This window comes from Engystomops pustulosus, chromosome 10, assembly GCF_040894005.1.
Source record: "Engystomops pustulosus chromosome 10, aEngPut4.maternal, whole genome shotgun sequence".
In the NCBI taxonomy this organism is placed as follows: Eukaryota; Metazoa; Chordata; class Amphibia; order Anura; family Leptodactylidae; genus Engystomops; species Engystomops pustulosus.
In genome coordinates this window covers 28,600,950-29,627,231 of record NC_092420.1, presented here as the reverse complement: position 1 = coordinate 29,627,231, position 1,026,282 = coordinate 28,600,950, and the positions used below count along the sequence as shown (strand labels likewise).

Below are 1,026,282 nucleotides of genomic sequence, written 5' to 3'. Positions count from 1 at the left end.
GCAGGAGGACAACCGAAGCAGTCCGGAGAGTGGGATCACCTTGGATCTTTATAAGAGTTGTCTGTACTCAGTCGATTGCTGAAAGAGGATCCATGGTTGCCAGGTTTTGCTAAATTTCGCATGGGTGCCGTGCAGGGAAGACGTAAGGTCTTCCATACCTATGATGTCATTTACTTTGTTAACCCACATAGTCAGTGTTGGAGGATTGGTTTGCTTCCATAGTGCTGGAATGCAGGAACGGGCAGCCATTATTAGGAAGCGTAATATTGATTTCTTGTATGTTTGCGCTGAAACATCACAATGATGGAGAAGTAGGAGGGGAGGGTCCAGTCCCACAGAGTCTCCACAGATCAAGGAAATGTAGTGTTGCAAGCCTTGCCAAAATGGGGCAAGGACCCGACAAGACCAGAACACATGGAGGAAAGATCCTTCCTCTTCTCCACATCTCCAGCATGTGGGGGGCACCAGCGGGAAGATCGTGTGCAGACGAGTAGGTACCCTATACCACCTAGCCATGAGTTTATACCCCGCTTCCTGGTATCTCGAACTGATTGAGGCGCAATGGCAAAGTTCGAAGATGCGCTCCTTCTGCTCAGGTGTAAGTCTGTTTCCCATTGCCTTAAAAACTGAGGGCCAGGGTCATCCGGCACGGCTAGAAGACATGAATAGGAGGAGGAGAGCGTATGTCTTACAGTCCCAATACTAGAACAAAGGCTTTCAAATGGGGTTTGGTTTTTAGAAAATTGAGAGCAAGGAGGAAGAGAAATTGAATAGTGTCGTAATTGCTGAGCCCTCCATGCCCCCAGTGGGCATGGGTCTGTGATTTCCATGAGCTGCTGAGTCGTTAACCAGGCTGAGTCTCTGCTGACGTGCTTAGCCCTAAACTTACCCGCCCGTCTCCATTGGTTAAATACGGGGTCGTCACAACCCGGACTAAAATCAGGGTGGCCCAACACTGGTGTCAGTGGGGAGTGTTTGGGCAGTAGTCTTTCCCGGACGATCTCTAACTGGCAATGAGAGAGAGTAGGGCCAATCGTTGGGTGTGATTTTAGAGCTGCGTTCCTTTCTGAAGACAGCCAAGGTATCACCTGTAGTGGGATTGTCGTGTAGGACTGCTCCAGCCGCACCCAAGGTTTCAGGTCTGCACCAATACCAATCAAGGACTCTGGCCATATGAGCGGCCGAATGATAACCCTTGAAGTCCGGCAACCCAATCCCCCCTGCTATCTTTGGGCGATATAAAGTGGTACGCTGAATCCTAGCGGGCTTACCCGCCCAAATGAATTTATGTTGAATGGCATTCAGGGAACGAAAGTAGGCCTTTGGCAATTTGATGGGTAGTGCTTGAAATAGATAAAGAAGACGCGGGAGTATGTTCATTTTAAGTATGGCACATCTGCCAAACCATGAAAAAATGCCTTTGGTCCACCTGGAGCAGTCCTCTTGTATTTTCTTAAGAATGGGTAGAAAGTTAAGCGTGTAGAGCTTAGATAAATCGGCTGACAATTGAGTCCCCAAGTAAGTAATGCTTTGCGGAGCCCACCTAAAATTAAAGGACCCTCGCAGTGTCTCAACCAGGGCCTCTGGGAGGGAGACATTGAGGGCCTCAGATTTGGACCAGTTAATGCGGAAATTAGACAATTGGGCAAATACTTGTATTTCCTTCATTAGGTTAGGGAGGGAAACCTGTGGGTTAGTTATGAAGAAAAGCAGATCGTCGGCGTAAGCCGCTATTTTATATTTAATCCCTCGGGTCTCTAATCCGGAAATATCTTGATTAGCTCTTATGAGTCGGAGGAAAGGTTCCAACGAGAGGAGAAAGAGTAATGGGGACAACGGGCATCCCTGTCTGGTACCATTTCGTATCTCAAAGCTGTCAGAGAGAGTGCCATTCACGCGTATGGAGGTTGAGGGGCTGGAGTAGAGCGACATGATCCAGCAGTACATTTTGGTTCGGATACCGAACGCCCGAAGGACCTCGGACATGTAGGACCAGTTTACTCTATCAAAGGCCTTTTCTGCATCCGTAGATAGGAGCATAAGTGGGATTTGTTCCATTTGGGCCTTGTATATCAAATTAATGGTTTTTGTGGTATTATCTCTCGCTTCCCTTCCCAAGAGGAAGCCAGCTTGATCCGAGTGAATGGAGCTCAGAAGTAGGGGAGCAAGTCTCATTGCTATTACTTTCGCAAACAGTTTGAGATCCTGGTTCAACAGCGAGATTGGTCGGTAATTTGAACATTGGGTAGCGTCTTTTCCTGGTTTAGGTATGACAGCTATGGTTGCTCTTAGCGCGTCTCTAGGAAGGGATGCTCCCGAAGCTAACTCATTGAAAACCTTTGTCCAGTGTGGTTCGAGGAGGCCTGAAAACTTCTTATAATACGGTAAGGAGAAGCCGTCAGGCCCCGGGGCTTTGCCCGATTGAGTCTCTTTAAGGGCCAGTTGGAACTCTAAATCCGTAATGGGGGCTTCTAGGGCTTCTGCCTCCTCCTCAGAAAGAGATGGTAGAGAAGAGTCAGATAGGTAAGTCTGAATCCTATCCCGTAGTGCATTTCGAGCTGAAGCTGTGTGAGGTTGGTCAAGATTGTATAGGGATTGATAATAGTCACGGAAGGTTGCCGCAATATCCGAATTTAAATGTTTAGGGAATCCCGATGGTGTCATGATTTTTGGAATGTACGCACACGATCGTTGAATACTAGGGATCTGCCGCATTTGTCGCTATACTCATAGAAGTGCCGGCGACACTTCGCCAGGACTCCCTTTGCTTTACCGACTAACAGTGTTTTAAGAGAGTCACGTGCCTCAAACAGGGAAGTTCGAAGATCGTCGGTGGGCGTACGCTTGTGGGACGTCTCTAGTGCCCTAACAGGGTAGTTATCTCTTTAGCCCTTTCCCGTTTTCGCCAGACACCATGTGTAATGAGTAAGCTGCGGATGTTATGTTTATGGCCTTCCCAGGCAATACACGGGTCAATCCCCTCTTCTGTGGTCCTGGTAAAATGCGTCTGTAGGGAGTCTCGGATTTCGTCTGCGATGGCACTGTCATCTAAGAGGGATGTATTCAATTTCCACTGCCATTGGTTGTCAGATATGTCCGGAAGGTTAAGTACCCTAGAGACCAATGCATGATCCGAAAAGGTGATATTGTCAATTTCTGCTTTCTGGATGAGGCCCAAATCGCTATGGCGAATTAGGAAGTAATCCAGTCAGGAATACACGTTATGCACTGGAGAGTAGAACGTGTAGTCTTTGTCTCTCGGGTGCATTAGTCTCCAGGTGTCAATCAATTGATGGTCATGTAATAAACCTCTCAGTCTGCGTAGACTATGCTGCGACAAGGAGGAGGAGCCCGAGGAAGTATCAATGCTGGGATCTAGAGCAACATTGAAATCTCCACCCACTACCAGGTGCCCCTCAGCAAAATCCTCTATGAGGTCCAAAAAGGAAGTCATTGCTTGGGCTTGTCCTGTGTTTGGAAGATACAGGGAGACAAATGTGTACATACTGTCCACAATTTTGCCCTTAACCATAATAATCGTCCCTTCCGAGTCGCAGCATGAGTCCACAAATGACCACTGCACTGAAGCCGCTATGAAAATTGAGGTGCCTCTCGCTCTTGGGTCAGAAGTATAACTATGATAGGCATTTGGGTATCTCCTGTCTGTGAAATTGTACGGTCTAGCCTCACTAAGATGGGTTTCTTGTATAAAGGCAACCTGGATTTTCCTTCCTTTCAACATATTGAACAAGATAGACCTCTTTTCGGGACTGTGCAGTCCCTTAACGTTAAGGGAGCCAAGTATTAGTTTGTCTCGTCTGTCCTCCGGCCTGGACGCCGCCATAGTGGGAAGTAGGGGAGATATTAGGATAGCAGGGGTAAAATGAAGGAAAAGAAGAGAGGAATAAAGACAATAGGAATATGGGGAGGTAAGTTGGGTAAAGTAGGAGCGACCTGCGATCCCAAGGTTCAAAAGGGGGTAAAGGGATGGATTAGGATACAGGAAAGAAGCAAAAAAGGGTCAAACCCTAGGTCCCTGGAAAATAAAGCCAGGAAAACAACTCCCTCTACCAGGAGGAGAAAGAGTGGGGAACGTAGAAGGCAACAGCGCATGGCTCCGTTACCAACAGGCATAAATGAACAATTGCAATCTTAGAGCGATCGACTTCTCTCACCCGCCTTTAGGTGCAATATTAGATCCAAAGGCCGGTGGGAGAGGCTCAGTGCTTAATTTCTGAATAATAACTATAACACCTACTATCTTTCGTGCAACAGAGAGGTTTAGATTTTGTACACACTGGGAGGTATTTTGCCCAAATCTCGGGCCATAATGATTACTTCTACCTATAAGGTACCCCAAGTGGATCCATACGGATAGCGTCGCAACGGTGGGAAGGCATAGACAATACACTTTTACCGATGGTATTGTATGCTGAATTTTAACAGGTAACTTCCCAGGGTGGACAAAATTCACAAAACAATATATGCAAGTTGACTTCATTTAGTCTGTAATCAATAATTGACTTCTGGGGCAAGTTATAGCTAATCATATGACTATATAAGTAATTAAGAATATATGCCACTATATGGCGGCATGATCCAGCAAGGGCTAGATCTTGTATTGGCATAAAAACAAAAACAAAATAAATAAAATGGTACATTCAAGTGACCCAGTGATAGTGTCTATTAGATCTTAAGGAAAACTGAAGTGTGAATATAATTTAGGCAAAACTTAGAGTACGTCTCCATCTACAAAAGCATAGTAGAAAAATGAAACAAACATAAGTTACATTTGAACATACATGTGGACATAAATCCAGTGCGTGGCACCGAGTGCCAGTACCTGAGAACTATGTATGAAGGAAGTTCGGAACTTCAGGCTTCCAGTGGTAGGCCCGCGGATAAGTCCGGACCCATTGAGGCAGCTCCAGCAGGATAGGAAGATAAAAGAGGCGGTATTATAGCTCCAGAAGGTTGTGAAGATAGAAGTGGCGGTATGGTGTCCTCTATTGAGGGACGTCTCCCCCGTCTTGACACACTCCTTCGTCGAGATTGCAGTGAAGGCACTCTGGGTATATCCGTTCCAAGCCAATTAGGGATGGAAATTGGAGGTGTATTCAGGAAACAAAAAAGATCGGGGAGGTCTTCAGGGCTCCTTAGGAAAAACGGGGTCCCATTATGTCGCACAATGAGGTGAAAATGGTGGCCCCATCTGTAAGAGGCGCCAGCTTCTTTTATACTGTGTAAGAGAGGTTGCAGTAAGCGTCTCATGCTCAGGGTACAAGCCGATACATCAGGGTAGATACGTATATCCGAACCATCCACTCGCACATTTTCTCGTCCCCAGGCTGCGCACATTATTTTCTCTTTATCCGTGAAGTAGTGTAGACGGCATAATACATCCCTAGGGATCCCATGATCTGCAGCAGACATTCTGGAGACTCTGTGGATCCTGTCAAACAGAAGAACCGAGTCCACAGGGCGGCCCATGATGTCATTAAAGATTTGCGTTACTCTCAGATAAATTATCTGCTGCTTGAAGCTCGGGCAGGCCCTTTATACGTATGTTATTTCGTCTCCCGCGATTTTCTTGATCATCTAACAAGAGGGTCAAGTGCTGGATATGTGCTCTAGACTGATTCATCTCTGTCTCAAGGGCAGTGACACGTGCATTCAGCGCAGAGGCCGTATTTTCAACATTCGTGGTACGCACAGAGACCACCTCAAGCCCCTCTTTGACCTCCTCTAATGCCTGATTGTGTGAAAGCTCAAGCCTTTGAACCACAGAGTCCAGGTCTTGCCTGGTGGGGAGGGCTTGTATCAGCTCCTTCAGTAGTTGAAATTCTGCCTGCACGGGGTTAATCCCTGGATTTTCAAAGTCCATGGACACATGGGACACATTTCCCCCCAGTGTGGAGGCCTGTGATGAAGAGGCCAAACCCAGAGGGACATTGGTGTGCACTGGGTTCAAGGCCATGGGTTCCCCTGAGGAGGGTATTGGCAGGGGCTGCTGGCTATTTTGTACCTGTAGCTGGGAGAGGGCATCCCAGCCTTGTTCTCCAGGCTGCACGGTCAGCGGGTCCTGCGGCGCCGGCTGCGCCACATCAGAGCGGGGGCTGTGAAGTTCCTTCCCCTGCCGCGTTCCTTCCCCTCCTGGCAGACATAGTTTGCCGCGGGTGAGTCCCTCGATCATTGGTAATGGCGCCTGAAGGACGGGAGCTCGTGCAGGGCACGTCTTCACGCCGCCATTACCAAGCCACGCCCCCAAGTGTGTCTGTATTGATAATCCTTGGTCCCATTGCAGCAAAGAAATTTTGAAAATCCAATTGTCACTGGGAGAAATTTTTTTATTGTCTGGAGTTAAAATTATAAAATATAAAGTTCTGACTTGCATACAAATTCAACTTAAGGACAAACCAATGGAACCTATCTGGTAAGTAACCTGGGGACTGTGCGTACACAGGATATTGGGGGAAATTTTAGCATTCTTTACACCATTTTTCACTTTGTTTTTTTTTTACTTAACTAGAAAGCTACACACACAACTGTTACATATTATTACTTTATTTAATTTTATGGCAACAACATAATCCACATCACTGTACAGAGCGTTCAACACTCACATTGCTACAAAGGCCAACTAAAAAGTTCTTTTGATGTTATGTTGTCCTTCTATAGTTGTACATTTGTCTGTTTGTATGTCAGCATACATCTAGTCCATACATATTCTGACAAGTACTACATAATTTGAGATCATTTTTTAAATTGTGTGTGGGTGTGTTTGCTGAAATTTTTTTTAATATACTTAAATTCTGTTTAGTGTGTAAAAAAAATTATCGGGCATATTCCAGCCTGTACAGCGTGTGTCTATGAAAGCTGAATGGCCTCACATCTAGTCTCCCTGTGTGTGTTTAAATATCTCCAGCAGTGAGGATTTACCCCTTTTACTTTCAGCATGATGTTTGAATATAGCGCTCATAGCATACTACAGCCAGGGAGAAAGCAGGAAGGGTTAACAGTGTGTAAACATGAGGAGAGAGACCTGTCTTCAATCCCGTAGACAGATTAGCTTCAGCAAAGTAGATGTAACATTTTTTTTAAAAAATAAGGCCGAATTCACACAAACGTATGGGGGACTTATATGAGCCACAAGCTTGTAGCTGTACATACGTCCTCCATAGACGGCAATAGGCACACATGTGGCACCACACCCCATCTTTCCCCCTGTGCACGGCTGTACGCCATGCATCTCTATGGAGAGAGGAGTGATCATTCCTCCTCCTAAGCAGCGCACTGGATCCATCACATCCTTAGAAACCTCAAGAAGTAAGAAAAGACCAAAATATAAAAACTTTTCAATATTGATATAATTTAATATAACATGGTTAAGACATTTCTTCACTGTTTTAATAAAAAGCTCCATCCTTTTAAGCCTGATCTTTTAAACCTACAACTATAAATTCTATCTCCCTAAAAAAATAACTATGAAATCCCCATCCATAGGAAAGGCATTAAAATCTCGTCATTTTTTTTTTTTTACTGCAATTATTCTGCACCAGCATAAAGGTACCATGTCAGTTAATAAGGACAGACCAAAAAATTTTTTATCAAAATGGGTGACAGTCATAACTTGTAGTAAAGTGAAGGTTTTTCAAATCATTATTGAAAAAAAGGTTTCAAATCATATCCCAGCGCCTTATTGTACATTTTTGGTGCATTCCAGCAAGAAATAAATGTTTACATGTTCCTATGATCCCAGAACATTCTGTTTTTTTCTTAGAGTGTTTTATTTTCTAGGCAGAGACTACAATTCCTATGCAGCCTTGCACAGTAGGCTGTGTGTATTAGGCTCATGTTTCCTCCTTGCTCTCCTCTTTAACACTACAGGCCAATATAATAAAGAAATACTGGCACTGCCAGTAAGTCTGAGTATAATGCATGATTTTTATCTCTACTTCACACCAATCTCATGTGTGGTTTTCTAAGCACAGTATCAGTACAGCACTCCAATCCTGTCCCAATAAGAGCCTTTTATTATTCCCCGGTTGTCAGCAGATGGAGCATACACCGCTACAGCAAAACATCAGATCTGATAAAGCCTTAGAAGATCATGTCAGCTTCTACATTTCTCCCATCCCTGCAGCATAGTGTAGCTCATAATGTAAGCAGACCCAGGGCAAAGCTAACATGACTCTTGTTCTAGGCCATTCCCCGATCAGCCAGAGGTGTCTGCAGTCATATGAGTGATTCGTTTGCACTCCTCCACCCCTAACATCTTGTCTACATCACACTCCATGTACTATTGCCAGGACACTGACAATGGACATGATAACACAGAAAGTGACATTACCGGGACCATTAGTCACATGACCAATCAGAGAAGTAGTAATCTATATAGAAATGATAGAGAAGACATTTCACAACATAAAGTGTCATTCTAGTCTTGTAAGTAACTCAATTTCGATTTATTGACCAGAAACCCCTTTGAATAATATAATCCCTGGAGAAATATTAAAATCTTAGCCCCTGCAAAATTTATGTCATCAATAGTTCACACTTACACAGAAAACCCCCCATTGGAGGATACCAAATGTTTGCGGAGCTCACCCTCCCATGTCAACTGGGCAACAAATGATGCACACAGCCCGTAGTCTGCTACATGGATCACATGGCCCCGTGTATCAGCCGACAAGAAATGGGACCTGCAGGAATAGGACCTGCCCCATTTGCGTAATGACGGGCAGTCATTTTCAATTGTCATGGGACCATTGTTTGCATCCAGTGAAACTGGGGTGGGGGCCCATTGCTCACAAGTGAGTTTGGTGCATCCAACTCACATCATATTGATATAGGGCCAGACGTTCCAGCAAGCACACAGACGCAACAACCGTACCTCAGATGATGCGAGTTGGATGCATCAAACTCACTCTTAGGCAATAGGTCTAAGGATGCCTCTAGTTTCCTAAACCTCAATGCAAATGTACCCATCATCTGTATATCAGACACAATGACCTGTAACACTAGAAAACATCCAATGACTTACAGGTAACTTCTCCTGTAATTGTAGACACTTTCTTTTCTCATCAGCCCTGACTGCCAGGAACATTTCCTCAGCAGTTACCACATAGAGATCTTCAATCCTCCAGATCACCACCCCCCAGTTTACCATCATCCTTTGCCCACTCATTTGGATCACAAGTGGAAGCCGAGTCCACAAGGAATATTGATGTTTTCCCAGGACATTCCATTGGAAATTCAATACTGACACTAGGAAGCACAATCTCTTACACAGAAAACAAGTCCTCATATGGAGCAAAAAAACGCATCACAGGAACGAAAAAGGGCACCAGTACAAAGGGGTTAATAGGAATCCTGTGTCTGAAAAATAGGTCATATATATCAGCAGATGCCAACAGAGTTGATTAGAAGGGCTCTAGAAATTTGGCTCATGTCCCAGATATTTTGGCCTTGTTACTCTCCTGGGCACAGAAACGTTTAGTTCTGAACTTTATACAGAGAAGACAAAGGCCCACAGTTATCAGAACTAGTGCAGTCTGTACTTTGTGCAGGGGGCGCCAGATTCATCAAAACCGGCGCACCCTACATTGCTCCGACAAAGTGCACCAACTTTTTTATTTGGTGCACCTTTAACATAGAGTGTGCAACACCATTCTGTCAAGTGGCAGCAATAAATGTGGCGCATGGTCCAACTTTGCACCGAAACGCCCCTTTATGTGTACAAATTTCTACTTTTCTACTTATTTATGTCACTTACAATAAAAGTGAGAGTGCTATAGCTTGAAGCCATCCAAAAATACATTCAATTCTATAGTGAGATGGCTCTATACATTACTGTACCACATGTCAATGTATTTTCGGCCTTACAAGCCGAGATTTTCCCTGCCTATGACTTCTAGCTCACCATAGTAACACTACTCACACACTTGAGGGGGATTTATTACCTATGAAGTAGGTAAGACTCTGGTTTTTCGGACTAGCGAGCGCCTTCTTCACTGTAATGGATTAATGTGGCGCACAGATGGAATTTATCTGGCAGGACAGCACTATAAATGCACCAAAAAAAAAGGGACATTTTTATTTTTGGCGCAATTAAATTATAAATGAGGAGGAAGGTCCGGACTTGTCTGTGTTCACGTAAAAATCGAGTTGGTAAGCCATATTAAAAATTCCCCAGATTATAAACAGGCCGCCACAGTGTTTTTTTTGGCTGCCATTTAGTGGAGGCTGCTGTGGACAAGGTCACTTGTGATAAAAAAGAAGCGACATGCGCCACTTTATATGGGAAGATGTGGCGCAGAGTATAGGAGATGTTAGTCAAAATCCATGACAGAAAGTGGATTATGGCTCAGGTACTGTTGTGTGGATGTACGCATGCAAAAGCTTATTAAAAAAAAAACCTCAGGATTATTTTTTTTTGCTCATCCAAGGGACTAGGGAAGGGGAGGTCATAAAGATGTGGAGAAAACAAGAATTTTTATCGCATTAGATATATAATGATGTCAACACTGTATCCCAAGTGCCCTGTCTTTTCTCCATATCAGTAAGGATTTATGTGCTGGAGTCCCACAATACAGTCTTGTGCCCCTCCTTTCTAAGGATGTTCTATGAACTTAGTACCATGCTTATTGTACATGATATAACTTGTAATCACACATCTACAAAGACCTACGTGCACACGTCTGGAGAGATGTCTGATGTTATGTGCTATTATAACGTCAGCTGAAAGCAAAGCCACAACACTTCATACAGGGAATTCTTTAAGCTAAAACATTTTTAAAAACCTGGAGCGATTCATTGCGGAAGCAAGTGCGCATTGATGGATCCTCTAGAAGCCGTGGTGGTGAAGTTTTAGCATCACTGCTACATGTGAACACTGCTTTAGAGCCAGGGTCTAGGTGGGACAAGACACTCTCCAGTAGCAGGACTTCCATGTAGTCAGCCATGAACTCCTCCGGACATCATTGACTGTTCTTCCAAAACTCCTTGAAAGGAAAAGTACAATATCGATAAAATGAAATCCAGTAATACCAGCGTCACTCATGATGGCTACTCCGCACGTCATGGACTACCCCACCCTTGTATCATGTTCAATGCAGTACTATGAGCAAAGAGACCGTACAGTTAGGCCCTCCCTTACCTTTCTTACTATACGTTTCCAAGACAATATGGTTCCAAGATATTTTATCACAAAGTGACCTCCTGTACCTCCGCCAATGGCCAACAGTGACCTTTTTCGTGTATTGCCACAATCCTTTAGCATATTATGTTATCATATAAAAGAATCATTAAAGGGATTGGTCACTTTACCTCACGTTTCTTCTAATGTGGGTGTAAGGGTGGAGGGGAAGGATACAAGTTAATTTACAAATATAAATATATTACTGGTTCTGCTCTGTTTTTTTGTTATGCAAAGTGAAACCTCTTGACTTTTACCTCATCAGACAGACTTTCCTGACCATACAATGGCCACAGATGGAGGGTCATGTGATCTCTATCTGTTAATGAACAATCCCTTATTTTTATATTCATGAATACTATTATCCCGGTGGGATAACTGTTCAATTTACATATCAACAAAGCAGAGCAGAACACTTAATAGATGTATATTGGTAAATTACCCAATATCCTGCCGCCCCCCCCCCCCCCAAACACATTACAAAACACTTACAGAAAACCTGAGGTAAGTGGCCAACCCCTTTAATTTTTAGCAAAGTCACGGGGGCCCATCTATAAAATGATGAGATGCAAAATGATCATTTGATGACACTAAATGATCGTGCATCATTCTTCATATCTAATGAATCACCTGGTAAATCTTAGACGCCACTATCGGATTTGAACCATCTCATCTAGGAAAGGAGTCTTCATGCAGCCAGTGCAAAGCTGATCCATCCATAATGGGGCCTCATGTTGTAGCGGGGTACGTCGTGGATAAAACGTGAAGTTGATATCGTAATTTAATAGACTACTGATGGAAGACATGTAGATGTCTGAGAATCTTATCAGTCTTCTGGAGAAGAATGTTGGGTTGTGATAGGTTCTAAAAATGCTGCCGAATTGGGGATTAAATAGGTTCTTCGTAACAGACCTGAAATGACAGATGTTGAAAGAGGTTTTGTTGAGCTTATTTTTTTTTTTTACTCTGCATTATATTATTACTTTATATTTTACCGATTTCAAAATGAAACCAAAAAGCTGTGTAAAAGCAATGGTGATAGTTCAGACCACTCTTGGCAGGTTACACTACATAGATCTAATCTTATCAGACTCCAAGTCTACTATATGTCACTGTTCACACAGTAGAAATTAAGCAGAATAAGAGCCTACTTACATGTGACCACAGTCTTTCCTGTATAATTATGAATGTATATATGAGAAAAGAAGTGGCATGTGACACATATTGGCCCAAATTTATATAAAACTGTGCAAACTGCACTAAGTGCAATTGTGGCGCACGGTCCGAATAAGCACTAACACAACCCTTTAAGTGCACATTTTTTATGTCTTGTCGACACATTGCAGCCACTTTATAAACACATGTGCAAGCAGTTTGCACTTTCTCTCTAGTGCAAAGTAAGACTGAAAACTGGCGCTAACACTTTAATAAATGTGGGTCATTATGTCTGCACAAACTGTGATGAGAAACACTGAAAACAACGTGGACATCCAGCATTTCACAATATCGGAACTAACCTTAATTCTTGACGCTCCTTCATCCATTCCGTAAGAACTTGCTTGGACTCAGCATCTTGGTAACTCTAGAATGATACAATACATGAACCATCGAGGATTATTTGCTTTACTCTGTGTGTGGGAACTATTAGGAACACAGAACCATTAAATAAACTTCACGGTATGTTTAACCCCTTGCACTGATAAAAAACTGAAATGTAAAATGTTCATAACTTTTTAAAATGTCCCATGTACAGAGCTTTATGAGGGCTTTTTTCCCTGCATAACAAATCATACTTTCTATTGGCACTATTTAAAGGGCACCTGTCATCAGGAGCCCTTTTTCTGACTACCCCATGCCCCCATAGAGAATAGTGCACACATTGCCAAAGAGGTTTTTTTATAGTAATAAGTTGGATCAAAGTTTACCTTTCTGGCGGCCAAACAAATGCCGATATGTGCCTCCATGTGAGCATGTGTACCTGCTGAGCATGTGTACCTGCTTAGATAGTCAGCTAGCATAAACAAAGAAGGACTCTAGAGTTGAGTGAGGTAGCGGTCTGCTTGTGAACGTTAGGGAAGAAACTCACTAGAAGTCAGTTAGCGGACTATGATGAAAATGACAGGCAACACAAACTTAGTGAACAAACACAACGCTCTGTTTTACCACTAAACAGTAATAGTGTTGGCGCCGTAATTGGTGAGCGTGCTTGCCATCATAGCACGCTGTACCCGATGGTGCAGACACTTTACTACTGTCAATTTAGGACCTTTGATAAACCGCTGGCACTTATATCTTACTAAGTGGTGACACTTAAGGCGCTTGTCTCTCGGCTTGAATTCACACTTGGACCGAGAGGGGCAAGCCCGTTTTTAGGAATTATTGGGTAGTTACACATCCAGTAAAATATACTCATTGAAACCTTGTGTACACAATTAAAGGGATTGACCAGGACATTAAACAGTCTAATGCTACCTTCCCGGCAACTGACACTTGGTATTCAGAAATCCTGGAGTGAATAATGCCCAGCCTGTATCTGAGCTTAATCATTGTCCAATAAGCTCTTGTACCCTATATTTTTAATATATACCTAATAAAATTGGATTTTAAAAGTCCTATTATACAGGCAGAGTTTGAAAGTTTACCTTTCTGTATGCAGAGCTGTGTCCCTTGTTCTATGGGAGTGAGCATTGAGGAGTGGTGCCCCCCAACCTTGGGAAACAGCTCCATCATGCATCTATTTAAAACTCCCATGCCCCCCATATCTCCTCCCCCATTGCTTCCCCCTCAGGACATCATACAAGTCTACCCAACTCCTCACTCGCCACTCCCACGGGACTAGGGACACCGCTCTACATATACAGAAAGGTAAACTTATCTTTTTTTTCTGGAAAAGCCAGTTTTCTATGGCAATGTGTACACTATTCTCCATGGAGACACGGGTGAGCCAGAAAAAGGCTCCTGCTGACAGATTCCCTTTAATATTATATGCATTGTACTAGGAAGCTGGGAAAAAATCTAAATGCTGTGAAACTGACACTAAATCACAACTGGACCATTTTCTTGTGAGCGCTGTTTTTGTGGCTTTTCACTGTGCGCTGTAAATGACACCTTCCTTTTATTTTTTGGGTTGGTACAATCACGGAGATACTAAATTGATATAGGATTTATTAGGTTTTAATACATGTTAACAAATGGCATCTTTTCTACAAAAAAAAAAAAAAGTTTTGTTTCTTTTTGTTTTGTACAGACCTGTGTAAGGTATCATTTTTTGTGCAGAGATATGACTTTTTCATTGCCATTACTCTGAGGACTGTACAACCTTTTGATCACTTTTTTCACTCATATTTTCATGTGTTGCAGAATGGCAAAAAAGTATGGATTCTGACATTTGGATGGTATTTTCCATTATGGCCCCCAGGAATAATTCTTTTTTTTTTGTCTGATCTCTACTGAATTGCAGTATATTGGTGATTTTGCAGGCAGGCAATCTGTATTGGTCTGCCAGTGGCCACCAACATAATGCAGCAAACACCCACTCTCTACGAGGAGGGGTGAGCCTTAAATAAGCATGTAACAGAGCAAGCTCATACTTCCAAAAATACAACACAAGACACGCGGCAGAAACCCAGGCTGACCTTGTGACTGTAAGAATTTATATGTGAGCGCTTTTCCTTTTTCATGTTGGTAAAAGCTCTGGCTATATGAATGGCAACAGAGATTCCCATTTAAAAAAAAATGTACGAGTGATTTACGCTGCAGGTTTAGCATGTGTAGCATGTCAATTATTACTGCTCTGTGGAATGTGACATTTGCAAAGCAAAGGTTGAACTCTGCCCCCTGACATCGGGGAAAAAATAGGAGCTGAAAGCCAAGGCACAATCCAGTCGTTTTCAGCTTTATTAATAGCGATTACAGACTGTTCCTGGGATTCTAGGATTCTGATAACTGAACTATAAATATCCATTGATTCAATGTGTTTCTTTATCTTTCCCTACAAAGATCATCATGTTATTAACATGTTCCCTGCCCACGATCCCTAGTAATGGCCTTTAAGACTCAAACAACTAAAGGCAATGACATGAGGACAGCACTGTCCACAGTTGGGAGTCTATTCTTTTTGGAAAAGACATATTTGTTTGCCTTTCATTCCATTTCTTGTCACTAGGCTTCCTGAAAGACAGGCATTGATGACGAGGGAGCTGCATTACAAAAGAAAGAACTAGAGCCACAGTTTTGACTTACCCTGGTAAAACTTTTGCCATATTCCTTTTATCAGATGTCATGAAATCATCTTTCTGAATCATCATCTCAGTGACTGAGCACGTCATAGATTCTAGCCATTTCCAGTACCATTATCAGGCCTTATTCACATGACAGAGATTTGTGTCCGTATTTATAAGCCAAATCCCAATCAAAAACACAGAACAGATGCAAATGTTTCCATTGTACCTTATCTCTGTGTGGTACACAATGGCTGATGCAAAACGCCGACATGTGAATAAGGCTCTAGACCTAGTGATAACATTAAGCGATGATTATTATCGGTTTCCTCTGACCTGCATCCGCTCCAGAAGCCCAGTCAGCGCTTGCTGCCAGGTCAGTGAATGCATGTACTGTTCAGTGTTTATAACCCGAATTTCATTCTCTAATTCAGGAACAATGGCTCCAGTCCTCCAGCCGTGTCGTAACATGAGATCCTGTACACACAGAGAGGGGTCGGAGACAAGAAAGTAGTCCAAAGTAAGCAGAGAAAAAACACTTTTACAAAGTTTGTGCAAGTTTTGGAAAAAAGTTATAATTGAAATAAACTACCAAATTACACAAATAACCTTGACACATCAGAATAACAAATCTTTCTATAGAACTATGAGGGTGATGTGAATGTAACTTCAGGGGCTGCACATAATTCTAATACCATAATACTTACTGCCAGATCACTATAAAGGTGGTCTCCAAAGTACAGCACCCGGGATCCTCTCCAGCCTGTTAATCGCAGGAAATCAAACAGGTTTCCCTGAGGATACAAGATACAATGATTACAGGTTAAAGGGGTTTTCCCATGAAGACAAGTTAGGCCCCATCCACAACCGACCCCTTCTCAGACTAATGGAGCAGACGGCCGCGCATGACCGTTCAGCTCCTCTAAGCTCTATGGAGCTGACGGAAATTGCTGATCTCTGACAGCTCCATAGAGATTAATGGAGCAGAACGGTCATGCGCAGCCGTCTGAGGAGCGGCGAGGTCGGACCTGACCACTCGTTTTCGCAATCTGTGGGAGTCTCAGCACTGAGACCCCCACTGATCAGCAAGTTAGGCCCCATCCCGTGGATAGGGCCCAACTTGTCTTCGTGGGAAAACCTTTTTAACACACAGGCCAAGTCTTCACATGTCTATGGACACTGTACACAGCATTCAGGAAAGACTTTTATATAGTATCACTTCCTATAAGCCAGTTATATTTAGGCTTATTATTAGGGAGGACTATTACTGTTTGGAATGCACCATCTGATGCTCAGTTACCCCACCTACCGTATGACTCTTGATTGACAGTTGTATTGAGCCCGCCCATGGTGCGCCAAAATGCTAATTTGCATATTCTTAATAAGTAAGATTTCTCTACTTCAGGCCATGGCTTTCCTAAGGAAGTGTATGCTTATCCTGCAAAACACTTCACCAACAAGACCATCATTTTAATTTTTAGTGACTGCGAATTGCAGATGCGGACCCTGTATGTAGGATCCATTGAATAATCTCTGTATAGGGCGATGCTACTACATACTATGCTGTCTATGATCCCTGATACCAATAACGATAACACTATTAGTATCGTCTAAGACATTTATCATAATCCTTCATATATTTATGGCCAAACTGAATAGTCTCTTACCTGCTTGTATATTTTTCCTTTCTCTAGACTGGTGATCTTGTCCCACTGCAGTGAACCGCTTTCATCCAGTCTCCTAAATGGCCTAAATTGTAAAAGGAAGAAAAATAATAACACACAAAAATAGTTACAAAAAACTATTATGAAATAATAGAAATATTCCAGGATTATTAGAATATCATGCAGGGGCAATATCAAAAATAAATGTGACACACTTATCAGGCATCACATAGTAGAGACCGGCCACCAGAGATGTCTATGGAGAAAATTATTAGATGCTTTGCATGAAATTGTAACGAATTTGGAATAATTGAAGTTTATAATACATTTGTATATTCCTGGGTCCGGTCTATATTTCTTTAGGAACTTTTCAGGACCAAATTCTCCCAATCACTGAAATAAGATGGATTCCAGCATCTTGATAACAGCAGTATTCTTCTCCCCATCTTGTGCCGTTGTACTATGACCCACCTAATAGTAAGTGCTCCTCAGTCTCCTAGCACTGAGCGGTGTGTAGCACTTACTTGCGTCGGTCGGTGAAGAAAGCCGGCTTGTCAGCCCGTACAATAATAACATCAAAGAGATCTCTCCAGTTCTTCCCCACCATGTGCTTCATCCCCTTATCTCTGAAAAGACACCAAGGACAACAGAGAGAAATGTTACAGAAGAGAATATTACCAGGAATACTAAGGATTGTACAAGGTTATCACTGAAACACAAAATCATTGTTTATCCAGCAATGTTCTTTGGCAGGAAAACTTTCTTTTCAGATAAAATATAAAAGAGGCAGAGTCTCCTGCTTCACACACACACCAGCATTCTCTCTAGGTCAGTGATGGCTAACCTATGGCACTGGTGCCAGAGGTGGCACTCGGAGCCCTTTCTGTGGGCACTCAGGCCATCACCAGAGATGACTCCAGGTATCTTCCTGCAGTCCCAGACAGCCCAGGACTTGCTGTGCACAGAGCTATTTTAAAGTGACAGCTCTACCAGGGACTATTTTCTGCTTTATTGGTGTCCTCAGGTGCTGGTATCAATGAAAGCTGTGACAGAGCAGGGAGTATAAATCACTAATTACATTTCTGTATTGGCACTTAGAGAAAAATAAGCGGGTCTTTGTTGAAGTTTGGGCACTCGGTCTCTAAAAGGTTTGCCATCACTGCTCTAGGTTATCCCGCTGGCAGTTGTAGTTGAGCCAACTTGATTTCATCAAACAGGAGAAACTGGGAATCCTAGATTCATGTAGCCCAAAACTGCACCATCCTTTACTAATGATCAGTAATTACTGGGGTTCTTCAGAGGGGATTAGGCCTCAAGGAGACAACCGTGTGCTTCACCCGGGCAAAGCATACGGCTGGGTGGAGAGGGGGGCTTGTCAGCCCTTCCCTCTTCATAGGAAGCGACCTCCATGCAAATCAATTCAAAGAAAGGACCTGTGTAACAGTATGGTGAGAGAAGACGTGCTCACTGCACCTTATCGGGGCCATGATATGGCACAATACAGTCGTGTTGGTGCATGGCAGTATTCATCAAAAGAGGCCTAATCCTAATCACTTCTCTCTTAAGCAACTATTATTTCTCATCCATGAACAAGAGTCAATGATTAGAGGCTCTGGAATTTATCAAAGGAACCAATTACCGTTTCCCTTAATGGAAACACATTGGTCCAAAATTGCCTCCAACCAACAACAGTGCCTTCCTATTGGAGAAACATACTGTAATGGCCACAATCTGATGACCTTATACAGAAAGTGTAACCAAAGGATGACCTAATTTCCAAATTTGCTTAAGGACAGCCACAATTGCTGGATCCCTTTCTTTGGAATCACTTCCCAACATTGTCAAAGAGCTTGTAACCAATGGACATGAAATCACTGGCCTCTGGGAAGTGTTACAACTAGATCAAACAGCTGACCTGCAGGGGTGTTGATTGTCAGACTCTGTCCGCTAATTTGATAAAAAGGTGATCAATTTGTGCAAAACTGGAATCTCCCTCAAAGGGAACCTGTCACCAGATTTCCAATAATGAACCTTATGACAGGTTCCCATATTACTATGTTAACTATTCCCCCCACACAGGTTTTAGCTAAAAAATTCAAATTTCCCATCCCCGGAAAATGAACTGCCAAGAGGAGCATGTTATTTATGCGAGTCACTGTGTAACTCAGCTCTTGTCTCTGGTATCTCCCTCATTTCCCCCTCCCTTCGGCTGACGTCAACTTCTGTTCTGACAAAGGGAAGGGGATGAGGGGTGATGCCAGAGACATGGACTGAGTCACACACACTGATTCACATGAACAACACACACCTTTTGTGACTCGCTGCTCCTTCTGGAAATGTGCCAGTTGAACAAAGTTCATTCTCTTGGGGCTTTCCCCAGTGTGTTTTTTGTTTTTTTTTTAATTAAAAACAGTGTGGCTATTAGTTAGCAAAGTGCTTAGGAAACCTGTCATTAGGTTTATTAGGTTTATTAGTGAAAGTCTGGTGACAGGTTTCCTGTAACTTTTGAAGTACTACAGCAATTTTTACTTTCAGAAACTGCTGTCAGATAATATTTTACTTTCAGATAATCTGTCAGATAAACTAACCCACACTTACTAAATATATGTTTGAAAACTGCTTTTATACATATGTTAATTCACCAAATTTATGTTCTTCTAGCTCTGCCTCACCACCAGCTTCCAGATTGACAAGGGGTGTGATTTTTCTTCAGCCAAGTGAACTCAATTTTGCTATATCCTTTACCGCTCCCTCAGGAATAAGGGAGATGCTGGCTGTGAGTGACTGACTTGCTGACAAGAAATCAGAAATTGCCTTCAACGTGTCTCACAGCAAGCATCTCTCTCATTCCTGAGGGAGGGATAAAGAACTGCACATGAATATGCCAGGCTCAAAAGAAAGATGATGATCAGACCTGCATGGTGTCATAGGCATGGAAGGAGAGTTAACTTTATAAATGGACTGTGGACCTTTACAGGCATTGGGAGGAACAATATAGGGATAGTTGTACTTCTGTAATCTAGCAATTTTCAAAGATACATTTAATTAGTGTGGGTTGGTTTAACTGACAGATTCCCTTTAAATGTGACAAGTTTCACAGACAGACAAGAAAATGATTTGGAAATTCTTACACAAAACTGAAGGGGCTATTTGTGATGAGGAAAAGTTTCTTATTGTGTTTTACAAGTCTATTCAAGACAGCAAAGACTTCCTCCCTATGAAGGATGTAATGCTCTGCAAGGAGAGGAGATTGGTCAATGGTTAGTATGAAAACAATACATACATTTTTCATTGCATTTATACCAAAGAGTGTACTTAAAGGGGTTTGTCCGCAGGTAAAAAAAAACATGGCTCCAAAAACACCACCTCTCCTGGCGACATTCTAGATGTCTGCCCCTCACTGACCCTTCCATTTAAATAGTGGATATTTATCCACTGAAACAAGGAGTGGAAGTTTCACTCAGAGTGGGACAGGTGGCTAGACCTGCCATATACTGCTGTTCCTCAAACTCCTGCTCATCTACATGACTCTGACTGTGGTCATTATTTGTAGCTGTGGACCCCAGGGTAACAGCATGCGGAAGATGCATGGTTTTATTCTACCATGTTCTTCCCTGTGTTGCATGAATATTCACACTACTGTACAATTCCATCATCCTCCTTTGTGTAGATTACAGTGTTGTGGATATGAAATCATACCTACATGGATTGTGACTTTTCACCTGTATATTCCTCATTTGTAGCACAACCTGTCTCTCAGTGATCCCTTCAATAAAGTTAATTTTTGATTGGGAAAAAAACAGTGCCTCTTCTGACCATGGATAAAGCTGAGCTGCAATACCAGCGCTAACCATGGTCAAGTGTGGGGCTGTTTTTGGAAGAAGGCAGCCATGTTTTTCCACCTCAGGATAGCCCCTTTATAACATATGTAAACCAACATATACATCTTCATCATATCATTTATAGTCACTGGACTGGAAATCTCTAGTTGGCAAATACTAACGTAGACCCAGTAATACTTGGTGTGACAACCCCATTAGTGTCAACAGCAAAAGTGTCCCCATTATGCACAGAGGATTCAGTAAATGTTACGGAGTTGTCGCCGCCATTGGATATCTTTCTCCTTTTTTATGTTGTAGAACAATTATCCAGGCCATTGTATTAGTTCATCATCTGTAGGCTACATGGCCTGAAGAGGACATCACTCTAATGCCAAAACATGGTGTTATCTTGTTCCTTCAATAAAATCCAATGTGATTTCATTTAGATGTCTCCGGGCCTTTTGAAACCCAATTTCAGACATCAGAAAGGTGTGGCGGTGGGGAAGGAACCGGTGTACATCACCACCAGGAACAAATGTAAGCCCAAGTCTCATAATAGTATTTGCTGAGTGTTTGCTTTGCCCCAAAAAACGGATAGGAGCAGTATATATTCACTACACCATCTCTTTTTTTAATATTCTCTGAGCAACTAAATCGAAGATCCATCTATCAGACTTTTAAGATGATAAAGTGCCCCCACAAGTAATCATCTATAGAACACAGAGAGCTCTGAACTTGCAGACTCACAATCTTGAAGCAAAAGGAACAAGCTAACATCCTACAGTACAATCTAAACTGCTCTAAGATTTTTTTCACCTAATAAATCATTCTTACCCATATCCTTTTCAATCCAATCATACATCATCCCTTTAACATGGACATCTCGGATTGAATCCTACGAAGAAAAAAAAATAAATTAAAAAAAAAAAAATCGGGTTATTCTGAATAACCATCATCTTTATTTCAGAACTAGTGTAGCTTAAACTAAAAATGAGATAAAGTATATTTTGATAATTAGCAATTCCATTCCCAAATTTTAACTGTAACAAACATCTCCATATATCTGATCAATATCTGATCGGCAGACACACGGTCCCTGCCCCAGCTGTTTCAGCTTGTAATAAGCAGAGAGCTCACAGCCGGATGTGGATGTCTCTGCACTTTTTGTAATAGCGATTCTGGGACTCTGACTGCTGGAAGCTCCAGTGATAAGTGGATTATCCCCTTTACAGGAAAACTACCATGAGGATACTACTATCAGAAGTAGATGTGGTAGATACCTCCTGCCCATCTCTGCCCTAATCTGTCATTTAATAATCCGGAAACCTAACCTGTTAAAACCTTTAAGTAATATGTAAATTAACTGCATTACATTAATTTACATATTACTTAAAGGTTTTAACAGGTTAGGTTTCAGGATTATTAAATGACAGATTAGGGCAGAGATGGGCAGGAGGAATCTACCATCACATATACTTCTGATAGTAGTATCCTCATGGTAGGTTTCCTTTAAATAAAAGTAGACATCATACAAAGTAACCACAATGTAAAACACTATATCCAAACTTGCCTACTCTCCCAGATTGTATGGGATCCTCATAAAGCAAGGATTTTTGAACAGGGAGATAAGTATCCCACAAATACCAGGGGGAAGGCGAAAGTGCATTCTGAATGATAGGGGCAATTGCTCCAAACTATTTTTAAAGGAAACCTACCACTTCTGAAGGTAGGTATGAGATGTAAACACCGGGCACCAGCTCAGGGTGAGCTGGTGCCGGAGCTTACCTTAGCTAGTGTTTTAAACCGCTATATTGCGGTTTAAACACATTTTGATTTACAGCCCCGAGGTAGCTTTGGCTCCGGCATTTCCTATGGAGGTGCAAGCACGGCCGTGCGCAGCGCCGAAGCTACCTCGGGGCTGTAAATCAAAATGCGTTTAAACCGCGATATAGCGGTTTAAAACACTAGCTAAGGTAAGCTCCGGCACCAGCTCACCCTGAGCTGGTGCCCGGTGTTTACATCTCATACCTACCTTCAGAAGTGGTAGGTTTCCTTTAACTATTTCTATCAGCTAGGTACAGACAAACCAAGTCCACTGGAGTATATACATTAAGTAGCCTTACAACAATGGGTGAACAATGATGCAGGATAATAATGTTGGCACTTACTGTTGTATCTTTATAAAGATGAACCGGATCAAAATCAATACCATTGCTGATGAAGAAATCCGTAACACAAGAAATCAGAGTCATCTCAGGCAGAGAGAAAATATCCATGAACTGTTTCATAGTAGGTCCCTATAAAATATATAAACCATTGTATCAAGATTCTACCCAATTATGGAATACAACAGAATATATATCTAATTACTACTCTTCTTACAGCTAAAGGGAACCTGGGGGCAGTTGAATTTCAAAATGTGACGTCCGCATTCTAATTACCATATTTTATTTCCTCCACGGCCCGCTCATCTATATTCAACACAACCCCTCCCGCCATCCTTCCTCTGCCCATCCCTCCCCCTCATGACATTGGCTCATCGCACATGAAAACCTTGCACAGTGAGCCTTATATCTCTGTCATTGCCAACAAGCCTCGCTGCTCACTGCGCATGCGGCCCTATGCTGTATGACAGGGTTCCCCAAACTACGGCCCGCGGGCCACAAGCGGCCCGCGGACCGTTTCGATCCAGCCCTAGACGTTTGCCGCGGCAGCGCCGGCCTGCGACAGTCGGGCAGGAGCCTCTGTCCGTCTGGACAGGAAGCTCCTGCCCGTCACTGTATAGTGCTCGATGCGGCCGGAAACGGCCGCTCGAGCACTATTACTGGAGCGATGTGGCCGGAAAACCACCCCGGCGGGGGCCAATAGTTAGTTATGAGGGGCAGTATAGGAAATAATTGATGGTGAGGGGCAGTATAGGAAATAATTAATGGTGGGGGGCAGCATAGGGAATAATTATGAGGGGCAGTATAGGAAATAATTATGAGGGGCAGTATAGGAAATAATTATGAGGGGCAGTATAGGAAATAATTATGAGGGGCAGTATAGGAAATAATTAATGGTGAGGGGCAGCATAGGGAATAATTAATGGTGAGGGGCAGCATAGGAAATAATTAATGGTGGAGGGGCAGTATAGGAAATAATTAATGGTGGGGGGCAGTATAGGAAATAATTAATGGTGAGGGGCAGTATAGGAAATAATTAATGGTGAGGGGCAGCATAGGAAATAATTAATGGTGGGGGGCAGTATAGGAAATAATTAATGGTGGGGGGCAGTATAGGAAATAATTAATGGTGAGGGGCAGCATAGGGAATAATTAATTATGAGGGGCAGTATAGGAAATAATTATGAGGGGCAGTATAGGAAATTGAGGGGCAGTATAGGAAATAATTAATGGTGAGGGGCAGTATAGGAAATAATTAATGGTGGAGGGGCAGTATAGGAAATAATTAATGGTGGAGGGGAAGTATAGGAAATAATTAATTATGAGGGGCAGCATAGGAAATAATTAATTATGAGGGGCAGCATTGGAAATAATTAATGGTGGTGGTGTAAGAAATAATTAATTATGAGGGGCTGTCTAGTAATTAATGGGGGGAAGGCATATTCAATAATTAATGGAGAGAGGTCCCAGTATATTAATTTATTAATTGGGACAATATATATAAAATAGTTCAGTAGGAGTGCAGTATATTAAATAAATAATTGAGGGGGGCCCAGTGTATTACGGATGCGGTCACATGTACCGCTATTTCTTTTTAAACTTAAGTCCGGCCCTCCAACGGTCTGAGGGGGACAGTGAACGGCCCCCTACATAAAAAGTTTGGGGACCCCTGCTGTATGACTTGCTACGTAGTTTGTGTCCCTCCGCTCTACTGTTACAAAGCGTAGGAACGGGACGCATGTGCAATGAGCAGCAATACGCTAGCAAGTCGACTTGCTGCTCACTGCTCATGACTGAGATAGACGTTTTCTTGTGGGGTGACCCTCCCCTGGTCTGTCAATTAGATGGACTGTGAGAGAAAGAGGCACATTGGGAGATGCCATCTGGAGCAGTTAATTTCTAGAAATAAACTACTAACCCTTTTACCCCTTCCAAAAACTTTTGCACTGTGCTATATATGCTTTCCTGATATCTACCCATACATTCATGATCCTTTCTGTCAGTCTACTAGAAAAAAATAGCACACCAACTTGGCCTGTATATATATTTGGAAAATTAACCACGGTTGATGGTTCAAAACAAAAAATAATCTAAATTATATTGTGAAAGGAGAAGATTTATTTATATTAATTTATATTGTGAAAAATATATTTACACAAAAAGCAACAATTCTATATTCATTAAACCGGAGTTACCTTCCCATAGAAGTCGCTCATCTCAATCAGTGGAATATGTGGCGTACCGCCATATAAATCTATGACTTCGGCATCAGGGACAGGCTTCAGACCTCTATGAAAAAGGATTGTGAAGTAACAAAAAAAATTTAATTTAGGTCTTTCTTCAGAAAGGAAAGAAGGGCAAAACAGTAATTACCATGGAAATGGTGGCAGAACAATGCTGGCACTGACTGAAAGAGTTTCAACATTCCAGGACACACAAAAAAAACAAATAAAAAACAGACTTTGATTCATAGGAGAACAAAGTCGTACTAAAAAAGTAACAAATCTGTTGTCCACAGTCTGGAAAAAGAACAATTATTCTGAAAGTTGTTTAGGTGAAATACAAGTTGTGTTCAATAGATGGTTACATTTTAGAACTAGAACTGGAGATAACCAGAAGAAAAGTCCAAAATGAGGGTTTATCTTAATATATAGGGCCCAGGGGGCTTTAAAGGGAACCTGTCAAAGTGATTTGGGACACTAAACTACCCATAGGTCCTTATGGGCCAGTGTTTTAAATCCCCTTTAGCAAATCAGGGAAAAGAGTTGGAACACCTTTTCATATTTACTAAGAGTAAATCCAGCATTCAAAAGACAGTCTCATTAAATTTTGTCAACTGCCCCTTAAATTTAGAACAAACCCTTTTATAAAATAGATGTCACTGCTTCAGACCCATAGATAAAAGTGCTGTTACCTGTAAGCAGTTCCCAGTTGGATATAATGAAAAGCATCAATCTTCATCAGTAGGTTCTGTAGAAATATACAGAATAACAATCAGTTATTATTCTTCTAACTCTATCATTATAAATATAGTGTATGCAGCAGTCTGTTCCCCTCACCAATCAATTTATAGCAACAGCCACAGAATCAGAACTACTTAATGTACAGAGACGGAAGAAGCCGCTGCCATTCACTGTGCAGCCGCCGCTCCTGACTGGATGGCATAACATTGGGGCAAACCATGGGATGACAGAATCAGAATCCCATCTAAACATGGCAAAACAGACGATCCCCTACTTAAGAACACTTGACTTACAGACGACCACAAGTTACAAATGGACCTCTGGATTTTGGTAATTTAATGTACTTAAGCATTAGGCTACAATGATCAGTTATAAAAGTTATTAAAGGTGTCTGTAATGAAACTTTATTGTTAATCCTGGTTCTTATGACAATCAGACATTGTTAAAATCCAATTGTGACAGAGACCAACAAAAATTTGTCTGTGGTTACAATTATAAAATATACACTTCCGACTTACATACAAATTCAACTTAAGAACAAACCTACAGAACCTTGTACGTAACCCAGGGACTGCCTGTACTGCAGAGCCAATGGACCAGAGTTGGCTAGCGATACTCGGCATAGTAGCTGTATAATATAACTATACAAATTTTAATTCAAAAGAAAGATATGTGCAAAGCTTCATAACTTCATATTTATAATGTGTACGGATCTAGAATAGATCTTACCTTCTGTATATCATAGTGAAGACCTCGGATTGCAAAGTCCGGGATGTAGTCATATTTCTTAATTCCTTCTGGATACTGCAGATAATGAAGTAAACATAAGGAAATCATTGTATTGCCTTCAATTATTATTTTAATGGCAAAACTAAATAGTAAGGCTTCATGGCTGAAAGTGGCTTCCAGTGTCAGAAAGTAATTAGGACCTAAAGTTCTACAATTTTTAAATACATTGTCTTTATCAAACCCATGACTTTTCTAGATCTCTGCTTGCTGTTATCTATTGCTTCCTTCCAGTGATTTGAAATCTATCCCTGGTCATGTGATATCGCACAGGTGCACGGCTCTGAATAATACTTGTGAAACTAACGAGCCGTGCACCTGTGTGACATCACAGGACCATGGAAAGGATGGAAGCAACAATGGTGCACTCAACACTACGGTCAGGTAGGTGAGAGGTGTGGAAATTTTTATGGTCTCACAATCACAACGTGTGTCGGTGTTAGCGAACCCCTTTATGAATTGCAAGTGACTACAGTAAATACAACTATCTTACTATCTTAATTACTGGTATTGAGCCTCAGGGAACGAATTGTGAGACAAAAATTACTATACCTCTCACTTACCTGACTGTATCACTGTGAGCGCCATAACCATTTCCCTCCTAGCCAGTGTGGTAACTACTATCCAGATCTACCAAGCAGAGGCAGAACTCGATTTTAACCCAAATGCCTAACCTAGTGTTGTGCCTTAAGATAGCACAATCCCGTCTGGTGAGCCCTCAATTTTAAGGGACATCTACCACCAGGATGAAGGATTGTAAACCAAGCACACTGCAGGTGTGTGCCCCCTCTGACAGGATCTGATCTTCTTTAAACTTGCTAAACCCTCGTTTTTAAGGCTCCCTCAGGCTCATTTGCAAAATTTGAAAAGCGTTTTAAAATTCGAAACCAGGGCATAAGAAGCTAAAATAAGAACGGATCCTGCTAAAGGGGGACTTACCAGTATGTCACTGTGCTTGGTTTACAATACTTGATCCTGGTGGTAGATTTCCTTTAAGTTCCCTCTTATCTCCAACATTTTCTAAACAATACTACTCTACAGGTGCTCTATCAATCAGCTTGTTCAGATAGAAACACTGTGAAGTAACATTATTATTTGGTGACAAATTACATGAACTTCTTCCTATTGCAGAGCATAACCAGGATTTAAAGGACATCTACCATCAGGTTTACCGATGTAGATGTACAAACTTACATACTCATCCTTTACTCTAGGTGATGGAAATGTCTATTATTTTCAGGAACTTCCAGGTAAGCGGAGAAACCATCTTTATAAAAATATTCATATGAGCCGCATGTGCTCCGCCTACGTCACCAAAGCACCTCTCGGCTCTACCATCTGATTATGTATGCACCTCCCGCCGGTCTATACTCCGCTGCCTGATCCTACCCATCAATCGTGATATCAAATTGTCCTCGCCAATCAGTCTTCATCGTTTTCTCCTCTTATCCGGACATTCCTGAAGACAATAAGGATATTTCTATCCCCTAGAGTAGAGGATAAGCAGCTAAATGTGGACATCAACGATCAGTAAACCCGATGGTAGATGTCCTTTAAAAATGTGGCTATGGCCAGCTACACGTGACCACGGCCAACCCATGAATCACAGACGTGCGCTGCCTGGATTTCACACACCAACACAGTGCAGAGGATGGGACTTTGGATCATATAATTATAGAACCCAATGAGTCTCTGGTTATCGGTGGAACAGCAGCACCAACCTGCCATCACAATTACATATCCTCTGCAGTTTGGTCGGTCCGTTAAATCCGGCTAGTGTACAGTAGTGAATCACACGCTGACCATTTGGCCAACATTGAAAGCTGCAGCAGAGGCGGTGTACCCTACCGATACCAGCAGATTGCTGAAAGTTGTATAAGCCTCCCCCACAGTGATCGCTGATCCTTCTATAAAAGAAGGGGGTCTTGGGGAGATAATACTGTTAAAACTTTGCTCCACTAGGAGAGAACTTCAGTGGCTACAAGTCATGGTTTCATAACTTTGGCGCTGCTTACAATATTTTGGATTACAACTGTTTAACTCAGGTGAGTGAGGGTTAATGAAAAGGAGCCAGGAAAAAGAGCTTCTATACACAGTAAACCTGCCAACTCACTAGACACACATGCCTCAACTGGGGGAAAGCTTGGCCGGCGTGAACATTGTGCCTGCAGCTGAAATTTTAACATATATCCTATGCAACATACATGCAAACATGTTCTCTGCATAGATAACATTGTCTTTGTTTTCAAATTGTAGAAATCTCATCCAGTATAAAGATTTAGCGAGGTAGCTTAGATTAGAAAAACATACTGGGGAATTTATCCTGCACCGGCTTATGATAAGAGGCGTCTACTTCTTGATGGATCCGTCAGTCGTGATGATGTAACTGGCAAAACTACGCTAGCTCCGGCCTGGCGTAATTTACATAAAAACTTGCGAACAAAGGTCTGCAGGTTTTTAAAAAGTACAAAGGCACAAGGCAGGAACAACCCTGTGGCAGCCCACTCTTCCCGCCCATGTGGCGTGGAGATGGTGTAGCCGCAAAAATAATTGCAATTTTTTTGCAGTGCACAAGAAACGGAAATTATTTTAGGGCTTCTAAGCCAGAAACTGGCACGGAAGAACTGATAAATGTCCCTCATAGTTACTTTTTTTCAATACAGCACCACACATCATTGTTCCTCTGGTTCTGATGTATGTAGCAGAGCCAGCAGGTGATGACATCATGTGATGATGTCATCTCTGCCTGCAAGCTTCACTACTACATACATCAGGAGAGAGGACGAGGAGCTGCTGCAGGGGAACAGTGAGTATATGTGTTTATTATTTTATTGTGGGAGCACCATAGGAGGGGGAACAGCTGGGTAAGGCAGACAATAATAGGGGCAACTGCTGGGAGGGCACAATAAGAGTGGGAGTTGCTGGGTGGGGGACTATAAGAGGAGGAGCTGCTTGGGGGGGCACTATAGCAAGGGGAACAGCTGGATTGGGCGGACAATAAGAGGGGAAACTGATGGGAGGGCACAATAAGAATAGGAGTTGCTCGGTAGGGGACTATAAGAGGGGGAGCTACTATAAGAGGGGGAACGGCTGGGGACACACTATAAGAGTGGGGGCTACTGGGGGCACTATAAGACAGAGGCACTATACGAGGGGGAAGCTGCTGGACTGGGGAGGCACTATAAGAGGGGGAGCTGATGGGGAGGCACTATAAGAGGGGGAACTGCTAAAGGGACACTATAACAGGGAGCTATGTTGCAGTTAGATCATAGACACAATATTTGTCTATCATACACAGTGTTGCACCGCACCGTGACTGACCCAGGTGGCTGTGCTGCAAAATGTATGACATGCTGCTTGAATTTGAATGGAGAAGGGAGGGGTGAGGAGCGCTCATTCCCACTCCCTTCTCCTCCCGGCCTTAAATACTGTAAGACCTGAAGCTGTAGACACACATGAGGCCCCATTTACTAAAGCCCCTGCGCCAGTTTTCTGTCGGACTTTGCACAGATATTTAATTAGTGTTCGCATCACATTTGTGTCGCACACAACTCACCCGACACAACACAAAATTCTGCACTGAAAGGGGCGTTCCGGTGCTCGGTCGGAGCACGCGGAGTCAGACAGAAGTGTGTGGCACGCTCTACGTTATAGGAGTACAAAAATAAAAGGTGGTGAACTCTGTGGGAGCAGTGTAGGGGGCACCAGATTCATGAAGAACATGAGCCACAAATCATGAATCTGGCGCCCCCTGCACACTACAGAGGCAAACTGCTCCTAGTACAGACTGCACTGTTTTTGATAAATGTGGGCCATGGAGTTTTAGTTGCTTTTTTGGTTCAGACTTTGCAGCAGTTCTTTGAGACACCAGAAATTTCCTCCCAAACCAGTAACATAGAGCGGTGCGGAGGACTTGGTCCTGCATGTCTAAAGTTTATCCTGGAGCTTCTAGATAATTTGGTACAACAGACAGACAGACAATACCTTGTATTGTTGTATAAGGATGTCTCTGGCGGTAGTAAATATCTTTTTATGTAACATATCAGAATACTGCGCCAAAGTATAATCATAATCAAATCCATAGATCTCAATGTCTCCCAGAGAGATCTCATTGTTGGCGCAGATGGTGGATGCATTCAGCAGATTACATACTCCGGGGGGTAGAAGATCTGCAAAATAACAAATACAGACCATTAGATTTTTCTATATACAATACAGTGATCATTTTCCATAACTGGGCACAAGTAGAAAGCCAATCTTCCCACATACAATCAGACAATGCATGTAGTGACGGGAAGATCCTGTAGGAGGAGCGGACACAGTACAGTAAGATCCTCAGTTACAGGGGTTTTACTGGAAAGGTCAGGGCTTTATATGTAGGGAACTAACAAAAAATAACTTTCAGCACATTTCACCTTATCTACTGCAAAGAGTCAAAGATGATTGTTACTCAGTTTACTCAATAAACGTTTTTTCACAATTTGCATCAGTCTTTTGTCTGTTTTTACTGAACCTCCCCATAAAATCAACTTTATGTTATCTGACCTGGCATCAGAGACGGCTTGTCCTGCTCGGCTGGTCCATCCTATCTACTCCCCCCACCCCCCATGCTATATGCCCCCCCTCACCGTTGTCATGTGACCAGGGAGATGTCATCTAAGGTCCTTTACCCACTAACAATTGGTTTACCCAGTAACATTAACATCCATCTTATGTATGTATCTGATCACATGAAATCACAGCAGCCTCCATGGACCTCTACATGTCCCCATCCTCCATGGAGGCTGCTGTGATTTCATGTGATCAGCTACATACATGAGATAGATGTGAAAGGGAACCTGTCACCACATTTTCACAAATACAGCTAGTGGCAGGTTCCCATAGAGTCCTAGTAACTAACTGACACCTTTCTTTAAAGGACACCTGTCATCAGGTCTGTGTCACTAGTCCTGTCACTACTACCTGTTGGAGCAGATCACAAGGATCCCATCACAGCCTTTATCTAGTTATTTCATACATTATTCATTGTAAAATCATCTTGTCTTTATCATGTAAATGAGGCTGGTCACATGGTCAGAGGCAGTGATGTTACCCCTGTTACCCCTCCCCTCTCCTCCCCCTGCTCATGTCTGTGTGTAATGTATAGTAAAGCATGGCTAGTGTGTGTATGTCATCTGCTGACATGCTGCATCATCCTAATATACAGGAGAGAGACACAGACATCAGCTACACATGACTCTGACATGTTCTGCTGTAACCTGGCTGCCTGGAGCTGCTGTATCTCTCCTAAACACACACACACACAGGCTGCAGGGGGCGTGGCCACCAGCACCAGGAAGCACACCATTATACAGCCTCACATCATTATACAGGCTGTCAGTCAGGCCTGGGGGTGTGGCTGTGCCTCCCACTCATGAATAAGGTGGACAGCTTGAATATGCTAATGCTTCATTGGACATTTCACAGGTCATTTGCATACAGCTTTAGGACCTCATTGCTTAGATTTAGAGGCATGTAGAGGGACAATGAAGGGATAGAGGCAATGCTCTCTAATGGCAGTTTATAAAAATATATTTAGTTTAGAGGGTTATTTTGCATGACGGGTTCTCTTTAAGCTTAACATTTGTTTCCTTCACATCTCCATACAATCAGAGTTATACACTTGCCTGGTATCCAGGGGTATCAAGATCATATCACCCTGGTCACATGACATTACTGCTGCATGCTGAGAAAGCATGGGGGGGATGCTGCTGGATTCAGCTGAGGAGGCCACGACTCACTTTAGATGACTCTGGATACCAGGTAAAATTTTAGGGTTGAGGGGATCTGAGGGAGGCAATTTTTAGCTAAAAGATGGGTGTAAGTTACTTAGTAGGGCTCTATGGGAACCTGTCACTACCTGTATTTGTGAAAAATGTGGTGACAGGTTCCCTTTAATGTTAGTGGGTAAAGCAAATGTTGCTGGGTAGAGGACCTTAGATGACATCACCCTGGTCACATGACACACTCATTGATGTAACAGCAATCTCTCTCAACATTGTAGCAAAGCACTGTGTGAAACATTTGACACAGCTTTTTCTACCCCTAGTCATAAGTAAACAGAGCTTCATGTCTGTAGTTGAATATTGGCAGACGGTCCCTAAGTACTAGTTCCATGCAGGAGCTTGTCCCAGTAGTGAGACCTGTCAATCAGGAACAAGGAGTCAGGTCAGTGCAAATAAAAAGTATTATGCAGGACCTCATTAATATCATTGGTGTCACATCTGGTGACTTGCATCTAAGGGTAGGCTCTAAGGGTGGGCTAATTTGAATGACAAGTCCCCTTTGATCAATAGTAATCGTGAAAAACTGTTAATGGATCTTTCACTGTCCGTGACAGTAACATCCTTTGACACTGATCTATTAAAAAGTTTTGCATTTAGTGCAGCCATGTGCCCACCGTTCTAAAAAAAACATATGGCAAACATCCATCATAAATCACAATGTGTGGGATACAGTTATTGTAAAGTCACTGTACAGACAGGACACAAATGGTGCCTCCTAAAGGCCAATTCAGGTTACATTGTAACTACTAATGACCTATCCATAGGTGAACTCATCGGTGGGGGCGACACCTGACACCCCAGACACTCCGCTATGGTCCAAGGCAGGGAAGACCGTGTTCTTTTGGCTCTGATCCCAGGGTATAACAGCTGCCGGATGTCACACCCAATGATCTATGGATAGTTCCAATATGTTTGTTCCCGGCTTAAAGGAGTTGTTCAGGGTTTTCTTGTTAAAGGGAACCTATCATCAAATCTTACAACATTAAACTTCCCCTTTAGGTATGGTGCGAAATGTCCTTTCTAGAATTGTCTCCATCATGTGCAATTCACCTCCAAAAAGACATCCGTGTCAACCTCCATGCAAATGAGCTGAGATGAGTCAAGTTTAGAGGCTGCAGGGGAAGCATCACTTCAGATGTCCCTTTCTGTAGTACCTATAAACATGCCGCTGGTGTCATATTAAAGAGAAAAATCTTAGCTTTCAGGCTTGTGATATACAGAACCAGAAATACATAGTTGGAAATATGAACTCCAAATAAAAATCCAGTTCCTGTATCCTTCAACTATCTGTATACCAGGTTCTGTAGATCACAGAACCACAAGCCTGATGCGATCTGAAAGATGAGATTCTTACCTTTAAAAAATACATGTTTCCAGATACTATAGGAGCATTCCACCTGCAGGATCTAAATGTGACTCCTCTCAGGCAAATATGACTCCTCTCTGCACGATTTCACATGAAAAACAGAATTGTAGTAAGGACATTTCATACCTTACCTGAGGGGTCTAGTAATGGGGGTAAAAATCTTGTGACAGAGTTCCCTTTCAGTTTTCTTAAAGCGGGAAATGTGAAAAATTTAAAAAAAAAAATTTAGATTCGATTTCCCCACAACTCCGCTCCCAAATATCCTGATTGAAAGATCTACAGTGTATTCTTTCCTAATGGGCTAAAGACATGTAACACTATAATTATATAGATAGCTGTGAATAGTGTAAGGTTCACACTTGGTAGATTTACTGCATGAATCCATTATCTGAAACCTGCAAAAAAAAAAGAAATGTATGCACCAAATCTGACAGGTGTGAACTGCGTCTTATGATCAGCACCTAGCAGGACACATAGGAATGATACAGCATGCTACACACTTGTACAGACCCAGTGCCCCTCCCCCACCGACTGACACCTGTTCCTGCACATCTCCCGGTGTCACCCTCCAATGCTGCCCCCACTACTACCCCCAGCATTGCCCCCCATGATCTCCCGCATTTACCATGCACCAGCTTCTTCATCTCATGGTAGCGGCTCCACAGCTGGGCTTTGCTGTCCACTTTATCCGGAGCAGCCCCACACTGAGAGCCAGGGTGCCGCTGGTGAGGTGGGGTGCTGAGGTGGGCACATGGCACCCGACTGCACCCCGCAAGCAGCGACCTTCCCCGAGCGCGGAGCGAGGACATTGTGCTGGAGTCTTACGTGTAAAGCCGGGGAAGCCGGGGCGCCCCTAGTGGTGTGCAGGGGAACTGCATGCCGCCTCACCACAGAGAATCATGGACGTGTAGTAATTACAGATAATGAGCTGTATAATAATTCAGTGTATACTCCCTGCTGTGCATGAAACACGGCCTAAAGCTACTAAGGCGATTGTACCAGATTACTTGGTTATAATATAGACTCTCCTGAGGCAGAGCTGTAACTATAAGTGGCAAAATCTGCACCAGACCCCAGTGTAATAATACTGAAAACTCCAGACACTCATCACAAAGGAAATCTGAAGTAGAAATGGCTCCATTGCGGATTTATGACCATGACGTCAAATGTTTGTGGATTCCCGCGCATAAATCAACTTTTGCTTTGCAAAGATTGAGCCTTGTCCCCCTGCCATGGCAAAATCATAGCATAAAGCGCATCAAAACCAGACAATTTGTGACAGACCTAACAAGGCGTTAAAAAGGGCACTAGGAGCTGCTTACTAAAGTACCAAAGCGGTCCGACGTATTCGTGAGGGGGCGGTCCGAGGAGCTGCCTCTTACCCGGACCACCCCGCTCACTCCATAGGCCAGCGGTGTCTGCCGCGCATCACGCGGCAGTCACCACCCCTAATCCCGCCCCCTCATGAATACGCCGGACCGCTTTGAGAGCAGTCCAGCGTTTCTAGTGTACAGCACAGCGGTGTTTGTTACCGTTACCGTACTTTTGTAAGCAGCTCCTAGTGCCGTTTTTGAGGGTGACAGGTCCTCTTTAACAAAAAAAATGTATGGTATTTACATGAAAAACAATACAAATATGGTCGTGTCACCTTATGAGGCACTGAAAACAACCTGAGGTGCACGGAGAAAGGGAGGAAACCGCATCGGCCAATAGTGTGAATATGATCCAAGGGAAGAAATTGACTCCTCCAGCACACAAAAAAATATGGTAAAAAGTCTTGGTTTCTTTATATAATCCAATAATAGCGTATGGAAAGTAGGTTTACCTCCTTTTTACACTATTATTGAATTTTATCTTGATAAAGGAAACAAGATTTACTAAGAGTACATTTTTTCCCTGACAAAGCGTTCCCTGGTGAAAGTGAAAGGCGAAGTCATGTCCTTCAACTCATTTTTTTCATTCAAACTTTTTTTTTACTGACAGGGAAAATAATTTTTTGGTATATACATCTCCTTCATACATTGAGCCAGCACCTGCCTGGTCATGTTTTTACTCACCACACTCTATGAGGGAAAATATATTGATAAGTCACTGCCGAGGCGCAGAGAAGTCCTGTGGTGTGGGGCTTTATATGTGTAAGGACTTGGTGCTAAAACCTCCCTCTGTAAATTGCTGACTGTGACAGAAAGCTGAAGCTGAGCATTACCTATCTGTCACGGGTTCCTCAGCCAAAATAGAGTTATTTCCTAGAAGTATTTTACCCATGTGAACAGACCCATGTAAATGCTCTGGTGTATTCTGAGCTGATATCTGTGTTACTCCATGTTCATGCTCAATGGGGAACATGTACCTTTCTATTGGCTTTGTGCTCTGGCTTTTTTTTTTTTTTTCTGCTGGTCATACATGTCTTTCCTTTTTAATACTTCTCTGTAAGGTCTAATTCAGACGGACGTGTGCACATGTCAGTGCGCCGGAGAGAAGGAGGCATGAGCGCTTCTCCCCCCTCCCCTCTCCATAGAGAAGAGCAGGTCCGGCAGCGTAACATGGCATGGTATAATAACAATCTTTATTTATATAGCGCCAGCAAATTCCGCAGCGCTTTACTAATCATAGGGGACGTATACAAATATAATATTACATTACAGTGTACAAACATCGTTAAAAAACCACGCGTGTCTGCGTGAAAAAAATGGGTCAGAGTGCAAGGCAAGTTCTGCTCGTCAAAAGCACGCGCAGAATATGTGAGTGAAAAACGCAAGTGTAGAAGGGGCCTAACAGGCGGACTGCGCATGTAGGAAGTTTGAAACCGAAGAGCTTGATGGTTTTTGCAACTTTTTCAAAGTTTTCCCAATTTTTTGGACTGACTTTCATTTCTTAACCCGTTAAAGGGGACCTACCACCACATATCTACCTATAAAGGTAGATCGGGTGGTAGGTACATCTATAGGACGTAAGGATAGCCCTTTTAAGGGCTAATCCTCACGTCCCCACAATCTTTTGCTAACTTTTATTTGGCAAATATGTACATTTTTTAAAGTGGCTACTTTGGTGTGGAGCAGCCGGAACTTAGGCTACACAGCGCGGCTACTCCATGCCCCAGTAGCCTCCTTGTACCTCCTACCAAAAATCTTCTACCAAAAAGCTCCTCGTAGCTGCGCGCCCTCGTCCGAGTATCCCGCCGTCTGTGCATGCGCAGTGGCTCCAGCTTCGGAGCAGCGACCGCGCAGCCGCAGGCCTGATGTTCTGCGCATACAGTAGCCTTTTATTTGCCAAATAAAAGTTAGCAAAAGATTGTGGTGGTAGGTTCCCTTTAACGACCTGGCCCTTTTATGTTTTTTCATTTCCATTTTTCACTCCCCAACTTTTTTTTTACACGTAAAGAGCTGTGTGACGGCTTGTTTTCTGGGTAACAAATTGCACTTTATAGTGATGGTATTGAATATTCCATGCCTCGATGTGGGAAGCAGGAAAAAATTCCAAATGGTGAAAAATTTGCGCCATATTCTTGTGGGCTTGGATTTTACAGCTTTTACTGTGCGCCACAAATGACATGTCTACTTTATTCTTTGGGTCAGTACGATCACAGTGACAACAAATTTGTATAGGTTTTATAATGTTTTCATACATTTACAAAAAATAAAACCTCCTGTACAAATTTTTTTTTATTTTGCCATTTTCTGGCACTAATAACTTTTTCATACTTTTGTGTACAGAGCTGTGGGTGGTGTAATTTTTTTTGTGACTTTTGATGACGTTTTTAATTCTATCATTTTTTATATTTTTCAAAATGGCAAAAAAGTGCGACTTTGTTCGACTTTTCGTAATTTTCCATTACGGGGTTAAACATAGCGAAAAACTGTTATTATATATTGATAGATCGGGCATTTTCACTGTTTATTTATATCAGTTCTAGGGAAAGGGGGGTGATTTGAGTTTTCACTTATTAAACTGTGATGTGAAAACCTTTTCTGGTGACTCTTGAAGCTCAAGAGAAGCCGAGAGTGTGCAAAGCAGTAATCAAAGCAAAAGGAAGAACCTAGAATAAGTCATATTTTCAGTAGTTTCACACTTTTTTGTTAAGTATATAATTCCACATGTGTTAATTCATAGTTTTGATGCCTTCAGTGTGAATCTACAATTTTTATAGTCATGAGAATTCAGAAAACTCTGAATGAGAAGGTGCGGCCAAACTTTTGGTCTATACTGTGAAACGTAACCAAGTCTGCTGCCATTTAAAACTTGGTCACTCCTAGAAAACTAGTCCTTTCATTATCTTTTTAGTCATTGTTATATCCTGTTGTCATTATTTGTCATTTTGTTTCCTTACTTTATTAATTTGTGTCTTGTAGTGTTTGACAAAGGCCCATGTTGGGGTGAAACGTCATTGACTGATTATTAGATCGCACTCTGATATGAATACATTTACACTTGGCATCATACCAAAGGAGAGCTTGGATTACCGTATACACCCGAGTATAAGACCCCTATTTTTACCACCAAAAACTGGGAAAAACTATTGACTAGAGTATAAGCTGAGGGTGGGAAATGCATTGGTTACAGACCCTCCCCCCCCCCCATATATAGCTAGCAAGCCCCCAGTAGTATAGCCTGCCAGCCCTCATGTAGTATACAACCAGCCAGCCCCAATGTAGTATACAGCCAGCCCCCATGTAGTATACAGCCAGCCAGCCCCTGTCAGCGCGCCCCGTCTTCTTTCTTCTCCGCGGCTCCTCTTCTTTCTTCTCTCATGGACGCGGCCATGTTTTCTTCTAGCAGGCGCATCTAAGACCCGGCCACTGCTGACGTCATAGTATGCTCGGCCAGGAAGAAAACATGGCCGTGTCATAACTGTTCTACTTGTCAATGGCAAACAATCAGAGCTCAACTTTCATTTTCCCCACAGCTGAGCTCGGATTAGTTTCCATGGGTAACTAGAATAGCTTTAACCTCAGCCACTTCTGATAAGTCTATGAATACCGTGATGATGATCAGATCACACACATTTCTTCAACTTTATTATGGCTGCAGAAATAAGTCTGGAGAAATGCACTTGTATTACGCTTGTGTGGATCTGGTCTAAGATAATAGGATAAATTAGTGGAAAATCCTAAAGCATGATTATAAAAAATAAATATTTATTTCATTTATGATTTGTACATTGTAAAGTATCAGGATTGGTCTTTTGCGTTCAGTAAGGCTTTTTCCTCATACATTCTCTCTGACTGGCGTCTTCTGTACACGTCATCTGAAACGAGATCATAAATATGTAAATTAATATGACAGAGGTATAACAGAATACTAAAGGCATAGCTAAACTGCATTGGAAAACATGAACTGCAATGGTACCCTAGTGGTGTTCAGAGCCCTCTATGTCTTGTAGGGTTGTCCAGAGGTTAAAAAACATGGCTGCTTTTTTTCCAAAGTCCCTCTCCTGACTGTGGATAATGCATGGTATTACAACTAAGCTCCATTAATTACTATATAAGTGATCTGCAATACCAGCACAAACCTTGGTCAGGAAGAAAGTAGCTTTTCAATCTATGGACAACCCAATCATCTTAATCATCTGACCAGCGGGCTTGAGGTGGGCCCCAATTATTTAGAGGGTCTGTCACTTGCACCAGAATGAATTGCACCAGGGTACATGGTCATTCTGCCACTTCCCCTTTTCAGCGAAAGGGCCTAACTTGCTGATCAGTGGGGGTCTTAGTGATGGGACCCTCACAGATCATGAGAACGGGGGGCCAATGTACCGCTCGTCGCTCCCCGAGAGAAGAGCAGCTGGTAGTCTCTGTCAGCTCCATAGAGATGAATGGGTCAGCCATGTGCAACCAGCTTCTCCGCTCATCTTGGGGAGCGACAAAGGGTCTGACGGGGGGGGGGGGGGGGGGGGGGGGAGGGGTACATAGGACCCCTCTTTCTTCTGATCTGTGGGGGTCTCATCACTGTGGGGGTCATCACTTGTTTTGTGGGAACACCCCTTTAATTGCTTCTGTTTTAACTTGTTTCCTGTATAAAAGAGGTTTACCCAAACACTCACACTCCAACCTAAAAATTACAGACTTCTCCACTCCACTTGCAAAATCTGCCTGGGATCAAATACTTATTTCGGGCCACAGTAGATACTTGGGACAACCACTTTAACAAAGTATGCTGGAATAAGCCCATCCACCGGCTATGAGCTTTACACTACTAGTTCACTAGGAGGTGTACAGTTCTTGAATAAGGTAAAATCTGTGTTAGGAGCTTATATATATTTTCTGGTTTCTGGTACAAATTTTGATAAACTGGTAATGCTACAGATGGCGCCGCTCTCTCCTCCCCTTATGCACAAACTTTACAGAAACGTACTGTGCACAGTGTAAATGCAGCAATAGTGTGCTGAAAAGTGCAACTTTTTTTTATATATATTTGGGTTAAAATCTGTAATACATACTCTCCACAATGTTTCTAGAAAAAAGGACGACCACGTTACTTACAAAATGTTTCTTTACCAATGCGCACATTGATCATAAACCACTCCATGGCTCCTCCAAGGACAAAGAAGAAAGGTAAGAAGCGGTACATGCCAAATCTCCGCTTCCCTGGGACCATATCCATCAGGGATCTAATTGTGCTCTTAGCCGTCATCTCCGGGGATCTATAAGGAAAGAAACTGATTCCCTCACACTTGTATAACACACTGACATCTTCACATAGAGAAGAAAAGCGCAATACTTGTACTGTAGGGGTGCTTATAAATGTCCTGGACCCCTGTAACGTTTGGACGGTCACATCCCCCAGGATTGCATAGAATGAAACCCATGTATGAAGACTGACTAATTATACATCAGTCTGGGGCTGGAGCAGAATTTAGCTTCATCCTGCACCCATTATCTGACGCTTGTTCCCAACCAGCTTTCCCTCCTGACTTCCTCATACACAATTGGATTGGCCAAAATTGCAAAAGAAATCTGTCTAGATGGCCCTCGCAGTGGTCTATTCCCTCCAGAACTAAATAACTGGGCAGTGAAATTCCATCTTACCCCAATCCTTATAACCCCATCTGATTAGGGGGGTAATAAAACCTCAGAAACATTATATGGTCAGCTGAATAAGCGCGATTTATACCTAATGTGTATAAGCTACAAGGCACTGAGCCAATGGCCATCTCTTCATTGCTCCTCTCCTCCCAGCAGGCTCAATAATCACTAACACATGATGATAATGGAGGATTTATCACTGTGCATTATTACACTATTATTACATGGGCTCAATGAGGGACCTGGCAGGGTCAGGGGGATATATATATATACATATATATCTCCCTCTTCTATCCTGCACCGGCTCTTGGCTACCACTAGGGGCGCTGTACTAGGTTATGTCCTATGTAGTGCAGCACCGTCCTGCACCGTGAGAGTGCACAGTGTGTACATGGCTACACTACACGCCCTCTCCTGTGGGTGGCGCTGTGTCTTACCTTACTATCCGCTCCAGCCCCGTCCTCTATCTCCTCGTGTTAGACGACCATTCAGATCTCACACAAGGTCGGAGCAAACATCACCTTTCCCGGGGTACATACGGAATGAAGAACAAACATGAAGTAACCCGAAGAAGGAAGGCGGGACTGGACAGAAGTAACTATCCCTGGGAGAGACTAGCTCTGGAGCATGCGCAGTGTGACTATGGCTGGCTACGGGAGAAGTGATTGGTCCTGCTGCTCGGAGCCTCTCATGGTGCAGCTCTGTAGTGTGTGCCAGTCATAGATAACGCAGTAATGCAATGCCAACCAGGTGCCAACAAATGCCCACACGTGTCCAACATTCACCATTATGTGTGCCATTCACATAAACTTATACACTTTCGCCACTTCGTGTGTGCCACGGAAATGTCACCCCTAAGCCACGCCTTTTGTCCCGCCCCTTACCCACTTACTGTACAATTCCCCATCAGTGCCACCCCCATATCCCCCTAACATTTTGGCTTCCACATTTTCAGGCCCCCTTTATATTATAGCTCCTCCTGAACCTCCCCATCATAGTGTTCCCCAACCAGAAGCTCCTCTTACTGTGCTCCCCCAACAGCTTCCCATCATAATGTGTCCGCCCCAGCATAGTTCCCCCTCCCCCAACAGCTCCCCATCAAAGTCTGCCTGCCAGCAGCTCCCCATCAGAGTGTCCCTCCCCAGAATCTCCCCATCATAATCTGCCCCTTCAGTGCCCCCAGGAGCTCCCCATCATAATCTGCCCCTTCAGTGCCCCCAGGAGCTCCCCATCATAGTGTGCCCACCTCTAGCAGCTCCCCATCACAGTGTGCCCCCCAGTAGTTCCCCATCATAGTGTGCCCCCCTACAGCTACCCATCATAGTGTGTCCCCCCAACAGCTCCCCATCATAGTGTTCCCCACAGCAGCTCCCCATCATAGTGTCCCCCTCCAGCAGTTCCCCATCACAGTGTGCCCCCCAGTAGTTCCCCATCATAGCGTGCGCCCCAACAGCAACCCATCATAGTGTGTCCCCCTAGCAGCTCCGCATCATTGTGTGACCCTCCAGCAGTTCCCTATCACAGTGTGCCCCCCAGTAGTTCCCCATCATAGCGTGCACCCCAACAGCAACCCATCATAGTGTGTACCCCCAGCAGCTCCCCATCATTGTGTGACCCTCCAGCAGCTCCCCATCATATACTGTCCACCCCCTGCAGTTCCCAATCACAGTGTGCCCCCCTCCAGCTGTTCCCCATTATAGTGTGCCCCCAGAAGCTCCCCATCATAGTGTGCCCCCCTAAAAGCTCCCCATCAAAGTCCCCCAGCAGCTCCCCATCATAGTGTGCCCACCTAGCAGCTCCCCATCTTAGTCCCCCCAGCAGCTCCCCATCATAGACTGCCCACCCCCAGCAGTTCCCCATCACAGTGTGCCCCCAGCAGCTCCCCATCATAGTGTGTCCCCAGAATCTTCCCATCATAGTGTGTGTGTCCCAGCATCTCCCCATCACAGTGGGACCCCTTTAGCAGCTCCCCAAAATAGACTGCCCACTCCAACAGTTCCACATCATATTGTGCCCGAAACACCTCCCCTTCATAGTGTGCCCCCCAGCAGCTCCCTATCACAGTGTGCCCCTCCAGCAGCTTCCCTTCAAAGACTGCCCACCCCCAGCAGTTCCCACCTCTGTGGGCCCCCCTCCAGCGGCTCCCCATCATAGTGTGCCCCCCAACAGCTCCCCATCGTTTTGTGTGTCCCCCAGCAGTTCCCCATCATAGTGTGCCCCTCCAGCATCTACCCATCACAATGGGGCTCATTTACTAAAGGTCTGAATCGCGCATTTTCATCGGGTTTCCGATTTGCGCCGAAATCCCCCGGGATTTTGGTGCACGCGGTCAGATTGTGGTGCTTCGGCGCCGGCTTTCATGCGGCAGAAATCGGGGGGTGTGGCCGTCAGAAAACCCAACGGGTTTTTAAAAATTTTTTAAAAATTGTGTCGCAAGAATAGCACTCACATACACCGGGACGAAGAAGGTGAACTCCGGCGGACTTCAGCGCAGCAGCGACACCTGGTGGATATCGGGCGCACGGACCTTAGTGAATCCAAAGCTCTTAATCAATGTCGGACAACGCGCCACAGGATCGCAAATGGACTGGGTAAGTAAATGTGCCCCAATGTGTCCCTTCAGCAGCTCTCCATCATAGTGTGCCACTCCAGCAGCTCCCTATCATAGTGGGTCCCCCCGCAGTTCTCCATCATAGTGTGCCCCCCCCCCCAGCAGCTCCCCAACATAGACTGCTCACTCCCGGCAGTTCAATATCACAGTATACCCCCTCAAGCTGTTCCCCATCATAGTGTGCCCCCCAGCAGCTCCCCATCATAGTTTGCCCCTTAGGAGCTCCCCATCATCCCATCATAGTCCCACCAGCAGCTCCCCATCATAGTATGCCCACCCTCATCGGTTTCCCATCACAGTGACCCCCCCAGCAGCTCCTAATCATAGTGTTCCTCCCTCCAGCATCTACCCATCATAGTGCGCCACCCCAGCATTTCCCCCATCATAGTGTGTGTCCCAGCAACTCCCCATCATAGTGTGTGTCTCAGCAGCTCCCCATCATAATTTGCCCCCCAGCAGTTCCCCATCATAGAGACCCTCCCCAGCTGCTCTCCATTGCATTGTGCCCCCCTCTAGCAATTTCTTATCATAGTAAGTTCCCCAGAAGCTCCCTATCATAGTGTGCCCCCCTCCAAAAGCTCCCCATCATAGTGTTCCCCCCTCCCCAACAGCTCCTCTTCTTACTGTACCCATCTAGTAGCAGCAGGTATGTGCCTCGTGGAGGAGGAGGAGCGGGGCTACATGTGAAGCAGAACAGGAGGAGCACAGGGAAGCTCCCCATCATAGTATGACCCCCCAGAAATTCCCCATAATAGTATGCCACCCTCCAGTAGTTCCACATCATAGTCCCCCAGAGCAGTTCACCATTATAGTGTGCCCCCCTCCAGCAGTTCCCCATCATAGTGTGCCCTTCTTCAGTAGTTCCCCATCATATTCCCCCACTAGAAATACCTGAGCGATGGACGCGTACTTGACTTGGTGCTTCGCCCATTACAGAGGACAGGATCTCTGTTCTTGCAATCAATGGTGATCCCAGTAGTCAGACCCCTCACCCCCACACCCCAACAATCAGATCCACAGGATAGGGGAAAACAATCAAACTTGGTAGAACTCCTTTAGAGGTAGAAAACTTAATAAAGATATTTTGCTCATTGTGTGTACGGGATTATCATCAATCCTATACACTACAAAGCTCCCATAATACACTGCAGATTTGCTTAGCGGAAATTCCGGTAAGTGTCAGCTATTTTCTAGTTTTCTAGAAGTGCTGGGAGATATCACCAGAGGCTTATGGAGATTCACACTTTCAAGTATGGGTGAGTATTGTAGTGCAGAGTGTCGCACTACAATGATATTAGAGGTTTGTTAGTAGCAGCAGGACTGTGAAAAACACATTTGTAGTCCAGGAATGTAGCTGGACTTGGAGCACTAGTGGAGTGTATTATTTCTGCATTCAAACTGCTTCCCAGCCCATCCACTGTGCTGTAATATCTAACCAGAATCCCACTTCTGCTCTTAGTCAGGTCAGAAGGGAGGAGCAGTGATGCGCTCAAGGACTAGATCTCACACTACAGTGCACTCTAGTGCTGCAAGTCCAGCTACATTCCTGGAATATATAATATAGCAATCCTACTGCTACTAACTACAAACACAAAGATATGGTTACATAGCTCTCCGGGGATAATAATCAGGCTCAGTTCCATCATTTGGCCCAATCTTTAGTTATTTGAAAGCCAATAGCAGGAGCCGTCACATACAGTGAAAATCAATTGCAACTCTTTCCAGTGACAATATGAAGGTATAAGGAAAAGACTTGCTCATGTTCTGTGTGCTCCTGGTTTTTGATCAAAATAACTGATGCAAATAACTGATGACCTAATAGAGAAGTAACACCGGGTGTAGCTTCATATCATCAGAACTGCTGAAAGACCCTTTAAACTATTTTCTTTCATACTAAAACAAAAATGAAGAGGACACACGGAGATTTCTAATGTCATTTTTATTGTTCCCTATGTCTAATGTCTTTGATCCAGAAGAAGGCAAAAAACCTGGACATCATTTTCAGTCTCAGGAAAAAATTCCTTCTTGACCCCAGGAAAAGGCGATCGGTTCTGAAACCCTGGATCACGACTATAATATAGTAATTTTTATTACTACAGGCAGTCCCCGGGTTACGTACAAGATGGCGTCTGTAGGTTTGTTCTTAAGTTGAATTTGTATGTAAGTCGGAACTGTATATTTTATCAGTGTAATCCCAGCCAGAACCTTTTTGGTCTCTGTGACAATTGGATTTTAAAAATGTTGGGTTGTCATAAGAATCAGGAATAACAATAAAGCTTCATTACAGACACCTGTGATAACTGTTACAGCTGATTATTGTAGCCTGGGACTAAAGTACAGTAAATTACCAACATCCAGAGGTCCGTTTGTAACTAGGGGTCATATGTTAGTCGAGTGTTCTTAAGTAGGGGACCGCCTGTATTAAAATTACTAAAACTGCACTATTGTTACTGCTCTATATTGTTCTAGATCTATGGTTTAAGTTTGAATTAAATCCCTAAACTTAAATTTTTTGATTCAAAAGAAGGCAAAAAAAAGGGAACACGGGGAAAAATTCCTTCCTGACCCCTGGAAATGGTGGTCGGTTCTGAAACCCTGGATCAAATGTATTATTATTACTTATGTGATTATATTATACTAGTCTGTCCCTATTGTATATACAGGCGGTCCCCTACTTAAGAACACCTGACTTACATACGACCCCTAGTTACAAACGGACCTCTGGATTTTGGTAATTTACTGTACTTTAGTCCTAGGCTACAATAAACAGCTGTAACAGTTATCAATTATGCCTGTAATTAAGATTTATTGTTTATCCTGGTTCTTATGATAATCCAACATTTCTAAAATCCAATTGTCACAGAGACCAAAAAAATTTTGACTTGGGTTACAATAATAAAGTATACGGTTCCGTCTTACATACAAACTCAACTTAAGAACAAACCTACAGAACCCATCTTGTATATAACCCAGGGACTGCCTGTATTGGGGGGAATTTATCTCGGCTTTTACACCTGAATACCAGTGTACAAGCCGTGACTTAGCAGAACCGGGAATTGTAGATAATGCCCCCTCTACGCCATTTGGACGAGGAGGGGGCGGTGCTGGACAGTGCAGGGGGCCAGCAGCAGATTCAGGCACAGGTAATATGTTTTATTACTATCCTACTTTTACTTCCTATGATTATATTTGTATTGTTATTATGAAATAATTAAAATTATCACTAAATTATTACTATATTTTTTCATTTTTTTCCTACTACAATATTGCTATTTTATTATTACTATGTTTTTATTACTATACTATTACTATTTGTCTACTGCTATAACATTACTATTATTATGACTATATTTTTTCAGTGTTCTTTTCCTTTTTTGTTACTATATTATCACTATCATAATGACTACATTATTACCATGATTCAGTAATAATATATTATTATTGTATTCTATTAAAAATATTGCTATATTATTACTAAGGTTTTTTTATGTCTATATTTTTTTTACTACTATAATAATTACTATTTCCCCCCCTTTTTACTATATTACTATTATTATTATTATGACTATTTTATTATTAAAATGACTATATTACCATTGTTATAACATTACTAGTATATATTTTAACTATATTATTACTATTCTTCTGACTACAATATTTAATCTTTATTATTACTACTACATTATAATAATAATAATTAATTATTATTGTTATAACTCTATTATTATAGATATTACTAATTATCTTACAGCAGCCATCTTGCACTGATGAAATGGTGGCTGCCTGGGAGCAGGATCTTCAGCCAGGATCTTCTCTGGTGGTTCAGTAATAATCGGCCGGTGTTGTGTTGCCTCATCCTGCTTCTTCTTGGGGGCTCTGTTTCCTCTTCAGAGTCTTCCTCCCTTTTCCTCTTCTTCACCTTTATTTCCATGAAGGATGGGCGCCCTTCTTCCTCATCCGGGGCAGCACAGAGCTCCCTGACCATGGCCGCTCTTAATAACAGAGTCCTGTCCATGGCTCTTGCTCTAGGAGGTTCCTCTTCTTTTTGTCCTTCCTCTTCTTCTTTTCCAAGGAATTGCTGTTGGGCTGCAGTATTGGTCGGCATCAGTCGTTGAGCAGAGGAGATGGAAGGAGTCCAGCGCAGACGGCCGGGCTTCTCAGAAGCTCTTCTGGTGGGATGCTGGCGTAGACTGAAGAGGAAGCAAAACAAAATATCGGATGTTAGACTGATAACATCTCCATAGAAGAGGTCCTCAATATTAGATTCATGGGGGTCTTGCACCCAGCACCCCCACAGAACAGCGCCGTTCTCTATGTAGTGCTGAGACCAGCTGAACTGCAGTGACTCAGTCCAGCCACTACACAGAGAATAGCGCTGTCTGCTTCCTGTTTATCAGCTGATCTGAGGGGGGGGGCTTGGTGTTCATTGCCTGATATTGATGATCCTAGCAAAGTCTACTGCCAGTCCTCTTACAGGATCCATAGTCGGGATAATATCCAGCGTCAATTCTTCTCTCTTTGTCTCCAAAAACAAAATAAAAGTTCAGTAAATGTGAGATGTTTGCCTTTGTCTTGTATTGTGAACACTGAAGCTGGTGATGGGGAAGAGGACTAGACTCGTCTATCAGCGGCCTCCATTGAATGACACAACACATGACACAGGAAACTGACATAATGGTGGTGACATGAACAGCACTGGTCAATGGGGGGGCGCTGATGGACCGGTCTGGTCTACTGCCCACCTAATTTTGGGGATTGTACTGTATACAGGGGTCCCCAGCTGCACTAAAACTGCAATAACTATACATGATTGAGTATTTGGGGGTGTAAGGATAAAGTGGCACCCCCAAACCCCCCACCTCTAATACATTACTCATCCAGCACCGACCTGAAACTGAAGGTAACTGATTTTTTTTCCTGGTTCGAAACCAATCACTGCAATCCTATTGGATGTTTGTTCATACTGTTGCTATGGTGACAGATGCAGCAGAATATTTAAAGGGACATGACACTTTTTTTTCAGTAGAGTAGATTTTAATGGATCTTTCCTTTTCCATTATTTAAAACATCAAGGGATACAGAAAGAATCTGCTGGGTGATTATTAGGTTTCTCTATTTATTAACATACTCAGTGCTGCACCAGCCATGTGGGAAGTGGAGCATTTTGCATCAGGTGGGAGGCACTGCGGGGCCACTTCTTTTCACTGATTCTTTGTTTTTGGTAAGGGCCATACTGCTATGCAGCAGAAAGGCTAGGGGCCCCCTGACAGATAGTAACATTGCCTGGCAGGCCCCATTGACTATGGTGTGTGCCCATCATAGGGCCCTATACTGTAACCAGACAAAATACATCAAACTTTTCATCCGACAGACGCCTCCAGGACATGGGCTACAAGTGTCGCCTTCCATGTGTCATCCACTCCTGACCAATAGACAACACCAGGAGCGTCTTATCTGGGCCAAAGGGAAAAGAACTGGATTAGTTCTCACTGGTCCAGGGTGTTATTTTCTTTTTTTAAAAGTATTTATTTTTGCAATTTTTGAAATTTTATACAATTATAATAAACAAAACCAAAAAACAAGATTGTCTGTCACATATTTCCTTCCCCCCATTACAGGATTATTATACAACAGCCATGGTAACAGTCAGGTTCTTGCTGCGTTTCAAAACTAACTGAGGGATATTACACAGTAAATGACAGCAGATACTGTAGCCAGACATCTTGATACAACACAAATAACTATTGACACATAGACAATCAGTCACACACACACACACACACCAGCACGCTCAGTCTCCTTCATCATGGAGAGGAGTATATATCACACGTGATTATAAGGCTGTATGGGGAGTCGCGCACCATCTGGACCAGATGCGATCAAACTTCTGGGGACACTTCCTGTTGGCATACAGGGACCGGTAGTGGGGAATGACGCTGTTAATAAGTAGTATCCATCTTTTTAATGGAGGGGGCTCCTGGTCCTTCCAGGTCATCACCACCACTTTTCGGGCGTAGTATAAGACAAACCTAAAGAAAATTTTGTCATAGTGGCCATTGACAACTTCATTTATGATGCCGAGGAGACACACAGAGGGAGACAGTAAGCGTGGGAATTCAAAGTGTAAATTTAGGAACTCCAGCACTCCGGACCAGAAGACATGAACCCTAGGGCAGGACCAGACACAATGCAGGAAGGATCCGACTTCAGCCCGACAGCGAAAGCAAAGGTCATTGGGCATTGCTCCCATGCGGAATAATCTAGCAGGAGTGAAGTATACTCGATGGAGGAATTTAGATTGGATCAGGAAGTCCCTCGCACTCACTACAGATGTGAAGTAGGACAGTTCGACCTCCCTCCAGTCATCATCCGACAGGTCAGGGATATCCTCACTCCAGCGTTCACAGGCTCTATCAAACGGTCTGGACTTTTGCTCTTGTAGGAGAGCATAGCACTGAGTGAGCGGCTTAGGGAGGTCCGGGGTACTCATCAGAGTCTCTAGTTTGGAGAATTTCACTGTCAGGCTGAAGGAGCCGAATTGGGCTTTGAATGCGTGTCGCAGTTGCGTGTAATGGAAACTGGCCGTATCGGGTACAGTATGTCTCTCCCTTATCTCGTTAAAGCTGAGTAATTCTGCTTCCGGGGATAAGAGCTGGCCTACAAATTTCACCCCCGCCGCCCCCCACATTGTCCAGCCTGGGAGGGAGAGAAAGTGAGAGAGCCACGGATTGAGCCACAATGGAGTCCTAGGCGAGAGAGGGGGAGAGCTACTCGGCTCTACCAGGGATTGTGCCTTACGCCAGCACACCGCTACCGTACGTAGGGGAAGTGGGGTATCAGATGGGGACTTATACCTGTACAGCAGGTTTGTAAGGGCCTCGTAGGAACCTACCAGGGCACCAGCCAGTGCAGTAGCTGCATTACCCATGTCTATATCTATCCACCACTGGGCATATACTAGCTGGGAAGCCAGGTAATAAAGATACAGATCCGGGGCAGCCAGTCCACCCCTAGACTTGGGAGCCTGAAGCAGCGCTAAACTGAATCGTGGGGCACTACTCTGCCAGTAGAAGGACCTGAGAATGCCGTCTATGCGTTTAAATAGGCTCTTAGGAAGCAGTATAGGACAGGCATGGAAAAGGTATAGAAATTTTGGGAGAAAAATCATTTTAAATATGTTAATACGCCCGTACAAAGACAGGGGGAGAGTGGACCAGGCTTTTAGGCGCGATTCCGTTGCAGCTATCAAGGGTGTAATGTTTAACTCCGTATATGCCTGGACCCTGCGTGACACCTGGACTCCCAGATATTTAAAGGTGGACACCACCTGGACTGGGACGGGGAGGGAGTGTACCCCTATATCTGATAAGGGAAAGAGGGCCGATTTGTCCCAGTTAACCCGGAGACCTGAGAACCCCCCGTAGCATTCTATCAGGGACAGAAGGGATTCCAGAGAGGGGCCCACATCCCCAAGGTATACAAGTGTATCATCAGCATAGAGAGATACCTTTTCAATGATAGGACCTCTAGTAATACCCTTAATGCTATCAGAGTGACGGATCGCCACAGCAAGGGGCTCAATGGCAAGTGTAAAGAGGAGGGGAGATAGCGGGCAGCCCTGCCTAGTGCCCCTGGCCATAGAGAGAGTAGGTGAGATATTAAGATTAGTCCGTACCCTAGCCTTGGGATCGTTATACAATAGTTTAACTAATGCTGTAAATCGAGGGCCAAAACCCATTCTAGGCAAAAGGGTCCACAGATATGTCCATTCCACAGAGTCAAACGCCTTACAATTGTCTAAGGACAATATAAACCCAGGGTCTGGAGACCGCTCTGCCTCTGCTATATTCAGGTGTAGTCTTTGTATATTTATGTCAGTTCCCCTCCCTGGCATAAAGCCTGTCTGGTCCGGGTGAACCAAGGATAATATTACTTTATTAAGCCTTGTTGCCAGAATTTTTGCTAGGATTTTAACATCTGAGTTTAGGAGGGAAATTGGGCGGTACGAGTCGGGAAGCAGGGGATCCTTGCCAGGCTTAGGAAGAACTACAATAAGGGCCTCTCGCATGGAGTCAGGGAGGGAACCACTGTCGAGCGCATCGGAGTACAGGCTAAGTAGATGGGGGACCAGAGTCTCACAGTTATCCCTATACCACTCACCTCCCAGCCCATCAAGTCTAGGTGTCTTACCGGGGGGCAACGATTGGATGGCCAGTTCCACCTCCTCCGCCGAGAGCGGGGCATCAAGCTCCGATGACTGTGCCTGTGTGAGCCTCCAAAGTGGAAGACTGTCAAGGAATCTGGAAATCTCGACGGAAGAGGCGGACAATCTGGAGCTGTAAAGAGAGGCATAGAATTCATGAAATACCATGTTTATGGCCCGGGGTTCTGTGATCAGGGTTCCACTACTGTTAAGGATAGAGGGAACGGAAGCACAAGGACGTTCAGCCCGCGATAAATACGCAAGTAGCTTCCCATTTTTATCTCCGAATTCAAAGATGGACGCTTCCCTGGCTAGCAGGCGCTTACTGGTGCGCTCCTTCACTACAGCTAGATGGTTCCTCTGCGCCTGAGCCCAAGTCTTTTTATTCCCCGGAGTAGGTTTCTCTAGATACTCCTTTTCTGCATTCACCAGTGCAGCGGTTAGCCTTTCCTCCTGCGCATTTAAAGACTTCCTATGGCCAGCTACCCCCGACATGAATGCTCCCCGCACCGAGGACTTGTACGAGTCCCAGACTAGAAGAGGATCAGGATGGGTTGAGTGTACGTCCCAGAACTCGCTGTGCGCTGCCCTAACAGTACTCAGGACCGCTGGGGATTGGAGCCAGGCCGGGTGCAGGCGCCATAAGCGGGAGTCGCTGGGGGGGCCTATAAGGAGACTGATGAGCAGGGCGGAGTGGTCTGATGCACTGCGCGGGCAATAGGATACCTGATCAACGTGCTGCATCATATCAGGGGAGACAAAGGCCAGATCAATCCGAGAGAAGCTCTTGTGCACAGAGGAATAGAATGAGTATTCTCTCTCCTGAGGGTGTTTACTACGCCAAACATCGGCGAGATCTAGAGAAGTGAGCCACTCGTTCAGACGGACCGAGCCTGTGTCTAGGCCGCTTGTGCGATCTAAGGAGGGATTAGGGACTGCATTGAAATCACCAATGCAGAGTAACCGGCTTGGAGGCATAGCAGCCGGTTTACTGGAGATTAAGTGCAATACAGCTGGATCAAAGGGAGGGGGGACATAGATAGACGCTATAGTAAAGGTAAAGCCCCACAAGGCGCAATGTACGATCACATAACGGCCAAAGTGATCCGGCGCTACCTGTATGACCTCTATGGGAAGCGCTTTGGATATGAGTATGGATACTCCCCTGGCGTAGACAGAGTAGGAGGAATGATAACCTCTAGCCACCCAGGCCCGCTTCAGAGAGAGGACCTTCTGACCCGTAAGGTGTGTCTCTTGGATACATACAATATGGGGGGCCTGACGCTTAATGACGTCTAACATCAGGGCTCTCTTGAATTTAGAATTAAGTCCCCTCACATTCCAGCTCATTACCTTAATTGAAGACATCTTAGCGGAAGGGAAAGGGGTGTGGGGAAGGAGACGTGAGCAACCAAGCATTCATCCTTTCATACCACAGAGACATAGACAGACAGACAACAGTGAGCATAACAAATATAACAGAACTGAACTAACAATCCCAAGAATACAAACCCCCTGTCTAACACCCTAACAGCAGTAGTGTAGACCTATACCCACTAACAGTCAAATAGTAGAACAGTGGTCCCTAACTCAAGACAAACCTACACCATTTGTCCCGGGACCTTCAACCCTTAATGTATATATGATCAGGAGGTTATTAGGCAGCCATATTTAGAGAGAACCAAAGAGGAGATAGGGGATGGGGGGGGGGGGAGGAGGTAATGGTAACAGGGAGGGGGGGAGGGGAGGGGGAAGGGGGAGGGGAGAGGAGGGGGAGGGGAATAGGGAGAGAATGAAGTGCCATATGTGGCGCACTGGTCGAGATGACCAAACAGAGAACACAAATCAATCACAGGGTACATTTGTGAGGCACGTATTGTGTAAACAAATATTAGAAAACTGTAACAGTGATTTGGGACCCCTAGATAACTATTCAGGACTAAGTCCAGCACTGTCATTGCATATCAGATAAAAGGATATGTGAGTCCAGTCACTCAGGAGGTGCGGGCCTTCCAGCGGGAGCCCGAGGGGCTGCATCAGCCCAGTGAAGTGCTTCGGTTGGGCAGGTGAAGAATCGAGTCTTCTGGCCGTCCACAATTCGGAGCTTGGAAGGATACATCATGGAGTATTTATACCCCTTGTCACGGAGACGGGCACGGACCTCGGTGAATTGTGCGCGTTGTTTCCTGACGGATGCAGAGAAATCAGGGTAGAAGGACACTCTGCTGTTGGCATAGAGAATTTCTCCCTTGGCACGGACCGCCCTGAGGATAGAGTCCCTGTCCCTAAAGTGCAGCAGCCGGGCCAGGAAGGGTCTTGGATTGCCCCCTGGAGGGCCAGGGCGGGATGGCACACGATGGGCCCTTTCCACTGTGAAGAACGGGGAGAAGGTATCTGCAGGCAGCATATTTTTGAGCCAATTTTCAAAAAAGGATACAGGGTCAGACCCTTCCACTTTTTCGGGGAGGCCGACCACTCTGACGTTGTTCCGCCGCAGGCGGTTTTCGAAGTCATCAGCTCTCATCCACCTTGGTGACCAGTTTGGATTGGCATCCGTTTATGGCCGCCAGCACCTCTGCAAATTTGCGATCCAACTCCGTGGCCGAGTCAGACGGATCAGCACCCTCTTCATAGCTTACAAGCTGTGGCGGGCTCTGGGAGCCTTCAAAGAGGGAGGGAGAGGAGTTTGGGGACCCCTGAGGAGAGCAGGGCTGTGTGCGGGAGAATCTCCCTAACTTTTTAGCAGCATTCGACTGTATCTGTGCAAGAACGGCTTGGGATGTGGAGCATTCCTGCGCATCCAGGGGTTCCAGGGACTGGAATGGAGGATCTTCATGGACGGATTCATCATCCGATGGAGGCGCAGACACCCCGGACGCTGCTTTGAGCATTTTAGCCGTCCTCCTCCGGTTACCCATGGCGTCTGGGCAGGGGGGCCAGTGATAAACAATCGAGGAGCCCAGCGTCCAGTAATTAGCAGAGATACAGTCCAAACCCACGTGGAGTATTGCAGCGGCACTGCAAGGGTTAATATAAAACAGAACCCAGGAGCAGGGGATCACTGGGAGTATGGAGGACTCAGTGCTGGGCTGTATAGCTTGGGGTCCCCAGGGCAGAGGTGGGCAGCAGCAGGGGAATTACTTTCCTACCTGGTCCTGGCTCAGTCCAGCAGTGTCAGGGTTAACCCTGCGCGCCTAGGCCTCAGGCAGCGCAGGGGAGTCCCACAATATGGCGCCTCCAGCAGGATGCAGTGCTGGCTGGAGATGTCACGGTGCCTCCGGTGGTGGAAGCGGTGTTTCGGGCTGCAGGGGAGGAGGATGATTTCCCCGGTGATCAGAGCCGCGCTGTGTACCTGCCGCGGTACCGGGCGGCTAGGACCGGGCCGCCGCGCTGGTCACGTGGCCGGCTGCAGGGGGATGCCGGGGAGCGGTGCGGAGTCCACAGCCGCTTCAAAATCGGTGCCGGTGGACAGCGGCAGGTGTGCGGGGCACAGCGGAGCAGGAGGGAGCGGGCACAGGTGAGGGATGGCTGCCTATACGAGGGGATGGAGTGTCGGGTCCCGGGAGCTCCGCGGCGCATGTCCACTCAGTCCGGCATCAGGCCACGCCCCCCGCAGGGTGTTATTTTCATTTGCATTTCATTTGGAAATCAAGGTCCCAGAGTCTGGAGGAAGAGGAGAGGCACAATCCAGGCTGCTTGAGGTCTAGTGTCATCTGGGGGTCCATGCCATGTGCTGGGGTAGGTCTACAGTGTTTTATCAAGACCAAAGTCTACCAGGAATTTTTAGAGCACTTCCGGCTTTCCTCTGCCGATAATCTTTTTGGAGATGGAATTTTCATTTTGACAAACTGGCAGAAGTACCAACACCGTGCGTCACACATGCAGAGTTCAACAGAAATGTGTCGCATTTAATGTTTTTTTTTTTCAACTTACAATTTTTATTAAAGTTTTTCAATTTAACAAATGCAATAGTGATACAGAAGTGACAGTCAGTTCAATCTGGCCTCGCAGGGCCTAGACATATATACATACAGATGATATGCTATATATCTACAAATCCACATGCCTTACATTAAATAGTTTCTTCTTGCCCAATCGACCTTCCAGTGGTACCAATGGAGGCCATTTTATTGCCAATCGTGTTTCGTAGTTAGATAACAAGATAACATGGGAGGTACTTTGGGATAAAGCAAAATATATCACTACTAATAACTACAGGGTAGATAGGGTAGGGATAAACCTGGTGGGGAGGAGGAGAGGGGAACCCATGAGCCTTGGAAAACTTCAGCTTTAAAATGCCGAAGAAACCACTGTAAAGAGTCCGCATTTAAAGGAAACCTACCACTTGTAGTGGCAGGTTTTCGATGGCAATACCGAGCACCAGCTCAGGGTGAGCTGGTGCCGGAGCTTATTTTAGTTAGTGTTTTAAACTTTATAGCCGGCGCAGGCAGGTACGCGCTCGGCGCTTACCGTGCGCGCGGCTACATAGGAAGTGAATGAGAGCCGCGCGCATGGTAATCGCCGAGCGCGTACCTCCATGCGCCGGCTACAAAGTTTAAAAAGCCGGCTAACTAAAATAAGCTCCGGCACCAGCTCACCCTGAGCTGGTGCCCGGTATTGCCATCGGAAACCTGCCACTTCAAGTGGTAGGTTTCCTTTAATGTTAAAGATGCACCAATAAAAAGTCAGTGAAGTGCATGGAGCACCTGATTCATGAAGAACAGTATATAGATAGCCCCTGCATATAACCACTCAGTATATAGATAGCCCCTGCACATGCCCCCACAGTATATAAACAGCCCCAGCATGTGCCCACTCAGTATATAGATAGCCCCAGAATATGACCACTCAGTATATAGATAGCCCCTACACATGTCCCCTCAGTATATAAACAGCCCCAGCATGTGCCCACTCAGTATATAGATAGCCCCAGCATATAACCACTCAGTATATTGATACTCCCTGCACATGCCCACTCAGTATATAGATAGCCCCAGCATATAACCACTCAGTATATAGATAGTCTATGCACATGCCCACTCAGTATATAAACAGCCCCAGCATGTGCCCACTCAGTATATAGATAGCCCTAGCATGTAACCACTCAGTATATAGATAGCCCCAGCACATGCCCACTCAGTATATAGATAGCCCCAGCACATGTGCCCTCAGTATAAAGATAGCCCCAGCATATATCCCCTCTGTATATAAATAGCCCCTGCGCTTGTCCCCTCAGTATATAGATAGCCCCTGCACATGCCCACTCAGTATATACATAGCCAAGCACATGTCCCATCAGTATATAGATTGTCCCAGCATATATTCTCTCTATATATATATAGTTCCTGCACATGCCCACTCAGTAAATAGCTCCAGTACATGTTCCCTTAGTATATAGATTGCCCCAGCATGTACCCACTCAGTATATAGAAAGCTCCTGCACGTTCTCACTCAGTATATAGATAGCCCCAGCATGTGCCCACTTAGTATATAGAAAGCTCCTGCACGTTCTCACTCAGTATATAGATAGCCACAGCATATAACCACTCAGTATATAGATAGCCCCTGCACATGCCCACTCAGTATATAGATAGCCCCAGCACCTGCCCCCACAGTAAATAGATAGCCCCAGCATATAACCACTCAGTATATAGATAGCCCCAGCACATGTGCCCTCAGTATAAAGATAGCCCCAGCATGTGCCCACTTAGTATATAGAAAGCTCCTGCACGTTCTCACTCAGTATATAGATAGCCCCAGCATATAACCACTCAGTATATAGATAGCCCCTGCACATGCCCACTCAGTATATAGATAGCCCCAGCACATGCCCCATCAGTAAATAGATAGCCCCAGCATATAACCACTCAGTATATAGATAGCCCCAGCACATGCCCACTCAGTATATAGATAGCCCCAGCACATGTGCCCTCAGTTTAAAGATAGCCCCAGCATATATCCCCTCTGTATATAGATAACCCCTGCACTTGTCCCCTCAGGATATAGATAACCCCTGCACATGCCCACTCAGTATATACATAGCCAAGCATATGTCCCATCAGTATATAGATAGTACCAGCATATATCCCCTGTGTATATAGATAGCCCCTGCACATGCCCACTCAGTATATAGATAGCCCGAGCACATTTAGACTGTTTTTAGACTCATGGTGGAACTTCATATAGGGCCTGCCTAAATGTAGATCCGTCTTGGGGGGGGGGGGGCTGTGGGTACTGTCAGCCACTTGGGCACCCCTTTTGATTGGAAAATGGGGGCCCTTGAACACAGTCTCACTAGACGCCGCCTGACGGTGGCCCTGCCTGTTACTACCTTATATTATGTAAATTATGTAATAATATCGCTGCTTGATGATTATATTACAGTTTTGCTTATATTTTTATAATCACTGTGGATGTCTATATAATATCTATCTATCTGTTATGTACATGTGAGTATCATGGTAACCGTGATGTAACAAAAGCCATCATGTTCCAGAATATTAGTGATGTCACACAAACTATGATTTCACAATATGAAGGACCTCCAAAGGTTCTGATTCCGTCCAGACCCGCTGAGGGTTATAGAGTTAGTGGTGCGAGACATTTGCTATCCAGTTGTGTAGAAATGTCCAAGCAAAAGCGAAAACATTGCATTGTTATTTCTTCTGATTCAGAAGACAGCGGCAGCGAGGACCAGGTAAGTTCCATTTTTTGTCAAAAATTTTTGTCATTTTAATATCATACGTATAATATAAAAACTGACTGCATCCACATTCCTGATATTATATCTGACTTTCCATGTTCTAGTTACATGTATATAGCAGTGTCACCCCTATCCCTAATACTAGGGTCCCCATAGGAGAACTTAGGAGTCACCGCAGGAGCTGATTCTGGAGCTTTCTGCCCCCTCCATATACTGTAGTAGGGCTCAGACTTGTCCCCCAGCCATGTATCAGGGCACATATCCTCATGATAAATCACTGCACAATCCATCGTTTATTAGTAGTAATAATGTCAGTGTGATGTCCCCTTATACTAAACAACATGTATCTAGAATTTATCCAGGTAAAATTATGTCAATTTGTTAATATTTTCCTTCCTAGATTCTGGTCAGTAAGAAGAGCCGCACATTTATTGAGTCCAACACATTGGACGATGATGAGACTCTACATCAGGTAAGTGGCCGCTTCTCTACAGTCTTCTCTATGGCCCTGAGCGGCTCTACAGGATTTATTACACTTTTATACTCTTTCTTTTCCTTCTATATAATAATCTGTCTCTTATATTTCTTTATTCTAGTCTCATCCATTTACTCCAAGTTCTCCATGGAGCCTTGAAGAGGAGGATGGTGGCTCTGGTCCCTACCAGCCACCCATAGCAGGTACACAGGACACTTCTATAATGATCAGGAATCCCCAGTAGAATATAATAAATGACACTTTTATTACTGATATGATGTTATTATTTGTTATATTTTCCAGATCTGAATTCTCCATCCTCGAGCATTGAGCTGGTGGAGGAAAGGTACAGTATTTATATATTCCCCATGTTATCAGGTTCATATTATTTGGTCGCTAGGTGGCAGTATAATTAGTTACACATTATATTGTCAGCTTAGCGATCAGATGTGTAGAGTCTGCATGTTGTGTATGTTCTTAGAATATATTGATAATTGATCTGTGATCCTCTATTATGTTTTCTTACAGTTTTGGGAGACCGGAGCGTCCCATCAATTACGGTCTCCTGACAGATCTTGCTTCTCCTCATTCAAAATATGTGAACAACTTCCATGAGAACAAAGAGGAGCTGACAAAACTTCTTTACGAGTTTTTTAACCATACCGTCTTTGACGATGAGGTATAGAATGAGTAGATTGAGTGTATACATCATAGAATTATAGACATACAGCTTATATTTCTTATATCTATATTATTATTCTTCCTTCTTTGTAGCTTCCTGCAGACATGGAAGTGAGATGGAACAAAAGGATGACGTCAACAGCCGGTGTCACCAGATTGCTAGGGGACAGCGGCAATCCTTGTGCCATCATAGAGATATCAGAGAAGATCTGTGATTCTGCAGGTATGTGTCTCCTCATATACTACAGCTGCTCGGAGATCTTCCATGGCTCTTTATATACTGATTGGAAGTTTCTCTCCCATTCTCTTCAGCACGACTTCGGGACACATTGATCCATGAAATGTGTCATGCTGCCTGCTGGGTCATTGATGGAGATGGAAACGCTGGACACGGCTGGCGTTGGCTGTTCTTCTGCCAGACGGCTGCACAGGCTCACCCTGACCTCCCACCAATCTCCAGATACCACGAGTATGAGATCCACTACCCGTTCATGTATGAGTGCACAGGGTGCCAGTCCAGGTAAGATGCCACCTGTTATAATGTCCAGGGTCGTGTCCTGGAGTGTGAGGTTCTTGTATCTCAGGACAATGTGTTAGTAACAATGGGGGTCATTTACTAAAGGCCCGATTCGCGTTTTCCCGACGTGTTACCCGAATATTTCCGATTTGCGCCGATTGTACCTGAATTGCCCCGGGATTGTGGCGCACGCGATCGGATTGTGGCGCATCGGCGCCGGCATGCGCGCGACGGAAATCGGGGGGCGTGGCCGAACGAAAACCCGACGTATTCGGAAAAACCGCCGCATTTAAAAACCGAAAAAGTGTCGCTTGGGGAGCGCTTACCTTCACCTGGTCCGAGGTGGTGCATTCCGGCGCGATGAGATGACTTTCAGCGCAGCAGAAGAACTACATTCATAAATCCCGGCCGGACCCGAATGCAGAGCAGAGAGCGCGCCGCTGGATCGCGTCTGGACCGGGTAAGTAAATGTGCCCCAATGTGTTAGTTACCACCACTGCTTGCTTCACTGATATCTGCAGACTGTTTTCCACAGTAATGAATAAAGGAGGCTCTATAATTGTTTATGTATTTTACCATTAATATAATCTTTCTATGTCTCTAGGGTTGGACGCTGGAAAGCCTCTCTAGACACACAGAGGTTTGTGTGCAGCCGTTGCAAAGGAGACATCATCCTCCTAGACTCCACCTGAAGACATCAGTCAGTACATCTCCGACTCCATCATCAGTCAGAGTAAAGATCCACCCAAGATCCCAGCAGAGAGAAGTCACCCAGAAGACCCGTGATATGTAACATCTACCATCTTACCATCTGGGCAGCACGGAGGCTCGGTGACTAGCACTGTGGCCTTGCAGCACTGGGTCTTCAATTCACCATCGTCTGCATGGAGTTTGTATGTTCTCCCCGTGTCTGCGTGGGTTTCCTCCGGGTACTCCGGTTTCCTCCCACATAACAAAAATATACTGATAGGTTAATTGGCTTTAGTAAAATTTTTAAATTCGGCCAAAAATATTTGCACAGTGTCATTTATCATTTTACAAAATAACTCAAAGCCGGTAGAATTGGGAGGTAAAATGGATCAGTCCAAGTGATTCTATAACAGGTGATGTGTATTATAACCAAAGTAACAACAGCAAAACTGGGGTGGGCAGGGAGTATACTTGGGGCTGTGGCAACTCTCACATTGGGATATTAATATGATAGTGAAGATGGTACGACAAATGGTGCACTGCACACTTTCTTGGCTGTTTGCCCATTTCTATATGACACACTCCCAAACTACTGCATATCATTCGCAAAAAATATATATAAGAGTAATGAGCAGCGGGGGGGGCGTGGCCTGATGCCGGACTGAGGAGACGTGCGCCGCGGAGCTCCCGGGACCCGATACCCCATCTCCCTCCCAAGGCAGCCATCCCACACCTGTGCCCGCTCTCTCCTGATCCGGGGTGCCCCACACACCTGCCGCTGTCCTACGGTGCCGATTTGGAGGCGGCTGCAGACTCCGCGCCGCTCCTCCACACTTCCCCGCAGCCGACCACGTGACCCGCGCGGCGGCCCGCTCCTAGCCGCCCGGCCCCGCTGTGCAGATCGCCGGGGGGATCCTCTCTCCTGCCAGGACCGAGGTAGCCAAGACCAAGGGGGACGCCGCTCACGCCACCAGAGGCACCGTGACAGCGCTCCAGCCAGCCCTTCATCCTGCTGGAGGCGCCATCTTATGCGACTCCCCTGCGCTGCCTGAGGCCTAGGCGCGCAGGGTTAACCCTGACACTGCCGGACTGCGCCAGGACCAGGTAGGGAAGTAATTCCCCTGCTGCTGCCCACCTCTGCCCTGGGGACCCCTGGTTGTGCAGCCCAGCACTGAGTCCTCCATACTCCCAGTGATCCCCTACTCCTGGGTTCTGTTTTATATTAACCCTTGCAGTGCCGCTGCAATACTCCACGTGGGTTTGTACTGTAGCTCTGCTAACTACTGGACGCTAGGCTCCTTGATTGTTTATCTCTGGCCCCCCCTGCCCAGACGCCATGGGTAACCGGAGGAGGACGGCTAAATTGCACAAAGCAGCGTCCGGGGTGTCTGCGCCTCCATCGGATGATGAATCCGTCCATGAAGATCCTCCATTCCAGTCCCTGGAACCCCTGGACGCGCAGGAATGCTCCACATCCCAAGCCGTTCTTGCGCAGATACAGTCGAATGCTGCTAAAAAGTTGGGGAGATTCTCCCGCACACAGCCCTGCTCTCCTCAGGGGTCCCCAAACTCCTCTCCCTCCCTCTTTGAAGGCTCCCAGAGCCCGCCACAGCTTGTAAGCTATGAAGAGGGCGATGATCCGTCTGACGCGGCCACGGAGTTGGATCGGAAATTTGCAGAGGTGCTGGCGGCCATAAACGGATGCCAATCCAAACTGGTCACCAAGGTGGATGAGCTGCGACAGGACTTTGTTCTTTTAAGACACGATGTCCACAAAGCTAAAGAGCGAATTACAGAAACTGAACGCAGAATATCCGAGGTGGAGGACGTCCAGAGGCCTATGCCGACACAGATCAGAGAGCTTCAGTGCCAAATGTCTGCATCCATCGACAGAGCTGACGACCTCGAAAATCGCCTGCGACGAAACAACGTCAGAGTGGTTGGCCTCCCCGAAAAAGGTCAAAAAAATTCACCGAGGTCCGTGCCCGTCTCCGTGACAAGGGGTATAAATACTCCATGATGTATCCTTCCAAGCTCCGAATTGTGGACGGCCAGAAGACTCGATTCTTCACCTGCCCAACCGAAGCACTTCACTGGGCTGATGCAGCCCCTCGGGCTCCCGCTGGAAGGCCCGCACCTCCTGAGTGACTGGACTCACATATCCTTTTATCTGATGTGCTATGACAATGCTGGACTTAGTCCTGAATAGTTATCTAGGGGTCCCAAATCACTGTTACAGTTTTCTAATATTTGTTTGCACATTACGTGCCTCACAAATGTACCCTGTGATTGATTTGCGTTCTCTTTTTGGTCATCTCGACCAGTGCGCCACATATGGCACTTCATTCTCTCCTCCCTCCCCCCCCCCCTTCTCCCTATAACCTACTCAGGGGAATAAAAAGACTTGGGCTCAGGCGCAGAGGAACCATCTAGCTGTAGTGAAGGAGTGCACCAGTAAGCGCCTGCTAGCCAGGGAAGCGTCCATCTTTGAATTCGGAGATAAAAACGGGAAGCTGCTTGCGTATCTATCGCGGGCTGAACGCCCCTGTGCTTCCGTTCCCTCTATCCTTGACAGTAGCGGAGCCTTGATTACAGAACCCCGGGCCATTAACATGGTATTTCATGAATACTATTCATCTCTTTACAGCTCCAGATTGTCCGCCTCTTCTGCCGAGATCTCTGGATTCCTTGACAGTCTTCCACTTTGGAGGCTCACACAGGCACAGTCATCGGAGCTTGATGCTCCGCTCTCGGCGGAGGAGGTGGAACTGGCCATCCAATTGTTGCCCCCCGGTAAGACACCTGGACTTGATGGGCTGGGAGGTGAGTGGTATAGGGATAACTGTGAGACTCTGGTCCCCCTTCTCCTTAGCCTGTACTCCGATGCGCTTGACAGCGGTTTCCTCTCCGACTCCATGCGAGAGGCCCTTATTGTAGTTCTTCCTAAGCCTGGTAAGGACCCTCTGCTTCCTGACTCGTACCGCCCAATTTCCCTCCTAAACTCTGATGTTAAAATACTAGCCAAAATTCTGGCAACAAGGCTTAATAAAGTAATATTATCCTTGGTTCACCCGGACCAGACAGGCTTTATGCCTGGGAGGGGAACTGACATAAATATACAAAGACTACACCTGAACATAGCAGAGGCAGAGAAGTCTTCAGACCCTGGGTTTATATTGTCCTTAGACAATTGTAAGGCGTTTGACTCTGTGGAATGGACATATCTGTGGACCCTTTTGCCTAGAATGGGTCTTGGCCCTCGGTTTACAGCATTGGTTAAGCTACTGTATAATGATCCCAAGGCTAGGGTACGGACCAATCTTAATATCTCACCTACTCTCCCTATGGCCAGGGGCACTAGGCAGGGTTGCCCACTATCTCCCCTCCTCTTTGCACTCGCCATTGAACCCCTTGCTGTGGCGATCCGCCACTCTGAGGGCATTAGGGGCATTGTCAGAGGTACTATTATTGAAAAGGTATCTCTCTATGCTGATGATACACTTGTATACCTTGGGGATGTGGGCCCCTCTCTGGAATCCCTTCTGTCCCTGATAGAACGCTATGGGGGGTTTTCAGGTCTCCGGGTTAACTGGGACAAATCGGCCCTATTTCCCTTATCTGATGTAGGGGTGCACTCCCTCCCCGTCCCAGTCCAGGTGGTGTCCACCTTTAAATATCTGGGAGTCCGGGTGTCACGCAAGGTCCAGGCATATACGGAGTTAAACATCACACCCCTGATAGCTGCAACAGAATCGCGCCTAAAAGCCTGGTCCACTCTCCCCCTGTCTTTGTACGGGCGTATTAACATATTCAAAATGATCTTCCTCCCCAAATTTCTATACCTCTTCCATGCTTGTCCTATACTGCTTCCTAAGAGCCTGTTTAAACGCTTAGACGGCATTCTCAGGTCCTTCTACTGGCAGAGTGGTGCCCCGCGATTCAGTTTAGCGCTGCTTCAGGCTCCCAAGGCTAGGGGTGGACTGGCTGCCCCGGATCTGTATCTTTATTACCTGGCTTCCCAGCTAGTATATGCCCAGTGGTGGATAGATATAGACATGGGTAATGCAGCTACTGCACTGGCTGGTGCCCTGGTAGGCTCCTACGAGGCCCTTACAAACCTGCTGTACAGGTATAAGTCCCCATCTGATACCCCACTTCCCCTACGTACGGTAGCGGTGTGCTGGCGTAGGGCGCAATCCCTGGTAGAGCCGAGCAGCTCTCCCGCTCTCTCGCCTAGGACTCCATTGTGGCTCAATCCGTGGCTTTCTCACTTCCTCTCCCTCCCGGGCTGGACAATGTGGGGGGCGGCGGGGGTGAAATTTGTAGGCCAGCTATTATCTCCGGAAGCAGAATTACTCAGCTTTAACGAGATAAGGGAGAGACATACTGTACCCGATACGGCTAGCTTCCACTACACGCAACTGCGACACGCATTCAAAGCCCAATTCGGCTCCTTCAGCCTGGCAGTGAAATTCTCCAAACTAGAGACTCTGATGAGTACCCCGGACCTCCCTAAGCCACTCACTCAGTGCTATGCTCTCCTACAAGAGCAAAAGTCCAGACCGTTTGATAGAGCCTGTGAACGCTGGAGGCAGGATATCCCGGACCTGTCAGATGATGACTGGAGGGAGGTTGAACTGTCCTACTTCACATCTGTAGTGAGTGCGAGGGACTTCCTGATCCAATCTAAATTCCTCCATCGAGTATATTTCACCCCTGCTTGACTATTCCGCATGGGAGCAATGCCCAATGACCTTTGCTTTCGCTGTCAGGCTGATGTCGGATCCTTCCTGCACTGTGTCTGGTCCTGCCCTAGGGTCCATGTCTTCTGGTCCGAAGTGCTGGAATTCCTAAATTTACACTTTGATTTCCCACGCTTACTGTCTCCCTCTGTGTGTCTCCTCGGCATCATAAATGAAGTTGTCAATGGCCACTATGACAAAATTTTCTTTAGGTTTGTCTTATATTACGCCCGAAAAGTGGTGGTGATGACCTGGAAGGACCAGGAGCCCCCTCCATTAAAAAGATGGATACTACTTATTAACAGTGTCATTCCCCACTACCGGTCCCTGTATGCCAACAGGAAGTGTCCCCAGAAATTTGATCGCATCTGGTCCAGATGGTGCGCGACTCCCCATACAGCCTTATAATCACATGTGATATATACTCCTCTCCATGATGAAGGAGACTGAGCGTGCTGGTATGTGTGTGTGTGTGTGTGTGACTGATTGTCTACGTGTCAATAGTTATTTGTGTTGTATCAAGATGTCTGGCTGCAGTATCCTGCTGTCATTTACTGTAATATCCCTCGGTTAGTTTTGAAACGCAGTAAGAACCTGACTGTTACCATGGCTGTTGTATAATAATCCTGTAATGGGGGGAAGGAAATATGTGACAGACAATCTTGTTCTTCGGTTTTGTTTATTACTATTGTATAAAATTTTCAAAAAACTGCAAAAATAAATACTTTTAAAAAAAAAGAGTAATGAGCAGCCTCTTAGGGTTCATAGCCACATTAGTAATTTTTATGGACTGGGTGTCCTTTCCATCAAAAAGTAGAATAAGTCCTTCTGAGTGAGCTTTTGGCGAAAAAAATTTGTTTTGTGCCGGGGGCAATATGGCTTATGGGCGGAGAGACAGTGTGGCTTATAAGGGGAGGGGGCAGGGTGGCTTATGGGTGAAGGGGGCAGTGTGCCTTATATGGGGGACAGTGTGACTACAGAGGAAGATGACAATATGGCTTCTGGGGGGGCATTGTGGCTACGGGTGGGGAGAGACAATGTAGCTACTTTGTGGCGGGGGGGGGGGGGGGGGGACAGTGTGGCTACTGGGGGGAGCCATTGTGGTGCTGAAACGAGAGTTTTCTTTAAAGGGACCCACTAAAGCTCTGTCGCCAAGGGGCCTACTTAGACCTGGAGCCGGCCCTGATGTAACGTATAAAGTTTTTAATTTCATCCTCCAATTACGTTTCTTTCCCCACTTTTATTAATCTCCCCTTCACTTATATATAATACTTTCTGTACTCCTAACCCCCTCCTCTTCCTCTTCCCATTTTGGCTTCTGTTCATCATACACCCTCATTTTTGGTGCCTCCCTTATATTATGGCCTCTGTCCTCCATTCCATGCATTTTGTTGCGGCTGCACTATGACCGACTCGACCCAAAATTCTGCACATAGAGGGGTGTTCCAGAGCGCGGTCGAACACACTTATCCTGCAGTGTCCAACAGGAGTGTGTCGCACACCCCATGTTATAGGTCCACCGAAAAAAGTTGGTGAACTCTGTTGGAGCAGTGCAGGGGCACCAGATTCATAAAGAATGGGCACAACAATTCCCAAATCTGGCGCCTCCTGCACACTACACATGCATTGTTTTGGATAAATGTGGGCCAATGACTTCTGGGTTTTCCTTGGCTGTAAGCTATTATCATCAAAATTAAAAGGAAATCTACCATTTGTTTTTATGCATTATGAACCAAACATACCTTGAGAATGCTGTAGCTACACTGATACAGAAACATATCCCGTGATGTGAGTGGTTTTGCTGTAAAAACAATTATAAAATTTATGATAATGAGGCTGTCGCTTCTGTGCCTGGTTCCAGTGGCGCCCCCAAACCCACCACCTCTAATACATTACTCATCCAGCACCGACCTGAAACTGAAGATAACTGATTTTTTTTCCTGGTTCGAAACCAATCACTGCAATCCTATTGGCTGTTTGTTCATACTGTTGCTATGGTGACAGATGCAGCAGAATATTTAAAGAATATTTAAAGGGACATTTTTTTTCAGTAAAGTAGATTTTAATGGATCTTTCCTTTTATATTATTTAAAACATCAAGGGATACAGAAAGAATCTGCTGGGTGATTATTAGGTTTCTCTATTTATTAACATACTCAGTGCTGCACCAGCCATGTGGGAAGTGGAGCATTTTGCATCAGGTGGGAGGCACTGCGGGGCCACTTCTTTTCACTGATTCTTTGTTTTTGGTAAGGGCCATACTGCTATGCAGCAGAAAGGCTAGGGGCCCCCTGACAGATAGTAACATTGCCTGGCAGGCCCCATTGACTATGGTGTGTGCCCATCATAGGGCCCTATACTGTAACCAGACAAAATACATCAAACTTTTCATCCGACAGACGCCTCCAGGACATGGGCTACAAGTGTCGCCTTCCATGTGTCATCCACTCCTGACCAATAGACAACACCAGGAGCGTCTTATCTGGGCCGAAGGGAAAAGAACTGGATTGGTTCTCACTGGTCCAGGGTGTTATTTTCATTTGCATTTCATTTGGAAATCAAGGTCCCAGAGTCTGGAGGAAGAGGAGAGGCACAATCCAGGCTGCTTGAGGTCTAGTGTCATCTGGGGGTCCATGCCATGTGCTGGGGTAGGTCTACAGTGTTTTATCAAGACCAAAGTCTACCAGGAATTTTTAGAGCACTTCCGGCTTTCCTCTGCCGATAATCTTTTTGGAGATGGAATTTTCATTTTGACAAACTGGCAGAAGTACCAACACCGTGCGTCACACATGCAGAGTTCAGCAGAAATGTGTCGCATTTAATGGTTTTTGTTTTCAACTTACAATTTTTATTAAAGTTTTTAAATTTAACATATGCAATAGTGATACAGAAGTGACAGTCAGTTCAATCTGGCCTCGCAGGGCCTAGACATCTATCCATACAGATGATATGCTATATATCTACAAATCCACATGCCTTACATTAAATAGTTTCTTCTTGCCCAATCGACCTTCCAGTGGTACCAATGGAGGCCATTTTATTGCCAATCGTGTTTCGTAGTTAGATAACAAGATAACATGGGAGGTACTTTGGGATAAAGCAAAATATATCACTACTAATAACTACAGGGTAGATAGGGTAGGGATAAACCTGGTGGGGAGGAGGAGAGGGGAACCCATGAGCCTTGGAAAACTTCAGCTTTAAAATGCCGAAGAAACCACTGTAAAGAGTCCGCATTTAATGTTAAAGATGCACCAATAAAAAGTCAGAGCAGTGCATGGAGCGCCTGATTCATGAAGAACAGTATGTAGATAGCCCCTGCATATAACCACTCAGTATATAAACACCCCAGCATGTGCCCACTCAGTATATAGATAGCCCCTGCACATGCTCACTCAGTATATAAACAGCCCCAGTATGTGCCCACTCAGTATATAGATAACCCCTGCACATGCCCACTCAGTATATAGATAGCCCCTGCATATAACCACTCAGTATATAGATAACCCCTGCACATGCCCACTCAGTATACAGATAGCCCCTGCATATAACCACTCAGTATATAGATAACCCCTGCACATGCCCACTCAGTATATAGATAGCCCCTGCACATGCCCCCCACAGTATATAAACAGCCCCAGCATGTGCCCACTCAGTATATAGATAGCCCCAGCATATGACCACTCAGTATATAGATAGCCCCTGCACATGTGCCCTCATTATAAAGATAGCCCCAGCATATATCCCCTCTGTATATAGATAGACCCTGCGCTTGTTCCCTCAGTATATAGATAGCCCCTGCACATGCCCACTCAGTATATACATAGCCAAGCACATGTCCCATCAGTATATAGATTGCCCCAGCATATATTCTCTCTCTCTATATATATATAGCTCCTGCACATGCCCACTCAGTAAATAGCTCCAGTACGTGTCCCCTCAGTATACAGATTGCCCCAGCATGTACCCACTCAGTATATAGAAAGCTCCTGCACGTTCTCACTCAGTATATAGATAGCCCCAGCATATAACCACTCAGTATATAGATAGCCCCTGCACATGCCCACTCAGTATATAGATAGCCCCAGCACATGCCCCATCAGTAAATAGATAGCCCCAGCACATGTGCCCTCAGTGTAAAGATAGCCCCAGAATATATCCCCTCTGTATATAGATAACCCCTGCACTTGTCCCCTCAGGATATAGATAGCCCCTGCACATGCCCACTCAGTATATACATAGCCAAGCACATGTCCCATCAGTATATAGATAGTACCAGCATATATCCCCTCTGTATATAGATAGCCCCTGCACATGCCCACTCAGTATATAGATAGCCCCAGCACATGTCCCTTCAGTATATAGATAGCCCCATCATGTGCCCACTCTGTATATAGATAGCCCCAGCATGTGCCCACTTAGTATATAGAAAGCTCCTGCACGTTCCCACTCAGTATATAGTGCCCTCAGTCCATAGACAGTCCCCCAGTCCATTTAATGAAATGTCCACCCCAGATGCCCTCTTACATAAATCGTCCTCCATAATTTATGTTATATCCATAAAATCTATACTCACCTCCGTCTTCCCCTCTTCCGGCTCGGGTACATACACTATGACGCAGTTGTGTTGCGGCCGTGTGACGTCATAGTGTAATGGTCTGCATGGTGCATACACTATGACATTACGTGGCCATGACACCATCGCGTCATAGTGATGGTGTCACTAGAGGAGGAGACGGAGCCACAGGCCGAGGAGAAGATGCTGAAATGTGAGTGTAGATTTTTATTTTGTTTTTAGACTCATGGTGGAACTTCATATAGGGACTGCCTAAATGTAGATCCGTCTTGGGGGGGGGGGGGGGTCTGTGGGTACTGTGAGCCACTCGGGCACCCCTTTTGATTGGAAAATGGGGGCCCTTGAATACAGTCTCACTAGACCCCGCCTGACGGTGGCCCTGCCTGTTACTACCTTATATTATGTAAATTATGTAATAATATCGCTGCTTGATGATTATATTACAGTTTTGCTTATATTTTTATAATCACTGTGGATGTCTATATAATATCTATCTATCTGTGATGTAAGTGTGAGTATCATGGTAACCTTGATGTAACAAAAGCCATCATGTTCCAGAATATTAGTGATGTCACACAAACTATGATTTCACAATATGAAGGAGCTCTAAAGGTTCTGATTCCGTCCAGACCCGCTGAGGGTTATAGAGTTAGTGGTGCGAGACATTTGCTATCCAGTTGTGTAGAAATGTCCAAGCAAAAGCGAAAACATTGCATTGTTATTTCTTCTGATTCAGAAGACAGCGGCAGCGAGGACCAGGTAAGTTCCATTTTTTGTCAAAATTTTTTGTCATTTTAATATCATACGTATAATATAAAAACTGACTGCATCCACATTCCTGATATTATATCTGACTTTCCATGTTCTAGTTACATGTATACAGCAGTGTCACCCCTATCCCTAATACTAGGGCCCCCATAGGAGAACTTAGGAGTCACCGCAGGAGCTGATTCTGGAGCTTTCTGCCCCCTCCCTGTACTGTAGTAGGGCTCAGACTTGTCCCCCAGCCATGTATCAGGGCACATATCCTCATGATAAATCACTGCACAATCCATCGTATATTAGTAGTAATAGTAATGTCCCCTTATACTAAACAACATGTATCTAGAATTTATCCAGGTAAAATTATGTCAATTTGTTAATATTTTCCTTCCTAGATTCTGGTCAGTAAGAAGCGCCGCACATTTATTGAGTCCAACACATTGGACGATGATGAGACTCTACATCAGGTAAGTGTCCGCTTCTCTACAGTCTTCTCTATGGCCCTGAGCGGCTCTACAGGATTTATTACACTTTTATACGGTTTCTTTTCCTTCTATATAATGATCTGTCTCTTATATTTCTTTATCCAGTCTCATCCATTTACTCCAAGTTCTCCATGGAGCCTTGAAGAGGAGGATGGTGGCTCTGGTCCCTACCAGCCACCCATAGCAGGTACACAGGACACTTCTATAATGATCAGGAATCCCCAGTAGAATATAATAAATTACACTTTTATTACTGATATGATGTTATTATTTGTTATATTTTCCAGATCTGAATTCTCCATCCTCGAGCATTGAGCTGGTGGAGGAAAGGTACAGTATTTATATATTCCCCATGTTATCAGGTTCATATTATTTGGTCGCTAGGTGGCAGTATAATTAGTTACACATTATATTGTCAGCTTAGCGATCAGATGTGTAGAGTCTGCATGTTGTGTATGTTCTTAGAATATATTGATAATTGATCTGTGATCCTCTATTATGTTTTCTTACAGTTTTGGGAGACCGGAGCGTCCCATCAATTACAGTCTCCTGACAGATCTTGCTTCTCCTCATTCAAAATATGTGAACAACTTCCATGAGAACAAAGAGGAGCTGACAAGACTTCTTTATGAGTTTTTTAACCATACCGTCTTTGACGATGAGGTATACAATGAGTAGATTGAGTGTATACATCATAGAATTATAGACATACAGCTTATATTTCTTATATCTATATTGTTACTCTTCCTTCTTTGTAGCTTCCTGCAGACATGGAAGTGAGATGGAACAAAAGGATGACGTCAACAGCCGGTGTCACCAGATTGCTAGGGGACAGCGGCAATCCTTGTGCCATCATAGAGATATCAGAGAAGATCTGTGATTCTGCAGGTATGTGTCTCCTCATATACTACAGCTGCTCGGACATCTTCCATGTCTCTTTATATACTGATTGGAAGTTTCTCTCCCATTCTCTTCAGCACGACTTCGGGACACATTGATCCATGAAATGTGTCATGCTGCCTGCTGGGTCATTGATGGAGATGGAAACGCTGGACACGGCTGGCGTTGGCTGTTCTTCTGCCAGACGGCTGCACAGGCTCACCCTGACCTCCCACCTATCTCCAGATACCACGACTATGAGATCCACTACCCGCTCATGTATGAGTGCACAGGGTGCCAGTCCAGGTAAGATGCCACCTGTTATAATGTCCAGGGTTGTGTCCTGGAGTGTGAGGTTCTTGTATTTCAGGAGTTTCTCTTTATTATTTTATCATGTACAATGTGTTAGTTACCACCACTGCTTGCTTCACTGATATCTACAGACTGTTTTCCACAGTAATGAATAAAGGAGGCTCTATAATTGTTTATATATTTTACCATTAATATAATCTTTCTATCTCTCTAGGGTTGGACGCTGGAAAGCCTCTCTAGACACACAGAGGTTTGTGTGCAGCCGTTGTAAAGGAGACATCATCCTCCTAGACTCCACCTGAAGACATCAGTCAGTACATCTCCGACTCCATCATCAGTCACAATAAAGATCCACCCAAGATCCCAGCAGAGAGAAGTCACCCAGAAGACCTGTGATATGTAACATCTATCATCTTACCATCTGGGCAGCACGGAGGCTCGGTGACTAGCACTGTAGCCTTGCAGCACTGGGTCTTCAATTCACCATCGTCTGCATGGAGTTTGTATGTTCTCCCCGTGTCTACGTGGGTTTCCTCCGGGTACTCCGGTTTCCTCCCACATAACAAAAATATACTGATAGGTTAATTGGCTTTAGTAAAATTTTTAAATTCAGCCAAAAATATTTGCACAGTGTCATTTATCATTTTACAAAATAACTCAAAGCCGGTAGAATTGGGAGGTAAAATGGATCAGTCCAAGTGATTCTATAACAGGTGATGTGTATTATAACCAAAAGCACAACAGAAAAACTGGGGTGGGCAGGGAGTATACTTGGGGCTGTGGCAACTCTCACATTGGGATATTAATATGATAGTGAAGATGGTACGACAAATGGTGCACTGCACACTTTCTTGGCCGTTTGCCCTTTTCTATATGACACACTCCCAAACTACTGCATATCATTCACAAAAAATATATATAAGAGTAATGAGCAGCCTCTTAGGGTTCATAACCACATTAGTAATTTTTATGGACTGGGTGTCCTTTCCATCAAAAAGTAGAATAAGTCCTTCTGAGTGAGCTTTTGGCGAAAAAATTAGTTTTGTGCCGGGGGCAATATGGCTTATGGGTGGAGAGACAGTGTGGCTTATAAGGGGAGGGGGCAGTGTGGCTTATGGGGGAAGGGGGCAATGTGCCTTATATGGGGGACAGTGTGACTACAGAGGAAGATGACAATATGGCTTCTGGGCTATGGGTGGGGAGAGACAATGTAGCTACTTTGTGGCGGGGGGAGAAACAGTGTGGCTACTGGGGGGAGCCATTGTGGTTCTGAAAGGAGAGTTTTCTTTAAAGGGACCCACTAAAGCTCTGTCGCCAAGGGGCCTACTTAGACCTGGAGCGGCCCTGATGTAATGTATAAAGTTTTTAATTTCATCCTCCCATTACGTTGCTTTCCCCACTTTTATTAATCTCCCCTTCACTTATATATAATACTTTCTGTACTCCTAACCCCCTCCTCTTCCTCTTCCCATTTTGGCTTCTGTTCATCATACACCCTCATTTTTGGTGCCTCCCTTATATTATGGCCTCTGTCCTCCATTCCATGCATTTTGTCGCGGCTGCACTATGACCGACTCGACCCAAAATTCTGCACATAGAGGGGCTTTCCAGAGCACGGTCGAACACACTTATCCTGCAGTGTCCAACAGGAGTGTGTCGCACACCCCATGTTATAGGTCCACCGAAAAAAGTTGGTGAACTCTGTTGGAGCAGTGCAGGGGCACCAGATTCATAAAGAATGGGCACAACAATTCCCAAATCTGGCGCCTCCTGCACACTACACATAGTGCATTGTTTTGGATAAATGTGGGCCAATGACTTCTGGGTTTTCCTTGGCTGTAAGCTATAATCATCAAAATTAAAGGAAATCTACCATTTGTTTTTATGCATTATGAACCAAACATACCTTGAGAATGCTGTAGCTACACTGATACAGAAACATATCTCGTGATGTGAGTGGTTTTGCTTTAAAAACAAATTATAAAATTTATGATAATGAGGCTGTCGCTTCTGTGCCTGGTTCCAGCGCTTCTCCTCTTACCCTAATTATACACTGCTCCATAGAACACTGTAATCACCGTGTTGTCCCTGAGAGGCAGAAGTAATCAATCGCTGCACCATTCCCCAGCTGCTGTGTAGGAGTCATCACACTCAGGTTGATTAGTCCTGTCTGAACAGTTCAAGAAGCGCAGTGTAATGTGTTTATGTACAGCAGCATACATGCAAACCAGTTTTCCCAAGGTCCGGAATTTTATAATTGTTTTTTGATCAAAACCACTCGGTTCAGTGATTAAACAAGATATGTTTCTGCATCAATGTCGCTACAGCATTCTCAAGGTATGCTTGGTTCACAATGCATGAAAACAGATGGTAGGTTTCCTTTATCAGAAATAAACACTTGTAAAAGTTCACTCTGTAATAATACAGTTAATAATAACAACTGTAATAATAATACAGTTTTCAGATCTTTTAATTTATTGAGAAGCACTTGCATTTATGATGCATGGAAGTTTAGGACATGGGAGGCAGGTATTTTTCTGGATTTTCTCACGACTTTGAGGTTAATACAGATGGGTGCGGAGAAGGTCTGGTTCTGCAGCTTATCCACTGTTGATTTGCTGTAATTAATACCGATGTGATCCTGGCTATACGGGGGCTTTCCCACTTGTGCCGGCCCGGTCGTAGGGTACATCCACATGTTAGCACGCTGGAGAGGAGGAGGTTCCCCTCTCCATAGAGGAGCGCAGAGCCAGCGCCGTAACACGGCTAAATATAGGACGTCTTATAGTTTGGAGTGCACTGTAAAAATGAGGCAAAGTGCGCTCACCATACAGTGACCGGGTGCCATGGGTACAGATAAATGGCCGCAAAAGGTGCGGCCGCACATCAGTCCTCAATACATTAGTGTGAATGACCCTAACAGTTACAAATCATGGCTCCACACTCTCCCGGCCCCAAAGGTCCTCTCCCTTGGGAGTAATTTTTGACTTGCCACCTGCTTCTCTAGAGAATCTCTCGCATCCAACCCTTCCTTGACCCGCATCTACAAAATAGCTCCTAGGCCTTCATTATGCCCCAATTGGATTACTTTAATTCTTCTCAGTGGTCTCCAGCGCCCCTTCAATCTATCTTTAACTCTGTCGCCCAACTAATCCATCTGTCTCCTCACTACTTCTCTGCCGTCCATAACCTGTCCCCTCCAAATATCTCTGAATATCTCCTCAGCTTATATCGTCCTACATGTAATCTCTGTTCCTCACAGAACCTTCTGCTTCACAAATACCATAGGCCGCAATGTAGTGACAAAGACATTTAATTTAAAACAACGGCAGTGTGAGGTACAGTCAAAATCACATTACAATATTAAAAAAAAAAACACAAAACAAAAAGGATGTACCCACCACACCAGTCAGCAATGAACATGTTCAACACAAACCTCCCCCCCAAAAAAACACAACTGAAAATATGTAAAAATGTTGTATTTGACAACTGAATACATAAACAAAAAGAGCAACGCAACCAAAATAAGCTTGTTAAAAATGTCCTCATATCAAAATGGTCTCACAATGTACAGAAATGCAATAAAAAATATTGGCCTCCAGTCACTAAAAACATCTATTGTTCCACAAAAATTATCTCGGTATGAAAGGAAGGGGAGCGGGGAGTGTAGTGAAGGGTTAGACATTTTCAATGTTGTACGCCTGGCGGATATTTAATGTGTCTCTGAGCATGAGATCTCGTAGGCGCCACAGTGCGTTAGCCATGGTCGTGTGGGCGCCTTTGCTCTTCAACCAGTGGGAAGGAAGCCGGCCCTCTTGTTCTTTGGATAAGTGGATATCTCGTCTCCGAGCTGAAATGGAAAACAAAATCGTTAAGAACCACAAGTCTGATGAAGAAACTGGACTTCAGACTCTAAAAATCAACTAAAACCCATAATCTATAGAGAATAATAATAATTCTTTATTTATATATATAGCGCACACAGATTACGCAGCGCTGCACAGAGCTTGCCAAATTGGTCCCTGTACCCATGGGGCTCACAATCTAATCACCCTATCAGTATGTTTCGAAGTGTGGAAGGAAACCCACGCAAACACGCAGAGAGAACATACAAACTCTTTGCAGATGTTGAACTAGATGGGACTTGAATCCAGGACCCCAGCGCTGCAAGGCTGTAGTGCTAACCACTGAGTTACCATACTTCCCTTAAGGCAAATATGGTGCAAGCAATCATAAAAAATATACATATTAGTAAAAATGTTACTTCTGCCTCTCTCCGCTGAGGCTTCCCTGTTCCGTAGAGATTAATGGAGCAGAAAGGTCATGCGGGTGTTATGCTGGGGTGTCCCCTATTCGCTACAGCTGACCCAGTGGATTCTGATGCCGGCCCAGCTCTGATCTCGACTCACAGGTTAAAGAAGACCTGTGCAGGTGATTTGGGACACTAAACCACCCACAGTTCCTTATGGACCCTTTACTTTCTGGTGCTCCCCATGCCTATGTATTCAGACAATATTATATATATATATATATATTTTTGAATACTAAAACATTAGTCCATAGGGAACTGTGGGTGGTTTAGTGTCCCAAATATAATTTTCTTTGGCCAACGCTGTACTTCTACACATTTCTCATCACACCGTGGTCATGGGTGAAAATGCCAAGCCACTGTATGGGGTCCTAGTGACCCAACGTTAAAAATGAGTGTAAATGTTCTTATATTCTGCAAATCCTTCTGATTCATCCAGGATTCTGCAGCAGCTCTGCCCCAGGTAGATACGCTTATACTAATGTTATGCTTAATCTAGTAACAACTTTGTAAAATAGCCTTATAAAATGTCTCATTGTTTTCACTTCCATGGCCACGGACTCCCTTCCAAGTATATACTCTACTTCTGGTTAATGGTGTTCTCCCCATGTAGACTCTCGGGATAGGGGTCAGTACAGGGGACTGCCCCTTCCCACAGCCAGGCTGAAGAGTGTGGCGGCCACAATGATGAGCATTGAAGTATTGTTTATTAGTCAAGGGGGAGGTAACCATTTTAGTTTCATACAGCATGCAAACATACCCTCAGCAAAAATTACAATTTACCGCCCTCTTGGCTATCCTTGTAGAGTAATTCAAAAGCAAACAGCCAATGGCCCCTGACAAGGGCCTGTAAATGACATCTTACCTTTAGCATTTTGCACTACAAGCACTTTTCATCATGGGTCTGGAAAGGTTTAAACATACAAAGAAATATTCGACCATTCGGCTTTGCTCTCACCTGACAACGTGTGGTCCCATTTGCTGATGCAGTTGGATTCTGCTGTTAACCCTTCAATATATTTCAAGTAGGCTTCCGAATGAAGTAACCTTTGAGTCCTTGGAGGGGGTGCAACAAATATTGGGGTTGAAGGCTGCTGCATGACAGGCTGATTCCCTTGAGCCTGACCTGGATAAGGGGGTGGGGCCTGCTGCCCTGCAGGGACTAAAAGACCCATCTAAAATAAAAATTAATGGTTAATTTTTTTTTAATACATCCAATATCAAATATGGGATAAAACATATACTGTATATTTAAGACTAGAAGATGCACTTGTGTCTTATAGTCTGAAGTTCCGGAGGGTCTGGCACTGGTGTGTGTATGGAGGTAGTAGAGCTGTGTACATAAGGATAGATGTCAGAGAGTTGTATGTATATGTGAATACATGAAGCAGCACTGTGGGTTTGTACATATATGCAGCATTGCTATTTATGAGTGTGTGACCACAAGAGAATTTTAATTGATTTGATTTCAAATATATTTTTCCTTTTTTCCCCCCAGCGTTGTATCAGGTGCTCAGATAGGAAAGTCTGTGCTGTGCCTGGCCCCTGTACACATGCAGGGCTCTGATGGACCGCAGCGTGGGAGACCAGGAACGCCGGTGGAGGGAAGTAAAAGCTTATTGTTGTTTTTATTAGCTCTACCCTGCCTGCCAGAAAAGTTTTTGAAATAGACAACCTGTTTAAACTGACTAAATCTGGGGTGCATTTTTTTATGAGGAACATCCTATGATCCTAAAAATATGTATTATATTACACACAGATAGGGAGATACCGAGGTGCGCATTGGATTTTTACGGCTTATTACATGCTACGAGTAAAAAACTGGAGAACAGAGCCATATAAGATAGGAGCAGAATTACAATAGTTATAACAATAGCACATGACAATAGAATTACCTGCTGATTGTACGGATTATTTCCGGCGGCAGGAGATCCTACCATAGAGGTTACACCCTGTGCCATAACTCCTAGAAGAAATTGAAAGAGTGTTAACAATAACCTTAAACATGTATAATCGTGCTCTGCATAGCTCTACATTAAAGGGGACATTGAATGTCAAATAGAAGAAGCCTCCATCTCAACCATAAAATTTGATCAAGATGCTTTATTGTGTAGCAGATGCTTGACACACACACACACACACACTATCTGCCATCCTTACAGACGGCTGTTCACATGTGGCATATTTCCTGCAGACAGATAGAGCATCCCATTCATCTGAACAGAGTTATTCCTGAAACATGGAGATTATTGCAGATTTGGTTCAGATGAGCGGGGCACTAACCAATATCCCTGTATACAGAATATGGTACATGTGGATGTGATCCTTATAGAGAGTCATCCTGACTGCTGCCAACCTGTAGGTAATATTCTGCATCTGAAGATCACACCGGGTATCAAAGAGAAGACGACTAAACCCTTTACATGTAAAACCTTTCTCCATAACCTCTTTCCACCACAGTCCCTTTCCATTTCTGCAATTATATAATTTTTTTTAAGTATATTCTAAATGTATTAAATGAAACCTACCACTACGGATCTATCTATTAAGGTAGATCCGGTGGTAGGTGCATCTAACGTATGTAAGGAGAGCCATTTTGGGGCTAATCCTTTACTCCCCTCTATCTTTGCTAAACTTTAATCAGGGTGCGCGCAGCCCCTCGTAGCTGTGTGCTGAAGCGATCTGGTAGTATATGCAAAGATTGTTGCCTATTCCATACTTACGTTACATACTAAGGTTTCCCTTTAACCTTTAATGGTCATTAAGGAACAAATAGCAGGGCAAGGTTAAAGGTGTTTTCCAGGTAAACATTAATGCACAGCATTAAAAATCACAGTGTAAAATGACACTCCTAATTACAAGCAACTTCCTGATATATATTCAGTTTCTCGGCTTAAAAGGGTTCTTCAAAATTGGATTGTATGAGAAATTTAGATGAATTTAGCAATAATAAATAATAATCTTTATTTATGTAGCGCAAGCAAATTCCATACAATGTAATAAAGCTGGCATAACTAAATTGTTCTATCATGTTCATGTATAATATTTGGTGCTCTTTCCTAGCTTAGGCACTTTTTTTTTACTTTCCAAAGCCTTAAAAAGGAAACCTATCATCAAAATCAATGAAAAACCAGGGGGGGGGGGGGAAAGACATGATCTGCTCATTGTAACATCCAGTGAAGAAGAGTCCCTCATTAGTATAATTTTAACAGTTGATTTTAGAAGGAAGGAGGCCATGGATACCAAATATAAGAAGATTACCACAGTCACGGTGCCTGGATCTATGAATAAGTGGATTTTGATGGTAAATTTTATTTAAACTTAAAAATGGGTCTTCCAGTCTTTGGCATGGATAGCTTAGAAAGACCAAGTGACGTCTTGTGCTCTGCTGAAGCCACTAATGGACCAAAGAGAGACCAGTGACTTCTGGTGGTTCAGTATTGAAAACGGTAAGATCTCCACAGCCACAGAGCCAGAGAAGAGTCAATAAACTGCCACTGCCCCCAGGGTTTTTTTTCTGCAAACCTAAAACAAAAACCTTTATGCTTCAATTTACAAAATTGTAAGAGAGCCTAATGGGACCATTTAGCTTACTATGTAATATAGACACAGCACTTTATTGGGGGTTTTGATAAGAAACAAAAACATTTTTATTTTAGCAGATCAGACAAATTCTTACTTCCTGTTGTGTGGATAATATATAATATAAATATGCAGGGTGGTAGAAAAAAGGAGCGGGATAATGAAATATCTTGAGAAATACACAGCACAATGGAAAATTAAAAATATACATGGCAAATAATTTTCAAAAATGTATCCAAGGATATCAAAATCGCCCTTTATCACCAATTTTTTTTGTAGAAACTGCATTCAGCATAAACATAACCCAGGAACAGCAACATGGGTGTAGTAGTTTTCTCTTACACTTCAGGGGCTGGTGTACTGCGAGTCCCCACCTCTTACACTTCAGGGGCTGGTGTACTGCGAGTCCCCACCTCTTACACTTCAGGGGCTGGTGTACTGCGAGTCCCCACCTCTTACACTTCAGGGGCTGGTGTACTGCGAGTCCCCACCTCTTACACTTCAGGGGCTGGTGTACTGCGAGTCCCCACCTCTTACACTTCAGGGGCTGGTGTACTGCGAGTCCCCACCTCTTACACTTCAGGGGCTGGTGTACTGGTGTAATATCCCCCTTTTTCACGGTTTTTGCACACATTGATTTTTTTTTGTGATTACAGCGCCATCTGTCACCAAAATTAAAAAAGACCTAGGTCAAAATCAATGCAATTTTTCCTGGGGTATCAGGAATGTAAAATCTTAAATGGTAACCCCCTTTCCCCCCCCCCCCCCACGTTTTCCCCTCTGTAGAGGGCTGAGTTTGGTATCATCATTGGATAAACTTTTGAAAAATATTTGTTGTCACATAAATTTTTAGTTTTTCGCTCCAATCTGTATTTTGCAAGATATACCAATCCCCACCTTTGTTACACCCTGTATATTATATATATATATTATACAGAACATAGGGTAGATTGATTTTTTTTTTTAAATTTTCTACAATATTTAATTTTTTTTTTTTAATAGAAGTGGAATGATGAAAGGCTCCCAATTGTTATTGTAATAGTATCTCCTGCATCAGAAAGTAGTTAAAAGTCCCCATAAATTCATAATCAAAGCAAACTTGAAGACACTGCTGTGTAGTAGTCCAGGCATCTGTGTAATCATACCTTTGTGCTTGTTGTAAGAAGCAGCAGCAATGTACCTGGACTTGGAGTAGGGGAAGAGTAGTGTCCTCACACTGTTGTGCACTTAGCTCTTCCCTTTGAGCGACTACTTCTACAATTCAGCCAGAGGCCTGCTTTAGAAGAGGGGAGGAGCACAGATCTAACAGCACAGCAGTGTCAGGACACTCACCTAGGGCTCCAAGAACAGCAGCAATCTCGGAATATACCATATTTTTCGGACTATAAGGTGCACCGGAGTATAAGGCGTACCATCAATAAATGCCTGCTAAAACATCTAGGTTCATATATAAGGCGCACCTGACTAGAAGGATCAATGACCAGCAGGTGGCAGACTTGTGCACAGTACAAGGCAGCTTTTGTCTGTAAGTACGGTTCATGTATAAGGCGCACTGGACTATAAGGCGCAGCTTTGATTTCTGAGAAAAACAAAGGATTTTTTGTGCACCTTATAGTCCGAAAAATACGGTAAATGTATCCTTCACAGTGTTACTCACAAAGTGTTATGATCTCCAGTGGATCAGTGGTTAAGTTTTCATGTGAAAAGGACAAATCATTTCTCACCTCAATATTTCTGCATCAAGGAAAACAAGTTGCTAGTGGCCAAATATTCCACCGCAGTCAAATTGTAAGTACAGACCTTACAGATTCATAACATAGAAATCTTTTTTTCGGTTATTATGTTAGTATAGAGTTAATTTACAAAATGAGTGGAAGATCTGTTATGAATAAAACACTATGACCTTTGGACAAAGCCTACAAAACTAGGGATGGCTTAGTATAGTGGTAGATCTATTTGGCTCCTTTATTATAAATAATGTGCACAGCAATACGATGTGTGTGGCCATACAGTGTTTAGGCAGATAGTGGCTATAGCCCAACACTAGAGCCACTAATACTGAACATTTTCCAGCCACAGGCACTCAGCTCATGCAGGGAGGGAGTGGAAGCCACGGACGTGGACAAGATCCCATAGAAAGTAACGGGGACGCGTGCTTGCTCCTGATAAAATGGCTAGCACAAAACCCGAAAACACGTTTGTGAGCAAAAAGCCTTCTCATTTCCATTGAGTGAAGCGTTAAAATATTTATTTTACACGGACATCAAAATAGAAACTGCCTCCCCCTTATAATAAATTTAATGGTACAAAAAAATGTAAAATAAAAGCTTATTGATAGAGGACATGACACACTATAGCTAGCAGTGGTTCTGTATACACACAAGCATCCAGAGGTAGTGAGAGGTGGGATGGAGATGAATGAATGAAGTGATGACTTTCTTACCCTGTAGCGGGATGCCCGGGATGCCTGGTATACCTGCTGGAAGGAGATGGGGAGGAGGTACCACCCCATGAAGATGAGGCTGCATGCTGCCCATGCTAACAATGCCATCAATTGGGCCCTGCATGGGTGGCAGGCCAGGCGGATAGCCCCCTATCATGCCTTGAAGAACAAACGTGCATCAATAACATGCAGTATAATGGATTAATACAAACATGCACTACCATGAAAAAAATGACGTTAGTTTTGTGATATTAATGTTGAACACATACAATGAGTTAGCATTGTAAAATAAATCATAACATGTCACATTAATAGCTACATCATGAAAGGATGGAAATTATTGGATCAGAACACTACCTCCACAGCGGCTTGAGTGGGATGAAATAGGATTAAAGTCTGGCAAAAATACCCAATATCTTTAGCGACCCAGACCATACATGAAGTGTCTTCATAAATGTTAAAACTTTACATTGAAAAGATTTACCGGTAGTTTCAGGACAGCTACCATCAGGATGAAAGACTGTATGCAAATGAGCCCAAGGGGCTCCAGACTCCAGTGACACCTATGGAACCCAGAGCCCCTCAGGCTCATTTGCATACAGCCCTTATCCTGGTGCTAGATGCCCTTTAAGTTAAAACTGCAAATTACAACATTTTATAGCGACAAAAACATAATTTTTGTTATAGATTTCCTCAAGTTATGGCAACTATCTGTAGCAATCTAGTGATTTTCATTGTAAAAAATAAGTTTCCATTCCTCAACTTTCTGAAGCTCCAATCAACCAGACACAAATGTCCATTTGACTATATGGGGTCCAATAATTTGTCAGTATTAAAGTGGCCTAAACATCCTTCCGCTGTTTATGATAAGACAAGTTTTCACCACGCAGGTGGTCGGATACAAGTACAAGACAAGTATGGACAAGAAATCAGGTGAATTGTCTGTTGCCTACCATTAATTCTAGGAAGAATTTGTCAGAAGAATGAATGTCCTCTTTACTCTGTTTAATGGACCGGCACCAGTCAGCTCCAATGAATTGACAAGGAGCCAAGCCTGCAGTTACAAACACAGCCACTACACAGAGCATGGAGCCCCCTATTTCCAACCTTCCAACCGATTATGTGGGTCGGGTGTTGGACACTCACTGATCAATAAAAAATGTACAGACTTCCCCTTATTATGTTGATGTAACTCCTCTTTGGAGATGCACCAAATATTGAGTTCATTAAGGCCTCTTCATTGCTTGCCAGGTACATCCTATGTGTAGTACTGGAGCATACCGCAGCTACTGAAGGAAATGGGACACATCCTTGTGCAATACCAGGCACATCCACTATTAAATGTGTGACACTGTACCTTGTCACAGGGATCAAGTGTCACTCTTCACATGGGGATACTTAGACTCGACCCCTCAATCTCTTTTAAAGCTAATCATAAAGATTGTCACAGAGTAAAAGTGATTATTAAAGGATCTTTAGACAATGGACTAAGTGGCTGAATATTTGTTCCCTTTTTTCAGTGAATAATGGGATAACAGTTACCAATGCCTATAGATGGGATGACAATGTGACCAGAGAGCAAATACTTTTTTGCTTGAGTGTTACAGACTCCCTTGGAAGCAGCAACCCCAATATTTCCGTGACATTTGTTTAAGGTCCGGTTTCTAATAGAACAACCAGTGTGTACAGTGCACCATGGATCTGCAATGTCTGCACGCTGATGGATAGTCTACCTGAGGCTGGTGTCAGCTGCTGGTTAAGCATTCCCATAGGTGTTGGTGGGGGTACAACTCCCATTAGAGCGCCCACAGGAGTACCCGCTCTGGGAGAGGAGTTCTGCTGCTGCTGTTGCTGCTGTGCTGCCCGCTCTCGCTCTTGTTGTTCTGCTACTTTGGCAGCACGTTCTGTAAAAAACAAAACAAACAAAAAAAAACATATATATTCAATGAAATCTAAAGTCTGGAGCCAAGATTTAGCCGCCATGCCTGTGTAAACAATGGAGAGGATGAGGATGACAGTCCTATCACTGTGCCGGGCCGTGGGGGTCAGGGGTTTCTTAAGAACAGGCCTTCTTTATGTTATAAGGAAAGAAAGTAGTTGTTACTTACAGGCTTCGGTGATATAGACATAGTGGGATACTTATCATGGGGGGGATCTTTTACTGTCAGTCTTCATGGCAGCAATTTATGCCAAAATAATAAAATGCTGAACTCTCTCTGATAGATTTAGTACATGCTGTAACGGGTTTTTGAGGGGTTAACCTTGATGGGCTAGAGGGTTGCCCTATATCCCTCACATTGATTCTACCTGGCTCCACACCTCCTCTATCAAAAAGGGCCTCCTGCGGCACTACCTAGTTGCGGCACATACAGCGATTCCAAGGTAATGGAATACCCAGCAGCCTCTACAGTAGTCTGTGGCTTCAAGAACTTAGTTTCATCTGTAGAACGTAGGAGATAGTGGCCGATGACTCCGCAGATCAGGGTAAGAGGATCATGGGACACATAATCAAAGTTTCCAGGAATTCCAAGACCTCTTCTTTTCATAAATAGTGAGCGCCCCTTTCCTGCTGGCCCAACAGACCACAGTCTTGTGTATTTTTCATTTCCTTATGTGTCCAACCTCCCTTCCTGCCTTCTTCCCCAGTCTTTTTAGATCTTTATTGTTTTTGCCAATTCATTGACATAATGTGACGGTCACCCACCTATAAAGGCTTCTTGGCGTATCTCTTTATGTACCATATAGTAAAGATATACGTCTACCTCCAATACGGACCAAAAATGTACCGGGTGACAGCACCCTTACTATAAGGGTGTGTCCAAACGTTGCAGCTAAAACTGCATAGTTATCAGGGTGCTGCCACACAGTGCATTCTTTGTGCATATTTAAACACACTAAAAATGCATGCGTTTTTGCACCTTTACCATGCATTTGGCTGGCTTGAATCCTGTATTAACATTTTCACAGCTGCTTTAACTTCCACAAATGAACACCATGGGACAGTTTTTGGTGCGTTTTTAAATGCGCTGAAAATGGATGAGTTTTTGCATGTGTACAATGCATTTGGCTGCTTTGAACAGGTTTTCCCTTCATTTCTGTAAGTGTAAGCAGTTGTATTAACGTTTTTAAAGCTGCTTACAGAAATTAAGAAAAATATATTAAAACCAGCTAAATGCAGGGTCAACCTGTAGAAAAACGCAAGCATTTTAAGTGCATTTAAAAACACACCAAGAACGGACCAATAACGCACCGTGTGACCGGACCCATATGCTTTCCACAATAGCAATTATGCAGCCATTCTACACACAACTGAAACCAGCTGAAATTATTTGGTTTCTGTTGCCTTTTTACCCTGTGTTTTTGACGAGACAGGAAGTCGGAGACCAACCTTTGGGTTGAGATGGATTTGCTGCAGATTGTAAAATTTGCAGGTTACAGGGAAGGTACTTTCTGCATTGTGGATATTGTAACTTTCGCATCACATAGCTTTCAAAATGACATAAAATCTGCTGCAGACTACAAAAACTTCTTTTACAGGTCTTGAGCAGGGACCCAATAGAGAAATACAACGTTCGATGTGAACCTACAACCTGAGGCATCTTTAAGGACTAAATAGGCCTTAAATATCAGAATTCTCCATTCTACAGACGGATACTGTAAGGAGAGGTTGGGTGGGGGTCAGATCCATAATTTACCTTCATAATCTGCTTTCTTCGTTGCCTCAAGGTTCCGCCATTCGGTTCCTACCAATCTGCTAAGTTCACCAAAAGAGTAGTCTGGATGTTGTGCTTTTATGACTGCCCTCATTTCACTACTGAAGAGGATGTAACCGCTCATGTTAATCTTCCTCTTGCCTCCTTCCTTCTTGGTGCTGTTCTTGCCAGACTTAGGTGTTGACTGGAATGGAGAAAACGTTAAATATTTCTTTCACGTGTCCTAAAATACTAACCCTTAAGGCCAAATGTAGAAATTTAGATCAAATTTAAAATTACTGAAACCCAGTGGAAAAGCCTTTTTTTCGGTGGCTGTGGCTGACACCAGGCAGTCTTATGCTAATCTGTGGTTAGAGAGTGGACAGTTTTGGTATGGTTCTATGTTAGATGAGATCTAGGAAATGAAGACACTTAAGGAAAAATAAACGACAAGCTAAGAAGACATTCAGCAGATATGCAAGCACAGCCACGACAAAGCAGCAATACCACGCAATCTGCCCTCCCACCCCAGAAAGAAGAGAGGACTATCCATCTAAGTACACGGTGGGCTCCACCTTGGCTCTCATAATTTACCTTTCCGTTGTCTAACACCTGTTTGGGTAATTTGGTGTCCACTGTCTCCCCTGGTTCGCCATCTTTCGTTTGCCTGTCACTGGGTGTCTCAGTGGGTTCTGCCTCTGTAAGGTTTCCCCCTTGCGTCAATGAGGAAGGGGAGGGCAGCATGACCCCTGGCGTCTGATCGTCGGTGCATCGGGGGGAGCTCGGTGGTGCGGCGGCCTGATTTAGTGTTTTAAAAACACCAATTGCAAAAGGATTAACAAAAAAAAAAATAAAAAAATTCGGCATTTGTACAGAAAGAAAACTCTTGGTTCAGACAGGGAATAGAATCAGCTTGTAGATGAGACAACATATAAATGTGTATGTATGTAAATATACGTGGTATTGCTGCTTTTCTTTATTCCGTCCAAGCGGCAAAAGCCTCGGCAACAAACACGGCACCCCGACTTGTAATGCTTTAGGGTGAACAGTAAGCACCCTGCTAATGACAGCACATCACACAGAAAATGGAAAAGCCTCTATAGTTCACCAGTATTGAGCAGTGAGAATATTGAGATACTAGAAGAATTAGTGTAGTATTCTCTTAAGATATTTAGGAAGCTACCCTCCTTCCCACAATTTTAGGGTTAAGCAGATGAGAGAATCATGCTACATGGTCTACAGCTAAAATCAGCAAAGGAAAAAAAAAACACCCTTTATTCTCAATTTGTTCCTTTAATACATGGTGACATTACAAAGAGTTCTATATTCTCAAAAATGTAGCTCATCACATGGTTTGGTTTTTCCCTCCTCCTGATGTTTACAATTGTACAATTGACAGAATTTGGGCAAGGGACCGGTTTGCAAAAAATAACCTAATAAACCACTTCTAGTATATTGTCAAGCAACTTAAAATCAACCACTTAAAAAAACAAAAACCATCTGAGGATGCTTATCTGCGCTCCTCTTCATCTCAATCCAATGATATCCTCCGCTAGTCTTGACACACCGGTGTTCGACATTAGCAGCCTGAGCGCCGGATATCTTGTCCCAGTGTTCCATGCTACTAATTATAGGTTACTTTTCTAGGTGACCCCGGTGTGTCAAACTTAGCAGAGGACGGCGCCGGGATGAAGAGGAGCGGAGGTGAGCATCCTTACATTTTTTAAAGAAATCTGCCATCAAAAACGAGCATTGATAAACCAGGGACACTTACTCAAAAATCCAGGCACAGTGGTAATCTTCTTATATTGTTATCCAAGGTCTCCTTCCTTCCAAAATCAACTTACAAAATTATTCTAATGAACCAGAAGGGCTCTCGGGAGGGGCGTTTTCACAGGCTGTAAGTGTGCAGTAGCACCCAAGATTTAATAAAGCAGAGGGAGGCAGTGTAGCAGCCTATGAAGCTGTGGCACAAAGGGTCTCCAGTAATGCCTGCAGAGACCTTCTGGCTCATGCGCATAAAATTTTAAAAGTTGATTGAAGGAAACATAAGAAGATTACCAGAGTTGAAGTGCCTGGATATATGAGTTAGTTCCCCTGATTCGTCAGGCTTCGTTTTCATGAACTGGTTTTCTTCATGGCTCAGTGGAGTTAGTTTCAGAAGGAGAGAGGTTAAAATTAAATATGGAGCTCTCTGCCATTGTCACTTTATACATTTCAATTCAATGCAGATTTTTTAGATGGACGCCACCACACTGGGCCATAAGAGAAACATGACCAGGAAGATAGAGATACTGAAGAAACAGATAATGGCTTCTAAGGTCAATTTCTGCTAACAGGTTCCCTTTAAAGATCCATTCCCTAAAACATCCCACAAACGGTATGAGAACACCCACTACCCATGCTAAAAACCTGTCAGTTTTAGATGGAGTTTACTGGTACATTCTAAATATAGCAAGATTGTTTCTAGAAATTTGGGTGGGTACCTGTCGTAGATCCAACCATTCCCTTATCTTGACAGAAAATCTAATGTCACAAAGGATTAGACGACAGATCTCTGGACACGGCAATTAAGCAAGAACATAGCGGCCAGACACAGGGCGATTCCCAACTTCCAACCTGGCATTTGCATTCCCATCAGTGTTAGTAGTCAGATTTTATAAGAAATCTTTCAGCAGAAATCCCTAATGAGCTACATTTTATAAAAATACAGAAGCCATAAAAAATAAAAAGTGTAGAATGTATCACAAAAACGACTTCCACTAACTTTGTCCATTTTCGGTGCAAGCACGACAGACAAACATGATAAAAATGTTACCTGCACAATGAGTAAACAGGGGGAACAAAACATAGAACCATATCACTTCCAATATCTAATGTTAGGTCCACTTTAAGACCCTGGGGGATAAACATATGTTAAACCTGGTCTGAAGTTCTGGCTGTATGGCATGTGTGCTGCTTAATAACTTAAAACCCTTAAAGGCTATGTTCACACCTGCATCAGAAACTTCAAGTCCTGCAAAATGAGACACCTAAATGTCAACCCCTTTAAGGTCAATAGGATCTTTTGGATTGTGTTGGTGCGCAGCATTTTAAACATACAGCACTCTTTCATAGGTGTTGTTCTGCGCCTACGTTAAAGCAGAACAAGGATTACAGATGTGAACCTAACCTAAAACGGCTTATGTACACAGCAGGATTTGTGTGCCCCCCTATAGTTTCTCTCCTTTACCTGCTGCGGATTGTATTGCATGAGATCTAATTCACCAGACAAGGGCGTCTGGAGCTGAGGGAGAGATGGGGCTTCCAACATCTCTCCATCATCATCTCCCATATCTTCCAAGTCATCGTCGGCACCCTCCAACTCTGCAAATTTTGCCTCCAAATCTTGAATCTTCTTTTCCAAGAGAGGAGATGGTTCTTTTTGAGGAACAATGGGTTTCCTAAGGGGAAAAAAAAGAGCATTGTTATCTCCATTTTTAATGTTTAGATGAACCAAGTTCCTGTACATCACAACTGAATGATAGAAAGTCTAATACTATGATCCTTGCATGTTCCATTAAAGAACATAAACTTTAGTGGATCCCCATTTTGATCAGCTCCTACTTATTAGAAAGATCCCTTTCATGGTATAATTAGTGAGATCATGGAAGGAATGGTGCTTATCCAACACTTCTGACCACCTTAGGGATAGTGTCGTTATCTCAGCCAAAAATGAATGAGATGGGAATAAGTAAAGTCTCATCCTACATTCACTAAATCTATTCAATCACATAACTATAATATACAGGAAAAATTCAGAATTCTAAAATCTATCTGTAGTCTCACCTAAAATAATAGATTTCATCATCCACAACCTTGGCAGACAGTGAAAATCTTTTCAACCCTTTAAACCTCTTCATTTGCTTGTCGCTCTCGTTATAGCGGCTCTCGCACAGCAGGACGTCGTTTTCAGGGATTTCCGTTGGACGACAAGACAGAAAATCTTTAAAGGATAAAACAGCGCATTTTCCTAGAAGAGGAGAACAACAGATTTCATGTAAATTAAAGACCTTGACATAGTTCAGTATACAAACATTCCAACAAGGATATACACAAGCAAACTACAATGAGGGGGGCACCCACCTAAAATGCAGGTCATGGGACAGGCCTCTTCCAAGTTACTCAAGAACACTTCCTTCTTGTAGAACATTTTGGTCGGCTCGTGAATGGTCTCTTCAGGATGGATAAATATTGGGCCAAAGAAATAGGCGGCTCCGTCTCGCAGCCACATTTTTTCAATTCTAAAAAGAAGGAAAAAGACATCAAAGTTTATAACAAAATCTTTTAGTAAGAGTTTGGATTTGGAGGTACAAAATCATGGCCAGGGACAGATTAATAAGTTTTCTGATCTTGCTTATAAAACGGTTCAATCTTAGGATTAATCGCAGAGGACACGACTCTGAGCATCATGGTGATCTATGATGGACGGAGTCCCTTATTCCTTGTGGAATCCCTGCCTTCAACTGTAATCATTGTATTATAGATCCGTATGATGCAAAGAGTCCCGTCCTCTGCACTGGGGTTGGTCTGAGGCACTCTGGCCGACATCACTGGAGGGCCTCTCGGCTCCGCCGTCTCATAACCTATGCATGTCACCCCTCTCAATATTCAGTCTTCCTGCCCGCTCATCCACAGACTTCACTTAGCAGTCCGCAAGTCTTGCACATTCACGATCATACTTACCTTGCGCAGCCGTACCGCTACCCAGCTGGAAAGTATGATCACGCATGTGCGAGACTTGCAGAGTGTAAAGTATGATCATGCATGTGTGCGACTTGCATACAGCAAAGTATGATCGCGAGACTTGCAGACAGCCGGGTGACATCGGCCAGAGCCCCTCAGGCCCATTTGCATATTTTCTGCCGTTTGAAGTCTAGTCAAAACAGTGCCATCCCCTAGAGACCAGAACAAGCATGTAAGTTAAAGCAGTCTACCATCAGTAGAAAAGCAAATTGGAAGGTGATGTAAATAGAGGCCATGGTAAAGCTGCATGGTCTACTATCTATATAAAGTTTTCATATAGTAATATGAAAAATGAAGCGTTGGGATTTTTTTTTTTTAATAGAAAAAATGTAATTCATAACTTAGATATCTGGCGCGGAATTTTATTTTCCCTACTGTGAGGTTGCACTTGAAGTCCTCCCAAGAATAGGGCACCATTTTACAAAAGGTCTGCTGCTCTACTCACTTCTATGGGACAGACAGCAAGCCCTGGTGGTCCTACAGAAGTGAAAGGCAGGCAGAACTATAGGGATAGCCCTTCCATCCACACAAAACCTTACCTGCCCACTCTTGGCCTTACTAATCCATGTGACTTGATAAACACACAATCCCCAACCTTCAGCCACATATCATTGTACCGAAGCTGCTCGTAGTAGTAGCAGCCAGGTTCTCCATTAGGCATATCAACAGATACGTCTTCCTTTTCCTAGTGGGAAAAAATAGATTATGCATGACTTATAATCATTTGCTTTATCGAGTATGGAGAATGACTATACAGCTGGTCCCCTACTTAAGACCCGACTTACAGATGACCCCTAGCTACAAGCGGACCTCTGGTAATTGGTAATTTTCTGTACAGGCAGTCCCCGGGTTACATACAAGATAGGGTCTGGAGGTTTGTTCTTAAGTTGAATTTGTATGTAAATCGAAACTGTATATTTTATAATGGAAGTTCTAGACAATTTTTTTTCTTTTGCCCCAGTGACATTTGGAGTTTCAAAATTTTTGGTGTAATTGGACCAAGAATTATCAATAAAGCTTCATTACAGGCATCTTACAGCTGATCATTGCAGTCTGGGACTATAGTAAAGCATCCAGAGAGCTTCACCAGAGGTCACAGTGGGCAGAGGGGTCCGTCTGTAACTATGGGTTGTCTGCAAGTCGGGTGTCCTTAAGTAGGGGACCGCCTGTACTTTAGCCCTAGGCTACAACAAACAGCTATAACAGTAATCACAGGTGTCTGTAATGAAGATTTAGTGTTAATTCTGGTTCTTATGACAATCCATAATTTTTAAAATCCAATTGTCACAGAGAACAAAAATAATTTGGCTGGGGTTACAGTTATAAAGTATATGGATCCGACTTACATACAAATTCAACTTAAGAACCACGGAACATATCTTGTACGTAACCCGGGGACTGCATGTATATTTTATTTATTTTACAACTCTGTTCTATAGAAAATAAAGACATAGGGATCTGTGATGTTAAGAAGTGTAAAATATTATTCCTATTATTAATAATGTTACTCCAGCGAAGAAAGGATACAAATCGGGTTGGAGTGATATAGATTTGCTTGCACTGAATGGTATAAAAGGTCTTGAGGGAAACCGTTTTATTTTTAGACTGTTAATCTCTGTATTACCAAAGGAATATCTAAAGATCCTTTAGATGGTGCAATAATTACTTTCTAGGGAGGGTCATTCTTAATAAGGAGCGGTGTAAATCTGCATCACATAACAAGTATTTGTCAGGTGATCACATATTTCATTTGGGGTAAAAGTTGCTAAATTGTCAACATTATGGGATGAACAATCCAAGTCGGACAATGTAGAAGGGCCTTAAGAGCATCACAATGTAGCGGCAGCATGATACAGACCTTTTCCAGACAGACCGTGATATCCTCATCCTTTGTATCCTCCATGTTTTCTGAGGCTGCGTCTTCATCTACCTTATCTTTATGTGCAAACACCGAGGCCACTCTCACCACCGGCAGAGGTATGTCCCGGGGCCTGAACCGCACTGAACTGACCGGCATTGTCCATAACTTAATCTTCTTAAAGGATTTGGTTTTAGCAGAATATCGGGATTCACATACATACACATCCTCATCTCTAAAGTTTTCCGGGCAGATTTTGAAGTATTCCTAAGAAGTTACATAATAAACCAGTATTAAAGACAATGTCATGCTGGCACATGTAGAGTTGACCTTGGACACACACGTGGCGCTAGTTAATTACAGAAAGGAAAAAGAAGTAGTAATTCTTACCTTCACAAACATCACAACACATTTTCCCAGGATTTTATTTACAGGCACCTTATTATAATAGTCACTCTTGAACACTTCCTTCTGTAGGAATTTTCGAGTAGCGAGATGAAAGGTTTCATTGGGACGATAGAACCAGCAGCCGTACAACCACTTCTCACCTGACAAAAAAAAAAAAAAAAGTAGAAATACAATTTTTCCTTCAAGTTCCCAAGTATGGAGATGTCCTTTTCCCACCATTTTACTTATAGGAGACTGATAATTAAGATCTGATCGGAACAACATCAGAGTTTAAAAAGGAATTGTCATAACGTAGGTGCACAGCTCCATCCATCTTCTGGTCTAGATGTCAATCATCACTTAAGGTCCCCAAAGCCTTCAGAGGGTAAGGTGGACATTCTCTATTGGGAGCTTCATGATCTGCACTCAATCTCCTAATCTTATGTAAAACTGCTTAATGATAAGGAATATACCTAAAATGTTCTCACTGGTCTGATTACCCTTAAAAGGTGTTGCACCAAGGTGAAAGTTATTCCCCATCCACGTGATGGGGATAACAACCTGATGGGATATGGTCCAACTGCTGGGACATCCACCGATTGCGAGAATGAGACTCCTGTCATCCGGAGAATGAGGATCTTGTGAAGCAGCAGGACGAGCATGTGTCGTGGAACTTCATTCAATACAATGGGAATGTTGAATATAGCTGAGCTCAGCGCTCAGGTACCTCTGGCACTCTCATTGACAATGGATAAGAGTGCTGGATATTTCCAACCACTCCCACAGCATTGGAGGGAGCACAGACACATGCGTGTCCTGTCACTCTGACAATCAGTGAGAAACTGGACCTTTTTCTCCACATTTCAGGGGGTCTTGTACTCTTAATCAGAGGGGGTTCCTGCAGTCGGTTACCTGTCTTATTATTTTGTATTGTAAAGAAATGAGTTTTGTAATAAGAATATATTATAAAGGAGATATGGAGCTAGATATGGTCCTTTTTTTCTTACCAAATCAAAATTATCATCAAGGAAAGACTAGAGACTTATGTACATACCCGCGTTGTCCTCCCAGAGGCGCTCTATGCACACAATGTGTGGCTGGAGGTTAGCCTCTGCAGGCTCCACGTAGACATAATCCCCAACATGGTACATGCTGTTTTTGAAGCTGCAGTCCTGACTATAGGTTCGGTATTGTCCAGACTGTCCAGAAACTCCTCCAGGGTCTTCACTTTTTTCAGCTTCTTAACAAGACGGGTAAAAAAAAAAATACAAAAACAAAAAAACACAACAATAAAAATGACACAATGTAAAGGGCTCTGTTATTCAATTATTGTTCCTTTCTCGGGTTTCCCCTCTCACTGGATAGGTCTTTAACACAAGTATGCCAGATAAACCATCACTTCTGGAGCATCATACTCAATAAAAATTATATTGTAGTAACACTAGACAATTTGGGGGCATCTTTCAGGGATTTCAGAGCTCCTATTAAACCCGGTAAGGGTAACAAAAGCAAATACCTTTTTTCTCCTCTTCTCTTTTAACCTTGTCCTCTTCCAGTTCTTTGGGTAACTTTTCCTTCTTCTCCTTTTCCACATCATTGTGGAGGTGCTTGGTGGTGTAGCTCAGGGCTGGAGAGAGAAGGATCTCACCATTCTTACAAAGTTCATCTCTTATCTTAATAAAGAACTGCTGAAGCTCCACGGAGTCCTCGTAGATTTCAGAATCCGTCCTGTGTAGGAAAACAAGTAGTTATGAATGTAGATGGGTTGGAAGTTAAAAATTTCTGATGATGCAGATGTAGCAGTGGTTTCTTCTTTTAACATGTGTGATAAGCAGAATAGAGAGATATTCCGGGTGGGTCAGGGTCAGGGACCCCTGAACACCCATGTCACTGCTTGGAGGATATTCACACTCCACTCTAACCAGTGACATTACAGTGTGCAGTAATGAGCGCTAGGCCCCCTTAGATGGACATCACTGGTAGTCCCAAAAGTGTCTGCCATTGTGTCACACGACCCACGACTAAAAGGGAAAAGTTTACCAGGGTAAGTACAATATTGATGACCCCTTGTATTGTACCTACACTGGTAAACGTTCCTTTTAGAGGACATCTTAAAAAGGTATGCTTCCCTGTTCAAGCCTGCAGAACAGGAAGGGGGGTATTTCATGTCCCAGAGGGTCTAAAGCAGGTAGGAGATGTACAATTATTAGGTATAGTACAATGGGGAAGGTGAGATGAGCTCATAAGTAAACACTCAGGCTATACTTACCGATTCATTCTTCGGGCTCTTTCCAGAACCTCAAACATGTGCTCCTGGAAAAGGTCAAGTCTTCGATAGCGATTGTTTTCCACATTCTTTCGGATAATCTCAAAGGTCAGAGGAGGCTTCTTGGGAAATTTAGGGTCAACAGCAGGTATTTCAGCCAGAGAATCACTGTAACATCTGCCTTCATCATCCTGGTGGCTCATCATGGACACAAACAGGTTGTGTATTAGCTCCTGGATGAGCAGAGTTACATTAGGAACGTGGGAGTCCTCATCTCCTTCAATATCTCTGCGGGTCTCCAGTAGGACCTTGTGAAGGACCAAAGCATCCTTGTAAATTAAGGACTCGGGTTCGTTGTATGTGCATGCGTTATTAAACATGATAACAAAGTCCTCGCACATTGCATCAATGTCCTGGTACTTGTTGGCCATTATGTGACTCCTGATCTTTTCCATATCAATGGGCTTTTTGATGGTCACATAGTAGTCTGGGAGCTCGGACCGCGATGGTAGACGCAGAAAGATGGCGCTGAGGCGCCTGCCGCGCTTATCTGTGTAGTTCTTTACCGCTTCATACACCTCATTCAGCTTATGCTGCATGGGGGTCAAATATTTGGTTTTCTTTGGGGAAATTCCACTTTTTCGACCTAAAATTTAAAGAAACATTTTCAGATTCCAGGCAAAGTTCTTTGGTACACTGGTACACACTCTCTATATATTAAAAACACATGAAAAAAAACTTTGGCTGAAGACAAATCCACACACCTTTTAAGGGAGTTTCCCAAAAATCACACTTATCCCCTAAACCAGTGGTTCTCAACCTTTCTAATGCTGTGACCCCGCAATACAGTTCCTCATGTTGCGGTGACCCCAAACCATGTACAAGAATATTGTATTTGTGCCAAAAAATGCAATAAAATCGTGGCTCCAATGGCTTTAGGCGACCCCCTTGTTTTGGTCTTTCGACCCCCGCCGGGGTCGCTACCCACAGGTTGAGAACCACTGCCCTAAACGCAAGATTGGGAGGGGGGGGGGGGGTACAACAGTAATAACAAGAATTGGGGGCTCATAAGTGATCCATGTAAGCAGAGGTAACAGAACAGGAGTCAGACATTTGCATTTCATGGGGAAATTGTGATCCCCATTCTAGTGTTTACTTGGGGTCCAACTTCTAGGAACAGTCAAATACCCCCTATTGTGTGGCTCTGTCTACATAAACTGCATACTGAACGCCTAAACTAAGAATGAGCAGATATATAAAATAAATGACAAGTTTACTAAAAATCTATACCAAAATTGATCTGCTTACATACTATTACAGAAAGGTTCCCAATAGTATTAGTCGATAGAGGAAACTCTAATGACGTTTACACGCAGTATGAATCATGGCTTAAAAAGATTATTCATCGTACAGGAGATAACCTGCTGAACCATGCAGGTCTCCTTTTGGATGCCCTTCCCGCCTCGTGAATGAGTTGGCAGGTTGGGAACATGCATTGTCAAACCACTCATTCTGTATGGAGAAGCCAGAGATACACAGTACACACCCTGTTCATGCCGTTCCGCTGAGAATTTGTGGAGTGGCAGCATGCCTCCCAATGTTGTCATGGGTCTTCGTAAATAGACGCTACCCAATCATGAAGTTATCCCCCATCCAAAGGGTAGTTTTAATACTTGGGTAAAGAGCACAAATCACTTACTCAGCTTGAGTTTTGGAGATGCCATATCATCATCATCTGCTAAAGGACCCAGTTCCTTCTTTTTCTCTTTGAGGATCTTCTCCAGGACGTGCGCATCATTGTAAACCTAACAATGAATTAAGAGACGTTAGTGCACCGAGATATAAACTATATGAGCACAATACGTGACCTTCATCTTATTACTCTAGTATTATAGAGAGACTGCTGTGTGTATGAATATATTTAACCTTTGCTCGTGTCTTCTTGGCACCTTGAAGAACTTGGCAATGGCAATGCTGCAATGGCACAGCTGTCACACGCTGCTCAATACATTTATGATCAGACAACATGTAGATGAAATACATCTACTTATATTGTGCCCATAACCTTGCATTTAGATATCATCCTCAAAGAAATACCGTACTCCATTCATTTCTATGGGACGGTCGGGACCAGGCGAATACCGAACTCTGCTATAGACGGACGTCCCATATTGCCAAAGGAGGAGGCAGCAGCACAGGGGACCCGGGTTCTTCTTCACTGTCTATTCAATAGAATGTCCTAATGCACCCTGATCCGAAGACTACAGTACCCATCTGGTCCTTGAACCTCCAATGCCATCTTAAAGAGGTTGGCCACTTACAGAAAACTTTTAGTGTTTTATATATACCAAGTCACCTACATTATACTTGCCCTGTTAAATTTTTCCATCTGCCATGGGTCATGTGAGCTCCAGACAGCAGGACTTGGGACTTCCCATGACTCCCTGTGTCCTGCTGGCTTCCGTTGGATGGAAAGGAACTACAGTAACGATAGCACAGCGCCCTCTATCTGCCAGAAGCTAGCGGGACGTCACAGGAATTCCATAGTCCTGCTGCCCAAGGGTTTCTCCTCCGGGTGTCAGATAGGAAACTTTAACAAGGAAAGTATATTATGGGTGACAATATTACGTTCTTATAACTACCCTGTTAAAAGATTTTGGTGGTCAGAAGAGATTACTGCAGATCCACTTCCATTCTATTGCCGCAGTGACTCTGTACAGCCACTACACAGAGAACGGCGCTGTCCGCTTGCAGTCTCATAAGTTGTGGAATATTACTGATAATTACCTATAGGATTCATTTTTGTATCAATTTCACCTGCAACATAAAAGCCTAAACGGGTGGATTACAGGCTCGGATATGAGCGCGTCTACTCTTACCTGGGAGCCTTCCTCATTATAATGCCAGGCATTGCGGAACATCAGCTTCATGTCGTCCATCATGGCGTCCTCTGTGGCATATTTATCAGTGCGAATATTGTGTTCAATGGTTTTTAAGTCCATGGGCTCCAGAATAATATTATAGTAATCAGGGTAATCTTTTTTAGACGGTTTAAACATAAAAAGTTCACAAAGGCGACGATTCGTAACAGGCTCCCGGGCCTCCAGGACAACATTGAACAAAATCTTCATCCGTTGCTTCCGCATATTTTTCTTGCTGAATAAAAATGAACAAGATTGTTACCACAAAGCTGAAACATTCAGAGAAATTAGCAAAGAACGTCCACAAGAGGTCAATTAAAGGGAACCAGTCATCGGTTTTTGTCATAATAAACTTCAGACACTGCTAGGTATAGGCCCTGGAGATCTGTGTAACACTATCTTTGTGTCTGTAGCAAATAGCAGCAGCACTGTTAAAAAAAAATGAACTTTTAATCCAGGTTTGCAGCTCTGCAAGAACTCTGGGTGGGTCTTTCAGCCTAATGGTTTTCGGCTCTTTGCACTGAACTGTTCCACAGCCCCTCCCTTCTGCTCTGAGTGACTGCTGTAAGCATCCAATCAAATCCTGACACACTACTCCCAGCAGAGGGGAGGGGCTGTAGAGCAGCACAATGCAGAGAGCAGAAAGCTCTTCAGGCTGAAAGACCCACCCAGAGCCCATGCAAGAGCTACAGAGCCAAATATAACTTAACCCTGCTTCTACTGACAACACACACACAAAAGCAGGGTTACACACCTCCTCCGGGCTGCTACCTAGCACTGTCTACAGCTTTGTATGTTCAAAACTGCTGATAAAGCCTCTTTAAGACAGGGCTTCAGTTGAGAAATTTTTGCATGGGTTTTAATTTCCTCTAATTAAAGGGGTTGTCTGGTCTACATAACAATTTTAATAATTAGATATCCTTAGGATGGGTTATCAGTAAGTGATGGTGGGGGTCAGGCACCCACACCCTACAGAAATCAGCTCTTCTGGTTCTCATTTTGCGCCAGAATCTATCAATTGGGACAGATTTGATACTGATTACCTATCCTGAGTGTCAGATGATCCAGAAAATCCATTTATGGTATAACAGTAGGATGAGTCATTGCTCTATGATCAACGACAGTGTAACCTTATTTGCTCTGTGGCCTCCACATCCTTGAAGGCATCAAAACAGACCCCATAGGGCAGTGATGGCAAACCTTTTAGAGACCGAGTGCCCAAACTACGACCAAAATCCACTTATTTTCCTGTGAAGTGCCAACATGACATTTTAAGCAGTAACTTATTGCTACCTGTTCTTCCACATCTTTCAATTGTATCGCCCCCCGGAAGCAACCAATTCAGTTGAAAGAAGGAGGGCAAATTCAGTCTCTCGTTGTAGCTTCTCTCCAGAGTCTCTCTATAGATGAAAAATGGTTGGTCCAGGAGGATGACCTCCAAAGATATTGAAGTTCTGTCAACACCTTCTCACTTTTCCCGCAGTTCCTAACAGCCAATGAAGTGTTGCTTTAAAATAGCGCGGAGAGCAGCATCTCTTAAGTTGCTTGGGACTTGGTGGATTTGGTCCTATTTGGTGAACTCTGTCCTTAGGTGATGGTCTGAGTGCCCACAGAAATGTCTCCGAGTGCCACCTCTGGCACCCATGCCATAGGTTCGCCACCACTGCCATAGGGGTTGTCCTCCATACGAGGCCATGAGTACCAACCTAAAAACCCAAGTAACAAGTCCCTATTAAGTCATTTATTGGGAACACGTTACTTGTACTCCCAAGAATTGGCCGATTTATATATCATGCTGCCGTAGATGATAAATATTGCATCATGCATAATCCCACACACAGGCCACTATACATGATATCACCCTGAGAAATTAGAAAGCGTGCTCAGCCGATGGAATATAATGTCACTGAAAAGATGACTGCAGTCTCATTCATGCAATGTAGTGAGTGTCACAATAATTACAAGTCATATTGCTCGTCCCGGGTACAGATCTTTACTTGCAAACATTGATCAGAGCCCAAGACATACGTGCAGAATGATGCAGGATACCCATAGCATGAAATACCCTGCATGACAACACTACAACAGACCATGAGGGTAAAGTACATGCCCCCATCTTACCAGGACTTTCCGCTGCAGCAATATTGAAAAGTAAAAGTCACGCCAAGTCTCATACAGCAAAGGAGAAAAAAAAAAAAAAATTTCACATTTAACCCCCAATTCTAGATAAATGTGTTAAAAATACAGCATAAAAGCTTATAGGAGTTTACCACCTCCCTAAGTGCTGGAAGAATGGTAGAGAAATGCACTATAATTTCCAACATGCCTTTATTAATTCTGTGCATTATGCCATTTGTAAGAAACCCCCAGGTTAATCTGTATGCTAATGAGGCAGTTTGTGGTAGACGTGTCCTAATCACCCGGATCGCTGCTATTCCTGCCTAAATCACTGCTCGCCCCATGCTTCTCACAAGACAAACCTCCTGCTTATATGATGTAAGGGGAGTGGTCCAGATTGGAATATCAGTGCTCCAGAAGCTGAGGACACACCCTCAGTGCACCAACTGCCTCATTAGCATACAGATTAAATGAGGAATTTCTCATGAATGGCAGCATGCACAAATTTATAAGGGTAATTTTGAAATAGTGCACTTCTTTACAACAAGCTGCAAGCAGATTATAATAGTGGGGGAGACAGTAGACTCCCTCCAAATCCTAAGGGCCAGTTCACAAATCTGTAAGGTCTTCAGTTATTCTGTTCAGTTTACCAGGAGCGGTAAAACACACAGAACAGGTGCAAGTCCTTCCAGTAACTATACAGAGGTAAGGTAGAATGAAAAGACTTGCCCCTGTTCTGTCTTTTACCTTTTCTGGTTTTGGCTCATAATAACAGATGTAATTAACTGAAGACCTAAGGCAGACCCAAGGATCTGAACTGGGCCTTAAAGGGAAATTAGAAATGCTTAAATGGGAAACAACCCACACTAACTGATCATAACTTTGCTAGTGCTATGATATAGCAGTAAAACTATCCCTATATTGTTCCTGACCATGCCTGTAATATTCCACAGTCTGTTCTTAAAGTTGACTCTATGCATACTCATTTTCTTCCAGCTGCACCTCTAGTTTCCTGATCGACAAGGGGCCAGCTTTCTGTTCAGCTAAGCCAATTCACTCATTAGCCCTACCTCAGACTGCTGTGTGACTCACCAAAGAGAATTCCTGAGGGAGGGGGGAAGCTGGAAGAACATGAATATGCTGGACCATAATTTGACTGACGAGAGCAATTGAGGCCTTGATCTGGCCGCACATCAATCAGGGATGATAACGGCTCCCCCTCCCTTCTCCTCCTGGGTATCGGCCCCAGTGAGCACATGGTTGTCTGCATGTAGCCCCACATGGGGTCATTTGCATAGAAGGAACAATATAGGGAGAGTTGTACCACTGTATAATGGCAGTTTTAAAAAAAATTAAAGTGAAGTTTTACTTAGTGTGGGTTAGTTATAACCGACAGGTTCCCTTTAAATTAATTCTCTATTGAGGCATAAGGACGCTCAAACCCAATCCAATACATTGGATACGACTGCCATGGGATAGCTGCGGTATATGACTTGATCTACCAATAATTGGGCCTGGACAACATTACCAAATTGTATGAAAGATCAGTGGAGCTTCTACATTTCTACTGATCGCTGCACAATTCACATCACATGCAGTGGGTTGAAAAAGTATTCATATACCCGTCAACCTATTCCTCATCTTCTAGCAACTGGAAGTGCTGGATTTTGGTGCTGGTACCATGCATATATAAATTCTTTAAATGGGAATTTGTGCACTTCCAGCAAGCATAAATAATTTTGGTCTTTAAATGGCCAAATGAAGCCACACAGAGACATCATGGTATTGATAGCACATCGAAGAGAAAGAGTATAATTTAGAGTCATTTTAACCAGAAGAGAGACTGCTATCTATTATCCAAACTAGTTTGAATTAGCACAAGAAGGGGCTTGCTGCACGCAAGGTGCACTGGGTATCACATGCAAGCCCTGCTCCAAAGCGAACACCTACATCACATCTGTCCTCATTGAAGTTTTGGGCATGCGTTGGTTTTCTGACTGGCACATGCTCAGTATGCTTCCTCTTGTGGGCACAAACGCAGCCACCTTCACTACAGAAATATTGAAGACACTGGCACTAGTCATTAGGACAGAAGGGCATGTGTTAGGAAGGGCTTGCAAGCCCGAAGGGTCTGGAGCACTTGTCAGGAATTGGACTGACTTTGTGGCACTTCTGATCTAAATGGCAGAATGGAGAAAAATGGTTCGAGTGGCGACAAAGTTATCCACACATGTTGCCAGAAGCCATACCCAGTTCAGCTAGTAATTTCATAGGGGTATGTCATCCAACAGGTTCTCAGTGAAATCTGCGACTATGGTCCCTCTGATCAGCTGTCAGAGCTAGAACTTAGTGCTCACTACTCCAACTCTCCAACAATAATGACCAATAACAAATGCCTGTGCCAAAAATGTGTGCCTATGGTAACAGAGTGAATAATCTGTAATTCAAGCAAATTTTCATGCAAATGAACTGAATTTGTTGTCACAAGGACTGCATAATGTTCTCTTCTCTGTAGAGGCAGATGTTAGTCATGTGATCCGATTTATATAGGTGGTCTCTTGTATACCAGTTCTAAGTGCCCTGGCCAAGAATAAAAATCCATCGTTTCTACCCAGGTGTCAGATGACAGGTCGCTTTCCACTAGGAAACATTCAGGAGTATCAATAACATCATTAGTATTATCAGCAACGCTCCAGAATAGTAAAGTCACCCCATGCGCATAATAATAGTTCACACCAAGTATGATACAAGGGAATCGTGGAACATAATCAGCTTATAATGTGCTCTATAGAAGAATAATGGATCCATCATCCAGGACAATTGACTAAAGACATCGGCCTACATGCCGCTGCCTGATGACAATGGATGCGGAGAAGCTGGAGATTCCGGCGGTGTGAAACGTACCTCTTCCTCTTTGCGCTGCCGGTGTCAGATGTGGCGGAGGAAATCATGCTGTCTCCGTCCTCGATATCCAGGTCTCTGCGAGCCAGCTCTTTCTTTTTTGCCTGAAATAAAAAAGAACAAATCTCCAGAGTCAGTCTCGCTCTGCCAAACGTTCCCAGAATACATGAATATTAAACAGCTGCATAGATCAGTTTCACTCGGAAAAAAACCCTACAACTGGTGTCAGTGTATAAATATTAAAAGCGTCACGGATCCGTGGTACGGCGGCTTAGAAACATTTACATTTCACCAGGTGCAACACTGGCGTACATTTATCGCGGGATATTGTATCGTGTGACTGCGCCTCTCCTCCAGCTGCAGGCAAAGCGATAAAAATACCTCTCGCATGATAGAACCGCGCTGCTACAAGCATAGGTGGCTCCAAAATATTGCCATTTCTACTAAACAATGTCATTCTATATAGATCAATATGGCACGGAACAAAAAGACAACGCGGAGAGGAACCCTTTTTTATAGTTGCTGCATTGCCAATCCAGAGCCGGTCACCCATGACTAGAACTGTGCTGGATTCTGAAACCAGCGTGTGCCCAAACAGCGGAAGCCTGGTCACTGAACTGCACAACAGCGTCAGATTCCTGAGATCCAGTCACATTCAGGCAAAGTAACCCGAGCCCCTAGATATGAACACTGATCGGAGGAATTGTTCTGATTGCCATATTTAGAGACAGGAAAGAATTTTTCCTCCTCTAAGAGGTTTTAGCCCTCTAGGATTAGAACTGAAATCAATGGACAAACTGGGTCTATGGTTATTGGCAGACTGCCCCCCTATACCTTCCTACAATGGAGACCAGGATCAGAAGAGGCAGATTTCAACCTTTTGGGCTTTGTTCACATTATTATTGGAACCTCAAACATATAATTTTGGCACCATCACCAGATTTGTACCCCACTAAACTACTAGCCCCCTCAGGTAGGGGATGAAAAGTCCTTTCTAGAATTCAGTCTTATGTAAAATCTCAAATATTTATAAAAAGATTCCAAAGTGATGTGAAAATGAGGCTTCACATCAGTATCTCTAGCACCTAGAAACATGCTTCTGGTGTCACATTAAAGAGAAGATCTCATCTTTTTAAAGTTGTGCTGTTATAATACATAGGTTATAATATCCCGTCATGCAGCTGGCCCCCTAATATTGCCTATTTACTGAAACCCCACTTCCCTTTATAGTGTCCGCTTTTCTGAATCCCCAATTTATGCAGACTCCCTAATAATGCTCCTTTTCTACTTCCTCCTTAAAGGGGTTTTCCAACTAATACAAGTTAGGCCCTCTCCACAGGATAGGGCCCAACCTGCTGACAGGTGGGGGTCTCAGTGATGAGACCCACACAGATCATGAAAACAAGTGGCCCGATGGCTCAAACCGGAAAACAAAGGATTCTTATGTGTTTTTGTTTCCAGGTACTGAAAATACCAAAGACGAGTTGGTATAAGTTGGAGTTGATCCTTCCCCTGCAGCCTCTAAACCTGACTCGTCTCAAGGAAATTATTCTCAACTCAGACTCCTCTCCTATCTAGACAGGATATTTCATATTCTACCAATGGGGCCAGTAATTTATTGTGGTAAAATCTATTGAAGAGTCGTCACGTGCCCCACTACTACCACTTCTCACTCTGTCCGAATTCATTACAATTAGCATATAAAGAATCAGGTAACATGATGAAAGTCATCCTTGTGCAGTGTAAGGGAGACATAATAGTAGACAGTCTCCATACACTAGCTCAGGGCCAAAAAGTTTTAAATAGAACTCCTCGAATATACATGGCAGCTTTTGAAAAATAACCCAAAATAACCCCAAATGACCAAAAGGTATACATTAAAAGTAGTTGACTAGGAATTCTAACCGATGGCCTAGCTACACACTGCTGCACATCGTAAGCCCATCATAAACAGACCACATGGACGTGCACTTGTCTCCAGCCTCTATGTAGTGGCCAGAGGCTGTAACTACAGTTGTGACTCCCATAGAAGTGAATTGCCAAATGCTTCCGCCTCTCTTCATTTAAGACAGGTCCTGTTGATAGATAGGTCCTCAATTGTAATTCCTGTGCAATCCCTTTAAGGATACAGCTGGGATTGTATAGAGATGCTACTATATGCAGGTTTCACATATTTTAATAGAATGGATGATCCGTACACATTAAAGGAAATGTATATAGTCAAGCCATATAAAAGATATTGGTAAGTTAGAACGATGATGTACTTCATATTCAGTATAAGACACGGATGCGATGCTTCCTCTCCAGATCCAGGAGTCCGCTGATCTATTTTCTCAAGTTGTTTCAAGTGGTTTGCAGCAAACCAGGAGAAAAATGAGCTCCATTAAACAATGCAGCTGCACACAGAGCACTGGTGTATAGGAGAAGGGGAAGAGAGGGCAATGCTGCAATACTACAGCTTCACAGATGTGTGTTGTATTCATAACATGCACAACTTTCCTGTTTATGTACACACCAGGCTCTAGAACAGGGGTTCTCAACCTGTGGGTCTCGACCCCTGCAGGGGTCGAATGACCAAAACACAGGGGTCACCTAAAGCCATCGGAGCCTCGATTTTATCGCGTTTTGGGAGCAAATACAACATTCTTGTACATGGTTTGGTGTCACCGCAACATGGGGAACTGTATTGCGGGGTCACAGCATTAGAAAGGTTGAGAAGCACTGCTCTAGAACTACTTAATTAATACCATAACATTCCATCATGATAAACCAGGGACACTTGCACAGAGATCTTATTAAAACAGAAATAGGGTAACTAGGTTTGTGTTCAGATGTATTAAACTTACTGCATGAAAAGTAGAACACTTAAAATCCAAATATTTTATTTAAACATATTCAGTGTATGCCAGGGGATCGGGAGCCTAAACGTTTGTTGGTCCCAATCATGCATACCCCCCCCCCCCCCGGCAGACTACTGAATGAAGATGTGTCACAGCAGTGCAGCCTTATTACTAAATTACCGATCGCTGCAATGTGCCTCATCGCACATCTAAAAAATGAGCGCTATTCATGCACTCACATTAGTCGAGTTCACATTGGCATTCACACACTCATGCACATCCTATATCTCTCTCCTCTGCCTGACGCGTTTCTACACCCCCCCCCCCCTCAAGGGAAGTGTGTCATCACAGGCATAGAACTCAGACCTATAGGATAGGACAAATGTGTGCTCTAAAATCACATATACATTTGCCGGCGTTGTGCGACACTATTCCGGCCGCACATTGAATAGAGGATGATGAGATGCTATCAATCTATGGAGAGGATGTGGATGGTATGTTATCAGCGTGAACTGCAAACTGTGAGACTCAACCACAGATTACATACAGTGATATCCACTAACTACAACCAGTCTGCAAATACATGAAACACATTCATCTGATTGTAGACCATGATTATTCATTGCATAAACCCGTAACCCTATAGAAGGTCATTCGGCATAATAATAATAATAATAATAATAATAATAATAATATATGAAACAGATATTAAAAGGTCTGTAACCATGGACAAGGTTTAGTTCGCAAATGTTTTTTTATTTTTAATGTCTTTTTTAAAATTGTTACAAGTCTTCTTAAAGGAGACTGGAGCCACAGTAAAAGCCATTCCAGGAATTGAAGTCACATGATCGATCAACCAACCAGTCTTTTAAAGCCATCCACACATCCAAGTGACTAGTTAACTGTAGAATAACTCTTATTAATAACCCCGCCAGCAATACGATAAAGTAAACTGGGGCACGGTGGAGGGGACTGGTGCAAAGAGGCAAATCAATGGCCAAACTCAAACAACTGACAAAAAGAATCCAACTAGAAAGCCGATATTTTTGCCACATTCTGCCGTCGGCCATTTCAGAATTTAGGCAGTTAGAGCTGCCCATGGTCTCTTTTCGCTTTGCAAACCATAGAAGTTCTAGGATTCATAAAAGCTACCTTGAAGTTCTATGTAGAGTTACCTGGCCAAAAATAATGTTTAGCACAGCTGGTGAGAGCCTTTGACAACGATTCAAAAAATACCTGCATCATGCTGCTGGCTTCATCCTAGCCTGAGATCCATCAGCCCTTCTTATAAAATAGTCTTCAACTTCTCCTTAAGTGGGCGGGCACTTTCCACGTGTTACATCAGCTAAGGGCACCGAGGCCAGAGCAGCTTCTCCCACATCCCATAATGCTGAGCTCTCCTCTCTAGTACTAGCAGTTCTAGGACACAGAGTACTACATACTCACATATATACACCTCTGCACCATTACGCAGATAGACCTATAGTGTAATACAGCCTTACGACCACTGCACACACTGCTAGCTTTGAAGGATGTTTCAGCCAGGATGTTTAGTAGATGTCATCATTCTTCCCTCATCCCAAGACAATGGGGGAGGGAGGAGTACAGAGAACGGAGGAAACAGCACACAGAATTATATTTATGCTTCCTACTGTTTATCTGACTGCTGTGGAGGGCGTTACCAGAGCCCCTCCAAAGCACTTGTAACTGCCTCCGTGCTCCTTCTTTACGATACATATATCATAAACACCATAACTATTACAGCTACCTAGACATCAACGTCTGACTTTCAATAAGCCTAGTGGCATGACGCAAGATAACATTTGCAAGCCACCCTCACATGTGCACAGAAGACAAGCATGCTCCACTGAATACTTCTTAAAAAGTACAGCAACCACTTTAGTGGACAGCATTTAGATTTGGCAATAAAGGGGTTGTCTGACTTTATAAAAATGTATTAACCGGGCTGGGGAAGGCGCTTTTAATAAAAAAAAAGATAAAGCTGTACTCGCTACCAGGTCACCTGGAAGTTGTCAGAGTTGAGCTTCTGTGCCCCTGTAAACAAACAGCAGCACGGCTCTGACAGACCGCAGCGTGGGACACCGGGAGCGCCTAAGCAGGCAAGAACAGCTTCATTTTTCATTTTCTTTTTAAACACCCTCCTCAGCCCATTTAATATATTTTTAAAGGGAACGCGTCACAACATTTTTCAAAAATACAGGTAGTGACAGGTTCCCATACAGCCCTAGTAACTAACTAACACCTTACTTTTAGCTAAAAATTGTTCCCCTGAGATCCCCAGTTTTACCTGTAATCTAAACATGGCTACAGCAAGTCAAGGTGGGTGTGGCCTCCTCGGGCTGAATCCAGCAGCTCCTCTCCATCCTATCCCTGTATGTAGCTGTAATGTCATGTGACCAGGGTGACATTATCGCAGGTCCTACAGCTATTGTAGCATTAGAAAACTGTGCACCAAGCATATATGTCACTAAATCACAGCATATTGTATCACATAAACGCACAGCAGCCTGCATGGAAAGGAATAGAAAGTCCATGGAGATTGTTTTGTGGTCAGATATGTGCATGTGGTACAGTTTGCTAATTTTAAGTCGCTTAAAGAGAACCTACCACCACAAATCTACCTATAAAGGTAAATCGGGTGGTAGGTTGATCAATGGGATGTGAGGATAGCCCTTTTAAGGGCTAATCCTCACGTCCCCGCACTTTTTTAGTAACTTTTATTAGACTTTTATGCTAATTTTATTATGCGACTACTGGGGCGTGGAGTAGCCGCATCTGAGGTTACATGGCACGGCTACTCCACGCCCTGGTAGCCTCTTTTCTCTTCCTACTCACCATCTTCGGCGCGCAGCTGCTCGTAGCTGCAAGCCCTTGTCCGACGATCCTGCAGTCTGCGCATGCGAAGAACAGCAGGCCCGCGTCTGCGCGGTCACTGCTCCGAAGCCGGGGCTGCACAGGCGCGGGCCTGCTGTTCTGCGAGGCCCGAAGATGGTGAGTAGGAGGAGAAAAGAGGCTACCGGGGCGTGGAGCAGCCGCGCCATGCAACCTCAGATGCGGCTACTCCACGCCCCAGTAGCTGCATAATAAAATTTGCATAAAAGTCTAATAAAAGTTACTAAAACAGTGCGGGGACGTGAGGATTAGCCCTTAAAAGGGCTATCCTCACGTCCCATTGATCCACCTACCACCCGATCTACCTTTATAGGTAGATTTGTGGTGGTAGGTTCTCTTTAAGTACCTTTGGTGGTCACATGACATTAGGCCACGCCCCGTTGACTTGCTCCAAAGATGCATAGATACCAGACAAGATTATAACTCTGATTTTATGGGAGTCTGAGGGAAACTATTTTTGGCTAAAAGCAGAGTATCAGATAGTTACTAGAGCTCTATAGGAACCTGCCACTAGATGCATTTGTGAAAAAGTAGGTGACGGGTTCCCTTTAAAACTGTCAGAAAACCCCTTTAATTCCCTTTAAAATAGGAATTAAAAATGAATACCATACATATGTTACATCCCTTGTACCTCTTTCACATGTGACCCCATGTGCGGGGATATTGTAGCAGGGATGATTGTACAGCTCACTATTTGCGTACTTTAATAAAATTATTTGGAAACCAAAATAGGAATTAAAAAAATAAGGATCAAATTATACAAACTGCTCAATAGGGACAACTTGACAGAACATAAAAGAGCATCTAATCATCATATTTTTTCATAGCCCTTGTCATCAAAGTTGAACACTTACAACAATAAGCTTAGCAGTAACCAGGAATAAATCCATATATTACAATTACAATCCGTAAGCTAAACAACATTAACCAGCATCCTTCATCCTAACCCATAGGAAAGGGCATTAGTCGTTTTTTTAAGGGGGTTGCAGCAGATCACCTGCATGTTGCTACAGTGAGGAGAAGCGATGACCGTAGTGTAACAGCTATACAGTAAAGCTGCAAACACAGCGCTCAATTATATGGCCATAAATACCCTTCAATAATTATATAGTAACAATGGGAGGGCATTACCTGCATGAGCTGCTGCAGTTTAAAGACCCGCTTATAAATAGCTGAATTCGGAACATTGTAGCGCTTTGCGTTCTCAAACATCACATTTAAATCTGCCTCCAGCTGGTCCAGGCTGTCATAGTCTTGGTTTTTCAGCTTAGTTCTGCACAAAAAAAAAAAAAACTAATGAATAAAACAAAGAGCAACTGAAGTCCGAAGGCATTTGATGTTTGTGATATCGGCACAGAAAATTACCAAAATGCCTACCAAGTTTACCGCACTCTGTCCTGTTATAGGAGCTATGATTGAGGTCAGAATAAGAGATGCTCGGTCGAGTATTGGCATACCGTATTTTCCGGACTATAAGGCGCACATAAAAGCCTAGGATTTCCTTAGAAATCCAAAGTGCGCCTTATAGTCCGGTGCGCCCTATGTATGGAGGAGGGCAGTGGACCCTACTTACATAGGTCCCCGCTACTGGAGACAACAGATCTCCAGCGGGAACTGCAGACCACGCGGCACGAACAACTTCTGCCACGTCGGTCTGCAGTTCCCGCTGGAGATCTGCTGTCCGCTGCCCTCCTCCACTTGAACGGACCCCCTTCCCCGGAGACCGCTCACCTCCGCTCCGTTTTCTGCCACGCCCCCGGCCACCCTGCGCCTTATAGTCCGGTGCGCCTTATATATGGAATTTTTCCATATATAAGGCGTTTTCTACTAATGCGCCTTATAGTCCGGTGCGCCTAATGGCCCGGAAAATACGGTGCTCGGAGTATCTCGCCGGCTTGAGATCGAGCATTAAATAAAAGACAGTGAAGAACAGTGTTTACAGTGAAGAATAACACATGTTTACAGATGTTTTCCTTGTAAGAACACATTGAAAGAACACTATTCTTCACTATGCAGGTGTTCGCACGTGTCTTCCGCTAAGTTAGGAGATGTGCGCGAACATCTGGAATGTGAAGAATAGAATAAAAACTGTGAATACAGGAGCATTTAAGTGCAGAACACATTGAAAGAACACTATTCTTCACATTCCAGATGTTCGTGCACATCTCCTAACTTAGCGGGAGACACGCGTGAACACCTGGAAAGTGAAGAATAGTGTTATTTCAATGTGTTCTTACAAGGAAAACATCTGTAAACATCTGTAATGTGTTATTCTGCACTGTTCTTTTAATGTTTCTTTCAGTGAAAAAATGCTCGGGTCTCCCATTGACTTTAATGGGGCTCGTTATTCGATACGAGCACTCGAGCATCTGGAAAAGTTTGTATCGAATAACGAGCACCCGAGCATTTTAGTGCTCGCTCATCTCTAGTTAGAATCCCTTCAGGTTCATGAGCATGATTTTAAAAGTTGAGTAGTCCTATGACCTATTATAGAACTGCCATTCTCAATAAATCATAGAATCAAGAAACAAATACAGGCAGTCCCAGGGTTACGTACAAGGTAGGTTCCTTGTATTTGTACTAAAGTTGAATTTGTATGTAAGTTGGAACTCTATATTTTAAAATTGTAGCTCCAGACAAAATTTCTTTTTTTTGTCCCATTGACAATTGGATTTTCAATATTTTTTGCTGTAATGGGACCAAGAATTATCAATAAAGCTTCATTACAGACTCCTTACAGCTGATCATTGCAGCCTGGGACTAAGAGGTCACAGGAGGCAGAGAGGTCTGTCTGTAACTAGGGGTTGTCTGCAAGTCTGATGTCCTTAAGTAGGGGGCTGCCTGTACTAGGGTTATAGCCATATGGATATGCCACAGTGCCATAGCATTTACCTAATCTGCTGTAGAGATATTGGATTCTTGATTTGCTGGTAATAATCTGGATATTTCTTCTTTGACGGGAGGTGGAAAAAGGGTTCAGCAATCAGTTGCCCCTGATTATTCCGACAAGATCGAACAGTCTCATAAAGCTGATATAATGGGCTAGATATATCCATGAACGAGGTTATGCTTTCTCCTTCAGATTCTCCTTCCTCATACCGGATAGATGTTGCTGCTATACAAAGAAAAGATAGCAAAGTTATTGATTTTACTAGCTACAAAGTAGAAGAACAAGAAAATGGCAGGCACATAAGTAAGCAGGTCAAGAGGAGAACAAAGCTGGTCACGATACCAAAATAACAGCCAGGATATACACTGAATTTCATATCACTTAAGTCATACGTCATAAATATATACAAATGTATCAATAACAAATCAGATCATCGGGGGATCAGCAATAATTCTGCCGACTGGTAAAAGGCACAGCACTCAAACCCCACTGCTCAAAGTGGTGTATTATTTTTACTTCAAAGCGCTATTCTACGTCAGGCGGGAGCCTTTTAGTATAACTGGCGCCGCGTATAGGCCCAGGGAAAACATGATGGGGCAGATTTACTTACCCGGTCCGTTCGCGATCCAGCGGCGCGTTCTTTGCGCTGGATTCGGGTCCGGCCGGGATTCATCAAGGTAGTTCCTCCGCCGTCCACCAGGTGGCGCTGCTGCGCTAAAAAGCATCTAACCGCGCTGGAGTTCACCGGGCCAGACCAAGTGAAGGTAAGCGCGCCCCAAGCGACACATTTCTTTTTTTAAATGTGGTGGTTTTTCCGAATCCGTCGGGTTTTCGCTCGGCCACAACCCCCCGATTTCCGTCGCGTGCATGCCAGCACTGATGCGCCACAATCCGATAGCGTGCGCCAAAATGCAGGGGCAATTCAGGGAAAATAGGCGCAAATCGGAAATATTCGGGTAACACGTCGGGAAAACGCGAATCGGGCCCTTAGTAAATGACCCCCGTTGAATCAGCCCTTTATAAATTTCCCCAGTTCTGTAGTTGCAAATCTTACCATGTAGAGAAGCATCCTCCTCACTCTCCGAGCCATACTGGAGCGCCATTGTGATGGCGGACAATCGATCCCCTTGTGCTGGTCGCTTGTTCCTAAATAAAAGCAGATATACTAAAATATATAAAATATACAAGTGTAATAATGCCATCTTATAGGGGCCCACATACATTACCACTAGTATATATACACCATAGCAGCTTGGTTTTCTCTGAGCACAGCGCAGGAACCAGCTACGTTCATTAGTTATTGCATAATTTAGATAAGAATATCTTGGTTCAGTTTTCCAAGTTAAAATGACCATTTAGATGCTATGGTTACATTTTGCCCAAGGCTTTTACAATCAAAAGCCAAAAAGTGATTTGAGGAAGAAAAGAAAAAAGGGAAAAACAAACCTCTTACAACATTGCTGTAAAGTTACAATAATAAAACGCAAAATAAAAAAAGGTAAAAATGGATCCCAAACATAGAAGCTGTACAAATCTTTAATTGTGGGATCCGCCCCTGGTTTTCGCTTCTAAAATACTGATCAAAATACTGTGCTAACCACTAACAAAAAAAAAAAAAAAAAAATCACATACTAAAACAAGCTTACACAACGACATCAACAGAAAAATATATAATGCAGCAATAGTAAAAAAACAAAAAAAAAAACCTAATAAAACTAATTCCTGGTCTAATACCTGCTGCGGAGACTTGATTTGGAGTATTCTGTGCACTCAAGTTCAGCCTTTTTCAGTGCAAACAGTTTCTTTATGGTGTTGGCATCCTAGAGAGGAAAAAAAAATCATAACCCCCATTAAATAAACCTATTTATACAAACATATTAAAAAGAAAAGAAGCACAACTAATGTAGGGATATTTTCAGTTTTTTTTTTAAAACAGATTTAGGGCACCCTGTATGGAGAGAATGCAATTGCAGTAACTTTAAGGGCAGTTTGTGTTTGCCACCGAATGCAGTATGAAGCATAGGTGTAAGTAGGGTGCATTATAAGGTCAGCAGAACTGGTTAGCAGAAATTGACATAATAAACCACTAATAGCAAGTTCATACAGGGTAACACCTTCCAATTAATCAACTTTAAAGTGAGATGTAAATTGGTTGCATAAAATTTGAGGAGGACAATTTGGCCCTAAAGTCAGGTTCTCCTTGTCCAATAACACACTCTTCACTGCAATTGACGATTCTGCATCCTGGGACATCACGAAGGCCGGTTCCACACTTGCGAGTGTGATGCGATGAACTTGCATCACACTTGCAATGCATGTTGCCGGGAACGCACAGCCCGAAAAAAAGTTGCACCAAAAAAAAGTTGGTTCATTATGCCGGAGAAGTGCAGGGGGCACCAGATTGATGAAGAAGGTGCAACACATTTCCTGAATCTGTCACACAATGTACAGGTTAACTGCACCCACTGCTATTTTTAAATCTGGGCCAGTGTCTCACCACACCATGTATAAGCCAGGTGCCACTCCACAAAATATAGGATATGTGCCTCTTGGCTTACACTATGGGAGGGGAGAGGAGCACTCACCCCTCCTGCACCCAGGTACGGCCTGGGTGAGCATAAAGTGGTGTGTAAAAGGCCTTAGGCATACAGTTTATAAAGCTAAAACGGGAGTAAAAAAACTAGATTGAAAACAAGGAAAGAGAAGCATCTGTTGATCACAATTCTTTTCTGGCTTTGGTTCCATACATTTTTATGAAAAAACCTTCAGAAAACCACAGAGAAGTCATTCACTGACCTTGAACACCTGGGATCCTGGCTCATTATAGGTCTTGGCATTCTTTGCAAGCAGATCAATATCCTTGGCCATTGCATTTAAAGTTTTATAATAACCCGACTGTGAACGAGAGATGGGAACATGTAAATAACCCTTGTGATGTATGAACAGTTTATCGAAAGTTCCAGATCAATTTAGTTGCAATACGAATATTTTACACACCTGAATCCTTTGGGAAATAGTTTTCAGATCAATTGGATCTTTAATTATTGCATAGTAGTCTGGGTAATGCTAAAAGATACAGAGCACAAAAAAAATAAACAAAACCATAAAATTCCACCATGCCAGGAAAAGATGACAAGTATTGATTGATATAAAAGAGGAAGGGGAGGGGGTGACAGAATGTGTGTCACACACTCTGCTAGCTTTGCGCTCCTTAATGCAATGCTAGTGCATGGGGGACAGGGCTCAGCCCGATTGCATACGTGTGTCCAGTGAAACACATTCGATCGTTAACCAGCCGAGCTCCACCTGCTGTGCACTAACATCGCGTTAGGAAACGCAACCCTAGCGGAATGTGTGACTGCACCCTTAGGGCGATGCCACACATGGCGTTTTGAAACTGTTTTTGGTCCGTTTTTAAGCAATCCGTTAAAAAACACATGCATTAAAAAAAACGCATCCGTTTTTTGAAAACGCATCAGTTTTTGACAGGTCTTCCAAATTTGCGCAATTAAAAACGGACAAAAACGGAAGAGTTTCCAAAAAACACATGCGTTTTTTAAAAAACTGATGCGTTTTTTAATGGACTGCTTAAAAACGGACCAAAAATCGGTTTCAAAACGCCATGTGTGGCATCACCCTTAGGGTGATGGCACACGTGCCCGTTTTGAATGCGTTTTTGGCCTGTTATTAAGCAGTCCGTCAAAAAACGAATGCGTTTTTGATCAGTTTCAATTGAGATAATTGGTCAAACATGGATGTGTTTTCAAGAAAGGCATGCGTTTAACGAACTGCTTAAAAAAACGGGCCAGAAACGTGTTCAAAACGTCATGTGTGCCATCACCCTTAGAGCGTCACTGGTGTGTATAGGATTATTCTCTTCTCATTACTTACCACTTTAGAAGGAACTTTCTGAAAGAGTTCACTTATCAATCTACCAGTAGGATCGGCAGCAGTGGTTAGAGCTTCCAGGAGCTGCTCCAAGATTGGCTTTATATACTGTGATGTCTAAAACACAAAATGCACATCAAAAAAAAATTTAAAAAAAGGGAACTTAGAAAGTGAATATCCACCAGCACATGAACGTGTGGCCTCTCAGAGCAGCAAATAGGTGGCCTGTGGACCCTTGTTTGTGGCCCGCCTGTCAACGTGTCTCATCTGCTTTAGTGGCTTGGGCAGTCGGCTCATGCATAGGCCCAAGGAAGGAGTGAGGTCATGCTTTAGCCACTGAAACAACAGCTAGCACGTGGCCCCATTATACATTCATGTGCATGAGGCCTATATAGAAGATGAAAATATTTACGCTAACCAGAAGGCAGCACCAGACCGATGTGAAAGGGAGGGGGCAATAGGCTTTATTTCATTACAGGCGGTCCCCTACTTAAGAACACCTGACTTACATACGACCCCTAGTTACAAACGGACCTCTGGATTTTGGTAATTTACTGTACTTTAGTCCTATGCTTCAATAAATAGCTGTAACAGTTATCAATGGTGCCTGTAATTAAGATTTATAGTTCATCCTGGTTCTGATGACAATCCAACATTTTTAAAATCCAATTGCCACATAGACCAAAAAATTTTTGACTGGGGTTACAATAATAAAGTATACGGTTTCGACTTACATACAAACTCAACTTAAGAACAAACCTACAGACCCTATCTTGTATGTAACCCGGGGACTGCCTGTATTTGAAACACTCCTAAAGGGTTACTTCACATGGCAAGGTCACAAATTCTGTGGATTTTTCCGGTGACCAAGAACATTTTTTCTTCTCACAAGTAACTACGAAGAGTAAATAGGAAGAAGTGAAGTAAGGCTTATCAACTAACCTCAGCTTCCGGGGTTGCAGCGTCCTGTGTATCCTCATCATCCTCCTCTTCCTCTTCACATTCCCCCTTCTGGACAAACTCATTCCGTGTGCGGAGGTAAAGTTCCCACAGTTTACACGCAGCTTTATATTCTGGAGTGTCAGACTGGTAGGACAGGGTTAAAAAAATATATTTTTGTTTACTTCTTAGTTACACATTGTGCAAGATTTCCTTTTACTTCGAAGCTTGTACATGAAATCATAGATCCAGGCACCGGGGCGACTGGGGCATGGAGTAGCTGTGCCGTGTAGCTTCAGCTCTGGCTACTGTAGCCTCTTTCACAAATTTGTACATTAGGGTAATAAAAGATTTACAAACTTACCGGGCACTGAAAGCTTAGCCCTAAAAAGGGCTCAGAAGGCATTTATTAGAGGAACCTGCCACCGGATCTACCTTAATAGGTAGATCCTAGATGGTAGGTTTCCTTGAAGAACAAACCTTAAGAGCCTATTCTATATGTAGCCTGGAGACTGTATATATCTTCAGAGCAAACCCACCGTCTTACAGTCAGCCATAGATAAAACTCACCTTATAGTACGTTTTTGCATTCTGGAAGAGTAACTGGAAATCTGCAGTCAGCACGCTGACTTCTTCATACTCATCCATCTTTAACTTCTGCTGGATTTTCATTAAGTCAATAGGCTGGGAAATTATGTTATAATAATCAGGTTGATTCCTGTGGACAAGATCATATTTGATTTTTATTTAAAAAGTCCTAAAAGTAATAAGAAGCATACCACACTATAACTTGAGGCGCTAAATACATGCACTGCGAAAAGACAAGAAAACTCAGCTGTCGTACTTCATAACAAATTTTTTTTTGTTTAGCAAAAAATAAAACATCATATTATTTCTCACCAATTGGCACTTACAAAGCACTTACAAGCATCCCATTTAATAATAATTCTTCTTTATAGCGCCTACAGATTACGCAGCGCTACACAGAGCTTTCCAAATCGGTCCCTTACCCCACGGGGCTCACAAACTAATCAACCTACCAGTATGTTTTGGAGTGTGGGAGAAAACCAGAGGATCCGGAGGAAACCCACGCAAACACGGAGAGAACATACAAACTCTAAGCAAACTAGAAGCAAGGACCCCAGCGCTGCAAGACTGTAGTGCTATCTATTTCACATGGCAGGTTAGCTTCTTTTGTATAGTTACACAAAAGTTAGTAGATTTGTGAACAGCCAGCTACATAGAAAGTAAAGAGAAAGCTGGAAGTAGGACGGGGCAATAGCGTGAAGTCATGAGCAGCAAGTGACCTCCTGGAGCCCTTAGTTTAAAAATCAATTGAAGTGGACAACCCCTTTAAAACTGGTTGTACAAATATTACATCACTGAAACAATGGTCAATTTTGCTGCCTCTTTGTACAACTCTATGGGATGTAAAGAGAAGTCAAGTAAAACACTTTTGCAGCTCTTGCTGGCAGTCACAGATGAGGGCATTTGCATGCTCAACCACAGCTACGTTTCAGCAATAGGACAGGGGAGGAAAAGAAGGGGGCGGGGTTTAAACGGTACCAACCCGCAGGTGTTCATCACCTAATCTGTGACTCTTCAAATCTGCAATTAAACAGCAACATCCAGAAGTGTAAGTTTCTTACCTGCGTTTCGGTGCTCTGATAAAAAGCTCACACAGAATGCGGCCCTGCTCATCTTTATAGTCCCTGACCGTGTTGTAGAGTTCATGGCACACAGCAATCTGAAGAGACAACCAGAAGAAGGGCATAAGGAACAGTATAACTATTCTCATTTCATCCCAAAAACTCTGAACATACTCACCGGATCTACATTTGACACATTGGCAGGTCTCCTCCGTTTCCTGCCAGAGTTTGGGGTACTTGTTGTATGCGGCGACTCATCAAAGTCTCCACCACTGACACTGCTGGACGGGGACGTGGTTCTGCGCCGCTTGGAGCTCACTGGTTCAATATTGTCCTGAAATAGCAGCACAAAGTGGGATGGAAGATTAAAGGAGTGCGCAAAATTACATATACATATATACAAAGGTAGAAAGGAATAGGTCCTGCTCTATTGCAGCCTTAAGAGTTTGCTGATGCCTAAGCCCATAGAAAGAAATGGGTCCGTATTCGATGTGCTGAAATAAAGAACAGGGCACATTTGTTTCTGCAGACATGCATCTGTAATGTCTCTCATTTTTTGGGGTGAGGTTCATTTTGCTCCTCAGAACAGCAGCTCCAGAAGTACAACACAGGGAACTATGGGGCTGCACACTAGTTTTACTAGCTGTAGTACAAGGCCTCTCCTCCAGCTTTTTTACATTATGTCCTTATAGTTCCCTTTTGGAGATAACATAGGAGCTCTTCCACCTCTCTTGGCATTGTCCATTGACTAAACATATGAGCTGAAGGGGGATGCAGCTACACCGGGGCTGTGGAGTCAGTGCCCATTTTGGTGGAGTGGAAGTTGGACCAACTCCACACACATACAATAAATTCCAAACATTATGAAAATTCCTTAAAATGTGTGTTCTGGCTCCATAGAGCCTACCGTACCCCAGTTATGCTGAGGAAAATGGGGATCCGTAGTGAGGCAAGATGTCCGCGATGTTTGATGGATGAAGCTGATATTGTGCATATGTTCTGGTCATGCCCGGCGCTAAGAGATTTATGGGACAGGACAAGTAGATTGCTGGAAAGGGTGTTTGACGTGACAGTGGGATCTGACCCAAAGGTGTGTGTATTGGGCTATGTGGGGAAATTAGAGGTTACAAGGGCAGAACAGCTGGCAATAGCCAAAATTCTAGGGGTCTACCTAAAACGTAATACATTGAAGAAATTTGAAAAGCAATGGTGTAAATGGCTGGATTGCCCAGGACTAGGGACGGAGGAGTTGCTCAGAAGATGGACATCAGTGAACCTAGTGAGGGGAGGTAGGGGCTGAGATGGAGCAGGGGCAGTGTTGGGGTACAGCAAACGAAGGTTGTAACTGTGGGCTACATGGGATCGGACTGCTGGATGGGGGGGAAGTTTGAGGCGAGGGGGTGGAAGTTGTTTGTATAATATTATGGTCATAAACGGTACTTTCTGTGTCCAATAAGTACACTGATGTATGTTATCAAACGAATACTAATGTATTTTCATAAATAAAGACCATCTGATCTATAAAAAAAAAAATGTTTGTTCTGCTCCAAATCTAAGGATTCAGGCCATATGTGACAACATTTACTGGTCCAAGGACCACATTGTTACACTGCTCAACTTTAAGGGACTGCATCCCCCTAACCAGCACCCTAGATGCACCATAAATAACAGTACAGCACAAAATGCCACCCCAGAAATTATAAATACCACCCCAGTAACCAAATTCTATATTGAGACCAGAAATCGATAAAAGCGGAGAGAGCCCCTAGATGAATGAAAAAGGCCAAAACGTTGAGGTAACTTGATATGCAATAAATGGGACGCTTTTTTCACCCACTTTTGGATTTATTGGGGTGCTGCTTTTTCATGGATCTCCTGAGATATTGATGGCTATATGGCAGATAGCAAACTAGAGTTTTTTGGATTTTTGTTTCTACAGTAGAGTCTAAGGACCCAAGACTGGCACAATAGCTCTGGCACAATTAGGGGGAGATTAATCGCTGTTTCTGTGCCAGTTTTCTGGCGCAGTGCAAGGATTGACAAAATAGCAAATACACCACCTTCACGCAATGTGGGCATGTAGGGTGCATAGATGGGCATGGGCACAGGGTGTTCCCGCCCCATGCCTATTTATTTAGCAAAACCAGCAGCATGTGTGACTGTGTCTTGATCTCCTCATACATTCTTTTTCTCCTCCACACCTCCCTGACTCCTTAATGCACACAACAAGAATTGGGGAGACTGACCCAGGCACAGGCTGCTGCATCTGCCCCTCCCTGGGGACTCACCGTGCACTGCTTGTCATGCGAATTAAACCTATATAAGCTATCGATATGATTCACAATGCTGACAAAGGCATTTTTAAAATCAGCATAGCACAGGCTATTGGAACCAGCTAAACATCACATTCCTGGTGACATACGTAAAATGTGTAAATAAATGAGGGAAGTTGATTACCATTAGGGTACTAAAGGACATCTACCACCAGATTATCAGTAGTAGACTGTCCCCGTTACCGCAAGGGGATGATGCAATTCTCTCCTTAATTATGCACCCCCCCCCCCCCAAGGCATTGCTATTCACCCACTCCGTCCGTCCACTTGCTCTAGAACTTATCCCGTGTGCAGACGCACTGGTAAGCCATGGGCCCTGTAAGGAAGAAGTTCTTGCGCATGCACGAGATTTCCAGACAGCCTCACCAGCTGTCTGCATTCGAGCAAGCGGACAGAAGGGGTTAATATTATTGAATCGGGGGGCTTGCATAATTAAGGCATGTTGGAGCCATGAGGCGCTCAGGTGACGTGATTTGCATATTTTTAAAACCTTATTTTCTTGAGACTATGGGCACCATGGATTACGCTAAAGACGGTTGCATCATCCCCTAGAGCAGTGGTGGCGAACCTATAACACTGGTGCCAGTAATGGCACTCAGGGCCCTCTCTATGGGCACCCTTGCCATTACCCCAACGCAGACTTCGCCGGACAGAACTCAAGGCCTCTTGCAGTCCCAGGCAGCCCAGGACCCTAGAAGGAAGCTACAATGAGAATCCAAACTTTTTCTCCTTTCTACTGTATTGGTGTCCTAAGTAATAAGTTACTGTCACATCATCACTTTGGGAAATATACGTGGGTTTTATATGTAATTTGATCACTCAGCGTTTAAAAGGTTTGCCATCACTGCCCTAGCGGTAACGAGCATCCATTATAGGACAGTCTACCACCACTAATCTGGTGGTACATGTACTTTAAACTACTGGATTATCCCAATGTAAGCTGAAAATCCAGATACAGGCAGTCCCCGGGTTTTATACAAGATAGGGTCTTAAGTTGAATTTGTATGTAAATCGGAACTGTATACTTTATCATTGTAACCCCCAGCCAAATTTTTGTGGTCTCTGTGACAATTGGATTTAAAAATTGTTGGATTGTCATGAGAACCAGGATTAACAATAAAGCTTCATTACAGACACCTGTGATAACTGTTATAGCTGATCATTGTAGCCTGGGACTAAAGTACAGGAAATTACCAATATCCAGAGGTCCGTTTGTAACTAGGGGTCGTATGTAAGTCGAGTGTTCTTAAGTAGGGGACCGCCTGTACTGCATTTTACATTTAACACCTTATTACTAGTGGCTTCTCCAACCCATGTCTGAAGAAGGCTCAGCAATGAACCAAACATGTTTGCGGGCATGAGACCTTGTAGTAATTATACATTATATAAGATGTTCATATTACGGGTCACATACGCGTCTCATTTTCCGGTTGTGTGTGGAGTCCGCTCATGTGACAATGACAGTAAAAAAAAAAAAAAAAAAAAAAAAGACTATAAGAGCTTAAAACTCGGGCAGGTCCTATAATTTGCTGATCAGGCAGTCGGCTTATACACGGGACCACGAAAAATATGACCCTTCTCTATAAGACCTAAAAGTGCACTACCTCATCTCTACACTAATGCTGTACATAAAAGCAACTACAAATAAATGCATTGGCGCCCAAAGGGTTCTGTTTTTAAGGCGATTTTCAGGTTTTCCAGAGCAAAAGTAAATAAAAGTGGCTGCTGCCTCCCACGGAAACTGAGCAGCGATTCTCAAATTTGAAACGAGACAATGCAAGTCGTCTTGTTTCAGCACCAAAGACAGTCCTGAAAGCACAGGGACAGCTGCAAACTGAGTGCCATCAGGACGTGGAGCCATACTAGACCTTAGTAAGTAACGGAGGCAACATCCTGCAGCGTTACACAGTGTTATGTCAGCACGTGGTCATGTGCGCAACCACTGGAATGTGACTCAAAACGTAGCGCGAGAATAGGAGGCTGCGCAAACAATGGAAACATTGTCCCATTTTGATGGCTTCACCTGTGTGAAATCAATTACCAAAAAAAAAAAAAATCCTCATCCTACTTTGCAGATCGACAAAAAGAATGGAAGGTCGGCGAACAATGTCACTAGTGTCCCCGCTCTCTTGACGTTGTGTTCACATATTGGACTGTGTTTTTGCCGCAGTCCAAAGGCTCCAAATGTGATCATTACGCTTCTATTGCGTTTGCTAATACGGAAGTAACCGCAGCATGTGATCACGGTTGTAGCCTTTGAAATGCGGCAAAAACTCAACGTCTTGGAGGTTCACGTGATTGTGTTACTTATAAACTGATCAGCAAATACGAAAGGACACCTGTACGTCATTCGGATTTTTCATGTTCCCATAGACTTCTACGAGAAGGCACAAGTCACAAACACCAGCAGGAATAAGACCTGCTCCGAATTCTCTACAGCCTCCACACGGATCCGTAAAAAAAACACATTCATGCGTGTGGGTCCAATGACCACATCAGCGACACAGCCACAAAATAAACGTATGGCGTACAGATAAGATCTTTACTCGCCTGTGTAGCTCAAACTTATGACAATTCTGAATATTTATAAACATATCCACAGCAGGACGCGCTCCCTGTCTCTTCTTACACATACAGGATGGGTCACCCTGCTGATACGATAATTATCTAGCTATAGGATAGCTCCAGGACCACAACTCCCAGCATGCCATGAGCATCATTATGTGGCTGGACATGCTGGGAGTTGTAGTCCTTCTGCCCATGCTGTTAGCTCATGGTAGCCTCTTGTATGGTGTTATAGTACCTGGTTATACCCGTGTTATAGTACCCTGATGCCAGGGTGATGGGTGCCCAGGTGAGAGCCGCCGCAGAGCTATGAATGAAACAATAAAGTAACAGCGAGCGGCAGGGCGCACACAAAGGAAGCCGGTGCCCGCACTGTACACGGCGCATCCCCCTCACCCCCCGCACTCACCGAGCGCCGCCGCCATCCGGACAGGCGCTGCCGCTGCCACGCAGGAGCCGCCATGGCTGCAGGAAGCACCGGCCGGGAACCAACACAGAACCGAGCTCAGAGCTGAGAGCAACGAGCAGGCCGCGGGACACACACACCGGTCCACCAGCAGAGGGCAGCAGAGGCAACACCCCCGGGGGAGGAGCTACACAGCCGGCCAGCGCAACTACCAACAGGTGGGCGGGGCTACATCCGCTTAAACGCAGCCACAAAAGGGGCGGGGCACTTTGAAATCTAGTAGCAGACGTAAAGCGCCATTATTTTTATCAGAAGTTTACTGTATTTCACGACGCAAAGTTTCCTGCTTTACAGCTTCCCATAGGTTTACGACGCCAAACATTTAGCTCCACCCCCTAACTGAGTTCCACATCCGGGGGCTCATGCTGCTCTGCAGCCGGATGTGACGTCGCTTGTCAGGAGGGCGATCGGTCTTTTCACACGTGCTGGCGACGAGAGAACATCGCAGCCATGAGGCGACCCAGTAAGTGATCGCCCGGGGACCGCATTGAGGCAGGAGCTGCGTTGTAGTCGGGTCGCCATTAAATTATTTTAGCTATTTTTTTTTTAATACGTATAATGCTACAGCACGTAATGCTGCATCCTGCACTCACAATTTTGAGGATGTGTTAATTCAATAAGATTTTAAATAGTTGTGAATGCTGAAAATATATTAATCTTGTGTTTGTTGTATTTTTTTTCTATGAAGTCTTTTGTATTAGATCACTGGAGAAATAGTGGGGGAGATTTTAAATTGTTATGCTGCAGATTTACTGCATAGCCAATCCACATGTTAATCACACTGTGTGTGAATTGGGCCTGAGGCTATATTCACAATTGTGATGTGTGTGGGTGTGGCTCAGCTTAAAGGGCACCTACCACCACAAATCTACCTATAAAGGTAGATCGGGTGGTAGGTGGATGTATGGGACGTGAGGATAGCCCTTTTTAGAGCTAATCCTCACGTCCCCGCTAGCGTCACATAAACTTTATTGCCCTAATATGTTAATTTAATTAAGCGGCTACCGGGGCGTGGAGTAGCCGGACACGAGGCTACACGGCGCGGCTACTCTACGCCCCAGTAGCTGCTTTCCCCCGCCTACCCTGTGATCTTCGGCGCGCAGCTCCTGGCAGCTGCGCGCCCTCGTCCGAGAAGCCGGAGTTCTGCGCATGCGCAGTAACTCCGGCCAAGATGCGCGATCTCGGGAACGAGGCCGGAGTTACTGCGCATGCGCAGAACTCCGGCTTCTCGGACGAGGGCGCGCAGCTGCCAGGAGCTGCGCGCCGAAGATCACAGGGTAGGCGGGGGAAAGCAGCTACTGGGGCGTGGAGTAGCCGCGCCGTGTAGCCTCGTGTCCGGCTACTCCACGCTCCGGTAGCCGCTTAATTAAATTAACATATTAGGGCAATAAAGTTTATGTGACGCTAGCGGGGACGTGAGGATTAGCTCTAAAAAGGGCTATCCTCATGTCCCATACATCCACCTACCACCCGATCTACCTTTATAGGTAGATTCGTGGTGGTAGGTTCCCTTTAATTACATGTTTCCATTGAAATGTTTGTGATCACTAACGAGCAGCGGGTGTTTTTCATTGTTTATATGAAAACCATCATTTGCATGTTACAATGAAGCGCATGGGCAATTGGACCGACCCCAAACATTTGCAATACAAATGCAATGTGTGAATGTAACCTGAGATTCAAAACACCAGCGGATTATAATATATATATTCTATATCCCTGCACAAAGAAACAAAATTGCTTTACCACTGAACATTTCAACTGGGAAGAAACCCACCTAAACAGTTACTGTATTTAAAGGGGGTTTGTCTGGACTCTTTATTTAATACTTGTATTGGGGCTTTGATCCAGTGCTTTTCCTCCTGTCACTGCCACTCGGTCAGATTTATCAGAAGGGTCTGAGAACAGAACGGTTCTAATTGCCCATGGAAACCAATCAGAGCTCAGCTTTCATTTTATACGAGAATGTGGGAAAAGAAAGCTCAGCTCTATTTGGTTGCCATTTGTTACTAGAACAGTTTGAATAAATCTTCCCCGATTGTATATACACAAAGGCGCAGAAGTGAGGTCATGACCACAGAGTGCACCTGCTCTGGGTCCTGGCTGCAGCCTGTGTAAGCTTTTTACAAGCAGATGCTGTAGGGGGTGGCACACTGGTTGTGATGTATCAGCTGCACCTCGATATATATATACATGGACTAGTGGTGACTCAAGGTACAGTGCTGGACCAGACCAAGCTAAATATAGCTGCATTCTTGTTTGCTTCAAAAAGAAAATAGTTTGAAGCTTGGACAGCTTTTTCTTTATAACTATAAACTGACGGGCTCAGTTTATAGGCACATCTGGCAGCATGGGAGTTATACAGATCCCATATAAATGCTGCTTTAAAGCAAGCAGTGTAGACCGCAGGATTTGCACCAAGTGTATTGTCTTGAACTGGGGACTTTGTAAGCAGACACTTCATGATCCTACTGTGCTATGAGATGCTGTGAGCTGAAACTGTTCTAAGATTTTCAGGGTACAGGTTTATCTACACTTATTTAGCTTTTGAACATTCTCCTAGTATCTGACACAGAAGAGATATGAGAGATGAGATCCATGAGATGGATATAAAACACAATGGCACTCTCAGCTCTTCTAACTCGCCTACACTGTCAGCTCTGCTATATGCCCCCTCCCTGGATATAAAGAGCTGATCTAATCTGTAGCTTGCAGAGCAAGCACTGCTGCTTGCCACCAGGAAATGCCTGAGCTGGTCTTGTTGTAATGCAGAGGCGAGAGGCAGAACGTAGAGCACTGCAGTGTGCAGACAAGAGGAGCCGTTAATGAGAAGAATCCAACCATAGTCAGATTTATGGTAGTATCCAGGTGCAACCAAATTGTCTGGACTGAGACAGGTTGGCATTAGATCTGTGAGATGCTGTATTTTAGTGTTATTTTGTTATCGGTATATTTAAGAAACGTGTCTGTGTGTTATTGCCACTTTAATAAGACTCTAGGACCTGTCATATCTGCGGATCAGTAATAGTGTAGAAAATCACTTTGTAAGGATCCTTCACAGCTCAACCAATTGCCATACACAGCTGAATCCCATTGATTCTCGTGGGAGCTTTTGGCTGCCTGGGCCGCAGCCAAAAAACTTTAAAGCAACTTGAAAAAGAATTGATCGCAGCTCTGTAATTAAAAATAGTATCTTCCACTATTATGACATGTTAAAATACAGCAAAAGATCAATACTTCTTCATATACTGCAATCAGACTCTCTAGGGTTAAAGTAGCCTAAAAGAAATAGAAAACAAAACCCTTCAAAAATAAAAAAACTCAAAGTTCAAATCGCCCCTCCCTCTCTAGACCTGGAAAAAAATAAACAAATAAAATCATATATATGTAAAGTATTTGTTTGCTATATTGCAACACACAAAACATTTCAAACGGTCATACAGTACCCAAAATGGTAGCAATGAAATGGTTATTCATATTGCAAAGTATGAGAAAGTTAATGGCATCAGAAGATGGCAAAATTTGTTATATTGATACGTTTGTATAGTAGGTAGATGGAGAGTATTAACTTTCTTGTTTCCTTTTCAGAGTTAAAGGCGGCGAGTAAACGTATGTCATGCTCCAAACGCTTTAAAATACAAAGAAAGGTAAGTGCGTGAGAAAAACGTATACATTCCATGGTTTTCATTAAATGACACGTTCCTAAGCATCTAATTTTACACCCAATAAGGCTATATTCACACTGCCGTTGCCCGCCCGTACCGTACCGTAGCTGGCAACGGTAGTGCATGGGGAGAGGAGGAGGAGGAGGAGGTGAGCGCAGCTCACCCCCGCCCCTCTCCATAGGAAGTAATGGCGCACGGCGCCGTACTACGTGTAAAGATAGGACAGGTCCTATCTTTTTCCTGGGTACAGTGCCGCACGTGTGCTGCACCGTACCGCTCCCGTAGGGCGCCCATTGCAGTCTATGGAGGACGTATATCGGCCGTATATACGTCCTCCATACGTTAGTGTGAATGTAGCCTAAGTCTGTATTTGACATATTGGAAAATCTGTCTTTTTGTGCCGTTTTTAATCAGTTCGATCAAAATGGCCCAAAACCGGGTTCAAAACACCCCTTGTGCCGCTGGCCGTATTGTAAAAAACCAACCTGAAGCTGCACGGTGTACCTTTTAACATATCATTGGGTGTGTAAAATATGATTCCACAGAATTCTGCCCAGACTTGGCCCCAGTTCACATGTCCAATGAGTCTTTAGCTATTGTGGGGCAAAATCTGTACTGGTTCAATACACAGAACAAATCTTGCCAATATTCCTTACCTCTGTAGTGGAAAGACTTTCATCGGTTCTTTGGCCATTCCTGGTTTTGGATCAGAATTGATGCAAATATAACTGAAGACATAAGAGTCTATAAACCCAATTCCAGTGTCTGTACCATGGATCCGTGACTTAACTTTCAAAAACCGTTTGTAATGTGTTGATCATCTGGTATCTGTGTTGAAACCGGTGCTGATTACTGGTATAAAAGTGGCAGATGTGTAGTTCTAACCACTTTGTCCTATTGAATCTGTCTGGCTTTCTTTCATCAAACGTAAAAGCTTAATTGGAAGTCTGAAGTCCACTTTTAGTACTCCACCAATCGAGACTACTTACAGGTCAAAAGTTTTTTTGAAAAGTTCTTGGGCTTAAGCCATTTTAATTTCGACTGGTGGCAGTGTCTCCTAAATTTGGTTAGAGGTCGTATCATATTACAAAGTTGTCCACGGTATAGAAGATAACAAGCTGATCAGTAAGGGTCCAACTGTTGTGAACCCCCACTGATATAAAACTGGCCCCCAGCTATTCAGAGAATGTGTCCTGCCTCTTTGTGGGATTGTTAGATGATAATTGATGTGTACAGGTGCTCTGCTATCTCGCAAATTCCCATAATATTGAATGGAGCAGCAGGGCGCATGCTTGTCTTGCCCCTTTCCCAAATAGTGAGATTTCTGGGGGTCCTGATCTTGTGCTTTCTTGTGACATCCTAGCAGTTGGATGGTCACCAATCGGCTAGTTATTACCCTTTGGGCGTGGTCACGGGGTGCATTTTGGTTGTGTTTTTCATTGCATGAGTTGTTTGCCTAATTTCATTACTGTCAACATTTGTTTACAAATTGCAATTTAAATGCGATGTTAATGTGTTAATGCATTTACATTAACACATTGTTTACATTGTGTTTTGTAAACACACATTAATAGTAATCTGGCTAATCACCTCTCCTCAGCTGTTGTCATGCGTTTCAAAACGCGCCGTATGACTGCAGGTAGTTTGTATTTGATTGTACATCGACATATTAGATCATCATCTGTTTCTGTTGAATGACTTCAGATCAGGATTTCATGTCTACTGCCTGGCAGATGTAAACTGTACTAGAAAATTGAGATTGTCCAATAATCTGTTATTGAATGATGGTTGGTCCATTGCGGAGAGGTTTTTACAGATGAAGCCGATCTGTTAACTGAGATTCTTTTTACAAGGTCCGAGAACACAAGCGGAAAGTCAAAAAAGAAGCAAAGAAGAAAGGAATTGTCAGAAAGCCAAAGAAAGACATCAGAGTTCCTAATGCTGCCCCCTTCAAGGAGGATATCTTGCGGGAGGCAGAGCAAAGAAAACAAATGGTTAGTTGATTCCTTATCCCTATCATAGTTATTCTCATGATCCGCCATAATCTCTTGAGACAATTTTTGTTAATGGTCGTTTAATAAGCAGCATTTCCATTTGTCTTAGAGAGAAGAGTTGAAGAGACAACAGAAACTCGAGAGACAAAAGGAAGTGGCACAGAAAAGGAAACTGAAAGACCAGAAAGAATCAAAGAAACCAGAGGAAGTAAAGGTACCTGGATGTATTCTCTGTAGCACAGTAGGCGGCTTACTTTATAAGCCTATTCACTGCATATGGGCTAATTGTCTAATCGAGAGGCTGGGGGGTCCAACCTTAAGTACCCCCTTGTCCCCTTTGGCGCTGACTACTGCCATCGGCTGTTCCTGAAGTGTCATAAAGCCTGTTGAACCACAAGACTCCACATGCTCTGATAGGGGGCTTCCAATATCACTCACAGGACAAGCTTGTATTAAGTCAGTATCTTGGCAGTAAGATGGTATCAAACCTTTTGGTGATCAGACATCTCTTCTCTTTGGATAGGGGATAATTGTTTGAAAACCCTTTTAACGTGGTTGGGCTCAAAAATGGTTTTCCAGTACTAAAAACTTACAGGGTACTTGTCCTAGTAAACTTCTACTAGTCAAGATCCAGGGCCATGTAAACCCACTGGAAGACTCTTCCAGGACTTCACAGTCCTGTGTTTTGCAGACTTTGTCCATTTTAGTGCCCATTTCTGTGTGCGCACCCTCTGTGAATGCCGACCCCATGTCACTACTTTGAATGGAGGTGGTTTGTTGTTGGGGGAGGTGGATGATACTATGGAAGGATTATCAATGAATGAACAAATGTTTGTTGTACAGAGATGAGCTTAGCCCCATCCTAGTCCATTCCTAGTGGACCAGTAGTTACGTCATTAGTTCTGGACGTAGCAGTTTTGTACCAGAACCTTGAGTCTTTATACTACATCTGGGTGAGATGGGAAGATCCAGGACTGCAAGGTAATAGCGGTGTAATGGGGGGCTGCTCAACTGGCCGTAGCAAATATTGGAGATTTAATGAGGACTCCAAAAGCCCATCTGAATGTAAGGGGTCTACACACTAAGCATTCTTTAATAGCAAGTCTTAAAATAGGAGCAGTCGCATAATATTACCCTACTGCAAGCTTGTATAACTTTTTTTTTTTTTTCTTCCTCCAAGGAGAAACCAAAAGAAACAAAACAGAAACTAATGAGGGACTCGCCCAAATTTTTGTGCCAGGAAGTGAATAAGGTACATCCATAATAACAAACAATTGTGTGCAAAAAAAATATTGGAATGACTGAGCTAAACTCTGAGAATATACGTTTTAAAGGGGGGTTCTTGGTTTGGATGGCCTCTTGTGATTTTCTGTTCTAGAGCCATGTTAATGTTAAGCTATTGGGGGACCTCACTTCTGTTCCTTGAAGGACATCTACAACCAGGATGAGTCTGTATGCAAATGAGCCTGAGGGAGCTCCAGGCTCCATTAACACCTATAGAGCCTGGAGCTCCTCAGGCTCGTTTGCATACTATCCTTTGCTGCTTTGTGTCGTCCTTTTAAAGAGCATCAACCACTAGAATAGTGTTCAGTTATTCTGTGCTGCTCCACAGCTCCTACCCTTTAAGATTAAAAACTGTACCAGGATTTTGGTTGGATACTTACAACCTTCAATTGGATGGATGGGCTCAGTCTGAAAGACCAAGGCACATGCAGAACTGCAAACCTGGATTAAGAATTCACTTTTCACAGTTCCGTTGCTACTTACTAGACACACAAAGTATGGTTACACATACCACATACTGAGGCCCATACCAACCAATGTCTGCAGGTTGTCCGACAGGCTGAGCATGCTCAGTAAGTAAGAGTGCAGGACTTCTGTGAGTTGTTGATCTGTGCAGACTCTTCTGCAGGTTTGATGATTCAGGTTCAAAATCTGTTTAATTCCCCCGTCCTAAAAATGACACTAGAACTCAAAATTGGAGATGGTGCGTAGAATATATAAAAGTTATCAACTTAATAGAAAACTCTTAAGAAATAAGGACACTTCATAGATGCACATTATGTCACCATTGCCAGAACTCGCTTGAATTTAACCGTGTTGGATAAATTCGGAGGTAATTCTAACTGTTACTACTTATTGCCTGTAGGTGATTGAGGCAGCAGATGTCGTATTGGAAGTGCTGGACGCTAGGGATCCTATGGGCAGCCGATGTTTGCAGGCTGAGCAAGCCGTGCTTCAGTCACCCAACAAAAAACTCCTTCTGGTCCTCAACAAAATTGGTAAATGTTATATCAGAGTATGAAGTGTTTTAGGTGGATGATCATTGAGAAATTAGACTTTCGAAGTCTGAATGTCGTAATGAAGGACCAACTCAAAAGCCAAAAACTCAATGATACTTTGAGAATAACTACGACCAGTCATGAGATGGTGTTTTTTTTTTTGTTTTTTTTTTTGTTTTTAAACCGTTTAACTGTTGTGGATTTTGTTTTGTTTTTTTCCCCCAGATCTTGTGCCCAAAGAGAATTTGGAAAAATGGATCAGGTTTCTCAGCCTTGAACTTCCGACTATTGCGTTCAAGTGTTCTACACTAGTGGCAGAAAAGAGTCTGGTAATTTTCAGTTTATGTAAACTCTTAAGATTTAGGGCCAAAACCTGCAAGTGTGGTCCATGAATCGCGTATCAACAGTGGCCAGAACTCATGAAGCATCTATAGCGTTCGGGACTTGACTTGTGCATCAGTTATATCATCTAGAGTCCCTTCTTCCTATCTTCTGTACGACTTGTTGGTTCCCATATCCTTATGTCTGACCTCCCATTCAGTCTTGTGTAAAACACTAGTCTTAAATGGCTTCTTTGGTTTTATAGAAGGATATGTAGACCAGAGTTGGTGCAAGTTTCAACTGCTTCACACCAGGAAACTGGCATCAAATTAAACTTGACGCTAGCTCTGATCATCTGATTTTAAATGGATGTGCCCAAAGATGAAGGGTCCCATTTTAAGAGATGGTGTCTATATGACAAACCCTTTCTGTACACATTTAAAGGGGTTGTGGGAGACTTTATAAAAAACCAAAGGTGGCCGTGAAGGGACTGTTTGCATAAACATGTACTTACCTCCCATCGCCCTCCGTGCATCCCGTGCTGCTATAGCTCTGGTTCGTGCCCCATGTAAACAAACATGGACATGTAAACTTCCGTACGTCCCCGACACCCACCTGCTCCACATATACAATGCTGTGAGTAGGTATGGATGGACGTGGCCGGCCAGAATCTGAATGCAACACTGCTTCCGTACCCATGTTTGTTTACATGTGGCACAGACCAGAGCGATAGCAGTGCGGGATGCCCTGAGGTAAGGACATCTTTATTTTTTTTTTAAGCAGCCCCCTCCCGGCAACTTAGGTGGTTTTTTTGAAAGTGTCAGACCAACCCTTTAAGACCTCATTCAGGGGTGCAAGAACACTTCTGTGTGAACATTGTTAGCCAGCACTCACACTGATTCCTGTTCCTTCTTCCATACAAAAGCCAGGTCCAGGCAAAAAGTTGAATCCTGATTGTGTCGATATATCCAAAGGGATTGTGCCCTTCGGAGTAGCATCTCTATTGAGGATTCTTCACAGCTTGTGCCCTACGCCAGATGAACCTATTAAAGTTGGCTTAATAGGTAAGCATTCATATCTAGACCTTAAAAAAAAAAATTGTATATAATTTTGTGTTCCCAGTATTTTAACGGAGATATGAGGAAAATCCTTTGTCTGATGTTTCTGATGACTTCATATCCAACTCTGATCTCCTACAAATTTTTCCAATTGCACCTTCTTAGTAGGCAAAGCGAAGTGAGGCCTTTTGTCTCATCAGCCAGATCTTCCTTGACCATACAATGGTCATGTGATGGAGTCATGTTATCCCTGTCTGTCCATGAACAATTGCTCTGCCAGAATCTTATATTCTTCACAACGATCATAACTTCTTGCAGGGCGATTGTTCATGACCCTCCACCTGTGTCCATTTTATGAACAGGAATGACTGGCTGTTGAGGTAAGAGAATCCGCTCAAGCCTTTTGAAGACCCTGTGGCTGCAAAAGGTGTTGGTTAATAGCTACTCCCTGCGAAGCCAGAGTTCCTCTGCGTTCTTTGTAGTGTTTAAATAACACTAGCTAGCTCCATTAGGCTAATTGGGATGAGGCTGGAGTATAAGGCCCCCCCTCCCCCGGTCATATTTGTCACTAGCTCTGATATGTTTGGATGGATTTAGACCACTTTGCTTCTCCTTTTAATTTACATTATTTCAATCCTTAGGATTTTCAAATGTGGGGAAGAGCAGTCTAGTTAACACCTTGAAGCAATATAAAGTCTGCACTGTGGGTGCTTTAAGAGGAACAACAAGGTAAGAACCTTATGCCATGTCACTTCTTTCTCCAACCCACAACTGGGTAATGGGGGTTATTGGCATATATGATGAGTACTTGGTGCTGACCTACCCATGGAGCGTCAATCCAACTCTGAATCTTGTGCAAAATTATATTTCTCATTATTTTTTGTTTTTAACTCTGTTTTTAAAGTGTCTGGTAATGTGTTGCAGGAAAATGCAAGATGTGAAAATTGATGAATCAATCCGAATAATGGACAGTCCCAGCATAATCGTGTCTCCTGATAACCCACCTGTGACCCTCTTCATGAGAACTGCTTTACTAAAGGATGGTGAAGATAGTGAGAGCAATGTCAATAACGTTTTAGAAAATTGTGATAAAAAGCAGGTATACGGTCATCCTGCAAACATTGTGCTTTTCACATATTGAATAATAGTTATTGTGATCATTACTGTACATGCAGTGTATATATAGGTGCACTGTTTGGCTGTGACGACCAAAGCGATTGAGACAAATATACCCGGTAAAATAATTGACCGGTTTTATCTTTTGTAGGTTATGTTGCGTTACAATCTTCCAACCTTCAAGACTACTCTGGAATTTTTAAATTGGCTTGCGTATAAAAGAGGGATGTTAAAGAAGAAAGGGCTGCCTAACCTAGAGGGAGCTGCTAAAATTTTCTTGAATGATTGGATGGGGTAAGGCGAAGGCTATTCGCTTACTTTGTGGATCGTCATGCTGCAAATCTTTTTCCATGCGTTTTTGTTGCGGATTTGTGCTATTTGTAGATTTACAGAGCATCCTGGTTAATATCCAAAAAAAGACGCGGGTTCTTGTCCTCGCTTTAAGATCAAACTATGTTTTCTTCCACTAACCTGTTACTTTTATTCTCAAGGAAGGCATCCAGGCATCTCTTGAACAGGTCCAAGTATCCTCCATAACCACCTCCATAGTCTCACTGCTCTTGCCTGTCTATGGCGTTTGTAGAAGCACCTCTCCTCTATGCATAGAGGATGCCCCCTGGTCGTTGGACAGGGTATAAAACAAAACATTTAAGTTAAAAAAAAAAATTAGCATTGCGGAATTACCATATATACTCGAGTATAAGCCTAGCTTCTCAGCTCAAAAAATGTGCTGAAACCCCAAACTCTGCTTATACTCGAGTAACAAAAAATATATCAAAACTCACCTTTCTGGCTTCCCCTGCTGCTGGCTATATACTGAGGCAGGCTGGCTACTTACTGGGAGGTATGGGCTGGCAGGCTATATACTGGGGGGCAGGTGCTGGCTATATACTATGGGGCAGGATCCGGCTGGCTATATATATGGGGAGGCTGTGACCAATGCATTTCCCACCCTCTGCTTATACTCGAGTCAATAGGTTTTCCCAGGTTTTTGTGGTAAAATTAGGGGTCTCTGCTTATACTTGGGTCGGCTTATACCTGAGTATATACGGTAATTTTGATGCAACTTTGATGAAAATTTTCGTATGCCCATAGACTTGAACGCATCAAAAACGCATACAAATAAATGGGAGGGCGCAGCAGAAAAGTGACTTGATTATAATCTTTCAGCTATCGAATTCCACAGCGCTTTACAAATCATTCATTTTAATGCCGCAGTTTTGCACTGCGGATCTACCTAAAAACAATCCACAACTTGTAAAGAAGGAAAAAACTATTACCCATCCAAAAAAAACCCTACTTTGTTATTGACTAATACAATTGTCATGTTTTCTCAGAGCCAGACTTTGCTATTATACTGTGCCGCCCGCATCTTTCAAGTCTCACGTCGATGGCAAGTATACTGCTGCAATGAAGAAACTTGTGAACTTTAGAATTCTCGAAGAGGAAAATAATAGGACTGTTGCAGGTAAATGCTAATATGTGTTAAAAGTTGCATGGAGGTGTCTTAGATCTTTGCTGTAACTTGAAAAGGTGAGACTGCACTTTGCCCTGAACCTATTTTTCTTGGTTTGTGTTAATAGGCATGAAAAACCCAACTCCTGCCAGTTGTATCCCTTTTCACCTTTCCTGCATAACCAATGGTATAATGGATGAAAATGAAATCCAAGAACCCATTGACAAGGATAGTGATGAGGAGGAAGACAAGGAAAAGGATAAAGATGCCAGCGGAGATGAGGCAAGAAAAAAACTTTCTATTAAGATTTGTTTAGGAACCTACCTTTTAAAGTCAGAATTTTTATACATGTAGATCTTTAATTATTGAAGGGGGAAATATAACATGCAGCATTCATTACAGCTGAGAATCGGAGGATTCTGCATTTTGGACCTCCCATCTAGATTAAAGCCTTTTGCAAACAATCAAGTAATTGTGGACAATAGTTACTGAGTTGAGCTGTCTGGGAGCTAAAGGGGCTGGAAAAGGCTAGTAACAATACTCCTGCTCCATTTTTCTTGTCTTTGACACTTTATGTCAGTGTTTGAACAGCTCAGAATATTTGTTTGAATTTTCCCTATACAAACCCTCCACTTCTGGTAATTACTGATATTGCACAAACTGGTAATTAGGGTTGAGTGGACCCAATGTTGGGTTCCATGCCCACGTTACAGGTTCGCTTTTGAGGTCGCTCCTGACCAATAACGGCTGTGATCAGTGACGTCACAGGGAGCAACAAGGAAACGCTGCTGCCTAGTTTGGTGACCCTAACTTAAGGTTTGGGCAAACTCCAGACTAAATGTGTCCTTCATAAAGTTGAAGCAGATGCAACCATTTACATCTTCTTGAAAAATTTTGTTTTTTGAAAATGGTTTTCAACATAATAGTTTACTTTAATTTTTTTTTTTTTTTTTTGACTAATTCTCCTCCTTTCAACACATGTTTTACAGAATGAGAACAAAATGGAAGAAGGAGAACCAGGTATGTATTAACCCTATCTTTTTTGTATTGTTGTACAACAATTATAAAAAAAAAAAAATTATACAAAGTTTTTAGCTTGGAGAACCTGAAACATGGTAACATGCATTCTCTATGCTATTATTATATTTATATTTTATTATTTATTTTAGAAACTGGGAAAAAGAAAACTGTCGCATCCGTGAGCTTCGATAAACCAGCCACAGCAGGGAATGATGATTATGACTTTAATACAGATTTTTTCTGAAACCATGAATGGATTGCGGTCGGTGGTGATGAAATGGGAACACGGATCGTACAGATTTTATTTTTAATCCATTGAAAGACTTTGTATATAGAACGGCATTCCACCATGTGGATTCTGTGAATCTCGCTTCATTGTATTGTTTTGTGTGCAATGTGGAGGATGTCACTCCATTTAATAAATATCCTTTATCCAACCTAAGCTTATTCTGTACATGGAAATAATTGCATAGGGCAGACGTGTAACTTAACCCATTGCATGTGCGCAGACATCTTTCCCTACAACTGATCTAAAAAAATAAAAATGATGATGCATGTTTGGTATCGCCAGGTGTCAAGTATCAATATAAAAATGGTTATTCCCAGCGGTTAACCCCATAACACAAAATGGTGCCTAAATGTCTGAAATGCAACTCATAAAAATTACAACAGTGACCAGAAGGTCGTACAGTCCCACAAATGGGATTAATGTAAGGCCCCTTGTACATGAAAGTGAGAGGGACCAATATTTACAGCTGGATAATTGTCCTCATAGATGCCTATGGCGCCCGGCTACGGTACAGTAATGCGTGTCGCCGAACTGTCCACGAGAAAGTGATAGAGCAACTCTCTAGCTTTTCCCGTATATTTGGCCAGGCTCCCTATGCAAAGGGGAGGGATGAGCTGCGTTTACCCCATCCTTTCTCCTGCACGGGGCTTTATGCTCGTCCGTGTACAGCCTGGGTGAGCATACGTTTGTGTGAAGGAGGCCTAAATGGTGTCAGGTCCTGCAAAGAATACACCTTACAAAGCTCCATACACTAAAGTATAAAAAGCTTTTTTTTTTTTATGCAAAAGTTTTAATTTTTTAAACCTTCATGAATGTGGTATCCCTGTAATTACACACACCCAAAAAATAAAGGGCAGGTGTCATTTGTAGCGCTCAGTGAAGGCCATAAAAACAGCCCACAAGAAAGACCTCTTCCAGTACAGGCTAAGTTAAATTTGTATGTAATTTGGTACTGTATACTTTATCATTGTAGCTCCAGGCAAAAAAATTTGGGTCTGTAAGACTGTATGATTTTAAAAATGTTGGATTCTCATAAGAACCGGAATTAACAATAAATCTTAATTGCAAACTCCTTTTGATAACTGGATTTTGGCAATTTACTGTACTTTACCCTAGGCTACAATGATCAGCTATAACAGAGGTCTATAACAGTATTGTAGCTTCAGAGAAACTAATGTAAAGGGTAGGGGGTTGTCTTTTTACCGACAAGATTGCCAGTCGGGCTCTGAAATTTCTAGTGGCAGCCCCCTCTATTTACAGCAACACCCAGACATGGCCCATGGACAAATGTCACTTGTTTAAAGACGACCACCAAGTTACTGAGTTAACCTTTAAATTAATTGCCCATTCTCAAGTCCAGTTCAACATAATGGACTATCCTTGCTAAAATGCAGGGGGAGGGGGGATGTGCTAGACCTCAATTACATATCAGTTTAGGATGAAATCCGGCAGAACCATCCAGAACCACTTTAACGGCAAGAGACCCTCCGTAGACATAGGGGCACATGTATATTAATTCTGGCTTTGTGTGCCTCCCCTGCTTTTTGTTCTGCTGGTCAGAGGAATTTTTAAGTCAAAACTCGCTAAAGTCGTGAAAATTGCAACAGGTTCTAAAATATCTTCTACACCTGGCAAGAGCAGGACTTGTTTTGTGCCCAAATTTGTGACTAAGAAAAAAAAAACAATTACAGATTTCGTATGTGGAATTGGATGATAACTTGGGGAACACTGCAGAAAACTTGTTCCCCCATAGAATACCTGCAGGTCCTATCCAAACCACATTTCCCTTTTCTGACAGTAAGGTAAAACAAATGGTGTAATGTCCATTAAAATATATATATATATTTTTTTGTCTTCAAAAACCCAAACCCAAAAAAATCCTAAACCCAAGTTTAATAGTAACATTTAACACAACGTGTATATACTGATTGCTGCATGCTGTTTGGTCACTAAATTTCATTTCTACATTGCTTTTAAAATAAAAATTTCTATAAAAGTGTAAAATGCAAACATTTTTGATGAGCGTTTGCTAAATTTTGTATGTAATACTCCCCCTTTCCAGATCGGTGCTGATAGACTCCCCTACATACTTTCTGCCATATGTTGGGGGGTAATGAAAATCTACTGGAGTGTTAGATGTATGCAATAAAACATGTTTTCTTCTATTTATTGTGAAGAGTTCTTCTCTTATAGTCAATAGCACCTCAGTACAGCAAATGCACGGAACGGCAAACACGAGTTTTACTACTTTATATAGAATTCTGTGTGCAATAAATCATAGGGCGCAGGTTAAAATAAAAAGTGGTTCAAAGTACAATACAGTGATGAATAACATCTGACAAGTTCACGTAGTTGGCTAGCAGCAAAATGGCAGCATACTGCAAAAACAAAAATCTTTCAATGGGCTCAAAGCGGTTCTGAGGACAGATGGCATAGTAATAGCACATAAACAATACAGAAGGCATATGCTAAAAACTAATCTGTTTCAAACTAACCAATACTAGTACTCCCACCAAACCTGAGAACAAAGGGACCATGTTACTCTTTTGGCTTCTTGCTGATTGAATGATCACTCTTTCCCCTGATGGATCTACCCAGTGTGGTGTCTCGGTCAAGTCAAATAATCACATAATAAAAGGGGTTGCACCAAATTTGATTGTTATCCCCTGGGCATAACAATATGACTGGTGGTGACCTGACTGCTGATCGCTATCCTCAGCGATTGATGGAGTGGTAGGTTGAGCATGTCTCCTGCTGCTCCATTCAATATTATGGGAGAGTGAATGGGAATACTGTACTCTACAATTTACAATTTTTTGTTAGTATTGAATGGAGGGGCAGGACGCATCATCAACCTGCTGCTTCATCAATTGCGAATGAGTGGGGGGTCTCAAAAGCTGGACCTCCATGGATCAGATCTTCTTTCCTGTGTATAAGGGATGATTATTAAACTTGATACAACAGTGATCTATAGGAGGATTTGCAAACATACCTTTGAAATTTCTAAAAAAATTGCATATGGCAGGGAATACACAAGTCTCAAAGGCCACTTGACCTTCATTGCACTTTAAATCCAACAAAGCCTTGCACATGATCACTATATATTTGTAGTAAACATTCAATGGGAAAATGTTATAGACATCTACCTCCTACAAGTGGTGGGTCCCATAAGCCCAATAGATTATGCCATGTAAATGCCATCGGGATCTTACAACCAAAGAGAACTGAACAATGCAACAATAAGAGTCTTATCAACAAAGAGCGATTTATGATCCATAAATTGATCACTTGACCAATAAATTCACAGACTTTTACTGGTCATGACACTTATGAAGTGAACAGCCAAGTATATTCCTTATACACAGATATGCATAAAACCTCATCATGAAAGCAAAAACTTACTGCAACCAAAGGTGCTGTGCCCATGTAGATGCCAGGAGGAAGAACCATGCTTGCACAATGAATCCATCTTTATGGCAAGGAGAGAATATGGATTTGTTACAATGCAGTAATGGAGGATATATTTAGGATCAAACAATTTATATGTTTCTGTGAATAAAAATGGCTCCTTAATATAAATGGAATGGACCCAGTTCTTTGCGGTTCATGAAGAATCTGTGTTTCCTTGCATCATCTTATTTTTCGTATCCTATGTAAGATGTGGATGGTCCATGAACAATGGACCATGTCTTGGCCAGATTTCACAGAGTTACAACAGTGCAGAGGAAGGGAAAGCTTGTGTCATATATAATACAAGGAGTCCCCTTCTTCTACGGAACTGTGGCGCCAAACTAATCATGATTATATATCACTATGATGATCAGTACATGAAATCCAGCCAACACATGGTCCATGATGACTGACCACGGTCATGTACTTTATCCCTTAAAGGGGTTTTTCCCATAAAACAAGTTAGGCCCTATCCACATGGGATGTATCTCCGTCGTACCCCAAGATGGGCCGATCAGCCGGTCGTACATGGCTGGGTTGCTCCATTGCCGACAATTCTTCCACTGATCGGACCTAACTTGTTTAGAGGAAAACCCCTTTAAGGATTGTAAACTCAGACTAGGCAACCTAAAAATGCACCAGATTTGTTTTAACAGACGCTGGAGAGTAAGGGCGGATTCACACTGGCGTCTCCTCTGTGATTCCGTTTTTTGTGTAACTTCCGTTTGTTTTCGCTTGTTTTTGTTTGTCGTTTTTTCCCGTCTGCTTCCTTCGTAATTTATCAATCCCACTTTTTCCTTGTGTTAAATGTTTTTTTTTTTTCTCAGATCCCTTTATGAGACATTTGCTACAAATGTCACAAGTCATTTCTTTCCATTTTCTAAGTTTTCCTTAAGTATGGTTTCGTCTGGAGTTTTTTTTTTTGCGCCAAAAAATGTTGCACATTTTAGACAATTTGAAATAAATGTCATTTGCGAAATTTAGCACATCTGGAATAGAATATAAATGTGTCTTACTGATGAAAACAAATGTCAGGCGGATTTTTCCAAATGTTCCCAAAAAGGCGCAAAAATTGTGATGCACCAAAAATATCTCAAAAAAGAAAGAAACAACAGGAATAAAAATGAGGATAAATGACCCCCATGGCCTTCTATGATCTGCATCCTAGTAAAAATTTGACAGGTTTTCTTTCACTGACATCGGATCAGTGGGAAAAAAACGAAATAAAAAAATTGAAAACAATGGCTCAGTGAGGCATCTGCGAAAATTACTGAACCATGAACATGAAAAACAACGCCAGTGTGAAAGAGCCCTAAGGCCCGTTCCACACTTGCGAGTGTGATGCGATGAACTCGCATCACACTTGCAACGCATGCTGCCGGGAACGCACGGCCCGAACGCTGCCCACCGGGAGTGAACTCAGCATGTCAGTTCACTCCCGTTGTGCAGCGTTCGGGCCGTGCGTTCCCGGCAGCATGCGTTGTGAGTGTGATGCGAGTTCATCGCATCACACTCGCAAGTGTGGAACGGGCCTAAATCTGATGTATGTCTAGTTTGGATCTAGTCTGAGTTAATACCACCTTTGACTTTGTGGCAGAATTATACTACTTCACTGTAGAACCCTTAAAGGGGTTAAACATGACAGTATATTTACTGAATGGTGTACATCCACTTCCTAAATCCTAAAACCCATTAGAATTGCCTACAATAAACAACCCCATTGCTACGCTCCCTGCTATACCCTCCCATAAATATTGCGAGCCCTTGGGTCCTCCTTCCTCTAGTTTAGTGTCTTTTGTACTTCTTTGTGCTTGTAATGTAACCTATATGAACCCCTTTTCTCAAATATAGTGGTGTTCTAAAAATAAATAATACCAGTAATCATAATGAATATCCCTTATTGCACCGTTTCATAGATTGAAGCCATTACAGGGACTTGGTAGTGTTATAGTTTAAGCGCCTTTTATCGATGTGACGACTCTGAGTCACATAATCCTGTGAGTGGCTCCTACACCATGACCTAGGAGATCTGGATCTATCCTGCAGAGATCCAGCCCCCTAAGTCACAGGATGGTAATCTGAACTACAATGCCTGTATGCACATCCATAATCTAGCATTTTAGGGCACTGTGCTGAGAGAGCCTACAGCTCTTCACTGCCACAGCAAAAAAGGAAACCTGTCATCAAGATGGTCATTGTTCAAAGATGATGACATGTTCCAATAGCTTATTGTTGTATGTTCATTTTAAAATGCCTTTGTCAAACTGCAGAATAATTTTAAAGCATCGTGTAAAAAAAAAAAAAAGGTAATTTTGAAATGAACATACAATAAGCTATTGGAACATGCCTTGATGACAGGTTCCCTCTAATAGTGTGATGCAATGATGAACTAAAGACCACAGAACCCAGGAATTCATCATTACAAGATACTGAAACTATGACACTTCTATGTCCCAAAGATGGCCTCAGTTATCCATGCAAAGTGTCATTACACAGCCAAGTTTATAACTTCCCTCCATAATCCCTTTAAGATCCCTTTTTTTAATGGACGAAGTGTGTTTTTTGTTTGTTTTTTTTTTCATTTTGATTTGTAGATCTCCCCTAACAAGTTTTATCTGTATGAAACAAAATGTAGTCACCACCCCACTTCCATAAACACAATCCTTGTGGGAGGTGAAGAGAATAACCAATTTTTGAAAAAAAAAATAAAAAAATGTAGAGAACTGTTCCAGCCAGATACCTCATACACTATATACTGACAAGCAGATAGTGATGGACTAATAATGTAAGGGCAACCACTGACTGGTAAATGGGATGAAACACTTTAGGATAATACATAATAAATCCAAAAAAAAGTCCCAAAACACTGAGGAGGACCAGGCTCCATTGTAGTCTTTCTTGTAACAGCAATTTAAAAATAAAATAGCTTTCAGCTGCAGATTCCTGAGAAAATACTGCTCGCCCATGCACCGTGACCGTGCAAGAGATTTCCAGGTCAGTCCGACTCCCTTATTTTTCTCTCTCAGCTTCTGTATGTCTTCTAATGATGGAAAACTTTCCAGTGGGGTCAGGAATATACCATTTCTCCCAAATTTCAGAATAGGAGGCTGCTCGTCCCCAAGGTTTAAAATGTCCATTCCAGTGAAGAAGCCTGGCAGCATTCACAAACTGAAAGGAATAGCGCTTCCCAGTACTGGAACCTAAAATAAAGGTAATCAATGTCATTGAAGTGTAATCCTCAATTTAAATATCTTTCTCAGTGTGTTGCACACTTGGCCCTTAGGAGCTGGCGATGGCTCAGGACCGGTCCATAAAAGTCCCACAGTTAAAACAAAAAATTTCTCTTTATTTACTTTGAACAGTTAATTTTTTTTTTAATCAGCATGGAGATTGTTATAGAGCAGGAGGAGCTGAACAGATTGGACACCATGTACAATGTGCAGACAGGTTAAAAAGCCGATACTGCCTAAAATTTACTGAGGCTTACAGTACCGTATGCCGGAAGTAAAGAAAGGAACATATGAATACCTTTAGGAATTCTGTAAATGATGACCCTCTTCCATAGGTATGATCTACACATTTTAAAAGGGGTTGTTCACTTTCAGCATATAATTGATATTGTTTGTATAACTTTTCATTACACAATTTTCCAGTAGACTTTCTGTATCAATTCCTCACATTTTTCTAAAACTCTGCTTGCTGTCATTCAACGGGACGCTTCATTTTTTACTTTCTATGGATGGAAACCAGTCTCTGGTCATGTGATGTCACACAGGTGCACTGCTAGTTATTAGAGATGAGCGGAACTTCTCATTCAGGAAGTGCTGGTGTCCCTCTTTTCCAATCACAGCTGTGGCTAGTAGCTATGGGCGTTAATATGCTTGATTGGTTGTCTGACAGCCGATGTGGCAATATGTCTGGGTCATGTCAGGCACACCCAAATGGGAAATTCAGGTCTGGTCATCTCTACCCCTTTATATCACAGAGAGTAATTCAGTGTTGTGTGATAAAACAAGCCGTGCACCATGTGACATCACATGACCATGGACCAGCTTTATTCCAAGGGAAGTAAACAATGAAGCTTCGTAAAGAATGACAGCAAGCAGAGATCTAGAAAACCATGAGGAATTGATACAGAAAGTATATTGTAAAATTGTATAAACGTTACATAAACACTTTCAATTATTTACTGAAAGTGGACAACCCCTTTAAGCCCCTCACATTATACACATTAGGCTCCGTTAAGATTGGCTATCTAAGGTTCGCTCTTGGCCGGTAAATATGTAAGGATTCGGAGACTTACCCAAGTGCCTGACGTGCCACATTGGGTCAATACTTGAGTGCATCTTGTAGAACACAATGAGTAGTGGGGGTGCTGTGATGCTGCCGGCGAGGGTCTTGCTGTACAGTTCTTCCCTGTAACAAAACAAAGTCACAAAATCAATAAACTGCAGAAATCTCTCATTTTGCTACAGAAATATGTTGCCATATACGATACTAACTCCACATCCAATTCCATCCATTTCTCAAGCTGCCTGGTAATATTCTGCCGCCTCCATTCTGTTAGATTGGCAACAAAGACGCCCGGGTTAAAAGAGCAGGTGCTAGCCTTCATGCCCAGCTTCCTGATGGTCTCCTTCTTGTAGTCAAAATATCCAATGTAATTGTACTGTAAAAGAAAAGGTGTGTGTCGAAAAGTATTTTTTTTTTATAAAAAGAAAAAACTCTCAATCTTAAAGAGGACCTGTCAGGTCGATTTGGGACCATAAACCAACTACAAGTCCTTATGGACCTGTGGTTTAGGATCACATATCGCGAAACCTGTTTAGTCTTGCCTAAAATAAACACTAATCGCTATGCTCTCCGATATCCTGCCCTTCTTGGTAGGTTCCTCCTTCCACTTGTGCCAGTGCAGTCTAGTTCTGTGTCTTTTATACTACTTTATGCGTGTGTTAAAGGGAACTGGTCAAAAAATTGAAATTGACCTAATGAAATTGAAATTGACCTAATAAACCACTACCAGGATGTTGTCAAGAAGTTGAACAGCTTCTAAATCCTGTTTCTATCATGGCCCAGTGCGGTGGCATCATCCAGAAAATCAACTTTGAAGTGAGATGTAAGCTAGATGTATAAAGTCAGGGAGGCAGAGAGTTAAATCAAGCTCTCCCTGTCTCTGAACACCTCCTCTCCTGAGATTGACATCACCGGACTTTAGTAGATTTGATCAATGATCCAACTGATCAATGAACACAGGACTGTCAATTACAGTGAAGGGTGTTATAAGGCAGGGAGAGCTTGACTCTGCTATTATGTACACCTCCTTGACTTCATAAAACCAATTTACATCTCACTTGATGTAAGTGGCTTGACATCATACTGCTAGTGGTTTATTGGGCCAGGTTCCCTTTAATGTAGCCGATATGAACCCTTTTACTCAAATATAGTGTTCTATATGTTCTGTATGTTTCTTTTGCACCATTTCATAGAAAATTCAAGCCATTCGAGGGACTTGGCAATGTTGCATTTTATTGATGTGAAGACACAAAGTCCCCTCCCATGAGTGGGCGCTTCTTTCCATCACGTGACTGAGGGGGTATGGATTTATTGTGTAGAACATAGGGGATCCAGCCCCCTCCGTCACTGCATGGTGTCCCGGAGCCACAATCCCACATAATTTGGCAGTTTAGGACACTGTGCTGTAACTGAGAGGATATAGCTCTTCAGTACTGCAGTAAGAAATGGAACCTGTCATCACGAAGGTCATTTTTCATTGAGGACAGGTTCCAATAGCTTATTGCATGTTCACAAAGTATTTCTTAAAACAAAACTTTTAATCTTAAAGTGGCCAGAAAGACATAAAGGGGATGGTTGTGAGACTCTGGAAACCAGGTTTTTCAGACTTCCTTTAATTTAGAATAATGACAGGTTTAAAGTCCTGCACGTTACAGAATCTGTAACATAGACTGGACTTTGGGGTTGGGGGGGTCACCTTTTTAAAAAGTGCAATAACATCAAGCCTTACATACACTCTACAGATGTGTCTTAGTGCACAAAAACCAACATATATGATAAAATGGAGCATGTAATGCTAGACATAAGTCATGGCCAACTCTGCACAACACCTGAAACATACATGTACCAAATACAAGGGAGGGATGGGATAGCCGGACACCCCTGACAGCAGGTTATCTTCCCAAGAACAAAACACTATTTCCTCAGGGTTTAATAAAGCTTTTAGTATTGTATTGTATTGTATTGTATTGTATTGTATTGTTGTGTACAACAAACAAAACCCAACAACTTAATCTCTACATTTGCCATCATGGAGAAATTGAGGAGCCTCAAATTACATGGATGGGTGGTACTGGTTGGTTTGGCACATCAGGCACATCTTGTGTGTGGCTTATCACTATATTGCAATCTCTGGGGTCTCTTGATTCCTGTGATATGGAATTACATATAGTTTGCATCTCCTATCAAATATGTATATACATGGAATTCAGCGTAATTAATTATTGCCTTGTGACAGGGCGCTGATCACATCATGGTTACAAAGTCTTGTTATACCTGACTCCCGGCTCCTCTGACCAGGTACTTCGAGGTGACGGAATCACAATCCTCAGAGAATGCTGCTGCATGTCCGACCTTTATTGGGGTTTTGTAGAGTTCTACAATGTCACCTAAATTAAACAAAGTTTTTAAATTACAAATAGGAAAAGAAATGTTTGATTTTTTTGTTAGATACATTTCCATGAGGAATAAAAGAGCAACATCACACAGAGTGATAAGAAAAGATGCTCTATATTTGCTGTCAGACAGATTTGCTCTAATAAAATGAACGCCACATATCATAGGATCATAGTTTCTAGGGTCGAAAAAAGACACACATCCATCAAGTTCAACCAAGGAAGGGAAGGGATTGGATAAGGAAGGGATTTAGGGTAAACAATTCTATATAAAATATCCATCAATGTTATTTAGGTGTGAAAAGAGTTTGAAGCTCTCTGCTGTCCCTGCTGTGCCCAGCGCCTTAGGCAGGCTATTCCACAGATTGATAGTTCTCATAGTAAAAAAGCCCTGTCGCCTCTGGTGTAAACCACACAGAGTGTAATCTAGCCTGTCTAAACTTGTTACCTTTTGGAATAAATTCAGCAGTATAATGACCCAGGATAGATTTGAATGTAAAAAAAAAAAAAAGTTGATTGTACCTTGTACAATGACATCATCATCCAGATAAATTACTTTCTCTACTCCAGGGATCAAATCAGGGAGGTAGAATCTTGCAAATGTTAACTGAGGAGATATAAATAAAAGAGATAATATGATGTAAAACATGTCTGTCTAGATACAGACTATTCAGCATATTCCACATCTACTTACAGGTTTTACACGCTCATCTGCTCGGATTTTCCCCTCAAGGACCTGAGGATCAAAGTCCAGAATTTTGTACTTGACATTTTTAAGCTTAGATTCACTAATCCAGGTCCTATAGAAGAGTAATAAAAGTCATCAGTAAACTGTATCTGCTTTTTCACTTTTCCGGTTGCTTTTAGACCATAATTTGCAGAAAAATCTTTAATTAAAAAAAATGTAAATAATAAAACTTCCGGTGTGATGTCAGCAGGATTCCCTGCTATTTAAAGTGGTATCCCCAATAAGACAAGATACTTAAATATACTCATTCTCAAATTTACTGTTATTAACAAAAATACATCATATTACAGATCTAATTCCAATCTGTCTCTATCAGTCCTGGTGTATACAATTTTAGTTGCCCGGGCTCTGATAGTAAATCTTGTGATTATGGTCGGATTCTTCTCATGAATAGCTTCTTCTGTCTGCACGATGCAGTGTGATCTCTGTCCCTCCTCCTCCATTACAAGACGAGCTCACACACAGACATCTCCTACCGGAAAGCAGTAGCGTTCACAGGCTTACTCTACAAGCTACAGGCAAGATAAGATCTTTATAGCAGTGGAAGGAGCCATATAGCAGAGCTGACTGTGTGTGTTATAGCTGAATTAACAGGGTTTCATTGTGTGTTATATCCATCTCATGGATATAACCCTATGAATAAAGCAGGCGAGCAGCACTCTGTGAAGATGATTGGAATATGCAGCGTTTCAGCCAGCTAAAGGTAGCCATTCTCAAGCTTGAGAATGGCTACATTGAGCTAGCTGAAACGTTGCATATTCCACTTGTGAAATAAACTACTAATCTTCATGGAGTGCTGCTCGCCTGCTTTCTTCATTTGGAGTCCCTGGGACTGAGTCTGCACCCACTTTGGATGTTAATCCGTTACTTCACTGTGCCACCCTTCACTACTGCTGTTAATAAACCTGTACCCTGATAATCTAAGCACATTGTCAGCACACAGTATCTCATAGCACAGAGGGATCATGAAGTGTCTGCTTAGAGAGTTCCCATCCACACTCTGGAATTTTAAACTGAACCTCAATGAGCTAAAACAGCAATAAAACTGACTAAAGTTGTAAAATAAGGGGGTTAAATATGATCTTTATTGTGTAAAAATAATTTGTGAACTTTCTTTCATGGGCACACACATTTAACTCTTTACATAACCAGTACCACAACTAAAAACATGAGTCATGAGATACTCTGTGTGTCATGAGCAGGGTGTGTTGGTCTAAACCTAAGGGTATTTACAGTGTACACTACACACTCACCGATACCACATGTACTGTATGTGTTATGAGTCTACTTATTGGTTTTAACAATAATTGTGCATCGTTCTTATACAATGTAAAACGTAACTTTTATTGATGAATAATATTCCCTGTTTGTAGCAAATTCAGTGATACTATTTCCTCCAAGACCTTATTGACACATGTACTGTGAACTGAGTATTGATAGTTCTGTTCTGCCTTCTTAATATGTAAAGTGAAGCCTCCTGTCTTTTACCTCATCAGTCAGACATTCTGTCCATAAAATGGCCGCAGATGGAGGGTCATGTGATCTCTATCTGTCCATGAACAATCGCCCTGACAGGACCTTTATTTTATACTCATGAAAACCATTATAAGGTGGTGGCAGGGTGATTGTACATGGATAGATCACATGACCCTCCATCTTCAGCCATTTTATGGACAGGAATCTATTAATACATGTATATTGATATGTTACTTAATAATCCCCCCCCCCCACTTACACACACACGAGGTAAATATGACGTGAAGTGGCCAACCCCTTTAATTTATTTGTGCAGTGTATCACTTCCAATCAATGCTTGTTAATAGTAAATGGTAGAAGTTATACCTGAGATGTTCCTTGGTATCATTCATGGTCACAATGTAGAAGGTGACAATGGACTGTGTATTACTGGAGATACTGTTGATTGCAGCAATGGCTCCTCCAAGTCGATTCTCTACAGCTGTGATAACCACAGGGACCTCCACAAGCTTCTTCTCTGGAGCTTCTGGAAGGAAATCTATCCGCTGAAACCCTACGAGACTGACATCTGGATAACAGAAGAAAAAAAAAGATGATAAACAGCAAACATAGAGGGGGACATTCATCATACGGCTGTGTAACGAGCGCTGGTGTATGATGAAAGCCCGGCCTGTCAGCTCCGGATACATCACAGGAGGCTCAGGCCCTGCCTGGCGTAGAACTGCACTACAACCGGCCGAGTGGTTGCAGGCTATAGCGGGTGCGCAGGCGCGGCGCAGGAATGTCCGCACCCAGACAACCTGCCGGCTGTTGCAATTATTTCAGGCCTTGTACGCCAACAAAACTGTCATACAGTGATAAATCTCTCCCAGTGACTGGAAAGACTAGAGAAGAAAGTTTCATGTGTAATGACGTTTCTGAAGATGCCGCTCACCTGAACTTTGCCTCTTCAATATATCACTGAGGCCCAGCAGATTGTGATGGAGGATGAGGAGGAAGACCACTGCTGCCAACACAATAATCGCTATATTCACTGGGAGACATGAGCGTAAAGATGTAAGTATCTGTACAATAGTATATTAAAAGTTTTTTTTTTTTTTTTTAACTCTCGGTAACTAATAAAGAACTTATATACTTACCTTGGTCCTTAAAGGGGTTGTCCACTTTTACCAATTAATTGATATGTTTACTTCCAGTGGATAGAAATCTGTCCATAGTGATGTGAAGGACACGCAAGTGCACGACCCGTTATTATCACAGAGAGTAATAGGAGTTGTGTGATAATAACGACTCGTGCAACTGCCTGTCCATCACATCACCATGGACAGATTTCTACCCACTGGAAGTAAACAGAGAAGCTTTCTATAGCAGGACAGCAAGCAGAGGTCTAGAAAACCACAAGGGATTGATACAGAAAGTATATTGGAAAATTGGATAACTTTTCCTTACACAAATCATATCAAATATTTGCTGAAAGTGGACAACCCCTTTAACTCCAGTTGAAAGGGGTATTATTCCCACTTTGGAGAATAATGAATTTTATTGTTTGTATGATGAAAAATAATACAATTTTCAATATACTTTCTATATCAATTCCTCACCTTTTTCTAGATCTCTGCTTGCTGTCCTTCTATAGAAAGCTTCTAAGTTTACTTCCAGTGGATATAGATCTGTCCATGGTCATACAGTTCACACTTGTTATGCCATAAAGAGTAATCAGAGCCGTGTGCTATACCGAGCCGTGCACCTGTGTGACCATGGTCAGATTTCTGTCCACTGGAAATAAACAATGAAGGTTTCTATAGAAGGACAGCAAGCAGAGATCTAGAAAACCGTAAAGAATTGATACAGAAAGTATATTGGAAATTTATGTAACTTTTCGTTATTTAAACAATACCAATTATGTGTTGAAATGACAATATCCCTTTAACGTGACACCTCCTGTTTCTGTAGAGATAAGAGGATCAGCAGTGACATCACATCGGTCGGCACTGTGCTGCTCTACATCCTGTGACCTGTATTACACAGCAGTGATGTCAATACTGAACCCCTGTTTATTAACAAAGACTGATAATGACAAGAAACCCCCATGTTGGGCCATAAGTAAGTACTTTAAATATTATTTTTGCACCACTTGGGGCAACAGTAAAATAAAAAACTCTTTGATCCCAGACAGCCCCTTTAAATGTTAAAGGGCACCTACCACCACGAATCTACCTATAAAGGTAGATCGGGTGGTAGGTGGATGTATGGGACGTGAGGATAGCCCTTTTTAGAGCTAATCCTCACGTCCCCGCTAGCGTAGTATAAACTTTATTGCCCTAATATGTTAATTTAATTAAGCGGCTACCGGGGCGTGGAGTAGCCGGACACGAGGCTACACGGCGCGGCTACTCCACGCCCCAGTAGCTGCTTTCCCCCGCCTACCCTGTGATCTTCGGCGCGCAGCTCCTGGCAGCTGCGCGCCCTCGTCCGAGAAGCCGGAGTTCTGCGCATGCGCAGTAACTCCGGCCTCGTTCCCGAGATTGCGCATCTTGGCCGGAGTTACTGCGCATGCGCAGAACTCCGGCTTCTCGGACGAGGGCGAGATTCGTGGTGGTAGGTGCCCTTTAAACAAATGCCTTTACGTTATAAGCACATCAAATAAAGACTGCATACTAGGCGATTGCAGCTCTGGCATTGACCTCTAGTATCATGAGGTTATACATCATAAAATACAGTGTAGCATGACAAGAAGATATTATAAACAATTTTAAATATTACATTACCTTTGCGGCATGTCATTTTTGATTATATTTCTTTGTTCCTTATCAATCTACAACAAAAGTACAAAACAGAAGCATCCATTTGTCAATTGTATATTTTATAATTGTAACCCCAGCCAAAATTATTTTGGTCTCTGCGACAAATTTAAAACTTTTGGGTTGCCATAAGAACCAGGATTAACAATAAAGCTTCATTGCAGACGCCTTAGAGAACTGTTACAGCTGATCATTGTAGCCTGGGACTAAAGCACAGTAAATTACCAACATCCAGAGGGCCTTTTGTAACTAGGGGTCGTCTGTAAGTCGTGTGTTCTTAAGTCGGGGACCAGCTGTACCGCAAATATTCAATGTACATACATGTAATCTGTGTCATCTAAATGTCATTACCCTCAACCACATGTAAAAACCACATAACACAACATATCACAATGTCCTAACACAGTTCCAGCTCTGCTACATTTGTGATTTTACACTGATCAGAACCGATCATCACAACCAGCACCAATCTGGCTTGCAACTATAGGGGATGCTGGGAGTTGTAGTTTCCTAGATTTTGGAGTAGTGCTGCTTACTGACCCATTGACTGATGTGAAATGCAAACTTCCTTATGCAAATTGGTTAATTTATTGGCAGTATTATATATGATATAAATATGAATGCAAATAGTATATAAATCATACACCCTGTGAAGCATTAGTGGATTACTAGATAGCAAGGAGCAGACACTACCAAGAATGAGAGAGACCTGAAACATGTATCATACATACATAATCATGCCAGTACATACATGACACACATATACATGCATTGTGCATACATAGTACATACATCATGTAGAGCGGCTGCAGTGCTCAGGCCCCGCCTCCCAACACTCGACTACACGCAGCCGAATTGCCAACTCAACAGCAGCAATCACCCAGCCGCAGGCCACGCCCATCCCCAGTCACGTGACTAGAAGGGCCTTACCATATGACTATAGAACCGCTCTGAGGCACCCGCCACCATTTTTGTCGCGGGCAATTTATTTTTAAAAGATTTAAAAATAATACCAACAACCAACTCATAAAAGAAACAAATAATATTTCAATAATATCCCAAACCATACTTCGTTTAGGAGAAGCTGGGTAGTGAATTATATTAATTTTGATACTATTTGCCCTCAAGTAACATGGCGTCCGTGAAGGTCCCCCTGGTCCTTCTGTTATGTTTCCCCAAAAATTGAATCTTTGTAGAATATTATATTTTTGATTAGTGGACTATTCTGTGAAACCCGTTGGTAAAAATGTTCGGCACTGTATGGTTCAGGTCGGAAGCGCCTCCTGTCAGGCAGTGTAACGGACACCTCAGGGGTCCTGTCTTGGGGTGACGCTGCTCGGTGGTCCTGTGTGTATCCGGTTCGGGTCCCAGTTGGTGGAGGAGACGCGCAGAGCTGTCATCATGTTGGATATATTCGCTTCTATCCCGACCCAGATGGTGAGCGCTGCCTGACTGATAAGAGAGGAGCCGCCATGTCCTGTCCACTCGTTATACTACAGGGAGACCTAATAGCAGCTGTACTCAGGGGTTACCATCAGGGGCCATTCATTATAATGTATATAGCTCCTACATATACTGCAGTAATGTATAGTGTACATTATATATACACACATCACCACCATATACTACTATATACGATCCTTTATATATCCATCACCACTGTATACTGCACTGCTATATATAATCTCATATATACATCACCACTGTATACTGCACTGCTATATATAATCTCTTATATACATCACCACTGTATACTGCACTGCTATATATAATCTCTTATATATACATCACCACTGTATACTGCACTGCTATATATCATCCCTTATATATACATCACCACTGTATACTGCTATATATCATCCTTTATATATACATCACCACTGTATACTGCACTGCTATATATCATCCCTTATATATACATCACAACTGTATACTGCACTGCTGTATAATATATTTGGGTGCTGTAGTACTTGGCTGCAATCACAAGGTGTGGATAGAAGATGTTACTTCTATTCTCTGTACGTGTGGTCACACTTTGTTATAGGGGATTTCTGCAGGTAAGATGGCGACTACTCCTCGGAAAACAAATGCAATCTCCATGGGCCTCGTCTCCAGTGTCTATGACTAAATGGATTTTATCACTAACTCTACAAACTACTGTGGTGCTCCATTTCCAGAACAAGTACAATGCGGACAAATACTCGCCAACATTGTAGTTGCTTTCACAGAAGTTCATCTTTATTCTTTGCATATAGGAAACATACGAGGGGGAGGGAGAAGTGCCAGTGCAGTTATGAACACTGGACGTTTGTTTCCTCTATGCGATAGGAAAGCAGAAATGCCACAAACTCCTCTTCTGTGACTGTGGTAATCTTATATGTTATCCATGGTCTGCTTCCTTCTAAAATCAACGTTTAAACTTCTGCTAATGAACCAGAAGTGCTCTGGGGGGCAGTACCAGAGCCCCTTCACACTGCAGCTTCATATGCTGTTACACTGTGCAGGAGCAACACCCCCACCACTTTGTGAGATTACATCAGACAGAGGTAAGGGGAAGATGCTGACGGAACAAGGGGTAGTGGGGGCAGTGTAACAGCCTGTGAAGCCACATTAGAGAGGGGCTCTGCTAGCACCTCAGAGCCCTTCTTGCTCATTAGCATAATTTTAAAAGTAGATTTTAGAAGCAAGGAGGCCATAGATAATACATACAAGAAGATTAGCACAGTCACGGTGCCTGGATTTATAAGTAAGTGTCCCTGGTTTATTCCTGCTTGAATTTGATGGTAGATTTCCTTTAAATAATACCGAAGCTGTACCGATTTTGTTCTCCCATTATACAGGGAATGGCAGTGTCCGCTTCCTCTTTCATTCCCTATTATTTATAAGGCCGGTGGCACACGTGACGTTTTGAACCCGTTTTTGGGCCGTTTTTAAGCAGTCCGTTTAAAAAACGCAAGTGTTTTTGACCAGTTTTACCAATTATCTTAGTTAAAAAATGCATGCGTTTATGACCCGTTTTAATGGACTGCTTAAAAACAGCCAAAAATGAGTTCAAAACGCCACGTGTGCCGTTGGCCTCAGCTTCTGAGAATGTCTTATGTGTGGAGATGTTGACCGTCATCAATGGTAGAAATCCACTGCACAATCCTGTAGCACGTGTGTAAACTTTGCTGGAGACATTGTTACAAAATCTGCAGCCAAATGTTTTCTTCAGTTCTCTGGAGATGGACTAATATTTTGTCCATTGTGTGCGGTTCGTGGCCTGTGTTTCACATTTTATTTCCCTCGTTTGTATTTTCACAGGACTATAAAGGTCAAAAACTTGCGGAACAGATATTTCAAGGAATAATCCTTTTTTCCGCAGTAAGTATTATTTTGCCATTACACAGGAATGTAATAATCTGGGGGCAGGGGAATCTCGTCTTATGGTCGCTGTGAATGGAGAAGTGACTACCTGGGCACATTTCTGTTCTCCCATAGAAATGAATAGATACACCTCTTCATCTACAGAGCTTTCAGGTTTGGGTATGTCTGAGATGGCAAAAGCTCCTTTAAAGGGGTTGTCCGCTGGTTGAATTACATGGCTGCTTTCTTCCAAAAAACAGCTCCACACCAGCTGGGTAGGGCATGGTACAGCAACTAAGCTCCATTCATTTCTATACAGCTCAGCTGCAATACCTGCACAAACCACTGACAGGTGTGGTGCTGTTTTTAGAAGAAAGCAGCTGTGTTTTCAACCTCTGAAGAACCCATTTAAGTGTTTAAAATTTTAAAACATATACAGAAGTGAAGCAAAATCCCTTTTAATGGGAGATTGCCAACTCCAAATAGCGTCACACGATAAGATACACAAATATATCTTCCCATGAGGTCAGCAATACTGAAAAAAATGGTTTAAAAATGCATAATAATTAAAGTGATGGCTTAGGCCACGGTTGTACCCATCTCCAGGTGTCTGCTGAATGTAGAACTGCTGAACTGGACTCAGCATGGCGGTTCAGTTCAGCAGATTAATATTTAAGCCTGTAGATGCCACAGACAGAGTAAACTTGCTTGTGTGCCTTCGACCGTAGAGCTGAAATTCCCAAATTCAGTTTCTGCTGAATGGTGATATGATTTGCAGAAATAATGGTTAAAACAAACATAAAGCCCCAGCCCCCCCCCCAAAAAAAAAGTGTCAAAAAAGCACATAAATAAATGGCCTACAGTTGTTTAAAGGATGTTTTCTTTTGCAGGTGATCGGCTTCACCTACGGATATGTAATTGAGCAGTTTGGCTGGACAGTGTACATAGTAATCGCAGGCTTTGCCGTGTCCTGCTTGGTAAGTTACTTTCATTTAGTAATGAAGGTGTATGAATGGGGATTGTGTGTTGTTTTGTTTTTTTAAAAAAATGTGCATAGAATCGAGTCATTCTGATGATAGTATACTGGGTGTGGTCTCCAAGCACCTTGTTATTCACAGTGTTTAGAGGCGTCCAATATACCCATTACATCTTAAGGGGAGCCTAACAGCAACTTTGGCCATGCAGACGGGTAACAATTCTGGAGATCCGTGTAACCATACCATTGTGTGTGTTGTTAGTAGCAGCAGCAGGACTGTGAAAAATGCATTTATATACCACAGCCCCTCCCTTCAGCTCTTTCACACAGTCAGTATTTCATCAGTATTTTGCATCAGTGTTTGAAGCCACACCAAGGTGGAACGTATAAAAGGAAAAGGTATGATGGAAAGCTCTCAGTGGTTTGAGCCCACTGCTAGTTTGGCTTGCAAATACTGATGCTAAATATTGGCTAAAGTGGTCTAAGAGCAGTAGAGAGTTTCTGGTTTGATAGTACAGAAATGGGGAGGGGCTGGAGAACAGTTTGAGATTCAGAGATCTCCGCGTAGTGCAACTACAATCCTAAAATATAAATCCATTTTTCACATCTACGCAGCTACTAATAACACACACAAACGTAAGGTTACACAGCTCTCCTGGGCCAATACCTAAGTGAGGGTACACACAATGCATTGCATTTTTGATGCAGCAAAAGACCAGTTGGCATTTTATAAACCTAATCAGATGAAAGTAATTGTCTTCTGCACCCTTTAAAAACACATAAAAGTTATTTGATTATAAAGTTAAGGGAAACTGCTTCCCAGCACAACGCAAATGTAAAAACGCATCACATAACGCAAAGCGTTTCAAAAACGCAACGCACAGGAAAAAGCGCAACATAGAGAGAGGAGGGCTGCAGACAAATGCATTTAAATGGAACGGGAACAGGAGCGTTTTTACAGATGCATCAAAAACACAACAAATCGTGTGAACGTGCCCGGACGCTGTCTGCAGCTTTATTTGGTCAAAACTGCTTGTAGACTCCCTTTCATTTTTGATTTGCTCGGGTTTTCTGTAGTTCCAGAGATGGATCCCAAGTGATATTATCTTGTAGCTTCTGCTACTCATGGAGAGGATATTATTCAGTCTTTTTATAGAAATAATTTGTTTATTCAGCGAGGATGACATCCCCAAATACATCAACATGTCACTTGTATCTATCTCGCATAGAAAGTCTGACCTCTTTCATATATTCCAGTTAACTCTTCCCCCATGGCCAATGTATCGCCGCAATCCATTGAAATGGCTCCCTGCCCAGGACTCCGCTGTAGAAGACAAGAAACAGCAGGAAAAGAAATCCAAGAAGCACAAATAACTCCCCGCACCTAAGGCCGTCACCACTTCGGAGGACCACCTAAAGAAAGTGGACATGAACTGATATGTTTTCTGCTAAGCAGAACATTGTGCTGATCGGGTTAATGTTCCAGGTATTGTCTAAATGTCCAATAAAGATGCTGAGCTGTTCTTTGTTTTACACGTTCCTTCTGCTCTGTTACATTTCATTTGTTCTATTTAGTGATTATTTTCCATATTAATTTGTATCCGCTGCAGTTATTTGGACGTGCCATCGGTTATCGGACTGAGTTAGTGGTCATCATTTTTGGCTGCTTATGAATTTTTTGTTATACATAAGTCCAATGTGTATGTATAAAACTAAACTTTACAAAACCATTCATTTGCTAAATGAATAGCGCAGGTGATTATGATGAACCTTATAATATAGTTTATTAAAGAAAAATACCGTATATACTCAAGTATAAGGCAAGGCCCCTAATTTTACCACAAAAACCTGGTAAAACCTTTATTTTTTTTACTCGAGTATAAGCCGAGTTTGGGTTTTCAGCACATTTTATTTGTGCTGAAAAACTAGGCTTATACTCGAGTATATATGGTACTTCTTTGTCCTGTCTTTCCCCCTCCTCTCTTTCTCTGCAGTCATCACTCCATACACAGAGAGGAGGCTGAAGCTTATAAAGGACATAACTTTTTACAGAACTGAATAATATTTCATTTTATAATTCGGCTGCGTGACGCAAGATACTATCCCGGTCTGTAAGGAGTTATATCATTACAAATTTTTAGCAACTTCTCCTTATTTTTCTGCCTGCGCTATTCATTTCTGAAATCAGAAAGGTTTAGATACATTTTATCCTTTATTTTAATTTTTTTTTTGCAATTTTTTTTTTAATTTATTTTCATCTTAGATGCTATTTTCATTCCTTTGCTGTTCTTTTTCATTATTGAAAGACCTGAATACAATTCTGGAAAAAAAAAATATTTGTTCAAGAAATTCTTTGCTTCCCCATTTTTATAAACACAATTGGCTGAATGTATTAAAATAAAGTCTGTGAAGAAAGTGATGTATGTGAATTATGGACAATTCATAGGACATATTGGTGGAGTTTCATTATCCAGAGTCTAAGGCTACTTGCTCATATGTCGACTTTCGAAACACGGATGTTTTGTTAGGTTTTTTTTTTGTTTTTTGTTTTTTTTTATATAGGAAGCACCCCAGATTTAGGTTTCCAAAAAAAGGAAAAATATATTTTACACCAATTAAAATATCCCTGCTTCATCTATACATTTACGCACACATGCATGTCCCCATTCTCCCAGTATCAGGTCCTATGGTGATGTAAGAAGCATGTGATCAGTCACATGACTCTGATATCATCACAGGTCCTGTAGAACCCCCAGGAGAGCAGAGAGCAGTGCGGAGGCTCTCCTCTCTGGAGCTGTATATAAGGGCATCACCCGATCTCCATTACAGCGGTTAGGAGGGTCTGGCAGTGCTGGATCCTCCTGAACCTCAGTCTATAAGACACAGGGGTTTTTTTGTTGCTAAAAAGTTCATCTTATAGTCCCAAAAATACGTTGTTGTTTTTTTTTTTTTGTTTTTTTTAATAAGATCTATATAAGTCGGGCATCAGTTTCTCATTCTCATAAACTTTAGTCTAGGAGTGATCTGTGAAAAACATTTCTGACTAGGACTAAATCTACAGATAAGTCCTTATTTAAAACCGATCCAATATAAAACGATTGCAGTTAGTGCTGCCGTGCATCATCCATTCATAAACTCAGTTTTCTCTGTCATGTGCCATGATACTACAATATGCCAGGAGGCATTTTACTTGCTAAATAACATTTTGAGTAGGAGATTAGGGACCCATTCCCTCTCATTTATCAAAACAGAAGAAACTCAGCATTCATTTTATAAACCGCCTTAGAAATGTTGAGCTGTAGCTGACAAGTTTACGGTTACAATGTTAAAGGGGTTGTTATCCAAAGGATCGGGGATAACAAGGTGATTGTTATGGGTCCAACTGATGGGACCCCCAATCGATCACAAGAACTGCAATCCCATTCTTGCTAATTAATGGAGCATCAGCCTGAGCATGTGCCCTGCCGCTCCATTTACTGACAATGCGAGTTCGGATATAGCCAAGCACAGCGCTCAGTTACCTCTGGTATTCCCATAGAATAGCAATCAGTACCAATCGCTTCTAAACTTGGGACAACTGAAACCCATTACATTTTTAAGTGTTAAGTTTAATGAGGCTTGAATATAGTCATCTCTACACAGTTCCCTTGATCTGACCAGGTTTTAGCCTGGACCCTAATCATTTCTTCTTCTTTATGTAAAACAACATCAATCCTTCCCCAGAAAAATAAACACCATTAACAAGTCTCTTGTACCGTAAAATGGCCCTACTGAAAATTAGTACCAGTCATAAATACAACTTGTCTTGCAAAAAACAAGCTCTGAGACGCACTGAACATCAGGTGAAAGAAACTCTAAAAGGGGTTACATATTCTGACCTTGCGTGGCTTCTAAGATTAGCTCTGCTGTAGTGGCAACTTTTTTAAAATTCTATTTTATTTAAAAAATAAAATTCTCACAGTAGTAAGCTGATTCTCCTGCCCTGTTACCATAGTAATGATGAGTGTAGCTGCCATCATAACATGTTAGCTTATATTTTAATGACCCATGTGAATATTAATTCTGCTTATTCCTGGAATACATCCCATCAAGCCATATGTATTGTTGAGCTGATATAAATTGGGGACAGTGCCTGTTCTTTCATTTTTTGGTATATGATAATAATTGATGCAAGGAGCTACCACATGACCTCAGGACAAATGCGCCAAAATTTAATCATGATAACTGTTCAGTCCTGTTGTTCCACGTGGAAGCATGGACTCCTTGCATCATGTTCATTAAATGTGATATGTGATCATATCTGTCCAAGAACAAACGCCCTACCAAGACGTAAGATCAAGGTCCTTGGACAGATAGAGATCACATGACCCTCCATCTGCAGCCATTGTATGGACAGGAATGTCTGGCTGATGAGGTAAAAGACAAGAGGCCTCACTTTACATATCATTAAGGCAGTGCAGAATTTATAGATAGATGGATATTAGTAAATTATTTAATATACTCCCCCCCCCCCCAAAAAAAAAACATCCAGCCAATCTCTTTAATATCATCTCTGTAAGATCCGCACCTGATTTTGGCACAATGTCCTGTTCACATTAGTGCTAGTTTTTTCACTCTATTTTATTGTACTACTTATAAAGAACCAGCTCCTGCAATAAAAAAGAAACAACTACAAAAACAATGAAAGCTTTATTTTAGTTCATTTCCAGAAATGTCCAAACTATTCAAATATAGTGTGTTAGTATAAAAAAGTTCAGTGTAGTTTACAAAACGTCACGGTCTAGGCCAGTGATGGCAAACCTTTTGGAGACAGAGTGCCCAAGCTACAATTAGAACCCACTTGTATGTCGCAAAGTGCCAACATGACAATTTAAGCAGTAACTTATTGATCCCTGCTGTATCACAGGTTTTAATCACATTGGTGTCCTGCGATCACCAATACAATAGAAAGATGATGGAGAAATTTGGATTGTAGCTTCCCTCCAGGGTCGCCTGAAGAGGAAGAGTCATGGGACCCAGAGCAAGAGCTCAAATGACAATCCATCTCTATCCACACCTTCTGGCTACTCCTGTAGGATGTCACTTTAAAATAGGGTGGAGCTTGGTACGTCCTGGGCTTTATTGGACCACAGGAGAAAGCCTTGATTCGTATCTGGCAAACTCTGTGCTATGGTGAAGGCCTGGGTGCCCTCAGGAAGGGCTATGAGTGCCACCTCTGGCACCCGTGCCATAGGTTCGCCACCACTGGTCTAAGCAATGCTTCATTTATTAGGAATCTGTCTGCAGATTTTACCATACAAAGCTGCAGGCAGTGTTCTACAGATCTGGAGTTGTAATCATACCATATTGTATGTTGTTATGAGCAGCAGGACTGTGAAAAGTGAATATATAATTCAGGTCTGAAGCCCCTGTAAGGGTTCTGGTTGTGTCTTTGGAAGAACTGTGGAACATTTCATTGCAAAGAGCAGAAAGCTCTCATGACTTGGGGTGCAATTACACATAGCGCCAGCACCATGGGCCTGCCTTTGGCCCACTAATGGAAACGCTAAGAAGATTGGGTCGAAGCACAGCCCCCTGTGCTTAGAAACTAAAGAGCCGCCCAGAGGAGTTGCAGGATCTGCGACCCTGGATTAAAAGTTCACTTCCTACAGTCCTGTAAAGGTGTGATTACACATTCCTGCAGGACCTATACCTAGCACTGGCCTGTCCACAAGAAAGGTGGTCTGGTTGTCACTGATGAATGGAGATGTGGGTCGAGCATGTGTCTTGCTGCTTCATTCACCGGTTATGGGAGCAGCAGAGATGGCCGGGCACAGACTTCATGTATCTCATGACTGCGATGGAGATTACCAACACTCCCACTGCATGAAGTGGAGCAGCAGGACACATGCTCTACCTGCCATTCCTGTGAATAGGGGAGAACAATAAAACTGGGAATCCTAAGCCCACCATTTCCAAGGGCTTGTACCACATCATCCTCTAGCTACAGAACATGGGGGATAATTAGTCAGAACCCCCACAGATCCATATATTTCCACTATGCACATTGGCTTTTCTGTATTTCGATATTCTCTGCCGTCCCAGAGTTAGTGAATAAAGAATTAGGGCACATGATTAAAATGTGCAAATAATTGATACGGTTTGTGTAAGGAAAACTTATACAATATTCCAGTATAATTTCTGTATCAATTCCTTATAGATCTCTGCTTGCTTTCCTGCTATAGAAATCTGTCCATGGTCATGTGATGTCACACAGGTGCAGGAGTCATTAGTATCACAGAGAGTAATCGGAGCCATAGGATATAATGGCTTGTGCACCTGTGTGACATCACATGACCAGGGACAGATGTCCATCCTCTGGAAGTAAACACACAAGCTTTCTATACAAGCTTTCATATATAGCTTTCTATAAGGACAGCAAGCAGAGATCTAAAACACCACAAGGAATTGAAAGTATATTGGAAAATTGTATGACTTTTCATCACACAAACAATATTGATTATTTTCTGAAAGCCGGGAGCCCCTTTAACCTGTTGCTCCATACATTAGGGGTATCTGTCCCCCATTCTCATAATCAGCGTGGGTCCCAGCTATCGCGATGTTATTCCCTCTCTTCTAGTGATATCATCCAGCATGTAGCTCAAAGAACTACAAGCCTGATGCAATTTGAAAGATAAGATTTGTATCTTTAATATTATAAGATGGGTGTATCTGAAATGACTTCTCCTTCAGCCTCTTAACTAATCTTGGGCAAATCTAACTTTTCTCTGCACATTTTCACATGACTCTAGTTGTTTGTTTTAGGTAAACGGAGGAGATTTCACATATAAGAGGGAACTTCTTTCAAACCCTACCAAAGGGGCATGGTAATAGGGTAAAATCAGGTGACAGTGTCCAGTTGTGTATTAGATGTTATGAAATAAATGGATGTTAATATCATCAGATTTGAATTGAATGACGTATAATAATAATTCATCCTCCAACACTATAGATGACATGTTTGCATAGAGAAGAGTAAACAATGCTAGGAAAATGCCATCTTGTGCTCCGAAACAGGCATAATACATAACTACTAACCCTTATAGTGACCCAATCCCCCCTTGGCTGGTGGTTCTTATGTGCAATTTGGTACCTCGGTATCTGGCTATATTATACAACCCCATGTTGGAAGGATGGCAGGCTCACATCGGAACGTGAGCCCATAACAGATTATTGGATATCCGGGAAAACTATATATATAAGTAACAATTTACTATCATATAGCACAGTAATGGTGAACCTTTTAGACACAGGGTGCCCAAACTATAACCACTTATTTACTTATTGCTCCCTGTTTTTTCACAGCTTTCAATCGTATTAGCATCCTGAGGACACTAATACAGTAGAAAGGAGGAGAAATTTGATTTTTATTGTAGTTTCCCTCCAGGGTACCCTGAAAAGGAAGAATTGAAGGGTCCAGAGCAGGAGCTCCAATGATGATCCAGCCCTGTCCATACCTTCCCACTCCTCCTGTAGCCCCAGGCACTTTAAAATAGCACTGAGCGGGCACATCCTTGGACTGCAGAAGGAGGTCTTCTATCCTGTCTGGTGACATCTGTGGGGGGGTCATAGGTTGGATGGCAACAGAAAGGGCACCGAGTACCACCTCTGGCATCTGTGCCATAAGTTCCCCATCACCAATATAGCATATGACATATGTGAAAAAACAGGTAGTAAATACAGTGGATTCCTTCATTTTAATATCCTAAAACATAGAAAATTATTTTAATCAAAATAAAAGAATTGTCTGATAGGTTTCCTCAAATGAACATCACAGCTTTGACTTTACATCATCACAAACAAACCTGTATAAATGTGACAATATTAAAATATATTGCCATTGATATTCCCTCTACACAAGGAGGAAATGACCTTTACCTTTGTAAGTGTATAAAAAAAACTGAGTAAAAATGGCGGTCTTAAGAAATGACCTATTACAATTCAATTAAAATTTTGATTTCTCTTCAAAAAACTTCAGCTGGTAAAGTTTCAGGTTGTAGTCGCTGTACTTGTCTCCTAGAAGTTTTTCTAAGTGCAACTGTAAGAAAAATATAAAACTTGATAAGTGCATGAAAAGCAATAGACACCGAGATATCAAACATTTAGTTTCTTCATAGCAATATTCCTAACTCTGACGTTTATTGTAAATCCACACAATGCGGGAGATTTATCAGCAAGTTTCTGAGGTTAAACTGTTCTAATTGCCCATGGAAACCAATCAGAGCTCAGCTTTTATTTTATAAACACCTGTGGGGAAATGAAAGCTGAGCTCCGATTGGTTGCCATGGGCAACTAGAATAGTTTTGCTCTAAAAGACTTATGATAGGGGGGCGTGGCCTGACCAGGGATGTGAGTGGAAGCACGGCACGGAGCTCCTGCCACCCATACTGCAGAATCCTGTGTCCAGCTGGACAAATTATAGAGACACCTAACGGGGACGCTGCTCGGTAGGCACAGTACACGGTGGGAGGTGCGGAGGCTGTCAGCCGGTGAGCCAGCTGAGCGACAGAGACCGGAGCTGAAGCGAGGCGGCCGTGGAGCGGGACGGATACCAGCAACCCACCTGAGCTCCGGAGACGTGAGTCCCTGTTGGAACGAAGGGCTCCGAAGTACCGCAGGTGAAATACACCGGAGGGCTGCGGCGGTCGCAGTGGGAAATAAGTTGTAGGTGTAGTGCCTCGTGGCCGCCATCTTGCAAAACCGGGGAGTAGCTGCGCAGCAACCAGGAAGCGCCGCAGTCACCCGCAGCAGCATACATAGAACCGCGGAGGGGGTAAAGATCAGCTTCGGAGGCCCAAGGAAAGTAGAAGGGCACTGGTGCCGTAGAGCTACAGAGATCCTGGGGTGAGAGACTATTCCTTCCTTCCCTGCCTCGTGGGGTCCGCCATTTTGTCACAGAGGCTGTCACGGAGGCCCAGTGATATAACACAGGCAAAAGGTGGCAGAATAAAGGAGAATTGAGCAGATATGCCCCTTGCATTCTTCTGAAAAACGAACTGTGAGTACTTTTACTGGAGGTGCTATAATAACAACGTAAAGTCCTGCAATAGCCACCTTAATAAAGGCCTGGAAAGTAATACAGAAGCTCAGGACTTGAATAGTTAATCCACTGCTAAGTACAGGTCTATCTGCAGTGAAGTGAATCACTGATTGCCAAGATCTATGTATGAGTGATCCAGTTCATTTGGTCTAGTGGGATCTGATTCCTAAGATATCTACAACATATTCCTGCATTTTTAAATTGGACTGTGCCTTGCCAGGTGCGCCTAAGTACACATTATCCACGGGAAGTGGCCTAAAGACCGTGTCCGTAGTTACCAGTATGACACGTTCGGGAGCACGCAAAAAGGACGGTAAAAATAGCACCCTGAGCACTCCAGCTAAACAAGGAGGAGAGGGGTTTGTGACCAGATTCCAGGAGGTGGCAGCAAGATTGGAAAAATTTGCCTGGGAAGGGGCGAGCAAATCCGGAAGTAAATCTTCCAAGAAGACAATGGCTGCGAGTTCCCCGGAGGAATCAGAGGATGAGGGGATGGAAGAAATGGAGGTGTCGCAGCCACAACGACAAAAGAAAGGTCCAAAGACTCCCCTACAACCCACAACGGTTGCGGAAATGGCAGCATCTTTGCAGGTACCAGAAGAACCAACACTTAAGGACGTATTCAAGGCAGTAGCACACTGTGGTACGGCAATGTTAACAATGAACTCACATATTGGGGGCTTAACAGAAGATATCAATTTAATCAGGCATGACATGAAAAAAACCAACGATCGTGTGCATGCAGTGGAGGATAGAATGAGTGAAGTGGAAGATCAGATGGTTCCTATGCAAAAGGAGCTGAAGAGATTGAATCACAATGTATCCTTACTAATCTCCAAGTCTGATGATTTAGAAAATAGGCTGCGTAGAAACAATCTGAGGATTGTGGGAATCCCGGAGAAAGCAGAAGGTCAAGATCCGGTGGGGTTCATGGATAGTTGGTTGAGAGATAAAATGGGCCAAGAGACTCTTACTCCGTTATTTGCTATAGAAAGGGCTCATAGAGTCCCATCCAGACCGCCACCACCAGGGGCCAGGCCGAGACCAATGCTTCTCAAACTACTGCACTATCGAGATCGGGACCAGATTTTGAAAAAGGCAAGAGATCACCCGGACTTAACTGTGGAGGGCAAAGTTGTGGCCATATATCCGGATTTTTCCATGGAGGTACAGAAAAGACGCAGTAAATTCATGGATGTGAAGAGGCGATTAAGGGGACTACAAATTCCTTATTCTATGCTATACCCGGCCAAGTTAAGAGTGGTAGCCTTTGACACCACCCACTTCTTTGAATCATCGGAGGCTGCAGCGCACTGGCTAGACGAAAATGAAGGGAGACTACGAGTCGGTGACAGAGAAGGGCAGTGAGATACGTTTATGTTGCATATGTTTCTAGACAGTTGATATAATTCCGTTATGGTGTTAAAATGTATGTTTTATAATTATATGCTGGAAGGTATATCTTAACTTTTGCCTTGCAACGCTGGGTAATTGTCGGCGGGTGGAGGCAGGAGCTCTGATATCGTTGAGATTATTCTATTCTGTAATACAAGGCAGAGATAGAGTTGTAGCTGGAAAAGTCGAGCATACTCACATAAAGGTACAGGAGGGACAACTTGGCTCCTATCTCCTGACCTTGGGAGAATGTCTTTTGTAAGTTTTGTTATAAGAGTTGTATGTTGGGGAAATGGGAAGGGAGGGGTGAGCCAGCTCCTAGTTAGGGATATATTGATTAAGTCCGTGTGTGGCAAAATGAGCATTGTATGTGATAATGACTAATAAGTATAACGTAATATTCTGGAATACCAGAGGATTAGGGGATGTCAGTAAAAGATTGGCAGTCTTTACTTCTGTACAACAACATAGACAGTCTATCATATGCTTAAATGAAACACACTTAACAAAAGAATCCACGCAGGTCCTACAAAAAGGGTGGGTTGCACATAGCTTCCACTCTACATTCTCTACGCATGCCAGAGGAGTCAGTGTATTGGTGCCTCGGACCATCCCATTCGAGTGTAACTCCTCTCTAATTGATGCAGATGGTAGATTTGTATGCTTACACTGCACCATATATAGAACTCCTCAAGTTCTGGTGGCGGTTTATGTTCCGCCTCCGTTTACATGTGAAGTGCTGAAACGTATAATGGCGTATATCAATTCCCTCCCTCAGCTGCCAGTGTTAATTGGAGGCGACTTCAACATGGTTTTGTTACCTAGTATAGACAGGTACAACTCGAGACAACAGACTAGAACAGATGAGCCCACAGTGCTGGCTAAGCTACTAGAAGAAGTGGGTTGGTACGATTGGTGGAGGAGCTGGAACCCAGACGTTAGACAGTTCTCTTGCTACTCCAGCTCATATGCAACGTTCTCAAGAATAGATATGGCGATAATATCTCCCCAAATGCATAATTATGTGCGGGAAGTCAGATACTTGCCCCGCAGTATCTCTGATCATTCCCCTGTACTGGTTGAAATAGTAATCCCAACCTTACTAATTAGACCCGTGGGCTCCTGGAGACTAAATCCTTTTTGGCTGCAGTTAGTAGACAAAGGAAATGAGTTCCGGAATGAGATAGAGGAATTTCTTAGCACAAATGAGTTAGGAGTCACAGAAGGTGCCCTGTGGGATTCGGTCAAAATGTATATGAGAGGGATATACAAGGCGCGCATTAATTCACACAAATCAAAATCTAGGGAACTTACCACCCATTTGCAACAGAGGGTGATAACAACAGAGCAGGAATACATTAATTCCCCATCGCCGGAGAGGGAGGCTAGCTGGAAAGAGGCTCAGCAGTTACTAAAAGAACACACCCTTAAGGTAGCTGAGGATAAAAGATTCTTTCTACAGCAAAAATATTTTGTGCAGGGGGAGGCTGTAGGTCATCTTCTTGCCAATATAGTTAAGTCGCAAGAAGGGACAAATCATATCAAAGAGATATATGCCTCGACAGGTGCATTAGTTAATTCGGATAGTGACATTCTTAAAGTCTTCTCTGATTTTTATAGCGCCTTTTATTCCACCAAGCTGGCCAAGGACAAGGGAGAAATTACCAACTATGTCACCAAAATAGAGTTGCCTACCCTTAGTCAGGAACAGAAAAATCAGTTGGAAACCCCATTATCTGTGGAGGAATTAGAAAATGCCCTGGGCTCATTCCCTAATGAGAAGGCGCCGGGCATGGACGGCTTACCAGCGGAATTTTTTAAGAAACATAGCGAAGTTTTGCTCCCTCGCCTGTTACAGGTTATTCAGGGTTCAGAGATTTCAGGAGTGCTCCCGGCATCTATGCGGGAGGCAATGATAGTATTACTCCCAAAAGCAGGCAAGGATACTAAGCAACCGGACTCGTATAGACCGATTTCATTGCTCCCAGTGGACGTCAAAATTATAGCCAAGGCCCTGGCTAATCGGCTGACAGGGGTAATCACTTCTTTGATCCACTTAGACCAATCAGGTTTCATGCCGGACAGGTCCACGGCCTTAAATATAAGACGGCTATATCTGAATATCCAATCTGAAAAGACAGGAGAAAGGGAGCGATCTGTCCTCTCACTCGACGCTGCCAAAGCATTTGACAGCGTCGAGTGGGAATATTTATGGACAGTCCTGGATAAAATGGGATTCGGGCCCAAATTTATTGGATGGGTAAAACTACTCTATTCCAGTCCTAAGGCACGCATTAAAGTTAATGGGGGGGTATCCAATGAGTTCGCACTCGAAAGGGGTACAAGACAAGGGTGTCCGCTGTCCCCTTACTTATTTGCCATTGCAATAGAACCACTGGCAGTCGCTATAAGAAATTCTGCAGAGATTTTGGGATTCCCAGGGAAGGGGGAGGAAGAACGGGTGTCTCTATATGCAGACGACATGTTGATATACATGGGAGATACGAACAAGTCCCTCCCGACAGTAATGTCAATCATACAAGAGTTTGGCACATATTCTGGATTTTCCATAAATTGGGATAAGTCTGTTTTAATGCCGCTATCGCCCAATCCAGTTATTGATATCCCGGCAGGGGTGCCGCTACAGGTGGTAAATAAGTTTAGATACCTTGGGGTGGAAGTGACACCAAATCCCAGGGATTTCATTAAGGACAACGTAGAACCGTTGCTGGCAAAATTTGCAAGTAAGATCAAATTATGGTGCAAACTCCCACTATCTCCGATCGGGAGAGGCAATCTTATCAAGATGGTGCTGATGCCTCAGTTGCTATATATAATTCACAATTCGCCAGTTTGGCTGTCGCAGAAGTATTTTCGGAGGATCAATGGCTTGTTTAGGAGGTTGATATGGAAAGGGCAACAAGCCAGGATAAGTTTAATTACACTGCAAAGGGGAAAGACGGATGGTGGCTTGGCAATCCCAAATCCGTGGCTCTACTTTCTAGCGGCACAGATACAGCATTTCAAAGGATGGGGGGGAAGATATTGTCGAGGGAAAGAGCACCTCCTCAGGCAGGCTAATAAGTCTATGGACGAAGCACACAACACCGGTGCACGCTTTAGAAGCAGCATTTGGTGGGGGGGATATGGGGAAAAAGCCGACCTTATCCCTTATGTATAAGGTGTGGCAGAAAGCTAAGGTAATTATGGGCATTCCCAAATATACCTCAGATACGCCACTATGGCGTAATCTGGCTTTACCAGAAATATTCAGGCTGGAGGGATTTACTCCGTGGGAAGCAAAAGGGGTGAAGACACTGAAACATCTATGCGTGGATGATAGCTGTAAAACTTTCGCCCAATTGCAAGAGGACTTTCAACTGCCACATGCCTGGTTTTACCAATATTTACAACTCCGCCATGCGTTTAACACACAGAATAGAGATGAGCCAATAGAGGTGGGTACTAGCGGGGCATTGCAGAGGATTTTAAAAGCAAATTCTACCAAAGGGTTAATTTCCTATATATATACAGTATTGCTTAGTGACTCCAATAAGGACATCCCGCTAAAATGCTTCACTAAGTGGAACAGGGATGTGGGCCCTATCTCAGAAGAACAATGGACAGAGGCCCTGGAATTGCTAGAATATAGTACATATTTGAAAAGGAATTGTATTCCTAAATTTGAAAAGATATGGGGTAGATGGTTCGATACTCCCGGTCTGCCCTCTACTGCTCTGGTTAGAATTAGAGCGAGTCTAGAATATCAGTTATCGTTAGCAAGATAAAGAATTACAAGGCACACACGTCTCAGTTGATTTGGGATCAGATGGCCCGAATAGGGAGCTGGCTCACGGGGAGGGGTTTGGGGGGGGATGGGCCTGTTGGGATTATGTTTGTGTTACGGGTAGATCAAAAACACAGAAACGGTACAGAAATGTGGTAACAATGTATAATTGATACTTTGCATGTGATAATATGTACTACTGTTGGCTGCCTGCGGCAGTTTTTTTTTTCCTGTGTTGATGTATATTTTGTTCATGGATGTATGGAAAAAGGGGTAAAAACCTCTAATAAAAACTACCTGATTTAAAAAAAAAAAAAAAAAAAAAAAAGACTTATGATAAATTTTCCCCAATAAGCGGCACCCTCCTCTCACAACCCAATTTTGCAGGAGCCCATGTCCAAAGTGGCTCTCTGTATTCATTTCTATGGGTATTTCTTAAATATGCAAACACAATAAATCTCCTTTTGAAGGCTCTAAGGCCCACTATCTCACTAAGAGGGTGGATTCACACTGGCATGTGTTGTGCGTTGTTCCGCATCTGTTTTTGCAAACCCCTTTTAGATACACTTACTTCTCTTAGATCTTCGTCCTTCTCCTCCATGACGTTGTAGGCTTCCTCCAGGACTTTCACTCCCAGCCCCTTCACAACATCAGTCCTCAAAGCTTCAATCATTCTGCGGAATCTTTCTGGAACGGTTACATTATCTGAGCAAAAGAGCAGAATAATAGGAAATATTACAAAGGATTCATTTTGCCCCCAAAACCTGTTATATACTCTATGCTGGACACCACATTAAGGCTTTTACACACGAACAGATGGGACCTTGGCGTAACATACATTTGGCTGGATAGGTGGAGGGGTGAGCGCTCCTCGCCTTTCCCCTCTCGACAGCCCAGTACCGCGATACACGTGTGCGCACACCATACCATGCCACGCACAATGCACTCCTATGCCGCAATATACAGACATGTACAAGGGGCCTTAGTATGATTTAGAAACTTTATGTGTGCTACTTTTTCAAGTAGTTGGGGTCTAGTGGGAAAGGGAAAGAAAAGCAAAGGCAAACCTCTGAAGGATGTAACGCTCCCTCAGCATTTAGGAAGGAGCAATTGGGAACAATAACTTCTACCCAATCATGAGAAAAGAACAACCAGCAATCCGTTGTCACTAATGGGTAAAGCAGAAGGAAGAGCATGCGCCCTGTCGCTTCATACAATGTATATAGGAGCAGTCGGAGATATTGGAGCACTGTGATCGGCTATTTCCATCATTCCGATAGTACTGAATGGAGTAGCGTGTGCATCGTCGTCCTGTCATTTCACCCTTTGGTGAGAATTGGATTCCCGTCCTTTGGATCGCTCGGGTCCCCAGTAATTAGATCCTTGCAAACATCTTTCTATCCCCTATTATATATATGGAGGGAAAACTCACTCAGGACAACCACTTAAAACAGGTTTTACTATGAATAAGTGAAGACCTTCTGTTACAGGATGAAAGATTAGGAAAATGTCTATGTATATCTTACTCATCTCTCCTTGGTGTAACTGCGGTTTGTTGTTATGGATGTATATGATTACAGAGAGCCCTGATGGGAGGATAGGAACATTTAGTGGAGTGGGGCAGGTATATGTCTTGGCCACGACCTTACAGCCAACTATGGCTGTGCCTTTCTTCTGTAACCCCCCCCAAAATAAAGCGTAAGACAATGTCCGACTGCTCAAAGTGCTATGGTTTGTAAGTTGAAAGTCATGCAAGTTAGTTACCACGAAGAAGAAACAATGTGCCCACCAAAAGCCAAGTCTTGGAAGCAGAGATCTTCTTGCTCCTCGGGTGTTCTTCCGTGTAACATTAAAGTATCTCGGTATTTCCTGTGGAGTCTGAATTCTTTACACGCGGCTGGTGGCATCTGACTGTCGTCTTTCTCCATGTGTAACGTCTGTGTCATCAGATTTACAAGATCATTCATTTCCCCAGAGTCTGAGTTTTTGCTGGGGGAAAAAATGTTTTACTTAAAACACACCTCACCTTTCACCAAACTTAGCATAACTCACTAGTAGGTCTATTAGTAGTGTATGTACATGATGAGTAACAGTGGTCATTATGTGACACGTTATAACCTTTTTATTGCATCTCCCATCCCTACTGTCTCCGTCTGAAGATTTCCGGTGCTCTGTGTGCTGGCGGTAAGAGACGTTGCTGCTCCCCCTCCCCTCTGCATAGATCTCCTATGTAACTTCACATCTCATTGTCATCCCCCAGTTCCATCTCACAAAATAGACATAGTGGAAAACCAACTGGGCCGGGGCACACATGGGATAGAAACAAAACAGGGAAATAAAGAAGAATAGCACACTGATATGTATTGACTTTATTACTGTCATCTGAGTATTTAGTCAGCCACCAATTGTGCAACTTATCCCACTTAAGAAGAAGATAGAGGACTGAAATCATAGGTACAACCTCAACTATGAGTGAGAAAATGTGAAAAGAAATCCAGAAAATCACATTGTCAGATTTTTAAAAAATTATTAGCAAATTATGGTGGAAAATAAGTATTTGTCACCTACAAACAAGCAAGATTCCTGGCTCTCACCGACCTGTAACGTCTTCTTTAAGAGGCTCCTCTGTCCTTCACTTATTATCTGTAGTAATGGCTCCTGTGTCCTCCTCTCATACCTGTAGTAATACCTGTAGTAATGGCTCTGTCCTCCACTACTGTAGTAATGGCTCCTCCCACTTGTTACCTGTAGTAATGGCTCCTCCCACTTGTTACCTGTAGTAATGGCTCCTGTGTCCTCCTCCCACTTGTTACCTGTAGTAATGGCTCCTGTGTCCTCCTCTCATTACCTGTAGTAATGGCTCCTGTGTCCTCCACTCATTACCTGTAGTAATGGCTCCTGTGTCCTCCACTCATTACCTGTAGTAATGGCTCCTGTGTCCTCCTCTCATTACCCGTAGTAATGGCTCCTGTGTCCTCCTCTCATTACCCGTAGTAATGGCTCCTGTGTCCTCCTCTCATACCTGTAGTAATGGCTCCTGTGTCCTCCTCTCATACCTGTAGTAATGGCTCCTGTGTCCTCCTCTCATACCTGTAGTAATACCTGTAGTAATGGCTCCTCTGTCTCCCACTTGTTACCTGTAGTAATGGCTCCTGTGTCCTCCTCTCATTACCTGTAGTAATGGCTCTGTCCTCCACTCATTACCTGTAGTAATGGCTCTGTCCTCCACTCATTACCTGTAGTAATGGCTCCTGTGTCCTCCACTCATTACCTGTAGTAATACCTGTAGTAATGGCTCCTCTGTCTCCCACTTGTTACCTGTAGTAATGGCTCCTGTGTCCTCCTCTCATACCTGTAGTAATGGCTCTGTCCTCCACACATTACCTGTAGTAATGGCTCTGTCCTCCACTCATTACCTGTAGTAATGGCTCCTGTGTCCTCCACTCATTACCTGTAGTAATACCTGTAGTAATGGCTCCTCTGTCTCCCACTTGTTACCTGTAGTAATGGCTCCTGTGTCCTCCTCTCATACCTGTAGTAATGGCTCCTGTGTCCTCCTCTCATACCTGTAGTAATGGCTCCTGTGTCCCTCTCTCATACCTGTAGTAATGGCTCCTGTATCCTCCTCTCATACCTGTAGTAATGGCTCCTGTGTCCTCCTCTCATACCTGTAGTAATGGCTCTGTCCTCCACTCATTACCTGTAGTAATGGCTCTGTCCTCCACTCATTACCTGTAGTAATGGCTCTGTCCTCCACTCATTACCTGTAGTAATGGCTCCTGTGTCCTCCTCTCATACCTGTAGTAATACCTGTAGTAATGGCTCCTCTGTCTCCCACTTGTTACCTGTAGTAATGGCTCCTGTGTCCTCCTCTCATACCTGTAGTAATGGCTCCTGTGTCCTCCTCTCATACCTGTAGTAATGGCTCCTGTGTCCTCCTCTCATACCTGTAGTAATACCTGTAGTAATGGCTCCTCTGTCTCCCACTTGTTACCTGTAGTAATGGCTCCTGTGTCCTCCTCTCATTACCTGTAGTAATGGCTCTGTCCTCCACTCATTACCTGTAGTAATGGCTCTGTCCTCCACTCATTACCTGTAGTAATGGCTCCTGTGTCCTCCTCTCATTACCCGTAGTAATGGCTCCTGTGTCCTCCTCTCATTACCCGTAGTAATGGCTCCTGTGTCCTCCTCTCATTACCCGTAGTAATGGCTCCTGTGTCCTCCTCTCATTACCCGTAGTAATGGCTCCTGTGTCCTCCTCTCATACCTGTAGTAATGGCTCCTGTGTCCTCCTCTCATACCTGTAGTAATGGCTCCTGTGTCCTCCTCTCATACCTGTAGTAATACCTGTAGTAATGGCTCCTCTGTCTCCCACTTGTTACCTGTAGTAATGGCTCCTGTGTCCTCCTCTCATTACCTGTAGTAATGGCTCCTCTGTCCTCCTCTCATTACCTGTAGTAATGGCTCTGTCCTCCACTCATTACCTGTAGTAATGGCTCTGTCCTCCACTCATTACCTGTAGTAATGGCTCTGTCCTCCACTCATTACCTGTAGTAATGGCTCCTGTGTCCTCCTCTCATACCTGTAGTAATGGCTCCTGTGTCCTCCTCTCATACCTGTAGTAATACCTGTAGTAATGGCTCCTCTGTCTCCCACTTGTTACCTGTAGTAATGGCTCCTGTGTCCTCCTCTCATTACCCGTAGTAATGGCTCCTGTGTCCTCCTCTCATACCTGTAGTAATGGCTCCTGTGTCCCTCTCTCATACCTGTAGTAATGGCTCCTGTATCCTCCTCTCATACCTGTAGTAATGGCTCCTGTGTTCTCCTCTAATACCTGTAGTAATGGCTCTGTCCTCCACTCATTACCTGTAGTAATGGCTCTGTCCTCCACTCATTACCTGTAGTAATGGCTCTGTCCTCCACTCATTACCTGTAGTAATGGCTCCTGTGTCCTCCTCTCATACCTGTAGTAATACATGTAGTAATGGCTCCTCTGTCTCCCACTTGTTACCTGTAGTAATGGCTCCTGTGTCCTCCTCTCATTACCTGTAGTAATGGCTCCTGTGTCCTTCTCTCATACCTGTAGTAATGGCTCCTGTGTCCTCCTCACATACCTGTAGTAATGGCTCCTGTGTCCTCCTCACATACCTGTAGTAATACCTGTAGTAATGGCTCCTCTGTCTCCCACTTGTTACCTGTAGTAATGGCTCCTCTGTCTCCCACTTGTTACCTGTAGTAATGGCTCCTGTGTCCTCCTCTCATTACCTGTAGTAATGGCTCCTGTGTCCTCCTCTCATTACCTGTAGTAATGGCTCCTGTGTCCTCCTCTCATACCTGTAGTAATGGCTCCTGTGTCCTCCACTCATTACCTGTAGTAATGGCTCCTGTGTCCTCCTCTCATACCTGTAGTAATACCTGTAGTAATGGCTCCTCTGTCTCCCACTTGTTACCTGTAGTAATGGCTCCTGTGTCCTCCTCTCATTACCTGTAGTAATGGCTCCTCTGTCTCCCACTTGTTACCTGTAGTAATGGCTCCTCTGTCTCCCACTTGTTACCTGTAGTAATGGCTCTGTCCTCCTCTCATTACCTGTAGTAATGGCTCCTGTGTCCTCCTCTCATTACCTGTAGTAATGGCTCTGTCCTCCTCTCATTACCTGTAGTAATGGCTCTGTCCTCCTCTCATTACCTGTAGTAATGGCTCCTCTGTCTCCCACTTGTTACCTGTAGTAATGGCTCCTCTGTCTCCCACTTGTTACCTGTAGTAATGGCTCCTCTGTCCCCCACTTGTTACCTGTAGTAATGGCTCCTCTGTCTCCCACTTGTTACCTGTAGTAATGGCTCCTCTGTCTCCCACTTGTTACCTGTAGTAATGGCTCCTGTGTCCTCCTCTCATTACCTGTAGTAATGGCTATGTCCTCCTCTCATTACCTGTAGTAATGGCTCCTCTGTCTCCCATTTGTTACCTGTAGTAATGGCTCCTGTGTCCTCCTCTCATTACCTGTAGTAATGGCTCTGTCCTCCTCTCATTACCTGTAGTAATGGCTCCTCTGTCTCCCACTTGTTACCTGTAGTAATGGCTCCTCTGTCTCCCACTTGTTACCTGTAGTAATGGCTCCTCTGTCTCCCACTTGTTACCTGTAGTAATGGCTCCTGTGTCCTCCTCTCATTACCTGTAGTAATGGCTCCTGTGTCCTCCTCTCATTACCTGTAGTAATGGCTCTGTCCTCCTCTCATTACATGTAGTAATGGCTCCTCTGTCTCCCACTTGTTACCTGTAGTAATGGCTCCTCTGTCCCCCACTTGTTACCTGTAGTAATGGCTCCTCTGTCTCCCACTTGTTACCTGTAGTAATGGCTCCTCTGTCTCCCACTTGTTACCTGTAGTAATGGCTCCTCTGTCTCCCACTTGTTACCTGTAGTAATGGCTCCTGTGTCCTCCTCTCATTACCTGTAGTAATGGCTCCTGTGTCCTCCTCTCATTACCTGTAGTAATGGCTCCTGTGTCCTCCTCTCATTACCTGTAGTAATGGCTCTGTCCTCCTCTCATTACCTGTAGTAATGGCTCTGTCCTCCTCTCATTACCTGTAGTAATGGCTCTGTCCTCCTCTCATTACCTGTAGTAATGGCTATGTCCTCCTCTCATTACCTGTAGTAATGGCTCCTCTGTCTCCCACTTGTTACCTGTAGTAATGGCTCCTGTGTCCTCCTCTCATTACCTGTAGTAATGGCTCTGTCCTCCTCTCATTACCTGTAGTAATGGCTCCTCTGTCTCCCACTTGTTACCTGTAGTAATGGCTCCTCTGTCTCCCACTTGTTACCTGTAGTAATGGCTCCTCTGTCTCCCACTTGTTACCTGTAGTAATGGCTCCTCTGTCTCCCACTTATTACCTGTAGTAATGGCTCCTCTGTCTCCCACTTGTTACCTGTAGTAATGGCTCCTGTGTCCTCCTCTCATTACCTGTAGTAATGGCTCCTGTGTCCTCCTCTCATTACCTGTAGTAATGGCTCCTCTGTCTCCCACTTGTTACCTGTAGTAATGGCTCCTCTGTCTCCCACTTGTTACCTGTAGTAATGGCTCCTCTGTCCCCCACTTGTTACCTGTAGTAATGGCTCCTCTGTCTCCCACTTGTTACCTGTAGTAATGGCTCCTCTGTCTCCCACTTGTTACCTGTAGTAATGGCTCCTCTGTCTCCCACTTGTTACCTGTAGTAATGGCTCCTCTGTCTCCCACTTGTTACCTGTAGTAATGGCTCCTGTGTCCTCCTCTCATTACCTGTAGTAATGGCTCCTCTGTCTCCCACTTGTTACCTGTAGTAATGGATCCTCTGTCTCCCACTTGTTACCTGTAGTAATGGCTCCTGTGTCCTCCTCTCATTACCTGTAGTAATGGCTCTGTCCTCCTCTCATTACCTGTAGTAATTAATGGCTCCTCTGTCTCCCACTTGTTACCTGTAGTAATGGGTCCTCTGTATTCCAAACGTGTGGAAGTTTGTTCAATAAAAGTCTAATTTTGCAACACAAACATTGTGACTGGAGTCTACAACTTGGATATATCATTCAGATTAGTGTGCAGCAGAAATCCTTTCTCTAATTACAGAAAACATTTGACCTCCTTCATTGCTAACAAAGGATATATATATATATATATATATATATATATATTTATATATAACAAAGTATTGAGATAAACTTTTGTTATTGACCAAATTGACCACCCTAACTTATAAATAAATTCTTTAAAAATCAGGATGATCAGATGTGATTTTCTGGATTTGTCAATTAAAGGTCTCTCTTATTTTTTTAAGTGGATGAACTTACACAATTGGTGGCTGAAATTCTATTTTAAGTAGGAATCGTGTAAAATGTTTCAGTTTTACAGAGGGCATCAATGTTGTAACTTGACAAATGTGATAAAATGTCACATATCTGTAAATATGTGTATAGATGATTTTTTTATTTTCTAAATACTGGAAAAAGGAGCAGGTTATGACCATTTTCACAGTTAATAAATGTGTCCAACAGCAAAAGGGACAAGAGAAAAATGCATCAGATTGAAGCAGCAAATACTTTTAGCAACTACCTTTCTGTACAATTTCCTTTAGACCCGTCCAATGAGTTGGTGGAGGAGCTTAGATCATTGTCTGCAAACAACCCAGGTACAGAATGTGACCTCTTCTTTAAGTTGATTAGGGTACAAAATAGAGACACAAGAGATAAGAAGATGTCGGTTTATCATTTGTGTATACACAGGTTATAAAGCAAAACAGAAAATAGAATTAAAAATATCCCTGTTTTGATGTGAAAACATTACCAGGGATATTTTGATATTCTGTATGCTGTCACTATCATTAAAAAGACAAGGTTAGGCTTTAAAGTGTAACTCCGATTTCATATCATATAATTTTTACAAAATTACCATATGCAATTCCCCTTTTAAAAATAATCAGAATGAAGCCTAAAGAATTTAATAAGTAGTAGCAACCAGCAGTGAAGTAGTTACATGAAGTGCATAGTCTGCGCTGTGTGAGCACTAAGGGTTAACAGCTTCCTGCTGTGTCAGGTGGGGGAGGGTTACTTTAGAGAAGTCTGAATGTGTCACTGAAAACTTATCCTCAACACAGGTCAACCGTCGGATCTGTAGGCTTTTCAACTGGGAACAAGCACCAATCGGCTATTTTAGGAAACCTCCAGTGGCAGAAATTATACACAGGATGGGGCTAAAGGCTGATGGCTCCATCCACTATATAGCGCTCAAGCAAGGGTAATCCTGCTAAGCCACCATTTTCCTAAATAGGAACTGAGCAGCAGTACATTGGCAATGGCCACTATACAGTCAATAGACCCATCTGCTTCCAGCTCTCTTGTTCGCCTGTTATTACTTTTATCCTTGCCCCAGAAGCTGCAACTCACCTCATGTAAACTTGGCAGTGACTGATAGGTAGTATTTATAGCTTGCCCTCTGTCAACAGCTGGGCCAGAACTTCTTCGGACTGATGGTGCTAGAGAGATACAAACTGTCTACTATAAGTGTAGTTTTTATAAAAATACACAGACTCTAAAGTCTCCCTTGCTAACAAGTTTACTATTGGTTGGAAAGGAAACATAATATTCAAACTTTAAAATGTGCACCAATTCAGACTGAATAAAACTTAGAGATGCATACAAAAGGTAACCAACCTGTGCTCTAAGAAGTGAGTTTTAACACTTTCTTCTCTATTCCTGGCTATAGTATTCAATTAGTACCGTCTACCTACAGAACAGCTTATCAGTCTCTGTTCAGCACGTAAGAGATGTGCAGAGCAGAAATTGGTAAACTGTTCTGTTAGAAGATAATGCTTATAGAATACTGTGGCCACACAGAGTCCAGTAGGATTAAACCTCACTAGTCATAGCTGTACAAACATAAGGAAAGTTGCAGGCTGCCCTGAATGCAGCACTAAGCCATGAATATAGACACTATACAGGCTTAAATACAGGATTTCATTCCCAAGAGAGAGTTACTGCGTTACCAAGATGAAACTTTGCATTTTTCACACTAAACACAATTTTCTTTTAATAATGTGTACTAGAAAAATGTTCACAACATTACTTCTAACACAATATTATAAAATTATCTCAAACCACAATTACGCTTGAATGCCCCTTTTAAATAAGCGACTGGTGGGGGCCACAGCATCTGGTCTGACACTTTGCAAAGCAGTTCTAAAATTGGTTACAATGAACTATTACTGGGGTTACTTTTCAATACAAATCACTATTTGACCCAATAACAAGTATTAAATACTAGTCATGTGAATTTACTCATCTCACCAGGTATGCAGATTTCTTCTTGGGACTGTTTTAGCCGCCGTCTTTCTCTTGCTGATAAAGGCCGATGATCCTTCATATAGGTATATAGAGACACAGTTTACTACAATGCACACACCTCACACTGGATAATTACCACAATCCATGAAGTACCTGGGATAGCGGATTGCTGGGATTTGAATGGCTGCCGGATTCTGCTGAGCCACTGAGCGATTTTGGAGCTGGATGCTGTTGTGTGGCAGGACGAGAAGGCAAAGGCCTTGGACAAATCACAGGATGCTGGAAACACAATAATAGACTATCATTTATTTCTTATTACATATACTGTACATATATATTACTGCATTAATACAATTTTTTCCCACTAGCTATCATAATCTGTATCCATCTTTAACTTCAAGCCATATTTTTATACAAGTCCTATTTGCACATGCTCAGGCAGTGTCACATTTGAAACAAACATTGAACAGTGGCACAAAGAAACACAATTCTGTTGTCTTATTAAAGAGAACAATTCCTCCTTTAATATAATATAATTTGTGTTTTTAGGGATAAAAAACAGAGATATACATTGTTAAAGGCACAGTGAAAAATGAGATTTTTTTTAAAATACAGATCTAAGTTTGACTTTAACGGTGGATATCTCTGGTTCTGTTTCACCTAGAAATAGAATCATGAAATTATATTAGATATGACCATTTGGAGTGAACCACACTCCAGGCTATGAAGTCAGAACGCAGAAAGGTACTCTGCAAAAGTACTGCTTATTTTAAAAAAAGTAGAACACAACTGCAAAAATTGACCTGGACACTCAGGCACCAATGGTCCTTGGTCACAAAGGGGGGTTAAGCAACCAAAATATAAGGAGCAATGACATATGAAAAAACCACGGTCCCTATTAGGCACAGATCTATTGTAACTAAAAGTTTCAGTGATAAGTTGTAACATGATATGAGGGGTTTACAGACTACGATGTGACTATGTATTATTATTATTATTAAGATGATTAAGATCATTAACTTAAAAAAAACTATTCCCATAGTCTCTTCACAGTCTTCACCTGTTCAGACTGTGAGGACCTGTCTTCTTGCATTCTGTGTCTCCGATGTCTGGATAAAGATGGCTCAGATACAGAATTATGGGGCTGTATTTCAGGTTTTGCCACAAGTCCATCCTGAAAGAAGACAATTAATTTATAAGTAATGTTACTGTACATTTGTTACTATTTAATATATATATATTTTAAAGGGCTCACTAACATACAAAAAAGTATACTAGTGAGAGCAGAGCCCCCTTATTTTGCTAACCAATGGTGATCTTGCCCTGTGAAGACTACTATTTATACAATCTGCAGCCACCTTCCAATATAGCACAGTTAATAGTTAACATAGAAAAGTGCTAGTTATACATACAGGTTCTGCAACAGCTACAAACGGCTCTAGTAGTTTTTCTGTAGAATCCAAAGATTCCTACAATGAGAGAAAACAAGAAATCGGCATGTCTATAATAGTATTGGTTAACATTTTACCACAGGTCATTAATATGAGCTCTGAGCTTTGATTGGTTACTAAAGGCAATGAGCATAAGACAGCTTATGTGTGAGGTAATATGGATAGGGATAAAGACCGAGTGAGAGACAGGCAGGCAGGGAGAGTAAGAGAGATTCAGGAAGGGTGAGTGAGTGAGAGACAGACAGGGAGAGATAGATGCATAGATATATATAAAATATTTTGTTGTTAACCTATTCTATTCTATTATAGCTAAGAGCAGTTATTTTCTATCCTGGGAAATGTCGGGATTTACAGCTAGTACTAATAAAAAAAGAGAAGTTATTAAGTCATTAGGATGACATATGATGAGTGATCAGGTTAATTTTTACTGGCATACACAGTGGGGCAATGTTTGTGTACCCCGGACATTAGACTATAGTAGATAAATGTATATAACAAAGAAAATTCCTTAAAGAGGAGTATTCCAACTCCATTCTAACACAAACTAAGCTAAAATGCTACTTATATATTAGGAGGTGTAGAAGCATGAATGTAATGACGTGAGCTGTATATACACTACCTGCTTCACCAGATGGTCTCCTTTGTTGATGGACTGTAAGAGTTTCATGGTGTCTTCTTCATCCTCTATACAAGGAGAGGCCGGAGGCAAAATGTTATTTTCCATGTTGTAGTTTACTGCTGAATGTGCTTTGCCTCTCGTGTCCTGCTCTTTTGGACAGTTTGGTGTCATTTTTCCTGGTGCGTCCCTGCGATCGCTCTGAGGCTCCGGTATCGGGTGTTCCTCGCGCTGCTCTCTATTGTCATCGGTCAGGACACTGATATCCACTTTACTGAGCGTGGAAATAGAAGCTGCTGCATTGTTCACGTGCGGGAGGTCAGAGGCATCTGGAGGAATATTAGCTGCTTTCGTCTTTACTGGGCTTTTTCCTTTACTCTGTGTAGCAAAATGATAGTTTTTGCATTACATATAATCGTCTTATACACCAGAAAATACGGTATATAGTTACACTGGTCTAATTTGTTAAAACCTGAATAGACAAAGTATTTACATAGATTTACTGTTGAAATCATTGGTTTCCATACACCTTTCTCATTTTAGTTCAATTACGATTACCAAAATAGCTTATATTTGCCAAATACCAGAATAATGGGAAAGTGCCCCAGGTATCTGGAGTCTACCCAGCTGTACAGGACTATAACTCATGGGTAATGCCAACCTTCTACAAAGTTTAGTATCCATTTCCATTGTCTGGGATTTCAAGAGAATCTGTCAGCAAATTATTATTTACTAAAAAAATATATCTTCATTGTGCAAAAGTAGTAATAAAAAAAATTTAAATATACAGTAAAACTTAAAAATGTGCACCTGAGTAATTCAGCCACTGTGATTTCTTTTTTTAAGGGAGTCTACCAGATTTTACCATACAAAGCTGGAGGCAGTCTTAGGTACTGTCCCTGGAGATCTATGTAACTTTGTGTGTGTGTGTTGTTAGCATCGATAGGATTGTGAAAAAAGCATTTATATTCCAGGTTTGTGGCAGTATTTTGTGCACTATGGGGCACTGTTGTGTGAGACTTCACAGTCCTTTACCTCTGCTTTGTGTAAGATCTGTAGCAGGCTGCTAGTTAGATATAACAGCAGAGATGGAGCTGGGGAGCCCTTTAAATGTAAAGATCAAAGAGCAATGTGCGGAGACTCTGCCAGTGCTCAGAGTCCAGCTACAATCTGGAATATAAATGCTTTTTTTCCCACAGTCCTGCTGTTACGAACAACCCATACAACATTATTACACATATACACATATCTACAGGTCTAATACCTAATACTGTCACTGATCACTTGTTCAAGCTAACCTGTAAAAGTAAATAAAAAAAGTAAAAAACATTAATTAAACACACTTTTGAATAAAAAGAATTAATTAAATAAAGTTAAAGTCCCCTAAACACAAACATTCCCTATACACATCTAATAAAGTGAAAAAACCTGAAAATCACCAAAATACCCCACATATTCGGTATCGCCGCGTCCGTAACAATCTCTGCAGTAAGTCAGAAACATTATTGGACCCATACGGTGAACGCCGTAAAAACAAAACGCAAAAAACTCGCCAAAAATCTAAATTTTCATAAAATCCCTTCACAAAAATGTTCCAAAAAGTGATAAAAAAAAAAGTTATGTGCACCAAAATGGTACCACTGAAAAGTACAACTCAACACGTAAAACAAATAAGCCCTAAACTAGCTCTTTCAACCAAAAAATATTAAAGTTATATATCCGAAAAGATGGCGATGCAAAAACAAATGAGATTTTCTTTATATTCGTTTTTTTCCTGTAAAATTGTAAAATATATAAAAAAACTATATAAATGAGGTATCACCGTAATCGTAGTGATCTATAGAATAAAAATATTATAGTATTTTTAGTGTACGGTGTACGGCCCCAAAATATACAAAAAAAAGAACCTAAAATTGACAATTTTCTTTTCCTCCATACATTAAAGAGTTAATAAAATCTCAGCAAAAAGCTACAGACCCACTAAAATGAAGTATTTGTAAAGTGCATCTCATGTCGCAAAAAATAAGCCCTTATATGTCCAAATAGCCCAAAAAAATAAAGATTGTATAGCCATTATAAAGTGACAACGCATAATCTGCTCTGAATGGCGCAGCTCCCCCCTCGATGCCCTGGCGTGTGCCCATACAGCAGGTTACCACCACATATGGGGTATTGTTATACACGGGAGAGATTGGGTATCAAATTTTGTGGAGCGTTTTGGTATTTAATCCACTGAGAATTTGTACATTTTATGAAAAACACATTAATTTAGTAAAAAAAAAAATTAATTTCAAAATTGCATCCGATTTTGTTTTAACCCCTGTAAACCAATTAAAGGGTTAACAAACTTCATAAAAGTTGTTTTACATACGTTGAGAGGTGTCGTTTCTATAATGGGTCCCTCAATAGCAGGATTTTGCTTTTTTTATGAAAATGTGAAAAAATCGCACCTAACGTTCAAAGCCCCCTAACATCTTACAAAAATTATAGTATGTATAAAAAACCACAGAGGTATAAAGTAGACATTTGGTGAATGTTAGTTATTACGTTTTCTGGTGTTATGACTCATGTTTGGAAAAAGTAGAACATTTTGAATTTCGAAAATTGAGAATTTTTCCAAATTTTCCCCAAATATGTGATTTTCTCATAAATAAATGCAAAACATACCACCAAAATTTTGTAACTAACATGAAGTACAATGTGTCATGAGAAAACAATTTCAAAATCACTTGGATATGTTAAAGCGTTCCGAAGTTATAATCACTTATAGTGAGCCGTGTCAGGAAGGTGAAAAGTGGCTTCGGCGTTAAGGGGTTAAATAGGTTTTGAAGTCAATATCTTCAATATAAAGAGTGACAGTTTAAAAAGGTTTTTTTCCCCCTTAATTTCAATGTGACTGTATATTTACCACTTTATGCTTTTTTCTGTCTCCTGGGGTACTTTCCACTTGGACTTCCTTCTCCTGCAAGTCATTACCTTTTGAGACACTGCTGTGATTGGAATCTACCACTTTCTTCCGCCGTTTGACTTGTTTCCTTCAAAAATGTGAAGAAAAAAAATTGAATTCTGATTTAATTTACATCAACATTCATCATATTCTTCTAACAGTCGAGAGATAGACTGAAAACTAAGGCTCAGTTCAGACTGCATCTTTTACATCTTTTAAAACAATGTAGCGGGAACCATTTAGATAACAAAGCAGTTTCCCTTTCTACCTATTGGGCTAATGTTCAGCAACAATCCCATGTATGACTGTATAGGATAGCATAGCGCACTGCGTTTTCATTTAACCCTCTACAAACAGGATAAGCCTGGAGGTGCTGTGCCATCTCAGAAAAAGTTCATGTTTAATATTATAACGTTATATGTATTTGTGAACATTGGTATAGAACCCCTTGATCACGATTACTTACAGCTTTGTGCTCTGTAAGAACATGGCGATATGCTGTTTGATGAATGGCTTTCGTAGTATCTGCTTTGCTGTCGGCCTCTTCTCGGGCTGTCGGCTAAGCATTGTTCCAATCAAATCCTTTAGATCATTGCTATAATCTTTAGGCATTGGAGGAAGCTGCAAGGTAAGACAAAAATAACATTAGGGTGCATAATGTTGTGGCGCTAACGCTTGAGTTTTTCAACGCATCGCAACAGCTGAGAAGAGAAGATTTACTTAATAACATCGCTATTAACAATGCGTTTACAAAATGCACTAACAGTGCTAACAGGCATGTGGTTAACGAATGTGTTATGTAAACGCAATGGGGGACATTTACATAAAGTGTCGGTGTCTGCACTGGCTTTGTTACCGACTTGCTCTCGGAAAGGAGATACACATTTAATATTGTGGAGCTGTGCACATACATTTCTGGCGTTGAGACCATTTTCTGTTCCTGGGACCAAAATCCGTCCCGAGCACCAGAAATGTGTCCAACAGTCGGATAACAGGTGGAGCGCTTCCCTGGAGTGGAGCAATGGCCACTGCATTAGTGGATCCCACAGCTCGTCCAGTTGGACAGGCAGCAGACATCCTGTGCAATATCACAGTTTTGTGGTCAAATGTTCATTTTTCCCTTGTGGGAGCAGCAATGTTATTAGCTGAAGAAAGCTTGCCCTTATGCTATAAGGGCTCTATGGGAACCTGCCCGCAACTAAATTTTTTCAAACAGCGGTGACAGGTTCCCTTTAAGTACATTTTTAAACATCAGTCAATATGGAACTACAAGTGGATCATCCCTGCACCTTTACACATAATTTAGTATCAGCTCTGTGCAAACAATAGATTATCCAGTATTGTAAATGTGAGTACTGCAGTGGAAGATACCTTCCCTTCGATGATCCGATATACTAAGGAGTTCATGTCCTTGGCGTTGAAGGCATGCTTTAGTGTCGCCATCTCATACACGCAGCATCCCAGGGCCCAAACATCGGACTGCAAGATCAAAGAGTTAAGGAGCTTTGGTTACTATTGTCTCAGGACTGTATCAACATGTACCCTGATCCTAAAATACTATGACCGTGGTGAGAGGTTAATAAAAATACTTAATACAGGTAAAATATTGTTTTATCACAAAAAAAGAAACATAGCCCAAATACACAAATTACCTTATAGTTGTATGGTTTATTGGAGAATAGCTCTGGACTCATGTAGTAAGGGGTCCCAATAAGAGTGCTGGCCATATCATACTGGCTTTCCAGGACTCGAGCAATCCCCAGGTCTCCTACTTTGATGATGTTAGATTTAGTCAGGAAGATATTCTGTGTTTTCAGGTCACGATGCATAATGTGCAAGTCATGTAAATACTGTGAAAAGAGGATATAATAATATCAATAGCATCAAATGATAAGACCACTGGGTTCAAGTCCCATCAAGGTCACCATCTGCAAAGAATCTGTTCTCTCCATGAGCAGTCAGACTCCCACCAATCAGATTGTTATCCTCTATCCTGTGGATAGGGGTTCATAATAAAAATTGGAATATTAAGAGACCTACAATAAAAAACTAATCAGGGCAATGCTAAAACAGACATATATAAGCCAATTTTGTATCCTTACATGTGCAACTGTTAGAGATACATCATGGTTTAAGATTTATAAGAAATTCTGCATCGCCCCTAACTAGTGAAGATGGGTTCTTTTAAGTCGTCCCGGCATGAGAACAGGGTAAGCCTGTCAGGGCCCAGTATGCAAATCAGTCATCAAGTCAAGATTTGGGGATTAACTCTGTCACTAAAGGGCCTAGATTCACATATACAATAGCAGTTATCATAATATATAGAAATTACCCCAAACCCCTCTTACTATACCTGTAAAGCCATGGCGATCTGTACAAACCACTCCACCACTTGGCTTTCTGGAAGAAGTTTACTCTTTTGCTCCTTAAGTTTGTGATACAAATCTCCCCCTTCGCAGAAGCCCATGACGATATAGAGGAGGCCATCTTCACCCTCCCAAGATTCCTTATATGCCACGATATTCGGATGTTTCAGCTGAGAGAGTAGCTGGGCTTCTTGTTCTGCTGCTTTCCTTTCTCTGCGAGGAGCGTTGCGGAGACTCAGCTTCTTTATCACATACTAAAGAAGAAGCAGAAAAATCCTTGTTTTAGATAAGGAAAAGACACAGAATAATTGTCCGGCACAGGGAGACTCCACTTTAAAGACCAGCGTATATCTCCACAATTTGGCCCCTTAAACCCGTACCCACTTGGTACCATTTTGTGAACATACAGAACCGCCTGGCCCTTTCCATTCACATCTATGGAGGTTCTGCGCAAGAGTGCTAGTAGTTTTTGGAATCCAGTTAGAAGGAATTGAGATCGAAAAATGCAGCAGCACCTCCCCATTTACAATGGCCACAGACTATTCTGGAGGCAGATAAGGTCTTTTAGGAAGGACTTACATCTATATTCTGCAAATATGCTTTATATGTCGAAGCTGAGAATACAATTTGAAAAAAAAGGTTAAGCAGCAATATAAAAAAACATAAATTATCATAAATTAAGATTTTGGACAGTATTTTTTGTCAAAATAAAATATAACCAGATCAAACCTTCCTAGACTGCTTTTCAACTGACCTATATACAGGTATACAGACGGTCCTCTACTTAAGGACACCCAATTTACAGTCGAACCCTAGTTAAAGATGGACCTCTCTGCCCCCTGTGACCTCTGGTGAAGCTCTCTGGATACATTACTATAGTACCAGACTGCAATGATCAGCTGTACGGTGTCTGTAATGAAGCTTTATTGATAATCATTGGTCCCATTACAGCAAAAAAATGTGAAACTCCAATTGTCACTGGTGCAAAAAAATTTTTTGTCTGGAACTACAATTATAAAATATACAGTTTCAACTTACATACAAATTCAACTTAAGAACAAACCTACGAGCCCCTATCTTGTATGTAACCCGGAGACAGCCTGTATATCTACTGTTTTAGAAATTACAAGTGACAACCATTGTGTCAGTGATATAAGTTACCAGCAACTGTCAAAGAGGCAGATGTAGTTGATCCGTCCGACTCCTTCACACAATAAGATACTCAATTATTTAGACACAATGGCAACTTCTTTGTTTGGGGACACTAAGGAGTGTTTATGTGCAATGCAATGGTAAATTGTATTAGAATTACAGATTCCCAGGGGATATCATGTTTACAAATATCCACAAAAACTGAATGCGGCAAAAAAGTATCTAAACATAATGCACATAATAATACAAACATCTTTTTCATATAACACTAAAACTATAACTTTTTTATATTCTCTTACAGCAGGGATGAACTCATCCCTCTTATATTTCAAATCAAGCCTTGCAGCATTACTGTGTCCATATGGGACGTACATACTGCAGATTATCTGATGTGGATTCTAACATGTTCATCCAGACGCTGCACAAAAAAAATCAATACTTTTATAAATGATTTGCTGAAGCTTTTGCCTCTGTAGATTTCTAAGCCAACAGATAAAACCCACAGTGTACTAATCCCTAAACCTTGATAGTCCTTTTTAGAAATGGAGGGAAGATAAAGAAAAGGGGGAATTTTAAGTAGGGCTAAGGAAAAGAATTCACTATAAGGCCGGCAGCACACGTGGCGGTTTGAACACATTTTAGGGCCGTTTTTAAGCAGTCCATTAAAATGTGTCCGTTTTTGGCCGGTTTTACCAATTATCTTAATTAAAACGGGTAAAAAATGCATGCGGTTTTTAACAGACTGCTTAAAAGCTGCCCAAAAACGGGTTCAAAACACCATGTGGCAGCACAAAATTTTCAAAATCTAATTGTCACAGGGACAAAAATATTTTGGAGTTACAATTATAAAATATACAGTTCTGACTTACATACAAATTCAGCTTAAGAACCTATCTTATGGGCCTACACAAATTGGGGTATTTTAAATAGAAGGGGCTATAAAAAAAAAAAATCAACATTAGTGTGGGCTACAGAAAGTGGGGATTAAAATGAAGAGTTATTATTTGGGTGGCCATGTTATAGGGCAGTATTGGCAAACCTTTTAGAGACCGGGTGCCCAAACTACAACCAAGACCCACTTATTTACCATCAAGTGCCAGCATGACAATTTAAACAGTAATCCCTGTTCTTCCACAACATTCAATCGTATCGGCTTCCGGAGGACTCCAATACAGTTGAAAGCAGGAGGGCAAATTCAGACATCCTTGTAGCTTCGCTCAGTACAGAAAGAATCATGGAGCCACCAAGGAGACCCAAAAGATAATCCGGCCCTGTTTACAAGTTGTCTGGGACTGCAGGAAGATTTGAGTCCTGTCTGGTGAACTCTGACCTGGAGTGACAGCCTGGGTGCCCATATTAAGGGCTCTGAGTGCCACCTCTGGCACCTGTGCCATAGGTTCCCCATCACTGCTATAGGGAGTCTGATTAGGGATTATATTGCCGCACAGGGTTAATACGATGCACTTATTACATGGCAAAGGGTCAGCATGTCAATATCTGCTATGGGTGAGACTCTGCAGCACAGTAATGCATGACAGATCTGCTTAGTGTGAACACATCCCTATATTATAACGCAACAGATGACTCCAATCTGATGCTGTGGAGTAACTCCAGCTCCCAGCATGTCCAGCAGGTGTCTGTATGCAGTGTATACCATGGGACAATATACCGGGTGTGTGACCCTTGCACCCTGTTTTCCACTGCAGCACTATCTGTTACCTGCTTGCCCTCCGCCCGGTGTGTGGCCAGGCTGACTTCTCCGTAGCTGCCCTTGCCCACGAGTCGCACGATCCCGTAATTGTCAAGTCCCGTCTGCAGCCCGTCCCCCTCCATCCCGGGTACGACTTATGGCATCCCCGTACAACCGCACAGCCACAACCACACAACAACTTCCGGCAGCGTCACGGTAACCAAGCAACCGGAGAGCGGAAACCGGAACACAGCAGCTAGAGCGGCAAGAACGTCATAGGTAAAGAACAAGAGAACGCAGCGACACCTGCAGGACAATAGTAGCAGTGCTGGATCAAAGAGCACTGCTCTATACATTGTACAATTCTCAGAGATGCCGTAATACCAGTCTAATAAGTTCTATAGTAGAGATATTAATTTAGAGCAATTATCATGTAAATAATATGTGTAACATTACTACAGGAGAGTTCAGACGAATCGCTATAGAAGGCACTCAAACAAGTTTTGCCACGAGCAATTCCCTGGACCAAATTAGGAAGTGACTTAAAAATAGTGGCAGTAAAAATATAGAACAATTGTTTAACAGTAAAATTACCTGCCACAATTTTTACCTTCTCCCCCTTCCGATAATGGCCCCTTGCCCTCCATTTCCTTCATATTTTGGCCTCCTGTGCTACATTCCCTTCATATTGTGGCCTCCTGTCCTTCATCCTCCCCCATATTGTGGCCTCCTGTCCAGTGGCGTAACTTGAAGCTGATGGGCCCCAGTGCAAAGTCTGTGCCAGGCCCCAACTATAATGTATGGTTTGTAGTACTAGTCTTCTCATATGGCAAAGTGAGACCTTATGGGCCCCCTAAGCTTCTTGGGCCCGGGTGCGACCGCACCCTCTGCACCCCCTCAAGTTACGCCCCTGCTCCTTTCCTCCATCCTCCCTCATATTGTGGCCCCTGTCCTTCATCCTACCTCATATTGTGGCCTCCTGTCCTCCACCCCCCTCATGATGTGGCCTCCCTAGTCCATCATATTGTGGCCTCCCTATTCCCGCAATATCGTGGCCTCCCTCCTCCATCCTCTTTATATTGTGGCCCCCTCTTTCTCCCTCAATTTTATTTATCTCCCCCTCACTAAAATACAATACGTTCTGTATTACTACCTCCTCTTCATATTGTGGCCCCTCTCTTCCCTTCTGATTGTGGCCCCCTGCCCTCCATTCCCTTCATATTGTGGCCTCCCACCCTCCATTCCCTTCATATTGTGGCCTTCTGTCCTCCATTCCCTATATATTTTGGCTTCCTGCTGTCCTCCATCCTCCCACATATTGTGGCCTCCTGTCCTCCACCCTCCCTCATATTATGACCTCTTGTCCTCCACCCCCTCATGCTGTGGCCTCCTGTCCTCCACCCCCCTCATAATGTGGCCTCCCTCCTCCATCATATTGTGGCTTCCTTCCTCCATCATATTGTGGCCTCCAGCTCCCTCATATTGTGGCCCTCTGTCCTCCTCACACCCCAAATAATGTGGCTTCCCTCTCCCATCATATTGTGGCCTCCCTCCTCAATCTTCTCTCATATGGTGGCCTCCCTGCTCTTCATATTGTGAGCTCCTGTCTTCCTTCATATTGTGGCCTACATCCTCTGCATATTGTGGTCCCTGTCCTCCATCCTGCCTTACAGATTTACTTACCCGGTCCATTCGCGATCCAGGGGCGCGTTCTCTGCGCTGGATTCGGGTCCGGCCGGGATTTATTAAGGCAGTTCCTCCGACGTCCACCAGGTGGCTGCTGCGCTGAAAAGCATCGGAACGCACTGGAGTTCACCGAGCCGGGCTGAGTGAAGGTAAGTGCAAGCTCCGCAACAGATTTTTTAAATGCGGTGGTTTTTCCGAATCCGTCGGGTTTTCGTTCGGCCATGCCCCCCGATTTCCGTCGCGTGCATGCCAGCGCCGATGCGCCACAATCCGATCGCGTGCGCCAAAATCCAGGGGCAATTCATGGGAAATCGGCGCAAATCGGAAATATTCGGGTAACACGTCGGGAAACCGCGAATCGGGCCCTTAGTAAATGACCCCCATTATCTCTGATATATACTCGCCTATAAGCCAGGGAACCTAATTTTACCACAAAAGACTGGGAAAACGTATTGACTCAAGTATAAGCCTAGGGTGGGAAATGCAGCTGCTACTCTCTAATAAAATGTCCAGAGAGCCCCAGTAATATAATTTACATCAGAGTGCCCCCATTAATATAATGCCCAGAAAAAGTTTTGCTGAAAAACCCGGCTCCTATTCAAGTATATTTGGCACATGTTTTTTTCTTTATAAAATTTTACTGCATGCTCTATCTTTTTGCAGAGTAAGGCGCGGATCGGTGCCACAAGTACCGTCGCCGGGTCACCATTGCCGTCTATGGGGACGTATATGCGGCAGGAACCCCATACAGCTTCAGTTGGCCCAGCCTCTTTTACCACCTCCCAAGTCACAAGGCCACCTGCCTCTCTGCAAAGGGAGAATGCCTAACAACCAGCAGCTCCACAGTCACCATCACCAAGCTCATCCGATCAGCGGAACTTCACTTTCTTTTGATCAAAGTTCTGCATTCCCAGAATGCCAATATAAAATCTTTTATTTCCGCATTCTTGGAAAATCAATTTCACATCTTTCATTTCCACATTTCCGAAGCATCATTTTCAAATCTCACATTTCTACATTCCTGGAAAGTCAATTTCGAGTTTTTCAATTCTGCATTCCCAGAACGTCAGATGTAAATAGGAGGGTCTGAACGCCGAGAGCACCTTTATCCGCAGTGATAAGAAGGGTGTGTGGTTTTACCATTGCTTCTTTAATCCTCTATGCCAGTGATGGCGAACCTATGGCACTGGTGCCAGAGGTGGCACTCAGAGCCCTTTCTGTGGGCACTTAGACTACCAACCTAGGACAGAGTTCACCAAACAGGACCAAATCCATTAAATCTTCCTGTAGTCCTAGGCAACTTATGAGATGCTGCGCTCGGCACTATTTTACAACAACACTTCATTGACTGTTTGGAACTGCTTGAAAAGTGAGAAGGTGTTAAAAGAAGTGCATTACCTTTGTGGTCCTCCTGCTGGATCCACCATTCTTCCTAAACAGAGACCCTGGAGAGAAGCTACAATGAGAGTCTGAATTTGCCCACCTTCTTTCAACTGTATTGGTGGCTTCAGGGGGCCGATACAATTAAAAGATGTGGAAGAACAGGTAACAATAAGTTACTGCTTAATATGGCACATTGGCACATCAGGGTAAATAAGTGGGTTTTGGTTGTAGTTTGGGCACTCGGTCTCTAAAAGGTTCGCCGTCACTGCTCTATGCAAATAACTGGCATTAGACACCCAGAGCACCTTTAATTTTTTTTATCATTTTTTTCAATTATTTCTTTGTTTATTTTTTTAATTTTATGTTAATATTACAAGTACTTTACATAACCCATTGTGAGCAGGACAACTGCCATGTTATTCCCACACATTTTTTGCCCTCTAGCCCTTATTAGCCCCATTTTACAGCTTTTTAGGTGTTAAAATTTGTGTCCCCTTTGACATTTCGAACCCCCGCATCTCTATCAGTGTGAAATAAAGTTCAAACTAAGACATGCTGTACATGTCATGTGATTGGTCACACGGTCTGTTAAAAACAGTTGTTGGCACTGATCCCTTAAAAATGATTACATTTAGTGCAGCAATGTTCTAATGCAGGTGGTGCACGGCCCATTTTCTAGGTCCTTACGAAACCCTAGTCCAGCCCTGGAGGCATATGTTAGTTAGGTGAATAGTAACATCATGAATGAGGGATTGGATGGACGTTAAAAGCGTTGTCTGAGATATAAAGAACAAAAATCTCATAAAATCACAATCTTTTATGCAAATGTTTATAATGAGTGTGTTACAACTATAAAAATAGGTAGTTGCAGACTGTAGTGCACATACCATTTTGGGATCAATGATCTCAGTGACAGTTTATGAACTTTTTAGTAAAAGGTCAAACAGCAAAGGTTAAACAGTATATAACTGTTTGCGCAAGTTAAAAACAAATCTGGAAAAAGGACCAATTCCCAGGAAAACTTTAAAGGAATTGTCTAAGAAAAATGCCTAAGATACTCATTAATTCCCTCACCACTGCTACTCCATTGGTCCTGGCCAGACCCATAGGGCTGACCTTACATACATACTTACATGATCGCTGAAGCCAGTCACAGTTATATATATTACAATATAATAATATATAAACAGACTTTCTGCAAAGGAATGCATTCATTTATCAATGCTATTAGTGTGGGTGAAAGTGGGGGACTGCTGATATTAGCTATAAAAGTGTCAAGATCAGGGGTAGTGGACCCACTGGACACTGGATGTAAGCTGACACCTGGGAGCGGAGTCTAAGTGGCACCAGTTTTCACCAGAGCCTGCCGCAAAGTGGGTTTGACTTGCTGGGGCGTGGTACCACCAGATCGCTCCACAGGCGCCACTTTGCTCGCGGTGGTGGCCAAGGTGAGGTATACAGTGATGAGGTAGAATCGTGGTCGGGAACAGGTCGCACAGGATCAAAGTCAATGGCAGAGCGGAAGGTCAGGGCTGGCAGCGGATGAGCGTAGTCAGGAACAGAATCAAGGTCACAATGGGAAATAAGGAGACAAACGCACTTAGTAAGGAACATAGCTTTCGACTGAAGACACTAAAAGGGGCTGGCAATTTGTCAGGGTAGGCGGCCGGCCTGTGCGTTTCCAGACGCCTCCATGATTCCTGAGCGTTTCCAGATGCCTCTGAGTTTCCTGAGCGTTTCCAGATGCCTCCGTGTTCCCGTGTTCCAGTGGTGTTCCCGTGTTCCTGTGACAGTCCTGTAATCCTGTGGCGGTCCTGTAATCCTGTGGCGGGCCGGTTATCCTGTGGCGGTCCGGTTATCATGTGGTCTCCCGAGGTCCTGCCATCCCGAGGTCCTGCCTTCCCTTTGTCCCTACCTTGGCTGCCACTGCAGGCCTAGTCGCACCCGTGGAGCGACCTGGTGGCTCCCCGCCGCAGCAAGTCCATCCCGCTTTGCGGCGGGCTCTGGTGAAGACCAGGAGTCCACTTAGACTCCGCTCCCGGCTTGTGGCTAGCATCTTTATCCCCCGCGGTGGTCCAGGGAGTCCACAGACTTTAGTCCCAAGGGACTATTCCCATAGACTGTGACAATAATGAAGACCTGTGCTCCTCAAAAGGAGTGGTCTGCTCTTTCTCCAGACCTAAATCCCATTGAAAACCTTTGACATCAGCTGAGTCACCATATAGATACTTTTAACTCTGTACCCCAGAACCTCAATGACCTGAGGGCTACCCTTCAAGAAGAGTGGGATGCCACCTCAGCAAACAATGGGGCAACTTGTGAACAGCATGAGAAGCCATTGTCAAGCTGTAATTGATGTCTCTTACTATTTCAGAGTGTTGAAATATCAGCTGTAACATTACATAGTATATACTCTCTCTATATTTTTGGAATCAATGACCTCAGTTCATGGACTGTTCAGCAGAAATGCAAAGAACAAAGGATAAGTACAATTGCACATTTTGAAAAAAAAATGGTCTGAATGGAGATTTTTATATACTGTTGTATTTAGAAAGAGTAACAAAGTTACTATATATAGATGTTATGGTTCAAGAAAAATGCAGATCCTTCAAGTTCAATCTATAATCCTACAGTATTGATTCAGAGGAAGACAAAAATCTATCATGAACAGATGTCAAGCAGATACTTAAGTAAAAACACCCTTCCTCAGTCCAAAAATGTTCAGTCCCAAAAAATTAAGTTCCCTTAAAGGACATCTACCACCATTTTCTCAGTGGTAGACTGTCCCATATGCCACCCTTGTTACATTATGCTCACGATGGAGCCTCTTTGCACTTCCTCCGGGGCCTCCCGTGGTATGGAGAAAATAAACTTTTATATCTATATTCAAATGAGCGGGAGACGTTTGGGCCCTCATTCAAATGCACCGCTCCCAGCTACCTGCACGGTCAGGCAGCCGGTGACGTCATCCAGCACTCTTCTGTCGCAATATCTTCTGTCTTGCGCAGCTCACAGGTATCCTGTGGGGCTGCGCTCTCACGGACGAGATCCTGAGCGCCTCCTGCTCATTTCAATAGATATCAAAGTTTATATTCTCCATACCACGGGGGCCCCAGAGGAAGCGCAAAGAGGCTCCATGGTAAGGTAACGAGGGTGGAATATGGGACAGTCTACCACCGAGAAAATGGTGGTAGATGTCCTTTAATTGTGGCATTTACACTTTCAGGAAATATAGACCTTTCCATCTGTCACCCTCTTTCCATAAGATATGGTAAAGGATGTGCTGATTGTCAGTCTGTTTATGTTGTTTTTTTGATATGTATGAACACTGTTGTATTCTTTTCTCTTAAAGTCTTGATTGAATTTGCACCACACCCGTCAGTTTCATGCAGCTATGTTCTGGTTCATCAATAGTTATCCTGCTGTTACTGACAGATTTTCCCTCCATTAACATGACTCCCTTGCAGTTCTGTATTGTCTGGATTTCAGAGTTCTGATTCATCACTCCCTGGGGCCGGGACATAAGAGGTCTTAATTCTTAGCTCCTGTCATCCTGTTATTCCGTACTTTGTATCCTAATTTTTTGACACTTTGCTAGTATCCAAACTATCCTTTTGTCTCGTGATTTTGTACTGCATTTGTCCTCTTGGTTTGGATGCAGCTCTGGCGACTATTCTTATTTGCTCCCCACCTACAAGGGCAAAAAATCACATAGACAACATAAACGGTTTCGCAATGAATGAGCTGATTTACTGTCGTAGTGATACCCCCCATCTGAAGAGTTTTTGTTCTCAAATGAAATCTACAAAAATTACAATGGTGGCATGCAAAATTACCCTTAAGGATCTCACAATCTAACCATGTGGCTTTAGTATCACTGAATTGGCTCTTTACAAGAAGATCTCTTATGGTGGGATTTTGTCTGAAAGCCACCATTGGTCTGTTAGCTGTAACCTTTTTTTAGTTCAGGGTCCCTTTCCAGTCTACACCAATTCTTTTGGATTGCTGTACGAATGTTACTTTTGTTTGGGCCAAAATCAAAGGTAAAAGTAAATCTGTCTCCATCCTTTTCCTTATTTCTGTTCCTATGCAAAAGTTGTTTTTTTTCTAATTGTAATGCTTTCTTGTATGCCCCTAATATGATGTAAACTGGGTATCCTCTGGCCCTGGGTCTATCTCTTAGTTCTATTGCTTGTCTGTGGAAATATTCTTCTGTATCATTTATTCACCTAAGGCTATATTCACACAAGTGTGTACCTGCCGTACAGTAGATGCTATCTCTCTAGTTATCCATCTCCTATTGTCTATTTCCTATCTATATATCTGTCCATCTAACCATTTATCTATCTAGCTATTTGTCTATTCATCTGTCTATCACATTAAATTCTCCTCCAGTCCCATATTACAGATTGTCTTACCATACTACTGTGTGTAACTACAAAGTGTGTAAGAGGACAAGTGGTGAAATTATTGATGACAGGTATGTGTAACCGAGGTACCTGGCCTTGGTGATGTAAAAACCCAGTAGCTGTGCCAGTAACTGAGGAGTTTTTTGTGCAGTAGTACGCGTCTGGGTTTTTATGGAGCGACCAAAGAGTGTTGCTGGGGAGGTCGCATGGAGGAGTTAATTAAGCACCTGGCGCAGAGCAACTTGCAGCAGCAGCAAGCCCAGTAAGAGACAAACCAGCTCTTGATAAAAGAGATGTCTCTCCTGACTATAAGAACCAAATAGCCTGCACCCTCTGCCAGCCCAAGAGCCAGTGCCAGAGTAAGAAAGGCTGTGAGGAGTGCTTTCCAAAACATGATTGGGAAAAATGACAAAAAGGTTGGGTTGCCCAAGGAGACCCCCCAGAACGCAGATGACCTTGTTGGCCTTGTAGAGCAGTATGTGGCTGTGGAGAACTCCCTAGGCAAGGAAGCCTGAGGACAACCTACTGGGGAGCCCAAAGTGAATCTGGAGCCCTAAGGAGGTTGCCCAAGTCCTCCGTTGAGGGTCGTCTAAAGACCCAGGAAGGATCAACGCCGGTGACAAAGAAACAAATCGGTTCTATCATCTGCTGGAGGGGCTATGGTCCTGGCCATATAGATGCCCATTGCCCTGCTACATCTGAGCCTATGGACTGCTCTGCAGGGCTACGTTTCTCTTTATTTGCCTACCCTGCCGGCAGTGCTGTTCCTCCTCCTGATGAGGGACCTGAGGCAAGAGTGTGACTGTGAATGGGATTGAAGTTACAGGGCTCTTGGATTCAGGGAGCTTAGTAACCCATGTGACTGACAGCCTGCCCCATGAACTGGTACCTGGCAAACAAGTGGGGGTTATGTGTATTCACGGAGATACCAAAGTGTACCCCATGGCCCAGGTTACCTTCTTATACTGCATGTGGTATAGTATCTCATGGTGTAGGAATTGTGAAAGACTTGCTGCATGAAATAATTATTGGTCAGAAATTCCCTTTGTTTTGTTATTTATTGGCCAAAACTATCATGCCCGATAGACCAGATTGCTGTAACGGTTATGGCGGGGTTATGAATTCATCTGTCATGTCAAGTCAATTTACTTTATCTGTGCTGGTTAGTGATGAGGAGGGGGAGGAATTGTGCTCTGAAATTATTGTCCCTGATCTTGAGGTTACTAGGGATAATTTTGGGACAGCCCAACTCCAGGACTTGACATTAAAAGGTGCTCTTGACCAGGTGATTATATTAAATGGTGTTCCCCAAGAGCCGAAGGCTGATGCTCGTTTTCCTCACTTTGTTATGAACAATGATTTGCTGAATCGAGTAACCAAGGTGAGGGACCTCGGTGGAGCAGATTCTGGTCTTAGATATGGCCCATTCACGTGTGCTAGGTGGTCACCTGGACGCTGACAAGACTCAGGAGAGAGTGCTTCAAAGGTTTTACTGGCCGGGTTGTTTTAGGAAAATCCGCAACTTTTGTCAGTCTTGCCCAGTCTGCCAGTTGACCTCCCCTGTCACTCACTTCCGTAGTCCATTAGTTCAATTACCTATTATAGAGATCCCGTTTCAGCGGATAGCTATGGATTTGGTGGGACCACTGGTTAGAAAAGCCAGAGGTCATCAATACATATTAGTGGTAGTCGATTATGCCACCCGATACCCTGAGGCGGTACCTCCAAGAAATACCTCTGCTATGTTGATTGCCCGTGAATTGTTTCATATATTCTCACAAACAGGTCTCCCCAAAGAAATTCTAACAGACCAGGGGACCAGGTTGTGAGGGAAGTGGGCAAACTCCTAAAAATTACCCAGTTGTGCACCTCAGTATATCATCCCCAGACAGACGGCTTAGTGGAAAGGTTTAATAAGACATTGAAGCCAATGCTAAAACGGGTAGTAGAGAAGGATGGACGAGACTGGGACTGTCTGCTACCATACTTGTTGTTTTCTTTCAAAGAAGTTCCACAAGCCTCCACAGGGTTTTCACCTTTTGAATTATTGTGGGAGAACGAAGTTACCACCTATAAAAGTGTGATAGAGCATTTGGCTCAGATGCAGGAGAGAATCTCTAATGTAATGCCCATTGTGAAAGAACACTTGCTTAAAGGGGTATTCCAGGAATATGAACCTCTGATAAAAAAAAACAATGATGCTATAAATATGTTACTACAATAATACACAGTGTCAACAATCACAGAATAAAGGTTACTTAGTTTGTTTTTATGTTCTGAAAACCTTTATAGGGTTTGTTAAGTAGGTGGAGTCATATCCAAGATGGCCGACACACAGTACTACAAGTCCCATGAGCCTTTAGTATAAGACATGTCTTCCTGACCTTTTACTTATCTTCACAGAGATGTCAGTTATAGCCCCTCCCTCTTCTGCTCCCAGTGGTTTCCAAGGTGATCATCTCACAGAAGGGCCTGCTCTACTCCAGTAATAATAGCTAATAAATCACATTTTTACATCTACCATTGTTTTGTTTGTCTGTGATTATCATTACTTCTTCCTGCCAAAGCATGGATGGTGTCAAACAGCAGTGTCCATGTTGCAGTGTCCAAGAAGTCTTACATCCTAGGGTGCGATCACACGTCACTTTTAATGCATGCGTTTAAAAAGGCATTGGAATAGCTGACGTGTGATTTGCCTAATTAAACAGCTGTTAACACTTGCGTTTACAAAACGCAAATGTTAATGCTTGTGTTAATGCATTGTGTTAACATTATGTTAACACATGTGTTAACAACGCATTAACGGTTGCATTTTGTAAACACATGTGTTAACTGCTGTTTAATTAGGCAAATCACTCTTCAGCTATTGCAATGCGTTTTTAAACGCATGCGTTAAACATGACTTGTGACCACACCCCTAAAGTTAGTTTTACACATCAGTATCCTGCTTAGTACTTTGCATCAATATTAGAAGACCAAAACCAAGAGTCTCTGTTTAGCAATTGCTCTTGCTACTCAGTAGGGGCGCGTTCACACGTTGCGTTTTGACCTACATTTTCATTGCGTTTGAAATGCATTACAACAGATGAGGAGAGGTGATTTGCCTAATTACATCACTGTTAACATTTACATTTACAAAAACATTAACATGTTCATTTTGTTAACACATGTGTTAACATTGCGTTAACAGAAACAAACCGTAATATAATTAGGCAAATAAACTCTCAACAGCTGCTCTAATGCATTTCAAACACAATGAAAACGCAACCAAAACGCAACATCTGAACGCTCCCTAAGGATGCTGCCACACGTCACGTCTGTGGACCGCCTTAAAGGAAGTGTTTTCTGTCCATTTAAAATTGCATGCGCTTGGCTACTTTGAACCAGTTTATCTTCATTTCTAGAAGTGTAGTAAAATTCAGCAGCACCTCAGCTTATCAAGATCAATAGGGAGTTTTCTCCTACTGTTATGTGCATCCAGTTATTTTCACTACTATGCTATGGATAGGTGATGTGGATGCATGTGTAGAGTGTATTTGAGTATATGGAATAAGTATGTGTTGAGTTGTGTTCACATATATGCTAAAACTACATAGAATCATCATGGTTGGGAAGCATTTTGGTGTATATCTCTCAGATATACAGTGTACACCCCCAGATGGGTTCATATATCCTTTGCAAGTTTGGGACATAATATTTTAAAATTAAATTTTTTAAAAATAGTGAATAGTCCTATATAAATAAAATTAAATTATACAATTAAATTTTATATAACTGAGTTTTTTGTATTTGGCTGTAGTAATAATTTAAGCTATGTTCACATGACACAGTGAGGCAAACTGCACTACATTTGATAAATTTGGGCCATTGGTGCAGAGTGCACCACATTATTAATTACTGATGCGCGAATCATGCCTCGACTGAGTATACCATTTTTTTTTATTTCAATCAAGTTGATATATTTTTTTTTCAATTGATTATGTGTAATTATATGGTAGTAGCCAACTAGTGGAGACAGCTGAGCGGTGCTGGTCCCGGATCCGCAAGGAGCATATAGTATATGGACAGTGTATATAGTATATATAGATAAATGTAATATATGGATAGGATGTAGAGATATATACAGTATATAAATAGGATTAGAGATATATACAGTATATGGATAGGGAATATATCTCTATTCCCTATCTATATACTGTATATATATCTACATGTCCTATCCATATACTACATATATACAGCATGTGGATAGTGTATATACAATATATGGGTAGGGTGTAGATATTATTATTGTATATTAGTATTGTATATTGTATATTAGTATTGTATATGGATTTAGGATATGAATATATAGTTATATCCTATGTACATCTACATCTACTATATATTCATATCCCATATCCACATAATACATATTCTACATACATTCTATATTCATATATACTCTAAATCTAGTGATAGGAGATAAATGATCAATTATCTTCATTACTATAGATGTACACATTTTATGTATTTCTTTTTTAGATTATGGAGCATGTATGTTATTACGCATGATATGCCTTGTATCCACTTCTCTGAGGTACAAGTGAAGTTTATTTATTGAAAAAAATAAAGATACAAGAGATGTATTTCACCTGATTACATGCTACAATGTTGCAAACTTTGTTTTGTGTAGCAATCAGCACGGAGCAGAGGAGCTGGAAGCTGTGCTCTCTGCTGTGTGAGGCAATGGCAGGTCATGTGACCGGCCCAGCTTCAGAGCGAGAGAGAGTGTGTGGAAGAGGCAGAGCTGACCCCACGCTGCTGACACAAACGTCTGACGTCAGCAGCAGCCGCCATCTTCCGTCCTGTGTCCTCTCCCAGTGGAGGGAAGGCACAGGACGGATTAAAGGGCCAGTAGGTTTTTTTAAACTGTGAAATATTAGGTCAAAATCCTTTTTCTGCTAAACCAAGCAGAATTGAAAATAACAATCAATTACACATTACATTAGATTTTAATGACCTTTCTAAATACAGATTATCCTTATTCCTGGAATACCCCTTTAAGGCATAAGAGTTACAAGCTAGGGTGTATAATCGATCCGCTAGAATTACATTTTCAGCCAGGGGATCGGGTCCTCATACTTGTTCCCACAGTGGAGAGCAAGTTCCTGGGCAAGTGGCAGCGGCCATATGAAGTGGTGGAAAAAGTGAGCGAGGTGTCCATCAGCCAGGTAAGGCCGCGGTCACACGTACCGCTAGACGTCCGTTCATAGCGCGACGCTAGCGCACAGGGGGAGGTCCTCAGCCCGAACGCACATGCGTTAACAGGGAAACGCATGCGATCGGCTTATCAATCGCATGCGTTTCCCTGTTAACGCATGTGCGTTCGGGCCGAGGACCTCCCCCTGTGCGCTAGCGTCGCGTTATGAACGGACGTCTAGCGGTACGTGTGACCGCGGCCTCAAAGAAAGCCATTCCAAATATACCACACAAATCTGATAAAACCATGGAAAAATAGAGACCCTCCTCAAACGTCTGGCATGGGGGCTGAAACAGGCCCTATGTAAGAAGCCAGTGCTGGTGGCCCCAGATTTTGCCAGAGAGTTCATTGCCCAAACAGATGCGTCAGAGGTGGGTTTGGGTGATGTGTTGTCACAAGAAATCAATGGTGAGGAACATCCTGTCATGTTCCTCAGTTTGAAACTGTCCTAATCTGAGAGGAATTATTCTATTGTGGAAAAAGAGTGTCTTGCCATTAAGTGGGCATGGGAGTCTCTAAGGTACTACCTCCTCAGTAGGAAATTCAGACTCATACCTGACCATGCCTCATTAAAATGGATGAGGGAGAGGAAAGGTAACAATGCCAAGGTAACACGTTGTTTTCTAGCACTGCAAGACTTTATGTAGTCTTTTCATGTAGAGCACAGGCCGGGTAAACTACATGGGAATGCAGATGCACTGTCTAGAATTCATTGTTTAGTGGCAGAAGGTTCCCAGCCCCTCGATTTGTGGCAGAAGGGGGGTACGTAAGAGGACAACTGGTGAAATTGTTGATGACAGGTATGTGTCACCGAGGTACCTGGTCTTGGGGATGTAAAAACCCAGTAGCTGTTGCCAGTAATGTTAAGTTACTGAGAAGTCTTCCTGCGCTAGTTCAGGTCTGAGTTTTTATTGAGCGACCAAAGAGCCTGGGTGGGGTGGTCGCTCCCATACTCCAGCCCAGGTTTTGCCACTTATCAAAAGGCAGCAGGGGGTGCTCAGGTGCATTTTTCATGTATTTTAATTAATTAAATGTGGCTAATAATTAATACTGGGGGGGGGGGGGCGCTATATATCATATGGGGCCATAATTATTTTATACTGGGGGGGATGACAGAATGCTATCTATATTATTTGGGGCTATAATTATTTTATACTGGGGGGAGATGCTATATATATTTAGATTATTTGGGGCTATACCGTAATTATTTTATACTGGGGGGATGCTATATATATTATTTGGGGCTATGATTGTTTTATACTGGGGGGATGCTATAGATATTATTTGGGGCTATAATTATTTTATCTTAGGGGGGTTCTGTATATTTTATATGGGGCCATAATTATTTTATACTGGGGGGATGCTATAGATATTATTTGGGGCTATAATTATTTTAATTTAGGGGGGGGGGTGCTGTATATATTATATGGGGCCATAATTATTTTATACTAGGGGTGGGGTTCTGTATATTTTATTTGGGGATTTGGGGCTATAATGATTTTATACCGGGGGGGGGGGGGACGCTATATATATTATTTGGGGCTATAATTTTTTTATACTGGGGGGATGCTATAGATATTATTTGGGGCTATAATTATTTTATACTGGGGGGGATGCTATAGATATTATTTGAGGCTATAATTATTTTATACTGGGGGGGGGATGCTATATATATTATATTGGGCCAGAATCATTTTATACTGGTGGGTGCTGTATATATTATATATCACTATATCACTAAGCTGGGGGGATGTATATGGGATACAGTATATTACTAATCTGGGGGGCTGTATATGGGATACAGTATATTACTGAGCTGGGAGGGGACTGTATATGTGGGGCAAGATTTTATCCCTATATAATGAAGGGATGTTTTGTATGTGGGGAGAGTGTGGTCAGTTGTGTTGTGAGGGGTATATATTATTTAGGAGCACAGTGTTGTTTTCCAGGAGACTTTATACTGTAAGTGACTGTGGTATTTTTAGGGACGCCGGGTAGAGATGTCCTGCACGGAGCTGAAGATATCTGGCCGTGAATTCAGCCGTGATACGTCATGGATTTGAGAAGTCCTCCTGATGGAAGAGATTGTCATCTATAAGGTATTAGATGCCTCTAATGCCTCTCAGATGCTGTAGTCAGTCACACAGTGTCAGGGAGCTGTCTGTAGGGTTGTTAATTGTTAGTAAAGTTTAAGGATTTACTTAACAAGGAGCGGGGGGGCGCAGCATTTTAATATTCGCCTCAGGCAGCAAATATGCTAGAATCGGCCCTGCATGTCAGAATACAAAAAATGGGGCTGAGCCTTAAAGATGTCTGGGTAGGAAGATCAAAGAGGATACTGGGGGGTGGAGTAGCCGTGCCGTGTAACCTCAGCTCCGGCTACTCCACGCCCTCATTAAAGATTAGAAAAGATAAGAGTGGAATAAAGGGCTATCCTTACATTTGTTAGATGCACCTACCACCGGATGTACCTTTATAGGTAGATCCATAGTGGTAGGTTTCCTTTAAAGTTCTTACCAGGAAATAATGAAGGTGAGAATTTACCTGAATCTAGCAGATTCATAGAATTAAGATCAACATTTGTAAAGATATTAAAACAGGGATCCGAAGTTTTATAGAAGTTCTTAAGGGCTTTTTGTCTCAAGGCAACGGCTTTTTCCATTGATAGCCGCCAGCAATATCTTCCATTCCGGGAAACCTTCTGAATAGAGGTGAGTCCCTGTTCCACAAAAGGTTTGAGAAAAATCTTGGGTTAAAAAACTCTAATACGTTTTTTTTTAGGGCTGTGAGTATCAAAGAAGAGCAGAGAGGGGGGAAATGTTGGTAAAGGAATATGTAACATTTGTGTCAGTATTCTCCTGGTGTTCATGCTATTAGACGGAGGTGACACTGAATTTCTAGATAATTGTTACTCAGCAGTCTGAACTGTGTTCTAGTGATGCGCTGCTGATTCAGCCTACCACACTGTGCTCTCTGAAGCCTGGTTCTGGTCTTGCAGGTGTTAACTCACTCTGAATGTTAGAGCTTGTCCCCACTCACCAGGAGCAGGGTTCCTGACTAACAAATAAATATCTTGAAAAGCCTAGGTCTCTTGCAGGTTAAAGTCAAATTTACCAGGCCTATATTCTGTGCAACTATTTAGCTTTATCTCTATTTTTTGTTATTCGATCCTTAGCTATTGTTTTGTGACTATCCTATTGTGTATGTGATTTTGTACCTTATTGCTATCTCTGTCTGTACTTTGACATAAGGAGGAACTGTCTTTGTGGTTGCCCTGTATAGCCTAGGATATGCAAAGATAAGCAGGTAGGGCTGTTGGGGGCTGGAGTGTTAGGGTTCACTGTCATATCTGTCATCCCAAGTCCTGTGTCCTCATTACAGAATATTTGATTAAATGGTATGGGTTAGGAGAAGGTGGTTATTATTCAAGTCATCTTTCTATTCTTCTAGCTAAAGGCAGAAGAATAGATCCACCATTTTTTTAGTTGTTGCAGAAAGAAGATTGTGTGGGAGTGGCACAGATAGGGAATTCCCATTCCTTCCAATTTGTTGTAAGAATATAAAATATACGCTGCAACTCTGCATTTTTGTTTCCCCATATAAAAGATAGCATCTGGAGTTTATTTATACATTTTTTGGGGATAGGCACTGTTAATGTTCTGCAGAAATATAATAGTTGTCAGGCTCCAGTGGTAGTGGACCCAATAGACCCCCACGGACGATGACATAAGCCAACACTTGGGACCGAAGTGTGAGTGGTACCCGGTTTTCACCAGAGCCCACCGCAAAGTGGGTTGGACGTGCTGCCGCGTGGTACCACCAGGTCGTTCCACAGGTGCAACTTTGTCCGCGGTTCCAGCCAAGGCGAGGTAGAGAATTGACAGGCAAATTCATGGTTGGGGACAGGTGGAAGGTCAAGACAGGCAGCACAGGATCAACATCAGGAACAAAGCAGGAGGTCAGGGGAGACGGAACAGGATCAGAGTCAAACACAGAACCGGGGTCAAAACAGGATATCCAAACACTAGCACAAGGCAGGGACAGAAGCTTTCTTAACGGTATGAGCACGAAGATCCAGTGGGGAATGCTGGGAGAGGGTGGCTGTTATTGTAATCCAGGAAATGGCCAGCACCAATCAGTGGTGCGCAGGCCCTTTAAACTACGAGCGCCGGTGCGCGCACACCCTAGGAAATGGGGAAGCGTGTTCTGGGAAGCCAAGACAGGAGCATGAGCATTGAGTGAACCCGGGGGTGCCACAGATTGGATCACAAGGTGCGCCTGTGACCCCGGACGTGGGTAACAGGAGCACCCGTGACAGTAGTTTAGGCAGGATCATAATTTTATTTCATGCAAATAAAGACAAAAGATAGCGGCACTCACCCAGGAATCTACTTTATTCTGCTATATGCATGTGACAGGGAGGTGCAGCACAAGAAGGAATTCGGCGACGGGCCGTTTCGCGCACTCCTGCGCTTCGTCTAGCTGTAGACGAAACGCAGGAGTGCGCGAAACGGCCTGTCGCCGAATTCCTTCTTGTGCTGCACCTCCCTGTCACATGCATATAGCAGAATAAAGAAGATTCCTGGGTGAGTGCCGCTATCTTTTGTCTTTATTTGCATGAAGTATCTACCTTGTGTTACGGCAGAGCACCACCCGTACAGTCTTTTCTACCCGGCTCCAAGTTACCTCCTCACTAATCACTTGCGTTTGGGTCTGGCAGTGCCGACATCCTAGTCGGGTGACTGGGTATCCCCCGACACTCCACCTCTACAATTGACATCATAATTTTATTAACTACTGTTTTCCCCATCCATGATAACATATGCAGATGGGGGAATATTAAATCCTAGATTAGGGATGTTAACTTTGTAGTAAGATACATTACTAAAAGCAGAGATAATGTTATTTACTTCTCTGAGTGAGCTAAGGGGATTAGTCAGGGCTAGGATAATATCATCAGCGAAAAGTCCCAGTTTATGCTGATGCAGACCAGCTGACACTCCTGTAATGTGGGGAATGCATCTGACTGCTTCTGCAAAAGGTTTCATAACTAAGGTGAATATCAAGGGGAGCAGGGGCCATCCTTGGCAAGTGCCGTTAGTTATAGAAAAAGGGTCTCTAAGGGTGGCGTTTATCAATGCTTTTTGCAGAGAGGGATGAGCATAATTTGTTCAAAGCTTCTAAGGTCCTGCAAGTAAAACCAAATTTTATAATGTCGCAGATCCTGACAAATGTTTTCTCTACATCCAGGGTTAGAAGCAGAGAAGGCACCCGAGAGGAGGTAAAAGTTGTCTGCCCTGTGTAAATCCTACTTGGTCATTGTGTACTTAATTAGGTGATCTCTGGGCAATTCATTTTGCTTACATTTCGGTATCGAGATGGGATGAAAGTTTGGAGGGAAGGAGGGGGGTTTGCCTGGTTTGGGAATGATCATGATTGATTGATAAGCATTGCAGATGGCAGACACCCAGGGGTGTCACGCGTTGCAGTTAAAACTGCATAGCAATCAGCTTTGAGGTGGTTTTAGGTGCAGTTTTGTCAATTTAACAGGTGAGAGACATGAACTGAACAGGTGAATGACATTTGTGGAGCAGGTTTCCCCTTCAAAATGAAATTCACTCTTTAAGTTAATGGGGGACATTTACTTACAGTGTCGGTGTCTGCATTGGCTTTGTTACCGACCTGCTCTCGGTAAGAAGACACACATTTAATATTGTGGAGCTGTGCAGAGACATTTCTGGCGCCGAGACTATTTTCTGTCCCTGGGACAAAATCTGTCCCGAGCACCAGAAATGTGTCCAACAGTCCCTGCTAGACCAGTTTTCTTTTGGTCTACTTTCCGTCAGTTTACACCGCCCAAAAAGGGCTGCGACACATAGTAATTGTGTCTGAGTTTCCACTCCGCCAAAGCCACGCCCCTTTTCGGAGAAGAGTCGGAGCAGACGGAAAAAGGCATTTTTTCTGTCCCCGACAGCTAATAAATAGGTCGGAGAGCAGAACATGTGGTGAGAGCGCCACAAAACTGGCGGAAACGCCATAGTAAATGTCCCCCAATGTCTTTCACTCGTTAAATTGACAAAACTGCACCTAAAACGACCTCAAAGTTGATTGTGATGCAGTTTTAACTGCAAGGTGTGACCGCACCCCCACTGTTGCCGGCAAGATTGCGGACCATGAAGGGCCATAAAGGGGTGTATAAAAAATGTGATAGTAATTATTAGAGAATTCATCAGTTCCAGGTGCTTTTTGTTTCTTAAATTGTTGAATAGCTCTACGTAATTCCTCTTCAGTAAAAGGGGAAATAAGGGTTGTCAATTTAGACCCTGATTAAGCTGGATGGATGTTTTACAAGAAATCATTAGGTTTGAGGGTGATCTTTTTTTAGGTTATAGAGTTTGGAATAAAACTTGCAAAATCGGTGTGTCATCTTTCAGATGGTTAGGCATTTGTCATGTTACTCCAGTAATATGGTATGGAATAGTCGCTCATGCAAGGCTGGAGTCAGAGAGTTCTGGAGGAGACATTTAGTTGCAGCAATGCATGAGAGGATATCTATCAGAGAGTTTTATCAAACGACCCCTAATGATCGTTTTTGAGCGCTCCATAGCTTCAGTGGGGGAGATTTATCAGGGGTTGTATGCCAGTTTCCTGCCTTGTGAACCAGTCTTTGTGACTATTTTCCCCTAAGACAACTCTACACAAAGAGGGTGTGGAGGATTGTCAAGAGGGATGTGTCCGGCGGCAGAGTGGGCTAGAGAAGGGTGTTCCTGTCCCTGCGCACTCACTATAGCCAATGAACTTACTTACATGAGTGAAAGCTCACATGGTGCAGTACAATTCTACACCAGGTAGGGCCTGGCATAGAATTGTACACCGTCGTAGTATTGGGGGGCTGGAGCCAAATCTACCTGGTGGCACAAGAGGGACAGGGACTTCATCACATGCCAGTGCACAAGGCAAGGCACCCAGAATCCAAGTATTCCCTCCCTGATTAAGAGAACAGTAATGTTTGAGTTAAGAAGGTGGAGGAGATGAGTCAAGTTGTGACTGGAAGAAGCTGACATGGTGCCAAGCTAGAAAAAGAAACTGAAAATGTCCTCTGTGTGTAACCAGATTTGCAGTAAGTGCTGGTATTACCCATAAGCTCACAATTCTGCAGCATGTACAACACCTACAGGTAGCCCCTAGGGAGGGGAAAAATGCTCTGGGGGGTGTCAACTACAGCAACAGAGCTCCTAATAAGCATAGGGGGTCATTTTAGACTTGTTTGGTCAATCTTAGATGTTGAGATACCAGTCAGCTGAGTCTGTGGGTTTTGACAGTTTTTATGAAAAAGTTACAGAAAAGTTGCGACCCTACACAAAACCGGGATTGGAGTGTATTTAAGACACATTAAAAACAATTTGTGCAAAAATTGCTACTTTTTCATATATCTGAAAAATTCTTGTGCGGCTATCTTTGGTATGCCAGTAACACAAATTTAAGCACAAATATGTACAAGGGGAAAAACAGTTGCAAATATAAGAGAAAAATAAATGATCCCCATAGTTGTAACCACGTTGCTGGGTTCATAATCGGGGATGGCTCCAATGTTGTATCTATGTAGTAATCTGATTGGTTTGGTATTGTTCCCATGTAATATGTACATGTAATGTAATATATATTTTTATGCACAAATATCAGATCATTACTATAACTATAGACTGTTGGGAAGGCCACCATCTCTTTAGAGCTAAGGGCCTGTCTTAACCTTATGGGATGTGGTGTAGTAGTATAAAATAGGAACATAACTTACATGTAGGGGAGGCCCACAAAATCTGCAGGGCCCCAAAATTCCTAATGGCGACCCTGTAAGTAAGCGATGTTTACCTGTGGACATAAAAAATGTCTCATCCTGGACAACCCCTTTATTGCTTTAGTAATTGAAATGCTTTAAATATAGTTAAAAATAAAAAGTAAATATTTTTTTTTTTGTTAAGAACAAGTTTACCCGTCAACTGGCTAAAGGTAGAAGTGCTACAATGGGGCACATTTACTTACCCGGTCCAGTCGTGATCCAGCGGCGCGTTATCTGATTCGGGTCTGCCGGGATTCACTAAGGTCGTGCGCCCGATAACCAGCAGGTGTCGCTGCTGTACCGGGGTCCGGAGTTCACCTTCTTCTTCCCGGTGCATTTGAGTGATCTTGCGACACAAATCGTTTTTTAAATTCCACGTTTTTTCTGAATCCATCCGGTTGTCTGACAGCCACACCCTCCCCATTACTGTCGTGTGAAAGCCGGCGCTGATGCGCCACAATCCGGTCACGTGCACCAAAAACCTGGGGCAATTCGGCGCAAAACGGAATAATTGGGAAACCCAACAAAAGTGCGGCGTTCGGACCCTTAGTAAATGAGCCCCACAGTGTACTACGATATAATGAATCCTTTACTTACATCTGCCTTTGGCACTCCAAAGTTATAGTTTATATTAATACATTGAATCATGTGAATATTACAGGATTCTAAAACGCTGCATGATTGGGAATACCGTTAAACCAAAAATAAGCTCCCATCTCATTTAAACAGAGCAGAAAGTCACACATGCATAATGAATTCAGCTGCAATGCACTTGTGCAACTTGAAAACAGCAAAAATAAATTAATCCAATACAGAATCAACAATGCTTTACCAAATGTATCAAAATACCAAAATAACAAGTGCAAAAGAACATGTCAGGATTCAGGGGTAGTGGACCCACTATACCACCACGGACAATGACGTAAGCCGACACCTGGGAGCAGAGTCTAAGTGGTACCCGATGCAGCGTGGTACCACCAGGTCGCTCCACAGGCGTGACTTTGTCCACGGGGGCGGCCAAGGCGAAGTACCAAGTCTTAGAGCAGAATCATAGTCGGGGGCAGGCAGGAGGTCAGGACAGGCAGCACGGGATTGGGATAGGTGCAAGGCAAAAGGTCAAAGCAGGCAGCAGAGTAGCTAAATCAGGAACAGAACCGGGGTCACAATGGGAATTCTCAATATCAGCACATAGCATAAGGAACAAGCTTTCTCTAGGGCACCAGGTGCAAAAGATGCGGCAGGGGACACAGGAAGGGGCTGGCAATTTATCAGGCAGGTGGTTGGCAAGCACCAATTATACGGGGGAACCACACACTGGAGCGTGGGGGTTGCTGGAGCCAGGGGGTTCGGGGGCACAGGGAGCCACACGGGAGCGCCTGCAACCCGGGATATGGGTCGCAGGAGCACCCGTGACAGAACAGACCCCCTAAAAGGGGAAAAAAAGATTTAAGAACACTTAAAATGACATACTGTACAAAGAGGAGACTGGTGTAACAGTTATCCACCAACACATGTCCTGGGCCAAAAGTTTTTATAGTCTTATTTTTGGCCGAGGTCATGTCACAGTGGAAGACTATTACACGAGTAAAATATCATTTTAAGTGCTTCTTTCCCCTTTTGGAAGTTCTGTCCTTCTACAATTGTTGCTTTGGTATTTTAGTATATTTAATAAAGTATTGTTGTTCTTTCATGATTCTGTATTTGTTTCATTTATTTTGGTTGTGCACTCTGTTCTTATGTTGTGTCTTTTCTATGTATGTAAGTAGTTGCGATTCACAACTTTGAGCAGCACTCCCTTACTTTTCATCATTGTAATGTGGTGCCCGCACATTTATTATTTTCTTCTGCAATTGTGCAACTTGACTATTTTCAGTATTTTTCTGCTGGACATAGATTATTTTGTTGTCTTTACCAGAACATCTGCAGAGGGTTTACAGGAATTCAGGATGCTCATACCCAAAATTTATCTTTTGGTTACTTATTAACTTGGTTTCTTGTTCAGTTTGTTATAGCTTGGTTCCTATCCAACAAACTTTATTTGCAAAGATGGGTCGTCTTCTGCTGAGTCTTACTTTGCTGTTTTATGCGTTATTCCCTACTAACAGCGACTTTGTGATTGAAGGGATAAGAAACATACAGGTTTGTGTATATGTATATAGATATATTTAGTGTGTTATATGTTAAATTTGGAATTTAATGCTGCAAAAATTTTCAGAGCACCAGGTTGAAATCTGTGCACTTAAATAATTATGAGGATAGAAAAACAATCCAAGTAATAACAATAATAATGATAATAATCAATCGTTATATAGAACTCTGTCGTTATATCGTTATATAGCTTTAAAGAGCTCGGGGGGACATAAACCAAATACAACATTGCAGAGTAATAAATTGGTCATAAATTAAACAACAAAAAATGACTTTCCAGGGCCTGCCATTAAAATTTAGTCACTGTCTGGGTTGTATTTGGAAATTATGCAGTGTATAGTTTATCTAGCTCATACTGTTTTTATTTTGGATTTGCTTCTATTTCATAAAATGGGTAAAGTAGGAAATAATATTATGATTTAAAACAATTTGGTTGTTAATCAAAATTGTCATTATATGGACTGTAAAAGTAAATACGTAAATATGGTCAAATAGGCTAAAAACACAAAAACAGAGATTTAAGGTGCACACATGAAGTGGATGAGGTGGTGAGAAGTTGGATTGTATCTGGTGACATTGAAGCATAACAGGACATTGTGGGGATTAACTAGTTATATGCTATTGTATAAATTCACAGTATCAGCACACTTTTTTTTTGAGGACCGAAACAGTAAGCTCAACAGATCTAGCATCAATATGAATGTGTTCAGCTAAAAATATGGTGCAAATTTAGAGTGGACACATCTCAGCCCTGTAAGTTGATCAACCAGAAGGCAAACCTTGGATGTCGAACCTAAAATGTTGGTAAACATAGCCAAGGGAAGTGTATAACAGAGGGGAAAGTTGGATGGCACTACTTCGTGTAACTAGGTTTCCAGTCTCTAGTTGTCAGACTTGTATATGGAGTAAGTCAGACTTGGGAAAACAGCAGGGTGGTGCTCTTATTCAAGGAAAAGCAATAATCTTGTTATAATGGAAAAACAGTAGTAGTGAGGGCCATTATACTGTTTTTCCATAGCCAAGGGAACCAAAGTTCATTAGGATATGTTAAGAAAATCTACCACAGAATTCCTGCTTATGAACTAGTAATAGACGTAATAGATCCGAGACGTGTTTATAAGGTGCTCTGCTCCTGGAAAAGACTTAGAAAATTAACTTTATTTTTATGCTAATAAAGCTCAAGTGCTAAGGGGAGCTATTACATGCCCCTGAAGCATTTGTACCTGGCCACCCAGCTAATTTAGCCGGAAATCTTACCAGGGCACAAAGTATACACTCTTCGCTGCCGCTATATTTACGACACAGACCGGGATGGGTAGCCCACAGGGAGGGGGAGAAGTTCTCCAGGGGTGTGTCATCCACCGCAGCAGAGTTCCTTATAAACATAGGGGGTCATTTTGGACTTGTTTGATTTTAATATATCAGGCAGCTGAGTCTGTGGGCCTTATGACACTTTTTTTAAAATTAAAAAGTTGCAGAAAAGTTGCAACCCTTCACCTGATTAGGAGTGGAGTTTATTTAATACTTGTTAACCATGGTTTTCCCCCAAGTTGATACTTTTTCATACGTCCACATCAGGATTTTAAAGATATATAAGGCACAATAGTAAAAGATTCTTCCGTGGCTATTGACAGGCCAGTCACGTGACAGGCCAGGGGAAAATATGCAAATGTGCCTGAAAAAGTTGCAAATATAAGATAAAAATAAATGACCCCCATAGTGTTGGAATCACGCTGCTGGTTTTATAATTAGGAAATATGCAGTAGATTTCCTTTCATACATTATAATTGTACATTTTTGCCATAATGGAAAGATTTAGAAAATTGCAACAAGGTGTCTGATAGTCTAGAGCAAAGATTTGTGCATCGCCTAAGTGAAAGTATTTGGCATAGGTCCTAATTTTTTTGTGTCTTTTTGCAGAAAAGAAACACTGAAAAGGTAAGATGTTTTAACGTGTCTATTTGAACCTAGGAGATGGATGCTTGTCAAGTATCTTTGAAAAGTTCATTTTATATTATATATTAATCTTAGGTGTATCATTTGGGTTATTTCTCCAACAAATTTAATCTTAGCATGAATTACATCATCACTGCAAAGTCACTCTATGTGGTTATATATCACTGACTTTTTTTTAACTAAGATTGCATAAATCAATATTACAAGTAACTAAAAGAAACTTTATAATATATCTTATCAGTGAAAGGGCATTCCCCCCCCCCCTGGTTATTTAGGCTCCTCCCCTGCTGTTCCTGATAAAATGAGTTAAACTCTCTTCTTATTTCCATCTTGCTAGTGATAGGGATGGAAACGTACTAAGGTGTTAAATTACACTCTAGGGAGGAGGGAGTGAGAGGAGTGAGTCATAGCTGTTAGATCAACCCCCATTAAGGTAGAGTAAGAATCAAACCAGATATACATACTGCAGAGAGGAGAGTCTCAAACAAATTTAAAGGACATATACCATGAGATTACTGATGGAAGACTGTCCTCATAAGCATACTCATTACTTTACATAATTTTATAACGTTCTTTTCTGGTGAATTCTAAAGTCCTGGAATAAAGAGCAAACTGTGGCAGCAACCCCTAGAGCAGTGATGGCGAACCTATGGCACGGGTGCCAGAGGTGGCACTCAGAGCTCTTTCTATGGGCACTCAGGCCATCACCCCAGGACAGAGTTCACCAAACACTTCCAATCTTCTTGCAGTCCCAGGCAAATTAAGGGATGCTGCTCTCTCAGTGCTATTTGACACTTAGTTGGCTGTTTGGAACTGCGGGAAAACTGCGTCAAAAGTTTTGACAGAACTGCATTATCTTTGGAGGTCATCATGTTGGACCCGACCATTGTTCCTTTACAGAGAGACCCTGGAGAGAAGCTACAACGATAATCTGAATCTGAATTTGCCCTCCTTCTTTCAACTGGTGGCCTCAGACCGCCAATACAATTGAAAGATGTGAAAGAACAGGTAGCAATAAGTTACTGCTTAAAATTTCAGGGGTAACAAGCATGCTTGTGAGGACAGTCTACCAGCAGTAATCTTATGGTAGATATCCTTTAAAAGACACATAATGACCAAAAAGAGTGTTACCTTTTACATACACTCAGGGGCAGCTCCAGGTTTCAGTAGGCCCTTGGGCGGCAGAGCCTCAGTAGTTCCCTTTACAGTAAACTCTTGCGGTGGCATTGAAAATTCAGAAACTGAAAGAGTCTCATGTTTATTCCCTAGTATATTATACCAAACAGCCCCTCATGGTTATTTTATATAAAGCCCCCTATGGATTTATTAGATACAGCCACTCTCACCCACATGGATTCCTTAAGTATAGCCGTATGTGGGCCCCCCAGGAACCCTGGCACTTGCTCGGGTACATCCAGTGCTGGCGCCGGCACTGGATACATAGGACTACTCATTTCAGCAACGTTTGTTAAAAGGTGAGGTACAGAAAAGGCGTATCTGACAAAGTAGATAGAAGTCAAAAACACAATTATTTCTCTATACTGTGATCATTTCTTTATATTCATCTATTTTGTTCTCTTCAGCCAGTAAATGATTTAGAAGTGTACAGCATTCTTATCAAAAGTCAGGTGACATCTCGCTTTGCCCATAATGTCATCACAAGTAGAGCTGTCAATCGCGCGAACACATCAAAAGAAGCCTTCTTTAATGTGGATCTGCCAAAAACAGCTTTTATTACAAATTTCACCATGTAAGTACAGTTTTACTGGGATTTTTTTTGCCCAAATAGGGTAAGTCAGATAAATGTTAATATCTGATTATTTGGAAAATGATACATTGACTACAATGTTTGAAACTAGATAATGTTATTAAATGCCACAATATGTTTCTGATATTTGCTACTTAAATATCAATGATAAGTATAATTGTTGTTACTTCCCTCCTTATGGTCTAGCAATAATTTCGATTTACAAGATCAATCTTTTAAACTGGAGCCCTTTAAGTGTTACTATGAATTGGTGTAAAAGCTGTGGATATCAGCTTCCAAATAGTTTTTAACCTACACCTGATATTTTAATTGTTTAATTTAATCCATAAATTACAGGACAATAGATGGAGTAATGTATCCAGGAGAAATAAAGGAAAAAGAAGTTGCTAAGAAACAGTATGATAAAGCAGTATCAAGAGGCCAAACAGCCGGACTGGTCAGGTACATGTTATTTCTTTCTTATTTCTCTCTGTCACTCAAAAACTCAAAGTAAATATGATGCAGAATTCAGAAAATCTTTATTTAGATTTATATGGAAATGAGAATTTCTGTGCACCATGGACGTGGCCATGAGATCCAGGGAATGGCCACTGATGCTTCTTGGCAAGCTTTGTTTACTTGGTTATGTGACAAATTTTATGTCCACAATTATGAGTCCCTTTAAGGGGTTGGGGCAAACTAGTGACCTAATTTCCCAGTATTCCTTTATTTTGTGGGATCCCCATAAATGGATGACATACGAATGACACATGGACCATTTTTCCGGACCATTGTCTCAGCAATGGATTGCACGTAGAAGAAATGCAAATGGAGAAAAGCTCAGGGAGCCTCAACCAGGACACAAAAAAGATAGAGAGTAAAGATTCATTGCAGAGTTTGAATTTCACACCAGTATCCAAAGCAAACAAATTTTATGAGATGGATTTCAACTCAGCGTTGTTATGGGATTTTAATACACTGCTACTTTTTTCCATTTTGAAGTTTCCTGCACTGAAATTATATGCAGAATATCTGCACATAGCACACATAGTGGGGGAGATTTATCACAAAGTGGCGTAGAAGAACTGAAATAATAATAATTTCTCCTGTAAAACAAGAAATTGTGGGTGTTTTTGGCAACTATGCCTCCTACACACCATGTGGGCCGACAGCAGAGTGGGTCTGAGCGGTGTGTTAACCACCTGCGCACAAGCCTCAACCTGCAAATTTCAGTATTCAGTATCCACAATTCCTACACTAAGCTCAGCCTTACCCAGCAGTATATCCACCACAGTGGATACATCAATAGACTGAAGCATCAAGATGTATCCACTGTGACTGGTGGGCAGGACCTTTATCATACGTCTTACACACAGAGCACAGGCTATGATAAATGTTCCCCAGTGTGTGCAGGCAGCTTAATTATCCTAAGGCTACTTGCACAAGAACGAGTGATGTGTTGTTTGTGCTCCGTGTGTCATCGGCCGTAGAAAACAGTAGGATCTGCATGGTGGCTCAGTGGTTAACACTACAACCCTGCAGCACTGGGGTCCTGGGATTAAGTCCCATCCAGATCAACATCTGCAAAGAGTTTGTATGTTTTCTCCGTGTTTGCTGGTAAAACATACTGGTAGGTTGATTAGATTGTGAGCGCCATTGCGGACAGGGACTGATTTGGCAAGCTCTGTGTAGCGCTACATAATCTATATAAATAAAGGAATTATCATAATTATAATTTGCAGCAACTCACAGGGCCAGCCACAGCAGTGTTCATGAGCCTTTAGAGACACACAGGTCCATGTGCTATCCATTGAAACAACAGTTAGCACACGGTCCACATAACATTTGTGTGTTCATGAGGTCTAACGTAAATTTCAATGCTGTTCTACACAGGGCCTCTGGAAGGAAGACGGAGAAGTTTACTGTATCAGTGAATGTGGCTCCAGAAAGTAAAGTAACCTTTGAGTTGGTCTACGAAGAAATGCTGAAACGTCACCTTGGAAAATATGAGATGTTCATCAAAGTCCAACCAAAAACTCTCATCAAAAAATATGAGGTAAGGCCCGCATTAGTTTAATTAATTACAGTATCAGCAATGCTGTTTAGCAGGGAGAAGTAGGGAATCCTTGTATCATAGTTTGATATGATGCAAGGAATCCTGTCACCAGCATTGTGGACAAGGCACAGAAAAATGTTTGTACATAACGGATATAAGGAAGTGCACCATTTTTTTGGGGTGCACTTTGTTCATGCAGACAAAATTGTGGCCCACGTCAGTAATAAATGTGGCGCAAACAGATTTTTTTCTGTCTTGTCGGGCATTGTGCAGCCGTGACACAAAACTTGCGCAGACACTTTATAAATACACGTGCAAGCAGTTTGCACATTCTTGTGCAAAGTCAGAGACAAAACTGGTGCAAACGCTTTAATAAATGTGGGCCAAAGGATATATTATAATCTTATTTATTTGGCTGACACTTTATTATGTTGTGGATGTTTTGCTTGAAAAATTTACATGGAGTTTGGATGTCATATAATGGGCTATTACATTAAAATACCCCCTTCAATGGGTCACAGAGCTGCTAGCAAGTAGCAGCTATTAACCTTGGGGACAGTCATACATGTGAATGCACCTGGTAATACTACATCTCTCTTTTCTTTTCAAATCTCTAATTATTGGGTTTTTAAATTTGTTAAGCTATAAGAAGTACATATAGTACATACAGATGGCTACATAAAGAGCCAAAAACAATATAGAATTCACTCAGATGTATGTTGATACAAGAATTTTGTCATGTACAATAACAATGAGGTAAAGAAAGAAAGGAAAACTGTAGCTAACTAATGCATTGAAGGAAGTTGCCATTTGCTGCTAGAGAAATGTATTATTGTGGAGTCTATTCACCCTTCTGGGCAGGGGTGGATTAAGACCTCCACATGGGCCCTGGGCTGTAAGAATATTCACTTCCGACATATGGTACTAGAATGAAGCTTCTTGGGGAATAGATGTTGCGTCCTTTCTGCCTGCTTTCAATCTGTGGTTTCAGGACCTTTGGAGGACCTTCAAACATCCTAAAATGGCTGTTGTGTACATGTGTATTGAGAGCAGGAACAGATGTACAAGGATTTTATGGGTGGAGGTCCTTCTCATTATAGAATTTGGTGGGTGGTTTGGGTGGCCATGGGCCCCCTAGAAGGCTTGGGGCCTGAGCTACCGCCCAAACTGCCTATATTAAAAACCATTACTGCTTCTGGGCAGCAATACCATCCATAATACTAAATTTAGTATTTACTACTCTAGAAGGAAAATGTGCAGCTTACGGCAACTTCCCACACTGCAATAGTTACCTAGGGTTTTCCTTTTTTGTATTACCATTTTAATTATTTATCTTTCAGATTGAAGTAGACATACATGAACCTCAAGGCATCAGCTTTCTAGATGCTCAAGCATCTTTTCTATCAAATGATCTACTACCTACAATAGGAACATCATTTTCTGGAGACAAGGTATGGTAATATGTTATATCTTGTAAATCACATGCGTCTATAGGTGTACATTTTCTCACATGGCCACTGAATCTCATAATAATCAGACATTTCCTATATGTTCAAACTTTTCTCATCACACAAAGGAATACAATGAAGTCTACAGTACATATAGGTAGTACAAATTGGCACCAGTGTCCAGTGGTGCAAGAAGACTCCAATGGTCCCCAATGCAAAATCTATTGCAGTCTGTACCAAACCCCCACTGATTTTCCCATCCTACACTATTGAATCATTCATAATTAAGACTATATAAAATAATATACATGTTAGCAGTAGATCTACTGCACACTTAAATACATACTTGCAATGAATATATCACAATTATATCAGCAATGAATATACCATGCACATACATATATACCAGCAATAAAAGTACTGCACAATAGGGCTTCCATCCGACAGACATCTCTTACTGTTTCACATTTTAATGACACAGCTCATTTTCACCTTTAGCACACAATGGGATTTTTTAAAATCTGCCATGTGTTATTATGTGTGTTAGAACTTCAATATGCTATAAATGACCCACTGAATCCCTGGAGCTCTCGGCAGCATTTCCCGCCTGCCAGGTGTTCCAATGATTTATATAGAGACTGCAGTGGAGATGGTGCGTGTGGCCACAGAGAGAGCTCTGCGCGGCCTCTCCGGCACGTGTGCCATAGCTTTGCCACCACTGTTACAGAGAGTTTGCCAATTAAGGCCGCCTTACAGTCGTGTGGACACTAATAGCCAATTATGCTCCACTAAGGGAATTCTGGGAAATATGCAAATATGTTTTTCAGGGTTGAAAAAGGAAAACACTGCCTCTTTTCGCTGTATTGAACGGCAGCCCCCTTAACAACAAAGATGACTTACAAGAAGCCTTATGACATGATGAGGGATTAAGCAAAACCAGTTTATCTATTATAGAAGGAACAGACTTCCAACTGTAGACAGAACAGTTTCAGCTTGGTTGGGTCTCTCCCAAGGTAGCAAGAAACGCTTTATGGGCCCATAAGAGGGCACAGAAGGGAAGGAGGAGCGTTGGGTTTTTAGAGGGCAAATTTTGATTACTTAGTTTTCAGGTGCCATGACACATTTAAAAAGTTCCTGAGATTGAAACGCTACACAAATTACCCTATTATAGAAACTACAGCACCCAATGAATTTACCAAGGGGTATATTGACCATTTCAACACCACCCATTTTTCACAGACAGTATTAGCATTGGCTTATATGAGTGAAAATTATATTTTTCAAAAACATAGCTTTTGCCCCGAAAATGTTTATTTTTTTAGAAGGGGTTGAAATGCACTTAGTTTATAACTTAGTTTTTGATTTATCACCACATCATGGTGTAAATGTGACTTTCTCTTATTGTGTTGTCTGCTTGGACACGCAAGAAACATAAATTTTGGTGTGTTTTTTATTTTATTTTAAACAATTGGCATCACTTTTCACCATTTCACTGCAGAATTTGATACCCAGGTGTCTTCCGCTCCATGCAACACATCTCCACATCTTGAATCTGAAAATGCATCATCAACTAACATTATAGTGTCCTCTGGATGACAACTGTGTCCCACACTACACTCCTAAATAATATATACCCCTCACGACCTGCCGCTTTGTGCACCCCACATATACCAAAAAATACAATGTGACCCCTTCATATATTATAGTATTTTGATGGCCCCTATATTAGACTTGGAATTTTTTTTAAATGTATCTGTTTCTGATGCATTTACATAAAGCTGCCAACCATTAAATTGTTACTTTTAAGAACCACTGTTCTCTTACAGCCACATTTAGGACATAGATAATTCTGATTTCATGTTTGTGTCATCTTCAGGGTCATGTGTCTTTTAAACCCACAATCGATCAACAACGTTCATGTCCTGACTGTGAAACCACATTACTAGATGGAGATTTCACTGTGACCTATGATGTTAATAGAGAAACCCCTGGAAACATACAGGTGAGAAGTAAAGCTTAGAGTTGGTCTAGGTGAAATGCAGGGTTGTTGCTAGGATTTGTACAAGGGTAATCCAAGCCCACTGATACATTTTTGAATGATTTTTAACTCTGGTTCATCATTTATAATTCTATCGGACAAACATAAAGGTCATTAAAGTGTAATTTTTTTGTATCAAAAAACAACATGTTTATGTTTGCTTTTTCAGGTTGTCAATGGATATTTTGTTCACTTTTTTGCACCCCCTAAATTGTCTGGTGTGCCAAAAAATGTAGTTTATGTCATAGACAGAAGTGGCTCAATGTGGGGTAGAAAAATGGTGCAGGTGAGATATTCTGCATGTTATTTTGTACTCTTTCAATTGCTTTACCTTTCTCATTTCTTGCTTTACATTGTCTCAATCTGTAAAACTAATTATAGGTGTTAGTAAGATAAGTCTTATATATAGCACCATCAAATTACAAAGCACTTTACAAATGATGCAATACATATAGAATATTAGATATGTACTGTATATTACAATTACAATTACAAGTAATTAATGCTGTACATGCTAGTCACGAGTATGTGTACAAGATTGAAAGTGCATAGACATCAGTAACTTATACAGGGTGTAATAAGAAGGTTGAGACGGTTCGGATCAAAAAACATATTTTGTATGTTTTTCAACACAATGGGGCTCATTTACATAGTTTTCGCTGCTTACTTTCATTGGACTATTCGCCTTTTTCGAGGATTACATGGCTTACACAGGTATATAACAGATGTCTGTGGCAGGATTTTGGCGCACGCAATCCTTTAGTGGCGCAGCTGCGCTGGCTTCCATGCGACACAAATTGGGGAGCGTGTCGTCGGACGATCCGACTGATTCGGACAGAGCACGGGATTTAACTTTCAAATTGGGTCCCAAACACTTAGATGGTGAACTCTGTCGGACCTGAGCGGGGAAGCAACACATGCAAAATCTTAGTAAATGTTTTACCAATCTTAAGTAAATGTGTCACATTGTGTATTTTATGAGATATTCCACACTCCAAACTATTTTTGTTACACCCTCTATAAGTAAAGCATGTCCTGAAGGATAGCATAGAGGGAGGGGTAAACATAGAATGTTAGTTTAAAGGGACTTAATTTGAGATGTGGCCATACGATATTAGACAGCCCATCATAATGTATTTTTGGGGCACGTCTGAAACTGTGAAAGTTGAGTATTAAAGGGGTTGGCTGAGTCTATTAACCCCTTCACGCTCCGTTCCATATATGTAAGAAGCAAAGGTGCAGGGGCTGTACCTCACAGGCTGAATCCTCTTCATAGAGAGGTTTGCTGCATATTGCAGCATACACCCACTACTAATACCCACTGTCGGTGCTAGCACGATCACGGGTATTAAGAAGGCAGTGCGTGGGCGCCGCCATCTTTGTTGCAATTGTCACTCCCCACGAATGTCATCTGGGAGTGGCGATTGGTTACCATGACAGCCTTGGATCTTCAGCAGGGTTCTGCAGTTTTGTGACAAAGATCCAGTGGCTTATTGTAATGAATTCTGTGTAAAAATGCCATATACTACAGTACAGTAGTATCACAGTATATGGTATGAACCATTGGACCATCTAGGGTTAATAGTAAACAAAAAGTTTTAAAAAGTTTCAAAAATACTGTAATAAAAAACTGTTAGAAACCTAAACGTTCTAGTCAACCCCTTTCCCTAGAACTGACATAAAATGTAATAAACAGTCAAAATCGCATCTCAAAATGCCCAAACTATCAAAATATAAAAACATTTATTGCTGGTGGTGAACCCTGTATCGGAAATTGGTGCCAAAATGTCCGAAACGCTACTTTTACATCACATAAAAAATGTAATAAAAAGTGATCAAAATATCGCAGTTCTCAAAATGTTAGCAATGAAAAAGTCATCTCATCTCTCAAATAATGACATCTCATGAAGCTCTGTACACCATAGTATAAAAAATTTATTAGTGTCAGAAAATGGCAAATTTTTTTTTTTACACATTCGTTTCATTTTTGACAATGTATTAAACTACAATAAAACCTAGATAAATTTGGAATCACTCTGATTGAAAGAATAAAGCAGATGTTTACCACATTTGGAATTTTTTTCCAGCTTTCCAGTACACGCCATGAAATAATAAATAATGTCACAGAGAAGTAAAATTTGTTATGCACAAAATAAGCCCTCACAGAAAAAATGAAAACGTTATGGATTTTTGAAGGTTGAGAGCAAGAAATGAGCATAAAAACCTGGAGCCCTTAAGGGGTTAAAAAATCTAGTTTTAATGTGTATCAGGTTGGCATTAGTTTCAATGTGTATCAGACGCTAGAATAGAGGACAGGTTGGCAGAAGATGTAGGAGAGAGCTGCCCCAGAAGATAAACAGGGTCACGGGCCCCGATGGAGGGCAGCGCTGGAGAACGGGAGCACCTGAAAAGGTAAGTACAAGGTTTTTTTTTTACAGGCCACCACTAGATTTTTTAATAAACTCGGACAACCCGTTTAATCTAATTGCCTGGTGCATTCCAGAAAATTGGAGCAGGTGAGGCGAAGTCCTGGGTGGTTTGAGGTATCCAAGTTACTGTAGTCTGAGGTCTAGGAATATTCAATGCCTTTAGTTTTGCAAAGAGCATCTTTACTCTAATAAACATTATTATTCCTCATGTTTTACAAAAAGTTCAGTAAACAAATATTATGATCTGAAATTCATGTATTGTATGGTGACTTAACAAGTGTATCTGTACATAGACAAAAGATGCCCTTCTCCGAATTCTGAATGACACTTCGGAACATGATCACTTTAATTTCGTACTGTTTGATGATCAAATTAATCCGTGGAAAGAATCTTTAGTCAAAGCAACTCCAGAAAATCTGGAAGAAGCTAAAAGATTTGTTGAAACGATTTCTCCTAGAGGCAGTAAGTAAATCTCTGTGTACGGAAGTCTTAACAAATATTATAGAAGTACATACAGTGTCAAAACTGGGGCGCCTAGGATATGCCAGTAAATATCCATTCTTGGGGCTCACTACTGTACCCCATTTGCAATTATTACATTACATTATATTGATACTGATTTGGAATTACTAGTGAGGTTTAGCGGTGGGAACATCATGGTGTTTAAGGTGTGGCAAAATGGGCCAAAATCACACTTGAAGAATGCATGTGACTAGTTTCTCCATACGGGAGGCATCTCTCTTGAGATCACCAACAAAGAGTTTTGTACAAAGTACTAAATAAATATCAGAAAGGGTGTTCAATACATGTTCCTTTAGTCATTTCTCATTCTATAACACATAACCTAATTTATGGACAAATTTGGTTTAATTTCTTTGGCAGTTAAGATTGGACTGGTTGTTATTTCATGTCAATTTCATGTACGGAAAGTACTCAGACCCCTTTAATTTTTTTCACTCTTTGTTTCATTGCAGCCAATTAGTAAGACCCAAAACATTTTTTTTTGCTCATCCTTTCAGAAAATAACAGAAATGTAGATATTTTTGCTACTTTATTAAACAAGAAAAACTGAAATATTATTACATTGTCATAATTATTCAAACCCTTTGCTGTGACACTCATATTTAACTCACATGCTATCCATTTCCTTCTGATCCTCTTTGAAATGGTCCTAGTCCTTCATTGGAGTCCAGCTTTTGTTTAATTAAACTAATTGAACTTGATTAGGAAAGGCACACACCTGTCTATATAAGTGCTCACAGTGCATGTCAGAGCACATGAGAATCATGAGGCACCGATCTGGCCAAGGTTACAAAAGAATTTCTGCAGCACTCAAGGTTCCTAAGAGCACAGTGGCCTTCATAATCCTCAAATGGAAGAAGTTTGGGACGTCCACAACTCTTCCTTGACCTGGCTGTCCAGCCAAACTAAGCAATTTTGGGAGAAGAGCCTTGGAGAGAGAGGTAAAGAAGAACCGGAAGAGCACTATGGTTGAGCTCAAAAGATGTAGTAGGGAGATGGGAGAAAGTTTCACGAAGTCACCTATCACTGCAGCCTCCAGCAGTCGGAAGCTATATGGCAAAGTGTGCCGACAGAAGTCTCTTGTCAGTGCAAGACACATGAAAGCCGCATACAGTGTGCAAAAAAACACACAAAGGACTTCCAGACTGTAAGAAATAAGATTCTCTGGTCTGATGAGAAAAAGATTAAACTTTTTTGTGCTAAAGATTACCTGATGGTGGATGACTATTGCTAACCTCCCTATCCCATCACCATGTGCAGCAAGCATAAATTCTTATAACTCTGCATGGCCACATTTCTGTCAAAAATAAGTTTGTAAGATATGTACCACAGGCTCCGCGGTAATATAATTTATGCATGCCCCGGGATTGTGCCAGCTGTGTTCTGAGAGTTGGTGATGTCACCGGGTTTCAGAACACAGTTGGCACTGCCTGGGGCGTGCATAAATTATATTACCGTGGAGACTAATGGTACTCCGAAGAGCACCACAGGCTAAACTGCATATCTTATAAACTTATTTTTTACAGAAATGTGGCAATGTAGAGTAATAAGAAATTCAGCTTGCTGCACAATGGGACGGGACGGCAGATAAGTAATAGTCATCTACCATCAGGTAATCTGTCCTTTAATTGTAAGTGGTATGTGTGGAAAAAAATCAGGCACTGCTCATCACCTGCCAAATCCAATCCCAACAGTGACACATGGTGGTGGCAGCATCATGCTATGGAGTTGTCTTATAGCTGCAGGGACATGACTACTGGTTGTATTTGAAGAAAAGATTAATACAGCCAAGTACAGAGGTAAAGTGCTACGGAATTTGATGGCGCTATATAAATAAAGATTATTATTATATATATCCTGGATAAAAACCACTTCCAGAATGCTCTGGACCACAGACTGGGCCTATGGATCACCTTCTAACAAGACAATGACCCCAAGCACACAGCTAAAATAACAAAGCAGCAGCTTGAGAACATCTCTGTGACCATTCCTGACTGGCCCAGCCAGAGCACGGACCTATGCCCAATTGAGCATCTCTGGAGAGACTTGAAAATGGCTTTCACCATCATTCACCATCCAACCTGAGAACATGGCTGCACTAGCTCAAAAGGTGCTTCTACTTAATACCGAGCAAAGGGTCTGAATACTTATGACCATGTGATAGTTCAGTTTTTCTTGTTAATATAAAATAAATTAGCAAAAATATCTACATTTCTGGAGTTTTTTTCTGTCAACATTGGGTGCAGAGTGCACATTAATCGGAGTGTAGATTAACAAAAAAAAGAACTTTTTTGATCTTACCAATTGGCTGCAATGAGCTAAGAGTGAAAAATTTAAAGGGGTCGGAATACTTTCTGTACCCACTCTATATTAACTTTGGTGACTGGTTCAATAATTATTTCACCTGATGTATATATAGAGTTAGGATCTTCAGAATTTTTTACACTAGCTAGCCCAAGAAGCCTTCTTCCAGCTCTATATAGATTGGTTCACAAAAATTGAAAGTTACTTGAATTTGCATTAAATTTAGTAAAATAGTAGATCTGCCGTCAATGATTCCATACATTGATCATCCAAGACTATAAAATATCTGTTAATGTATTGTTTATTTTTATAGTGACAAACATCAATGATCCTCTTCTGAAGGCTGTTGAGTTATTGAATCAAGCACATGAGAATAAAACTCTTCCGGAGAGAAGTGTTTCCTTAATTGTCCTCCTCACAGATGGGGAAGCCAATACAGGTAGGAAAACCTCCCCCCTCAGCACCACTCCCATCCCATGTCAATGGTTAAGTGGTATACAGATATCCTTGACATGCCCCTTCAAAAAGTGACATTACACCTGGTTTTGGCTCACAAAAAGACTAATAAAATAATGGCGACGTAAACTTGCCCTTACTTACATTGTAGAAAATCGCATTGCTTTTAGAAATACCAGTGAAATGTGTAATGCTTGATTTACTTTTAGGAGAATCAAATCCATCAAGAATCCAGCAGAATGCCAAAAATGCTATTGACGGAAAATTCACTTTGTTCTGTCTTGGTTTTGGCTATGATGTAGATTATCCTTTTCTTGAAAAGTTAGCGCTAGAAAATTCAGGAATTGCCCGTCGGATATATGAGGACTCAGATGCAGATTTGCAGATGAAGGTAATGTTTTGTACTAATGTATACAGGCAGTCCCTGGGTTATGTACAAGATAGGTTCTGTAGGCTTGTTCTTAAGTTGAATTTGTAAGTCTATATATTTTATAATTGTAACCCAAGACACATATTTTTGGGTCTCTGTGACAATTGGATTTAAAAAAAAATGTTGGATTGTCATAAAAATCAGGATTAACAATAAAGCTTAATTACAGACAACTTTGATAACTTTTACAGATGATCATTGTAGCCTAGGGCTAAGGTACAGTAAATTACCAACATCCAGAGGTCCGTTTGTGACTAGGGGTCGTCTGTAAGTCGGGTGTTCTTAAGTAGCGGGTGACCGCCTGTAGCGGGTGATCGGGTGACCGCCTGTACAGTAATAGATGTGTGTGGTGTTTCAATGACTGCTCGTCTAACTTTTTTATACATTTTGTAAAGAATACTCAAAATATACACAATGCATTGCTTTTTTATGTTTTTTGTCCAATGCACATGCTAATTTTTTTAACCTTTAGGGATTTTATAATGAAATTGCAAACCCCACATTGATTAACATAAAGATGGAGTATCCTGAGAATGCTATCGCTGACCTCACCCAAAATGACTTCAAGCATTACTTTGATGGCAGTGAAATTGTTGTTGCTGGACGTGTAACAGATAATGACCTGAACTCCTTTATTGTGGACGTAAAGGCAGATGGGGTAAGTACAGATTGTGCATTAAAATTGTGGCCATTTTAGTTAATCAGGGTTTTCCAATTTAAAAAGAGTAAATGAGAGACGATGGACCCCATGAGGTTCTCCTAAATTACTGTCAAAGCCCTTCAAGATAGTTTAACTCTCCCCCACTGTATTTTATATCTGTGATTTAATATGTTTTTGTAACAGGCTGATAAACCCTTGACGTACACTGAAAATGTTCAGCTTGAAAGTGAGGATGATGTCAGCAAACAACAGAAATATATTTTTGGGCACTTTACAGAGAGACTCTGGGCGTATCTCACCATCCAGCAGCTCTTGGACAAACGGTACGTGCTGGGCTTTTTAAAACATTGTAAGGGTGTTGTCATACGTTGCAGTTAAAACTGCATCACAATTAGTTTTGAGATGGTTTTAGGTGAATTTTGAAGGAGAAAGCTGTTCAACAAATCTGATGTCTTTCACTTGTTAAAATAAGTAATACCACCTAAAACCACCCCAAAACTAATTGCGATGCAGTTTTAACTGCAACGTGTGACCGTACCCTAAATGTTATAAAAGGTGGGCCCCCCAAAATTAGAATCAGAGTTACTGCTTAGATACAGTACCAGAACCAACATTGTTGCTTAGATACAATACCAAAACCAAAGTTACTGCTTAGATACATTACCAAATCCAAATTATTGCTTACATACAGTTCCAGGGCCATTCTTTGTTTTGTTTTAATTCTGCATTTTTATCTTACTGGAAAGGTAGAAATCCAGTAGGTTCTCTTGTTTTCATTTTAAGATTGCTGCCAGTGATGATGTATACAGTGTCCTCCCTACAGGCAGCATGTAATAGAGCAGTATAGGATCAGATTATACATTTACTAAGCTCCGTGTGCCATCTATAGACCTTTTAAGGGTTAATCCTCACGTCCCCACAATCTTTTGATAACTTTTATTTGGCTAGTATGTAAATTTTCTAGAGAGGCTACTGGGGCGTGGAGTAGCCGGAGCTGAGGCTACACAGCGTGGCTACTCCCTTGAAAGGGCTATCCTAATGTCCTATAGATGTACCTACCACCCAATCTACCTTTATAGGTAGAAATGTGGTGGTAGGTTCCCTTTAACCCCATAGCGCAATAAGACGTACCCTTACATCTTGCTGTGCCTGGGGGAGTATGAAGACGGCTCACGGGCTGAGCCCTCTTCATACTCACCGGGCGTTTGCTTCATAGTGAAGCAAACGCCCGTCGCTAACACCCGCGATCAGTGCTAGCACCGAACGCGGGTGTTAACCCTTTGATCGCAGTCTGCAAAGCTGCTGGTGGCATTACAGAGCCGGCGGTGCGTGGGCGCCGCTATCTTGGCTCCGATCGTCGCTTCCCGTGACGTCATGGGGGAGCGGCGATCTGTTGCCATGACAGCCCCGGGTCACACAAAGATCTGAGGCTATCATGATCTAGGCTATTACAATGTTCGATTTGCACATTGTATAAGATGGTGTGAAAAATCCCCATATACTGCCATACTGTAGAAGACGGCAAAATTAATAATTTTTTTTTTTGTACAGGAGGTTTTAATTTTTTTTAAATGCATGAAAACATTATAAAACCTATATAAATTTGGTATCTCCGTGATCGTATTGACCCAATGAATGATGTAGACCTGTCATTTGGGGCGTACAGTGAAAGCCGTAAAAACCAAGCCCACAAGAAATGTCGCAAATGTGTTTTTTCATCATTTTCACTGCATAGAAAATAAGCCCATACACAGATCTTTATATGGAAAAATAAAAAAGTTATAGATTTTTGAAGGTGGGGAGTGAAAAATAAAAACGCAAAAACTAAAAAGGGCCTGGTCCTTAAGGGGTTAAAGGAAACCTACCATTTGATTTGATGCAGTATGTACCAAACATACCTTGAGAATGCTGTAGCTACACTGATGCAGGATCATATCTTGGTTAATCCCTGAGCTGAGTGGTTTTGCTGAAAAAACAATTATAACATTCAGAACCTTGGGAAAGCTGGGTCAGGCTGGCTGCCTACATAAACACATTAGAAACTGAGCTTGTAATTACAAATGGAGGTTTATCAAGCATGATTTATCAACCTGAGCTGGATCACTCATACACAGCAGTTGGGGGATGGTGCAGCAATTGATTATTCTGCATTCAGGCACAACCCAGGGATTACATCATCCTCTCCTGCAGTGAGTAACTCACGTGCTAGGAGAAGCGCTGAAAGAGCCATAGAAGCGACAGAGCTTCATTATCATAATGTTATATCTGTTTTATCAGCAAAACCACTCAGTTCAGGGATTAACAGAGATATGATCCTGAATCAGTGTAGCTACAGCATTCTCAAGGTATGTTTGCTTCATAAAGCATCAAATCAAATGGTAGGTTTCCTTTAAGAAGTGCTTGAACCACATTTGTGTAGAACGCAACTATTTTGTGTCACGGCTGCACTATTCTACATGTGACACAAATTTCTGCACTGAAGGGAGCGTTCCGGTGAACAGTCGGACCGTGCGCCTTATTTAACATGCAAAGTCATACAGAATTGTGTTGCATGCCCCATGTTAAAGGTGCACAAAAAAAAGTGGTGCACTCTGTCGGAGCTGTGCAGAGGGCGCCAGATTCATGAACAACGGGTGCCATAAATCCTGAATACGGTGTCCCCTGCACACTACACAGGCAAACTACTGCATATAGTGCAGTTCTAAGTAAATGTGCCCTCATATCCTTATTGCAGGAAGCATATAATACAGCAGGAGAAGCTGAGCAGATCGATATAGGTTGGTGAAACAGATCCAGTTTTATATGTCATTTATTCTTTTAAATTCCTTCCAATCCTGTGGTTCTGTGTCCAGTGGGCTGTCCAATTCCAAGACTGTCAACTATCTCTTCCTGCACACTTATACAGGGAAGGCTGGCAATTACTATGTAAGACTTTCAACTGGGGTAAGAAACCAAAAACACAGATTTAAATGTACAAGGCATAATTGATCCAGGATCTTCTCTCATAAAACTCATAAATCTTCTCCGTCTCTCCAACTCGGCAAATACAACATAATAATGGTCCCTTTGTATTTTATTGTATTTTTTTTTGTAATAAGTAAAATATATGGTGAATAAAAATGATTATAAGTGGTAATATTTTTATGAATATTTTAAAGGCTTTATGCAGACCCATCAGAGAAGTCAAATTTAACAGCACAGGCGCTGGAGCTCTCCCTGAAGTTTAAGTTTGTCACTCCTTTAACCTCAATGGTTGTTACTAAGCCGGAGGAAAAAGACAAGGAAGAAGAAACATTAATTGCTGATAAACTTGTGGAAGGTAGGAAAATTTTATTTTATTAAAATACTGAATGTAACATTTTTAAAGGTAATTGTTTTTCATGGAAGTTGCTCAAAAATCTGCACTAAAAACACCTTTTTCTATTGTTGCAATTAAAGCACTTGGGGTGAAATAGAAACTTACTTTTATTCGTAGCACCGTGTTTGCACATGGTACATATGTAGTTTGATACTTCAATGAACTTGGAAGGCAAACTGAATTCACTATATGAGTAAATAGGAAAAAAAAGTTTAGGAAGGTGTTGGTTGGGAGCCTGGTAGGGGGAGAAAGAAACATTACACTTTATTATTCAATTATACTATAGAAATATGCATAGTTTTTTATGTTTTTGAATGTTTAACATCAGTAATCTTCTCAGATATAATACTTTATTATTAACCATAATGTGCAGAAATTACTTTCCTGTACATGGACAGGGTGAGTTCAGAATAAAAGTTGTCCATTTACAAACCTGCAAAACTGGGATATCTAGGAGGTACAATATATTCATTGCAGGTTTCATAACCTTTTTTAAAGGGAACCTGTCACCAGGAGACCCATTTTTAGCACTCCCCCAGTCCCCACAGAGCATAGTACATACACTGCCAAAGTGTTTTTGTATAAAAAAAATTGGTTTTACAGAAAAAAAAATATGTTATATTCAGGGGTGAACCTAGCCTTTATGCTGCCTGAGGGGAGCTATAGAAAGACGCCCCCCCCCCCCTCAATATATGTAATATATCAAGAAGTGTCAGGACCAGACCAAATCGTATTGGTTTGATGTGAAAATAAAGCAATGGCAAATACATAGAGTATCCCACCGTGTACTATAGAATAAACACAGCGAGCTACCACAAAGCACAAAATACATACAACAATCTGCCATATAATATAAAATCAATACATCGTGCCGCCATATACCATATAATACATACAGCGTGCCGCCATATTCCATATAATACATACAGCGTGCCGCCACATACCATATAATACATACAGTGTGCCGCCATATACCATATAATACATACAGTGTGCCGCCATATACCATATAATACATACAGCGTGCCGCCATATTCCATATAATACATACAGCGTGCCGCCACATACCATATAATACATACAGTGTGCCGCCATATACCATATAATACATAGAGTGTGCCGCCATATACCATATAATACATACAGCGTGCCGCCACATACCATATAATACATACAGTGTGCCGCCATATACCATATAATACATACAGTGTGCCGCCATATACCATATAATACATACAGCGTGCCGCCATATACCATATAATACATACAGCGTGCCGACATATACCATATAATACATACAGCGTGCCGCCACATACCATATAATACATACAGCGTGCCGCCACATACCATATAATACATACAGTGTGTCGCCATATATATTTAAATACATCCGGCACCCTCCATGTAATATATATATATATCCCACTTGCGATTATTTACCCTAATCCACTACATTCACACCAGTGGGGGGTGAAAGGGGGAGGGGTGCGGCCGGGGATGGGCCGGCGGTGTATGATGTCTATATGCTATAAGTATAGTGCATGTATATACGCAGTATGGGGCACATTTATCATTGACCCGTACAAGCTGTGATTTATACGCCAGAATATGATAAATGTGCCACTATGGGGGATATTTATCATACGTCGGCACTCTTGCTCCTAACCCTGCCGCTGCATTTTCGCAGCGCGCTAAATCAAGTGGCTCCGGCCTCTTGATGCATCAGGCAGGGTGTTGCGCAGCGTTTATTCTACGCCAGGCCTTGCCTGGCATAGAAATAAACGCAGACTTCGACTTTTCACATATAATAATGATAAAATGTGCCCCATACTGTGTACATACATATAGCATATAGACATCATGCACACATACAGTACATAAACTATATACACACACCATATATTATATCTAGATACACACATACAGGTTATATAGTATATACACACTTATATACACTCATACAGTATGCATATACATACACACACACATCATACAGCATATACATTCATACAGACATGCAAATAAACATACATATATACACATACATACATACATACATACAGTATAGGTATATACTTACATGGATGGAACCATCTGCAGACGAGAGAAGTGGGCCACGGATGGGTGAGACATCCAAGGAGAGGCAGGCCGCGGACGGGTGAGGCGGGCTGCGAACGGGAGAGGTGGGCCGGGCCGTGGACGGGAGAGGCAAGCAGAGAGGACGGCCGGGAGAGGCGGGCTGTGGGTCTGTGAAAAGGGGACGGGAGGCGGCCACGGACAGGAGGGGTGGGCTGGGTGTCCGCGGAAGGCAGGACTGAGAGGCGGGTTGGGCGGCCGGGAACGGAGTCATCCGGGGCACTCACAAATGACTCGCCGAGCGAGTCAGTGAGTAACCTGTATGATGCCGCCCCCTTGCCCACCAGGAGGCGCCGCCTGAGACGAGTTTCTCAACTTGCTTCATGGTAGGTGCGCCCCTGGTTATATTGTACCTCACTGTGTGACTAGACACTAGGCAACTGGGAGTGGCTGGAAAGGAGCAGTTCCCCCTCTCCCCCCACCCTTGGGAAACTGCTCCTCCATGTGACCTTTTCAAATAAATGAATAACTCCCCTCACTCGGGATTGGCTGTACAGGAGCAGAGGGCGTTGCTAAGAAAGTGATTGGTGTTTTCATTTATTTGAAAAGGACACATGGAGGAGTGGTTTCCCAAGGGGGGGGGGACTGCTCCTTTCCAGCCACTCCCAGGGGACAAGTGCCTAGTCACACAGCAAGGTACAATATAACATATCTTTTTTTCTGTAAAACCAATTTTTTATACAAAAACACTTTGACAGTGTATGTACTGGGGGAGTGCTAAAAATGGTGACAGTTTCCCTTGATTTTGCTATTTATAGGACAAGACCGACTCTCTAATTATCCACCTGCTCCAGGTTTACAATGTAAGTGTTAAATTAATTTATTTTACTATAAATTTATTGTCTAATATTAGGATCCCCATTCTAGATTGGTGGGTTTCCACTGGTCTGATGTATAATTACCCCTTCAAGGGACACACTTACAGGGGGTGTATAATGAAAAGTTTTTTACTTCTACAATAAACTTTTTTACAAGGTATGGCAAATGGGCCATTTATCCGGCCCCCGGGTCCCCCAGTGGTGAGTGAGAGGAGCACAGCATGCATCAGCATCCTGTGCTCCTGGTAGAGCCAAATTATCAATAGTGCTGCTGCAGCACCTAGGCCACACCTGTGTCTATACGATGCACAGACAAAGAGATTTTAAGGCCGGCGCCGCCACTGATGTACTGTATAATACATACCTCTGCTGCGTGGCCTCAGCAGCACGGTGACATCACTGCAAATTTACCACGCTTCTGCGAGCCATCTGGAAGCCACGTGAGAGGAAGCCATCGCCCATTGTTCTCATTGAAATACTGGTAAGTTTGTTGATTTTAATTTACTTCTTCATTTTAAATACAGTATAAATAAGATATGTGCAGTGTGCATAGGGATTTGGTCATCATTTTTTTTTATAGTCCAGCCCTACGACGATGACGTAGACCGACACCTGGGAGCGGAGTCTAAGTGGTACCTGATTGAACACCCCTGTTGTATAGGGAGCTTCTTCGTTTACTTCCAGTGGATAGAAATTTGTCCCTGGTCATTATATTCCTGGACACATGGGAGCAGATTTACTTACCCAGTCCATTCGCGATCCAGCGGCGCGTTCTCTGCGTTGGATTCGGGTCCGGCCGGGATTATATAAAGGCAGTTCCTCCGACGTCCACCAGGTGGCGCTGCTGCGCTGAAGTTCCCTGGAACGCACTGGTATACACCGAGCCGGGCTGAGTGAAGGTAAGTGCAAGCTCCGCAACAGATTTTTTTTTTAAAATGCGGCGGTTTTTCCGAATCCGTCGGGTTTCCATTCAGCCACGCCCACGATTTCCGTTGCGTGCATGCTGGTGCCTATGCGCCACAATCCGATCGCGTGCGCCAAAATCCCGGGGCAATTCAGGGGAAATCGGCGCAAATCGGAAATATTCCGCGTTCGAAAACGCGAATCGGGCCCTTAGTAAATGACCCCCAAGGTGTGACACAGGAGCACGGCTCATTATATCATAGAGAGTAATCAGAGCTATGTGATATAACGAGCTGTGCACCTGTGTGACCATGGTCAGATTTCTATCAGCAGAAATCTAGAAAACTATGAATAATACATTGTGGGAGATTTGGCCCAGTAGAGACCGTGGTAGCGGGGTGCTGTGATGCAGTTCACGACAGTGGCACCAAAGTACAGTCCAAAACAGGTCTAGCCTGTGTTTATTTCAGCAGGAACAAAATAAAACAGCCTTCACATTCAGGCATCAAAAACAAAATAATATCCTACCCGTCAGGGTGCTAACTAAACAATGGTTCTCTGACTCACCACTAACAAAAATACTTTGCTGCTCCAGGCACAGAGGTCAAGGCTGCGTGCTCTCCAGCCTCCACTCAGAGAGACAACACTCTCAGCTCTGCTCAGGGGCTTTATGCAGTCTGATTGGGCTGTTCCCACCACCTGTGTCCAAGGTGCTGGACAACACAACCTCAGCACTAAGGCCTTGCATAATAGCAAAACCTAGGGGGAACATACCGCCCATCCACAGTTAACCCCTTCAGTGTCTCACAACATACAGAAATTTGTATAACTTGAGTGCTCTCAGAATTGCTGCAGAGCTTAAAGGGGTGAGAGATCAGCCTTTCAGTGCTTAGGCCATATATCACACACTGCATCAAATTGGTCTGCATGGCCGTCATCCCAGAAGAAAGCTTCTTCTAAAGATGAAGCTCAAGAAAGCCATCAAACCGTTTGCTGAAAACAAGCAGACCAAGGACATGGGATACCAGAGCCATGTCCTGTGCTCTGATTAGACCAAGATACATGTATTTGATTCAGATGGTGTCAGGCATCTGTTGCTGTGACAACCAGGTGAGGAGTACAAAGACAAGCGTTTCTTACCTACAGTCAAACATGGTTGTGGGAGTGTTATGGGCTGCTTAAGAGCTGCCGTCTTTGGGGAGCGAAAGTTTATTGAGGGAACCATAAATGCCATCATGCACTGTGACACTCAAAAACAGGGAAAATATGCAAATAAGTTTCCCAGTATGGGATAAGGAAATCCACGCCTCTTTTAGCTACCTTGTAAGGCACCTCCCTTGACATCAAGCATGACCTTAAAGGAAACCTACCACTTCGGACAGGGCTTCTAAGCAGCAAATACCGTGCACCAGCTCAGGGTGAGCTGGTGCCGGCGCTTATCTTTGTTATGTTTATAAACAGTTGTAAAGCGTTTAAACGCTTTAGTAATCTTTATATACGAAGTAGCTTCACTAATCTTTATATACGAAGTAGCTTCACCGCACAGTGGTGCACGTGACCGTGCATGCGCCTGAATAGGAAGAGGTTGTGCGCATGGTGCGCCGAGCTACTTTGTATATAAAGATTACTAAAGCGTTTAAACGCTTTACAACTGTTTATAAACATAACGAAGATAAGCGCCAGCACCAGCTCACCCTGAGCTGGTGCACGGTATTTGCTGCTTAGAAGCCCTATCCGAAGTGGTAGGTTTCCTTTAAAGAAGCCTTATGACATCATGTGGGATTAAACCTAACCAATAAATCTATTCCAGAAGAAACAGATTCCGTACTGTACACAGCCTCCACCTGGTTGGGTCTCTTTAATACAATGTAGGAAACTGGTTTGGCTGAGTGAGATGCTTATGACTAGGGTCGGGAAATAAGAGTTCTCCTCTTTAAGACAGTCGCACATAAAGGCAGCTGTGTACAAGGTAACTAAAAGACGCATGGTTTTCCTTGTCCCATCCTGGAAAACTTATTTGTATATTTTCCCAGAATTCCCTAGTGAAGCGTCAATGGCTACATAGCAATTCTTACTTCATTATAACATTAAAACAGAACATAATTAGAGATGAGCGAACATGCTCGTCCGAGCTTGATGCTCGGTCGAGCATTAGGGTACTCGAAACTGCTCGTTGCTCGGACGAATACTTCGCCCGCTCGAGAAAATGGCAGCTCCCGCCGTTTTGCTTTTTGGCGGCCAGAAACAGAGCCAATCACAAGCCAGGAGACTCTGCACTCCACCCAGCATGACGTGGTACCCTTACACGTCGATAGCAGTGGTTGGCTGGCCAGATCAGGTGACCCTGGGATAGACTAGCCGCTGCCCGCGCTGCTCGGATCATTCTGTGTCTGGATGCCGCTAGGGAGAGAGCTGCTGCTGGTCAGGGAAAGCGTTAGGGTGTTCTATTAGCTTACTGTTAGGCAGGAGTGATTCTCAAAGAACCCAACAGCCCTTCTTAGGGCTACAATAACGTTCTACTTTTTTTATTTTAATTTGCATCTAGTACCATTTTGTGAGGAATTAGCAGGGGGACTTGCTACCGTTGTGTTTAGCTCTTAGTGCCACACATATCCATAGCAAAGACCGAAGTGGGAAAATTTAGTAGGGGTTGGATTTCAATTAGGCACTAACTCAGTGTCATCTCATCTGGCATAGTAGTGTGCTTTGATACTTGGCTAGAAAATAGCCATAGGAGAATACAAAGAGCTTACTTACGCCTACAGTAGCGTTCTATATATTTGATTTCTGGTTGATCTGCTGGTGGCTGTACTTTCTGCAGTGCATGTACTAGCCAATTCTGAGCAATTTGTAGTGAGACTTGCGACCGCTGTGTTCTGCGCTTAGTGACGCACATATCCATAGCAAAGACCGAAGTGGGAAAATTTAGTAGGGGTTGGATTTCAATTAGGCACTAACTCAGTGTCATCTCATCTGGCATAGTAGTGTGCTTTGATACTTGGCTAGAAAATAGCCATAGGAGAATACAAAGAGCTTACTTACGCCTACAGTAGCGTTCTATATATTTGATTTCTGGTTGATCTGCTGGTGGCTGTACTTTCTGCAGTGCATGTACTAGCCAATTCTGAGCAATTTGTAGTGAGACTTGCGACCGCTGTGTTCTGCGCTTAGTGACGCACATATCCATAGCAAAGACCGAAGTGGGAAAATTTAGTAGGGGTTGGATTTCAATTAGGCACTAACTCAGTGTCATCTCATCTGGCATAGTAGTGTGCTTTGATACTTGGCTAGAAAATAGCCATAGGAGAATACAAAGAGCTTACTTACACCTACAGTAGCGTTCTATATATTTGATTTCTGGTTGATCTGCTGGTGGCTGTACTTTCTGCAGTGCATGTACTAGCCAATTCTGAGCAATTTGTAGTGAGACTTGCGACCGCTGTGTTCTGCGCTTAGTGACGCACATATCCATAGCAAAGACCGAAGTGGGAAAATTTAGTAGGGGTTGGATTTCAATTAGGCACTAACTCAGTGTCATCTCATCTGGCATAGTAGTGTGCTTTGATACTTGGCTAGAAAATAGCCATAGGAGAATACAAAGAGCTTACTTACGCCTACAGTAGCGTTCTATATATTTGATTTCTGGTTGATCTGCTGGTGGCTGTACTTTCTGCAGTGCATGTACTAGCCAATTCTGAGCAATTTGTAGTGAGACTTGCGACCGCTGTGTTCTGCGCTTAGTGACGCACATATCCATAGCAAAGACCGAAGTGGGAAAATTTAGTAGGGGTTGGATTTCAATTAGGCACTAACTCAGTGTCATCTCATCTGGCATAGTAGTGTGCTTTGATACTTGGCTAGAAAATAGCCATAGCAATAGGATAGCATTGTTTGGTTTTAAAAACTCAAAAAAAAACAAAAAACACAAAAAAAAACAAAAAACACAAAAAAAAACAAAAAAAAGTTAAAAAAAAAATAAAGTTATAACTCTCATTTTAAAAATGTTTAACCCGAGGGCTAGGGGTAGAGGACGAGGGCGGGGACGTGGGCGTCCAACTACTGCAGGGGTCAGAGGCCGTGGTCCTGGGTGGGGTGAGACACCACCTGCTGATGAGGGAGCAGGGGAACGCCGCAGAGCTACACTCCCTAGGTTCATGTCTGAAGTTACTGGGACTCGTGGTAGAGCACTGTTGAGGCCAGAACAGTGCGAACAGGTGATGTCGTGGATTGCTGACAATTAGAGATGAGCGAACACTAAAATGCTCGGGTACTCGTTATTCGAGACGAACTTTTCCCGATGCTCGAGTGCTCGTCTCGAATAACGAACCCCATTGAAGTCAATGGGAGACTCGAGCATTTTTCAAGGGGACCAAGGCTCTGCACAGGGAAGCTTGGCCAAACACCTGGGAACCTCAGAAAAGGATGGAAACACCACGGAAATGGACAGGAAACAGCAGGGGCAGCATGCATGGATGCCTCTGAGGCTGCCTAATCGCACCATTATGCCAAAATTATGGGCAACAGCATGGCCATGACAGAGTGACAGAATGAAGCTAGATAGCATCTAAAACATCCAATAATTGACCCTGACACTATAGGGGACGGCATGCAGAGGCAGCGGCAGCAGGCTAGAGAGTGTCATGGCGACATACCCTAAATGGACTCAGGCTTCAAACCAATGGGTGGCAGAGAGGAACCAAAGGAGGTGAGCAAGAAGCGCTCAAATAATATCGGTACATGATAAAAGTTTGCCAGTATATTTTGTGGATTACACAGCAGGGTGGCGACAAAGTTAACATGGAAGCCATGAAAACAACCCAAAATTCTGCCTGACACAGCTCGTTTGATAAGGGGACCATGTATGGAGGCAGTGAACTAGTAGTAGATTAAAGGTGCTGCAGTTAAAACTATGTTAGTTGGATCTTGGCATGGAGCTGGCGCTCCGCTGCCAGGCGAGCTTTCGCCAATCCAAGCCCCTGTCTATAGGCTACTCCCCAAACAGCACTTCTAAGAACCTTTTGTATAAGATCAAGTGTAGTAGCGTTCTTATAAGTTTAGGATATGGCGGGTGAGGGGAATGTAAACAGATGCGCAAGAAGCGCTGAAATAATATCCCTAAATGGTAAAAGTTTGCAAGTATATTTTGTGGATTACACAGCAGGGTGGCGACAAAGTTAACAACTTTGATGTGGAATGCCCTGTAATAGCTCTTGGGCGGTGTGCCTTTTATCGCCTAGGCTCAGCAGTTTCAGCACCGCCTGCTGTCGCTTAGCGACGGCACTGCTGCTGTGCCTAGAGCTACCGACTGATGGCGCCATGCCCACGGATGGTAATTCGGAGGAGGAGGAGGTGGAGGAGGGGTGGGAGGAGGTATAGTAGGCCTTTGAGACCTGGACCGAGGTAGGCCCCGCAATTCTCTGCGTCGGCAGTATATGACCAGCCCCAGGGTCAGACTCGGTCCCAGCCTGCACCAAGTTAAGTGTAGTAGCGTTCTTATAAGTTTGGGATATGGCGGGTGAGAGGAATGTAAACAGATGCGCAAGAAGCGCATGATGCGCATGGAGCTGGCGTTCCGCTGCCAGGCGAGCTTTCGCCAATCCAAGCCCCTGTCTCTAGGCTACTCCCCAAACAGCACTTCTAAGAACCTTTTGTATAAGATCAAGTGTAGTAGCGTTCTTATAAGTTTAGGATATGCCGGGTGAGGGGAATGTAAACAGATGCGCAAGAAGCGCTGAAATAATATCCCTAAATGGTAAAAGTTTGCCAGTATATTTTGTGGATAACACAGCAGGGTGGCGACAAAGTTAACAACTTTGATGTGGAATCCATGAAAACAACCCAAATTTCTGCCTGACACACCTCGTTTGATAAAGGGACGATGTATGGAGGCAGCTATATGGACGACTTTTGGAGGTAGCAATGGAGACAACGTGTGGAGGCTGCTATGGAGACAATTTAATTTGGATAGTGCCTGTATGTGGCAGTCCCAAACATTTTTCAAACCAGAGGAGCAGGTAGGTGGCCCTCCAGTAAAATGGGATAGATTGAGTGCCTGTATGTGGCAGTCCCAAAAATGTTTCAAACCAGAGGAGCAGGTAGGTGGCCCTCCAGTAAAATGGAATAGATTGAGTGCCTGTATGTGGCAGTCCCAAAAATTCTTCAAACCAGAGGAGCAGGTAGGTGGCCCTGCAGTAAAATGGAATAGATTGAGTGCCTGTATGTGGCAGTCCCAAAAATTGTTCAAACCAGAGGAGCAGGTAGGTGGCCCTGCAGTAAAATGGAATAGATTGAGTGCCTGTATGTGGCAGTCCCAAAAATGTTTCAAACCAGAGGAGCAGGTAGGTGGCCCTCCAGTAAAATGGAATAGATTGAGTGCCTGTATGTGGCAGTGCCAAAAATTGTTCAAACCAGAGGAGCAGGTAGGTGGCCCTGCAGTAAAATGGAATAGATTGAGTGCCTGTATGTGGCAGTCCCAAAAATGTTTCAAACCAGAGGAGCAGGTAGGTGGCCCTCCAGTAAAATGGAATAGATTGAGTGCCTGTATGTGGCAGTCCCAAAAATTGTTCAAACCAGAGGAGCAGGTAGGTGGCCCTGCAGTAAAATGGAATAGATTGAGTGCCTGTATGTGGCAGTCCCAAAAATGTTTCAAACCAGAGGAGCAGGTAGGTGGCCCTCCAGTAAAATGGAATAGATTGAGTGCCTGTATGTGGCAGTCCCAAAAATTGTTCAAACCAGAGGAGCAGGTAGGTGGCCCTGCAGTAAAATGGAATAGATTGAGTGCCTGTATGTGGCAGTCCCAAAAATGTTTCAAACCAGAGGAGCAGGTAGGTGGCCCTCCAGTAAAATGGGATAGATTGAGTGCCTGTATGTGGCAGTCCCAAAAATGTTTCAAACCAGAGGAGCAGGTAGGTGGCCCTCCAGTAAAATGGAATAGATTGAGTGCCTGTATGTGGCAGTCCCAAAAATTCTTCAAACCAGAGGAGCAGGTAGGTGGCCCTCCAGTAAAATGGAATAGATTGAGTGCCTGTATGTGGCAGTCCCAAAAATTGTTCAAACCAGAGGAGCAGGTAGGTGGCCCTGCAGTAAAATGGAATAGATTGAGTGCCTGTATGTGGCAGTCCCAAAAATTGTTCAAACCAGAGGAGCAGGTAGGTGGCCCTGCAGTAAAATGGAATAGATTGAGTGCCTGTATGTGGCAGTCCCAAAAATGTTTCAAACCAGAGGAGCAGGTAGGTGGCCCTCCAGTAAAATGGAATAGATTGAGTGCCTGTATGTGGCAGTCCCAAAAATTGTTCAAACCAGAGGAGCAGGTAGGTGGCCCTGCAGTAAAATGGAATAGATTGAGTGCCTGTATGTGGCAGTCCCAAAAATGTTTCAAACCAGAGGAGCAGGTAGGTGGCCCTCCAGTAAAATGGAATAGATTGAGTGCCTGTATGTGGCAGTCCCAAAAATTTTTTAAAACAGAGGACCGGGTAGGTGGCCCTCCAGAAAAATGGAATAGATTGAGTGCCTGTATGTGGCACTCACAAAAATTGTTTCAAACAGAGGACCGGGTAGGTGGCCCTCCAGAAAAATTAAATGCATGAAGTACTATAGCAAGAGCCAGTGGGCCCTGTCAAAAAATAGCCATTTTCCTCTGCTTTACTGTACAAAGAGGAGGAGAAGGAGGAAAATGAGGAGGAGGAGGAGGAGTGGATCAATTATTCAGGTTGAGCTTCCTTCACCTGGTGGAGATTGGAAATTCTGAGAAATCCAGCCTTTATTCATTTTAATAAGCGTCAGCCTGTCAGCGCTGTCAGTCGACAGGCGTGTACGCTTATCGGTGATGATGCCACCAGCTGCACTGAAAACCCGCTCGGACAAGACGCTAGCGGCAGGGCAGGCAAGAACCTCCAAGGCGTACAGCGCCAGTTCGTGCCACATGTCCAGCTTTGAAACCCAGTAGTTGTAGGGAGCTGTGTGATCATTTAGGACGATGGTATGGTCAGCTACGTACTCCCTCACCATCTTTCTGTAAAGATCAGCCCTACTCTGCCGAGACTGGGGACAGGTGACAGTGTCTTGCTGGGGTGACATAAAGCTGGCAAAAGCCTTGTAAAGCGTACCCTTGCCAGTGCTGGACAAGCTGCCTGCTCGCCTACTCTCCCTCGCTACTTGTCCCGCAGAACTACGCACTCTGCCGCTAGCGCTGTCAGAAGGGAAATACTGTTTCAGCTTGTGCACCAGGGCCTGCTGGTATTCATGCATTCTCACACTCCTTTCCTCTCCAGGGATGAGAGTGGGAAGATTTTGCTTGTACCGTGGGTCCAGGAGAGTGAACACCCAGTAATCGGTGCTGGAATAAATTCTTTGAACGCGAGGGTCACGGGATAGGCAGCCTAGCATGAAATCTGCCATATGCGCCAGAGTACCAACGCGTAAGAATTCACTCCCCTCACTGGCCTGACTGTCCATTTCCTCCTCCTCCAACTCCTCCAACTCCTCTTCTTCTGCCCATACACGCTGAACAGTGAAGGACTCAACAATGGTCCCCTCTTGTGTCTCGCCAACATTCTCCTCCTCTTCCTCCTCATCCTCCTCCACCTCCACCTCCTCCGATATGCGCTGAGAAACAGACCTCAGGGTGCTTTGGCTATCAACAAGGGAATATTCTTCCCCCGTCTCTTGTGACGAGCGCAAAGCTTCCGACTTCATGCTGACCAGAGAGTTTTTCAACAGGCCAAGCAGCGGGATGGTGAGGCTGATGATGGCGGCATCGCCACTGACCATCTGTGTTGACTCCTCAAAGTTACTCAGCACCTGACAGATATCAGACATCCACGTCCACTCCTCATTGTAGACTTGAGGAAGCTGACTGACCTGACTACCAGTTCTGGTGGAAGTTGACATCTGGCAGTCTACAATCGCTCTGCGCTGCTGGTAAACTCTGGATAACATGGTCAGTGTTGAATTCCACCTCGTGGGCACGTCGCACAACAGTCGGTGAGCGGGCAGTTGGAGGCGGCGCTGCGCTGCCCTGAGAGTGGCAGCATCTGGGCTGGACTTCCTGAAATGCGCACAGATGCGGCGCACCTTCGTGAGCAAATCAGACAGATTGGGGTATGTCTTGAGGAAACGCTGCACTATCAGATTTAACACATGGGCCAGGCATGGCACATGTGTCAGTCTGCCGAGTTGCAGAGCCGCCACCAGGTTACGGCCGTTGTCACACACAACCATTCCCGGCTTGAGGTTCAGCGGTGCCAGCCACAGATCAGTCTGCGCCGTGATGCCCTGTAATAGCTCTTGGGCGGTGTGCCTTTTGTCGCCTAGGCTCAGCAGTTTGAGCACCGCCTGCTGTCGCTTAGCGACGGCACTGCTGCTGTGCCTAGAGCTACCGACTGATGGCGCCGTGCCCACGGATGGTAGTTCGGAGGAGGAGGTGGAGGAGGGGTGGGAGGAGGAGGAGGCATAGTAGGCCTGAAACACCTGGACCGAGGTAGGCCCCGCAATCCTCGGCGTCGGCAGTATATGAGCAGCCCCAGGGTCAGACTCGGTCCCAGCCTCCACCAAGTTAACCCAATGTGCCGTCAGCGATATATAGTGGCCCTGCCCGGCAGCACTCGTCCACGTGTCCGTGGTCAGGTGGACCTTGTCAGAAACGGCGTTGGTCAGGGCACGGATGATGTTGTCTGACACGTGCTGGTGCAGGGCTGGGACGGCACATCGGGAAAAGTAGTGGCGGCTGGGGACCGAATACCGAGGGGCGGCCGCCGCCATGAGGTTGCGAAAGGCCTCGGTCTCTACTAGCCTATAGGGCAGCATCTCCAGGCTAAGCAATCTGGAGATGTGCACATTAAGGGCTTGGGCGTGCGGGTGGGTTGCACTATATTTGCGTTTCCGCTCCAGCGTCTGGGGTATGGAGAGCTGAACGCTGGTGGATGCTGTGGAGGATCGTGGAGGCGACGATGGGGTTTTTGTGCCAGGGTCCTGGGCAGGGGGCTGACTAGCAGCTGACACAGGGGAAAGAACAGTGGTGTGCACGGCCGGAGGTGAACGGGCTTGTTGCCACTGAGTGGGGTGCTTAGCATTCATATGCCTGCGCATACTGGTGGTAGTTAAGCTAGTAGTGGTGGAACCCCTGCTGAGCCTGGTTTGGCAAATGTTGCACACCACAGTCCGTCGGTCATCCGGTGTTTCCTTAAAGAACCTCCACACTTCTGAAGATCTAGCCCTCGCCGCAAGAGCCCTCACCACGGGAGCTTCACTAGTTGACAGTGGCGCTGATGCACCAGCTCTGGCCCTGCCTCTCCGTCTGGCCCCACCACTGCCTCTTCCAACCTGTTCAGGTCGAGGACTCTCCTCCGTCTCAGAAGCACTGTGTTCACCCGGCCTCTCAACCCAGCTTGGGTCTGTCACCTCATCATCCTCCGATCCCTCAGTCTGCTCCCCCCTCGGACTTCCTGCCCTGACAACAACTTCCCCACTGTCTGACAACCGTGTCTCCTCATCGTCGGACACCTCTTTACACACTTCCACTACGTCAAGAAGGTCATCATCACCCACAGACTGTGACTGGTGGAAAACCTGGGCATCGGAAAATTGCTCAGCAGCAACCGGACAAGTGGTTTGTGACTGTGGGAAGGGTCCAGAAAACAGTTCCTCAGAGTATGCCGGTTCAAATGCCAAATTTTCCTGGGAGGGGGCAGACTGGGGGGGAGGAGGCTGAGGTGCAGGAGCTGGAGGAGTGGGGATTTCGGTGACATGGGTGGACTGCGTGGAAGACTGACTGGTGGTGGACAAATTGCTCGAAGCATTGTCAGCAATCCACGACATCACCTGTTCGCACTGTTCTGGCCTCAACAGTGCTCTACCACGAGTCCCAGTAACTTCAGACATGAACCTAGGGAGTGTAGCTCTGCGGCGTTCCCCTGCTCCCTCATCAGCAGGTGGTGTCTCACCCCGCCCAGGACCACGGCCTCTGACCCCTGCAGTAGTTGGACGCCCACGTCCCCGCCCTCGTCCTCTACCCCTAGCCCTCGGGTTAAACATTTTTAAAATGAGAGTTATAACTTTTTTTTTTTTTTTACTTCTTTTTTTTTTTTTTTGTGTTTTTTTGTGTTTTTTTTTTTTTTTGTGTTTTTTGTTTTTTTTTGAGTTTTTAAAACCAAACAATCCTATCCTATTGCTATGGCTATTTTCTAGCCAAGTATCAAAGGAAGCACACTACTATGCCAGATGAGATGACACTGAGTTAGTGCCTAATAGAAATCCAACCCCTACTGAATTTTGCCACTTCGGCCTTTGCTATGGATATGTGCGCCACTAAGCGCAGAACACAGCGGTCGCAAGTCTCACTACAAATTGCTCAGAATTGGCAAGTACATGCACTGCAGAAACTACAGCCACCAGCAGATCAACCAGAAATCAAATATATAGAACGCTACTGTAGGCTTCAAGAAGCTGTTTGTATTCTCCTATGGCTATTTTCTAGCCAAGTATCAAAGGAAGCACACTACTATGCCAGATGAGATGACACTGAGTTATTGCCTAATAGAAATCCAACCCCTACTGAATTTTGCCACTTCGGCCTTTGCTATGGATATGTGCGCCACTAAGCGCAGAACACAGCGGTCGCAAGTCTCACTACAAATTGCTCAGAATTGGCAAGTACATGCACTGCAGAAACTACAGCCACCAGCAGATCAACCAGAAATCAAATATATAGAACGCTACTGTAGGCTTCAAGAAGCTGTTTGTATTCTCCTATGGCTATTTTCTAGCCAAGTATCAAAGGAAGCACACTACTATGCCAGATGAGATGACACTGAGTTATTGCCTAATAGAAATCCAACCCCTACTGAATTTTGCCACTTCGGCCTTTGCTATGGATATGTGCGCCACTAAGCGCAGAACACAGCGGTCGCAAGTCTCACTACAAATTGCTCAGAATTGGCAAGTACATGCACTGCAGAAACTACAGCCACCAGCAGATCAACCAGAAATCAAATATATAGAACGCTACTGTAGGCTTCAAGAAGCTGTTTGTATTCTCCTATGGCTATTTTCTAGCCAAGTATCAAAGGAAGCACACTACTATGCCAGATGAGATGACACTGAGTTATTGCCTAATAGAAATCCAACCCCTACTGAATTTTCCCACTTCGGTCTTTGCTATGGATATGTGTGCCACTAAGCGCAGAACACAGCGGTCGCAAGTCTCACTACAAATTGCTCAGAATTGGCAAGTACATGCACTGCAGAAACTACAGCCACCAGCAGATCAACCAGAAATCAAATATATAGAACGCTACTGTAGGCTTCAAGAAGCTGTTTGTATTCTCCTATGGCTATTTTCTAGCCAAGTATCAAAGGAAGCACACTACTATGCCAGATGAGATGACACTGAGTTATTGCCTAATAGAAATCCAACCCCTACTGAATTTTGCCACTTCGGCCTTTGCTATGGATATGTGCGCCACTAAGCGCAGAACACAGCGGTCGCAAGTCTCACTACAAATTGCTCAGAATTGGCAAGTACATGCACTGCAGAAACTACAGCCACCAGCAGATCAACCAGAAATCAAATATATAGAACGCTACTGTAGGCTTCAAGAAGCTGTTTGTATTCTCCTATGGCTATTTTCTAGCCAAGTATCAAAGGAAGCACACTACTATGCCAGATGAGATGACACTGAGTTATTGCCTAATAGAAATCCAACCCCTACTGAATTTTCCCACTTCGGTCTTTGCTATGGATATGTGTGCCACTAAGAGCTAAACACAATGGTAGCAAGTCCCCCTGCTAATTCCTCACAAAATGGTAAAAGATGCAAATTAAAATAAAAAAAGTAGAACGTTATTGTAGCCCTAAGAAGGGCTGTTGGGTTCTTTGAGAATCACTCCTGCCTAACAGTAAGCTAATAGAACACCCTAACGCTTTCCCTGACCAGCAGCAGCTCTCTCCCTAGCGGCATCCAGAGACAGAATGATCCGAGCAGCGCGGCCAGCGGCTAGTCTATCCCAGGGTCACCTGATCTGGCCAGCCAACCACTGCTATCGACGTGTAAGGGTACCACGTCATGCTGGGTGGAGTGCAGAGTCTCCTGGCTTGTGATTGGCTCTGTTTCTGGCCGCCAAAAAGCAAAACGGCGGGAGCTGCCATTTTCTCGAGCGGGCGAAGTATTCGTCCGAGTAACGAGCAGTTTCGAGTACCCTAATGCTCGACCGAGCATCAAGCTCGGACGAGCATGTTCGCTCATCTCTACTGACAATGCTTCGAGCTATTTGTCCACCACCAGTCAGTCTTCCACGCAGTCCACCCATGTCACCGAAATCGCCACTCCTCCAGCTCCTGCACCTCAGCCTCCTCCCCCCCAGTCTGCCCCCTCCCAGGAAAATTTGGCATTTGAACCGGCATACTCTGAGGAACTGTTTTCTGGACCCTTCCCACAGTCACAAACCACTTGTCCGGTTGCTGCTGAGCAATTTTCCGATGCCCAGGTTTTCCACCAGTCACAGTCTGTGGGTGATGATGACCTTCTTGACGTAGTGGAAGTGTGTAAAGAGGTGTCCGACGATGAGGAGACACGGTTGTCAGACAGTGGGGAAGTTGTTGTCAGGGCAGGAAGTCCGAGGGGGGAGCAGACTGAGGGATCGGAGGATGATGAGGTGACAGACCCAAGCTGGGTTGAGAGGCCGGGTGAACACAGTGCTTCTGAGACGGAGGAGAGTCCTCGACCAGAACAGGTTGGAAGAGGCAGTGGTGGGGCCAGACGGAGAGGCAGGGCCAGAGCTGGTGCATCAGCGCCAAATGTGTCAACTAGTGAAGCTCCCGTGGCGAGGGCTCTTGCGGCGAGGGCTAGATCTTCAGAAGTCTGGAGGTTCTTTAAGGAAACACCGGATGACCGACGGACTGTGGTGTGCAACATTTGCCAAACCAGGCTCAGCAGGGGTTCCACCACTACTAGCTTAACTACCACCAGTATGCGCAGGCATATGAATGCTAAACACCCCACTCAGTGGCAACAAGCCCGTTCACCTCCGGCCGTGCACACCACTGCTCCTTCCCCTGTGTCAGCTGCTAGTCAGCCCCCTGCCCAGGACCCTGGCACAAAAACCCCATCGTCGCCTCCACGATCCTCCACAGCATCCACCAGCGTTCAGCTCTCCATACCCCAGACGCTGGAGCGGAAACGCAAATATAGTGCAACCCACCCGCACGCCCAAGCCCTTAATGTGCACATCTCCAGATTGCTTAGCCTGGAGATGCTGCCCTATAGGCTAGTAGAGACCGAGGCCTTTCGCAACCTGATGGCGGCGGCCGCCCCTCGGTATTCGGTCCCCAGCCGCCACTACTTTTCCCGATGTGCCGTCCCAGCCCTGCACCAGCACGTGTCAGACAACATCATCCGTGCCCTGACCAACGCCGTTTCTGACAAGGTCCACCTGACCACGGACACGTGGACGAGTGCTGCCGGGCAGGGCCACTATATATCGCTGACGGCACATTGGGTTAACTTGGTGGAGGCTGGGACCGAGTCTGACCCTGGGGCTGCTCATATACTGCCGACGCCGAGGATTGCGGGGCCTACCTCGGTCCAGGTGTTTCAGGCCTACTATGCCTCCTCCTCCTCCCACCCCTCCTCCACCTCCTCCTCCGAACTACCATCCGTGGGCACGGCGCCATCAGTCGGTAGCTCTAGGCACAGCAGCAGTGCCGTCGCTAAGCGACAGCAGGCGGTGCTCAAACTGCTGAGCCTAGGCGACAAAAGGCACACCGCCCAAGAGCTATTACAGGGCATCACGGCGCAGACTGATCTGTGGCTGGCACCGCTGAACCTCAAGCCGGGAATGGTTGTGTGTGACAACGGCCGTAACCTGGTGGCGGCTCTGCAACTCGGCAGACTGACACATGTGCCATGCCTGGCCCATGTGTTAAATCTGATAGTTCAGCGTTTCCTCAAGACATACCCCAATCTGTCTGATTTGCTCACGAAGGTGCGCCGCATCTGTGCGCATTTCAGGAAGTCCAGCCCAGATGCTGCCACTCTCAGGGCAGCGCAGCGCCAGCTCCAACTGCCCGCTCACCGACTGTTGTGCGACGTGCCCACGAGGTGGAATTCAACACTGACCATGTTATCCAGAGTTTACCAGCAGCGCAGAGCGATTGTAGACTGCCAGATGTCAACTTCCACCAGAACTGGTAGTCAGGTCAGTCAGCTTCCTCAAGTCTACAATGAGGAGTGGACGTGGATGTCTGATATCTGTCAGGTGCTGAGTAACTTTGAGGAGTCAACACAGATGGTCAGTGGCGATGCCGCCATCATCAGCCTCACCATCCCGCTGCTTGGCCTGTTGAAAAACTCTCTGGTCAGCATGAAGTCGGAAGCTTTGCGCTCGTCACAAGAGACAGGGGAAGAATATTCCCTTGTTGATAGCCAAAGCACCCTCAGGTCTGTTTCTCAGCGCATATCGGAGGAGGTGGAGGTGGAGGAGGATGAGGAGGAAGAGGAGGAGAATGTTGGCGAGACACAAGAGGGGACCATTGTTGAGTCCTTCACTGTTCAGCGTGTATGGGCAGAAGAAGAGGAGTTGGAGGAGTTGGAGGAGGAGGAAATGGACAGTCAGGCCAGTGAGGGGAGTGAATTCTTACGCGTTGGTACTCTGGCGCATATGGCAGATTTCATGCTAGGCTGCCTATCCCGTGACCCTCGCGTTCAAAGAATTTATTCCAGCACCGATTACTGGGTGTTCACTCTCCTGGACCCACGGTACAAGCAAAATCTTCCCACTCTCATCCCTGCAGAGGAAAGGAGTGTGAGAATGCATGAATACCAGCAGGCCCTGGTGCACAAGCTGAAACAGTATTTCCCTTCTGACAGCGCTAGCGGCAGAGTGCGTAGTTCTGCGGGACAAGTAGCGAGGGAGAGTAGGCGAGCAGGCAGCTTGTCCAGCACTGGCAAGGGTACGCTTTACAAGGCTTTTGCCAGCTTTATGTCACCCCAGCAAGACACTGTCACCTGTCCCCAGTCTCGGGAGAGTAGGGCTGATCTTTACAGAAAGATGGTGAGGGAGTACGTAGCTGACCATACCATCGTCCTAAATGATCACACAGCTCCCTACAACTACTGGGTTTCAAAGCTGGACATGTGGCACGAACTGGCGCTGTACGCCTTGGAGGTTCTTGCCTGCCCTGCCGCTAGCGTCTTGTCCGAGCGGGTTTTCAGTGCAGCTGGTGGCATCATCACCGATAAGCGTACACGCCTGTCGACTGACAGCGCTGACAGGCTGACGCTTATTAAAATGAATAAAGGCTGGATTTCTCAGAATTTCCAATCTCCACCAGGTGAAGGAAGCTCAACCTGAATAATTGATCCACTCCTCCTCCTCCTCATTTTCCTCCTTCTCCTCCTCTTTGTACAGTAAAGCAGAGGAAAATGGCTATTTTTTGACAGGGCCCACTGGCTCTTGCTATAGTACTTCATGCATTTAATTTTTCTGGAGGGCCACCTACCCGGTCCTCTGTTTGAAACAATTTTTGTGAGTGCCACATACAGGCACTCAATCTATTCCATTTTACTGGAGGGCCACCTACCTGCTCCTCTGGTTTGAAAAATTTTTGGGACTGCCACATACAGGCACTCAATCTATTCCATTTTACTGCAGGGCCACCTACCTGCTCCTCTGGTTTGAAACATTTTTGGGACTGCCACATACAGGCACTCAATCTATTCCATTTTACTGGAGGGCCACCTACCTGCTCCTCTGGTTTGAAAAATTTTTGGGACTGCCACATACAGGCACTCAATCTATTCCATTTTACTGCAGGGCCACCTACCTGCTCCTCTGGTTTGAAACATTTTTGGGACTGCCACATACAGGCACTCAATCTATTCCATTTTACTGGAGGGCCACCTACCTGCTCCTCTGGTTTGAAAAATTTTTGGGACTGCCACATACAGGCACTCAATCTATTCCATTTTTCTGGAGGGCCACATACCCGGTCCTCTGTTTGAAACAATTTTTGTGAGTGCCACATACAGGCACTCAATCTATTCCATTTTACTGGAGGGCCACCTACCTGCTCCTCTGGTTTGAAAATTTTTTGGGACTGCCACATACAGGCACTCAATCTATTCCATTTTACTGCAGGGCCACCTACCTGCTCCTCTGGTTTGAAACATTTTTGGGACTGCCACATACAGGCACTCAATCTATTCCATTTTACTGGAGGGCCACCTACCTGCTCCTCTGGTTTGAAAAATTTTTGGGACTGCCACATACAGGCACTCAATCTATTCCATTTTACTGCAGGGCCACCTACCTGCTCCTCTGGTTTGAAACATTTTTGGGACTGCCACATACAGGCACTCAATCTATTCCATTTTACTGGAGGGCCACCTACCTGCTCCTCTGGTTTGAAAAATTTTTGGGACTGCCACATACAGGCACTCAATCTATTCCATTTTTCTGGAGGGCCACCTACCCGGTCCTCTGTTTTAAAAAATTTTTGGGACTGCCACATACAGGCACTCAATCTATTCCATTTTACTGGAGGGCCACCTACCTGCTCCTCTGGTTTGAAAAATTTTTGGGACTGCCACATACAGGCACTCAATCTATTCCATTTTACTGGAGGGCCACCTACCTGCTCCTCTGGTTTGAAAAATGTTTGGGACTGCCACATACAGGCACTATCCAAATTAAATTGTCTCCATAGCAGCCTCCACACGTTGTCTCCATTGCTACCTCCAAAAGTCGTCCATATAGCTGCCTCCATACATCGTCCCTTTATCAAACGAGGTGTGTCAGGCAGAAATTTGGGTTGTTTTCATGGATTCCACATCAAAGTTGTTAACTTTGTCGCCACCCTGCTGTGTTATCCACAAAATATACTGGCAAACTTTTACCATTTAGGGATATTATTTCAGCGCTTCTTGCGCATCTGTTTACATTCCCCTCACCCGGCATATCCTAAACTTATAAGAACGCTACTACACTTGATCTTATACAAAAGGTTCTTAGAAGTGCTGTTTGGGGAGTAGCCTAGAGACAGGGGCTTGGATTGGCGAAAGCTCGCCTGGCAGCGGAGCGCCAGCTCCATGCGCATCATGCGCTTCTTGCGCATCTGTTTACATTCCCCTCACCCGCCATATCCCAAACTTATAAGAACGCTACTACACTTAACTTGGTGCAGGCTGGGACCGAGTCTGACCCTGGGGCTGGTCATATACTGCCGACGCAGAGAATTGCGGGGCCTACCTCGGTCCAGGTCTCAAAGGCCTACTATACCTCCTCCCACCCCTCCTCCACCTCCTCCTCCTCCGAATTACCATCCGTGGGCATGGCGCCATCAGTCGGTAGCTCTAGGCACAGCAGCAGTGCCGTCGCTAAGCGACAGCAGGCGGTGCTGAAACTGCTGAGCCTAGGCGATAAAAGGCACACCACCCAAGAGCTATTACAGGGCATTCCACATCAAAGTTGTTAACTTTGTCGCCACCCTGCTGTGTAATCCACAAAATATACTTGCAAACTTTTACCATTTAGGGATATTATTTCAGCGCTTCTTGCGCATCTGTTTACATTCCCCTCACCCGCCATATCCTAAACTTATAAGAACGCTACTACACTTGATCTTATACAAAAGGTTCTTAGAAGTGCTGTTTGGGGAGTAGCCTAGAGACAGGGGCTTGGATTGGCGAAAGCTCGCCTGGCTGCAGAGCGCCAGCTCCATCCCAAGATCCAACTAACATAGTTGCAGCACCTTTAATCTACTACTAGTTCACTGCCTCCATAATAATAATAATAATAATCTTTATTTATATAGCGTCATCATATTCTGTAGCGCTTTACAAATCATAGGAAACAAATACAAATGTAATGTAACAGAGCACAACATTTGTATGGAACAACAGGAGTGAGGTCCCTGCTCGCCAGAGCTTACGGTTTATGAAGATGATGGGGTAACACGAGGTAAAAGAATATTTAATGGTCAAGCCATTCTTCTTAGGGAATAGAAAAAAATATAATAAATGGAATTGCTGTCGCTTGAACCACTCAGCCGTCATCTTATATACCAGGTCCAGGGTGAATGGGACTGCAGAGAAGTCTGGTGCCTGTTGGTTGCTGGATAACAGATGGGAGGACGACACAGGACGGGTTAGTAGAAGAGTTAAAACTTCATGCAGTTAATGAGTGTTATAGGCTTGCCTAAAGAAATGGGTTTTAAGAGCACGTTTGAAACTTTGGAGGTTAGGTATTAGTCTGATAGTCCGGGGCAGAGCATTCCATAGAATTGGTGCAGCTCTAGAGAAGTCTTGGAGACGCGAGTGGGAGGTCCGCACTAGGGTAGAGGTTAATCTAAGATCACTGGCGGATCTAAGAGCACGGGTTGGGCGATAGACTGAGATAAGAGAGGAGAGGTAGGGGGGTGCAGCATTATACAGAGCTTTATGGATGAGGGTTATTATTATTTTAAACTGTATTCGAAAGGAGACTGGCAGCCAGTGCAGCGACTGGCATGAACTGTAAGCATACATGGTCCCCTTATCAAACGAGCTGTGTCAGGCAGAATTTTGGGTTGTTTTCATGGCTTCCACAACAAACTTGTTAACTTTGTCGCCACCCTGCTGTGTAATCCACAAAAAATACTGGCAAACTTTTATCATTTACCGATATTATTTCAGCGCTTCTTGCGCAGCTGTTTACATTCCCCTCACCCGCCATATCCTAAACTTATAAGAACGCTACTACACTTGATCTTATACAAAAGGTTCTTAGAAGTGCTGTTTGGGGAGTAGCCTATAGACAGGGGCTTGGATTGGCGAAAGCTCGCCTGGCAGCAGAGCGCCAGCTCCATGCCAAGATCCAACTAACATAGTTTTAACTGCAGCACCTTTAATCTACTACTAGTTCACTGCCTCCATACATGGTCCCCTTATCAAACGAGCTGTGTCAGGCAGAATTTTGGGTTGTTTTCATGGCTTCCATGTTAACTTTGTCGCCACCCTGCTGTGTAATCCACAAAATATACTGGCAAACTTTTATCATGTACCGATATTATTTGAGCGCTTCTTGCTCACCTCCTTTGGTTCCTCTCTGACACCCATTGGTTTGAAGCCTGAGTCCAATTAGGGTATGTCGCCATGCCACTCTCTAGCCTGCTGCCGCTGCCTCTGCATGCCGTCCCCTATAGTGTCAGGGTCAATTATTGGATGTTTTAGATGCTATCTAGCTTCATTCTGTCACTCTGTCATGGCCATGCTGTTGCCCATAATTTTGGCATAATGGTGCGATTAGGCAGCCTCAGAGGCATCCATGCATGCTGCCCCTGCTGTTTCCTGTCCATTTCCGTGGTGTTTCCATCCTTTTCTGAGGTTCCCAGGTGTTTGGCCAAGCTTCCCTGTGCAGAGCCTTGGTCCCCTTGAAAAATGCTCGAGTCTCCCATTGACTTCAATGGGGTTCGTTATTCGAGACGAGCACTCGAGCATCGGGAAAAGTTCGTCTCGAATAACGAGTACCCGAGCATTTTAGTGTTCGCTCATCTCTAAACATAATCCCTTCCCTTTAGAAACTGGAGCACAGGGCAGTATTCTAACATGATAACAATCCGACATGCTAGAGAAAATGAAGGTAACGGTGCCGGATTGGCTAAGCTTGTCTCCAGACCTAGACCCTATTCCGCATCTGTAGGGCATCCACCAACCATTTGATGTCACCATGAATGGAAGATGATTCCAATGACTCTAATGACCTCCACGATGAAGAAACTTCTGGAAAATAATGGTGGCCAAAATATTGACACTTTGGGCACAATTTGACCCTTTTCTGAAGCATAATTACTTTTTTTTCTAACGGTATAGACATTAATGGCTGTTTTTTCAGTTCTTTTTAGGGTACACAAAATTTACACTTTACGTTGTATCTAGAGATGAGCGAACATGCTCGTCCGAGCTTGATGCTCGGTCGAGCATTAGCGTACTCGAAACTGCTCGTTGCTCGGACGAATACTTCGCCCGCTCGAGAAAATGGCAGCTCCCGCCGTTTTGCTTTTTGGCGGCCAGAAACAGAGCCAATCACAAGCCAGGAGACTCTGCACTCCACCCAGCATGACGTGGTACCCTTACACGTCGATAGCAGTGGTTGGCTGGCCAGATCAGGTGACCCTGGGATAGACTAGCCGCTGCCCGCGCTGCTCGGATCATTCTGTGTCTGGATGCCGCTAGGGAGAGAGCTGCTGCTGGTCAGGGAAAGCGTTAGGGTGTTCTATTAGCTTACTGTTAGGCAGGAGTGATTCTCCAAGAACCCAACAGCCCTTCTTAGGGCTACAATAACGTTCTACTTTTTTTTTTTTTATTTGCATCTAGTACCATTTTGTGAGGAATTAGCAGGGGGACTTGCTACCGTTGTGTTTAGCTCTTAGTGGCACACATATCCACCTCAAACACCAAAGTGGGAAAATTTAGTAGGGGTTTGATTTCAATTAGGCACAGTCTGCCATTAACTTTTTTTTTTACGTTTATTTTGTTTAATAACTCAGTGTCATCTCATCTTGCATAGTAGTGTGCTTTGATACTTGGCTAGAAAATAGCCATAGGAGAATCCAAACAGCTTACTTACGCCTACAGTAGCGTTCTATATATTTGATTTCTGGTTGATCTGCTGGTGGCTGTACTTGCTGCAGTGCATGTACTAGCCAATTCTGAGCAATTTGTAGTGAGACTTGCGACCGCTGTGTTTTGCGCTTAGTGACGCACATATCCATAGCAAAGACCGAAGTGGGAAAATTTAGTAGGGGTTGGATTTCAATTAGGCACAGTCTGCCATTTGTCCTTTTTTTTTTTACGTTTATTTTGTTTAATAACTCAGTGTCATCTCATCTGGCATAGTAGTGTGCTTTCATACTTGGCTAGAAAATAGCCATAGCAATAGGATAGCATCGTTTGGTTTTAAAAACTCAAAAACACAAAAAAAAACAAAAAAAACAAAAAACACAAAAAAAAACAAAAAACACAAAAAAAAGTTAAAAAAAAATTAAAGTTATAACTCTCATTTTAAAAATGTTTAACCCGAGGGCTAGGGGTAGAGGACGAGGGCGGGGACGTGGGCGTCCAACTACTGCAGGGGTCAGAGGCCGTGGTCCTGGGCGGGGTGAGACACCACCTGCTTACGAGGGAGCAGGGGAACGCCGCAGAGCTACACTCCCTAGGTTCATGTCTGAAGTTACTGGGACTCGTGGTAGAGCACTGTTGAGGCCAGAACAGTGCGAACAGGTGATGTCGTGGATTGCTGACAATGCTTCGAGCAATTTGTCCACCAGTCAGTCTTCCACGCAGTCCACCCATGTCACCGAAATCGCCACTCCTCCAGCTCCTGCACCTCAGCCTCCTCCCCCCCAGTCTGCCCCCTCCCAGGAAAATTTGGCATTTGAACCGGCATACTCTGAGGAACTGTTTTCTGGACCCTTCCCACAGTCACAAACCACTTGTCCGGTTGCTGCTGAGCAATTTTCCGATGCCCAGGTTTTCCACCAGTCACAGTCTGTGGGTGATGATGACCTTCTTGACGTAGTGGAAGTGTGTAAAGAGGTGTCCGACGATGAGGAGACACGGTTGTCAGACAGTGGGGAAGTTGTTGTCAGGGCAGGAAGTCCGAGGGGGGAGCAGACTGAGGGATCGGAGGATGATGAAGTGACAGACCCAAGCTGGGTTGAGAGGCCGGGTGAACACAGTGCTTCTGAGACGGAGGAGAGTCCTCGACCAGAACAGGTTGGAAGAGGCAGTGGTGGGGCCAGACGGAGAGGCAGGGCCAGAGCTGGTGCATCAGCGCCAAATGTGTCAACTAGTGAAGCTCCCGTGGTGAGGGCTCTTGCGGCGAGGGCTAGATCTTCAGAAGTCTGGAGGTTCTTTAAGGAAACACCGGATGACCGACGGACTGTGGTGTGCAACATTTGCCAAACCAGGCTCAGCAGGGGTTCCACCACTACTAGCTTAACTACCACCAGTATGCGCAGGCATATGAATGCTAAACACCCCACTCAGTGGCAACAAGCCCGTTCACCTCCGGCCGTGCACACCACTGCTCCTTCCCCTGTGTCAGCTGCTAGTCAGCCCCCTGCCCAGGACCCTGCCACAAAAACCCCATCGTCGCCTCCACGATCCTCCACAGCATCCACCAGCGTTCAGCTCTCCATACCCCAGACGCTGGAGCGGAAACGCAAATATAGTGCAACCCACCCGCACGCCCAAGCCCTTAATGTGCACATCTCCAGATTGCTTAGCCTGGAGATGCTGCCCTATAGGCTAGTAGAGACCGAGGCCTTTCGCAACCTCATGGCGGCGGCCGCCCCTCGGTATTCGGTCCCCAGCCGCCACTACTTTTCCCGATGTGCCGTCCCAGCCCTGCACCAGCATGTGTCAGACAACATCACCCGTGCCCTGACCAACGCCGTTTCTGACAAGGTCCACCTGACCACGGACACGTGGACGAGTGCTGCCGGGCAGCGCCACTATATATCGCTGACGGCACATTGGGTTAACTTGGTGGAGGCTGGGACCGAGTCTGACCCTGGGGCTGGTCATATACTGCCGACGCCGAGGATTGCGGGGCCTACCTCGGTCCAGGTGTTTCAGGCCTACTATGCCTCCTCCTCCTCCCACCCCTCCTCCACCTCCTCCTCCGAACTACCATCCGTGGGCACGGCGCCATCAGTCGGTAGCTCTAGGCACAGCAGCAGTGCCGTCGCTAAGCGACAGCAGGCGGTGCTCAAACTGCTGAGCCTAGGCGACAAAAGGCACACCGCCCAAGAGCTATTACAGGGCATCACGGCGCAGACTGATCTGTGGCTGGCACCGCTGAACCTGAAGCCAGGCATGGTTGTGTGTGACAACGGCCGTAACCTGGTGGCGGCTCTGCAACTCGGCAGACTGACACATGTGCCATGCCTGGCCCATGTGTTAAATCTGATAGTTCAGCGTTTCCTCAAGACATACCCCAATCTGTCTGATTTGCTCACGGAGGTGCGCCGCATCTGTGCGCATTTCAGGAAGTCAAGCCCAGATGCTGCCACTCTCAGGGCAGCGCAGCGCCGCCTCCAACTGCCCGCTCACCGACTGTTGTGCGACGTGCCCACGAGGTGGAATTCAACACTGACCATGTTATCCAGAGTTTACCAGCAGCGCAGAGCGATTGTAGACTGCCAGATGTCAACTTCCACCAGAACTGGTAGTCAGGTCAGTCAGCTTCCTCAAGTCTACAATGAGGAGTGGACGTGGATGTCTGATATCTGTCAGGTGCTGAGTAACTTTGAGGAGTCAACACAGATGGTCAGTGGCGATGCCGCCATCATCAGCCTCACCATCCCACTGCTTGGCCTGTTGAAAAACTCTCTGATCAGCATGAAGTCGGAAGCTTTGCGCTCGTCACAAGAGACGGGGGAAGAAGATTCCCTTGTTGATAGCCAAAGCACCCTCAGGTCTGTTTCTCAGCGCATATCGGAGGAGGTGGAGGTGGAGGAGGATGAGGAGGAAGAGGAGGAGAATGTTGGCGAGACACAAGAGGGGACCATTGTTGAGTCCTTCACTGTTCAGCGTGTATGGGCAGAAGAAGAGGAGTTGGAGGAGTTGGAGGAGGAGGAAATGGACAGTCAGGCCAGTGAGGGGAGTGAATTCTTACGCGTTGGTACTCTGGCGCATATGGCAGATTTCATGCTAGGCTGCCTATCCCGTGACCCTCGCGTTCAAAGAATTTATTCCAGCACCGATTACTGGGTGTTCACTCTCCTGGACCCACGGTACAAGCAAAATCTTTCCACTCTCATCCCTGCAGAGGAAAGGAGTGTGAGAATGCATGAATACCAGCAGGCCCTGGTGCACAAGCTGAAACAGTATTTCCCTTCTGACAGCGCTAGCGGCAGAGTGCATAGTTCTGCGGGACAAGTAGCGAGGGAGAGTAGGCGAGCAGGCAGCTTGTCCAGCACTGGCAAGGGTACGCTTTACAAGGCTTTTGCCAGCTTTATGTCACCCCAGCAAGACACTGTCACCTGTCCCCAGTCTCGGCAGAGTAGGGCTGATCTTTACAGAAAGATGGTGAGGGAGTACGTAGCTGACCATACCATCGTCCTAAATGATCACACAGCTCCCTACAACTACTGGGTTTCAAAGCTGGACATGTGGCACGAACTGGCGCTGTACGCCTTGGAGGTTCTTGCCTGCCCTGCCGCTAGCGTCTTGTCCGAGCGGGTTTTCAGTGCAGCTGGTGGCATCATCACAGATAAGCGTACACGCCTGTCGACTGACAGCGCTGACAGGCTGACGCTTATTAAGATGAATAAAGCCTGGATTTCTCAGAATTTCCAATCTCCACCAGGTGAAGGAAGCTCAACCTGAATAATTGATCCACTCCTCCTCCTCCTCATTTTCCTCCTTCTCCTCCTCTTTGTACAGTAAAGCAGAGGAAACTGGCTATTTTTTGACAGGGCCCACTGGCTCTTGCTATAGTACTTTATGCATTTAATTTTTCTGGAGGGCCACCTACCCGGTCCTCTGTTTGAAACAATTTTTGTGAGTGCCACATACAGGCACTCAATCTATTCCATTTTTCTGGAGGGCCACCTACCCGGTCCTCTGTTTTAAAAAATTTTTGGGACTGCCACATACAGGCACTCAATCTATTCCATTTTACTGGAGGGCCACCTACCTGCTCCTCTGGTTTGAACCTTTTTTGGGACTGCCACATACAGGCACTCAATCTATTCCATTTTTCTGGAGGGACACCTACCTGCTCCTCTGGTTTGAAAACTTTTTTGGACTGCCACATACAGGCACTCAATCTATTCCATTTTTCTGGAGGGCCACCTACCTGCTCCTCTGGTTTGAAAAATTTTTGGGACTGCCACATACATGCACTCAATCTATTCCATTTTTCTGAAGGGACACCTACCTGCTCCTCTGGTTTGAAAACTTTTTGGGACTGCCACATACAGGCACTATCCAAATTAAATTGTCTCCATAGCAGCCTCCACACGTTGTCTCCATTGCTACCTCCAAAAGTCGTCCATATAGCTGCCTCCATACATCCTCCCCTTATCAAACGAGGTGTGTCAGGCAGAAATTTGGGTTGTTTTCATGGATTCCACATCAAAGTTGTTAACTTTGTCGCCACCCTGCTGTGTTATCCACAAAATATACTGGCAAACTTTTATGATTAACCGATATTATTTCAGCGCTTCTTGCGCAGCTGTTTACATTCCCCTCACCCGCCATATCCCAAACTTATAAGAACGCTACTACACTTGATCTTATACAAAAGGTTCTTAGAAGTGCTGTTTGGGGAGTAGCCTAGAGACAGGGGCTTGGATTGGCGAAAGCTCGCGTGGCTGAAGAGCGCCAGCTCCATCCCAAGATCCAACTAACATAGTTTTAACTGCAGCACCTTTAATCTACTACTAGTTCACTGCCTCCATAATAATAATAATAATAATCTTTATTTATATAGCGTCATCATATTCTGTAGCGCTTTACAAATCATAGGAAACAAATACAAATGTAATGTAACAGAGCACAACATTTGTATGGAACAACAGGAGTGAGGTCCCTGCTCGCCAGAGCTTACGGTTTATGAAGATGATGGGGTAACACGAGGTAAAAGAATATTTAATGGTCAAGCCATTCTTCTTAGGGAATAGAACAAAATATAATAAATGGAATTGCTGTCGCTTGAACCACTCAGCCGTCATCTTATATACCAGGTCCAGGGTGAATGGGACTGCAGAGAAGTCTGGTGCCTGTTGGTTGCTGGATAACAGATGGGAGGACGACACAGGACGGGTTAGTAGAAGAGTTAAAACTTCATGCAGTTAATGAGTGTTATAGGCTTGCCTAAAGAAATGGGTTTTAAGACCACGTTTGAAACTTTGGAGGTTAGGTATTAGTCTGATAGTCCGGGGCAGAGCATTCCATAGAATTGGTGCAGCTCTAGAGAAGTCTTGGAGACGCGAGTGGGAGGTCCGCACTAGGGTAGAGGTTAATCTAAGATCACTGGCGGATCTAAGAGCACGGGTTGGGCGATAGACTGAGATAAGAGAGGAGAGGTAGGGGGGTGCAGCATTATACAGAGCTTTATGGATGAGGGTTATTATTATTTTAAACTGTATTCGAAAGGAGACTGGCAGCCAGTGCAGCGACTGGCATGAACTGTAAGCATACATGGTCCCCTTATCAAACGAGCTGTGTCAGGCAGAATTTTGGGTTGTTTTCATGGCTTCCACAACAAACTTGTTAACTTTGTCGCCACCCTGCTGTGTAATCCACAAAAAATACTGGCAAACTTTTATCATTTACCGATATTATTTCAGCGCTTCTTGCGCAGCTGTTTACATTCCCCTCACCCGCCATATCCTAAACTTATAAGAACGCTACTACACTTGATCTTATACAAAAGGTTCTTAGAAGTGCTGTTTGGGGAGTAGCCTACAGACAGGGGCTTGGATTGGCGAAAGCTCGCCTGGCAGCGGAGCGCCAGCTCCATGCCAAGATCCAACTAACATAGTTTTAACTGCAGCACCTTTAATCTACTACTAGTTCACTGCCTCCATACATGGTCCCCTTATCAAACGAGCTGTGTCAGGCAGAATTTTGGGTTGTTTTCATGGCTTCCATGTTAACTTTGTCGCCACCCTGCTGTGTAATCCACAAAATATACTGGCAAACTTTTATCATGTACCGATATTATTTGAGCGCTTCTTGCTCACCTCCTTTGGTTCCTCTCTGCCACCCATTGGTTTGAAGCCTGAGTCCATTTAGGGTATGTCGCCATGACACTCTCTAGCCTGCTGCCGCTGCCTCTGCATGCCGTCCCCTATAGTGTCAGGGTCAATTATTGGATGTTTTAGATGCTATCTAGCTTCATTCTGTCACTCTGTCATGGCCATGCTGTTGCCCATAATTTTGGCATAATGTTGCGATTATGCAGCCTCAGAGGCATCCATGCATGCTGCCCCTGCTGTTTCCTGTCCATTTCCGTGGTGCTTCCATCCTTTTCTGAGGTTCCCAGGTGTTTGGCCAAGCTTCCCTGTGCAGAGCCTTGGTCCCCTTGAAAAATGCTCGAGTCTCCCATTGACTTCAATGGGGTTCGTTATTCGAGACGAGCACTCGAGCATCGGGAAAAGTTCGTCTCGAATAACGAGTACCCGAGCATTTTAGTGTTCGCTCATCTCTAGTTGTATCAAAGTGTCATATCTTCAGTGTTTTCCTATCAAACAATAGAATGAAATATTTCCAGACATGTGAGGGATGTACTCACTTTTGTGAGATATTGTACATCTGTGATTGAGGTGTCCAGAATGACTTGTATTATGAAAATAACGCATTATGTATCTTGCACTTTGAATGCTGTAATAATATAAACCAGCAACAAGTGGTAACAATCATAATAAATAGTTAAAAGAATATAGCTTGCGAATGTAAAAAAACTGTTTATAAAAAACGACTGACATTAAAAGATGTCACATCTTATCTACTCACAATAGCTGCACAGAGAATATCTAGAAAACTCTCCCATAGACCACAGCGGATCAATTCCAGACTATTGGTGTCTATAGCTATGTGACTGCTATGAACAATATGTTACAAGGCAAGAAAAAAAAAGAGTATGCGTACGCAGGACTAGACAATGGGACAGAGTTTATTAATTCAATATGAAAACAAATAACCACAGGACATCAAAAAAATTATTTTAAAAACACTTAATAATACACCCAAAAGGGTGTATATGGCTGCCAAGGGCAAGTAAGCCCCGAATTCCCTCACACGCTCTGACAATGCAAAAAAATTACCAAATAAATGAATAAACAATAAGAAGACCAGGTATCAGATGACTAAATCAATGTAGTGGATATTTGTGTATAAAACAAAGTTCTCAGTGCAAAGAAACCTGTTTCTAGAGATGCCTGCTTGCTGGATAATACAATACCCAAAAAGGACGGTGCATGAATTCTAATTGTCCGAATGGAAGTGGACACAAATGAAGCAGCAGGCAAAGTCAGACTGAGAGGGAAATGAGTCAGACGCCACGCGTATTGTCACCTATCTGGTGACTTCCTCAGGGGTAAGTGACTAAGGCATTATGGCGGCCTGTTTAACCCGTTCACGACCCGTGACGTAATAGCATGTCACGGGTCGGCCGCGGGTGCATGGAGAGGGCTCACGCGCTGAGCCCTCTCCATAGCCGGTAAGTCTTTGCTGCATATTGCAGCAAAGGCTTACCGGTAACACCTGCGATCGGTGCCAGCACCGATCGCGGGTGTTTTCCCGCTGATCGCCGCCGGCAAAGCTGCCGACTGCTGCAAAAGGATTGCGGCGCATGGGCGCCATCTTTTCGAGGATCGCCGCTCCCCGTGACGTCATTGGGGAGCAGCGATCCGTCGCCATGGTAACCTCGGGTCTCACGAAGACCCGAGGCTACTTCGGGTTAACCCATGCATTACAATGCAGCACATTGTAATGTATGAGTAGTAAAATCCCCATATACTGCCATACTGTAGTATGGCAGTATATTATAGGATCGTGCACACACCCTAGGGTTAAAGTACCCTAGGGAGTCTGAAAAATACTAAAAATTAAAATAAAAAAAAGTTAAAAAAAAAAAAATTATAATAAAAAACCCTAAAAACTCAAATCACCCCCCTTTCCCTAGAACTGATATAAATATAAATAAACAGTAAAAATCATAAACACATTAGGTATCACCGCATCCGAAAATGCCCGATCTATCAAAATATGATAACGGCTTTTCACTGTGTTTAATCCCGTAACGGAAAATCGCGCCCAAAGTCGAAAATGGCACTTTTTTTGTCATTTAAAAAAATAACAAAATTCTATAAAAAGTGATCATAAGGTCGAACAGTCCTAAAATTGATAACATTGTAAACATCATCAAAATCCGCAAAAAAACGACACACCCACAGCTCCGTACACCAAAGTATAAAAAAGTTATTAGCGCCAGAAGATGGCAAAATCCCCCCCCAAATTTTTGTACAGGACGTTTTAATTTTTTTAAATGTATGAAAAAATTATAAAACCTATATAAATTTGGTATCCCCGTAATCGCACAGACCCAAAGAATAAAGTAGACATGTCATTTGTGGCGCACAGTGAAATCCGTAAGATCCAAGCCCACAAGAAGACGGCACAAATGTGTTTTTTTACCGATTTCACTGCATTTGGAATTTTTTTCCCGCTTCCTAGTACACGGCATGGAATATTCAATACCATCTCTATGAAGTGCAATTTGTTACGCAGAAAATAAGCCATCACACAGCTCTGTACATGGAAAAATAAAAAAGTTATGGATTAGAGATGAGCGAGCACTAAAATGCTCGGGTACTCGTTATTCGAGACGAACTTTTCCCGATGCTCGAGTGCTCGTCTCGAATAACGAACCCCATTGAAGTCAATGGGAGACTCGAGCATTTTTCAAGGGGACCAAGGCTCTGCACAGGGAAGCTTGGCCAAACACCTGGGAACCTCAGAAAAGGATGGAAACACCACGGAAATGGACAGGAAACAGCAGGGGCAGCATGCATGGATGCCTCTGAGGCTGCTTAATCGCACCATTATGCCAAAATTATGGGCAACAGCATGGCCATGACAGAGTGACAGAATGAAGCTAGATAGCATCTAAAACATCCAATAATTGACCCTGACACTATAGGGGACGCCATGCAGAGGCAGCGACAGCAGGCTAGAGAGTGTCATGGCGACATACCCTAAATGGACTCAGGCTTCAAACCAATGGGTGGCAGAGAGGAACCAAAGGAGGTGAGCAAGAAGCGCTCAAATAATATCGGTACATGATAAAAGTTTGCCAGTATATTTTGTGGATTACACAGCAGGGTGGCGACAAAGTTAACAACTTTGATGTGGAATCCATGAAAACAACCCAAATTTGTGCCTGACACACCTCGTTTGATAAGGGGACGATGTATGGAGGCAGCTATATGGACGACTTTTGGAGGTAGCAATGGAGACAACGTGTGGAGGCTGCTATGGAGACAATTTAATTTGGATAGTGCCTGTATGTGGCAGTCCAAAAAAGTTTTCAAACCAGAGGAGCAGGTAGGTGGCCCTCCAGAAAAATGAAATAGATTGAGTGCCTGTATGTGGCAGTCCAAAAAAGTTTTCAAACCAGAGGAGCAGGTAGGTGGCCCTCCAGAAAAATGGAATAGATTGAGTGCCTGTATGTGGCAGTCCAAAAAAGTTTTCAAACCAGAGGAGCAGGTAGGTGGCCCTCCAGAAAAATGAAATAGATTGAGTGCCTGTATGTGGCAGTCCAAAAAAGTTTTCAAACCAGAGGAGCAGGTAGGTGGCCCTCCAGAAAAATGAAATAGATTGAGTGCCTGTATGTGGCAGTCCAAAAAAGTTTTCAAACCAGAGGAGCAGGTAGGTGGCCCTCCAGAAAAATTGAATAGATTGAGTGCCTGTATGTGGCACTCCCAAAAATTGTTTAAAACAGAGGACCGGGTAGGTGGCCCTCCAGAAAAATTAAATGCATAAAGTACTATAGCTAGAGCCAGTGGGCCCTGTCAAAAAATAGCCAGTTTCCTCTGCTTTACTGTACAAAGAGGAGGAGAAGGAGGAAAATGAGGAGGAGGAGGAGTGCATAAATTATTCAGATTGAGCTTCCTTCACCTAGTGGAGATTGGAAATTATGAGAAATCCAGGCTTTATTCATCTTAATAAGCGTCAGCCTGTCAGCGCTGTCAGTCGACAGGTGTGTACGCTTATCGGTGATGATGCCACCAGCTGCACTGAAAACCCGCTCGGACAAGACGCTAGCGGCAGGGCAGGCAAGAACCTCCAAGGCGTACAGTGCCAGTTCGTGCCACATATCCAGCTTTGAAACCCAGTAGTTGTAGGGAGCTGTGTGATCATTTAGGACGATGGTATGGTCAGCTACGTACTCCCTCACCATCTTTCTGTAAAGATCAGCCCTACTCTGCCGAGACTGGGGACAGGTGACAGTGTCTTGCTGGGGTGACATAAAGCTGGCAAAAGCCTTGTAAAGCGTACCCTTGCCAGTGCTGGACAAGCTGCCTGCTCGCCTACTCTCCCTCGCTACTTGTCCCGCAGAACTACGCACTCTGCCGCTAGCGCTGTCAGAAGGGAAATACTGTTTCAGCTTGTGCACCAGGGCCTGCTGGTATTCATGCATTCTCACACTCCTTTCCTCTCCAGGGATGAGAGTGGAAAGATTTTGCTTGTACCGTGGGTCCAGGAGAGTGAATACCCAGTAATCGGTGCTGGAATAAATTCTTTGAACGCGAGGGTCACGGGATAGGCAGCCTAGCATGAAATCTGCCATATGCGCCAGAGTCCCAACGCGCAATAATTCACTCCCCTCACTGGCCTGACTGTCCATTTCCTCCTCCTCCAACTCCTCCAACTCCTCTTCTTCTGCCCATACACGCTGAACAGTGAAGGACTGAACAATGGTCCCCTCTTGTGTCTCGCCAACATTCTCCTCCTCTTCCTCCTCATCCTCCTCCACCTCCTCCGATATGTGCTGAGAAACAGACCTAAGGGTGCTTTGGCTATCAACAAGGGAATCTTCTTCCCCCGTCTCTTGTGACGAGCGCAAAGCTTCCGACTTCATGCTGACCAGAGAGTTTTTCAACAGGCCAAGCAGCGGGATGGTGAGGCTGATGATGGCGGCATCACCACTGACCATCTGTGTTGACTCCTCAAAGTTACTCAGCACCTGACAGATATCAGACATCCACGTCCACTCCTCATTGTAGACTTGAGGAAGCTGACTGACCTGACTACCAGTTCTGGTGGAAGTTGACATCTGGCAGTCTACAATCGCTCTGCGCTGCTGGTAAACTCTGGATAACATGGTTAATGTTGAATTCCACCTCGTGGGCACATCGCACAACAGTCGGTGAGCGGGCAGTTGGAGGCGGCGCTGCGCTGCCCTGAGAGTGGCAGCATCTGTGCTGGACTTCCTGAAATGCGCACAGATGCGGCGCACCTTCGTGAGCAAATCTGACAGATTGGGGTATGTCTTGAGGAAACGCTGAACTATCAGATTTAACACATGGGCCAGGCATGGCACATGTGTCAGTCTGCCGAGTTGCAGAGCCGCCACCAGGTTACGGCCGTTGTCACACACAACCATGCCTGGCTTCAGGTTCAGCGGTGCCAGCCACAGATCAGTCTGCGCCGTGATGCCCTGTAATAGTTCTTGGGCGGTGTGCCTTTTATCGCCTAGGCTCAGCAGTTTGAGCACCGCCTGCTGTCGCTTAGCGAATAACGAACCCCATTGAAGTCAATGGGAGACTTGAGCATTTTTCAAGGGGACCAACGCTCTGCACAGGGAAGCTTGGCCAAACACCTGGGAACCTCAGAAAAGGATGGAAACACCACGGAAATGGACAGGAAACAGCAGGGGCAGCATGCATGGATGCCTCTGAGGCTGCTTAATCGCACCATTATGCCAAAATTATGGGCAACAGCATGGCCATGACAGAGTGACAGAATGAAGCTAGATAGCATCTAAAATATCCAATAATTGACCCTGACACTATAGGGGACGGCATGCAGAGGCAGCGACAGCAGGCTAGAGAGTGTCATGGCGACATACCCTAAATGGACTCAGGCTTCAAACCAATGGGTGGCGGAGAGGAACCAAAGGAGGTGAGCAAGAAGCGCTCAAATAATATCGGTACATGATAAAAGTTTGCCAGTATATTTTGTGGATTACACAGCAGGGTGGCGACAAAGTTAACAACTTTGATGTGGAATCCATGAAAACAACCCAAATTTGTGCCTGACACACCTCGTTTGATAAGGGGACGATGTATGGAGGCAGCTATATGGACGACTTTTGGAGGTAGCAATGGAGACAACGTGTGGAGGCTGCTATGGAGACAATTTAATTTGGATAGTGCCTGTATGTGGCAGTACAAAAAAGTTTTCAAACCAGAGGAGCAGGTAGGTGGCCCTCCAGAAAAATGAAATAGATTGAGTGCCTGTATGTGGCAGTCCAAAAAAGTTTTCAAACCAGAGGAGCAGGTAGGTGGCCCTCCAGAAAAATGGAATAGATTGAGTGCCTGTATGTGGCAGTCCAAAAAAGTTTTCAAACCAGAGGAGCAGGTAGGTGGCCCTCCAGAAAAATGAAATAGATTGAGTGCCTGTATGTGGCAGTCCAAAAAAGTTTTCAAACCAGAGGAGCAGGTAGGTGGCCCTCCAGAAAAATGAAATAGATTGAGTGCCTGTATGTGGCAGTCCAAAAAAGTTTTCAAACCAGAGGAGCAGGTAGGTGGCCCTCCAGAAAAATTGAATAGATTGAGTGCCTGTATGTGGCACTCCCAAAAATTGTTTAAAACAGAGGACCGGGTAGGTGGCCCTCCAGAAAAATTAAATGCATAAAGTACTATAGCTAGAGCCAGTGGGCCCTGTCAAAAAATAGCCAGTTTCCTCTGCTTTAGTGTACAAAGAGGAGGAGAAGGAGGAAAATGAGGAGGAGGAGGAGTGCATAAATTATTCAGATTGAGCTTCCTTCACCTAGTGGAGATTGGAAATTATGAGAAATCCAGGCTTTATTCATCTTAATAAGCGTCAGCCTGTCGGCGCTGTCAGTCGACAGGTGTGTACGCTTATCGGTGATGATGCCACCAGCTGCACTGAAAACCCGCTCGGACAAGACGCTAGCGGCAGGGCAGGCAAGAACCTCCAAGGCGTACAGTGCCAGTTCGTGCCACATATCCAGCTTTGAAACCCAGTAGTTGTAGGGAGCTGTGTGATCATTTAGGACGATGGTATGGTCAGCTACGTACTCCCTCACCATCTTTCTGTAAAGATCAGCCCTACTCTGCCGAGACTGGGGACAGGTGACAGTGTCTTGCTGGGGTGACATAAAGCTGGCAAAAGCCTTGTAAAGCGTACCCTTGCCAGTGCTGGACAAGCTACCTGCTCGCCTACTCTCCCTCGCTACTTGTCCCGCAGAACTACGCACTCTGCCGCTAGCGCTGTCAGAAGGGAAATACTGTTTCAGCTTGTGCACCAGGGCCTGCTGGTATTCATGCATTCTCACACTCCTTTCCTCTCCAGGGATGAGAGTGGAAAGATTTTGCTTGTACCGTGGGTCCTGGAGAGTGAATACCCAGTAATCGGTGCTGGAATAAATTCTTTGAACGCGAGGGTCACGGGATAGGCAGCCTAGCATGAAATCTGCCATATGCGCCAGAGTCCCAACGCGCAATAATTCACTCCCCTCACTGGCCTGACTGTCCATTTCCTCCTCCTCCAACTCCTCCAACTCCTCTTCTTCTGCCCATACACGCTGAACAGTGAAGGACTGAACAATGGTCCCCTCTTGTGTCTCGCCAACATTCTCCTCCTCTTCCTCCTCATCCTCCTCCACCTCCTCCGATATGTGCTGAGAAACAGACCTAAGGGTGCTTTGGCTATCAACAAGGGAATCTTCTTCCCCCGTCTCTTGTGACGAGCGCAAAGCTTCCGACTTCATGCTGACCAGAGAGTTTTTCAACAGGCCAAGCAGCGGGATGGTGAGGCTGATGATGGCGGCATCACCACTGACCATCTGTGTTGACTCCTCAAAGTTACTCAGCACCTGACAGATATCAGACATCCACGTCCACTCCTCATTGTAGACTTGAGGAAGCTGACTGACCTGACTACCAGTTCTGGTGGAAGTTGACATCTGGCAGTCTACAATCGCTCTGCGCTGCTGGTAAACTCTGGATAACATGGTTAATGTTGAATTCCACCTCGTGGGCACATCGCACAACAGTCGGTGAGCGGGCAGTTGGAGGCGGCGCTGCGCTGCCCTGAGAGTGGCAGCATCTGTGCTGGACTTCCTGAAATGCGCACAGATGCGGCGCACCTTCGTGAGCAAATCTGACAGATTGGGGTATGTCTTGAGGAAACGCTGAACTATCAGATTTAACACATGGGCCAGGCATGGCACATGTGTCAGTCTGCCGAGTTGCAGAGCCGCCACCAGGTTACGGCCGTTGTCACACACAACCATGCCTGGCTTCAGGTTCAGCGGTGCCAGCCACAGATCAGTCTGCGCCGTGATGCCCTGTAATAGTTCTTGGGCGGTGTGCCTTTTATCGCCTAGGCTCAGCAGTTTGAGCACCGCCTGCTGTCGCTTAGCGACGGCACTGCTGCTGTGCCTAGAGCTAGCGACTGATGGCGCCATGCCCACGGATGGTAGTTCAGAGGAGGAGGTGGAGGAGGGGTGGGAGGAGGAGGAGGCATAGTAGGCCTTTGAGACCTGGACCGAGGTAGGCCCCGCAATCCTCGGCGTCGGCAGTAAATGACCAGCCCCAGGGTCAGACTCGGTCCCAGCCTCCACCAAGTTAACCCAATGTGCCGTCAGCGATATATAGTGGCCCTGCCCGGCAGCACTCGTCCACGTGTCCGTGGTCAGGTGGACCTTGTCAGAAACGGCGTTGGTCAGGGCACGGATGATGTTGTCTGACACGTGCTGGTGCAGGGCTGGGACGGCACATCGGGAAAAGTAGTGGCGGCTGGGGACCGAATACCGAGGGGCGGCCGCCGCCATGAGGTTGCGAAAGGCCTCGGTCTCTACTAGCCTATAGGGCAGCATCTCCAGGCTAAGCAATCTGGAGATGTGGACATTAAGGGCTTGGGCGTGCGGGTGGGTTGCACTATATTTTCTTTTCCGCTCCAGCGTCTGGGGTATGGAGAGCTGAACGCTGGTGGATGCTGTGGAGGATCGTGGAGGCAACGATGGGGTTTTTGTGCCAGGGTCCTGGGCAGGGGGCTGACTATCAGCTGACACAGGGGAAGGAGCAGTGGTGTGCACGGTCGGAGGTGAACGGGCTTGGTGCCACTGATTCGGGTGTTTAGCATTCATATGCCTGCGCATACTGGTGGTAGTTAAGCTAGTAGTGGTGGAACCCCTGCTGATCCTGGTTTGGCAAAGGTTGCACACCACAGTCCGTCGGTCATCCGGTGTTTCCTTAAAGAACCTCCAGACTTCTGAAAATCTAGCCCTCGCCGCGGGAGCTTCACTACGTGACACATTTGGCGCTGATGCACCTGCTCTGGCCCTGCCTCTCCGTCTGGCCCCACCACTGCCTCTTCCAACCTGTTCTGCTATAGGACTCTCCTCCGTCTCAGAAGCACTGTGTTCACCCGGCCTCTCAACCCAGCTTGGGTCTGTCACCTCATCATCCTCCGATCCCTCAGTCTGCTCCCCCCTCGGACTTCCTGCCCTGACAACAACTTCACCACTGTCTGACAACCTCGTCTCCTCATCGTCGGACACCTCTTTACACACTTCTGCCACTACGTCAAGAAGGTCATCATCACCCACAGACTGCGACTGGTGGAAAACCTGGGCATCGGAAAATTGCTCAGCAGCAACCGGACAAGTGGTTTGTGACTGTGGGAAGGGTCCAGAAAACAGTTCCTCAGAGTATGCCGGTTCAAATGCCAAATTTTCCTGGGAGGGGGCAGACTGGGGGGGAGGAGGCTGAGGTGCAGGAGCTGGAGGAGTGCCGATTTCGGTGACATGGGTGGACTGCGTGGAAGACTGACTGGTGGACAAATTGCTTGAAGCATTGTCGGCAATCCACGACATCACCTGTTCGCACTGTTCTGGCCTCAACAGTGCTCTACCACGAGTCCCAGTAACTTCAGACATGAACCTAGGGAGTGTAGCTCTGCGGCGTTCCCCTGCTCCCTCATCAGCAGGTGGTGTCTCACCCCGGCCAGGACCACGGCCTCTGACCCCTGCAGTAGTTGGACGCCCACGTCCCCGCCCTCGTCCTCTACCCCTAGCCCTCGGGTTAAACATTTTGAAAATGAAAGTTATAACTTTAATTTTTTTTTTGCTTTTTTTTGTGTTTTTTTTTTTTTTTGTGTTTTTTAGTTTTTAAAACCAAACGATGCTATCCTATTGCTATGGCTATTTTCTAGCCAACTATGAAAGCACACTGCTATGCCAGATGAGATGACGCTGAGTTATGAAAAAATAAACGTAAAATAAAAAGGAAATGGCAGACTGTGCCTAATTGAAATCCAACCCCTAATAAATTATCCCACTTCGGTCTTTGCGATGGATATGTGCGTCACTAAGCGCTAAACACAGCGGTCGCAAGTCTCACTCCAAATTCCTCACAATTGGCTAGTATATGCACTGCAGCAAGGACAGCCACCAGCAGATCAACCAGAAATAAAATATATATAACGCTATTGTAGGCGTAAGTAAGCCGTTTGGATTCTCCTTTGGCTATTTTCTAGCCAAGTATGAAAGCACACTGATGAGATGACGCTGAGTTATGAAAAAATAAACGTAAAATAAAAAGGAAATGGCAGACTGTGCCTAATTGAAATCCAACCCCTAATAAATTATCCCACTTCGGTCTTTGCGATGGATATGTGCGTCACTAAGCGCTAAACACAGCGGTCGCAAGTCTCACTCCAAATTCCTCACAATTGGCTAGTATATGCACTGCAGCAAGGACAGCCACCAGCAGATCAACCAGAAATAAAATATATATAACTCTATTGTAGGCGTAAGTAAGCCGTTTGGATTCTCCTTTGGCTATTTTCTAGCCAAGTATGAAAGCACACTGATGAGATGACGCTGAGTTATGAAAAAATAAACGTAAAATAAAAAGGAAATGGCAGACTGTGCCTAATTGAAATCCAACCCCTAATAAATTTTCCCACTTCGGTCTTTGCGATGGATATGTGCGTCACTAAGAGCTAAACACAACGGTAGCAAGTCCCCCTGCAAATTCCTCACAATATGGTACTAGCTGCACTACTAGTGCCAGCAAGCCCAGCCACAAGCAAACAAAAAAAAAAAAAGTATAACGTTATTGTAGCCCTAAGAAGGGCTGTTGGGTTCTTGGAGAATCACTCCTGCCTAACAGTAATCTACCTGCACACTAACGCTAACCCTGACCAGCAGCAGCTCTCTCCCTAGCGGCATCCAGACACAGAATGATCCGAGCAGCGCGGGCAGTGGCTAGTCTATCCCAGGGTCACCTGATCTGGCCAGCCAACCACTGCTATCGACGTGTAAGGGTACCACGTCATGCTGGGTGGAGTGCAGAGTCTCCTGGCTTGTGATTGGCTCTGTTTCTGGCCGCCAAAAAGCAAAACGGCGGGAGCTGCCATTTTCTCGAGCGGGCGAAGTATTCGTCCGAGCAACGAGCAGTTTCGAGTACGCTAATGCTCGAACGAGCATCAAGCTCGGACGAGTATGTTCGCTCATCTCTATTATGGATTTTTGATCATGGGGAGTAAAAAATGAAAATGAAAAAACAAAAAAGGGCCAGGTCCTGAAAGGGTTAAATACCCAGAGTGAGACTCCCGCCCCAAAAAATAAGTAAAATAATTGGTCCAAAACATACCTGCAGCACCAAAACATGGTTCGCAAACCCGGCGTGCAAAACAATGCAACAGGAAGTAGTCCTGTCAAGTGAGAAGTCACACGATCGGGAGAAAAAGAGGATGGTGTTTTCCTCCGAGGCCAGTAAGTCACATGATCGGATGCCGACTGATAGAATCAACACAGGCGCTATATAGTATGCAGTTGCCATGCAACGAGCATACATACAGAAGAATACAAAGACAAATATTCAAAAAGTTAAAAAGACACATGTGGATGGCCTACCGATAACAATGCCCATCACATATAGAGAAACACTGGGTCACATTAATCGTCGCTGCTAACAATACTGCTATAAACAATATCACTAAATTCTGTTAGTAGAGGAGAAACTGAAGCAAAATGACAACCTTGTAATCACGGACATAATATAGAATTAAAAAATTTACATTCAGAAATTTTTTTTAAAATAGTAATATATTCTCTTTCAGCCATTAATATATCTCAATTTTCACTTAACAGCGCAGTCCTATCTGATGCCAGCTCCAAGTAAGTTATTGCTAACAAAATGTAACACAGTTCAGATTTTATGCATATATATATTTTTTTGTATATTACTGTCCTCTAATCTCGATTATCTGTTTTATTGTCATGGAGAGTTTCACTATCCTATATTAATTGTCCTAATTTACTGTAGGCTAAATGCACACTAACATCTTCTTCGGGATGCGTTTTTGAGTCTGTATTTCATCATACACTTTAGGTTGGCCATGTTTTGGGGATCTGCAAGAAAAAAGGTTAGGTCACATGAGGGTTTGCAGCCCATTCACCCATTGAACAGGGACAGGACCTTCTCTGACTTTTTCTAACAGCCTCCACACTGATACCTGAAAAACATATTTATGTGCATTGATCCATTGAAATGTGTCATTGTGCCATCAATTAAAAAAAAAGGTAGTGCATATCGAAAAACAATGGCTCAGTGCAGGAAGGCTTAGCCTACGTGCACACAAACCCGGTCCATTGTTTGCGGCCAAATGTCATCGATCACACAATGATGACAATAGAAAAAGATTTCCAGCCCCAAACACAGGCAGAAATAGGGTTCTATAATTTGTGGCTCAGGCAGTTGGCACGGGCCCTTGGTACACACCCATGTGAATAGTCAATCCAGCAATGGTGTAGAGATCAACGAGTGGCATCCTTTACTCCAGACATATTTTCTTGGAATCAAAGCAACTTGCAGGACAAGGAGAGGTCCATTGAGGTTTTGCTTCCCCGACAGATCTTGAAGAATCCCTAAGGGGTAATGACACGCACATGTCATCCGTTGTCTTCCTGTAATGATGGCATTTGACCCTCCAGGTTTAATAGCACTGTCTTTTATCAGAGAGTAAGATTTCTTGTTACATAGACTTCGCCAATTAAGGCCTCTTTGTAGGAGTGGGGAGACTTATAGCCATTGATGCTCCACTAGGGGATTCTGGGAAATACACAAATACATTTTCCAGGATGGGACAAGGAAAACATTGCCTCTTTTTGCTACTTTGAAAGCTAGCCCCTTTAACATCTAGATGGTAGACTGCACTGTTTCAACATGGTTGCATCTGTTCAATACAGTGTAGGGAACTGGTTTGTCAGAGTGAGAGGCTTTTGACTATGGCCAGGAAGTAAGAGTTCTCCTTGCAGAGACTTTGCCAGTTGAGACTTATTGCTATTGATATTGCTATTGATATTTTGAAACTCAGCCCTCTTAACATCAAGCATGACTTTCAGGAGGCCCAATGAAATGAAGTGGGATTGAAGCCAAAACCACAATATCTATTACAGAAGGAACAGATTCCCAACTGTAAACTGGACTTTTTCACTGTTGTTGCATCTCATCAGCACAGTGTAGTCATTAGGCTTCTTAAAATGCTTAATGTTAAGGGGACAGCCTTTCACGGAAGCAAAAAGAGGCATTAATTTCCTTGTCCCATCCTGGAAAACATATATTTGCATATTTTCCAGAATCTCCTAGTGGAAGAACAATGCCTACAAGGCGGCCTTACTTGGTAGAGTCTCTGTAAGGAAAGCTCTTACTTCTTGGCCCTAATCAATAGCTTATCACTAAGCCAAACCAGTTCCCTACACTGTACTGAAGAGGAGCAACCACATCGAAAAGGTGCTATCTACAGTTGTGAATCTGTTCTTTATGGAACAGATATACTGGTTTGGCTTTAATCCCACTTCATGTCATTAAGCTCATTAAAAGTCATGCTTGGTTAAGGGGGCTGCCTTTCAAGGTAGCAAAGAGAGACATGAAACAATCTAGGCCAGAATCCTGGTGTAGACTGCGCATAAATACATGAGCAAACTGGTTTCACATGTATTTATGAAGAGTTTGCTCCAGTATTGTGTCGTGACTGCACTGTGAACGCCACAACACAATCCTGTGCACAGAGAGGGCCGTTCCGGTGTACATTCACACCGGGCAGTGCGGTTTGCATTACTATTAGTAAATCTAGGCCATTTTTTTCCTTGTCCAATCCTTGAAAACATATTCCACTGTTTCCACTGTTATCAGATGAAGGTTGGTAAAACTAATGAGGAGCATTGCAGATATTTATGGGCATAGAGACCCTTACTTTATCTCAAGTACATTCCAATAGTTTCATGCCTGTAGCTTTATATGCTAAGAAAACCTAAAGATCAGCTAATTCCAGGGACTACTAAAAATATTTTTTCACATATTCCTTCATTTCTTTAAAAACACTTACATGTTCTATTATTTTACAGCACAGAATTATCATTACCAAGTATTTCCAAGTAAGAAATTATTAAAGAAACTTTAACTTTCGTTTATTTTCTAATGTAATTAGAGGTGTGGCTTACCATTTGAAGGCCATATTGTAGTATCAAGGATTTAGTGCAGTGGCCGAATTTATTTTGGTAGCCCAGATGTTTGTTCAACCTGTGCGACTTTTGGGCTCTGAAATTCTCCCGTTCTTGCACCTAATAATTCCCCAAACAGAACATGCTTGACCCAGACTTACTTCCGCAGCTAGTATTTGAAACTAAAAAGTCTCATACCACAAAAAGTTGCAAAAGTGAGACTAAACAGGCAACTCATCACATGTACCACAAAGGGAAAAAACTTAAAGGAAACATACCACCACAGATTTAGATATTAAGGTAGATCCGGTGGAAGGTGCCACTAATGTATGTAAGGATAGCCCTTTTAAGGGCTAATCCTTTAGTCCCATTTAGTTTTTTTTAATCTTTAATTGTGGTAATATGTAAAGTTTCTAAAGAGGCTACTGGGGCGCGGAGTAGCCGGAAATGAGGCTACATGGCACAGTTACTCCATGCCCCTGTAGCCTCTTTGATCCTACATGGAGCTGCGTGCACTTGTCCACGAAGCCGGCGTTCTGCGCATAAGCAGCAGCTTTGGATCCGAGACCACGCAGCCAGCGGCCTGGGTTCTGCACATGAGGCTCAAGGAGGCTACTGAGGCATGGAATAGCAAATTTACATATTACCAAATTAAAGATTAAAAAAGATAAAGGTGACTAAAGGATTAGCCCCTAGAAGGCACCTACCACCAGATCTACCTTAATAGGTAGGTTTCCTTTAAGAGACATTGCAATGATTAAGCAGGGCAACTTCAGGAAACTTGAAAAAGTGGCAGCTAAAAAACATACATGTGACCTATTGAGTTGATTGATTTGACCAACCATTCTTAATATATAGGCCTTGTAACTTAAGGGTGGAGTCACACGTTGCGTTTAACGCATGCGTTTAAAAACAAAAGCTGAAGGGAGATTTGCCTAATTAAACAGCTGTTAACACCTGTGTTTACAAAATGTAACCCATGCGTCTGTTAACACAATATTATCATATGTGTTAACATTTACATTTTGTAAATACAAGTGTTAACAGCTGTTTAATTAGGCAAATCTTTCTTCAGCTTTTGCAATGCGTTTTTAAACACATGCATTAAACGCGACGTGTGAGCGCACCCTAAGAAGCCAAACATTCGTTCTGGGGCAACCACAATGTTATTGGATGGGAATTGCTAAATGTTTTTACATGTGTTGCTTATTTCGTAGAAAACACACTTTAATTTTTCTATTGTTTCTTTTACTAGCGCACGGTTATTATTATAATCAACATATACCAAGTAAGACTTTACAAAATACATTTTAATGGTCAAACAGCTAACTACTATGTATTTTTAGAATGTGAAGTATGGTGAGCTCTGCAGGAAACCTGAAGCTAAATCTTCTATAAATCTACTTGTTAGTCTTGCATTTCTTGCAAATTTTCTTTTGCTATATCTTGAAAGGTAAACTTGAGTAAAATTGAATTCATTCACCATGAATAACTTTTTAGTGCAGACAGTTCAAGCTCCCAGGTCACAAATGATCTGTTTAATGGTGTGTGTGTATATTGTTAGCAGCAGAACTGTTAAATGTAATTTGATATGGAGGGATTGTAGCTGGTCGTGGTACACTTTTCACAGCCCTTCCCTTCTGCTCTGAGTAAAACTGCAGTTATTCCTAAAACCAATTCAATGCAGAGATCTCACCGCACAACTAAACACGTCTTAATGACCCAAGTCCAGCTACAATTTTGAAATATAAATCCCTTTTCCACTGATTTAATAGCTCGTTATCACTGCAACCTAACAATGTCTGAAGCTTTGCATGATCAAAACTTGCAGTGTCCATTTCCTTTTAAATATTATACAGGCAGACCCGGGTTACATACAAGATAGGTTCCTTGGGCTTGTACTAAAGTAGAATTTGTATGTAAGTCTGAAAGGTATATTTTATAATTGAAGCTCCAGACAAATTTTTTTTTCCGATCGCGGGTGTTAACCCCTAACACGCCGCGGTCACGCTGACCGCGGCGTGTTAGGGGCATTTAAAGTGAATCGGACCCCCTTGCGGCGCTTACCGGGGGGGTCCGCTGTTCCAATCGCAGCCCCGGGACTGCCAGTGCCCGGGGCTGCGCGATCCTGCTTCCAGGAGCCTTCTGCCTTCTGGCAGTGTAACACACTAGGGGTCATTTACTAAGGGCCCGATTCGCATTTTCCCAACGTGTTACCCGAATATTTCCGATTTGCGCCGATTTCCCCTGAATTGCCCCGGGATTTTGGCGCACGCGATCGGATTGTGGCGCATCAGCGCCGTCATGCACGCAACGGAAATCGGGGGGCGTGGCCGAACGAAAACCCGACGGATTCGGAAAAACCGCTGCATTTTAAAAAAAATGTGTCGCGGAGCTTGCACTTACCTTCACTCAGCCCGGCTCGGTGTATTCCAGTGCGTTCCAGGGAACTTTTATAGTATTTTTAGTGTACGGTGTACGACCCCCAAAAAATACAAAAAGAAAGGAAACCAAAATTGACAATTTTCTTTTCACCCATACATTCAAGAGTTAATAAAATCTCATCAATAAGCTACAGACCCACTAAAATGAAGTATTTGTAAAGTGCATCTCATGTCGCAAAAAATAAGCCCTTATATGTCCAAATTGCCCAAAAAATAAAGATTGTATAGCCAATAAAAAGTGACAATTCATAATCTGCTTTGAACGGGGTAGCTTCTCTTTGATGCCCTGGCGTGTGCCCATACAGCAGGTTACCACCACATATGGGGTATTGTTATACGTGGGAGGGATTGGGTATCAAATTTTGTGGAGCGTTTTGGTATTTTATCCACTGAAAATTTGTACATTTTTTGAAAAACACATTAATTTAGCCAAAAAAATGTCACTTTCAAAATTGCATTTTGTTTTAACCCCTGTAAAACAATTAAAGGGTTAACAAACTTCATAAAAGTTGTTTTACGTACATTGAGGGGTGTAGTTTCTATAATGGGGTAATTTATGGGGTTTTACTTTTATTTAGGTCTCTCAAAGTGATTTGAAACCTGAGCAGGTCCCTCAATAGCAGGATTTTGCCTTTTTTATGAAAATGTGAAAAATCACACCTAACGTTCAAAGCCCCATAACATCTTACAAAGATAAGAGTATGCATAAAAAACCATGTCCACATAAAGAAGACATTCGGTGAATGTTAGTTATTAAGTATTTTTGCGGTTATGACTATGTATGGAAAAAGTAGAACATTTTGAAGTTCGAAAATCAAGAATTTTTCCAAATTTTCACTAAATATCAGATTTTCTTATAAATAAATGCAACACAAACCACCAAAATTTTTCAACTAACATGAAGTACAATGTGTCACGAGAAAACTATTTTAAAATCACTTGGATATGTTAAAGAGTTCCGAAGTTACAACCATTTATAGTGACACAGGGCAGATTTGAAAAATCTGTCAGGAAGGTGAAAAGTGGCTTCAGCGTTAAGGGGATAACAAATGGACTCATGCATTTTTAAAATGTACTGCAGAATGCATTTTGCTAAGTCCATAGGGACACATCACACATGCATTATGTTGTGGACAGCAGGTTATAGAACAGGAGGAGCTGGGAAGATTGTCCAAAGTGTCCACGTTAGAGTAGGAGGATCTGAGCAGATTGTACATAGTATTCTATCTTGAGGAAGCATGTTATAGAGCAGAAGCAGTAGAGCAGATTATAATTAGTATCCTATGAGATACAGGTGGGGCTATTATTGATCTCTGTATGTATAAAGGAGAAGGTTGTGTATCACTGATAGGACCACCTCCTTTGCATCTCAGCATAAAAGACTGTAAATTTGTAAATGTCAATTTATGCAGAATTTTTTCAGACACAACTACATATGAATTCATTATGGCTCCCGCCAGTTTTCTGGCAGGGAAACCATATGAATCTCCCTCTCCCGCCAGTATGGGCGTGTGGGGGCAGATACTGGGCCGGGACCAGGACAAGCGGTAGGCAGGCTGGGGCGTGAATGCTTGGCCTGTCATATTTATTATAGTCTTCGCCTGAAAAAACTAAAGCAGCAGTTCTGATCTGGTCTAAAGATTGGAAGTGGCAAAGCTTGCGCCCATATTCACTAAGAGGTCTGAGCCATACTTAAAGGAAACCTACCACTTGAAATTGTACTTCTAAGCTTCAAATACCGAGCACCAGCTCACCCTATCTTCATTATTCTCATAAACCGATGTATTGCGGTTTAAACACTTTTGTAATCTTTATATGTGAAGCATGTGCGCGACCATGCGTGCACCTAAATAGAAAGAGAGCTGGTGACGTCACGCGCGCACAGTCAGCTCCTCCGGCTCTGTTACATGCCCCCTGCACATAGGATATTGGGGCAGATTTACTTACCCGGTCCATTCGCGATCCAGCGGCGCGTTCTCTGCGGTGGATTCGGGTCCGGCCGGGATTCATCAAGGTAGTTCCTCCGACGTCCACCAGATGGCTCTGCTGCGCTGAAAAGCATCTGAACGCACTCAAGTTCACCGGGTCAGACCAAGTGAAGGTAAACGCGTCCCAAGCGACACTTTTATTGTTTTAAATGCGGCGGTTTTTCCGAATCCATCGGGTTTTCGCTCGGCCACGCCCCCCGATTTCCGTTGCGTGCATGACGGCGCCGATGCGCCACAATCCGATCGCGTGCGCCAAAATCCCGGGGCAATACAGGGAAAATCGACGCAAATCGGAAATATTCGGGTAACACGTCGGGAAAACGCGAATCGGGCCCTTAGTAAATGACCCCCATAATGTACAATCTGCTTATCTTATCATGCTCTATAACATGCTGCCTGCAGAAAGAACACTATGTACAAACGGCTCACCTCCCCCTGCCTTCCGATAGAACAATATACACAGTCTTTTCAGCTTCTCCTACTCTACAACATGCAGTCTGCAGATAATACACCATGTACAGTCTTCTCCTCCTGCTCTACAACATGCAGTCTGCAGATAATACACCATGTACAGTCTTCTCCTCCTGCTCTACAACATGCAGTCTGCAGATAATACAACATGTACAGTCTTCATCTCCTGCTCTATTACATGCTGCCTGCAGTACAATGTATGCAATGTGATTGGCCACTTCTGCTCTAAAATATGTTCCGTGTAGATAAGACACAATTAAAAAATCTACTCAGCTCTTCCACCTCTCTTTGACCCAAGTCCAGCTACAATCTTGAAATCTTTCACTGATTTCACCATCTTTTCCACTGATTTAATAGCTCAATAACTCTCACTGCAACCTAACAATGTTTGAAGCTTTGCATGATCAAAACTTGTGCTGTCCATTTCCTTTTAAATATTATACAGGCAGTCCCCGGGTTACATACAAGATAGGTTCCTTGGGTTTGTACTTAAGTAGAATTTGTATGTAAGTCGGAACTGTATATTTTATAATTGAAGCTCCAGACAAATCAGACCTTTGTAAAGCATTTTCATTATTTTATAATAATTTTTTTCTTTATTCCAGATTACATGACTCATTATCCTTATCCCTCAAATTTTGGTAAGTATATTTTAAGGTAAATGGATACCTCTTTGGTTTCTAAGGGATCTTATTCTACAGTGCAATAATATTACCATAGTCAATGTGGGGGGTTTGTCACCAAGTTGTCTGTTTTTTTTGTCCTACTGTTGGAGATTTCGTTATCTGAACTGAGACAAAAAAATATCGGCTATGAAAACCAAATATTCATTCCCTCACTTCTGGATATTATTTCTATTCACAGTGGACTCGGACCCTCATTTTGTGATAAATGTTGAAGAAAAGAATGATGCTCTGTGCTTCAATATTCAGGAAGAGCCCGGGGTGATCCTAAATCTTATTGAGGATAAACAACTAGGTATGTAAGAAATTTGACATAGGATAGTAAAAGGCTATGGAAAACATTTGTTTTGGTTAATTGCATGTTTTTTGGGCTGAAAAAAATTGTAGTGGGTCTTTAACATAAATCATTGACTATTTAACTTCCCCAGTTGGTCTCCAGCTGCCATTTCTCGGCTTTTGAACAACCTTCGCTATATTTTTTATAATGTCAATAGGAATGTAAAGTTGTAGGATTATGGACAGAACTTCTGTTTTAATGTAAGAATCAGGACCCCTTAGAGCAGTATACACTGCCCTGATGGTGGTCCCTCACAGTCCCGCGGACGCATTTCCATTTGGGTTTTCCGACTTTTTGGGGATTGCGCCGCTGGGACAAGTGTTTAATAGGCGATTGTTTCGCACTCGATCAGTTTTGCTGCAGTCGCTCCGGCTTACATGCAACACAAATTGGGGGGGCGAGCCATCGGACGATCCGACAGATTTTACTTAAAAATTGTGTCGCAAGCCAAGCACTTACATGCACAGGGAGGAAGATGGTGAACTCCGTTGGACCTGAGTGGGGAAGCGACACATGCAGGAAATCGGGTGCACGATCTTCTTGAACTGCGGCACATTGTCCAACACCAATGCACTTTCGGGATCTCCTCCGGACCGGGTAAGTAAATGTGCCCCATAGAGTATGGTTTTCTTGTTTCTTATACCTAAAAAATGGTGGAACTGACCTCCAGATCATTAATGACATTTAAAAAATACCATAATGAATTAAAAAAAAACGTTTAAAAGAATGGGTTTCAAGTTTTCTCTCGCAGCAGATTTCTATCACAGGTATACCCACTCTATACGTGCCCTCAGCGCCATAGCAGTTACAGAAATGCACCCTCTATACTTCACTATACCTTGCAATCCGTGCCTGATAAAGGTCTAATATTTTAAGACCGAAACTTTGCATTTTTGTGGATTGCTTTCTCACTTGAATAAAATATACTATGTAAATTCATCTATCAAGAATTGTCAAGTCTCTTCAATACATTCTCATGGACTGACCACACTTTGGATGGAACTGGCTTACCCAATATGAAGTACAGGCGGTCCCCTACTTAAGGACACCCGACTCACAGACGACCCCTAGTTACAGACAGACCCCTCTGCCCACTGTGACCTCTGGTTTGGTCTCTGGATGATATTACTATAGTCCCGGACTTCAATGATCAGCTGTAAAGTGTCTATAATGAAGCTTTATTAATAATCCTTGGTCCCATTACAGCAAAAAAATTTGAAACTCCAATTGTCACCGGGGCAAAAACATTTTTTGTCTTGAACTACAATTATAAAATATACAGTTTTGACTTACATACAAATTCAACTTAAGAACAAACCTATGGAACCTATCTTGTACGTAACCCGGGGACTGCCTGTATATCTGACAGTGTAATGATTACACTGTTGGCATATCTGTGGGCAGGAACGTATATCAAGTTCTGTCCCCATCAGTGTGGTGACGCTGTGTCACATCACTTTTCATTTTCCATGATCCCAGACTGAGCAAGGACAATGTGAATCTGCCCATAAAGAGGACCTGTCACCTGTAAAAACGGCCCTAGGAGCTGTTTGTTAAAGTAATCAGCTTCTAGTGCTACAACAGATGTAGCAGTGTTGGAAGAGGAGAGCTTTCTGGAATAGGAACGCCAGACAGTACTCAAAGCGGTCCGGCGTATTCATAAGGGGGCGGTATTAGGGGCGCTGACTGCCGCATCTAGCCCAGCAGTCACCACCGGCCTATGGAGTGGGAAGCGCAGTCCGGTGTTCCTATTGTACAGCACGGAAGTGTCTTCTAGCTTTATTGGTGGTTTCCGATAACGCTAGCATTGTAACACTGCTACATCTGTTGTAGTACTAGGAGCTGCTTACTTTAGTGCCGTTTTTACAGGTGACAGGTCTCTTTATGGATACTTTTTAATTCAAATTGTTTTGGATATAGAATGTATATTCGGCTTTAGGCCTCATGCACATGTACATCAGACATTAGCCTTTGAGCACCACTCACAGTGCTGATGTCAATAGAAAATAAATAGGACCAGCGGTACTTGTACCTGCCGTGTGCAAGAGCCCATAGAAAGTAATGGGGTTGTGAGTTAGCTGCTAAAAAGAATGTTCTGCTCATGGCCAAAATACTTGCACTGCGCCTCACTATTTGTGGCCCTTATTGCATAGAGTCATTTCTTAGCCAGCATTTTCATCTTTAGGTATTGCAGTGAATGGCGAACTTATTGGAAACAAGAAAGTTGAAAATGTTATATCCAATGAAACATATTTTGGAAGATTTGGGATTGTACACAAAGAGATGAAGATAAGAATTGAAGTGACAACAGAAAAAATTACAGTTTTGAATCATAAGAACAAGAAAACCTTCTCATGGCAGAAGAAAGGCTTCATAAACAAGGAAGGGTGAGGAACCTATAAAGCTTTACCATTTGTTTGAACTGTAATGAACATATATATAATGAACATATATAAATATATGAACTATATAGATTGACTGATGGGTGCAAGTCAAGAAAGTTGTGTCCATCAACATAAAACTTCTTAGCGAAGTTAAAAGGTCCACTAAAAGGATTGGCATACTATAGATATATTCATAGTTCATATTATTTTGTGCTTATACTCTTCCAGGTTTAATCTGTTAGTTAACAAAAGAAAAAATGTGACCTTTTCATTTGGAGACGGGGCAACATTTGTTATACTTCTACATGAAGTTTGGAAAGGTCACCCTCTCCACCGGGACTTCTTAGGCTTTTATACACTGGATGATCATACATTTTCTGAAGGAGTCCATGGACTGCTAGGTAAACCTTATTTCTGCATTAGATAGTGTTTTTACCTTCATTATTTGTCATTGTGTTTGTGTGCACTCACTTAAAGGGAACCTGTATGCAGAAATTGCCCAGAATGGATTTAAGATCTTGAAGATCAACTTTGACATGAGATGTAAATGGTTGTATGTAATCACTGAGGCAGAGAGTTTAGCAGTGAAGTCAAATTCTCCTTGACTAATAATATTCACTCTCTGCAGAAGACTGGTAAATGATGTCAAAAAGGGATGTTGTGAGGCTAAGAGAGCTTAACTTCAGCACTAAAATCTCTACCTCCAAGAATTTATGGAACCAATTTACATCTCATTTCAAATGGATACAAGGAAAAAAGTTGGGGGGAGCAGCACAATGAAAAAACGAATTAGGATTCGTGGTGGGTGCAGGCTTCAAAAGGATCCATCTCCAAATCAGTGTTTTATTTCGCCAGTGGGCAGATGCAACGTTTCAGCTGTCTCAATGCAGCAATTTCTGCTGTCAGGTTCCCTTTAAAAAGTTTTCCAGGACTGGGGCAGCTGTAAGAAAAAAAGTTTACATAAGTGTCATGGTGACAGGACTTGTGGCGACCAAGTAGTGGACTCAATAGGCCTGATGATGTAACTACGTCTCCATTTCCCGATGAGGCCACTGAAGGATTGCAGCAGGTCCCTGGCTGTTAATACTTTTGACCTAGCCGAATAGGTAGCAGAAACTATGCTAATACTGAGGGTTCTGCAGGTCATGGTGACATACAAGTTATGTTCCTGGAGCCCGCCAAGGCCACTGATTGAATACAGTTGGTCCTGTGTCCACTAAACCTTCTGCATCAGTTATCAGTGATGTTTAACAAGTGGCAGAAATGCAAATTGACCGCAACAAGATATGCACCATTAACTTTTTTTTAGCTTATGCTTTCCCTGGCCCACATGGGTTTTTCCAGGACAATTTTTCTTTCAATTCTTCTATAATTTTACTTATGACTTACCAAAGTCATATTTGTGTTTACAGGATGGGTAATTTATTCCCATCTTATACCACGTGATCTGTCATAAGCATCTGATACATGTAGGTTCCACCTAGAAGACCAATATCTCCAGAATGATGGTCTATTTACATCTGTCTCAACAAAGGAGAGATGGCTGGAACTATTTTAGCACTCACATGTTAATATTGTGCGTTTTACTTAATGGTTAAATTTTTTTTATTATGTTTTACTTTCCAAGGACAATTTTTCCATGGAATCAATTATGAAATTACTAATGTTCACAAAACTGATGACCCAGAAAAACCGAATGCAACCATGAAAGTGAAGAACAAACTACTGACAGTGACAAGGTAGGGGATATTTATCAACATAAAATCCCACCTGATTAAGAGGTTAATCTCTTGTAGGTCCTTATTACATTATGGATGCCTCAGTACAACATTGGAGAAGACTCAGTTCAGGATCTTGAATTCAACTCGGTGGAGTGTAGTCAGTCTTCTTCATCATCCCCAAAGAATAACTTGAAGTAACCAGATAAATACATTATTGTTGACTTCATTTTTACTTACTTGTTTTAGGGGTGTACAAAGAGACTACCGAAAAGACCTGAAGAACGGCGATAAAATTCCCTGCTGGTTTGTGCATTTCAATGGAGAAGGCCTTATCGACGGGACCCACACTGACTACATTGTATCTGATATCTTCAGTATTTCTTATTAGACATGATTGACAAAGACATAGTTTAATTCACTACAGAGTTTTCTTCTTATTAATTTTTAAACTAGAAAGTTGCTATCTGCACGTAGTCCTCCGGTGTAGTTACAATGCTCATACATTCATCCTTCTTAGGATGACGTTTTGGTCATTCTTTGACCTGTTCTGTTGGGTGGACATGGCCAGATAGTTGTGTGGCATGAGATTAACAGCTAGGAAAAACATGATTTTACAATATTATGTCACAAAGTGATATGATTTATGTCTTTTGTATTAAAAATCTGAGACATTTATCAAATTTAAGTTCAGTCAATGGCCGATGCACCAATGAGATCTAATGGTGACGATATGACTCCATATTCCGAAATTTTTCTTTGTATGAAGTAACAGTAATAAATGTGAAATAAAGTGACATTCAATGATAAGATCTCCATTTCTTTATTTCATGTTGTGAGTAAAGATCTACTGGTAATGCACAGTTGAAGCCAGAAGTTTACATACACTATATAACAAGACACATAAACATATTGTTCTCAATATTTTACCTGAAATCAGAATAAACTTTTTCAGTTTTAAGTCAATTAGGATTACCAAAATTATGAATATTTGTCAAATGCAAGAAGGAGGGAGAACTTTTTAGGCATTTTATTACATTCTGCAAATATAAAAAAGTTTACATACAGTTCATCAATATTTGGTACAATTGCCCTTAAATTGTATGACTTGGGTCAAACATTTTAGATATCCTTCCACAAGAGTTGGTAGGAATTTGAGCCCATTCCTCCTGACAAAACTGAGCCATGTTTGCAGGCTTGCACCTGCCTTTTCAGCTTTGCCCATAAATTTTAATAGTATTGAGATGAGGGCTTTTTGATGGCCCCTCCAAACTATTGGCCCACATTTATCAAAAATAGTGCAAACTGCATTACGTGCAGTTTGCCAGTAAAGTGTGCAGTGTGTGACATATTCATGAAATGTGTTATGTGATCTTCATTAATCTGGTGCCCCCTGCACTGCTCTGAAAGTGGGCACCATTGTTTTTTGGTGCGCTTTGTTCATTCTGCAGAATTGTGGTGCAGACAGAATTGTGGCACACGTCAGTAATAAATGTGGCGCAAACTCCAACGAAGCACCAGCACACTCCTTCAGGTGCAAGTTTTTTTCTGTTGTGTTGGACACAGTGCAGCCGCGACACAATACTGACGCAAAACTTCATAAATACATGTGTAAGCAGTCTGCATGTTCTTTCTAGTGCAAAGTCAGATAGAAAACTGGCGCAAACACTTTAATAAATGTGAGCCATTGGCTTTGTTATCATGAAGCCACTTTGTACCCAGTTTGGCAGTAACTTCGTCATTGTCCATTTGTAAGAGCCATTTGAACCCAGGCTTTAACTTCCTGGATGATGTCCTGAGATGTTGCTTTAGTATTGCCACATAATGTTCTTTCCCCATGATTCTGTCTATTTTGTGAAGTGCTCCAGCCCCTCCACAACTTGATTCCGCTACCCCCATGTTTCACAGTTGGGATGGTGTCCTCAGGTTTACAAGCTTCTATCCTTTTCCTCCAAGTGTAACCATGGTCCTTATGGCCAAACATTTACATTTTAGTTTCAGTAGACCACAGAACGTGTCTCCAAAAATGAAGGTGTTTGTTGTTGTGTGTATTTGAAAACATGAATAAGATTTTTATGTTTCTTTTGAAGTTAGGGCTTCTTCCATGAAGAGTGGCTTTCAAGTTTATTTTGATACAGGACTCATTTCACTGTGGCTAATGACACACTGTTACCAGCCTTGGCCAGGATCTTCACAAGGTCTTTTACTTTTTTTCCAAAATTGATATGCACATTTCAGACCAAAGCACTTTAATCTCTGGGACTCAGAACCTCTCTGCTTCCTAAGATGTATAATGGCTACACATTCCAATATTGTTTGTACTTATGTATAATTGTTTGTGCAGATGAATGAGGCACCTTCAGATTAATGGAAACTGCACCAAGGATGAACCAGAGTTGTGCAAGGCCACAATTCTCTTCCTGATATGCTTGATTTCTTTAGATCTTTGCATGAAGATCTTTACACAAAGAAGCATCGTGTTTCAGGTTTTCCTTCAAACTCATCCACAGGTGGATCAGAATCTACCAAAGACATGTCATCATCATATGGGCTGTCCCAAACAGTTTAGAGGCATAGTAATCATAGTATGTAAACTTTTGCCTTTGTTGAAATTAATTGACTTACAATTTTCTCTTTCTCATTAGTCCGTCATTTGGCAAATATAAATGATTTTGGCAATCTCTTACATAACTTTTGACAGGAAAATGTTATTGTTATACAATTGCCTTCAATCAACTGGGTTCCCTGTAACCTCTCATCCCATGCCAGAAATGAAAGGTTTATGTCCATAATTGGAATTTTTATGTGATTTAGTGAGGTTCCTGGAGGCTTAACTATTTAAAATTCAAAAGGATGATAGGACTAACCTGGTAGGGTGTGCTCCTAACTATGATTTACCTTTGTTTGCAGTTTCCCGACAGAATATATCACCCTTTGCATACTAATGAGCCTTCCTTTGATCCTATGTGCAGGATGTGCTTGTCTTGCAGTTATGAAAAGCTACATTTGCAGTTTAAACACACTACATTATTGCAAAACCAAATAAAATGTTTTTAAAAAAAATAAAAACAGACTACACACTGAGGGAGCTTCATTATGGCTTCTCCGACAGTTTTCTCTCCCAGCTTATTTCGGAGTTTCTCTGACACGCACGCCACTATGGGTGTGTGAGGGTCCGGGTGGTGGGCAGGCCAGGGCATGAATGCCTAACCTGTTAAATTTACTATAGTCTCACTATAGACTATAGCAACAAACAAGAGCATGTGCCCATATTTACCGCAACCTCTTAGTCAATATCCGAGCAGGTCCACTGGGAGGGGAAATTTTAAGACTGCCGTTCTAAACGCCCGAATTCCCCCTACTGAGTCCATGTCTGATTCCCCCCCAATGTGGTCAAGGCATCTGGAAGAAGCTTTATGACAGGTCTTAAAATGCAAATAAGAATTGTAAGAGGAAGGTGAACCACAACAATAAAAGATGATTACGGTACATTTCTGCAATATTGCCACAAAATCCTTGTACGTAAAACCAAACCATAGAATCTAAATAGGGTTTAACTTCTTTTTTTCATAACTAATTTTATCAACTGAGGCTAAAAGTGCTTTTGTAATACCAATGTTATAGTTTGTTTCAAAGGGCAGTTTGTTTTCACCTGAAACCTTGAAAGAATGAGGCAAACACATTGATTTTTAAAACTTTTTAAATATTGATAGAACGGGCAGTGAATGTAACATGGCTCTCGGATGTGGGTGGACAGTGTACACTTTACAGTACACGGTGTTAATGGTTTAATGACTGAATTGATAGTTACACCCTTCGCCCATTTTCAATTGCAAGAAGAAGGGGGATGGGGGAAAGGTATGACGTACTGCAGGATAATTACCATAGGATTTGTTTGATATTTTTTGTTGTTACTAGAGATGAGCGAACATGCTCGTCCGAGCTTGATGCTCGTTCGAGCATTAAGGTACTCGAGACGGCTCGTTGCTCGGACGAGTATTTCCCCTGCTCGAGATCGAGCATTTAATTAAAAAAACACAGTGAAGAACAATGAAGAATAGAATAAAAACAGTGAACACAGTGAACACAGGATCATTTAAGTGAAAAACACAGTGAAGAACACAGTGAAGAATAGATTACAGATGTGCGGCACATCTGCTTACTTGTCGGAAGATACGCGCGGAACGGTGCGAACAAAATAGTATGTGAAGAACAATATATATGTGTGAAGAAGACATTGCAGAACACGGTGAGCAGCACAGAGACACCGGGGAGCAGCACAGAGACATCGGGCAGCGGCACGGAGACATCGGGGAGCGGCACGGAGACATCGGGGCACGGAGACATCGGGGCACGGAGACATATGGGCACGGAGACATATGGGCACGGAGACATATGGGCACGGAGACATCGGGGCACGGAGACATCGGGGCACGGAGACATCGGGGCACGGAGACATCGGGGCACGGAGACATATGGGCACGGAGACATCGGGGCACGGAGACATATGGGCACGGAGACATATGGGCACGGAGACATATGGGCACGGAGACATCGGGGCACGGAGACATATGGGCACGGAGACATCGGGGCACGGAGACATATGGGCACGGAGACATCGGGGCACGGAGACATCGGGGCACGGAGACATAGGGGCACGGAGACATATGGGCACGGAGACATCGGGGCACGGAGACATATGGGCACGGAGACATATGGGCACGGAGACATATGGGCACGGAGACATCGGGGCACGGAGACATCGGGGCACGGAGACATCGGGGCACGGAGACATCGGGGCACGGAGACATATGGGCACGGAGACATCGGGGCACGGAGACATATGGGCACGGAGACATATGGGCACGGAGACATATGGGCACGGAGACATCGGGGCACGGAGACATATGGGCACAGAGACATATGGGCACGGAGACATAGGGGCACGGAGACATCGGGGCACGGAGACATCGGGGAGACTTCAGTGGAAGAAGAGCAGCGGATCCCGGGACAGCGTATCTCCCGACAAGTAAGCAGATGTGCAGAACATCTGCAATCTATTCTTCACTGTGTTTTTCACTTAAATGATCATGTGGTCACTGTTTTTATTCTATTCTTCACTGTTCTTCACATCTGTTAACTTGTCGGGAGATAATATACGCGCGGAACAGTGAAGAATAGATTGCAGATGTTTGCATACATCTGCTAACTTATCAGAAGACATTCTTTTTCAATTAATTAACACATTTTATTCCCGAACCATGGTCCCTTTGAAAAATGCTCGAGTCTCCCATTGACTTCAATGGGGCTCGTTATTCGAGACGAGCACTCGAGCATCTGGAAAAGTTCGTCTCGAATAACGAGCACTCGAGCATTTTAGTGCTCGCTCATCTCTAATTGGTAACAACTAGAGATGAGCGAGCACTAAAATGCTCGAGTGCTCGTTATTCGAGACGAACTTTTCCAGATGCTCGAGTGCTCGTCTCGAATAACGAGCCCCATTGAAGTCAATGGGAGACTCGAGCATTTTTCAAAGGGACCATGGTTCGGGAATAAAATGTGTTAATTAATTGAAAAAGAATGTCTTCTGATAAGTTAGCAGATGTATGCAAACATCTGCAATCTATTCTTCACTGTTCCGCGCGTATATTATCTCCCGACAAGTTAACAGATGTGAAGGACAGTGAAGAATAGAATAAAAACAGTGACCACATGATCATTTAAGTGAAAAACACAGTGAAGAATAGATTGCAGATGTTCTGCACATCTGCTTACTTGTCGGGAGATACGCTGTCCCGGGATCCGCTGCTCTTCTTCCACTGAAGTCTCCCCGATGTTTCCGTGCCCCGATGTCTCCGTGCCCCTATGTCTCCGTGCCCATATGTCTCCGTGCCCATATGTCTCCGTGCCCCGATGTCTCCGTGCCCATATGTCTCCGTGCCCATATGTCTCCGTGCCCCGATGTCTCCGTGCCCATATGTCTCCGTGCCCCGATGTCTCCGTGCCCCGATGTCTCCGTGCCCCGATGTCTCCGTGCCCCGATGTCTCCGTGCCCATATGTCTCCGTGCCCATATGTCTCCGTGCCCATATGTCTCCGTGCCCCGATGTCTCCGTGCCCATATGTCTCCGTGCCCCTATGTCTCCGTGCCCCGATGTCTCCGTGCCCCGATGTCTCCGTGCCCATATGTCTCCGTGCCCCGATGTCTCCGTGCCCATATGTCTCCGTGCCCCGATGTCTCCGTGCCCATATGTCTCCGTGCCCATATGTCTCCGTGCCCATATGTCTCCGTGCCCCGATGTCTCCGTGCCCATATGTCTCCGTGCCCCGATGTCTCCGTGCCCCGATGTCTCCGTGCCCATATGTCTCCGTGCCCATATGTCTCCGTGCCCCGATGTCTCCGTGCCCATATGTCTCCGTGCCCATATGTCTCCGTGCCCATATGTCTCCGTGCCCCGATGTCTCCGTGCCCCGATGTCTCCGTGCCGCTCCCCGATGTCTCCGTGCCGCTGCCCGATGTCTCTGTGCTGCTCCCCGGTGTCTCTGTGCTGCTCACCGTGTTCTGCAATGTCTTCTTCACACATATATATTGTTCTTCACATACTATTTTGTTCGCACCGTTCCGCGCGTATCTTCCGACAAGTAAGCAGATGTGCCGCACATCTGTAATCTATTCTTCACTGTGTTCTTCACTGTGTTTTTCACTTAAATGATCCTGTGTTCACTGTGTTCACTGTTTTTATTCTATTCTTCATTGTTCTTCACTAGAGATGAGCGAACATGCTCGTCCGAGCTTGATGCTCGTTCGAGCATTAAGGTACTCGAGACGGCTCGTTGCTCGGACGAGTATTTCCCCTGCTCGAGATCGAGCATTTAATTAAAAAAACACAGTGAAGAACAATGAAGAATAGAATAAAAACAGTGAACACAGTGAACACAGGATCATTTAAGTGAAAAACACAGTGAAGAACACAGTGAAGAATAGATTACAGATGTTCGGCACATCTGCTTACTTGTCGGAAGATACGCGCGGAACTGTGCGAACAAAATAGTATGTGAAGAACAATATATATGTGTGAAGAAGACATTGCAGAACACGGTGAGCAGGACGGAGACACAAGGGAGCAGCACAGAGACACCGGGGAGCAGCACAGAGACACCGGGGAGCAGCACAGAGACATCGGGCAGCGGCACGGAGACATCGGGCAGCGGCACGGAGACATCGGGGAGCGGCACGGAGACATATGGGCACGGAGACATCGGGGCACGGAGACATATGGGCACGGAGACATCGGGGCACGGAGACATATGGGCACGGAGACATATGGGCACGGAGACATATGGGCACGGAGACATATGGGCACGGAGACATATGGGCACGGAGACATCGGGGCACGGAGACATATGGGCACGGAGACATATGGGCACGGAGACATCGGGGCACGGAGACATATGGGCACGGAGACATCGGGGCACGGAGACATATGGGCACGGAGACATCGGGGCACGGAGACATATGGGCACGGAGACATCGGGGCACGGAGACATATGGGCACGGAGACATATGGGCACGGAGACATATGGGCACGGAGACATATGGGCACGGAGACATAGGGGCACGGAGACATCGGGGAGACTTCAGTGGAAGAAGAGCAGCGGATCCCGGGACAGCGTATCTCCCGACAAGTAAGCAGATGTGCAGAACATCTGCAATCTATTCTTCACTGTGTTTTTCACTTAAATGTGGTCACTGTTTTTATTCTATTCTTCACTGTTCTTCACATCTGCTAACTTGTCGGGAGATAATATACGCGCGGAACAGTGAAGAATAGATTGCAGATGTTTGCATACATCTGATAACTTATCAGAAGACATTCTTTTTCAATTAATTAACACATTTTATTCCCGAACCTTGGTCCCTTTGAAAAATGCTCGAGTCTCCCATTGACTTCAATGGGGCTCGTTATTCGAGACGAGCACTCGAGCATCTGGAAAAGTTCGTCTCGAATAACGAGCACTCGAGCATTTTAGTGCTCGCTCATCTCTATTCTTCACTGTGTTTTTTTAATTAAATGCTCGATCTCGAGCAGGGGAAATACTCGTCCGAGCAACGAGCCGTCTCGAGTACCTTAATGCTCGAACGAGCATCAAGCTCGGACGAGCATGTTCGCTCATCTCTATTACCAATACATGTGTACATGGGGGGGTGTAGAAAAAGTAGTTCTGCAGTATTATTTTTTATTGTATGCTACGTATTTATACTGTTATGTTTAAACCAAATTTATATACCATAGCTTTATTTTACAACTTTTGGAAAACTTTTTCAACACTTTTTTGAAAAAATGAAAACACATTATAAATGAATCATCTGTTTATCTCATGTATGTTATGAGGGGCATAACAATCAATAGAACTGTGTTTTGATGGGGCGAGCTGTAGCTTGTATTGGAATCATTGTGGGATTCATACATAATGATCACTATTTTTCCAAAACCAGACCAAACTCAATCCTGAATGGCAACTGCGTATATATGTATAAATATTTCAACCGCTCGTAATACATATACATACATCACCGCTTTCACTGGATAAGAACCAGAAGAGCCTCTCAAACATTAATATAATCCTCACGGACAAATGCCTGTCTTACCCTCCACCTCTGCTCCCTCAGCAGTATAGTTTACAGTTTTCTGTGTGACAGCAGTGGAACTAAGTTTCTCTTTCTCTGCTCCTTGCACTCTAGCCCCTCCCCCTGCACTTTAGCCCTGCCCCTGCAGTCCAGGACGGAGCTCACACTGACTTTCTGCTGTGATACACAGACACTAACTTCCTCACCGGCAGCAGAATGAGGATAACTACAAGCTACAGGTAGATAAGTTCTTTATCTGGAGAGGCACAGCAGGAAGGCACAGCAGTTCTAGTGTGTTGCAGAATAGCAGAGATATAGGAGAGCTCACTGTGTCATTGTGTGTAATATACATCTCATGGATCTCACCATCTCTGATCTGTCTCATCTCTCTTTCTATGTGTCAGATGTTAATGCTCAGAAGACAGATGAAAGTGTATATAAGCATGTACCCTGATAATCTAACCACGTTGTCAGCTCATATAATTTGATGAATCATAATGTTTCTGCTTATATAGACACCACCCACACCCTGGAATTTTACACTGACCCTCACTGAGTGATAGGAGCTAAAACAGCAATAAAATTGTAAAGTAAAGGGTTAAGAATTATCTTTATTGTGTTAATATCAGTGGGGGATTGAAATTTGAGAATTTTCTTTCATGGGAAAACCCCTTTAAACCAGTGGGAAGTTAAAGAAATGTAATGACCCTGTCCATTCTTACTTGTCCAAGTATCAGTTGGGATGTGCACCTCATGACTAATGGCATTGCACAGTGGACACCTTATTTTCTCCACAACCTGTTTGTGCTGAGCGTGGATGTCCTACCCAGAAAAGTAGTGGTGGAATGATGTATTGTAGGACGGCCTTTGGGTGCTTTTGTTCCCTTTCAAATCTTTTGCTGGCTATCTAGGGCTTTGTAACCACCACCTCTTCCTTCGAACTATTGTTTCCTTTGATCTATGTTGGGTCGAGAACATTGTCATCACCCCTTAGACCTACTTCCACTAAGCCCTCATCGCTGCCCTCATTGTCAGTCTCCACATTGCAGAAAGCAGCAGAAGTTGGCACTTTGGTTTCATCATCATAATCATCATGGTAGATGTCCTGCGATGGCTTTGAACAAGGGTGATGTGAAGGGCTTTGCACAAAAGAGCTGAAGCAGGTTGATGACAATCCCATGGAACCTGAGGCACTCTTTACAATGTAATTGACCAATGCCTTCACACTGTCTTGAAAAGGCCAATTACTTAAAATTTCTACCTGCCCCTCACTGTAATGTTAGCTGCCTCCTCTCCCACGAACAGAGATGGTCAGGTGCACTCATCACTACTCTTAACGTCTAACAGCAAAATGACATTAGCAGCTTTTATTGATTTTTTGAAAATTATTTCTTTGTTTTGCTATTTCTTTTTTTATATTATGTTATTATTTTAAGCATTTTTACCAGCCCTTTTTGTCAGGTTTGCTTGCATTCTCTCATTTTCTATTACACTGTAGTGGTGTATGTTATTTATTGTTATTTTTATTATTATTATAGATGTTTTATTATGTCTTTGTTTATTCTTTTTTATGTTATGTTATTATTTCAAGTACTTTCCCTAGCCCTGTTATTACCACCATTTTTAGCCCTTACTACCCCCATTTTACATCCATTTTTAGGTTCTTAAAATTCATGTCTTGACAAACTATTTAAACTTGACAAACCCGAATTTCACCCAAACTACTCATCACTATTCAAGAGAGCAACACCTTAGCTGAAAGACTTCCCACATTATGGCTCATTGATTTTTTTATCAGAGTGGAAATAAATTTAGAATAAAGAGACACTAACAGAATGATAATGTGTAAAACTTCCTGTTACTTATTAACCCGTCTTCTCTGGCAGTTTGATATAATTTGGATTCTATGAGACAAAATTCAATTGCAAAATGGGTCGCCTTCTGTTGAGTCTAACCGTGCTCTTTTATACCTTATCCCCAATAAACAGCGACTTTGTGATTGAAGGAATAAGAAACATACAGGTTTGTATATATATGTTATTTTTAAGTATGTTGTCCACTATAGTATATTATTTAGGCAACTCATATATCATATGATGCAGTCTTCCTAGCCCTAACCATCCCATTTTTCAAACTTTGGTGTAAGCAGAGAATTGTTCTGTCCTGTTTTATGATTGTTCCTGGATATGCTGAACATGGGGCTTACAATTTTGCCAAATAAGAAAAATTTAAATGTTGGAAGATGGAAGTGTGATAGTATCCTATTATCTACTGCCTGTGATCTAGACACATTGGAGATATTGTTATTTATGCACCTTGTTGTTTTTTATTGTTACTGTTATCCAGTTTTTGTATTTAAGGAAAACCTGTCATGCAAATTAACCCACCCAAAAAAAGGGGGCACATTTACTAAGGTCCTTGCGCCAGTTTTCTGGTGGACTTTGCATATTCTTCCATGTGCAAACTGCTTTCACATGTATTTATGAAGGGTCAGCACACGTCCCTTCTGTGCCACGGCTGCACTATTCTGCACATGACACAAATTTTGACATCTATCATGCAGATTTATCATGCAAAGTCTGACAGAAGTGTGTTGCACGCCCCATGTTAAATGTGCACCAACTTTTTATTGGTGCACATTTAACATGGGGCGTGCAACACACTTCTGTCAGACTTTGCATGATAAATCTGCATGATAGATGTCAAAATTTGTGATGCCTTTTGATGCCTGCAACTCAGTTTGTAAATTTATATGCAGCTTATCTGATGTGAGTCCAGAAAAATAAGTGAGTCCTGCACAGTACAGTATCTTGTCTCCTTGTTCCTGATTGACACAAGTGGTGTGTCGTTCTTGTTTGTGAACAATGGGAGCCGGCTCCCGTCAGTGAGCTGATGGCTCACTTAACCCACCGCCTAACTGGCTCACCACGCCCCCTTTAACCCAATACAATAGAGTTAAAAGTGGAGGGGTGTGGGGTGATTGACTAGCCTGCAGCTCCCTATTATATATTTAATAGGGAGCCGTTCAGGAGCCTAAAGAGCTAGCTCAATAAGTAGAGCTGTCCGTAATTCCCATCACTAATTGACAGGCTATGATATTCTGCTGTATGGAGAGCATCTTTGGGATTTTAATTCATGGGACCCGGATGACATCATCAAAGGTCCTGTTACATCTGCAATGTGTAACCCATGTATGGATCTGATTGCATGAAATCACAGCAGCCTCCATGTAGGAGTAGAAATCCATGTAGGATAAGAAGGAATAGAGGGTGGTTGTGATTTCATGTGGTCAGATATATGCATGGTGTACAGTTTGCTAATGTCAGGAGGCCAAAGGATCTGTGATGATTTCATTCTGGTCACATGACATGCTGAGAAAAGGCATGGAACGCGGGATGGAATAAATAAGAATGGCTGGTAGAGCAGGAGAAGCCTTCTCTGATTTCAAGGCATATAAGATTAAGTTCATTTATGTGGATTTAAGGGAAACAATTTTTAGCTAAAAGAAGGGTGTCAGGTAGTTAATAGGGCTCTATAGGAACCTGTCACTTTCTGTATATCTGAAAATGTGGTGACCGGTTCCCTTTAAGAATTTTTAATATTTTTGGTTTATTAGGGTATTAAAATCAAATCAGATCTGTGTGATGATAGATCTTCTTTAGGATGGTACACACTGTGGACTTGCCGCTTAGTATGGACATTGCTCAGGGATTCTGACCGTGGTAGAAAATCATTTATAAATTTATTCAGAAACTAAAGTTTCTACAATTTGTCTGCTGCACAGAGGTATAGTTCAGCAGTAATAAGCCTTAGGCCCGTTCCCCACTTGCGAGTGTGATGCGATGAACTCGCATCACACTCGCAACGCAAGCTGCCGGGAACGCACGGCCTGAACGCTGCACCGCGGGAGTGAACTCAGCATGTCAGTTCACTCCCGCGGTGCAGCGTTCAGGCCGTGCGTTCCCGGCAGCTTGCGTTGCGAGTGTGATGCGAGTTCATCGCATCACACTCGCAAGTGGGGAACGGGCCTTAGTGATAAACTAGTAAGTTGTCTTTTCGCAACATGTGGCTGATATTGTATGTGATATTGTATTTCCCTGCGGCTAACCTGCAGTAATTCCATAGTACGTGTCTCCAACCACAATGATAAGAGTTTGGATCAGGATAACATGTTTCAATTGCTTTGTTTCTTTTTTGTTTACAGAAAAGGAGCATAGAAAAGGTAAGATATTTTGGCATGTAACACATACAATTGATAATCATCTATTTGAGTAAATACTTCCTTCCCTTAGTGCAGGGGCGTGCATTTCATTTTTCTCATGGAGCCACATGAGAAATTGGAATGGTTTTAGAGGGCCGTAACTCAGTTCTACCCAATACCTGTATAGTGTATTCATTATATAACCTATCCCTACTTTAAAAAAAACTGTAAATCAAACATTACAATGATTCAATGAAAATATGGAGGATCTAATTGCATACCTCCCAACCGTCCCGCTTTCGGCGGGACTGTCACGATTTTTTAGCTGTGTCCCGCCGCCCCGGGAGGTTGAGAGATATTCACGGTTTTCTCTGCATTGTCCCGGGCCAAGAGACTGAGTCCCGTCTCCTGGTCCCGGGACACATCGGCTGCAGAGACACAGCGGCAGCGCGGAGGCTGTGAAGGCAGAGCTCCCAGCACACAGCACTACTCCTCCTCCTCCCCCGGGCCGCCCCCCCTCCCCTGCCGCGGGATGTGTGAGGAGGAAACATCAGGGGGGGGAAGTGTCACCTGGAGATCCTGAGCTCCCAGCACCGCAGAGCACAGCACGGCCCCTCCTCCTCCTCCCTGTGTGAGCTGCCGTGATGTGTGAGGAGGGAGGGGGGGTCACCAGGAGAGCGGCTGCAATGTGCCCCGGCCATGGACCCTGCACACTCCTCTGCTCCTTCTCCTGAAGCTGTGGAGGTGCAGGGGGCAGCACAGAGAGAGCAGCACCTTGTGTGATGGCTTACCCCCCTCAGGAGCTGCAGACGTCCAGCAGAAGCATCTCCCCAGCAGAGATGAGGTAGGACACAGCCTGACCCTCACAGTAACCTGTAGCTGTGTATGCTGGGTGACAGGACACATCTATCAGGACTTGTATGTCAGCATTGTGACGTACAAGCCCTGCAATAATTGCAATGTCACCGCGCTCTAACACCCACGATCGGAGCCGACTCCGATCGTGGGTGTTAACCCCTTACACGTCGCGGTCAAGCATGACCGCGGCATGTGAGGGGGTTCCCGCTATGGATCGGATCCCCCGTGCCGCTTACCGGGGGAACCGATCCTCTTCTGGCCAGCTCCGAGGACTGGCATGTGCCCCGGAGCTGCCCGATGTCCCTGCCAGTCTGCATGCTCAGACAGTTTACACTGCTCTACAATGAAAAAGTATTGTAGAGCAGTGTATCAGAGCATCGCTGGTTCAAGTTCAAGTAGGGAAAAGTAAAAACATGTAAAAACACTGAACACTACACATTAGAATAAATAAAAAATAAATACATAAAAATATAAGTCCCTAAAATGTCACTTTCCTATAAAAACACTTAATAAAGTATAAAACACACAAAAAACCGCCACATATTTGGTATTGCCACGTCCGTAACAATCTGTATAATAAAACAGAATCATTACTGGACCCGCACGGTAAACGCCAGGGAAAAAAAGGAAAAAACTTTCTGAAAAAAGATCATTTTTAATAAATACCTTTAAAAAAAAATTTCCTAAAGAGTGATAAAAAAAAGTTCTGCACTCTAAAATAAGACACTAAAAAGAACAACTCTTCTCGCAAAAAATATAAAACATGTAAAAAAATTGTTTAAAAGGCCATACTGTCCTAAAAATGGTAACATTGAAAAGAATTATTGTGTTTTAGATTTTTTTTTAAAATGTAAATCTTTTGTAGAAAAAAAATTCTTCATTTTGCCATACTTTGAGGCCAATAATTTTTCTATACTTTGGTGTGCGGAGCTGTGGAAAGAGGAGCTGTCACCCTGAAAAACAGCACTAGGAGGGCACGTTCACACGGTGCGTTATGTCCTGCGTTTTCATTGCGTTTGAAACGCATTACATCACCTGAGGAGGCGGTTTGCCTAATTACATTACTGTTAACGTTTCCGTTTACAGAACGCAATGTCAACGCATGCGTTAACAAGCGTAAACAGTAATTTAATTAGGCAAATCGCCTCTCAGCTGTTGTAATGCATTTCAAACGCAATGAAAACGCAACCAAAACGCACCGTGTGAACGCGCCCAGAGATTTTACTAAAGTAAGCTACTCCTAGTGCTAAGACAGACGCAGCGGTGCTACACTGATAGCGTTACCGGAAACCTCTGATAACACTAACAAACACCGCTGCGCTGTACCCTAGAAACGCCAAACCGCTCTCAAAGGGGTCCGACGTATTCATGAGGGGGCGGTCCCTCTTCCCCTGACCGCCCCCGCTCGTTCCATAGGCCGGCGGTGACTGCGTGTCATGCCCACAATCCCACCCCCTCATGAATACGCCACTTTGAGAGCGGTCCGGCGTTTGTAGTGTACAGCGCGGCAGTGTTAATTAGCGTTATCAGAGGTTCCTGTGTAACACCGCTGCGTTTGGTTTAGCACTAGGAGCTGATTACTTTAGTAACATCTAGTGCCGAATTTCTGGGTGACAGGCCCTCTTTAAGGTGTCATTTATGCGGTATGAGATGACACTTAAATTAATACCATTTTGGGGACATCTTATTGAGCGGGTGCATGTCACAATAATTCAGTGCATCCGCCACAGTGTGTGTTATTTGTGTCTTCCAGGACCGTGCTTGCTGTGGACTACTTCGGATTCGAAGGATTACGTCGATGACTGGCATTTCTAACAAATAAAATGGTCAACGAGGGTGTGTCTGCGTTCTTTGTTCAATTAAATTTATATTTGTTAAAAACGGTGTGATTTCTTTTTTTGCGACAAACTCATAGTTTGCCGTAGTAGTGGTGCCGGCTAGGTGACGGTGCTCATTACTAAGGGCTGGCCTTAGTGTTTGCCTTAATTTTTTTGGCAAATTCACACTAACGCCCATACCATTACCCCGGTACCCACCGCCACCAGGGGTGCCGGGAAGAGCCGGGTACAAACCAGTACCTGACCGTCTATAGATGGTCAGGTGCTGGGGCGGCTGCAGGCTGTTATTGTTGCGCTGGGATAGCCCCCTAACAGTGGCCTATCCCAGCTCAGTAATAGCAGGCTGCTGCTGCTTTTTTGTATCTGGCTGATTTGAAAAATAGGGGGCACCCCATGCCTGTTTTTTCCATTTTTTTTTTAAAATGAGGGAAACAGCCTGGGAGCCCCCTTGTAAGGGGGGGCCCCATGCATATTTTTGTCAAAAATTTGAAGAAAAGATGGCATGGGGCTCCCCCTATTTTTCAAATCAGCCAGATACAAAAAAGCAGCAGCAGCCTGCCATTACTGAGCTGGGATAGGCCACTGTTAGGGGGCTATCCCAGCGCAACAATAACAGCCTGCAGCCGCCCCACTACCTGACCATCTATAGACGGTCAGGTACTGGTTTGTACCCGGCTCTTCCCGGCACCCCTGGTGGCGGTGGGTACCGGGGTAATGGTATGGGCGTTAGTGTGAATTTGCCAAAAAAATTAAGGCAAACACTAAGGCCAGCCCTTAGTAATGAGCACCGTCACCTAGCCGGCACCACTACTACGGCAAACTATGAAGAGTGTCGCAAAAAAAGAAATCACACCGTTTTTAACAAATATAAGTTTAATTGAACAAAGAACGCAGACACACCCTCGTTGGCCATTTTATTTGTTAGAAATGTCGGTCATCGACGTAATCCTTCGAATCTGAAGTAGTCCACAGCAGGCACGGTCCTGGAAGACAAAAATAACACAAACACACAAAAAAGGGCACGCAGCCATTGGGGGGGGGGGCATGCTCGTTGTCTAGGGGGGGGCATGCTCTTTGTCTAGGGGGGGGATATGCTTGTTGTCTAGGGGAGGACATGCTCGTTGTCTAGGGGGGGGACACATACTTGTCTAGGGGGGGGCATGCTCGTCTAGTGGGGGGCATGCTTGTTGTATAGGGGGGGGCATGCTTGTTGTATAGGGGGGGGCATGCTCGTTGTCTGGGGGGGGATATGCTCGTTGTCTAGGGGGGACACGCTCGTTGTCTAGGGGGAGTGGAATATGCCCCCCAATTATATACATAAATATACATTGGTGCCAGTGGGGTTAATCCGTATATATATATGTGTATGTATATTGCTGCTATATATACATTGGTGTCAGTGGATGCGTTGGAGGTATGAGCAGTGGCGTGGCCATGGGGGTGTGGTTAGGGGGCGGGGCTAGGGTGTGGCTTCTGTGGGTAAAAAAATCGCCGCGGCGCGCTACGCGCGCCGCAGTTTTATCCCTCTTTCTCCTCAACAAAAGTTGGGAGGTATGTAATTGCATCAATATCTAATGATGGGGATCGGAGCTCCAATTTTACAATGACCTCAGGTGGGCCGGAGGTATATAGTTAGAGAGCCAGATGTGGCCCGTGGGCCATACAATGGGCAGGTTTGCCTTAGTGGAAAGCTGGCAGTGAGCGTTTCCTTATTCTGCAGCAGCACTACATGCCAGTACATCTAAAAGGAGAAGTCTTTTTTTTTTTTCTTGTTGTTGTTTAGGGTTCTACAGTCCTGTGTGGATATTTATATCTCTATGGTTGAAGTCTATGGGGGTCATTTATCTTTATTTTTCTTCAATTTTTTCTGCCTTTTTTGAGACATTTTTTGGCGCATCTGCAAAGAAGCAGATGGAAAAAACGATCCCCAATAAGTTCATAAACAAGAGACAAATGTTTAGTTTAGTTTGTATATTATCAATGACTTATCAACGACTACAGAACGGAACAGAATGGGGGTCATTTACTAGGGGCCCGATTCGCGTTTTCCCGATGTGTTACCCAAATTTTTCCGATTTGTGCCAATTTCCCCTGCACGCGACGGAAATCGGGGGGCGTGGCCGAACGAAAACCCGACGGATTCTGAAAAACTGCTGCATTTTTTAAAAAAAATGTGTCGCGAAAATTGCACTTACCTTCACTCGGCCTGGCTCGGTGTATTCCAGTGCGTTCCGATGCTCTTCAGCGCAGCAGCGCCACCTGGTGGACGTCGGAGAAACTACCTTAGTGAATCCCGGCCGGACCCGAATCCAGCGCAGAGAACGCGCCGCTGGATCGCGGATGGGCCGGGTAAGTAAATCTGCCCCAATGTCTGATGCAATTATCAGATTATAGAATAGAAAAACTCAACAGAACATGGACATTATTATCTAAGAAACTGAATCATACCTCTTATTGTTCAAAATGTATCAACCCCAGCGATTCTCTATAGATTCTTATGCAAGGTCATAGCGCCTTATGCAGGGTCAGGTCGACTTCAACTCTATGGGGTTCATTTACTTACCCGGTCCAGTCGCGATCCCGCGGCGCGTTGTCCGGCGAGGATTCGGGTCTGCCGGGATTCACTAAGGTTGTGCGTCCGATATCCAGCAGGTGTCGCTGTAGCGCCGAGGTTCCGCCGGAATTCACCTTCTTCTTCCTGGTGTTTTGTGTGCATTTTGCGACACAAAACGTTTTTTAAACTCCGCAGTTTTTCCAAATCCGTCGGGTTGTCCGACGGCCACGCCAAAATCCCGGGGCAATTCGCCACAAATCGGAAATCGTCGGGGAACCTGAAGAAAGTGCGTCCAACGGACCCTTAGTAAATGAGCCCCATTGTTCGGTGCCATAGACAACACATCAAATAGCCATGCATCACAGGGACATTCCCCAATTGTTGCAACTTTATGTTTTCATTATGCTGAACCACAAGAGATATTGCAAATCTGCTTCAGGCAATTCATTTCTGAGACAATTCTGGTTTTCTTTGATCTGCTACATGACCTCCTTCCCATCGCAAAAACTTGTGTATTATCAAATATAACAACAAAATCAAAGAATCTCTAAATTATTTCTGGACACAGTGTTCATTTCTGTACCTCCATTTTGTGCCTTTTGTGCCCTACAGCCAGCGAATGATATCGAAGTCTATAGTATAATCTTCAATAGTCAGGTGACTTCTCGCTTTGCTCATAATGTCATCACATCACGAGCAGTCAATCGAGCCAACATCTCCAAAGAAGCCATCTTTAACGTGGATCTGCCCAAAACTGCTTTTATTACAAATTTTAGCATGTAAGTATAATTTTTTTCAAATGTTATCCGCAAATATGTAATATTCACTAAGGATCTATTGAGTGACTATTTGGGTATCGAACAGACGTTATCTGTCATATAATTAGAGATTCCTAGACTACAGCATACGAGGACGGTCAATGGATAATATTAGTAAGGCTGGATTCACATCTTGTTTTTTTGCTTGATTTTTAAGGACACAGACTTATCCCACTCTATCCTCTGTCCATACAGTGGGATACGTTGCTCGATGCCTTCTCTTCCCCAGTGATTGGCTGCTCTCAATGTTCAGGCTGCCTCACGAATGGTGTCTCTGCCTCATATGGACAGTGACATCACCGGGGAACCTGAGCATATGTTCAGCAGAAGCCGGGGGGGAGGGGTGTAGTACTGCTGCATCTGTCCCCCATAGGCTTCAAGGCCTCCACGGTCTATGATACTCAGTAGGAGGGAGTGGGATGAAATCCTGTGTTTTGTACAATATTTGGAGGAATAAACTATGCCTTTATCTATGCCTTTAAGGGTCCGCGGACCGCATTCATCGGGTTTCCAGATTTTTTCCATTTTGCGCCGCATTTAACTGGGGTTTCTGGCAAACGCGATCAGATTTTGGCACAATCGCGCCGACTTTCATGCAACACAAATCGGGGGGAGTGGTGGTCGGACAACCCGAACGGATTCAGAATAAGCGCGGGATTTAACATTCAAAATTGTGTCACAAGCCAAGCACTTACATGCACCGGGAAGAGGATGGTGAACTCCGGCGCACCTCGGGGGGGAAGCGACACATGCAGGAAATTGAACGCACAATCTTAGTGAATCGCGGGAGCTCCGAATCCTCGTCAGACAACGCACCTTGGGGATCGCGACGGGACGGGTAAGTAAATGTGTCCCAGTGTATATGACGGGAGCTCTCCTGACGTGTGCACTGAATATATAAGAAAAATGAGGTGTGACTCTAACCTAGCAAAGAAAAAGTGAATCAACTACAAACATTACTTTTACTTTTGCTGCAGTTCTATCTATCTTAACAGTTTCTCCTATGTATTAAAAGTGTCCTCAGATTATTTACCTTTTAAATGACTTACAATAATGTTATTTGTGTCCCAAAGGAAGAATTGTTGCAAACTGTTCATTTAAGAAATATTGTTTTGTAACTTTTCCTTTTAAGCAGTTTTTCATTCCTAATGTTAATAGACGTCATTCCATTACTGAGACCTTTTAAGAAAATGGGTAAATACCTATTGGAATTGTCTATGACAGGATAATAGACGGAATAACATATCCCGGAGTAATAAAGGAAAAGGAAGCTGCCAAGAAACAATATGAAAAAGCCATATCAAGAGGTCAAACAGCCGGACTGGTCAGGTACAATTACTTCTACCTTGTCTTTAGTCATTCGTAGATGTAAAGTAAGACTATTGAGGGAAATGGATACAAATAAGAACCAGCAGCCACATGGTCTGCTATAAACCAGAGAAACAGCTGAAGAGAAAAATCTTATAGTTCTTAGTTTTGTTCTATAGTACTCAATTTAGAGAAGTTGGTTAAGGGGGTTGTCCTACTATTAGAAAAATGTAGCAGGTAGGCTGGGGAGGGCAAAAAAAAAAAAAACCTTTACTCACCGGAGAACCTTTTCCTCACCTCCGGTGCTCCCGGTGTCCCACATCACGTTCTGTTCTTACGTTTGCTTACAGGGGCACAGCAGCTCCGAGCCGACAACCCCTTTAAAGGCAATGCCTCGCTTTGTTCTTTTTGTAATTTTTCCTAAATATGTCTTAGTGTGTTTTATGAGGGAATACATTGTATTATACTATAAATATTATTTTGGCTGGTCCACACAGGGCTTCTGGCAGGAAGACGGAGAAGTTTACTGTGTCAGTGAATGTGGCTTCGGAAAGTAAAGTTACATTTGAGTTGGTCTATGAAGAAATGCTGAAACGTCATCTTGGGAAATATGAGATGTTCATCAAAGTCCAACCAAAAACTCTCATCAAAAAATATGAGGCAAGGCATCTACACTATTATTTTAAAGAGGATAATAAAATGTAGGCTTATTAGATATTTTACCAGTAAAGCACTAATCCCTATAAATATATAACATGTATTGTTAGTGTCACCTCTCCAGTTCATTGATGAAAAATAATTTAATAATATAAAAAAAAATGTAATAATATATCGATAGGGTCTGACACTGGCACCTAAGTCAATCAGCTTTTTTTAAGGAATGTTGACCCTCCACAGGCTTAATATGTCATGTCTAATGGTCCTATATGACTTCCCTTTCAATTGATTATTGAAATTGGTTGTCCACCTTCCGCAAATAATTTATATTGTTTGTGTAAAGAAAAGTTACACAATTTTCCCATATACTTGCTGGATCAATTCCTTACAATTTCCTGGATCTCTGCTTGCTGTCCTGCTTTAGAAAGCTTCTCTGTTTACTTCCACTGGATAGAAATCTGGCCATGGCCATGCGATGTAACAAAGGTGCGCGGCTCGTTAGTATCACAGAGAGTAATCAGAGAGGTGTTATATAGCGAGCCGTGCACCTGTGTGACCATGGACAGATTTCTATCCACTGGAAGTGAACATTAAAACTTCCTATAGAATGAAAGCAAGCAGAGATCCAAAAAACCATGAGGAATTGATACCGTAAGTACATTGTAAAATTGTATAACTTTTCCGAACACAAACTATTTTGTGTATTTTATTTTCTGAAAATAGACAACCCCTTTAAGCATCTATCCATAGGTGAGGTTATCATATCAATAATTGATGTGACACCCATCATCTCCATCAATCATCTAGAAGCTACTGTGGTAGTTAACAGCAAGTGTTTGCTCTATAATGCAGCAGACACCTAAATGGAGAGGGCTCAGCCCATGAACCCTCTCCATATACCCTCCATGGCCTAAGGATGTAAATAGGCTATACAATTGAAGGGGCTGTTTTTGATAAGACTACTGATTGAGAGATAATTTTCTTGAAAGCCCAAACTCTCAAATACAGTATAGCTAGTAAAGCTTTTGTCTTCTCCAATATTTTATGAGATTTACAGTCAATTTAAATTGTTGATCAAATAGATAAAGAAAATATGGTGACATCATCAAATAAATATATTTCTTTAAATATTAACATTTATTTTATATGTGTTTCAGATTGAAGTGGACATACATGAACCTCAAGGCATCAGCTTTCTAGACGCTAAAGCATCTTTTCTAACAAATGACCTGCTGCCTACTATACAAAAATCATTCTCTGGAGAAAAGGTACGCTTTGTAGCAAAAGAAGCAAGCAAACAACTATAATTATATAATTGGTAAAATTTATAATAACCACTGTTTATTTAAAGGAAATCAACCAGTGAAAAAACTTTCAAAAACCTACAAATAATCACCCCCGCTTCTCTTCACCATGATCCCAGCGCAGTCCGTCACTAGTCTTGACATGCCGGGATCACCTAGAAAGAAAGTTATAATTAGCAGCATGGAGCGCGGGGACAAGATAATGATACTATCCCTAGTGGTCTTATAAAGTGCAAGGGATTCATATCAGCATCCCTTGTAGCCTAGGGACCTAGGGACAGGATGGCTATCGGACATGCAGTAACTCCCAGACATATCATATATAAAAAAATTTTGTTTCTTTGGGCAATCACTCCAGCAGAGGTGGCCGTATCCAAGGACACAGTCTAGTTTCTAAGGGACCATATGACTACATTTATCGGAAATTATCTTCACACATTTTTAATAACATCTAATTCAAGAAATGTATATATATATATATACACTCACCGGCCACTTTATTAGGTACACTTGTCCAACTGCTCGTTAACACTTCACTTCTAATCAGCCAATCACATGGCGGCAACTCAGTGCATTTAGGCATGTAGACATGGTCAAGACAATCTCCTGCAGTTCAAACTGAGCATCAGTATGGGGAAGAAAGGTGATTTGAGTGCCTTTGAACGTGGCATGGTTGTTGGTGCCAGAAGGGCTGGTCTGAGTATTTCAGAAACTGCTGATCTACTGGGATTTTCACGCACAACCATCTCTAGGGTTTACAGAGAATGGTCCGAAAAAGAAAAAACATCCAGTGAGTGGCAGTTCTGTGGGCGGAAATGCCTTGTTGATGCCAGAGGTCAACAGCCTACCTGAGTATTGTTGCTGACCATGTCCATCCCTTTATGACCACAATGTACCCAACATCTGATGGCTACTTTCAGCAGGATAATGCGCCATGTCATAAAGCTGGAATCATCTCAGACTGGTTTCTTGAACATGACAATGAGGTCACTGGACTCAAATGGCCTCCACAGTCACCAGATCTCAATCCAATAGAGCATCTTTGGGATGTGGTGGAACGGGAGATTCGCATCATGGATGTGCAGCCGACAAATCTGCGGCAACTGTGTGATGCCATCATGTCAATATGGACCAAAATCTCTGAGGAATGCTTCCAGCACCTTGTTGAATCTATGCCACGAAGAATTGAGGCAGTTCTGAAGGCAAAAGGGGGTCCAACCCATTACTAGCATGGTGTACCTAATAAAGTGGCCAGTGAGTGTATATATATATATATATATATATATATATATATATATATATATATGGCAGATTAATTAAATTGAATGTAAATGCCCAGATGCGAATACCCCTTTAAGTACAGTGGGCATTTCCTCCTTGTTTTCCTTGTTTTTGTTATTTCAGCATTGACCATTGCGGCAACCATGGTCTGAGGCGGCAACTCCCTTAAATAAAGACCCTATATACACTAGAGTTGTGCCTAGAGATGAGCACAACCACATATTTTGATCATTTGTTTTCACGACTCTCAAAACTTTGCTTTAAAAATACTAAAGTATACTGTCACATATACTGTCACCCTATACAGAAGTGGTGATTTTATAACAATCACACTATAACTGTTTTAGGAAAACGACGCCATGTGTAGTTTCATCCATTTGAAGAATATGGAAACACCAGGTGTAGTAATTCAATATCAAAGGTTTATATTAGTGAAAAACTGGAAAACAATCATTTTTGTGGCATCTTTTCATGGCAGAGAATATGCATATCATCATCACTGCGGAAATTCATAAAAAGGACCATATTATTCTTATTGTCCCCGATACTACAACTACTTCCCCAGAGGTGGACATCCCCTGCATTGTCCAATGCAGTTATGGAGGTGGGAGCACTGGGGCGATTTTTAATTAAAGGCTACCAACATTTGGAAAGAAAAAGATCTGGACACACCTCCACACATTATACACTAGGCTACATAAGCAAAACTCGAGGTTGTTTGTTACATTTTGCTCAAATAGCATATGCCCTGGTGACCTCAATCCAGTGGGTCCCTATGGTAATGGGTGCAGCATCAAATGGTGTCCTCCTTCATCACAACACAGCACCAGCAGGGACCAAGACCCAGCAGCCCCCTGGTACCCATACTGGCAGACTGGCTCTGGGACCCGCACCACAGAAACAGCCATGTTGTATAGACCCACTAAAAAAAGGTCACTGTGAAGTGGTTAGTGGGTTTATTGATCAAAATGTAACTAAAAACCTCAAGTTTATTGTGTTAATATAGCCTAAGGGCAATAAATCATTGCATAATGTGTGGATGTGAGGTCCAGATCATTCCCTCTCCAAATGTTGGTATAGTTTGAGTTCTGTCCCCTCATTTATTTAGTTTTTTTTACCTGGCACCAGCACTCCGTCCTATTTGGTCCCAAATGTTTTTCATTTGCAGGAGACTGCATATTGTGGCCGTCTAATTGCTCTCAGCTAGTTTCTAAGACCACATGAAATGGAGAGCATTCAAGACCTGTCCAGACAGTGCAGTACTGAATGACATCCGCGGTTTCTGTTGTGTGGTGTTGGTGGGGACCCGGACCCAGAGCCATGGGGGCTGCTTAGTCCTGGTCCCTGCTAGCACTGTGTTGTAAAGATGGTGGATGCCATGTAATATTGCACACTATTGTGTAGGGAACCACTATAATGAGGTCACCCTGAAGTGGTTAGTGGGCTTATGCAATTTGATCAAAATGTACATAAGCACCTAAAGTTCATCTTTATTAATGTAGCCTAGCAGTAATAAATCATTGTATCATGTGTAGATGTGCTGTTCAGATCTTTTTCTCTCCAAATGTTTTCCTTTAAAGGGATAATTTTTGGATCACTTGCAAAAGCCATTGCTTCCTCCAATACCATCTGCCTTGTTAATGGATGATTTTTGTACCTTTTGAAAAAATCTTTTTAGCTATTATAAAAATCCATATACAACTTAGTAATGTTGACATTATTAACACTATGTCCATAGGTTTTCCCTCTGCATCTACGTCATTCAGAAACAAGAAGTATATATAGATGCATAAATATCTCCAGTATTCAATGCAAACAGTACCTTAGATCAAGTGAAGATGAAATAAATAAATGAATAAAATCTCTGTGTGTTCCTTCTGTGCGGCGTTCTCGTGGGTCCCGTTGCTCCACTTGTGGTGTACAGCGGGCGGCTGTGCAGACCTCGTGTTCTTCCGACTCGGGAACTGCACCTCCGTTCTTTCGGTTCCGAAACTTTGGTTAAAAACAGGCCTAATAAAAATTCTCATGCACGTTCGGCGTTATCTACCCGACTCGAGTTTCGGCACTTGCGGCTTCTTCCGGGGTTGGAAGCAAGTGGCGAAACTTGAGTCGGAAGGACAGGAGGTCTTCACAGCCGCCTGCTGTACACCGCAAGTGGAGCAATGGGACCCACGAGAACGCCACACAGAAGGAACACACAGAGATTTTATTAGTTTATTTATTTCATCTTCACTTGATCTAAGGTACTGTTTGCATTGAATACTGGAGATATTTATGCATCTATATATACTTCTTGTTTCCGAATGACGTAGATGCAGAGGGAAAACCTATAGACTTGTTTTTGACCATAAGGAATACGGGACCCCCATTCCATTCTTTTTCCTCTTTGCGCCGTCATTAGTTGGCGACTGGTTAATTTCTTTTCCAATAATTGTTAAGCTTTTACCTATTATTAACACTATGTTCATTTTAAAGAGCTAGAAAGTGTCTGGACACTGTATAGGACACCCCAGGACAAGTATTTGACCTGTACAATTTAGACTGAAATTATTTGTACCATATCAAAAGAGGGGCCTGAAACTTATGATTTTAATGTGAATCAAATATCAGAGGTTTTGCTCAACATTACTCTTTAAATGTTAGAAGGCCCTTATGATTTTAATGTGAATCAAATATCAGAGGTTTTGCTCAACATTACTCTTTAAATGTTAGAAATGTTCCTATGTAATAGCTATGCCATACATCCAAATTCAAGAAATAAATAATTCTGATTTAATCTTTGTGTCATCTTCAGGGTCATGTCTCTTTTAAACCCACAATCGATCAACAACGTTCATGTCCTGACTGTGAAACCACGTTACTAGATGGAGATTTCACTGTGACCTATGATGTTAATAGAGAAACACCTGGAAACATACAGGTAAGAAGTAATATTTAAGGCTCACTTTGCTATAAATTCTGGGTGTGATATTCACCTTTTAAAATATTAGCCGAGATCCAGGAGAATTTGCCGTAAGCCAATAACTGAGGTTGAAACCAGTTGTTTTCTACCATTCAGATCCATGTGTTCCTTACTTAGCTCTCCTTAAATGGAAAAGTTATTTACGCTAGAGATATTAATGATACATTATAGGAATATATTTCTAAACAGAATCAGACAATCTGTGGTTACACAGATAACTATTGGTACTAAAAAATAACTTTGCTTTTTTTAGGTTGTCAATGGATATTTTGTGCACTTCTTTGCTCCTCCTAAATTGTCTGGTGTACCAAAAAATGTAGTTTATGTCATTGACAGAAGTGGCTCAATGTGGGGTAGAAAACTGCAGCAGGTAAAATGTTTTATACATCATTTTGCATTATATGGTCAGTGATATCAACAGTAGATTTTGTGGGTTTGTCTGTGTCATACGAGCAGAGAAATGCAAAATTTTAACATGTAACTATTCATGTAGTAACAAATATATTTGTACATAGACGAAACAAGCCCTTCTCCAAATTCTAAATGACACATCAGAGCACGACCACTTTAACTTCATACTTTTTGCCCATGACGGTGTTCCATGGAAAAATTCAATGATGAAAGCGACTCCAGAAAACCTAGAAGAAGCTAAAGACTTTGTCAGGGGGATTAAAATTGAAGGCTGTAAGTAGTTATACTAGTAGTTGTAGTTTCTGCAAAGCCACAAAATTTGTATATACAGTTACAGCCCAGGTGATCATGTGGGCACAGAAAATTTGCCTGTGCAATCACTATGGGATCCTGGCAGTGACCCAGTGTTGATGATTGATATGGAAGCAGGAGATCTAATTACAGCGGTTGTCCACTTACAGAAAGTATATTGGAAAATTGTCTAACGCTTTCTTGCACAAATCGTATCAATTATTTACTGATTCAGTTTCCACACTATTCTACATCTCTGCTTGTTGCCATTCTATGGAAAGATTCCATGTTTATTTCCAGTGGATGGACACACAGGTGCATGAGCCATCCTGCACCTGCATGTCCATCACACGACCATGGACAGATTTCTTTAACTTACATTACACAAACAATATCAATTACTTACTGAAAGTGGACAACCCCCTGAAATTAATGCCTATTAGGCTGTGCCAGTGGCACATTACAAATGATTGCCAGTCAGATTAATCTGACGAACAGTAATAATTTTGTATAACATCTAAATAAAATTTGAAAAAAAGTTAACCGCTATGGTAGCAAAAAATAAATACACTTTTACCTTAAAAAAGGTGTTTTATTTATAAAGAAAAATTAAAAATACACATATTCATTATTGCCATGGTGGTAACAACCACAACCATTAAGATAAAACACCATTTCTTTTAATAATCTTTAGTTTTCCAGTCACCTTGCAAAAGTTCACAGGTCAATAGGTTCCAGGTGCAGTGATTGAAGAACTAGCTTTGAAACATAAATAAAGATCTTCATTTTGGTACCAATGTAACCAGAGAAGTATGTAGAATCAAAATAAAATATTTGTTGAGAAAATCAACAAGTGTTATATACCCCAAATATAGCTCCATTCCCAAGTGCAACTTGCCCCCCTAATTCTTATGTCAGGCTTCAAGGGTAGTGGACCCACTGGACCACTGCGGACAATGACGTAAGCCGACACCTGGGACCGGAGTTTAAGTGGCACCCGGTATTCACCAGCGGGTTGGTGCCGACACTTCATAAATAAGGCGCAAGAGGCAAAGGAAAAAAAATAATTCCTCTAGTTTTCCATATGAAAGTTGACCATACCCATTGGAACAGGGGAGTTGTATATTTCTTTAATTTTTCTGTCCTCAAAATGTCCCCATATTTTTGCATTTTCCAATTTGAACCAAATTTGGTATATTTTGCTAACCAGCTCTACTTTTCACTTCAGACAACTGTCTCCAAAATTATCAAGGAAGTCTATATGTACTCAGCAAGTTTATGATGTTTGAAATCCACTCCAATAAATTAAATAGGAAATGATTGCTAAATGTTGTGACTAGAGATGAGCGAACATACTCGTCCGAGCTTGATGCTCGTTCGAGCATTAGCGTACTCGAAACTGCTCGTTGCTCGGACGAATACTTCGCCCGCTCGAGAAAATGGCAGCTCCCGCCGTTTTGCTTTTTGGCGGCCAGAAACAGAGCCAATCACAAGCCAGGAGACTCTGCACTCCACCCAGCATGACGTGGTACCCTTACACGTCAATAGCAGTGGTTGGCTGGCCAGATCAGGTGACCCTGGGATAGACTAGCCGCTGCCCGCGCTGCTCGGATCATTCTGTGTCTGGATGCCGCTAGGGAGAGAGCTGCTGCTGGTCAGGGTTAGCGTTAGTGTGCAGGTAGATTACTGTTAGGCAGGAGTGATTCTCCAAGAACCCAACAGCCCTTCTTAGGGCTACAATAACGTTATACTTTTTTTTTTTTTGTTTGCTTGTGGCTGGGCTTGCTGGCACTAGTAGTGCAGCTAGTACCATATTGTGAGGAATTTGCAGGGGGACTTGCTACCGTTGTGTTTAGCTCTTAGTGACACACATATCCACCTCAAACACCAAAGTGGGAAAATTTATTAGGGGTTTGATTTCAATTAGGCACAGTCTGCCAGTTTCTTTTTATTTTACGTTTATTTTTTCATAACTCAGCGTCATCTCATCAGTGTGCTTTCATACTTGGCTAGAAAATAGCCAAAGGAGAATCCAAACGGCTTACTTACGCCTACAATAGCGTTATATATATTTTATTTCTGGTTGATCTGCTGGTGGCTGTCCTTGCTGCAGTGCATATACTAGCCAATTGTGAGGAATTTGGAGTGAGACTTGCGACCGCTGTGTTTAGCGCTTAGTGGCGCACATATCCATCGCAAAGACTGAAGTGGGATAATTTATTAGGGGTTGGATTTCAATTAGGCACAGTCTGCCATTTACTTTTTATTTTACGTTTATTTTTTCATAACTCAGCGTCATCTCATCTGGCATAGCAGTGTGCTTTCATAGTTGGCTAGAAAATAGCCATAGCAATAGGATAGCATCGTTTGGTTTTAAAAACTAAAAAACACACAAAAAAAAAAAACACAAAAAAAAAGTAAAAAAAAAATTAAAGTTATAACTTTCATTTTCAAAATGTTTAACCCGAGGGCTAGGGGTAGAGGACGAGGGCGGGGACGTGGGCGTCCAACTACTGCAGGGGTCAGAGGCCGTGGTCCTGGGCGGGGTGAGACACCACCTGCTGATGAGGGAGCAGGGGAACGCCGCAGAGCTACACTCCCTAGGTTCATGTCTGAAGTTACTGGGACTCGTGGTAGAGCACTGTTGAGGCCAGAACAGTGCGAACAGGTGATGTCGTGGATTGCCGACAATGCTTCGAGCAATTTGTCCACCAGTCAGTCTTCCACGCAGTCCACCCATGTCACCGAAATCGGCACTCCTCCAGCTCCTGCACCTCAGCCTCCTCCCCCCCAGTCTGCCCCCTCCCAGGAAAATTTGGCATTTGAACCGGCATACTCTGAGGAACTGTTTTCTGGACCCTTCCCACAGTCACAAACCACTTGTCCGGTTGCTGCTGAGCAATTTTCCGATGCCCAGGTTTTCCACCAGTCGCAGTCTGTGGGTGATGATGACCTTCTTGACGTAGTGGCAGAAGTGTGTAAAGAGGTGTCCGACGATGAGGAGACACGGTTGTCAGACAGTGGTGAAGTTGTTGTCAGGGCAGGAAGTCCGAGGGGGGAGCAGACTGAGGGATCGGAGGATGATGAGGTGACAGACCCAAGCTGGGTTGAGAGGCCGGGTGAACACAGTGCTTCTGAGACGGAGGAGAGTCCTATAGCAGAACAGGTTGGAAGAGGCAGTGGTGGGGCCAGACGGAGAGGCAGGGCCAGAGCAGGTGCATCAGCGCCAAATGTGTCACGTAGTGAAGCTCCCGTGGCGAGGGCTCCCGCGGCGAGGGCTAGATTTTCAGAAGTCTGGAGGTTCTTTAAGGAAACACCGGATGACCGACGGACTGTGGTGTGCAACCTTTGCCAAACCAGGATCAACAGGGGTTCCACCACTACTAGCTTAACTACCACCAGTATGCGCAGGCATATGAATGCTAAACACCCGAATCAGTGGCACCAAGCCCGTTCACCTCCGGCCGTGCACACCACTGCTCCTTCCCCTGTGTCAGCTGATAGTCAGCCCCCTGCCCAGGACCCTGCCACAAAAACCCCATCGTTGCCTCCACGATCCTCCACAGCATCCACCAGCGTTCAGCTCTCCATACCCCAGACGCTGGAGCGGAAAAGAAAATATAGTGCAACCCACCCGCACGCCCAAGCCCTTAATGTCCACATCTCCAGATGGCTTAGCCTGGAGATGCTGCCCTATAGGCTAGTAGAGACCGAGGCCTTTTGCAACCTCATGGCGGCGGCCGCCCCTCGGTATTCGGTCCCCAGCCGCCACTACTTTTCCCGATGTGCCGTCCCAGCCCTGCACCAGCACGTGTCAGACAACATCATCCGTGCCCTGACCAACGCCGTTTCTGACAAGGTCCACCTGACCACGGACACGTGGACGAGTGCTGCCGGGCAGGGCCACTATATATCGCTGACGGCACATTGGGTTAACTTGGTGGAGGCTGGGACCGAGTCTGACCCTGGGGCTGGTCATATACTGCCGACGCCGAGGATTGCGGGGCCTACCTCGGTCCAGGTCTCAAAGGCCTACTATGCCTCCTCCTCCTCCCACCCCTCCTCCACCTCCTCCTCCGATCTACCATCCGTGGGCATGGCGCCATCAGTCGCTAGCTCTAGGCACAGCAGCAGTGCCATTGCTAAGCGACAGCAGGCGGTGCTCAAACTGCTGAGCCTAGGCGATAAAAGGCACACCGCCCAAGAACTATTACAGGGCATCACGGCGCAGACTGATCTGTGGCTGGCACCGCTGAACCTGAAGCCAGGCATGGTTGTGTGTGACAACGTCCGTAACCTGGTGGCGGCTCTGCAACTCGGCAGACTGACACATGTGCCATGCCTGGCCCATGTGTTAAATCTGATAGTTCAGCGTTTCCTCAAGACATACCCCAATCTGTCAGATTTGCTCACGAAGGTGCGCCGCATCTGTGCGCATTTCAGGAAGTCCAGCACAGATGCTGCCACTCTCAGGGCAGCGCAGCGCCGCCTCCAACTGCCCGCTCACCGACTGTTGTGCGACGTGCCCACGAGGTGGAATTCAACATTAACCATGTTATCCAGAGTTTACCAGCAGCGCAGAGCGATTGTAGACTGCCAGATGTCAACTTCCACCAGAACTGGTAGTCAGGTCAGTCAGCTTCCTCAAGTCTACAATGAGGAGTGGACGTGGATGTCTGATATCTGTCAGGTGCTGAGTAACTTTGAGGAGTCAACACAGATGGTCAGTGGTGATGCCGCCATCATCAGCCTCACCATCCCGCTGCTTAGCCTGTTGAAAAACTCTCTGGTCAGCATGAAGTCGGAAGCTTTGCGCTCGTCACAAGAGACGGGGGAAGAAGATTCCCTTGTTGATAGCCAAAGCACCCTTAGGTCTGTTTCTCAGCACATATCGGAGGAGGTGGAGGAGGATGAGGAGGAAGAGGAGGAGAATGTTGGCGAGACAGAAGAGGGGACCATTGTTCAGTCCTTCACTGTTCAGCGTGTATGGGCAGAAGAAGAGGAGTTGGAGGAGGAGGAAATGGACAGTCAGGCCAGTGAGGGGAGTGAATTCTTGCGCGTTGGGACTCTGGCGCATATGGCAGATTTCATGCTAGGCTGCCTATCCCGTGACCCTCGCGTTCAAAGAATTTATTCCAGCACCGATTACTGGGTATTCACTCTCCTGGACCCACGGTACAAGCAAAATCTTTCCACTCTCATCCCTGGAGAGGAAAGGAGTGTGAGAATGCATGAATACCAGCAGGCCCTGGTGCACAAGCTGAAACAGTATTTCCCTTCTGACAGCGCTAGCGGCAGAGTGCGTAGTTCTGCGGGACAAGTAGCGAGGGACAGAAAGATGGTGAGGGAGTACGTAGCTGACCATACCATCGTCCTAAATGATCACACAGCTCCCTACAACTACTGGGTTTCAAAGCTGGACATGTGGCACGAACTGGCGCTGTACGCCTTGGAGGTTCTTGCCTGCCCTGCCGCTAGCGTCTTGTCCGAGCGGGTTTTCAGTGCAGCTGGTGGCATCATCACCGATAAGCGTACACGCCTGTCGACTGACAGCGCTGACAGGCTGACGCTTATTAAGATGAATAAAGCCTGGATTTCTCATAATTTCCAATCTCCACCAGGTGAAGGAAGCTCAACCTGAATAATTTATGCACTCCTCCTCCTCCTCATTTTCCTCCTTCTCCTCCTCTTTGTACACTAAAGCAGAGGAAACTGGCTATTTTTTGACAGGGCCCACTGGCTCTAGCTATAGTACTTTATGCATTTAATTTTTCTGGAGGGCCACCTAACCGGTCCTCTGTTTTAAACAATTTTTGGGAGTGCCACATACAGGCACTCAATCTATTCAATTTTTCTGGAGGGCCACCTACCTGCTCCTCTGGTTTGAAAACTTTTTTGGACTGCCACATACAGGCACTCAATCTATTTCATTTTTCTGGAGGGCCACCTACCTGCTCCTCTGGTTTGAAAACTTTTTTGGACTGCCACATACAGGCACTCAATCTATTCCATTTTTCTGGAGGGCCACCTACCTGCTCCTCTGGTTTGAAAACTTTTTTGGACTGCCACATACAGGCACTCAATCTATTTCATTTTTCTGGAGGGCCACCTACCTGCTCCTCTGGTTTGAAAACTTTTTTGGACTGCCACATACAGGCACTCAATCTATTTCATTTTTCTGGAGGGCCACCAACCTGCTCCTCTGGTTTGAAAACTTTTTTGGACTGCCACATACAGGCACTCAATCTATTCCATTTTTCTGGAGGGCCACCTACCTGCTCCTCTGGTCTGAAAACTTTTTTGGACTGCCACATACAGGCACTATCCAAATTAAATTGTCTCCATAGCAGCCTCCACACGTTGTCTCCATTGCTACCTCCAAAAGTCGTCCATATAGCTGCCTCCATACATCGTCCCCTTATCAAACGAGGTGTGTCAGGCACAAATTTGGGTTGTTTTCATGGATTCCACATCAAAGTTGTTAACTTTGTTGCCACTCTGCTGTGTAATCCACAAAATATACTGGCAAACTTTTATCATGTACCGATATTGTTTGAGCGCTTCTTGCTCACCTCCTTTGGTTCCTCTCTGCCACCCATTGGTTTGAAGCCTGAGTCCATTTAGGGTATGTCACCATGACACTCTCTAGCCTGCTGCCGCTGCCTCTGCATGCCGTCCCCTATAGTGTCAGGGTCAATTATTGGATGTTTTAGATGCTATCTAGCTTCATTCTGTCACTCTGTCATGGCCATGCTGTTGCCCATAATTCTGGCATAATGGTGCGATTAAGCAGCCTCAGAGGCATCCATGCATGCTGCCCCTGCTGTTTCCTGTCCATTTCCGTGGTGTTTCCATCCTTTTCTGAGGTTCCCAGGTGTTTGGCCAAGCTTCCCTGTGCAGAGCCTTGGTCCCCTTTAAAAATGCTCGAGTCTCCCATTGACTTCAATGGGGCTCGTTATTTGAGACGAGCACTCGAGCATCGGGAAAAGTTTGTCTCGAATAACGAGTACCCGAGCATTTTAGTGCTCGCTCATCTCTAGTTGTGACACAACAGTCAAAATGTTGAAAAAAACCTACTCCAGACATTTACATGTAATGTGTCAAATTGAGAAACCAAATGTATCAAGCTGTCTGAGCTACTATTATAAATCAGATGAGCAAAATATATCTAAAAAGCTTCAATGACACTTTTACTATAGTGGAATACTTTGGGCTTCTGTTGGAGAGTCTGTTCTACTACATTTGTTAACTTTTAGTTCATTGGATAGATTGAAAATATGTGTTAAAATATATTGTTTTAACATAGGGACAAACATCAATGATCCTCTTCTGATGGCTGTCGAGTTATTGAATCAAGCACATGAGAATAAAACTCTGCCAGAGAGAAGTGTTTCCTTAATTGTCCTCCTCACAGATGGGGAAGCCAATAAAGGTAAGTAAAGTTATTTCGGGGGCACATTTACTAAGAATGTGGGAAACTGCACTAAAAGTGCTCTGGCACGCCCTATGTTAAAAATGCACGGCAAAAAAGTTGGTGAACTCTGTTGGGCCAGTGCAGGGAAGAGCCAAATTCATGCAATAATTCACACAATAGTGGCGGAGACACTTCTTAAATACCTGTGCAAGCAGGTTACAGTCCGACAGAAAACTGTTGCAAAGCCCTTAGAATGTGCCCCTATATGTTTAAAAAAAGGTTATTCAGTAATTAATAAGATTCTAAGCTGTCTACATGCTGTTTCCAGAAATTCATTCTTGTTTGCTTCTACATCACTCCCATTTACATAAAAAGGACTTTTAATTGTCTCCAAGTAAATTCAACACAGCTGTAAACACTATGCAGGGTGTACACTCACCATACAGACTTTATATCATACATATTATAGATTACATATTATCAATCAATCAATCAATCAATCTTCTATCTATCTTCCATTCTCTATCTATCTCTCATATCTATCTAGATCTCCTATCTATCTTCTATAATCTATCTAGCTGTCTATATATAATCTACTTTATATTTATGCATCTATAGATCTATATAATCTTTCATATTTATCCTCTATCATCAATCTCCCTATCATCTCTTCATCTCCAGTAAAATTCTCCAGCAGTTCCATATTATAGATTGCCTTACCCTACTGCTGTGTGTAAACTACAGAGTAATATTATTATGCAGGGATAAAGGAGCCTCTTACTGGCTGTGACTGGTCATAAAATAGTTTTTATTTTGGGCCCCACTTTTAGTTTTGCCAGGGCCTCTCATACTTGTGCCACAAGGGGTTAAACCAAGGCAGCCTCGGAAGACCCGAGGCTGTCATGGCGACGGATCGCCTCTCCCAGATGACGTCACGATGCCAGCGACGTTCTGCGGGTGTTACCGGTAAGCCTTTGCTGCAATATGCAGAAAAGACTTACCGGCTATGGAGAGGGCTCAGCCCGTGAGTCCTCTCTATGCACCCGCACCAGGCATGTGACATACTGTTACGTCACATGCCATGATTCGTTTTGATTCGGTTCGAATCAAATAGTCTCAGAAAATTCAGCGAATCGGGTCGAACCGGTTAAAATTTTAAAATAATGATCCCAGTATGAAAATGTTTTTCTCAATAATTAGATTTATTTTAAAGGGAACCTACCACCACAAATCTACCTATTCGGAGCAGTGACCGCGCAGGCGCGGGCCTGCTGTTCTGCGCATGCGCAGACTGCAGGATCGTCTGACGGGGCTGCGCAGCTGCGCGCCGAAGATGGTGAGTATGAGGAGAAAAGAGGCTACCGGGGCGTGGAGTAGCCACGCCGTGTAACCTCAGATACGGCTACTCCACGCCCCAGTAGCCACATAACAAAATTTGCATAAAAGTCATTATAGGTAGATTTGTGGTGGTAGGTTCCCTTTAAGGTAAATTAAACAGAAACAAAATATAAAACAATAATATAAAACTAAAAATATATTAAATATATTTTTTTAAATATATATTTATTCCATTGCTCATAGGTGAATCAAACCCTGCAAAAATTCAAGAGAATGTAAAAAAAGCCATTCAAGGGAAGTACACCTTGTACAGTCTTGGTTTTGGCACTAGTGTTGATTATCCTTTTTTGGAGAAGTTAGCATTAGAAAATTCAGGAATTGCCCGTCGTATATATGAAGACTCAGATGCAGAATTGCAACTGCAGGTAATGTTACTCTATGTTTTATGATTTGGCATTTAGGTAACCTAAATACTCTGCTGCCTAAGGCTAGCTATACATGGCTCCCCCTCTGCCCCATACAGTATTAATATATCAGGTACGTTTTTTGGTAGATGGTGTCAGGTCCTGCTCTGTAGCTGATGATGGCACTCCTCATGCAAGCCACCCATCTTGCTGCAGGTGCTGCTGCCTGAGGCGAGAGGCCCAATTTGCTTCATGGATGGTGCACATCTGTATTGGCAACATGTAGAGTATAAGGGATCCTCACATTATTCACTAGTAACCCCCACAAAGAGTGTTGGATTTAACTGCAGGCCAGAGAGTGGAGCAAGATACAACAAACCCAGAGGATGAAGCAAAAATAATGTGATAAGTCATTGGTCGAGCTGTAGAGATGAACATATTGGGAGAAAAGACTTTGGTGTATGCAGGGCGTATGATGAAATCCCTGCCCCTCTGACCCTGGCAGATACATCCAGAGGCTTAGCCCTGCAAACATTATCACGCGAGTCCACTCCTCCACCATCAGCACCACTCCATTTCACATCCCGTTGGCATCGAGATGGCATCGAGCATTGCAATTATTCCAGGCCTTATACTCCAGTTTTCTGGAAACCCTGCTAAATGTCCCCCTTTTAGTTCAGACATGAATCACAGGGTCAAAACACAGGTAGAGTGTATCTAATGTCCAGGGATGGCAAGGCGTAAGGCCAGGGGCATAACTACAGTGGTAGCAGACATGGGGTACGGGGTCACCCAACCTGACACTAAAGAATGCTGCACCATTATATAATGTATGTCTGTATATGGCACTGTATGTGTGTGTATATACCCTCTATATGTGTGTAAGAACTGCATGTTTGTGTATATAAATGTGTGTGTGTATATACGTGAGTGTAATATGCATAATTTAAAGCATGAAGGGTGGCCCCATTCAGAATTCTGCTATGGGGCCCTGCCTACCCTAGTTACACCCCTGAAAGACATGCTATTTAAAAATTTTATGTAAAGTACTCTGAGAAAAGACATTCTTAAATGGGTTGTCCCACGAACCAAGTCAGGCTCTATCTACAGGATAATAATAATTCTTTATTTATATAGCGCACACAGATTACGCACAATCTAAACAACCTAACAGTATGTTTTTGGAGTGTGAGAGGAAACCGGAGTACCCGGAGGAAACCCACGCAAACACGGAGAGAACATACAAACTCTTTTCAGATGTTGACCTGGGTGGGATTCAAACCCAGGACCCCAGCGCTGCAAGGCAGAAGTGCTACTCACTCAGCCACTGTGCCGCCCAATTAGGGCCTAACTTACTGATCAGTGGGGGTATCAGTGATGAGACCCCCTATACATCACGAGAACAAGTGGTACACACTACTTACTACTTAATTATGGCTGGGGGGGGACAGGACATTAATTATGGCTACTGGGGGGGCAGGACGTTAATTATGGCTACTGGGGGGGGCAGGACATTAATTATGGCTACTGGGGGGGCAGGACATTAATTATAGCTACTAGGGGGGAAAAGGACCTTAATTATAGCTACTGGGGGGGGCAGGACATTAATTATGGCTACTGGGGGGGACAGGACATTAATTATGGCTACTGGGGGGGGACAGGACATTAATTATGGCTACTGGGGGGGTCAGGACATTAATTATGGCTACTGGGGGGGGGGCAGGACATTAATTATGGCTACTGGGGGGGGGACAGGACATTAATTATGGCTACTGATGGGGACAGGACATTAATTATGGCTACTGGGGGGGACAGAACATTAATTATGGCTACTGGGGGGGACAGGACATTAATTATGGCTACTGGTGGGGGGGAGACATTAATTACGGCTACTGGGGGGGCAGGACATTAATTATGGCTACTGGGGGGGGACAGGACATTAATTATGGCTACTGGTGGGGGGGAGACATTAATTACGGCTACTGGTGGATGGTGTTCAATGTTTTTTTTCATGCATACTGGGGGGGGCCCTGTTGGGAATTTTGCCCTGGGGCCCAGAGGACCCTAGTTACACCACTGACCGTTCTGCTCTATTCATCTCAATGGAGCTGACGGAAAATTCCATAGCGCCTGTGGATAGGGCCTAACTTGGTTTGTGGGTTAACATATTTGGACTAGACTCAACTCCCTTATCTGAAATTTTTTGCAAAGAGTTGCAGTAAAAGCAGTTACAAGACTAATGAGCCAAATGTGAGTATGAGGTAGCATGTAGATCGCACATGCTTATTGTTTCTTTTTTATCTGTTATGTTTGCACTTTAGGGATTTTATAATGAAATTGCAAATCCGACATTGATTAACATAAAGATGCAATACCCTGAGAATGCTATCGCTGACCTCACCAAGAACAACTTCAAGCATTACTTTGATGGGAGTGAAATTGTTGTTGCTGGACGTGTAACAGATAATGACTTGAACTCCTTTATTGTGGATGTAAAAGCAGAAGGGGTAAGTACAGATTGTCTATTGAAATCGTGGTTGACCAGGGTTGAATAGGTTGTACATTGTATGTTGTAAATGTCATATTTGAAAATTTAAAAAATCTAATCGTAGCTGAACTGAGGTACAATATGACATGTGTGACATCAGGGCTGGCGTCAGCGCAGGGAATACTTGGGCAAGTGCCGGGGCCTTTTTCTGCTGTGGGGTCCCAAATAAGGCTGTACATAAGGAATCCATGGGGGTGAGGGGGACTGTATATAAAATAACCATGAGGGGGCTGTATGATATGATAAACTAGGGAAAATTTTAGGGAACAGGAGACTTTATTTCTGGATTTTTAATACCACCATGTGAGTTCACTGCAAAGGGGCCCAACCCAGGTTCTGTCGCCAAGGGGCCTACTGAAACCTGGAGCCGACCCTGTGTGACATCATGCCTTATTGCACGCATCCTTACCACTAAGCTTGAATGCCAGTATTAAAGGGGTTATCCGGGTGTTAAAAAAAAACCTGAGGGGCGGGCTGGGGTGGGCTAGTTAAACATAATAAACATGTACTTACCTCGTCTGGCGCTGCCGATGTCCCGCGCCGCGGTCCGTCTGATCTGTGCACCGGTTTGTATACAGGAGCGCACAGGGAGCTTCCTGCCGCCTGGAAGCTCCCATCCGACACCATCTCCCAGCGATTACAACGCTGAGAGATAGGGACGGATGGGAGGAGACGGCCACATCGCGGACCGGAAGCTCCCTGTGCGCGGCTTCTCTACCCCTGTAAACAAACAGGGGCACGGATCGAAAGGGCCGCGGCGCGGGACATTGGCGTCGCTGGAGGAGATAAGTACATGTTTATTATGTTTAACTAGCCCGCCCCAGCCCGGCCCGGTAATTTTTAATAGCCGGATAACCCCTTTAAGTATTGTGACCACATTGGCAATAGTCAATATTACACAACGTGTAACTGAATCTCAATATCCACTTTGCTTAATTGATGATTGTAAAGGTTCTCAACACCGGAAATCAGAATTATTGGTTATTACACGATATATTTAACATACCATGTTCCCCTTTATGTGCCTGTGAATGTGTTTTATTTTAATAGGCTGATAAATCTATGAAATACACAGAAAATATTCAACTTCAGGACCAGGATGATGTTACCGAACAGCAGAAATACATTTTTGGTCGCTTTACAGAGAGGCTTTGGGCGTATCTTACCATCCAGCAGCTCTTGGAGAAACGGTATGTGTAGGTTACGTTGTTTATTTTTTACTATGCACTTACATGAATCAATAACATAATTACATTTTTTTTATTAAAGGCATACTTTATTGAAACCATATTGGACTGCATTTATTTTAGAAATAAAAAATATTACTAAGGAACAAATAATGGGAACCTGCACAATCTAGGGTAGCAGGAGGCAAAAATGTTTATACATTAAATCCTTTAAATAAACTCATTTAAATCTTTGTTCATTCTTGGCTTAGGTGTCCAGAGGGTGGTCCTACTAATAAAGGGCTGCATTCAATAATTGTTTTTACTGCAATTTATACATCAATCTGCTTTCTTATTGGGTAGCATGCCATAGCAGCCACTATAGGGCCCACAGTGTCAGAGTAATATTTTATGTACGGTATGTGTGTATATGCTGTATGTATGTATAAAGGGTGTGTATATATTGTGTGTGATTGGAACTCACTTGTGTGAGAATATAAATATGTATATTTTAAATAAGGGGCCCTGCCTCTCCTAGTTACGCCCCTGTGTAAGGCGTGAGTAAACATTTAGTATAACATGGTTTTATTTCATTAAAGGCTTTATGCAGACCCATCAGAAAAAGCTAATTTAACAGCACAGGCGCTGGAGCTCTCCTTGAAGTTTAAGTTTGTCACTCCTTTAACCTCAATGGTTGTTACAAAGCCGGAGGAAAAAGACAAGGAAGAAGAAACATTAATTGCTGATAAACTTGTGGAAGGTAAGAAAATATCATATAATGAACAGTATAAACATAACCTGAATGCAAATTTGTTTCCAAAGAATTCTTTAACATGGTCGAAACACACTGGCCCAGATATATTAGGGTATTTCTGGTTTTAGTCCCTGTGGGGTATGGTAATTTTTTTGCCTGGTGCCCCTTATTTTTTTTTTTTTATTTATTTATTTTTTTTCTTCAATATACAAAAAAAAAACATACATATCTAGAGTTCATATATAATACAACTCCTTAATAACATAGTTTTTCACCCAACCACTCTGGAATCTTGTATGTAATCCGGGGACTGCCTGTATATAGAAACAAATGAAAGATAGTGGTGAATCATGACTGTTAGGTGTCCAAAGAAAGAAAAAAAAAGGTCAGGAACTCTATGGGGCTTTGTTCAAAGTTTTCTAATGTAAAAACTTGTAAAATAAAACAGATAAACTTCAATTTGGTATTATCAGTGGTCTCATTGTTAATATTTTCCTTTTTGTGTTGAGTTCCCCTTGTGTGAACACCAGTTTAGTCCTTTCCTGGCTGTCTGTCTTGATTGATTTCTACCACACCCATCTGTCTCCTATGGATTTGCATTAGCTGACACAGACAAAATCTTCCTACACTCACACTTCTCTGCTGGTCTGCCTTGTCTGGATGTCAGGGAACTGATCCAATCACATCCTGTACCGGGACTCTGACATCTCATACAAGGTTTGTGTAACGAGGACACTGGACTGAGGGAGGAGAGATGGGACAGTGAGCCCAAACTTTCAGCTGCCTGCTTGCCTCAACATATCCAAGGTGATATGGGACATAACAAAGACAATCCCTGCTTTGGTCGCTGTGCAGATATGGTTTGGTCTGGAGTTTTTTTGCGCCAATAAATGTTACAAATTTTAGACAATTTGAAATGATAAATGTCATTTGCGACATTTAGCACATCTGGAATAAAAGATAAATGTGTCTTACTGACGAAAAACAAATATCCGGCGGACGTTTCAAAAAGTCCCCAAAAAGGCGCAAAAATTGCAATTCAACAAAAAATGTCTCTAAAAAGACAGAACAAACAGGAATTTGTGGGCAAAAATAATTGCCCACCAATTATTTTTTGTACTGGAAATTCTTTGACTGTGGGGGTCATTTACTAAGGGCCCGATTCGCGGTTTCCCGACGTGTTACCCGAATATTTCCGATTTGCGACGATTTTCCCTGTATTGCCCCGGGATATTGGCGCACGCGATCGGATTGTGGCACATCGGCGCTGGCATGCGCGCGACGGAAATCGGGGGCGTGGCCGAACGAAAACCTGACGTATTCGGAAAAAAACGTTGCATTTTAAAACGAAAAATGTGTCGCGGAGCTTGCACTTACCTTCACTCAGCCGGGCTCGGTGTATTCCAATGCGTTCGGATGCTCTTCAGCGCAGCAGCGACATCTGGTGGACGGCGGAGGAACTGCCTTAGTGAATCCCGGCCGGACCCGAATCCACCACAGAGAATGCTCCGCTGGATCGCGAATGGGCTGGGTAAGTAAATCTGCCCCAGTGTGCATGTAATATTGCATTATAAGGTCCCAAAGAAATTCGCCAAGAATTACTATAAAATACAGCATATTTATATCCAACGTCATAATCAGAAGATGCAAGTCAATATTGTGCAAACAAAAATATTATTATTATGTTAAGATGGAGGGGGCACCACAATGTAAGAAGGAAAACTGCTGAAACGTCTTTTGTATTTTATATTATTTTGCTTTCTTATATACCTTCTTATATCAGATGTATCAGATCTTAAAAAAAGAATTCTATTATAATTTGTCTTGACTGTCTTATACCACATTTATCAAGCGTTTTAATAAATTGTACGTCTACTTCAACAAAAATGTATGTGCCAAAAATTAGCTTATGTGTCATGAATATGTGTTATGAATATTTCTGGTCTAAACTAATCCAACTAGGAGGTGCAAAGTTAGACTACACAGACTACATTAGACAGATCTGATAAGTCTAGTTCAATATATAACGTATCTCACTTGTGATAAATCTGCCCCAACTTTTCTTTTTTATTTTCCAGGGCAGTCTACATATAATCAGCCAAAACCGCAGAGTAAGAAATTGTTCTTATCTTAAAAATGTTAACGCAATCAGCTTACTGTGAGCAGGACTAAGGATTCTGCCCCTTGCCAGATGGTCCTATATGTTACTCTTAGGCTGGACCCTGCTGCGGGACCCTCTAGATGACATTCTTTTTATTATATATATTATTATATTTTCAATTTATTAATATGATTTGTAATTGATATAACCATTCATAATTATTTATAGTAATAATATAGATTTTCTGATCTTATACATTTTTTAAAGCAGGGGTCCCCAAACTACGGCCCGCGGGCCACATGCGGCCCACGGACCGTTTCTATGCAGCCCCCAGCAGCCCTCCGGCAGTGGGGCAGGGGCTTCCGTCCTTCCGGACAGGAAGCTCCTGCCCGTCACAGTATAATGCCGGAAACGGCCGCTCGAGCACTATTATTGCAGGTGAAGCCATGTGGCCGGAAAACCACCCCGGCGCACATCGCTCTTTGAACCTGCATGCGCGGCCGCGTGATGACTTCATCACGCGGCTGCGCACCTTTTCCTGTCCGGCAACTGCAAGAAGAAAGAAGACGCGGGAGCCAGAGGTAAGTACAGGATTTTTTTAAGCAGCAGTAAAAACATTGTGCCAGCGGGAGGCCCTAATATATGAAATAATTCATTATGGGAGCATCATATAAAATAACTAATGGTGGGGGGACATATCAAATAACTAATGGTGGGGGCAAATAAAAAAAATAATAACTAATGGTGGGGGGACATATAAAATAAATAAAAAAAATAATAACTAATGGTGGGGGGACATATAAAATAACTAATGGTGGGGAGAAATAAAAAAATGAATAACTAATGGTGCGGGGGGGGGACATATAAAATAACTAATGGTGGGGGGGTATATAAAATAACTAATGGTGCGATGGGGGGACATATAAAATAACTAATGGTGGGGGGCATATAAAATAACTAATGGTGGGGGGGGACATATAAAATAACGAATGGTGGAGGGGCAGCATAGGAAATAATTAATGGTGGGCGGAGGGCATAGGTAATAATTAATTATGAGGGACAGTCTAGTAATTAATAGGGGGGCAGCATATTCAATACCGTATTTTTCAGCCTATAAGGCGCACCAAAAATCCTTAAATTTTCTCAGAAATCAAAGGTGCGCCTTATAGGCCAGTGCGCCTTATATATGAACTTATACAGAAATGTGCTAAAGACAAGATGTACTGTACATTTACCAGGCAATCACGAGACAATCATCATCATCAGTAAACAATCCCCATACCTGACAGCCCTGTAACAGGGGAAAGAGAAGGAGCCACAGGGAACCCCACAGGAATAACACCCTGGCTGAGGAGGGAAGGAGAAGGGGAAGAATGAGACCGCTTAACCCCTGCTGCATCACCCTGCATTAACCCCCAGCAGCCCATACCTCTGAGATCGGAGCTCTCTGACACGCTGAAGACAAGTTTCCCGGGAAGTGTAGCTGGCTTGAACTGTGCACAGGTCTGCCACCTGCTGGCCATTTTTAGGTACTGCATTTGATCCTGCGCCTTATACTCCAGTGCGCCTTATATATGAACCTAGATGTCTTAGCAGGCATTTATTAGAGGTGCGCCTTATAATCCGGTGCGCCTTATAGGCCGAAAAATACGGTAATTAATGGAGAGGGGTCCCAGTATATTAATAATAAATTGACCCAATTAATTAATTCATTGGGCCAGTATATAAAATAGTTCACAAGGGGGTGCAGTATATTAAGTAATTAATTGAGGGGGGGCAGTGTATTACAGATGCGGTCACATGTACCGCTATTTATCCGGCCCTCCAACGGTCTGAGAGGGACAATGAACGGCCCCCTATGTAAAAAGTTTTAAAGTATATATTATATAAATTATAGGGTCAAAACTTACCGATATACCTAATAGCTCAGGTGTTGCACAAGTATTACATAATGGGGCAGATTTACTTACCCGGCCCATTCGCGATCCAGCGGCGCCTTCTCTGCGGTGGATTCGGGTCCACTAAGACAGTTCCTCCGCAGATGTCGCTACTGCGCTGAAGACCATCGGAACGCACTGGAATACACCGAGCCCGGCTGAGTGAAGGTAAGTGCAAGCTCCGCAACACATTTTTCGTTTTTAAATGCGGCGGTTTTTCCGAATACGGCGGGTTTTCGTTCGGCCATGCCCCCGATTTCCGTTGCGCGCATACCGGCGCCGATGCGCCACAATCCGATCGCGTGCGCCAAAATCCCGGGGCAATACAGGGAAAATCGGCGCAAATCAGAAATATTCGGGTAACACGTCGGGAAAACACGAATCGGGCCCTTAGTAAATGACCCCCAATGCCCTTATGAAGCAACTGACTAAAAAAAGTGCAAACATAGAAATTGGGGCACATTTACTAAGGGTTCGGGGACCGCATTTTCATCGGGTTTCCCGACTATTTCCGTTTTGCGCTGCATTTAACTGGGTTTTTTGGTGCACGCAATCAGATTGACTTTCATGCTACACAAATCGGGGGGCGGGCTGTCGGACAACACGACTGATTCAGACTAAGCACGGGATTTAACATTCAAAATTGTGTTGCAAGCCATGCACTTACATGCTCCGGTGGACCTGAGCGGGGAAGCAACACATGCAGGAAATTGGACGCACGATCTTAGTACATTGCGGCAACTCTGAATCCTCGTCGGACATTGCACCTTGGTGATCGCGACTGGATAAGTAAATGTGCCCCATTATCTCCACTCAAATACATGTATTGATAAATGAGTGCAATATTTGAAAAGGAAACACTTTCCAAAATATCGATTTTCACAGGTGACACAGGTACTATTGTACATTATAGAAGATCTTCTATCCACCAAGGATTTTACATTCACTTTGAAAATCGATATTTAGGAATTTTTCATTTTGAAATATTCCTAAAATTTATCCATCGATGTATTTGAGCGGAGATGATGTCTATGTTTGTATTTTACATTTTTTCTATTAGGGGACTGTTGCATTTTTCTCTTTGCTCCGTTGCTTTGAGGTATCCTGTGACCTGCTGAGTATTGTAATGCTGTATTGAAGCTTTTTCTTCTGCTTTTTTAGATACAGATACTCTTTTTGTTTGTTGCTGTGACTGTAAAAAAGTGCAATAGATTGGTTTGTAAAATACCTTTGTTAACCTATGCTGAGGCCAATAAGATCACGGTTACCTACAATGTAAATGGGTGAAAATTGATGAAAAACCTTCATTTCCTAAATAATTTATATGTATTGCTTATCTTTTTTTCAGGGCAGTTCATATCACATAGTCCACCAAGACAGGGTAAGATTTTGTTTAAATCTAAGAAACTTTATTGCAATTAGTTTGAAAAAGAAAAGTCAAAGCCACGATGATAATATCAGTGAGAAAGACCCACGGTTCTGCATGGAGTTTCTAGAGCGGGCCCTGCACCCCAGGACTGCTAAAACCAGTGGCGTAACTTGAAGCTGATGGGCCCCAGTGCAAAGTTTGTGCTAGGCCCCCGACTATATACAGGTGGTCCCCTACTTAAGAACACTCGACTTACATACGACGCCTATTTACAAACGGACCTCTGGATATTGGTAATTTATTGGGCATTAGTCCTAGGCTACAATGATCAGCTGTAACAGTTATCACATGTGTCTGTAATGAAGCTTTAGTGTTAATATTGATTCTTAGGGGGGCGTGGCCTGATGCCGACCTAGGAGGACGTGCACCGCGGAGCTCCCGGGACCTGGCACCCTATCACCCTTCCCAGGCAGCCATCCTTACCTGTACCCCCTCCAGTCTGCTCCCCGGTGCCGCGGGTACTTGCCCCCATACTCCGGTGGCGGTATCGCGGCGGTCACCGGCTCCGTGAGGTCCCCTCCAGCACTTCACCTCCTGCGGCCTTCCACGTGTCCCGCGCGGCGGCGGGACCATAGCCGCCCGGCATCGCGGCTGTATACCGGAGAGGTGCTGAATACCGGGGGAGGGAACCCCCCCCCCCCCGTGCTGTGCCGCCGACCCGCTGTGCTGCTGACCTGGGGGATCGTGGCAGCGCTCCAGCCAGCCCTGTATCCGGCCGGAGGCGCCATCTTACTGGACTCCCCTGCGCTGCCTGAGGCCTAGGCGCGCAGGGTTAACCCTGTCACTGCCGGACTGCAGCCAGGAATAAGGTAGGGAAGTAATTCCCCTGCTACTGCCCTCCTCTCACCTGGGGACCCCAAGCTGTGCAGCCCACCATACTCCCAGTGACCCCCTGCTCCTGGGTTTTGTTTTATATTAACCCTTGCAGTGCCGCTGCAATAGTCCACGTGGGTTTGGACTGTATCTCTGCTAATTACTGGACGCTAGGCTCCTCGATTGTTTATCACTGGCCCCCTCTGTCCAGACGCCATGGGTAACCGGAGGAGGACGGCTAAATTGCAAAAAGCGGCGTCCGGGGTGTCTGCGCCTCCATCGGATGATGAATCCATCCATGAAGATCCTCCATTCCAGTCCCTGGAACCCCTGGATGCGCAGGAATGCTCCACATCACAAGCCGTTCTTGCACAGATACAGTCAAACGCTGCAAAAAAATTGGGGAGATTCTCCCGCACACAGCCCTGCTCTCCTCAGGGGTCCCCAAACTCCTCTCCCTCCCTCTTTGAAGGCTCCCAGAGCCCGCCGCAGCTTGTAAGTTATGAGGAGGGCGCTGATCCGCCTGACGTGGCCACTGAACTGGACCGCAAATTTGCAGAGGTGCTGGCGGCCATTAATGGGTGCCAATCCAAACTGGTTACCAAGGTGGATGAGCTGCGACAAGACTTTGTTCTTTTAAGACACGATGTTCACAAAGCCAAAGAGCGAATAACAGAAACTGAACGCAGAATATCTGAAGTGGAGGATGTCCAGAGGCCTATGCCGACACAGATAAGAGAGCTTCAGCGCCAAATGTCTGCTTCCATCGACAGAGCTGATGACCTCGAAAACCGCCTGCGACGGAACAACGTCAGAGTGGTTGGCCTCCCCGAAAAAGTGGAGGGGTCTGACCCGGTATCCTTTTTTGAAAATTGGCTCAAAAATATGCTGCCTGCAGATACCTTCTCCCCGTTCTTCACAGTAGAAAGGGCCCATCGTGTGCCATTCCGCCCTGGCCCCCCAGGGGGCAATCCAAGACCCTTCCTGGCCCGGCTGCTGCACTTTAGGGACAGGGACTCTATCCTCAGGGCTGTCCGTACCAAGGGAGAAATTCTCTATGCCAACAGCAGAGTGTCCTTCTACCCTGATTTCTCTGCATCCGTCAGGAAACAGCGAGCACAATTCACCGAGGTCCGTGCCCGTCTCCGTGACAAGGGGTATAAATACTCCATGATGTACCCTGCCAAGCTCCGAATAGTGGATGGTCAGAAGACTCGATTCTTCACTTGCCCAACCGAAGCACTTCACTGGGCTGATGCAGCTCCACGGGCTCCAGCTGCAAGGCCCGCACCTCCTGAGTGACTGGACTCACATATCCTTTTGTCTGATGTGCAGTGACTGTGCTGGACTTGGTCCTGAGTGGTTATCCAGGGGTCCCAAATCACTGTTACAGTATTCTAATATTTGTTTACACTTTACGTGCCTCACAAATGTACCCTGTGATTGATTTGCGCATTCTTCTTGGTCATCTTGACCAGTGCGCCATTTATGGCACTCCATTCTCTCCCTCCCTCCCTCCCCCCCCCCCCCCTTCCCACCTCCCCCTACCATTACCTCCCCCTACCATTACCTCCTTGCGTCTTCCTTCTTCCCCCCCCCCCCCCTCCCCTATTTCCTCTTGGTTCTTTCTAAATATGGCTGCCTAATAACCTCCTGATCATCTATTCATTAAGGGTTGAAGGTCCCGGGACAAATGGTGTAGGTTTGTCTTGAGTTAGGGACCACTGTTCTACTATTTGACTGTTAGTGGGTATAGGTCTACACTACTGCTGTTAGGGTGTTAGACAGGGGGTTTGTATTCTTGGGATTGTTAGTTCAGTTCTGTTATATTTGTTATGCTCACTGTTGTCTGTCTGTCTATGTCTTTGTGGTATGAAAGGATGAATGCTTGGTTGCTCACGTCTCCTTCCCCACACCCCTTTCCCTTCCGCTAAGATGTCTTCACTTAAGGTAATGAGCTGGAATGTGAGGGGACTTAACTCCAAATTCAAGAGGGCCCTGATGTTAGACGTCATTAAGCGTCAGGCCCCTCACATTGTATGTATCCAAGAGACACACCTTACGGGTCAGAAGGTCCTCTCCCTGAAGCGGGCCTGGGTGGCTAGAGGTTACCATTCCTCCTACTCTGTTTACGCCAGGGGAGTATCCATACTCATATCCAAAGCGCTTCCCATAGAGGTCATACAGGTAGCACCGGATCACTTTGGCCGTTTTGTGATCGTACATTGCGCCTTGTGGGGCTTTACCTTTACTATTGCGTCTATTTATGTCCCACCTCCCTTTGATCCAGCAGTATTGCATCTAATATCCAGTAAGCTGGCTGCTATGCCTCCAAGCCCGTTACTCTGTATTGGTGATTTCAATGCCGTCCCTAATCCCTCCTTGGATCGTACAAGTGGTCTGGACACAGGCTCGGTCCGTCTGAACGAGTGGCTCACCTCTCTAGACCTCGCCGATGTTTGGCGTAGTAAACACCCTCAAGAGAGAGAATATTCATTTTATTCCTCTGTTCATAAGAGCTTCTCTCGGATTGATCTGGCCTTTGTCTCCCCCGATATGATGCAGCACGTTGACCAGATATCCTATTGCCCGCGCAGTGCGTCAGACCACTCCGCCTTGTTCATTAGTCTCCTTATAGGCCCTCCCAGCGACTCCCGCTTATGGCGCCTGCACCCGGCTTGGCTCCTGTCCCCAGCGGTCCAGAGTACTGTTAGGGCAGCGCACAGCGAGTTCTGGGATGTACACTCAACCCATCCTGATCCCCTTCTAGTCTGGGACTCGTACAAGTCCTCGGTGCGGGGGGCATTCATGTCGGGGGTAGCTGGCCATAGGAAGTCCTTGAATGCCCAGGAGGAAAGGCTGACGGCTGTACTGGTGACTGCAGAAAAGGATTATCTAGAGAAACCTACTCCGGGGAATAAAAAGACTTGGGCTCAGGCGCAGAGGAACCATCTAGCTGTAGTGAAGGAGCGCACCAGCAAACGCCTGCTAGCCAGGGAAGCGTCCATCTTTGAATTTGGAGATAAAAACGGGAAGCTGCTTGCGTATTTATCGCGGGCTGAACGCCCCTGTGCTTCCGTTCCCTCTATTGTTGATGGTAACGGAGCATTGATCACAGAACCCCGGGCCATTAACTTGGTATTTCATGAATACTATTCTTCTCTTTACAGCTCCAGATTGTCCGCCTCTTCCGTCGAGATTTCCGGATTCCTTGACAGTCTTCCACTTTGGAGGCTCACACAGGCACAGTCATCGGAGCTTGATGCTCCGCTCTCGGCAGAGGAGGTGGAACTGGCCATCCAATCGTTGCCCCCCGGTAAGACACCTGGACTTGATGGGCTGGGAGGTGAGTGGTATAGGGATAACTGTGAGACTCTGGTCCCCCTTCTCCTCAGCCTATACTCCGATGCGCTTGATAGTGGTTCCCTCCCCGACTCCATGCGAGAGGCCCTTATTGTAGTTCTTCCTAAGCCTGGCAAGGATCCCCTGCTTCCTGACTCATACCGCCCAATTTCCCTCCTAAATTCAGATGTTAAAATACTAGCAAAAATTCTGGCAACAAGGCTTAACAAAGTAATACTATCATTGGTTCACCCGGACCAGACAGGCTTTATGCCTGGGAGGGGAACTGACATAAATATACAAAGACTACACCTGAACATTGCAGAGGCAGAGCGGTCTCCAGACCCTGGGTTTATATTATCCTTAGACAATTGTAAGGCGTTTGATTCTGTGGAGTGGCCCTATTTGTGGACCCTTTTGCCTAGAATGGGTTTTGGCCCTCGATTTACAGCATTGGTTAAGCTACTGTATAACGATCCCAAGGCTAGGGTGCGGACCAACCTTAACATCTCACCTACTCTCCCTATGGCCAGGGGCACTAGACAGGGTTGCCCACTATCTCCCCTCCTCTTCGCACTCGCCATTGAGCCCCTTGCTGTGGCGATCCGCCACTCTGAGGGCATTAAGGGCATAACTAGAGGTACTATTATTGAAAAGGTATCTCTCTATGCCGATGATACACTTGTATACCTTGGGGATGTGGGCCCCTCTCTGGAATCCCTTCTGGCCCTGATAGAACGTTATGGGGGGTTCTCAGGCCTTCGGGTTAACTGGGACAAATCGGCCCTATTTCCCTTATCTGAGGTAGGGGTACACTCCCTCCCCGTCCCAGTCCGGGTGGTGTCCACCTTTAAATATCTGGGAGTCCAGGTGTCACGCAAGGTCCAGGCATTTACGGAGTTAAACATTACACCCCTGATAGTTGCAACGGAATCGCGCCTAAAAGCCTGGTCCACTCTCCCCTTGTCTTTGTACGGGCGTATTAATATATTTAAAATGATTTTTCTCCCAAAATTTCTATACCTTTTCCATGCCTGCCCTATACTACTTCCTAAGAGTCTGTTTAAACGCTTGGACGGCATTCTCAGGTCCTTCTACTGGCAGAGTAGTGCCCCGCGATTCAGTCTAGCGCTGCTTCAGGCTCCCAAGTCTAGGGGTGGACTGGCTGCCCCGGATCTGTATCTTTATTACCTGGCTTCCCAGCTAGTATATGCCCAGTGGTGGATAGATATAGACATGGGTAATGCAGCTACTGCACTGGCTGGTGCCCTGGTAGGTTCCTACGAGGCCCTTACAAACCTGCTGTACAGGTATAAGTCCCCATCTGATACCCCACTTCCCCTACGTACGGTAGCGGTGTGCTGGCGTAGGGCACAATCCCTGGTAGAGCCGAGCAGCTCTCCCCCCCTCTCGCCTAGGACTCCATTGTGGCTCAATCCGTGGCTCTCTCACTTCCTCTCCCTCCCAGGCTGGACAATGTGGGGGGCAGCAGGGGTGAAATTTGTAGGCCAGCTCTTATCCCCGGAAGCAGAGTTACTCAGCTTTAACGAGATAAGGGAGAGACATACTGTACCCAATACGGCCAGCTTCCATTACACGCAACTGCGACACGCATTCAAAGCCCAATTCGGCTCCTTCAGCCTGACAGTGAAATTCTCCAAACTAGAGACTCTGATGAGTACCCCAGACCTCCCTAAGCCACTCACTCAGTGCTATGCTCTCCTACAAGAGCAAAAGTCCAGACCGTTTGATAGAGCCTGTGAACGCTGGAGACAGGATATCCCTGACCTGTCAGATGATGACTGGAGGGAGGTCGAACTGTCCTACTTCACATCTGTAGTGAGTGCGAGGGACTTCCTGATCCAATCTAAATTCCTCCATAGAGTATACTTCACCCCTGCTAGACTATTTCGCATGGGAGCAATGCCTAATGATCTTTGCTTTCGCTGTCAGGCTGAAGTCGGATCCTTCCTGCATTGTGTCTGGTCCTGCCCTAGGGTCCATGTCTTCTGGTCCGAAGTGCTGGAGTTCCTTAATTTACACTTTGATTTCCCACGCTTACTATCTCCCTCTGTGTGTCTCCTCGGCATCATAAATGAAGTTGTCAATGGCCACTATGACAAAATTTTCTTTAGGTTTGTCCTATACTACGCCCGAAAAGTGGTGGTGATGACCTGGAAGGACCAGGAGCCCCCTCCATTAAAAAGATGGATACTACTCATTAATAGTGTCATTCCCCACTACCGGTCCCTGTATACCAACAGGAAGTGTCCCCAGAAGTTTGACCGCATCTGGTCCAGATGGTGCGCGACTCCCCATACAGCCTTATAATCACATGTGATTTATATTCCTCTCCATGATGAAGGAGACTGAGCGTGCTGGTGTGTGTGTGTGTGTGTGACTGATTGTCTACGTGTCAATAGTTATTTGTGTTGTATCAAGATGTCTGGCTGCAGTATCCTGCTGTTATCTACTGTGTAATATCCCTCAGGTAGTTTTGAAACGCAGTAAGAACCTGACTGTTACCATGGCTGTTGTATAATAATCCTGTATTGGGGGGAAGGAAATATGTGACAGACAATCTTGATTTCTGGTTTTGTTTATTATGTTTGTATAAAAATTCAAAAACTGCAAAAATAAATACTTTTAAAAAAAAAAATATTGATTCTTAAAATCCAATTGTCACAGAGAAAAAGTTCTGGCTGGGATTACAATGATAAAGTATACAGTTCCGACTTACATACCAATTCAACTCAAGAACAAACCTACAGACCCCCATCTTGTATGCCCGGGGACTGTCTGTAGTATGGTTTAGAGTACTAATCTTTTCATATGGGAAAGTGAGGCCTTATGGGCCCCCAAAGCCTCTTGGGAACGGTTGTGACTACACCCCCTCAAGTTACGCCCCTGGCTAGAACCGCTCAGGTTGGCAAGTTTGGAAAGAATTTCTTACACTCTCCTAGGAATAAAACGACCATCTGTCACACATATGTTCATCTACGTTCAGCCAATGATGCCACAAAAATATATTTATGATTGATGAATCTGCCCTCTGCTACCTTTAGCAACACATATACAATATGCTCATGTATCACTGGACACAAGGTAGCCAAATGCCATATTTTCTGCCACAAATACAAGGAGGAGTTTTACTATGATGAAAAAATTCATAATATGTTTTTTTTCTCCAGCATCACCAGTTTCATATCAGCCTCCAACTTTTGGTAAGTGTCACTACTTACATGTAACAATAACATAATACCTGTTATGTACATAGTCATAATCTGCTCTTTATCGCCACATTTCTATAGGAATAGTTTTGTGCACAGGACCACTGTGATATAAGTAAATAGGGAATAGGGTATTTTTCCCTGTTTTTGGCCAACTGACATCAACTTGACAGTTTTTTTGCCTATTTATGGATCAACGTGGTAATTTAATAGATTGGACTTAATGGACTGATGTATTTTTATAACCTTATTTACTATTATAATGTGATACAAACAAGCTTAGGCAAAGGTAATTTCTTCCCTTTTTGCCTTTCTGATCCCTGTATACACTATGCTTATAAAATATAAAAGCTATAAATGTCATACAGGTAGTGTCACCATCATTAGCCAAAGTGAAAACTGTCCATGTCATCCTGTGGTTAGGTCTGACTAGGCCAGATCTATCTTATTGAGACATGTTTTCCCTTATTAGTGAGGGTGTAAAGGAAAAAATCTAGGATGTGTTGAGATACCTAAGATACCTAAAATATACTCCTGCAGACAGTGATCTATTACATGCGGTCCCCTACTTAAGGACACCCGACTTACAGACGACTCCTAGTTACAGACGGACCCCTCTGCCCACTGTGACCTCTGGTGAAGCTCTCTGAATGCTTTACTATAGTCCCAGACTGCAATATTCAGCTGTAAGGTGTCTGTAATGAAGCTTTATTGATAATCCTCGGTCCCATTACAGCAAAAAATGTAGTAAATCCAATTGTCACTGGGACAAAAAAAATTTGGTCTGGATCTACAATTATAAAATATACAGTTTTGACTTACATAGAAACCTATCTTGTACGTAACTCGGGGACTGCCTGTATTACACAAAGTGACCTGTGAGCAAATTGTAATGATACTACGACTTTTAGGTCAATTTAATTTGAAGTGTATCATTATTACGGTAGTTCCCCAGGTGGGACTTAAAAACTGTGACCATAAATGTAAACAAATATAGAACATCTTTTATGATGAAATTATAAGGTATCTAGAGATTTGCATAACTTGTATGGCTATGTTTAATGCATTGTGGGACATACTACAAAATGACACCTCTTAAAATATTAACTCATCCTGCAAAACACAAGTGCAAAACAAATAATGGAGCAAAGTCCTTTTTATTTAATAAATGTATTTATTTTACAAAAGTAGTAAAACTATTTATGTGATACTGTTATTTCTGTCATCACTGACATTCAGAACAGAGCTAAAATTACTTACACCAAATGGCAAATGCTGTTTCTCATATTATTATTCCTATTAACAGTGGATTCGGATCCTCATTTTGTGATAAATGTTCCAGAAAAGAATGATGCTTTGTGCTTCAATATTCAGGAGGAGCCTGGGGTGATCCTCAATCTTATTGAGGATAAGCAACTGGGTAGGTACTGAACAATACAATTTATTATTTTTTGGTTTACGGGTCATATCTACCCATCCATATATGTGGTGAATAATTTGGTGATTGAAGTATTTAAATCTGTAAAGAAATCCTTTGTACTTCTTGGTTGAAACTTCCATGCTAGACCCTTTTATATGTAATGGTAATTCATCATTCAACTGTTAATAGGCACAGTCACCTCTAGTGATTGGCTCCTATTAACATGGTGCCTCTTCTATGAAATTAACAATATAAATCCCATTGTATTATCCATTTCATGACTCTGATCTGCCTCATCTCTGTTTCTATTTGTCAGATATTAGTATAATCTTTAGAAGCTATATAAAACTGTAGCTAAACCCTGTACCCTGCTAATCTAAGTACATTGTCAGCACACAGCATCTCATAACACAGAAGAATCATCAAGTGGCTGCTCGGCTGCCCACCCACAAAATGCTGAATCTACACTGACTATCACTGAGAGATATGACCAAAAAAGCAATAAAACTGACTAAGGCTACATTCACACTGCCGTTGCCCGCCCGTACCGTACCGGGCAACGGCAGTGCACGGGGAGAGGAGGAGGAGGTGAGTGCAGCTCACCCCCGCCCCTCTCCATAGGAAGTTATGGCGCGCAGAGCCGTATTACGGGAAAGATAGGACATGTCCTATCTTTTTCCCGGGTACGGAGCGGTACGGTGCCGCACGTGTGCACCCATTGCCGCCGATGGGAGACGTATACCGGCCGTATATACGTCCCCCATACGGCAGTGTGAATGTAGCCTAAGTAAGAGATTAAAAATGATCTTCATTGTATAAACATCACTAGGGGATTCAAATTTGAGAACTTTCTTTCATGGGCAAACCCCTTTAAGAACAAACCTAAAGAATCTATCTTGTACCTAACTAGCAGACTGCCTGTAAGCCTGCTTCTATGAAAACTGCACTATTTCTGTTTCTTCCCAAATACTCAGAGGGCTTGCCTACCAATAAAGCCTAGTTTTAGGACACATCCTCCATTACATGGCTACTTACAGCTGCCTTGTCTGTCGAGGTTCCTGTAAGCACCTACCTTGTACATACATACAATTCTCTGTGTCTGGAGTGATGCTGCTTTGCTCCTCAGTTCTCCAGCTCCCATAGGTAGTGGACACTGGCTCAGTCAGCTTCTTAGAGGCCTGTGTGTTCCCAGTATATTAACGCTGTGTTCCCAGTATATTAATGCTTAGCATTATATAGCCCAGCATGCCCTATTCCCCAGCAGCTAAGCAAAGATTCCTACGTCTACTAGTCCAGCTGTATGGTACTCCTGGTTATGGTACTACTACTTGTATCTGACCCTTGGCTTCTTCCTTGACAACTTTCCGGATCCTTAACCTTCTGTGTATGACTTATATGCTGCTTTCCCTGACTTTGGATTGTTTAGGACCATTCTGTTTCCTTATCCCTGGGTGTTATGCACTGGTGTACGTGCCATCTAGGCCGATAGTCTCCTCACTGGGGCCACAAAAAGAGAGAGTGGCCTTGTAATCTCTTACGTTAAAGACCAGATCCCAGAAGAGCGGAGAAAGGGTAAAAATAGGACATTGGGGCTTATTTACTAAGGGTCCGCGGATAGCACTTTTGTTCGATTTTCCGACATTTTTGGGATTTGCACCGCTGTGACAGGTATTTAATTGGGGATTGTGTCGCACGCATTCGGATTGTGGCGCAGCTGTGCTGGCTTTCATGAGACAGATCTCGGGGGTGGCCCGATATGACTGATTTGGACTGAGCGCAAGATTTAACATTCAAATTGTGTAACAAGATCAAGCACTTACATACACCGGGAAGAAGAATTTGAACTCCGGTGAACCTGAGCGGGGAAGCGACACATCCACGATATCAGGCGCACAATCTTAGTGAATCACGGCAGAGTGCATTCCGGTAGGACAATGCCCCATTGTCTTTAGGTGTGGCCAGAAGTCAAACCAGCAGCAGAGCACTGCTTCCAGGAACTCTATTGCTGTATATGGAAAGCTATGAAGTGGCTCTTGACAGACTACTATACATATCTTTTTACAGGGTATTTCCTTTTTTACATATTTATTGTACATCAAAAAGTAAAGTAAGTAAGTAAGTAAGCAAGTAAAGAGCAAAATCAGACATCACAATATAGGCATTAAACATGTGGTAAAATGTTTTTTTTTTTACTTGTACTATTTGGATTGCACATTAAAAAACATCCTTTTTGTTTTCTTTAGGTATTGCAGTCAATGGAGAACTAATTGGAAACAAGCACATTGACAATGTTATATCAAATGAAACTTATTTTGGTAGAATTGGGATTGTAAATAGAGCGATGAAGATAAGAATTGAGGTGACGACTGAAAAAATAATTGTCCTCAACAACAAAAACAAGAAAAAGTTCTCTTGGCAGAAAACAGGCTCTATAAGCAGTGAAGGGTAAGGAACTTATATCACCATACTGTTCATAGTATCCATCTTGAGTAAACTACTTTTTGGATGGTCTGATAAGTGTGGGTCTGATTCAAGAAAGTTTCAACCAGTAATGGACTGGGTCTCTTAGGTCCACCCAGTAAAATAGCTATAGAGACACACCCTACCAATCTATACCAAATAGACCCAATAGCTTTCAATCTGGACATCTGTTATTGTATAACCCAAAACTTCATAGCAATTTCCTGTGGTTGACTGGAAGGATCAGCCTACTATGAGTATTTGTTCATGATTTTTCTGAACTTTCTCAGGTTTAATCTAGTAGTGAACAAAAGAAGGAATGTCACCTTTTCCTTTGGTGAAGGAGCAACATTTGTTATCCTTCTTCATGAAGTTTGGAAAGGTCACCCTCTCCACCGGGACTTCTTAGGCTTTTATACAATGGATGATCATACATTTTCAGATGGAGTCCATGGACTACTAGGTAACCACTGTTTGTTTACTACATAATATTTTTATTCTCAATGTTTTTAACCCCTTAAAGGATGTCTATCCTTAAATTTCCACTTCCACTATCATCAGTTCACGCTGTTATTCAGCACTGTGAATAAATTAAGTTTAACTATAATTAAACAAAGCTCAAGTGCTCTGGGGAGTGTCTCCAGAGTCCCTCTGGACTTTGGGATCTCTGGCTATTGTGGCTATCTCTGGGACATTGCCAATATTTTTTTTTATTTTTGTTTTGTTTTGACATTTTACCCCTTTCCAAGAGCCAAAGATATTTATTGAAATAGCTACGTGTGGGGTTGTGTTTCTGCATGATACCTTTGTGTGATGTTGTTGGATTTGTATTGCAAGATTGTAGCTTTGGGGAAGTTTCTACATTACACAACTCTATAGACTCCTGCTCTAAGTGACTTCGGCAGTATTTAACAAGAAAACTTATACAGCCATTAGTCAGAGCAGAGAGGAGGGGCGGTGAAGTATATAATATATTCCAAAAAGAATATATCATTTGTGGTGTGAAATGATAAAAATACTGCAAATTAAATTACAATTAGAGTAAACATAAATAGATGTTACTATCTTTTTAACAAAAAACATAAAAAATAGTTTTGTGTTCTATTTTGAAATCAATACTTGTTTCATATTTCCCTAACCGATATATGGGTTTATTTTTTGAAGGACAAGGGTAAATGTTGTTAGGGTTTATTTTTTTGCATGGCAGGTTGTAGTTTTTATTTGTATCACGTTGAGGTATGTTCCCCGCAGACAAGTTGTTGCCTCTTACATTTGTCTTGTAGACAGGAGCCATAGGGGTTTGAGGTATAGCACAGCAGCGATGCTGCTGAGATTAAGAAGCAGGAGAGTAAAGATCAAATCCCATTACCAAGTCTCAACTGCCACCTCAATACCATCCATGTAACTTCTTTGTGTTCTTACACAAAAACACATTTCCCCACATTTACTTACGGGCGTAGGCCAGTTTTCTGGTGGACATTGCACATTCTTTTAGGTGCAAACTGCTTGCAGAAGTGTCTGCGCCACATTTGTGTCACACATGACTGTTTTGTGGGGCGACAAACGCCACAAATTTCTGCACTGAAGGGGGCATTCCAGTGCTCAGTCTGACCGTGGGCTAGATTTCACATGCAAAGTTTGACAGAAATGTGTCACATGGCCCATGTTAAAGGGGCACCAAAAAAAGTGGTGCACTCTGTCGGGGCAGTGCAGAGGGAGCCAGATTCATGCTGAACGGTGCCAGAAATCCTGAATCTGGCGCCCCCTGCACTATACACAGTCAACTGCACTGTTTTTAGTAAATGTGCCCCATTATATGTGGTGGTTTTTGCCATTACAGATTTCAGATACCTAACAGAGACATTTCAACTACATTTGTGGTTACAAAAGTCTATTTTTGCAAGCACATGCAAAATACACATATGACAAATAAATGGTTAATAACTAATATTCACAGTAGTTATATTATTTCAGCACTTGTGTCTAAACATATATTTATGTGACTTTAATTTATTGGTAAATACTTTTTTTTGCAATGTTATACATCCTAAGGACAATTTTTTCATGGAGTCAATTATGAAATTACTGAAGTGCACAAAACTGATGATCCAGACAAACCTGATGCTACAATGAAACTGAAGAACAACCTGTTGACAGTGACAAGGTAGGGGACATTTATCGGCATACAATATCACATGCCCTGAGTAGGTCTTGGATGTCTTAGTTAAACAATGGGGAGGCCTCAGAGTCTAATATCTTGAATGTTTCATTGTGTAGTGCTGTGAAGTGTTGAATTAAAAGCTTTGTCAAACCAAGAAGAATTATCATAAACCTAGCTCACAATGGGATCATAAAAGCCTTACTTACCAAACCCAAACCACTACTGTCCTATGGGCCTGCTGCAGCAATAAGACCCCTGTAGCCGATCACCGCACCCAGTGGTGACTCACTACACAAAATGAATGGCTGAAGTGGCATCTCTATTTGCATTGATACTTATTCCATTAAAAAACTGTATGGGCGGTCACCCCTTTAACTATTTTGACTCAAATCAATATTGATTTTATTTATTTTTTTTATTTCTCTAGGGGTGAACAAAGAGACTATCGAAAAAACCTGAAGAATGGCGATAAAATTCCCTGCTGGTTTGTGCATTTTAATGGAAAAGGCCTGATTGATGGGACCCACACTGACTACATTGTATCTGATATTTTCAGTATTTCCGATTAGAAGTGCTTTGCATAGATATTCTAGGTCATTCTTTACATAATGTTCTTCTTTTACTTATCATTAATCACTGGTATAGAGCTGCTGTTAAGAGTTAATGGTCCTCCAGTGGATTTAATAAATTTGCTGTAGATTCCCTTTAAAATCCAATCCTATTTTAAAAAGCTGAAATGTAAAATGTAACACACATATCCTAACAACTAAATTTCAGATTTAAAATTGCATAATGCATAATCTCCATGAAATACATTTTGAAATAAAGTAATATTTTAACAAACAGATCTCCATCTCTTTAATGCGTTAAAGTGCATTTCTGGGTTCATAATCATTTTTATCAAATTGTCAAATGTGATACCCCTTTTCAAAACAAACAGAACAATGCCCATACAGGCAGTCCCCTAGTTAACTCCTTAATGACGCAGACGGTTTTTAAGTTAATGCTCAGACCTTTTTTTTAAAAAATTTGACCAGTGTCTCTTCCTGTGGTAATAACTTTTCAACACTTTAAGATATCCTTGTGATTTTGAGATTGTTTTCTCGTGAGACATTGTAGTTTATGTTAGTATAAATTTTCAAAGTTTCAAATGTTCTACTCTTCAGACAAAAAGTCTAACGACAATTTTTTTTTTGTAGAAACCTTTTGCCATTGGTCTTCTTTTTATTTCCATAATTTGTTTTACATTTCCATTTTTCTTTACAGATCTGAGAAGGTTTCAAGTTTTAGTAGCAACTTCTCAGATTTTCAAGAGATTTGAAAAATGCTAATTTTTAGTGTCCAATTCAGTTTGGAAGTGCCCTACAAAGGCGTATGTGTTATAAACCCCCACAAGTAACACCATTTTATGAACCCAACATCTCAAAATATTCAATTCAGCATTTGAGAAGTCTGTTAACCCTTTAAGTCTTTCTCTGGAAGCAAACAAAGAAGGATTGGAAATTTTGAAATTTAAATTTTTGAATAAGATTATTCTCATTTAGCCCTAAAATTGACACATTCAGAAGGAATTTGAGGTAAACATGCATCCTAAAATTTCTGCCCTGCCTCTTCCAAGTACGGTAATACCAGACATGTGGATGTCAGCTGCTCTTTAGTCGCACAGCGATGTCCAGAACAGAGTATGTACCATTGGGTTTTTGGAAGGCCAATTTGGCTGCAAATGTTTTGTGGTGCCACAGTGTACTTGAAGAGCCCCTGAAGTAACAGTATAATAGAAAACTCCCAAAGATGTCACCATTTGGGAAACTAGACCCCTCAAATAATTTATCTGGGGTTGAGGTGAGCATTTTAACCCCCAACATGCTGGCCAAAATCTAATGCAAAGTAAATGGTGCAGAGTAAAAATTGTGTTTTTATCTCAAAAATGTCAGTTTAGTGCCTAATATATTGTGCCCAACCCATGGCACTTTAGACAAACACCCCAAAAATCATTCTGCGGGATGTCCCGAGAATGGCAATACCACATGTGTGCCAAAAATTGACAGGCTGGGGACACGACAGGGCTGAGAAGGGAAGGAGCGAAATTTAGCTATTGAAGCACCCTTGTCATTAGACTGGTGTTGGGGTGCCCCTGAGGTACCAGTGCAATAGAACCCCCCCCCAAGTAGTGACCCAATTTTAGGAAATGGCACCCCTCAAAGAATTTATCTAGGGTTGTGCAACATCCCCCACCGGGGGCTAGCCTTTTCTTGGGGCCTGGAGGCAGCCGGGGCCCAGAATACCGGAGTGGCTGGTGGTTGCGGCCTAGGCACGCTAGTGTCACGGTGCTTGGTATGGGGACCGGAGGGCTGTCCTACAGCCTGGCAGGTCTCCAGCAGGCGGTGTTGGCAAGAAATGAAATGGAGGGAGAGGCTGTGGTACTGATTCTCCCTGGGGCAGCCCTTAGAGTCTGTAGTGTGTGTCCCTGGTAGATGGTGATACAGCGTAGCAGGGACCAGACGGAGGCAATGTTGTGCATAAAAGTAACTTACAGTTCTTTATTCAACCAACGGTAACAACACACCATACGATTCTGTACAAATGCAGTACTGGAGTGATTTTGGAGAGGAACCTCAGGAGTTGTCTCACCAGCCTGGATGCAGGGGCAGGCTGGGACATAGTTGTGTCCAATCCTGGAAGCTGCAGCTTTATCCTGTTTGTCCTGTGTCACTCTGTCTGTAATAGTTGAGCTGAGGCCTGTGAGCAGAGCATGTGCTCTGAGCTCCTCCTGGGTTGAGAGCTTGAACTCAAGAGCTACTCTCTCTGAAGTTTCTGGAACTCTGCTCTAACTCCTCCCTTGACTAAGGGTTTAGTTACTCCCTAGTCAGGTGGTCTCCTTCTCCAATCACACTCCAGTTACAATAGTGGAACATCATTGGATGATGACATTAACATTCCTTTAACCCTTGCCTATCCAGGCAGAATCTACCTGAGCATATGTGTAGTGTCCTGCAGGGGAGCTGATCAGACTCACTACCAGGGGGACACATATAAGGGGCTTATTCCTCTGCCTTGCATTGGCAGGGATGTTGCATACCCCCAGGGCAATTGAAAGAGCCGCCCACGGCTCGACTATTGGACCAGATGTGGAGAGAGAGAACCAACGCTGTCCAGCAGCAGATGGCCTCCGGAGGGTTCAAGCGTAGTGGTAAGGATGGAATAGGTTGCACTCTCGAGGAAGTGCTGGCTATGTGCAGTGTAGGGGACAAACCGCCCATGGTCCTGGAGACAGGCACCTGGGTTGGTGTTGGACTAAGTACAAAAATACAAACATATGTGACAGGTGTGGTGTCATGTCCTGTAATCCACTCCTTGCACCAAGGCCTGACTATTTGTTCGAAAACTCTTTTTCCTTGGCAACAAATAGTAATAGTAGTAGTACATGTTATACATACAGTACACTTTACTTGCCGTCTGACGGTCTTACCCTGTGTGTATGATGTCTAGGTGATTCTGGATGAACATCCCCGGTCCCCTAAGGACCTGCAGTTTACAGAGGCCATACAATGACGGAGCTCAGATTCTAGGCGTAAGCTTGCGGTCAGGATTTACATATAAAAGACGGTCCAACACAGTCATACTATCACCTGCAAAGCCTATGAAAATGTTAAATGCAAACTTACTGACAATAAATGACAGTTGTGCAAACATCAAATAACACACATTGGCTTTAGCAGCTCAATGGGTACATTGCTTGAACATTACAAACGTTACATGAGGAAGGCTACTCAGGGTAGCAATAGCAAAGTGCCAAAATGTCCATTTTCCTGTGGAGAAAAAGGGCATACGAAATGCAAACAGAACGTCTCATCCCTGCAAATAAAGAGCATTCAGTGCAACACAAGAGTCAATAGCAACTTTTTCCTGTAGCAACTGGCAAAAGTCTCTCAGAAGGCTTTTAAAGAAAAGTCCATCTTCTGGGCACAGCCCTTGATGTGGGGAAAAGTGCAGATGTAGGGTCTCCTCCAGAGATGGAGGGACAGAGTCCTTCACAGAGGTCTCTGCATCAGCAGAATTGGATGCAAATGTAGCATATAATACTGTTGCGCAGTTCAAGGAGAGTCTCTTGCCTGAGATAAATAAATAGGGGAAAGAGTCCCAGGAAAGTCTCTGGCTCTATAAGGTATATGGGCGCTCAGCCCAACTGGGAGTACCAGACAAAGTCATATATACAATATATTTATAGTACCTGGTAAGGGCTACAGCATATCAGGGGTTATTCAGTATCTGAATTGCAGTTATTAGGAGTGAGTACCTCAGGATCGGCAAAACAGACGGCTTTCAGCTTCCGACCTTTGTGTTGGGACAGCTGATACTCCTGCAGATACGCAGGAGGTTTCCCCTTTGTCTCTTGCTGAGATCTCCTGAGTTCCTGTTGAGAGAATATTACCATTTCTTCGTCGTCGTCTCCGGAATCAGGCACTGCAGTAGGGATCGCAGGCTCCTCAGAGACGAAAGGGGCAACAGGTTCTGGGACAGGGTCATCCTCCACAGGCAGCAGCATTGGAGACTGCGGCAGGGATGATGACCTCTCTGGAGTAATTCTCGCTGGAGTAGAGACAATCACACAAAGTTGAGGCACAGTCACAAGTTCAAGGAAACTGGGGGTAGATGAACACAATGGGGCTCTTGGACTGGAAGTTGGGGTCAGAGTACTTGACACAGGGCTGAAGGATCGCAGGCATCTCTTCAGCCGGTTCCTGTGTACCCGGAGGGATGGACGGTCTCCTCTTGAAATCTCGTAGACTTCAGGGGAGAGACTGTCCCTAACTAGGTATGGCTCACACTCCCATCGCCCATCTAGCTTACTGGTGGGATGGTTGTTTTTCAGCCACACTCGTTCTCCGAGGGCAAAGGCTCAGCATAGGCGTTGCGGTCAAAGTCTCTCTTTTGTTTGTCTCGGGCTTCTTCCACCCAAAGATCCACAATTTCTCTGGCATCCTCCAGACACCTCTGCTCCTGAACCCAATCAGTCTGAGGGAGTAGAGATTGGGAGTCGGGATTTTCCATGTCCAAGGCCATATCTGCAGGGAGATGGCCATGTCTCCCGAATATCAAGTAGTAGGGAGTGTATTATTGTACAGGTATACTAACTCCGGTAGTAACTTCGGCCAGTCAGCCCTTTTTGAAGGGGTCAGGGTTCTCAGCATGTTGATGAGAGTCTAGTTCATTTTCTCATTGCCCTGAGGATGGTAGGCTGTGGTCTTCAGCTTCTTGCAGCCGTAGACGGTACACAGCTCCTGGAACACTTGCGACTCAAATGCAGTTCCCTGGTCCGTAAGGATTTTATCCGGACAGCCATAAGGGAGAATGAAGCGCTTCCACAGGGCCGCTGCGGTGGTCCTGGCAGACAAGTCTCTGACTGGTACCGCGACCACAAACTTGGTGTAGTGGTCGATTATTGTCAGGGCATAAGTGTGACCGGATCTGCTGGGCTCCAACTTCACGTGATCCAGAGCCAGAATCTCCAAAGGCCGTTGGCTCACAATGGGATGTAGAGGGGCCCTTTGAGGGACACTATCTTGGCATCCCTCCGGGGAATCACAATCTGGTACAGTCGGTCATAGGTGATAGGATCCAGAGTTCTCCTTTTCAGCAGGGCCTGATGCATACTCAGAGTCTTCCGCTGGCGCCACAATTGGGACAATTCCCCATCGGCCCTCCTCCGACGAATCCGCTCAGGCACTCGCCCACTAGAGAGAGAGTCCATAAGTTCTCCTATGGCGCGGCTATCAGCCTGCAGACTCATCCAGAGGTCTTTTTCTGCCGGTCGCACAGACTGTTCTGATGGGGTAGCGGGTACTGCTTCTAAGGGTAAGGAGTAGACCCGCTGGGCCTCTTGACGCACAAACCAGGCATAGAACGCTGGCATCTCCACATCTTCCCACTGGGCATCCGAGGAGGGTCCCTCCTACTGGTCAGCGAGTCGGGATAGGGCATCAGCATTGTCGTTGGTCTTACCAGCTCGGTACTTGATAGTGGAGTGGAAATTCACCTGGAAGCCCATCGCTGCTCCAGGGCTCCAAGCCGGGCAGTGTTCAGATGCGCCAAGGGGTTGTTGTCTGTGAAGACAGTGAAGAAGGAAGCAGCTAGGTAGTCTTTGAACTTTTCAGTCACAGCCCAGACTAACGCCAGAAACTCCAACTTGAACGAGTTGTAATTCTGATCGTTCTGCTCCGGTTCTCGAAGGGAACGGCTGGCGTAGGCTATGACCCTCTCAGTTCCATTCTAAAGCTGGGATAGTACAGCTCCTAATCCCTGCTTGCTGGCATCGGTGTAGAGTATGAAAGGCAGATTGTAATCTGGATATCCTAACACCGGTGGCTCAGTTAGTCTTTGCTTCAGCATTTGGAAGGCTGCTTCTCGTTTGGCTGCTCGGGATCGTTGGCCCTCTTTTGGCAATCCCCTTAAGAGTTCTTGCAAAGGGGCTGCTAACTGGGCAAACTTCAGGATAAATCACCTGTAGTAGCTGGCAAATCCCAAGAAGCTCTTGATGTCCCGGATAGTAGATGGAATAGGCCAGTTATGGACAGCTGCTATTTTATCTGGGTCTGGCTCGATTCCATCAGCACTCACTACATGTCCTAGGTACCTTACGCTAGGATGCAATAGGTGGCACTTGGACAGCTTTACCTTCAACCCATTCTGGGTCAGGATTTTGAAGACTTCAGCCAGATGTTGAAGATGCTCTTCGTAGGTCTTGGAGTAGATGATGATATCATCCAAGTACAGGAGGAGAGTCTCAAAGTTCCGATGACCCAAACATCTCTCCATTAACCGCTGAAACGTGCCTGGGGCGTTGCATGTTGTTGAACTCGAACAGGCCCATTGGGATGGTGAAAGCTGTCTTCTCCCTATCTTCAGGCACCATGGCCACTTGCCAGTAGCCACTGATCAGATCCAAGGTCAAGAAGTAAGCAGCTGACCCCAGGGCTGCGAGGGATTCCTCGATTCGAGGCAGCGGATAGGCATCCTTGTGGGTGATATTGTTGATGAAATCGAAGGGTTCCATCCTTCTTTTTCACAAGGACCAACGGGGCAGCCCATGGGCTGTGACTCTCCCGGATAACATTGGCTGTCTTCATCTCTTGCACCAGCTTCTTCACCTCTTGGTAACGGGCTGGAGGTGTGGGCCGGTACCTCTCTTTGATAGGAGGATGAGAGCCAGTAGGGATGGTATGTTGAATCATACCAAATCCAGCGGGTGTTTGCTGAAGGCCTGGTGGTACTTCGTCTGCAGGAGTAATATCGTCGTATCCAATATTGAGCTCAAGTCACCAGGATTGCTCGGCAGGCTTACCCTCAGCACTTTGTTTCACCTCCAGCTGTTGGGAGGCAGGCAGATAGGTTTCCACTAAGTCTTCAGGGTGGACGCTGAAGAGAGTGGCTACGGCTTGCTATCTTCTCAGATCCACTGGGGAGTCTCCCACGTTCAACAGTCTGATGGGTACTTGTCCTCTGGATACTGTGACTAGGCTCCTGGCGGCTAGAATGGGCAGGTCTTCGTCATCTGGTAGGGGTTCTACCATTGCCTGGTAGTCTTGACCTTGGACGCCCATGCAAGCTCGGCACCATACTAACGTCTCAGTCCCAGGTTGAAGGCGGACAGGTTGTGGATCTTTGATCCGGGCTCTGCAGATTTCTCCATTAGGGACAGCAAACTTCTGTTGCGCCGCTAGAATCACTGGGCACTGTTGGTACAGAGTTCTGGAGAGCCGTCAGCACTTAAGGGTAGCAGTTGCGGAGGACATTGGTACCCAGTACCAGGGAGAAGTTACCATCTTCGGGCACTTGTGTCACCACTACGCCCAGTCTAGTTAACTCGGTGTCTCCAATGGTTAGTGTGGGTTCCCAGTAGCTGCGGATCGGTACGGTTTTCCCATTGGTAGCAATAATGTTCAAGTAAGCCTTGGGAGGCTGTGTTAAGGATGCTCCTCTTCGGCATCTCTCGAAGGTAGCACTTCGAAGGGTGGTCACTTGAGAGCTGATATCGATTAAGGCCGGTAGGGTTACTCCGTTGATGGTCACATGAACCATGGGGCGAGTCCCCACGAACCTGGGCATCCAGTTGGCATCTCGGGGACTTAAAGGTTCTTGCCTTGGAGGTCGTCCCGTAACTCCAAGGGTTTGTCGTTTAACCGACGACATCCATTCTCTTCATGCCCGTATTTACGGCAGTAGCTGCACCGCTGGCGGGGTTCCTTCTGACTCCAGGTGTTTAAAGACTTTGCCTCCCTTGGGCACGGTTTGACTGGGGAGTCACGAGGAGTGACTGGCCGTACAGAGTCTCCTGGTGGTTTTCTCCCTGTTGAGGAGACGGTTACTTCCAACTGGGACAATCGGTCGAGTATTTTACTCATGGTGTCCGCCAGGTTAGTGACCTGTTCTGCTAGGACAGCAACTTCCACAGACGCGGGAGGCGGTGATGTTGGCTGCGTTGAATGACAAGCTAGAGCAGTATCCTCCATTTCCACGGATTCAGAATCTTTCTGCGTCCAGTGGGCAGTCGGTCCCCCAATATGTCAATGGCAATTTCCTTGAACTCAAGAAAGGAGGCCTGGGTATGTTGAGAAGAGAGTATCTTTAGTTGACATCTTTGATTTCTATCAACAAGTCCATTAATGAATTGTTCCCTTAAGGTTTGGTCAGAGTTTTCAGCCTCTTTGGGATCAAGGCGAATTATGGCCTTCCATGTCTCCTGTAGGGAGAGGGCAAAGTCTCTGAGGGACTCTTGAGGCTTCTGTCTTTCCCTGAAGAACTTCTGTTTCAACTCTGAGGCAGTACATTTGTCAAAGGTGTTGCGCAGCCTATTGAGAATTTGGACCACATTCTGGCGCTGTTCTCGGGGCCATGACTTGACTTCTCGGAGAGCGGGTCCCTTTAATTGCCCAGTTAAAATGCCCACTTTCTGTTCCTCTGTGAGTGGATACAGGGCGAAGGTAGCTAACAACTTGGCTCTGAATTCAGAGAGAGTGTGTCATTCTCCTTTGTAGTGGGGTAACCAGGGGGCCCCCAGATAGTAGGGCTTAGTCAGAGGCATAATGGTGGGAGTCCCGGGGACACTGGCTGCAGCAGGGCTGAAGGGGCTCTCTGGCGGGTTTAATATGCTCCGATACCCTGAGGAGGGACCAGGGGACGGGAATTGCTCCGGTCACGTGTCCTCGTCTTGGGCTGACATGATTGAGCTAAGCCTAATGAGGTCTAAGGGGTACACAATGTCCGTTGCTATGGGCGATGTCCATTAATGGGGAATTGGGCAACAATCTCTACCCCCCTTTAACTTCCCCAGCGGTACTCACGCAGGATCAGCCGGGGTGACAGGACAGCTCCGGTGCACGAAGGACTCCGTTCCTGATATCGGAAGGCAGCCGGGATTCAGCGGTGATCAGCAGTGCTCTCCTTCAGTCGCAGGACACGTGTGCCGGGACTCCGGATGAGGCGCATGCTGCCCGCAGGCTTCAGGCCGGCCTGCACTGAAATCCAAGATGGCCGATTTACCCTCTTTGTTGCTCGCCGCACACGCTCCGGCTCCTTCTCCAGGGAGTGGAGCTTGGTGCAAGGAGTGGATTACAGGACATGACACCACATCTTTCCCACATACAGTTGCTTTGGGGGCGTGAGTTACCAACTGTTACATTCATTGTATTTTGTATACCTAGTCCAACACCAACCCAAGTGCCTATCTCCAGGACCATGGGCGGTTTATCCCCTACACTGCGCATAGCCAGCACTTCACTGCAAGTGCAAAACCTATTCCATCTACACCCCTACCAGCAGTAATGCACCTGGACCCTCTGAAGACCATCTGCTGCTGGTCAGCGTTAGTTTCCTTCTCCCATTCGGTCCATAGCCGAGCCGTGGGCGGCTCTTTCAATTGCCCTGGGGGTATGCAACATCCCTGCCAAAGGAGTAGTTGCGAATAAGCCCCTTGTACCATACAGTTCATACAGAGGTAATGTGCAGCGGTAGATACTGCCTGGATAGGCAAGGGTTAATCTTATTCAATAGTATCATCCAATAATGTTCCACCTTTGTAACTGGAGTGTGATTGGAGAGTGAGATCACCTGACCAGGGATTAACAAAACTCTTAGTCAGGGGAGGAGTTTGGAGGAGTAGGCCAGAGCCTTGCTACTGAGCAAGAGGTCTTGAGTTGCAGAAACTTCTGAGAGCACGAGCTCTAGGAGGAGCTAGAGCTCACTGAGGAGCATATCGACCACACACTAAGTGATTAGAGTCAGCGTGTGCCTCACACCTCTAGTGAGTTCACACAGAACAACCAAGATTAGAGCTGCAGCTTCCAGGATTGGACACAGCTACATCCCAGCCTGCATCTGCAACCAGGCTGGTGACCAAACTCCTGAGGTTCACTCTCCAAGATCACTCCCAGTAACCTGCCTTTGTACAGAATCGTTTGGCCTATTGCTGCTGTTGGTTCGAATAAAGAACTGTAAATTATTTTATGCACAACATTGCCTCCGTCTGGTCCCTGCTACCGCTGTATCACCATCACGACAAACCACCTGCTGGAGACCTGCCAGGCTGTAGGACAGCCCTCCGCTCGCCATACCAAGGACCGTGACACTAACGTGCCTAGGCCGCAACCACCAGCCAGGCCCCAAGAAAAGGCTAGGCCCCGGTGGAGGATGTTGCAGAACCTTCATAGCGGTGTAACTGTCAGACAAGGAGGAATCAATACATAACGCTTCTCCCTCTTTGTATTAAGGATGTAGCTTGATTGTTTGGCCATGTAGTAACCAAAAATTGGTGATAAACTTACTGCAGAACTTAATGAATATTATTGGTCACAGAGGAATAATATTCCAGCCCAGAAAATGCAAATATTTGATCTAGGGTATTACTTCAAGCTATTCACTGACAGGTATTCACTGACTATATACACATATTAGTGCGCTATTCTCGCAGTAAGTTCTGCAGTAAGTTTATCACCAATTTTTGGTTACTACATGGCCAAATAATCGAGCTGCATCCTTAATACAAAGAGGGAGAACAGTTATATATTGATTCCTCCTTGTCTGACAGTTACACCGCTATATAGACTTATTGCTACAGAATTTACCACAAAACGTCTTTAGCTCTGTGCAGCACATCCCGAAACTGCTCCCCTAAAAATGCCACAGTCACTTACAGTTTAATGTCAAACAAATTAAATCTCCTAATTTATATACAGCGGCCACTAATTGTTATACAGCATCAAGATCCTCTTAGTAAGTATTCATTAATACTTAGCAAAGCAATACCCCCTTACCCCTTATTACATTCCAGTTATCACTATCCACCCCTACCTCCTTATTATATACCAGTAGCCAACCCCCCCTTATTATATTACAAGAGCCATTATTTCATCACCACTACCTTTATTACATATCAACAGCCATTATTTCCCCCCACCCGCCCTTATTACACACACCCATACACAAGACATTTCCCCCCACCCGCCCTTATCACACACATAGGAGACATTACCCCCAACCCGCCATTGTTACACACACAGGTGACATTTCATGTATCATTAGGCAGATTCCTTGCTGCAGTTTTTAGACGTCTTAGAACCTCTGCTGCCTGTCATATACATCAAACTGCTTTATACATCTGGTATAGAAGGTGTTAATGACAGCAGTGACAAAAGATGCATTTGACACTATTTCCTACACCAGGAGGGGACTGGAGTGATTTTTGAGCCAAATTCTTTTACTTTTCAAAACTTTGCATGTTATAAATCTGACTTCTGGATATATTTTACATTAGGAGACACAAAAGTAAAGGTGGCTTGCAAAAGTCGCAGACAATTCTAAATTCTAAATGTCCCTAATGCTCAGGAGAAATTGGGTAACAAGCATTGTGAAGATTTTTGTCATTTAATCCATTGTGAATGATTAATCTTAGCCCAAAGTTAATGTATTGTTCAAAAAAATGTAAATCTCTAAATTTTTAATGCCTGTGAAACATCTAAAAGGTTAACAAACATCTTAAAAGTGAGTTTTCACATGTTGAGTGTAGGTGTGTAGTTCCATAATGGGGTAATGTACATGGTATTACCATCAGGGATGCACCAGCCATGAGGCGAGTTGAGCCTCTTGCCTCAGGCAGCACCACCTGCAGCAAGATGGGGGACAGCATAAGGGGAGCATGCACCACTATAAAACAGGACCTACCAGTTAAAAAAGTCAACACAGGTTTGAGAGGCTGCATGGAAAAGCCACTTGCTATAAAAACTAACATGATATAGTAATACTGGATGGGGGAGGGTACCGTTCTATAGCTCACCTCAGGCAGTAAAGAGTTCAGGTTCAGCCCTGAATACCATTCTTTAAGCCTCTCAAAGTCACATACAAGATGAGCAGTTCCCTATAAATATAGGTTTTGCTGATTTTTTATAAGAAAATTATGAAAAATCGCAAACAAAATTTTAGGCCTCATAACATCCTAGAAGAATAAAAGGATACATAAGAAACTATCCTAACATAAAGCTGACATTCTGGAAATGTTAGATATGAAGTTATTTGGGTGGTACCACTATCTGCTTGAAAAGCAGAAAATGTAGAACTTTGAAAATGGAGAAACTTTTCCGGTTTTTTTCATAACTAAATGCAAAAGAAATCATGCAAATTTTTAATCGAATTTGAAGTATAATGGCCCACATTCTTTAAAGTGTTTGCGCCGCGCGACAAAATTCTGTACCTAAAGCGGTGTTCCGGTGCCGATTCAGACTGTGCGCCACATTAATTATAGTGGTTTGATGCAATTGTACATACTCTGGGGGGGGGGGGGGATTTATTAACTTGTGCCACAATTGTGGTGGTTTTGCTCCAAAAAGTCTAAAATGCCTTGCGCCACATTTATCAAGGCTTTTAGACCATTTCTGGCACTTTCCCGACTTGTTTGATTAAGGGGCGTGACCTTCAAGGAAGATGGGTGTGACCTCATTAGAAAGCGGCGTGGCTTGAAGGAATCAGCCGGAATTCGGGTGCACAGTTTATACAATACTAAAACTACATCTAAAGCAGGAACCGACAGTCTTATGCTGCACCAGAATTCATCATGACATTGATAAATCTTGTGCAGAAAAAGACTAACCTGAGAAACATTGGGGGTCATTTACTAAGGGCACGATCCGCGTTTTCCCGACGTGTTACCCGAATATTTCCGATTTGCAACGATTTTCCCTGAATTGCCCCGGGATTTTGGCGCACGCAACTGGATTGTGGCGCAACGGCGCTGGCATGCATGCGACGGAAATCGGGGTGTGTGGCCGAACGAGAACCCGACGAATTCGGAAAAACCGCCGCATTTTTAAAAAAAATTTGGTCGCACTCGCCATACTTGCATGCACCAGGAAGAGATCAGTGAACCCCGACGCAACTCGGCAGACCTCAGCGCAGCAGCGACACCTGGTGGACATCGGGCGCAGGACCTTCATGAATTGCCGGAAAGACCTGAACGCTCGTCGGAGAAGCCGCCGTTGGAACGCGAATGGACCGGGTAAGTAAATGTGCCCCATTGGGGCACATTTTCTTACCCATCCCGTTGATGCCGCCGATCTGTAATGTCCAACGAGGGTCGGGTCTGCTGCGATTCACCAAGATCGCGTGTCCAATTTCCTGCATGTGTCGCTTCCCCTACTGAGGTCCGCCGGAGTTCACCTTCTTCTTCCCGGTGCATGTGAGTGCTGATCTTGCGACACAATTTCATTTTTAAATTCCGCGGTTTGTCCGAATCAGTCAGGTTGTCCGACGGCCAATCTCCCCGATGTGTGTCACATGAAAGCTATCGCCGATGCACCACAATCCGATCGTGTGCGCCGGGGCAAATCAGGACAAAACAAAAAAATTCGGGAAATGCGTCCGAACAATGTGCCTCATTGTTAAATCCCCCTCTGTGTTAAAGGTGCACCAAAAAAAAGTTGCTGCACATATCCAGAGCAGTGCAGGGGTAATCAGATTAATGAACTGATCAATGAATATGCACCAGTATACACTAATCTGCCGCTCTTTGCACATCAGTGAGGCAAACTGCACATAGTACTGACTGCAGTACTTTTGATAAATCTGGGCCAATATGTCACAAGTAAACAATCTCAAAATTGCCTATATATTTTAAAGCGTTCCAAAGTTATTACCATATAAAGAATTATTATCTTATTATTACGTAAGACTTAAAGAGTAAGGCCACAACTGGCTGCAGAGGCAAGGGGGTTAATGAATCTGATGGTCAGCAGAGCTCCCAAAACAGACAAAGTACTGCTGCAAGGAGTCGGCCTAATAATAAACACCCCCATCTGTTTTAGGTCAACTGTGAAAGCTAACTGTAGCAGAGCGAGCCCCCAAATATCTCCATATTTTACATTTACATGTGAACATTATAATATATGTCATTTTGACTTTCTCCATATCTATTAACACTTGTTAATGTCTACATCTGTAAAGCAAAAAGAAATAAAAAGTTAAAGTTGAGATTATCATGTATAAAATGTTTTTGTTAAAAAACAAACGTAATAGTAATGTTTAGTTCTCATGGATATATAGAGCAGGGTTTATACTGTACATTACATAAGAGTCAGTGACTCTGTGCCAACTTTTCTCAATAGGTACATTCTCTCACACTGTAGAAAATGTACATTTCACCCCGCGGTTTAGGACTGGATGGAGCCAGTCTCAGCCGAACTTTTTATCAGTGCATTCACTTACAGTAGCTCAGTAATGAATGTTATAAGACTCCGTTTCCGACAGCTTTACAGCTATAAACCATGCCAGCTATATTTATTCCAGTAGAATTTATATGCCTCTATTCTAGAAATCTGATATTCATGGATAAATAGCACCTATGGGATACTCCCTGAATGTATACATCGAATAAATCCTGGAGTGTTAAACGGTCAAATCTGAAAAGAGCATATTCACCCTCCTGCTCTGAACCCACCTATGTGCTTAGCCAACCAAACTGTGAAGACTTTATTCAACCCCCTTTTTCGTGCTTGCGCCCATCCTGTTACCCTCACACTTTTAATAGAACCATTCACCCTCCTTTTATATAATCCCTTATAAGCAATTTACTGATCAGCTACAGAAACGATCCAACCAATAGCAACTAATAGGCACTATCAACGTCATCATATTTTTAAGGGGTGCCCTATAAAATAGTGCTCCTTCCAAGTTGACTTGTCTATGCTGTGATATCAAAGGACTCAGCTGCCATCAACAAGGTATGTGTACGTAGGATTTTTTGATAGTTTGCTCAGAATTACAGGATTGGGAAAAAAAAACAATAGTCTTGATGTCAGGGGAGTACTGATACTGGAAATGGTGGTTATTGATTTCCTATGGAGATAGTTACAGCCATTGACCCAATATATATCTTATATATATAGGAAATAGACCCAGTCAATGTTATATAGTCAGTAGTGGATTATAATATATGCAGTTTGGACAGTAGCCCAAGCCTTTTATGGTGCCCATGGCCAACCAAACCCCCCACCAAGTTTTATACTGAGAAGGACCTTCACCCATGAAATCCTTGTACATCTGTTCATGCTCTCAGTACACATGTACTAAAGAGCCATTTTAGGACCTTTGAAAGTCCTCCAAAGGTCCTGAAACCTCAGATTGAAACAGGTAAAAGGGAAGCATTATCCATTCCCCAAGAAGCTTGATTCTAGCATTACATGTAGGAAGTGACTTCCAGACCTGTAGGGGCTATAATATTCGTACAGCCCAGGGCCCATTGCAGTCTTAACCTGCCCCTGTATACAGTCATATTCCTTTGGACTTTATTATCCTCACACGCTTTAATATATATGCCTGCAAATCTTAGTCCACCCTGGTTAAAACTGCAGTTCAATTTGCAATAGATATGAACAGATGGATATATTTTTTGAAAATTATTTAACTCTAAATTTATCACTATATCTACATCTAAATCTGTTCAGTCTTGGTTTGGGGTGGGCGGTCTCACTCAGATACCAACATCTCTGTATACGCACACATAAAAGGAGCCCAGAATAATCACAGATTTTGCTGAAAAAATTATGTATATATAATATGCATATGATAGGATACTGCATGTCATGTAAATAATGCTGCTCCTCAATAACTACAGTTCATGAGTTCAGCATCCAGCCACAGCCCGGACAACAGATTTATTCTCCAGTGTGAACACTAGATGTAGTATACTCAGCCAAACCCGATTCATTAACCAGTTCTGGACCGGAATATTTTCTCAGTTAATGATTTCATGTCCTTAAGTACAATACACATGGTTTGAATAGAAAAGGCTTTTTATTTTAAGTGTTTATTCAAGTTAGATTATTTTTGGAGGGGGTCATAATACAAACAAATGCAACTCAAACAACACAAAACAAAAATAGACATAAAAATGTTCTAAAATTGTAATCATCCTGCTATATTATTGTCATTTTTGTAGTGAATACATACTTTTTGTTATTGTTTTTTGCCCTTTTTATTATGTTTTTTTTTTTTTTTATAGAAAAAGTTTTATTTTATTGTATATTCAAAATCAGATTTATAAGTTATCTTGTAGAACCAATACATTTTCACATAACCAACGTCACAGGCCCATATAAATACAAATACCAGGCAAGTTGAAGTATAGTCTCAAGGCATCCAACCATTTAAAACTCCACGAGTCCTGGATATCATCCAGCAACTTTTACTTTGTAAAAATGTAATCGGTCAAGACTAGTTCCCTCCAATACCTCCTATATAACCAGCACCTGGTAACATAAGAGACTCTATTTCTGCCTGATTCTGATTTCGAATTAACCATATATCCCCCCCCCCCCCCAGTGCCAGTTCTTGTGCCACTGAGGTGGGTGATGCTGTTACGCAATTATAAAGACAGTGGGCCACAATAAAGAGGTTTTATACAGTATTTTAGGGAGCACAAGAATGTGATATAACACAGTTTGCTGCAGTTAAAAGGGTTGTCTACTCTCAGCAAATAATTGATATGTTTTTTGTGTAATGAAAAGTTACACAATTTTTCAATATACTTTTTGTATCAATTCCTCATGGTTTTCTAGATCTCTGCTTGCTGTCCTGCTATACAAAGCTTTTATGTTTACTTCCAGTGGATAAACATAGGAGCTTTCTATAGAGTGACAGCAAGTAGAGACCTAGAAAACAGTGGTGTAACTAGGAGACACAGGGCCCCCTAGCAGGCTACTGCATGGGGCCCCCCTTCCCACTTAAAAATTATACGGTACATATTAGTATACTCACACATGCGAGTTACAATCACATATAAATACACTCATGTGCACACATAGCATATACACACACATACAGTGTCATATGCAACATATTCACATACAGTGTATACAGACACCATATACACATCACAGATACTGCATATATACATCACAGTATATGTTATATACATATTATGCTGGTAAATATAGATATAATTGTGCACATCCTCCATTCTTTATTGTGTCAGATTGGATGACCGGGCCCCCTGACACTGGCTGCTATGGCTGCTACCACTGTAGTTACGCCCCTGCTAGAAAATCATGACAAAGTGTTACAGAAAGTATATTGGAAAATTGTATAACTTTTCCTTTTACAAACAATATCAATTATTGTCTGAAAGTGCCCAAGATTATTTTCTTTAAGCTGTGCCCAGGGGGATACAGATACAAATCATGCAACATCAACCACATTTTTCATATGCTAAAAACACAGAATGCATGATTTTGAAGACAGCCACCAAAGTGCAGCCATTTATTGTGATTACAGTACTTGCATTGCTGTTCCGCCAGCAAGCAGGGACTCCTTGCATCCTGTGTTACTTCCCGTCTTTAGCTTTAACTCCTTACCAGAAGTTGTGGGACATCAAAGGACCCACTTCGGCCAATGAGTAGCCACATCGGATGAGGGGATATCACTACTTCTGTATTACATCCCGAGGTCCCATGTTCAATGGAAACATCCGTCTAGATGCAGGCCCTGAAGACCATTAAAAGCGGTAAACAGAGTCGGGAAAGTACACTTTCTTTTCTTTCCAACCTTCACAAGGTTTTCCAGGATTCCTGTAAAACCCCTTTAAGAAATCTAAACAATAATGTGGGATTCCCCTCCCTCAATAAACCCTCAGTAAATAGAATCACTTATTACCCAAAGGTCTGGCAGAAGAAAGGACCATTTAATTTTGGAGAAGTAAACACAGTTTAGTTCACAGTTCCCTCTTGTGGTCTCCACATATTCCAGTCTAATATTTTCAAACCTCAATATAATATTGCTCTATTGACCAGATCTCCTAAATGTACATTACTGGTTTGAACCAATGTGTTTTTTTTACTGTGACAAAAACCTAATAATATCAGTTCTCTGTTTAAGTAATTTATATAATTTGTTCTTGTATTTTGTTTTACTATCCAGAATATTCTGGAAAAGTCTCCGTTCAATATGGCTTATTTTCTGCTGGTTTACCCCTTGTTGTTTTGTGTTCTGTGGCCTGCAAATAGTGACATTGTCATTGAAGGACAAAGAAACGTTCAGGTCAGTTTCCTCTCATTTGTCTCAAGGTGGGATAAGACTATATATCTTATTATACTGTGTATACTAAAATTATTGGTTACACTGAGAGACATATTGGGGCAAATTTACTTACCCGGTCCTGTCGCGATCCCTGAGGTGCGTTGTCCGACGAAGATGAAGTCCGGTGCGATTCATGTAGCTCGTGCGCCCGATTTCCTGCATGTGTCGCTTCCCCGCTGAAGTCCGCCAGAGTTCACCTTCTTCTTCCCGGTGCATGTAAGTGCGTGTCTTGTGACACAATTTGGATTTTAAATCCAGCACGTAGTATGATTCCGTCAGGTTGTCAGACGGCCATGCCCCCCGATTGCGCCAAAATCCGATCGCCAAAAAAACTTGTTAAATGCGCCGGAAATCGTGCCCAATTGGCACAATGCTCCATTTTTACATCACAGTGCAAAATAATGACAATGATGGTTGTATGTGATTTCACAATTTTCTATTTTCTATGACAATGCTTTGTGAATTATCAATTCCTCATTATGACAATGTCAAATTGTGACATCAAAATGACCCATTATAACAACGCCCCATTGTGACAACATAATTCCCCATTGTTATAAAGTCACATCACCACAATGCCCACTGAAATCACAATGCTCTATTGTGCATGTGGTGGGGAGGGGGTGGGGGGCGCTATGGCTACTGGCTGAGTGCCTGCTCCGTGCCTGCATACTTTTGGGCAGGTTTTGCCCGGCGGCTTACACCTCTAGATGTATGAGGCGGAACATGTGGGGGGTCTCCTTTATCTCCCCCCATACAGTGTATACACATAAAATACACACATATAGCATATATACATCGTATTCTTACCCATACAGCATATAAACATCATGTTTGCACACATACATATAGTACCATATACAGACATACTGCATATACACACATCCATACCAGGCAGTCCCCGGGTTAAGTAAAAGATAGGTTCTTTAGGTTTGTTCTTAAAGGGGTTTTCCCATCGGGCCATTCACATTTATTTTAATTCATTTTCCATATCTAAACATTTCTTCAATTGGATGTTATAAAAAAAAAAAGGTTCCTGTGTGAAGATAATTTCTCATAAATGTAGCCATTTAAATGTAGAAACAAGCTTCCTTGGATATGACCACCCCGCTCTCTGGCAGCAGTGGACAGACATGTGCTATTGAGCCCTGCTTGACCACCTGGAATCAGCATTTATTACCACAGGACGCCTGTGGGACATGCAGTAACTCCCAGACATTTCACATCCAACACTTTTTGTTTCTTTGTGCAATCACCCCAGCAGAGGTGGCCGTATCCAAGGACACAGTCTTGTTTCTAAGGGACCATATGACTACATTTATAAGAAATTATCTTCACATAAGTACATTTGAAGAGTTGAGGAAATGTTTACATATAACAAATGAATTAAAATAAATGTGAAATCCCAGATGGGAATATCCCTTTAAGTTAAATTTGTATGTAAGTCGGAACTGTATAGTTTATACAGTTGTAGCTCCAGACAAATTTTTTTTTGTCCCAGTGACAATTTGATTTTCAAACTTTTGTGCTGTGATGGGAACAAGGATTATGAATAAAACTTCATTACAGACACCTTACAGCTGATGATTGCAGATTGGGACTAAAGGAAAGCATCCAGAGAGCTTCACCAGAGGTCACAGGGGACAGAGAGGTCCATCTGTAACTTGGGGTTGTCTTTAAGTCGGGTGTAGGACCGCCTGTAGGCAGTCTCCTACTTAAGAACACCGGACTTACAGACAACCCCTAGTTACAAATGGCCCTCTATTGGTAATTTACTGTACTTTAGCCTTAGGCTACAATAAACAGCTGTAACAGTTATCACAGGTGTCTGTAATGAAGCTTTATTGAATCCTGGTTCTTTTGACAACCCAACATTTTTAAAATCCAATTGTCACAGAGACCAAAGAAATTTTGGCTGGGGTTACAATTATAAAGTATACAGTTACGACTTACATACAAATTCAACTTAAGAACAAACCTACAGAACCTAACTTGTATGTAACCTGTATGGACTGCCTGTACAGGCACACAATAGATCACCATACACAATGGGGCATATTTACTTACCTGTCCTCGAGGTGCGTTGTCCGACGAGGATTTGGAGCTGCCGCGATTCACTAAGATCGTGTGTCCAATTTCTTGAATGTGTCGCTTCCCCGCTGAGGTCTGCCGGAGTTCACCATCTTCTTCCCTGTGCATGTGAGTGCATGTCTTGCGACACAATTTGAATTTTAAATCCTGCGCTTAGTCCGAATCAGTTGGGTTGTCCGGCGGCCACGCCCCCCGATTTGTGTTGCATGAAAATCGGTACGAATGCGCCAAAATCCGTTCGCGTGCGCCAAAAACCCCAGTTAAGTGCGCCGCAAATCAGAAATCGTCGGGAAACCCGACGAAAATGTGGTCCGCAGACCCTTAGTAAATGTGCCCCAATTTGTTCCACTATACAGGTTTGGCTCTAATCTTCTCTAGTTTTTTATATGAATAAGAAGCTGATTGTATTTTCATTGTCCCCACAGATATGTATGTATATACCGTATGTAAATATTTCTTTTTATTCCTCTTATACCTCAGAATCAGTTTTTTTTTATCATTTCTTGCATGCATAATGCATAATCATTACATGTTTATTGTAACTGTTGAAATCCAAAAATAACAATAATCTGTTCTGATGAAAACATTAAATGCTAATTCTGCTGAAAATGTTGTAACTTTTTTTCCCCATTTCTGTTATTCAGCCTTTGAATGATATAGAAGTAAACAGCATAGATATTATCAGTAAGGTGACATCTCGCTTTGCCCGTAATGTCATAACAAGCAAAGCTGTAAATCATGCCAGCACAGCTAAAGAAGCCATCTTTGATGTTGACCTACCAAAAACGGCATTTATAACTAATTTCACCATGTAAGTACCCTGTCTTTTTAATGACTTTTCACAAAGCTAAATTAGGTTAATTAACAAACTACTAAGCACCCAAGGTTACAGTATATTTACTGTACTAAAATTGACATTTCATACATTTGGCACATTCACACAACATCATATAACATCCATGTTCTGTGCTTTCTATTCCTTGCTGGCCCACAAAAAATTTTTGAAAAAACTGCATTTATTCCAGAACACAGTAGGGTATATTAAAATTGATTGGCTATTCTTAGAATAATTTTTAGAAATTTTTTTCTTCTTCATCATAATACAGGACAATTGATGGAGTCAGTTATCCTGGGGCTATAAAAGAAAAAGAAGTTGCCAGAAAGCAATATGAGACAGCTGTTTCGAGAGGACAGACAGCCGGAATCGTGAGGTAAAAATTTTTAAAGGGGTTGTCTAAGGCTTAATGCACACAACAATAAGCTCTACCCTGCCTGAAGCCTAGTCGAAGCACGTGGCCGGGTAGAGAAAAGAGGTTAGTGAGCTTTCGATATGCAAATCAGGCCAAAAGTAGAACATACTCTAACTTTTGTGGAGCGGATACCTGGCTCAATCACAGTGTGGTGTGACACCATAATGGGTCGTGCAATTTATTCGGCCAGATCACGGCCTCCAATACAGACATGTTGCCTAATTTGGCAAGATTTAATGCAGCCACTTTATGATGTAGCATGGAAAGTTTATATGTTGTTTAGTGATGTGTGGACAGAACTCCACCTGAGGCAAGTGACAAGGATACACAAAGATGAGAAAGGTTTTGCTGACTCAAATTATATTGCACACCACTAATGGAATATACAGGGGGTTATTAATCATTAGATCATTGGGATAGTTCTATATCCGTTTTTGGATCTCCGACGCCCGTCAGATTCATTTAAATAGGAAGATAGCAAACAAGGGACACAACAGCGCTCATAGGGTGATAACGTTGATTCAGGGTATAGGATGTGATTAGACAGTCGCTTACCTGGTTTAGTTGTGCTTAAACATAAGGCACAACTCTCGTATTGGCATATAGGATCTTAATTGGGGTCGAGGTGCAGCCGGCGTAATTGGGGTATCCAGACACGAGGTGCTAGCTCAGCTGGAGTGATAGAATCGGTACAGAGGAGCCAAGAGCAGAGGGCGCACGACAAGACTGGGTAATGGTTCCAAAATGTTTTCCTTTTTATTGAATCATCAAGGGTACACAGAGGATACACAACGCGTTTCCAGTGGAGCGCCCATGTATCCCTCCAGCGACTGATTTTTTATCCACTTGAAAAAGGGGACCACAGTTCCCCGAAACGCGTTGTGTATCCTCTGTGTACCCTTGATGATTCAATAAAAAGGAAAACATTTTAGATTCATTTAAATGGCTTTGGCCCTTTAGTAAATATCCCTATGCTCTAATTACCAGATGACTATGCAACTTTTTATGGGGCAAAAGTTCCAAGTAATGAATTTGGCACTAGCAGTAATTCTGCAACTTTTTTGACACTTTTTCCAAGAAAAAAAAACAGCAAAACCAATGATAAATAACCGCCATTATGTTTTAAATATTCCCTAAATGTTGTTGCTAATAAACTTTTTAGAAATTAGGTTTTGTTGAATCTGCTTACAGAGCTGCATCTGGCAGAAAAACAGAGAAGTTCACCGTATCGGTGAATGTGGCAGCACAAAGCAAAGTTACTTTTGAATTGGTCTATGAAGAGTTACTGAAACGCCACCTTGGGAAATATGAGATGTTCATCAAAGTGAAGCCAAAAACACTGGTCAAGCACTTTCAGGTAGTTTATTTTACCTTTATTATTTAGCTTAACTTCTTCACGCTCTATGAAGAGTGTAAAAGAGGACTCATGGGATGAGCCCTCGTCATACAGATGTGAGGTTTGCTGCATATTGCAGCAAACAACCACCACTTAAGGGTGTTAACTCTATGATCGCCACCGTCGGCATTTCAAGATCGCGGCACGTGGGCGCCGCCATCTTTGTTGAGATCACTGTGACGTCATCAGGCAACAACAATCGGTTGCCATGACAGCCTCAGATCTTCGCCAGACCCGAGGCTGTATGGCTTCTGGAGATTCTTTACAATGGTGCATTGTAATTAATCCTTTGTAAAAATGCCATATACTGCAATACAGAAGTATTGCAGTATATAGAAGGAATGATCAGACTATGGTCTAAAAAATAGTAAAAAAAAATGTAAAAAAAGAACTGATAAACAGTTCTCGGCGTTGAACCACATAACAGAAAATAGTGCCCAAATGTTCAGCACATTTTTTGTGCTGATAAACTCTGCTTATACTCGAGTATATGCGGTAAATGCGTTTTTTTGACGATTTTACCATATTTGGTAAAATTGGTTACGCAGAAAATAAGCCCTCACACAGCTCTGCACATGGAAAAATTAAAAAAGTATACATTTTTGAAGGTCGAGAGTAGAATTCCTGCTCTAGGTGGCTACTCTATTATATCCAAATATTAGGCTGCTTAAGCTTTTACTCAGAGCAGAGGGGAGGGGCTGTGGAGCAGCAGAATGAACAGTACATAAAGCTCTTAAGGAAGAAAGTCTGCAACAAGCCTTTAAATAAACTGCTAAATTCACTTTTCACAGTCCTGCTGCTACTAACTGCAAATACATAGGTATGGTAAGACAGATCTCTGGGGCTGCTAGTTTTGCATGGTTAAAACTGCTGACAGTTTCCCTGTAAATGGATTAAATTTTACAATGCTTGCTTTTTCACTAGAAACAATCCTGCCTTTTTGAATAAGGCTAAATCCATGGACAAAAGTGGCAATTCTTATATAAAATGATCAACAAACCCCATTGACTTTCTTAGTCTGCAGGTTGTTTGGAAACTCTGATTCCATCTTGTAATGTCTCTTCTGTTTCAGATTGAAGTAGATATTTATGAGCCACAAGGGATTAATTTCCTAGACTCTCAAGCATCTTTCATGACCAATGATCTGCTGCCAGCCATCAAAAAAGAATTCTCAGGCAAAAAGGTAAAATTTGTAGATGGCTAAAGTAGTAACTCATCTTATACTTAACTTTTTCAGGTTTGAGTATTCTCTTGTTTTTATGTGTTTTAATAGTTTATTTTTATATATTATTTTAATGTATTTCTAAGTTTGGAGCTGGAGAGTTGTTCAGCATAATCTCACTAAGCAGCTATATCTCTCTCGCTATTTTGTGCAAATCTATGTAACACAGTGGCCGGCTATATAGCTGCTGTACTCTCAAAAGATGAAAGGTCTGACACGCAGGAAGTAACATAAAGGGGTTAGCCCATGAAAGAAAGTTCTCCCATTTTAATCCCCTAGTGATGTTTACACAATAAAGATATTTTTTTACCTCCTACTTTAAAATTTTAGTCAGTTTTATTGCTGTTTTTGGTCCTATCACTCCCTAGACAGATCACTGTAAAATTCCAGAGTGTTGATGGGGACTCTCTAAGCAGACACTTTATTATTCCTCTGTGCTGTGAGATGTTGTGTGCTGACAAAGTGCTTAGATTGTCATAGTTTAGGGTTTATCTACACTTTTATTTAGCTTCTGAACATTCTACTAGTATCTGACACATAGAAAAAGAGAGATGAGACAGATGAGAGATGATGAGATCCATGAGATGGATATAAACTACAATGACACTCTCAGCTCTCAATAAAACACAGAGTCAGCTCCCTCACCTAATTAATAACTTACCCAGTCAGCTCTGCTTATCATGTTGTAGCTTGTAGATTAAGTCACTGCTGCTTGGAGGCAGGAAGTTCCTGTCTCTGCGCTGGTCTTGTAATACAGGGGGGAGTGGGGGGAGTGGTAGGATGCAGAGAGCACTGCTGTGTGCAGACAAGAGAAGCTATTCATTAGAAGAATCTGACCATAGAAGATGTACAATTGGATCCAGTTGCAACCAACATTGTAAACACCAGTACAGATAGAGAGAGGTTGGAATTATACCTGTGAAATGCTGTATTTTTGTCAATAACAGTGAATTAGAGAATGTGTTATTTTGTTATCCTGAGTATATACGAGAATCTTTTCTTCATGGGAAACCCCCTTTAAAAGGGGAATTTTAACATACATTGACCACCAGTTTTCTGGCAGACAAGGCATGTCAAAAAGCCCATTTCAAACATTGTTGTCGATTTTCCACCCCACAAGCCACTTTTGGGCTTGACTGGTCAGAGAGAGGGGTGGGTGAGAGAGTTAATGGTATTAATGAACAGATGGGGTTAGGTGGGTGGTGCACGGTCTAATTTTGTCCAACTAGTTCTAACAGTACAAGACTGTGTGGCGACAACCCTCCCCCTAATGGTAACACCCAGTTGACTAATTACACATACATTTATATACATTAAGGTTCTTTTAGGTGATGAGCATTATTTATTTGTCATTTCCAGGGAAAAGTTATCTTTAAGCCCTTGTTAGATCAGCAGCGTTCATGTGCCAACTGTGATACCACTTTACTTGATGGAGATTTCACTGTGACCTATGATGTTAAAAGAGAATCCCCGGGAAATATACAGGTAAGGTCTAAAAGTACTTCCAAGTCTGGTATGATACTATACCAAATATATAAACAACAAATATACAGCATGTACCCACAAAATTAGAAGTACAGTACACTTGATTAGTGCAGTATAATCCTGAGAAAAATATTTTTTCGCTGTTTGAATACAAATATTTGCAAATGTTTTAAATCATTCATATCTTTTTAGATTGTCGATGGATACTTTGTTCACTTCTTTGCACCGAAACTGGTTGGTGTACCAAAAAACGTTGTGTATGTAATAGATCGAAGCTCTTCAATGTGGGGTCGAAAGATTACTCAGGTAAAGTGTTATATAAGACGCATGACTTTGCCTTATATATTTGGATAAATAAATTTTTTAACAGATTATAATGTTCAACAACTTATAGACAAGAGAAGCCCTTCTACAAATCTTGAACGAAACGCCGGAGCATGATTATTTTAATTTCATATTGTTTGACTCATGGATTGAAGTATGGAAAGATACATTAGTGAAAGCAACTCCAGAGAATTTGGCTAAAGCTCGGCAATATGTGGGGCAAATTGTGTCTCAGGGTGGTAAGTTACCTATTTTTCTTAAATTAGTGCAACATAGGGGTAAAGGATAAAGCTGTATCCTAGTTATAGTGAAAATTTGGCCAAATAATATGGTTCAGGATAATAATTTGCTTTGCCCAATAGAATTAAATGACTTATATATATATATATATATGTAAATTTTTGAAATAAGATGTAACAATTACAGTAACAATACAATAAAATTCAGACCATATTTCAAAGCAATGAATACATGGCACATGTAATAAGTACTCACCTCTCTCCAGTCCTCTCCTGCACCTGGTGCTGCTCCCTGCTGGTTAGTTGTATGGTGGCAGGAAGAGTAGGGGCCATGGGGGGTCTGTGGATGCACATTATTATAGTGTGGTACATCATGGAGCAGAAGATTTTTTGTATGGTTTAGTCTATAATACTACCTATAAACTTGTCTGTGGTCTATATTGCTACCAATTTTCTGGTCAAGATTCTATTTTATTATCTATTATCTGGTCTGGGGTCTGTATTATTAATAAGTATATGGTGTGGTGGCATATGCATAATATGTTTTCTGATCTGGGAAACTAAGTGTTGTGCAAATTACTAATGACCTCAGCAGTATATATTTGGCAGATGTTTGGATATTTCCAGGGAACTGGAAAGTGTAATTACAACTCTTTCATTTTGTTCCAGGTACAAACATATATGACCCTCTCATGAAGGCTGTGGAGATACTAAACAGAGCACATGATTTAAAGGAGGTTCCAGAGAGAAGTGTGTCTTTAATTGTGCTGTTGACTGATGGCCAAGCTAGCACAGGTACTTTAGCTGTATTTTTATTTATAATTAACAATGATAATTCTTTATTTATATAGCGCACACAGATTACGCAGCGTTGCACAAAGCTTGTCAAATCAGTCCCTGTCCCCAATGGGGCTCACAATCTAATCCAAAATTACTAATGTGTTCCTGATTTGCTAATTTCGTAAAAAGATTTTTATCTATGTCTCCAATGGAACTTAAAGAGATTTTATCCCCTATACACAGGATTTGATCTATCGGCGGTCCAACCTAGGGGGTATTTTTCAGTAATCCTGACCTGCCCCATATAGATTAGGACTGTTGGTATCAGCCTTCCAGCATGCTGTCCCTGAAGTCCCATAAAAGTCAATGGAGCATGGGACAAAGCTCCAACATAACTGGGTACAGTAACTGGAGCTCAGATTTCTATAAAGTGAACCCAGAAACCTTTTTTTACTTGTATCTCAAAGAATTACTAAGCAAAATGCACCTGAATTGTGTCTTAATATACACTAACTACATAATCTACACTATTTTGCCTCACTCTACAATGAGTATAGTAAAATGAGAAAAGAATAGGACTTAAAGGGAACCAGTCAGCATATTTTTTCTCATTAAACTACCAGCACCCTCAGGTACAGTATGATCTCACCCTCTTTTACCTCTCTTAAATCTCCTCCAAAGTCATGTAAAAATTAGCAGAGAAGAGTTATATTTACTTGAGATGAATGACGTTTAGAAGCTGCAGGGGGAATGTCACGGGGGGCTGCAGACGCCCTTCTTTGGTTCTATAGTGTCTACAAACATGTTTTTGGTGACATATTAGACTGGACTAGAATCTCATCTTTCAGACTGCATCAGCCATGTGATTCAGTGAGCTACAGAACTGGAAAATACAGACATTTAAAAAGGCAGGAATTTAATTAAATTTTTTTCCAGCAGCTCACATTTCCAACTATGGGGATCATTTACTAAGGGCCCGAATCACTATTTTTCGTCGTGTTTCCCGAATATTTCCGATTTGCGCTGTCTTTCCCTGAATTGCTGGAAATCCCTGGGTTTTTGGCGCACGCGATCGGATTGTGGCGCATGGGCGCCGGCATGCATGCGACGGAAATCTGGAGGTGTGGCTGTCGGAAAACCTGACGGATTCAGAAAAACTGCAAAATTTAAAAAAATAAAAGGGGCGCTTGGCACGCGCTTACCTGCACCAGGAATAGGATAGTGAACTCCGGCGGACCTCGGCGCAGCAGCGACACCTGGTGGACATCAGGCACTACCTTAGTGAATCGCCGGAAGACCCGAATCCTCGACTGAGAACGCGCCGCTGGATCGCGACTGGACCGGGTAAGTAAATGTGCCCCTATGTCTATAACTGCCTGTATCTGCAGTTCTGTAGATCAAAGACAAAACTAAAAAATCTCAGTGTTTTCTAAAAAAAAGTTCTCATTGGTGAGTGTGACACCTCATTAATATACTGTTGGTTTTCAAGCTAAACTCTGTCTCTTTTCTCCAATATGGTGAATCAAACACAGTCGGGATCCTGGAGGGCGTGAAGAGTAGAAGTAAAGGAAGATATACAGTATACTGCCTGGGTTTCGGCTATGGGGTTAACTATGGTTTTCTGGAGCAATTGGCATTGGAAAATGCTGGAGTTGCACGTCGCATATATGAGGACTCAGATGCTACCTTGCAGCTACAGGTTAGAGTTTTCCACCATAACAGTCATGATAGTTAGTATAAGAATAGTCTTTTTAGTGGAAAGCTGTCATTTCAAGTACAGTATATACAGACGGTCCCCTACTTAAGGACACTGATCTTACAGACGACCCCCAGTTAAAGACGGACACCTATGCCCACTGTGACCTCTGGTGTGGCTCTCTGGATGCTTTATTATAGTCCCAGACTGCAATAATCAGCTGTAAGGTGTCTGTAATGAAGCTTTATTGATAATCCTTGATCCAATTACAGCAAAAAAATTTTGAAACTATAATTGTATATACAGTTTTACATAAAAATTCAACTAAAGAACAAACCTATGGACTATCTTATATGTAACCCAGGGACTGCCTGTAATTAACCCCTTCCGACAGGTCCCGGTCCATAGCCGGCAAGTCTTTGCTGCATATTGCAGCAAAGGCTTACCGGTAAGCTGGATCAATCAGACAACCTAGGGTTAAAGTACCCTAAGGAGTCTGAAAAATAGTAAAAGTAAAAATAAAAAAAAGTTTAAAAAAAAATTATAATAAAAAAACCTAAAAATTCAAATCACCACCCTTTCCCTAGAACTGATATAAATATTAATAAACAGTAAAAATCATAAAGACATTAGGTATCGCCGCGTCCGAAAATGCCCAATCTATCAAAATATAATAGCGTTTTTTCACTGCGTTTAACCCCGTAACGGAAAATAGCGCCCAAAGTCGAAAATGGCACTTTTTTGCCATTTTGAAAAATATAAAAAAATTAATAAAAAGTGATCAAGAAAATCGCACAGTGCTAAAAATGATAGCAATGAAAACGCCATCAAAAGTCGCAAAAAAGACACCAACCACAGCTCCGTACACCAAAGTATGAAAAAGTTATTAGCGCCAGAAGATGACAAAATGAAAAAAAAAATTTTTGTACAGGAGGTTTTAATTTTTGTAAATGTATGAAAACATTATAAAACCTATACAAATTTGGTATCCCCGTAATCGTACCGACCCAAAGAATAAAGTAGACATGTCATTTGTGGCTCACAGTGAAAGCTGTAAAATCCAAGCCCCGAAGAAAACGTCGCAAATGTGTTTTTTCACCATTTTCACTGCATTTGGAATTTTTTTCCCGCTTCCCAGTACTCGGCGTGGAATATTAAATACTGTCTCTATGACGTGCAATTTGTTACCCAGAAAATAAGCCATCACAGAGCTCATTAAGTGGAAAAATAAAAAATTTATAGATTTTTGAAGGTGGTGAGCGAATAATGAAAGTGAAAAAGCTAAAAAGGGCCAAGTCGTTAAGGGGTTCATAAAATAATATAGTAAAATTACTGTGATACTAAGATAAGTTTCAGACCACAGAAAGGTCCCTTTTTCTGAAGGGAAATGTTGCATGCAGAGTAAATATTTACTGAATTTTCCTTATGGGATCTGAAGTGCCTATCCGCAGAAATGTTAGTGTCTTGACCCACAGGTTTTGCATCCACTTATGTTTTTTAGTGTATTACACAAGAATTTTCTTTTACTATACAGTTAGATATGTTGATACATAGATATTGACAGACAGACAGACACTCTAGGTTGAACAGTTGGACACTCTTGGTTAGTAAACTACATAAATATGTTTTTTTTTCCTCAGGGATTTTATAAGGAGATAGCAAACCCAATCTTGAAGGATATTGAAATGAAATATCCAGAGAATGTCGCCTCCAATGTCACTCAGACCAACTTCAAGCAACTTTTTGATGGAAGTGAAATTGTGGTCGCTGGGCGCATCGCAGATAACAGCCTAAATTCATTTACTGCAGATGTGACCGCAGAAGGGGTAAGTTAGATTTATGCTCAATAGAAACAGATGATTTAAAACAATTACATGTAGCAGGGGCTGTCTGGTATGCTGCACTGCTACATGTTTGGTTCAATTCTCACACAAAACCAAACCACTCAGGTCAATAGAATACACTCAAGAGTATAGAAAATAAATCATTGCAGTATTAATTTTTCAAAGATGGTCACTAAGAAGTTCTAAAAGAAAGTAATTTATTTATACATGAAAAATCAAAACGAAAACTAATGTTACTGAGGTCAGAAAGAATGGATAGAGGACTAATTTTAGGCCTTATGCACGTGGCCGTATATGCTGTGAACTAGCTCTACAAATTGCGGCTAGCTCACGGTCCCCATAGAGACCAATAGTGCACAAATCCCCCTGCCAAGGCTAGTTGCTAGGGGCGTCAATTTGCCATGTTGGCTTTTCAGCCAATCCGCCAATATGTCTGGGTCACTTGCGTAGAAACCCCAGAACCGAAAGGAAACATCAAGTCCACTCATTTCTACTACTACTAATATTAAAAAATAAAGATAAATCTTTATTTCTATATCTCCATTATTGTCACGGTTACACCTGCAATCCTCGGTACGGATCGTGGGTACACCCATGCCCTCATCTGTGCCCCTGCTGCCGCGCCTGCTCCCCTGGGTCTGTACTCACCTCTCCCGGTTCCTGGCTCCTGGCTCTATTCCTGCCATCCCGAGGTCCTGCCATCCCGAGGTCCTGCCATCCCGAGGTCCTGCCTTCCCGTGCTCCTGCCTTCCTGTGCTCCTGCCTTCCCGTGCTCCTGCCTTCCCGTGCTCCTGCCTTCCCGTGGTCCTGCCTTCCCGTGGTCCTGCCTTCCTGTGGTCCTGCCTTCCCGTGTTCCTGCCTTCCCGTGTTCCTGCCTTCCCGTGTTCCTGCCTTCCCGTGTTCCTGCCTTCCCGTGGTTCTGCCTACCTGGGATCCTGCCTTCCCGTGGTCCCTACCTTGTCTGCCACCAGGCAGGCCTAGTCTCACCTGTGGAGCAACCTGGTACTTTCCCACTGCAGCAAGACCATCCCGCTTTGTGGCGGGCTCTGGCGAAGACCAGGGGTCCACATAGACTCCGCTCCCGGATTGTCGCTAGTACCATCATCCCGCTGGGGGGGCCCAGAGAGTCCACAGACTTTTGCCCCAAGAGACTATCCCACACCCCCGTGCGTGACAATTATATTACACAATACTTTATAAATCATAGGTTACCTATACAGACTAAATAAGACATTACAGATTAGTAATATAGTGAGAAGAAACAATAGGAGGAAGGCCCTGCTTGCAAGAGCTTACAGTCTATGAAGAGGTAGCCGGACACAAGAGATAACATAGAGCAGTGATGGCGAACCTTTTAGAGCCTGAGTGCCCAAACTTCAACCAAAAGCCACTTATTTATTGCAAAGTGCCAGCGCAGCACCTTAAGCAGTAATGTATTTCTCCTTGTTCATTGACAACTTTCAATCCTTCAGCCTCCCAATGATACCAACCCAGTTGAAAGGAGGAGGGCAAATTCATCAATCATTGTAGGAAGGCTCTGCAGGCAGATTCTTTGAGTTCTGTCTGGTGAACTTCCTTCTGGGGTGATGGCCTGGGTGCCCACAGAAAGGGCTCAGAGTGCCGCCTCTGGCACCAGTGCCATAGGTTCGCCACCACTGATATAGAGGATTAGAATAAATCAATTCATAAAATAAATAGAAACAATACCCCGCCAACACAAAGGCAGTGATACAGTGCCACATAAAAGGTTCTGGATGTACCCGCACTTCTGTCAGCATGACTTTTAATGGAATAAAGAAACGGAAGCTACATTCAGACGGCCGTTGCCCGCCGTACCTTAGCACGGCGGGCACAGGGTGGCGCGCGGGGAGAGGAGGAGGAGGTGAGCGCCGCTCACACCCGCCCCTCTCCTCAGGAATATATGGTGCACAGAGCCGTATTCCATCGAAAGATAGGACATGTGTGCTGCACTGTACCGCTCCCGTTGGGCGCCGTGCGCCCAATGCGATGTATGGGTGACTTATATACGTCCCCCCTTACGTTCATGTGAGTGGAGCCTAAATCCTAGAGTGGTCTAGTGTGCCGGCTTTCTTACAGGTTTTCTACCACATAAAATGTTGGTACATAAAATTAGATTGCTCGGACAAAGGCAAAATCTGTGCATTTGTGTTAGAACTTGGCTTGGTGATAAAATAGAGGATTGCCATTAATGACATATTCTCAGATTGGGTTGGAATTACCAGTGTGGTGCCTTTTTTATATTTTTATTAAATATCTCATGAAGGTTTTACAGTTTAATTTGTTTGCAGATGATGCTAAGCTCTGTAAAGTACCATATATACTCGAGTATAAGAATAGTTTTTCAGCACAAAGAAATGTGCTGAAAACCCAAACACTGCTTATACTCGAGTAAAAAAATATATCAAAACTCACCTTTCCGGCTTCCCCCGTTGCTGGCTATATACAGGGGCAGGGGACTGGCCATATACAGGGGCAGGGGTCTGGCTATATACTGGTGGATATAGGCTGGCAGGTCATATACTGGGGGGCATGTGCTGGCTGTATACTATTGGGCAGGGTCCGGCAGGGTATATACTGGGGAGGCTATGACCAATGTATTTCCCACCCTCGGCTTATACTCGAGTCAATAGGTTTTCCCGGGGTTTTGTGATAAAATAAGGGGCCTCGGCTTATACTTGGGTCGGCTTATACTCGAGTATATACAGTAATTAATACAGAGTCAGATATAAGGTATTTGTGAAAATTGGAGGATTGGACAGAGAAATGGCTAAAGTTTAATGAAGATGAATGTAAGGTAATACACTTCAGCCATGAAAAAATATTTGAGAAAATAATGAATTAGAGCAACAATTGGGGTTTTAGAGGTTTCCATGTAAGAAATTGGCAGATTCTTAAAATGTGGCAAGAACGTTCAAGTTATCAAATTCAATTCAGAGTCCAGCACAACACTAAGACGGCGAATCTCCCGCCTTTGTGTTAAAGTAATACTGCAGCCAGAAATGGAGATGAGAGGTCAGGGTTGGGTTAGGTAGTCGCTGGCGGAAAGTAAAAAACTTTAGATTTAGAAAGATGACTCTTCATTTAGAGAGAGGAAGCAAGTTCTGCAGTAAGGCAGCCATGAAGTATACATGCAGAAGTAAAGATGTGCTGATGGTTTTTCCAATGGGGACACTGTATAGTAAGAGGAGAAGAGATAAACATACACTGAAAGTTCCGACAGAGAAATTTTGTTTTTGTTTAAGACTTTATTTTCAATTTTCAAAAATGTAATACAATGTATATCCAAAACAACATCTACCTCAGGGGAGTACAAAGTACAATCGTGAGTATCCGGCAAAAGTATATAAAGCGCATCCTAGGATAATAACAGCAATCAGCATGAATGAATGTCCATTCAAAAGTCATGAATGGATGGCCATTCTCAAGCTGTGGAAAAAGGTACCGGTACCCTCCCCACATCTTGTGCACTGGTTAGATGGAAGTCTGTGCATCTGACACGAAGGTGTCAGATATATTTGATGTAGCCATTTGACCTGTATCACCTGATCCCGAGCACTGATAACCGTTGTTAAGGTGTCAGTCCAATTCAGGAATATCTCTGCCAGATACGAAAGCTTCTCTCATAGAGTTAGGGCTGAGTGTCCATTAATGCCTTCTCAATGTGAACCGTAATATTACGGCACACGAGGGCTGCGGGGGCTTGGAGAGGGCTCTCGGGCTGAGTCCTCTATATAGCCGGTAAGTCTCTCCTGCATATTGCAGCAAACACTTAACTTAAAAAAATGGTGTCGCATTGGCTACTAAGGCTACAAGACTTCCTGAATGTAACCTATTCGCACATTGTAGTGAATGAGGAGGAAATGGTAGTATGGCAGTATATGGTGGGATCAATCAGACAACCTAGGGTTAAAGTACAGGAGGTTTTAATTTTTGTAAATGTATGAAAACATTCTAAAACCTATACAAATTTGGTATCCTCATGACCGTACCGACTCAAATAATACAGTAGAAATGTCATTTGGGGCCCACAGTGAAAGCCGTAACATCCAAGCCCACAAGACATGCGTTTTTTCACCAAATTTTTTCCCACTACCCAGTACACGGCATGGCATATTAAATACCATCACTATGAGGTGCAGTTTGTTACACGGAAAACAAGCCATAACAGAGCTCTTTACATGTAAAAATAAAAAGTTATAGATTTTTAATGACGGGGAGTGAAAAATGGAAATGCAAAAAAAAGGGGAACGGTGGTTAAGGGGTTAATTGTTTATAGAATGTGGATGTAGTTTTCAATAGATCCTTAGTCCTAGCAATGGCTTCTAAAAGGCTGTGCTCAATCGTTATACCACTCCTTAAACTGCATCCCCAGCGCGTGCCGTTACTGCAGATACCCGTAGAAGGCAGTAGAGTTCCAGAGTTAACTCTTGACTTAAGAAAATTGGTCACAACACAATTGGTCAAGGTTTCATAAGGACTATTAATGGATTATTGGAGTCTACCCTTATCCACCACACTGCAAGTCAATTATACTGCTTGGTAATATTTCTGGATGTGGGGTAATGCCAGGCCACCCACATGGGATTATTTTAGTGAGTTGAGAAGTGATTGCTGGGGAAAGGGACTGTATGAGATGTGATGAGATGGGGCCGCTGAGGCAGGTAGTTGGGGCAAACAAGGAAAGGACTGTGACTAGCTCAAGGAAAGCAAATGAGATACAGGGCTGGGGATCTATGGAGCTAGCGGATTGGCATCTTCCACAGTTCCACTTTTAACAAGAAAAACATAACCAGTTCCTCCAAAAGATTTGAATTCTTTTCATCAACCTAAACACTTGTGTTCATTTTGATGATACAATGTGTGACTATTGATTTTACATTGTATAATATATACTATATTATCAGATTTTATTAATTTTATATTGCTTTCTATAATCCTAACAGGCTGATAAATCAGTGAAATATAGTGAAAATATTAAACTCCCGAAGGAAGGTGTAAGCAAAGAACAAGAATACATCTTTGGTAGTTTTACAGAGAGACTTTGGGCTTATCTCACTATACAGCAATTACTGGAAAAACGGTAAGAGCTTCTGTGACAAGCAGTACAAGAATACTTATTCTCAACACATGCCACATAGGCAGATGTAATACATAATTTATTTTCCACAAGAGAGTTACATTATAGAGAGATACATAGTATAGGAAACGCCATCTCAATAATCAAGGTCTTCCATTCACTTTCCATTGTGGGTAGAGGATGATTCAATTATTTATATTGGAAAACATTCCATTTTTGTGCTATTTTTTCCATTTTGAATAATAGTAGTAAGTTATTGTTTTGCAATTTTCAGCCGCAGAGTTTATGATGATCTCTTTAGTTTAACCCACCCTCCAAAAACAGAAAGAAAATCATTAAACCCCATTTGAAAAGTCAGCTACAATCTATTGTTGTCTATAAGAATGGGGCTACTGTAGGTGAATAAAAAAACATTAATTATGAATAAAAAGAACATTAATTATGGCTACTGGTGAGGGGGGGGCATTAATTATGGCTACTGGGGAGGAGGGCATTATTTACAGCTACTGGTGGATGGGGGGGCATTAATTATGGCTACTGGTGAGGGGTGGACATTAATTGACTACTGTGGGGGGCATTGACATTTGGCTACAATGGGGGCACTATGACTATTTGCTGCTTTGGGGGTCCTGTGATGTGTACTTACCTGGTGCTGCTGATGTCCTGCGCCGCGGTCCGTCTGATCCTTGTCCGAGTGGTCGGACCACTCCCATCCGTCGCTATCTCTCAGCATTGTAAGGACTGGGACATGGTGTCGGATGGTAGCTTCTGGCCAGCCGAAAGCTCTCTGTGTGCCCCTGTAAAAGATCTGGGGCACAGATCAGACGGATTGCGGAAGCAGCACTATAAAAAACTGAAATGCGGGAATAGGGTTCGATGTTTGTATGCATAGCAAGGAGGGCCCTGTTGGGAATTTTGTCCTGGGGCCCAGCGGACTCTAGTTACGCCACTGAATCTGGTCTATAAGTAAAAGCAATGTAAGAAGATAACATGAATTCCAAATGTCAGTCTAAGGTCATCCTAATATAGCTCCATAGACCTTACAGGTTATGTGTGAAACTTATAAGCTCTCATTCTGGATAAGGAGACATTACTTTTGGCCATCTTTACTGTGTTCAGGTAATGGTTCAGTATAAATGAGAATGATATATTATTTATAATAATTAACTGTTTAAATGCAATTCGATGACAGGGTTTATGCTACAGCAAACGAAAAGGAAAATCTGAAAGCCCAGGCCCTTGATTTATCCCTCAAATATAAGTTTGTCACTCCACTGACATCAATGGTGGTTACGAAACCTGAAGATAAAGTGGAAAAGGAAAAAACCATAGTGGCTGATAAATTTGTAGATGGTAAGATGTAGTTTCATATTATTACTATGTTTGTTCATTGGTTTACATGTATACATTGTATACATTGTGTATTACCCATAAGCATATGTACTATATTCTATTATTATGTACAGCTCTGCATAAATATTGAGACTCTTAAAGTTCAAATGATATGTAATTCAATGTGCAAAACAGGCACAAATACAACAAAGTGAAGAAATACTGTGTAAATAAGTTTCTCTGTTAATGCTGAAGCAGATGTCCAAGCCTTGAAACCAATTTTTCACTTTGGTTAGGATTTGACACCAGAGGAACCACATGGAACAGCAGCCACAATATTTGCACATTCTTTGTTACCATAATCATTCTTTACTTACTTGTTCAAAATGTGATGTTTATAGCTAGAACTAGAGATGAGCGAGCACTAAAATGCTTGGGTACTCGTTATTCGAGACGAACTTTTCCCGATGCTCGAGTGCTCGTCTCGAATAACGAGCCCCATTGAAGTCAATGGGAGACTCGAGCATTTTTCAAGGGGACCAAGGCTCTGCACAGGGAAGCTTGGCCAAACACCTGGGAACCTCAGAAAAGGATGGAAACACCACGGAAATGGACAGGAAACAGCAGGGGCAGCATGCATGGATGCCTCTGAGGCTGCTTAATCGCACCATTATGCCAAAATTATGGGCAACAGCATGGCCATGACAGAGTGACAGAATGAAGCTAGATAGCATCTAAAACATCCAATAATTGACCCTGACACTATAGGGGACGGCATGCAGAGGCAGCGGCAGCAGGCTAGAGAGTGTCATGGCGACATACCCTAAATGGACTCAGGCTTCAAACCAATGGGTGGCAGAGAGGAACCAAAGGAGGTGAGCAACAAGCGCTCAAATAATATCGGTACATGATAAAAGTTTGCCAGTATATTTTGTGGATTACACAGCAGGGTGGCGACAAAGTTAACATGGAAGCCATGAAAACAACCCAAAATTCTGCCTGACACAGCTCGTTTGATAAGGGGACCATGTATGGAGGCAGTGAACTAGTAGTAGATTAAAGGTGCTGCAGTTAAAACTATGTTAGTTGGATCTTGGCATGGAGCTGGCGCTCCGCTGCCAGGCGAGCTTTCGCCAATCCAAGCCCCTGTCTCTAGGCTACTCCCCAAACAGCACTTCTAAGAACCTTTTGTATAAGATCAAGTGTAGTAGCGTTCTTATAAGTTTAGGATATGGCGGGTGAGGGGAATGTAAACAGATGCGCAAGAAGCGCTGAAATAATATCGGTAAATGATAAAAGTTTGCAAGTATATTTTGTGGATTACACAGCAGGGTGGCGACAAAGTTAACAAGTTTGATGCGGAATGCCCTGTAATAGCTCTTGGGCGGTGTGCCTTTTATCGCCTAGGCTCAGCAGTTTGAGCACCGCCTGCTGTCGCTTAGCGACGGCACTGCTGCTGTGCCTAGAGCTACCGACTGATGGCGCCATGGCCACGGATGGTAATTCGGAGGAGGAGGAGGTGGAGGAGGGGTGGGAGGAGGAGGAGGTATACTAGACCTTTGAGACCTGGACCGAGGTAGGCCCCGCAATTCTCTGCGTCGGCAGTATATGACCAGCCCCAGGGTCAGACTCGGGCAGCTATATGGACGACTTTTGGAGGTAGCAATGGAGACAACGTGTGGAGGCTGCTATGGAGACAATTTAATTTGGATAGTGCCTGTATGTGGCAGTCCAAAAAAGTTTTCAAACCAGAGGAGCAGGTAGGTGGCCCTCCAGTAAAATGGAATAGATTGAGTGCCTGTATGTGGCAGTCCAAAAAAGTTTTCAAACCAGAGGAGCAGGTAGGTGGCCCTCCAGAAAAATTGAATAGATTGAGTGCCTGTATGTGGCACTCCCAAAAATTGTTTAAAACAGAGGACCGGGTAGGTGGCCCTCCAGAAAAATTGAATAGATTGAGTGCCTGTATGTGGCACTCCCAAAAATTGTTTAAAACAGAGGACCGGGTAGGTGGCCCTCCAGAAAAATTAAATGCATAAAGTACTATAGCTAGAGCCAGTGGACCCTGTCAAAAAATAGCCAGTTTCCTCTGCTTTACTGTACAAAGAGGAGGAGAAGGAGGAAAATGAGGAGGAGGAGGAGTGGATCAATTATTCAGGTTGAGCTTCCTTCACCTGGTGGAGATTGGAAATTATGAGAAATCCAGGCTTTATTCATCTTAATAAGCGTCAGCCTGTCAGCGCTGTCAGTCGACAGGCGTGTACGCTTATCGGTGATGATGCCACCAGCTGCACTGAAAACCCGCTCGGACAAGACGCTAGCGGCAGGGCAGGCAAGAACCTCCAAGGCGTACAGCGCCAGTTCGTGCCACATGTCCAGCTTTGAAACCCAGTAGTTGTAGGGAGCTGTGTGATCATTTAGGACGATGGTATGGTCAGCTACGTACTCCCTCACCATCTTTCTGTAAAGATCAGCCCTACTCTGCCGAGACTGGGGACAGGTGACAGTGTCTTGCTGGGGTGACATAAAGCTGGCAAAAGCCTTGTAAAGCGTACCCTTGCCAGTGCTGGACAAGCTGCCTGCTCGCCTACTCTCCCTCGCTACTTGTCCCGCAGAACTACGCACTCTGCCGCTAGCGCTGTCAGAAGGGAAATACTGTTTCAGCTTGTGAACCAGGGCCTGCTGGTATTCATGCATTCTCACACTCCTTTCCTCTCCAGGGATGAGAGTGGAAAGATTTTGCTTGTACCGTGGGTCCAGGAGAGTGAACACCCAGTAATCGGTGCTGGAATAAATTCTTTGAACGCGAGGGTCACGGGATAGGCAGCCTAGCATGAAATCTGCCATATGCGCCAGAGTACCAACGCGTAAGAATTCACTCCCCTCACTGGCCTGACTGTCCATTTCCTCCTCCTCCAACTCCTCCAACTCCTCTTCTTCTGCCCATACACGCTGAACAGTGAAGGACTCAACAATGGTCCCCTCTTGTGTCTCGCCAACATTCTCCTCCTCTTCCTCCTCATCCTCCTCCACCTCCACCTCCTCCGATATGCGCTGAGAAACAGACCTAAGGGTGCTTTGGCTATCAACAAGGGAATCTTCTTCCCCCATCTCTTGTGACGAGCGCAAAGCTTCCGACTTCATGCTGATCAGAGAGTTTTTCAACAGGCCAAGCAGCGGGATGGTGAGGCTGATGATGGCGGCATCGCCACTGACCATCTGTGTTGACTCCTCAAAGTTACTCAGCACCTGACAGATATCAGACATCCACGTCCACTCCTCATTGTAGACTTGAGGAAGCTGACTGACCTGACTACCAGTTCTGGTGGAAGTTGACATCTGGCAGTCTACAATGGCTCGGCGCTGCTGGTAAACTCTGGATAACATGGTCAGTGTTGAATTCCACCTCGTGGGCACGTCGCACAACAGTCGGTGAGCGGGCAGTTGGAGGCGGCGCTGCGCTGCCCTGAGAGTGGCAGCATCTGTGCTGGACTTCCTGAAATGCGCACAGATGCGGCGCACCTTCGTGAGCAAATCAGACAGATTGGGGTATGCCTTGAGGAAACGCTGAACTATCAGATTTAACACATGGGCCAGGCATGGCACATGTGTCAGTCTGCCGAGTTGCAGAGCCGCCACCAGGTTACGGCCGTTGTCACACACAACCATGCCTGGCTTCAGGTTCAGCGGTGCCAGCCACAGATCAGTCTGCGCCGTGATGCCCTGTAATAGCTCTTGGGCGGTGTGCCTTTTATCGCCTAGGCTCAGCAGTTTGAGCACCGCCTGCTGTCGCTTAGCGACGGCACTGCTGCTGTGCCTAGAGCTACCGACTGATGGCGCCATGCCCACGGATGGTAATTCGGAGGAGGAGGAGGTGGAGGAGGGGTGGGAGGAGGAGGAGGCATAGTAGGCCTGAAACACCTGGACCGAGGTAGGCCCCGCAATCCTCGGCGTCGGCAGTATATGACCAGCCGCAGGGTCAGACTCGGTCCCAGCCTCCACCAAGTTAACCCAATGTGCCGTCAGCGATATATAGTGGCCCTGCCCGGCAGCACTCGTCCACGTGTCCGTGGTCAGGTGGACTTTGTCCGAAACGGCGTTGGTCAGGGCACGGATGATGTTGTCTGACATGTGCTGGTGCAGGGCTGGGACGGCACATCGGGAAAAGTAGTGGCGGCTGGGGACCGAATACCGAGGGGCGGCCGCCGCCATGAGGTTGCGAAAGGCCTCGGTCTCTACTAGCCTATAGGGCAGCATCTCCAGGCTAAGCAATCTGGAGATGTGGACATTAAGGGCTTGGGCGCACTATATTTGCGTTTCCGCTCCAGCGTCTGGGGTATGGAGAGCTGAACGCTGGTGGATGCTGTGGAGGATCGTGGAGGCGACGATGGGGTTTTTGTGGCAGGGTCCTGGGCAGGGGGCTGACTATCAGCTGACACAGGGGAAGGAGCAGTGGTGTGCACGGCCGGAGGTGAACGGGCTTGTTGCCACTGAGTGGGGTGTTTAGCATTCATATGCCTGCGCATACTGGTGGTAGTTAAGCTAGTAGTGGTGGAACCCCTGCTGAGCCTGGTTTGGCAAATGTTGCACACCACAGTCCGTCGGTCATCCGGTGTTTCCTTAAAGAACCTCCAGACTTCTGAAAATCTAGCCCTCGCCGCAAGAGCCCTCGCCACGGGAGCTTCACTAGTTGACACATTTGGCGCTGATGCACCAGCTCTGGCCCTGCCTCTCCGTCTGGCCCCACCACTGCCTCTTCCAACCTGTTCTGGTCGAGGACTCTCCTCTGTCTCAGAAGCACTGTGTTCACCCGGCCTATCAACCCAGCTTGGGTCTGTCACCTCATCATCCTCCGATCCCTCAGTCTGCTCCCCCCTCGGACTTCCTGCCCTGACAACAACTTCCCCACTGTCTGACAACCGTGTCTCCTCATCGTCGGACACCTCTTTAGACACTTCTTCCACTACGTCAAGAAGGTCATCATCACCCACAGACTGCGACTGGTGGAAAACCTGGGCATCGGAAAATTGCTCAGCAGCAACCGGACAAGTGGTTTGTGACTGTGGGAAGGGTCCAGAAAACAGTTCCTCAGAGTATGCCGGTTCAAATGCCAAATTTTCCTTGGAGGGGGCAGACTGGGGGGGAGGAGGCTGAGGTGCAGGAGCTGGAGGAGTGCCGATTTCGGTGACATGGGTGGACTGCGTGGAAGACTGACTGGTGGACAAATTGCTCGAAGCATTGTCGGCAATCCACGACATCACCTGTTCGCACTGTTCTGGCCTCAACAGTGCTCTACCACGAGTCCCAGTAACTTCAGACATGAACCTAGGGAGTGTAGCTCTGCGGCGTTCCCCTGCTCCCTCATAAGCAGGTGGTGTCTCACCCCGCCCAGGACCACGGCCTCTGACCCCTGCAGTAGTTGGACGCCCACGTCCCCGCCCTCGTCCTCTACCCCTAGCCCTCGGGTTAAACATTTTTAAAATGAGAGTTATAACTTTAATTTTTTTTTAACTTTTTTTTGTGTTTTTTTGTTTTTTTTGTGATTTTTAGTTTTTAAAACCAAACGATGCTATCCTATTGCTATGGCTATTTTCTAGCCAAGTATGAAAGCACACTACTATGCCAGATGAGATGACGCTGAGTTATTAAACAAAATAAACGTAAAATAAAAAAGGAAATGGCAGACTGTGCCTAATTGAAATCCAACCCCTAATAAATTTTCCCACTTCGGTCTTTGCAATGGATATGTGCGTCACTAAGCGCAAAACACAGCGGTCGCAAGTCTCACTACAAATTGCTCACAATTTGCTAGTAGATGCACTGCAGCAAGTACAGCCACCAGCAGATCAACCAGAAATCAAATATATATAACGCTACTGTAGGCGTAAGTAAGCCGTTTGGATTCTCCTATGGCTATTTTCTAGCCAAGTATGAAAGCACACTACTATGCAAGATGAGATGACACTGAGTTATTAAAAAAATAAACGTAAAATAAAAAGTAAATGGCAGACTGTGCCTAATTGAAATCAAACCCCTAATAAATTTTCCCACTTTGGTGTTTGAGGTGGATATGTGTGTCACTAAGAGCTAAACACAACGGTAGCAAGTCCCCCTGCAAATTCCTCACAATATGGTACTAGCTGCAAATAAAAAAAAAAAAGTATAACGTTATTGTAGCCCTAAAAAGGGCTGTTGGGTTCTTGGAGAATCACTCCTGCCTAACAGTAAGCTAATAGAACACCCTAACGCTTTCCCTGACCAGCAGCAGCTCTCTCCCTAGCGGCATCCAGACACAGAATGATCCAAGCAGCGCGGGCAGCGGCTAGTCTATCCCAGGGTCACCTGATCTGGCCAGCCAACCACTGCTATCGACGTGTAAGGGTACCACGTCATGCTGGGTGGAGTGCAGAGTCTCCTGGCTTGTGATTGGCTCTGTTTCTGGCCGCCAAAAAGCAAAACGGCGGGAGCTGCCATTTTCTCGAGCGGGCGAAGTATTCGTCCGAGCAACGAGCAGTTTCGAGTACGCTAATGCTCGACCGAGCATCAAGCTCGGACGAGCATGTTCGCTCATCTCTAGCTAGAACCCTAGAGTTATGACCTGTAGCTTAGTTTCAGGCTGGTGGTCGAGCATGCTCAGTTCTGGCATTAGGATGGGATAGCCTGGAACTGGAAACTATCATGAGAAGATCAACACTGAAGAAGTGCTATGTTATGTGCACAAGTGGAAGGTTATTTGACCTCCAGCAGACAGAGAAATACAATGGGCAGTCCAAAACAGGTGTCAGAAATGCATGATAGGAATTTACCGTACTACCCACATGTACAGCTGGACATGTCTTCATTTGCAACTCTGAAGAGGGAACATATGGTAGCAGTGTGACAAACGTCAATTTTAAAAGTTTAGAATGAAATATAATGATTTTGTGTGACAGTCTACTTGTCTGAACACTGTAATTTAATGTACCTATTAAATTCATATTTAGGTCAGGCATCCCATTATGGACCAGTTGCACCAGCTGCACCAGTTGTACCAGTTGTACCAGTTGTACCAGTTGCACCAGCTGCCCCAGTTGCACCAGTTGTACCAGTTGCACCAGTTGCACAAGCTCCAGGTATATTTTTTTTATATAATTGATTGGAAATGGCAAAAAATTGTAAAAATAGATAACCACTTTATAGGAGTATTTAAAGGAATGACTTACATGGCAAATCTGAAGCCTATACCATTTGTATAAACCAATCTACCAACCAACAACAGGATAGGTGATATAGTAGTCCTTATGAATGGAGCAGCCAATCAGCCTGCCTACTGTATAAAACTTTTTTGGACTGAAAAGATGATAGCTTTATTTAGTTGCATAAAGATATATGGTACTCATGCTTAACTACTACTGCGTAAACAGGTTCTGTAATTTTGTAATGATGGGGTTCCAGTATTTAGACCCCCGCTGATAAAACTAAACATGCAACCTGTGAATAGGTAATTAGTATATATAGGACTCCCTATGTAAACCTTAAATGGATATTTTAAGCTCATGAAATTAAAATATGTAATCTCTGTGTAATTGGTGGACCTCTGGGACCCTATCCATCCTAAAATGGAAGAGCTGCAGATTCAACCCCTGTTATGGTTCCCAAAATAACGAGCTGTCGTACTGGGAAACATTGAGAATAATAAAATTAAACAACATACGGTAATAATTATAATTCGGGTTGTCTTTGAAAAATTATTTCTATAAACCAAGGCCTTTCATTTGTATGGGTTTTTTTTTTCAATTTAAAAGAGCTATAGATGCCCTAGTTACATTGGGAAACTTGTAAGAAAAACAAAACTATGAAAATGTCCCCCAGGAGTCTTTCATGACAAAATAAAATCTTTTTCTCCATTTTTTTTCATTACATTAACCCTAAAAAAAAATGAAAATGAAAAAAAAAGTCCTTTAACATTTTTTAATTTTTAACTATCCCTATGTGTCACATAAAAAACAATGCAAAAAGTCATGGCCCTTAAACCAATCAGTATAAATATTCACTAAAAATGGTCAGAAAGGGTTTAATAACAGGAGGCAGAAAAACAAAAGCAACTGTAATGTTTTAATGGTTTTCCCAGTACATGATATATCTTTATAGTTTAGTAATAAAACCTAACTTTTATTAATACATACTGATAAAAGGATAGAGACAACTAGGTTATATACGTGTTAAAAACATTAGAGATCAGACCCCGGCTTCAGATAATTGTATGTCAATGCCTATAGGGATCTGAGGGATGTAGATGGGAGGCTGAAGCAGCTATCTAATGAGACGGAGACACTAGCCTGTACCTGTGCTGTTTAGGCACTAAACTCGCTAGGCTAGTCTGATATATTCAAGAGAATATATCAGACTATTCAAGAGAATATATCAGACTAGCCTAGCGAGTTTAGTGCCTAAACAGCACAGGTACAGGCTAGTGTCTCCGTCTCATTAGATAGCTGCTTCAGCCTCCCATCTACATCCCTCAGATCCCTATAGGCATTGACATACAATTATCTGAAGCCGGGGTCTGATCTCTAATGTTTTTAACACGTATATAACCTAGTTGTCTCTATCCTTTTATCAGTATGTATTAATAAAAGTTAGGTTTTATTACCAATCCTACTCTCGACATACCCACAGTGAATAAGCTTAACATAAGAGAGGTGAACAATCTTTATTTCTACACAGTGAATTTATATCTTTATAGTTTAGTCAGTATGGAGCTAGCAATATCAATTATTCAATTATCAAGTTTTAAGGACTGTAACTCAATCTGACTGCCCACTGTCAGTTGATGGCCGGTGGTAGTGGTCCACAGCCTGCAGCAATGTCTTTTGGCATTAAAGCTGGTCATTAAACCCTTTTCAGGCCTGGTAGTAAAGGGTTTTAAAATACTGCTGTTTTGGGAAATTAAAACTAAAACTAAAAGTGTTTTTTCACAGTTGACATCCACTGTAATAAGGTGTAAAAACTAATTATTACAATGCATGGATTTTCACTCCTTGTAATCTATGTTATGTTTTCACTTACAGTTCATTATTATCCTCCTCCAAGAAACTGGGGTAAGAATGATAATTTTTGCAGAAATCCACTACTAATACCTATAACATACAATATAATGTAAGATTTATGATGTGCTTATAAAAGTGTAAAATAAAGCTATTTCACAAATACAATAATATTCAATCATACATAACAGGATTTTCCATGCTTGCTCATTGTGAAATGGAAGTGTATCCACCTTTCTAATATTATTTAACCATTAATTCATGCTAGATTTTAAAGGGTATGTCCAGTTTCAGCAAATGTGAATGTCAAAGGCACCAGTCCATTACAGCTAGCTTAACCATCTGCAGCCCAGAAGTTAGTTAATAGGAGACAGACAAATGTTGTGGAAATCAATTAAGTCAGACGGTTGTAAAATAATACAGTGTTCAGACTAGTACAAGACAGAATGCCAACTTAGTGCAGAGTCACAGTCAGCAGCGCATCTTCAGCCGCACTTTATGGGCAGAGGAGGATGGGCTAAAATATGGTATTGTTTGTATAATGAAAAGTTATGTATTTACCCACTAGACTTTCTGTGTGAGTTCCTCGTAGTTCTATGGATCTCTTTTTGCTGTCATTTATTGATAACTTAAAACATTAATCTATCCATGGTGATGTGATGCTACATGGGCACACAACTTGTTACAGTACACAGCTATGACCACTATGTGACTGTCATGAAGCGTGCACACAGATTTTTAGGTAGAAATGAGAGAATCATGATTCCATTCACTGAAGCTTTGCTGAATTTTTCAAATAATTTGGTTCAAGTCCAAACTGATTTTCTAGTTCTTCTGGAAAACTGTATATAACCCCATCTAGTTCTCTAAAACAATGATTTCTTTTTTTTTTTTTTTTTTTTTTTAATGATGTCCCAATTTTCCTATAAACTGGTATATAACCCCTTGTGGTCCTCTAATACATAGTTTCTTTTATAAAAATGTTGTTTCTTTCATGATCTATAAATTTATTAATTAGGGTCATGATGAATTATGGTAATTAAGGTTATGGTTAAAAGGGGTTTCCCATGAAGGAAAATTAGGCCCTATCCTGTACATAGGGCCTAACTTGCTGATCAATGGGGGTCAAGGTCATGCATGGCCGTCTGCTCCATTAATCTGACGGAGCGAGGAGGTGTTGGACTGAGGTAACTGGGATCCCATCGGACTCCTTGTTTTCATGATCTGTTTCCCTCATCACTGAGACCCCCCCCCCCCTCCTCAGGAAGTTAGGCCCTATCCTGTGGATTGAAGAATGTGTATTGAAGAATTGTATAACTTTTAATCATAAAAACATTAACATTTATCTGGTGAATGAGAATACACCTTTAGGGTCCGTCCACACGTTCAGTTTTTCAGATGCAGTTTTTGATGTCCAAACCAGGAATGGAGTAAAAGTAGGAGGAGGAGCAGTCCCTTTCAATTATTTGTCTCAACGCATTATGATCCACACCTGCTTTTGGCTTTGAAAACTGCATCTGAAAAACTGTTTGTGTGGCTGCACCCTTAACAATTATCCCATATAAGAAAAAAAATCCTTACCGACTCCAAATGACCCCTCGATCAAACTTTCACTTTTAAAAGAGCAATTGTGGACAACACTTATTAGTTGTGGTTAATACAATGAGCTGCAGACAAATAAACTTCTCTCCATTAATTCAGTATATAATTAACCTTTTACATTTTGTGTATTCCAGTCGATTCAGACCCTCATTTTGTGATAAGTGTTCCACGCAAGAATGATGCTTTGTGTTTTAATATACAAGAAAATCCTGGTGTGATCCTAAACCTTATTCAGGATCGGAAACTAGGTAATATACAAAGTAAAGCATAATGTAAATCTATCTGTAAAGCAGTGGAAGGTTGTGTGAAAATAATGTGTTCCTCCCATCATCTGACTCTTATAGCTGAACAATACTTATCCAGAAATATTTGTGGTTGTGATTAATAATATTACATTCTGTGACATGTATTATGCCAAGTTCTTAATTATGGGTAAAGTACTTGGCTTAGGCTTGGTTCACACCACGTTAATTGCCACATGTTGTAAGGACACGTCAGGGGGATTCTGACCTGTCCTCACAACGTATGGCCCTGGGACCCCCTCCCCCCTGAATGCAGAGGGATGAGCGTACATCGGCAGAAGCAGACGATTGGCTGCTGCAGATGAACGGAGTGTTCCCTTAGTGATGTCACTGTCCAAATATGGTATGCGCTTGGTGAAGCTGTGAGGAGGAATGCAATACACTGCATTCGCTCCCCATAGCCGTCCAATGCCTCCGCTAAGGGCATACATTGCTCAGTTGGAGTCTGAAGGACGGAAAGACATAGATTTTTTTTGTCGGACAGGATGTGTAGTGGCCAGACGGAATTGGCAACAATGCCTCATTTTGGCACTATTTGTCAATGTATAGGTTAAGCATATACTTTGGGTACTTCCCCGACGCATAGGCTTAGCATATACAAAAAATGTGAACCCAGCCTTAGTTTGCGCATAATTGTGCATTAGGGCACTTTTCTAGTAGTTGAATAGTTTCCTGTTACGGTCAAGCCAGTGATAAATTCCAGATTACTAGTAAAATATTGAGGTCACACCATATTTGTGATGTGGATATTTGGCATATATGCCCAACATGTGGTTTGTTAATAAGTAGCTATAAGTCATAGTTACATATATTTTTCACGTACCCTCTTTGGGTAGATAAATATGTGGTAAATTGAACTTCAACATTGACTGCTCTTGTAAATCTGAGTTAACCTGGCAATAAGGGAAACACATATCAAAGTAAAATTCTTTGTGTCGAATGTGGATTGCTTTATTTCTATTCTTTACCGGGCATAATGTTATTTCTATCACTGTGATTTGTAGGCATTGCAGTAAATGGAGAACTCATTGGCGATAAGACAAGTGGAGACAACTTGGTGTCGAATGAGACTTACTTTGGAAGATTGGGCATTGTAAATAAAGTAATGAATCTACAAATTGAAGTGACAACTGAGACAATCACTATCACAGATGATGACATCAAGAAAACATTATCCTGGATGAACATAACAACTATCACCAATGATGGGTAAGCAGTTTGTTAATATGTTATTAGTAATTGGACCAAAGCTACTTCAAAATGACCCAATTTCCCTCAATCCATCATGATTATAATGGCATATTAAGAAACCCCTGTCATTTTTGTAGATTCAACCTGGCAATTGATGAAGATAGCCAGCTAAGGTTTTCATTCGGAGAAGGTGCTACATTTGTTGTTATTTTGCATGAAGTTTGGAAAGATCATCCTCTTCACAGGGATTACTTAGGATTTTACACTTTGGACGATCATAAATTTTCCAAAGGTGTTCATGGAATATTAGGTAAGAGACTTATGTTACACTACAAAATATATGGATCACATATTTCATCTTTAGTCTAGCACTCTGAATGCTATTTACCTAATTAATAATTCTCCTAGTGGGTGGAGACTAGGTGCTACACTGTCTCCCATACACTGCACACAGACTGAAGCAGCAGCAACATGGACAACACTATACAGCAGTAGTAAGCAGGATGGAACTCTTCTCCTTGGTTGACTTCTCTAACACCGTCACAGGCTCTGCTGGTGGATATCAGATTAATAACAAAGATTTATCCTGTTAAGAAACTTATGATATAAATTAACGACCTCCATTGTGTTATTGTATCTTCATTGTTTATTTAAGTTCAGTTAATAACACCATAAAATAAAGAAATGAAACATTACTATAGATGCTGTAACTATAACTGTATTTTTTTCTTATAGGACAATTTTTCCATGGTATTGACTATGAAATTTCTAATATTCACAAAACAACCGACCCTGAAAAACCTGATGCAACAATGAAAGTGAAGGATAAATTATTAACAGTCACCAGGTAGGTAATATTCTATTCCAGGGCTAGTACATAAAAACACACCATGTAATAGTGCGGTTTTGTTACTTTTTTTACTGATGTAATGTGAGTGTTTTTTCTTTGTTTCAGGGGCATGCAGAGAGACTACATATATGGCAGTAGAGACTACAGTATGGTTCCCTGCTGGTTTGTTCATTCCAACGGAGATGGGTTGATTGAAGGAAGTCACACGGATTACATTGTGCAAGACATCTTCACCGTGGCTTAAGAGCAAAATGACAATGCAAATTGTTTAATTGGCTTGAATATACAGTGTGCAGAGCTGTCTGCTGCCATCTCAGTACACTGGAAGGTGATCAGTAGGGATGTTGGGTTACTGTTCCCTACTGATCTGATATTGATGTATACAATATTTTTGCTATCCTGTTCTCAGCTGGCTGAGTGATGTTTCTATAGAACTACATAATAACATGAATAAACATGTTTATAAGTCGTGTGTGTTTAAAAATGGTCTTTTAATAACAAGCCCTGGTCAAAGCAGATTCCAAAATTAATTCAATCAAATATAATAATATGGAGTGACCCAAATCTTAGCACCACAGATGAGTTTTCAGAAAATGGGACATGTTAGGAGACATCTCTGCTTTTAACGTAGTGGTCAGAATAGGGAACTGCAGATCAGCTCCCCTTCAGATAGGGTGGGAACACCATTTCTATTTCAAGGGCTGGTGTTGGACTTCCTAAGGGAACTATCCGTCATTAAATATTCTGTATTCTAATGTACCTGCATTTACAGAGTATGTTGTACTGCCTAATATTCAAAGAATGATATCCTCCTGATTTATCATTCCAGGTAAATTTGGCTTAGCTAATCTAGAGTTGATATATTTTTTTTTTATGAATCCTAAGAAAACAGATTAAATTCTCTTAACATCACTATGCCTTAGTCTCAGCATCAAGATTGGTAAAGAATAGGTCAATCTAGCAAAGATGGTAATTTTTAACAAATGGCATCTGACAAATAATAACAGGGTCTGATACTTCATTCTTAAGTTGCAGGAAGACTTCTTATGTCGCTTGATTAGTTTTATAGCCAGACAGGAATCCTACGAATGCACGATATCGGGCGCACAATCTTAGTGAATCGCGGCACAGTGCATTATCGCCGGACAACATAAGTAAAAGTGCCCCAATAAGTTAACAAGGAGAGTTTTATTTCCTCACTAGTAGCCTAGTGGCTAAGGTAATTACCTCTGGGTGTCAAGAGAGGCTTTTCCAATGTGCAAACCTAGAGAGATAGAAAAAGTTTATCAGATGGAAACACAGCTGATAAGCTGATTCTGTAGAAATTAAGAGAAGTACAAAATCCCCCACTGGGGCCTAGCCTTTTCTTGTGGCCTGGAGGCAGCCGGGCCCAGAATACTGGAGTGGCTGGTGGTTGCGGCCTAGGGCACGCTGGTGTCATGGTGCTTGGTATGGGGACCGGAGGGCTGTCCTACAGCCTGGCAGGTCTCGAACCAGGTCTTGGTGTTACAGCCATATCCAGGGAACAAGCGGAGGCAACATTGTGCAAAATAACTCACGTTTCTTTATTAGAACAACTGCAGGCATCAGGCCAAACGATCTTGTTACAGATGCCTGATTGTTGGAGGAATTCTGGATTACTGGAGTGGTCATGGAGAGTGATCCTCAGGAGTAGATTCGCTAGCCTGGTAGTAGGTGCAGGCTGGGATGTAGCTGTGTCCAGATATGGTAGCTGTATCTTTGTCTTGGGTGTTCTATGTGTAGCACTGAAGGTGTGCGTCACACTGTCACTCTGGTCACTGACAATCAGCATGGTGTGCTCTCTAGGAGAGCTGGATTCCAAGAGGTGCTCTTGTGTCAGGAGCTAGATTCAAAGAGCTTGTGCTCTAAGAGGTTTTTGGAACTCAAGAGCCCTTGCACCTTCCTGTCCAGAGGTTTTGTCATTTCGTGGTTAGGTGGGGCTCACTCTCCAATCACACTCCAGTTCACCTGGAAGAATATCATTGGATAAGAAACATCACATACCTTAACACATGCTATACAGGCAGGGTCTAAAACTACTGAGGCCTAACACTAATTGCGCAGGCTCACCTGCTGGGGAGATACAGATGGGGGGCCTCTTTCACAACACTTCACTGTTTAAACGTTGGCAGCGGTGTTGTATAAGGAGGAGAGGGAGATCACAGTTCTGAACATACAGCTTCCTGGTCATGCTCTTAACATGGAGCATGTGCTGTGACCCCCTCCCCCTCTAGAGTGACTGACAGAAGTAAGACAAGGGGGGATGATTAGTGGCTTGGCTGCTGGTGTAAGTCCCAACCTTATTCCTTTGCTCTGCCTGCCGCTGCTCTGATATATTAGATGACCAGGTTGGACGGCCATGGGCGCCCCTAGTTTGAAATGATAATCTACCATTGATGATAGAGAGACCTTTTTGAAAGATCACCATAACATAAGCCAGCCAGGAGTTCTGGACATTATCTTCTCTATTTTATAAAGATAAATTTTTTTCATCTTTATTGCAATTTTCACAATATACAAACGTGCACCATGCAAAGTGCAAAACTACAAAATAAGAACAAACGAGTTGCATTTGAGATGATTCTCTGAATACTGCTTTCAAACAGCTGGTTACGGGAGCTCAGGATCATTAATAGCTAACTAGTAAATAGCAGACATTTCTCCCCTATATGCAGAAGTAGTTAATGTTATACAGTGTTGGTGTTATATATAACAATATATGTTAGTCTTATATATAACAATATATATATAAAAATATTAAAATAACCACACGTTTAAGTGTTTTGTAACCTTTTTTGAATATGAATACTGAGATACTGACAACATGCAAAGAATTGGGGAGATTTTTTTTTATTAGGGCCAATTAACCTATCAGCATATTTTCGGATAGTGGGAGGAAACCGGAGTAACCGGAGGAAACCCACGCAGATACGGGGAGAACATATAAACTCCATGCAGACGATGGTGAATTGAATAGTAAGAAAGTCAGAAGAATTATTGTTGGTCTTGTGTATATAGTTTTATTTTTGTAGTTTGTTTTCCTGCCAGGTGTACACCACCATAAGTTAATTCAGTTTTATTCAAGAGGAGAATGGGAAAAGAAGGGAAAGGTGGCAGTAAAAATTTACGTTTATTCTTTATTTTGTTAAAAAAGATAATACTTCATATTAAGTTAAGTAGAAATTATTAAAATAAAAAAACTGATAGGGAAAGTTTTGGGGGTATTCTTCCCCTACATGCAAATATAGACCCCTATAATTAAATTTGCATGTGATCCCCTAAATTGAGGGATTCATAAGAGTGTTGGGTGAATCCTTATTCCACCATTCTTTATGATAGCAACTTTATATAATATGTAACCTTGATTATCTTTGTGCAATGCTTTTTTGTTTAGAGATCAATTATGTGTACACACATCAATAAAGAAACAATGTTGCATTTCGTTATACTCCGGGTGTGTATGTGAATGAATAGACACACCGAGTATTATGAAATAATAAAATTTGATAAAAATTATTATTATGAAATTTGAGATTCACATTAAACTTTATATAGTCCATATTTATACACTTAATAGTAACTAAGATACATCTGATTCATGCATGATCCATAAAATGGAGAAGGTCTTCTTATAAACAAGACCAGATGAAAGAAGACAAATTCCACCCTTTAGTAGCAAAGTATAATAATTTATTAAGAGACAAAACACCAAAAGTTAAATTACTATCAATAAAATTAAAACACAACAACTTTACATTCACAACTTTAGAGAACTGTATCAGTGATAACGTTTGTTTCAATCATTTTGCTGGTGGTAAAATACAGAAAAATCACTTCAAATGTAAAACTCAGAAGCACAAGCTCCATTTTCTGATTTATAGTTTTAGTTTTATTCTTTTCACAAGTTTACATGGAAGAGTTCGCTTTGCGGTCTCACCTTCTGCCTGTGTGACAGGGTCTTACTTGCTGTTCTTTAGTATCATTGTAGATGTTGAAAAATGAACTGAAATTTATCTTGAATTTGTGATTGGTTTTTCCTCTAGAAATGCACTGGTCCTCCACCAGCCTGTCCTTGCTATGTCACAGGGAGGCAGAAGGCACCACACAGTTTAGGGATCTCACAACTGTCTCGGCCTGTGAATACCTGTCGGTGCCCTCATCACTTGTGCATTAGAGTATACTTTACACGATCTGAGTAAGAAAGTAAGTACAGTGTAATGAAAGACTACCCACTACCTATCATCTTTTTTTTAAATAGATTGTGGTCTTTCTTTTTTTTACAAAGAAGCCTAGAAACACCTAAACAACTATTGATAGAAGAAATTTTGGCACATTTAGGAAAGAAAAAACGATAGCCAAGTAATAAAAAGGGATACTTATACTTATGGGAAACTTATACTATATTTAGTGTCCAAAACCCTAATAAAGAATCCATTTAGCTGCAATATAAGTATGTATGTATTTAAAGGGGTTGTTGTGTTTCATGGTTCCACGGTGGTCTAAAAATAATAAAGAACTAACACTTATCACTCCAACAGTGATCGGCAGTGACAGAGAGCCTTTTAGAGATCTATTATGTATTTATTATTTATATAATCCCTGGAACCCATAGCATAGAATTGATTGAAATCGAACAACCCCTTAAAGTGTTATTTCCAGTTTAACCATTTTGGTCATACATGACTAATAGGAATCCTATCTCTGGGATCTTAAACTTTAGTATTAATAAGTAGTTTTTACATATTTTGCAGTAGGAAGATTCTACTTTAAAGCATTTTCTTTAGTATCACAGTGCACAGAAAATGCCATTGAATGTGCAATTAAAGGGATTTTCACATTGCACATAACTACTCACTATCCACAGTGATCCAGGAGGGACGTGTCTGATTGCTGTGGATGTTGTATAAGAATAAACAAACAGTAATACAAATGGAGGTCTGGGCGCCATCCAGCGATCCATTCACTACTATTAGACTATGCTGTCCCACAGAAGCGAATGGAGTGCAATTGTAGACTCCGTTTCCATGATCCCCAAGAATCTGACCACCAGATGGAGACAAGTGTATATAGTGGGAAACTCCTTTAAAGAGGACTTGTCACCCATAATTTCGTGCTTAATAAAGCGCCGCAGTGTTAGAAGGATAGCATTATTGGAAACATCCGGTAACGCTATCTAACACTGAGGCGGGGTACAATGTAATCATCGGACCACTCGCAAAGCGGTCCAATGTATTCATGATGGGGCGGTCCAAGGCGCTGCCTCTTCCCCGGACCGCCTCGCTCATTCCATAGGCAGGCGGTAACTGCCACGCGCCATGCGGAAGTCACCGCCCCTAACCACGCCCCAACCCCGCCCCCTCATGAATACATCGGACCGCTTTGCAAGTGGTCCGATGATTACATTGTACCCCGCCGCAGTGTTAGATAGTGTTACCAGAGGTTTCCGGTAATGCTATCCTTCTAACACTGCAGCGTTTGTTTAAGCACTAGTAAGCAGCTACTTTAGTAAGCAGCTCCTAGTGCCGAAATTATGGGTGACAGGTCCTCTTTAAAGTTGATCTGTCATAAGACTCTACTGCCCTATACATGATATATAATGATAAAATGGTCCCTTTCCCATTAACCAAAATTACACAGACAAAATATATGGCTAACAGAAGCAAACAATAACCTGTACATTAGATATAGTTTGTGTTTATTTTCCCTCTGCCTTCGTTAAGCAGTGACGCTCATAGCTCGGCGTCCATCAAAGCCGTCCAACAATCACTTTGAGAAGAGATCCGGCGGGCACTGACCTCATGTAATAAAACAGACTAATGTTCAGTGCATTTTTGATCGCTCCTATTAGCCAAATGGCACAATATCAGAAGATACATTTATGGTAAATCACCCCCTTAATACCAGTGAATCTCCTTAACCAAAACAAATACACAGTATTTTAGATTCACATATTACATTTTTTAACAAAATGTTAATTATTGCCACACCAAGTTAGTTAAAAGATCATCAATTATATCCTGGGCTCATTTTTCAGAGAATTGGAAATAAGGCCAAGGTTGTGCAGGTTAAGTATGGAATCTGCAATTATCCGTGCTGTCCTCTTCTGGTATCCTCCTGAGGTGACCATCAGAATTGGGATGGATCGGCTTCTGGCAATACTGAACACAATTTCATCTCTTTTTATAATTCCCTATTAATAAAATCAATACAAGAGGATAAGAATGAAATAATATAATGAAAAACATGGTAAATACATTTACATATACATTTAGGGCTTCAGAAGTTGAAACCACAAGTAATGACATAAATCCTTGAAGATGTAATGTTCAGGACTCCCATTCCTTCATTTTCCAATCTCACACCAGCCCCTTGTTAGAAGTTGTAGATTAAAATCTGCAAATCTGGAGAAAATTGTGCCTTAAAATCTAATTTAAATGTGTGACACACGGCAGCATAAGAAGTTCCACAATTATTAAATTTTTAGTGTGTTTTTTTATTGTAATGCCTCTGCCACCAATGCAACCTAGCTCATGATCACTGAATAACAGCCAGTCTATATAATGGTCCCCAGCTGCTGTTGTTGCTTCTTATGTCCATACTCAAAAATGTATGTTCGCTTATATGTATTATATATTGGTTTTATGGTTCAACATCAAACTTTATTGACTGTTACATAGTGATACAAAACGTAGAGATATATTGTTTGGTTTGCAACAAGTAGAAATACGTATACATTTACATTATTGGTACATATGTACTTTTATAGTGGTATACATCGCATTTGGTGAAAAGGGTAAACTTTTTAAGAACATCAACAACAACAACAATTGTCAAAACGACCATACGGCCTGTCAAAGGTAGTTGAAAAACATGAAAATGGGTGTAAAACATAAGACAAGACAACACATACAAGGATTTAAGGGTTGGAGGAAGGAAAAAGGGGGAAGGGGGGGAGTGAACCGCATTTTCTGCCCTAAACCCATGCTTATGGATCATGTTATATATTGGTTTTATGCCTCCATAGTGATTTGTCTGCTACTTACTTGAGGGGAAATAGAGAGTCCTCCGAGTGGATCTCCATCCAGAATATCTGTTCCTGCGTTGTAGATGATGACATCTGGAGTGATCTCATTCAGTGCCCCTTTCACATGAGTTTCTACTTTTTCCAAATATTCTTTGTCTTCTGTGCCCCAGTCTAGCTCTATTCTCCGCTTTATTGCACCTATATATGGTGTATTTGTAACAATCAAAAAAACACAATTATATCTCAAATTATATCTTTAGCCATTTGTGCCAACTATCAAAGCACAAATAAATAACCCTCATGCACAAAGCTCTGCATAATACTGCACTTCTCTACCTCTCCTCTCTTACCTCAGTCTATAGCCCTACCCATGCTCTTCGATCTGCCTGTGATTAATCTATACCCTTACCTCTCATACATCTCCAGGACTTCTCCAGAGCGGCACCAATTCTCTGGAATTCCCTTTTCCAGACTATAAGACTAACAATCAACCTCCTTTCAAACATGCTCTTATAACCCATCTCTTTAGGCAGCTTATCACACTCGCTAACTGCATGAAATTTCAACTCTCACGTTACTGATCCATCCTATGTCCTCCTACCGCCTGTTATTCAGAAAACATGAGATAGATACCAAGCTCCAGGCTTCTCTGCAGTCCCATTGACTTAGGACTTTGTATATAAGATCGCGACTGATGGCTGGTTCAAGCAGCAACATTTTTATTTATTGCATTATTTAATTCTGTTTCCAGAATGACTGGACCATGATACAAGCTCTTGTACCTCTTGCGTCACCCCTCATCCTCATAGACTGTACGCTCTTGTGAGCAGGGCCCTCACTTGTTCCAAATGACTGTGATCTGTAATGTATTATTATATTTGTATATGTTCCCTATGATTTGTAAAGCGCTATGGAATATGATGATTTTCACATTGACAACATATTCAGACCCTTAGCTTTGCTACCAAAAATTCTACTATGAGGGCAAATGACCGCATGGGGACTATTTGTGGCCAGATGAAGGCCCCTATGGCACCCAATCACGGTGTGATGAGAACACAGATATTGAGGCACTCGGAGTTCAATGGAGAGAGGAGGGGTCAGTAGCATTCCCTTCCCCTCCCTTATCCACCCGGCTGTGTACTACGCCCCGGATCTAGTTTGGACCAGCACTTGGCCATTTGAATGATGCTTTACTCTTAATGAAAATCTGACCCACAGTGCTCCTCAGATTAGCCAAATGTTCACCATATTGCAACCTTAAGGACACATCCAAGACAACACAGGAGTAACTAAAGGATCCCAGAAGTTGCACAATCTCATATTTCTGATGAGTATTTTTAATTGAAGGAGAATAAGAAATTATTATATAATAATGGTTAATAATAATAATAATAATGGCATATGGTTAAATTATATGCAATACTTTAATGGATCAATGCCAATGGGCGTTATTTTAACTGTGTATCCATTCCTATAAATGTAGATGAAAATCCACGAGGTGTAGTCCCGGTACAGTCGGCGCAAGCAGCGCCGACTCTACCGGGACTACACCTCATGGATTTTCGGCACACCGCCGGGCCCGCCATTCTGGATGGACTCCTTGTCCCGCGGGCAGCAGCTCCTCCTTGCTGCAACTTTTATGACATGCGCTTATTTCAAATGCACCAGGTGAGAGTCTCTCCCTAAGAGTCTATCCCCTTATTAAAAAGATTACACTTGAGTCTTCTGCGCTTTTTTTCTTTTTTTTTCTCTTTTGTCTCTTGCCCTGGTTGCTACACGTCCTTGGTCACCACGGCACCTACTCAACGGCAGTTTCGTTGAATCATATAAATGTAGAGCATGTCTTAGGGTACAGGCACAAGTCCACAACGCTGCTCAACCCTCCCCTCTCCAAAGCGGGCTATTACACGCCTCGGACACAGTGCGGGGAGAGACATTGGGGCTCATTTACTAAGGGTCGCGCTGCTCACTTTTGTCAGACTTTGCACCTTTTTCAGGGATTACACGGCTTGCACAGGTATTTAACAAGTGTCTGCGGTGGGATTGTGTCGCACGCAATCAGATTTTGGCCCAGGGGCGCCAGCTTTCATGTGATACAAATTGGGGTGCGTGGCGTCGGACGATCTGACTAATTCGGACTGAGTGCGGGATTTCATTTTCAAATTGTGTTGCAACCCCATGCACTTACATGCAACACTTAAAGGATGGTGAACTCTGTCTGACCTGAGCGGGGTTTGACACATGTAGGATATCGGACGCACGATCTCAGAGAATCGCCCCACGTCGTCCATGCATAATGCACTTCTATGGGGGCCGTGAGCTAGCTGACATCTTTGAGCTAGCTCACCGCCGCCTCTTGTGGATGTGTGAATGTATCCTTAGTTTTTCACTAATCACTCTGAATATAATACATGAGAACCCGTGAAAAAGGATGCTAGACTGATGCAGATTGAGAAAAATGTACATTGAAGTCAGTTTAACAGAGTTGACAATTGTTTTGCTTGTGGCAAACAGAATCAGATACTGCACAGCAGGTCTAGCAAGTTAGGAACCTTTGCTCAGGCATGGAGAACAGGGCATGTTGGGGTATATGAATGGAGGTGCATGCTGGTAGGCTGGGACAGCCTAGCTGAGAAATGCCCTGTTCCTTTAAGAAGGAGAGAGAGGCTGAAGCATGGCCAGACACGGAGGCTGAAGGTAAACCTGTGGCGGGGAATGTGACAAGGGGCAGAACCCGTCGCCAGCGTTACATCTAAATACTTATGTCAATGGAATATTTTATTTTTTCCTTTTCTGTAAAGTGAAAACTTTTTTTAACATTTCATTTTAACTTTGTGCATAATGACAAACGGAAACTAGAATTGAGAGGTTCTGAAGACTTTCCTAATGTAACATATATTATTAAATTAGTTTACATACGTTTTGCAAAAGTATCTCCAGGGTAAATGTGCCGATTGAACATATCCATGATGTATACTCTTTTATCATCCATGAAATCTCTTGCATGCCCATTACCCTAATAAATAGGAATAGACATAAATTATGTAAATTAGACATGCATTAGAGAGAGAATTGTTTTTGCTCAACCATGCCTTTTGCCCCACCCCTAACTCTACCCTTAGTGCCCCCATCATTAATATCAATCTGTGGCCTCTCATATTTGGACCCCACTGATATTGTGTCCCCCACATCTCCCCCTCATATTGTGCTCAAGCCTCATGTTGTGCCCCCTAGTAGCTCACTCTCATATTGTGGCCCCATAGCAGCTCCTCTTCAAACTGTGTCCCCAAAGCAGTTTCCCTTCATACTATGCCCCCAATAACCTCCTTTTCATACTGTGTCCCGTCTAGGTGCTCCCCTCCATACTGTGTCCCTCCAGCTGCTCCCCTTCATACTGTGCCCTTCCCGAGGAGCTCCCTTTCATACTGTGCCCCCCACAATCTCCCCTTCATACTGTGCCATCCCCCAGCAGCTGTCCTTCATATTGTGCCCTCCCCCAGCAGCTGCCCTTCATATTGTGCCCTCCCCCCAGCAGCTGTCCTTCATATTGTGCCCTTCCCCAGCAGCTGTCCTTCATATTGTGCCCTCCCCCCAGCAGCTGTCCTTCATATTGTGCCCTCCCCCCAGCAGCTGTCCTTCATATTGTGCCCTCCCCCCAGCAGTTGCCCTTCATACTGTGCACTCCTCCCCATATGATCTCATTATACCAAAGGAAAAATAGCAAACTGAAGAAAAGGCACAACAAAATCTAATATAACTTTGCAGCCTAAAGTCTGAAACTAGTCTGTGTACAAAATCAGTAAAACTTGACTCTACAACAGTATAGTCCAGTACCTGATGGGCATCCAAATCTATAATTGTTGCCTTGGAAACACCTTCAACGCGCTCAAATAAGAACTACAAACGTAAACATGTAAAGACTATTATTCATGTTTGTATTATTAAATATAGAAATACATAACATTAGTTTTATTAGTTATATACTACTGTGTAATAAATTAAAATGTTTATCACATCTAATAAAATTGATGACAAATTATTATAATATGCCAGAGCTTTATGATCAGTGACGGTTCAAACTCTGGGATCCCTATCAATCAAGGGAATAATGTTTTTTTAGGATGGCACACAAACACATTTCAGTGGATGGACCCATGCACGTTATGTGACTCCTCAAAGGGTTTTGAGAAGCTAATGAGATAATTTACAAGCCTCCCGTTTCTTTTTTAAATTTGCAAAAATGTATGGCATACAGATGACACACGGAGCATTTCTGTGGACACATGGCTCAGAAATTAATTACTTACAGACTGCAAAGTAAACAATTCAGGGGTGCAAACAGCAAATGTAAGAGTGCAGGGAGCCTAAGAGCCAATAATAGTTTTATTAAAAGGAAATCTACCAACAAAATAAAGCTTAATAAACCAGGGACACTTACTTATAGACCCAGACACCGTGACTTTGGTTATCTTCTTAAATTTGTTATCCATGGCCTACTTCCTAGCCTGATGGGCTACCACAAGTGCTGAGGGAGCAGGAAGGGTGAGACAATGTAACAACCTGTAAAGCAAGATCACAGAGGGGCTAGGATAGCCCCTCAAGTTAATTATCATAATTTTATTTATTTTTTTAGAAGGAAGGAGGCCTTGGATAAATAATATATGAAGATTACCATAGTCACGTGCCTGGATCTATGAGTAAATGTCCCTGGCTTATCATGGCTTGATTTTGATGGTAGATTTCCTTAAAGGAAACCTACCACTTGTAGTGGCAGGTTTCCGATGGAAATACTGGGCACCAGCTCAGGGTGAGCTGGTGCCGGAGCTTATTTTCGTTAGTGTTTTAAACCGCGGTACCGCGGTTTAAAACACTTTTTAAACTTTATAGCCGGCGCAGGCAGGTACGCGCTCGGCACTTACCGTGCACGCGGCTACATAGGAAGTGAATGAGAGCCGCGTGCACGGTAAGCGCCGAGCGCGTACCTGCCTGCGTCGGCTATAACGTTTAAAAAGTGTTTTAAACCGCGATACCGGTGAGCTGGTGCCCGGTATTTCCATCGGAAACCTGCCACTACAAGAGGGTTAGTCCTAATATACTAACATATTAAAGGCTATTGAGATTTGGGAACCTTGGCTACCTTGATGTAGTAGTGCTTCATCTAATATGGTTTGTACTTTTCAGCTAAGCTATTACATGTGTTTTTCTAGATAGGCTTTATTACAGCCTGCTACAATAATCCGATATGGTATTTTTTTCTGTAATTTTTCTTAACTTTACCTTGATAGCTAATGTTATATCAGCATAAGCACAAAATCCTCCCCCTTTGTCACTGGAGCAATGATGGAAGCCTCCACCTTAAAAAAAGAAACAGAAAAGGAGCACACAATTAGAACGGAATGATTAGAATGAGCAGCCATTTATTTAGCTCTGGATCTATATTAAACTAACCTGTAATCAGGCCTGTCGCCAGCACTGGGCATACCCGGGGCCCAGAACTGCTAGGGGGCCCACATAAGGAATCCATGGGGGCGAGGGGGGTTGTATCTAATGAATCCATAGGGAGTGAGCGGGGTTTTATATAAAATACCCATGATGGGGCTGTTTGGTATGATAAACTAAAGGAAATTTTAGGGAACAGGAGGTTTTAGTTTCTGAATTTTTAATGCTGCCATGTGAGTTCACTGTCGCCCATGGGCCTACTGAAACATGGAGCCCACCCTGCCTATAATACTATGATTTGTTGTATAAGTGCAATGGATATGCTTTGAAAGAATCCTAATTAAAATCAGTCAATTGGTAGTGGCATTGGGTGGAATAAAATTTTACATCTGGTTTCTCATACAAAGTAAAGCACAGTATAGGACCTGCAACTATCTTGAGAGCAGGGGTCCGCTGACCTCTTACTTGCAGTCAGATCCAAAAGCAAAGTTTGCAGCGCATTGTCGGCCACTCTTCATTCAAGTTTATGGGATAAATAGACTCTTCGTTCAACCCGGTCTCAGGAAGGCCCCATTCCTGAGACATCACTAATCTCTTTTGTATGTTTTAGGAAAACTCTATAAATATCTAAGCAAGTGACTGCAAGCGCCACAATCATATGGATGACTCTTTGATGTTAACAGATTCTAATCCCTTTCTCATTCAGTAGAAAATACAGGCATGTAGAGTCCTGCACTCCGCATCACAGTAGTTTGAAAGTTAAAACAGTTTATAACAATTAAAGGGGTTGCACCAACTTAAAGTTAGCCCCTATTCACAGGATGGAGGGTAACTTTATGATCCAGTCTTACAACTTTTTCTACAAAATCATGGTACTACTGTAAGCTGAAAAACTGCAACAAAACCCCAGCATGAAAAAAGGGCATCGGCAACAAAATGAATGAGCCAGACAACACATTATGTACTGTTTATACTTGCCAACATTGATTGCCCATCCTCTTTCAATAGCCAGTTTTCCAGCCTGAAGGTAAAGAAGATAAATATTTGTGGGTCTATGTGCTCCAACATTCTGGTGGCATTAGAAACTAGATGACTGTCAGCTGATCTTACTGTACTTTTCTGTGATTTCCCTTGTCGGATCTGGTCAGACACACACAGCACCATAGGTATAGGCCCAACCGCTAGGAGATTGACACAAGGTAGAAAAAAAAAGTGTTGGCTCTGACTCAGTGAGATATACTCTCACCACAATCCTTAAGCGGGATCAGTTTGTGCAACAGCAGGAGCAAATGCTGCTCGCACTAGTAGAAGAAGGCCATCCAAGTCTGGTGGTAAATCTTGGGAGGACTGAGGCTTACAGTCCTTAATTATCATCTGAGTGAACGAAACTGAGAATCTTTTGAATCTTAGAAGCTCATTTTCAATAGCCATGTCATCAAGTGAAGCCGAGATAATCTCTGGTGGAATAGCGGACCTTGGGAAAGGAGGTCAGGATTAAGCAGAAGAGCCCAGGTCCATCTGCTAGGAGAAACACCAGATCTATGTACCAGCCCCCACGAGGGCTGGAAACCCCTCTACCTTTAGCCCCTTAAAGGGGTATTCCCACAAAGACCAGATTCTGGAATAAATTCAGGATAACAAAATAACACATTCTCTAATTCACTGTTATTCACTGTCTCTATCAGTCCTAGTACAATTTTGGTTAAATCGTATTACTGTACTATGGTCGGATTCTTCTCATAAATAGCTTCTCTACTCTTGCGTCCAGGCCTATACTTATGGTGCCGTTTTCCCCAATGCTAGAACTAGCAATTTAACATTCTCTTAACTGCATGATGGTTCAGCATAACATCACATGGACAACTAGAAACACTAGCATCATTGCCTGTTGGAAGGAAAGTGTTACTCTCAGGTGTTCACCATGAGGTCAAATAACCCAACAGAAGATATGAACTATAAACTTTTAATGAGAAAGAAATAACTGCACTGGGTAAAACAAGCTTAATTATATAAACTTTGTGGAAAATAAACAAATAGAAAAAGAAAATTACTACAATCTGTCCTTCAAAAGGTGGCTAGTTACCATGATGGTGCCTCCGGTCTGCGTCCTCAGTGGTTTCAATACTCTTCTTTGAACTAGGAAGTTCGGAAGCAGAACCAATGGTGGGATTTCTGTAATAGTGGCAACTACGAATGACCACTGTAATAAATAAATATTGTCATGAGCAGAATTTTACTATATATATATTTAATTAAAGACAATTCCAGAGGCTATTAATCTAAAATATTGATGACATATAAAATTAATTACCTGCAATTCCTACATGAGTAGTAGCCCGTTTATAGCTTAAGGCTCAGTCCCATTTTTGTATTCTGACAAGCGTCGCTCTATATGGTTATAACTTTTGAACACTTTTACTTATCAAAGTGCTTTTGAGATTGTTTTTTGTCAAATGTTGTACTTCATTTTAATGGTAAATTTTGGCTGATCATTTTTGTGTTTATTAAAAAAATAAAAACTGATGCATTTTTTGAAAAATTTGCCATTTTCAAAGTTCTAATTTCAGGCGGACAGTTTTATCACCTAAATTAGTTGCTGAATAACATTTCCCATATATCTGCTTTACGTTTTTATCATTTTTGAAACGTCGGGATAATTTATTTTGATGTCACGCATCTTACAAATTGAACATTGGTTTTCTGTATTTTTATGGTGATTGCAGAATTGACTTTTTTAGGGATCATTATTGATTTTAATAAAATTTGAAATATATAATATTATAAACCCCCTATATATCAAACCATTTTAATATCTGCACCTCTCAAACTATCAGAAACAGCTTTTAGGAAGTTTGTTAACCCATTGAGATCTTCATAGCAATTAAATTAAAAATGCAGATGACATTTACAATGGTCTAATTTTGTCGGTAATACATTAATTTGGCCCTAAAATTTACACATAAAACGAGAAAACCCCATCTTAAAATTTGTTATGCAATTTCTCCTGAGAACGGAGGCACCCCACATGTAGATATTACTTGTATGGACGCACAGCGAGGTGCAGAAGGGAAGGCACAGTTTTGTCTTATACAAAGTGGATTTTAGTTTCCTCATTGGCACCCCTTTGTAGGGTATAAAATTTTAGTTTTTCTGTTAGAGGGGCCATATGTGAGCAATTTTTTGTGGGATGAGACATATTTTCCAGCGATACCATTTTGGATCAATTATGTATTTGATTTTTTTTACTTGATTTTTTTGGTGTTCACCATATCGCTTAATAATAATATAACCTAATAAACTGCATATTTTTATTCTATGGGTCAGTATGATGACCAATAGAATGACTTACATATGTTTTCTTATGTTTTACTAAATTTTATCAAAATAAAGCCTTTTCTTTTTTTGTCTACGGAACTGGTTGATGGCTTGATTTATTGCATGACGTAGTACTTTGCACTAGTATCATTCTGAAGTGATTTTTGATCACTTTCCATTGCATTTTGTGGCATAAAATGGGTAAAAATCATAATGTTTGGTGTTTTTTTTTACAGTTTTTTACAGCGTTCATTGTGTGGGTTCAATAGTGATTTATTGTTATTTTACAGGTCGTTACGATTGCGTTGATACTATATGTGTGGGGATTGTGTAATGATTCTGAACTTTTTCACATTATATATCTTTTTATGTGTTAATGGGGATTTGGGCCATTTTTTATTGAATCTCATTTTTCTAAAAACTTTTTAATTACTTCCATCATGGGACATGAACTAGAATACGTCTGTTTGCTTGTTCACGATAATACCCTGAAATACTGCAAGTATTGCAGGGTATTAGCTCATCGGTATATGCACATACATAGGCTGACACTGTGCCTTTAAGATCCTGTCCCATACAGCCCTGGACAGCCCTGGGGTTCTGATCGGACCTCAGGACTGTCATGGAAACCATCGGTGCCCTACAAAGACGATGCCCGCCAGGGAGGAGGGGCATGGGCGATTGATGGGCAGAGACTACCAGCAGGCAAGTAAAATGCCACCATCACACTGACTGAGGCATTAAACAGGTTAGATTGTAACAGCTGACACCCCAGTGTAAGGGTGCAGTCACATTTAACGCATGCTTTGCAACAGCTGAAGAGAGATTTACCTAATTAAACAGCGGTTAACACTTGCATTTACAAAACGTAAATGTCAACGCTTGTGTTAACGCATGCATTATTATTGCGTTAACAAACGCATGCATTAACAAAGGCTTGTTTGAGCCCTCAAAATGCAAACATGAATGTGCAGATGGTCCAAATATGTGTGTTATTTACATACACTACCTTTAATTTATTTATGTAGCGTCTCGTATGTACAACCAGTAAATCATCTTCTGTTGCTTCCTTAGCAGTTACAATTGTGTCATCTGTTATTAACTTCTCATCTATAAAGGAAAATATTGAATAATAATGACTAGAAAAAAAAATATTAATTATATTAATTTTTAGATGTATTACAACTATTGTGATATACACTCACCGGCCACTTTATTAGGTACACCTGTCCAACTGCTCCTTAACACTTAATTTCTAATCAGCCAATCACATGGCAGCAACTCAGTGCATTTAGGCATGTAGACATGGTCAAGACAATCTCCTGCAGTTCCAACCGAGCATCAGTATGGGGAAGAAAGGTGATTTGAGTGCCTTTGAACGTGGCATGGTTGTTGGTGCCAGAAGGGCTGGTCTGAGTATTTCAGAAACTGCTGATCTACTGGGATTTTCACGCACAACCATCTCTAGGGTTTACAGAGAATGGTCCGAAAAAGAAAAAACATCCAGTGAGCGGCAGTTCTGTGGGCGGAAATGCCTTGTTGATGCTAGAGGAGAATGGGCAGACTGGTTCGAGCTGATAGAAAGGCAACAGTGACTCAAATCGCCACCCATTACAACCAAGGTAGGCAGAAGAGCATCTCTGAACGCACAGTACGTCGAACTTTGAGGCAGATGGGCTACAGCAGCAGAAGACCACACCGGGTGCCACTCCTTTCAGCTAAGAACAGGAAACTGAGGCTACAATTTGCACAAGCTCATCCAAATTGGGCAGTAGAAGATTGGAAAAACGTTGCCTGGTCTGATGAGTCTCGATTTCTGCTGCGACATTCGGATGGTAGGGTCAGAATTTGGCGTCAACAACATGAAAGCATGGATCCATCCTGCCTTGTATCAACGGTTCAGGCTGGTGGTGGTGGTGGTGTCATGGTGTGGGGAATATTTTCTTGGCACTCTTTGGGCCCCTTGGTACGAATTGGGCATCGTTGCAACGCCACAGCTTACCTGAGTATTGTTGCTGACCATGTCCATCCCTTTATGACCACAATGTACCCAACATCTGATGGCTACTTTCAGCAGGATAATGCGCCATGTCATAAAGCTGGAATCATCTCAGACTGGTTTCTTAAACATGACAATGAGGTCACTGTACTCAAATGGCCTCCACAGTCACCAGATCTCAATCCAATAGAGCATCTTTGGGATGTGGTGGAACGGGAGATTCGCATCATGGATGTGCAGCCGACAAATCTGCGGCAACTGTGTGATGCCATCATGTCAATATGGACCAAAATCTCTGAGGAATGCTTTTAGCACCTTGTTGAATCTATGCCACGAAGAATTGAGGCAGTTCTGAAGGCAAAAGGGGGTCCAATCCGTTACTAGCATGGTGTACCTAATAAAGTGGCCGGTGAGTGTATAAGTGTGACTTATTATTGAAGAGGCATGTCCTCTTGTAATGTGTCAGAACACGGCCACAATAGAGGTCTGTGGTTCTATGGACGGGTGGTTGCATGTCTGCCTGTGGAAGGAGGAAGGGTGAGGAGCGCTTCCCACACCTCCTCCTCCCAGCCCAGTGTGACTACATGGTGTTTTTGGTCCGTTTTTAAGCATGCGTTTTTAGTCCGTTTTAAAAACACATCTGTTTTTGACTGTTTACCATGCGTTTGGCTATGCGTTTACCATGCGTTAAGATAATTGAGAAAAAAACGGTCAAAAATGGATGCGTTTTTAAACGGACTGAAAATACATGCTTATAAATGGACTAAAAATGCCATGTGTGGCATCACCCATAGGGTGGTGGCATACGTGGTGTTTTGCACTCGTTTTTAGGCAGTTTTTAAGCAGTCCGTTAAACGCATCCATTTTTTGACCGTTTTTAAAGATAATTGGAAAAAATGGCCAAAAATGGATGCGTTTTCAAAAAACGCATGCGCTTTTAGGGGACTGCTTAGAAACGGCCTAAAAATGGGTTCAAAACGCCACGTGTGACACCACACATTCAGTTTTTCATATGCAGTTTTTGAAGCCTAAATCAGGTATGGATCATAATGGGTGAGGACTTATCATTGAGAGGAGCGTACTTGTGTGTGAATATAGCCTAACTGCAAGGGACAACATTTTCCTACAAATCACTAAACTTAAAAGTTACCCCTGAGGAAGTTTATAATTTTCCCCCATTTGCCAGAGTCAAAGGGATGAAGCTTCTCCAGTCCAATAAAGGTGATGTTATAATCTGTGGAATAAACAATCGGCCAGCGACTTGTAGGGATGTCTTCGTACAGTTGTGTTTCATGAGGCCTAGGAAATATGTGAAATCATTTTAATACCATTAAATATTATGATAATATTTTCAAAATCTTGTTCTAAACTTTGCTGGAACCTGCACATGGAGATCTCCAAGGTCTTTTCTGATAAATGGGGTAGTCGTGGACATAACTATACTGATGTACTTACAGGCAGATCATAGTGCACCTTTTATGACATAGCATTGTTTATCGCGGTCGTTAGCTTACACTGTCAATAGAGAATGGTCTCGTACAGACTGTGCTTGCATTGTATGCATAATGCTGGGGGGCATACATTCTCCATTTACATAATTTAGCACAGCACATCCCCTTCTCATGCTTATATAACGCCTTGGAGGCCCAGATGTTTGTATCTACTGTCCATCAAGTAACCCAATCACTTCCTTCTTATACAAGCCACAATACACTGCCTTCCTGTCTACCGCAACCTTGTAACAGCTTCTGCCTTTGTATACAATGTATCCCAGCAACTCACAAACATGTTGCAAATACTCAGCAACCCACATACAGCCACTTCCTGCTGATTTATAGCCAGCAAGCTCGTCTCCCTCCCATCCAGCCTATATGCAATGATACAGCCTGCGTCCCCTTCCTCCTATAGAGCGACAGGCCGCCTGCTAGCCCTCTATGTAACCCATCTCCCCCTCTCTGATTACTCACATGTTGTTTCCTTCCGTATGGCTGGGTGACTCCTCTAACACATGATGTCACACAGAAGGTGGGGTTATACACTTGTCATGGTGACATCATGAGGTTCTGGTACACATAATAAAGAGAGCTGAGGCTGCAGGAAATGTAGGGATGTGCTCTGTGTGTGGGATCAAGCTAGCCGCTTGTATAGGAGGTGTCAGGTGACACCAAGCAATCAGCACCTTACTTTTCCAGACTCCTGATTGCCAAATCTGTTAGGTAATGTATTACAAATTACATAGTACTGCAGTTTAGACAAAAGAAGTAGAAGAACATGTCTTTCTAATACGCTTAAAAAAGTTGCATCAAAAATATGGATACATAAGACACCCTCGTGGGGGTTACACACATAGTGTATTATCCGTGCAGAAAATTCCAAAGTGAAATACAGCGTAATAATGCAGCGTAAGGGTGAAGACACACATGGCGTTTTTAGGCCGTTTTTGGGCCGTTTTTAGTTAGTGTGTTTTCAGATCGTTAAAAAACGTTTTTTCAAAAACGCATGCGTTTTTAACGATCTGAAAACGCACTAACTAAAAACGGCCCAAAAACGCCATGTGTGTCTTCACCCTAAGGGATTTATGAAAACCCCATACACACATCCTCAGCAGAACCAGCATGTAATAACCTTTCCGTAGCTTTCTGTGGCATAAAACTACATTCATTATCTGAAGTTAACGTTGGAGTAAGGACTAGAGATGAGCGAGCACTAAAATGCTCGGGTACTCGTTATTCGAGACGAACTTTTCCCGATGCTCGAGTGCTCGTCTCGAATAACGAACCCCATTGAAGTCAATGGGAGACTCGAGCATTTTTCAAGGGGACCAAGGCTCTGCACAGGGAAGCTTGGCCAAACACCTGGGAACCTCAGAAAAGGATGGAAACACCACGGAAATGGACAGGAAACAGCAGGGGCAGCATGCATGGATGCCTCTGAGGCTGCATAATCGCACCATTATGCCAAAATTATGGGCAACAGCATGGCCATGACAGAGTGACAGAATGAAGCTAGATAGCATCTAAAACATGCAATAATTGACCCTGACACTATAGGGGACGGCATGCAGAGGCAGCGGCAGCAGGCTAGAGAGTGGCATGGCGACATACCCTAAATGGACTCAGGCTTCAAACCAATGGGTGGCAGAGAGGAACCAAAGGAGGTGAGCAAGAAGCGCTCAAATAATATCGGTACATGATAAAAGTTTGCCAGTATATTTTGTGGATTACACAGCAGGGTGGCGACAAAGTTAACATGGAAGCCATGAAAACAACCCAAAATTCTGCCTGACACAGCTCGTTTGATAAGGGGACCATGTATGGAGGCAGTGAATATTAAAGGTGCTGCAGTTAAAACTATGTTAGTTGGATCTTGGCATGGAGCTGGCGCTCCGCTGCCAGGCGAGCTTTCGCCAATCCAAGCCCCTGTCTCTAGGCTACTCCCCAAACAGCACTTCTAAGAACCTTTTGTATAAGATCAAGTGTAGTAGCGTTCTTATAAGTTTAGGATATGCCGGGTGAGGGGAATGTAAACAGATGCGCAAGAAGCGCTGAAATAATATCGGTAAATGATAAAAGTTTGCAAGTATATTTTGTGGATTACACAGCAGGGTGGCGACAAAGTTAACAAGTTTGATGTGGAATGCCCTGTAATAGCTCTTGGGCGGTGTGCCTTTTATCGCCTAGGCTCAGCAGTTTGAGCACCGCCTGCTGTCGCTTAGCGACGGCACTGCTGCTGTGCCTAGAGCTACCGACTGATGGCGCCATGCCCACGGATGGTAATTCGGAGGAGGAGGTGGAGGAGGGTTGGGAGGAGGTATAGTAGGCCTTTGAGACCTGGACCGGGGTAGGCCCCGCAATTCTCTGCGTCGGCAGTATATGACCAGCCCCAGGGTCAGACTCGGTCCCAGCCTGCACCAAGTTAAGTGTAGTAGCGTTCTTATAAGTTTGGGATATGGCGGGTGAGGGGAATGTAAACAGATGCGCAAGAAGCGCATGATGCGCATGGAGCTGGCGCTCCGCTGCCAGGCGAGCTTTCGCCAATCCAAGCCCCTGTCTCTAGGCTACTCCCCAAACAGCACTTCTAAGAACCTTTTGTATAAGATCAAGTGTAGTAGCGTTCTTATAAGTTTAGGATATGCCGGGTGAGGGGAATGTAAACAGATGCGCAAGAAGCGCTGAAATAATATTGGTAAATGATAAAAGTTTGCCAGTATATTTTGTGGATAACACAGCAGGGTGGCGACAAAGTTAACAACTTTGATGTGGAATCCATGAAAACAACCCAAATTTCTGCCTGACACACCTCGTTTGATAAAGGGACGATGTATGGAGGCAGCTATATGGACGACTTTTGGAGGTAGCAATGGAGACAACGTGTGGAGGCTGCTATGGAGACAATTTAATTTGGATAGTGCCTGTATGTGGCAGTCCCAAAAATTTTTCAAACCAGAGGAGCAGGTAGGTGGCCCTCCAGTAAAATGGAATAGATTGAGTGCCTGTATGTGGCAGTCCAAAAAAATTTTCAAACCAGAGGAGCAGGTAGGTGGCCCTCCAGAAAAATTGAATAGATTGAGTGCCTGTATGTGGCACTCCCAAAAATTGCTTAAAACAGAGGACCGGGTAGGTGGCCCTCCAGAAAAATTGAATAGATTGAGTGCCTGTATGTGGCACTCCCAAAAATTGTTTAAAACCGAGGACCGGGTAGGTGGCCCTCCAGAAAAATTAAATGCATAAAGTACTATAGCTAGAGCCAGTGGGCCCTGTCAAAAAATAGCCAGTTTCCTCTGCTTTACTGTACAAAGAGGAGGAGAAGGAGGAAAATGAGGAGGAGGAGGAGTGGATCAATTATTCAGGTTGAGCTTCCTTCACCTGGTGGAGATTGGAAATTATGAGAAATCCAGGCTTTATTCATCTTAATAAGCGTCAGCCTGTCAGCGCTGTCAGTCGACAGGCGTGTACGCTTATCGGTGATGATGCCACCAGCTGCACTGAAAACCCGCTCGGACAAGACGCTAGCGGCAGGGCAGGCAAGAACCTCCAAGGCGTACAGCGCCAGTTCGTGCCACATGTCCAGCTTTGAAACCCAGTAGTTGTGGGGAGCTGTGTGATCATTTAGGACGATGGTATGGTCAGCTACGTACTCCCTCACCATCTTTCTGTAAAGATCAGCCCTACTCTGCCGAGACTGGGGACAGGTGACAGTGTCTTGCTGGGGTGACATAAAGCTGGCAAAAGCCTTGTAAAGCGTACCCTTGCCAGTGCTGGACAAGCTGCCTGCTCGCCTACTCTCCCTCGCTACTTGTCCCGCAGAACTACGCACTCTGCCGCTAGCGCTGTCAGAAGGGAAATACTGTTTCAGCTTGTGCACCAGGGCCTGCTGGTATTCATGCATTCTCACACTCCTTTCCTCTGCAGGGATGAGAGTGGAAAGATTTTGCTTGTACCGTGGGTCCAGGAGAGTGAACACCCAGTAATCGGTGCTGGAATAAATTCTTTGAACGCGAGGGTCAAGGGATAGGCAGCCTAGCATGAAATCTGCCATATGCGCCAGAGTACCAACGCGTAAGAATTCACTCCCCTCACTGGCCTGACTGTCCATTTCCTCCTCCTCCAACTCCTCTTCTTCTGCCCATACACGCTGAACAGTGAAGGACTCAACAATGGTCCCCTCTTGTGTCTCGCCAACATTCTCCTCCTCTTCCTCCTCATCCTCCTCCACCTCCACCTCCTCCGATATGCGCTGAGAAACAGACCTGAGGGTGCTTTGGCTATCAACAAGGGAATCTTCTTCCCCCGTCTCTTGTGACGAGCGCAAAGCTTCCGACTTCATGCTGATCAGAGAGTTTTTCAACAGGCCAAGCAGCGGGATGGTGAGGCTGATGATGGCGGCATCGCCACTGACCATCTGTGTTGACTCCTCAAAGTTACTCAGCACCTGACAGATATTAGACATCCACGTCCACTCCTCATTGTAGACTTGAGGAAGCTGACTGACCTGACTACCAGTTCTGGTGGAAGTTGACATCTGGCAGTCTACAATGGCTCGGCGCTGCTGGTAAACTCTGGATAACATGGTCAGTGTTGAATTCCACCTCGTGGGCACGTCGCACAACAGTCGGTGAGCGGGCAGTTGGAGGCGGCGCTGCGCTGCCCTGAGAGTGGCAGCATCTGTGCTGGACTTCCTGAAATGCGCACAGATGCGGCGCACCTTCGTGAGCAAATCAGACAGATTGGGGTATGTCTTGAGGAAACGCTGAACTATCAGATTTAACACATGGGCCAGGCATGGCACATGTGTCAGTCTGCCGAGTTGCAGAGCCGCCACCAGGTTACGGCCGTTGTCACACACAACCATGCCTGGCTTCAGGTTCAGCGGTGCCAGCCACAGATCAGTCTGCGCCGTGATGCCCTGTAATAGCTCTTGGGCGGTGTGCCTTTTATCGCCTAAGCTCAGCAGTTTGAGCACCGCCTGCTGTCGCTTAGCGACGGCACTGCTGCTGTGCCTAGAGCTACCGACTGATGGCGCCGTGCCCACGGATGGTAGTTCGGAGGAGGAGGTGGAGGAGGGGTGGGAGGAGGAGGAGGCATAGTAGGCCTGAAACACCTGGACCGAGGTAGGCCCCGCAATCCTCGGCGTCGGCAGTATATGACCAGCCGCAGGGTCAGACTCGCTCCCAGCCTCCACCAAGTTAACCCAATGTGCCGTCAGCGATATATAGTGGCCCTGCCCGGCAGCACTCGTCCACGTGTCCGTGGTCAGGTGGACCTTGTCAGAAACGGCGTTGGTCAGGGCACGGATGATGTTGTCTGACACGTGCTGGTGCAGGGCTGGGACGGCACATCGGGAAAAGTAGTGGCGGCTGGGGACCGAATACCGAGGGGCGGCCGCCGCCATGAGGTTGCGAAAGGCCTCGGTCTCTACTAGCCTATAGGGCAGCATCTCCAGGCTAAGCAATCTGGAGATGTGCACATTAAGGGCTTGGGCGTGCGGGTGGGTTGCACTATATTTGCGTTTCCGCTCCAGCGTCTGGGGTATGGAGAGCTGAACGCTGGTGGATGCTGTGGAGGATCGTGGAGGCGACGATGGGGTTTTTGTGGCAGGGTCCTGGGCAGGGGGCTGACTATCAGCTGACACAGGGGAAGGAGCAGTGGTGTGCACGGCCGGAGGTGAACGGGCTTGTTGCCACTGAGTGGGGTGTTTAGCATTCATATGCCTGCGCATACTGGTGGTAGTTAAGCTAGTAGTGGTGGAACCCCTGCTGAGCCTGGTTTGGCAAATGTTGCACACCACAGTCCGTCGGTCATCCGGTGTTTCCTTAAAGAACCTCCAGACTTCTGAAGATCTAGCCCTCGCCGCAAGAGCCCTCGCCACGGGAGCTTCACTAGTTGACACATTTGGCGCTGATGCACCAGCTCTGACCCTGCCTCTCCGTCTGGCCCCACCACTGCCTCTTCCAACCTGTTCTGGTCGAGGACTCTCCTCCGTCTCAGAAGCACTGTGTTCACCCGGCCTCTCAACCCAGCTTGGGTCTGTCACCTCATCATCCTCCGATCCCTCAGTCTGCTCCCCCCTCGGACTTCCTGCCCTGACAACAACTTCCCCACTGTCTGACAACCGTGTCTCCTCATCGTCGGACACCTCTTTACACACTTCCACTACGTCAAGAAGGTCATCATCACCCACAGACTGTGACTGGTGGAAAACCTGGGCATCGGAAAATTGCTCAGCAGCAACCGGACAAGTGGTTTGTGACTGTGGGAAGGGTCCAGAAAACAGTTCCTCAGAGTATGCCGGTTCAAATGCCAAATTTTCCTGGGAGGGGGCAGACTGGGGGGGAGGAGGCTGAGGTGCAGGAGCTGGAGGAGTGGCGATTTCGGTGACATGGGTGGACTGCGTGAAAGACTGACTGGTGGACAAATTGCTCGAAGCATTGTCAGCAATCCACGACATCACCTGTTCGCACTGTTCTGGCCTCAACAGTGCTCTACCACGAGTCCCAGTAACTTCAGACATGAACCTAGGGAGTGTAGCTCTGCGGCGTTCCCCTGCTCCCTCATAAGCAGGTGGTGTCTCACCCCGGCCAGGACCACGGCCTCTGACCCCTGCAGTAGTTGGACGCCCACGTCCCCGCCCTCGCCCTCGGGTTAAACATTTTTAAAATGAGAGTTATAGCTTTAATTTTTTTTTAACTTTTTTTTGTGTTTTTTTTTTTTTTTTGTGTTTTTGAGTTTTTAAAACCAAACGATGCTATCCTATTGCTATGGCTATTTTCTAGCCAAGTATGAAAGCACACTACTATGCCAGATGAGATGACACTGAGTTATTAAACAAAATAAACGTAAAATAAAAAAGGACAAATGGCAGACTGTGCCTAATTGAAATCCAACCCCTACTAAATTTTCCCACTTCGGTCTTTGCAATGGATATGTGCGTCACTAAGCGCAAAACACAGCGGTCGCAAGTCTCACTACAAATTGCTCACAATTGGCTAGTAGATGCACTGCAGCAAGTACAGCCACCAGCAGATCAACCAGAAATCAAATATATAACGCTACTGTAGGCGTAAGTAAGCCGTTTGGATTCTCCTATGGCTATTTTCTAGCCAAGTATGAAAGCACACTACTATGCCAGATGAGATGACGCTGAGTTATTAAACAAAATAAACGTAAAATAAAAAAGGACAAATGGCAGACTGTGCCTAATTGAAATCCAACCCCTACTAAATTTTCCCACTTCGGTCTTTGCAATGGATATGTGCGTCACTAAGCGCAAAACACAGCGGTCGCAAGTCTCACTACAAATTGCTCACAATTGGCTAGTAGATGCACTGCAGCAAGTACAGCCACCAGCAGATCAACCAGAAATCAAATATATAACGCTACTGTAGGCGTAAGTAAGCCGTTTGGATTCTCCTATGGCTATTTTCTAGCCAAGTATGAAAGCACACTACTATGCCAGATGAGATGACGCTGAGTTATTAAACAAAATAAACGTAAAATAAAAAAGGACAAATGGCAGACTGTGCCTAATTGAAATCCAACCCCTACTAAATTTTCCCACTTCGGTCTTTGCAATGGATATGTGCGTCACTAAGCGCGAAACACAGCGGTCGCAAGTCTCACTACAAATTGCTCACAATTGGCTAGTAGATGCACTGCAGCAAGTACAGCCACCAGCAGATCAACCAGAAATCAAATATATAACGCTACTGTAGGCGTAAGTAAGCCGTTTGGATTCTCCTATGGCTATTTTCTAGCCAAGTATGAAAGCACACTACTATGCCAGATGAGATGACGCTGAGTTATTAAACAAAATAAACGTAAAATAAAAAAGGACAAATGGCAGACTGTGCCTAATTGAAATCCAACCCCTACTAAATTTTCCCACTTCGGTCTTTGCAATGGATATGTGCGTCACTAAGCGCAAATCACAGCGGTCGCAAGTCTCACTACAAATTGCTCACAATTGGCTAGTAGATGCACTGCAGCAAGTACAGCCACCAGCAGATCAACCAGAAATCAAATATATAACGCTACTGTAGGCGTAAGTAAGCCGTTTGGATTCTCCTATGGCTATTTTCTAGCCAAGTATGAAAGCACACTACTATGCCAGATGAGATGACACTGAGTTATTAAACAAAATAAACGTAAAATAAAAAAGGAAAAATGGCAGACTGTGCCTAATTGAAATCCAACCCCTACTAAATTTTCCCACTTTGGTGTTTGAGGTGGATATGTGTGCCACTAAGAGCTAAACACAACGGTAGCAAGTCCCCCTGCTAATTCCTCACAAAATGGTACTAGATGCAAATAAAAAAAAAAAAAAGTAGAACGTTATTGTAGCCCTAAGAAGGGCTGTTGGGTTCTTGGAGAATCACTCCTGCCTAACACTATTCTAATAGAACACCCTAACGCTTTCCCTGACCAGCAGCAGCTCTCTCCCTAGCGGCATCCAGACACAGAATGATCCGAGCAGCGCGGGCAGCGGCTAGTCTATCCCAGGGTCACCTGATCTGGCCAGCCAACCACTGCTAAAGACGTGTAAGGGTACCACGTCATGCTGGGTGGAGTGCAGAGTCTCCTGGCTTGTGATTGGCTCTGTTTCTGGCCGCCAAAAAGCAAAACGGCGGGAGCTGCCATTTTCTCGAGCGGGCGAAGTATTCGTCCGAGCAACGAGCAGTTTCGAGTACGCTAATGCTCGAACGAGCATCAAGCTCGGACGAGCATGTTCGCTCATCTCTAGTAAGGACCTTTTCACACAAGTGTTTTTCACACACGCATACTCCACAAGTTTGTTATGGACGTGATGGACATGGACGGGACACTAGTAGTAAAGGGTTTGGCACTCAATATATCGAAATGATTCAATGATTTTATTCTTGTATTAAAGGACATCAGGTTCCATGATGGTAGATGATTACTACTCAACCTCCCGCCCCCCCTTGTTGTAATCTACTTTCAGTATATCTTAGGGTTCATCCACACGAGGTATGCCCGCCGTGCAGGCATACCGCCATGTGCTGCAGAGGAGGAGGTGGCCCCTCCACCCTCCTTAGAGAACAGCGGGCGCACGGCTGCACACTAAGGAAAAGATAGAGCATTCTCTATCTTTTCCCGGAGTACTGCACAGAACGGTGCCACCGGGTCGCCATTACCGCCTATGGGGACGTATATGTGGCTGCATGTACGCCCCCCCAGACGGCCGTGTAATTTTGGATTGTTGAATACAAGAATAAAATCAATGAAGTATTAAAACTGCCAAATATTTTCCTACTACTGGATGATGGGGTTGCGACCATATTTTGGAACCAATTTTTACAAAGTATATGGAGTGCTGTAAAATTCCTGTGTTGCATTGGACATTAAACCACAGACTTGTAGTGTCCCCCTTCTTTCTGCAGGTGGTGCTGCCTGTGGCAAGAGACTCAACTTGGCTCATGGCTGGTTCACCCGTGGACGTGATTTTTGCAATTGTTTTTGTAGCCATATAAGTGGAATATAGTCACCCAGCTGCACCCTTTCTTCCATCCTCTATTCAAAACGTACCCCAGGCATGTGGTGCAAAAGCAGAGTACAACAATCTATGTATCATATATATATATATATATATATATACACACAGCTGCAACCCTCCACGTACAACACACTGTAGATACTATATATAGTGTCCTATCTTGGGCCTCGCTTCCAAGCTGTATATATCATGCTTTCTGAGGCAAGCGGAATACATGGAAGAGACAAGGGGTCATGTATCTTAGTTATTTTCCTTCTTTAATTTTTGTGCCTTTTTTGGCGCATTTGAATATTTGTACACAAAAAATGTGACTTTTTCACCTGCCCAAAGTTGCCAAAGTTCACTGCAAATAATATATCTTTAAAATCCAGATGTTAACGTATGAAAAAGTCACAAATTCACAGGCGATGTTTTTCACAAATAAACTCCAGTCCTGAGCAGAAGTAGGCAATAGAATGGTATGGGTACCTCAAGATTAAACTCAAATCACAAATAAATCACTCTCTTAGATAAATTAAACAAGCCCAAACCCCAGAAGAAAAAAAAATGAGAAAGCGGCAAAATCCGAAAGCGAAAAAAATGCTTGAAATCACCAGGTCCATCAAAATTATCTTGGTATTTTATATTTTGCAGCCTCTGTACCTATTAGTATACAGCATCATATATATGTATATACATATAGTATATACTTTATATAGCCTCTCTCCATAGATATATAAAGCATCTCCCTGAGGTGTACAGTGCACTCAATATAGTATATACTGTATATTGCCTCTCCAGCTGCATATAGCACCCTCCTCATCTGAGGCGTGCAGGGCACTATATATTGTCTCTCTCCTGAGGTGTGCAGTGCAATATATTAAATACAGACCCTCTCCCCAGCAGTATAGATCATCCCCCCTTAGGCATTCAGAGCATGATATATAATATATACTGTACTGTATAGCGCCTTTCTCCTGAGGCGTGCAGGGCACTATATATAGTATATACTGTATATTGCCTCTCTCTTAAGGTGTGCAGTGCACTATATAAACTATATAAAGCATTTCCTCTGAGGCATGTACTGCACTATATATAGTATATACTGTGTACGGTCTCTCTCCCTGGCAGTATACAGCATCCCCCCTGAGGCGTGCAGTGCACTATAAATAGTATATACTGTGTACAGCCTCTTTTCCTAGCAGTATACAGCATCCCCCTGAGACGTGCTGTGCACTATATATATATAGTATATACTGTGTACAGCCTCTCCCCATAGCAGTATACAGCATCCCCCAAGATGTGTGGTGCACTATAGATAGTATGTAATGTATACAGCCTCTCCCCAACAGTATTATACACCATCCCCCCTGAGACGTGTTGTGCACTATAGATAGTATATATAGTAGATAGTATAGATAGTGTGTATATATATGTAGTATACACAGGCGGTCCCCTACTTAAGGACACCCGATTTACGGACGACCCCTAGTTAAAGACGGACCTCTCTGCCCACTGTGACCTCTGTTGAAGGTCTCTGGATACATTACTATAGTACCAGACTGCAATGATCAGCTGTGAGGTGTCTGTAATGAAGCTTTATTGATAATCCTTGGTCCCACTACAGCAAAAAATGTTGAAACTCCATTTGTATTGCCTGGCCCCGCTCTGTTCCTGTACGCACCTCAATAAAGGATACATTTCGCACTGTATTGGTGAGTGCCGCTACTTTCTACGTCTTACATTTGGACTGTCTTTGTTTCTGCTGAGCACCACCGTTATGCAGACCAGTGCAATATGGCTTAACTACCCTGTCAAGATCCATGCCGAGTTTCACTGAAGGTACACAACACTGTGGTCGGCTGGTGCCAGACCACTGCCTTCTTCATTGATCCAATTGTATACTGTGTACAGCCTCTCTCTAGCAGTATACCGCATCCCCCCTGAGGCGTGTAGTGTAGTGCACTATACATAGTATATAATGTATACAGCCTCTCTCCCCAGCAGTATACAGCATCCCCCCTGAGGCGTGTAGTGCATTATATATAGTATATACTGTATACAGCCTCTCTCTCTAGCAGTATACCGCATCCCCCCTGAGGCGTGTAGTGCACTATACATAGTATATAATGTATACAGCCTCTCTCCCCAGCAGTATACAGCATCCCCCCTGAGATGTGTAGTGCACTATATATAGTATATACTGTGTACAGCCTCTCTCCCCAGCAGTATACAGCATCCCCCCTGAGATGTGTAGTGCACTATACATAGTATATAATGTATACAGCCTCTCTCCCCAGCAGTATACAGCATCCTCCCCTGAGATGTGTAGTGCACTATATATAGTATATACTGTGTACAGCCTCTCTCTAGCAGTATACAGCATCCCCCCTGAGGCGTGTAGTGCACTATACATAGTATATACTGTATACAGCCTCTCTCTCTAGCAGTATACCGCATCCCCCCTAAGGCGTGTAGTGCACTATACATAGTATATACTGTATACAGCCTCTCTCTAGCAGTATACAGCATCCCCCCTGAGGCATGTAGTGCACTATATATAGTATATAATTTATACAGCCTCTCTCCCCAGCAGTATACAGCATCCCCCCCTGAGATGTGTAGTGCACTATATATAGTATATACTGTGTACAGCCTCTCTCTAGCAGTATACAGCATCCCCCCTGAGGCGTGTAGTGTAGTGCACTATACATAGTATATAATGTATACAGCCTCTCTCCCCAGCAGTATACAGCATCCCCCCCTGAGATGTGTAGTGCAGTATATATAGTATATACTGTATACAGCCTCTCTCCCTAGCAGTATACAGCATCCCCCCTGAGACGTGTAGTGCACTATAAATAGTATATATTGTATACAGCCTCTCTCTCTAGCACTATACAGCATCCCCCCTGAGGCGTGTAGTGCACTATACATAGTATATACTGTATACAGCCTCTCTCCCTAGCAGTATACAGCATCCCCCCTGAGACGTGTAGTGCACTATAAATAGTATATATTGTATACAGCCTCTCTCTCTAGCACTATACAGCATCCCCCCTGAGGCGTGTAGTGCACTATACATAGTATATACTGTATACAGCCTCTCTCTAGCAGTATACAGCATCCCCCCTGAGGCATGTAGTGCACTATACATAGTATATACTGTATACAGCCTCTCTCTAGCAGTATACAGCATCCCCCCTGAGGCGTGTAGTGCACTATACATAGTATATAATGTATACAGCCTCTCTCCCCAGCAGTATACAGCATCCCCCCCTGAGATGTGTAGTGCACTATATATAGTATATACTGTGTACAGCCGCTCTCTAGCAGTATACAGCATCCCCCCTGAGGCGTGTAGTGTAGTGCACTATACATAGTATATAATGTATACAGCCTCTCTCCCCAGCAGTATACAGCATCCCCCCCTGAGATGTGTAGTGCACTATAAATAGTATATATTGTATACAGCCTCTCTCTCTAGCACTATACAGCATCCCCCCTGAGGCGTGTAGTGCACTATATATAGTATATAATGTATACAGCCTCTCTCTAGCAGTATACAGCATCCCCCCTGAGGCGTGCAGTGCACTATATATAGTATATACTGTATATAGCATCCCCCCTGAGGCGTGCAGTGCACTATATAACAGCCTCTCTCCCTAGCAGTATACAGCATCTCCCCTGAGGCGTGTAGAGCACTATATATAATATATACTGTATACAGCCTCTCTCTCCAGCAGTATACAGCATCCCCCCTGAGGCGTGTAGTGCACTATATATAGTATATACTGTATACAGCCTCTCTCTAGCATCCCCCGAGGCGTGTGGTGCACTATAGATGGTATATACTGTATACAGCCTCTCTCTAGCAGTATACAGCATCCCCCCTGAGGCGTGTAGGTGAGGGCACCATGTTGTGTTACTGTGCAGCACACCCGGCCTCCTCTCTTTACGGCTCTTTCTCCAGATAGCGGCATGTGCAGGAGGAGGAGGAGGCGATGAAACACATGGCGGGAGCAGATAAGCCGCCGGCCTCCTAGAGACACCGGAGCTGTGGAGCCTGCGGCGGAGTGGTCCAGAGAGGCAGCGGAAGAAGCGCCCGGGACATTGTAGCCTGCGGGAGGCGCTGTACCTCACTATCACGTTCCTAGGGTGCAGGAGAGTCGCCCGGAGGCCAGCATGGGGCACAGGGAGCGCTGGGTGCTCGCAGTGATAGCCCTGACTATCTTACAGACTGCTTTGCCGTCCAAACTGAATGTCCCGAAAGTGCTACTGCCCTTCACCAGAGGCACCCGGATAAACTTCACCCTGGAGGTGACAGAGGGCTGCTACAAGTGGTGAGTGCTGCCCCCACACACTGCAGGCTGTGCCAGGCACTGCATCTGCCATATGCTTTGTAACTGCACTATTTCATCATGCACCAAATACATAAAGTTTGCTGTAATTTAGGTATTTTGAGCTTTATTATGGTGTGACCACTATTACAGGTTTTGTATTTGCAATCTCCTCAAAAGTAAAAAAATCCACAGACTCACAGTCCCCCGCTCTTAGGCACAGATTACATTGAAAAGAGTGCGGGTGAAGTCGCATGTGACTTGTCACCACATATCCAGCAGGTGTGAATGGTGACATGTGTTACTGTACTAGGAGTCGGTCAACATTGGTGCCACTATTTTAGGCTGCAGGGTGACACGTGCCATCAGACACAAACTATAAAAAGTCAAATTGCTGACTTTTTGCATACAACTTGCATTGAAGTTTGTTATCCGGAAGCCTCCTGTGACCTGAATCTAAAAGTGTTGGAATTTTTATGGCTGCCGCGTCATAGTCGCACAAGGTCGAATGTTACAGTCTGATCCCTTAGCCAATCAATAGTGCAACTTTTTGTATAGTCCTAGTTCATGTCTAGTGTCCTACAACTTACTTGCTCTCTATCTTGTACATTTTATGATTCTGCATTGTTTCCCTAGTTACATTGTGTAAAAATTGCAACGTTGTATTCCATGAGCATAAAAACTCTAGGATCATGTGGCGACATAAAAATCACCCTAGCCTGTATGGCAGTGCAGCGATCAAATGGTCTACAGGGAACTTTCGATCACAGGAATGCAAAGTGTTTACACCGTAAATCCCGTTCCGCTGACTTTTCAGGTGAAAATAACTTTAGTGACCCAGTCGCGTGACACATGTCACCACTTCATTATATCCTCATGGTATGTGCAGTCACTGTTCACTCAAAAATTTTCCTTAAATAATAGAAACATTGTAACAAACAGAAGTTTACGTCTAGCAACATATGTGGAACTCGTATTAAGGCCAGAACCACATGACTCTGGTCGGTTTTTAAATCAATCATCGTGCGCTGGCCAGATTTCACGGACCAACCACAGTGCAGAAGTTGGGTCTGATGTATGATCCAAGAGGGAACAAAGGTGCCATAGTGGAATCTTGCTTACAATTTAAGGCTACATTCACACGAACGTATGGGGGACACCTAAGTCTGCATTCACGTGAACGTGTGATTTCTCCAGTCCCGTATTTCCGTGCCGCATGACACCGTATATATACGTGAGTTTTTAATCCGTGTGCAGCACATATTTTTATGTTCCCCAAAGACTTCTAAGGGCATACGGAACTGAAAAACGAAAAAGCTCTATATTTTTATACGGTTCGTATACGGTGTGGTGTTAACAACGGCAATATAAATGGTTGGATGTATTGTCCTTTGAAATGAATGTGGCCATATGTAACCCGTAAAAGAAAAAAAAAAAAACGGTACGGTACAGGTAGCATACAGCCTTTTTCATACGGTCGTGTATATGTGGCCTGACACTGATATTTTGTGAAGAAGAAGGGCTCCCTGCATCTTATATCATCATTGTCCTCTCCTTTGCACTGTGGTTGGTCCAGCCACCATACCGATTCACGGTCGTGTGCCCCAGTCTAACTATAACCATCTACACGCTATAAATCATAGGATACCGGCATTGCCAGATCACATAACTATTACTTTTCTGGTAGATTTTGCAGCTTGTGACTCCCACTGGCATGTTATCCGAGTAATTGGTGCCCTACATAACTCTTGTGCCATGAGGTTCCTTCATACAGTACAAAAATAGATGGCACTAGCCAACGTTTCGACCTTCCAAACAATCTTCTATTCATATGAAAACAGGCTAGAGAGGAGCTTTGGCAACCCAACGTGAAGGGCGTTTTTTCTTCTTCTAAGCCCTGAATGGTGTTTTATTAAGTTAGAAAGACTTTTTTATTAGGAGGGTAGAGGGGACGCTAGAGGAGCTAAGTGCAGAAAGAAGCAATTATTATTTTATTCACTTACCTTATATACTCGAGTATAAGCCTAGTTTTTCAGCACAAAAATTGTGCTAAAAAACCCAAACTCGGCTTATACTCGAGTAAAAAAAAAAATATATCTAAACTCACCTTTACGGCGACCCCTGTTTATCTTCTGTGCGATCTGTCCGGCAGCGGCAGCAGGCTATATACACTGGGGCAGGGTCTGGCAGGCTATATACACTGGGGCAGGGTCTGGCAGGCTATATACACTGGGGCAGGGTCTGGCAGGCTATATACACTGGGGCAGGGTCTGGCAGGCTATATACACTGGGGCAGGGTCTGGCAGGCTATATACACTGGGGCAGGGTCTGGCAGGCTATATACACTGGGGCAGGGTCTGGCAGGCTATATACACTGGGGCAGGGTCTGGCAGGCTATATACACTGGGGCAGGGTCTGGCAGGCTATATACACTGGGGCAGGGTCTGGCAGGCTATATACACTGGGGCAGGGGCTGGCAGGCTATATACACTGGGGCAGGGGCTGGCAGGCTATATACACTGGGGCAGGGGCTGGCAGGCTATATACACTGGGGCAGGGGCTGGCAGGCTATATACACTGGGGCAGGGGCTGGCAGGCTATATACACTGGGGCAGGGGCTGGCAGGCTATATACACTGGGGCAGGGGCTGGCTGGGTATATACACTGGGGCAGGGGCTGGCTGGGTATATACTGGGGAGGCTGTGACCAATGCATTTCCCACCCTCGGCTTATACTCGAGTCAATAGGTTTTCCCAGTATTTTGTGGTAAAATTAGGGGCCTCGGCTTATACTCGGGTCGGCTTATACTCGAGTATATACGGTAGTTTTAGTGTATAAAATTGTGTTAAAAATTTGGTGACCTTTTAAGGATTTGAATTTTGGAATAAAAAGTGCCCTATTGTTATCTTCTCAGAAAGTTTCCATTAGGCTTGTGTTGTGGGGGCTTTTAACTGGACAAAAAAATTTGCAGCCACATCGCAGCCCTCGTAGAGGTCTATGGCACCCAGTCACAGTGTGGAGAGCACAATGGCCATTGTGCAAAATTTTGGACATGTCCTACAGATTGCCTTCATACGGTGGCAGCCCCATGGCTTTCTATGGAGAGGGGATCAGTGATTAGAGCTCACCCCTCCTCTCACCTTTTACACGCAGTGTGTAACCCAAGCAGGTGCAAGTTCTTATGCAAAGTGCCAAAGAAGCCAAAGTCCCTTTTTAAAATGGTGATTTTGCCAACATTTTATTCAGTACGGCCGTCACAGAAGTGAAGAGAATATCTGCATACATTTCTAGTACTGCTATAGCTTTCATATTTTTCCCTAGGTGTTGTTCGTATGCCATTGTCCTTGCACAGATGTCTCTGTAGCTTTGTTACCGGCTGGAATGTAAGGGAGTGGTTTTAAAGAGTTAATAATTAATTTTGAGGATCACAGGCGGGAAGATATCATTTATGGTTTTGCACTCGTTTCCTCATTTAGAACATTCTGCTTAGGAGGAAGTAGGTGGGGAGTGAACTAAAGGGTTTTGCTTAATGTAAACCTGTATTAAGTGTCTTGCTACATTTCTTACTTCTCTCCTGATATCCCAAATTTCATCCACCTAAAGACTGGTTTCTGCAAGTGTTGCATTTTTTTCAGCATGAACCCACTGTAGATGTAGAAGAAGCGTCTAAGAAAAACTGTTCTAGTTGCCCATGGCCAGTGCAGGATCTTCCAAAAAACTGATTTACAAGCCCTGATAAATTCCCCCTGTAGAGACAAAAAATTCAAATGGTATGCAATTCCCTTTACAAAGGTAAACCATAAAGGAATATATAACAGTGAGGACCATTTTAAATGTTTTTCCAGTTGCTTTTATTAAGAGATATTCAGAACAGAAAAGCACATGAAAGCAAAGCTGTAATCAATGCATCATGTGTTTGGACTTTGAGAGTTTCTGAAATGTTGTATAGGTATTTAAAGGGAGGCTGGCACCATATTTTCATTTCTTAAGCTGTTAACAGCAGGTTTTCATAGTTCTATAGTATTTATGGCCAACATAGTTTGTTGTTCCTATCCCAAGAAAATTAACTTTGTACCTGGCTGAAGGAGCAGTGAGTCCCAAGGGACGTGTGTTATTCATGCAAGTCACTCTGTCGACGTCTCTGATATCTCGCACATTCCCGCCTCCCTTCAGCTGATGTCGTCCTCTATGGTAGTTGCCTAGTCAGCACTGGAGTGTATTGGGGCCCTCTGCCAGATGTGCATGTGTGGCACACCTGTCACTGTGTTTATTAGTGAATAACTGGTGACAACAGGTTCCCTTTAAAGGTAATCTATTAGTAAGTCCTGCAAAAGCACCTTATTTTTTGTCTGTCTGCTCATTGGCTCATACACACGGCTATGATTTCCATGGTCTTGTGTATGAGCCAACTGCCCAAGCTGCAAAACTCGGAACAGATCCTATTCCTTCTGTGTTTGCAGCTCTGGGTGTCTTTTCTACTGTCATTTTGTGCATGAGTGGACCTCACACACCAATGATGCCCTGCTCGCAAACAGTGGTCCACGGATCCTCATTTTTGGCCATGCACATGTTCATGTGGAGCTTCCCATTCCTTGTCTATGGGGGACACACTGTAACTTGGGCACAGCTTTCAGTCTGCTGTGCTGTTTTTTATTTTCTATATTTTAAAGGGGTTTTCCCACAAAAGAAAACTCACATTTTAATCCCCTAGTGATGTTCACAAAGATCATTCTAAAACTTTACTTTACAACTTTACTCAGTTTTATTGCTGTTTTAGCTCCCATCACTCCCTCGGCTGCTCAGTGCAAAATACCAGGGTGTGGGCGGGGCCTCTCTAAGCAGACACATTACTGTACTATCCATTTAGTTCATGGGGTGACAATGTGGTTACATTATCAGTGTACAGGTGTATATACACTTTCATCTGGCTTCTGACATTGTACTGACACATAGAAAGAAAGCAAAACAAGAGGGCGGCGCCTCGTGTATTATCGTAGGATAAATGGGAAAAAGTAAATTAAATTGAAATTAAAATATCCGAGGGATATGTATAGAGAGGGAGGGTATGGACAGTAACCCCCCTGAGAATCGCGCTCACCTTAAATAGCTTAAATCGAGCGTAGAGATACTCCAAGAGCTGCCCAACAGCTTGCCTGTATTCGCTTTATGCAAAGGCTGAACCAGTGTCACAAGCATAAAATGGGGTTAGAAAACCAAGAAAAAGGCTGGCACGGCGCTATTATGGAGAGAGTCTTCTGATAAGTTTAAATTGTTTATTCCAAAATAAACAATTTAAACTTGCCAAAAGACTCTCTCCATAATAGCGTCGTGCCAGCCTTTTTCTTGGTTTTCTAACCCCATTTTATACATAGAAAGAAAGAAAGAGAAAGATGAGACAGATCAGAGATGCATGAGATGATTACACAGAGGGTAATAGACCATTACATTGTTACACTGTGAGCCCTGCTACATCTCTCTGAGCTCCCTGCAGGGGTAGCAGTGTAGCTACAGCATTCTCAAGGTATGTTTGCTTCATAATGCATCCAATCAAATGGTAGGTTTCCTTTAACCCCTTCCCGACGCGCGCCGTACTAGTACGGCGCGCGCCGGGTCCCGGTGCATGGAGAGGGCTCGCGGGCCGAGCCCTCTCCATAGCCGGTAAGTCTTTGCTGCATATTGCAGCAAAGGCTTACCGGTAACACCCGCAATCGGTGCTAGCATGGGCGTCGCCATCTTGTCGTGGATCGCTGCTCCCCGATGACGTCACGGGGAGCGGCGATCCGTCGCCATGGTAACCTCGGGTGTTCCAAACACCCGAGGCTACTTCGTTTTAACCCATGCATTACAATGTGCTAATTGCACATTGTAATGCATGGGGAGTAAAATCCACATATACTGCCATACTGTAGTATGGCAGTATATGATAGGATCGATCAGACTACCTAGGGTTAGAGTACCCTAGGGAGTCTGAAAAATAGTAAAAGTAAAAATAAAAAAAAGTTTTAAAAAAAAAAATTATAATAAAAAACCTAAAAATTCAAATCACCCCCCTTTCCCTAGAACTGATATAAAAATAAATAAACAGTAAAAATCATAAACACATTAGGTATCGCCGCGTCCGAAAATGCCCGATCTATCAAAATATGATAATGTTTTTTCACTACGTTTAACCCCGTAACGGAAAATAGCGTCCAAAGTCGAAAATGGCATTTTTTTGCTATTTTGAAAAATATAAAAAAATTAATAAAAAGTGATCAAAAGGTCGCACAGTCCCAAAAATTATAGTAATGAAAACGGCATCAAAATTCGCAAAAAATGACACTATCCACAGCTCCGTACACCAAAGTATGAAAAAGTTATTGGCCCCAGAAGATGGCAAAATAAAAAAAAAATATTTTGTACAGGAGGTTTTAAATTTTTTTAAATGTATGAAAACATTATAAAACCTATACAAATTTGGTATCCACGTGATCGTACCGACCCAAAGAATAAAGTAGACATGTCATTTGGGACGCAGAGTGAAAGCTGTAAAATCCAAGCCCACAAGAAAACGTCACAAATGTGGTTTTTCACCATTTTCACTGCATTTGGAATTTTTTTCCCGCTTCCCAGTACACACCATAGAATATTAAATACCGTCACTATGAAGGGCAATTTGTTACGCAGAAAATAAGCCATAACACAGCTCTTTATGTGGAAAAATAAAAAAGTTATAGATTTTTGAAGTTGGTGAGTGAAAAATGGAAGTGAAAAAACTAAAAAAGGCCAAGTCGTTAAGGGGTTAAAGGACCTCTACCACCAGGTTCAAGGAATGTAAACCAAGCACACGGTTATGCTGGTGTGTGCCCCCTCTGGCAGGATCTGCCCTTTTTTTAGCTTCTTATGCCCTTGTATAATTTTCAAATCCTTTTTAAAAAAACAATTCAGCCTGAGGGGCTTCAGGCTCCATAGATGTTAGTGGAGCCTGGAACAAGCTCTCGGCACCTATCGCCGGCCGGCTGTGCGAGACTTGGTGTTTGCGCATACGCGATAAGTGCATTTTAATTTGCTTTCTTATTACATTTATTCACTTTATACTTTGATATTTATTTTATTGGAAATTTAATTTCTTGTCTCCATAACATTATTTTAGGTCATCGACCAGACCTGAAGTTGCCAGTATTGAACGGGTAAACATAGATGACCAGCAGTGTTCGCAACGGGCTGTGGTGCAAGCACGTGCTACCCACCCTACACGGCTCACCAGTATCATTTTTGCTGAAGACGTGTGTAAGTCATTGCTTATATACTATATGAATGGGAACACATGTCGCTCACACCAGACACATATTTATTTTTATTATCTCCAAATTATAGAGATCCATAGCTGCTTAAATTGAGAAGTTGTGGCAGCAAAGGGTTGTCTTCTAAAAATCTTCTTAAATGGGTTGTCCAGTTTCGCCAACTAAATGAAATTGTTTGTACAATTCTTAAGTTGAATTTGTATGTAAGTCGAAACTGTATTTTATAAATGTAGTTCCGGACAAAAAATTTTCCCTTGCTTCATTTGCTGTAATTGGACCAAGGATTATCAATAAAGCTTCATTAAAGACACCTTACAGCTGCAACCGAGGACTATAATAAAGCATTTAGAGAGCTTGACCAGAGGTCACAGTGGGCAGAGGGGTCAGTCTTTATCTAGTGGTCGGGTGTCCTTAAGTAGGGGACCGCCTGTATAATGAAAAGTTGGAAAATTATATAACTTTTCATTATTCAAGCATTAACATTTGCTGAAATGGGACAACCCCTTTAAGTTCCTTCTGACCATACCATTAATTGGCATGTGATATGAAATGGGTCCTGTGGCCCTCAGAAGTTCTGTCCAGATGCAGGAACATGGAGCGAGAGAAGAAAATTTCCCCAATTTTCTCTATATTGGAGACTCCCAAAGCTGCTAAAATTGAGATGCATGCCACCTTCATTTAGTGGCATTCGAGATGCAAGGATTTATTTAGGTTTTTCTTTTCACATTATAAAGATACTGGACAGGTTCTTCGATGTGATGCAATCGTTGACTTGGTTCATGACATTCAGATCGTATCGACTACAAAAGAATTGTATCTAGAGGACTCGCCGCTGAAGCTAAAAATACAAGCTTTGGACTCTGAAGGTAAAATATTGCTCTTCTCTGTGCCTGTTTTACTTTCAATGTGTTCACAGATTTACTTGTGTCACTTTCTGGTATTTTGCAGGTAATACGTTCAGTACATTGGCTGGCATGGCCTTTGACTGGACAGTGGTGAAGGACACTGATGTGGATGGATACTCAGATTCCCACAATTCATTGCGGTAAGAGAGAAAATGTTTTTCAGCCATGTGATGGGTGTTTGTCTTCCTATTTTCACATCTACTGTTGACAAAATGGAAATGTTTCCAACAAATTCAAAAAATAATCCTATAAATGAGTTACTTTTTAAAATTTCTTTTTTTTTTAAATTTATTTTGTTTTATCTTTAGTATTCTTAAATTTTTGGAGTCTACCTATGTACCTCCAACGTACATATCAGAGATGGAGAAAGTTGCAAAACAGGGTGACACTGTTCTAGTGTCTGGAATTAAAATTGGAAGCTCCAAACTCCGGTCAAGAATAATGGAACCAGTGTATGAGGCAAGTGAATGAGACAGGAGGGGACATGCCTGTGGATGATTTGAGATGGGGGGGGGGGGTTGTTTCAGAGCAATTGAGGTATGACTTATGAGACCCCCCTCCCTGTCCTGATTGGGGTTCCAATAGTCAAACCACAGTGATCTGTAACTTATCCCCTATCTCAGTGATGGTGAACCTATGGCACTGGTGCCAGAGGTGGCACTCAGAGCCCTATCTATGGGCACTCAGGCCATCAGCCTAGGACAGCGTTCACCAAACAGGACCAAATCCATTAAATCTTCCTGCAGTCCTAGGCAACTTATGAAATGCTGCGCTCAGCACTATTTTACAGCGACACTTCATTGACTGTTTGGAACTGCTTGAAAAGTGAGAAGGTGTTAAAAGAAGTGCATTATCTTAGGAGGTCCTCCTGCTGGACCCACCATTCTTCCTAAACAGAGAGACCCTGGAGAGAAGTTACAATGATAGTCTGAATTTGCCCACCTTCTTTCAACTGTATTGGTGGCATCAGGCGGCCGATACAATTAAAGAAGTGGAAGAACAGGTAGCAATAAGTTACTGCTTAAAATGGCACATTGGCACATCAGGGTAAATAAGTGGGTTTTGGTTGTAGTTTGGGCACTCTTTCTCTAAAAAGTTCGCCATCACTGCCCTATCTTGTTGATATGTGATGAGTTACATTGGTTATTACAATACAAAACCATGAGTAGAGACTGAACACATAGATCAGGTACAAATAATTCCATCATAACTTCTCTGTGCAACCATTTAGGTTTAGGGGCACAATAATTAATGCATCTGTTATGCATTGCCTCCTTCATTTTAAAATTGACTTTTACAAATATTCTAATGAGCCAGAAAGGCTGTAGCTTCAAACAGTGATACACTATCAGCCCCCCCTACTTCCTCAGCAGTTCCCCCTCCCTCTGCCTGATGTAATCTGACATCGGCAGAGGAAGTTTCAGCATAACCCGTCAATTCAGGTTTAGGGGCACAATAATGAATGCATCTGTTATACATGGCCTCCTTCATTTTAAAATTGACTTTTAAAAATATTCTAATGAGCCAGAAAGGCTGTAGCTTCAAAGAGTGATACACTATCACCCCCCCCCCCCTGCTTCCTCAGCAGTTCCCCCTCCCTCTGCCTGATGTAATCTGACATCGGCAGCGGAAGTTTCAGCACACAGTGGGATGGGGACGTGCTCCTGCACAGTATAAAACTGAGGTGCTTTGGTAACAGGCCCAGAGCCCTTCTGACTCGATAGCATAATTTAAAAAGTTGATTTTTAGAAATAACATTTGTACTATTCATTTATGCAATGCTGTTATAGAGGACCTGTCGCCCCCTAAAAAAAACTCCTATCGCTACCCCATTATTAGCAGTGTTAAACTGTTAGCTTTATCGGAACATTCCGATAAAGCTAGCGAACGCTGCACTGCCATACCCTCAGAACGCCGGTCCACGCTTAAAGGCCCATGGGAGGGGCGGTTTGGGGAAAAAGCAGCGCCTTGGACTGTGCCCAATTGAATAAGCTTGCAGCGGTCCGCTGTTCTGAGGGTATGACAGTGCAGTGTTCCCTGGCTTTTTCGGAAGGTTCCTATAAAGCTAGCACTTTAATACTGCTAACAATGGGGTAGTGCTACTTACCGTACTTTAGTAAGCAGATCCTATAGTGTTTTTTTTAGGCCAACGGGTCCTCTTTAAGTTACACCCTGAATAAATGTTTGCAGCAAGCTTTTTATTGCCTTTCAATAGTCATTCAATGGCTTGAAGTGTCTTTCTTGCAAGTTATCAGGTTGAAGTTGATTGCTACATATTTAACTATGAGCTTAATCGTATAAAACAAGTTATGCAGTAATTTTACGTATAGTGAAATTTAGTTTTCTTGTTTTGTAAAGAAAAAAAAAGCTTATTTTCTTTGTCATAAAATATTGCAGAATGTAAAACCAGCAGAGGTCCGACTCCTTATTCTAGAAAACATTCTTCTGCATCCAGCATCTGATGTTTATCTACTTGTTGGGTCATCTATAAAATACAAAGTACAGAAGATTAAACAGGGAAAGATCACAGGTAAATTTTATCTTTTTGATTTTGCTTACACCTCACTACAAATCTGTATGAACTAAAACATAGAATTTGCTATACTGATACATTGGGAAGATTCTGTAAGAGATGTTCCTCTTCTGGCGGAGTAACCCCATTAATCTACCTCTCCCCGACGGTTTTGGAGTTTCTCTGACCTGCGCGCCACTAGGGGGTGGTTGGGGAGCGGGGAGGGTTTGCCCTGCCCTTCACATTTACTTTACTCTCTGGACGAAAATCAGCGGAGACTATAGCAACAGACTCCACTAGTTCAAATCTGGACTAAAGTGCCGAACTGGCGCCAGTCTTAATGAATCTCCCCCATTGGAACAAAGTATCTGGACATAGATGCATGCTACTAGCTCATCAAGAATTCCTAAAACTGGATTCAGTATGCCTGTCGGCTACGAAAAACTACTATACCTATACATTTAGGCAATTTTTGTAATTTTTTTTTTTTTCTGCGATTGTGACTATTTAGCTGATTGTCTTCTTGCAGTGGCGAATATATGGTTTTGTTGGGGAAAGCTATATATATATTTTGTATTACTTGGAAGACTTCCAAATCTAATACTGATTGTGTAAAAATAAGAAAAATGGCCATTTCTGAATACTTTTTGGTGACTTCTTTACCTCCTTTTTAATGAGCCTCAATTGTTTTTTTTATCTACAGATTTAGCCATGCCGTCAGATCAATACATTTTGCAGCTTCAGAACCACATTCCTACCCATGGTGGTAACCCTAACGAACCAGTAGCTAAACTGGACCAGGGCACGTCCAAGGTCACGGCATTGCAGAAGGGTCAAGCCGACGTTGTGTTGTTTCACAAAAATATCCTTGAGTGATTTGTCTTTGGGATTCCATAATTTTTGTATGCTCTTTGCTTATCTCGTGAAACTTGAGAGGGACAGACTGGAGCAGCAAGTTACCTCTCATGAGCAGAGTAGAATAAGAGAGCATTGTACTGTTTAACCACAAATAGCCTGTGTGTGTCTGCACTGTGTGACTTTGTCTATCCTGGAGTGGGAGCGTGCAAGCCAGATCTTAAACAAGCAGCTCTGTGTGAGTGTAGCCGGGCCAGCTGTGTGAAAATCCTCTAAGTGTCTGTAAGAGTGGATAATTGCCATGGCACAATGCCACTAACTGCAGAAAGATGCTTGACTTTGGGTTGTGTACATAGCAAATAACAAGAGCTGGACCCTACTCACAAGGCAGGGACTAGACCTTAATACACATGGATACATGCACATTACATGTGACTTAACATAACATATAAATAGTGTGACTATTGGTGTGTGTGCGGTTTATAAAAAAATTAAATTTTTGTTCCTTCAGAGAAAATATTTCTATTTATCATGAAATCATGTATAACTAAAATAATTCCTGCCAAAAACTCATCCCCATTGCTAAGGTTCAATTGCACTTTTCTTGTGGTCAACTTTTTTCCTTAACAATGTTGCACATATTCGTATGCAAGGTGCTTCAAGGCTGCCAAATGCTACTGTCTACGTGGTTGAACCCGGATATTTAGGTGACTATATTTCTCTTCTATTTTATTATACGCTTCATTTACCTTGATTCATATTTCAGTCCTTTTAATGACTACATGTATTTACTTCCTTCGGCTTTATGCAGCTGCAGCACTTATCATCCTTCTTTCTCTGTTCAATGGACTTTTAACCCATCTTGTCTCCAAATACACTACTCAAAAAAAAAAAATAAAGAAAACCCTAAAATACCACAACGAAGTAGCAATTCTTTGTTCACTACATAGTGGAATTTATTGAGAAAAATACATCATGAAAATGATCAATGATGCAGGTAGCAAAACATTCTCTACTGTGTTTCCAATCACTGTTTTGTCATGTTGTTCTCTCTCACATACCAGACACTTTGTTGGGTGTTGGGCTATAAGATCAACACCGACTTGTGGAGGTTGGGCCCTCGTACCACCCTCATGGATACGGTTTCTGACCATTTGGGCAGATGCATGGGTATTCTTTGCTGCCAAAGTTCATTTTGCAGGGCTCTGGCTTCTCTTCTTAACCCTCCTTGCAATGAGGAGGTGGTAGTGGTCCTTCCGCTGGGTGTACTGGCCTGTGAACACCCGTCCCCTGGTGTACATCTAACCTCCTTGCCACAGCTCATGTTGATGCTGCATCCCGGATGAGCTAGACTACCTGTTGGTTGTAGACACCGCCTTTTGCTACCTCTAGGGGTTAGTACAATGACAAAATGCAAAAGTGTCCACAACACCCCAGAATGATGAGACCAGACAGCAGGAGAAGTTCATTAACCCCTTAACGCTCTGCGCCGTAGCTCTACGGCGCAGAGGTATAAGGGATGTATGAAGAGGGCTCACGGGCTGAGTCCTCTTCATACAGAGGTGGGGGTTTTTGCATTTTGCACAAAACCCCCACCGCTAATAACCGCGGTCGGTGCTTGCACCGATCGCGGCTATTAACCCTCTAAACGCCGCCCGCAAAGTCGCGGGCGGCGTTTAAAAGACGGCGGCGCGCGGGCGCCGCCATCTTTTTTCCGATCGCCACGCCCCCGAACGTCATCGGGGGGCGGCGATCGGTTACCATGGTAGCCTCGGGTCTTCTTTTGACACGAGGCTACATGGTTTATGCAGGTTCGTTACAATGAGCCAGTGGCTCATTGTAATGAATGTGCTGCAAAAATGCCATATATTGCAATACAGAAGTATTGCAGTATATGGTAGGAGCGATCTGATCATCTAGGGTTAATGTACACTAGATGGTCTAAAAAATAGTGAAAAAAAAAAAGAAAAAAAAAAGTTTAAAAAATAAAAAAAATTAATAAAATATTAAAAGTTCAAATCACCCCCCTTTCCCTAGAACGGATATAAAACATAATAAACAGTAAAAATAACAGACATATTAGGTATCGCCGCGTCCCAAAATGCCCGATCTATCAAAATATAAAAACGGTTACGGCCGACGGTGACCTCCGAGGCGGGAAATGGCGCCCAAATGTCCGAAATGCGACTTTTACACCTTTTTACATAACATAAAAAATGAAATAAAAAATTATCAAAATGTCGCACAGACCTCAAAATGGTAGCAATGAAAACGTCGCCTCATTTCGCAAAAAATGACCCCTCACACATTTCCGTGCGCCAAAGTATGAAAAAGTTATTAGCGTCAGAAGATGGCAAAAATTTTTTTTTCTTTTTTGTACACATTCGTTTAATTTTTGAAAATGTATTAAAACACAATAAAACCTATATAAATTTGGTATCACCGCGATCGCACCGAACCAAAGAATAAAGTAGGCATGTTATTTGGAGCGAAGAGTGAAAGTCGTAAAAACTGAGCCCACAAGAACGTGACGCACGTGCGGTTTTTTTTCAATTTTTCCACATTTGGAATTTTTTTTCAGCTTCGCAGTACACGGCATGTTAAAATAAATAACATTACGGGAAAGTAAAATTTGTTACGCACAAAATAAGCCCTCACACAGGTCTGTACACGTAAAAATGAAAAAGTTATGGATTTTTGAAGTTGGAGAGCGAGAATTTAGCCGAAAAACCCTCCGTCCTTAAGGGGTTAAAAATTTGTGTTGATTCATAACTGGACAGGAATGATTGACCTTGTGTTGTTTAAAGGAAATCTACCAATACGGAAAACCCTTTAAACCAGGCATACCTTCTTGTCGCTGGTTGTACCCCATTGCAGGATCTTATCTTGAGCCACAAAACTGGGTGCTCCTGGCAATTCACCCAGTGCGCTCCGCTTTTGTCTCTACTGTGCGACACAACCTGGAAGCGGCTTCACTGTCTGTTCAGTGAGCAGGAGGCTTGTATAATTAGCAGCAGAGTGAGCAACGTTTCGCCCTGGGTGACTTGCCAAGAAAGCCTAATAAGCATAATTTAAAGAATTAATTTTCGCTTATGTCTTATCAAGATATGATCCTGCATCAGTGTAAAAGCGGCAATAAGAAGGTATGCTTGGTATATATAGTGGTTTTCAGTGGGGTAACTAGTAGCTGATGGGCACCAGTGCAAAGTCTGTGCCAGGCCCCCGAGTATAATGTATGGTTTATAGTAATAGTCTTCTCATATGGGAAAGTGACACCTTATGGGCCCCAAAAGCCTCTTGGGCCCGGGTGTGATCGCAAGTTACGCCCCTGGTAACGGAGCTTAACTAGTTTGATTTTATGATTTATAAAATTTATGGCCTCTCTAAAGTAGATGGAGTTATCAATAAGATGGCCGCCACTGGAAACTACAAGTTCCATGATCCTTTAGTTCTCAGTAACTCCTCCTCCCTCTTATGCTCTGCTCCCAGTGATGATGTAACAGACTGTCCAACTCTGTTACCATAAAAATGATGTGTAACTGCCATCACCACAACACTGGCCATACTGGATGCACTGCAACCAACCCACTATAGCCAAACATAGTGGAGATCACATGACCTGCCCAGGCAGGTGCAGGACATGTGATGTGGACATGTGACCAGCGGCCATCTTCTGTCCTGTGTCTGCTCTGCCACGGACCGCGTGGAGGAAATTAACGGACTGATTAAAGGGCCAGTAGCATTTTAATTCTTCATTACAGTGTATGTCACCAGCATTTTTCTGCTAAGGGGAGCAAAATTTTAAATAACAACTAATTACACATTAGCTTATATTTTGACTGTCCACTTGTATATGAATTATGCTTATTCCTGGAATACCCCTTTAATGTATTTGAGTATGGCAAATAGCAAGGAGACACACAAACACAAGGAGAACATCCTAGCAACACCATGTAAATTTTGCCTATGCTCTGATTTCATCTCATGACTGTGTTCGTTACCAGGGGCCACCTTGACAATTTGGAATTAGTTTTTTTACATTTCCCATTATTCTTCACAGGGTTTTCTATCCAACCTGGTGATCGATGGGTTCTTGAAACGGGAAGATATTATGAAATAACCATTGATGTGTATGACAAGTCTAGCAACAAAGTCTACTTGTCAGATGTAAGTAATAAATTTTATATAAACACACACAGAAGCATATTATAAACACAGATCTACACTAGTAGTAGTCAAAAAGGGACAAGAAATTTGGGCCGTTTTGGTTACAGCAAAACTGAAAAAAAAAAAGTCATTACGAGTAGAGAACCAAGCCTGTCTCCACTTATGCTTAAGTAGGGGAAAGCTTAGCCTCAATATAAATACTAATCGTAATTGGTTTTGATCAATGGAACTGTGATTGGACGATAAGTAATACGTAAGTGTGTCTACAGGATCAGACTACACAGTGGTCTTCAAATGAAACTTTTTTTTTTTTTTTTTTTTGCATTCTACTAATTTAAAAAAAAAAAACAAATTAATTATTTTCAGAATATACGTATCGAAGCAAAGATACCTAAAGAATATTTTGATGTTCTGGAATCTTCCTTGAATGGGTCGTATCATCGTGTGAAGGCAGTGAAGAGCGGTCAGACAATTATTGATGCGGCTTTGACTTGTATGGTTGATGAGGTATGTAGAGTTTGCATTTATTTTATATTTGATTTTCCTTTAAGGCTCAGTTCACATCTGCATTGGGGCTTTTCATTACACTCTGTTGTAGGAAAAAGTAATGCGCACTAAAATGTAAGGTGAATGGAAGATATGTAGCACCAATGTATTCTGTAGTGCTTTACAAATCATGGAGTACATTTACAAATAAAATAAGGCATCAATAAATAAAAACAGAAATGTGAATGAGGGCCCTGCTCACAAGACCTTGCAATTTTAAGGGACACACACACACAAGAGGTTGAAGAGCTTGTATAATAGTCCCATCTTTCTTTATAAAAAGTAGAATAAAAATAATTATATAAATAATTCTGCTACTTGAATTGGTCATCAGCCGCAATCTTATATACTGTGTCCAAGGGGAATAGGACCGCAGAGAAGCCTGCAGATTGGTATGTAGTGTTTGCAGGATAACTGAAGGGAGGAGTACACTGGGCTGGTTAGAGTTGGTTTCATGCAGTTAGGGAATGTGATAGACCTGCCTGAAGAGAGGGGTTTTAATTGCACATTTGAAGCTTTGATGGTTTGATATTAGTTTTATAGTCCAGGGTAGGGCATTCAAGAGAGTTGGTGCAGCTTGGGAGAAGTTTTGGAGATGTTGGTGGGAGTTTTGAATTAAAGAGAATACTATAAAATCACTGACTGATCAAAGAGCATGGGTTGGGCGATGGGTTGAGGTAGGGAGGCACTATGCAGAGCTTTGTGGATGAGGGTCATTAGTTTAATTAGTTTTTTTCGGAAGGAGTTGGGTAACCAGTGCAGTGAGTGGCACAGACTGAAGGCATTTTGAGAATAAACAATTGAATGAATCTGTTGTTTCAGGATGGCGGTGTTCATGTGTTACCAAATCCAGTTAGGAATCAGCAAGAAGTGGAGATCTACTTGCCAATTACACTGTCACCCAAAATCCTAACTTTTCCTTGGCAACCGAAACCTGGAGCCTACCAGTATACAATTCAGGTAATCAAGCAAATTATGTTTTGACTGCTTTTTTTATTTTTTTATTTTTTTTGTTTGTGTGTGTGAAGCTTTTCGTATATATCTAATGTTTAACAATAAATCTCTTATTTGCATAAAATATATTTGGAAGCTCAGATCTCATCTGCATCATTGATGTCTTTTATTGATAATTTCAAGGTACAAGGTGGAAGTGGAAATTTCACTTGGTCTTCCTCTAACAGTGCTGTAGCCACTGTGACTGTGAAAGGCTTGATGACAACCGGGGATGACATCGGTGTCAGTGTAATACGTGCTCGAGATGTTCAAAATCCTCTTCATTATGGAGAAATGAAGGTAAAAATTAAAATTTTAATCGCTAACCCATAATCTTATATCTTCAAGTAGTAGACATTGGTGCTTACTCCACAAAGTAAGATTTCTTGTGTATTATGTCGTGGGGGTAATGCAAATGTGATCCACGTTTTCCTAAAAATTCAAATGCTCTATCCATTACCATATCAGAGAAATTGAGAGATGTAGATAAAGGAACTTTAATGAATTATTAGTTGTCTGTGCTATAACTTGCTAGTGAATAAGGTCCTGTGATTACTAGAGATGAGCGAGCACTAAAATGCTCGGGTGCTCGTTATTCGAGACGAACTTTTCCAGATGCTCGAGTGCTCGTCTCGAATAACGAGCCCCATTGAAGTCAATGGGAGACTCGAGCATTTTTCAAAGGGACCATGGTTCAGGAATAAAATGTGTTATTTAATTGAAAAAGAATGTCTTCTGATAAGTTAGCAGATGTATGCAAACATCTGCAATCTATTCTTCACTGTTCCGCGCGTATATTATCTCCTGACAAGTTAGCAGATGTGAAGAATAGAATAAAAACAGTGAACACAGGATCATTTAAGTGAAAAACGCAGTGAAGAATAGATTACAGATGTTCGGCACATCTGCTTACTTGTCGGGAGATACGCTGTCCCGGGATCCGCTCCTCTTCTTCCACTGAAGTCTCCCCGTGCTGCCCGATGTCTCCCCCGTGCTGCCCGATGTCTCCCCCGTGCTGCCCGATGTCTCCCCCGTGCTGCCCGATGTCTCCCCCGTGCTGCCCGATGTCTCCCTGCTGCCGTTCCGTGCGTATCTTCCGACAAGTAAGCAGATGTGCCGAACATCTGTAATCTATTCTTCACTGTGTTTTTCACTGTGTTTTTCTCTTAAATGATCCTGTGGTCACTGTGTTCACTGTTTTTATTCTATTCTTCTTCACTGTGTTTTTTTAATTAAATGCTCGATCTCGAGCAGGGGAAATACTCGTCCGAGCAACGAGCCGTTTCGAGTACCTTAATACTCGAACGAGCATCAAGCTCGGACGAGTATACTCGCTCATCTCTAGTGATTACATTACCATTATCATTGTGCATTATTTTTCTGGTTTATTTTTTTCTGTCTCATTCTGATCCTCTGCTAGATAACATTTAATATAACATCTTATATGATCTGTATAGGTGTTTGTCATTGAACCCACTGGGATGGAATTCATACCTTGCCCAGTTGAAGCTCGACTGGGGAAGACTCTTCAGCTGCCTCTCAGGATATTTGGGCTCCTAAGTGGAGACAACGAGACTGTGACCCTGAGTGATTGTTCACACTTTGACTTGACTGTAGCAATGGAGACATCTGAGATCTTTAAGATACTACCAGGTAGGTCAAAATGTGCTGTTATAAAATTATTAGACATTGTTTTTAACAAAGTTAAAGGGTTTTTTTGTAATGTGTGGGGGGCAGGATATTAGGTAATTTACCAATATACATCTATTAATAGTTCTGCTCCGCTTTCTTGATATGTAAATTGAAGCCTCCGTTCTTTTACCTCATCAGCCGGACATTCCTGACCATATATTGGCCGCAGATAGAGGGTCATGTGGTCTCTATCTGTCCATAAACAAAATTCATATGGAACACATTTATTGTGTAGGCACAGGATGGGCCATAAATGCCAGATTTTTTTTTAAGTTTCAGCTTTGGGACCCTCTCGTATGGCCATGAATTTTAAAGAAGTATTACCACTTTACACATGAGATAATTTGGAACCTAGTCTTTTACTATTCTAATATGTTGCTGCTAATATTATAAAGATCCCTTTTAGTAATCATGTTTTTTTTTTTTTCTTTGGTTAATAGGCAGACTCAAACCTGGCATTGACTTTTGTAGCGGTATAACAGTGCAAGCGGAAACGCCAGGATACACAAGCATATTTGTCAGCTACAAGCATGGCCATGTTCATCTAAAAGCTAAAATCATAGTGGCTGCTTATCCACCATTGAAGGTAAGTGTATTGCAGATGTCTTAGTTTAGGATTTCCCTTTCACGTAGTCTCTACTAGTAGTTCTTTTAAACTTATTCAAGGCATCTAAATGTGGAATGAATGAGGAGAAATTAATCTTTTTTTATATTTATGCATTCTTGTTCTCATTCTTGTTGTTTGCAAATGATCTGGTTCTTCTCCTCTTCCACCATTGCCCAATTCTATCCACTCTGCTTGGATTGACATCCCCCTGCTCTACCTTCACTAAAGCAATCTGTGTAGACCATCTGTACACATCCTTTCTGTTGAAGCAGTTAATGTCTGGTTGGTACTTTCATTTAAGGACATCTACCACCAGGATGAAGGTTTGTAAACCAAGCACACTGACATATTAGTGTGTGTCAGGTTACACTCTTCTTGAAGCATCGTATGCCCTGGTTTTTACAGAAAAACATTTTAACATTTAAAACCTTTTTTTCTTAAAAACAAGGGCATAAGATGCTACAAGAAGAGCAGATCCTGCCAGAGAGGGCACACTAGTACGTCGGTGTGCTTGGTTTACACATGCCTCCACAGACCAATAGACAACACGGTAGTGAAAAAGGATGTTCCAGGTGGCCACTCGCTGGATAACACTGGTCCTGTGACATTTGACCATCCAAATTTGGCTGGAAACCAGAGCAATGTGGGAGCCAGAGCAGCTTAAATATGTGTTGCAGGGATTTTTCAAATGTTCTTAAACAGGCCTTTTATTAGTTGGTTAAACATTTTGGTGTTGATCAAATGAATTGTGATGGTATGTGCCCAAAATTAAGCTCCCGTGCGTTTGCACAATATGTATATTTTACATTATTTATTGTATTTTTTTTTCTGCCACTCTTAGACTATTGACCCTCCATCAATAGCATTGGTTACATTGGGTTCCTCAAAAGACATGCTGTTTGAAGGGGGCCCCAAGCCATGGGTCCTAGAACCTCTGAAGTTCTTCAGGAGTTTATCTGCAGAAGATAAGGATAGCACTGGGCTCTTTCTCCTCGATACCCCATTATCCCTCAACAATTTTCATCATTGGGCTAGAACTGTTTGCAGAAACCTTGGTGAACAGGTAATATCCATGGATCATCTACAGTCTTTGTGAAGTGTCAGGCGTTCTTTTATGTCTGACAGACAGTATGCTATAAAACCGACTTGGATAAATTGCCCATTAAATATCCTTGCTTAAACTTAATAAATTTTATAGAAGTATGTAGTGTATACATTGTGTGTGTATGTATGTGTATATAATAGTGAATATAGTAGACATTGATCTGCAATTAATTAGTTGCTTTGTTTGTTTTGTTTTTTTTTCTTTTTCCCCACAAGATAATTTCACTGTCTGTCGGAAACCAGCCCACAGAGACCAATGCATTTCCAGCAGTAGAGAGGGTTAATGTGAAGCTGGCCTGTTCTCCTCCATCACGATTTACTGTGAATCCAGTGTATACACATTCTCATATGGATCTCATCTGTCCCCTGATGCAGCAGGAGAAGCAAGTGGTATGTGTTTTCTATCTAAAGATTTTGTTTAGGACGGTGTTCTAGCGGTGTAGTATTTTTACTAAATGCCTTGTGCTATTTTCTATTATGGGTGATAAAATGGACTAGCCCCTGAAAGGAAAGTTTACCTGGATAGATCTGGTAGTACCTTAATGGGGTCACCCATATTGTACTTTTTTAAACTATTTTCTGTCCATTTGGAGTTGTGGGTCATGTGACCTGTTCGCATTTACTTCAATTCCTTCCTATGATGTCCATGTGCTGTGGACTTTCGGCGAGTCATAAGGTCATAGCTAACTCCATGTCTTCTCCGTGAATATCACTCCCATGTCACGAGTTGGAGGGGTGAGTGCATGGAGCCCTGACCAGGACACAGAACCTCACAGAAAGTCCCGAAAGCAGCTGTCATCGGGTCACATGACCTGTGACTTGTACAGGTAGAAAGAGAAACGTTATATAATGTGGTCATTATATAATAGAACCTTTGCTTACAATTCTGAGAATTTCCCTCCTGACCGCAAGTGCCGAACAGACCGGATCAATGATCATAACAAGAATTTTTTTTACATCCCTATAGCAATTAAAATCGATGCGGTCTGAGGAATTATTGAGGCCTTGTTTGAAGCCATCCACCGATTTGGTTAAGCAGCAATTTCAGATCAAATTATAACAATTTACATAATATATAGAGATGTGGCTCCTTCTCCTCACCACCATGCTGGGGGACAAAGAAACCATAGAATACTAAATACTAACTTGAAATCCAAGCACACCAAGATTGCACTTAATGGTAGTATTGATTCTCGGCAAAGTTTAATATAAAGCCAGACAGCAGCCTTTTTCAGACACTGAGGTGAGAAACAAAAGGAGCGATGGATGTAATACCGGGAAAAAGCCTACGTACTATTGGTATGGTGTTTGACAATGGCAGCTGTGACAGCCGAAACGTTACTCTGTCTATAAAACTTGGCCAGACATAAATACTACTTTTAAGTTCATTCTTGGTGTGCTTGGATTTCATTTTTAAAGGGCTGAGTAGGATCCCTAATCTGTCGCACCCAGCACCACTTGTTGTGCAATTATACATTTGACCATGGAATGTGAATGTTGTACACGGCTTCCGTAACTCTTATTTATCCGTCTGAGAGTTCTGGAAACCACATGTAACTGCCTCATTTAGCTGTCATCAATACTAACCACAATTAAAGGGCGAGGTGGGAATAACGTTTAATTTGGCTGCAGTTTTTTTCAGAATTTAGTTTTCTCACAGTATGGCAAAACATTGCTTAAATGCTGCATATCACAAACCATGTTTTCCAACAAGGCAATTAAGGGAATATACCATTTGTTTGTCTTAGATTCCGGTCTCCAACTATCGCGATCAGCTGCTGCAGTTGTCTGCCTATGATCACCAGGGCAGAAAGTTTGACAACTTTTCATCTTTGGCTGTGGAGTGGGACTCTTCCAAGGTGGGATTAGCCAGTTTTGATGTCTCGACACGTATGGATTATGCTGAAAAAGAAGATGGAAGTGGTCAGAGGAAGATGCACGGTAATATATTCATAATTCAATGTATAAAATGTGCAATATATATATATAACGCCATGACATTTAATATCCTGCCTCTCCATTAGGTCTGAACACGGTTCATGTTCATGAAGTATCTGGGACAGCAGTTATTACGGCCAAGACTCATAATTACCAGGAATCTCACCTCAAAGCTGCCGACGTTAGAACATTGGTTTGTGTCTTTGCTTGATTTGTTTATACTGTAGGGATTACAAAAGAAACCATTGTTGTGAATGATGCAGATGATTATTCGCTTTGTAGAATAGCCTCATAAGAAACACAGATAAATTACATATTTTGTATAGCATTATGGTTCAGTCAATATGTACAAACAATAACTGTATTAGATAACAACAGTCAAAAGTAAAACAGTAACGGATAAACAAAAACAATCATCTCGCAGGACCATCACATCTACAGGTGTCACAATCTGAGCCCGATCTATGCGATATGGTGAATGATGGTAAATAATTTTAACCCCATAGCGCCATGACATCCTTGGTTCACACCAAGATCTGAGGCTATCGTGTTTTAGGCTATCTATTACTATTTGTGATTTGAACATTATAATAGATGTTGTGCAAAATCCCCATATACTGTAGTATGGCAGTATATGATAGGATCAATCAGGCAACCTAGGGTTTAAGTACCCGAGAGAGTCTGAAAAATAGTAAAAAATAAAAAAAAGTAAAAGAAAAAAGTTATATTAAAAAAACCACCCCCTTTCCCTAGAAGTCATATAAATAGTAAAAATCCTTTTCTTGCCATTTTGAAAAATAAAAAAATTCAATAAAAAGCGTTCAAAAGGTCGTACTGTCCTAAAAATACAAGCATTTTAAAAAAAGTCATCAAAACTCACAAAAAATGACACCACCCTCGGCTCTGTACAACAAAGTATGAAAAAGTTATTAGCGCCAGAAGACTTATCATGTCGTTCTATTAATGGTCTCTTCTGTTCCAGCGCAAAACACTGACACCAGTTGCAGCTAGTCTAGAACTTCTACTTGTGGAGGATGTGCGGGTACACCCTGGGTCAATTTCCATCTATAATCATCCAAATGTAACGGTGAGATTTAGTTTTTCTTGACTTTATAAATGTTTAAGTACATGCCTATTATTTTTTTTTTTTTAGCTTTTTCCTTCAAGATTGCCACTTAAGTTACTGTTAGACATTATAAATTTTGTACGTAGATGTTAAAGAAGGCCTTTAATGGTACCTTATAGAATGAATGAAGTGCTGGTCTTTATCTCCTGAGACAACTTATGGATAAAGTGAATATAAGTTTAGAAGATTAAGAAACCTTATACCTTTCAATTTACTCATAAAGTGAATTATGAGGGTATAGTCTTTCAAAACACCAGTGACCTGCCATTGAGGACCGCTACGGGTTCACAATTATGTAATGCTGAATATTGTAGAATATAGAGGTACATCATTGTGAAAATCTTTGTCCTGGACAACATATTGCAGACAACCTATTTGCCTAAATCCTCATGACAGGTTCCCTTTTAAAGGGGTTGTACCTCTCATTATGTTCCCCTCCTATATAATTACGAGAATGGGGCTATGTTTTAATAATTGATGAAGGCATCAGGGGTAGCATGCATACTGCTATTCCAATCAAGACTATGGGACTATTCGAAATTCCTAAGCACAGGACTAGTCTATCTCCGGTACTCCCATAGACAAGGAATATGAGTACCGGAGACACAACCCTTTTTTCATAATATGCTTTATTGGAAGGAATTGCACAAAAGGAAGAAAATTCCAAAGAAAAATAAATGAGTACAATTGTTCTAAATAACTAAAATGGCAATAAGCATAAAAAGTGAAAAGAATTAAAACAGAATATTAGAAGCAATAGTAAATGACTTTCTTTAAGGAGCTACATCTTACTTAGCACAACACACTCAAGATTTTAAAGGAAACCCACCATGATGAATCTACTATCAGAAGTAGATCTGATGGTATTTTCCTCCTGCTGCCGCTGCCTTAATCTGTAAATTTTATAATGCTGGAACCTAACCTAGCTTGTTAACAACTTTTATTGCAGTAATATGTAAATTAACTGCAGAGGCTACTGGGGCGTGTAATAACCTGGCCAGACACTGTGAGCTAAGGCTACTCCACACCCAGTAGTCTCTGCAGATAATTTAGAGATTACTAAAATAAATTTTTTAACTAGATAGGTTAGGTTTCAGGATTATTAAATTATAAATTAGACGGGCAGGAGTAATATACCATCACATCTTCTTATGATCTTCCTCCTCACGGTAGGTTTCCTTTAATGCCGGTTGAGTGTAGAACAGTATTTCCTCTCTGGGTTGGGCAATAAGGCATAGAACAAGACATATGATCTCAAATGACAGAATGGGCCCATACGACAGGGGAAATAGTAAAAAAGGAAGGAAGGTGCAGCACCTGGATAGAGGGGACCAAGCACTACATAAAGGCAATGTTGGGAAGGAAACCTTTTACAGTTGAGGAGAAGTGCCAGGCCAATAAAGCATGGGTCAGCTGGATTTCCAAGATATCCTTTGGAACCATGTAGTATGGAAAGAGTCATGACGGTCGTAGTCTTCTAAAACCATCCATTCAAAAAATATAATGTGGTCCAGTTCAGTTACACATTCAGTGAAGGAGGGCCTGGATGGGATTAAAAGAGTAAGCCATGGTCTTTAATGTGTTGTTGGAGACTCTTCCGAGCAGTAGCCACGGGGCCGGGTAACGGGGAAAGAAGCGCTATTTGGCTGTTACAACCCTTTTTTAGGCCCTTTTCAGACTATGCAGTCCCATAACATCTAAAGAAAGGATGACAGAGTGGTAAGCTCTGATTTATTGTCAAGGTGTTCTGGGCTGGGTTTGGGTAGGAAGTCAATAATTTCATTATCAGTTTCTTTTATGTTAAAGGTCATGTTTCCTGCACATTAATCATGGCTCATTGTTTCAGGCTGAATTCACAATCTTAGAGGGATCAGGATATTTTTTCATCAACAGCAGTGTTCCCAATATCATTAACACTGTTTTCCAAGAATCAAAAGGAATTGTAACGGTGAGTCACATGTATTTCACTTCCCATTTGCATCTCATTCCCTTAAAATTGGGGCTCGGTATAATCGCTCCTTTGCAACTTTGAAGACCGAAAGACTAGATGTTGTTCATATTTGTGTATACACATATTCGCAAAGCCAAAAGTGTAGTTTTCCAATGTTTGAATGGAAATGTTTAATTACTTAAGTAGTGAGTAACTCACAAATGTGGAAGTATCAGCCCCCGGTGACAAGATTTAAGAAGAAAAAGTTTTGGGGAAGCACTGTTTTTGTTTTAGCCATTTCTTGTTTTGTAATTGCCAGTTGTCTTGCCTAAGTAAAAAATACTAGGCCAGTATCTGTGTTATTATATTTGTGTTATTAAATGCACTAAATCAATATAATTTTATGGCAGGATTCTCATGTGCAGGTAGGCTGTAATTGTCTTTTGTAAATGGATATGACTTTTAGACCCGTGCTTACTTGCAATGTAATATCCCTCTTAGGTTTATCCCTTGCGTCCAGGAACACTGACGGTTATGGTTTACGATCTGTGTCTGGCGTTTCCTGCGCCAGCCACCGTTGGCGTTCACATATCGGATATTCTTCAGGTGGATGTGAGGGTGGTGGACAAGGTAATGTTATTTATTAGCATTCATTACATGGGCGCTTGGCTTGTAGCTATATGTAATTTCTGATAAACAGAATTTTACTTTATGTGAATGTTTCCTTCAAAAAGCTGCTGTCAGAAATATATGTAATCCCTTTGAGTGCCATGTTGGCTTTTTACGGCAGTCATTAAGGGTGGTTCTTCCAATTCAACACCTTTCTATGGCGCCGTATCAGCTGGTGTTCAGCGGCTGCCGGGGCTGTGCTCTGTTATCACGGCCCCTGATTTGAAAAGCGCAGGTCATGGGTGTTAAATCTTTTAGACACTGTGGTCAAACATGGACTGTGGTGTCTAAATAGGTGCAGAGGGAGTAAGCTCCATCTGCTACCCACCCCCCTCCATGTCCCCATACAGATTTGGGACACATATAAAGTGTTTTTATAATAAAACTGGCTTTTTTCCAATAAAAAAAAGTTAGATGAAAGTTTTCCTTTCCCTCTACAGAGCAGTGTCCCATGGGAGTGACCAGTGAGGAGTGGTTTCCCCTCACTGGCTCCATCATGCATTTATTTCACATTAAAAAAAAAAAGCCCATCTCCCTCCTATTTAAAATAGACTCGTGACAAATCATGTGTGTCCCCTTGTGGGACAACATTGTACAGGCAGTCCCCGGGTTATGTACAAGATAGGGTCCGGAGGTTTGTTCTTAAGTTGAATTTGTATGTAAGTCGAAACTGTATATTTTATAATTGTAGATCCAGAAAAAAAATTTTTTGCCCACAGTGACAATTGGAGTTTAAACATTTTTTGCTGTAATGGGACCAAGGATTATCAATAAAGCTTCATTACATACACCTTACAGCTGATTATTGCAGTCTGGGACTATAGTAAAGCATTCAGAGAGCTTCATCAGAGGTCAGAGGGGTCTGTCTGTAACTATGGGTTGTCTGTAAGTCGGGTGTCCTTAAGTAGGGGACCACCTGTATATATATTTTTTTACATCTTTTATTAAATACATTAAAAGTTGCAAGAAAAAACACCAAAGCAAACCCAAATTGCAAGTCAAACAACACACATTTTGTACCTTCACACCCATAACAACCCAGGCTACAAAACTATAATAGCCTTTATCCTGTCTAACAAAAAGTTTAAAAAATAAACAAAAAATGATACCCAACTTGAGATTTTTATTCATTCATCATAAACACACACAAAACTTTATTAATCACGATGAAAAATGTATATGAACCACAAGTGTGTGTAAATAAAATCAACAGGTCTATCACAAAAACTAAGCCCTTACATTGTTTGTTTTATTATAAATTACATTTTGCCCCCCCCCCCAAAAAAAAAAAAAAAACAAGTCCCCATAAAGCAGAATTGATATAAAAATAAAAAAAAAGTTATACCTTGTAGGAGGCATTGATGAAAAATGGCCTGGACATTAACGTGGAAAACGGCTGCAGAGATAAGGGGTTAATTTTAAAAACCTAACAGACCTGTGTTTTACCAATCTCATAACTAAGTTTCTTCAACCACTACAGGTAGAAATTGGGACGACTGTTAAAGCCTATGTGAGAGTCCTGGACTCCTTTCAGAAGCCTTTTCCTGCTAAGTATTTTGCCTATATGAACTTGGAGCTGGGTTCATCCTCACAAATTGTGTCGATCAAGTGAGTCTGTTCTAGAAATGTCTACTGTATCAATGCAACTAATATTGGAGCTTTCTATTGTGTATTTACAAGGCTTTATCCATTGCAGAGCCCTGAATGAAAGAGTGGATGAACATACTGCAGTCTTTGCTGTACACGGTCTGGCCATTGGACAAACCAGCCTCACCGCTTCTGTTTTTAACAAAGCTGCCAACAAAATAGACTCTTCACCGAAATCCTTAGAGGTAACATATAATCTCATCTTTCTTGGTGTTCTCTACTTTTAAAATTGAAAAGTTTCTTAAAGGGGTTGTCCTGAGGTCAAAAATCTTGGCGGCTTTCTTCCAAAAAACAGTGCCTCAACTTGCCATGAGCAGTGCTTGGTATTGCAACTAATCTGCAATATTGCATAAACCTTGGTAAGGTGTGTCCCACTGTATTTTGAAGAAGGCATCCATGGTTTTTCATCCTCCGGACAAACACTTTAAAGGAAACCTTCTACTACTGATCTACCTAATAAGGTAAAACCTGTGGTAGGTGCCTCTAATGTATGTAAGGATAGACCTTAATTTAATTGTGGTAAAATGCTAATTTACCAAAGAGGCTACTGGGGCGTGGAGTAGCTGGAGCTGTAGCTACATGGCACGGCTACTCCACGCCCCAGTAGCCTCCTTGATCATGCTACCCAGATATCTTCAGTGCGCAGCTACGGGTTTGGACCCAAGACCACGTAGCTTGCGTTCTGCACATGAATGCTGAATTTGCGGACGAGGGTGCGCAGCTCCTTGCAACTGCGCGCTGAATGTATCTGGGTAGGAGGATCAAGGAGGCTACTGGGGCGTGGAGTAGCCGCGCCATGTAGCTATAGCTCCAGCTACTCCACACCCCAGTAGCCATTTTGGTAAATTAGCATATAGCCTATTATCACAATTAAAGATTAATAAGGTAAAGGGGACTAAAGGATTAGCCCTAAAAAGGGCTATCCTTACATACATTAGAGGCACCTACCAGCGGATCTACCTTAATGGGTAGGTCCTTGGTGGTAGGTTTCCTTTAAATAAAGAAGACCTGTTGCCTCTCCTGGCATGTCTGAGCCAGTAAATACCTTGTGGACTTCAATCACCCTTTAACAACATGAAATGTCTCATATGGATTGGGCTTTGCAGTGATGTGCATTATTATTTTAATAAACTTTTAAGATCATCCTTTGGAATATTTACATAGATAAAAAATCTGATATAAAATTATATTTTACATGTTTATAAAAGGATTACCACAGTCAGGTTGCCTGAAGTAAGTGTCCCTTGATTTTGATAGTAGATTTCAACTTGTATAAGTCATATCATAAATATTTTTATTTTTTTCAAGAAGTGGCAAACTAACTGGGAAAATAAATTTTGTCTTTTGTCATTTTTTCCCTTTAACTTTTTTTAATAAGCGGTTCAATTGCTCCTTTTGCATAAATGACTGACTGCATCTGTGTGGTTTCGGTGTGCTTCAAGAGCCATCACACAGAGATGTATCCAGGACATGGCCTATAAGTGTCACCTTCCATGTGTCATCCACTCCCAATTAGACAACGCCAGGCGTGTCTTATCTGGGCCAAGGAGAAAAGAACTGGACTGTTGCTCACTGGTCCAAGGTGTTTTGAGATTAAATTAAATTTCATTTGGAAATCAAGGTCCCAGAGTCTGGAGAGGCACAATCCAAGCTGCTTGAGGTCTAATGTGAAGTTTCCACAATCAGTGACGGTTTGGGGCTCCATGTCATCTGCTGGGTTAGGTCCACTGTTCTTTTTTAAAGACCAAAGTCACCACAACCGTCTACCAGGAAATTTTAGAGTGCTTCAGGCTTCCCTTTGCCGACAAGCTTTTTGGAGATGGAATTTTCATTTTCAAACAGTAGTTGGCACCTGCCCACACTGCCAGAAGTGCCAGAACCAATACCTGGTGTAATAACAACAGTATTGGTGTGAGTGATTGGCCAGCAAACTCACTTGACCTCAACCCCATAGAGAATCTATGGGATATGGTCAAGAGGAATATGAGACACAAGACCCAACAATGCTGTAGGCTACCATCACAAAACCTGGGCTTCCCATAACACCTCTGCAGCGCCATCTGCTGATCCCTCCATGCCATAACACCTCTGCAGCGCCATCTGCTGATCCCTCCATGCCATAACACCTCTGCAGCGCCATCTGCTGATCCCTCCATGCCATAACACCTCTGCAGCGCCATCTGCTGATCCCTCCATGCCATAACACCTCTGCAGCGCCATCTGCTGATCCCTCCATGCCATAACACCTCTGCAGCGCCATCTGCTGATCCCTCCATGCCATAACACCTCTGCAGCGCCATCTGCTGATCCCTCCATGCCATAACACCTCTGCAGCGCCATCTGCTGATCCCTCCATGCCATAACACCTCTGCAGCGCCATCTGCTGATCCCTCCATGCCATAACACCTCTGCAGCGCCATCTGCTGATCCCTCCATGCCATAACACCTCTGCAGCGCCATCTGCTGATCCCTCCATGCCATAACACCTCTGCAGCGCCATCTGCTGATCCCTCCATGCCATAACACCTCTGCAGCGCCATCTGCTGATCCCTCCATGCCATAACACCTCTGCAGCGCCATCTGCTGATCCCTCCATGCCATAACACCTCTGCAGCGCCATCTGCTGATCCCTCCATGCCATAACACCTCTGCAGCGCCATCTGCTGATCCCTCCATGCCATAACACCTCTGCAGCGCCATCTGCTGATCCCTCCATGCCATAACACCTCTGCAGCGCCATCTGCTGATCCCTCCATGCCATAACACCTCTGCAGCGCCATCTGCTGATCCCTCCATGCCATAACACCTCTGCAGCGCCATCTGCTGATCCCTCCATGCCATAACACCTCTGCAGCGCCATCTGCTGATCCCTCCATGCCATAACACCTCTGCAGCGCCATCTGCTGATCCCTCCATGCCATGCAACAGTGATGCAGTCATTCAAACAAATGGAGCCCCGACCAAGTATTGATTGTGTATTCTGTACTGACCTTTCATTTGGCCAATATTTCTGTGTTAAAAATATGTATACAGTAATATATGACATAATATAATAAATTGAGATAAAAGATGTCACTAATCAGCAAGTTAGGTCTTAACTTTTGTGGGAAAACCCCTTTGGATGATAATCTCCCAGTTAATATCTTATCAGGATTGTGTTTCTAGGTAAAACTGAGACATCCGCTGTTCAACTTGGTTGGGAATTGAGATCTGTATTTAAAAATCACATTTTTTTTTAAATGAAACTTTAATAGTGAATGTCTCCAGTGCTGTTTCACCTAGAAACGCAATCATTATATAAAACGCTAGATTAGACGATATGACTGTTTTAAAGTTTGACACTTTCACGTGTATAAACATGCTATCTGCACAGGGCATGTGCAAATAGGGCATATGGCAGTCGTTAAAGGGGTTGTGGCAACTATTTTAGTTATCCCCCCCATCCATAGGTTAGGGAATAACAAGCAATAAATCCACAGAACTAATAGATGGGCTTTGCAGGACGAGCACTCGGTTATGAAGGACAGTGCTTTGCCATCTCCAGAGGACTAAATATTTTGGAGTGGATTATAAATTATTTGGTTGTCTTTTCTTATGTGTTTATTGGCTTATTGTATACTTGCACTGTAGATTTCTGCAAATACTTTTTACTATATTGAGTCTCCCCTTTTGTCTCAGGTATTCCCTCCATTCCGACTTCTGCCCAGGCGAATTATACTTCTTATTGGGGCTACGACTCAGGTGAATATTTTGGGGTGTGGTCATTTTATGGAACGTCTTAAAGATATATGAAATGTATTAAATAATCTGCTTTATATTATTATTATTATTATTATTATATATTATGTATATATATATTTTTTTAGATAACATCTGAAGGAGGTCCACAGCCTCAGTCCAACATTGTCTTCTCGATCACCGATGATAACATTGCTTCAGTAAGCAGTAATGGGTTGGTAAAAGGGGCAAAAGTTGGAAACGTCACAGTGACCGGCGTCATTCAAGCTGTTGATGCAGAATCTGGAAAAGTGATAATAGTTTCTGAGGTAAGTGTTGTTTTTTTTTTTTTTGGTTTTTTTTTGGGTTTTTTTTTGAGGAATTGATTGTGTTATTGTAATAAGAATTCATGTGCACATGATATTACTGCATATATGCATTCATTTTCTGTAAGTAAGGTAATATATTTTACTCTTCTTCTCTTAGGATAAAGTACATGTTGAGGTAATTCAGCTGAAAGGTGTTCGGATTCATGCCCCAGTTACTAGAATGAAAAGTGGCACACAGGTGAGTAGAGAGACCATTAAAGAATGATGTACATAACGGAAATCATAACGCAAAATTAGTAGAATATGTAATAAATGATACTGTCCTGCGCCACTATGTGCATTTTCCCTGTACAGCTGTATACAGTGAATAATATTGTTGATAAAGTTGTATTAGACCAGGTGTGACCTGGCAGTGATTTCAGCTATAGGAAAACTGGGGGAGACAATATAATATGAGGCACAAACATGCCCAAGGTAGCGTGCAAACCAGAAAAGTTTCTGACACGGCTGTGGTGGGGAGATTTACATGTCTCAAGTGTAACGAACAATATATTGCATATATGAATAGTGCAAAGGAATAATAATAAACTTTGTAATATACTGTATTAAACAAATCTGTTTGTGTTCTCCTTTTTCCTCTGCTTTTCTTCCTTATTTAAGCGGTTTGTGTAAGTCAGCTTTCTGTCCTGTAAAGCCTTGTTATCTGTCTGAAGTGGCAGGAAAAAAAGATACATAGAAGCTGCTTTCCTTCTTGACGGTTTAATTGCGGCTTAGTTTAATAACTATAACCAATGGTTACCGATATTTTGGTTAAAAGTACAGATTTAACCATTTACATATGACAAATCTATATCTACAGATGTACTTTATATGGTATGAAAATGTGTGATATATATATATAATTTTTTTTTTTTTTTTTTTTTTACAGATGCCAGTTTATGTAATGGGAATCTCTAGTAGCCAAACTCCATTTACATTTGGCAATGCTGTTCCTGGTCTCACTTTCCATTGGTCTGTGATAAAACGGGATTTTATAGAAGTGAAGAGCAGACACGATGAGGTAAGGATGAGGATGTGTTGGCATATGCTTGAATATACTGCAGTGGAAGGGTCTCTATGAAGTAAAGTTTGAAAACTTTCAGATCCAATTTCTTGAAATTGTTCGCTAGTCATCAAATACTATCAGATCTATAAAATGTAGTGTATGTATGTATGTGTGTGTGTGTGTGTGTATATATATATATATATATATATATATGTATGTATTTATATATGTATATGTATATGGTCCTCTACTTAAGGACACCCGACTTACAGACAACCCATAGTTACAGACCGACCCCTCTGACCTCTGGTGAAGCTTTCTGAATGCTCTACCATAGTCCCAGAGTGCAATAATCAGCTGTAAAGTGTCGGTAATGAAGTTTTATTGATAATCCTTGGTCCCATTACAGCAAAAAATGTTTAAACTCCAATTGTCACTCGGGCCAAAATTTTTTTTGTCTGGATCTACAATTCTAAAATATACAGTTTCGACTTACATACAAATTCAACTTAAGAACAAACCTCCAGACCCTATCTTGTACGTAACCCGGGGACTGCCTGTATATGTATGTATGTATGTATATATGTATATATGTGTGTGTGTGTATATGTATGCATATTCCAAATTTGTTTGGACAACCCCTTTAATGTTTTACAACAATTTACCTATGCTAGGGCCATGTGCTTACTATGATGGTACCACATCTGGTATGAAGGTTTGAAAGCCCAGACCGCTAGTTCTCTAGCCTCCAGCGTTTTCAATTGTATTGTTCTCTACACTCCAGGCATCTAATATTTGACAATACAAAATTGTTCTGCTCTGTCATTCTCTTGCCAGGCGTCTCTTAATCTTCCACAACGATACAACTTTGCTATGAATGTTTATGCCACAATGAAAGGAAAAACTGGGCTGCGGGTAACTGTACGAGTAACAGATGCTTCAGCAAATCAGTTCTTAGGCCAAGCTCTGGAATTGTCAGATGAGATTCAGATTCAGGTAAATGCATTTATTACTGTATGTCATCTCCCGTTACCAATGTAATGAAATTTGTAATTATGTGACGTGGATAGAATTATTTACTGTGGGTTTGTGTAATTTCTAATTTTGTGTTCTGTTATCTTGGATATCCCTCCTGTTTGTTCTCTCTGGTCTGAGTATTTATTTTTTTTATTTTTTGGTAACACTTGTATTTTCACCTTTCCTTTCTAGGTGTTTGAACGATTGCATTTAATAAACCCCAATATAGAAGCTGAGCAGATTCTTATGTCTCCAAATTCCAACCTGAGGCTGCAAACAAACAGGTATGTTTCCAAACCCTGGAGCCTATTTAAAAAAACGATTACCATAGAAAATAAAGAATATAAATGTTTAGGGGTTTTTTCCCCCCTACAAATAAAAATGTAAAGCGGTTTTTCAAGTTAAGTCTAATAATGAAGCGGAACACTGTCTGTAGTGTAGTGGCCTACCCAGCATAATGCAGAAAAGAATAAATGGAAGTGGCATCTGCAGTGAGCCAGCCAGGGTTTCTATAGCTTAACAGCAAGCAGAGATCTATACAATAGTGAGAAATTGATGCTCAAAGTCTATTGGAAAATTGTGTAACGTCTCATTATACAAACGGTAATATTTATTTGCTTAAATGGGAACTCTCCTTTTAATGGCGTTATGATGAAAATGTACATCCTAATATGTGGATGTGTCACAGGCTGCACTCTTTTCACAGAGAACGTGTCTGCCGTCACCAATGGAGGCACTTCAGACTCAAATCAGACTGGGGGCCCCTAAACGGTGGAGGCTCCTGTGGCTGTCATACAGCACTTTCTACCGCTTTCTAAAGTCATGAACTTGTTTGTAACGCCCTTGTCCAAAAAATGCCCATTCTATTAAAATATACAATTTCCCAATAAGGCAATGTGAAAAACATCCTATTATCCAATTTGCCACTTTTTAAACATTTTTAAAATTAAAGCGCTACTCCGCAGTTACCTTGCCCACAATAGTTTTGGCACAGCTACAGAGACCTTGACCGCAATTTCATTGATGCCTATATCATGCTGCTGGCTTCTTTTTAGCCGGAGATCCATCCTTGTACAAATATGAGTCTTACTTAAAGGGAACCTGTCCTCAAGAATGGGCACAATGAACCTTACTTGCCCCACCCCTGTGCCTTTGTTGAAAAGTGCAGTGCAGGTGTCTCACCTGTAAAATCGTGTCCCCAACTTTTCCTGCCTATGTTGTCTCCACCCCCTGATGATTGACTGAGCCCAGCACCATTTGACCCCACCCATCACCAGGGGTAGGGGGGAAGGGTGAAATGGTGAGAAGACCTACTGTTCCCCACATAGTGATCACTGCTAAATTCAATATGCACTGAGAGAGACAGCATTCTGGAAAGTAGACGAAGAGGGAAAGGCAGAGATTTGAAGAGACCCTGAGCTGTCCATTAAAAGAAGAACGCATAGTTCACTGGTAGCCTGGAGAAAACATTACTCTTTTATTCGGAAGTTGACTCATCTATACTCATTTGCATATCGGAAAAATGGCTGTAATTTAGGTACAGTGCCTCAGACATCAGCTAAGGGAACTGAGGCCAGAGGGGCTTCCCTGTGTATCTGGTGTGCTGACCCTCCCCTCTACTCCTCACTGACCTAACTGTAGCTTTGTCAAAACCTAAAGAGAAAGAAGAGAAAGGGTGTATAGAGCAGGCTTATGGGTGATGCTAGATTCTCTATTAAACTGTAGTTACAGGGTGGTGATGTGCACTGCACTGTAGCATGATATGCAGACTCATGAATGTATATTGGAAAAAATATTCGTTTTCAACTATTGCAGCTATGGAAAAAAAAAATTGAAAATTTTAAAGTTTGCTTAAAATTTGGTATCTAAATGCTCATAAGATAGAAATGCAAATAATAAAAAGAATGTGGCCTATAATAAATATATTTTTTTCCTCATGAATCCAGCATTTCATTTTTATTACTTGTACAGGGACCAAGCTACTATTGTTAATTACCGGATAGTGGATGGGAGAAACAAATCACCCGTGGTACATGTGGACAGCAATGGGCTACTGACCACCGGCTCTCTGACTGGTTTATCTACAATAGAAATCAATTCTCAGGAACCCTTTGGAATCAACCAAACCATTATTGTTTCGGTTAAGGTAATTTCCCGCTTACTTATCCCATCTCGAATATAAAACTATAGCTTTCAGATTTTTTAGCAGCCATATTTGTGACTTACATCAAAGATTCTTCACACATCCAGTGTTAGCAGCTTAATATAAAGGTGTATGGCGGTGCTTGTATATAACTGCTGAAAGGGGACATAAGTTATTGCCGAAATTGTATTAGTTTCTTGGCTCACTCTAAAATCCCATGCTGAGACTATTATTTATGGCCGGGGCTGTAGCTTTGATTGATTTACCTTGCAACAATAGAGCTGGAGCTGAATAAGCCCTGTAGGTTCATTAAAAGCCCATAGCATTGCCAGTCTGGATTAAAGTTGTGTCAAATTCAATGTCACTTGTCCCGAGAGTTGTGGGACAAGGCGTAGGTGGATCTGTTCTAGTGAAGGGGCTTAGATGTGTTTTATATGAATCTTCTTTCCTGATCGGATATAATATAGAAACTGTAAAATCTAGAGCTTATGTAAAATATTCATAACATTTGAAAAGTTCTAGTAAATCCCCCTTAGTGTATTTTTTTTTTTTGGGGGGGGGGGGGAATAATAAAACTCTAGGGGCGTTGCTTGGGTTTCAACTATGGGAATTTTAGCATTTCAAGAAAATCTGTAAGCAGATTTTACTTAATTAAACTACTAGCACTCTCAGGTAATGTATGACATATGTGAAATCTTACCCGTTTATCTGGAGAAAATCTTCTCCAAACTTCTGTGCAAATGAGCAGAAAAGAGTCTTATTTTACTGGAGATGAGTCAAGTTTATAGGCTGCAGGGCTGCTAGCTTTTGGTTTTATAGGAGCTGGAAACATGCTTCTGGTGTTATATTAAAGGGAACCTGTCACCAGGAGACCCATTTTTAGCACTCCCCCAGTCCCCACAGAGCATAGTACATACACTGCCAAAGTGTTTTTGTATAAAAAAAAAAATAGGTTTTACAGAAAAAAACATATGTTATATTGTACCTTTCATTAGCAGCTGCTGTGTGACTAGGCACTCGTCCACTGGGAGTGGCTGGAAAGGAGTAGTTTCCCCCCCACCTTTGGGAAACCGCTCCTCCATGTGTCATTTTCAAATATATAAAAACGCCCATCACTTGGCTTAGCGACGCCCCCTGCTCCTCTACAGCCAATCCCGAGTGTGGGGAGTTATTCATACATTTGAAAAGGACACATGGAGCAGTGGTTTCCCAAGGGTGGGGGGGGAAACTGCTTCTTTCCAGCCACTCCCAGGGGACGACTGCCTAGTCACACAGCACATGCTAATGAAAGGTACAATATAATCGTTTTAATGCATCCACCCCATTACCCCCACTGAAGTTTTCATAGAACCCGGAATTCTTTATACTATTCTAATTTCCATTTAGCAACTGATACATTCTCTGTAAGAGAAGCCTCAACCCATTTCCTGCATGTATAAGCTCTTAGTAGGGTGAAAGGACTGGGCTCAGTGAGAGCTTTCTCATTACTGATAGATATGAATCGGACATATAAAAATAAGTAAACGGAATGTATTGTTAATGCCTTATTACTGGTAATGTGTAGTAGAACATTGATGTTTGTAGAGCTTTTAGATGATTATTACAACTCTACTAGAGCAACACAGTTAGTTGAGGAGCTAAGTGGTGCCTTCAGGTTTTCCGTCGTGAATCCTTGCTGAGATGATTGACCTTTCACCATAAATGTAAAACTGACTTCTTCCGGATTTAGTGACAATGCCCTATTTTTTTTTTATTTTTTATTTTTGTTTTGTTTGTTTGTTTTTTTTTTTTTTAAATCACAGGTTTCCCCAATTTCCTACATGCGCATTGTGACTAGCCCAGCCATACACACTGGAAGCGGTCATTTATTGTCTGCAATCCCTCTCGGAGCTACGTTGCGTTTCTCAGCCCGTTTCCATGACAACACAGGAGAGATCTTCCACGCGCAGAATTCTATTCTCAACTTCGCAATTAACAGGTTTGTCGTCTCATTGACAAATATCTTGTATCCAAAAATCATAATGTCGTGTAACGTACATTTTCTAAATTGAAAATAAATAAATAAGGAGCCTTTATCTAAAACTGCATTAATCTACTAAAATAGTAAATAAATAAAATAGTTGTTGCAAGGTTAAAATTTAAAGGGGGCACTTAACCTAAATTGTAGTGGATGTGCTGCGGAGACTGCATACATGGGATGGGATTACTGGAAAGTAATGGAATTGTATACATGTAAAGGACTCAGCCGCTCGTGATGACTATTTTATCTCCTCTATTCCAGTTTGTAGAAGCTCATTCACAAATATGTAAATATTAGATTAGTAATGCATTTTGTAGCCACATGATGGCACTGTTGTGACATACAGGTCTATCACGCTAGTTGTATGACATTTTGATAATATATTATGTATTATTTATTATTTTTATTTCTTTTTGTTCTTGGGTTTCAGGGATGATTTTGTCCAGATTGTGAAAGGACCCGGAAATGACAGCTTTATCATGAGGGCAGTCAATGTTGGTTTTACTATATTCAGGGTATGGGATACAGAGAATCCTGGAATTTCAGACTATGTTCCTATACCCGTCGAGCAAAGCATTGATCCTGCTGTGAAGGAACAAGCAGTGGTTGGTGATATCATATGTTTTGCATGTCCAATAACTAGCCAGGAAGGTAAGAAACTATTATTTACTATGTATCTTATTATATAAACCGTAGGCAAATATAATGTAAATAAAAGTTTAGCAATTTTTGAAAATCAATTGCTTTGCTTTATTTTGCTTATAAACTTATTCCTATATGCAGAAAATCATTAAAGACAATAATTCCAGACCAAAATCAGTATTTTAGGTTTTCATTAGTGGGTAGTGTTGATGATATAGCATAACCTAATCTTTTTAGAGCCTCATCTCTTGATGTATTCATTTTATTCCACCCCCTAGCAAGCCCTACTTCTGCTCCCTTGTCACTTGTGTCGTATTAACCACTGACAAAGCGGCTGTGAAGTGACTTGCCCGTCAGGCGATTTCCCCTAGAGATAACGTCTTCCCTCCCCTTTCTTATACTTATCCCTTTTAATAATACATGGAGTTTCTAGGTTAACTTGTGGCTTCAGTCATGAAACCAATTTACGCAAATCAATATTAAGTGGGAATAACAAACTTTGAAATATACAGGCAGTCCCCGGGTTATGTGCAAGATAGGTTCTGTAGGTTTGTTCTTAAGTTGAATTTGTATGTAAGTCGGAACTGTATACTTTATAATTGTAACCCCAGTCAAAAAGTTTTTGGGTCTCTGTAACAATTGGATTTTAAAAATGTTGGATTGTCATCAGAACCAGGATTAACAATAAAGCTTCATTGCAGACACCTGTGATAACTGTTATAGCTGTTTATTATAGCCTAGGGCTAAAGTACAGTAAATTACCAAAATCCAGAGGTCCGTTTGTAACTAGTGGTCGTCTGCAAGTCAGGTGTTCTTATGTAGGGAATTGCCTGTATGTTAAAGAGTAATTCCTAGTTGTCGGGGGTTTAAAACAATTGACTACACTTTTCCTTTTCTCTATCTACATGCATTCTGTCTACTCCATAATGGCAGCACCAGCTATTGCAGCATCGTCCATGCACTGCTACTACTAGGTACATGGCTTGCATGTAGATGGAGCAATGCAGACACTGAAAGGAGCACCTGCATGAGCAGAGGTCCCATTTAAAGCAGCAAAGAGATTGCACAGGCAGTTTTTGCTCCTTATAAAAAATGTCTCTTGCGTGTAAATACGCATAAGACTTTCTCTCCTCTCACTTCTAGTTTTTCAGTGCTGCAGTGCACTGCACTTTTCCCTGGTGTAAAACTAGGTCTATCTGTATTCAGACTTTGAGAATTCTGGCTTACAGTACAATCTATAATGAAATACACTTGGAAAGTTCAGGCTCCACAATACATGGTGCAGAATTCAAAAGATGTAACTGCAAGCTGGTGAAGCATATTATGCTCCATGTGAACAGGGCTAAGAAAATATATTGCACTTGCCTTTTTGATACAGTAATGATAAATATGTAGCAGCCAGAAAAGTTGTGTAAGCAGCCAGGGAACATAATGTGCCAATGCTGAGAAGTTTTCCAAGTTCTCCTCTCTATTCTTGCACTCGTTTTGATAAATCTTCATTATTGTTTCGGCTGAAAAATTCGTATTTCACCTCTTATTTCTCAAGAGACCCTTTGGAAGATGAAAGTGAAAACTCCTCCACTTTCCTTTGCCGTTTTTTTTTATTTATTTCCCATTTTGGTCTTTGCGGTTTCAATAACAACTACAGGTCTTGACCAAAATCACAGTTCAGCAGCTGGATGTGATGGTATTTTCCCCCCACTTAAGCAGCATAAAATAAGCTGCTGTGCTTCAATGTGTCTGTTGAAGAATGTTTTCTTATAGGAAGTGTGGTCAGAATTCACACCTCCCAAACCACAGTAGGCCTGTATGCACAGTCTGCTACATTGCTTGATTAGTGGGTTTTGGTTAGAGGTAAAAGGTTTCTGGATTTAACCCATTCATTACTATGTGCTAATTGCACATATACTGCCATACTGTACTGTAGTTTAACCCTGTAACAAAAAATAGCACCCAAATTTAAAAGTTTTTTTGCCGTTTTGAAAAATCCAAAAAATTCTATACAAAGTGATCAGAAGGTCGTACAGCCCTGAAAAATGGTAGCATTGAAAGCTTCAGAAGTTGCAAGAAATGACACCACCCACAGCTCCTACACCAAAGTATGAAAAAGTTATTAGCGCCAGAAGATGGCAAAATCTAAAATAGAAATGAAAAAACAAAAGTCCTTAAAGGGTTAAAGTAGTAACTGTGGATATTGTACTTATCCCCTAGTACTGATTGGGGGTCATTTATCTTTAATCTAAAAATGAAAGATAAATATATCAAGTTTTCGTCTACAGTCTTGTCTCTTGTACAGTATCTGTTTAAATCAGGTTATGCACTTTCTTCACGTAACTTTGGGGATCCTGATGTTGCTGGTTCAGGCGTAAACGCTTCCTGTATTATGAAACTGCATGGACAGTACCACACTGTCTATTTATTGACTTTTAGCTTGCATATGATGGGAGGATAAGGACACTGTCCTCCCAGCAGGAATAGATAGTACCAGCTCTAGCTACCCTCTCTGCAAAAATGTTTAGATTTGTGTGTCACATTTTAGATGCAGATGTATTATCGCCATGCTGGGAGAAGTGGCTGCTGGTTAGCTTCTTTCATTCTTCTACGGGGAGAGCTGAATTAACAGTATAGTAACAGATCTAATAAATTGAGCTGAGGAAGGAGCTGCCAGGCTGACCCATATCCCTTTTGCTGTCTCTTTTTAAAACCTGTTTTAATCCTAGAATAGTCATGGCTAACCTGTAACTTGGGTGACAGATGGCACTCAGATTCTTCTCTGTGGGCACCCAGGTCTTTGCCTCCGCAAAAAATCCTGTCTGCAGGAAGAGCAAGGAGACTGGGTTGAATAATCGCTGGAGCTCCTCCTCTGGGCCTCACCATTCTTCCTGTTCAGAGGACCAGCAGCGCCATCGAGGGGGGGGGGGGGGTTGTGTGACTTTGTTTTGGTGGCTGTGAGTCACAGAAAAACCTTCCTCCTTTCCCAGGTGCAGGGAACTTGCTGTGCACACATGGCCGGATTATCATTCTGCGGGGGCCCGCAAAATTTGCCAAGGCTTTCAAACTTCTTGGCGGCCTTGCAGGGGACCATCAAGATGCCAATTCGGTTGTAAGCTGTGGTAGAGCAGTTAGTAAGTTGGCCCTTTGCAGTAAATAAGTAATACTTATAGTAATAATAATCTTAATTTATAAAGGGCCATCAAATTCGGGTTTTGTTTTTTCGTTTGGGCGCTCATTCTCAATGTTCACCATCACTGTCCTATTACATTGTAATGAGGAAAGCTTTAGAGATTGGAAGGTTTCCATTCAGAAGCTTGCAGAATTGTAAATGGAGCTCTAGATGGGAACACAGATTGCAAAAGTATTTCTGTAAAATATTTTGAACATGGAGTTTTTCTTCTTTTTTAAGGTGCTTTTCTAAATGTGATTAAAAATGCATAATGTTTTGTGTGTTAACAGGGCAGTCTGGGACATGGAGTTCTTCCTCTAGTGCAATTCTTCAAGTCGATCCAAGGTCTGGCGCTGCCTTAGCAAGAGAACCCGGACTTGTTACTGTGTATTATGAAATTCCTGGGTTGTTAAAAACGTATCGAGAGGTAATGAATCTTTTATAATAATAATTTACTAGTGTCATCAATGAAGAAGTTTTTTTTTTGTTATATAGTTTTTGATTTGGGAATTATAGAGGAGCACCACAAACCCTGGAGTTACAAGAAAAGGGCTTTTCTTTTTATGTAAAACGTATGTATTTACTGAGAAAGACTTGTCAGATGTTGTGGCAGGTCCTCAGATGCGTTGGGAAAGTTGACAGGTTCTGTTACAGTAAATGCTTTCATCTCCCATTAAACTCTTCCAGCTCTGGGTAATAATAGTATGTGATGGCATTTTGCTTTACTATAACAGTGCTGTGATGGCGCAGGTTTAAGCTGTGTCCATGCCAACATGGAATGGTGCCTGCTGTATTATACAGCTGATGCCCAGCTCTCACTGATGGAGTTGGAACTTGCTTTGGAGTTCATAGACTGCCATAGAGCCCAGCCGCCCACTACATAACTACCACCCCCTCCTAATCTGCCAAATACCAATACCATTCATTTATTCATGCTTTCTCTGTGTTTGTTTATAGACACTTATCTAACAGTATACTTGTGATTAGAGGGTGGTGTGTTCCTTCCTGGAAGGGGGGAATAAACAAAACATTTTTTTAAATGTACTTAATTGCAACTCTTATGATACCTGGCAGTGATCATAGGGAAAAAAATCATTGTTCTGCAAAATACAAGCCCTCGCACAGCTGATAAAGTAAAGGGATCATTTGAAAGCGGCAACAACAAAACAAAAATAGTAAACATAATTGTAGACCTAAAAATAACATGATTTTGATATCCATGTTATCCTACCCATTGCCTTTGCTTTTCTAAAAGGGACTTGGCTTGAAAAACAATTATTATATTTGACATTATATGTTCTCCGAAATAGAATTACAGCTTGTCCTACTGATGGCAAGACATAGAAATGTTAGCATTAGGGTAAATGGGGGAGAATTCTAAATAATTGCAGCATCGCTAATGGGTTAACTATAAACTGTACAGCATCTTTTCACCAAGGTCCCTAAAGCAAAGCTGTCGCCAGGAATTAGATTTTTAGCTGGTGAAAAGATTAAATAGCCTATGCGATGCTGATTTTTAAAACTCTGTAGTTGGTGTTCTGAATCAATTCAGTAGTTTCTAATAGTTTTGATTAACCGTGTCCCCAACAGCCTGTGAGTTCCAAGGAGGGGGGATGGGTCTCCTCATGCATTTTTCCTATTTTTCCCCTACCTGCTTAATGCACATGAGGGAGCTGGATGAGTGTGGAGGAGAGGAGACTGACACAAGCATAGACAGACTGCAGCTTCCCCCTCCACCAGGACTCACCACATGCTGCTGGCAGGGAGCCGGGTAATGTGAATTAAACTATTATAAACTGCTGAAATCATTCAGAATGCTGACATAGGCATTGTTAAAATCGACATATTGGGGGCTATTGGAACCTGTCACCAGCTAAAATCCCATGTACACAAAATGACTGTTATGTAAAGCAACTACACAAATGACTGTATAGCAATTTTTCATGACTATTTCGGTCTTGTCGTAAAGTACGGTAACTATTGAAATATGGTTTTCATAATCGTGATTCAGAGAAAGTATAACTGGATGATGATGTATCTGTGGTCACCACCAGCAGGAAAGCACATTTCTTATTCTAGTGTCTTGTGGACACTCCTGTCTGATGTGGCCACAGATCCACATAATCCAATTCTTTTAGCCATCTGCTTTATGTTTAGATTTGCCTCTATTTATTTGGAGAAATTACTACAATGGTATTGTAGCTATTCTATTTACTGCAGGTAGAGTCTCCGCATAGAAAATGTGACTGTATATACATGACTGTATTCATATATCTTTATGTATGTGAGCGCTTGGTGAGGCAATTCCTGCCATTACATGTATCCATCTTGTATTCACATTCTTATGTTTTGTGTCTTTTTCAGGTGTTAATACTTTCACCACAGAGAACACGAGTTGCAGATGTAAATGGAGAGAAAATCAATTTGCATTCTGCAAATATTCATAAATTCTTCGTTGAAATTGGGGAAAATGGGAACAATTTGAAAGGTAAATACAACAAATGGCTCTCTTACAATTTTCTGGATGGATGGCCTCTCTTAGCAGGCAGAGCAAACAATATTACTGAACGTCCCTGTCAGAGCCAAGTCTTTATTCTTGCTTACATTCCCCCTGCCTGGATAATTTCACATTCATTGTTTGTACTCAAAAGCTTTATTTATTTCTATGTTTTGCTAATTTATTGAGCACTGCAATTGTTTTATCACCAGTTTAGAATATTTTATAGTTTGGCTTTTCATTACTTATTTTGTGTCGGGTTTCTATTGCTTCAGAATTCCGAGAATAAAGAAGGGGGCGGCATTGGGCTTTTTAAATTTATTTAAGAATAATAGAAACTTGTATTCATCCCCTTCAAAACTACAAACCCATTTACAGAGCACTGATGGACACCATAAGGAGTCATTAGATCTGGTTTAAAACAGAAGCAATAATATTGCACTAGATCTAATGCTGGTCACGTATGCCGACAGAAGAGTGGAGATGAAGTGGTTGCAATGACAGTGAAGGAATTTGTGAAATCCTGTTGATAGGAGAAGAGAAAAAAAATCGATTTGCAGAAGTAAAATGTAGTATTTTGTTATTCTGCTTAGTTTTTGTTAAGGTTTGAAAATTGGAAAGCCTTTTCTTATGGGAAATTTATCGTGAATGTTTCACAGTTTTGCAACATCCTAGGCATTCATTTCGGGATATTGCCGGGATTGACTCAATCTGCGATGCTACATTTTTAAAAATCCACACAATTTGTCGCTACAGATTAGTTAGTTAAAATCTCAATCCATCTTGCAACTTTATTCTGCTAAAAAGTATCCACAAATTTAAATGGCAAACCCACAACCTTTTCTTTTATTTGTGAGTATAGTTGTAACAGATGTATCCACCCTTAAAGGGGTTGGCTACTAGTGAGAAACTTTAGCTGGGTAAATATAATAACCGTTTAGGGTCACCTATATTGTACTTGTCCTAGTAAAGTATCTCTGTAGCTCTTCCATGACTACAGCAAAACTTTACTAAGGTAAGTACTATATGGTTAGTCCTATAAGGGTCAAGTACATACAGTGGTAAAGTTTCTTTTTAATGGCCATCCCCTTTAAGAAGGTTGAATCTTCTTACACTGCATTTTTACACTGGGCCTTTTGAAAAAACTGATGTTACATCCAGACTAGACATAACTACCAGTCCTTACTTGGCCTCTATTGACAGTACTCTGGTACCCCTGTAAAAAATAAAAATGAGATGGTGCACCTGATCTTGTGGCCATACTGATGGTGCACAGAGATTTGTACATTCATAAAAGAAGATTTCTAGAGAAGACTATGCCGGAGGACATGTTTAGTTTATTTGGGACCCAGCATGTTAAACAATTCCCTTTTTATTTGTATACTTTATTATGATATTCCACTGTAATTCAGTATGAGCTGCATCTCTTCCCAGTTTTGTATTAGTCGTTTATTAAGAATAGACTAAAATTTCTGCATTCCATTTCTAAAGTAATTCTCCTTTTTATGAACACATTTCTCCCTTGACTTTAGAGAATGAGAACTACCCTTAGGGTGGCAGCATAATACACTGCATGACCTGCTTGATTTCCAGAAGGAGCTACAAGGGCATCAATTGTTGTTAATAATGTTGGCGTAATGATTCTTCAGATGTACAAGTCAGAATAACACACTGTGCCATTGCATTAATAGAGCCTGTTGTATAGCTGTATAAAGTATACCACTGTTAGGGCTTAATCACACAAGGGCTTTGGCTTCCCTGACTGGCACTATATGTCATGGCACCGGCAGTATTACTCAGAAATTGGTATCCAAAGGGCAATCCAACACCTCGAAATGACACACAAATCGATTGCGTAGCTTTCCTGTTATTCCAAATAGCAGGGGCCTTCCACCATTAACATCCAGGACCCCACTGTTATTGCTGACGTATTGATATAGAAACTGCTGATATTCTATGTTAATGTGGCCTTGTGAGTGCACCTTTAAAATGCCATATAGAGCACTAACCTTCCCATCCTGACTATGAGTGTTGGACATGACTCTGCAGCATTAGGACTCAATGTCCTGTCCTTTCCCTGCAGAGCGTTGCCTCTGGTCTATGAGGGAAGATGGAGAACTGATTATTTATGGGTGACCGTGGAGAACTGATTATTTATGGGTGACCATGACATGGGAGTCATTGGGGCACATTTACTTACCCGGTCCATTCGCGTTCCAGCGGCGGCTTCTCGGACGAGCGTTCGGGTCTTCCGGCGATTCATGAAGGTCCTGCGCCCGATGTCCACCAGGTGTCGCTGCTGCGCCGAGTTGCGTCGGAGTTTACTGATCTCTTCCTGGTGCATGTGAGTATGGCCTGTGCGACCAATTTTTTGTTTTAAATGCGGTGGTTTTTTCCGAATCCGTCGGGTTTTCGTTCAACCACGCCCCCCCCCCCCCAATTTCCGTCGCGTGCATGCTAGCGCCGATGCGCCACAATCCGATCGCGTGCGCCAAAAACCCAGGGCAATTCAGGGAAAATCGGCGCAATTCGGAAATATTCGGGTAACACGTCGGGAAAACGCGAATCGGGCCCTTTGTAAATGACCCCCATTGTGTTTGTAGACAGTAACTAGAGATGATGGACACTTACTGAGAATGACTCATCCTCTCTGTTAGGCCATTGGCACTGGACTGTAATTGGCTGGATGTCACGGACTGACCACATGGCTGAAGTTGGGACTCGTATATGATAGGACTCCCTCCTTCCCCACAAAATGGCAACACAGAACTTAAATCGTGCAAATCCAGCCAGCGCACAGTCCTTGACCATCCACTGTCATTTACCACCGGCCTTTATGGCTTCTTGGGCGGCTATCAAAAATGTCTTATTTTCATCAACTCCAAAGTGAGACTCCATTTAACTCTTTATAATGAAGAGTCTATTATATGGTGAAGCCTAATAAATTGATCCTGCTATTGAGTTTAGCCTAGAAGAGTTGTGCAAGCCAATAGTAACGCAACAGGGATGAAGGGGTGGGGGGTTAAAAATTGGGCTGCACAGAACAATGTCAGACTATTACATGACCTGGTGAAAATTACGATTTTTAGGATCTTGGAATCTGTATAAATTATGGGAGTTATTTTTTTTTTAATTATTTTTTGGCACAGAAAAGTTTTAAGCTGTTGAAAAAGGTGACATTTGCTTTAAATGTCTAGGACCCTCTTATGTATGTTCATCATTATAGGGATTTTGTAAGTGGGACGGGGTCCTATAGGTTCAGATGGGAAACTGGTATGTAAGCACTTACTATGGCTACTGAGTAGTGAGGTAAAGTTTCTGTGAAATTATATATTTTGAGAAATAATTGTGCATTCATCCTAGGGGACATGTTCACACACAGATTTTGGAGCAGATTTTGCCACTCCTGTAAATTCATATGGGGAAGCATAGTCTGAGCCTTGGTCCCCCTATGGTTCTACATGCTCTTTACCACATGTAATTGGGAAATGTCCTGAAATCGCCTCCGATCTGTGCATGTTCCCTGACGAATCAGATTTGCAGAAACAACTGAATTGGATATAGTAGAAGCAGAGAAATAACTAAGCTTTCCCGCTGATACTTTTTTAAGTAGGTCACTAAATTGGTTTCACTCTCGCCTGTTTATTCAGCGACACTATGTGAATGGAGAAAGCTACTGCAGTGTAAGAAATATTAACCTAATGGGTCTTTTCCAGTCTGGTTTATCTGGTATTGTTTTATTACCTACATGTCTAGGCCACAAAGGATCACATTCAGAGATGTGGGTTGTGTTTGTTCCTATAGTTAATACGCTGCCTGCCAAATGGTAACCATTCACTGGGGGTTTTATTACAAAACAACATTTTTTTTAATTTTTTTATCATGTTCACAAAGGATTCTGTCAGTGCCAGTATATTCACAGGGAACTCTAACATTGTGTTAGCCAAGTGTAAAATAAGGTCTGTAATTCTTCTGAATTGCAGAGTTGGAGGCTTCTCCGCAAACATAACAGCTTCTCCGGTATTTGTACAAACTAGAGTGAATCGATTGCTGAAGCAGGCTCAGCTGGTTTTTACTAAAGTATTGCTAACCTTTTGAGAAAATTGCCCAAATCAGTAGTACAGATGATACCGAAATAGTAAACTTTGTAATATACTTTATTAAAGAAATACGTCCCCATGTCCTATTTTCCCTCTGCCTTTCTTCCATATCTAAGCAGTTTGTGTGAATCTGCTTTTTGTTCTGCATCCACTGACAGCTGAAAGATAAATAAGCCTGATAAAGTGACTAATGACTAAGGGTGGTGACACGCATGGCGTTTTTAGGCCGTTTTTAGCTAGTGCGTTTTCAGTTTGTAAAAAACGCATGCGTTTTTGACAGGTTTGACCAATTATCTTCGTTCAAAAAACGCATGCGATCACCACCCTTAAAGGGTTTTTCCCCATGAACTAAAGTTAGCCCCTATCCACGTGATGGGGCTTAACTTGCTGATCAGCGGGGGTTTCAGAGAACCCCTCTTCCCCCCACAGAACGGGAAAACGACCCCTATCCGTCAGACCACTTGTCGCTCCGTCTGATTACTGGAGCAGACCGGTCATGTGCGGTGTCTGCTCCATTAGACTGTGCGGCAAGGGTTCTGATGGACCCCTCATTTTCGTGACCTGTGGGGTCTCTGCACTGATACCCCCACTGTTCAGCAAGTTAGGCCCTATTCCGTGGATGGGACCTAACTTTATTTCGTGGAAAAAACGCCTTAACACTTTTTATATACAGACCCTGGAGAGCTGAATCATCAAGGGAAATACTTTCTGTATATGGAAAGACCATCATTAGGATCCTCATCTGTCTGAAGTGGTGGGAGTTTAAAGGGCAAAAACAAAAAAGTGGAGCGCTAGAGACTTTTCTAAACTGAATATAAGCCAAAGGGCACAGTACCCATATGAATATTTGTATAGGGTCTTGATACACAGCCACCTACTGATCTTAAGTTTGGAAATGTCACTATTGCATGTGTTAATACATTGAGTTAATACAATCTTAGCACATGTGTTGATGGTTGCGATTTGTAAAAGCGGTTTAATTAGTCAAATCTCTCTAAAGCTTGTGGAATGTGTTTTGAAACACATGCGTTAGACGCAACGTGTGACTGCACCCTCGAAGTGACAAGTTCACTCCTCTGAGAGGTCTGCTGTAACCCATACAAAGAGTCTTGGGTTAGATGCACATGGCTGCACTAAAGGCTATACATTTTAATGGATCAATGCACTGGTCCATTTGATCATTAGGATTATAGTTTGAGGATCTGTGAAAAATGGTTGCAGAAGAGTTGTAAATCAGCCACGAATAACAGATGCTAGCATCCATTCTTCACAGACCATAATGAGCTCCATCATGTGCATCGTCACTTAAAGGGGGAGATTTATCAGAAGTGTCTGCGAGCAGAACTGTTCTAGTTGCCCAGGGCACCCAATCAGAGCTCAGCTTTCATTTTCCCACAGCGGTTTCTAAAATTAAAGCTCTGATTGGTTGCCATGAGCAACTAGAACAGTTCTGCTCTGACACCTCTGATAAATCTCCTCCATAGTGACCGTGTAGGTGAATAGAGAGGTGCATGTGTTATAAGAAGACATATTCTATAAAGAGATGTTTCAAAACTGTTATTTCATGGGGAAGACTTTAAGAATTGGGGATGGAAAGATTAAATGTGGTTGCTTATCCCATCTTCCTATTGTGCTTTACAGCGTGGGATTCCCATTGGAACAGGCATTTGGGAATTATTTCAAGCTGTAAAAAAAATTCTTGTACTGCTACAAGTCAATCTTTTTCTCTTTCAGGGAAGTGTTCTCCTGCCCATATTGAAGCCATTCAGGACCTTCACCCAGGAAATCTCATCCAGTGCCACCCGCATTTTAAAGATCAGAATCCTGATGTTCTCGCTTCAGAAATATTTTCCATTAAAACAGGATTTGATGTTGAGACAGGTAAATGGATTTTGTATTTTGAATGTATTTGGTGATTTATTTGTTATTATGTGGTCTTTTGTTATTTGGGGCCGTAGTTCAGATTTGATGTCATGGTGGCAAAGCCCTTGAACCCTTGTGTAAATATCAATATGGCTGCCATGATGATTTCACTAACATTCCAGATAAGTTTTGGTAAGTCTAGCGCCTCTTAACTGATGATGCAAGGTAATTTAATTAAATGGCCAAGTTATTAGAGAACACTTAGGTCCCATCTCTTGAGTGCCTTGTGCTGCGCCTATAGACTGACACCTATAAAGTATTTTAAGCATTCTATGTGTTTTGGAATTTTGCAAATAGTGTGTATGTGTATGTGTGTATATATATATATATTATTGGAAATACCCTTTAAACAGGATCTACAGCCCAATGATGAAAGTGTAAACTCTTCAATATTGGATTTTTGGCCTCACCACCTCACGGAGAACAATGAGGGCAGCCACCATATAGCTTGACAGACCTCTACCAGTCTGATATTGACCTTTTAATTTCTATAGATGTGTGTTGTTGGTAGTAGCATGAGATGAGAAAAATGCACTTATATTCCAATACATGCATTCATGTGTTATATCTCTTTGCCGAACACAGCACAGACCCCCCCCCCCCCTTCTGCAGTACTGAAGCTCCTGGTTAGATGTTACAGCAGTGGGAGGGGAAAGGGAACAGTTTGAATGCAGAGAAAAAAAACAGCAATGTGAGGTCAGCTCCAAGTCCAGCTACAATCCCAGAATTTAAATGCGGTTTTTACACTCCTACTGTAACAAATTTATGTTACACAGATCTTCAGTGACAATACTTAACAGCATCTGCAGCTTTGTGTAGACAAACCTGCTGATAGACTCCCTACAATGTATTTAATATGTTTGGCTGAGGAGAAGGTGTTTGCAGTGTTAAACTTTGTTTTTCTGAAAATTGCATTCTCTTTCCTTGCCTCTTGCTAAAATTCAGTTAGATTTGAAGCCATTCCAAAACTTTTCTGTTATCCTAATTTAATTTGCAATTTTTCTACTTTAATTCTGAAGAATGATATAGAGAAATGATGTCACTTATTCCAAGGCAAATGGATTATTCTTTGTTGTCATAACGGTTTCATCTGAGCTGAATGAGGAGCCTTCTCACCCATCTCTTATCTATACTAAATCTAGGTCACTACACCTGTTCCCTCTCAAGACAGCAGCTTTCAGAGAGCCAGCTCAAACATCTCAGCATGGGGGACACGTCTCTGACTGTAACAGCTACCGTACTTGGGAATCACGTCTACAGAGAGCAGATCAGCGCACTTGTGTCTGTTTATCCCGGCTTTTACACCAATCAGAAGGAAATTGTTCTGAGTAATCATTATACAACAGCCAACGTTAAGATATTTGGAGCGGCTGAAGTCTTGAACAATCTCGAGGTAAGATTTTCCAATACCAATCATCCTTTTGTGTCGTCGCGTATTGTATTATTGAGGCTCCGCAATGGTAACTTGACCTACAGGTCTCACCCATACCTGTAGCAAGGTACCTAAAGGACTTTTCAACTTGCATATAGCATATAAAACGTAGAAATACTAGAAGCTGGATGTTTTTCTGAATTTTCTTACTGTGTGCCTGATGAATAATGTATATATTCCTTAGAAGCTTATACCAAAGGATATTCTAAAATAGCATTCACATTATATCATTGCTGTAAGAAAAAGTTGCTGTACGTGCAGAGATGGATAATTATTATTACTCAGACTATACTGTAAGGGCAATGTTCTCCACTGTACTGGTAATATATAGGTTATCTCTCCCACAGGTGAAGGTCGCATCCCCGGTGGTGACAGCCTATCGAAAAGAAAGGTCCTCTGGAGTGCCGAGCTTTGTGACGTATGAAGTCAGCATCGTTGATTTTCAGGCTTTAAACCAGGGATTAGTATCTACATCCCTTTCTGTTTCCAGTTACATATCCGAACAAACCATAGATGTTCCCATCAGATTGATGGCAACGAAAGGTCCAGTTAATGGTATATATGTTTTTATTTCCATAGATTATTGCTGCCTTCAAACATTCTCTTTTATTGGGGAGTCTAAAGCAAAAATACTGCAACCATTTAGATCCAATTTTAGTCAGTGGGGACCATTTGGATCTATTAGAAAATTGATCCATTGCCGCAGTCATGGCTGTTTTAATTTATGGTTGAGGTGTACTACCTAAAACCTGCAGTAAAGCGGAAGATGAGGATGTCCGATTTCAACCTCCCGATCCTTGTTGTTATGGGAAATAATCTGATGTCAGGGGGTCAGGCAGTGATATTCACCCCACTCCCAGTTCACCACTTATATACTTTTAAGTCAGCTGGAGAATGTGTATAGGGGGCCTGCCTAGAACTGTCTAAAATATATAGCCAACTTTAGAGAGGTTATCTGGGATGTTGTGGTGTAAAAGAACCTATACCGCCTCGGTTCTTACCTACGGTCCAGTGTGACGCTCCCTGTCACTTCTAGTCTCTGTATACCGAGGCTCAGCGATTTGATGTGGCTTCAACTGTGCTCAGCAAGAAGCCGTAGTGGGCTTGTGCTCTCAATGCAACATCATGGCTTTGGCTCTGTATATAAGAGGCTCTGTATATAAAAAAAACAGAAGCCACCGGTAACTAGAAAAATCACCTGGACTGCAGGTAAGGCCTAGTGCCCACGCAAGTGCAGGGAAGGGATCTCCCGACCCAAACCTCTGATCACTCCAGTTCCAGTTCATTCCAGTATTCAAGGGTTTGGAGAATTTCTACACCTATGGCAGAAACCCCTCACAAAAATCATATTATAGTTTAAGATCAGAACCTCACCAGGAGATCTGTATTATAGCTTCTGTATCGGGTAGACTACACTTCGGCATTGCAGAATTTGATATCCCTTTAACTAACCCCTTTCGAGTGATGTTCACATTTAGGGCGAATTCTGACAGCCATGTGCAGTGTAATGGCCACTTTTCTTTTACCAACCCATTTTTTTTACTGTCCTGTTTTTACTGCATCATTTGATTAGAGGACAGACCCATGGACCAGTTTGGTCCAGTCACATTTTTATCCTATGAAATCTGGTGGCACATGTCCATTTACGCAGGCTATTTTCTGTTCTCTGAATAATCATTTATACTTTCTTCTGTATAAGTCTCTGTGTTCCTGTCCTACAGTGCCTTATCCTGGGGAGCATGGCCTCTACAAGACCTTTATGGACTCTTATCCCATGTTCTTCTTCACCTTGTTTGCGCTGATAGCTGGGGCTGCTATTGCTATTATAGGTAAATCCTGAAATATGCCTGTGTTTTATTGTCTGCTGGGTGATTCTTCTTCTCTATATAACATTTGTTATCTTTATTTTTTCAGTTCTCTCACCAAGGGACACCGGTAATCACCCAGCATTTATCACAATGTCGCCACAACAGACCCAACAGAGAACAAGTACGTACCAGACCCTGTTTTCATTCTACGATAATCTCCTACATCCTTCCTAACAGAGATTGGAAAGTCTGTAAGATTAACTATAACACATGGTATTTCCATACTATGGGGGAACCTAAGTATGAACAGTATAAGGTTCATTGTTTTGTGCTTCGAATTTCCTAAAATGCAGCATTTCAATCCTATAGTAACATAAATATGAAAGCCATAATTAGACATTACAGAGCAATAATGTAAGGGATCTGCTCACAGGAGCTTACAATCTGTTTCATTGAGGCTTGTATCTATGTATTCTGCACATCCCAATTGAAAAACAAATAATTTTTTTTTTTTTAGTTTTTATAGAACAAAAATTGAGTATACACCGAATGTTACATTCACATTGATACACCTAAACTATACTTTGAGGTTGGATATATTTTTTAAAAAGTTAGGATTTGTTATTCACCGCTAGTCTTCAATAGACAAGTCTGATCCCCAAAAACAGGGGGCGTGCAGTGAGTTCCACACAGCTGACACAGACTACTGAATATTATCATGGAGACCTGTTGTTGTGTCGTCAATGTAAAAGAAATAGGTTTGTGTGAATTAGACCTTAATAGCAGGTATGGTATAAGCAACATATGGAAAAAAATTTGTAAAACTGTTATTTTTTTTTTTATTTTTTTTTTTTAGGTTTCATATCTCCATCACCAACAAAATATACCAGTCAAGGCAGTCCACAGAGGACATCACTGCAGTCTCGGCTTCTGCTCAGTCCGGACTATGGTTCAAACTAAAGAAATCTCAGATTTTCCAAAGAGCAAATCTTTATAATTTGGGTGCCTTTTCTAGTGCATGTGTAGTGCAGTGCAGCATGAGGCTGACGTTTTATGCTTTCTCTTGTGTTTGATGTTTGGGTTTCTGCATACAAGATCATCGGACTCTACCTTATTGATGTGGCCATGGTCAGTAACCAATAGATCTGTGAAATGTTAAAGCCAGGAGCAAACCTTCAGCAGCCAATTCAATGCCGTCCGCTTGATTTTCAATCTTGGGGGTGTAAAGGTATCTTCACATGTGGCGTAATGGCTGCAGGCACATATTACACATTATGCAACATAGAAAGGAACTTTTATAAGACTTGTTTGTATTAACCCTTTGTTTGGTACTTTAATTTTATGAAGTGTTTTATTTTATTTTTTTAGGTGTTTCTTAATGCAATTTTATTTCTCTGCTTTGTTTTTATTATTTACTTCTTCTCCTCTGACACGATTTGTGTTTTTGTAAATTGTTGGTTGTCTATATGACCACTCGGGGCAACTTTGCCTTTGGGTAGAACTCTCTGTTTCTCAGGAATATTTTGCACTGATTTAGTAATTTGTAGCCTTGCAATGTGAGCCTGACCAATTGGAAACTCATCGCTGTGAATGAATCCTGTGCACATAGATATGACAAGCATGTCCTTCAGATATTGAGTAGTCTGTGAGCTTGAGGCATTATACTGATGGCAAGAAACCACTATCCCCAGGATCATAGTAGTTCTACATGTAAGTAGACCCACTGGACACCATTTTAATTTATTTTATATTATATGTGCTTCCTTTTAACACATCATTGTTCTATAACTGGACAAAAGTGAGAGACTAATACTTTTGTTTCCTGAAACCTTTTTCAATATTCTATCATTACTTTGAGCAAATGTGATGCTACATTTTCAAAAAAATTTGTAACTTATCTGTTGAATTTGTCTGACCTGGAAGAACTACTGGAAAAAAACAGGCCCCGAGCCCCTCCGCCTGTGCATGTACAAGTCCAATAGAGTTGAATTGAGAAATATGAATGCATGATTACTGATACATGAACAGGAAGGCTGCTGCCCCTCTTGTGATCAATGGGGGTCCCACCAGTAAAATCCCCAAAGATGATATATTGCCCCCCTCCTTCCCATGGTAGGCAATGGGTGTTTACCAAAATTTATATTGTGAGACAACACCTTCAAAGCACAATCTCTCCAACTAGATGGGTTGGGTTAGCAATTCGCACACATTTTGTTGTATTCTTGGGCCATGTTCACACGCTGTAATTTACATTGTATGTGTTTCACATTTACATAAATACAATGTAAAGACAATGTTGTCGTAATGTTATTGTAACATGGCCTTTGAGAAGTGCTCCAAAGAGAGAATTGTGAAAATTGGTCTCTCCCTTTGTGGTTCTTCTAAGTGTTATGCAGATGATGCATATCAAGAAGGATTGAGATCCAAGGTGACGTTTCGCAGGAGTGATATTGATATTTTCTAACATACACAGAAGTTGCGCATTGCAATTCTACTGCAGGGGAACCAACATCTTAAAGGGGTTGTCCAAGATTTAAAAAAAGCCCCGGGGATGACGTAAAATGAAAAAAATGACCCCATACTTCCATATTTAGGCTGCTTAGATAGTCCATACTAAATATTGGCCTACTACAATGTCATGAGCAGTGCCCCCAATCATAGGCTTTTACAGTGACCTCCTCCTCTTGATATGATTGTCTCTGATGCCAGGGTCATGAATGCCATGTCATTAACGTAGGCCATTAAAAGGGAACTTCTAGAGGGTTTAAGTTTTTTTTTTTTTTTTTTTTTTTATAGTGTACTTGTTTTCTTTTAAATCCATACCATACCCTGTGAATGTGTATACAGTGACACTACTTGCATATCATCTACATTCCAGTACCCATACTCCTATACCTCACTCATACTACTGTTTTGTGTTAGATCATTGGCTTTTCCAGCTATTATCCATTTTCCTTTCTATTAACCCTGCAATATTGCTGTGCTACTGAAAAGTCGAACTGAAGAGATGCTACAGTTTCCCAAAAACTGTGTTTTAAAAAAGGAAAATCCCACTGATCCCCTTCTAAGAACCCCTGAATATGAAACAAGGTTATCCATAATGGACCTTTTAAAAGACATCTACCACAAGGATGAAGAATTGTAAACCAAGCACACAGACATACTGGTGCATGTCCCCTCTGTCAGGAACTGCTTTTCTTTAATGTTCCTATGCCCTGGTTTGTAAGGGCCTATATAAGGCTTAAAAATTATACAATGAGCCTGGGGGGCTCCATTTTCCATAGATGGTAATGGAGCCATGAGCCCCTCAGGCTCATTTGAATAACTTTTAAAAGTTTTTTTTTTTTATAAACTAGGACATTAGAAGCTAAAAGGGGTCACGCATCTACATGTAAGGCCCCTTCTACACTAGCGAGTGTGATGCGATGAACTCGCATCACACTCGCAACGCAAGCTGCCGGGAACGCACGGCCCGAACGCTGCACCGCGGGAGTGAACTCAGCATGTCAGTTCACTCCCGCGGTGCAGCGTTCGGGCCGTGCGTTCCCGGCAGCTTGCGTTGCGAGTGTGATGCGAGTTCATCGCATCACACTCGCTAGTGTAGAAGGGGCCTAAGTGTACTTGGCTTACGATCCTCCATCCTGGTGGTAGATGTCCTTTAAATGTGAAGTGACTGACATTCGGCACCATTCATTACATCCATATGGCCAGGGATCGGTACCCTGTAATATTTCTGGAGCTTATGACGTGTTTTTTTTATACACTCGGAGCATTTTGTATTCCCAGTTTAATTTTTTTCCCTTCTCAATGTAGAATCCCGCAGTTCCAATTTAATGCACACTCCCTGTACTATTATTGATTGAAAGGGCACAGTGATATCGCGTGTTAAAACGGCTTTAATAATTCAGTCTACCCGTTTTCAAGATGCTAAAAATTTCATGGCCCATCACTTTTCTACCGGCGTCACGTGAGAGGGGATCACTGTAAAGTCTCTAAGAGCCAAGACACAATGTGAAAAATGTGAATTTTGTTTTCTTTGTCAAGAACTGAAGTATGAAACTTGTTCTCAGGAGCCAGTGAAGTGTTCTCTACACAAATACCTCAGAGTTTTTTTTTTTATCCTGTTGTTGAACCACAATGAATGTACAAACAATAATGTCTATTGTTTTATCCCCATTTAGCAATTTTTTTTTTGCTCGCAGTAGTTGTGACTGCCATTTGTGCCTTATTTTTACCATGTCGGCTGCATTGCAATATTCCTTTGTACAATAAACTGTTTCTTAATACTTGCTGTTCAGTGACTTGTTTTATTTATATAGCAACTAACATTTCATTAAATTTATGTTCATTTTACACATTTACCTAATCCTCAACATAACTGTAAATCACTTACATTTACGACATTCACGACTGCCATACGGCTATATACGTCCTATTTGCACATGCCCCATGCAGAAAGGACTTTATAAATGTCATGACAATGGCCTATCTCCTGAACCCTGGTACCTAGAATCACAATTTGGTGTTATATTAACTAGGAGACCCTCCCCCCTTTAAAGGAAACCCAACATTTGATTTGATGCATTATGAAGCAAAGATATCTTGAGATTGATGTAGCTATACTGATGCACACGATCATATCTTAGTTAATCCCTGAGTCGTGTAGTTTTGCTGAAAAAAAAACAATTATAACATTCAGGACCTTGGGAAAGCTGGGTGAGCCTGGCTACTGTACATAAACACATTGCACACAGAGCTGGTCATTACATTGATCTTGGTTAAGACATGACTAATCAACCTGAGCTGGATCACTCATACACAGCAGCTGGGGGATGGTGCAGCAATTGATTATTCTGTCTTCAGGCACAACCCACGGATTACATCATCCTCTCGTAGAAGCGCTGAACCAGCCATAGAAGCGAGAGCCCTTCATTATCATAATTTTATAATTGTTTTAACAGCAAAACCACTAAGCATAGGGATTAACTAAGATATGATCCTGCATCACTGTAGCTACAGCATTCTCAAGGTATGTTTGCTGCTTAATCCACCAAATCCAATTTTAGGTTTTTCTTTAAATTTGAAGTAAAAAATGTTTATTTTATTTTTTTTAATGCAGCTTTTTATTTCCGAGGTGTCCGATTTGTAACTTTAATAGTGTTTAACAATGAGATCCAATCAGGATATCATCCGGTTTAATATGACTCCGGATGTGTTTCTAGGTGAAATGTGTCCCCCTCCAGCCTGTCAGCTGAAGGTAGAATGTAGATGGTGCTGCAGGAAATAATTAACTTGCAGTTTGCAGAAGTACATGCACCCTCTACATTGGTAGCTCAATCATTGCATTATTGCTGACAATAGATGATGTCACAGCTTATCTCCTCCTCCCTGTACAATGACCTCTATATAGATAATACTGACCCATCATTACATCACTACTGATAATAGATGATGTCACAGCTTATCTCCTCCCCCTCCCTGTACAATGACCCCTATATAGATAACACTGACCCATCATTACATCACTACTGACAATAGATGATGTCACAGCTTATCTCTCCCCCCCCCCCTGTACAACGACCTCTATATAGATATCACTGACCCATCATTACATCACTACTGACAATAGATGATGTCACAGCTTATCTCCTCCCCCTCCCTGTACAATGACCTCTATATAGATAACACTGACCTATAATTACATCACTACTGACAATAGATGATGTCACAGCTCATCTCCCCCCCTCTCTGTACAATGACCTCTATGTAGATATCACTGACCCATCATTACATCACTACTGACAATAGATGATGTCACAGCTTATCTCTCCCCCCCCCCCCCCGTACAACGACCTCTATATAGATATCACTGACCCATCATTACATCACTACTGACAATAGATGTCACAGCTTCCCCCCCCTGTACAATGACCTCTATATAGATAACACTGACCCATCATTACATCACTACTGATAATAGATGATGTCACAGCTTATCTCCTCCTCCTCCCTGTACAATGACCTCTATATAAATAACACTGACCCATCATTACATCACTACTGATAATAGATGATGTCACAGCTTATCTCCTCCTCCTCCCTGTACAATGACCTCTATATAAATAACACTGACCCATCATTACATCACTACTGATAATAGATGATGTCACAGCTTATCTCCTCCTCCTCCCTGTACAATGACCTCTATATAAATAACACTGACCCATCATTACATCACTACTGATAATAGATGATGTCACAGCTTATCTCCTCCCCCTCCCTGTACAATGACCCCTATATAGATAACACTGACCCATCATTACATCACTACTGACAATAGATGTCACAGCTCCCCCCCCCCTGTACAATGACCTCTATATAGATAACACTGACCTATCATTACATCACTACTGACAATAGATGATGTCACAGCTTATCTCCTCCTCCTCCCTGTACAATGACCTCTATATAGATAACACTGACCCATCATTACATCACTACTGACAATAGATGATGTCACTGCTTATCTCCTCCCCTCCCTGTACAATGACCTCTATATAGATAACACTGACCCATCATTACATCACTACTGACAATAGATGATGTCACAGCTTATCTCCTCCCCCTCCCTGTACAATGACCCCTATATAGATAACACTGACCCATCATTGCATCACTACTGACAATAGATGTCACAGCTTATCCCACCCCCTGCTGTACAATGACCTCTATATAGATAACACTGACCCATCATTACATCACTACTGACAATAGATGATGTAACAGCTTATCTCCTCCCCCTCCCTGTACAATGACCCCTATATAGATAACACTGACCCATCATTACATCACTACTGACAATAGATGATGTCACTGCTTATCTCCTCCCCTCCCTGTACAATGACCTCTATATAGATAACACTGACCCATCATTACATCACTACTGACAATAGATGATGTCACAGCTTATCTCCTCCCCCTCCCTGTACAATGACCCCTATATAGATAACACTGACCCATGATTACATCACTACTGACAATAGATGATGTCACTGCTTATCTCCTCCCCCTCCCTGTACAATGACCTCTATATAGATAACACTGACCCATCATTACATCACTACTGAAAATAGATGTCACAGCTTATCTCCTCCCCCTCCCTGTACTGTGTCCTCTATATAGATAACACTGACCCATCATTACATCACTACTGAAAATAGATGTCACAGCTTATCTCTATCTTCTCTAACATTTAAGATGTGGTGCACGGGAACAGTCCTTTAGCCAGTATTGCCCAGTAAATGGTGCCTTCATTTTGCCAGGGAGGACAGCCCACCCAGAGTCAGCCCTCCCCATTATGGATGGCTCTTTATGAAAATGTGGGGCATTTACTGGTGTTTTATAATGGTAGTTGTAAAGTGATATTTGTCAATAATGTTAGATAGATGCAGGTCCTATCTTTGGAAGAAGTTGTTCTGAGGTGGGGAGAACTAGCACTACTTTACAATTAAATGTATCTTTTATATAAAACTATGAAAATAGGATAGAATTAAGGAGCTGTATTACAAACGTATTATTAATACATTTATTAATAAATAGCTGGTAGCTTATTAATAGCTAAATATCTAAATAGCTAAATATTATTAATAGCTCGTCTTCAACGAAGCTTCCTCATCAGTTTAGCAATGACTATACTGTATGTGCCCAGCAGATGGCAGTGTAAGAAAACAACCATTATATGTGAAGGTAAACACTGCAAGGGGCTTGCAGGCAGGAGGATCTTCATTCCTTAGAATGTAGTTGTAGACAGGCTTTTTATAATTTCTTACAAATCTGGTAAATGTGGGCCAAGTCATTAGAACAGATCCATGTGGTCATGTTCTAATATATATACACTGTATAAATTGTCCTATGAGTGGACCAGCTAGATGAGCATGGGTCCGGTTGCTTCATTCAATTCTAGGGGTATGTCGGAAACTGCCAGGCACATCTTTCCCCACCACAATCATGGACAGCGAGTGGTTGTGCAGGAGGCCGCTGAGGGCTCTTTTAGACAATCTCTGATTGCTCCATCCATTAGTGAGAACAGGAGCACTCTTGTCTGGGAGGGTGGAAGTCCCATATGTCCAATCCTCACAGATCACCTTCTTATCCCCGATCATCTTCTGCCCACAGGTGCCGAGGGTTGGGACTGCATGTGCAGCCTGATATCCCGCGGACTTCTGTTTAGGGGACCTAGTACTCTTGTGTCAATGGTTGAAGGGTAGTGCTGATGTCTTGGCATGCCCATACAACACATGACATGGTATTGGTGTTCACATTCGGTAAAGAGTGCATGGCCCCTTGACCCACAGGACACCAGGAATAATATCATATTCCAATGGGTCAGGGAGCCATACGTTCTTTGCCAATTGCATGCCTCCTCCGGAAACACCAATACCACGTTGCTGGTTGAGGAACAAGACCTCAGCACACCCCTCCACTCTATGACCTGGGAATAGTGTTCACAGAGAAGATATGCAATCCGTAATGGCGAATAGAAGTCAGCGGGATATAGAATGTTACAGAAATACCCAAAAGTGACCAACCCCTTTAAGGCCCCTTCCACACTAGCGTTTTTCACGCGCGAGTTCTGCGCGTGCTTTTGACGCGCAGAACTTGCATTGCACTCTGTCCCATTGTTTCCAATGGGTCTTTCCTCATTTGCGTTGTTTTTGACGCGCGTGCTTGCGTTTGTTTTGACGCGCGTCAAAATCGCAGCATGCTCTACTTTTGCGTTTCACGCGCATTTTTCCCGCCCCATTCAAGTCTATGGAGACGCATCAAAAATGCATTGCACTCGCAAGCATTGCAAGTGCAATGCGAGTGCAATGCGTTTTAAATGGATGGGTTGTTAGGTGACATGAATAATTCCCCTGCTCGAGATCGAGCATTTAATTAAAAAAACACAGTGAAGAACAATGAAGAATAGAATAAAAACAGTGAACACAGTGAACACAGGATCATTTAAGTGAAAAACACAGTAAAGAGGTGTCGCTGCTGAAGAGCATCGGAACATCCGGGATGGGAGGAGCATGTGAGCGGACGTGACGTCACGCCCGCCCGCTTCCCTGTGCTCTCCCGGAGCCACGCTGAGCATGAAACTCTTCCTAGAGCGTGGAGGGCAGCTTTCGGCCATGGAGTAAAAGGCAAGGCGTTTATCCCCTGACATCGGGACCCCTGTCTTTCTTTGGAGTGTGGATTGGTCAACATTGCCCCTTGGTGGAGGTAACGCGAGGGATCTGTTGGTGTGTGTCGTGGCTGGTGCCTGAAAGGACGCGGGTGTGATCCCATGCGGTGAGGCGAAGTCCACTAGCGTCTACTAAGGATGACTGGGGGACATTAACCTTCACGGCTCCGGACCCCCCGCCCCGGTTGGACCGACCAGGACTGCTATTCCCTGGTTTCAGACGAGGACCCTCTCCACCAGGTCGTATTATCATACTCCTTTTAAGAGCTGTAAAGTCTCCCAGCTCTCTTTGATGTTTAAGTATCGTGAATCATCACATCTCTGCCCGTGTGTTGGATAATGGCCATGCTTCCTCACTAACTCCAACTAACACTCCTTTTGCCGATAACCTGCTACTTAATTTGATGACATTAAGGCGTTAAATCTGTGCCTTACCTACTAACTACCTCAAGCATTATAGGGTGGATTTCACAACTGTCTGCCAGGAGCGGCTCTGTCCATTCTTATACTAACTGGGCCCAGTATAATAACTTTGGTCAATGGTGAACTTGTTAACGACTGCTTTGTAAACATCTAGTGATTTAAAGGGGACCGCCTTATTAATTGCTTGGGCACGACTTTAAAAGCAAAAAGTTTTGGACGTTCTTTGAGAACTGGAAAACCTCTGTCGGTACATATACAATTGTTCTGGACTTTCAGGATTTTTTTTTTTTTTTTTTTTTTTTTCCATACTAACTGGGTCCTTTTTTATTATTGGTTGTCGCTAACTATTGCCAATTGTAATCTTGTATAATTCTGCAATATTGTCCTTTCTCCTGGCCACGGAGTACTTTAGCCCTTCCTGGCAGTCAATCATATTGTCAAAGAGGGCTATCTTATAACTAAATATCATCTTGCCGATAACTTGCTACTTAACTTCGTAACATTAAGTCGTTAAATTGTGTTTCACCTATTGACTGCTTCAAGCGCGGTAGCGTGGATGGTACCGGGCTCGAATGCACCTCATATTCCTTAATTGATTGCCAGGAGGGTTTCTGTCCATGCTTACACTAAATGTGCCCAGTATAACAACTTTGGCCAAATGCTGCGGTTAACGACTGTTGTGTAAACATTTAATTGTCAAAGGGGGGCCTCCTATTCATGGTTTGGACATGAGCTCAATATAAAAGGGTCTGGACGTCTTGAGAACTGGAAATATCCGTTGGTGTACACATAACTGTCCTGGACTTTAAGTGTTTATTTTATACTATTCGGGTCCTTGCTTGTTATCGGTTGTCGATAATAGCTTATTGTTAAAGAGGGCTTTATTAGAGGACTTGGTTCTTGGGGATTTACTCTAGGCTTAATTATTTATTCGCACTAATAATAACTAACTTTGTTGCATGTGATCGGTCACTGGCCCTTGTACGTTGAAATTTTGCATTATTTTTTTTTCTTGACTATTTGCATTTAAGGAGGGGAAGGGGTTGCTATCCCTCCCTCTCTGTTTCATGATGACCAGACCCGGAACCAAAAAAAAGGGGACAAATATTACCCCTGTCTCATCCCCAAGTAAAACACCTAAAAAAATGGCTGAGAAAGTGAGAGAAAATGCTATAAAAAAATTAGACAAATATGCCGTTTCCCCCAAGTTAGTGGAGAAGCGTGGAGGCCTGATTGGACCGCAGCTGGACCCGGTCTCCCCGATAAAGGAGGGGACCCGGCCGACTGAGGAAAACTTACAGGAAGACAGCCCCAATCCCCTTGAAAATAGTCAATCTATGAGTAGAGAGAATACTGGCCAAAACACCCCAGTTGAAATTGAGGAGAATGGGTTGATAGCTCTTTCGGGAAGAAATCAACACTCAAAAGAGAGGGCTGAGGGAGGAAGAGTCCCTACTCTGTCGGAGATCTTTGAAGCCATTATGGAATGTAAGGGGTCCATAGTGACCCTGTCCAAGGAAATTGGCCAGTTTAAAGAGGAAATGGCCTCCATAAGGGCAAATGTACACAAACAGGGGGAACGCTTAGACAGGGTGGAGATGAGGACCTCAGATTTAGAGGATGATATGTCTAAACTGAAGGCTGAGTTGAAAATAATAAAGTCAGGGCAGGAAGAGCAAAAAAGGAAACTTGTTGACCTAGAAAACAGGTCACGTCGTGCCAATTTGAGATGCCTTGGCTTCCCAGAAGGAGCTGAAGGGGGAGATGCTATTAAGTTTATGCAGGACTGGTTAATTGAAAAACACAGTAAAGAACTCAGTGAAGAATAGATTAGATGTTCGGCACATCTGCTTACTTGTCGGGAGATACGCGCGGAGCGGTGCGAACAAAATAGCATGTGAAGAACAATATATATGTGTGAAGAAGACATTGCAGATGTATGGAAACATCTGCAATGTCTTCTTCACACATATATATTGTTCTTCACATGCTATTTTGTTCGCACCGTTCCGCGCGTATCTCCCGACAAGTAAGCAGATGTGCCGAACATCTAATCTATTCTTCACCGTGTTCTTTACTGTGTTTTTCACTTAAATGACCCTGTGTTCACTGTTTTTATTCTATTCTTCACTGTTCTTCACATCTGCTAACTTGTCGGGAGATAATATACGCGCGCGGAACAGTGAAGAAAAGATTGTAGATGTTTGCATACATCTGCTATCTTATCAGAAGACATTCTTTTTCAATTAAATAAAACATTTTATTCCCGAACCATGGTCCCTTTGAAAAAGTCCCATTGACTTAAAAAAACGCGTGTAAAAACGCACCGAAAACGCAAAAAAACGTGAACAACACGCGCGTGAAAAACGCAAAAACGCTAATGACTCCAAGGAAGAATGGAACATAAACGCAGCCAAAAACGTCAGTTTTTCACGCATTGCACCCTGACGTGAAATGCAACGCTAGTGTGGAAGGGGCCTTAGATTAAATACAGGAAGTAGGTGGGTGAGGTCCATCGTCAGAGGCACCTCTTTCCTCTGTGGTAGGTAAACTGGGTTAATAATTTGGATATCATTTCCCTGATCCATGCACAGCTCTTTGCATCTAATACCAACCAGAACGCTGGAGCAGGGTTATCAGTGCAGAGAAAGCCCAAAAGGCAGTGGTTCTCAACCATCCTAATACCGCAACCTTTTTCATACAGTTCCTCCTGTTGTGGTGACCGGTAACCATAAAGATTGTTACTGTTTGCTACTGTAATTTTGCCAATAGTCGTCATGATGCCCACATTAGTGACAGCGCCTGCCCCCAGTATTCAGCAGTCAAAAGAACAAGTCTTTCCACCCTCCTGTGGATATTGGCAGCGTGCAGTATCATTGCACTGCCGGAATCCAACAGATGGCCTGCACAGGTGGAAGGCTGATGCCAAAGGTCGCATTTTTAAGCATGGGTTTTTAGTCCCTTTTTAAGCATGTGCTTTCAGTCCGTTTTTAAAATGCATCCGTTTTTGTCGGTTTTTCACAATTATCTTAATAGATAAACAGGTTGTAAGAAGCCAAACGCATGGAAAACGGTCAAAACGGGTTCGGTTTAAAAAACACAAGTGTTTTTCAATGGACTGAAAACGCATGCTCAAAATCGGACCAAAAACGCCATGTGTGGCATCACCCTAACTGTGCAGCACTGCTTTCCCGATCAGATGTATGTGCGTCTTAAAGACGCATGTACATTTGATTATTCAGTTACAGGGGGAATGTTCAGGGCCAGATGAGTAGGTGAGAGATGTCTCTCTGGCGATACCACAAATATTTGAAAGATTTTTTTTTTTACAGCTCTGAATAGAACTTATTCAACCATCAATTATTATAAAATAGGGTTACATGTTGCCTTGTAACACTGTTCCACACTTAGACAACAATTAAACCATGCATTTATACCAACCCCTTGAAGAAATGGTTTGCTATGTCTGTTATCTAGTGGGTCATCGATCCATCTACTGTACATAGAACGTACATTACATTACCAATTATCTTAATTCAAACTGGTCAATAACGCATGCGTTTTTTACGATCTGAAAACGCAACTAAAAACGGCCCAAAAACGGTCTAAAAACTCCATGTGTGACATCACCCTTAGGCTACAATGTATTTGCTACTGATTATTCACAAGGAAAAATAACTAATTGCAATGCCCCCAAAAATATGCCAAAATTGGGTCCTTCTGCAATTACATGGCTATGGAGTAAAGACCCATGGCACAGCTCAGGTTTCACTGTGGGTTCTTTTTTCTTTTGGATGATGTGGATGAAATTTTATCAAATCTCATTTACTTTGTTGCTCCAGTAATTGCAGTGGATTAGCCTCTGACTACCTCCTATGGGAGCTCGGCCACAGAGTCGCTATAGACCTTGTATACGGTTGATTATGGGACGGTGTATCAGAATCACTAATGACTTGGCTTTTCTGAAAGCATCTGATAGATTTCAATCAAAATATCTTCCCTGGTGCTCTCCTATTATATGGAGATGCCTGGAACAGAAACACAAGCTCCTCTCCGAATCCCTGCGGATTCCTCGCTCATCATCATGCCACCTCAATTACATGGCGATAGGTCACGTGTAGATGAGTAAATCACTGGCAAGCCATGTGATATGTACATAGTAAGCAGAAAAACAGACACCCAGGAGTCATTAAAATGCTCTCGTCTTAACATCAAAGTGCAGTTCCTCCTACATCAGCTGATAATCTAAGGAGGCCTCGTATGAAGGAATGTTACAGAAACTTCCCAGAGGAGTTTGAAGTGCATTTTCAGATATACTGTACGCTTGTTATTTCCTTGCGCTGTTGATGCCAATTACATTTTAACCTTCTTTTTTGGTGTTTTGTTTTGTTTGCATTTGTCAAGTTCTACATTGATGTGATACTAATTATTCAAATACGATAACACTCGTTCAGGGCGTGTTCACATTAATGTTTGATTGCTCCAGTTTGTAGCTTTTTTTTTTCTGATGAAATTATTTCACATATTTTCCTTTGGTTAAAAGAAGTAAAATACATAAAGCGGAGATGATTCCACAGTAGGCTCGCATTGCCGATTATCATGGTGAAAAATATGCAGCATAATACAGTAGCATTAAAGTGAATGTGAATTGGAAAAAGCTGCGTATTAGCTATTGTTGCAAAGAATAAAATAATGATTATTCAAGGCGCGTTCAGATGTCGTGTTGTGGTTGTTTTCATTGAATTAGAAACACACTACAACAGCTGAGTAGAGGTGATTTGCCTAGTTACATTACTGTCAACATTTGCGTTTACAAAACGCATCGTAAAGTGATGTTAACACATGGGTTTTGGTAATGCATGCTTTAACATTACGTTAACAAATGTAAACAGTAAACTAATTAGGTAAATCACCTCTCCTCAGCTGTTGTAATGCGTTTCAGTTGCAATGAAAACACAGGCCGAAATGCAACGTGTGAACGCACCATCAACTTGGTGTGTCCTAGCAGATTTTTGCACGCATTTATTGTATGCTGAAGTCTATGGGCATGTGGAAATCTGCATCAAATCGGCGGCAAATCTTTACTATGATGCAGATTTGGAGAAGATTTTTGCTTGAAATGACATCAGATTAGGTGAAACAAATGCATATGGAAGTCTGACCCAGTCCAATCAGATTTTTATCCTGGGGAGAGGGGATAACGATCGAAATTGGTGAATACAAGCAAGTTATTGGACAGGAGGATTCCGACAACGTTCTGCCGCATGCAATACACTGGGGCAGATTTACTTACCTGGTCCCGTTGCGAACCCGCGTGGCGTTGTCCGGCGAGGATTCGGGCCCGGCGTGATTCATTAACATTGTGCGTCCGAGTTCCTGCAAGTGTCGCTGTTGTGCCGAGGTCCGCCCTAGTTCACCTGCTACTTCCTGGTGCATGTGAGTGCTTGATCTTGCGACACAAATCCTTTTTTAAAGTCCGCGGCTTGTCCGACGGCCTGCCCCCCGATTTTTTGGTCACCTGCAAGCCGGCGCCGTTGCACCAAAATCCGATCGCGTGCGCCAAAATCCCGGGGCAATTCAGCGCAAAACAAAAATATTCGGGAAATCCGACGAAAGTGCGGCATTCGGACCCTTAGTAAATGAGCGCCACAGTGTCTGCTTCCCATAGCCGTCCATTGCCCCCGCTGAGCACATGCGTTTGCTCAGTTGGAGGCTGTAGGATGAGAGACGTCGCTTGCTACCTCTTTCCATCCTTCATTGTTTAGTGGCTAGACAGAGGCAACAACTATGACTCCAACTGCCTCTATTTGTCAATGTGTACGCTATATGTTGTGTTCTTTAGCGTATACAAATAATGTGATGTGAACCCAGCCTAAGGCCGCGGTCACACGTACCGCTAAGCGTCCGTCATAACGCGACGCTAGCGCACAGGGGGAGGTCCTCGGCCCGAATGCACATGCGTTTCCAGGGAAACACATGCGATTGTTAAACCGATCGCATGCGTTTCTCTGGAAAAGCATGTGCGTTCGGGCCTCAGACCTCCCCCTGTGCGCTAGCGTCGCGTTATGAACGGACGCTTAGCGGTACGTGTGACCGCGGCCTCAGACGCCCCTGGTTTCTGCTGGATTTAGTGCTGAACTTCACTCTGCACATCCGTTCAGAAGTTCTGCATTCGGTCCGGTGCACACAGAGCCAGTTTGTTAAGGCTCTGTTCACACACTGCATTTGAACTGCCCCTAGGATATTTATAGCAGAAATAATAGCGCTGTTGTTCACATGTTTTTCTCATTGTAAACAGAGGAAGTATGACAGAAGTTTCACTTCCATACACAATGCTTTATAGGACAGGTGTGAACTGGGCCTGATTGCTGGGACCCTGACACCTAGGATCAGCTTGGTGCTGCTGTTCTGCAAGGAAAAAGGGATTCCTTGCATCATATATCACTATGATTCACGGACACCCATTCCTGGCACTAAGGTTGGTCCATGAAATCCGGCCAGCGCATGATTGTAGTCATTCCTTGTATAACCCTGGTGATGAGGAACAAGTATCCAGCCTCAAGACTTGGGCTCTGATCATACCTTCCGGTTGAATTGCGTTTTGAAACACAACTCATACAGAACAAGCTTGTCCCAGTCACTTATGTGTTTCAACTGAAGGCCGGCGCCAAGTGCTGGGGCCCAGGGCTGCTGGGGGGGGCCCCACATAAGGAATGTATATAAGGGATCCATGGGGTGATGGGGGCTGTATCTAATGAATCCATAAGGGGTAAGGAGGGCTTTATATAAATTAACCATAAGGGGCTGTATATAAAATTTCCATGAGGGGGCTGATAAACCTGACGATAAACTAGGGAGTATTCTAGGAAACAGGGGAACGTTTTAGTTTCTGAATTTTTAATGTTGCCATGTGAGTTCACTGCAAACGTGCTTACTGAGGGTCTGTCGCCCAGGGGCCTATTGAAACCTGGAGCCAACCCTGGATGCGGGTCTTATTTTGAACCAGATTTGTGGCGCAGCCTCCCAGCACACGGTCATGTACATGAAGCCAACAGAAAGAAAAACTCCATTCTGTATTTGCAGAAAAATCTGTATTAGGCCAAATTCACACGAATGTACTGTATGTGCAGCTACGTCCGCGTGACCCCTCCCCTCTCCATAGAGATGCATGGTGTACGGCTGTACGGACATGTCTTATCTTTTCCCCTTGTTCGGGACGGAGCGGTACCACACTCTCCATGCGGCCATTGCCATCTATGGGGGCAGTATATAGGCTGTATATACATCGCCCATATATATACGTCCCCCATATGGCAGTGTGAATGTAGCCTTATACAGTCCTTTTTTGCAGGGATTTGCAGTGCACTAGTCATGTGGTCACTGTGTCCATGTGGTTTCTGGGGGTGCAACAATTACTTTAGTATGTGATATATTGTGGTGTGTCTGAATGTAGCTTAGATAAGTCCCAGATTAGCGGAAATTATTATACTTTCCCTTTACATTAGTTCTAATAGCAGTGGCGGCTCTTCATGAGGCACCATAGGCAGCAAACTTAGTGCCTCGTCCGTGTGGTGGGCGCTTAAAGACAATATAACACTTCGTGTGTTATAGCAGTAGTATTTATTAGCTGTATGGCGGTATTATTACAGCATAAATTTACTATGAATTTTTCTGAGGTGGATTTGCAGGGCTGGGTTTATCTTGTCCATCTAGGACTATATAACATTTTTACCTGCAGAATAGCAGTATTGTTTTTTTTTAATTGTATGGCGGTATTATTACAGCATATACATTTTTCTTAGGTGGATTTGTAGCGTTGGTTTCATCTGGTCTCTATAGGACTAGATCACATTTGTATCTTCAGTATAGCAGTAGTGTTTATTGTATGGGGGTATTATTAGAGGATATAGATTTTTCTGAGTTGTTTTTGCAGGGCTTTGATTATCCTTATAGGGCTAGATAACACTTTTATCTGCACTATAGCAGAAGTATTTCTTTAACGTATAGCAGTATTATTGCAGAAAGTACATTTTTCTGATGTGGATTTGCAGGGCTGGGTTTATCACAGGACTAGATAGCACTTTTATTTCCACTGTAGCATAAGAATTTCTTTATTGTATGGCGGTATTATTACAGAATGTGCATCTTTCCGAGGTTGAAATGCAGCGCTGATTATCCTGATCCAATAAGACTTGAGTGTTTCCTTACTGTATAGCGGTATTATTACAACATATATGGGATTTATCATACAACAACACTTGTGCCCCGCCGTAAGCCTTTGCAGTATAGCAGTAGTGTGTCCTTACTTTATGGCAGTATTATTACAACATATACAGTTTTTGAGTTGGATTTATAAGGTTGGGTTTAGTCTGTCTCTCTAGGACTAGATGATGATCACACTTTTATCTGCAGTATAGCAGTAGTGTGTGCTTACTGTATGGTGGTATTATTATAGTATATACAGTTTCTGAGGTGGATTTGCACCGTTGGGTTCAGTCTGTCTCTATAGGACTAGATCACACTTTTATCTGCAGTATAGCAGTAGTGTTTCCTTACTGTATGGCGGCATTATTACACCATGTACAGTTTCTGAGGCAGATTTGTAGCGTTGGATTTAGTTTGTCCCTACAGGACTAGATAACACCTTTATCAGCAGTATAGCAGTAGTGTGTCCTTACTGTATGGCGGTATTATTACACCATGTACAGTTTCTGAGGCAGATTTGTAGCGTTGGATTTAGTCTGTCCCTACAGGACTAGATCACACCTTTATCTGCAGTATAGCAGTAGTGTGTCCTTACTGTATGGCGGTATTATTACAGTATGTACAGTTTCTGAGGTGGATTTGCAGGGCTGGGTTTAGTCTGTCTCTATAGGACTAGATCACACCTTTATCTGCAGTATAGCAGTAGTGTTTCCTTACTGTATGGTGGTATTATTACAGTATGTACAGTTTCTAAGGCAGATTTGTAGCGTTGGATTTAGTTTGTCCCTACAGGACTAGATAACACCTTTATCAGCAGTATAGCAGTAGTGTGTCCTTACTGTATGGCGGTATTATTATACCATGTACAGTTTCTGAGGTGGATTTGCAGGGCTGGGTTTAGTCTGTCTCTATAGGACTAGATCACACCTTTATCTGCAGTATAGCAGTAGTGTTTCCTTACTGTATGGTGGTATTATTACAGTATGTACAGTTTCTAAGGCAGATTTGTAGCGTTGGATTTAGTTTGTCCCTACAGGACTAGATAACACCTTTATCAGCAGTATAGCAGTAGTGTGTCCTTACTGTATGGCGGTATTATTATACCATGTACAGTTTCTGAGGCAGATTTGTAGCGTTGGATTTAGTCTGTCCCTATAGGAATAGATAACACCGCAGTATAGCAGTAGTGTGTCCTTACTGTATGGTGGTATTATTACAGTATGTACAGTTTCTGAGGCAGATTTGTAGCGTTGGATTTAGTCTGTCCCTATAGGAATAGATAACACCGCAGTATAGCAGTAGTGTGTCCTTACTGTATGGTGGTATTATTACAGTACGGACACTTTGCTGAGGTGGATTTGCAGGGCTGGGTTTATTGTGGGGTGTGTACCCTCAGTACTTTCTTGGGGTGACCGGGGGTCCTCATATGCTGCTGTCACCCCCTCATCTCCAGGTTTTTGTGATCTCCCTCCAGCAGTGACTGGAGCAGACCCGAGCAGCCTCACATCTCTCCCGCCTTCCTCATCTCCCAGCCCCCAGCTAATGAGCCCAGCCCTTAGCTCCATCATCCCGGGGACAGTATCCCAGTCACCAGCAGCTTCTCCCAGTCATCACCAGCGTCTCCCAGTAGCACCCCGGAGCCCGCGCCATTCAGCACCCCAAGTGCAGAGCCCTCACCCTGCACACCCGCCAACAGCGGACTGAGGGAAATGGCGGAATTACGGTGAACACCCGGGATACCAGGAGTTTGTCCTGCCCTGGCATCTAGCAGCACTGCCCTGGCATGTGGACATAGGGGCACCGGGGGACTGACAACATGGAGCCCCCGGCAGAAAGTCCATGCCGGGCAGCGGAATACCTAAAGGAGCTCAACAAGATCATTGAGACCCAACAGGAGCTTCTGGAGAAGCAGAAAAAGAGGATTGATGAGCTGGAGGAGCAAGTGAGCAGCCTGTACAATGAGAAGAGCAGCCTGCAGGAGGAGCACCACAAGCACCTGGCCACCTGCAGGCTACACCAAACACAAGCCCCCACCTGCCTCAGCTCCATCAAGGAGAACGACAGGTGAGTGTCATACCGGGGGCTACACACAGGGGGCGCTGACACACCTGTTGCTGATAACCTGTGCCATGGAGTAGTTATAAGGTGTGCCGCCAGGGGGCGCTGTATTGGTAGTGCTGATCTGGTGGTGGTGGTGGTGTCATCAGTGTGGTCTGGGTCTAGTAGTAGTTATAGCATTATTATTATTATGGTGTATTATGCTTTCCTTCAGTCATCAACACTGTCCCCCTCAACATATTGTTACAGGGGGCTAAGATATTGACATAACTACCAACCTACTTTATACTGTAAAATATTTGCCATTTTGACAGAAATCGATATGTATTGGTTTTAAGAGGGGGCAAAACGGATCCTAATGGGAATATTTCTGGCATCCAGTGATGTTTCCTAGCATCGGGCATACAACATGTTTACTTCTGATGTGTGTGTGTGTGTGAACACAACCTTACTCCATTCATACTGTATGTTGCAGCATATTCATGAATGGATACATGCCCGGGAGTGTCCATGGATGGATGTTCTGTATTATCTTCCAATATGTTCCCTAATTACATTGGTTTTTCCTTCTGTCACTCTCTTTATTATTATATCCATATGTTGCTGGTATCCGCTACGTAGTGGAGATAATGGATACAATGTATCGAACTGTAGCCAGGAAGGAAATATATACTATATATGATATGACATAAGAATTATAATGGATTATAATGAGAGCCATTCATTCACTACTCACATGTACGATGGGTATCTGTGTCACAGAGCTTACACTCTACCTGAATACATGACACGATGGAAGTTATAATCGGAGCAATTAATTTCCCAGCACGCGTCAGACATGAAGATGCTGCTGCTTTGAATCCGTAGCAGATTGCGGAGGGTTGTGGTTTCTTTGGGTGAAAGGTTCCTTGATACTTATTCATAACGATCCCATTATACTCCCATTTATAGTTAAAATCCTACAATTTATCAAATCAGGCTGAGGATAAAGCGCTCACTGGAGTTGGAGGGGACGTGACAGGGGCAGATAAATATCAGTGACGTGCAGGATTCCTGGAGTTGACATAACGTTAATTCATTCAGAATGGAAAATTATTAGATCCAATCATTTATGGAGCCGGGGAGAATTTGGTTATGAGGCTAAATGCTCCATTATAATCTGTGACTGATATTTAATTCAGTGAGAAACTGCAGAGAAAATCCCCGGACCCTTTATGTATTTTAATTATTATTATTATTATCCTTTAATCCTATCCAGTGGCAGGTATGGCCAATATTTTTCCATTCATCTCTATTCCTATTACATTGCTATTATAGGAATACCCCTTTAAACAGAGGGGGCTCCAATGATGCCCAAAGTATACATTGTCATCGGTTGTGACAATTTACCACCATCTTATATGATTTAACGTGAACAAATGGTTTCATTTGATGTGGTTTTCACTTTTAGCGATTAGTGTAGGGAAGAGTAGTGGACAGTTTGGGTTCAGCAAGAATTTTAGTTGGTTTTCAATCATCATCAGGTCATTGTAGTGTAACAATGAGTACAAGGGGAAAGGTCTTTGCATAGGTTTTTCCTGGAAGCTTTGCCTGTAAGTCTCCCTATATCACATGGCTGTCTACAATGAGCACAATATCATAAAAATTGTAGACCCTTTTTTCCATATTCCTCTTTTACCATCAGGAATACTGTGTTACCCTTAAAATTAATGGAGCCTGTAAAATAATGGGGTACATAGAAGAGAGGGTCCCTTTATGGAGAAGGGTTTGTTCACCCGTCACCTTATTTCTATTGCTTTTAGGGTGATTTGTCACCCCTTTGCAGGATAGTCCTACCAAATATTAGCAAGGTGAGCTGAGCCCCCTTTCTTCAAGGGGTTCATAGCTTTTATGTCACTCTCCCTTCTTAAAGGACCCCTCTTTACCATCTTCTACTATGGAGCCTTCTTTTAGTGTTAAAGTGATCTTGTTGGGATCCGTTACCTTAAAGGTAACCTGTCACCGGTTATAATATATTACACAACTCACACCCGCAGGTAGAATTCCATCTTTTATGCAAAATTTCACTCTTTTACCTTTAAAAAAAAATCTCCTCTAAAGTCATGGGGAAATGAGCAGAGAAGAGTCATATTGATCTGAGATCAGTCAAGTTTAGAGGCTGCAGAGGGATAGTTACTTAAGAGGTCCCTATCTACGGTTCCATAGTACCCAGAAATATGCATATGGTGTCATATTAAACATAAGAATCTCATCTTTGAGGCTTATGCTTCTGTGATCTACACAACTATAGATTCAAGTATAGTTGGAGATGCAAGCTGCAGACAAATTCCAATTCCCATCTTCTTTTTAACTGCCCGTATCTCTGGTTTTGAAGCTTTTAGAAGCACAAACCTGGTGTGGATGAGATTCTTATCTTTAATATGACACTAGCAGTATTTTTCTTGGTACTATAGAACCAAAGAAAGGGGCATCTGAAGTAACACTCCTACTGCACCCTTTAAAGACTCTTTTTATGCAAAATCTGACATTTCACACCCTACCTGAGGGGCTGGTAGTTTAGTGTGATAAAATCCGGTTACACGTTCCCTTTAAATGGGTTTTCCGACCCCAAACTATTAATGACTAATAACAAAAAGTGAGAAGTGGTGGTCCAACAACACTTATGGTACCAAAACAAAAAAACTCAGTCCATAGTGTACTAGTGACTGTCCCCTCTTTAGATACTACTCTAGTTCTGCTCCATTAGAGTTGCACTTGTAGTGAGCCAGAAAAGCCACTAATATATGGATGGAGCTGTTTCCTCACAGATCTGTCCATAATGGGAAACAGCTGTTTGGCTTGTGTGCCGTAACCCCCGACCATCACCTATACCATGGGTAGGTCATTAGTAGTTTGGAGCTGTAGACACTCTGTTCCTCTCCTGATGCAGGACTCAAAAGATATTCCCCAAGCACATTGCATACAAGAATGTAACAGCTTGCTCATGACTAACGACTTCACTTTCCTCTGTTGTAATGAGAAAAGCTTCTGTAATGTGTAACATAATACCATATTGTCTTACAAAAATATTTAGTATCAAGGAAGCTCTTGGATAAAACTCATATTCGTTGTGATACTTGGTATTGGTAGGGATGAGGCATCATACAGGGTATGAAAGAAAACCAATTCCTTGAGCCGCACAGCATCTCTCAGACCCTGCATTAGGTATAACACTGTATCTGCTTTACCTGGAGTGTTCATTTAACCCTTACTGAGTTGTTTGCAGGTAACATGCGCTAGATGTCATTTCCCCTTTTCTATTGGTATATACAGTACAAGGTTTGTTGTAATTTGCATAGTTTAATTAAAGAAAATCTAGCATCAAAATCAAGCGTGGATTAACCAGGGCCACTTACTGTGGTAATCGTCTTATATGTGTTATCCATGGCCTCTTTCCTTCTAACATCAACTTTTACAATTATGCTATTGAGGCAGAAGGGCTCTGGGGGCATTAACAGAGCCCCTCCCTGCTGTAGCTTCATAGGCTGTTACAGTGGGCAAGAAGCACTTCTCACCTCCCACTGTGTGATGCAAGATTACATAAGGGAAGGGGGGGGGCTGAGACGGTGTAACTTCTTGTGAACAAACAGCAGGGAGAGGCACTGGTAATGCCACAGGGACCCTTCTGGCTCATTAGCATCATTTAAAAAGTTGATTTTGAGAAGGAAGGAGGGCATGGATAACACATATAAGAAGATTACCACAGTCCCTGTGCCTGGATCTATGAGTAAGGGTCCCTGGTTTATAATGATTAATTTTGACGGTAGATTTCTTTCATGTAGTTTATTCATGCACTTTATTATGGTCAGCCGGGTTATGTGACCACTTCTCTAATGTTTGCTCTCCCATGTAAGCAGGATTTAAGTCTCCTTGTGTGGTCAACTGCTTGTGTACTAAGGAATGACACCATCATCTATCAGACCCCTTATGGCAGCACTCTGTCACCTTCCTATTAGCTGCTGCCATCATTGTTGGTCTCATGATGTTTGCCCCCTCAACAGGAGCGCAGTGATGCAACACATAAGTCCATTTTTTTCTGTCTAGCTAAAGGGTTAAAAATCTCTGTAATTCCCACTGTCCTTCTATAAAAGCTTTTGATTCCTAGTGTATTTCTGTGAGAGCTGCAGCTTTACTCCTGCCTTCTGCTTGTAAGACCTAACAGGGAAAAACAAAAGCAGGAGGCAGACTAGACAGACCTGAGCTATCACATAAGAATTACTGTCCTTATCACTTAGTAGCTTTCTAAGTGCAGGGTAAGGGATTGTGCACACAGCAGCACATCCTGCATCAAATACTGGGTACCCAATATCTGACATGCTGCACTATGGTGCCTCCTATTAATTTTGATGGGAGAGGGATTTTGGTACTGAGTTTCCCGAAGTACTCTAGAATTCTGGCATAGACAGACTGATACATTTCCATTAACTACAGTAGGTAGAAATAAGAGGCTGATATTATTCTGTAGTAATAATAGTCAATACTCCACAATATGCAAAAAAAAAATCTGCAGTGCCTCTTTAAATCGTATTTAGAGAGTAAACATTACTAAAAATATTCATTGCACATTATACAAGGAGAGCAGGTGTCCGAGAAATCTATATTCAGCCAACAGCACAAAAAATTTGCCTGCAAATAGAATGAACCAAATGCAATTGTTTTGGCAAGATCTGCCATGGGTATTGTTATTGTTTTCTTCACATGTATGCATAATATACTTGTAATGTGTCTGAGGTCCAGAGCTGCGTGCTACCAAACAGAATAATTACCACTTTATATGATTCCATATATATTTACTGCCGTGTGAACCCTCTTCTGCCCCCCAAATGAATTTAGTCAAGTTCAGGGGTTGTGCAGATATCTGAGCCCCCCCCCCCCCCCTCCATTAGATGTACTGAAAGAAAGCTCAGATTTTCGGGTTACTAAAGATTTGCCATTTGCTGGAGAAGAATTGGAGAATGGAACATCAAAATGTTAGTATAACTCAAACCCAAAGCTGATTTAATGCAGTTATATGTTAAAATAACTGAGACACACTTACCTGATCCCCAGACTGTCCATACCAGTACTGGAAGCACCATTAGGACATCAAAGGACATCTACCACCAGGATGAAGGACTGTAAACCCAGCACACTGACATACTGGTGTGTGTCCTCTCTGTGACTCAATCAACACCTAGTGAGGTTAGAGCCCCTCAGGCTCATTTGCATACGTTTAGAAGGTTTATTTTGTAAAAACAAGGACATAAGAAGGTAAAAGAAGAGCAGATCCTGCCAGAGGGTACACACATCAATAAGTCAATGTGGTTGGTTTGCAAACCTTCATCCTGGTGGTAGATATCCTTTAAGGCTGTTGTGCCATTGAAGAGAGATAAAGCAGCTTTGTCTCTAAAGGGGGTTGACACATTTCAACAAATAAATGTTGTTGTTTGTGTAATGAAAAGTCATACAATGTTATATAATACATTCTGTATCAGTTTCTCTCATTTTTCTAGATTTCTGCTTTCTCAATAGGAAGCTTTATTGTTACATCCTGTGTCACACAGGTGCAAGGCTCATTATATCCCTGGTCATGTAATGTCACATAGGTGCATGGCTAATTATATCCCTGGTTATGTAATGTCACATAGGTGCACCCTGGTCATGTGATGTCACACAGGTGCATGGCTCATTATATCCCTGGTCATGTAATGTCACATAGGTGCATGGCTAATTATATCCCTGGTTATGTAATGTCACATAGGTGCACCCTGGTCATGTGATGTCACACAGGTGCACGGTTCATTATATCCCTGGTCATGTAATGTCACATAGGTGCATGGCTAATTATATCCCTGGTTATGTAATGTCACATAGGTGCACCCTGGTCATGTGATGTCACACAGGTGCACGGCTCATTATATCCCTGGTCATGTAATGTCACATAGGTGCATGGCTAATTATATCCCTGGTTATGTAATGTCACATAGGTGCACCCTGGTCATGTGATGTCACACAGGTGCACGGCTCATTATATCCCTGGTCATGTAATGTCACATAGGTGCATGGCTAATTATATCCCTGGTTATGTAATGTCACATAGGTGCACCCTGGTCATGTGATGTCACACAGGTGCACGGCTCATTATATCCCTGGTCATGTAGTGTCACCTAGGTGCACCACTCTCATTTTTCTAGATTTCTGCTTTCTCAATAGGAAGCTTTATTGTTACATCTTGTCGATAAAAACCTGTCATGTAATGTAACACAGGTGCATGGCTAATTATATCCCTGGTTATGTAATGTCACACAGGTGCACGGCTCATTATATCCCTGGTCATGTAATGTCACATAGGTGCACCTTGGTCATGTGATGTCACACAGGTGCACGGCTCATTATATTCCTGAGCTTGTAATGTCACACAGGTGCACCGCTAATTATATCACTGGTCCCAGGAACCTGTTTTATAGACAGGAAGTAAACAATGAAGCTTCCTACAGAATGACTCAAGTCTAGAAAGTTATCAAATTGATACAGAAAGCATATTGGAACATATAACGTTTCATTATACAACCAATAAAATGTTTTTGCGGAAACTGCAAAACCCCCTTAAGTCAGGCAGTACTTTTAATGATGTATCTAGAAATGTAACTTTTTTTGTTTTCCATTGCTAAAAGATATTATTTGAAACAGATGTATGAAATTATCCATTGGATGTCTAAAGAAGTCATCAGGGTCCCTATACATATCATATCTGTGAACTGGTTATTATTGAGAACGTACACGCTTGGCTTATATGTCTCATTTCTTTTTAGACTGGATGACTGCTTGTGCATGGGGTTAAGAAGGATCTATGTACATTACACGCAGTGGTAGAAATTCTCTGTATTTATCACCTACAGCATAATATATTCTGCTTACGGCATCTTTTGCTGTTGTTTTCAGCAATACCCACTGCTGAATTCTCATGTGGATGAGCAGAAGCAGTCCCTGCAGATATCCCTATGACACCTTCACACTTTTTTGGACAGAGCTTAGAGAATGTACATAAAAATGTCTCTGGTCCTCATCTGCTGTAATTCTTGATTCCAATAAGTATAAGCTGCACTTTCTGGCGCAAATAAGTTTTGAAAAATTCCCAATCATTTGTTCTAAGTTTTAAGCTGGTTCCTTTCTTGACACTTTTCAAAATGATTCCAAAAAGGGGGCAGTGACTTGTCAGGGGCTAATATGCACTAGATATTTTGCTGGTGTGTACCAGCTTTCTTGCACACAGTAATAGTCTGTCGTTTTTCAAATATGACATTACAATAAAAGGGCTGTGTCAAAGCTCTAGCAAAGTTTAACAAAAGATACAGTTCATGTCACTACATAGAATCTGGTGTATACTGTGTGATATTAGTTATTCTGTCAGACTTAAACCCAGTTCACACCTACATCTGGGCTTTCTGTTACACTCTCCATTTAAAGGGAACCTGTCACCAGGGACCTGATTTTCACTAAAGACGGGTTGAAAAAGCCCATTACAGCTACATTGCATATATTCCTTTCTGCTTTCTCTAAGCTTTTGCATTACAATATAATTGTGTGTTTTAACTTGCCTTGCACCCTGACAGATTCCTCTGTTTAGTCCCAGGGATTGCGATGCATTTCAAAAAACCTGCTCCTTCACAGAGCTCACAGCCTGGTGAGCTGACATCAGTGGGGGAGGGAGGAGCTGTACAGGAGCACAAAGGTGGGGGCTGAGAGCTGAGGAGGGAGCAGCACAGACAAGTCATGTGTTATTTTTTGAAATGCATCCAAACCAAAGCCTGACGCCCGACTAAATAGAGGATTTTGTCAGGGTGCAAGGTAAGTTATAGCACACAATTATATTATAATACAAATGCTTATGAAGGGCAATGGGGGAAACATGGTCCTGCAACCTGTCTTTGGTGAAAAATTAGAGCAGGTCCTATTCCAGTTTCCTGGGTAGTAATTTGCAATAGTAATCGGCCCACGAGCCAATGATACTGAAGTCCACGGGACCATTATTTGCATTCCATAAAACTGCACACGTCATGTGCGTGCAGTCTTACTACACAGCACCAGACAGTACAGTACAATGCTAATTTCACACAAACGTTTCTGTCCTCTGTCCACAAACTAGAGCTTGTAGGTTTGTTTTTGCTTTGTGTTTTTAAGCCATTTTTAGCCTGTTTTCTCCTTCCTCGTCTGCAGAAATGGCCTACATGTCATCTATATGTCAAATGGGAGGTTGGCTTAAATGATGTCATTGGCTTCTTGTCTATTTTTAAACTTGGTCATGGTCTTAGTGGCCTAAGACTTTATTGTTTAAAATCCTCCTTACACATTACATGGAAACCGGCGGGCAACCGGAGCCGCAAAAGTTAGGGCTGGTCCTATTTCTTCCTTAGTTCCCAGCTAGGCCAGTCTTTTTCTGTTGTTATTGGTGGTTGAGCAAAGCTCACATTACAGATCACAGTCGAGGCGCAAACAACGGTCTGCGGAACCATTATTTTTGGCCCAAGAACTGCACACAGATGTTGTGTACAGGTAGGCTGAGGAAACAGTAAAGACTGTCCAAACTTCTCTCCTAGAGCTAACTCAAATGTAGCAGGGCCATTAGTTTTAAACCTTAGTTCATCTCCCTCCATAAGATCTGTTATTACATCATTAGAATCTGGAAGTATCCACTATTCATCACATTGAAGGTTGTTATTTCTGCAGCTCTCCATTAATATATGAAATGAGCTGAAAAGTAAAAAGAGAATTTAATGTTTATTTTTATTTTATTTTTTTTACAATTCTGTATTACAATGTAAAATTAATAACATAAACAACAAAATAGCCATGACTGTAATAGGGAAAATGGATTTCCAGGTAAGAGCATGTGACAAAACACGCTTTATTGACTTATTGTAGCCATAGATAAAGGTAGAGATGTTGATTTTGCTTAGGTAGTCAGTGTTATCGAAGAATGTTCAATATTTAATCTGTGTTAGATGAGATAGCATCGCTTGTGCCAATGGATTTGTTGCTGGCAGTAAAACCATTTGACAATTGTGGTTAGTGCAGGACAGGGTGATGGAGTGGCTCTGGTTACAGTGCGGAGAGTGGGTCTTATTCTATTTGTTCTATTTAATTATTATTGAGTCTGACATAAGTGTTATATGGGAATAGGTAATAAGAGTGATGCCCATGCTTCATCATCCATAATGCTGAATATATAGTCAAATGATAGAAGATTTCTTCTACCTCCTAAATTGTATGGAAATTAGAGGGTGAGACTCCAATAGCTAAATTGCCTGTGTGTCTAAATGGCAGATTATGGATTTCTTTCTACGTGAAATCAGAAGATATTGCTGTGAATTCCCTACCTGCAGTCTGCAGTGGTCGTAATGTTCACATCCCTGTCAGAGTTCCCATTTATTCTGTTTCATGAACAGAACAGCTAAACTGCAAACCCAATGGATTCTACAAACCGGCTTCCAATGAGGATAAGAGTGTTGAGCGGAGATCTGAAGTGACGTCCATAATTTTGCTGGATGAAGAAGTCCTAATACAGGAATAGATGGTCTGGTAAAGGAATCTGTGATAGAGGCCCCTATGGGAAACATTAGTACACTTATGAGCATAGCCTCCTGGGGCAGAAATGAGTCATATAGTATAAACAAACTTTGGAGACAACTTTTTGTGATGCAAGTTTTTGCATTTTTTGTTTGTTGTCCCCTCTACACAGAATACTTGATAACAATGGGTGTGGGTCTCAGCCGTCGGATCATGAGAATTGGGGTCCCGTTCTCAATAATTAAGGGGCGGCTCCATTCCATTTTTTGGCAGCATCGGAAATTGCAAAGTATAGGATAATCTCATGCACAGTGAATGGGATTGCTAGAGATAGCTGAGGTCTGTGCTTTGCAACTTTGCAATGGAGCAGGAGGATGGATGCTCAGCCTGTTGCTCAATCAATTAGTGAGAATCGCAGGGCTCACAACAGTCAGACCCGAATTTAGATTGGGGTTATCAAACTTGGTACAACCCCTTTTAATATACATGACATTGGAGGATCACAATGAGGCAGGAGCCGCAGGTGGTAAAATTTCACCATTAAAAACAAAATTATGGTATTTTCTGCTTTGTAAGAAAAAATCTTCAGCAGCAGTGAAGAGGTCAGAGACTCTTCCTGTATTTGCCCTGAAGTGGAGTCAAATTGAGGTTGCCCTCACTTCCCATGATACCTTGTGTTACCTCATTGAGTAATTTAGCAGCATATCCAGTGAGATTCTTACCGGCAAATCCACTGAACAATGTATAGTGTACATACAGGAAGTATATGGTGACTAGCCTGGCAGTTTTCATCACATGTAGGAGTAATAAGCATGTTATAAGTAGTAGAAACCAGCAGTGAAACAGTCACTTCAAATGTATAGGCTGTGTCAAGGCCGGGGCCTGCACTGGGAATACCTGGGCAAGTGTCGGGACCCAGGGCTGCTGGGGGGGGGGGGCACACATAAGGCTGTACATAAGGAATAAATGTTGGTGAGGGGGTCTGTATCTAATAAATCTATAGGGGTGAGGGGGGCTTTATATAGAATAACAATGAGAGGGCTGTTTTGATAAACTAGTAAATATTTTAGGGAACCGGAGATTGTTTTAGTTTCTGAATTTTTATTTCTGCCATGTGTGTTAACTGCAAAGGGGCTCTATCACCCCGGGGCCTACTGAAACATGGAGCCAACCGTGGCGTGTGCTGTGGGTGAATAGCTTCTGTGCAGTGTGCAGGAACTGAGGAGTCACAGAAGGAGGGACTGATATGGAACTAGGGAGATCTTGTACATCACTATTCTGTGTAGGAGACTCCTGCCTCTTCAGCACTGAACACACTCATCTCTACTACCCCACTGTTATACACAGAGAGCACTGTCACATGACCTCCCCTTCCTTACTCCCTGAGTAGGGAGCATCAGCCCCTCCCCTTTCTCGTCCGTATCTTGCAACTCTACAGATCATAAGATAAATCAGCGCAGCCAGGAGATAAGTCAGTGCAATTGTAGGCTAAAGAAAAGTCTTGCACATACAGTAGGTGATCAAGATAATAGGCAAAGTTGTTCCTCATCCCAAGAGCTATTGATTTGTGAAAAATAATTTGGAGTTTTTTAAGCTTCGAATTTTTGGGCAGTCTATTGTTAGTAATAATTTTATGTGTTCTTATGGTGTGCCGGAATCTGCTACAGAGGAAAGTCTATAGGTTTCCCCATCAAATAAGATCTGATTTTTGCCTGACCCAGTAGCACGACTCCCTGAGGTTGACTTCTTATTAGTTGACTCCTAACAAAAAGGCATTTGTCTACATATTGTACGTCTTTACCAGACAATGGCCGCTTGAAGCCACATGATTGGTAGACACAGAGTCTTAAAAGGCAAAACCAATTGATATACGTCATCTGTATTTAATATAGCTAATTGGTTTCATTAGGTTTAACCCCTTCCTGACTATACCACATAAACTAATTGGATTGGAGCCTGGTCCCTGTGATGGCAGCCTGTTAATTCATGTGGGATATCTGATGGCACTGAACACTCCTGCACACATTGTCAGCAAGGAGATCAGGATGCAATCCAGGACTGTGACAAGAGACTGAATTAGTCAGTCCTTTATCAAATAAATCTCCCATCGCAGCACTCATATTGTTTGTCTTAAAGGGAACCTGTCACTAGGAGACCCATTTTTAGCACTCCCCCAGCCCCCACAGAGCATAGTACATACACTGCCAAAGTGTTTTTGTATTAAAAATTGGTTTTACAGAAAACAAGATATGTTACATTGTACCTTTCATTAGCATGTGCTGTGTGACTATGCAGTTGCCAATTGGGAGGGGCTGGAAAGGAGCTCCCCCCCCACACCCTTGGGAAACATGTGAACTTTTCAAATACATGAATAACTCCCCTCACTCGGGATTGGCTGTAGAGGAGTAGGGGGCGTCGCTAAGCCAAGTGATGGGTGTTTTCTTATATTTGAAAAGGTCACATGGAGAAGCAATTTCCCAAAGGTGGGGGGAAAACTGCTCCTTTCCAGCCACTCCCAGTGGGCAACTGCCTAGTCACACAGCACATGCTAATGAAAGGTACAATGTAACGTATCTTTTTTTTCTGTAAAACCAATTTTTAATACAAAATCACTTTTACTATGCTCTGCGGGGGCGGGGGAGAGTGCTAAAAATGGGTCTCCTGGTGACAGGTTCCCTTTAACGTGTTGTCATACATACGGTAAATAAATTGTAATTATGTTACGGAATACTGGACATTCCTGATGCAATTTGCTCCTGAGATACTCATTTTCCTCTCCGAGTGACCTAATGGGCTGTTACCATTAGATCTCTATTATCTAATATCTGTAAATAATATATATTATATGTCTTCTGCTAACCCATGCACACAAAGTAAAAAATAATCTAATAAATAAAAATAATAATAATAAAAAAAAAATATTAGACTAATAAAAATGATACAATTTAAAATACATTATTACTAATGAAAGTGTAAAACTTGTGAAAAAATATAGAAACACCAATCTTCCTATAAACACCCTTGATGTTTTGGATGAATACATGAGGGGGTTTTTATCAGGACTTCTAGCCCTGAAATTGTCACAGTTTACAAGAAAGCAGGAACTTGTATAAAGAGAGCAGCAAAAACTAGGGAAACTAGGAAGGGAAAACTGTCCTCTAAGGCCAATCTAGTCCCTGCCTGCGGGTGATGGTCAGCTTACCCGGGCTAGCGTTACAAATTAACACAACTGGGACTTAAAAACACCAGCAGGTAAATGCAGAAACGCCAGCAACCAAAAGACAGGTAAAAACTATCTGGCTACATAGCACGGTGGTATATAACCGACCAGAAAGGCCACAGGACGCCGGTTGATATTCTGTCAGAAATGTTTGCAAATTCTAGCATATTACTAGCACTTGCGATTATTTTCCAATTTCGTCCAATCCACGCCTAGGGGGCGTGAAGGGGGGTGCGAACGGCAGGGGAATGGGCCGTCATGGGGCGTTCCTGTTTCAGCGCCAGCACAATCTCACACGTGCCTCTTTATGAATAAAGCTGTGTCCGGGCTCCTTTGGATGTTTAAAGGGAACCTGTCACCAGGGACCTCATTTTCACTTAACAAAGGTTGCAAAAGCCATTAACAAAGAGCAAGCCAGTGTGTATAGGCTGAAAAAGTAGACATATTTTTGGTTACAGAAGCCCATCAAACATGCAGTGCTAATATTCCTTTGGGTCGTTCGCGAATGAGCCGGGACAAAGACCTCGACGTGAGATGGCTCACTAAACCCCGCCCCTAAACGGGTCACCACGCCCCCTTTAACCCAATAATATTGGGTTAAAAGTGGAGTGGTGCGGGGCACCTGACTAGCCTGCGGCTCCCTATTATATATTTAATAGGGAGCCATTCAGGAGCCAGAAGAGATGGCTATTCTTAGTGAGCGGGGCCTAATGAGCCAGCTCACTGAGAAGAGCCGTAATTCCCATCACTACTGCATACTGCTCAGCTCTTTGCTACTGTGCAACTCCTCCCTCTCCCACTGATGTCAGCTGACCAGGCAGTGACCTCTCTGAAGGAGCAGGAGGGAGGAGCTTTACTGGAGCACAAAGGTGGGGGCTGAGAGCTGAGGAGTGAGTAGCACAGACAAGTCGCATGTTGTTTTTTTGAAATGCATCCAAACCAAAGCCCAACTTCTAGGACTACACAGTTATATACTAATGCAAATGCTTAGAGAAAGCAGAAAGACGTATTTGCAATGCAGCTGTAATAGGCTTTTGCAACCTGTCTTTAATGAAAATGAGGTCCCTGGTGACAGGTTCCCTTTAAAGTCTGTGAAATCTTTTTGGATCCAAATCCAGCTTTAAACTTCTCCATAACAGTATCACGGACCCGCCTTGTGTGTTCCTTGGTCTTCATGATGCAGAACCCTGAGACTATCACAGAGTAGGTGGATTTATACGGAGATTTCACACAAGTGGATTATATTTATCATCATCAGTCATTTAGGACAACATTGGGGGTGTGGACACACGTTGCAGTTAAAACTGCATTGCAATTAGTTTTGGGTTGGTTTTAGGTGGTATCACTTATTTTAACAAGTGAAAGACATCAAATTCACCCATTAAGTTCATGTCTTTCACCTTATTTTTTACAAATATTTTAAATACCCAATAAATTTAATTCCACTTCACAATTGTGTTCCACTTGTTGTGATTCTTCTCCAAAAAATCCAATTTTATATCTTTATGTTTGGAGCCTGAAATGTTGCAAAAGGTAGAAAAGTGCGAGGGGGCCGAATACTTTAGCTAGGCACTGTAACAGCATCATATCTTATACGTATATGTATATCTATAGGTGACATCACTATTCTATGGATGAAGAGAGGACTCGACTTGGGGGTAAAAATTATATACATCTTAAAATTCCCATAGCCTTCTACTGTACGTCTTCCTTGTTTTTTCTGATGTACAAGTAGCGGGCCATGTAGTGGTGCCATAAGCACCTTTTGTGCTGGTGGTCCTGACACTGAGGGACAGAATGACGTATTTTTGTAGTTAATTTTTGTAGTTGCCATGGCAATCTACTTCCTGTGTAGAAAGTTACAGAGGTGAGATCTAACTCTGTCAGGGACACTGTTCTTTACATAGAGATCAGTCATTTCCCATGTACCTTATAAAAGTTCCCAAACGTCTTAATGACAGGTAGTGAAAATGGAGCCTTTTTACTGCACGGACTGCAGTGTCTGGACAAGCGATGTGGTCTCTACTCGTTACCAAGCACAGTACTGAAATCTATATTCATACTAATAAAGAACTCCTAGGCGTATACAGTGTTAATAGATGTCTATTTATACAATAAAATGTTTACTGCCTCTGTTTTCTTTGCTTAAATAGTCAATTGAGACAATGATAGTAATTTTATTCATTTATTAAACAAGGGGTGCACAACCTTTCTACACCTCGTCAAAAACTGCAACCTACAAAACCAGCCAGACCCCCCCCCCCCATACCAGACTATGTCTGATGTGCCCCCATCCCCCTGACCAGACTATAGCTGATGCTACTCATCTCGCCAGACCAAAATATGGCTGACGCTGCTCATCTCACCAGACCAAGATATGGCTGACGCTGCTCGTCTCGCCAGACCAAAATATGGCTGACGCTGCTCGTCTCCCCAGACCAAGATATGGCTGACGCTGCTTGTCTCGCCAGACCAAAATATGGCTGACACTGCTTATCTCACAAGACCAAAATATGGCTGACGCTGCTCATCTCACCAGACCAAGATATGGCTGACGCTGCTCGTCTCGCCAGACCAAAATATGGCTGACGCTGCTTATCTCGCAATACCAAAATATGGCTGACGCTGCTAATCTCGCCAGACCAAGATATGGCTGACGCTGCTCATCTCGCCAGACAAGACTATGGCTGACGCCACCGTTGTCATCAAACCAGACTATGGCTGACACGCCCCCCTTCCCTCAGACTAGACTATGGCTTACACCACTGTCCCCCCCCCCCCCCAAATCAGACTATGGCTGACATGCCCCCCCTCCTCCAAACCAGATTATGAATGACGCTGCTTCGCTCCCCCCAGACCAGATTATGGCTGATGCCGCCAACCTCCCGAGACCCAGGCACAGCTCCTCACTTTCAAAGCCGATATGCAGGGTGACTTGAACACTGAATGACTGTGCTGCGGTCACAAGACCTCACATTGGGTTGCAAGCTGAAGCAGTGAAGAGGCTACAGACCCTTCGGCCCGACAGATGGGAGAAAAGTCCTTTGCGGGACACTTGTACAGACATTAATATGACCTCACAGTAGACAGACACAATACTATTCTCCCTATCCTGTATATGTCAGCACTGCACAGCACTACTACTCTTATCTTGTACACATGGGCACCGCACAGTACCACTCCCCATATTCTGTGTATTTGGGCACTGTGTAGTACTACTACTTCTATCCTGTATATACAGATAAATCACAGTATTTCTTCTCATATCGTATATATGTGGATTGTGTACAGTACTACTACTCTTATCCTGTATATGTGCGCACAACACAGTATTACTACTCCTGCATATATAGGCACTGCAGAGCAGTACTACTACTCCTTTCCTGTATATATGGGCACAGTACTACTACTGTTATTCTATAAATATGGCACCACACGGTACTACTACTCATATCCTGTATATTTTTGGATATAAATACAACTCAATTTTTTTCCTCATATGGATGCTGTACATTAGTACCATTCTTTTTCTATATGGTTTTCCCTGGGGAGCTTACCTTTTCAGATTGTATTGATTTGGATAAGGATCATTACTTTTATAATCCTCTTTAATGTGGCAAAAATTATGTTTCGTCACATGTCTCACCCAGAGATGCATATTTATAATTATTTAGGACAATTTGTTTAGATAAAATTAGAAGGGGGTCTAAATATATCCTGCTCCATTATAGAGACTATAGTTAGTGACTAGATGAGACAGGGCTGTTTTGGTGGCAACCTTTTGAGGAAACGCCTGGTGTATTTTTCCCCTTTGGGCCAATTTGCAATCCTACAGAACCAATGATCCCCCTCTACTACCCAATGATCCCCTCAGCTACCCTGGTCTAGTACAGTATTAGATGACAGGGTGCATGGGATGTAAACATATCTCAAGGGAAGGCAAGATTTTCAAGGTTTTAAGGGAACCTGTCACCATATTTTCACAAATACAGCTAGTGACAGGTTTACATAGAACTAACTAACACCCTTCTTTTAGGTAAATTTTTTCCCTAACATCCCCATAAATCAACTTTGTCCTATATTACCTGGCATCAGATGGGGGATGTCCTGCTTGGCTAGCCCTTTCCATCTACACCACCCCATGTTCCATGCGCTATCTCAGCATGTCATGTGACCACGGTGATATAATCTAAGGTCCTTTACCCAGTTACATTTGCAGCATGTACCCCATGTATGTATCTGATCACATGGCAGCATCATGACATTATCACAGCATCAGATCAGATATATACATGGGGTAGACTGTGCAAATGTAACAGGACCTCAGATGACATCACCCTTGTCACATGACAGGAAGTGGCTAATGATGTAACAGTCTCTCAATGTTCCACATAGCAACATGTTCTGTTCCAGTGAGACCTGTCAATCAGGAATAAGGAGGCGGGGCAGTAACCACTGAATATGCAATGGAGAGAGAAATATAGGAATAAGTGCAATGCTTTTTAATCACGTTTTTACTGGAGTATTTATTTTGGGTGGGTTCATTTGCATGGCGGGTTCTCTTTAACCAAAGCCGTAATAGTCTGTATCGTTCAGACAATTCATTCTTTATAGAACATGAATTTGCTTAGCCTTATATAAAGTCTCTTCTGCACCTGGAAAATGTTACATCCACAAAGATCTGTTTGCGAGTGCCTTTATGTACATGGAGCTTGGCATTATGTCTTGTGCTGGAATCTAGAGGCACTTGTACAAATCTAATAGCTTTATGTTTAGAAGAAAAACTGCACTGTTGCGTCTCCTCTGGGGCTCCTCCAAAAATACATTTATGGAGTTGAAAGGTCTCTCATTGTTCCTCGTCTAAAAAAAATTCACAGGTACATTTCATATCTGAGATGAGGACTGTTGGCTTTCTTAGCCTCAGATTTGTTGAATAGTTCATAGATCATATAGAATTTATCACAACACTTGAAAGTAGTTACTATTGGAATGGACAAAATTTTGCAAACTTATAATTAGGTAGCAATAGAAAATAACCATAAAAGGGCTTTACCAGGAATTCTGGAAACATTGGGGCACATTTACTAAGGGTCCGCACGGCGCATTTTCGTCGGGTTTCCTGACTATTTCCGATTTGCGCCTCATTTAAGCGGGGTTTTTGGCGCACGTGATCGGATTTTGGCGCCGACTTGCATGCGACTCAAATGGGGGGTCGTGGCCGACGGACAACCCGACTGATTCGGACTAAGTGCGGGATTTACAATTCAAATTGTGTCGCAAGACAATGCACTCACATACAGCGGGAAGAAGAAGGTAAACTCCGGCGGCCCTGAGCGGGGAAGTGACAGATGCAGGAAAATGGACGCACGATCCTTGACAGGACCGGGTATGTAAATCTGTCCCTTTTGGGGCAGGGGTGTAAAAAAATTAAAGAGAAAGTCTACTTACCCTGCTCCGGCTCCCACTTTCCACACCTCTCTGGTACTTCCATTCTTCAACGCCTCTGGACTAGGAGCAGGGTTAGTATGCTGTATTTTTTTGCCATCCCTTGTCCACTTCCCATGGGATTTTCAAGAATTCCTGTAAAACCCCTAAAATAGTTATGGGGATTGTCCAGGGCTTACATTTTTTTTATACATGGCTGTGGGGGCTGTAAAAATAATAAAAAACATATACTCTCTCCGGTGCTCCTGTTCTCCCCCGGCGCCACCTGGAGGTGCCTTCCCGACCACTGGCGGGTGACGGCTACTGCTTGAAACTAATGCAGTCGCAGGTATGTGGCAGTTTTCAGGATGGTTTTCACTACAAAACTCAGAGAGGGTCCTAATCATACCCATGTTTATGGCAGGGGGACACTTTTCTGCTGTGACCACTGATGTGTCTGAGGTCTTATACTGAAAAACAGAAGCAATGACCCATGTTCACTCATATTCAATGGCCACATTACCCTTTAAAATCAATTGAAAGCTGCTTATGCTTGTGTGCAGTCAATAGGAGTTACAAAGGTAGTTTAGCACTGTGGTTAGGTTCACGTGCACCAATCCACCACCCCAAAGACTTCTACATGGTTCCCTAGCGTTGTGTTTATGACCTATTCCGTGGCTATGTCATCAGTAATGAAAAAAATAAAATCTCTTTCCTAAAAAATATCCTAGATCAGAGCCATTATCCCAGTCCCAGTTGTGTACTCTGGAGAATTGGATAAATGCTTTAGTCTTGTAAATGTCTAAACATGTAGGGTTACTTGTATAGTTACACAGAGCATTAGATAGTTTGTATTATTTACCACTGTTCTCACTCCATTTACAATCCTGCAATTCCTGCTTAACCAATTTGTGAGCAAGTTATTTTTTCCCTGAATGTTCAGATCAAGTTTTCCATTTCTTTCCTGCTCTTCCGTGAAAAATAAGCTATATTGTATATAAATAAAATTCAGCTACAGATTCACAGGGTGCATGTACGTATGAAAACTCTTAGCTCCCTCTTCCTACAGCTCCTTCTCCATTTTGCTTTCAGCTGACAGACTGGATGGAGAAACACTTGCAATACCTATATCTTCTTAACCACGTCACCCAGTTCTGCTATCATAATAAAGAGAAGAATCCTCCCTTTAATATGGCATAAAGACTGTGTTTCTAAGTGCCACAGAACCAGACATATACGCTGTTAAAGTTACAGTGAGGAATGATTAGCTTTATTTAGAAATCTAATTTCTGGGTCCAACTTTAAAAGTGGATGTCTCCAATCCTGTGGCACCTACAAACAAAATACTGTAATATTAAAGGAGAGATTCTCCTCTTTAATATGACACCATTTGAAGTGTTTCAATGTCACGACAGCTTTAGACTTGCAGTTAGGACATAAATAGTCGAATAGCAGTCATGAAGGGGGTTAAAGGGATTCTACCATAAACACAGACAGAATGGAAAGCAAAGAAGCTTGGATAATGTTCACATCTTGACCACAGGATCCTTTTGGCAGGAAAATAGTGCTGTAATTAACCCTGTTTCCCCTCAAACTGCCAATTTAGCAGGACCCAATAGCGCCCCATTAAAGGTAATGAAGTCTCTCTTCTGAAATTTTCTTAGAGGTAAAAAAGTTCAAATCCACGAATGCACCCAGAAAGTGAAAAAAGACCCCCCCCCCCTCTCCTATATATCAATCCTCTCAGCTCCTCCTGCTCTATAACATGCTGCAGATTACAGAAAATCCTTAAGTTGGCACATTTGCTTTAACCCTTTGATCTGTGTATTGTGCAATGGTTATTATGCTTATGACTTATCATTTATCATCCACTGTTACATTGTTACATAGTGTGATATCTTCTGATTTCTGAGTTGGGTTTTACTTTTCTCTTTTCGCTATTGTTATTCCTGGCACATACACTAAATGTCCTAAAATGGAATATACACAACATTTCACATTTGCTTGGCATTTTCTTGATGTGTGAACTGACTTTTCCTGCATTGGTCTAATTCATTTTTTGATCTAAAAGGTAGAAGCCATTTACAATGTCTCCGATACAGCTAGACAGGTTATAATGTATCCCAGAACTGTATGTGATCACAATGTAATATAGAGTATAAAAACATACAAATCAGAAGATGTAGACAGCAGAGGGAGCAGGGCTTTCCAATGCTGGGAAACTCAAAATGCAAAAAGCTCTAACATTTCTGTAAGGTTTATAAGCTCTCCTGGAATTTCAAGTAGCTACATAAACTTTGGGAAAGAAGGATTACTTGTAAAAGATGGCCACCAATGAGTTATATCTCTGCATCTGGAATATAAAGTGTCCTATCTGCAGGCAGCATTTTATACAGCGGGAAGAGCTGAGAAGATTGTACATAGTGTCCTATCTGCGGGCAGCATGTTACAGAGCAGGAGGAGCTGGGCAGATTATATGTGTCCTATATGCAGATAGCATGCTATAGATCAGGATGAGCTGAGAAGATTGTACATAGTGTCCTAACTGCTGGCAGCATGTTACAGAGCAGGAGGAGCTGGGCAGATTATATGTGTCCTATATGCAGATAGCATGCTATAGATCAGGATGAGCTGAGAAGATTGTACATAGTGTCCTAACTGCTGGCAGCATGTTACAGAGCAGGAGGAGCTGAGCAGATTGTATATAGTCCCCTAATGTTTCTGTTGTGGAGAATCGGTAGCTGAGCAGATTGTACATTTATTTTTATAAATATAGGTCAACAATCCAGATACCTAGAATAAAAACAGTATTCAGAGCCCATCCACATAGTGTGATTAAGTCCTTATGTATACAGCACGGTGTAGGGATGAGGCTTTCATCATACACCAGTGCACAATGCACCGGTGTATGATAAATATCCCCCTTTATGTGTAGATGGCGTATAGATGGCGTCCAATGAATGATACATTGGCCATAAGTATCACGGTAAACCACTAAAGGGGTAAAACTTTACCAACTCCCATCCAATTCCAATGCTTGCCTGGTACCCTGCCAGTAATCCTGTGACAACATTACATACGGTATGGGAGCTTTAGCCACTTGCTGCCTATAATATAATGTATAATATATTATATTATATAATAATATATAATATAATGCCTTGCTGACATCACCCCTATAGCCATAAATTTTATGGAGTGGCCACATTTCAACATGCCACATAATCACTGGAGTCTGGTAAACAGCTAGGACCAGCTAGGTTATTATTATTACTTTTTAATAATAAATCCTAGAGTTAATAACCACCATATAGTGTATGTTTTCACAGCTATTTTCTGAAATATGCATCAAACATTCATGACTAAGACTTTCTAACCTGTAAAATATTGAGTGTAGACACACAGTCCTAGCCCTCTTTCAAACAATTGTATGAAAACGTCTGTATGCTACTCGTACTGTACCGACAATATTCATTTCAATGGCCAATACAGCCATCAATTTAAATAGCTGTCCACCGTATGGACGAGATGTAAATATAGAGCATGTCCTATTTCCTCCAGTATTTCCATCTCATACGCCCCTTAGAAGTCTATGAGAACATTTAAAATACAGTGAATTTTTCACCCATTGCAGCCAACTGGTAAGATCAAAAAAGTTTTTTTTTTTTGGCTCAATGACATACACTCTGCACAGAAAATAACAGAAATGTAGATATTTTTTCTAATTTATGAAGAAAGAAAAACTTAAATATCACATGGTCATAAGTATTCAGCCCATTTGCTCAGTGTAGAGTAGATAACAGCTTTTAAACTAAGCCAGGAGGCTTCTTGGGAAGATGCAACAAGTTTTTCACACCTGGATTTGGGGATCCTCTGTCTCTTCCTTGCAGATCCTCTCCAGTTCCCTCAGGTTGGATGGTGAACATTGGTGGAAACCATTTTCAAGTCTGTCCAGAAATGCTCAATCTGGTTTAGGTCTGGGCTCTGGCTGGACCAGTCAGGAATCGTCATAGAGATGTTCTAAAACTGCTGCTTTGTTATTTTAGCTTTGTGCCTAAGGGTCATTGTCTTGTTGGAAGGTGAACCGTCGGCCCAGGATATCTCTGTAATGTCATGGGTGTTCCCGCAATCCATGTCGCGGATCGCGGGTACACCTGTGCTCCGCTGCCTGCCGGTCCCTGTCCCCCTTCCCCTCACTTACCTCTCCTGGCTCCTGCCTGTGCTCCGGCTCCCGGCATGTAGGCCGCACGCCTCCTTGCCTTCAGTCGCACGCTCTTGCCACTAGGGGGCGCGCACACGGACTTCTCAAGCCTTAAAGGGCCAGCGCCCTCCTGATTGGCTCCTGCTATCCGGATCGCCCTCATTATCCGGCACCTCCATTCACTCCCTGACAGATCTCCTCCTAGGATCTCCTATAGTTTCCATGCCAGGCTTCCCTAAGCCGTTCCTGTGGAAGAGAAAGCCCATTAGCGTTTCCAGAGGCTTTCCTGTGTTCCTGTGTGTCTCCAGCGTTCCCATATGCTCCTGCGTTCCCATGTGCTTCCTGCTGTGCCTTCCAGCGGTGTCTCCAGTTCGTGCCAGTGTCACCAGTGTTCCTCTGTGTTGCTGCTTTCATCCCAGGCTTGGACTGTTTACTACACATCCCAGTACCTTGGCTGCCACTGCGGGCCTCATACCATCTCCCGCGGTGGTCCAGAGGGTCCACTGGTCCACAGACTCTCCCCTCCGGACTCTTTCCATAGAGACTCTTAGTTCTGTTGTCTGTGTGACCCGTTACATGTAATAGGCTACATTCATCTTTCCTTCAATAGCAACCAGTCGTCCTGTCCCTACCGCCTTGGCATGATGCTGCCACCACCATGTTTCACTGTTGGGATTGTATTTGGCAGGTGATGAGCAGTGCTTGGTTTTGTTACCCATACCACTTAGAATTAACACCAAAATCTTTGTCTCATTATCTTATCAGACCAAAGAATCTTATTTCTCATAGTCTGGGAGTCCTTCATATGTTTCTTTGCAAACTGTATGCAGCTTTAATATGTCTTGCACTGAGCAGAGGCTTCAACTATCTTCGAAAGCCCTGACTGCTGGAGGCTGCAGTGATAGTAGAACTTGTGGAACTTTCTCCCATCTCCCTTCTACTTCTCTGGAGCTCAGCCACAGACTTCTTCTTTACCTCTCTCACCACGGCTCTTCCCCCACAATTCGTTAGATTGACTGGACGGCCATGTCGAAGAACAGTTGTGATCGTCCCAAACTTCTTCTATTTAAGGATTATAGAGGCCACTGTGCTCTTAGGAACCTTAAGTGCGGCAGAAATTATTTTTTAACCTTGGCTAGATCTGTACCTTGCCACAATTCTGCCTCTGAGCTCCTTGGGCAGTTCTTAATACCTCATGATTCTCATGTGCTCTGACATGCACTGTGAGATGTGAGGTCTTATTTAGACAGGTATGTGCCTTTCCTAATTGAGTCCAATCGGTTTAATTAAACAGAGCTGGATTCCAATGAAGGAGTAGAACCATCTCAAGGAGGATCCGAAGGACATGGAAAGCATTAAATACGAGTGTCACAGCAAAGGGTCTGAATACTTATGACCATGTGATATTTCAGCAAAAATATCTACATTTCAGGGTTTTTTCCATCAAAGATTTTTCTCTCAAAGATTGGGTGCAGAGTGTGCATTAATGAGCAGTTGTTGTCACAGCTGGAGATCTTTGTAACCATTCCTAAGTGTGTGTAATTAGCCGTGACAGGACTGTGAAAAATATAGTTATAAACCAGCTCTGGATGGGTCTTCAGCCTGAAGAGCTTTCTACTCTGGACACTGTGCTGCTCCAAAGCCCCTCCTCTCTTCTACACGTAGGAGCTGTATCAGCATTTTGGTTGGATACTTACAGCAGTCACTCAGTGCAGAGGGGAGGGGCTGCGGAACTGAAAGACCGTCCAGAGCACTTGCAGGAGCTGTAAACCTGGATCAAAAATTCACTTTTCAAAGTCCAGCTGCTACATTCCACGCATGATATGGTTACACAGATCTCCAGGGCCTATACCTAGCACTGTCTACAGTTTATTATGGTTAAAACTGATCACAGATTCCCTTTAATGAAGAACTCCTAGCGTTTTTATTTTCTTAGTAAAATTGCCCAACAAGGTCTTAGCAGATGGTAAATTTGATGTCACCTTGACTCTAACCACTGCTGTAACCTTTTCACACTATCTCAGTATGTCAGGTGTCATCTTGTTCTCAGTTTCTTTTCATTGCTCTCCTCCAGATGATTGCAGGCGCGTTCTATTTGACTATAAATCCCATGATTCCACTTACACAGGACACTGTGCTGGAGGTGTGGATTCTGATCTATAGCTGTAGTCCCAGAATGAGCAGAAATTGACATCACCCTGTGGTTCTAGCCTCCCTATATAATAGTGACATGATTCACATCATTAATCAGAATGGGGGAACTGCAGCTGGATAGAGACAAAAGGTAAAATAAAACTGCAGGACTGTTCCTAGTGAATTAATAAAATAAAAAGAGTTTCTCTTTAAATAGAGAGGCAGTCATAACAACGAGTAACATGAAATACAAAGAACACATTTTTATTCTGAGTCCAGTCAGGGTCCCCATAGATGTCTACAGTGCCCCAGTAATTGATATACAGCCCCCTCAGTTATTAATAAATGTACAGTAATTAATATATAGCCCTATTAATAAATATGAAGCCCCAGTAATATACTGCCCTCAGCAACTAATTAGTATACAGCCCCCTAGTCATTAATAAATATAGTCTCCTAGCAACCAATAAGTATACAGCCCCCAAGTAATTAATAAAGATAGAACCCTCCAGAAATATATATGTACAGCCCCCCCCCGAATTAATATGCAGACCCCAGTAACACATATATAGCCCCCAGTAATGAATATATATACAGCTCTCCAGTAATATATATACAGCCCTTTAATAATATTTATACAGCCCCCAGTAATTAATAAATATATAACCCTCTGGTAATATATATATATATACAGCCCCCCAGTAATTAATAAATATAGAACCCTCTGGTAATATATATATATAAAGCCCCCTGTAATAAATGTGCAGCCCCCAGTAATTAATACAGGAAAAATACATAAACAGCCCTCCAGTAATGTGCCTACAGATTACGCAGCACTGCACAAAGCATGACATATATATACAGCCCTTCAATAATATATACACAGCCCCCCCAGTACTTAAAATGCAGCCCCAGCCCGGCTCCTAATTTTTTGGAACTCGTGGACAACCCCTTGAAATAGGATCTTGTTTAACTACCGTACTTCATTACTGAAGTGAATTTGGTTTCATGGATTAAACACTGTTTAGTTGCTTTCCTTTGGTTTCATGACTTTATAACTGCAGTTTTCCTTTGTGATACAGCAGAAGTAATATAAACTGCACTCACAAATACAATCAGCATTCATCCGGGTCTAGTTCCCGGCTCTGCCCCTACGATACTCATGTGGTCGCTGGAATCTTGGCAGGAATCTTCTCTTAGGTGCTAAAATTTTTCAATTGAATTATTTGACGTCAAAGATAAATATTCAAAGTAGCTGTAAAAACTAAAATATTATATATAATATAAAGTACCTAAAATATTAGTAAACATACAGGTAGCCTGGATTTATTTAAAGGGTCCTTTTCATTAAAGCCATAGGAGGAAAAATGTCTATCCGCTAGGAGGTCCAACCAATTTCACCCGTAAGGCTGAGGGGGTCTTGCAATCCCCCATACTGCTGATCACTAGGGTTCCTGCTCATTGGATCCCACACAAAAAGACCTTCAACCTCTATCAGGATGTCTTTAATAAACAAAACAAAACAAAAACCTTTAGAGAGTTTTAAAGGGGGTTCCAACAAATGAAATTGGCTGCATAGTTGAAAAACTAATATGAAAAGTTGAGTGTGTATGTATGTATGTATGTATGTCTGCTAAAGGAATCTGCACCCTCATATTTACAGTCACTAGATTTTGAGCCCAAATTTTCAACCCACACTTCCCAAAATCCACTTATTACCCACCACAGAAGCCATTGTCTGCTGCTGCTGTGGCAGTTGGAAGCTGAGCCGTGATTGGTTGTTGTTCTGCCACAGGTCATTAATATGAGCTCTGAGCTGTGATTGGTTACTATAAGCAATGAGTATAAGACCCTTATGTGTGAGGTAAGATGGATAGAGACAGAGAGACAGACAGGTTGTGACAGGCACAGACAGGCTGTGACAGGGACATACAGTCAGTGACAGATAAATTTATTTTTATTTCTATTTTGTTTTAGCTAAAAGCAGTTATTTACTACCCTGGGCAACGCCGGGAGCTACAGCTAGTAATAATAATTATCTTTTTTTATATGGAGCCACAAATTCCGTAGCTCTTTACAAATTATGGGGGATATATACAAATATAATATTACATTACAGAGTACAGTCATATGGAACAATGGCTTACATTCAAAAGCTTACATTCCCTGAGATGCCTTATTTTGTTGAATAATTGGTAATGCTAATAATACTAAGATTGCTATTTAGCCACCATATATTGTCTCAGTATCTTTGTATGACTCCTATTTACTGCAGTGGTATGCCTTCAATCTCTGTATCACATGGGTACCTTGAGAAACATTATATGACATCACTTAACGTCCCTGCAACAATGAAGCTTAAACAAATTGCCATTGCTGCAGTACACCCTGTTTTTGTGAGGCTATTTGTGCTCCTCCAGTCCCAGGGCAGGCGCATGACTTTGGCAGCAATCGATAGCTTACAGCTAACTCTACTGCCAAAAATAAGCGCTTTACCCACCTAAATATTTTGGATTGCAAATGAATGAATTTTGTATACAAAAAAGGATTTTACAACATCTAAATAAAATTAGATGGTTCTCCTGACATAACAGAAATTGTCAAAAACACAGAGATTAACTGGAGGGAGGTGGCCACAAACTGATTAGCCTCATTGAATCCGATGAATCAGCAGGCCAGACCGATGAGCCACAGTCTACTTTCTCCAATTTCTTAAACCAATAAGGCTATCGGTATAGTTTATGGGGAGTTTTGTAAAGTTGAGCCCCCACATTCACAAAGGAGGGAATTTATTAAGACTAGTAATTAAATCTGGCGCCTCTGCACCTTAATGAAATCTACACCAGGTCAGACTTGATGTAGATTGCAGCTATGGGTATTCAGGTGATGGCTGTAGCAAATATGCTCTCGGCCTGCCATGCTCCCCGTCCCTCCTTGCCCACTTTTTTTTTTTTTAAACTTTGTTTATTGATTTTATATTTTACATTGCAAATATAAGTACACCAATGAGCATTCAAATATCAATGATAATTCAGTTAACAAAAGAGAGCATTTTGCTCCAGAAGTTTCTTTCAATGGAGGGAAAAAGGGGGGGTATGGGTTGGTACTGGGTATTGGGAGTGGTGGGGTGAGTTGGTTCTGGGGAGGGAGGGGAGAAGGGGAGGGTTGATGGGGGTGTATCTTATCTATATACAAATGAGTATTTATTATGTTTTTCAAACATTTGAGTTAATAACAATAAACAACCAAATAATAGAACAAAAGAACAATTTTTGCCTTTAGGAGATTTCACCTATGTAATACCTGTTGTTTTATTTTTGAATTAGGTATGAGATTATTTATGTATAGACTGTATTCTATAGTTTTTATTTCTAGATTGTATTCTAAAGTGTGTATGCCTCTCTTCTCGGAGATTTCTATTTAAGTGGCATAGATTACCGCATTTGGGATTACACTTTATTGTGCACATCCTTGTATTATATTAAGTTTGTCTCTATATTTGGACCATGGTTCCCAGATTCTGGAGAATTTATGGTGGGTCCTTGATTCCCAATGTGCTAGTTCCTCTAGTCGATATATGTTGTCTACCCTAGAGAGCCATTCCTTAACTGTGGGAGGGCTAGACTGAAGCCATTTGGGAGGTATTGTTAATTTAGCTGCCTGTATAAGGATGGTTGGCAGGTGATGTTTTTGTGGGTGCCAAGATTTGTTGGGCATCCATAGTAGAACTGATTCTGGTGTTAGGGATATACGCTCTTTGGATATTTTATATATAGTATTTTCCACTTCGCTCCAAAATGGCTTCAATAATGGGCAGGACCAATATATGTGTGTAAGTGAGGCTTTTGAAAAGGGGCAGAAAAATCTTTAAAAAGTTGCAATTCCTTGACATGTGCCAGAAAACTGAAATTAATTAGCAGAAAAACTACGAAAGAAAACATGTAAACTTAAGGTATTTTCACAGGATTAAAATAATGATGGCTTGTCCTTACAATAGTGTCAGAATTAGCTTATTGCTCTGACTGGGATGATATTTCAGGCCTTGGTGCCTTTGACAGGTCTCTTTCAGGACCTTTCCTCAGGGAAAGCTGGGTGTGAGATTGAGTTTAAGTGCAGGTGTGGCTTGAGTGATGGACGGCTGAACCAGTCTGTGCTGGGGGCAGTGTCCATTACTCCCTTATATTATGCCCAGTCCCTTCAGAGGGTGCTGTTTTTTTCAGTTTTCTCCTCTCTTAATCTAGTGCTATTGCCTTGTTTGCTATTCTGTGTATTTTACCTCAGTTACGAGTTGACTACCATTCTATCGCTGTACGATTCTGGCATGTCTGTCTATATCTGTTGTTTGTGTATCACGCGGTGTAACTCTGCTTTCCTTATCTCAAACATGTTTGTTTTTGGTTTGTCACTTTTCGGTGTTCTAGTGTGAACATTGGCCTAGCTCCATCTAGTGGCTGCCAGACTAAGTAAGTTTTTCTGTGTCACCTTGCAGGGTCACTCAGGGACCATTAGTTAGATTCCCAATAGTGGGTTTACCTTGTCAGGGCAGTTTTTATCTGTAGGCAAGGCCACAGCTCGCAGGGACGTCGCAGGGCTAGCTTTCAGCCACTTACCCAGTCTGACTGCTTGCACCAAGTCTGGTTGCGGTTGCGCTGTTGCTGGACATGTTCGTTACAAATAGGTTATTAATATCAGATCAGTGGGTAATCAGACACCTGACCCCTAACCAACCTTCTTTACTTACAGGTCTCTCCCTATTCAATTAACTTGACCTGGGGGATTGTGCTGAGTTGAAACTATTTAGACTCTTTCTAAAAGGGGAAGCCTGTTTGCCTTCTGTGCTACCTGTAGTTCAGAGGGCATGGAAAAGATCACAAGTTGCCTTAAAGGCGCATTCATATTGGTTTTTCACACATTGAAGACACACATTCAAGATAGATGGAATATCCCTTTAAATATTACTCCTCATTGGGAAATTTCTGTTTAATTGCAATTGGTTAAAGTCTTAAGACTGGCAACATTACTCTTTTTGTGGATACATTTGCTTCATGGATTATCTGTATAATTTAGCGATGAATTCTTGCCCTGGGACAAACAATGGGGATACAGCAAGCACTTAAATAAGAATAATTTTACAACTACTTGTCAGGAAGATATAATTACTAGGAAAGAAGTAAAAAGATCAAAACTGTTTGTAATTTGTTACTAAATTTTTCACTTGAATATAATTTATTGGGGATTCTCCCGTCCAGAGATGCGACACAGTTTATCTGACGTGGGTAATAATAAAACCTTGCTGTTGTTTTCTCCCATAGCTCGAGGCCTGAGGTGGCTGAAGCCAAGTCTGTGAAATCCTTTAAGTGGATTTGGTCTCGGGATGATAATTAATCTGGGATATTTATGGAAGGGAACTTAGCTTTCCAGGGTATACCATTAAGATATTACACTTCTGTTTCCTCCTAAATCGTTCCATCTGAAATGAACAGTGTGAGAATAAAGCAGTTTATCAAAACTCCATTGCAGCTCTACAGAAAGACGTAGCATTGTCCTGTCTCTGGACTTTTATATTGTGACATTTCTTTTAAAGGGGTTTTCCACTTATAGCACATTACAGCAAATAATTGATGGTGTTTATGTAATGAAAAATTAGAACATTTTCTAATACACTTTCTGTATCAATTCTTCATGGTTTTCAAGATATCTGCATGTTGTCATACAACAGGAAGCTTCGATGTTTACTTCCTGTAGATAAACACCGGTCCATGGTCATGTGATTTCACAAGCTCGTTATAACACACAGTGTAATCAAAGCTATGTGAGGCTAACAAGCCATACACTTGTGTGACATCACATGACTTTGCATTACACAAACAGTAAAAATTATTTGCTGTAATGTACTTATAGTGAAGAACCCCTTTAAGGCTAGATTACAGACTGAGATCTTAACCCCTACGGGACACAGCATCTTTTGGCCTAAAGGACGCGGCCCCATTTTTCAAATCTGGCCTGTGTCACTATAAGTGGTTATAGCGTGGGAACGCTGTAAGATATCCAGGGGATTTTGAGATTGTTTTCTCGTGACACATTGTACTTCAAATTAGTTTAAAAATTTGGATGAAATCTTTTGCGTTTAGTTATGAAAAAAAACAAAATTTGGCAAAAATTTTGAAAAATTCTTTATTTTGAACTTTCTAAATTCTCTACTTTTGATTCAGAAAGTCATAGCACCCAAATAAATTCATAACTTACATTTCCCAAATGTCTGCTTTATGTTGGCATGGGTTTTTCAGATTCCACATATTTTACTAGAATGTTATGAGGCTTAGAATTTGGGTGCCATTTTTCACATTTTTTGTAAAATCGCCAAAACCTGTATTTAGATGGACCTGCTCAATTTCTAATTGACACTGAGAGGCCTAAATAATAGCGAGACTCATAAATTACCCCATTGTGGAAACTACACCCCTCAACGTATGAAAAATTACTTTTAAGAAGTTTGTTAACCCTTTACGTGTTTTATAGAGGTTAAAACAAAATGGAGGTGGAGTCTGCAAATTGTAATATTTTTTCACAATACACTAATTTTGGGTGGAAAATTAAACATTTGTAATGGATAAAATGAAAAAAGGCTCCACAAAGTTTGATACGCAATTTCTCCCGAGTACACCGATACCCTATATGTGGTGGTAACCTGCTGTATGGGCGCACGGCCGGGCATAGAAGGGAAGGAGGCGCCATTCAAATCAGATTTGCTATGTCACATTGTACAGGCTATAATTTTTTTCTTTTTTTTAATGTGGACCTATAGGGGCTTATTTCTTTTGCCACATGAGATGCACTTTTCTAATACATAATTTTGGGGCATCTATAGCTAATTGGTGAGATTTAATTAACTCTTTGTTGGTGGAGGAAATGAAAATCATCAATTTTTAGGAAAATTTTTATGTGTTTTTTTTTTTGGCCGTTAACCATACCATGAAAATAGTATATTATTTTTATTGTATGGGTCGCCACGATTACGAAAATACTTCATTTATAAATATTTTTTTATTTTTTCCCATTTTTACTGAATAAAAAGTAATTTGGCAAAATTGTTGTTAATTTTAGCATCACCGTCTTTCATATGCATAACTTTTTTATTTTTCACCTCACAAATCTGTTTAAGGGCTTATTTTTTGCAAGAATGATAGCTCTTTTTAGTGGTCTTATTTTAGATTGCGTAACTTCTTAAAATCACTTTTTTAGAGCATTTTTAAAGGGCATTAATAAAAAATCATCTTTATCAGAGAGAGTTTTTTTAGGTTGTTTTTTACGGGGTTCACTTTGTGGATCTAATAACGATTCTGTTTTATTATACAGATTGTTACGGACGCAGGGATACCAAATATGTGGGGGTTTTGTGTAATTTATTCAATTGTACTGAATAAAAACTAATTTGGAGAAAATCTTTTTCATTTTAGCATCACCATCTTTTTATATGCATAACTTTTTTATTTTTTGGCAGATAAATCTTGTTAGGGGCTTATTTTTTGCGAGAACAGTTGTTCTTTTTAGTGGGCTTATTTTGGAGTGCATAACATTTTTTAAATCACTTTTTAGAGCATTTTTTATAGGGTATTAATTAAAAATTATCTTTTTTCGGAATGTTTTTTGCGTTTTTTTCCTCCGGCGTTTACCGTGCGGGTCCAGTAACAATTCTGTTTTATTATGCAGATTGTTACGGACGCGGCAATATCAAATATGCAGGTTTTTTTTGTGTTTTTATGTTTTTTATACTTTATTAAGTTTTTTTATGGGAAAGTGACATTTTAGGGGCTTATATTTTTATGTATTAATTTTTTATTTATTATAATGTGTAGTGTTAACTGTTTTTGCATATTTTTACTTATACATACTTGAACTTAAACCAGTGATGCTCTGATCACTGGTTTAAGTTCAATACACTGCTCTACAATACTATTTTATTGTAGAGCAGTGTAAACTGTCTGAGCAAGCTTGCGCATGCTCAGACAGTTTACAGCCAGACCCGGAAGGGGTCTGGCTGCCATGGAGACCGGGCAGCTCCGGGGCACATGCCAGTCCTCGGAGCTGCCCAGAAGTGGATCGGATCCCCCGGTAAGCGGCACGGGGGATCCGATCCACAGCGCAAACACCCTTACACGCCGCGGTCATGTTTGACCGCGGCGTGTAAGGGGTTAACACCCGCGATCGGAGCCGACTCCGATCGCGGGTGTTAGCGCAGGCTGTCAGCTGTACTAGACAGCTGACAGCCGCTGCTTCTGGTACCGGCTCAGTTCGTGAGCCGGTGCCAGAAGCAGGACGTTATAGAACGCCCCCGTGCGCTAAGCATCTAGCCCCGGGGACGTACTATAACGTCCTGGTGCGCCTAGGGGTTAAAGTGACATCTGCAGCCATTCGATTATAAAGATTTTAGTTCTATAATCAGAGCTAGAACTTGAAAATCATTAGTGTTCCCTAATCTTTGGGATAGACATCACAGATAGATACCTTATTGTAGTTCCCATATGTCCTATATGGTGATCTCATTAAATGACCCCCTTTTGTCCATGTAGTTAGTTGTAGTGCAATGTATCTGTCAGCTCCCTCTTCCCTGCAGCTCCCTCCTCCTCCTTCTCCATGCTGTCTTCTGCTCACAGACTGGAGGAGGGCAGACTTGAAATATCCTCTGAGCCATGGTACCTAGAAAGACATGTGTCATTTATATAAGAGAATCTTATGTTTCTAGGTGCCAGTTTAATTTAAATTTGGGAGAGGGACCTATGGATGAAAATAACATTCCGATCTGTAACCTTAACATATATCCTAAATCCTTGTATGATATTAGTGGTGATTCTTAGTGGTGATTCTTCTCTGTTTTTTATTTTTTGGTGCCACGATTCAAATGAAATCACAGTTTGTTAACTAGGGCTTATTTTTTATGGTAGGATTTATATTAGGAGATGCACAGTACTGCATGGACCACTACCCTCTACATCATATAAGGAAAAGACTTGTGAGAAGAATGGGAATTGGGAGGAGCGGGAAGTGGTTTAGGCTGAAATAGCAGTACCTTGCACACACCCCAGGGGCACCAACTGCCTCATTACCATACAAATGAAACTGGGAATATCTTGGGAATGGCATAATGGGCAGAAATGATAAAGAATGCTTGAAATCACAGTGTATTTCTCTACAACATGCTGTAAACTGATTATAATACTTGATTAAAGTGGTAGACTCCCTTTAAATTAGTGCATTGGTCTATAAGTATCTGCTGTTGGTTTAGTGTCCAAAGTACAGTGAACAGGGTCCCTTTAATGTTAATAATGATTAGAGAGTGTCACCATGGTGCCTAGTGAGCTAAGAAGGCTGACCTTGTCTAAAATGTAATGAGAGGTTAACACACATAGGGGCTCATTTACTAAGGGTCCTGCGGACGCATTTTCGTCGGTTTTCCCGAATTTTCGTGGATCGCACGGGGGGCTTTTCGTGGATCGCACAAATCGGGGGCGGGCCGTCGGACGATCTGATGGATTCAAACTGAGCGCAGGATTTAACTATTTAGATTTGTGTTGCAAGCCATGCACTTACATGCACCAGGAAGAAGAAGGTGAACTCCGGATTGGGGAAGCGACACATGTAGGAAATCGGGGGCATGATCTTCATGAATTGCGGCAGAGATCATTCTCGTCAGACAGTCCGGATCGGGGATTGCGCAGGGACCGGGTAAATAAATGTGCCCCATAGGGATGGGTTCTGCTTGTCAAAATGGCTGGCTTGTCAAAATGGGAATTGTAATTGTGAAACAGGATGTGGGAACTCAGACATCCAGTGATGTCAATAGATGCCGGGAAGCTGCATTTTTATTTTTTGGTGGCTCAGTGATTAGCACTACAGCTTTGCAGCACTGGGGTCCTGGGTTCAAGTCCCATCCAGGTCAACATCTGCAAAGTTTGTATGTTCTCTCCGTGTTTGGGTTTCCTCTGGTTTCCTCCCACACTCCATAACATACTGGTAGGTTAATTAGATTTGTGACGGGGACTGATTAGCCAAATTCTGTGTAATAAATAATAGGGAGTCACCGTAACACTGCTATGACCCAAAAAAAATTGCAAAAGAATAGAGCAGTGTTCTATTTTTTGTGACTCAAGCTTACTGTCTAATTACTAATTTTTAATTATCTTTGGTCACATAAATGGGAGGCCAAAATTGCCTGATAGCCGCATCTTTACAACCTCGACCGTGGTCTTAGAGCCGCAGCTTGTGCTACATGGAGCATTTGCATGAATGCTTTACTAAGTAATTTGTTTGTCTTTGAGAGTTAAGATCAATAGCCCCTGAAGATTGTTTGTATCGATGTGCTTTAGTATGGATGACTAAACAGCTGTTTAGGTTTGGTAGAAGCCCATTAGATGATCAGCGGGAGGAACATTGGCTTTTTTCTTGTTGTATTTAAATAATACATTGTTGAGAAAAGTCTTACACTATACCTGTTTAACTATACTTTTTCTATTAGGGCATAGTCTATATCTGTATATTGATAGTCACATTGACTTTAACCATTTCAGTCATGGAGATGTTTCACAACTTCAGTATCTAGACAAATTGACCACTTTCATTTCGATCTGCTCATATAGGAAAAGCAATTAAAAAGCTCAGGTCATGTATAGGACCCATGGGGCTTTGTTTAGCTAGTATGAATCTATCTAATGGTTTCTTACTATCTATATATCTAGAACCATCATTATAGAGTCATTTAAAAACTTACAGCATATTCAACCACATGTGAATAATTTTCTTACAATAACTTAAATTGCAGGGATCTCCATTGTATTTGTAGTTTATAAAAATGTTCGCTCATAAATATTCATAAGGGTCAGAGTGCACCTATTCTTATCCTTCTAAGGAACGATTTTTCGATCCTGGAGCTGTCCCTATAAAAAAACAAATGGACAGCACATAGACATCCATTTTTTCATGGAGCATTAGCCTTTAAAGGAAACCTACCACCACAGATCTACCTAGAAAGGTAGATCGGGGTGGTAGGTGCATCTACTGGACGTGAGGATAGCCCTTTTAAGGGCCAATCCTCATGTCCCAGCAATCTTTTTTAAGCTTTTATTTCCCTAATATGCAGATTTTCTAAAGAGGCTACTGGGGCGTGGGGTAGCCGGAGCTGAGGCTACTCGGCACAGTTACTCCATGCCCCAGATCCTCCTACCAGAAATTTTCAGCGCGCTGCTATGAGGAGCTGCGCGCCCTCATCTGCAAAACCTGCCGTCTGCGCAGTAGCTCTGGCTTCGGAGCAGTGACCCCACAGCCGGGGGGCTGCTGTTCTGCGCAAGCAGTGCAGGGCGTGGAGTAGCCCCGCCGTGTAGCTTCAGCTCCGGCTACTCCACGCCCCAGTAGCTGATTTAGAAAATCTGCATATTAGGAAAATAAAAGTTTTAAAAAGATTGCAGGGACTTGAGGATTAGCCCTTAAAAGGGCTATCCTCACATCCACTAGAGGCAACTACCACCCGATCTACCTTTATAAATAGATTCGTGGTGGTAGGTTTCCTTTAAGAATAAAATTGACGCTACTTTTTTCTTGTTTGCATCCTAGTCTTTTCCATATGAATCTACAGGCAGTCCCCTACTTAAGGACGCCCGACTAACAGATGACCCCTAGTTACTGACAGACCTCTGTGCCCACTGTGACCTTTGGCTTTAGTCCCAGGCTGCAATGATCAGCTGTAAGATGTCTGTAATGAAGCTTTATTGATAATCCTTGCTCCCATGGCAGCAAAAATTTTGAAAATCCAATTGTCGCTGGGATAGAAATTTGTTTTCTGGAGCTACAATTATAAAATATACAGTTCCGACTTACATACAAATTCAACTTAAAGGGGTATTCTCGTCTGGGCATTCACATTCAATTTCATTAATCTGCCATTTATTAGATGTCCACCTCTGCGGAGTGATTGCACAAAGACACAAAAGGTTTTTGTATATGAAATGTCCTGGGGTTACTGTATGCTTCTGTTTCCTTTTTTTTAATAACATCCAATTGAAGAAATGTTTACATATGGCAAATTAATTAAATTAAATGTGAATGCCCAGATGGGAATACCCCTTTAAGAACAAACCTAAAGAACCTTTCTTGTATGTAACCCGGGGACCGCTTGTAAAAAGTGACAAGAAAACAATATACTTCAGTTATCTGTGAGCTAGTTTTTCACATTATCAGAGCCCACAGATTTATTAATGATCGTTCCTAAAAGTAGCTTATCAATAGTAAATTCCAGGAGAACTCTATTGCCTTGGTCCCAATTTCAGTTTAGCCATGTTACTATCCTTAAATAAGCCCATCTTTTCCATGAATCTGTTATCAGCCATTGCATCTGTTATTTCCCTCTTCCCTGCTGCTCCCTCTTCCTATTTCTTCTCCATGCTGCCTTCAGCAGACATGCTGTAGAAGCTGGCTATTTTTAAACAGTTACAACTTCTGTATTGTGGCACATAGAAATACAGTTCTGGTGTTATTTTAAAGAGAATTGTGGAGGAGTGTGTTCCTAGATGCCACAGACACTGTGATTCCCATCGTTAAAGCTACTGTCAAGTGTGTTATTTTTATATACAGCTCCCACTCCCAACTGTAACTTTGACTGTGGCCATCTCTGGTTCTTTTGCACACAAAAAAAAAACAAAAGAAATTCTCCTCTTTAAAATCACACCAGAACTGTGTTTCAAGTTCCCACTATTCAGAGGATATATTGATTTGAAGCGTGCCCACCTGTAACTAGGGCTTATTTTCGGAGCAGGCTTTACTGTATATTTAAACCCTGTGAAAATGCAAGGTCTTTTTTGGGGGGAAATGCTATAGAGTGGTAAATGATGGACAATTTGGAGAGATAATTGTTATTTATCCTATAAGGTGATAGTAAATACAAAAATGAGGGGCATGTCTATATATATTCATGTATAGCAGTTCGGTATCTCAACACTTTTGAGCTCTGTACCTGGAGTTTCAGTCTATCAAACTTTAAGGTACACGGATTGAATAATTCAGTGTCTGTCAGAATAAGCCCAGCACATAGGGTGAAGCTAAATATTTGTATGTCAGTTCATGCCTCAGTTCAGCAACTGCAGCGAGATGTCAGGATGGTCCATATGTTGCGCGCTCCTCCAATTACGTATCTGCCAGCTGAATATAAAAATGTTTATTCTTTCTAAAAGATGATTTTTTTTTTTATAACTGTATTTTAATACCGACTCCCTGACGCCAATAAGAAAATAAATCAAAAAGATTCTTCATTGGATGTAAAATAGCATTATGCTCTGCGTCCGTGTACAGTCATAAATTATAATAAATAATCATAAATTGCAGACTAGAATAGCACATTTTGTTGTCATATAATAAAATGTTTGAGTTGGAATCATAAAATACTGAGTAATAAAGAAATGAATTCTTATACAGAAGTTATTATCATTGCAGATGAAAGATGACACCTTTAGAAGCGATTTAAAGGGCACCTACCACCACAAATCTACCTATAAAGGTAGATTGGGTGGTAGGTGGGTCAATGGGACGTGAGGATAGCCCTTTAAGGGCTAATCCTCACGTCCCTGCACTTTTTTAATAACTTTAATTTGGTATTTATTCAAATTTACTTATGCGGCTACCGGGGCGTGGAGTAGCCGCATATGAGATTACATGAGGCGGCTACTCCACGCCCCGGTAGCCATTTTACCCCTCCTACTCACCCATCTTCGGCGCGTAGCTGCGCGCCCTCGTCCGGCGATCCTGCCGTCTGCGCATGCACAGAAGATCAGGCCCGCGCCTGCGCGGTCACAACTCCGAAACAGGTGCGGGCCTGCTCTTCTGCGCATGCGCAGACGGCAGGATCGCCGGACGAGGGCGCGCAGCTACGCGGAGCTGCGCGCCGAAGATGGGTGAGTAGGAGGGGTAAAATGGCTACCGGGGCGTGGAGTAGCCGCCTCATGTAATCTCATATGCGGCTACTCCACGCCCCGGTAGCCGCATAAGTAAATTTGAATAAATACCAAATTAAAGTTATTAAAAAAGTGCAGGGACCATTGACCCACCTACCACCCAATCTACCTTTATAGGTAGATTTGTGGTGGTAGGTTCCCTTTAAAGAGAGATCATCTTATACCTTGTAGAGGGAGGAAGCTTTGTGTAAAAAGGGATATGGGGTAATTAAAAAATATATGACAAAAATGCAATCAAATTTAAAGAGATTTCCAGCATTTATAGTAAGCACATGGGAAAAGATGCAAATACCCTGCAACACCAATACAGAGGGTGTATGGAAGAGAATGCAGTTCCCTATTCTGTGTCATGAATCCTTGTAATAGCTGATTGTCAGAGTGCTGAGGTTTGGATACCATGTGGATTGTCAGGATCCACTGGACCGCCACGGATGATGACCTAGGATGCGGGGACGGGCTATCTGGGAAGCCGGGACTGGAGCAGGAGCGTGGAGAGGTGAGTGATGCCGGGGGTACAAAGCCACAGAGAAGGGCATGGGTGCGTCTGCGACCCAGGATGTGGGTCGCAGGAGCACCCATTACATGGATAGCTGACCAATATTGCAAACCGGGGAAAACCCTTGAACTCAAACCATCAGAAAGGTAAATAAGCACTTTTGCAATTAAATTTTAAAATACAGGGAGTAATGTAATAGCTTTTCATAAGGAAGATGGTGTATTATCCTCACTTACCTCCTGATCACTTCTTACTCTCATTCATGTGATTACCAGGAGTCAGGTAACTACAGCAGCTGTTGGGTCCAAGCATATACACATCAACCTTGCATTGCAATTCTCTTTCGACTTGAGATTAAAGGTTAAATGACCTATACAGGCAGTCCCTAACTTAAAGGGGTTTTCCCACAAACACAAGTTAGGCCTTATCCACAGGATAGGGCTTAACTTGCTGATCAGTGGAGGTCTGATGGGGTCCCACATCCATATAGATGAATAGAGCATAATGGTCATGCATGGCCGTCTGCTCCATTACTCTCATGGAGCGACAAGGGGTCTGACGGAGGTACGTTGGCCCCATTGGACCCCTCGTTTTCGTGATCTGTGGGGGTCTCATCACTAAGGCCCCCACTGATCAGCAAGTTAGGCCCTATCCTTTTGATAGGGCCTAACTTGTGTAAGTGGGAAAACCCTTTAAGAAGACTCGACTTACAGACGACTCCTAGTTACAAACCAGCCTCTCTGGCCACTGTGACCTCCGGTGAAGCTCTCTTGAAGCTGGCAATTTGCTGAAATTTGGCCTTTAGGTTTCAATGGTCAACAGCATTGAAGGTTTATTGTTGTGTCCTTGTTCCAATGACAGCCCAAAATTATGAAGATCCCATTGTCACTGGGACGAAAAAAAAAACGCAGTTATACTTACATACTTGTGGATTCATCTTGTATACTTTTTAGCAATTTACCTACTAATGGGCCACGTCTATCGATGTTGTTCCTATGGTTTTCTCCCATTTAGAGCTGCACTTCAATTATAGAACATATTCTATATGCATACTACTCAAGACTTTAATAAGGTGAACGCTTTGCCTTATACATTACTATTGGAACCGTAACCGTGCGCTTTCTGTGTCCCTCCGCAACCCTTGACGTTTTTTAGCATCCAGTCCATCCTCATTCTATGTATTGGTACAGGCTCATGTACACGAGTGCTCCGCATGTGAGCCCAAATCCGTATGAGATATGGACCTTACACTGATGACAAGTGGGTCACAAACTATGGCTCGTGGATCCGTTGCTTGGGGCCGTAAAAAGCACATTTCTGGGTACATTTAGCCTTACGGTGCAGAAGCGCTTTCTCATAGTGATTTTGGTTCCATTACTCTCGTGTATCGGGACGTGATTTGTCAGTGAAGCTACATCTGTGCTTTCCGCTAAATAACTATTTACATTTAACACCAACATTTAGTCAAGAAAGAAAATTAGTTTTATGATAGGGGAACATATGTTATGACTTGAATAAATGTGGTATTAAATAGTTTAGGAGTTACACTAAATCAATTCTGTTTCACGTAATTGAGTGCAGTAAATAGCGCCAAACATTAGTGCATAAAAGAAAATTCATTTAAAAGTCACAAAATCAATTCTGCCCATAAAATTAATTTTGTAAGTCATAAATAGAAGGAAGACCAGTGTATCACTGTCTCCGCTTTTATCTCAGGGATTTTAGCTTTATTGGGGTCAGAGTTTTAAATAAAAAAAAAAAAACTCTTTGTCGAAAACAACATATAAGTAACTCTTGAGTTCTGCACAGTAATGTGTCCCTATGATACTGGTTTTGAGGTGTCTATGGGATGAAGGGCTGTAGATATAGACACAGCACACATTGAGGATGATTCCTTGAACTCAGAACATTGAGCCATGGACTATTCCTTTGAGGTTCGTGACAGGCCGCTGGGTCACAACCACTTTAGTGCTCCTTCAGAGACATCATTAGAATAATAGTCCGCTAACAAGGATTTTTGCTTTTGGCCGGGTACACTATGTTCTTTTTATCTCCAGTAGAGTAATAGTCTAAATGATCCGGCTCTGATATCTTCTTTTGATGTGTAAAGTGGTTTCCATGATGTGTGTTTTCACTTCTTTTGTTTCTAAAGCTGTAAAATCTTTCTCTTATTTGATGTATTATGGACACTAGACATCAGTAACCGTTGTTAATGCAGGACCTGCTTTGTTTAATGGCAAAAGAAATTGTAAATTTAAACCATAGTCTTAAATCTGTAATTTGGTTCACTTACATATTCATCTAGCAATGTGCTTCACATTTAGGGAGCTACAAACAGCCCAGGACCGATCCAGGTACAACGTCCCTCAATTAAAACATGAAAAAGGAAGAGAAAAAAGTTTTCTGACCGGAGCTCCAGATATTCCGACTACTTAACTTTCTAAAATGTTCCACAAACTTTCTTTGAATAATGTGATTTTTCCCACACTGTTGCATAAATGGAAAGATCCTCCGACAACAATAGACCATTATTCAGAACATCACCATTGCGGTTTGTCTTCCTTCCATTCCACCATTCACCATAGTAGATCACTGGAAGAGATATGCACGCGGATAGCGTATTATGTTCTTTATGATTGGAATTTATTTGTATAGAATATACTCACAAAACATATGATAAAAATGTGCATGTAAAATTGTAAGTGGGACTCCAGCTTCACATATCCGCCCGACCCTGGTTTTCACCAACTTCGGCTTCTTTCAGAGCTTTCGTGCCCCTGTAAATAATTCGGGGCACGTACCAGGGATACGTTGGTGCAGGACACCGGGATTGACGGAGGAGGTGAATATAGCCCACACCCTGGGATCACCTAGTAAAGAAACTGCTGAATTCAAGCCCAGCATGGGAGAGGGAAGTGCAAGGGCGTGCATAATTAGCAGCCCGGAGTGCCAGTTATCTCATCCCCGTGCTCCATGCTGCTAATTAAAAGTTTATTTTCGAAATGATCCCAGCTTGTCAATTATAGCAGGAACAGATGTGCAACGATTTCCCAGTATAAAATTTGGTGGGTGGTTTGGGCAACCATGGGCCCCGTGCTACCGCCCAAACTGTCTATGTTATAATCCACTACTGCTTCACTGCACTTACTCTTAAAATTGGGTAAATGTGCAGTGAAGAGAGACTATAGCATCACTGAATAATAATAATAATAAATTACGGAATTTATAAAAAATAAAACATGAAATGCACAGATGTAGTAAAAATATTACATCTTTACGTAAGTACGATCAAGAATTTTCAAGTATAAATATTTCTGTATTGGGAAGATGCAAAAGCTCTTGTGTTTCCTTGCAAATAACAAGACCATGAGATTAAAAGACCTACTAAAAGTTAATAAAAACTATCAATCATGGGCTGAATGTGAGAACGTCCTAGTCGGTGAATATCCTTTGGCGGCAATTGGGGTTTGAGATATGTGTAACAATGCCATTGAACCTCATTTATATGGAAACTGCAATTTAACAGTAATCACAGGTCACTTGGGCCGAAAACCTCCAGTATTATCAGTCACTATTAAAAGCCTTTTGCTGCAATGACTTTGATTTCATAAAACCATCCGCAATCCACACCGTTCACAAGAAACACTATTACCCCCAAGTTCTAACTATGAATAGAGCAGTGCTGTATAAGACCGGCCATCATGCAAAGAAGGGGAAGGGACTGGAGACACAGACAGAGACCGTGTCTGAGACTTAACCGCCTTCCCAACAATCCTTGCCTACTTGCCTGGCCTACCCTAGGCGGTAGTTAGGCAACTAGTGGACATTACCTACCTGTGTCAAAGTTCAAACACAGAGACAAAGACAAGACAATACAAATAGAGGGAGGGTCAAGAGTTCAGGCAAATAGGGCTGACCCAATACCAGAAATATGAGTACAATACGATATCTTAAGAAATATCACAATACTCAATATTGAAGTATTATCTGCATGTTTTGGGTGCGGTCACAGGGGGAGTTAACATTGCTTTTAGAAATACAATGCAAATATCTGGGGGCGGGACTGATCGCATATGCATTTTTATTGAAATGCATGCGATTAGTACCAGTCAAAAACTGTTATGCGAGGAGAGCTTTCATTTTTTATGACAATTTATTACAGTATATGTATTTCAAAGATTGTACTAGTAGTGTTTATATAAGATGTATAATTTAGGGCTCAATCGGACGGCTGTTTTTGATGTCCGTATGCTATTTTTGGGGGGATGCCATTCAAACCCATTGATTCCTATGGGTCTGCTCACATCCATTTTTTTCACAGATGTGCAGACAGTGAGGAAAAAAATAGCAGCATGTACTATATTTTTCTCACTTGCAGACCTCCATAGAAGGCAATGACATTGACAAGTTTTATTGTGACATTGTTTATCAAATGTTGTTAATCAACTAACTGGGCAGAGGAAAAAGTAGATTAGAAGTATTAGTATTTTTTGAAGATGTGAAAAAAATGGATGACATGTAGACGTGACAAAAAAAAGGATGCAGATACAATACAGACTAAACACGGACATCACATGCTTGCATTTTTTGTTGATGCATAGTGGAAATGCCCATCTGAATGTCTCATACATTTTTTATTAATTCAATTAAACTGTATAAATTATTTGCTTAAAAAATCATTATGTAGTGATAAGATCCATCTCTTTATAAAAGTGCGTTAAGCTTGCACTTAATGGAAGCTCTATGGAAGCTCTGGTGAATCTCTTAGTTAGATAAAAATCCTCTCAATGACATCCAGTAAACCCATAGTCTAGTGGTAGAGGTGCTGTATCTATATTGCATAGTACACAGTAGAGGTTGTGAGTTCAAATTCCTTAAAAAAAATATTTCATTGAATAACATTAAATAATTTAGAGATCTTGTGTCAGGGGAAGCCCTCAGAGATGTAGAAACACCATATATGTATAGTTCATGATATTTCTCCGATGATGTGCTTCCTTCCCTGACCTGATGTCTCCTCTGAGCATTCTCCTGCAGACAACTACTAAGAGTATTGAACCGTTCTGATTATGAAAGTATGAAACAGTTACTGAGGTTTTGGTACATCCTGCAACCCTACAGGCAAAGGGTCAAGATACCAGAATACAGAATGACCCAACAACACAGGTAGCTTACTAAGTACAAGTCTGTAGCATGCAAAGAGCATTGTTTCACAGAACTTTATATGAGATACAAAGCTTCTCTGACATCAGACGGGGCAGCAATTAGAGTGGGGAGAGATTCTGTTAATCACATTGGGTTAACTGTAAGTGAACCAGAGTACAGTTTGCAGGAGACAGATGGGTCTAGTGCAATGCAATCAAGGTTGCTAGCAAGTTGATAACCAGTGTTCATACCAGTAATTGGCAGAATGACGCTATACTCTACAAACAAATGATGACACAGGCAGAGATGTAACACGTTGGGGCAGATTTACTTACCCGGTCCATTCGCGATCCAGCGTCGCGTTCCCTGCGGTGGATTCAGGTCCGGCCGGGATTCACTAAGGCAGTTCCTCCACCGTCCACCAGATGTTGCTGCTGCGCTGAAGTCCGCCGAGGCCCCTCTGGAATGCCCTGAAATTCACCGGCCTATACCTGGTGAAGGTAAGTGCAATTTTCGCAACACATTTTTTTTTTAAATGCAGCGTTTTTTCCCGAATCCGTCGGGTTTTCGTTCGGCCACGCCCCTGATTTCCGTTGCGTGCATGCCGGCGCCGATGCGCCAAAATCCGATCGCGTGCGGCAAAATCCTGGGGAAATACAGGGAAAATCGGCGCAAATCGGAAATATTCGGTTAACACATCAAGAAAACGCGAATTGGGCCCTTAGTAAATGACCCCCCAAATCTCAGAATTCCCATAAGTGTATGGAGCAATAGCTAAACATGTGTACCTTGACTGTATTCAAAATATATACAAGTGGGGATCTGATTATTTAGATGTATATGGCAGATCCTATCGATTTGCCGTAATAATTTACAACATACATATTTCAATATTTATCTTTCCTTGTTCAATCATTCATGATAAAGGCAATTTATGTGCGTCAAAGTGATGTTGTGACTAATGAATGTGACTGTAGAGTGAAGGCGTTCTGTGCACTGAATGAGAAGATGCCATTGTTCTGTGGCAATTAATTACTCTATGTTGCTTGTGAATAACAAAAGCCATACATCAGATATGGGGCTGCTAATACTCGATTTCTCCAAGGAGATTTTTTTCTATACAAAAGTTATTTTGTATGTATCTTGTATATCTGCTGCTGTGATCATAATTAGTCTCTTAGGTTGTGTTTCCATTTTTAGGGCTTTTTAAAGCAGTTTTTGAAGCCCAAACCAGCTGTAAATTGAATACTGTACTATTTTAATGCCATATAATCCACCTAGTTTTTAAAGATTGCATAAAAAAAACTGAAAATAGAAACACAACCTAAGGCTAGGAGCACAGACTGCGCACTGATAAAAATTCACAGACCGAACATGCCGAGAATGGGACTCCAAACTTTATAGTGAGATACGATGCAAGGAGTCCTTTGGTGCCCTTGAAACTCCAGTGGAGAGCTGTTATGATGATAAGAGTTCTGCATTGCTGATTTTACAGGTAATAAGAATAAGGGACACCTTGTATTACATATCATGTCCCAGGCACTTTGGTTGGTCCATGAAATCCGTCCAGCAAACGGTCAGTGGTTCATGGACCAAGCAGAGTTGTGCACGTCTAGCCTAAGGACAACATCAAACACAGTAGCTTCCAGGCAGAAGTGGCATGCGACCAGGATATTGTACACCCTCAGTGGCCCTATGGCTGTATGATATTGCAGGTAATGTGCATTGAAATGTTTTTATGCTACTTCCAATCCAATGTAGTCCTGCTCATGACAATAGTATTTAATACCAGTGTGAGTAATGACTACACATATTATTATGTACTTATAGAACACCATTAATTCCATGGTGCTGTACAATCAGTAAGGGGTTCACATACATTATGACAAAAAACAAATGCATGTACAAATACAAAACTACAGCGATCACATATAATCACTTGCTTGCATTGTGGCCAACTCTGCTCACCACAGGTTGTAAACTTTCCCCTAAACTACCTACTAAAGGTCAGTAACCTTAAAGAAGACTTGTGACCAGAATTATGCCCCTCAAACCAGTAATACCTCTTGGTAAAGGGTTAGAAGTCCTCTTCATAACACCTAAAATGATCTGCCACTGTACCTAAATTACAGCCTTTTTCTGATAGGTGAATGAGTAGAATATCTAAAAAGAAGGGTCAAGCTTTCTCCCTGGCTGCCAGGGAACTTATTTTGCCTGACCACTCTTCATATGTTGGCCTGAGAACATAGGAAGTCCTCATTCTGTCCTGACCAAAATACTTACCCTCTCACTACATGGTGAATTTAGCAGTGAGCATTGCGTGGAAATCTGCAGGATTCTCACCATTTCAGAAACCCTGCGGAGGGCAGAGCCAAGAGGATGTGGGCGGGGCCAACAAAGAAAAAGTCGTGGAACGAGAATACTGTGAGGGAAGACTTGTCACTTATCAAAAAAAAAAAGTCAATTAAGTAAGCAGCTCCTAGTGCTACCCCATTTTTAGCAGTGACAAAATCCGATAAAGCAGACACATCCACGTAGTACAATAGAAACTGCGCTCAAAAAGCATATTCATGAGGGGGCGGGACTAGGAGGTTGTGACTGCCGCATGAAGCTTGCCTATGGAGAGAGAGGGGTAGGTCCGGGGAAGAAGCAGCACCGACGTTCCTATTGTACTACGCGGCAGTGTATGCAGTTTATCACTGATAAAAATGGACTAGTACTAAGCAGCTCCTAGTGCTTTTTTTTAGGTGACAGGTCCTCTTTTAGCTAGGATGCCTCCACTGCACTTTTCAACAAAGGCACAGTAAGGGGGTGGGGGTGGCAAGGTTTATTGTGACTGTTCATGACGACAGGTTCCCTTTAAGTATGTATGGTAAATCAGCAAGGATATTTGAGCCAAAATTAGTTTTTGGTATACTTTATAAAAAGCACTATATTAATTACATGAAAAGCATGCGAAATCTTAAAAAATTAAATCTTAAAAAAAAGAAAAAATCAAACTGATTAGAAAATATAATCAATACAATTATTAACAAACCAAATGTATAAAAATAAGTGACAATTCAACCCAAATTCATAGAAATCCTCAATTTGTATATTTTTATCCCATGGAAAATAACAAGTAACACCACTGAAACAATAAATATGAAAATGACTTATGATTAAATCACACAAGAGCAAAATCTGCTTTTGTATTGAAAAGGTTATACCAATTCCATGTTATCCATCTCTCCGCTTCAGGAGCTGTATGACTGATGGAGATATCTTGTGTATGTGGGAGAAATGCCCTGCAGCACAAGGTGTTACAGTCTAATCGCATAGGATTAGATTGCATATTCTAAAAATATGGTAACTTGCCATAATTTGCTGGAAATAGCTGATAAACATCAGCTACGTTATGAAATTTAAGATTATTTTTGTCAATTTTAAAATAAAGCATATTTTATGGTCATTGGTTGTCAATCTTCCATTTTTCTTCATAGAGCGAGTTGTTTGCTGCAAGTTTTTTGTTTTAAGTTATCATTTTTAATAAAAAGTTAAAAGTCTAAATGTCCTGTTATAGTTACCTTATGAGCTCTGCCTATGTACACACCGCAATAAAGATTCATCTGCACGTTACTGGTGAGTGCCGCTGTATTCTGTTTTTATTGATCGATGTATATGTACTGCTCGAGCTGAGCACCACCACTTCTACCCGTGCAACGAGGCAAACTTCACCTGCCAAGACCCGTACCGGACGCCACCGGTGAAGGAACTGTTAATGGTCGGGTGGTGCCGGGACACTGCTCTCTTTGATGTTTACCTTATGAGCTCATTCACATGACTGCTGTTCTACACAGTTGTCACACATTGACACATTAAAAGATTTGTTGCATAAATTTCTGTGGCTTCATTTCAACCAAATGAGTTGAGTAGAAATCCATGAGGTTGCATCCATCAGTATAAGGTCCATGAGGTCCAAATCGTGGGGCTGACATAATTGTGTCCAATGCAGACTTGGACTCTCCAACAGGGGAGCAAGTAAGTCTTCCAGTTGCTCCTGAGCCAGTGTAGAGTTTCTCAGTTACGACCCATATTATAAAGTGGGTGGATATTTTAACACAATCCCCAGTCATTGGTTATAGGCAAATATTGGGTTACTGTGTTGAAATCTAGGCTAAAAAGAAACCAGTCAATATCCTACCGCACTGGGCCCTTATTTATGTAGACCCATGACACCTACTGCCAATTTTCGCCAGGGTCCTCCCATGGCCAATCGCTGCCATGGCTAATTGTTAGAACCGTCAAATTGTTGGATTCGTTGTGTGTTCGGCTATCGTTGCATGGCCAAAACCTGAACGGGAATATCGGGTCCGCTCATCTCTAGTAACAACACTTACTAGAGGATATGAGCTTGCCGTAAAAATGGTAGCTAATTTATGGCCCCGGTACGGTGCAGTGAGTGCACCATAAATGTGGCAAGCGGTTGTGTGGCCAATTATAGAGTTGGTTATATTCCTATGGACACACATTTCCTATGGCGATCGGTGAGGTTAGAAGGACTAGGCAGCAGACTAGAGACAGGACCCCCATAACAGAAAGAGAGGGAAGGGCGAGGAATCGGGCTGCTAACAGGACCCCCATAACACAAACAGTCAGAGGAAAGGTCTAGGCATCAGGCTACTAACAGGACCCCCATAACAGAAAGAGAGGGAAGGGCGAGGCATCGGGCTGCTAACAGGACCCCCATAACACAAACAGTCAGAGGAAAGGTCTAGGCATCAGGCGGATAACAGGACCCCCATAACAGATAGAGAGGGTACGGCGAGGCATCGGGCTGCTAACAGGACGCCCATAAGAGATAGAGAGGGTAGGGCGAGGCATCAGGCTGATAACAGGACCCCCATAACAGATAGAGAGGGTAGGGCGAGGCATCAGGCTGATAACAGGACCCCCATAACAGATAGAGAGGGTAGGGCGAGGCATCAGGCTGATAACAGGACCCCCATAACAGATAGAGAGGGTAGGGTGAAGCATCAGGCTGATAATAGGACGCCCATAACAAAAACAATCCTACAGATGTGAGATACATATCTAAGGATAAACCATCAGCTGAAACATTCAGAGAACTCCCTTAAAATCACCAGCTTCTCACAAAAGTATCTATACTTATAAACTGCAAGAAAATGCTTACTGCAACTTGATTCCAGTTACCAAAATGCTGAAGAGGATATTTTACTTACTGCACATTGCCTATAAATATAGTATTCTTCTGCCTCTAACTACTTTATGTTCTACTGGATGACAGCGTTAAATCACTGAAGAATAAATTGGGCTTTTTTGACATTTATCAAAATAATCCTATGACTTCACCCCTGGCAGATGAAGCCAGTTTCCACATTCCTGACCAGGCCCCATATCAGTATATAACATACCGTAATTGGTTATAACTTTGAAAAGCTTTAACATATGCAGTTAATTTTGTGACAGTTTTTTTGACACATGGGGACACATTTACTTACCTGCTCCTGCGCGATCCCCGATCCAGAGTGTCCGCCAATCTGCCGCGATTCAAGAAGATTTTCGCCCGATTTCCTGCATGTTTCGCTTCCCCGATCAGGTCCGCCAGAGTTCACCATCTTCCTCCCGGTGTATGTAAGTGCATTGGATGCGACACAAATTTAAAGGCCCGCCCCCCCCCACCCCGAATTTCTGTTGCATGAAAGCCGGCACCGATGCGCCAAAATACGATTGCGCTCGACACAACGCGACAAATTCGGCCGCTGGACCATTAGTAAATGAGCCCCATGGAGCTTAGAACTTTGGGTGCAATTTTTTACATTTTCATGAAAATCGCCAAAATTTACACTTTACGGACAAGCTTAGCTTTCAAGTGACCTTGGGAGGCCTAATTAATAGTAAAAATATACTAATTTTTTTTTTAGTTTTTCAGTTTTTAAAATTGTTCTATAAAGGGAGTATAAGTGTCCCTGGTTTATCATGATGGATTTTTGATGGTAGATTTCCTTTATTCAGTAAAACTGGGCAAAAAACAGAAAAACAACAATATAAATGAGGCATCGCCGTAACCACAGTGACCCATAGAATAAAGAAAACATATTAAATATATCGCCATATTAATCGGCATATCATTTTAATTTTTTTCGGTTGACGGAGCTGTTTGAGGTCTTATTTTAAGTGTTTATTGGGGCGTTTAACTTTTTTCGATCCCTTTTTTAACATTTTTTGTGAAGGGATTTGATGAAAAATCATCATTTATGGTAAGTTTTTTTTTTGGAGCACGTTCAGTAATGCTTTTGATTTATTGCACAAATTGTTAAGGACGTAGCGATATGAAATATGTGCTGTATTTTTTTTAAAATACTTTCTTAGGTATGTCTATGTCCTGATCACGTGTTCAAGTCCAAGTCACCACACAGCTGACATTTGCAGCTTCTGGACCTGGCTCTGCTGGTGAGACAATGCCAGAAGATGGACATAACACTAGTGCTAATACTAGAACTTATTACAATATACAGGCGGTCCCCTACTTAAGAACACCCGACTTACATACGACCCCTAGTTACAACCAGCCCTCTGGATGTTGGTAATTTACTGTACTTTAGCCTGAGGCTACAATGATCAGCTGTAACAGTTATCACAGGTGTCTGCCGTTAAGCTTTTTTGTTAATCCTGATTCTTATGCAGGGGTCCCCAAACTACGGTCCGCGGGCCACATGCCACATCCGGCCGCGCCCTCCGGCAGTTGGGGTCACAGCACTTTGCTGGATGCGGCCAAAAACTTTTCCTGTCCGACAGCCGCAAGAAGAAAGACGACGCAGGAGAAAGAGGTTTTAAACAGCAGTAAAAACATTGTGCCGGCAGGGGGCCCTAATATATGAAACAATTCATTATGGGAACATCATATAAAATAACTAATGGTGGGGGGACATATAAAATAACTAATGGTGGGGGGACATATAAAATAACTAATGGTGGGGGGACATATAAAATAACTACAGGCAGTCCCCGGGTTACATACAAGATAGGGTCTGTAGGTTTGTTCTTAAGTTGATTATGTATGTAAGTCGGAACTGTATATTTTATCATTGTAATCCCAGCCAGAACTTTTTTGGTCTCTGTGACAATTGGATTTTGTTGGGTTGTCAAGAATCAGGATTAACAATAAAGTTTCATTACAGACGCCTGTGATAACTGTTACAGCTGATTATTGTAGCCTAGGACTAAAGTACAATAAATTACCAATATCCAGAGGTCCGTTTGTAACTAGGGGTCGTATGTAAGTCGAGTGTTCTTAAGTAGGGGACCGCCTGTAATGGGGGGGTGGGACATATAAAATAACTAGTGTTGGGGGAGGGGGCATATAAAATAACTAATGGTGGGGGGCATATAAAATAACTAATGGTGGGGGGGCATATAAAATAACTAATGGTGGGGGGCATCATAGGAAATAATTAATGGTGGGGGGCATCATAGGAAATAAATAATGGTGGGGGGCAGCGTAGGAAATAATTAATTATGAGGGACAGTCTAGTAATTAATAGGGGGGCAGCATATTCAATAATTAATGGAGAGGGGTCCCAGTATATTTAATAATTAATTGACCCAATGAATTATTTAATTGGGCCAATACATAAAATAGTTCACAAGGGGGTGCAGTGTATTAAATAATTAATTGAGGGGGGGGCAGTGTATTACAGATGCGGTTACATGTACCGCTATTTATCTGGCCCTCCAACGGACTGAGACGGACAATGAACGGCCCCCTATGTAAAAAGTTTGGGGACCCCTGTTCTTATGACAATCCAACATTTTAAAAATCCGAAAATTGTCACAGAAACCAAAAAATTATAAAATATACAGTTCCGACTTACATACAATTCAACTTAAGAACAAACCTACAGAACCTACAGAATCTTGTATGTAACCCGGGGACTTCCTGTACTGGGTTCTTTTCTTTATGTTTTTATTATAGGATCAACCTTATATTTTATATAAGAAATTCAGTACGCCTACATCTGTGTGTACATATATATATATATATATATATATATATATATATATATATATATATATATACTTGAATATGACACATACTGTATGTTGATCTTCCTTCTGTTGGTATACAAGCTCACACATTGGCAGCTTTCATGTCTAGCAGCAATCAGTGCGCCAGTGTTAATTAAGAGGAGTTTATAAGGTTCTGTCTTCACAGAAGTTAATTAGCTAATGTAAAGCTTACTGTGACACTTCTCCTAATTGCCTAGAAGTGGTGCGCAGCCACAATTTTAGGTTGGGATTAACATAGTGTTCGCACCGGGGATGAGGTGCGCCTGTGATGCGTCTGAAGATTATGTGGGTATGGAGATCGATGTGACTTTAAAATGAATGCATACATTTTTAATGGCCATGTTATGAACTGCCATTGCCCAGGTTATGACATGTGAGCATTAAAAATTAAGTACCAATTTGAGTCAAATTTAGTTTACAAAAAAATCTCTCATGAAAGTCAAACATGATAAACCAGGGACACTTACTCATAGATCCAGGCACCGTGATTGTGGTAATCATCTTATATTTGTTATCCATGGCCGCCTTCTTTCTAAAATCAACTTTTAGAATTATGCTAATGAAGCCTGAAGCCTGGGGCATTACCAGAGCTCCTCAGTGCTGCAGATTGAAAGATTATTACAATGAGCAGAACATCTCTCAACAACCCCCTGCTCTCTCGCTCCGTCTGTCAAATTTTGCAGTAGCAGGAAATGCAGGTGGAGGCGAGACTTGCTCTGCTCATTGTGAAGCTACAACACTTTAATCTCATTAGCATAAATGTAAAAGTTGTATTGTAGATCCAGACAAAAATTTTTTTTTTGCCTCAGTGACAATTGGAGTTTCAATTTTTTTTACTGTAATTGGACCAAGGATTATCAAAAAATCTACAGACACCTTACAGCTGATCATTCCAGCCTGGGACTATAGTAACATCCAGAGAGCTTCACCAGAGGTCACAGGGGGCAGAGCGGTCCTCCTTTAACTAGGGGTCGTCTGTAAGTTGTGTGTCCTTAAGTAGGGGACCGCATGTATTTCTGGAAATATGTCCAGGTCAGATGGCCAAGCTCAAACTCTGAACTTGATTGTCTAGTCTACTCATCTCTACTCAGCATCCCATCCCAAAAACCTAAATTAGTATAATGTGATTATTTTTTCATCCAGCCCCCTCCTGAACTTGTCCATGTTCATGACTTCTGAAGCCAATCAATATGAGGTTGGTGTGAGGTTAATGGCAATTCAACCCTAAAATTATTGGCTGAAATTGGTTTACATGTACATTATGTCTGGCTCATCGTCACTTCAAGAAGTACCACGAGGGATTATTGATCTAGAGAATGTGGGAGGTTAAACAGGTAAGTTTTATGATTGCTGTTTTATTTTTTGTAACATTTTCTGCAGCTACGGAAATTTCTGCAGCTTTTGGACAACTGTCTACCGAAAACAAAAAATGTTACGTTCTCTATTTCAAGGGAAAATTGCCTAAAATCCTCTGGGGAGAAGCAGTTAATCCCCTATCCCCATTAAGAGTGTATGGGCAGGATTAATTGGTTGAAACACGCTCCAGGCAATTAAATCGCAACAATGAACGATTAACCGACATCATTACACTACACAGGGAATAAAATTGCTTGTGTAGCAAAGCAAAATGGAAGGAAATGGCTATAAAACCAGTGATCGTCCTTGGTAGATTAATATTGGAGATACCTTTTATATCAGCACATCATCATCATTATTAGATTTTTTTATCCATGTAAAAGCTGCATCATTCTAGAACATCTATCTTCATATATTACAGGACAGGAGTCCAAGATGCCTCACCAGATCAGGACACATAGGAGCTGAAGTGGAGCTTGCCAGGGCCATTGTCACTATTAGACTTCCTGCTGATAATGCGCTTTACAAGCAGATTTTCTACACTGAATTTCTCTGTGCGAGAAATCAGGAGTGTAATATAGCAGTGTAGTGTGTGGGATTAACACCCTACGGATGCAAAAGTATATACTATTTCTACTATGTTTTATGGATTTGATGTTAAATGTCTTGAAGTGCAAAATGTATACACAGGTGGTCCCCGACTCAAGGACACTCAACATACAGACGACCTCTTGTTAGAGGACACCAGATTACTGGTGGTAGAGTGTCCTAAATAGGCTGCTTGTTACGTCTTGGGCAATGGTGGTGAACCTTATAGTGCCCAAACTGGCACCCAAAAACCTACTTATTTTTTGCGAAGTTAAGCAGTAACATATGGCTCTCGGTTCTGTGACAATTTTCAATCATAATGCCCTCTTAAGGAAACCGACATACCATATTTTTCGGACTATAAGGAGCACAAGAAATCCTTTGATTTTCTCAGAATTCAAAGGTGCTCCTTATAGTCCAGTGCGCCTTATATATGAACCATGCTTACAGACAACAGCTGCCTTGAACTGTGTACAGGTCTGCCATCTGCTGGTCATTCATCCTTATAATCAGGTGCACCTTATAATCCGGTGCGCCTTATATATGAACCTAGATGTTTTAGCAGGCATTTGTTGGTGGTGCGCCTTATATTCCGGTATGCCTTATATTCTGGTGCGCCTTATAGTGCAAAAAATACTGTAGCTAAAAGAAGAAGGGCAAATTTGCAATAATAATAACAATTCTTTATTGATATAGCGCCTACAGATTATGCAGCGCTGCACAAAGCATGCCAAATTGGTCATATCATTGTAGCATCTCTCCAGGGTACAGGGAAAATTGTAAGGGTCTAGCAGGACCTCCAAAGATAATTTGGCCATGTCCACACCTTATTACTCTTCCTGCAGTCCCAAGCAGTTAACAAAGTGTTACTTTAAAATAGAACTGAAAGTAGCATCTTTTTTAGCCTTCAACTGTAGAAAGATTCTGCGAGTCCTGTCTGGGGAATTTTGTGCTGGGGCGATGGCCTGGGTGCCCACAGAGAAGGCTCTGAGTGTCACCTCTGGCACTAGTGCCATAGGTTTGCCACCAATGGTCTAGGGCAGCGATGGGGAACCTTTTAGATACAGAGTGCCCAAACTACAACCAAAACCCACTTGTTGCAAAGTGCCAACATGACAATTTGAGCAGTAACCTATTGATCTCTGCTGTATCACAATTTTCAGTCGTATTGGCGTCCTGAGGACACCAATACAAAAGAAAGCAGGAGACATTTGGATTGTAGCTTCTTTCCAGGGTCCCCTGAAGAGGAAGTATCAGGGGACCCAAAGTAGGAGCTCCAACGATAATCCATCTCTGACCACACCTTCTAGCTCCTCCTAAAGTCCTGGCAGCCAAGTAGGTGTCACTTTAAAATAGCATTGAGCATGACGTGTCTTGGGCTGTCTTGGACTGGAGGAGGAAAGCTTGAGTCCTGTGCTGGGTGCCCACTGAAAGGGCTCCGAGTGCCACCTCTGGCACCCGTGCCATAGGTTCGCCACCACTGGCCTAGGGAATGTGGGATCATGTTTTACATTTATGTCGGCATCTTTATTGTCAAAATAATAACTTTGTAAAAAAGCCGGAGGCGCTTACGCTTCTGGTGTCCGAGCACCTCTTGGCTTCTACGGACTTTAGTTTATGCATGCCCCCCACTGCAAGCCTCTGCCAGCCGGGGGAACTGGATACCCCCCCCCCCCAACATTTTATCCAATATAAAGAAAATGAATGCAAATTGCTACTACTTTGGTGTCATATCCCTGCTTTGCTTCATCAAATATATCCTGAAGTGCCAGATATCTGCTGGAGATACGGGTGGGAACACAAACATACCTCACATATTTTGGACCTGTCCCTAAATTATTTATTACTGGCAAATGGTGGGAAAACGCAATGCAGACGTAATAAGCCACCGGATACCTATTTAGCCCGATTCATACTTATTGAATGTTTTCCCAGCGGGGAAACATGGCTCAAAACTCTTATTGTATATCTTGACATCGGCAAGATGCCTAATCTCTGCTAGATGGAAGCTATGGAGTAGCTAACAGAATGAAGTTGATAAATTTTGATTTCATCCGGGCTCCCTGGGACTCGTCCTGGTCTACCTCCACTTTGACTTAGAATGGATGAGGGACAGATGTTTGCCCTTTACCCGGAATTTAAAGGGAACCTGACATGGGCATAGTAAACCACTAGCAGCATATTGTCAAGCAGCTTAACAGTTTCTAGATGATGTTTCTTTCATGGCCCATGGTGGTGGCATCATCCAATAAATCAACTAAAGTCAGAGAGGTGGGGAGTTTAACACAAAGGTCAACCTCTCACTGGGACTGAACACCTCCTCCCATTTGAATGACACCATCCCCGGACTTCTAGAGATCTGGTCAATGATGTCCCAGGGGGCAGGACCATCACTAACAGTGAAGGGGACGTATTAAGGCAGAGAAAGTTTGACTTCAGCGTTAAACTATCCACCTCCTTGACTTCATAAAGCTAATTTAAAGGGCACCTACCACCACAAATCTACCTATAAAGGTAGATTGGGTGGTAGGTGGATCATTGGGACGTGAGGATAGCCCTTTTAAGGGCTAATCCTCACGTCCCTGCACTTTTTTGAGAACTTTAATTTGATATTTATTCAAATGTACTTATGTGGCTACCGGGGCGTGGAGTAGCCGCTTATGAGATTACACGAGGCGGCTACTCCACGCCCCGGTAGCCACTTTACTCCTCCTACTCACCCATCTTCGGCGCGCAGCTCCGCGTAGCTGCGCGCCCTCGTCCGGCGAGCCTGCCGTCTGCGCATGCGCAGAAGAGCAGGCCCGCGCCTGCGCGGTCACAACTCCGAAACAGGCGCGGGCCTGCTCTTCTGCGCATGCGCAGACGGCAGGCTCGCCGGACGAGGGCGCGCAGCTACGCGGAGCTGCGCGCCGAAGATGGGTGAGTAGGAGGAGTAAAGTGGCTACCGGGGCGTGGAGTAGCCGCCTCGTGTAATCTCATAAGCGGCTACTCCACGCCCCGGTAGCCACATAAGTACATTTGAATAAATATCAAATTAAAGTTCTCAAAAAAGTGCAGGGACGTGAGGATTAGCCCTTAAAAGGGCTATCCTCACGTCCCAATGATCCACCTACCACCCAATCTACCTTTATAGGTAGATTTGTGGTGGTAGGTTCCCTTTAAATCTCACTTTAAAGTTGATTTTCTGGATTATGTCACCACACCACACTGTGAAAAAGACATGATCTAGAAGCTGCCCAGCTGCGCGACAACATACTGGTAGTGGTTTATTAGGCCAATGTCTGATGACAGGTTTCTTTTAAGTTCATGGTCCGCCACCCCCATTCCTTGTCCTATCATGTTCCCCCTCCCCTTTGTCTATCCTGGTGTCTTTTGTGTAAGTATTTTGATGAGGTTTTGATTGTTGATGCCTCTCACATTGTAGCTGTCTCTGTAATATCCATTGTTAATATATGTTTGGTCTTTTTGTATTAGAGACTACTTCATTCCCTTACCCCCAGTTATATTTCTTTTTTTGAAAAAAATAAATAAAAATACAGTAGAAGAAAAAATATATATTTAAGTGCCATTGGGTTATTACATTGGATATGTAATTTTGTGGCATTTGGAGTTGTTAACACTTGCAAATATGAAATTTCAATACATTTCCCAAGGTATTTTTCTGTTGTGATGGCTGTTTTCTTTAACAGCAAATAAATTGTGCCCTTCTAATCTTACCCTTGGGGCAAAGGATTATCTACATATTTACAAACCAATATACAAGATTCGAAACACTCAACAATTCTCAAGTAGTGTCCTGAGTGTATAAGATAACATTAGCATAGACAAACAACCTTCTCCTTCATTGTGACTGAGTCACGGCATACACAAAGCGATATTTCACCCGGTGCAACACGAAAGGTTACATCTCAAGCCATTTCACATTATAAGATATGTCGCCATAGTAACAGTTCTATTCTGTTTACATGCACTGCTTCTGTACTTTTTTTTTTTAAATATTAAAAAAATTATATTTTTCAGGGACTCTGCAGGGTATTTTTTAAAACAAAAGAAGCATTACCGGTACTTTATGCTGCTCCGTTAATCTTACTCTCGCTTCCCGCTGCAACCCACTTCCTGTGTGTGGACTGTAGCTACAGGAAACAGTAAGAGAGGCCAATCACTAGTTAGAGCTGTGAGCCTCCTTAGCCAGTGATTGGCTGAGCAGAGTTCTTCTGATGTTTGCTGTGGCTTTGGGAGACAGGAAGTGGAATACCAGGGTGGCAAAGTCGAGGTAAGTAAAGTTTATCATTCAATTAGGCCACTGTAAAGTTTTGTAAATATTTACATTTTTCGGACTATAAGGCACACCGGATTATAAGGCACACCATCAATAAATGCCTGCTAAAACGTCTATTTTCATATATAAGGCTCACCGGATTATAAGGCGCACCTGATTTTAAGGAAGAATGAGAGAAATCGGTATAACAATAATAATTGTTGTTGTTGAATTGTTTTATACTAATGAAGTGATACTGTTCAGATATGTTTATAAGCTTTTTCTCTTTTTTATGTATATTGCATTTTTGTACAATAAAATCTTATTTAATAAAAAAAAAAAGGATGAATGACCAGCAGGTGGCAGACCTGTGCACAGTTCAAGGCAGCTGTTGTCTGTAAGTACGGTTCATATATAAGGCGCACTGAACTGTAAGGCGCACCTTCGATTTCTGAGAAAATCAAAGGTTTTTTTGTGCGCCTTATAATCTGAAAAATTTGGTAGTCAAAAATATAAAATATTTCCCAAGTGCTGTAAACTAAAATAAAACATGTGACAAAGACCGTCTGCGATTGAAATGCATGTTGGGGAGGCTCGCCAGGTAGAATGCTGCCCACTTCTTCTTTTTTTTTTTATTTTTTTTTTTATGAAAAACATTTTATTTGATTTTTCAACAATTAGACAAGAAAAAAAACAGAACAGTACAGGTACATCAATTGTCACATTGTCTTCTTCCGCTATATGTTGCCCACTTCTCTATGATAGACAAGACCATTGGGTTCATATACCATGTGACAAATAAGTTATTCTCTCATTTTTACTTTGCATTGCACATAAGGGTCTTATATTATAGTATCATTAAGTGATACCATGTATACTCAAGTATAAGCCTAGTTTTTCAGCACAAAAAAATGTGCTGAAAACCCAAACTCAGCTTATGCTCGAGTAAAAAAATATGTAAAAACTCACCTTTCTGGCTTCCCCCGCTGCTGGCTATATACTGGGGCAGGAGGCTGGCTATATACAGGGAAAGGGGGCTGCTATATACTGGGGCAGTGGGCTGGCTATAAACTGGGGGATATGGGCTGGCAGGCTATATACTGGGGGGCAGGGTCTGGCTATATGCTATGTGGCAGGGTCCGGCAGGCTATATAATTAGGGAGGCTGTGATCAATGCAATTCCCACCCTCGGCTTATACTCAAGTAAATAGGTTTTCCCAAGTTTTTATGGTAAAATAAGGGGCCTCGGCTTATACTTGGGTCAGCTTATACTCGAGTATATACGGTATATATTTACATTACTGAGAAGTACCAGGGTTAGCTATCTGGCCGTTTACTGTATAAACTGGGATACATATGTGTTCATTTTATGAATTTTTTCATCATGTATTTCTAAATAAAGAATATTTTTTTAGACATAATTGTGACTAGATTACTCTTCTCTCATATTTTAGTGTATTGGTTGATGATAAAATAAAATATAGTTGAGATAAGGGGCGGCTCATCATTCAGGGAGTGGCTACAGTGGTCACTTCTCCATAGTTAGAAACTGATCAAAGGCACCACACACGTTGAGATTTTGTTTTAAAACACCTGGGCCCTTTTATATTCTTATTCTATATTTAATATCTCTTCATTTTATTTTATTATTTTTCGCCTCTCCTATAGAGGAACACCAAGAGACAACTGAAATTATTTGCACTTTCTACCTGACCAAGCCATTCTCCCCAGGCAACTTTACCTTTACATTTTAGAAGATAACTATTTAAGTTTCATCTGTCACCCTGATTATAAGGATTATTGTTCTCAGCCAGCAGCTCTGACAACTACATTTCCCATGATACCTTTTCAGTCCTCACAAATGTAGGTAGGCCAGATTACTGCCACATCTGTCAAATGTAATAGCGATTTGTGTCCAAATTTTATACATGATGTCAGAGGACCATGGATGCAGGTATAAGTGGCAGAAAGATGGCACAGAACAGGCTTCAGATGGAGTAGATTTGTTATGAGGACAAAGCCAATTTGTTGATGTGGTACTTTATTCCAAATATTTAAAAAGAAAAACACTTAATTCAGATGTTGCCTTCAATCAGAATCTGAACGAGAATCCTAGTACAATGCAATGCTTGTCTGCCATGTTGTCATATATGTGCCCAAGTGGACATTGGGCCTCCTCAGGCCTTAGGTCTTGGGTGCATGCAGGGCTGGTTTTAGACAAAGTGGGGCCCAAACTAAAACTACCGTATATACTCGAGTATAAGCCGACCCAAGTATAAGCTGAGGCCCCTAATTTTCCCACAAAAACCTGGTAAAACCTATATTTTTACTAGAGTACAAGCCGAGGATTTTTGTGCTGAAAAACTAGGCTTATACTCGAGTATGTATTTTATGAACAGTCACATTTAGTAAGAGGCTTCCTTTAGCCCATACAAAAATAACACTTTGTACATAGTATGGTAAGGAAATCTGTAATATGGGACTGTAGGAGAATTTTATAGGAGATAGACAGATGATAGGTAGATTGATGATGGAAGATAAATATGAAAGATGATATATTTATAGATAGATGATAGAATTATAGATGCATAAATATAAAGTAGATTACGGCATACTGTATATAGATAGAAGATAGATAAAAGAGATAGAAAACACAGTAGAAGAGAGGAGATGAATTTATTGATACATTGATAGATAATACATAGGAGATATATAATAGATAGACAAAAAGCTAGCTCGATGGTTAGACAGACAGATATGTAGATAGGAAATTATAGGAGATAGATAACTAGAGAGATAGATGATGAGCATTTTCACCCATGCATACATCCAAGGGATATTAAAAGAGTAATACATCTTATGCCCACAAAGGTCCACATCCAGGGGGGCCCCTTAGGACAGGGGGCCCTGGGCAAATGCCCAGTTTTCCGCCCCTTTCCGCCAGTCCTGAGTGCATGATCATCTGTCACAACACAATAGTTGCAGGTAATTTGATATTAAGGGGCAAATGTTCTTGACTAATAATCTAGTCTCTTTACCTCTTACAGCATCAGACCTGGATGGTGTAACAGTCATGAGAACATATACATAAAATATGGGATCATTTAGTCACTAGTATACTTGCTTTCATTGACGATAACCTGTGTGGTGCTGTGAAGATATTTTCACTCTATAGAAAACCATTCTAGTTTGTCTGGATATTCATTGTGTCCTTCCAGAATGCCCTGCTCGTTGGGATAGAGGTCAGGACTGTGACTTGGCCTTTATGAAATACAAAATCTCTTTTGATTGATCCACTCTGCTTTTGATTTACTTCTGTGTTGTGAGTTATTTTCATGTCAAGTGTCTCAACCTTGTATCAGATCTGTATCACAGACACGTCCTGGCTTTCTATAGCAGATTGCCCTGATGTCACTTGGACGCTTACAAAATATTCAGGCTCCTTCCACCGGGGGTGAGATTTGATTGTTTTCCCTTTTAAATTGAGAATCATCACTGATTAATGGAAAGTGGAACTGTCTAATTTGTGGATCCGTATATACGTGTTTACATATATCAATTGTGTACGAGGAGCCGTACCAGTTGTTGCCGTACAACTACTGGTGTGAAGATTAGCAGAATGGATCCTTTGGGATCTTTTTGGGTAGCAGTCTCCTTTTGGTATTCCTCTTCCTCTTTTGCTGGAGCAAAACAGAAACTAAGGATTGTACAATAGATGTGTGGTAGGACTATATATTAGAGGTCCCACAACTTAGCCGTTCGGTGCTATACCATAATAAATAAAATAAATTTTTATTTGGCGATCATCACTTGGCTCACAGTCCTCTTCATACTGCACTTCCTTTGTCTCTGGTCAGACAGGAAGCACTAGGTTAAGCTGCTCAGCCAATCACTGGCTCTGACTACTCATCACTACATACAGTGATTGGTTGAGTGACCCTTCCTAGTGCTTCTTGTGGTGTTGAGGGGCACTTAGTGTCGAGAGGATCAGGGGATCGGTTGGGGAACACATAAAAAATTATGTTACCACTAGCATACAGGCTAAAATTATTTTCAGAGTAGCTTGCTGGGCAGATATACACTGAAATAATAACATGAACTTGTACCCCCTTGACCGATCTCCTTGCATACAAGAAAAGAAGATCCTTACAGATGCATTTATCTCCTGAGCTCCGAAAGCCTTTTTTCATTCTGCACATCAACTTACTTCATCCAAAGACGAATATTTAATATATATTATTGAGCATAGGGTGCCTCGAGCGCTTGGTTTTGTAAGCACCATTACAGTATACAAAGACTTCATAAAAAGCTAGGTTTATGGAAAGCTATTTTGGCAAGACAATGTTTCCCCCCCAAGGCCATAATATCTTGTTTTATTGTAAAATCGTTTCAGCCACTCACTCACAAATTTCTGATTTGTAAATCATTGTGAATTGTGACCTGTGTGTGTCAGGACAACACAGTCATATTTTATCCACAGGGATTTGTCATTAATTGAGGTTTTGTGCTTCCCCTTCATCGCGGTTCATTACACACAACCTCATATTCATGTGTATCCACCGCTAATTGCGTAGATTAAAACGTGGCTAATGTTGGAAAACATCATTAGTACAATGTAATATTTTCATATTACATATAACAAGGGAATTTATCATTATATTAAAAAGCTTTAAAGGTGATCACCATAAAAAGTATACAAGTCTATAAATTAGAAGGTCAGTGGGTAAAACTTTTTATATGCTTTGACCTCTTAAGGACCTCTCCTCATTCTTTTAGCCATACATTTTCGTTTTTATACCTACCGTATATACTTGAGTATAAGCCAACCCGAGTACAAGCCGAGACCCCTAATTTTAACACAAAAAACTGGGAAAACCTATTAACTCAAGTATAAGCCAAGGATGGAAAATGTATTGGTCACAGCCCCCCAGTTTATAGCCAGCCAACCCCCTGTAGTATATACCCTGCAAGACCCTGTAGTATATATCCTACCAGCCCTTGAAGTATATAGCCTGCCAGCCCCTGCCCCCAGTATATAGCCTGCAGCCCCTGCCCCCAGTATATAGCCTGCAGCCACTGCCCCACAGTTTATAACCTGCAGCCCCGCCTCCCCCCAGTATGAAAGCTGCAGTGCCTGCCCCCAGAGTATATAGCCTGCAGCCCTGCCCCCCAGTATATAGCCTGCAGCCCTGCCCCCCTAATATATAGCCTGCAGCCCTGCCCACCCAGTATATATCCAGCAGCCTTGCCTCCCCAGTTTATACTCTGCAGCCACTGCCTCCAATATAATGCCTGTAGTAAAAAACTCAAAATGTGTACTCACCTTCCGCTCCCGGCAGGTCCTCTTCTATACATCAATTCTCCGGTTTCAGCCCCATGTCTCCGCATGGTCTGCTGCAGGCAACATGACGTCAGCAGCTCGCTGACTTCATATTGTGTTGATCCCGGGACACACAAACTAGAATGTCAGCGTACAGCTGATGTCATGATATCTGTGACGGACCGCGCAGAAACACAGAATAGAAGAGGAGCTGCAAAGGGGGGGGGGGCGTCGGAAGGTGGGTACACATTTTGTTATTTTTCTTGACTCAAGTAAAAGCCGAGTTGGGGTTTTTCAGCACATTTTTAACACGTCTTATATTCGGGTATATACGGTACCTGGCTGTTGAGGTTTCTAAGCATCATCATTTTTAAGTATATACATGTTGTGTCTGGAGATTATTTTACTATTATAATTTCAATTTAAAAAGTTTAACAGTACAACTATAAAGTATAAAAACTTTTGCCTAACTCTGCACTAAGCAAATATAAGCATTTCTCTAATTTACCCTAATTAGTTATTTGCAGGTGTTTACCTGCTAGATGAGGTTTTACCTTGTAACTGCAGGCTGATCTCCATTTGCCATGCTTCCTGGTAACCATAGGAAACCGTATACAACAGCTAGAGACACAGGAGGCTTGTTGGAAGGGGTCAATTTGGGTCAAGAATAATTCTGGTATTCTAATAGTGCACAAAGGTTGCATGGCTTCAGAATAAAGGTTGTGGTTTTACAGGAGAATGTGCGTGTGCCAAAAATTATGAACATGCAACAGAAATTTGGATTTTTATGGCCTAACCGAATACTGTTTTCACACGTTCTGCTTAAATAGCATCTTTAAACGCAATGGGATAGCATCAGGAGGGAATTGTCCCAATTGCATGTGCTTTTCCACTGAAACGTATATAATCGTTAACAAGCACCATGTGTTTTGCATGTAAACAATGTAAAACATGAGGTGCTCGTTACTGATCACAATTATTTAAGCGCATATGGACCCCGTCGTTCTTACGCATTTTTTGTATGATGAAAAGTTATACAATTTTTCAATATACTTTCTGTATCAATTCCTCACAGTTTTCTAGATCTCTGCTTGCTGTCCTGCTATAGAAAGCTTTATTGTTTATTTCCAGTGAACAGAAATCTTTCTACGGTCACACAAGGTGCACGGCTCATTAGTATCATAGAGAGTCATCAGAGCTGTGTGATCTGAGCCGTAAACCTGTTTGACCATGGTCAGATTTCTGTAAACAATGAAGCTTTCTATAGCAGCAGGACAGCAAGCAGAGATCTAATAAACTGTGAGGAATTGATACAGAATGGGGGTCATTTACTAAGGGCCCGATTCGCGGTTTCCCGACGTGTTACCCGAATATTTCCGATTTGCGCCGATTTTCCCTGAATTGCCCCGGGATTTTGGCGCACGCGATCGGATTGTGGCGCATCGGCGCCGGCTTGCACGTGACGGAAATCGGGGGGCGTGGCCGAGCGAAAACCCGACAGATTCGGAAAAACCGCCGCATTTAAAAAAAGAAATGTCGCTTGGGACGTGCTTACCTTCACTCAGCCCGAGCCGGTGAACTCCAGCGCGTTCAGATGCTTTTCAGCGCAGCAGCGCCACCTGGTGGACGGCGGAGGAACTACCTTGATGAATCCCGGCCGGACCCGAATCCACCGCAGAGAACGCGCCGCTGGATCGCGAACGGACCGGGTAAGTAAATCTGCCCCAATGTCTGTTGGAAAATTGTGTACATTTTCATCACACAAATAATGACATTAATTTGCTGAAAACCCCTTTAAATTTAACTAAAATATGTGAACAGTTTAAGCCTACCAATAAGTGCTGCAAAATACAACTACAAGATGCCTGAGTATCTCAGAGATCCGACTCCACAGCAATAACAACACCCCTGCTATACTTTCTCCGACAATCCTTCCCTCTTCAGCTACAAAATTCCAGCCAGATCTAAGGCCGGAGCACTTCAGCTTCATTTGCATGTGCGTGTAGTTTTGGCCTGGAAGGAGCAGCTGGACAATAAAAGCAATGGTATGGTGGGCATAGTCCTGCATATCATAGCAGTTACATTACGTATGTCAATCGTGGTGACAGATTCCCTTTAATTTCTCCAGAGTTGGAGCTGCAGGGATATTGAAGACTGACTACCTTATTTTCCCTCAAATTAGAGCTTATTCCTGGGGCCCCAGCATGGGGGCATTTTGTGATCAATTTACTGTCAATGGACTCCTGAAGCTAATTTACCTAAATGTAGAAGCTAAATTTTCTCCGAAATTAACAGACTGGAGGTAAATGGGAATGGAATTCCTGCAAAACTGATTAACACAACTACACACTAATGGTTTTATCTGAGAGGAGACTTTGGAGAAAATCGCTTTAAATATTGAGGAAATCCAGAGCCAGAATAGAGAAATTGTGCTTAATACAGCATTATACAGACATGTCTGACCGAGGAAGAGTCACATTACCAGGATCTAAAAGCAGAATCCACATCAGGCACACACATGACCTATGGCATTTGATTCTAGTACTGTTATTAAGCCTGACATTTACTAGAAGACAAGTTTTCCATTAAGGTAGAATTTGACCCATACTGACATACTGGACCTTATAACAGTATAGTGGTGTATTGTCACACATGCTAAGATGCCTTTATACCATATTTTTCGGACTATAAGGCGCACCGGCTTATAAGGCGCACCATCAATAAATGTCTTCTAAAACATCTAGGTTCATATATAAGGCGCACCGGATTATAAGGCGTACCTGATAATAAGGATGAATGACCAGCAGACCTGTGCACGGTTCAAGGCAATTGTTGTCTGTAAGTATGGTTCATATATAAGGCACACTGGAATATAAGGCGCACCATTGTGCACCTTATAGTCCAAAAAATATGGTAATATGGTGAGGTGTCTGTTGTAAAATTGGGAGATTACTTGAATTTATTTATTTTTTTTAAAAAAGGTATTGACTGGAATATATTTCTATTCCTACATTATTAGTTGTATTAATGTAGAGAATACTATTGCTGGCTGCCCAAGTGTACAATAAGGAGGCTCTCTAAGACTGGCAAATGAATGGCCTCTTCTTAGGACGTGTCATTACTCTGCCATGTATTTGAATGAAGAAAACCGCTTTAAGTTAACATAATAAGGGGGATTTTTCATCATAATGAATAGTGATATGTCTTATTATGATATATTATAAACAATGACTTCGATAAATGTACATTAAGGGAGGGAAAAATAAAATCCCTCTGAAGCCAATTTTCTTTTTATGTGAAAGGGAGTTAGCCTGGTAAACTTTATTATATGTGGCTAAGTACAATACTCTATTAGTGTCACTCATATTGTATCTACTCTCATGGACGTTACTAGGAGAGGCAGGGCCCCATAGTAGACTTCTGAATGGGGCCCCCCTATCCCGTCAGAAGATATACATATTTGTATACTTTTATACGCACATATTTATATACTGATATATACATTTATATACGTACACAGATGTGTCCCAGTAGCTGCCGACCACATGGGGGAAGTATACAACAGGGATTATGCTGAAAAATGTGTGTCAGGTTGGATGCCAAGGACCCCTGACACTGCGGGCCCCAAAGCAGCTACTATGGCTACTACTTCTGTAGTTACGCCCCTGCTTACCCTGGTAAACTTCCAGCTGCTGCCCTTAGAAGTCGGGTGTCATATAAGTTCCCTGCAGATGCTTTCAGGACTTCCTGCAGACTTGTGGCTCCTACAGGCAGAAGGTGAAAGTTTACCAAGGCAAGTAAAATATGCATGACCCTATTATATGTATTCACTTTAAGCTTGTGCATTGTATATGTTTGCTGTTGACATGGTGCTGACTGAGCTGGTGCCAAAGGGCAACGGTTACCCACTGTGCTGACTCCTGACTAAAGCATCCCAAACATATACAAATGGCTTAAAACCCCTTAGAGACCATCTTCACGTGCACCTTTGGCATCTAAGGGGTTGTCCACATCAACTGTGATATGCCTTTTGTGTAAAGCTCATTTCTGAGGCTAATCTCTAATAGCCACAGGACAGTACTGTGGCATCATTTTTTATAATTTTTTGGTGAAAACTATACAGTAACAATGCCATCATTGTGATGTGACATGCCGGGTGTCTGACTATCACCGCTGCAAGGGGTCACTGGCCTGAGTCCTGTCCTCTACATCTATGGTGTCTTACTAACCTACCCTGGCTTTTCTACTAAAATAGGCTTTCGTTGTTGTTTTACTTTTATACATACGTATATAAAATAAACGTCCTCAGCAAGAACATTCATTCTGTTGACATGTAGCATCAGTAAATTTGACCCACCTTTCTCATTTTAAAGGGGTTATCCACCACTAAATGTCATTGTGTAGATCATAAAAAAATTACAATGGCCTGATTTGGCTCAGCCTTGTGTGCAAAGTGTAAAGGAATGACCATGCCCAGCTGGTGGTCACACATTTTGTGGTTGTGGGCACTCTCAAAAAACGGTTTCGGAAATGAATTATATACAATTTTAACCTCTTCCTCAAAAGCTACTGAGGAAGAAGCATTGCGCTTCGAAACGCGTCTAGCTGCAAGACTAGAACACTCTTACAGAATCGAACCTATCATTATTGTCACTCACGTACTAATGACAAGCACGAAGAGTTTGTATATTTGAGAAATACCCCCTACAATATAAAGACATTTACTTAACGCTAAAGAACTAAAAACCAACTGCTCAAGACATTGGCTACTGCGATTTCATCTACCGGCGAGTACAACACTATCTGTACCACATGATGGGAGTCAGCCAGTCCGGATTTTGAGAGAAGAAGCTGCACGGTGGAATAGGAACGTGTGAGTTAACATACCCAGACAGCGTTCTGGACGACATTCACGGACGCCATCACACGTGGAAAACGGCTAACAAACAATCCCCACAGCGTTTGGCGCTTGGACACTCCCGCATACCACAAGCAGGAATACGAATACAGGGGTATCCATACCAGTTATTGTCAACTAACCGTGAGTGTTCAAATTCATATATAGCAATATCTATAAGCAAGACTAGATCTGGGCTTACTTGAACTGTCCAAAAAACGTTCAAAAGACGATCTGTAAGAGATACTACAGATGTAGGGCCCTACACTCTGTCAGTTAATAAAACCTCCTGGACACCAATTCACTTTTATTATAATTTTTTATATATTTTTTTATATAATTTTTTTTACGTATCTTTATATGGACTTTTTAACAGTCCATTTTTCCCGCATACATTTTTCCACACATTTGTCTTTGGTGTACACCCATCAAAAGAATTAAACGGATAAAGACCGATCAGGCTCCTACATCCTCCTGTTTAGGACTCATTCGGGACATTATATTGCATAAGTATATACAGTGTATGTGTTTGTACGTAATACTAGTCCCACGAGGAGGAGTACTATAAGAAAAGGACCAACCAAGTCCCTGCACCCTCATGATCAAAATACTAGAGTATACATAGTACACAATTGTGGATAACACTACATTGTCTGTCATATTTTAAAATTAATTGTGTGTTGTATTTTCTAAAGAACCAATTGTCCGTTATTTGTCAGAAATTAAAATTGTATATAATTCATTTCCAAAACCGTTTTTTGAGAGTGGCCACAACCACAAAATCTGTTACTAAACTTTTCTTCCTGGTCCCTTTTGGTGTTGAGACCTATTGTGGTTGCACCCAAAATCGGCTTAACAGAAATCGATAAGTGCCACTACATTTACGATACAACTGGTGGTCACACATGCTCAGTTGCACATCCAGGTCAATGCATAGTGATTCTCTTTTCACTGCTGAGTAGCCAATAGATATACAGTCGGTCCCCGACTTAAGAACACCTGACTTACATACGACCCCTAGTTACAAACGGACCTCTGGATATTGGTAAATTACTGTACTTTAGTCTTAGGCTACAATAAACACCTATAACAGTTATCAGAGGTGTCTGCAATGAAGCTTTATTGTTAATCCTGGTTCTTATGAGAATCCAACTTTTTTAAAATCCAATTGTCACAGAGACCAAAAAAAATTTGGCTGGGGGTTACAATGATATACAGTTCCGACTTACATACAAATTCAACTTAAGAACAAACCTACAATCTTGTAACCCGGGGACTGCCTGTAGTTAGAAGGAATGGATAAATGCATGGGTATATCAATATAGCTCGGAATCCTGCTTGTGCTGAGTGAGTAAGAAGAGGCTACATTGCCATCTGACAGATGGGGCAGAAGACTGTCTTATCCTGGGACACCTAAGGCATAGATTCAGTTCAATTATCAAATTGTGTGTCTAAATAAACCGAACAAGGAAAATTAGCTTTTTGGTGCCCATTATGATTGCTCCACACACTTGTATTATTTTGTGCCATTACAATGTGCATAAGATCTTTTATAAATATTCTATAGTAGCAGTTCCACAATAGTCATTTAATCCATCAACTCACATTCCAGAACAGCTGATGTGTCATCTGGAGATCAGCACAGCCAAACAGAAAGGTGCCCATTGCATGCTGCGTACATGACTTTCCAAATTATGATTTCAGCTTTTCATGGATCCTTACGTAAAAAGGTTACATCTGAGCACATGCATTGGCATCCTGTATCTTCTATCTCCTATTCAGCCCTGTAGCTAAGATGCCTTATTCCTACATGATCACGGGGGCATGGCGCCAGCTTTCCATGGCAGGTAGATTTGCCTACAAGCTTTACTTTATAACAAAAAACTAGCATTATTAGAAAGACTATGACACTTCCTGTAGCAGGAGAATCTCTGTTCATGACCATTTTAGCGGTTCACACATTTAATTGGCAGCATTCTTTTTCCACGGAAAAGCCATTCTATGGGATTTGCAGGTAAATGACTAATCTGCATGTCACAACATTAAAGCCTTGCTGCCCAGGAGGGCAATAAGCAGCTGCTGTAGATATAGTAATACACTGTCAGAGATGAGTAGATATAATGTTGTGTTTGTGCTGAGGGAGATGGCATGAGGAGGATTCTGAGGTTTTTACTTAAAAGGGGTAATAAAGCATTGTTGTCCCTTCAGGCAACGACATAAGTGAATCAAATTAGATTATTTGTTCATTTAAGGATGCAATAATATTCCGATCTGCAAAAAGCTTTTACTGTTTTCATTTTTATTTTTTACATTAAAATTTAAGTATATCAAGTTTATTGCAACTACCCCACAAGTCTATAAATGGTGTAATTTTATACAGAGTGTTTAATGTTATTAAAATATATTGTTTTATTGTTTTATAATCAACCTTAGCATCTTCCTGCTCTATGCCAGGCACCCACCTTGTACTGTGTGACATTTTACCCCAATTAAACCGATTCTTAAAGTGCACCACACCTTTTAACAGACTTGGCAGCAATAAGTTGTCCACATAGGGGCACATTTACTTACCCGGTCCATTCGCGATCCAGAAGTGGATTCGCGTCCTGCCGGGATTCACTAAGGTCTCGCGCTCGATATCCACCAGGTGTTGCTGGTGCGCCGAGGTCCGACGGAGTTCACCTTCTTCTTCCTGGTGCTTGTAAGTGAGTCAAGCGACACAAGCCGGCGCCGATGCGCCACAATGCGGTCGTGTGCGCCAAAATCATGGGGCAATTAATCGCAAAACGGTAAAATTCGAAAAACCCAACGGAAATGCACGATTCGGACACTTAGTAAATGTGCCCCAATGTGTACACTGTTTTTGGACATTATATCGTAACTTTCCGAAAGTGATACACAGAATTTTGTTGCATGTGTATCAGGCCCAGAGGGGTTTTAAGGCCCCGTCCAAAAACTCCTTATTTTATCGCTAACCCTAGAGGGCCCACAGAGTAAAATAACACAACTCCACAACAAATTAATCCCTCTATAGGTCCCCTACATAGTGTTATGTGCTGCTTTTACTTATAAATCCCCTTTTAGAAGCCCCTACTTTTTATGCTCCTACTCTAGCTTCAACTTATGTCTCCCCCCAACTATAGTTAACTTTTAAATAACCACCGCGTATAACCCCCCGCTTCATGTTGCCCCCTTACTTATGCCTATGATTTTGTTGCCTGCCCCCCTTTCTGTTACCTCCACCTTTTATTTGTAGCAACCACCAGACAAGCCTCATGTCAGTCTCTCTCGGTTCAGTTTTTCATATTACCGTATTTTTCGGACTATAAGGCGCACAAAAAATCCTTTGATTTTCTCAGAAATCAAAGGTGCGCCTTATAGTCCAGTGCGCCTTATATATGAACCGTACTTACAGACAAAAGCTGCCTTGTACTGTGCACAGGTCTGCCACCTGCTGGTCATTCATCCTTATAATCAGGTGCGCCTTATAATCCGGTGCGCCTTATACATGTTTTAGCAGGCATTTATTGATGGTGCGCCTTATAATCCGGTGCGCCTTATAGTCCGAAAAATATGGTAAGTTATTCTTAACTCTTTCTTTCCCTTTTTGGGAGGTCTGTCCTTTTGCACTTGTTTTTTTTTTTTTTGGTATTTTGATGCATTTAAAGAGGCTTTGTTGTTATTTTGTGATCCTATATTTGATTCTTTTATTTTGGATGTTCACAATTATGTTGTATCTTTTGCTTTTCATCATTCTAATGCGGTGCCCGAACAGTTATTCTTTATTTCCTTTTATTTTTCTTGGAATACAAGTCTACCCCCTACCCAGATCCGCTTTTTGAGGGATATTTTTTTTTTTTGGGGGGGGGGAGGGTTTGAAAATTTTGTTGGAGAAAAATCTTACATACAGCAGCATATAATGAGCAGTTTACACAGTTTACATGTTTATAAACATTACATAAGTACAGTAGTACAGTACTAGCTAGCGATCCATGTGGGTAGGTAAGGTTAGGACATGTCTGTTATTGCTTCTTTATTAAAACTAAACATTCAACTTAACTTAGGGCGGTCATTACTGCAAGAGTCCGGTTCTTTCAGTCGTCCAGCATCTTTAAGTAGAAAAGAAAAAAAACGTAAAGAAAAGTCTGAAATAACCTGTTTCATAATAGGGAGGGATTATTTTGTTCCAATTCAAAATAAGTGATGAAAATGCCTCATATGTGCCTTCCGCTGATGCAGTCTGCCCTATCTGCAAGTAAGATCAGTGCTAAAAAATTATACGCAATTAATGATGAGTTCAAATTAAAGTGAAACAGCATGAAATATGATCAGCTATTCATTACCTAAATTATACTACTAGATCACAATCTGTTTCATTTAAGCACTTCCAGTGCATATAACCTACCAGGTTCTTGTAGACCCATGTTCACATGAAGAAATAACCAATTTTAAGATAGGGTTGTAAGTGTTGTCTTTAAAAATATTTAACTGCATATAAATGTGCATTTATATCAGGGGCATAACTACAGTAGTAGCAGCCATAGCAGCCGCTATGGGGCCCACAGTGTCAGGGGGCCCCGTCATCTGACATGACACTAAAGAATGGATGATGTGCACCAAAATATACATATTATGCTGCACGTTGTACACCATAATTTGTATTTAACAGCATATATGATGTATATATACTGTATATTGTGTGTATCTGCGTTGTGTATGTACTAGATTAATGTTTATTTGCTGTATATTTAGGGCACTGTACGTGTGTGTATGTGTGCGATTATATAAATGTGTGAAAAATGGGAATAAATGTGTGTGTATGAGTAGAGAGCTGTATGTTTATGTAAGTAGGTATATAAATGTGTGTGTATATGAGTGTAGTTTGTATATTTTTAAGTTGGAAGGAGGCCCCATTCAGAAGATTGCTTTGGGGCCCAGCCTCTCATAGTTACGCCCCTGATTTATATATAAAGTGCACTAGTCTACCTGTAACCATATACAGTTCATAGATGACTGAAAAACATAAACACATAGATTAACGAGATCCTAATGATCAGAACTACACTGGTTTTCTCTACATTTACAATTCGGCCTTTCCTATTACTGATATCTGTCTAAAAGCCAAGTGTGTTTGGTTTGCCAAGTTCTGAAATGCTTTAAAAGCTGCAGTAAATAGATGACAATATTCAGTATTTCTGAAGGGTTATGTAGAAGCTGACAGTATGTGGAAAGGTTACACAGCTGGAGAACCTGCTTTATGGCAAGGCCTTCTTACTAACCATCATTATTAAGATTAATTATTCATAAAAACAATATTGCTACCATTTATGGAAATCCTACTTTTATGTTTTACAGCAGCTCCTGGGAGTTATATCTCATAGCCTAAAAAGACATAATATATATATATATATTTTGAGTTTGATTCCTCAGTTTTTATATAGTGTAACTGTAATATCCCTAGTGGTCATATTTAAAAATATGTAAAATATGTCCTAATTATCCGAAGAATTACCTTGTTCAGATTAGAAGGGCAGTAATCCAGATATTTTAAGGGATGTGCCTATTTTTGGCATTTGGGTTTTTAGATGATGTTTAAAACTGAACAAGAATGTTTTTAGTTTTCAATAAAGGGTAAAGTTTAGAAAGTCTATTTCCATTTTCCTAATAAACTAATGAGTTATGAGATCTGTTATTCCTCTTTTAAAGGAAACCTACCACTTGTAGTGGCAGGTTTCTGATGGAAATACCGGGCACCATGTCAGGGTGAGCTGGTGCCGGAGCTTATTTTTGTTAGTGTTTTAAACCGAGGTATCGCGGTTTAAAACACTTTTTAAACTTTAAAGCCGGTGCAGGGAGGTACGCGCTTGGCGCTTACCATGCGCGCGGCTCTCATTCACTTCCTACGTAGCCGCGCGCAGGGTAAGCGCCGAGCGCGTACCTCCCTGCGCCGGCTATAAAGTTTAAAAAGTGTTTTAAACCGCAATACCTCGGTTTAAAACACTAACAAAAATAAGCTCCGGCACCAGCTCACCCTGAGCTGTTGCCCGGTATTTCCATCTGAAACCTGCCACTTCAAGTGGTAGGTTTCCTTTAAGGGATGAATAGTGATATCTTTGGTACAACTTTATATTTCTCAGCAGATTTTGCTGTAGTTTTTTTTCATGACATGTGAGACTTTGGCCCACATTTATCAAAAATAGTGCAAAATGCATGTGCAGTGTGCCACTGATTCATGAAATGTGCCACATGTTATTTGTAAATCTGGCGCCCCCTGCATTTCTCCAGGAGAAGGCACAATTTATTTTTTTCGTGCACTTTCTTCAGTCTGCATAATTGTGGCGCCCATTGGACAGAATTGTAGTGCACGATCCAACAATGCAACGCCCCTTTTGGTACACATTTTATTCTTGTCTTGACAACTGCGACGCAAAACCGGTACAAACACTTCTTAAAGGACATCTGCCATCAGGATCAAGGATTGTAAACCAAGTACACTTACATGCTTTTAGCTTCTTATGCCCTGGTTTTTACATTAACAAGGCTTTAAAAATTATGCAAATGATCTAGAGGGGCTCCAGGTTCCATGCATGTTAATTGAACCTGGTGCATCTAAGGCTCATTTGCATAATTTGTAAAGCCATTTTTTTATAAAAACAGGGGTATAAGAAGCTGAAAGAAGAGACTGCCAGAGGGGGCATACATAAGCATATAAGTGTACTTGGTTTACAATCCTTTATCCTGATGGTAAATGTCCTTTAAATACATGTGCAAGCAGTTTGCACATTCTGTATAGCGCAAAGTCAGAAAGTAAACTGGTGCAAACAATTTAATAAATGTGGTCCTTTAACTTTTATTAGTTAAATGTTTTAAAGAAATCGCAGGAAAAATAACTCAAAATTTGTAAAATGACATTTTTTTCTAAGTTTTCCCATTTTTCCTTAGTTAGAAGTAAAATTATTTTCAACTTCCACTACCCTTCCCCAGGTTCAGCTACAGATGGAGACGGTGCATGTACTTCTTTAAACATTCAGCTCTCTCTTATAGATATCAGTGACTTGGTCACACTGGAGAACCCCTTAACAAAAAATAAAAGCATCTTTGTAATACATCTGATAACATAAAAAGGCCTCATTATCCAGTTATATGGCTTTTTCACCCCACCAACATTCACAGTGAAATCTCTTCTGAACATGACTAGGTCTTTCAATAGAGATTCCAGCTCATAGAAAGGCCATAGTGAGACTATGTACAATCGATGGAGCTGTTAAGAGAGGGGAGGGGGACACATGCAGCTGATATCAGAAAGTTTCTATATCACCTCAAGTGCTTTTCTCTCAAGTCACATCTCTGGTTTGCAGTGCTCGTCTGAGATGTAGGTAAGGGATAAAACATTAGTCAAGTACGGGGGGGGGGGGGGGCAGTATGTATTTAGTCAGCCACCAATTGTGCAAGTTCTCCCACTTAGAGAACATTCACACTATGTATGCGTATACTCCCAGACGAGCACATGCGTAGGAGCAAGCAGGAATGTCTGCTGCTCACCCCTTACCTCTCCATAGAGAAGTGAGCGACCAGCACCGTAACTCTCACCGTAACAGTAATGTGCATTCATGTCTCCATGCGCAGTCCCAATTGATGTCTATGGCGCATGGTCACGGTGCGGCGAGCAGGCGTTGTATCACCGCACCGTGACTGTGCGCCATAGACGTCAATGGGGACCAGTATCTGTCCGCAAAAGGTCTTCTTTACGTTCATCTGAATGAGCCCTTAAAAAGATGAGAGAGGCCTGGAATCATAGGTAGACCTCAACTAAGAGAGACAAAATGAGAAGAAATAAATCCACTTCCAAATTGTAACCATGATCCCTCTGCTCATTTCTGTGCTCCTTCCATAGGTCTCTATTCTGTGAGTCTAGTTCTGTCAGTATCATCTTGTATGAATCACATCTTTCGTCTGCAATGTCTGCCCCTTCAGCTTTTATTGGGTTCCAGCTGTGCTGCTTATTCAATGTAACCCCCACGTACATGCGAGTTTTGTCCTTTTTTTATCTAAATTGTATGTTTTTCCCAAAGTCACAAGTAACTGCCTGACTTACCTCCTGTTTCATCTTTATTGCCTCCGCTGTGTTATAAATACATTTGTATATCTTTGTTTATTAAAAAAAACACTTTATTGTTTGATCATTATGGAAATTAGGTAGTAATGTTCTAGAATTATGAATAATTATAGACAGTATAAATAAACACAAAAATCATTATTTCTGTTCAGGACTTCTATCTATCTGAAATTTGAGGTTTGCTCTGCATCAATGCAGATGAATTAAAAAACTTAATTTAAAGATGTCTGCAGCCTTTTACTTCATTAATAGCAAAAACATGCTTGGGATGAATGGGAAAAAAATCATTCTAGATCCACAGTGGACTGGAGGTACAAAAAGAATTTGATTTCTACCTTAAGTCAACATTACATTTTATGATGCAGGATTATAATATTATAATATAAGGGGATCATGTCAATATATTTTGGTAAATATTTGAAGTCCTTGTGAAATAACAATTCCTGGTCACTCTGTGTTGTTTCTGCCTAATTCCTCCCTAATATTTAAAGGAAATCTACCATTTGATTTGATGCATTATGAAGCAAACATACCTTGAGGATGCTGTAGCTACACTGATCCAGGGTCATATCTTGGTTAATCCCTGCACTGAGTGGTTTTGCTGATAAAACAATTATAAAATTATGATAATGAATGGGTTGACTCAGCCCTTCTCCTAGCACATTAGTTATTCACTGAATCAAAGGATGATGGAATCACTGGGTTGTGCCTAAAGGCAGAATAATCAATTGCTACACCATCCCCCAGCTGCTGTGAATGAGTGATCCAGCTCAGGTTGATTAGTCAAGTCTTGACTAAGCTCCATGTGTAATATGTTTATGTAGGCAGCCAGCCTCACCCAGCTTTCCCAATGTCCTGAATGTTATAATTGTATTTCAGCAAAAGCACTCAGCTCAGGTATTAACCAAGATATGATCCTGCATCAGTGTAGCTACAGCAATCTCAAGGTATGTTTGCTTCATAATGCACCAAATCAAATGGTAGATTTCCTTTAAATTATTGCTTCCTTTTTCAAAGTAGTGTGCCCCTTACCAAATGTATCCATTAGAGATGACAGAGCGGAACATCCCCTCATCCTGATAACACAGTTATCAATTTATTTGTAAATTATCAGAGGAATAAAATAAATAAAATTCTAAGAGAAAGGTTTTTATATTGAAAGTTGGAGCATGGTCTTTTATTAGATATTTTCAAGAAGTTCTTTGGATAAAGGTTTGACTTGCCAGGGTTGGGAATTTGAAGTCTCTAAAAAAGTGTTAAAAAGGCACTGAGTTGATGCTTTTTAGTACAACTGTAGACCAAGTGACAAAGAATGAAAGGTCATGTAAAAGTAGGAAACTGAACCTTAGTGTAACAGTGCTGCCTTGACACAACTGGACATTATCAGTCTTATTCCCCAGGTACTTAAAGAGAACATGTCACCAGGAATGTCATATTCATCTGGTGACAGGTTATATTGCATTACCCGGCTCCCTGCCAGCAGCTTGTGGTGAGTCCTTGGAGAGGGGCAGCTGAAGTCTGGTTCTCCTCATACATTCTTTCTCTCCTCCACACCATCCCCCTCCCTTCATTCTCATCGCACATGACAGGAAGTGGAGAGGGGGACGGAGGGGACTGACACAAGCATAAACAGGCTGCATCTGCCCCTCCCTGGGACTCACCGACCGTTGCTGGCAGTGATCCAGGTAATGTAAAATAAAATATTAAAAACTCCTGAAATATTTCCGAATGCTGAAAAAGGCATTTTTGAAATTATGATAACAAAGGCTATTAGAACCTGCCACCAACTAAATATGATATTCCCCGTGGAAGATTTGCTTAAAAAAGTCTCCTGGTCATCTCTGGAAGATACTTGAGGTAAATTATGAATCTTTTTTACACCTGAATAAACATGAAAAATTAGACACTTATTACACTAGTCAGTAACAAGAATTGACGGAAAATAAAAATATACCAATAGATGTCTGAGACAGGATCAAAACAATACTGTAATGCTGTCACATTGCAAAGTATAGGTCCTACTCAAACCATAAAAGGATAGCACATACAGGGGTATTTGGCAGATATCAAGTTTCAATGTTGTACCTCCACATCTACATGTTAAACATTTTGGGGCAGATTTACTTACCCGGTCCATTCGCGATCCAGTGGCGCGTTCTCTGCGCTGGATTCGGGTCCGACCGGGATTTATTAAGGCAGTTCCTCCGACGTCCACCAGGTGGCGCTGCTGCGCTGAAGTTCCCCGGAGCGCAGTGGAATACACCGAGCCGGGCTGAGTGAAGGTAAGTGCAAGCTCCGCTACACATTTTTTTTTTAAATGCGGTGGTTTTTCCGAATCCGTCAGGTTTTTGTTCGGCCACGCCCCCTGATTTCCGTTGCGTGAATGCCAGCGCCGATGCGCCACAGTCCGATCGCGTGCGCCAAAATCCCGGGGTAATTCAGGGGAAATCGGCGCAAATCTGAAATATTCGGGTAACATGTCGGGAAACCGCGAATCGGGCCCTTAGTAAATGACCCCCTTTGTGTTCATGAAGCTTTTGTGGGTTAATAGCAGCGATGTTTGCAACTTTGTTACATCGACTTAAATACTGCAATTGTGCATTTTGTTATTCCAAGTCGTAATTTGGAATATTATTAGTTATTTATAATTTATTTATAATCCCATGGTGCTGTACATTCAATAAGGGATTCACTTATATTACATTAACATGATGGCTCCCAATCTATATATGGCTGAAATATACTGTATAGTAGCCATCGTACAACAGTCCCAAACTATGTTAATTATGTAGTTTTTTGCGGCAATCCACAAAGTGTTTAAAATCCCAAATTGCATGCAATAAAATTTGTCCGGACCCTGCACATACAGTATGCCCATAGCTAAGCTTTGTGCAGTTGGCATTTACTTTTGGCAATGCTATGGTACATTGGGCACTGAATGTACCACCACATGATACCTTAGTATGACATTGTAGTCCAAAGTGCAATGCTGTATAGGAGAATTAGGGGGTCCCAGTACTAAAGTACAGATAATAGAGGGGATCGTAGCACTAAAGTACAGAAGAGCCATGTGGAAACCACTGTCTGTCGAGTTTCCATAGATTTTAAAGTAAGTTCCTTCCACTGTACGCCCTTGTTTGGCCGTGCCCCAGTTCAGTGCAGCAGCTCTCTTATCCCTATTATAGCACATCCCTTAGAAAAATTTACAGACCTCTCTCTTTGTCCTAAAACAAATTATTTTTTTTAAATATCCTTATGCCATGTTACCAGCAAATATAATTGAATAAATCTGTCTTTCATTGGTTGGTTGTACAACGCTTATTCTACACCATGGCTCTTATGCCTATGCTATCTCACACCTTATATCCCCTCCTCCATCCCCTGGTCCCTAAGATAGATATAGCACCAGACTGGCAATTGTATGGCGGATGATGGGGAGAGCTGGCCAAGCTCTGGAGTAGTAATACTGTATATTTTTGCATCTGAATAATTGCTTTTCTATAATATAACTTGTTCACTGTCTGTATGTGCTCAGGAGGAGACTTCAAGATTCTTGTTGTTGCTTGTATTTTCACATGTCAATGGAAATTACTGTTTTTGATAAATCATATGCTGCATCATAGAAAACAGCTTATGTACTTGCATGGTAACATCACAGTACATCAATATGTGTGCATTGGCACCCAATATGTTAATAATTCTTCTGTCAGGTGGCGGGTCCTAAGTTTGAGCAGAATAACCAGCACTCAACACCTAACAATACGGAGAGTAATAAGAATATCCGGAGATAAAAACAGGGAAGTGTGGGGCGCGAGTAAACATCACACCTGCACAGGAATCATTAAAACATATCATGATAAAGGATGCAAGGAGTTGGAAAATATCACCTGTAGAAATAAAAGTGAATAAAGTTTATTTTTAGTTGTCACATCTTCAATCTAGTCTTCAGATTATGGGAAACCTGTATAGCATTAAAAAAATCCATCACGTCTTTAGAATTAGGGTATTCAGGAAATGGTATGGGAGAGCTGGGAACAGCTGAAATTGCAGAGTTTGGCATCTGTATGTCCGTTTTTAATGGACAAGTCCATGTGGCATCAGTTTTTGCATGAATTTTGCAGTGAACTCCCTATGGTTAACTGTATCGTATTAATCATCTGCTTTTCCGCACATCCATTGCTGTCTGGTTTCCTTAAGTTTAAGTTAAGTTAACTTAAACTTACTCTTTACTGTAACCATAGTATATAATATATAGGGAGACCCCTCAAAAAAAGTTTTGTGCATTCTTTCATTTATTCAATGTCGATGGGAGATATTTGTGTTCCAGGGGCATCACTAGGTCAAAAGATCCGGGCACGGATCCTCGGAAGCAGATAGATGTGGGTACTGTTGCTACAGAGAGTAGGAGATAAGGTAATGTCATTAAATCACTCCTCCTGCTCCAGGGAGATTAATACAGATGTCTGGAGGCGCATTATAATGACATCTCATGCCCCGTACACCACACAGAGAAGAAGAGGTGGAAGTAAAAAAAAGGTGAGTATTAATGGTAATGAGTATTACTGTATTTTTTTGCTGTGGGAGCACATAATATACTGGGGGCATAAAGTATACTGGGGATTTGTGGGCACATCATATACTGGGACTTTGAGGGCATTATTATATACGGGGGCTGTGGAGCATATTATATACTGGGGGCTGTGGAAGCACATATAATATTGGGGGTTTTGGGGACACATAGGGGGTTATTTACTAAGGGTCCGCGCACACACTTTTGTTTGACTTTCCGACATTTTTGGGTTTTGCGCGGCTGTGACAGGTATTTAACAGGGGTCTGTGGTGGCACTTGTGTCGCACGCGATCAGATTTTGGCGCAGCTGCGCTGGCTTTCATGCGTCAGAATTCAGGGGGCGTGCCAGCAGACAATCCGGCGGATTCGGACTGAGTGTAGGATTTAACTTTCAAATTGTGCCGCAAGACAATGCACTTACATGCACCAGGAAGAAGAGGGTGAACTCCGGTGAACCTGAGCGGGGAAGTGACACATGCAGGATATCGGACGCATGATCTTAGTGAATCGCGGCAGAATGCATTATCGTCGAACAATGCACTTTTGGGGAACTTCGTCAGTCAGGTAAGTAAATGTGCCCCATAATATAGTGAGGGCTTTGGAGGCACATAAAATACTGAGGGTTGTGGGGGCATTATATACTATGGACTGTGAGGGCACATTATATTCGGGGGACTGTGGGGGAATTATATACTGGGGGCTGAGGGGCATTATATACTCAGGACTGTGGGGGCGTTACATACTGGGCGCTGTGTGTGTAGTATATACTGGACGCTATGGGGGCTACGTCATATACTGGTGGTTGTGGGGGCACATAATATACTCGGGGCTGTGGTGGCAATATATACCTGGCACTATGGGGGCACATCATATACTGGTGGTTGTGGTGGCACATCATATACTCGGGGACATGGGGGCATTGTCACAGTCTCAGGGGAATAGTCAGTGGACTCCCTGGACCACCGCAGGGGATAACAACCTTAGCCGCAACTTAGGAGCGGAGTCTAAGTGAACTCCTGGTCTTCGCCATGGCCCGCCGCAAAGCGGGATTGTCTTGCTGCGGCGAGGAGTCACCAGGTTGCTCCACAGGTGCGACTAGGCCCACAATGGCAGCCAAGGTAGGGACACGAGGACCACGGGAAGGCAGGCAGGCAGGACCACGGGCAGGCAGGCAGGACCACGGGAAGGCAGGCAGGCAGGACCACGGGAAGGCAGGCAGGACCACAGGCAGGCAGGACAACGGCAAGGCAGGCAGGCAGGACCACGGGCAGGCAGGCAGGACCTCGGGATGGCAGGCAGGACCTCGGGATGGCAGGCAGGACCTCGGGATGGCAGGCAGGACCGCCACAGGACACCAGGAACACGGGAACACCACAGAACACGGGAATCACCATAGGAACACGGAAACACAGAGGCATCTGGAAACGCTCAGGAAGGCTTTCTCTCCAGTAGAATGACCTGAAGATCCGACAGGGGATGCTGGGAGTCGCCAGGCTATATAGCTGAGCTGGGAATGCCAGAGCCAATAAGGAGGACACTGGCCCTTTAAGGCTGGGAGAAGTCCGCGCGCGCCTCCCTAGTGGCGGGAGCACGCGACTGCAGGGAAGAAGCATGGGAGCCAGAGTGCAGGCCGGAGCCAGGAGAGGTAAGTGAGGGCTGGTGGAGCGGGGACCGCGGCAGCAGGCAAGGGTGCACCCTCAATCCGTACCGAGGATCGCGGGTGTAACCGTGTGGCAGGCATTATATACTGGGGGCTGTGGGGGTAGTATATACTGGATGCTATGGGGGAACATCATATACTGTTGGTTGTGGGGGCACATAATATACTCGGGGCTGTGGGGCACGTTATATACTGGGGAGACTTAATTAGTGTGGGATAATTATTAAATGGGTCATTGAGAGTGCAATTAGTATTGGGTCATTGAGAGTGCAATTAGTATTGGGTCATTGAGAGTGCATTAGTAGAGGCCACAGGTATCAACTGAATTGTATTATTACATGTCAGGCCACATATAGTGTGGGTCCTAGAACGGGGACTCTGAAGAACTGGATGTCACTGGAAGTAGGGACTTCCCTGTTTTTCTTTTTATTTCTGTATATGATAGGTACGATAGGTACGCACATGCATTTATGTATAGCAGTGGACATTACTAAAAATTCAGTACCTATGCCTTGGGGCCGGTGCCCCGGATCATCTACAACCATAGCAATGCCCCTGCTGTGTGGCATACAGTTTGTGTGACTATATTGTGCATTCACTCATACAAATCCTCAGCAAATTTTTTTTTTTTTTTTTTTTTTTTTTTTTACGGCTTTTTATTATTTATTTTTTTTTTTAAAGAAATATTTTATTGGAACTAAAAAAAAGGAAGTATACATGCAATTGTATATAATAAACATTTTACATGTCTAACCCGATACATCAGTAGTTATGCTAGTTAGCAATTATGCTGGTTAGTTAGGTTAGAACATGTGTAGTAGTGCTTCTTCATTTAACCAAAACTCGGACTTTACTTAGGCCGGTCAGTACCACTGGAGTCCGGTTCCTTAAGTTGTCCATCAACTTCAATTGGAAAAGAAAACAAACATTCTTTGTAATTTCTTGTGGTGGTGGTCTTGCCTCATGGTGCTGTGGTGGCGAATGGCTAAGTCACTCAGTGTAGCATTGGGAACTGGTCCAAGTCTCCCATTGGGCTTCAAAGTGAGTTGTTCTCCCGTTTTGTATAGCTATGGCTTTTTCATAAGCACACGTGGTATTTAATTGTCTTATTACTTCATCCACTGGTGGACATAAGGGATCCTTCCAATGCCTTGTTATGATGAGCTTGGTAGACATAAGTAGTTGTGCCGGAACTGTTGAATTTTTTTTGTCTATTTCTGCTATGTCTATTAGCAGCAGAGCTTGTTGAGGTGATAAAAATATTGGCTTTTTATATATGTGGGATAAAATATTAGAGATGTTGTTCCATAATGGTGAGATGAAAGGACAGTCCCATAGAATATGGAGTAGTGTGCCTCTGCATCCACATCCTCTCCAACACATTGGGGAAGTTCCTGGGTATATGGTACTTAACTTAGATGGTGTGAAATACCACCTTTGTAATGTTGTAATTATTGCCTCTTGATGTGCGACACAACGAAAGGTAGAATGAGTGGTTAATAATGCTTTCTTCCATTTTGCTGGTGAGAATGTTATTTGTAGATCTCTCTCCCACTTTGACATATAAGGAAGTTTTTCTTGTTTTGTGTTCTCTTGCAATATTTTGTAAAAGAAGGATATTCCTCGTAGTTTTGAGGTGGTTTTATCAAGGTAGTTTAATATTTTTTGGTCCATGTGGGGAACTGTTTGAGATGTATTTTTTAAAATGCTACGTATTCTCAAGTATAGATGTATGTCTCCTTCAGGTAGGCTGTATTTTAAGGAGATTTCTTGGAATGGTAATATATGCTTATTGCCCCAAATATCTTGTAGGTTTTTGATTCCCTTGGCCTTCCATGTTGTTAAGTTTAGGTTGGTGGTATTGGAGCTGAAGTATTCTATGGGAATCCTGCTGAGAGGGAATGGAGTTCCATCTGCTTTATGTTTACAGAGGAGTGATTGCCATGCTTGGTCTGCTGCTTTGATTATTGCTGTTTTAGGGGGGGTGTTGGGTAGGCCCCACAGTCCATTATACAGTCTGAATATTAGTGGAAAGTTGTCATTTAGGTGTTCTTCTTGCTTGTACCAATGTTTTGAGGTTTCCCCCCACCAGTGGCTTGTTTGATCCAGTACAGCGGCATTATAATAATTTTTTAGGTCAGGCAGACCAAGTCCCCCAGCTAATTTTTCTCTAGTCATTAGTCCACGGGCTATCCTTGGTTTTTTGCCTGCCCAAATGAATTTAGAGAGTTGTGAGTGTGCTTTCTTAAAGAAGCTTTCAGGTACTGGAATATTTAAAGATCTGAATATAAAGAGGTAGCGGGGGAGTACCATCATCTTGTATGCCGCTATTCTGCCACACCAGGATAGTATTGCTCTTGAGTATGATTCTAAATCCTTTTCAATATTTGTTAGTAATGGGTTGTAATTATGCTGTATTAGTAGGTTAGTTGGATAGGTCAGTTTTACCCCTAGATATGAGATACCGGTATCCTGCCAATCCAAATCGTATGTAATCTTGAGTTGTCTCAATGTGGAGGGGATCAGATTAATGGGAAGAGCTTGGGATTTTGTTTTATTAATTTTGTAGTATGAGTATTTACTAAACTAAAGCAAATTTTTATGTTGATTTTAGGGGAGAAGAACCATTTGAGTTTTACCATCATAAGTATCTTTGCACATATCAAACTGCAACAATGACTGCTCCAAATGTCAGACGGTGCTATTTCTAGAATGTAACATAGTAGTTATGTTTATAGCGGATGCCTTAGTGAATGTTTTATAACTGTGCGTTGTCGCTGAAATCCACCACCACCAAATGTTTTAAGTGCACATTATACTGAAATATGGCTTATACGGAAAACAATCTATATGGATTATTTGCTTTTTTTTCTTTCAGCATAAAACAATGGCACTCCAGAGGTCTGTCTGAGATGCATGGTTCAATGTTTTCTCATTAGTAATATGCAGCGAGCATGTTAACATTTTTCAGGATCATTTGCCCATTGGGGGCACTATTCCACTGGTGCCTCACATTTAGTTTTTTTTTTTCAGTCAGGCGATCAATACCACAGCTTTCAATTTTATTGGCAAATATATTCAGCTGTTGCACAATAGTTTGTTGTTTTATTAAAAATACATTCTAGTGTCTTTAAGTGTGGTGAGGGTAAAACACTGGCACTAACACTTGTCAGGGTGTCACCTCCTATCTCCATATGAGAACACGAGAAACGACCATCCAGCAGGGACAACGGTACAATGGTAGTATGTAGTTGCGATCGTGATGTGTCACTAACAGGTCTAATCCAAACTAAAAATCTAGGCTTGAGATAGTGCCTGTGAACCTGAAATGGCTTGTCGTCTAGCCACGGCATCCTGCTTACATGTACCCATGCGTCTGAATAAAGCTATGGAGTTTGCACTAGATCGGTGAGAACCACACCACATTCTAGTGTCTACTCTTACTGCTTGAGTTTGTTAAACCTTCAAAGCACAATAGCTACTGTTCCTGCTGTAATTTAGGATGATAATAATAATTTACTAAGATTTTATAACACATGGTTCATAAGATATTTGCTTGGCTCCATCTCTATATTTACAATTTCCCTTCTTTTCCTTCCCCTTGCTATCAAGCCCATGATGCCTGGATAAGGCATCCCATGATGATTTAGAGAGAGAACCTTCTTTAGTAGACTATGTTCTCTATACCATAGATATGCAGTCAAGGGTGCTCACAGCTCACTGTGTGAGCCAACAGATGAACTAGAAGTCTATTGAGTGAAGAGGTAAGGAGTAAGTAGACTTTTTCTTCATCTGTGGTGCTTTTTCTTCACGCCCATGAGGAATCTGCACAGTATCTGATAACCATTTAGAGACTAAACCTTCTTCATTAGACTCTATTATCTATTCCATAGGTATACAGTCAAGGAGGCTCAACCACGAGCCAACAAATAAACTAGAGGTTTATTGAGAGGGGAGGGGGAAGACAAAGTAGACCGAAGTAAAGTAAAAGAGAAAGAGACTGCGGAAGGATATGTTCACATCTACTTTGTATGTGAGGAATGTCTCAGTAGGGCTTCATCCTCTCCTCTCTACTATTATTATGATTCCTGTTGCAGTATTTATAGCTATATATTCAATTTAATTAAAATAAAGTTTTTTATTATTTAAAAGTGGGAAAAGCCTTACAATAGTACATAAACCCCCCGTAGCTGAAACCTAAATGGAGAAGGTACATTTTGTACATAATCAGCAATTATATAATTTAAGACAATAAAAAAAGGAGGGGGTGAAGGACACTAAGATGAGTCACAAGATCATTGCAGGTAGTAAAGTTGAGACCCCAAAACATTAAATTATGGGATAGGTGAGCCATGTTACTCCAAAGAGACAATTTATGGGTATAAAACCAGAGCTCTCCCAAGCAAAAAACTCCTTGCATTGTCATTTCAAGGTTTTTATGCAGGGATAACATAACATTACTTGGGAACCCAAGGATATACCCAATAATCTACTCAGTGCATAGAGGCAGTTTTATGTAGCCAGCCATCCACATGTACTTACAGGGAATCAAGCCATAAATACATTGAGCTCTCTCTGCAAAAAGTGGCCTTCTAGGAAGGCTTTCCTCTTAATAAAGATGACCAATGTGCATAATGTTAAAAGCATTATAATGTATTGTGTAACAAAAATGTGTCATAGGAAAAGAAGCGGAAAGTGGCGGACTACAGGAGAGGTTCTTCTTTGCTTACCACCAGGTATACTACTGTCTCCAGGTTGCTGCCTAGCATCCCCACATAATATGTGGAATGATACTGTAAGGAATATGGTAAAAAGTAACTTCTGGGATTACAAGGAGGTAGTAAAGGCCCAGATGTTATAGGTGTCTCATATGAGGAGGCTGGTACTATACATTATAGCTGGTGTGTACAGATTTTGCAATACGTCCCATCACCTTAAAGTTACGTGTTTGTTGGAGAGGTTACGTGATTGAAAAAGTCTGCTTTTATACAGAGCTGAAAGAATATTTGTATTTTCAGGTATGAAGAAGAAGTGCCAAGAAATGTAAGGTAATTTATCATTTAATCTTTATTCATACAGTAAGTATACATTCATTGGCCCCTACTATCTTTCAATATCTGCATAGTCTGCATCCCGCCGTAAAAAACATAATACATAAATACTTACCAGGTCCCTACGCGATCCCCGATCCGGAATGTCCGACGAGGAGGAACTCTGCCGCCATTCATGAAGATCGTGCGCCCAATATCCTGCATCTGTTGCTTCCCCGAACAGGACCGCCGGAGTTCACCTTCTTCTTACCGGTGCATGTAAGTGCTTGGCTTGCGACACAATTTTGAAGTTAAATCCTGCGGTTTGTCTGAATCCGATGGATTGTGCGACGGCCCGCCCCCTGATTTGTGATGCATGAAAGACGGTATGTTTGCGCCAAAATCCGATCGCATGCGCCAAAAAACCCTTTTTGAATCCCTGTCCCAGCGGCGCAAAACAGAAATCCGACGAATGTGGTCCGCGGGGCCCTTTGTAAATGAGCCCCAATGTTCCTATTATCATTTTATAAGTAACACTATAAGTAACACTAACGCCAAATGCCAAAATGTGGTAAGATATTTATTTAGCGGATATTTGTTCATTCATTTGTTGTATTTCTTATGAAATCACAACAAATAAAGTGTTCTTACCATGCTTCATCTTCCCTATCCAGCATAGTGACGGTCTATACTGGGCCGGAAGTGCCACGGTCACAAGACCTGCTATGGATAATAAGTGGCCTTAGTGGACCTAGTGATGTCACTTGTTCTAATCACCATGATCTGACCTCAGCAGTCTCGGGCCAGCATTAAGTGGTCTTCAGGGACTGAAGTCAAACCAGCAGAAGGTCAAATCACAGAACTACGGCCACATTTTCTATTATACCATGGCTGTGTAGTTTTGGCTCATAAAACAATGCAAACAATGACCAAACTAGTGATGTGTGAGTAAGGCCTAACAAGAAAAGATGTGAAATGTTATTTCATGTGGAATAAAAGTATTTACTAAAACAGACATGTCAGGAGAGATCATTTGTCCATTTTAGGCACTTAATTTGCACATGGCTGTCATATGAAGATTTGATAGTGTTACTGGTACTGCAAATGTAACAATAGGCTACCAGCCGTTAAATAACGATGATAATTACATGAGACAGGATGTATACCAGGTCTCCAGTGATAAGTGGTCTTTCCCTGTATCTGTTAGTAGAGGTCTCAATAGTACATGTGCTCAAACTTCTGCTCTAAAGACATCCTACAGCTGACCTGATTTACCTCTTCCATTGATTTTTGTCCACTAAGGCTTTATAAGATGTTCTTTGTTTAAAAAAGGATCTAAGATCATACTTGTCTCTGAGAAAGAAAAGACTTCCCAGAGCCCCTGAACAGTGGAAAAATCTCCCGGCAGAATTTTCCTGCATATTCCGAGTTCTATGTCATTTTTACGTGACATGGGAGGTCAATGTGCAAACTACTTTGGAAAAATCTGAGAGTGACCAGCATGTTTAATACCCATGTCACAAATAAATGGGTATTCATGCCTCTAAATGGGCGGAATGAAATATAAAAAGGCTGTAGTTGGGCTAAAATACTTCATTATGCTTCTCTTCCAAGATAGAAGTCCTTGGTGAAGAGTGTCAAAGACATTTTTGTTGAGGGCCATATCATCCTTATGGGTGCATTGAAAGCGCCGTTTGCAACACTGATATGGTGCTAGCAAGTGCATGGGGGGAAGCTTTAGCTTTAGTATATAGCAGGGCTGTTGCAGAGCCTGGAGTTGGAGCTCCAATAAAGATCTGGCCCTGGCTGTTTTGGCACCGCATCTAGAAACCTGAATCATAATTTTATTTTTGGTGGGCCTTGAGGGCCACATAAAATGTGGTCGGGGACTAGATACTTGTGTTAATGATGTGTGGGGTAGAGAGTCAGATACAACTGAATCAGAAAGCTGTGAATGGGAAAATGTAACATTCAACCAGAGGTCAGTATAATGCCTATACAAGTGCCATGGACGCTTGTACAAACTATTTTACGCCTTTCTAAATTTGTACTTCCTGTACCTGTATTGCTCTGCAGAATTGTTGGTGTGGCTCCTAAGAGGTCCTCGCAACCAGGCAGTAGAGAGGAGACTGAGGTGTTATGGTGTGGAGGCTGCAGATGAGCTGATGATCTCTCGATGCTGATGTGTATGAACTGCCCAGGCTGCACAGCTAGGAAGCTAGGACTGTCCCAGAGGTGTGGCCTCATCTGAACTGAGGAGAAATCAGGGGACTAGGGGCAAATGCTGAACACTAAAGTGAGTAGTCCCATGAGTGACAGACCTGTAAGAGGCTGCAGGTCAGATGGGGTTATGTATGGAAATGCACATAGGCTGCACCCCAGAGGCTAGGACTGTCCCAGAAGAAAATGTGGTCATCATCATCACCTATACTCAGAAGGGATCAGCCAGAGACTGAGGGCAAGTGCTGAACACTGATGTGATTTTAAAGCGAACCTACCACCACGATTCTACCTATAAAGGTAGATCGGGTGGTAGGTGGATGTAAGGGACGTGAGGATAGCTCTTTTTAGAGCTAATCCTCACGTCCCCGCTAACTTTTACTAAACTTTATTCCCTTAATATGTAAATTTACTTATGCGGCTACTGGGGAGTGGAGTAGCCGGGCACGAGGCTACACGGCGCGGCTACTCCACGCCCCAGTAGCCACGCTACTCCTCCTACCCTGTGTGTGCGCCGCGCAGCATCCGACAAGCTCAGCCGCAGACCTGCGTTCTGCACATGCGCAAAACACCAGCATGTCGTACGAGGGCGCGCAGCTACGAGGAGCTGCGTGCCGAACACACAGGGTAGGAGGAGTAACGTGGCTACTTACTTATGCGGCTACTGGGGTGTGGAGTAGCCGGGCAAGAGGCTACACGGCGCGGCTACTCCACGCCCCGGTAGCCGCATAAGTAAATTTACATGTTAAGGGAATAAAGTTTATTAAAAGTTAGCGGGGACATGAGGATTAGCTCTAAAAAGAGCTATCCTCACGTCCCTTACATCCACCTACCACCCGATCTACCTTTATAGGTAGAATAGTGGTGGTAGGTGCCCTTTAAGAGACAGCTGATCACGCAGCAGTACTGTAGGCTGGCACTGTACGAGAATACAGTTCTGGCGCTGCAGTATGGCTAGCAGACGGAAAATCCTTGCATCATATTTTGGTTTAATGTAAGGATTCCCCTCTGTGCAAGTTTTGCAGTCATTGGGTTCAGGCTGGTTTATCCATGGGATGCACACGATTGAGTGCATTTGGTCTAAGGGATAGATATACAGGAGATCCCCAACTTAAGGACACCCGACTTACAGACAGCCCCTAGTTACAGATGGACCCCTCTGCCCAATGTGACCTCTGGTGAAGCGCTCTGGATGCTATTACTATAGTCCCAGACAGCTGTAAAGTGTCTGTAATGAAGCTTTATTGATAATCCTTAGTCCCATTACAGCAAAATAATTTGAAAATCCCCCAAAAAATTTCTGGAGCTACAATTATAAAATATACAGTTCAGACTTACATACGCATGACTGTATTCTCGCCTAGGCTACCACCCGGTTGAGCATATGTTTGCTCAGTGCAAGGGACCATAAACAGTATTCACTGCAGAAGAACTCATTGTAAAGTTTAGGTATGCAGTGTTGCTGCAGTAAATATGAAAATAGCACTAAACATTGCATTATACCTATTGCAATTATACCCATTGTCACCAAATATTCAGTGTGTACAGTATGTAAGACACTTCAAATGAGAAAAAAATTCTAATAGGAAAACTCATTTCCAGCATTCTGGATAATAGATTCCTTCCCGATGTTCAGTAATTATAATCAGAATTGTGATTGTTCTCCTCCAGCCCAAGGTTACTGAATTAGGTGATTTAACACTAGAATTACATTTGTCATTGTGTTCCACAGGTAAATTACTTACATGACTAGTAATATTTTTCACATTTAGTCTCACAGAATTTGATAAATGTATTTGTTGTATTGCATGTGTATTACAGTCACCATGGATTAAAGGGTCACTATAATTATGTTTCCTGGGCTGATGTGACACTGGGAGCAGAGAGAGAGAGACAGCACAATGGCACAAACATCTGCTAGGAAAATGTCCATAGAATTAGTATAGGTATAGGGTAAGTGAACAAGACTGTTTGGTTGCCTTGTTACCATAAATATTACTGTCAGTGTTGTACAGAACAATCATATAACATTCTGCATTCAGATAGGATAGGATGTACACGTTGCTCAGCTCCTCCTACTCTATAACATGCTGTATGCAGATAGGACACTATGTACAATCTGCTCAGCTTCTCCTGCTCTTCAGATGCTTCAGACACAATGTACAATCTTCTGTACAACACTACTGTAACATGCTACCTGCATATAAGACACCTACAATCTGCTCATCTCCTCCTGCTCTATAACATGCTGCCTGCAGATAGGATACCATATACAATCGGCTCTGCTCCTCCTGCTCTATTAGGGTCCCACACTCACTAATAGGTGAAGCGTAAGGCGAGCATACATCCTGCTGCTACATTCAATAGTATGGGAGGGTTGGAAATTGGCAAGCACAACACTCTTGTCACAGGTGCTCCTGCGACCCACGACTTGGGGGTCACAGGAGCACCCGCCACTGCTCTTACAACTACACGATCCTGCGCTGTCTCCAGCGTTCCCACCGCCTAGGGCGCGTGCACACCGGCTTCCGGAGGGCCAGCGTGCTGACAATTGGCACTGGCTGGCTGCCAATTCTGATAAATTCCCAGCCCCTTCCTGTGTCCCCTGCCGGATCTTTGTGCCTCATAGCCTTAGTGAAACTTGTCTGATGCCCTGTGCGATTATCCTGATTTCCCGTTGTGATTTTGATTACGTTCCTGACCTCGCTCTTGTGCTGCCCACCCTGACCTTCCACTACATCCCCGACTCTGATCCTGTGCTGCCTATTTCGACCTCCTGCCTGTCCCTGACCACGACCTTGCTTTACGATTCTGTACTTCGTCTTGGCTGCCACCGCTGACAAAGTTGCACGTATGGAACGACCTGGTGGTACAATGCTGCAACAAGTCCATCCTGCTTTGCGGCGGGCTCTGGTGAAAACCGGGTCCCAAGTGTCGGCTTAGGTCATCGACTGCGATGGTACAGAGGATCCACTAGCATTGACCCTGACATCTATGCCATCTCTGGCTTTCTTAATCTGTACTAAGCAATTTCTGACATGGAAACAGGACCCTCTTTGATTGTGGGGTTCTCAGCAGTTGGACCCTGACTGATGCATTTGTTACCCTCTATTCAGCAGATCTCTTGTATATTTCCTGCACAGTTGTATCACAGTATATTTTTGATATACAGTAGGAAATATAAAAGAGATTTCCTTTGTAGGTGCAGGTAAGTCGTCAATAACTTTTTAACACACTGCATAAATCAGGGGGGAAAAAAACTTTGTTGAAAGAGTCTGCACATTAAGAAATACCAGATTATTACTGCGGCCACAAGCGCGGAAGCTAAGTATGTGTTTTGTGAAATTGTCCATAATGTGTTATTTGTGTCGGTGTGACGCGCTCTCGCTGTGATGTTTGGCGCTCTGGTCGCAGCACCCCTGCTTTTACATTCCTGAGGAGTTTTAATGACTCATTGTGATGGCTGAATGCGGGTGATTTGACATTCTCTTGTCTCGAGGTGGTGAGGACATAATTCTTTGCAATGTGACTAATATAATTTCTTTGTCATATTACGGCACTAAATAACGGGAGCTCATTCATTCTGCTGTAATACAACTAACATGGAGTTATTGCATTGGGAAATGGCTTCATTCATTACCATGTTATTTGTTGGTAATTGTTGACATCAATGGATGATTATATTTCTAACTGGAATTGACGTGTTTTACCTGTGGTTCTCAGCGCTCTGTGCACTGGAAATATAATAAAGGCAAAAATATTTTAACAAAGCTGAATATTATACAATTTAGAATAAAAAAAATGCCCTTGTTATTCTCACCCATATGCTCAGACAGTATTGTTCGTTAATGAAAATTTTTCATGACTGACAGTCATAAAGAAAATCTACCAGCATGATAAACCAGAGACACTTACCCAAAGATCCAAAGACTGTGGCAATCTTCTTATATTTGTTATTCATGGCCTCCTTCCTTCTAAAATAAACTTTTAAAAATATGCTAATGAGCCTCAGGGGCTCTAGGGGTGTTTCAAGAGCCCTCCAGTGATGTCTTTTCACTTGTTGGTACCATGAGCAGATCAGGTCCTCCCTCCTCCTGCACTTCCTTACTCTTACACAGGAAGAGGGAGAAGTGCAAAAGCAGGGAGAAGGGGAGACATATTTTGCACATATGTTCAGCCTTTGAAACTACAACACTGAGTGGCTCTGGAAACACCCACTAGAGCCCCTCAGACTCATTAGCATAATTGGAAACGTTTATTTTAGAAGCATAACATGGATTACAAATATAAGAAGATTACCACAGTCACGGTGCCTGGATCTATGAGTAAGTGTCCCTGGTTTATTCATACTTTATTTGGATGTTAGATTTCCTTTACCTTAACCCCTTAATCTTTGCCCACATGAAATCGGGGGAAGATCTTCCCACACACATTACAAAGCTGTAGTTCAAATATTCTTCCAGCTGACACTTATGTATCTCTCCTGATCCTGATCGGTTCCACAGAGCACGCGTTTCCAATAGAGGGAAACAAATCTCCAGTGATACCCAAATGAAAGGATTGGACCTGTTAAAATCCACCTGCCTGATCTTTAACTTCTTGATCATTTGCAGTTGGGAAAAGTTAGATTTTATCATAGATGGCTCTGGGAGTAATCCCATGTGTGATGTGTTTGGCCCATCCACCCAGTCCCAACCACCCACTGTTCTTTAAAGGCAGACAGGTCCCTAGTCTTCAGCATCATCCTTAGCCATTGCTGCAGTTTCTCCTGCTACTGCAACCATCGCAGGAGCAGGATGGGTTTCTGGCTGTCAGAGACAGCAGGAGACCTGAGGGTGAAGGTAGAGGTGGTTTATTACCGCTTCTGTTTTCCCCTTTTCTTACTATATAAGGAAGGGGCGGTATCTATTGAATTTGACCTCATAAAGCAAAAAAATACAAACACAATATATATATTAATACATATAAATACATAGTCATGTCTACCAAAAAATTAGAGATAAATTCTTTACCCACACTATGAAAAACCGTACACTATAACCGACGCATACCGACGCACACTGTCAGTAAACAATTGTGTGGTGGGGTGAGGCATTTATCTAACTGTGTTAATGGGTCAAATAACAACGCAGAGGTCAGATACACTGTATAGCAAAGCAAAGACTGGCAGAAATAGGGAAAGGAGAATAAAAATATACAGCAATGTGTAATGGTACTGGGCAGATATATAAAGTAATTCCTGGATGCCGCCCACAGCAGCTGACTGGATTGGCTGTCCATCACTGAAGTCACAGGTTTAACACAACTAAGCTCTAAATGACAGCAGACAGACAGTCAAGTGATCCTAGTTGAGTATTTTGCCTGGGAAAGCAGGGCCCAGGCAAAATACTCAGCTAGGATCACTTGACTGTCTACTATGGTCAAGGTATCATTGTGACTGAAAATGATTTGATTTTCATCTCCGGATGTTTTATAATTTATATGAAATCCCTTTACCGTGTTTAGTCAGTTTGAAGAATTAATTATATTAGGTTTTGAGGCAAGGCAAATAATTTCTTACTGTATATCTTGAGCGAATTCTGTGGACGTCTGGAAGGAATAAGTGAGTCATAATGAAGGATCTTGTCTTCAGCTTCTTTCCTGCCAGTAATGTGTGACATAGGTCTCCAAAACTGATTAGAATCTTCTCATTTGCATTTGTACATATTTGTAACAATGATTCGGAGATTTGAGAGTGACCTTGGTTTTCTTTGGTCTGTCTAGTGAGTACATTAAACCTCATGGATAAGCAGTTTATGATAGACAGTGAATTTTTCCCATAGCAACTAATGTAAGCACACAGTAAAAATATAAATATTCAGTACAATAGCTTTGTGCAACCTTTACCTTTTTAATCTTAGCCGTTTGCCCTGATGACCTTTGCAGCCTCCTAATTCATTAATAGAAAGTTTTTGGCCTTGTCTATATTTTAAATCTCAACAAACAGGAACTAGACTACAATATACAGTGTCAGACTATGTGAACTTGGCTTTAACCCTTCAAGGACCTCTCCCTTTTTTGTTTTTTCATTTTTATTTTTCACTCCCCACAATCAAAAATCTCTAACTTTTTTTTTTACAAGTAAAGAGCTCTGTGAGGGCTTGTTTTTTGCGTAACTAATTATTCTTCCATGCCATGTAATGGGAAGTGGGAAAAAATTCAAAATGCAGTGAAATTGGTGAAATAACGCATTTGCAGCATTTTCTTGTGGGCTTGGAATTTACGGCTTTCACTGTGCGCCCCAAATGACAGGTCTACTTTATTCTTTGGGTCGGTGCGATCTCGGGGGATACCAAATTTGTATAGGTTTTATAATGTTTTTATACATTTACAAAAATGAAAAACTTTTGTAGAAAATTTTAATTTTGCAATTTTGCAATGTCCGACGAAAGTGCGGTCCGCGGGGCCCTTAGTAAATGAGCCCCATTGTGTCCCTGAGTTCTACTCATTGACCTCTGCCCTACTGAGTATTCTTTCATTTGTTATAACTGGGCCAATGTAATATTGGTCATTGTGTTCTTCCTTTATTCTGCATTGCTTCTTTAATGCAGCCTTGCACCTCTATGGTACCTGTGCTCTGCCCTTGCTTCCCTGGTTGAGGAGGCACACTTCTTTCCGTGACCTCATGTCCTGAGGTCCTATAGATGCACTGCAACTCAAGAGTCTTTTCAATTCTCCTCATAACTGCAATATGAAAGCTAGTCCCATTACATGTGTTTTTCATAGTCCCACATTAGTTGTGGCCATAATTGATGCTTAGCACCACTTACACCAGTGATGGGCAACCTATTGAGCTTGGTGTGTCAAAATTCGCCAAAAAACCGAGCATAACTCGGGTGATGTGTCACCTTTAGAAAAAAACCTAATTTTGTAATAACATGTCCAGCAGCGGCCTCCCCTTATTAAGAACATGTCCAGCAGCGGCCTCCCCTTATTAAGAACATGTCCAGCAGCGGCCTCCCCTTATTAAGAACATGTCCAGCAGCGGCCTCCCCTTATTAAGAATATGTCCAGCAACAGCCTTCCTTCCCTAATAAAATACCCCTAGCGGCCTCCTTTACTACTAAAATACCCCCCTAGCGGCCTCCCTTTACTACTAAAATACCCCCCTAGCGGCCTCCCTTTACTACTAAAATACCCCCCTAGCGGCCTCCCTTTACTAATAAAATACCCCTAGCGGCCTCCCTTTACTAATAAAATACCCCTAGCCGCCTCCCTTTACTATTAAAATACCCCTAGCGGCCTCCCTTTACTACTAAAATACCCCTAGCCGCCTCCCTTTACTATTAAAATACCCCTAGCCGCCTCCCTTTACTACTAAAATACTCCTAACCGCCTCCCTTTAAATATAATATAATAATAAACTTATATACTTACCCAGTGATGTCTTCTTCCCTGTAGCTTTACTGCAGGTCTGACGATAATGGCGGCTCGGCTCCTCCAGGTTGCACCGCGCACCTCGGGTCACGTGACTCACATGACCTGACGTCAGGTCGCATCAGTCACGTGACGAGCAGCGCGCACTACAGCCTGGAGGAGCCGGAGGAGTTGCAGACGGTGGGCGGACCAACGAGGCGCTGGACAGGTAAGCAGGGGGCAGAAACACAGGGACGGGGGTGGGACATTAACACAGGGGCAGCACATTACACAGGGGCAGCACATTACACAGGCAGGGGGGTGGACCGCGGGCGCTGGGCGGCCGCGTGTCACCAAAAATGGCTACGCGTGTCAGTGCTGACACGCGTGTCATAGGTTCGCCATCACTGACTTACACCAATAGGTGTAGCTGTAGTTAGATACTACCGTTAGTTATTCTGCTCCTGCACTAGTCATACTAGTACCCATCCCAGGCTTATTTCCGGCTATCACCTAATCTCCCCCTCCTCCCCCTTCCTCTTTCCCCTCACCCAACCTGCTTCCTATCCATACCCTCATATCCCTCATCCTCTGCTTGATACATCCTTAGGTAAAACTTGTGTGTCATATGGCAAGCTCAATCAGTTAAAGGGGTATTCCAGGAATCAGCATAATTCATATACAAGTGGGCACTCAAAATATAAGCTAATGTGTAATTAGTTGTTATTTAAAATTTTGCTCCCCTTAGCAAAAATTGCTGGTGACATAGACTGTAATGAAGAATGCTACCGGCCCTTTAATCAGTCTGTTAATTTCCTCCACGCGGTCCGTCGCAGAAAAGAAGATGGCCGCTGGTCACATGTCCACATCACATGTCCTGTACCTGCCTGGGCAGGTCATGTGATCACCACTACGTTTGGCTGTAGTCGGTTGGTTGCAGTGCATCCAGTATGGCCAGTGTTGTGGTGATGGCAGTTACACATCATTACTATGGTAACAGAGCAAGAAAACCTGTTACATCATCACTGTTAGTAGAGCATAAGTGGTAGGAGGAGTTACTGAGAACTAAAGGATCATGGAACTTGTAGTTTCCAGTGGTGGCCATCTTAGTGATAACTCCACCTACTTTAGAGAGGCCATAAATTTTGTAAATTATAAAATCATATTATTTTAGCTCCGTTTTGTGACTAATGACATTGAGTATTGTTGTATTCATTTATTTATATCATCAAGGGTTTTTGTGTCAGACGTTCATATTCCCGGAATACCCCTTTAAGTAGGGTTCTGCATTCTATGCAATTATGTGACGTTTGAAGGTTGGAACACCCCGAGGATAGAAGCTATACTTTCTATTTGAGGGTGCACAACTCCTACAGTAGGATAGACTATATTATCATTCAGCACCATTTACTCTTGTGTTAGCTAAGATATTGGCTCGATTATTACCTCGGATCATGCCCCTGCTCTATGTAGCCTATCTATCCTGCCTGGTAGACGCTCCCCTTTCAATTCTAGGTTAAATGAATCTCTCTTACAGGATCAGCTTTGTCTGAACTTAACAGGGTTTCTAGACAGTTTCACACAGACCACCAACGTGACACCACCCAAGAGGATGGCACATTGTGAAATAAACTACACATGAAAGAGAAAGGTGGATGGAATGGTGGGAAATATCTCTCCTTATATTGGTGGCTCACCTTAAAGGGGTTGTCTGACTTTCTAAAAAAATTTATATGTAGGCTGTAAAAATAAAATAAATGTGTACCTCCCCCCAAACTGCCGCCCATCGGTGCTGTGCCCCTGTTTTTGTAAAGGAACACGACAGCTCTACTACTTCCGCCTGCCTTGCATGACCACTCATCCACATGTCCCCACTTGATACAGTGCTAGGACAGGAGACGGATGTGACAGGTGGAGGGAAGTAGTCGGAGCGGAGTTGCCGTATGCAAACAGGGGCACAGCTCCAATTCATGCCGGAGCACCAAAGGAGGTGAGTCGAATTAATTTTTTTTTAAACAACCCCCCCCCCCCCGCCTGCAGCTTTTTGAAGAAAGTCAAACAAAGATGAGAAAGTAAGCATATAGACATTAATCCTTAATAGGCAGCCGCACAGCGTCCCAAGTATCAGTCCGTGACGCAGGTCCTGGATATATGGCTCGGCCCAAAATGAGAAATTCTGGAATGGTGCCATGATATGTGCTTCGGGCAAAGCCCTTTCTCAAGGGTACAACGAAGAGCTACAAAAATGATGAGGGGTATTCAGGGTCTCCGTTATGAGGAAAGACTAAAACAACTAAATTTATTTAGTCTGAAAAGAGTCAATTAAGAGGTTACATGATTAATTTATATAAATATATGAATGGTCTATATAAAAAACAGGGTTTAATCTCCAGAGGTGACAGGGCTTCTTTACTGTAAGAACTGTAAATCTGTGAAATAGCCTGCCCCAGACGCTGGTCACAGTAGGAATAGCAGAGAGCTTCAAAAAGGGTCCAGATTAGAGATGAGCGAACATACTCGTCTGAGCTTGATGCTCGTTCGAGCATTAGCGTACTTGAAACTGCTCGTTGCTCGGATGAGTATTTCGCCAGCTCGAGAAAATGGCATCTCCCGCCGTTGTGATTTTTGGCGGCCAGAAACAGAGCCAATCACAAGCCAGGAGACTCTGCGCTCCACCCAGCATGACTGGCTATTTTTTGCCAGGGCCAACTGGCTCTAGCTATAGTACTCTATGTATTTAATTTTTCTGGAGGACCACCTACCTGCTCCTCTGGTTTGAAAACTTTTTTGGACTGCCACATACAGGCACTCAATTTATTTAATTTCTCTGGAGGACCACCTACCTGCTCCTCTGGTTTGAAAACTTTTTTGGACTGCCACATACAGGCACTCAATCTATTTAATTTTCCTGGAGGACCACCTACCTGCTCCTCTGGTTTGAAAACTTTTTTGGACTGCCACATACAGGCACTATCCAAATTAAATTGTCTCCATAGCAGCCTCCACACGTCGTCTTTTTAGCTGCCTCCACACGTTGTCTCCATTGCTACCTCCACATGTCATCGCCATAGCTGCCTCCAAAAGTCGTCCTTATAGCTGCCTCCATACATGGTCTCCTTATCAAACGAACTGTGTCGGGCAGAATTTTGGGTTGTTTTCATGGCTTCCACATCAAACTTGTTAACTTTGTCGCCACCCTGCTGTGTAATCCACAAAATATACTGGCAAACTTTTATCATTTACCGATATTATTTCAGCGCTTCTTGCGCATCTGTTTACATTCCCCTCACCCGCCATAACCCAAACTTATAAGAACACTACTACACTTGATCTTATACAAAAGGTTCTTAGAAGTGCTGTTTGGGGAGTACCCGAGAGACAGGGGCTTGGATAGGCGAAAGCTCGCCTGGCAGCGGAGCTCCAGCTCCATCCCAAGATCCAACTAACATAGTTTTAACTGCAGCACCTTTAATCTACTACTACTTCACTGCCTCCATACATCGTCCCCTTATCAAACGAGCTGTGTCAGGCAGAATTTTCAGGTGTTTCACCAGATACATAGTGGAACTCGGCCCATCTGTCGCCGCCATGCTGGAGACCTGAAGTTGCAATCATAGCAGCGCAATATGGATGCCCCATACTGTCGCTCTTAATCATGGAACCATTTCCGAAAAAACAATTAAAAATAGAACCACTATGCTATTCCATTATTCCTAGGTGAAATATTCAAACGACCAGGCCTGCTTTGAAAATTATAATTTTTTTCAAAGTAAACGCTTCTGGCCCCCAGGCCCATTTTGGGTGGGGAGGAGCCGAGAGACAGGGGCTTGGACAGGCGAAAGCTCGCCTGGCGGCGGACCGCCAGCTCCATCCCAAGATTAGGCAGCCTCAGAGGCATCCATGCATGCTGCCCCTGCTGTTTCCTGTCCATTTTGCCTCCACGATCCTCCACAGCATCCACCAATGTCTCCATGCGCAACTTTCAACTCTATATACCCCAGACGCTGGAGCACGAGAGGATATGCAGCACATCATCCCCTTATCCCCCAAACGAGCTGTGTCAGGCAGCATTTTCAGGTGTTTCACCAGATACATAGTGGAACTCGGCCCATCTGTCGCCGCCATGCTGGAGACCTGAAGTTGCAATCATAGCAGCGCAATATGGATGCCCCATACTGTCACTCTTAATCATGGAAGTCGTCTCCACGGCTGCCTCCACATGTCGTCCCCTTATCAAAAGAGCTGTGTCAGGCTCATTTTTCGGGTGTTTCACCAGATATGTTATGGAACTTGGTCACTATGTCACCACCATGCTGTGTTATCGACTAAATATACCGTCAACCTTTTGTTCACATAGGAAATCATTTCAGCGCTTCTTGCTCACCTCCTTTGGTGAAGCCTGAGTCCATTTGGGGTATGTCGCCATGACACTCTCTAGCCTGCCGCTGCTGCCGTTGCCTCTGCATGCCGTCCCCTATAGTGTCAGGGTCAATTATTGGATGTTTTAGATGCTATCTAGCCTCATTCGGTCACTCTGTCATGGCCATGCTGTTGCCCATAATTTTGGCATAATGGTACGATTAAGCAGCCTCAGAGGCATCCATGCATGCTGCCCCTGCTGTTTCCTGTCCATTTCCGTGGTGTTTCCATCCTTTTCTGAGGTTCCCAGGTGTTTGGCCAAGCTTCCCTGTGCAGAGCCTTGGTCCCCTTGAAAAATGCTAGAGTCTCCCATTGACGAGCACTCGAGCATTGGGAAAAGTTCGTCTCGAATAACGAGTACCCGAGCATTTTAGTGCTCGCTCATCTCTAGTCCAGATGCCTTTTTTTTTCAGAGAGGAATAAATCTTTATTTCAATCTTTCATATAATAATAACAGCAAAAATAAGAAGCATATACAACTTATTGGGGGTCATTTACTAAGGGCCCGATTTGCGTTTTCCCGACGTGTTACCCGAATATTTCCGATTTGCGCCGATTGTACCTGAATTGCCCCGGGATTTTGGCGCACGTGATCGGATTGTGGCGCATCGGCGCCGGCATGCACGCGACGGAAATCGGGGGGCGTGGCCGAACAAAAACCCACCGGATTCGGAAAAACCGCCGCATTTAAAAAAAGAAATGTCGCTTGGGACGCACTTACCTTCACTTGGTCCGGCCCGGTGTACTCCAGCGCGTTCAGATGCTTTTCAGCGCAGCAGCGCCACCTGGTGGACGTCGGAGGAACTACCTTGATTAATCCCGGCCGGACCCGAATCCACCGCAGAGAACGCGCCGCTGGATCGTGAATGGACCTGGTAAGTAAACCTGCCCCATTATGTTAAAACACATATCGTCCATGACATTCCTGCAGCAATACATTAATACTTGGAGAACCATGAATGTCATAAATTGCACTTCCCCAACTCCCTAAACCCAGCTGGAAATGGAAAAACAAAAACAAAACAAAAAAAAAGCCTTTTTACATTAAAATAACATTGATAGTTATGTTTATAAAAAACAATGGTTTCCTTTACATCTCTTCCTTATCCATTCCCTTCCCTTCCTTGGTTGATGGACATGTCTTTTTTCAACCATATAAACTATGTAACTTTGTAAAACATACAGACATAAAGACATTTTATGTAAATAAACAGATGATATGCTCCTCCCACAAATATGTCCTAGCACTGTGCATGTGTGACCACCAGCTGTTGGCATATTAGGTGGACATTCTGAGAAGAGAAATAAAAAAACATCAAGGGGCGCAATAACAAGGCTCTAATCATAATATTTAGCCTAAGAACAGTCATTTTAAAATAATTCCAATTGTTATTTGCTTTATCATTCTAATTAAAAGAAATAATTTTAGGGCCAAAGATTTAATTTTTGGGAACGTTATTTTACCTTTGCACCAATTCACTGTACAGTGGTTACCAGATGTTCCATTACCATGACCCAACATTTTATTGAATCTTATATTCCAAATGTAGTTTTTAATCTCACACATTTCAATTTTTAACCTGTAACATACCTATCCCTTTTATTCACGAAGAAAAAAAAAAACTATTTAAAAAAATCATTTCCATAAAGTAATGTGCTGCAATTTCCATAGAGATTGTTTTAGGAACATTTCTGAGAACAGCAGAAAAACCATGTGTATTCAATTTACAGCTTTTTATTTCCCAGTGTCGGTGCCGCTTTCAGCAATGCCGGGTACTTTCCCGACAAGAGTCTCCTGCATTTGACAAGTTACATAGCAGCACATGGAAGCTGGTGGATCTAATATATTTTTCAGTCCAAAGGCTGTAAGATCTCATACATTTTTCAGCAGTAGTTGATCTGCCGATGCTTTATACATTTTTTGATTGAAGGAATGTTCGCTTAGCTTCTCATGGCACAGATTACACTATATTTTTCCCGGCTGTAAATATTTAAACAGCGAGTAACACATGTAATTTTCTCCATATGCCTCAGTCATTATAACACATGTCTAAGGGTAAAGAGGTTTCCTTTAAATTAAATAGTAAAATAGGATCCGCATTATTAGACTGACACACTGAAAGTGGATTTATGAAAACAGTCCTACCACGTTACAAAATACTTTTTTTTAAAAACATATTAGACATTAATTTTTTTCTCATTTTCAGCCATTCTGTTTATACAGACAGTGCCCGGGTTGCATACAAGATAGGTTCCATAGGATTGTTCTTAAGTCTAATCTGTATGTAAGTCGAAACTGTATATTTTATCATTGTAGATCCAGACAAACAATTTTTTGGCCCCAATGACAATTGGAGTTTCAAATTTTTTGCTGTAATTGGACTAAGGATTAGTACCTGTATGGCAGGACATTGACATGGTAGAGCTACACACATGCAACTTGGAGGGAGTTTATCAAGCCCTAAACTCAAGTATTCTGATGTTATGAAGTTGCTTAATTATATACAAATGTTTCCAAATTTTGTAATTGCATTCTTACGTATCTGAAGTAGGGTGTTAAAGGGAACCGCTCAGCGGTCCCTAGCCACCATGCCATGGCCCAATACAGGGCCGTGGAACACCCGGTCCCACGCCGCAGGCAAAAAAACATTAAACTTGGGGAGGAAAAAAACTTGGTACTTACCTCAGGTGCTCCTCTTCAGACTGCAGCTCTGGCTTGATCTCTTCTCATCTTCCTGGCAGTGTGGGCAGAGGCACGTCTATACACTATGCCCACACTTACCCACTAAGATGCGTCCGTGTCGCTGGCTGATTACATCTTAGCGGCTGTGCGCAGGTAGAGTGCATAAATGTGTTTCTGCCCACATTTCCAGGAAGCTGAGAAGAGAAGAAGCTGGAGCTGCAGGGTGAAGAAGCCTGATATAAGTATTGAATTGTTAATAACCTATTTTAAGGCAGCTGTGGCTATTTCATTGGAGGGGGGGCACTGCTGGGGACACTTCATTGGGGAAGGGGTGGCTCTGCTGGGGAAATTTCATTGGGGAGGCATTGCTTTGGGGGGCTCTGCTAGGGACGTTTTATTTGGGGGGCTTTCCTGGAGACGTTTCATTGGGGGGCTCTGCTGGGGGCATATCATTGGGAGGGGCTTTGCTGTGGACATTTTATTGGGGAAGGGGGTGACTCTGATTTGAACATTTAATTGGGGAGGCACTGCTGGGGACATTTCATTGGAGAAGCTCTGCTGGGGATGTTTCATTGGGGGGCTTTGCTGGGGGCATATCATTGGGAGGGGCTTTGCTGTGGACATTTCATTAGGGGGCTCTGTTGGGGACATTTCATTAATGGCAAGGCCTTGCTGTGTTCATTTTATTATTGATACAAGGTGGCTGCTAGAAATGTTACTAATGCGATGGACGCTGCTGGGCTTTCCATTAGTGCTGTGTACATTTAATTAATGATGGGAGGCTGCTGCGGACATTGTATTAAAGAGTAGCGGCTGCATTTCCCATCCTAGGTTTATACTTGAGTCCAAGTTACAGAAAAGGGCCATTTTAGATTGGGGGCTGCTTGAAATGGGAGATTCTGTGGGTTGTTGTTAGATATGGAGCATACGCGCGGCACACCATTTTTCCTGGGACCATGTAAAGAAGGGTTACCCTGCTCAATCCCTAGATAGAGGAATCGCCAGGAAGGACCCACCTCATCAGGATTTCCTGTGACCTGTTTTGACCCAACCTAGCTGTTATGGCTCCGCTATGAAGAAAAGCAGTGGCGCTAGTTTGAATACAACCTTACATGGTTTTGATTTTAAAACTTTAAAAAAAAATCTTCTGCTAAACTATCATCAAAGTAATAATATCCAAAGTCTTTAATGTCTTTTGAGACCAAGGGTTATGAAACAGGTGTCAGTTAATGGCTTTTGGCTTCGAGCTCCTAATTATTAGCAGTGAGGTTGCTGTTATCTGCAGATGTTTGCTGCTTGGAAATTTAATGAGTTTCTTACGTGCCATGATGGAGAAAGACAGTGATGTTTTATATATTTCCACTGAAATTAGCAAACTTTGTAAAAAAAAACATTTACTGAAACAAATTATGGACAGACCAAAAACAAGATTGGGAAATTGTCCAAGTATTAAAATGAGGCAACATAGAACGTATAATAACTGTTTATTAGGGTGCAGTTGTAACTGTATTAAAAGCCACATTCGTTAAAAAAAAAAACATTTTTGTAAGTGAAATATATTTAGTTAACGTTGTAATATTTTCTACCTTACCGAACCTTCTCATTTCATCCTAATGGCAGATTCATATACTCAGGGTTGTCTGCATCAAAATCTGCAACTAAGGGCACATTCTTACTGACGTATGCCCACATGACTACGGGCGGGCATATGTCCGGCGCCATAGAGAGGAGGAGGGGTGACCCCTACCCCCTCCAAAGAGATCCACCCATGTACGGAGCGATACGGTGCTGCTCTGTGCGGCCATTGCCGGTCTATGGGGGACGTATGTACGGCTGCGAGCTTTCCTAAATCCACAATTTGGAATTGCTAACAGCTTTTAGAGTACAGTTTAACCTTCCATTGACTTTCACAGAAATCCGAATCCGATCTGCAGCAAAAAAAAGTGAAATGCAGCAGATTTCAAAATTCCCAACTGCATGCAAATTTCCGCACAGATAAAAATATACAATTGTACATGAGACTTTTGTAAATCTTACAGACTTGAACGGTAATCAATTTGGCTGGTGCCCAGAGCTGCTGGGGGACCCACATAAGGCTGTACACAAGGAATCCATGAAGTTCAGGGGGGCTGCATCTAATGAATCCATAGGGTGTGAGGGGGACTTTATATAAAATAACCATGAGGGGGCTGTTTCGTATGATAAACAAGGAAATATTTTAGGGAACAGTAGACTTTTAGTTTCTGAATTTTTAATGCCTCCATGTGAGTTTACTGCAAAGGAGCCTACTGAGGAGGCACTGTTGCCCAGGGGCCTACTGAAACCTGGAGCTGACTGGGGGGAAGTATCATCAGGCAGCTGTTATATACTGTTTGCATCATTTATGGCATCTTCACATCTTCAAGTCTGTCCACTTTATGCGTCAAATGTTATTGATTTTTTTTCTTCTTTTTAAGCTTTGAATGCTAACTAACCTTCACTTCATGCATAAATGTAATAGTTTGATGAGAAATACGTTTGGCGCTGTATTATTAGCAGCTATTGACCTTATCTACAAATCATAACCAAATCCCGCAGTGCAAAATTCTGATTGCACCTGTCTCAGCAGGGTATGAGATCAAATGCAAACCTGTTAATGAATAATACTGTAATAGTGATGGGTTTAGATGCTTTGGCCCATCATGTAATAATAATGTAATAATGTCATGGGACAAGAAGGAGTATAAAAAGGATTTAATGTGTTTTCTTAGGCAGGTTAGTAAATACCTGTACTTCCCTTAAAATAACAATTCAGGAGTAGTGATGAGCGTGCCTTTGAAAATTCGGGTTCCGCCAAGTTAAAACCATCCGGTTCCACCAATAACACCCCCGATCGCTAATTTGGGGAGGGTTGTTGCTCCCGGCGCCATCATTGCACCAACCGCTGGTGTTACAGATGTGGGTGGTTGAGACTTACCTCGTAGCATGTTTTTTCATCACAGAACACCATTCCATTCCTTATTTTTTTTTATTTAACTGTATTTTTATTGATTTTTCCAAATAAAACAGATAGAGAAGCATATACATGTTCAGTGCTTCAATCAAGCATAACATAGTGGTAGGAACAGCCCTGATCGCAGTCAGGGTAAAAGGCAATTTACCTCAAACTATTACTATTCAGGAATAAGATATCACAACTTTGAACCACAAAACAATAAAACCTTATAATAGTATCATCTAAACATTACATTGACGTTGGACAAGGAAACGACACAGAGAGGGGTGACAGGGGTCAGGACAGGTACCTGTGATACAGTCTAATCATTGGCGTCTTACCCGATGGCAAAGCATCGGTTAGTTAGTGGTCCTCTCTACTCCTCCAGAAATCGTCCCAGGGGGCCCACACTAAGTTAAAGCTCTCCATTTTGTTGTTAATCAAAGCTGTCAAGTGCTCCATTGTGCGAACGTCATGTATCCTAGCACAGTATTCCGTTCGGGACGGGGGAGCAGCTTGTTTCCATTTTGTAGAGATTAGGCATTTTGCGGCAGTAAGGAGGTGCAATAGTAACCTAGTGGGATGTTTGCCTAGTTTATCGGGAAAAATGTTCAAGAGATATATGCTGGGATCTGGGGGTATCGCTCGCCCCAGAACTGCTTCTATCACTGAACCCACCATCTTCCAGTAGCTGGTGATGTGAGGGCAAGCCCAGAATATGTGGGGTATATTGGCACCTTGGGAGTCGCAACGCCAGCAAGCATCCCTGGTGGTAGGGTAAATTCTATGCAGCAGGGCCGGGGTGTGGTACCACCACATCAGCAGCTTATACTGGTTCTCTTTGTACTGCACACATTGTGACGTCTTAGCCGCTCTATCCCATATTGTTTTCCACACCGTGGGCGGGAGTTTTTTACCCAAGAACGATTCCCATTTTAGCATGTAGTCATGCTGAGGATGCTGGGTGGGGAGAGGGTTGCTTAACATGGTGTATATAGCTGATATTAGGCCCTTTGTACCCGTCCCTTCCTTACATAGTATTTCAAAAGGCGTTGGCAGCGATACTGTCGGGGAGTTGTAAAGGGACAGTAGATAGGAGCTGATCTGTAAGTAACCATATTGAGCTGTGGTTGGGAGTGAGAATTTGTTCCGTAAGTCTGAGAAACTAATCAGTTCCCTACTCCTGTAGTCAGCTACGTCAGCAAATCTAAAAAGGCCTGCCGTGTGCCAGGGTCTTGTCATTTGTCCCGTTAGGCTAGAGGGCAAGGATGGGTTGTATAGGAAAGATGTCATGGGTGAGCGCTCTGAACTCAGTGGGAATTTTTTAACACATCGCAGCCAGATTGCTCTGGTATGGCCCATAGGGCCTAGTAGAGGGGATGGGGGTGGTATATGGGACGTTGCCCACAAGAAGGCGTTAGGATGTATTGGGGCGCTCCATAGCTTCTCGATCTCCATCCACCTTGAGTAGGCTAGGAGCGTTGACCAAGCTGGAATTCTGCGTAAGTGAGCGGCCCAATAATATTTAATTAGATCCGGCACGGCCAAACCTCCCTTTTCTTTCGGTAGGATCAGGATCTTTTGTCCTAGCCTATGTCTTTTATGTGCCCAAATAAATTGAAGCATAGAAGCCTGTAGTGCCCTTAGGCCTCCTAGAGGAACTGGGATCGGTAGCGTCTCAAAGTAGTACATTAATTTTGGGAGGATGGTCATCTTAACTGCGTTTATTCTACCAAAGAAGGAGAGAGGCAACTTGTGCCATCTAATCATTAACTGCTTTAGTGATGCAAAAAGTGTTGGGAAGTTTTGGGAATATAAGGATCCGTAGGTGGAGGTAATCTGAATCCCCAGGTATGTCAAGGATTGAGATTTCCATTGGAATTTAAAGTTGGATTGGAGTCTCGTCAAGTGAGCCTGAGGGATTTTTATTGGGAGGGCCTCTGTCTTGGCTACATTAACTTTATATCCAGATAGTTCCCCGTATTTCTCAAGCAAGTCGTGGAGGTTAGGGAGTGAAATGTGAGGTTGTGTGAGTGTTAGCAGTACGTCGTCAGCAAACAGAGATAATTTGAACTCTCTGTCCCTGACCATGACTCCCCTAATGTTCTCTGAGCGTCTAATAGCGGCTGCCAGGGGTTCTATGCATAGAACAAACAGCAGGGGGGATAAGGGGCACCCTTGCCTAGTCCCATTGTGGATGCGGAAGCGAGGCGAGATCGAGTGGGGTAGTTTTATTGTAGCGGAGGGGTTAGTATAGAGACTTGTAATTGCGTTCATAAAGGGGCCCCTCAGTCCAAATGCATGGAGGGTCCGGAACAGGAACGGCCAACCTAAGCGGTCGAACGCTTTTTCTGCATCTAAACTTAAAAGCAGCGCTTCCCCATCTGTTCTATTGATCACATCAATCAGGTCAATGGTTCGTCTGGTATTATCCCCTCCCTGTCTGCATGGAACAAAGCCCACCTGGTCTTTATGAACTAGTTGTGGGAGCCATTGGAGTAACCTGTTAGCTAGTATTTTAGTGAATATTTTATAGTCTGCGTTCAGTAACGCTATGGGTCTATAATTCGAGCATTCTGTGTGATCTTTGTTGGGTTTGGGGATTAGCGTTATGTACGAATGTGTCATGTTACCTGGGAGTGGGGAGCCGTCTAGGAATTTGTTGAATAGGGGGAGTAAATACGGGGTCAGAATGGACTGGTAGGTCTGGTAGTACAGATACGTTAGTCCGTCAGGGCCAGGGGATTTGCCTCCAGGGAGCTCTTTTAGAGTATCAGCTAACTCCTCGGCTTCTATGGGGGCATTTAAGACCGTCAGGGCCCTGTCGGGCAGGTGCGGGAGATTACACTCCTGGAGAAAAGCATCTAAGCGGGCATCTCTGGTCGTTTGGTCCAATGGAAGTGCGCTGGGCAAGTTATAAAGTTTAGAATAGTAGTCGTGGAAGATTTTCGCCAGTTCTCTGGGGTCATAAGTCAGAGTTCCATTAGGTCGTTTTAGTGAGTGTGCCTGAGTTTTGGAGGACTCCTCTCTCAGCTGGCGTGCTAAGATAGAGTGTGCTTTGTTCCCCCTTTCGTAATACTTCTGCTTTGAATATAGCAGTAGTTTTTCCGTGCGAAACAGAGCTAACTCTTTTAGTTTGGCCCTCGTCTCTACTACCTGTTTGAGGGTAGATTTAGTGGGAGTGATTGCCAGTGTCGCCTCTAAGGTCCTAAGTTTGGAGGTCAGCTGGGCTTCCTGCCGCACCCTGTCAGCCTTCATTGCTGTGGCCAGAGAAATGCACTGTCCCCGTACCATCATTTTGTGTGCTTCCCATAACGCCGGGAGGGCTACGTCATTGACGTTTGCTTCGAAAAATTCTTTGATGGACGTTGACAATGCATCCCTCTGCGTGGGTGTCTTTAGGAGCGACTCGTTTAATCGCCAGTGACATGCCCTTGATGTAGAGAAGTTATCTGCGGTTTCTAGTGTTAATGGGGCATGATCCGACCAAGTAAGGGGACCTAAGGTAGATTTACTCATAAGACGCAAAAATTGTATGGATCCAAAAAAATAGTCTATTCTCGTATGTGTACCGTGGGGCGGAGAGTAGAAGGAGAACGATCGATCTCCCGGGTTATCGATCCTCCATAGGTCATATAGTCCATGGAGGCGTAAAAGCTTCCTGAATTCCTTTGTTGCGGATAGCAGGGCCGAGGGTGGGGTGTCTCTGTTGATTGCTAGTCTGTCCGTCTGTGCCGAGAACGGAAGATTAAAGTCACCTCCCACTAATAATGCCGCCCGTGGCAGTTTTGAGAGTCGGGTAAGTATTCGTCTTAGAAAGTGGATTTGCCCTTTATTCGGTGCATATATATTGCACAATATAATCGGAGTACCTTGTAGTGTACCCTGTATAATGAGAAACCTTCCCCCAGGATCTGAGATTACATTGGACGTCTGAAGAGGGCAGGATGCCGCAATCAGAATTGCCACCCCCCCTTTTTTCTGTCCCCAGACGCTACATAGGAAGTAGGATATAACCCCTTAGCGAATGCACAGGTACCTGTTGCATCAAAGTGCGTCTCTTGCAAGAGAACAATATCCGCTTTCTGGTTTCGCATTTCCGTCAGGGCCAAACGCCTCTTGACTGGGGAGTTAAGCCCCTTCACATTTAGGGTGAGAAACCTAACCATGGTTGTATATAGAAAAACATGACTCGCTATAAGAGGGCCCCCTCACAATCCCATTGTGATACCTGTACTGATCAAGAATCAGTTCTAACGGCTTTCCACTTCTGGCGTAGAGAGGCTGGTTCATCACTCTTACTTCGCGATACCTGGAGAAGACACACAGGGAGGGGTGGGATAGGGGACACAAGACAACATTAAACCATAACCAATATGTGTGTACATACACAGTGACCGGTGGGAGCATCCTTTAGACTTGAGTTGGCCCCAGGGAAAGCTTATCGCCACCCCAGTTGTCAAGCCCAGTCCAGAATACTCTAGGGAGAGAGAAAAACCAAAAAAGAAGGCTGAGGAAAAGGGTCAAGAACAGAAAAAGAGGGGTGGGGTCAAGTCACCGAGGGTTTGCCCCGGACTGCCACCTACTAAAAATCTGTTGGAGGTCCTCTCCCCTGATTATTCATGGTGAGAGAGAGTGTCCAAAATGCCCTGGTGAGGTAGATATAGTGTCTCCTATACCGCCTCCAAGCTGGATGTTAGGCCGGCTGGTTCTTCCCTGGTCCTCTTGGTGACGAACGGCGTCTCCTCTTCTGCACCGGAGTCCATTCCGGAGGAGGTGCCGGCGGTGGGAGGGTGATTTCCCAGTCTGGGATATCCGGAACTGAAAGGTCTAGTGCTTTACAGAAGCCTGGCATGTCTGCATAGGAAGCCAGCTGAAATGTCTGTCCGTTGTGTAGTGCCAGCAGGGCGAAGGGGAACCCCCACCTATAGGGGATGCCTCGGTCTCTAAGCTGGGTCAAAAGCGGCTTCAATTGGCGCCTCTTGTGAAGGGTAATCCATGATAAGTCCGCAAATATCTGGATAGAGGCTCCCTTGTATGACAGCGAATCTTTTTTCCTGGCAGTCAGCATAATTTTTTCTTTCAGCTCGTAGTCTGTGATGCAACAGATTATGTCTCTAGGTCTGGTAGAGGGGCCCCTTGCCCCTAGAGCTCGATGGGCCCTGTCAAACTTAATTTTATGTGAATCCGGTTCATTCAGTATACTGTTAAAGATTGTTTCTAAGAGTCCTTTGACATCCTCAGGTCCCTTGGGTTCTGGGACCCCCCTGACTCTGATATTATTTCGCCTTCCACGGTTATCGAGATCCTCAATGTGGCGATTCATATCTCGCATAGCATAAGTTTGGTCCACCACTGATTCTCGTAGCTGGGCCACGTAGGATCTTGTGTCATCATGGGCCACCTCCAGCCCCTCCACTCTGTTCACCAGGGAATGCAGGTCATCCCTGACCGAGTTTAACTCTGTGCGGAATGTGTCTTTAACCTCCTCTACTAGATCTTTAAAGTCCTTTTTAGTAGGTAGACTTTGAAGCAATATTTGGATATCTGCAGAGAGAGGTATTGAAGTAGCAAGTGGCGGATCATCAGAGGAGGTGGAACTGCCCGGTGAGGCCCAAGAGTCCTGCACTAGGTTTGTGAGAGAAGGGGTTGCACTCAGGTCTTCACCTGGGGGGTCAGGCCATGCCCCGGAGGGGCCACTGAGAACTACATGCGCCCCTGTTGCAGCAGGAGGTTGTTTGTGTGACCTCTGTGGGAGAGAGGTATGCACCTGGGGGGGGCTTCCCCCCTTATTTGCTGTCACGGCTGAGGAGTAGGATCCTGCAGTAGTAGGGATTGGGGCCAAGGCTGAGGGTTGTTGCCTAGACCCCCTGCTATCGACTCTTTGTGGGTCCCCCATGGCACCCTGCGTGTTTTGGTGCTGGGAGGGAGAGCCCGCTGCCCCCTCCTGTTCTTGCTGTAATGGCGGTGAGGGGGTGGTCGGGCCTTTCTTTTGGCGGGAAGGGGTTAATGGCGGGTCCCGCCGCCCCGCACTTACTTGTGCCTCCTCCATTCTGGATCTCCCGGGTACGGCAGCCTGCATTCGGACCTCCTGCGGGGCCTGCGTCTTGGAGCGTGCGCCCTGCTTCTGGTCCTTCGGAGCTGCGGACCTGCGAGTCTGCGGCGGGGAGACACGTGCGCAGCCTGTGGACCCCTTGCCTGTCGGCGCTGCTAGGAAGCGATCCATCGCCGGTAAGTCGCCGGGTGTCAGTCCTGACGGTGTCCGGGTCTCTCTGAGGGCCGTTTGGTGTGTGGAGATCGGGGTTTGGAACGCTTATTTCGCTGTAGATGGCAATCGGGAGCGGGAGCTGGTTCTCAAGCGTCCATCTCCTTGCGGTGCCAGGACACGCCCCTCCATTCCTTATTTATTCATCTTACTGGAAATTTTTGCCGAAATTGACAAGTGGATGTCATCATTCCCCTCAGCAATCTGAGTTTGGAGGATTACAGTAGGAGAACCTCTTCCTGCATCACTTCAAAAAACCTTCTCCTCCACAAAACCATCCTCCATTACCATATACATTTATTCTACATGTTGCTTCGACTGTCATTATACCATGAACTGTATCTAGAATTTTCTTTGTTTTACAACTTTTCAATAGTATAAATAAGAATACATCTATTTTTGCATGATTACAGTACATTCTTCCACAAGTGCCATGACTTTTACATTTTTTGTCAATGGAACAATATGGCAGCTTTTATTTTTTGCCATTTTCAGTATGTCCACTGTAGGGCACATTGGAGTTATTAATCATGTCAAATTCAATTTGTATGTGATGTTGATTGAGAAAACTTTAGAATGTTTGTTTTTCTGCCTGGTCACATTGATGTGGATCCTATTGCATTCACTCTTTTACTACAAAAATATTTTATGCACCTCCCCAACACAACTTTATAGAAATAGATAGCGGGACATAAATTGAATGATAAATACCCGCCCCTCTGATGGTGCCAGATACATCAGGGGAATCCAGCTTGCTAATGTATATAGCATCTGCGTGTGCTGGCGTATAATTCTACATCAGGTCCTTTCTGGCGTAGAATGACGCTAATACCAGTGACCATGCATTTCTTGAAGGGTCCCAGAAATAGCGATTGCACAGGGTAGGAGCGCCCCGTGACGGCTGCATCCCCTCCACGTCCACTAAGGGTTGAGCTGGTGTAAAGGGGAGAATAATCACAATGTCTGGTGGTTCACTGGTAATTGTGGTTAATTCAGGGCTGGTATTCTGGCATGCAATATAGTGGTTTAGTGGTTAGCACTACAGCCTTGCAGCACTGGGGACCTGAGTTCAAGTCCCAGGGTCAACATCTGCAAAGAGTTTATATGTTCTCTTCGAGTTCCCCTTGGGTTTCCTCAGGGTCCTCTGATTTTCTTCCCACATTCCAAAACATACTGGTAGGTTGATTAGATTGTGAGCCCCATTGGGGACAGGGGCCGATTTGGCAATCTGTGCAGTGCTGCATAATCTGTGTGCGCTATATAAATAAAGGGATTATTATTATCATGCAAGCCCTGATAAATGTCTCCCATGGTATGCATGTACTATTAATAGCATTCTGTGATTCCTGTAATTTTGTCTCTTTAATAAATGTTATTGTGCACCTGGTGTGATTCATGGACAGCTGGCCTGGAGACATAGCTTTTTAGCCAGTTATTATTACTAACATATCTCTTCTTGTGTGTTTTTGCCTCTCTTTAGTAATAATAGTGTTAGTGGTCAGTTCTGGCATGCTGTAACCTTCACAAGGTCACATACAGTAGCACGTTCCTGTGGCTGTTAGCATCTGTGATATAGGAAGCTCATACATTTTTTAATATGCATTACTTACGGCAAAGTAATTATAAGTGAGCTGGGGCAAGGACTGTGAATATTTCCAATCTTAGGTTCCCAAATATATTTATACACTTTAAATGTCAAAGTCAAAGTTATGGCCGTTTTGCAATAAAGTGTTGAATTGTGCGGAAACAAAATAATACACTTAGAAAAGTTCTTTTTTTGGAAAACAAGTCTGCAGGCTGGTGTTTAGGTTTTTCTTTTAATCACGTCTTGAACGATTGTACAAGGATCTCGCCTTGATCAACATCTTGTTCCTTGAATAGAATTCATTTCAATGCATTAGAATTGATTGCAACGCGCGGCGTGCCTGGAAAACAGGTGAGAATGGAAATCACAGCTATTGTTTAACAAACAGGGAGGGAAAAGTAAATCAGAAAGAATTGTTTCATTAATGCTCCAAAGGGGGTTTCTTAACTTCTGCTATGAGCACCCACAGTGGTAATTTATGTTGACCTTAAATAGTACCTGAGATGTATTATGGAGTCACATAAACAAGATCTATTGGAGTTCCAAAAGATGTGATGTGAAAAGAAGAAATAAATCATAACAGCCAGGGTTTTTTTTTTTTAATTCCCCGCAGCTGCCTATAGTATTAAGCAGGCTTTGGTCTGCCATTTAAAGTGGACCTCTCATCAGAATGTACTCTCCTTATTTACTTAGAACATAACATACATATTGGCAATAGCAAAGCTAAGCTCGGTGTATTCATACGGGCAGTACTCCGCTTCTCCCTGCTCACCTCAAAGTGATGAACAGGCTCCTTTGCAGCAGTCACCTTATTTACATTACAGAAAAGACTAACAGCATTATAGTACACCTCTATGGAAAACCCCAATATTACAGAAGATAGACAATACATGATGTCACAGCTTATTTCCTCCCCCTCCCTGTACAATGTCCTCTATATAGATAACACTGACCCATCATTACATCACTACTGACAATAGATGATGTCACAGCTTATCTCCTCCCCCTCCCTGTACAATGACCTCTATATAGATAACACTGACCCATCATTACATCACTACTGACAATAGATGATGTCACAGCTTATCTCCTCCTCCTCCCTGTACAATGACCTCTATATAGATAACACTGACCCATCATTACATCACTACTGACAATAGATGATGTCACAGCTTATCTCCTCCCCCTCCCTGTACAATAACCTCTATGTAGATAACACTGACCCATCATTACATCACTACTGACAATAGATGATGTCACAGCTTATCTCCTCCCCCTCCCTGTACAATGACCTCTATATAGATAGCACTGACCCATCATTACATCACTACTGACCATAGATGATGTCACAGCTTATCTCCCCCCTCCCTGTACAATGACCTCTATATAGATAGCACTGACTCATCATTACATCACTACTGACAATAGATGATGTCACAGCTTATCTCCTCCCCCTCCCTGTACAATGACCTCTATATAGATAACACTGACCCATCATTACATCACTACTGACAATACATGATGTCACAGCTTATCTCCTCCCCCTCCCTGTACAATGACCTCTATATAGATAACACTGACCCATCATTACATCACTACTGACAATAGATGATGTCACAGCTTATCTCCTCCCCCTCCCTGTACAATAACCTCTATCTCTATATAGATAACACTGACCCATCATTACATCACTACTGACAATAGATGATGTCACAGCTTATCTCCTCCTCCTCCCTGTACAATGACCTCTATATAGATAACACTGACCCATCATTACATCACTACTGACAATACATGATGTCACAGCTTATCTCCTCCCCCTCCCTGTACAATAACCTCTATGTAGATAACACTGACCCATCATTACATCACTACTGACAATAGATGATGTCACAGCTTATCTCCTCCTCCTCCCTGTACAATGACCTCTATATAGATAACACTGACCCATCATTACATCACTACTGACAATAGATGATGTCACAGCTTATCTCCTCCCCCTCCCTGTACAATAACCTCTATGTAGATAACACTGACCCATCATTACATCACTACTGACAATAGATGATGTCACAGCTTATCTCCTCCTCCTCCCTGTACAATGACCTCTATATAGATAACACTGACCCATCATTACATCACTACTGACAATACATGATGTCACAGCTTATCTCCTCCCCCTCCCTGTACAATGACCTCTATATAGATAACACTGACCCATCATTACATCACTACTGACAATAGATGATGTCACAGCTTATCTCCTCCCCCTCCCTGTACAATAACCTCTATGTAGATAACACTGACCCATCATTACATCACTACTGACAATAGATGATGTCACAGCTTATCTCCTCCTCCTCCCTGTACAATGACCTCTATATAGATAACACTGACCCATCATTACATCACTACTGACAATAGATGATGTCACAGCTTATCTCCTCCTCCTCCCTGTACAATGACCTCTATGTATAGAGAACAGCACATCTAACTTTGGCAAAAGAAAAGCCTAGGCTGCCTCAATAATTATGGATATAAGGTAGAATAAAATAAATCAACATTCAAAAATAAAAACAAAAATAATATGTTCACATCTGGTTTAGAAAAAACAAGAACACATACATAAGGAATCCTGTTTTTTTTTCAGGGAAAATTAATGAAATGCGTACAACTAAACTAATAACGTTGTAATAGGGGGTTGTTTATTATGTAATTTTCTTATGTTATAAAATGGTGGTGCTCTTCTCTGTGTAAATAGTAGTTTCTGTTTTCAAAATATATTCTATTCCAGTGATGGCAAACCTTTTAGGGACTGAGTGCCCAAACTACAACCAAAATCCACTTATTTATTGCAAAGTGCCAACACAACTATTTAAGAAGTAAGTTATTGCTCCCTGCTCTGTCACAACATTCATCGTATCAGCTCCTAAGGACGCCAAAACAGTTGAAATAAGATGATCAAATTTGGAATAGTCCTGTACAGGAATAAATGTAGGGTCAGCAGGACCTCCACAAATAATCCGGTCCTTTCCACTCTGGATATCTTGAGTTGCCTGAGACTGCGGGAAGATTCTTGAAGTCACAGCTGGCACCCGAGCCATATGTTCGCCACCACTGTTCTATTCTATATTAGGTAATTTGACCAGTAAACATCTCTTGTGCATATATTCTGCACCGCTTCAAAGAAATGTAAATCCCCTGCTTCAGAGATGTCATTTACCTCAACAGTTGTCATACCTGTACATATAATTGTGGGAGATGGAGAGTCATTTGATCCTAACTGTCCATGGCCAATCTACCTTACAGGACTTTATGATAGTATTCATTAATAGGAACATAAGATCCTGAACGGTAGACTGGTCATGGACAGTTAGAGATCACACAACCCTCCATTTGCTGTAATTTTATGAACAGCAATGGCAGCCGATGAGTTAAAAAGATGTCTTGGAACCAGGGTTTTTATTTTACATATCAAAAAAGTGTTTCAGATCTATTAATAGATGTATATTGGTAAATCACCCAATATCCTGCCCCACTCACATCACAAAAACATAAAGCAAGTGGCCAATCCCTTTAGGATTTAAGGATACTTACCTTGGTTTATGGGTTGGCTTAACATTTTATATAACAGGGTCCTTTTAAGAAGCCAGTCAGGAGGCAGTATATATGTGTCAAGTTAAACAGCTGGGAGAATTGGCACTTATATCAGATATTTCTCAAGTGACATCATTCATCATAAAGTCAATACACATTTTTTTTAAAATCCAATTTCATTCCAGTTATTGAAAATACTGTAGCCAAACAAGCCATCCAATGTTACTGTCTACTGGCTATAAAGGGGCTTAATACATGACGTCAATAGATTTTTCAGTACCTTTGGCTTATAAGGAAGCCATGTGTATACAGGCAGTCCTGGGTTATATACAAGATAGGTTCCATAGGTTTGTTCTTAAGTTGAATTTGTATGTAAGTCAAACCTGTATATTTTATAATTGTTGATCCAGAAAAAAAGTTGTTGCCCAAGTGACAATTGGATTTTCAAAATTTTTTACTGTAATTGGATCAAGGATTATCAGTAAAGCTTCATTACAGACACCTTACAGCTGATCATTGCAGTCTGGGACTATAGTATAGCATATAGTATAAAGAGCTTCACCAGAGGTCACAGTGGACAGGGGGGGGTCCGTCTTTAACTAGGGGTCGTCTGTCAGTCGGATGCCCGCCTGTATATAGGCTTAAACACAAACCTATATGTGTGCACATATATATGATGAAATACCTGTGCAGGGGTGGACTGGATAATGCTACGACTGCATTTTTTTTTCTCAGTACCGTTTGGATTTTTTTCCAACTTCCCACTACAGTGCACAGAATAAGCAGTACCAATAGGAAGCCAAATTTGTAACGCAGATAACAAGCCCTCATCTTGTTCTGTAAATTGAAAAATAAAGAAAGACAGACCTTTGAAATGCGGGAAGTGAAAAACATCAACCTAAAAGCGAGAAAGGGCCTTGTCTTTAAGGAGTTAAACTAGATCTAATATTAGCAAAATCTGAATTCCATCATAATATGACCATCATTTACACAGTGCAGTAGAATTGCTATACTCGCTGCTGCAGAAAAGAAGTAAACTAGTCGAAAAGTCAATCCGGAGTAAAACAGCTGGCAAAACATGACATGAACCATGCCAAATGATCCTGCAGCATCGCACTGCAATGAGACACGGCATAACAAGGCACAGTCATTTTGTTAATAGCGCCGTTTATTCGCCATACGCTTTTCATCAGTAAGACCAGAATCTGGAATTCAATAGAAAAAAATGAACATAAAAAAAAGAACAGAGAAAAGCTCCATAAATGTGATTTATCTGCGTACACAAGTGCTGCTGCAAAGTGCCGCAACAGAAGTTTCTCTCTTTCTACATGAATGCCTTTTTGCCAGACAATATTCATCCCATGCTCATATATAGCATATAATGAGCTTACTAAGATGTATATGTATCATGTATCACATGGCTCTATACCAGGAATTGATCAGAATCCATTTTGTATGCTGGTTTGTCTTTTGTAATCCAACAATAAACAAAGAATTTAGGCAAAAACAATTCTCTAATATGATGTCATTATCTGAATTGGAAATTGAAATAGTCTTTAGGAAATGCGCCATTTATAATTTTTAGCAGCAAGTTAACATTGTAAGGGGCCCATTGGGCTCCGGGTCATTTGAAGATTAAGATAAGGCTGCAGTCACATCTCCTTTTAGTCCTCTGTTGTAAGGATATGCCAGGAGGATTCCTTTACACAGCCAAGACGTATTCTACTGTATGTACATACAGTGGGTTATGTCCTCCTGTTCCTCCTCCCTGTAAGTAGGAGGAGTCAAGAACATTGTCAGCAGCCAGTGATTGGTTGCTGCTGATGTTCAGGGTGTTACCCTCAGTGAGGATATTGTCATAATATGGACAGAGACATATTTGGGGACCTCCTTGAGTGTATGTTCTGCAGAGTCTGGGGGAAGGATGCAATAAGTTGCATCCGTTCCCCATTGCCTCCAAAGGCCTCCACTAAGTTGCTTAGCAGGAGGGAGCAACATTGAAAGCCGCCAATTGCTGCATCTTTCCATTCTGTGTTTTCCACAGTATGCAACATTTTCTTTGCAGACGGAGACAAAAAAAAGATGCCTCTGTCTTCCAGTGTACTTCTATATATACTGTATATTCAATGTATACATTGGGAGCTTTCCTGCTGTATACACAGAGCATATGCAAAAAATGAGATGTGAATATAACTTAACAAAGCTTTATGTTTGTAAGGATTGGACAAGGAGTCCACATTGAATGTCACACAAGGATCTAATGCACTTATTTTTAACCCTGACTATTATCCTATAATTTGCTGACATATTTTTAAGTTAATGGCAGAATAAAATTCAATGTTATGGAAATTATATTTTTCAGAGGGGTTAACAAATGCCCTCTTATAGATCATATGGAAGCCACAGCTATTTTTAGATGGCACTTAATATTACATTTCTCCTGCTGGGGAAATTCCTGACTATAACATATATTTACTGAAGCATAGGACCTGTATGTATAGGCATCTCCCATATGAAGAGGGGTTATCTGTGGTTAGATACTATTAATATGTGCATAGTTGTATATAAGATATGAGTTGTTATTTAAAGTAATACTTTTAAAATATATTCCTGAAACAAATGAATATTTGTTTCAGTTGTCACTCTTTAAAAGACATAAACATATCTGAATTCCCGTTCAAATTCAGGTACGCCCTGCGAGACCCGGACATATTGCCGGATTCACCACACTGGGGCAAAATAAAACCGTAATTAAAAAAAAGTTTTATAAAGTCCCATCCCATGTAATAATCAAATACAACATAAAAAAGTGAAAATCACCAAAACAACACAACATATTGGGGCACATTTTTTAAGGGATTTGCAACACATTTTAGTCGGACTGTGCACATTCTTCATGGCTAAAACGTCTTGTGCAGGTAAGAAGTGTCTCCGTCGGGATTGTGGTGCATGCAGCCCTTTTGTGGCACAGCTGCGCCGGCTTCCATGTGACACAAATTAGGGGGCGTGCTGTCGGTCTGTCCGACTGATTCGGACCGAGTGCTGTATTTAACTTTGAAATTGTGTCGCACGCCATATGTTAAAGATGCACCACTAAAATATGGTGAACTCTGTCGGACCTGAGTGGGGAAGAGACACATGATTTCCGGCACACCATCTTAGTGAATTGCTGAATTATCGATATACAATGCGCTTTCATTGAACTCCAGTGACCCTGTAAGTAAATGTGTGCCATTAGGTATCACCATGTCTGTAACAACCTGTTGGTTCACGTCTGTAACAACCTGTAACATTCACCCAAACATAATATCAAGAAAAAGTAAAGCTTGTCCCGCAGAAAGTAAGCTCTAAAGCAGCTTTGTAAACGAAAAAGAAAACGATGATGCAAAAACAAGGGAATTTCTCACAAATTGAGTTCTATATTCTGCAAAACAAGTTAACCATAAAATAGCTTTATAAATGGGGTAGCACCGTAATCGTGATAGAATAAAGATAGAATAAAGATAACACATTATTTTTATGGTACGGTGAATGACCAGGAAAGAATGCTAAAAACCATAAAGAAGAATGAATGATTTTTTTTAACCACCACCAAAAAAGAGTTACCTTATATACTCGAGTATAAGCCTAGTTTTTCAGCACAAAAAATGTGCTGAAAACCCCAAGCTCGGCTTATACTCGAGTCAAAAAAATAAATAAATCAAAACTCGGCTTTCTGGTGGCACCCGTTGATCTTCTGTGCGATCCATCCGGTATTGTTGTGCTGCACGACAGGGAAGGGGGGGGGGGCAAATACACTGGGGCAGGGGCTGGCAGGCTATATACACTGGGGCAGGGGCTGGCAAGCTATATACACTGGGGCAAGGGCTGGCTGGCTATATACACTGGGGCAGGGGCTGGCTGGCTACATACTAGAGAGGCTGTGACCAATGCATTTCCCACCCTCGGATTATACTCGAGTCAATAGGTTTTCCCAGTTTTTTGTGGTAAAATTAGGGGCCTCGGCTTATACTCGGGTATATACGGTAATAAAATCTGATTATTAGCTATTGAACCCCTCGTAAATGATGTACCTGAAAAGTGGATCTCATCCACAAAACAAAATAATCCCCCATATATCCAAATTACAAAAAAAGAAACATTTGATAGCCTGTAAAATTTGACAATGCAGTTCTGCCCTGAATAGCGCTCCTTCCGTTCTATGCCCGGCCGTGCGCCCATAAAGCAGTCACCAACACATATGGGGGATCCTCATACTCGGGAGAAATTGGATATCAAACTTGGTGGAGTTTTTGGGCATTTAATTCTTTGTGACAGTTTAATTTTTGGCCAAAATTAAAGTATTGTCTAAAAAAAATGTACAGCTTGTAAATTACACCTTCATTTTGCTTTAACCCCTGTGAAACATCTAAAAGGTTAAAACACTTCTTGAGGGGTGTAGTTTATAAAATAGATGGTGCCTCTAAAAAAGGGTTTGGCCATTTTTATTACAATGAGAAACATTGAATCCACAATTCTGAACCTCCTAACAACCTAGAAAAGAGAGAGGATGCATAAAACCTTATGCCGATATAAAGCAATCGGGAAATGTTAGTTATAAAGTTACTTTGGTGCTATGACTATCTGCCTGAAATGCAGAAAATTTCTAACTTTGAAAATGAATAATTTTTCAGACATTTTTGACAAATTTTCATTTTTTTCATAACTAAACACAAACAATATCATCACAATTTTTCTATTACATTGAAGTACAATGCGTGACGAGGAAACAATCTCAAAATATCCTGGATATGTTAAAGCCTTACAAAGTTATAACCTCCTACAATGACACAGGGCAAATTTAAAAAATCAGGCCTGGTCCTAACCCCTAGCAAAAATTGTAAACTAAAAACAAAAAAGGCCATCGGTGGGAAGGGGTTAAAACATAATGGCGCAGCATTTTCACCATCTTTGGAATTTCTTCCACATTCTCAGTATACGGCATGGAATATTACATTTTAGGACTAGGGAGTACAATTTGTTGCACAGCTCTTAAAGGGGTATTCCCATTTCATGAAATAACTGATATTGCTTGAATGTACTTTCTGTATCAATTTCTCATGGTATTCTGGATCTCTGCTTGCTGTCATTCTATAGAAAGCTTCATTGTTTATTCCTGTGGACAGATATCTGACCATGGGCACACAGATGCACGGCTTGTTATATCACACAGCTCTGATCACTCTCTGTGATATAACGAGCCGTGCACCTGTGCGACCATGGTCATATTTCTATCCACTGGAAGTAAACAATAAAAATTTCTATAGAATGACAGCAAGCAGAGATAAAAAAAAAAATGAGGAATAGATAGAGAAAGTATATTGGAAATTTGTATTATTTTTCATCATACAAACAATAAAATTAATTTGCCAAAATACCCCTTTAACACAGAAAAATTAAAAAGAAGTTCTGGTGGGGGGCGTGGCCGAGCTGAGTATGTGAGCGGTCGCACGCAGCCTGAGCTCCTGCACAATATCCTGATTTATTCTGAGAACACCCGATTTCTGTGCTAACTGGTGCTGGAGTAGAGAGGGGAAAGCACCCGAAAAGATCACTGACTGCAGCTGTATCGCCCGAAATGGTCACCAAGGCAGATAAGGCGAAAAGCAAGACCGGAGGTAAAGCAGAGACGGGCGGCCCGCGCACGTCGTCTGCCGCGGCCGTGAATAAGACGCTGCGCAACACCCCGAAAGTGCTGGATGTAGCGGCTCGTTTAGAGCAATTTGCCCGAACCACTAACTCACCGGGTACTGCCGAGGGTCGAAGGGGGAGAGATGGCCTACAAGCCGGAGAAGACGGTAGTCCGCGTGGACAAGATGGCGCCGGCCTGAGCGGGGAAGGGAAGTCCCCTGAGAAGACACGAGGTGAGCCTGCAGACACTCAGCAGGAAACACTGCAGACAGAGAGTGAAGCTGAGGAGGAGGAACCGACCCTATCTGATGTTTTTAAAGCAGTCATGCAATGTAATGGAGCCCTGACTACATTGACTGACCACATGGGCTATGTAAAATCAGATATCTCCATAATAAGGCATGATTTGCAAACGGTGAGAGAGAGAGTGTCAGCAGCAGAAGAAAGAATGGGAGTGGTGGAGGATCTTATACCCCCGATCACTAGAGAAGTCAAAAAGACATCTGGCCAAGTGGCGACATTAATGGCGAAAGCAGATGATCTTGAAAATAGACTGCGCCGCAATAATATCCGTATAGTCGGTGTGCCAGAAAGGATAGAAGGCAAGAATCCTGACGATTTCTTTGAGGCTTGGATGCTAGAGACATTTGGCAAAGAAGCCCTTACACCACTTTTTGCTGTGGAGAGAGCCCACAGAGTACCATCCCGCCCTTTACCACCAGGGGGCCCCCCAAGACCGGTATTAGTGAAGCTGCTGCATTTTAAGGATAGAGACCGGATCCTAAGAATGGCGAGAGATAAGCAGCAGTTGAGTATTGGAGGGGGCAAAGTGGCGCTCTTTCCAGATTTCTCCGGTGAAGTGCAGCGGAAACGAGCTCAGTTCCAAAACGTGAAAAGAAGGCTTCGGGATCTGGACTTACCATATGCCATGTTCTATCCAGCGAGGCTACGTGTGGTGGCCATGGATACCACTCATTTCTTTGATTCGGCAGCGGATGCTACAACCTGGCTGGACGTCCATGAGAGAGAGCTGAGGGGGAGACGAACCCCATCCCCGTAATGGCGTAAAGATCCTATCCTGATGGACAGGCTCTTTCTCCTTGGACACTGTCGGGCAAGATGGTTGATATTCTAAGCATACATGCAGTGTCCTTAGCCATTTACTAATAGTTGTTATAGAAGTTAATATGTGTGAACAGAAGGTGTTCTTATGTTATTATAATGCAGGAACGTAGGAAGGTACTGACAAATTGCATTACAATTGTTTACAGAGGTAATTACTATGAAAAAGTGCAATGCCTATACTTTAATGCTACTCAGCATACAGGTGTTTATGGGTTTTTGCCCTTGGGATTTGCAAGAAGTTGGGGAGGGTGGGAGGGATGGGGTGGGGGTTGTTATGGGTGGGAATCCCCCTGGTTTTTGGCATAATAGGAAACCTGGTTTCACTGTGAGTGTCTGGGACGTAGTCAACATGGCTCTTTTGATTGTGGAGAAAAGCTGTATAGGCTATCCTTATTACTGTCTAGATGGCGAGGATACTTAATGTCCATTCGTGGAATGTGCGTGGGTTAGGTGAGGCAAATAAAAGGTATGCTGTTATGAGAGCCTTAAAAGCTATTCCCGATTCTATTGTGTGCCTGCAAGAGACTCACATGACCCCGGAAACGGTGCACCTCCTTAATAGATCCTGGATTGGGATGGCATATCATTCCTATTTTACGGCTAATTCTAGGGGGGTAAGCGTGTTTATCCATAAGAATGTGCCATTCCGTTGCTCTAGAACCTTAATTGATTCAGAGGGGCGCTTTGTATGCTTAACGGGTACTATCTACCAAACTGATATTTGCATAGCGGCCGTATATGTCCCTCCCCCATATAATGCAGGGGTTATTAAGACAGTGCTACCGTTTGTGATGGCTGACCCAAATGTACCGACTCTCCTGATAGGGGATTACAACTGTTGGCTGCAGGCGCACCTAGATAAGTTCCACACTGGGACGATACCCGCAAATAGCCCCCCTACGGCGCTTGCACGTTTGCTGCAGGAGGTGCAGCTGGTGGATATCTGGAGGGTTCGCAACCCACAGGAAAAGAGATACTCCTGTTTTTCGGCTTCATATATGTCACTCTCCCGTATAGATTTAGCTTTAGGGAATGGTAGACTAATGGGACTAGTCACTCATGTCTCATATGGCACGCGGACACTATCTGACCATGCCCCATTACAGCTTAGTCTCAATATAGGAGTCCCTGAGCACCGTCAAAGGCCAATGTGGAAACTAAACCCTTATTGGCTTCCCATTCTGAACAATGTGCCTGAGATTATAGTAGATATGGAGGAATTCTATAGGGAGAATGTATCTAGGGAAGGGAATGCTAGCATTTGGGATGCAGCTAAATCGCATCTTAGAGGTGCATACTTCAAACATATCTCCAGAGTTAAAAAGCGCAGTTCTAATCTCACAAATACACTACAGGGGAGAGTAGATACCACCGAAAGGGATTATGTGGAAAACCCATCAGAGGCTAACAAGGAACAATGGCTGGAGGCACAGAAAACCCTTACTGACCACTTGCTACAGCAAGCGGCTAACAAGCGTTTCTTTCAAAAACAGCATTACTTTATTGAGGGGGAAAGTGCGGGGCATCTGTTGGCCACAATTGTTAACGCTCAGAATGGGGCTGCGCATGTGCCGTCTTTGAGAACTGGCACTGGTGTCTTGTTGGTAGATACAGTAGAAATTGTAGCAGAGTTTCAAAGATTTTATGAGGACCTTTATACATCAAGGCTGAATAAGGAAAAGTCACAAATTAGGGAATACCTAGATAAGGTTCACTTACCTGCACTCACAGTAGAGCAAAGAGAGACATTGGACCAACCGATAACAGTGGAGGAGATAGAAGAGGCACTGGACACTTTCCAGAATAATAAGGCTCCAGGGTTGGACGGCTTACCAACAGAAGCTTATAAAGAATTAAGGGAGTTGCTCATTCCAAAGTTATTAGAAGTTTACCAGGCAGCGTTTGAGACTGGGAGGTTACCAGAATCTATGAGGGAAGCGGTGATTACAGTTATACCTAAGCCAGGGAAGGATACGCAACTGACAGAATCCTATAGACCTATCTCGTTATTGACAGTGGATATTAAAATTTTGGCCAAAATTATGGCGCGACGTTTAATAACTGTTGTAGATGGGTTGATTCATAGTGATCAATCTGGTTTTATGCCCAATCGCTCCACAGCAATTAACCTGCGTAGGCTTTTCCTTAACCTCCAGTCGAAGCCAGACAATGTTGGGAGCCGGGCGGTGCTCTCACTTGACGCTGCGAAAGCCTTCGATAGCGTTGAGTGGGAGTACCTATGGGTGGTCCTGGAGAGGGCGGGTTTGGGACCCAACTTTAGGAAGTGGGTGCAGCTGTTATATTCTTGCCCCAAAGCAAGAGTGAGGGCTAACGGGATACTGTCTCAACCTTTTGATCTAACCAGGGGGACAAGGCAAGGGTGCCCGCTGTCACCCTTGCTGTTTGCCTTGGCAATTGAACCACTGGCGCAAATGCTGAGGGACAGCCAGTCGATTACAGGGCTCAAGTATAACAGGCATACGGAGAAAGTAGCTTTGTATGCAGACGATTTGCTTCTTTTTTTAGGTGACACAGGAGTATCGCTTGAGAGTGCCATCACGACTATAGGGCAGTTTGGAGATTTTTCCGGGCTCCGGATTAACTGGAGTAAGTCAGTATTATTACCTATTGATTCCCTCTCAGAAGACTCAACGGTAGCTAACACTCCTATTCAAGTAGTTAATACATTCAAGTACCTTGGAGTTCAGGTCTCAGCTAGAGTCCAAGATTACCTGCAGCTTAATTTGACCCCGCTTATTGCGAGATTTGCTAATAAAGTCACAACATGGTGTAAGCTACCACTCTCGGTCATTGGTAGAGTCAATTTGACCAAAATGATATTGATGCCTCAATTATTGTACATTGTACATAACACCCCTATATGGATTCCCCTTAGATTTTTCCATAAATTACAGTCTTTGTTTAGAGAATTAACCTGGAAAAAAGGGGTGGCGCGGATTAAATATGAGACGCTGCAGAGGTCTAAAGAGGCTGGAGGTCTGGCGGCTCCAAATCCCTGGATTTATTTTTTGGCCTCACAATTACAACATATGAGGGGTTGGGGAGTGGAGGAGGGGAGTGGGGCTGTTTCAGCCTTAGTTAGTGAACTGACACCTCACAGGCCCTTGTTAGCAGCCGTTGAAGCTGGGTTTCCGGGACAGGGAGGAGCTAGGATACCCACGTTGACGCTTATGGTAAAGGTCTGGGGGAAAATCAAGCAATTGATGGAGGTTGAAGGTTGCACTCCTTTCACCCCCATCTGGAAGAATCCAAGGTTACCAGAATTTTTTAGGCTGGAGGGCTTTACCCCCTGGGAACAGGCGGGTGTGAAGTTTATCCATCAGCTGCACTCTGAAGGTACTTTTAAGGCATTTTCTGACTTACAGGAGCAATTCCAATTACCACATAGCCAATTCTACAAATTTTTACAGCTAAGGCATGCGTGGGATACACAGGGGACCACAACAAAACTTACCACTGGTACTGCTCCTGTGATCACAATAACGGCAGCCAAAGGGGAAACTTCAGGCCTGATCTCCTTATTGTATAGTCATTTGCTTGAAGCCTACCTAAAGAATTTTCCCCTCAATTTGAAGCAGAAATGGGAGGTGGACTTGGGACCCATCTCAGACGACCAATGGGAGGGAATTTTAGCATCAGTTCCTCAGGTGTCAACGTCTGAGGCCCTAAGGATCTCACAAATATATCTTGTTCATAGGGTGTACAGAACTCCTGCCTTCCTCTACCGCGTTGGAGTTAGGCAGGATGATGTGTGCCCTAGATGTGCCCAGGGCCCAGCTGATCATATGCACATGTTCTGGGGATGCGCATTCCTGGGTCGCTTCTGGAGTAGAGTGCTTACATATCTGGAAAGCATATTTCAACTGACTATTTCCAAGAATCCTTTACAATGTGTCCTGGGATATGTTGAGGAACTACCGGGTAATGAGAGTCTCAGATTAGCGCTTAAAAGAGCATTATATCAAGCGAGGAAGCTGATAGCTCAAAAATGGTTGAGCCCAGACCCGCCTACCTTAAAAGAATATAAGGATAAAATGATTAGACTCATTCAAATGGAAAAAGGGGTTTATCTTAAGAGGAAAGCTATTAAAAAATTCGATAAGATTTGGGGAGAGTGGCCGGGAGCGAGGTCGTGATATATTGACTATAGAATGAGGAATTGTTAAAATGTGACATTATATCCTGAAATCGATTAGAAATTGGTCGTTGATAACCAGGCTTCTTACTGTCTGTAAAAAGTTCATTGAGTGAACCGTAAAACAATATATGTATGAGACTATATGTGTAACCAGGTGGGAAGGGGGGGTGTTGGAAGGGAGGGGGTGGGGGGGGGGGATACTGTTTTAATGTATGTAAAACTTGAAAATGTTCAATAAAAACTTATTTGATTAAAAAAAAAAAAAGAAGTTCTGGCATTTGAAAGGAGGGGAGCAAAAGCTGAAATGCAAAATGGCAAAAGGAGAATCAGTAGTAAGGGGGTGGTACCTGGTTGTAACTTTTTGCAATGTGGCTTTAAATGATCCACTTATTTATAATATAATATCGCTCCTGGTTTTACGTCTAGTGAGATGGCAGAACAACAGTGATCCCATCTGCAACATCCCCCACCGGGGCCTAGCCCTTTGCGGTGCGGCCTGGAGACAGCCGGGGCCCGCGGTACCGGAGTGGCTGGCGGTTGCGGCCTAAGCACGCTATTGTCACGGTGCTTGGTACGGGGGAACCGGAGGGCTGTCCTACAGCCTGGCAGGTCTCCAGCAGGGTGGTGTTGGCAAGAAATGAGGAGGGAGAGGCTGCTATAGCGGATCTCCCTGGGGCAACCCCTTAATGTCCCGAGTGTGAGTCTCTGTGTGATGGACAGGGTGCCGGTGATGAAGGCAGCCGTATTAGCAGGGACCAGACGGAGACAGAAGTTGAAGAAAACAACTTACAGTTCTTTATTTGAACCGCAGGAACCGTAGCAAACGTGCCTTTAACAGGTAGATGGGGTGCCGAGATGTGAGTTGGAGGGAGCCTCAGGAGATAGTTCACCAGCCTGGATGTAGGGAGCAGGCTGGGAGGCAGCTGTGTCCTGGTAGGAAGCTTCAGCTTGTCCTGTAGGGCTTCAGGTATCACCTTTAAAGGTAAGATGATACCCCTTTTCCTCACTACACTAACTCTAGTCTAATGCTCCACTCTTCAGAGGCAGGGGCTAAGCTCTTCCTGCTCTGGTATGGGCTAGACAGAGATTACTCACGCACACACTCTCTAGGATTCTCCTACACTAGAATCTCTCTGAATCCTTACTAGAATAATCTAGTCTCCAGAACATTCCTGGCCAGAGGTTTTATTACCTCCCTTTGGTCAGGTGGTGGCTGCTCCTCCAATCACATCTCAGCTTACAGAGCACAGGATGTAACACATATCATTGGACAACAGCATCTTGCATCATACAAAATACTTAACCTCTGCCTTGCCAGGCAGGATTCACCACTGCAATACCCCTATGTCCTATCAGGACCATGTAATGTGATGTGGTTACATGCAGGTGGGACGTATTCGCAAACCCTACCTCGCCATTGCATCGGCGAGGGTGTTGCATACCCCGGGGGCAATTGAAAGAGGCGCCCTCGGCTCGACTACAGATGGTTTGGGGCACAGAGGGGGCTAAGGGCACTTCTAGGAAGTGCAGGCTATGTGAGGTGTAGGGACAAACCGCCCATGGCCCATGACAGTTGGTCGCTGACGCCATTAAACCGAACTGTACAGTAGGAAAGGTGTGGTGTCATGTCCTGTAATCCACTCCTTGCACCAAGGCCTGTATATTTGTTTTATCAACGCTTCTTCCCTGGCGGCAATTATATAAGGTGTCTATCTGCATTGCGTTAGCATATGCGACACGAGTACCTCCTGACTGACAACCTTACCCATGTATGGGTGGCATCCAGGTGCTAACTGTGTAACACCCCCGGTCCCCTTAGGACCCGCAGTTTACGGACTACCCCCACGTGCAAACCTCAGTTTGAGGGATCAGGTAGCGGTCAGTGTTTTACAAGAAAGACGGTCCGACACAGCCACACTACAACCTGAAAAGCCTATAAAAGGGTTAATGCAGACTACTGGCATATATGACAGTGTGCAAACAGGTTAAGATCACATTGGCTTAGAAGCCCAATGGGTACACATCTTAAACGTTACAGAGGTGGATAGGCTACTCAGGGTAGCACGGTAGCAAATGTCTCTTTTCCTGCAAAGAAAAGGCATAAAAAGTGCAAGCAGAATGTCCGTACCTAAAAAGGAAAGGCATTAAGTGCAAAATAATAGTCAATAGACATAGCAACTTTTCCCTAGAGTATCTGGCAAAAGTCTCTCAGAAGGTCTATTCTGACAAAGTCCATCTTCTGGGTACAGCCCTTGATGTGGGGGAAAAGTGCAGTAAAAGCAAAGGGTCTCCTCTATTTGTAAAGGGACAGAGTCCTTTGAAGAAATCTCTGCTGTGGCAGAGGAAGGGTGTTATCATAGCACATGACAGTGTATAATCTCTTGACTGAGATAAATAAGGGTAAGAGTCTCAGGAAAGTCTCTGGCTCTTTGGGGTAAGGACAGAAATATACAATATGGACATAGTACCTGGAGAGGGCTACAGCCCTTCAGGGGTTAATCTTGCTGCTCAAGAGCAATGGCTGCAGGCATGGAAGCAGGAACTGCAGCATGGACATCATCAGCCTGGGTGAAGAAAGCAGTGTTGAGATCTGTCACCTGAAGACATCTGGTGGTAGACACTGGAACTGCTGACATGGAACACCCAGAAGCTGGAGCTGGAACAGTAGGAAGGTCATCTGCGGCGGCAGGCATCTCAGCAAAGGAAGGAGGCAGGCACTTCTCTGGCTGACCTTCTGTAGCTGGGGGCGCTGTGGAGCGCATGATGATGACCGCAGGAGCTGTAACTTCTCCATTGCTGACAGCTGAAGGATTGTTGTTCCTGGACTGACCTGTAGCTCTTGGGGGCGCTGTTGCGCTGGCGGTGGTAACCTCTGTAGCTGGCAGGGCGTTCTCACCAGACAGCCTGGGCCTCTTAGCAGGTGGTCCTGGATACTCCGCAGGACGATCAGCAGCATTAGATAAGGGGTCAGGTCCCTTTAAGAGAGTCCCTTTTGTAGCCGGGCCTCCTATGGGGAGATGTTGGTCCTCTGCAGGGAGGCCGGACTGTACCCCAGCCGGGGCTAAGGGAGATATAGTCACAGTCACTGTGATATAGGCCCTGGGGGCCATGGTACTCACATCCGCGGTGGTCCTCAGGAGGTCCGTCATCGGAGGAGGCAGCCGATGTGGAGAATCCGCCATTGAAGACTGCGTACAGGAGACAGCAGTAAGCGGTGCAGCAGAGGAAGGGGCCCGAGGCTCGTGGGCAGGCCATGCGACACTTGGTTCTTCATCTCGAAGGCTGTGCGGCATGTCGGCAGGACAGGAGACAGCACGTGGAGAAATCCAAGATGGCCGATTAACCTCTCTGATGCTGGATGGCGGCTGCGCTGACTCTGAGGTACCTCGTGGGCTCTCACTGGCGTTGCAGCGCGGGAGAGTTTCGCGCCAGAGGGCGGAGCTTGAGTCTTTCCCGCCAGGAGTTGTGGCGGGCTGAATTTTCTGCTGCGCCACAGCGCGCTGAGGCAGGATTCGCGCCATACGCGCAGGGGGCGGAGCTTAGCGATGTCTCTGGGTTTCCCGCCAGTGAAGGTTTTGGCGGGCTGGAATTACTTGCTGCGCCACAGTTTCTGAGGTAAAATCTTCAGGCGCGGCAGCGCCGGATGTAGCAGAGCTGGTACAGTTCTTGCAGGGATTAACCTCTTGAGTGCTGGAGCGGCGCTCGACAGCACGTGGCAGCATTAACACAGTTCAATCCAGAAGCACACAAATACTTGGGCCTAAACCCGGATGGCAGCAGGGTTAGGCAGCACAGTCTTTTTCTTAATAAAGTACAGTCTTTAGTGCCAGGATAAGGCACAGAAGTATATATCCTGTGATTCGTGACGCCACTTGCAACATCCCCCACCGGGGCCTAGCCCTTTGCGGTGCGGCCTGGAGACAGCCGGGGCCCGCGGTACCGGAGTGGCTGGCGGTTGCGGCCTAAGCACGCTATTGTCACGGTGCTTGGTACGGGGGAACCGGAGGGCTGTCCTACAGCCTGGCAGGTCTCCAGCAGGGTGGTGTTGGCAAGAAATGAGGAGGGAGAGGCTGCTATAGCGGATCTCCCTGGGGCAACCCCTTAATGTCCCGAGTGTGAGTCTCTGTGTGATGGACAGGGTGCCGGTGATGAAGGCAGCCGTATTAGCAGGGACCAGACGGAGACAGAAGTTGAAGAAAACAACTTACAGTTCTTTATTTGAACCGCAGGAACCGTAGCAAACGTGCCTTTAACAGGTAGATGGGGTGCCGAGATGTGAGTTGGAGGGAGCCTCAGGAGATAGTTCACCAGCCTGGATGTAGGGAGCAGGCTGGGAGGCAGCTGTGTCCTGGTAGGAAGCTTCAGCTTGTCCTGTAGGGCTTCAGATATCACCTTTAAAGGTAAGATGATACCCCTTTTCCTCACTACACTAACTCTAGTCTAATGCTCCACTCTTCAGAGGCATGGGCTAAGCTCTTCCTGCTCTGGTATGGGCTAGACAGAGATTACTCACGCACACACTCTCTAGGATTCTCCTACACTAGAATCTCTCTGAATCCTTACTAGAATAATCTAGTCTCCAGAACATTCCTGGCCAGAGGTTTTATTACCTCCCTTTGGTCAGGTGGTGGCTGCTCCTCCAATCACATCTCAGCTTACAGAGCACAGGATGTAACACATATCATTGGACAACAGCATCTTGCATCATACAAAATACTTAACCTCTGCCTTGCCAGGCAGGATTCACCACTGCAATACCCCTATGTCCTATCAGGACCATGTAATGTGATGTGGTTACATGCAGGTGGGACGTATTCGCAAACCCTACCTCGCCATTGCATCGGCGAGGGTGTTGCACATCTGTAGACCATTGAGAGTTCACGTTGCTGTGGCTAGGATCCAGCTGTGAGTGCTTAGAGGAAGTGTGAATGCCACGGCTGATATGTTATGATTGATCAGCGCTGACAAAGCCGGCAGCATCAATGATTTCACTACAGTTGTCATCTTCTTCTAAGAAAGCATTCACGCACTTGTTGGGATGAAATATCAGATATATACACTCACTAAACTCAGTAGAAGGAGGAATATAATAATTTATGGCAGCATTGTTTTTCATAAAATGTGATCCAAGAAGTTACTAAAGGGCAGTACGACACCATAGACATTACTATACATCTAGTGGCATTTAGTTGGCAGGATCTATTCTATGACATATTAGGCCAAAGATAACTATCAAAGTAAAGCCAGCATTTACCATTCTAGTTGTTGTTAATGTTGTTAAATAATGTAATATATAAAGCTAATTGTATGTATGTGTTGATGTATGTGTTTGTGTGTATATCCAATAAAGGAATCTGTGCCGTTGCTGTTGTGCCGCTCCCTGTGACTCAAGGAACGTCATAGACCAGATTGTGTGCTGAAATTTTCACCCCACGCTTTCCAAAAACCATATTAACCACCATATACAGGAGCAATTGTCTACTGGGACACCTCAGTTTCTATTTTGCCATAGGTCAATAATATAAGCCCTGAGCTTTGATTGGATATTATAGGCAATGAGTATAAGATGCTTATGTGTGAGACAGACAGAGAGAGAGAGTCACAGACAGAGAGAGAAACAGAGAGAGACGAAGAGAAAGAAAAAGAGACACAGGTAGAGAGAGAAACACAGACAGAAAGACACAAAAAGGGACACAGTTATCTAGAGATACGTAGATAGGGATCAAATATTTTTTTGTTAACCCATTTTATTCTGTTATAGCTATGAACAATTTACTATTCTGGGTAACGCTGGGAGCTACAACACATAACACCACATAATGATAAGACATTACTGCCATATACAGGACCAGTGATGCTACATAGGGGCTTATTTACTAAGGGCCGCATTTCCGTCAGGTTTCCCGACATTTCGGAGATCACGCCGGGGATTGTGTCGCACATGATCGGGAGGCGAGCCGTCAGACGATCCGACGGATTCGAACTATGCGCAGGATTTAACAATTCAATATGTGTCGCAAGCCATGCACTTACATGCACCGGGAGGAAGATGGTGAACTTTGGCAGACCAGATCAGGGAAGCGACACATGCAGAAAATCGGGTGCACAATCTTCATGAATCACGGCAGATGGGCATTCGGCGGACAACGCATAGCGGGGATTGCGCAGGGAATGGGTAATGCCCCATAGTATCCATATAGAGGTCCCAATAGTCTGGTACCCATAGACAATTTTCCCTTTGTAGTTCTTGAAATAAGCACAGACATTTATACAATAAAAGGTTTTCTGATAAAATTTCCAATAATGCTTTATGCATGTCACGGTACTCATTAGTCTCCATACTTAGACAGTGCAACATTGATTGAAACATTTTTTTCTGAAGGATTTATACTGAATAAATGGAGGAACACCAAAGTATGGTATGACGGACACAGGATGCAGTGTTGTGCTCCTGGCCTTGTAGTTCGGGGTGGGTAGTCTCCTGCTATCTCGCTGCCGGTAGTTAATGGTGGAAGTGTTGTCATTGATCCTTTTGGACGTAGAATTGTGGTTAGATTATTCTGCCCGGGTCAGAGCCGTGTCATCACTCCATGACGGGACGGGCTCAATAAATCTTGATAATTACAAAGCCTTGCTCAGGACCTCATGACAGGATCACCGTGACAGGTGGGTGGCCTTGTTGTCCACTTCAGCAGCTTGGCAGATTTCCCAGATATGTAGATTTGTCTTGCACTGAACAGGGTTAGTCATTGCATCCATTTTTGCGGTTTTATGCTCATCCACATGACTGCAATGTTTTAAAACTGAATGATAAAGTTGCTTTCAAGGTTTTTGTTATCCTCGAAGCTGAGAGAAACTTTTTTCAAGAACAATGAGACTTGTGCGCCAGGTCCCTGATAGTTTCCACCAGTGGGTATAAACTATTGTACTCATTTGTTCTGGGGATCCATCTTGGCTATTACTCTGCCCACCTGACACAAATTTAGCTTTTACGCTTCTACTATTTTCTTGCAAGAAGGTTCATTGTGAGACGTTTGTTGTACTTACTGCATTGGTCATTTTTATTTCATGTCTCTCACTAAGACACAAAGAAAATAAAAAAGTACATACAAGAAAAACTGTAGAACTTCTTCTGCCAATTTTCATCGCAGATAAGATTTAAGTATTGAAATCACACATTTTCACAAAGTTTTAAAAAACTAAGGAAAAACTTACCTTTCCTATCTCTCTGAACCCTGTATCTCCCCTAAATACAGATTGGCCAAACTTAGAGGAAATCTACCATATGGAATCTACTTTCTGAAAAATTCCCCATGGTAGATTTCCTGTCGAGGCAGCAGTTTAATGCTGGAATATGCAAATCAAATTCATAGTTTGCCTTGACCTGATTTATGGTCAGCTTAGTTCAGGACAGGATAGTCAGAGGAATGGAGTGGGATGGCATCTGGAACACCCCTGCAGATGCAAAGGGTTAGATAGGTGTTGCAAAAGTGTCTCTTTCCATGTCAGAAGTTGTAACATGGGAAATTTAGTAATTGCAGCTTGAAACCACTGTCTGGTAAGGCAAAAGTTAACAATGTGAATAACCAATTATATCATTTGTACCATTGTAAAGCAAGCTGGAAGCTGATTGGAGGGTGCTGCCACCTGACCAGGGGATAAAAAAAAACCCTGGTGGGCGGGAGCACATGGTCGGAGAAAAGAGCCAGACCTCATGGTCTGAAGCACATTTCAGTGCTGCAAGTCAGAGAAAAGCAAGGTCCAGTGTCAAGGCAAAGCTCAGGAGACTAGTTCCCAGAGCAGAGGTCCACCACCTGGATTTGGCTCCATCTTTACCAGCCAAGCCTGAAGTTACTACCAGGCTGCGAGCAATCCTTTGGACCAGCTATCTCTTGCCAGATTTCCAGCCTGTTGAATCCGTTACTGATATTAAGGCCATTCCTGTCATTTGAAGTTGAATAACGAACTGTAGGTTGCTTTGCACAACATGCCTCTGTGTGATCTCTGGATCAGGCTGTATCACCACCACGGGCTCCCCATCCTCCATCATCCAGGGACTCCTACATACACCTCAGGGGCTGTCCCAGGGATAAATCTTTTGCATCAGCCTGGCACATTACCAGGCTATTAAGAAAAGTACAGAGACACCAGCCTTATAGGGAACCTGTAACCAGATTTTTACAAATAAACCTAATGACAGGTTCCCATAGCACTATACTAACTCTTGCCCATACTGTTTTTATCTTAGGATTAGGGAAATGCTGGCAGACATAAGCTGAGAGACACACTGCCTTGCATGAATAACACACGCCGTTGTGACTTGAGGCTCCTTCTGGCAGGGTGTCTATCCCCATAGTTCATTTCCTGGAGATAGGGTGTATGCAATTTTTTTTTTTAACTATAAACAGTGTGTTTGAGAGTTAGTATAGTCCTATGGGAAACTGTCAATAGATTTATTTATGAAAATCAGGTGACAGGTTCCTTTTAACACCCCATTGGGCTTTTTTACTAAGGGTCGCGGATCGCACTTTCGTCAGACTTTCTGCTGGTTTTGGGATTTGCACGGCTTGAAGGACAGGTATTTAACAAGTGTCTGCACCGGGATTGTGTCGCACTCAATCGGTTTCTGGCTTTCATGCGACAGAAAATGGGGGCGTGCCATTGGACGATCCGACTGATTCGGACTGAGCACGGGATTTAACTTGCAAATTGTGTCGCAAGACCAAGCACTTACATGCACCACGAGGAAGATGCTGAACTCTGGCGGCCCTGAGCGGTGAAGAGACACATGCAGCGGATGTGTCCAACGGATGGAATCATATTAGACCATCAGAATCAAGTTCCTTGAAAAGCCTATAGGAATAAACTTTTTAACTACATAATGCCATAAAATATTAGGTATATGTGACTGTATAAATTACAGATATACTGATTTTTATGAGAATCGGCTATCCATTGCTGTATTATCTAGAGATGTTTGCTCAATGTGATTGGGCCAGTAACAGATACAATAGGCAAAATGTATGTTTTCCCAAAATAAGATGTCATATTAGATACATGGTCTGTACCCGGAATATGTACATTTCTAGGCTACCTAATCAGTGGATTGTCAGATTACTGAATGGGAATATCTGTGCGTCAGCTCAGTGCTGACCTTCTCCGAGCAGAGCTGTAGATAATATCATAATGAGCTGTTTATGTAAAATATGGAAGGATTAGACACTACAATGCACTTAGGCCATTCGCCAGTACAATCAATGCACACAATGCACTGGACAGTATTTTTCAGGGATTTTCGAATTTTATAGAAAACACAAAGATGTCACAGAGCAATTGTGAGTGCAATAAAACAAGCCTGCTCATGTCTGGCCTGTCAGCAGCTCTCAGCCAGAAGACGTTTTAGTGTTATAAATAACACCGCCGGTAGCTCCACAGACTCTTATGATGGGATACGTTGTGAGTGCCAAAATTATTAGAAAGCTACCACAAAAATTCCCGATGAAGTCAAACAAAGTAGCATTCAGTCAGCTTTTCAGGATGCTCTGTCTGGTGCATAATGTGCTGACTCAAGTCACGGCTTTTGAATTATGTTCCGAAACACAATGCAAAATTGTGCATTCACTGTGCATTGTAAACAATTACCAATTACATGCGTTTTAGTGGAAACGCATGTGCGATCGGACCAAGCCCCTCCCTATTGTGTTTCGGTTGAGTTTCAAAAAGCAATTCAAATTCACATGGCCTCAAGGATAGCGGCAGGTTAGACCTCCTTCACCTCGCTTCTTACCTGCGAGTGTCAGAACACCAACAACTTCCATGATGGTCGCAGATTTTAGAGGTCGGTACTTACAGAGAAAATATGGATCAAATCTACAGCAGAAAATGTACATTATGCAGATTGTAACCCCTTGACGCGGTTAAAGCTATTTTTCACATCAATAACCAAGCAACTTGTCCTCTTCCTAAGCCCATAACTTTTTCATTATTCTATTGCGATCACTGTATGAGGGGTTTGTATTTTGCAAGACCTGTTGCTTTTTTGAATAGAGCCATATTTGTGAGACATAAAGCTTACTAAGCAACTTTTATTAACCCTTTCTAAAGAGGATGGACAAAATAATGTAATTCTGGCCTTGTTATATATAGATATTGTTTTATAATATTTAAGATTTGTTCTATGTCACTACAATTACGGTGATATGAAATATGTATGGGTTTTTACATGTTTTATACAATTTGGAGAATACGGTGATATAAAATATGTATGGGTTTTTACATGTTTTATAAAATGTGGAGAATAACTTTTTCTTTATTACATAAATACCATAATTAGATTGTGCGTTGCTATTTCCTAAGGACCATAATTTTTTTTTATTTTGGTTTGGTTAATGTACCGTATCCATATTTTGGCTTATTTGAGATGAAATGGAGTTTTCATTTTTTCTACTTTTATATTTTAGAATGATTGATTATCTTTAAATATTTTTTGTAACTAGGGGAGAAAGGATAAAATTAACATTTTCTAAGGTTTTTTGCCATTTTTTTTTACATTGTTATGTGACATTTTATTTTCATTTTACAAATCATTTCTGTCATTTCTGCTGTGGGACTATCAACCATGTTCACTTTTATAAAATAAAAAATATTTTTTAATTACATGTAATTCTACATATTACAGAAATGCTGATTGTGTTGTGTAGGTTGCCAGCTGGTGACATTTTGAGGACTGACACATAATATACATTTGTGGTGTAATTTATGGTATATTTGTTGTACTTACTGGCGTAGGCTATAATGTTACAGCATGATGCGTATGTCTTTGGATCTGACATGCCAGTTCTGCTCCCTGATGGCATTATTTGTGAGCAGTTTGGAGAGGTTATAAATTATTCAGGGAACCATAGAGGGCATTTGGATCAATTTTCTAGCAGTCCGCCTTCCTAAAGTCCTGAGTCTATAGAGCGCTCAAGTTTCCTGTGAAGATTTTTTTCCTACATAAATACTTGGATATTTGTTTTTCTCATGAATTGTAAAAGTAAATAAAAAATGTACTGTAGTATACTGCTAATTTTTCAAGTGTCATACAATTGTCAACCGTCATACTCCCCTTATCTAATATATAATATATATATATATATATGTATACAGTATATATATATATATATATATATATATATATATATATATTATATATTTAGCATTCATAGCATTCTGTTTCACAGAACCACAAATTAAAGTCTTAATAAAGTTCCCATTCTTAGGCTCCTTTCACACAAATGTGATTGAGACTGATATTGTGGGGGGATAGCGGTCCCATAGATGCCTATGGCACCCCATCATGATGCAGCACACACTGGGGCACATTTACTTACCTGGTCCCTCGAAGTTCCCGAAAGTGTATTGTTCGACGAAAATGCACTGTGACGCAATTCACTAAGATTGTGCGCCCGATCTTATCTTATATCCTGCATGTGTCGCTTCCCCGCTCAGTTCTGCCGGAGTTCACCACCTTCTTCCCGGTGTACGTAAGTGCATTTGATGCGACACAGATTGAATGTTAAATCCCGCGCTCAGTCCGAATCAGTCGGATCGTCCGACGGCCCACCCCCGATTTCTGTCGCATGAAAGCCAGCGCCGCTGCGCCAAAATCCGATTGTGTGTAACACGATCCCCTGCTAAATCCCTGTCACTGTGGTGCAGATCCCAAAAATGTTGGGAGGTCCAACGGAAATGCGAACCACGAACCCATAGAAAATAAGCCCCACTGGAGACTGTGAAAGAGAACGGAATTACGGCGTCAGATGCTCATCTTCCAATGGAGAGGGGAAGGGTGAGTAACGCTGCTGTATCCAAATGTTTGTATAACACGTATTGGTATTGTGGCATATGGTGGTATAAGTGTCCCTAAGTTACATACTCACCTTTTATCGCATATCTATACAATAAGTTTATTGAAAGAGGTTGACCATAAAACTGTCGTACGGCTTTTAGATTGCTCATAGTTTGTCTGCAGAAGTGTATTCTCATCACCTAATCTTTAGCATTTCATGAACCAGGAACATGTACCAGGCACTATGATGGTCTTTGTAGTACTATTAATTTATTCTGCAGTGTATATACTATTAATTTATTATGCAGTGTATATACTATTAATTTATTATGCAGTGTATTAGTGGATTATAAAATGGGCAGTATGGGCGGCAGCCATAATCCAAGGCATCTAAGGGGTCAACGGCAACCCACCAAGGTTGATCCTGCCCTGTACAGATAATATAGAGAGGCACCTTCAGCCCTGAAATCCTCATATATGTTTGCCAGCTCTTGACCCACATGTATAAAAAAGCATAAGAAGAACTTGTTGTGGGGCCCACGATTTTATATTGCTTGTCTGCGCTGGATGAGTACCGAAGTCAGGCAGAAGGAGGGACAGCACCAGTTATTCCAGCTTTTAGCATATGGAAACCATGACTCTGTGCCAACAAGGTTTGTTGCATCTCTGGATGTCCACATTTGGATGCCCCCTTGTTCTAGTATCCTAATAGTTGAACATGCCCTGCTGGTTGTATGTACTGTTGCCACTAAGATTACTCTCATGGCCCATTATAAAACTGTCTAGTCGTCATAATGTGCACTTACTTACTAATACTTACCCTATTAGTAAATCTGATTCAATGTGACATTTAAAAATCTCAATATTAATACATTTTTCTGGAGATAATACATGGCTTTGGGGGGGTATATTCAGGTGTGTGTACTGTACATAATGAAAGTGTAGCACCAGACTTGCCTCGTAGAGGAGCTCATCCCCAGCGGGGAAATGCACAGATGGCTGAGCCCCTCTTTAAATCAAGATATTTAGAAGCCTGGACTCCTGCCACGATGAAAGAGGTCCTGGCAGAAAAATGAAATTATGCTGGAATAAATGAAGGCCATTTACTTTTTAATGACTCATCCCTTTAAGGGCTGTTGTGAGGAATTTAGATTCATCATCCGGACACATTATTGTGTTGCATTGGACTTCATGGACTATACAGAGAGTGTGAAACCTCTGCTCTATTTGACAAATTGAGGACATCAAGCTGCACAGAACTCGATTGACTCTTCCAGGAATCCGATCTTTATAGTAAATGAAATGCTTTGTAAGTAGTAATGTAAGTCATGTTATGAACTGTCCTGGATAGAAGAGGTCAGCACTATACATTGTAAGGATAAAAGCTGGATCAGCTGATATTGCCTTATCTATCATTACTATGTCTCCAACTCACATCATATAAAATATTTGGTAACACAAACCGCAACATAAACGACTTATGGGCATAAACTTTACTGTAACATTGTGCTTGTTCTGTTGTCTCCCAAAGCGTCATAATCCTAAATAAATCTTCATATTTTACTTTAAATAAAATATTACAAACCATAAAGAACAGTGACATCATACAGCTACTAGGGGAAGCAATGCGAAAATACAACTTGTGCAACTTATTTTATGTGCTGGTATAAACAACAGTATTTAGTTTAACACCTCACTGATGCAGAAACATATCTTAATTAATCCCTGAGCTGGGTGGTTTTGCTGAAAAACAATTATAAAATTATGATAATGAGGCTTTGTTGCTCCTGTGGCAAAGAATGATGCAGTGTTGTGTCCAACAGGCAGAAGTAATCAATCGCTGAACAATCCTCCAGCTGCTGTGTATGAGTGATCTAGCTCAGGTTGATTACCCCTGTCTGGACAGTTCAGGAAGTTCCATTTAACATGCAGGGTGATGCTAATCCAGCTTTCCCAAGGTCCTGAATGTTATAATAGTTTTTCCAGCAAAACCACTAAACTCAGAATTTAAACAAGATATGATTCTGAAGGTAGGTTCTCAAATGGTAGATTTGTTTTAAGGACATGGCCTATAATGGCCTTTAGGGCACAGACCTTTTTTTACAATTTTTCCTGCTCAAATTCCAAATTATTTTTTATCTGACATGGGCATATGAGGGCTTGTTTTTGAGTTAAGATTTGTATTTTCCAATGGGTTCATGTTTATAAAAAAAAGTAGCATGATGATTCAAATTTACTAACTCTTTCCTGCAAGCATACAGAACAAAACTGCTGTTTTGCCACAGTTTTTTTTAAAGTAAAACATTTATGCAGTTCATAATAAACATGATAAACATGATCGGTTAATATGATTAACCCCTTAAGGACGCAGCCTGTTTGCAGGTTAAGGCTCGCAACTTTTTTTGGAAATTTGACCAGTGTCTCTTCCTGTGGTAATAACTTTTCAACGCTTTAAGATATCTCTGTGATTTTGAGATTGTTTTCTCGTGAGACATTGTAGTTTATGTTAGTAGTGTCATTCCTTTTTTGGGGGGTAAAAATTCAAAAATTTAGGAAAAATTTGAAAAAAATGACTATTTTCAAAGTTTCAAATGTTATAATTTTTAGACAAAAAGTGATACCACAAATTTTTTTTGATAGAAACCTTTTGCCATTGGTCTTCTTTTTATATCCATAATTTGTTTTACGTTTCCATTATTTTTATGGATGTGAGAAGGTTTGAAGTTTTAGCAGCAACTTCTCAGATTTTCTTGAAATTTTGAAAAATGCGAACTTTTTGGTGATCAATTCAGTTTGGAAGTGCTCTATAAAGACTTATGTACTATATACCCCCACAAGTTATGAACCTAACATCTCAACCTATTCAAATCAGCATTTAAGAAGTCTGTTAACCCTTTAATTATTTTTCCGGAAGCATATGAAAATGGAGTGGAAATTTTGAAATTTCAATTTTTGATTTCAATCTTTCCAATTTAGCCCTAAAACGGATACATTCAGAAGGAATTTGAGGTAAATATATATTCCTAATTTCTTGCCCTGCTTCTTCCGAGTACGGCAATACCAGACATGTGGATGTCAGCTGCTGGTTCCCCGCACAGCGATGTCCAGAACAGAGTTAGCGATACTGGGAATTTGGAAGGCCAATTTGGCTGCAAATATTTTGTGGTGCCACAGTGTAATTGAAGAGCCCCTGAAGTAAAAGTACAATAGAAAACCCCCCAAAATGTCACCATTTCGGAAACTAGACCCCTCAAAGAATTTATCGGTGGTTGTGGTGAGCATTTTAACCCCCGACACGCTGGTCAAAATTGAATGCAAAGTAAATGGTGCAGAGTAAAAATTGTGTTTTTATCTCAAAAATGTCATTTTAGTGCCACATATACTGTGCCCAACCCATGCCACTTTAGACAAACACCCCAAAAATCATTCTGCGGGTTGTCCCGAGTACAGCAATACCACACATGTGCCAATAATTTACAGACTGGGCACACAGAAGGGATGAGAACGGAAGGAGTGAAATTTTGATTTTACAGCTCCGTTTTCACATGTTTGGATTTGGAGTGCCATGTCATGTTGGCAGGGCCCGTGAGGTGCCAGTGCAATAGAAACCCCCAATAAATGATACCATTACGGAAACTAGACCCCTCAAAGAATTTATCGGTGGTTGTGGTGAGCATTTTAACCCCCGACACGCTGGTCAAAATTGAATGCAAAGTAAATGGTGCAGAGTAAAAATTGCGTTTTTATCTCGAAAATGTCATTTTAGTGCCTCATATACTGTGCCCAACCCATGCCACTTTAGACAAACACCCCAAAAATCATTCTGCGGGTTGTCCTGAGTACAGCAATACCACACATGTGTCAATAATTTACAGACTGGGCACACAGAAGGGATGAGAACGGAAGGAGTGAAATTTTGATTTTACAGCTCCGTTTTCACATGTTTGAATTTGGAGTGCCATGTCATGTTGGCAGGGCCCGTGAGGTGCCAGTGCAATAGAAATCCCCAATAAATTATACCATTACGGAAACTAGACCCCTCAAAGAATTTATCGGTGGTTGTGGTGAGCATTTTAACCCCTGACACGCTGGTCAAAATTAAATGCAAAGTAAATGGTGCAGAGTAAAAATTGCGTTTTTATCTCAAAAATGTCATTTTAGTGCGTCATATATTGTGCCCAACCCATGCCACTTTAGACAAACACCCCAAAAATCATTCTGTGGGTTGTCCCGAGTACAGCAATACCACACATGTGCCAATAATTTACAGACTGGGCACACGGCAGGGGTCAGGAATAAAGAAGCACAATTTAGGTTTTCAAGCTTCGTTTTCACTAGATTGGTAATGGGGGGTACCCCCGAGGTACCAGTACAATAGAAACCCCCAAGTAGTGAACCTATTTTGGAAAGGGCACCCCTCAAAGAATGTATGTAGGCTTGTATGAGCATTTTAACCCCCAACACGCTGGCCAAAATTGAGTGCAAAGTAAATGGTGCAGAGTAAAAATTCTGTTTTTATCTCAAAAATGTCATTTTAGTGCCTCATGTACTGTGCCCAACCCATGCCACTTTAGACAAACACCCCAAAAATCATTCTGCGGGTTGTCCCGAGTACGGCAATACCACACATGTGCCAATAATTTACAGGCTGGGCACACGGCAGGGGTCAGGAAGAAAGAAGCACAATTTAGGTTTTCAAGCTTCGTTTTCACTAGATTGGTAATGGGGGGTACCCCCGAGGTACCAGTACAATAGAAACCCCCAAGTAGTGAACCCATTTTGGAAAGGGCACCCCTCAAAGAATGTATGTAGGCTTGTATGAGCATTTTAACCCCTAAGGTGCTGGCTCAAATGTAATACAAAGTGAGTAGTGCAGAGAAACAATTGTATTGCAATTTATCAAATATGCCATTGAAGTATACAAAAGTATTTTGCCCAACTCATGCCACTGGGGAAAAACACATCAAAGATCATTCTGCGGGTTACCCCGGTTAGGGCAATACCCCATAGGAGGCAATAATCTGTAGAATGGAGACACGGCAGGGCTCAAAAGGGAATAACATGTTGGAGCACAGACATTGTACATTTTTTTTTCCTTTTTGGCATCATGAAAGATTTGTAGATGCCAATAGGGGCCAGTACAGTAGAAACCCCTAAGAACTGACCCTATTTTGGAAACTACACCCCTCCATGAATTAATCTATGGGTATAGTTAGCATTTTAACCCCACAGGTGGACCCCTGAAAAAGTGCATAATGGATAGTGCATAGTAAAAAATATCCATTATGTCAGTTTTTGCCCAGCTGCTGCCATGGGAGACAAACACCCTAAAAATCATGATGCATGTTTTCCCGGGTAAAGCATACAGGGCAGTAATCTACAGGCTGGGCACATGGCAGGGCTTAGAAGGGAAGGTGCGGCATGCGGCATGATGTATAAGCTGTGCGTCAAGGTAACAACAGGGTACTCTAAAAATCCAGGGATGTATGATAAATTCGGAAGCAATCTTTCATACATAACCCTGGTTTTTCTGGGCATGTCTCACAGTGATGAATGGTGTCCTTCCTAATGCCATTTTTGGAGCACACCCTGCACCTCTTTTGTGACCTTCCCTTGCTGGCTGTTTGGGGAACTACTCCTGGAAAGTGCTGCCCTGGTACAATACGTGATGTGGCCTCACTTCCAGATGTGCTAGCACTCCCCCCTTCCTGGTCTCCAAAAAGAAAGTACTTTATTACCTCCTCTTGAAATTCCAGGAAAGTTCCCCTCTGGCCGGCATATCGATGCAGCACATAAGCATTATACAATGCCATCTGCATGATGTGCACGGCCAGCTTCTTGTACCACACCCTCGACTTCCGCATGGCATTGTACGGCTGAAGCACCTGGTCAGACAAGTCCACCCCTCCCATGTATTTATTATAATCTAAAATACAGTCTGGCTTGGGGGTTTCTGTACTGGCACCTCGTACTGGGACAGGGGTGGTGGTGTGCTCATGTATTGGGGTTAATACAAGGACCTCTCTCTTGTCCTTGTACTTAACACACAATACAGAGTCGCTGCATAGTGCCCTGCTTTCGTGCCTTTTAAGTTTTTGCCCAAGCAGCGACTTAGGGAGACCTCTCTGATTTCTGCGTACAGTGCCGCATGCCGCAGTATTTCTGGAAGTGACTCACTTGAACAGGGTGGTGCTGGTGTAGAAATTGTCCAGGTAGAGGTGGTAGCCCTGGTCCAGCAGTGGGTGCACTAAATCCCACACTATCTTCCCTGTAACACCCAGGAAGGGGGGGCATTCTGGGGGCACTATAGTGGAGTCCTTCCCTTCATATACCCTGAACTTGTATGTGTACCCTGATGAACTTTCGCACAGCTTATACATCTTCACACCATACCTTGCCCTCTTATTGGGCAGGTACTGGCGGAAGTGAAGTCTCCCTTTGAATTGTACCAGGGACTCGTCCATGCTCACATGTTTGGCGGGGGTATATGCCTGGGCAAACTTGGCACTAAAATGATCTAATATGGGCCTGACCTTAAATAACCGATCATAACTGGGGTCACCTCTGGGTGGGCACTGTGTGTTGTCAGTGTAGTGCAAAAACTTATGGATGGCTTCAAAGCGCATCCTGCTCATTGCCATGCGGAACATGGGGGTGTGGTACAGTATATCTGTGCTCCAGTAGTCCCTGATTGAAGGCTTCTTTACTATCCCCATGAGGAGTATTATGCCCCAATACTTGTGCATCTCTGCTGCAGTGACAGGGGTCCACCTGTAGGGTTGTGCATAAAAGGATGTGGGGTTTTGGGCAATATGTTGTGCAGCGTAGAGATTTGTCTGAAATATAATAATATTCAGCAGCTCCTCATCAAAAAAAAACTTAAAAAAGTCCACAGCTCTGAGCCCTGTCGTGTCAAAGTTAATTCCAGGATGGCCAAAAAGTCAGGGACCTGAGGGGTATAATTATCTGGGGCTACCCATGTGGGGTCAGTGGAAGCCCCAGACGCTTCTCCTGCAGAAGTCCCAGAAACTTCTCCTGCAGAAGTCCCAGAAACTTCTCCTGCAGAAGTCCCAGGCACTTCTCCTGCAGAAGTCCCTGGAACCCTACGGCGCCTTCTTGGGGGTCCTTCCAGGTCACTGGAAGATGAGCAGGAGGATGATGATAAGTAAAAGGGACCATCATCCCCACTAGCTGACTCGGTGTCAGAGGCAAGCATGTTATATGCCTCCAACACGGTGTACGTCTTCTGAGACATTGCACACAAAAAAAATATAGAACTAGAAAAATTAGATAATGTGCACCAAACTACACGGATAAACCGTCTAGCAGGCACACAAAAAAAAAAATATAATGCACACCAAACTACACGGACAAGCCGCACAGATGGCACACACAAAAAATAATGTGCACTAAACTACACGGACAAGCCGCACAGATAGCACACAAAAAAAAAAAGATAATGCGCACCAAACTACACGGACATGTCGCACAGATGGCACACACAAAAAAATAATGCGCACTAAGCTACACGGACAAGCCGCACAGATAGCACACAAAAAAAATAATGCGCACTAAACTACACGGACAAGCCGCACAGATAGCACACAAAAAAAAAAGATAATGCACACCAAACCACACGGACAAGCCGCACAGATGGCACACAAAAAATAATGTGCACTAAACTACACGGACAAGCCGCACAGATAGCTCACAAAAAAAATAATGCGCACTAAACTACACGGACAAGCCGCACAGATAGCACACAAAAAAAAATAATGTGCACTAAACTACACGGACAAGCCGCACAGATAGCACACACAAAAAAAAAGGTAATGCACACCAAACTACACGGACAAGCCGCACAGATGGCACACACAAAAAATAATGCGCACTAAAGTACACGGACAAGCCGCACAGATAGCACACAAAAAAAATAATGCGCACTAAACTACACGGACAAGCCGCACAGATAGCACACAAAAAAAAAAGATAATGCACACCAAACCACACGGACCAGCCGCACAGATGGCACACACAAAAAGTAGCTACGGGTACACCTACGGCGCTAAAAAAAACCTATGTGCACCGCGCAAAAAGGCGCTACAAATGCACCTAGCTTGCCCTAAGACAAACTAACTACCGCTAAGACTGCTAAAGATTCTGTGCAGTGCTATTCACACGGCGCACTGAAAAGTGCGTCCAGTGCAGAACAACGCTAACACAGCGCACTGAAAAGTGCGTTTGGGTTCAGAAGGGACAGACAGGGAAAAACGGAAGACACGTGGGATCACACAAGGCGATCACACAGGGAACACACAGGACACAGGAAAAAACAGATAGGGATGGGAATTTGTAGGGAACAATAGGGATCAGATAAGGATCAGAACACTATTTATAGTGTAAAAGTGTATTTTGGTGCACACAGTAACGCTCTCTCCTCTCTCCAGCGATACCAAACCAAAATGGTGCCGCTGGAGGAAGAGGAAAGGGCTAAAACCGCGTTTTTTAGCCTAAAATCGCCGTAATTGGCCAGTCAGGTTTGACTGGCCAATCACGGCAATCGGCGGGCGGGACCGATTTGATTGGTCGGGTGACAGAGACAGGAACTCCTCCTGCCTCTGTCACCCAAATCTCATCCCGATGTCACCACGTCTCGCGACGTGGTGACAATTCTAAAATAGTATGCGCTCGCGCAGTAGCTGTACTGCGCTGAGCGCTAATCGTCGGAAGCTGCGCAGTACAGCTACGGCGCGGAGCGCTAAGGGGTTAAGGAGATACCAAACATGTACAAGTTCTCCTATTTTTACTACTTTAGCAAATAAAAACTCAATTTTAAGGAAACCGTAAGTGTCACCATATTCTGAGAGCTATAACTTTTTTATTACTCGGGAACATCTGAATTTTTGATTGCTTTCACTTACATATTTTTGGTAGGTAGGCATTAAAATTGCATTTTTTAGAGAAGTTAGGAAGTTAGAGAAGACAGAAGACGGTGCGGAAGCCAGGAGAGGACCCGCGCGGACATCGGGGGAGCAGCGCTGCACGTCGGGGCCACCGGAGGGTGAGTATATAAGTTTATTATTTTTAAAATATTTTTTAAGTATATGTATTGACTCGTGTATAAGCCGAGGGGACGTTTTTCAGCACATTTTTTGTGCTGAAAAACTCGGCTTATACACGAGTATATACGGTAAGCATATATAGGGAAATGGGTGGTTTATGTATTTTTTTACATTTTTTTTTTACTGTCCCACTAGGGGACTTACACTGGGAATACCTTGATCCCTTATACAATACATTGCAGTACGTCTGTACTGCAATGTACTGTATCTGTCAGTGATTTACTGACAATTTGCCTATGAGACCCCACTATACAGTACATGGCAAACACGGCTGCAGTGTTGAAACAATAACCCATGGAGATTGTCTGCATTATTCTGTCCTCTCTTGCATTTGTCTTACAAGGGAGACCAGTTTTCATGAGAGACTTGAATGAGTTTATGATGTTGTAAAGATGAAATAATATAGTGTCACAGTTTGCAAAGGCTGTGAAAACTGGAAGGTTAGGCCGCCAGTTAAAAGGCAAATAAGGTTTGTCAGTTAAGCAAATTAGCACCAAGTACCAAATTAACACCAGTAACTTGTGGGTATCTGAAAGTCTTCTCTAATATTGATTGATTTTTAATTATCTCATTTACATGAGACTCCCATGGTCCTGGGCTTTATGAATATTATAGCCCCTACAAGTCTCTTTCTACATAGGCTACTTAAAAAAAGCTTCTTGGGGAATGGAGGATATGTCACTTCAACCTAGCTTCAATCTGTCGTTTTAGTTCCTTTGGAGGACCTTTAAAGGTCCTGAAATAGCTCTTGTGTACATGTGTATTGAGAGCAGGAACAGATGTACAAGGATTTCATAGGTGCGGGCAGGGTCGGCTCCAGGTTTCAGTAGGCCCCTGGGCGGCAGAGCCTCAGTAGGCCCCATTGCAGTGAAATCACATGGCTGCAGCTAAAATTCAGAAACTAAAACAGTCTTCTGTTCCCTAAAATATTCCATAGTTTATCATACCAAACACCCCCCCATGGTTATTTTATATAACCCCCCCCCAACTCCCTATGGATTCATAGTCTGCTCACCCCTATGGATTCAATATGTACAGCCTTATCTAGGCCCCCCAGCAGCCCAGGTATACCCAGTGCTGGCGCCGGCCCATGGTACAGGTCCTTATCAGTATAAAATTAGGTGGGGGGTTTGGGTGGCCATGGGCCCCCTAGAAGGCTTGGGCTACTGGCTACACTGCCTATATTATAATCCACTACTGCTTATCACTGTCCCCAGTTAGACCCTCAATCTAATTTTTCATGAGCACTAAAGGCCAATTAATCAATCAGTAATTTTTTATAAGAGGCTTGCCCATGTGTTTATGAGCAATAATTGTCCAGCCAAACCATAGCCGTGGGTGGAAAGTGATAAAGGACGTAATCTTTGTTAGATCTAGTAACAATCATTCTTCTGGTAAACTAGAGGGATATTTGCAGGGGATGCTGAGTTTGCATTAGGCTGACACATAACTGCACCGTCTTCTTCTAATCTTTACAGTTTATCTGTGGAAATTCACTGCCAGCATCAGGAGATCATTGCATGGTGACAATGTGTCACTATAACTAGAGATAGGACGGATGATGTACATAAACACTTTTCCCCTGTGTCCTCACCTGCCAGCAGTAGCGAGTAAGCAGAAAAGGGACAACACTCATGCACACAAACAGATTTATAGCCCATATTGTTATTGGATGCAATGCAAGTCAGAATGCTTTATAATAATCCATGTGGAAAAAACTATTTCCGGTTTTTATGGAGTAGATTGGGAGAGGCAGGACAATGACTCAGGATTTTATTTGCACTAGTTTTTTGTAGTTTGTAAACAGGAAGCCTTAGAGCTTTTTCCACCCATCCCCTCTTCCTCCAAAAACATAATTGCCTTCATGAAAAACTGCCCCCCATTTCATTTTAATCCACGTTTATGAAAAAAAATGCACCCCGAGAAAGAAGGAGGGGACAGGTAGAAGAGAGCCTGACTACAACCTATCCAGCTTGTTGTCTGTTACCATAGGGATGCGTGTTAATGTTGCAGCTGTGGAAACAGGATAGTTTTAAGCAAAATGCAAAGTTGTTTCATTCTAGACTTACCGTAGTAGGGAAATTTTAAATTGTAGTCGTGAAGTATATTGAGGTATTTACCTAGTTACCCTTGGTGGAAGATCAAACCCCTTAAGCTTACCTCACCTTTTAGTTTCTCTGTAGAAATCAGTAGTCCAGTGGGTTTCTAGGGATTATGTGGCGTGTAATCTTTTTGCAGTTTGTATCTGCTCCTCCTTCCCATCCATAATCTTCTTCATTTACTTGTTATTACTCTTACTCCTTCCCTTTTACTCTGCTTTTTACTTCTTTTTGTCTGGATTCCATCTTGCTAATAAGGAGTTTACGGGGTGTAAGCTCCTTACTAGCAAGATGGAATCCAGACTAAAAGAAGAAAAAAGCAAAGTAAAAGGGAAGGAGTAAGAGTAATAACAAGTAAATGAAGCAGGAAACTCTTTGCCCTAATGCAATATATTACAGGGTTTCTTGTGTCCAGTATTGATTTATGTTAAGTATATTGAAAAGTTATTGATCATTGCAAAGTTCTGATGTAAACTGTCTTAAAGGAAATCTTCCATTTGATTTGATGCATTATGAAGCAAACATACTTTGAGAATGCTGTAGCTACACTGATGCAGGATCTTGTTGAATCCCTGAGCTGAGTGGTTTTGCTGAAAAAACAATTAAAACATTATGATAATGAAGCTCTGCTGGGGGGGGGGGAGAATGATGTTATCACTGTGTAGTGCCTGACAGGGAGAAGTAATCGATCACTGCAACACTCCCCCTAGATGCTGTGTATGAGTGATTTAGCTCAGGTTGATTAGTCCTGTCTGCACAGTTTAAGAAGCTCCCTTTAATGTCTTTATGAAGGACAGGCTGAATGCAATCCAGCTTTCCCAAGGTACTGAATGATATAATTGGTTTTTCAGCAAAACCACTCAGCTCAAGGATTAAACAAGATATGTTTCTGCATCAGTGTAGCTACAGCATTCTCAAGGTATGTTTTATAATGTGTGAAATCCATTGGTAGATTTCTTTTAAGTATCGACCCCTGATATATACTTGGTACATGCCCCAAGATCATGTGTGTATACTTGTGCCATACAATAGTTTTATCTTCTGGCTGAATTTCATAATTTAATTCTGTCTTAAAATAAATTTCAGCAAGTTTTCTATTTGGATAAGGAGCTTACACATAAATATGTGCACATTCACTGTGTAAGGTCATATGCCATCCATGTGATGGGATCTTTACAAAACAGCAGGGGAATGAGAACTGGATTTTTTTTCCACAGGGATATTGATTTCATTTCTTACTTTTCTATATTAATTGAAATCATTCCTTTGTGGCCTTTGCTTTACGCTTTAGGTCAGCATCCTGATAGAATTACATAGTACAAGAGAGCCACATACTGCATTCTCATTGCACCTACTTTTTCTCCATTCTACTGCATTCATATTTCCCATCTACTTCTAAAGATACACATCGAATTCTAAATAATAAAAAATAGCCTTTTAGGAATTATTACAGGATGTACAACTTATTTTAAAATTTTTGTGTTTGAAACAGATTCTTCTTCTATTCTGTATTGTAGTTGGCTCTGTAATTAGAGTCATTCTTCCCAGGATTCACCACTAGTATCTGGGAGCAGCAAACTACTAAAATAAATTATAAGTAATTTATATAAATAAGCACAACGAAATATGCATCATTGCCTGAAGCAACCAATCAGATCACTTCAATAAAAACAAGTTGAATTAAAGTATTATTATTGGGCCATTTTTAATTTTTTCTCTGTAATGTTATTTTGTATATCTAATGTAATTTGTCTCAAAGCAGGACAATATTATTGATGATGGTAATTATGATGTTCCTATTCCATACAATATTGGAAGTGCTGCATTCATAGATTCATCTCTTACTGGCAAGGTCAGCTGTGAAATTGGCAGATGAATTCTTGCAACATTTGTGAGATATCTGCCCCCATTCCACACCTTAAAATTGATCCAAAACACCCCTATCAGCCAAAATTGGAAGAATTCTTACTCCTTCGGAATATAACTTGCATAACCAAATCAACCAATCAAAGAAATCATTCATGTCCCCAATGGTGCTGTCTCAGTCTTACATGACATCTGGCACCAGATAGGGGAGTTGATTGCAGGCTTTTTTCTAACTTTTAGTGGCCTGGAATACTATGAAAAATGACTGTATAAAAATATGTAAATGAGCCTGAGGTGCTCCGGCTGATGTCACCTGAGGGCCCACATGGCTCTGTCGGTCGCTAATTATGCACGCCCCACCACTCCTTTGTGTCTCCCCTCTCTTTGCAGCTGATTATAAGCTGATTATAGATGTCATTGGGATGTAAAGGGAACCTGTCACCAGGAATGTAACTTTTAGCTGGTGACAGGTTCCAATAGCCTATGTTATTCTGATTTTGAAATGCCTTTGTCAGCATTCTGAATCATTTCAGGAGTTTATAATAGTTTATGCACCAGCTAATAATAATGGGGAGCAGCCTGTGTCAGTCTCTTCTCCTCCACACTCATCCAAGTCTCTACGCCCCTAAAATAAACTTTTAAAAACCACTGAAATAATTCACAATGCCGACAAAGGCAGTTTAAAATCAGAATAGCATTGGCTATTAGAACTTGTCACCAGCTAAAAATTATATGCCTGGTGACAGGTTCACTTTACAATGAAACCTAAGCTGGATTAAACCTATAAAACACGAGAAAACATACATGTATGATCCAACTACTAGCATGCACAATAAGTATAGCAGATGACCACAGAAACGACTCAACAAAGACATACAGGGGGCATAAAAGGAACCAGTCATCAAGTTTTCACCACTAAACCTGATGACAGGTTCCCTCTTTCCCCTCTATACTGTTCCCCATTCTCTTTGTTTTGTATAAAAACCATAGCTCAATTGCTAGTACCTTGCCAGAGTCTTGTGGAGACATAAGGGATTTTCTCTGCAGTCGAGTCACTGTGTGAGGGGGAAGGGGAATGAGGGAGTTGAAAGAGATGTTGGCTGTGTGTGACTTATAATAATAATAATAATAATCTTTATTTATATAGCGCCATCAAATTCCGTAGCGCTTTACAAATCATAGGGGACATATACAACTATATTACATTACAAAGAACAAACAGTCATATAGAACAATAGGAGTGAGGGCCCTGCTCACAAGAGCTTACAAACTATGAGGATGAGGGGGTGACACAAGAGGTAGTATAATGGTCCAGCCATTCTTTATAAGGGAACAATATAAAATAATTTAATAAATAATTTACTAAACAACGATGTTGCTGCTTGGACCAGCCATCAGCCGCCATCTTATTTACAGGGTCCTAGGTGAAAAAGACTGCAGAGAAGCCTGGAGCTTGGTATATATCAGCTGTTTGCCAGATAACAGATGGGAGATAGGATGAATTAGTAAAGGGAGAGTTGACATTTCAAGCAGTTAGCGAGTGTGATAGGCTTGCCTAAAGAGATGGGTTTTAAGAGCACGTTTGAAGCTTTGGAGGGTAGGCATTAGTCTCAGAGTCTGAGGAAGGGCATTCCAGAGAATTGGTGCAACTCGGGAAAAGTCCTGGATACGTGCATGGGAGATTCGAATTAAGGTAGAGATTAATCTAATGTCACTGGCAGATCGAAGAGCACGGGAAGGGCGATAGACTGAGATGAGAGAAGAGAGATAGGGAGGTGCAGCATTATTCAGAGCTTTGTGGATGAGGGTTATTATCTTAAAGTGAATACGGAAGGAGACAGGTAGCTAGTGCAGTGATTGGCACAAACTGGAGGCATCCGTGTAGCGTTTGGCCTTAAAGACGAGCCTGGCTGCTGCATTAAGAATAGATTGAAGAGGAGAGAGTTTAGAGAGTGGAAGACCAATTAGTAGGGAGTTACAGTAGTCTAGTCGAGAGTGAATAAGTGCAACAATTAGCATTTTAGAAGTTTCAAATGTCAGAAACGGACGGATTCTGGAGATGTTTCTGAGATGCATACGGCAAGAGCGAGCAAGAGATTGAATATATGGTAAAAAGGAGAGGTCAGAGTCCAGCACAACCCCAAGACAGCGGGCCTGCTGCCTCGGTGCTATAGTGATCCCACAGACCGAGATGGAGAGGTCAGGGGTGGTTAGGTTAGTAGATGGTGGAAAGACAAGAAGTTCAGTCTTAGAAAGATTAAGTTTCAAGAAGAGAGAGGACATGATGTTAGAGACAGCAGAGAGACAATCACTAGTGTTCTGGATTAAGGCAGGAGTGATGTTACGTGCAGAAGTATATAGCTGGGTGTCATCAGCATAAAGATGATACTGGAAACCAAATCTGCTGATGGTTTGTCCAATGGGGGCAGTATAGAGAGAGAAGAGAAGAGGACCCAGTGACTTACTGAAGAGAATTCGTGAATTTTTATACAAGCAGCACACTATGAAGACTTCTGTGGGAACCTGTCATGAGGTTTGATGGTGAAAACCTGATGAGAGTTTCCCTTTCACACATATATGAATTTATAGGGAAAATGTATTAAGCTCTTCCAACCAAATATTGCCTAATAGGTTTTGACTCTTTGGCTTGTTTACATACAGTATGCATGGTACTAGCTCCAAGCCATGTCCTCTTGGACTCCAGATGTGCTAGAATTCTAACACAGTTTTCCCCTTGGAGGATCACAAAGGTGGGGGCAGAGAGCTGAGCAGTCTGCAGCACAGACATGTCACATGTTGTTTGTTGAAATGCAGCCAAACCAAAGCCCAACCCCTGGGGCTACACAGAGGATTCTGTCAGGGTGTAAGATAAGTTATAACACACAATTATATTATAATACAAATGCATAGAGAAAGCAGAAAGGTAGATGTGCAATGCAGCTGTAATGGGCTTCTGTAACCTGTCTTTAGTGAAAATGAAGTCCCTGGTGACAGGTTCCCTTCAACGTGTATCCATATTTTCCTGATGCTGTCCGCAAATGGTGTGCTTTTGCTATTAGTATAAAAAACCCTTGTGAAAACTACAACTCCACAGAAATAATACAGCAGCAAACAGCACCTTCTCTCATGCTTCCTCCTTCAGCTACGTCACTCCTGGATCCAGCTGTGGAGCCGAAGCCCTGAGATGCTCTGTTAACATCCCCAAAACACTTCAGCCTCATTCGCACATTTCTAATGTTTTGGTATGAAAGGAGCAGCTGGACAATAAAAACCTTCAAATCTTTAGGCATAGCCCTACACTGGGGCGTAACTGCAGCCATAGCAGCTGCTGTGGGGCCCACAGTGTGAAGAGGCCCCGGCATCTGCGGTATCTGTATGTATGTTTATGCGGTGTGTGTATACTATATGTATGTTTATGCTGTATGTCTATATACTGTTTAAGTATATTAGTATGTTTCTATATGAGTGTATACTATGTGGGGAAGGTGGGTCCAATTCAGAAATCTGCTGCGTGGCCCAGCCTAGTTACGTCCCTGGCCCTACATAACATAGCAGTTAGTTCTGGTAGGTAAATCATTGTGACAGATTGCCTTAAAAAAGTTACAAACATGGCTCACTGAAGCAAATGTGTGACAATTACTTTATGTGCAGATGAGGTCTGTGCATGGTTGATGCGTTTTGTAGTATAAATGGACCTGTCAGCTTGCAGCTTTGCTGTGAATGCATGTTCTTTTTTCTTACAGCGGTTCCTATTTTCTTCCTTAATTATAAGGCTTTTACTTCCATCTACTAAAATGAATAATTTTTCCAACCTTTCACCTTGCCCAACCCAATAAGCATGTGTCCCGCAGATTCTGCAAGTATCATGTTATTACCTATAAATAAATTAATGGTCAGTGAACCAGAGCAAATAACCAGTATCCAGCTTAGATATGGTAATGCAAGATTCCATTACTAGATTATTAAAATGTATTATACTATTAAATTATTATACTACTGATTCATTTGTATCATATCGGAATCATGACATCGAGAACCTTTCTAGGTCCTGTTAAAGGAAAAAACACACAAACATGCTATTTTCATATTAGCATTGAATACATGTCAGAAGATGACTTTGCCAGTTAGGTCAAAGCAATGCAGAAATATTCAGAATGTTCTAGAACATCTACATGTTTTTTTGTCTGCATGGATCTTAATGAGTACTGAGAATAGAGAAGCCGAATCCACTCATGTGCATGTGTATCTTAATATTTGAGTAAAGTAAAGACTCAGTAAAGGATACAATAAAGAATATGTAGAAGGTAAATAACTAGAGATGAGCGAGCACTAAAATGCTCGGGTGCTCGTTATTCGGTATGAACTTTTCCCGATGCTCGAGTGCTCGTACCGAATAACGAGCCCCATTAAAGTCAATGGGAGACCCGAGCATTTTTTCACTAACACAACACATTAAATGAACAGTAAATAATAACACATTCCACATGTTTCCAGATGTTTTAATTGTAAGAATACATTAAAAAAACACTATTCTTCACTTTACAGGTGTTCGCGCGTGTCTCCCGCTAAGTTCGGAGATGTGCGTCGAACATCTGGATGTGAAGAATAGTGTTCTTTCAATGTGTTCTGCAATTAAATGGTCCTGTGTTCACTGTTTTCACTGTTTTAACTGTTTTTATTCTATTCTTCACTTTGCAGATGTTAGCGTGTGTCTTCCGATAATGTCGGAGATGTGCGCGCACATCAGCAATGTGAAGAATAGTGTTATTTGAATGTGTTCTGCACTTAAATGCTCTTGTTTTCACAGTTTGCACTGTTTTTATTCTATTCTTCACTTTGCAGATGTTCGCGCATGTCTCCCGCTAAGTTTGGAGATACGCGCTAACATCAGCAATGTGAAGAATAGAATAAAAACAGTGAAAACACGAGCATTTAAGTGCAGATTGCAGAACACATTCAAATAACACTATTCTTTACATTGCTGATGTTCGGCGCACATCTCCGAACTTAGCGGGAGACACGGGCGAACACCTGTACAGTGAAGAATAGTGTTTTATTAATACTTGAAAAAAGGAGGTATCATCGGCAACAGGCAGGAAAAGTAAAAAGGTGAATCTTTATTTCCAAAACATGATTAAAAAGTGATCACTGGGGAGAGAAAAATGGTTACGCGTTTCGGACCAAAGAATAAAGGTCCTTATTCATACCTGTATTTCATCTAGTGTGAGCCTGCTTTATGGAGAGGAGGAAACACGTCAGTGTGGAGAAACCTCCCTCCTGCAAAGTTCACACGGGTGGAGACCAATTAGCAACACATGGGAGGAAGAAAACACAGAAAATGAACGGAGCAAAAAACACAAAAAATGACAAAAATAGAAAAGTAAAGGTACATGTAAAGGCAAATATGTAATACATAATTAATAAATGTAAAGTAAGTCACTTTTAAAGTTTAAACCTGCAGGATGGCGGTTGTTAAGAGAAAGGATCCATTTAGCCTCCTTCATGTGAAGTTTTTTTAACCCTGTCACCTCCTCTCTTGTTAGCAGGAACATAATCGATGGCTGTAACTCTTAGACTGGACATATTGCCGGAATGATGGTCCCGGAAATGTTTGGATAGACCAGTGATGTTTCGGGTACTAGATATGGTGCGCGGGTTTGCACCAGTAATATGCTCCGATAAACGGTCTTTTAATTTTCTGCATGTGCATCCCACATATTGTAAAGTGCAAATAGTGCATTCTGCCAGGTAAATAATGTAAGTGCTTTCGCAATTCATATGTCTAAGTATTTTAAACTGTTTACCATTGGCCATAGAGGCAAAGGAGGAAGTCTTATGCATAAATTTGCAGATGTTACATCTGGCTCCTCCACAGCAGAAACTGCCTTTATAGCTTAGCCATGTAGGAATGGTATTAGAATTGCTGAAGATGTTAGGAGATAACATAGTGGCTAAGGTGGGAGCACGGCGGGATACACACATAATGCCATCAGAAAGGATTTTTTTCAAAAGAATGTCAGTTTCAAGAATGGGTAGATGTTTATTAATAATGGCAGAAATTGCCGCATATTGGGATGAATAGGAGGTGCTAAAAATGGGTTTAGATGAAACCTGCTTTTTGGTACGTTTCGGAGCAAGATAATGGGTACGGGGGTAAACATCAACAATGCGCTTAGCACTTTCACAACATGCATGTGTATACCCTCTATTTCTGAGCCGTTTAGTTACAGTGGAACATGAAGGAGGCTAAATGGATCCTTTCTCTTAACACCCGCCATCCTGCAGGTTTAAACTTTAAAAGTGACTTACTTTACATTTATTAATTATGTATTACATATTTGCCTTTACATGTACCTTTACTTTTCTATTTTTGTCATTTTTTGTGTTTTTTGCTCCGTTCATTTTCTGTGTTTTCTTCCTCCCATGTGTTGCTAATTGGTCTCCACCCGTGTGAACTTTGCAGGAGGGAGGTTTCTCCACACTGACGTGTTTCCTCCTCTCCATAAAGCAGGCTCACACTAGATGAAATACAGGTATGAATAAGGACCTTTATTCTTTGGTCCGAAACGCGTAACCATTTTTCTCTCCCCAGTGATCACTTTTTAATCATGTTTTGGAAATAAAGATTCACCTTTTTACTTTACTTGCCTGTTGCCGATGATACCTCCTTTTTTCAAGTATTATACCTTTGGTCTCCGGGACCGGACCGGACCTTTCATCGTTGCACGGCATCTCCTTCTACTAGCTGCGGATCAGGTGAGCTGACACCTAAGCTTTTTGCTTTCTTTTTCAGTGTTTTATTAATGTATTCTTACAATTAAAACACTGTTCTTCACTGTCTTTTATTAATTTAATGCTCGAACTCGAGCCGGCGAGATACTCGTCCGAGTAACGAGCCGGTCCGAGTATGCTAATACTCGACCGAGCAGTATACTCGGACGAGTATACTCGCTCATCTCTATAAATAACTGCTACAATTACATACAGTGTCAAATTACTTTATGTTCTTGTATTGCTTAGTTTCTATTCAGTGAATGCAGGATTACTATAGAGGCCTGGCTGTGGGGAGAGTGACTGAGCATGTGCGTCCACCAGAATTCAGCTAATAAAGTGGATGTGATCATTGGTATACACATTAAACACTAGGTGGTGCCATATTATCAAATCAAATTGTCATAACTTCTCATTGAATTTTTTTTTTTAACCAGCAAGAATAAAACACATTAAACTATATTTTAAATCTACATGCTGTCAAATTATGTTCATTTTTATGATTTATACAATACATATGATATTCAAATTCTACTGCAATTTTTGAATCACCAAAATTTGACTATGTGAAACTGTATGAATGGTATAATCTTAATTATGACATCAGAACACTTACCTGTTAGGACCCCACTATTTTTCTGGGGAAAATTGGTATTACCTTATAATTTAATACTAGCTTTCAGATGAATGGATACTTGTGTAGTAAATGGACATCTGCATCTATCACTGATCTTGCTTATTGGATTTTCTGGACTAAAATTATTGCGAAGACTATGGAATATGTCCTCAATATCAGTTAGGTTGGATTCCATCTCCCAGCATTGCCACATATCAGCATACAGCTCGGTTGTCTGTTTGGTGGCCAGACCAGGTTACTGCAGTTCTTCTCCCATTTATTTGTACAAGAGCTAAGCTGCAGTTACTCGGTTTAGCCACTACATGGAGAACAGAGCTGTCTGATCTGTAAAGTAGCTGGGTATTGGACTCACACCAATCTGATATTGAGGAGCTGTTCTTTGGATAAGTCATCCATATTTTTAGCTTCAGGATTCCCTCACCTATGCGGTTCATAAGCCCTAATGGGGGTTATTCTCATTTAACCATGAGATGCTGGTTTTAATATAAATCACAAGCCACCTTGGCATATATGGAGTTTGGCTATCTTTGAAGCAATCTCCAGATAGTTTGCCTGCTTTACAATGCAATTCATTTTACCTTTCCCGTCTGCTCACTGTCATGACTGATAAGACTCTGCTAAGGTTCTGGAGCCGGATTTATTACCCAAGCACAGTAGCGTTTTCCTCAAGCGTGTTGTAATTGTCAGTGCAGGGGTATAAAGATTTGTGTGATATGTTTCTTCTTATACAGTGTAAGTTGTTTTTTTGATGAATGTGGCAAGGATTGTGCATATGTGATGTTTAGCATTTTGAAAACCACAATCGATCTAAAGGATGTGCATGGGGAAATTTACAGATGGATGAGATGTATTATACAGTATAAAGTTCTGCTGATATGGAAGGATGGTCCATAGACTAGAAAGGAATTCATAAAGATCACTGAATATCTGAGAGACAAATTTACTCCATATATACTCCAAGGAGCCTTGAGAAACTGTGTGATCTCCGGAATCCGTTTAGTTTGTGGTCACATTCCGTGTGTACAAGCAACAACAACCTCATAATGAAAACCAAGGTGGACGTTCTGGCTCCTGTTTTCCATGTTGCACCAATACTTCCAGTTTTGGACCTGACCAACCGGTAGTTCCTGGCATCATGGTACCCATTTCATTCAATTAATATGAAGTGAATTCATCTGGGAAATAGAAGTGACATCCCCTGTTCAAGAATACCCTGCAACTTTTAGCCAAGTGTTGTCCCATTTGTCTCCTAGAAATGGCATATAAACAGACAACTGAGAGGTACCAGTTGGGGGTCTATCCAATCACAGGTGGCAGCATCAGACTATGTGAGGGGACACCCATTTGATCAGGGGTATAGTAGCCCCATGTTGTCAATGTATTCATTCATTTTGTAGATGTTTTGATTGGAGGAGCAACAATTTTAGACTGTAGGCTTTGAAATAGATTTTATTTGGAAAATACAACTTTAGTAGTTCCTTAAAGGGGGTTTCTGGTACCCATACCCATTTGTAATGCTGAAAACCTAACTGCCCTTCCCTGTATAGAAATGGGCTTGAGAGGAAGCCTTAGTTAGGAATTTGGACACCCTCAATCTTAGGGCTATTTCATACAAACGTGTGAGCCCGTGTAAGTGTGCCACATGGTGGCATGATCCCACAGGGTGCACACAGAGTGGAGAAATATAATGCAAGGACGTTCCTTCTGCTGGCCGAAAAGCTGCACCAAAGCTGTAATAGTGAATAAAGTTCCAGCGCGGCTGTTAGGCCGGCAGAGGGAACATCCTTGTACTATATTTCTATACAAGGCAAGGACTCCCGTCCAGTGATCTGTGTGCACACATTCATATGAAACAGCCCTTATACAGACAACCTATTCTAACAATGTGGACCATACCAAAAACATTAAACTGATGGAAATAAAAAGTTACAGATTTACTTTTAATGCACTTTTCTGTAATCTTACAAATTAAGGTTAAAATAGTACTTATTCTTAAAGAGAAAAATCCCCCCTCCCTAAATACCAGGTGGCACTTTGTATAACACCAGGGAGATTCATTATTACTGCCTTAAATTTATACAGTCTAAATGTAGACCAGGCAGGGAGAAGATAAGCCACATCCATCAACGCAGCTCATGCTGTGTCATAGACTTGACAGATCTCAACAGACATGGTAGACTTTTTCTTTTAACTGTGGAGTGTGGATCTATGACACGTTTTAAGACTATTTTTCGTTTTTTTTCCAAAACAAAATGGTCTAAAACACAATTAATTTTGCCTAATGTAGGCATAGTTAGGTGTAGGTCAAGACACTAAATTTGCTCAGAAGCTGCCAATTTGGATTGTAAACCATAGGCAGCTTTTTTAGCATTTGTCTTTTCTTCTCCATTAGGAAAAAAGAAGCGACATGACCTTCTTCAAGATTTCAGTGTGGAACATACTAATGAAGGCTCAAAAACTACAAAATTGGATTTTTTTTTGAATATTCACTGAGGGGAGACTATTCCTACGTCACATGCTTCTTAGGATTTCATTAAAAAATTACTTATTTTATTATAATCCAGAAAGCCAAAAAAGAGTTTTAAAAATTATGTCTAGGGCGCTCAGGTTTACGTCACCTAAGCACCTCGGATTAGAATTTATTCACTAGTCCAGTCCTCCCCAGTCCATGATGTCACTGGTTCTCTGCAATCATAACGGGCAGGACCAGGAGGGACTGGACAAGTAAGCATGAGTTAATAAAATATAAGCCGAGGTGCTCAATGGCGCTCTGGTGACATTAGCCTGAGCATGCATAATTTTAGCCTGATTTGCATAATTTTTCATCTCTTTTTCGGCATTCTGAATTATAATAAAAGAAGTTCCCAGCATAAGAAATAGTAAGAAGTATGTGAGTAGGTCTAGTTTACCACCAGTCAATTTAAAGGGTAGGTTTAAAGGGTAGGCTACCTATAGGTAGAATCGGGGTGGTAGGTTCCCTTTAAGGGCAATTTTTCCCTTTCACAAAATTTGCAGTGTGAGCTTCCTTAGCATATGAAATGTCCCCAAGTTAATATAAAATATGAAATTTATTGCATATGATGCTTCACCTTCATGATCCACTTCTATGATTAAAATTTGGGCGCAAAATGGATACACAATGATTTTTCTCCCAAAAGGTTAGTAGTAAATAATTTTAGTAAAATGATGTTAATTGAAAAAAAATAATTTTATGTATAAAGTCCCAATCAAAGAATTGGGAAAATCTCCATAGGTGACGTGTTTCGAATGAAAATAGAAAAAACTAGGGGCGGACCTCCACAGCTCATGAGGTTGGACCAGAAGTGGCGATCATTGATGAACTGATCCCAGGCCTTGGCACTTGGATTTTATTCAGACCTGACTGCTAAGGCCAAAAATTGGTTGAGGAGTCATGTGCTTTTTATATTGATAATAATAATAAGAATGATTCCTTTATTATATAGTCCCAACGGATTTTGCAGAGCTTGCCAAATATGTCCCTGTCCCCATGGGGCTCACAAACTAATCAACACGGATAGAACATACAAACTCTTTGCAGATGTTGACCTGGATAGGACTTGAACCCAGGACGCCAGTGCTGCAAGGCCGTAGTGCTAACCACTGAGCCACAGTACCCGCTGAAGATTTTCCCCATTTACTGAATACCCTTTCAGTATGAGATTTGTCTGTTTCCTTATAGTCCTATAGTTTTTTTTTCTCTGAATTGCTTTGTGTGATGAAGGATTTGTGCTCCAGACAAGTGCTAATTTCCTTGTTTTATGTTTTAGCCTTTATGTGTTCTTATTTCCACCCTGACTGTATTATCCTCTCAGAGAAGTGTCAGCCGGGTATTTTGTGGATGAATTTACACGCACTTACAAGGTGGGACTTTGATGAAATGCAGTGTCCTGTACTTACGGAGCGTGACACAGACACTTAAATCGTTAATACATTTCAGTGTGTGGTAATAACAGAGCTGACACATGAACACAAGATCACGGGCACAAAGGGAAAAGTCTCCACCAGCCTGAAACACTTCATTGATCTCTGGATTCAGGTGCAGGATTATTGACAAGCCTTTTCCTGGGAAGATTTGGAAAGAGAGCTGATGTTTTCGTTTAGAGAAATAAATTGATCCATCAGCACAATGGGGAAGGTAAATGGAGTTTATGGTCGAAGTGTGGAAGATTGAAGAATAAGAAGTCAAATGGGGCATTCATCTATCTATATATCTATCTGATTATCTATCATCTATATGTATTCTTTATAAAAAAAAAATCATCTTTATTTATATAGCGCCATCATATTCTTAAGCGCTTTACAAATCATAGGGTACATATACAAATAAAATAAGAGTAAACACAGTAATAAGGAACAGTAGGAGTGAGGGGCCTGCTCGCAAGAGCTCATAGGATGAAAGCGTGACATAAAAGGTTTAAGATGCATATATAATGGTCCAGCCATTCTTTATAAGGGAACACAATAAAAATAATTTCGAGGGAATCTACTATCAAAATCCATCATGATAAACCAGGGTCACTTACTCATAGATCCAGACGCTGTGACTGTGGTAATCTTCTTATATTTGTTATCCATGGCCTCCTTCCTTCTAATATCAACTTTTACATTTATGCTAATGAGCCAGAAGAGCTCCTGTGGGTGTTACCAGAGAACATTTGTGCTGAAGCTTCACAGCATAGAGAGAGACGATATTAAATTGGTGGCACAGTGACTGTGGCAATCTTCGTATATTTGTTATTTGTGGCCTCCTTCCTTTTAATATCAACTTTTAAAATTATGCTAATGAGCCGGAAGAGCTCCTGGGGGTGTTACCAGAGAACATCTGTGCTTAAGCTTTACAGCATAGAGATAGAGGAGATTGGTGGAACCGTGACTGTGGTAATCTTCTTGAATTTGTTATCCATGGCCTCCATCCTTCTAATATCAACTTTTAAAATGATGCTTATGAGGGGGTACTGGAGGTGTTACCAGAGAACATCTGTGCTGAAGCTTCACAGCATAGAGAGAGGATATTAGATTGGTGAAATATTTTATATCTGTCTCTGTCATATATCTATCCCCTATCTGCATGCTCTATTAATCTCATATCTATATGTATGTATTTATCTAACTCAAATATATCTAGAAAGAAGAAAAAAGAGAGCTATACCAGATTTTAGGACCTTAAAAATATTTGAAGAAAAGGCATCATACCATGTAGACAAAGTTAAAGAAAAAAGTGGTTTAACCCATATAAAAAAGCAACATATAAGCTCTGGATACATGGAGCCAGCCTAGCTCGGTGTCTCATCTGTCATCTCATTACATGCATAGACAGGACCAGCCCATTCATTGCCAGGGGTGACCCTTACTGAGAGGGTTGGAGGGGTTTGTGCAATTTCATGTACTTTTTTTCCCAATTGTTTAAAAATGTCTTGTTTGCATTCCTTTTATAGCCATGATCACTACAAGTATTGTACCGTATATTCTCATCCAAGCAATTATTATGTAGGATGTGAATAAAGTCCTATGGAATTGATTGGTCTTAATGACAGAGTTATTTCTATGTGTCTTTTCATCATTCAATTAAGTGGAAAAGTTTGAGGTTATAATGCTTCAGAGCTTAGTGAGAGATTATATTGTCATGATGGTTATAATGGAGGAATAGCACTTCCATCACCAGCAGATCATCCATCCCCGCTAATTGGTCAGAGTGAGAATAGCGAATTTACTGTGTGACCGCTCTGAGCTGATAACACTGGCAAAATCTATGATGGTGCGGCCAGAATGTCTCCATTGTACAATTGTAACATTAATTTAAGTGTTCAAGAAAAAAACACTTCTTATTCTTTGTGAGAATTCAGTAGCTACGGAATAGAGAAAGCCTACAACTTCTTGTATTGAACTAAATAGACTAAATCATGAAACAGATCAGAATAAGAAACATATAGGGGAAGATTTATCAAGCTGTCTGAAAGTCAGAATATTCCTAGTTGCCCATGGCAATCAATCACAGCTCCCCTTTAAAATATTCATGAGCACTGGTAAAATGAAAGCTGAGCTGTAATTGGTTGAGACAGCTTGATAAATCTGCCCCATAGTATCCCCTGGATGTGCTGTTCTGTCACATCCCTTGGACTGTTCTCTTTCCACTTTGTCTATAGGAAGGATGAGATCCAAGACTCCCTTTTATTCAGAAAGGCTAAGCTAAATACTCCATGTTCCGAGTGAGGGGCCTTTCTTTTGACTATGTCCAGAACATGGCTGCCATCTTGAAAAACAGCCATATTGGATCAAGGACAGGTTTTTATAATGGGAAGCTGCGACACAAAACTGGCACAGACACTTTATAAATACATGTTCTAGTAGTTTGCACTTTCTTTTCAGTGCAAAATCAGACAGAAAACTGGTGCAAACACTTTACTAAATGTTGACCAATGTCATTAATCACAGAACGGAGCTTAAATAGTTTTCTTTTTTGATTCACAACATTTTTGGGGCTTTCTAAAGTAGGTGGAGTTATCTCTAAGATGGCCACCACAGAATACTACAAATCTCATGATCAAGCAATGTTGTGGACATATGATCAGTGACCTTCTGCCCTGTGTCTTTTACAGAGGGGCAAAATCAGTAGAGCAGTAGCATTTAAAGAGCAGTAGCATTTTCATTCTTCTTTATAGTGTATGTCCACAAAATTTTAAATAACAACTAATTACATATTACCTTAAATTTAATGACCCATTTGAATATGAATTATGCTTATTCCTAGAATACCATTGTAACTCTGATAATGGGCAGCAATAATTAACATGCAGCAAATTCTATACCTGTAGCTTTTCTACTGGAGGTTTTCCCCCAACATTTCCAAGCAATTTTAAAAACAAGAATGTGTGAACTTGGTTCTACTGTTATGAAGTTTCAAAGTAATATTGTAAAGGATATTATGGAGACTCTTGGGAGGTTTAGGAGACAGAGCATAGATATGTCTGCTGTCACATTTAAACTCTTGTGCAATAACTAGATAAAGTTTTAATAAGCCATGGTTTGTTGTGGAAGCTCCTGCCAACATAGATTATTTGTCCGAAATCCTTCAGAAAAATAAAGAATTAAGTGATTGCCTCCCTGCTTTATTAATCACTACTGTTCTGTGAAGGATTGTATGCTAATAGCAGATAGCAGGTTAAGAGTACTAGTACTGTGCATTACACAAATATATTTTTTATTTATAGTCCTTAAAATCAGGAACACCTAGGAGAGAGTAATGCTATGCTCATAGATAAAGAGCAGTAGTTCTGTGGCCATAGAAAAGAAGTATTGTGCTGTGCCCATTGGTAAAAAATAAGGATACTAGTACTGTGCTGTGCCCACAGGTAAATAATACGAGCACTAGTACTGTGCAGTGCCCATGGGTAAAAAATAAAGGTAGTAGTACTGTGCTGTGCCCATTGGTAAAAAATAAGGATACTAGTACTGTGCTGTGCCCACAGGTAAATAATTCGAGCAGTAGCACTGTGCAGTGCCCATGGGTAAAAAATAAAGGTAGTAGTACTGTGCTGTGCCCATAGGTATAAAATAAGGGTAGTAGTACTGTGCTGTGCCCACAGCTAAAGAATACAAGCAGTAGCACTGTGCTTTGCCCATAGATAGCAAAAAGAGCAGTAGTTCTGTTCTGTGCTCATAGAATAGAAGAATAAGAGTAGTATTGTGTTGTGCCAATAGTTAAAAAATACAAGTAGTAGGTACTGTGCTTTGCCCAAAGCTAAAAAATACGAGCAGTAGCTCTGTGCTGTGCCGATAGAGAGCAAAAAGAGCAGTAGTTCTGTGCCCATAGAAAAGAAAAATAAGAGTAGTATTGTGCTGTACCCATACATCCACAATAAGAGTAGTAGTACTGTTCTGTGCCATTGGTAAATAACAAGCGCAGTAGTACTGTGCTGTGTCCATCGATAAAGAATAAGAGTAATAGCATTGTGCTGTGTCCATGGATAAATAAGAGTAGTAGTACAGTGCTGTGCCCATGGATGAAGAATTGGAGCAGTAGTGCTGTGCTATATCCATAAGAGCGGTAGTACTGTGCTGAACTTTATCTAATTCCTTGAAGCTAGCCATAGATGTGTTATTCAGAAATGTAACCCACCCAGTAATGTACATACGGTACACAATTTTTTCTTCAATGTGAATGTATATTAGGGAAATATCTTTTAATACATTTTTATTGAATTATTTAGCTTTGGGATTCATTTAGATTAATTATCTTTTAATAGCTTAGTGGGAACCAGATAAAGAGTGTACTTCCTGTATGTTCTTATCGTTTTGCACCCTGGACACCTCATGATTGTTACCGCCAGTTACCTGATGTCTAAAACACCCACATCACACGGCTTTCCAGAATGTTAGCACATTGACTATAATAGGGGCAGATCAAAGGTCAGGCAGGGGGAATGGAACAGAAGAAATGGATGTTTTACACATTCATTATCCTTCTAATCTGCAGTGCACATAGCACAGAAACAAGATCAGGAGGTCTAAAACAAAGGCTTAGTCCAAGAAAATTCATGAAGCTTTCAACTAAGGGTTTAGGATACATAATTTATGTTATAGCAATGCTCAGACTTTGAAAAATGTCACTATTAATTTGTTTCTGTAAGGAATATTATTATACTACATCCAGCCCATAATTCTAAGCATTATTTTAAATGTATACTTACAAATATTATAGGAATTTTGTTACTGTCTACTGTTTTGCTGTGAACTTTTCCTCCGCTCCTTCCGGTACGTCAGATGTAATGAGCTGGTGGCCTCTTACACTGCAGTCTCCACTCTGCTTGTCAGAGAAGTTCAGCATATAATTCCCAGCCAATACACTGAGTGTATCATTAGAGATAAATAGGCTATGGGTGCAGATGCAACAATATTGCATCCATCCCTGGCCTTCACTGAGTATGTTCTGGGAGGTCCCCAGTGATGTAAGTGTCCATGTAAGGTTACATTACTGAGGAAACACCCTAGACATCTTGTTCACTCTTCCTTCCCCTTTCATGGGGAGGAGGCAGAACAGGACAACATATAAACATTTTTTTAGTACATAAAACATACAAATACATAATTTTATGAAAAATTTCACTAATTCAAATTCTCCACTTCCCCCTCTTTGTCACTGACAGAGAGAGAAAAAAATGTTATTCATACTCAATTCCAAATGTTCTTAGGGTCCTTCTCTGCACTTTAGTCGAACTGTGCGCGTTCTTCAGTGCTAAAACGTCTTGCACAGGTATTTAAGAAGTGTCTGCGCTGCGATTGTGGTGCAGCTGCCCTGGGGGGGGGTTGTTGTCGGACCGAGCGCCATATTTAACTTTGAAATTTTGTTGCACGCCCTATGTTAAAGATGCACCACAAAAAGAGATGGTGAACTCTGTCGGACCTGAGCGGAGAAGCGACACATTCATGATATCAGGCGCACAATCTTCGTGAATCGCAGCACACAGCATTATACGTGGACAATGCACTTTCTGTGAACTCCAGCTGCTTTGTAAGTAAATGTGCCCCATTGCCTCACCTCTCTGAAACCCTAGTGATAAATATTACCCCCTCGATTCCAGTCTCTATATTTGGGATATTTGAACTTGTAGCAATAAAATGAAATTTATATGGATTAATATCAAGGTGTGTACCTTCTGGCTATACAAAGACAAGTTATTCGGAATATAAATGTAAGGGTTGTTTATAGTTGCGCCGCACAACAGATGAAAAGGATCAATACCACACCAATGCGGCTTAGCACCTTGAGGATTTAAGCCTTGGCCTGATGAAGATGCCATTCTGGCTTTGAAACTTGTTGCCAAATTAATAAATCGAAATTGAATTTTCACCCGTTCTTCCTTTTCGTCTATAAACAACGCCATTTTGTTCTGCATTTATTTTCCAAGTCATTACTGAGTCATATCTCCGTCTGGAGCTAGAGCAACCCAGTTATATATTAACCACTTATTACCAAAGGTTTATTTTCTTTCCTTTTTTAATTTTTTTTCCTTTTTTTCTACAACTCACATACACAAATCCCTTTAAATCTCTTCATTTCCATACCTCTCCTACACAAGCTATTTGAATATTTTTGATTATTAATCCATGATCCGTGACATGGGATGTTCAAATATTCCAAAGATAGAGAATAGAATTGAGGGGATAAATATTACCCCCTGAATTTCAGTCTTCATTTTTGGGATATTTGAACGTGTACAGATAAAATCAAATTTTTATGGATTAATAATCAAAGTCTTACAGGGTTCTCATACACCCTACCAAACAGACTCTATACTGGGGCAAGACCATAAGATGTCTAGGAAATTAATTTCTGAGGTCTTACATCTGTGGCAGGATTCCTTACTGTCTGTATGTTCACTTTAGACCAAGATACCCAACATTACTGTGATGGACACAAAAGGAGTTCTCAACAAAAACAGCAGGTGGCGCTATTCTTTCATAATTGCTGGAATTAAAGTGAATGAGAAGTGATGATAAACCTGACCCTAAATTTATGTTTATACATATCCTTTTGGTTGCTTTCTATCAGTGTTTGCAAAATTCCATTAAAGAAATTTGTGCTTTTAGCATCAATTTTGGAAAATGGCAAACATTCAATTTAGTGTTACACTCATATGGGCCAGTGATGGGGGGGGGGGGTGTTTGCTGTTTTTAATTTGTTTTGACCTTTTCGTTTTGAGTTTAACCCTGGCTTAGTATAAATCAGGTATGCATCTCTTACTGTAAATGCCCCTGTTGGCATGTTGTAGGCTAATTTGATGTCTCATCTACAATATTACAGGTGTCTGATTACTACAAAATCCAATAATGATGAACCAGTGAACAGCTGGACCCCTCTGACATGTATCATAATGAAGCATGAGCCTTATTTCTCAACTCTAAATTCTGAGTGATGGATTGGATTGTGTCATACTGTAATACTATCACTAGGTGGCAGCAGAGATAAAGCAGAAATTCTGCAATACTACATATATATAAAATACACCATTTATACACAATTTACACAAAGAAAAAATGTATAATGAAGTCACGGGTTGGATGCGTAAAATAACAATGTTTTATTATTTCAAATGTTCAGTTTAATTTTTTTCTTACGCTACTTTCAGATTTATGTATATTGAGCTTACATCAAACCCATATTTCTATGGATTTCGTGATGTATCTGCCAGGTGGCTGTGCTCATAGGCAATTCTATGCTGGCCCCTTGTCACGAGTGTTTAGAGTCCCAGGCTCCCCACCGCGTCTACTTACCTGTCCCCTGCTGTGCAGGCGCGTCCCCGACTCCTTGGGAGCACGTGCCAGTTTCAGAAGATTTAAAGGGCTAGCGCGCCAAGGATACCATTTAAGCCTGCCTCTCCCTGCACACCCTGCCGGATCTTTTTGCTATATGCCTCTGAGAAAGCTTGTATTGTTGCCATGTGCTTTTTTATCGATTCCCCATTGTGACCCCGATTCCTCGTTTGACTTTCATCCTGTTCCATCTGTCCTGACCTGTTGCTATGTGATCTGACTCTGATCCCGTGCTGCCCATCCTAACCTCCTGCCTATCCCCGACTACCATTCTGCCTGACGTCTCCGTACCTCGCCTTGGCTGCCACCGCGGACGAAGCCGCACCTGTGGAACGACCTGGTGGTACCACGTCCAACCCGCTTTGCGGCGGGCTCTGGTGAAAACCGGGTGCCAATTAGATTCCGGTCCCAGGTGTCGGCTTACCTCATCGCGCGTTGTGGTCCGGTGGGTCCACTACCCCTAGAGCCTGACACCTCTGCCTGGAATAGAATTGCACATTCACCCGGTTACAGGCTACAGGTGTGCAGATGTGGGAGCAGGAACACCCTATGTTGGCTGATTCCGTCGACAGTCACGGCCCCCTTTACCCCTCCAAGTGGTGGTGGGAAAAAGGGGAAAATAATTGCAAATCTTGGTTTTGTGAAAAATTATTTCATTACACCAAAATACTGGTGTACAAGTACTGATAAATATCCCCCTGTGTGTTTGTCTGTCCCTCTGTTATTCCTACCAAAAGCGGATGATTAAATTTCTGGGAAGGAGGAATAAAAGAGCAAATGGCAATTTAGGTCCTCCAAAATTTCAATGAAAATGTCAGATTTTTTTTTTACAAAAAAACTAGTATTCCTATTTTCAGGTGTATACTATGTGGGATATTTATCAGGGTTTCTGCTCCATGTTGTGGAGTGTTGAGGGGACGGGGGCTGGTGGGCAGTGGACTGGCACAGGACGTTCCTGTCCTCGTGCCTTCACACTGCAGCCAGCAATTTCTTATATGTAAAAACCGCCGCCTGAGTTTATATCTACGCCAGACAGGGCCCAGAGTAGAGATAAACTCTGCACAGGACCCTCTCGATGTATCCGTATGCACCGGAGCAGCGGCGCATGAATGTTGGCGTATGACGGATAACCCCCTATATACTTAGAATGATAAGAACATCAATATATTTATTTTAGAAATGTAGCTGCAGTGAAACCATTTCCAAATATTTAGAGAAACAAGTACAGGCAGTCCCCGGGTTACATACAAGAGTTATTTAGGTTTGTGCTTAAGTTGAATTTGTCAGAACTGTATATTTTATAATTGTAACTCCAGACAAATTTTCTTTTTGTCCTAGTGAAAATTGGATTTTCAAAATTTTGTGTTATCATGGAAACAAGGATTATAAAGAAAACATCCTTACAGACACCTTACAGCTGATCATTGCAACCTGGGACTAAAGTAAAGCATCTGCACAGCTTCATTACAGGTCACAGTGGTCAGAGAAGTCTGTGTGTAACTAGGGGTCATCTAAGAGTCAGGTGTCTTAAATACCTTGCACCACATTAGTTTTAGACACTTTTATGATGAGTATTTAAATAAGGCGTGGCCTCAGAAAAGGGGGCGTGGTATTTTCACTGGTGAAAAAAATTTTTTTGCATCCTTTGCATGAACTTACAGACTGAAGAGGTTTCATTTGTATGAAGGGAGTCGCTTTTGGGTCACTTCAGGTTAAATGGCCCGAACTTTTGTCGGGGCTTTGGTTCACCTTTAACAATCCTGCTGCTAATCCCCCCAGGGATGCTATCTCACACACGCACTTTAAGATTCTTGTCCTTATCAAACTTTATAATTAATATATATATATATATATATATATATATATATATATATATATACACTCACCGGCCACTTTATTAGGTACACCATGCTAGTAACGGGTTGGACCCCCTTTTGCCTTCAAAACTGCCCCAATTCTTCGTGGCATAGATACAACAAGGTGCTGGAAGCATTCCTCAGAGATTTTGGTCCATATTGACATGATGGCATCACACAGTTGCCGCAGATTTGTCGGCTGCACATCCATGATGCGAATCTCCCGTTCCACCACATCCCAAAGATGCTCTATTGGATTGAGATCTGGTGACTGTGGAGGCCATTTGAGTACAGTGACCTCATTGTCATGTTCAAGAAACCAGTCTGAGATGATTCCAGCTTTATGACATGGCGCATTATCCTGCTGAAAGTAGCCATCAGATGTTGGGTACATTGTGGTCATAAAGGGATGGACATGGTCAGCAACAATACTCAGGTAGGCTGTGGCGTTGCAACGATGCTCAATTGGTACCAAGGGGCCCAAAGAGTTCCAAGAAAATATTCCCCACACCATGACACCACCACCACCAGCCTGAACCGTTGATACAAGGCAGGATGGATCCATGCTTTCATGTTGTTGACGCCAAATTCTGACCCTACCATCCGAATGTCGCAGCAGAAATCGAGACTCATCAGACCAGGCAACGTTTTTCCAATCTTCTACTGTCCAATTTCGATGAGCTTGTGCAAATTGTAGCCTCAGTTTCCTGTTCTTAGCTGGAAGGAGTGGCACCCGGTGTGGTCTTTTGCTGCTGTAGCCCATCTGCCTCAAAGTTCTATGTACTGTGTGTTCAGAGATGCTCTTCTGCCTACCTTGGTTGTAACGGGTGGCGATTTGAGTCACTGTTGCCTTTCTATCAGCTCGAACCAGTCTGCCCATTCTCCTCTGACCTCTGGCATCAACAAGGCATTTCCGCCCACAGAACTGCCGCTCACTGGATGTTTTTTCTTTTTCGGACCATTCTCTGTAAACCCTAGAGATGGTTGTGCGTGAAAATCCCAGTAGATCAGCAGTTTCTGAAATACTCAGACCAGCCCTTCTGGCACCAACAACCATGCCACGTTCAAAGGCACTCAAATCACCTTTCTTCCCCATACTGATGCTCGGTTTGAACTGCAGGAGATTGTCTTGACCATGTCTACATGCCTAAATGCACTGAGTTGCCGCCATGTGATTGGCTGATTAGAAATAAAGTGTTAACGAGCAGTTGGACAGGTGTACCTAATAAAGTGGCCGGTGAGTGTATATATATAATGTGTGTGTGTGTGTTATGAATTGTTTGTATTTTATGATTTTTGTACAAGTTGTATTTGTGCTTTTGTATAATTAAAAAAAACTTTATAAAATATATGTGCCACAGTTATAAACAATCTATCACTTGGGTTCCCAAACCTAGACGCCAACGTCTGATACCTTCCATTCCTCCTAAGTACATGATCATGATGTGTGTTACTGCCACAGATATTTATGATGTATTTCCACCTTTTTGTGGACACTAGATTAACCCTAATGCATTTTTCAGGGTAAGAAGACCACCTGCCCCCAGTGCTGGAACGAGAAATACATTGTAAGTACATATTTTGTTGTTACTGGAAAGCTATTGGGGGATATGTGCAAGAAATAAAAGCTGAAATCTCATGTCTTGCAACAATATTGATATTGTATTCATGTGTAACTGGTAACATATTTTCCATATGTTGGCTGATGCTATCTTATTATTTGGAGGACTTGCCACCAAAAGTTACTTGTCTCTGCAGTATGTTCCTATTTCGGCCATCTTTGAAGCATTGTAAGCTCTATCTAGTGGAATCTATATTTACTGTGTATTGTTCCATGTATAAAAGGATTATTTGATGCTGCTTGAGTAATGAAAATGTAACAAGTTTCCACTATACTTTCTATATAAATTCCTCACTGTTTTCTAGATCTCTGCTTGCTGTCATTGAACAGGAAGCTTCATTTTTCTCTTCCTGACCCAGTCCATGGTCATATCATGTCACACAGGTGCATGGCTTGTTATATCACATAGCTCCGATTACTCTCTTTAGACCAGTGATTTTCAACCTTTAGACTTTAGACTAACGAGCCGTGCACCTGTGTGACATCACATGACCATGGACCGGGGCAGGAAGTGAGCAATGAAGCTTCCCGTCCAATGAAAGCAAGCAGAGATCTAGAAAATTGTGAGAAAGTATATTTGAAAATGGTATAACTTTTCATCACACAAACAATAACATTTACTTGTTGATGAACAACCCCTTTAATTTTTTTTTTAATTGTAGTATTTTGGGAAATTGCTACTTATGCAATTTGCTAATGTTACAGTAAGTTGGTAAGCATGAAGTAGACCAGTGATTTTCAACCTTTTTTGAGCCGCGGCACACTTTTTATACTTAGAAAATCCTGGGGCACACCACCAACCAAAATAGCACGAAATGACACTAAAACCGTCATATTATACGTATAGTTAATAATATAGATTCTACATTTATTTTATTCACTCAGTGTGAAACCTGGGCCTGTTTCGATAAACACAAAAGGGATATCCTGGCAGGAATAGTGGAAAGACACACACAAAGCTCTTACCCAACAGTTCTCAGTTTCTCCCTGTTTTTAGTATATGGTGCTGATTATTATGTGGCTCATATACTGCAAAATAAAGGGATACAATGAGAAGTACTATGGCCAGAGTACGAGTGCCAGCTCATATACTCAGCATATGAGCTGGTGCTTGTAGTACTCCAGCCTCATGACTATAGTATTTCTCATTTTACATTTCTCATTGTTATATGCAGTATACTGCTGGAGTACTAAAAGTACCAGCTCATATGCTGAGTATTCTACCAACAGTTCATATACTCAGGCAAAAGCTCATATAGTCAGCATTATTGGTGGGCATTATCTTGGCGGTGGCCAAATGCGAGAGTCTCTCCGCTCTCAGGATGATGCGCCGGCCTCGGTGACGTCATTTTGTCGCTCGAGATTCAAAGCTTGTGCATGTGTTATTGTACACGTCTCCTACATTGTAAGAAGCCGTGACTGCGCATCGCTGCGCATTGCCGGGAAACAAAACACAGGGGGCACCATAGTTTGGGGAACTTTCCCCGCGGCACACCCGACCATGTGTCGCGGCACACTAGTGTGCCACTGCACACTAGTTGAAAATCACTGAAGTAGACACTTACCAGTGAGTAATCAGAGACTGACTAAGCCCCAAAGATTGACGAACATCTTGACGTTTAGTTCATTATTGTTGTATTAATGAGGCCACTTTAACTTTTGACACTATTTGTGATTTTTCTTCTTAATATATCTTTTATCCCGTTCTCACCAGTTCATTCAGTAATCTGAAACGTTTGGGGGGAAGGATATATAATTTTCTATATAACACTTCATTATGGCGCGCTAAATACTCAGCCCCAGCGATATGACAGCCCTGATTACATATTATTCTGTCTAATCAGCTGAACATTGTATTCATACAGATGGAAAGTGTATGCAGATTATACAGTACGTATAGCACACAGCCTTATACTGAGTCTTTCTAAAAATGAATTCACTGACAATATGCGCCATTAAAAGAAATCTGATTGCGTAGACAAACATTGTATACACAAATATCGCTGAATATTACCTATAAGAAGACGCCTGATCAGTACACCTGTCCCTGAACAATCGCAATGTCCTTTATATCACAATGTCTTATCTCCCAAGTCATTAATACAAATGTTTTCTATATTATAAGAAATATACAAAAATAAACTTTTATATGCAAGTAAAGATAAAAGTCTTTTTTTTATAAATAGCTTTCACCTTTAAAGTCTTGAAGTCAGTAATCTAGTGTGGTTCATATAGGTAATAAGACTGTTTATGATCATTATGTGACCTGTAACCATTATTTTGTAGCAGCTTCTCTTTCTTAAGACTGTATTGTAATTGACTGGTCTCACTGAGTAGATGGCTGGAGACCTAGCTGCTCTGACTCACTGCTCCCCCTCCCCTCTGCATAGACTTCTATGTAATATCCTGGACTATGAGTGCTTCTGATTTGTAGCTAGCAATATGGAATACAGCAGAGTTACAGAGCAAATGCAGATTAGAAGGGAAGGTGGAAGCATAGGAAGTGCCATAATAAGAAGAGGAAGAACCATTTTTCTCTAATTTATGCAAAGTTTGTTGAAATATTAGAGATCAGTTGCACATAGATGAAAAGCCCTTGACTTCACAGCAATAACAAATTATTATACTGCATATCCTTGCATGTAATATGTATGTACCTTGGTTATATTTGTGTATTATTAGTATTATTAAATGCAATGCTGCTTTTTATCACATTTATCATGGAGCTAAGTGCACCATCCTATCATGTTGTCCTCGCCCTCCCGCCTGATTTATCAGCAGGCTCTGGGCAACTAATAAAACTCAGCGGGCAGCTGCGATGTGCTGCACTGGTGGGGCACTTCTACACCAGGTACCACCTATCTTAAAATGTCATTATAGGTTGTGCTGGTAAGGGCACAGGCTATAGGCAGCGCACAGGAACGCACCGCACTGGCACACTCAGCTGCCGGCTTTGCCACACCGCTCCATCCTTATTTGATGTGGAGGTGGCATAAGAGCGAAATAAGTGCAATTTTCTAGCCGTATGCCAGTATTTGCCCCTATTTCAGGGCTTGTTCACCAGAAAATCCCCTATGTGTGTACCATGCACTGACCTGACCTGATCTGACTGTTGTCATAGTATAGATGGACCTGACCCCACATTTTGCTATAAGGTCATATAATATAGTTTGTCAGGGGATTTGGGCAAAATATTGTACTCAAAAAGTTTACCAGTTTCTAGCTACCATCTAGAAAGTCACACAACTCTTAATGTATAGATTTTATATTGCTAAATATATTAATATTGGTATACCCAATATTAAATCCTATGCAGTAGGATAGCTGTAGTAATGTCATCTGATCAGTTATGGACTAAGCAACTCATAGAAACAACAAGGCAGAACATGCCTCCATATTTTACCCCAATATACTTTAGCCCCCAGGTAGGGCATGAAATGTCCTTTCTAGAATCCCCTCTTATTTGTGCAATTTGAAAATGTCCTCCAAAATCAAGTAAAAATAAGTAGAGAAGAGTCATATTTGCCTGAGAAGAGTGAAGGTTAGAGGCTGCAGAGGGAGTGTCACTTCAAATCCCCCCTATCTTCTGTTCTATAGCACCTGAAAAAATGCTTTTGGCATCTAAGAATCTGATCTTTCAGTTTGCATCAGTCTTGTTGTTCTATGATTTCCATCACCAATGATGCAGACTAAATAAAAGGAAGGAATTGGATTTTGTATGCAACTCACATTTCCAACTATGGGGGAGACATGCCTTAAAAATAATCACAATTACTTGTACAATGGTAGGAATTGTGATTATTTTACCCCTCGTGCCACCTCCATGCCAGTAGGCATGAAGAGCCGTAAAGGGAGTTGCATGGTGCTTCTGCAGGGGAAGGGTTTAATGCATCAGTGTATGATAAATCCCCCCTGCCTTTAACTGTCTTTATCTCCGGTTCTGTAGATCACAGAACCACAAGCCTGTTGTGAACTGAAAGATGAGATTCTCATATGACAACATAAGCATGGTTCTAGGTCATATAGATGAACAAGCCAAATAATTCCCTGGAGAGGTAACAGGGTTATATAAATAACAGTGTATCTATGACATTCCCTCTGCAGCCTCTAAAAGTGACTCTTCTTGGTCAAATACAACTCTTCTGTGTTCATTTTCAGATTTGAGGGGATTTTTATAGGTTAAGGGCAGCACGGTGGCTGAGTGGGTGGCACTTCTGCCTTGCAGCGCTGATGTTCTGGGTTGGAGTCCCACCCAGGTCAACATCTGCAAAGAGTTTGTATGTTCTCTCCATGTTTGTGTGGGTTCCCTCCGGGTCCTCCGGTTTCCTCCCACAACATACTTGTAGGTTGTTTAGAGTGTGAGCCCCATGGGGACAGGGACCAATTTGGCAAGCTCTGTGCAGCGCTGCGTAAGCTGTAAGCGTTATGTAAATAAGGAATTATTGTTATTATTAAAGGTAAGTGGGTGAGATTTCACATAAGGTAGGTAATTCTAGACATTTTATACCCCACCAGAGGGAGCTAGCAGTTTACTGTGGAAAAATCTAGAGAAAGGGTCCCTTTAAGAAGGATGTATTAATACTCTCATTTTCTCCTGTGCTTAGCATGGTATAAGGCTATTTGGCAGCACAGTAACTATGATAAAGGAAGCTGTGAATTCTACACACTGGAGAACCCCATTAAAAAGCAAATTGTTCATTGGTTAACCCCTTTAATTTGGGGTGTCCTCCTTGATGGTATAGAAACCATAAGGGTCATTTATCATATGATATGATAGCGGCAAAACATTTGTAGAAGCAGTGATAAATCCCCCCGCCCTCCATGTATCTGTCTTATGGAAAATGTTAAAATTTCTTTAAAAAACTCTGAAACCAAAAATTCTTATCTGAGAGTTCCTTGTGCTAGAAATCATGGCAGACAGTAAAGCTATTACACTTTGCCTCAGAGGCTGTGATTCCCGAAAAATGTGACTACGCCGTATATCAAACTGTTTAGTGGAAGCTGCAGATAAGCAGAACCTTTGTATCAATCCCAAATGTCACTGTGTTTCTAGATAATGTATCTTTAAAGTTTAAAAAGAAAGTAGCACTATGTGACGCAGGTCGTATGCTAAGCTACAATAGAAATGGCCCAAGTTCTTTCTTTAAATGCAAACACAAAAGGCTGTTAAAGGGATTTTCCAGGAATTACTATGGATGTCCTATCTGTATGCCCATGTGCTGATCAGCTGTTTGCCACTAGATCATCAGTGAGCAAGGAGCCAGAAACAGTCCGTGTAGCGTCCATGGACTGCAGATAGCAGTGACCTGGACATGGAGCCAAATTGTTTGTGTGCCGAATAATTGATTGTTGCCGAGGCTGGATGTTTGCCCCCCCCACACCAATAGACGATTCATGACCTATCTTAAAGGAGTATTCCCACAAAGACAAGATTCTTATATGTACTCAGGATAACAAAATAACACATTCTCTAATTCACTCTTATTAACAAAAATGCAGCATTTCACAGATATAGCATTTCAAGTTCAACCTGTCCCTATCAGTCCTGCTGTACACAATTTCAGTTGTCCCTTAGACAAGACCATATAACTTCTGACTTAGGGTTGAGCCGCCTTCTTGGATTTCTGTGTGAGATCATGCAGATGAGATTTCTGTCTATCTCTGCCTTGTGCCTGTAGCTCCGCCCCCTGCACGGAGCTCAGAGACACTCACTGATTACTTCCTGCCAGGAGATTGTGAGCAGAGAGAGAGGCTGCAAACTGCAAACTACAGGGAGATCCGGGGGAAGGGGCATATCTGTGAGATGTAGCAGAGCTTCCTGAAAAACCCCTTAAAGGAAACCTACCACTTAGTATGGCAGGGGTAAGCTGTAAGTACCGAGCACCAGCTCAGGGTGAGCTGGTGCCGGTACTTACTTTCGTTAGTGTTAAAACCGCGGTATCGCGGTTTTAACACTTTTTAAACTTTAGGGCAGAAGGGGCTTCGGCGCTGCGCGCGACCGTGCGCGCGCAACATCTCCGCTATTTCCTATGGAGGCGCGCGCACGATCGTGCGCACGCAGCGCCGAAGTGTCTTCTGCCTTAAAGTTTAAAAAGTGTTAAAACCGCGATACCGCGGTTTTAACACTAACGAAAGTAAGTACCGGCACCAGCTCACCCTGAGCTGGTGCTCGGTACTTACAGCTTACCCCTGCCATACTAAGTGGTAGGTTTCCTTTAAAATAAGGCTCAGAAAGCACACATAACGCTTGTGCATCTTGCAAGGGGTCATTTAGTGTTTTCTAATAAGGGTTTCCAGGGGTCCGTGCAACCAAATCAGGGGTCCCCAAACTCTTAAGCAGAAAGGAAGGCAAACTGACTGATCTCAAAGAAGTTTTTGCAAAATCTGTAAAAAAAACTAATTTTAAATTAAGAATTATCCATATTTATTGAGTGTTAATGGCATTAGCATCCACGTAGTGAAACAATGGGGGACGTAGGTGTTGGACCAGCCCATTAGTGATAAAGTGATTATTTAGATTGTCATCAGGTATTTGTAACATCCACATTCTGCAGAAACTTCTACTTCTGGTTTTATTCCTCCTCTATTGCCTTGTTTTTGATCGGTGGATGGGAACATAAGAAGCATTAGATGTTTGTTGCCATGATAGTCGTGTACTAGGATTTCTTATCACGTAATCTTCTTTTTTCTTTGCACAGTCGCCAAGGCTGAGAATTAAGTGAGAGCAGCAGGTGGTTCTGTGGGTCTAAAAATCACATAAAATAAATATATGGTGCTTTTCAGACAACTCAGGGCAATGGTAGTCTTCAGGGCAGAGGTTATTACACTTAGATCCCGCTCTGGAGCATCCGCAGTGCTGTCTGCGCTGGTGCTGGTAAATGATACTTAGGACTTAGCCAAGATTAATAGGACCTGCTGCTGGACCTTGTGTGCTCAGCCTGAATGTGAAAGTAGTTGTTGATTAAAAGCCATATTCATTGTATTAACCCATTCTAACATTATATGGTGTATCAGGTGTTGGATCTATTTTGGTGCCTATTACTTTTGGGGCACAAAAGGGGATTATGAATGTGGGGACATAAAAGTTTATTGTTATTGCACTTGGGGTGGGTAATCAGTGAGTAACTGTTTTAGAAAGGGGCAATGTTAGTAAGGAGGAGGATACAAACACTTATACCATTGATTACTGGTCTGCAACCTTTTTTTTAACTGGGGACACCCTTGTCTTACCTAGAGAATGGTGGGAGAAGGGCAAACTGCTGAAAATTTCTGGTTTACAAGCCTTGTCCTTAACCTCACTACCTGTTGTACACACAAAGTATAATACTCCCCCTTAATGGTCAACAGGCTATAAAATACCCCCTTTAAGACCCCTTACCACATTTGGACGTTACTGTACGTCCAGTAGTGGAGGGGGGAGTATGAAGTAGAATCACGGACCTCTTCATACTCAGTGGGTGTTTGCTCTACAATGGAGCAAACACCCTTTCCTAACACCCGTGATCGGCATTAATGAGCGGGCGATCGGCATTAATGAGCGGGCGATCGGCATTAATGAGCGGGCACCGCAATCTTGGCTCAGATAAACACTCCCCGTGACGTCATCGGGGAGCACAAAGACCCGAGGCTGTCATATTTTGGGCTATTACAATGTGTTATTTGCACATTGTAATAGATAATGTGCAAAATCCCCACATACAGCCATACTGTAGTATGGCAGTATATGGTAGGATTAATCAGACAACCTAGGGTTAAATTACCCTAGGGGTCCTGAAAAATAGTAAAAAATAAATAAAGTTAGAAAAACGAAATTCAACTTAAAAAAACCTAAAAATTCAAATCACCCCCGTTCCCTAGAACTGATATAAATTTAAATAAACAGTACGATCTATCAAAATATAATTTCCCGGCGTATAATGGAAAATAGCGCCCAAAAAACGAAAATGCAATTTTTTTGCCATTTTGCTAAATATAAGAAATTTAATAAAAAGTTATGAAAAGGGCGTACAGACCACCCACAGCTCTGTACACAGTTTTTTTTATGTAATTTGTATCAAAATTTTAAAAAAAGTTTTGAGGAAGGACTAGAAATGAAAAGGGAAAATACCTCCTATAAATGACATCTACCATCAGTTTAGTGATGGTAGATGTTTCCAGGCTCGGCGCCAGCACCCGGCTACCCCCCTCGGGCCCCCGGATGAATAGTACCAGTGTCGCTTTAAGACACTGGTACAAATTATCACCATCCGGCTAGTGTAGTTTTCTGCCTCTATGCTCGGGGGAGGGGGGCAGTGTAGCTGGAGGGGGGCAGTGTATCTGGAGGGGGAGGGGGGCAGTGTATCTGGAGAGGGGGCAGTGTAGCTGGAGGGGGGGCAGTGTAGCTGGAGGGGGGATACAATGTGTCTTCAGGGGGAGGAGGGATCAATGTGTCTTCAGGGGGAGGGGGATACAGGGTGTCTACAGGTGTAGGGGGGCAGTGTGGCTAAGTAGGACGGAGGGCAGTGTGGCTACTGGAGGGCGGCCCGCAAAGGGGCCCACTGAGGCTCTATCGCCCAGGGGCCTAGTAAAAACCTGGAGCCTACCCTGGATGTGTCCTGAGTGCTAGTGGCAGGAACTTCTTACTCGGACACATCTACCTTCACTACACTGATGGTAGATGTCTAGAGATGAGCGAGCACTAAAATGCTCGGGTGCTCGTTATTCGAGACGAACTTTTCCAGATGCTCGAGTGCTCGTCTCGAATAACGAGCCCCATTGAAGTCAATGGGAGACCCGAGCATTTTTTTAATAAAACTGAACAGTAAAAGCACAGTGCAAAAAAAAAATTTCCAGATGTTTGCAGATGTTTTACTTGTAAGAACACATTGAAATAACACTATTCTTCACTTTGCAGGTGTTCGCGCGTGTCTCCCGCTAAGTTAGGAGATGTGCACGAACATCTGGAATGTGAAGAATAGTGTTCTTTCAATGTGTTCTGCACTTAAATGCTCCTGTGTTCACTGTTTTTAATGTTTTAATTCTATTCTTCACATTGCAGGTGTGCGCGCGTGTCTCCCGATAGGTTCGGAGATACGCGCGCACAGCTGCAAAGTGAAGAATAGAATTAAAACATTAAAAACAGTGAACACATTGAATAAAAGTAAAAATACTTTTATTCAATTTATTTTATTAATTTACTGCTCGATCTCGAGCCGGCGAGATACTCGTCCGAGTAACGAGCCGGTCCGAGTATACTAATACTCGACCGAGCAGTATACTCGCTCATCCCAGGAACCTTTAGTACCAGGATACCCCTGTACATTTCGGTTTCCATATCTATATATTGTAGCAGACAACCACAGATCCTACACCATTGACATATGTGACTGATGTCTACTATGAACCAATAAAGAATTTAATACACAGACAGCAGTAAATATGGCATACACATATGACGTGGTATATAGGAATGTAAACAGTAGACAATTTCACTTTCCAATGGCTAGACAGCCACAGGAAAGGGTCTCATCCCACAGATGATAAAGTGCTGGCATATTTTAGTGATATGCAATCGCTTTATGAAATGGAAATATCCCTTTTAGAAAGTGAATCTGTTTTATTCCTATACTCCGTTTTGTTTGGATTTACTAAAAATCCCATTCAATATTTATATTTAGACAGAAATAATTAAACCGGTTCCTTAAATAATTCTGAAACATGTCTCACTTTATTAAATATGCAAACTAAATGATTAATACTTAATAAAGGAAAACTTCAATTGTTCCTTCATTTAGTGGAGTAAAAAAGAGCAATTAAAAGACGACTTTAACTCAGGGATAAGGGCTATTGTTTTTGACAAGAAGAAGGAAGAAAGATCAATAAACGAAGTGTTTTAGTGTCGCCTGAGGATTTTGATTTCTTTATCATCTGTTCGGGTTACTTCCACTGTATTAAAGGACATCGAGATGGTAGACGTGTCCTCAAGACTTCTTTTTTTATAACTCTAAACTCCGCAATTTGTGGCAATATAGAGTTATGCAAATTAACCTGGTACACTCCGGATACGTCCATGGAGCGCCTCATCTTTTAATTTATTCACTCTCCCCGTTCCGATATAAGTCCCTCGCAATCCCACCCATCACCAGCTCTATACACTGCACAGCTGGGACCGGGCAGGACTTGTTTAAGAACGGGTGGGTGAATTAAAGAACGAGCCACTCCAGCTACGTCGCCAAACTAATTTGCATAATTGTTCTAGCTCTGTGTTTTGAAGAAAAAATGGAGCTCCGCACCAGTGATGGGATAAAACTTTTCTTGTCCGTCCAGACTTTATTGCAATATCATATTAAAATATACATAAAATATACATGCATAACCCCTAGACCAGTGGTGGCGAACCTATGACACGAGGTGGCACTCTGAGCCCTCTCTTTGGGCACCCAAGCCATCGCCCAGCACAAAGGTCAACATTCAGGACTCAAAACCTGAATCAAGGAGTTGTGGACAGAGCTTGATTATCATTGTAGCCTCTTCCCCGGACCCATGATTCATCCTGTTAAGAGGACTTTAGAGGGAAACTATAATAAAAATCCAAATTTCTCCTTCTTTCTCTTGTATTAGTGTCATCAGGGCGCCAATACATTTGAAACCTGTGAATTACCTTAAATTGGCATTTGGCACTTTGTGAAAAATATCTGGCTTTTGCTTGTAGTTTTGGCACTCAGTGCCTAAAAGGTTTACCATCACTGCCCTAGACCATATATGAGGAAAAATAACCTACGCGTTTCAAATGCACTAGGCACTCTTAGTCATGGTTAACCGGTTTAGAAAAACGCTGAGATATATTGTGAGATATATACCCACCCCCTGGAACAACTTGGTCACCTGACTAAAGTGATCCTGAAGACATGGGACAGATCCAGGTAATATAAATACAGGATGATATGTACATAAAAAACAACATTGAATACTCGTAGTGAAGACATGTACAAAATTAATCAAATCAGCGTTTACAAATAGAAATGATGTAACTTTTCATTAGGACCCATATCCAATAGAGAGCATAATATTATTATGGCATCTTAACTGCGGCAGTTCAACACATTCCAAGCAAGAACCAGTCTGGATCACAAGGTTCGGATGCTCCAAGAGGGGCGTTCATGATATTAGAAAAGACCTGCAATTGCAGCTTATAGAGTTCAAATAAAAGAAGTCCTGAGGACAATTATTCCTTAGGAATTCTTAGTAGGACATTTGTGCCATCAGTAAACTGATGGTACATGCCATTTAAAGGAAATCCATCATCAAAATCAAACATGCATAAACAATATCCAGGCACTGAAAATGTGGTAATCTTCTTATATTTGTTAACAGCGGCCTCCTTCTTTCTAAAATTAACTTTTACAATTATGCTAATGAGCCAGATGGGCTCTTGGAGCAATGCCAGATCCCCCTGCAAAATAACCCCTTAAACTAAATATATTTTCATAAACTGCCATTAGTAAGCATTGCCTCTATCCCTTCATTGTCCCTCTACATGCCTGTAAACCTAAGCTATGAGGTCCTATAGCTGTATGCAAATGACCTGTGAAATGTCCAAAGAGTCATTAGCATATTCAAGCTGTCCAGCTTATTCATGAGTGGGAGGCACAGCCACACCCCCAGTGCTTGACTGACAGCCTGTATAATGGTGTAATGTCTCCTCCATGTGCTCCCTGGTGCTGGTGCCCCCTGCAGCCTGTGTGTGTATAGGAGAGATACAACAGCTCCACGATGCAGCCATGTTATAGCAGAACATGTCAGATTCATGTGTAGCTCATGTCTGTGTCTCTGTGTATTAGGAGGATGCAGCATGTCAGCAGATAAAGCACAGACACCAGCAATGATTTACTATACATTACACACAGACATGAGCAGGGGGAGGAGAGGGGAGGGGGAATAGGGGTGACATCACTGCCTCTGACCATGCGAACAGCCTCATTTACATAATAAAGAAAAGATGATTTTACAATCATTAATGTATGAATTGACTAGATAAAGGCTGTGATGGAATTCTTGTGAGCTGCTCCAACAGGTAGAGGAGGCAGGACTAGTGACACAGACCTGATGACACGTGTCCTTTAAGTGCCCTCTTGTATGCTGTATGTAAGACCGTGTCGGGGTAGCCTCTTGCTTTGAAGCATGTACGCATTTCTCTGGCTTGGGTGATGAATTCACTGGTTGAAGAGCAATCCTTCTAAGTCTAAGATATTGTTCAAAGGGGATACCCCTGTTAAAGGGTTATTCTCTTCTGGGCATTCACATTCTGTTCCATTAATCTGCCATCTATAAACATTTCTTCAATTAGATGTTATTAAAAAAAAATGTTCCTGTGTGAAGATAATTTCTCATAAATGTAGTAATATGGTCCCTTAGAAACAAGATTGTGTCCCCGGATACGGCCACCTCTGCTGGAGAGATTGCACAAATAAACAAAAAGTTTTTGTATAAGAAATGTCCGGGAGTTACTACATGTCCCACAGCCGTCCTGTGGTAATGATTGCTGAATCCTGGTGGTCCGGCAGGACTCTATAGCGCATGTCTGGCCACCGCTGCCAAAATGTGAGGTGGTCGTATCCGGGGAAGCTATCTCGTTTCTAAGGGACAACATGACTACATTTATGAGAAATTATCTTCACAAAGGAACATTTTTTTAATAACATCTAATTGAAGAAATGTTTATAGATGGCAGATAAATGAAACTGAATGTGAATGCCCAGATGAGAATACCCCTTTAAGTGCTGGTGGGTGGTTGGACTCCCACCTAAGTAGGGAGTTGGTTGCAGTCGGTTTTCTATAAATCGTGGTACATAGCTCCCATTTACTGTTCTTTTGGATAAGTATATCCAGAAATGGCAGATACACACAATGCATCTTGTATGTAAAACAGAGACCTAGATTATTGTGGTTTAGATCTTCAACTAGACAAGTGAATTGCTCTTAGGTACCTTCCCATAAGATGAATAAATTGACGATATAGCGAGCCCAAAGGCTCTTCTTAAATACCTGTGAAAGCTGTTTTCACTTAAAGAGCAAAGTCTGACATAAGCCCTTTGTAAATGTGCTCCTGTATGACTGCTCTCTGCTGTGACCCCAACCTTGCATTCCAGAAGGATCTCACGCAGAGACTTCCTGCTGGCAAGCAGCGTGAGGAGAGTAAAGCTACAAGCTACACACAGATAAGGTCTTTATCCAGGGGAGGGGGGACACATCAGATCTGACAGTATGTTTTGTAGCAGAGCTGAGAATGCAATTGTGTGTAATATGCTTTTCATGGACATCATTACCTCTTCTCTGATCTGTCTCATCTCTCTTTCTATGTGTCAGATACTTGTACAATGTTCAGAAGCTAAATAAAAGTTTATATATGGTTGTACCCTTGTAATCTAAGCACACAGAACTAGCACACAGCACACAGAACTAGAGGAATCCTGAAGTGTTTGCTTAGAGACTCCCCTCCCCCCCCACCCACCCTGGAATCTTATATTGACCTGCATAGGGAGTGAGAAGAGCTAAAACAGCAATAAAACAGTAAAATTGTAAAGTAAGGGGTTAAAAATGATCTTTATTGTGTAAATGTCACTAGGGGATTGAAATTTGAGAATTTTCTTTCATGGGCAAACCTCTTTAAGGAATTTAGAAATATATTTTTTACATACTGGATGGAATACTATTGTATGCCTCTAGAGTGTCACATAAACACTACTTTATCCCTTTAAAATGTCATGTATATACTGTTTGCCTTTACAGTGCCATGCCTATTATTCTGGATTCCTGTACATTGTCATGAATATACTATTTTATGCCTATACCATGTCATGTATATACTACATTATCCCTATAGTGTCACATATATACTTCTATATGCCTGTGCAATGTCACAAAAATATATACTTCTGTATACCTATACAGTGCCATATATATACTACTGTATCCCTACACAGTGTCATGTGTATACTACTGTATGCCTATATAGTGTCATGTGTATACTACTGTATGCCTATATAGTGTCATGTATATACTACTGTATCCCTACACAGCGTCATGTGTATACTACTGTATGCCTATATAGTGTCATGTATATACTACTGTATCCCTACACAGCGTCATGTGTATACTACTGTATGCCTATATAGTGTCATGTATGTACTACTGTATGCCTATATAGTGTCATGTATATACTACTGTATCCCTACAACATGTCATGTGTATACTACTGTATCCCTATAAAGTGTGATGTATATACTAGTGTATCCCTATACAGTGTCATGTTTATTCTACTGTATCCCTACACAGTGTCATGTATATACTACTGTATCCCTACAACATGTCATGTGTATACTACTGTATCCCTATAAAGTGTGATGTATATACTAGTGTATCCCTATACAGTGTCATGTTTATTCTACTGTATCCCTACACAGTGTCATGTATATACTACTGTATGACGATACAGTGTCATGTATATACTACTTTATCCCTATACAGTGTCATGTATATACTACTGTATGACGATACAGTGTCATGTATATACTACTGTATCCCTATACAGTGTCATGTATATCCGATACAGTGTCATGTATATACTACTGTATGCCTATACAGTGTTATGTATATACTACTGTATCCCTATACAGCGTCATGTGTATACTACTGTATCCCTATACAGTGTCATGTATATACTACTGTATGCTGATACAGTGTCATGTATATACTACTGTATCCCTATAGTGTCATGTATATCCTATACAGTGTCATGTATATACTACTGTATGCCTGTACGGTACGGTATACCCAAATTTTTGGGGGTATGTTTGTTGAAAGATCAGGTATCTTATAAATCCCTGGCAGTATGATGTATAATGTGTAATTTATCCAGTGCTTATCCTCCTGCACTCTCTGCTGGTTCATTATCTTGTCTTCCTCAGGAAAAAGCCGCCGTTCTCGTGGCGTTTCTGAGACGTGTTTATAGCAATTTCCTCGTTCACTCTTGATCAGATATTCCAAATTTTGGTGGCGGAGCAATCTTCTGACGCTGAGAGCACAGGAATGCATAGAATAAGAATGTATTAAATATAAATATTATGTAAAACATCTAGTTCCTAGATGGAGCTACACCCTACACAGTATATTCGGAGCTTGATACTGTACATAATGACAGATACTTTATTTTCCTATATTTTCCTTTTTCTCCACATGTATTATCTGTGGAAAGATCAATCAACAAATTATAGCTTCCAATCATGTTCTCGTTGGCAACCTGTGTGGAATCATTACTTCAGACAAAGAAGTACAAATGATGGCGTCCTGCTGCTCCCTCTCTGCCTGGAAGATAACCCAAGACCAAAGGCATCGTACACATGGCAGCATGCCCTGTATTTGTGTCATGTTTACTCTCATCTGCATTCACCACTTGGTTAATGCAGCTGAACAGTCTCTGCAAACTGATATATAAGTAATGAAAGGAAAAAAAACACATGAAAAAGATTCCTGGCTATTATTAATGGCTGATGCGTACATATGTATTGAGAGAGGGTGAAGGTCTTTCTGAGTATAAAATTTATTGGGTGGTTTGGGTGACCATGGACCCCCTAGAACGCTTGGGCCTTCACCGCCCTTACTGCCCATATTATAGTTTTAACGGTCACACAGACAGCAGAAACTAAAAGTCTCTATGGGAAGAGTCCGGAGGGAGGAGCCTGTGGACCCTCTGGACCACCGTGGGAGATGGTATGAGGCCCGCGGTGGCAGCCAAGGTAGTACGGGAAATGAAGGAAACAGTCCAAACCTGAGATGACAGCAGGAAACACGGAGGAATACTGGTAACGCTGGCACACAGAGGAACACTGGTGATGCTGGCACGGACTGAAGATTCCGCTGGACAGGAACCCTTAAAGGTACAGCAGGTTACAGGAATAGCAGACACAGAGGAGCACTGGTAACACAGGGAACACTGGATGGCTTTCTCTTAGCAGGAAATTATGCGGAAGATTCCTGGTGGGGAGTGAAGTGAGGTGCCGGATATAAGAGCGAGCCGGATTAGCAAGAGCCAATTAGGAGGATGCTAATAAGTCTTAAAGAGCCGGCGCACGCGCGCCCTAGCAGGAGCGTGTGGCCTAACATTAGTACAGCCATGAGCGTGGAGAGGTGAGTGCAGGCCGGGGAGCGGGACAGCGTGGCACATAGAGGGGTACGGGGTGCATCTGTGACAATCATCCACTTCCACCCTGCATTATTATATGCAGTACACTAATAGGTAAAAGCCCCTTTAAGGTGGGGTACCTCTAGATCCCCTAACATATCTCGTCAATGTTCCCCCTCGTAACATGAGAAAACTTTCATCTGTTTTTGAGCCTTTGTACAGTATCCAAATGTGTAATTGTAAAATAAACTTGTAAACAATTTCTTGTAAACGGACGTAAACACCCCCATCCAAATCAGGTCTCTTTACTGGCATCAAAGGTCCCTATTTATTAGAAAGATTTACTAATAATACACTAGATGCCTTTTATTCCATATGGGCACATTGAAATACATAAGAAATGCATGTTATCTACTTCGCGTCCATGATTAGACCACAGCGGTTTTATGCACTTACGTATGTATAATTGTCTGCATTTGCTCTTCTTACCCATTGATCCCCAATATCCTATTGTGTCTATTTTCACTACCCCCAGTCGTGTTTATATATATATATATATGTGTGTAGGGACCATTGGGCTTTACGCTTTATAGTTACAATATAATTCTTGGGCTATGTCCTTATCCTGTATACAATACTGTGTGATGTCCTATTTGAATTGTTAAGACTTTTCTGTATTAAATAGTATTTTTATGCTTCTTCTTTTCCTTTAAGTCTTGTTTAGCATACTTAAAAAACCTTGTCACCTATAACAATGAAAAATCTAATAAAAATTTACAGTTAAAAAAGTCCCTTTAAGGTAACATTAAACATTACACGGCGAATGCAGAAGGAAGTTTTTAGTTAAGGTGCATGAATAATCAAAGTCACAACTAGACGGGGCTACATGTAAACACTTCATTAGGGTTCAGTGACTTTCTTAATGACTGTAAAGACCCCTGAGTAAATTGAGGTTCAGATGCTTTGAAGTGGATGTTAAAGGTTTGGTGGAAGATGCTGGTTGATTTCTCATTACGGAGGATGCCGTTTCCCTATATCTGGTTCTTGGATGAGCTGCTTGGTTATAAGTTGTTTTGCTATGTGAATTTGGCTGATCTCATTACATGGTAAATTAGGTTTTAACTGGCATTTTGTATCATTTGACCTCAACTTTCTATCAGAAATCCGTAACATGAAGCCCTTGTGTACAGCGCTTAATTTAACTTTAAAAGCAGTTTAGTACAAGAAATATTGCTACCAGGTGTGAAAGGAGTATAGCGCCTTACTTTTTCCAGATTTCCCCAACCCTTAAAGAAATATTAATTAAACATTAAGCACATAAAATGCCTCTCGGTCCAATTAGTTTTTTATATTCCCTCCTACCTAACCTGGCATTTATTCCTAAAACCTCTTCTGAAATCAGATCTATGGAGAAGAAAATGAGGTGGGAAGTGATTAAGGGTTAAGTGAGAAAGAAGACACACATGTATAGACAGAATCCGATTGGACTAAAAGTATGTTTTTATTTTACCCCTTAAGTGCCTTATTCACATCAATTCAATTTGCTACTTGCCCTGTATTATCCTGCTGATACTACTAAGCGAGTGCATTATGAAGCAGATTCTCATTTGCTTGCTTTATACCGTGTATGAGAGACATTGTAACAGGTAGTCTCCACCTACCACATTGTTAAAAAAGTAAATATTCTTTATTACTAGTCCTTAAACCAACACTGATTACTAAAATCGTGTTTATGACCTTCCTGTCCCGAAATTCCTATTCAAAGTCTATGGAACTGACAGAGATAAGGATTGAACTGCTACATTCAGTTGCTTTGAGAATGGGAAATTATCCAATGAGAAGGAATGATGGAGGGTTCTAGGGGTTCATGTTATAGGATGGTGCCAGTAGTCAACCCTTCTACACCACAATTCATACAATGCAGATTATTCTGCTTGTGAATTTGAAAGGAATTAAAGGTCATCTACCACCAGGATTAGGGTGTCAGGTTCGCAGGGGAGAATCCTGGGACTTCTGGTCCTTCCTCCGATGCTTCTGGTGGTGCTAGCAGCGTTCTCCGACCTCCTCCGCGCCTCTGCGCAGACTCCACCTCTCATCCGCTAGCGATCTCTGGTGCGCTCCGGGCAGCTAAGACCTCGCGCTGTTTAGGGTTTGTGTTCTGGACTGCTGGGAGTTGTGGTACGTCTGCATGGTGTCTACGATAGTGCTTTGTTGTTCTGCACCATGAGGGCTTAATTCCCAGAAGTAGTCCAGCTCCTATCAGGTTCTGGAGGTGGAGTTCTGGCTGCATAAATTGCAGCCTCACTAGTCATCTGTGCCAGAGTTTGAAATCCCTTCTTCGCTTGCTATAGTTTTGACTTGCTCTGTGTTCTGTATTTTTGTGATCTCGGCTAGTTTTTGACGTTGACCCTTTTGCTTCCTGATTTTTCTCTTGACGTTCCCTCTTGTTGTGACTCCGCCTAGTTTACTACTCTTTTGTGTTTTATGTTTCTTAGTTTGTTCGTGTTGTTCCCTTCCTGCACTTATATAGTGTATTCCGAGTCTTCGCCACACGGTTTAGCGTGGGGGGGCTACAGGAGGGGACAGAGATTGGGGCGAGTCCAGGGCACACCTTCCCCTGTCTTCAATGTTACCCAATCCTAACACAGGGATTGTAAACCAAGTACACTGACATACTGGTGTGTGACCCCGCTGGCAGAATCCGCTCTTCATTTAGATTCTTATACCCTTGTTTTAAAGAAAAAAAGCTTTAAAATTATGCAAACAAGCCTGAGGGGCTCCAGGCTCTATTAACACCTGTTGAGCCTGGAGCCCTTCTGGCTCATTTGCATACTTTTAAAAGCTTTTTTTGGTAAAAATAATGACATAAGAAGCTAAATGAAGAGTAGACCCTGCCTGAGGGGGACACACACCAGTATGTCAGTGCGCTTGGTTTACAATCCTTTATGCTTTTGGTAGATGTCTTTTAACATGTCAATTTGTAGGTTCTCAAAAAAAAAAAAAAAGTGAATTAGCCTCTATTAACACATACATTCCTCAGCAGAAAACTTGGCTATAGATTTGGAAAGTCAGTATTAGATATTTTTTATCTCAACATGCACTTTCATAAGATCACAGTAAACTAGATTTGCCTGAACCCTTTCTATTCTCTCACAAACAGTCAAGAGTAAAGGAAAATGGGCTTTTCTCAAATTCATCGGTTTTATGAATCAGGACACAGTAAATGAAACCTTCTGGTACTGAGATTGTATTCACCTATTTTAGTACAATCTCAGATTCAACTGTGTCATTATTTATTTAACTAAATGCAAAATGTGAAAAATTAAGCAGACCCTTACACCTTCCTAAGAAGAAATACTGTCCTTCAGGGGTGTAACTACAGCGGTAGCAGCCATAGCAGCTGCTATGGGGCCCACAGTGTCAGGGGGCCCCGTCATCCGACCTGACACAATAAAGACAGGAGGATGTGCACCATTATATCTATATTGTACTGCACATTGTCCAGCATAATATGTATATAACATATACTGTGATGTATATATGCAGTATCTGTGATGTGTATATGGTTTCTGTATACACTGTATGTGAGTATGTTGCATATGGCACTGTATGTATCTGTATATGCACATGAGTGTATTTATATGTGATTGTAACTCGCATGTGCGAGTATACTAATATGTATATTTTTTAATTGGGAAGGGGGGCCCCATGCGGTAGCCTGCTAGGGGGCCCTGTCTCTCCTAGTAACGCCACTGCTGTCCTTTCAAAAATCTATTTTTAAATAATAGTATAGGTGCAAATAAACTTTGTGATATATCTTCAGTAAATTATTGTATCTCCTGTTACCATAAGCCTTTGCCTGTTTGGTAAAATGCTTAGTTAACTACTCAGTTAAATGTCTTCTTATGTCTATATTGGACATAGGATGATGAGGAGGAGTAGAGTAGGATGGAATTGTTGAATAAGAGAACACTGGGGCAGATTTACTTATCCGCTCCTGTCGCGATCCCGCGGTGCGTTGCCTGACGAGGATTTGGGTCTGCCGCGATTCACTAAGGTCGTGCACCCAAGTTCCTGCATCCATCGCTTCTGCGCCGAGGTCCGCCGGAGTTCACCTGCTTCTTCCCGGTGATTGTAAGTGCGTGTCTCGCGACACATTTCTAAATGTTAAATCCTGCGCGTAATCCGAATCCGTCGGGTTGTCAGACGGACGGCCCCTCCCCCCCTCCCGATTTCTGTCGCATGCAAGCCGGCGCCGAAAATCCGATCAATTCGGCGCAATTCGGCGCAAAACAGAAACCCGACGAAATGCATCCGACGGACCCTTAGTAAATGAGCCCCAATATGTATTGACATTTTCTAACTAAAGATGTGAATAAAGCTCTGTTGAGGCATATATATCTTACTGTTATCTGCTCCAAGAGACCTGTTTATGTGTCTGTATGCTCAACACTTCTGCTGTTTAGCAGAAAAGGGCTAATAAGAAGGGATAGACTTCAGGTGAGATATATTACACCAACTCTTATATTCACATGAATGATTGATCATTAGCCGGTGAGACCAACTTTATAAAAGCATACGTTTTTGGTATTTTGTTGGACTTGAGCATTTAGGCATTTGTTAACACAGTGCCACGGAGGAAAGACATCAGCATTGAGCTGAGAGAATCAAGAGTTGCTGCCCTTCAATCTGGGAAAGGTTATAAAGCCACTTAGAAACAATTTGAATGTCTTCATTCTGCAGTAAGGAAGATTGAAAATTGGAAAAACATTCAAGACAACTGACATTCTTCCCAAGAGTGGATATCCCAGAAAATTCACCCCGCTGAACTGTGCAGCAATCAGAAAATTGTCATTGGGGCCACATGTCCCACTCTTAGTCACATTCTCAGTTAGCATGTTAAATGTTTAAAGTTTATTAGAGTACAAGTAGAAAAATTACCAAACATATATGGGCTGCCAGAGGCGTGACTCTTGTTTCTAGAAATTACATGGCAGCACAGGTTGCATATAAACAAACCATCTAAATTTTTGGAACAATGGGGTAGATTTATCAAGCTGTATGAATGCCCATGGCAAACAATTACAGCTCAGCTTTCATTTTACCAGTGCTCATGAATATTTTAAAGGTGAGCTGTGATTGATTGCCATGGGCAAATAGAAATATTCTGACTTTCAGACAGCTTGATAAATCTGTCCCAGTGTCCTTTGGACAATGAAGATCAAAGTGAATGAGCCACATTTATAAGTGTTTGCACCAGTTTTCTGTCTGACTTTGCACTAGAAAGAATGCACTAACTGTTTGCACATGTGTGAAGGAAACCGTGACATTCCGGACCCCTGAAGGATAAGCAAGGTCACTATATACTATATATAGTTACACAGAGTACAAAATGCAAGGTAGCATTACACATATCAGAAGTTCAGTAAGTTAGTTACCTTGTGTGTGGCCTAATGGAACCTGATAGTCCACACCTTAAGATCCTTCTCTGCTCTTGATGTTAAAATGCAGCCGTCAAGGTTCCTGATTATATCAGGTACAGACACACCTCTGCCCACCCAACAGGAGGGGTCATGGGTCTCTTCTACCTGGTATTACAACCATAGCCCTGGAGAAGCCATAGCCTCTCAAGGGGAAGTCGTAGGGTCATGTTTCTGGTATCATTGGATCCGGGTGAATCCGTGGATTGCATTTATACCAAGCTTAACTCATTTGCTATGGTCCAATCCAGACATATTGGGGCAGATTTACTTACTCGGTCCTGTCACGATCCCCGAGGTGCGTTCCCCACATCCGAATCGGCACATCCGATCGCATGCGCCAAAACCCCCACTTCAATGCGGTGCAAATCGAAAATTGTCAGGAAACCTGACCGAAAATGCGCTGTGCGGACCCTTAGTAAATGTGCCCCATTGATATCTCTTGACCGAATGGTGCTAGAGCCCCAGGATTCGGACCACTGTGATCTCCTGAAGATATCAATCAAAAAAGGTATTTGCCCTTGTAGTGAAATGGACCATAACTCCATAACTGTCCCTATTCAACCTATTGGTTTAAGAGTTTTTATGGCTCTTTGTCTGTTTGGAGGGAAAATCAGCTCAAGTCTTCAGAGATGATGCAGCTACAGAAATCCTTTGACACTTGGACACCTGCTGTGTTAGGTAACAGTAGCTAGCTCCATTAGGCTAATTAAGTGGAGGCTGGGGGAAAATGGGGAATTTGAGTAGGATAAGGCTGTTGAATGAATTTATGGTGGAGGTGCCTGGTCGCAGTGCTTTTTCTTCTTTTACTACTATACTGGTACTTTAGGCAGTTGAAAGAGTGAGGAGCAGTACTGCCATGCCCAGGCACCTCCTCATCTTCATTCAGTAGCTGCTTCCTCTTCCACCAGACTGGTACTAAACAATCCACTGCCCGACATTAGACTGCTGCCAGGTGGTTGGGAGACACTGGTGTAGAGGACAGGACCTTCTTCAGAATTGGTTTACCAGGAATAGTAAGAAACCCATCCTGGCACAGGACTAAACATGTAAGGTGAAGAAGCGCTGTTAGACAGACAAGAAGTGCATGTATGATAGGTGTTTTACCAGAAAAAGCCAATGGTAACTGGTGGGACATCCAGCCAATTATGTGTGCCATGGATCTTGACTGTTTGCAGTCTTGAATGTTGAGACCCAGGAAAGACCATTGTGTGGGTAAAATATTGTTATTGGAGACCATAATCGTTTGAGGGACCACTCTTTAATGTAGAAAATAAAGTTGTAAAAACACTCTATCAAGTGTAGCCTATTAGATTAACTAAATGTTTTTTTTAGCCCATAATAATAAAAAATATGACACAACCAATTATTTGTACCAATAAAACAAGGAGCTGAGCCATGCCAAGAATAGTGAGGATGAAGAGTATAATATGGATATAGTCTGATCCCACTACAGGCGTTTGCAGTATCTTCTGCGCCTTTGATACTCTATGTATGCATCTGATGTGACAGAAGCAAAAGATAGAGGAGAATACAGGCATAAATCTGTACACACAAGTTCAGCACCGATGACTTACGTTTAACATGGAGCTGACATGAACCTTAAAAGCAATTTCTTACCCGTAACCTCTGAGAAACATAGACTTGCCAATAAAATCGAAATAGTAAATAACAAAGAAAATGGACCTTTTGGCAATTTTAATGATTCCTCCTCCCTGTTAGTCGCTTGTATAGCAGAGAGGTCAAAATGCTTCAGTGAAGCCCTCCCGAAATAACTCATCTGAGCGTTCACCCTAACAAGACTTCCGCTTCCCCTTGTGTATAACTGCCAAATATTTTATGCAATATATTTCTATTATTTATATGTAGCCGGAGTACTGCCAGGCATGTGGAGAATCATTTTACATTGTGTCTTTACAAAAAGCTTCTAAAAGCTGGCACCATGTAGGACACAACCATTCTGTTAAATATAAAGGATATGATATTCTTCACTTTATTGTTCTATTCAGATGTTGTATTGGAAATGGTGACTCTACTTTGACTGCCGCGGTCAAACGCTGACCTTCCTGTATGACAAGAATGGTGTCCTATCGGCAGTAGCATCACCGTTTTTTTAACATGTGACCAGTAAGGCCAATGATTGGCCGCATTGGTCACAGGAACTTCACAACTCATGCGAAAAGAGGGAACAGGTACTGATTGGGATAGCCATTCCTAGTTATAATTTGGTGTGGTGTAGAGGTACAGGATCAGTCAAACTCTTGTTACTCAGCTATTCCAACCATTTCTGGCAGCAGTGTATCTCTGTGGGCAATTTGCCGATCATCAAGAGTCTTTATGGTTGAGTGGTAGCACGGAAATTAACTTGGCTGATAATGTAACATTTATGGACGCTATCATGAACCCCCACACTGGTGTCCAATCATGAGGTGCACTTACATTAATAAACCTCGCCAATTAGCCCTTAAGCTCTGCCCACTTATAAAAAATGGCATCCTTATGCTAATTTCTATTTCTCAGCACTCCGATTCAACCTACTTCTGTCAGGGAAACCAACACTACAGGGGTGCACAGCTACACTATGTACCCCCCTACCACTTGCCTATGGAATGTTTTTTGTTGTTATTTTTTTTGTATTAAATTTTTATTCATTTTTCAAACTAAATTTTGTTTTGAAAACAAAAATAATCCAACAGTCTAGTATCAGACATTTAACCAGTAATGGGAATAGGTAAAAAAAGATTTGTAGCTCACCAATTGGTCCTGTTCGTTTGTGCAGGAAATCCACGTTGACGCAACGTACAATCCAAGTCCTCGTAGAAAAAACGGAGATCCGCACCAAACCAGGATAAAATAATTTCTTGTCCTTTTGGACTTTATTATATAATATGTTTAAAATTTAAACATGGCATGTCCCCTAGACCATATAGAGGAAGAAAACCTACGCGTTTCGAGTGCACGAGGCACTCTTAGTCATGGTTGAAATGTTTGTGGGGGTTATCGGGATATATACCTATTTCCGGAAAAAGTCCCGATCACATGATCCAGGGAGATTTCCAAAACATGGAAAATCTCCCATATGTTTATAAAAACAGAACAGAAGAAATATATAAAAAACCACAATGTGCACTCATATTAGAGATCCATATAACATCAAATGAAATAATAATCATATCAGTAACTATTATGGAAATTTCTGAAGACATGCAACATTCCAGAACATAGCGTCTTTCAATTAGACAGAGTCTAACAATTCAAATTCTGTACTGGATTGTATAAGATCAGTATATACATCAATAATAACATATTAGAAGCTGGTATGCCATTTAAGATAATACAAACTCAATAATGGAACATAATCTCATGTTTGAAATTCATGCCCACTGGGAATCTGCTATTAAGGCAGAAAATCCAGTAGGCTTCGCGGTCTCGTAGGGTTTTGCTACGGTCACCCCCCCTTTTGCCTGGGCGGATCTGTTCTATTGCACAAGCTGTAAGTGAAGCTACTCTCCCTTGGTGGTGTACAATGAAATGTCTGGCAGCACCGGATAGATTCTTGGTATGGGTATGTTCTCTCGACAGATTTTTGTTGCTATTAGTGATGTCTCTAATATGTTCTAATAATCTTTGTTTAAACCTACGAACGGTGCTGCCAATGTATATCTTTTCACAAATAGTGCATTTTATTTGGTAGACCACATAGTCACTGTTGCAATTTAGGAAAGTTTTAATATTATATACCTCCGTGTTCGTACTATTAGAGAACGTCTTAACCGGCGACACATAACTGCAAGATTTACATGGATGAGAACCGCATTTGAAGAAACCCACATGATGCAACCAAGTGTGATTGCTTTTAGTTTTTGTAGTAAACATACTAGGAGACACAAGGTTGCCAATTGTTGTATTTTTACGTGCTACAATCTTGCAGCCATCGCTTAATATTGGAGATAAAACCTCATCCTCATATAAAATAGGGATGTGTTTATGGATGAGATTTTTATATATTTCTTCTGTTCTGTTTTTATAAACATATGGGAGATTTTCCATGTTTTGGAAATCTCCCTGGATCATGTGATCGGGACTTTTTCCGGAAATAGGTATATATCCCGATAACCCCCACAAACATTTCAACCATGACTAAGAGTGCCTCGTGCACTCGAAACGCGTAGGTTTTCTTCCTCTATATGGTCTAGGGGACATGCCATGTTTAAATTTTAAACATATTATATAATAAAGTCCAAAAGGACAAGAAATTATTTTATCCTGGTTTGGTGCGGATCTCCGTTTTTTCTACGAGGATTTAACCAGTAATAACAGAGTCCTAGCTACCTCATAAAAAGCAAGGTGCACTCGTAACAGGTGATTCAACAAGATTGTGTGAGAAAAACAGGATAGGGAGGGAAACGGGGAGAAAAAAAAAGGGGGAGGAGGGGAGGTAAAGATAGAGAGAGGAAAAAGGGAGGTTGGGTAAGATTAGGGAAAGGAGGAAGAGGCGTGAGCACAAGGGGGCGAGAGGGGGGGAGGGGGAGATCAGACCCCCCCAGTCTCCCCAGCCCAGCAACCTGCCTATAGAATGTTACTCCACACCCCGAGCCAGGCACCCCGCTCCCACTTAACACAGCAGCCACCATGCGCAATTACGGCTTACAAGACGCTCACGCCGGAAGCATTTGTCTGGTTGATAGGTGTTAATTATGTTATCTTATAAGGCAAAGGTGATTTCCTCTGGGAAAGAGGAACCCATAATTTATTACCCCTCCCACACCTTAAAAATGATGTGAGCAATTAGCCAAATTCTAATGTTCTCCTAAGCTAACAATCTACAAGACTGTCCACAGACGATAGAGATTCTGCCGATGTCATACCGCCACCATCTCTAATGAAAAGCGCCTGTCCATTAGCCTGATATCTGGAGTCACCTGTCTAACTTCCCTTTAGGGCACACCAGCAGCTAAATCAATAAGTAAAATAATTGTCTCATTTGTGTTATTTTTAAAGTTACTAGAAGGGAAACGCTGTGTAATTTTTACTAATAGTTGACAGGTACATGTAATTGCTCACCTCAGTGGGATTACAGCACTGAGTTGACCACTTTCCTATATTTCCGAGGAATATTATTCAGGTTGCACGGAATATTGGCGGAATACAGATCAAACTTGTTTCCAAATTCTTTCTAAATTATAACGGAACTGGTCACTATAAAAGGGAAGTATTATCCACTGGCTAAATGGTGAAGCATTTTTGGGCAAAGAATCAGTATAAATTAAAATTAAATTATTTATAGGAGTTTTCTGGACTTTTGATGATTTTTGATATTGAATACCATAAATATCAGATTGGTCGGGGTCCAAAACCCGGCAGTTTACTCGGCTACCTCCAACCCTGTTACTACTATATAATTCGAAAACTCTATCACCTAGTGGTCATGACACAGTACTGCAGCGATGCTCTGGATTGCTCGGATTATAGGTAATTATAGGGATGCCAGATGTTACCCCCCTCCAATCTGATTTTGATAACCAATGCTTAGAATATGGTACTCAATAAAATTCACCAAAGCCCCTCTAAAGCTTTCCAATTTCTACACCACCAAGTCCAACGGGTGGACCTATGTAGTGATCTCCGTATGACAGCCGCCATTATGCATGCCGACTACATGTTACAGGTTCCCTTTAATGAAAAAAATACTGTTTTCAATAAACACAGGGAAAAAAAACCTATGATATCTTGAAGGCAATTCAAAGCCTGCACGCTCTTCTACATGAAGGGAGACTGAGGCTGGACATATAGATTTCATTAGTGGTGTAAATATCCTCGGAAATTCTTTATATACCTTTGTTCTCATGACAAGAGGCTCCGACTCCTTCAGGTATTTATAGCAGTATTCTGACCCCCGAGTATACTGCACAATTTAAGTCAATTGAATTAGTTGTGGAATATTGAGAACAGTTGGCATTGTTGGCATGTGTCAGACCAAACGCAGCTGATGGTTTTGTGCAAAACGTAGATATTGTTTGCTGTGAATGTAGGTTGTGAGCACGTATCCCAATCCAACAGTAAAACCACTGAAATCATCTGTAACCACAGACAAGTCTCTGAAAAGCATCCTCGTAGGGCCAGACAACAGAAGAAAATCCATTTTGTGGAGACATCAGATTAGCAGCTTTATATTATCTTGCCAAGCAGACACCATCTGGGTAAAGGAATAAAACTGCGAGTACAAGACGTAGTTCAGCATTCTGATTTAGAAAGGTATTACTGCTGCTTAAAGGGGTTGTTTTTCTTATTTTTTTCATAAATCTTATTAGGATATTCAGGGTTTTTACAGTTAGGGTGGAGAGTGAATTATGTCCAAGATCCTAATTTCTTGACTATGTGGATGCACTCTGAAGGATATGCCCTGGCCTACCTTGCAAAGACAACCCTTGGTTTGAAAGGTCACTATTTCCTATTTGCCCCATTTTAGCATGCCCCTACTATACTGGATAATTAACAGAGGTTTGTGAGAATGAACATGCATGCTTTCATAAGAAAGGGATGAGTGAATCATTTGGTGGAACTGTCTCTATTCATGAACAATAATGCATTTCCAAATAATGTTATTTTGATAAAGGTACCACCAGATTGTTTTTTCACATACCTTTCCAAGGTCTCGCCTAAAAAATCCTAGGGGTATGAATTCAGAATGTGATGTGTATAGTCAAGGGTCTCTACCTCTGTGCTGTCTAATAGCATCAGCTAGAGACTGAACCATCTGTTCCTGCTGGGAGGACAGCGTGACAATCCTCATTATATTCACCTACTAGTTCTAGAACATTATGGGGCTTATTTACTAAGGGTCGTGGATCGCACATTCGTCAGACTGTTCACCGGTTTCGGCATTTGCCCAGCTTTGACAGGTGTTTAACAGGGGTTTGCACTGGGATTGTGTCGCACGCGATCGGTTTTTGGCACCGCGGCGTCGCCTTTCATACGACAGAAATCGGGGGGCATGTGGTTGGACGATCTGACTTATTTTGACTGAGCGAGGTATTTAAGATTCAAATTATGTCGCAAGACCTAGCACTTACATGCATGGCTGGATTAAAGGAGGGGCTCATGGGGCTTGAGCCCCGGGGCCCCCACCACTTTCACTTTTTAAGGGGCCCCACCAGTTGGCAGGCTACATACTACAGGGGGCTGGCAGGATACATATTACAGGGGGCTGGCAGGATACATATTACAGGGGGCAGGCAGGATACATATTACAGGGGGCTGGCAGGATACATATTACAGGGGGCAGGCAGGATACATATTACAGGGGGCTGGCAGGCTACATACTACAGGGGGCTGGCAGGCTACATACTACAGGGGGCTGGCAGGCTATATACTTCCAAAAACATTGTTGGAAGGGCCCCCACCAGTTTGCGCCCAGGGGCCCCCACCACCCTTAATCCAGCCCTGCTTACATGCACCAGGAAGATGAAGGTGAACTCTGTCGGACCTGAGCGGGGAAGGGACACATGCAGGATATTGGGCGCACGATCTTAGTGAATTGCGGCAGAATGCATGATCGTCAGACAATGTTCTGTGAACTCCAAGGAACGGGTAAGTAAATGTAAATGGAGGGACAGTAATATAATTATAGATGCAATTTTAAAAAATCACTACATCTGTTCTTCTGCTATACTTGACTACAATACACACCCCTTCTACTTTTCATAGACTTCTTTAGAGAGCTGTAATCTGATACTTCAGGAACATGGCAGTCCATCCTGGAAGTTTTCTAAACGCATATCAAAGTTTTTTTTTTCTTATTCACCTAGAATATTAAACAATGAGTACATTATTTTGTACTTGTAATTAAGGAAATGGGTGGATTATAATACAAAGCCAGGTTATCACATCAAGGCCGAATTTACACAAACGTATGCCCGCCGGACCGTAGACAGACGGGCATATGTCCATTGCAATGGAGAGGCGGAGGGGTGACCCATCTCCATAGCGACACAGGGCGTTCGGGCCGTGTACACGGGGAAAGATAGGTCATATCCTATCTTTTCCCCGTGTACGGAGCGATATTGCTCTGTACGGACATTGCCCTCTATGGGGAGGGGGCGTATGTATAGCTTCAAGACCGTCCCCCATACGGTCGTGTGAATGCGGTTTTCCTGTTTTTCATACAGTTGTATCTTGACCGTAAATACGGGACATTTTCCACCCGTAAGTGGTTGCAGTACTTATGACAAAAGATAGAGCTCTATCGGCGATGACATTTTACGGACGCACAAAACCTACATATACATTTGAGTGCAAGGGGCCTTATGGGGTTTTGCCTTCTTCAGGATAAACTCTGCGTGATAATATACTGGACTTGATGGACCTGCATCTTTATTAAACCTGACCTACTATGATAGCTGTTCAATTGATTCATATACATTTTGCTTAATAAGGTAACAGAGTCCAATGCTGACTTGTTGACTTGCGATAATGACTCGGTGCTAGCGAGTTACGGACATGATTATAGTTCTGGTACTTGTTATGTAGTATAAACTGTTGTATTGGGTTTTCATAATTGTATGGGCATATTCATTTGTCCGACTTTGTTCTAACATTGGTTTATGCCAGGCAGAAGTCAGTTTCCCTAACTTGACAATGGAAAAGCTGCCGGGCATGAGAGCCATTTACATAAAGTACATCAACATTTGCAACCTTTGCACAATCTGTTTGTAGGCTTTGGAATATGGCCGAAATAATTTGCCTGGTGTCCTATTCCAATGGATAGGGAACTGCGGTACCTGCTGGGAGTTGTGCCAGATTTTTTTTCTAAGAAGGAGCCAATTTAGGTCAACCTGTATAGCAGTTCATTCTTATGAGCAGTTTTAATTAATTAAATTGTCCATTTTCCAAACAGAATGCTTCATGTGCAAATTGTTCTGAAAATATTGTGGGCTTCTGGATTATTGATCTGCTGGCTATCTTGAAGGTTCTCTGGTGTATGAAGTCAATGCTGATGTCTGCATGAATGAGAGAAATTCTTTCTAAAATAAATAAATATTCCAAATTTATTAAAGCGCCTGAATCAGAGGATTCTGAGATCCTGAGAAATATGTAAATATGTCTTCCGGAAAGGGAAAAAGGAAACATTGCCTTTTAGCTGCCTTTAGGAAGTCCCATAAAGTAAAGTATCAATCAAGACTTTTTTAGGAAACCTAATAACGTGATGTGGAATAAAAGTACATCTATTCCAGAAGGAACAGATTTAAACCATCCTGGAAATAGCCTTAAAGAGATGTCAGGCAAATTAACCCCCAAAACTAAATATATTTTGATAAACTGCCATTAGAAAGCATTGCCCCTATCCCTAAATTGTCCCTCTACATGCCTGTAAACTTAAACAATCAGGTACTAAATATATATGCAAATGACCTGAGAGAGGTCCAATAAATCATTATCATATTCAGCTGTCCAGCTTATTCATGAGTGTGAGGCACAGTCACACTCCCAGTGCTTGATTGACAGCCTGTATAATGGTGTGAGGTATAATGGTGTAATATCTCCTCCATGTGCTTCCTGGTGCTGGCGTCCCCTGTAGCCTGTGTGTATGAGATACTCCTATACACGTGACTGACAGCCTGTACAATAATGTGACACTCCTGGTGCTGGCTCCTCTATGTGCTTCCTGGGGCTGGCGACCCCCCCCCCCCCTTCAGCCTGTGTGTGTGTGACAGAGATATAACAGCTCCAGGATTCAGCCATGTTATAGCAGAACATGTCAGGCACTTGTGTAGCTGATGTCTGTCTCACACATGTGTATAGGTGGAGAGAGCATGTTAGCAGATAAAGCACAGACACTAGAAATGCTTTACTATACATTACACACAGACATGAGGAGGGGGAGGAGAGGGGATTGGGAATATGGGTTTCATCTCACCACATGCCCAGCCTCATTTACATGAAGATTATTTTACAATGATTAATGTAAGAATTAACTAGATAAAGGCTGGGATGGGATCCTTGTGAGCTGCTCCAATAGGTAGTAGTGACAGAATTACTGACAAAGACCTGATGATAGGTGTCCTTTAAGTCATATTTCCCATGACTTAAAGGGAACCTGTCAGCAGACCTAATAAACCACTACCAGTATGTTGCCAAGTAACTGAACACATTCTAGATCCTATTTCTTTCATGACCCAGTGTGGTGGCATCATCCAGAAAATAAACTTTGAGGTGAGATTTAATTCAGTTGTATAAAGCCAAGGAGGTGGAGATTTTAACACTGAAGTCAAGCTCCCTCTTCCTCAGAAAACCCCTTCACTGTAATTGATGGTCCTGCATCCAGATACATCACTAACCAGATCTCCTAAAGTCTGATGCATTGGGGCACATTTACTTACCTGGTCCAGTCACGATCCAGCGGCGCATTCTCCGATGAGGATTCGGGTCTGCCGGGATTCAATAAGGTCTGTGCGCCCGATATCCAGCAGGTGTCGCTGCTGCACCGAGGTCCGCCGGAGTTCACCTTCTTCGTCCCGGTACATGTAAGTGCTGATCTTGCGACACAAATTCTTTTTTAAATACCGCAGTTTTTCCAAATCCGTTGGGTTGTCCGACGGCCACGACCCCCCTCCCCCCATTTCTGTTGCATGAAAGACGGTGCCGATGCGCCAAAATCCAATCGTGTGCGACACAATCCCAGGACAATTCGTCACAAATCGGAAATCCTCGGGAAATCCGACGAAAGTGCGTGATTCAGACCTTTAGTAAATGAGCCCCAGTATGTCATTCACAGAGGAGGAGGTGTTCAATGCTCCGCAGCTTGACTTCAGTGTTTAACTCTCCACCTCCTTGACTTTGTACAACTAATTTACATCTCACTTCAAAGTAGATTTTCTAAATGATGTCATCACACTGAAACATGAAATAGACAAAAACTAGAAGGTGTTACGCTGTTTGACAACATACTTGTAGTGGTTTACTAGGCCAGCTGCTAATGACAGGTTCCCTTTAAGGATATTAGGCCAATTCCTTAAAAGCCTCTTTTAGAAAAAAAAGTCCCACAACAATGTCCAGTAGATCCTAGCCTTGAACTTATCTATTCCTTCCATTATGTTGCCAGCCTTCTCTGCTGTGTCCTGTGATGTAGGTCATCTCTGCAGCAAATCACTGGCCTCATCAGTAGTGTGCATTTAATATATGATGAGGACTATCTATGCTGGCACAGGGATAGTGTAGATTTTGGTGAGTCACAATGAAAGTTTTTCTCACAAATATCTCAATGGTTTACTCAGATTGTGCCATATAACAGCAGCTCATCTTGTCACATAGTCCGATCTTCCGATGGTACTAGTTTTATTAGGAATAGCATTCACACTTTATGTGCTGTGAACCCAGATTGTTGCGACTATCTTATTCCTGAAAGTTAAAAGAAGAGGGGAAAAAAACACATTTTTAGCTTTACAGCACAATTAGAAGGGAACATCTTCACTGTTTAAGTATTTTCAGAAAGGTTTGGGATTGGGATCATCCTGCACACAGTACATAAAAAGTGTGTAGGAGGAAAATCGCTGTATTGCTCTCTGTCTCCCCTGAGAACTGTCAACTGCTAAAGCTTGATAAAATTTTTCTTCCCTAACCCTCAAAATGCACATTTTCAGTATTTGTCCCAGACTCTGTGGACATCATAGAGAAGGATTCTCTGCCTAAGATTCAAAGTAGAGGGTTGCAAACAAACAACACTACTTGCTCCAATGCACTCTGGCTATCTATGTACTACACGGACAGCCATTCCCATGTCCATCCCATTGAGTTCATTCCCAAATTCCCAAGATAGAATGGAAGATACATTGGGCATTGAGCCTCTAGGGCTCAGACGCTGCATCAATATAGTGGATAACTTGTTCATGTGATTAAAATTATTGCACAATCCATTTTGTCTTTGGTTTCAAGCCTTCAACACACCCGAGCAGAAACGCATTGTGCAATAATAAAGGATTTTAATTACAAGAAAAAGTAATCTACTGTATTGTACTGTACTGTATGTAGGGCCTGAGCTCTAGGCACTATGACCATTGTATCTTCCATTTATATTAATGCCATGTGACCCCTAGATTTACGTGCGTTGTAGCCGTGGCCGGGCAGGGGCATCACCAGTTTGGGCAAGCATTACCCGATAAGCTGTTTTTTTCCAATAGGTGAGAGTCCTAATATCCTCTTACACTTTATTATATTTTTACCAAAACTCCACACTTGAATCTGATGTGCATTTTGTTTCTGTCCTCTCCCACTAAACAGTGGGGTCTGGTGAAGTGGACACTCCGTTTACTTCCCAGGCTTCTATTCACAGGATAGGCTACAAATTTCTGATTACAAGGACCTCCAATCTGGGATATCCTTAAAGCATCCCGTTTCTTCCTGCCGCTGTATCTGCAGAGTAAATTGGGGTTGTTTCAGTTATCATGGGGTTCTTGACAGAAGTGTATGACTTATCCTGGTAGTAGTCTTGGATGATTGGTTTAATTTTAGAGTAATGCATTGGACACCTGAAGTCATAGAGGAGACTTCTTCGTAATACGGTTGTAATTTGGACAACCTTTCTCCCATTGGATCCTTTGAAATACTGGATTCTATAAGTCAGTGTTTCCCAACCTTTTTGTATCTGGGGACCGGCAGCAACCATTTTTTTTTTTTACCAGGGACCGGGACAGGTAACCCTCTTATCATGGTCCCTGGAAAATAAAATTGTGTGCCCCGCAAACAGTTCATATCTAAACCCAACCCATATAATGCCCCATTTCCTGAAGCCCCTGGCCAAAAATGCTCCCTTTCCTCCAGCTGCCCTTCTTTCTGTAGCGTTCTTCTGGTGTCTTGATAAGATGACGGCTACAGACGGCTACAAGACTTGTCTTTGTCTTGGATTTGTACTGTGACAAGAAAAATATACATATCACATATATGTAAGTATAAGCCGACCTGAGTGTAAACCACAAAAACTGGGAAAAATTTACCTTGAGTAGAGGCCTCCCCTCACTAATAACATGTCCAGCAGCAACCTCCCTTCCCTAAAATTATGTCCAGCAGCGCCTCCCCTCACTAATAACATGTCCAGCAGCGCCTCCCCTCACTAATAACATGTCCAGCAGCGGCCTCCCCTCACTAATAACATTTCCCAGCTGCAGCCTCCCCTCACTAATAACGTGTCCAGCAGTGACCTCCCCTCACTAATAACATGTCTAGCAGCGGCCTCCCCTCACTAATAACATGTACAGCAGTGACCTCCCCTCACTAATAACATGTCCCAGCAGCGGCCTCCCCTCACTAATAACATGTCCCAGCAGTGGCCGCCCCTCAATAATAACATGTCCAGCAGTGGCCTCCTCTACCTAATAACATGTCCAGCAGCGGCCTCCCCTCACTAATAACATGTACAGCAGTGACCTCCCCTCACTAATAACATGTCTTGCAGTGGCCTCCCCTCACTAATAACATTTCCTAGCTGCAGCCTCCCCTCACTAATAACATGTCCAGCAGCGGCCTCCCCTCACTAATAACATGTACAGCAGTGACCTCCCCTCACTAATAACATGTCCAGCAGTGGTCTCCTTTCGCTAATACCATGTCCAGCAGTGGCTTCCCCTCACTAATAACATGTCCAGCAGTGGCCTCCCCTTACAAATAACATGTCCAGCAGCGGCATCCCCTCACTAATAACATGTCCAGCAGTGGCCTCCCCTCACTCACATGTCCAGTAGTGGCCTCCCCTTACTAACAACATGGCCAGCAGCAGGGAGTGGGGAAGTGTGGGTGGGCCCCACTCCATCCAGACAGTCCGGGTTTTGGCTTTCCTCATTACCTGGTCTACAGGTATGCTGGGATAATTTAAGGAGACCAGTGGTAAAACTCCGGGCTCTCTGTACCTGGGGAAACAACTGTGAGTCTACTGCTGTGATGTCCGGGAGGCTGTGCAGTAGGCACTGTCTCTGGTAGTTAGAAGCCTGATGTATAGTTAGTGGCCGGACGGCCTAGAATTTACATTTTTATTATTCCTTTGTTTTTATTGCTATATTTTATTGAAATTAAAACTAGTTGCGGCCAGTTAAACCAAATCGACTGTGTTGTTGTAGTGTCTCAAAAACTGCATATCTACCCCAGGAGACGACTACCCCGCTACCTAATCCCTTACAATATATAAGGGAATCGTGGCATTAAATATGATGGTGGATGTTATAAGCAGTGCATTGGGAATAATTGCTCTTGCATAGGACATGGGCAATGGATATTCAGCCGCTTTATATTTTTAGCTGCTATAAACATGGTTTGACTGTCATCAGAATAGTCAGAAAAAAAATCCTCTCATTTGCAAACTTTTCTGGATTCTCTACATAGGACAGCATTTTAAAGGTGATTCAAAACAAGTAAGTACTTTATAAAAATAAGTGAATTTGGTTTGGGTGGCCATTTGGGGCCCAAGCTTCATTGAGGGCCCATACCCTACCCACTGGCCAGCTTTTATACTGCCCTGTAGTGACCATAGGGAGAGGGACCTTCTGCACTGTCATCAAGGCTCTTTTGATGAAAAGGGGCACTGTGCAACATGGCCCGAAATCCACATGTTGATTATAGAGTGACCACTATCCCACAGAAGTAGCCTATGGATTATACACTTCGAACTTCCCATATTTGTATAGAACATGAAAATACAAGGCAGAAGAGAGACATTCTGGTAGTGGGAGTACGAGAGATGTCAGCATAAATAAAGCATAGGCATGAAACATTTCGAAACATTTGGCTTTGACACCAAGAGAACTTGTCTCACCCCTGTTGAGATCTGTATAAATCTGCCTTCACTTTACGTTGCATTCTAAGCATGTATTTATCCGTTGACTGAATGCCATAAGACAGCAGGGAATAGTACAATTTCATATGACTGTATCAGTTTCAGGATGTGGAAGAAGTAAAGTGATATCATTTTACAATGGCTCTGGTAGATTTTATTTCTGCCCACCTTGTAAGGAGCTTGGAAAAAAGCCTGACTTATGTAGCACCTGGGGCTTATGCACAAAACATTCCTTAAATGCAGTTTTCCGGTGAGTAATTTGGCTTGTTGGCAGCGAGCCGCCTCTCTGTAATACACAATCACAGCAACTCTACTAATTGAGCCATTTCCCTTCACTCCTGACAATATTGCTCAATTGATGCCACAGCTCCGCAGCTCCGTTATATACAAGATGGACGCATATAGGTTTATACTATTTTATATTTTGCTACATATTTCAAATAAACTCATTCTTCATATTAATTAAACATAACTGACTGATACTCTCTCTTGCTTATAACGTACCAGAATTTACTACTATAAGACTGGGAGAGCTTGTGTTAATACATGGACAATCCTCCCATGTGTTTTGAGTTCATATGTACAGGCGGTCCCCTACTTAAGGACACCCGACTTACAGACGACCCCTAGTTAAAAAGGGACCCCTCTGCCCACTGTGAACTCTGGTGAAGGTCTCTGGATGTGTTACTATAGTCCCAGACTGCAATAATCAGCTGTAAAGTGTCTGTAATGAAGCTTTATTGATAATCCTTGGTCCAAATACAGCAAAAAAATTTTGAAACTCCAATTGTCCCTGGGTCAAAAAAAAATTTGTCTGGATCTACAATTATAAAATATACAGTTTCGACTTACATACAAATTCAAGTTAAGAACAAACCTATGGAACCTATCCTGTATGTAATCCTGGGACTGCCTGCAGTTCTCTTTCCAATGAGTTAAAGAGGTTATATGCTTTGTCCAATCCTTTGCTTTGTTTTGAAAGCTCCCAATGATAAGCTGATCATGACTGTAGTTATCAGCTGTAATATTAGAACTTCTGCAATAGCTAGCTCTGCAGTTTAGCTTTCCTGGCAGAGCATCACACCCTGGTGTAATGTTCTGCAGAGGGCTGGTTGATTGAAAGCTCAGCAGCCTCTCTCAGGAGGGAATGTGTGTATAGAGTCCCATGTACATGTTTGAGAGGTGCTCAAATCTTCTTCTAGGGCACGTCTGGTCGCTGGTTTATATTATCAGTGCATGCTACTGACTTTGTCTTTCTGGATGTCTTTCTTTGTGATTCTCTTGATATTCTGCTGTGATCTGCAGTGATTTTAACCTTTTACCTGAACCTTAACTATTTTTCTGCTTCGCTATTTTATACTTGCCACCATCTTGTATTTCGCCTTTTTTTAATACTTTGCTTGTTGTCTGTCTTGTGTCTGTTGTCTGTCTATATGTACACTTATCCAGGGAAAAGATCACCGCCCAGTTGTCATATGTGGTTTAGTACATGGGTCGGCGAGTAGGTAGGGACAAATGTTGCTAGAAACACAGGGCTCACACTTCTTCTCTGTCTTGATAAGTAATCTCTTAACTTTAGCAAATATTCAGTGTCAGTAATAGAGAGTTCAAATCAATGGACCATGTAATGGATGGATGTATTCGGTCATCCACAATGGAAGGCCTTTATTAACTTCGATGAAATTCTACAGTATTTCCACATGTTTTGTTACCAGAAATCTTTCAAGAATGTAAACTGTAATTAAACTCCAGACCCTCTAATGAATCGACACTGTTGACCTTGCCTTAGTCTATACAACAAATGTGAAAAGTGACCCAAAGAAAACATTCTCTAGTGATAAAACGATCAGCATTTTCTATGGCCACAGTTTATATAGACTAATGGGGGACATTTATCAGAAAACTGGCATAGAAGGCCTGAAATAATCACAATTGCTAGTGAACAGTCAGCAATTGCACTTATTTACCCCTTTACACCTTCTCTATGCCAAGGGGGCGAGGAATGTCCTGAAAGGGGGGGGGGCGCAGCCGGAGGCAGAGTGGTCCGGGGAAGGGCATGTTAGCCCTGCGCTCAATTAGTTACCATTCAAGCTGAAGAGCCGCTAATTAATAGCTCAATTCTACGCCAGGTAGGACCTAAATTCATGTCCTGGGCCAGAGCATATTGATGTATCTGGCAACATCGGCGCATGATAAATGTCCCCCTATGTTCATATTACTATCTTTATTAGGTATTTATGCAAAATTATGAAAACATCAACGAATACTACTGTATAAAACGCTGTGCAGCAGAAAATGTTGCCTGTAGGCGTTTAAAATAATACCCTGTAAATGAATGCTGAAGGAACTGGGGGACGGTCGGAATGGGATTGGCAGGTATTGGTGTGGTGATTATGTTTTCACTTGTTTTTCTATAGTATAAGGCTTTAAAGGGGTTGTCATTGTCAGGTATTAGGGAGTCCAGGGGGGTGTACGAATACCAGATAACTTGCACTTGCCTCTCTGGTGTTCTGGTTCAGCCTAGTGCCCCCCATTACATGCGACCTCTGTTTTTATACAGAGGCTCAGTGGTGACATCACATCGACAGACACCCACCCAGTATATCCTGCATCTATGGCTAGTATTCAGCCCCTACAAACAGAGGCTGGCAATGACAGGCACAGTTCCATAGAAGTGAGTATAGGTTGTTAGCTATTTTTATATGCCCATATTAAAGGGAACCTGTCGCCAAATTTTTCACAAATAGGTAGGTAGTGACAGGTTCCCATAGAGCTCTAGTAACTAACACCTTTCTTTTACCAAAAAATTGCTCCCTTCAGATTCCCATATATTCAACTTTATAGTTGTACCTGGTATCTAAACATGGCTACAGCGAGTCGAAGAGGGCGTGGCCTCCTAGGGCTGAATCCAGCAGCTCTTCTCCATCCTATCTCTGTATGGAGCTGTAATGTCATGTGACCAGGGTGACATCATCACAGGTCCTTCAGCTTTTTAGCATTAGAAAACTGTGCACCAAGCATATATCTCACGAAATCACAGCATATTGTATCACATGTTTTATGTGGTCAGATATGTGCAAGGGGTACAGTTTGCTAATGGTAAGTTGCTGAAGGATCTGTGATGATGTCACCCTGGTCACATGACATTAGGTCATGCCCCTTGACTCGCTCCAAAGATACATTGATACCAGGCAAGTCTATAACTCTGATTTTATGGGGACCTGAGGGAAACTATTTTTAGCTAAAAGAATGGTGTCAGATAGTTACTAGAGTAGAGCTGTATAGGAACCTGCCACTAGCTGTATTTGTGAAAAATTTGATTTAACAAAATGCCTGACCCCGGACAATTTCTTTAGTATTAAAATACTTAAAGTGATTTGTTAAAACTATCTGGACATACATCTTAGCTTTGTTCCGTTGTTGTTCTTCCTCTACGTGTGAAATATGTGGGATAAGTGGAACAGAACTGGGTCAAGTAAAAGGGAAGTGAAATACTTACAAGAAGTATAATCATTAGCACATATCCAAAAACACCACAGCTACACCTTACAGTTACATGATCTAATCCTCACATACAGGCTGTGACTGTGAGTATATTATATCACAGGTCAATGTAAGGATGCAAATATCAGAAGGTGAGACAGAAAAGTGACTCTATTAAAACCAACAAATAAATAGGAGAATAATGCAGAACACTTTGTAAAACAAGTCTTGTTAGGTTATTGGTTGCAATCAAGACTTAACGCTCAATCATGTCCTAGGTCAGTGGTGGCGAACCTATGGCACGGGTGCCAGAGGTGGCACTCAGAGCCCTTTCTGTGGGCACTCAAGCCAATCGCTCCAATTTCACCAAACAGGACCAAATCCACCAAATCTTCATGCAGTCCCAAGCAACTTAAGGGATGCTGCTGTCAGCGCTATTTTAAAGCTACAATTCATTGGCTGTTTGAAACAGTGGGAAAAGTGAGAAGGTATTGACAGAACTGCATTGTCTTTAGAGGTCATCCTGCTGACCCACCATTCTTCCTGGAGAGAAACTACAATGATGGTCTGATTTTATTTGCCCACCCTTTTTCAACTGTATTGGTGGCCTTAGGAGAGCCAATACAATTCAATGATGTAGAAGAACTGGTAGCAATGTTACTGGTTAGCAGTTACTGCTTGAAATGCCATGTTGGCACTTCCTGGTAAATAAGTGGATTTTGGTTGTAGTTTGGGCACTTATTCTCTAAAAGGTTCGCCATCACTGTCCTAGGTAGTACAATGGACTATTACAACTGTTCAACAAAATAGGTAAAAGAGACAAATGATATTGATCCGCTACTATCATAAGGATAAAAATACCCCTTAAAAAGGAAAGAAAATTAGAATGTGTTACACTTGTGTCTTGGCTTTCATGTGTTGCAGAAGCTACAGCTCTCATTGGTACAGATCCATTAACCAGTAGAGACAACGTTTCTTTAAATAAAAATTCAGATTACTGTTCATTAACCTCTTAATTACCAGTCCCTTTTTCGTTTTTGTGTCTTTATTTTTCACTCCCTACCTTCAAAAATCTATAACTTTTGTATTTTTCCATGTAAAGAGCTGTGTGAGGGCTTGTTTTCTGCAAATTGCACAAAATTGCAGAAAACAAATTGCACTTCATAGTGGTGATATTTAATATTCTCTGCCGTATACTTGGAAGCGGGGGAAAAAATTCTGAATGCAGTGAAAATTATGAAAAACCACATTTGCTCCATTTCTTCTGGGCTTGGATTTTAACGGCTTTCCCTGTGCGCTCCAAATTACACGTCTACTTCATTCATTGGGTCAGTACGATCATGGGGATAACAAATTTGTATATGTTTTATAATGTTTTCATACAAAAAAAAAATCCTCATTTTGCCATCTTTTAGCGCTAATTACTTTTTCATACTTTGGTGTACGGAGCTGTGGGTAGTGTAATTTTTTTGCAACTTTTGATGACGTTTTCAATACTCCTATTTTTAGGACTGTACAACCTTTTGATCACTTTTTTAAAAATTTTTTATATTTTTCAAAATGGCAAAAAAATGCCTTTTGTGACTTTGGGCGCTATTCTCCGTTACGTGGTTAAACACAGTGAAAAACAAGTATTGTATTTTTATAGTTCGGGCATTTGTGGACGTGGCGATACCTAATGTGTTTATGATATTTACTGTTTATATATATTTATATGACTTCTAGGTAAAGGGTGTTGGCTTGAATTTTTAGGTTTTTTATTTATTTATTTATTTTACTTTTTTAGTTTTTACTATTTTTAAGACTCCCTGGGGCATTGATGGCGAACCTTTTAGAGACAGAGTGCCCAAGCTACAACCAAAACCCACTTATATATCACAAAGTGCCAACATGACAATTTAAGTAGTAACTTATTGATCCCTGTTGTATCACAGGTTTTAATCGTACTGGCGTCCTGAGTTCACCAATACAATAGAAAGATGATGGAGAAATTTGGATTGTAGCTTCCCTAAAGGGTCCCCTGAAGAGGAAGAATCAGGGGAGCCAGAGCACGAGCTCCAACAATAATCTTTCTCTTTTCACACCTTCTTGCGACGATGTCGCTTTAAAATAGCGCTGAGCATGGCACGTCCTGGGCTGTATTGGATCACAGGAGAAATCCTTGAGTTCCAGCTGGCAAACTCTGTGTTGGGGTGAAGGCTTGGGTGCCCACAGAAAGGGCTCTGTTTGCCACCTCTGGCACCCGTGCCATAGGTTCCCCACCACTGCCCTAGGGTACTTTAACTCTAGGTTACCTAGTTTACAATTTTACTCAGTTTTATTGCTGTTTTAGCTCCTGATGGGTAGTGTAATATTCCAGACTGTCGACGGGGACACTTGATGATCCCTCTAGTGCTCCGCTCACTTAGAAGAACTGACTCTTCTGGCTCCTGAACGGCTCCCCAATAAATATATAATAGGAAGCCGCAGGCCAGTCAATCACACCACGCCACTCCACTTTTAACCCGATTGTATCGGGTTAAAGTGGGCGTGGTAAGCCGATTAGGCGCGGGTTTAAGTGAGCCTGCTCATGTCATTCACGAACAAGAGCAGGCTCTGAGAGCCGGCTCGTTGGCGAACAACACATCACTAGTGCTATGAGATGCTGTGTACTGACAATGTTCTAAGATTATCAGGGTACAAGTTTATCTACACTTTTATTTAGCTTCTGAAAAATCTACTAGTATCTGATAAATACAAAAAGAAAGATAAGACCAATCAGAGATGAGAGATCCATAAGATGGATATAGGACACAATGACACACTTCATCTCTGTTACAAATCAGATATAAACAACACAGAGGGCATCCCTCCCCTGGATAAAGACCTTATCTTATCTGTAGTTTGTAGAGTAAGTCTCTGCACACTGCTTCTTACCAGCAGGAAGTGTCTGTGTCTGAACTCCTCTTGTAATGGAGGGGTGGAGGACCTGTATGCAGAGATCACCGCAGTGTGCAGACAGGAGAAGTTATTCATGAGAAAATCTGCAATGCCCAACATAGTCAGAAGATTTATGGTCCGATCCCAGCGCAACTAAAACTGTATACACTAAGGGCCCCCGCCCCCCTCCATAGAGATATAAGGCTCACAGCGCTGTAATACGGGAAAAGATAGCTCTGTACAGCACCTTGTGTCATTGCCGGCCTACGGGGGGGGGAGAGGGATGTATATTCTGCGGCCCCCAACGGTCGTGTGAATTCAGCCTAAGACTGTTAGACACAGATTGGAATTACATGTGTGAAATGCTGTATTTTTGTTAATATCAATGAATTAGAGAATGTGTTATTTCATTATCCCGAGTATATTTAAGAATCTTATCTTCATGGGAATACCCCTATAACCTGGCTATAGTTAACCTATAATTAAGTGTATTCAAATCATTATCGAATGACAAGGTTTGATTAAATCATCTCATTGCCTATCATCACAACACATTTCAGGTATAAATAACAGGTTTCTCATATATTTTTTTAGAAAGCAGGTTCAGATGTAGATAACTTCAGCGAGCCTGGAAAGAAGTGCAATAATATCTGTTGTATTGGACAAATAATAAAAAAACAGAAATAGAAAATAGAACATAGATAAATAGATAAATACATAAAGTGATAGGCCTTATAAATAACAGCTAGTAATAACCAGCATATGATAGAGGGGGGCAAGGGGGTCTGTTGCGCACCAACTCTATCTATAACATACAATTTTTGGAGAGTAGATAAAAGTATTAGATATAAAAGTATACATGAAACAAGCATATCACACAGTATGCATTACTCTACAGTAACTGACATACCTCATCAGATGCCTATAGATATGTGTGAACATTGCCTTAACCACCTTAACCTCTGTGTGCACTTCTTCTTCTATCTTTATATCTATATTTCTAGGATAAATCATACTGAGACATTTCCCTTTAGGGAAACATACATTTTATTGCAACATTAGTCATTAGTTTTTGGGTAATGTGCCTGGGTCCTCCCTTTATAAATTATTAATATATCGCCGATACTCCAATGATGGATCTAAAGTAATCAACTTTCACAGCCAAAGATACAGTGTGCCGCCATATTCCAGAGGATATTATATGGAATACAACATCAGAAGGAACTTGCCACAGATTTTCATTTGTATAATGTCAGTATTTCAACGTTTTATTATGACTCCAGTCCCTAGCAGCAGCCCTGAGTCCATGCACTACCCAATCCACAGTTTAAACGGAACCTGTCATCAGTAATCCTTTTTCTGGCTATCCCATGTCCCCATAGAGAATAGAGTGCACATTGCCAAAGTGTTTTTATGATAAAACTGGCTTTTTCTGATAAAAAAAAGTTGGATGAAAGTTTACCTTTCTCTCTGCAGAGCAGTGTCCCATGGGAAGTGAGTAGTGACCCCCGCCCCCTTTCTCAGGAAAACGCTCCGTCATGTGTCTACTTTAAATAAAAAAGACACCCAAATCCCTCCTATGTAAAATAGACACATGACGGAGCAGTTTTCCTAGGGTGGGGGGAAATTACTTCTCACAGGCCACACTATTTATCGGAAAAAGCCAGTTTTATTATAAAAAAACTTTGGCAGTGTGCACACTATTCTCTATGGCAGTGGTGGCGAACCTAGGGCACGGGTGCCAGAGGTGGCACTCAGAGCCATTTCTGTGGGCACCCAGGCCATCACAGAAGAGACAGAGGTCACCAGACAGGAACAAATCCAACAAATCTTCCTGCAGTCCCAGGCGACTTAAGAGATGCTGCTTTTAGCGCTATTTTATAGCAACACTTCATTGGCTGTTTACAATGGTGGGAAAAGTGAGAAGCTGTGGACAGGGCTGCATTATCTTTGAAAGTCATCCTGATGGACCCACCATTCTTCTTCTACTGACCCTGTAGAGAAGCTACAATGAGAGTCTGAATTTTCCCTCATTCTTTCAAGTGTATTGGTGGCCTCAGGGGCTGATACGATTGAAAGATGTGGAAGAACAGGTAGCAATAAGTTACTGTTTAAAATACCATGTTGGCACTTTGTGAAATATAAGTGGGTTTTTTTGTATTAGTTTGGGCACTCGGTCTGTAAAAGGTTCGCCATCACTGCTTTATGGGGACATGTGGAAACCAGAAAAAGGTCCTCTTATGACAGGTTCCTATTAAAGTATTCCTCATTTTCATGACAGATCTTGCAATATCTGTCAAGTTTTTCTTTATAAGGAATGAATAACAGTTTTATAACACTTAGAGCAGTTGTAAACAAGCAAATAAGGGTCCATTCACATATATGATATCTAGCCAGCAGTAACCTTGTGCCCCAGATCCAGAAAGACTGAATATAGATTTTTTTACTCAGCCTTTGATAAAAATGGATCCCATAGAAATCATCATAGAAAACTGATACCTTCACCTTACATACTGTATGTGAATGAGCCCTTAAAGGGGTTGTCTGGGATCTGTATATATTGCTGGGAGAGGGGGGTTATGCAACAATAAACACTTTATATTCACATCCTACTGTGCTTCCATTTTCCATCATTACATCACTACTGACAATAGATGATGTCACAGCTTATCTCCTCCCCCTCTCTGTACAATGACCTCTATATATATAACACTGACCCATCATTACATCACTACTGACAATAGATGATGTCACAGCTTATCTCCTCCTCCTCCCTGTACAATGACCTCTATATAAATAACACTGACCCATCATTACATCACTACTGACAATAGATGATGTCACAGCTTATCTCCTCCCCCTCTCTGTACAATGACCTCTATATAGATAACACTGACGCATCATTACATCACTACTGACAATAGATGATGTCACAGCTTATCTCCTCCCCTCCCGGTACAATGACCGCTATATAGATAACACTGACCCATCATTACATCACTACTGACAATAGATGATGTCACAGCCTATCTCCTCCCCCTCTCTGTACAATGACCTCTATATAGATAACACTGACCCATCATTACATCACTACTGACAATAGATGATGTCACAGCTTATCTCCTCCCCCTCTCTGTACAATGACCTCTATATAGATAACACTGACCCATCATTACATCACTACTGACAATAGATGATGTCACAGCCTATCTCCTCCCCCTCTCTGTACAATGACCTCTATATAGATAACACTGACCCATCATTACATCACTACTGACAATAGATGATGTCACAGCTTATCTCCTCCCCCTCCCTGTACAATGACCTCTATATAGATAACACTGACCCATCATTGCATCACTACTGACAATAGATTATGTCACAGCCTATCTCCTCCCCCTCTCTGTACAATGACCTCTATATAGATAACACTGACGCATCATTACATCCCTACTGACAATAGATGATGTCACAGCTTATCTCCTCCCCCTCCCTGTACAAAGACCTCTGTATAGATAATACTGACCCATCATTACAAACATATGTAATATATGTGTAGCATATTTTCTTATAACTCCCCATTGAGGTGTTCCTCTTATAAATATGTGAATGAAATGATGGCTGGCCGATGCCACTTGTGTGACAGAGCTGTATGAATGTGTCAAGACACATGAACTTGATAACTCTGTTGTCAGTTTCAGCTGCGGCTACATGACAACTGAGGTACGATTAATAAAATGTGTGAGCTTTTTGCCTGCAGCTTGATATGTATAGGTGCAATTTGTTGGTTAAAAAAACATCAAACATTTTTTTGCATTACTTTGTGGTCTATGCTGTCACAGTTGCATAATGCCACTGATGTGACAACACAGACCACAAAGTAACGCAAAGCATCGGAAATTTTGTCTTTTTTAACACCCATATTTGTGCCTCTATCAAGGTCTCACAACCGCAAGCTATGGGCGAATGATAATGTCGTCACAATGTTGCATTGTCATGTGACCAAAAGTCTCAAAGTTCTAAGAGGAATAACAGAGGAACTGCTCAACTAAAAAATTTTTTACATTTATATATATATACATATATATATATATATATATATATATATATATATATATATATATATATATATATGTAGTCTACAGGTTACATTACGTTACATACAAGGTTCCAGAGGTTTGTTCTTAAGTTGAATTTGTATGTAAGTTGAAACTGTATATTCTATAATTGTAGTTCCAGACAAAAAATTTTTTTTTTGCCCCAGTGACAATTGGATTTCCAAAATTTTTTGCTGTAAAAGGACCAAGAATTATCAATTAGACTTAATTACAGACACCTTACAGTTGATCATTGCAGTCTGCGACTATAGTAAAGCATCCAGAGAGCTTCACCAGAGGTCACAGTGGGCAAAGGGGGTCTGTCTGTAACTAAGGGTCATCTGTAAGTCGGGTGTCCTTAAATAGGGGACCGCCTGTATAAATAACCCCAGAAATGTAATTAAATTGACACAGCAGGAGATTTAACCATAGTTGCCTTCAGTGTATTATTCAGCCATGACCTAGTTTCTTGAGTCCAGCCCATTGTCATCCGCCTGGTGCACTGGTGAATTGACCCGGGATTTGTCAATACCCAGAATAGAAATAGCAGGGCAGATAAATTATTAAACAGGGCTGTGGCATGTGAACGGCTTTACAGTGATTAGTATTTACTGCTGCCAAAGCTTTGGACATGTTGGGATTTTGTGAACATGACATCATTTACGTTGACCTCTGCTTTTTCCTTATGCATATTTTTTTTTCTCTCTTTCTTGACTGAAGCTAAATCCTGCTTGCCTTATCAGCGCCTAGCATTGTGTACAAGCCGAAATTGCAGATGAAAAGGGAATATTCTCCCGGCACAGATGCTGCTGTTACTATGGGGACGTGGGAGCCAATGAGCTGCCGCGGCTGTGGACTGTACTATGGTGCTGAGACAAGATGGTGAATTCTACCTCTGCCTCTCATTCATTCCTTCCAGCTGATGCAAAACACGCACACAGGGTGTAGTGCAGCACGTCAACGAATGCCCTGCCATCCCCTGCAAATTACCAAAAAAACAAACACTCCTTTTGCAGGCGTTTTTTGAGGCTTGTTTGTTTTATTTGACCTCCGTTACTCTCAGGCAGCAGCATCATCGGTTGTTTTGATAGATTTCGGCTCCCTACAGAGGCTTGACAGCACGCATCCCTCGAAGATGGTTACATCACAAGCCGACTGGGGTATATCTCTCTACTGAATGAGCAGACTGGACGGTAGATTGCAGCACTCTCATTGCCTATAGAGAGCACAGAACCAGAACCAACACGTCTGAACGTGACCGTCCTGACGACATTGAACATGGCATGCCGACGGTGTTATTTGTGAGTATCCCTTTCCATTCCGTACGTAGATGCATGATCGTCGGACACGGAACCAGTGTCATTGAAATATTCTTCCGTGAGACGGATGTGATAGCATTTTCCTGGAGATTTAAGCGAATCACTTTGTCTTGCATATTAATTACGAGGAGGGTGGTGAGCTGGGAAATGTGGAAAATTAGAAAGCTTTTAGGTGATGCCATTGTTGAAGGGTCAGCACTCAGGGAGAAAATGCTTTGTCATAATAAGCTGTAAATTTCCTACGGGTAATGTGTATCCATGAACAGCGCTATAGGCTGACCTGTGCCAGCATCGTAACGAATTAAAGGCACACTATGCAGGTGAAATAGCATAGGTAGTTACAAGGTTAGTCGTCACATATTGGATGGGACATTATTGTATGTGTGACTGATCCTATTGCATCCCTTACTGATCACGTAGTCTTAGCATTGGGCTCATGGACATATGCCATGCATTGTTTATATTATAGTACTGAGACGATAATGTAAAAATAAAACAAAGTATTTATCTAATAAAGGAAATCTCAACACAAGTATCGATTCCGTAACTGCATTACCCGCTCTTTGGATCTGTACAAGCACATACTGTAAATGTGATACAACGTACCGTGTCATAAATTGCATTACAAATTGCAAATATTCATTTTCAGGCTTAATATGCAGCCATTTTGAAGGACAACATGCATCAGTGGGGTATTAAGTTACGTTTCGGAGACAGTGAACCTGCGCTTAATGTTCTCGTTGACTCTGATTGATGTATTTCGGGAATTCCAGTTTCATATATGACTTTAAGACAATATTATTCCTAATATTATTGAATTTGTATGTATATTATTTGACGGTCAACCTGTTTCGACCCCTGCCAATGTTTGTTTAATATTTTGCCTTCTTTTTGGATTCTCGATGGAATTTTTCCAATTAAAACCAAAGCTACTGCTCAATCACCTGTCATTCCTTTAGATGACAGCGTTCATTGCCTGGGCTTATTCTCCGCCAATTCCCATTAAATCATGATCCCATTGCTGAATTTTTTATTGGTTTGTATTATGCACAGATGTCTTTTGTCATGTAGATATTTATCAAAGAATTAATATAATGTATCCATACATGAATATTTTATTTGCAGTAACACCTCTGTAACCTAGTACACATACAGTGGATCATTTACCTTTAATCTACTTTTAGCTACTTTATGTGTAAGTTCACCGGGTCACATGACGGGCCTCACTACACCCAGGCTGCCATATTTAATCATATGCTAACACAGTCCTATTAGGTCTTGTATGTAAGGATTAGACATTCCCAGCAGGAAGCAAATACATGAATTTAAGATCAAACTTTCAGTGGTCGTAATGTTTACATAAATCAAAGCGTAATCAGATATTTATCAAACTGATATTCATAGAGAATAATAATTTTAGAGTTGTCTATGCGTGTGTGATATGATATACGTACATAAATGACACTCACACTGCTATGGCCTTGTTTGGTCTGTGAAATGCGGATTATGTAGTGGCCATATTTCCTGAAGAAACCTCGATGCATGGGACGTGGTCGTGTTTTCACTTTAGGAGCGTAATATCATGGGGAGGCAGGGACTCTGTGCATCATTCATGACCATCATATTTTGAGTGATGCTTTCAATACATTGTGGTAAATCTATTGCCACGTTGTCTGGCTTCTTGTACTGCTTTATGAGACTTTTTGGTCTCAACTGATGCAACCATGCTGGCCTTCAACACATATATTTAATATACAGAGCCCTTCCAGGACCTATGAAAGTCCTCGTCCTCCTTCGGACGATCCAACTGATTCGGACTGAGCACGGGATCTAACTTTCAAATTGTGTCGGAAGCCCAAGCACTTACATGCACCACTTAAGAGATGGTGAACTCTGCCGGACCTGAGCGGGGAAGTCATACATTCCGGATATTGGGCGCACAATCTTAGTGAATCGCGGCACTGTGCATCATCGCCGAAACACATATCAGGGAGGGTGCATCTGTGAAGTGTCTGTATATCCATGCCTAACATACTTAATAGTAGTAATTTTTTTATTGGCACATGAGTTGTTTCTGCACGTGCATTATTATTTCGAGTCACTTGGAGTATAAGAGGTCTGACTTTTACATCTGGCTTACACTAAACCAAAACTTTTTTTTTTTTTAATAATGAGTTTTAAAACTGATATATCATAATATAAGCTACAGGTAATTGCTGTTGCCTACTTTTAAATGACTGTACACAGCCCTATCCATTCAATGACATACCCGCCTGTCTGGGGTATTACAGATAGGCACTGTTACCACTATTAACAGTTCAAGTGAACTGAATGTCACAAGTACTATTTACCACATCATAGACACAAACAAAAATCCCAAAGTAGCTCTCATCTATGCTACTAAAAGTGATGGAAAATGTGATCCTTGGACACATACCCATCTGCTGTATAGGAGACTCTGACTGGATAGGTATATGCAGTATGTCCCCATAGTTGTTTATGGATGTATGGAGAACTTATCAAGGAGTGCACAGTGGAATTCTGGCTTTAAAAGAGTGGCAACACTGGAATGTGCTACTTTTCAGGCCTGTTTTTGAAAAACCCTGGTAAATTTGTGCCTGTTGGTCTTAAGGATACCTGCATGCACCACCAAGCAGTGACATGGGATTGGTGCTCGCAGAGGGGACATACGTTCAGTTTTAAGCCACGGGATGACACAGAAAATCCCAGCGGGACCCACGGCCTCGACAGGCAGAAATGGAAAGTTTACCAGGATAAATACTACATGGGTGACCCTATATGGGCATTGTACATACCCTGGTAAACTTTCTGATTCATGACCGACTACTTTAACCTGCAACACTGCTACCAGATTTCTAATATGTAACTAAAAGTTACAAAAATGGCATAATCTCAATTTAGTAGGTGGTGGTGTAGAAGGTGAAGCAACATCTCCAACAGAAGATCATACAATGAGTGATTCAACTGAGGCAAATACAAACCCAGCAAAACCTCTGTTCATATCATCTCCCTAAACCTTTTATATGCCCCAGCACCCCTCCATTGTAAATGGAAAATACAATAGAACCTTTGGGATAATTATTCAACATAGTTCTTAAAAGTTTCTAAAAATTTTCGAGCATGAAAAAGTTGATAAATAAAGAGGGGTCTTCTCAAAGAAATGGTCATTGATCAAATAAAGGGATCAAATACATCCTTTACTTATCGTCTTTACTATCACACACAGGTATTTCCACATTAAGCTACCTGCTGGGTACGTTGAACACTTCTGCTTTCTGAATACAAGGCCAGAACCTTCTGAGTAATTGACAATAGTGTAACATTGGGTGGCACTGTAATGGTCTCCATAAGTAGTAACCACTTGTGTTAATTACATTTTTTTTTTCAGATTTACTTTTCATCTAAATGTACCATTAAGGTATCTAAACCCATTACTGATCATGATTACTGATACACCTATCCACTTGTACCTCTTTCTTCCAATGTAAAAATGTCTTTTTATTTATTCTTGGCAACTCTTGATCCACCAATGAGGTCCAATAACCTTCTGTCTGAGTGGAGACTAGGGGTACGACAGATACCATAATCTCAGACAAATCCATAATCTGAGATGTCTGTCTGTGATCCTCAACTGATGGCTCTTAGTTTTTGCAGAGTTGAACATTCCCAGAATGACTGCCATGGGCCCTGGGCTGTATGAATATTAAAGCCCCTACAAGTCTCGTAATCACTTCCTACATATGGTACTAGAATCAAGCTATTTTGGGAATGGAGGATGTGTCCCTTCTGCTTGCTATCAATATAAAGTTTCAGGACCTTTGGAGGACCTTCAAAGGTCCAAAAATGGCTCTTGTGTGCATGTTTGTGGATGAAGGTCCTTTTCAGTATAAAACTTGGTGGTTGGTGGTGTGGGTGGCCGTGGGTCCCCTAGAAGGCTTGGGCCCCTTGCTACCGCCCAAACTGCCTGTATTATAATAAACTACTGATTATACAACACATCATTGTTACATACATTGCAATTATAGGTGATAGGGAAATTCATGAGTTAGCAGGTTTTATCAAGATCTATTGATGACCTAATTGTAAACTTTTAGGGACTGTGGTGTCCAATAGTCAAGTGGTTCCATTCACATAAACTGGATTGCACTGTATTTTCCAGTTTAATGTATGGCACTGTACCTGGTGTACAATGAAGAGGTCAGGATTCTGACCCAAGTGCTGTGGGATTTGGTGGGGGTCTCAGGAGCTAGTCCAATCTGATATTGATGATTTCTTACTTTGAACTTCCCCTGTATATATTACATCTGACACTGTCCATGAATGGAGCAACTATTTCTAGCTATCAGAATGTTAGCCATAAGGAATTATTACAGTGTTAAATGTTGTCAGATGTGTTTTGGATAGAGGTCACCGAATGTCATTTCTAATATCCAATTAGCCATTGTGCGTTCATGTATTTTCCTCCCCCAGTTAACTCTTTGTAAATATTTACAAATGGTACATAACTGTCTTGTAGGCTACGGTGAAGGTCTGTTTAATAGGATCTTTTCTGTAGAAAAGCACACAACGGAATATTAACAGAATGCTTTAAGACTTTAAAATATTAATTTTGAGACGTTGCACAGTGACCTAGGAACAATGCATAATGTATTGGTCAATCGTTATATCTTCGTATAAAAGAGCATTTCAAAATCTGTCGTTCCTTTATCTAATCTACATAATGAAAAGTTTTAGGAAATGTATACAGTTAACATGAGGCACTGCTTTACAGCCCTGCTGCAATTGCTTTATATGTACCGGCATCTGTAATCTAAAGGTGGCCATATACATATTGTGTGAACATGACATTAACTTCATAAGAAATAGCCGGCCATCTTACATTTTTCAGTGCCTCCCAACTCTAGGAGAGGAGTTTATCTCATATATTGGCTTTTAACCTGCCTGTTCAGCCAAGCATTTGAAGTATAAAGTACTCTAAAGGGTTAGGAGTAGGAATAGGTCCTTGGTATCAGATGGGTGCAGGGCCTAACACCTCACAGATCAGCTGTTCTCATGAGGGGAAAAAGATGACTCTTTTCAGCTCATTTGCATATGTCATCGGAGGTAACTTTTTGTAGGTTAATGGGTGACTTTAAAGGACATCTACCACCAGGATAAATGAGTGTAAAGCAAGCATATCTACCTACTGGTGCATGCCCCCTCTGACAGCATCTGCTCTTCTTTAAGCTTCCTATCTCCTTCTTTTTAAGAAATAAAGGCTTTAAAAATTCTGCAAATTAGCCTGAGGGGCTCCAGGCTCTATTAACACCTATGGAACCCGAGCCCCTTAGGCTAATTTTGCAGAACTTTAAAAGCCTTTTTTTTTGTAAAAATCAAAAATGATAAACTAAAAGAAAAGCAGATCCTGACAGAAGGGACACACACCAGTATGTCAGTGTACTTGGTTTACACTCTTTCATCCTGGTGGTAGATGTCTTTTAAACATAAACGGGAGAGGGCGAAAATGGATATTTCCTACCCTACTTGACGGTGCTGTCATTTTTAATGGGAAAAACGTTGGTGACAGAATCCTTTTTAAACAAGATAAGAACACTACAAGAATTGATAAAGCCCAGATCAATAACGTCACAAGGAAATCTATGTAAATAATATCCACATTTGTGTTACAGAGCTTCATTTCATATCTCAATGGAAGTTTTTTTTATAAATTCTAATTTAATTGAGTTTTTACAATGAATATATATAAATATATTTTTGTAGATGGGGTTTGGAGTTTTTACAATCAATAAATATTAAAATATTTTTGTAGATGGGGTTTAAATATGCAGTAGCTGTCCCATAACATTTATGGCACCAAGCTCTCCCCCTTCCTTTGTCCCTTTGGTTTTTTTTCAGAATGTCCACCTAATGTGTCCAGTGCTGAAGGTCACACATGCTCAGTAGCCCAGTCTCTTCTAACCTGTACTAGCTAAGGGAATCAAAAGATGCCTGGGGGAAAAACTTGAAAACTCACATTGAACCTGATCGAAAAGAGCAATGTAATATTTCATAATTGAGAAAAACTAGTTTAAAAGAGCTACTGACCTTGAGCGGTCTCCTTCACAGGTAGGATCTTCAATTTTTCATCCATCTATGTTTAGGAGGCAGTGACAGACTAAAATCCTATAGACACCTCATACATCATATCCATGGGATACTGGAACAACATGTGTAACTGATATAATACTATGGGTCACCTTTCAAAAATTTGTCAAAACAATTGACAAAAATTTAAAAAATTCTAAAAAAAATGGTGAAATGTTCTGGCAATTCTCTTTTTTAAGTTAATTTACTGACTACAGACCTTTGGACTTTTAAAAAACTAGGATCTACGATATTGTGGTGTAGGAATTCTCTTTTTGTTTTGGCTATGGTTACAATGTATCGGTTCGTAAGCATCCATGTATACAATGCAGCAGATGTTAGTAAATTTGTAAAAAAACAGCACCTGACAGTGGATCATACTCTGGTAGAATGTTTATTCTCTTGATTCTTCTTGATGTCTTCTCAAAATAGTCTCCTCCACTTCTGGGACACTGTATGGGATGTGTTCAGGCTGCTAGAACAGAGCTGCCAACTATAATGAGCAAAGTCCTTGGAGTAAAACAGGAATGGAGATGATTCTGATTTGTAGAGAGTTCTTAGGAGTTGTATACTGGTTGTATCACTCCCTTGAGGATGAGCAACATTCAGAAGACGTCTATTATAAGAAACCAGTGTTTTGTCTGGGTCTGGAAGAGAAATACAGTGAGATCAATACTGCATTCTCTTTGTAGAGAACTATTATTTTTAGAAATCTAGTGAATTGTATGTGTTATCAGCATGCTCTATTATTTTATATGGGTGCCATAAAATATATTTATTGTTTTTTTGTGATTTCTTTTTGCTGTCTTTAACATCAATGTATATTTAGTTTCAAGTAACCATGATCTGTGTAATAACATTACTGTGCCTTGTACTGGGTATAAAACAGGCTAAATAAGGAGCCGATTCTAAGTTTAGAACAAGGGGAGAGATCACTAAGAACCGCACATGCAATCTCACCATTGTCCCATGGGCGCGGGGATATTTTGGTTTTGCTTATTTTGTTTTTCATCAGGGAACAATAGCAATTTATATAATGACTCAGTTTAATTAGAATATCGCAGATGTGCACTCCCAGTCTACTGTGTGGAGACGGAATCTGAGATTTATCCAAAAACCACACAAGAGCTGATCTTTATAGCCTTTTTCCATATTGATCAGAGAATTGGGAAAATATCCTGGTATACAGCTCAATAAAATAAACATTGGAAATCAAATTAGTCTGTTGGGAGTTGTAGTGCAACAATAATGTAGATTCCATTGGATGGCAATGTTCTATTATTCCTCTATTATTATGTGATGTCAAAGCAGGAGGCACAACATCTCAATAACATGCCTTACATATATATTTTTCATTCCCCAGAAACATACTTATATGTAATAGTAGCATGACTGAGATGGAGAACTTTAATTATGTTTTACGCTGCTGTGGCAAATGCTATACACTTAAATCTACCATCATATTCAGGCATGGATAAACAAAGGACAATATATTGAGGCACTGTGACTGTGTTAATCTTCCAATATTTGTTATCCATTGCCTCATTCCTTCTAAAATCAACTGAAATCAAATTATGCTAATGAGTCAAAAAGGCCCTGGGGGGAGTTACCAGAGCCCCTCCATGCTGCAGATTCACCGGCTGTTAGACTATCTCAAGTCAACAATATTGCAGGTGATAATAGTGAATTTTGTAATATCTATCGTTATGTAAAGCAACTACTCTGCCTTTTTTCAGTTACAATACTAGAAGAAGAAAAAAGTATGTTGAGTTCTGTAAAAAGCAGATAGAGACAGTTTGAAATTATATGTGTGAAATGCTGTATTTTTGTTAATAACAGTGAATTAGAGAATGTGCTATTTTGTTATCCTGTGTATATTTAATAATATTGTCTTAGTGGGAATACCCCTTTAAACAATTAAATTATAGGAATTTATTATTATACAAATTTTTGAGGACAGAGTTTAGTAATGGACCATAGGCAGGTAAGACGACAAAAATATGCCTTTGAAGACTCAATAACTTAAGGTAGCTTATTACTATGACACATGGCATTGTGTTAAGGATCCTCATAAAGACAGGGGTGCATTGCCAGTTTAAAAGCATGTAACCTGTGCAAGTCATTTAAGAGGCTAAGAGTCAATTTATTATTAAATAATACAGTTTTAGCAACTACGTAGTTTATGCTATTACTTTTCAATAAAATGAAACAATTTATAATATTGGAAGTGGGCACTGTGGTGTAGGGCTAGTGGGCAGGGAAGAGTTTTAAAGGTAAGATATTGCTTTTTTATAAATATACAATGTAGAACCACCTTATATGATAAAGCCAAAAATACAAGAGAAAACATTGGCCCATATTTTTTAAAAAAACAGCGCAGTCTGTACTTTGTGCAGTTAGCCTATGTAGTGTGCAGGTGGCGCCAGATTCATGAATCTGGCGCCCCCTACACTGCACCGCCAGAATGCACCAACTTTTTTTGGTGCGCCTTTAACATAGAGCGTGAGATACCATTCTGCCAGACTTTGCATTTTAATGTTACTGAGCACCAGAACGCCGCTTTATGTGCATAATTTAGTGTAGTGTCAGAAATTGGCGCAGGGGGTTTAATAAATCTGGGCCATTATTTTTAGAACAGGAGAATAAGAGAAAACCCTGTGAATAAATAACAACAATTCAACTTGTTTTGGAAGATGCTGTTTACATGTTAAAACCTTGCCCATGAATTTTTTATATTGTACAGTTCCAAGGAAATCACAGAGGGGGATCCTCCTTTCTATTTTACCAAAATAGACCTCGCCTCTGTAGATGTACAGAGATTTGCTTTGATGCATTTGATATTTATTAAGCAAACAAACTTCACCTCGTCTGGGAAGTTTACAAACCGTGGTCTCCTACCAAGAGGGACCGATGTAAGAGCATCCATTATCCCACAAGATGCTAATGAAATCACCTCTTGTTCATCTCTAAACAGCTTATTTACTCACACTAAACACACTGAACAGCTGTACAGACATCTAGCAATAGGATGGTTTAGCAGAGCAGTTTTGGCAAAATACATGGTGACGGACGCAGAAGTGGAGCACTGACTCCAAAATACATCCACTGCATTCTTGCAAGAAAACAACTTGAAAAAGTGAAAGTCTGTATTTGTGTTTAAATGTGCTTTTTTTAATAAGCTGCTGATCTGGCAGTATTTTAATGGCCTCTTATGAGACTATAGTTGTCTTCTCAGGGGTTCTATTACATCTCGGTATAAGTGCAAAGCAATGAAAATAACTAAAGTGCTGAATCCCTGACAAGACAAATACCAACGGCACCCAACAGTCTCCATTGACTTTAATAGGGTCTGTCAGGTTTTCGTCATACAGCCTTGCATTATAATGGGTTAAATAGTTTAGAATGTTGTGATGGAATCTTAATTTTTGTGGAATCTGTAAAACTGGCTCCTGACAGACAATCTCCATTGTGAATGAGAAGAACAACAAAGTCTCTAGAGGCTCAAGGTGTAGAAAAGGAACAGTACATTTTTTTTCTTTTTATCTATTTTATATGTTGTTGTTTTTGTTTGCAGTTTTGTTGATAAAGTTTGAAGGGCCCACCCAATCAATAAGGGAGGTTCTGAGATTTGTTTTTATGGTACTCAATGACATTTCCCTAATACATGCTAACATATTCAATTTTTCTAGACTCTAAAGAAAGTATCATGCAATCCCAAATTCGTTATCATTTGTCATGCCCATTTGCACAAGGTAAGGGTCAACCCATGAAAAATTATAACATCATGTTATACAGCCCTTTCTGTTGATCTTGGGTCAGAGTAACCCCTATGTGTCGAAGTCTTTTTTCACCCATTTTTCACTCCCCACCTCAAAAATCTATAATTTTTTCATTTTTTCTTGTACAGTGCTGTATGAGGGCTTATTATCTGCTTAACAGATTATACATCTTAGTGAGAGTATTTATTATTCCATGGCGTGTACTGGGAAGCTGGAAAAAAAATCCAATTGTGGTGAAATTGGCAAAAAAAGCATTTGCGTCACTTTGTTGTGAGCTCAGTTTTTACGACTTTCACTGTGCGCTCCATTTGACATTTCTACTTTATTCTTTGGTTCAGTACGATATCAATATAAATAAAGCATAGGAGATAAGTGAGTGTAATACATAAAAAATAACTTTTAATCTAATATATTAAAATACAAGGTATGTCTCAGTTATGACAATGTGTCACAAAAATACCTGCTTGCAGAAATGCTAACATAAAGTGTCAACAGGTAAAGTATTATGCATTAAATACTCTTACCGTGGTTCAGACGTAAGCCCTGCCTAAGGGTGGAGGATCAGGGGTACCAGGAGGGAAAACTTGTCTGACCCTAGACGACCCCTTTAAGACTCCCGCCCTTACAAGGGCAGTCCACAACTGTCCCTGTTGGACTTCAGCATGCCCCCCTATCAAACGCCATTATCCCTGACGCGTTTCGTGGATACTCTTCAGAGGGAATGTAAATGCATTAGATGCTTCAGTCTGCTGTAGTCCTAGCAGACCGAGCACACAGCGGCATGCACAAAAAAGGAGTAGTGGGACTGCTGTTAGCAAATCGACCCACTTGAAAAAGGTTGCAAGTCTCCGATCCTAGTGGTGGATCAGGAGACCGTCATGTTGCAGGCTGGCTCTGTGATCGCACCGGCCTGAAAGCACTTCCGGTCTTTTAAACCTGAAGCCCCGCCCAGCTACCTTGTGATTGGGCGCGCTGCCATGCTGCAACTCCTATTGGCGCATACTCCTGGGCCGCGACACACTAGGTGAGGCGGACCACAATGAGAACGCCCGACAGCTGCTGTCATCTGACCGCCCATATTTCTGTCCGGAGTGCGACATAAATTTGGCGCGCATGCGCCGAAAACTGCGGGGAGGTTTAAATAAACAATACATTGCCTTAGCAACGTTCAGCCGCCCGTCTCCAAGGGGGCGGGAAGACCACTTAGAACATAGCGATTCTCTATAGCAGAGAAGAAAGACAAACAGACTAGGACTACAAAAGCATAAGGACATGGAAATAATAAGCACAGAAAGACCAGAGGGAAATATGCAGGTGTCAGTTCATCCATTAACTCCTACCTCATAAGCAGAGAAAGGAGAGGAACCTACTGCCGATCTCTGCTTAGTATATAAGGTCAGTACATCAGTCCAGAGGTATATGTGAACTGGTTTATATATGACCTAATATGGGAGGGGGGGTTGTAGTGGGATTTTTATATTGCTGTTATATTTTAGGGAGGTGACGAGTATTTAAAGAAAGGGTGTATAGATTAGTTTTTCATTTAGACCCCCCGAGTGGACAGTATCAAGTGTGTAAATCCACCTCGCCTCTCTCTGCAGGATGGTCTTGTCCCAGTTACCTCCTCGTACTGGGGGGGGGATCCGTTCGATACCCATGAAATGCAACACTGAGGCGTCACCATTGTGGTACCTTACCACGTGGTTAGACAGTGGCTTGTCCCTCTTATGCAGGATGTCGCCCAGGTGTTCACCCACTCTTCTGCGCAGTTCCCTAAAGGTTTTGCCCACGTATTCAAGACCGCAGTCACAGGTTACTTTATAAATGACTCCGGTGCTCTTACAGTTAATAAAGTCCCTCAGTTTGAACGACCTCCCAGTGGCATTACTGTAAAAGAGTTTTCCCGTCTGGATAAAGGGGCAGGCTATGCAGCCACCACACCGGAAGCTCCCTGTGGGCCGTCTGTCAAGCCACGTCCCTTCAGGTTTTGGGGCCACATAATGGCTCTTTACTACTCTGTCCCTAATGGAACGAGTTTTACGGAAGGTGATCTGAGGAAATGACCCCACTAGGTTCTTAATGTCCTGGTCCATCATTAATATGGGCCAGTGTTTTGCCAAGATGGCCCGGGCTTCCTTGGAACCGTTATCAAAGGAGGCTATGATGCGTATTTTCTCAGTTTTATCAGTACGATATCAAATTTATATAGGTTTTATTGTGATTTGGAGTTGGATTAAGAAAAAGGTTGTGTAAAGTCGTTGGTAGAATAGAAACAATGGATGGTATGAGATAAGAACGGAGAAGTAGCAAGGAGCAGCATTGTGGATAGCTTTGTGAGTTTATACTAATATGGATACAATACATTGGGAAGATTTATGAAACGCTGCCCACTCTTTCAGCGGCCGCACCCCTTCATGCCCACATGGCGTGGAGGTGGCATACTCGTATCACTCATAATTTCTTGCAGGAAACTGGTGTAGAACTGATCAATCTCCTGCATTCTGTTTTGTGTCTATGACAGCTAATCATGATAATGATATCATACAGTGGATACTATCATCAATAGAAAATGTTCTTTATGGGAAGATAAAAAGACAAAAAGAGGTTTGAGGAAGCAATGATATTTAGACAAGTACAATTTTTAATAAGACCCTTATAACATTTATGACCATCATCGGGATGTCGGGGCTTCTATATCTACGGGTCTAGAAGCTGCTCTCTACATCTCTGCTTTTAGATGCTAATAGGAATGGGCCTGAATAGTCTATCAATATAATAAGATCTAATACAGAGCGTATTCTACACAGACAGTATATGACACAGTCATTACATTTTGCTTGTTGACAAAGGTAAGAAGGAGTCCGAATATTTCAACAGAACGATTCAGAAATCAGGCAGACATTTCTGAGACACAAGCAGCAATCATATGCAGTAATATTATTCATAGTTTGTATTATACTTCAAACAAGGCTCAGGTATAGGCGTCGCAAGCAGTTAGATGAAATATTCAGAGGGCTGTTTACATATTCTGTAAGATCTCTCTTGTGATCGCTGGAAACGGTAACGGAATGATAAGAGCGACTGTATCATCCTCTCCTCCTCACAATAGCCTGGAATTCCCTCCCATCCATACAGAGTGATATTTTTATTAGATATCTACATTTCTCTAATATGAAGAGAGACGACTTCACCGACGCTTATTAAATATTCCTGGTTTTCAACAAGAAAGTAATAATGTGTCATAGCCAATCTACCCTGTTCTTATCTCATGGGGGAACTGACCACTGAGCAATCACTGTGGAGTCAATGCAGTTTAATCGGACAATATACTTACAATCTATGTTATCTGCTTTTGCTGTGTGTTTGACTACCATCTATTGTTCCCTGATATCAACCAGTTCAGGCAGGAGCAAGACCTACTGTAGTCTTTGATGTGATAACTGAAAGGATGCATAAAAATTCTACTTCCCAGCTTTTTGAAAATGAATCCCCCTATCTTTAGGATAACAATCCCTCTGATCAACCAATTAAACAGGGGTGTAGCTACAGGGGTAGCAGCCATCGCAGCTGCTATGGGGTCCACAGTGTCAGGGGGCCCCGAGATCTAGGATATTGGGTATGAATATGCTGTGTGTGGTGTGTGTATATACTGTATTTGTATGTGTGTGTATAAGCTGTATGTGTATATAGTATTGTATATCTGTATGTATATTATGTATGTGTGTATATGGGATGTGTATATGCTGTGTGTGTCTATATATATATATATATATATATATATATATATATGGTGTGTATATACTATGTGTGATTGTAACTCACATATGTGAGTATACAAATATGTATAGGGGCAAAGGGCCCCTTTCAGAAGTCCACTATGGGGCCCTGACTCTCCTAATTACACATTACTACCCAGTGATGCTGTGTGTCTGTTATGATGCATGTGTGCAGCTCAGATCCCATGTAAGCGTTTTGGATTGCTAACCAAAACCCGTGTGTTACTCTGAATGTATTGACCTGTGCTCAGGGTCGGTTCTAGCCTTTTTGCTGCTTGAGGCAAAAATTTAAATGACGCTGCTTCTATAAAAAGCATCTTTAACCCGATCAGAAAATGCTGACAACATCACTAACTACTAAGAGAATCCTCATATAGCCCCACCAGATCACTGACACCCTCTGACTGACACTATACATGCAGATGCTGTCTCACATGCTAGGAGTCAGTCAGTGACACAGACATCAGTTGGATCTACTACCTTACAGGTGACAATCTGCTCCGCCAGGTAGACGACTGCATTACGCTTCCTCAAAGCCGTGACTTATTATTGCTGGATTCATCATCATATGCCTTCATCTCCATGAAGCAAACCCCCACACTGTGCACCTAAAAATACCTCAGTCACTTACAGAATAATGGCACTTAAATAACAGTGCTGCAGTTGTATAAAAAAAATTGAAAAAAGCAGCAGAGTGGATGCTCGACTGTTGTTCTATTCAAATAAGTGAAATTGCATCCACCAAATTAATCAGATTCTTATCATCTATGCAAATGCTGTTTTTATTGTTGGACAACCCCTGTATGTGTACAGGACATTTCAGCAATTCTAAAATGCTTATTCTAGAAAATCGTTATTCCCCTTGAAACAACAATTCTGAGATCTTTTCTTAGTACTTTAAACAGTCCTGTTCCTCCATCTCTGTACTTTCTATTGTATTGTACTTTTTTTCTCTGAGTTATGCACTATGTATTATTAGTTAGTAAAATATTTGATACCAACTGCAGTCCTTGAAGGGGTGGGACATAGCAAAAAAATACAATGTGGAGTTGGTCATTGATCTTTTAACAAATTTGGCATAAATCAATAGCACACTTGATTATAAAAAAAAATATTGTGATATATGGTAATAAAAATGCTTTCTTCTCCACTTATCAGGCTCTTTTTTTCCTTCCACCTTTTAAACTGACATTCACCAGGAATTCTATGCTGAATTTGACTTGGCATTTCAAGACTGGTTGCCGGCATATAGGGATTCTTTCCCAGTGCCTTATTACTCTGATCTGTAGCAGTGGAGCTTCACTACTGAGCATGTACATCAAGTTTACATTAATCTCAACTAAAAGCCTAGAAGGGACCTGCAGAACCTGCGCTGATAGGCTACATGCGGCCTGTGAAGCCATGAGTTGTCTCCCACTACCTGCTCAGAGTCACAGTCCACAGAGCACTTCCATAACTCATGGAAACGATCATTGGTGCAGGAGGCCGGGTAGCGAAGAAGCTGAGTAGTCCTCACCGCTCCAGGGTCCTCTCCTGTTCTATGTCTTCACTCCTGACACTAGTTTTATGGATACAGGGCATAACAGCCCCAGGTGCAGGAGTGGTCCAGCACAGAACACAGCTGAGCTGCACATGGAGGAGAGAAGCAGCAGTGTGTAGCAGGGAGCAGAAGATGAAAGAAGAGGCTTTCTTTTTTTGTCTGCTCTGGGGTTTTCAGTATTATTATCTGCTCTGGGGCTCTACAGTTTTACTATCTATCTGCTCTGGGATTTCCAGTATTGTTAGTCCGCTATGGGGTCTCCAGTATTATTGTCAGCTGTGGGATCTCCAGTCTTATTTGTCTGCACTGGGGGTCTCCAGTATTTATTATCTGCTATGAGGTCTCCAGTATTATTATCTGCTATGGGCTCTCCAGTATTATTATTGTCTACTCTGGGGGTCTCTCCATTATTATAGTTGATTACTATAGGGTCTCCAGTACTATTATTTTCTGTTCTACACTATTATTGTCTGTTTAAAATGCAGTATTTGGTTACTGGAGTGCTATTTGTTACTATACTGTGGTACTTATCATTTTTGGGAAGTCATGTGTTCTCTACTGTGGTTGTTGCTGCATCTACAGTGACGGTTACTGATGTGGCCTCTTAAAGTTGAGCATGTGGCCCTTAAATGTGACCAGTAAATGTTGTTCACCCCTGGCCTAAATCCTTAGATTAGAAATAGAGCAGACATTTCATTTTGATATAGTTTATTATATGTTTGTGGAGTCAGTCCATTTCATCACAACTCCACCAATAGTGTCACCACCTCCATGACACCAACTCCACAGCCCTGGAGGTGAATGTAACAGTAGATCTGGGGTAACTGTGATAGTGATAGAGCCTTCAAAGAGGAAAACTAATAATTGGAGCCTGAAGACGGCCATAAAATGCAGAATACACATTATACAATTCCCAGAAACATTGTTATGTAGACATACTGTACTACAGACTGTAGTCATGCTGAATTCAGTTATGATCTCAGTATTATTCAGTAACAAATAACAAAAGAAATTAGGATTCCTTATATTATCCCAGAACAAAATGCAGACTGTTAATTTGATAATATGTAGTGTTCCCTAATATTTGACACTCAGCGTATAATCAGCAGTGTTATTTCTACTTGTATAGAGAATTAATGCTTTCATCAAGAATATATTCTTAAATACATATTAAACACAAACCGAGGCAGATGATAATTATAGTATTTCCGAGCCCAGAAAATAAAGCGAGGTAAAGGAATATTACTGTTTTGCTCACAGCTGCGAGATGAAAGTTACAATAACACTAAGCCGTGCTGTTTTCTCTTTGAATACACATGAAATGGGTGCAGTTCCGGGCTCATTAAAAATATACATGAAAGTAGAAATACATTCTCATCAGGGTTTAGTCTAGCGGGAGCCGAGCACAATAATGAAGCTGATTCCCACATTCTTAATGAAGATTCTAATCAACCGACCAAAATAAATTCTTTGTGAGCAAAACAGCCAAAGCGTTCACATTGTACACACGACATATGTGGATATATATTTATTCCTTCCTAGGCCTATAGTTACAGATGGGGCAAAAGAACCTTGAAATAATCTTCTGTTGCAACAGGATCTGTTATTAATGAAATACCACATGATACGTTGATCAATATTTACAGTAATGAATATACATTTTAGTGTTATGTTCTATATGTTTTGTGATGGATAGCAGTGCATCAGTCATCCAATTGGTTTTTGGTCAGGGAATGTATCCGGCATGCATCAATTAAATACAGCATCGTAAAATTCATTTTGGGAGAGACTAATTTCCCTGCAGTGCAGCCTCCTCCCTGCTCACCCTGCTATCCTTTGATGCCTAAGCACTGCAATACAGGGGCTGCTAGAGCCTCCAAAAATCCAAGAATGCCAACACCTTTCCTCATAGATGGAGAGGCCCAGATATGTGGGTCACAAAATGATCATCTTTTTAAGACAATATTGCAAAATTTGCGGTATTGTGCCAAAAAAAAACGATACCCTATTGGGAAGATTTAATCAGTCACATCCATGCCAGGCGGCAGACAGTAGAGTGGGCTGTACCTGCACACTATCTGTAGCCTATTGCCATGGAATTTGTGCAGGTTATAGTGCAATTCTATGCCAGGCAGGACCAAATCAGAGGCAAGTTAGGGATTTATCTATATCTCATGAATTTCACAATGACAAATTGTCCATAAAATGAAAGATATGGGATGATTAGGAGAATCTTGCCAGATTTTTGGCTACATTATGAGCTACCAAAAAGGAAAAAAAACCTTATATTCATATATTTATATGTTTGATTATCGATTCATTAGCTATCAAGACCCTTTATTTTGTTATTGTCACTACTGGATAAGGACCCTAAAAAGTCAAACAAGGCTGACCTGTGCCGATTCTACCCAATGGGAAGACTATTCATTTAATAGCAAAAAAGCTGTAGGTTTGTTGTTGAACTTATTACCAATGAAGGGTATTAATGCTACACTGAATGTAGTAAAGCAGTGATGGCTAACCTATGGCACTGGTGCCAGAGGTGGCACTCGGAGCCCTTTCTGTTGGCACTCAGGCCATCACCAGAGATGACTCCAGGTATCTTCCTGAAGTCCCAGACAGCCCAGGACTTGCTGTGCACAGAGGTATTTTAAAGTGACAGCTCTACCTGGGACTATTTTCTGCTTTATTGGTGTCCTCAGGTGCCGGTATCAATGAAAACTGTGACAGAGAAGGGAGTATAAATCACAAATTTAATTTCTGTGCTGGCACTTTGCGATAAATAAGCGGGTCTTTGTTGTAGTTTGGGCACTCGGCCTCTAAAAGGTTCGCCATCACTGTAGTAAAGTATTGGTTCAGGTGTAGTACCCATGTATAACAGCAGGTGTCACTGTAGCAAGGTGCAAAATCCCAAACCTCTGTACGTTTTAGTACCCCTGCAGTGGAAGTAAAGTACAGAAAATTGCCCTTAGATATTCTTGTATTAATCTGTAAGATTTCCTCAGATATTTCTTACCTTTTCTCCTATAAGTACATGTGTACTTTAATGTACGCTGCATTGTTATTGCACTATGGAAAAAATCTCCCTATAATCCCTATTGATGAAGCAAACTTCTCAGTAACCCCAGTACACCCGCCTTGTAGAGAAGCTAAGGATTACTGGCGAAAAAAAAAATCTAATTATTTTTCCGTTCATGATTATCTCATAAAATTATGATTCGGCCCGCAGCCAAAACGTGTAAACAATTAAAAGTAGAGTGCTTATTTGTGCGGTGATAATAAAGCACTCCATGAATAACGTAAGCGGTGCGATGAGATGCTGTACATGGGGCTGGGAACGCTGAAGATGTTTTTGGCAGAGACAGTCTCCTCTCGGTACGTGATTAGCGCAATATCTATCGCTTTGTTCTGCTGCATCTCGGAGTCTGACAGCGCAGAACAGTTTATCAGCCGCCCCTGGAACTGACAAGATATGACGAGATTACAGCTCAGCTCCATTCAGCTCTCACAATGCAGCAGGGTTACAGCAAGTCTTTCAAATTTTTGCTTTGTGTGGAAAGATTGGAACAAGGCGCAATCGGATTTCACATATATTGAAGAATGGTGCACTGAAAGCGTGTCCTGTAACTAGCAGCATCCAGTGATATTGATGTATTTTAGCTATAGTAAATGGGGTTATCACAGTCTGTACTAGTAACATAGAGGGTCCTGGTGCTTGAAGGGGTTGTACCAACTTTTCTTGTTATCTGTTATCATAACAAGCTGAATGGTGATTGTCCCTAATGATCATGAGAACAGATACTCCAGCAATACGGAGAAGGGGGATCACATCCCAGCCCATTGAGCATCCTGGCTCTCCATTCAATAGTATTGGTGCTTGACTACCTCTGGTGCTCCCATTACCTGTCTATGAGAGTGTCTCTAAAGCAATCTCTAAAACCTCCATACTATTGAATGTAGCGACAGGACGTGTGCTCCACCCATTAGTGAGAATGGGACTGCTCAAGGTCCAATTCTGCTGATCCGTGGGGTTCTACATCGTCAGATCCCCAGATCAGAAGTTCTGTTATGGACTGATTCACTGAATCAAAGATAGAAAAGGAACACAGGGCGCAAAGACTCAAGTGTAGTTTCACTTGAAAAGATTAAAAGTTAGGGTGCTCGCCTTTAGGTTGTCTTGCTAACAGGGCACATAGTTTTATCGTTATGAAGAGCTCCTTGTGGAAACGCTTGTGGCCACGAGGAGTAAGCGTCCACCGGTTTATCCCGTAGCTAGAAGTATTTCATATTTGCAAGTCGAAGTATTCCAGATCAGAAACTGACAGCTGGGTGTTAACCCTCATCATAGGTGCCTTTGTCAAATGGGTGTGGCATATAGTGATTGGGTAGTAGCATCCTACATAGGGAGTGAGCACCATTGGGATATTCAGCAATGGGGTAAAAATAAAAGGATTTTGCTGTGTAATAATTATCCACAGGGGCACCATACTTTGTGATGGAAGTAAAATAGAATAAAATTAATGGTGTTAAAAGGTTGTACCAAGTATTATTTGCATGGTTATCATTTTAATCGGTGTGGGTTTAATCGGTGCTAGATCACAAAAACTTGACCCCCACGTTTAGGGGGACAGGGGTTCTATTCTCACTAACTAATTATAGTGCAGATTGACAATGGAGGGTGGTCTGAAATTTCAGCGCTCAAGTATCTCACACCCATTCACTGTTTAAGAGAGTTCTGGAGATACCTGAGTGCTGTGCTCAGTTATTTACAGCACTCCAATAGTATTCAATAGAGCAGCAGGACACTTGCCCATCCTGTGCTTCATTCTGTCAATGAGAATGGGACCCCTTGAGTGATCTATCTCATTATGGGTGGGTGTCCCAACAGCAATCAGATTCTTATCTGTATCTTGTGGATAAAAGAGAACAATAAAGCACACTACAGCTTCCTTTACAGAGGGAGTACGTGAACCCCCATTGTTGCGATCCTTGAGGGTCCCAGCGGTCTCAAATAAGGTCTAGCCTTCTATTAACTAATGGGGAATATGGAAATGGGTTTTTACAACCAGACAACTTCATAATATCTGCATATAAATGATTCTAAAATCTAAGTGCCTGTATAAATCGAAATGAAAATGGATCCAAGAAAAGGAGCCAAAGAGCAGGCATCAAAAGCAGGAATAGCTGACGGAGAGACAAAAGCAATGGCCTGATAAAGTCAGAGAAGATGGGTTCAGTAATGCTTGCGCTTAGCAATATGTCCCTGAGTACTTTACAAAGGACCATTTCCATGGAGTAATGACAGTAAAAGCAGATTGTAGAGGGGAATTAGAGAAATGATAGCTCATTATATGTTCAAGTAGCTTAGTTATAAGATGGTGCAGTTACACCCAGTGATGGACAGAAGAATGGAAGGTCTCGAGAGTTATAATGATAGGTCTGACACTAATGAAGACAGGAATGTGCCAATGATGGAGAAATAGCCTGTCTGAGCTGTGTTCTGCTCAAGAATGATAAAGATGTGAGGACATTTGTAAAATCAGAACAGTTTCGTGCAAATCAAGATTAAGTTGCAAACTAGTTTTTTTTAACTAATTGACCATATTTTATAAAAGTACAAGCAGTACCCGGGTTACGTACAAGATAGGTTTGTTCTTAAGTTGCATTTGTATGTAAGTCGAAACTGTATATTTTATTATTGTAGCCCCAGACAAATTTTTTTTTGGTCTCTGTGACAATTGGATTTTGTTGGGTTGTCATAAGAACCAGGATTAACAATAAAGCTTCATTACAGACACTTTTGATAACTGTTATAGCTGATCATTGTAGCCTAAGGATAAAGTACAGTAAATTACTAACATCCAAAGGTCCGTTTGTAACTAGGGGACGAATGTAAGTCCGGTGTTTTTAACTATGGGACTGCCTGTAAAAAATCCCCTTCCACTCAGTCACTACTGATCCAATGATTCCCATATTTGTTTACCATGTTGCACCAACATTCTTATTTGGTTGGTAGGTCTTCCTTTATGGAATTCTTGCCCCCGCTTACCTTGGCCACATTTTTGCTGACTTTAAGCAGAACGGGGATATAATTTCACTTTTCTGGACGCAGGTAGCATTGGCCCTTGATAAAGATATGTCCAGGAGACAGTCAACCGACCGTATAAGGAAGATTTTGTGGTTTGCAAGAGATTCCGATGGTGACAGGTTCCCTTTAATGGGTGTATGGAATAAAATATTGCTGCAGTCCTGGTATAATTGTGTATGACATTGGTGTACCTGGAGATTTTCATAAATTGACTTATATTGAAAAAAAAGAACAAATATAAAACCTTCAGTTACAGTATTTTATTAAACATGTCTCCTTGAAAGATTAATTTATAAAAAAAAAGGCTAAAAGCCTCATTTTATTTCCTCCACTATTATAACTGGAACAATCTGAGCTGACAGTAATATGTAAAGATTTAGTTAAGCGGTACATCCAATTAGAAATAAATTAATCCTACCCTTTTACACTGCCTCAAAAACAATGAAGCTGAGGAAGAAATGTGTAAACTTAGAGGGAATGAAAAAAAAAAGAGGAAAACCTTCATAATTCACTGGCACCAAAAGCAAATAAATGAAAAGCTCAATAACCCCATTAATGTATTTTGTCAGACGAAATTATATTTTGTCATAGCAAGTCCTCAGTGAATATTCCTAACAAATAGGTTTAATTTGTACACATTATGCTGCTAATGATATACTTTATATTTGTATTTCCATTCATTCCATCCAGGATATGATACAGAACTAGTCATGTGCAGCCGAACATCAATGTCTAGTCATTACCAGCCCATCATTGTTAATGTATCTTAACATGGAGCCTGTACCTATGTCCTCAGGAACATGTAAAGCATCTTCAAGTCACAACAACCAAGGTATAGGTTGAAGGGTGCTGGTGGGCAGGGCCGGCGCCAGCACTGGGCATACCTGGGCAAGTGCCTGGGCCTAGAGCTGCTGGGGGGCCCACATAAGGCTATACATAAGAAATCCATAGGAGTGATGGGGGCTGTATCTAATGAATCTATAGGCGGTGATGGGGGCTTTATATAAAATAACAATGAGGAGGCTGTTTGGTATGATAAACTAGGGAATATTTTAAGGAGCACTAGACTGTTTTTGTGCACTGCCCCAACAGAGTGCACCACATTTTCTTTTGTGCACCTTTAACTTAGGGCGTGCAAGACATTTCTGTCGGACTTTGCATATTAAATCTGGTGCAGGGTTTGACTGAGCATGGAACGCACCCTAATTTCTGTTGCATAATGCCTAGTGCGACACAAATGTGGTGCAGACACTTCTTTAATTTTTTAGTGCAAGCAGTTTGCAATAAAAAGAACATGCAAAGTCCGAAAGAAAACTGGGGCTCGGCCCTTAGTAAATTAGCCCCCATGTCTTTTTAGAGGCCATCCTCTGAATGTGGATGTGGAGCCTGAAGATGCTGCATCCCAATGCTGCACATAGGAAATGTATATGGCACAATGCTTCTCAGGAGGGTTTTGCAACACCAAGGAGAGTTTCAGTATCTTTTGGTGATCCATGAGGACTTTCCGAAAACCTCCTGGACGTCCCAGTGGATGTAGCAAGTCTAATAAAGTGTAGTTAAACATCTATATCTGGTATTTATGGCATATTCATAGCAAATGCTATAGATTTGTGATAGATGGTGGTTCCCAGGACCTCTGTTAACAAATTCAAGGATGGGAAAGATGTTGGGACAGATTTGCATCCATTCGCGATCCAGCGGCGCGTTCTCTGCGGTGGATTCGGGACTTCTGGCGATTCACTAAGGAGTTCACGATCCATTGCTGGGTGAATGTAAGCGCGTGTCCAGCGGCATTTTTTTTTTTTTTTAAATGCGGCGGTTTTTCAGAATCCGTCGGGTTTTTGTTCGGCCACGCCCCCCGATTTCCGTCTCGTGCATGCCGGCGGCGATGCACCACAATCCGATCGCGTGCGCCAAAATCCCGGGGCAATTCAGGAAAAATCAACGCAAATCGGAAATATTCGGGTAACACGTCGGGAAAACGTGAATCGGGCCCTTAGTAAATGATCCCCATACTTCATACCCTTCATGCTTCATACACTGTACAAACCCTCTCCATCTTGTCCTTTGAAAACTCTGTTTTTCTATCACAACAAGAAAAGCAAAAGATCTAAAATATATATAAATACATATGGTATATATAAATAAATCCTGAATGATCGGCTTCCTCCATTTTACCACGACTGCTGATTGCCCCCTCAAGCCAAGAGTTGTCAGACTTCTATTCTTTACTGAGACATCACCTGTGACCCAGGGCTAAGATCTGTAATACTAATGTGTTGAAGTGATTTCATTTGCAATGCAAAGCAAAAATGACATCTCAGGATTGCAAATGTCTCCCATTAGTGATAACAGCTTTATTATGTAAACTCTGAAAAGATTTAGTTTGCAATGCACTTAAATAGCTATACCACAAAAAGGTCAATTTACTGTATTCAACAACATCCATGGAAATTATCCATTTATTCATCCTTAAAAATCCATTAATTTAAGTATATAAACTGCACGTGCTGAACTCTGGAAATGATTTCATTCTTAATTACCCGAGTAATCGCTCAGATATCTAAAAGTCATAAAAAGTTGTTTCAGAACGTACACAAAAAGAACAAACAATGATAAGAAACTCTGCAATATATCTTATTACATAAAAATGATTCTTTCACCAGTTTGATGCTACACCCTGTAATTTCCCTGCTCAGAGTGAAGGGTAAAGAAGTTAAATCTATGAAGAGGAGGGGGGAATCTATAAGGAGAGAGAATACAGCTTCTACCCATAGAAATCTATTAAGAGGAGGGGGGAATCTAAAAGGAGAGAGAGATGGAGGAGGAGAGAGATTACAGCTTCTACCCATAGAAATCTATGAAGAGGAGGGGGTAATCTAAAAGGAGAGAGAGATGGAGGAGGAGAGAGATTACAGCTTCTACCCGTAGAAATCTATGAAGAGGTAGAGGAGGGGGGAGAATCTGCTGGAAGAAAGACAGAGAGGCACAGACTTATGGAGACACAGCTGCTGCTTTTAGTAAGTGTTTTGTCTCACCCCAGTCTGGATTCAAAGCATCACTACCAGTGTCCGACTGGCCCACCTGAGTACCAGAGAATCTTGGTGGTCCAAGCTCTAACCAAATACTAGACCCAAGAGGTAGGTGAGAAGGCAAGCCAATTTGGAGGCTATTAGGGTATGATTTTATAAAAGGTGGGCCCCCTTAAAAATGTTATCTAATAGGCCCAAGGAACCTCAGTTCCACACTGATCACTATCAGTACTGCTCAGAGATAAGCATATCCTATGCGTGAGAGACATCGTAGAAGTTAGTCTCCACTCCCACAGCTTAGATAGAACGGAGACTGAGAGAAAGACTCTTCAAAGGAAAATAAATGCTAAAGCATCACCTGAAATTCTAGTTTCGTAGTGACACTTTCCTTAAGCTGCTACTTGTGGAAGTTCCACTTGATTTATTTAGGAATCTACATCTTGAAGTCTTGTTCACATCTTGTGCACACTACAATAATGGATGTATTCATTAAGAAGCGATAAGGTGCTAACTGCTAAGACAAAGATGTAAGCGGAGGACGTGTAAATCCCTCTAGTGTGTACTAGAACCAAGAACCATCTCACCAGTTCTCATCCTTAAAATAACATGCGCCATTAAGAACGATCACCCCTGGTATTTATTAATAGGTTGAGGCGTCTTCTAAACAAGTTCTGATTTCTCTTTCCTTCTCATTATGTAGTTATTACCCACGGACCTCCTTGGAAACCAGGAGCAGTTTATCTACAGAACCACTAAGGTACTGTGAAATACATTGTATCACCCGGGCAGATTCCCCTTATCTGCTCAGCATGAGTCATCTGCTGGACCTGTCCATTCTCATATACCTCGCCTGTCTTATTACTTTACCTTCCTGTAAGTGTTACCTAGCGAGGTCCATTACTTCTCCTCAGGAATTTAGGATAGACCTTCTTTACAAAGGAAGACATTCAACATCATCGTCTGGTGATCCGTACAATAGATCATCAGTACTGCTGGGGGAAACATTTTTTTTTCATACAAACTGGGTTATTACAGGCGTTGTGTTATTGCCGGTACATTGCACAATGCAATATAGTGATACAAGACCTCAATCTGCCAGATTTGCACACATTTTAACCCCTTACCGACATGTGACGTAGTATTACGGGGTATGGAGAGGGTTCACGGGCTGAGTCCTCTTTATACAAGGTGGGCGTTTACTACACTATTTTGCAGCAAACACCCACTGGCAACAACCGCGGTCGCTGCTGGCACCGGTCGCAGGTGTAAACCATGCAAACGCCTCTTGCAAAGCTGCCAGAGGCTTTTAAATCCAGGTGGCCCGTGGGCGCCGCCGTCTTGAATCCGATTGTAATGAATACTGTGCAAAAATGTCATATACTGTGATACAGTAGTATTGCAGTATATGGTAGGAACAATCAGACAATCTAGGGTTAATGTACCCTAGAGGGTCTAAGAATTCGCAACAACAAAAAAAATTAAAAGTAAAAAAAAATTAAATAAAAAATTTAAATCACCCCCCTTTCCCTAGAACTGATATAAATATAAATAAACAGTACAAATCATAAACATGTTAGGTATCGCCACATCCCAAAATGTCCGATCTATCAAAATATAATAATGGTTACTCCCGGCGTTTAACCCTGTAACAGAAAATTGCGCCAAATGTCGAAAATCCCCCTTTATCGTACAGTCCTACAATTTGTAGCAGTGAAAACGTCATCAAAAGTCGCAAAAAATGACAGCTCCATACACGAAAGTATGAAAAAAGATGGCAAAATTGAGAATTTTTTTGTACAGGAGGTTTTAATTTTTGTAAATTTATAAAAACAAAATAAAATCTATACAAATTTAGTATCCCTGTGATCATACCGACCCAAAGAATGAAGTAGACATGTCTTCTGGGGTGCACAGTAAAAGCCGTAAGATTCAATCCCACAAAAATATGGCGCAAACACGGTTTTTCACCATTTGCGCTCAGTAATCTTTGTGCGATATATAAAAAAAGAATTATTATTATTATTTTCACTGTAATTAATTTTTTTTCCTGCTTCCCAGTACATGGTATGGAATATTAAATACCATCACTATGAAGTGCAATTTGTTACGCACAAAAAAAGCCCTCACACAGTTCTTTACATGGAAAAATGTATGGATTTTTGGGGAGTGGGAGTGGTCAGATCTTATCAATCCATAAAGGGGGAGTAGTACAGCACAGGGGAGGTAACAATCACATCAGAGCATCCAGGTCAGGAATATGGTAACAGCACTGCCCCTGGTACATACTACCAGAGACTTGCCCTTTCACCCCAAATATAGCTCCCACCCTTACAAGGCGGTCCCAGGCTATCCCTATTACAATTGGAAGCACTAATTCCATATTACTACAGTCCCTAGTTTATCATGTCTTATTTTGATGGTAGATTTCCTTAAAAGGACTTCTACCATCAGGATAATGGATTATAAACCAAGTACATTTATATGCGTGTGTGTTCCCCCTTTGTCAGGATCTGCTCATCTTTAAGATTTCTATGCCATAGTTTTTCCGAAAAAAGGCTTCAAAATGAGCCTGAGGGGCTCCACGCTCCATAGAAGTTAATGGAGCCTGGAGCCCCTCAGGCTCATTTGCATAATTTTTGAAGCATATTTTCTTCAAAATCGAGGGCATAAGAAGTTAAAAGAAGAGCAGATCCTAATAAAGGGGGAACAGACCAGCATGTCATTATATTTAGTGTATTATCCATGATCCTAATGGTAGATTTCCTTTAAGCAGCCTGGTGTAAGCTCATACCAACTATAAATTATACTACATTGTGCTAAAATGTTTAGTGTATATTTAAAAACGTAATCAATGGCCCCATTTTCAGTCACTGTGCCCATTCCCTGATAAGCCATACTACAAAAAAAATGCCTGTAAACACGGCCAGGTTTTTGTTGCAAATTCAGTCAAAATTGTGTCTACTTTAAAAGGATTCTGTTATTTTGAAAATGCAGTCTTCAAGTAGCATGTTATAGAGCAGAATATGCTATAAGTAGATTGATACATAGTTTTGTAGGTACATATTTAGTATAACATAACCATAACCGCCATTTACACCTTTGCTCTTGTTGGGATGAGAAGTCATTCAGCCTCCTTGACTTTTCAGCAAAAAAAATGTTGAAATTGTGATGGACAAATGACAGATCTGCTCAGCCTCTCCTGCTCTATAAAATGCTGTTTGTAGATAGGACATTGGGTGGATTTATTACGGCTTGTATGCCTGATTATTGGTGTACAAGACGTGATTTAGTAGCAGAGCCAGTAATTGCGACTACTCTACTCTACTATTTGCGGGTTGGGCAGGCGGGGAGGGAGTTGTACCGGGGTGCGGAGTGGTTCGGCACGGGTATAGCATCGGCACTAGCTATATCACAGTTCTACGCTAGGCCGGGTGTTGGAATTGAACTGAGCTGGCCGCATTATGCATCCCACGATTCCGTCCGATATCTATTATGTGCAATCGGCTCATCTTTTCATGTTCTTTAACATGCTGCATGCAGATGGAACAGTATGCACAATCTGCTCAGCTCCCTGTGCTCTATAACATTTTGTCTGCAGGTAGGGCACTATGATTGAGCTGATAAGTTCCCAATCCTGTTCTATATCATGCTGCCTGCAGATAGGACACTATGTACAACCTGCTTTGCTCCTCCTGCTATATAACATGCTGCCTGCAGTTAGGACACTATGTACAATCTGCTCAGCTCCTCCTGCTCTATAACATGGAGTGATAAACAATTTCTCCATTATGACGGAGGGGTAGGTGCCTGCAGGTAGGGCAATATGATCAAGCTGCTACGTTCCTCATCCTGTTCTATAAAATGCTGCCTGTAGATAGGACACTGTGCTCAATCTTCTCAGCTCCTCTTATAACATGCTGCATGTAGATAGGACACTATGTAAGATCTGCTCAGTTCCCCCTGCTCTATAACATGCTGCCTGTAGATAGTACACTATGTACGATCTGCTCAGCTCATCCTGCTCTATAAAATGCTGCCTGTAGATAGTACACTATGTACAATCTGCTCAGCTCCTTCTGCTCTATTACATGCTGCCTGTAGATAGTACACTATGTACGATCTGCTCAGCTCCTCCTGCTCTATAACATGCTGCCTGTAGATAGGACACAATGTACGATCTGCTCAGTTCCTCCTGCTCTACTACATGCTGCTTGTAGATAGGACCTTTAGTACAATCATCTCAGCGCTTCCTGCTCTATAACATACTGCCTGTAGATAGGACACTATATACAATCTGCTCAGCTCCTCCTGCTCTATAACATGCTCCCTGTAGATAACACCCTATGTACAATCAGCCCAGCTCCAGATGCTCTTTAACACACTGCCTGCTGTTCTCCATGTTGCATGTTCCCTTTAACCAAGTAAATCTGCTTTATTGTATTTTTTGCTTTGTTTTGTTTTTGTCTTATCCCAACTTTTTCTATAATAATTCTATATTGTGATTTTATGATATACTTATAATATGCTATTTACTGTAACAGTCTATTATTAACTGCTGATTGTAGCTTTGTGCTCCAAATCAAGGTGACCTCAAGTCTGATGAAAATTCCAAAGGATTATTAATCCATGGTCAGAATAACTGCAAACTGTAGAATTTTAATCCCCAAACCTTTATGTCTATGTGAGAGGTTACCTTCAGAATATAATAGACTGAATAGCTTGATCTTGTACGAAGGTATCCATGCATACATTTTAGTATAGATTTTATTGTATAATTTAAAGAAAAGTACAGGGAAAGGATATATCAGAAATAAACCCTGAAATTCATTCTCAAGGTTTTGTTTGGGTCATGACCATAGCAAACAGCAGTGTTTTTTCGGCTAGGTCTGTGGATCTCCTCTATTAACCCGCGTTCTATTACCCGCCTATTAACTACCATCTACCAAGACTGTCACAAAATACCAACCAAAGATCTGGCCTTCCTAATCTGACTATCTAATCTTAATCTATCTTGACCTGTGATTCCACACTGAGGTGGGGAAGTCAAATAATCATGGACCCAGATAAAGGGGTATTCTCGTCCGGGCATTTGCAATTTATTTAATTCATCTGCCATATTGATACATTTCTTCAATTGGATGCCATTAAAAAAAATGTACCAGTAAATATTGTCTCTTACAAATGAGATTGTTGTCCTTGGATACGACCACGACTACTAGAGTGATTGCACAAGGAAACTAATTGTTTTGCATATGAAATGATCGGGAATTTCTGTGTGTCCCACAGCCTTCCTGTGGTAATAAACCACATCAATAACGTATGTCTGGCCGCTGCTGCCAGAGTGTGGTGGTGGTCGTATCCAGAGGCAGCCATCTTATTTCTAATATTGCCAATGTTGGGGGAAATTATCTTTGCACAGGAAGATACAATTGATTATATGTTTCCATTCAAAGAACTTTATTAAGCAACAGACTGGAATACAGTGACAAAGGCAATACAGTAGTATAGCGATATAGTGCCTTATATAAGAGTGCAATTGATCTTTCTATAAGGCAGATGAACTAAATTAAATGTGAATGCAGAGATAGGAATACCCCTTTAACAATATGAGTAAAATCATTCATATCTCCCAGTTTCGTGCATAGGATATTTGGCCTATGGGGGTGATTATTTGGCAGTTATCGTCCCCATAATAGTTTGGGTTTATTTCCTATGAGGAATCCCAGAATATTCATTTACCAATGTTACCCTTATGTCGAGTTATGTCATATGTTATGTATTACAGGAAGACAAGGGCCTGGTTTAATTAAGCTAAAGTGTTCACACATAAGCGCACTATACATGACAAGCCTGCGCTGCGCTAATGTCAGCTACAATGTTTTACATAATTCAGGCTGCCGGATTCATACTGCACCGAAATGTAATTTGCTTCATCTTGAAGTCTGGAAACGCATGATAAAATGTGTGTCCCTTCTTTCATGCCTCGATGATTATTGCTTTCATTTCCTGTGGCGTCTGGACACTTTTATTAGATCTCACTTCATCATTTGCAGTTGTAGAAATGTTGCAGCATTTTTCACTTGTTACAGTTATATCAGTGCTTAATTCTTCATAAAATAAGAAGCTTGAGTATTGTGTATGGACATACAGATGCAATTAGGGAAAAAGAAGAATATTTCACTTAAAGGGTTTGTCCAGTCACAAATTATATGGAATAACTAGTTTATCGGTTGGGGTCCCAGTGGTCCCCCAAAGAATATGAGAATGGGGTTGGTTGTACCCCCATTGTACCCCAAGTGAATGAAGCAACAAGCACTGTCTTGTGAACTAATGGAAGAAACCATGTACCTCCCTCAGCACCATAGGGATGAAGAGAGCAGCTGGGTGCATGTGTTACCGGCTACTCAGTTCATTTTGCATACACCGGACCCCTGTCCTTGCGATCCTTGCGGGATCCCACCACTAGGACCTCCACCAATCAGCAAGTTATCCCCTAACCTGTGGATCGCTGAAAATTTGATTTTTGAGTGGCTGTACAAACCCTTGAATATTATAAATTACATCGGGAAACAGACTCAAAACTAATACCAGGGCTGTGAAGTCAGAAAGATACATTTTAGATCACAAGTCTACCCAATATTAGGATTATAATGGGGGGTATCCTCACACTACTGTGCTCTTATCTCTCTGCACTAAGCTGCCCCAGTGTTCAAACACTATTTACATAGTGACCAGGATAGTATTCAGGCAAAAACCTGCTACAGATGAGAGGCAGTGGAGCAGCTTAATACACAAAGCTAAGGACAAAGCAGTGTGAGGACACACCCCTGGTACACTCCTTAAAGGAAATCTACCACCAGGATTGTTGATCGTAAACCAAGCAAACTGAGATGCAGATGTGTGCCCACTATGGCATGATCAACATTTCTTTAAGCTTATTATGCCCTGGTTTTGAAAAATATAAGGTTTTTAAAATTATGCAAATGATCCTGAGAGGCTCCAGGCTCCATTAAAACCTATTGAGCTGGGAGTCCCATGGGCTCATTTGCATAGTTTTAAAATCCTTTTTTTAAAAAAAACACTGGGAAATAAGAAGCTAAAAGAAGAGTAGATCCTACCAGTAAAGGCACACAGTGTGCTCCCTGATCCTGGTGGTAGATTTCCTTTAGAGGCTACAATCCTGGAATATACTTCTATTTTTCACAGTTAGACAGCTCTCTGGGGCTGACACCTAACACTGTCTGCAGCTTTGTATGGTCAAAACTGGTGCCAGATTCCAATTAAATGGGAACTACCATATCAGATACATTTGATTACCTGGTCCTTTAAGCTTGTTAATTTTTTTTTTAGATGAACAAGATGTCCTTGTTCTCTAGTATTTCAGTAACATCAAGTAGATATTATATCAACCAAGCAGATTTTAGCTTTTGAAGTAACATAGATGATGTTTTTTTTTTAACTTTCATACAACTCACCAATGTAACATTGTTGATGGTCCAACTAATAATTATTCAGTATCCATGGGACTCTAATTATCCCCTCCCCTGTCCAATGTGATAAGCAGCATCAGCCGTACCTTAAAGGGGTTGTTCACTTTAAGCAGATAATTTGTGCAGATAATACTTTCTCTATCAATTCTTAATGGTTTTCTAAATCTCTTGTTGCTGTCATGTAACAGGAAATTTCATTCATTACTTCCTGTAGATAAACACTGGCCCATGGACATGTGATGTCACACAGGTGCATGGCTCGTTATATCCCTGGTCATGTGATGTCACAGAGGTGCACGGCTTGTCATATCCCTTGTCATGTGATGTCACACAGGTGCACAGTTCGTTATAGCTCTCATCATGTGTTGTCACAGAGGTGCACGGCTCTTTAAATACCCGTGGTCATGTGATGTCACACAGGTGCACGGCTTGTCATATCCCTTGTCATGTGATGTCACACAGGTGCACGGCTCGTTATATCAGAGCTAGTAATCAAAGCTGTGTGATACTATCCTAAATCTTTTCAGAAACAATATCAATTATTTGCTGGTACATCCTTAAAATGGACAACCCCTTTATGGCCATTACCCTATACTTGGGATTGGATATTTTTATGCTTAGCATTTCATTAGAAGGTTGTTGATGAGGGATCATAGTTCTGCTTCACATTTCCATTTAGTATGTAGCACTCGATCCATTCTAACACTATATTCCACACGCTGCCGTGCATCATAATCATCTCATTTATAATCAGGAAAGAAATTCATGAAGACTTAGTGATGGCTTGTGTGGCACCTCCGTGTGAAATTTGCATGTGTAGTGTATATCCACCTGCCATATGTGCTATTAAATTCTGCTTCCAGAGTAAAATCATCTACAATGCAAATTACATCAGAAATAAAGAGCGATAATAGCCAAAAGCAACGAATGCACACGTAAAAATCTGTACAAATGCCAGGTATTATTTCACACTAACAAACACAGTCATCTTGCTTATTAATAAATATAAAGCTTTATTTATATGGCGCCATCATGGTCTGTAGCGCTGTACAGATAATAGGGTACATATAGAAATAAAACAAGACATTACAGAGTAACAACACAATCAGATGAAACACTTGGAGGATGGCCCTGCACACTAGAGCTTACAGTCTATGAGGATGAAGGGGGGACACAAAAGGTGACTTGTATGATGCTCCAGCCATTTTTTAGGGGATAAATTAATTAAATAAATGATACTGAATGAACCGATCACAATCGGCAAAATGCATCCTCGTTTTTCTCTTTGGTTGGTCCATGTGTCATCAGTGCCTAATCAGCTGTCTGGTTGCATGTCTGAAAAAATCTATTGTGTCATTCGTTTTTGCCGATCGTCAAAAAAAAAACCAAGCTAGCAAATTATGTCACTAGACGCATTATAAAAATGGATAAAAGTCTGACTGTGCACCAAAATGCCCCCTTCAGTCCAGAACTTTGTGTTGCGGACACTTTATAAATACATGTAAAAGCAGTTTGCACTGAAATGAATGCGCAAAGTCTAGTGCAGGGGGTTTAATAAATGTGGGCCGCTGTGTGTGAACGTGACCTTAGGGTTGCCACCTTTTTTTATCCAACAAAAGAAGCCCCTTAATATGACAGTTTGTGTATAAAAATATTTAAAAAGAAAATACTATATTACCAGCCAGCACAATGAAATAACCAACATTAAACCTACATGATAGAGGACAGCCTCCATCTGCTAAATTGAGTGTATATGATCATTTTTATCCCATTCAGGTCCTTTTCCGTATTTTTTTCTGTTTCCGTTTGGATTTGCAGCAATCCAAAACCCACAATATTTTTTTATTTTTCAGTTTACAGTTTCTGTTTTGGATGATTTGTTTTCTGCAGGACAGATTTGACTTCCTAGTGGCAGCATTAAATATTCTGTGCAATGCTCCTCGAAATCTGGATCAAAAATTCAACATTCAAGGAAACAGATTTAAAAGAAAACTGGCTTTGTTTTTACAGCTTTCACTGTGCGGTCCAATTGACATATCCGCTACATTCTTTGGTTTAACCACAGCCGTTTAAAGGTTAATACCCAAGATTGGTTCCATCAGTGTAGTAATACAGCAGTCACCCACTCTGTATGCACAGGGCTTAGCCCTTATATAGTATTTGTATTAAGAGGTTAATATGAGTGTCCCCACCCTTCCTGAGTATGGAGGGGCCTCAGTTATCATGTACTGCTGTGGCCCTTTCCACAGATTTACCATAGAAGTGCTGGTAAACTTACCGGGATAGCTGGGTTGGGGGTATATTAATTCACAACAATGTAACTCAAGCCTTCTACATCTGTAAACATAGAAAGAAGTAGAACACAACAAATCAAATAAACAAAGAAAAACTCAAAGAAAAGTATAATAGAAAAAAAGAAGAATTTATTAGAGGATTGCATAATGTTATTCTTTAGTATATAATTATCAGAATGTGCAGATCAAGCCGGGAGAGTTTACCATTCCTTCCAGCGATACAGGTTATTATTAGATCATTCTTGAGGTTAGAAAGATGTTTTTTAGCTGCATATGACTGATTTGGCAAGCTAATGTGTGTGCGCTATATAAGTGGATTGCTGCTAACACCATTTCTCACAGAGACTCTGTCAGCTCTTCTTCCAAGTCTGTTTGAGGACATACCTGTTTTCCCTATGAAACAGGTCCCATTCGCGAGCAATTTTTTTGTCATGGTGCTCAGCATGAATTGTTGCAAGCCAGTCTCTATACAACAGTTTCTACTGATTCAATATACTATGGCTAGTTGCCCAGAGTTTGGTCTGATTTGAGTCCTAGTGCTATCCTGTGTCAAACTTTCATATATGATTTTTGCGGCATTTAGTAACTATCTTGAAACACACGTGTTTCTGACTGCACTAGGATGACATCTGATGCCCCGGTTCTTTTTTAAAGAACCCATTGACTTTAATGGGTAAGTTTTTACACTTGATTCGGATCATAGTAGCCCATGCTGGATGAGATGAGAGGATCAAAGGACTGAAAAAAAAAAACATCGGATTTGTCCATAGAACAGCAGACAATCAATGGGAGTATGTATTAAGGCTTGTACACCAGTTTTCTGGCATACAATCTCTAAAATAATTGATATTATTATGATTATCACTCCTTTTACGCCACCTCCGTGTCAAGTGGAGGGGTGTGAAGAAGATGGCGCACCTGGTGGCGGACAGGCTGACACATTACTGCTCACTTGCTACATCCTGGGATCATTCAGTCCTGAATGGTCACGGCTAGTAGTGCAATGGCGTAGAATTGTACGCTAGTGCAGCCGCCCGCCAGATACATCAGAAGACTTGAGGGGGCGGGGCTTACATGTTACAATAAATGTCCCCCAATGAGTTCTGTCTGTGTTCTGTCCGATGTAGACTCATACAAGATCTACAGGGCTACTTTTGTGTCTCGCTTTGTATATTTCTGGATATTAGGATATATTTATATTGCATATGAAGCATCTTTCATATATTTTTTTATAAGCACCAAAACTTTTACAACTTCATTAAATTACTCCCATTGGCAGCACCCCCGCCTCCTGTTCTATCTATAGAATTTAAAGCCGTGTGATACACATCTAGCAGACAGGGAATCTGTCTTGTAAATCCTCGAACAAAATAGGTAGCAACCCAATATCTCTTTCAAAGACTTTGCTTCATTTTGTCTCGGATCGTGAGATGAAGCTTAATGCTTTTTTATTGAGTTGTTTGAAGGAAATGAGAAATGTTGAAACTCAGCGGCTGCTGCTGACAAAAGTCTCTCATTTGCATTCCCGTGCTGGCAGATTACCGCCAAGTATTAGTGACTGGCAGCTAATTCAGCCGCAGTGTAACAATACCCGTCCTAGACTTCGAAATGTGAAGGAGCCGATAAAGTGCACTCGTTCCTACATGGAAGATTGTGTGGAGTGGAGGCCAAAATTACAGTGCAAGCACGATCAAGGCGGGGGCAGGGGGATCTCTTTAAATCTTTCCATTAAAATAATCAGTGTTTTGCCGCATTTCCCCCCTAATTATATGTGTGCGCTCCATTGCCGGATTTTTGTTGTCATTGCTCCTCCATAGTAATTAGCATCACATATAATCGGAGTAAGGCGCCCATTATATTCTTATGCAAATACAGGCAAATGTGTGTTGGTGTTTATGTGTGTGCCCACGATAGGTTGCAGCATTGAGAACTGCTATAGGTCTCAAAAAGATCTTAATGTGATCAGCTAGGAGCGTTGGATGGTAGCTAAATATCACCATACATAATGTTAGCAGGCCTTTTACACCTAAAAGGAATATTTGCATTGGAATATTATAACCAGTGTCTGTTGGGGATTTCCATATTAATGACCTTTGCTTAGGACAGGTCATCAATAGCAATTATTGATGGGTGTCAAACATTTGGTACAGCCAGTAACTAGCTGATAAAAGGAGATGTGGCGCCAGTTAAACATAGTGGGGCAGATTTATCAAGCTGTCTGAAAGTCAGAATATGTCTAATTGCCCATGGCAACCAATCACAGCTCCCCTTTAAAATATTCATGAGCACTGGTAAAATGAAAGCTGAGCTGTGATTGGTTGCCATGGGCAACTAGAAATATTCTGACTTCCAGACAGCTCGATAAATATGCCCCAGTGGGGCACATTTACTGAGAACGGTGCAAACTGCACTGCACTCTGTGTATAGTGCATGGGGCGCCAGATTTAGGATCTATGGCGCATGTTCTTAATGAATCTGGTGCTCCCTGCACTGCTCCAATAGAGTGCACCAACTTTTTTCTGGTGCACCTTTAACACAGGACTGTCGGACTGTGCTTGTTAAATATGGCACATGGGCTGACTGAGCACTGAAACGCCATCTACACAAATGTGACGCGGGCCTTCTTAAATACATGTGCAAGCCAAAATGACACAACTCCATGTATTGTGTAGTGGCCAAGTTGGGTCATTGTAGTTCAACTTCCATTTAATGAAATGGAAGGTGAGCTGCAGTTACCTGTCTTGGCCACTACACAAAGTTTTGGTTCTATATACTTTTCGTAATACGCACAGTATCAGCGAATTGGTGGGATACTAGTTGTTAGCCCATTGACCTATTCTAAGGATATGTCACCGATGTCAAAATCTTGAAAGCTCCCTTTAAAATATTTAAAAATTGAAAATGGATGATTTTACATTTCGTCAACCCATTTAGTCACATTTAAGGGCCGTGCGCCAGTTTTCTGTCGGACTTTCCACATTTTTTTTAGGTGCAAACCGCTTATACAGGTATTTAAGAAGTGTCCGTGCCACAAATGTGTTATGTGACCCTTTTGTGGCGCATCTGCACTAGACACCATGTGACACAAATTAGGGGGCATTCTGGTGCTCAGTCGGACCGTGCGGAAGATTTAACATGCAAAGTCCAACAGAAGTGTGTAACACTCCCTAAGTCAAAGGTGCACCAAAAGATTGTGGCAGCGCAGGGACCACAGGGACTGCCAGATTCATGAAGAATGTGTGTCAGAAATCCTGAATCTGGCGCACCCTGCATTTAGTGCAGTTTTTACTGTTGTTAGTAAATGTGCACTTCAAACTTCATGTACCATAGGCCATAAGACAACATTCCTGACCCAGGCCACATGACAACTGGCTGGAGTAAGAGCAGTAGGGCACGTCCGCCGCTGGCCAACAAAGATGGGACAGATCAGTAAGAGATTCATCCCTGTGTTTTCTAGTGAATTTCAGCCAGGTTGGGTTGAGATCATGGAGACTGACCAAGGACGGCGGAAGCTTTAGTTATAGTTTATTTCTCTTTTAGGGGAAAGTGTTCCTTTAAATGTCTCTGAAGTCCATTCAGTTGATGACAACAGTTATTTGATGACATACTGTCATCCCATTAATTCATCCTCCTATATCTTCTGTAAACATCTGCAAACACAGTGTAAGAAAGGCAATTTTCTGACCTTTATTCAGTGTAAACTTCTAATCAGTGAATGATAAGAGGAACATTTCATGTATTGTAGCATTATGATTAAATCATCATCGGAACGTGGAATTGTCACAATTAAGGTCCTGATCCTCTCATCCAGAAATATCATCGGTTACAATCTCATTACAGGGAGACCACAGATAATAAAAGAAAGATGTAAATTGCTGGAATGGGCTCAATGGCCTCTAAATTTTATATATTTTATTACCTAACAGTGTATGATCAGTGTATACCTCTTATGTGACATAGTGCACTCCAGTATTAACTCCTGGAAATATATCATAGCACTATGGGACATGATGTACTCCAGTATTAGCTCCTGGAAATATATCATAGCACTATGGGACATGGTGTACTCCAGTATCCACCGCTAGAAATACATCATAGCACTATGGGACATGGTGTACTCCAGTATTAACTCCTGGAAATACATCATAGCACTATGGGATGTGGTGTACTCCAGTATCAGCTCCTGGAAATACATCATAGCACTATGGGATGTGGTGTACTCCAGTATCAGCTCCTGGAAATACACCATAGCACTATGGGGCATGGTGTACTCCAGTATCCACTGCTAGAAATATATCATAGCACTATGGGACATGGTGTACTCCAGTATTAACTCCTGGAAATACATCATAGCACTATGGGATGTGGTGTACTCCAGTATCAGCTCCTGAATATATCATAGCACTATGGGACATTGTGTACTCCAGTATTAACTCTTGGAAATACATCATAGCACTATGGGACATGGTGTACTCCAGTATTAACTCCTGGAAATACATCATAGCACTATTGGACATGGTGTACTCCAGTATTAACTCCTGGAAATACATCATAGCACTATGGGACATGGTGTACTCCAGTATTAACTCCTGGAAATACATCATAGCACTATGGGACATTGTGTACTCCAGTATTAACTCCTGGAAATACATCATAGCACTATGGGACATGGTGTTCTCCAGTATTAACTCCTGGAAATACATCATAGCACTATGGGATGTGGTGTACTCCAGTATCAGCTCCTGGAAATACATCATAGCACTATGGGACATGGTGTACTCCAGTATCCACCGCTAGAAATACATCATAGCACTATTGGACATGTTGTACTCCAGTATCAGCTCTTGGAAATACATCCTAGCAAATAATAAAGCCGCAGAACAGGTTTACCATTCGATATCAACATAAATCAGATGGAGCAGCTAACAGATGGGGCGCTGGGGCTAAAAAAGAATGTGTGCTCTTCAATACTTATATAATGAGAACTTTCCAGTCCTCGCTATGAATGTGTGTGTCCCAGAACACAATTATTACAGAGACCTCTGACCTGTACCACATTTCAGTGTTTGCTCTATGTCAATCAATACAGAAACCTACTTGTATTAATGGCAATCTGGGACAAAGCTAGAAGAGATTTCTAATTGAGAGGTAGATCTCAGAAAGATTGATAGATAAAAATATATCAATGATAGATAGATATGAGATAGATAGCACAATCTTATAGACTCCTAATAAGGAGGGGTGCAGCGCCCCCAAAGGTTCTGGCTTGATCCTCTCGTAGATAAATAAAGTAAAAAGCGGGCAGCACTCCATGGTTCAAATTTCAAAATAAAAGGTGAACTTTATTGAACAAGTGGCGACGTTTCGGTGTGTGACACCTCTGAAACGTCGCCACTTGTTCAATAAAGTTCACCTTTTATTTTGAAATTTGAACCATGGAGTGCTGCCCGCTTTTTACTTTACTTTTTTTACTTTATTTATCTAGATAGATAGATAGATAGATAGATATAGCAGATAGTGGATAAATGATAGATATAGATATTAAATAAATATAGAAGGCACATATATTACATAGTTGGATACATAATGGACAATAGCTCCACTATGCCTATAGCTATACAAATTTTTAATGTTGCTCAGATGCAATTATTCACCGTGGAAATAGGATTTAGTAACACTACTGTGAAGTACTGCACTATACTTACTATTAACTCTATTGATTTGTCTCAGGGATTACAGAAACGGCGGCGACATCTGGAAGTAATAAAGATTTTATTTATGGGTTTGTCATAAACCCAGAAATTGGTGCCCCCTATTTGGAAGGTCATATACATAGGCATCTGTACTGCTGTTATATCAAGTTAATTTGATAAATCACCAATATCAAATTATTTTGTGATCTGACCCATGGCTCTCCAGTAGTAAGTTGTCGATGTCTATGCACATTGGGGCACATTTACTTAGGAAGTTGGACAGTTCACTAAAAGTGCTCTTTCCGTGTACTAAGATCGTGTGCCAGAAATCATGAATCTTGCACTTCCCCGCTCCGGTCCGACAGAGTTCACCATCTTCTTTGTGGTGCACCTTTAACATAGGGTGTGCAATACAATTTGAAAGTAAAATACGGTGCTCAGTCTGGAGCTGTCAGACCAACGTCCCCTAATTTGTGTCACATGGAGGCCAGTGCAGCTGTGCCAAAAAAGGGTCCTGTGCGACACAATCACAGCGCAGACACTTCTTAAATACATGTGCAAGAAATTTTAGCATAGAAGAACGTACACAGTCCGAAAAAAGTGCGGCGCAAAGCCCTTATTTAATGAGCCTCCATTTCCAGTGTAGTTGGTAAGCTAAGTAAGCTCTGATAGTTTTCAAGTGATTAAGAACTACTGTAATGTGCAATAACCAGGTCTGGCCACTACAAGGAAATGGCACCAATCATTCACTAGATGTGCCTCGTGCCTACAGCAATTTATAGTATATCTGTGCCAAAAAGATAGGTATTATTCACTTTATACAGTGAGTTTACTATCTGCAGAGGAGTGTTACTGCATTTAGTATCTTTTTACTGCCCTTTACTTCCACTGGTTGCTCATTTTCATTGCCACTGGCGTTTTATGCATATAGGATAAAACAGACTAAGCACTATCCTATGTACCGTATGATTCAACTTAAAAGGTCAATTTTATTAGTCATATCTGCCTTTCTACAGACTCATCTGGAGATGCACTCGCAGGCAGCAGACTTCATACTCTACTTGGAGCATAGGGGACACATCTAGTAATGTCGCTGTGTTTTGTGCTGTCTGTATTGTGTTCCCTTATATCACAGTGATACCTCATTTTTTGTTTGTTTGTTTGTTTGTTACCCGTTTAAAGGGATTGTCCAGTAAGTCCTATGTAGCTTCAGCTGTCCTCAATGGTCATTTTCTTCACTAAAGTCCCTCACTGGTCTCAACGTTGATGCCTGTATGTGTGGAGCAAGACCACTGAGGCCAGTTACTGACTATCATAGTCATCTGGATGTACGCACGATGGGGTAGTAACATTGTAGTTCCACAGAAAAATAATGCAGATTGACACCAGATTTACAAGTATTTGAGAACCTAATTCTCTTTTCATTCATTCATGGAGGACTAATTTACTCCACATATGGATAGTGAATCGAGATGTGGTGGAAAGATTTGTCAAATGTGACTTTTCATAAAGTCCTCCAGTGACCCTGGAAAAACTTAGGAGCTAGTTGCGCAAGTCCACTCCAAACATTCAAGGGAACCTGTCAGCAGAAATTAACCTACACTACTACTGCCTGCATTTTGTCTAGATTGAAACCTTTCAGAGCCTGTTTCTTTCATGGCCCAATGTGGTGGCTTCATCTACAAAATCAACTTTGAAGTGAAAAGTAAATTGTACATGGGGGCGGAGAGTATAGCACTGAAGTCATGCTCTCCTTGCCGGTAGCACACCAACAATTCAGTGCATCAATGTGCATCAATTCGTGGGTACTTTATTCACAAAGAGTGAAAAGAGGCAAAATCTATCTATCTATCTGTCTCGAGTATATTTAGAAATGGAAGATGTTATTGCAGTTATAATTGTCACATTCATCTTAATAGGGCTTGCAAAAAAATGGTTTTCTGCAGAAACAAATAGAAAATATTAAAATATCTATCTAGCTGCCTGTGGTATCTGTGCCTAGGAAAGCTGGGTGGCGAACTATATTGCTGTCTTTAATTCTGCAACAGTGCTTCTGGGAACTAGTGACTGGTATTGACCCTCTGCCCCCAGAATCATATATGTGACAATTCCTGATAGCGGAGGTCTCCTATTTATGATATTTATACCTTCATTATATTATACCTATACGGTCCTGGTGAGTATCCCAGGCGTGATAGAACGGCGCTCTCATGCTTCCTCCTTAGAACCTTTCTTGCTTGTCTGTTTTTGTCACACATGACCGTGATGGAGCATAGAGAGAACCATAGGGAACGTGTCCCTCATTCCTCCTAAAAATCAAAGACCCTTCAATCTGGTAAATATGCAATACATGGCTATAAACTGGTAATTTAAATTCTTAAATAATTTTTTTTTCTGTTTAATTTAAAGGAATATTCTGTACATTTTTTATTCTTTTATGTCCCATTGCTGTTTTTACAGTAGAATCCCTTCTTTTTGTTTCGCTGGTGTTCAGTATTTGTGTGAGTGGCCCCTCCCAGACCTGTCATTGTGTGGAGGGGTCTCTCCGAGGGCCTTGTACTGCACATTACAGGGGGAAGGCTGTCATCCAGGTCCCTTTTCGGCTGTTATCAATGTGTTCCCGTTGCTGTAGAAACCAAGGAGGGCCAATCCCCGGGCCCCTGTCGCTGGCTGGGAGCCTGTCCCCCTGTGCAGCATGTGGCTCTCACGATTAGCTGTTCACACAGACCTGACTGACAACGTGTGCTGAGAATAAGATAAGAAGAATTTCCTTTAAGGTGACATTTCTTTTTGTTGCGGGCTCACATGTTTCGTTACAATGGGCTAGGACATGTCCGGTGACAGCTAAGTGAGCCGTCCTGCTGATTTCTTCTACAAAGAGGATTTTTTTGGGGGAAAGCTTTTGCCTGAGGATTAGTAAGAAAAGAAACCCTTGAGGATGGTCAAAACCTGTGTGGATTAGTTTCTTCTCCCTGACAAAGATCCCAATAACTTCCAGTAATATGAAGAGGTCGGCGCAGTCATCCGGAGGTGCTATTCTTCTCTTACTGGATCTAGCTGGAGTTTCCTACTTTTTGGGGATGCAGAATGTTCCCATGCGTCTGTGCCAATGTGCAGTAGGGCACCTGCTGGCTTTGGATGGTGCCATCTAGGAGCTCTTAACCACTCGCTATCAAAATGATGAAGTTAAAAGCTTTCTGTCTGGATTATTGGCAGTTTCTATGTCTTCAACCCCTCCATGGGCTGTATAAGAGGTATGACAAGTCAGTATCCCTGGTGTTCTTTATATTTACAATGTGATACAATAGATTCAGTAAATGTATCCGAATGTAGCACTACATTTATGTTATTATGTATATGATATATTTCTTATGTACTTGTCTCTCCTTCTTGGAATCAATGCAGTGTATTGTCTTCCAAAGCACCAAGATCAAGGGTTAGTGATGTGAGGATGTCGACAAGATGGAGATATCTTCCTTTGGCTAATAAATAGTTAATCTGTACAAGGCTTTGGTCCTGTGACAAAGCATCTTTGTGATTGATGGTGTGCAGGGAGGAGGGAGGCAGATGCATCCATATTCATGAGCCCCGACACATCCTTTATATCGGCAGATATCAGCATTACACACCCACCCGGCACACAATGGATTACAGGCATTCGCCTCTCTGTCTGGAGCTTCTTCTAGGGGTGGCTAGCTTGTCCTCGGTTCTGAGGCTCAGGCGGGAAGTGGCGACGTTGCTCTCGAAACTAAATTTAGCTTGGGAACTTGGGAAATGTGTGATAACACATAGCGTGTATATACTGTCACATGGAGCTAGTGTCCCCAGTGACTTCTAGAAGCAGAGCGGGCCACTTGATCTTATCTTATACCTGTGACTTGGTGCTGACCTTACAGTAAACCCAATCCCAAATAGTTCCTATAAGCTTAAAGGACATCCCTCAGTGTATCCACGATCACTTGTAGTGGTCACCCCTCTGTTTTTGTTACCACACATGTATGAAGTTATAACAGGGTGTTACCAGTGTGGCTACCTGCACACAAACAAAGCAAAAATTGACTTTTTTGACTAGGACATGCTTTACTTTGCGACATATCGGGCGAACAACAAGTAGGCATGTCAGCAGCCGAGTGGTGTCCACTCAAAAATTAGCTGGCAAACCAGCGATTTTCAATGTCATGTGATGCTGGCCTTAAGCCCATTGCCCAGAAGTGAGTTCAGTCCAAGAAACTTGCTCCGTGCACTTGCAGGTTTCCTGGATCAAATTGCGAATGACTGAACTGAACGGGCGTGCTGAGTTAAGTTCAGTGATTCAAGGTTCGGTTCCTGAAATCCTGCCTGTGCACAATGCAAGTTTCTTGGACTGAAATTGCTCTTGAACCTCAGACTTTACACTGCCCAATTATTGCTCCGCATGGATACGCTCATCTCTCTCAAAGGCAATGGTAATGGATAGTTGTCAATTCAACTAATTTTGCAGGAGGAATAATAGAGGAATGACAACACTTAGATCCATAAGAAAAATATGTTCCAGAATTGTTATTTTCTGTGGAATACTTAATATAGAACAGACTGATAGATGTCCATGAAGAGTATATTCACATGCAACAGATTTGTTGCCACAATTTTATATTTCTGTTATTGAAAACAACTACCATCCATCTTAATATGAAGCATAGGCCTAAAAACAAGCAACCCCATTCAGATCTGGTCATATGCATGACGTAAGTATTGGCTAGAATGCATCCAATCAATTGCATGTCAGGTCATTGATTATACCATCAAGGTTTCAGATTAAGTTGGAGCCACATAAGTTGTTTCTGCAGTAGACAGGAGTGGGATAAGATCGCTACGGGCCCTGGGCTGTATGAATATTATACCCCCTACAAGTTTGGACTTCACTTCCTACATGCGGTACTAGAATCAAGCTTCATGGGGAATGGAGGGTTGTCCCTTCTGGCTGCTTTCAGTCTGTGGTTTCAGGACCCTTGGAGGACTTTCCAAGGTCCTAAAATGGATCTTGTTTACACGTGTATTGAGAGCAGGATCAGATGTATGAGGAGTTCATTGTGAAGGTCCTTCTCAGTATAACATTTGGTGGGTAGTTAGGTTGGCCATTGGCCCTATTGAAGGCTTGGGCCCTGGGCTACTTCCAGTATAATCCACTACTGGCAGTGGACGTCCACTATGGGACAAGTGTGGATATTTCAGTGCCCAATTAACAGGATGGTTTTTGCACCACATTTTTCATATGCGGCACAAAGGGTTAAAATCACAGGTGAAACCAGCAGCTCCATCCTGAGAGATCAGATTTTAGGCAGACAGGTGTCCCAACCAAAAACTTTCAAACAATTGTTGTCTTATATAGTCAAAGTTTCCCATTTTGCTTCAATTGTATCTTAAAACAGCTTTATAAATTGCCTCTAGGTCTAAAGGACTAAAATTTCCTCCCCGCCCCCATACAAAACACACACACACTAAAACAACACCTCATTTGTTCACACTCCCAGGGTCAGCGAAAGGCACCAGCTGGTTGTGTCATCTTTCATTGTTGTGTGTAGATGGGACTCAATTACCCTTTGTTGTCCAGCACGTGTGAGGTTTAAAGCACTCAGAGAGAGGAGAAAGAAATTAGGGGAAAAGATGTAGAACAGAAGACTGGAAAATTATAAATGCATCCAATTTGCTGCCAATTAAAACCTAGAAAGACCTTTAATAGGCAGTAGCCCACCAAAAATGCAGAATCAGCATAAAGACAGGACATAGGTTATACACAATACTGAATCAGGGGCCGTGTTATAGAACAATACACTATGTAGACTGTAATAGCTTATTACAACTACTACGGAGATGGTGATTTATTGCCCTCTTGCTAAAATGGAAATAAAAATGGGGCTAAAATTATAGAATACTAAGATGTACACGTCCTTGTGTAAAGGAAAATGTGGTCTCTGAACCATCATCTTGGGGAACCCAGCTGCTGGAGTGATGAGGGGTGGGATTGTCTAATTACGGCTGTCCTTTGGGACCAGGGTATGTCCATAGATCTCAATGGATTTGTCATAAACGTAAAAACAACAACACATATGCAAACGTATATCCAGCCCTCCCCCACAGCTGTGGTCCCAGCTATGTTTAACTATATACAGCACACATACATTTAATCTAAATATAGTAAATTATTGTGTTTTTTATCTTGGTGTGATACATTATATCTGCAGGACAATAAGGCGAGAAAGGTGCGACCTGCCACCTTGCCTACATTGCCAGAGTTTCAGGCAGGAGGCTAAAAATGAGTGAATTATCCAAGATCTGAATAGTTGACACTTTACCAATTTTTTTTATAAGTTTATATTCAGGTCTAAATGGAAACATTCTAAACCAATGTTATTCCAGTTGTCCTGGAAATTGGTGTATAACCCCGTCTAGTGCTTTACAACACTGATTTTTATATATAAAATTCCTTTCTCATTCAGTTGATTTCCTATAAACTTTTCCATCAGGGACAACATTAGGGTTAGAGTTAAACGCCAATCAGAAAATATTCATGAATTCTGAAATATTTGGAAAATCGGCATGAATTCTATGGATCATCAAATCCATTTATTCATCTCTATGTTCAGCCACAGTCTGAATATGGGTTATCAGCATGAAGATCTGTGATATACATGTGTGGCTTGTGTTAAACAAAATTTGGCTCTTCCTTTTAGTGGGTAATCTCTGTGCAGCCTCTATTTTTAGGGTTGAATCAAGGATTTTGTCAGAGAACCATTCTGTGGTATGTTGGTCACCAGGGCCGGCGCCAGCACTGGACATACCAGGGCGAGTGCCAGGGCCCAAAGCTGCAGGGGGCCCACATAAGGCTGTATGTGAGGAATTCATGGGGCTGTATCTAATAAATCCATAGTGTGCGATGGGAGCTTATAAAAAATAACTATGAGGGGGTTGTGTATAAAATAACCATAAGGGGGCTGTTTGGTATGATAAACTAGGGTATATTTTTGGGAACAGGAGACAATTTTAGTTTTAGTTGTTAATGGCACCACGTAAGTTCACTGCAAAGGGGCCCACCGAGGCTCTGTCGCCCAGGGGCCTACTGAAACCTGGGGCAGACCCTGTCGGACACTTATAGGATGTTCTCCCAGTGGAACACAGTGATGTGGAGATGCTAGCGATCTAATGGAGGGTCAAAGAAGGATAGTTGGCACAATGAGAGTTTGGGGCTCACAAAAAGGTATTTGAATGTAAGATGGTTTGAGTTTGATGCTGTTGGCGAGGAATGAGGTGAGGTCTGCCTTCCAGAGAAAACCATTTGGGCCTACATTTATCAAAAACAGTGCAAATTGCACTAGGTGAAGGGTGTGCCAGATTCATGAATTGTGGTGCATGTTCTTCATACACTTCTCTGACAGAGTGCACCAACTTTTTTTGGTGCACCTTTAACATAGGGCGTGCGACTCAATTCTGTGTTTCTTGGTCTGACTATGCAGCACCAGAACGCCCCTTTCAGTGCAGAATTTTGTGTCGTGTTGGGGACAGCACTTTATAAATACTTGTGCAAGCAGTTTGCACTAAAAAGAATGTGCAGGGGCTATTATAAATGTGGACGTTGGCGTTTACATCTTCTTTCTCCAGGTTTAAGAGACAAAAAGGAGACAAAGAGGTAATTTACATATTTTTATTTCAAGACTTCCTTGTTGAGGACACTTACCATAAATAGTGGGTAGGAGTCCCTGGTGTGATTGAGTCTCAGCTGCCTCTGTTGTACACCAGGTCAGCGCCAAGTTTATGACAAGTAGCGCGCTGTGACTGTCACTTTATTGGCTGAACATGATTTTTCCAATATAAGCGGTCAGAACACTTATAACCATCTTTTCATCTATTTACAATTTTTCCCCAAACTTTGCAGTTTGCTTCAGCCATTAGCAGTAAATAAGTAGCCCTCATGCTGCTAAAGCTGGCAGATTTAGCGCCATATGATCTTATTGGCACTGGTATATTATTCCCAAGGAACTGGTACCATTTGGCCAGAGAAAAAGTGTCAGTTCATTGGGAACTGCAGTGCTCTCATTAGCATATTTGCATATTCATGAGCCATTATGCTTCTCGTTGAAGTTTTCCCTCTGACAGATTTCTACAAATATTTTGACAGTTCTGTAAATAAAGCATAAAACTGTGTCTGTGTCTCTCGCAAGCCAAATTATAATAACAGGAAATCGGGAGCATTAATGGCTGTTATCTCAAGCAGTAGGAAATCCAAGTTCACATTATTGGCGAGCCTGTGTTTAGCATAGCGGACCCCCGAGCATGGGTAATAGCCGTTTATCAATCTGTAAAGACGCATGTCGTCCTCTAACCCACGTCATTCCAAAAATACCGACTTATACATGTAGCGCAGGGGACCGTGTGCTGGAGGAGAGTTTATGTGGAAGCTGATAGCTGTGTAAATAAGATTAGGCAAAATAGGATAAAAAGAGACTTTGACCCCTTGTAAAACCACCTGGAAATATCCCAAGAGGCTGGAGAAGGAGTGAGGAGCCTTTTATCTGCCTTAGGCCATTTGAACGTTTATATAATCATTTGTGGGCCAAGTAAGTTACCTCTAGTGTTTGTAGGAGATCCCTTGAACAGCTATTCCTTTTGACCTCCCATAGGATAGTGAAGTAAACAGCTCATGGCAGCTGATATCCCATAAGGGAGTTGAATAGTTGTCTTGCTGGTCTTGCCGAAATTGGTGTATGTGTACTGCCTTTTTAAGGCATGTCCGATCCTGTTGCCAAAACCACTTTCGCAAGGTCAGCATAAAAGGGGTTGTCCCATTACAGGAAACCCAATAGATCACAAGAACAGGACCCCTACATTTCTGGAAAACAAGGACCCCTTATTGATTGAGTAGAAGGACGAGCATGCACCTAGCTGCTCCGTTCACTTATTATCCGGCACTTGCATAGAATAGAATGTGCCGGCATTCGTGAGAAGGGTATCCCTGGTTTCCATATTGCAGTGGTCCCATTCTTGTAATTGTGTTGGTCCCAGCAGTCAGACCCTCACGATCACCTTGTTATCCCCTATCCTGAATCTAAACTCCGGACAACTCCTTTAAATCAGTGTTTTGCATCAGTATTTGTAAGCCAAAACCAGAAGTGAGACTTACATAGAAAAAGTATAATGGCAATATTTGCATCTATTCCCTGTTTTGGACGCATTCTTGGTTTTGGCTTACAAATACTGCTCCAAAATACTAAATACTGTTCACGTGAAAGTGGAGGATGGTTTGGTTGGAATGGGAGGAGGGATGATTTGGTAAGAATATCTTTCAGCCAAATTATTTTTTAGGAGGCTTTTTGTTTCCCTTTCCTTTCCCGTGTGTTTCATACCTCTAATCCCTGCTTCCAAGGGTCCTGTCCGCAGTGACATAATGACATAAGTGGACAAGTCGCTTTCATCCACTAGATTAGCACATTTACTTCCTGCAGCTGGGAATTTTCCCATAATCTAATTTGGCAGCAAACAATACAGTAATCCTCAGCAAAAACACTAGCAGAAGGCAATAAAACAAAACCAGAGGCCAGCCGCCCATCTTGTGCTTTAGGCATTGTACACTATTTGTAATACAAAATGTATAGGAGGTCACCGCATCCGATCCTCCCACATATGTGGTTATTGTAGCATCAAAATACAGTACATATACCGTAAGCAGCATAATCCACAGGTCTGACACGTTTCTAATCTACTGCCCCCCTCCTATCAACCCATATGAAACCGACCTGAGCAAATAAACTGGGTTGTCTTCTGATAGAGCTTTATGGTCTAGCATTAGGTTAGATCCTGGGCCCACCAGAGGATCCTGTACTCTGGTGGGCCAGTCCAATACTGTGTATACATAGCAGTACGGGTGCTCCCTCTGGATGTATGTTATGGTGGTACATCAACATCTAGTTTTATAAATTAACCATTTTAATGGTATTTAACATAAACAAGTTAGATCCAGTAAGGAATAATTTTTGCTGTGTTTTACTTTTAACTATGTGTTTTTTTTAAACTATTGTGTAATGAAATATGTTGCGCAGATAAAACATTCCAAATAGATTGTTGCAGTGTTCTTTAGCCATTATGTAGTTTAATGGGTTTTTCCCAAATAATTATAACTTGTATGGTTTGCTGTACGTATTTCTACATAGAGGCCTGTACGCCAGTGATCATATGTTGCCATTACAAGATTGTTTTCTTCCTTCCAGCAATTATGTTACCATCTGGGGTTTATATTGATCAGGTATTTACTGCACAAAGGGCTTCTGGACTACCATAGCATAGTCAGTGTACAGACAGATGCTATTCTGCAGTATGATGCAAGCGTATCATACATGATCACTCCCATCTTTGTGAAGTTTATGAAGTTTCCATCACACTGGCCCCCGTCCTAGCGGTCAGTACATTAATCTTTGTTGCAGATCACTGTTCCTTTAACAAAAGTTTCTGGAGTGATGCTCTGCAGCAGGATCAGGAATTAGGCCAAAGTTCTCTCCCTCTATTTGTGTACAATAGAAAGTGCTCTGAGAGCATGGGAAGAAAATTAGGCATTTTCACTCCCAATCCAGATCTTTCAAGACAATTTTCTGCAGTTTGCTTCCAAATAGGTTCCGGTCCATGCAAACCAGGAGATTGTGGCTGGAATAATGAGGAATTAAGTGAAGTTCAGGCTTTGGGTTTATTGTTGATTGTCCTGCACTACATTCCGTACAGATTATAAATGATGTGTTTAGATTTTGTAGGCCTCGCCTCTGTAATTCGGTAATTTATGCTGTCTCTCTGTGCTGGGATAGGCTGACGGCTGGGGGAACGCTGCATTAATTACATCTAAAACACTGAAGCGTGAAGGGGAATTATCATTAAAATGTAGTTTTCCTCTTTATGATTATTTTAAAATGAAACATTCTGATGCTTCTCCATTCACTAGCAGCTTTGTAAAATTAAATGGTTTCTGTCCTATTTCGCTCATATCTTCTATTGACCTGTAGATATTTCATAAAAATGTAAAAAAAATTGCATGTGTAATTCTACCCTTCAATGACAATTAGGCTTTTAATAAACTTTGTGTAAATTAATAGTGCAAACTATAGTGTAATATGTCTTATTAGTAGAATGAGTCTTTCTCCACTTACCTGGCTCTTTTCCTCCCATTAAGTAAAGGGCTTAGTGTTAAAAGGAGCCTGTCATGTTTAACATAAACTCTTATCAGTAGACAGCATTGTCTCTTTTTTGTCTTTTTATCCCCTTTTCTTTTTGTTCATTTATCCCTAATATTATTGTTGTCATAGTTTGTCCTTCACTCTCTGCTGCTGTAACGCTGTGAATTTCCCCACTGTGGGACTAATAAAGGATTATCTTATCTTATCTTATCTTATCTTAAAGAGGTAGAAGGGCAAAGAATAAAGAATCTTATGGGAAAAGATTCAGAAAGACTTTAGCTCCCCTTACTTTCTCCTGTTCAGCTCTGTAAAGCTGAAGAGATTTCCTGAGGATAGGGTGAGGAGCAGGTGAGAGAGACAGTGGCTTTGGGTTTCTCAACTCTACTTCATTAACCACTCACTCAGGATGGTGGGTGTTGAAAGTGATGCTGGATATATGAGGAGAAATCAACCCTGCACTTTAGCCCTCCCTCAGAAATTCTCATCAACGTCATAGAGGGGAAGGAGGGGTAGCTTGACTGTATGCTGCATCTCCCCACCTCCAGGAGTGGAACAGAGGATATCATTAAAAGTCAATTTCAGAAGAATGCTGGCTGTAATTCCATGGATAGAGGCATCTGCAGAACATGTATAAAGACATCTAAAAGGTTTGGGAGGTTTGGCAGGTTCTCTTTAATTATCTGCTCAGAAGGATCATTGTGTTCTATAACATTCTGCCTGCAGATAAAACACTGTTTATAATTTGTTCAGCTTCTTCTGTTCTATAACATGCTCCTTCTCCTGTTCTATAGGAAGCTATGTACACTACACTCAGCTCCTCTTGCTTTATAACATTCTATCTGACAATTACCCTACTTGTTTGATATGACAAGTTTCTTTTGACCAAAGATCACTCATAGTTTTACATTGTAAATCTGAGTAGATGCAGGGGGTGAGTAGCACAGAGAGAACCCCATGATGATGAAGCTGTATCTATAAGGGGATGTTAATCTTGGGCAATTTTCACAACATTGCATGGACCTTGTTATTGACGTCTACAATCCTAACCTTTAAAAATTGTTTATAATTAATGTAAAGTGCGCTGTTTCCCTGTTCCCTCTAATGATTTGTTTAATTGATCGCTGGCACTTTCAAGTATAAAACGAAGCTTGGATGAATTCCATATCCTTGAGTCAGATAGATGCTAGGTTAGTGGAAAGTATTTGTAAATCTCTTGTCTTCCTAGGGATAAAGTTCACATTTTGGTCAGATACACCCCCCACCCTAATCTTTTTAATCCACCTTAGTTCTTTTATCTGCACTTTTTCCTCGAATATAACCAGCAAAGCACACCGATTTGTCAATGGTTTTGTAAGAGTCCTGTTAATAGGCTGTCAGGTATGGTAGCTTATACTCACAGATGGCGATAGCGCCCTGGAAGTTAAATCCACAAACCATGCAGGACTAAAATGTGTCCAGATTTTTTACTTTCTTTTTTGACTTTTCCTACTTTAGTGTACTATGCTGCTGATACAATCTTCTTACCTTCATCTTTATCTGTCACAGGATGGACAGATTTTCAAGGCAATATTGTTTTGTTTGTTGTATCTTCTGCATGTTGTAATTGCTTCCTATTGGTATTCGAGTGACATAAACCAATATTGGAGTTTTATTGTGCACATTGTTGGAACGCAAGTGTGTGGACCCAATTTTTCAAAAACAGGTGTGACATGGGATTACTGTTCATTGTCTAATTTGTTCCCTAATGTTCCCTGAGGCGTCTATGAAGATCAATGGGAAACCAACAGGTCGCCAGCTTGGGATCAGTCCAAGTTTAGTGGCAGCTAACCTTGGATGGGTCAAGCCATGGTGCTGTTTACAACCTAGATGACAGTCAGGGATGTGGTTAGGAAAAGGCTGATACAAAACTTTTGTGACGTTACAAGTAGAAAAGGTCAAGAAAGCCGAAAAGTTAAGGCAGTGGTCAGAAAACAGGCTGAGAGCTAACTTAGCTCCTAGGGCAGTGGTGGCGAACCTATGGCACTGGTGCCAGAGGTGGCACTCAGAGCCCTTTCTGTGGGCACCCAGGCCTTCAGGCCAACAGAGAGTTTGCCAGACAGAACTCAAAGCTTCCTCCTGTGGTCCAAGAAAGTCCAGGAGGTGCCATGCTCAGTGCCATTTTAAAGCAATATCCTTGGCTGCCAGCAGTACAGGAGGAGCAAGGTATGGATAGATATGTGTTATCGTTGGGGCTCCTGCTCTGGGTCCCCTGGAGGGAAGCTACAATCCAAATTTCTCCATCATCTTTCTATTCTATTGGTAAACTCAGGACACCAATACGATTGAAACCTGTGATACAGCAGGGATCAATAAGTTACTGCTTAAATTGTCATGTTGACACTTTGTGACATGTAAATGAATATTGGTTGTAGTTTGGGCACTCTGTCTCCAAAAGGTTCACCATCACTGTCCTAGGAACATCGTTGCTCAGGTACCTTTTAATGGGAAGAGGTTCCTAAATATAATGTTTAGAACTAAATACTGGACATGGGTTGTGGAAGAAGCCGCGTGATATCTAGTGCTCCCACGTGATAATTGATGAATCCTAACAATAGCGATTGCTCCGATAGATTATTCTCCTTTTGACTTCTTTGCCTGTGAAGATATATGTCAGCTACAGGAGATATCACAACCACAAATAATACAGACATAAAAAATGTTTTGGAAATTCTGGATAGACTCTACACATGCAACTGATGCGATGTAACCTGGTTGTATACCATTATTTCAGTATATAAGCTAGTAGGCACTATGTGGTATGTGGACTATAGTGAGGATTCTTTTTGCTGTTGATGAAGTTTTTGTGCTTTTATCCCTTCCATCTCTCTGTTATTTCTTTGTGTCTTCTATTTATAGCCAGTGATATGGCGCTGCATTGCAGCACTGGAGTTGAATCCCTTTGTGCTCAGTCTGTTTATGTGAATAATGATGTAGAGCAGCGCTTCAGATGCTCCGCTGTAAACAGAGGACAACAAATCTTTTCCCTTCTTATCCAAAATTTTTGATACAGATCAAATGCCTCACGTAAAGGACCACTTAACCTGGAATGATAGAAACTTGTGGATCCTTTATGGGCAACTTTTCAATTACTTTTACTTTTTTTTAAATTAAAGACGACTTACCATATGCACAAAATATGACAAAATGTATTCGTCATTGATCCCTTTTGATATCCAGTCCTGAATATGTTCTGTGCATGAAAATATTTCCCTACTTTATTTTTTTCAATAAGGCTAAAGCAGACTTCATACACTGGATGATTCTGTGTACTAGATACATAAATACCGTATGTGTATTTGTAATTAGGAAGTTTACTGTCTAATACCATTACACAATGCATAATGACTTTTGTGGGTTAATTACTGTAACTTTTGGCATTTAGCCATGTAATTTAACTAATACTACTCTAATCACATCATCTGCAAGCAGTGAGGCATTTTCCAATCAAGCCAGGAACACACGGGATAGAATAATTGTGCCTTTAATTTCTTGAAAATACATAGGCGAGATTATTTGTCTAGGGATTGTTCAGTCTCATTAGCAGGCTGATATTAAATACTGGAAACCTGATTATTAAAAAAGCACACATGTAGAATTGATCCATCACCTGTATTTGCGTTAGCTCCAGTAGTCAATCAGATCCTATCGATATGTGGCGCTGCTGCTATGGTTTTGGAAGATGGCTAGGGACAGTCTTTCATTAGTATGTGCAGCTTTTCCATTTTTTTGAACTGACTTGTCCTTTGAGGCCCCCAGACTTACAGACGGACCCCTCTGCCCACTGTGACCTCTGGTGAAGCTCTCTGGATGCTTTACTTTGGTTCCAGGCTGCAATGATCAGCTGTAAGGTGTCTGTAATGAAACTTTATTGATAATCCTTGTTTCCATGACAGCACAAATTTGGAAAATCCAATTGTCACTGGGACAGAAAATTTTTTGTCTGCAATTATAAAACATACAGTTCTGACTTACATAAAAATGCAGCTTAAGAACAAACCTAAAGAACCTATCTTGTACATAACCCGGGCACTGCCTGTATACACTATCTAGACATCTTAGTGATCTTTTATTATTGAGAAAAAATGTTTATACTTAGCATGCATGGGGTGCACTAAGGTCCTTTCTGGTGTGGCACCTGTTGTTTTCTCCCGTAGGAGGGGTAGATTCACTTTAAAATTTCGGGAATAGTAAAGGAGAGCTGTATCTGAAACGCATAGATCAATGTTATGTGCATAGTGCATGCAAAATACTGCTCACTTCAGTGAGTTCAGTCTCTGTTTATCAGCCTAGTGAAATAAAAAAAAAAGCATGTAAAAATAACATGTATCATGTGAGTGGTCTCCATGGCTAGCAGCGTCATTGTCTCCGAGGTTCTCTATGTCTTCATGTGGGGGCTGCGGGGTGGTAACAATTACAGTTTCCACCCATGGTGAGCTCATTCCTAATTAGTTCCAGATCTAGAGCGCTTTTGTTAGAAACATGCAATGTGCAGGCGATATAGTCCTTTTAGGTTCTTTTTATGCTTTGTAAATCTGCATAGTCATGACGCTGTGGATATGAAGAGAGAAGCGTGGACGTCATTACCCTCTACTCTATGAGTTGGGAATGTGTGCAGGGGATACTCTCCTGTGTAAATCATTTCAGAACCTAAACATTGGTTTAATACCAGAGATTTTATCCTGTACACATTGTAAAGTTTTAAAGGGGTATTCCCACTTTGGCAAATTAATGCTATTGGGGGATATTTATCATACGCCAGCGCTTGTGCATTTTTGCAGACCCATGTGGTGCAGGGCCTGGCATAGAAATAAACACAGCCGGACACTTTTCACATGTGAAAAGTTGCTGGCAACCCCGAGCCGCCCCACTCCTGGCCCGACCGCGCCCTCCACTCGGCTGCCTGTGCCCGATCCCCCACTTCACTCCCCATTGGCGTGAAGGTGGCGGTGAAGGCAAAATAATCACAAGTGCTAGAAATAAGCTGATGTGACGGAGAGGCCCTGATAAACATGCCCCATTGCTTGTATGCTGAAAAATAATACAATTGTCCAATATACTTTCTGTATAAAGTCCTCATGGTTTTCTAGATCTCTGCTTGCTGGCGTTCTATAGAAAGCTTCATTGATTATTTCCAGTGGACAAAAATTTGACCATGGTCACACAGGTGCACGGCTGGTTATATCACAGAGAGTAATCAGAGCTGTGAGATATAACGAGCCGTGCATCTGTGTGACATTTGGTCAGATTTCTGTCCACTGGTAATAAACACAAAAATCTTTCTATAGAAGGACAGCAAGCAGAGATCTAGAAAACTAAGAAATTGATACAGAATGTGTAATGGAACCTTTGCACCTAAAAAGTCGCAAAAAAGGTGAAAAGGAACATCTGGAAAGTTAAGATACATGAGGCACACTGCAAAAGGTGCAGACCGAGGTGCACTTGAAGAGCGCCAACAAAAGTCGCAAAAAAGAGACAATTTGCCTAGCTGAAACTATGATACATGTGCCCCAAAGAATTGTAAACCAAGCACACTGACATACTGGTGAGTGCCCCCTCTGGCAAGTTCTGCTTTTCTTTTAGATTCTTAGGTCCTTATTTTTACAATAAAAAGGTTTCACTGATTATGCAAATGAGCCCCGAAGGCTCATCTGCATAATTTTTTAAACCTCTTTTTCTTAAAAACAAAGGCATACAAAGCTACAAGAAGAGCAGATCCTACCAGAGGGGGCACACCAGTATGTCAGTGTGCTTGGTTTACAATTCTTTGGGGCACATGTATCATAGTTTCAGCTAGGCAAATTGTCTTTTTTTGCGACTTTTGTTTGCGACTTTTGTTGGCGCTCTTCAAGTGCACCTCGGTCTGCACCTTTTGCAGTGTGCCTCATGTATCTTAACTTTTCAGATGTTCCTTTTCACCTTTTTTGCAACTTTTTTGCGACTTTTTAGGTGCAAAGGTGCTTGCTTTACAATTCTTCATCCTGGTGGTAAATTTCCTTTAAAACCTACATACAAATGTGAGAAAAGTTGGCCAAAATGAACAAGGGTAGCAGGACAATTTTATCAGTATAAGGGTATCTTGGCGCTCTCCTGGTGATGCTAGTTAAAGGAAAGATAAGGCATGTTGAATTTTATCATGTCTGATCCCTTGTTTCCTGGGAGATAAACTATGACCGAAAAAGTCCAGCAGTGGCTTAGTCCCTTCTTTTGACTGAAAACATGTGTATGCAAGGCTGAACAAAGCATGTATGAGCTTCTGGGAAATGAAAATATGGTTATTGGTAAACTACTAGTATTGCAATTATTCAAATTTACATTTGGTTTACTTTTAGTTAATCTTTTCTATTGTTGTTTGGTTAATCATCATATGTCCTTTTTACCTATTGATGGTTCACTGAGAACAGGGGGCAGTAGCACAAACTACAATAGCGAAACATGGTCAATCCATTTAACACCTACCTGTACATGACATCTCCTCCAATAGAGATGATGACATCATGAAAATGCTACTTTTTTACCCCTAATTTTCTTTGGGACTGACAGTGTTAGACTGTTTAGTCTCACCCTCAGGCCACATCTATTGTTACTAAATAGCGTCAAACAGCAGTCATACACGGTCCCAATATATCACTTTCTAAAATGTTACGTATGTGTCAGTCTTTACTGCAGCTCTGACATTCTATTCATAGAGCAGAATAGAACAAACACTCACAGAACAAACATGCAGACTGTACAGACTGTGCACAAAAACTCTGAAGGGGGTTAGAACAAAAGTAAGAGTTTCCAGTGGATTTTCTCTGTTGTTTTAACAACCTAGAAATTAATCATAAAAGCAATAAATATTGTTTATATATTTTATACAAAATACTGACACAGTCTTATAGAAATCCTGCCAAATAAAGAAAAATACTGGGAGAAGTGTGAGCCAGGGGGACATTAGTAATCTTTTTGATCTACTGGAAACAGGGGGGAGGCTTCTGCTCCAGCCAAAAGTCCTACAGCCAGGCAAATGACAATGGATGGGAGGGGAGGAGGGGAGACGTGGCTGAAATCCAGTGGAACATAGAGAAGATTATTTTTTTTTTCTGTGTTTTTTGTCAGTATAATATAAAATACGAACAAAGATGGAGGAGATGAAGGAAGTGCGTGAAAAACGCATAAAAATTATCAAAAATTGTGCATGAAAACAAATTGTGATGACCAATTTTGATCAAACTTTGATTTCTGCAACGCTTGTGTGGAAGAAGCTTTTCACTAAAGACAGGTTACAGAGGCCCATTACAGCTGGATTGCAAATATGCCTTTCTGCTTCCTCTAAGCATTTGCATTGCAATATAATTGTGTGTTATAACTGACCTTGCACCCTGACAGAATACTCTATGTAGTCCCAGGGGTTGGGCTTTGGTTTGGATGCATTTCAAGAAACAACATGTCACTTGTATGTGCTGCTCACTCCTCAGCTCTCAGCCCCCACCTTTGTACTCCTGTACAGCGCCTTCCTCCTGCTCCTTCATTCACAGGAACAGAGCTCACAGCCTGGTGAGCTGACATCAGTGGGGGAGGGAAGAGCTGTACAGGAGCACAAAGGTGGGGGCTGAGAGCGTCTGCAGCACAGAAAAGTCACATGTTGTTCTTTGAAATGCATCCAAAGCAAAGCCCAACCCCTGGGACTACACAGAGGATTCTGTCAGGGTGTAAGGTAAGTTATAACACACATTGTAATGCAAATGTTTAAAGAAAGCAGAAAGGCATATTTGCAATATAGCTGTAATGGGTTTTAGTGAAAATTAGGTCCAAAGTGACAGATTCTCTTCTTAGGCCTGTCATCTTCATCAGGCTGTTTATGTATATCTGTAGCACCATAAATGGGAGTGGATGCTGTCATTAGGAAGCAGGAAGCTCCTCCCCTGGATGGCGCTAGGTGCACTGCTTCCCTACCGAGCCATAGCTGCCAACGTTTCATCTTCCAGGTCTCTCATCGTCTGTACCTACCTGTTCCCTAAGAAGCACATTAAGACAAAAAACGATTCTAGACGTTAATCAACATTGCATTTTCCATTTCAGAAATTCACTGGTGTGTCCTTAATACGGCTTCATTTCCTTGTACTAAAAGCAGATGACTGCGCCGGGCACTCTCAGCTATGCGGCTTCACATTACCCTGGTTCATTTAAGTTTCTAGCTCCTTGTTTGCTTATTGGAAAAATGATTCATTAGGGCGCTCGGCCTGGGAAAGAGTTTATTACACAGCCGTCAAGTCAGATAGTTTGCAGACAGCTGGGGTCTTGTGCAGGCTCAAGTAGATGATTTCACTTGCAGTTTCAGAGAGGGAGAGCGTAGTTGTACGGAGACTCTGAAGAAACCTCATAGAGAGACACTTGGATGAAGTCTTGACTAGAGGAAAAAACCCAAACCAGTCATTTTGAGGTTACTATCTGTTTTTTTTTCCTTCTTCGGAAAATGTGCATAATATTCAGCGTAACACAGATTCCTGTAAACCATGAAGAGGTAACATGAGACCTGACTCCAACTCCAGTTTTGGTCCCAGAAGTCTGGGGATTTCTGCAAGTTGAAGCTATGGAATCCACTGCATCTTCGTGAGTCCTGGACTGATCCGGTATCTTCTTCAGTTGTCCTCTAATAGGTGGATTGTACAGGATCTCGGGTGGTCATGAAGGGGGATGGAGGAGCCATGTGGAACCTAATGTGGAAATATTGCCTTTCTGTCAGAACAATAAGGTAGGGTCATATTTTATGAATGAGAAGACTTATTCTTACATGTAGCAGGGTCTATATGAGGTAACTGCTGTCCTGTAGATGGGTCCCCCACCCTGGAGCTATCCTACATGATTATTAGCAACTAATATCTATTGACTTTTGTATTTTGAGGTTATAGGGTGTGACTGTCCAGGGCTAGATCCATCATAATATCTCCTAGTTATGAATAGATTGTAGAATGACTAATTATATTGTCACCCCCCTACACACATACACACACACCCTCACTAGAATAGATTATATTGTGTAGAGTAAAGAATATACGCACCAGGAACATAGTCAGAGACCACCGTCACATGGGCCCGTTTTATATTCATATATCATTTATAGTCAAACTTTATCCATTCATATAGTTAATCTAATTCTGTATTCTTGCAGTAATATGGACGCTATCGCAACCCTGTATCAAATCACAGACTACCAAATCATTAATTTGGTCAGGGATATATAGAATCAATAAAGGGAACCCATCACCAGTTTTGGGACTTCTAAAGAACCCTTGTGTCCTAGGACAACTGGTGTTTACATAGTGTTTACTGGTGTTTACCTGCAACCTAGTGCAGTTTCATTTGTATCGGGGTTTCGGACTTTTAAATTTCAAGCCATCATGTGCAGTAAAGTGAGCTGTACTGCTGCAATGCCACAATCTTTAAGTTGGTGTTTTATCTTAATCTGAATAAACACTATTAAAGGGTTTGTCTCAAGTCATCTTCATATACCCCGTTCCCGATTGCACTTGAAGGAAGCCCTGTTTTCCCTAACGGATGGAGTGACAGTCCTGTTGCTCCATTTACTGTCTATCATCCTGGCAGGGAAAAAGTGAAAGTACAGGTTATTGGGGTTATTTTGTGCTTACAGGTTAGGTTATAAGGGGATGTAAAGTACTAAATTATGGGTTGGAGAAAAAAGGTTGTGATCATACCAAATCTTACCAAAAAAAAACTTAGCTGCAGTGCAGATATATATATATATATATATATATATATATATATATATATATATATATATATTATATCTACGCCACATTTATTATCATTATTATAAATAATGCAGAACCCCCCATTGACTCTGGTCTGTTCTGGTGTAAGGCGGATGACTGTAAACAGGTATGAAAGCAGCCGATGAAGTCATAGCGGTGACCATGATCGGTCCGGACATGCTGACATCTTATTATTGTATCCCAGACACTTACTATGTATGGAAATGTATACATTGCTGCAGAACATTACACTTCAGCTTACAGTGCAGGACTGTCTGCAGCTATAGTGTTACCTTCTACTGCTCTGGGGGATATTTACTCCCGTTGTTGTTTAGGTAAATTATTTGTATTATATTATGATGAATTTTATTATACCATGTAATATAACATAGAAATGACACAATATTATGATGTGAATAATTAAAAGCATGAAGCCCATAGAATACAATAGGGAAATGCTAGCCAAGAAAAATGTATGATCTAGTAGTGGGAGGATGATGTGGTGGTTTAGACTAGATAGTCTTATGTATGTTGTCTTATCGCTATCTGCTGGAACGCCCTGGTTTCTCTGGAAGTCTGGCAAGGTTAAAGACCATTATGTGACTATCTTCGGAGATATAAAATGCAGGAATATTTTATTTATCATGGTAGATTCTGCTATTCAATAAGCCCAGGGAGGGGTCAGCATTTAAACAATTAGTGGTGCCTAAAGGCTCATAAGTTGAGGGGACTATGGGGGTGATTTATCCTGAGAACAAAACTGTTGTCAACCAATCAGAGCTCAGCTTTTATTTTTTAAACTGCTGAGCCGAGCTCTGATTGGTTGCTCAGTTTTGCTAGGCACTACAGATAAATCTCCCTCTAGGTTCCAATCCGTAGAGTGCAATAAATGTTAATGTTAAAGAGTTAATATTTCAGTACTAATTAATTTCTTAAAATTATGCTGAAAGGGGGAAAGTTAGGAACAGATAATATAAGAAAACACTACTTACCTCCCCTTTTTTTGGTGCACTTCCTGCTTGTTTTTCAAGTGCTCCACAGGGAGCACCAGGGGTGTTTGCTCAGCCAATCATCGAGGTGGGTCATTGGCTGAGCAGCCTTCTCCAGTATTTCGTAGAGGAAATGGAGTATGTTAGAGACCTGGATTTCTCCTTCATGCAACACCCAGTTGTCAATTTATTCATACATTTCTAGTAGAAATAACAGCAGAAAAGCAAAATACAAATAATTGATGGAAAATACACAAGACACATGTCAGGCGTGGAAGAAGGTTAAGATTCTGTCTAGCTGTAGAGACCAACAAATTGAACATTTGTCAAGTCAGCTTTTTTATTATTTAACTCTTTATGCCTCCTCCACCCCAATGGGGTGTGTAGGGGGACACCTGGTGGCAGAATGGGCTGGCGTGGGGCGTTTCTGCTCCGTACCTGCGCACCAGCAGTTTACTTCTCCCTGGTCAGTTATATTTCTCAATGCCTGGCATAGAATTGTTGGGCAGCACCGCCAGCCAATGGAGATATTAGGTGGCCTTATCTGTGGAGGTGCAGGGATTTCATTATACGCCACCTCACAATGCTGTGGAGTATGAAAAAATACCTCCTCATTGTGCTTAATGATAAGAAACTTGGTAATTAGCTCCCCCTAGTGGTGGCGGAATCTCATTGTTTATTTTTCAATGAAGTTGATAGGATTACAAAAACAGTGCTACAAGTGCTATAAAGAATCTAAAATAAAATATATTGAAAAACAGTAGATATTAACTCCATTTATTTACCATTGGATTGGGGCTAGTTTTTTTTTTTTATGAAAATGCATCATTAGTTTCAAACATATTCTACACAGTCCCCATAAATGATATGGCAGGCGTACAGTTATCTCTAGTACCTTGGGCTCATCATATCTGGCTGCTAATTCATCTAATACCACATTGCCGGAATCCATCAAATGCCACATTATCTGCATTATACGGTATATGTGGGTCCGCTGTACATAAGTTATTCTGTATCGACATGGGAAGGCTTTACTTTGTTTCGTGTTGATATTTTCCTTTCAGACAACTGATAAGTGTGAAGAGACGACAAATCGGGCAGTACAGCATTTACATAAGCAGTTCTGAGGTTTCTTCCAAAATGGGTTTCATCACTATCTCAGCAGATAATGTTTATAAAACCAGTCACATCATCCAAACTGAGCTCAGGAGGAATAAAGCAGCAGAACATTCCTTACCGAGGACAAAGCCAGAGTCACCCTCAGGTCACGGGTCACGTGCGCGTATTCATCTGTGATAGCTACATAGCTACAAGATCTTCAAATAGAACAATATGGGGCTCATTTACTAAGGGTCCGCATGTGCACTTTCGTCGGACTTTGGGAATTGTGCGGCTTTGACAGGTATTTAACAGGTGTCGGCGCAGGGATTGTGTCACACGCAATCGCTTATTGGCGCAGCTGTGCTGGTTTCCATGCGACACAAATCGGGTTGGGGGCGGGTGATCCGACTGATTCGGACTGAGCATGGGATTTAACTTACAAATTGTGTCGCAAGACAATGCACTTACATGCACCAGGAAGAAGATGGTGAACTCTGTCGGACCAGAGCGGGGAAGCGACACATGCAGGATATCGGGTGCACAATCTTATTGAATCGCGACAGACTGCATTATCATCGGACAATGCACTTTCTGTGAACTCCAGTGACCCTGTAAGTAAATGTGCCCCTATGTATGATCTGCACATCTGTAACATTGTGACTTCAGTCTGCTCAGTCTGGTGTACAGTCTGCTCAGCTCCTCCTGCTCTATAACATTCTACATGCAGATATGGCACTATATACATTTTATTACGCTTTTCCTGCTCTATAATATGCTGCATGCAAATAGGACACTATGGACAATCTGCTCAGCTCCTCCTGCTCTATAACATTCTACATGCAGATTTGGCACTATATACAATTTATTACGCTTTTCCTGCTCTATAATATGCTGCATGCAAATAGGACACTATGGTCAATCTGCTCAGCTCCTCCTGCTCTATAACATTCTACATGCAGATATGGCACTATATACAATTTATTATGCTTTTCCTGCTCTATAACATGCTGCATGCAGATATGACACTATGGACAATCTGCTCAGCTACCCCAGTTCTAGAAACAATCTGCTTAGGTCCTCCTGCTCTATAATATGCCGTCTGCATTATGACACTATGTCAGATCTTCTCAACTCTTAATGCTCTATAATATGCTGCCTGCTAATCGGACATTATATACAATCTGCTCAGCTTTCTCTCTTCTATAATATTCTGCCTGCAAATTTTAAGTACAATCTGTTCAGCTCCTCCTGCTCTAGAACTTGCTGCCTGCAGATAGGACACTTTATACAATCAGCATTTATAACATGCTGCAACACTGTACAATATTCTCAGCTCCACCTTGTCATGGAGTCTGCAGAATAGACACTATGAAAAATGTGTTCAGCTTCTCCTGCGATACAGAATACTATGCCGGCTGCTTATGTTGGAGTGAATTTCCAGTGTGTAATTTTCCCTTTAAGCACAATATGTGCTACTATATAACGCTGTGTGGTTCTTTCATAGACAAGGATTAAAAGTGAGACTGTTAGACAAGCAGGATGTCCACAAGGCGACATACACCCCTGTCTAGGACTGAGTCACAGAGCTCTATAAACCATCCCTAAGACTACAGGTGGGAGGTTTGAGTATGTTCCTGTTCACCATAAAAGCCTATTTGTGTAGGAGATGCTGAGCCGCCCTCTAAAATAGCACAACCTGGGCACCGCAATGTTATGGCATAGTATGCTCTGTGCATTTATAAAATGGATAAAGGAACCAATTTATAGGGAAGGGCAGAATGAAACGTTTAGGAAATTGGACCATAGAGCGTACATAAATACGTGAACAGAAAATTATACGCTTAAAAATAGCACAGAAAGTTGTATTTCAGGAAAATGAAGTAATAACTTCAATCTTAAAGACGCACAGACAGCCAGTGGCAGTGCAGCAGTGTGGGAGTCTAACATCTCCACCAAGTTTTATAATCTGGCAGCATGTTTTAGAGAGATGCTCTGTGATTTCAAACATATCTATATTATTTCTGTTGATTACTGGATATTCCCAGTTTAATCCATATGCTAATGAGGCAGTAGGTACACGAAGGTCATGTCCTTACCATTGCTGCTCCTGCCTGCTTTCCTATGCTTTTCTCAAGATAAATCATCTGCTTAGTTGAAATGAGGGAAGTAGTCCTGGGATAGCAGAGCTCTTGGTGCTAACTACATACTATGGGTACATCAACCGCTTCATTAGCATACATATTAAAATAGGAATTTATCAGAAACCACATGATGGACAGAAATAATTTATGAATTTATAGTTCATCAATAGATCTAACAGACTATTTCCTGCTGTGATCTGCTTGATGCAGTGATTTATAATGACATATACTTATTATACTAGAACAGATTATATCAGTTCTATAAATTACAGATGGTAGAAGTGACTACGCCAGAATATGGTGACTGCACTCTGTGGAATCTGTACAACCAGAACATTACCCAATACCAAAAACTTCATTATTGGAGACATGATCAACATCACAGGGAATGTGTAATACTATCTGTTTTCTCTTGTGCTTATTTTCCTTTTTGTAATCCATGCATTACATCACGTAGGCAAAATATCAGCTAAAACTATTAAAAAGTTCTGTAAATGTACTGTCCGTATTAAAGATGACCAGAGTCATCTCCCTTCTCCCTTGGATTGCTGATATCTCATAAACATTCATCCCAGAACCTCATGACCCAGCAGAGACAGAAACATCTCTTATAGCTGGAGGTATTATCCTTCCCAACTATATTCTCCTAAAAAAAAACTGAGTTACCATGAGTATACAGTCAGGGAGGCTGAGCTTTGATCCCCCTATTAAAAACTGTGTAATTAGAATTAACTGTGTTAGGAGTTTCCGCCCCCTTGTGATGTAGTAGTGGTGTTTAGGACGTTAATGTGTATTTTGGAAGCTGCTTTGTCTTTGCTACCATTACCATGTCATTATGATTGTACCAATGCCTGGCTGAATATAGGCCACCATAACTTATTCTGTGGGTCAGGGAGACGTTTAGAGCAGAACTTTCTTGTAGTATGCTACATAACAGCCTTTAGTGTAAGTAAATCCTTACAGTATGGATTGCTTATTGTTATTTGCATACTTTTGTATTACACACAATGAGATACTTCACCCTTCATGGAGCGTTCTCACTGCTGTTACATAGTGGAAGTGCAGGGAACAAGATAAAGACTTGGTTAGATTTTGCACATCCCATTGTGAGTTTTGTATGAATTCCTATAATGTGGATGTCACAGCATGTTCTATTACTGTCTATCTACTTTTTCACCCCAAACGTAAAACTCTTGAGGTACCCAGATATGTGCAGACCTTGGTTCCTGGAAATATGACAGGGAGGACTAACCCAATGTGCTAGTGAATGTTAACAATCTGATAGTCATCATAACTTGTACATTTGGTTGAGCTAAGCATGCATCTGTATGAAGGTGTGTGAGCGGACCTGTTGAGGCCACACAACCTAAACGTATTGCTGGATTGGCAGCCGAACAGATCCGGCAAATTGAAACCCAGGGTGGGCTTCAGATTTCAGTAGGCCCCTTTGCAGTGAACTCAAGTGGTGGCATTAAAAAAATCAGAAACAGCCCCATCATGGTTATTTTACATAAAGCCCCCTATGGATTTATTAGATACAGCCCCCCCCCCCCCCCCCTCATCCCCATGAATTCCTTATGTAGAGGCTTAGGTGAACCCTTCAGCAACTCTGGGTCCTGGCACTATCCCAGGTATGCCCAGTGCTGGCGCCGGCCCTCTTGCTTCTAGCCATGGCCATGATAGGTCATGTCCTCCCTGGCCTAATCATGTTATTCAAACATGATTGAACAATGTGTTCTTAATGTTCTAAAAGTTTTGGTAAAGTTTGTCACATTCAGTGATCAGATGTCACTAAATATCCTTGCTTTAATAAGCAATTTATCTGTGATAATTTTGTATTCATTATTTTTTTTTGTTCACGGAGAACTGCTAAATTATTGTTGATGCTTATCATATGTCATATAATATAGTATAAAAATATAAAAAAGAGTAAATAAGATGCATAAAAACAGTTTGATTGTATCGGACTATAAAAATAATGTTAACCAATAATAAGAAATAATTACTATTAGGCCTCATACACACAAACATTTGCATTGGCCATGAGCTTATGTCAGAACTGAGGCTAACTAACTGCCCCATTGCCTTCTATTGGGCTGGTTTAAAGTGTGGTGCATGTATCTCCTATGGACATTGGTGGAGGTGCCTGACGCTCACCCAATGATGTCCACGTACAATCCTTAATAATATTAAGAATAATATGAATCAACTTAACTGCTGAGTAAATGGCAGTATTATTGTTCTTTAACTTCCCAGAGAACTTTTGCCAATATCCCATATTTACCCCATAGTTGGCCCAGTAAAATTTTGCGATATTGGTAGGTTTTTTTCAAGTAAGGTCATGAAAAGACCATATTAAACTCCCAGAAGACAAGGAGCTCTAATGAGTGTAAATAATATGTTGTGGAGCCGGGTGCTTATGTTGGCAGCACTTTTTGCCCATATCACCTTTAGCCCGTGACAGCTCTAGCCTCCTGAATAATGCAGTGTGCCGCAGGAGAGGCCAGCGAAGACCATCTCCTTCTTTCTCCATTTGCTAATTATGACCACTACTCCATCTTCCTGCCTTCTTCCTCTCTACATTTGGACATGTTGGACTCTTATTTTGACTTAATATAAGGAAATTCTGAAACACATGTAAAAGTCAGGTTTCCCAGGATGGTAAGTTAAGCCGTGTCCTCTGAAACAAAGTCCTGGTGTGCCGTGAAACCTTAGACCAGAGACACCTGATCCGGCCAGAGCTCCTTTATTGTGTATGTCCCTGTACACCAGCAGCATCTTTCCGAATAGCCATGATATTGCAGGGCAGCTACATTGTATCCTTCCAGAACAACTTTCCTAGGAATTCTGTATTAAGATACTGAACACAGGCACATTGACTTAGCCCTCTTCTCTCTCACAGTATCCAACGAGTCCCAAGATTATCTGGTATTTTCTTCTACTTTGCTTTGTTTTCAAGGGCGGAACGTTCAAAGCCCCTTTCTTCTTTCTGCAAACAGTAATCTCTTCTCAGGGAGGTTAATTTAGGGATCAAGAAGTTGCAGGAAAGACATTTAATTGATATGAGGAGAGTTAGAGAAGAAGCGCTTAGTGTCAATATTTAAGCTGGATCTACCTCGCCTGCGGTATACGGGATATTTTACGGGATAATATCCAGGCCTGTGGTAAGTACGTTGCATGGATTTCTTTATGGAGCTTCTTAGTCTTGTTATAATGTCTTTTCGTTTTTTAGAATTAACCACAACATTTCTGAAGTTATGAGTCACATCATGTGGTATTTATGGACAGGGATACAGATCATTGGCCGTGGTACATCTGATATTACTGTGTACAGTACGTGGCATGCTAGAAAAGATCATGGGCATAACACGTAGGATGGTAACTAGATTATAGTGGATGGGTGAAGTGGGCAGGATAATCTCATGTATAGAGGGTCTAGTTTACTTTATCTTACATGATGATGAAGATGACTTAGATTTTCATTTTAGTTATTATTTCGTTATACATTAGAATATTTTACCTTGTTATCATACATTGTACTTACATATTTAAAATGTGAAAGTGCAAGGGCAAATGCCAGCATAGCAGAATTGCACTTTTTGGTACGCACCCAGACGACATTCTATAGTTCAAAGCCACATTGTATATTTAATTCGTTTCCACTTTCCCATTTAATCATAAGGTGAGAAAAACAAAAATAAATGACCACTACAGTAGATCATGAAGAACACAATAGCAAATCAACCTATTGTTGAAAACATTTGGGTATTTAAGCCCTTCCTACTTTGGGTACTTCCACTATTTTGTGGGATTTATATAAAGGTATAAGATAAATAGGATTGTCTCTGAAAATTTGTGTGACTTCCTTTGAATATAGGAGTTTTGACAAATATGTACAGTGTAGAGCTGACCTTTTTGGCTTATATTGTAGTGTACTTGCTGTATGTATGGTACTATATATACCTTAGTGTAACGTACAGTTATTACCATATATACTCGAGTATAAGCCTAGTTTTTCAGCACAAAAAAATGTGCTGAAACCCCAAATTCGGCTTATACTCGAGTGAAAAAAATAGGTTTTACCCGGTTTTTGTTGTACAATTAGGGACCTCGGCTTATACTTGAGTATATACGTATACAGCTGACCTGCCGACCATAATCCCACCAGTAGACATCTCAAGGGAGCTACGATACAAGGACTGAAATGTTCAGGAAGGTAAAGTGGACCCTTGTGTATAGCATGTAGAGCAGGATATATTACACAGATCTCTTCTTTTCCTATAACTAACCCGTATATGTATCCGCAGTTCATGCACAGTGCACCTTGCTGAATACTCACCTCAGGCTTTTGTTACCATGTGACGGAGAATTTTCCCTGCTATATATGACATTACAGCATCATCGCATCTTAAGTGGTTGTGACAAGTAGGTTCAGAGTCTCCTGGATCACTGTGGGGTTGCAGAAGCAATGTGTTGTATAATTTAGTTTTATTTTAGGCTTGTGCACAGCAATGCCCAGCAATTGCTATATAGAAAAGACCATTTTTTAATAGTCATTTGCTAGCCAATATCTGATGGACGTCATCTTCATTGGTCATAAGAAATCGATAACTCTGTTTGATCTGAGTGGTTGGAATTCCACAATTATAGAATAATGAATATTCTATAGCATTCTAATTTTCTGTAGCATATAGCATTCTATAGCATTAAGATATCACTTTTAAAGATTAAAATCCCACCTTTATTTACATTTTGGTGGTGGTTTTCGAAAACCTAAACAGGACAAAAATTAATGAGGTATTAACTATTTAAACTTAACTCTTATTAAAATATGATTAAAAATATGGGACATATAGAATCCTAAAAAACATCATTTGAACAGTAATATCCAAACCACAAATATACTGCAAAGTAAATGACCATATAGTCCAATAATATAGATCTTACCAGCTGTGTACAGAGCAGCTTGGGGTCCTTTCAGGCAAATAGCAGTTAGGTGGATGCAGAGGTTAAATATAACCCCCATATGGTTCAATACCCAGCCCCTCCAAAAATCAGTTGTTCCAGCACTGTTCCAGGTCCATCCAGTTAATAGGTCATGGTTGGTTCCGACACAGTTAATGGCTATGGGTTCTAGTTGTTGGACCCTGACCTGAACAGCAGTTTGGTCATTAATTTTACAATACAATGGTCATTAATACTTCAGACATTAATCCCTAAAAGTGTTTGTCATACATTTAATTAAGTTGTTGCAGTCTCCTTTTTGTCTATCTTTATTTGTCCTTTAATAGATATTTTTTTTAGTTATAATATTATTTTATTGTGAATTTCCTCTTTCTTTTTGGAGGCCATTTCTATTATTTAGTCGGTTTCTATTATTCAGTCTAGTTCCTTCAGGGCATTCACCTAATGGCTAAACGCGATTTTTTAAAATTTTATATAATGGTATGTTCAGGGTTAATGGGAAGCCATGAAGATGAGAAAGGGGGAGACTTGCATATAAAAGACAAACAGTATGTGTGTGATAGTATAGACCAATCCCACAGGGGCCGACTCTGTCCCTCAACAGCTGCGCCATGTAATTATCTCCTATTTATTTGCAAAAACTCATTGAATCGAACGTGAAATATTTATGGAGCAAAGATTAGAAAATCTTCTTGTACGTTGTCAGGTCACTGGTTCAGAGCTTCGAGTCTATAAACATATTACAGCTGTATTGGAGAAAAGCTGTAAACCATTATAAAGGATCATTTATAAAATGAAGGGTCTAATTGTAATATTCTCTACCGCAGTAAAAGATGTAAACTAGTTCTCTGTTTCCCTGCTTTTCCATCACAAACACAGCAGGAAATATTGTAAGTAATTGTGTAAAATCTCCATAAGGAGAATCAATCCGTTCCTGTCCAAAACCAGTTCCCTAAACAGTACATATGAAATGTAACATCAGAGCAGCAGGAAGTGCTGAGGGAGCAGGGGGATGGGTGAGATGTGCTCCTGCAAAGTGTAACAACTTGTGAAGCCAGAGCACCCAGGGGCTCTGGTAACACCACCTATAGTGTCAGCATGATTTTGTTTTTGAAGGAAGGAGGCCATGGATAACATATATGAGATTACCACAGTCCCTGTGCCTGGATCTATGAGTAAGTGTCCCTGGTTTATCATGATGGATTTTGATTTCCTTTAAAGGGGTTTTCCCACGAAGACAAGTTAGGCCCTATCCATGGGATAGGGCCTAACTTGCTTATCAGTGGGGGTCTCAGTGCTGAGACCCCCACAGATCGCGAAAACAATGGGTCCGAGCCAACCCTCGAAACTTCATAAAAGTAATGGAGCAGTCGGCCACGCATGACCGTTCTACTCCATTACTCTCTATGGAGCTGACGGAGATTGACGCGCCACGCCATCTGCGGCGATCCATTAGTCTGAGGAGCGGCACAGGGGCCGTCGGACCCCTCATTTTACCACTCTGTGGGGGTCTGACCCATGGATAGGGCCTAACTTGTCTTCTTGGGAAAACCCCGTTAAGAGAGTGATCCTTGCTTTCAGCAAATTCTGCAACAACATACCGGTGTGTGTGTGTGTGTGTGTGTATATACACCGGTATGTTGTGCAGAATCTGCTGTAATATATATATGACTAAGCATTTATTTATCGATTTCATGTTGCAAAAAAAAAAAATGAGACAAAGTGAAGGCTCGACAATTTTTATGTTATGCTAAAAAAGCGAATTCCTTTGGAAGTTACAATACAAATAATACACTAGAAACTTGGCGACTGAACAACAGCTTTTATCCTAGAAGATGGGGGTCTCCTAGACCCAGGGCACTAAATGGGACAGCTGGCCAAGGCTTCGCTACTAGACAAGCTGTAAAATGGGGGAGGGTTAAACAGTGACTTGGAGGAATCATATGAAACACTGCCGAGGGTATTGTTTCCTTGGACGGCCTTCAAACAAAATCATACAGCGCTATCCATTCAAGGATCCCTGACAGTTTTGTTCTGAAGAAGAAGGCGACCCTCACAATATGGATAAAAGGTATTATTCATATTTGTGATAACAGAAATCACTACTTTTATAGAAATTCATTCCTTTTACTCTGATAACCTCAGAAAATACAGTGAATGTGGGACTGTAATATTACTTACTGTGATTAGGGGCTCAGGCATGCTAGACTATGGCTAGGATGGCATGCACACGAGTACTAAAGGATACAGACACCATGATATGACCCCATGGACCCTTGTTATACCTATTACCTGCAAGTGTCACAGAGGCACAAAATATACCAAATGTCTTGGTACCTTGTATGTGAGAGGCACAAGGGATTCTTAATAATAACTATTAACAATACAAAAATCATTCATTTGGTCCAATGTGATTCCTTTTATCTGCTGTATTTGAAGTATAATATGCAGTACAAATGCGTAATGTGAACTCAGCCCAGTGTTGTGTTCACTCGCAGCTTTTGTGAAGCGTTTTGAAACCCAGCGCAAAGGCTGCCCGGGTGGAAGTTGGTCTGATCGCAGTTGCGTTTCCACTGTAAGTGGAATCAAGGACCATAGGGGATATTTATCTAAAAGGGGTTCACTACTTTACCTCATGTTTTTGTGATATAGGTGTAAGTGTGGAGGGGCAAGATATAAGGTATTTTACCAATATACATCTAGTAATAATTCTGTTCTGCTTTCTTGATATGTAAAGTGAAGCCTCTTGTTTTTTTCCTCATCAGACAGACATTCCTGTCCATATATTGGCCGCAGATGGAGGGTCATGTGATCTTATCTATCCATGAGCAATCGCCCTACCAGGACCATGATCTTATATTCATGAACACTATCATAAGGCCCTGGCAGGGGGATTGTTCATGGACAGATAGAGATCACAGACCCTCTATCTGCGGCCATTTTATGGTCAGGTATGTCTGGCTGATGAGGTAAAAAAGGGTTCCCTTTACATATAAATAAAGCCATGCTGAACTTTTAATAGATGTATATTGGTAAATTACCTAATATCCCCCCCCCCCCACACACACACACACTAAAACACACAGTACAAAAACATGAGGTAATGTGTCAAACCTTTAGGGCGCATTCACACAATGCATTGCGTCACGTTTTTTGATGCGTTCTTGACAGCCTTGATCACATTCTGAGGTTACATTGCGTTTTAGCAGATGCAGTGGAAACACCAGGGGTCTCAAACTCGCGGCCCGCGGGCCAACTGCGGCCCGCGGGACAATATTTTGCGGCCCCCACCTGCATGGAGAGGGCAGGTCGCGCTGCATGGAGAGGGCTCACGGGCCGAGCCCTCTCCATAGCCGGTAAGTCTTTGCTGCATATTGCAGCAAAGGCTTACCGGTAACACCCGCGATCGGTGCTAGTACCGATCGCGGGTGTTTTCACAGCGATGGCTGCCGGCAAAGCTGCCGGCAGCCTCAAACAGATAGCGGCGCATGGGCGCCGCCATCTTACCTGGGATCGCCGCTCCCCGTGACGTCATCGGGGGGCGGCGATCCGTCTCCATGGTAGCCTCGGGTCTTCCGAAGACCCGAGGCTATTTCGTTTTAACCCCTTCATTACAATGTGCTGATAGCACATTGTAATGAATGAGGAGGAAAATCCCCATATATTGCCATACTGTAGTATGGCAGTATATGATAGGATCGATCAGACAACCTAGGGTTAAAGTACCCTAGGGAGTCTGAAAAATAGTATAAATAAAAATACAAAAAAGTTAAAAAAAAAAAAATGATAATAAAAAAACCTCAAATTTCAAATCACCCCCCTTTCCCTAGAACTGACATAAATATAAATAAACAGTAAAAATCATAAACACATCAGGTATCGACGCGTCCGAAAATGCCCGATCTATCAAAATATGATAACGTTTTTTCAATGCGTTTAACCCCGTAACGGAAAATAGCGCCCAAAGTCGAAAATGGCACTTTTTTGCCATTTTGAAAAATATAAAAAATCTATAAAAAGTGATCAAAAGGTCGTACAGTCCTAAAAATGATATCATTGAAAATATTATCAAATTTCACAAAAAATGACACCACCCACAGCTCCGTACACCAAAGTATGAAAAAGTTATTAGCGCCAGAAGTTGGCAAAATCAAAAAAATAATTTTTGTACAGGAGGTTTTAATTTTTGTAAAAAACATTATAAACCTATAACAAATTTGGTATCCCTTTAATCGTACCGACCCAAAGAATAAAGTAGACATGTCATTTGGGGCGCTCAGTGAAAGACGTAATATCCAAGCCCACAAGAAAATGCGTTTTTTTCATCATTTTCATTGCATTTGGAATTTTTTTCCCGCTTCCAAGTACATGGCATGGAATATTAAATACCATCACTATGAAGTGCAATTTGTTACGCAGAAAACAAGCCGTCACACAGCTCTTTACGTGTAAAAATAAAAAAGTTATAGATTTTTGAAGGTGGGGAGTGAAAAATGGACATGAAAAAACAGGAAAGGGCCCGTAACCAGTTAATCCCCTTCCCTCCGGTACTTGAAGAAGATGAAGTCGCCGCTCTGAACGCACTTGGTGCAGGTCAGAGCGGCGACTTCATCTTCTTCGATGGGAGGCAAGTACCGGGGGGGAGGGGGGGATGGAGTGTCCTGGGCTCAGTGCGGTAGGAGCTTGGGACCCCTTGGTGCACAGGACGCGTTCATAGAGAGAACACGTCTCCCAGCATGGGGCTTTCCTTGCGCTGGGAGACGCCATGACATTTGAATCTGAATAATGATATTTTGTAAGCGCATTTTGTGTGGAAAACTTGATGCGGCCCAGCCTTACCCAGAATCTACCTCCAGCGGCCCCCAGGTAAATTGAGTTTGAGACCCCTGGGAAACACAATGTAATCTTAGCATGTGATCAAGGCTGAAGCCTTTTGAATGAGTCAAAAACGCATTAAAAAAAAATGACACACTGCATCGTGTGAACATGCCCTTAAAGGAAACCTGCCATCACTAACTGCCGTAGATTAACTAAAGCAGATTAATTTCTCTGTTCAAATCCCTACACTGTCTTTATCTAGTCATTACGCCCTATCTAAATAAATAAAAACGTTATATTTTTTTTTCGGTAAATTATCTTCAGAGGCTACTGGGGCAGGCCTCTGTTTAATATAATAATAACAATTCTTTATTTATATAGCGCACACAGATTACGCAGCGCTGCACCAAGATAGCCAAATTGGTCCCGGTCCTCATGGGGCTCACAATCTAAACCCTCTGAAGTCTCGCCTCCCTGTGCATCCCCACAGTGTTCAACCCATGCCCACACATGCTCAATAACTTTCTACTGTTTGTTCACCACCGCATGCACAGAGCTCCAGAGAAAAGCTGGATGTTATTGAGCATGTGGGGAACAGGCTGAAGAGCCGAAGAACGTTATGGGGATGCGCGGGGCGGTGGCACTTCAGAGGCCTCAGGAGCCACATGATAAGTTTTTCAGATGCAGTTTTTGAGGCCCAAACCTGGAATGGAGTAAAAGTAGGAGGAAGAGTGGCACCTTTCAATTATTTGTCTCAACCCGTTAGCATCCACACCTGCTTTTGGCTTCAAAAACTGCATCTGAAAAGCTGAATGTGTGGATGTACCCTAAAGGGCGTGGAGTAGCCTTAGCTCCCAGCGCTCAGCTTAGCTACCCTACTCCCAAGTAGCCTCTGAAGATAATTTACATAAAATAAAGATACGTTTTTATTTAGTTAGAAAGGGTGGAAAGATTGGATAAAGACAGTGTAGAAAGGAATCTACCAGTTAGTGTTTTTTCTGGTAGGTTTCCTTGAAGTCTGAAAGGTATTGGTTTTTTTTTTTTTACATTTTTTGTCATGATTTATCTTAGTGGTTGATAAATGAGCCACGTGAGTCTGAAAAGCCACACGAAAGTCTCAAATGTTTGAGAAACCCCCTTGCCTCTGCCTGCTCTGGACTTTTTCAGATGTCCATATCTGGACTTTTAAGATAATTCAGATGCAACAGTGTGAAACTCTTACAGCGAACTATGCAAAATGTGTGTAAAAGTAGCAAACTTTGGCACAATTGCACTAAAAAGACAGAAAAAAGACAGGAGAAACTAGAAATAGTTTGCAAAATGCCCCCCATGTGTTTTGCATTGTCTACAAGCGTTTCAGCGGAAACGCATCTGTGATCAGGCCAAAGCCCCTCCCCACAACCTTTATGAACGCAGCCTCACACATTGCTTTTTGATTTAGTTTTGAGGCACAATTCAAAGACTCCCATGATGACCACTTGCTGAGGTTACATTGCATTTCCAATGGTTTCAATTTCAAAACACAATGTGGGTCATTTACTAAGGGCCCATTCGCGGTTTCCCGACGTGTTACCCGAATATTTCCGATTTGCGCCGATTGTACCTGAATTGCCCCGCGATTTTGGTGCACGCGATCGTATTGTGGCGCATCGGCGCTGGCATGCACGCGACGGAAATCGGGGACGTGGCCGAACGAAAACCCGACGTATTCGGAAAAAACGCTGCATTTAAAAACCAAAAATGTGTCGCTTGGGAAGCGCTTACCTTCACCTGGTCCAGCTCGGTGTATTCCGGCGCGTTCAGATGATTTTCAGCGCAGCAGCGCCACCTGGTGGACGGCTGAGGAACTACCTTCATAAATCCCGTCCGGACCCGAATCCTGTTCAGAGAACGCGCCACTGGATCGCGAATGGGCCGGGTAAGTTAATCTGCCCCAATGTTACTTTAACATGTGCTCACGGGAAAAGCCTTTGTACTACGTCTCAAAACACAATCAAAATGCAACGTGTGAATGCGACCGCAGGTCTTTAAGACAATTTACAACTAGTGTGGCAATTTACAACTAGTAAACCTATGTGGTTTAGGTTCAGGGGAGATAGATCATGCGTCAGAAATTTTGCAAATGCAGCATAATTGTGGTGCGTTTTTGTGTTATATACTAAGACAAAACATAGGAGGTGCAAATTACAGTCTAGACAGTCTAAAACTACTCAGATGTATCATCCAGCGTCAGACTAATTCTGGAACAGTAAGTGGCCTCATGTACATGAACGTTAAATGGGCTTGGGTGTAGCTATTTTTTCAACAGCTCGTACATGTCCCTTATTCTTTCGATGGGCTCATCTCCACGACCATGCATTTCATGGCCACTAGCATGAGATGACGGCCCCAGTGAGTGTGCGTGAGCGGAATTCACCTGCCGATGGTAGACCCTTGTTTGCGGACCGCCAACAGCACATTGGGGCATATGTACTTACCCGGTCCCGTGGAGTTCATGAAAGTGCATTGGCTGATGATAATGCACATCTGCCGCGATTCACTGAGATCGTGCGCCTGATATCCAGCATGTTTCGCTTCCCCGCTCAGGTCCGGCAGAGTTCACCTTCTTCTTCCTGGTGCATGTAAGTGATTGATCTTGTGACACAATTTGAATCTTAAATCCTGCGCTCAGTCCTAATCAGTCAGATTGTCCAACAGCCCGCCCCCCCCCCGATTTCTGTTGCCTGGAAGCTGGCGCCGCTGCGCCACAATCCGATTGCGTGCGACAAAGTCCCAGCGCAAACCCCTGTTAAATACCTGTCCAAGCTGCGCAAATCCTGAAAACCGTGAACAAAAGTGCAATTCACGACCCTTAGTAAACCCGCCCCTTTGTGTGAATGTGGCCTAACTTTTAGACACATTTGATTAATTGGCCCCATTGGGTTCCTGTCTGGGGTGACGTAAGCCCACATTAAGACAATAAGGCCATGGACCAGAATAGTAAGTTATGTGCTTGGTGCAATTTTTTTGCAAAGACAATTTTACCTTTGATTCCCACCATGAAGAATAGATCCTGGCAAAACATTCTCGGAGCTATTTAAGGACATGCTGCTCTATAAATAGAGACAATACAGGTTTCCTTTGAGATCTTTTATTCACTTTAGGATCTTAGCAGATGCTGATTTTCTAGACAGCACAGTCTCAGAATAATTATTAGGAATGGAGGTCTGTCTCACACATGTTGTCATGCTCCAGTGCACATGGTAATGCTAGGACAACACCTGAGCCTTCATAACTGGCTGGGCTGCGCCTTCATGCCACTTTGCTCACTTTATATCATACAGGCCCCTATGTTAAAGAAGATATTAGTGAATATAACGAAATCACATATAATAGAATTACCTGTAATAATAAAAGTACAATAATTATTTCTTATATTGAATGAAACATTGGTCTGTTATGGATATTCACATGAACGTTACTTCTCTTATATTACACACCAATTAATTCCAAATTGCAGATAGATAGAATTCAATTATTTTTGCCGATTGTGTTTTGGTAGCCCTTAGAGCCATCCTGCACATTATTACATATTGAAATCCTCCTTAATGAATCCCCTTCACAGAGAATCATTAACAAGACCTGGGATAATAAATAGATTGCAGAGTAATGAGGTGTATGGGGGATGAATGGCCGGCTGTACAGATGGCGTCTCGTGTGCTCGCACTTGGCATGTAGAACGTGATGGTCGCTCATGCGTCATGAAAGAGTTTGATAGCCGGATGAAGAATGGACGGGTCATTGTGATTTAGGCAGCTGGTGGGGCGATGTTATTTCCTCAGCCACTGACCCCATATAACAACCTGTATTGATTGAGTAAATAAACAAATGCATCTGCACTGAACAAGTGAGAGAAGATATAAAAATACCTAAATACGTGGAAGTAACCAGCTCCATCTAAAGATTTGCTTTTAATGATAAATATAAATATATTTAGTTCATGAACAAGATTTACATTGTAAATCTACACACTGGGAAAAAAATATTTTTATAGGGGAATTTTGAAGACAGTTTTGATGGAGTTGGCATTGTCACAAATTGCACCAAATTTATGATGTGCCCATAGATGCAGGATAGTAGTACTGTACTGTGTCCATATATGCAGTATAACATTAGTAGTACTCTGCAGTGGCCATGAATGAATGATAAGGGTAGTAGTACTTTGGAGTGCATATATATAATAATTCTTTATCATGCAGATCATGATCATACAGTGCTGCACAAAGCTTGCCAAATTGGTCCCTGTCCAAAAATGGGACTCACAAATCTAAACAACCTAACAGTATGTTTTGGAGTGTGGGAGGAAACTGGAGGACCCAGAGGAAACCCACGCAATCTCTACAAACTCTTTGCAGATGTTGACCAGGGTGGGACTCCATCCCAGGATTCCAGTGCTGCAAAGCAGCGAGTTGTGGTACTGTGATGTGTCCATTTATACAGGATAGGAGTAGTAGTACTGTGATGTGCCCATATATGTAGGATAAGAGTAGTAGTGCTGTTCTATGCCCATATATAAGAGATATGAGTAGTAGTACTGTGTTGTGCCCATATTTGCAGGATTGTGGTGTTGTACCTATATATTAAGGATGCAGTGCCCCTATATACAGGATAATAATGGTAGTAGTATACTGCGCTCATATATATTCAGGTAAGAGTAGTTAATACTGTATAGTTATCATATACGCAGGCTAAGAGTAGTACTATTATATAGTGTCCATATATATTCAGGATAAGAGTAGTAGTACTTTAATTTGCTCATATACAGTATATTCATGATAAAAGAAGTACTGTATAGTGCTCATATATGCAGGATAAGAGTAGTAGTACTGTATAATGCTCATATCTGCAGGGTAAGAGTAGCAGTACTGTGTAGTGCTCATATATGCAGGATAACAGTAGTAGTATTGTATAGTGGTCATATATGCAGGATAAGAGCAGTAGTACTGTATAGTGCCCATATATGAAGGATAAGACTAGTAGTACTGTGTAGTGCTCATATATGCAGGATAACAGTAGTAGTATTGTATAGTGCCCATATATGAAGGATAAGAGCAGTAGTACTGTATAGTGCCCATATATGAAGGATAAGACTAGTAGTACTGTGTAGTGCTCATATATGCAGGATAACAGTAGTAGTATTGTATAGTGCCCATATATGAAGGATAAGAGTAGTAGTACTGTATAGTGCTAATATATGCAGGATAAGAGTCGTAGTGGTGTATAGCACTCATATCTGCAGGATAAGAGTAGTAGTACTGTGTAGTGCTCATATATGCAGGATAACAGTAGTAGTACTGTATAGTGCTCATATATGCAGGATAAGAGCAGTAGTAATGTATAGTGCCCATATATGAAGGATAAGACTAGTAGTACTGTGTAGTGCTCATATATGCAGGATAACAGTAGTAGTATTGTATAGTAGTAGTACTGTATAGTGCTAATATATGCAGGATAAGAGTAGTAGTGCTGTATAGCACTCATATCTGCAGGATAAGAGTAGTAGTACTGTGTAGTGCTCATATATGCAGGATAACAGTAGTAGTACTGTATAGTGCTCATATATGCAGGATAAGAGCAGTAGTACTGTATAGCACTCATATCTGCAGGATAAGAGTAGTAGTACTGTATAGTGCTCATATATGCAGGATAAGAGCAGTAGTATTGTATAGTGCCCATATATGAAGGATAAGAGTAGTAGTACTTGTAACTATGCCTCAATTTGGTACTTTATTAGGACTTTGTGTGCCACCTTACAGGGTCAGTGCCATGAAACTGTGTAAAGGGACTTGTATGTTCTGTGATTACATGTACTCAGATCCTGTCTTGTTTTATGTATATATGTGCTATATGGAGTATGGAGCTTCCATGCGGTATTGTATTCTCCCCCTGGCAGTACACTGCAGAATACCATATATGCTCTTTTGTTATATAGAAGAACTAATAGTCAGTAATACCCTGCTGCAGGAGACATTTACTACTATTATATTAGGGAGTTGTTTTTTTATTCATTTATTATTCCAAAAAATGAACCAGTGACGACTCAGATGTTTTGTATTCTACTTCTCGCAGCTAAGGGGCTTCTCAGATGTCTTATCACTCCCTACTGTACGTATTTGAATTAGTTGTACATTAATTAGAGAGTTTCAAGGAGACTCATCCAAAAACTTGTCAGCCTTCTCCGTGGTAAATAACATCCACTTTTATGAGGTTGGCTTTGCCTAAGGAATGCCTTTAAGAAAAGGAAGTATCAAAGAGAACTGTTAAAACTGAAGATCTGAACAGGATGTAAACTCGCCAGACTCTTTTTTCCCTCTTTATTTGAATTGGGATGCTTTATGGGGTCTCGATGGTAATGCCTCCTTTGTAACCCTATATGTTGTGACACCGGATACTCCTTTGACACTTGTCCTTGACAGGTTTATGTTCATTTATTGTCCCATGTGCAAAAGCATCTTTAACCTAAAACTCAGCATGTCACATATTATGACCAAAGATAATGTAAGTCTATACTAGTCAGCTATCCTAAACATCCAGGAATCATCACATGTCTCAGAGACTTGTCCCTGGAAATGAGTATTCTTGGGATGGCTCTTAGATTTTCTTAGTTGAAGATTGGTCTGCTAAATATACCTTATATACTCGAGTATAAGCCTAGTTTTTCAGCACAAAATTTGTGCTCAAAAACCCTAACTCGGCTTATACTCGAGTCAACTAAAAACATAACGACAAAACTCACCTTTCTGACGTCACCCATAGGTCCTCTTCTGTCTGAGACAGTCTGAGATGAGTACAGTGTTATTTTTTTCCTACTACAGGGGCTGGGCAGGCTGTATGCTACAGGGGTTAGGCAGGCTGTATGCTACAGGGGCTGGCAGACTATATACTGGGAGGCTGTGACCAATGCATTTCCCACCCTCGGCTTATACTCGAGTCAATAGGTTTTCCCAGTTTTTTGTGTTGAAATTAGGGGTCTCGGCTTATACTTGGGTCGACTTATACTCGAGTATATACGGTAACATTTAGGTAAACTGTGTAGTTATGTTGCTATTGACTCCAATACTATTGGTTTCTTGACTGTTAACGTAAGTGTCTGAATGTAAACCCCATTCGCCTACAATATACTATGTACACTCACCGGCCACTTTATTAGGTACACCTGTCCAACTGCTCGTTAACACTTAATTTCTAATCAGCCAATCACATGGCGGCAACTCAGTGCATTTAGGCATGTAGACATGGTCAAGACAATCTCCTGCAGTTCAAACCGAGCATGAGTATGGGGAAAAAAGGTGATTTGGTGCCTTTGAACGTGGCATGGTTGTTGGTGCCAGAAGGGCTGGTCTGAGTATTTCAGAAACTGCTGATCTACTGGGATTTTCACGCACAACCATCTCTAGGGTTTACAGAGAATGGTCCGAAAAAGAAAAACCATCCAATGAGCGGCAGTTCTGTGGGCGGAAATGCCTTGTTGATGCCAGAGGTCAGAGGAGAATGGGCAGACTGGTTCGAGCTGATAGAAAGGCAACAGTGACTCAAATCACCACCCGTTACAACCAAGGTAGGCAGAAGAGAATCTCTGAACGCACAGTACGTTGAACTTTGAGACAGATGGGCTACAGCAGCAGAAGACCACACCGAGTGCCACTCCTTTCAGCTAAGAACAGGAAACTGAGGCTACAATTTGCACAAGGTCATCGAAATTGGACAGTAGAAGATTGGAAAAACGTTGCCTGGTCTGATGAGTCTCGATTTCTGCTGCGACATTCGGATGGTAGGGTCAGAATTTGGCGTCAACAACATGAAAGCATGGATCCATCCTGCCTTGTACCAACGGTTCAGGCTGGTGGTGGTGGTGTTATGGTGTGGGGAATATTTTCTTGGCACTCTTTGGGCCCCTTGGTACCAATTGAGCATCGTTGCAACGCCACAGCCTACCTGAGTATTGTTGCTGACCATGTCCATCCCTTTATGACCATAATGTACCCAACATCTGATGGCTACTTTCAGCAGGATAATGCGCCATGTCATAAAGCTGGAATCATCTCAGACTGGTTTCTTGAACAAGACAATGAGGTCACTGTACTAAAATGGCCTCCACAGTCACCAGATCTCAATCCAATAGAGCATCTTTGGGATGTGGTGGAATGGGAGATTCGCATCATGGATGTGCAGCCGACAAATCTGCGGCAACTGTATGATGCCATCATGTCAATATGGACCAAAATCTTCCAGCACCTTGTTGAATCTATGCCACGAAGAATTGAGGCAGTTCTGAAGGCAAAAGGGGGTCCAACCCGTTACTAGCATGGTGTACCTAATAAAGTGGCCGGTGAGTGTATATGTACAATGTAGAATAGTAACTGTGCTCTCTGTGATCTTTGGTCGTTAAGCAGGTTTTAAGGCCAAAATTATGATGTAGCCCTAGCCTTACGGAACAGTAATGCTACAAGTTACCTGCATTGTCTATTGGAATCAGTAGCGTGATCCATACACCTCATACAGTTATCAGAACATTCATGCACTTAAAGGGGTATTCCCACAAAGACAAGTTTCTTATATGTACTCAGGATAACAAAATAACACATTCTCTAATTCACTGTTATTAACAAATATTCACAGATATAATTCTAACCTGTCTCTATCAGTCCTGCTGTACACAATTTCAGTTGCTCCTAGACACAACCCAGTAACTTCTGACTTGGGGTCGGGCGCCACCTGGGATGAGATTGTGCAGACGAGATTTCTGTGTCTCTCTGATGTGTGCCTGTAGCCACGCCCCCTGCACGGAGCTCAGGGACACTCACATCCTGCCAGGAGATCGTGAGCAGAGAGAGAGGCTACAAGGAAATAAGTGATCCGGGGGAAAGGGGAGGCAGGCCATGTCTGTGAGATGTAACAGAGCTGATAGTGTAACAGTGTAAAAGTCTGTAATAGGCATCACGATCTCATGTATCTCTGATCTGTCTCCTCTCTCTATGTGTCAGTGTGTTAGTACAATGTCAGAAGCCAGATGAAAGTGTATATACAGCTTGTACCCTGAGAATCTAACCACATTGTCACCCCACAGACCTAAATGGATAATACAGTAATGTGTCTGCTTAGAGAGGCCACACCCACACCCTGGGATTTTGCACTGAGCAGCCAAGGGAGTGATAGGAGCTAAAACAGCAATAAAACTGAATACAATTGTAAAGTAAAGGGTTAAAATGATCTTTATTTTGTTAACAACACTAGGGGATTGAAATGTGAGAATTTTCTTTTGTAGGAAAACCCCTTTAACTAAATCCCCCATCCCCAAATGCACATCTGTATGGCAAAGCACGCATGTGTTCTCAGTGATAAGGAGGGAGCATCCTCCTGTGAAATGGAGGATTTGGCATATAAAAAACCAACACACACAGCCCTTCTTTTCATCAGCAAGATTCTTTTTTTTATGCATTATCAACTACAGAAGGGACAGTCCTATTCATTGTAACATGGTTTCCCAGACTCCATCTACACAAACCAGAAACTGCATGGTACAGGATTTCAGTCACCTAAATTTTAGCATCAGATTGTCATGTGCCTATAGAACCTTATTCTTTTGTGATCCAAGACCAAAGCTGCCCCCCTCTGTACTATAGCCTGCACCTCTGCTTGCTCAAATTGGATTCTGTGGATAAGCGAAAATTATCTCTGCTAAAGGTCATCATCTGTTCAGGGTCTTCCTCACCACAAGGTCAGAAACAGGAAATTTACTATAGATGGGGCACATGAGGGGTCCCAAACCTACTGGGATAATAAATGGAACATGGTTAGGGAAATATCCTGAATTGTGGAAGAGGAGTCTCAATTTTCACCTCTACTCAGAATGATCAGAAACAGGCAGTATATACCATATTACAGCATTATGCAGCTCCCAGTATAGGTATAGTCAGTACCACCCTCCCCGTATAATACATTATCACGCATTTAGCCCATGCAGTTTCTATTGTTTGCTTTATGCTTGGCCATTGTCCTTCCAATTCTTTCCCGTTTTCTTCCATTCTCTTTCTGTTCTCTCCCCCTAGTGACGAGAAGAGGTAGTGCATATTAATGTAGCTCACTTGATGCTTACAGCAGATTTTATTTGCAAGCTCTGGTGAAGAGTGTTATTAACCTCTAATACAATCAATTACAGGGACCATTCTATAAATCAAACGCAATTAACAAAACTGATACCGACTATGTGACCGGACTGGATGCAGCCACATTACAAAGATCAAGTGTACTGCACTGGATATTATATCAGCAGTCTGCGCCATACGTCCTGCAATTTCCGTGTGCATGTTTTTTTAAGTTATTCACATTTTTGCATTTCTCCAAAATTACAAGACCTGGGGAAGGACTCAGCTGATGGCCAATGTCTGCAGAACTGCAGAGCCAATAGAGAGTCCCTCTATTCCCAAATCAACATAAACGCAAGCATTGCAATCTCCATTTTATTCTTTCTGCAGGACACAACATTAATTATAACTGGCCCTTACATAGTGATCTACAGAGGTCATAGGGATAAGAAGGGATAGAACGAAGGAAACGGGTGCACCAGTAGGTATAGCTCCGCCCCTTGTGCACCAAGAAGCTCATCTGTATTAAGATCAAAAACAGAGTTACTGATTGCTGGGTACAGGGTATAAATTATACAATTATAATTTGCCCTACTCAATGTTTTCAAAGAATTTTTCTACATATGTCATCCGATCTGCAAAGAGAGAGTGATGCTGTGTCCAGGTTACATGTAAGGTAGTAGGTGGGACTTTGAAGCACCCTAAAATCTGACTTATCCATCCGGTTAACCTCAAGTGGTGGAGTGGTCTATCGACCTCATGTAACTTAAGTTTTAAAGGGGTTTTCACATTTTATACTGTGTTGCCATTGATATATTCTGCGGTCATTTTATAACAAGGGAGGTGCTACCTCTGCCCCCCCAGTGATTCTGAGAATACAGGGGCAGAACAGGAGATTAAGTTCTTCCTCATTATTTTTTATTCACAGCTGTGTCACCTAGTGATGAGAACACTACCTTTATTCTCAGGATCACCAGGATAAATCCTAACATATGAAATAACATTGCTTCAAAAATAGACATAAAGGCTCCCTCTCCAGATGCCATGATAAGAGCTAATAGGATTACAGCGGTTGTAGGTATAAAAGTGCCCCTGGCTCCTGACTGGCAGTGCCAGCTCTCTGACCTCCATAAGTTGATTACTATTCTGATCTTGGAGGCTCGGGGCAGATTAGGGTGTCATTATATCGCCAGTAACCAGCGTGATGAGTTTATAATGTGAAGTCTTCTCTGCTATTGGGCCTAGAAACCTCGTGCAGGGTGACAGCTTCCTGGGGGCACTTATCTGGGCTCCACGCGGCATGAAAATGACAGAAATATATTTCACTAAAAGGCCATCAGCCGCCTGGAAGAAGCTTCAATTAAAATGTAAGGCTGTTGTGTGTCAAGAGCTGCAATAAATTCCTCTCTGATTGTGAATGCTGCTGGAGATATTCAAGGCAGTGTTCTTACTACACAGAGTAATACATGAAAATGTTACATGTGAGATTTCTTATGTAATATTTTATGTAATGCAAAGCATTATTATAGAGGACTGGTCTCTCCTGAAAGAGAAAGGAAATAATCTGATTGGTTGGAGTTTGACTGCTGGGACCTTGACCAATAATAAGAATGGACCCTCACCGAGCACAAAAATGGACACTTCACAATCACGAGAATGGTTAGGAGAATTGTAGTTCTGTTCTCGCCAATTGAATGGAGCGGCAGGTCAAGCATGTGTCCTGCCGCTCCATTCAATACTATGAAACTGAATGAAGAGGGGATTGCAAAGCACCACACTCGGGTTTCTCTGGCACTTACATAAGCAGTGAATGAGAGTGGCAGAGATACCCCTGCGCTGTGCACACTATTGAATCAAGTGGCACGAGACAGGCTCCACCTGATACTTCATTCAATTAGTGAGAACAGGACTCCCATTCTCATAATCAGTGAGGGTTCTTGTGATTGGGGAGGTTCCGTTCTCGTAATTAGTCAAGGTCCCAACAGTCGATCTCCAACCAATCAGATTATTACCTGAGAATAACCTTCAAACTTAAGACAATCCCTTTAACTGTATAATGCCATTCCTTGGTTATTGTTTGTCTATCAGGAGGGAGCACAAGGAGACCCATAAGGTGTTTCTTCTACTCACGACACCAGTACCATAGACAAAAAATATAAAGTTAAGTTCAGAGTCTACCCATCTGGGATCCACAATGACTGGCATTCAAGGTTTTTAGAAAACATGGAAATCCCTTCTGTGTAGAATTTATAATCCTTTTTGAATGTAGTCGCTATTTTAGTGGACAGTGGCTTATTGGATACCAACTTACAAACTTATGTGGGTGAACTTTCGAGAGGTTGAGACAAATCAAACAGGTTTTAGGTCCACTTATTGGCCAGTTATGAGGCAGGTAGTATTTGAGGGTCATAAAGATAGATGCTAGGCTAGACCCCCAGATCTCAGACCAGACCTTGAGTCATCTCTCCCCATTCCTACCCTTCTATCCTCAACCAGGTAACACCAGAGGCATATTCCTGATGGTTGCAGTAGTGCATGGACATGGTGGGTAGTATATTACATTTGCTATATATTTGGCCCTTAGAAACCAATTAAACATTTTAATATCTATATACAGCCTTCTGATATAGGCAGTAAATTGTATTACGCTATAGGATATATTGCCATATTGACATGTAGGTCTAGTAATGCCCCTTCAATGGCAGAGAAGAATATGTAATACATGGCACTGTTCATTTCTTTGAATAGTAATTCCGTATAAGCTCAGGCAGACCAGTGAGATTCATTCTCACATTCGGCAGCCCTCTGGTATCATAGTATATAGTGATTTGACCCCCATATTGGTTTTGTGGAAATAACAGTAATATTGTGCTATTTGTAACACTCGTAAAGAATGGAAGTCATGGAACTGCTTAATGAAATACTGGTGTTTTAACAGCATGCTACATCCTCTACCCATTAGGATGTAATGGAAGAGTAAAACATATTTAATTATGATTATTACATTGTTATACCACCTCATATGAGGCTAAATTGCCTTTATTTAAATGGCATTACAACTCCTGTCAGACTGCGAAAATGAAATTCCACATTTCCATGGATGTGCTGTATGAATGAGTCATGAGATGACTGTGCGAGTGATGGAAATTCAGCAATCTGTAGGAAGAGCCCCAGAATATCAGATGGGAGTCCAAGGCAAAGGATCAAAGCTTTTTTTTATAATTTTTATACGAGTGCCAGGTTTTTATGACAATCTGTAAAAAATTAAATGCCTGTATTATAGTGTAGCCAAAAACCCAATAGGCAAGATAGAATTAACAGCAAACACACATGGATGAAAAACCGAGATACACTCGCTCACCGCTCCTCATCCAGCAGAAACTGAGACTTGAGAGAGACAGAAACACAAGAAGAAGGATCCAGCGCTCACACGGATACAGCAAATCTTCAAATTCTTTTATTAATTAAAACGGCATCGCAGGTCAGGGGGTAAAGACACAGACGATCAACGCATTTCGACTTTGCCAGTCAAGGCTCCGCCTTACTCATAGATGGTTTTTAGTGGTGGGATTATATTGTGAATACTAAACCAACATGAGGAGAGAAAAAGAACTGGACCGCACATCCACACATGATACAATGATCTACATTATATAACAAACTGGAGGTTCTTAGTTACATTTTGTCAAATTGTATAAGCCCACCAACCACTTCAAGGTGACCTCTTTTTGGTGGGTCCCTACGCTATTGTGTGCGGCATCACATGGCGTCTACCACCGCAGCAGCACAGCGCCAGCAGGGACCAAGACCTGGTTGCCCCCCCAGCACCCGTACTGGCAGGCATAGCCCCCATGGCTCCAGGCCCGGGTCCCCACCAGCACCGCACCACAGAAGCGGCGGACGCCCTGCAATACCGCACCATGTAAACAGGAAAAAGGCTCACCATGTGTGAACAGGTGTTGAATACTCACTGTTCCATGTAGTCTCAGGCACTAGCTGAGAAGAAGTAGGCGGCCCCTGCTACCCAGGATATAGGACAAATATCTGATTTCTGGGACTACAACCTCTAATCCTTTATATTCATTTGACAGAATCAAAAACCAATAAGGATGAACTGAGCCTTAGTCCAAAAGTCAATTGCAGGCAATCCAAACACATCAAGATCCACCAAACTGTATGCTCTGTGCTAGGGGTCACTTTCTTTTCCCTAATAGTGTTTGTGCCCTCCCTGTTGTTTACCCTGAAATTAGGCTTTTTCTGATTTGTAATCTGTATTTTATACATGAAAGTCATGAATGCATTGAACCAGGAAAGCCATCTGCTCTACTTATAAAGGACAGCTGAAACCCATTTTATGAGGCTAAAAATATCTATTTTTTTGTATACTTCCTATCATAAATATGAAAGAAGGGATACTGCAAGGACAGTATATCTTGCATATAAAGTATGCAAGCGTAAAAATCACGAGAAGTGCATCACCAGAACACTATGTCCCTGAAAGAGAACTTCCTCTATGATTCTTATGAAATACACGAAATGGCTGATAATGTTTAAACATTATTATAGATCATATAGTATATAATATAGACAATTCATTTTCATATAGTTAGGAAACATTTAACAATAGAAAGGGTTCACGCCAACCCTCTATTTTAATGTAGCAATAAGTTTGAAGACAATAAAATGGAGTGAGAGGCCTCCCGTAGAGGTCCATGTGCACTTATAGTGCCGGATCCCCTGTGTGGGGGACAGGAATAGCCCTGCACTCCTAAGCTGAATGAAGCTGTGAGTCATACGCAAAAAAACACAAAAAAACAGCTAGCTCACGACTGAAAGAAAAAATAACGTTTATATGGATGAGGCTGAAAGCATGAAGGTAAATGAGTCCGCTGTCTTAGGCTGGATTCACATTGCCATTGCCCGCCGTACCGTAGCACGGCGGGCACACGGCAGCGCGGGGAGAGGAGGTGAGCCCTGCTCACCCCTGCCCCTCTCCACAGGGATATATGGCGCATGGTGCCGTATGCCGTGAAAAGATAGGACATGTCATATCTTTTCACAGGGTACGGAGCAGTACCGTGCCACACGTGTGCTGCACCGATCCCATAGGGCGCCGTGCGCCCATTGCCGTCAATGGGGGACGTATATCGGCCGTATATACGTCGGCTGTATATACCTCCCCCATGCGGCAGTGTGAATGAAGCCTTAAACTTAAGAAAAAAACAATAATGGGATTACGGTTTTTACCGTGTACAGAAATTCTCCCACAAATGCAAGTTCCCAGTGACACACAGGACATTTCTATTTGTAATTATCTAAAATGTCTAAAGAGGCATAATCTAGATCTGCTCTGACAGAAAAGGGGAAACGGCATTATTCTACACTGACATCGGGAAAAGCCATATCTATATACATCTTCTATACTAATTGGTGGTCATCTCACATTAGAAACAGACCTGAGCTGGGGAGCTACTAACCACTTATGTATGAGGTGGTAGAAGACTGCACAGTTATGGTCATGTGGCAAAACCAATCAGACGGAGGAACACACAAGGCATTATATTGCTTGTAGGAAACTTCAATACATTTTCAATGCTTTGGACCCTTCCCACTTCATTTCTGTAAAGTTTTTGAGAAAACAATGTTTGAAATGTTCACTGTTAATCCTTGGGCCTCCACTTTAAAGGTGGGCATTCTTGGATGTTTATGGCAGAGGAGTTGGAAGGAATAGCTTCAACTTGTTGAAAGAATATGGCCACCTCGATATTATATGGCCACCTCTCTATCAGACGTCTTTGAATGAGTCTCTCATAGTCATCATGTACATATAAGTAGTGTTCAGGCGCAGTCAAATGATCGTGTTTCTAACCTGTCATCTAATGTGTTACACAAACAGTGGAAATTTCAGCAGGTGACCTTGCCATAGATATCCCTACCTCAGCATTGTGTCCTTTTTAAGATCCCTGCCGAGAACGGTTTACATTACATTCCCCTGCGCTGTTAACATAAAGGGAATTATTACCTTACTCCATAGTGCAGTAATGTGTGGTCACTGACAGCTAAACATTAAAAGGTTATAATGATTTTCCAAAAAATCTTCAAACCTCGGAATGACAAGACTGAAAGGGGCAGTAAATGTGTATGTTGGTATTTTGGCTACAGAACAGTAATTTTTTTGAGGTTAAAGACCCCCTAGACCTCTAGCAACCCTGACAAAGGTTTTACACCTCATGTGTAGTCATGATATTCATTATCTTATCTCACTCATAATTAATATAGAAACATTCTACCATTCCAATAAAACAGAAATCAGCTTTCCATGCAGGGACTTTTATTTTGTTATGGACAGCAGCCAATCAGAGCTTGAGTGGGGGAAAGAGAGCTGCAGCTTGAGCCAATCATGGGACACAATCGTATCTCAGACTACCGAAGACTCCCTGTAGTCAGTGTGACAAAAGCGTAGTCACATATCAAAAGCTCTGTTTTAATTGTGTGGTCGGGGAGCAAAATATGAAGAAAATAGATAATAGGGATTGGCCCCTGTAGGAACGCACTTACAAATCATTTTAGAGCTCAGGACCAGATTGTCTACTTTAAGAGCAGCCATTACCCTTTGTGAGGTAGTATATAGCAATATTTGTTGTCTTATTTTTTTTACCCTCCAAATCCACATGGAAAATTCACAATAAAAAAATAAAAGGAATAAAATGATGAATATGGAAGAATGGCAAGCGGATGGTTAATGGTGAGCGCATCCATTTACTTTCTGCTGTAAATCTTTTGGATGGGGAGCATTTGTTATAATATATAACAGCATTTCTCATAATAGATATTTATCGGAAATTTGTCTAAAATGCACAATGTGGATCCTTTCATAGTCATAAAAATGTTAGTTTTTCCAACTTTGTGATGTATGACTATGCGTCTTCATTTGTCATTCTACCATATGTGTAATTCTTCAGCACGGTTCCCCTCTTCCGCTGCTTAGTAAATCAGCTTCTCTGAGACAAACAATGGTACAGATCTTTAGTGTACACTTTAAAAAATGAAGTGGGGAGCCTGTGCTGAGCCTGCATGCGTTATCAGATTCTTCAATAATGCTGTCAAGATTTATAGCGTTTTTTAGACGTATGATAGAACGCAGGTTTTATGAGAAAACTGCGGTATCGCGGTTTTAACACTTTTTAAACTTTATAGCAGAAACTGCTTCGGCGCTGCGTGCGTACGATCGTGTGCGCGCCTACATAGGAAATGCCGCAGGCGTTGCGCGCGCACGGTCGCGCGCACGGTCGCGCACAGCGCCGAAGCAGCTTCTGCTATAAAGTTTAAAAAGTGTTAAAACCGCGATACCGCGGTTTTAACACTAACGAAACTAAGCACTGGCACCAGCTCACCCTGAGCTGGTGCTCGGTGTTTACAGCTTACACCGACCATTTGAAATGGTAGGTTTCCTTTAAAGGACACCTGTCATCAGGTCTGTGTCACTAGTCCTGTCACTACTACCTGTCGGAGCAGCTCACAAGGATCCCATCCCCACCTTTATCTAGTCAATTCATACATTAATCATTGTAAAATCATATTTTCTTTATTATGTAAATGAGGCTGGTCACATGGTCAGAGGCAGTGATGTCACCCCTGTTACCCCTCCCCTCTCCTCCCCCTGCTCATGTCTGTGTATAATGTATAGTAAAGCATGGCTAGTGTATCTGCTGACATGCTGCATCCTCCTAATATACAGAGACACAGACATCAGCTACACATGAATCTGACATGTTCTGCTATAACATGGCTGCAGCCTGGAGCTGTTGTATCTTTCACATACACATACACACACAGCACATGCACACACACACTGAAGGGGGCGTAGCCACCAGCAAGCACATGGAGCAGCTGTCAGTCATGCACTGGGGGTGTGGCTGTACCTCCCACTCATGAATAAGGTGGACAACTTGAATATGCGAATGACTCATTGGACATTTCACAGGTCATTTGCATACAGCTTTAGGACCTCTTTGCTTAAGTTTACAGGCATGTAGAGGGACAATGAAGGGATAGAGGCAATGCTTTCTAATGGCAGTTTATGAAAATATATTTAGTTTAAGGGGGTTATTTTGCATGACGGGTTCTCTTTAACTGTCATCATTACTTTCCCTAAATTTTTTGGAGCCGTCTAGAAGAAATCCCTATCAATTCTGACTTTGGGTGTATGTTTGCTTGAGTCTCAGAAAACCTTCCCTCCTTCACTGGTGCATGGAACTCACTATGCTTACATGGTGAGATAATCATACTGTGGGTGGTGGACCAGTCAGGGGACCCAAACTTCGTAGCAGTGGCCCTGCACAGGACAATTGGCTTTATATGAGGATAATGGCTGCTGTGTCCGCTAGGGACAATATCCAGAAGAAAATGACCAGGTTGATGTGTGGTGCGCTTGGAGTTGGCATTAAAGATGGTGTAAGCATAATCTTATTGCTCCAAACCAGAACAGAACATGTTTTTTTGACACAAAAACTATGTTTGACCCCATATGGATCTGTTTGGTTGTATCAAGACTTGAACTGCGCCATGAATGAAAATGTTGGCTGAATGAATGAACCACATAGTGGAACCCCCTGTGGGATTTATTGGGATTTTTAACAAGGCCTTTTAAGATAAATACATTTTGCAAAATCTAGTTAGATTAGATGTCATTAATGAGGAGAACCTAACCCTGGATAACTGCATTATCATATCGCTTCACTATCGTGTTTTCTCTCCTCACCTGCTACACTCAGATAATTTCTCTCAATTTTCCTACTAAAGATTATACATGTGTAAATATACTCATAGTAATAGTGTACATAGCAATATCACGGCTCTCGACTTTCTCCAGCATCAAGTATGTACAATATCTGTTCTCCATTCTGTGCAAGTTACCACAAAGATAATGATTCACTAACCAGCTGCGTCACAGGAAATCCCTGAAAAACTTCCATAGATTATGTTTTCCATAGCCACAGCAATGCGATTACTCCAATCATCTCAGTCCTAGGAAAGTAGCAACGACAAAAACGAAATTAAAAAACTTGGTCATTGTAACTTTTTAACTTTTCCAGCTGATATTTATCAACTACTCGTTGATGCTTTCTCCCAGCATCGGGAGGCCAGGAGAAGCATCTGCTAATCCTGTGTGACAAGGAAGACGCACAGCGACACTTTATGGTCTAGAGCAGTGATGGCGAACCTATGGCACGGGTGCCAGAGGCGGCACTCGGAGGCCTCTCTGTGGGCACCCAGGCCATCACCCCAGCATGAAGTTCACCAGACAGGACTCAAAGAATCTTCCTACAGAACCTTCCTACAATGATAGGGGAATTTGCCTTCCTCCTTTCAACTGTGTTGGTGTCTTTAGGAGTCTGAACGATTGAAAGTTGTCAAAGAACAAGGAGAAATAAATTACTGCTTAAAATGCTGCGCTGGCACTTTGCGATAAATAAGTGGCTTTTGGTTGAAGTTTGGGCACTCAGGCTCTAAAAGGTTCGCCATCACTGGTCTAGAGCATCATATGCCGGTCACCAAGCTCAGACCTATAGACCTATATACAGGTGCTACAAAGACTGCAAGGAACCAGTTTGCAGCCTAAGGCTACATTCACACAAGCGTATGGGTGACGTATATACGCCGCTGTATATACCTCCCCCATAGACGGCAATGGGCACATTGTGCCGTACGGGAGCGGTACAGCACACGTGCAACACTGTACCGCCATGTTTCCCATGTTTTTCATGGAGGAAGTGCTCACCCCCTCTCCCGGGCACCGACATGAGCCCGCCGTGCTATGGTATGGCGGGCACACTGTTGTGTGAATGTAGTTGTACATGGAAAAGCCTGAATGGAGGTCTGTTCTGTATAAGTAAGGTGTGACCAACATTTGTGAAGGTTGGATGCAGGGCCTGCGCCAGCACTGGGCATACCCAGGCAAATGTCGGGGCCCAGAGAGGAGGGGGCACATAAGGCTGTACGTAAGGAATCCATGGAGATGAGGGAGGGCTGTATCTAATGAATCCATACGATTTGACGGGGGCTTATATAAAGTAACCATGAGGGGGCTGTTTGGTATGATAAACTAACAAATATTTAAGGGGAGCAGGAAACTGTTTTAGTTTCAGAATTTTTTTATGCTGCCACATGAGCTCACTGCAAAGGGACCTACTGAGGCTCTGTCACCGAGGGGCCTACTAAAACCTGGAGCCTACCCTGGTTGGACGCATGCAGCAGGTGCTTTCCTAACACATACAGCAAGCTAGCAGTTGTGTATAATGTTAAGTTATTGTTCCCCTTGTTTTTTGCTTGTCTAACATCAGCATGTACTGTATATTTTATTGTATTTGATGAATATTCAGTAGTGTGATAAAAGCAAGAGGAGGTGCCATGAGGAGGTGACCCTTTAAATGATAACATCCCTAATGTCATTAAACTAACGATAAAATGTCATCAATCTCTAGGTGGAGATAATGACAATCAATACATAGCACCAGAGTTGTAAATGGGCCTCTAAGGAACTGTTATGTCTATAGAATGATAGATAGGCAAACACATTCTACATGCCACCTTATCCCAGACCCCCAGGGATAGCGCTGAAGAGTTGGAACCCAATTTTTGTTTTTTTTATACAAGATTTAATGCCCTTTTATTTAGCCCCATTATCAATTATTTGCAATCATTGGCCCATGCAAAGCACAAGGCAATTAGCTAAAAAAAAGCTACCTCCAGGATCAATGATTGTAAACCAAGATCAGTGCCATGCTGGTGTGTGTCCCCTCCGGCAGGATGCCCTTGTTTTTACAAAATAAGGATTTCAAAATTATGTAAAAATAAGGGCATAAGAAGCTAAAAGAATACCAGATCCTGCCAGAGGGGACACACACCAGCATGAAAGTGAACTTGGTTTACAATCCCTGATCCTGGTGGTAGATTTCCTAGATTATTGCATCTATAATGTTGCACCTAAAATCATCATTAGGGGGACAACACATCACCCTGTACAAAGGGGGAATATTGTACTGACAAAAGCAAATTGGATGAGGATAAATAATTACCACATCACTTTACAGCAGCCATAATGACAGAAGTATTATTTTCTTTCATTACGGCCGTGGACAGCTACAATATAGAGAGATTTTCTAATACCACCATGTGAGTTCACTGCAATGGGGCCTACTAAGGCTCTGTCGCTCAGGGGCTTACTGAAACCCGGAGCCAACCCTGGTTAGACGTACACAGCAAGTGCAAACCTTGGTCTTGAGAGCCTTTACAACTGGCTTACATTGTAGAACCCTTTTTACTCCACATGCCACATAGATGGTGATTTATGTAGATTACTAGACACAGTTTCCCAGCTGATCGCTAGGCCAGTTTCAGTCTGAAGAAAGATTGTCTTGAGGAGACAACCCCTTTAAGAAGAACCAGGTCAAATGAAGATATTACTCACTTGGTTCAAAGCCAATCTATGGGATAATCATATGATCCTGACTCAATCTTTTTGCCTATAGCGATCTCAAGGCAGTGTATAATTCTGAGCAGTTTGAGCACTTTTACCGTTTTCCTGTATAATGTGCCTTCAGGTTATTACAAAATACCGATGTCAGGCGGAGTGATAACATTTCTGCTATATATTTTGGATGTGTTGTAAAACTTCTATTTCATTTATTGGGTTTTTTTATCCTTGCTTTCATCGAATATTTTCATCTCATTAAAAGATTGCTGGTTATTACTAACCTGTGATCCAGCAAAGACTTGCTTTGACGTGTAAGTTGATGTGCAGTAATTACTCAAAGCCTTGCCTAATACACATGAAAACAAGCAGAGCCCGAGGCGACTGTGTGGTTATGGAGATTTCTGGATCCGGCGGAAGAATTTATGTATGCACCTTGAGATTTGGAAATAGTTGGTGTTATTGAATGAATGAAGACAATTCGCTCAGGTCCAGGACCCCAGGTCCTCATTATAGAACTACATAGCGACTTGTGGACACATGATATTAATATCATGCACAAAAACTGCATTTTCGTCAAGGTCATAACTGCAGAAGCTTATGTAATATTAGATGTGATTGATGACATTGTTATGTCACATACCTACATGCCAAGTAGCCAGCGTTGTACCTGACAGTTAGATTTTTTTATGGGGGTGCTCCCTGCATAAACCCACGGATGCACAAAATGGGTTGTCTTCTTCTGCATCTATGGGTCTATCATTGGGTCATTGGGTCTATGGGTCTATCATATGTGCCTGGGTCCACCAGAGGATAATCTGATGGGCCACTTTCCCACTGCATGTGGCTTCAAATCTTGAAGTGACATATATGGGATACATACTGTTATAGAGACAGTCCCCGGGTTACGTACAAGGTTCTGTTTGTTTGTTCATAAGTTGAATTTGTATTTAAGTCGGAACTGTATATTTTATATTTGTAACCCCAGCAAAAAAACTTTTGGACTCGGTGACAATTAGATTTTAAATATGTTGGGTTGTCATAACAGCGAGGATTTACAATTAATTGCAGACATAACTTTTACTGCTGTTTATTGCAACTCAAGGCTAAAGTACAGTAAATTACCATCCAGAGGTCTGTCTGTAACTAGGGGCCGTCTGTAAGTCAAGTGTTCTTAAATAGGAGACCTCCTGTACTGAGATTTGACGGGTTTAACAACCCAAAAATATCAGCTAAGCCTACAGATACAGTAACTTTTCATACCGAGCATGTGACATGCCAGAATAACTAAGAGGTTTGGACTTTTCAGTGATTCTGGAGCAGGACTAACGTGCTGGTATTGAAAACTTGTGTAGGTCAGGACAGGTCAGCTTTAATACACATTCGTTTTTCGGTGCAGATTATAGTGAATTTGGATGCCCAAGGTCTCCTCACCCTGGTCCTCCTTATTCCCTGGCCCGACAAGACTTATTTTTTAAAACAGTGTCACAAAAGTGTCATGCCCTGTATGGTAAAAAACTAGCGCACAAGACACGATACTGGCTGATATGGAGGAGATGAAGATGTACATATTGGGATGTCAGATCAGTAGCTGACAATGTAATACACAGCCAAAATCTATATGGCAGGGCGAGATCTAACATTTATATCCCTATGCCCTATAAGACTCCCGTTCTGTAGGAGCCTTTCCCTGTGCTGTCTGTTTACAATGACTTCACAATGTGTTTTTTTTGTGGTTTTATGGATTATATTACAGCCTTCATTTTGTTTTTTTGCTATTTGATGTCTGGAAATTTGCTTCTGTCTTCTGTATATATGTGCTGTGTCATGAAATACCAGCAGTTTGACTGTTTCTTTTGCTACACTTTGTGAGGAAATTCCATACACAGTGACAAAGAATGATTCCGGTTATGTGTTTTCTGTCTTTGATGTAATGTATGGTACCACCTACCCTGACTGTGGAGAAGGAACAAGGGTCACAGCTGCATCTGGGCCTGACCAGAACAGCCCTGACCTTCTTTTCCTACTGAGCATAAGACTCCCAATAGATGCATATTTTAGAAAATCTCATATGGTAAGAGGAACTTTCAAAAGAGAACTTCCATCTTTGAATATCTGTGCTGTATACAATGTTAAATAACTTTTTAAATAAAAAAACATTTGCTTTACTTACCTACTATGGATAATCAGCAATGTGAAAATTTCTTTGTAATTTATATCCATAGTGAAGGTTCTGTTGGGTATGTATGTTTGCTTGTCATCTACTACTTTTTAGCTCATCTGTCACTATGGGGGAGATATATCATACCCTGGCACTTGATACATGCACTGCCGTATGGTAAAGCTCCGATTCCGCAGCAAACGTGGATAAATCATAAGCATTAGAAAAATTTTAAATAAAATTACACAATTTACTATGAATTACGCTTAATCCTGGAATACCCCTTTAAGGACCAGTAAATCTGTCCTGATGGGGGTACCCCCGCTTTGGTGTGCCCATTTTTTTTTAAAGATTCAGTTTACAACGCTGTATATCCTAGATTATTATTACTCACCTTTGGGCTACATTCACACGATGATGTGCTCACCGTACAGTAGCACGGCGGGCACACACTGGCGCCCGGGATAGGAGGAGGGGGTGAGCACTGCACCCCTGCCCCTCTCCACAGTGATATATGGCGCACGGCACCGTATTGCAGGGAAAGATAGGACATGTCCTATCTTTCTCCCCGGTATGGAATGGTATGGTGCTGCAAATGTGCAGCACCGTACCGCTCCCGTATGGCGCCGTATGCCCGTTGCCGTCTATGGGGGGCGTATATACGGCGTATATATACGTCAGCCGTATATATGTTCCCCATATGGCCGTGTGAATGTAGCCCTGGTCTTCAAAACTTTGACAACCATCTAAAGGTTTTACAGATGTACCTCTCTAGTTAGTGGAAGTCAGAGGAGGGTTAGGGGACTACAGTTTTAGAGATAGTTGGAGGACTCTGAAGTTCATAATTTGAAGAAAGCAGGAGTCACAGACTTTACATATTTTTGAGATACTTTAGTGTAAGAATTTATTACCGTGGATAAGCTCATTTAGTGCTAACATAAAAAAATATGATCACATTGGAATAACATACATTAAAATCACTTAAAGTGACCCCAGGTCCAGTCTATTGATTTGCAGTATACAATATGGACACCCACAGAATGGAAAGCGTGTTGCAACAAGCCTGTGGTATGGTACAAATGTAATTGTCCTTCTCCGGCGCGAAAAACTGCATATATTATATGTACCCAGCATCACACTGCTTAAGCATCTCCCTTCATGAAATTATTATGTTCATGTTTGTTACATGTTAATTATAATCTCACATGATGACAGAGTAATTGGACACATAACTAAGATTCCAATGTGATGTATAAAGACACCAGAATACCTGATTGTTACCACACCACTGATGGTCATTAAAATAATAGGTTGCCCCAGATCCAAAAATAAAATATCCAAAAATAACATGTTAAGTCCCTCACATCTCTGGTGGTCCCTGATACTCTTGGTTAACTTTTATCACTATTACTACTAAGCTCTGTGGAGATTCCTTTAGGTATGCCACAAGACTAATGAAATAAGTCTAAGTGATTAGGAAATAAATCTCTTGTATAACGTCTATAACATGATGTGTGCGGTTACCAGTGTGAACATTGAGTTACCCAGAAGCGTAATCTCTACTGGTAAGGGAGGGGTTAACATCATGTGTAGTTAAACCAGTTTTAAGGAAGTACACCCTGTGTCAGCGGCACTTATAGAAAACCTCCGTACACACTCTTCCCGGGAATCTGTAAGACAAGATTGTCCGTAATCCTGTAAAATCAGCGTGGCCGTGTCCTCTACCTGCATAGGTAATGAGATTTCACTAATTTACTACTGGAGTACAGTACATGGTGGGAGTGGATCTGTCTGTATGTCCTGTGAGTGTCACTTCTAATCCATGTCTATGATGGGAGTTGTAGCTCAGCGTTCCAATGTTGTTGGATCCTATAAATAAATACGGAGAGAGTCCTCCAGCGCAGATCGCTGCGTACGATTTATCTCCGTAATGAAATCATTTGGTGTCGATATATAAGGTTTTTTATTTTTTGTAAAGGCGTGAGACGCACAGAACAGTTTAATTCCATTAAGTAACCATCCTCGTGAAGGAAAGACTCATTTAATTCCATTAAGTCACGTGCCCCATCATCTGTTATGTACAGTTCAGCTCCAATCTCTTAAGCCTCAGAATATGTCTCGCAAGGATGAGAAGGCCTTTGACCTTGCAATAAGGTTGCTCCATGTCCGCAATCGTCGTAGAGGTTGGGAATTACCCTGTGCATAGTGGACGAGCGTAGAAGCTATACGGTCCAGCCCATCAGTACAATGTGCTGAGCAGTACTGTATGGTATATCTTTCACGTTGCTCGACAATGAGGGACTGACCTAGCTGCATCCTCCTCTACAAGCACAAAGCTTTGTTTTCCCTCTGTCATTACGGAGTATCCACTGCAAAGTGACACAGACAACGCTCCACCTGAACGCAGGCAGATCCTCTCCCTTTGTCGCCCGCCTTGGCGAGGATGGAGTCAGAGGTAGGTGACTGATGCAGTGCAGGACACTGTGCCGCAGGAGACACAATGATTTAGCAGGGCAGTTTAGCAGCGAGAGCGTCTGCAATGTCTGCTGTTTTACATGTTGTGGAGAGACTCCTCTGTATGAATGCGGAGTATTCTTCTCCATGTATTAACCCTTTGTGACATGTAGGGATCTCCGATACACAAGAACTATGTATATGTATTTATGGGAAACCCCTGGATTCTTGTCTTGATCTGTTCTTGTGTATTGGGCCTATTGTCTTATGAATGAGAAGGTACTTGCCAAATTTGGGGTTAGGCAAATGTTAATTGTTAGCTAGTTCCTAGGAATATATGGTCTGGCATTGGTTGATTCAGGTTAATAATGCTTATCGATAAGACGAGGGGGGGGGGGGGGTTATCACTTCGTAACTACTGCCATTGTGTTTCTGATAATATCCTAGTTACAGTAGCAAATTATTACGAATTAGTCATATTTCCATGGAAAAGACATTTGTGACAATGTGTTGTGTATTCAGTATAGTTGGGGTTTATACAGTGCGGTAGGATAAGTCTCAGAAAGTTGTGCTATCTGATAGTAACCTTGTGAGTGACATTACATAGAGGATGACCCTTGTTTTCCATAGACTCCTAAATCATAATGCTAGGTGCCTTCTATCTGTTATTTCTATCTATATATTTTGTGTCCTCACAATTTAGAGAAATTGTTCATATAATATTATATTGTAACATATGAAATTCCTCCTTGATAATAACTGATGGAGCAGATCTGACCTCCCTGTAGTATTACATAGAAGGGATGTAACTTGGTAGGGAGCTGCAAAGTATGTGGTTGTATCTGGGCCAAGGAGCCTTTGGGGTAGTATAAGGTGTCCCTTCCCCAAACAAGGAGACCAGGGCATAGATGGAGGCCTTGGCCAAAACATTTTGAGTGTGCCCATCTTTAGTAATAATGTTGAATACTACATGTCAGAAATGAAGGGGTTTAGGCTGATCTTTAATGATGTCCATTGTGGCATACAGTAAAACTTTAGAATTTTTGGAGGAATATTTAACCTTTTTTCCCCAAATGTTCAAGTCTTGTTTGTAGAGTAACAGAGAGAACTTAAAGGTAGAGACCCCAGAGGTAGAGGTTTACTCCTCCCTATAACCCAGCCTTCATTGACAAGTTTGGGTTTCTAATCGGCATCTTTTTTTTACCAACCCAGAATATCCTTTCTGTTGCTGAGTTATTACTTGAATCAGAAATGTTGTGGTGCCACACAGGCAAATTGTGTGCCCCCCCCCATTCCTTGGTTTACAATACATAGATAACTTCAAGAATTTTTTTTTTTGGGGGGGGGGGGTGGAGGGGGCAAAAGGTTTTGACAAACCCCTTAGATTAAAATTGATTAGTTTCCGATAGCAATGTAATAATGTAATTTTACCTCACGACCATAGATACGTAGCATATTTGAATGAAGCTGCAGCAGAAACTCCTGAGTCACATAAAAGTATGGTTAGTGCCACACATTTAGAAAATACAGCACCAGGGCCCTTTAATTTATGTACAGCACCAGTACCCCCATCAGTAATCTGTATGTACAGCACCAGCATCCCCTCATTAATGTATATACAGGGACAGCAGCTGTGACTAGAAGAGAAATAATAAAAACCTCTTTCTCTTTACTTGCCCAGACCTCTATGGAGGGAGCAATGACATCATTAATTGTCTTAAAGTTGCTAAGAAAGTTCATTCTTGTCCCTAGGATGACGAGGAAGCGGGTCCCCTTTCCCTAGCACTGTGACTGGGCCTCCCATGGCAGTACTACCAGTCCTATTCTGCTATAACATGACATGTCAACTGTATTTATTGTCATAATTAAATTGTTGGGGGTTATACAGTTATATGAGTAGTTTTCCGACCATCTGGTTGAATGGGCTGACTATATTTTGTGTAAGGAGAGGATGTTGAGTTAGTACTCATGGGACATAAGCGTGACTATACGTGTGCATGCAAGAAGTCAAGAATAGGAATAGTTCCCCGCTGAGCGAGCATTTGGTCACGTATGGCCAACCGGTATTTGCTTTCCTTTGAACAACCAAGGTCATTGGTGGTAAAAGTATCAGATTCTCTTACAATATTGAGCATCTGAAAGTATCGATCTGTGAAAACAGTGATTTGAGCCGTGTTCCTCTCCGCTCAGGTATGGATTTGATCTGCTTGGTCTTATCAGAAAGCAATTTGCTTGACTGCTTGAAATAAAGAATTGGGTTGGAGTGCAACATGGCGAGATCAAAAGAGATTTCACAAGATGTCACTTGAAGACTTCTGACGCTAATAGGACCAGAAAGCCGAATAGAAGGTTTCACAAGACTTAGGCCTCAATTACTCAATATAGAAGGCATTAGGGTTTTTGGTGTGAAGTTTGAACAACTTGTAAGGTGTCTTATACCTATGAGGCTAAGTTTGCATCAAGATTGTGATGTAGGTTTTAGAGCACATTTGCATCTCGTTTTCGGATCCGTACAGCTTATATGTATATGTACATTTTGGGGGGAATTCATTATTGCTCCTGCAACCAAAATGCCATTTTGTGTCACAAAAAAACAGCCAAAAATGCATTCCAACACATTTATGAAGGCTTTTAGACCATTTTTTGGTTGTCTCCGTCTCTTCCGTCAAAGGGTAGTGGCCTGGTGAAAGAGGCTTGGTTTTGCGAAAGCAGGTCTAAAAGTAGAACTCGACAGTCTTATGCTTCAACTGATCCATTATCACAAGGATGAATCCAGTGCAGCACAAGACTAGTGGTGACCGCTAGAGCAGTGGGGGGCCTTGTGTCACATCTGCCATGAGTGAAAAGTCTGCAAATCCTCATATACATTAGAAAGTTGTCCATTACTTCCAATTTCAGTGGGTTTGGCAGTATTGCCGAATCTCTCTGGCTGACCATACAGTAGAGTGTTTTTGACTCTGGTAGGACCATTCTTCGCATGTTGATTGGTACATTAAAAGATCCAACTATGGTAAAACCCCTTTAATAAAGATAAGAGGTTGTCCTCTTCAGCTGTTACCGTTGTACATCGTGTGAGATCAAATGAATCTCAAAATGTAAATTAGCAACACCGGAAAACAATAAAGTTATAAAATCATATTGAATTCTGTAATTCCCTTTGGCATAACCTCGGTGAGTGTAATTTGTACTCAAACGGATCTGCAACATTAGTGTTTTACACCAATACTGCGGGAGGTATTCTAATGCAGGTGTTAAGTTTCTCTTTCTACTCCCGGCAAATATTTGACATGACCAATTCCTGGCTGTATTAGGTCAATTATTTTTATAATGTCCCACAGGAATTATGTGTTATATATCTCTGTGCCAAAGAAAATTCTCTAATTTCAGTAGATTTGGGTGATGAAAGGAAGGAGACCCCTCAAACCTCCCCCTGAATCCCACACCTTTATCACTGCTCATTGAATATTAGACAGACGGTGAATAATTCATAATACAGTCTCATTAGAGGGACACTTTGAAGTTCCCCCTTGTCTAGGCCCTAAAGTAATAGGAGGATTTGTCTCCAAACCTTTGATTTCCCTCCCCCAGACTGACAGCATGGTGGAAGATCCAACCTTGACGTTCCTCTGATTATCCATATTCCTTGTCCCATCCTGGAAACATATTTGCATATATCAATATTCATATACATATTGTGGAATCGGATGGATTTAATGGGAAAAAGCTAAGTAAATATTTGTTTTCCTTCAAACTTTCCTTGAGAGCGGCACTTGACATTTGGAGATGACGTCTTAAATTTATTTACTCTTAAGCAGATTTTCAAGTGCATTAAACTAAAGATGTGGTATTGTCACTCACATAACTAGGAGAGACCGGGCCCCACAGCAGATTTCTGCAGGAGGCCCCATTTCCCTTGCAGTCCCATTTACACCCATGGAGCATATACACGTTACATGTGTACACATATACAGCAAATTCATACATACATACATACATACAATACCATATACAGACAGTATATAAACACCACACACATACAGCAAATAAACACCCAATGCCTCAGATGCCGGAGCCCCTTGACACTACGGGCCCCATAGCAGCGGCTATGGCCGCTACCCCTGTAGTTACTCCTGTGGTCACTAATATTTCTTAATGTTACACTGCTTATTGGTATTACTAGGAGATATGTCTGTGGAGAACCACTACTTATACAGGGATGCTTTTGAGTGTACAGACTACTGATGTGGTGTGTGTAGAGGTCATTGCTGAGGCCAATGATTGTCTGCAATGGGGTCTTGTCTGTGAACTTAATAATAATGTTTATTTATATTGCGCCATCAAATTCCGTAGCACTTTACAAATCATACTTAATGTCGGTCAACAATAACCAAGCAGGAGCTGCAGGAGCCAGTATCGAGCCATTGACTGGAGGTATATTTCACCAATGTTGACATTGTTGTATTAAAATAAATTGTATTATTATCCTAATCTGAAAAATGGGTAGTGGTCAACTACTGAGGCCACCACACCAGTCACGAGAACAGAAACCATAGATCAATAATGATGGACTGTCAGGCCATGGATGGGTCCAAGCGCCATCTTCATTATAATGGGAGCTGTACATATCGCAGAGATGGACTATCTCCAGTCTATGAGAGCCAAGCGCTATGCAGTATCCAACGCTCCCATAAAATTGAATATAGCGGCAGGAACTTGACCTTCTGCTCCATCAATTAGTGAGAACAAGACCCGTTCTTGTAATTGATGGAGGTGCAATCTTGTGATCCATTTGGGTTCCACAGATTACATTCACTCAGACTTGGTACGATTCCTTTATGTCACATGACCCATTTAAGAATTTGAAAAAGTATGTCCGGAAATATTGATACATGAATAAATGGGACTAGTGCTTCTAATACATCTCTTCTGTTTCCAATAGTAATTCTATATACATAAATCTTTCTAGATAAACAATACAAGCCAGTAAGCGCAGATTCCATTCTTCGCCTTCCATTAGACTGGGCTTCTATAGTATTATGTGTGAATTGATCACACCAACAAAGCTGCCAGTAATAGTCCTCTATCTATACGCGTCCGCTTTTTTACGGAGGGTCAATTGACATTGGAAAATGAAAAGCAATTTGAAAATAACAATAAGAAGCATTTGCACAGCGATGGATCTGTTCTTGGAGATGGGCGGTCAGACAGGTATGTTTGTTAGTTACTCACAAGGGATTGATTGACTATTGGAGACATTTTGTAAACTGAAAAAGGTCAGATCAAAGTAAGCACAATACAGATAAATTATCCCGGGCTTGTGCTGCGCCTCTTTGTTTCGGGGACATAATGAGACTGTTATTTCAGCTGTTACCTTCAGTCTCTGGTCATTGTGTAGAGGATAATCCCCCTGCTGCAGTGCGTGTGCTGCTCATAGTGCCGCCCGGATCCAAGTTTCGAATTGGCTATTTCTTTATCAAGTAGTCACATCCTATGTGTTATTGTCTCATTTAAAATCTTTTATATCAACCCTGCAAACTCACATGGCATAGCACAATGTTCCTAGGATCTTCATACCAAGGATCAGCCAAAGACATCGCTCACCAGTTCTCTGTCATTCATGATAAGTCGTAAGACGGTGGTGATCGTGTGATACATAATGACATCACCCTGACCGGACGGAACTGCAAACCATGGCCCGATGACATCATCAGTATGAACAATAAGAAAAAGAATTATAGGCATATACAACTTAAACAAACGTATCTCTTACTACTGTTTTTTACATGTCCCCACCTACCACCTAATACGTAGTAGCACTTGTCACCTTCTCCTAAATATCCATCATGGGGTCTGTCAAAAATTTTGTGTGAAATAGAAGCTGGATGGATTATTAAGTCTGGTTCAACATCACCATAAGTAAAGGTTATTGGCCTCCAATATTATAACTTATAATAAGTTATGAGATGGATTTATTGTTATTGCTTGACTCCTATGAAAGAGAAGAATGATAGAAATAATCAACATGAAGGTAAAGATTGTTCGGTGTCTTGAAGTTTGATATCTTTCTCAAATTGGGTTAAAATTTCCCAATGTGAGGAAATGCAACAGCCTCTAGGATCAAGACAACTGTCCGGTACCCAAGAAGTACTATGCATGGTTCCCATAAATTACAGTGTCGAACATTTGCCTTCTCCGTAATCCAATTTCAGAATAGAGTAGGAGAATATGTCTGGACATCCCCTGTAAATAAATTATAGGACCTATTTCTAAGTAAAGTTTGGATTATCCAGACATTCTGCGCATAGAGCAGCTTCTATGGTAGGTAATTTACATTTTACAGCCTTCATACATCATCAAGTCGTTTTCCCTCTCCCGTCTTTGTGGTTTGGATATCTGTGGGCTGGATAAGGGCCTACAAGGATTTTTTTTGTACCTCTCATTTTCCATAAGAGCCAGTTGTTGACATTGCTGTTTTAACAAGACTTGGCCCGAATCTACTTCCTTACAACATCTGCTTGGACAGAATGGAGCTAGTTTATTACCCTGGTTTTCTTTTTTGCCAAGGCGAGCATGATAAATAACTTGCGAAATGACCTGTCCTTGCAGAGCACTGATAATGTAATATTTCCCTCGCCAGCACTTCTGTAGCCTGTACATGTGCTCCAGGCCGCGCTGCTGGTCAGCATTTCCTCCTATACCAGATAATAACACAGTCATTGCTTCCTCATTTCCTCTCAGCTGCTGCCAGCTCTTCAAAAATGATTTTCCAGAATACATCCCGTTCTGGGGTATTTGCCAGTATGCGGCCTCACATAGGCTGTGGTTAGGCGGCCAACGCGCCATCTCCTGTGTGTCGGTGGTTTCTGTGGCAAAGTGTGGGTGTATGAACATGGTAACTTGCCCATTGCCCAGCGATCCTGTAGACTCGTTCTGCCATGAAAGCAGTATTAGAAGTATTAAATTTAAATGGATCGTTTCACCGTCCTGATTTCAGTGTTCTCTACTAGTGTGACGTGATCCAGTGGAAAATGAACCATGACCAGGAATTAAATGGCAAATCTCAGCTTTCTTGTGACAAGTCATTGATTATTGTCTTTGCATTGAAAAAGCTGAGAATATTCAAGTTAACAGCAAAAATAAAAGATCATGTTCCCCTCATAGCTATGAAACCGATACCCCATACTATGGCATGTGATGGGGGGGGGGGGGTCATGTCTCCATATTTTCCAATGGACAGAATCTATGGGAAACATTTTTGAGAAAGATGTACAGTATGCATCCATAGACCTTTGTGGGTACAGTACAACTTGAATACTGCTATGTATAAGGTGGAATTCGCACAATGCATTGCTTTGCAATGTCAGAAAATTGGCAAAACTGTAAATGTAATTTTCTTTCCAATTTTACATGTATACACAACTAATAGATGTGGGTCCCATTGCACCTTTCTTAAAAAGTGCTCAGTAAACCCTAACCTGCGGCCCTTGTTGTGTTGTGTGCATAGATCTTTCCATTGATTTCTATGGCGGCCTTAAAAAGGTAAGCAAACATGTTTGTCTATTTTCCAAACTTCAGGGGTCCCCACTACTGTTATTGAGACTGATTCAGTTTTTCTGTAGTTTAATGGTAATGTAAATCCTTAAACACAGTTAAATAATATCCAATCATTGTTTTTTGGGGGCACAACTTCCTTGTGCTTTGATGTGAGTCAAGCCAACATGTAGCCCTGACCCTAGCACCATATATACCACATGTGAGCTGCGGACCCTGTTACAGAAGTAGCAATGGGACCCGGAAGCTCCAAATTACAGCTTTGGATTCATGGATTCACTAATATATTGACAGAAGCAGAGCAGGGTTTCCATTTTTTCACAGTTTGATGGTCGTATGGTCAACATGAACAAATATCAATGCACCTTGTTTACTACGTTGAGTTCTTTTGGGTTTCCATTATAGTTTCCAAACCAAATAGATGTGAACATAACCTCATATACTACCAATTGCTATGTTAGTGTTGGAGTGGAAGAAACATGTCTTATGGCATTGAATCCATTCTCTTCCGCTCCTTCTGGTGTTTGGTTTATTCCACTTTGTTTTTCTGTCCTGTGCAGTTTTCATGCAACACTGAGAACATTGATTGGTGTTGTTTAACAGTCGATATCCATTCAACATCAAGCCAGAAAAAAATTATATAGTGTGCTGCAGGTCTCTTCTTTCTCCCTCTCGTTTTTTTTTTTACAATTGCACTAAACCCTGATCTTCTGACACGAAATTCCAGCTTACAGTGAAATATTGCCATTAGGCGCAATGTGATTAAGAGATTGCATTTTTGGGTGGCTTGTTGACTCTGGGCAGCAAACTGATGGTGTCAGCAGATGTGAGGAATTCCCGCAGCTCACAGATTAGACACACACAAAGGAGGCTGCTTCATACTAATGCCAATGGAAAATGAAGCAAAGTGATGTAAAACCAGAAGGGAGATTCAGTGGTAACCGGAGCACAGGTGAGAGAAGCCGGCGAATGTTGTACTAACATGTTGTACTATATTGTACCACTATATATAGATAGAAGTCAGTATAAAAAAATTTTAGTCCCAAAAAAACACATTTGATGCTAAGGAAAAACTTTCTGTACAACTTTGCACTTTGCGGAAATCACACATTTTTAGCAGTTTATGTGGTCACAGACAATAGTGGGTCTTCCATTGCATTTCCTTTTCCATCTGAATCCACAGAATTATTCTGTGTGGTACCTTCCTTCCTTAGGCACCCTGTCACATACTCCAATTATCTAATTGACTCATATTATCAGTATCTTGATAATAAGGGATGGAAGTCCAGTGGAGGGTGTCCTGCATTTAGCTGTATATATCGTCAGAACCAGAGATTTGCTGTAGGGACAATTACATTGTGGCCCACACATACACTGATTTTCGAGGATATATCCCTTTTTATGGAGTAGACCATTGCGTTACGTGCCCTACATCCAGTATTGTGTAGTGTAGTCATTCTTACACCAGTTTTATGTGGTTTGCAGATCAGTTGTCTTGTAAGTTTATGATGTTGGTACTCGCCATAAAATATCCATCTCTATTGTCTCATAGTATTGTATACTGTATGTCTATTATGTTCTCCCACCTTTACTAAACAGGTAAAAGAAGTTATCAGGCTGGCGGAACAATGTGAGTTTTATAGCAGCACTACTAAGTGGGTTTAACTAAATCCTGTAGTTAAAATCAGTAGCATAACAAATCTTAGTATAATCTTGGCCTTAGTTGAAGCCCACAGGATTCTTTGAACCTATATAGTCCCATAGATAATCCGCCTTCACAAAAGTAAAAAAGATCTTGTAATTGATGGAAGTTTTTAAAGCTATGAGTGTAGTGCGTTGTTTTACCTCTCTCAGACAGTTGTCATTATCACAAAAAACAGGAGCACGGGGCAGGGTTCTCCTTGATGCTTGACCTTCGACTTGGGGGCCATTCACTAACATAGTGGGACAACTGGTACTGCTTATACACACTAGCCTTTTCTTGGATTTTGTTATACAACTGGTACTGCTGAAATACTCAAAATCTATACACGGGATATATGCTATTCACATTGCATATACAGTATGCATATGAATAAGTATGTGCACTATACAGTATGCATATATAATTGATCTCGGGACACGGCCATCTCCCCATACATAATACATGCATGCTCAGATGAGCTGATCATACACGTGTTTGGGGGAAGTTGGGTGAAATAGCTACTGACCTACAGCTTTTGTAGGTGTTTGGCGATTTTAATTCTGTCCAATTAAAACCTTCTCTAGTGATTTAGTAATATTTTTGGTATTACATAAGTTGTAGATTATTTTCTACCAAGTTATTAATCATGAGGGACTTACAGTCTCATGTTCATTATATCAAATAGAAGGTGAGAAGGATCCAGGATATGTTTATGCATAGTAAATATTTTCCACTGGGTGTTTCATACCTGGAAGCAGATCAGCATCATATGACCTGGAATAGAAATGTATTATGTCATTTATTTATCTTGTCGCAGTTTTATGTACAGTTTTTTTTCTTGAAAAGTGAAATATTGAGTAATTCTTATAATATGTTATGCATTTTATGACTCTGAAGCCACCTTTAGAAAAGGAATATAATTACTTCAATCATTAGGGTATTTGTAGTAGAAGTGGTAGTAGTATTAGTAGTAACTACCACCCAAATCAAGGAAATACGTAGCAAGATTTTGAGAGTGAAAGCATCTTTGGTGATGGATATGGGCCTCTGTTGGAGGCGCATAGAGCTTGGAGATGGAAGGACAGCACCGTTCTGCGTGTAGTGGCGAGTCCAGGTTACTGCACCTTGCATCTTATTAATAGGTAAATAGGATTTACTTGCCATAGATAACACACCATTTATAAGGAATTGTATGGAGGGGTTGGAGTATAAAACTTTATTGGCTTATAAGATTAAACCAGGATGACTTGTCTGATTCCTCTGAGTCTTGATTTAGGAATAAGGAAGACATTTTTTTCATCTGAGCCATCAGATATCAGATCAATAAATTGTTGAGTTGACTGAAGCTTGCATATTGCTAATAAATCCGAGTGGTGACCATATTTTATATGCTTATACTTCTGTTGTCTAGGATTACGCATGGCCCAACTACCAATAACAAAGGACTTTCCCCCAAATTATTGAGCAGACAAAGAGGTGCACTTTAATATTCTTAGATAACAATTACTTTAGCTCATTGCAGATATTAAAGTACAGCAGAGTTTGCCGTTAAAGGCCCGCAGATGTGAGGATGTGATCGCTGTACGGAAATATGGAACAATTAAGATGTTGATACTCATTATTTTCCTTACTAATTGAGTTCTGTTTAATTATAACTGAGAACATCTCCCCAGGGTTTCTGTAGACTGTTATAGAATATTATTCCTGACTAATTCTGTGATCTCTCACAAATCATCAGACTACTCGATAAATCACACGCATGTAATGAAAGAGAAGGAGGTACTGTGATGGGGACCTAAAAGGTAGCCTCATTGGGTCAGGTACGTGACCTCTGGATGGTTTAACACCTGCCCTAAGTAGTGGAGATCAGTACTCAATATAGTTGGTGCACATTGAAAGCATTGAACCAAAATTACTGAGCTGCATTGCTCATAGGTTAGAGGGCACGCGAAACTAAGGCTAATCTGGCCTCATTGTAGTGTTGGGTTTTGACACCCAGGAAAGGAAGGACCTGTTGTTTCTTGATTCTTCACCAGTTGAGGACATTGGACGAGTATGTCTAACCAGATCAGTAGGTTCAAGGACATACATGCCTGATATGTGGTCCGTTCTGACACGGTCAGTCATCAATTCGGAAAATACAACTCTTACTGCAAAAAACAAGCCCTTTATATGTTTATGTTACCTTTTGCTTTATTTCCCATCTATGTCCTATGGCACTTCTTCACTCCACAGTTCCAAAGGAGAGGACGTCCTGTAGAGAAACTTGGCAACCAGTAGCAAAGGGAAAGGGATTAACAAGAACTATGCCCTTCTCCTACAGTTCAGGTGGTCCCCTATTTAAGGACACCCGACTTACAGACGACCCCTAGTTACAGACGGACATTTTTGCCCACTGTGACCTCTGGTAAAGATCTCTGGATACTTTACTTTAGTCTCAGGCTGCAATGATCAGCTGTCTGTAATAAAGTTTTATTGCTAATCCTAGGGCCCATTACAGCAAAAAATTTTGAAAATTCAATTGTCACTGGGACAAAAAAAATATATACAGTTCCAACTTAAGTACAAATTCAACTTAAGTACAAACCTAAGGAACCTATCTTGTACATAACTGCTTGTAATTGAAAGTTGAATCGACTGTAGTATAGCCCCTTTTCTTCCACTGGGGAGGCATTGGCCATATATCCATCAGTTCCATGATCACTCGCACAGTTAGGCTACATTCACACTGCCGTTGCCTGCTGTAGCGTTGCACGGCGGGCACACGGCAGTGGCCGGGGAGAGGAGGAAGATAGTACATGTGTAGTATGTGTGTATGTATGTGTGTGTGTATATATATATATTGGTTCTGTGTATACTTGTATTACATTTGATGACCCTGCAGTTACCATGTGCCACCTATGGTGATAGAAAACGGTCAGTGTAGGGCCATTTTATCCATCTATTATAGGATACAAGAGGGGAGATATGGAAAGAGAGTAATATGGGCCTTAGCTGGGTTCACACAAATACTTTGGGAGTCATAATTTTAAGCTTTCTTGTTTTTGCAGCCCCCGCACCTGACTTTACGGCTGTGGCCTCTTCTAACCATGAGCTCTAATACTGGAGGTCACCAGTCCTCCATAGGATGAAATCTACCTCACTATTTCTTCATAATTTTCTATTGTGCTTTTTGTCGTGTTACATTATGAAAACATATCATTGATGATTTCTTCCCTAGATGTTTCAGCTGAGTTTCTATGCTAGGCTGCGGCTGGCACCCATCCAGGGCCCCTTGTTACAGATTGTAGAAATGTTCTGCCTCAAGTGCATAGGACCTGATTATTTTCCAATGACATTGAAAGTTAGAAGACACGCAGGATTGATCTGTTCATCCTTCAAAGCTGCTTATTTGACAAGGATAATATATTATCTGTGATTGTATCACATCCTTCTCTTTTTATTCATACAGCCCAGAGCCTTATAATGTGTTGCTACAAAATTTTTTTCTTCTTATGTTATTTTTACCCTCATTATGTTCATACACTCAATATAGCAAAATCTTTTGGGGGGAAATTTCCATAGCAACCAACGTGAAATGGTTATGACTGATGAGGGGGAATGATACATATTGTAATAATGTGATAACCCATAACAACACATTGGATAAAGCCTATCATCTATGTCAACTGTGATGAAATTCTTGAAGTGATTTAAGTTCAGCTTGAAAGTTCATGTATGTAACCTACAGACGCCCTATAATGAAAATCTGCCATCAAACTCAAGCATGATAAGTCATAGATCCAGGCACTGCGACTGTGGAAATACCCTTATATTTGTCACCCATGCCCTCCTTCCTTCTAAAATGGAGTTTTTAAATATCCTAATGAGCCAGTAGGGCTCTGAGCTTCACAGGCTGTTACACTATCTCACCCTATCCCTCTGCCTGATGTAATCTGACTGCAGCAGAGGGAGCTGCAACACACAGTGGAAGGAGGTAAGTGCTCCTAAACAGCTACAGCATAGAGGGGCTCTGGTATCGACCACCAGAGCACTCCTGGTTCATTAGCATAATGTTAAAGTCGATTTTAGAAGTAAGGAGGCCTAAAGTCAAGGAGGTCTGAAGTCAAGGTGGAGCTCTGAACACCTCCTCCTCTGTGATTGAACTTGTTCATCAGACTTCACGACATCTGGTTGGTGAAGTCTCTGGATGCAGGACCATCAATTGCAGTGAAGGGGTGTTCTGAGGCAGGGAAAGCTTGACTTCAGTGTTAAAATCTCCTCCTCCTTGACTTTATATAATCAATTTATCATATCACTTAAAAGTTGCTTTTCTGGATGATGACACCACACTGGGCCATGAAAGAAACAGGATTTGGAAGGTGTTCATCTGCTTGGAAACATAATGGTCGTAGTTTATTAGGTCAATTTCTGATGACAGGTTCCCTTTAAGCCACAGGCATGTCCATTTTAATATACATTTTTTACAGTCCTAGTACAACTTAAATAAATGATGCTACTTTGTTATAGGTTGTAATTTTAAAAAAATTCTAATTTATCCGCTCTGTAGTCCAATGTGTTTCCATGAGAACAGACAGCAAACAAACCTTGTAAAGTTTTGTAAAGTCAGATTTTATCCTTCCATGTGTCCATTTTTTTTTTTGATGCTTTACAAATGTAGGTGAATGTAAAATTTGGGACCATATCAATGAAGGGTGTTTTTGTTGCCTGCTACTCTAGAGATACTATGTACTCATGGGATTTATTTACTAAGCTTAATAAGGGGTTGGCCCAAGATTTAACGTAATCCCCATCCACAGGATCTGCTCCTTCTAGCCGCCCTATTTGTTCTTGCTCCACAGAGTCTCCGGGGGTAGTTTTAGACAACTGCTCCCTCTCTGTCAGAATTGCTCCTTCCAAATAATAAAACCTGACTTTGTAGAGGATTTTAAGATAATGTCCAACACATAATTCTGCTGTTTTGTTACGTGTCTTCAGTACATATCTGGCAATCTTGTATTCGTCCATGAAACATTTTCTGCAGTCCTTGTGCAGCCAATGCAAGATACTTTTATAATTAAGGCCAATACCGTGAGATCTCTATATGCTGGCAATTTGCTATCAATGTTGTTTCCCTGGTTCCCCACCGCTCCTTGTGATCCCATGGTGTTGAGTTATTCCGTATAATCACAACAGCAGTAGATTGGCCACGGTTGTCACTTGTTGACACACAATGTCATCACTGGAGGCTGGTAAACAGGGACCAGTAGGTAATTGGTAAGATAAACATTACTTCTTTTGTTATTATAAACCATCATTGACTGGCAAGTTACCAAGTTTTATGGGTTTCGCAAATCCATCTACCATTTTTTTATACTAAGATTACTGAGGTCATAGGAGCTTGTGCTTTAGGTGGTCACTCCAACAAAATAATAGTACCCTACAAATGCCATGTCCCCTACCTGACAATGGCAAGGTCCTTTGCTTCTCTACTACTTTTACTGTTTATAGTTTATTATATCTACAATACTTTCAGCCTGCAGAAGGAATCTCCTCATCCAATGTCCTCTTCTTCCCCCTGTATCAATACAAGTTCTGTTTTCCTATAACAATGTCTTCTGCTTTCTCATAGTGTCCATCATATTCTGGTTTCCTGGTTTGCTTTGTCTTCTGCATGTAGGATTTTGCATGAGTTAACAGTTCCATCTTCTTGACCACCATTGGTGGTATATTAACAAAAAAAGTTACATTTACATCAATATTGACCTTATACTAGTGCTTCCCTGGTTGTCCACCACTCCTCGTTTTCCCTGGTCCCGTGGTGTTTTGTTATCATCAGAACAGGAGTTGATTGGCTACCATTGTCACTTGTTGGCACGCCATGTCATTCCTGGAAGCTGGGAGTATTACTTATTTTGTTATTATAAACCGTTGTCACATTTTTATGGTTTTGGCAGCCCCCTTCAAGGTGGGGTTCCAAAAAGTGGAACTGAAAAATTCCAACAGGTTATTCAGGGTATTGAAAGAAGGTCATAAATGAAAAGTCTGGAACCAGTTGCAATCATTGAGGAAACAATCTATGCTGGACACAATGAGAAAGAAGAAGACGTTGCTGCAGGAAAGCAGAACACTCCGTATTGGTAAAGAGGAGAACAGGGAAGAGGAGTATGTGGTATCAGCATAGTACAACCCTAATACTACAAGGACTTCCCAGTCTATCACCCTATTTATAGCTGACTGTTCTCTTTTGTTATGAACTGGTGCTAAAATGTTTCAAATCCAGGTGAGATGACAGCGTCTGCAATACTTACGGCATGGAGGTGAGAGCAAATAATGTACATTGATAGTTCAGGACATGGCCGAAGTATTATTCCTGTTTTTATCTTATACCGTTCCCAAGGTCCTGAATTTTATTATTGTTTTTTGAGCAGAGCCACTCGTTTCAGGGATTAAAAAAGATACGTTTCTGCATCAGTGTAGCTGAAGTACAAAAAGAGGAGGGTAGTGTACACTCCCTAACTTGACCACCAAGGTCAATAAAGAACATAGAGATGATAAAAACGGTGGGTGACCTATTTAAAACTTAACTTTTAATGAATTAATTGTAATAAGATAGTAATAAAATGCAAAGTGGACTCCGAGTAGGAGCGCTAAAAAGCACAAACCAGCGAGAGAGAGATATATTTTTAGGTGCTCATCAAGTAGGCACAGTATACAAGCACTTCCTTAAACCCGATGTACATACTAGACCCATATATATAGATAGTCACATACCTGTGATTTCATGAGATATAAGAGCATCTGTCGAGTGCGGTGCTAGAGTGTGCGTTCTTGATATACAGTTATCGACCTCAATAAGAGCTCATGATGTACAAAGGGAGGGGATGGGAAACAATTGGAAAAAGGAAGGAAAAGAGCAGAACATATCTCTCTGGTGATGGGATATATCATAGGGAGGCATTTGGTTGTTAAGTGCAGGAAGCCCTAGAAAATCCTAAGAGGCAAAGGGGAGGACGGGAACGGGGACGGGGGATGGGGGGTGTAAGGATGCGTAAGGGGGATCCATAGAATAGTGTCCAAAAATAAAAATACAGATGGTAGAACAAGTGCTTGAAAGCCTCTATCTAAAGTGAAGGGAAAACCCTAGACCAGTGATGGCTAACCTATGGCACTGGTGCCAGAGGTGGCACTCTGAGACCTTTCTGTGGGCACTCAGGCCATCACCAGTGATGACTCCAGGTATCTTCCTACAGTCCCAGACAGCTCAGGACTTGCTGTGCACAGAGCTAAGTGACAGCTCTACCTGTCTTTTCTGCTTTATTGGTGTCCTCAGGTGCTGGTATCAATGAAAACTGTGACAGAGGAGGGAGTATAAATCACAAATTAAATTTCTGTGTTGGCACTTTGCTATAAATAAGCAGGTCTTTGTTGTAGTTTGGGCGCTTGGTCTCTAAAAGGTTTGCCATCACTGCCCTAGACAGTAACAGATAGAGGGTAACAGCAAAAGACAAACAGGTATAGAAATTTCTAAGGTATGTTTTCTTCACAATGCATAAAAACAAATGGTAGATTTTCTTTAAATCTGCCATGCACTTTAGTTTAGTAAAGTGTGCATGTTTATGGTGGAGTCAGAGGAAAGCTGCCTCTAGTGTATGTGACTACATGGGCATTTTCAAATAATTCCCTTATATCTAAATAAAGTTAACATATATATGCATTTTGCATGGATTACTCCATTGTGTAAATTGCAATAGATGTGAAATCCCCCAGGTACACAGGGGCAATGATTTGTACACATTTAGTAGCAGTGATGTGACCTGGATGTGGCTTTTGATCTTGCAGAATGTCACTTACTGCTATGGATTTTACCCACAGCTTATTTTGTTGGGGGCTTGTTTTATTTGGGTCCAGTAAGTTTTTGAAACATACAGTGCGCTCTGTACTTATGTTAGCCTTTTTTTAATGATTGTATGTTCTTAGTAAGATCCTCTAGAGAAGTAAACGTAATATTTCTAGTAAACTCCCTACACATAGCGGTAATAGTACTATTTATCCTCTGCTGTGTTCCCTCTCCTCCAGCATGAACTGCTCTGGACTATTTAGCAGTTTCCTGTTCCTTTGCTAGGAAAACACCAGCACAAGCAATGGGCAGCAAATGAGAGCAGTTTAATCCTGTGTCCCTCCTCCCCCTATCCCTATGCTAGTCTTCCAGCCATCCCCCCATCCTCCCCTGGACTGGAAGGGTGGACCTCTCTGCTGATTCTTCCGGATCACTGCAGTAGCAGCAAGGAGAGGGTCAGGGGGGACACAGGATGTTGGGGTCCCAGCTGGGGTGATGTGACACTGTCACCTTGTACTGTCCCTGCACTGAGCCATGTGGTGTCTGCAGTGTAACTCCGAGAGGACCCAGTCTCTGCTGGAGCTTGAACTGGACAGCTGGTAATACAGTATACTTATATATAGACACCATCCTAAATAGCGTACACCATTGTATACACAATACTACACACGCAATACAAAGTGACCGGCGGCTGCTGCTAATAATGTATACGCAGTCCTGGGTTATAATTCACCACTACATCAAATATTTTCATCCCTTTTATACAAACATGAGACACAAAGCTGCACACAGTTTACAAGACACATAAGAGTCCTACAACTATCTACACAGTCCATAGATACTTTGTATAACATCCTGTGATTGAATAATATTGTTACGCATATGTTACTGTACGACATATAAACTGTATCCATGTGTGTCTGTATACAGATGCAGCAGTGCCGAGTTTGTTAATCCGCTGTATGCTTTCATTGTTACTTTAGTGTGTGTGTGAGTTATTAGATGTTACGTGGTTTAACTGCGCTTCTCTGTAAAATCACAGATATCCCATTATTTCAGAATCTGTGGAAAATAACAAACTCAAACCTGTTGACTCCACAAGTCTGCTACATCTGTATATACTGTATTTAGTCATTGTACATCACGTCGTTTTCTATCATCTTTATTTAATACTTTGCATGAAAAACGCATGGCAAGGATGACATCTGTAATATATTTTTATCCTGAAGTAGTAGTGTGTGGATAATGAACAGTTAACGTGGATGAAGTCATAGGATTGCTCTGTAAAGATGAAAACTCTCTGTCTCGACTTTCAGTTAACCAGTTCCAGATTTCATCTATAGACAATTTACTGTAAAACATGAACAAAGTATGCTGGGAATGACGAACCAATGTGTGCGGATGGAGGACCCCCCCCGGGAATGCAGTCTTATAGTTTGTAACGTAATGTTATGCACAATTGTGATCCTTTTGCCATACATGGTGGGGCGCTGTGAGCGATGGAGCCAATGATTGGACCATATGTGGAGAACTGAGGCTCAGAAGTTCTAAAGTATCACAAAAGTCATGTATATGTTCTGTATTTACGCTTGATTTATGTAATGAAATATAGTGGCTACATACGTGGATGTTCTGGTACAGTCAAGTCAGACTTTCAGTATATGTTGTAACAATGAGGTTTGTGTCTGGGACCTCCATCAATCAGATCAAGGACTAGTTGTTGTTTTTACTGGAGAAGCGTATGGAAGTGTTTGGTTTTCGAACATCTCATTCACGGATGAGTCATCCATAGGATATGTATATATCTCAGGACAAGCATGTAATGTATATAAAATTCCCTGGCACCGCTTATCTGGGGAAATAAGCATATGCTGTATAAACAAATTCCTGTGGCACCGCTTATCTGAGGAAACAAAGGATGTTCTGTATAAACACATTTGGCACCGCTTATCTGGGGAAACAATAGGATACAGCAGCTAAAATTCTGCTGAAGAGAAGCGCTGCCGATCACTATGGACATTAGAGGAATACATCAGCATGAATGTTATTTATAGACAACTTTAGCTCCACTTTTCATCAGGCGGCTGCTTAGTAACCAGCAGTGTGACCATGGGCTGACTGTATGCTCCATCCTTGTAGATATCATTCCCATGGAGTGCTGCAGGCAGGAACACCTTCCCGCAATGTCTAGCCGCTGGCATGGAAAAAATGGCTGTCCTTAGGCTTTCATACGGCCAATGTTTTGGAGAAAACTGAAGGGTAGAACAGCAGGGAACTTTGTGTCCCCATGCTGGAGTTTTTCTTTAGAAAGTCTTGAACAAAGTTCTAAGAGTAGCAAGTTGTCCAAGTGTGCGCTGTAGAACAACATTACATCACTGCCGGACCTTTTTATAACTTCTCTTTTACGTGCCATGACACTCCCTAAATCACAGTATAAAAAGTACTATTTATTAATAAGGGAACCATACAAAGTATACTCAGTGTACTAGTAGCAATTATTGTTATGACAGCAGACTGGGGCCCCCAATAGCTAGAAAGGGGGTCCGGAGTCTATGTTCTGTAAATAGAGCAATGGTAACACTATTACCCCATTCAATGTCTATAAAAGCTATCAAATTTATGAAATTTACATTCACACTATTCCATAACTCATTATTGGAATTATTATAACTTATTGGATGGGGAAAACAAACAGTCATTCCATATTTATCATGTTATGGAGATTTATATAAATGCCATATATGATATTAACATTTATAAATGAAAAGAAAGGTGTTCATCCTCTTTGTTGCTTGATGGAAGGTTATACCGATTGAAGGTTAATTTAAGGTGTTATCTACTTTCAGCAAATAAATGATACTGGGTCAGATTTATGAAAGTGTCCTAAGGTTAGACAGTACAGAGTTAGACTGGACAGTTTCATTCTGCACAAGATTCATATTAGTGTCTGATGCTGGATGATAGATCTGTCGTAGCTTATGACTGTCTAGTCACACTTTGCACCTCCTATTAGCTTACTTTAAACCAGATAACAAGGACAAAATTATATCAGGTCAGTAGTATTTTTTGCGCACAGACCTTTTTTCTTTTTTTTTTGTGGCAGGAGACCATGCCCCTTTGTCACAGGTCACACCCCTTATGTAAAACTAGTCGTAGGAGCGACAGAAAACTGTCTAAAACCCTTTATAAATATGGTGTAGGCAGTTTTAATGACATATTTTTGCTGTAGCAAGATTAATAAAACTTACCATTATGTGTATGATAAAAAGTTATACAATGTTTCAATATTCTGTTTCAATACCTCACAGATCTCTTCTTGCTGTCATTCTTAAGGAAGCTTCATTGTTTGCTTCCTGTGGATAAAAACTGCTCCATGGTCATGTGATGTCACACAGATGCACGGCTCGTTATATCATACAGTTCTACCGGTGATATAACGATCCGTGTGTGACATCACAGGAGACAAACAATAAAGCTTCCTATAGAATGACAGAGATCTAGATCAGTGATTTTCAACCTTTTTTCAGCCGCGGCACACTTTTTATACTTAGAAAATCCTGGGGCACACCACCAACCAAAATAGCACAAAATGACACTAAAACAGTCATATTATACATATAGTTAATAATATAGATTAAATAAATTTATTTTACTCACTCCGTAAATGAGTGTGAAACCTCTTCCTCAACAGTTCTCAGTTTCTCCCTGTTTTTAGTATATGGTTCTGATTATTATGTGGCTCATATACTGCAAAATAAAGGGGTACAATGAGAAGTACTATGGTCATGAGGCCAGAGTACAAGTGCCAGCTCATATATACAGCATATGAGCTGTTACTTTTAGTACTCCAGCCTCATGACTATAGTATTTCTCATTTTACATCTCATTTGCCGAGAAACAAAACACAGGGGGCACCATAGTTTAGGGAACTTTCCCCGTGGCACACCCGACCATGTGCCGCGGCACACCAGTGTGCCATGGCACACTGGTTGAAAATCACTGATCTAGATAATCGTGGGGGACATTTATCTTAAGTCTGGATCTTGTTTCTTTTCTCAGGTTTTAGTTTTTTTTTTATTCATCTTGGAGGTTGATATATGAAGCCAAAAAGTTGCTTGAGCGAACCCATCTAAACAATTAGCCACGCCTGCTCTGGACTAGACTATTTTCAGCAAAATTGTGTCTTTTTACTGCCATGGTGCAAAAAGTTGCGACCTTTTCACACATCCATGTCTAGATTCCTAAGCTGACTCCGGAACAACAGTGAAAAACTCTGTAGTGGCAAGTGGAAAAGTCACAAATTTTGGTAAAAAAGACACAATTACAAAAGAAAAAAACACAATAAAAACTAAGATAAATGCCACCCAGAGTGTAATTGATACAGAATGTATATTGGAAAATGGAATAACTATTAATTGCACAAATAGTATCAATTATTTTCTAAAAGTGGACAAACCTTTTAAAAGTCCAGCTGTTATCCACGCAGTGTCTCATTTCCCCCCCAGTGAAATGATAAAGGATTACAATTCCCATTGATTAGGCCGCCTCATCCTCCTCCAAAGAAGATTTTTCTCCATTTGAATGTAATTTGGGGACTTATTGATTTTAATAGTAAGTTCTACATTGTTGCTCTTTGAATTCTTTCATTTTATAAATATATTTGTAAGCATAGTTCCTGTCTGTTCTGGTCATAATCACCTCAGTCTCTCCAAACATTTCCTAAAACTTTCTTGCCAGTAAAAGCAGCTCCTGGCTTGAGTTACCTCTTGCCAAGGGGACTTGCCAGCAAACTAAACCTTTGAAGGAACCCAACTTCCTGGAGATATGTTAAAGGATTGTGAGAGGAGAACGGGTGGCAATGGACGGTCTATGGTTGCTGTGGTAATTGAGTTTTTTTCTGGAGCTTTTACAATACGTCTAATTGTATCATGTAATCAGTATTCACTAAGGAAGAACAGTCACTTATTTGGGCTGAACTCTTAGCGCTGGGGCCTCTGTTTCCTGGGAATTTCCTTAAGCAGATATCTATATGTTGAAAATTGCTTGCATTGTAGAAGTGTGACGTAGTGTAGCTATGAAGGAATGCCGTATTTGAGGTAGAGTAAGTGTTTTAATACATTGTTGTTTTAGGTGGTGACAAATAAACATGGCCTGTATACACTGATAATATGTATTGAATTCCTGACCATTTTCCCCATGTCACAGACAGGTTGTATAGCATACCTCCATGTGGGTACCCAGACGGTATTAAAAATACATTACTTTCAGAACAATATCATTCCATTCCAAAAAACCATCACCATGCATCCAGTTCTGCAGCAAGTTAACAGTCTATTTCACACCATATTTTTCTGCGTGCGTACACAAATGTTAGGATTGGCAAATGGGTTGAGCGTAAACAAACCTCAATGTTCAGGTCTGTACTGAGCATGTGCCTTGGAGCTCCCCTTGATGTCTTCATGGAGTGACAACCTGTTCCCATGACAGCCTGGGGTCTGTAGAGGCTCCAAGCCTGTCATTCTGTGCGATCTGTAACATTGTGCCGGTGACACACTGTTACAGATCAGTAGCCAGTTCCCCATATACTGCAATACTGTTGTAGTGAAGTATTTGGTAGAAGCAAACAGATCCCGGAGTTCCGGTTCCCGAACCAAACTTTTGTTCAAACTCAGCAGACCCGAACTGTCCACTCATAACTAATTAGCAATGTATTAATCGCATGGATACCACTATATACAAAGGAAACTATCCAAATACCTGTCTGACAGAGGCACAGATGACACCTTTTGGCCTACATACCGGTAGTTGAGTTGAGTTTGAGGATACATCTAGGAGCTTTCCTGCCAATGCAATGTAAAAAGCCTCAAATTTGGAAATCTCAACAGGAAAAAAAACTGCCTCACCTTTGTAATTATTGGGTACCTGACAGATATGATAGGACCTATGTGTCATGTCTGGTGCCAAAATTTTACCATACAAGGCATGAAAAAGTCGCAATTCCTGGCACACGCCATATAATTTGCTACTTTTAATAAAAGGGGACGCAGCAGAATGACCGGGCCAGCCAAACTTACTTTTGTCTGCACAAAAACCTGGCACAGGTTATAGCTGGAATCTTTGACATGTTGGATCTGGTGTCTATATCAATTCCAGAATGACATCAAGGGGAAATCTAGTAAAACAGTGACAGACAGAGAAACAATCCTAAATGCACTAAAATAATAAAATGCCTGCCTATTAAAAAGTTGGATTTTGTTGCACGGTCCCCTTTATGACGGCACAGCTTCCTAATCCCTATACATTCAGACATCTTCATGATTTGTCAGCTATAAATAATTCATTCGCATTAAATATAACAAACAAACAACTGGCATATGACCCTCCTGCTGATGAGACCCTGCAGCAGAGGAATAAATAAAATATTGCGCTCTTTCAATTACATTAAAACCTATTACTTATTTAGTCTCGGTCTGGAGTTCTGTACAACTAACTAGTCCTGCTGTGAAGATACATCACATCGAGCTACATAAAACCCCAAGACATATACATTCATTCCTCTAAGCCAGTGATGGCTAACCTATGGCACGGGTGCCAGAGGTGGCACTCGGAGCCCTTTCTGTGGGCACTCAGGCCACTACCAGAGAGGACTCCAAGTATCTTCCTGCAGTCCCAGACAGCCCAGGACTTGCTGTGCACAGAGCTATTTTAAAGTGACAGTGCTACCTGGGACTATTTTCTGCTTAATTGGTGACCTCAGGGGCTGGTATCAATGAAAACTGTAACAGAGAAGAGTATAAATCATAAATTAAATTTCTGTGTTGGCACTTAAAAAAGCGATAAATAAGCGGGTCTTTGTTGTAGTTTGGGCACTCGGTCTCTAAAAGGTTTGCCATCACTGCTCTAAGCTGTCTATGCTGTGACCGGTGATGTCATTGGCAGTCATTTAATGATGTCACTTAATGATGTCATTTCTTACGGCCATTCTTCCCCCCCTGTGGCTAGAAATCCTGTATAATTTATGTTAGAAAATAACAACCGTACTGGGAAATGTAATGAAAAGCATTTGAATAATTTAGGAGACAAAATAAACAAAAAATATAGAAGATATCTCTTTTATCTACGTTTTGTAAGGAATGAGTTGGGATTGGATTGCCTCCACTCCTTTTTACATTAAAGAATAGATGTGGTTTTGGTGCTTAATACCAATGCGGCCATCAAGACGTAGTTACTTCAAGGGAACCTGTCATCAGACTGTACCAAATTAAATTACTAGCCCCTCATGAGTATGAAACGTCCTTTTTAGATTTGGCTATTTTATATAAAAGCTCAACAATTACTTTTTGTAAAAAAAAAATGCTTCCTACTTCAAAAGCAAATGAGCAGCGGAGAGCAAGTTCTGTAGCCCACAGAACCACAAGCCTGATGCTATCTGAGAGGTGAGATTATTAGCTTTAAAGGGAATCTACCATCCAAATCCATCATGATAGACCAGGGGCACATACTCATTGATCCAGGGTCTATGACTGTAATGATCTTCTTAAATGTGTTATCCATGGCCTTCCTTCTTCCAAAATCAACTTTTAAAATTATGCTTATGATCCTGAAGGGCTTCCCCCCGAGCCCCTCTGTGCTCTGTCTTCACAAGCTATTACACTTCCCCTTCCTCTTCCCCTTCCCTCCACCCAATGTCTCCTAAACTTCCTCTGCTGCTGTAGATAGATTACAACACAAAGTGGAAGAGGAAAGTGCTGAAGGAGCAGTGGGGAGGGAAAGACAGTGTAACAGCTTGTCAGAGCACAGAGGAGCTCAGGGGGAGCCCTTCAGGATAATGAGCATAATTTTAAAATTTGATTGATTTTAGAAGTAAGGAGGCCATGAATACTAAGTATACCAAATATAGATTGCCTTTAATCTGACACCATGTTTCTAGGCAATATAAAACCAAACATAAGTGGGTATGACATTTCACTCCCCCTGCAGCTTCTAAATTTCACTCATCTAAGGCAAAATATGACTCTTCTCTGCTCATGTTCACATGACTTTGGAGGAGATTTATTTTACAAGTAAACTGGGGAGATTTCACATAGAAGATGGGGTTCTGGAAAGGCCATTTCATACCCCACCTGAGGGGGCTAGTAGTTTAATGGGGTCAAATCTGGTGACAGTCTTCCTGTAAAATTGTGCATTGGATGCTATAAAATAAATTGATGTTGTAGAACATTGTTTAGGGGGTTATCTCTTATATAAAGTTCCCACATTTAGCATACAAGAAGGGATTGTTTTGTCAACTACTAAAAGCAATATTTGCCTTGGTGTAGATAAATAGGGACACATACAGTGGACAAAGCCGTCTTACAAGGTTTCTTTTCTGAAGCCGAAGATTCTTTCCTTAATTGAATTTGTTACCCAGAAATGAATTCATCCTGGTAGCAGCCTATAAAGCGCTGTAGAAGATGTGTTAGGATCTGTGCCGAGCCGGCAGCGAGACATTTACAGCCTTGAGTCTCACTCCTCGCATTCCTGTCACTAAATTCACTTTTTGGTAAGAACTGAGCGCTCAGTGTCTGCTTTCCTGACAGCCAGCATTACATTATATATAACTTATAAAACTATCCATTGATCATTGCCATGAGTCAGGTGGCAGCGCTCCAGGTATATCACACTGTAAATAGACTCCATGTTTATTCTGGTGGAAAATATGAAGCGTTGGCTTATTCAGGGCTTGTGTAATCTGCACCAGCTGTGGAGTAAGGACTTTATTACCATATTCTGATTAAAGAGGAGTTTTCTGACTAGTGTTGTGCATGTCGCCGTGCCGGGAAACCATGTGATCCGGATGATGTAGTTACAGAGGTGGTGAACATGTTGTTTGCGAGAGAAGTTTACTTAGCTTTAAAAGATATTCTTGTCTTAGATATTAATGTCGGATAGATGTGGGCCCCACCTACAAACGGGGAACCTCAATTCTCATCTTATTTGGTGAAGTGGGCTCTGGCCGGCAAATGCAGATAATGGGGAAGATGTGTGCAAAAAGTTTGTATGTTCTCTTCGTGTTTGTGTGGGTTTCCTCCAGGACCTCCGGTTTCCTCCCACACTCTAAAACAAACTGTTAGGTTGATTAGATTGTGAACCCCATTGGGGACAGGGACCGATTTGGCAAGCTCCGTGCAGCGCTGTGTAATCTGTGTGCGCAATATAAATAAAGGAATGATTATCATTGCAGTTACTTCAGTTTTCCCTTTTCCAAATGTCTGAAACTTGTCCCATCGGCCTATTTGCACCAAATTTGAATTATAATTTTTTTTTGCCAATCCATTGCACTTTTCCATTTCCACCGTAATAAATCTGATGTGCAAACAACCTCATAAGATTCTGAGGTACTCAGATGGAGTAAGGCTGGCAGCTCTAATGTGGCTGATCCGTGAAAAAATGGACTGTGTGTCTGCCAGGTCTTACAGTGCTGAGGATTGGGTTCCTGGGACACATTGCAGTGATATATGACGAATATGTTGTCAGTCCACCACTCCTTTGCTATGTATCATATAGCATTTTGATGCCTGGAGTCCCATCCTCTTCGCTATGATCAGGCCATGAAATCCAGCCTTCTAACAACCAACGTTGTGTGCACTCACCTGAGTTGCCTGGACAATCATTCTGCACCTATGAATGATAGAGCATTGTCTGGCCATATGCCTACTTTTCTCCATTCACTACTTTGGGAGTAACATGAACAGTGGAGCAGAGCTCAATTTAATTTTATCAAGGATAGGTTAGGACGCCACAAGTGGGAACAATATAATTTATACAATTATATCTATCTGGTGAATAACATTCATATACCCCTTTTAAGTTGAACTCTCTATTTCTAAGTCTAAAAATGTAAAAAAATTTTTGGCTTTGAGCCTTTGTCAACAGCCACTATGTTTATATGGCTATACAGTCAGTCCCGAGGTTATATACAAGATATGTTTTTTAAGTTTGTTCATAGGTTGGATATGTATGTAAGTCAGAACTGGTATATTTCATAATTGTAGATCCAGACAACACATTTTTTTTGTCCCAGTGACAAAAACTTAACTTCTGTAACTTTATTAAGCAGATCATTAAGCTTCATTAAAGCTGATCATTGCAGCCTGGGACTAAAGTAACATCCAGAGATCTTCACCAGGGGGCAGAGAGGTCCGTCTGTAGCTAGGTGTCGTCTGTAAGTTGGGTGTCCTTAAGTCAAGTAAAAGCTAAACCGTGGAGGGCATAGTAAACAGTCACATAAACATTGTATGGAAGGTATTTGTACCGTGCGAGGAGGAAGTGCAGAGCTGCAGGTGATCAGGCAACAATAGAAGAAAATCGGCAGGGGATCCCTAAGGTTACTATGGCATTTTCTATTTTTATTCATGGGAGTAAGTTATCAATAACAAGATATATATGTGTATATATATATATATTTTTTTTTTGTTTTCAAAATACATTTTCCAATAAGATTGCTTAAAACAAAAATAGACCTTTTAAAAAAAATAAATCTGTATTCCTGTAATGAACCTCCTCATCTTTACAGCAAGATGAGAAGAACTGCCAGAGCCCATGATGTAATGCATCGGTGTTTCCAAAGAATTTGACTCAAATCACCCTACATCTGTGCTTCACATTACCAAGAATCACTTAAAATGGAAAATGGACCCAGATTATGATCCTGTTTATATTTCTGTCACTCCCACCACATAGTCCCGTGTCCCTTCCCCATGCAGCTGTCTTCATAGGATTATAATAACTAAAAGGAGCTCCCCGGTCATTGGTATCAATTCTACAAGTTTCTGTGCACTTGACCATCGTAGACGCAACGAAGTTGACACGTGACGTCCTGCGGTAGATTGCCACTTATTACGGGTATAAATAAACCTCTCTGCCAGTTGCTACTAGTTTGGGCAATTCAGAACAGCTGGCGGACATAAAAGGAAGGTATATTTATAGCGAAATTGCAGTTACCATCCAAGCAATACATATTTAAACGCTCTACACATTTTGTCACATCCTTTTAAGAAATATTATACAAACTACAACTCACAGCATGTGACAGTCACTGGGAGTTGTAGTTGGGAGAGAAGCACGGATCCATAGGTTGCAGAACATTGCCTTAAATGAGTCTTACCATAGGATATACATGCCTGGTATATGTCAGAAACAGCGCCACACATGTCTCTGGGTCATGAATGGTATTACATCTCATTTCCATTCACTTCAATGATCTGAACGGACACAGTTGAAGCCTTCCCAAAGCCATGCCCTAATGTAAGGGCACATCACACTGGCTCTGATAATACGATGCCAGGCTGCCTTGTACTTCCAACCTACATTTGCCATGCAAATTCTTTATTACAATACCTGCTGCTGTTTGTGGCACGTTGTCCTCGAATCGGATCATAGAAAGCAGCACCCTCCCAGATTTGGTAGACTCATATGATTATGTGAACTCACTGTTTTGGGCACAAGTATAGGGATATGCCTGGATCAGCACACGATTTGTAATAATCCACCTTCTCTTCAATTATTTAAGGTATGGATTTCTACAAAAGAGGTTACACCACGCACCTATGTATGTTTTATCGTGTGGTTATATACAATATTATATTACTTTCATATCCGTGTTCTTTATTACCATTTGCCCCACATATTTCAGTCCATACAGGTATTCCAGTTATGTTACATGTTTTTTGTAGTTTTATTGGTATTTTTTAAAACATTTTATGACTTAGGGGCCTCTTTGTGTCACATGTTTTTTTTTTTTTCTTACCACCTGCCAAAAATATTTAGTCCCACGTCAAGCCTGTCAGTGCTTGTAGTGATGTCAGCATGGGACAGGTTTAGATTTATCACCGGGTACATAGCTGTGTGAGAGCCATTTCAGCTCCTGCAAGTGCCTGGATCAGACTCACCAAGGGCAAGTCTTCTTTTCTGTGATGATTTTATACAATTGGAAATTTTTGTAATTGCACCCCCCAAAAAAAAGCTTCCAAAAGGAGATTTCGGAGAACCTAGGTAGGAATAGATATGTGGTGTCTCCCCCTATTGGAAGTGAGTGGTCAAGAGGACCCATTGTGGACCAGGAAATCTGTTACACTGGGTTACAAGAATGAATATGATTTGATTAATTGATGATTGGATATGATGGATTTGATGATTGGACATTTTTGTGTTAGATCCTTAGAGCATGGTAGGTTATGTCAGGGCAATGGCCGCAACATATATATGTGATGCCCACACACGATTCAATACTATTGTCTATTAAAGCAAAAATTGTATTTAGTTTGTATTTCTACTTTCCAGCTTGTATGCAGCATAAAAAAACAATAGTGGATCAATATTTCATCTCCGTTGTCTATTAAGTGTCCAGCACAGCTCTGTAACAGGAAACTTGCCTATTGGTAAAGCAATTTGTCTCTATGTCCTCTAGTTTGTAATGCACTGACATTGGGCACTAACGCTCCATTCAGTCTCTGGTAGAGATACCCTAGTGCAGTGATGGCGAACCTTCTAGAGCCTCAGTGCCCTAACTTCAACCAAAAGCCACGTATTTATTGCAAAGTGCCAGCGCAGCAATTTAAGCAGTAATGTATTTCTCCTTGTTCATGACAACTTTCAATCCTTCAGCCTCCTAAGGACACCAACGCAGTTGAAAGGAGGAGGGAAAATTCATCTATCATTGTAGGAAGATTCTGCAGGAAGATTCTTTGAGTTCTGTCTGGTGAACTTCATTCTGGGGTGATGGCCTGGGTGCCCACAGAAAGGGCTCCGAGTGCCACCTCTGGCACCAGTGCCATAGGTTCGTCATCACTGCCCTAGTGTAACGATCTTCAAAGTCCCCAACGCACATGTGACTCTTATCCCATTTTTTTTCTCATTCTAACATTAGTGCATGAGACCCCCGGTCTATTGATCAGTTTGATGTTGGGACCCAGTCGCTTGTTACTAATAAAGTTGTAGGAAGGTGTCTATAAGTAGAAAATACTAAGTGTCATATTCAGTATATATTAATGTATTGTCATGGGATTTTGTGTTTTATAATTTAAGTTACAAAAAACAAAAATCTAATTTTATAATAAGTGAATGTGTAAAATGTGCACAGATGGTAAAAAAAAGATGTGAAGAAATATCATACTTCTTATATAAAGGGAAATTTTTATAGAGCAGGAATCGGTAATTGAGTCCATTCTCTGACATCCTGCAGTATAATTGTTCTACTTCTTATTTGCAGATTTTTTTTTTCTTTTGGGGATAGATGCACCCCATAGAGTGTACATGTCATTGTATTGCAACTTTAATACTGCATAAAATTACATATTACAGTGGGAGGGGCCATGGATGGTGTGGCGGAGCTTCTTAGCCACAGACTTGGTATGGTATATGTATGGGCATCCGTGCTGTCATAGCATATCATTATTATTATGATTTTGTTTTGTGCACTCATGATGTGCCTGAGGCATGACTCTCTCGCTAGAGTGTAATATTTCCATGTGATCTGTCCATCGAGAGAGCATCCAGTTGCCAGGCTCGTGTCACAAAGCACCCTGTGTTCTTCTATGCAAATCACGCAATGATTCATCCTCCTCTTCAACAAACATGAAACATTTTGCTTCAAGTTTGCGTAAACAAGGAAGAGCGTCCACCAATCCATGTGAGCTGAGCCTGACTCTCCTACTTAAGATAAAATATTTCATCCTTTCATAGAGTTGAGGACTGCAGGTGGGTTGATCTCCGCTGACTTTCAGATTAGACGCTGTTTGGCCCCAAGTAATTCCTATGGCAAGCGGAACTGTATCATATGGAACCTTTCCATCAGACGGAATGGATCCCAGCTTGTAGATATCTATAGATGCATGGAGAATTCAATTGGGTCATTTGGAGTTAATGCAGAACAAATTCTTTGGATGCGGAACGTCTTGTTCCTGGCAAGGTTCTTGTTTTTTAATTAAACTATTACAAAGTGGTTTTCGAAATTCTTAAAAGAAAAGAATAACCCAACCTAACCTACTTCTAAGGCACTTGAACTACCTCAATGCCAGCTTCACACTGTAGTGTTCTGAGCAGTATTTGGAAGCCCAAACCAGAAAGTTTTCTCCTGTATGAACCTGGTTTTGGCTTGCAAATAATAATGCCAATTACTCACCAGAATACTGTCATGTGAAGCCGGGCTTGGGGACATCTCAGCCCAAACTGCAAAGCATCGATATGTACATAGATATCTTGGTTCTTTCTTATCATGTCATGTGCGTACAACCCTGACACTAAGCAGATGGCATTCATTGTGGACCACATGATCTACCTTGAGACTGAAGATGACCATACACCTTAGACAGAACCTGACCCAATGAGACAGATATTCCTCATGGCGGAGAGTGTACGCAGAAACTCATCACCCTTGATAACCAAGGAGCTCTCATTTCCTTATCATCTGGAGTTAATATATCGCTATACACAATTTATTGACAAATACTTTTACCAAAATAGTGGGGTTTATCTGACAATTGTCTACAATTTAGGACCACATTAAGATCATGCAGTAGGATGTTGCGGTATTTTGGAGGAAAACATTTAGTGTCTTGTGCTCCTACAGTCCAACCATCTTTTTTGGAGGTTTCCAACTTCATATTTTAAGCACTATGTAGATGTTAGGCGAGCATGTACAATATGTATAGGAACTTCACATATATAAATATATATATATATATATATATATATATATATATATATATATATATATATATATCACAACTAACTAGTATAGAGGGTCAGTAATATAGATCCTTTAAGATGTTTTTCTAGGAACTGGATTATTGAAAGAAGTGTAAATATTCAGGAATTAAGGGGATCAGAGAGGATCTAGTTGGCATTTCACCTGTGACCAGTGTACTACATGTTATGTACAGTAAATACTGTATACTGTGTATGTCTTGGCAAGAGCTCCTTGAGGAAAATTTCAAACAACCTCTTTCCAGTTTTCACACAAACATGTATTGTGCTGTTCCTTATCTTTAAATTTATGAAGCAACCTGGTGTTGGGAGTTCACATTTATCCATAGTGTCAGATTGTGTAAAATACATCCCCATTTCATTTCATTTCATGGATGTGTAACCGGGATAAAGCACTGAATTCGGCTAGAAACACTCAACCATGGTCATGTCCGTGCACCACAAATCGTGCGCTGGCCGAATTTCACAGACCAACCACAATGGCCAGGAAAAAACTATGATGCTTGGAGATTGAAAGCAGGCAAAAGGAACACATCCCCTATTGCCCAAGAAGCTTGATTCTAATACCTTATGCAGGAAGTGACTTCCAGAATTGTAGGGGCTATAATATTCATACACTCAAGGGCCCATGGCAGTCTTAACTGACCCGTGAGTCCAGAGAGGTGGCATTACACAATAATAATTTTTTATACAAAGCTACATTTTGTAGCCTGGCTGAAGGTGCTACGTCAAGCCCAATTGTGATGTAAGTTCTAGGTTATGGGAGAATTAATCACATTTTATGTAACACGTTTCCCTTTTCTTATTTAATTTTTACATAACATTAGTATCTGTGGACTGACTGAATGAATGGATATTATACAGTCAACAATATTCCTTCTTCACTTGACATCATGTGTAAGGGAGCGGAGTTACAGAAAATGATTGTTAATATTTATATATATCTCTATAGCTGTTATACTATATAAAGCTCCGTGGGCTCCCAGCTGCCAGGCCGGTGGCTCTCTGCTCAGCTTCTTTATCAGTCCACTACTTTATTTAGGATGAATGCTCACATTCCAGGACTCAGCTGTTGGAAGAACTGTGGGAGTCTTCGAGGAATGTTACTATTCCAGAATTAGCTTTCACTCTGAGCTTTAATTCCAAAAAGAGAGATTTGGGAAGCTCATTAGACAGATTTTTAATTCCCGGCAGCTGCTGCTTTTATGGCCTAAGTATTGTGCGAGACTGCAGCAATAACCCTCAATATTTCATAGGTGGCTCTTTCTGTACTCGGCTGCAGACATTTTGGAGTCTTGATTACACTTCCTGGCATCTCCCGCTAAGTCTGAGCTCTGCTGTCACATTGCTGGGTTCTTTCTGCAACTGAATGAGCTTCTGTGTTGTGGGGCTGAGGTTTAATGATTTAACCATATGAGCTGCAACGGAATTTTTCTCTCTGTCAGACATTTCATAAGATGCCGGGACCGTAACTGTTCTCATTACTCCTAAGCAGAATTCCTATTCATACTGCAGAGTGGATATATATATTTGCTATAGTTGGGTTTCACATCATTAATATTGCGTCAACATACAGTATCCTCACTCATCAGGTCATGTCCTTAATGGGACTTACAGTTTAGTTTTTCTATGGAGTACTGCACACAGTAACACCATGTGCAATAATTGTTAAAGAAGGTCTGGTTTTGAGTCATTTCATACTACATATTTCTGGGGGATGTCTTGATATTGCATTCTGTATTTCCAACGGATCCTACAGTATATTATATGTATATATCAATCAATGAATTTTAGTCACTCGTCACTGTTGAATAGTCTTGTGAGGAGTATAAATTATATATTTGCATTGGGACTTTTTCAATCACTTATGGCACATGGACAGTGTTAAAAGCCCCCTGTGAGGCTAGGTACACACTTGCCTCAGGTGTTTGTTCTTCTCCAATGGAAACCAAAATCATTCAAAGGAACCACTGACTACAATGGAGTCCACTGGGTATCCATATATAGTGTCTATTATTACACCTAAAGAAAAATTCCTGCCTCTCAGCCTCAGGTACCCTGCACACAAATGTTTTCTCCTTCACAAAAAAGCAGTACAAAATAATAGGTTGCCTGAGTTGTCTCTTTCCTGAAGACACTGCCGATTTTCTTTCTGTCAAGTCTCCTCACAGGCCCATGTTAAAAGGGTTGGCCATTTACCTCATGTTTTTTGTAGTGTGTGTGTAAGTGTGGGGGGCAGGATATTTAGTACTTTACTAATAAACATCTATTAATAATTCTGTTCCGCTTTCTTGATATGTAAAGTAACGCCTAAGGCTATATTCACACTGCCGTTGCCCGCCCGTACCGTAGTGGGCAACAGTAGTGCACGGGGAGAGGAGGAGGAGGTGAGCGTGGCTCACCCCCGCCCCTCGCCATAGGAAGTAATGGCGCACGGCGCCGTACTACGGGTAAAGATAGGACAGGTCCTATCTTTTTCCCGGGTACGGAGCGGTACGGTGCCGCACGTGTGCTGCACCGTATCGCTCCCGTAGGGCGCCGTGCGCCCATTGCCATCTATGGAGGACGTATATCGGCCGTATATATATGTCCTCCATACGTTAGTGTGAATGTAGCCTAACTATTAATAGATGTATATTGGTAAATTACCTTATATCTTGCCCCTCTTACTTACACACAGAATACATACAACATGAGGTCAATTGGTCAACCCCTTTAATATTGAACTATTTCAGGTTTGCTATAAAAGTCGTGTATATCAAGTATGGTCTCATTTCACAGATCGGGTTTATATGTAATAGAAAGATACCATACGTAATGCAGAATGTAGTGAACATTCATTTTTGTGGTACAAAAAAAATTCTCAGGTAAAATAACCCGCTAAACTGAGAGACGCCGGAGCAAAAGTGCATTGTTTCTGGGTGAGCTTCATTTCACAGCTCGGTGCCCTTAGACCGCCGATGATCAGATATTCACAGCATGCCAAGTGCCAACAAATGGCGATTCATGTGAGTGGAGCTGGCAGTGACAGCAGTAATACTTTGTCATGACTGTGGGGGGCAGTATGCCTTGAGGCAAATTCAGTAATTATATTTTGCACAATAAATCATGTTTTCTCAGTATAGCTAAACTTTTGTTCCCCACTATGAAGCGCTGGATTGTGTAATGTATTTGGATTATTCCAGATTGATCAAAACAACAGGAAAATGAAATCATTCATGCCCTACCTGGGGGGGCTGCTAGTTTAATGGGGTAAAATATGTTGACAATATACCTATAAATAATATTTCTTGAACATATTTTGTTAAATCAAAAGTTCAAAAAGTAACTTTTTTTCAAGTGGGTGTTTGACCTTCCTGCATTACCAAAATATTATGAATATACTTATTATATAGTGTACTTAGCATCTAAAAATTCTATATTTTTTAATCCTATTACCTATTATAAAGAGGAAACACATATTCCTCTTTAAAATGCAGATCTGTGGTTAATGTATACAACACAACCTACAAACACCCTGTAGTGCAAATACTCTGTAATCCCATGGGAAATGAGATGTGACTATATGGCCTGTATTTACCAGCAGAGGGCCGGGCTGTGATGTAACCACAGCTTATATAAGAGGTGAGTAACGCAAGTCATCACAGATAACGTCATCTCCGGAGGGTAAGAATGGCAGGACAGGAGCCCCGGTGGATGAATATAAAAAGAATATGAGCGTGTGCTGAACAGACAGCTAGAAATAGGCTGCAGTCATCTATAAATAGGACTCCTTTGTGCACTGTACTATACACATAGTACTTCATGTATAAAGCTTCGTCCTGTTCTGCACATTTCTCTTGCTTGTGGAGAACTGGATTTTGCTTTTCTTTGCTTCTTTTTGCACTGGAGACTTTATGATTTTGGTAAAGATTCCTTATGATAAAATCTAGTACCCCCTACTGTAGCATGTGTATTAGACATGCATACTAGAGATGTTTTACATACTGAGCCATTCTTTTGCATGTCAGTAAATGTTTTGGATTTTATTGCTTGCTTGCAGAGGGAGGTTATTCCTGACGCGATGTTTGTCCTTGCTTTTGTGTGGTTTCCTGCTGCCGATTTCGTATCTTGCAGACGTAGGAGCTGGCTGCTATCACACGCCGTGCCAGGAAAGTTCTCTGCACATGGGTGAAGCATAGCTATAGGCCCCTTATTTGTTGGACAGAGGATCCTTTAAACCTCCGGGCAAATTTAGTCTTGGCATGGAGACAGTACTTGTAAGATGAGACCACCCGCTTTTCAGGCTGTGACAGGCAAAAACTGCTCTCCGTGTTTGTGTGGGTTTCCTCCGGTTTCCTCTCACACTCCAAAACATACTGGTAGGTTGATTAGATTGTGAGCCCCATGGGGACAGGGACAGAATTTGAGAGAAGTCCCTGCTGTTGCAAAGTAAGCACGATGCTCACATGCAATTTTTAGGGTAAAATACCACTTTTACTTAAAATATGAAGGATCTGAAATAGATAGCACAGCCAAAATGGCATGTATTGCAGGCAACGATGATGCCATTGAGGGTAAAATGGACGTCTGTGTCTCTATCATCTATGGTTCTTTGTACCACTGGAAGGTGTAGCCTTTTGTACATTGTAGTCAGGAAGGAAATCAATATATTCTGTAGCTTCATAGTGACAAAACAATTAAAAATATCTGTGAAGTTTTCATTATCACACTCTGTGAATCCCCCGGCGCTTTAGTTCTAAAGTGAGAATTCAGCCAAGAGGAAAGATGTAAATGTGAGCAGCTTCTCAAAAACATTCAGATAGATCTGCAGACTGTCTCTGGCCTGGAATTGAATATCTAGCAGGTCAGGTCTAGTCTAATGTACAGTATGTGCTCAAACAGGCCAATAAAAAAAAAATTCCAAAATGATACCCTTATAGTTCCATAGTACCCCAAAAGAACATTGGTATCAAATGACATAGTGTCTAAGTCTAGGTTCTAAGTTCTGAGCCCTTGAGCCCCCTGACCGAGAGTTTGTATGAGACCATATACCACATTCAATAAGGCTGATCATAACTAAAGGGACACCATTTAAAGGGACTTCTGAATTTAGCCATCTCTGTACTTGACATGTAGACATAGCTTTTGTGCAGAAGCAGCTCTTACACCTTTGCAGTGTGCTAGTGTGGGTGCCAAGTCCCCTACTCCAGGGCATCAGTATAATAAATTATAGGCACCCTGGGGTAACCACTAGGGTCATAGCTACATGGGATGCAGTCTGGACTATTGTCTGTGGGGGGTCCCTCTACAGAGGACACAAATATTATAAATGAAACCTGATCTGTTACACATTTTACCTCAGGGCCTAGGAGTGTTCACTCACACCTCTTCAAATAGTTGTACACAGATAAGTGTTTTACGTAAAAACTTTTTTTTTTTTTTGCTACAAAGCATTACATACTGTACATGTAATGTCTATTGATTTCTCTCAGTATCTATATTGAGGGCTTTATATTCAAAGCTAAGAGTCATCGGGTGAAGAGTGAATAGGGGCGTAAAAGCTTTTATATTTCCTGCTGTGTATTATTTATCTAGGGGTCACCCATTCAGGACCCTCTCCTGATAAATCTTCACCTCGGCATTGGGTCTTTGCTTTTCCTCACACTGATTGTGGAAGGTCTCTAAGGTACCCAGGCTCTGAGCAGTCATGGTTGGCAGTCATTGATGGCGTTGTTGAGGTAATAATTGCATAATACATATATTTTTGAGGTAAATTATTTGAAAAAGGATTATTTTTCTCACAGAAATTTCTTTAAGGCGGTGACAGTGGTAACTTTGATCAGTTCATTGTGTGATCAGTCAGTACTTTGACCTCGGGATAAGACTGACACACATGTCTACTACACGCCCAATACATGCCTGCCTTCGGTTTCTATGCACAAGTGTTGCCTTGCCTTAGAGCAAGAAGAAAGAAAGTTCCTTTACTGCAGGTAATGTCACAGGTGAGATCCAGGGATGTGATCTGCCATGATTTAGGTGTGAATATGTGTATTTTAATGAACCCATGCGGATCTAACAATGCAGTATTATTCCAGAGACTACTGGATGTAAATTACATTTTTGTAACTACATAGACTTATGGTTGTTTATCCCTTTTTTTATCTAGTGTTGAAGGAGAGGTCCCTGGAAGTGAGACTGGCGCTTCTTTAGACGGGTCATCAGGTTACCACCAAGGAGCAATCACACACAGCTCATCTATAAGCCCCGACCAGTACGACCACCCTGCATACGGGATTTATTCTGTGTCCCCCGGACAGCGGTCACGAAGGCCAAAACTACAGCATTCCACATCCATTCTGCGGAAACAAGCTGAGGAGGAGGCGATAAAACGCTCTAGATCACTCTCCGAGAGCTATGAACTGTCTTCAGATCTGCAGGACAAGCAGGTAAGAGGTTTCTTGCTGTCATATTTAATTGAATTGAATCTTTCAGAATTGACATTTTCTTAGATTTTTGCTTGTTGTCAGTGAATAAAAGCCCTGTCCTGTAAGAGTAGATTCACACACAATGGAATGTGCAGTGTCGCTCCATTCCAAGATAATAATATAGCTAAGCAATGTTTACAAGTAGGGACACGGGATCCTTAGGCTATCCTTGTGCTGAATCTCAGCCGTGGAAAACACTTTTTTCTTTTTTGCATCCTATATATGACTAGGAAGTGCTCTAGTTTTCCATTTTTCTGACATACAAGGGATCATGTATCATTAGAATTAATGATCACTGTTTACCTATGTCCCCGATAGAAGAATGGTTTTCCTTTAAATATGAAATATTTTCAGCAATATGTATTTTTATTATGCCAGTATAACAACATTGGTGGCACATTTCCCAGAATCGCTAATATAAGCAGTGGGATTTGACATTCACATTACACACTCTTCTGGACTAGGCAGTGATCCTGGAGTATTGTTTTTGATAGTAGCGTAATGTCATGGGCTTGTTTTTGTTAACTGTTGTAACGGAAAATCTGCCATATATTTATTAATCTGCATGAATAATTATCTACATACTTTATTATCTACATAATTAACATGCATTATTTTCTACTTTATGTATGTTATTATCTATATACTTTGAATTTTCATGTCATGAATAAATGAGAATTTCCTAATGTGTTCAGCGTATATGCCAGGAAAGCTCCTGGTGTAAACGCTAAGCGTATCCATTGACATATACGAATAGCTAATAGACGAATTACCAATGTGTGTCCTTCAACAAACAGCAAAGAGGAGGGATCCTCATTGTCCCACCTGAAAGAGTTTGGGGTTTTTCCCCCAGTGATGCTTTTATGGACAGTGACATCACTGGGGACCTCTCTCCTGCTGAGCTATGTATATGTTCAGTGGAGGCCAGGAATGGATGTAATACTGTTGCATCTGTCCCCTATAGGCTCCAATGGACTCAGCTGAGTGTATATGCCATCTTATTACGTCTTTCAAGTCTGCGTTTTCCACAGTATACAACATAAACTGTGCAGATGGACAACTCCCCCCCCTTTGCCTCCATCTGCCCAGTTTATGTTGTATACTGTGGAAAACGCAGACTGACTGAGAGGTCCCCAGTGATGTCACTGTCCATAAAAGCATCACTGGGGGAAAAACCCCAATCTCTTTCAGGTGGGACGGTGAGGATCCCTCCTCTTTGCTCTATGTTGAAGGACACATTGGTAATTCGCCTAAGACTGACAACTTTGCTATATCCTCTATAAAAATAGACACACGTTTCATTGGTATATTAGAACAAATTTATACAAATGTCTAATTGTTGGGGTAAAAGCAGTTTGAGAGTGCATCAAATTTATCACGGTGACAGATTCTCAAAGTAAGGGTTTATTCAAACAGATTTGTTCTGTTTCCATTTCTTGTCTGCATCTGTTTTTTACCATTTGTTTTCTGCATCTATTATTTTTCACATCCGCCCAAAAACTTACGTTTTTCATTCATTAGAAGGCAAAACACCTGGTTCGACAGCATAATCAATTAAATAAAAAAAGGAATGCGCACAAATGTGATACGTTTTGTTTGCTGACCCAAAGACTTTGCATTTTGTGATCCGCAAGCTTGAAAAGAATAGGATCTATTGCAGTATGGTGTTAGTAACTTTGGGTTTATTTTTTCAGGTGGAAATGCTGGAGCGCAAATATGGAGGCCGTCTCATAACCAGACATGCTGCACGAACTATCCAGACTGCCTTCCGGCAATATCAGATGAACAAGAATTTTGAGAGGCTTCGAAGTTCCATGTCAGAAAACCGCATGTCGAGAAGGATTGTATTGTCCAATATGAGAATGCAGTTCTCCTTTGAAGGGCCAGAGAAAGTCCATAGTTCCTATTTTGAAGGAAAACAGGTATCTCTGTCGAATGATGGCTCAAAACTAGGACACCGCCTTGTGCAATCTGATTGTGGGGATCTTGGCGAGCAGACATCCCTAAAATCCCCTGCTGCGTCCAGCGATTTCGCTGATGCAATCACAGAACTTGAAGATGCTTTTTCCAGACAAGTCAAGTCCCTTGCTGAATCTATCGACGATGCGTTGAATTGTCGTAGTTTACATGCGGATGAAGTCCAAGCATCTGAACAATTAAGAAGTCGGGAATTAGAAAGAAGTAGTCAGATGAAGCCAGCACATAATATTGATCACAGGAAACTCGATGAAATGACGGCATCTTATAGTGATGTTACCCTGTACATTGACGAGGAAGAACTCTCCCCTCCTCTTCCTCTTTCTCAATCTGTGGATAGACCGTCCAGCACAGAATCTGACTTAAGACTCAGATCAATGAACTCTTCTCAAGAGTACTGGTCCATGACTCATAAGGACGATAAGTTGGACACAGATACTAGTTGTCGGAGCACCCCATCCCTGGAGTGCCAGGACCTTCGGTCAAGAATAGACCATCTCCCATTGCTTACCATTGAGCCACCTAGTGACAGTTCAGTAGATCTTAGTGATCGTTCTGAAAGAGGATCTATTAAAAGGCAGAACATCTATGAAAGAGCCATCCACAGTCAGCAAGGAAGCCCCAAACATATCTCCCATATTCCAACCAAAATAATCCCTAGGGAAGACGAACAAAGCCGCCACCGGCCAAGGCCTATCGATGCACAGTTGATTATTAACGGCACTGTAAACCGACAGAGTAAATCTGAATCTGATTATTCTGATGGCGATAATGACAGTATAAATAGCACTTCTAACTCCAATGATACCATAAACTGCAGCTCAGAGTCTTCTCGAGACAGTATCCGGGAGCAGACCCTGAGCAAACAGACGTACCACAAAGAGACACGAAACAGCTGGGATTCACCTGCCTTTAGTAATGATGTGATCAGGAAAAGACATTACAGGATTGGGCTCAACCTTTTCAACAAGTAAGTGCGATGTTTTAACTAATCACTCTCGACAGCCTGAATATTGTCATGTATGATTTAAAGGAACACTCCGACTGTCGCAGTGTTTGATAGGACATCAATGAGTTCATTACTTTGCCTTGTAGACCCTATATTAGACATAACACAATGGAGCAAATTTACTAATACTGTCTCATGGCTAGGCAGTGTAAATTTATCTATCTTTACAGCATCAATTTATTTGTTTGTTTAGCAACATTTTTGTGTGCATTGTTGCATTTTAAAGTAGTGCAGGTATAAGATGTTAAAAAAATAAAGTATACTTACCTTGCTTCGGCTCCAAATTCCAGCATTGAAGCTCCCGGTCAGTTAACACGCATATCTGAGCCGGAATTGATTGTGAACCCTTGTGGCTTGATACATGTTGCAAGGGGGCTGCCAGGGCTACTGATTGGCTCTAGAAGTCCAGTAACCGCAAACAATTGACCTTGAGCAGAAATGCTGGAACCGAGATCGGGAGCTGAGTACGTGTAGTATTTTCTTCTTTCGTAACCAGCCCTGGACACTACAGAAGTTTCTCAAAAGACCTTTAAGCTGTGTCCTTGCACAATAGAACATACTCCCTTTACATAAACCATATTCCTATTTAGCTGAACCACAAATAGTTGAACCACAAGTGTCTTCTCCACAAGCCGTGGATTTATAGATTGAGTAAGCATTCCGGTGCAATTTCAATAGCAAGTCTTCTTTTAATAGTATATATCAAAAGAACAGAAGATGACAACACATCTTGTTATATACATCCTGCTTAACTGTAGAGCCATAGTAACTCAGTGTATATATATATATATGTTCATAGTGAAGACTATGTGAACAATAAGATCATGTGCCCTGGTATCGGTGCTTTTGTGATGGGATATTTACAATGCTTATCTGTAGCTAATAGAGTCTAACCACCTTGGCTGCAAGACGTGACTTTTCAAGCTTTATCTGTGGACGTGACCGAAAAAAAAATACCTCACATAAAAACCAAATTTCCATAATATCAGAACACTACAGTAAAATAAAAGTTGATGCTCTTATATAGGATCCCACATCCCTTCACTTCAAGTCCCCTCTCCTTCCTTGGTTAAACTTGATGGACTGTACTGCTTTGTTAGGTAACTTTGTAAGTTCAGCCTATTATGTTGATCCAGAAAAACTTCCTAGAAGTCTCACTGTAGGGAAAAAAGAAGGGGGAATAAATCCCTGGATCAGTAACTCCCCCAGAAATGTGCATATTTCCTATCCTGGAAAACTTATTTGCATATTTCCCAGAATCCCCTTGTAGAGCATCAATAGGTTTAAGTCTCCTCAGACCTGCAAGGCGGCCTTAATTGGCAAAGTTTCTGTAAGGAGAACTTTTACTCCCTGTCCTTTATATCCACATAGTTCCCAATGCTTTGGAACTACTATTAGTGAATTTTAGTCACGTCAGCCATGATTTGCGAGGAACTAAAAGGGAAAATACTTGTGATAAAGACTTGTACTTTTCTTTGTGTCCACGTCTATTTTATGACTGTACTCCATGGCTGAACGCACAAACCAGCCTTACCTGAAGATGACAACATCAATTAGACCTCAGCACGGCAGGCTGCTTAAAGAGGATCCTCGCCATCTGCTCTTACAAAAAAAGGGGGGGGGGGTTTATTGTGTATGGCGTACACCAAATAATTAATCTTCCCACATCTGAATACGTGATTGAATATAAAGAGAAGAAAGCAGATGTAAAGGGGGAACAATTTTTATTGAAAATAAATCAAAAAGAACAATTAAAATCATTTAAAAACCCAAAGAACAAAGTTCATTTGGGTGCGCAACACACACTCCCATAAAGGATATAAATATCATAGATATAATAAATACCCAACTGTGTCCATGCACTTCCAATGAGGAATGGTAGAGGCACAATATTGTGACAAGGTGTAAAGGGACTGAGAAAGTAGTTACACGGGCACTGCCCTATATATGCATCCAAAAACACAAGGTATATATGCAGTCCCAAATAGTATGCGTACAATAGCCAAAATACAAAATACAAAGACAAATGGGTTACATTACCGGAAATAATCTAGGTCTGGGAGTGAGAAAGCCCCACGCGTATCGCCCATGAAGCCCATTTAATGGGCGATACGCGTGGGGCTTTCTCACTCCCAGACCTAGATTATTTCCGGTAATGTAACCCATTTGTCTTTGTATTTTGTATTTTGGCTATTGTACGCATACTATTTGGGACTGCATATATACCTTGTGTTTTTGGATGCATATATAGGGCAGTGCCCGTGTAACTACTTTCTCAGTCCCTTTACACCTTGTCACAATATTGTGCCTCTACCATTCCTCATTGGAAGTGCATGGACACAGTTGGGTATTTATTATATCTATGATATTTATATCCTTTATGGGAGTGTGTGTTGCGCACCCAAATGAACTTTGTTCTTTGGGTTTTTAAATGATTTTAATTGTTCTTTTTGATTTATTTTCAATAAAAATTGTTCCCCCTTTACATCTGCTTTCTTCTCTTTATACGCCATCTGCTCTTGTCACACTCCCCAGCAGCCACTCTCCTGGTCACTTAAGGCTCGAATCAAGCCATCTTTTCTCAAGAACATATCACTTTCATGTGCATGTCATGATCTATCACCACAAAGAAACCATTGTGGTGGCAATCCCCAAACTAACAGAATTGAGGAATTGTCCTCTCCACCCTTTACTTTGAGGCAGACTCTTTTTTCTGAGAATTTTTCGGTGATTTATATATATTCAATATATTAAGGTCTATAGAGAGATTATTGTCTGAAGTGAAGCACATGTCTGAAATTGCAGTTTTTACACAATTTTAAAATGTGATTAATTGTTCTGGTTTAGTTTGTATTGTCAGCAAAACTGCACTGCTACTGTACAATACTCAATATTGTATCTGTACATATTGTACCTGCACGCAACAGCACTCTCTGTGTTAGGGCATGGAACTGCACGTACACATGTTTATTCTTTTCAAAGCCCAGTGTTAGGGCCCCTTAACTAACAATACTACAACATATAGCAGTATTTGCAATAATATAGGTGCCCATTATTCTTATGTGGAAATGTATTACCTAGATTATTGGAGTTAATTCTGAGACCAACCTCTAAGGTTTCATTTTGGTCTGTATATCAGTCACATTAGTATCAGAGCAAGGTGTACTCTCCGTACTCTCAGTTAGTTACACATTTTCTCAAGACATGCCAGATAGACATAGATATGATATTGGCAGGTTGAGTACCTAAATCCGCGTCTGAATGACAACTTGCTGGTGGTTTTAAAGGTCCTGACCCTATAGAGCAGTGATGGCAAACCTTTTAGAGACCAAATGGCCAAAGTACAATTAAAACCCACTTTTTTATCATAAAGTGCCAACGTGGTATTTTAAAGAAAATCTACCATTTGATTTGATGTATTATGAAGCAAACATACCTTGAGAATGCTGTATGCTGATGCAGAATCATATCTCGTTTAATCCCTGAGCTGAAAAAACAATTATAAAATTCACACAAGCTTCCTGAACAGCCAAGACAGGACTAATCAACCTGAGCTGGATCACTCATACAAAGTAGTTAGGGGATTGTGCAGCAATTGATTATTCTGCCTGGCAGGGAGAACATGGATTGCATCATCCTCTGGTGCAGTGCATTACTAATGCGAGAGGAGAAGTGCTGAGCCCATGCACAGAACCACAGAGCTTTATTATCATAATTTTATAATTAGTTTTTTCAGCAAAACCACTTCTGGGATTAAACAGGATATGATCCTGCATCAGTGTAGCTACACTACAATACAATGCATCAAATCAAATGGTAGGTTTCCTTTAAGCAGTGACTTATTCCTCCTTCGCTCTGTCACGGCATTCAATCGCATTGGTCTCCTGTGGACACCAATACAGTAGAAAGAAGGAGGAGAAGTTTGTATTATTGTTATAATAATCCCCTGAAAAAGAAGAATCATGGGGCCTGGACAAAGAGCTCCAATGTAAATCCAAATTTGTCCATACCTTCTGTCCTGGGTGGCATGGGACTGCATGAGGAGAATTTTAGTCCTGTCTGGTGAACACTGTACTGGAGTAACAGCCTGGGTGCCAATAGAGAAGGCTCTAGCACTCACGCCATAGGTTCGCCATCACTGCTATAGAGTGTTCAAAATTACAACATGTTGCTCCACCTATTAGTGAAAACGGGACCCCTGTACCCTGGATGGCAGAGGGTTATGTTCTCATGATCGATGGGGGTTCCAACAGTTGTACCCTCACCAATTATATTGTTATCCCATATCCTGTGAATGGGGAGGTTGCTTATAAATAGTGGGTACAACCCCTTTTATATAACAAAACCCACCCCCCCATTTTAAACTTTCTTATGCAGTTCCTATAAGTTGCCGTCTACCAGGCTTTCTTATAACATTCATTGGTAGCCCAAAAGAAAGACAGACAGTCATATACTGCAACAGATTTATCAAAGTGTCTGATGGCGAATGATAAATCTGGTCTGGACTAACTTTACATCTCCGATTAGATTGCCTAGTTCACACTAGAAAAATTCTCAAAAGTGATTTGCATTGTATTTCTTGCACAGACCTTTTTTTGAGCCCCGTCCCTTTCATCTTGCTAGTCAAAAAAGTGTCTAAAACCCTTGACAAATATAGCGCAAGACATTAGGTAGATGGTCCCCTCCTCTATGGTAGACCAGCCAGTGTACCAAACCTTAGTGTGCTTGGTGCATAGCTCGGGAATCTGGTGAACAATCTACAGAAATTTAAGAGGACACTGAAAATCAAGGGAACAGCAAAGCATCGGAAAGATGTATTATCTTTCCCCATGTAAGATTTTTATAAATGAATTTCTTTACAAAATCTGCAGTAGATGGGGCACACTTCTTGGTGCATGTTGATATATTGCAGTGCTGCCCTTAAGTTGTCTGATTCATACAATAAAAACTAAATGTCATTTATGTGTTATGTGTTATGATGTTGGCACTGGATGAAAAGCAATGAAAAGTCTCCTACAGAGCAGATTTCACCATATTTCCTGTGCTTCAAAATCCCCCTGAAACCTTTTTGGAAATCAAGCTTTCTTATCTAAAAACAAAAGCCTTTAATCTTCTCCATCCTCCCCGTCGTTCTCGGTGTAGTCTGTGGATGTCTCTGGGTCACCTTGTCCTAGAAATCAATTGTTTTATTATTTGGAAATGGGATTTTACTAATGTTGCGCATTGAAACGATCGAGGAATAAATTTGGCAATTAAAGGGATGGTTAACAGCAAAGCACTGGCAAAAACTGACAATTCTAAACACTCAGCTCAACACACTTTTTTACTTTGATCGGCTGAGGAAGACACTTCCAGCAGCAACTTGTCTCCCAGCACAGAGTAAGGCTGCATTCACACTACCGCAAGGGGGACGTATATACGGCCGACGTATATACGGCCGATATATACGTCCCCCATAGACGGCAGTGGGCGTGCGGCGCCCTACGGGAGCGGTATGGTGCCACACACGGACATGTCCTATTTTTTCAGGGCATACGGCGCCGTGCGCCATATATGCCTATGGAGAGGGGCGGGGGTGAGCAGCGCTCTCCCCCTCCTCCTCTCCCCGCACGCTGCCGTGTGCCCGCCGGCTACGGTACGGCGGGCACCGGTCGTGTGAATCCAGCCTTAGACATATCAGAAACCAGCAAGGCCTGAAATTCATTTTCCCAGCTTAAAAACGTGTAAAATGGTGTAAAAAAGTCTTATACTTCCTCAGCTGCAGACATATAGGCAAACAAGACCTGATTGAATGTAATCAGGCGGCTGATTGGTGCTTGCAATCATGCTGGGACTTCCTGCTGCGAGAGAGGCAGATTGAGAGACAACTCATTCATAGGTTGGGCACAGCTTGTTCACGTAGCTGAGTAATGTGCATTACTGTTCTCATTAATAGTAGTCATTTACAGCAGTGATTATTATATTATGATTACAGTATTTAGTTATTTGTTATTTGTGCCATTTATAGCACCTTTAAAGTAAAGAATATTTTGATATTGTGTGTGTGTGTATATACAGTATATATATATATATTTATATTTCACTTATTTTCCCTTCTACTGTACTGGCAAGGGATGTAGGAGGTATCTCCAAGCAGAACATTCTCCATAAATACAAATACAATATGAGCCTCGTGTTGGACACAATGGGGCTCATTTACTAAGGGTCTGCGGGAGCACATTTTCGTGGGGTTTCCCAACGATTTCCGTTTTGCGCCAAATTGCCCTGGAATTTTGGCGCATGTGATCGGATTTTGGCGCATTGGCGATGGCTTGCACGCAACAGAAATCAGGGGTGGGCCGTCGGACAACCCGAGGGATTCGTGCAATGCACAGGATTTAACATTTGGAAATGTGTCAAAAGACACGCACTTAGGTGAATTATAGCTGAGATCTGGCCTAGATTTTAGTTCCACTGCACCGTTCTAAAAATTACTAAGAGGTTGTTTTGCCAGGTTTGGCAATGATGTAGACTGGTGCACAATACACCAGTATTCATATATCAACCCCAGTAAATTTAGTGCGATACATTGTGGTAGAATAATAATTTTGTTGATACGTATAATCATTCTGTTTTTGTAATTCAAATGAATTGATGGCTTTTCTTTTCCTGCAGGAAACCTGAGAAGGGGATCCAGTATCTCATTGAGCGGGGCTTCGTACCAGACACCCCAGTTGGAGTGGCTCATTTTCTCTTGCAGAGAAAGGGACTCAGCCGACAAATGATTGGAGAGTTTCTGGGCAACCGGCAGAAACAGTTCAACAGAGACGTCCTCGAGTGAGTAAAACGTTGTGAATCAACTTAACTGAGATTTCTGATATTCTCTGCACTGCAGGGGAGGGCAGAGGATTACTGTGCAGGGAAACCTGTGAAGGGTGTACAGAACCACGCCACATGGATGTCCCAGAAACTCATCCCATCAAAGTAGTTCCATTATCTAGCTATATCATTAAATTACCCCTATTTGTGCATCTTCAATGTGTTTAGTGCCCTACGCTGGCACATAGGTTGTGAGTTCACAATATTCACAGTTCTTACTGTCCTAACACTGAGCAAATGACACCTCATACCTCACCCCCACCCATTTCACAGATACCATCACCCACTACCGCAGTATACTTCTTTTATTCATTTTCAATCTTAAAAGCTTAAAAAGAAACATTGTAAAACTGCATTAAATTCGGGTCATTCAGAATATATGGCAGAACAGAAAACTGGTCTTGATAAAGGGTATAGAGAGGTGGTCTATAGCAGAGAATAATAATAAATAGACCTTATATTGGCGGTTTGGATGGTAATCGCCATGGCCAATCATCCCACCAAATTTTTTATGCGAAGGACCTTCACCTATTAAATCCTTTTATTAAATATGTTCCTGCTTTCAATAAACATGTACACAAGAGCCATTTCAGGACTTTTGAAGGTCTTCCAAAGGTCCTGAAACCGCAGACTGATTCTAGAACTATATGTAGGAAGTGACTTGTAGTGGCTATAATATTGATGTTGCCCAGGGCCCATGGCAAGTCTTAATGCTTGCCCTGGCTTTGCCTTATATTCCCTTTTTGATAACTGTAACCCTTCATAGGCTACTAAATCAGTCTGAGTAGATTTAGTAGGAATTTTGGGGATGCTTATCCTCAATCGGAGAATAATGGCTCTTAATGCGGAAACAATGTCAAAGGCCTTGTCTTAGCCTTCATGCAGAGAATTGATGTAGCTGAACAAAGTACGAAGTATTCACTTTATGGTGTTCATTAACATCCGAGCCATCTGATGGATGTTATCTGTGAGACTTCCCAGAGTTTTTGGCATCCACCCAGGACCACTGGCTGCACGTTACTTGTCAGTGTCTCATTGCTGGTTGCAGGGGCACACATATAAAAACAACATCCACTGCTTCTGCCAGAGGCATCATACAAGCTCACACATAACAGCACGGAATACATCAAAAGACAACGCATGATAAATAAATGGGATTCATACTTTCCTGGAACTTCTAAAAGACAGGGAATTTCCCAGGCTCCTTTTAGAGAAGTAGGATTGTATTTTTTCGGGTCTGAATTGATAGGAGGTCTAACTTGCAGTCAGGCTAAATGAAGAAATCTGGTATGGGGTTTGTACAGATATGTGTTCGGACCAAGGGTCTGTATTCTTTTTGTAGTAGACTGAATTTTCATAAATAGGAATACAGATTTTGGCAAAACTGGAAAACTGGTAGGTATGAAGTCATTTGTTTCAAGGAGAGCAGTGTTTATCTTTTTTTTGGTCTGGGGTTTATATTTCTTTTGGTGGTCAGGTCTGGGGACTATGGTGTTGGATAAAGGGTTTGTGTGTTTATTAGTGCATCAAATGCTGTGACAGGCCCTTTAAATTTAGGTATTATTTCTATGCACCAGATAGATCAGTATGAACAGTATTGTTCTTCCATGTTGTATATTGCTTAGAGCTATGGGAAGACATATAAAGGGAATGTGACTAGTAACTAGTATGACTTTATTTTCAGTAACATCTGTGATTCTCCTCAGTAAGTAGTCCTACATCGGTGGCCGCCAGGAATTGCTTTTCAATTGGTACCACTCTTTCGGCTTCTTTCAGACATCAATTTATAACAGGTTCATTCTGCAGTAACCATTGAGTCTTAAGAACAGTACAATTACCATGTAACCTTTGGGAGTATAATTTATAAACTCACCAATTCTCCAATCCCTTACAAAGCTGTCCCCATGTGCACAATTGTGTCCCTTTGTTCATATAATACCAGCCCCCATGCCTTCTCCTTTTGCCTGCTATTTCATACAATTTTCTAAAAACCTAATAGTCACCTCTTTGTCCTGCATAGTTTCTAGATAAATGATCTATTACATATAAAATCCCCACGTATAAAATTTCTTCCATTACCTTGAGAAGAATACTTAGCACATTGTAGATACCTTTGGTTAATGTTTTTTTGCTTTTTAAATCTTTTGGATGTGACAGAAGACAGGACAGATTCTAGCAGTACTTCATGTATGGAGCGACAGAGTGTAATACTTCATTTCTCCAGTGGGGGCACTGCAGGGAGATTATTCACTTACTGCAAGTTTTCAACACAGATCATAGGTGATCACTGGAGGTATCTCCAGTACACTTTTGATCTTTACCATTTACTGGTCCCCCTTAGGCACCTAGGCCTGGTTGCATAGGCATGGGATTAGCATTTCTAGGAAAAACAATTGAATAGATTATTTAAAATTGATTGGTAATGAGTAATACAGGTATTGACTAAAATAGACATGTCAGGAGAACTGACAGCTTGTCTTTATCCATGCAGTTTTATGTAAGTCCTATTATTAAGAGGTGGGCTGGTGTTAAATGGTTTCACTACAGATTACATTACTTCTCCGAGAAGATTAGAAACCGTTCATTGCGGGTATTACCAACAATTCACAGCGAAATTGATTGCTGCTTAACACCGGGTAACAGATCAATGTCCTCTAATTATTTCCCATCTTTTTCTTTTATGTAAAAAGGGCACACGTCAAAAACTTTATAGCTTCAGGCCTCTTTAGTAATAGATTATACCATATATACAATGTGTGATAAAACCTGGGTTTAGTACAAAGGCACTCGTTCTTAGTGCTGTATGTTCACTTTAAATTTCTTGAAATACCACTGGGAAAAATAATACTATGTGTAATGTCTGATGCCGGAACAAAGAACTCTCAGGCCCTACCTATGGCACAGTGTGGCAGGTATGCCAATTTTCTCGAAAATGTTGTCAAAAATGTGACAACATTTTCACAGCTGTTGCTAAATTTGATTCATTACCTGATTGTCTTCTCTAAGTTTATACCACCTGTTAGTTACTTTTCTCCAGAATTTTCCTACACATTAGCACATTTTAAAAGGGTTTGCTGCTAATTTGAAACTTTACCCATGGGAGTATCTGTGTGTAAAAATGCAAACAGTTTTGATTAAAAAAAAAAACACTTTATCCATATCATACTAACTAATTTGTCTGCTGTTCACGGGAGCTGCAGGTCATGTGACCTGTCTACAGCAGGACTTGGGACTTTTTATGACACCCTGTGTCCTGCTGGCTTCTTATGGATGAAGGAGGCTGTGCAATGATTGCTGATTGTGTGCCCTCTCCATGATAACTACTCTTATTTCAGAGGTTGTGAATGTCCTTGGTAGGAGGTTCTTAACTGCATGGCCTCTTTCTTTGGCCAAAAGCCAGGAGGACACGGGATGTTATAGGAAGTCCTTAGTCCTGCTGCCATGTGACACGTTACCCACGGTTCCCCTGGACTACAGAGGAGCTTTACCAGGATAAGTATAATATGGGTGACCCTGTTAGGGTCTTATACTTAACCTGGCAGAGTTTCTTATTAGTGGCCAACCCCTTAAAGCTATACCAATTTCCAGTTGAGGAACGCTTCCTTGTCAGATGATGTAGAAGAAGTCTCTAAAGTAATGACAAAATCTGTTACGAGGCTGTAACCCAGAATTCCTGCACATTCTTAGTGGTAAATATTGCACGTTTATGGCTCCTGGCATGGATTATAAAGTAATTTGGGTTCTTATAAAATACAAAAAAAGACAGGTAATTTCATATCAAATGTGTTTCCTAGCTGTGAGGCTTAACATTGCATGTGTTCTTCTGTCTTCCAGCTGTGTGGTTGATGAGATGGACTTTTCAGCCATGGAGTTAGATGAAGCTCTCAGGAAGTTCCAGGCTCATATACGGGTCCAGGGAGAAGCCCAGAAAGTGGAGCGACTCATTGAAGCATTTAGGTGAGCATTCGGTATCCGTTTCATAATATATACATATATAATGTAATAAAATACATAAATAAGGCTAGGACATGTTAAGGACCAGTACACAAGGTTGTCAGGTGGGAACAACACATCAGGAATGCAGAATATTCGGAGCTGCACACAGTTAGTTAAAGATTTAAGCTTCACTAAGCTCTTGCAGTTTGACTTAAGCAGAGTCAGATGGTCATGGCTCGGTCGCTTGGAATTTAAACAGCATGTGTGAAAACACTAGGGAGGGATGAGCTGTCCCTGGAAATAAAGTGCCTACATCTGAAGGTCAGGGATGATGAATACATTTCATGGGCTGATTTCTGCTCTCGCGTGAAGAAGAGCATTGAACTGCAGACGGATCCCTGTAAACAGTCACCTGAGAGTAAATTGTCTGCTGCATTTAACACAGAATAGGAAGCCACAAAACACTGATAAGGACATATGTGAAGTCATGACAGCAAGACGGGCAATCTGCGGTTCCTTGACTACATTTGGACAACTTGCGGTGGATGTTCTTCCAGATGCTCTACCAACGTATGATGCCCTCTCAACTAGTCTGCCAACAGCTGCTCAGTTACAAGCATTGATATCAAACGCCCATAACACATTGCCCACCATCTGTAGTCCAATTATATCCATGTCATCTATTCTATAGGTCAAAGATAACAAATGGAATGGAATAGAATTTACATGGTGGATATTGGGCCTCATTATTCATTAGGGTAGGGGACAATGTGATGTGGACTTTGAACTAATTCACCAATTTCCTTTGTTTGCTAGTGTTGCAGTGGCTTTGGAAATGCAGCCTAAAAGGCGGTCTAAGTTAGTAACCACTTTGAATAAGGCCCAAAGCTACTGAGGGGCCCTGACCTAAGGATACTGTAACTCTTACATTTACCCTAGTGGAATTTGCAATTATTTGAGTGCTGTCTAAAGTAGTACATAGAGTTGAAGCAATTCCTTGACTTTTAACCATAACACCCACAAGGATTATGCTGCCCAAAACAGTCACAGATTAGATGCAATAGTGCTAAAAGTGTAGCAAAATTGTCAAAAATGTAGCCAAGTGTTTTGAGCGTTTAGGATACTGTAAACCAAAGGATTAGGTAGGAGAGTAGCCAGTAAGTACCTCAGGACAAAAATAAACCTATAGAATTACTCCAAATAAGTCCAGACCGGTAGCGGATCATAATATGGGCAGTTTGGGTGGCAGAAATAGGCCCAAGACCTCTAGGGGGCCCATGGCCACCACCCAAACAATCACCAATTTTGCAGCTTCCCTGTAGAAGACCCTCTAGCTCTGAAATCCTGATACATATGTTCTGGCTATTGATACACTTGTAAGCAATGACCCTTCAAGGACCTTTAAATATCATGTGAAGGTCCTTAAACCACCCTTCCCATCTTCATTTCCCCAAATATTTGTTCTGGTACCAAATGCTGGCAGTAAATGTCAAACCATTAAAAATAATGGACAGGTAAGAGGCCCAAAATACACCCCACAGCCCATGGCAATATTAATCCAAGACTTGTCCTGGCATCATCTTTAAGCCCCGCTTGCCAATGCTACCTAATGCCGCTAAGGATCCCAAGCTGCAGCTTCACCAAGCAGGACTGTGACGTTCAAGAGGTGGAGCAGAGGCAGAAGGACAATCAAGTTAGTCTGACGGAGCTGTAGGTCTGGATCAGATACAACATTGTCAAATGTCGTTCTTAGCGGTAGGGACACTGCCCTTAATTATAGGATCTTCATGAATGTGAAATTAAGCTGTAAGAAGTGTCATACTTTCAGAACTTTCCTATAAAATACTATAATTGTTTTACCTAATGCCCTACCAAACAAGAGCTGCTTAAAATAATGGAATCTCTATACCCAGCCCGCACTTATTAAATTCACTGACTTTTCACATTTTGGAAATCTGACTCTGCACAAGAGACGTTCCAGATTTGAGAGCAGTAATTATCATTTCCCTAAATTGTATGTTTTCAATAAGTTTTACTTCCTCTTGAATGCCCTAAGGCTCATGGGGGGGCTTACTGTAGAATATTTGTCTACGGAGCTAGTTTCATAATGTGCCTAGTGTGACAAAGTCTTAGTGCTCTGCTCCATGGATGTGATTCTGATGATGTACAGTAATTCTGAGCAGAGATTTCTGGTCATATCTTCACTAGATTCTCAATCTATAAGTGCTGGTATCATAGGAACACAGTTCCATAGTGTAATTGTGAAAGTAGAGATAGTTTGGCAATTTTTCTATCATGGGAATACCGTCCTTCGGGCAAGATGTACAATTTTAGGTGGTATGGTCCCAAGGGAGGTATTAACATACTTGCCACCTGTATTTAAAGAACACCTTTATCACCTCACTCATGTGACAACACACATACCATAGTGTATGGGGTCCTACAGAGATTCAGGCGCAATTTGAATTTCTTTCTAGCCCCTCACGGATACTTAGGTATCAGTAAAGATATCTGACCATTTTAATCCTCTCCACTGTCAGAGAGGAGGAGCTTGAGCAGAGGAAGGGGTGTGTGTTATGATAATCTTTTACTTGTCAGAGAAGATTAGCATAACACATGTCCCCTCCCAGCACCTCCTCTCTGACAGTAAAGAGAATTATAATGGTCAGATACTGGGACTGATCCCTCAGCAACCGTGGGGGCTAGAAAGAAAATTCAAAGTGCCCCTGAATCTGTGTAGCAGCAACTACAGAATGACATCCTAATCTCCACGTGTGTGAGGTGGTAAAGGGCCTCTTTAAAGGGAATATAGCTAAAGTTTCCTTTTTGGCTATATATTATAGATTATTGGAGAATGTTTTGTTTTCTTATTACTCCCAATATATAAAGTGTATTTGTTATTTACTACTAGATGTATATGTGGTTGTTAAAGGGGTTGTCAATTTTCAGCAAATAATTGATATGTATTGTGTAAAGAAAGGTTATACAATTTTCCAATACACTTTCTGTATCAATTACTCATTTTTTTGCTGTCCTATTATAGAAAGCTTCTTTGTTTACTTCCAGTGGATATAAATGTGTCCATGGTTATGTCATGGACAGGCAGGTGCATGAGCCGCTATATCACACAGCTCTGATTTCTTTCTATGATACTAACGACTCGTGTACCCGCGTGTCCATCACAGGACCAGGGACTGATTTCTATTCATTGGAAGTAAACCTGGAAGCTTGCTATAGAAGGTACAGCAAGCAGAGATCTAAAAAACCATTGGAAAAGGAATTGATACAGAAATTGTATTAAAATTGTATAACTTTTCAATACAGAAACAATTATTTGGTGAAAGTGGACAACCAAGAACATTCAATAAGTTATACAGAATGTGTTTGATGATCTGATCTTCTCTTACAGCCAGAGGTATTGCATCTGTAACCCGGGTGTTGTCCGGCAGTTCCGGAATCCTGACACTATCTTCATCTTGGCATTTGCAATCATTCTCCTCAACACTGACATGTATAGCCCCAATGTCAAGCCTGAGCGAAAGATGAAGCTGGAAGATTTTGTAAAGAATTTAAGAGGTAAAAGTTTTGATTTCCAAAAGTATATTACACTGTCATTGGACAAATGATAAAGAGATACAAGTGACAGATACAGTAGATAGATATGAGATAGATAATAGATGGATAGGGAGATATGTATTGTAAACATAACCAGGAAACATAAAAGTCAATGACATTATTAGTTATAATATTTTTTAAGAACAAGATTTAATTCATCAAGTGATCTCCTAAAATATCTCTCACGGTAGATAAATCACCTCTGTAATAATAAAGAAGCTCCTTTGGTGCATAATGTGGATTTTATATACATCTGGGTAATTAAACATTGGAATGGCTGGTAATTAATGCAGAACAAGTTTCCGTGTGAATCTCATTTTCGCGCTGATCCAACTATCCTGAGGAACGCTCTTGTGGTGCCTGGGCTAATTGTCAATTCAGGACCTGCTTGCCCATCCCTGAATAACAACGATATGTATGATCATTGTCCTTGGATTTGACCTTGCAGAGGCGTCCACAGTAACAAGCCGTAATGTCTGCCCCTGCTGTAATGAGAACTGTCACTCTCTGCAGGTGTGGACGATGGTGAGGATATCCCCCGGGAGATGCTGATAGGCATTTATGAGCGCATCCGTAAGCGCGAACTCAAGACTAATGAAGATCATGTATCTCAAGTTCAGAAGGTTGAGAAACTTATTGTAGGCAAGAAGCCGGTAAGTTATTGAGAATAAAATGTTGATATAGCCACCACAAACCTTAGCTACATCTGGACACGCTGCTGAGTTAAGGTCCTCAGACTTGATGTTGATCCGTTATATGACAATTGCTTAGAGTAAAATTTCTGAAGGCCACATTCACACTGTCAGTATTAAATCAGTATTTTACATCAGCATTTGTGATCCAAAGCCACAAGTCGGACCAACATAGAAAAAGTGTAATGGAGAGATTTGCATCTGTTCCTTGTTTTTTGGACCCATTTCTTTTTTTTTTTGTTTTACAACTACTGATACAAAATACTGACCAAAAACTGAATGTGTGAAAGGGACCTTTAAGGGAATATTTCCCCATCACCTCCTTTAACAGCTGATACCTGATTGACTTGTGTGCAGTTCAAATTCATTCTCTAGCCCTATCGTTCATAAGCAATAAGTGCTATCACCCTTATATGCTAATTAGGCTATTTAGTGTCATGTGGGCGGTCTCTGAGCTAGAGCAGACTACCTGCCACAGCCCACTGACTTATAATGAGGGCAGAAACTAACTTGACTGATTTCTTGCAGCAAGAGATACCAATTGTGCTGGAATTAATGGAGGGGATTGTATTAAAGGATTCACTCATTTGGAGAGGGTGAAGGTGATAGGTTCTTCTTAAATGTCTATTGGCAACATTGCTGCAGAGGCCAGTAATTGGCTGGTGAACATCAGGGTGATGCCGATGGGAGGGGTTTAATGGGTGATCATAGGCTATTTGTTTTCTAGCACATACATGTAGGTACTTTTTTTTAACCCCCCCCCCCCCCAAAAAAAAAAAAAAAAAAAAAACATTTTTAGCTGCTTTAAGTAGTTGGATTAATAGGGACACCCATGTCCTTACCCTGGTAAAATTTCTCTGCTGCCCGTCTGAGACACAGCACACGTCACGCAGCTGGTTACTTGTCTAGGACATCTGAATGCCCCTCCAACAAGTGACAACAGATTGGTGTTTACAGAGGGGGTGTGCAAATAGTAATGAAGAATGGCTGCTAGTGGGTCACATGACCTGCAGCTCCAACAGGAAAAAGAGGAAAGTTTACCAGGGTAAGTCTAGTATGGGTAACCCTATTAGGGTATTATGTTTTATGTGGCTCATGTATTATGTTTTATGTGTTATGTTTCCTTCTGGCACATGTTATATATACTTTTTTATTGTGCTTCCCAGCAACACATTTATAACCCGAAAAATGAGTCCATTATGATGCTATGATAGACTTTGTTCCCTTTGTGTTCCTCTTATGAGTTGAACCAGATTTTATGATCTGTGTAATAAATGACATCATTGACAGATTAAAGGCATATGATGATGAAAGATAATTTATTTTATCGCTTCCTTCATATTAGCGCCCTCCGAAATGTCACCATTGCTGCAGTAGCCACATCCCTCAGGCCCCGTCATTGAGCTAACTCTCTACCGATCTTAGTATTAATATCTCATAGCCAAGGATGTGGGTTATTTTATAAGGTCCCTGGAAATATCCTTCAATGGCCTTGCTTCTCCAAGTATCTAGTATCTAGGATCTACCCCACGGGACTCATCACATCCCATAATGAAACTTTGGGCTTGTAAAGTGCATTGCAATATATTAAGACCTGTTCCTTTTCATTTTTCACATCTTCTGTTAAAGGTTTTGAGAAGGAAATGTGTAAAATGTTATTTGTCCGATTCTCCATTATGCATGTTTTTCACAGCCCAGTTGCGTATATTCTTTGTTTCTCATTTTATTTATTTTAATTTTTATTACTAATAAATTTATGTGTGTCTTTTTACTGTAGATCGGATCCCTACACCATGGACTGGGCTGTGTATGTATTCGTTTTGTTAACACTTCTTGCCTAAAATCTAGTCTAAATCTAGTAGAAAGCCATATAACGTCAACATTTGTGCTTGACTCTTGTTTAGAAGTATACCCCAGTAATCACATGGCTTTTTTCCATTGGTATTTTTAATAGCAAGTGGGAACGCCATCTTATAAAGCATTAATTAGGAGGGAGGGCGTGTTGATTGCTGAAATCCTGGACATGGCTATGCGGTTCCCAATGGAGTGTGGTCTATGCAATTGTACTAGTTCACCATAAAAATAAAATTGGAATCGTAGTAAGTGCCAGATTATTCACCGGATCAGACCATTCCCCTCTAGCAGGTGTTGCCCATACAAATATATCTTTGGGTGAGAAACTTAAGTTGATCCCTGTGTCCCCAGGTTGTAGTTCGTTCATAGAGTTGTAAAGTGTATAAAGCTCCACATATCCTCTATGTGGCTTCTGTATGGTGTATGGTTCCCACTGTAGGCATTTGAAGTTAGAAAACAGGCTTTGATTGTGTCAAATATTAATAGATTTTGGAAAATACGCAAAAGAACAGAGCTTAGGGTGAAGGAACATCTCATGTAAGGTTAAGAGGGCACATAATGTGACTGAACAAGGGACTGTGGACCATCACCATTTATTTGCAGTTGTATGAAAGACTGTGGATGGTCCCAGTGGTCAGGGCTGACGCTGAAGAGATTTGGATGCCATGGGATTTAGGTTCTGGCACATGAGTGTCCTTAAAGTAAATTATCTTAAAAGCATCGGGCTAGGGTAGGCCGTCATTGTTGTGACCGGTTCTAAAAAGTGGCTTTTAAATAGCAGATCCTTCAGGACTGAATATGGTACAATTGAAGTGGTTGGACCCCTACGAATCAGATATTGGTTTTAAATATTATTCTTCAATATTTTTGCTTTTGAAAAAGCAAAGTTAGGGAATCCTGTTTTTATGTTTGTTACATTTTTCCCTTATGTCTGTCGAACACCACTGAATATTTCTATATGCTCCATTTATTGTGTGTTTACATGTATTTATGTAGGGGAAGAGTAACAATATCAGACAGAATATCAGACAGATACTCTCCCTTTGGTTGCTCAGATTAGATTTAGTGATAAGTTTGTTTCACTGATCCGAACCCACTTGGACGGCGGGCCAATGTTAAAGTGGATCCTAAGACTATCTAAATTTTCATTCACTTTTTCATCAATCCCATTCTTTGGCTTCTGACAACCTCTGTCTAACCTACAGGTCCTTTCATTACCACATCGAAGACTGGTTTGTTATTGCCGTCTTTTTGAAGTCCCTGATCCAAACAAACCCCAAAAACTTGGACTACATCAGCGGGAAATCTTTCTGTTTAATGACCTGCTAGTGGTATGTATTGGGTTAAATGGACATTATCACAGGAAATTACATCATTTAGTCAGGATAATTTATTAAACCAGATTCCCGGGGGGCTCAGGAGGAGATGTGCCGGCTCCTCGCTATGGGTAGAAGTGCTTCTTGTGACACATTATTTGTACAGCCTAAAGCGTTCCTAAACTGCTAGACTTTTTTTTTTACTTTAAATTTAGTTTTTTCATCCTCTACTAAAAATAGATCAAAGAGATGAGTCTTCTCCTTAATCTATACACTTCTGAAACGCCCGTGCTGACGGCATTATAAATGCAGCTTTGTAAAGCTGAAGATAAATAGGAGACTGTGTGGAAAGTGATGCCTGCAATTTACAGAACAGCCAAATTACTAGACATCACACTGTAAAAAGAAGGATCCTTCCCAGATCTCATGGAAAATCTGAAAGATGGACCTTGTGCAAAATGTCATGCTGCCCTAACCACAGGTCCCATCATCATCACGAACTGTGTTTTACCATGAAATGTCACAACATTTCAGAAAAAAACTTTAGTGAGTTGGTGGCAGTCATTTTTTGTGATTAATGGATATTTTAATTATTTTCCGTCCACTTTATGTTACTGGAAGTTTCTCCAAAGTTTCTTTTAAATACAAAATGTTCAATTATGAATTACTTTTCAGGTAACGAAAATCTTCCAGAAGAAGAAAAATTCTGTGACCTACAGCTTCCGCCAGTCGTTCTCACTTTATGGAATGCAAGTCATGTTGTTTGAAAATCAGTGTAAGTTTGACATTGTCTCTTTTTTTAGCTATAGATGGGATGTGTCTAATATCTCACATTCTGTCTGTCTGCATATCTATGTATGAAAGATTGCTTTATTAAGACTCATCATGGGCAATAGACTACATAAGTTTTGTCTTTTAACGAGACAAGGCTGGGTGTAGAGCAGTGATGGCTAACCTATGACACGCGTGTCACTGCTGACACGCGTAGCCATTTTCACTGACACGCGGCTGCCTGAGAGTTAAGTTTCATCCTACATGACCAGGTGCAGTAGCCAGGAGGCTGAGAGATTGCACTGAGCTCCCAGCACTCCCCCCTACTCCTCCTCCCCCGGGCCTGCCCCTCCCCATGTGTGAGCTGTGCCTAGTGTCTCCAGTCAGCACAGGTATCAGCACGGGGTACAGCAGGAGAGGTGACCCGGCCGTAAACCAGGGAGACTCCTCTACAGCTCCTGATAGTTGTGGTGGGGGGGAGGATGGCAGCACAGTCAGAGGCCACATCGCTGCTGCCCTGTGTGATGTCCCAGCAGCTGCCACCTCTACACTGACCATCTCCACAGCAGGGTCCAGGGAGGACAACCACTCTCATCATACAGTAAGTAAGGTCAGTGCACAGTATGATAGAAGACAGTCATCAAGGCTTGTGTGTCAGTTTTGTGACGTACAAGCCCTGAAATAATCATAACGCCTTGCAAATCGCCAGACATTGCGATTTTTTTGCTCCTCACGCCTTCTCCATGCCAAGAGGGCATGAGAGAGATGCGGACAGCGGCGCCTACACCCACGCTATAACCTGTGATTTTTCGTAACTGAAAGTTTGCAGGTTACTAATCTTTTCCACACCTGTCTGATTGTAACCGATCTATTACAATGTGCGAATTGCATATAATAATAGATGATGTGGAAAATCCCCATATACTGGCATACTGTAGTATGGCAGTACATGGTTGGATCAATCAGACAACCTACGGTTAAAGTACCCTAGAAGTTAAATAATTATACATATTTGTTATTTAAACTATAAATATCATAAAATTTAGTTTTTTTGTCAAGGTGACACACCACCCGAGTTAATGCTTTCTGGGAAAAGGTATTCATATGAGCTATGTTCCATAAAGTGGCGGTGTGGGTGGTAGCCTTTGATTCAGGGCTACCACAAAGTTTAAAGGGAACCTGTCACCAGGGACCTCATTACCACTAAGACAGCTTGTAGAAGCCTGTTACAGCTGTATTGCACATTTGCCTTTCTGCCTTTTGTAAGCATTTGCGTTACAATATAATTGTGTGTTATAACTTGTGTGTTATAAGAATCCTCTGTGTAGTCCCAGGGGTTGGGCTTTGATTTGCATACATTTCAAAAAACAACATGTGACTTGTCTGTGCTGCTCTTTTATCAGCTCTCAGCCCCCGCCTTTGTGCTCCTGTACAGTGTTTTTTGAAATGCATCCAAACCAAAGCCAATCCTTGGCACAACACAGAGGATTCTGACAGGGTGCCAAGTAATTTAAATCACACAATTATATTGTATTGCAAATGCTTAGAGAAGACGGAAAGACACATTTGCACTGCAGGGAAATTATGTCCCTGGTGACAGGTTCCCTTTAATAATTCCTAGTAGAGTTAAATAGAAATGTCCCCTGGGCTTATACACGAGTCAATACGAGTAAAAAATAATAAAAAATGGACTTAAAAAATAATAAACTTATATACTCACCCTCCGGTGGCCCCGATGCGCAGCACTGCACCCCCGATGTCATTGCGGCTCCTCTTCTGGCTTCCCGGCTCCTCTTCTTGCTTCAGCGTGCTGGGCGCCGCCATTGTTCTCTCCTGGGCGGCACCTAATATGACGCGCCGCTGCTGATGCCATTCTAGGCGCCGCCCGGGAGAGAACAATGGCGGCGCCCAGCACGATGGTTAAAGAAGACAGAAGACGGGCGCAGAAGCAAGAAGAGGAGCCGGGAAGCCAGAAGAGGAGCCTCGATGACATCGGTGGAGCAGCGCTGCGCATCGGGGCCACCGGAGGGTGAGTATATAAGTTTTTTTTTATTCTGGGCTGTATACTACTGGGGGACGCTGTATACTACTGGGGGCAGGCTGGGTGGCTGTATACTACAGGGGGAAGGCTGGGTGGCTGTATACTACTGGGGGCAGGCTGGGTGGCTGTATACTACTGGGGGCAGGCTGGGTGGCTGTATACTACTGGGGGCAGGCTGTATACTACTGGGGGCAGCCTGGATGGCTGTATACTACTGGGGGCAGGCTGTATACTACTGGGGGCAGGCTGGGGTGGCTGTATACTACTGGGGGCACGCGGTATACTACTGGGGGCAGACTGTATACTACTGGGGGCAGACTGTATACTACTGGGGGCAGACTGTATATTACTGGGGGCAGGCTGGGGTGGCTGTATACTACTGGGGGCAGGCTGGGGTGGCTGTATACTACTGGGGGCAGGCTGGGGCAGAATGTATACTACTGGGGGCAGGCTGGGCTGGCTGTATACTATTGGGGGCAAGCTGGGCAGGCTGTATATTATAGGGGGCTGGCTATATACTGGGGGGCTCTGTGACCAATGCATTTCCCATCCTCGGCTTATACACGAGTCAATAGGTTTTCCCAATTTTTGGTGGTAAAATTAGGGGTCTCGGCTTGTACTCGGATCGGCTTATACTCGAGTATATACGGTAAATAGAGGGCCTCTACCCATGAATTCCTCATACATATGTAACGGCTCTCGGTACATGAACAAGTTCCCTTCCTGTTGAAATGAGAGCCGACAGAAGGGACCCCACCTCCTTTCGCAAGAAACTTGGTAAGCAGTACATTTCAATTTATTAGACAAAAATTAGACTGGTGGGGGCTCAAAACTTTCAAAGGGTCCAAGGCAGTCTCTTTAATCCCACCTCTAGGTTGCTTTGGAGGAGGCTGTAAACAAAAAACAAGTCTACTTTTTCCCATCATCATCAAGAATTATTATCAATCTGTAATTGTGCAGTTACTAAAGGCATCCTATATAATATTTGGGCAGAATCTGCCATTGTGTGGCTGCTCTTAGTTAATAGTCCTGTGGTTTCTAGGCAACGATTTGGTCTCTGGAATCTGGCGTCTAAAGCACGGATGATAGCAAATGAGATGAATTCTCAAGAAGACGAGTGTGAAAGCTGTAAATTGTCCTGTAAATGTCAATTTACACAAGCCTTTAGCAGCGTTAGTCAGAAAAGCTCCGGCAGGTCAGCGCAGTGCAGAGCATTTGTGGAGTCCATTAGGCCACAAATGTTATAGCGGCGCAGCATTGGCGTCTCTGAATGCGCTGATGGTATTGTTTATAACAGTAGCCCTCCATTCTACACCTCGCTTTTATTATATGATGCTGACATTTATCATTGCCTTCACAATATTTATTTAGATTCCCATAGATATTCCTGTCTATGCTCATAACCGTCAAAGTAATAAGAGTGGCGGTGATATATTACCCCTGACCTTGTGCCGAAACACACATAACTCAGACTCTGTACTGAGGATTATACTGCATCTTGCTGATGGTTTACCCTGGAGAATATTAAATATTTTCCCCCTTTCAGATTCTGAAGTTATAGATTATACCGTCAGCCATCATTACATGACTTCTGCTACCCATTTGGGTATATTTGACAGATTTATAAACAAAAGATAATGGGGCACATTTATTTACCTGTCCCATTGACGATGCCGATCTGGAATGTCCGACGAGGATTCGGAGCTCCCGCGATTCACTAAGATCGTGCGTCCAATTTCCTGCATGTGTCGCTTCCCCGCTCAGGTCCGCCGGAGTTCACCTTCTTCTTCATGGTGCATGTAAGTGTGTGTCTTGCGACACAAATTTGAAAGTTAAATTCCGCGGTTTGTCCGAATCAGTCGGGTTGTCCAATGGCCACCCCCCCATTTGTGACGCCACAATCCACTAACGTGCGACAAAAACCCCTGTGCGGTTCAGGGCAATTCAGAAATATTCGGGAAACCCGACAGAAATGCGTGCGACGGACCCTTAGTACATGTGCCCAAATATATAATCATCACCTGATATCATGCTATAAAATGGTGCTAATGTGTGCATTGATGTAAAATTCCTAAAAATAAAAGGACATGTTTTCCACGCAGAAGATTATTTTTGTTCTGCCTTCAGAGCTGTAATCCAAAAAGAAATATAGAGAATATAATACAGAGAGCAGATATAGAATATGGGGCCCAATGTCTGAAATCAGTAAGGTATAATATTATTTTAACAGGATCTATCTGTTCTCCTGACATGGCTTTTTTATTTAATACTTGAATCTCCCATACTATAAAACTTTTTATAACCCTGTTTTACCCCACCTGGGTCCAGGGTTCAATTTATTCATAGAATTACTGGGACACTGTTTGATAAGTGCTGTATTCACTGCACAATTCTAAGATCCCTGCAGTGTGAGAAGTTTTAGAAAGCCTGAAGTTATGTCTTGAGATTCTCAGTCACTATGAAGATATTTTAGTGGGATGGATCACTTATAGGAATTTATCGTTCAATATGTGTAAACATGGATAGTGCATGTTATTAGAGATGACCAAGCACTAAAATGCTCGAGTGCTCGTCAAACTTTTCCCGATGCTCGAGTGCTCGTATCGAATAACGAACCCCATTGAAATCAATGGGAGACTCAAGCATTTTTCAAGGGGACCAAGGCTCTGCAATAAAATGTGTCATTTTATTGAGAAATAAGGAAGTCAGTCCTGTTTGTTCGTTTTTTTATTCAATGGAATATTCGTGGAACTTCAAAAAGGAGAATGACCCGTGTTAAACATCTGCAATGTGTTCTGCACACATATTGTTCTTCACATACTATAGTGAAGAACACTGTTCTTTACTCGTGTCTTCTGACAAGTTAGCAGATGTACGGAAACATCTGCAATGTGTGTGGATTTTAGTTATTTTGCACAAATTATGACACATGGGTAAATCTGCCCCAATCCACATCAGTTGGTTAGCTCAAAATATTTAGCATGTCCTATAGTGGGGGGTAGATCAAGCCGTCTGGAGTAAAAAAAAAAAAAAGGCTTTAAAACCTTGCACAACTTTTATTAAGGGTTTTAGGTAATTTCTATACACTTTTGCTGACTTGTATGAAAAATTGGTGTGGCCTTGTGACAAAAAATTGAGTCATTGCATGATAAAATTATTAAACTAAACCAACTTATAGGAGGTGCAAAGATCTGGAGTAGCACAAGATACTGGTCTACTGTGTGACATATTAATACATATCCCCCATAGTGAAAGGGGAAAAGAGGAGAAAAAATTAAAGGGTTGTCCTAAGTGAAGAAGGATAGGGGATAACTAGCCAAGCTGTAATTTTCTCACTTTTGAGACGCTTTCTGAGAATGGGACCTTCACAGATCGGGTTAATGGGAATCCCATTCTCACTAATGGTTGTAGTAGCAAACCAAGCATGCACACTGTCGCTCCATTCACTGAGATTATAAGTGCTGGAGATTACTAGGCACGGCTTTCAGCTATCCCCGCCACTCCCATAGAATAGAATGGAGCAACAGGGTGCATGCTTGGCCTGCTGTTCCACCCATTAGTGAGAACAGGATCCGAATTCAGTGGATCCGTAGGGGCCCAGTTCTAATTATCAGGAGGAGTCACAGGAGTCAGAAACCCACGATCACCTTGTTATCTTCTACGCTGTGGATAGGAGTTGAATTCTAAACTTGTCCTAACCCCCTAAAATAAATTATTTTATGTTTTTCATTCTCTGTAATTTTTTTTCTTCTGTTAGTCTATCCAGGTCTGTGCACTTATAGGCACTGATATTCATGATATATAATGCATAGGTTTAAGCCCAATTTAAAAAATTGAGACTGTGTGAGCAGTTTCCTCCTTTTGATTCCAACAAAATTATATTACAGACATGACGCCAGGCTTCACTGCATGCTGCATTTCTAGATTATTTCATTGATTGTGAACTTTTGTTCTTTTCAGACTACCCAAATGGCATTCGACTCACATCGGCAATTCCAGGAGCGGATATTAAAGTACTCATAAACTTCAATGCACCAAATCCTCAAGATCGAAAGAAGTTTACAGATGACTTGAGAGAGTCCATTGCAGAGGTTCAAGAAATGGAAAAATACAGAATAGAGTGTAAGTACAAAGGTATATACAATATATACAATATAGATTTATGGGTGATAAGGATAACAGGTCTAAGACTAAATGACTAATGGGAGACCCTCCAGCTTAGTTGTGAAGGGAACCATTCAATCCAGGCACCGTGACTGTGCTAATATTCTTATATTTGTTATCCATGGCCTCCTTCCTTCTAAAATCAATGGTGAGCCCCTCCCCTCTCCATAGCTTTCCACAGAAGACGGCCCATAACACAGGGAAAGATAGGACATGTCTTTTTCCCATGTACCGAGCAGTACAGTGGCGCACATGTGCGGCACCGTATTGCTGCGTGTGGCCATTGCCAGTCTATGGGGGACGTAGGCTTGCGGCCGTACATACGTCCCCCAATGGTTGTGTGAGTACAGCCTAACAGAGGTCCCTAACCTTCAATCACAGCCACAATAGATAATAAAACTAGAAAGCTATATTAGAGATTCTGATTCTGTAAGGTAGTCAAGACCCACTATAATGATTCTTTAATGTCATGACATCCCTGGGGCTACCGATACACAATCAACTACTAGGACATTGTAAACATGAACCCAGGAGGCCACATATAGCTCCTGATTTTAGTATAAAGTCATATGATTTTTTTTTTAAACTAACAAAAATTACACCAGTTCTACATTTTTAAGCAGTAGTTTAATACAAAAAGCTAAAATTAGCTAAAATCTGCATAAGGATCTTCTCATAAAACATACTAGAGGTAAATCTACCCTTAAAACCAATTTTCCACACAAGTCGCCCACCGGATACATTAGGAGGCCGGTGCCAGAGGGTTTGGACCTTCCTCATACGCCGTTGTATAAGACTTCCCCACCCCTCAGTAGATTCAAAAGGAAGGCACCCACTTTGTGACAGGTTGTAACATCATATCACATTTTGGGATATACTGAGCCAAAAAGAAGGGTAATAAAGGGCACATTTGTACTTGCCTCCCAACACAGCTAATCAGATAGTGGGGGTACATGGCATCTGTGCCTGCCCCTAAGTAGAGTCAAAAGGAAGGCACCCATATCATAAATAACTTAATATTATACATTAGGGTTTCTCTTAAAGGAAATCGACCATTTGATTTGATGCATTATGAAGCAAACATACCTGTGTAATGAGTGGTTGTGCTGAAAAAACAATAATAAAATTATGATAAAGAGGATTCTGTGCTGGGGCGCATTCTCCTCTCACATATAGTATACACTGCTCCAGAGAATGATCTAATCAATGTGTTGTGCCTCACAGGCACAAGTAATGAATTGCTGCACTATCATACAACTGTTGTATATGTGTCATCCATCTCAGGTTGATTAGTCCTCTCTGGACAGTTCAGGAAGCTCCATGTAATGTGTTTATGAACAGAAGGCTGAATGCAATCCAGCTTTCTCGAGGTCCTGAATGTTATAATTGTTTTTTTCAGCAAAACCATTCAACTCAGGGATTAAACAAGATATGTTTCTGCATCAGGGTAGCTACAATATTCTCAAGGTGTGTTTGGTTAATAATGCAATCAAATGGTAGATTTCCTTTAATAGATGAAAGAAAGGAAACATGAAGCCAGGAGACTTCCTAGAAATATCTGGATGGTTGCACCTGATTATATGAAGCAGGTTACGTTAGATTACATTCTGCATTTTGACATTATGCTCCGATCTACTGCGGTGTGTCCTAGTGATGGGTTCCTGTCAGTGCAATTATGGATTAAACCACTTTTGGCTCTTCTGTATTGGATTTCTGTGAGTTGATAATGCAGCTCATTTTTCCCATATACTTGTTCTCTTTGCTTCAGCGGAGCTAGAGAAGCAGAAGGGAGTGGTGCGTCCTAGTATGTCTCAGTGCTCCAGCTTGAAGAAAGAGTCTGGTAACGGCACATTGAACAGGACGTGTCTAGATGACAGCTACGCCACGGGCGAAGGACTAAAACGCAGCGCTCTCAGCAGCTCCCTACGAGATCTGTCAGAAGCAGGTAAGATCCATTCACGTATCCCTGGTTATGAGCTTAATATACACAAATATGTATATTCACCATAAATATACCATAATTTGTGCTGTATCCAGCCGTAACCCTTATTTGAATATTTATTTGGTTTATTTGGTGTTTTCCTTTTCCTTTTTTTTCTTTTTTTTGCTTACTTGTTTTGAAAATGAACTAATATAGATTACTATGTATACTTGAAGTGAAGACAGTGGAAAGCGTAAGTGGATTTGTAGATTTAGACGCAGACAGACCCAGGTTCATGTAATGGTCGCTTCATGTGTATCCTGTGCTTCTGTGTACCCGTGCATTACATTAGATGAATGAAATGGAGTGAAGCCCGTCTAAATTTGACTTTTGCCTTACAATGCTGCCCTAGATATTGGCCTGTTTTTTCTATGTCTTTACCGCAGCAGACTGACATTGAGCTACTAAATCAAGGTCTGTTAATATAAGACTGACGAAAATCAGACCATTATCCCTTCTCAGCATTAGTCAACTTCTTAGAGAACTGTGACCAGCATAGCCCCATAATATGCAGCTACTTTATGGTACACATTAAGCCACGCAGGAACATTATCCATCATAAGAACAGTGGATAAGCGGAACATTGCACTACAATTATGAAAACTTCCAAATTATTCTGTGTTATTGGTGTGATTTAAAGTACAATAGCCTGGAGTAGCCCTGTTTGGAATGACTACTTAGATACTTGGATGATAAGCCATGCGGCTTGTCTTGACCTTGTGTGGTGGAAGGTACTTTCCACCTAATACTCAAGCAATTTAGTCTCTTTGATGCAGCTGCTAATGTGTACAACCCAAAAGTGATGGATATTTTAGCCAATATTTCCAATAGCAGCAGGGATACCCATCAATCTTCAAAGCCGTGATTTCTACAACCATATTAATTTTGCATTGTATTGTTCAGTTTTTCTTTCCATTGTCATACAGTATGTACCCATCCATAATCTCCATCCAAAATTATGACCAACCTCACCAATAACCAACATCTATTCCTTTGTATCCATTCCATCAACCCCCCCCCCCCCCCCCATGCCATGATGACTTTTCTTCCCAGGGATTCATAGCACTAGTTCATTCCACCATATTACTGTTTAATGTTCTCTATATTCCATGCATAATGCTGTTACATCTAATATCACGTCTGTCTTATCACAAATGATTTCTCATGGTTTTGTATAATTAACACCTTATTTTATAGTGTTATTCAGACTAACTGTGATCAAGAGGGAGTGTCTAACCCCCTAATAGTAAAATATTTTCCAAAAAGTGATACATGAAGTTTGGTTGAGTTGTAATATACCATATAATTACATATCCTGTGCTTGAGTGCCATGTTTTGGAACACCTTTCTACCACAATTTGCCAGATCCCTTTACAGTTTGAATATTGGTATAATATCCAATAGTTTCCTCCTTCTAATCCTCATTGTTTTATCTCATTAACATGGTTATTATGTTATTACTACTTATCATCCATCCTCTCCACATAGCTTTAACAATATAATCACTGACAAATTTGCCATACGAGCCCCCCTTAAAAATAGCTTAATGGATTAGACATATAGGGGGTTATTTATCATACGCCGGTGCTCGCTCTTGCACAGCTCGATACATCAAGAAGCTTCGGCCTCTTGATGTATCCGACGGGGTCCTGCACAGTGTTTATCCTGGCATAGAAATAAGCACAGCAATTTTCACCAATTCGCTAGCTGCAGCGAGTGCGCAGGCGTGGGGACTCCCCATACTGTGAGAAACACAGCATGCAACGACCGAGGCCATTGGAGGCAAAGGGGGATGGATGCAAAGTATTGCATCCTTTCTCCGGCCTCTGCTGAGCTTATACATTGCTCAGCCGGCAGGTGGTCTTCAGTGATATGACCGTCCCACTTTCAGGGAAAATCTTATGTGAAAAGATACTCCAGAATTGTTATTTCATAGGAAATAAAAGTATTTTCTAAAGTACACAAATCAGGATGACAGATTGTATTACTTTATACTAGTTATACCCTTTACTAGCCCCTAACATCCCCAGGCTACAATCATATGAACACATGTATATTCTTTAACTTTCATTGAAATTGAAGACTTCAATTAATATAAAAGATTTATTCATTAATTTATATATTTATATTTTGCCTGGAGACCTACATACTCTAATGAAGTTGGGGTTAAAGGCTGCAAAAGTAGTGGGTCCCCTATGGCGGCAATTTATGGCAGAAATGGGTGGATATTAGTAAATCTGTCTGATATTACACAATTAGAAAGCAGTTTTGTGGGTAGTAACATTAATTTCTCATAGCCATTAGGGATTATTATATAACCATACAGTTATAGGTGCTTTTTATTGTTGGCTGTTCATGCATGTAAAGTAATCTGTTGGCCTGATTTTCTATTCCAACATGGCCAAAAATAACTATATGCACATAGAAAGTGTGTTATGACGCATGAAATAATATCTGCCAATGATTAACAAGAGGATGTGCTGTGTCCCTTACAACCTAATATTCTGCATTCTCACAGTTTGGATGGTGCAAAATACCCGGTGCCTGTTGTAGTCCAGCATACTGCCAGTCTCTAGTCTACTCCCCCTCTTAATACAAAATCCCAAAATATGACAACCAGTACATAGGATAAGCAACCAATCAGATGCCAGTTTTTTGTTTTTTTGGGGGGGGGGTTAAGCTTGTTAAAACTGAAAGAATTGATTTGATTTGCTGAAGAAGTTTTTGGGGCTTTTTCTCTATTTTTTTTAAGTCCAAAGACTATCAGATTGTTGTTGGTTTTAGAGCGTCTGTTGCATATGTTGTCAGAGGATTAATTTGATGATCTGCTGCTTCTTAGATGACACAGCAAATGTTACAGTATTTAAAGGGATCCTGTCACCAGCCCAGGTTGGTTTGGATACATTTCAAAAACAACATGTGACTTGTCTGTGCTGCTCACTCATCAGTTCTCAGTCCCACCTTTGTGCTCCTTTACAGCTTCTCCCTCTCCCACTGATGTCTGCTCACCACCTGTGAGCTCTGTGAAGGATCAGGAGGGAGGAGCTGTACAGGAGCACAATGGTGACAGCTGAGAGCTGAGGATTCTGAAGTTGTTTTTTGAAATGCTTCCAAACCAAAGCCCAACCCCTAGGACTAAGGTAAGCTATAACACACAATTATATTGTAATGCAAATACTTAGAGAAAACACAGATACATCTTTGCACTGCAGCTGTAATGGGCTTCTGTAACCTGTCTTTAGTGAAAATGAGGTCCCTGGTTCCCTTTAATATATGTTGTATTGGTTATTTGCATTCCGGCTATAGCGTCTGGACAGTTTTGTTGTATTCATGTATTCCTAGGAAGGCTAGGTTGGTCCCTCTGGCACTTGCCTTTACTTGTGGGACATGTGGTGTTGCTAAAGGTGGTCTATACTTTGCCCACCTTGCCTTTTGGAATATTGATCATGTATAACATATATTTTTAAGTATTTTTAAATGTATCGTTGTATGTAAATCCCTGTTTATAATAAACATTGTTACTTTTCCATAAAATTTATAGCCCATTTTACACACACTTCTTTCTTGGTTGCCTATATGTCGTTTTCAGTGTGTTGACTTATGTGATAATGGTTTGTGCAATTTTGCCTCACATTTTGTACATAGATGAGACCAGTTACATGTCCGGCACCATGCAAGCTTACATGTGCTGACCTTGGCTATACTACTGTACTACACACAGAAAACAATCACCGCACCTCACAAAACATTCACACTGTAAGTTTTTATCACATGGCCACATTTCATCATGCCAAAAATTGTAGACATAAGGATAATACTTTGATACATAAATGACTGGTTATTGGTGAGATGTCTGGAGATTATTGCAGACCTGTCAGTTCTGCTTTTGCCATTTATATCTATGTACTTTTTATTGAGACGTGCATGTGTTCTGTTTTATAAGAAGCAGAAATTGGATATATTTACTACACTTTTTGTCATGTTGAATCGCATTTCTGGTGTATACCACTAATTTTGTCTTTTTAAAGGGAACATGTCAGCAGTTTTGACCATATAAAGCGGAAGACATTGCTACACTATGTACCTGCCAAGATCATTGTAACCATATATTTCTGTGTGCTTATGTAGCAGTGAGACTGTGACAAATGCATTCCATGATTGTAGCTGGACTTGGAGTGCTCTGGTGCACTAGTGTGTTAAATCTCTTCATTCATTGTGCTGCTGCACAGGGGGAGAGGCCATGCAGCAGTACAGTGAATAGATCTCACACACCAGTGCATCAGAGCGCTCCCAGTCCAGCTACAGTCTCGCTGCTACTAACAGCACACACACATGTATGGTTACAAGGATCTCAAGGGCAGCTACCTAGTACTGTGGGACTTTCTAGTTTTATAGTCTATACAGCCTTTAGCCTTGTACAGTCAAATCTGCTGACAGATTCCCTTCTAAAGAAACCTGTCATCAAGAGGCTTTTTTCTGGCCACCATTATGTTCCCATAGAGAATAGTGTGCACATTGCCAAAGTGTTTTTATAATAAAACTGGCTTTTTCCTATTATAAGAAAAGTTAGATGAAAGCTTTCTCTCTGCAGAGCAGTGTCCCTTGTCCCATGGGAGTGGCCAGTAAGAAGTGGTTCTCCCTCCCCACACACTTGGGAAACCGCTTTGGCTATTTCAAATAGAAGGGATATGGGTGGTTTTTTTAAATTTTAAATAGTAACATAACAGAGCGGTTTCCTGAGGGTGGCGGGACCACTCCTCACTGGCCACTCCCATGGGACACTGCTCTGCAGAGAGAAAGGAAAACTTTCATCTAACTTTTCTTTTTATCGGAAAAAGCCAGTTTTATTATAAAAAAAACACTTTGCCAATGTGCACTCTATTCTCTATAGGGACATGGGGGAACCAGACAAAGGCCTCCTGATGACAGGTTCCCTTTCAAGATACGGTACATTCAGTACATTCACACATACACACTCACATGGACTTAGCAGTAAAGCTGATCCTACCCTTTTTTGCTATACTTGTCATCATACACTTGTTCAGCTGTTTCTCCCAACCCTTACTCCTCCTGTCAAGAACTCCTGGCTCAGCCAAGCCTGCTGTACATGTGTTGTTGGGGGGACCAAGGGACCATACAGATTAGGCATGCCTCATCTTTCTTCTCTCTGATGTCATCTTTTAAGAATAAGAAATAGGAAGGAAGGAAGGAAGGGCACCCCATGTGTTTTGAATAGAAATATAAAAATGCCCTTCATTAATTTCGGCACTGACCACAGATGGTGAATTGAAATATTTTGAACTTTTTTTTCTCTTCTGGGTGGAGACTTGAAAGCTGAAGTCAAGCTCTCCCCACCTCAGGATGTCCCCACCGCTGTGACGGACATCATGCACCAGAGCTCTTTGCCTACATGGCTTTAAACAACCTATTTACATTGCACTTTAAAGTAGATTTTGTGGGTGATGCCACCATGCTGGCCCAAAAAAGAAACATGGAAGGTGGAAACAAATTAAAAATGGTTTAAATAGGTCAATTTCTGCCGACAGCTTCAAATCTACATACGCCTTCATGTATCTCATCTTCTTTGATGCCAGTATGTGTAACAAAGGATACTGGACTTAGATGTAAGCTACAAAATATTCAAGTTTTGAGATTTACAAATTGTTTATGCTGTACTTGAGGATTTTTTGACTTATGTCCAATATATGTGCAGCTTTTTGACCAGGGGACTTGGACAGAGTCTTGTGTTACTGGAACAGTAATGAGATTTGTAATAGAAAGCAAATTATTTTTGCGTTAAGGTTTGTTCTGTACCATAGACCTTGACTGTTCCTCCTGATGTATCTCAGCATATTCAGAAAATATAGTGGTTTTTTTTGTGGATGTATTGACATAGTCTGATCATCTTTTCCCGTATTCAAATGCAATTTTTAGTAAGTTGCTTAACCCCAAATTAGATTTAGTGTATATGCACAAAAATTTAAAAGTTCCTAGGGGTAAGATAGAAGTCACGTTTTGAGAGTAAGGCGTTGTCCCCCGTAAATTGACGGTACCAAGGCGGAGCTTCCTATAACATCTCAACATCCCATCTTCCAATCACGTAGGTTGGTTTTTAACGAGTCCTGGCCCCTCAGTAAACCCCACCTTGTAAGTTTCAAATTGGCTGACTCCCTGATGGCGGGCCATGCCTCCTCTTGGAAGTCTCATTGACTAGCCGGCCCCCTTCATTAGCTGTCTAATGGCATGGACTTATAGAAAAGCAGCCAACGTGACCAGCAGATGTAGTCAATGTCAAAGGAAGTCCTCAAGTGGACAACCCTGTTATGGGAGTGTGGCATAGAAGAATTCTATAAAACAATTAAATAACCTGAGCTATTCCTTCTCTGGTTACACCTTGCACTAGCTTTGCACCATGTATCACTCTTTTTACATAGAGCCAATCATTAAATTTCATCATATTTCGTAAAACTAAACCAAAGAAGTTGTCTCATTGCTAAAAAAAAATATCAATGTTCCTCGCATCTACCACCAATAGTTGACCTTGCTGGGAGGAAGTTCATCAGCTGCTCATAATTCCTGCAGTGGCCACTACAGGGCAAATGAAGTATTACATGCAGACATTCTTATGTAGTGCATAGCATGACCTATGTCCACCACAGAACTGTTCTTTGCAAGCTGCTCTGGCTCAGATAAGGAGCCCCGAAAAGGGTAAACCGGTAGACCATTATTCATGGCTTTATCCTTCTAATAGGATTTCTTCAGGACATCCATTCTATATAAACCCATGCAGTACAAAAACAAGATCCGTCATTGGTCATAAATCTGTGCCGCCTCAATAGATTCTCTTTAAAATCTGAAAATATTTTATAGTATTGTCTTATTTCAATGTTACCAAAATATTATTTTCAATTTTTTTTGTTTAAATTCAATTTTAGCCACTTTTCAACAAATGGTAGAATTCCAAGCTGAACACCAACACATTCAATCTTACACATAAAGACACATCCATATGACCCTATTCCTCTCCTCCTACAGTATAAAGAGTGAAGCTTAGAACTACAAATAATGTATATGAGCAGAGATGTTTCATTTCCATTCATTGCATCACTAATCACCCAGTGTCATTTTGCAGCTTTTATGTTCTTGTTCAGAAACGGCAAAACCCGTCCAAGTAAGCTACTACGTGTTGGCATCTGTAGCTTAGCCGCCTTCCCCATAGCCCAGGCCCTGGACTGTGTTCATAGCTCCTATTCCGCTGATGTAGAGATATTAGATCACAACCAGACGTTTCATCCCATAGCCTAATAGTGTGTAACAACCATCTTCACACCACAGAGTTAATCTGCTGCAACCTGAGAATTTCCGAATTTCTATCTTGACTATAGTTATAATAACAGATACTTGTCCTAGGAGTGAATGACTCAAATTGTAGTGTGAGGGATGTGGCATTCTCTTCCCATGTATTTATGATAATGTTAATTATATCATTGGCTTTTCATGCCTTTTATTCAATTTGATTGTTACATAACATCATATTTACTAGACGGTCTTATGCCACAAGGCCTTAAAGGGCACCTGTAACCATAAAATTCAGTCTTAAAAGACATCTAGCACCGGGATAAAAGACTGTATGCAAATGAGCCTGAGGTACTCCAGGCTCCATTAACACCTATGGAGCCTGGAGCCCCTCAGGCTCATTGCATACAGTCCTTTATCCTGGTGGTAGATGCCCTTTAAAGCAAAACGTTATAGAACAACATCAGAAGAGGAGATTGATATGTAGTTTATGGATGAAGATTGATTGATTGAAATCCCTGCTCTCTCTATATATTTCTATATATATATAGTTTCTTTTTATATATAGTTCAGTGGGAGGTCTATCTAATGATTGACATCCTGCCACATGGAGAGAAGAGACTGCAATTACTGAGAAGTCTTTATCCATATACTACAAATTATACCGAATCTTTCCCATTGAACTGTAAAACAATCAGCTTGACTCACCTTGCTCTATTATGTGCTGCTGACAGTTCAGACTGGGTGTTTAATATGACAGGTTCCCTAAGAGGCTCTATAACCTTCCACTACTGGTATACAACTTCCAGTATACTGTCTCGGTTCTTCTCGAGAGCCGACATATAACGTGGCAAATCATTCTGGAAGATGGAAATCAGGAAGAGCTGGAGATCATGGTGGTGTCTACTGGATACACGGCTGGATACCTCATGGATCCCATGTGTTGTGGCATTAACCCTCTAGAGAAGTAGCACACAAGGCCATGTTCCTCAGACAGTGCTAGCAGAGCATCTGTGTCAGGGTTTGATTGCTTAGTGAATAACATGAGTAGGTTGCCAGCTAGGGGTAGACTTGTGTTACCCAGATCTTGTGTCGATATCTAATCTATGGTATTGCATGTCCTGGGCAGGCAAGCGTGGGCGGCGCAGCAGTGCAGGATCGCTAGACAGCAATATGGAAGTAAGTAGGATGCCTAGCTGGATGTGATATGCATTTGAAACCTTTCCTTTCACTTGAACACTTTTTTTGTTCCTCTGTATTCTGCTTGCCTCAGATATTGCATGCCTGGAATTCTCACTTTGTATATTCCAAGCCAAACAGACCAACAATTAAGAGGACGCTCCTGGCTCCTCGTATTCCCACTAGCTACTAGAAGCATGACTCCACCACCACCACACGACTGTCTGCTTCCTCCTCACGGTGGCCCTAGACCACTAACTGGCTGCTTCTTACACTCTTTCCTTACTATCTTATACTTCTAATGAAGCTCTTGACTGTCTTTTGCCTATCTGTTAGTTTGATGAATATTTATGACATGTTTATTATCAGGGAAGCAGAGATCGCACGCAGGTAGACAGAAAACAAAGTCAATATGAGAATTACTTCAATGTGGATTTCATGAGATTTCATTCATCTTGAAACCATTAATTTACACTGATCATGTGCACAGCCACCTATCTCTGTGTTTTCACCTCCAATAATTTGTGTCCCATGACCGCCTAATGCCCGTCCCTTTAAGCCCAAGCCTAGACCTAGTACATATATAGGATTAGCTCACCTCTATAGCTAGTCTAGTGATCCTGTAGATTAGCTGCAGTTTTATGGATTCAGATCTCTACAAGAGCCAATAACAAAGACAGTGACAACCAAGTGACAATAGCGGGGTTTGTGTTAGATTAGGCACGTAGCTTGTTGTAGTAGTGAGTGTTTTTCTTCATGATACTAACAGGCCGCTGCAAATTGTGTAATTGTTATTTTTTATGCTTCCTTTTCAGGGGTCCATCATTAGCAGTCCTCACATGCGCAGACGGGCCACCTCGACTCGGGAATGTGCCTCTCGTCAAAGCTTACCTAACTCTTCCTCCCTCCTAGGCTCTTTATTTGGTAGCAAGAGGGGGAAGCCATCTTCCCAAGGCCATCTTGTAGCCGGACAAGTTCAGCAGCAGCATCCTACACTGATTTCACATCAACAACATCCGACCAGTCATCACTCGGCACAAGCTGAGGGGCAGACACAGGCACAAGTACACGCACAACACTCACAGTACTGCCACATGCCACAAAACCCACCTCCATACCACCATCATCATCACTACCACCCTCCTCAGCACATCCAACCGCATCAGTACCACCCACATGGACAACATTCTTCCCACGCATCCTACATTCAGCACCCTCACACACAGCACTCCCACTCTAGCCACCAACCATTGCCTCACTCTGGACATTCGGCACATTCCCAGCATGCACAGCACCATCACTCTCAGCAGGTCCCTTCCGCATCCACAAGCACCAAACCTAAACACAGCGGAATTAGCACAATAGTTTAGATGCATCAAATTAACAGAACTTCCATCAGGGGATTTAGAAGAAATAAGAATGATCTCCTTAACTTGTGAGGGTATTCAATGCTGTCGCACTTCAGAGGAGAATTATTTATTAGTAGCGAATCAATGGAAGGACGGCCTAGTAGCTGCATAAAAAACAAAAAAAAACCTCTCGGCGCTGGCCTGGTTCATATTAATACTTAGCTAATACTCTAGTTATACTGCGTGTACACAGATACATTTAGCATCCTATTAATCTATTGTGTGTGTGTACACAATTAGTACCTTAAATTATTGAACTAAAAAAAAAACGGCTATTTAAATTTCTTTTTTGGATTCTAGCAATATTGACACACAAGCATTTTCACGCCATCCAGTTTGTAGGAAGAGTAAATACACGAAGGGGTTACAGTATTTTCCTAATAAACCAAGCAATCCGTCATTTCAATGTGCCAATGATCATCACCGTTTCTGTACTTGTCCTAGCTACGCCTCACTTGTACAAAGGATAAATTATTCTTATTGAAAAAAAAGTTTAAAAAAAAAAAAGAAAATAACAAACTAAAAGTAAAAAAAAAAAAAAACCTATTACAGATCAGTATTATGCTGTCTTCTTCCAGGTAATCGAGCTAGCGGAGGAACCCCTGCAGTTCATAGAGTAACTGACCATTGACCATACCAATTCTCGGACACTTTAACGGCTGTAAGAACTGTGAATTTTCATTACCTACCTTTTTATATACATATATATAAATATATATATATACATACGATTTGTAAACACATAAAACTAGATGTGTGTCTCTTGTTCTCGCATCGTACAGCGTTCACGGATCCTCTCTCCATTGTCTGCAGTGTCTTGCTGTCACCGTTCATTTTGATTTCAAAACCAGGAGTGAAAAACATTTGGAACCTTTTTATAGCAGAGAATGTATTTTCAGACTTTTTTAGCAGTGTTTTTCATTTGTTTTTGTTTTTTTTTCTAAGTTGTCTTATTTTTACAATTGGCAAGTGCTACTGAATGGAGATTTCAGTATAATGGTTAATCCCACCAACCCAAAAAATCTTGTTTCCTGAGTATATCCGCTCTTCTTTCTGTCAACCATCATGTCTAAGATTTACCTTGAAGCTTGACGCGATCTTCTTTCACATTTTGTGTATTTTAAACACATTTTCTGGGACATAACCAGTCCAAATGAATACTTTTCACTGTGATGACAGGAGCAACTGAATCAGTGGATTTCTGTTCTGTACCTTGCCCATTTCATATACCTTATTGATACCAGCAGAAACACTTTGCTTGACTCTTCATAGGCCAATCATAGACCTTTCAGTGGAACTAGCTACACATGTCTGACATTAAATAAGTAACTCCTAGAACAGCTTGCAACTCACTTCTGTTCCTGTGAGAAACAGAGACTGTGCCTTGTAGACTATATAATGGCATTGTGAGAGGCAGAGACTGTTACTTTTCTTTGTATGTTGTATAGAAAACCAGAGTTGTCTATACAGCTGTCAAGTTAAACATTCTGTCAAAAGTAGAGGCAGCTTTTTATAGATAATAGGAAGCTGAACTTTTTGATATGAAGTTTCATGAGAAAAGATTCTGCAAGGCTCTTGCTCATTTTGGTCTTAGGAGCCTATTGGATGGCTCTAGAAGTACATTATATATAGGCGGTTTGGGCGGTAGCCCGGGGCCCAAGCCTTCTAGAGGGCCTATGGTGACTCAAACCACCCACCAAATTTTATACTCTGAAGGAACTTCACCCATGAAGTCATTGTACATGTGTTCCCATTGTACACATGTACACAAGAGCCATTTCAGAACCTTTGAAGGTCCTCCAAAGGACCTGAAACCGCAGATTGGAAAGAAAGGACAGATCCTCCATTCCCCAAGAAGCTTGATTCTAGGGGACTTGTAGAGGCTATAATATTCCGACGTAATTCGCCCCTGGGTGGCTCTACTCTGTAATCTACAACTTTCCCTTGCAGAAATGTACACATGTAGATTAGGACAGTCCATTTGACTCCTAAGAGAAAAAGTAAAGTTATACAGGCGGTCCCCTACTTAAGGACACCCGACTTACAGACAACCCATAGTTACAGACGGACCCCTCTGCCCACTGTGATCTCTGGTGAAGCTCTCTAAATGCTTTACCATAGTTCCAGACTGCAATGATCAGCTGTAAGGTGTCTGTAATGCAGCTTTATTGATAATTCTTGGTCCAATTACAGCAAAAAATTTTAAACTCCAATTGTCACTGGGGCAAAAGAAAAAAATTTGTCTAGAACTTCAATTATAAAATATACAGTTTCGACTTACATACAAATTCAACTTAAGAACAAACCTCCAGACCCTATCTTGTATGTAACCCGGGGACTGCCTGTACTCAGAAAACTACATATCAATCAGCTCCTACTAATCTATAACAGGTAGGTCATACCGTATGTTCAACATAATAGGTTCCCTTTAAGAATTAACCACAATGTTTGTTCATTCAACATTTCCCTACGCCAAAACTAATTTCCAAATTTGTAGGTTCCTATTCCAATTCATTATGGGAATGTTGTAATCCCTCAATTTAGATTAGATTCACAATAGATCCTGATTGACAAGAGGCTGAAGTCATAATCTGGTCTTTGAGGTCTTCCCTAAATTGTATTTCATGATCCATGGAAAAATAGGGCACCTAAAGGACATGGGGGCAGATTTACTTACCCGGCCTATTCGCGATCCAGCGGGGCGTTCTCTGCGGTGGATTCGGGTCCGGCCGGGATTCACTAAGGTAGTTCCTCCGCCGTCCACCAGGTGGCGCTGCTGCGCTGAAAAGCATCCGGATGCCCTGAAATTTACCGACCCGGACCAAGTGAAGGTAAGCGTGTCCCAAGCGACACATTTTCGGTTCTTAAATGTGGCGGGTTTTCCAAATACGTCGGGTTTTCGTTCGGCCACGCCCCCCCCCCCCCCGATTTCCGTCGCGCGCATGCCGGCACCGATGCGCCACAATCCAATTGCGTGCGCCAAAATCCCGGGGCAATTCAGAGGAAATCGACGCAAATCGGAAATATTCGGGTAACACGTCGGAAAAACGCGAATCGGGCCCTTAGTAAATGACCCCCATGGTCTTGTTTGCAGGGACTCATTCACCCTTTTCAGGAATTAGGTCTACAGGGAATAATTTGGTTCATAATAACATGATTTTGTTTCATTTCCAGTTATAGATTATTCTCACCTAAGTCATTGTAGTCTATTGTAACAAATTGACAAGAACAACATCAGGTTGCACTCTGCAGAGGTTTTGTCCCGTATTCTAAATTTGCCCGTGTTGTGTCCGTTCACAGGTCCCATTCACATGAAAGGCTCAGTTCTGTTCCTCACAGGATATAGAACTTACTGATAAGGCAAAAACACCGGTTTTGCATGTCATCTATAGTAAATATTCTGATGCTACATTCTAAATAGTGTATATTTGCAGAATATATCAGTATTATCGTTCATATTAGCTGAGGTAAGGTGATAACATATTACAATATGTAGCCTTCCCTTCTTACCTCTGTACTTTATAGTAGAAATCTGTAATTTATATGTTATTCCAGGAAAGAGAAAACATGACATATTGGTTGTATTGTTAATAATGATTCGTTGTCATCCTGTCCTACTCCCATTAATTTTAGTAAATTATTTATATTAGTACAAAATAATTATAGATGGCACAAAGCTAGTGTGGAGTTTTATCTAGACACTATTATTTCAGTATTTGTCCATAAGCACACTACTTGCCAATGGAAATACTAACATTATACATTATACCATAGTGTCTATTGCTAATAGAGCCTCTGGTCATGTTCATATATTGATTTTGGGATGTAGAAGAGATGATGTCATTTGGAAATCCAGAGTTGTAAACCCCACAAGTTGCTAACCACTGGCATTGGAAAGTGCAAAGCCTCCTTAATATATGGTTAAACAGAAACGTAAATCTGGTAGCTTTACAGTAGTGGTAAATCTAATAGTAAATCTGAGAGCACTTTATGACAGAGGGATAGAAGATGACCCCTTGGGCATATATGGTTATATGATTTGGATCAGGATTCAGTAAAAAACAAAAAAAAGGGACAATTTCTGTTTTTCTCTTGGCAACACTGATGCAAAGCACTGTGCAGAATATTGCCTTGTGAATAGCATCTAAAAGACTTATTAATTTCTTACAGTAAGAGTCCTTCTCCATCCACCACACACACAAAAAGAGACATATCAGGACTCCTACTGTCTTTCCTTCTTTGCAATCCCTAAATGGAATAGCAACCAACCTTTTACATGGCAACTATAAGAACCTAATAGGGTAACCCATATTATACTCATTCTAGTAAATTTTGTCTGGAGCTGCAGGTCATGTGACCCTCCGACTTCTGTGATATCCTGTGTCCTGCTGGCCTCAGTATTGAGTGTGCAGCTCTCTATCCACCAGAAGCCAGCAGGACATGGGACGTCGCAGGAAGTCTCGAGTCCTGCTGCCTGCGGGTCATGTGACCCACAACTCTTGGTGACTCATATGACAAACTTTACCAGGGTAATTATAATATGGATGACACTATTACTATTAATATGGATAAACCTATAAATTATCAAGGACAGTTACTATCCTTCTATTATATCCCACTATGCCACTGTCATTCAGGGCCCTAAAGGGTCTCTTTATCTTTAATTCCAGATCTAAAAAAGTGAAATGTTATCTAGTAACTTATCATTATAACCCTTGATTTAGGATATTAATAGAAAAAAAGCAAAGCATATAAAACATTGCAAGAATGTAATGAAGTTACTTACAAAATATATTTGTATAAAAAAGTAGATAATTATCATTGACCCAAGTGAAAATACAGAATTCCTGCAGCACATTTATACAGATCGGTGTAATGTCACAGTGTTTTTATAGTACGCCACCTTGCGGCATCACAGATCCAGTATGAAATGAGAACTCTTTCCTGGAATGACCACATAATGTATATGTATTTTTAAAGTTAAGAATGAAATGTACACTGTAAACAATAACAAGATAATTATATACTGTACATGTATTGTAGAATGACACTCCCCATGGTGCTGCATGTAGCGAAGACCTCTGGTTTCTTAATATAAAGCTGAACTTGGCAGCAGATATTTATACATAAATGTATATTGACTCTCTACTTGTTGACTTGCTGTGTCTCCTGCAGTTCCGCATGAATTTGTTATGTTTTCATTGTAAATTATCATTGCACTTCTTGCCTGAAAATAAAGAAGCGATCGCTTTGTATATATACACAAAAAAAAGGAACTAACTGCAAGGTGACCATTTGAGATGGCGGCTTTAGGACCAAGTGGGAGCTAGGTGACTGATTACTGTACATAGTGTGTATATTACAATTCCGTCTGCAGTCATACCAAGGTTGCATACAGTACCTATCTCTTACTAGAATCCTGACTATAACACTTGCATAGTAGAGGGTTAGTTCCTAAGAGTAGACTGTTAGAATCCCATTGGACGGACTCGGTTTCTGATGGGACACAAGTTGCATTTTGTAAGTAATGCGAAGACAGGAGTGCTTTCATTTTAATATGCATTCTGTTTGTAAGTAGTAACGAACCCTATCGATGTACAACTATAACTGTGATCATGTGGACTAACTCAATAAACCATAAAAGACGACAACGTTATTTTGTGGCTGCATTGTGATGTTTTTATGTGTTTCACATTGTCATCCCGTCACAAGGAAAAAAGTCTTGTATCGTGTTAGCCAGTGGAAGAAATTCCTGTTGCTTTTGATGGTTAAATAAAGTTACCTTCTTGAGATTGTGATACCTTTTAATGGCTAACTGAAAAATAAGATGTTACAAGCAAGCTTTCGGGACAGCTTAGGTCCATTCATCAGGCATGCCTGATGCCTTACAAGCAAGCTTTCAGGACAGCTTAGGTCCCTTCATCAGGCTTGCCTGATGCCTTACAAGCAAGCTTTCGGGACAGCTTAGGTCCCTTCATCAGGCATGCCTGATGCCTTATTAGCAAGCTTTCAGGACAGCTTAGGTCCCTTCATCAGGCATGCCTGATGCCTTACAAGCAAGCTTTCGGGACAGCTTAGGTCCCTTCATCAGGCATGCCTGATGCCTTACAAGCAAGCTTTCAGGACAGCTTAGGTCCCTTCATCAGGCATGCCTGATGCCTTACAAGCAAGATTTCAAGACAGCTTAGGTCCCTTCATCAGGCATGCCTGCTGCCTTACAAGCAAGCTTTCAGGACAGCTTAGGTCCCTTCATCAGGCTTGCCTGATGCCTTACAAGCAAGCTTTCAGGACAGCTTAGGTCCCTTCATCAGGCATGCCTGATGCCTTATTAGCAAGCTTTCAGGACAGCTTAGGTCCCTTCATCAGGCATGCCTGATGCCTTACAAGCAAGCTTTCAGGACAGCTTAGGTCCCTTCATCAGGCATGCCTGATGCCTTACAAGCAAGCTTTCAGGACAGCTTAGGTCCCTTCATCATGCATGCCTGATGAAGGGACCTAAGCTGTCCTGAAAGCTTGCTTGTAATATCTTGTATTTCAGTTAGCCATTAAAAGGTATCACAATCTCAAGAAGGTTACATTATTGGTCCTATAAAAAGCAACAGGAACATTGTCACCCCAACATTCTTAGCCTGAAGGTGGATATTAGATAAAGAGTTGACTTTTCTTATTTTTAGATATCTGCTATGCAAAGATCTCTTATCAAAAAGTTTCTTCCACCAAAAAAGTATGAACATCATGTTGAAAGTCCCGATCTCCCTAATTGATGGAGCGGCAGGACGAGCATCTATCTCCGTTACTCCCATAGACAGTGAATGTGAGTTCTGTAAATATCTGAGCGCTAAACCTTAGTACTGAATGGAGTGGTAGGGCGTATGCTCGATCTACCATTTCATCAAATTGTAAGAATGGAACTCCCATTGTCATGAACGGTGGAACCCTCAGGGATCACATTGTTATCCCCTATCGTGTGGGTAGGTTTAAACTTGGTACAACTCCTTTAATATTGTCACTTATAATAATCTCATTTTTAATTCAGTGTGTAAATATTTTTTATGGTCTTTTATGTGTCAGTCTTACAGTCCTATAAGACCATTGGATGAAATAATTCTAATATAGAGTTGGATAATATCAAGAACTTATATAGAGTATGCTGTAGGAACAAAAAGGGTAAAATTCATGCCAGAAACCAGTGCTTAGTACAATGATCCAACAATGTTGGTCTAACTACGGAAAAGCCTTTACAAATTTTTTTCTAGAGATTTCTACAACATTCATGTATCTGAATATGAGTTTTTTTGTGAAAAGCACATGAGTCTCTGCAAGCTTCATTCAGAAGAATAGGATAGTGCACAATGAAATATGTGTTTGAATTCTTCCTTAAAGGAAATCTCCCATCATAATCAAGTATGATTAACCAGGGACACTCATAGATAGTAATCTCTTAATTTTAGTAATCTATGGCCTCCTTCATTCTAAAATTGACATGTAAGATTATGCTAATGAGCCAGAGGGGTGCTTAAGCTTCACAGGCTGTTATAGTGTGCAGTGGAGGCCTGTACTGAGCGAGCAGAGTTATAGGGAGACAGTGTAACAGTTTGTGGAGCTACAGTATAAAGGAGCTCTGCTAACTCCCCCCATAGCCCTTCAGGCTCATTTGCAAAATTTTAAAAGTTGATTTTAGAAGGAAGCAGGCCATGCATAAGAAATATAAGAAGATGACCACAGGTTTATCATGATGGATTTTGTTGGTAGGTTTCCTTTAATGTCCTGAAGAATGCCTTTTAAATATGAGGTCTGTATTAGAGATTAAGAAAGTGACATGTAAATTCTAGTAATTTTACAGCTACATATACTAGACTTCCTGAGAAGTTTCCAGAGGAGCTTTCCACAAACATAATCTATTGATGAAACAAAACTGGAGCAAGAGGGGCCCAGAATGAAGATTGTCAGCATGACATACTCAATGGGGCACATTTAGTCACAGGGTCACTGGAGTTCACAGAATTGTCTGATGATAATGCACTCTGCCGCGATTCACTAAGATCGTGCGCTGAAGTCATGAATGTGGCACTTCCCACTCAAGTCCGTCAGAGTTCACCATCTTTTTTCGTGGTGCATCTATGTGCTTGGGCTTGCAATACAATTTGAAAGTTAAATCCAGTGCTCAGTCCAAATCAGTCAGACTGTCCAACAGCACGCCCCACTAAATTGTGTTACATGGAGGCCAGTGCAGCTGCCCCAAAGAAGGGTTGCGTACGGCACAATCCCAGCGCACACACTTATTAAATACCGGTGCACAGTCCAATAAAAGTGTGCGTGTGACTCTTAGTAAATGAGCCCCAATGTGCTATTCTAAAAGTGTTGTATGAGAATAAAGACATGAACCAATGAAAATCTTTTCTCCATTCCTTAGTTAGCCCAGAGAGTCACTCTAGTCCCCTGTTAAGTGAATGGTAAGTACATGGACTATGATATGATGTTGTTAAAAAAAAAACAAATAAAAATTCTACTAAAATCATGAAAATGACGAAGCGCAGACCTTCGGTTGCAGGTGGGTAAAGGTAACCTGTGGTAATGCATATGGTGCCTGATCTGTAGGCTGGATGTAAGTGGAGCTAAGCAAATTGAATTATGGTTTTGGAAAAAAGAATCAGTAAAAATTGTATTAATTCTAGTTAAATCACACCCACTGTACTTCTTAGCATAGAAGGGATTTAAATGAATTAATTAAGAGCCATACTGAATCTTTTGCCTATATATATCCAGCTGTTTAGCTTATTCTATCTATATTATGCGGCTTGCAGGAAGGAAACTGTATACAATCTGCTCGGCTACTTCTGCTCTATAACATACTTCCTGAAGGACACTATTTACAATATTTTCAGCTACTTCTGCTCTACAACATATTGCCTGCAGATAGGACACTATGTACAATTTGCTAAGCCCCTCCTGCTCTACAATATGCTCTCTGCATATAGAAAACTATGTCAAATCAGCTCTGCTTCTCCTGCTCTATAACATGCTGCCTGCAGATAGGACACTGCATCATCTGCTCAGTACCTTGTGTTTGATAACATGCTACCTGTAGAGACGACCGTATGTAAAGTCTGCTCAGCTACTTCTGCTCTATAACATGTTCCCTGCAGATAGATCTGCATGTCCAGTGCAGCTGGTTGCCTTTACAAGTATGGTCTTGTCGTTCAGCATCTGAAAGTGGCCTTCATTGGGTTTCTAATGTACAAAATCATATCACGGGCAGCATGGTGGGCGAGTAAGTAGCGCTTCTGCCTTGGAGCGCTGGGATCCTGGGTTCGATTCCTACCCAGGTCAACATCTGCAAAGAGTTTGTATGTTCTTTCTGTGTTTGTGTGGGTTTCCTCCAGGTCCTCCAGTTTCCTCCCACACTCCAAAACATACTGTTAGGTTGTTTAGATTGTGAACCCCATGGGGACAGGGACCAATTTGACATGCTTTGTGCAGCGCTGCGTAATCTGTGTGCGCTATTTAAATAAATAATTATTATTATTATTATATCCGCATTGTTGGAAATAATACCACTGGTGTTACCCAACCCACCTCTTGTAGACCCACCATATGTGGATATAGTGAAAGAACAGGGGCGTAACTTTAGGGGGGGTGCAGAGATTGCACCCAAGATGTTTAGGAGCCCCTTATGGTGTCATTTTCCCATATGAGAAGACTAGTACTATAAGACATACATTATAGTCGGGGCCTGGCACAGACTTTACATTGGGGCCCATCAGCTTCTAGTTACGCCACTTGGTAAGAACACTTACAAAAGTGAGAGTACCCATTATACAAGGATGAATTATGATAGAGACTGTATGATGGATGGGACATATAACATCCTGCTTTTTAACACCCCCCCCCATTACTTCACACTTTCCATTTAATTTTAGATCTGTTTGGACTTTTATCTGATGCAGATACCCCTCCTGTACACTATAAATGTGTAGTCAAACGTGCCTACACAATGGAGTGAGAGCAAAGTGTTTCTGGCAGTAAAGCGTCTTTTCTGAGTCAATCACTTACATCCATTGACATCATAGATTGCCATGGAAACCTTTATGCGCTGCTGTGTCCGGCGACTTCTCAGCTGGAGGAACTGCGAGCCGCCTTGAGATTTAATTTTAAGCTCCTGTGTTTAGTGATATACACGGCAACCATGACGGCACAACATTCTTATGGCCGAATTCACTCCAACTATTTTAAGCAAATCGTTTCACATTAAGATAACCCTTTAATGGTTTATTCAGTGTGGCGGAAAAGTCATTGCAAAAGCCCAACAAGCCAGAGAGCCAAAGTTTGGAAACCAAAACATAGAGCAGGATTCTAGAATAAAATGAAGGGGACTTGAAAGGTGTAAATTTATGAAACCATAAAATTAGGCTTAATTTGGCTAAAGCAAATAAATGGTAGAAAATCATAGAGGGCTGCTCACCCCTCCCCTCTCCATAGAGAAGCGAACGGACAGTGTAGTAACAGGGCGAAATATAGGACATGTCCTATATTTCTCTGTGCATGGTCACGGTAAGGGGAGACAACGTGACCGGGTGCTGTAGGCGTCAATGGGGATGACCCCATTACGTACATCTGAATGAGCCCTTAAACTGTAGAACTAGTAGTTTCCATGCATCTTTGTTCATTTGTTCGAGGTTTTTGTGCATGCCAGCATCAGCACTGACACCAAGCGATTAACTGCAGAAAAATAATCCCTCTGCCTCACCCACTGCTTCTCCTGGACCACTGATGCCGCCTGGATCACTGGCCTGTGTACAAATTCCTCTCTAATATGAGTCCTTTTTGTATTTACCTGAACTTGAATCTGTGCTGCCTTCTCTGAATTTTGGGCTGTACCTCATCCCACCTGCCCCGACCTAGGCTTGTTCCTGGGTTATGCCTAACCCCCTTTGTGTTTTGCACTTGTGCATTATAACCTGCCTAATAAGCCTACACTAAGCAGCCTAATGGGCTTGTTTCAGCATGTCTAATCTTTGTAAGTAGGTCTAAACCTGCACCGACCTCGGCTTGTTCCTGGTCATTCTTTGCCTAGCCCCCTTTGTGTTTTGCGCTTGTCCATTATAACCTTTCACTTACACTGAACAGCGTAATTAGCTTGTTTCAGCAGGTCCAATCTTTATGAGTAGCCCGAAACTACGCCAGTTTGTTGGACCATAATGCACTTCAGACCAAATAAATTTCTCAGATCAGTAATGGTTCCCTTTATTTTATGCCATTTTTTCCCTTTAGCCTAATTTCAGCAAATGTCATCAAACCACCTTAACTTGGCCTTTAAATAAAAAAGTACATTATGTTCTGGACTGGTAACCTGAGATAACAATGAGAGGCTAAGAGTGTCTATAAACAAGTCTATTATCGAAGAAGAAACCAGTCTACCACGGCTAATGCGTTGCCAGGGCTTGGATCACAATTAGCCAGTTCTCATTAGATGTCTGTGGCTCTCTTCACAGAACTTTTGTCCTTTTGAGTCCTCTGCCAGGTTCACAAATTCTTTTATGAAAGCAGAGCTATTTTCTATCCTGCATTCTTCAAGGTGCGGAAAAGAACCTTCAAAACCTTTGCATTTCATTAGTGTCGCATTCTGTGATGCTTTTTGCATCCACTGGAAAGATTTTGCTGTCTCCTGTTGTGTCTGGAAAAGGCCAAATCAATTATTTGAACAGAAAGCCTTTCCTTCTCGGGCGGCTCCCGCTGTCATCTCGCAGGTTTAATGCCGCTCCTTCACTGTAAAATAAATAAATAAATGCACAACGTATGGACTTCACTCTGCACAGTAATGATTGTTCTGAGTAAATAGTTCACAAATGCCATATTTATTAGTATGATTCCCCCGGGATTACAAATCAACAAACAAACAAGCATAAAGCTCTATGTTCTCGGCTTCATCTAACTTCATAGTTCGGTTATGGTCAGGAAGTAAGAGCTCTCCTTATGGAGAGATTGCCAATTAAGGCAGCCTTATAGGCGTGTGGAGACTTAAAGCCATTGATGCTCCACTGGGGAATTCTGGGAAATATGCAAATACATTTTCCAAGGTGGAAAATGGAAAACAATGCCTCCTTTTGCTACCTTGTAAGGCAGCCCCCTTAACACCAAGCTTGACTTACAAGAAGTCTAATAACATGGTGTGGGATTAAGTCAAACCAGTTAATCTATTCCAGCAGGAGCAGATTCACGACTGTAGACAGTAGATCAATCTGTTCCTTCTGGAATAGATATACTGTACTGGTTTAGCTTAATCCCTCATCCTATTATTAGACTTCTTGTAGGGCATGGTTGGTGCTGAAAAACAACGCCAAATTGAAGCCGCCCTAACTCCAAGTAAATCAAACTTCTGTGGAATTAAGACTAATTTTACTGTCAATTAGCGACCTCATCAGTAGCATGCCGAGGCGTTATAGGGAGGTTATACAGGCAGGTGGAGGCCACACACAATACTGAGCCCCATTTTGTCCTTTTTTACAGACATTACATCAAAGTTGGATCAGCTTGTAGTGTGTTTTTCCACTTTAAGTGGGTGACTAAGAATCCAGGCCTCCATTGGTTACTAAATTTGATTTCCATTGATGATTTTTTTTTTTTGTGATTTTGTGTTGTCAGCCCGTATTCAACGTATTCAATGAGAATATTTCATTCATTCAGATCTAGGATGTTCCCTTTATTTTTTTGAGCGGTGTATATATATGTTGTATATACATACCATCTTTACATTAACACTTATAAAGTTTCATAGTATTCCATCAACTCTTACTTAAAGGCAACCTACCACTTGAAGTGGCAGGTTTCTGATGGAAATACCGGGCACCAGCTCAGGGTGAGCTGGTGCCGGAGCTGATTTTTGTTAGTGTTTTAAACCGCGGTATCGCGGTTTAAAACACTTTTTAAACTTTATAGCCGGTGCACGCCGAGCGCGTATCTGCCTGCGCCGGCTATAAAGTTTAAAAAGTGGTTTAAAACACTAACAAAAATCAGCTCCGGCACCAGCTCACCCTGAGCTGGTGCCCGGTATTTCCATCAGAAACCTGCCACTTCAAGTGGTAGGTTTCCTTTAATTCAGTATTACTTAATGAAGTATTTTACTTACTTTCTTTTGTGTTGGATATTCATAAGTTTTATCTCTGTGCTGCGCCTTCGGTCACATGCTCAAATAACAATTAAAACTTGTATAACTTTCCATCCACACAATAATGTGACTCGTGTATTATAGCCCCCTGTATATTGTTATGATTATGACCGTAGAGAAAAAGTTACTTATTTTCACGCTGAAGCATTGCAAGAAGAAACACAATCTTTATGTTTCTTTTGTTCTTGTTCAGTAGAACAATTACAATGTAAATAAGGGGAAAAATAGCATGGTGCCAGTAAAATTCACATTTAGAGAGTATTATTACAAGCAACTTACCAGGAAATAAATGATTGTAATGAGCTCGGCATTTCCCTCAAAATTGCCTGTATAACTAAAAAGAATTCTGTAAAACATACTGGAAAATTCCATATGCCTGAAGTAATAAACGGAGACTTATGAATTAAGTTTAACAAAAAAAAATATTGCATATTACAAAGTTTAATATGTGAAACTACAAAGGTGCTGGTAAATCCCTGGCCGACCTCTGGTGTAAGTGTACAGAATTGAGCTGGGAGTCGTGTGTATTGCAGTGATCATACAAGTGCAGCACAGTTATATGTAGGTAGGTGGCTGTGACTGATGGTACCTACTGTGGGATCTGAAAAAACATTACAGCCAGTAGCGTAATTTAAAGCTGTCGGGACCCCAAATATAATGTATTGTTTATACTATTAGTCTTCTCATATAGGAAAGGTAAACCATATCCACCACCTAGGTCTCCTGAGCCCGATTGTGGCTGCACCCTCTTAAGCTATGCCCCTGATTACAGCTGTTCTACCCCTGTAATGCCAAGACAAAAGTTACTGCAAAATAAGCAAACGGAGGAGGCTGTATTTTCCCCATTTGGGAAAGGCTATGCTGCAACTTTTTGTAACGCTATTTGAGCCACAGCTGTAATTAAGTATACAGGTAAGGACATTGCTTTGGGCTGCAGCTATAGACCATTTGTTAAGGAAGTAATCTAAGATAATTTTTTTAAAATTGATTACCTAGGATAAGTAATTAATATGGTTGCGGATACCTATAGTGACCAGCTGTTAGAAGAGACTTCTATGGGCTCACGGCCCTGTACGGGAGCAGTACGGTGCAGCACACGCGTCCTTTTTTTCTACGTGATACGTCGCCGTGCGCTGTATATGCCTATGCAGAGGGGGGCTGGGGGTGAGCAGCGCCGATGTTTGCCTGCCGTACTACGGTACGGCGGGCATACATCGTGTGCATGTAGCCTTAGTGCGCATTCACAAATAGCGCTTGAATTGCGTCTGGGCATGCATTTCAGAGGCTGCAGGGAGAAGCGTTTCCTGACTGTATTGCGTAAACAAAATGTTAAGTATATGTAAATATAGTGTTGTGTACAATGGGGGGGAATTCATTCTTTTTTTTTTCGCTCCGTGGTGGTTTTTGGCACCCGATTTTAGCAACGAGTTGCACTGTGAGTTTACATTGTGGCACACAGCTTTATTGTACTTGGCACAGCATAAGATGAACACATCAGTAACAAAATTGACACATCACATTTATGAAGTGGCTAAGAAGTTGGCAGACATGTTTTCTGTAGGTCTAATTTTGTGGCAAAAATTGCACCAAAAAGCGTCGGGAAAGTAAAAGTGCCGGAAAAGTGTCAGGATTCAAAAGTCATTTAAATTTGTTGTTTTTCTGTTGGAACCAGTGTAAAAGAAAAAACCCTGGGGTATCCTGACAAAAAAACAAACTCAAAACCATGAATAAATGTGCCCGGATGTTAACTCTATGTAAACACAATGTTAACGCAAGGCAATCAGGCCAACTCCTCTCTGAAGTCTTTAAACTGCATTTCAAAATGCTATAGAAATGCACCATGTGATTGTGGCCTCAAATGTTCTTCAAAGTTTAAAAAGCACAAGTGGGGGGTGGTAAAGGTGCCAGACCCCCAGATATGTTAAAGCCTTATGCAGAAGTATATGCCAGATGTTTTTTCAGTGCCTAGCACATATCCTAATTTACTTCGATTGTATCATGTCCATGGCCCTGTGCGTGAGCCAACTGCAAACTGCAAACGGCATAGCAAGACCAATTCCTGCCCGAGCTTTCCCTATTGTCACTGGAGCGTGTGTGACGTTCACCTGCTGATGACAGTCATGCTGCAAACAATGGACAACAGGAACTGGACACATCAAGTGCAGGAAGTCTAAGCCGCTCCTTTAAGAAGTGCGGCAAAAAAAAATTAATTCTGAATAGCGCTTGTGTTATAGTTTTGTGAATACAATATGAAGGATGATAGGGAATAGAATTATTCTCACTTAGAAGATTTCCTCCTGTATTCTTATGTATAACAGTTTTATAATTTTATTTACAGTCTTCATCAGTCAAAAGGTATCTGTAACTGCCTGGAGATAATCCCTTTAAGGACATTCCATAGGTAAACTCAAAGAACTTAATGACAATTTATATGAGTAGGTTTTAATGTAATGGAATACACAAATAAGATATTGCAATGCCTGATAAAAAATTAAGTCCCCTGGTGGGACAAAAATATAAAGTAAATCAGAACAAACACAAACTTTTTTTGACCCTCCAGTCACAGCCGATACATTGAATTATACCTTGTGGCTATAAAAATGCAATGAAAATGAGTCCTGCTCCTCCCTGCAGGTCCTGCACAATCTATAGTTCAATGAGCTTTCCTTTAGATTAGGAATATATAAATAGCTGTGATATGCTATGTAAAGATTAAAATAAAATTTATTAGGATAAGTATAATGTGGGGAACTTTATTCTTGTACTTACCCTAGTAAAGTTTCTTATTAGTGGCCAACCCATTTATAGTAGCTATTTCAAAGGCACCAGGTGTCACACCACCAGCAACTATATTTGAGTCCCAAACACCCTTTCATTTTAGCATAAAAGGTGGACATTAGCAAGGGGTCTTTGTTCAGTTGATCCTCAGCCCCATTAAAGGCCCCTAAAATAATGGTTTTCACTAGCTAAGCTGCTCTCTTAGCATGGGGCATGTATAGAGTAGGATGTTTTTACCAGTATAGAGCTGCAGGTTGGCAAACATTGCTCCAAAATATAAAATTATAAATGAATATAACTCAGTATAAGATGTTTGCCTTTTAAGAGTGGTTCAGGTCTCTTCTAAGTAGAACATATTGAACAAAAAGACACATAAAATTTAAGTAAATTGCTGCATTCTGTAATGAAAATTTTGTAAAAGATTAAATGGTGCAGCACTCAACAGAAGGGGATTATGGAAATGTCACCTGTATGGCTTAATGGATTGTTTCTATTTAGTACTTTGTCATTATGTTCGTCAAGTGTAAAGGCACAAGCTGCTTGTTTCATACATGTTCTGCCGATTTCCTATAAAAGCATCTATTTCACAGCAGATTCACAGCTTATTGCCATTACAATTTGGTTCTTTTTGAAAGTATACAACACTTCACTAGCTGAAAGGGGTTGGCTACTTTACTAGCAAAATTTTAAAACTAGTCTCATAATATTGTAACAAGGCCCCCTAATGTAGAAAAAACCAAGGTATCCAGCACTCAACACACGCAGGGATATGAACAAGGCTTCTTCTTTATTGTGATTAGAAGATCATGAGTAAGACGCCAAGCATTGAAATGCGTTCATCGATTATATGGCATCTGTTTGTTGATGTTGCAGTCATTTTATCGTCACAAAAACAAGGAACGTCCCTGGTCTCCCAATTACCGTTAAGTAGTTCCCTTCCTTTTTCTGCTTGGCTCCTGCACCCACATTGTCCACTTGTGGAAGTCCGCTACCCACACTGATGGCAGGGGGCGTTCCTTCAGGTTGGGTTAGTGTCGGGAGAAATAAGCCCTTGGTGGAGTCACCTAAGTCCACTGGCGACATGGTGGGTGGCCTGTTTACGTAGCTGAAGACGCATGCCACCAGGTGATACGGAGAGGGTGTGGACTGAGTAAGAGGTAAGCCCTAATGAATGAAAACTACCAGTATCAATCCGGGTGCACGCCCTGAGGAAGTGATGAAAAAAACACATGAGAACTTATATATATATATATATATATTATATACTGTTTGGGGAGCTAGTCGGAGGTAGGTTATTGGGAGGTATCACAGTGGGGGTCTAGGGCTTTTAGACAAAAAAACTACACACCAGACTGTGCTCCTCACATTACCGTACAAATTCTATCCATTGAGCCTCCCACCAGACTTTGTAACTATCTAGAGTGATTCCAAGAAGTTACACACTCCACATATTTTTTGTGAATTTAATTCCATTTTAATGGATGTTACGTTTTATGGAGTCCTTCCTATAACACTAAACAGTGAATTACATACAATAGAGGAGGTGAACAATCCTTGATCCCATCCATGTAGTGGTTACAGGGCTTGTCCCAAGTTTATAAGTTATACTAAGGATGGGGAGAACAAGGTGATTAAGGTGAACTACTGGAACCCCCACAATCACAAGAACAGGACCCCAGTGAGTCAGAAAAAGGGGATCCCTTTCTCACTAATTCATGACCCTGTCGCTCCATTCACTGACTATGTGCATGCCACAGATAAGTGAGCACAGCGCTCAGCTATCTCCAGCAATCCCATAGCGTAGAATGGAGTGGCAGATCGCAAGCTTATCAATTTGTAAGAATTGGATCTCCTTCTCCAAATCACTGGGGTCCCTTTCTTGTGATCAGTGGAGTTCTCATGCGCTGGACCCTCATTGGTCACCTAGTTTCCCCCTATCCTGTGTATAGGGGCTTATAAACCCTTAAAAAACTTTAACAATATCTGCTGCATTTTACGTATTTTACAAATCTCTATAGAATAGGAGATAAAGAGAACAGGGTCAGTATGGGGCACTATATGCCCCTAATTAATAGAGTTATGGTGTGTAGCTACTGCTTCAGTCACTTACATGAGTGATTAAAATTACCCTCTTTAGAAGTGAACGGAGCGGTTGGTGGGCTCGCAAAATACCACTGAACTCACGTGGGCAATTATGTTATCCTCTATATTTTAAAATTTTAGCCCCTTCAATAGTAGCTCAGTTTGGTTTTTCCAGCATTTTAGCTGATCACCTACGTAGTGACAAATTACACAAAAGTGGCTACTATTCTGAGAACAAAGCAGAAGAATTGAATCCTTGCTGCTAAAACTTCAAGTCTTCCATGTAATTTGGAGCCTGGCAACCATCTGTGATTTTTGTTAAGGTCAATGTTACACTGAAGTGTTTGAGCAGAGATATTGAAAACTATGAGGAGCTAATACAAGTAGAAAATATAATATATTTTATTACACAGCAATAACCTTTATTACATTGTGATTGTTTTCTCTGTGACATCTAAACCACATGCATAATTATTACTTATTGAATAATAACTGAGGATTGACTTGGCATAGGTCAGTATTATGCATCCCATTGACTTAATCAGGCCCTGTGCTTGCTGGATAGTACCTGTACAGCTGAGGTCTCAGGGTGTTACCCCTCGGGGAGGTCTCCTTCTCACCTGAAATCCGGTCCGGGCTAGTTCCCTGGCCGTCTAAATGTATCCTTAGGGTCCTTAGCATGTGTTTTTGGTCCGTTTAAAAACTCATCTGTTTTTTGGTCATTTTTGACTATTTACCATGCGTTTGGCTGCTTAGAACCGGTTTATCTATTAAGATAATTAGGGAAAATGGTCAAAAACGGAACACATGCTTAACAAACGGACAAAAATGCCACGTGTGGCATCACCCTTATTTGAAAGTATCACAATTGCAAGTTGTCATACTTTGGGGATCCCAAGTGAATAGACTTACAATGGCATATAATGTAGTAAGTTCTGCTTTTATACCTTTTATTTTATCAAACAGTTATTTTTGCATTGTATGTAATTACAGGCAGTCCCCGGGTTACGTACAAGATAGGTTCTGTAGGTTTGTTCTTAAGTTGAATTTGTATGCAAGTCTGGTCTGTATATTTCATAATTGTAGCTCCAGAAGATAATGTTTTGGTCTCTGTGACAATTGGATTTTAACCCCTTAAGGACGGAGGGTTTTTCGGCTCATTTCTCGCTCTCCAACTTAAAAAATCCATAACTTTTTCATTTTTCCGTGTACAGAGCTGTGTGAGGGCTTATTTTGTGCGTAACAAATTTTACTTTCCCGTTATTTATTTTAACATGCCGTGTACTGCGAAGCTGAAAAAAAATTCCAGATGTGGAAAAATTGAAAAAAAAAACGCACGTGCGTCACGTTCTTGTGGGCTCAGTTTTTACGACTTTCACTCTTCGCTCCAAATAACACACCTACTTTATTCTTTGGTTCGGTGCGATCGCGGTGATACCAAACTTATATAGGTTTTATTGTGTTTTAATACATTTTCAAAAATTAAACGAATGTGTAAAAAAAAGAAAACATTTTTTTTGCCATCTTCTGACGCTAATAGCTTTTTCATACTTTTGCGCACGGAGATGTGTGAGGAGTCATTTTTTGAGAAATGAGGCGACATTTTCATTGCTACCATTTCGAGGTCTGTGCGACATTTTGATCATTTTTTATTTCATTTTTTATGTTATGTAAAAAGGTGTAGAAGTCGCATTTCGGACATTTGGGCGCCATTTCCCGCTTCGGAGGTCACCGCCGGCCGTAACCGTTTTTATATTTTGATAGATGGGGCATTTTGGGATGCGGCGATACCTAATATGTTTGTGATTTTTACTGTTTATTATGTTTTATATCCGTTCTAGGGAAAGAGGGGTGATTTGAACTTTTAATATTTTATAAAATTTTTTTATTTTTTAAACTTTTTTTTTTCTTTTTTTTTTTACTATTTTTTAGACCATCTAGATGGTCAGATCGCTCCTACCATATACTGCAATACTTCTGTATTGCAATATATGGCATTTTTGCAGGTCATACATTACAGTGAGCCACTGGCTCATTGTAACGAACCTGCATAAGCCATGTAGCCTTGTGTCAAAAGAAGACCCGAGGCTACCATGGTAACCGATCGCCGTCTTTTAAACGCTGCCGGCGACTTTGCCGGCGGCGTTGAGAGGGTTAATAGCCGCGATCGGTGCAAGCACCGACCGCGGTTATTAGCGGTGGGGGTTTTCTGCAAAATGCAAAAACACCCACCTCTGTATGAAGAGGACTCAGCCCGTGAGCCCTCTTCATACACTCCTTATACCTCTGCGCCGTAGAGCTACGGCGCAGAGCGTTAAGGAGTTAAAAATGTTGGGTTGTCATAAGAACCAGGATTAACACTAAAGCTTCATTACAGACACCTGTGATAACTGTTATAGCTGTTTATTGTAGCCTGGGGCTAAAGTACAATAAATTACCAAAATCCAGAGGTCCGTTTGCAACTAGGGGTCGTATGTAAGTTGGTTGTTCTTAAGTAGGGGACCGCCTGTATATATATTTGTTTATTTTATGTCACCCTTTTGTATGATAAACCCTTTGTTTGTAAGCACTGTCCTTTTTTACATAAAACCTTCAAACTAATAAGAGCCTTCATGTGTTCTAAAGATTTCTTTAACTCCTATTTCAGCAAATTAATGTTACTGTTTGTATGATGAAAAGTGATACCATTTTCCAACATCCTTTCAGTATCATTTCCTCACAGTTTTCTAGATCTCTGCTTGCTGTCATTCTATAGAAAGCTTCTATGTTTACTTCCAGTGGACAGTAATCTGACCATGGTCACACAGGTGCATGGCTTGTTATATCACACAGCTCTGATTACTCTCTGTGATATAACGAGTTGTGCACCTGTGTGACCATGGTCAGATTCTATCCACTGGAAGTAAACATAGAAGCTTTCTATGGAAAGAAAGCAAGCAGAGATCTAGAAAACCTGGTGGAATTGATACAGAAAGTTTATTAGAAAATTGCATAACTTTTCATCATACAAACAATACTATTAAATTGCTGAAATGGTAACACCCCTTTAAATGCTTAACTAGTGAGTTAGTGAGATAAGGGCTCTTTCCCATTGGCGTTTTTTTTTTTCACTTCAGTGATTTTTCAATTAACCCATTTTGGCTTCTTAACATACAGATTGGTTTTCTCTTCCTGGTGTCAGTGATTTTTCACTTGGGCGTTACTGATCAGTGATCAGTTTAGAAACTGTTCTTTTTGTGCTCAATGACTACAATGGAAAAAAAAACTATTGTCAAAAAGACTATTGAGAAGAATGGTTCAGTATGCACTAGTGAAAAGTCACCAAAACCAGGAAGAAAAAAAATAATTGGTATGAAGTGTCCATAAGCCAAAATGGGTTCAGTGAAAAAAAAACGCCAATGTGAAAGAGCCCTAATATTGTATTTGTGCAGAGTCTAAGGCAAGGTGTCTTGTCAGCCATGATGAGTAGTAGCAGCAAGGTTTTGGAGGGCAAAAAGCTGTAAGAGGATGGGCAAAGTAAAAAGTCCATAGTAGCCTACTCCATTGTGTCCTCCAAATATATGCCAACAAAGAAGAGGTCACATTTATTCCCACATTTATTTGTCTACGTTTAACCCAACAAAGTCTACGGAATTGCAAAGGAATTCCCCTTTCCCCAAAATCGTGATATTAAAAGAAATGCATCACCACAATTTATCAACCTGAACTAACTTCTATGTAATGTAGAACTATGCCCACACACGTCACCTATACTTTTCTGTTCCAGCTTCTCTTTCCATGCCAAAATTTCACTTGAAATATATGCAGATAAGGATGAAGTGCTTTGAGGAATGAGCACCACAGTAATGCTCCCTACTACACTACCACACCCAGCACCTTCTCTCGTCCTTCCTCCTTTAGTTATGTTAATCCTGGGTCCAGCATCCTGACCCTTCCAATGCTCTGCCAAAGCACTTTAGCCTCATTTGCATATTTGGCATGGAAGAAGTTTCTGGTCAATAAAATCAAAGCTACGAATATCATGAGCATAGTCCTACATAACACTGCCGTTAGAGCAGGTAGGTAAATACCGGTGACAGATGCCCTTTAACCTGCCCCATTAAGATGTATTATGGACACAAAAATTCTTCAATATTTCTGAATTGTGAGACTAAGGATGTGTGGAATTAGAAATCTCCAGCGCCTTTCTCAATGCCAGTTTAAAAATTGAGCTTTCTCAATTTCTCATCAGATAAGGAATATTGACAGTTTTTAATTCTTGGAAATTGCTCAATAAAAGGATAAGTGATTTCCAATGTACTGTCATTGGACTGACCTGACGCTATGATACTTACCTGTAGTAAGAACACACAGAGAGCATAGTCTATACTTACCTTCTCATTCTTAAAGCAAATAAGCCATTTTCCTGGAAGTCAATTTATCGCCAACAAGCTGACCAAGCCGTCGCAGCAGCCCAGGAGAAGCCGCTTCTCTCCATCCCTTGGGTAATGAATGAAAGACGTGTTGCTAATAGCACATCGTCGAGACCTTCTAAATCCTGCAGAAAATCAATATTTCCTTTTATTTCATTGCACTGCGTAATTTGGTTTAAAATGGCTCCATAGTAAAAAAAAATTATTCACGGCGTGCACGGTGAAACCTAATCTACAGCCGTGGATATACGATTAATCTACTCCGGGTTCCCGCTTCCAGTCTAAGTAATAGGTTCAAAGGCTTCTCTGATCCAGGCAGCAGGAAACGTCTTTATCCTAAAAAAAAGACTAGATGAATAGAAGTCGCCAAAAGGCAGGACTGATATTAGTGAAAATGGAATATATTGTGCGGAAGGTGGGAAATCCACGCTTGATTTCAGACATTACGATTTCACGAGTAATTATAGCAAAAAGTGTATGGAGGAGAGTGCTGGTCGCCTCTGGCCCATTACTCTCCTAATGGAAAACGCATTACCTGCCAGGCGATGCTGACACACTACATGAGATGACAGAGGACTGGATGGTGGCCGCCTTCTGCCGAAGTGTTGTTTGCATCTTCATTGAAGATCCAAGGTGCTTTGTCAGCTTTCCATACAGTCACGCATGCAAGTAGCAATTCATTTTTATAACAGAGAGATGTGTTCAACAAGTGAAGAAATGGACAGGACAGCGGGGTGCCGCACTTATAAGTGGGTGCAACATGAATCATTTTATTGAGTATGTTGCAAAATTACAACAGTGACATCTGTAGGTAGGGATAGGAATGACAAGTAGTCTGGGGATCAGCGTATCATTTTAGTGTTTTACGCAAGATTTGCTTATTGTTGTGTATATTTTAGTAGCAGAAAAGGAGTAAAAGAGAATGTGGACGGCCACGTGCAGTCTAGATAAAACACATTTGTACCTCGGTTGAACCGGACTCACCCCGGCCTTATTGATTTATGATGCTATGAGCCACAGTTTGAATTCAGGTCTAATGTTTCAGACTTTGTGTAGACAACTGCATTGCCGCAATCGGGCTCGTATCGTTAATCACTATGATGTAGTGAATTAGGTTTGCCAGGCCGATTCAGTAATGGGGGTTGTCATATATTCCATTTTACCCAGACCACACATGGCGATCGCAATAAGTTTTGAGCATGAGATGGCGAGGTCTCCACTTCTTCCATCACAGAGGAATTCTCAGACTGTATGGTGGTCACTGTAACCTGTGATATTGTCAATATTACATAACATGAGGTCAACTTGCACCCTGTCAATATATACCCTGTAGCTGGTTCCCCTTCGAGAATAACATATTAATGTACTATGTATAAAGATTTCATAGTAATCAGTCATAGGAATATGACTGGCTGTTGAGCTAGGAGGACATACGGCCTTCAAGTCCTGGGACCCTTGAATTTCCATCCTCCTGTATTGGCGTTTTCTCACCTCTCCTGTTGTTCAAGCTGAGGTACGTGCACCCCACTTAGAATACTGGAATAATAATTTTGATTGCTGTCACCCTCCGGTAGTATGGGATGCCTATTGATCACCTATCAGAGGCTTTTATTTTGGGGGTTAGGGGCCTGAGGAAGGTTTGCAGACAACAAGAGATTAGCCTAAATGGAACTTTAGGGGAGGCAGAAAAGAAATAGAGGATCCTTGTCATGACATCAATCACCGTTGGGCACATAAAAAGCAGAAAATTTGCCCATTGCTACCGGGCAGACCAAGCAAAGTACAAGCACGGCAATTCAGCTATATTAAAATTAAGAGAGTAGATAATAGTCACAGTGCTCCCCAGCAGCCAATAGTCAGAGTGTCCCCCATCATTCTCCTCCTGTACTTATACTGTTGTGTCCTGTAGTATTGGATCCTGTCTATGCTGGATCTCTCACTGTTAGTTCCAGCACTATAATTCACCACTAGAGATGAGCGAACATACTCGTCCGAGCTTGATGCTCGTTCGAGCATTAGCCCGCTCGAGAAAATGGCATCTCCCGCCGTTGTGATTTTTGGCGGCCAGAAACAGAGCCAATCACAAGCCAGGAGACTCTGCACTCCACCCAGCATGACGTGGTACCCTTACACGTCGATAGCAGTGGTTGGCTGGCCTGATCAGGTGACCCTGGAATAGACTAGTCCCTGCCCGCGCTGCTCGGATCATTCTGTGTCTGGATGCCGCTAGGGAGAGAGCTGCTGCTGGTCAGGGAAAGCGTTAGGCTGTTCTATTAGAATAGTGTTAGGCAGGAGTGATTCTACAAGAACCCAACAGCCCTTCTTAGGGCTACAATAACGTTTTATTTTACTTTTTTTTGTTTGCTTGTGGATGGGCTTGCTGGCATTAGTAGTGCAGCTAGTACCATATTGTGAGTAATTTGCAGGGGGACTTGCTACCGTTGTGTTTAGCTCTTAGTGACACACATATCCACCTCAAACACCGAAGTGGGACAATTTATTAGGGGTTTAATTTGAATTAGGCACAGTCTGCTGATTTATTTTTTTTTTAACGTTTATTTATTTTTATAACTCAAAGTCATCAGGCACAGCACAAAATCCAGTTGTGTGCTGTCAGTGTAGGTTAGAAACTAGCCATACCAATAGGATAGCATCGTTTTGTTTAAAAAAAAAAAAAAATTTTAAGTTTACACTTTAATTTGGAAAATGTTTAACCCGAGGGCTAGGGGTAGAGGACGAGGGCGTGGGCGTCCAACTACTGCAGGGGTTAGAGGCCGTGGTCCTGGGCGGGGTTAGACACCACCTGCTGATGAGGGAGCAGGGAAACGCCGCAGAGCTACACTCCCTAGGTTCATCATGTCTCAAGTTACTCAAGTTACTAGGACTAGTGGTAGAGCACTGTTGAGCCCAGAACAGTGCGAAGAGGTGATGTTGTGGATTGCGGACAATGCTTCTAGCCATTTGTCCACCAGTCAGTCTTCCACGCAGTCCACCCATGTCACCGAAATCAGCACTCCTCCAGCTCCTCCACCTCAGCCTCCTTCCCCCCAGTCTGCCCCCTCCCAGCAAAATTTGGCATTTGAACCGGCATACTCTGAGGAACTGTTTTCTGGACCTTTCCCACAGAAACCACTTGTCCGGTTGCTGCTGAGCTATTTTCCGATGCCCAGGTTTTCCACCGGTCGCAGTCTGTGGGTGATGATGACATTATTGACGTAGTGGAAGAAGTGTGTAAAGAGGTGTCGGACGATGAGGAGACACGGTTGTCAGACAGTGGTGAAGAAGTTGTCAGGGCAGGAAGTCCGAGGGGGGAGCAGACTGAGGGATCGGAGGATGATGAGGTGACAGACCGAAGCTGGGTTGATAGGCCGGGTGAACACAGTGCTTCTGAGACGGAGGCAAGTCCTATAGCAGAACAGGTTGGAAGAGGCAGTGGTGGGGCCAGACGGAGAGGCAGGGCCAGAGCTGGTGCATCAGCGCCAAATGTTTCCCGTAGTCAAGCTCCCGTGGCGAGGGCTAGATTTTCAGAAGTCTGGAGTTTCTTTTAAAGAAACACCGGATGACCGACGGACTGTGGTGTGCAACCTGTGCCAAACCAGGATCAGCAGGGGTTCCACAACTACTAGCTTAACTACCACCAGTATGCGCAGGCATATGAATGCTAAACACCCCACTCAATAGCACCAAGCCCGTTCACCTCCGGCCGGGCACACCACTGCTCCTTCCCCTGTGTCATCTGCTAGTCAGCCCCCTGCCCAGGACCCCGGCCCAAACACCTCCCGTGCGAAAACCCCATCTTCGCCTCCATGATCCTCCACAGCATCCACCAGCGTTCAGCTCTCCATACTCCAGACGCTGTAGCGCAAAAGGAAGTATATTGCAACCCACCCCCAAGCCCTCAACGTCCACATCTCCAAACTGCTTAGCCTGGAGATGCTGCCCTATAGGCTGGTAGAGACCGAGGCCTTTCGAAACCTCATGGTGGCGGCCGCCCCTCGGTATTCGGTCCCCAGCCGCCACTACTTTTCCCGATGTGCCGTCCCAGCCCTGCACAAGCACGTGTCAGAGAACATCATCCGTGCCCTGACCAACGCCGTTTCTGACAAGGTCCACCTGACCACGGACACGTGGACGAGTGCTGCCGGGCAGGGCCACTATATATCGATGACGGCACATTGGGTTAACTTGGTGGAGGCTGGGACCGAGTCTGACCCTGGGGCTGGTCATATACTGCCGACGCCGAGGATTGCGGGGCCTACCTCGGTCCAGGTCTCAAAGGCCTACTATGCCTCCTCCTCCTCCCACCCCTCCAACAGCTCCTCCTGCGAATTACCATCCGTGGGCATAGCGCCATCAGTCGGTAGCTCTAGGCACAGCAGCAGTGCCAACGCTGAGCGACAGCAGGCGGTGCTCAAACTGCTGAGCCTAGGCGATAAAAGGCACACCGCCCAAGAGCTATTACAGGGCATCACGGCGCAGACTGATCTGTGGCTGGCACCGCTGAACCTGAAGCCAGGCATGGTTGTGTGTGACAACGGCCGTAACCTGGTGGCGGCTCTGCAACTCGGCAGACTGACACATGTGCCATGCCTGGCCCATGTGTTAAATCTGATAGTTCAGCGTTTCCTCAAGACATACCCCAATCTGTCTGATTTGCTCACGAAGGTGCGCCGCATCTGTGCGCATTTCAGGAAGTCCAGCACAGATGCTGCCACTCTCAGGGCAGCGCAGCGCCGCCTCCAACTGCTCGCTCACCGACTGTTGTGCGACGTGCCCACGAGGTGGAATTCAACATTAACCATGTTATCCAGAGTTTACCAGCAGCGCAGAGCGATTGTAGACTGCCAGATGTCAACTTCCACCAGAACTGGTAGTCAGGTCAGTCAGCTTCCTCAAGTCTACAATGAGGAGTGGACGTGGATGTCTGATATCTGTCAGGTGCTGAGTAACTTTGAGGAGTCAACACAGATGGTCAGTGGCGATGCCGCCATCATCAGCCTCACCATCCCGCTGCCTGGCCTGTTGAAAAACTCTCTGGTCAGCATGAAGTCGGAAGCTTTGCGCTCGTCACAAGAGACGGGGGAAGAAGATTCCCTTGTTGATAGCCAAAGGACCCTTAGGTCTGTTTCTCAGCGCATATCTGAGGAGGTGGAGGAGGATGAGGAGGAAGAGGAGGAGAATGTTGGCGAGACAGAAGAGGGGACCATTGTTCAGTCCTTCACTGTTCAGCATGTATGGGCAGAAGAAGAGGAGTTGGAGGAGTTGGAGGAGGAGGAAATGGAGAGTCAGGCCAGTGAGGGGAGTTAATTCTTGCGCGTTGGGACTCTGGCGCATATGGCAGATTTCATGCTAGGCTGCCTATCCCGTGACCCTCGCGTTCAAAGAATTTATTCCAGCACCGATTACTGGGTATTCACTCTCCTGGACCCACGGTACAAGCAAAATCTTTCCACTCTCATCCCTGGAGAGGAAAGGAGTGTGAAAATGCATGAATACCAGCAGGCCCTTGTGCACAAGCTGAAACAGTATTTCCCTTCTGACAGCGCTAGCGGCAGAGGGCGTACTTCTGCGGGACAAGTAGCGAGGGAGAGTAGGCGAGCAGGCAGCTTGTCCAGCACTGGCAGGGGTACGCTTTACAAGGCCTTTGCCAGTTTTATATCACCCCAGCAAGACACTGTCACCTGTCCCCAGTCTCGGCTGAGTAGGGCTGATCTTTACAGAAAGATGGTGAGGGAGTACGTAGCTGACCATACCATCGTCCTAAATGATCACACAGCTCCCTACAACTACTGGGTTTCAAAGCTGGACATGTGGCACGAACTGGCGCTGTACGCCTTGGAGGTTCTTGCCTGCCCTGCCGCTAGCCTGTTGTCCGAGCGGGTTTTCAGTGCAGCTGGTGGCATCATCACCGATAAGCGTACACGCCTGTCGACTGACAGCGCTGACAGGCTGACGCTTATCAAGATGAATAAAGCCTGGATTTCTCCGTATTTTCATTCTCCACCAGGTGAAAGAAGCTCAACCTGAATAATGTATGCACTCCTCCTCCTCATTATCCTCCTTCTCCTCCTCTTTGTACACTAAAGCAGAGGAAACTGGCTATTTTTTGCCTGGGCCAACTGGCTGTAGATATAGTACTCTATGTATTTAATTTTTCTGGAGGGCCACCTACCCAGTCCTCTGTTTTAAACAATTTTTGGGAGTGCCACATACAGGCACTCAATATATTTAATTTTTCTGGAGGACCACCTACCTGCACCTCTGGTTTGAAAACTTTTTTGGACTGCCACATACAGGCACTATCCAAATTAAATTGTCTCCATAGCAGCCTCCACATGTCGTCTTTTTAGTTGCCTCCACACGTTGTCTCCATTGCTACCTCCACACGTCATCGCCATAGCTGCCTCCAAAAGTCGTCCATATAGCTGCCTCCATACATGGTCTCCTTATCAAATGAACTGTGTCAGGCAGAATTTTGGGTTGTTTTCATGGCTTCCACATCAAACTTGTTAACTTTGTCGCCACCCTGCTGTGTAATCCACAAAATATACTGGCAAACTTTTATCATTTGCCGATATTATTTCAGCGCTTCTTGCGCATCTGTTTACATTCTCCTCACCCGCCATAACCCAAACTTATAAGAACGCTACTACACTTGATCTTATACAAAAGGTTCTTAGAAGTTCTGTTTGGGGAGTAGCCTAGAGACAGGGGCTTGGATTGGCGAAAGCTTGCCTGGCAGCGGAGCGCCAGCTCCATCCCAAGATCCAACTAACATAGTTTTAACTGCAGCACCTTTAATCTACTACTAGTTCACTGCCTCCATACATCGTCCCCTTATCAAACGAGCTGTGTCAGACAGAATTTTCAGGTGTTTCACCAGATACATAGTGGAACTCGGCCCATCTGTCGCCGCCATGCTGGAGACCTGAAGTTGCAATCATAGCAGCGCAATATGGATGCCCCATACTGTCGCTCTTAATCATGGAACCATTTCCATAAAAACAATTAAAAATAGAACCACCATGCTATTCCATTATTCCTAGGTGAAATATTCAAACGACCCGGCCTGCTTTGAAAATTATAATTTTTTCAAAGTAAACGCTTCTGGCCCCCAGGCCCATTTTGGGTGGGGAGGAGCCGAGAGACAGCGGCTTGGACAGGCGAAAGCTCGCCTGGCAGTGGACCGCCAGCTCCATCCCAAGATTAGGCAGCCTCAGAGGCATCCATGCATGCTGCCCCTGCTGTTTTCTGTCCATTTTGCCTCCACGATCCTCCACAGCGTCCACCAATGTCTCATTTCAACTCTCTATACCCCAGACGCTGGAGCACGAAAGGATATGCAGCACATCATCCCCTTATCAAACGAGCTGTGTCAGGCAGAATTTTCAGGTGTTTCACCAGATACATAGTGCCACTCGGCCCATCTGTCGCCGCCATGCTGCAGACCTGAAGTTGCAATCATAGCAGCGCAATATGAATGCCCCATACTGTCGCTCTTAATCATGGAAGTCGTCTCCATGGCTGCCTCCACATGTCGTCCCCTTATCAAACGAGCTGTGTCAGGCTCATTTTTCGGGTGTTTCACCAGATACGTTATGGAACTTGGTCACTATGTCGCCACCATGCTGTGTTATCGACTAAATATACCGTCAACCTTTTTTTCACATAGGAAATCATTTCACCTCCTTTGGTGAAGCCTGAGTCCATTTAGGGTATGTCGCTATGACACTCTCTAGCCTGCCGCTGCTGCCGCTGCCTCTGCATGCCGTCCCCTATAGTGTCAGGGTCAATTATTGGATGTTTTAGATGCTATCTAGCCTCATTCGGTCACTCTGTCATTGCCGTGCTGTTGCCCATAATTTTGGCATAATGGTGCGATTAAGCAGCCTCAGAGGCATCCATGCATGCTGCCCCTGCTGTTTCCTGTCCATTTCCGTGGTGTTTCCATCCTTTTCTGAGGTTCCCAGGTGTTTGGCCAAGCTTCCCTGTGCAGAGCCTTGGTCCCCTTGAAAAATGCTCGAGTCTCCCATTGACTTCAATGGGGCTCGTTATTCGAGATGAGCACTCGAGCATCGGGAAAAGTTCGTCTCGAATAACGAGTACCCGAGCATTTTAGTGCTCGCTCATCTCTATTCACCACACAAGCAGCTGGACCACAGAGCTGGTCTATTAGAAAACAGGGTAACATTTGTGAGTGGGAGAAAAGATAATGGTCACAATGTGCCCCAGTAGTCAGATCACAGTGCTCCCCGGGGGGGCAGGAGTGCGTGTTGTGTACGTTCCTGCAGTATGTTGTTACATATTATCACACCTTGATTAGCTTGCCCTTTGCCCGCTGATCCTGCCTATATCATAATGCTGTATCCTGATTGCATTTATCTGCTTCTCTGTCATCACAAGTCAAGCTGCAATGTTTGTACATTGCACTTCATTAGCTTAAAGGGAACCTACCACCACGATTTTACCTATAAAGGTAGAACGGTTGGTAGGTGAGGATAGCCCTTTTTAGAGCTAATCCTCACATACCCGCTATCTTTTAAAAATCTTTAATATTAACCCTATTAACCCTAATATGTAAATATGTTGCGGCTACTCCATGCCCCAGTAGCCTCTTTTCTTCTCCTACCCTGACATCTTCGGTGCGCAGCTCCTCGTAGCTGTGCCACCTCATCTGAGAAGCCGGTGTTATGCTACTGCGAACGCAGAGAACTCCGGTTTCTCGGACGAGGGGGATACCAAAGATGTCAGGGTAGGAGGAGAAAAGAAGCTACTAGGGCGTGGAGTAGCTGCAACGTGCAGCCTCATGTCCGGCTACTCCACGCCCCAGTAGCTGCTTTAGAAAGTTTACATATTAGGGTATTAAAGATTTTAAAAAGATAACAGGGACATGAGGATTAGCTCTAAAAAGGGCTATCCTCACCTCCCATACATCCACCTACCACTCGTTCTACCTTTATAGGTAGAATCGTGATGGTAGGTTCCCTTTAAAGGGGTTCTCTGGTCACTATATGTACTTTTTTTAAAAAAACTGACCAGTTCTTTTGCATTTATTATAGTTACACTCCCTTACCTCACCACTCTGGGCTGTATACTTTCTTTTCTTTCACTTGTCACTTCACAGCTCAGTGCTGCAGCTGCATCACTCCAAGATGGCTGCCCCCATTCCGCTAAAAGTTTTCCACAATCCCCCTGGTCAGCACAGAGGAAGGTGCAGCTACATCCCCACAGCAAGGAACAGGGAGCCGACTGCACATGGCCGACAGTAGAGCAGAGAAAGCAAACAGGTCGTTTCTATGGAAAGTGTAAGAGTAGCAGGAGCCGGCAGTGCACAGGAATGACTTTGATTTCATGAAAAGGGGGCAGAAGTGTGGGGAGATAAAGTATCTATCATAAGGTGTAATTTGTCACTGGAGAACCTGCCATGTGGACTCACATTGGGTATCGTATATGTTAGGCTCTTAGGCAGTTACCATACTAGGCTGTTTTTGCACATGTTTTGCACTTATCACTTTATTTACATCTAGATGTTTGGTTACAGTCTATTATTGGCTCAACTATACCCAGCAATTATTGTCTCAGATTGCACACCCCATATATTTATTGGCCAGTTGGGTCAGGGAGCCCAGGACACGCTTGGTCCTGGGAGGTTCAGTGCACCTTACATGGTGCAGGTTTTAGTGTTTTTATTCATATGTGGTCTTGTTGTGATTCATATATTTATGTTTGCATCAATAAAGTTTGTTTATTTATTTCAGTCCACTATACGTATCCTCTCTTTTTGTTCTCTTTTGGTGATTAACCCCTTAATGACCGCCCTATCGGGTTTTTACGGCGGTCATTAAGGGTACTTCTTCTGATGCGACGCCTTTCTACGGCGGCGCATCAGAAGAAGTTTTCGGGACACCGGGTCTCGCTGGTGCCGGTGTCGGGCTGTGATTTCACAGCCCAGACCCGGCACTAACACCCGGGATCGGAAAAACTCAGATCCCGGGTGTTTAACCCCTTGCACGCCGCGGTCAAGCATGACCGCGGCGTGCAAGTGTGTCCCCCGTGGATCGGACCCCCCCGGTGTGCTTACCGGGGGATCCGATCCCTCCTGCCGCTGCCCCGGGTTCCGACGAGTGACCCGGGGCTGTCGGCTCCTCTTCTCACCGGGTCCTGCCTTCCTTGCAGGACCCGGCTGTAAGTAACTGAGCATGCGCAGCATGCTCAGTTACTTTCACTATACACTGCAATACAAGTGTATTGCAGTGTAAAGGCTTGAATAAGCGATCGGATGATCGCTTATTCAAGCCAAGAAGTAGAAAATGTAAAAAAGTAAAAAAAAAAAAATTAAATCTTTTTATAATATAATTAAATAAATAAATAAAATAAAAGTCCCATAATCTCCCCAGTAACACATAAAATGCAAATAAAGTATATAAAACACAAAACACGTACATATTTGGTATCACCGCGTCCGTATTAATCTGTACAATAAATCTAAATCAATATTGAACCCGCTCGGTGAACTACGTAAAAAAAAAACTCGAAAAACTTCCCATAATATACAATTTTTCATCAAACACCATCACAAAAAATGTTCTAAAAAGTGATCAAAAAAAGTTACGGTACCTAATATGATACGACTGAAAAGAACAACTGTTTTCGCAAAAAATAAGCCCTCAACCAGATCTGACAACAGAAAAATACAGAATTTATGGCCCTGAAAAGTTGTCAATAGTAAAAACAATGCGATTTTCTCCAATATTGGTTTTGCTCAGGAAAATTGAGCAAAATAAGAAAAACTATATAAATGAGGTATCACCGCGTCCGTATCAATCTGTACAATAAATCTAAATCAATATTGAACCCGCTCGGTGAACTACGTAAAAAAAAAACTCGAAAAACTTCCCATAATATACAATTTTTCATCAAACACCATCACAAAAAATGTTCTAAAAAGTGATCAAAAAAAGTTACGGTACCTAATATGATACGACTGAAAAGAACAACTGTTTTCGCAAAAAATAAGCCCTCAACCAGATCTGACAACAGAAAAATACAGAAGTTATGGCCCTGAAAAGTTGTCAATAGTAAAAACAATGCGATTTTCTCCAATATTGGTTTTGCTCAGGAAAATTGAGCAAAATAAGAAAAACTATATAAATGAGGTATCACCGCGTCCGTATTAATCTGTACAATAAATCTAAATCAATATTGAACCCGCTCGGTGAACTACGTAAAAAAAAAACTCGAAAAACTTCCCATAATATACAATTTTTCATCAAACACCATCACAAAAAATGTTCTAAAAAGTGATCAAAAAAAGTTACGGTACCTAATATGATACGACTGAAAAGAACAACTGTTTTCGCAAAAAATAAGCCCTCAACCAGATCTGACAACAGAAAAATACAGAAGTTATGGCCCTGAAAAGTTGTCAATAGTAAAAACAATGCGATTTTCTCCAATATTGGTTTTGCTCAGGAAAATTGAGCAAAATAAGAAAAACTATATAAATGGGGTATCACCGCAATCGTAGTGAACCAGAGAATAAAGATAAAATATTATTTTTACGTTTCGGTGAGCGGGGGGGGGGGGGGGGGGAATGCTCACAATCCAAAATAAAAATTGATGATTTTGTTTGTGTCCCCCTTGAAATAGTTAATAAAATCTCATGAATAAGCTTTAGACTCCCAAAATAAATTATTTATACATTGTATCTCATCCCATACAAAATAAGCCCTCATATGATCGCATTACCAAAAAAAATAAAAATTTATAGGTCGTACAATGTGACAATACAAATCTGCTGTGGACGGCGCCTCCATTCCTTCTATACTCGGCCGTGCGCCCGTACAGCAGTTTACCACCACATATGGGGTATCAGTACACTCGGGAGGAATTGGGCATCAAGCGTTGCAGTGCGTTTCATCATTTAATTTATTCTGAAAATGTCAGTTTTGGCCTAAATGAATGTATTTCCAAAAAAATTCCATAGTTTCTAAATCGCAGGTCCATATTTTTTAACCCATGTGAAACACTTAAAGGGTTAATGGACTTAATAGAAGTTGTTTTACATATGTTGAGGGGTGAAGTTTCTATAGTGGGGTAATTTATGAGGTTTTACTATTATTTAGGCCTCTCAAAGTCACTTGAAAGCTGAGTTGTCCCTCAAAATGTGAGTTATGGCAATTTTCATGAAAATAAGAAAAATCGCACCTAAAGTTCTGCACCTCATAACATCCTAGAAAAATGACCGGAAGCATAAAATATCATCCCAACATAAAGCAGATATTCTGTAAATGTTAATTATCAAACTTTTTGGGTAGTTTTACTTCCTGTCTGGAAACCAGAACATTTCAAACTTGGAAAATGAAGAATTTTTACAAACTTTTGCCAAATTTTCACTTTTTTCAGAACGAAACGCAAAACTTATCACTTAAATTTTATAACTAACATGAAGTACAATGTATCACGAGAAAACATTCTCAAAATCACCAGGATATGTTAAAGCGTTCCGAAGTTATAACCAATTATCGTGAGACATGTCAGATTTGAAAAATCGAGTCTGGTCATTGAGCTGAAAACTAGTGTCGGTGATAAGGGGTTAAAATCATAAACGCGTTAGCTATCCCCGTGTCCCAAAATGCCTGACTGTATGAAAGTGTAACCCGTAAAAGTGCAGGTTACATACGACTGCATTCAATACGCCCGACTATTTATATTACTGTTAACACTGTACCGTATACTGGCAGTACAAAAATATAGACCATGTCCTATTTTCTCCAGTATTTCAGTACGTATGCCCTTAACCCCTTATCACCGACACTAGTTTTCAGCTCAATGACCAGACTCGATTTTTCAAATCTGACATGTCTCACGATAATTGGTTATAACTTTGGAACGCTTTAACATATCCCGGTGATTTTGAGAATGTTTTCTCGTGACACATTGTACTTCATGTTAGTTATAAAATTTAAGTGATACGTTTTGCGATTCGTTCTGAAAAAAAGTGAAAATTTGGCAAAAGTTTGTAAAAATTCTTCATTTTCCAAGTTTGAAATGTTCTGCTTTCCAGACAGGAAGTAAAAATACCCAAAAAGCTTGATAAATTACATTTACGGAATGTCTGCTTTATGTTGGGATGATATTTTATGCTTCCGGTCACTTTTCTAGGATGTTATGAGGTGCAGAACTTTAGGTGCGATTTTTCTTATTTTCATGAAAATTGCCAAAACTCACATTTTGAGGGAAAACTCAGCTTCCAAGTGACTTTGAGAGGCCTAAGTAATAGTAAAACCCCATAAATTACCCCACTATAGAAACTTCACCCCTCAACGTATGTAAAACAACTTCTATTAAGTCCATTAACCCTTTAAGTGTTTCACATGGGTTAAAACAATATGGACCTGCGATTTAGAAACTATGGAATTTTTTTGGAAAATACATTCATTTAGGCCAAACTGACAGTTTCAGAATAAATTAAATGATGAAACGCACTGCAACGCTTGATGCCCAATTCCTCCCGAGTTTACTGATACCCCATATGTGGTGGTGAGTGCTGTACAGGCGCACGTCCAAGTATAGAATGAATGGAGGCGCCATTCACAGCAGATTTGTATTGTCACATTGTACTACCAATACATTTTTATTTTTTTTGGTAATGCGAGCATATGAGGGCTTGTTTTTTATGGGATGAGATACAATGTATAGATAATTTATTTAGGGGGTCTATAGCTTATTCATGAGATCTTATTAACTATTTCAAGGGGGACACAAACAAAATCATCAATTTTTATTTTGGATTGTTAGCATTTTTTTCCTGCGCTCACCGTAATGTAAAAATAATATTTTATCTTTATTCTCTGGTTCACTACGATTGCGGTGATACCTCATTTATACAGTTTTTCTTATCTTTGCTCAATTTCCCTGAGCAAAACCAATATTGGAGAATATCGCATTATTTTTACTATTGACAACTTTTTATTGCCATAACTTCTGTATTTTTATGTTGTCAGATCTGGTTGAGGGCTTATTTTTTGCGAAAAGAGTTGTTCTTTTCAGTCGTATTATATTAGGGAACGTAGCTTTTTTTGATCACTTTTTAGAACATTTTTTGTGATGGTGTTTGATGAAAAATTGTATATTACGGGAAGTTTTTCGTAGTTTTTTTTTTCATCGTTCACCAAGCGGGTTCAATATTGATTTAGATTTATTGTACAGATTAATACGGACGCGGTGATACTAAATATGTACATTTTTCGTGTGTTTTTGTGTTTTATATACTGTATTTGCCTTATATGTGTAACTGGGGAGATTATGGGACTTTATTTTATTTATTTAATTATTATTATAAAATGATTTAATCTTTTTTTTTTTACTTTCACATATTTTCCACCTTTTGGCTTGAACAAGCCATCATCCGATCACTTATTCAAGCCTCTACACTGCAATACACTTGTATTGCAGTGTATAGTGTAAGTAACTGAGCATGCCGCTCATGCTCAGTTACTTACAGCCGGGTCCTGCCAGGAAGGCAGGACCCGGCGAGAAGAGGAGCCGACAGCCTCGGGTCACTCGTCGGGACCCGGGGCAGCGGCAGGAGAGATCGGATTCCCCGGTAAGCACACCGGGGGGGTCCGATCCACGGGGGACACACTTGCACGCCGCGGTCATGCTTGACCGCGGCGTGTAAGGGGTTAAACACCCGGGATCGGAGTTTTTCCAATCCCGGGTGTTAGTGCCGGGTCTGGGCTGTGATATCACAGCCCGACACCGGCACTATACTGATCCGATGTCCCAAAATCTTCTTCTGACGCGGCGCCGTAGAAAGGCGTCGCGTCAGAAGAAGTACCCTTAATGACCGACGTAGATTCCTGATAGGGCGGTCATTAAGGGGTTAAATACGTACTGCATACGGGTGAAAAATGTCACGTATATACAGTCTCATACGACATGGAAATACGAGACTGGAGAAATTGCCCTGGTGCACAGGTTTTACCGGCTAAATCCGGCCTGCGGCCTTGTGTTATCCGGCCCGGCTCTTGTTTCTCTGCTCCTATGCTGCGCTTCAGGAGTACAGCATAGGCGCAGGGCAACTCCAATACATACCTCCCTCCCCTCCTTCCTCTAAGCAGCAGCTGTCCTGTGTACCCTCTGCACAGGCTTGCTACTACCTGGTGTAAACACGTGGGAGATAGGAGAAAACTAGGAGCATTGTGGCTATGGGCGCACTAAGAGCTCAGTGGCTACTGGGGACACTGGGGGAGCACTAGGAGCTCAGTGGCTGCTGGAGTACACTGGGGAAGAGCTGTGGCTACTGAGGACACTGGAGGAGCACAGTGACTACTGGGCGAACACTGTAGATACAGGTGGCATTGTGGCTTTGGGGGCACTGTGGCTGTTGGTGGGCACTGGGGACACTTTGGCTGGTGGCGGTACTGGGGAGCACTGTGGATACTGGTGGAATTGTTGCTTCTGGGGAGCACTGTGGCTGCTGGGGGGACATTGTGAGGGCACTATGGCTGCTAGGGGTGGAATGAGGCAGCACTCTAGTAGATACATATATACAGTAATAAAGTGACAGTCGGCTCTAGTGACATTTTGCTCTAGTGTAACAGTAAAAAAAGATTCAAAAAAGTTGTAAGTAAATAATAATATAGTGGGTAGAAAAAAATGAAATTAAAAGAAAAACACAAAATGGTAATGATGCATCTGTAACAACCTAGGCAAAGATCTCTAGTGTGGTACATTAAAAAATAACAATTAAGCAAAAATTGACATTTTATGGCTCGCTGTCTCCCCTAAAATATAATAAGAAGCAGTTACAAATTGAATTGCACCCCAAAATAGTTGTGTTATCCCGCACAAATCAAACCCTAGTAATGCTCTTTTTCAATTTAGAGCTCATAATATGGAAGCACATAAACAATAGGGTCCTTCTTAAAAAAAAAAAGTGATTTTTGTAATTTAATATACTGTTTTTCTGTATGATTTTACAAAATAATTTTAGCTGATTTTTTTTATTCTCTACGGTGAACTGCATAAATGTATTCAAAAAGTGTTTCATATACGGTAAATAATCTATTTCATTCCACCACTGGAAAGAGTTAATTTTATTCATTATGTTATTTTTGCCCTTAAAGGAAATCTACCACCCAAAGTATTTTAAACCAAGCACACTGACATACTAGTGTGTGCCCCCTCTGGCAGGATCTGCTTTTCTTTCAGCTTCTTATGCCCTGGTTTTTACATAAAAAGGCTTGAAAAATTATGCAAGTGATCCTGAGGGGCTCCAGGCTCCATTAACACCTATGGAAGCCTTATTTAGCCTTATTTTGTAAAAACCAGGGCATAAGAAGCTTATAGAAGAGCAGATACTGCCAGAGGGGGCACACACCAGTATGTCAGTGTGCTTGGTTTATAATCTTTAATCCTGGTGGTAGATGTCCTTTACTTGGAAAAAACAACACTTAGCCCCCCCCCCCCCCTTTAACACTAATGCACTAAAACATCTTGCTAAAACATTCACTACAATGGGCAGCACAGTCATCCATTTACATGGCTGTATTGTCTACCATACTGTACAGTAGCGTGTGCAACACGTAAAAAAATTATATATGCTTACTTACAAGCAGTCCCCTTCTTAAGAACACCTGACTTACAGACGACCCCTAGTTACAAACGGACCTCTGGATGCTGGAAATTTACTGTACTTTAGCCTTAGGCTACAATAAACAGATATAACAGTTATCAGAGGTGTCTACGATTTATTGTTACTCCTGGTTCTTATGACAATCCAACATTTTTAAAATCCAATTGTCCAGAGACCAAAAAAAGTTTGACTGGGGGTTACAATGATAAAGTACAAGCGGTCCCCTACTCAAGAAGACCCGATGGTGAAGCTCTCTGAATGCTTTACTGTAGTCCCAGACTGCTATGATCAGCTGTAAGGTGTCTGTAATGAAGCTTCATTGCAAAAAATTTTGAAACTCCAATTGTAACTGGGGCAAAAAAATAATTTTTGTCTGGAACTACAATTATAAAATATACAGTTTCGACTTACATACAAATTCAAGTTAAGAACCTATCTTGAATGTAACTACCTGTATATAGTTTCGACTTACATACAAATTCAACTTAAGAACAAACCTACGGCACCTATCTTGTACGCCTGTATTTTCATCAGTATTTCCTCTTCGTATGCCCCAACGAAGTCTAGGGGAACGTATAAAATATGAGTTACATATGACTGAGCACCATGTGCTGTAAATACGTGTAGTATTCAGGGATTTGGGGGTTGAGCACGCCGGTAACATTATTTGCCATCCCAACGTGTTATACACAGATGCGGAACGGATATGGTTATATATGTGCTGATGTAAATGAGCGTGAAAAAAAAAATACTTTGGCCCAGAGTTATCAAAAGTAGTGCAGACTGTACTAAGTGCAGGGTGCGGCAGATTATAGAATACTGGTGCAGGGTCTTCAATTATCAGACGCACCCTGAACTATCGGGAAGTGCGCACCATCCGTTTGTAGGTGCATACAGTGTGTAACACAATTCTGTTGCTGTATTAAATGTGTCGCAAACTCCGACTAAGCGCTAACTCGCCCCTTTAGGTGCAGATTTTTTCTATCTTGTCGAGCAAAACTGGCGCAGACACTGTATAAATACCTGTGCAGGCCGATTCAATCTGCTTTTGTGTGCAACGTTAGACAGAAAATTGGCGCAGCCAGAATAATATATCTGTCTTTTGAATCAAAACCCAAACAAGCAGAAATATATCACAACGCTCTATCACGATAAACCAAGGACACTTACTCATAGGGGGAGATTTATCACTGCTACCACGCCAATTTTGTGATGTAGAAACAGTGAAATAATAGCAAATCCATGCACAGTGCAAGAATTTGTGATTAAAATATAGAATACAACACCTCCACGTCATGTGTAGGGGGCGTAAAGGGTCGCAGCGGCTTGTGAAGGGGGCAGGCAGGGACGGTTTTATGCATGACTACGCCAGAGCAGACCAGGTGTAGTTTTGTCTGGAGGCCTAGTCTTCTTGATGTATCTGGGTTGACAAGGGGGTGGGGGGGAGTGTCCGAAATTATACATCCCTGCGTCAGCATATGATAAATCTCCCCATAGGTCCAGGCACCGTGACTGTGGTAACCTTTTATTTGTTATCCGTGACCTCCTTCCTTCTAAAAATCAACTACATACTAATATATCAAAATATACTAATGAGCCAGAGACCTTCTGTGCTGTAGCTTCACAGGCTGTTACACTGTGCAGGAGACCTTCCCCCACTCCCAATGTGTGCTGAAACTTACTCTGCTGCAGCACTGTGCCTGGATGTATGAGTAACTTTCCCTGGTTTATCGTTATGGACTTAGATGTAGATTTCCTTTAAGAAAAAAATGAAAATTCCTGCTGAATCCACTTGTGAAATCAAAAAGTGCAGGTAATACCATGACCCCCTCCCCAGGTGTAAGAGAAGGAGGAGGAAGTCTTGATGGAAATTTCCTCTTAGCCAAGGTGAGTGACTACCTCCGCTCTGGTGCAGCAGTGGTAGAATTGCATGCTGGGAACTGTAGTTTCCCACAGCTACACAAGTCAGGGCAGTGTCCTACCACGTGACCCGCCAGGTGCCGCGCCCAGTGATGACGTCGCCGGTCGCTCGCTAATGAGTAGTTATCGTTTACCGGCTGTGACATTGACATGAGAGGGATGAGCAGGCTGTGCTTACAGCTCGGGCGCATTGCCTGGGGATGGGGCGCCCCTGCCCGCGTCCGGCCGGTGGAGATACGGCGGCTGTTACACACGGGTCCCCGGAGTCTGGCGTACGCAAAGCAGCTCTTCCTGGGCTCCTTTAGCAAGGTACAGTCACCGACATGTAAGGGAACCTGGCAGCAACTGGTTCCGGCTGCAGAGTAGCGTCCCAGCACTGATTCTGCAGAAAACTACAACTCCCAGCATTCCCTAGCGGTCTGTTTCTGGGAAGGCATGCTGGGAGTTGTAGTTTTGATAAAGAAGCACAGAAGAGTTGTGACTGGGATGGTCACTTTCTATAATGTCACATACATTTACTCATATAGTAACATATAGGTCACTGTGTAATGGTAGAGGACCGTGCTGTATGGTTAGTGGCTGCTGCCAGTCCTCGCTCTGTACTGGAGACCTTTGACACACTTGTACAGCTCCCAGGGATACTATGTCCTTATCACATGTGACATTTCTGTGCGCCTCATAGTGTATGCAGGTCACCCCTGCCAGTCATGTGCTGGGAGATTAATGGTTACCGGGGAGCCCGGCAGCGGTGCCCAGATAGAGTGTATATATATGTGCCAGGGGTGAAGTCTATATAAATAATATGTAGGGGGAGCGGTGCCCACCCTGCAGGACCCTTATCACCTCATTGTGCTGGTGCTGTGTACCCAGGGTCTGTCACTTATCTTCCCTTCGGGCAGGTTTTTGTTTGCTCTTTTAATGCATCCAAAACGGGGGATTTTGGCCAATGCGCACATGCGTTTCATGAGCAAAGTGTATGCGTATTGGCCAAATCTCTAGCTCCTCTGACTCGTGGACCTTGCTGGCCACTAAAGATGAGCGGACCCAATGTTCAGCTTTGGCCATGCAAACGTTTTGCCGGATTGGTGGCCGGACAAATGGACGCCCCTGGCAATTAGCCTTGAATATGATTGGTCAGTGGTTGCCCCCCAGGCCAGTCATAGCCATGGCAAGTTTCTATAGGCATTAGTTGGCAATATGTCTGGGTCGTGCGGCTGAACTGCAATGCCGGGTCCTCTCATCTCTACTACCCACAAGCAAAACTATGGCAATGAGTTAGGGTTGTGTGACAGGAAGACTCCAGTCACAGCCGATTCATTGGATTATACCTTATGCAGGGCCTGAAGGCAGGAGCAGGACTCCAGGTTCTAGAAATACAATGGGAATGAGTATGAGGCTCCCTCCGAGCCCCGCACCATGTATTAACCAATGAATGTTATTTTTAAAAACCTTATTTCTCTGAAGCGGTGACCGGCTTAGACATAACAAAAAGAAGATGACTGCACCTCTGCACAGGACAGGGAGGCGAGTATAAGCATCTGCCAAGTGTTCTGGTGGTTGATGTCCTCAAAAATTGGGACTGTGATGTGGATGAGAGTATGAATTATAGTAAAATGCTGAAAATGCAGAGAGTGTCTTTCTTATTTCAAATATTTCTATCGGTCTCGGCATTGCTGGCTATCTGTATGGCTGGCATGATGGTGAGACTTTTGTCACCGATGGCTCTAAATATTGAGAGCTGATAAATGGCCATGTACAGCACAGGAGGACCATTCAGGGACTGTTCTGCCCCTGTAAGGGTTCTGTATGGCTGTGCGGGAAGGATTTGGATGTATACAGGTGGCTGGGCTATAACTTTACTCTAATCCCAGATTATTGCAGCCGGTGAGAAATCTAGAAGAGGATTGGACAAGGAGCAGCTCAGGGCCATCACATCGCATCTACATCTATAGGTCTGTGTTGGAAACAGGTTATTTGTGGGGATGTTCGGTGTTGCTCTCCTACTGATTACAATATGGATGATTCATTGTTAAATTTCCGAAATCTTTTTAAAGGGTTTTCTTTACAGGATAGGGCCTAACTTGCTGATCGGTGGGGATCTTGGTGATGAGACCCCCACAGATCATGAGGACAGGAGGTCCGATAGGATAGCAGGTACCTCCGTCGGATCCCTTGTTGCTCCCCGAGATGAAGGCAGCAGACGGCCGCACGGTTCCATTCTGCCCCATTAATATCTATGTAGAAGGAACACAAAAAACAACAGGAGAGGACGGCGCCTTGTGTAATATTGTTAGAGCCGAGGTGTGAGTGAAAAGAAAACCGCTCACCTGAAGATCACTTGTTGAAATGCGGTTTGTAGCCCACTCCGGGGACGGGTTCTCAATCGTCCGGAAAATGTCTTTTCTCTAACCAAAGTGGAAAGTTGGCTTAGTCAAGCAGCTCCCACAGCTCCTAAACCACCGGAAACCCCAAAGTGAGGCCGGTATATACAGTGAGGTACGAAGAGGTAAAAATTGGGGGGAAGCCAACGTGGGGCGCTAAGACAATTCATATAGGAGTATCTCAATTGGTGATAAATTGTTGAAATTACTCCAGATTAGTGATTAACATGAACATAATTACATTTATTGAAACAATCATAACAAAAGTGGCATATACATAATTGATATGTCATAACTGATTTAATGACGCCATGTGTGACATCACCCTTAGTCAGGCTCCGTGAGCTAACTAACGCTCGTTGCTTCGCTTCTCCGTTCCCGGAGAAGACCTTCTAGTGAAAAATCGGCAACTTGTATGGAGCCGTACAAGTTATCAATTTTACCAATTATGTTTTAAATATGACACTCTAAATATAAAAATACACATATATATAAACAAACATATTTATTTCTCTCTAAGACAGGTTCCATAGGTTTGTGCTGTCATGGGAACAAGGATTATCAATAAAATGTCATTACAGACACCTTCCAGCTGATGATTGCAGCCTGGGATTCTCCAGGGGGTCGTCTGTAATTCGGGTGTCCTCAAGTTGGAGACAAGTTAAACATCTCTTGTAGTTTTGATTAATGGGAAACATTCCTGATAATATCAACCTCTTGTGCAAATCCTGAAGCAGTTAAATAGGGCGTCCAGTTTTCGTTACAGATATGTGATTGACATCTTTTAAGCCATTTAAATAGAACCCATCACCAGGATTTCCCCATTAAACTACTACTCCCCTCAGGTAGGGTATGAAATGTGCTCTCTAGAATTCCCTCTTTATATGAAATCTCCTCCAAAGTCATGTGAAAATGAGCAGAAAACAGTCATCTTCAGAGGCTGGAGTGGAGCGTCACTTTAGATGCCTATATCTTCAGTGTATATGTATCTTTCACACCCTATTAGGCATAAACTACAGAACCGGAGATACCGGCAGTTAGTGAAAACAGTGGGAGATGGATCTGCATCTCACTTTCCCAACTATAAATTTACATTCCTGGTTCTGTAGCTCCCAGAACCACAAGCCTGATGCGGTTTGAAAGAGGAAATTCCCATTTTTAACAATCTGCTGTAGAACCCAAGATATTAATGCCTAAATCGCTATTTCCCTCTGAAAATGACAATTTTCTCTTCAGTTTCACATAAGACAATGTTAGAGAAGATATATTGTACCCTATTTCAGGGTGCTATTAGTTTTAATGGGGCTCTAGTAGGTGGCAGGGTTCCTTTAATAGTCAGATTAGAGGGGTTTAGCAGTGATCTGACCTCTACTGTACACAACTCTCCTGTGTACTGCAGATGCAGGGCAGAGCTGGGTGACCCTATTATGTTGTGGTCAGGTGTCCTTGAGGCCGGTGGCCGCTCAGCATCTGCTGATATGAAGGACTTCATAGTGAATGTTGAAGTAAGGACACAAGGTTTTGTGTTACTCTGAAGTTGTGACCTTCACTTTCAGGAGGAAGTGTTCCCATACCCAGAGATCAGTAATGAGGAGCTGGAAGAGATCAATCAGCTTGTAGGACCCGTGGAGAAGTTCTTCAGTGAAGAAGGTAAGGAGATGATGATGATGATGAGGATGGTGGCGATGATGATGTATATACAAATATATATTTTATCTCTGTCTTACAGTCGATTCTAAAGCAATCGATCAAAGTGCTAAAATACCCCCCGAAACCCTGAAAGGATTGAAGGACCTTGGACTGTTTGGCATGCAAATTCCTGAAGAATATGGTAAGAAGAGGTTATTTATTCTTGGGGCTTTATGCAGCTTCTAGAATGAATTCTTCTTTCTTTCCCTGGTGTCTGGAGGCTGGGAGATGATTACTTATAGGAATCTTGTCACTTATAGCCTCAGGAACAGCTTGTCCCAGTATGCATCTAGTTCTAGAGCGGCTGTTTGGCCGGCAGACCGGTACTCCTTGCATCATATTTCTTTGATGCAAGGACTCCCTACTACTGCAATGTTCTGTGGGTCCATGTCAACGTTCCAAGTGTTTTTGTGTGTTATCCATTGCCTCCTTCCTTCCTAAATCAACTATTACAATTATTCTAATGAGCTAGAAGGGCTTTGGCGGTGTTACCAAAGCCACTCCATGCTGAAGATTGTCAGGCTGTTACACTGTGCACGAGCACTTCCATGGCTTTCACTGTGTAAGGTAATTATCAGGCAGAGGGAGCAGGGAAGTGGGGGAGACAGCGTAGCAGCCTGAGAAGCCGTGGCATAGAGGGTCTCTGATAATGCCCCCCCCCCCCATAGCCTTTCTACCACTACCATAAAAATCCATCATGATAAACCATAGACACTTGCTCATAGATACTAGCACTGTGACTGTGGTAATCTTCTTATATTTGTTATCCTTGGCCTCCTTCCTCCTAACATCAACTTTTAAAAGTATGCTAATGAGCCACAAGGGCCCTGGGGGGTGTTAGCAGAGGCCCTCTGTGCTCTGGCTTCACAGGCTGTTGCCCTCTGAAGCAGTAATTAAACACGGTGTACTCACTGCTGCTGAGATCACAGGAGGCAGAGGGGAGGAAGTGCCAAGGTAGCAGGGGGGATACTGTGCAGTGTAACAGCCTGTGAAGCTACAGCACAGAGGATAATTGGCATAATTTTAACAGTTCACATTAGAAGGAAGCAGGACATGGATAACAAATACAAGAAGATTACCAGTCACGTCGCCTGGATCTATGAGTAGGTGTAAGCATCTGTGTTAACATTTTTATAGCCGCTTAAAAACTGGATTCAAACCAGCCAAACGCATGGTAACATGCAAAAACGCATGTCTGTTGCAATGCGTTTAAAATTGCACCATGTGACCGCACCCTACAGCTTGCTCCTTGGCTTATCACATGGCCCGAGGGCTGGTCCTGCTTACAGATGGTCAGATGTATTCCTGCTATATCACTCATACAGACACATCTCTCATATCTAGCTACACTATGGTTACTGTGTCAAATACTACATGTTGTTTAAGATCCAGGCAGTCATGGCAGTCTATGTATTGTGTCACGCAGGAGGCCTGGGATTGTCTAACACCATGTACGCCCGACTGGGAGAGATCACATCGCTAGACGGCGCCATAGCTGTGACACTGGCCGCCCACCAGGCCATAGGGCTGAAGGTACAGTGTCTATCGATCGCTCCGTTCTCGCATTTAGACTTTGGGCTGTGTGTTGGCCAGGCTGAAATTAATTGGGTTAGAAATTCTGACTCTCACACAGTCACGGGTCAGGTTTGGTCATGTGACTTGGACCTTGGTTTTTAAATAAGTGGCGACTCCAGAATTATTATGAAGATTTATACTTATTGTATTTGGTCTTTAGTGCGGACCTACAGCAAAAAAAAAAAGTTTTCATAAATGAATAGTAGAGGTGTACCTTTACAAATGTCTTCTCCCTGCTGCTGCCTTGTCCCTCTCCTCAAAAATCACTTGAATCTGCCACAGATAAGTCTATGGAGAGGGGAGGGTGGAGGAGAAGACGCAGTCACCTTTTCCCTCACTCTGAAAGAACTTGGTGTACAAGACGTAAAATAGTTAAAATGACAGCAGGTACATGAAACTACAGTTTGTGCGTCGTAGTCTCTTCCTCCGGCCCTCATAGACTTCTCTGCTAAAAGCATTTACCGTATATACTTGATTATAAGCAGAGTTCATCAGCACAAACAATGTGCTGAAAAAAACCTAGCTTGGCGTATACTGGAGTCTATGAATAAAAAAACTGTACTCACTTTTCCAACGCCCTTTGCAGGTCCTATTCTTGCTTTGGGTGCTCCGTCTTCAGGTACCGGTGTGAGGCCTGCACCCACTCAAGTGGCGGAGCCAGCGGCGCACTAACAATGACGTTGGCAAGCGCTGACGACATAGTGTGTGCTGACCACGGGCGGGGACCTGATGACAGAGCCGTAGCACCCGAAGCAAGAAGAGGACCTGCAGTGGGGGGTGTGGAAAAGGCGAATACAGTCTGATGGGGTCATGTCGTGTGTTGATAATACTGCTATCTAGGTGTAACTGTACTCCCCTCCTCCTGGTAGGAGTAATCAGCAGTCTTGCCTTTTAAGAACTGTGTATATTGAAATGTAGTATATCGCTACCTCCCCATCTTGGCCTGACCCCTCCTTGGCTGAGCATTTATCACATTGATCGCTATATGGCGGCATTAGTCACAATCCACTTCCTATTTTTGTTAGACCTCCAGGATTCTCTGGACGGCTCCTCAGAGGATTTTGCTTTGTTTTTTGTGATTTCTGCTCCGGTGTCTGTCATATGTGGATTGTCCCCCCAGGAGCTTGTTTTCGGCACATAGCGAGTAGCTCATTGCCCCCAGTGTATTTCATATGTTTTTCCTGTAATAACCAATCTCCTAGTGCAGTGCCGGCCTAATGATAACGGCTCCAATGCCCTTCGGCCCGGCGTCCTGGGCAGCGCTCATCTTTCTCTTCTCCTCCGTGGGGCCTGTGTTTGCTCCGGCATTCATGTGTTGGGTTATGATGATGACTTGTAACGTTATTTCAGAAATGTGATCTTCCTCGCGCTCGGCTTCCCTAATAACACGGACACTTGATTTTATTATGATGGGAAGAGGGATGGGAGATTATCCCGTGTGAAGATTTGTAGACCGACTTCTGCTTTATTGTCATTTCTTCAGGGAATACTGATTGCCGGTAATGACCAGCAAAAAGCGAAATATCTGCCGAAACTGGCGTCAGGAGAACACATTGCCGCGTTTTGCCTCACAGAACCTGGAAGGTAGAATGAAGGGTTTATTTTCTCTGCCATTTTTTCTTTTTTTTCCTGTATATTTAAATGTTTGGCTATGAAGTAAGGGAGAAGCTCAGGATACGGCAGATGTTGTAGGATGGTAACTTGTTCTATATTAAAGGGGTTGTCCACTTTAATCACATTCTCCAGCAAATAATTGATCTGGTTTGTCTAATGAAAAGTTATAACATTTTCCAATATATTTCTGTATCCATTCTGTATGGTTTTCTAGATTTCTCCTTGCTGTCATGTAACAGGAAGCTTCATTGTTCATAAGCAGCGGTCCATGGTCATGTGATGTCACACAGGTGCACGGCTTGTTATAACACACAGGGCAATCAAAGCTGTATGATGGTACATGCACCTGTGTGACATCACATGACCATGGGCCGCTGCTTATGAACAATGAAGCTTCCCGTTACATGACAGCAAGGAGAAATCTAGAAAAAACATGCAGACTTGATACAGAAATATAGGAAAATTTTATAACTTTTTGTTATACAAACAATATTAATAATTAGCTGTAATGTGCCTAAAGTGGACAATCCCTTCAAGACCTTGCTGCAAATGGAGGTAATATTATTATAATTATTGTGCTCGCTGACTGAGCCCTCTCCATACAAGGTGGGACACCCGCAGCGAACTCCTGCAATAGGTGCTGGCAGTGATCACAGGCCATTTTTACACCATGGGCAAAGCTGGCGCCATATTGTCTTTGATTGTGGAAACCCATCCCCCCCATCGGTTGCATCCAGTTGCTTTGATTTCCAGATCAGCAGTAAAATCTGCAGTCCGCTAGTATTTCAGTATATGGAAAGAGCGATCAGACCTCCTAACGTTCAAGTACCATTCATGGTTTAAGAAAATTGTAAAAAAAAAACCTTTCCTAAAACAGATATAAAAATCAAAAACCCCGAAATGGAAAATGGCATCTAAATGTCCGAGCCGCCACTCTTCCCTAAATGGTAGCACTGACGGCATGAAAAGGTTATTGGTCTCGGAATATAGCGAAACAGAGAAACGCTTTAAAAAAAAAAAAAAATCTTTTGTACAAATGAGTGCATTACAACATAATAAAAACCGTACAAATTTGGCATTTCTGTGATCGTACCGACCGAAAAGGAATTAACTTTATTACAGAGCATTTATATTTAAACAAAGCCAGTCGGGTCGTTTTGGGAGGGGGGGGGGTTTAAAAATCTGACTTCCTTGTGCATGGCCTTTACCTACGTCGCTTGCGCAGTGAGTTTTTTTTTTTTTTTTTTTAAATACGCCCACTTTAGAAAAAAAAATAAATAAAAAACAAAAAACTATTGAGCTATTTGGGACACTACACCGACTGTCCATAAGGGTGATTTAGTGTCCCATATAGCCGTGTCAGGTTCCCTCTTAAAAAAATAAATTAAATTACAATCTAAATAGATTATTGTGCATTATCCAGGGTGTGGACCCCTCTGGTAACGCCCAGTTGTCAGTATATTCATACATTTTCAGCTGCAATACTAGTTATGAGAAAATAAGCCCTGGACACTTTCCATGGGGATACAAGTATATAGTGTACCAGACGTGCCCGGGGAGGATTAATATTTGTAGACCAGGGTATATGTAACTAGACATGTGGCTCCATGGATTACACTGCAGACTGATATGAATCGTCCCCCTGATCTCTGATATAGATATATATCTGTCTCATCGCTTCTTCTTTCTCTCCTCCTCCAGCGGGAGCGACGCGGCTTCCATCAAGTCCAGAGCCACGTTAAGTGAAGACGGAAAACATTACATCCTCAATGGCTCCAAGGTAACGGAGCCGTCACCATAGAATAGTGTAGACCAGAGAAGTGCTGAGATTTCCCATCTGTGGCACCGGTGTGTACACGGATGGGTGTCTGATGCTGACCATTCTCTCCTCTTCCCAGATCTGGATATCTAACGGAGGCCTGGCTGAGATTTTTACTGTATTTGCAAGGACAGAAGTAGTAGATAAAGATGGAACCACAAAGGATAAAATAACAGCGTTCATTGTGGAACGAGCCTTCGGAGGAGTCACCCATGGGAAGCCTGAGGATAAGCTGGGAATCAGAGGATCCAACAGTAAGAGGCTCCCCTCTCATGTGTGTAATATTAGGAGGCTATGCCGGCATCTGTTCTCACTATGGGGTCCGCTAACTTGCCATAGACACAGAGGTTGGGTGAGTCCAGGGTCTATGCATGGTGTAGAAGAGAAATCTTAAAGGGATGTTTCTGGGTATCTGATATGAATCGCTGTGGGATTGGCCATCAGTATCTGATATGTGAACACTGGTACCTTTCCCAAATCCGAGGCCTGGAGCTCCACATCCATCTCCACTTATATCTACATGGTTGGATTTTGTAATGTGTTTATAGATCTTTCCTGATGCATTGTTCCAAACCCTCTGCATGGACAAGAATGTCAGCAGCTGCCTCTATAGGGAGCTAAGTGCATATTGTGTTATGTCATCAGTAATAATGCTCCCTATAGACCAGGGGTCAGGAACCTTTTTGGCTGAGAGAGCCATGAACGCCACATATTTTAAAATGTTATTCTGTAAGAGCCGTACCATATGCACATGCCCCCCAGTAGATAGGTAGTCCAGTGTCGCGGATGCACACCCGTGCCCCTCTCTCAGCTCACTCAACACACCACTTTCCGGCTCCTGTCCTGGCCAGCGTGCACGCCGGCACTCACGGATTTGAAGGGCCAGTGCGCCGCTGATTGCCGCTGCCCACTTCCCGGGTTCCTATAAAGACCAGCAGCTACCAGCTAGGTAGCCATAGCACATGTCCCCCTAGTATATAAGTAGCCACAGCACATGCCCCCAAGTAGATAGGTAGCCACAGCACATGCCCCCCAGTAGATAGGTAGCCACAGCACATGCCTCCCAATATATAGGTAGCCACAGCACATGTCCTCCAGTATATAAGTAGCCACAGCACATGCCCCCAAGTAGATAGGTAGTCACAGTACATGCCTCCCAGTACATAGGTAGCCACAGCACATACCCCCAGTAGATAGGTAGCCACAGCACATGCCCCCCAGTAGATAGGTAGCCACAGCACATGCCCCCCAGTAGATAGGTAGCCACAGCACATGCCCCCCAGTAGATAGGTAGCCACAGCACATGCCTCCCAATATATAGGTAGCCACAGCACATGTCCTCCAGTATATAAGTAGCCACAGCACATGCCCCCAAGTAGATAGGTAGCCATAGCACATGCCTCCCAGTATATAGGTAGTCACAGTACATGCCTCCCAGTACATAGGTAGCCACAGCACATACCCCCAGTAGATAGGTAGCCACAGCACATGCCCCCCAGTAGATAGGTAGCCACAGCACATGCCCCCCAGTAGATAGGTAGCCACAGCACATGCCCCCCAGTAGATAGGTAGCCACAGCTGAAAAAAAAATATTCAGTTACCAGCGCTCCCTGCAGCCCCTCATTGCTCCCATGCTCTTCTCTTTGACCCAGACTATGGCGGCGATGGCACGTGGGTCGTAAAAAGGACGTGAGCAGCGATAACATCACTGCCTGTGTCCTGTGATCAGTCTAAGAGACACCGCAGCCACCACTATTTATTAGAGATCTGTCTGAGAGCCAGATGCAGCCAACAAAAGAGCCACATCTGGCTCCCGAGCCATAGGTTCCCTACCCCTGCTATAGACTATGAAGCTATGGTAATTTATTTCACACTTGTCTCCAGCCTAAACCAGAATGTTTCATAGCTCCCCCTACTGGTGACTGTAAGCAACAACATTTTTTATAATAGACACAGACAACTTTTCTCTTTTACATCTGAATTTTCTTGCAGCTTGTGAACTTCATTTTGAAAACACTAAGATCCCTATTGAGAACGTCATTGGGGAAGTTGGAGGAGGTTTTAAAGTGAGTTTTTTATTTGTGTTCATCAATAATTATATAATATACAGCAGCGACACACACATGCACATCTCCCATACAAGACGTATTGTCCAATCTGTACATGATGCTCTTTCTATGTGTTATGGGTTGTCCCTGCTCTCCTGCTGCTGATCTTTCTTTTATAATGATAAATTTCAGGTTGCTATGAATATTCTGAACAGCGGTCGCTTCAGTATGGGCAGCGCCTCGGCAGGAATGATTAAGAAGTTGATAGGTAATGTCATGTGGTCTTCTACGCCCATCGTTCTTCATATGGCCTCATTCATACGTTCAGCGCCATGGAGAGAAGGGGTGACCCCCCCCCCCCTCACCTCTCCATAGCAATGCACGGCATATGGGCCATAACACAGGCGATCCTTGTAGAGAGCGATACGTGCGGCACCATATTGGCTTGTGACCGTACATACGTCTCCCTATGATCGTGTGAATGCGGCCTAACTGTGATATTGGTTTCATGTAGTTTTTTTTTTTTCTATGTCTAAAATATTTGTTAATATCTTTTATTATATTTAAGGAATCTTCTTCATTAGTTTAACACTTTTTTTTTGTAATCTGCTCTAGAAATGAGTGCAGAATATGCCTGTACAAGGAAACAGTTTAACAAGAAACTCAGCGACTTTGAACTTATACAGGTAAAGTCATCCGGTCATTTTCAATTGTAACAGATATTCTAATATTCCCCCCTTATGATGGTGGATACTTGTATGTATATAATACATGCTCCACGTTAAAAACAATGGGAAATTGTTCGATGGTTTTCATGATATTTTTTCTTTTACTTGTGTGAATATGCTCGAAGTATGAGAATACATAACAATTTTTTAAATGCATTTCTGTCCTCTGATTCTTTAGGAGAAATTTGCCCTCATGGCTCAGAAGGCCTATGTGATGGAAAGCATGGCGTACCTCACAGCTGGAATGATGGACCGGCCCGGCTTCCCAGACTGCTCCGTAGAGGCTGCCATGGTAAAGGTGAGTTACAGCCTTGCAAACATTAATGTAGTAAAAAGCACAACTATAACACACTTATAGTGTAAGTAAAGATGAGAAGAGATTTGTTACTAAGAGTCTGACCCCATACTCTATGCATAGGCACTTTCCATGGGAATTTGCGAGACCTCTTACACATACTCATTGCTGTGGTTGCCATCCACTCCCACAGGAAGAGGACCCACATGCACAGACATTCTCTGCTTGTAATGATGGGGAGTCCAAATCTCTCCACATAAGTATCCAAGCTTCTATTTTGTGGTCCAGATTTACATGTTCCCCGCACACATCTACAATTCTGAAACCGTTCTGGCTGCATTTAGTCAGCACTAGGGGGATCTTACCGCATAACCCAGTTATAGGAGCAGAACTGGAGCAGTCGAAGGGCGTGTGCCCAATAAAGGAGGATGACAGAAGTGATCACTTGTACCATGGTCCCCTAAAATCCCCCCTACCAATATGTACTGCGTGCACTTGCACTTCACTAAGATAACGGGCTAATCTTTAGACAGGGCGGTAGTAAGCCCGTCTGTAAGAAAAATACATAAATCTATTATTCATCCCTGTGCAACTTGGTAATATGGAAGACCCCCCTTCCCCCATACTGATCTTCAGCAGCTATTCATTTAATTTGTTCACAGTTGATTTGGGGTGTCCTTCTGGTAGTGATATAGTAACATTAGTCGTCCTTTTTTGTATTAGGTGTTCAGTTCTGAAGGTGCGTGGCAATGTGTCAGCGAGGCGCTGCAAATCCTTGGAGGTTTGGGATACATGAAGGATTATCCATATGAACGCTATTTACGAGACAGTCGTATTCTCCTCATCTTTGAGGTGAGTTTTCTCTGTCTGTATCGGCCCGATCGTGTGTATATTGGATGGTTACTATATAGAGCTGTATGCTGGTGCTGTGAATATAGTAGGGGAATATAATATAGTCTTGGACTGGCATCTTCTAGCCATCACTCTTGAGATTCATTGGGGGAAATTTATCCGGCCTTCCAGCGCCAAAAAACTGGCATCGAAGCCCTGAAATAATCACAATGCCTTGATGAAAAGGGGGGGGCGCAGTGCCTACGAGACTATATTCACTTTGATTGTTCACATGGTTTTTGCACAAAACTACACCAGCGAGGAGCCAACGTAGTAATAACTAGCGGTGCAGCCCCCCCCGCAGGATACATGAGGAGGCCTAAGCCGCTTGATTTATCAGCGCCAGAGATTTATCATATGATCTGCCCCCAGCCAGCTATCAGGTGGTGGTATTTTAGATTGGGCCGTGTAAAGATGCCCCAGATATATCATCCAGCCTCAGTCTCTTGTAAAGTCCTAATTTTAGGATGGGTAAATCTGCCCCAACTTTCTCAGTTCCATAAATGGTTAACACACAGCGTTTTGTCTTCCTGTTTTGCAATGTAATTACGGAGCTTCCTTGGTTTCAGGGAACCAACGAGATCCTACGGATGTATATTGCCCTCACGGGGATGCAGCATGCGGGGAAGATTTTGACTGGTAAAATAAAGTAAGTGAAGGAATAAGATGAGTGATCATCACATGGCGGGAATATTTATAGCTGTGTACATAGTCTGTCACTAGCACATCGTACACCAGGAGAGACTTCACTGTCTGTATGGTGACATATAACATACCCCCCCCCCCCCCTTAGTACCTTTTGTGACTAGAGGCCCCCCAGATAACGCCTCCAGCATGGTAAAGGAGTGTTCAGTAGTCTAAAGAAGATGATGCTGGGACATCAAACGCTTCCTATATCAGCCTATGACTTCCTGACCTACCAAAGTTTCTTCTAACCAGACGCTATTGGGCACGGGTTGTGTTTCTGTGTTACACTAAAGTGTATCTTTCCCTATGAGTCCTCGGTCGTGTCACTGAATAGTAGGTGTGTGTTGTAGGTTAGGGTGGTCTCATGCGTGGTGGTGAGGGGTGGAGAGCCAAGGATTATGGGAGATGGCAGCCATGGGCATCTGGTACAACATGGAGGGGAGATCACCTATAGACACGTCACCTCCATATTCTCTAATTCACAAAATTACTTTTTTTTTTTATCAGGGAATTGAAGAAGGGAAGTCTTTCGGTGGCCTTTGAGATGATCGGCAAGAGACTTGGAAGCTCCTTGGGGAGAAAAATCAACTTGGGGTTAACTGGAAAAGATGGAGTCGTGCATCCGAGTCTTGAAGTGAGTGATTGCCGTAAAGGGTTTTTACCAACATCGAGAATGACCTGTCCCTCCTTAACTTGGCTCTGGGCTCAATATATACAAAGATAAAATATATGTATATGTTTTGAACTAATTATTTTTTTTTTTTTACAGTCCTGCTCTAGTAATAGTAATTATGATTTTTTGCCTTTCATATTAAAAGGAAAGTACAAAGAAGCTGGAGGAGAATACATATTATTTTGGCAGCACAGTGGAAAGTCTGTTGTACAGGTTTGGGAAGGTGAGAACACGTTTTCCTTATCTCCATATTATCTCTCATTGTTGGTGGAGATCCGCTTGGGTTTCTGGAACAAGGAAGTTGGCTGTTTTTTGGTTACCATTTACTTCAATGAGATTAACTTTTAATTGACCTCTGTGCTCCACCCCACTGGTCCCCAGCCGGTCTTGCTGTAATCTCTGCTGGACACATGAATCCAGGTGAAGTTCAGGTGCCAGCTAGTCCCACAGATATTAAAGAGGTTGTCTGAGTATTAAAAACTCTGCAAGTGTCATGTGCTCCTGTTTGTTTGCACAGCACCTCCATCCAGCTACTTCTGTGTAAACAAACAAGCACAGCGGTGAACGCCGGCAAAGGCAAGTAGTAATAACATTAGTGAACAAACAGCATCATGAAAACCAAGGAGCAAACCAGACGGCTCAGGCATAAAGTAGTGACCGTGTGTATTGCAGGGTTAGGGTTATAAGAAATTAAATAAATGATCCCTTCCTCTGATTATCTCATGAAGTGCTGTTCAATCCCTTATCCATAAGTTGGAACTTGCCTACCATGACATGGCTGCCTATTGTGAACGAAGTGTAACTAAGGGAAGCAGTCATGAGGACCAGGATCACTTTGGAGGAGCTGCAGAGATCCACATGACAAGCAATAGCCTTTATGGAGTAGTGGCAAGAAAAAGACATTTCTGAAAGCCATTTGTCCAGTTTGTAGGTTGCAAAAAAAAAGCTAAGAAGTGGACTGGAAGTGTATGGGAGAAGGCGCTCTCCTCAGATTACATCAATACCACGAAATCCAACATTGCGCATCACCCTGAACACAAATCCTCGCTAACACAGTTTCTAGTCTTTATGAGACTAGTAATTTTACTTTTTTCTGCAGATTTACAGTGCACTTTTAACTGGTGGGTGGTGACCAGCTGCTGTGACTCCCCAACCCTGCCGAATTCCCCCTTGCTAGAAATAGATTAGAAATTATTAGAATTTTAGATTTTTTTTCTTGGGTGCATTTGTACTGTACCTATTTTCTGCAAAGTGTGGTGAAAGGTTGGTGCTGTGACTGAAACGTTAGTAGAACCCTGGTAACTGGGTCCACTGACGCCTTCCTGATGTGATGTCTAATAACTGTTCATGCGCTGTGTCCTCAGACAGTGGTGGATGAGCAGCTGGCACTGAAGCGAGTGGCGGATATTCTCATTAATCTGTATGCCATGACGGCGGTGATATCTAGAGCGAGCCGTTCCATCAGCATCGGCCTGCGCAACCACGATCATGAGGTAAATATCAAACGCATCGGCTCATGTCCTCTGTGTATGTTTCACTTTCAGCTTGTGTGATTTCTACTGATTTTCATACTTTGTATCACGGCTCCTATCAAGGGCGGGAGGTGACGCTCCAGATATTACACTGTCAGGAGGGATAATGCCCCCTGTGCTATATCAATGTATATAGGATGTTGGCTGATCTGTCAGAATAGCTCTTTAATGTATATCTAGAAGAGCTGCTTATCCCCTATGCCCTTAACACAGACAATGAAATATACGTCCTAATGGTTCTCTCTGTACAGGTGCTGCTTGCAAATCTGTTCTGCTCCGAGGCTTATCACAAGAACTGCTTCATGTTGGCTCAACTAGGAAAATGTAAGAGGAAACTGCATGGCTGAACACTGTGATACACTCTGGAGGGGTATTAAAGGGATGTTTGAACAGCTCTGCAGCCCCTCATTATTGGGATGAGGGGGTCAGATGCTGCTTATAAAGCGATGATTCTAATTCATTGACGTAAATGTTCCCCAGGGAAGTGATACACGTACAACACGGTATTTATGATGGCAAAAAAAGCCACAGAAACCTAAACTTTTATTACTCTCCCTTTTTCTATGTTATTTGCGTCTTACCCCTCTTACCTGGATTAGTAGTGCACCATGCAGATACTTGCATCTAATTCATAATTTTTTATTTCCCCCATCAGATTCTCCAGCAAATCAGGATGACAGTATTAAGAAAATAGCTAAGCATGTGCTAGAGAGCCGCGCTTACACCTGTTCTCACCCACTGGACAGAACCTTCTGAGCTGCAGAGCGTCCGTACAGCGGCCTGGAGTGAAGGTGTCCTGGAACTTTGTACAATTGTTTATAACCCCATAATTTTTTTTTTCTTTACTAAACCTTGTAATAAACCAGAAACTGTGCTTATGTGTTTATTTATGAGACTTCTTGCAAATGTCCGAATCCGGTAGGGTCCATTCCCATTGGGGGAGACGTATGAACAGTGTTGCAGAATGACGACTGTCTTGTACTACACCAGATTTATCACCCAGCATTAGGCATAGCGATAGATCTGGCACAGTATAAGAGTCGTACTTTGTAGCAGGCGCAACATTTTTCTATGCAGACTTTTCCCATCAAAGCTGCAGTCAGTACTAGTGGGAAAACTGACTGAAATGCACCACATTTATTTAAGCATTTTAGAAAGATTCTCTTTTCTCTTTTTTTGGTTGCAAATTTTGAAGGCTTGTTTACTGCAGTACATTAGTACAGCACCAGAAGCAATGTCAGTACATAAAGCATCTAAACCAAGTTCATAGCAGAAATACTTGGTTGACCCGTAGTTGTGGACTTCACATGGCTTTCTTGTAGTGCTACGAATGATTTTTAATATTGAACAGTAGTTAGAAATAAAGAAAAAGCAAGGGCAAAATCTAATGTTCTATTCTCTTCACAGCTAATCTGTATGGCGTTGGACCTCCTAGGCCCCTTCCACACTTGCGAGTGCTGCCTAGAAACCGGAACTGAGCTGACATGCTGAGTTCACTTCTGGTTTGCAGTGTTCGGGCCGGGAGATCCAGGCAGCACTTGCTGCGAGTGTGTTGTGGGTTCAGCCCATCAGACTCGCAAGTGTGGAAGGGTCCTTTAGTCTCATGTTGAAGAGCGATTCTCCCCTACACACATAACACAAGATATACACACAAACACTTCATATGACATGGTGTATTATTGACAGAGAGACTTTAGTGGGTGGTTTCCAATTACTGTATATGAAGCAGAAAACCTTCGTGGCTTTGGATCTGTACCACTTTCCTACAGTCATCCGCCATCTTTGGTGCTGATTTACATTTCACTTCCGACTTTACAGACTTTAGGAGGGTAAAGGAATTTTTTTCATCTTTGCTCAATTCTTTGATTTTCCTCTTGTAATTGAATGAACGGTCTGTAGAAATAGACCTGCAGGAATGAGGAAACATGTGAAGTGAATGCTTAACAGAATCTCCCCTGAATATTCAAGGCCTTTGGCTGTAAAAAGGTAATGAGAAAACTTAAATGACCAGAATAATGTATGAATGACAGTAATTACCTGCGCGGTGTCACATGTGGCTACATGTATCACTGAGCATCAAACCATTTACTAAGAAAAGGATGAAACTTTTTGAGGTTTATTAGCGACAGAAAGGAAATACAGCAAATTAAAATGTGAAATTGGCCACATAAACTATGTAATGGGGAGCGGACTGTGAGAAAGCATTAAAGCCTCATTCCAGGTATATTAGGAGACGGCAGGCGAGAGGCAATCCAGATGTGAATTACTGCATTATCAAATTGTATAATAGTATAAAGAAGACTATCTGTTTGTTATCATAGGCCCTCAATAGTCATCCCAAAGATTAGGAGTCTGAAGGAGCTGCGGCTATTTCCATAGTTACACTGGTTTATCTGTGGTTTAGCAGCGACAATGCAGGATACAGCAAGTTACTGAAATAACCTGCGCTGCAGCAGCTACATACACAGCGTGGAGGTAGGTAGACCAATCTAGAAATAGATAGGCCACAGCGCTCGGCTACTCAACCTTCTGCCCAATGAAAGTGGCATAATGGATGTTCTGAAGAAAATCTCTACAGATCAGATCATCTTGAAAGACCCTGGATGGGATTTTATGTGATCTCATTTGCTTTTCTTTTTACCTACAAATAAAATGCAGCTCAGTCCTATTCTAGTGAAATTTTTAACACAGATTATCCAAAAGGAAGGGTATAAATATATCAAAGTCCAGGAAGATTGCTAAAAGGAAATCTACCATCAAAATCCATCATGATAAACTAGGGGACTGTGACAATCTTCTCATATTTGTTATCCATGGCCTCCTTCCTTCTAAAATTAACTTTTAAAATTATGCTAATGCACATAAAGGCACTGGGTGGGTGTTACCAGATCCCCTTTGTGTTGTATCTTACACTGCGCAAGGAGCACTTCCCACTGTGTGAGATTACATCAGGGAGGGGGAAGTGCACATGGGGCCGGGAGACAGTGTAACAGCCTGGGAAGCTACAGTGTAAAGGGGCTCTAGTAATGCCCGGTTGGATCCTTTCTGGCTCATTAGCATGATTTTAAAATTTGATTATAGAAGGAAAAAGGCCATGGATAACACATGTAAGAAGATTAACATAGTCACAGTAAGTGTCCCTGGTTTGTTTCCTTTAACCGGTTCGCGACCGCCCGCCGTGTATTCACGGCGGGCGGCCGCGGTCCTTAAAGTCCGGCGCATAGCCGATTCACGGCGCCACTTTAATCACTGCACAGGCGCAGTGTATAACTTTTTTTTCTAGTGCCAAGGCTGTTACCAGCAGCCTTGGTCACTAGGCAAAGTTTGGGGGACCAATCCTGTCCTCCCTGCACACATGATCGCTGTGAGAACAAATCACAGCTGTCACATCAAAGTTTATTATTGTTATCTGACACTGAATCTTCTGCTTCTTTTCTTCTCCTCACACTTTGTTTCTTTGTGAGGAGAAGAGAAGAAGAAAGATTCATTGTCAGATCGATTCATTGTATTCTACAGTTTCAAGCAGCACATTACTTCCCTGTACTGATTAACCCTTTATATACCGGTTATTTAACCCTTTCTTTACACAGTTATCTACCAAGAAAAAAAAAGTTTTTTCCCCATATACCTGTGTAATATACCTGTGTAATAGATTACTTATAGGCAGGTAGGACCTACGGGCGCATTGGTGCGGTAATTTTTACCGTTGCCTATTACTGTGGGTGATTAACCCTTCATTTTTTTACAATTTATTTTTTTTGTTGGTACGCTTAGTGCTTTCACTTACAAAGCGTACGTAAAGTTTGCTAGTTTCGTTACTGCTACCGTTTGTAAGGTTATATAAAAAAAACTATAAAAAGTATTAAAAAAATGTAAAAAAACTAGAAAAATACAAAAAATATATATAAAACAAAAAAGCATAAAAAAAATTAGTGTTAGTTAGTGTTATTTAGTTAGCGTTATTTAGTTAGTGTTATTATGGCGAGAAAGCAATATACTGCTGAGGAGGCCTACGCCTTGCTTCAGTCCGATTCTGAATTTGAGACCGCATCAGATATGGACTACATTGAAGGCAGTGACAATGCCAGCGTCACTTCAGAATCATCCACAGGGGGTGTCTCTGGTGATGTTGACGCAGCAGATCAGGAGGTTGCAGGACCTAGCAGCGTTGTAGCCCCTATAATTGAGGCACGCACTCTCCCATGGGAACCAGCTCCATCTTTTACACCCAGAGTTAATGCGTTCACTGTCACCCCTGGCATAACAGTGGACGATTCCAGTTTTGCAGAAATGGACTTTTTTCTTTTATTTCTAAGCGACACTCTGCTAGATCATATTGTCCACCAAACCAATTTATATGCCACCCAGTACATAAGACAGAACCCATTATCTGTCCATGCAAGAGAATGGACACCAACTAATATTCATGAAATAAAACAATTTTTGGGACTAACCCTAAATATGGGTATTGTAAAAAAGCCCAAAATTAGATCATACTGGTCTACAAATCCCATCCAAGTGACACCTGTATATTCCGCAGTCATGTCCAGGTCACGTTATGAACACATAATGCGGTTCCTGCACTTCAGTGACAATTCACAAGCTCCTCCAAGCAGTGATCCAAACCGTGACCGCTTGTACAAACTAAGGCCCCTTATAAATATGCTAAATAAGAGTTTCATTGAAAAATATTTGCCAGAGCAGAATGTGGCTGTGGATGAGTCCCTCCTGAGTTTTCATGGCAGACTCAGCTTCCGCCAATATCTCCCTTCCAAACGGGCACGTTATGGAATAAAGTTATATAAGCTTTGTGAAAGCGAGTCCGGATATACCACAGCCTTTCGGATTTATGAAGGACGTGACCGGACTATTACTGCTCCTGGGTGCTCTCCTGATCTCTCCACTAGCAGCAAGATCGTGTGGGAGATAATGCAGCCTCTGCTACATAAAGGGTACCACTTGTACTGTGATAATTTTTATACAAGTGTGGCCCTATTCAGACATTTGCATGCTGCAAACACTGGGGCGTGTGGAACGATGCGCAAAAACAGAAAAGGTTTTTCGCAGCAGTTAGTGGGGAAAGCCTTGAAAAAGGGGGAGTCCTGTGCGTACGCTTGTGACGAATTGTTAGCGGTCAAATACCGAGACCGCAAAGATGTATATTTATTGAGCACCATCCATTCTGCGGAATGCGTATCAGTGCGGGAAAGAGGGGCACCAGCAGACAGACAAAAGCCAGTTAGTGTGGCTGAATACAATAAGTACATGGGGGGGGGTGGATTTAAGCGACCAGGTGTTACAACCCTATTTAGTCAAAAGAAAAACAAAAACCTGGTACAAAAAAGTTGCAATTTACCTAATTCAAATTGGAATACACAATGCCTTTGTTCTTTATAAAAAGAAGGGGGGCAGGGACACATACCTTGATTTTCAGGAGAAAATCATTGAAGGCCTCATATTTGAACCTCAGGACACCAGACAAAGCCTTGAGTGTGAAAATGTCAAAAGACTAACAGAAAGACATTTTATCAGTCCCATTCCAGCAACGGAAACCCGCACCTACCCCCAGAAAAGGTGTCGTGTCTGCAGTAAAAATGGACAGCGCAGAGATTCCCGTTACTTCTGTGCCTCATGTCCCTCACAGCCCGGCCTGTGCATTCATCCCTGCTTTAAGAAGTACCACACCGTTCTAAATTATTAGTAATTAATTTCGAAATATAGCCAAATGTGATTTTTTTTTTTCCCCAGAATTTTTCTTTATTTTGCAAAAGGGAAACAGTATTGGGGGGGGGGGTGTAAAGTTTGTCTCCCATTAACTGAATGATGCAGATACCTTTATCTGCATGCACATTATATTTTTTTTCTTTTTTTTTCTCTAAAAATTTCCTTATACCCCTAGATGAATACTTTGTAGATCTGCTTTTTATGAGTAGTTATTAGCAAAGAGTTTTATTGGCCCACAAAATACAAAATTGCCTCCTTTTGTGCCAGGCCGTGGCACGTGCCCATTTAGCAACTCACACACACATATTGGGTATCCTCATGCACGGGAGAAATAGCAGAATGTGAAATGAGGTCACTATTACCCACTTCCTGAACTGTGTTTGAAAAACGGGCGCTTAAATTGACCCATTTGCTAAAAAAACATGAAAATTTCATTTTTCTGTCTTTTTCAAGAAAAAGTCTGAAAAAACCCAGAGCGCCTATGAAAATGTTAAACCACTTAATAAATAGCTTGAGGGGTCTACTTTAGGAGGTGACATGATTTATGGGGAGATTGCAATACCCCTGCGGTCAAGGATGTCCAAAACGCTGTATACGCCTCGAAAATTATCTGAGGGATTTATAGAACAAAAAAGTCCAAACTGCCTCCTTTTGTGCCAGGCCATGGCACGTGCCCATACTGCAATTAACACACACACATTGGGTATCCTCATGCACGGGAGAAATAGCAGAATATAAAATTAGGTTAATTTAGCTAGAATCCCATACTATGTGTGAATACTGCGTACATAAAATGATAAATTTGCCATTTTTTAACATTTTTTGTCCATTTTTCATACTTTAGAAAAAAACTAAAAATAATTGAAATGAACAGCCAATCACAAAACGCAGCCCTATTTGTTAACTAAAAATGACATGAATATAAGAGACATATGGCAATTAACTGCTGAGAAATTTTCACCTTAAACAGCATATAGCAAAATTGTGAAATTTTTCCTGGTCATTAAGGTGTATAATGGCTTAGTCCTTAACCGGTTAAACACTTTTTTCATCAATAAATGTTGAACTGTTAAAGTTGTACTAAATCAAAATTTAGTACAACTTTCTATTTCCGATTGTAACTTTCAGAGCGGATATTTTGGTTCTGATAAGCATCCATACGCAATCCTTAGAGCATATTTAAGGGGAGTCTGTTTAATATGATACCAGAATTGTGTTTCTAGGTGTAAGGGTTCAGGAGATATAGTGAGGCCCCCCACCAGCTGAAAACAGAATATAGAAGAATTATAAAGAAAAAAAAATATGTAATTAATAAAACTATCCCATCAAGTCTCACAGGTCATGAAAAAAAACCCCAAGCTTTTCCAGAGATATCGTCATTTAAAGAAGCGCAGAGCAGAATGTGTAATTGTCATGTGCAGACAACCTCAGAATTATACATAAACCCTTGTACCTGGCAAACATTGCAATAATTGATCTGTCAGCTTGTGGGGCCATATACATGTAGATATACTAATATTGATTGTCTTGTATAAAGACCTGATATCAGACTGTCATTTGTACTCACGTAAAGTCTTTTCCTCTCAGTTTGCGGAACGTCTCGTGGTTCATGTTGTGGCAGGGAATTACGTTGTCAGTCCATTTCAAGCTGTGATCTTTCAGTTCCCCTGGAATAAATCCCTTGCCGTCATTCCCGATTTTGTTCCCATCACTTTCAGACTTGGGTATTACAGCCAGAGCTGGTATAGGCTATCAAGATAAGAAATACATTTCAAGAAGTGTAACGCTGCTTATTTGTTCATGTATATAACCAATGACACAAAATAAATAAAACACAAATAGTGCGGAGATAAGAATACACGGCTCTCCTGTCCTTGTGTGTGCAGGAGAAGTGGATCTATATGTGATTATCACATGACACCCGCATTTTTAACAGTCCCCCCTCTATAGGCGCCATTTCTATTGTTCAGCTCTCTATCTCCTACAGTCTGCACATATTGAGAAAAGAAGATCCTGGTTTCTTGTTTCTCTGTCGTTACCCCTTCGAAGCAGCGGTGAGAAGAAAAATTACTCAAAATAAGTTTGAGCTGTAAAGTCAAAATAAATAGTACAAGAAGGTAGAAGAAACTTTATACTTTACATTATTGGAGAAAAAATATCCCTCCCTAACCTCCTACTCCTGCCTCCCATTTTCCTGGGATTACAATTTCCAGGTTCTGTAGAGTCTCTCCTGTGTGCCTCCTGTTATTCACTGGCCATGAGGGTGCCAGACGTGATTCCCCCAGATTGATTATCCGAGATTGATTATCTATCATATGGATAGGTTGGTAATATTTAAGCCCAGAAGGCAAACTGGACAAAGATCTACAGATACTACAAAAAATTTTGGGGCTATCATGGTGGTCCCCTGTTATAGAGATAAGTGGGATCCTGTGAGGAAAGTATCTATCAAAAAAGAGAAAAATCAAGGCAGCGCTGTGTTAAACAACCCAGTTTGGGTGGGTGCAAAACCGGAGGACCTTCTGTGTATAGTTGTATAAAGTAGCTAGTACTCCAGTATAGGAATCCAAGATGAAGTCTTTATTTTAAAAGCAACATTTTGGTGTTAGTGCACATTTCCTAAGCTTGTACCATCACCGTAATGTTTCATTTGATATTAAGACTTCACCTTGGATTAATATATCAGACATATCATATAGGAACATCCCATTAATGTTAATGATGTACACAAAATATTTGATTGTATAAGTAGGGAGTAATTATGCCCCATGTCATTTTGTTAGTTTTAATTGAAGTGTGAAATTATGGCCTGTAGCACCCACCTTTAGAGCAAGGCCAGTCCTTCTCAGAGACAATTTGGCTTCTTTATCTTTTAGTAGGTCTTGGAGTCGGCTCAGCTGGTTACTTGCATGAGGTCCACGTGCAGTCAGCTCCGTCTGAGGCAGACACCGATGGACTCTCATGTCCTGCTTTAGATCTGCAGCCTGGACTGTGCCTATAGTTTCTTCCTTCCAAGTTTCATCTGTGAGAGAAAACAAGAAGTAAAAGTCTTAGTATAGTAAAATATGTATATTAGGAATCTATTAATTTTTATGTATTTAATCACTTGAATTCCCCCTACTGAGCGCCCAGTCTCTACCCAGATGACAGATTAGGAATCAACATCTTTCTAACTATTTACTTGTTTCTGTAGTACAAGGAGGGGGGTTTCGTAGACATCAAAGTGTCTTTAAATGTTACATTTTAATGGTGCAACAAATAAACTCTAATAATAATAATAATTCTTTATTTATATAGCACACAGATTGGGCAGCACTGCACAGAGCTTGCCAAATTGGTCCCTGTCCACAATGGGGCTCACAATCTAATCAACCTATTAGTATGTTTTTTATGTGTGGGCGGAAAACGGAGGACCCAGAGGAAACCCAAGCAAACACAGAGAGAACATACAAACTCTTTGCAGATGTTGACCCTGGGACATGAACCCAGGTCCCCAGCACTGCAAGGCTGTAATGCTAATCACTAAGCTACTGTGTATTATCTATATAGTACATAATATATAACAGTATGAAACATACATCAGCTACATTAGAATGTGCACCAGTCCCTTCCATGTAGACATTCAGCAGACGAGTTTTTGGATGTTGAATTTCATTACCACACATTATAATTACAGATATCTAATTGCGATCACATCTCCCCTGTGCGATCATACTTTCGATGCCGCTGTTCCATTTTCCAGACAAGGCAATAAAAAGTTTTCAACTAAGATGATATATAAAGAAAAGCGCCAGGTCTTTCTCCCCCTGCCTGTCTGAGGCGGTGCGTTCTTTATTATGTCTCGTGTTTGTGTAGACTTTCCCCCCGCAAGTCATTTCACAGCTACTCCACAATCTCGTAGATTTTATTCATTTGCACATTTTGCGCTCCAGGGAGGACTAGGCACATCTAAATATACCAGCTCTGCCAGGCAAATGATAGATGTGTTTTTGGTTTAATTTTACAGGGTGCTGTTAATTACACGAGAGCGGCAATAAGGCATACTAATTATACAAGTCCGGAGGGAGCGGATCTCTGCTTTTATTTATAACGAGTCCTTCATGTAAAAGGGAAATAGTTTCACTAGGAAAGTAGGAAATGCACCTGTAACGTGGACGGTGACTGGGGCGGACAGAGAACCACGCTCACGTGGCTTCTTGTACAGGTCAAAGTCAATGTGGCGGTCTGCCCAGCGCCAGTGGTCCCGCGAGAGCGTGGGCTGGAGGGTGTTTGCGTGCAGAATATTCTCTTTCCAAACCTGCAATGCAAGACATACATAGGTATTTACTTTCTCAGTCTGACCTTTCAGAGAGCGAGATGGGGAGCTGACACTTTCCATTAAAAGCTAATTAAAAATATCAAGAACTATTTGGCTGTCAGCGCTGACCTTTCTGTTTTATGGGTGTTAAGAAAATAACTTTTTATTGTTCTCAACCGAGTATACAGCTACCGCCATAAATAAATACACTATGTAAATGACACTGTTCTCATCGGGTTTTATCCAGGTATCAGACGATCCATCCATCAGGAACAACAAAACTAGAAAGGAAAGGCCTTACTGACACACACACACACATATAAGATAAGATAATCCTTTATTAGTCCCACAGTGGGGAAATTCACATATATATAACACCAGACTGTTCCAAAAGGGCTTGTAATGAGGTGTAATTACTATTCGCTGGCGCAATAACAATTACAACAGCTGTAAGTGTCCTCCATGACATACCTTAGTTAATTCCAGGATCCGAGCATCATCTGGCTTTTTGGGGTGCATGTTGCTTTCAATGCTGCTTCTAAATCCTGGATACAGGAAACCACTTGGTGTCATCCATTCATCTCTGGACTTTGCCACTTGTTTTTTCATCTCCTGCACAGTATCTACTGGACTCACAGTGGCGGACATGTAATCTAAAGAGTAGCTGTATCTGTGGTTTGGTTCCTGTGAATTATTGATGTAGATGTAAAATAGTTTTTAAGAGACCAACTGTTTAATGTATGTTCAGTTTTTATCAAAAACATTTAAACCTATCACATGGAAAATGCAGCTGCTCTGAAGTCAGCATGCTATAGAGCAGGAGGAGCTGAGCAGATTGTACAGAGATACATAAGATACAAATAATTTCCATCATACAGAGAGATGAGGTTCCATTAAAATGACTCACCCCCTGCGGACACCATGTCTCACCCTCTGGGAGGGCCCTACCCCCAGGATGCTGACAGGCCAGGTAGTAAAGCCCTGCATTTGGAAGTACTAACCACCTTTGCATTTAGGCAGCTTCAGTTTCTCTAGGTCAGTGATGGCAAACCTTTTAGACACCGAGTGCCCAAAAAACAAACAAACCCTCATACTTTTTGCAACGTGCCAATGCGACAATTTAAGCAGTAACTTATTACTCCCTAATCTTTCACAGGTTAAAATTGTATTGGCACCGAAGGACACCAATATAGTAGAAAGAAGGAGAAGAAGTTTGGATTATCATTGTAGCTTCCTTCTAGGGTCCTGGGCTGCCTGGGACTGCAAGAGGTCTTGAGTCCTGTCTGCCGATTTCTGCGCTGGGGTGATGGCGAGGGTGCCCATAGAGAGGGCTCGGAGTGCCACCTCTGGCACCCGTGCCATAGGTTCGCCACCACTGCTCTAGGTATATACTAGGGATCTCCCTCTTTCATAGCAAATCCCTGAGGAAGTTATGTATCCTGAGGCATTGTGAATGATATACAAGAGTTATTGCATTAGGATCATTTTAATCAAATTCTAAGAAAAGACAAAGGTAGTTTATTCTACACTAATATCCCATCACCTTTTCAAGTCTACCTGATTGGCGCCCTCAGTGGTGTCATCGGAGGGTGCAGATCAATTGCCATAGAGATTTGAAAGGCGTGCCATGGATAGTGATCTCTAAAAGCGGCTATTAGAGATCAGCAGTAAAATTGCAATATACTGCAATACAGTAGTATTTTGCAGATTATTGTATGAGCGATCAGATCCTCCAGAGGTCAAAGTAACCTGGGGGGAGTCTGAAATAATAGTAAAAAAATTTAATAAATAACAAAAGTAAATCAAAACAAAAGTTTAACCCGTCAGCGCTGAGCCGAAACAGGATCGGGACACAATGGGTGCCGGCAATAACTAAAGCCGGCACCCAAGTGTCACACCCGCGGTCGGAGTGGGCTCCGATTGCGGGTGTTTAACATGCCTTTGGGGGGTCTTTCCCCCCCACGATCGCGCAACTCTGGGGTCCAATTTTATTTTAAATTGTATTTATTCAAAACTGTATTTATCCCCAAAACGGTCAATTCTGAAAATACAGAAAATTTCTAACATTTCAAAAATGATGAAAATGTAAAGTAGACATATGGGAAATGTTATTCAGCAACTTATTTAGGAGGAAAATATATCTGCCTGAAAACGAAATGATTTAGAATTTCGAAAAATGGCAAATGTTTCAAAAAATTCATCATTTTTTCTTTTTTTTTGTAAATAAACGCAAACTAAAATGAAGTACAACATGTGGGGGAAAAACGATCTCAGAATCGCTTTGATAAGTAACAGAGTTTAAAAGTTATAACCATATAAGGAGATGCAAGTTATAATCCAAAAAATGGGACTGAGCCTTAAAGGGAACCTGTCGCAAGGGACATAATTTTCCCTAAAAGCCCATGACACCTGCAGTGCAACTCTGCCTTTTCTAAGCATTTGCATTACAATATAATTGTGTGTTATAACTTACTCTTACTCTGGGGTAGTCCCAGGGGCTGGGCTTTGGTTTGAATGCATTTCAAAAAACAATATGTGACTTGTCTGAGCTGCAGGCTGCCTCCATGTTTGTGCTCCTGTACAACTTGTACCTCCCCCACTGATGTCAGGCTGACCAGGCTGTGACCTCTGAGAAGGAGCAGGAGGTGGAGCTGTACAGGAGCACAAAGCTATAAATTATAGCTAATTTAATATTTGTATATGGGCCCTGAGGATTATAAGAATAACAAACAACCTATATTAAACTGGCTCCGGTTGAGCATGGCGCCTCATGTCCCGTCAGCCTGTGTTTGTGCACAAAGACTCAGCAGAAACTTCATATGACCATCCGTGCACACACTACCCGCTGCGGCTGTAGCAGGTACATGCTGTGGATGCCACGTCACCCTCTGTATGCCAGTGGTGAGTACCAGCGGTGATCCCGGACAAGCCATTTAATATTTCTTTTATGGATATTAATATACATTGGGGATTACTAACCGTAGCCATTTTCTGTCGTAAAAACTTTAGTGCTAGATCTGAAGAATTGAGCGTCTGCGAGCTGTAATTGTGAACGGCCATCCCATCGACAGGAACAATCTCCACATATTCCACTTTAGGTTTTTTCAACTCTCTGCTCATGTGCCAAACACGGTCAATGTTCACCTGTAAGCAAAAAAAATAAAATGTGAATACAAAAATCATTGCACTACAATCAATTTCGGACAAAAACTGTGACACAATAGGTTAAGTTGTTTTAACATCTGCACTAACAGCTTTATGAGGCTGGTAAGTAAGTAACCGGTCACAGAGAGAACAGACTGACTGAAGTTGCTGGATATTTATACCACTTAATGCATAATAACTTCTGACCTTGATATGCCACATAATATCTAATGAGGATCATATACAAAATTTGCAGAAATCAGTAGCCCAAGTGTGTGTACATGATGATCCACACATTTTCTGGTCTAGTCAATAAGACCAGGAGATAAGTTTCTGTCTTATTGCTAGCAAAACGGAATTCAGTGAAATCAGTGAAAACAGATTAAAAAGGAAGGCAAAGTAATGATAAAAAAAAGACAAAGTAAGAGGACAAGGAAAAGACTTTTCTTCTCTTACAAGACATATTACACTTCTTCTTGTACTTCATTATACCTATTCATGCAAAATATGTTAAAAAATTAATGACCATTTTAAAACCTTTTCCCACTATAATTTTATAATTTTATGATATCAGATCTTTCTTTTACATCATGGTCAGTTAAACAATTCCAAAATTGGAACTTTCGATTTTTAGGACAAGCATCTGGTTCTTTGTTATAAATAACAAAATGTAATTTGACTTCAATAAACACTAAAATGCCATGAAAGCGCAATAACAGCTTGTGCCTCCGTGGTACCTGAATGTGGTCTTTGGTCTCGTGATTCTCATTCTCCCTCTTGAATTGAATGTAGGGTTCATTCACATTATCTAAGGGTGCGTACAAGTGACATTTCAGAGGTTTTTCTGCTTTCTCTGAAATAACTAGGTTTTTGCTGAATCCATGTTCTGCATCTAGAAGCAAATCTCCAGGTTTAAGTGGAACTCCGAACTCGCGACTCAGAAGCTGAATCATTTCTACTGAAGGCAGGAGGTCGCTCTGAATGACATCTCGTAACTTTTTAGCGCTGCAGATATAGTCCAACCTAAAAAAAGGACAATAATAACAACATTGTGGTTTCTGTATTTTGCTATCTATGAGCTCATAGAAAGACATGGAAACATTTTTGCAAATGTTTATGCAGGTATCACCCCCAATTTACTTTTGTGTGCATGAGGCCCCTATGATCAATCACCCCAGCAGTTTGAAGTAGATCCCATTCTCGCTTATGGTTGAAGTGGCAGCAACTGCATGTGCCCTGCCAATCTATTCTATAGTATGGGAGTGCCGAAAAGTACTGTGCATAGCACTTGGCTATCTGCTTGACAGTGAATGGGAGTGGCAGAGATACCTGAGCGCTGTGCTTTTGGGTTGCATGATGCATCATAACCTCATACAATACTTTCATACTTGGTTCAATACTGGGATTCTGTCATTTTTGGTACTGAATATCTTGTGCTGTTGTACAGACTCCTAGTAAATGAATGCAGGGGATTCCTCGGAGGAGAATCCTTTGAATTTATGTGTCGGGTCGGGGAATCCTTTGTATAGAAGCTTAGGTTAGCAGCAAAGCAGGGACCACGACATCAGTGAAATACCATCACCTGTCTATATATGGTGTCTCTACATCTCTGAGGCCTTTTTTGCCCAGAATTTGAACTCAGAACCTGCACTCTCTACCTGCCATAGAGATACAGGGCAGAGCCTCTACTCACTAGACTATGAGCCCTGTTATCTATGGAAGGATTGTTTCTCACTACAGCTTCCATAGAGTTACAATGTGATACAAGCTCAATGCACAGGTATATAGAGATGGATCTTCTCAGAGATCTCTCTATATATCAGATATTACAGTTTCTGGTTTAATACATACAATTAATACAGTTAAATTGAATTAATAAAAGTCTATAAGACACTAAATAAATTATACATTTTATTTCAACATTACCAGGACAACTTTCACCCTGATCGTTACTGACCGCATAAGTTTAATTGAGTTTCTAAACGCAAAGTAAATGCCCCATTGTGGCCGCACCCTGGACATTTAATCCAGATCATACTTTTTTTCTTTACTTGTATTGTATTGTATTGGTATCATGATGTTTCTCCGGGTATCAGTATTGCACTCAAAATTCTGGTATTGGTGCAACACTGCTGTGCTATGCACTGTCCCATACTACTGAATGGACCGGCAGGACACATGTTCCCCTTACTAGTGAAACCAGCAGTCAAACCCCGATTTATAATAACAATAATTCTAGGTAAAACCCCTTTACCCCTAACGTTTCACATATTTCTAATACAAGATGCTATTATAAAGAGGAAGTATGATGCATACAAATTGTATCTACCTAGACAGAGCTTGAAAGCACAGAGGAGGAACCATGTCTCTAATGTAAAGTAGTGGCTGATTTACTATGGACTGCAGAGGTTCATGCAGATGGACATGACACACCAAAACATCAAGATCTTTGTATAAACGCTCATGAAAAGCCATTTCTGAATTGTACAGAATCTCCAGTTTCCCGTTCTGTTGTGCTGCTCTGTAAAAAAAAAAAAAGTTGAGTTATTATCTCTAAAACATATTTTATTTGAGTCAAAATACATAAATACAGATCATACATTGCAAATACATTGCATAAGTTTTGGTAACATCATATTGCATTTCGACTCATTTTACATATATATTTGTTGAAACTAAAACTCTGTTGTTTTTTATAACATACAGTTTATGTTATCTATACCCCTTTCGTAATCTTACTGCACAATAAACATAGTCAAACTTTGTACTAACATAGCCAACTTGTAGGATAGCGTAAGAAACATATCTCCTATTACCACTTTAAATATATATGTACATATACCCTCTATATCTTTTTGTGTAACATTGTTTTTATTCATTTGTGTTTACATGCTTCTGGAAATACATGGATTCCATCCATTTTTCCCACCTCTTCTTGAATTTAGTTTGCAAACCTTCATTTATAGCTATATATTTTTCCATTAGACAATTACTGTTTATAATATTTGTCATCTCAGCAAATGACGGTATTTTCACTGACTTCCAATTTTTAGCAATCAGATTAAGTGCTACCGTAGTTACATGAAATGTTACCGTTCTGTTTTCCACTGGGGATTCCACAAGCCCTATTCCTAACAACACCAATTCTGGGGAAAGAACTATCTTTATATCTAACAAGTTATTTAACATGGATTCCACTTGTTTCCAAAAACCTATTATCATCTGACAATCCCAAAAAATATGTAGAATTGTTCCTTTTTGTTTGTGACAACGCCAGCATTTTGAGGAAGTTGAACCGTATATTTTTGCCAGTCTGTGAGGTGTGTAATACCATCTGTACAGCAATTTGCGTCTTGTTTCAAAGTGTGATGCACACCTAGATAGAGTGGAAACCATCCTAAACGTTGCCTCCCACATGGATTCCTCTATAGTGATGTTAAGATCTTTTTCCCAGTGATGTAAGCAGAGCATCGGATCCTTATTATAAAATTCTTCAATAGCCTTATAGGCCAATGAAATTCCCTTAGTTAACTTATTTTTGTTAAAAAAGGTCAGCTCAAATAATGTTTTTGGATTCCCACATTCCTTTGGCAATGTATTCAGAAAATGCCTTACTTGTAAGTATTTATAGAAATCCTTTGTCGGTATATCAAACTTCTGAGTAATGTCTTTAAATGACATCAGATGGGATTTGTCCCAAATCATGCCCACATGTGTGATTCCTTTTTTTTTCCCCAGTTGCTGATATCTATACCTGTAATAAAATATTTTAGTAGCCCACATGGTATGTCTACACTTTGTAATTTTATCAATGGGAATTTAGTTATGTATTCGTCCCATATTTTTAGACTAGCCCTTGATGTGTTCAATAGGGGTCCTGTTAGAGGTTGTTTTAATCCGGATGCCCACAACCTACTAATTAACGAAGTCTGTGGAAAGGCCTCATTTTCGATCTGTAACCAGTGTTTTTTTTCTACTCCCATCACACATTGTCGTGCTTGTTCTAAAATGGCTGCTTTATAATAGCTAGTTAAATGTGGAACCCCTAAGCCCCCTTTTACCGGAGGTAAGTATAGAATGTTACTTTTTGTTCGTGGTTTTTTGTTTAGCCACACATACTTATTTACTCTTCTTTGTAATTTTTCTATATAGCTTTTAGTTATTCCAATTGGTACATTCCTAAACACATATAATATTTTAGGGAGAACCATCATTTTAAACAAGGCTACTCTTCCCACCCATGAGATATTGAAGGTTGCATATTTATTTAACTCCACATCCACTTGTTCCAACAATGGCGTGTAGTTCTCCTGAAACATTTTACTTATAGGGAAAGTTAGCTTCACTCCCAGGTATGTGATCTGGTTTTCTGCCCAAACAAAAGGATATACTCCTTGCAAGTACTCCTTTTCGTATGACCCTATTCCCATATTTAATATGAGGGATTTGCCCGCATTAAGTTTGTAATATGAAATTGTTCCAAATTGGTGTAACAAAATGTTCACTGCTGCCAATGACATAGTAGGCTTGGTTATAGCTATTATAACGTCGTCAGCAAACAACCCAATTTTATGCGTAGTGCTTCCTATTTGTATACCTGATATAGCCTTAGATGATCTAATGGCTTGAGCTAAAGGCTCCATTACTAGGGTAAAAATGAGCGGCGATAATGGGCACCCTTGGCGGGTTCCAGTAGAAATTGTAAATTGTTTGGACACATACCCTCCTGACATAACCGATGCAGATGGTGTTGTGTATAATGCCATAAATGCTTTAAGTGCATCTTCTCTAAACCCGAATTTTGTTAACACTTTTCATAAGTATCCCCAGTGGACTTATAAGTTGAGTTATTATCAAATTTACTAAACCGGATTATACAATTCCACACCCATAAATAGAGCGATTGATACAAAAATATCATTGTTGTGTTCTTATAAACAACAGAAGTGAATGAAGCCAAGGCACTCGCCACATATATAGTATGAAATGTGTGAAGATCTTACCTGCTCGGTAGCGTCTCCCACAGTTCTCTTACGGCACATTGCCTCAGACCTTCCAAAATGAAGAGGTGAATATCTCCATCCATGATGTGGATCCCGGTGATAATATCTAGTGAAGTGTCACTTTTCTGATCATCGGTTAAGCACACTCTAGAGACAACATCCAAGGACGGATTTTTTGGGTCAGGATCAAGGCTGAGCGCACGACAATTGATTTCTGTTATCTTCTTTATAAGATTTTGGAACAACTCCCTATTCTTATAATCAAAAACGTAGATGATGCGTCCAAAAGGACAATCTGGAGCCACTGTTTCTACAGTGAGCGGCACTGCCAGGTCTAGCCTTACTTTAAGTTGAGACTGAGCATCTAAATAATGTCCTACTTGTAAAGGAGATACCTGGCCATCATTCACAGATCCATTTCTTCCACCACTTTTGCTACAGGAGTGATACTCTGCAGCATCTGGACTCTCACAGCCGTGGATAGGTATAGAAAGATTCAAGTATGTAGCTCCATAGACCAGTTCAGATAGTCTCATTTTTGCAATTCCATAAGGATCTGGCAACCTGTCTCGTTCCATGAAGGGGTCATGAATGGTGCTTTTGGAAGTTACAAGACCAACGTTACTCAGTTTCTCATCTTCGGGCTCCATGCCAAAAAGTGATGGCTTGTTCATACACTCCTGTACTTTCTGATCTCGATCATGAACCTCTATTTCTATAGGAGGACCAAGAAGAAATTCGCGCAGCTTTCCAGGGCTCATAGTTCCTACAAATACAACATTGACATCTCTAAAAAATACATGTGTTCCTTGCGTCTGTCCATGAGTTCTGTGGAAGGGATGGTCCTGGAATCTGTATTTGCAGTACACTGGGATACATTTCTCCTAGCAAATACGGAGATATAATATATGTTACAAGCTGCAGACCTTAAAGAAAACCGACCATGAGGAATCTACTATCAAAAGTAGATCTGATTTCTCCTGCCTGTCTCTGCTCTAATCTGTAACTTAATATTCTTGGAACCTAACTTGTTAAAATCATTATTTAAGTAATATGTAAATTAACTGGATAGGCTACTGCGGTCTGTACTAGCCTGGCCAGGCACCGGGAGCTAAGGCTACTCCACACTCCAGTAGCCTTCACAGTTCATTTAATATTACTAAAATAAACTTTGTAACAAGCTAGGTTAGGTTCTGGGATTATTAAATGATAGATTAGGGCAGAGGCGGCAGGAGGAATCTGCTATCAGATCTAGTTCTGATAGTAGGATCCTCATGGGAGGTTTCCTTCAACAGATATCAAAGGGTGCTGGGCGTCCAACCCCACCTATAACATTGGTGCTATATTCTATAGATTAGGTCCTTTATATTTTTGGTCAGGAAAAGTCTAAAAAGAAAAAAAGACACAACTGTCTTTCAATCTGTCATTACATCAAGGAGCTCACAGCCTATCACTGTCACTTTTTATTTAGATCAACCTGTTCACAGAGCCTCGCACCTTACTATGCATTATACTGAATAACTAAAATGATTTTTTTTTTTTTAAATGTCAATTATAAAATGCATTTGGGCCAAATCAGTTCTAACAATATTGTACCATTACACTGTAGGGAAATAGATTGAAGGCTCAGGGGCTCCTAATGTCGGCCTTAATTATACCTGTTTCAGTTCACTATGTAATAGCGGATGCAATTAGCTTTGGCACAAGCCGTATAAATAATGAGCAGAAAATACCCGACTCCATAACAAGAAAATGACTGTGAATCGCTCTGTATATAAACATTTACCGTAACTGAAGTAAAATTACACATGACAAAATATATTATGTATAAATCATAAAAAGATCATTTATATACAGTCATATGAAAAAGTTTGGGCACCCCTATTATAATCTTAATCATTTTTAGTTATCAAAATTTGGGGTTTTTTTGCAACAGGTAATTCAGTTTGATATATCTAATAACGGATGGACACAGTAATAATTCAGGATTGAAATGAGGTTTATTGTACCTACAGAAAATGTGCAATATGCATTGAAACAAAATTTGACAGGTGCAAAAGTATGGGGGTACCCTTATCATTTGCTTGATTTGAATACTCCTAAGGGTGATGGCACACGTGCTGTTCAGGCTGCGTTTGCAAACGCAGACCAAGCCGCGCCCACCGGGGCGGGCCGATCGCATCCGCGTTTCTATGGAAACCCCTACGTTCGCACCCTCACTGAAGCACTAAATTGGTTTGGTAACCTCATTGAACTTCATAGCCAGGTGTATCCAATCATGAGAAAAGGTATTTAAGGTGGCCACTTGCAAGTGGTTCTCCAATTTGAATCTCCTCTGAGGAGGCATCATGGGCTCCTCAAAACAACTCTCACATGATCTGAAAACAAAGATTGTTCAACATAGTTGTTCACGGGAAGGATACAAAAAGTTGTCTCAGAGATTTAACCTGTCAGTTTCCACTGTGAGGAACATATTAAGGAAATGGAAGACCACAGGGACAGTTCTTGTTAAGCCCAGAAGTGGCAGAAATATCAGAAAGGCAGAGAAGAAGAATGGTGAGAAGAGTCAAGAACAATCCACAGACACCGAACAGTGACATCATCTTGCTGCAGATGGTGTCACTGTGCATCAGTCAACAATACAGTGCACTTTGCACAAGGAGAAGCTGTATGGCAGAGTGATGCGAAAGAAGCCGTTCTTGCAAGCACGCCACAAACAAAGTTGCCTGAGTTATGCAAAAGCACATTTGGACAAGCCAGTTTTACTTTAGAAGAAGGTCCTGTGGACTGATGAAACAAAGATTGAGTTGTTTGGTCATACAAAAAGGCGTTATGCATGGCGGACAAAACACACAGCATTCCAAAAAAAGGCAATTGCTACCCACTGTAAGATTTGGTGAAGGTTCCATCATGCTTTGGGGCTGTGTGGCAAATGCTGGCACCGGGAATCGTGTTAAAGTTGAGGGTCGCATGGACCTCTCAGTATCAGCAGATTCTTGAGAATAATGTTCAAAAATCAGAGACGAAGTTGAAGTTACGCCGGGAATCGATATTTCAGCAAAACAATGATCCAAAAACACTTCTCTAAATCTACCCAGGCATTCATGCAGAGGAACAATTACTATGTTCTGGAATGGCCATCCCAGTCTCCAGACCTGAATATCATTGAACATCTGTGGGATGATGTGAAGAGGGCTGTCCATGCTTGGCGACCATCAAACTTAACTCAACTGGAAATGTTTTGTAAAGAGGAAAGGTCAAAAATACCTTCATCCAGGATCCAGGAACTCGTTAAAAGCTACAGGAAGCGACTAGAGGCAAAAGGAGGATCTAATATTAATGTTACTTTGCTGTTGAGGTGCACATACTTTTGCATCTGTCAAATTTTGTTTTAATGCATATTGCACATTTTCTGTTAGTACAATAAACCTCAGTTTCCATCAGTTATTAGATATATCAAACTGAAATATCGGTTGCAAAAACCCAAATTTTGATAACTAAAAATGATTAATATCAATATGGGTGCCCAAACTTTTTCATATGACTGTATGTAATTAAAGCTCATTGCATCATTTACAATCATAGTAGGTATTATTCTATATAGGAATAACTAAAGCTAGGGTTACTACTTTATAATCTATTCCTCATATTCATGACTTGTCTAGTAAGATCATGAGACATGTTTCAGCCAATAGCAGGACTTAGCCTGAAAATGTGAAACACATATTTAGGTTACTACAGTGTTCAGCCACAACATGACGTGGTCGTCCATGAATCTCGGACCATACGCTGACCAGATTTCCCAGACCTATCACTGTGCTAAGAACGGGACTATAAGCATCATAGTCATATACAATGAGACCCTTCTTCCCTGCAAAAACGTAGCGCGGGTGGAAATGATTCCACCAAATGTTATAATCTGGCAGCATGTTGTAGAGAAATGCACTTTGATTTTCAACATACTTATTTCTGACCATTCTGTTATTTGCAAGATATTCCTAGTTAAATCCATATGCAGAGAAGACTCCAGGCTTCAGAGCTGGGAAGCTCCTGGACTTCGTTCCCTACAGCTACACCCCTGCGTTAATAGTCTGACCCCCCACCTGCACATGATGGGGAAAAGTGTCCAAACTCTACAAAGTGTAGGGATCTTTGCCCCTGGGAGCCAGTGTGACAAAAAAGGGAAAGTATTATTAATCAGAATTAGTTCAAGCATCACAGCGGTGTTTGGCACGGATGGCTTGGTCCGTATCACTGGGGTCAAGGACCCTGCTTCACTCAGTCAGTGGCCTTTTTGGAGCACAGGGTGTCACTAGTGACATAAGCGGATGTGACGTCCTGCTCTATCTTTCCGCGTGTGTAGGACTATGCGGCACTGTTTTCTATGGAGAGGGGAGGGGTGAGCAGTGTGCCGCTGTATGCCCGCCCCCGGAATACTTCTGTGTGAATATAGCCCAACATCTGCGCTTACACAATACTACGTAACGCCTGTAGTTACCTGTAAAACACTTATTGGCATTGGTGATGATGGGAGACATTTAGCCGAAAGGATGCGAATAACCAATGGATTGAGATCACGTCTTTGTTGATCTGACAGTAAAGGAGAGTTTAAGGCCATGGTTACATAACAGTCTAATATTTGATGTGAAGACTCCTGCAGACGACTTGTGACATACAAATCTCCTAAGACAAAAAAAATAGCATAACATCATGTTATAGACTGATACTATGCAGCATAGCCGTTATTTATAATGCAGGCCGATGCTTTAAAATTTTGCTGTGATTTTATTAACCGTCCAATAGCATACCGTATTTTTCGGATTATAAGGCGCACCATCAATAAATGCCTGCTATAACATCTAGGTTCATATATAAGGCGCACCAGATTATAAGGATGAATGACCAGCAGGTGGCAGACCTGTGCACAGTTCAAGGCAGCTGTTGTCTGTAAGTACAGTTCATATATAAGGCGCACTGGACTATAAGGCCCACCTTTAATTTCTGAGAAAATCAAAGGATTTTTTGTGCACCTTATAGTCTGAAAAATACGGTAGATTTTATTTTCATAAAAAAAGCATCTCTTTTACACTACAGTTCAGGCCTATCAACTTTTATTTACGGTAACTATTATTTATTGCTGTCAATTAATATTTTGATGTCATTTTGTGATTAGTTTCCTTTGTACATTTGTGCAAAAAACTTCAAGGGGTTTTCAAACACTCAGGACTCGAAAAACCTCAGCCTTCAGAAACAACATTAAAAATTTGGCAAGAAAAAAAAGCTCCAATCTGTATGTAGTAGCTGGGCAGGTCAGGTCACATTAAAAGGAACTATGAATCTGTAAAAACTCTGATCCCCAGACATTCCTTAGACAGTGGGGCTGATGTATCATTTCATGTACACCAGTTTGAGGTACAAGGCATGAAAAAGTCACAAATTTATGTCACACACAGTGGAAATTGTGACTTTTTTGGAATGCTTGTGTGTGCCATACGCTTCGAAGCCATTAAAGAACCTGGAGATACTACCACACATCCCCCTGAAAAGGGCATCAGATACTAAATCCTGCACAGAGGACAAATGGTATCATGATGGCATCATCAGAGGCCCAGCTTTGAAGGATAAAGAATTCCTCCAGTGACAGGGAGCTGGATCATTCTCTTAGAGTGCTGTCACACAGTGCATTCCTGGAAAGTTTTTGGGGCGTTTTAAAACGCACTGCAAACGAATGCATTTTTGCATGTTCACCATGTGTTTGGCTGGTCTGAATCGGTTTTACTTTAATTCTGGAAGTGTAAGCAATAATATCACAGTTGCTTAAACCAGCCAAACACACCAAGAACGGACCAAGAACTGTGCAAGAATGTACCATGTGACAGCACCCTTTGCACCCTCTAAGTTCCAGCATAGTTAACGTGAACACAAACCCCATGTAATACTCAAACTGAGAGCGAAAGGGGTGGCGTGGGACCTACAAAGGAGATCCCTTGGCTGTCTATAAGAGAAGCTCTGGGAGTCGGAGTCTGGGAGTTAAATGCTCATTGGAAGCAGCACAACAAGTTGCATCTGCTTTAACCTGAAATAAAGAGTTAAAGTATCAAACTAATATAATGAAACAGCAGAGGACCTAAAGAAAAAGTTCAGACTTTTTCCTAAATACACTAGGCTATAACTGGTTCACCCATATGTCTGTGGACATGATATAGCCCTTAAATGTAGAGCAAACATTTTTTTAACCAAGTGTCTGTTAGGTTAAACCATAGGGCCCAAATCCAGGTGCTGAGCCTTCCCATGCTAATAAAGAGCAAGCTACATTACTGTAGATAACTGCATTCATTCTGACCATAGCATAAAGGTAGGTGAGCAAGGGTTAAGCTACGACACTCCAGACAACTAGTTCTATCTCCAGCATTTACAAAATGCATTTTAGAGAAAAAAAATGAAATGTAAAGTTACACTGCACGTTACATTGTAAGGAGATTTGAGAATCCAAACCTTACATAAGGAAAAGAGAATTCTACAAGTGAGAGCCGCATATTCAGCATTGCCGTGTAACAAGACAATTTACATTCATCTACACCGCCACTAGCGCTGCACTGGGAGCGCACCATTAAGTATTATTCAGAGTTTCCAAATAAGATCCTTTTCGTGACAGTTTTCTGAGTCAGCTATTAGAGGTAACACACAGTGATGCTGAGAATCCCACTGATCTTCAGGATGACTGAAATTAATTTTCAATGAATGGTACATATTTCCAGGGAGATATGACAGCTCGGAATAAAGGTAGCACATTGTGCAGTGTCAGCCTCAATGCTGGTATCACTCTTATGTTAATAAAGTGTCAGAGCAGGAACTTGGCAGATACAACCCATTGTATCACTCATTCCATCAGTTAATTGTATGTCTACACTGCCGGAGCAGGAATGCGCTTATAATGAGTGAACAATCTCTACTGACGCTACGTTCCATTGCAAAGTGGAGAGGATACAATGAAAACACTCATCAGTTTTAGTTTCTTCTTTTCTGCTTATGAATAGAGATGAGCTGAATTGCTTTTTAAGCTTGGATCCAGGGTTTGGGTGCTTCCAGCATGACCCAGACATATTACAGGATTGGTGGCCTTGCAGTCAATCTTGAAAATGGACACCCCTACTAGCCATGGCACACAAACCCCGGACCAGAACCTAAAGTTTGGGTCAGCTCATCACTACTTATAAACAGAAAACAATTTCAGTTCTACAACTTAACAAAGGAAAACACACGCGATCATGGTCACTCACAGGTCTCACAGACTGACCACAGTGCTGGGTACAGGACTCATCCTAGTGATATGTGATTCCCTTCTTTTACTGCTGTAATCATGATAACAGTTTCGTGCTGCTGTTCTGGAGAAAACAAAGGACTCTCACAAGAGATCAGCAGCTACTCAGACCTACCTGCAAGGATCGGCATGAAGTTCATGCTCAAAGTCAAACACTTCCTATCGGCTGGAAGAGATCGAGCACTTGGGGCATTGTCATCCTTCTCTGTCTCAGATTTTAACCTAACTGGGAAAACAAGTAAAAATAAATGATGAAATGCTGTAAATCCCCACCCCACCAAAAATAATTACTCAATAATGTAACTGTAACACAGTGATGCTGAGAATCCCACTGATCTTCAGGATGACTGAAATTAATTTTCAATGAATGGTACATATTTCCAGGGAGATATGACAGCTCGGAATGTGGATTTTATTGCCAGAATTTAAGTAACTAAGAAAATAATCTTGAAATGATGTGGATGAAAAATAAAAATCATTTCTAAATGTGGGCCTCCCAAACCTAATATGATCTTGTAGGATAGAGTATAAAATCCAAGTCCATTGTGTACTGTGCAAACTCTGGAAATTGCAGCTATATTTCTATACAAGTGTTGGTAATTTTGATATTAAACTATCCAATAAATAGGTTAACAATATCCTAATAGTGGCAGGGGCCCTTGACCCCCCATCACCACCAGTTCAGCCAATCTACAACAGATTGTTCTCTAATGATTCAGTCAAGTTTTTTTTCTATAGCCACCTCCACTGCTAAGCAATCTGCACTTATATATATTGGGTGCTGAAACTCTACTGTCAAGAGGATGGTGCCATACTTTCTGCTGTCCACCTCACAGCCTAATGTTGGGTGCCACATCTAAAGGGATAGAGGGAATATACCCCTGTAAAAGCTTTAGCTCTTTCCAAAAGATAAATGAAACAAGGTATTTTTCAGCGAAGACACAAAATATATTTATGATCCATAATATGATTCCAAAGGAAAAAATGATCTTGTCTGTGGTGCTCCTAAGGGCTAGATATTTTACACTCTTATTGGTGCTGAAATATTTTACTTAAGAAAATAAATCCAGGGATCAAGATTACACATTGCTTAGATGAAGCTGCACCTACTTATCTTTTCCTCCTGCCGAGAACCCCAAGAATAGTCAGTACAATAAAGATATGGTGGCAATAAAGCTGTTATGTAGAGATTCCTGCCTTAGTTTTGACACTCATATTCATGTGTCCTGCTCAAGCAGAAAGACTCTGGAAAATACCGCTGTGATGACTTGTTATTGTGCATTTTTTGTACATGTACCTTTATCGGCGATAACTATATCAGAGTGCTTAAGATGGTTCAGAGCACCATGTTCCCGCTTTGATGGCGATGCTTCTATTTTCTGATCTTTTGAAGATTGTATGTTCAATTGGAGTTTTTGTAAATCGGCTTTCATGTCTGTCCAGCTCCGTGCTGATTTTCGCTTTCCCGTCTGTCCTGTTGGCGGTTTTTCTGACTGAGCCACAACCGATAAGCCGGTATTAGACATCTCTAACCTGTCAAAAAGATCAATGAGAGATGCTAGCTACTGGGAAGAAGATAATGGCAATGCGATAGATGTTATCTTGTATCACTGCAACTTGTTATAACTTGTCGAACTGTGTTGTAACAAGCTGATCCCCTGACTTAAGTAAATGATAGGCAATTGGCTCCAGCCATGTGCAGTATTGTACAATAATTTCACAGATTACACTTTAGTACTGTATTTCAGCAGGAAAGAAGGGACTCCTGGTATCCTATATCACTATGATGCTCGGAGTCCCGCCTCTGCACAGTGGTCCCTCCATCAAATTTGGCCAGCGTACAGGATTCACGGACCAAAAACAACCGTGTTTTAGTCCTTTCTATGTCCTCTATCTCAAGTAGCCAATATGCTGAGATCAAAAGTTCCTCTAAGTTCTGAAGATGCATCTTAAAGAAGCCACCACCTCAAGCGCTGCTGCTACAGACTCCATCTCTTGCAGAGAATTGCTGATGACCCTATCAGCCCCTCCTCTCTCTTCTGCTTCTTAAAAAGAAGATCTAATGCGTATCACGTGTTTTCTACAGAGTTTGAGGTTTCCTTGTCCAAATACAAACAAAGTTCTTATGTCTCTCATTATTTTTTAAACACAAAAATCATGTTTGCTGTAGACAAAAAGATACAGATACAGATATGCAGCAGATATAGAAGTGATCACAATGAGGATCAATAGGTTCCAATGGCCTTTACAACTCTCATCATGAGCAAAAAGGATGGAAAGACGACGCTTGCTGGATCTTTCCATCCTTTGTTTCCCCATTATATGACATGTGTATGACATACATTGGTAGATGTAGGCATCCTTTTTGCCTCTGTCTACCAGTGTACATCTATGTATACTTAGCGTATACACCAAGAGCTTTCCATGTACATACATGTACGCTCAGTGTAGGCAGAAAACATACTTTGAATTTAGCCTGAATGGTAAACCCAATGAGAGAGCAGAACTTACCATCAATCATCATCTACAAAAATCAATTTACACTACCATAGCCCTGAGGAATGATAGTAATACTTTGCAACAGTGTGAATAAAAGAGGACACATCCAAAGTCTACAGTAGGTAGACATGTCACTCGTTCAGGAAAGGTGGTGCTCGAGTAGGGTGCCTCCCCTTATGATTGTTGGATACTTCATGAATCATTCAAAGAAATCTTACTATACTAAACGCTATTGTCCCAGAAAACATTTTGTACTCTGTAATGTATTATTCTATTTGTGTATGTCCCCTATGATTTGTAAAGCGATACAAAAAATGATGACGCTATATAAAGATTATTATTATTACTATTATGATGCAGCATATATTTATGTTATTTGGCCATCATTATACAAATTAAGAACTCTTTATATTTGAGAAACTTGCTGTAAACTAGCTGTATTTATCCTAAAAAAATGATTTGAAATTATTCAATTTACTGTAATTGTATCCATGTGCAAGTCAGATCTGGCACGGGTCTGATTCCACAGAACATGTTTGTGTGAAGACTAAATCAGTAGGTTGGGCAGAGATGAGAGACTGTATGTGCACAGAAATAACTCCTGAATTGGGAGGCAGGTAGTAAAGAAATGAATACATACTTATGCCATTGTTCCCAGTTTTTGGGCCTACTCCCAGATGCAAGTTCTGGGGCGTTAGAGGACCTGCTTCACCTAATGAGTGACCTCTGCGGGACAGGGAATAACAAAAGCTGTAAAGTCTCAGACACAAAAGTGACATCCCGTGGTCCCAGCAGACCATTCATTGGCTGAAGCGGGTCCCGTGATACCCTGGAATTCCAGATAGATGCAGTCCTTAAATACGGAATAGCGGAATGATGCAAAATTCAGAAGCGAAGTGGGGTAAGTATGCATCCCTGCGTCACAGAAGACTTCCAGATTCCTGGAGTCCCCCGGTTACCTTGTCAATGAATGGTCTTGCTCCGTGCTTGATGTGCCGGCGTCTTGGACTACGGAAGGTGGTAACTTCTTTGCACAGTTTAGGGCTAGCAAAATAAAAGACACAATCTATATTACAAATATGTTTCCCCACCTGCCCAAAACTTGTCAAAACCCTCATCCGATCCCTATTAGGTTCTGCAGCACCAGTGACCCCAGCAGTTCTTTTACTGGAAGATAAGCAAAAACAAAGCCCATCGACTAATTCAATTGAGTGCACTGGCAACTAGAATACACTTTTATAGAATTAACCTACTGATATAGTTTGAGCGAATTGAGGCCACCAGGACTGACACCCTTGCTGTTTGAAGAAACCCTTGGACTGCTTTGCAGGGTGCCCCCAACCTTGAGAGGATATTGATACTATTACCCTAAAGATTTATCATTAACTTTATGGCTTATATAAATCCTCTATTACGGCAAACTTCCTCACTTACTACACTTACACTAATCTTGTGTTGAAGCCCATTCCCCAACCCCCACCCCATGTGCCCCTTCCCCAACCCTTCTCCCATACACTTGATGCAGTAGCTGGCTATGTATTTCATGAGACTGTGTAATACTTCCCACTTCGAGGGGCATTTGTTTCGCTGGTCCTATTGTAAGGCGCCTTTCTGTTTCCTGATCAATAAAGTTTTGTTGAAACTAGAAAATATCACGAAAACTGTGTAATGAAAACGCAATGTGATATAGTAGTGTGTGTATATACCCCTCTCACAGGTCCCATAGTCTGCAAGTCTGCAGCACAAATAAAATGTGGATTGCTGGAAATTTTTCACATTTACTGAGAAAAGTGATTGATGGTCCTGTGTAAAAATCTGGGTTTACTCAAAATGTTTCTCTCTGGCTTTCGATATCATCAGTGAAGCGTAAAGAAACTCTGCGACGTGATGGATTGCAGAGCATCGGAGAAACCTTAAGACAAGTAACATTCAGGAGAAATCTGCAGAGTTACGTTTAAATAACATCACGGCCCCGATGATAATTATACTGCAAAGAGTAATTGTTAGATTGTACTGTGGAGACCGGATCAGCGCTGGAGAGAGTCCAAACCAGGGGAAATTAATGGACAAGAACTGAGAATAAATGACACAATAAAATAAACAATTACAATATTATATTACATTATTATTCAAACTGACTACGGCTTCCAATTATATAACGTGAACATCTTAACCTGAGAACTACATTACTGATTACTGTTACTTAAAGGGGTTGGCGCTTTTCCTCATGTTTTTGTAGTGTGTGTGTAAGTGTTGGGGGGTAGGATATGAGGTAATTCATCAATATCAATCTATTAAATGTTCTGCTCCGCTTTCCTGATATGTAAAGTGAAACCTCTTGTCTTTTACCTCATCAGCCAGAGATTCCTGTCCATAAAATGGCTGCAGATGGAGGGTCATGGGATTTCTATCTGTCCATGAGCAATTGCCCTGCCAGAACCTTATGATAGTATTCATGAATAGAAGATCAAGGTCCTGGCAGGGCGATTGTTCATGGATCTGCAGCCATTTTCTGGACAGAAATGTCTGGCTGATGAGGTAAAAGACAAGAGGCTTCACTTTACATATAATAATAATAAGCCAGATGAAGAAAGCAGAGCAGAACTATTAATAGATGTATATTGGTAAATAACCACATATTCTGCCCCTCCACACAGTTTACAAAAACATATAAGGTGCTGGGAAATGTCCCACATCCAAAACTCTGAATGTAGAAGAGGCTGCATTATCGAATTGATGATGATTTAGGAAGGAAGGTCAAGGAAAGCTTAGAGAAAAAAAATTACTGAATACGTCTTAATTTACTACTGAATACGGGTGACCATTGCCTTAAGGATGGATTTTCATTCTTTTATCTATTTTCCCCATTAATATGTTAACCGCTTCCCACACCCTGACCTAACTGTACGCCATAAGGTGCGGGTAGTTACCACACCATGGCTTACAGTTACATCATGGTGAAAATAAAAGTTCCCTGATGCCCCATCCTATATAATAGTCAAATACAGGCGGTCCCCTACTTAAGAACACCTGACTTACATACGACCCCTAGTTACAAACGGACCTCTGGATGTTGGCAATTTACTGTACTTTAGCCCTAGACTACAATAAACAGCTATGACAGTTATCACATGTGTCTGTAATGAAGCTTTAGTGTTAATTCTGGTTCTCATGACAATCCAACATTTTTAAAATCCAATTGTCACAGAGACCAAAAAAAATTTGGCTGGGGTTACAATGATAAAATATACAGTTCCGACTTACATAAATTCAACTTAAGAACAAACCTACAGAGCCTATCTTGTATGTAACTAAGAGACTACCTGTACGACATAAAAAAGTGAAAAAAACCAAAAACACTACATAGTGGGACCGTAACAACAAAATAAAATAGTCACTGAACCTGTACAGTGAACACCGTAAAAACAAAAATATGATATTTTCAAATCTGACCCCTAAAAAAACAGCATAAAAGGTGATCAAAAAGTAACATTTACCCCAACATGATACAAATAAAAAGTACAGCTTGTCCCACAAAAACAAGCCCTTAAACACACCTGTAAACATGAAAATAAAAATGTTATGCCCATTAATACATGGCAATGCAAAAACAAGGGTATCTGTTACAAAATGAGTTCTATATTCTGCAAAACAACCATAAAAAGGCTATATAAATGGGGTATCTCTGCAATAATCGTAACCCATAGAATAAAGATAACATATTATTTTAATGTATGGTTAACGGACGGGAAAAAAAAGTTAAAAACCCTAAACCAGAATTAATAAAATCTCATTATCAGCTATTAAATATCACTAAAAATGTACCTGAAAAGTGGATCTCATCCCACAAAAAATAATCCTCCACATGTTCAAATTACAAAAAAATAAACATGGCGCTCCCAGCTTTATATACCCGGCCGTGTGCCCATACAGCAGTTCACTAACACATATGGGGCGCACATGGTTGGAAGAAATTGGGTATCGATCTCTGTGGGAGTTTTTTTCATCTAACACATTTTGACTGTTTAATTTTTGGCCAAAATTAATGTACAGGCGGTCCCCTACTTAAGAATACTCGACTTACAGACAACTCCTAGTTACAAATGGACCTCTGATAATTGGTAACTTACTGTACTATAGCCCTAGGCTACAAAAACCATATATAACAGTTATCACAGGTGCCTGCAATGAAGCTTTATAGTTAATCCTGGTTCTTATGATAATCCAACATTTTTGAAATCCAATTGTCACAGGGACCAAAAAAATCCATCTAAAGTTACAATTATAAAGTATACAGTTCCGACTTACATACAAATTAAACTTAAGAACAAACCTACAGAACCTATCTTGTACGTAACCCGGGGACCGCCTGTATTGTCTAAAAACAATTACAGCTTGGGGTTAACAAACTTCCTAGTAGATTTTTCATACACTGAATGCATTCAGAAGAACATATGAAAATTGCCCTATATAAAGGGTAGAATACGGCCCCATCCATTTCAAAGGGCAATACAGGCATCCATATACATGGCTATATTGCCCACCGCACCGTATAAAATATAGAGCATGTCCTATTTTCTCAAGTATTTCCGTTCTGTATGCCCCATAGAAGTCTATGGGAACATATAAAATACAGGTCGCACACGCGCTGCATACGACTGTTTTACACCTAATGCTGCTGTATATATGCGCAGTATCCAGAACCAGTGGGAGGCGTACACTCACCAGCCACTTTATTAGGTACACCTGTCCAACTGCTCGTTAACACTTAATTTCTAATCAGCCAATCACATGGCGGCAACTCAGTGCATTTAGGCATGTAGACATGGTCAAGACAATCTCCTGCAGTTCAAACCGAGCATCAGTATGGGGAAGAAAGGTGATTTGAGTGCCTTTGAACGTGGCATGGTTGTTGGTGCCAGAAGGGATGGTCTGAGTATTTCAGAAACTGCTGATCTACTGGGATTTTCACGCACAACCATCTCTAGGGTTTACAGAGAATGGTCCGAAAAAGAAAAAACATCCAGTGAGCGGCAGTTCTGTGGGCGGAAATGCCTTGTTGATGCCAGAGGAGAATGGGCAGACTGGTTCGAGCTGATAGAAAGGCCACAGTGACTCAAATCGCCACCCGTTACAACCAAGGTAGGCAGAAGAGCATCTCTGAATGCACAGTACGTCGAACTTTGAGGCAGATGGGCTACAGCAGCAGAAGACCACACTGGGTGCCACTCCTTTCAGCTAAGAACAGGAAACTGAGGCTACAATTTGCACAAGCTCATCGAAATTGGACAGTAGAAGATTGGAAAAACGTCTGATGAGTCTCGATTTCTGCTGCGACATTCGGATGGTAGGGTCAGAATTTGGCATCAACAACATGAAAGCATGGATCCATCCTGCCTTGTATCAACGGTTCAGGCTGGTGGTGGTGGTGTCATGGTGTGGGGAATATTTTCTTGGCACTCTTTGGGCCCCTTGGTACCAATTGAGCATCGTTGTAATGCCACAGCCTACCTGATTATTGTTGCTGACCATGTCCATCCCTTTATGACCACAATGTACCCAACATCTGATGGCTACTTTCAGCAGGATAATGCGCCATGTCATAAAGCTGGAATCATCTCAGACTGGTTTCTTGAACATGACAATGAGTTCACTGTACTCAAATGGCCTCCACAGTCACCAGATCTCAATCCAATAGAGCATCTTTGGGATGTGGTGGAACGGGAGATTCGCATCATGGATGTGCAGCCGACAAATGTGCGGCAACTGTGTGATGCCATCATGTCAATATGGACCAAAATCTCTGAGGAATGCTTCCAGCACCTTGTTGAATCTATGCCACGAAGAATTGAGGCAGTTCTGAAGGCAAAAGGGGGTCCAACCCGTTACTAGCATGGTGTACCTAATAAAGTGGCCGGTGAGTGTATGTGCACATACAGATGAAAATCGTAATGTATATACATATTCATACAGAGTCAGGCTACATTCAGATGGCTGTTGCCTGCCGTTCAATACCACGGTGGGCACATGGCGGCGCACTATTCTGTCGCAAGATAGGACATGTCCTATCTTTCTACGGGGTACGGAGCGGTATGGTGCCACGTGTGCTGCACCGTACCGCTCCCGTTGTGCGCCGTGCGCCCATTGCTGTCTATGGGGGACATATATTGGCCGTATATACATCCCCCATACGTTCGTGTGAATGTAGCCTCATACAGCAAGGAAATACAGGACTGGAGAAATCACACGTTCTTGTGAATGCAGCCTTAAACGCTATTCACAGCACTATGGTGACCTAATATCTTAATTAGCCTTCATGTAAAATATTTCTCCAAGCCTCCTTATTTATAATGATGTCAAAGAAAACTTAAGCCAGTGATGTATCCAGCAGTCTGCAATTTTATAGGGCCTTAGTAAGGGAGAGCAGATTTTTATTTGTTACCAAGAAAAGACAAATTGTATACTTTGTACTAACGTTTTATGTTGTGAAATAACGCGGAACAAAATAGAATGTGTTCCTAGCAAAACACTGTGCAGAGAAATGTTACGCATTGTGATAATACGGCCCAGCAAGAGATTTATGTCTTTTACCCATAAAAAGCAACTCTCCGTGACCTGCACCCACATCACTGTATTCCTGGACCTGGCGGTTTGCGCTTTGTTAGTTGTAACAGCATAAAATGCAAACTTTATCAGTAATCGCATTCATCGCATGTCTTTGGCTGCCTTTAATTTGTACCTACTATTACATCAGATGCAAGTGATGTGACCTAGATAGTAGTTTGTGGTTGAAAGCCAATATGATTCTGCGTCCAGAGTCTCAGTTACAAAACTTAAATGTTACCACTCGATGGAAGTTGCATAGAAGTGACCTGTATCATACACTAGAACTGCAAATGAATACAAATGTTCTAGCTTTAAAAAGGACCTGTCACCAGATTTTGATCACCCCAAGTAACGATGCCTGCTGATAAAGAGTTACAAGTCCTCACCATATCACCTAAAATTAGCTGCCAGTGAGGCACTGTACCTTCATTACAGACGTTTTTCTGATATGCAAATGAGCTTTTCTGACTCTTATCTCCTGGCTCTGACTCTTCTCTCTCTGGGTGGCAGTGAACCACATCCCATTATTGTGAGTGACAGCTCTGTGTCTCTAGAAATCCCTGCTTTGCCTCCTTGTACTTAGGGACCGTCTACTAATATTCAACTACAGACATATAAGGTTCTATGTAAAGATGGGAAATATTGTGTCAATCTTTTTACACGTTACATTGTGTTAGATTCATGACATGTGACCTGTGACATCATTGCAGGTCCTTTAGCCATCTAAGAATAGCAAACTGTACACCATGGACGTGATTACATTTTTGGGTATAGAATTTTTGTCACTAACTCCTTAGTCACTGGGCCTGAAAGGCCTTAACCTCTTGGCACCACCACACCATCATCGGGGGTCACCGTACGTTTCAATGGCAGCCCACAGCCAGTGCCTGTAAGATCCCAACTGTCCGTGACATCATCGGGGAGCAATAATCTGTCGCCATAACAGCCTTGGGTCTTCATAAGACCCAGGGTTGTATGTTCTCTGCCAATGTTTAAACTCCCCATATACTGCCATACTGTAGTAAGGCAGTGTGTGGTAGGATCAATCAGATAACACAGGGTTACAATCAAAATGTTCACATCAACCCTAGAGCCTAAATGTCTGAAAATCCACTTCTTCACCATTTTTCAACATATAAAAACTTTAAAAAAAATGTGATCAAAAGGCCATACAGTCCTTAAAATGGTAGTAATGAAGATGTCATCTCATCTCACAACAAATGTCATATTACTCTGTACACCAAAGTATGAAAAAGTTACTAGTGCCAGAAGATAGCAAAATGAAGATTTTATTTTTTGCACAGGTTTTAATTTTTGTATTAAATGTATGTATTAAAACCTATATAAATTCAGTAACCCTATGATCATACGGATCCAAAAAATAAAGTAGATAATGTGATTTGGGGCGCACAGTGAAAAACCAAGCTTACAAGAATAAGGCGCAAATGCATTTTTTTCACCAATTTCACTGCATTTGGAAATTTTTTTCCCACTTTCCAGTACACAGCATGGAATATTATATACTGTCACAATAAAGTGCAATTTATTATGCAGAAAAGAAACCCTACATAGCTTTTACATGGAAAAATGAAAAAGTTATATATTTTTGAATGTGAGGAAAAAGGGCCTCAGCAGGAAGGGGTTAAAGAGAAGATTCTCCCTTTCGGGATTGTGTCTCTGGTGAAACAGAACTGGAGATATCCACATTTAGGCCACATGCACACGAACGTGTGACCGCCAGGCCTTAGCTGAAAGGGCATGCGTCTGCCACCATGGAGCGGAAGAGAGGTAACACCCCCCCCCTTTCCATAGAGATACACAGCACATGGCGCTGTAACCCGGGGAAAGATAAGACATGTCCTATCATTTCCCCTTGTATGGAGCGGTACGGGGCTGTATGTACATGGGGCCTTAAAGTTGTAGTAAAAAATGTGATACCGTATATACACAAGTATAAACCAAGGATCCTAATTTTACCATAAATTACTGGGGAAACCTATTGACGCCAGCATAAGCCAAAGGTGGAAAATGCTTTGGTCACACCCAGTACATAGCGAGCCCACCAGTATTTAGCCAGCTTGCACATGCCCCCCTGAAGACAGCTTGCAAGCCCCCTGCCCCCCAGTATATAGCCAACCAGCGCCTGCCCCCAGTATATAGCCATCCCATACCTCCCGATATATATCGAGCCAGCCCATGTCCACAGTATATAGCCAGCACATGCACCCCAGTATATAGCCAGCCCATGCCCCTGCAGTAAATAGTCAGCAGCCCCTGCCCCCCAATATATAGCCAGCACCTGCCCGCAAGTATACAGCCAGCCCCTGCCCCCCAGTTTATAGCCAGCCATCCCATGCCCCCCAGTATGTTGCCAGCAACCCATGCCGCCTAGTATATAGCCAGCAGCCCATGTCCCCAGTATATTGCTAGCAGCCCCCTAGTATACAGCCAGCCCCCTGACCCCTAGTATACAGCCAGCCACCTGTGCCCAATATTTCCAAACTATAAAAAAAAAACTCTCAGCTTACCTTTCCGACACCCTCGGCAGGTCATCTTCTGTCTTCTAAAGCTCGGACACAGTGTTCGGGTCTATTGTTTCTAGATGCCACGGTTTAGCGGATATGACCATTGAAATGAGCCACCCTTTGCCACTGAACTTGGAAAATGTTAATTGGATTGACACTGTACATATTTACAACTTATTTTGGTAAAGGTTTATACAACGCGTACGCCTTTCTACGGCGGTGCGTCAGAAGAAGATTTCAGGACACCGGGTCTCGCTGGTGCCGGTGTCGGGCTGTGATATCACAGCCCAGACCCGGCACTAACACCCGGGATCGGAAACTCCGATCCCGGGTGTTTAACCCCTTGCAAGGGATCCGATCCCTCCTGCCGCTGCCCCGGGTTCCAACGAGTGACCCGGGGCTGTCGGCTCCTCTTCTTGCCGGGTCCTGCCTTCCTGGCAGGACCCGGCTGTATGTAACTGAGCATGCTCAGCATGCTCAGTTACTTACACTATACACTGCAATACAAGTGTATTGCAGTATAAAGGCTTGAATAAGTGATCGGATGATCGCTTATTCAAGCCAAGAAGTAGAAAATGTAAAAAAGTAAAAAAAAAAAAAAATTTAATCTTTTTATAATATAATTAAATAAATAAATAAAATAAAAGTCCCATAATCTCCCCAGTAACACATAAAATGCAAATAAAGTAAATAAAACACAAAAACACGTACATATTTGGTATCATCGCGTCCGTATTAATCTGTACAATAAATCTAAATCTATTGAACCCGCTCGGTGAACTACGTTAAAAAAAAACTCGAAAAACTTCCCATAATATACAATTTTTCATCAAACACCATCACAAAAAATGTTCTAAAAAGTGATCAAAAAAAGTTACGTTCCCTAATATGATACGACTGAAAAGAACAACTGTTTTCGCAAAAAATAAGCCCTCAACCAGATTTGACAACAGAAAAATACAGAAGTTATGGCCCTGAAAAGTTGTCAATAGTAAAAACAATGCGATTTTTTCCAATATTGGTTTTGCTCAGGAAAATTGAGCAAAAATAAGAAAAACTATATAAATGAGGTATCACCGCAATCGTAGTGAACCAGAGAATAAAGATAAAATATTATTTTTACATTACGGTGAGCGGGGGAAAAAAAATGCTAACAATCCAAAATAAAAATTGATGATTTTGTTTGTGTCCCCCTTGAAATAGTTAATAAAATCTCATGAATAAGCTTTAGACTCCCAAAATAAATTATTTATACATTGTATCTCATCCCATACAAAATAAGCCCTCATATGATCGCATTACCAAAAAAAATAAAAATTTATAGGTTGTACAATGTGACAATACAAATCTGCTGTGGACGGCGCCTCCATTCATTCTATGCTCGGCCATGCGCCCGTACAGAAGTTTACCACCACATATGTGGTATCAGTACACTCGGGAGGAATTGGGCATCAAGCGTTGCAGTGCGTTTCATCATTTAATTTATTCTGAAAATGTCAGTTTTGGCCTAAATGAATGTATTTTCCAAAAAAAATTCTATAGTTTCTAAATCGCAGGTCCATATTTTTTAGCCCATGTGAAACACTTAAAGGGTTAATGGACTTAATAGAAGTTGTTTTACATACGTTGAGGGGTGAAGTTTCTATAGTGGGGTAATTTATGGGGTTTTACTATTTTTTAGGCCTTACAAAGTCACCTGAAAGCTGAGTTGTCCCTCAAAATGTGAGTTTTGGCAATTTTCATGAAAATAAGAAAAATCGCACCTAAAGTTCTGCGCCTCATAACATCCTAGAAAAATGACCGGAAGCATAAAATATCATCCCAACATAAAGCAGATATTCTGTAAATGTTAATTATCAAACTTTTTGGGTAGTTTTACATCTTGTCTGGAAACCAGAACATTTCAAACTTAGAAAATGAAGAATTTTTACAAACTTTTGCCAAATTTTCACTTTTTTTCAGAACGAAACGCAAAACTTATCACTTAAATTTTATAACTAACATGAAGTACAATGTGTCACGAGAAAACATTCTCAAAATCACCCGGATATGTTAAAGCGTTCCGAAGTAATAAACAATTATCGTGAGACTTGTCAGATTTGAAAAATCGAGTCTGGTCATTGAGCTGAAAACTAGTGTCGGTGATAAGGGGTTAAACATTTTTTTATTTGTGTTATTAATAAAATTATTCTTCCAAGTTAAAGTCTCATGAAAACAAGACAAAGTAAAAATTATTATAATATACAAAGATGTTCCAAAGATATTGCAAAGCAGAGGAAAACTGCAAAAATTGACCTGGGCTTTCAGGCACCAATGTCGCTCGGTCATGAAGAGGTTAAAGGGCATTTCACATACTGTACACAAACACAGGGTTGGGAAACTTAATTTCTTTGAATTTTAAGTTAGAATCTGGTTCTATTGCAGAAAATGTGTCCAACCTATGTAAGATAAGAAAATATTCAAACATTATTCTAATCCCATTTTCCTTATCTCTGCCAGGCCAGCATATTTTCTGCAATGCTTTTCAGAGGCGCTCATATGCGGCAGGAGATATAGAGCGCTACATTTCTTTTACCATCTGAGGCTTTGCACTTGCTGACCTTCTCTGTATTCTGTCCTCCTTGCCCGTACAGTGATGTCTTCTTTATCAAAAGTGTTCAGACAACAAGGTCATGTAGTGAGGTTGTGCAGATGTTTAAATCCCCTACATGACATAAGCCCCGTGATCTCTTCCTTTTTTACAATTCCTTTTCTTTTTTTTATCTCTTTAGAGTTATGTAAACAAAAGTTATTAAAGAACACTGTTTGGCACCCCCAACAACTCCAACTCTTTCTGTATATTAATCCTTTACTGTCACTTTTTTAAAAAGACATTTGTCCACTTTTTTGTTAATGCCTTCTAACTTTTCATTTTTCCAACACACTATAGTTGTACAGGATCTTGTTTTTTTTCCTATTTTTTTGTATAATGCACTGTGCTACTTAAAGGGGTTATCCGGGTGTTAAAAATTACTTAGGGCCGGGCTGCTGCGCCGTGGCTCGTTTCATCCGTGCCCCTATTTATTTACAGGGGCACAGAAGCGGCGCACAGGGAGCTTCTGGTCCACGATGTGGCCGGCTCCTCCCAATCGTCCCTATCTCTCAGCGTTGTAAGCGCTGAGGGTGTCAGCTATATATTATAGCCAAAACCCTGCATCTAAAACCCACGATCGGAGATTCCTCCGATCGCGGGTGTTAACCCATTAACCGCCACTGTCACGCTTGACCGTAGCATGTAAGGGGCATCTTAGGTGAATCGGACGGATTGTAGGTCATGGCTCCAATGGCCGGCCCGGGTCTGCCAGTGCTCCAGGGCTCCTTGATCTTTTTCCCGGAGCCGGGTCCAAAAATGTTATGTGCGCCAAAATGGTACCAAAAATAAGCCCTAAAAATAAGCCTTTATATGTCCAAATTGCCAAAAAAATAAAGGTTGTATAGCCAATAAAAAGTGACAATGCATAATCTGCTCTGAATGGCGCACTTCCCTTCGATGCCCTGGCGTGTGCCCATACAGCAAGTTGCCACCACATATGGGGTATTGCTATACTCGGGAGAGATTGGGTAGCAAAAGTTAGTGGAGCGTTTTGGTATATTATCCATTGAGAATTTGTACATTTTATGAAAAACATTCATTTAGACAAGAAAAAATTTAGTTAAAATGAAAAATGAAAGCTGAAAAATGAAAAATGAAAGCTGAGCTGTAATTAGTTGCCATGGGCAACTAAGTACATTCTTAAACTTGGGCAGCTTGGTAAAACTCCCCCAATGTGTTGGAGCTTAAAGAGGACCTGTCACCCATAAATCGGGCACTAGGAGCTGCTTACTAAAGTAAGCAGCTCCTAGTGCTTAAACAAAGGCTGCAGTGTTAGAAGGATAGTGTTACTGGAAACCTCCTGTAACGCTATCTAACACTGCAGCAAAGCACAATGTAATCGTCGGAAGAGGTGCTGCCTCTTCCCCGGACCGCCCCGCTCGCTCCATAGCCCGGCGGTGACTTCATGCGGCAGTCACCACCCCTAAACCCGCCCCCTCATTAATACATCGGACCGCTTGGCGAGCGGTCTAGCTTTTACATTGTACTCCACCGCAGTGTTAGATAGCGTTACAGGAGGTTTAGGATTCACAACATTTTATGGGATTTCTAAATTAGGCAGAGTTATCTCGAAGATGGCCTCCACAGGATACTACAAGTCCCATAATCCTTCCGTTCTCAGTAATAGCTCCTCCCTCTCATGCTCTGCTCCCAGTGATGATGTAACAGACTGTCCTGCCCTGTTAACATAGTAATGATGTATAACTGCCATAACAGCACACTGCTCCACTGAAATGACGTCTCACCACAACACCGGCCATACTGGATGCACTGTTACCAACCGACTACAGCCAAACATAGTGATCACATGACCTGCCCAGGCAGGTGCAGGACATGTGATGTGGGCGTGTGATCAGCAGCCATCTTCATATTATCTTATAATCGAATGACCAATTTGAATATGGATTACCCCTTTGAGAATTTTAATACCTAGAACAACTAATCAGATACATGCAACAAAAAATCTAAACTTACCTTGGACATTGTAGTCGTCCTGATACATTAGATTCCCATTTTTATCAAGGACAAAACTTTGTCGGGGCAGACTTTCTTCAAAGAGTTTTCTCTGATTCAATATCAATTGTTTTACTACAATCAATGACATAAAAAAGAAAGAATGAATATATAAACTATAAGTATATAGCCAAAAATAGAGCATATCCACACCCTGTGGAGGTCAGCATATTAACATTATATGGGTTTTCAGAACTTCAACCTTAGAACAGTTTATCAATATCAAATCAATGGAGTACAGTGAAGTCTGAACAGCATTTATCAATATCATTTACAGTACATTTTGTGGAGGGTGTTGTATTGCCCTCCATAACCAGCACACAATGTAAGACTCTGGGGCTTATTTACTAAGGGTCCGCGGCCACACTTTCATCAAATTTTACGACGTTTTCGGGATTTTCGCCGCTGTGTCAGGTATTTAGCAGGGGATTATGTCGCACGCGATCGGATTGTGTTGCGGCTGCGCTGTCTTTCATGGGACAGAAATCGGGGTGGGGGGCAATCCGACTGATTTGGACTGAGCGCAGGATGTAACACTCAAATTGTGTCGCAAGATCATGCACCAGGAAAAGAAGGTGAACTCCGTCGGACCTGAGCGGGGAAGCGACACATGCAGGATATCGGGCGCACGATCTTAGTGAATCGCGGCAGAGTGAATTCCGGTCGGACAATGCACTTTCAGTGAACTCCTCTGGACAGGTGAGTAAATGTGCCCCTCTGTGCCCAGAAGGAGCGTGCCACAAAATTACACATTAAAGGGTGACATCAAAATCAGATTGACAGGAATCAGACAACTGATCATTGGCATAAGCGCAACATCACAAATCTCTGTCCACAGTCTAAAGATAAGGTACTGCTGAGGTACTGCAGCTCAGGTCCCATTGAAGTGAAGTACCCAGATTCCACCCAAAAATTGCAGGAAATAGATAAGGTGATCTCCGTCGTCAGCTTCCTCTGAAGAAGATGAGACCTACATAATACTTAGACTGGGCACTAAAAAAATAAGTGGCTACCATAAAAAATATTTATTGGTGGTCACTTAAGAGTTAAAGCGAACCTGTCATCTGGAAAGTGATTTTATCTGGTGCCATGTCCCAGTAGCCTCTTCTATGCTGATTTTAAAAATCATTTTAGTAATTAAAGTCTAATTTAAATTACCTAGCTCCCTGCCAGAAGCGTGTGGCGAGTCCCCAAGGAAGGGCAACTGCAGCCTGTGTCAGTTTCCTCTTCTCCACACTAATCCAACTCCCTTCCACTTCCTAATTCCTGTCATGAGAAGGCAGGGGAGGGGATGGTATGTAGATGGAAGTGGAGGAAGAATGCATGAAGACACACAGGCTGCAGCTGCCCCAGCCCCAGGACTCATCACATGCTGCTGGCAGGGAGCCAGATAATGTGAATTGAGTTTTAAGGCAGGGGTGCACATGGACTGGAGAGTATGTGGCCTGGAGAACCTCAGGTTGCAGCCCCCACAGGAACGGGACAAATGGTAGGCAAGCCGCCCCGGTGTTAAGCACTGTGCGTCTTTAGACACACATATCGCTGATCACTGGATGCAGGCAGCGATACTACCGCTGCCAGGATCCATTGTCCGACCCAGGCGCTGGGTCATAGAAAGGTGAGTATTCTTTTTTTTTTTTTTTTTGTGTGCACGTGTGGGAGCTACTATATACTGCTGGGGCATATGTGGGAGCTACTACATACTGTTGGGGGAACATGTGGGGACCACTATATATTGCTGGGGCACGTGTGGGGACCACTATATATTGCTGGGGCACGTGTGGGGACAACTATATACTGCTGGGGCACGTGTGGGGACAACTATATACTGCTGGGGCACGTGTGGGGACCACTATATACTGCTGGGGCACGTGTGGGAGCTACTTCATACTGTTGGGGGCACGTGTGAGGGCCACTATATACGACTGGGGCACATGTGAGGGCCACTATATACTGCTAGGGCACGTGTGGGGCAACTATATACTGCTGGAGAACGTGTAGGGGGACTCTATATATGGCTGGGGCACGTGTGAGGGGCACTATATACTGCTAGGGCACGTGTGGGGGCCACTATATACTACAGGGGCACATGTGGGGGCCACTATATTTGGCTGGGGCACGTGTGTAGGCTACTATATACTGCTGGGGCACGTGTGAGGGGCCACTATATATGGCTGGGCCACATGTGGGGGCTACTATATTCAGCTGGGGCATGTGGGAGAGCTACTATATACTAATGGGGCACATGTGGGGGCTACTATAGACTAATGGGGCACATGTGGGGGCTACTATATACTGCTGGGGCAGGTGTGGTATGATAATGCAATACATTTACCATAGCATTACCTTCAGGGTCATCCCCTTGTTTCACAGTTGACACTCTAAAAGCCTTTGGCCGATCAAATCTGGCTTTCGCTGACACTTTGTCTTTAGTGCTCCACATTTTCACACAGATCTGATGTTTCAAGGCTTTCAATAACACTTCTTTGGTGACACAGAGTTCAACACTGTGGCTCCATGTCAACCAGATTTTCTCATTTTCTTGCCAAGGTTTTAATAACTAAAAATCAAGAAATATAACCATTTCATTTTTTGGACATGTTTGTAGACTTCATATGGATTAGACGTATGTCTAATATAAAGTAATATAAACATCAAATGCTAAATCTAGCTTACATTTCTTTGCTCTAATAGTAAAGAAAATGCGCCAACCCTCTGCCGCTGAATAAACCACTGTATAAAGCAAATGTATAAAATCTATAGATGATTCTGCATCCCCACCTGTTGGTCAAGACGTGTACTGCAACTGATTAAGTTTTAAAGGGAAACAAGTTACTTCTCTAAACTTACATCTTTTAACTTCCAGGAGTAATTTCTTCACTGGGATATTCTTCTACCACCCAACTCTAACTGAATTGAACAAAAATGATATCCCAGTGTATTTGTATGTGTGGACATTCCAGTACAGTGAATAAATTGGCAATTTGCTATTATACTTACCAAATGGGAGAAGGTATCACTTTTTTAAATAATATATTATAGTCTATGATTATGAGGGCTACCTCTTGCCTCTAGTAAAAGTTTGTGGTAACACTGTAGAGCCAATTCATTGATATCTATGAGGAGTTTTCTAGGTATGCTCTGAGCAGCTAGGAGGTATACATAAGCATCTATTGTCAGTACAGAATGTAAAAATTAGGGTCATTTCATGGTAGTATATTAACAGAAAACTACTCCAAAATATAAGCTTTCCTATGTAAGGGCAATACATTCTGGGTCAGGTCCATTCTTCAGTGATCTGTCACCCATAGGCTTCCATAAATAGGTTTTAAATTAAAGGAGATATACCTCCAGATTTACTAGCGGTTGACTTTCCCTCTGAAATGCTCATTACTTTAGGGCAGTGATGGTGAACCTATTAGAGACCGAGTGCCCAAACTACAACAACAAACCATTTATTTATCACAAGGTGCCAACACTGCAATTTACAAAGTAGCTTATTGCTTCCTTTCTTGTCACAGCTTTTAATCGTATCAGCATCCTGAGTACACCAATATAGTAGAAAGAAGAAATTTTGAATATTATCATAGCTTCCCAGGAACAGGAAGAATTGCAAAGTCCAGAGCAGGAGTTCCAATGATGATCCAGCCCTGTCCATACCTTCTCACTCCTCCTGTAGTCCCAGGTAACTAAGGATATGTCTCTTTAAAATAGCACTGACCTTGGCAAGTCTGGAACTACCTCGGACTGCAGAAGACAGGCCCAAGTCCTGTCTAGTGAACTCAGTGCTGGGGTGACTGCCTGGGTGCCAACAAAAAGGGCTTCAAGTGCCATGTCTGGCACCTATGCCATAGGTTCGCCACCACTGTCTTCGGGGGTACTGGGCAAGTTTTGTTCTTATTCTTTTCAAGTTCTGTTTTTCAAAAAACTGACCTTATAAGAATATAACAGCCGGAGGTGCTCCGGCCTACGCCAGCCGAACGCTTTCTGGCTCCGGCTACTCATTAAAGGAAACCTACCATTTCAAATGGTAGGTTTAAGCTGTAAACACCGAGCACCAGCTCTGGGTGAGCTGGTGCCGGTGCTTAGTTTCGTTAGTGTTAAAACCGCGGTATCGCTGTTTTAACACTTTTTAAACTTTATAGCAGAAACTGCTTCGGCGCTGCGTGCGCACGCCTACATAGGAAATGCCGCAGGCGTTGCGCGCGCACGGTCGCGCGCAGCGCCGAAGCGGCTTCTGCTATAAAGTTTAAAAAGTGTTAAAACCGCAATACCGTGGTTTTAACACTAACGAAACTAAGCACCGGCACCAGCTCACCCTGAGCTGGTGCTCGGTGTTTACAGCTTAAACCTACCATTTGAAATGGTAGGTTTCCTTTAATTATTCACACCCTGCATAATCGAAATTATTTTCCTGTCCCGCCCTCTAGCGCTGCAGACACCCGGTGATTTCACCAGCATAAAATAAATCTCCCTCTATATGTTTATTATCTACAATAAGGTTGCCTTATGCTGAATCTAAATTCCTAAAACTGTAACTTATATACAGTGGTTTACACTATGAAGAATATACATGACATTTCCTGAAAGCTTGTATTTTATCCCTCACCCGAGTCTCTTGCTCCATGTAAAGCTTAGCCACGACCCCGAACATCACTACATCCACTTTAGTGGGTTCTGTGTCTTCAGGGAGAAGAAAATATTCAAAGTGGAAATATTTCTGGGCTTTGGGAGCCTCAATGACCTTCTTGTGGTGCTTACTGTTGCCCTTTGCTTTATGATCGGCATTGCAGACGAAGTCTTCTAAATAAATTATAGGACAGGGTAAGAAAAACACTGCATATTTAACTTTGTATACAACATGTTTAGAGCCTACACCAGGAGGTTCTATAGACATACACATAGGTTGCAACATATCAAAGCAATGTCTCTGTTCAACCTTTTTAATTATGATACTTTGAACTGTGTATGTACAGTATATAGTAGGAAACAAATGTTTTTGGTTCACATTGTAAGATACAAAAAAATATCTCACAGGAAACTTTTTTAAAAACTTTTATGCATGCCATAATGGTCAAAAGTAGACCTCCAATGTATCCCAATGAATTTGACCTTAAAGATACACTTGACGTGGGGAGGCAGGAGTGAGAAAAAAAAAATATTTGCTGCGCTTCTCGTGTCCACCCAGTACTTTCTGTTTTTCAGCAATGTACCCAGCCGGTAGCTGTGGGGGTCATGGGATGTGCTTTGGCCAATGAGTGGCTTCCTCAGACCAAGGGGGAAGAAAACGTCCCATGGTCTGAAGAGGTCAGTCATTTGCAGAAGCGGGTCAAAAACAGCTCCACGTCTGACCATATGCAGTAAACTCTATGCATATCTTTACAGCTGAGCTGCTATATATAAGGTCACTTGTGGAACTGTTTTGGAAGAAAGCAGCCCCTGAACTCCTTTACAGTGTAGGCATAACTCTCCATGAACAAAACATCACACTGCAGATTTTGGAAAAACTGTTTCTAAACACTTTTTAAACATATCCAAAACGCAAATGGGAGAGGGTTTGGCCAAAAACCTCCCACTTGCATTTTGGATGCATTTAACCCATTAACGCTCACGGACGGATATATCCGTCAGCGAGTTATAAAGGATGTATGAAGAGGGCTCACGGGCTGAGCCCTCTTCATACAGACATGTGGTTTGCTACATATTGCAGCAAACACTCATCACTAACACCTGTGGTCGGTGCTGGTACCAGTCGTGGGTGTTAACCCCTCCATTGCAAAGACGCGGGCGGCATTTAAAAGGTTTTGGCACATGGGCACAGCCATCTTGGTTAAGATCGCTGCTCCCCATGATGTAATCGCTGCACGGTTTTCGAAGATTCGTTACAATGAGCCAGGGGCTTCATTGTAAGGAATCCCATATATAAACGCCACATACTGCAATACAATAGTATTGCAGTATATGGTAGGACCGATAAGACTGGGTTTTAAGTACCCTAGAGGGTCTAAAAAATAGTTTAAAAAAAAGTAAACAAATAATAATAAAATATAAAAATTCAAATCACCCCCCTTTTCCTACAATTTAAAACTAAATAAACAGTAAAAAACCCCGAAAATAGCGCCAAAACGTCCGAAGTGTTTTTACCTTTCTTTTATGTTTTTAAATATTTTACATAACATAAAGATTTTTTTTTAAAAAGTCATCAAAAGGTCGCATGGTCCTCAAGATGGTAGCAATAAATCTTGCAAAAAAAGGACACCTCACACAGCTCCGTACACCGAAGTATGAAAAAGTTATTAGGGTCAGAAGATTTTTTTTGTACACATTGGGGCAGATTTACTTACCCGGTCCATTCGTGATCCAGCGGCGCGTTCTCTACGCTGGATTCGGGTCTGGCCGGGATTTATTAAGGCAGTTCCTCCGACGTCCACCAGGTGGCGCTGCTGCGCTGAAGTTCCCTGGAACGCACTGGAATACACCGAGCCGGGCTGAGTGAAGGTAAGTGCAATTTTCGCTACATATTTTTTTTTAAAATGTGGCGGTTTTTCCAAATCCGGTGGGTTTTCGTTCGGTCACGCCCCCCGATTTCCATTGCGTGCATGCCAGCGCCGATGCGCCACAATCCGATCGCGTGCACCAAAATCCAGGGGCAATTCAGGGGAAATCTTTGGGTAACACGTCGGGAAAACACGAATCGGGCCCTTAGTAAATGGCCCCCATTGTTTTCAATTGTGAAAATGTATTAAACACAATAAAACCTATATAAATTTGGTACCCCTGTGATCATACCGAACCAAAAAATATAGCATCATTTGGAGCGCACAGTGAAACTTGTAAAAACTGAGCCCACATGAAAGTGCTGCAAATGCGTTTTTTTAACCAATTTCACCGCATTTGGATTTTTTTTCCTGCATATAATAATATATGTCAATGAGAAGTAAAATTTGTTAAGCAGAAAACAAGCCCTCACACAGTTCTGTACACAAAAAAATAAAAACGTTATCGATTCTTGAAGGTGGGGAGTGTAAAATAAGGATGTGTCCTTAAAGGGTTAAAAATGCAACAAAAACGTCACATGGGAATCCATCCTCACACTCAATAGCTTGCACTAGAGATTCCCTTGAAAGGTCTGCCTCTCGCCCTATGCTTGCTTTGATACTGCTGGGGAAACTGAGACTATAGGAGCCATCAGTGACAGAAGGTCGAGCTGTCTGGGGGCGCAACCTTCTGTACACCTATAGAGTTGTGTATGTTGCAGCTTATCATCAGGAGTGTACATTAGAATAAAGTAGAATACAGGCGGTCCCCTGCTTAAGAACACCTGACTTACAGACGACCCCTAGTTACAAACGGACCTCTGGATGTTGGTAATTTACTGTACTTTAGCCTTAAGCTACAGTAAACAGTTATAACAGTTATCAGAGGTGTCTGCAATGAGGCTTTATTGGTAATCCTAGTTCCTATGAAAACCGAAAAGTTTTAAAATCCAATTGTCAGAGACCAAAAAGATTTTCGCTGGGGTTACAATGATAAAATATACAGTTCTGACTTACGTACAAATTCAACTTAAGAACAAACCTAAAGAACCTATCTTGTATGTAACCTGGGGACTGCCTGTATTCTAATTATACATTTGGAAGCTGAGAACAAGATATGAAAAGAGACTTAATGCCACTATTTTATCTCATAAAAACTGAGCCTCATTTACAAAAAAGTGAATTACCTTTTTTGGGTGGTGATGGGATGGCAAAACATATGGTGACTGTGCAGGTCACGGTGTGAGATTTATCTTGCAAACCTTTATTTGTTGACTGGCCGAGTCTTTCTTCAGCCTCTTGTTTTAAGCCCATGGTGGTGACTTGACCCTTGGCCTCACATGGACTTTCTTTCTCAGACCGCACTCTTCCAATCTCTGGGGAGGAGCAGTCAGTTCCATAATCTGACAAATCTTCCTTTTGTGATGAAAATGTTCTTTTCTGGGATCTGGACTCACAGTCAGTAGGGACACCGCTGTCATAGCCCTCAGACTCTACAGCAATCATCCTCTTCGCAACCTGATCTGAGAACCTGGCGCCTGCCGATAACAAGGCACAGGAGTCAGCCATAGGAGCCAGAAGATCTTCGGATGGATTTTCTGTAGAGAAAAAAAAAAAAAAGCCTTTTAGATTAAATAATTGAAATTAAAGAAGCAAAATGGAAACAATTTTGCCTCCGTGAGTATGTATGTATCCAGAGGTCCGTTTGTAACTAGGGGTCTTCTGTAAGTCAGGTGTTCTTAAGTAGGGGACCGCCTGTATATAGGATAAAATAACTATCTTGATGTCTATTGCTTCATAAAGACTAAATGTTAGACTTAATAAACACCTCCTATTTTTTTAGCAATAGCATCACTCTATATTAACTACTAAGGATACAGTAAGCTGGGGAAACAAGTTTTCTTTGTCGTCTCACCCTTAGCTTATCATAACCTAATAACTCTTGTAATTGGTATTTTTTTATTCCTGGACAACCCCTTCAACCTTTTTTTTTAAATATTTTTAATACACATTCAGACTTTATAGCAGAGAAACTGGGCTTTTTGAACAAAGCCACTTTCACTTTTGAAGGTGAAGATCCCACTTGTAATATAGGGCATGTCCACACAACATCCTCCAAATCATTTCAGTGGGGAAGGGATGGTGGCACTGAATTTCCCTAAAAGAAAATGAACTCAAGAAAAAGTAGCATCCATACCATTAGTCAGATTCCTTGAACAAATGTCTAGTCAAAAAGAACTCCCTGTAAAAGTACAATCATCAGAGTGACCACTAGAGGGAGTTTCGAGCACTCAGGTCAAAAATGTTTAAAGGGAACCTGTCATCAGGAGGCCTTTTTCTGTCTTCCCAATGTCCCAATAGAGAATAGTGTACTGCCAAAGTGTTTTTATAATAAAACTGTCATTTTCCAATAAAAAGAATTTATTATCTGTCTCATGTCCAATGGGAGTGGTCATTGAGGAGCGGTCTATATCAAATAAGAGGGATATAGGCAGGTTTTTTTTTAAAAATTGAAATAGACGCATGACGGAGTGGTTTCCCAAGGGCACTCCTCACTGGCTACTCCCATGGGACACTGCTCTGCAGAGAGAAAGGTAAACTTTCATCTTACTTTTCTTTTTATTGGAAAAAAAAAAACAGTTTTATTATAAAAACACTTTGGCAATGTGCGCACAACTCTATGGGGACAGAAAAAGTTTTCATGGTCTATGTCCATGAACAACGGCCCTGCCAGGACATTAAACTTATATGAATGATATAACTATTTTATGGACAGGAGTCTCTGGCTGATCTTTATGAAGCCGCCGGTTATTGATGGGACGACACCTGTAATATGCAGCAAAGACTTACCGGCTATGGAGAGGGCTCAGCCCGTGAGCCCTCCCCATGCACCCGCAGCCGACGAGCACCTTACTATTGTGGTGCGTGTCGTTAAGGGGTTAATAGATGTATATTGGTAAATTACCCAATATCCTGCCCCCCACACAAAAAAACATGAGGTGAAGCAGTCAACCACTTAAATCAATGCCCCCCAGTTTATGTGAAACAACATACCTGTCATTGTGTGGTCCAACACCACAAGGACGTGTATGTTCTAGTGTCTGGTAGCTGAAGCAGTTCAACCTGGGAAAAGCCCCTGGTGGCCAACGTAGTATTGAAAACCAGGAGACCACCACAATAAAGGGTACATTCACACAGAGTATGCCCACCGCGCAGGCATACCACCGCGTGCTGGTGAGGAAGAGGTAGTCCCTCCTCCCTCCATCGGAAGCAGCGAAGCACGGCCGAACACTAGGGAAAAGATAGAGCCGCCGGGCAGCCATTGCCATCTATGGGGACGTATATGTGGCCACATGTACTGTACGTCCCCGCAGACGGCCATGTGAATGAACCCAAAGGAATTAGAAGGGCTCTTTTTTTTCTATGCTGCTCTGACTGCCAGGATTTTTTTCCAGCAAGATTTTTTTTTTAGTAGGTATGACGGAAAACACCCCAGTTGACTGTATAGGAGGAAACGAAAAAGAATGATACGGTGCCCCTCTGCAGCACCCCATTCCCACAGTGCGGCCCTCCAGTCCGATTGACCAGCCTGTGGCCTCAGTAGAGACAGGGGGCTAGAGTGGACAGGTCACTATTGAAACCACACAGATTCCCCGCTCCTCCATCGGCCTCTACTTCCAGATTTTTCCTGTACATTGCGGGTGAACTCACACATTGGGGCATATTTACTAAGGGTGCGTGGACACACTTTCGTCGCATCTTCTAACGTTTTTGGGATTTGCGCCGCTGTGACAGGTATTTAATGGGGATTCTGTTGCATGCAATCGTTTTCTGTCACAGTTGCGCTGGCTTTCAAGCGACAGAGATCAGGGGGGCGGGCCAATGGACGATCCTGCATGCAAGATTATGGCTTATTTTTTACGTGTTGAGTTGTCCTTTTATATTTTATTACTTGTACAGGGAAGCTGGTGAAAAAATTCCAAATGTGGTAGAAAAATAAAAACACAATTGCGCCGCGCTTTGTTTTTACGTCTCTTCTTGTGAGGTGCAAACAACACTTCACCTTTATTCATTGGGTCGGTATGATCACAGAGATTCCAAATTAAAAAAATATGTTTTTTATTATGTTTTCATTCTAAAAAATAAAATTAAAAAGCTTCTGTCCAAAAAAACAAACTTTACCCCAAAAATAGCTAAGGCTTTGACACGAATGTACAGCCATAAACACGTGTAGCATACAGCCCCATTCATTCAATGGCCGTATTGTGCACATATTGTTTTCATAAAAAACATACAGAATGTCCTATTTTCTCATGTATTTTAGTTCTATATACCCCATAGAAGTCTATGGAATGTATAACATATGTATTGCATACAGTTGTATACTGCTGTATATATGTGTAGTTTCCAGGGATATCGGGGTTAAGCAAGCTGATAATATTACTGTATTTGCCAACCGAACGTATTTTATACAGATACGCGCATGTACGGATGAAAAATGTCACATATATATGGATTCATATAGGGATACACCCTTATGCCGTGGCTGTCTGTGTGTAATGGATTAGACTGGACCATTTACAGGGAGCTGCAGTTTCACACTATGTACGGCTATCTACTGGGGGTTGTACTTCTCACTCTATGTATGGCTATCTACTGGGGGTTGTACTTCTCACTCTATGTATGGCTATCTACTGGGGGTTGTACTTCTCACTCTATGTATGGCTATCTACTGGGGGTTGTACTTCTCACTCTATGTATGGCTATCTACTGGGGGTTGTACTTCTCACGCTATGTATGGCTATCTACTGGGGGTTGTACTTCTCACGCTATGTATGGCTATCTACTGGGGGTTGTACTTCTCACGCTATGTATGGCTATCTACTGGGGGTTGTACTTCTCACGCCATGTATGGCTATCTACTGGGGGTTGTACTTCTCACGCTATGTATGGCTGTCTACTGGGGGTTGTACTTCTCACGCCATGTATGGCTATCTACTGGGGGTTGTACTTCTCACGCTATGTATGGCTGTCTACTGGGGGTTGTACTTCTCACGCCATGTATGGCTGTCTACTGGGGGTTGTAATTCTCACGCTATGTACGGCTATCTACTGGGGGTTGTACTTCTCACGCCATGTATGGCTATCTACTGGGGGTTGTACTTCTCACGCTATGTATGGCTGTCTACTGGGGGTTGTACTTCTCACGCCATGTATGGCTGTCTACTGGGGGTTGTACTTCTCACGCTATGTATGGCTATCTACTGGGGGTTGTACTTCTCACGCCATGTATGGCTATCTACTGGGGGTTGTACTTCTCACGCTATGTATGGCTATCTACTGGGGGTTGTACTTCTCACGCTATGTATGGCTATCTACTGGGGGTTGTACTTCTCACGCCATGTATGGCTATCTACTGGGGGTTGTACTTCTCACGCTATGTATGGCTGTCTACTGGGGGTTGTACTTCTCACGCTATGTATGGCTATCTACTGGGGGTTGTACTTCTCACGCCATGTATGGCTATCTACTGGGGGTTGTACTTCTCACACCATGTATGGCTATCTACTGGGGGTTGTACTTCTCATGCTATGTATGGCTATCTACTGGGGGTTGTACTTCTCACGCTATGTATGGCTATCTACTGGGGGTTGTACTTCTCACGCTATGTATGGCTATCTACTGGGGGTTGTACTTCTCACGCTATGTATGGCTATCTACTGGGGGTTGTACTTCTCACGCTATGTATGGCTATCTACTGGGGGTTGTACTTCTCACGCTATGTATGGCTATCTACTGGGGGTTGTACTTCTCACGCTATGTATGGCTATCTACTGGGGGTTGTACTTCTCACGCTATGTATGGCCAACTACTGGGGGTTGTAGTCTCATGCTAGTTATGGCTATATACAGGGGGTTGTAGTCTCATGCCATGTATGGCTATATACTGGGGGTTGTAGTCTCACACTATGTATGGCTATATACTGGGGGTTGTAGTCTCACAATGTGTATGGATATATACTGGGGGTTGTAGTCCCACACTGTGTATGGATATATACTGGGGGTTGTAGCCTCACACTGTGTATGGCTATATACTGGGGGTTGTAGTCTCACACTACTGTATCAATTTATACTGGGGGTTGTAGTCTCACACTGTGTATGGATATATACTGGGGGTTGTAATCTCACGCTATCTATGGATTTATACTGTGGGTTGTAGTCTCATGCTATTTATGGCTATATACTGGGGGTAGTAGTCTCACAATGTGTATGGCTATATACTTGGGGTTGTAGTCTCACACCACTGTATCAATTTATACTGGGGGTTGTAGTCTCACTGTGTATGGATATATACTGGGGGTTGTAGTCTCACGCTATCTATGGATTTATAGTGAGGGCTGCAGTCTCACACTATGTATGGCTATATACTGGGGGTTGTAGTCTCACAATGTGTATGGCTATATACTGGGGGTTGTAGTCTCACAATGTGTATGGCTATATACTTGGGGTTGTAGTCTCACACTACTGTATCAATTTATACTGGGGGTTGTAGTCTCACTGTGTATGGATATATACTGGGGGTTGTAGTCTCACACTATGTATGGCTATATACTGGGGGTTGTAGTCTCACACTATGTATGGCTATATACTGGGGGTTGTAGTCTCACAATGTGTATGGCTATATACTTGGGGTTGTAGTCTCACACTACTGTATCAATTTATACTGGGGGTTGTAGTCTCACACTACTGTATCAATTTATACTGGGGGTTGTAGTCTCACTGTGTATGGCTATATACTGGGGGTTGTAGTCTCACTGTGTATGGCTATATACTTGGGGTTGTAGACCCACACTGTGTATGGCTATATACTGGGGGTTGTAGTCTCACACTGTGTATGGCTATATACTGGGGGTTGTAGTCTCACACTGTGTATGGCTATATACTGGGGGTTGTAGTCTCACACTGTGTATGGCTATATACTGGGGGTTGTAGTCCCACACTATGTATGGATATATACTGGGGGTTGTAGTCTCACACTGTCTATACTATTGGTTGCAGACCATATATTATATGTATGACGTTGTCTCACTATATCCCGTGTTGAAACCCACGCAGTCTCAGCTATAATGTGAATACTGTGTACATGTACATCACCTCCCGTCTCACCCCCGGCCCCGCGCTCTCCCATCTCTTACCTTTACTTTCCGCGAAACAAACTTTGGCAACTAGTACACAAGAAACACAATGTTCATCCGCGGTGAGAAGTAGTCCGCACTATTTGAATTTTTTGCACTTCACATACATAAAATACCCCAAATGTGATTTACCCTATAAGACAGTAATGATTCCCTTCATCAGGGTGCACGGGGACAGCTTAGAAAATATAAGCAGACTGCAAGAAATGTTACTCTGGCGGAGGGATACGGGGCGAAGCGTGTGTGCAGTTACTATAGAGACGGCTTGTCTGAGGGAAAGATTTGGAGAGCGCATTAATGGTGGCGCCAGTAACATTACTATCTCTGTATGAAGCACCTGTGCTGCTCCACTAGTTATATGTAGTAGCCTGAGAGTGTGGCAACATATAACCACATATCAGTAACGCCTGACAAGACATTACTGGCCACACTATATGCTCTTCTTTTTAGGCTGTGTTCACACAGACTGCGTTTTGAAACATTACAAGCATATTGGATGTGATTCACTGGAGAAATACTGAGAGTGATGCCACACAAGGCGTTTTGAACCCGTTTTTGGTCCGTTTTTCAGCAGTCCGTCAAAAAATGTGTGCGTTTTTTACCAGTTTTAATTAAGATAATTGGTAAATCCTTTCAAAAATAGATGCGTTTTTTAATGGACTGCTTAAAAACGGACCAAAAAACGGGTTCAAAACGCCATGTGTGGCCTCACCCTGAGGCGATGTTCATACCCTCTGCATGGATTGTATTTGAATAATAATATAATAATCTATATTTATATTCTGTGGCGCTGTACAAATCATAGGAGACATGTACAAATATAATATTACATTACAGAGTACAAACAGTAATATGGAACAATAGGAGTGAGGGCCCTGATCACAAGAGCTTACAGTCTATGAGGGGGTGACACAAGAGCAAACAGTCTATGAGGAGGAGGGGGTGACACAGGAGCTTACAGTCTATGAGGATGAGTGGGTGACACAAGAGCTTACAGTCTATGAGGATGAGGGGGGTGACACAAGAGCTTACAGTCTATGAGGATGAGGGGGTGACACAAGAGCTTACAGTCTATGAGGGGGGTGACACAAGAGCTTACAGTCTATGAGGATGAGGGGGTGACACTAGAGCTTACAGTCTATTAGGATAAGGGGGTGACACAAGAGCTTACAGTCTATGAGGGGGGTGACACAAGAGCTTACAGTCTATGAGGATGAGGGGGTGACACTAGAGCTTACAGTCTATGATGATGAGGGGTTTGACACAAGAGCTTACAGTCTATGAGGATGAGGGGGTGACACAAGAGCTTACAGTCTATGAGGAGGAGGGGTGACACAAGAGCTTACAGTCTATGAGGATGAGGGGGTGACACAAGCGCTTACAGTCTATGAGGAGGAGGGGTGACAGGAGCTTACAGTCTATGAGATTTTAAAATGCATGCAATTTGTAAGGGTGATGCCACACATGGCGTTTTGACCCCGTTTTTTAACAGACTGCTTAAAAACGGACCAAAAATGGGTTCGAAACGCTTGCAAACGCAATCGCAGACAAAGTCGCGCCCACCAGGGCGGGCCTCGGCCCGATCGCATCAGCGTTTCTATGGAATGTATATAAACGGCCGTACATACAGTCATATTTACGTGTAGCATATGGCCTCATTCATTACAATGGGCAATACGTCCATTTATTTTAATGGTTGTATTGTGCAAAACAAAAATAGAACATGTCCTATTTTCTCATGTATTTCCATTCCGTACGCGGGCACATGCCAGCGCCGCCCCTCTCTATAGAGAAACATGGCTCACGGCGCCACATTCCGGGGAAAGATAGATTATGTCCTATCTTTTCCCTGTCTAGGGAACGGTGCGGTGCCGCTCCGAGCGCCCATTGCCGGCCTTTGGGGGACATATATCTGACTTATATACATCGACTGTTTATACCTCCCCATCGGCCTCTAATGTATAGTAGGATAACCCTATAGCTAATACTTTTGTGGCCTCTAACTTTATAAATTTTAATTGCCCCAATATTCACATTTCCTAAAGAGGCTACCGGGGCGTGGAGTAGCCGGAGCTGAGGCTACATGGTGCGGCTACTCCACGCCCCAGCAGCCTCTTGCGTTCCACCTACCAATCCATCTTCAGCGTGCAGCTCCTTGTAGCTGCGTGCACTCGTCTGCGAAGCTGTGTATGCGCAGTAGCTCCGGCATCAGAGCCGAGACTGCTCAGCCGGTGGCCTGCGTTCTGCGCATGTGCAGAACCAAGCTTCACGGATGAGTGCACGCAGCTACCAGGAGCTGCGCGCTGAAGATGCCTTGGTAGGCGGAACGCAAGAGGGTACTGGGGCGTGGAGTAGCCATGCCGTGTAGCCTCAGCTCCGCCTACTCCATGCCCCAGTAGCCTCTTTAGGAAATTTGAATATTGGGGAAATTAAAATTT

The 1,026,282-nt window shown here is 42.2% G+C and overlaps 17 protein-coding genes, 3 long non-coding RNA genes and 1 other non-coding gene across 64 annotated transcripts; 11 read left to right on the top strand and 10 right to left on the bottom strand.

Moving 5' to 3' along the window:
* Window positions 1-7,456: 7,456 nt before the first annotated feature.
* NT5DC2 (5'-nucleotidase domain containing 2) lies at window positions 7,457-34,855 on the bottom strand. Its single transcript, XM_072128590.1, has 15 exons — window positions 34,633-34,855; window positions 30,801-30,985; window positions 26,760-26,834; window positions 25,982-26,037; window positions 25,263-25,356; window positions 23,071-23,199; window positions 21,737-21,797; window positions 20,213-20,315; window positions 17,606-17,707; window positions 17,085-17,166; window positions 16,125-16,211; window positions 15,754-15,894; window positions 12,715-12,779; window positions 11,828-12,109; window positions 7,457-11,003 (listed from the first exon to the last, which is right to left on the bottom strand). Exons 1-14 carry the CDS (start codon window positions 34,814-34,816, stop codon window positions 11,848-11,850), a joined length of 1,626 nt encoding a protein of 541 aa, XP_071984691.1. The 5' UTR covers window positions 34,817-34,855; the 3' UTR covers window positions 7,457-11,003; window positions 11,828-11,847.
* Window positions 34,856-39,125: 4,270 nt separating this feature from the next.
* Window positions 39,126-41,657, bottom strand: UQCC5 (ubiquinol-cytochrome c reductase complex assembly factor 5). The gene is made up of 3 exons (XM_072126979.1): window positions 41,467-41,657; window positions 40,487-40,647; window positions 39,126-39,252 (listed from the first exon to the last, which is right to left on the bottom strand). The coding sequence occupies exons 2-3, from the start codon at window positions 40,635-40,637 to the stop codon at window positions 39,176-39,178; spliced, it is 228 nt and encodes a 75-aa protein (XP_071983080.1). The 5' UTR covers window positions 40,638-40,647; window positions 41,467-41,657; the 3' UTR covers window positions 39,126-39,175.
* A 16,768-nt stretch (window positions 41,658-58,425) lies between these two features.
* Window positions 58,426-61,217, top strand: LOC140104315 (germ cell nuclear acidic protein-like). Of its 2 annotated transcripts, XM_072127811.1 has the most exons (8): window positions 58,426-58,540; window positions 58,947-59,018; window positions 59,143-59,224; window positions 59,325-59,367; window positions 59,550-59,700; window positions 59,796-59,925; window positions 60,015-60,222; window positions 60,824-61,217. In XM_072127811.1, the coding sequence occupies exons 1-8, from the start codon at window positions 58,469-58,471 to the stop codon at window positions 60,909-60,911; spliced, it is 846 nt and encodes a 281-aa protein (XP_071983912.1). In that variant the 5' UTR covers window positions 58,426-58,468; the 3' UTR covers window positions 60,912-61,217. The 2 variants fall into 2 exon arrangements, with proteins under 2 accessions (XP_071983912.1, XP_071983913.1); XM_072127812.1 differs by lacking the exon at window positions 60,015-60,222.
* Window positions 61,218-70,864: 9,647 nt separating this feature from the next.
* LOC140104494 (germ cell nuclear acidic protein-like) lies at window positions 70,865-73,251 on the top strand. Its single transcript, XM_072128064.1, has 8 exons — window positions 70,865-70,986; window positions 71,385-71,456; window positions 71,580-71,661; window positions 71,762-71,804; window positions 71,987-72,137; window positions 72,233-72,362; window positions 72,452-72,659; window positions 72,880-73,251. The coding sequence occupies exons 1-8, from the start codon at window positions 70,915-70,917 to the stop codon at window positions 72,965-72,967; spliced, it is 846 nt and encodes a 281-aa protein (XP_071984165.1). The 5' UTR covers window positions 70,865-70,914; the 3' UTR covers window positions 72,968-73,251.
* A 2,709-nt stretch (window positions 73,252-75,960) lies between these two features.
* Window positions 75,961-124,666, bottom strand: PBRM1 (polybromo 1). Of its 7 annotated transcripts, none has more exons than XM_072127243.1 (31): window positions 124,354-124,666; window positions 119,225-119,380; window positions 119,047-119,144; window positions 117,968-118,115; window positions 117,401-117,544; window positions 116,462-116,575; window positions 115,568-115,636; window positions 115,367-115,465; window positions 114,305-114,390; window positions 113,625-113,716; window positions 112,573-112,795; window positions 110,812-110,953; window positions 103,931-104,031; window positions 101,030-101,041; window positions 98,867-99,143; window positions 97,687-97,792; window positions 95,991-96,633; window positions 95,238-95,449; window positions 94,776-94,961; window positions 93,725-93,882; window positions 93,335-93,601; window positions 92,016-92,161; window positions 90,817-90,974; window positions 90,520-90,703; window positions 89,924-90,134; window positions 86,695-86,896; window positions 84,733-84,903; window positions 83,000-83,158; window positions 78,870-78,940; window positions 77,933-78,149; window positions 75,961-76,515 (listed from the first exon to the last, which is right to left on the bottom strand). In XM_072127243.1, the coding sequence occupies exons 1-31, from the start codon at window positions 124,405-124,407 to the stop codon at window positions 76,343-76,345; spliced, it is 5,079 nt and encodes a 1,692-aa protein (XP_071983344.1). In that variant the 5' UTR covers window positions 124,408-124,666; the 3' UTR covers window positions 75,961-76,342. The 7 variants fall into 7 exon arrangements, with proteins under 7 accessions (XP_071983344.1, XP_071983345.1, XP_071983348.1 ...); XM_072127244.1 differs by having other exon boundaries at window positions 94,776-94,958; XM_072127247.1 differs by lacking the exon at window positions 83,000-83,158 and having other exon boundaries at window positions 124,354-124,664.
* A 33-nt stretch (window positions 124,667-124,699) lies between these two features.
* GNL3 (G protein nucleolar 3) lies at window positions 124,700-137,764 on the top strand. Its single transcript, XM_072127255.1, has 15 exons — window positions 124,700-124,873; window positions 127,999-128,057; window positions 129,929-130,069; window positions 130,179-130,283; window positions 131,250-131,321; window positions 132,219-132,351; window positions 132,577-132,680; window positions 133,598-133,736; window positions 134,372-134,459; window positions 134,655-134,829; window positions 134,998-135,140; window positions 136,184-136,314; window positions 136,430-136,584; window positions 137,292-137,322; window positions 137,472-137,764. The coding sequence occupies exons 1-15, from the start codon at window positions 124,861-124,863 to the stop codon at window positions 137,564-137,566; spliced, it is 1,584 nt and encodes a 527-aa protein (XP_071983356.1). The 5' UTR covers window positions 124,700-124,860; the 3' UTR covers window positions 137,567-137,764.
* Window positions 133,805-133,874, top strand: LOC140105324 (small nucleolar RNA SNORD19). The gene has a single exon (XR_011850560.1). It is a non-coding gene; the product is annotated as a small nucleolar RNA SNORD19 (small nucleolar RNA).
* Window positions 137,765-139,846: 2,082 nt separating the features above from the next.
* Window positions 139,847-153,693, bottom strand: GLT8D1 (glycosyltransferase 8 domain containing 1). The gene is made up of 11 exons (XM_072127256.1): window positions 153,565-153,693; window positions 152,740-152,786; window positions 150,906-151,004; window positions 150,338-150,539; window positions 148,442-148,547; window positions 148,270-148,354; window positions 147,629-147,741; window positions 145,564-145,730; window positions 145,365-145,477; window positions 142,594-144,261; window positions 139,847-142,373 (listed from the first exon to the last, which is right to left on the bottom strand). Exons 2-10 carry the CDS (start codon window positions 152,753-152,755, stop codon window positions 144,071-144,073), a joined length of 1,092 nt encoding a protein of 363 aa, XP_071983357.1. The 5' UTR covers window positions 152,756-152,786; window positions 153,565-153,693; the 3' UTR covers window positions 139,847-142,373; window positions 142,594-144,070.
* Window positions 153,694-154,081: 388 nt separating this feature from the next.
* Window positions 154,082-158,632, top strand: SPCS1 (signal peptidase complex subunit 1). Its single transcript, XM_072127257.1, has 4 exons — window positions 154,082-154,209; window positions 156,076-156,135; window positions 157,008-157,094; window positions 158,351-158,632. The coding sequence occupies exons 1-4, from the start codon at window positions 154,174-154,176 to the stop codon at window positions 158,465-158,467; spliced, it is 300 nt and encodes a 99-aa protein (XP_071983358.1). The 5' UTR covers window positions 154,082-154,173; the 3' UTR covers window positions 158,468-158,632.
* A 3,152-nt stretch (window positions 158,633-161,784) lies between these two features.
* On the bottom strand, window positions 161,785-191,646 carry NEK4 (NIMA related kinase 4). 5 transcript variants are annotated; one of them, XM_072127250.1, is made up of 16 exons: window positions 191,412-191,645; window positions 188,528-188,794; window positions 187,827-188,024; window positions 187,546-187,653; window positions 186,641-186,795; window positions 186,136-186,262; window positions 183,231-183,605; window positions 182,573-182,629; window positions 182,221-182,334; window positions 181,314-181,439; window positions 181,164-181,233; window positions 180,264-180,367; window positions 179,434-179,528; window positions 173,144-173,343; window positions 171,926-172,059; window positions 161,785-165,170 (listed from the first exon to the last, which is right to left on the bottom strand). In XM_072127250.1, exons 1-16 carry the CDS (start codon window positions 191,523-191,525, stop codon window positions 165,078-165,080), a joined length of 2,337 nt encoding a protein of 778 aa, XP_071983351.1. In that variant the 5' UTR covers window positions 191,526-191,645; the 3' UTR covers window positions 161,785-165,077. The 5 variants fall into 5 exon arrangements, with proteins under 5 accessions (XP_071983351.1, XP_071983352.1, XP_071983354.1 ...); XM_072127251.1 differs by having other exon boundaries at window positions 179,434-179,525; XM_072127253.1 differs by having other exon boundaries at window positions 179,434-179,525; window positions 180,264-180,352.
* A 17,722-nt stretch (window positions 191,647-209,368) lies between these two features.
* Window positions 209,369-290,436, top strand: LOC140104302 (inter-alpha-trypsin inhibitor heavy chain H3-like). 3 transcript variants are annotated; one of them, XM_072127781.1, is made up of 25 exons: window positions 209,369-209,383; window positions 213,942-214,078; window positions 216,008-216,025; window positions 217,627-217,793; window positions 218,148-218,252; window positions 219,684-219,846; window positions 221,187-221,297; window positions 223,171-223,296; window positions 223,502-223,618; window positions 226,055-226,223; window positions 228,901-229,026; window positions 229,253-229,434; window positions 229,946-230,131; window positions 230,318-230,457; window positions 233,293-233,453; window positions 236,387-236,431; window positions 277,250-277,276; window positions 279,506-279,535; window positions 280,857-280,889; window positions 285,110-285,145; window positions 285,369-285,482; window positions 287,710-287,911; window positions 288,137-288,309; window positions 289,536-289,647; window positions 289,876-290,436. In XM_072127781.1, the coding sequence occupies exons 2-25, from the start codon at window positions 213,986-213,988 to the stop codon at window positions 290,015-290,017; spliced, it is 2,778 nt and encodes a 925-aa protein (XP_071983882.1). In that variant the 5' UTR covers window positions 209,369-209,383; window positions 213,942-213,985; the 3' UTR covers window positions 290,018-290,436. The 3 variants fall into 3 exon arrangements, with proteins under 3 accessions (XP_071983882.1, XP_071983883.1, XP_071983884.1); XM_072127782.1 differs by lacking the exon at window positions 279,506-279,535; XM_072127783.1 differs by lacking the exons at window positions 279,506-279,535; window positions 280,857-280,889.
* Window positions 290,437-300,144: 9,708 nt separating this feature from the next.
* Window positions 300,145-350,099, top strand: LOC140104304 (inter-alpha-trypsin inhibitor heavy chain H3-like). 2 transcript variants are annotated; one of them, XM_072127784.1, is made up of 22 exons: window positions 300,145-300,276; window positions 302,459-302,476; window positions 308,318-308,484; window positions 309,748-309,852; window positions 310,329-310,491; window positions 311,646-311,756; window positions 315,868-315,993; window positions 316,289-316,405; window positions 316,551-316,719; window positions 324,044-324,169; window positions 325,733-325,914; window positions 328,215-328,400; window positions 329,492-329,631; window positions 330,207-330,367; window positions 332,440-332,472; window positions 335,748-335,780; window positions 343,175-343,207; window positions 344,520-344,633; window positions 346,877-347,078; window positions 347,384-347,556; window positions 349,146-349,257; window positions 349,682-350,099. In XM_072127784.1, exons 1-22 carry the CDS (start codon window positions 300,184-300,186, stop codon window positions 349,821-349,823), a joined length of 2,706 nt encoding a protein of 901 aa, XP_071983885.1. In that variant the 5' UTR covers window positions 300,145-300,183; the 3' UTR covers window positions 349,824-350,099. The 2 variants fall into 2 exon arrangements, with proteins under 2 accessions (XP_071983885.1, XP_071983886.1); XM_072127785.1 differs by lacking the exon at window positions 302,459-302,476 and having other exon boundaries at window positions 300,169-300,276.
* A 14,264-nt stretch (window positions 350,100-364,363) lies between these two features.
* LOC140105203 (inter-alpha-trypsin inhibitor heavy chain H3-like) lies at window positions 364,364-400,055 on the top strand. 2 transcript variants are annotated; one of them, XM_072129159.1, is made up of 21 exons: window positions 364,364-364,517; window positions 367,711-367,830; window positions 370,605-370,771; window positions 371,067-371,171; window positions 372,402-372,567; window positions 373,679-373,789; window positions 375,188-375,313; window positions 375,506-375,619; window positions 375,708-375,876; window positions 376,546-376,671; window positions 378,189-378,355; window positions 379,993-380,178; window positions 385,161-385,297; window positions 386,487-386,647; window positions 393,607-393,735; window positions 395,674-395,703; window positions 397,386-397,499; window positions 398,558-398,762; window positions 398,882-399,054; window positions 399,480-399,591; window positions 399,700-400,055. In XM_072129159.1, the coding sequence occupies exons 2-21, from the start codon at window positions 367,738-367,740 to the stop codon at window positions 399,836-399,838; spliced, it is 2,730 nt and encodes a 909-aa protein (XP_071985260.1). In that variant the 5' UTR covers window positions 364,364-364,517; window positions 367,711-367,737; the 3' UTR covers window positions 399,839-400,055. The 2 variants fall into 2 exon arrangements, with proteins under 2 accessions (XP_071985260.1, XP_071985259.1); XM_072129158.1 differs by lacking the exon at window positions 364,364-364,517 and adding an exon at window positions 367,170-367,297.
* Window positions 400,056-403,283: 3,228 nt separating this feature from the next.
* HDAC11 (histone deacetylase 11) lies at window positions 403,284-419,518 on the bottom strand. 5 transcript variants are annotated; one of them, XM_072128138.1, is made up of 10 exons: window positions 419,363-419,518; window positions 418,546-418,694; window positions 416,406-416,506; window positions 414,165-414,281; window positions 413,060-413,102; window positions 411,920-411,996; window positions 410,477-410,539; window positions 409,562-409,658; window positions 406,659-406,837; window positions 403,284-405,805 (listed from the first exon to the last, which is right to left on the bottom strand). In XM_072128138.1, coding segments are annotated over exons 1-10 (1,008 nt in total). In that variant the 5' UTR covers window positions 419,365-419,518; the 3' UTR covers window positions 403,284-405,625. The 5 variants fall into 5 exon arrangements, with proteins under 5 accessions (XP_071984239.1, XP_071984240.1, XP_071984237.1 ...); XM_072128139.1 differs by lacking the exon at window positions 419,363-419,518 and adding an exon at window positions 419,207-419,344; XM_072128136.1 differs by lacking the exon at window positions 419,363-419,518 and adding an exon at window positions 418,851-419,191.
* A 12,821-nt stretch (window positions 419,519-432,339) lies between these two features.
* NUP210 (nucleoporin 210) lies at window positions 432,340-489,939 on the top strand. The gene is made up of 40 exons (XM_072128135.1): window positions 432,340-432,727; window positions 439,857-439,993; window positions 440,742-440,873; window positions 440,956-441,052; window positions 441,221-441,371; window positions 443,310-443,442; window positions 444,128-444,290; window positions 444,922-444,986; window positions 448,340-448,446; window positions 448,813-448,953; window positions 449,815-449,952; window positions 450,130-450,285; window positions 451,443-451,638; window positions 452,118-452,263; window positions 453,126-453,347; window positions 453,605-453,778; window positions 455,137-455,329; window positions 455,413-455,519; window positions 456,309-456,413; window positions 458,299-458,400; window positions 458,884-459,012; window positions 460,532-460,659; window positions 460,748-460,883; window positions 464,377-464,439; window positions 464,565-464,744; window positions 464,902-464,982; window positions 465,673-465,804; window positions 466,627-466,785; window positions 466,999-467,090; window positions 468,778-468,952; window positions 470,752-470,927; window positions 471,400-471,620; window positions 475,065-475,201; window positions 477,139-477,262; window positions 483,106-483,252; window positions 484,437-484,687; window positions 485,074-485,281; window positions 486,448-486,555; window positions 486,641-486,715; window positions 487,391-489,939. The coding sequence occupies exons 1-40, from the start codon at window positions 432,570-432,572 to the stop codon at window positions 487,492-487,494; spliced, it is 5,649 nt and encodes a 1,882-aa protein (XP_071984236.1). The 5' UTR covers window positions 432,340-432,569; the 3' UTR covers window positions 487,495-489,939.
* Window positions 489,940-505,929: 15,990 nt separating this feature from the next.
* IQSEC1 (IQ motif and Sec7 domain ArfGEF 1) lies at window positions 505,930-917,074 on the top strand. 18 transcript variants are annotated; one of them, XM_072128360.1, is made up of 18 exons: window positions 505,933-506,455; window positions 594,501-594,530; window positions 683,640-683,684; window positions 757,072-757,128; window positions 871,002-871,281; window positions 873,015-874,267; window positions 880,961-881,122; window positions 884,999-885,121; window positions 888,510-888,676; window positions 889,229-889,368; window positions 891,185-891,214; window positions 892,467-892,592; window positions 893,253-893,352; window positions 899,350-899,523; window positions 901,322-901,498; window positions 908,667-908,705; window positions 909,960-910,009; window positions 910,825-917,074. In XM_072128360.1, the coding sequence occupies exons 1-18, from the start codon at window positions 506,208-506,210 to the stop codon at window positions 911,377-911,379; spliced, it is 3,756 nt and encodes a 1,251-aa protein (XP_071984461.1). In that variant the 5' UTR covers window positions 505,933-506,207; the 3' UTR covers window positions 911,380-917,074. The 18 variants fall into 18 exon arrangements, with proteins under 18 accessions (XP_071984476.1, XP_071984477.1, XP_071984464.1 ...); XM_072128361.1 differs by having other exon boundaries at window positions 505,935-506,455; window positions 899,350-899,511; XM_072128375.1 differs by lacking the exons at window positions 908,667-908,705; window positions 909,960-910,009 and adding an exon at window positions 901,691-901,727 and having other exon boundaries at window positions 505,930-506,455; window positions 910,825-910,964.
* LOC140104722 (uncharacterized) lies at window positions 514,812-523,442 on the bottom strand. Its single transcript, XR_011850392.1, has 3 exons — window positions 523,340-523,442; window positions 515,845-516,071; window positions 514,812-515,218 (listed from the first exon to the last, which is right to left on the bottom strand). It is a non-coding gene; the product is annotated as an uncharacterized lncRNA (long non-coding RNA).
* LOC140104723 (uncharacterized) lies at window positions 816,160-843,051 on the bottom strand. Its single transcript, XR_011850393.1, has 3 exons — window positions 842,949-843,051; window positions 825,906-825,993; window positions 816,160-816,926 (listed from the first exon to the last, which is right to left on the bottom strand). It is a non-coding gene; the product is annotated as an uncharacterized lncRNA (long non-coding RNA).
* Window positions 917,075-928,093: 11,019 nt separating the features above from the next.
* Window positions 928,094-952,494, bottom strand: LOC140103780 (uncharacterized). 6 transcript variants are annotated; one of them, XR_011850174.1, is made up of 5 exons: window positions 952,397-952,493; window positions 952,180-952,253; window positions 950,995-951,060; window positions 930,064-930,210; window positions 928,094-928,566 (listed from the first exon to the last, which is right to left on the bottom strand). It is a non-coding gene; the product is annotated as an uncharacterized lncRNA (long non-coding RNA). The 6 variants fall into 6 exon arrangements; XR_011850177.1 differs by having other exon boundaries at window positions 928,095-928,566; window positions 950,999-951,060; window positions 952,180-952,494; XR_011850178.1 differs by having other exon boundaries at window positions 928,095-928,566; window positions 951,004-951,060; window positions 952,180-952,494.
* An 8-nt stretch (window positions 952,495-952,502) lies between these two features.
* Window positions 952,503-969,223, top strand: ACAD9 (acyl-CoA dehydrogenase family member 9). Of its 3 annotated transcripts, XM_072127009.1 has the most exons (19): window positions 953,927-953,941; window positions 954,299-954,369; window positions 956,355-956,448; window positions 956,528-956,629; window positions 957,914-958,020; window positions 959,546-959,646; window positions 961,378-961,456; window positions 961,575-961,749; window positions 963,488-963,561; window positions 963,736-963,811; window positions 964,159-964,229; window positions 964,450-964,569; window positions 965,290-965,418; window positions 966,027-966,106; window positions 966,652-966,778; window positions 966,963-967,040; window positions 968,182-968,310; window positions 968,601-968,673; window positions 969,005-969,223. In XM_072127009.1, the coding sequence occupies exons 4-19, from the start codon at window positions 956,608-956,610 to the stop codon at window positions 969,103-969,105; spliced, it is 1,542 nt and encodes a 513-aa protein (XP_071983110.1). In that variant the 5' UTR covers window positions 953,927-953,941; window positions 954,299-954,369; window positions 956,355-956,448; window positions 956,528-956,607; the 3' UTR covers window positions 969,106-969,223. The 3 variants fall into 3 exon arrangements, with proteins under 3 accessions (XP_071983109.1, XP_071983111.1, XP_071983110.1); XM_072127008.1 differs by lacking the exons at window positions 953,927-953,941; window positions 954,299-954,369 and adding an exon at window positions 952,503-952,726; XM_072127010.1 differs by lacking the exon at window positions 954,299-954,369 and having other exon boundaries at window positions 953,923-953,941.
* Window positions 969,224-970,007: 784 nt separating this feature from the next.
* CFAP92 (cilia and flagella associated protein 92 (putative)) lies at window positions 970,008-1,023,837 on the bottom strand. Its single transcript, XM_072127007.1, has 18 exons — window positions 1,023,816-1,023,837; window positions 1,017,837-1,018,247; window positions 1,014,723-1,014,916; window positions 1,012,460-1,012,673; window positions 1,010,075-1,010,188; window positions 997,297-997,381; window positions 995,136-995,371; window positions 993,954-994,064; window positions 991,016-991,200; window positions 986,518-987,401; window positions 983,844-984,035; window positions 982,252-982,537; window positions 981,350-981,514; window positions 978,842-979,054; window positions 978,217-978,370; window positions 976,896-977,095; window positions 975,641-975,822; window positions 970,008-970,256 (listed from the first exon to the last, which is right to left on the bottom strand). The coding sequence occupies exons 1-18, from the start codon at window positions 1,023,835-1,023,837 to the stop codon at window positions 970,061-970,063; spliced, it is 4,044 nt and encodes a 1,347-aa protein (XP_071983108.1). The 3' UTR covers window positions 970,008-970,060.
* Window positions 1,023,838-1,026,282: the final 2,445 nt, after the last annotated feature.

Excerpts from the sequence above, each read along its gene's own strand:
- NT5DC2 (XM_072128590.1), bottom strand. The coding sequence starts at position 34,816 with ATGTCCTCGCTCCGCGCTCGGGGAAGGTCGCTGCTTGCGGGGTGCAGT. Across the intron at positions 26,038-26,759 it reads TTCACTATGATATACAGAAG|AACCTACTGATGAAGATTGA; the intron begins GTAAGATCTATT and ends ATATTTCTACAG. Across the intron at positions 20,316-21,736 it reads TTGGATTGAAAAGGATATGG|AGCATTACATCCTTCATAGG; the intron begins GTAAGAATGATT and ends CTCTCCTTGCAG.
- UQCC5 (XM_072126979.1), bottom strand. The coding sequence starts at position 40,637 with ATGACGGCTAAGAGCACAATTAGATCCCTGATGGATATGGTCCCAGGG. Across the intron at positions 39,253-40,486 it reads CATTGGTAAAGAAACATTTT|ATGACGTGTACAGAAGACGC; the intron begins GTAAGTAACGTG and ends ATCTCGTTTCAG.
- LOC140104315 (XM_072127811.1), top strand. The coding sequence starts at position 58,469 with ATGTCCAAGCAAAAGCGAAAACATTGCATTGTTATTTCTTCTGATTCA. Across the intron at positions 59,926-60,014 it reads GAAGATCTGTGATTCTGCAG|CACGACTTCGGGACACATTG; the intron begins GTATGTGTCTCC and ends CATTCTCTTCAG. Across the intron at positions 60,223-60,823 it reads TGCACAGGGTGCCAGTCCAG|GGTTGGACGCTGGAAAGCCT; the intron begins GTAAGATGCCAC and ends CTATGTCTCTAG.
- LOC140104494 (XM_072128064.1), top strand. The coding sequence starts at position 70,915 with ATGTCCAAGCAAAAGCGAAAACATTGCATTGTTATTTCTTCTGATTCA. Across the intron at positions 70,987-71,384 it reads ACAGCGGCAGCGAGGACCAG|ATTCTGGTCAGTAAGAAGCG; the intron begins GTAAGTTCCATT and ends TTTCCTTCCTAG. Across the intron at positions 72,138-72,232 it reads ATACCGTCTTTGACGATGAG|CTTCCTGCAGACATGGAAGT; the intron begins GTATACAATGAG and ends CCTTCTTTGTAG.
- PBRM1 (XM_072127243.1), bottom strand. The coding sequence starts at position 124,407 with ATGGCGGCTCCTGCGTGGCAGCGGCAGCGCCTGTCCGGATGGCGGCGG. Across the intron at positions 112,796-113,624 it reads GGAGGATGCTTCTCTACATG|CAGCAACATCTATCCGGTAT; the intron begins GTAAGATTTGCA and ends TTCTTTGTATAG. Across the intron at positions 93,602-93,724 it reads GTGTTGTGATGTTTGTGAAG|GAATACTTCAAAATCTGCCC; the intron begins GTAAGAATTACT and ends GTAACTTCTTAG.
- GNL3 (XM_072127255.1), top strand. Across the intron at positions 130,070-130,178 it reads CAGAGCAAAGAAAACAAATG|AGAGAAGAGTTGAAGAGACA; the intron begins GTTAGTTGATTC and ends CATTTGTCTTAG. Across the intron at positions 130,284-131,249 it reads AGAAACCAGAGGAAGTAAAG|GAGAAACCAAAAGAAACAAA; the intron begins GTACCTGGATGT and ends TCTTCCTCCAAG.
- GLT8D1 (XM_072127256.1), bottom strand. Across the intron at positions 145,731-147,628 it reads TCAGAGGAGCCGGGAGTCAG|TACAATTACATTGGATATTT; the intron begins GTATAACAAGAC and ends TTTCTTTTACAG. Across the intron at positions 144,262-145,364 it reads GTGGCACGTCAGGCACTTGG|GTTCCAGTACTGGGAAGCGC; the intron begins GTAAGTCTCCGA and ends CCTTTATTTTAG.
- SPCS1 (XM_072127257.1), top strand. The coding sequence starts at position 154,174 with ATGTTGGATATATTCGCTTCTATCCCGACCCAGATG. Across the intron at positions 154,210-156,075 it reads CTTCTATCCCGACCCAGATG|GACTATAAAGGTCAAAAACT; the intron begins GTGAGCGCTGCC and ends GTATTTTCACAG. Across the intron at positions 156,136-157,007 it reads GAATAATCCTTTTTTCCGCA|GTGATCGGCTTCACCTACGG; the intron begins GTAAGTATTATT and ends TTTCTTTTGCAG.
- NEK4 (XM_072127250.1), bottom strand. The coding sequence starts at position 191,525 with ATGGAGGGGGACGGGCTGCAGACGGGACTTGACAATTACGGGATCGTG. Across the intron at positions 182,630-183,230 it reads GAGACCATCTGGTGAAGCAG|GAATCTTTGGATTCTACAGA; the intron begins GTAGTGTATATA and ends CTCTCATTGTAG. Across the intron at positions 165,171-171,925 it reads AGGACGAAGATCTAAGAGAA|TTGCACTTAGAAAAACTTCT; the intron begins GTAAGTGTATCT and ends TTTTTCTTACAG.
- LOC140104302 (XM_072127781.1), top strand. The coding sequence starts at position 213,986 with ATGGGTCGTCTTCTGCTGAGTCTTACTTTGCTGTTTTATGCGTTATTC. Across the intron at positions 233,454-236,386 it reads TGCTGATAAACTTGTGGAAG|GACAAGACCGACTCTCTAAT; the intron begins GTAGGAAAATTT and ends TGCTATTTATAG. Across the intron at positions 288,310-289,535 it reads AGGAGTCCATGGACTGCTAG|GACAATTTTTCCATGGAATC; the intron begins GTAAACCTTATT and ends TTACTTTCCAAG.
- LOC140104304 (XM_072127784.1), top strand. The coding sequence starts at position 300,184 with ATGGGTCGCCTTCTGTTGAGTCTAACCGTGCTCTTTTATACCTTATCC. Across the intron at positions 310,492-311,645 it reads CTCTCATCAAAAAATATGAG|ATTGAAGTGGACATACATGA; the intron begins GCAAGGCATCTA and ends TATGTGTTTCAG. Across the intron at positions 347,557-349,145 it reads TGGAGTCCATGGACTACTAG|GACAATTTTTTCATGGAGTC; the intron begins GTAACCACTGTT and ends ATACATCCTAAG.
- LOC140105203 (XM_072129159.1), top strand. The coding sequence starts at position 367,738 with ATGGCTTATTTTCTGCTGGTTTACCCCTTGTTGTTTTGTGTTCTGTGG. Across the intron at positions 385,298-386,486 it reads CAGCAATTACTGGAAAAACG|GGTTTATGCTACAGCAAACG; the intron begins GTAAGAGCTTCT and ends ATTCGATGACAG. Across the intron at positions 395,704-397,385 it reads TCCTCCTCCAAGAAACTGGG|TCGATTCAGACCCTCATTTT; the intron begins GTAAGAATGATA and ends TGTGTATTCCAG.
- HDAC11 (XM_072128136.1), bottom strand. The coding sequence starts at position 418,885 with ATGCTATGTCATAAAAGGTGCACTATGATCTGCCT. Across the intron at positions 413,103-414,164 it reads AGACCGGAGGCACCATCATG|GCTGGAAAACTGGCTATTGA; the intron begins GTAACTAGCCAC and ends CTTTACCTTCAG. Across the intron at positions 405,806-406,658 it reads GACTCTCTATTTCCCCTCAA|GGAATTATAAAAAGAGATGA; the intron begins GTAAGTAGCAGA and ends TTTTATTAATAG.
- NUP210 (XM_072128135.1), top strand. The coding sequence starts at position 432,570 with ATGGGGCACAGGGAGCGCTGGGTGCTCGCAGTGATAGCCCTGACTATC. Across the intron at positions 441,053-441,220 it reads GATTCCCACAATTCATTGCG|TATTCTTAAATTTTTGGAGT; the intron begins GTAAGAGAGAAA and ends TTTTATCTTTAG. Across the intron at positions 458,401-458,883 it reads AATCAAAAGGAATTGTAACG|GTTTATCCCTTGCGTCCAGG; the intron begins GTGAGTCACATG and ends TATCCCTCTTAG.
- IQSEC1 (XM_072128360.1), top strand. The coding sequence starts at position 506,208 with ATGGAGCCCCCGGCAGAAAGTCCATGCCGGGCAGCGGAATACCTAAAG. Across the intron at positions 888,677-889,228 it reads TTTTGTAAAGAATTTAAGAG|GTGTGGACGATGGTGAGGAT; the intron begins GTAAAAGTTTTG and ends CACTCTCTGCAG. Across the intron at positions 892,593-893,252 it reads TGTTTAATGACCTGCTAGTG|GTAACGAAAATCTTCCAGAA; the intron begins GTATGTATTGGG and ends ATTACTTTTCAG.
- ACAD9 (XM_072127008.1), top strand. The coding sequence starts at position 952,568 with ATGAGAGGGATGAGCAGGCTGTGCTTACAGCTCGGGCGCATTGCCTGG. Across the intron at positions 956,449-956,527 it reads GAAGTTCTTCAGTGAAGAAG|TCGATTCTAAAGCAATCGAT; the intron begins GTAAGGAGATGA and ends TCTGTCTTACAG. Across the intron at positions 959,647-961,377 it reads TGCCTCACAGAACCTGGAAG|CGGGAGCGACGCGGCTTCCA; the intron begins GTAGAATGAAGG and ends CTCCTCCTCCAG.
- CFAP92 (XM_072127007.1), bottom strand. The coding sequence starts at position 1,023,837 with ATGGGAGAGCGCGGGGCCGGGG. Across the intron at positions 997,382-1,010,074 it reads GGACGACTACAATGTCCAAG|CCCTAAACTGTGCAAAGAAG; the intron begins GTAAGTTTAGAT and ends TTATTTTGCTAG. Across the intron at positions 978,371-978,841 it reads GGATCCTGGAATTAACTAAG|GTTTGGAAAGAGAATATTCT; the intron begins GTATGTCATGGA and ends CTTGCATTGCAG.